The 1,153,433-nt window shown below is 39.0% G+C and overlaps 3 protein-coding genes and 1 long non-coding RNA gene across 13 annotated transcripts; 3 read left to right on the plus strand and 1 right to left on the minus strand.

Annotated features, from left to right (window-relative positions):
* The first annotated feature begins 9,006 nt into the window (after nt 1–9,006).
* STAG2 (STAG2 cohesin complex component) lies at nt 9,007–82,050 on the plus strand. 6 transcript variants are annotated; one of them, XM_071442419.1, is made up of 34 exons: nt 9,007–9,242; nt 45,268–45,412; nt 46,020–46,098; nt 47,177–47,338; nt 50,086–50,182; nt 51,435–51,511; nt 53,095–53,299; nt 55,573–55,724; nt 56,943–57,016; nt 57,131–57,254; nt 58,280–58,378; nt 58,474–58,553; nt 59,067–59,174; nt 60,009–60,120; nt 60,696–60,813; nt 61,534–61,637; nt 62,496–62,588; nt 62,781–62,870; nt 63,929–64,132; nt 65,669–65,739; nt 66,034–66,121; nt 66,225–66,305; nt 68,287–68,379; nt 70,705–70,879; nt 71,331–71,470; nt 72,548–72,649; nt 74,261–74,409; nt 74,939–75,067; nt 75,413–75,618; nt 76,017–76,206; nt 76,292–76,405; nt 77,202–77,328; nt 77,653–77,730; nt 80,133–82,050. In XM_071442419.1, exons 2-34 carry the CDS (start codon nt 45,369–45,371, stop codon nt 80,154–80,156), a joined length of 3,789 nt encoding a protein of 1,262 aa, XP_071298520.1. In that variant the 5' UTR covers nt 9,007–9,242; nt 45,268–45,368; the 3' UTR covers nt 80,157–82,050. The 6 variants fall into 6 exon arrangements, with proteins under 6 accessions (XP_071298520.1, XP_071298517.1, XP_071298519.1 ...); XM_071442416.1 differs by lacking the exon at nt 80,133–82,050 and adding an exon at nt 78,817–80,032; XM_071442418.1 differs by lacking the exon at nt 80,133–82,050 and adding an exon at nt 78,817–80,032 and having other exon boundaries at nt 76,322–76,405.
* Nucleotides 82,051–124,730: 42,680 nt separating this feature from the next.
* Nucleotides 124,731–140,196, plus strand: SH2D1A (SH2 domain containing 1A). Its single transcript, XM_071442072.1, has 4 exons — nt 124,731–124,990; nt 136,786–136,849; nt 139,181–139,316; nt 139,686–140,196. Exons 1-4 carry the CDS (start codon nt 124,854–124,856, stop codon nt 139,724–139,726), a joined length of 378 nt encoding a protein of 125 aa, XP_071298173.1. The 5' UTR covers nt 124,731–124,853; the 3' UTR covers nt 139,727–140,196.
* Nucleotides 140,197–143,578: 3,382 nt separating this feature from the next.
* On the minus strand, nt 143,579–918,682 carry TENM1 (teneurin transmembrane protein 1). Of its 5 annotated transcripts, XM_071442431.1 has the most exons (34): nt 918,374–918,682; nt 802,605–802,701; nt 611,363–611,464; nt 374,430–374,708; nt 349,506–349,766; nt 298,459–298,699; nt 286,534–286,772; nt 276,563–276,715; nt 271,216–271,415; nt 269,594–269,804; nt 266,056–266,157; nt 264,822–265,016; nt 261,719–261,919; nt 242,918–243,103; nt 241,856–241,879; nt 239,465–239,611; nt 228,082–228,298; nt 221,050–221,169; nt 219,045–219,306; nt 216,248–216,515; nt 210,822–210,965; nt 205,989–206,238; nt 205,102–205,122; nt 201,455–201,687; nt 191,630–191,784; nt 173,487–173,853; nt 171,198–171,708; nt 165,933–166,105; nt 163,454–163,689; nt 157,190–157,486; nt 152,684–153,071; nt 150,763–151,983; nt 150,127–150,269; nt 143,579–148,733 (listed from the first exon to the last, which is right to left on the minus strand). In XM_071442431.1, the coding sequence occupies exons 4-34, from the start codon at nt 374,644–374,646 to the stop codon at nt 147,975–147,977; spliced, it is 8,142 nt and encodes a 2,713-aa protein (XP_071298532.1). In that variant the 5' UTR covers nt 374,647–374,708; nt 611,363–611,464; nt 802,605–802,701; nt 918,374–918,682; the 3' UTR covers nt 143,579–147,974. The 5 variants fall into 5 exon arrangements, with proteins under 5 accessions (XP_071298532.1, XP_071298534.1, XP_071298531.1 ...); XM_071442433.1 differs by lacking the exons at nt 611,363–611,464; nt 802,605–802,701; nt 918,374–918,682 and adding an exon at nt 449,962–450,447 and having other exon boundaries at nt 276,563–276,712; XM_071442430.1 differs by lacking the exons at nt 611,363–611,464; nt 802,605–802,701; nt 918,374–918,682 and adding an exon at nt 449,962–450,446.
* Nucleotides 798,860–823,920, plus strand: LOC139597290 (uncharacterized). The gene is made up of 3 exons (XR_011681572.1): nt 798,860–798,993; nt 819,641–819,736; nt 821,703–823,920. It is a non-coding gene; the product is annotated as an uncharacterized lncRNA (long non-coding RNA).
* Nucleotides 918,683–1,153,433: the final 234,751 nt, after the last annotated feature.

Raw genomic sequence — 1,153,433 nt, forward strand, 5'->3', positions numbered from 1 at the left:
CATATCAAGGGAATTGGGGGTTTGTTAGCCTTTAGCTGCTGTAGCTTGCCAGAAATAGCTTGTTTAGTGAAGGCTGCACCCCTGTGCTGCTGACTTGTTGAAGCAGATGGTTGGTTACCTAAGCTTGACCTGAGTCATGTGAGAGAGGCTGGATCAGCTGCATCCAACCCACAGGCTGCAGAACCTGGCAGGGAGCTCAAAGTCCTGTCTGAGAAAGAGCTGGACCAAATTTAGCTTAAACTGTTGCAAAACTCAATCTCAGCTAGGAGGTGATTTGGGGTGTAAATGTAGTATGTAAATTGTCTGAGAAAAGCTGGGAAGTAGGTCACACACACAACCTTCTACACTGCAATGGAGAGCAAACACATTGTCCTACATTGCATGATTGCTTCATGGTAGAGCTTGTTAACTTTTAAAAGGTTTATATTTTTAGATACATATCCCTTACTGCAACTTTTTCATTAATATTATCAAAGATACAGCTATATAGCAATTCAAATTGTAATCACTTAGGGACATTAAAGGATTAAAAGCCTTTTAGTGAGATGTCAAAATAAAAATGACAAACTCTGTAGGTTTAGGGCTTTTTTTAAAAAAACGATAATCAGAGTTCTATTCAGACTAAATGTGAAAAAATAATTAGCATAGTCATCAAATTCTGACAGCTTGAATTAGGAAGACTTTTTTCAATTTATTCTGATTTTTAGTATCTTAAAGAAACAGAAGAAATTCCATGGCCTCTAATACTGGGGTGAGTGTTTAAAGAGACAGAAATGAAGGATGCAAATAAATGGAGTGGAAGCACAGGGGCTTTGAAAAGGAGGTTAGCACAGATGCCCTGGAAGCTGATTTTTTTGAGTTTCCTGGGAACTGTGCAATATGTTCAAGTATCCGTATTCAGTAACTTCTAGTGGCTTCTGTGTAGTAACTTTGAGGTTACTTGTAGTAGCAGAACTACTTGCTACTCTGGATACATGGGAGATTTACAAGGGTTTTCAGTAAGGTCCTGGAAGTGTTGCTTAGAAAGCACGGGAAGTGCATGGCTTATTTAGAAACAGAAGGCTAAAATAAGGAAACCCAAAGAGTTGATGTTTTTGTTATGTGTGGAGCTTTTTCTCACTGCCTTAAAATGTGGGGTCTGAAACACACAGACTCACTCAGCTGATTGCAGCAGCTTCTGCCTCTAAAGCTTGGAGCTGTCTGGACTTTTTTAAAATTTGTTTTGAGGCTTGATCTTAAGCTCATAATACAATAAAAACTTCTTAAATTATTACAGCTTGGGGATTGGTTGTTGGTTCATTGGTGGGGTTTTTTTTTGGTTTTTGTTTTTGGGGTTTTTTTTCAATTAGAGTCTTTAAATATTCACTTAACATTGTCTGGTTAGTTTAGTTTTGACCACAGTTCTTCAGTTGAATTTTTTGTTAGCTGTATGTGCAGTCTGAAGCTACAGGACAAATAGTTCGTTAAAGTTTAAGTCCTGTTGTTAATCAGCATGGGTTTTAAGGTTACCTTTTCTATTTGTTTTTATTGTAATTAACAGAAATGTAAATACAATGGGTGGTTGGAATTGAATTATCACTGGGTGGAGGTTAATGCAGGCACTTGAATATGGTGTTCATGTGAAACCAAGCTGAAGTGGTGTTCTCTAGGATGGAGCATTGCCAGGGGCAGTGACCTTTGCTGCTGTGCTCTTCAGGAGCTGCTTGGAAGAGAATCTGCCTTACAAGGTGTGCAAGTTCAAGCACCTGATGTGTGAAGGTCAGCTCTTCACAGAGCAAAGGAGGAGCTGGAGGTTTTCTGGCTTTTGCAGTGTTTTCCTGCAGCAGTGGGGACCTGAACAGTGAGTTTTTACACGATGCTCTTTGTTACCCTCTGTGTTGTGCACGACTGACTCCTGTCAGCAAGGCCAGGTGCCAGAGAAGGCTGGAGAGGCGCTTCCAGTGCAGCCTCTGAGCCTTCTCCTATTGGTCTTGTGCAGAGCAGCTGGATTGGCCTTGTGGCTCGTGAAGGATGCTGGTCCCCTTCTCCTTAGGGTCAGTCTACCCACATGCACTTTAATTCCTCATGAACTGAGGTATGAGTGAATACTCTCCCTCCTACCAGTTTTTTGTGTGGTTTATATGCATTAAGTTTTACTGAGTAGCTTGAAAACTTGATCAAGGAAATCTTTCCTCCCCCCTGCTCCTGCCATGACTTCACACTGATTCAGGTTGTTGAAATTACCTTCTCATCTTGGCAAATGCCACTGTGTCATGTCACTGTGTCATGTCACTTCAAGAGCTCTACTGATGCTGCTGTACAGCAATTAATGTGCTGTAATTATAATGTGGCTTTCTGTGAGAAGGCAAAATGGCTTGTGATGATAATCTGTGTTGAAATTCAGATTATATCTTCAATTTTTTCTTAACCATGAATTCCTGTTAAGCAATAGTGACAACATTACAGTAAATCTGTAATGAAAATCTGTATTAAGTGTTAACTCAGAGAACATGACTCTGTACTAACTTCCAAAGAAACTTGCTTTTTCCTAGAACAGGAAAGAAGATGGGATATATTAATTTATGAATGATTTGGATAAACAAAACCCCAAGAAAAATCTGGGACAAAATGGTATTAATTATATTGTGAGTATATAATATTTAAAGCTGATCAAAAACTATTTGGTTGCCTTTAGATAATTACTAATTTACAGTTTTATAGCCTGGATAGTTATTGTGTTAGCTGAGATAAATTTCTTGATAAGTAATAAATGCTGGAAATGTATTGGAGAGATACTGGAATTAGTTTTTCTCTCAGATTGAAAAATGGTGCTTTTTCAAAAAATGAAAAACACATTTACAGAGTCCCACTGTGAAAATGTCTAGAAGAATCATTACAATAATTGCTGAACAGCCAGGTCTACTGTAAGTGCATATGGTCACCTTCAAATTTTGGAGAGTGAATTATTATAACCTTCAAAGATTACCAAGACAGCATTTAAATCTATTCATGTTAGGTCTTTTTGATTTTATATTGTTAGATCTTGCTGTAAAACTCTTGACACAATTTCTCTTATGTAACTTAATTTCGCAGTGTATGATGAGAATCATCACTTAAGCCAAATAGTTAATCTTGTGAATACAAGCTTTTCCAAAGAGGGTGTCAAGCACAAGCATCTCTTCCTTTTAACTCTTGTGTTACAGAGAGAAGCTTCTGATCCAGGACTGGCTTTACCTCCCTGTCCTGCATATCTGACCCGTGTGAGGTTACTGGAGTCAGTATGGGAGCTCTGTCTGCAGGGGACAAGCACCAGAAAAGTCACTCTTGCTTCAAATGGGTGTTTTGCAAAACAGATGTACCAGAAATAACAATTGGACATCTGCAGCACAATTTAGGACTTTTATAACTTTGTCAACAGTTGCTTTCCTAAAGGGCTAATTGGCAATTGCAAGTTTCTTTTAGGAAGATCCATGTTCCAGGTTGGAAGCTTCACTTCTGCTAGACCCACAGTTGGAACCAGAGGTACAGGGAAGGGAGAAGTGGGGGGTCCCTGGGGGACTGAGAGTGGGAGTTGCTGTGCTTGGTGTTTATGGTGAGCATCCCAGGTGTGCCCCTTGCCACAGAGGGGAAAACACTTCCTTCACAGCTGGCACTTTGCAGGACTGCTACTGTCACTCAAGAAACTCAAGAAAGTTACAGTCTGAAAGAAGTATTTTTATCTTAACGGTTTTGAACATCTGTGCAACCCCCCAACATGCCATAAACTGCTGTATTCCTTGCTGCTTGTTATGCATTGTGCCATTTACAAAAACCTTTAATCTCAGCTAATGACACCATCACACTTTGCTCTGCTTCCACCACCCACTGTGTCAGAGCTGAGGCAGCAGAAAAGGCCTTGAGCCCCAGACACAACTGGCAGTAGGGGAGTGACTTGTGAGCAACACAGTCTGAAAGAAACCTTGAAGCTGCTTGAAAATTAAACCAAAGGAAACTTGTGTTAGGGACAGTCATACATAAAGGATTTTGGGAATGTGGTAGGTCAGCCCCAGAAAACCATACAAGTTGATCTGAAGAGTTAATCTGTTCCTTGATTTTATCTGTCAGTAACAACTTCCCATTGCCTAGACTTCCCCTTTAGGCCCCTAAGTTCCAGCCTCAGTAATTTGTGGGGAAAAGACCAAGGTACATCATCCAAATCTTGTGTTTGCCTGCACATACAGAGTGCTGTCCCATATATTTAATAGAGGATTTTCTTCAGAGCTTTAACACAAAAGTATTTGACTGTTGTTCATAATTGTTTTGCTCTATGATCCTGGGCAGAAGTTGAGCTGAATAATGTTGTTTCTGTCTCACTTCCACTCTAATTTCACCTAACCACAAGCCAGCCTCCTTTCTCCCCTTTTTAGGCAAGCCCTGGCTCCATGTCAGAGTCTCTGGAGAGGGGTCTGGGGCCCCATGAGCTCTGACCAGCTGAGAACTGCTTTGTGTTCCTGATGGGTTAGGTGCCCTACGCATCCAGAGAATGATAGAGTTTCACTGGGTTTTAGCTGTTTCTCAGCTAAAGCTGCTGCCCTTACTTGGCATCAGTTGTGCTGTTTGGCCTACTTGACTTTATTTCAGTTCTTGGCAGCTTCCTACCCCAGCCCTTTTTCTGTCACACACTCTGTTCTTTGCTGCCTTTAAGGGAGCCCTGCCACTTACCTGGCTTACCCAGTTTCAAACATGTTTCTCTGGTTCCTGTGCTTCCTCCTCAGACTTTGTCACTGATGCTGTCACAGTGCCCGACCCATCAAATGGACCTTGATTCATGGTCCCTCTGCCTGGACTTAGCTACAGAACACAAATAATGTCCTGCCTGTCTTCAAAAACTTCCCTGCATCCAGAAACTGGAGCACATTGTGTCCTGAATCCAAGAGAGGTGGCCTGATTGGTAACACTTGCTCCTGTACCTAGGGTGAGGTGATACCTCAGGTGAAAGTGGCTTGTCCTGACTGCAGCCAGGGGAAGGGCTTTTCACTATTTCCTACCAAAAACTGCTGTGGCCTTTACAGCAGTTTGCTGATGGAACTTTAGAATCCAGCTAAGGGATTTTTCTCTCAAAGAATGAGACATAGAAAGAGCACCTCACTCAAACAGGGGAGCTCAGGACTTTGGGTAACAAGTGGCACAGGGGACTGAGTAAAGCTGCTGCTCATAATGCAATTGGCAGGAAGGCATCTGCAACTTACTGGGATTCTGTTCATTTTTAGAGCTGATGATGAAGGGGAGTTAAAACTTCCTTTGTAGTGGTACAGGACAAATTGATTCTGTGCTCCTTCACAGAAGGAGCAAGCAGAAACTTACTGAATCAAAGAAAATTCAGACATGAGTTGGGTGTTCTGGAAAAACCTGGTGAGAAATAGGGGCACACAAGGGAGACTTACATAAATGGAAAAAGGAAGAAATTATTCACAGAGCAGGGAAAGACCTAAGGAGCTACTGATGTGCAATCTCCTGCAAATTATGGGAAAGTAACCCATTTTTTTGTCTTTATTTTTGTTTCTTATGTAATAGCTCATCTTCAAAAGGATTTAGAGCAGATTTCCCTGGAGTGACTAAGCCAGATTCAAAAATCTGGGAAAAAAATTTTAACTGGGAAGACTGCTTTTTCCCTCTGTATCCATCTCAACAGACAAAAGTATGGTCATGGCTTATTCAATACAGGCCATCAAAGCTAACACCTCACCTTGGGAGAAATCCAGTATACAAATTCTGCTTTATTTTTCCAATTCTCAAAAAGAAAAGTCTTTAAAGAAATAAATGATTGTGGGTGGTGGTGTGTTGTTGGTGGGTTTTTGTTGTTGTTTGTTATTTTTGGGTTTTGTTGTTTGTTTTTGATTGGTTGTTTTGTTTTGTTTATTTGGGTTTTTTTAACAATACAAATGAGGAAATGGACCTGCAGAGGGGCTTCCTATTCTGCAGGAGAAAGAAAAGGAAGAAACATGAAAAGAAAAGGAAGCAGCATGAGCATGAATCTCCTGCCTGGGAAAATGAATCAGCCATCTGGCAGTTTGAGTTTATTCTGATCTTCTTTCGTGGTGAACCTCTAGCCATTAATTCAGACACAGAATTGATATCTGCCCTCTCCCTGCTCAGTTTCCTGTGTCACTGATCATGAAGCTCTCTTTGGATCAAGCATAATAACAGTGCCTGTAAAGTCTTTGTTAAATCCTCTCTAAATTGGGCTCAATATCAGAAATGGTAGAATTTGAAGCACCTAAAGAGTAGCTTTTTTGAAAAAGATTACATAGTCCTGTGAAATACTTTCTCCTACTTTTTCACAGAACTTCTTTTCTATCAGATATAAATCCTTTCTAGACAGGTCAGAATTTAAAATATCTCTTTTTCTTTACAATGCTTAGATAGCACTTATTTTTCTTTTACATTTTTCATTGTATTGGAAAGGATGCTAGTATGCTAAAACTATACAGAAACTTCAGGATGATCTTGTTTCTTTTCCCAAAGTCTGAACTGATGGTAGAAGCCCACTCTGGAAGTGGTAGCTTAGAAAGAAGTGAAGAGCTTGCAGAGGAATTGCTTTTCATCAACTTCCCTGTTGTACCAACTGGAAAGCTCAGTTCCAGCACGATCTCTTCATGAGGAAAATGCAGGAGTCAGGCTCTTCAGAGAGCCACTTTGGCCCCCTTAAAGGAGGAATCCTCACAGGGCTCAGTTGACTTAAGAAATTCCTGTCTTCTGGTCACTGGAGCAGAGCAGAAACTTTCCTGGCCTCAGCACAGCGCTCAGCACCTTCAGCTGTGCTGACTTCAGTGCTCTGCAGCTGTACTGGAACAGCTCAGAGAAATGATCTGGGCTGGGGGAATCAAACTTCAGAAAACAAATGTTCTCTCCCCTTCTCCGATGAGGCAACAGCCTTGCTAAGACAGGACTGAGCAAACAGCTGAATGAAACAACTGCAAGGGAGGAAACTGAACAGCAGAGTGTGAAATCCTCTTAGGCAGGCTCTGTGACCAGGGGCGTGTAGTGTGCTGCTGCACCTGGAGCCTGGGCTCTAGAGCACTTCCATGTTTTGGCTCAAGCAGAAAAAAGCAAATTCTGTCCTGTGAGTCAGGACACCCAGAAGTGTTATGGATCTGGGCTTCCAAGGCCTGAGTCAGCTTTGGGAATGGGCTGAACTCTGCCATGGTATTGTCAGCACTTGCACACTCATTCAAAACCACACCTTAAAAACTATGTCATGTTGGCTTCACATTAGGTAAGCACATTTACCTAAAACCTCTCAGCTGTGAGCTCGAGTGTGAACTGCAGTGCTTTTGGAATAGAACAAAATCCATGTGCTGTACATGTATTTCATGTACAGCTGACTGGAGCTGCCTCGGGTTCCTGCCAGCTCCTGCAGTAAACTGCTATAATCTTGCAAAGTTTTGGATTGGAGTTTTAATATGAATTATCCCTATTGTATCTCAAGCAGAAGGCACGTTATTGGAATTCTGTGTGCAGGCAAAATGTTGTAGTTTATTTTTATGGAAAGGTTGTCTATATGGCAGCTGTCAGAAGTTGACTTTGTGTGGGAAAGGCACAAAAGGATCCAGCTCCTTTCCATGTATTCCTAAATGTTATTTTATAACAATATAGAAAAATTTTAAGGCTTACATTAAATGCAGTGAGTTTGTTTATTTTTAATACACAATTCTTCAACATTTTCCAGACACTATCAGAGTAACATTAAAGATCATCAGCAGCACCTGTAGCTGTAATTGAAACCGTGAACATGGTTGTATGACTGGGCACTTAGGATGCTATTTTAAAGTGTTCCCTACCAGGCAGTCTTTCTGCCTTTTTTGTTTTGTTTTGTTTCCCCTGAACTTGACAGAAGGTGCAAAATTATTCTGAAATGTGAATTCAAGCTACAGAACATAATTTATTTTTGTAAGCCTGTCTCATGTACCGTCAGATTGTATCTAGTATTCCTAGGTGTGATCAGTTTATATTATACTGGCTTTAGTTTTTGGGGTTTTTTTTAAGTTTTATTTTAAACACTCCTAATCTGATCACGGTTTCCATTGTACGCATTATTTTCTCTGCGGGATGCCTCATCTTAGTTTTGAAAAGACTGGAGCTGGTGGATACTCTTCTCTTAAATACCCTGCCTTTGTTAGGCAGGTGAGCAGAGTAACTCGCTTGAGCGACTGCTTAGTTATGCTAACGCTGTCCCCAAAATTATAAGTAGATAAACACAAGAGAGTGATTGGAACCTAATTACCAGGACAAAACTATTATTGTGCCGACTGATCTAAAGATAATCGTAAGTGGAACTATTCAGCATGAGCAATGTGCTTACCATTACAAAATAAAGTGAAAAAAAAAATCAGGCGTCACAAATTGCATATCTGGTTACTTTAAGAATTCTGCACTGCTTGTATGGATCGCTTTAGGTTCACATAATCCTCATGCAGGGAGAATTAAGGAATCCCACAAACGCTCATTGAACTGGGAGCACACGGGGCGATGGGCAGAAGCAGAACGCATTTCTGGAGAACGCTGAGTCCACGGGAGCTGCCAGCGGTGCCAGCAGCCCTGGTTGCCGTGCTCGTCCTGCAGTGCCCGAGATAAGGCACCCGGCCCCTGCGAGGGAACCGCGCGTTTATCTCCCGGGCCAGAGCTCCCTCCGGCCCAGCCCCGCTTCCCGCGGCACAGCGCGGGGGGCGAGCAGGACCCTGCGGCATCGGCTCCGCGGGGCACTTCCGTGAGGCCCAGCTTTGCCTCGGCCGGACAATTACATCCAATTACTGCAGGGTTACAGCAGCAAAGCCCGTGCCTGCGTGCGGCCGGGCGCGTCCCGCGGGCTGGCCCCGTGTCCGAGCGGCCGCTCCTTTTTAGGCCGCGCCGGGCCCCTCTGCCGAGCCCAACCCGGGCCCGCCCCGAGCATGCGCCGCACCTTGTTTACCCCGCTCGGCGCGGTGCTGCCGCGGGCGGCCGGCAGGTGTCGCCCCACGCCCAGGAGAGCGGGCCCCGCTGGGCGGCCGCCAGGTGGCGCCTGCGCCCTCCATTCGCCCGCGAGCCGCCGAGCAGCGAACACCCCAAACAATCCCCAGCGCCGCCGCCAAATTAAATAACCCCGACCCGCCCGCGCCCCGCGCCCCCTCCGCGCCCACAGCCCGGCACCGGCCGGGACGGGCGCGCAGCCGGCGAGCCGCGCCGGGGATACGGGAGCGGAGCTGCGCGCCGGGGCCTCCTCGCTGCCTACGCCGACACTGGGCAAGGTAAGTTAGAAAATGGCGGCGAAGCTTCTGGAAGTTTGGCGGGGGGACACGGGATCGCGGAGCGCGGCGGCGATGAGAGGCCGGGCCAGGGCCCGCGGCGCCCGGGCCCGCACGGGGCGCCAGGCCGGCTAGCCGCGGGGACTGCGCGCAGCCAAGATGGAGGACGGCGGGGCCGAGCCGCGAAAACACTCCAGCCCCCCGCTTCCCCACCCCCCGTTCCCGGCGCGCCGCGGCGGGGAGGGGGGAGGTGAGCGGAGCACGAGTGAGGGAGCGAGAGGGCGCCGAAAGCGGCCCCCCTGCCCGCCCCGGCCCCCTTCCTCCTCCCCAGAGCCGGCCGCGGGCAGGCCGGGCCCGGCGCTCGGCGAGCTAAAATGGAGAACCGCCTTCTCCTCCTCCTCCTCCTCCCCCCTTCTGCCGAGCCGAGCAGGGGCTGCCGGCAAGATGGAGGACTCGGGCATTGTGTGCGTGGGGTGTGTGTGCGGGCGAGCCGGGCCGGGCCGGGCCGCTCGGGTGGGCAAGCCAGGGGGATGGGGTCGGGGCCCGAGCCGCGCTCGGGGGGAGCGCTGGGCCGCGCAGAGAAAATGGTGGGGCTGCTGCCGGTGCCCCGGGGTCGAATGTCGGGGGAGGCCGCGGGCAGGGGACTCGCACCCCTGACAGCGCTCCCTTCCCCCTGCTCCCCGCTGCCCAGCAGCCGAGTTCTTCCTTCCAGCCCGCTCCCGGCGGGTTCCCCGCGCAGGGAAGTGCCGAGGGATCGGGGTTTGTCTCCTCAGTCTCTTCCCAGAGCTGGGGAACTCTGGCTGCCCTTCCCCGTGGTTGCATAGGAGGGCTGGCGGAAGCGGGGCTCCTTCGGCCCAAGTGAGGACGTAGGTAGGGACTGACCTGCACCTTCCCCCCCCCGCCTCCATTCGCTGCCCCCCCGCCCCGGCGCCCAGCTCGGCGAAGGCCTTTGTGGGTCGAGTTTTCCCCTCCGAGTGACTTTGGCCGAGCTCCTCGGCTGCTGTCCGCTAAGAGGAAGAGTTGTGGCAGTTTCCGTTCGGCTTCCTTTATTTTTTTTATAAAGAAAGGGCGCTTGCCAACTTGTGCCGGGGACGCCCGATGCCGGGAGCCGCGTGTTGCTGGAACCCCGCTGGGCTCTCGCCGGCCCCGGTGGGGGAGGGGGGCAGGAGGAGGAGGAGGAGGAAGGAGAATGCTTCTTACTGGGGGGTTTTGGCGCCACTTTTGTTTTAGATAGTGCTCCTCTGCCCCCTCCTCCTCGGCACGCACTGAACTGAGCTGAACCCTGCCCAGGTAGGAAACGAGCGCTTTCCTGGTGTTTCTCTTTTCTGGGCGCTTATTTTTTCTACACGGATTTAAAAAATTAATATATATATATAGATATACGTGTAGATATAAATAGTTGCTGCGGTTAGGGACGGAGGGACAGAGGAGTGAGCGGCCGCAGATGGCTGGGCTGGGAGGCCCTGTTTTCCGGGAATTCCTCTCCCTGCCCGAGCGCATCCCTTGGTGCTGGGCGTGCTGGCCTTGGGGGCCCGCACCGCTGTGCTCCCGGCCGCGCTGCCTCCATGCCTTCCTCTGTTCTGCTAGCGTTGTATAATCCGTCTACCCCGTGGAAATCCGGGACCCACCGACCTCAATTTTTTTTTTGCCCCTCTCTCCTCGCCCCCGCGAGCGGGCGTGGAAGCGATCGGGCTCTTCTGTCGCTGCTTTTATTTATTTATTGTACTGCCCGGGCCCGGCTCTCCTTTCTTGTGTTCCCACGGGATGCGGCGTTAGGAGGTGACACAAAGTTTCGATCACCGCCGAGTCCGGTGTTCTAGTTACTGAGGGGGAGTGTGTGGCTGGTTGTTTAGTTTGGTGTTGGGTTTTCTTGTTTTTTGTTTGTTTAGGGTTTTTTTTCCGTTTGTTTTATTTTTTAATTACTTTTTGGCAGCCCGGGTAGCGCTGCTGCCCCCCCCGCCTGCCCTCTCTGCCCGCGCTCGAAAGCTCTCCCTTCCCGTTCGCTCCCCGAGCCACACCCTGGCGTGTCCGGTCTCCCGAGGCGCCCGAGCCGCCGGTGTGACCCCGCGTTGTCGCTGCGCGGCCCGGGGCCGCCGCCCGGCGCGGTTGCGGGGGGGCCGTGCCGGCGCGGCCCGGGCGGGCGGGCGGTTGCCCAAGTGCGTCACGGCGGCCCCGCCGGGCCTGCTCGCCGCGCCTCGGGCCGCGCCCGCCGCCCATTGGCCGCCGCCGCGCGGGAGGCGGCCGCTTCCTCCGCGCCCGGCCGGGCCCCTCCGCTCCGCTCCCCGTCCCGCTGGCGCGGCTCGCCGGGCTGCTGGGAGGGAACCGCAGGAAAACGCCTTTTGGATCGCTTCTCTGGAAGCCTTTGCACGACCGCTTTCGGGCTCTCTGGGAGTTCTGTTGAATCCTGTGTTAAATGACCAAGATTGAGAGTTCCTAGGGTTTCCTACGGAGAGGGGTTGTTCTCCAAGAATAAGTCTCCCTGTTAAGTCTCCCTGTTAACTCTTGGCAGTTCCGTCTCCATTTGTGATTGATTACTTCTTTCTCGTTTGTAGTGCTTGCCCATTCGACGCAACTTTTTCTGTTTTTCATGGTCTCTTTTCTTTAAATCAGTAGTCTATTTATTATTATTCCTGGAGTATTTATCTGGTGTTGAACTCTCCCAAGACTTATCCATGTGCAGGCTGGCTGATTGTGTGCAGAGAAATAAATACCACGAGTGTTTGTGCAATTGACCATCATTAATCTCTGTCATCTTGGTATCACTTGTTCATTATCCTCAACTCATAATTTTGTGGATCTGTCTTCCTGGTGATCAGTCACAAACTCAATACCACAGATCTGGTATAGGGCTCGTTATTGGGTAACATAGTTTGTTTTCTTTTATGGCACAATAACAGTTTCATTGCTAAATGAAACAAGGTGTGAGAAATGCATTGCTTTTAACATTAACATGAATATTTTTTGCTGCTGAACGCCCTGGAGGTGAACGGGCTGGAATCCCCACACTGTTCTGCTTAATCAAAGACTAAAAAAACTTCAAAGTTATACAAAGGAGAAAAATATTGATTGAATCTCATCTCTGACATATAGATCTTGCTATGTAACTCATATGGCTCGTGTTGGTCCTTGACAAAACCAGTGACATTTCATTGTGTTGTCTACAGGTGGGCTTTGTGCAACCTGTGACACAACACCCTGAATTTCTGTTGCTGTTGTTTGTATTAAGTTAGCTGTGGTAAACTTAAAGTTGGCTGTTGTATAAGCTTAAATTCAACCAACCAAAAAACCCACAGGCATGGAACTGGGAGATAGGAGAAACTTTAATTTTTCTGTGATGCTTCCTAGCCTTCAGATAACTTCCAAGTTATTACTTAGGCCAGTTATGCTTTTGGAGCTTTTTCATACATCTACAGTTTCAAGAAGATAATGCTGAATAAAGTCAATAACCAATGTAAGGATTTGTTAAACTTGTATTTAAGAAGTTAAGGTAAAATTTGTGTACAGGTCTCATCTTTTAGATATAAAGTCTTGATGTTTTGCGACTGAAAACAAATTAATTTGAGTTGATTTAAATCAAGGATTCTGTGATATTTGAATATATCTTTAAAAAACTGGGCTCTGTGAAGTGACAAAAAATTGCTATTTCATAGCTTATTTAAATACTTAGTTTAAAAATGCATTATGTTACTTGAATAGCATTCATTTTATAAATTGGACTATTCAGTTAGGTGGTTGGTAATCTAACTTAGATTCCATAAATATATCACATTTGAACTTTACATGATCAAGTCTTTAAACATTTGGAGTGAAATAATTTCCACTTGGAAGGAGTGTAAATAGAATTGTCAGTTAAATACTCTCTAGGTTTATTTCATCCCAGTATAACTTACCAACAGTAACTGAATTATAAAAAAATAAAGTAATGTAGACAGCTTCTCTTGAATATTACATGCTACTGCATTCTCCTGTAGAAAATAGCTGCAGGCAACAAACCACTTGAAAGTTCCTGCTCTTGGTGGTGGGAGCAACTGTGTTAGACTTAGTTAAGTCATGAAATGATGTTGGCACATCAAAGCTTTATAAACTTTTTAAAATTAGATTGCTCTTTGTCACTTATGGCTCAAATTTAGAATGATTCCAGAATCCTCATTTGTCATTTTCATTTGTGGTCTTACTGTCTCAGTTGTTTTGCTGCAGGCAAATATTTTAGGAGAGATGAGCTTTTCTGAGACTTGTGTGCCAGTAAAAACAGGTTGTATGTTTTACAGAAACCTGAAATTCTTCAGTTGATTATTTTCACCAAATGAATCCCAGAAAATAAGCAAATATTTCTGCTTGTTACTTGTGCTTGTTGGTTATGGTACTGGAATTCAGTGTTTTGTCAGATGAGACAAGGTTTCCAACTTAGTGGGATCTCTTCCTACAGTGGCCATTTCTTCTCTGACTGATTTGAAAACTTAGAAGAATATTGTAGGTGTGAACTTCCAAAATGGTACTGTTGGGTTTTGGTGGTGGATGTTGTTTTGTTTTGTGTTGTTTGTTTGTTCCTCCTTTTTCCTCTTTTCTTTTTTTCGATGTGTGCAATTAAGAAAACATACTGGATAGAGGAATATGTTGTCGATGTGGTCTCTGTCAGGGAGATGTGAGAATTTCCAAGAGCATCATCTGGTTCAGTACTTGTTTTGTCATGGAAAGAAGTGATTGATAGCAGCCAGCAACATACCAGTTTAATACTCTTAAATAAAAGCTTTGCTCTCTTTCTCGGCATCACTTACAACATTCATATTCTGAAAGCTTCATCTTATATGAGGATCATTGACAAGAAGAGAGTGATAATCTAGTCCTTGGGAAACAGAGGTGAGCGGGCAATTGGAGTTTTAGGTAGGAAAAAAAGCTTGCACACAGCAAATATATTGAGGAATGGAAAGAGCTCTTTTTCACGTGCATCTCAAGAACTTAAATGGTGACATACCCTGTAGCTGTAGTTTCGATTCAGTGCCGTCCAGCGTTTTAGGTGATCTCCCTTTAAACTCAAAGGCTGAGTACAAACGGGAGTTCCTCAAGGTCCCGCAGTTCCTGGGTCATTGGCACCGGCAGTCGTGCGGCGTGGGCTGTTCCGGGGCTCCTTTTGCCTCCTGCCGCTGCCGTCCTTTGGCCCCGCGCAGAGGTGGAGCGGAACGGGCCGCGGGCGGAGGAACCGCCTGGTCCGGAGCGGGAGCCCCCCCGGCCGGCCGGGACCGGGCTCGGGGCGTGCCGGGCTGGCGGGGGTGCAGCGGCCGCCCCCGGTCCCCAGGGGGCGCCCCGGCGGCGGGGCCCGCACGGGGAGGGGGCGCGGGGGGCGGGAGCGCCTTGGGTCACCCTGGCCCTGTCACATCTGCGAACTGCAGCTCTCGGGGCAGCGTTCGTTCGCCTAAAGGCTGCTCTGAACAGTACACCAGTGAAGCTCTTCCGCTCAGTGAACAGGTTTTGTGTTTGGAGATTGGTACAGTGACTTCAGTGGGCTTTTTATATTAGAAAAAAATCTGCTTTCAAAAAGTTCTGCATCTTTGTAGTTTAAGGGTAATAAGCCTTGAGATCTGATGTGACTTTTGACAAGGTATTATTTATTTATTTAAGTATTTATTTAAGAGTATTTATTTAAGAGTGACGTAGCAAAAACTCATTTTGAGAGCACAAGGTTAAAATTGTAGTTTTAATCCTATGCTGTTTTAACTAGAATTTATTTTCATTAAATATTCTCATCTTGAAGTTCATAAAAATCTGGTGAAGTTGGAAATTATTTTTTTTGTGAGAATAAATACAAAGTAAGGGAAATATCTGAAGGTGACCCTCATTTAGATCATCACAGATAATTGTAGGACTGGTGTTGGTTTGTTGAAGTTGGGAAGCTTGTATCAAGAAAGATGTTTCAGTGTTTGGGGTATCAACACATAAACTGTGGGTCTTTTTCTATATCTTGTCAGTTTGATGGCTGAGATCACTGAGACTAGACCAGAATTCTAGATTTAATGGGTTATGCCATTCCATTATTTCACAGAATACTCAATCAGTTTTTAGTATTTCTGTATTTCCAAGTTTTCCACTGTTTAATTTTCCTAGATCTGTGAGATCTTGGGTAGAGAAGAGGGAAAGGGAAACCTTTCACAACATTTTCTGAGATCTGGCACCCAATTTTGGAGATAGGAATGTGGGAAAATTTGATCACCCAGGGTACCCCTGTGGCTTTCATGTGGCACCTGGGTTTTCCTAGCCTTTACTGGCTACAGATTTGCATGGAGGAGCCTAGGACCAGTCTCTATTTAAACCTGTTTATGCCAATTTGAGTCAGAAATGAAGGACAGGTAGGACTCGATTTGTGTGCAGCTATCTCTTGTGTTGAGGGAAAATAATTCAGTGGTCTGGTAGCTGCTTTGTCCATGTATATACTTCATTGTTGTCTATTCTGCACATTTTTTACTTGAGTAGCTAGCTATGATTTCTGCCTTTGGAAGGCTTATTTTTGTAAAAGAATATGATCAGAAGAGGGAGTAGATGTAAGAAGATTGGCATATATAGCAGGGTAGTTTGTGATCTGTGATTGAGAGGCTGATCACAATACCTACCCAAAAAAGTATCTGAGAACATGTGTTGGTTGGTTATGGGTTTCTTTGTGAAATTTTTTTTGGTAGGTAGGTGAATGGTTTATTTTCTTATGGCTCTGAATTTAATGGCTTATTAGTCCTGCCCTTACACAACATTATATGCATTTTACTTTTCTATGCTTTATATCAGTAAATGTTAGTTATTATATTGGAGCAAAGGAATATGTGTGACACTAGAAATCATTTTGTTTCCTGCAGCAGGTTTTTGTTACTGCTTCTGTATAGCTCTAGAGAGGAAAGTATTTTTGTATCTGTTCAAGGGTTGATAGAACAAGCTGATGACTTCTGCTTGTGTTTTGAAAAAGGTTTCAAAAGGTGCCTATTGCCATGTAATGGATCTCTCTGCAGTGGTTTAGATTTAGAAGAATTATAGCTGAAATTTTAGGGTTTCCTATTAACAAAATAATGAATCTGAATATAATGACATTTCAGAAAAGACAAAATATTCCTGAAACTAGTGACTATTTAAAAAAGTAACAACTTAGGTATGCATATTTTATTTAGTTGTGGTTGCATTCCAAATCTGGCTTTGGAGTTGCTGCAAAGCTTTGGTGAGATGCTGCTTAGCTTGTGGCCCGTGGGTGAGAGCTGTGGGTGATGTGGAGGACACCTGACCCTACCTGCAGGCTCCATCAGCTTTCTCCCTGCTCCAGTGGTGCCTCAGTCCCTCAGTGCAGGCCCCGTGTGCTGAGCAGTGCCCGATGCTGCTGGGAGGGTGTGTGCTGTGCTTGGTGAGGTCACACAGCAAAGAGGACTTCATGCAGGTATTTTCCTATTGCTTAGGCCATGGGAACTGACTGCAAAGAGGTGGGCATTGTTGATGGGGAGTAATGTTGCAGTTCTTGGTTGTGGCTGGATTGCAGTTTTTTACTGAAAAAAGGATTTCAGCCTCAGTTTTAAGGCCTTCCTTGCAGCATCCTATCTGGGTAAAAGAAAATTGACTTCTACTTTGTTTACAAATAAAAATAAGCTGTACAAGCTAAGGCTTTTTCAGTCTTTCATGTTATTACCTGTTATTCCTTTATGTAAAACTTTTGGTTCATCCCTTAATAAGAATCAACAGAAAATTTGGACAATATCAAGTCTTAGTAAGCAGATAATAAGCAAGTGATATAATTGGTTGGTTTTTTTTTTTCTTTTTTGGTCAGAGTATAATGTTCTGGCAAGGAGAGTTCCTTATAAGTAGAGTTTGTATGGAGTAAGGATGTGAATATTGAAGGTCTGTATTTTTTCATCTCTTACTTTTTTAATGTGCTGTGGGTATTTGAATGTATAGATTACTGAAGTACCAAAAATCCCCAATGTAAGTCATAAATATGAGGAACACAGCTTCATAATTAATGCATGCATTTGAGGTGTCTGGTTTTCAATTTGAAGGTGACTGACTGACAGGAATCCTGGAATAAGACATTTTTTATAATTATGGATGTGGTGGTGAACTAATTTAATTTGTGTAAGATGGTGGTGCATCCTGACCACTGGCCATTTCACTTCTGATTTTCTTAGAAACAGAGGACTGATTATGATGATGTTCTTTCCAAGGAAGGAAACTGGGAAGGATTGATCAAGCCTTTTTTTTCAAAGCAAGAATGACCAGTGGCTACAGTCTGTATATCATGTGGCAGAGCTGTGCTTGCAGCAGGGAAATAGAGAATTGATACATTATGTTTTGATTTAGGGTAAAGAATACAATTTAAATATATTTGAACAAGAAAGACGATCATATTAATAATTTAAGATTAACATAAGAATTTGTAAAACATGGCTGGTTTGTACTATTTGGGGATGGGAGCAGTATCCTTGCAGGGAAGGTCCAGTTTGTTGGTGTGTGGCTATGTACTATTTTTGTTGTTTCTTATGTAGCTGTTTGGACAACTGTATCCAAAATGCTTTCTTTTAACACCACATGAAATAAAGCTTTGTGTAATGAATGCACAGTTGCTTCCTAGAAGTGATGCCACAATGAAAAAATTGCATTCTTGGTCCCAGAATTGCTTAGGTGGGAATGGAGCCCCGGAGGTCTGATCCAGCCTTCTCCTTAAATCTTGTCCTGTAAGGCCACTGAGTTCTGAATGTCTCAGAGGATGAGGTTAAGTTTCCTCAATGTCTCTGGCAATCTTTTAGGCTGTTCCTATTGGATGTTTCTTCTTTATTTCAGATTGTAAAGTTATCTAAAATTCCTGAGAAGATTCATGTTTTTCACCCCCAGTATATGTTTAGAAAGTATCCTTTGATGTGGGAGGATTGGAACTCTAATGTCCTGATTTAGAGCTGGTGATAGATTTTGCTGGGAATTTTAGAAGAAGAGTCAGGTGAATGGCTACTGAATGGCTTTTTGGTACCTACTTTTCCCTCTTTTTCCATGTGCTCTATTTATCCTTCTTCTGTCTGTGTTTAGGCTTCACTTACTCTGTCTGACAAAGTCTTGCAAATAAAACTTCCTTTCCTGAGCATTTACCTGTTCACTTAAGTGCCATTCCTACACTAATCAAAATGATTCTTCTTGCAGTTTTCATATTTAAGCAGTGATATTTTTATTCCTTCTCATAAGTATTATTTCTAGAGATCTACAGTTCATTTGAAACTATGGTAACCAGAAAGGAAAGCTGCACAAGTATCTCTCTTGGATCTGTGGCATAGGTCTGTTGTTACTTGCCTAATAAACAATTGACTAAAGAAAGGTGAAACTGGCTTTTGCATGTTGATTTATCAAATGTAGAAATGGTTTAACAAGGCAAATGCTTCAATAACACTGGAAAATGTTTGGGTTTTCTTCCCCACTCAAGTACATTTATTTTCAATATTCTACATTTAAGCTGTTCTTGTTTTATTAAGTGTCCTTCCCTTCAACTAGTTTTGATAAGTTCTGTTTTCAAAACTGATACATATTAGTATTTGATTAATTTAAAAATGTTTATCAATTAAAAGGTATTGCTGATGCAGTGACATATTTATTGTATTACCACTCTGCTATGAAACAAACCAGAATTTGTACACATGAGCTGTACAGATGAGATGTGACTTGACAGTTGAAATATAATTTTTAAAAAATCAGCTTTTAGGAATTTTATTTATCTTGCTGCATTGCATTGTCTCTGTTATACTGCTCAATTTCTATTTGGCAAAACAGTGATTTTATTAAAGTTAGCTTAGAGCCTCAGAGCAGTACTTAGTGCTAAGTAGAAATTTTCAAAGGTGGCAAGACAGATTGTTTACATCAATATGATATAAAAATGTCAAAAACATTTTTAGACACTTTCAGTTCAATAGCATTGGATAAAAGAAAATACAGAAAGTCATCCTCTTCATGTACAGTAGGGTACTCATTAAGATTCTTCCTATTCCCCCCAAATGCTGTAACAGTCTCTGTAAAATTGAATTCTCAAGGGTTTCCTTTTTGTGCCAAGAGGCTGTAAACTGCAAAGCATACCTTGCATTCAAAACTGGTTAGAGAAGTTTTGTTTACAAGAGAGGATTTATGCATTATTGCAAGAGCCTACAAATGGGTTTGGTCTTCCCCTATCTCCAGTGAAGGGAAGATGGAAAAATTCAGATGGTTCTTTTGGATGCATGATTGACTCAATGTTCCTGGGAACTTGGGAATTTAAGAAACTTACTGAAGTTTTTCAGTTCCTTTACAATAAGCATTATCTATTAGTGTGTAAGGAGTTAAGCATCCTGGGAGAGGAAATGGGATTACTATGATAAAGGAAAATAGAGCAAGAAAGATAGGAAAGGTAGGAATGTGGAAGAAAATGGGGATGAATACTAGAGCCATTTCAAAAGTACCTTGTGTGTCCAGTTCTATCATCTTCTCTTTTTTATTCTGTTGTGGAATATGCTGGCATTGAGTTATTAGATACATACAGTACAAGTAAATGCTTCAATGTAAAAACTTAATCTTGGAATACATTGCCAGATGTGGAAAGGTGCAGATGTTTGTTTTGAATGTTTAATTTTTGAATGCCAAACTATCAAACATTTAAAGGCTTTTTCAATGGGATTTGGAGGGAGAACTCAAACTGGCAATCTGTTGAAAACAGTTTTTTCTGTCAGGGTAGTTGGTGGAGAGACTAGTTACTTCATTGATATGAAAGAACAGAATTGAGCAGTTATGTAACTAGGTAATTTTTCAAGATAACGTCACGTGCAGAGTTTCCTCTCTCATTCATAGTGTTCTTCCTTCCACACTTGTTCACTTCAAGCTACTGAAGATGAGCCTTCCCATTCACAGGGCAGTTCCATGAGTAGGTGCTGCTGCTGGGTGGTTCTCTCTCTGTGTCCTGATCCCCTGCTCTATTGTAGCCTTGTGCCTGTGTTTTATGGCCACTTGAGCCCTACAGGTGAACTGGTTTAAGGAGCTAGATTCTGAAAAAAAGTATTTTTCTGTGGGTTAAATTCCTCTGAAGTCAAATGTGTGCTGCTTCTGCATGAAAGAGGATATTGCAGCTTTTGGCTGGTAAGAATACAGAAATACTCAGTATTTCAGTAGTTGAAGTGCTTTATCACTTACCTTGTTCAACAGTAGTAGCAATCTCTTCTGTTACTGTAGAGCCAGGAAAAGGAAACTTTATTCCTGCTGTCATCTACTTTTCCACCTGGTCTTACTCATAAAAACCAGGCTGGCATGCCAATTGCAAAAGTAGCTCTCTAATCTCTGCAGTGATCTCCATTTTATCTTTTTTTTCTTCCCCTGAACTGTTGCAAAGTCTGTCACAGATCAATTAGAACTCCGCAAGGAAATTCAGGACTGTGGTTGATTTACATTAATTTATGCCGGCAGGAGGACGATGTACATTTTTTCTCTGGTTTCAGTCTGTGTGCTGGTTAGAAGTTGTGCAGGTGTTACTGGGAATAAGATGGAAGGGCTAAGAGAAGATTTTAAGAACAGTTGCAGAAGATTTTTCTTGCAGCTTTGGCATGGTTAATCAGATGCTGTTGTAAAAACCCTGCTAGACCTCCTCCTTCAGCTGGATGCTTACCAGCCTGCTGTGGTTAGATCTTATTATGAGCCTTTGCACTCTTGAGTTTTCTGTGGTTCCTGGAAGCTGCAGTGCCAGTTCTATACATGAGGTCTGGCTTTGGCCTGTTCACAGAGCATGGACCATGCTCTGCAATGCTCTGAAGTCCCATCCCTCCTAGCTTTAGAGATTTTTGGGGCATCCTGAGGCTACAGGATGGTCTTATCTCAAAGAGCACCTGATAATTAAATCAGACATACCCTTTTTTAATCTTGTAAAGTAATAATATTGTCCTTCAGAAATATTGCAAAATGCCTGAACATGCTCTGTGCCTCTCCTCTTTACCTCCCTTTTGGCACAATTTAGACCATTTTGTTTTCTTCCATTCTTGGAAGAAAGCTTGTAGAGTGTTTTTTGCAGCATGGGATCCTAGCTAAGAAGGTGCTGGCTTTCTTTACATGTTTGGGAAGAACTTTGCTCTTGAATGATCAGAAGCTAATACATTGTGATTCATTGCCTAAATCCTCACCATTTTAGATTTTAAATCTGGGAAAACTAGTCTGCTCTAGACAGAACTGTGATGTATTGAAAATAAGATTCTATAAGAAAATCAAACTGACACCTACATTGTAGGCTGACTTTGCTTTGTGAAGTTGTAATCTGGTCAGGAATACTAGGCAACAGGAAAGTCATATTTACAAGATGTTTGGAGTTCTGCAGATCATTTCAGGTTGTACAGAGGATTAGAGAGATGTGGGTTGTTCAGCATGCGTTTATATAAGCTGTGTTGGAACAGGAGTTTCTTTTTTGGTGTTGGAATTTGTAGCAGGCAGTGGGCATTGGTTCTCCCCAGTTTTGCAGGTGCTCCTTAGAAGGGCTGTTGTGAATATAGCTGCAGTTGCCTGAGCTCTCTGTTTCTCCTTACTGCTGTTGAAATGTTTCTGTGGGACTTCCCTGCTTGGAAGCTTGCCAGAATGAGTGTGTGGGAAGACTTAATACTGGCTACTTACATAGCATTTTGTATGTTCAAACTCTTCTGCAAATATTAACTAATCTTGATTTAACATTTGAGCCTAATTTCTGTCAGTATAAATCAATAACAGGCTGTTATGACCCCTATTTTTTTATGTCAAATGAACAAAATACTGTAACTAGAATAGTAAGAATAATCTGTATCATCTCATTAACATAGCATTTTTTGTCACTGTACCCTTCTGGTTTCACGTGGTGTAGAGAAGAGTTACTGATGGAGTGCAGTGCTGCTCTTCAGGAGGTCTCTGCATTGTAGGATGCTGACTGTGGGAAGGAATCGCATTGTGTTCATTTTGTGTGTGGTATTTCAAGCTCTTCTGTGTTGGTTTTTGTTTCTGCAGTATTAAGGTTTATTTCTTTCCAGTCTGGGGAGCTGTAGCATATTCATAACAAGTAATGCTGTGAGAATAATGTTCATTCTGAGCTTGCTGCTTAAGAGCTATCATTCATCTAAAAATGTATAGTTAGGTTGAAAATTCCTGTAAAAGTTACTAAGGTTTACCCTACTTGTGTTTTGGCACTGTAAATGCCAGTTTTCAGTTAACTGGTATTTATTAAATGGAACTGCTATGACAAATTCATTAAGCTGGTAGTGTTTTAATTACTGTAAGGTTCTTGCAGCACCAAACCTAAAGCAGCTGGGGATGTTTTTATTGGAGTCCCATATTTTACTTTGAAAATTACTGTCACATTGTTTTTTGTGGATGCTGTTGATCAGCTCTAAATGACTACTGTGATGTAGGGAATTGTTTTGCTGCAGCAGTGTATAAAATATCAGCATATGGATTTCAAACAGATTTATAATTAATAAAAATGTCCCTTCTGAGTGGCAGTTTTTGCAGATAGTTTGTTTTAGTTTATGTTAGCCGGATTTTCTACAGCTTCTTTTTATTTTGAAGAGATAATAAAATAGTTTTCTTCATGTAATTTACAACTGTAGTTTGCATGAAGTGATAAATGTGTGTTTTTGCCATTTGGATTGGATATGTTTTCATGTTAAACATCCTTTTAAAATGTGGCCTCAATTCTGGCTTAAGTGTTAAGATTTTGTCATTCCAGTTTTGCTTTGTGAGTTAAACATGAAATAGGTTTATACAGTGAATTGCATGCTGGAAAGAGAGTGGATTAATAGGAGGAAATATTGAGGTCAGGGTCCTTAGCATAGGTGTGGTAGTGTGCTAAACCAGCTCCTTTTTTGCACCACAGCTGGCCTGGACACTCTGCCATTGTATTGGGTTCCATCTTGGAGACACTCAATGAAGTGGTGGATTGGGTTTATTTGTCTTAAACTTTTAACAGAGAATTTAAAGAGAAATTTCCTAAGTTAGTGAAAATTTTCTTTTCATTTGTAATAGCATTATTTGTAGAAACTACACAGATCAATGAAGAAAATAATTGGAATGAGAACTAGTTCTCATTACATACTCATGGAGTATTGAACTACTCAGTGGTGAGTGCTGTCTGTGTTGGAATAAAGCTGCTCCTGGCTTTGCATGGACAAATGGTAGATTCTGATCATATCTCATGTGTTGAAGTAACTTTGTAGTAGTAATGGAGTAGAGAACCTAGATGAGACCACTTCAGGTTGTACTTGGTAAAATGAGTTAGTGGTTCATTTTTCTGCAGGAATTAAACAATTTCCTATTTCTGTCACATTTCTGCTGCTTTCATTGCCATTTTATGTAGGCTTTAGGCAAAGGTGGTCAACTGTTGGCTTATCAGAACATTGAATTTATTCAGACAGCACAAACCAGAGCGAGTTAAGAATTTTCATTACTGTGGGAAAAACAGCATGTGGGGCCAGGCTTTTCTGTTTCATAGCTGGCTAGGTAACACTTGGTACAGGCCCTTGGGTGTTGTACTAAATATTCCTCATGGTGCCATGGCCAGAGAGAGTAGGCTGGATTTGGAGCAGGGTATGGCAACTTCTAAAGCAGTTGTAGCTACCAGAACAGAACAGACATCTCTGTTTGCTTTTGATGGAATTGGACAGTTGATTTTGTCTGCCATAGTGTCTCACTGACTTTCAAAAGAGCTGTTCTGCACCAGCCACAGGACTCTTTTGTTGAGCCAGCTCAGCTTATTAAACTGTTGGAAAGCTAATTTATTTGAAAAGAAATTAATAGATTGTTGCTCAACAAAGAGTATGACAAGTGCCCTTGACTATGAAGTATAGCCAGAAGTAAGTGCAAGAAGGGGGCAGTGGGACAGCTCTTTTTTCCAGTAGCAACTCATCTATTTTATTGTATTATCAAGCTACTATGATTATTGTTTGTAGTTTTGTTCATTATTTAGCAAAAAAGAGGATAGTTAAAGCAATCTCTTCAAATACTGGTATAAATGTTGAATCACTTAGTTGATAAGTGAAAGGAATAACAGAATAAAATTTGAAATAACTAGATTTTGGCCAAATTGTTACTGTTGAACAGCTTCCTTTGCTGCAGGTCAGTGGCAAGTTGAGAAGGTGTAGAAAAGGCAAAGATTGTGAAATAGGGAGGTAAGTGGGAATGGTGGAAATGCTTAAGTTGTAGACTGCATTTTGTATAATATGTTTTATATTCTCAGTATTCAATAATAATGGTGTAAAGCCTTTTAACTGCTGGAGGGCATGATGGTTTAAAATTTTTACATTTGGTAGCTTCTGTACAAAATACTTAATAACAATACATAACAATTTAGAGTTGAAGGGTTTGTTTCATAGGTCATATATTGGACTTGTGTACTACAGTATCATAGAACATAGTCATGAGTCTTAGAATCATGGGGATATCTGTGTTACTTCTATTTAAGTGGTTCTCTGGAGCCACTAATCTGGGAATATACTGTAGTCCAAATGAAATGGAGGAGGATTCTTCACGTGTTTTGGGGAACCTGTAAATGGCTGAATTAATCCGTTAGATATCAAACAGTATAAGCTGCATATTGCTGTAAAATCACTGCTGTTGTGGGCATCATGCAAAACTTTAATTATTGCAATTGTCACATCCTGAAATAGTATATTGTAGCGAATCAGAAGTTTTTATCTTCTATGGTAATAAACAACAAGCAAAAAAGTTACTTAAAAATGTGTTTCACCCGTGTTGTTACTAAATCCTCAAATCTTGAGAAAGTGATGCTAAGGAATGTCTGTCTATGGATATACATGGAATGAGTTCAAAAGGAGAACAAAATAGGTTGTTTATGTTAAGAGAAACATGAATGGCTGAGAAATAGAGTTGCCAAAAGTGATAAGAAAACACTGGTTTAGACTATTTTAATGATAAAGTATAATGATAAATCAGCATTGAAGAAGACGCAGACTCATGGCAGTAAGGAGTGTCTTTAAGGAAAATGTAGTTGGGCATATACTACATTATTTTGGTTTGTTTTAGTCTATATTTGTTCTACTGGACAAATAAGGTGTTTACTTTTGGAGATACTTGGTCCTACTCTTATAAGTTAAGGTTTCTATTTCAAAAATACTATTGTATTTTAATTCTTTAGTGACTTTTGAAGCTGTGTTCTCTACGTGTCTTCTCTTTCTGCATTCTTGACATCTTTTCCTCCAAAGCACAAAATTCAACTGGTACTATGTAAAGGAAGGGTTTCCATTGTCTGTAATACTGCTTTTACTATTGCTTCAGACTTTTTAAAATTATAAAATAATTAACTATCATATTTAGTGCCCACCTCTTGTGCTTAAGGCCTGGCAGCACTCTTAAGTGTCAGTAAATCAAAAATGCCACACCTACATGTTAGGAAGATGCTGACTTATTCTTCCTACGCTGACTTCTTCTTCCTGTTGGTAAAATCAGTCTGTAATCCAGCAGGTTTAATGATGGATCACATATCTTCTCTCCAGGACAGGTCTGGTTAATGCAGAATTGCAGAAATGTGGTTGTGGGCCTCAGTCTTAGGGACATCAGGGTTTTGTGAGTGTGTGATCTGGTACTGGTTTGTACTTGTCCAGGTATAAACACTTGTGGTATCACTGTCAAAGGACTCCTGGGTGTGCTTGTGTGTCTTGTTGGCACAGAAGGCAGATGCTCATGCAGAAGCCTGGAAGATGGTGTGATTGAAGTGTCATGCTGCAATTTTTGACTGTCTTGTAAATTAATCTGTGTTCAGACTCCTTGGTGGCTCAGTTTTGGAGTGAGATGGTTTTTGTTCAGAAAATGCTGTGCAGTAGCTTGGAACAGGCTGGATGATTGTTCCCCTGAGTGCTGTTGCTTGGGGACTGTGGATGTTGACACTAGAGGTGGGCATACCTGTTGTGTGCATTGTCTCCTTGTATTGCATCATGGGGTACAAAATGAAATTCATAGGTTGTATTGTTGTTGAACTTCCTAATAACTGTGAAGTGTTACTAGACTACTAAACTGCTCTTCATTGAGAGCTTAATTAAAACAAAGACAAAAGATACTACAGAAAAGCCTAATTTTACTTAAAGAATACTAATTTTACTTAATAAATACTGAAATATATGGTAGGTAAATACAGTCCATTTAATAATGGCAGAATATTGATCTTCTGATCATAATTTGGTAGCAGTTACTTTCCTGAAGTAATTCTTTACCATACCATTTTAATTTTTTCCTCCTGCTCGCTCATTCCTGCCCCCAGATATTTAGGTTTATGATTAGCATCTGTCATTTAACACTGTTAACTCCTCTGTCTTCTGGAATTCTCTGCAAGACACGGTAGTGCTGCCCTATTTAATTGCATTAAATTTTTTTCTTGCATTGATGTTTGCTAATTCATCTCATGAGGTAAGTGGTCTTTGGAGTAACAAGTAGGAAGGGGGGAGTTGTCAGTAATGGAGATGAAGGCTAATGGGTGCACATCAACCACTGCCACTGACAAGGCATAAGAACTCTACCAGGACCTTTTAAAAAAATCTGCTAAACCAGAGGAAATGTAAGGGGCACCCTGGGGCTTTGGGGACCTGTTCATTGCTATGGAATAGACTTGATCACTTAATACCAGTTAGGGCAAAAGACTGGAAAGGGAGAAATAAAGTATTTTCCCTGATTTGGTCACTCATAATTCTTTAGCTAGGTGTGCAGTTTCCTGTGCAGTGTTACAAAGGATTTTTAAATTTTTTTTAAGAAAACATTTTAGGCTTCTACAGATAAGCCTACCTGTAAGATTGTGAAGGCCCACAATCTTCTTAGTCATGAATTCAAGTTCATAAAGCAGTCCTTGAACTTAAATTTTGTTTTGTTCTTGTATATATTGATGGAGAGGGTGAAAAGCAAACACTTTCAAAGCAACAGCTTTAGTTGAAATTATTCATTACTTTGCAGTGAGAAGTGCAGAATTGTACTCATTAATAAATGTTTGTAAGAAATTTTCAGGTCATAACATTCTCTTTTTTTTTTAAGTGCATACTGCTTCTGATCTAACTCGGGTGTGTAATAATGTGTGCTACATAAACTGGGCTGTGAAAACCCAAGCTTAGAAAAGTGATTGTTGGAGCCCCAAATGAACAGGCAAGCAGGTGGATTGCTGAGCTCTTGAGGGAAGTGGGGTTTGTTGGGGCTAAGTCAGATGGGCACTGCAGCCCTTGCAAAGCTAAGGGAAGAATTTAAAAGGAAGGTGTGAGCTTTGGTGGTCTCACTCTTTCCTTTATATGATTTTAGTGATGGAAGCCTGAAATGTTATAGCTCATCTCAGTTTCAATTTTTTAACTTTGGGGTAGCCTAAAACCCCCAGGTAGACTGACCATAGTGGAGAGTCATGCAGCTCCTTATGCTTTGACCAACCATGTTTAACTTGGTGCAATATACCTTGCTTAAAGGTCCGTTGTAAAACTCACATCCTGCTAAAAAATCCTCCAGTTTCTTGTCAGTAGCATTTATACTGCACTTGTGTCCAGCTGTGGAGGAAAAAAAAATTGCATGCACTGGGTGCTGGGTGCTTTTTCACATACATGAATAGTGTGTGAGATTCAGGAGGTAGCCACTAGAAGATTCCATAGTATTTTTCACAATTTTGTGCCTTAAATATAAAAAAAAAATTGTTGTCTTACAGCATTTATTGAGAACACTTGTGTCAACCTTTTGGCTTTTTCAGGGAGCAATACAAGATTGCCTTGTCTGAAGGGTGACTGTTAGGTTAACAGCCTGTTTTAAGGACTGAGCTTATATAGTTAAAAAGCTGCCTTTTTAAAAAATAATGGTTACATATTTGCAAATATTTATGGGGGCAATATTTTTGAATTTATACACTTTCTCCAAGTGGATTTCCCTGAACATCATTCTCCTTGTGGCATTAGAACCACCAGTGATGGGTTTATAATTGGACTGCCCATATTCCATGCAATTGTAGGATTTTAATTAGGGAATTGCAGAAGCCTTCCAGGAGTTCATAGCAGTTGTCACATGTTAAAATGAGACTTAAAATTTTTGTGAGAATGCCTGGTTCTTGATTTTCTTCTGATGGATAAGAGATCTTAAAGGAGACTGTGCTACAAGGATGGATAAATAGGCATGCAAGTGTGAGTGCTGTCTATATGCTAATGTTCAAGAAGGTTTTGAAGAACTAGATATCATCTGTTACAATGTCTTTTTTTCTTGCTCCTCACATGAAAATACAGTCAGCACTGGAGCAGCCAAAGCAAAAAAAAAAATTGTCTACTATAAAATGGCTGAGGTAAGATTAGAAAGATGAATACTTTTTATTCCAGGTTTATAGTTTTGTTCAGGCTTTTTGTGTTCATTTTTTTTTTTTGGCTTTCGAACTGTTTCATTGGAGCACAGATAATCTGTGTCTGGTGTCACTTATGAAAGTTTGAGAGGTTTGTTTCACATGACTGGAAAATAATGAATTATAATTGTATCAGTTTTTCTTTAAAAACTACTCTTCATGAGTAATTTGGTCTGGATTAAAAATACTCAGATACCAGTATTTCCTGTGAAAGAGGAGAATTTTGTCAATTGTGGCTCAACAAAGATTTTTAGTAGTAAGTTCCCTCCACTCATGACAAAATGTTTGTGTATCCCTCCTTTACTGTGACTGAGGGACTGGAACACTGCAGTAGTGCTGTTTGATATTTGTGGCTTTGAGCTGAGAAGGTAACCAAGTCATGTGTTTGTTCACTTCTTATGTTTGTTCACTTTTTATTCCCTCCCTGGCAGTGGGGGGGCATTGCTACCTGGGTATGCATCCCTGTTATTGATGCTGCTTCAATCAACCACAAGCAGCTTCAAGAGAACATCTTGAAGACATATTGTTTCCTTGGGGATTTCCTGCACTTGCAGCCTCACACCTCTGATCCTGCTGCTTACAGAATATGATTAGCAGCCATTAGGGCTGAATATTTAAACGTGGTCACTACAAAGTGTTTCCCTTCTCATGTCTGATTTTTTTGTTATTGTTTTTCATCATTAAAGATCTCTCTCCAGTCTGTTTAGTTTTTGTGGACTTTTTCCATGTGATGTTTCTCCTGTATTCATTGTTCCAGTATGAGTTCTGTCTACTACTTATTCTTGCTGACAGACGTGCTGATAGATTTTTACAAAATGAATTTCTATACAAAATGCATTTTCTTCATTTTCCTGAGGAAGATAAAAGTTCTTTTTTTCTAGTCATCAATTAATCTGTAGATGCTTTATATTCTTTCTAACCCCTGACCCCCTGTTCACCTTGTGTGCTCCAGAAAACAAAAAAAAAATCACATAAAAATGTTTAGGTTTTGCCATCATGTTGCCTATATGAGAACTGCTGAGAAGTAGTATGTCATTGCACATTAGAGACTGTGTGATATAGAAAGCATCAAATGGTATTTTTACCTGGATAGTTTAATTTTTTTTGGTTGGTTTTGTTTGTTCCAGCACACCATACGGTCATACTTAGTTTACATTACACTTGTGCGGGAGAGGCACATGTTTTAAATCATCTAATGTATTAGTAAATAATAAAAAAGATTTGTTTACTGTGTTATTTTAATGTGGATTTGGGGAATGGTAAGTATTAACACTTGTATTTTGTCTTTTAGTTTCAGAATAGGGAATTGTCATAGTGCATGTACCCTGATGTGTTAATTGGTGAGAGATGTGGTTTAAATAGGCAGCCAGGGCACTTCTTTGTCTTCTCTCCCCTGCAAATATTAGCTGCAATTTTGAACATTGTTTTGGTAAAGGGGAAACATTTAATAGCATAATTTTATGCCAGTGCTTGAGGGTTGTAGATATTGCAGTCCAGCAAGTACTCAGAGATTCCTTGAGCTGGGAATTGCTGCATGTGTTGCTCCAAGGTTGTATCTCAGATGTGAAGTGAAATGCTTGATGACATAAATGAATTGCTTGATGAGCACTTTGTTTTCTTCAGTTATTGGAGGACATGAAAATACTTTGGTATCTGCTTCTGGAAATAGTGTTCGACAATTGTCTTTTTCTCTTCAAATTGATGTTTTTCTTTCTATTTAAACTAAGGGTATTAATTCTTGGGAAAGTCAGGTTGTTGATATTGTTAAGATTCTCAATTTATACTGTGCAGTGCTTAACATATCAATTGAAGCAACTTTAATTTTCTCCATTAAATGTTCTTTTGGGGGGCTTTAGGGGATTGTGATTGCCATTCTAAAATGTGTATATTCAGGTTGGGCTGTAATACAGAATTAAATACAGAAATACTGTAATGTAAAGAATGATTCACTTTTTCTTGCTGCAGAATGTATTCTGGTAGTCTGTAATCATTATACAATTCTTTTGCTTGGAAGGAAGAGATGTGTATTTGTGTATGGTACAGAGAGTCCTGAGGACATTCTGTTGGTCCTAAAAGGGTAAGGTATCCTTTGTGGACTGGATTTTTTTGTAGTCATAAAATGCCAGAATTATTTGCTTAATTATGTCCTAGGTGTTAAGAGCTTTATGCATTTGTTTGTGAGAAAGCTGTGTGAACAACAATTTTGATGGAGTACTATTTTTAGATATTGCTACAAGAGTGAAAAGGCTTATTTAGAGCTTGTCACTGGTGATATGTTTACTGTGTGTAAATGCAGTACTAATATCTGATATCTAAATTTTAACACTTGCTATGCTGTCTTGTTCTTATTAACATACATGGATGTTAATTGGAGTTAATTGCCTTGGAGACCTATGCAGATTTCTGTAAATTAAATGATATCTCTGGGCCTTGCAAAGCTTTTTTTCATTTCTCAGATGGTGTTTGTGTGCTGTGATTTTCTTTGGCTGTTGAACAGCTGTGACTTTCCCATTCTCACGCTTTAGTCTTTCAACTACTCCAGCTGTGTCCTTAGACCTTTCCTTACCAGTAAGTGAAGTTCAGGAGGAGCTAATTGCTGCTTGTTTGGGGCCTTCATCCATCTTCCCTGACCTTTGCAGAGGTTCGGTGCTGCTGCCTGGCTCCCTCTGTGCTGGGCTCTGTTCTTACCTTTGTTCCTTCCCTGCAGCTAACACTTGCACAACAGGAATTTTACTACTTTGTGGCCTAGCAGGTCTATCTTGCTATGATCAGCTGCAAGAAGTGCTTACATACCTTTCTGGTGGTTTTTTCCTTCTACCTTGTTTTCTTAGTATACTGTGTATTATACCAGGATCTGCAGTTCTGGGATAGTTTTGCACTTAGCATACCAAGTCTTAAGTTAATTCACATAGTAATAAAATTTATGTTCTGTAATTAATTTTTTTGGCAGGCATCTGTTTCACAGTAATGAATTGGTAGCAGTTCCTAAAATGTCTGTTGACTGTCTAGAGAATTGTAGGAAAGTTGGCATTTAAAAATGTTTCTCATAACTGAAAGAAGTGGGCAGCTTTGTCTTAACCCATCTTTTCTCAGAAAAAGTTCAAAAACTTCCAACTGAAATCTCTCTATCTAAATTTTAAAGAACAGGATGTTGTTTTTGTCTTGGTCTCTGAATTTAAAGGATAGTTACTTTCCCTTAATCTCAAAAACACCCTGAAATAAAAATCATATACTAAGGATAGAGATAGCAGTTGTGTTTCTTAAAAAAAAAACACAAAAAAAACCAAACCTAAAATCTGCTAAAGAAAAGCCCAATTTAACATTGTGTTATCCATTATCACTATTATCTGCAACACTTAACAGCAGTTGAAAACTGTGGCTCTGATTGTAGATTCACTTTAGGTTGCTTGCAAGACTAAATTTGTAGCATTTAATGATCTAGGATTTTCATACCCTAGGGCAAGATTATAGTAAGTGGAGGTCAAGCTGAACAACTGCCAGACCTGATTTACACTCGGATAAAAATGTTCTTGTCTAACAATTAGATTGAATGATATTACCTCTTCTTAACTTCTGCTGGAAATTGTTCTATACTGTTTCAAGACCAAGGCAGTCAGATGCCCAGAAAGCATCCTCTGCATGGAATATAGTCTTGGAATCACAGAGGATCCAGGTATTTGCATCAATGGCCCCTGCCACGTGTATTGTGGGGGATAGGAAACTTACTGCAAACAGAATCTGATTTATATACATTATATATAAATATATATTTATATATAACATTTATATATAACTCTTCTTAATGTTATGTCCATGTGTAGGCAATGGTCAGTGATGCTGAAATAGGGAGAAGAAAAATCTTGGAAAGATGTAACTTTTGGTTATTGATGTTTGAGTCTTCTCAGACATACCTGCTGAGTGTGTTTCAATAAGGTTTGTACAGTTACTCCTCCAGAGCAGGTGATTGACCAGTAACCGATGTTTTGACACTTGTGTAATAGATCATAACCAAAACAATGAGAGTTTTCTAATATATGTTAGGTGAGCAATTAAACCATACTCTGAAACATTAAAAGTGATTACATTTAGGTAATGTGGGCAACCTAAAGGAGAGATGGTGAATACATTTCAAGTGGAGCATTGTGTTGCTGTAACTAGACATTGTGTAGCTACTTTGTCAGGTGATACTAACTTCAGTGGAATGCCTGTGTTGAATTCCATTTCTGTTGAAACAAGATATTACACTTGTAATCCTGATTAGTGGTACAACAGCATGAGAATCCTATACTGCTGATTTATTGCCACAGCAGTTCTAAACAGTAAGTGACTTTTTGAGTAAGAACACAAAGTTGGCAGTTTGCATTAGTAATGTAAAGAGATTACTGTAGTGTAGTAGTAGAACAAGCTCATTGTTCATCCACTGTTTTTGAAATTGGTGCCTGGGGCATTAAAATGATGACCTGAAAAAATTTGCTACTTGATGATACTGAAGCGTACTAGGTTATTTTCTGTATACAGGTATGTAAACATGCATGAATCCTAATCCAGTTACCGAATTTTAAATATCTTCCCTTTTCCCATAATATATAGCCCAACCCTGTGTTGACAAACTGCATGTAATTAGGTTTTCTTTTGTAAGCAAATCATATTTCAGGAGCTCTGAACTTGTTGTAAGTAGTAAATGCCTTTGCAGAATCTTACCTCGTTAAAAAGTTATTTGCCATTAGGTGTTATGATTTGATGTAACAATCCTGAGTGGTGATCACAGATTTCTGGTAGAAGTAATTGGAGAAGCAAATCTGTTAGACATGAGTAAGAGCAGAGCCTGCTGAGTTCAACACGGGAGTAATAAATTATATCATTGATGGTAACTAATTAAGTCAAAGAAACACCGCTCTTGAGTAGGTATCTAGGAGAACTGAATAACTTAATATGAGGGATTCAACAAGATTGAAATTCCATTTCAGAAAATTAAATATGTGTTTAGAGAAAATGTATTGAGTTATTTCAGCATTGCATCAGTGTACAACATAAAATGGAGTAGAAAGATCAAAGCACTCTGCAAGAGGTATTGCCTATTTTAAAAAATCCCTCTTCTGTCCACCTGTTCAAAATACTTGGAATTTTGGTTTACTGAGATATGTCAGAGAATGAGAGTTTAAAAACTCAACATGTAACAGTATGTTGTGTTCTCAGTTGCTGAGTTACCTGTTTCTGATTTGAGTGTGGGGAGGTGGAGGGCAGGTATTTGGTACAAAACAGAGAACCCTGTGCTAGGAGTAGGAATGCAGATCATTGCAGAACAGCAGCAATTGTTGGGGAAGACATGGTGAGAGATACAGCACTTGCATTCTGGCCATTCTTGTTCTAATAATTAGAGGTAATTGCAAACTGATAAGGTAAATATTATCATAAACTGAAAACCACAAGAAGAAGACACAGTTCAAATAAATTAAAAGCAGAAACTATGGTGAACAAAGTATCTTTCCATGCAGTTGTTGGACAACTATAGATTTGTTAGTTGTCCTCTGGTGGCTTTCTCTGTGGCAGTTGACTTTTCCATCCCTCTGTCAGAGGTTACCCCCCATACCCTCCCAGCAGGATGGGATTTGTCAGCTCTTCAGTCTTCTCTGTTTGCAAGTTCAGAATATTAGCTTTAATTGTCACTGCAGATGAATTGCCATCAATAGATCTGACTGTATGCCAGAGCATACAAAATGGTTTCTTTAGGTTTTTTTGAGTTGGGTTGGTGGGGTTTTTTGGGGTGATATTTTTGTTTGGTTTTTTTTTCTTCTCCAGTGGAATGGTAATTATCAGTCTAGTAAAGTTCTCCCCCCAAGCTCCTCCCCTCCCCAAAAGCATCCTGATAAGGATCCTAGAAGATTGGTCAGCATTAACTGTGTCTGAATTTGCCACACAAAATCGTGATTATGAAACTGCTGTACAAGCTAAGCTGTAGCTGATGTAAATTCAGTCAACACTGCAATGTAACCTTATTCTGTCTTTTGTACATACTTACCAACTAACATTTAGCAGGCAGAAATGATTTTTGGTATGCCCTATGGTGAAGGAGCTGGTGAACTGTGATGGCTAAAAAAGGATGTTCTTTTTGTGTGTGACATTGGCTAAAAACAATCACTGGATTTCTTTCCCTATGCCCAAAATGGCATTTTTGTCTCAGCTGGAAGGAAGAAAAAAGAAAGCAATCTTTAGCCTGCAAGCCTTGTTCCGTGTGCTGGAGGTGAGGGGATTGGTACCTCCAGGTGCTGCAAAAATGTGCAGGTTTCAGGCACCTCCAGGAGCGTGGGGCAGTTGGGAATTCAGCTCACCGGTGCTATAGGGTACACCCTGCTCCAGAATGCCTCTCTTGGAGTGGGGGAAGGGGGAGAAATCATAGCACATGTAGCTTGTTTAAGAGACATCTGGCACTACTGCTCTTTTTTTTTTTTTTTTTGTAAAGAAAATACAGGAAAAAGGCTGAAAGTAAATACCTTATCTCAATAGCTTCTACTGTGTTGCTGAGTTGGTAAGTCTGATAGTTTTAGTTTTAATATTTTCATTGTATTGAACATGGCTCAAATAAAATATTTACTACAAATTGTGGTACTTGCATAATGTCATCAGTGAATTTTCAACATAATATAAATTTAGCTGTAGGGTATAACTATCTTTTGAAAGAGGAGGGAGCTACTAGCTTTATTTACATGATGAATTTACTTGAAAGCAAACATGTAGGGGTACAGCTTTATGGATATATTTTTTTCTTTTAAGATTAAATGAAGAAACTAAAGGTTTAATTTTGATTGATTTAACTACCTCTACTTATATATTTTAGGTCTGTGTAGAATGGATGCTTCTGTGTAAAGGATAGTCCTGCACAGTAATAGAGGCACTTATAATGGAAGATAACTTCAAAAGGACAAATTTCACTACCCTTTTCCTCAGAATACTTTACACACATGAAGACTTGCTCAATATTTGTCAGCTTACTTGGGAAAATGAGATTGGTCTCTAAATAACCTGGATTTGATACTCTTTTTCATGTTAGCTTTCATAAAACAGGCCTGGTTTGTTAGAGCACTCCCAGCTGGCTTAATTTTTTACCTGCCCCAAGTAAGCAATTACAGAGTTGAAATGCCAATATTTTTGCAATGTTCTTAAGACACATTCAGGTGGCCAGGCTGCTTTCCTCTGGATGTTCAGTGAATGGCAGTGGTTAACTCTAGGTCTCCATACATGAGGTTTCAGTGCCAGGTATCTCTCTCACAAAATTATTTTAAGAGGAATCTGTTTTAGGATGAATAAAGGAAAAGGGGAGAGTCGTGTTTAGACTTAGTGGTGATAATGTATTTTTTTTGTCCAGTAATTAATTAATTAATGGGTTATGAAAAATTTTCATTGTGGATATATTCAGTTCTCTAAACTGGATGGGGGAGAGGCGTGCACATCACAACTACTGCTTTGTATAAAATTGGTATTCAGCAGTGCAGATCTCTGAACAAACCAATTGGGCTTTTAGCCCAAATGTTATGAGGGAGAACAAGAACAAAATGTTGGGTATTAAAAATGTTGAAGCTATGACTGAGGATGTATGGAGCACAGATGTTCTGAGGTTGGCAGAGTTGCTGAGATAAGTTTTTAATGAGCGATAACAAGGTTTTTATCTTCATTTCTTCTGTTTTAGAAGCAAAGCCAACTCTTGCATACGTGTGTAGTTTGCTTGAATTTTATTTTGTAAGGATGATTATTTAGTTTGATTGTTGAAAGAACCATAATCCACTTATGAAAGGCTTAGGTTTTAGCTTCCTACTGCTTGGTTTGGATGTGGTAGAATATTTTTTAATTTTTTTCTTAAATACTCCTTTTCCTTTTTGATGACATAGATTTTCATTTGGGCCAGGAAGGATGGGCATGGATGGCAAGGTAATGGCAGTCTTTGGAGCTGCCCTTGGAATTAGTTTTCCAGTGCTGCTGTGAGGCTGTGGGTGATGGATGGGGTGGGTGGGAGAGCGCCCAGCACTGGGTGCAGAGCAGCCATGGCCCTGCAGGTGGCCTAGGGCACCCTGGGCAGTGATGGCCTTGCTGTAGCCCAGGCCTGGTAGAAAAAAAAGCCTGGGCTGGTTGGGCAGAACAGGATTATAGTGAATGAAGTATCCTCCCCACCATTTAAAAATTTTTTTGTTGTTATTATTGTTGTTTTAAAATTAAAGGTCCAGGCAAGACTATAGCACCATTTGGCTTGTGTCTATATTCTTTTCTATTTATTTCTGTGGTGAATTTAGTATCTTTTAGTTACTGTCTGGAGACAGTTCAAACATTTTGAATGGTGTGAAGCTTCAGCTAATAAACTGGTGAATCTGAGCTGACCAAACATAGAACAGAGTTGGTCTCTTTTTGCCTTCTGATCTTGGGAGGCTTGGGATCAACATGCAGGGGAGTGCAGGGGGCTCTGCCAAGGACTATCCCAAGTGTGCTGTGACCTGGGCTGATACAAGCTGACTGGGAGATGTGCTTGAGAGATTTTACTTCCCACTCTTCAGTAGTTTTATTTTATAGGATTTTCCCTTATTTCAGCCATCTAATACTGACTGTATCTTAGAATAGCAGCTGAAACTATTGGAGTGTGCTCTTGTATAGTCCCTCCTCCAGAATTTGTAATCAAACATAGTTGTTCTTAAAAATGCCCAAAGTTTTGGGCACAAACCCCTAGTGACCTGGACCTTTTAAAGAGGAAAATCTATATGGTAGGAGAGAAGGCAGTGGGGCTCCACTAAGCGAGGCAACTTGCAGGCTCACATTGATCAGTGGCAGAACAAAAACCAGAACTTGCTCGATGGAGGATGCCGTGTCAGTTGGAAAAGCCTGCTTCCACCCTGTGTACTGAAGTGATTCCTTGCTCTTGGCTGTGCATTGAACAATGCTAATTCTGCTCAAGGATTTGCTGTGGAGCAGCTTACCTGCTTGCTGTGGACTGTGCATGTCTTCATCCCTGGCTTTTACAAGAGCAAAGATTTGGGGGGGATGCGCAAAGTACATTTTTGAGAAATCAGTATGTGAAGAGGCATATTGTTGTATTCTGTAGTTTAGTTTGGAAATTTATGGTGTTCAGGCAGCTGGAGGGTGTGCTTGCCTTGTATCATAAATGAACCAGTACTCCTTTTTTGACTTAAGTAGGCATGTGTGGCTTTTCCCCCCACTTTTCCCCCCCATTTATTTATTTTTTTCAAGTCTTGGTTGTTATCTGACTTGGCTTTTATTCTTCCTAAGAGCCTAATTTTCCACGCAGTCAGACTAGAACATCTGGAAGCAATCTCTTCTTTGGCAAGGAAAGATGTGACAAACACAATGAGGTGTAACTTCTACTTTTGTTATCTTACCTTTGCGTTTCTTAACACATCCAAACTCAAACCATTTAAAAGATATATGGGAATTTCAGGTGTGTTTTAACAAAGCTTGGGAATATTGTTGGGCAGGATCATTAGAGAATAACACAGGTATTTTCCCCTTTAATAAGCATAATAGTTGCATTACTTTACAGTTCAATAATCTTTCAGATATTGTAATGCATGTATTGAGTGTTTTACAGCCACATTTTACTGGACAGTGTGAATTACTAGTTGCCACTATTAAAACCTCATAGGACTCAAGCAGTAACAGTGTACTTATGTTTCAAAATAGCATTTAACTTCATTAAAGATATGGATGTTATTAATGGTACTTTAATGAGCAATCCTATGACTGTGAAGCACTCACTGTAGCAAGCTCTTTTCCTTCTGTAATAGTTGTTCCACATATTTAATAAAACCAGCAAAAATCAAAAAAGTACTTTTAATGAGAAGAGGATTATTTGGTGGTGCAGTTGAGATTGGCAGACTTATTAGGGTGCCACAAAGGTCCTTGTATATTATTCACTTTTCAAGCCTCTAAAATTGGGGTAAAGTCTCAACTTTCACTTTGAATTTTAGCCTGACTTCTTTCATATGCCATTTAAATTTGTTTTTTCTTTCTTCTCCCCCTCAATAAAGCCTGTTTAAGATTTTGCTTTCATAGCATTGAACTGTGAAAACAAATTTTGCTTTGTGTTGACCAGTGTGTGCATTACCTCTGGGGGCCTGTGTTCCATGTTCTTGGCTGTTTCCTGGCTGTCCCCCTCAGGTTCTAGGGGTCCTCAGATGCTCTCAGCTGGCTTCTGGCTGAGGGGTGGTGAGAGGTGGATGGCTGCTGTATAATGAAAATGGAGGAGAAATGCATGTGGAAAAGGGATAGGGAGAATGCTTTGAGGAGACAGCTGGGACAGGGCAGGTGCCTGATGAGCTCAGAGACAGAAGGTGCTGTCACAGGTGCTGTGTGTGTCCCAGGCATGGTTCTTGTCTGCAGGGCTGCTCCTCCCTTGGCAGCTGTGTGACATGGGCCACTGGGGCCTTGGTGCCTGCTCAGCCCCACGGAACTGCAGGCTTGGCAGTGGCCCCTCCCAAGAGAAGGGTGGGAATCCTGGCAGGACCCATGCAGGGCCTGCAGTTTGCCTCCCTGGTACAGGAGGTGCTGTGTCACAGCAGGGCTCTGCTGCTGCTGGGATGCTCTGACCCTGGCAAAGCTCCTCATTGCCTTTGTTGAGAAGGTAGAGTTCAGCTGCCCCTGCTGCACCATCCAGGGACTCGTGTGGCTGCAGGAGGAGTTGATTCAGTCGGTTGATCCAATGGAGGGCTAATCATGGGGGAAGGAAATGGCTTTGGTTTTATAATTTGCTTGCTGCTGGTTTGCTTGAATGCCAGAATGAGCAGAAACTTTCCTGTGTGTTTGAAGAGAGGAAAGGAAAACCTACTGCTTGCAGTAACAGCCCACGGTGTTGGAAAAGCATGTTCTGAGATGGCTCTTTCCCACTTATTCAGCAGAGTTTTTGTATGAACTAAAGAGCAAATGTTATAAAAAATTAATAAAGAGCAGGCCAGGGGAAAAATTGTAGTGATGGCATAAAATCAACAACCATCATAACATGGCTTTTAAAAAATTTTTGAAAGATGGAGGGATGTATGGTCCCAAGTGGTGTGGAGGGGATGTAACAGCTGGAAGTTGAGGGAAAAAAATGTGAAGAAAGAGACTGAAAAGACAAGAGCTGTGTGAATTCAGTCATTTAGGTTCTTTGTTGGCATGTTCACTGTTCAGTGGCTTTGGCACAGTGGGCTGGTGCTGGGTATATTGACCATGTCTCTCTTGGTAAGCAAGGAGGATGTAGATTGATGGTCTCTAGTTCAGGTCTTTCTGTAAAGGAATTGCAAGTCTCATTTGTTAAGCAAACAGTACAGAAATAACCACACAGATAAAGGTATTAATTGCATTATTGTTTTGTTTACTCTTGATTGCACTATCTTAATATGATCAAAACTGCTGATATGGTTATAACTAATATTAAAGTACAGTCACATCACAGAATTACACTTGAAGTATGTTTTCTGTATTTTACTCAAATTGCAGAATTGCTTCAAAGCTTGTTGGCAGCTGAAATACTAGGTTGTGTACTGTTAGTAGAAATAACACACTCTTTGAGGTCTATAGAGAATGTCATGCACTTGCTCAAATCTTGCTGACAAGTCCACTTACAGAAACAGAAGCAAAAGGAATATGAAGAAGCAGATTTGTCTTTTTTTTCCCTGAATAACTAACCCTTTTTAATCAAACAAAAGGTTAGGCACATTCTAGTTTGTCAGAAAAAGGGGTGAGAGGTATAATATAGTTGATGCTTTCTCTTATAAAAGAGTTGAGGGAAAATACTGGACGTATTTCTGATCCTTTATTTAAATTTTATCTGACTAGCATTTTAACTGTTGCTGCTGCATAATTGGTCCTGAATCAACAGCATCTCTCATTCATGGATAGGTAAATGATTCAGAGATGAACTTCAGCCATACTCTTCAGCATCATAGTTGGAGAAGTTCTAATTTTCTGAATTAAGTGAGGTCCTTGATTTTACAGGTGATTAATTGAATTACAGAGGAAAAAAGTCAATACATCTCTGAACAGCCTATTCTGCATTACCCAAATCTTTGTCCTGGCCACGTAGCCATTTTTAAAATTTGCACCTTTGCCTTCCCAACAAAATGATAACTGTCTTACTGATTTGCATTATAAAACTACCATGTGATAGATTCCAAGGATCCAACAGCATCCAAAATAAACAGGCTGTGTAGAAAATAATCCCCAACCAAAACCCATCTACCTGAAACCTCACAGTGAGCTTGATCAGTAACACTGGAGTTGCTGCATTTACACAAGTGTGCAAAACACAAACATTTGGGACTGGTTTTGTGATTGTTTATAGTGTGTGTGTATACATATATAATTAGGTATATCTTAGAGTAAACACTGCTCACTGAATTGCGTTCATAGATCTGTGCATGTAACAGGAATTGTGGGAGGACAGGTAGCCCTCAGCAAGTGCTGATGACAGCATATGTGTTACTGTGTGAATTGTGCTGGGGAATTCTGTCCACTTTGGCAGAGTCAACATTTGACCAGTGTATTTGAGTAATCACAACCATACCTAAATATTTATGTAATAGGGATAAATAGCCTTTAAGGTTTAAATCTGTTTTTCAATGAATATGCTTTTGGAGTTTTAATAGTGTTTCATGCTTGCCTCTTGCTTTTAACAGTCAAATTCTTTTAAGTAGGAACCCCTCCTAAATCTATAGTTGGAAGCATTATATATGATTACTATTGCTGGACTGCTCCTGTTGTTCCAGTAGGGTTTTTAGTTCAGTAATGTTTTGTTAGCAAAGTTTTAAATAGCAAGGTAGAATAAAGGGATGCATTATTTCTGCTCTTACAATGTTTTTTGAAATCCTTCTGCTTGTTTTGAAAGCCAAATACTGAGACGAGTCATACTACAGTAGCTGTATGCATTTTTGTCTTTGTAAGTGTCATTGGAATCAAACATGTATGTGCCTTTATTTCAGAAAGATGAAGAAATCCTCTGGTGTCATAACAATCTAAATACAAATCTAAAGGAAATGTGCTACAATATTATTGCAATTTTAGCAATCTGTTATGAAGTTTATTGCAGAGAAATAACTAGGTCAACCTCTGGATGACCTGTCTTTTGGAGTTTCTTCAGTTAGCTTTAGGCTAGAGCTCCACCTTGTGATCCTTCAGCAGGATACATTTTCTTTTTATAGTTAATAATTTAATTATGAGTTCACAAAGTTGAATGCCTTTTAAAGTTTTCACAGGCTTGAGAGGTTTCAGTATCTGCTTGGGAAAATTAAAGTTAAAATTCTGTGAACATGCCAAAAAAGAAACTCAAAAGCTAATTTTTGATAGTTTAGTTTAGAGTTAACTTTCTAGAGTTCTTAAAACAATTTGTTTATTAGAACTCATTTAATAGAGAATGTAGACTTGCACTGTTTGGAATGACATGTGCAAGAATTTCCTTTCTTTGTTTTCAGATTTCACTGTGATATATGAAGTTGATATATTTAAAAAGTTTAGGTAGGAAAATTATTCGTATAAGCATCCTTCCTTATTGACTTCCTGAACCACATGCTTTGAATGAGTCACCCAGTGTGGGCATGAAGAAGACATGGCTGGCAGTAGTCTTGAATTCCCAGAAGGTGTTTAATGAGATGAAGGATCTTGAGGAATGACCAGTGTCACTCTTCTCCCATACCAGAACAAGAGAACATGACATAAAGTTGGAAAGTAATAAATTCAAGGCGAAGAATATGCCTTTTTGTAGTATGGAATTTGGCTGTGGGAGTTCTTGGATGGAAGACCCTCCATTGAGTATTGAGTTCAAAAACTATTTGGAAATATTAATGGAAAAAATAAGGTGTTGTGAAGTATAGAGACAACCTCTCTGGCCAGCAAAATCCACAGCTTATTTGTGGATGCCAGGAAGGCATTCAGGGAAACTTTGCTCTAAAGAAAGTAGTGTTCTTCCTTGGGCAGCTTCTCTTGGCCACTGCCAGAAGGGGCTTACTGGACTGGGTTGACCCTGCTGGCTGAGCATTCTGGATATGTGCAAATCTTGTAAGATTATTCTCTAGTAGGACAAATGCAAGGGGGTTTTTGCTCATTGCTGGAATTTAAGCTTGATGCCTGAGATCTGTTACACTCTTTCTTTGTACACCATTGCCAGGTGTTCATCTCTAGCTTCTGTTTTCCAGAATACCAGTATATAATTGCACACATGAGGGCTAAGTTTGTTCTACCTTCAAGAAAAACAAAAAATATGAATCTCAGTAGTTAATGCTTCAGCAAGAACTTGATATGTCTGTTCTGTTCCAGGAGGTGATTCTGACAAATGCTGCGTTTCCTCTCATGTTTTGTGGTCTGTACTAAGATGAACAGTTCTGACAAGAAGTTCAAGTTGGTGTAAATGGCAGACAGCTTTTGTTACTGATTTATTTGGCTTGTTTGATGTAGAGAACAAGTACTCTAATAATTTGCCCATTCTTTTTCATAGTTTTTGAATTTTTTCTTTAATTTCTGTGATTATAAGATTTTACTGAGATTTTTGCAAAATTTTGTAGTATGGTATGTTTGGGTTTCATATAAGGAGCCAATTTGCTTGTAAGGATCCAGATTGTCACTTTAGTAGATGTCTTGCCTCTTAACATTGAAAAATGTAAACTAGAAAGAATCAAATACCAGCACATTGATAGACAGGTTGAACTTGAAACTGGTGGTTTTTGAAGTTTGCATCTCTGCTTTGCACTGGGACTGAATCACAAGCAGGCCTCAAAAAGAACTTGTGTAGATGTTTAATCTTTCTTGTTCATTTTTCTTTTTCCTGTTCCCCCCTCCCTGTACAGCTGAGCAGGTGCCAAGCCTGATGACCAAGTCATAAAAGTGTGTCCTTTTTTCCAAGTTCGAGTTGCTGATTGGAATAAAAGTAAATATTAAGAGATAAAGAAATACAAAGTACACAAAACAATTCCAAAGTGTAAAGCTTTTTGATATGTTAGCTTCTGAGCAGGGCATTTCACAGATGGCCTGGATGGTATAATAACACCTTGCCACCAAAGAAGGGAATTTTACCCTTCCCTCCCCTGCTGGTGGCTATGCAGTCTTGTGTTTCCTGTGGCTTGACTCTGGAAATCTGCTATTGAACCAGTTTAACTTGAGAATCTCAGGGAAAAATCCTTGAGTTGTATTTTGCCCATTTTAGTGGGGACTTTGATTGGATGATACTGAATTGGCAGAGCCTGCCATGGTGAGTGGCTGGGCAGAGGTTGCTACAGAAAGTGTGACTGGAGTGCATTGGTCGTGTGCCCATGTGGTGCCTTTAGAGAAGGGAGGAATGCAGTGGCAGAGGGTGCTGCCATTCTGCAGCATGGTTTTTCTTGAAGCTTTTTACCTTCTGCTGTGTTTTGGATGGAAGATGCTTTTGTGTTTGCAGCCTGTCTTGAGATTGATCATCTTGAATCTCCCTGCCTTCGCCACTATTTATTTCCACTGTGGTTCTCTAATGTAATTATGTGAAATGTGAAGAAAGAGAACTTAATAAGTTCAGAGTTTATGGTTTCTCTCATTTCTCTAAATCTGGAAGCTACAGTGTCCCCTAGCATTCAGAATAAGCACTTGCAGGAGAAAACCTGTCCAGCCTCTGCCACACGCTCGGTTGAAATGCAGTCTCTGGAGCAGAGCTCCCAGACTTTGAGCAAGGTGTGCTCTGCATGCCAAAGTGAAATCTTTCCCTCAAATACCTCATCACTCCAGAAAGCTGTAGAGTCAGCAGACTGACTCTGAAGGTTTTTCTCCTTGGTATTCTGTCTTTACAATACCTGAACATCACACTTTCTTAATTTCTCTGTGTAAAAGTTAGCCTGGGGAGCAAAGTGACACAGAAAACTTAGTGGATGGCTAAAACTTGAAGTATCCAGGGAAATTTTTTCCCCCCATTGATAATAGGAAAAATAAGAGAAAAAACTATATTTATTATAATGAACAGTAGTATAATGAAGTTTAAAATAAGTATTTCACAATCTTTAGTTTTCTTGCTAATACAGTTGTGTTTCCAATGTTTTCCTTTATACTATGTGGATAGTGTTATCTTCCTTGATACTCCTAAGAGTCTTGGCAAATGCTTCAAATGTTAAACCTGCTTTAAGTCTGGTTTATCAGCTCTGGAAGACATGGAGTTGTGAAGCAGCTGGTTATAAGAACTTGTTGTAAGAGATTATATTTATGGAAAATTACATGGAAGTTGGCAAGTAGGAGATGTAAAGTTGCTATATGTAATATCTTGAAGTATACACATATTGTGCTTCAAGTTCAACATCAAGTCTGGTTTTGGTTTGGTCAACTAGAACTAGAATTACCCTAGTTGGTCAGTTCTGGGCTCTGCTGCTTAGAGGTGTTAATGAAAACTATTCCAGTTTGCTCATCGTGATCAGAAAATGTGGGATGGTTGGTGGTTTTTTTGGTTGGTTGGTTGGTTTTTTGGGTGTTTTTTTTTTTTTTATTGTTACATTTTGTTTGGTTGAGTTTTTTTTACAGTATTTCTGTATTATTATTTTTCTGCAATGCTTTTACCATTTGTGGAGTTACTTTGTAGTAGGATCATGAGAGGACTTAAAATCTTTAAAACGGGGAAAAGCTTGGTTAGAAACAGATGATAGTGTGGTTTATATTTTCTGTGTTTCCAACTCTTTATCCTTCCATATGTGGAATAATTTTCACTGTATTTTTTGATTTATTTCATTCTAGAAGTTGTCTGCTACAAAGGAAGAAAGAAAAGTAAGCTTGCACTTCAGACTGCTTTTTGAATATCTTTCTAATACAGTGGTGTTCCAGAAGATGATAAAGAAATGATAGCAGCTCCAGAAATACCAACTGATTTTACTCTCCTTCAGTAAGTGTTTTAAAAATTTGTTGTTCTGTTTGTAAATGTATTGTGTCTTTTTTGTGTTATGGTTTACTTTCTCTTGGAAACAAGGAAACATAATAAAGGATGGTGTTCTATTTTTATTTTCTAGTGAGAAGTTGGTAGAAGCATTTTAAAATTTTTTATTGAGTATTAATTCAGCAGTAACTTAAATCGGATTTTAAAAAAATATTTTAAGAACTTTATTTTAAATCAAATAGTTGAAATATTTGCCCTTAACTGGGGTGAGTCACTTAATATTTAAAATATGTCATTCCAAATGCTTTAGTTAAAGCCAAATTAATGGCTTCCCTCAGGCATCAGTTCCTTGGTGTTTTTGACATAATTTTACTAAACCTTTTGTCTTCCCACAGTTTTTAAGAAACTGACATTTGAGTTTTCAAAATTTAGAATTGGGTACCGATTACGCTTTTGGATAGAGAAGTAAAGTGATTATTTTAAGCAGACCAAACGAATCCAGTTCATCCCCTTTGGTGTTGACTTACTAGACTGAGAACATACTGTGATTTTATATAGTATATTTAAGAATGTTTCTGATGAAATGTGTGAATGGTTTGTCTTTTTATCCTTGCAGGGAGTCTGAAACACACTTCTCTTCAGATACAGACTTTGAGGATATTGAAGGAAAAAACCAAAAACAAGGCAAAGGCAAAGTACGTTCACTCTTTAGGGATACTGAAACATTTCTACTATTATAAATTGAAGACTTTAGCACTTCCTTTGAAATTGAATGAGCAAGAAGGAATATTTTCTGAAAATGCAAGTGTTCTGTGAAGAGAGTTCATATTTGTATTTGCATGGAAATGCTTCATCTTGATTGTTCCTGTGATATTTCCTTAGTGCTCTGAAGGCATAAGGGAGGCAGGGGAGGAAAGGATAAGCTTTGATTTGATCAGTCTTTTGGCATATTTTCCATCTTATACTTAAATTCATCATATATTCTGTGTTTTTTAGTTTGAAAAGCAAACAGAACAATAATTCAGTTAAGAGTTTTTTTAACAGGTTGCAGACAGGAGGTTACAGTAGTGGGGTGGGAGGTCTAAACCCAGCCCTTGCCTCCCTTCCTGGGACAGTTGTCCTCCCATGTGCCTTTCACAGGCTACACAGCCACCACGTGTGGCTCCTTCCCTCCCGTGCTGGCCTGGGCTGTGACCCTCACTGGGCACCCCCTGAGCCTGCACCAGTGCAGGGCACCTGCTTGTGGAGAGGTGCTGATGGATTTACACTGTGGTCATGTCATTTGTACTTGATGTTCTTTCTACAAACACATCTGTCTGCTCTTCCTCACCCCCCACTTGCCAACTTAGTCAAATGAAAAAACAAAAGGTTAATGAATTGCAGAGGAGACTTTGTGATGTGTTAAGGAAATTGCTGTAGCTGTTTAAAAGGAAATATGTAAAATCTCTTTTACAATTTAAACACAAGAAAGATCTGTGTTGTACACTATCACTAATCACATATTTAATTGCTTAAAGATTTTAAATGAGGGAAGGAGGAACCTGTAGAGTTCTTGCTGGTCTTTGTATCACTCAGGATCAGCTGCTCTCAACTTCTGAATTTTTGTTTTATATATACATAAACATACACACAGAGACACACAGATACACTGACATGTAAAAAATATGGTTGCTGAAAATCAAAGGCCTTGCCCCTATTTTTCATGGTATGGGTAATGATTTTTTTTTAATACTTCATGATAATTAAATAAAATTTCTGTGTGTGTGCTTGCAGACCTGTAAAAAAGGAAAAAAAGGACCAGCAGAGAAGGGCAAAAGTGGAAACGGAGGAGGGAAACCCGGTGGTCCGAATCGGATGAATGGACATCACCAACAGAATGGTGTGGAAAACATGATGCTCTTTGAAGTAGTTAAAATGGGCAAGAGTGCTATGCAGGTAAGACCTGGGATAGCTCTTTGGCTTGGATGTAGATACAATTTAAATATAACAATATTTTCTTCTACATGCATTTTAATCAAATGAAGTCTAAAGTAATTTTTTCCCCTTCAATTTGCTGTTTTTACTTATATATAAGAATCAAAATAAAGTGGTTTTGCTTTGTTGATGTTTGAATTTGAATGAATTGATTTTTCATTTCTGAATGTTATTAATAAATAATCACATATGAAATGATTAAATTTGTACTACAATTCAAAATAAGTTTTTGGTATCCTGACCAAAGAAAGGTTATTTTAGATTGCATGACTTTAAAGTCCTTCATGTGTGGTGGTAACTAAATACAAATGTGGCTTAGACTTATTGTTGTCACAGAACTTAACAAGAATCTGTAGTTTTTACATGCATCCAGAGCTTAGATTATCTGAAAATAAATAGTTGCTTCTCTTCTCTCATGTAAAGTGAAATCACTAGCTAAAACTTACAGGCCCCTCTTTAAATTTCCTGACCCAAATTCCAGCCAATTGCAGTGCAGCAATATACTCTGGCCAAGTCAACTTAGGGTAGATTTAACCCCTTCAAGTGTCTATATTAGGTACTCCCCCCACTGCATTTACTAACAGGATGGAAGTCAGACTATATAAGAAATACAGCACTGTTTTTGTTGGTTTTTTAAAATATTCAGATAGGTAACTGAAGTGTTAGCTTGGCTGTGAGTCTCCCAGTCGAGATAGGGTTAAAGTGTAATAAGTGTAAGCCTGTCAGCCATGAAGCTTTGCTGCTGACTCACTCATGTGACTCCTGGCAGTGTGGAAGCAGGACTATCTTTAGCACTGGAAATGGGGAGTTTGCAGCTCCTGTAATACACATGCAGGAAGCTGGGTTGCTGTGCAGTTCTCTCAGGGCTTACAGCTGGGAACAAGAACAAATTACTTGGATGTATTTGCACAGAGAAATTCTGATTCTCCCATTATTGGTTTTGTTCTATTTCAAAGCAGATGGAAAAGCAATACTTCTCTAACTGTTGCTCTGTGTGCAACTTCTTCAGCCAGTAATCAGTAATTGTATCTTCATGAATTTTTAACTGTTTGAAATTATATACAGTCAAAATATTTTGCTTTCCAAGAGCAAAATGAACCTTTGCCAGGTCTGATTACTTTTTTGAATTGGGAAATTGATACCTGAATCTTGGTCAATTCTTTTTAAACTAGGAAGAAAAAAAATATCAAATTATTTTTAAACTAAAGTCCATTTAAGCAGTCAGAGTACAAAGTTTTCTCCATGGCCCTCAGCGTTTGCTTATCTGGGAAAATTTTGGTAATAATTTAAAGTTAACTGTTTTATTTTAAATTCTATTCTGTACCTTCTGAATTAGTTGACAAGATGCTGTTAAGTCATAGGTTGGACTTGACGACCTCAAAGGTCTTTTCCAACCGAATCCATTCTCTGATCCTGTGAATTAGTGTCTGTTCCCTGCCAAAAAGAGGTGGTTCATTCACTGAGACAAAATGTTTCATGAAACAGCTGTTTTGCTGGCACTTCTTTAAATTGAATAGATTCTGAACACAAGGCTGCCTAATGGAAATACTTGTTCCATTCCTATCATCATTCTTCAGTTCTTATGTGTGGCCTTCTTTGAAAACCAAATTTGTTTTCTCCATATTTCATTCTCCCCTTCAGGTCAGTCCACTCAGGTCCAGTTCATAGGTTCTTTTTCTACTGGAAAGGGCATGACAGTTTCACTTTGAGTTTTTCATTCTTTTTGTTGTGCTGACAACAGTTGTGCATCAAACTATAAACAATCTGAGATTCAGGGAAGAGGGATTTAGTTGTATCTCTGTTCAGTAATTTTTCTTCAATATGTTTTATTTGTCCTCACAGCAATATTGGCTGTGAGAGTGAGCACTGAGAATACAGACAGGGAGCCTTGGAGATGGTGCATGGTCCAGCTGTCTTTTGAAATTCTGAATTATTCCATCATTTAGGGAAGGGTACTAACATATTAAAAAAAGTCAAACATGAAAACTTGATGCTACAGCGAATCTGTTGTACCTGTGTTAATAAAATTGCGTGTCTGTGTTTTATGACCTTGGCAGTAAATGGTTTGTACTCTACAAATGGATGGTTAAAACATAATTGCATGTAAATTCTGTTTTCTCAAAATGTTTTTCACAGGTTGAATTGCTTCACATTAAGGTCTTTTAATAAAACGTGCTTGTTCCTCTTTGGCTTAGTGACTCCAGAGTAATTAATATCCATGGAGTGTAGGGCAGTGCTGTTCATCCTGGTATGGCAAATGTGGATGAAGCAAAGTTCATCCAAGGGACACATTGTTTGAAGAATATAGGGAGCTGTAGCTGTTGGAATTGGATGCACAAACAATATCTTCAGAGAAATATCAATGGCTTGGCAGAGCCAGGGGGAGGGTGTAAATAAAAAACCTGATTCTGTAAAATACCCCAATTATTTTTTGGATTCTTCCCAAAAATGTTCCTGTAGAAGGATATGGTATTCCTGCACTTTATGTTCAGGTGTCAGTTTTGTACTGGTATATGTTTATGGAATAAAATGAGTTCTTGAGAACATACAGCAGTAAAAGAACATTTAAACATTTAGTTCTGTATAATCAAAAAAGAATTCAAGTTACTTAAAGGGATGAAGAAGAATCACTTACTTGAAAGCAGTTAAGTAAGAATGCCTTCAATTTATGAAAACTGAGCAGTGCCTTTTTATTTGTTTTCTTTCAGTCTGTAGTGGATGACTGGATAGAGTCATACAAACATGACCGAGATATAGCACTTCTTGATCTCATTAACTTCTTTATTCAGTGTTCAGGCTGCAAAGGTAAGATACTGAATTGATTACTCATCCATTTAAGCAATATTACAGCATGATTCTCAATCTTTGCTTTCATACCACTGAGGCTGTAAGACTGCTTCATCCCCAGAGCTAGTTTACATTTTCAGGTTCTTGGAGTTAAACAAGTATTTCTGAATGTGGGAACAGGAGGTTTAGAAATCTTATACTGTAGTTTAAAGTGTTGATTAAGCCTTTTGTATTTACAGCAGATAGAAATCAGTACTGGTACTTAACATGTGCTTCCTCTTCCTTTGTTTCTGCTATTATTTCAGAAAATCATCTCTCTTACCACCGATAGTTCAGGTTATTCAGTCTTGGAATTCTAATTTGGATGTACCTATGTTTTATCATTGATTAAGATTGCTTCATAGCTTTTGTAGACATGCTTGTTTCAAAAGATATTACAGACAACTTTATGGTAGCCTGTCTACAGTAAGGTTGTGCTTCCATATTTTTTTCTTTATTTTCTGATTTTTCTTTCCTCATTTCTGTGTCCTCCATTCTTTTACCTCTCACCTCCTCTTGAGGAGAAGGTAACTTGCTTTGCAGTGTCACTATGCTTGATAGAGGAGGACTAGATGTAATTTGTTCTGCTCAAGTGCTTCTCTGTCCTGATAAACTTTTAAACAAGTGTAAATCTCCAGAAAGCTAACAGTGTTCCTCAGGGGTTATTTGCACTTTCAGGAGTAGTGACCTTTTGATTTTTGTTACAAGATAAAGCTGCAGAATCTTTTAATGATATCTGTGATGATCCTTGTCATGAATTTTTGCAGTAAACTTTGGGAGGTCTAACAATTTGAGGCCAAGACAAATAGAAATTTTATGAAAGTGCTCTGTTTATTACAGTGCAGAAGACAATAAGTAGCAGTACAGCTGTTGGAAATTGTCTTGCACTATTTAGAATCTTGAGTCCCAAAAGGTCACTTCAGATGGTGGAATGCTCACTGGTACAGAGGCCTGGCACAAGTACCTTTGACTTCTGATTGAGTGAATGAGTAAATTCTAGATGTGTGTGAACATGCTTCTTAAGAAGAGTAAGACTAAACCCCACATAAATAAATGGATACTTGTTATACATGAATGCTAGAAGAAAAAAGTGAAATTTATTAAAAACACACATGTGTAATCAGTAGGTTAGGTGAAAATGGGTTATTTTGAAATTGTAGCAGGAGCTATGTCATCTGCCATCTACAGCTTTCATATTAACACTGCTAATGACCTAATATCTAAATTGTAGGAGTTGTTACAGCAGAGATGTTCCGACATATGCAGAATTCTGAAATTATCCGAAAAATGACTGAAGAATTTGATGAGGTAATTAAATGAAGTGCTGGTTATGTATTCATTTTTATTTTCTTTGTACCTGTCCTAATCTTGCTGGATCAGGTTTATTTCAAGATATTTATTTCAAGAATATGGAGTTACAAAAATTACAGGATTTTTATGAATGAAAATGTTTAACTCTTCTTTCACTGAACTTAAAAGACTAGGAAGTAAAGCTCTGCATGTATGCAACTTATTTTATTAATGGTTTAAGAAATCAATATTGACTTTCAGTTTTTAAATAGTGGGAACTCCTACTTTGGTGGCACTGTGGGGGATGCCTCCCTATCTTGCTGTTTATATAGGGCCTTATATTGTCTCTTAAAATGGTTGCTGAATTTCTTTCTATGCATTCATTAATCTACAAATCGTGGGGATTTAAATTTGATTATTTTCCAGTTGAAGACTAATGCTTTTCCTTTGATGGGGATTATAGTTTTTTTCCCTTTAAATTGTCACTTTCTGTTCCACAGAGTGTTGGGGTAAATGAGATGTATTGGGTTTTTTTTTTTTTGGTGGGTGATGGGGTTCTTTTTGTTTTGCTTGTTTTTTGTAGTTTTTATTTTGTTTTTGTTTTGGGGTTTTTTTTGTTTGTTTGTTTCATTTGGCTTTCATTTGTTTTTGATTTTCCTGGGTTTGAGTGGTGTTCCTTTCATCCTGTGTTCAGAGAACGTAAATGTAGCTTTAAAACCTCCTCCCCAAATTTGTCTAGTGCAGACACAATTCTCTCCACTGCCACTCCTCCAATAATTAAAAAAATCAATAACTTTAACCGAGGAGAAAATGTAATATCCTTTTCTTTAAAGGAATTTTAGTGTTCCCTAAAACTACCTCAATGCATAAATAGATTTGATTACTCTAAGGCAATATTGTGTGAAATTCATAAAGCCACACCTGGGACTGTTGGTACATGGGTTTTTTAATCACTATGTCATGCTGACTCTTTCTTGTAAAGAATTCTAATGAGCAGCTCTCAGATTTCTAATCCCTTTTCTTGGATATTTTCTTTATTTTTCAACCTGTTTTGTTGCTCAGTCTGTTAAAGAAACTTGTTCACAGTTTCACTGTGGCACTGACACGAATGATTCTTTATTTTTCCCTGTCATTTTACCGTTATTTGTAAAGGCTCCCATATCAGGAGAGGACACACATTTGTTATATTTGAGGTGTTGTAGTTGGTAATTTTATGACTTCAGGAAGTTTCAGTCTGATATGTAAGCATTTCCCTGTAAACTTCCTTATGATCCCAGCCTGTTCCTAAACTTGTCATCTAACTGTTCATGTGATGATTCTAGTGTAACAAAGATTTGTAAGGCAAATCATTTTTTTCCATTTATTTTGTGTCAAACAAAAAAGAGGAACTTGTAGTTAGAATATTGTCTTTGTGTTATAACAAGCCTCAGCTGCAAAGTATATTCATATTTATGGAATCATATTCTTCTGATGTATCATTTTTAAGGCCTCTGAGATTTTTGCCTTTAAAGTTGCATGTATCTCTTCTTAATCTTTATTTAATGAAATAACTTTTAAAGTGTTTGAAAGAGTTTCCTGTTTCCCTTTCTGTGTTTGAATAGGATAGTGGAGATTATCCACTAACTATGGCTGGCCCCCAGTGGAAAAAGTTCAAATCCAGTTTTTGTGAGTTCATTGGAGTGCTCGTCCGACAGTGTCAGTATAGCATCATCTATGATGAGTACATGATGGACACTGTCATTTCCCTGCTCACGGGGCTGTCAGACTCTCAAGTCAGAGCCTTTCGGCACACTAGCACACTGGCAGGTCAGTGAATTCTATTTATATGACTATTATTATTAATTATATTTATTTGGGTATTGCTTACATTTAATGTTTTGTGTTGCACAGGACAGAATTACTCTGCTTGAACTTCTTGAGTGAGATTCAACATTCAACTTGTGTTTTATTTTGTGATACAGTTTTCATCTTTGGGACAGCTTTTTATCTTGGATTTTTGTTACTAAAAACACAGCACTATTTTTAAACATTCTAGCTGTCTGGTATTTAATTTTTGTTACCTTTAGTAGAAAAGTAAATATAAGGAAACTTTTCAGTTGATTCTAATAGATTGTCTTTGATCATAAATAAGGGTGTAGGTGTCTTTTAATCTCAAATGCAGTTGAACCTGTACATGCTCTGCATTAAGTGAAACAGAAGTTGTAGTTTGTGTTGGATGCAATTTTTGCTACAAACTTAAATTGTGTTACATATTGAGGTCATGGCGCTACATAAAGTAGCATTTCCAGTCTTCGCATTAGAAATAATTAAAAATATTTTTTTCATCAGTAATACAGTCTCTAAATTTTTTTATGTTTTATGTAATTGACCTCTTCACATAATTTTTTTCCCAATATGTTAAATTGTGAAGAAATCCTTTATGAGATAAGTATAGAGTGTTTCAAAGAAACATCTATTTGTGTGGACAAAGGATGAGCTTGGATAAGGGAGTCCTAAACTTGCACTGATTACTGAGGAAGGATTGTGAATGGCGTTGTGTGGCTGTCAGCTTATGTGAGGTTGTGGTAACAATTTTACTTTGAACAAGGTAAAATGAGGCAGAGTGTGAAACTCAGGTTTTGCCACACTGGGAGTAATTATTGTTAGCGTCCCTTGACCTGGCTGATGTACAGCTGGCTTCAGTCCTGACTGTCATGTCAGTCCTTCTGTATCCTTGATAGCCCTCTTGAATTTACATTAGCACACTGCACTGGGGCTGCTGCTGTGTGACTTCTACCAGCCAGAACATTTCTTATGGAGATGGAGAGAGGAACAAAACTTTTTATTTCAGGAGAGTTTACAGATTCTGCTGTATCATCAGTTTTGACTGTTGTACTATATGACTTAATACAAATTCTATTCTAGGTCTTAAAAAGCAAGTTATTACCTTGGTTTTTTGGGTTTTTTTTGATTGGAGTTGTGCCTGAATAAAAGTTGCAGAAATTGCCCCGTTGTGTGTTAGTTTCTGTCAAACAAAGTATTTTTTAATGATCCATGTGTTTTCATTTTTTCACATCAGCAGTCAGTTCTGTTGGCTTTGTGCATTCATCTGAGTTTTACTGTTTGTATTGTTGAAGATCATATTTTATATGGAAAAGAGTGCCAGCAAAATCCTAGTATCCATATTTACTGGTACTTCTGTTAATTTCAGCTTCTGTGATTAACTCAGATTTCCTCTTTAATCTTGGAGATCACAATGTGAGATAATATTTCAATATAACTGCATGTCTTTAAGCCTTGCTTATTAGCTTTATGCTAGTGATACATGCACAAGAATTTTCTGTGGCTGCTCTGCCAGTGCAAGCCCTCGTATGCCTTATTACTGAAGCTCACAAGACAAGCAAGTATACAATTGATCACCTTCTAGTTTCTGAAAAAGGGGTTATTTGTCTGCACTCTTTTAAAAAGGATTGAGCTAAAAATAAAAGGACACAAAAATCCCACGCAAGTGTGTTTTATATTTTGGTTTTCTTAGCTTGTAGTCAGCTAATGTGCTTTCTCTGCTTTTGCTAATAATTGAATCTTTGGAAAACCTGCACCTTTTTAAAATTAAATTGAGGAAAAAAACTGGTGTGATATGGTGGTGTTGGTTGTCTAAGACATTTCCTTTTGAAGAAAGAAACTTCTTGTATATTTAAGACTGAATGGTGTCAGTCTAACTGACTCTGATAACAATTTTTCTAGTATTTCTTGGGCTAAGTTTATTAATCTTACATTCTACCTTCATTTTGGGGAGGAAACAGATCCTGTATCTCTCAATTCAATCCTAATAATGTACATGTAATAAAAATAATGATTATAGTATTAAAGAAGTGACAAAAAAAGAACAGAATAGCAATATTGCATCTATTGTCTTGATAAATAATGATGCAGTGCTTGATAAAACATTGCATAAGTTTGTGTAGCAGAAAATTACACTAAATATATTTTCATAGATACAGCAAGGGTTGACCAGAAAAGGTGTCAAGATTTTTCTTCTAGGTTTTCTTAGATCAGGTAACCTTTTAAATAATCCTTATTCTTTTCACTTACTTTTGTAGCCATGAAACTGATGACTGCTTTAGTGAATGTGGCATTAAATCTAAGTATTAACATGGACAACACACAGCGGCAGTATGAAGCAGAACGGAATAAAATCATTGGGAAACGAGCTAATGATAGGCTGGAACTCTTACTACAGAAGAGAAAGGAGGTTAGTCTAACTATGTGTTCATAAATATAAATGTTCATAAATGGCCACTAATAATTAATTTTGGTCTCTAATTGGTTTTGGTAGTTATCCATCTCTTTATCTCTTCAGGTTGTTCATATTTAATGCTTCAACAACTTTGCGAGGTGCTTCCTACTGTCTGGTTTTCTGTAAAAAGAAGTAAATGTAGAGTCTTAAAAATAGTAGTGTTGCAGTGGGGTTAGTGAGAGAGATTGCAATCAGTAATAGATACATTTTTGTTGTATTCCTTGAGGAGTTTCCTACATTGAGCTCAAATATGTATTGAAAATTACCACACATTGACAGGCTTTAGCTTCTAGAGAAGATCTCCATGATCTTGGAGCAAAATACTGCTTTTATAATGTCACTAATGATCTCAGCAGGAAATGTATTTAAAGGCTTTAGATAAGGCTTTTTTCATGTACAGAAAGCACTATCAAAGTTGAAAATGCAGTCTACTTCTGTTTTCTTTCTTTTGTGTAAAAGAGACTTGCTGATTCATTGCTGACAATGTTGTCTTGTTGAAAGCCCTAATTCAATCAGGTTTCAGTTTGTACTTCTGGGGCAATTGGTGGTTTGGTTTTTGTTTGTTTTTTGGGCGGTGGTGGTGATGTTTGTTTTCTTTTAGGTTTTTGGTTTTTAGACGTTGGGAATAACTTCTTCATCATCAAAGATCACCTTTGCTCTCCAGCATTTGTACTGTTACCTGTTAAGGGTTGTTTTTCCTGACAGTTGAGACAAACTAACAAGTTTGCCTTCTTATCATCTCCCAAAGATCTTGCAGTTCAAGACTGATCTCTGAACAACCCATTCAATGTAGTTTTGTTAGATATGTGTGCAGGGCCTGTCCTAGTGTGAGTAATACATAGATATGTAAAAAAGCAATGATGTTACTAGAAAATTAAATCAGGCTTTCTTACAAATTAAGAAGGACCTTTCAGAAACACAAGATGTCTTTGTTACACTTGAAGAACAGTTTCCCAGTAACCAGAATTACTAAAATTTGTATACTGTGGTAGATACAATTTCTTAAATAATAGCATATTGTACTGTGAAACAGATCTGTGAATATTTCTGAATCTGTGAAAGGATTTAATGGTCACACTTCTAAATGTTAATTTAGTTTGTCTAGCATCAGCACCATCTGATCTGACTGTAAAAATGCTGCTCACTGTTTATGTACTCTCTACATTCTTTCAGCTTCAAGAAAATCAGGATGAAATAGAAAACATGATGAATGCAATATTTAAGGGTGTTTTTGTGCATAGATATCGGTAAGTTTCTCTCAGTAAATAATGTGTAGCATCATTAATTTATTCTGGAAGCTGGGGGCAGGTTATTTCTAATTATTCATCTCTTTGAACTTACTGCCCCACTTCTCTCCACAGAGATGCAATTGCTGAAATAAGAGCCATCTGCATTGAGGAGATTGGAATATGGATGAAAATGTACAGTGATGCCTTCCTCAATGACAGCTACTTAAAATATGTGGGGTGGACTATGCATGACAAGGTAACCTGCACAGAGTAGGAGGAGCAGAACCAAGAGGCAGAACTCCTTGGTTTTAGTTATTGATCTTTCCAGACTAGGTTTGGATCTCTTAACTATTTGAACTGATCACTGCTTTCCTTATCACTCAGAAGTACTGGCATTTCAAAATGCACATAAGCCAGGCTTGAATGTTTTTAGAAAGTACGTATAGATTTTTTTAAGAAACTGTTATTTGTAGGCAAATGGTCTTTTCTATTTATTTGTTGCTGATGCAAACTTGTAGTTCATCATGCTTAACTACTTCAAATTAACTCATCATCCCTATAGCCTGGCAGTACTCTGTTTTGCCAAGTTATGAAACTCTGGCATTCTCATCTAGCTGCAAAAAGTATGGGGAAAGCCCCCTTTTGTGCTGGCTAGTGCCTCAAGCTGTTATTTACCAACTACCATCTGAGACTATTCTCTGCTTGGAGGGGTCAATATGGTTTACAAACAGTCCCTGACTCATTATTGAGTCAGCACATATCAGAAACTTCAAGCTGTTGAATTTTAAGTGAAAGAACTGAGGGATGCTTGGTCTTGCTGTGCTGTTCATGGGCTTGGTGTAAAAACCCAATAACCTCTGGCAGTGGGGTGAGGTCATCTTTACCTTAGAACATGTTCTCTGCTGGAGCAGCTCTTGTATTTCAAGAGGAGTATTTCTCTCATTATTTACTTAGTAATTTTGATTGAACAAGGAATGGTCATCAATGATAGAAATATCTTGAGTGTTTAGAAAGAATGAAGCAGATGTATTTTGATTTATGGAGATGGTAACTGCAGGGAGACCTTGGAGGGTTTTGTTAGTTTTTGTTGCTTCACTGCCTTGTTACAAAGAAGGTTATATCTTTATGTCATTAATATGATTATTTGTAGAGTATTGTGACAGCATTTAATCTTTGTTTTTGAATTAATTCTCACTGTAAAAGAAACTTGTCCTGTATGACATGAAGATCACAGCAGTATCCTATATTTGACTTTTAATTCAGTTCTTAATTTTATTTTAGCAAGGAGAAGTAAGACTCAAATGCCTAACCGCTTTGCAAGGGCTTTACTATAATAAGGAGCTTAATTCCAAATTGGAACTCTTCACCAGTCGGTTCAAGGTTAGTGTTATTTCTTACTTTGAGTATATATGATTTTTTTAAAAGTTGCATCACACATCTTTCCTCTTCAAAAACATTTTCTTTTATGTTCTTAGGATAGAATTGTGTCTATGACTCTTGACAAAGAATATGATGTTGCAGTCCAAGCAATAAAATTACTCACTCTTGTTTTACAGTAAGTACATGTATATTTCCTTATTTGACATACAACAAATACCAAAACTTAAGTGTTGGCCTTGTGGGTGAGGCCAGCAGCATGACACTTCAAATAATCTGAAGGCTATAGAAATGTCTGTGCATCTTACTCTCAAAGAAAATGGAATTCCAAAAGTAATCTGTCTAGAACAGTGTTACTGCTTATCTCCCACAGGTCAGTAGGTGTAAGGGCTAGGGACTCATAGTTAAAAGCTATCATGGAATGGTTGAAATGAAGAACACAGAACATGTTGAATGTTACACTATATTCGAACTCCTGAGCATGACCTTCTAGCAATAGCTCATACTTCATCAGTGTATTTTGTTCAGGAAGACTTTGGAGCTAAGACTGGAGTTTTAGGATGATAAATTGAAGGAAAAAGTTGAGGTTCTCATTCATTTCCATCTCCCTCATTAGAGTTCATACTTTGTTGACTCAGTCTTTTTGGTTTTTCTTTCTTTTTTCTTTCCTTCTTCCCATCCCTACCCCTAGGAGTAGTGAAGAAGTTCTGACTGCAGAAGACTGTGAAAATGTCTACCACCTGGTTTATTCAGCTCATCGGCCAGTGGCAGTTGCCGCAGGGGAATTTCTTTATAAAAAGTAAGATGGAGAAATTACAGTTAACTTCTTGGTCCTGTAGATTTGTGTGCATTAATATAATGATTCTTATTAGATTTAATCAAGAAAAGGAAAAAATGAAACTAAAGTGGCCTTAAGAAAGAAGAGACAATGTAACATTACTCTATTTTCTAAACTGCTGTAGTTTTTCTAAATGGGAAGTAGAAGTTTGGATTGCACTTTGAAAGCTTTAGGGAATATAATAAAAATGTTCCTTTGTCTTCTCCTTTCCCATTCTTCCTGTGAAACATCTTAAAATGCTTATGTAGTTTGGGGCCTAAAACTTGGGCTTACATCATGAGTGTTTTCCCATTTGTAGTTCCTCCCCTGTGCCTGTCTCCTCCCCATTGTCCCATATGACCATTTCATAAAATATTTTTCATTTAAAAAATCCACTAAAAATCCAGCATGTCAGGTGTGTAGGAGAACAAAATGGAGTTTCCATCTAATAATTTTCAGACCTCCTTCCAATATTTCTTAGCTGCTTTAAAGTCTCCTATAGGGAGGTTCAGAAAATAGCATTTGCTGAGGAGGAGCATAGGACCTCAAGCACCTGCAATTATCACTGATGTTTGTAAAGCATTTTGTTGTAATCATACATCCTACTGGAAACAGTCAGTGGCATATTAACTCAGCATATATAAAATGCATATTTGAAATTGGTCAAATGATACTTGGCCCAGATTACTTCCTTTCAAAGTAAAATATGGAGTGAAGCAACAAGGTATTTAGTGTGTAAAAACCCAGTATCTTGATGTGAATTGACTGGTGAAGACAATGAAGAAGAAAGTTGTCAAGAAATAATTTTTCTTTTAGGCTTTTCAGCCGCAGAGATGCTGAAGATGATGGAATACTGAAAAGGAGGGGAAGACAAAGTCCAAATGCTAATCTTGTGAAGACATTAGTGTTTTTCTTTTTGGAAAGTGAAGTAAGTAGGGTTTCAGGGATGTCCTTGTTTTTTTGGTGTGTGTGGGGGGGTTTTTGTTGTTGTTCTAATTTTTGTCAGTTAAATTTTGTTGGTGTTTTTTTTTTCCCACTCATTGGCTAATAACCATGGTCCATGTCCTGGTTTTCCTGTTGTTTGAGCAACCTGGGGGTCAAAAGACTGTTTTGTAAGATTGTGTTTGTTTGAAAGATCTGTCAGTACAGTATTGAGACAGGCTGTGAGTGCTGCTCTGACAAACATGATGATGTGTAAGTGTAAAGAAATCGTGAATTGATAGATTTAAAAGGGGAGAGAGAAAAAAGCAAAAAATCCCACAATCCCTACCCACCTATCCCCCAGTTTCTGACAGATCTTGTAGCACTGCTCCTTGTAGCTGTTGGTCTGGATTAATCTTTTTAAGTTAATTGGGGAAGAAAATCTTCTGTTTAACCAGAGAGCTTGCAAAACTTGCTCTGTATTTTTGCCACAGGCAGGAGCCAAGCATGAGAAATACTCTGTATTATAGTTCTGTAATAATCTTCATTGCTGATAAAATACTTAACCTGTTCTTATTTTAGTTGCATGAACATGCTGCTTATCTTGTGGACAGCATGTGGGACTGTGCAACAGACCTCTTGAAGGACTGGGAATGTATGAACAGTCTTCTGCTGGAGGAGCCTCTCAATGGAGAAGAACGTAAGAGATTTTTGTAGATCTTTGTTTATATTGCTGTGCAGTTTTTGTTAGGCTTGAAAACAGGAAAAAATATGTTTACATATATTTTCTGTGTTTCCATGACTATAAGAAGTCACTAATACCAATTATGAAATGTGAGGAAGTGTAGAAAGAGATCACCACCTGGTATGGAAGTGTTACACAAGAGCAATGGTTAGAAGAAAAGAGAAGGAATTAGCATGCAGTGTTGCCTTGGTGTTCCACAAGTTCAGGCTGCACTTTTTGCACAGAGAAACTAAGTTACTTGTGCAACTGGTTAATTTATTGTTAAAACTACCGTAAGGAAAAATACCATCATTTCTTTGACAGTAGACCCAAACAAAACCCCTGGTATAATTCTGTATTTCGTAGGTCCTAATAAATGGACCTCTGAAAAATTGAAAGGAAGTAAAATAATAGTAAAACTTGGGTGTTTATTCCATCCTATCCTGTGACCCATCCAGTGATATTCCCTAAATTTTTCAGTATTTTCTTGTGGTGTTTTTTAAGGTACTTACTTTCTATATCCCCTCTGTCACCCCCATCTCTGGAAATGAACTGTTGGTCTACATGTCTGTCTTTTTGCCTTAAACAAAAAAGCTGGAAAAACCCTCAAAACCCAAACAAAAACCCCAGCATATCTCAATCCTTGTGGAAAATAAAAAATAAGTTGTGTGTTAACATCTGTTTCTCAAATTTCAGCTTTAACGGACAGGCAGGAAAGCGCTCTGATTGAAATCATGCTCTGTACAATTCGGCAAGCGGCTGAATGTCATCCTCCGGTGGGAAGAGGAACGGGGAAAAGGGTAGGAAGCAAAAAACCTGCTCATCTAGAGATGTGGGAATGGCTCTGTGGGCCACTGGGGGAAGAAGGAAGGGATTATAGGCTATTGCTGCTGAAGGGACTGAGATGGGAGATTGAGCTTTGCTCTCCACAACTGACTACCCTGGCTAGTTTGCTTTTTCTGGACTTGGGCACGTGCTTGGTACTGTTCAAACTACTGCATTTGTTTGTACTAGTAAAGATGATAAAAATTGATTTTGAAAACAGTATTGATTTGAAGGGAGGACTAGAATCAATGTTTGGGAAAAGCTAGAACTATTTTCAGTGGGAAAGAACAAAATGAGGGAAAGGAAAATACACCACATAGTCTCTTGAAAGAAGGCCAGTCCACCAGCTGGCTTTTCTGTGATTGTATGGAGTTTAGACAGCCTCTTTTGGGAAGACATTAAGCAGTCATCTCTCAAGACTGGTTCATGTTTTGGTAAGAAACCCATTTAAGAACAGGTTGAAAACTTGTATGAAAACAGGATTGAGAAATTAATTGAGTAAATATTGCTAAAAATTGTAAGCTGAAGGGGTCCCCATTCTTACATTATCATTTCAGTCATGTTATTTTGTTGCAGGAAAGGTAAACCTTTTGTTATAGGTTATCACTTCTGTTTTCAAGATTATCTTAATAGTGTTAGGACTGACTTTTAATTGCATTTTTTGAATGCTGAATGTTGGGGTTTTTTTTTAATTGCACACTTTCCTCCTGCTTTACATTGATACGTTACAGTGATTTTAGAGGTCTGTGTACCTAATCATCATTTCATTAATGTTAATGAAGCTTTGCATCAGAGCTTTTAGCTGTAAAATCCTCACAATGCCAATATTTTAGGTGCTGACAGCAAAGGAAAAGAAAACCCAGTTGGATGACAGGACAAAAATTACTGAGCTTTTTGCAGTGGCACTTCCTCAGTTGCTAGCAAAGGTAGGTTTAATTCCATTTCTTGCTGATGGATGATTGCTGAAATGTTTACAAGTATATTTCTGTAATTAAAGATACAGCTAGCCATGAGTTTTATAGTTTTTTTACTAATCTTTGTTTATATTTACTTGTTCTCTAATGAATTGTGTTGTCCAAGACGTTTTCAACTAAACTTTTTCCTTGCCAATTTTACAGTATTCTGTAGATGCAGAAAAAGTCACCAACTTACTGCAGTTGCCACAATACTTTGATTTGGAAATTTATACAACGGGGCGATTAGAAAAGGTACAGTAACATCCCCACATAAACATGAAAGGAAAAGTCCCAGAATTTAGACTTTGGCACTGGAATTTCAGTCACCATTTTAGGAGTGTTTTTTTGTGTAAAGAAGATTTTATTTATTGTAACCCTTACTGATAGTGTGACTTCAATTTCAGAGTTGTGACTGGCTGCTCTTCTTAGAGATACTGAAAATAGGAGTTTTCTGAGGCCTATCTGGCCAGCTTTAACAGAAAATCTTCCAGTTAAATGAACTTAAATTGAGAACATTTATTGCTGGGTTATGGTCATATTTGTAATAGCTGTTTGACAGATAAAGCTTGTAGAAACAGCTCAGTAAGTTCTCTTTTTCTATCACTGAAGCTAGAAAACCACCATCATCATCGCATGAAAAAGAGGAAGGATACCAGATCACAAATGATGTAGTTACTGCTCTCATTTTATCTGCTATGATGATGAAGTTGAAGCTGTCCTCATCTCTGTCTCCTTCTCAGATGTGCTACTGCATTGTGAAGGAAGTAGCTGGAAATCATTAGAGTCACAAAGTGTTAAAATGTGTAGTTGACAGCACAGCCAGCAGTGATCAAGCAGCAGTGAGCACCTCAGGTTTAGGGGAGGAATATATGAACAGCTGAAGTTGGCTTTAGTTGGTGGACAGTAGAGTGTTATGAAACTAAAACTTCAATTACACAGCTTTTAAGGCACACATAAACATGCATAAATGTTTGTGTGAGTGGGAGGTAAATACTTCTGTGTTGTTCAGTTGTCATTGCAAATTCAAATGTTAGATAAGACCATACCAACAATAGCAAACTTTTAATTACTTCTGTGATTTGGTCTTTGACAAGCTCCAACTTAATTTTTGATAAATAGACAATTTCTCAGAAGCTTCACTGATTTTCTAGAAGGTGTTTGTGTTCTGTATCATAGTACAAAAGTAATTATCAGAATTTACCTTTTAAAATTCTTGAAGGTTTATTAAATATGCCTGTGTATGTTTGCATGTATATATATATATGAAAATAAAAATACATCTTTTCTTCTTTGGCTGGTCTTCCTTGTAGCATTTGGATGCCTTACTGCGACAAATCCGGGACATTGTGGAGAAGCACACAGATATAGATGTTTTGGAAGCCTGTTCAAAAACCTACCATGCTCTCTGTAATGAAGAATTCACAATCTTTAACAGGGTTGACATTGCAAGAAGTCAGTTAATAGATGAATTGGCAGACAAGTTTAATCGACTGCTTGAGGACTTCCTGCAAGAGGTATTTTAATGTGCAAGATCACCTTTTCCTGCCCTTGTAAATATTTTTGGTATTTTTTTTCTGTCTTTCTCTGCAAGTCAGAGCTAGGAATGGGAGCTTCCCTCTGGTTTTCAAAACTCTTAAGTCAAGTGCAATAATACTACAGTGTCACTGCTGTGATAGTGTGAACATAGACTGTTCTTGTAATGAGTCTTTAATTTTGGTCTCCTTTTGACAAGAATCCTTTGGGAATTTGAGTAAGTTTCAGATAAACAATTAAATACATAAACTTTTTACTCTTAGCTTTTGAGGCTTACAATTTTGCAAGTTGTAGTATTGTAATTCCCCTAGGATTCTCCTCAGATGTACTACTGTTGCTAGTCTTGCCTGTGGTTGCATATTGCTGTTGTTAAATATCAAAATCTCTAGAAAACACTCCCCCTCCCTTCCTGAATGCAAGCAGATGCAGTTAGTAGATCAAAAATAACTTTGTTCCCACACTGTGTTGATCTGAGAAGTGAGAATCTCCTGATAGAGTATTTAACTTCACTATGTGGGATCTCTGACATTCAGACAAAATTTGTTTCTCCTTTTCATCTGTGGTGAGGAGCAAAGGAAGTGTCTTTTTGACAGCTTCATTCTTGACATTTCTCAGATGCATGTAGTTTATCAAGCTCTCCTTTTTTCTCTTGCTTTTTGTTCTGAACTAGAATTCCATTCTAGAAATCCCAAACAAAAAATGTGCCCATTTGTTTCCCTTTGTGATGAAAAGAATGAGAGGTAAAGCAAGGAAAGAAGTTATAAAGCATGTCAGAAGTTGGCTTGAAGGAAAAATGCAAATACTCTGGTGGAAGTGTTGAAATCCTTAGTTCTTTGATAGGTTGTGCAACTATAGAATAGTAAAACTTGCATTATCTCTGCTAGACTAAGGAGGAGTTTCTTGACCTCAGATAGTTTATCTTATGTACAAATAGATACTTTTTTGACCCTTTGATTTTTACTTTTTTTTTACTAAATTCAAGTTTGTCAGAACTTACAGGAAAATTAGAACAAGCCAGTTCCCATACCTCACTCAAAGACTCTTTTCTGTGATTAAAGGAAGACTGAAGTACTGACCTGTGGCCCATCTAGTCCGGTGTCTTTTGTCTGACAGTGGCCTCTGCTGGATTCTTCAGAGAAAATAGAAGCACCTACATTATACATTGTATTTCACTAGCCTAGGCTTTTCCCTTCTCCCTTCTCCTTCCTCCTGCTCCCCTCCCCCTCTCTCTTCCTCAGCTGCTATTTTATAGAATCCTAGAATTGTCAAGGTTGGAAAAGACATTTAATATCATTGACTCCATCTCTAGATATGAACTGCTGACTGCCCTGTCTCTCTGACTCTTCTGAAAGCATATATGACATGATAAATATTTTATCAATAATTTAGAATCAGGTCTGCACCCTCTCCTGCCCCCAGCTTGGGGGTTTGTGGGTTTGGTTGTATTAAGTTCCCCAGTTCACTGAGATATCCCCGGTTCACTGCTTGAGATATCTCACTGTATGATTATTAAATAGGGGGAGGAACCTGATGAAGATGATGCATATCAAGTTTTGTCAACACTGAAGAGAATCACTGCTTTTCACAAGTAAGTGGCTTCTGCACATGTCAGTCAGGGTTTGTGGTGGGGGGAATTGTTTGTTTTTAATATGATGCATCTTACTTTTTAATGCAACTTAATGGGATTGTTTTGGGGTTTTTTATTATTTTTTGTGTGTGTGTTGGTTTGGGTGGGGAGGTATTCAGTGGCTGGGTTTTTTCAACATAAATTTAAAAACTTAATTAATTAATTTTGACCAGTTAAGCTTTTAGTAGTTACCCTCAAATTGCAGAAAAAGTATTAGTTAAATAATACTTTTTGCTTCATTTCTAATGCTTCCAGTGCTCATGACCTATCAAGATGGGACTTGTTTGGCTGCAACTACAAGCTATTGAAAACTGGCATTGAAAATGGAGACATGCCAGAACAGGTCTGTAGTTAAAATGTGTTCTTTAGACACAACAACAAATACCTTTTGTTGGTGTCTTTTATTGGTCTTTGTCATCTAATGCTTTCTTTCCTTTTGATTTCAGATTGTTATTCATGCACTGCAGTGTACTCATTATGTAATCCTTTGGCAGCTAGCAAAAGTTACTGAAAGCAGTTCCACAAAGGTATGCCTTGTTCCAGTTGTATTAGTAAATAAACATTTGTACATAGTGCAGTGTCATCAAGTGGGAACTGTGATGGCATTAATTAAAACTAGGAATGTTCTTTATATTGATACCTACCTAATCATGCTTTTTGAATAAGTTCTTCTGAATTAATACTTTTAGTAGTCACATTCTTTACTTTTACAAACCTACTACTTCCTTTAATTGGTTTTATTATTTAAATGTCAGTATTATATTTCATTTGACTGAATTTTAAAATAACAGTAAATCAGCACGATTTGTTGATTTAGTATCAGCCTATCAGCCACAGTAACAATACCAAGAAGGGATAGAATGGAAGTTACCAAACACAGTATAGTTAGTCTTTCTACTCTCAGGTAGTGGGTTTGGATTTGTTTGGAAACCTTGAAGTATCAGTGACAAGTTGGTGAGATCTAAGAATTTGTACTATCATAGTATTCTTATTGCTCAGTATGTCACAATCCTACTTTACCCTTCATCAGGCTTTTAAATCTATTGTTAAATAAAGATGTGAAAAGATTAAGTTAGTTTTTTTCAGGGAATGATGAGAGGCCCTGTTCTGGTTCTATGTATAGTAATCTTGAAGGGCAAAGCTCTGGCAAATGTCATCTTTCCAATTTCACTTCTTGAAAAATCTTAGAGAAAGGATTAAGGTTTCCTGTATCCTGCATTACTTGAAGAAGTTGATTAGGTGGTTCACTGTGTGAACTGCCAAATAAAAAAAGGCTTTTTTCAAAAGGCCTAGCTAGTTTAGAATGGAGTTTGTAAGTGCTGAAGCATTTTAATTATTTCTCAAAAATTAAAAAATGTAATCCCTGTAATCAAACATACTTTTTCTGCAGTTTCCAGTTTTTTACTGGAAATCTATGCTGGAGTTGCACTTCATTATTGGAGTTCCTGTTAACACACCTTTCTTTATGTCAGAGGGGAGGCAAGGAAATTCTTCACGTTTTTTAAACACTTTGATTATCATACCTGTAATTAATACAAGAAAAAAAAGTTATGACTGTCACAGTTTACTAGGGAGAAAACAAAGGGAACTCATGACATTAATAGTGTATGAGTAATTAATAATCCATTACTACACAATACTCTCATTTTAATGTGAGGACATAAACGTTTTTCCTTTAATTTTTTTTTAATTTTATTTTAGGATGTTGTAGTTTGAGCTTCTGGTAGATGCAGGAGTGGAAAATTATGCTATGTAACTTGTACTAATGATCTTATAACAGAGAACACCTGTATCACATTACTGTGGCTTTCCCCTATCTGTTGAGACTTCTTTAGTCCAGTGAGTAATTATAGTCTGAAGGTGTTAGAGATGAATATGAACTTCACCACTGGCTGGTTAGTTTACCCATCTGTGTCTTAATGGCTTTGAACAGTTCCAACCCCAAATACCTGATAAGAAGTGGCTGCACAGATTGTTGAGAGGTGGCGTAGGTGTGTGAAGGATCTGGAGGTTTTGTTACCTTATTCCTTAAAGGGTAAACAGCAGTCTTGAGGTTTTTGTAATTGTGATTAAAGCTTTATCACAAGCCTAATGGCAGATGAGCTAAATACTGACAAGTTAGTTTAGAAATGAAGATTAACCTAGCTGTTTTGCAGCAAAATGTCATTTGTAGTACTTTCAGAAGGAATGAAAAGAACCTAATGGAAAGTTGTCCCTTATTGAAATTATTTTCTGCTCCTACATAACAGGTTTTTTAGTTACTACTTTTTTTAATAAAATAACATGAATTTCATCCCAACTACCATCTCTTCTGTGCTACACAGAATGACAAAATTAAGGAAATTGCTACTTGCTAATTTTATTTGTAATAGTGATTTTTTAAAATAATATAGTGGACTTGAATGTTGCCAATGAGGTCTGGTGGAATGCTCTGTGGAAGTGAATGCACTGTATGGCTCTATAAAATTGGAAAAGCAAAACTGTTACATGAAATGATTCTTTTTAAAGGAGGATCTTCTACGTCTAAAGAAGCAGATGAGAGTGTTCTGTCAAATCTGTCAACACTACCTGACCAATGTAAATACTGCTGTTAAGGAACAGGTTAGTGGCTGTTGTTACTTGGAGTCTTCTAATACTGTACTTTAAAGCAGCTGAAAATTCCTCTTGCCAATATTTTTGGCACTTATGTGGGAACGTGATGTCCTGGCTGTTGAGGCTGAGTGCCCTTTGAGTGTCAGTGCACATGGTGCTTGTATGCTTGTCCTCCTCCTGTACATAGGATTTCAGAATCCATTTAAACTTGATTCTTTTGAGTAATTTTAGGCAGCATAATGTTTTATGCAAAGGAACTTTTTGCTACTTTTAGTAATGACTCTGCAGGTGCACTGTAGAAGCCTCTGGGTATAAGCTGAGTGAGAGTTCCATTTCAAACCTCTTGCTTACCATGTGCTAATGACCCACATCTCCTGTGGAGCTGTGGATTCATAGCCTCAAAACTGGCTAAGGACAGCAATTTAAAAGGGTTTTTTTTAGTTCTGTCTTTGAATGCATGCAGGTGCAGCTTCTCTTCTCCTCCTTCTCTGTGTTGCTTCATAACACAATATATTCCTCAGTTTTTCAGAGTCCCAAGAATTTGGGCATCTCAAAATCAGGAGGAAAAAAAAGACTACTCAAGATGAGTGTGTATATGTTTATAAGTGCACAAAGTATTCACTGTAACCTGGGAGAGTTTATTGTTGGGAACACTCTCACACTGCTCTGTTGCTAATAGTGTTGTTCAGAGATGCTGTAGCAAATGCTTGGAAGCCTCAGCAATGATACACTGCTTGATGAGCAGTTTTATAGTTAGTCCCTCATATACTTGCCCTTTGTGGGGGGAGAGTTTTAGCTCCTGAATGTTTCAGACATAAAAAATGTAGATATTGAGCTTGAGTAAGTAATGTGTGACAGTTCAGGCAGGAGACAGAAGTCCTGACTTTTTTTGAAATGCCTGCATGAAGGTTTTGGGGGGGTCCTTATTTTTTGCTTCTGTTTCAGAAAGAATTGAGACACTGGGAAACACTTGTCCTGAGTTCTGAGAATGACAGAGTTAAAAAAAAAATTTAATTGAATTGTAGGGGCTGAGTCTCTTCAATCTGTGAGCAAATATTTCTTTGGCCAGGATACTCATAAGATTTTGAGGTTCCAGTGAAGAGCACAGGTTACTGATAGCAGAATTAATTCTAAGTAAATGCCTTTAACAATCTTTAAAATGCTAAAATGAAAGAAAATGAAGTATGTCTCTACAGGGGAAGGACCAGATTATCTTCTAGGTAGACTGTTTAATTAAAGACATAGAAAGCCAGGAGCCTTTTTGCTGCTGAAGATAATAATAACCTGGTTAAAGTGGAAAATCTGGTCTGCTGAGTCGCACAACTGCAGCTTTTGAAACTCTTGCTAGAACAAAAATATTCCTGGAGCTTAATAGGCATGTTCTATGTCAAAGAGCTATCTAGTGTAATAATCACAAGGTGTAGGGTGTGAATGTGCTAGTAACAAAAATTACTGAAGCTCTGAGTAGGTCCCTCTAAGAGGCTGTATGACTCTGACTCTGGTGAACACTCTAGAAACTGGAGCTGCCTGGTTACACAGGGTAGCTGTCACACAGGTACAGTGTTCTACTTCCTGTGGGTTCCACTTCCCTCCTTTAATCTCATGGAAGGACACAAGGGACTTCAGAAGAGCACATGTATTTTTTGTGATCAGGAATTAGTAATATTCATTATGAGGAGTTAGAGAACAGAGCTGTTCATGGAAGTACTTAGGAGATTAGAGCCAAAGAGAAGATGCAGCACTAAGCAACTTCTTGCCTTGGTCTGCTAGCTTGAAGAATGTCAGGTACTAAGTCATTTGAGCCTTCTGGGGCAGTGGAGTACAGACATTTAAATCTGATATCAGAAGTACAAGTTAGCCAGCAAAAGAAAAATTTGGTTGCACTTTTGCATTTTTGGACATTAGGATTTAAAGGGATTGAATAATCTCAGCTGTTGTATGTTAAACAAATGTGATTGAAACATTTTTAAGAAAAGACAGCAAAAAGGAGATTGTACTATGGTCAGAGTCCACAAAGTTCTCTAGTGACCAAATGTAGTATCAGTCAGGTAGAATTTGGGAGTTTCAGGCTTCTCATGTTTTAGTCTTGCAATATTTTCACATATAATTTGGCATCATCTGTGCAATATTTTTATTTGGAGACCCAGTCTTGATACAGTAACCAGCTATGTGAAGCTATGCACATTTTAAATTCAGCTGGCCTTTGTAGTTGTGTAGGACTTTCGTGGCCTGTGTACACTGTTGAGATCTTGAGTATTTTGTCAAGTGCAAATACATTATTCTAAACAAAATCCACTTTCCAAACAAGTATTTATTAAGGTTTCTTTTTAACAGGCTTTCACAATTCTGTGTGATGTGTTGATGATCTTCAGCCATCAGATTATGACAGGAGGACGTGACATGTTGGAGCCACTTGTTTACACTCCTGATTCTTCCTTGCAATCTGAACTACTCAGTTTTATTTTAGATCATGTCTTCATTGATCAGGATGATGATAATAATAGTGCGGGTTTGTACAAAACTTAAATTACCTTTTCATTTTTTATTTTCTAATTAATATCTTTGTTTCCTTGTGCATTTCTGGGTTTTTGTGGTAGTGGTATTTTGTTGTTGGTTTTTTTCTTGTTTGCCTGGTTATTTTTGTTTTAATTTTGTTTTGTCATTGAGAGGTGTGCATGTACAAAAAGGTAGGGGTGGCTTTTAGATGTCAGCAGCTGATTAAAGGATTTTCTGTATTGGGAACATGTAGGATAATTGCAATAAAGGTTTGGTTTAATAGGTTCAAATATTTATCTCTGTATCAGGGTAACAGACATGTCAGTGGACAGTGAAGTGCTTTGCCATCAGAACTGGGATCTGATTTTCTGAATCATGACCACTACCCCAAATCAGTTTTATATATAAATGTTTAAACATAGAGTTTTAAACCTGACAGTTTTCCTGTTCTGAACTCTTTCTAGATGGACAGCAGGATGATGAAGCCAGCAAAATTGAAGCATTGCACAAAAGAAGAAACCTGCTTGCAGCTTTCTGTAAGCTTATTGTGTATACTGTGGTGGAAATGAACACAGCCGCGGACATTTTCAAGCAATATATGAAGGTAAAGTTGAAGCTTAGTAGTGCTACTTAATAAAACTACTAGAATACAGTAGTTGTAGGATTTCTAACTATTTCTTGTTTTTTACCTTGCAAGGTAACAGGTTCAAAATGTGAAGAACTCAAAACTCCAGAGTTGTAGGCCCTTTTTTGTATGTAGGGAGAAAAATTACTAAGATGAGATTTACAGTTCCAGTGTTGTGTGGGTGGTGGGGACAGAGGAGGGAAACTAATTATTTTAATGTTGTTTTTACTAGTTTTATTTTCTTACTCTGATTGATGGTGTCTTTTTAATTCACTTATTAGTTTAGTAGGCCTTTTGAGAATGTTCTTCCCAAGATCAACTCCATAATGTCTAGTCTCATCCAATAATTTAAGTTTAAACTTTGTAGAAGAGAAGTAAAATTTGAGTTCCCTCTCCCCATTATCTTTATATCTGTTTCAATCTTACTTAAATATAAAAACCTCTCCTGGCTCATGGGATTCATAGCTGCACACTAATATGAGTTCTCATTTTGTGAACATGATAAAGCTTTGCTCCTTGGTGATTACCTTAAAATCCTAAAATTTCAGCAGCCTGCTTTTATATCTGTCTTGAGTGCCCTACATATAATTTTGATTCTCCAAATAACTAATTGGGTCTTTCTTAAACCTGAAATACTTAAAAAACTGAACAGACAGCTGTCTTTGTTGGACAAATTATGCCTATGATGCTGTCTGTAAGTGCATCCTTTCAGCAAAGAAAATAAAACTCCCCACCAGAGTTACAGGAGTTGGTAAAAAGATTAGATTCCAATACTGTACCCTGAAGGGGTGAACACGTGTCATTAACAAATATGTCATGGCCCTGAAGATAAATAGGTCATTCTGCCTCTAAAGTAATACTGCAAGATTGAAAAGTGGGTTTGTTCTTTCTGCATTTAGGTCTTTTTTCAATTATGATTCTGGAGGTAGTTTAGGGTGTAATTTTGATGTAATCATGAACATGTTGGGGTTTTTTTCCCTTTAGATAATGTTAGATTGTTTTCAGCTAACAATGACAGTTAACCTTTTTTGTTGTTGTTTTTTTTGTTTTTCCTAGTATTACAATGACTATGGTGATATTATTAAAGAAACAATGAGTAAAACAAGACAGATAGACAAAATCCAGTGTGCTAAAACACTTATTCTTAGTTTGCAGCAGGTAAGAGTTTACAATATTTTTATGCATGAGGTTCCATACTGTAGTGATGTCCTGTTGTTTAGTAACTAGTTTGAGATATCAGTGATGAAATTGATATGGGCGGTAGGGATAAGGTGGTCTAAACCAAAACACATTTTCTGCAACTATGTGAAAAGCTGCCAGAAGTCTTCCTATACTTACCAAATATTGTACCACAAAAGATGTAAGAGAGGTCAATAAATAAAAAATTAATGAACTCTTAGGAAACCTTCATAACTCTAAAACAATAGTTTAAGTATTTAGATATATGTTGTGAAATGGCCAGTTTACTTGTTTGTGAACAGATAAATACTTCCTGCCTGGTTTGGGGTTTTTTTGTGGGGGTTTTGTTTTGCTTTTGGTGTGTTGTTTTGGTTTTGGGTTTTTTAAACTATTCTGAGAATTAATTTGAAGTTTTTGTAATTTCTTAATGTTTAGTAGAGACTTCACACATTTTACAATAAAACATACTTTAATGCTCTCTTCAGTAAAGTTTGTATGGAAACCTGATGAATTCAGTTAAAGTTAGCATTTGATTCATCTGCTCACTTAAACCATCTGCATGGATTTTATTCACAGGCTCAGAACATTAGAGACATATATCTCCAAAGCACTGTAATCCAGCATAGATCACTGCTATCCATGAAAGGAAAATCTACCCAAATATATTTTCTCTATCCCTGGTTTTTGACCAAAGGTTACAAAGCTACATGGTGACTGTGGATCTGGATATTTACTGGCCTGGTGGAGGCCAAATGGAAATAGTCCTTACTAAAGTAAGGACTGGTTTATCAGTATGGATATTGCCAAAACAAGGCAGGATGAGGCCTTTCCTTTTGATAGCAGCATGACTCTTAAGTAGCTGGTGGAACTGCAGTGTAAAATATGTAACTAAACACTCCTTGTTTCATTCTTTGTGATACAAAAGAGTGAAGGGTGTGTTAGACAAAATTTAAAAAACAGAAAAATTTATTATTTAAGTGAATTATAGTTGAATTCAGTAGGATTGAGAAAGGATTGATCAGAGAAAAGACTGAAGTTCAGAATATTTGGCTTTGACAACTATTGATAAGTACTTAAAAATCTCATTGGTGACAGAATTTCTGGTTTCTTTGGGAGTTTCCCTGAACATGTTTCCATTTTAGGGTTTCTTTTTTATACTTGTATTTTGAGAAGTAAAAAAAAAAAGAATTGGGAACTAGTAGTTTGATGAAGTATTTTAGTGAAGACCAGGTGAAGATCACCCTGTTTATTTCTTCTCTGTTAGTGTATGTAATTAGGGAATCCTACTAATTTTTTGAATTCTCAACTTTAGAACACCTGATTTAGTGAAGCACTGAAATCTGTCATCCACTATATCTACAATTTGATGACTGCTTGATCAGTGCATTTCAAATTATCTCTGGGCTGCAGACTCTTCAAGAGTAGCTTTGACTTCATTGTCCAGAATGTCCATGTTTGTCTCCTGGTGTTGTCAGATTAGGAGTGGGGGGAAAAAGCTGTGAAACATACTTTTAAACTGAAACTAATCTCTGGTCCAAAGTTTGACATAATCTTTTAATACATGAAAATTTCCCTTTTTATTCCATGCAGCTCTTCAATGAAATGATTCAAGAAAATGGTTATAATTTTGACAGATCATCACCAACATTCAGCGGCATAAAGGAACTTGCTCGACGTTTTGCTTTAACATTTGGATTGGATCAGTTGAAAACAAGAGAAGCTATTGCTATGTTACACAAGTAATTGTGTGCTTTGTATTACTTCCATTTTTGACAACACTTCTTGACTAACATAAGATAATCTTAATCTTTGAAAATGAGTTTGTTAATATTAAGTGCCTCAGCCCTAGAGATGATATAGCCTATATATTAATTAGGGGATGACTGCAGTTTTGTCTCTGAGTAAAACCTAAATGTTTAATATTGTTGGTGTTCTCCAGCATCATTGTATATGCATGTAAATTATAGCAGTGGTGCTATAATGAAAAAGCCTTTTTAATGTCTGGTCCATAACAATAAGAAAAGATCCACTTCCTTGTCAGTGGTGATCATGTTGGCCTCATGCAGAAAAGCTGCAATGCAAGGTAGAAATTCTGACAGAAAGAGTGTGTCTAGATTAAAATAATAACTAGTGTTCACTTTTTTTGGTGGAATATGGGAACATCAAATTATTGCTTTCTTGACATAAAGGAAAGGGGTTTGGTTTTGGTAGCTCACAGTGCTTTGAACTTCTGTTCTTTGTCTGATGTAATTTTTTGTTTGTTCTTAGGGATGGCATAGAATTTGCTTTTAAGGAGCCTAATCCACAAGGTGAGAGCCACCCACCATTAAATTTGGCATTTCTTGACATTCTCAGTGAGTTCTCCTCGAAACTTCTCAGACAAGACAAAAGAACAGTGTAAGTATTTTCTTAATATTCTTAGTATTTGTAATGATAACCACAAAAGATGTGCTTCAGAGTAAATATTTGTGTATTGTATTAATCTAAAATGGATTCTTTGACACATCAAGGTAAGTTTACATAATGTAGTCAATATACTCACAGAAGGTAAATTGCGCTTATTGTTGTTATTTTTCATTTTATGGTGGATAAACAGAAATTGTGTTCCAGATTTGCTGTTGTCAGGTCTTTATGTTAACTAGATAAGAAACATAGGCTGTTAATTTCAGTAGTTACTTATCTTGACATGGTAACATTTTGTTACAGATTTTTGCATCTCTGTATTTCTTGTTTCATTTAAAGGTATGTTTACTTGGAGAAGTTCATGACCTTTCAGATGTCTCTACGAAGAGAAGATGTGTGGCTTCCTCTCATGTCCTACCGGAACTCGTTATTAGCCGGTGGGGATGATGACACCATGTCAGTGATCAGTGGAATCAGCAGTCGAGGATCTACAGTAAGAAATAAGAAGACAAAGCCAGCAACAGGCAAGCGGAAAGTACCCGAAGGTAGAACTTCTCTCATCTTAAATTTACTAGAATAGATTTTCATATAAACTGCACACATTGTTCCATATTTTTTAGTGTGACTGTATTGGTATGCCTTTATGTATTTTTTCCTGAAGAGGTAGCTTCTGATCATGTATGTGTCTTAGTGGGAAAAGTATTCATTTTATTCTCAAAAGAAGATACGGGCACTATACAGTGTTGAGTCATACAATAGAAAAGTATAGAAATGCTCCAGCCAGTGATTATAAATCAGGCCCTTTGAGGCACATGTAAGACTTTGTGGCAAAAAGTAAAGCAATTGATTCTCTGTATCACGCATTTAATTTGTGTTTCAGCATTCACTTTTAGACTAGTTTGAAAAAAAACTTCACATATGTTCTTGCTGTGTTTGCTTCCAGCTGAAGAAAGCAGCAGTAGTGACAGTATGTGGCTGAACAGGGAGCAGTCAATGCACACACCAGTGATGATGCAGACACCTCAGCTCACCTCCACGATAATGAGGGAGCCCAAGAGATTGCGACCCGACGAGAACTACATGGGTGTCTATCCTATGCAGCCCGAGCACCACCAACCGCCGCTCGACTACAAGTACGTACAGCAGTAGGTCTGCTTTGTCTTAGTGTCCATACACAAAACCAGTACATGTTTAAAATAGAATAATGGTCTTTTTAAGCACGCAAGTAACGTGGATGTTGGCTCAAAGGCAACAGGAAGAAGCCGCGCGACAACAACAGGAGAGGGCAGCGATGAACTACGTCAAGCTGAGAAGCAACTTGCAACACGCCATGTGAGTGGAGTGAAATGCTCCTTCCTTCTGTGGGTCAGGGAGGGGAGGGCAGGGTTTATAAATGCAGTGGTAACACCTGTATCTTTTAAGAGAGATACATCTTCTAAGTTCAAAAGTTCTCTTCATTCTTAAGGACAGTGTAGTTCTGCAGAAAAAAAGTACATGTTGCAAACAAAAACAAATGTATTGAGGAGCTTTGCATCTTTCCCCTACTTTTGATTGTTTTATATCCAGTACTTCATATAACATTGTTTAAGTGGTGGCTTTTTTTTAATACAATGACACCAATTAGTATAATTATAATGACTCCTTAGTTTTCTCATAAGTTCTGGTATTTCATGTGGAATTTATGAGGAGAGAGGATGAAGGACTGTGTGGGTGTATTTGTAATGGTTTTACACATCTACTTTATTTCAAAGGCATTCTTTCTGGCCTTACCATAAGGCAGAAACAATTTTTCTTTAAGTGGCAGAACTTAAGTTCTTTCTCACTTGAGCATAAATTAGGTATGGTGTAGATCTGCTTACCAGTTCTCACACCCTCTCAGAACACCTATTTAGAAATGTCCCATTGTTGTCTAAACTGACTTTTTTTAGGCACTGTCTCATGCTCTCTTAATATCTTCTGGTTAAATACCAGCTTTCTTTAGTAGTAGTTGTGCATTCATTTCATTACTTCATTTCTGCTTTATCTAATGGAATCATCATTTGTTAGGAGTCCCTTACTGAGCATTAGCTTTTTAAATAGATAGAAGTTAACTTGATTTAGTGCTAAACAGTATTGCTTTTCATTTCAGTCGACGTGGCACAAGTCTAATGGAAGATGATGAAGAGCCAATCGTTGAAGATGTGATGATGTCATCAGAAGGGCGGATTGAAGATCTTAATGAAGGCATGGATTTTGACACCATGGACATAGACCTAGTAAGAAATTTACTTGCTTTTAGTGGTCTTGGGATTTGTATTTCTGCTTTTAAAGTAAAATATTTGAATTACATTTTCTTTCTTATAAAAGAAAAATACTTCTGGTTGCTTTCTGCCTTGCTGAAGGGCTGTGCTGTTGTCTGTATACAAGAGCCATCTGCTCCAATACCTTACAAAAACAAGAACACTTCCTGTCGTAACTAATACCATTTATCCCTTGTGAATTTCTACCCCTTGAGAGTTCAGCTTCACTGACTACAGTGTAAAACCTCTGTTTTTCTGGTGAAATTGCACTTAACCTGTTTGTTTGTTTGCTTTCTAAAGCCACCATCAAAGAACAGGAGAGAACGAACGGAGCTAAAACCAGATTTCTTTGACCCTGCTTCAATCATGGATGAATCGGTAGGTTCACTTACATAAGGGGAAAGTAATGTAAATCAGTCTTAAGTTGCCATACTCTCTTACTTCAGATTTTAAATGGAAAGAATGCAATCTTCAGGTTGTCATTGTTAGCTTATTTTGACAGACTGGTACAGTAATTCAGCTCCATACATTCTAGGATAGTCAGTGTTCCTTGCAATTTTATGGAATTTTTGTTCTTAATATCTATATATAGCTATGTAAAAGTTTAAAGCCTATGATTCTGAGCAGAAAACACATTTGTTATGGAAAAGACTGTAGTAGAGGCTGATAGCAAAGAGCATTAGAAAAACGAAGAAATGTGCATACACAGTATTAAAGGCAAATTTCCTGTTGTGCTGAGCTTAGTTCAGTGACTGATGTCATTACCAAATGTCAGCAATAGATGATTTGCATTTTGTGGTTTTTTTTTTTTTAATTGGCATATTTACTTTTGTGCATAAGTAAGATAATGGAGAAAATAAGAGATAATACAGATATCTGTTTATAGAGATGAGAGGTATTTTTTCTTTCCATATAAAGTTTTAGGTCCAAAACATCCGAAGTCTGTAGTTTCTGCTTGCAGTTGCCCTTTTATCCGACTTGATAAATCTGCAGTCTCTATTCTCTTTTAAAAATCTGCATGAGGGATTCCTTCTGTCTTGAACCACTTGTAAAGTATGCAGCCATTTTTGACCTTGGGTAGCTGGTACAAAATTACACTGGAAATAACAAGCTGCAGCAAGCCAGCAGAGGACAGTACAACAAGGCTTCCTGGGAATCTTGGACAGCTTGGTGGAATTTGGAAGATGGTTATGTATTTTTTTACAGTAATGTTGCAGCGTGAACCTGTTCTTGTTTATGGGAGAAAGAAGTCCTAAATACTGTTTTAATAATTGCAAATCCATATATTTTGTACCAGTAGGGCTTTGCTTTAGTAATAATGAATCAGTTAGGCTGTGCGTCTGGCTGTTGTGTGTTCTTTTCCTGAATTAACACCAAGAAAATATCTCGCCTGTTCTCTGACATTCTGTTTTACAATAATTCTTCCCCTCCTCTTCTCAATTTTTCCTGGACTGATCTGTGAAGTACCAGTCACTTTTTAGTCTGACAATGCTGAAACCTTGGCCTTCTCCAGGTTGCATTTAATTGCTGTGAGAGCCCTTTTAGCTCCAGCTCTAAACTCCTTGGGCTGCTCGAGCAGGGTGAGGTTCCCGCCCGGCCCCGCCGTGCCGGGTGCAGTGCGCGGGAGCGGCCGCGCGGGGGCAGCCGCCGGCAGCGCAGCGAGCGCCGGGCGGGGCCGGGAAACAGCTCAGTCTGACAGAGAGCGTTCAGCGTGAAAACATCACCGCATAAACGCAAAAAGTTCTCCGAATAAAGTTAATTTGCTTTATTCATATAATTTATTTCAGAGGTCCCTTATTCTTGGAGCTGTTGCACTTGTTTTTAATAGGCGTAGACATAATAAAGCTGTTTAATTTATTCAGATGCACATGGTTTATGACTAGACTTCTAGTCGGATGTGCCCAGTTATTGCTGGCACCAGAGGCAGTTCTGTCTGTGTGCTCTGTTATAGGAGGCACCCAAAGTGAATTTAATTCAAAGAACAGTAAAAATTGATTTGTAAACAGATAAATATGAACAGCATTGTCAAGGTTCAGGAAAATTTGGTCTGTTTTGACTCTTGCTGATTCTATAAAGTCTTACAAACATTAGGACAGTCACATAATCTGGATCTTCTTTTTGGCACATCAGTGGTCATACATACTTTCATTGACATAGAAAGCTGTACAGCTTGTTCTCACATGGGAAGTGGAAACTGATTTTTTGTTTCTTTCCCTAGTTACACAATCTCCTGAAGTACAGTTGCTTGATTTTACCTGATGATTGTTTGATTTTTCACTGTCTTCCTGACAGAGTGAATACATTTCCTAGGAAATGTTAAATTTGTGTCCTGGTTGGCTGATGTGGGATGGCCTGTGGTTTCTGTGATCACAGACACAGCAGCAGCCAGTGTCTGCAGTGTTTTGTCCCAGGTTTAGTAGCTGGTAATAACACATTTGATTTCAGGTTAGTGCCAATAGAATGTCAAAGAAGTCTGAGTTAGGCACCTCACTAAAAATTCTTCTGCAATTATTACCTAAAATAATTAAAACACAGGCTTTATTCCTACTGGATCTAGTTAATTTCAAGCGTCAGAAAAATATTTCTAATGAATGAGCAGCCCTTTTCATATTATTATCTAAATCAGAAGTGTGGTTAATCTGGTTTGAAAGAAAAATAAACTTAATAATGCCTTAACATATCTTGAAGTGTCTTAATCTTAAATTATATACTAATTGCTTTGTTATTTGTTAAATGTGTATTAGACTACAAATTGACACCATTTCTAACTTTTTTTTTAGGTTCTTGGGGTGTCAATGTTTTAATACCAGAGCAGCAAATAAATCAGTGGTGAAGTCATTTTCTAAGTGGAAGAGGAAGTTTTTCAATACAAAATTGTGGTAGATACAGTGAAATTCTGAACAGATTTTTCTCTAAGGAGAATGACATGCTTTCAAGATCAAGTGCATTGAAGGGGCAGTTTTGTTTGCCTGAAAGAAAAAAAAGAAATGTAAAGGACAAGTAAACAATTGAGGATAAGCTACACTTTTTGTTGGGAAAAAAATTCAATATTTTATTTATGTGCTATCAGTTTATTTCTGGATCATAAGAAGTATTCCCTCTGAGTTTTAATCTTAACAGTCTGAGAGGTGTTTGGTACAGATTTGAGCCCCTCTCTACACATTTGCTGGCTATACTAAATAATCATGAGCTCTGCTGGATTGCTGTTCACGTCCATGAGCTGTAATAGTAGATGGATTGGTTTTCTCACAGTGTAGAACGAACCAGAAGAGTTGTCAGTATTTTCAATTAAATGCAAACTTCAGCAACAGAAGGTTTGTATCAATTAATCATGGAAATAAATACATAAAGCAGAATTTTAACAGGTTTTTAATCTAAAACACACTTTTTATTCCAAAAGCTTCATGTTAGCCTTCTCAGAAAGGTCCATAAGCTATAAGCTACCAGAACGTAACAGATTTCACTCTTGCTTGCCCATTACCAACCCTGAAAGTTTGCTTGTCCTTTAAGAAAAATGTAATGTTGTGAAATTCCTTCCAGTAGTGCCACTGTATTTTGTCTCCAAATAAAAGAAGCTTATTGTAGTATGTTTGCAGAAAAATTCTAAACAAAAATTATACAGCTTATTAGAGTGTGGGAATAGGGATCTAAATTTTAAATAAAATTATATATATATATAAATTGGTGCTGATTTTATAATTGCGCAGTTTGTTTAGTTTTTTCTTACTTTTAAATTCCAACTTAAAATTATGAGGTTTCAGAAATATATTGAAAGTTTAACAATGTTTAAAAATAGAAGAGCATGAGAATTCATGCTTTAAAAATGATTTTTAAATTTGTATTTTATATTGTTTTATCTATCTGTCTTTGCAAGCAGTCTTCAGGTTAAAGATACTTCTAACAGGTTACAGTACATTTCCTCTATATGTAAATTAGATTGGATAATAGAAACTCATAAACAACCCATAATATTCTTTGAAAGCTAAGCTTTAAATTTCATTTTGTGTCCATTCACAAATAAATTAAATTTGGTCTAAAACAGAAAGTGGATCTATGCCATTTTGACATTGACTCATTTTGCAAGGCTTAGGCAGCTAGACATCATTTTAAAGGAAATATTAACTTATATTACATATGTATATTTTTTGTCAGTTGTCTCTCAGTTCTTGAGGTATATTATTTTAATCATTCCATGCCTTAATACGCTTGCAATACAAGAATCTCCCCAAATGGGTGAATACAAAAAGGCTTCCTGTTTTTAGACTCAGAAATTAAACATTCGGCTGTGGTAGCCAAAAACCATAGATTATCTAAAGGATCATGATAAAATATAATTATTTTACTAGGTCATGGGGTAACAACAAAATGAAAACTAGATCTGCCTAACTCATTTTACATAAATAAATACTCTCATGTCTAAAAGTACTGCCTATATTGTTTTCCACACCACTGCATTTAATAGAACTGCTGAGAGGACTGTATATATGATTTTAAACTTAAGTTGATTTTTCTTACTCTTGAAGGAGTGTTTCTTTGTGAAAGCAGTTCTTACAGCTTTGTTTTCAACCAGCTAAAAATGTTTTATATATTTACCTTAACCTGTTGTCCTCCACATTCTATTGTCCTAATTGTACTGTTTTCTGATTTGTATTTATGTCTTGAGACAGTAACTTTTTGAATAAAAATAAACCTACAGTATGTTGTATGTTTGATCTTTTTAAATTGGGGTTATGGGAGGACAGTGAAGAAAGGGGTATGAGTAATGCAAATGTTATGTTTATAGAAATCAAAATCTTTTTCCATGTCTTTTAAGTGTTTGTCTCAGAGTTGGGATAATGTATGAAAAACTGCACTGTTTTATATTTGTAATAAATTGTACAAGTTTTTAAAATGTGAATAAAGCACTAATTGGGTAATAATTTAAAGCAGAAAAGTTAATGCAATCATGATTGTTTTAAATATGCTTTAATTTGAGATAAACTTGTTAAAAGAATTAGTGTAAATACAGAGTGAGCTTTTGAAGAGGTTAGTACCTGCAAATAAAATTTTTAAAATTTGTATAGAACTTTTACATGCCAAGAAAGCAGTGGTTAATTATTTTTGTGTTACGTTTTTTAAAGGTGTATTAATAACCTTTCTGTTGGTTTCTTTTTCCTAATAACTATTATCTGATTTTACTCAGAATGCTTTTGATTCTGACATTGGAGATGCTGTACATAGTCCAATGGAAATGCCATTAATTGTGTATGCTACTTTCCATTCCATAAATTGATCATACACCTGGTAAGCATTTTGAGCTTAATTGGCCAGACAGCAAGGGAATGAGGGGAAAACCCTAAACATCCCCTCCCATTCCCCTCTCCTCAACTACTGAGCACCTCTAGCTGGGAATTGAAAACTCCTTTCTGGTACAAGACTTTTTAAAGCAGTAGTTTTAAGATCTTAGAGAGAGAAAACTTTTAATCCTTGCTAATGTAGCCTTAGGAGTTTTGGGTTGGTTTTCATTTTAGTTATGATTATTGCAAATGTTCATTATTCCTGTCTCTAAATCCTGCTGTAAGTTCAATAGTATCTTGTGGAAAATTGTTTTAGTAAGTTCTAAGTTTACAATGCAAGAAAAATACCTTCACTATACGATGTAAAGTCTGTTCTAGTTGAGCTGCTTTGGTACAAAAGCCTGTAAATGGAAAAATTGGAGTTTTGAAGAGAGAGATGATAAAAATGTAGGAAAAAACAAACTATTCAGAGAAAGTAAAGCCTGTCCTCTGGTGTACCAGAGAGGCCACAGGGAACGTATTGACACAGAATGAGTTTCAAAGGAATAGTTTCCACATATTCTGTAAAAAGTATTTCTTGATATTAAACAACCAAAGACAATATCTAAGACGTTAGTGATGGCTGTTGTTTGTTTGTTTGTTTTTGTCTCTCTTGGATGGTGTGATGCTGGTTCCTGTAGCATCTTAGAGATCATAAATCCCCACCTTTAATCTCAGTGTAACTAAAAATGCACCTCTTTAAAATCTGCCCCTCTATTCCCCCCCACATTTACCCATACACTTGTCCTTGTGTGGGATTTCAGCACAGCAATACAATTAACTTCCTACACACACTGGATTTTTTGAGCTGCTTTGATTTCACAACAGTGCTTTGCTACTTCTTTACCTATAGATTTTTTTTTTATCATTATAACCTGATTAATATCAAGGACTTGTTCATTCTTTGAAGCATTTGTCAAATTTGTGGATTTGTGCTTCAGAATTCTTTTGATAAAACACAATTTGATTCTTTAAGAAATATTTTCATTCCTACTTAACTGCTTTAATTTAATATTCTCTGACTAATTTGTGATACTGAAATGTAGCTTATGCCATTGCCTCATTTTTCATAATCCTATGCAATTTCTTGTCCTGAGATTGTTTAATTTCATACACATTCGTTGGCATCCAAAAGTGATCGTATTTTTGATGGAGGTGGATGATGACACATACTCAGAAAACAAGATAATGCAGGACAATACTGTTCTGTAATAATTCTCTTTTAAAAGTAACAATTCCATGTGAATTGTGCCTGTCATTTTCCTCAGCTGTTCTCTCCTGTATCCCATCTTCATGTTGCTGTTCTTTCTTGAATCTATTTCTTTGATTAAATATCAATTTTCATATTTCTTTAAAACTTTTACCAGTTAGATGTTGTTACAACTGTTGCAAATGGTGCCTTCCAGCTAGAGATTCAGTTGATGCTTTTTGTTGTGGTTTTTTGGAGCTACTGCCAGGTTTTATGGATGTAAGTCATAGTGGCAGTACAGTGGTAAGAAGCTCTAACTGTGCCCAGAAAAATGATCCAAAGTGTGGTTGAGTGGCTGGCTGACAGAAAATGTCCCTGTCCTTCAGAGAACGTGTATGGTTCCATAATGTCATCATGCTTCCCAAACCTGACTGGGTCATTTCTGCTGAGCTTTTCTCAGCAGTTTTTTGATTGGAAAATAAGAGGAAAAGTCATCATGTTTTGTGTATATTAACTGTTTTTGTTGAAGAAAAAGCTGCAGTTGCCAGCTTTAAAAGTGAAAGTTGTGTTCAGCTGATAACAGCTTGAATGCTGCACTTTCAGAAAAGCTATTTAAAAGAATCTAATAAAATAAAATATAAAAGTAATAAAACCTGGAGGCCTAGAACATCTCAAATTATTAAGGAGAGATGTGAAGTTGGTAGTTACTCCGTGAAAGCATTCAAGTAATACAGCAGGACCTGGGACAATGGATTAATGAGCTTGCAGACAGTTTCCTGTTGGTTGAGGTGGGTGATGGCAGGAGCACAGAGCAGCAGCTTGTTCCCAGTCTGGTGGGCTCTGGGTACAGCTCAAATGATCCCTCAGAAATTTAGCATGGAGGGTCACCTTGTGCTCATCTAGCCCTTCTCTAGACTGCTCAATCAGTACCTTTGCCCTTAGGCTTTTGTCCCTAAATCCCCTGTGCCATCTGTAGGCCCTGGCTGTGGGACATTGATTGGTGTGAGCCCTGTGCTGTGGTTCCTGCAGCTCCTGGGAGGGCTGGGCTGGCTCAGGGCTTCAGCAGCCTCTGGTCCCGAGCTGCCCAGCCCTGGGGTGTCCCTGCTGCAGAGCTGCAGCCCCTGTGTCCTGGCCAGCAGCTCCACATGACACCTGTTTGCCAGGCCACATTGCCAGCAGGGAAGCCTTCAGCTGGCTGCTGCCTTGTGAAAAGCAGTTAAACCACAGCTCTTGAGTGACAAATGCACCCATCTCTTATTATTTTAACGCACTCTTTTCACAGGCTTAAATTCTGTTTTCTTCTTTTCAAACTGCTGCACTCCACCAAAAGCAAAAAAGCAAACCACATCCACTTGTTTTTCATATCATGCACAAAAGCACTTAAAGATGTGGCGTATCTTATATTTAGCCTGCTCTTTATTGTTCATCTTAAAGCATTGAGCTGTCTTTTACACAACTGTTCTTACGTATCAACTGACAAAAGCTGTCTTTCCATTATTTCTGTTGCCAGTTTATAATCTTCTGAATCTTGAAAAGCAGATTTCTTGGGGTGTTTTTTTTTCAACTGAATTCTTCCATTACAGACAAGAATCAAAGTGCTCTGTGAAACCTAGCGTGGATTAGGGAAGTGGCATTGTCAGTGAAAACAGTATCTTGTCAGTTCCATCCTGTTTGAGGGACTGATGGTGTTCCAGTTTAAGGGCTTATTGTGTAAATGTTTGTAACTGGAGAAATCTACAGATTTGGACTATTGGTCCTTTCCCTTGTTAGGGACCCTTTTATTCTTGCTCATATCAATAGCTTGTGTGTGGTGAAAGCAGCTTGTTGAAGTGCTGTGAAGTAAAAGAAGCACATGTTCTATTTAAAGCTGCTTTCATTACAAATCCTCTCTTTTATTTATTTTTTAACCTTGCAATGCTTCATCTTCTACTTCAGACTGACTTTTAAATGCATAGTTAAAACTCACTTGGGTCAGATTTGTAGATCTGACAAGAAAGGTGCCCTGTGGAGCAGAGAGGCTGCCAATGATGCAATATCAGCTGTTTGTGTTGGCTTTTCCTGGGAATTGTGTTGAGTTAGCCAAAGAGAAATAGGCTGTTTGTGTTTGTTCTGGCACACTACTGATTAGTCTCAGATTGTGACAGAGCTACAGATTTTGTGGATTTAGACAGTTTAGAAGCATTTTCTCTCCACGTGCTGTTTCTGTAGTTAACTGTTCAATGCAGGCCACTTGATCCATTAGTAAAGTTCAAAATATATGTGTCTTTTAGTTTTTTCCTAGTCCCTACTCACAAGGAAAGTCAAATTTCTTTTCTTTTTGAACTTGATTTGCTGTTAATATCTCATTCATTTATAAGAAATGAATCATGTTTGGAGTGTTCCATGGAGCCAAACCACAGCACTCAGTGATGTATAATCAACACTGTGGTAACCTGGCAGGGTGAGTCTTGTGGGTGGGTAACGACTGGTGTTGCACCAACCACAAACATTCACACAATGACAGCTCCAGATCCCCTTCACACTGGCACAACTCACAGCTGGAGAGCAGAGATGCTCTGACGTGTTGGGCCCTGGCCACCGTGTGGTTCCTCCTCAGGCTCTGCTTCCTGCATGGAATCAGACATGTGGGGTGCCCATCTTCTCTGAAATGGCAGTTAATTATTATTATTATTATTATTAATTATCATTCCTATTATCACCAAGCTGTCAGCAGCCTTCCCAGTCCTGTAACCCGGGGTCAGCCACCTTATGACTCCCCCAATTTAATTTTAAATTGCTTAGTGTGGTCAGCCTGAGCCAGGAAATGCAATCATGTCTCACCTGCCTGCAGAGTGAGATAATTAATTTTTTTTCCAGGAAAATGTTAGAAATAAACCAACTTGATTTTGGGTCAAGGCTTTCAAGGTGTTGTGGTCCAGGAATAAAAGTACAGATCTGATGCATCAGCACACCCCTGATCCCTGTCAGAGTTGGTGGGGAAGAGGAGTGGGGACCCTCCTTCACTGTGTAACATTGAATTGGGGTGATTATTTTCTGAATTTCAGAACAATGGTTCTTGTGATGAGGGACTTTTCCCACACAATTTTAGGGTGAAGGAGGGTGCATGTTACAGGAATTTGGACTGAATGAGCCATGTCTTGGCTCAGGTACACATCATTAAATTGATATTTGTGGTACAGCTGATTATAAAGAGCTCTGCTTCCAAAGGACAAGTCTGGCAATTACACAGTGTAAAGCTCAAGTCAGTAGTGCAGACAGCCCAAATCAGTGTATTTTATAAGGGATGCCTTGCAGCTTTTGCAAAGTCAAAGAATTCATTCTATTTTCATTCTAGTACCATAAGATTTAGGTAGAAAGTTCCCTGGCTTTGTATGAGAGTTAGCTCTGGGTAGATAATTTCTGGTAACTTAATAATTGAATTTGGCCTCTTTGATTTGTCCAAACATTGGGTGTTCTCTCCATTATTTCTGTTTCTGGTGCTACTATCTTTGGTAGAGATTCAGGTTTTTGGGTTTGTTTTTTTTTTTGGGGTTTTTTTTTGGGTTTTTTTTTTTTTTTTTTTTGTCACTGTTCCAAAATACAGGGAGTTTTTCTACTTATCTTTGGTCCCTGTTGTATTTTTTAATAGATATCATTTTTGGACAACCAAGGCTTTTTAATGCTATTTCAGTATAGTTCTTGACACCTATCAGATTACCAGGTGAAGATAACCTTCATATTGGCAGACAACTTGAGACTTTTATCACAGCTCCTATCTCCAACCAGGAGAAGAAATTGCAACCAGATTGAGGAAAAGTTGCAGGTAATTTTTTATGACATCCAACGGGTTGTAAAAGCAACAAAATGTTTGTTACTATATCCAAACCAGACATAACTTTTAGTGTGATTGTAGAGATGTAGGATGGGAAAGGGGTTCTGTGCCTGTCCCAGTGGAGCACCCTGTGCCACAATTCCTGTTCCCATCACTTGGCCCAGCCAGGAGGAGCCTGACCCCTGTGCTGGGGCTGCCCTGTGTCCAGCAGGCACAGCCTGGTCCCTGCTCTCTCCCAGCCTTCCTGGGGCTGGCTGTGACCTGGCATCCTGGTGGGAATGTTGCTGCCATGCCTGGTTCACAGCTGTCTTCCCTCTGCAATAAGGTCTCTTGGAGGGCTGGGGATTCCCACCCCCCCTTTTTATTCCTCTATCACTTTGTTCCTGCAGATCTTCACAAACTGCATCTCTACAAGAACATACAAATAAGGAGAACTGGTTTTGTTACTTTGCAGTAACAAAAAAATCAATCCTTTTTTCAGAGCAGAGAAACCACAGCAGGGTGAAAGTAAACTTGGTTAACAAAACTTTCATAGAGAAGAATAAAAGTGATTAAGAGAGCAATTCTCTTAAAGAATACTTGCAGGGGTGTTGTGGTGAGAGCAGGGCTGAGGATTAATTCTTCACTGTGTTTTGTGAACTGTGTCTGGGGGCTCCAGCTCTCCCCTGTCACTGGGGAGCTGTGCCAGGACAGTGGGAAGGGCTGTGGGTGCAGTGGTGTCTGACTGTCCCTGGAGCCTCTCTGCAGTTTGAAGTGCTGAATGCTGTTCCTGCCTGAGAGCAGCTCTGCAGAGGGTGAGGGCTTACCTCTGCATTAATGAACAAAATGGAGATAGTTCAGGAGTCAGCAGGAATTAATTTATCAAAATGGGCTGAGTTCTTTGTCTTACAAAAATATTAATATGGAAGAAAAATATTAAATTACAGGAGCCTCTGAAATGAAGGACCTGACAGAATAGAAAAATAAACCAGGAGATTTTAGCATGCTTTCAATTTTCAGAGAAATTTGAGAGCAGATTGTACTTTTTAGTAGGGTCAGGATGTGCTTTACAGATGCTGTGGTTCAGATGTGTAATGGAAAATAGGTTTTCAGTGCTGGAATGTTGCTGTGGTGAGGATGGCTGTACCTCCTGGAGAGGGGCTGGGTGAGTGATGCTGGGCTCCCTGGAGAAGCTTTCAACATTCTTCGTTGCCGGAAGTTTTGGGAAGAGAGAGACTGATTTCTGTTCAGGCCTGGGTGCAGTGTAGGTGTAGCTAAATTTACACTAGCACCCAAATAGCCCAGCAGTGGATGTTGTGGTGCTTTATGCTGTACAGAAACTTTTGTCTCCCCATGTGGCTCCTGCAGTAGCCTGAGAGATGTATGTGTGACCCCTGCAAGAGCAGGGATGTCTCCCTGGTGTTCTGGGGATACATGGCCACCAGAAGGGCTCCCTTAAGAGACTCCAATTGCAGTATAAATTCCATATTCTCACTCTGATGTCTCTGGGGAACTATCTGGGCTTGTTTCAAATCCACACTTCATTATGGATCAGTGGGGATGAATGCTGTGTGAGCTGGTTGTTCCATTTCCATCCCAGGGGCTGCTCCCTTTTCTCCTGTAGGGCCCTTCTCAAGATAAAAATTAAAATGAGAGGTCCTCACCACATGGTAGTGGTCTCTAGCTGGGGCCTTATGAAGATGTTCTCTCTGAATCATCAGCAAAAAAAGCTGTGTATCAATGTCTTCTGGATTGTGTTCTCTGCTGATATGTCTTACCATGTCCTCTCAATGGCCCTCCAGCTAAAAAGAAAAAATAAATTAAAAAGTCTGAGTATGTTCAGCAGGAATTTGGGATGGCAGTTACATAGAAGCCAGTCATTCAGCTTTACGTATTTTCCCTGCATTTCCTTTTTCTTTTAGTCTGTCTTCTGAATGAATTTGTCACAGTGACAGAGTTTTTCAGTCTTGGAAATACTGATGATTTCCCCCCTTTTGTGGCTGCCTGACCTAGCTGTAGGGCAGACATCTGGCAGTGGTGCCTGGGAGCACCCACCTTGGCCTTTGGAGCCTGTGGATACCAGTAAAGCATAAAAGCAGTAACATGGGAAACACCAGGGCTACTGCCAGGTAGCTGATGGTAGAAGATACACAGCTGTATCATTTCATTAATAGCCATTAACTTCATCAGTTCTCTTCAGCCTTGGGTTTGAAATTGGCAGCCTGACCAGAGTGCTGTCCTTGACTCTTTACTGCCTTCCTTAAACATTTCTTCTCAAATTGTTCCAATTTCTTGACTCGTTCAACATTTGCACAATTGTCAAATATATTCTTGGCATAGGAAAAGAAAAAGAAACCCACAATTTTTATTTAAAATTTGAATCGTTTTCAACTAGACTTTGACTAAGTATTCAGGTCCTTAGCGGATGTCAGGGCTGAGGTAATGCCAACTCCTGCACTAATTAGGACTAATCAGTGTCATTTAAAAAGGAATTTAGGATCTATCAAACTTGATATGCTTTCCATTAAATAATGAATGTTTCTGTCTCCACCCTCTCTGTGGTAGTTGAAGTCTCCTTGGCTCTGTAGAGGGGTTTGTTTTAAGCCAGACTAAAACTCTGCAGGTTCTTCTTTCCATCAGTGGGGCATTGTTTGAGTGATAAAATAAATGCTAGAGGAAATGGGAGCAAAACCCTCATTTCCTTCTTGAGGAAATGACCACAACACCTTGGATGACTTGGTTTTCTTTGCCTCCCTTTTGTGCTTTGTGTAAGTGGATCCATTTATTGCATCTCTTCAGTGCCTCTGTGCAGAGCATTGTGGCCATGGAGCTGAGCTGGGGGCTCTGTGTTTCCAGAGCTCTCTCCCCAAGGAGGGGCTCTGGGCTGGGGAGCCCTGGGGGAGAGGCAGCAGTTCCCTGGAGATGGACTGGGAGTGGCTGCTGAGCTGGGAATGGGAATGGGAATGGGAATGGGAATGGGAATGGTGCCTTCCATCAGCAGGGAAACGGGCCCAGGAGAGCCTCCCTGGAAGGGTTTGAAACTGCTCCTCATTGCCCTCCTTGGAGCTGCAGGACAGTGTCCCCACCTCAGAGGGGCTCATGCTGGAGGGGCTTTGCAGAGGTGAGTTCTCAACATCCCATGGACATCAAATTCTTTGTGTTGAGCAGGGCTGCTCCCCACAGCAGCACAGTGAAGGTTCTGCAGTGCTCTGGGTGCAGCAGAGGTGGAGGGGATGGGGGTTTGAGCTGCTGTGAACATTCCCCTGGGCTGTTGGTGAGGCCACACATCCTGTGCTACCCTGTCTCACAGCTGTGTCTGGGTGGCACATGTGGGTGTGAACATCCAGGGTTGGGTTCTGGCTCAGCAGGTGCTCAGTTCACTCCCCAGTGGAGTTTTAGCAAAAACCTGATCCTCTCTCACTGTGACTGCTCAGGAGGCTGAGCTGTGGGAGTGGCTGAGCTGTCTGATGGACACACATCTTCTCCAGGGCCAGGGTGGTGTCCAGGCCAGATTTTCTCAAATCATTACAGTATCTTTCAATAGTGGTGAAGTCTGTGATTCCCTGCAATACTGTTGGAGGCCACGTGGAGCCTCCCATCTAAATTGTCATTTCCTATGATTTCCTTCATTCTATCAAAAAAGACCACCTTCTGCAGCTTTTAAAAGTTCATGTGCAAATTAAAACCAGAATTCCACTTGAAATGTTTCTACATACATCTGAATAGCACAGCAGAACACAGAAGTTGAAATTTCACAGTATTAGGGCACATCTCTACAAACAGCATCACACAGTGGTACTGAGTGCTCTCCATAGACAGGGGATGCCACAGTCCTCTCACTGCCTTCCCAGCTCCTGGGAGCCCCCCTAGCTCAGAGGCAGGGAGTGCCAGGGCTGCACAGCCTTGGGACAGCAGGGCAGGAAATGCCTTGAGGGAAGATGGGCAGTACCAATTGTCTTCCTTCATTTAGGAGCCCTGGGAGTCCTTTCTGCTGTTTCTCTGCCACACAGCAGAGCTCTGTGTTTGTCTTCCAGCCATAAATGAGGCTGAGGAGAGCTATGGGTTGTACAGGGCATGCACCTAAAAACTCAGTGTGAGAGGAGCTGTGACATCGTGGGGCCAGCTGAGGGCTGGCCTGTGCAGCTGTGGTGAGCTGGAGTAATTGAGTTTTGGGGGAGAGACTGGGAGGGGATAAGAGGAATGGGAATCAAATGAGATATAGGTTAGGAAATTAAAAAATACTGTAAGAGAGGGGAAAACAGGGAAATTTGTTAATACCAGTCAAGCTGGTTATTTGTTGGTTAGGTGGACCCACGCATGTCCTGGGAAAAGAAGCCATTAAGGAAAATGGACCTGCCAGCACGTGGAGAGAGATGTGATTGAGGAGGAAACGGCTGGTGCTGCTCTAAAAACCTGGGCTTTGAAGGAAACTTAAGTGTTGGGTGGAAAATCTGAAGTCACTAAAATGGAAAGGAAGTTGGGAAGCCACAGAAGGCAGAAAGCTCTGCCTGAACCTGCTTGGTGATGCTGAGTTGGCAGAAGCCCTGTTCAGGTAGGTGAGGCAGCTCCTTCCTGCACAGAATGGGCCCCTGTGGCAGGACAGTTCCCCTGGCAGTGGGGCTCTAATGCTCCTCACCATGGGGCTATTGCAGCTTTTTGAATCTCGTTCATCACAAAATCCTGTCTGCAGCAGATGAACAAGAGGCCCTGACTCGCTTCTTGTAGGTCTTGGTTCAAACCCCAGGGGGTGAGAGAAAAGCAGCTCCAAGGCCTGTGCTGGGTTCTGGCTCCTCTCCAGGCCCCCAGCTCTGTGTGATCCCACAGAGGAACACTCAGCCTTTCTCCATGCTGGAGAGGGTTTGCTGGTGTTGCAGGATCTATGGGTACAGCCCCTCGTCCCTGTGCTCACAGAGCCATTCCAGGGAGCCCCTGGGTACTGGGATGGGGCAGTGCTTGCAGATGGCTCCAATCCCACACCCACTCAGCTGTGGGCAAGAGCTGAGACCTGGGTGGAAGCAAGAGCTTGTGGATTTCCAGTGCACTGAGCAGCAGTGCCCTCCCTTTAAAGAGGTACGTGAATGATGTAAGAACTGATTTAGTCAAACACCTCCAGTCCCTGGTCAGGTGTCTCCAGCTGGGAACAACAGTGTTTCCTGTCCCTGACAGCCTCCAGCTCTCCCCCTGCTGGGTGAGGGGCCATGAGTGCTGGACCCTGGGAACATTAAGCCATAGAATTCTTTAGGTTGGGAAGGATCTCTAAGAACATCTTGTGGTTTGACACTGGCCAGACACCAGGCAACCACAACAGCCAATTGCCCTCCCCTGCCACAGCTGGGCAGAGGAGAGGGGAAAAAATTAAGTAAGGGTTCATGAGTGGAGATAAAGACTGGGAGAAAAACACTCCAGGGGCAAAACAGGCTCAGCTTAGAGGTACAAAGTGAATTTATTACTAACAAAATCAGAGGAGGATCATGAGAAGTAAAATAAGCCCTTAAAACACCTTTTCTTCTCCCAACCTCTCCCTCCTTCCCACTGATAGTGCAGGGAGACAGGGCCTGGGGGTTTGGTCAGCACATCCTGGCTTTCCATGCCCTGGAGCCTGGGTGTGAATACTCCCACCATCTTGGCATGGGACCCTACTGGCTGGAGAGGAAGCCCACTGTATTCTGGGCTTGTGACAGGAGTCTGCAAAAGTTTTGTGACCTTTCTTCATGGTTCAGGAAGGGGAAAGGAAAAAAGTGGATTTTTTTTAATGCTTTATTCTTGCTCTGGGGTTCTGCAGCCTTTCAGGCACCTCAGTAAATGTTTGTTCTGATGAACTGCTCACTCTGCATTGCTGTGGTCAGACTGAAGTGGTTTGTGCTGGGTCACTGATGAAAAATAGATATTTGTATTTCTGTTCCAAACTGTGTTCAAAGCACCAGGCACGAGCGATGGCACTCAGTGAGTGATCACCTTTCATTGCTTGGCCTGTGACTCCTGCCTGTCTGCTGTTTTGATGCCAGATCTCCAAAAAGGCCCAGAACTCACCTGGGGATGAGTTTTTAAATGTGCATCATCTAATTCAAGTACAAAGCAGATGAAGTCTTATAAATGTGATCAGTCACTCAGGTGCTGAAGTTAAAGCACGATCTCTTTGTAAATCCCAACACCTGTTAATCTTCAATCAGAGCTGCTGGCTGCTGTGTTTTTACCCAATTTATTTATTTTTAATATCTAGCTACTGGTATGGCAGCACTTCACTCTTCAATGCCAGGGGGAAAACCTGTGCAGCCTTGCTGGCAAGAATGTCTGGGGAAAGCAATGTGATTTGTGTGTGTGCACGAGCAGTGACAGAATTGAAGTGTAAATAAAGGTTTGGGCTGTGTAAATCTGTGCTGCAGGAGGTGCTGCTTGGTGGTAAATCCCTGTGTCCCAGAGGGAGGAGGCAGCAGGAGCCTGTCTGCATGAGGAAGGAAGCAGTGACCACACAACTTTCCCCCTGTCCCAGGTGAGACCTGGGCACTTTGCAGCGGTGGGGTTTGTGCTGCCCCGTGGCTGAGCCCATGGAGATCCCACTGGGTGCTCCAGGACACATTCCCTGGCTGTGCTTGGTGCCCCTGGGACAGGGAGGGAGGGTTTCAGCAGGCTGGGGTTAGTGAGTTAACCCTGGATGGGGCCCAGAGCAGTGGGCAGCAGTGCTGGACAGTGCTGTAGTCCCCTGAAATGGGCTTTGTTTGCTGGAATTGGGGAAGGTGCTGAAATCGCCCCCAGAGCCCTGCAGTGGGAGCCCCTCTCCCCAGGAAATGCACCTGAACCTCCTTGCAGCTCACACTCAGCAGGCACTGGGTGGAAGCTCCCTCAATAGCTGTGTCTGGGGAGAAAGTTGCAAATCCAGAAGGAATTTTGCTCAGGGAAGAGAGGAGGCCAGGTGCAAAGAGGAGAGGTGAGGTGCTGGGCAGAGGTTTGGCCTCTGCCTCTGAGGGTGGTTTCCAGACAAAAGGCATATTTATAGAACAGTCCAGAAATAGCACTGGGATCTGTCTGCAAGACACCTGTTCCCTGCCAAGACATTTGGGGGGGCTTAGCCATTTAAAATATTTTAGGTGCAGAGCAGCATCAGCTGCCATCAAAGCTGGCATGGAAGAGAAGAAGTGTCTGGGAGCAGTGGCAGCAGCAGCTCTGAGCCCTTTGCCCAGAACTGCACACCAGCCATGCTGTATTTGCAAGCAATGAAGTCTAATATTAGGTCCTTTAACTTGTTTATGTTTGGAGTGCAAGGATGATGGAGAGAAAAACAGTTAAACTTCTCTTAATCCCTTTATTTGTGCCTCCTCCTGCTCAAGCCTGGCTTTCCCAAGGAAGCTGCAGCTCAGCCCTTTCCTTCTCTCCTTTCACAGAAGGGAACAGAGGAAGGCCTGTCCCACACCCGGATAAAAAAAAAAAATCCAAAGTCTCTTTTGTTTATTTGTTAATGGTTCATGTGTGAAATGAAAATCCCCACATCACCACCTCCTATCTGGTGTAACCAGGTTTTCCTTATGGCAATGCCTGCTGCTGCTGCTCTGCAAGAACAGAGATGCTCTGCCCTGTAAGTGTGGTAAATGCAACCATCTTTCAGCAGTTTGCTGTTTCAGGGGCTGGAGGTTTTGCCCCATTGCATTTGTTGTGTTTCACAGGCTCATAGGAGAGGCAAATGGCAGAAATCAGACCCGAGCTATAAAACTCATTTAAAAATTATGAATAAGTAATAATGAATACATAATCCTGACCCAAAAGCAAGCTGTGCCCATCTCATCCCTTTGTTTTGAGCCAGACAAAGCAGGATTACTGGGCTGCATCCCAGGAAAGAGGAAAGCCTGAAGCCTCCCTGTGTGCCCGAGTGGAGTCAGTGCTGGCACTCCCAGGGATGCTCCAGGTGAGGATGGGGGGCAGTGAGGCCGGGCTGTGTGAGTGCCAGAGCCTCCACCTGCCCCGTGAGCACTGAGAGCTGCAGGTGCCCCAGGTGGTGATCCCTGGCAAAAGCATGAAGCTGTTCAGGATTGGGCTGACCTTTCCATCCTTTTAATCTGGAGGAAGTGGTAAAAAACCCTCAGAGGCCCAAAGCAGGGAAGATCAGAGTGCTTTGCAGAGCCTGTGTGATCATTAAAGCCACAGACATTGTTTTTCTTTTGTTTAACTAAAGCCCAGGAAATGTAAACTGTGATGGTTCTGCAAGGAGGAAGCTGTAGCACAGATCACTTCCTTGGCAAAGGCCAGGAAGGAAAAAATCAGGAATTTGTGGTTTTTTTGTGGTCTGCAGCTGCCAGTGTGACCACTGGGCACTGGCTGTCCCTGTGCCCTGCTCACACTGGCACCTGTGGCAGCAGTGATGTGTGTGGTGCCAAGGAACAGGCACACAAAGGTTAAAGCCCACAATGCTGTCTGCTCTTGGAGGATGGAGAGAATTTAATTCAGCAGCTCAAAGCCAGGTGCCACACAAGCCAGGAGGAGAGCTGGCTGAGAGGTGCTGGGGGGAAGGAGATGGGAAGCTGAGGGAGTGGATTTGCAGGTGCTGGAATGGCAAATGAACAGGTCAAACAGAAAACCAAGCAGCTGCTGTGCTGTACCTGAGCCTGGTGCTGGGAGCACCACAGTGAGCACAGCTTGGCTGGGGAGCCACTGACTGCACCCTCTGCTGTGTCCTGGGTCAGTCCAGCTCAGGAACTGCTGACTCCAGAGCAGCTCCCACACGTCCCTTGTTGCATCAACCACTTCTGCTGCGACTGATTTACCCAGGGACCAAATTTTGTCCAGCAAACCCTCTGAACTTTGTGAAATACTAATTCTTTCTTCCCTGTGAGGGTGGTGAGGCCCTGGCACAGGTTGCTCAGAGAAGCTGTGGCTGCCCCATCCCTGGAAGCGTTCCAGTTGGATGGGACCCTGAGGAACCTGGTCTGAAGGAAGACATCCCTGCCCATAGCAGGGGTTTGGAACAGGATGATGGCTGAACTCTGTGATTCTATGGTAAGAACTGGGCTGAGCTCTCCCACCCCATTGAGCCCTGGGTGAGACAAGGGGCAGCCTTGAGACACAAGCAGGGTTGGGCTGTGGGCTCTCAGGGGGGAGGAGATGGCTTCTCTGTCTTCCTTTATTCCCAGGGTCTTGTGCCAAATGCCCAGCGCTGCTCAGACAGCAGCAGAGAGCCTGCAGAGGGCAGAACTGGAACCTGCCTTTATTTCTGTGGGAATCACTGAAGTCTCTTGGCAGTGGGAATGCCTCACCTGGCTCAGTGCTCCCAGTGGATTAAAGCTCCTGGTGTTAGATGTGTGTATTTGTTACCCTGACAGAGCTAGCAGTGCTTGGCTCTACAGGAGCATTGTAAATCTGAGCCTTTCCCTGTCATCCACACTCGTCTTGATTTTAGAGCACTTGGTGGTACCTGGAGTATTTAACAGCACCTGGCTCTGACTAATGGTTACAGAAGCATATAAGATAGAAAGATTAGCAGCTCAGCTGTCTGATTAATATGTAAATGTACCCAGATATGTGTGAGGGCTCTTAATGAAGTAGCTCACACTTCTGCCTCTGTATATCAAAGGTGATTGATGGGAAAGTACTTCAGGTGCCTGCTGGAAAGTGTAAAAGTTGTTTTTGTCTACATCTTGCCTTCAAAAAATATCTGTAGACCTAGGGCTGAGATTTCCTAAGGGAGGAAAACCAACCCAGTCTGAGTTTAATCTCAACTAATCCAAATTGTTGGCCATGCTCCTGCAGTATCTGTAAATTCTCAGATAGGAATAATCCATCAGGATCTTGTATAACAATCCACACGGTGTCTTAAATAAACCTTCCTTTTGGCTGTAGCCTGCAGCTGACACCTCCTGTAAATTATTTGATGATACTTTATATGAAAGGCTGGAGGCTGAGCTGAATGTTGTGGTGAAGGCAGGAGGCCCCAGCCCCATGGAAGGGGCTCCTGTGCTGCTGCTTCCACCCAGCTCATTTCACATCACAGCCCCAGTCCCTGAGCCTTCCCCTGGGCAACCCGGGGCAGCTGCATGGGTCAGGGGAATCACATGAAAATCCTGGGGCACCAATGGATGTGTGGAATGCAGGGGTTTCCCTGCTGGAGAAGGAGCACCCTGGATGTCAGCCCTGCACCCAGGGCAGGGGCTCTCACTCTCGGGGTGTCCCTGTCACCGCTCTGTGCCCTGGTGGGTGCCCTGAGGTCACTGTCCTGAGTCATGCTGGGCTTTCATCCCGCCCCTACAAACCATTGTGTGCATTTCAAGATTACTCTGCAAAATAAAGCCCATTCTGCTGAAACTGGTGGTGGAGTGGAAATTTTGCAGTGGCAGTGAGCCCCGGGGTGCTGCAGCAAGCGGAGCAGAGCTGGTGCCGGCTGCTGGCTGCCAGTGATCTCTCACAGATAAGGTGTGTTACAGCACCTGGCTGCCAGAGCAGTTCAAAACATTCAAACCCTGTTACAGCTCTCTTTTGCTGCCTCTTTCTCGCTCTCACAGGTATCTTGGGGGCTCAGAGCCCACATTGTTTCCACCTCTCTCCAGGCTGTGGGGAAGCCCAGCCTGTCCCCCTGGAGTGAGCCCAGCAGCTCCACCTGGAATGTGTCTCATGTTGCTCTCCCTCTGTCAGGATGTCTCAGAGCTGGCTGAGGCTGCAATTACTTTGTTTAAAATTTTCCATGCCTCTAGCCAGGCTTTTTTTGGTGCTGATTTTAAACAGAGAAGGGATTGGAGCAGTGTGAAGTTTCCTTACAGAAGGTATTTGCTGATGTTCTCTCTGTGAGCAGAAATGTCATCGCAGTCGGTGAGCAAGGGAAGAGGGAGTGAGTGACAGGGCGGAAAGGCAGCAGGTTGCAGTGCCACCAGCCACCTCACAAACCATGGCCACACACTTGCCATTCCCAGGTTTCAGCTCTGGGGAGGAGCATTTGGGACACAGGTGCCCTTCAGCACTTGCAGGGAGCCCTGCAGAAGGTGTGAGGGCAGCAGGGTGACCCCTGACCAGCCAGGGCAGGCCTGTCAGGGTGGGTGCAGCCCCTGGCCACCGTCTGGGCAATTCTCCATAAATAAACACTTCTGCTGGCTCTGAAGGGTTTTTTCCTATCATCACATTTATTGGCAATCATTCACATAATTTTTCCCCTATCTGCAGCAACCTGGGTGCACACTCTGGCATTTTTAAGTGTAGCTTCTTATTTCCTTCCAGTTCCTCTGGTGCAGGAGAATCACCTCCCTGGAGGCACTGCCTCAGATAATGGTTTTCTGTATTCCTGATGACAAATCGGTTCACAATAATTATTAGGCTGATGTTTAAAGCTTTCAGTGTAAATCAATGCAATTAAAAAGAAAATAATACTCCATAATTCATACAGATAAAGATATTTGTCGATGGCTTATGTTTCAGAAGAAAGTTTTATATGAGGATTGTTCAGTCCCTGTGACACCAGTGTCCAGCCAATGATGCTGCACTGGGACTGTAACTGGGACTGTTTTCTCTGTGTTTCATGGCTACCACGTGTGTGGGTCCCCAGCACCACCTGAAATGCTGAGGGGCTCAGAGTTCCCTCTCCTGATTCTTCATGACAGCAGAAAGAGTCGGTGACTTCAGCATCTTGTTCCAGACTTCCATGATCCTCCTGCTGTGTTCCCTGCTGTGCCCTCTCTTCCCACCCTTCCATGAAAGGTAGGTAGGAGAGCAAATCAATGGGTATTTGGGTGTGTTCCTGTGAGTTGGTCTGTTCTTCAGCTGGAAGATATTTCTGAGACTGAATTCACAATTTATGGCTTTAACAGCTTCATGTAGGCATCTTCATGCCTGTTATAGCAAAACTGTATTGCCAAGGCTGCAGAGAAGACCACCACACCCTGAACAGGCCTTCTGACTGAGGCCCTGAACTGCCATGAGCTCCAGCTCCATCACTGAAGGAGATAAGAAAGGAAACTCAGCTCTGGGGAGAAAAGAAGACCTTCACAGAGGGATCAAGCTCAGCACCTTTGGGGTGGAGACCACAGCTTGCTTTCCCTCTTTCCCTCTTTTGCTAATGTATCCATTTTTTGACACCAACATCTAACCTCATTTAGTTTTAATCACATTTTTGGGTATATTTTGAACCTTTCTGGGTCCAATAAATTTTATTCACAGAGGCTTAGCTTCCTTTGGTCTTCTGTGTTAAACCAGTTCGTAAACAAGATATTTAAGGGTTCACAAAGTACAGAAGAGTCAAATAGCTTTGATCTCCCAGCAGAATGGGGAAAAACACAGGGAAATATCCAGCCCTCCTTTGACAGACTGAGGAAGGGGACTGGTCCATCACTCCCTCACGTGATGAGCCACTGTTTGTAGCAGGTGGGAGACACCCAGAGTGGACTTTCATTCCTGCCCAAGCTGGCTTTGTGTCACACCTCCCCTTTTTGGGGCTGTCCCTCCCTGTCAGGCTCTGCGCTCCCCTGGGCACCTGCCCTCTCCCACTCAGCCCCCAGCAGCAGCAGCAGGAGAAGGTTCACTGGGCTGGGAGGGAAGGACCATGGCTGGTGGGCTCAGGCTGTCCTGGAAGATTGGCAGTCTGGGTTCTGACTTTTGTGACAAAATTATTAATAGAATTTTACCCAATGACCATTTGGTGGGTTTGAAAGGTTAATATTCTCAGTGTAGAGTGAAATTTAGGAACTGCAGAAAATTGGGTCGCTCCAGGGTCACTCCTTTACAAAATGATATTGTAACTCACAGGCCTAATATATACCTATATTTACACATCTATTTCTATATATTAAAATATGTATACCATATATATTCACTTAGCTGTCATGTAGCAGGTTACTCATATATTAATAATTACTAACAACACAGATCTTAGATCTGGGTGAATATCCAAAGTTTCTGCAGATCAGTTTTGTTTTAAAACTTCAAATCCTTTGATTCTACATTATAAAAACAGGCCTAAAATTATTCAAGAGAAACCCAGTATTTCAAAGCCATGTTTTTTAATGTGACAATGCATTAAAATTTGGTCACTCAGCAGAGTCAGCCCATGTCCCTTGCTAAGGGACAGTGCTGTGGGTGTCCACTGCAGAGTGCTAAAGCGACATCACAATGAGTTCAGCTTCACCCTGGAATTTGCATTCAGCTCTTTACAGCTCTCTCTGGGTCTTTTGGGGTAGATTTTTTTTTTTCCAACTCTAAACCAATTGAAAGCCTTTTAATGGCAGTAAGTGTACAGCGGATCTGCCGTTTTCAAGCAGCAACTTACGTTGTCTCACAGCAGCTTTAATTCCAGCCCCAAGGCAGGAGAAGGGCTCAGGGCAGCCAGGCTGATGAGCAGGAATGGATCTGTGCTGTTTAATTAGGAGCTGCCAGCACAGGACCTGCAGGGAGCCCAAGCACCAGACACCCCATGGGGCATGGGCAGCCCTGGCCCCTGCCCAGCGCCCACCGCGGGGTGGAACCCTCTGGGTGGGCAGAGCAGGAGAGAAACTGGAGAGGATGGGTGGGCAGAGCAGGAGGGCAGCTGGAGAGGATGGGTGGGCAGAGCAGGAGAGAAACTGGAGAGGATGGGTGGGCAGAGCAGGAGGGCAGCTGGAGAGGATGGGTGGGCAGAGCAGGAGGGCAGCTGGAGAGATCTGGGTGGGCAGAGCAGGAGGGCAGCTGGAGAGGATGGGTGGGCAGAGCAGGAGGGCAGCTGGCTCACAGCTCCAAGCCCTCACCAGCACTCACTCCCAGGTGCAGATTTCCCATATCAACCTCTGGGCACAGCCTCCATCACTTTTGAACTGGGATTCAGTCTCGTTCTGAGAATCCTAAAGATTATGTGTAGCACTGTGTAGAGTAAGAGAGGAAAACCCCAATTTTCAAACTCAAATTTCCCTTTCTGTGGTAAAGCACTGATTGTTTTTGTGCTACAAATTGCTCTTTGTTTTTAGGAAGACTTTCTGACGGCCCTGCTGGCTCAAAACCACCTGGGACTGTGAAGTTGTCACTCTTGGAGGGAGGATGGCTGACTATAAACTCTCTGTGATTCCTAAAACCAGAGAAAAATTGTCAAGAAAGCTACATTGCCATGCATACTGGCAAAGGTCTTTCAGGTGTTTTTCAAGGGCAGAAGTGAAACTGCACACAATGTGACAGACATGAACCATCACAAAACCTGTGTGTGTGTCAGAAGAGGTGTAGTGTTTGTTTCTCTGCCTTTTCCACTTCCTATGTCCCTGGCCTTGCAAGTGAGACAAATGCTTCTCAAATGCTGCTGGGACAAATGCAAGTGGGACAAATGCTTCTGGGAGACTCTGGGGGAAGGGAAAGAAAAGATGAGGAAAGAGAGAGGCAGATAAAACGGGAAGCAGCAGGACGTGATGGATATATTTGCATATCATTTTGCATTCATGAGAACAATCATAACCCACTTATAGAATGATGACATCAAGCAAATGACATATCAGCAAATCAGTTTTAAGGCTTTTCATTTTGTTTCCAAAATAAGTTCTCTGCAGTTATTTTCCTTTTTAATCTAGCTCCATCCAATCTATTTACTGGAATTTATGGACTGAAATTTGGGATAGCTTTGTTTTATCTGTCATGCCAAAAATCAGATAAATAAACACAGCCTTGTTAAGTGGGCCTGGAAACTGTGGGGCCAAGGGATAATGATGAGAAATGTGCCTGAATGGGGCATGGGAGCATGGCCAGGCTCCGGCACTGTCACGGGGTGGGGCCAGTCCTTAATCATCCCGTTTAATCACACAGAGCCCCTGCCCCTGGGGGAAGCCAGTCCCGAAGCCTTCTTTTCAAACATTTCCCTGCCTAATTCCAGTTCCAAAACTTTCCTATATCTGAGAAAATGGGGCTTCCTTTTATGTGAGAAGAAAATTATACAAGAAGAGCTCAATAATTTCCAGAATTTATTGGGAAGAAAAGGCATTTATTTCGTCAGGTACCAGCTGAGCCCTGCAAAAAAATCTTTTGCTAATGCAGAAAAGCCACTGATGATGCAGAAAAGGCATTTGATCCTTGCAGAAACGTTCAATAAATGTGTCATGTTTGGGGGAAACCAGTTTCAGCTGTGGCCATACTGCAGGATGGAGTGTCCCACAGTGCCCCTGAGTGAGCAGCACAGCACAGGGCACCACTGGTCACTGATGCTGGACACACAGCTCTGTGTTTGTAATGATTGTCAGTGGTGCTGGGGCCATCACAGATGGGCAGCAGGGCAGGGAAAGCAAGCTTGGAAACCGGCTGAGGACAGCCCAGCTTAACAGCAGACCGAGGTATGGATCAGCACACGGGAGGGTGTGGCTAATGAAGGATGGGGACCTATTCCAAGTTATTCCATTCACTGTAGGGTTACAGAAAAGAACTTCATAACTTTTTAATGAGATTGAAAATTAGACAGCTAAAGGTAATAATGTTGTTGTGATTTACGGAGGTATTTGATTCTTGAAAACTGTTGATTAAGGAATTAGATCAAATTAATGTAGTACATACTGAGTGTATTTCAAGGCAAGGGACTTACAAGCCTCACAACAGAACTGCAAACAGGGGAGCAAGAGAGCTTGTGTCTGCCCAGCTCTGGTGGGGCACAGGTCTTGCTCTGACACAGTTTAACACTTCTATCTGTGGTTTTGGGGAGAAAATGAAACACTCACAGATGACATAAAATGAGAAGAAAGGTGAAAAATGAGGTAGGAAGTCAGAGAGGCTGAACATTTGGGCTTTCTACCTGGGCACAAATAAAGAGTGTTTGTTTGTTTGTTTTTAAATAAGGTCAAGCATCAAGCCCTGCATCCTGGAAGCCAGGAGCCAGGCTGTGTTTGCAGCACAGGAACTGCTGCCCAGACAAGCAGGGAGCCAGAGAACAACTAAGAGATTATGGAGACTTAAAGCACTGTATCTTGAAGGTAAAGGAATGATTGTGGTGGGATAGAGGGAGGAATTTCAGCACTGGTAAGGAGACACTCTTGCTTCTGTGTTGGATGGCACATGAAGATTTTTGAGACAGAACCTAGCAGGGTCTGAGACAGGGCTGGTAATCTATGAACTGTGCTGTGTGTTTGAAATAATGCCCAGAATGGGTGGATGAAATATGTGCCAGCTCAACCCAGATGTGCCTTGTCCTCCTGGAGCCTCTTGTTGGAGCCAGGTGCTCACTCCCACCTCCTTGCTGAGGCTTTGTGTGCTCTGAACACACTGATGAGTACAGAGGCAGGGAAAGAGGGATTCAGGTGATGCATTTTACATTTCCCCTTTGCTGCTGCCTTTTGCTCCTCTGTAGCTGCTTGGTGAGAGCCAGCTGTAGCCTTCAAGCATTAGAAATATTTAAAAATCATCCCCTTTGCTCAGGGGAAAGGTGGCATAGCGAACAACTGCCACGTTCCCCGAGAGATCAATAACACCCTGCAGGAAGCTAAATCGTCCTTTATTAATCTGATGAATTAGCCTGATACAGGGAGGAAGAGATCAACAGCATGGAAAATAAATGCATGCCCTGAGGCAAAGCTTGTCAGCTATGGAAATAGAAGTGTCTTTCGTTTTATCCATAACAAATAATGTTGAAAGTTAGGCTGGAAGACCAAAGTGACTTCTGAGATTTGTTAGTGCAATGTGGATAGAGAAACTCACTTCTCTTTGAAAAGCAATTACACAATCACTCAGAGACAAGCAGTTTCCCTGCTGTGCTGCTGGATTAGAGAGCCTGAATATCTTCCTCCTTATACTTCAAGAGGGACTGATTCAGCCAAGTGCTTAGGTATATGCTTCAGCTCCAGAGTCATTCCAGGGAGCTCAGCTTTAGCCTTGAAGAATCAGGATCTAGGGAAAAAGACAAGATTAGATGGCATCAAATGTCTATCTTTTATTGAAGAAGGAAAAGAGAGTTTTCATAATAAGAAACAAAAATCAGCACCCCTGACCAACTACCCTGGAGAGGCAGCTCTGGCCCTGGATTATTCCCTTGCCCCTATGGGAACAAGTTGAACACGGCCAAGAATCATTGTGGTTTTCTCTCTGAAAATGGCATAATTCAGCCATTGCTTAGAAAATGTGATCAGCTTTTTGAAAGTCCCCACACTACCTTTGGTTGCATTTATTTGACCAAATCAGGGCTAGCTATTTTGAGTTTTCAAAGATTATTCAATTTCCCAGTGTGGAGAGACTTCTGCTGTTACTTAGGGATGTGGTTTGGTGGTGGACTTGGCAATGTGAGTTAATGGTTGGACCCAATGATCTTTGGGTCCTTCCCAACCTAAATGATTCGATGACTTTATGGTTTGTGCCCGTTTTCTTTCAGGAGCATGGTGCAGCATCACCCAACCATGCTCTGCCTGGGCCAGAGCAACCTGAACCCAGCAGCTCTGCAGAACTGGGGCAGCTTCTTGTGGCTGCTGGAGAGTTTTGTTTCCTGCAGGTGCAGGGGCTCAGCAGGAGCTTTTGAAGACCTGCTCATTTCCCAGTAAAACAAGCATGAATGCTCATTCTGGAGCCAGGATGGTTGACATGTCAACTCTCATGTCACGTAGTGTTTTTGGAAGAGTGAGAATTTCAGTGTTAATGTCCAAAGTCCACAATTCCTACTTAAACTGTCAGAAACTGCTTGAAAAAATTTCAAGTCAGGTTTAGGATTTGAGGGCATGTCAGAATTTGCAAATGGCCGTACATGGCAATGTGAATTGATAGACATGGCTCTAAAATTGCCATTGGGGGTGGTTTTTTGAAGGCGTGCTGTAGTAACTCTGGAAGGTCTTCAAGCAGAGTCCACCAGGATCTTGGTGTATTTTCTTGGTGTAGAGTTAAGGGCTACATTTTCCCCACCAAACTCCACAGCCTGAATCAAAACCAAAATAAACTGAGGTCTCTAATTCAATCTTCACAACTTACTATTATTTTTTATTAGATAGAAAATTCAAATATACAAATGGTCCCTTACAGTTATTGGGTCCGTGCAAGCCACAAGGTGTTGCCAAAAAGCAAGAGAGGAATTCTGCAGGTGCAAAACCCAATTCGAAAGATAAACTACCTTCAGTGTCACTGCTTTGCTCATTTCCCATCCCTATGGGCAAATATGAATTTTTTCTGAACCTTTAATCTACAACACTGAATAAAGTTATGTAAATCTGGTGCAATGAAGAAGGCTTTTAAGCTGTGGTAGGTATATCATGGTCCTCTCCCATTCTGTGAAATTGCTTTACAGCCAGGCCATAATCACAATGACAGACATGCTTGATTGAGTTTTGTCTCTCTGTTAATCTATGGAGTAATTTTCAGGTGCAAATGAAGAGCTGTGTGTATCTGGGAAACTGGGGATGCACTGAAAAATAATCCTTTTAATACTGAGCATGGAGATTCCCTTGTGCTATTATAGGAGTGCATTTTAGGATTAGAGTCTTTGGAACCTTCTCGTTATAACTGTAATTTATTTTTAGTGGTTTTTCCCCATATAGTAATATTAGATATTAAAGAGCATATATTTCAGGTGATAGTGAAAAACTGAAGATTTAGGCAAGGTACTGTGAATGTGAATGCATGAGAGATGGTGAAGATGACTCATTTCTCTAATGCACAGGGTGAAAGCTTAACTGAAAGGGTGAACAGATGAGAGGCAGAGCACAAGTGGTGTTTTATTGTCAAATCCTGAGAAATGTCATTTCAGACTCTCAGGGGAATTCTGCCCGGGCTCTCCTGTTATAAGTACAATTTGTTGTACATGAAAGAAGCCGGTGATGAGGGGACGGGTGGCCTTTGGCAGTGGGATGAGGAGAGCCAGGTGCTCCAGGCAGGGTGGACTTGCAATGGCAATGATACCAAAGTAGCCAGGAAGGCTGGCTGTGTCCTGTCCTGGTTAGGATGAGCCAAGGAGAGCTACATCAAAGTGGGGGAAGGTTATCTTGAGTCTACAATAACAGACTTGGTGGCACTCACCAGATCCTGGAGCAGTGAATGGGGTTAAATCCACCCCAGTGCAGACTGGAAGGGTTTTTCTCCTCTTTTTTTTTTGCACAAGGAGGTGCACACTGCTGCTGGAACCTGGTGTGGCTGCAATCATCCTGTGCAGACCCGGAGGGTTCACTTTGCCGCTGTGAAAAGGAGATGAAAGCTCTTCTTATCTACATAGCTCCTCTCAGATATCAAGATGATTAAGCACATGCATTTGTAAAATGTGCCCCAGCACCTCTTATTATTGATGACAGGGATGACTGGCAGCAATGAGTCAAAGTGAAAAATCAAAAGACAAGGTGAGGCAGTGGGGAAATCACGACTCCCAGTCACCAAGGCTGTGCCATGGTTCTTGCTGAAGGACTGCTTCCCACCCAGAAGGAAGGACCCTGACAACAACCAGGTTGCAGATGGGGCAAAGAGGTTCTGGTTGCTCCTTGTCTAGTTATCATCCTATGAGCTGTCCCCCTCTCCTGAGAAGGCTGTCCCTGGACAGGTGACAGTGTGGAGCAGTCCCAGAGCAGATGTCAAGAGGCTGAAGCAAGGAGGGAGTCACTGGAGAGGACTTGGTCCTCCTTGTGCAGACCCCTTTGATTTTCTCGTTTCCCTTGGAGAAAGAAGAGGAAGAGTATACCAAGTGAAACAAAGAATACCTTGACATGTTGACTCATTTCCATGCCCAAACCTGTTTCCTCAGGCTCCCGGCTGACTGCATCCAATTAGATGATGACTCTAATGGGATGGTGATACTGGGAGATCTGATCATATTTCTGTGAAAATCAATGGCAAGCCTTCCCTGGTGCCAGGCCAGGCTTCTCTGAGGGAAATGCTTCTTGTGAACTAGGAAAGTTGGTGGGAGAAAAAACCCAACTTCTTAAAAATCCTTTGCGGTGATCAGCATTTAAATTTAGCCATTCAGGGACTTTCGATCCAGTGTAAGTGGAAAATTGTAACCTTTGCTGATGAGTGTGATCCTGCTCAGGAGGTGGTAGAGTGCTCCGGATCCCGTGGGCTTGGACCCAGAGGGAGGTTTATTTTTAGGTCTCATGTTGACTAAGTTCTCCTCTCTCGTTCAGAAAGGGCAGCCTTACTGTAAGGAGGGATATTGAGACGATCGTTGCCTTGGGCCCTTCAGAAGAATTGCCACATTTTACATTAAGGGCAACCTTCCTCACATAGCACATCTCTGCAATTAATTGTCTTGACACATGATTAGTACCTAGGGGCAAGGACGGATCGTTCTGTTGATTGGGCAGGGATGCGTTATTAATTGTATAAACTGGCTTATAGTCAAAGGACACAAACCAGTGGCTGCAGTTGCTGTCACCATGGATATTTGAAAGAGCACTGGAGATTTGTGTCAGGGCAATGCTCCTTTGCCATCCCAATATGATTCTCTCGCTGCAACTCCTAAGAAATTAGTCTTTAAACCTGATCCCCTGCAACACCAGGTCAGCTGGTGTTTCTGGTACCATGCTGCACCCTCTCATTGTCTCTTGCTTGTTTTCCTTCATTGCCCACACATGGAATGTGGCAGACAGAAGCATGCAGGCAGCTTCTCCCCAGCTGGGAGGGAGCAGTGTGGGGTTTTGTACTTAAAAAAAGGAACCTAGCCGACCTTGACTCATTCTGAAATGATGTGATATCCATTTTAGAGTTCTAATGCCATTTTTTCTGCCAAGAAGTCATTCTGAAAGAAAATAAGTTTATGAAGGATGTTACAAAATTTAGCAGAAGCAAATGTCAAAAAACTCAAAAGTAATAATAATGATCATATAGTGTAATTTCTTCTCTCTGCTTCCCATGTAGCTGAAAAAATTTTATAGCTGTTGTTACACTGCACAGGATCTCCTCATAGTATTAATTGCCAGATGAGATAATACAGTTCAGGCCTTACATACTTCACTAAAATGAATCCTAAAGTTTTTCACTGCTGGTTACACACTGTTCATACCAATGAGGATGCTTTGGAGAGCAGACCTGGACTTACAGGAGGCAGCCACAGATGAGTAGGAATGGTGGCTCCTTCCACAGGTAACCTTGCACAGGAGGAGATGCGACGTGGAGCCAAAGGAAAGTCCAGCAGCCCAAGGTGGGGGGAATATGTGAGATGTGATGAAGGTGGAGCCAAATATCAAGGGTTTTTTTCAGGTTAATGCTAATAGCTGTGAGTTGTGCATTGCAGCACCAGCACCAGCTCTGCTGACAGGAGGCCGTTCCATGCACTGCGTTTATTCATGTTTGTTCTCTTTGTTCCCAGCTCTGTGGGCTCTGAGGGGAGCAGTTGATGCTTGCAGGTTTTCAGTACCTCTCACATGAGCAGCTCCCATGCTCATTTCTAAACCTGTCTGGCATCTCTGGAACTGGTGGCAGTGCCAGGTCTCTGGTGGTGCCCGGGTGGGGAGGACACTCCTGCCCTCAGCCTTGGGGTGACCCTCCTGCCCCCAAGTCCTGCCCAGGTGTGTGACAAACTGCCTGCCTGTGTGCAGCTTCACACAATGCTGCCAAAATTCCTCATCTTGACAGCATCACCCTCTGCTCTCATTACTTTAGAAACAGAAATTGTCCATACCAACTTTTAAGAGTGACACCTGAAGGGAAATGCATATTATGTTACACACTGTTATTAAGTGCCTCAGGCACCAGCAATCTTTTTTCCAGCCAGCATTGATTCATTAAGCAGCACATGGAAGTACAACAGTGACTGGTATTAGCTTATATCTCCCTTGCTAACCAGACTCTAATTTGTCTTATTCATTTTTATTTCCAGTCTTTTGCATTGTTGTAATGAAGAACAAATAGCACAGGAGAAAAATCACCTTCAGAGCTGTAGCTTTTTGGCTTGTGCATTTCTACTAGGCCCAAGTTGTTCACTGATAAGACTTTTATATATTGCAAATTCAAAAAGAAAGACTTCTTGGTCTAAAAATTGTCTTGATTTAAATGGGATCTCAAATTGAAAATAAACTTCTCAAGTTTAAGCACATTCAAGAGTTGCAGCCATCGTACCTGGTAATACACAGAGGTGTCCAGGGCCCTGGAAAGCTTATTTAGAAGCATAGGGAGGAAAAATAGATAAACCAGATAAAGACAACAGCCAAAAAAGGCATAATGAGAAATGTTGACCATGTACACTCTCCCCACAGAAGAAAACCACTCAAACGTCAAGAGCAGCCCAGTCTGGCTCAGCTGGAGCACGGTGGGTGCACGAGGCTCCTGGGCTCGAGCAGGACCTGCTAAAGGCTGCGGTTCCTTGGTTTTCACAGGCCCGTGCAGCACTTTACATTTACAGTTGATCACCTTTGTGTTCGTGTCAAACCTCATGGAAACAGAATTAAAAATAAACTGAAGTAAACCACTCAATGTACTGAGGCATGGGACCGCTCAGGGGACGCGGTGGAGATGGACTGGCAGCCCCAGTGCACAGCAAGGCAGAACCCCCAAAATGCTGCCTGGCCCTGGGTAACTTTTTACACCTTGCTGGACATTTTTCTCAGCCAGTTGTGCAGAATTTCCTTTGTTTCTGCCTTCTCCCCTCTGTAACATCTGTGGCGATTGTGCAGGAGGAGAAGTGACAAAAAGCTCATCAAATAGGAGCCCCAGTGCCTCAACCCTGTACACCTTCCACAGCATGGACACTTTTACAAATGCCTTTTTATTTTAAAGCCACGTCCTGGGAAGGCCCAGGTTTGTTGCTGGGCTCTGTGGTGCTGCCCCAGGGCTCTCAGTGCCCTGTGCCAAGAGTGGCTGGGTGGTGGCAATGGCCCTTCTGCCCTCAGGGCTTGGACCCCGTAACATTTCTTTCCTTGTTCTGTCCAAAATTATCCCCCTGCTCTTCATCTGCTCACATCCTGAATTTTTAAGTGTCTTCAGAGAGTAATGACTTCAGAGCAGCTCCTGAAAAGAACCCTGAGATTAACACTGCAACAGCAGTAAAAGTGATGCACTAACCTCTAATAAAGTTTAAGTGCCCTGTTAACCAAATACTTCATGTCTCAACTCAATTTAAACCCTACTCTGAAATATTTGTTCCTTTGAAGTGGACAAAAAATGTTTTCAAGTGATGATGCACATTTAAAATTAATTTTTAAAGTATTATATTAAGGTGTGCACTAATGACAATGAAGAGACGTGTAGGTGCTTGGGGCAAGACCAGAGCAGACACATTCTTCAATATCAATTAATTTCTGTTATCACCTAATATGTAATCACACATCGTGTGTTTTATTATTGTTATTAATTAATTTGCATGATATTAATGTTTATTATTGTTCTGGCCCTCAGAAGAATCCCAGGGGTCCGGGGAGCAAAATGAGCTCTGTCAAACTCCTCATGTTCCAGCTGCAATGGGAGGCTGTGATCACATTTCTCCATGTAGGCAGAGGTGAGCCCTGTGTCTGAATTTAAAACATCACTGAAACAAAAATGGAGAGATACTTCTGAGGATGGGTGGTTTCCCCAGGTCTTGCAGTGTCTCTGGTGCTCTGGGTGTGGACAATCTCCTGTTTTATTTATTTTTGTTGTAGGCAGTAATTTTGTGAGAGGTTTTCTAGACAGAGCAAAGGTTGAACTTTTGAAGCAAATGCACACAGCATGACCTTTATGTCTCTTAGACACTGTCAGGCTTCGCTGAGTGCTCTGCACCCTGACATTCAGTAGGGCAATAAAGAAATGAAAAGTACTAATGTAACCTTTATAAAAATAGTTGAAATGATAGTTTAATTTTTAATCTCCCACTATGGTGTTAAAATAAGCTCAATAAACTTTGGTGGTAAATTACATTCAGAAGGAATTCAATTTAAATAACATTATGGTTATGGTAGTCAGCAAATTATGTCCTAAACTGCTGCTTCAAGAAAAGAAAGACACATTTAGGGTGGGATTGTTGACCTTACCAATTTTTGCATAATACTTCGGCCACTATTTATTTTTTGGTAGTTGATCTGGAACCTGAGGTGCTTTTGTCTTGCATATCCTGCCAGTCAGTCGAGAGGATGTTGTAGATTAGCACCTCTCAGCAGCCAGGGCAGATGAGTATTTGAGCTGCAACATTGTGCTTCATCATCTTTAGAAAAGACCTGCACAAAAAATAGGACCAAAAAACCTGTTTGAAGTGAAGAGGAAGAAATTAAACAAAATCATGTTTTAAACAAGGTTATAAAGTTGTTTGATAGTGGAAATAATTTCTTGGCCTTCATATAAAGTGACATGGTTTGCAGGGTGATCACTGCAGATCAGGCTATAAAATCAGGCTGAGCTTGTGACTCTGAGGTACCTGTTGGAAACTGCCATAGGCTCACACAAATGAACACGTGCTGGAAACAAGTGCTGTGTGCTGATTGAAGCCTGAATGTGAGATACAACTTAAGCAGAGCTGTATATACAAGACTATGTCTCACATCTTACATGGAAGGATCTGAAACTATTTCTCAAACACGTATTTATCAGAATTTTTTTAACCTAAAATGCTCTCCTTTTGCGGTCTGTGGTGATACAGCAATATTTTTCCATTGACCTGGATGCAATTTTGAGCTCTGTTTTTTTTTAACTGCACAAAACATACTCAGGAAGGTAAGGGACATGTGCCCTTACTGGTTTTGTTGGATATCTTAATTCATGAGAGATATCACTGTTCTACTTGTTCTCTTGCAAAATTAAACCCTCTCCCATGTACCAGCCTTTAACTGCTGGTAGCATTTAGACAGAGCTTGGAGAAGAACAATAAAATAATTTTTTAAAACAGGTAGGACTAGAGAAAGCAATGGTTCCTGAGCTCTGCTCACCCTCTCCTGCCTCTGTCTGCTCAGCCTGACAGCCTCTCTCCCAGTGGGACATGTGGCCTGTCAGGGGGACAGCAGCAGGGAACATGAACACAGGGAAAAAATGCAGTATTGCCACCAGTTCAGATGGACCAGGAGCTATTATTGGAGGACTGACTTTATTTCTTACAGCTGTTGGGAGGTTTCTGTTTCTTTGAAGCTGAGGAAAGCACAGTGAAGGTGTGGGAGATGATGTTCAGTGTGGGGAAGAGGGACAGAGGAAAAGCAGTTTGCACTACCAGGGAAAATGCACTGAAGGGAAAGAAACTGATCTGGCCTGTGGGTGATAAAAAGATTGATGCACATTATAGACTAGTGGGGGCTATTTTCTGGAGAAATGGTGATCTCTACTAGCAGGCGAGTGGGATTGCAGTGCTAAAGACTCATTGCATTGTTCCCAATGCTGCTCTAGGCTTAAGTAATTTCACACTTTCTCACTTTCTCTATGAAGAAATAATCTGCTGAACGAGCTTAACTGTATAATTTTCAATGAATATAATTTAAAAAGGTTTCAGTAAAACAGCTCTTTACCCCTTGAAGGAAACTGAGAAGTAGGAGGTCAAAAATTAGTGATCTAGCTTCATGTTATTAGATTTCCCCCAATCAAGGCAGCAGCAAATATACTGCATTAATAGAGCACCAACTGTGTAGAACAAATGGATTATGATTTTTTTTAATGGTGTTGCTATAAATACTTTGTCCCTACCTAGATTTGCCATTGGAAGTGAAGTATGAAATTTTAACACATGTAAAGAAAGCACATAACCATATCTGCATAAGCTTTTAACTTTTTGTGACTGATTAGGAATATGGGGACTTTTAAAAAAAATCTTGGTTCTTTCTTCTTGAAAATTAAGGCAGATAAGTGTGTTCCAGATGCTGAATTGGAGGGGGTTTCAAACCTACATTGTTGCTAGTTGGACTTTAATCAAACTGGGGGCATTTATATATCCTTATGAATGCAAGGTGTGGCTGGTTCCAGGGGGTAAAACTGATAAGAAAGGAATGGGCTAAAAATGTGACACTCCATGAAATTACCTGACCTCAAATATCTGGGAGTTAAGAGAAACATTTCCACTGGCTTGTACTCAGGACATGGCTTAGTAAAGGAAAAAGCATATTTTGTTTTTATTCAGTGACTGTCCCCTCTTTCTATGAAATGCAGTATGTTATCTAGAATTCACTCATTTCTTGCCATTTATAAGTTTTCCCTTTTTTCACTCAGTATGCACTCAGTAGTTTTGTGGTTAAAGTAGGTACATGTTTTCATAGAATATTGAAGTTGGGTTTACTTTGCTGAAATTTTTGTAAAAACAGAGGAAATTTTGGAGAAGTTATGAAAATAGAATGCTCTAAATTCTGTCAGATTTGTTCTATTGTCTCTTAGAAATTTTAGGTGAAAATATTGCAGGAAGAACAATAAAGAAAGTGATTCAACAACACAAGAAGGAAAGTATTTAAGGAAGTATTTATGTAAAAAACTAATTACATGAAACTAAAATCAGAATTGTATCTTACTTTAAAGTTTGCAGTACAATATCCGGTGGGGGAAAACCCCTTCATATTTGGTGAGAAGCCCTCTAAGGCAGGAAAAGAATTCAGGTCAGAGATTTCTGCCTGCTTTATCTGTCAAACAAGAGCAGGAAACTGAAGTCAAACACCTACATTTAGGAGCACAGAATGATGTGCTTTCTACAGCCCACAGGGCTGGCACTGTTTCCTCACCTGGCACCAGTGTGGTCCCCGAGGGTCCCATTGCCACTGGATTGCCCCAGACCCGAGGGCTGGCTCTCCCTGGAGGGCTGGAGTCTCTCTCAGGGCAGGTCACTGCAACCTGGTACTTGAAGTTGTTCCTGAGCACATTGTTCCTCTGAATGTAAAGCCCTGATGGGTTTTTTTGGACAACCTGAATGTGCTTATGAATAGTTCATAGTAAAAGCTTCCACGGAGAATATAAAAAGCAATTAAATCTTAATGGCCTGATGTTTACATTTTTTGAACTACAGGTTGGAAAGCCTGAGTGCAAATTGTTCCGACACAGCTAATGTTTCTGCTGTGAGGGGATTTGTGATAAGCACTGGGCAAAAAAAAATGTATCTAACCAATCTAGTCTCTCATTTTTCCATACACATTTTCCTTGTACCTCTAGAAGTGAGGGTTTTCAGTGGTATTTTAGGTGACAGTTCTCTCAGCAAAATGACTGCCAGTACCTGCAGATTTACAGTCCCAGGGAGAGGGCAACGTGGTCTCACCTGGGCAGGGAGGTCAGGATGAAAATGCTGTCCCCAAGCACCATCAGGGTACTTAGACACCGTCCCCACGCGAGCCATGATGAGTACACACAAACAAAACAGGACCCAAGTACTCAAAGTACTTTATAGTTGCTTTTAAGGAGCCAATCCTGCAGGGGCAGCAGCCTCAAGGGAGGTTTCTACCCAGGCTGGCACTTGGGACCCACCTACACAGACCTGCTACCAGCCTTTCATGGGTGTGTTATGCCAAGTCAAGCAGCAGGTTTCAGCTCTAAATAAAACTTCCCCTTTGACATGAGGGAGGATGATATTTTTGGTGCTTTTAGCTTTTTCCGCTCCCTATTGGCCTTTGCCATCTCAAATTTTGTTACCCAAGAGACACATCAAGGGAAGCAAAGGTGAGGCTTCCCTTTCATCCTTGAAGATTGTGTGTCTTTGTGCCTGACACAGTTTTATTTATCTTAAAATACAGTAGTAAGCCACCACACAGTCATAGAATATCCTGAGCTGGAAGGGACCCACAAAGATCATCGAGTCCAATTTCTGGCTTTGCAGGGGACAACCCCAAAAATCACACCATGTGTTTGAGAGTGTGTTCCAAATGCTTTTTGAGCTCTGACAGGCTTGCATCCCATGCACTCTTGCTGATCTTGTCCTTCTGGCTCACCTTGCCTCTGACACGGAGGGCTCAGCCGTGCCTGGGCCAAGGCTCCCCAGCCAGCAGGGCTGCCAAGGCACGCCAGCCACGGGAACGGCTTCCTGCAGGCCCTTGCAGGAGTGTGCTGGCTCTCAGAGGGGACCCATCTGTACAGACCCATCTGTACAACTGAAAGCAGTGACCCAGAGTCATGTGGATCCTCTGCATCACCCAGACTTCATCTGCTTAGCTTCTAACCTTTGAAAAACCCTCTTCTGCCTCAGGGAATGGCCTTAAATGCACAGAGCTGTGACAGTGATACAAGGAGTAAGAGTCTCTTGAGGCATGTAAATGTTGTTGTCTTGGCCAGCTCAATTTCTTTTGCTCTTTTCTCTCAGTGTATTTGAGTCTGTAATCAATAGTGAAATTAAAAGGACATGGGTTTACTCCACCCACAGACTTTCACTGCCCTGCCTGGGGATGCCAGATCTGCAGTGTTCTGCTAATCTGCACTCAAATGCTGGGTAGTCCTTGCCTAAAGATTGCTGCTCTCCAAAAAACCCCACGTTTCCTGTTGTCTGTCAAGGGAAGTTTCACTGGCTCATGCTCTCACTAGAAGCAGGGCAGCTCTGCTGTTGATTTCAATCAGAACAGGATTGGAACTACTGTCATCTTAGTATCTGTGTAGGTTATGAGCAGATGGTATTGCCTGACATTGAGTTCAGTGCAAGGTTTCTGGCTTGGGCTGAAGCAAAATAACTCTATTGCAGTCTTTTATCAGTGAGGAAAGATAACATTTAATGAGGGCATTTTTCAGGATCTGCCAGAAAAATAAAAGAAATTTAATACACATAGATAATTTAAAATGCATAAGCTCCACATGCATGTGTGTGTATACATGAACACATCGGTTCTGGGTTTTTTGGTTTTGGGTTTTTTGTACAGAAACATAATTTTTCTTATTGCTGAAGTCTGTGATGTAGGCCAGAAAAGTAAGCTGTGCCCAAAATACTAAGGCAAAACTTTCCAAGAACTATTAATATAACCAGAATATGTTTGTGTTTTTTCCCTTATTGAGATTGTGTCTGGTTTGAAGACAGCCTGGTGTCTGAAGCAAGCATGCAATGAGGGCCACAGTTAGTGTGGTATCTATATAAAATACTCAGTGCAGGTATGGGTGTGTATTTCTCTGTGCTGAGACCAATAGAATATCACCACAGTAGCTTTTGAACAACTCTTAAAATGAAAAATCCCAGTGCAATGAGGGAATACCTGCTGGGCTGTACTGAACTATCTGTTCACACTGTTAGCCTAAACTTGGTTAATAAACAACCAAAATCTTAACACCTCCCATCCATATATTTTCCCTTTGTGCTATTACAGGTAGACTTATGATTGGAATCTCAAAATATTAGAAACTCTAGCTGGACACAGAAATGCGCAGAGAGCACATTTTCATTTTGCCATGAGCAATGTTTGGTTTCAGGGGAAGCAGTTTGTGTATCACCACAAATTGATAGTATGGGATGATGAGGTGAGAACTGTTATAAAAGAAACCTGGATTATACCATAAACTGCTCCCATTGGGATCAACTGGTACATTCTGAATTCTGTAGTTATGAACGTTCAGCACAGTGTCATTTGCCTCACCCCACAGCTGGGTACTGTGGAGGAGAGACTTCATTATAGGCTAGAAGTTCCTAACAGGAAAGCAGCTCAGGATGTGCTGCCAGGGCAGCAGAGACTCCTCTGCTCCTTGTGTGCATTGTTGGTACTAAGAGAAAAGTCTGGGCACTGTTGAAATAGATAACAGGTAAAATAAAAATACACAGAAGGACTGCAAAAACAATTTTGCCTTGTGAATTTTCAGAGTTCATCAAAGCTTATTAGATAAAACCAAAACAAAATACTTAAGACGTGACTTGACTCCAGGGAATAAATACTTATACAGGGGAAAAAATAGTGGGTGTCAAAGAGCTTTTTGACTTAGCTCTGAAAAGTGTAATGAGATCCAGTGGATGGAGTCTGGAGCCAGACACATTCAAATTGGAAACATGACCTACATTTTTAATGGCGAGTGTGCTTAGCCATTGGAACAAAGTACTCACAAAGTGGTGGATTCTCTCCTCTTGATGGCCTCAAATCAAGACTAGGTGCCTTACTGGGAGATAAGCTTTAGTCAAAAATAGTTATGCTTTAGTCAAACACATGTTACAGGGCTCGATAGAGAGGTAATTGGGAAAATGTAATGGTCTGTGGCATCCAGGAGGTCAGGCCAGATGGTATAATGATCCCTTCTGGCCTCAAACTCAATGAATCTCAGAATGAATATAAATGCTATTATCTGGATCTGCATTTGAAATAATTGCAGGCAGAGATTAGACACGCAATTGCATATGGTTCAGAACTGATAAAACTTTCCTCCCTTCCAGAAAAAGGCCCTTATTTATGCCTAATTACATGGTGCTGTTGTAATTCAGGTAAATATCTGTTAGAAACTCAGATGCCATGTCAGCAAATCAACTTTAACTTCTGTGTGTGTGTGGTGTGGAGATCTAGTCTCTAAAGCTGAATATTCAATTGCAGACTTGCTCACACGGGAATGTATCCAGGTAGAGCTCCTGTGTGGACTTTTGCTTCACCCTGAGAGTACCCTGACATGATTTAGCCCTGTCAGCTTTGAAGTTGGTTCAGCTAAATCATAAAGACATGGAGGTTCTGGGCTTCAAAGCAGCTGGGTGCCTAATGCTGATGACTGCCCGCACATTGCTGAATTTTACGGGAAAGAGTTGTTGAAAGAGTAATAGCAATAGCAAAAACTGAAAAGGTTCAAGCTTCTCTGAGTAGATGTTCCTATGCTGATATTATCACAAACAGCATCTCTGCTTGGCAATGCACACGCACCTGCAAAATAGCCCGCTCTTGCATCGCTTCTGCAGAAAAAAAGATATAAGAAATATTAGCTGGCAAAAGAAACCGCATTAAAACACAGATGACTCTTAATATGAATTTCACCTATATTATGTAGCTTTCAATTTTAGTGTTATCTCACTCACAAAACTTTCAAAACAACTGCACAGGTAAGCAGTGAGGCTACGCAGAGGAAATAATATTGTTAAAGTTCAGTGAAATGTCGTCATTTATGGTATTGTGTGCATTTACCTGTGCTCAGAAGATAAATGTTGATGAGTTTCATTCATAAAGGTCCATAACCTTTTGCATTCTCAGTTGTTCTCCACGATGAGTTCTGACGGATGGCACCAAACACCTAATTTCCAGGTGATATGAGAAAGTTTATTTTTTCAAGTTCTCAGCACCATAGGGGAATTCTTACAGTAGCTAATGTGCACCTTGAAGACTGAAAATGCTGAGGTAATGAGGTTTTTCCCTAGGCTATACATTTAATTTAAAGGGACAAAAGCCTGGATCTGCAACCACTTTCACAACTACCGTGTCCACCATTAAATAATGTCCTCAAGTTCCATGCATTTTTTAACAATTCCACACATTTTTTAACACTTCCAGGGATGGTGACTCCACCACTTCCCTGGACAGTCTTTTCCAGTGCTTTACCATCCTTTCCAAGTAAAAAACTTTTCCTAATATCTAATTTAGTTCTCCCCTGGTGCAGCTTGAGGCCATTCCTCTCATCCTGTCACTTGTTACCTGGGAGAAGAGACTGACCCTCACCTTCCATCACCCTCCTTTTGGGGAGTTGAAAGAGAGCAAGAGGGCCCCCTCCTTTTCTCTAGGCTAAACAAGGTTGGCCTTTCTCAATATGAACAATGTGTGTGTCCCAGAATATAAAGCTGGAATCCACACCTACATCCAAACTCTATTTATTATAACCAGCTTTCATTTCTGCCCCCTTTTTCCCCAGCAACACTCATAGAATATGATGACTAACGTGGAGGCTGTATAAATACATGCTTATCTGTGAATTTTAAGCCACAAGTTCTTTGTATTCTCCCTCTGCATTGATGCCCAGAACCTTGCAGCTAATTACATATTTGCTAATTGTAGCCTGCTTTTCTCAACCTCTTTCATTTCAGCTCAAAAAGGAAACATGATAATGGTGACTCTGCAGATACTCTAAAATAATCAGTGTTTTTCTGAATCTCAGCATTATTTTCTTATGTGAATAGCGAATATCTCCCTGCAGATACTATTCTATACTATTCTGGATATTTTTTCAGGTTACACTAAAAATGAAAGTGACATGAAATAGTGAAAATCATATTTAAAGTTAGCTGTGTTTTAATGTGGCATTTTACCAATTAGATATTCTGTCAAAAACTTTACAAAAGCTCTTGATTTTGAAGGTGCTTTTTCCGTACTTCTCCAGGGATGGCATTTATGGTAACACTGTTGTATCAGCAAAACTACCAATGCAGGTATTTTGCTTTTTATCTTGCTTTATAGCCCTTTATACAAGGCCTTCCTATAACAGTTCTGCAGTAGCATTAATTTCATAAAGGTCTCAAAGGTTGTTCTTATTTTCAGTCAAATAACAATAACTGAGAATTTTAATGACGCTCTTGCATTAGTGTTATAATATTCAGAATTGTTATAAAATTCAACAACGTATGAAAATGTCATTGCTAGGGATGAATGAAGCAGCTCCTCTGAAAATGAAAATCAGCCAAATCTTTCAAAAGGTGTTAAAGAAACTTCAGGTAATTTCATTTTCTCTCTCCCTTCTGCCACTTCTCAGGTACTTCTACAAGTTCCGGCACCTGAAATATCATCATAATTGATTTTTCTAGACAAAGGAAGTGCTTACAGCTAATTATCTAAACTTAAGTACAGGATTTGGTACAGTGCCATGTGGAAAATTATTACCTAAAAGGGGAGATAAAGACAGAAATCAAAAAGTGAATAAGAATGTGAGGGTAGGAGGAGATCAGTATTGAGGGAAGGTAGTAAGGCTTCTCAAACATCAGTCTTGGGCCTACTAATATTTAACATTTTTAATTAATGATGATCCCATAAAAAATAAGTCTGTGCTAATGGAATTTACCAGTGGCATAAGGGAGGCAGGCACTGTCACTGCAAAGACAAATAACACTCTCATTTAGGAAGAACTGAGTGACCTTGAGAGTAGGATAAATTAGAAAAAATTCAGAAGGGTTTGACTGCCAGTTCATGCATCTGGGTTTTGTCAATCAGGTTTCTACTATACCTGCTCATAGGTAAGAAAATACTAAGGAAGGGAAAACACAGGCCATACAAATCTGGGTATTTTCACCAGGGTAATGAAACACCTGTAATGGTATATGAGGCAAGTGTTAGAAATCAGCCAGGATGGTGCACACTCTTCACAAATTATTTGCTTCAGTTTTGGGAAACTATGGAAAAAGCTGATTAGGGTGTCCATGGAAAGGAAAGCCTGCAGTGCAGAGGAATTTGGCAAAATGAATGCTGAGGGAGGCCACTATAAAAACTGCATGGGCAAAAGCTCTAGGAAGAGCAAACATCTATTTAAACTGAAGGACAACATTGGCACAAGAACAAATGAGCATAAATTGATCATGAATAAATTTAGGATAGGAACTGGAAGCAGGTTTCCAAACAACAGAATAGCAATGTTCTGCAATTGCTTTCCAGTGAGAACAGTGGAAACAACAACAAAAACAAATCCCAAGCTACTTTTAAGATGGACTTAAATGAGTTTCTGAAGGGTATTATATGATGTGTTTGGTTAGATAGCAGAGAAGTAGACTTGATGACCCAAGAGATCTATGCAGTCCTATCTGTCTGAACCTGTTTTTCATGACCAAATATTTCAGAGCACTTTTAAGTACTTCTTTTCCTTCATGTATTTTTTAGATAAATTTTTTATAGCATATTGCAGGGATTGCTAGCTGGACTGATTTAGGAAAGGCATAAAACAGTGGTGTGCAAAATTTACTGAATACTCTCCCAACAAAACAAGACAAGTGTGCAGTGTCCTACAGGGCAGTGCTTGGGTGCTTAAAGAAATCATCATTTTCTGTGGAAGGTGATGGGGACATAATCCCAACAGAAGCAGCATCCCTTTGAGCCTCAATTCTCTCTCATTTCCCTATGCTCCCAACCTGCTGCTCTATTTTGCCTTCTCAGCCCCATGGCACAGATGCAGCAGTGTGAAATAGGATGCCAAACAATGCTTTAGATCCACAAAATTAAAGGGATGAAACCTGGAGCGGTCAGTATGAGTGTGACTGGATGCCAAACTGCAGTGAAGATGGCTTGTTTGGGGGCATTCCTCCAGCCTCACTAGTGTGGTACAGAGCTGTGTTAGCATGTCGTGGTTTGTCTTCTTTCAGCCCTATGTCCTTTAGTTTAGTGTATCCTGCTTGATGCTGTTATGGTCTGGTTTTACAGTTATTAGAAAAGCCTCTGCCCGAATTAAGGTGCAAATGAGACCATATGCCAAAGTCAATAGTACAGATTTTATTTAATAGTAAATATGAGAGAAAGAGAGAGCAAAAGGAAGAGAAAGAAATAGAAAAGTGGGAGGGACGGGGACAAGAGAAAGAGGGACAGAGACAGAGTAAAGACAATATCACCACTTTGTGGATCCCAATGATGTTCTGTTGATCCTCTCCAGCTGGTCTCCTTGGTGGTGAGGGTGCCCTGAAAAGCACAGAATCCAATGGAATAATATATGCTCAGGCCAGGTGGGAATGTCCAGGTACTTCCCCCCAGGTTGGGGGGCAGTTTGGTGGCGTCTTGCAACAGACCCTTGGTCTGTTACATCACTTTGTGTCACCTGCAATGCTGTGGTGCAAGGGCACAGGAAGGAGTCTGGGGAGCACTTTGGGGGGTCTTTGATGGATTATGACACCCCTTCAGCTGCCTCTCACGTGATGTCCCATGCATGTGGCCTGTGGGGCTGGGGATTTCACAGCTGGGCCTATTTGTGTAAGGAAAGATGGGTGTTCAGTGCCTGTGACCAGAGGTTACGCCACACACAAGAAACCTCCTCTCCCCACCCTCAGTTGTGGGAGGGTCTGTGTAAACCTGGCCTCTGTAGGCTGTGGTCTCCCTCACCCCAAACATGGCCAGAGATGATTCTCAGCACAGCTGCTGGGCTTGGATTTCTTGGGGATGCATTCTTCTCCCTCAGCCTGAGATTACTGAACAATAGTGTCCCCTTTATCTTATCTACATGGCTTAACTCAAGGTCTAAAGTTCCAGTCAGGCATCTTCAGGGAGGGGTGGATGCAGCTTCTTTATACCGTTTTGCTATAATGGGAAAAACCTCTTCATAACAATGTTTAAGGCATGAACCATTTCAGTCCCTGACAGGTGCTTCAGTGTTACTGTCCCTTGTTCCCAAACACAGCATTTCCATGATTTCTTAATAGCTGCAATTCCCCTAGTCAGTGGGGCTGTAAAGGGATTTGTATGGAAGCCTGGGGTTGAGATTCAGTACCTGGACTTTTATAGATTCTTAACCAGACTAGCAAAGTTGTGTGTTTACAGCTGTTTTACAGTAATAGATGCTTCTTCATCCAAGTGCTGGAGAATCCATGTTGGCTGGGTAAGGTGGTGACTCCACATTAGGAGAGGATCTCACAGTGAAAAGTTTTATAATTTTCTTTAGTTGAAGTCTGATGAGTGGGACAATGAAATCTGCATAATTAAATTATTCTGCCTGGTTTTCCTCTCCAGCTAATTACACAAATACTTTTTCTGATATCAGCTATTAATATTGAGAATAGGTTAAGAAATGGGAAACTTGGATGAAATCCCCAAGAGCACAGGTAGTTTGGAAAATGAGAAGAAATAGGCAGCAGCTTTACAGCTTGTTGCTGTCCACATTAATCAGATTTGCAGTAGGCAGCAGCTACTTTATGTGCAAATACTTTAACAACTGGCTTAAAAAACCAAGCAGGATGTCTGAGTCCCCAGGTTCACGTAAAGGGGGTAATGAATACCTGCATAATGAGATAGAAAGGCCATAAACTCGGTGGTGGTAGTTTTCAGACTCTCTTCAGCTGAAGTTTCTGCAGCTTTCTCAGCCTCCCAGTGCCAGCCAGGGAGGCAGTCACTTACCAGGGTCCCCCTGTGGGGAAAGAGGCTCTTGGCCTCCAAACGCTGCAGCTTTGCCATCAGTGACTTTGTGCAGTGCCCCATGCACGAGCTACCCTCTGACTCTCACATCAAAAATGCCCATCCCTCAAAAGGAAAAACTAAAGCTAGTTTGAAAAAAATATTTCCAAGGAAAAACTATATTGAAGACCAAAAAGTAAAGACGTGCACTGTGAAATGGTTGAGAGAAAACACTTTGATTGATTGAGGTTTAAAAAGAGCAGCTATTATTTTTGCTATTTTTTAATTTCATTTCTGTTCCTCAACTTTGTGTATCTTAAAAGCTATTTTTTCACCTATCCTTAACTTCAGCAAGGACACAGCATCTGTGAGCAGCTGGATGAGATTATTTAATTCTGTCCTGTCCTGCTAGTAAACTCAATTTAAAAGCAATCAATCATAACCACAACCCATACTTATTGCTATATTTTACTGACTTCTTGCTCACGTACACAGATGTGGGAAGGTGGTTCTTTGAGAGAGGGTGGCATCCTCATGCCAGGGATGAATTTAGCCCTGAGCTTGCTGCAGCCTCGTGGTGACCATAACTGCAGGGAAACATGTTCAGTTTTTCCATGGGTGGAAATATCTGTGGGGTGGAAATATCTGTGGGGCACATTAAAGCACATTGACAGCTTGTTTGCAAACAGCTGTGCATGTGCATGTGGGAACATTCAGTTGACAGGTATACCGAGGAATTGTCTTCAGCCATAGCAGGTGAAGAGAAATGGCTCTTTCAGACATGGCTCAGGGTTTTGGATGCCAGCTCATGCCCCACATGAAGACAGCATTGGCATGGATGGCATCCAGGGAGATGTGAGCCTTGTACGTGCCAAGGCTGTTGCCTGCCTCCAAGTAGGAGTAATGACCACCCCGACATTAACAGCGATTAAACAGCACCAAAGGCTTTGAAAACAACCCCTGGTGAGGTGAATCAGCTGGGGCTGGTGTCTGTGGGCACTGGAGCAGGGGCTGTGCTTGCACCTGCAGCCTGAGGTGAGTGCTCTGGTGGGACAGGGAGATCAGCTGACTTCCTCCAGTCTCATATCTGGGGATTTTAAAAACAAGAGGTTTAAAAACAATCCCTCCTTGGAGCAATAATCCCCTTGGGTTAACAGCAGAAGAGGGAAGAGCCTGGCACAGCCGCTGACAGCAGTGCCCTGGTCCTGTCCCAGCCAGGGCAGCCGCTGCCCCCTGGCCATCGTGTGCCCCAGTGCCATCTCTGCTGAGCAGGAGCCACATGGCCGAGAGCCGATGTGAGATGACACCTCTGCAGGAGAGCTGTGAGGGTGTGAAGATGTTATAGCCTACGTAAAAGGAAGACAGAAACGGGCACAGGAAAAAAAAACCCACAAAAATTGTGTGTTCGTTCCTCACTCTTCCCTCAGTGCTGTCTCACCCCGTGCAGAGGTTCAGAGGTGTGAACACATCCTGTTTACATCTGCCACCAAGCCGGGAGGCTGAGGGAGCACACGGCTGAGGCACGGGAGAGCAGCTGCAGCGGGACAGGCCCTGGCATGGACACGGTGCCCGTCTACCACGGGGCCATCACCCGAGAGGCTGGGGAGAAGCTGCTGCTGGCGGCGGGCACGGACGGCAGCTACCTGCTGCGGGACAGCGAGAGCATCCCGGGGGTCTACTGCCTCTGCGTGCTGTGAGAGCGGGCCGGGAGCGGGCCGGGAGCGCGGGGCTGGCCGGGGCAGCGGGCCGGGAGCGGGCCGGGAGCGCGGGGATGGCTGGGACAGCAGGCCGGGAGTGCGGGGCTGGCCGGGAGTGCGGGGATGGCTGGGATAGCGGGGATGGCTGGGATAGCGGGCCGGGAGTGCGGGGCTGGCCAGGGTAGCGGGCCGGGAGCGCCGGGCTGCCAGGGCTGCTCAGGCGGCAGCTGATTGCTGACAGTCCCCTCCACAATACGGGGTGCCCCACAACAAAATATATTCTAGTGTTACCATCTGCTTGTGTGAGTGAGACTTTTGGGTCCTTGACGTTGGCTTAAGAGAGAGGGGTGCAAAAAGTGGTGTGGGGTCCCTTGCAAAGCAAAGAGGAGCAGGTTTTGCCTTGCAGAGCCCACGCTTCCCACAGACAAAAAGCCATAAAGAGAAAGCAGGCAGGCACATGGGAAGGATAAGCAAGGTGCCATGGAGAAATGCCAGGCGACTTGGCTCAGGAAGGTGTGTGTATCCTCTTTGTGCTGGATAACCCTCTTGCTTTCTGTCTGTGTTCTTCTGCTTCCCTGGTGTGCTCATGGGTGTGCTCAGCAGCATCCCCAGTGACCCTGTCATTGGGAAAGGTAACACGGAGTGCTGCCATCCACAATGTGCCTTTGTTCAGGATGCTCTCAGTCCCACAAGGTTGTGGCTTGTCCCACAGGCCACGAGGCTTGGAGCAAACTTTCTGTAATGCACATGAAATACTGATGGTAACAAACTAGGTGATAATGTTTCATCAAATTGAGTGAAAAGGGAGACATCTGATGGGATGGTCTGTCAGAGAGAGAGTAAAGGTTCCCCTGGGAGAGCTAAGGGGCTTTCTATTCATAGGACATCATTTTAATGAGGAAACTTAATTACCCTACTGTTGGCGAAATTCTCGGAAGTCCTGGTGACACTGTACCGTTGCATCAGAAGAACAAAGATGACACTTATGCTGTACTTCAGTAGGAGAAGGAACACTAGAGAAAACCCTTTTAGGTCCAGCATGAAATCAGCTAACAGAAGGAACTCAGGTACCTGGCAAAAAACACAAGGGGAAGAAGGGTCCTAAGTCAGATTTTCCCCAAATCTCTTGAATAGATTTCTGATAATAATGTAATTGTCATTTCTGTCATGTAATTGTCAAAGCCCTGGGTGAGCATCATTATCTTCCTGTTATAGACCAACAAATGGAGACATGCAAGATGGTTATAGACAATCCAAAAATACACAATACTCTTCCCAGGGAAAGTCTTTGTGGCAGAGGATGTATTTTTTCTTCTCTCATGAAATCAGGTGAACCAAGTTAGGTGTTCCTGCTAACAAATACCTTAACAGCAAGCTGAAAATGGGAAATAAGAAGCATCTTGAGTTAAATGAAAATGGAAGAGACATAGCAAGAGGTAAGGAGGGCTATGATTCCTGGGATGGGAATAGGCAATAAAAGCAGAATCTCTTTAAAATAACTATCAGAGGAAATGGGGATATACCACCCTTACACTCAGAAGTCATTCAGTGCAGGTGAAACACTAAGGCATTAGAGAAAGGGTCAGGAAGAGTGTTACAATGCTGAATAAGAAAGAGAATACTAAAATTAGTCCACCATCAGGATGTAGGTATGTATCAAGGTCTTTCAGTTGTACACTATCAGCTGGGATTTTTTGTATATTGGTAGTAATTTATGCCCTTTGAAAGAAATTTCATTAATGAAATAAAATATAGAAAATGAAAATAGGAAGAAATTAAAGCTTTGCTAGCTGTGAAGCTCTGCAATCTTTGGAGGAAAAGATACTTCAGTAAGAAACAGACCAAATTGCTCCTAAAATTATGGGCCATTCATGTCTCCATGGTATGTTGCATTGAAACATATGTATGATAAACAAAAGGGTAAAAGCAAAAACCCAAAAATTAATGATGAGTGTTCTGCAGGCTCAGAACATAGATCCTTAATAGTTATTCTATAAAGGAAATTTGAAATAGCATCTTGGATAAATCCAGATGAAATTTAAATGAAAACTCTTATGATGAGTATGAACTGATACAGAAAGAAAGGTGGCTGAAAATGGTAGAATTAAGCCTTGGTTCCAATACTTCTTAATAGTCAATTCAAATAATTACGTAAGAAATAGCAGATATGGTAAACAGCATGTCACACACTAACTGTGGAGACAGTTTTTATACCAGGAAAAGATCCCACACTGAGATAGCAGTGACAGTTTGAAGAAATGTGGGCTATAAACCAGAGAAGTGCTTTGACAGGCTAAGTTTGCCAGAGCAGAGCACTTTAGTGGAGAGACTGCAGGAGCAGGAAAGGAAGGTGTGAGAGGTGGAGATCTGTGTTTGGTGGAGAGTGCTAAGCCTGGCTTTGGCAAAAGGAGCCAATGGACATAACCTGTCCAAATTCCAGTCTGCACATCATGGGCAGAGATGGAACAGGTAACAAACATGCATGTGCAGGGCAGCTCTGGTAAAAACTGAGGGAAGTGTGCAGTTGCTGTTTTCACTCTGTAAGAAAAAGAAAATTAAAGAAAGAATAAGTGTTTCTCTGCTTTTTTAAATGCTTAATTCTAAATAAATAATGGAAATTATTAGGAATAAATAACAAAGTTATTAAGCAGTTTACATTATGGTTCAGAATCCATGCCAAGGATCACTATAGGAATATATAGACATATGAAGATCAGACAAAAGATGAATTTACTAGAAGTAATGAAGTGATCTTTGAAACATGGGAAATAAAGCTGGTCAGCCATTAGATATACTGCAGTAAGTATCAGAGCTAAACAAAATATTTTTCATGTTTCCAGTGAAAATTTCTACCAGGAGTGTATGTGTTTTATGCTGCCAGTAGTGTTTCTATTTCCCTTAGAAAACAAAAAGAGAAAAATAGTCCAGTTTTCCAAAATCAAGACATGTTCAGTCTGTCTTCTTTGCCCTCTCCCTCCACTTCCCTGGGGAAATAAAACAAACCAAAACAAATATAAAGTCCTGCACCTTCCTAGTTCTAACCATTTCTAGGGTTCCTTTTCCCGTCACAGGGGAATTACAAGGCACAGTTCTGATAAAGAGAAAAGAAATATTTATCAAAAGAGCAATTAAGCATATATTTGGATGACAGTGGTGTCATCTACTTGAATTCACATTAGTGGCTGCTCTGCACTTCCAGCTCCAGGTACTGTAATGGTCAAGCCCTGTGCTTTCACTGCATTGCTTATGCTCAAGCAATGTCTCCTTTTCCCAAGAAACTGCATGAATTTGTGATGCCACGATCACCACCACATCCTCTCCCTCGAAAAAGCCCTGACATATTTTGGCAGGCTTTGAGCCTCTTAAGGCACACAATGAGGACTGCAGTGTTCATGGTCAGGCTCATTCACCTTTTGCTTTTCCAATTAAAAAGCAGAGCCCTGACCTTTAAAAAGGAGAAGAGTCAAAGACTTCATGAATCCCTTGTGACTGATGCTGATTTTACAGGGCAAGCATAAAAGAGACAGGTAGTAGCATAAAACCTGACCTATAGAGGTGGGTAGCTGCAGCAGGCAGGACCCTGTTGGAGCATTCATCTAGAAAACACTCTGCTTTCTCTCTTCTTTCTTTCTCCTGAGCTACTGATTTATCTCTCTTGAATGCCACTTTCCACTTTCTGAAGCTGGGATGTGCACATGGTGTGCCTGAAAGCTTTCAAAGAGACAATGAATATTTTCTTGGTGTGACTGCAGCAAAGCACAAAGGACCCACTTTCAAAAATATTTTAAGACCACAATTAAACAATGCATGGAAGAGTAGGAAGGTTTTGATTTGCAATTGTATGCTCTGGGGCTCTTGCAAACAGAGGTGCTGCTCTCAAATTTTGGCAAAGATTTTAATACCAGATGCTCCTGGGTCTTCATTGTATGAATATTATTATTGAATTGATAATGTCTACTTTAAGGATGTTGTGAATATGTCAACAGAGGTACACAATTCTTTCCTAGAAGTTTTTAGAGTTGAATTGAAAAGCAAGATTTTTGCTGTTCCTGAGAACTGTCTAGAAGAATTGCATACGCTTTATAAAACATACACGTTTTACCCATAAACAAGTTAGACACTACACACAGTACACCAGGGTTTTAATATCAAGCCTGATTGTTCCAGGGAGCTTTCTTTACTGGTTTGGTTTCCTCTCTGCTCAATGCCCCGTTTGACATTTTTAGCACACTCAGAAATCCTCTGTGCTCACAGCTCCTAATGAAGTCAATGGGGGACACGGGACACACTAATGGCAACAACTTTGAGGAGCAGCCTCTTCAACCCTGCCTGAAAATGTATAAAGAAAATGCCTGAGAGTGCCAAAAGCCCCATGTTCCTTTACAGATATATGAGCACACATGGAGAAACAAGCAGCTCATGCCTGAATTGGCAAAGATAAAGCCTTTGTAGTTTGGGTTTTAAAATCCACATGCTTGAAAATACTGAGAATGTTAGTAGTTGTTTCAGAGCTGTAAGTAAGACAAACACGACGTGCTTGTCAAACTGTATGTTCAGATGATTTGTTTGAAACCAGCCGTTTGTGTACTGTGCTGCATTAAATTTGTGGAGAATAATCAAAAGCTGGAATTGAAAGCTGTTTAGAGCTCTTGAAGCAACAGTAATGGCAACAGGGATAGGCTGCAGTCCTATCAGATTTTACGTGTGCTATTTTTTCTGTCACTGTAACCACGGTGCAGAAGTTCAAGGCAACGTGCTGAAACTTTCTGATGAGACAGATACATCAGCTGTGCAGTATGAAGGTGTAATACAGGATCACAAGCCAGCTTCTGCTTAGCATTTCCTTTGTTTCCTATGTATTCTTTTTGATAGACATGGCAGAATAATTGCATTTTTTATAACACTGCACATAATCATCATCATCATTTAAGATGTAATTTGAAACAAAAGAAGAAACCCCTCAATTCAACATTGCTGTTGCAAATATCACATGCTGTTTTCAGCTTTGAAAAAAGTCTTCTGTAGCACAGTGGTAAATTTTACTGAGGTGAGTATTTCAGGTGCCTGCTAACCAGAGTGAGTCTTGTCTTTGCTGAGCATAACTTGGCTAATGACCTTCACATATTCCAAGGACTTTACTTGGAAAGGTAGGCAGCCTGAATCATGGAATTGATGAAACTTAGTGGGAGGCTAAGTTATTGGCCTGCCATAAAGTAATATCCTTTTATTTAGTATCTCAGATTTGAATAAATTCTTACTTTATTTCTGAATTTCAAGAAATTCCTATTTGAGGTATTGTTTTTGGCTGGAATCTCCTTGTACCACACTGACACAAACCCTGCTCAGAAAGGCTACACACTTGCTCTTTAGGTAAATCAGCAGCATTTCTTCAGAGAGTTAGGAGTGTTGAAGTGGTAAAGATATTGACAATCTTCCACAGAAATCCCTGCATAAATTCAGAGCTATTTCACAAGACTTAACTTTCTCTTTTAAGCTTTTGTTAATTTCAGAAGAGAAAATCAAGATAATGCATTTTTTTTAATAATGCTACAGCATTACAGCAAGTTAATATGTATTACTCATGCAGTATTGAGGGTAAATTTTTCCCACAAGAAGTGTTGATAAAGGAATCAGTGACAGAAATCAGTGACAGGAGTGTTCACTCAAGTGCTGCTGTGATTTAAGCTACAGTCACTCCGTTGGGCTTTTCAAATGTTGTAAACACCAGTTTAACCTATTTTATTCACTCTTGCAGTATCTTGCACATGATCTCAATGTGAAGGCTATTTCTTCAGCTTGAGTTAGCTGAAGGGTGGTAATTTCTGAGTTGCTGTACTTAGCTGAGACCTAAATAAGGGGAGAATCAGTCTGTTTGTCAAAAAGAAAACACAAATTCTAAGAGAGAGTGAGGAGAAGCTTAAAGGCTCTGAGGCACTGCTGTGTATTCCCCTAAATTCAGGAGTTTTGGCTTTGTGGTAGCCATCTCCCACCTCTGTATCTCCTGTTGTGCCCATGCCATCACCCACATTCCCTGTCCAGGGTTGCCCACCAGGAAACTGCCTGAAGTTGTTTCCTCTGGGCACGCAGGAGCTGATCTGCACCTACATCAAACCCCTGTGGTGGGGCAGAAGTGGCTCCAGCCTGAGCTCTGGTGCTCATTTGCTCCGTGCCATTGACCCCCACTCCGGAGCCCCCTGGAGCTCCCAGCAGGGCTCCCCTCCAGAGCAGTGTGGTGCTCATCTCCACAGATCTCCATAGCATTCAGTGGTTTCTGAGCATTATCTCTGCTTGAGACATGAAGAGTTTAACTCTGTTTCACAGAAGAGAAAGGTGACACAGGAGCCCCAGGTCTGCAGTACCCTCTAGCTTTGGGTTCCCAGTATAAGGGCCATGGGAGGGGATTCTGAGGCTGCCCAATGTTATTCTGCACAACTTGCTGACTTTGCTTGCATTGCTGAGGTCTGTTTCCTTCTTTCATACAACTTTGGCTTCCAAAACACCCATCTTCTTCTCCTGGTTGTTTCAGCATTTTGTGCTCCTCCCAGACCAAGGCCCCTCATACTTAACTTTTGTATATCGCCTTCCTTACTCATTTAGTCTTTCTGTCAGGCGTTCAATGTTTGTTGCTGTTTCCTTGCCCAGCTTGCATAGATATTGGTCCCCTTTTCTTTCCTTCCACATCCATCCCACCTAATCCCAAACTTCCTGCCCAAGACATCCAATTACTAAATTACCTTCTGGTTTTAATCTCACTAATCTAGGCCAGGCAACACATATGCATTTGAGATCATGGACACTGCTTGGCTGAGTGCCCATGGTACAGCCAGCCCAGACATGGTGATGCTACAACTGCTAACAACCTTTAGAGGGTGCTTCTCTTGCAGCCTAGAGAGCTACTACTGCTTTCAGAGAGTGCAAGAGACATACCATCTTTCCAACAAATTTTATGTCTTACTCTGAAAACTGGGCACTCCCTCCTCTGACAATTAGAAGATTTTTTTTTAAACATGGGAAAAGCACTGTTTTGCTTAACGTGTTCCCTTCTGCCTTCTCCATCCCTAAAGGAGGGTGAGGCAAATACCTAAGAAATGAAATTTCAGTCTGAACTGCTGAAATGTGGCAAAGTTATAAGAAACTGACTCTGGGCAGTCTAATGCTCAGAACCACTGTTTGTAGACTACACCATGGTCTGGTTCTTAAACTATGTTGTAAAATGAAATCCCAAGGTAAGGCCAGGTTGTAAATGTACCAGGTAAGAAGAGCTGATTGACATAACACAATGACATCTGAAGAGAAAGATATGTACAGAGGAAGAAATTGATGTAATTTATTGCTGACATGGCTTTCCCTTTTCTCTGTTTTTCTCCCTTTTAATGTGTTCAATTTTGGGCTCAGAAATGAATAAAAATTAGTTTAATAAAATTTCCCAACTGAGATGCAAAGTATTTGGAAATGATGTTAAAGTATACCATGCAGCTGAAATGCCATCATTAATTTTAATCTGCAGCATGCGTGTAATGTCCTCGGGCTATTTCAATGGTGCAGAAGATTGTAAACATTCACCTGTTAAAGTAAATGCAGCTTTAACAGGGCTGATCACAGCTAAAAAGGAGGAATGGAGAGGACAGGTAGACAGATGGTGTTTCAGTATGTCATCTGTGAACGATGCCTTGGTAACTCTTTGGGAGGAATTATCTGGCTGTAAAGAAAAAAGAAGCCTATAATATAAAATATTCCTGTAATAGCAACTTTTTCTAGGTTTTCCTTTGACAAAGTTTTCCAAGGGAAAGTATTGAAACAGAGCCTGTGTTAGTGCAGTTCCCAGCTGGTATAACATGTCCTTCCCTGTGGAGACAAAAGAAAAGTGAGATGTCACAAAAATGTCATTAGTGGTGACCAAAGCACTTTTCATAAGTGCTATCTGGTATTGTCCTTACAGCAATGGCTCTTTTCTGCTTCCCCTCAACAGCATTTTGGTATTTTTTGCCTATGATCAAAAACTTATAGAGCCTCATCAAGATGTTAATTCATGATTGTTCCTGTCCCCTGAGCTTCACTGACAGGAGAGAGGAGCTTTGCTGTTGTGAGTGGGGCTGTGCCTGTCCTTGGGACAGGTGAAGCAATGGGGGAGCCCCTCAGTGAATCTTTACCTGGGTGTCATGAACTGGTCCTCCTCCAAGATGTGCTGATACACCAGGGTCACTGAGAGTGCTCCCTGAGCTCACACCACATATAGGAACTTTGTGTCTCTCTAGGAGCTTTTTTCCTGCCCTGAAGAGAGTAAAATGTAGAAAATTGAGCTGTCCTCTCATGTTAGCTGGGGAATTTCTCATTTCCTGAGATGTAATCTTCAGTAAATGAACTTTTTCACCTGCTTTTTTCCAGTGTTACATGCTTTACTCTTTGGAAGGTAATGTCCTCTGCAATCTCAATTTTAATTTGTGTATATAATTTTTCTTTTAAGAAAAACACCTTGATCTTCCTTCAGCCGACACTGATCTTAGTTCATGTAAGGTAGATTAAATCATAAAAACCTTTCTCATGGGAGGCTTTTGCCCATGTAGCAGTAAACTTTACCCAAAATCATATCACTAAATATGGAAGGTAAAAAATTCTTTGAAGTGGTAATGAAGTAAGTTCCTGCTGCATGACAGAAAGTTTTGATAAGATCACATTCACTGGGAGAGTACTGATCCAAAGAGCTGTAATTCATTTGGTGGAGACCAAGGTCCCAATGGAAAGTAATTCAATGGGAAGATCTAGCTGTTCATCCTCTTAACAAAATGCACCTTCCTTCCTTTGTGCATTGCCTTTGAAGAGGCAGATGGGGATGTCCAGGTCATCTCCCATTTACACAGTGTCTTGCTTTCCTGATGGCTTCAGAGCTGATAACAGATGATAATGTTTTGTTTTTCAACTTAAGCACAATAAAATTCCTTAGACCTTTCAGTCTTTCCTTCTCTGGGAAAAACATGAACATTTTCCAAGAGAGTGGAGAACTCTCACTTGTCCCTCAGGAAGCTGTGATAACAATGTCATTCTCTTCCCACTCTCCACACTGTGCTCAAAGCATCCACCTTCTCAAATTCTTGTTCCTTTTTCAGAACCTCATGGGCTTTTAATCTGAACTATCCTTTGTGCTTTCCCTGTGCTCAGCTGAAATATTTTACAGTGTTATATTTTGAAAAATGCAGGATAGCTGCATTGTATCTCACCATACTTCAATACTGAATATTATTTTATCTGACCTTTATTTTTCAATTCATTCTGCTTAGAAAACCTTTCTGGTATAGAGCTGAGAGCCAACAGACAGAGTCAGAATAGCACCACAGCCCCTCAGCCTCTTCAACTCATGCAATCTCTAATGTAGAGAAAACAGTGAAAGAAACAACAAATAGTGGCTTTCCAGATAACCGTGCTGTTTGTGGAAAAAATCAGATTTTAAGGGGACTGAAGCAGTTGGGAAAACCAAGAATCAAGCAAGGGTAGTAGAATCATAGAATCATAAAATGGCTTGGATTGGAAGGGACTCTAAACATCCCCTAGTTCATCTAATCATCTAGTTCCGACTTACCCTGACGTGGGCAGGGATGCCACCCACTAGACCAGGTTGCTCATATCCTTATGCACAGTGTAGTGTTGAAAATAGAAGTCAAGACAATGAGTTTTAGATGTGTAGAATCATACTGGCAGATTTGAGACTTGAAACAAAATCACTGTGTAAAAGGTTAAATACCCACTTCAAAGAGATGGAACAAAATGCCAGGACCTCTCTGGTATTTTCCAGTACATTATGGCCTGTAAAATCCTCATTTCAGTAACCATGTGTTGGCTGGTGTTCTACATGTTTAGGTACAGCAAAGCTCCTTGTGATTTTAAAGAAAAAGATTCATGTGAACATAATGCTATAAAAAGCTGATGACACAGGCACAGCTCTCAGTCTTTAAGAAGAGATGGTACAAGACTGTCTGGGGGCCCTAAAGGGAGACACTGGATTCCCTGAACAAGAAGAACATACATAATCTAGTGACTTAGAGGAATGTGCTTTTAGTCAACTGGGCTTGAGTTGTGGCTTCAAACACCACTGACCATGGTGCTATGGCATGGGCAGAAAAGCAGCTCCACATTCTTCCCTCCTCCTGCAGCCACAGCAGGTTGTTCATGTCTCTCCCCAAGGTCCAAATCCCTGATGGACTGCAGTTTGCTGGGGAAAAAACAGGGGAAAAGCAGTGATGGCTGTTTTCCTCCTTGGGTTTCCATGAAGTGAGCGTGGCCAGCTGCTTTTCATGTCTGACTGGTGGCATACATAAAGTCAGGGAAAAGGCTCTCTTGGTAGACATGAAGAGGTGGATGAAGCTGTGGTGGGGTTGTGGGGCAGTATCAGCACATTCCCATATTTGAGGAGAGGAGGGCCGTGTCTCAGCTGTGCACAGGGAGCTTGTCCCTGCAGCAGCCTGGATGGGAGGGAATGGCTTTGTGTCCTTCACCTCTGTGTCTAATCACAGTGGGACTGGTGGGGGCAGAGCTCACAAATCACCACAGGCATTTTGCTCCCACTTTTCTGGGTTGTAGCAGAGTGCCAGCTCTTAAAAACTTCCTTCTATTATACCAGCCACCACTTTGCAAAGATTGCTGTAATGACTTTTAAACAGGAATTTGACACAGATCATGAGTAATTGCAATCATATGATGTCTGTGTCACTGATGGTTTCTCATATTTTGTAGTAACTGCTATAATGCCATGCATAACTGGAAATAAATACAGTACATTTCTGCTTTCTTAAGAATAAGAATTGATGGCCAAATAGGGAATGGTCCTTAAAATCCTGCTGTGTATTCATGTAAATCTCTGTAGTGTGAAATAGAAGCACAAAATAATAGAATATGCTGAGTTAGAAGGGCCCCAGCAGGGATCCATCCCATCATTGAGTCCAGTTCCTGGCACAGCAGAGGACATCCCAAGAAACACACCATGTGCCTGAGAGCACAGTCCAAATCTGCTTGAACTCAATACAGTCTTTCTTATCTGATACCATCTAAACTAATGTTGTACCCATGGAGCTCCTGTTAATTGATTCTGAGTTAAATTTTTTGGATATTAGTGTAGTAATCTACCATGGAAATCATTCACTGAGTTGGGTTTGTGAGAGAAGCAAGAGTGACTTTGGCACGAGTTGTGCCTTGTGTTATTAGTCTATGGCTCCTTATTCCCCAAAGACTCTGATTTTAAAAGAAGGAAGATTCCATACTCTTGTATGTCTCTTTTTGGAGACAGTATTTGAAAGTTGGGAACGTATGGGCAAAGCAAAGAGTAATTGATTTAACTCCTTTTTGTGGGTATAGCTTTCCAAATAAATTACAGTAATGACATTGCTGCTGTTAACATCTGCATTTAAATGAGTCACAGAACAGTAATGTTACCTGTCAATAATACACCTTCTCTTTTTGCAGGGAAAGTGTTTCTGGTGTGTGTCAGTGAAAGGACATCACTAAAAAAAATTAATAAAAATGCTGAGGAAGGAATAAAAGCAACACAATTTAATCTAAAATAACTGAATACTGCTAAACTAGATCCCGGCCAGACCAATCCCTCTCATCCCAAAAAAACCCAGTAGGTTTAGCACTGCATCTAACAGTGGGTTTTTTAGCTACCCTGAGCCTTTAGAGGTGAATTTATTTTTAAGGAAAAGTTAGCAAATGAGCTAACTCTCACATAACAGTGTAGCTCTTGTGAAAACTGTCAGGAGAAATTAATAATAAATACCTGTTGGTTTTTTTTTTTTTTCCACAGGCATCAGGGTTATGTTTATACCTACAGAGTGTCCCAGACAGAAACTGGATCCTGGAGTGCTGAGGTGTGTACTTCTCCTTTCCCTTCTGAAAATTTCTACATCCTGTTTGATATAGATTATAGATTTAATGAAATATATTCAAATTATTCATGTTTCTGCCTAGTCTGATTTTCATTGATGGTAATCGATCTAGAGTGCATCCATCAGTAAGATGTCTTGGTGCCACTTCTGACAGTCTAGAACTCATAAATTAATTCCCTGTTTCATTTCAGCTGTTGCATAATGCAATAGTGCATCATTTTGCATCATTTTAAATGGCAAAAATATTGTGGTTTTATAATTTGACAAGCACAATCTGTTTCCGTCTATCCTATGTACCATCAATGTCAGAATACTAAAGAAATAATTTTCAGTGTACAGAGTTTTAATTCATTAATCCAGATCAATTCATCATTAGTGCAAAATATAGCTAAATCTTGATACAAAATATATTTTCGCCCATCTGACGGGAAACTGGTAATTCGGGTGCAGAAAAACATTATTTGTAATACAGACAACATTTAGGTTGATGAAATTGGGATGTTAATCTCTATTTATTTTATGATTTTTTTCCCTTTGGATGTACTCTGTGTATTAATTCATAATTGCTTTCTGTTTGTATGTTAATGAACATTTATTTCAAATACTATATAATTTCTAGACAGGCATAATTCCTTGGCCATTACTGTATTAGAAGTGATTCTGGAACACAAACCTGATTCTTGGGGTTACTCTGAACAGATCAGGGGATGGAAATGACTGACATTACTGCGGAGTAGATAATTATCCATGTGACCCTTGGGAATAGTGCCCAGTAATTCTTTCTATAAGACATCAGGAGGTTGATGTAAGGGTTAGGATTTGTAGTACCCAAGACAGAAGTTTTTCAGGACAGGGTGAGGGTGACAGTGCCCCCATCATGCCAGGGTAAGCACTGGCATCTGTGGAAGGATTCCAGGATTCCAGGGAGCTCCACCTGTGGAGGGTAAATTTCCTGACTGAGGCTGCAGCCTCCTTTAGCCCTAGATGACATCAGCATCTGCAGTGAGGTTTTTCTGGTGCTATATAGACCTGCTATGATGTCTGGCCTGTGACCTCCACTGGCACTCTGTGTGTGGCTTTTGGGCTTTCCCTGGCTGTATTTTAGGCAAACCTTACCTGAATTTCACGTCATAGGTGTGTTGAAGGCCCAGGCTTCTCTGTACGTCCTCTGCAGGAGAAGGTTCTAGCTACAGATCCATGATGCCAACCCTTCCCTTAAGGAACAGAAGCCTTTAAGTAAATGTTGCTAAGGCCATGCTGGCAGCAGCCTAGGTCCAGCTGATCCCCATAGAGTGTGTCTGCAAGGCCAAAACGGACTCCAGAGGCAGCTGCTCCTTTCCTGCTTCTGCTTCCTTCCCTGTGGCTGGTTAGTCTGAGCAAGCCCAGGTCACACCCATCTTTCAAGGATGAGGTAGGGAATTTAAAACAGTGCTGTGAAATCTCAGCTAGAGTGAGGATTCCAGCTGGTGCCAGGGAGGCTGGATTTAGCTCACAGCTGCTGGGTGAGAGCAGTGTCCCTTGAGTGGGACTATGCTGGCAGGACCCATACTTGTCCTCCCTTGACTTTGGTGAAGAGGAGTTATCATGAGAATGCCCTGAAGGATTTAACACAAACGTTGGATTTTTGATTAAAAGCACACATAGTTTCATTTAATACTGTTTGAAAAATTGCTAATGTAGAGAGATAGAAAGCGTCTCACTTTTAATAAATAGGTAACATTTGGCTGCTCTTTGTACAAGAAGTAGACAGGAATACTCAATGAACACATAAGCCAACATTTTATGCTCCAAGAAGGGTTTGCAAAGAGGCAGTGTCCTTGCTGGAATTTAGTGGTGTGAGGACTCCTTCTCTATAGTAAGCCCAGGCTGCTCTCTAGGTTTTCTCACTGGTGTTTCTAGGATGGAACTATTTTACTGATACAGGCTAGAAAGTTATTGGTAAGGAGGTTAAATCACTGGCTGCAGTTAGTCAGGGTCAGAAATAGCAAGGGGTCACTTGTAAGTCTGCCTAATTAGTGTGGCAGGTGACTGTGGGTAATTAGTGTTGGTTTCTCTTGTAGTGATTTAGAAATTGTCCCTCTTCCACCTTTCTATCACCATGCTGCTGGGAACTGCTCAGTGTAGGAAGGCTGGGGTGCCCCGGGGAAAGCAGAGAGCAGTACAGCTCACTGACTCACCTGGAACTGGCACATCAGGGGTTCACATCCATGGCTGGCTCCTTCCCTGGGAGCTGTGTGCGTTTCTGAGGACAAGGCCTGTGTGCCAGCACAGGTACCCAGCAGCCCTCCTCACCTCTCCCCTCTGGCTTTGCAGACAGCGCCCGGGGTCCCCCGGAGGCTCTTTCGGAAAGTGCACAACCTCATTTCAGCCTTCCAGAAACCCAACCAAGGCATTGTAACACCCCTGAAGAACCCAGTTGTCAACCACGTGAAAGCCAACTACTCCCCAGGTACTACTGGTGGGGGGAGGAAACCTTGGAACCTTGGCTGCAGCTGAGCAGAGCCCTCCATGGTGTCAGAGATAGAGGTCTTAGACTTACTTGTATATTTGACCTGAACTGCCAGCAGAGTGACATTGCCAAAAATGTGCTGTAACTTTGCTATAGTGTAATTTGAAATGTTGTCACTCAGGTGCTCATTACAGACAAGGCCTGTCAATGTGATAAGAAAATGGATTTTGAATATGTATTCCTGAGCACTAGGGCAGCAATGGCTGCCTTCCCTCACCACCACCCTCGCCCATGGAAGTATGAGCCTTCTGGACTGTCCATTTTCTTACAGTGTTCATCTGTTCAAATATTTGTGATTATTTCTCTTAGGGAGGAATGAAGGCTATGACTTCCACCTGCAGCCATCATGAGGATGTCTCCCCAAGCGTGACATAACCACATCTTCCAGCATCTCCTCTAATCTATGGTTTAAAACAGAATGGTTTATGTGATAGTAAATACAACTCTGTGAGTTTTCTTGTAACATTTGCAGAAATGTGTATTTCATAGAACTTATTGCTTAAGATGTAGAAGTTTAGATTTCAGAGTACTTTGAACTCAGGGTGGGATATTTTTTGGTTTTGTTTTTGTTTTTCCCAAGAGAGGATAAAAAAACATGAACTGCTAAATCCTTTATGTCTTTTTTTTCCTCTTTGTACTGTCAAGCAAAGACATTTCTCCCTTCAAGATCAGTTCTTAATTAATAATTAGTTATTAATTTTACATTGCTTAACTTTGAATCCTGCTTTGCTTTGTTCTGGTTGGCATTTATGCAGAATTGGGCAAGTCTCCTTTCATAACCTTAGGAGAATTGTTTACATTAAAGTGTCCTTGCCTTGGATGGTCTGTGTGTTTGTCATTCATACAGTTCCTAAAGATATTCCAGATGTGATACCATGAGGATCCCCAATAACTGATTTCCCATCAAAGCAGTTGCTCTGCCCTCTAACAAAATCTGTAGTTTTCACCAATGACCAAGAACATAAGTAATGCACAGAGTAATCAAGAACACCCAATGAAGTGGAAAGCCTTGTTCTTTGCTTTTAGGTGTTCCCTGTACTTGAAACAAGCCATTCTTGCATACCAGTTAAAAAAATAAATTATTTTGGCATGACAGCTTTTCTTTTCCTCTCTGTGCGTTTCTATGCTGCTGCTGGGCTCCTGGAGGGGAGTTTTGAATCTAGAGGACTTGTCAGCTGTGCAGGGTTAGGTGAGGCTGCTGGAGAACTCAGAGGATGTGCCTTTTTTGCACTTGGGCTGGAACAAGTGTGATGGCACTGGGCTAATGGACTGGTAGACAGTAGGAAACACTTTTGAATACTTTTTTTTGGGTGTCCTATGGCCCTCTTGTTTGAGGAGACAGGGCTGTGTTTGAGGAGATAGGGCTGTGTTGCACTGCTGTCCACAGTCCAGACTACCTCCAGGTGGGTTTTTGCCAGGTAGGTTTGTGTGAGTTCCTGTGGGCTTTGAGAGGGACCCCAGTAGGGCCCAGCCTTGTTTGTGTGCAAGGGGGATGCATCTGGTCCAGATGCTGGTTTGTGCCACCAATGGCCATGCTTCAACAAACAGAAATGGTCCTGACTACTAAAAGAAAGAGAGTCTCACATGCTCCCTTCCAAAGCAGAAGACTAAGAGTGATTACAGATGGTCCACAAAAATATATGTAATTACAGAAAAACAGCCCTTAAACATTGTATAGGAACCTTTGGGTTGCTCTAGTTATGTTTTATGCCTATACTTGTCTCTTCTGCAGATCTTGGAAGGCTAAAAATATTTCCTAAGAGAGAAAGAGGCTTTTTCCAGAAATGCCAGGCAACAGACTCAGGGAGAACATGACTGACTGAATTTCACCAGACACTGTCACCTGCGGCTTGGTGGCACAGTAAGAGGCCCCATACCTGCCTTGTTTTCACCTCACTAAAGGCAAGTTGGATGTGAGCAATGACAGAACTAAGTGGGCTGCAAGTCCATGATGCAGCAAGTTGGATGCTCCAAGTAACATTTGATAAGGCTGAAAGGTTTACCTTTTTACCCCCTCTGAGTGTGAGTGAGACAGTGCAAACAATAAAAGATTTTCTATGGAACTCAAGTTTCTTGTAAATAGGAATAAGTGCAATAAATGAACAGCCAGGTCTTAACAGGGACTACTGGGCAACAATGTTGTAAAGTTGTGGTTGAGACATTTTCAATTCATTACTCAGTTTCTGTCTAATTGAAGGCCAAATTTAATCTACGGTGAACTGTCCCGTCATATTTTACACTGCTGTACATGTGTTTCTCTGTGCCTTTTTTTGTATATGTGCTGGTTGGCTGAAATTAGTCTTACCTTAATACAGTGCTATACAGCGGCAGATCCAGCATGATTTTCTCTTTAGTAAAATATTTAAAGGCTGTTTTTTTTTATCATTACATAACTCAGCAAATGCTCTGTCTGGTTTGCTGTCACTTGTGCCCACTGAAGCTTTCCCTTCTCCTCCCTGCCTTAAAGGTTTTCCAGCCTGCTGTGAGCCTGTGGCATCTGGTCCCTGGCAGTTCCTCTCCAGCTTTGCAAACCACTCTTCCCCAAAGCCTGCTGAGCTGCTGGGTGCTGGCAGTGTGTCTGTGCAGCCCCAGCCTTCCCAGGGAGCTCCTCTGCTTCCCAAGTGCTGGGTGTAAACCCCTCATTCTCCTGGCCTCTCCTGGGAGCAGGAACAGGTGTGCCTGGAAATCATCCCTGGCAGATGATGGCACAGTGTAGGGATGCATGCAGTGGGAAGAACTCTGCCCAGGGGCTGTTTCCTATTGAACTGTCCTCTATTGACTCGAGGCTGAGGCTGCATGTGGAAAACCTGCAGCACTCAAGCAGCAGCTGCTCACCCGCTTCGCAGTGCAGTGAGCTGAGGATAACTGGTTTGACTGTGGTTGACTCCAGAAGTGCATTGTTCTTCTGAAAAATACATAAAATAGGCCAGAAGATGCCATTTCTGTTTAAAGCTGAGAATGCTGTTTCAGTTTCTGGTGTAAATTATTAAGACAGAGGCTTGTATTGTTTCTTTTGGGTACCCAAGGGTCTGGAATTGCTGTAGGCTTAAAGAAGGTGGAAACAGAGAGAAGCTGGTGGTGCCTGTGAGACAAGTAGATGCTTGGTTATCTTGGTTATGGGAACAGTAATTTGGAGATTATATTGATTTCCTACAATGACTTAAGTGTAAAGAGCTACAGATCCTTGTAGAGAGCAGCAGCTGCATTTTGCTGGTATGACTTCCCACATGATGTCAGTATTGCCTGCTGCTTCCCTCCCACCATCTCCTTCAGGCTGCAGCCCCACTGGGCCCAGCCCCTCGCTGTGCCCTGTTCCCCTGCCAGCCCTCCCACCCCTGTCCCCTCGCTGCCACAGCCCCAGCTCTGCAAGGCTTTGTGGCTCACTGGGCTGCCCCTGTTCTGGCTCCCTCCCCAGCACAGACAATGCTGCTCCTCTGCAGCAGCCGAGGCTCCCTCAGCTCCGGCTTTGCCTCCACTAAGCCCTCCCCTGTCCCTGCCTATGGCTGTGACAGCCCACCTGCAGCACTCAATACAATATCCCAGGCTGGCTTTCTTCCCTTTCTACTGGAGCACCCACCCCTTTGGAATCACTTCCTTCTCATCCACCCAGCACAGCCTCAGCCCTCCTGCTTGGTTCTTACCCAGCCCAGCTGTTCCATGGTTTTTCACCATGTAACCTTTCCTTTAGCCTCATGCATTCCCTGTGCCCCTCCATTCATGTGCTCCTTCTCTCTGCTGCATGTACTGGGCTTTTAATGTTTTATTTTCCTGAGCACATACTTTTGATAACACAGAATCATTCATCATCATCTATTTGAGGCAGCTCTAACAAACATGCAGATACTTAAACTTTGCTGCTCACACTGCCAGCAACATTGACTTCACTCACACTGTTATCAGAAGTGCAAAGGCATTTAATAGAATAGTTTTTCTCTCTCACCATTGCTTTGATGAAATATAATAACCTTTACACAGAAACTGGCTGGGATTTCACCTGCAGTGAAACCTGCAGAGTTATAAGCATGAACTTTGGTGAATCAGAATTACAATTAAATCTTGCTAAGCAACATCCTGCCCCCAACTTTTGAGTCAATCAATATTGGCTGAAGTCCTCATTTAGCTCTATGGAAGTACCTTTTACTGACATGACCAGAATATCTCAAATACTGATGTAAACTGATGTAAACAAAGACAACATCACATGCCATAAGTTTGCACCTTTATTTTTTAAAAATGAAATAGTCAAAGTACTTTCTTTTTCAAATATCGACACATAATATATTAACTTTCAATATTTACAGTGTGTTGCTGGGATGTTCTTGTAGAAAATGCATGCTTCTGGTCTGAAACCCAGAGCAAAATGCATCAGACCATTTAACTGCAGCCATATAACATAAACCTGTACAGTATCCAGTCACTATTCAGCACAGGAGTTAGAGCAGGAATAAAAAAATTGGGATCTATTGTTTCCTAGCAACGAGGCTGAGGCCATTATAACACAATTTCTGTAAGATCAGAACCTCTAACTGGTGTTAGACAGAAAGTGAAGATCTTGGCATACATTGTAAACATTTTTTACTGTTGATGAGAAAGCTAAAAAGGAACATTACTTTGACATATATTGTATGCTATGCTTCTCGTTCTTGTTTATTGACACTTCTGCCAGAAGAGTATGAAGATTTTAATGTTTTATCATGGTTCATACAAGTAAAATACTGTCAAGGACACAATCTGATATACTAACATTTATTAAAAGGCTAAAGTCCACCACGAGATCTAAGGAAAAACTGGAAATTGTCAAACACGTTTCCTTAGACAAATAATGGCAGGTGACAAATGCCCAGACAAATCCACAGCGAGTCCAACTCCACCATTCCCAGTTTCTGCCTGGAAGCGATTCCTCTGGCAGTCAGGGTGCTTTCAACCTGGTCATGTTTTGTATCAAGGAGAGGTTTCAATAGCAGCCAGCGTTTGATGGGCAAACCCCTGGGGCTGTTGGTGCAGCCTGAGCCGGGTGTCACCCGGGTGTCACCGCGCCGGATCGGCCGCACCCGGCGAATGCCCGGACGGACACCCCCGGGCACTGCCTGTCTCCTGTGGCTCGGCTGAACCGTGAGCTCCTCTGCCTAAACCACCTTCCCTTCTGGAACAGCACCTTGGCTTCCAACAGCTCACCTTGGAGGAGCCGCTGCCCCTGGCCCAGCCCTGGGGGCTCCGCGGGCAGGGGGTGCAGGGTGGGACCCCAGAGCACGGCCAGGGCACGAGGCCACCTCTGCCCAGGGCCAGCTGAGGGATCAAACCAGAGCGCTCCAACCACAGAGCCAAGGTGTGTATACCCACTTGCACATTGACCAGTTCATATATATTTATTTGGCTATGTTCTACATAGATATCTATATATATATATTTATAACTTTGAAATGTTCTAGATTTACTAAATAAATATGAAAGCAAAGGAAATGTTACTTGTACACACTATTTGTTTGGCGGTCATAAAAAATATAGCATGTATTTCTTATGGTAGGTACTTTGCTACAGGATAGTGTGCAATAGTGGATTTTATTTATTTTTATTTATTTTTATTTTATACTTTAATTATTTTATTTTATTTTTCCCTCTTTCAGAGCCTTGTTTGCAGTGCAGAATGCTAGCATCAAATTATCTGATCTAAATAACAGTAAAAATTTCCATGCTATTGTTTTTCTTTTTTCTCAATTGGGTCTCTAGGTTATAGTGCAAAATACAAAATTAAAAAAAGAAAAAAAAAAAGAAAAAGGAGAACTATATTAAAAAACCCCAAACCCACTGAGAAATTGCTCTAACTACTCAGGAAAAAAAATGGAGACTGAAATATTCCCTGCCTCCATCTGAGGTTGTTGATGAACAAGACTGTCCAAAGCTATTTGTTCATGTAGTTCTCACAAATCACTGCTGGCTGGCCCATGTGGAGCTGTGATATGACTTCAATCTCCCATGTTTGCTTTTTCAGCAATAACTTGTTTCTTGAGCACTGTCATCTCAACACAACATTTATATTTAGTTTCCTGAATTTAAGAAACTGTTATGACAAAGGCATTTTTTTGCTTTTGTAACTGGGCCATGTAATGACATGTGACTCTTAATGAAACCATATTCTCATAAGAAATATTGTTCAAAATGCACCTTAGACTGCACCCAGGAAATGGGAAAATGCCAAATCTACTTTCAAAGACAAACTTTTAACACATTTAACTCTTTGACCTTTTGGCATAACATGAGAACAACAGTAATCAAGGCAGTATTAAAAACCACAGCTGTAGGTAATACAAAGTGCATTTCCTGCATATAATACAAATATAACTTTAAGAAACTAAAGGCACAAGCTAACTAAATATGTATTACATACTAGAAATGCACTGTTCAAGGTAACTCTAATAGCTCCAAATATTTGTTTATAATGGATATTTAAAGCAGTTTGAAAATGATCCTCATTAGTGAATTGCAAAAAAGTATAATTGCTTAAAATATAAGTAAAATAGACTCTAATATTGACATCTTGGATCAGTGATAAAATACATCATCACATTTATGAATGCACTCTCTATATACAATTCATAAATTATTCTTCCATTGATTAAAAGTGTATTAGAGGCTCAAGGATTTGAAGGTCCATTTTTAGGCTGGTGTGGAGGTATTCAAATTCTCTGTGATTTGATGGAAAATTACAGAAATCTGAGCTGTCAAACCTGGATGTTGCCAGCTCCCTGTTCTGTACATTAGTTAACGATGAGCCTGATCACGATGTGTATGTGCAGATTTTGGTCCACGGGTCCCCCTGGCTGGGGACAGAGGAGGATTTCAGGGGCCAGGCTCCCACTCAGCCTGATCCTGCACCCCCAAAGCTGCGCTGGCTCCCAGGGGAGCAAAAGGAATCTGGGAAGAGACTGTAATGGGCTGAGGCTGAGACCTGAGCTCAAACCCCAGGGAGGGGGGCTCAGATCTCAGCTGCCAATTCAGGCTCATCTCTAACTTGGGTACAGTCTGCTCCACTTGCCCAAAAACAAAGGAAAAAGAAAACTGGGGGGGAAAAAGACAGAAAGATAAAGAATGCACTTTGTTTGCTTCTGTAAATATGAGCAGAAATTGTTTCAATATATTTACTACGGTTGTTCTGAAAGAAATGTGCAATAAATTCATTGTTACGGATACACAGGCTCTATAACAAGACTTCTAGATCCCTCTGGAAAGCTGCTTGCCCGTCCTCCCCTCCCTGTGTGCCTGGCCCACCTCCTGAAAATCAGGTGTTTTAAAAATGACAAGCTGGAGGAAGGATCACCTACTCTGCTATGAAGTAACTGTGCCAGTAGTGCATGTTACCTTGGGAAATAAAAATTTCTGTCCATGCAATATAATGCTTTTCTATGTGCTCTAGATATTGAGCTGAAAAGTGAAGAGTCATCCCCGAAATGTTCTATGTTTATCAACATATTTACTATCCACACTTAGGTTCATCAACTCCCAACCCACCAATCTTCTTCAGACTCGAAAAAATGAGTACTACAATAGGATTATTAATCTGAGATGAAAAGAATGTGATGTCTAAACCAAACAACACTGCACCTTCCAAATCATCTGAGTGAAGACAAGTCCTGGCCCAGTGACTATGGACAGGACTGATGATGCACAGCCTTACACTGCTCTGTAAGGGCTCCCAGCTGGGGTGTCCCCAGAGCACTGGGTTAAAGCCCAGCCTGGAGCACACACGCCATTGGAGAGCCTCCTGAAGACTACAGTGCCCACTAAGCCTGCTTTAGCCACCCCATCTCTGGCTGAAGCCTGGCCAGCACAGCGCCACTGGCAGCTCTGTGTGTGCTGCCAGACCCCAGTATATCCCAGTGCCGAGCAAAACCCTGGGAGAGAGGCCTGACATGCACGGATGGACACAATGTGATGTGCAGCATGGAGCAGCTGGCAGGTGGCCATGGCTGAGCAAAGGCCATAGGAACATCCTTGTACGTACTGAATCCAACTCAAGTCAGATTTCCCAGGTTAGAAAATCCCTTTGCTTTTAACTGTGAGGAAAATGTGTGGGGTTGGTGAGCAGCTGCAAAGTTTCCATACACAGTCTGGTTTCTGTATGCAATCCCTTGAACTTAGGCGAGATCTCACTGGGATAAAAGACACCCAGTAAATAAGGGTTGCAGAATCAGGCTCTGTAACCATTTAAATAACTGGTGAATTATTAAATCAACAGCAACAAAAAACTTGTGTTTCTTTAGGGGAAGGCAGAGCATGTGGCGCTCGCCCCTACCCCGCAGGGCTGTGCGGCGTCACCCTGGGCACCTCGCGCGCAGGTCGCGCCGCTCGGCTCGCAGGACTCTGCTTCTGAAATTTTTGAATACTGCCACACAAGAACTAAAAATTGTCACTGTCATCTCTCAAAGAGTTAAACAAACGATATTAAAATACCATCTTCTGTCACATTTAAAGGCAGTTGGATATGTTTTTTCCTCTATATTTATATATACAGAGTTCTGATCTAGAAAAACCAATACAATAAACCATTTTACGTTTAAAAACAGGCAGTCTTTGGTGACGCAAAGGCAGAGATTTTCTTTGTTACCTTCTGCCTATTTCACTCTGTCTCATGAAGTGAATATTATTGGCACTGTCAGAAAGTTCGAGATACTGCTCCACAGATAAAACAAAATATCCATCGTAGCCTTGTACCCGCCCAGTGCTTAAAAGCTGCTGTTTCTCTCCATCTGTCCACGCCCGAATTCCTTCTTCCCCCTCCTGCAGCCGCCTCTGCTCCTTAGTCCAGGCCTGAGCCACGGCTCGCTGCCTGGCTATCTCCAGGACGTGGTTCTTCTCCTCCTCCACCGTGGTTCCGTAGCGCACGTTGAAGCAGAGCGCGCCGTGCTGCAGCTGGATGTCGGCAAAGCGTCTAGTCCTGCCGTTGATCACCGACGTCATCTGCGACACCGTCACGTTGACGCCATTCTCCAAGATGCGGCGCCCGCCGGTGCTGCCAATCAGGGCCAAATCTTCTTCCAAAGAGCCCAGCTTGATGAAGTAATGGGTGTCCCGGCCCTCAATGGTGAAATGCAGATTCTCCAGATAATGAGCATTGTTGAGGATGGCAGCAATGCGCCGGCTGTCCTCGTTAGCCACCCCGATAATGTCAGCTGTCACTATACCGTCCTTTATAGCGAATTTGATGCCTTTTCCAAATACTGACGGAACAGCTGCAAATCTCAGTTGCTTCACTCCTTCAGAACACTTGCCATCACTATACCTGGGTGTCATAGGAAGTTGGTCTAAGGATATAAAGTTGCGGAGTTGCTTTTGTAGCTCACATTGAATACCAAGGATAGTCTGGAAAAGAAAACATCAGTCAAGTTTGCAGGCAAGGTACCTCACCCTACTCATCTCCTAATTGCTTAGAATGGCTCTTCAATTTGTTTGGAAAGTATCGTGTACACCTACAGAACCTGGACATTTGCACAGGCTTTTTAATTGCTTATGGTAGTGCTTTCTGTCTCTTGGATTCCTTAATTTCTAGGAAACAAATGCAAACAACATATTTATCACAAATGCTATTTTTGTATTTGTTCTTTTTATTTTTCCTCCCTCTTGAACTGTTACTCTAATGGCTTTTATTTCAGCCCTTAGCAGTTCAGGGAAACCTGAATTCAAAGCTATGCCCTTTCATGTGGCTCTACTTAGTCTCTGTGTGTTTAATTACATCTTCTGTAGAACTGTGGTAATGACTTTTATAGCCCATTCTTTAAGGAAAGCAGGTTGTGAAGGTCTTGAGACACTAGAACAATAGGCAAGTACGTCACATCTGTCGATCTTGCTCCCCATAGAGGCCAGAAGAAACCTCACTCCAAGCCCCTCATTGTCTTTTAACACTATCACTACATCTTTTCTGTGCCTTGGAAAAGCTTAACATCTCAGTGATAATTTTCCATGGACATGCTCCACATCTGGCATGAGCTCTGACCCTCCAGCCTTCTGCACTTGGTGAATGGTAACTGTCTTAAATGCTGGGAACATGAATGTGAGCTCTCAAATGCTCTATGCATCTCTTTCCTGACTACAATAGAGGAAAGGCATCTTTACAAAATCATGTTTTTTTGTTAACAGATGCTCATATGCAGAATGTGAATGCCTGCTCAGAATATCGGCAGTTGGTCCTGTTGCAGTCACATTGATTGCTGGACTCTGATAGCTGCTGTCTGGCTCTTTGTTACTGAAAACAAGCCCTGGAGTAAGGCTAAGATTTACAGGCCCCTTACAAATCCATAGCAGCATTTCTGTTTCCTGCAATAATTATGCAGAGCTACTGACTTGTAAAGCTGTTTATACCCTCAGTGATTTTCCACTGCTTGTGGCATCTTTGCTAACAAAGATGAAAATCTGCTGTTCTGGTTTTTTAATTCCATAAGATTTTCTGTGGTTTTTTTCAATATTCACAACGAATGCTTTTTACCCTTTTGTGTATTCTGAGCCTCAAATTTGGATATTTTCTCTATAAATAGCTGCAGATTTTCTTTACTGTGTTGCTAAAAGCTTCTCCTTGAACCTCTCCTCCACTCTGATGACAGTACATAATTGACAACATTAAAGTTTCTAGCACTTTTAAACAATTTGCTTTGCCTTATACGTTAAAAGATATAGTCACATTTTTTCCTTGGTATCCAATATTTTCTATTAAAACTCCTTAATTTAGTATTAAAAGCAGCTGAAGAGAATGTTTGCTAACCTTTCCAGGATCCCACTCCTGGGTTTTTGTTTGAAGCTGTAGAAGTTCGTATGTTGTCCCCAAAGCTTCTATCTCTGGTTTTGGGAATCCAGGCAGCACGTTGTGCAACTGGAAACCAAACAGCTCTAGCCAACTTCCAATGTCTACAAAACAAGAAAAGGATGCTGGCAAAAAGGCCCATAAATCCTAGAAAAAGTGAGGGCTGTCTGCAGAAATTCCAGCTATGCAGAAATAATGATTTCACATCAATTTATGTTTCCTGCACTAGCTACAGCATTTACTGTAGCAAAGAAATTATTTGGTTACAAAGCATAGCTATACTAAAATCAATAGTGTTCCTTCTATCTGTTTGTAATAGAAAAAATTCAAATTAAGCTGCTTCCATTCTTCCCCTTATTTTAGCACTAAGAAAAGCAACAGAAGCAGCTATTAATTATTTTCTTGGTTACCATAAATGCTAGAGAAAACAGATCAAGCTCAGTAAGATGCAGTCTATTAAATAAATTACTTCAATAGATTTAAGATTAGAGACTTTTTGTATGCAAAAGATTTCTGGAATGTTGAATACATACCACAATTCAAGAGGAAGTTTTATTTTTGTTAGAGATATTTTCATGAGAGACAGGGTACTTTTACCTGTTGTATACTTAGCAACATCTTGGATTTTGCCAACTGGGTAATTATTTTCAAACGAGTAGAGATTAAATGGTTGTGGGACAGCATTCAGGTGCTTCCATATACGGTGATTTGGTGTTGTCCACCGACCAGCAATGACATCATAGTCCCGCTGCCCCAGATGAACTAATTTAGTAAGAGGATCATAGAGTCCTCCATGAAAACCAATGATAACCTCGAAATCTGGATTAGTGTCCTGGTAGATCTCTCCATAAGGGGTGTACAAAATTTCTTTTATGACTTGGCCTCGACTGCTAAACACAGCTAGAGGTGTCCCAGTGTTATCACAAGCAACATAATATTCTTCTCCACTGCTTAATTCCATTGCAATGAGATGACCTTGCAGATCATAATATAGGGATGTTATTTCTGAGCTAGTGTGATTGTACAAGTGAGTAACTCTTATTGGGTTGGAGAGATCAGCATAAAAGAACTGTAAGTGTTGTCCTAGGCTTGATTTGCTTGCAACTCGTCTTCCAAGACCATCATAACAGTATTGCACAGTCCAGCCAGACACTTTGTTATACGCTTTGTTCAGCAAACCATTAGAGTTGTACTCAAAGATCTCATTGCCTCTTTGCCTGAGAAAGCCGTCTTCGTCCATTTTATATTGAATTTCCCCAAGCCTGGTAATGCGATCTCTTAGGTCGTATCTCAGAGGAGTGAGGCGCGCGCTGTTCCCGTGGCTCAGTAAGTTGATGTTGCCATTAAGGTCGTAGCTGTAGCGCCACTGGGTTTTATCATTCACAGACACAGTCTGGAGCTGACCATCAGCATCATATTCATAAAAATACCTCGTTATGTTGGCATCTACACCCACGCGTATGTCACAGATCACCATGCGACCCATGTTATCATACTGGATGGTCATCCAGTAAGCAATAGACTTGAGAATTTCATACTGTACTTCTATCACCTGACCATTGGCACTGAAGATTTTGGTATGCTTCATCACAGTGGTGGTTATCACTTGGTTTAAATCGTAATTAATGACACTGAATTTTCCAAATTGTTCAGTCCTGCCAGAAACATCGACGTAACGGTACAGATCTATGGGGAGGGGCGTCTCGTTGATCATGGCCTGCATGCTCGTGACACGGAAGTTGTTATAGCTGTAGTCAAATCGGGCATTTACAAGCCCTTCTTCACTAAACCTGAAGATTTGACGACCAATAAGTGGACCTGTCCAAAACAGATATGGGAAAGAGGAAAAACAAGAAAAATAATGAATTATGTCCCTGGTTTACCTACCCTACAGATCTAGGACAGACAGGACATGACCTCAGGTATGCCCTTTAGCCTTACTACTCCTTAGCTGTCTCAGAAAATACCATTTACTAAGAATATGTTAGATTGTTCTCTCACAAACCTTCATTAATGCTTGCTCTACAAATTATTTCTATTTTATTACTATTTGTTTAAATGAATGCTGTTTTATTCCTAATTATGATTTCTATTTACTTACAAGATAATTCTAAACTAAATTTATTTCACATGGTGATTTCCTTCCTCATGTAAGCAGTCCTTTTGAATTTATGTTATATTACAGTGTAAACAGGGAAACTTGAAAATACAAACAATAAACCAACTTGATTTAGTATTTAGCAAATATCCACACAGAGGAATAAAACCAACAAAACATCCTAAGAGCTATTCCATACCAAGCAATAAAAAGAAAACTGTATTTCATGTGGGACAGCTATATTCACCTATGGACACAGACACAGATATACACACATATTTTTCTGGTGAAACATAAAATATAAGAACTTGTAGACATAAAAATAATGGAATTTCATGCCAGGTAAGTGCGAGATCAGGGTGTTGCGAATGAGGAATGAAGAGACAAAAACTTTAGCAAAGCAGTCACAGTTAGACAAACCTGTTTGCCTGTATCTGATGGTACAGATGAACCCATCGTGCATTAAATGTATTGTTTTAATAACCCCAGAAGACTCCTCGTAGGTGAAGGTGACTTGCGTGGTGTCGTAGAGGATCTCGGAGAGCCGGGACTGTTTGGTGTACTTGTAGAGGACCCTGCGGCCCGTGCCGGGGTACAAGGTCTGCAGCAGCCGCCCGTCCCGGGCCAGGTCCTGGACGAAGGCGGCGCCGCTGTCGGGCGGGGTGTAGATGTTGCGGTAGTAGCCCACGGACAGCATGGTCTGCAGGGCGTGGCGCACCATGCTGGGCATTGTCACCGACTGCAGCGACTCCGACTGGTCGTACTCGAAGATGTAACGCCGCTGGCTGTGCAGCAGGAGCATCACCGACTGCAAGCAAACAGCAACGGCACGGTCAGGGGGGACCAAGCACATGGGGAGCCAGCTAGGGAGAGCCTGGAGCCTATGGAAATGCTGAAACAACCACTCACTCTTGTAGTTTGCTCTTACTGTTTGTACAATTCCAAGTGAAGCTTTCAGCTCCAGGAGACCTGGCCCGCAAGGTGGTACAAAACAGGAGGAGAATCATAGTAAGCCTAGAGGTAAGGGCCTCCAAACTGGAAGGCAGATGTGGCTCTCAGTAGCATTTCAGCCTCATGCTGACTTGCTATGTTGCTTTGAAATATTTAGGGCATCCTCTCAGGAAGCAAAAACAGAGGGAACCTCTTCCTCACACACAGGCAGGGCATCAGCACCGGCAGATGTGTCTAGAGGAGTGGGAAAGGGGAAATTTTGTGCATGAACAAGGTGTTTAGCTTTTATTGGCATTCTGCTTATCTCCAGCACAGACCTAGCCCTTTTTCCGTCTATCTTCTTTTAAATACACATGGCCCCAGAGTTCATAATATCTCCATGCCTACAGATGGATAAAAATACTCTGCAGATGCTTTGGTGTGACTACTTCTATTGCTTATTTTTAATGTTTCCAGAGAATATAATTTCTGCACAGGTAATTGGTATTTGCCCTGTGTTGGTTAATTGTGGCTGATTAATAAAATCTGGTTTGCTTATCTGACAGATGAATGTGCAAGCACAGCAGACTTTTGCTATTGATAATTAAAGTTTGGGTTCTGTGTGCCTTCTCACCCACCATGGAAAGTCAACAGTGTCACAGAGCACAAGCTGACTGGTGAACAGTCACTGTTGAAACAAAGATATTGAAAACACAGATTGAAAATGTTATGGGGAGCTCTGTCACCTTCCTCCAGCTCTAGTAAGTGGCTTGGCTGGACCAGAGCACTGCACATTCCTTGCCTTGTCTGAGCTGTGCTGGAGCACCAACACTGCCCAGCTCTTAAGCCACAGCTCAAACCTACCAGGCACAAAAGCAAATTTGTCAGGCTTCTGCAGGACTGAGACATCACACAAAAGAAACAGCACAACTACTTTGTCATAGAGTAGTGGGGAAAGAAACGACTTTCTTTCCAGTAGTGGGAACAGCACAACTACTTTGTCATAGAGTAGTGGGGAAAGAAATCAGAAAAATAGGATCTTTTCCCCTCTAAGCTCAAAAATCTTCTCTGGGGAGGAAACACCTTAAGATCAGCCCTGCAGTGCGTTAAGTAACACTGGCCCTGAGCCACTTTTCTCTGACAAATAAAACAAATGCCCATTCAAAGAGCCAGAGACAGGCTCAGCCTTGGCCATCCTCTCTGCACCCCCAGCCCCCTGCCTGCCCAAGATGTGTCTCTTCCTGCCCTTGGCAAAAGACATCTGTCACCTGTACAGCAGCCAGAGAGCACCAACATATGGCACTCCAGCTCCCTCTCTGCCAACTGGTGACGGCAGACCTTCACACCCAGCCTTTTCTGATCGCTTTACTGCTGCTCCACCAACCATTTCCAACATGCACCGTGTTCATTTTGTTTCCACCTTCAGTCAAGAGTCTCCAGTCTGCAGTAAACCACTGGCTGAACTCTCTCCTAGCCCTGCTGTGACGCCTCTCTCTATATACTGCTCCCGTGCCTGTTTTTAAGCTGTCTGCCATTGACAGAGTATGAATAACAATATCAGAAACATCCCCAATATAACTTTAGTGCCCCTGTGTACCATTTTTACAGCACTTTGTAAAAGTGCTTTGGCTTTTTCACTATTGTCCAGGATAATAAAAAGATAGACAGTACAAGGGCTGGAGACTGAGTATCCTCTCAAGCCTATTAGAGGATACCATAAAGAGAAAAAAAAAATTAATTCCCAATTCATCCTAATAACATTACAATAGATTTTTCAACACTGCACAAATTGGGTTCTAATTGTTTTAAAGGATTTCAGAGGGTAGCTCATAAAACATCCAAAAATCTGTCATTTTATTAAAGCAACCAGAGCCTGGTCAACCACATAATGATTGATGCCGTATGGCGTATCAAGACAAACAGCCAGTGGCCAATTACTGGGAGCTCTGCTGGGAATAGACAAATGCTGAGCATCACCACTAGATGTCATTTCTGTCCAACAGACACACACAGACACTCATCTGTTTTGTCTACCAGATTTTGAAAGCGAGTTTGGAGTATTCAGGAGATTTTATTGCAGTTTTAACTAATTGAGGAAAGTGACCAAACAAGAGGAACTGAATCTCATCAGTAAGAATTATTTACAATGCTAATGTCATAGTGCTTTTTAAAATCTTATTTATTTTAGCTAATTTTCTAAGGGGCAGAGATTTTTGAAGGTGTACAATTAACTCATCTAGTGATAAAAATGAAGAATTAAATAACTATGAATTGGAAGTGACCTATATAATTGATTTTTTTTAATGTAAGGAATTATTGGATCTTACAAGGCTTCAGAAAACCTTTAGCAATCATTACATAATTAACACAATGAGTTATTGACTTTAATGGAGCCACAAAGTTATATTTCAATGTCTAATTTTGACAGTGAATTAATCTTTCTTTGGCACAAGAAACAACAGTCACGGAAGTACATTAAATAGCTTGGAGATTATTGTCCATGGTGTGAATGACTTTCCATTATTTTAATGACAAGTTACAGCATTACCCAAGCTACTATCTGAACCAGTAAGCTGTTGCCACTGCTTCTACAAGATCAGGATTTGGCCTTTTGTGTAGAATTCTAGAATAACAGTGTTAAGTTATATGACTTTATTTATAAGCTCATCATAAACTAAGAACAAACAAAGTGGTTTGGAAAGATAAGAAGCATACATCTTTCCAAAATTACAGTCCATTAGGTCCAAAGAAAAAAATAAGAGATTCCTCCAAAAGGCACATTGCACAAATATTTGAAAGCTGTAGAAAATGCCTGTTTACTTGTAATTTGCTAAAGAGCATACAGACAAAAAAAGCCCTGACAAATTTATCTGAAACAAACTTCTGAAGCTCCTGGGGTTTGCCAATCTTGTTAACACATGCAAGAACCACATTGCATGCAGACAAGGAGGAATCACATTTCTATGCATTTTCCAGTCTTGATAATTTTTTTTCACTGGGTTAGGTTTAAGTTTTCTGAGGATCTTAAATATATTCAAAATAAGTACAGCACAGTTTATCTTAAAAGTACACATTTGGAACTCTTTAATATACAAGTAACTTCAAAGTCACTGGATTTCCTGTGTGGATTTCCTCCTATCAGTGTTACCTCTTCTGCCCCACACCTCCCATAGCCTTTTCCTGTGGTTTACAGGTTCAGACAAAATGTTCTGCTAACTCTGGGTGTATTGGATAGTCCAAGATGCTGCTATTTAAAAAACTTTGTATATGAGTTTGTACTGAGTTCTGAAAGCTTTAAAAATACAGACTGGCTTTCTGGTTTTGAAAGACAAGACCAAACAAAATGTTACTACAGATGAAGATGGTCCTCCTTGGTTTGTACAATATTATCTCCACATTTTGTGACCACTGCCTCTAGACATACATGGAACTTAAAATATTCAGGGAATTTAGGTGCAAGTCACCAAAAAAGCAGAGCAATAACTCATTTCATATCAGTATTTCCCCCCAGAATGGCCCCCATAAATACTGCAGTAAGCTTTCTCCTCACAGGATCAATCCCTTGTTTAAAATACAGCCTTGAATAGGTAAGCTTGTGCTCATGGGTTCCTAATTTTGGCCTGAAAGAACTGTTTGTGGGGAGAAAATATTATCTTTCAGGACTGTTATCTTTCTGACTTATCCAGAGCAGCAACATGATTTTCAGCAGTTTCTTCAGAACTTTCTTCAGAACTAAACTGTGTCAGGTTTGAGCAGGTGATATGTAGGTCTGAGCATATCCAGAGCCATTTTTATCTAGTTATGTATTTCTATGTATTTTCTGTTTTAAAAGCCTTAAATACTCTTGCAAGAGGCAGCATTATAACATAGTTCAAAATAGAATATAATAAATAAATATAATAAATAAATACAATATAGTAAATAAATATAATAAACCAATGGTTTGGGTTTTTTTTTTTTTGCCTTGGCACAAACCCCACTTTTAAACTAACTTACCTTTTCTAGATATGTGTAACTCCATATTTTACCATCTGCCCATGTTCTAGAGACGATGTTCCCACTTGCATCATACTCCATTTTCTCAGTCCAGGTTCCTCTTTGGATGTAGGTGACCAATCCAGAGTGGGAATAGGTGATATTGACCTCATTGTACTTGCTGATGGGGGACCATAAAATGGGGCGTCCTGTCTGGTCGTACATGATTCGAAGAGTGAATTTCCGATGGTCATCATAAATCTTCCCTGTTCTGGTCACGTGGTCAAAGTCAATGGAGAGCAGGTTTCTGTTGTGGGTCTAAACACAGAGGTACAGTACAGTAAGAACACAATGCATCCTAAGCACAGCCAACACAGACAGGTCAGGCCTAATCAAAGCGAGCAATGCTTTAACTTTGTGAGTTGGGCCTTACTGAAGACAAGAAAAGAGAAAAGATTCAGATGAGAAACAGAAAAATTGTTCCTTGCACTCAGTGTTATTATATTTGGCATTACAAGATGTTATTATATTTGGCATTACAAGATGTATTCCATGTGATAAACCCTCACCTCTGCTCTCACCTTTTCCTGAATTTTTCTCCTTCTTCTCAGCTGTGGATCAAATTCTTGATTCCAGGCAAAGATGTGTAGTAAAATCCACACAGTAAGAAAGATCTGCTATCTCACATCCTCTCTTGAGCACAGTTAACACTGACAGGTCAGCTGGTGCTCTGGGACAGCCCTCCCAGCCCAGGTCACATCCTGGTGCTGCAAAGGGCAGAGCTGACCCTGCTCAGCAGTGTCCTCATGCCTCGTCACAGAGCCACCTCACTCCCAGACTCCTGAGATCCAGCAGCAGCCATGCCTGGGACTGGCCATGCTCCTTGTTGCTGCTCTCACCACATCTGGGACCAGCAACTTGCTGTGTCTGACAGGTGGAACACAGCCCAGGGCTCAATTTGAAATCAAGTTCAGAACTGAGTCAAACTCATGAAGACAGAATACATTTATCCAGTGCTATCATCATCTTTACAGGATGGCATCTTTAGATCATTCAGTCACTGGGAAGTCTCTATTAAACACCATTTAAATCTGATAAATAATTTAAGGAACCATAACATATTGTTCATTGACATGTCTTTTTCAGATCAATGCTCAATGTGCTTGTTGCATTAATCTACCACATTTTATCTGATCCCTCTGTTCCCATGAATAACTTCCTGACAGCACAGACAATGCCAGTGCAGGTGTCAGCACAGAGAGGGGCTCAGTGCTTGCTCCTCTCTGAGACCTGGAGGCACAGGCACGGAGTAAAGGGTTAATAAACCCTGGTAAAGAATTCAAGATGTGATTAGAATGAACATTTCTTTTTTGTTCCTCTTGCTGTTTTTAGATACAAAATAATCTGAGAATCTAGAAGAAGCAGGTGTTCTTTCTTCAACTACCATTTCTGGAGTTTTATATACACACATGTCTAACTTTAATAGTGTTCATTTACAATAGCTGTAAAATACCTATATACCCCTGTAGACTGCTGTAACTATTACAATTTATGCTCTAATGATAGTTAAGGAGCCCAAGTAAAATGTGAAGCTCAGTTCAACTACATTTGCTTGTATACAGACTGATGGTTTAAGTTTAATATAATAGAATATATTTTTTAGCAAACTTCTTAAAATTTCTGAAATTTTTATTTTTCTTGGTGGAAAAATAACTGAAAAGCAAGCAGGAGGCATACCCTGTGTCTTATTCATTTATGTTCCATGTACAAGTTTAATGTTCTTATTGCTATTACTATCATTGTAGAATGCAGTTAGGAGAAAGAAGAGCCTTGAAAACAAATTGCTTGCAATCTGAATTTCAGAGACTATACAAAAAATAAGAATGAAAACCAAACAGAGGCAGAATTAGCAGTGAAGTGGAAAGCAGCAGTAATTGAAAACTCACAGAGTTAAAATAAGGTTAAAATACTTCCCTCATATTGCACATTTTATGTCTCATTTGTTTACTTTCTTCTATTAAAGTGAAGTTTAACACCCTTCTCAAAGCAAGACAGGATCATAAATGGGTAGGAGGACTCATCTCAATGCTGCTATTGACAAGCTGATTTCAAATCCCAGTGGCTTCATAAGATGACTCCTCCAAGATACATAAACCATAGCAAGGAGCCCCCTGAGAGTGGCTGGAACTTGTGTTCTGCTATGAGCCAGGGAAAACTGGTTTCAGAAAGCAATGTCAGGTTGGAATACCAGCTAATGAAAATAGGGAGAAAATTCAGCTGACTTCAGTAATGTTAGACGTACATAAAAAGATATATTTATTCTATATTTTTAAAACATTTGTTGACTCTACTTCCATTAGTTTTTACCTAGAAATTTTGCAGTGTAAATATCACATAAATGTGCACTTCTTTTGATTTAATTTCCACCCTGCCTCGTATGTAAGTCAGATGAGATAATTGCATTCTTTCCTTGTCTGTGTTTTGGTTGCAGCCAATGCAATCTCATACACCCTGGCAGAGGACTTAGTCCCATCTTTAGAATTTGCTCTAAGACTGGTAAATTAAGGGAGATCATTTGCTAAGTGCAATAATGAACATGGCTGTCAAAGCCTGAGTCTGCAGGACTTTTGAACTGAGGCCAGTGAGTTACTTTTGTTGTTGTTATTAAAAAAAAATTAAAAAAAAGAGGAAAAAATTAAGACTGGCCAAGCATTCAATTTTCAATTTTGTAGACATTCAGTTATAAAACCTGGACTGCATCCAATGCCACGTTCCTCAAGTTATGCAAAAGTCAGGAGGGAGCAGAGCTGCATTCTAATCAGTGTATTACTATGCATCATGCTCATCAGATTTAACAGCAGTCTTTGCTTCATTTTTAGAAGTCAATTAAAATAGCAGTTCAATTGATAAAAACGAAGTCTTGCTAGATTAAGATTGATGTTAAAATGCCTGATTGTACATAGATTTATTATTAATATAAAATGCATACATGCCCACAGACTATTTTATATATGTTCAGGAAGTGCTGGGGCAAGCAGTTCTTCACTTAAAGGAAACTTGTGGTTAATTTCTGTTTCCCCACATTGATTTAGATCCTGAGATAAAGTTAGATGACTCTTCCAGCATTTCAGTTAACTTACTGAATAGGGTACTGAGTACCCTATCTCCAGAGCAGGGTACTCACACCATGCAGAAATCCAATCTTTTAAAACCCAATATTTCCAGAATTATTCAAAACATGCTAACAGTGGCCTCTTTCCAAAACTGGAAATAACACTAATAGAGTCACATGCTTTCAAGATGGTTGCTAATTGCCAATAGAATTAAAAAAGTTAGGACCAGGCAGATAAGAAAAAGCTTTATTCTCTTTCTTCTCTTCAAGTAGGTCATCCTTTATCTCATCTCCAGCTACCTGCCTTCTAATTTATACCTTTTAGCAGTCAAAGCCATTTGTTTCACTGATGGTATCAGGACTGATTTCTAAGTAACATCTTTATACCTCATTTCTATGCTATTTTTTTCTCTCTTAGAAAACTCTTCCATTGTGCTGTTTTTTTCTTTAACTGAGGGCTCCTGCAAGTCTGTTCATTTCCATTGAGAACTGCTCCAGTCCCCAGAGCTTTTCTTTACATGTATTTTCAAAGTTCAGCATAGCTCTTTCTGCCCTACATTACAAGCTTTCTAAAACACTTCCTATTGTGCCAGGCATAGCATATTAAGTGTTTAAATACTTTATTTTAAAAATATAAAAAGTTTTCAGAATGTCTGTCCAGAATCTCATCCAGCATAATGACTTTCAATGCTACTATTTTTTTTCCCAGCAGTACTCAAGGATCTGTCCACAGCAAGCCCCAAATCCATTTCATTATTTGGTATACTGTTTCAAACACACTATAGGATGGTACTTTTGTTCCTGCTGTGCTGCATTTCCTATAATCACCAAGAAAAGAGAGCTGTCTCTGGGTAGATTCCTTTGCTCTACTGTTCCAGCTCCTTCCATCTCCACTGACTCTCCATTCCACCAGCATACCATGCAGGCATCTCAGTGCTACAGATGAACTCCAGGATCCAGATATTTCTGCTATTCTCCAAAGTCCTTCTTCATGGTCTTACCAGGCTCAGGAGTCCCTGTGTCCCTTCCTCTTGTGCCTGTTTACATGGTGTCTCCTTTGTGCAGAATACAATTGGACTTGATGATCTTAGAGGTCTTTTCAAATATAAATGATTCTATAATTCTAACATTTCTCCTCCTTTCCACTCTAAAACCCTCCTGTTAGAGGAACCTGTGCTGTCCCACCAGGTTCCCTGAGAGCTCTCAGAACAACAATCCTAGAGCTCAGTACAGCCAGGACTGCAATAAAGGCAGCTGGCTTGTCCTTCTGAGCAGGCAGGGACAATTCCTCAGTCCTCTTGATCTTGGGTAGGTATAAAAAGACACAGCTTACAGAAATAAGAATGCAATGTTCAAGAGCTGTGTTGCTAGTGCATACTTTAGAAGGACAAAGAGTAAAAGACATCAGCATACTAAAATTATTCTTATGCTTGTCTTTTGCCTTCCATCCTCTCTCTGGATGGAAGTGAAGGGGAAGGAGGAGTACATGAGTGGTTCTGTCCACCAACAGCCTATTCCAAAGGCAGGTCAATCAGTTGACCTCTGGATGCCTTCAGTGTTGCAATATTTCAATGAACATCTTATGCCTCCAGCCAGAATGCATTTAATCCTGAGCAATTTGTGAATTTCTTTTTTTTTTTTGTTTTTTGCCAGGCAGTGTTAAAGATCACATAGAAACAAGTGAAAATGCAAAAGAAACTGCAGTCAATTTCAACAATAGAAAATACAAACTGCATAATGGAGAAACTCTGCAAGATGAAGTAGTTGTATTAAACAGAATTGTGATGAACAACCAGTCCCTGGCAATGTAAGCAGAATAGATGACTGATTACATCCTTTCTGTTTACCATTTTTTACATAAGATTCTTGTAGAAAAATGTGCCATGCTGTTGTTTAAGCACAAAGTTACACAGAAAGCCTCCAACTGAACAGGCAGCATGAGCCAAGGAAGCCACAGTTTGGATCCTGCCATCTTAACATGTTTGTCACAGTGCTAAGTTCAGCTGCCTCCCCAGACAGGGCTATGAGGCCTCACACTAATTTGGAGAGGAAGGAAGCAGGAAGTGGGCAAGAAGAACTAAAAGAAGCTTTTGCCTGCTTGCAAAATCCTAAAAAGTAACTGTGACTGTCAAATCTGAACAATGCCCTTTCAAACAGGTGTTTTACAGACAGTGCCCAGTCTGGCCAGATCTTCCAAGTCTTGCATTTTTGATTGAGCAGTTCAAAAGCAAACAGATGGTACACTTTAAAAAAATCTATAGTATCTCATAATCAAAATGAGATGGTTTTGATGTTGGTGGTTTTGACAATCCAGGGATTTTAATAACCATCTCTGTATTTTCAGAGCTAATAGGTGTACCTTCAGACATAATTCCTATCCAGAAAGGTTGTAGTCAATAACACAATATTTTTAAGGCAAAAATTCCCAGTTGCACTATTGGTACAGGCATTTTAAGTGGTATTCATGTGAAAACCAGAACTGATTTAATAAAAAACCTGTTTAGCAAAGTAGCAATCTCTTTGAGCCATGGTGTTATGTAATTAAATGCTAAATGTTGACCATCTGTCATTGTACTCACAGGTAAAAATAAACCAACGATGCAATGTTAAAGCAAGTCTTTCTTGGAGCTGTGGTGTAACCCAGCCAGAGGGAGTTGGGGGTTTGAGAGCATGTGGCAGAGGGCAGAATTAATACACAGCCTGTCTGGATACACAGGGAGGCTCCACATCACTCTGAGTCCAAGGAAAGACACAAAAAACATGTCCTGCAAGAGGCTCTGCCCTGGGCAGCAGCTGCCACCCCTCAACTCCCCCAAAAGAAAAAGGGTTGATAGATCTGAGAGATGCAGAATGTGGCTCCAACTTTGCTGCTGTGCCAGAGTAACTATGCACTGTCCTCTGCTCACAGCTTCTTCCAAAGCCATAATTAAGTTCTTAGTTGAAAAATAATGGGAAGAAAAGAACTAATTATTTCTTGAGGTCAAATCTTACAATCAAAATCAAACAGAGATCAAACATCCCTGAGACTGTTGGAGGAGTTTGGTTTTGAAATTCATGGCTGGGGCCCACCACTGATACAAAATTTTCATTCTTATGAAGTCTAACATTTCAACATGATTTTACTTTGATGGCTTTCAAAGGGAACACTGCACTTACACAAGAGGAAGCCTTACCCTTAGCCTTCTCTCAAATGTAGAGATATTGCCTTTGGTCTGCTCCCTCCTTTGCCTCCATTCAATGAGATTTGAGTTATGCTCTCCAGGGAGGGAGATATTGCACTTCCCCAGCGTGGGGCTGACAACCCCTGCTAGAATGTGAGGTTCTGTGTTCAGAGTGATTTCCATGCCGCTGGCAAAGGTGACTCTCAGGGACCCATCTGGGCTGATCCGGTAGATGTTCTGTGTGTTATCTGTCAAAAAACAACAAAAATCAGGGAACAGAGAGAAGTGCAGATCTCCAGATTTATAAACCAAATTTTAGGCACAGCAGGGCTCAGTTTGTAACCCATGGAGGTTACAGACAGCTGAGCCCCAACCTCAGTGTGAGTTTTGCAAGCTGTAACCTCCAGGCCTTCCCAAGTCTGAAGAGCTTTTTATTACATTTGGCCTGATCATTTCCATTGTGAAGGTTTCCTGCAGCAGGAATAAAGGATTTTTGCTTTCAGCTTAAAAGTATATAAAACCATAAGCTGAGTACTGACCACAGATATTGTGGTGATCTTAGCATGTTGCAGAAAACAACAGGAAAATGTACAGCTTGAACAACAGCAAGAGTATCTGAGGTCAAACAAGAAAGCTGGTTTCCAAATGTCTAGGATGACAGCCAGTCTCCCATTCTGTCCCTTTTCCCTGTGTCACTGTACAAAAGGCTCATCCTCTCCCCCACTAGCAGCAGGACCCAGGGCTGAGGCCCAAGGATGATCAGCCACAAGGCTGAATCTTGGTGCAACAGAACAACTGGGAAGTGACTGTGGCCAGAAAAATCAATGGATCAGCAGTGGTGGCACAGTGAGCAGCTCCAGGGGCTCAGGACTGTGCCACAGAGGGCTGTTAAGGGAGCTGGGGTGACCCAACACAGCCTCCCTCTCCTCCCCAAAAATACCAGAAGTGTGTGGAAGGTCCAGAGCAGGTCTCCACTGAGAGTAAATGAAGGCAACAGACACTGGAGCTCCTTTCCCTTGCCTGGGCAGTGCAATTCCTCCTCTGCAGGCAGAGCTGTGCCACACTGGCATCTGCTCACCTGGGATATGGAGGTCCCTGCAGCTCAGCTGCCAGGGGGAACTCCAACATGAGCCTGAGTTTAGTGCTAACATACAAAACAAATGTCTCACCCTTACTGAACTCACTCCAGCTAGGGAGTATCCAAAGCATCCTTTTTTTTAAGCCAGTCCACATGGAAGTAACTGGTCCAGCTCTTGAGATGTGAGTACAAGGAAAATAGTATGCCAGAAAGTAAAGATAATTGGATGTAAGGATATCACATCTGACTGGCTGTTCACAGGGTGCTTTGTGCTAGTTTTTCAGAGATATGTAAACATGTAAATTATATGAATTTATGAGACACATACAATAATAACTATAGTTGTTAATTTCTGGCACTGCCTGTTGTGTGCAAGCACTTTCCTGAGACAGACTTTGATAATTTAACAACTTTGAAGAGTTTCAGATTTAAGGACAGACAGATCAGGCAGCAGACAGTGCAGAGAGCAGATGGAGTCACTTGGACAAAGCTTAGCAGGTGACAGAACTATATAATTATTTCTATTTATGCAGCGCTGTCTCTACCACACAATAGTAAAGAGGAATGCATGGGTATCTTTTGAGGTGAGTTCTTCCTAGTTTTTTCTTATAGATCAAAACTTGAGAGAAAGAAAAGTTCTGTGATGAGCTCAATTACAAAGCTTTTTTATAGCAGACCTGGAAAGACATCAGAGAGCAATTTCCCAGCACCTGCTCTCTCAAAGCCTGAGCAATCCATTGACAACAAAAAAACCCAACAAGGACAAAAGACCCCAGATCGATTAAACTATGTAAACCCAGAACTCTGGTGATAAATCTGCAAAATCTGCAGGAGGACACTGGCACACTTCTATTAGGCAGCAAGCAGGGTTTTTTTGAGATATATGATATTACCAGGGAAATACTGTGGTTTCTACAGGGATAAAGTCAAAATCTAATCCCTGAGGTAGCCACTAGCAGAGATGGGCCACATTCTCCCCTTTCCTACAAGTGCTGTCACCAGGTCACAGAATTACCAGAGAGAATGCACAGTAATGGCCACAGAAGGCATTTCAGTGCTAAAATGTCAGTGGAACCTGCCACTCTTCTGGGATGTATTTCTTAGAATAACAAAGCTCCGTGTATTGCAGGTTAGTTGAAGTCCTCCAAATACTGCAGCAAAAAGTAGCATGTAAAGCCTGGAGACATCAGAGATTTCAATAATTAGGTTTTATCCATGAAATTCTTCTAGGATAAAAAGAATTCACTTGTGGCTTGTTTCTAACTGGTAACCCAGCACAATTGTAGCTGTTGGTGCTGAAACAAGGAAGAAACAAATGAACTAATTCTAATGAGGTTTTTTTTTCTGGCTGACTGTTAAGAATGCAGTAATGTCTAGTGATTTGGGGAGAAACAACAGAAATGCTTTTATTACCTTGTTTTAAAGTATATATTGTAGAGGTAGCTGAGAAGTTTGTGGCTGTGATCACATTCTCCCTGTTTGAAGTATCAAGTTCCACTCGTGTCAGTTTTTCAACATCGCTGTGGAAGCTGCTGACTTCCCCTGTTGGGAAGGTTGCATTGGTCAGGTGGCCATCAGAGTCATACCTGCAAAATGATGTTAAAGAGCCATCAAAATACACCCCTGCTGTTGTGTAGATACTCCTAAAAGCAGAAAAAATAGTGAAAGAAGTAGGAAGTATTGTCAATGCTGTGCAGTAAGTAAAAAGGTAAGAATTGGTCCATTTAGTCACTCAAAATGCACTCAGTACCTAGTCTGAATTCCTGCCTGGAGGCTTTTTCAGTGGTTCTGGATCAGATACAGTTATCTGGATCAGATAACTGTCAATCCTATGAGATGCTACCTACATCACTCAGCCCCTGCCAGAGCTTTCTGTGCTGCTCATGGCTGGGCTTCCCCCAGTGGGCTGTGATGCAGGAATGAGGCCACTGGAGGTCACTCGGTGGTCAGGCATCCAACTCACCCTAAAACAGCATTTCCATACCCATAAAATTAAATAAAACCAGTTCTTACCTTCTGCAACACTTAAAAGCTGCCTTTTGTCACAGATGTGTGAAGCACATAATATGAGTGGTGAATGCAAAAAGGGGACCTAAAGCGTAACAACAGTGATAAAATTAGATTGAAATCTGCAGGAAATAAGTTGCCTACATGGATTTTGCTCTTGTGTTTTGTTTCCCATGGGTCTACTTAAATCAGCAGGAGCTTCTCACCTAGAATCTAGAGCACTACATTTCAGTTCACCTAAACTTCATCAGGGCTAAAGAAATTCTTGCAGCTCAAGGTACTTGATTGTGAATCAGGCCATGTTACCAAAAAGTCAATAATGAATTCCAGAGCTCTGGAGCAGCATTTCTAACAGGTCATTTCAGTTCTATCAACATATTTCTTCTTTCTGATGGTTCACACGGAAACCAGCACAAAGCATTGCTTGGTGCTTCATATTGCTTCATAATAATGCCTCACATCTTAAAAATCTTATTGATGCTGACATGTTTTTATTCACCTAGGACAACTCACTGATATTGCAGAGTATTTGCATGAGCAAAACCAACTCATCTTCATAAAACAGAAACTTATTGTGCAGGTATGAAAGCATAATTAAGTTTTCATGTTTTATTAGTTGTCTCCTCTCACAGACCAAACCAGTACATCAGCTGGCAGAACTGCACTGTTGCCAATGAAGCTCTTTCCATTCACATCAGCAGATGATCTGGCTTTGTTCTTTCCTTTCAGGTATTGGCATAATTTCTCTAGGATCTTTATTTGCCCCTAATTAGTCAGACAAAATCTATATGTCACAAAAAGTATTGGTGAAAAAATAACAGGATTTTTTTGTCTTCCCTCCAATACAAAAAAAGAAAAATAGAGCTGCTATTCTTTTCCAAACAAACACTAGAGAATGAACACCAGAGAATGAACTAGTGACCATCTTGTAGTTTTTTAACAAATAAGTTAAAATTAATCAAATGTTAAATTAAAAATAATCTCTCTCCTTTTCACCTCTCACTGCCCTTATATATATTGTGTGACTTATTTACATTCTCCCCTTATGCTGGTTCTGTGCAAGTTGACTGGGTGCCACAGGCAGTGTCTAAAATTGACTCAGATCACTACTTTTCATCATTAGAAAACTCCATGAACATTAGGCAGTTATATTTCATTTACTGCTTGATCAAACAGGTGTGACAGCTTGGTAGGCTATTTGGATTTGCTACTGTACCACAGAAAATCCCCCCTAACTGCATTTTTAAGGTGCAAATACAGCTGGTTTATTGTAACGTACTTGTGCTCAAGACACGGGATCCATCTTCACTAAGGATCCAGTTTGGCTGCTGATAGTGCAGCTGCTGAAATGCAAAACTCCCTGTCTAGCTGAAAATGGGATAAACTGGTCCTGGCTGGCTGGCCAGAAAGGTGCTGGTTTGTAATGAGACCCAGCACATGCCAGAGGCCTCTCACTCCTGTAGATGGTCCCACTGACTTCAGGAGGACACACAGAAGAGTGTCTCAGTATTGATTCCACACCATGATCATCTAAAGGGTTTTTTTTCCTTCCAGATTGCTCCAAGAAACTCAGCCCTCTGAGGACAGGTTCTGTCACCTTCCACATGATGAATAGCAGCACGCTGGGACTCAGCTCCTGCAATGTCCTACCCATACTAATAGGGGTGGAATCATGACATATTTCTTAATGTTAATTTGGGGCTCAGTTATGCCACTGTTAATCATGTCAGTGACCATTTAATCATGCAAATAATTGCATTGATTTCAGTACTCACATGAGGAAGTGCTCACTAGTATTTGAAATGCACACATGGGGATATTGCTTCACAATCCATTTGCATTTCTATGTGTAGCACAGTTAAGAGTTATATCATTTCAAAGGGAAAGCAGTCTAATTAATTTTTTCAGAGAGAGTTGTTTCTTGCAGGTGTTTTCTTGTCCTTGATTTAATAGAGGACTACTGCTTCTCCTCCCCTTTTACAGCTTTAATGACACAATATTAAAAGAAATCTAGATGACTTAAAATTGTACATTAGCTATAATTGTATGCAAGAGCTCTTTCAGCACTTCAATTCCATCAGATTAGAGTAGATGGATGACAAGTACTTTTGTAGGTGGTTTTCTACCTCTTAATAATTTCCCTCTGCGAGTGAATCTGACATAAAAGTAGATGTTCTGAACAGGTCATTATCTTTGCTCATATTCCCAACTATGTGTGATATGTGTTGTTAAACTGACTCCTCCCTATTTCAGCTTGACAGTGCCACGGGTTGAACTTTTGGATGGGAATGCAAATCTAGCTTAAGCACCAAAGATGATTTCAAACAATTTCAAAGTTGCTCTTAGTTCCAATGCTACATTCTCACAGTGCTCACAAGCAATTCATATAAACCCTTCAAAAATTCTAATTTTCAAACTGAAATTGGCTGTCAGTACAGAATGTGACCTCCCTGGAAAACAGTATCTGGGTAAAAGATAACTAAGGCCATCATAGTCCATGACCTATTCATGGTAGCAGGTGAGCAGCATCTCCTGAAAGCACAACTATTCAGCACAGAGGTAATTACAGTCTACTGTCTCTCTGACTGGAGCAGATCAAGTGACATTCTGCATTTCAGCCATTGAGGAATTTGTAATGTATTATGAAAATGACATAATACATTGGATTGAATATAAATATTAATGACATGATTTTATTTAACTGATATTATTTAATTTTGTTGCTGTTTTTGCAATGCTAAAGCTGTAATTCTGTTAATTTTCCCTGACTGATGTAGGCTGGCAGGAGTGTGTGGCCATGCAAAGCCTGGACAACTTGAAGCATTGGTGAGGACAGTGTTACCCAGCCTGTAGTTAAAGCTGGGAAAGTATGTAAAACTGTTTAATTTAGCAAAATTTCTTTGTGTTAATCATATACATCATATAAATCCTCCCAAGGTACAGGTACTTCTTAATGAATAAATCTATCCTACACACTGCAGGAGGCAGTTGCAAGCAGGTAAAGTCCTTTAAAAGATCTTTCAGCACTTGAGCCCTACTTTGAAAAGAGGACCAAGCAACAGTATAGCAAGAGCAATAGAAATGGTTTATGCTCAGGGTCAGTGGGACAGAGTAAGAATGCCAGGACTGAAAGGCACATGACTAAAAATAATCTGCTCTCCTAAGCTCTAACAATCAAGGCCCTGCTACAAGGCCTGCTGTTCAGCATTTTAATAGACATGGAGTTAACTGTAAAGGCTCTTTGAAAGTGTCATTGGTCCGTGGTCTGGACTGACATCATCATCAAGTGAGGATATAAATGGCCAACTCTCAGCACTGAAATTATTAAAAAGAAGCATACATACATTTACAGTCAGTTCTGTTTATAAAAGGTGACTCTGATCAGTATTTAAACAGCACCAGGTATCAGTGAGTTTGTGTTGTTGCAAGAGAGTAGAAATTTCAATCAACAGATGTTTGATAATGGTAACTGAACCAGGAAGATCCTGTATGCTTTTGTTTCCCAGCTACTGTAAAAAAGGCCCTCTCGAATGGCTTATACTTATGCCCACCCTATTAATTTAGTCTTTGGCAGAATAACAGAGAACAGGATGAAGAAACATCCTGTTGAATAAAAACCCACACACACTAGGCAGCATTTTCACCGCTTTTATCCTACTTTCATTTGAAGAAATTATAATTCTAAAAACCTGTAATGACAGGGACTCAACTACCTCTCCAGGTGACTCAGGCAGTAACTCACTTCTTATCAATGTGTTTTTTTGTTCCAATCTCACCTAGATGGGTTTCGTTTTAGTTTTTGTCCATAAACTCCTATGCTCTACAGAAAATAGGTACTATTATCCTCCTTAAGGACTCAGAACTAGGGACAGGATTTCCATCCAGCATTTGTTCCATCCTCAAACAGGGATTAGGACAATTAATTACAAATAATGAGAAATCCTGATACAAGGCACCTCTTTGTAAATCAAAAATGAGCTTTTTCTTGGGTTGTTCTTTTTCTGGGACCAGACTGGGATGTCCTGACTCCATCTTTAATTATCTTGTCTTGCTTTTTAGAAGTTCTGTCAATGGTCTTGTTTATGAAGCCTTCCCTACTCCCCTTATAAACAGCCTTTTGCTATTATATATCCTTTTGCTATTATTAAATATCTTCCTCCCCTGCTGGTAGAGACAAGCTCACTCTTGTCTTTGGATATTCTTTCCACTGATATTCTCAATTTCCTTTGCAACACCCTGTTCCCTGATGAGTATGCTAATTTTCCCCTTTTTGCCTTCTTCGGGAATTTTGCAAATTCCTGATTCATATCACAACTTGCCTGTACCACTTAAGCTACAAAAAAAAAAAAAAATCTCATCTTTTCATTTAGAGAAACAGATTCATAACAAGAAAGTGCAAATAAAGTGTAATTTCAGGCAATTTCTGCTGCACTTAACAGGCACTGTGCACAGAGATTTTACATATGACAGGTTTAGGCACCTAAGAAACAGCAGTGCTTCATTTTAAAAGCTTGTGCAACAGCACTGCTTGTCCTGTCTCACACAGTGTTAGTAGCAGGGTGTCTTTTTAAATGGCTAGAACTGTCTAAGAAAGTTTTAGTGCTCATATATAAGTTTCAGTCCTCATAAAACAGGACTCCTTGCACCAGGCATTTAATGTTGTGGACTCACTCATAGACAGTTGTCCATCCGTTCTCATCGCTCTTGGTTGCTAAAAGCCCCGTGTTTCCAGGATATGTCATCAGGGCCAGGTTGTATCCTTGGGCATAGACCCTTTTCAGAACCCCATTGCTGCTGATGGTGAGCCAGTAGACCTGGCCCCCTGGCACCACCACCCAGAGGGGCAGCCCGCTGGTGTCCCTGCGGATGTGCACCGAGTTCCCGTTGCTGCTGGTGATGGTGGCCACGTCCCCGTCGCCGCTGTAGGAGAAGTTGTAGATGTAGTCCCTGGTGATGAGGTTGAGCGTGTGCAGGTGGGTGCCGTTGATGGTGAACTGGTAGAGCTCCTGGTCGGCGGGCGAGGCGATCTCGTACAGGCTGGAGTCGCTGAGGTGAGCCCTGTTGCGGCTCACGGCGCGGATGCGCACGTTGCCCAGGTCCGCCACGTACAGCGTGTCGTCGGGAGACACCGCGAGGGAGGAAGGTGCTTTCAGCCTTGCATCTTTGGCGTATCCGCCATCACCTGGAGGAGAAATGGGAATTTTAGCGATCTCTAATGCCCTTGTTAAGCTGATCTTCTTAAGCCTGACACGCTGCTTCTCTGCAGTATCATTTACAGGTCAATAAAACAATATCCTCTTCCAACTAATTAAATCCCTATTATCTAAGGTTGGTGCAATTCTAAATTAGTCTCAGTGAAGACAAACAGGAATATAAATTATCTAATTCACAGCATTTTTGCTGAGTCCCAAATCCTGCTGTTCAGGAAAGCTTTAATGCAGAATTGTGAAAGAAAAGACTGTGATACCTGAAGTTTCATTCCCTACTTACTGTCTGTTGGCATGTTGTTAAAGTAGAATTGTGTTGTAAACAAAAAGAAAATAAAACCCAGTAATTCAGCTAAAATGACACTGAAAGAAAGATTAGCTTATACTTATTAAAGACTCAACACTGCAGGAAAACAAAATCAGAACAGTAGCCAAAAAGCGCCTTGAGAAACAATCCCTTTCAATATCTCTTGACAATTTACTTGATTTGTGTCATTTAAAGTTTCAAAAGGATTTTTACATTATCATGGTCTGTATGTGTCTATCAAAATGAGTTTACATGAGCAGGATTTCCTGTAAATAGCAAGAAAGCATATTAAAACCTCACTCTTAGGGAAAACCACATTACTGTGTGTATTTCTCTACTTCTCCTGACTGAGTCAAGAAATTGCTGGAGTGTTTGAGCACACCCTATGCTTCCTTGGAAATGGAAAAATCAGTGGATCTTTCTGCCAAGCTGACCCTGCCTTTCACCAAACCAGGCTGGCACAATCATTATATTTGCCACAGTTTTTTTCATTTTTCAGCACTGAGACTAGTTTTCCTCAATAGGAATATGGTCCAGGATTCTGTTCCTCACTGATCTCCTGCAGCCACTGCTAAAGCTGGCAGCACTCGGCAATGCACAGGAGCCTTTGATTATCATCACAATGCTGGGTCAGTAACCCACCTTCTGTGGAAGACCATTTGCATTTTTTCCTCTCTGTTCTTGACATACTTAATGTTTTCGTGTCAGTAATTAACCTTTTACTTGAAATGAGAGGCTTAAGAATTATGATGACATTATTATGGAGCTGAACATGGCGGTTCTTAGAGATGACAAGGTGGCAACATACTGCACACCTCTGTATGGGAATGCTGCCCTTTGTTCCATTATGTTTTTATGAAATAAAAGAGCCAAACTTTGTTTTGGTGCACGCAGGGGAGAGTGGTTGTGTTGCTGAGAATGTCCAGCAGTGCAGTGCAGGTCTGGAATTAATTCCAGTTTAAAACACACAAAGAAAAAGAAATTCTGCACAGTATATGTTTGCACCATTTTTCTGGTGGTGCAGTATGACATGAGTGATGAGAAGGCATAAGCTGGTGTTTTGCACTTTATATGAAACCTCTTGCTGAGCAGGGCTGCCTGTTCCAGTAGCATTTAGGTACAATTTGGTACCACCTTCAACAGGGGCAAATGCAGCTTTGACAAATGACACAGCGAGGCAGATCTGGAAGTAATTCTGAACAGTGTGTAATCACTGTATCAAAAGAGAAAAAGCCTGCACCATCCTGAAGTTCCTCCAGTGGCATTGGAAGACTCGCATCTCAGAAGTGAATGGATTAAATTCCTGAAGATCTGCTGATAAGGTTTTGGGCTTTCCAAGGAAACCCAGTCACTGCTTGTCTCTCCCTCCCTTGTTACTTTGCTGATCTGAAGCTTTATCAGAGAATCCCAACAGATGACAGACAGAAGTAAAAAGCATCTCCTTACCTGAAAAACAATCACAATTGGGATCAATCTTGCAGTCACAATCTGACGGGGCTCCAGCAATGACAGAGATTTCCCCGTTGGTGGTGACCTGCTGGATGCGGTTGATTTTCCTCTCGTCGGTCTCGGCGATGTAGAGGACGCCGCTGTGGGACACGGCGATGGCGCGGGCAGACTCCAGGGTGGAGTGGATGGCCACCTTGCTGACCAGGAAATGGTCGATGCCGGGCACCTGGCAGTGGATGGGGCGCCCCGCGATGATCCGCACGCGCCGGCTCTCGGAGATCTGCAGGACTATGTTGTTGTCCAGGACATAGAGGGAGTTGTCCAGAGGGTTCACTGTCAGGTCTGTTGGCCACTCTAACCGCACCTGGAACAAACATAAAAGGGAAAGCAGGCAAAAAAGGGAAGGAGAATGATTAGGGCAGTACGGCAGTTTTATTTAACCATCTCTGATCACATCATCAGGACGCCTGGCGGATCCTCTCAGCACTGATTCTCTAGTACCTTTATTTAGGTTTGGAACAAATTTCAACAAGTATACTCTTTTCTGAGGTCCCACTCCAGTGTGGAACAAAATGTGATTTGAAAAGTAATTTAGCACCCTCTGAGAGGTATTTGCACAAGTCCATTAAAGCAGGAACTTTATTACACCTATGCAGTCATGCAAATAAAAACACACACTTCATGTCATGCAACATCAGCCAGAAAATTTTTTAGGTCTGAATGTTATTGTTTCAAGGTTGCAGTCAATGCTGGCAGAGTGGAGAACAGTGAGAGGTTGTCAATGTCGTGACACTTTAATTGCCTGTTAGCACAAAAGGAAAATGACATAGCAGAAGAGTAGGACTCATTTCCACTGTTATTTACTAAGCAAGAAATGTTTATAAGACTTATATGCTACAAGAAATACTAGCTTAATTCTTCGTAGCAAAATAATACACCAATATATCTTACTTTGTATGATAATGCAGCCAAGCTTAATTATTTATAATGATTTTGCTTTGTGAATTCATTATTTCAGTCATGGAATAAGTAAATTTGTCATACTTAAGGGCAGCTTTTTGCCTTTCTCCATGCAGGTGAGAGTGCTGACCAAAGAAGTTTCAAACCAAGCTGGAGGAAATGGCTGAAGAATGACCTCACTCAAAAGGTATCACTCTGATACCTTTTGCATTGTGATCTGGAGGAATTAAACATGCTTCAAATTAAAAGTGGGGCTCCCTGTCAACCTGAAAGGCAACGAGTACACAGGCTGCTGATTACAGCATGTGCTGTCCGGAGCTTCAAACTCCTTCTGCTGAGAAAGGCATTGCAGGACTGCTGAACTAGGAAACAACAACAGAGCAGGCTGGTCCCTGTCCCCAGCTCATGCCAGTGGAAGATTTGGATTCCAGGTTGTCTCTGGAAAGGTCAGAAAACAACTGAGCCCCTGGGATTGCAAGAGATCATATTTAGGTCTGTCTCAGGATGCTTTACTTGTTATCCTTCATGAAGAGATGGCTGCTTTTATCTGAGTGGAATTTTTCTGGTCTAAATATTTCAATCATCAGAAGACAATAATTACCAGCCTAAAATGTGACTGTTTTATATGCTTTATATGCCACAGAAGCTTTTACTATTTCACTTATTCTCACTTTGATGCTGGTTTTGCTCATTTTTCCACTGTGCTAATTAAAAGCATTATGAGTGCAGAGACTGCTGATGCTACCACAATGCTCAATGCCATATGCTAGAGTGTGTGGCCATCAGCAGCCACCTGCCTGCCTGGGGTCAGCTCAGCACCAGGCTGGAGGCCAAGTCTCTCCCTTCCTCAAGCAGCAGTATTTCCTGAATCATCTCATTTCCAGAAGTGCATTGCTGGTTTGGTAAGTGATGTTTTAATAATGTGAGGAGGGCACTGTGGCTGCTGTGTCTCATCTTGTGTGGGTACCACACCATTACAAAGGTTCACAGAGCAATCCCACTCCTCCTTGTGCCTAGGCCTTTTGGCCAGGCAGCATCATAACTGGCATTAAGATTAATGCTCTTGGGCTCAAGATTTCTTCTGAACCATGTGGTGGAGTCCCTCCAAATGATGCTAAATGTGGTGAAGCAGTTGGAAACAGATTCCTCCCATAGCAGTGCTAATTTCTGTGCACGTGTGACTGCCTGGGTTCCACCCACTGCTCTGAGGCTGGTTTGCACACCACTGTTAGCTCTTGCTTCAGCTGAGAGCTCACTGGGACACCAAATAAAACTCTTCACTTAACAGAAAAATCTCTACATGGTTTTCTCCAAGAAGCTTGGGAAAAACCATATTTGCAATGCACCTTTTAATGCAGAATGATTGCTTTTCCTTCCAAAGTAGATGGATTAGTTTTAATGGCAAATAGACACCTTCAACTTTAGGGCCTCCACAGATGGCATTGCTGTAAAAATAATCTTTGATTATCTGCAACTAGATTATTCACAATTAAAAATCTGGGACAAAACAATCTATTTTACCATAATGACCTTGCCTAGCACCTGCCATGTTTTGATAGCTGGTTTTCTTTTTTGGACCAGCTAGACTGCCTTTGCCCAGCAAATAATGTGAATTTCTCCTGCTGTGAAGGTATGTCTGGCATCCTGCAGATAAACAGGGACTGGTGTGGGCCTAGAAAACTTTTTCTCTGGTTTATTTGAGGTGGATTTGGTTTACTGAAATAGAAGAAACTCTTATGCAGTTGCACATTTCACTTGAAGCAATGTGCCTAAAGCTTAACAGCTGTTAACTGCGAGCATATTTGCTTTCATACTGCTCACATCTGAAAAACTAGCTGCAGTGAGGTAAAAATAAATAAAATTTTAGTTGGATACATCCAAACAATTTTTGTTACTACACCAGAACGGCTGCCCAGCTCTCTGCTCTGCAAAGCTAACTGAAAGTTATTCCTACAGCTTCCCTTCTGCAGTTTAAAGCAGTTATGGATGTATCCCTGCTTAAATTTCATCTGAAATATTGAAGGTAGCATACACCTGTCTGGAGACTGCAGCATAAAAACCAGCTGCTGCACACTGCAAGCTTGTGCTGGTCAAATTGGAGGGAGAAAAAAGGTGAAATAGCTCAATTAAAATCAAACATACACAATAACACAAATCACTGAGCATTCCTAATCTGAACAAGAATTTCAGAGATTTAGATGAAATCTGCACTCTCTTGTCAGGATTAGCCTTCATGACATCTTAAAGTGGTGGAAGATGGGACTGCTGCTGCCCCACTCCATCCCTTCTCCCTGTGCAGTCCCCAGCAGCAAGGCCAGTTTATGTCTTCCTACAGAGAGCAGGTTCAGGACAGGTTGCTGGTAAAAAACTAATCACCTAAATCAGCTTAAGCTGAAGTGTAACTGCACCCTCAGGTTCACTGTTACCTTGAAAAGTCACTGGTTGTTTACTCCTCGTTAAAGCAAGCTGCCCTCTGGCAGCTTCTGTGACCAAACATCAGTTGTGCTTCATTCAAAGGTAATAAACATATTACAGAGAAGCACCTCGATTTTCATCTGATACCACTGTGCCTGCTACAAAGTTTTTCCAGACAAAACCTCAGTTAGAGTTAGAACATTCAATCAGTTAATATACCTTTAAATTTGAAGCAGTACTTCACAATTCTGTGTAAAAAAAGACTTTTCCATATATGTATATGTTTTTTGTAACTCAAAATTGGGCCAATTCCATTTTTTCTTATATTCAGTGGGGCTCTTTTTTTTTTTTTTTTTTTAAAGTGTTGAGCAGAAATGGCATTGCTGATTATCCCATTATAAACAACCAGCCAGGGTTTGTTTATTCATCACAGACTGAAATTTTCAGGTGACAATACAATTCTGATTTGGTTCATGGGAGACTTGAGTATATGCAATAGAAATCACTGACAAAACAAGTGAACCCTTGAGCAATGAGACTTTTTGCATATAAGTATTAACATGTCAGCTTTTCTGGGAATTCAGCATTTAACTGTTCACATAAAGACTCCAGCTATATCTAATAATTCATCTCTGGTTTGAGAAGGGCAAAATTAACATCCACCAGGTCTGGCTTTCTAATGTATTTTTTCATGTCAAGTGCTCTGGAAAACACAAAGTGCACTAAGGTGGCTTTAGTTTAAATGAATTTTCACTGGGAGATCTTACCATGGGCTGCAACATAGGCTGCAAAGGAATCTCTGCTCCAGCACCTGGAGCATCTCCTCCTCCTTCCTCGTTGACCTGGGTGTCTGCAGAGCTGTTCCTCTCACATATTCCCACTCCTCTCTCTTGAGGAGGTTTTTTTCTCCTTAGACACATCATCCCAGAGGTGTTAGCAGTGCTGCTAATGCCTTGGCCAGCCTTGGATCCACTGGACATGGGAGCTTCTCACAGAAGCCATCCCTGGGGCCCCCCTGCTAAAGCAAACCTTGCCACACAAAGCCACTCCATCCTCCCACAGCAAAGCTTGACAACTAAATTAAACAGCATGAGGTTTTTGCCCAATGGCACTGCTAGGAGACTCTACACATATACTTAACCATAGGTGTCTGTAGATGTACACACATCCACGGGTTAGTTTGTGAAGAACACTGCTTCACTTGTGGTTTTGCGCACATGGAGAAAACTTTCTGCACATTTTGCATGATGTTTGATGGCTGAGCCATTTTTGGTACTGTTTTAAACAAATCATATCAAACAATTTATACTGTTCATATCAAAGTAAGACAAGTAAAGAGTGAAAAATTTATCCTTGTCTGCAAATGCCAGTTTCAAGAGCTTAACTGTTTGGTTGTAGGGGTAAATTTCACTGGGATAAGTTTCATTTATCATGGATTAAAAGAAGCTGCATAAATCCCTAGAAAGGCTTCACCATTGCTTTGATTTCTTGCCATGCATTGCTTGTTTATTTTGATTCAATTTCACGTAACAGCATGAAATTCATGCCAAAATTTTTCTGATAGTCCTGACTGATGGATTACTTCCTATCTGTGCTGCTCAGCTTCAAGCACTTCTGTTTATGCTACTTCTGCCTTTCTTCAGCTCTATGATATGCACTTGCAGACCTGCTCATGGCCTCCTCTGTATTTCTCTTTTGCTGCTAACTTCCTTTTTAAATTTACTTTTATTTATCTTAAGAGTCATAGAATATCCTGAGAGGGATGGACCTGCATGTATCAAGTCCAACTCCTGACCTTGCACAGCACAGCCCCAAAAATCACACCACGTTCCTGAGGACATCATCCCAATGCTCCTTGAACTCTGTCAGGCTTGGTGCTATGAACCCTTCCCGGTTCTGGAGCCTGACCACCCTCTGGGTGAAGAACCTTTTCCTAATATCCAGCCTACATCTCTCCTGACACAGCTTCATGCCATTCCCATGGGTCCTATTTATACTCCAGATGTTGTTTCCAAACCCTTTTACTCACCACAACGTCCTTCTAAATGCATTTTTCTCTCTTCCTGCCTAAACCCTTCTTTCTCCTTCCTCCTGGAGAGAAGTGGCTCCAAAGAAGGGCTCACACAGGCAGGCCATTAGGAGTGAGCTGGTAGTTTACAAGGCTGAAGGAGACTGGTTCTGCCTCCCTGAACTCTTCACAGGATGTCTCACTACATATATTTCTCTCTATTTTTTTCCCTGTAGACAATCATGGATATTTTTTCATCATTTTCTGTCAGTTTGCTCTCACTCTGGGCTCTTCCTTTTGTTGACACTGACACTGTCAGCTCCCCTCATCAGCTTTGCTCCTTTATTAATGGCACACAGCAACACAATTTGGGTCCTGTGGTTTGACACTGGGGAACCCTTCCCTGTGGTGGGATTACAGCCTCATCCCACGCTGGAGGAGCCTTTGTGTCTCCTGCTTCTGATGCTGCATAGCATAAAATCCAGAATTTTACAGTTCAGCTGTAGCAGTCCCTGCCCTAGACTTCACAAATGTTGCTCTCTGCACCCACTGGTTCCCAGTGAAAAACTCAAATAAATGAGTTTTACAGCCTAATGGCTGCTGTTTTGTACCCTGGCCTGGGAAAGCAGCTGTGGCACATTTACAGATGCAGCTCAGAGGTCTGAGGCCACCAGTTTTCCAGGATCTTGGCTCAGAGAATCTCCCTGCCAACCTGCTTTTGCTGTCAATTATTTCCAGCTGATGAGGGACCTGCTGCAGAAATATGAAGGAAAAGCACCACTTCAACAGTTTTCACTGCCTGTCTTTGCTTGCCACAAGACTTGCTGTGCTCTCATTTCCCAGCTCTCTTCTTGTTTCATAATTTCCTGTTATTTTTTACTGCTTCACAACTTCCAAGACTGTATCTGGGGTCTAGTAAATCGATAGGAAAAGTTGATTTCTATGGGGACGGTTTTCAAATCGTCCTTATTTAACAATAGAGGGAATATTATCCAGTGTCACATAAGCACACTGACTATAAAAATCAATGGGACTTAGATTGCTAAGCCATTTAAGTCTGCTTAAATATGGTACCCATGGTTTACACAGGCTGTGAAAGGAACACTTTGTTAAATGCCCAGAAGGAATTTATGAAGTATTTAGAACAGACTGGTACCTCAGAGAGGAGGAATCTTGGACTCTTCAATTAAACTATCTCAAAATAGACCATGAATTTGAATCTAACCCAAACATGTCTCCAGTGCTGGAGTGGGAATAGATGTCCTCCAAACATGCTGCTGCAGGTAATTTGCACAGCCAAAAGGAGGGAATGGGACCAGGTGGAAATCTAGCTAATAACAGGACTGGCTCCATTCTGCCTCACTTTGTAACTCACGGTTCCAGGTCCTGGGGCTTGTCAGACAAGATGGCACAAAAGTGGGGTTGCATAAATCTTGAGTTTTGGCTTCATCTCTCTGTTTTGGGCTCAGAAGTTCTGGATACAGAAAGCCAGTGTGCTGCCAATGCAGATAAGGGAAAGGAGTATCTGGAAAAGCTTTAATTGAGACAGTAATTAAGAGCTGTTTGAGAACAGTGAGGGGCTGGAGCTAGCATGTTATTGTGTCTTTCGTTTCCAATAACTGCTGAGGTTCATAAAAGCATCTGGCCTGAAAACTGAGAGGATGAAAGGATACATAAAGTGAAATTTCCAAAACTGAAAAAGGCAAACCCCCTGCCTTTCAGCAACACCAGCCACTGTGAATATATCACCTAAATACTCAGACTCTTCCCTGAATTCTGAATGAAACTCATAATGAAAATTTAAATTAAATTCTTGAAATTAAAACTTCCTGCAGATTTGTGCTCAAGAAACTGTGTGCCTCTGCAGGATCTTCACCTCTGACAACTCCAGGGATGGCAGAAAGCAGGACTGGGGGCAGAGAAGGATGAGGAGCTGCTGCCAGGTTTCCAGTTGAGATGTGGGAGCCAAAACTGCTCCTCAGCCAGCTCAGGGCTGTGAAACACATTCCCACAAGGATCAGAACAAATGCCAACTCCACAGCTTTCACAAGAAAATACAAATCCACTTCTGTGGTTTAAGCCTTCCCTTAAGAGTTAAACTCACAAATACAACTTCTGCAAGGGAAAGAAAATAGGATGGGAAAAATAGCTATCCTGAAATTCATACTTAGGGCAGAGCATCTTCTATGGCAAATTCCTACAACATTAGGCAAGTCAATAGTAACAGCTTTTTAAAATCCATTGTAAGAGTGAACTAAACATTTACTAAATTTTAGCAGAGAGTTAAAGCAAAATAGCTACAGAAAAGTTTCATGATTACATTTAAATTATACGTTTTTTTCTTCATGGATATAAAAAATGGTAGGCAGAAAACCCAACAGAAGTAATTTGAGTTCTTACTTTTACAGAAATTAGCACGAAGATCAATTGTTATCACAAGATGATTTTCTGCAACTAATCTTTCACAAGTATTTACACAATAGGTCTTTCAACTGAGGAAAATAAATGCAAACAAACTAACTGTGGTGCTGAACAGAAAGCAAACACATACTGCTGTAAGACTTCAAACAGCTAACAGAAAAAAAAAGGCACCTTGCATTTTGCAGAACAAACAAGACAACAGCATTCTGTGCAGCAACCCTTCAGTGTGAGCATTTGTATTGATTAAATGCAAGGAAATGCACTGGAGAATGTTTGATTCTAGTCTGAGACTGTAAGCAGGCACTCTGCTTTAAATTTCTGTCAGTTCAGGGCTTTGGTTACTGCTGTGATGCTTATTTGGATATGCATTGTCAGACTGTGCCAGAACGGCTTACAGGAATAACGTTTAAGACTAAAGTTTTTTAAGCAAAATTCAATAACTACCACTTGACTGAATAACATATCTCAAGCCTGTGATGGATTAACTTGGACATAGAAGGAGAGGCATTCTCTTTTCTTGCCTTCCAAAAAGGCTCTAGAAAAGAGATAGTAAAAGTGCACCCGAAAATAGTTTCACAACAGGTTCCTAATCAGATCAATCAACAGTTTTTGATTTTCAGTAGCTGAGTTCTAGATCTAGAAAGACACAGCATGGCTTCAGGGCTAGGAAGGCTGAAAGGGCTCCACAGAAATGCCAGGCAGGCTCTAAGAAAAAGCTCTAAAAGGCTTCCAAACTTCTCCAGGAGAGAGATCCAGTGGCTCTCTGGCCATGCTCCAGAAGCCATCATGGGTTCTCCTGCTCCTTAAGCTGTAGATCTAGAAAGGCTGCATACCTTAAAAAGTCCTAAATGCCTTCAGAATGATCCTCAACATCTCTAGTGAGGTCCTAAATATCTCTATGTCAGGCTTCCAGCAGCTTCTAGACCCAGAAAGCTAAAGGAATCCCTAGCAAGTTCTAGGTCTAGAAATGTCCTTTTAAATCTCTTCCTTATTCCTTCAAACCAAATTAAAAAAAAAAAAAAAAAAAAAGGAAATAGCATAAGTCCTTCTGGCTGACTGAAAGCATACAAAAATGATTTCACAATGAAATTAATTCCTTAGGACTAGACTACTTATACAAGTTTCAACCATTGGAACTCTTCTGATTCCCTAAATTTTTGGCACACCTTTTGTGAGCCACCCAACAGATTTATAGCTTATGGTTACAATAGCAAAAATCACATTGTTTTTATTACCACTATTGATATGACAAAGAATTTTAATTCTGAAGTGGCAAGAAAAAAGAAATAAAAATGTAGTATATATGGATGGAGGACCTAAAGGGTTTTACATCATATCATGACTTTGCCTGGTTCTCACTGGAGACAACTACACACTGTTCAGTTTCCCATTTTTCTTTGAGCAGTTGATTGAATGGCTATTGAGTGATGTTCAGACATTTATGATTTCCTGCAATGTGACCTACATTGCTAAACTTCATAAATTTATTCTCCAAGGCAGTGTATCATTTTGCATGCCATACTCATCCCAAAGGAAGCTATCAGCAGGAGATGAGGCCCAGTTTATAAAAGCTCAATGTCCTTCAGACACTTTCAACTAATTTGTTTGTAAATGTGCTATTGTCAGAGTAACATACTGTATAAAACATCTATCATTCTGTTTACAGCTCTCTGTGACCTGAACTCCATCATGCACAGCTTTAAGAACACCCTCTCTGTGGCACACTACAAATGGGTAGAACCCATTTCTGTCCTGACGTTTGCAATTTTTTCCCTCCACTGACACGGTGTCTTTTCATTACTTTTTTCCTTGGCACAGCCAATGGTAGAAAAGATGCTGCAGCAAACATGGTATCATGGAGAGGTGAACTCAGGCATTCTTAGCTGTCACTGCCCAGGCTGCAGCTCCTGCCATGGTACTTACTCTGACCAAGCCAATGCAAGAGTTTCCATCCCTGCAGTGTGACATCTCTGCAGGACAGATCACCTCTGGTGCCCTCAAACTCCAGACTTGTGACAACCCATTTGCTTGTCACTCCCCTGGCCCCCTCCCTAAAAAACAGCTGTGCAACATTTCCAAATGGCCAAACCAGAATACAGCATGCAATCCAAAAGGTTTGGAACAGAGGCAGTAAAGACAGCTCCACACAGAGCTCAGTCACTAGTGTTATGCACTTCGTAACACAAAAAACCTGTTACAGCTGTGGGAGGTCCTTTGGCCCATAAATATGTGAAGGACTGCTTGGTGAGAGGAGGAAAGCAACGTGCACACAGTTCTAGTCCTGACAATTTTAAAAACCATGGCTAAAGTAGGAACTGCCTCCATCAAAATAGCTGTTTCTTAAATCACAGGCAAACCTTGCTAGTGGATGTGGATGAACCACTGGGTTAAAACAGAAGGAGGGACATTGCCTGCTTGGCTTGGCTCTGCATCTTCCCTTCAACACCCACATTCTCTTTTCAGCAGACTGGCTTGGGGCTTGGAGCCCAGGAGGGCAGGGACCAGCTTTCACTATCTGATTAGTTATGGTAGCTCTGCAGTGTAGGGAGAAACCACCACACCTGCATGTATACAGACACAGTTAAATATGCATATATAGATAATAGATTAGGTATCAGTATCTCCTTCATGCTTACATTTTGTCCATTATGTCTCTGCAACAGATGAAAAAAGACAGATGCAGTAACCAATGTATCTCAACACATTGCAGACTCCCACCAGTCTGACAAAGTTGTGCTGAACATTTTCTGCAGTGCAATTCAACACAGTAGAGATAATAATTTTCTGCCAAAAATAACTGATCCACTATACTCCATCGTACATATTTAGATAGAGAGATAACCAAAGGCTACTTGCACATGTGGAATAAAAGGGAGCTTTGAGAGATGCTGGTTGCTCATGAAAGCCTGACAGAAGAGCCCAAAATAAGACAGGCTTCTCATCTGGGAACCCATTCCCCAGGTGGCTAAGACAGAGTCAGGGGTTTGTGGAGCTGGGCAGTGTGACATGGGCAGAGAAAGTCTGGGGGTGGCAGGGCAGCTTGGACGAGCTGGTGGATGGTTTATGTGCAAGGGCTTTGAGCATGTGCAGGCAGCATTTGGTGAGCATGGAGGTTTCTTCTAGTTGGAAGGATGCATCTAAGAGCACCTGGACTCAGGGTTCAGCTGCCTCCTTCTCACCAGCCATGCAATTCTTACAGAAGATTTTTCCTTCTTGCAGTTGCTTATTAGAAACAAATTTTTTAAAAAAGGATTAAAACCTGTGTCTGTGTAGCAGGAAGTAAGAGGGAAGTCATGAGCAGAGTCTCCTTCACTTCCCCATCAGGTGTCTAATACTGCCTCAACAATCAAAGGAAAGGATGCAAGCGCTGGAGAGTTCATTAAAATGTACATAGTCTTTTACTCAGTCATAATGGATTATTTATGGCAGATAATTGAAATAAATTTCTGCTTTGCAGGTGCTCAATACAAACAGAATATCTGGGCTTTAAGAGAGAAATTGCAGTATGACTTCATCGGATGCTATCTTGTGTCTATGACTAATTTCAAATTCACTGATAGAATAATTTGATTGGAATATAAATTAGTTCTGACGAAACCAGTCTACTTTCTGTCTGATATTCAAAAAATGACATTGTACACCTCCAAGTTTGATTTATGAGCTCTCAGACTTTTTTTCACCTGCGGTTCTAATCCTATGAGCCTCTTTCCTCTCAGCTTCTGTTGAAGAGAGGCTACTTAGCTGATCCTGTACCCCTGGGAAAAGATATTTGCCCTTATACCCGAAGATCCTCTTTTAAAAAGGCTTTCAGCTTGGTTTTGCTTCGAAGTATGGATGCTAGTGACTGATTCTTCCTGCATATGCTATTATGGCTGGAACAGTTTTGTTACAGCTTCTGAAGAGTAACACTTAATTAATTGGAGGGACAGCTCATTTTTGAAAAGGTTTGAAAATGCCTCAGTGAAGACCTGTTCTGGTCTATTTCTCAGAAGCACATACTTTCTTGTGAGATACAGCTGCTCCTTACTGCACACTCACCTCTCACTACCCTTTCAATTAAGCTTGGCAAAGTCCTGGTTCCACTGAAGTCAGTGGCAAAACAGTTGCTGACTTTGCTGGGGCCACGACTTCCACTCCAGCAAAGCCAGAGAAGAAAGAACATGAAATTAAGCAGTAGAGTAAAAAGAAGCAGAGAACAAGATGACTTCATTTTGGAAAAAAAAACTAACAGCTTTGTGGGCTCCTTCATCCAGCAAGACCCAGAAAAAATAATAGAGTTCTTTTCTAAAAAGAAAAAAGCTCTGAAATTCTTCTGTAAGGGAAGACCACAAGTAAAATAAAAGGGCCTATTAACTGTTATTTCTGCTTTGTGTGTTTTTGTTCAGCAATTTGGAATATTTATGCTGCATTAATTACAGCTAGAATAATGTATCAAAAGACACAGTAGAGGACTAAAAGGAAAGGAAGAACAGGAGTGGTTTTGCAATACTTTGCTACAGTGAAAACACAGTTGTCCCTTTTTGATGGCACAATTAGAATATTGTGCATCTAATGTTAAAAGGTGCCTTTTCTTCTTTCTGCTTTTACAAGAATGCAGTTTATAATGGCAGGTACGTAAAGAAATATCTAAAGCAATGGTGCGTGTTCTGACCTACAATACTAATTAATTAATCAGCCTCATGTAATATTGCAGTTGCCCTGCAATATTCTATTCTCAACCTGGCTTAGAAGTACTTCAGCCTAAATCAATTTGGTTTTTTCTGGCAGCTCGCTTCCCCTGGTCTCACCCGGTCATCAGATCATATTTTTGTCTTTCACATATTTCTTTCCTTCTTCCAAATGTACCCAGTGAAAGTTCTGTTCAGGCTGTGCTTGCTCCGATGAGCAGACCCTCATTGCTGCTTTCAAGCGAGGTCACCATGTCCTGGGAGCTTTTTGTTCTGCTCAAAAGGCTCCACAATGCCACTGAAGCATATTGTGCCTGTGCAGATGCTGCTGGGGAGCGCCTGCAGCACTTGTGACTGCGGGAGCAATGTCAGCGTTTGCATTTTTGAGATATAGAATACATTTTCAAGCAATTCTGCTCATCTCACTCCTGCTTCCCAGCAGTCTGTCTCTCACTTCACTATTTCAAGTAGGTCATCAACAGCATCACTTATTACCCTCTCCCCTCTTCTCCATCATTCAAAGCAGGCTGTCCAGGACACAACATTCCTGCCATGCATGGGTCCCCTTTAAACCCTGTTCTAGAATTCTGCCTTTTAATTTGACCTGTGCAAGCAAATTGCTTACGTAAGTAACACTGTCACATTTTTATAAGGGAGCAAAACATTTTGCAGTGTCACTGAAGTTTATGTGAGGCAACACAATATAGATGGTTCCCTCACGTGGAGAACTGCTGAACAAAGGCTGATGAAGTGCAAATGTCAAGAAAAAGTCTTCAAAGCAGACCTTTCATTTTGGAACACAGCGGTGACAGTTATTAACACCATCAATCAGGTCGGAGCTATTGCTTTGGCACAGACTCGTGCCTAGTGGGACTGACATAAGCACAAGAACAAGACCATGGTTACAGGCAAAGAAAAAGCTCTTGGGATTCATTTTCTGTTGACTTGCAAATGTTTGGTCTCTGTATTTGCAGTGACTGTGCTCGAGATTGGTTTAAACAGCTCCCAAATAATACCTGCAGCCACTCACACAGATATAAATGACTTGTGGTTTGGAGCAGTGGAAATTCAGCCCACATATTTCTCATGGGAGGAAAGATACAGGATGAAATTGCAAGATGGTAGAAATATCTGCTCATTCTCTCAGCTTTCACTGTAGCATTGGAGGCAGAACAGCAAAGCTTATCACTCAAGATGAGCTGTAGTGTTTTTACTTTCACACAAAAACTCCCACAACGTCAATATAACTTCCAAGAACACTGGATCTGATGAAGTCTGGTTTCCTAAGGACTTCTGTCGCATGGCTGACTGGCTTGGGAGTTTAATAAGATCCAAGTGCGAAATGAAGTTTTCTGTGAATGGGGCATTTATTACATCCTGAGTAGAATCTCTGGAGTTTAATAAAAGAAAGCTTATGCTGCAATATTTCCTTTTGAAAGGGCACTTTAGGTTTCTGTCCTCCAGCTGGATTAATATTTTTTATGGAACATGTAGGAATTTAATTGCTGTGAAGGTGGGTGTTTCTCTACAAATTTGTTTGAAATTGGCCCAAGCTTTTAATTTACTGTGAGGAGGAGAATACTGACAGACAGACAGACTGACAGACAGACAGACACATACCCACACAATGTGCTCTCAGCTGCTATCAATAAACTAGCTAAAAAATATCAGAGTACCCTAGGGATGTGCAAACACGAAGAGAGTGTGTACATGTGAGATAAAAAACAATCTAGAGAGGCCTCTGGTCTAGACAAGGATCCAGCCCAAAGCCATCAGGCAGTGAAACTGAATGATGATCCCATCTCCTTTCTTTCTCTCTCCATCCAAGTCCCTTCCCTTGGCACTCCTGTTGTGGCTCATGACCATGTAGGTGCCTGCTGAGCTCCTGGCATCAATAGTGAGTGTTGAGCACATCCACACAGATATTCACATGCAGAGCTCTGAAGAGCCATTTTCTTTAGGTTTGCTCTATTAACTAATTGAAGAACACTGAAATGATCTGTGCAGAGAACAAAAGTCATCCAAGTTCTGAACAGGCTGAAACAGTACTGAGAATGCTGGTGCACCATTTAAACAGTTCAACTGAGTGTCCCTTTCCTTCTAAATTCAGATTAAAAGCCCCCAGTGAAGTATGGGATCAAAGTAATTAGAGCTTGGTCATTTATTTCCCACAACCTATAATCTTTTCAGCCCCATCTGTCCTTTCTTGCCCTGGTTATGAATGCAGAATATTATGCTTAAGAAGGAGAAGGTGGTAAATAACAAACACATAACAATTACCAAGAATAATACCATGAAAACTGATATTGGAAGTAATGATTAAATCCTTTCATAATCAACTCATTTATTAAAGTGAATGCCTTAAAGCTAAAGCTTGTCATTTATGGTGGTGTTTGCAATAGACAGTTACTCTACATATTTACTCCAAGAGTACATTTTTGTACTTCAGTAAATTAAGAAATACTGATTTTGGGCAAGTTGTTGATTTTACTGTCAGAACAAATTTAGCTTTGAGAAATGATTTTATTAACCTATTTCCTAAGTCTCCCTATATACACAATTTGTGAGCAACCCACATTTCTCTTGATTTAAATGCCATTTGTAACTTAGCCAAAAACTAATTTAAGTGGAGATGGGCCAAATGCATTTTTCATTTATGTTTATGCCATTCTGGAATAAACTCAGCAGTCTTGCAAGGATATACACTTGTTTCTAAGTGACAATATCATTCCGTTATTTTCATTGATATAATTCCAGATCAACATGCTTGACTTCAAGGGGGTGTGGTTATACCATAGGCTTTTCTGGTTATCAGCAACAGTTTTAGAAGAAGATGATTGAGCAAATTTGATACAGTTACTTTTCAGAACATGCAGTCTCGGTATTTATTCCATGTCTATGATCTACTGCGTATGTGAAATATCTCAAGGGCGTGGATTTTGTGGAACTTCAATAAAGAGGTTTACTTAAATCCCCTCAAAACAAATCCTCCAAACAAGAAATGCTTCCAAAGGCTTCATGTTGCAGTGTCCACACTGTGACTTCCCTTATGAGTGAAAAATATACAGAAAATTATATAGTATTGCTACCCTTAGAAAATGAGACTGGCCACTTTTTAGGAATATGTTTATAATCCATAATTTATTATGTTTTTTAGAATATTTACTGTCATGCCTTCATAATTTAATTGAAGACTATCTCAATTTAGGGGTAAGGCCATTTCTCAGTTTCCCAGAATACTGACAAAATTGAAATTTTTTGCAAAATATGCAGCCATATTTTCTTGTAGCATGGAAACATCTGAAGTGTTCATAAAAAAAAAAAAAAAAAAGGGTTTATTCCTGCTTCTGTGAAAAGGAGACTGTACCCCAGATGAATGAAGAATGATTTGCTCTATGACATCTTTCTACTTACCTATGACTTTGTAGAAGCCCATCCTCCATGGAATTGAACTATGTTGTTGGGTGAGCTAAATGAAACTGGTTTCTGGCAAGTAGCCATCCTAAGAAGAACTAGGATTTTAGGGCTACTTAAATCTACTTTACACATTCAGCACATTTGATTTCAGCCCCAAATGTTTACTTTTGAAATTCAGTTTTAATTTAATAAAAAAAAAAAAATTTCTAAATTTGCCAGCCCTCCTGCTGAGACTTATTTGCTAACGGGGAGTCGCATTTTTCAAAAGGAAATGAAAACGATTAAAACTCCCAATTTGAGATGTAGTGAGACATTTTCTTACTGAGCAAAATCAGCAAAAATTTGAACACAAATACACAGCACATATTACATTAGGCAAATAAAGCAATTATTTGTAGAGCCTGAGAGTGCAGATCCAGAAGGAGAAGGCAGGGAGCAGATGCTGCACGTGGCACCCTTCCCTGACCTCAGAGATAGCTGATCTGGTTAGGGGTGCCCCAGGCAGTTGTTAGATGCATCCAAGGAGTGAGTGCATGTGCTGCAGGCAGCTGTGGCTCCATGAAGCACAGCTCCTGCCAGCTGGTGGGCAGCAGTGCAGCAGGAATGCTGCTGCCTGCCAGCTGCTGCTCAGCACCTGCAGGACAGGCTGGCCTCAAGGCCAGGGGCAGAGCAAGAGCCAAGGTGCCCAGAAGCTGTTTAATCTTAAAACAATTACCAGAATAATTGAAGTTTGGGTTTAGCACAACTAAGCCAGTTGACTCTGTTCTGCTTTATATGGAATAATTGCACATCAACTGCACCTGAGAGAATACAAAGGCCTGTCTGTATTAGAACAGGGAGGCTGAGATTACCCTCCCCACATTTGCAAACACATAGGGTCTACTGAAACAGTAAACACACAAAAGAGAAAGAAGTTTCAGCTCAACATGAGGAAGAAGTTCTTTCTGTTGAGTGTGGCAGAGCACTTGGACACCAGGAACACTGGAACACCTCCCAGGGAGGTCTTGGAGTCTTCCCTCTCTGGAGACATCCAAACCCTCTGGATGCATTCCTGTGTCACCTGCCCCAAGTGACTCTGCCTCAGCAGGAGGTTTGGATTGGGTGATCTCCAGAGGTCCCTTCCAACCATAAGAATTCTGTGATTTGGTGACATGTGAAATGGAACACAGACACTTTTCCCTGTTCTGATTCTAGTAACAAAATCCCTGAGTGCTTCTGCGACAGCAGCATTAGATCCCTTCATTTGACCCTTCTTTCATAAGAACTAACCAAAACATTGACCACACATTCTTCAGGTATGTGAATGCAACACCACAGTCATTTGCTATTACTCAAAATCTACTTAGAAACAAGCAACAAGCTCTTACCATTGTTATGCATTGAATTTTAACTGTGATTCTCCAGTTGTGAAGGACGGAGGAAAGGGCAGGGAGAAAATGAAATGAAAAATTAACCTGATCTTGGTTATTAGCTGACACAGTCCATAATAGCTTAGTATGTCACTTGAATGCCTCAAGATTTTTTCAAGTACAGCTTCTCCCCTGTTTTGAAGCTGATTAATTCAATTATTTCTTGGCAAAGGCCAAGTCCTTCCTTGTGCTGTCTGTAGGTATGGCTCACTGACTAGCCAAGAGTACCATTTTTGTTTCTCCATTATTATCCATATTTCTTTTTTAGCACAAACTAGAGATGTGATGAGTTCTTTCTTTTATTCCTACTTCTTTCACTATTCTTTTTTTTGCTCTTGATATAAGAACTGAAAAGCATTTTGAGAAATGGAAATGCAATAGTTTCACCACAATATTGCTGCTGTGTAATTACTTATTCTAATTCTCCTCCATGACTTAGGAGAGATTTAGATGTAAACAGAATATCTATTTTTTTCCATTTACTAGTTCAAGCAAATCAGGCTGAATGCTGGACTAAAGGAAAGCACTTTAAACTTCTGATTACCTTCTTAGAAGATCAGAGTAGCAAGCAACTTTTTAAAGCAGTTTGTATTTACCTAAGAATGTATATATATTCTCTATATATTCACAGGCCATCTCCTGGGAAAAAAAAACAACCAAGTGTAGTTTTCCATTTATACACCTTAAAATAATCATGTGAGTGGAAGAACTACTCCATACGGTGCCATTCAGAATGATCTGCCTCATCCAGCATATTCGATATACAATCTTGGTACAAGACAGTAGGTGATCTGTCTCTACAATGTGTATCAAAGTGACAACACATAAAAACGAGGTGTCTACCTGAGTGATGTCCATCCCAGAGTCACAGCTCAATGGCTGGGTTGATGTGAGGCCATTTGAACCTATTATTGTTGTGATCACACCATTCTCATCAATTTTCCGTATCATTGTACCATCAACGAAGTAAATAAATCCGTGCTTATCTACAGTGATACCTGGATGAAGAGGAAGAGTAAGAAGAGTGTTAGTGCTGGCATTATCTGGATTAAAAAGTAACAGCTTAAAATGTTTCCTCTCTTCTTACACTACAAAAATCTGCCAATTTAAAAAAGTACGATTTTTTTCCCCCACCCATTACTATCTGAGGCTTAGACAAACTGTATATGGAATGCTCATTCCCATCTATCAGATTAGCTTTGACTTAAAGAGGGAACATGTGAGGATGAAACAAAACAAAACAGCAGAGGCTTTGCTTTTAATGTAATTTTACATACAGAGAACAAGGCTCTTCAACAACTTAATGTCTATCACCAAGTGGGCAATATTAGCTTTTCTAAAAACTTATCTTACAGTTGATTTGTCTTCATTTCCATTTCACTTTCTTCATTCTTATGCACAGACAATTTTTAAATTGCTGCAGTCTCTGAATGATGAAGAGTGTCTGAGCAAGGAAGAAGAACCCACAGAAGGCCAAAGAGACCTGTTCTGATACTGGCTGTACATACAAGTGGGCAGATCAGGCTCTACTCAGCAGGCAGAAGGAGCAGCTGTGCTGCAGGATGGATCACAGTGCAGTGCTGCCCAAAATGATGGTCCTGCACTGGAACCAGGCTCATGACATTTGTGGTCATCAGCTGGGGCAGTTCTCCCATTCCTGGATCTGCAGCAGCTCCTGCAGCACTGCACTGCACAAGGGATGGAACTCAAATGCCAGGGATGGAACTGCAATTCCAGGGCTCTGCACAGGAAAGGTCATGGTCCTCTGCATTTCAGTGGGGAAACTGAGGAATGGAAGGTTTGCTGTCTCCCACCAGCACCTCATGCCACAACTCATGCTCAGCCCTGTCCTGCCTCAGTTTAACAGCTCCTCTGCAGCTCTTCCTGCATTGGAACTGTAAGTAAGATCTAATTTCCCTCAAATATTGAAAATATAACTAGAAGAGCACTTCTATTCATGTTAGACTTGTGAAATCCTTTCTACCAAAACCGCTCAATTTCTTGCTTTAAACTACTTCCTAATTTCCCATTTAAAATTGCATAACTTTGCAATTACAGCAGCTGCTGTGCACAGCCAAGCTATTTTAATAATGAATTTATGTTCTGCTACACAGAAATGAAAGGCAGAGGACTTGAACAGATGGTCTGGACAGTGGCTTATATGGTTCTTGATTTTTGTCCCCTGCATTTAGCACAACTGAAGGCTGTATGTACTCTGAGTTTACAAAATACTTGTCTGCAGGCCAGCTTAGGATCCCATACAGCAATTCCACATGCCATTAAAAAAGAAAAATAGCCTCAAACTGAATTTCCTCAGCTTCCAACCCCAACTCCTTGTACTTAAGGATTTTTTGTTTGATATATAGGAGCAGTTACAGCTGGAAGAAAGGGAGATTAAGCAGTCTGGGGGGAAAAGGCAAGACCAGGAAACCCTGATGCAGAACATGCATCTCAGGACTGGGAAGAGGGGTGATGGTGTCTCCAAGCCCCTAAACATATCTTTACCTGGCAGCTGGAAGTGCCTGGGGATTGAGTTTGAGTTGCACACATAACTGAGTGTAATATGCTTTCTCTTGCAGTGTTAACACCTGGGGGCAGGCTCCCAAGACAAACTGCCCATGACTGGTTCTGAGGTGCCTCTTCACCACAGGTGATGTTCAGGCACCTTGCAAAGGTCTGAGGGTATGATCAGAACGTTCTGAGGGTATCACCACATGAAAAATCCAAAAGCCACAGCAGTTAACTTTAGTGTGCAACACTCCCTACTGCATCCAGCTCTCAGGTTATCGGCACAGTGTTGGGAATTGAAACTAATTCTTTAAATTACCAATGCAATGTCTCCATCTGGCTGTGAAATGCCCTTAGAGGAGGGTATTCACCATCCTGTCACCTCCTCCATCCAGGACAAAAAGTGCCCATGGGCTGCTAAGTGCCCAAGGTACAGGGTTAGGCTCTATCTCCTCATTATGTGAGATGGCTGAAGGTTCTGCAGGACAGATGTCACCTAGGGAACTGAAATCATCTGGTGGGGGTTGGATGGGTCAGCTGGGTAAAACTGGAAGGTTATTAAAAGGCTGAAAGAGGAGCAGACAGTCTCAGAGCCTGACTCCCTGCCAGCCTGCGAGCTCATAAATCGTGACTCCTTGGTACTGGCTCCCTTAGAGGATCTTCACTCTTTAATTAGAAAGTAACTGCACCTTTGGAAACTCCAGAATGACTGGCAAGCTCCTGGCTGTCATCTGTTCCTGAGAAGTCCAAACCTAAAAGGCTGAAGGTGAGCTGAGGTAAAGAGTGAGTCTGAGAAGCAAAGAGGTTTGCTTTGGTGTTGGGGTGACATGTGCACTCCAGCTTTGGGAAGGGATGGGCCCATGTACCTCTATCACTGATCCTGCATCATGTAGTGACATTAGATGGGATCTGATTTGCTTTCCAGTGTGCTTCACAAGCTGAAATGAGAAACCTGCTGTGGGTGGGAAGGGCAGCAATGGGCTGTGTCTGAGCCTGCCTTTGCAGAGGGGAGGTGCTGCACGGTGAGCTTTGCTTCTCAGCTGGATCAGATCCACAGCACAGACAGCACAAGGCCAGGATCTGTCACCAGGGCAAGTGCATCTTCTGTTTTGCGCAATTTGCCTGAGAACAGATGGCTGTGTTGGCTGCAAACCATCCATTATATAAAAATCAAAAATTATGCTGCAATGAAATAAAGCTACTCAGCTGTGTTGTTGAATGGATTTCAAACACTGACTATATAAGAAAATCAAGGATCTTTTAATGTTTCTAGTGTTTCTAGCCCTTCAGCCACTGCAGAAAAGCAACTTGCCTGCAAGGGAAGGATATAAGCCAGTGTAATGGCATAAATAAAACCATCTCTTGAGTATTTGCACTAAATTCCTGGTACTTCCTAATAAGCCACTTTCTTCAAGTACCACTGACTGTATAGATGTTCAGCAATGACTGCTTCCAGAGCTTATGACTCTACAGTAAAACAACACAACTTTACCTACCTCAAAAAATGACTTATGCATTTAAGTCTTGTTGACAAATACCCTACATAAAGCATCCACTGGAAAACAATACAGATTGGTGGCTAAACTGTCCCAATTTATTCATTAGAGTTGGATTCATTAATGCTCCTGTCACATCTTACATGATGCTACATATAATCTGTACTCCAAGAGCTTATTTTAATCCTTTTCTGACGTACAGTGTGGTGCAGAATCAAATCACACACAGCACAGCAATTGTGCTTTAATCACCAAGGAACTGGGGGAGGAAACATGCACATGCTGAGGGTAATGAATTGCACTTGAGTGCAAGTGGGAGCATTGCTCAACCATTGAGTGAGTAAGAAAGGTAATTTTTTTTTTTCCAGAGAAGGAGATGTACTTTGTATCAGGCTCTGGGTCTGAATCTGTTTTTCTTTTTTTAAGGAACTGTAACACTAAATTCTATGCCTAAATGATGATGTCTTTGGGCACTAAAGGGACCTATGACCTATTGCACATATGACAGACTTACCCTGCTTACATACAGATTGCTCATTAAAAACTGATGGCTGGGTAAGGACAAAATAAATCTGTGCCAGGATTTAGTCTCATTGTTTGACTCAGAGCTGAGTATCAGTCTTGCTGAGTGAGATGCTCATGCTGCAGGACTGTTTTTGTCATATTTTAGTCCTGGGAATGCCCTACATAGGACTGCATTTTGTACCTGAATGTGAAACAGTAGTTTTTATGAAGATCTATCTCCAGTGGATTTACATGCAGACATTTTTGAGCAATATTTATAACACTCAGAGGTCTTTTAATCAGTACCATTTGAATTCTGTTAACTAACATTAAAAATTAACTGCCAGTAATGCTGTCAAATGTGGTGACTAAGTATTATTACTAGAAAGACTATTTTATATAACTGTTTTCTCCAACAAATAATAATTAGTACAGGAGCTGGGTACACCCATGATAAACATGACTCTAACCTCTCCTGTTATTTGCTCTCCAGAGTTTTGGTTAAAGGGTTATTTCCCTTGGCAGCTCTGCCTTAGAGCACATACATACACCATTATAAATGCAAATAGCACTCAGAAAGCAAACTGACTGCTTTTTGTGTAGTTATCATAGGTATAAATTCAAAATATATATGATCATTCAGTCTAGAAATTTTGGCATTTCAGGAGTTAACCTTATAGTGCTAAAAATATGGATTAAAAGTAATATAGTAAATACCCTATTAAGATATTTTCTTTTTTACCCTGTGTCATATCCCACACTTGCATTCTAAGAGAAGCTTTTTTTGGGAACAAATCCTTTTCAAACATGTCAATAAGGAGCAGCTAGAACTATATGTTTCCCACTTCTTGAAATTCTGCTTTACACTTTTTGCTCAGCTGAAAAGTTACAAATGAGCATTCTATATTGAAAACTTCTAATTAAACTTCTGAAGAATTTTTAAAACACCATCTACAGCTACTGGTGAGGATGGATAAAAGAGAATGCCACCTTCTGCTGAAGAACAACTGTATTTAGAAGGAACTTGAGATTCTCATAAAACTTTTAATAGGAAGAAGTGAATCAAATTGGTTAATTACCATTTTATGGTGCTAAAAGGGCAAATTGCATGCCATCCATTTCTAAACTTCTAAATGTCTTCGATGCTTTTAATTAAAGCTGCCATCCAGGAACTAAAGCAATTTTATGCAATTAGTTATTTATAGGTTACCATAATACGCCACTCAAAATATGATTCAAGTGATTTGCAGTCTGTTGCCTTGTGATCTTTGTCATCTTTACTTCCTTACTGTCTCAGCACTAGCTGCAAAATATTCAGTAGTTTTTGTCAGTTGGAACACGACTTCAGCACTTGCACTTGAGTGCTGTTCTCTTTAGAGGCAGATCAGTAGCCTTGGAGCACACAGTGTTTTTAACTACTGACTGTGAATGAAAATGTTCAGCTTCCAGCCTGAGACATGATGACTGGGGTCATCCTGCTGACATGGGTGAATGGAAAAGTGAATGATTTATGAATTCAGATGAATGTTGGATGAAATTTAGGAGAAAAACCTGCTATCCAAAAAGTTTATAATGTTCTACAAGTTTCCCATAGTTTGGAAATCATAGGTGGCTAAGGCCACTGAAAAGAAAAATAAGGAATAAATTTAAATGAATTAAAAAATACATGAGATTGGTATTTTTTTGCTGATTTTATGATGCATATATAACAATGACTTGAGGCTGAAAATTACTTTGGCTTGTCTATTTCTAACTTTATATACTGCTAATGAAAAATCTAACCCATTCTACTTTCCTTTTTGACTTCTATGGAAAGGTTAAAAAGGTCTTAGGAATTTACAGAATAGCAAAGATTGCTGGAAAAATAGCATTAATCATTACCTTTGGCAAGTGTGTCTGTTGTCACAAAAGGCTGTAATAGGAATTTGGTTGTGCATCCTACTGAAAGTAAAAGGAATCTTCCAGCTGAACAGGAGCAATCCTAAATGGGCTACTGCCACTTGACAAGAGCAAAGGTTTAGTATGAACAGCTCTTACAACTTTATTTCCTTTAGAATGTATTGCTGAGGATGAGGAGCAACAAAACTGATTATTTCAGGATGCAAGCTACTAGGATGAACACATCTTCAAAACCATGATTTCTTAAAGGAATATTTCCTTAGTAAAGTAATTGCAAGCAAAATAGATAAAACTACACTGAAGAACTGATTTTTAAATTATGCTTCATTTGTGTTTTTATCTCATGGCCATTGGTCTGAGTGAAAAAGTTCTTTCCTACAGCTGTGGATAAGGTATTTTTGTGCATTGGATTTAGAACTTACTCCAACCTTCTCCATTCCCCATGTGCTTTCTCTGAGGTCACTGCACCTGCAGTGAGGTCACTGCAGTGCATCCAAGTTCTCTGTACTCAGAGTGCAGTCAAATTCCTCGAGGCACTGACATGGCTTGCACAGTGTGGGCACCTAGTTCCAGACACTGGTCTGGACCCAGGAATCAAAAAGTAGACACTGCAGGACCTTAAACGTTTACATCTTTAAATTTAGTCCTTGGGTTTCCAAAAGGTGTAAATCACCCTGATGTTTAGGGTGGCATCACTGGAGGCACCTACTGTTTTCACAGAAGTTACACAGCTTGCATTCCAGCAGGGCTGTCCTGGGTGAGTGCTGCTCACAGACACAAGGCAATGAAATCAGATGTTAATGGACACTTTTCTCACCCTGCTGCTCAGCAAGAAAGTGGTAACCTGATTGTCTCCAACTCTCACTGCCTCTGTCAATTATGCTTAGAAAGTCAAATCTATTTACAGGTCTAAAGCCCACTGATTTCAGAAGGGGAGGGTAGGTAAGTGTTTAATGGTGTTGATTCAAGCATTGGCTTTGCACAAGTCCCAAGTATTTCCACTCATTTTAGTGCCTCTCACTGCTCCAATACTTGATGACTAATCCAGTTAAAATCAGAACATGATCCTCAAGTACCTTACCATAAATACTGATCAGATTGTTCAAAAGATAGTGCTGGCAACTAGATGTGCCATAAATTATTTCTATTAAAAAAATCTCCAAACCCACCAAACAGAATTCCCCACCCCAAAATTAAAATCTGATACTTGGTAAAGTTCAAGTGATTGGAATTCAGTCAATGATTAATATCTTGTGTAGTTACTTCTTCATTTTCAATATCTTCTTGTGTAATAAATGTGTTCAGCTTGTCACAGATCTTATTTTATGTCCCCACCTTGTATCATTTCACATTCTGCTTAAGTACTTGGTCATCTATTACATGACTCATTAGTCTGAGATCTCTACAGAATTAAAGAAAGTTGCAGTAAAAATAATATATTGAAGTTCAAATTTCAACTACATCAGCCATGCATGTTTGAAAGCATCTTTCAAAGTCAGCTCAACATACAATAGTGTAAGATTAATTTTCACTAAGCCCCATCTCCAGTCCTTCACAGAGAATTGGGAACAGACTGAACAAAGCTACATGTGTTGGCTATCTGTAAAATGAAAATTGTGGAAAGATGAAATCAGAATTGATTAGTGTTACTTCATTGTATTTTCCTGTCTGACATTTAATTCCTGGTCACTAGGCAAAGACAGTCTTACCAAATAAAGATAATGAGAAAATAAACATTGATGAAAGAAATAATTAAATAACAATGTAGGACTCTCCTCAAACCTCCCTGCATGTTCAAGGAACTAGAAAAATGGGTATGAGTTCAGAAAAGTTAAAGCACTTTTCAAAGCAACTTTCATCCAGAAAAGTAAGTAAGAAAGAGAATTTGAATTTCCACCTATTAACAAAGCTTTGAGGATGTTACCAAACAGGATTAAGTTTCACAAGTGTTACACAGTAGGTTTTTCATATCAATTTTGCAAATGGAAAAAGAGGTAACTAGATAACTCCTTATACTCTAGATAACCCCTTATATGCTTATACAAGCAGCTATTAGCAAAAATTAGAGTCCAACTTTTAAGATATAACTAACCAAGGTCAAACAACCACTAAATGGAGTCCTTTTTCACATACTATCTTTCTATCAAGTAAGAGGGAAAATAATTTTTCATTTTTAATGGGAAAAAGGAATACTCAGGACAAAAAAAAAGAATGCAAGCAAAGTAAATAGCTAGCAATATTCATGTATCAGCTTAAGAAATAAATACAAATTATTTATTGAATAATGCAAGCTATTAGATTTAATAACTTGGCAATTACTGTGTCTGGGACCTATGGTTGCACTGTAAAAATCTCAGAGGTATAAAACCAGAAACAATTCATTTATTTCTGTGGTCAAATGCTATATAAAACTGTGTGTCTGTGTGTCTAAGGACTTTTAAACATAGTTGAGTAGTTTTTGTCAAAATTTCCTGCTTCCTACAGGGAAGTTTTCTTTACACTGTTTGAATGCAATTTCAATAAAATTATGACATCTTCTGACTTGACAAATATTTCAAGAACAAGGAAAATAAGTGATCCAAAAGAATCTCTAAAACTGTAAAGTATGAGAGACATCTCTGTTTCTTAACAAAGATCTATGGGTACCAGGAAAACACCTCCTTCTACTTTCCAGGGTTATTCAACCTCTTTCAGTTCAGGGGAAAACAAGGACCTGTAGCTACTTGGCTGTTACTGATCCCACTGCTGGGGACCACGAGCTGATGCTGAATTTTGTTAGGGCCTGCACAAAAGGGCATGTGGCTGTCCAGACTTACTTGAGATTAAAATAAAAACCTAACAAATTGGATCATTTCAAACTGATGTTATTTAGAGGAGATGCATAAATCTAAAGCACCTGGGAGTCATTGCCTGAATTTGCCAACAGAAGAGTCATTGTCTGCCCACCATTTCTTTTTAGTAATTGCTGTCTGCCCAAGAACTCCTGACTTTTGTTCTTATTCCTCCTCATTTCTTTATGACTAGAACCTTCTATTAAGGAAGCAAGTATGAGTATCTTTAAAGTAAACAGTGTATCACAACATTTTCATCAACATATTTCCCACTAAGAAAAAAAGATGGAACAACTGATTGTATTGTAATTGGATATCATCAATTGTAATCAGAAATAAAACATTGATCACTTTCATAGAATCACACGTTCCTGATAAAGGATCTGAAAACCTTTGTTTTCTACTATTTTTAGAAGTGATTCATTACATTAATTAGCTGCCTGAGATCAACATTTATTTGTACTTACCTCACACTTACCTTCTATCATTAAAGACATACTAGTCACTCTATAATTACAATGTGTCTCTTGCTAAACCTTAAACCAGGATTATTTGCTTGTCTTAGACGTATTTCTGCCTGGATGTACATTCTAATATCCTACTGATGTACAGCCTTCCTTTATTAGCTCAGGAAAAAGAATCAAAGCCCTTCCTTGGAGCCAGCTGTGAGCAGGCGCAGGGGAAGCGCAGCTCAGCCCACGCAGGGCTCTGCCTTGGGAGCTGCTGAGTACCCTTTGTTCCAAGGATTTCAGGGGGAGCTGAGGGTGATCAGCTGCTTTAGAGCACCAAATCCAGAGACTTTATCACAGTTCTAGTGCACACTGCAAGGGGATTAATTGTGGCTTTGGTGGGGATTCAAGGCTTCACATGCATTTTGCCTGTGACAATACTGGATGTACACTGCAGGAGGAGGCTGCAGGAAAATGCTTATTTCATGTGCAGCAGGGGAGATGCTCATCTTTTGCACAGTGTGTTAATAAGAAAGGACGAACTAGAGTTCCAAATAAACTCAATTTTGCTCGCTGATTTGAACAGCCCTGACTTACTGTGTATGAGTAAGCTCTGTTAACATTACAACACTCACCTGATGCATAACATCTGAAAAATGGACTTTGAAACCATATAATTTGTTTCAGAGTTACATATAATTAAATGTTGCCACCTTGCAATTGAAAGGTAATGAAAGAGGAGTGCTGTCAGACAGGGAAGAGTAGTCAGAGAATTCTAGCTGGAGCCTGCTGCCCATGCTGATCTCTCATAAAGGCTATATGGCAGACATGAGTAAGCCTCATGAAGCGATTTGGCTTCATAGTTGATTAAATCATTGCCACAGACACATTTCTGTACATCCAGTTGCATCTGAGTTGCTCACTAATGCCAGGAAATACAGGTGACCAACCCTAAGTACCCCAGACACAGACTTTTCTTACCTCTTGGGCTGTTGAGAGAGGCCTCGGCCGCCTTTCCACCATCCCCACAGTGACTCTGGTCAAAAGGAAGGCACTGATCACCTGTTCCTGCCACCACGTCTGCATTTTTGGCCAGATCCTTTGTTTCAGTGAGGGACTTTGCTTTGTAGACTTTTCTGGTGTTGGTATCTGATAAGTAAAGGGATTCTGACACTGGATCAACAGCCAAATAATATTTATGTGCAGGACTTGTACTGAAACAGAAGAGAAGAGCATCAAAGTCAACTTGTTTTTTTCTTGATAGTTTCTGCAGCAGCACAACAATTGTGCTCTACTAATCTGAAGACATGAGCTCAGAGATCTGAAGAGGACAGAGGTGTGAGCAGCTCAAAACACCACCAGTGTCCTGCTACAGAGCATGACCAATGAGTTATGGGTCAGGGAGCTGGGGCAGAGACTGGCACTGGGGCAGTTGATCTGCCCATCAGTAGCAAACCACTCAGGACAAAGCTAACTGGAGTGAATTCAGCTTAGTTGTAATTATTAGTATCAAAAGCAAGATCATTTTTCTATATCTGATACCTCCTAGTACTCTTGGCACTGAAAACAAATCTATGAGTTGCAGCAAAGTGAATCACAGGCAATTCTGGATAGGCACAAATACCTACTCTTGGTTATTTTTATCTGTTTCTAAACCTTAGGAAATACGAAGGTGTGAAATATGGTGCCTTAATTCATGCCGACTCTATTGTCAGGAGCAAGGCAGAAGGCCAAGCACTGTCAGTGCAACCAGGGATGAATTAATGCACCATAATTCATGCACTGTCACTGCCTTATTGAGATTATAAAATGTTATTTAAAAAAATATTTACATATGTTAATTAAATGGTGGGGATCATAAATTCTAATCTGAAAACTGAGCTGCATCTTATTATCTAGTAAGACTTTAAGTTTCTTTTTCAGTGCAAAGTTAATTTCAAGTTAGAAGAAAATTTTTAAGCACATGGCACACCATGCTAGTGTCCTGAGCCTGCAGTAGGGCCTTACTAAAAATCCAGATAGAGAGCCTTTAAATCACACTGCTGGTTACTGAAATGGTGGGAGACAGGCACAGGCTGAGAGTTTAGGTGCTCAGAAAATATTTTTAACAACTACTGTGCTCCTCTTAGGGGGAGGAGGAGATTTCTGGAAAGTGGCTGGGTTCTATATGCCCAGTTAGATTAAAGAAATTGCAAAATATATCCCCCCTTCTTATTTTTTCAGGAGATATTTTATTAATATTGGTAAAATTAACTAACACCTAAGATTGCTGCAACAAAGTTGTGAAGTGAGTTCCTCCTCTCACCTGGGCCAGTTCTGTTTGTGGTGGGTTTGACAATGCTCAGTGATATTCCCAGAGCTGGGGAACAGATGTGAAACCCAGTCCTAGGAACCACAGGGAATGAGAGGGCAGTGGTATGATCAAAGATGAGTAAGAGGATGAGCTAAAAGCAATTAATCCCAAGGTATCACCACTATAAAATTTGTTTGTTGAAAATATCAAGAATCATTTTTGCTCTTTGGATTGAGGTCAGGAGTCACTGGCCAGCCAAATGATGACTTTTAAATAAAACATTTCTACGAAAAAAGTTGCAAGGAGAATTCTAGATTTTAAATAAACATGTTGTTCAGTATGCAGAAACTGCAGAGAACCAGGGGTCACTCTATATTCTCCTTGTAGACACATTTTCTGTCATCCTTGTCGTTAGATTTAATAGACCAGCTGTTAGAAAACTCTTCATGTTTATGCTTAAAGCCTTGCATACTAAAATGCTTAGAGTATAGTAAAAAATGGAACACAATTAAAAAAACTTGCTATTTTTGCAGAAGATTGTAATCGATATAAATCTGAGTTGACTTAAATTAACCTTTTGAAAACTATATGAAGTAGACTAGGATTTAAAATTAATCTTTGCAGTACTGTTCTGTACTAAATTTTTCTCTGTACTTTTCTTGAAGTTTAGTTTCCATTTTTACCAGTTAAACAGCTTTGCTATAGCTTATTAAAATCATGATGACAAGAAAAACAAATGGGATAAGGTGTTTGTAAACACCAAAAATAAGATCAGTGGCATTTTCTATTTACTGGTTGCCAAACTCTCCCTTTTTACACTTTATTGTCTTTTTTACATGGTAGAAAGAACTCCTTTGAAGGCTAAAAGTTGTGTAGAGGAGTTGGATTTTGAAGCCTTTTCCTGCCTGTAATGTCAGGAGCCATCTTTTACCTGCTGCTTCTACGTGTTTTTTTGAGCAGTCTATAAATTTCCACCATGACTATGGAGACCTTTACAGCCTCAAGAGAATGGCACACAGTGGGATTGTTGAGTACTCCCCTATGACCTCAAAGACTACATTAACTTCAAGTGATTTCCTCTTATTTTCTACCAAATTTGCTTGGACAGAATAGCGACAGAGACACTATTATTGTAATTAAAAGGGCTGGAGTACTTGATATTGTCATAATTAATTAAGGTTGAAGCTCATCTCAAGAAACGAGTACTAGTGAACAGGCATTAAAAAGAAAAAAATCTACTTTATGAAAGAAACCTCTAAATGTAAAAGCTGCTTTATGCTTTGAATGCATTATAGAGAAATTTAGTTTACAAACATACTGGTCAGTTTAAAGCAAGTGGAAACAACCCTTCAGTTAAAAAATGGAACTTTGCACTTACCAACTAGGAATTATTCTTCCTTTTTAAGTTTTAATTGCAAAATATATGAGATGTGACATAATCTGGTAAATAATTTATAGTACTCAATAGCAGTCCTGTGGCTAAAGTGAGCAATTCCAACCAATATTCTCATGCTGTAAACACAGCTCAGTCCACACTCTGCTCCCTACTATGCCATGCAGTTACTGTTTTATATTGTACTAGTGCTGGTTTATTTATCTCATTTAAGTACTGGAATGCTAAAAAGTTTATTTCTAAGGAGACAGAGTGCCTTGCTGCCTCTTTCTAGCATGCAACATCACTTCTGCAGCTGGACTGTTGGAACCAACTCCCTCACCGTCTGTCACAGCAGCCGAATGTGCAATGTTCATTCCTTTAAAGAAATCCCTAAATTGCAATGCAAAAATGTCAGCTGGAAAGGGGGAAAGCCACTTGCTTTGTCTTTAACTGGAGCAGCAAGGACTGAACTTTGACACAGCATCTTCAGCTCTGGGCTCTGCTGTGTGCTCTGTAACTGGCAGGTTTTAAAGCTCATGGTACCCCAGAACCTCTGAAGCACAGAACACCAAAGTACAGTGTGTTTCTGTAGCCCTTTAAACTATTTTTTAAGTAGCTAAAGCTCTTGTTTCCTTGGATTGCTATATCTGTGATCAGTTAAACATCATGTGAAATGGGCATGACAGCTATGAAATGTACTCTCAGTGTTCAGGTTTAAACCTGTCCATCTCTTCTTGGTGATCAGGAAACTGATATTTAGAGGGAGACTTTACTCCTTTAAGGAGAACAAATCAAACTTTCTGAACTATAAAGGAAGGTGAATTTGATTAACATTTGCATTTATTACCATTTATATTTATTAAATTCAGAGTGTTTCTCTATATCCTGACTTTTAAAAGGACTTTTGTAAGACTGTTTCCTCGAATGTGGTTTACATACCAGTTATTACATTTTACTTACCTGTGTCTTGTGTCTCTATTCCTGGAAAGGCAGATTGGTTCAGGTTTAAAAGGAAAGAGAAAGACAAGGAATGTTAGTCCCTGACAGAACTGTGCTCTTTACCTGACTGCTCACAGACCTGTATCCCACTAACAAAATACTGTTTATCCTTTTACTTGGTATTTCATTCTCTCAAAATGTTTCCTTTGCGCTGCCCACACATTGCCAAGTTAATTCTGAACAATCAGCACACAGAATCATCACCAGAAATGTTAGCTAGGTGGATGCTAAATAAGACAAATTTCATGTATTAATGTCCAAAATCTTTCCTGCCTTCCCCTGTGTACCTCAAAGGGAAAGGGAAACTGAGGTGATAATTACAGGGGAGTCATTAAGGGCAGCCCAGGCTCAGCCTCTGGCATGTCTGTGATGCCAGGTTTGCTCCTGCCTGCTTGAACTGAGCTCCATCCTCTGCTCATGAGAGGATTAATTGCATTAACTGTAAACATGGTAAGTCACAGTGCTGTGACTTGACATGATACTCTGCATGTTTGCTGTGGAATTATGCAGCTTTCTTCAAAAATATGCATCATGATATATTTTAACTATTGGAGAAAATGTATGGAAAACCTCACAGGAAGAAAAATCAGCTTTATTAACTCTGCAATTATTCATTATGCAAGACCTGTTCAACAGGCCACTTAAAACATCCTATTTAAGCGATAACTACAAGTAGGTGTAAGTTTTCTGGTAAATTGGTTTGATAGTTGATAACATACATGGCCTCAAAGCAACCTCATGTGGCTATTTCATCAAGTCCCAAGAGATAAAAGCTCACCCAAGTTTTTACAGGCATATCACAGCCAGGATTATGCACACTGATCAGAGAAAGCCAATTATTTTTTTACCTTAATTCTAATATACCAATGGAATTTCCAGAGGGGAAGATCCGTCTGACATAATTGAAATCCCCAATATAGACACTTCCATCAGGCCCAGAAGCAAGTGCAACTGGGGCAAAGAGTTTGCTGTTGAGGGCAAGCCCATTGCAGTTGGAGCAAGAGACACTCCTCTGGTGCCCATTGCCCATCACAGTGGAGATGACTGGAGGCTGCTGGGAAATGAACATGTTTTCCCCATTTCCTTTGTGCACAATTCCTAAAGGGAGGGGAAGGAAGAAAACAGAGACAAAATAAGCAAATGAATGGCATTTAAACTGTTCTGCAGGTTTGGATTACAAAATCCTCTAGAAAACCAGATTACCAAAATAGCAACAAACATCTGATATTTTAAAGTTGCAGGGCTCCCCTAATCTTTTCCAGTTTTGTTCATCATTTTGCTCACTGTCACCATTTTGTTCAGCAGTGGCTAGTGGCTATTTTAAAGCCAACATCAGGAGGAAAACTCATGGTTGGTTAATGCTCTAACAAATTGACTGCTAATTGCAGTGCTATCTGATTTCTTGGGGATTACTGCTTTAATATTCATTTTATTCATAAATTTTTATTAGGTAGCAGAGGAATTTCTTAGGCAGTTTGAATATTTAATTAAAGGAGATTAATAGCAGGACTACTCTGCATTTTTCACAAAAGAGCACCAAGTGGCAGTACAAAATCAATATTCAAATTCAGCTGTGAGTCCTTCATGGTATATGAAAATGGTGCCAAGTGCAGCAAAGCCAAGTGAAGAGTCAAGGAGCAATTGTGAAGCACCAGTGGCTTCCCAGCAACATCCTACCTTCTGCCATAAAGGCTAGAACAGTTTATTCTAGCCCTGCTCTGCAGCATACACTGTTTAAAGTCTTCCCAATTACCAGGTTGGTGATACCAGAACTAGTACAAAGATGTGTTTTCTCAAGCTGACAGCTATAGTGTTTATTTTAAGTAACAATGTGGTAATATATTTAAGAAGCATCTTTGAAATGACATGTTATTCCAAGAATTTGGCTACTGCAAACAGAAGATAGGTACTCTTTTAGATCCTAGTCCAAATTTCTTATTTCCCTTGAAAGGCCCAGTACTTCATCAGAACATTGACTCTATTAAAGGAACAAACACAAGGGAATTTACTTTCTGGAGGACTCCTGCTGGGAAATGAGAATATTCTAGACACTGTAGGAAGTACATGTTGAGACATGTCTGAGTTTTCCCAAAGTACAGCAAATGTATTTATGTATTGTCTCTACCAACTTCTATTTAAACTATTTTTTGTGACTTTCAGGTAAATCTGAAGATAAAATTCACCTTGGAAATTACTGAATGTTGCCAAAGCTATTTTGAAGGGAATTATATTAAAAAAAAAAATCTAGGAACAATAGAGGACAGAATGCACAGATTTGTTTGAATGATGGCTAAAAAAAAGCATCCTGGAAATATTCCAGTAAAATAAATGGCAATATTCTCTCTTATGCAGGGGATAAAAATACTATGAAATGAAGATGCTGCCCTTTGTCTGAAATTACAATGTTAAGGTAATCTTTCAACATCCTCTTACAAATGCCAGTAAATAATTAGGGCTCTGGAGAATATGTTTTGCTGTCAATAAATGTGTGTGCTTGATATCAGGCTTGAGAGCTGCTGCTTTAATTTCAGTTGATGCTCTGTTCCACTGGGGTTGAAATTACCTTAAAGCATAAAGTTCCTCTAAAACTACTCCTCCTTGCACCAGATAAATAAAAATGGAATCAGTCCACTTTTCCATCAGAAAAAAAAATTAATTCAAATAACACCCTGAAAAATTGGTTAATACCACATTCATTTGTATTCATGAGACACAGGTGTCTTTAAAAGACATCAGTGTAGGAGCTAATACTTACAGTATCTGTTTTCTTCTTGATTATGAGAAATGACCTGATGATCTTCCAAACTGACAAAAACCTTGGTACCAGAAAACATTAAACTGTAATCATGTCACAAATTAAAAAGTGATCAAACCTCCAAACTGGCGAGGAAAAGAAAGTAGGAAAACAGCAGAGGAGTACAGCTGAGAACAGGATGTGATCCTTTGTTAACCTAACAGCCAGACTGATGCTAAACTGCATACATTTAAAAGAACTGAGCTTCCAGTGACAGCCCCATTGGAACAGTATTTGTTATTTCACATCAATTCTACTGGAATCAGGCAGAATTTTTTTGTCTTTCTTTTTGTAAATCCTTACATCTGTCAGTAGAACACAGTTTTCACTTGCTAAGGTTTCTGCATGTCAATACATGTACTTCCACATTACTATGAAAGGCAAGTCTGTAAAATTGCATCTATTTCTTGTAACTCAGTTTATTTTGTAACTTCTCAAAATTGAGCAACCTTCATGGGGAGGGAAAGAAGAGTATCTATCCTGGCTCTGAGCAGAAATGTTGTGCACAGTAGCAGACCTGCTGGGCAACCAGGCTTAACAGCTGAAGTTAGATATAAGCTCTTCAGGACTAGTAAATCAAGCAAAATGCTTCTGCTTTTAGTTCGAAAATAAAATTGCAATTTGCAGTAGAGCATGTTATATTCCAATGATGTTTCTGTAGTTAATCCAGTGGCAGTGTTTCAAAATCATAAAAGTTTCATCCTTCTAAAAAGAGCAGTTCTTCATACATACAGAGGAGATGCTTTAATTAAAAAGTGAAAAATCTTAATATATTCATACTCAAGCAGGCTACTTAATGCTTTTCATATCTGTCTTGGTGGCATGGAGAGAAGTCTAAAATACATAATTCTAGTCTGAATCATATTCTTGTCTTTATTTAAAGCCCATGTTATATATCTGAAATGGAAGTGCAGTTCACTTGTTTTTAGGTAAGACCAGAAGCACACTTGTTATTTTTATCCTTTTGGTTACCACAGTTCATTATTTTGTTTTGTTGCTTTAATATGAACCTACAGGCTGGTCTGGTAGGTGTGCACCAGCTTTGTTATAGTAATTGTTTTCCTAGCTGCTGTACATGAGCCAGGTGTGGGTGCCCAAAGCCTGTAACAGTCCTGAGGAAGCCCTGGCACACCCCTGAGCCTGGGCTTTGCCACCTCGCTGGAGATGCTCTGACAGGCAAACTGCAAGCAGAACAGCCCCTGGATTTCAAGTCAGATGTCCTTATGCCCTCTCCTTCCCTCCTGTGTCTGCAGGTGATGGGTAAAGGTGTTTGGCAGCTTTCCCTGCCTTCACCTTTGATGGTGCCCAGCACAGGGGGAAGACGTGAGGAAGAGGAGCAGCTGCAGGAAGCTGCACATTCCCCATCAGTGCAGTGGGCACAGCCCAGCTGACCTGAGAGGAGGTGGCCTGGAGCTGACAGCTCAGGGCTCTCTGGCATTCTCAGGCACACAGCTGAGATGGGGACAGGAAGCAATTTGTCACCACACTCCTCGTGCTCAGGAGAGCAATGGCTTAGCCCAGCTTGGATTATAATTGTGTACTTTACAAAATCTCAGAACATGTTAGTGCCTACGGGGTGAATTGTGGTAGTAACCACTGCAGTTATCAGACAGTCATATAAATTAGAGTTACTGCCAGCAATTTAGTCTTGAAATTAAACTATGCAAGTGGTAAATTGGCACTAAGGAGCAGACTATGGGACTCACAGTTGGGGGCTCAGCTGACTGAGGTCAGATTTCTCTTTGTTAAATGTCAATAGCTGGCATTTAAAAGAGACAATCTATACAAACCAATAAGACAGGGAATGAAAGAACTGCTGTTTAAAATGTCAAACTATTTTAAATCAAAACAGAAATCCAGATAATTTACAAACTAAATCTGACCTTTTGTATTTGGAATATTTATACTGTAGCTGTGCATTCAGCAACAGAACTTGTAAAACTTGAGAGCCATACATCTGTGCATGCATCTTTTTACCAACAGAAATTTGCAGATGGAAATAGATTTTATTGGACTGACTCTCAGCTGGAGCAAATTGAGAGAACTTTTCTGAATCCAATACTCTGTTGACTTATAAAGTGCTAAAATATGACCTCAAGTTTCTCTTCTCCTGGACGAGATATCAGTTTATTGGCAAAACCATATATAGTTACCATAACTTATCTACAAGAATTGTTTTAATAATTCAGCCCCACTAGTTCCTGATCACAGATGGTCATAGAGGAAAAGAAGTCTCCCCAGGTGTAAAATAAAAGCACTGGGAAAAAAATATTCAAGCCTCCATGCCTGAAGAATATCTCTGCAGGGTTAATGTTATGACACCAAAAGCATTTACAGTTTGTTTTACTAATGGTTTGAAATGTGTTGGATTGCTTTTACTGAGGAGGGACTTACTGTGCTTCTGCACAGAGTGGGAGCCACAGAAACTGTACAGGGACTGGCAGTGTGGGATTGGAAGTGCTGCTCCGTGATCAAGCAGGGTTTGTCTGCCTGGGGCTGTTGCTGCAACAAACTGGTGGCAGCCATAGGATGAATTAGGGGTGAAGACACTTCACTGGGAATGTAACACTACAGACTGACCTGAAATGTGGCACTTCTATACCAGCTGGGTGAGAATGAACCCAAATTAGTTTGCCCTTTTCCCATCTGAATGACCACAATGTGTTAACAATTGCAAGAGTCAGTGATATTAATGTCTAAACCCTGAGAGCTAGAACGTTCAAAATATCCTTTCACATGGCATTTACAGTTCAGCTCTCAATACATGAGGGTGCACCTTCAAAGAGGATTACACACTAGCAAGTGTAACACTTAAAATCTGAACAATTAATTCCTTTAAAATTTGCATTCTCCTTCTGCGTGGGCAGTTAATAAAGGAGGGACTTACCACTTTGTGGATTTAATACATGGTGTTTGTTTATAGACCAGCCACCCAGATTTGAAGCATCCATTTCAAAGCCTTGAAGGATTACTGTTCTCTTCTCCCACAGAATAAAATCAGGACATGTTTCATATTCATATCCCACCGACACTGCAAACAAATAATTAAAGATCTCTCAGTCTACCTTTTCCTCTGTGAACTGCAAGGCACTTTTACATTCCAGGTTTTGATATTCATCTGTCAAGTAATGATGCCACTAATTTTCCTCTGCCTGATTGTTATTGTATGGTATTTTTTGAAAAAAGGGTTTAAAAAGATTATTATGTTATTACAGCTATAGTTACTACTGCTTCAAAGCAGAAAATAGTCTGTGGTATCAGTTATGGATTTCATAAGATTACAAATCTCCTCCAATGACTCCTGACTTGATTGTTTATTGCATTTCTGCTAATTACCTGAATAACAGCTTAAATAGAAAAGAATCCATGCTAAAACAAATTGGTTTTAATTTGTTTGCAGACTATAAAAATTATAGTTAGGCAGAAATGGATTGACAAGCTGAACATTTCTAGAATTACACATTTATCTTAACAAGCTTGCATATTACCAAAATACCTGATGAAAAATCTTCAATTTCCCTAAGGATGGTGGGTCTTGGGAACTCAAATTGATTAAAATCCTTTTCCTTTAGTTTCCATAAAACAAAACAAAACTTCTACTTTTTGGCATCTCTAACACACCAAACTTTCAAAAAAATTATATATCTCTAACTTTACTAGATTTCAGTGAAATCCATTAATAAAGGAAGAAAAATTTTTTGACACCAAATTCCATAATTTGATCTAGGAAATACTGAAATAGTTCAATCTTTCCAAAATAGAAATGTTGAAAAAAAGATTTTAAAATAGAAAATAAAAAAAACCCATTAAACATTTTTAATAGTTTCTTTTCACTTTTTCTATGTAACAGCTTTAGATATATTTTATTTTAACCATAAATAGTTTTAATACCACCTAAATTCCATTACTGTATACAATCAAAATATTTTGACCAGCTCTAACAGGGAACATTTCTGTTTGTAAGATAAATGTTTTATGGCAAACTGAAAGCTGTTCCTTACAGTAACAGCCCTAGAGCTCCTTCACCATTTTAGCAGAAAGAACCTGTTTTTGCAGCAGAACTCTGACTTGTAAAGATCACATTTCCTTAAGTACTGTAAATATGGTACATTTCAAACATTACAGGATTCAGTTTGAGGGTCCAGCAGCCACTTTGTCCAATTCCTCTGTTACAGGAGCTCTTACAAGCAACACCAGCAAAGCTTCTGGGTTCACCCTGAGCTGAGAGCCCAAGAAAGGGCAGGGAACTTCCAGGGCAGCCACATCCTGTGCTGGCATGAGTCAGAAGGGTTCAGTAACCAAGCACACTATTCTCTAGGTGTTAATGCAGAGAGAAGATAAAGGGCAGATTTTTCCTCTGAAGCAACCTCACATTTGCCACCTACACATGAAAATTTTTCCTCCGTTCGTGTGCTTAACACGTTCAATCCTGGGTCAGCTGTGTGTGCCCTTCAACACAGCCCCCAGCCTGGCTCAGGGACCCATCAGGGACACACAGCACAGTTGGCAGCTCCTGGGAGGGACCGTGCTGAGAGCTGGGCAAGGGAAGGATAACAATTTACAGAGCCTGGAATCTGGGCCCATGGATCCACTGGGGCATTGTTACCAGGGTTGGAGCTAACTCTGCAAACCTCAGTTTTCCCTGCCTACATCTGATGTTTCTGAGCTGCCAAATACTCTCCAGGGGTTCTATCACAACCTTTCTTAGAAGTTCACTGCTCCCTGCTCTCTTACTGTGCATAGCTGTCATTTTGTCCCCTCTCATCAGTGACACATATATGGACTACACTCTGTGTGTCTACAACCAGGTTTCTATGTGAATTTATCCATATTTATGAAAGACACCTCTGCTCTGTGCTCCAAAAAGAAATATCTGTGTGATCTTAGACCAAGGTTCTCCTGATCCATCTAACTGGAAGTCCTGGTGTTACTCCCATGAAAACTTCCTATCAGTCATTTTGCAAGCCGAGTAATCAAGGCAAAGCATAACACTGGTAAAGTCAGTAGGATGATTACAGTGCCACGTGAGAAGTATTCTGTTAGGCACAGGTTTTGAGAAATGTAATTTTGTAACTGAAACTAAAATCTTGGCCAGCTTACCCTCGTTGTGGGTTGTTACTTTCTGGTCCAATTAATTTATAGCAGATTTGAGGTGACTGAGATTTCACTGTATAAATGTGAACTTGAGCAACTATGCTTTAGATTTTAAGAGTCAGCAAGTACTGTTCTTTGCAGTCTCAAAACGGATTTCAAAAGATCTACTGATCATCTGTATCAAAACCCAATTCTTTTCATACAACTACTAAGAATAATCAGTGCCAGACCTACAGCTTAAGACATAAAAGACACAATTAACCAGGACAGTAACCTCGACTTCAACCTCCCCTGAAATATTTGTACTTATCTGCATCCATCTTCTTTGGACAATGAATAAAATTCAACCACAGCACCAGGTAGGGCTGCTGGAGAGCTCATTTATGCTCATCCCCAAGAGAGTTCATCCTTTCAGTTCCCTCAGTGCTGCTGTGTGAGATGCAGGGATTTGCACGAGTCTCTATGGAGTTCACAGGAGCATTTATTGAGGATTTGACTGAAATCCTTTTCCTGGGTTAGATTACAAGGGGACATAGACTTTACCCCCAAACTTTTATGTGTCAATATTCACATGATGCTTATTTATTCAGAACAAAAAATGCTGCTTTGTCATCTCAGTTGTTACTCTGAGAAAATGGCCTCTTTTGGGGACTGGACACATGCCAGCAAACATTTCTCCAGCAAGTTTAAACAGAACCATTTGCATGCGGAAATAGGCTCAGAAAGTCTTGTTTTCTGTAACTGGTTATGTGATCAGTGCTGTCAATAACCCCAAAGAAAAATATAGATGTTTATAGTATTCAGAAAACCAAAAGCAGATGGTTATAATCCTGAGTTCTAAGACTTCAACCTGCTCCAATTTAATTTAATTAAAATGAAAACTGAACAGAATGCATTATTAAATATTGGTAATATACTGACAGAAGAAATTATTTTGACAAAAATTCATATAATGCATGCAGATAAAGGTCCCTGAGTAACCACAGTGTGTCAAATTAAATAAAGCTTTATTGGAATCTAACAAAGCATGCGAGTAATGCACTTAAAATATCAAGATTTTTGCTTCTATTTTGAAAGAAGCATAATTAACCTAACTTTAAGGAAAAGAAAAAAAAATTAAGCACCAATTAAATAATTTAATAGCTGTTACCCAGCACTATTGTGCAAGCTTTATTCATATTTAAACACATGAAGCTCATCTACTCCTAATTTGGTTAACTAACTACAGTATCATTTCATGAGATGCTATGTATTAGAATTAAAATGTTTTAAATTCTGGCTATGTACTGGACTTCCCAATCATTAGAGGACTCTTAGATGATGCAGTGGGAGCAGTGTAGTCAACTGCTCCCCCTCAAACAGGAGACAGTGACAGCCTCTGGACACAGGGCACACACAGCTGTGCTGAGGAAAGCCCCAGGTGGCACCTGTGACCCACCTGGTCCTGCCTGATCACCCATGGCAGTGCCAAAGGGGAAGCTGGAATATTTTTTATTTGTGGATTTGCACAAATATGTGCCAACAACTCACCTGATACCTTCCTTTGCTGCAAAACCAAAAGGAACTGGTATCAGCAATGGGACAAGGCTGGATTTGCCCTCTCACAGGGTCTCTTGTATCTCAAGAGGCTGAGAAGGGCACTGCTGTTCCTTGCCACACACCACACCTGGGATGTTCAGAACCTTGGTGTCAGTGCCAGCACCTGACTGACCTCAGGAAAAAGTTGGGGAGTCAGTCTTCTGAGGCTGGAGTTTGGACTCCTTGAGGCCAATGCAGATGTGAGCTACAGCTGGAATGAGAAGACCTGAGCTTCTGCATGAGCATTCATAGCAGATGAGGAAACTAATGAAGCCAAAAGTGTATCACTTATTCCTTGGTTGCTTCAGTTTTCAGCTGAATTTGTTCCTGATCTGGCTCATTTCATGATCAAATGAATGTGAGTGGTGGCCCATGGGTAAGGAGAGAACGTGGGACTGTCCTGCAGGCAGCAGCTTGTGTTGTGTGGGGTCAAGGAGACAGCAGGACCACAGCCCTAGGAAAACCTTCATCTGACCTTTTCCTTAGCATATTGCATTATGTAATCACACTGCACAGCTTGCTCTCATAACCCATCATGGACATCCCTGTCTGTCTATGCCTGCATCATTCTCAGGGAAGAAATGCCAAGGAAAATGCTGAAATGCTCATTTTCCCCACTGCCTCCCCACAGAGCCATGTCCCAGACCACCTGTCTGGGAGCACACAGCAACACTGTCCCACACCAGAGCCCTGGGAGCTGCAGAGCCTGGCTGGCACCTTTTGCCTCTGCACAGGCCACTCTTCATGGACAACACAACAGGTCCTGAAGGAAGCTCCTGGCTGCCCCTCAGAACAGCATTTCAATGTGGAATGAAGCAGATTCCTTGAGAGGGTGCACAGCTCTGTCACCCCTGCTACTCTTGCCTGACAGCCTGATCTGCCAGTGCTGCTGCTTATTATTGCCCTAAAAAAAAGAAAACAGAACTGCAACCAAAGTGAATGGGGTTGATTCACAATTCTAAGCTTTGCTTGTAAAGTAAGTAATTCTAATACAAAGCATCTATCAGTCCATTAAACAACATAACATCAAATTGAATTAAAAAATAGAGAGCCCTTAAAAAACCAAAGAAATTAATGAAAAAAAATGCTGGCTAAATAAAATGTGTTTGCACAGACAGCACTTTTGTAGCAATTCTCAGAATAGCCTGCGCTGCTTGCTGAACAAAGCCTATGAAACATGATGATTTTTGGATAAACATCTTTAAACAACAAATCAATTAGTTTTAACTATTGGGGACATGAAACATAGTAAGAAAAGATGCCCAAAAGTTAGAATTTTGCAAACCCTAAGTGGAAATGACATTTTAAATGTCACAGCCAAAAAATGACAGAAACAATGACACACCAAAGGTCATATTCAGAGTAACATTCAAAAACAGAGACAGCTGAATATAATGCCATTAGTACATAACCATTCTCTGAGGGAAAAAGGAATTTTCAAATTGATTAAATTAGAAAGATGGCATTGGAAGAACAAGAAAATAAATGTTCTTGGGAAATCATACAAGTCACTTCAGTGACTTTAGCTAAAGAGGCATTTGATTTAAAAGAATGTAGGAGCAGCAACAAAATTTATCTGCCATATTTTCCTGGCTTGATGTATGTGAGTGCTTCTGCTTACATCAAGGTGATTGTACATACCCATTGCCTCAGCCAGACCAGAAACCTTCTGTCCATATATATCTGTCTTATTCCAGGCAAACGTGTACACCAAATTGGCTGCAGCAGGAAACCATTTCTGAAGCAGACGACCTTCAACAGCAACGATCAGATGGACTTTGGCCATTCCAGAAGGGATGGCTGTGTGTGTCAGAATAATGCGCAGCAAAGTTTTATACCCCGGTGTCCGACTGCTGAGATAACTGAGCTTCACAAAACTTGATGGAATTGCGATTTCCTCTTGGACCACCTTGGAAAAAAACACATCATTGTATCTACAGCCAAGAAAAATGCAAAAATTGTAACACTAAGACAAGGTAATTATTTCACATTTCACAGTTATGGTGTGAACACAGCACCACTGAAACAACTGGGTTTATTTCAGCAATGCAGTAGTCAGGCACACGACAAAATGTCCAACATTGGTCAACTTACTGGATGGCAGCCTGTCTGTCTGATAAAGAACCTCTTCCTCTGATGCTTTACTCTTATCTACTGGGGAGCAAATACTGCATCCATGCACATATATTCTTACATATAAGCTGCACAGCTTTACCTTGTCTTTATACTTGGTTTACTTAATAAGTGCTCTTAACTGGAATACAATAAATTTTTTTTAAATATTCACACGCCTTCTATCATATACATTGTGATGTAAAGATACTATCTTGCTTTGGAGACAATAACTTTAACTTGGGGAGTGTTAAGAAAGAAAAAAAACCTTCCTGCTAAACCATCTGTACAGTTAGGCCAAGCTCCAGCAAGAAGAGGCACGGTGTATAAAGGAGCAGCATTAGGAACCTAGCAAGCTACCTGGGAAGACACAGCAGTGAGGATCAAACAGCCTGAGCAACAGAGTCACCCTGCTCACAGGTAAGTCCCCAGGGAGTGCAAGTGCACTCAAATCCCAGGGCCCTGCTCTCAGTGCTGCTGTCTGAACCACCTGGATTAAAGCAAGCTTGGATATGCCCACTGCGGGCTGGTACCGATTCCCACTGCAGTGGAGATGAGCCCTCAGCTACACGAGGACTGCAAAGGCTCTGAGCTTGTTAGGTGAAAAAAGAAATTTGTTCTTGACCTTTTGAATGATGTGGGCCTTGGAGCTACAAAAAGGGATTTAGCTCCTGAGAGAAAAGAGCTGTTCTGGGACAGACTGTGAGGAAGAACAGGCAAGAGACAAGAACAGCTTCTTGGAGGATGCTACCACAGTCACTCAAAAGCCACCTGAAAACTAGACTGTGCTTAACAAGGTTAATGATGTTTGTGCATTTCTGTACTAATGAATAAACCTGTCACAATGTTAAATTCATCACGCTTGGAAAAAGACAAACTCTTTTGTTTATATTTTCCAGTTTTAAAATTTTCCTTATTTAACAATAGATTGCTTCACTTTCAACCAATTTTATTTACACAGTGCAACAGTATCACTGTCACAGCATTGCTGCAGTACAGCTGGAGGCCTGCCAGCACTTGTCGTTTCAACATATGAAATGTAGTGCTGCCAGGGAAATCCTGCTCCCTTTATTGTTCCTGATTTGCAGAGTTCCCCTTCTTTCCTGCTGACATCCCAGCTGCCCTCTCTGTCATGCATCTGACATTCCTTTTCATTTTTTAATAAAAAAGTAGGAAGGAATACTCACACATTAATACATGCTAATGTAGCTCTGTCTCCTATTATTCTCAGTTAATTTTTGCTCAATTCCCAGAACCATACAATGAAACTCAACACTATGAAACCTCCAATGACAAAAAAAAAAAAAAAGCAAAGAACTGGGGAGTGGTTTCTGAGTAGACTGCATCTTTGAGTACCCCACTGTTCAAAAAAGACCATGGCATACCTCATGTGGAGCACTGTGACCTAGTTTTTTCTTACTAGTGTGCAGCACTTATTCTTAATTTATGTTCATTAGTTTCACTTAGTACATTCTGTGAAGCAATGCTATGACCAACTGGATGAAGCATGATAACAGTTATGGAGGTGTTTAGACATAATTCAGTTCAAGCAGAGGTGTCTCACATGTAGAATAAAGTAGCAACACTTTTATGAGGCTACAGGTACCCCCCAAAGTATCTTCCAGGCTTGCTTAGTGAAATTAAAAGAGAACCCAGAAGAGGTCATACTCTTTAAAATCTAACTGCTCAAACAACATACTAAAAATTAAGGGCTTTAATATGACCTGAGCTGTGTTTTGTTGTGTGCTTGACTCTCAAATGTCTTTTAAGTCCCAAGTAAAACAACAGTTTCTCACAACGTTAATTAGAAATTACTTTAAACACTTAAAAGAGAGTCCAGAAAAAAATATATTGAAATTTAAAAAAGAAGTCCTAAAGATCATGTTAAAATTGCTCTCTACCTTGGTAACAAGTAATTAAAGTAATAAAACCCAAGAATCTGACATAAAGCTGTGAATGGATGAAACACCCCTAGGAATGTTCAAAGCATCATGTCTCACATTGATGTTTGGGAAGTTGTACAGTTCATCTGTAACTAGGAATGGTTTTGTGCTTCACTACCAACAAATCAGGATTTCAATAATAATTCATATTAGCATTCCCCACTTTCTTCTACTTGAAGGTAAGAAATAAAACACTTTTAAATATTAAAAGTAAAGAAAGAATAGAGACAACAGAATCTTGTTAAACAGTGCCAAAGAGAGGAATTGGTGCTATTCTGCCAAGTGAGTGGCATTACAGCAGTTACTGGCTCACTATCTTTGAAGATTGTCTAAACCTGGTTCTGCAACAGAACAAACTGTTAATTTAGAAGTCTTTTCATTACCTGTAGTTCTGGAATAACAGTTCCTCTTTCAGGACAGGACCCTCCAAATGCTGTCAAGGGGGAAGGGAGTACAATTGGATTTGGACTGATAAAACTACTGATGTCACAGGATGGTGTGTCCGACTCTGTTCTTTGCATTACAACTTTGTCTACAATGATAAATCTATTCCAAGGCAACCAAAGTGTTCTTTTTTCAGATAAGAAAGGAGATCTGTCAAAAACTAGAGTGACAGAGATTCCTCCAACAGCCACAAGGTCAAAACTGAAAAAGAAAAAACAAATAGTTTTGTTTCTTTTTGTTTTTCTTTTAAATCACATTACCACACCTTTCAATGCATCACAAAAACTTTATGTTTGTTATTACAGCGCTTAATTTAGTATGTGAAACCATTCAAGTGCACATTCCCTGTATCCACAAAGAAGCTTTACCTCTGTGTGCTTTCTCCCTGTATGCATCAATACCAAGACACAGAATTTCACTGTTACTTGGCCTCTCTCCCCTCTATTTATCTACTAGCATCAACACCAGTGAGCCATCTGTAACAGAACTATCAACCCAGTTGTTTTGGTTTATATGAAAAGACATTCCTATCTCAGAAAAAGGATGCCACTCATCATCTGTGCAGGAAGAGCATGCAGAATAAGAAGACTTAAAGCCTGTTAGGCCTTAGCTCTATTAACATAACCCTTTCCCTTCTTCTAAAAGCAGCAGGAGGAAAAGGTTGAGCACACTGAGCATATGACCTCCCTGAACAGGATATGAAATTTTTGGGAAGGATGGTGATTAATTGCACTGAGAACTGATGAGCTCTTGAACACAAGGAGGGTGATCCTCTGGGAGCTAACTGTGAAGAACCTTTGGAACATCTGGGCTGCAAAACAGTGGGATATAGAAGGTATGATGTACAGGCTCAGTTTCCAGAGTTTCTGACATCCAGAGTCAGGCAACACAAGGTAATATGTAAATAGCTACTTCACTCTCTGTATTACTGAATGCATCTACTATGGAGGTTTTGATGGTAACAAACTGTGATAAGAAGTCAGACTTAATTATGCATATCTCATCACATTTCCCAAATGACACCGATTACATTCACAGCAAAATACAGGTAGCATATTTTAATGCAACAACTTTATCCAGGCTAGTGTAAGGAGGAAATTATAATTACTAACTTTCAGTAGTGTGATTTGAAAGTCAATAAACCCAGGTGAAATAAATATGCACACTCCTTGCTTCTAGAAATTGGCAAAGCCAAACAAAAAAAATAATTGTGGAAACAGTGACAAATTGCACCACTTTTTCCCTGCTGGAAGACAGCTTCAGATTTCTTGTAATTCACAATCCAGCCAAGAAAGATGAAGTCTTAAACTGCCCTTAAGAGCTTAATTGAAGTTCAGGAGCAAGTCATGACCCTATTGCAAATGGATGGCCAGCCCTGGAGTGCAATATAGAATACATTGAAACCTCACCTGCTTTGAGAACTGAACTTAGACCTGTGAGGGTGGGGAAGAAGGGGAAGCCAGGGCTGGTTATGAAGCAGCAATTTAACCATCTGTCTTTGGAAAAAGTCTGCTCCCACTTTTCCCTGTATGCCTCAGGTGATCAACTAAAGGATTTGACTTCACTGACACCTCAATAAACTACTTGGATGATTCACACTTTACAACAAAAAAAAAATGCAGAAGACGGGATATTTCCTGGAAAACCTGACTTGTTCCAATGTCAAGAAGGTACTGTTACAGCAGACCTGGCACATTTTGACTCCAGGAGTTTGAATGTCACTGTAGTTTTGTTGCAGTTTAGGCTATTTTCTTCTCTTTCTTTGGTCCCTTCTCTACAGAGAGCTCCAATCAACTATGCTGGCAGAGCAGACGGCCAGATGTCATCCTCAAGCCACACTGTGAACTGTGATGTCAATGAAAATTCTGTACATGAATAGAAGTTGGCAGATGGCCTTAACCACACAAACCTAAACCAGTGGAGGATAATACATGAAAGCCTGACCTGCCATCCTGTCGACTGATGGTGTATCCATACTCATTGTGGTGCAGGAAACTGACGTTCACTCCAACCAAAGGTGTTCCGTCGATTGCTACAACCTGGCCTCGGATGACACACGCCCGTCTGCAACAAGAAGAGTAGAAGGCAACAAGTTACAAACATGAGGAGGGTGAGAAAGACATCGATTCCAGAAACTGGGCTGTGCTTTGGTCCCAAACAGACAGAACCACTCTGATATCAGAATGACTGCTGATTTTTGGAAGAGAAGTCATACAAGCCCAAAACATTAATTTGAAAAAGCATTCTCTCATAAGGATGACACACAGACTCTCCCATGAACTATTGGTATGAGGAGAATATGTTCCTGTTTCCTCACATATTTTAGGGTACTATTTGCTCTGCCACTGAATGGCACTGCAAAGGTTTCACTGATAGTGTGATTTAGCTGGCTGCAGCTCTAGGGAGTGATGGTTTGTGAAAGGAGAGAATGAAACCTCATTCTCTGCTGCTAGGTATAGGGCATTGCTGTCTATTAGAAAAAAGCTGAACTAATGTGATAAGGCAGCAGTGAGATGCATGGGCTTCACCGAACTTCAGAAAGTTATACAGGTAAATTCACAGGGTGCCTAATCAAGTGTAACATACATTTTTCTCCATCCCCCATCACATGTGATGTTATTCTGAATTCCCTCCGGGATGCATTGACTTGCACCCACTTTCCACTTTATCCTCACATTCCAGTGAAGAGGGTGGAACATGGCAGCACAGCAGAAGACATCAAAGTCAATGGACAGGAAAGTGAACTCATTACTAAGTGTGTCTAATCAGAGGCTAACAGGATCACAGAGTCATAGAAAATGAGAGCTGAAAGGAAATACAAGACTTTATCTTGTCCACTCCTTTGCCTCGGGTTAGATCAACTATGCCTACATCAGTCCAGACAGATGCTTGTCTAACTCTATAAGCTCACCAAGTTACCCATTCCAATGCCTCTGCATGAGTGCTCTACTCATGCTAAGTTCTGTCCAATTTAAACTTCCACTGTTGTACTTTCAGACCATTGCTTTCACCTTAGTCACAGAAATGGTGAAGAAATTACTCTTTTTCTTAGCTTTAGCCTTTTACCTTTCTGAATAAAGAAACATACAGGAATCAAGTCTCTTAAGGATGAGAAATAAGACATAAAATATCCTTATGATGTAGATTAGGACCCAGTGGGATTTTCTAAGGGCTTACACAGCTACATTCCACTGAAATTCCTCCCAGGAATTTTGCTCTGGGCTGTCAGCTACACCACACCTCCACTGGCTGAACCAACCCAGATCCTGGAAACTCATGGAACTACTGCAGCTATTTCCTGGAACTGCAGTTTGAGATAATGAAGTGAACAGTGTATGCAGAAGTCTTTTGCTAACATTAAGACATTTAGGGTCAAAACCAATGCAATACTTATAAAGTGAACTGGCATTAATTACTCAATATAAATGACAAGCATAAATGTAGGCATTGCTATGTTTCTTTCTCAACTTGAAAATTTGTGGCAAACCTCAATAGACACATCCACTGCACAGTGAATATGTGATCTAAAGGAAAAAACTTAATAGCTCCTCAGGCAAAAATAATTTAGGAGTCTACGTATGAATTTTAAAAATATACCTAGAGAGATTAATTGACCATGATCCAATGAAATCATATGCCGAAATTGGAGAACATAAATTTCTGAAAATTTTGACATGCTTCTTAAGATCCCATTCTCCCAAGCCACTAACAGGACACTGATTTATCACCATGATATCATCAAACCCGTCTGACTATGACTTGAGAAAACACAACTGGTAAAAATTAACCTCTTTGCCACTACAGCATTCACCACAGTTGCTAATAGGAATTACATGCTCCCAGGCCATGAAAAGATGCTGATAAATCCTAGAGGAATGGGAGATGCTGCATTACTGCTAATATGCAAAACAAGAGTTCTGACTTATCACCTGTTTTGTTTCCTACATGAAGTAAATGGTTTGTGGCTCTATTTGTGGCCCAAAATCTGCTGCTCCACTGAAGGCAATTGAGCTCCTGTTTGTCTCAACAGACTCACAAGACTCACTCAAAAGAACATAGCCAGGTCTAATTACTCTGATTTCTTAGAGCAAAAAAATACTTGTTTATATTATTTTCCTGTATTTCTAACATCAACAGATTTGCATTTTCTTTTCTAATACCTTTATTAATGCACTCCACATATTTACAACACACTTTGGTGTGAGAGTGAGACCCCTGGGATTAATCACTTTTAACTGCATTATTCTTGCACTCCTGTTTGTTCATTCCACACAGACCTGTCTTCTGTGCTCATATTTTATCAAGCACTCAGATTTGTACGATAAAAGCTCATCAAAATCTCCATCCATGGTCTTTCTTTCCTTTACTTATTCACTTTACTTCCCATTATTCTTAAATAATATTAAGAGACTTATATTTCAACATTCTCCATTTTATAAATCATATTTTACAAGCCACACATATTTATGGTATGTGATAAAGACACATAAACCTCATTATTCTCCATTTATCTGTACTGAGTTGTCTTTCTAATCTCTTAGATTTTAAATGTCCTAAGCCTGCCTCTGTGCTCCTACATTTGTCCTCATTATTTAATGTCTCTTTATGACCTACTCTGAGTTGAAGAGTCTTCTCTGGCCTCTTTTTGAATTACCAGAACCTACTAAATCTTTGACTAAGCATTTGATCAGAATTAGCTTTAATTCTGGCAGTTACTGCAGCTATGAAAACATTTTTCACTTCCTTCATGACCAGCACGAGTCTCCAAGGCTCAGGAGGTAACCAAGAGCCCCCGCTTGCAGCCAGTTCCCCCTTGGCAGCTGACAGAGCAGACCCCACATCCCCAGGCACGCTGGCAGGCAGGTTCCCTGCAGCTCTGCTGCTCACACAACACCTCACTCAGTTCCTTCCCTTACAGAGCTTTTAGAGCATGTTCCCTGCAGCTCTGCTGCTCACAGAACACCTCAGTTCCTTCCCTTACAGAGCTTTTAGAGCATGTTCCCTGCAGTGATGTCCCTTCACAGTCAGCTGCCACTTCACGCTTCCTTGCTTCAACATCCATCCTCATCCCAGATGAGCTGGAGGCCTTGCTACCACTCACTGCTTCTCTTCATTTGAGCAGAGAAACCTCTAAAGATCATGATGTCTCCTCAATGCACTGTACTTTCTGCCTCTAAGACTTATTCCACACTCTTGTGACTGCCCTGCTTTGCTTTCTCACGGGGGATAACTTGTACTATCTGTCCAACAGCCACCTATTTGTGATGATTGCATAAGCTCAGACCTAAGGCTTTCCAAGTTGTTTTAACTTGAAAGTCAGTGCAAAAATGTCTTTTCTAATTTGGTGAAGCTGGGCAAGAGCATGCCCCTGATAAGCTGCCTTAGTGTTTTCAAATGCATTAAAAATGTTCCCAGTCCCCTGGCAAGCTGTACTAAATCTGCAACTCCAGAGGGAGCAGTTGGCTTTTTGAGAGAAAGCTGAGATTCCCACGGGTTGCAGGTGGCCTGAAAGTAGAATTCCTCTGTCAATGCTTCATGGGTCATTCCAGGAGCAACTGAGGAACTCACTACTCTTCACTACTCTGGTGATCTCAGATCTCTGCTGTCAGGCAGTTTGTTTGACATCTTTAATTTAAAATATGAATAGAAGTTTAAATTTCAGATGTATTCTTTCAGTACTTGTGAAGTATTTTATTATTTTACCATCATTTTGCCTTGCTCTGCTGCTACTTACCTGCTATTTTTTTGCATGTTAAGTTTCCAATAATCACCTCAGGCTGAGACATTAGGCTCAGATATGGAACTCTATCAAGCAGCTTGTGAATTTGCAAGTGTCACATTACCAGAAGATGTCATTTACTATATTACATTTCTGATTAAAAATCTTCAATGAGAGAAATGAAGCTGAAGGCTAGTGAGGTACATTCGTTTCCTCCTGCTGACAATGTTGCTGTAAGCAGCATTTGAAGGGTAATTAATTCAGTACCATACACTGGACCCTTTTCGTGGGCAATTTACAGTGAGTCAAAGAGCTTGCCTGCAGCATGCATTAAAACAAAAAAAACCTCAGCAAACAAACAAGCTAAAAACCTTCCTGAGAACAGAAGTTGACAAAAACATTATAATCTGCTACACCCTGCCACATGCAGTAGGTTAAAACCATGCCTGATGTAAGCAAGTACATTTCCATTTATCCAGAACGCCTCTAATCTGCCTTTCAGCATGCCACAGTTCAAGTGGGAGTTGTAAAAACCCAATGTATATGACGTAGATTTGACATAACAAAAAGTCAAATGTTTTCCAAACATGTAGCCCCTTAAGATTATTTTTGGTGTAGTATTTAGCCACGGCTCAAGCAACATCCTGACTGTACTGTAAAGGCCAAATGATTAAATATTAGACCTAAGCTGAAGTCCAAGATGCAAATGCAGAGGGATAGATGTCTCAGCAGCTGTCAGAACAACTAGTTTTACTATTTCAGATTATTTGGAAAATTCCAGGATATGGCAGAGACCAAACACATCCAAGTATGAAGGACAGAGACAGTCTTTACCATTTTTGATAGCTTTCCAAGATCTAATCAACATCATTTTGTCTCCAGCCAGATTCATGCAAACATCACCCATACTAGAGTTCCACTGACCTGTGGTACAGTAAAACACTGCACAATGTCATTTGAATCAGAAGACTGAAAACACTGGGTAGATGTCTCTTCCTTAATGCTCCTAATGGCCTCAGAGATGTCTTGTAAAGGGAAATGAAAAAAAAAAAAAATGGCAGATAGGGCTTTGCAAAATTGGAGCACCAGTGGGAATGGATGGCAGTACTCTGAAATAAATACATGCCACTATTCCATCCAATCCTTCCAACTTTTCATGCTGAATCACCCATGCTATAAAATCAGTGCCATTGCAGGCAGCCACGAGTTAATATCATCTGCCTAGACACAACCTTTTCAGCAACAGCCCAAAGGAGATTAAAGCCCCTCAAGCATTCTTTGCAGATAGGCTGGATCACAGATTTCTGATGTTTTTTTACTGTAGCAGCAGTTGTCTTTCTATATTTTTTTCAGTAATCTTAATTCCCAGGAGAAGAACCGACACAAGATGACAGTCAGATTGGCAATGTCAGAGGAAGATTTCTGAACAGAAGCACCACAGTTTAGCTATTGCCTCTTTCCAAAACCCTGCTTTTATCTCTCATCCTTGAGTAAAATTCTGGCAGTTTTTAATAACATTTGACTTCTGGATGAACAATATTTCAACAGCCTGGAAGACTCAAGAATCAAGCAAAGTGTGGACTGAGGAACCCTTTGGGGTGCCCAGTACATTGCAGATTGATGTTGACAAACCTCAGGAGACACAGCCCAGCACGAGTCTCCAGGCACTGCCCTGACTCCTAAGATGCAGCCACCCCCATCTGAATCCCAATGATCTTCTCAAAACAGCTATGAATTTTTCTACAGTGGGAGGAAATGGTATCTGGGGTGTCAGTGATACACCAATTCCAGCAGAGTCCTACTCCTCAGTGGCAGGAAGTCAGAAGCCACGGCGAGGGTGGGCTGCTGCTCCCACAGGGAACTTCACTGCTCTTCAGTCTTCAAAGGCATGGCAGGTAACAGAGTAAAGAAATGAAATACTCAGAAACAGCTTTTAAATCCAAGTTAAATCCCATCAATGATAGCTTTAAAAGATCAATTCCTTATATCTATAAAAGCACGTTGATGGGATTATGTACAATCTGGCTGCTAACATTTGCAGTGTCACAGAACACTGTGCAGGCAACTTGAGCACTCACCTCCTCTTTGGAAACTCCCCACTGTGAGGCATTTTGATGAGGAAAATTTTTCAGTGGCGAATTTTGGTTTAAACTGCACACAGAGCCAGCCAAGGACCCTGGCCCAAGTACAGGGGCCTCATTCATAAGTGCAACAGTCCAGGAGACCCACCAGCAGCAGGTGGGTGCTTCTCATGCAGTTCATCTTCATGGCCTATTGCTCTACATATTTATAACATCCTGTTACATTATTGATAGTGATGAAATGTTTAGGTATTTCAGATCAATAATGACTGTTTACAAATTTACTTTATTAAAAATTAATGCTGAAGAAAAAAGTGCACTGAATTTGTGTGCAGGATTGCGTTGAGGTCGTAAACTAAGTGCTGTGTAGTGTGAAAATAAAAAATTCTTATATGCTTATTACTGGAACATGGTTTATCTAGTGCAGAGGCCTAGTTGACAGGGTAACAGTCAGGTGATGTGGATGATTTGTGAATCTCTTTGTCAGCATGTAAGTTATAGCTTCCCAAGTGAACTGCAGCATAAAAACTTATATGCCCCTTTACTTCAAATGTTCAAGAAAATATGTTACCAGGTTTTCTGAGCAAGTAAGTGCCCTTTTCCTGCTGCACAGTTCCTTCCTGTTAAAGGGCAAAGCCAATCTCACAAACACTCAGGGATCACTCCACTCTTTGCATGATAACCTGCAGCACAAAGCAGTAAACTCCACACTGCTTCATAAAGGTGTAGCAAAACCAAGGAAGTTTTTAAATTATGTAACACATAATAAATTAATTGCACTGTAAATACTGATCGAATTGTACTGGGCAGAAATGTGACTGAAGACAGCAGATGTGAATCCAATTTGTCCTTCTTCATCCTGCCATTACATATGCACAGTGGGAATGGTTGAACTTCCTCTACTGATTTTACAAGTATGAAACAACTTACCTTCCAGAACAGCCAGACTTGTTAATAAGAGCATTAGAGTGTGTTGGTGGGACACTTCCACCAATCAGACAGGTAACACAAGATTCTCAGCTGTTGGGACTTGAAAGTTTGCTATCCTCTTAAATATTTTATGAGCAATGGCGAAAAATTTCCAGCTACCCAGGTATCCCCAATTTTTTCCTGGTTAAATAATTAAATTGCAATTCTCAATATTCAGAAAAGTCTTTCATTTAAAAGACGACTCACCTGCTCTCAAAGGAGACATCTCCTGGGATTACATGAGTGCTTTCCTTCCCAATAAGGAACCTGATTCGATCATAGAAGAGCCTTGGAGGATGCTGAGAGAAGGGTGGTTGGCTGTGCTGGATAAGGTCAAGGGGATCAGGTGAACCCTGGCAGAGAGGACTTGAGTAACAATTGCTTTGCTGACAACAGTCAGGGTCTACACAGTCTGTCAAGCCATCTAAAATGGAAAAAATGGAAACTTCAGGAAATCGAGCAGTTCTGAGAATAAAGCAGCACATTTATTATCAGAGAGCACAGGAGGGATGTAATCAATGTGAAGGCATGCTGATTATGACACAGTCACATTCAATAAAGCATGCTTAGTCCAGGAGCGTTATTTGTCTGTCATTAACACTGTATCACCTCACCAAATCCCCACTCAGTAAGAAGAAAACAGAACCTACAACCAAGTGAAAAGGGAAGAGCAGCACAGTCTTCCCTGCAGACCAGGCAGAAGAAAGGCACTACATTTCACCTGTCAGTGCAATGTGATCCACACTGTGCAGCTGCTCCCTCTAACAGCCCTTTATTGTCAGCACTGCCTGGCCACCCCAGGTGGGTGACTAGACCCCAGTAACAAGGTCAGAAATTTACCCAATTCTCCTAAGTGTCCCCACTGCAGTAAAAAAATGTATTTTTTATAGTTGTCTAACTTCTGTTTTAAGCCTTATAATAGTTTTACAAGTGGTTTAGGATATTTACTTTTCATTTATTGGTTGCAATACCAGAATGATCCAGGAAGGGCATAATTGTAACTACACTCCTGCAGCTGATACATGAATACACACCCAGATTCAGGCTCTATCCCAGTGACCAGACAGTTACAATCCTCTCTACAGATGTTTGCACCATGAAAGCAAATTTGGAAAGTGAAAATAAAGCTACTTCTCCTCTGTCCATTTTCAAGTATGAAAAATAGAAGAAATAATAGATTTTTTCAGAAATCTGCATTTCTTCATGAACAAACTTGCAGCAACACTTGTGGGTGAAATTAAGTTACTTAAATATCTAAAGCTTAAGATGAAAATTGAAGCACTGAAGTGCATCTAAATTAAGCACCTAAATAAAACTTAAAATTGGGCTGTTGACATTTAATTGTTTCTATCAGCAGCTTAGATGTCCAAATTGGCTAAATTACATACTCAGTCAGAAACAGATTTAATAGGAGATGGTAAAATGTCCAACAATCTTCTTCAACATCCACTTTACGACTTAGCAGCTGCAGTGTTCCTTGCATCTAAAGCAAGATAAAGGTGTTTTATCCTTCAACAAAGACACTTTGTATTTCTAACAAGGTTGGTCTGAATAAATGCAGAGTTGTCACATCAAAGTATGGATCTTATTTGTGTTGAAATTGGAATGCTATAGGATCAACATACTGTTGATATTTTCAGATATTTTGTTGATACTGTCAGATATTTTCACTTCATGTTTTGACTTTCTATGTTCTGTTTGTACCAACACTTTGAAGTCTATCAAACTGCACCTCAGGGGTGCTCTTGGAGGGAGCAGGGGAGCTCCTGGAGTTTTGTTGTTGACTTTAATGGGTGCAAGACCAATCCCCAGCCAAGCAGCTGCTGCTTCCTCAACAGAGCTCTGTGTGAATGCTCAGTAAATGGCAGCATAAAACATTCACTTTGAAAAGAAAGCAAAAGCCCTTCTACAGAACAAACATATATAATGAAATAGGCTTTCCTGGCATCTGAAAATCCTTGCCTGACCTAGAGCAAGATAATTGCTTGGCTAAGCAAAAAAATATTAACAAATCTATCCTCTGCAACTGGGAAATCAGATAGAGCACGCTAGTTTTTGTAAAGATGAGCCAAGGGCAACTGTAGATAGCTAGCAACAATAATCTAGGACCCTCAGCTCCAGCAGAGCTGGCATGGCTACAGGTCAGTGTGTACTTTCCACATTCCCCAAATCCTGGAGACAACAGGCATTTGCCAGCAGTGGAAGAATAACTTCACAGGGCAATGTTGAGTTTATTGACTTTGAGTGTAGAAGTCACTTTAGATTCAGGAAAGCCTAGGAAGCAACTGAAATCTGCTAGGAAGTCAGGAAGCTAAAACAATAACAAGGGGCCTCCAGTCTAAACAAAAGCACACGGGAAGGGATGGAGGGGTTCACAACATAAACCAGTCTTTTTCAGTGTGTTCTGATGGGAAAAAAAGTGTTTTGGGTTGAAACTTGAAGAGCATGCTTGGAACTGCAAGGAAAAAAGTTGTTTCATCTATTTTTCATCCAAGGAATAAAGCTCTCTATATTCTTAATAAGAATTGAAAATCATCAAGTTACAGATGCTTTTCAGCAGATCATCCAAGAATACAAATATTAGAGAATTCTACTAGATCTGAAAATGTCATAAAGACTTGGAAATCTCTGTGGTTTATAGTAGTGGCTCTGCCAGGGGAAGGGTTATTGCAGTGACAAGTCTTGTTCAAGGAATCCACAGATTTTCTGGAAGATAGCAATTTCTACAAGCTCACCACTGTCTACCTGAGAAACCTGACAAACTTTGGTCTAGCAGATTTTGTGCTAATTAAAAAAAAGGAGCACTTATTTCAGAATAACAGTATCCATGGGGAAGCTATTTTGGAGTAATTTATTCCACACTAGCAATTCTGATTAATTTTTTTCCTTGTCAACAAGCTATTAGATGTGGGAACTGAGCTGACCTGATTCTCTAATATATGTAAGAAATAAGAGTGAAAGGTCACAGAAATATTAGAATATGAAGGTCTGCCCAGGAAAGAAACAGCTACAAAAATAACACTTAACTATTTTGCTTTTTCTAATAGAGTCCTCATTTTCCTCTGCTTCAGTCAAGAGCTTACATACCTGGTGACCAACACATGCATTCAGGCTGGACACAAAAAGAAACCAAGGAAAGGGAAAGCAGTTTTCCATCTTCCAGTCAGACTCAATTTTCCTCTTTTCTTTGCACCTTACTTGTTAGCAACAAGACTGCCTTATAAAGGCTTCCAGGTTGTGCTAATGGAGTTATTCTGGTTTGAATTACCTGCACCTGGTTTTATTTGCCTCTTCAGCCTCCCAGGGCTACAATAGGGAAGGTTTCCCATTAGGAGGGTGTGAAGCCCCAGAAGCACATCTGAACAAGTCATTTTGAGACTGGTGTGAGTCCTAACAGCACTAAAAATGTATGAAATGCTGGATTCAGCAGGAACAGCTTACAGGCAACAAAGGCTACAAAGTCATCAGAGAAAGAAACTCCTACCCAAAATATCAGTATTAATGCAAAGGAGCACGGTTTTAGGTCACACACCATCATTCATGGGCTCTCTTTCTCTCTCATGGTGTTTTTTTTTTTAAATATTTTGATTGATCAGATGGGAATTTATTTCCATCTCCTCTCACAACCATGCAGAATGAAAGAGAAGACATGTCAGGCTCAGAGAAGATGCTTCATGGGCAGTAAGGCAAGAAGTGAAGAAGTGGCAGCTTCTCTGTGCACCACTCAAATAAAGTATTTGGCCCAGACTGCTGTGTGTATTTAGGATAATTAACTACAATTATCTGAATAATGAAATTCCAGCTTTTCTCCAAACAACATAAAATTTGGAAGATAAACTGACTTGCATAGAACTTAAAAATATTTCTATCATTTTGTGAAGAAGTAAAATAATAAAACACCTGTTTCAGGGCAAACAGGGAGCTCTTAAGCCAAAACAAAATCTTTTTTCCTCTTTAGGCTCATTCAAGACATTGGTTTTGAAATAAACAATTTAAAAGAAAAAAAAAGTAAGAATATCCAAATCTAAGACCTCAAAAGAAAACTCCTATAATTTAGCACAATATCCAGCAAAATGAGCCAGGCAAACCAAGCTGGTACAGAATCACAAGCTACATATGGAGGGAGGTCATAACAACGCAAATTGTATTAATAAGTGTACATGAGGATAAAATTTTCAACAAGCCAATCCTATTTGAAATTAGATTTTTAATCCAGGAGAATAACCCAGGGAAAAAAAAAAAACCAAATAAATCTTGCTTATAAACTATATTGTTAAATTCATGCACTTGAAAATGCTACAAATACATTAGTCAGTTCTCAACCAGTGGTCACAATTTTAGTTAAATTTCTGTATCAGGAACCAACTATTAAAAAGCTCACTGTGTTAGAAAATCAGCAGGGTTTCTTTTAAATCTCAGGAGACAACAGCCAGGAGTATGAACAAACTACTACAAACAGCAAACACTGTAATTCATACTGCAGGAGATCCTTGTACACTGAAGTTTTTACTGTCAATTACACCAAAGAGCATCACAGCATAGGTGCAGACTAAAATGTATTTCAGATGTGTAAATGGTTTTGGTTTGTTAATAGCATTTTAAAATTTATTTTATATGAAAGACAGGCACATTCACTGTACACTACAGACTTATTATATAAAGTAATTTCCATTTTGATGAATCTGAAATTAGGGCTTCCCATCCTCCAGGTACTTTCTTTTGTATGCAAGGATAATGATGAACTGGGATTTTTGTTTTGAAAGTGAATTAGAAAATTAAAATATGTTTAATATTACTGCTAAAACAGAATTTACAAAGATCAACTTCAAGATAGAAAGCACTTCATAGTACTCTTCAATAATTTAAACAACCTCAAAGAGAAGGCAGAGCATGCCAAAACAAGTTCCTCTGTTTTCAGTCACAGCATTCCTATCTGTATTGCAATAGATCTCAGAACTAGGACAAGATTTTGCCATTCCTTTGCTGGGGAACAGATTTTTTCAGGAAGCCTTCTATAAGGAATGATATTAATATTTATTGGGTCAGGACTGTGTGTCAATGGAATCACACAAAGTTTTCCATCAAACAAAATACATTTTCTTGCTTATACATTTATATATATATTCCTTCTTCTATATGATGGAAGGGATGTCACAAGTGCTGTGAAATTACTTCCTCAGCCATGCTTCTGCTGCAGTCATAGAAGGCTCATGTTGTCCTTGGTGCAGCACATTTTCTGATGTACACATTGGGCAGCAATCTCTCTTCTACAGGCATGATCACCTTCAGCAGCCAGAAAAATTGGCAATGGACCTGTGGCTATGGACCTACCTCTCCACTGGCTACTTTCCAGCAATATATATCTCTCTACTTTCTATGTCTGGAAAAATGCTGCACAGAGAGTGCATTTCATATGTTTTGCATTTGAGCTTTCCATGTGCTGCAGAATGCTTGTGTTATCTTTAAAATAAAATAACAGTTGGAAACAAAAACGGCATTTTGTCAGCTCTAAGTTAATTGCAAGAACATTGAACAAGTCATATATTCTGTGCCTGATACAAACACCTGTCACCTACTTTTAAAATCCCAGCATCTCTATTCTTCTCATGCACCCTTGTAGTACTTGCAATTCATGAGCACAAATATGGCAATATCACAATAACTCCCATCCCTGAAAATGGATCTGTGTCCACAATTGGTACAAATTGTCTAGATACAATTTCAGGAGGACCCAAGGACAGGAGAGAGGCACTGCATGGGAACACTGATAAGGGGACAAAGAACAAAATGGTTCACACCAACAGTGGTGGCTTCCCTACCTCACCAGTGAAGCAGACAACAACCTGCACAGCAGCTTCTTTTCTATTAAACCACTCAGACACTTCATTAACTGGCTATGAAAATGAAAAATTCAATCAGACTCTACCTCCCATGTTGCTGATGTTAGTTATTTTAATAAACAATCCACTATCATTAAATTCTGGTGAGGAAAACATAGCTAGTTAGCAATAAAACTTACAATTGCTCTTCTTCTGCTTAAAAGTTCATTAAATGAGCAGAGCTCTCACCCTTTCAATATTTTTTCACACATGCAGAAGATGTACTGAAATTAACTACCTGGTTAATGTAAACGAATAGATTTGAAGTTTTATGGTAATGTCAAACCCAGAATACTACAAGAAGTGGTGTAGATGCTTATATGGTGCACAAACATGAATGCAGACATGCTCACAAACACATCCTAGTGATGCACTTGCTCAGTGGCACAAAAATCTAATCTCTAGATTAGATATGTTGTGCTTAGTTTTGGGCACCATGACATAAAGCCACCAGAAAATGTCCAAAGCAGAGCTATGAAGATGGTGAAAGCCCTCTAGGGGAAGCCCTAAGAGGAACATCAGAGGTCACCTGGCCTGTTCCTTGAGGAGACTGAGGAAGACCTCACTGTGGTCTCCACAGTGCAACACCTGCAAAGGGACAGGCACTCATCCCTCCTCTCTGGTGACCAGTGACAGGACTTGGGGGGACACCATGAAGCTGTGTCAGGGGAGGTTTAGGTTGGATGTTAGGAAAAGGTTCTTCACCCAGAGGGTGGTAGGACACTGGAACAGGCTCTCCTGGAAAGCTGTCACAGCACAGAACCTGACAGAGTTCAAGAAGTGTTTGGATTACACTCAGATACATGGTGTAATTTTTGGGGCTGTCCTGTGCAGGGTCAAGAGCCACACTTGGATGATTCTTGTGGGTTCTGTCCAACTCAGGATATTCTATAATTCTGTAAGTACCAATGAGTTTCATTTTCACTGCTGCAGAGCTACCCAGAGGGGTGTGAGTGTATCAGTGCACTCCTGCTCCATCCATACTGATCCCAGTGAGTGCAAGCCAGAGATGGAGCTCTGAGATCTGTGTTCAGAACATTTTCACAGAAAGTAAAAAATGGGATTTAAGTGTCTCCTTAAATATTGCCTGTGCTGACTTTATTCACCACAGGCTCAGTTCAGTCTAATTAGTCTTGCCAGGAATCTAAGCAAACGGAATCAAAGAGTAACTTCAGAAGAGACGAAGCAGCAGCAGCAACTGTCAAGAGTCTCTAATGCTTATTCATATGCATTAATTCAAAGTGCCCAAATTTTATCCATAATACATAGCAGGCAGCAGACAGTGAGGCTGTTAACTGGGAATGCTGGTGTTTATATAAGGAAGCCCATCAGTGTACCTATGGAAAGGCTGTGAGCGTTTTACCCAGTGAGTACCAGCAGTGTTTGGCCTTCCACACTCAGGACAATATGAATATATCAAGGTTTTCAGAAACTCTAAGTATCCCTAGAGAGTCCTTGCTGCTCAGCAACAATGAAAACCATTCCCATCAGTATTATTTATATTGGGTAATAATAGCATATTACTTATATATGGACTCAATATCTCTGTGATGGATGGGTTATTAAAACGCCAATGGACAGGTCAGAAATACATCAATATTTTAGCAGCACTGGTTATCAACCCAAGGCTATGCTGAGTCATATATTTCCTTGTGCTGGGAAAAGCTTGGAGAATGCTACAATAACTGTCTGAAGTGACTGAAGGCATATTTGGAAAAGAATTCAAAGCTTGTAGTAAACAGCATTTTCCTTAAAAACAAACTGGCAAGATTGATTCATGAAAGACAAATGATAAAAGGAGATGCAGGCAAATTTAAAAGGGAGATCTGTATCAAAGAAACTAATGGGAGTGACAGGCTGCAACTTCCAGCTTGAGACAAAGACCTGTTTGTGCAGCAGCTGGGTAAAGGTATGTTCAAAAACCAGGCAAATTGTAGCTTGGCTACAACTGAGTGGGGTGTGACCCAAGAGTGCCCTGTGCGTCCCCACACCCCAGCAGTGTGTTCTGCCTCCTGCCCCAAGACACAGGCACCTTGCCTGCAAAGAGCTCAGCAGAGCTTTCTCGAGATCTTCTGGAGCTACTGGAGCTTCCAGTGAATCTCAATTAGTGGCAGGACATGAGGAAATGACTTGCTTAGATGAGCTGAATGGCTCATCTTATAAACTGAAATCAACTCAGTTGTGACAGGAAAGGAGGAGGATAAGGAATGGGAAATTATGCTGAGGGAAGCCACAGTGAGGGAAAGGCCCCACTGCAAAGGACACCTGCTTGACTCCTTGGCATTTTTAATGGACATCACACTGCTAACAGACTGCAGAAGCACTCCACGAGAGCAAGTGCAAACCATGCCATCGTGCATCTGTTATAATGCTAAGACCTTTCCACTGATATTTGTAGTGATATTTGAACAGGTAAACATGCCCTTAAGCCTGCAAGCAGGAAAAAGCTAACAGAGACTTATGAGCTGGAATGGGAAAGGCAGCTCTGGTACAGCCAGGGAACAAGTGCAGCAAATCCTAATGGGGCTCTAAAAGAAATTACACTTTCCCTGCCCCTGAGAATAGCTCCACATGTGTTTTATCTTATCACCAGCAGTAACTGCACCAAGGGGGTCCTGGTGCTTCAGTGGCTGCAGGACCAGGATGACTGTGAATATGCAAATGGCTTTTCTTTATATGATTATATCAGTCCTTAAAAAATTAATTCAAGTCTTTCCCCCTCCCAAAGCCTTTGTGCTCTTAATACAGGGTAAACAACAACATTAACTCTTCCTCATGCCAATTAAATGACATTACTGAATCCTTATGGTTGGGACTAACCTGTTTTTTTTTTTTTTTTACTGTGTCACTGAATGTAGTTTTGAATTATAAAAATCTCAGGTTTTCCATCTCCAAAAGTACCATGTGACAAATTAACTGAAAAAATAACGTAAAACTACACAAAATTATCCCTTTGTCTAAGCCCTAAAATTAGATTTTGTTTGAAATTATAATTGCTGAACTTGACTGCAGCTTTGTTCCTTGGTGGTGACCTCCTCCTCACGTACTTGAAGTACAATAGGACTGAGATATAAATGTTTGATTTTAACACAAATGGAATGATTAAGACCTTTGCTAGGTGAGAATTCCATGATTTGGCCTATAAAAGGGCACTTAATTATCTCTTGGGCTATGTGTCACTGACTATGTCACATCCTAAGGCCTTAGGAAGCTACCACCTGTCAGCTGTGTTTAACTCACCTGAGCTGCAGGGGAAAATACTATTAACTTCCATCCTGATGAACCTACTCCAGGTGTTTAGCTTGGTGGATGAAAACTTGCTATGCCACCATAATATTCTCATAGTCTAAGGCCCAACCTCCTAGCAAACAGGACTTAGGAGGTAATGTCACACCTCCTTCCCACTTCCTGATTTTCCTGCTGTGTTGGTATACAAACCCTGAAACACACAGCTTCTAATTTATTCTAACACTGGTATAACTCCAATGATTTTGGGGGAATTTTTCTAATTTATACTTATGGCAAATTAGGTCCTACAAACTTCATATATATATATAAAGAGAAGTGGTTATAATATGTAGATATAATTTTCTTTTCTTATAGAAATTTGTGAAGAAAATTTAATTACATTTAGCCCATCTGTAGTAGTCAGATTAATTAAATATTTCTCTCTGCACTTATCTCTAATTTTAATGTCAACAGAGCTGTCCTAGTCCATGTTATGTTCCCATTAAAAGGGAAAAGAAAATTGCTTTTAAAACCTGCAGTGAAATGATGTGAAGTGTCTGCCTTAAACTGACAAATTCAAGGAGATTTAGAGTTAAAAGTGCCAACTCTTCCAATAACTCAGTGTTATTGCAGAATATAAAGCACCCAAAATCACAGTACAGGGCAGTTTATACAGAGCCAGTTCACAGAGAGTATCAGAAAATGCTTTCCATACATTGAGGCTAACCAGGGTTTCAGTGGGCAGATCTAAGAGCGCAGTGAGTCAGAGGCTCGGGCAGCGGGGGAGAGCAGCGACAGATGGGAGAGCACAGGGGGCAGGGACACCAGCTGTGGGACCTTGTGTGACAGGGACACACTCCAGTGCAGGAGAGCACAGACAGTGGGCAGAGACAGGGCTCTTGGACCTCTTGGAAATAAAGTGGAAAAGGAAGGATATGAGAGGAATAAGGCAATTTTGAATAGGGTTCAGAAATGAGGAATGTCCTTTGCCAAAGGACAGCAGGGTCTTAGAGGCCACAGGATACAAAATCAGAAGGTCTCAAAATATATCTGTAAATGAGGAATCATCACTGAGTCAGAATGTTTCTATTGAGGTCCCACAGTGACCTCAGCTCTTGGACCTACATCAAGCTTGATTTATCAATGACCTAGAAGAAAACAGACAATCATCATAGCAAGCTTTGCTCCTACAGTCAAGTGTAAGATCTCATCCAGGATACTGATATGGTCTTTAGGTGTGACACAATAAGATAATATGTATTTTAATACAACTCACTGTACAATCTAAGAAAAAAGAAATTAACCATGTTTGGGGCTGATCATATAATCATAGAACTGTATGGGTTGGAAGGGACCTTAAAGATCACCCTGTTCCAAGCCCCTGCCATGGGGAGGGACATCTTTTGCACTGTTCCAAGTTTCTGAAAGCCTGACAAAACCTGGCCTTGAATCCACCCTCTGCTGCACAGCTCTGAGGATGGGACAAGCACACAGTAAAGGATGGTAGCAGGTGAAGGAAAGAAAAGCAATAGTCCTTGACCGTTCAGTAAATGAGTATTCCTAAGACAGACAGGAAAAATAATTAACTCTGAGAGAAACCAGTCAGGAATATTGTGCCTTCTCTCCCACTGGCAAGTTTGAAATAGAGCTGGATGTTTTTTCTTAAAAAAAAAAAAAACAACAAAACTCCAACTCTTGTATTAGAACAAACTATTGGAAAGGAAGCAGAGACCAATGTATGAAAGAACTATGTTTTCCCCAGCAAACCTAAAACTTATGCAACATTAGAGTGAAATCAAGATCACAGAGGACTGAGGGGAGCACTTAGTGCCAAATGCCCTTATTCAACTGATAGAAAGAAGCCAATGATTATTTCAGTACAGGGCTCTGTTTACAGTACTTTCCAGAATCTCTTCTGTGCACTTTCTACACTAGTCTCCTCAACAGTCTTTCAAAAGTAGGTCCAGATAATTGCAAGAACTGGGCTGTGTCTCAGTAGAAATATTAAGAGAGACTAATGTTAAAAGCAACTGCAAATGTGCACTTTATTCTGGCATATATATTAAATTAATAATAATAGAAGTCTAACTGGATGCATTTTGACAGGCACAGAGGTTTCTTTCATTTGGGTTTCTCTTGGCTGTTTTTTCTGAAAGACTGACAGAATTATGAGGAAGAGTGGAAAGGAGATATAGGAAATTACTTATTACACTTTTGTTTTGCTTTGCTTTTTATGAGAAGAAAAGCAAGTAGTGGGATGGTAAATATGGCCACAGATATTTTCTGCCTTCAGTAGCATCCAGCTCAAGGGTCTGTTTCCTCACTGTGTTACTTCAGATGAAGTCAGTGGAACAACTGTCTTGAGCAAACAGACAAACATTGACATTTTGTGATAAAAAGGAAAGCATACACCAAAACTATGGATTTAAATGGCAGTCAAGAATGTGACAGATAAACAGAGACACATGAATTATGTATCATACCTCCATCATTGTCCAGGTTATCTGCACACACCATTTCCATGACAACGTTACATCCCGAGCCACTCCAGCCCACTTGACAAACACAATGCCACCCATTCTGATCAAGAGTGCACCTCCCATTTCCATAACAGAGACCTGGGCAACCATCTAAAAGAGAAAGTATGAAAAAAAGCTTTCATGAAGGGATATTTTCTCTTATTTTGCAGTTGCAATTATTCATTAACATTGCTACTTCTAGCACTATACTTGCTGCCTTCAAATGTTCACAGCTTGAGAGCCACTTACATTTCTGGCCAAATATGGAAAAATCCCCAACTTTGTCCTTCCCTTTGCTTGGCCAAAAGTAGTTTTTCAGTGAGGAATAAGGATTTTTAGTGTTTAATATCTTGTTTACAGGAGTAAAGTCATGATATAAAGTTCTGAAGTCATGTCCATCTCTTTCTCTATTGAAAAATAAACTATAGTTCACTAACAATATCACACACATAGTCAAGATTTATATCAAAGATGCACACGGAATATATTGTCTAAATGACAAACTGGCATCTGTGGACCTAATCCTACACATTGCAGGGAGTGGAAGTGACCTTTTTATTCTGTTCATAAATACTCATCTGACTGAGAAAAAGCCAATTTGATTTATACTACAACACACTCTTCCCACAGAAGGCAATTGAGGGAGCACTGCCTTCCTGTTCCACTCTCTTCCTTTAGAGCTGATTCCAACAGGACCAACACATGACCTTTGGTGGTGCTGATTCTAGATCAAAACTGGACCAAGGGCTGTAGCATCCACTCAATTATAGACTTGCAAGCTCTGAATCAATAGTAATTTGGACATTCACATTTAGATTTCTTGCCTGTAAGAGTGAGAGAGGAATGGTCTCTTGGATGTGTACACTCATGTCCATCTGCTTGCATGGTGCAGTGCCAGCTCAGACATTTCTCAGATCCTCACCATGTCACACATGGAGCCAAAGGACAATGGATAAAGCTTGGCAGTAAGACTGACAGAGTGAGTGGCATCACTTCTAAGCTGGCTTCTTTCTTTTTGCCAGCATGGACATACAGGGTCTGAAAGCCCCTGTGCACCTGATACTGATCATCAACACATAGGTGCTATCAGAGAGAGGGTTTTTTTGAGAAGGAGAGAAGAATCAGTGCCTGACAGCCCCAAGATCCTCCAATGGAGTTTGGAGGAGCCAGTTGGAGAGTCTGGTCTGTCAGGCTGTGATTCACAGCCCCACATGCAGCACATTTCCTGGTAACTTTACATGAGACACATGATCTCCCTCCTTCTCACCCTTGGCACAGTTTATCAATCACATCTGCAAACAGAGGAATCAGAGAGCCTGACTCTCTTACTCAGAAAAACTGGAGATGGGTGGCACCATTTTCTCACACTGAGTTATGGAAGATGCTACTCCAAAACAACATGAACTTGGCAACCACCAAAGATACAGTAAAAGCCTCTTTCAGGGAGCTGGGGGAAAGGGCAGGATGTGAGAGCTCTTTTGGGTAATGTGGACGTTTTTCCACTTTCAATCACTGTCCTGCTGAATTAATTAATTTCTTGTACATTATTATATTTTGCTACTGTGTATGGTTACCCTCTAAGTCTATAAATGCAACAAAATGAATGCTTAGGTGCTTTTATTATTATCTAATTCCAAAGAAATAAAACAAGAAACAGAAAATAAGCACTGAGATCTTTCTGAACTCATGGTTATTTTGGTGTTTCAGTGAGCAGCATTTTTGGGAGGGGCTGTGCATCACTGGTGTGGGGCAGGCACAGGGAGTGCTGTCACACTGGGAAGGTTCTCACACTGACATGAACGAGCAGGACCTGCAGCAATGCACGGGAATCAAATGAGCAGCACCAGACACAAAGCAACATCAAACTTAACTCTTGGATCATATGATTTGAAGAGAACTAGATCACATCTGGCACAGACAGCTTTAGAAAACAAGAGCATTGCTCTAGCAAAAGAAACTTACTTCAAGCATAAATGACAAAAGAATACTTTTTTTTACTTCTCATGGGAGACAGTATCAATACAAGTCCTCAGCTCTGGCATTACTTTGGATGGTAAACAAGACCAAAAAATGGATTTGCCTAACAGAACATCAGATGGCCCTGTAAAACATGCTTACATTGGTACAACTTTGCAAATGAGTTGAGCACATTACTTATTAAAAACTGCACTTTCTGCTGTAAATCTCTGTGTGTGCATATATATCTGTATATATTTCCATAAACAAATGTGTCATCTATTCTGGGAACTTAGCAGTACAGAAGCTCAAACAAAGTGAGTAACAGAAAACACTCCATTCCCAATACTTTTGTATATTTTCATTACTTTTTTTGGAATGCTGATATGAAAAACTTACCTTGAACAGCATCTAAGTAGTGAGCTTAAAAAAGAAAAGAACAAAACTGAGATGGATCAAACTTCTGTACCAAATGAAAATACATTTGCTTATGGCTTGACACCTGGGGGTTGATATAAAATGTCTCCCTCTTCCTGCAGGCAGAGCTATTCCTGCTGCTGTGACCAGAGCATTGTGTTTGTGATCGTTCTCCATTTGATGACAAGCGTGCAGGGACCACACCTGGCACTGCCTACAATGTGAACAGCAGGTCTTTTTATCCCTTCAAGTATTTTGGTCCTTCTCTGGATTTGCTCTAAACAATCTTCAGAAAATTAGGCTGTTCCTCCATCACAAACCTAATTCTTGACTTAGTAAATTCTAGAGCCAGGGAATTGAATTATCTTAAAATGCTCCAGATAAAGATAACACATTTTAGATTTTTTTTCAAGAAACAAATGTGAGATCTTATGCTGCTCACTCTGACAATTAGATAATAATTTCACTTTGGGATATTTTAGGGAGAAACTCTCTTAGATTTTTCAAAAAACTGTTGAATTTCATTAAAAATAAAACTATTACACTTTAATAGTAGACTAATGACTTCTAAAAAGATCCAAAAGCTTTACCTTATTAGGAATATTGTTAGCAGTCAGCTCTAGGAAAAATACCATTAGCAGTAAGTAAAATATGTAAATCCTCAGACAGAAAGGCAAGAGATTTAATGCAAGAATTATGTAATGTAAATAATAGCTTGTTTCCTCACACCTTCTACTTTTTAAAGATTTTTTTCCTTCCTGACTATAACATTCATGTTTGAACACATCCCAAAGATATGTTAGGACTGAGCTATCTTTCCTTTCTGTGTTTTTTTTAAATTAATCTGTTATTTCCTCTACACAGAAAGCTGTGCCACGCTGCTATTCTGTGGGACAAACAGAGTGCAGAGGCACCTTTTTTACACCTGCCTGGATTCTGAGTCTCAGTTTTTCCAAACAGATTTCAATCAGAATGATGGTTATCTGTATAGGACTGGATTAAGGTTTTATGTATTTCATTTCTTGAGGTACAAAAGCCCCTTACCTATGGTGCAGTGGTCCCCTTCCCATCCTGGGCTGCACTCACACTTGCCATCCTTGCACTGCCCGTGCTCGGCGCAGTGGGAGTGGCAGGTCCGCTCTTCGCAGGTGGGTCCCACCCAGCCCTCCTCACACTGGCAAATCCCTCGGGAGCAGACACCGTGGCTGCCACAGTCCAGGGTACACAGCTCTGCACAGAAAAACAAAAGTACAGCACGTGGAACAGCACTTCCATACTGCAAACAGACTTTGCATCAAGACTAATTCACTTCTGTATGAATGTCACTCATCAGCTGGACCAAACATGGGATTTTATCACTCAGTACTGACCTTATGCAAGCTGGCTGCCTCCTTCTTTAGCAGTTACTTTATCATTTATTTATTTGGGGTGGGGACTGCAAATGTTGGTAGAATAATAGGTCTGAAGCAGACAAACAATGACCTGAAAGAGTCTGTATCTTTTGACTAATTCTTCTGAGACTCAGTTCTAAAATCTCTTACAAACTGAAATATTGTGAACTGAATTAAAGGATAAAGTAGCACATAAAATACATATAAGCAAACCAATCTTATAGATATTCAAATGTCTGCAGTGATGACAAAATGCCCTTCACTTGTAGGACAGAGAGCCACCAGAAAGGGAGTAAGAGATGAGGCAAGCACCTCACTCTGACAGCAGCATGCAACATGACATGACCTGCAGGCCATTCAGATCCCCCCAGTTCTAAAATGGCTTTCGAGGATTCAGACTTTTTTTTCCTTCCTGACCTTCATGAGTCAACTGCTAAGAAACCAGGAAAGCTGTTTCAAGTAATACCTCCTTCATTGCCCTTGGAAGATTTCTCTACCTGGGCACTGTAGAACAGCCCTGATTGTGAAGTGGTATGAAAGTCCTGAATTGTTTCAATACATCACCATAGGCTAATTGCAATTCTGCTTCTATGTATACTAAAGTTGTTCTGTGAAAAGAATGGTTTCATTATAGAAAGGTTCCATGTAGTTTGAATTTATTTAGAATAATTATTGCAAAGATACAGAATTTGCTTGTTATCCTGTAATTAACCTGCTACAGAAATGTCTCCTCCTTCTTCCTCTCAGAAAGCAGCTGATAGCACTTAAAGTATAAGCCAAGCTCATGTCTACTCCCATTTCAAATGTCAATTCTACATATTTAGTTGTGGCAGGATTTTTCTCTTGACAGATTTTAAACAATGATCATTTAGATCTTGGAACTATTGTATATAAGCATCCTTAAAACCATTTGTAGTGACAAATGCTGTCACTTACATACCAAGAAAAGTTTTTAAAGTTTAAATTGAAATCTTATCTTCCAATCATTTTAATACAAAGGAAAAAGCAGCACAGAACTGGAACAGCACAGTGACATCAAAGACATGCTGGGCTCTGTCTTGAGTGAGAGCTTAGCCCTTATTTTTGGTAATAGCCAGGGTGACAGCACAGTGCACAATCAAAAGGATGGGTGAGTGACAAACTGCAAGAGCATTGTCCAACTCAAATTCAGAAGCAGAAGGCACAGTAAAGAACATCACACAAAATTCAGTAAAAGCAACTTTAAAGTATTGTCCTTAGGAATGAGGATATGATTCTATGATATTCCTGAAAAACAATATGTAAGACAAGAAAAGAGACTGCTCTATTATATTCAAATGAAAAACTGTGCTGAGTCTGGGGCATTATACCTTAGAAAGTCTTGATTGCTGCCTGCTGATCACATATTCATCTACTGCTTCATGCCTTGGACTGCCTGCCTGCAGGTACTGGAAAGGATTTCTTCCCCCTTGCTGCATAATTTGTCTTGGCTGTTTTGTTTTGTTACTTGTTTGTTCTTGGAAACCTGGGAGATTGCTTGGAGGACCATAGGAGGACTTGATTTCTTACTCCATTGGTACTGAAGATGTCCAAATACTTGCTCCTATGTTTAGAAAGTGAATTGATCCCACCAGTTCACAAAAGCATCACTCCCAAGCAGACTGGCAGAGGATCACTGGTTTTATTTGAACCTATTGTTCCAGCTTGGACATTGGTCTACTCGTAAAATTAAATCTAGCAAATACTTTAAGAATTTAGGCTGCTAGAGGGATGTGTTTGATCTCCCCATATCTCCCTCTAGTTCACTATAATTATTGCTTATGATATTTTACTTCAACTGGAAAAGATTGTTAAGAGAATATTAATAAATATTGTGTAGTTTACAATATACTGAGCTAAGTGGAACTGATGGTCATCTTGACCCTCTGGATTGACATTCTACTACACAGACTGTTGCAGCTTTGGGACTGGCTTAGTTCAACTGATTCCAAAACTTCAGGGAAGACTGTAGGCATTGGAATACAGAAGTGGCAATGGCTGAAGTGGGGAAATCAAGCAATACAGAGAGCTTTTGACCCTGTCAGCAGTGCTAACAGCTCCTGCCACTTCTCTGTCTGTAAACAGACCCAAGCACCAGCTGTGGAAAAGCTTGAACACATTCCCACACATGGCATGCATGGCTGCACTACCCCACAGAATCTGATCATGACAAACTCATCTTCCAAACAAACAAAAGAAATAACAGCATGGAGCTGAAGGCAATGTAGGCACACTCCTACCACAGGGACAGGGATAGATCTTGCACACATCTCCCTTTTAAAACCAAAAAATTTAACGGACCTTAAACTGTTAAAAAGTTTTCCACTGTTTTCCCTACACATGGAATAAAATGTTTAAACATAACCTAATCTTTAATGAAGTGGAGATACTAGATTACTATCTTATAAAAAATATCCTAGGTCAGTATATACAGTATTCACTCATAAGGCTACTTTTTGTTCTGTTTTCCAACACAAGATCATACTCGAAATTAACTTACCTAGTTATTGGATTTCCTGCTAAAAATTAATTTTTCCCCAAAATATTGAGTCTGAATGTTCTTTAATGAAAACCAAACCAAATTTTGTAAGCACCAGATGCAATGATATGAGGCATCTTAGCTTGGACCAGACACTTTCCTCAGCTACCCTAGCTGACCTGCAGTTCAGCCAATTCACACTTTGTCATCACTGAGGCAACCTTGAGACTTACATTCTTTTTGGTGATTTCATAAGCCTTCAGAAGTGCTGTTTACCATGATAATGTATTCTTCTGCCAAGCAAATCCAAGATTCTCCACAGACTTCTCATGCAAAGCAAGGGAAATCAAGCCTAATGTCATCTTATTAATGCTGTGGTAGAACATGCAGCTTTAATCCACAGCAAATTCAAACAACTAAGATCAAAAAAAGGATTATCAGTTCAGGTTGTCCTGCTTTTAAATGCAAAACTATTTCTTAACTCCTCCTGCAGATAAACAAGCCCAGAAACCTTTGTGTAGCAGGGAGCCACATTAGCATTTGTGTTTGTATTGAGGGCTTCTGCCAGAGACTGGACAAAATGAGATACTCCAGTGAGTGCTCAGGGACCAACTGCAATGGGAAATTATACAGTAACTTTAACTAGGTAAATAGCTTCAAATAAAGCTGATGTGGCAAAAATTCACACAGAGGTGAAGGTGGACAGCAAGTCATACAGCTGTTCAGCTCATGGGAGCATCTTCCTCCTTCCAAAGCAGTTGGTCCTAGAGGACACAGAAGCCCCACAAAATGCAGCAGAGCCAGCACAGTGGGGAAGGGCTCTAAGCTGTGGGTCAGTGCAAGCAGCTGAGACAGCCAAAAATGTCTTCTCTGACTGAAATAGCTACTCCACTCCTCCTCCTCCTCTCCATCCATCTCATGGCTCTGTGATCCCTGCCTAGTGCTTAGCATGGGAACACTGGTGAGATGATTCAGATCATGGAACTGTCAGATAATTATTTAGTTTATTTTCCTGGGTTAATACCTGCCAGCTAGCTGAGCTAAATCAGCCCAAGGAGAGATCAAAGCAGCCATACAGGCAGGATGAGGGAGGAGATGCAAATCCCAGCCTGGGCAGAGACTGTCCTGCTGAGGAGCCACAAGCTGTGCCATCATCTCACTGCAAAGGACAAGAGCAGAGAGATGACTTCTGTAAGGTAACAAGGGAGGCAGGTGACAAGAGGAACAGTTTGGACTAGTTGATTCAGGGATATTACACCACAAGCCTTTACTGGTGCTGCTCCATTAATTGCCATTCATTCCTGCCATGTACAGTGCCATGCTTACAACACCTTAGCTCCTTGACCATGCTGGTGTTAAGGTTACACAAACCCATCTCTTCACTGCCACTCCTCTGTGTCACAGTTTAGTGGGACCTACACCTGCCTGTCTGAGCTCTGGGCAGACCTTGTGCAGCAAGCTGGGCTTCAGGCTGGTCTGTGGCTGAGACCCCATGCCTCAGCACATGTGAATTTTCAGGGTTCCCAGGACACCGAGTCACCCAAATTCACAGTAATTCATGGCCCCGTGGCAGTTTTTGTACCTGTACACTTTGAAATTCAATAAGGTTCTCTAAATGTAGGCCTGGAAAGTCAATTTTGGTTTTGAAAAAAGCCCAGGCATGCAGAGTCACTGTGAGCATCCTGCTGGCACAGCACTGGGGATGGCCTCAGCTGACCCCAGCAGCTTCCCTCAGACTTTCATCAAATACAGTTTGCATCAAATCTGAAATTCCAAGTCCTTAGACTCACACCAATTAATGAAGAAGAGACTTAAAAAATGTTCAATTCAGTCTAGAATTTTTACTGACATGCCCTTAATTCTGAATGCTCATTAATTTCTTGGAAAAAGGCAAATGTGAGCTGTGAACCATTATTTGTACATATTCTTGAGGAGGAGACAAATAGTTGATCATTCCTGAGCTAATCTAAAAAGCATTAAAAATTCACTTCACACTCTTCATTTTAATTACCTAAGTCAACAATAAGTTCTTTCAAATGTGTTTTATAATAAGTTCCTACTTATGTGTTATGAAAAGGGAAATTAAAGCTAAATATTTTATAATTTGTAATGATAGGGAAGATTTTAATGTTAATTCAACATGTGTCAGAAATAACTCCTAGAAAATCATGCTAAGAATACAAAACTATATGTAAACAAAAGTGGCCAAATACTATGAAATACTCATTATACTTTTGTTCAGTGGTGAGTCTTGTTCTACAGATAGTCTAAACTTTCAGTATTATATTAATAATTTTGCTATCCATTTTTTAATAAGTGGTTTTCCATAAAGATTAGAAATTAATCTACCCTGACTTTCACCCAATAAGCTTAACTGCTAGAGGCAGCAAAAAAATCACCTATCTAGCCCTAATAAAGAAGTTTTTTCAATTTAAATATACATTACATTTAATAAGTTTGCATGATAATTTCAACAATGTTCCTGAGCTTTTTAAATTACCTTCCTGCTGTGTCCTGGAGACAACACTGTTCTAGCTTTTATTTTCAGCAACTGGCTATATTAATATAATTTTTTACACCACGAGAAAGTTCAAAAATATAAAGTTTTACGAGTTTCAAAAGCATTTGAGCTTTTTTTTTCTTTAAAACCTAATGGAAATTTGTTCCCCTTAAAGAAGGTTACCTAGGAGTGCCCAGTAGAGCTTTCATGCAGACATCAAGTTGTACATATCTGTACTAGAGAGATGTTATTTTTATGGTACAGCTTATCTTATTTTCCCAATTCACATGAATTTCTTTGGATGTTAACTGCATCTGATCTTGGCTTTCCCAGCAGTGTCACAGAACCTTAGTTAGGTGTGTAATTTTGAACATTCTTAGTAAGCCACAGCTATGCCAATAAACCATCCCTGGAAGTGTTCAAGGCCAGGCTGGATGGGGCTTGGAGCATGCTGGTCTTGTGGAAGATGCCTTTGCCCATGGCAGGGGAGTTGGAATTGGATCATCTTTAAGATCCCTTCTAACCCAAACCATTCTGTGACCTATGATCAAGCAAGGGACAGCTTTTTTAGGGGCCACACAGCAGTACTACACAGGTTATGCCAGTGTCCGGTGGGACTGGCTCTTCAAGCTTGAGATGGAAATCAAAGGGATTTGCAAATGTCTTCAAAACATTAATGCTGAAGTCCTCCTCTGTCACCTGCCAGGTTTTGTGAACATGTTGCCTTTGGAAAACTGAAATCAGGTTCCTATGTGGAGAGGCAGCAATGGTGCATTGCCCATCTCTTCCCTATCCTCCACACCACTGAGGAACATGTGATGGGAACTTGCCACAGAACTTAATGTGAAATTTAGTACCATAAGAAATAAATCAATACGATAGATTATCCCCAAATGACTGATCTATTTTAACATAAATTTATAAAGAATACAGCTGCAAAAGACTTCAGAGGATCATCTATTATCGTTTCAAATTAAATCATACCTGGCATCCCTGAAAGCTCCCAGCAACAGAGAGCAGGACTGTTCTATGACAGGTAATTCATACCACTATCAGACCATCTTCACAAAAAAATATTCTCTCAATCTGAGTTTCTCTTGCTGCAACACTCTTCATGCATTGCATGCTAATATCTGACACTGAAATATATTAAAGGTCACCTCACAATACCACAACAATGTGATACCGTTGTGTGAATAAATTCAAAGCAACTCTTTCTACAAAACTATTGCATTGAATTTATTATCATATATCTTTCCAAAATAATTTTCACAGTCATTTCCAAAGATTCTGCCCTTGCCCAAAGTGGGACATGGTGGCCCATCCCAACAAAAGACTCGAAGAGTGAGATTCATCTCACCTGACCTGAAACATTTGTCTGAAATACTTTTCTATTACAGTCTGTTATCAGACTAGAATGCTTAAATTTATTCAGCTATTGATATTTATCCTTTCTGACACTGTCACGAAGCAAGACTGTAGCATGCATATAAAACTACGTTAGCGAAAGAAGAATTATTTGGGAAAAAACTTAAGGAGAAAGCAAGTCCAACTCTAAATTGCATCTGCCCTCATTTCTGGCTCTGAACGATGTTAGAGAGGTTCATAACATATTCCACCTATTTACAGTTTTCCATGAATTACACAAATATGGACATGCCTTAGCCCCCTCAAATACCATTTCTTTCTTGTGTCTTCTTGATGTCTTCCAATACTTAAATTCATATTAAGTACCCTCTTTCCTGCATGATTACATGACTGATAACCTGTTTCTATTTTCTCTTCAATAGATCATTGGGTTTTGTTATGAAATGAATTAGTGATTCCAGAAAATAAGCTTTTGTGTGGTCTCACTAGCATTTAAAAAAAACAAACCAGCACAGCTGAAATCTGAGTAAAGGACTGGCCCAGGCACTCTTTATGTTTTGCTCAGTATTATTTCAGGAGCTGTTCTACCAGGAGGCAAAGAGGCATTTCAGGAGGCCGGGTCTTCCTCAGAGAGACAAGAGTAGCAGAAAAGAACTATTGAATAGCCAGTAATTCAGAAAATAAATGGGGGGGGCAGATGTAAACTTCACACAGCCCTGACTTATTTGGGTAAGTCAAACACAATTATTGCACAACCACAACCATCAACTATATCTACCAAAGGTAAAACTTCCCCAAAACTTCTTCATTCCCCAAACATTACTTCATTTTAAACCTTCCTACTCTAAGTTCTATGTAGAAAACCTGCCTGGTGTCTTGCCTTGCAGTTACCTAACTACCTTTCTTATCTTCTTACCACAGGCCACAACATATAAAATAAACCCACTGCAACTGAAATACCATATCCTCACTGTTTGTTACTCACAATGTTTCACTACCCATAAAGTGGTGGTTTTAATTGCTCTCTGGAAATAATCCTTCCATCATCTCATTGAACTTATTCTTGATGCATTAGGTACTCTATAAATAACTCTTCTAGCCTCCAGTAGGAAGGTTACCATTAGCACTACCGTGTATCACAAAATATATGAATGTATTGCATTTAAAAAGCCCTTTTAGGTAGTTTCTGATAATGCTACATCTATTTACAAGTATCTTTTTGAAACAGGAAGCCTCAATTTGCTTGAAAATTTATTTGTGTAGAAAAGTAATCAGTGGACAGACAGAAAGGTCTAGAGGGCAAATACAACAGAGGCTGGGGAAATGACAGAGCAACTTTTTCCTCTTCTGAGATCTTTTATCAAACTTTTTTCACCCAGCTTTATTTTTCATCTGATGAAGATTTTCTTCCTGATCCAAATCCAATTTATATATATATAAAACCTCACTCTATATCGATTTTGCTGGGGTTCAAAATGGTATTTTTACAGTACAAAAATTTAATCAATACAGCCTGAAGAAGCTGGACTGGTAATGGTAAACATACTAACAGATATTTCATTTCAGGCAGCCAGAGCACTGAAAATTGATACCACTGAAAAGGATTCCTCATTTGGCACTGGGAACATCTCTGTTTACCCAGCCACAGCACTGGTGTAAAAGAGAACACAACTATGCTGGGCTTGCCACACAAGAGACTTCAGCTGCAGAACTTGTCTCTTTTTTAGATATGATACAGGTTGGCAGGTTGGATGAGACCAGTGTGGGCAATGTTTAAAATAAATGAGCAGAAGTGTAACTTAATAGCAAGGAAGATTAGACTGACACAAGGGCAAGGAGAAGCACAAAGAAATCTGACCAAGACATTTTTAAAATATTGTTACCCAAGTAAATGTGGAGTTTCCTTGTCAAATTTGGTCCTGTTTTATAATTTGTCTTCACCGTTTCATTTCAAGTTGTACTTGTAGCACAGCAGTGAGATGTCACTCATCACTGGAGACTTACACTCTGATTAACAAGCTCTGAAATTCTCTGCAACACCCCAAGAACCACAAGAGGAAGTGCTGTGCAACATCTACCTTGTTGGATATTTTGTTTGATCAGGAGACTGGTATGAAAGCAGTCCAGAACAATCTGTCATGAGCTGTGATGAGTGAGATGAAAGCAATGCCTTTGTGCTCACTCACAAGGGGAAATGCAATTCACAGCTCCTCGGACTGAAAAGCCAGTTGTGCAGGAAAAATGGGAAATGTGTTGAGCAAGTGATAGACCACAAGAATCAGGGAAGGCATGAGGCCTGTGATAACCACGAGGAACATGGAGAACAACCATGGCTTTGTGGGGAAAAGGGAAATAGGCAAAGAGATGGCTCAGTAGGTTCATACACTGTAGCTGTCTCACAGGTACAGCCTGAACTAATCCAGCATCAAAAGAAAATAAAGGTTTTGAGACACCTATTTTCAGCAAAAGTTCACCAGATTGTCTGAGGGGATCAGGATATGTCTATATAAGCAATAAATCTTCTGTGGTACACAGAACAATGATTGCTAACACTGATTCAGGCTCTGCTCAAAGCTTTCCACAATTATTCAATTACTAAGTTTGATTAGTGATATCCAGTAAAGATGTAATGTTTATTTAAGCATTATTTGTGACAAATAGGCACCATCTTTAATTCACTGGCTTACAGGATGACCTTTGGATATGGGTCCACTCCCAAAAATTGTGCTGGTCTGTGCTCTGCATGTTGGATGTACTTGCTGACTTTAGTAATGAAGATATATTTTACTTATCCTATTTGAAAGAGCTAAATATGCTGAAATTGGCAATACTTCTCAATGTATAAGAGGAACAGCTATTCAGATTCAGCTGTGTAAAAGCAATTGCAGCCCAAAAGTGACAGAGATGCCATTGCTGCCCAAATCAGACACAGAGCTGGCACTCAGAAGGAAAGGGGATAATGATCTGCAGAACACACATCTATGCACTGGGACTGAATGCTTTTAAAAGGATGTGATTTTTATCTTATTTTTTACACTGAAGAGCCAGTCTACATGGACAGATGGAAATCATGTTAAGCCTGGAAAAGAGAAGCTTCAGGGTGACCTGACTGTGGCCTCCCAATACCTGAAGGAAGCAAGGAGGAGGGAGAGGAACAGTGGACAAAGGCATGTAGTGATAGGACACAGGGAAATGGCTTTAAACTGAAAGAGAGAAGGTTTAGGTTAGGTAGGAACAAATTTTTAACTCTGGGGATGGTAAGTCACAGACACAGGTTGTCCAGAGAAGTGTGGGTGCCTCATCCCTGGAAGTGTTCTGTGCCAGGTTGGATGAGGCTCTGAGCAACCTGATCTAGTGGAAGATGGCCCTGCTCACAGCAGGGAAGTTGGAGGGTGCCTTTAAACCCAAGTTATTCTATGATTCAATGAAAGAGTGAATCAACTAAAATAAGGCTCTGTGTGTTCCCAACAATCAGTCTGTATGACAAGAAAAACTATTGTGAGAAATCAAAAGTCATTACCAGCTTCTAAGTAACATCTCAAGTTCACAGGCAAAAGCAGATGAAGAAGCTGGCCTTGCTTCCTCCCATTTTAGCACAAATAAACAATTCCTTGGACAAACTCAGCAGTGAGGCATAACAAGTTCTTGCACAAACCCAAGGAACACAGCCTCAATCAGCACAAGTTCCACAGCGCTCAGCATCTGCCTACGAACACTGTGTCCCTCCACAGGCAGGGAGCAAATGTCCCTGGGCTCACAGCTGAGCCTGGGCAGGTGAGTGCAGACACAAAGCAGCTCCCAGTAAATAAACCATAACTTCCTCTGTGTCAGCAGCACAAACAGAAATAGCAGCATGCATCTGGCAGCTGCTCTCTGCCCAACTGCTGCTAAACCAAAGGTGCAGATCATGACTTGCATTTTTTCTGTGGAGCCTGGTACCAGCTCCTCAGAGCTGGCAGAGGCACCACCAGGCTGGCCACCCTTTTTCAGGGCATTTTTTAATTCAGCATATGGGGGACCAGAGCAGGAACTGAACAATCATGTGAACAATCAGCTCTCTGCACTCCATCAGAAAATGATTTTGGACCCCAAGGTGATAGACACTATTTTAACAATGTCTTTATAAAATAGCCAAGGCTTCCTGGACTGAAGAATGACATACCTAAATGTACACTGTAGCTACAATACACAAGGAGTTTTTGCCCCGTTGCCATTAAAATATTCTTAGATAATTATTATGAATTTAATTTTCTTTAAACATATTTAAGCAAATGTCCTTAAGGAGGGCAGTGACTGGGAGACCCTTACATGTCTACAGATATTACCCTTGCAACAATACACACAACCAAAACCTTTAGAAATGCATTATGTAGGGAAGTTCTCATGGGTTTGACTTCTACCAATAACAATTGCCTATTTTCAGAAGAAGTTAAAATTCACAGACTCTGCTGCATAAATATTTTGAAATGATAGCTATTTTTGTACAACACTTACCATGACAACAAAAGATATTATAAATATCTGCCTTTTAGGGACTGATGCAGCACATTTTACACAATAGTTGCTCTGAAATTCACTGAAGGACAAAACCTCTAGTTCTATTGCTCTTTTGTACCCTTGCTCTTACAATTCTCATTTGTGAGGAAACAGAAGGTCACTCTAACACAAGAGCCCTCCTTTAAACCATGGTGGTATGGATAATTTGTGAGAGTTTCATCTTTGGATTCAGCTTAGCAAATTAAAAATGTAAGATTTCCTATGTCATTCCTGTTCTGTTCATCTGGGCTACTTTTCCACCTCCACTGCAGCATCCACCAGCAGAATTCTCCCACAGCTCCTCTACCTCAGAGTCCTCTTTTACAAAGGGTTATTGTAGACTACAAGCCTTCCAAAGTCAGAATATCCATCTTGACATTTTCTTGAATAAAGACTGTTCATGAACGACCTTTCCATCCTATACCCCGTCAGTTGTTTCAGCATGGTTCTTAACCCTGTTCAGTACATTGAGTTCTGTGCAGGTGAGAAGGCTGAGATGTGAAAGAGGAATGCAGGCATTTAACTATAAATATACACCCTTAAACCTCTTGCTTACCCTACTTAATTCAAAGGTCCTTGAACCACTTCAGCACCTGAGTTGCTACTGAAATCCCACTTACCAGGTTTTGCTACTAGATAATGACAGCAGCTTTATGTTAAGAGCTCTACCTTTGCAATCTGCAGGACCTTGCACCAGTGCTGCCCAAGGATGCTAAGGAGCATCCCTCCCCTGCAGAGGCACAATGCCATGCAGACAGAGAGGAAAGGCTCTGTCAGCCTCCAGAGTGGAGGATAAACAGAGCCATTTTGCCATCACCAGAGCAATTTGGGTCCCTCCCTCCTGGGTAAGCCAAGAGTTTCTGAGACAGAAGCATCCAAAACTGGGTCTGTGGATTCCACCCTGTTGAAAAAGTAATAGCTTGCTGTGAATTAGACTAGGATTTACAAAAGCTGACTTAACTAAATTGCATTTACATTGGAATGAGGAGTATTTCCATAAATTGCTGAATGAGGTGCAGACAGCAATAGATTAAGAAACTTAATTTTCAGGAAGAAAAAGGAAAGGAAAGGGCCATTAATTTTGGCATATCTGCAAAATAAGCAGCAATCAGTTGAAAAACACCCCATGTTTCCTCATTGTATATCTCATACCCTTGACTTATCCTATTTCTTAAATCAATAAATTACTACATCAAGTATTTTTGGTTCCCTGTGGACTGATTTAAACATGAAGGATAATTAATTTTTATTAGAGTGCTTCTTCACTGTCTTAAATTTCTCATGTTTTAAATTCTGCAGCAACACATACTAAGTGTTCCAATCTTTAACTAGTATGTTTTTAATAGAAACCTTGCTCACCAGATATGTTTTTGCAAACTCTTGTAACTCTACAGGAGATACAAATCAAACTAGTCACACATTGTTTTTTCTCCTCAATGAAATATACAGTAGTAGGGAAGAGTCTTTCTACAATGTCAGACAATGTACAGCAGGGGAACTTCAATCATCCTTTTAATTAGCAGAGCAGTACCAGGCAAAGCTCCTCACAAATTACAGAAAGAGGACAGTTAGATGAAATTAAGCAAGTCCATCATTTCTTAAGAACAAAACAGCGAAGGACATTTCCAGTATAATTAAAAAGTTCTTGAGATTTGTCTAAAATAGGGAGCAGAGTGGCAGCACCAATGTGCAACTGAGCAGTCTACAGAAAATGCACGACATTTCATAATGTACTGAGGAAATTTCAAGGCTATTTTCACTACTGCAAGCTCTTTGTAGTGAACATCCTTGTCCTTGGTAAATGAGAACGACTGACACCCATACACTGCAATTCCCTAAACCTGAAGAGTTTCTGATTACGATGAAATGGGTTCACCTAATTATTTTTTCAAGCTGCAGTTTTTGATGTTTAATTTTGAAACCTATTTGAGATTTCTTGAACTACATTAATATACTGTATTATGCCTTAATTTCTTTTTGAAGTACTTTACTGTAAAAAATGCAGACTTCTAATGATTTTTAAATTACTCCACTCTGCACATATCAATTTACAACAATTACAGCATTTTGCATTTTTCAAAGCACTTCAGTTTTAAAGACGTTTTTTGCTTCACAAGATATCGAAGGAAGAGGCTGCTGATTCATTTTTACCCTTTGTAAAATTACCACCAATCTTGCTAGGAGAGCTTAACCAAAAATAGATATGCTAAATATATACCATCTCCATATAATCATTTTAGGATGAATGTTTTTGTGACTAAGAACTGCCAGTATTCTTTTCCCAATCATAATTAGGTTGCTTCAGTGATATAAATGGATTCAGCAGAATTATGACAAATGTCCTGGAGTAAGGGGACAGAAACTGGCCTACTTTGTCTGAATAGAGTCTAAAGAAATGAATGCAGGACAGGATGTCAGAGGCATCAGCTCTGTCACAGATTTCTCAGTCTATAATATTTTAGGCACAGTGCTGCAATTAATTAGTGACTCAGGGCTGGATTCTCACCTAAAACACACTGAGACTGCACCGCTGGTATCACTGCAGTTACACTAATTTATGCAAGGCTGTGCCCCCCTGAACAACTCTGTCATCCATTTTCTCTTGATTTCTCTCCCTTAATCTCAAGGCTCCATGTTAAAGGTGTCAATCTGAGAACAGAAGATGAGCTTTTTTGTTCAGTTGATGCTGCACCTTCAATTAGCCAGAGCTTGCCTTCTACCTGACAGGAGCAGTCAGCACCACGAGTTTGATTTTCTCTTTCTGAAAAGCACTGCCTAGACACCTCAAGGGGAGATGACTCATTAACATCAAGGCATTTTGGGTGACAGCCTATAAACAAAGCAACAAAGATCCATAGACAGTAAGTAGAAAGATGACTATACTCAAGTCCTGGTGATATTAAAATAGTGCAATATCAGTCTTCCATCCTACTGACTGTGTCATTTATCAGTAGATCACACCCCTACTGCCCAGGTCAGCTGAAATGTATGCTGAAGGTCTCACTGATAATGGATTTTCACAAACTATCATAACAGGGTTCAGCATGGTATAAAAATGCTGAGACTCTGAAATACTCCAAGGATGACCTTTTTCAGTACAGGTGACTTTCACAAAACATATTATATAATCAGTCTGACTTGGAACAAAGTATGAAATTTCTGTTCTCCACATCTCGTAGAGGCAGGGGAAGACTAAATGAGAAATGGAACTCAGCCTCTTGTGCATTTCTCTTGGGCACATCTACTGTCAGATGGCTAAATTGGTAATGGCTGAACGTCCTCAAGCACTTTGGTGTGACTTGCCAAAGGATGACCAAACTAGGGAAAAACCCTAAAATTAAATGGGCAAAGTGACAAACAAGATAGCAACGAATTAATTCCAAAAGAGAAGGTGTTCATCTGTGTTGTGAGCATTATAATGGATTTTTAATTTTCAGTGCTTTATATCAGAGAAACATTTGTTTTTTCACAGGCTAATTAATCTTTTTTTTAGCATGAGCTAAAGCCATTTCAATGTTTGAAGATGACATGTTTGCTCTATAGTTGATGTTACTGTTGGGAACATCTTGGATAATGTAGAGCTGTAACAGAGCTGGTGCTGTTTCTTTTTGCCTTGGAAACACTCTGAGAATCAAAATGGTGAAAGACAGCTCTTCTCAGAGATGTCTGTGGATCACTGCCTGAGATCAGCTTGGCTTGAGCCTGATGCCTGTGCCTCTCTTCAGGCAAAATGCACCTAACTCCCCTTAATCCTTGCACAGTCCTGCAGAAAGCAGGACAGATGACTGTTGAAGGTACAGCAAGTAAAACAACAACAAAAAATAAAGTTCCTGTAGAAGAAGATGCTGGATCTCTGTGTATTTCAGCATGGACCACACCACAGGTAAAGGCAGCAAGCAGCATCTGCCCAGGGCCAGTAGGAATGGAAGAATCAACCATATTACTTGAATAATGACTGCAGGCTTGGGATCCTTGCAACTGGAATTATAAACTGTGTCCCAGGTACAGCACAGAACTCTGCTGGAATAACTCTGCATGGTTTCTCTACAAATTTCTGACACTGATATAATTTTGAAGCAGTGAAAGCCACAGCTTGTTTTTGACCTTCAGCATTAAGGCCAGTTGGCAAATTGGCACAACAGACTAATCCATCTCCCTCATGGTAAATACATGTCAGTATATATCCACATAGAACACCTTGATCTTGTCCGTATAATAAACCAAAGACAGACAGAAGGTACTTTTAAAATTTCTCCTCCTGATCACATATGGCTGTCAAAAAGACACAACAATGTTGTTTTGATTGGTGTAGCTAAAAATCTGCCAGAATCCTTCCAGGGTGAAGTTCAGTTGATGCTGCCTAAAGAAAGCAGAAGACTCAGAGGCATATTACCTGTGTGTTTCTAGTTAGCTGATAGGAAGAGCCTTTACAAAGATGCTCATAAGGAGCAAGGCAAAGCTTAAACAAAAACCACATCATCTCTGGGGGAGGTAAATTGAAATCTGAGCTAACAAGTGAAAATGACTTCTCATGGAAGTTCAATATCGTAGGGTGGAAAGAGGCCAAATATATCTGAAACAGATATCCAGCCAAGGATATTGAGAGGATGGATCTTAACAGAGCTGAACAAAAATGCAGCCTAAGTTGTGTCCTACAAGTAGTATAGGATTAGCAATACTAAGTGTCAGAACAACTTTCAAGCCATATTGAACTGCTTTTATTGAGAACCAATTTAAACACAATGAAAACATATCCTGACAGCTGCTTTGGAGTTCTGCAAGAGGATTTTCTGGCCCCCAAGGGATGGCAATTGTGTGGCAATAACTTTAAAATAGAAGTATCTGGAGGTGGTGCAGTGATTGGGTTGTGCCAGTACACAGGTCAGAGCAGAGATCAGGCTGGACACTGGAAAGGACTTCAAATAATTTGCCAGTCTTTCACCTCACAGAAAGAAACATGATTGCAAGACTTAGCACCTATTCAAACTAGGAGTGGAAGGTGCACTTCTTAGCAGAGAGGGCCAGACACAATTGAAACAATTTATCTAGGAAATGGTAGACTACTCTTCATTTTCTGTCTCTGTGTGAAGCTTCACGTTCAAAAAACTAAACTGAAACTATGAGTGTCAAGCAAAAACTGAAGGATGACTGTTATTTTTTGGTAATACAGAAAATCAAACAACATGAACAACGTGGTGTTTTCCAGCCTCAAAAAAATCCATGAATGATTCCAGAGCTCAGGCAGGGCCTCCAAACGTGGCAATTCTTAAGGATATGCACAGATCACAGTTACTTTCATCTCTCTTCTTCCACCCATACTGATTCTCGTCTTTCCCCAGTCTGCCACTTTTAAAGTTTATATTGTTTGAAGAGCTAGGGATGGGTAGATAGGGGAAGGTATCATAGATTTGGCTCATCCCTCTTCAGGTTGGGCCACACTGTATTGGGACCAATATATTCAAAAACATTCTAGAACCTTTGCTATTTCTGCCTTTTTAAGTCTGCTAAGATATACTAATTTCCATTTAAAAAATATCATAAAACTAAATATAATGTATCCCTGTGTTTTGAAAGTATTTGCAATTTGCTGGGGAACACAGAAATCCTCAAGGCAAGACCCTATATTCTTCAAGGTGCTACAGAAAGGCAACTTTTCACAGCACTGAGAATGATGTGGTACAGAGACGGCAAAGTTGCAAGAGTTTGAGGCAGGCTGAGAGACTGCAGCCTTCTCAGCTGCAAAGCTCTGCTGTTGGCTGACTCCAGACAAGCAGTCTGTGCCTTTACCATTTCATCCTCTTCATTGCACAGAACCTCATAACTTTCTCCATTCACATGTGACAACTCCTTTATTGTGACCTTGTTACTCCTCTTATGTTTCCTTACTAAATTCATTTAGTGTTTTCCTTACTCACTAAAATCAAGTTTTATTTTCAACATGTACAGCAATCACTGATCCTAGGAAGAGCATCTCAGGCACAAATGAACATCTATACTTCAGTCTAACACTCAGCATATTGCCAAGAGCATCCTGAATCTAGTCTAACACCTAAGAAGAAACATATTTGAAAGGAGAAGTCTGAAGCATCTGGCTATGCTGCCTGTTGGTAGTTGGAAAAGCATCCTTTGATAACTCAGGATACACTAGGGGTGAAGAGAGGTATTTTCTCTACTGAGTGAGGTAAAGAGGTTTCCTTCCAAAACTGTTCAAAACAGCACTGGAGGTTATTTATTAGCCTTTTGATTCCTTAATTAATATCTAACTGCCCCATGCAGCTGACACAACAGACCCATCTGAGACTAACATTGCTTTTTGAGCTACAATAACATTTTATTAAAACATAATTAGTTTGCAATATTTTTGAGTAAAAAATTAGTACATACCTCTCTTAATTATTTGCTTCATCAGTGGAAATATTACTATAATACTAAGCTTCAGAGAGTATTTTTAATATGTAATAAAATACAGGATAAAAATGCAAGCAACTAGGCTTTTGCTGAAAACCAATAAAAAGTCAATTCTTATCAAAGCAGGTGCCATATCTGACAGTGTCAGACTGAAATTGCATGCATTAATTTGGGAGTGTAGAATGAATGCAAGGTCCTTGTAACAAACACTGAAAATTATTAGCAGGTCAATATTTTGTTGCTTAAAAATTCATCATGTAGAGGAGCATTTTTATAAGTCCCTACTTACAGACCATAATCACACACTTTGAAGAGCTCTGCAGAAATTTATACTGTTCCAAGTGCTCTTCTGAATGATGATTTCTAAGAAAAATTGGTGACTTGGACCACTGGCTGTATTCCACAGTATTCAGCAGATCTGTCACTTGCATCTATTCTCTACTGGGATGTGCTACTTATCATCTGAGATTCTGGCTCTGTGGGCTCTATAGGGGAAAAATAGTAGTACATGCACTGGTAATGACATGCTCCATTACAGAGCAAAATGTGCAGAGTGCATTTATTTCAGAAAAACGAAATGTAAATGTATAAAGCATGTAGGAAATCTATTTCAACTCTTAATCCAGTTTAGGGGGATCAAACCTTGATGGTCCTTTGAGGAGGAAGAGAGTTTTTATCCCAGTGTGAGAGAATTATGGTCTTTTTTGTTTAAAGATTTTTTTCTTGACAGAGCTTTCTTACTCATCAGTCATTGTATTTGGAATTTTTTTTTTTTAAAACATCTTCCCCATCTCTCTTGGAACTGTGGCTTCCCTGATTGCATGAGCCTGACAGGTGCTCAGCAGCTCAGGTGAGAGTCACATTTGCCCCCAGTGCATGCCAGGAGGCATCTGCCCTCTTGCAGGACTACTGTTCTCAGTGTCACGCCACCAGACAGAAACATTTTTGTCACAGAGAAAATACATTTCTTATCCTTGGCAACTGAAAGCCAGTTGCTGACAGCCATGAAGTGCCATGCCACAGTACTCATGGCTCATCCCTATCTTGTTTTTTAAATTCCTATTAGCACAGCAACAGCAACTACTTTCTTTCATGCCTCCAGCAGAAAGCGCAGGCAATGCTGATAGAGCCAAGTCTCATCCTACCTGTGGAGCAGTCTGGTCCTGTCCACTGAGGCTCACAGCTGCAGAGTCCTGTGTCCAGCAGGAAGGTGCCATGGCCTGAGCACTGCTCCTGGCACACGGGCAGCGCAGTCTCGCAGTTGACCCCGCCCCAGCCCGTGGAGCAGTGACATTCCCCCTGCACGCACACGCCGTGCCCAGAGCACATGGGGTCCAGGCAGTCCTCTGGAAAGCAGGGAGAATACAACTTAGAGCACGAAACTCACACCTTTATAGTTATTAACTAGTGAAATACAACAGGGATTTAGATTAATTTGATGGTTTTTTTGGTGCAAATACTCAACTGAAACAATGTTAGGAAACACAAGGGAAAAAGAGTCTGTTAACATCTGTGCAAAAGTATAAGTAAAAAACAAGGGAAAAAGCAAGCACATAGGCTGTTAGAGGCCATATGAATATCTTGTTGTGGATTTTGTCTTATTTTTAAAACACAGATTCCCAGGACAGATCTAGTGGTCTAAGTAGGGGAGGTCTGTGCTTCAGCAGTAGGGCTGGGAAACAGCTGGAGCAATTAATAGTTAATTCTGTAACTGTGCTTTGTATTTCCATTTGGGTATTAGTGCACTGTGTTTTATTTACATCTGGGAAAAGAAAGATTTATTCTTTCACCTTCCTGTGAAAAGCTATCTCTATAGCTGAAAATCTGCTACAAAAAAAAAGGTTATCCGCTAAGATTGAGTAGTGAATCTCTGACTCAATGCTTGCTGTAAAAAAAAAATTCCCATACACATAAAAAATATGTGCTGGGCAATTGCAGGTAATGAACAGCTTCATAAAAGTCATAACGTACTGATGAACAATTTGCAAACAAAGAACTAAATTTGTTCTCAATTTGGATTAAACTATTCCTAGTGAAAAATTCAGGAGCTCTGTAGAGGAATTTAAATCAGCTGGTTAGTGCTGTATGAGCAGCATATTCTTTCACAAAGCCCCAGCACTGCTTTAGCAAGACAGGTTTTAAGCAGGAAGCAGCCAGCCTTCCCTGGAGGCTGCAGGAAGACTGTGGAGCTGAAGGATCTGTGGGGTCTGAATATGGGAAACAATTAGCCAGAAGCCCATTGATGTTATACTGTGCTTCAGACTGATGTTAAAGAGACACTGTGAAAGTTCTGCTAGGTATTTCTCAAGTATCAGCACAAGTACTGTTTTAATAATTAAACTGTAAACAACAGTATCCTGTGTTACAGGAATGAAAAGATGTCTTCTGCTCCAGGAAGGGAAAGCTAAATACTTCAGACATAGAAATTAATGGCCTCCAGTTTATAGGACATTTCAATCTAAAAATAAAGAAGTACAGCTTTATCTTTTGAACTGCTTTGCCACCAATTCAACATTTTGTTTCAGGATTTATTCCGTACCTTTTTAAGCCTTCCAGGCTTGTGCACAGTGTAATTCTGAGAGAGGGAATCAAGTGTTTCTGGACAATGCACATCTTGCTAAGCATAGGACAAAAATACACAGCAATTTTCCCTCATCCTGAGACAGCTCTTTATTTTGCTGATATTTTAAAATTAATAGAATGACTCCATTTTAGGAATGATAATCTGGCAGGACAAATTCAAGGGACCCCCAGAGCAATGAATACATGGAGTTACTGGTGCTCCCTGGATAGTACATCTGCTGCTGTGTCTGTTAACAGCACTGCTATAAGACTAAATCTTGTTTACATATAATAAAATAATCTTAATTCCTTACAGAATTCCTTAACTACTGCACAAGCTATGTTTTACAATACAAACTGAACCGTCATATCAAGGACACACTGTTACAATAAAACCCCACCATACTTGGTTACACAGGTTTGTTTCATCCACCATATTTCAGTATTTCTACATAATTACACCTTATTTTATAATTTAAATAAGTTTCTTACTGTAAAAATCTAGTGTTTTCCCAGTCTCAGTTTCAATAGCTGTCTGAGTACATTTATGTCAGTTTTTCCCCTAACCATTTTGCAGGATCTCATTATGGCAAGAAACAAAGCAACTAAAAACAGCAGTCAGCCTCTCACCAGCCACAGGCTTGTTCAGCATCATGGCCTCACTGAGGAAATCTGTGTATTACTTGCTTTTTCCCATTTGGGTTTTCTTGGTTTCTGAAACTACCAACAATTGACTATGTCAGAACCATTTTCTTGATCCTCCCTTTAAAAACCATTTCAGGTATGTCAAATCTATCAAATTCATCCCGGACATTTTTCTGACTAGAGAATTCAAGCAACATAAAAAGCCTCCAGTGTGTGCTACTCAAAAGAATTACTGAAAATCTCTATAGCAGGACACACAAAGTATGCTGTCAGAAGCTCCAGGCTAAGGGGACTAGTGAAAAATCATCAAATCAGGGAAAGCAAGAGGAAGACTTCTGCTTTCTGAGGCTATGCACAAGGGAAAAAAGTCAAAGCTGATGAGCAATCTCAGACATGCTGAGGGAAACAACAACTGCTTCTGTTTATAGATGAGGGCAGAGACACATCAGTACCATAACCAGCAAAAACACAATACCTTCTTCTCACAGAATTTCCCACTTTTTGTTAGCCAAGCCTTAAAGGATGCCAGTTTAGTGCTGTGAGCAAAGGCTCCCAGTAAAAATGACATATGACAATAGAATTACACAATATGTTCTGGTAAACTAACCTGTTTGCTGCCCTTTCAGCTTTATATTGTCAGAACAATCTAAGATGTAACAGAATGAAAAAGGGAAAAGCTGATTACAGTTGCCTGATTGCTTTGGAGAACTAACATATCTTGTTTTGTTTAAACGATCTTCTGACTGCCTTACCCTGAGCTTTTGGCCAAATAAAAAGAAATAATTTTATCTTTTCAATTAAAAATGTGAACTTAATGTGATCAGTTCACAGGACTGTTACCAGGACACGAATACCTTTACCTTTGAGAAACTTCTATTTAACATTACTTTCTGTGAGATGGTAAAGGTAGGTTTGAGCAAAATAGTTCTGCTTCACAGAAAACTGATCACATCCATGTGAGTTTTTAACTACCTCAAACCAGGCGGAAATTAAAGACAAAAATCAAACCCCCTTGACTACAGAGAAGGAAATTTCACAAACCTTCCTCACAAATCTCTCCTTTGTATCCAGGGACACAGATGCAGACGCCCATGATGCAGGTACCATGGCCAAAGCAGGTTGGATCAATACACTGCTCTTCTGGAACATCACACTCTGGACCTTTCCAGCCATTTCGACACACACAGTGACCTTTCTCATATTCTCCATTTCCACTGCATAGCACTGGACAGGAATCTGAAGAAGGCAGTTTGACCTTTTTAATGTATTTACATACTTACATAGATTAACATTTATTGCATTTATCATTCTGTAAAATTACTTTTCCACTCCAGCTCCTCAATTCTTCATTTGGTTCAAGGGTTGTCACAGAATGAAATCTTTGAACTAGGCAGTGCAGCAGTAATACAATGTCCTTGTCTCCTCAGTCTGCCTCTCTTGTATACCTTCATTTTGACCAGAAATGGGATATCTTAAAAGATAAGACCAACTCTCCCCTTGACTGGCCTCTGCAGAAAATTTGCAAGGGTGCCTGATTTTCAGTAAGATTAATATTTATTTCCTGTGAAGTGAAGCAAGATCCTGCCTTTTTTCTTCTAGGAAGCCTTAATATCATTGAAATTGTAGCCATTGCTGATCTGTATGTAAACCAGTAATGTGGAAGCTTACTTTTACAATCCAGTATCAATTTCTGAGCCAACTGAGTCTTAAAAAAATAAACTCTACATTTGGGGAGACATTGGGAAATCATGAGAACTTCTGGACATCACATGCAGCGGATAATGGATAATACTGACAGAAATATCTGAAACAGAAGTAAGCTCACTTAACATGCTTTTTTGCCTTAATGCTGGAAAACTGTCTCTAAGCTGCTTTAGGTTTCTTATTTGCACCCTATTCAAGTTAAGACTACAGAAGCATTTGATTTACTTATGTTTTCTCCAAAGTGAAACTGTTTGTCACTTTTAAGTAGCAGAAAACATTATGCTATGCTAACCACCTATTAAAAATGTATTTTACAATTACAGACAGGATGCAAAGGTGGATGGAGGAACCTATTAAATTTGAAAGTCAGGGAGGGAGAAGTGGTTGATCCGTGTTAACTCAAGTACAGCATAAAGAAACTTTCCACATGTGTGCTTGTACTGTATCTGCCATCTGGCTGGAAAAAGGAATTTAATCTCCTTTAATCACTTTGAATCTTTGCAAGCCCAGCAGTCACACACCATAATCATGATCCCTGTCATGCACCATGGGTCAGTTAATATGAGATTACCTTTTGCACAATCAGGACCAAGGAATCCTGGGAAGCAGTGGCAGTGGCCTGAGATACATTCTCCATTCCCATTGCAATTAGTAGAGCAGTCATCCAGGATTTCTGTTTATTCAGGCAATTGTGCACAAAGAAAAACATAAATTGGTTGAATTTGAAATGAATGGCATCTTCACCTCACTCTGCAGGACACATCGCAACATACAAATAGGTGCAGAAGCAGTAAAAAGCCCATTTTCATTCATAGGGAGCATAAAACAAAACTCCTGTTCAAGCAGCTTACAAATATTTATTAGATTTTTTCTTGATAGCTTTGAGATAACAGGTGCATCATTTATATTACAACAAAAAGCTTTTAAACTAAGTGTTCATGTAAAATTTACCACCATTAAAAGCACTGCAGGAACCTGAGTATTTGCTGAAAAATGTCCACCTTAAACACTTTCTTTTCTTGCTGAAGTAATTTGTTTGAAACCTGTTTATAGAGTAAATTGCCTTCTATCGTGTTCATTTGAACCATGTGAATTGAATCCCTTAGAGAAGGGCAGGATTTCCACTTCTATACAATCAGATAAACAAAAAAATAATCTTTTGTACAGTGATGAAATTCAATGTGATAAAGAACTAAGAACTAGATTTGAAGGGAAAAACACCCACCTACAGTTCTGATCATAAACTTGCCCATGTTTTATCTCACAGCTTTGGATATTAAGCCACTTAACCTCACACATCTGAGGACAGGCTCCTATCTGTACACAGATTAGCTGGCTCCAATTTACACATGTATTTCCGACAGGAATGCAGTGGATTCACTGATTTCTATGGATTTTCCATAAAGAATATGGAGTAAATTCAAGCTAAGATGGTCCTGTGTGGAGTAGGTGACTGTCAGACCAGCTCCAGGACTGAGGGGCTCTGCAGCCCATGCAGGTGCTGGGTGGGAGAGAGGCTCTGGAGCCAGGGGAGCTGGGACTGTCCAGTAGCCACATGCACTAAAAGATGTGGTAAAGTACCTCTGGCTATAGGAAAATGGGAAACTTGACACCTTTCCCACAAAATATTTGAGGAGAAAAAAGAAAAATCAGACATACAATTAATAAAAATAACTGATATATTTTGATCATAATTATGGATACTTAGAAAAGGATTAGCTCCTCTTGAAAGCTCCTATGGTTATATGAATTCATTCTTTTCAGGCTATCAGTTTTTACCAAAGATCAGACATTTGATATTCATCTATTCACCAGATATCCACAACCTGTACACAGATGTCTGTTTCAAAGTTAAAAACTAGCTCATTTTTAGAATGAAGATTTTTTTCTCAGAAATGCTGGTCATTACTAATTTGGTTATATTAGTTATATAATAGTTATATTACTGTTCATTATCAACTCTTTTATTGCTCTATGTGTGCACTTGCCTGCCTTCTCTCAGTTTTCCTAGAATCACATGGCAAATGATCCCTACACTGGCCTGAAGTGAAGAATGAATGGTTTGAGAGGTTACTTCCCCTCTGTGCAATGCCCACTTTGGGCTGCCCTTTCTTTAGTTAACAGAAGTACTTGAAGCATGTCACATTTTGCATGCAATTTACCCTCCTCAGGAAAGTCTGATCAGAATTTCAGTAAAAATCAATTTTGTACATAACTAACATGGAGCATCTTGAAATAGAATCTGACAGATGCTGATGAGGGGCATGGCTGGTTCTCAGGAGCATTTGGCAGAGATCCAGCCAAGCTCTTGCTCTGTTCTAAGGGCTTCTGGTCCTGGCTGATTCCTTTGTTGGCAGAGATGTCAAATATGACTAGACCAGTCTGGGTAAGAACAAGAAGAATGCCTCAAGGATATAGATTTTTTTTTTTTTTTTGGTGGAAAAGAAGAAACAATCAAGTTATGATGCACATAAAGGACATATATATATATATATATATATATATATATATATATATATCTATCCTCTAGCTATAGATATCCTTGATATATATATCCTAGATATATATATCAAGGATATAGATTATTTTTTTTTTTTGTGGAAAAGAAGAAACAATCAAGTTATGATGCACAAAAAACCAGGAGAAGATGATACACAGGTTATGCAAACACAATTTCTGGCAGCATGCTCAAATGTACAAGCAGTAGAGCCTTGCAGCAGCACGAACAGACTTTTTCCCAAAAATATCTTCTTGCAGGCATTTTGAAGATGAAGCACAAGGATTCCTGCCTGCACTGTGGCTCACAAGCTTCCCCCTTTAATAGTCTCTTCTGCTTATTGGCCACAGAGGGGATGGAACAACAATTTTTTTACCACATGCAACATGAATTAAAGTCTGGCAATTAATTTCATTTTTGGGGTGGGGGGGTGTGGGGAAGGGGAGGAGTAGAAGTTATACTACTAAATGAAATATTATTTAAACCCTCCTGTATAAACCCTGCTGTCTTACAATAAAAATAAACAAGGGATCAGGAATTTGGACACTGGGCTGGGCTGGAGTTTGGACAGGTTTTATGGTCTTTGTAGAGCATCTGCAATGATGCTTCATAAATTGCTTGACTCTTATTTTCTCAGATAAAATTGAATAATGGCATATTTTCTTGTAGAAGCTCAACTTTTTTGAACATAGCAAATATGAAATTTTACACCAGAACCAGTCAATACAACTCTTCCTCAATTTCTAATTTTTTTCTTCTATGCAAGTCCTTCAGAATCTGGATATTTGAATCATACTGTCCTGCTCTGCAAGGTGTTTATCACACAGTAAAAATAGTATCCACTTGCTCTGAAAAGCAGATGGCACGTCCATTACTAGTAAAGACATCTTGCTCAACATATGGTAGAACAGGTTAACTAAAGGGTATAGTGGTTAAAGTCTTGCAGCAAACTGAGACTGTCATAAATACAACACTTCACCTAAATTTAAGTTCCAAAAAAGCCCTATGTGTGAGGACTGCTCACTCACAACACCTACATCTGCAAACACTTGCCCACCTATGCATGTTAAAAAGGCAGGAAGAATCTCGTATGCAAGCAGGACACTGCTTCCTGTATTTGTCCTCTGTATTCCAAACAAAATGGTGCATTTGAGTAACTGCATAAAAAACCAGCATCCATCCATCAAAAAACACTCACAAACAAATCCACAAAAGATTTTCTAAATTACAGCTGACTAAAATACTGGAAATAAAGACTTAAAGCCTGGATAATTTTTGTAGGATTTATGGCCCACATAAGTAGAGAGGGCAGATATAATCTCTTTTACTTGGAAAAAGATAACACCAGAAATCATTCAAGCATTTAAGCTATCATATAAAAATCTTAACACATGAAAACTTCACACTTAATTTGATAACATCCATCTGTAATATACAAATATTGCTATTTGTCTAATATTGGCTTAACACGCTGTTACTCCACTGAGGTTAATTAAACTAAGCTGAAATAAAACATATTTAAGAGGATACTTAAGAGGAGCTGGAATATATCAAATACATCTTTGCAATGTAATAATCATAATAATAATAATTATATAGTGATTTTTCTTACCAATAGCTGTAGTTAGTACAAACACTTGCTCTACTTTCTTTCCATCATTGTAGAATGCCATATGCCAAGCTCCTTGATCCATGTACTCGATGAAACCTGTCTCTTGCAGTGAAGTCAAGATCAGGTTCCTGGGAGCTTGCTGAGGCTCCTCTGAGTTTTTTGGTTCCTGTTTAATTAACTGTTTTCCATCCATCAGTTTTACAAAATCAAACTGAAATAATAATGAGCAAAAATTAACCATCTAGCAAATATTCATGAATCTACTCTGCATGTCTCCTTCAAACATGAATTAACAGTTGAAATCTTAAGAGGAATTGCCTAAGTATTCACCAATGTAGACAGCAATTGCATAACCTAATCAATTTGGCTTAAGTTTACATACAGAAAGCATTATCATAGTTCAGAAATGTGGCATCAAAACTGGTATAACTGTTTGCTATGGCAGGGTAAAATCAGACTTGCTACACTAGATACAGCAGATTCAGTCCAAAAATTACATCTCTTCAATGGGAATAATTCCAAAATTCCCAAAGTGTAGTGCCTGTGCTATGGAGCTATTCATCTCAAATGCCAAGAGCAGATTAAAAACCTGTAGTTCTTTATCAGATTTTTAAATCCTTAATCCCCTTGATATCACTATCAGATATCAAAACCTCAATCTACTTTTTCTTTATATTTAGTTTTAGTAATGCAAATAAGTATATATTTTTTTACAGGAAAGTTCTTAATACCAGGTGGATGCTGACAACGTCAATGCCTGTTAACCTCAAAGCACCAGAGATTTCTATGAATCCCTGTTCAAGAAATACATATTATTTCTCCAGGTTTTTTAGGCATTCTGATTTTCAGTAACGTTCATTGTCAGCTCAACGGAAGATCCAGCTTCAATTAAAGTCAGTGACAGCTGAAAGTGCATATTTCTAATATCAAAACTCTAGTAAAAATTTTTTGAGGTTAGAGTAGATGATCTCCAGTGGTCCATTATAGACAATCTTTCCATGATTCCACATATGTTTATCACACTCTGTGGAGTGTGCTCCTGCTATAAAGAGAGATGAAAAATTTACTATCCATAAAAATGACAGCTTCATATGCCAAATACATTAGGCCTAAACAAAAAAGTTGAATGTGACCAGCAATATTGCATGTGACTGCTTAGCTGGATTTTCTCTTGCAAAATCCCCAGGAGTACGCACTCAAAATTAATTTTGATCTTAGCAACCAGAGACAGTTTTTTCCTTTTCTATTAACTCTTTAGACTGACTGTACAATCTATTTCTTTTAAGGGAATCATATAAAAATTAAAGCACTTGCAAGTGAACTGGAATTTCATCCCTTGCATAGAAGACACTGGATCTATGCAGCAGGACAGTGTGTACCTGTTCAGCCTCCCAGACAGTCACATCCCTGAGGTCACAGCTGCTGACCTGTGTGCTATGACACTGTGCTCTCAGAGAGCATGGTTTGAGATATTGCCAGAGCTCAGTAAAAAGAAAAGGATAACCAGACTGGTTACAGCCAGTCCTTCCCTCCCTCTCTGCTTTGAAAGCATCTTGTGAACACTCCTGTCCACTGCTGATTGAAAACGTAAGTGTGATAGAACCAGGATCATTTCCAATTACCTGAGTGTGAGTAGGTGGGATGTTTCTTCTGCCATAAATCCCCAGCAGAGAATCCTTTGCCAGTGAAATGTTGAATTTCAGGTACACGGGGTGATGTATGGTAATTTGGAAGCGCCAGAATAAACCAGGTGGGATGGTCTGCATAACCTGTGCTCCAATCTCCACTTCTCCCGTGTCTATGGCCCGGCCCTTCTGAAACACTGATTTTCCAGAAACAAATATAGTCAGTTGAGTATTTACAGTGGGTGAAGAGACAAGGTTACAAGGTATAAACGTGCCTTAGATATACTGGAATATACAAAAATCAACTTCTAACACTGATAACTGCATTTTTTATTCAACAAGTCGGAAGACACAAACAAACATGAACAACATATTTCCAACAAGTGTCACAGCGTATTTTTTGTCATGATTTTTGCTGATTATGAACACTTTACTGATTATGAAAAGGTAGAACTGCTGCTGTGTAACCCATGGTCTTTGCCCATCAACTATGCAACCAAAACACATTTAACTGTGAATACATAGAGTGAGGACAGTGGGAAATTCTCCCTCTGGCACAGATTTCAGACTGCTCCTGAAGAGGTATTGCAGAAGCTACACAAATGGTCCCCAGTGAGGACAGAAAATCCACCAAATCTGGTAGTTCAGAGCCCCTGTCCAAGGCCCAGATTTCTATTGATCACCATTCCTAATGGTTTCATTATGGTAGTGTTAATCCAGTCCTGAAGAAGTGAAGAACATCTGTTCTGGCTTGGTCTTCAGGAAAGCATAATAGGGGCATGAGGACAGGCAAAGGCACTCTGGAGATAAAACTGGCATAATTTCATAATGCTGGACAATAAATTTGCAGACATTTACAATGTGTACCTTCACACATGTGTGTGAGAGTGCTGAAACACAAAGGGGAATGGAAAGCATAAGGAAGACTTTGCCAAACTAAATTGGAGCTGGCTTGCTTTGCTGGCTTATATCACCATCTTTATGTTTTTTACTGCCTGTCTGTGATCAGCATTGTGACATGCTGCAAATCCTGACCCAATCCTGCTAACATTTGAGCTAATTCCACTGAAAGGTTTGCAAAACTCTCTTGACATTTCCATGCTCTGAACTAAAGTAAAAGCAGCATAGTGTGTGGCATTAGAGGACAAGTCAAGAGAAGATTGAATTCAGCAGCCATACCCATCTATGCTTCATTTCATTCCAGAATCACAATGAAAAATAACCAGCAGCAAAGGGACTGGAGCCTCATTTTTTACAATACATGGATATAAATATCTAAACCAACATAATGTACATGAAATTTTATCAATCACCCATGGAAATGAAAACAGCAGTAGCAAAGCTAGGGCCAGCTTTTGCCTGAGTGTGTTAATAACAAAGCCCCTCTGTGGGACCTTACATAGGCTTTAACTAGTGTAGGAAGTACTTAGCATTCTTAATGAATAGAGATTTAATTTACAAGGCAGGAGCAATTCTCAGGGCACCAGATCTTCCAGCTTTACAGCTGCTTTGTGTCATCAAACCCACAGCAAGAATGAGGGACTAACTTATAACACCTCACCATGTAAATACATCTATTTTTAGAGTAGGAATTTGTAATATAGTACTCTAAAAATACACCACTTAGTTTCTGAGTTAAAATGTTTCCAAATTGCTACTTGAACAATGTTCAGAATGAGACTACTTCTGTCCAACTTGCTTCATGGAAAGAATTTTGAATGTTGAGTTATGAAAAGAGAATTAAACTTTCTCTGTTGTACAATGAAAGTGGATCCCTTTCCACCCAAACCCATAGAAGATCCTACTTATGTAAATTTAAAAACCTTCTCCCCTATTTCCAATACTCTAGAGATATTAAATCTTAATGATTCTTTTCAAGCAATTACCCTGGGTTAAGTAAAACACTATGGTACTTTTTGATGATATTGACACATGGTAATTAATATGATTCAATTACAAGACAGTAGAGCACTAAATAAAAAGCCAAGGATACAGTATAATTTTTGAAGTTAAAGGCATTACTGGTCAGTGTTCAAGGTCTTTAACAGACAGTAACTACTTCTTGTATTTTGGAATGAGAAGGTCTGTTTCTTTGTTGAAAAGAAAAAGTGTTATGTTGTCAGCCTGGGTAAATTCTCACTAATTGATATTATCAAATTATCCTGAATATGATATTATATTGTGATGTACCTTAGGAGTTTTTCCACATTTGGCTGAATACCTTTGCTTTAGTAATAATTTAATATAAGCTTAAAAAAACCCCAGATGCACTTATATGTACATATATCTCCTCCCTTGGGAAAGAAGTGCAGGCTGCTGTTCACAATGCTAGCAGGAAAATACACATACTGTGTATCTGCCCCTACTGATAGGATGCAGCCACAGAATCCCCACCTTTCAAATGGTAATTTTTCACACAAGCACAGAGCATGGAAAGGCCTTTGTAGGAGTCCTATCTGAAATGCATATTTTCATCTTCCTGGCGCCACTCTGCTTTCTTTACAGAAAAATAATTTAGCTTTGTTTCTGTGTTTAGTTGAACTAAGCAGGTATTTGGCTGTACAAAAAAGGCACCTGAAAACACGCTCCTCACAGACTAAGCCTGTGTACTTTTTTGCTCTTTCTTGAAAAAGTCCAAAATAAGCTTCTAAAGTTACAGCACTGCAATACAATTCTGCCCTTGTTGTAAAAACATTTTTTTTTATGACAAAGTATCATTTAATTATCTATATTCAATTCCTTGTACAGCTCCAATATTGCCAACTGGGATATTAATTCTACCCTATGCTTTCTAAGCACAGTTTCCTCAGAAGTCTAAAACAGAAGATAGATTCCTAATCACAGCTTTCTCTTGGCTTCAAGAAAGAAAAACTCTGAACAGCGTGGTGCCAATTACCTCCACAAGAATATACCCATACCCACATGCTTATTACTACTGATCCTGCAACAATCAATTTCCTTGTACTCCCCTGATAAATACCAACATCAATAGGATATCTGACTTTTTAATCACATTACTACATATTAAAATGTTAACTCGTGTTAACTCATAGCTGTGGGTCAGTGTGTTATAAGGTGACTTCTTGAAGAAATTTGACTTACTGGTTTAAATTATTGATTTTCATTAAAAGATTAGTTTAAAATACACACTTTCAAAGTCTGGAAAAGCACTCTCTGCTGCTGCATTGAGTTCGGAAAATCTGAGGTCACCAGCATCTGACAGCAGTTATTTATTCCTATGAAATTACATCAGAGGCTTCAAGTTTACAGGCAAAGCATCAAATTTCTGTGGTTCCTGCTGCAGGGAAAGGAGTTGCCTGTTTCCAAGTCCTCCTTTTCATCACTTCTAGACGGAGAATTTGTTAGGAGGATTGGGAATAAAATTACTGATACATATAAAAATGATGGAGAGAAAGAAAATGAGGAAAGACTAGCCAGAGTCAGACTATGCATGTACTAATTACACAAGATTTTCCTTGTGTTTTCCCAACAAGTGTATACTCCTTGCTACTTAAACTCTGGATTACATGTTACTCCCAAAATGTGAAAGGGGACAAGTGAGACACCAATGCAGATCTATTCCTGACTGACCTCTGAAACTGCTGGATAAGCCCTCAGTGAACTGGCTCTGCTATTACAGGACTCTGTTCTTTAGTGTTGTGGGGGAGTTGTGTAGCTACAATAAAACTGGGATTCCCAGGGGCAAGGCAGGTGGTTTCCATTTTTACCTACTACACTGAGTCTTTATTGACTTGCATATTCTTTTCTCTATTCCAACCATCTAACTTGGAAGCTATCTGATGTTTTTGATGTTTTTCTACACATCCTTCTTTGGAAGCCAAATGCATTGGAAAAGCTTTTATTAAATCTGTAATACATTGACAAAATGATTTAACACAGTTGGGGAGAACTATTGGAGATATTTTCCATGGTGCACCAGGACAAAAATACAAAAGTGTACAAAACATTTTCTACAACTCATTACAAATCCATTCTAAGGGATGAAATAATGCAAAACAACATCATTGTCTCCTTACATGTATTTCTATTGCTCATTTATCTAATATGATCTCTATCCAGTTGTGCCACACTGATTTGCAAGATTATTGATGTGTGGTGCAATCCTCCTCCTGGAGGGCCTGGTACAACAATGTTCCACTTTGTTGCCTATTTTCAGCCATGGATCTTACCCAGAACACACAAAATCAGATTCCTGCTCTGCTCTAAAATTCAAAAGCTCTGTAAGTCTCCTATCACTGCAGAGCTACCAGTACAATTTTACTTTTTTCCTAACAACTGGAAAGATTAGGTTTCATATTCCACTCCCATTGACTTTGATCTGATCTGATTTATCCACTTTTTCTGTGTACCATAAAAAGAAATGGGAAAGTAATTTTCTTTTTATGGTCAGAAAGCATTGTCATGATGGTTGATGGGAAGCACGGCCAGAGCATGTGACCAGTACTGGAGCAGGTGATCAAACAACAAAAACATCAAATGACAGGACTTAAGAGGAAGGAATTGCACATCTCAGACAGATCCTTCTCTCTGTTTCCCACCCTGGCTGCACAGCCCACTCCTTTCCTATCCTAGCTCAGGCATTTCAAGAGCTCTGGTTCAGCCACTTCCTTGGCAGAAGATGATTTGCATTCTTTAACAAAGCCATTTTCTGCTGCCATGAAGGACTGATGTGGCTGGGCTGTGCAGGTGACAATCCCTGCAGTGGGCACAGGGACACAGCGAGCTGCAGAGGGAGGTGGGAGGGCAGAGCAGGGCTGTGCCCCTGGCAGCAGGGAGCTGCCACACTGGCTCAGGCATTTTGTGAGAGCTGTGGGAGATTGCTGGGAGCTGATTCACTGTGACTGGGTCAGCTGGGATGTGACAGGATGCTGTACTTTAGCTTACAGCTTCAAGAACTGCCCTGATGCCTTGAAAAGCATTAAGATTTCTACTCTTCTGCACTTCTGACCTGTCAATACAAAGAGGTTCCCTTTGTCTGAGACTGACTTTGGTCTGCATGACAGGCACAGTGTCAGGCCCTCTGCACAAGAGGGAACAAGGCAAATATGGTCTCCCCATCCTTGTCTTAAGACAGAAGCCAAACACTCATCTCTTCTCTCACTGTGCTACTGAACCTTCCTTTTCTAATGGGCTGGGTGCTAATTTCAGAGAGAGTTCTGCTAAAGGAACCTATCTGGTTATGGGATTTTCTTACCTGTTTTAAAATTATACTAGAGAAGATAGAACCTGAACTGAAAATACTGTCAAAATGTAGACAATAAAGGACCTGAAGAGCAGTTATGTTTAAGTATTCATCATCTGCCTCCTTCTCATTTACACTTACCTTTTTTTTCCGTTTTGTCTGAAGCTTTTCCTCCAATTGGTGAGTAAGTTGTATCCATGGATTCTGTTCCTTTATTTCCTTTGCTAACTCCATTTTCATAGAGCTGCCCTTCCACAGGCTGTAGTTGCCAGGTTAAACCAAACAAGTGTACTGCTGCAAAAAAATGAAGACCAATTAATTGGTGTCTAAACTACAGCACCTTCAGTGAGACTATGGAAGAATGCTATGACCCAGTTTCTGCAAAGTCAAGTATTACTTTATTCTGTTAGTAATAAATCAGAATTTCAAGGGGGTAATGAGCAATTTACCATTTTACCTTAAAACTCAATGTTTAATTAGTTTCCACACTTTCTTCTGGAGCTCAGCCAGGTCAGGGTGATGCATTTCTGCAGCAATTAATGGAGTTACTCGCATTTAAAAGGATAACAGTTGAATAAATTCAATATTGCGTGATAGATTCTAATGCTATATCAGTGTTGTCCCTCAGCTTTTGACTGTTAAAGATCTCAGATTTTGTTGACAAAAACAATGACACCAACTAAAACATCTCACCTTTCCAATCCAGTTTGAAGTGAAACTGTGCCCACTGCACTCTGAAACCCTTTTGTTTAGGTTAAACATTAGCAAAAACGTACTCTTACTTACTGGTTACTTACTTAACCAGACTTAGTCTAGAACTGCACTGCAGATAAAAAGCTGGCTCTACATCTAAAATATATGCAATTATTTAACAACACAAATTAACAGAAATATAGTTGTTATTTATGTATGTACAAGGAAAATTACTAAATAATCCTTTTTAGAAGTTATAAACTATCTTTATTGCCATATGCAAGGGTTGCCTACTCTACTTTGCCTGCAGAGCCATTCATGTTTTCTGCTTTCCCTTCTTTCTTTCTGATCTGAGGCCTTGAAGGATGGTTGGAGAAAGACAGCAACAGAGGATCTTATTTTAGTACAACATGACAGTACTGCAGTTAGTCTAGACAATGGCTTAGGTCTTAGTGAGAAGGGCAAATTATTCTAAGGAAGAGGTTGCCTTAGCATTGAAGCAGCTCAGCAGGGAGGACTGATGACCCATTAAAATATGGATTGAGGCTGATCCCTACTGAGGAGCTGAAATTGTCACATGAAGAGCAAAGCCTGAGCAGCAGCTCTTTAGCCACATGCAGCAATTTGCACTGAGTAGGATCTGCCCACAGTGGGAGCCTAAAAGGCAATATATTTGCTCTTCCTGAACCATGTAGAACCTCAGAGACTCCCAGGAGAAATAAGTGTGATCTAGAATAGGTCTTGCATTAAGAAAGTACATTCTGCACTTGCACATACTTCAAGGAAAATATCTCAATACAACCAGAAAACTTGGAGTCTATTTCCCATGTGTTTGGTTACAAGTCTCCCTTGCACACTGAAAAGTTAAATTATAAAAATTCAACAAAATCCCAAGCCTTGAATGCATTCCTGTCCAGGGCTTGGGAACACTGCTGCAAGAATGCAAAGCTGCCAAACTACAGCCATTAATTCCAGGTCGCTGCACTCCAGGGTCACCCAACTACAGATACGTGATCCAAATCAAGCAAATGAGAGCATTACTACTGAATTAGTGAGGTGACAGTATTTGAGAGAAATTTACTGCATCTCAAACCACTGACTCACCATCAGATCTGGACTCTGGAGACTGGGCAGCACATACCCACTCCCCACAAGAGGTATTAGAAGTGTACTTCTAAGCTTTCTGGCGTCAGTGGTGAGATCTCAAGCCTGGATTGCTTCATATTCTATGGTCTATAGTCTTGAAATCACCAAGGGACCATGATAATACTTGGAAAAGTGTCTTGCAGTCAGATCACACAGAGTTAAGGTCTGCGTTTTGAGATTCTTAATGTGAATCACTGCCACGTACAACGAGAAGCAGCCCTGACATCTCTAGAGTAAGTGCTCTTACTCCTGACTTGAGCTTCTGGACGTTATTATTATTTAAAGAGTCATTAACAACAGAAGGGAACACAGTTCAATGAGACTGATAGCTAATGAATGCACATTTCATTTACACTAATGCAAATAATTATATAAGCACTTGAAACAGATCACTGGAAGCAAAACTCAACTGCCCACATCAATAATAAGCTTTTAGTGGTTATGGAATCCTGAATATGATATTGTTGCTTTCTTACACTATTCCCATTGTTGTTATCATTCATTTCCTAGGTCAGCATTTGCACATGCTGCAGAGGGTAGGTCACAAAGCCAGGGCTGAATGTTTTCCTTGGTGCATGCCCCTGCTCACATTATCATCCACTCAACAATTCCAGTCCTTTACTGGCTTTGTCTTGCCTCAGGCTGGGGAAGTGCTGTTGTTTTTATAGCTTGTGCCAAAGCTTGGCAAGCTGCAAAATGATCTAGGTTTGACAGTCAGCTTCCTCCTTGGAAACACCAAGTGTGTGGCACAGAGGATGGGCTCTGCCAGCTCGGATGTCTCATCCCCAGGCGCTGACACGGGGCACCAGACTGGGCTACACAATGGGCACCACTGAGGGCTGTACACCAAAGCACATGGCTGTGACAGTAAGAGCTACATGAACTGATCTGAATGACTTCAAACACTGCAGAAACCCAGTCACCTTGCAGTCTTAAAACCATTCCAATTTTTATTACATTAATTATAGCTATTGAGGAGTTACCTTCAGATCCAGGTGACACTCTGGGACTAACCAGACCACAAACACCATTGAAGGCATTAATTCTGAGAGATACTTTATTCAGAAGTTAACTATAGATATTTATTTAGCAGACACAGAGCCCTCCCTAACTTCTTCATTTCTGTGATACTTTTCTTTTACCTGGGGTATACAAAATTCCTATGGAGCTTTTTTTCTACAACATATGTACAATTATTTCACCAAATAAGATTACAGAAAACTTTCAAATCTCCATCTCTCAAATCTCTTTAGAAATGAGTAGGCATGTACTGAATTTCATTAAAAAGCTCAAAAGAACTTCTCTTTTGAGTTATTTGCCCTTTGATTTTTTTTTCTATTGGATTTCTGGCTTTTACAAAAAGGGGCACAGAAAATGCTGTGCAATTCAAATGTGGGCCACAATGTCACTTCCCCCAGCATAAATCCATTTGCAAGGTTCTCAGCTGTATTTCCCATGTGTAATACCCAGGTGTAAGCTCCTACTCCACAGAACAAATAGGAGATGATACCATCACTCTGTCTAACTTAGCCTAACTTAGGGCTAGGTAAGAAGGAGGGAGATTCACTTTCTGATCAATGTCTCTGCCCTTTCCTCCAAGCTCAACCTTCTCAAGATCTTGACTGCAGCACCCTTGAGGGCTGACTAACAGTGTGAAACCCACCATTAGGGGTAAGGATGCATTAGATGATGCAGCTCAACTTCACACAGAACAGCCCTTGAAGTTTGATGACTACACTTACTTTACAGAAGGAGCAAAAGCTACTCTGGCTCTCCCTATCTGGCATTCCAAAAAATTCTGCAATCACATACCCTGTATTTTGCAGCACCTAAAACACTTCAGGTACTGGTAGGGCGTGTAAAATCACTGCTGAGCTGCTACAGTTCCAGGCAATACTCAAGGGCCAGCAGGCAAGTGGAGATGAAACAGCCTGTTAGCTGGCATGATTGCAAAATTCACACTCCTCTTAGGAGGAGCTGTGGTGAGTCAGCACGAGCATCAGACCCTAACTTCCATCAGCTGGCCTAACCAAACCTCTCCTCTGACAGCTGAGTGCAATATTCTCCCTGCTGGGAGGAACGGCAGTCATCTGAAGAGATATTCTTTTTTGGCTTGCTTGAACATCCAGTATAATCCCCTGTAAATAATTACATCATTACTTTGCTCTGTGCAATCTATGAGTTGCACATTGCCATGACCAGAATTGTACATTGCTTTCACTGAGGTGATCTGGAGGCAAAATTAATTTGAGGTCAAAATTTGATCCTCTTTACATAATGTGGGGAGATAGGGCTTACATGATGGATACTACCATACCTATATTTCATTTATATTTTATTAGATAGCCCTTTTAAATTCAAAGTCTCTGATAAAATTCTAACACAAAAGTTGACACAGATTTTTTTTTAACATGCATTATGAATGTTATGGCAAAAGCTAAATCTGGAGGAGTCTGTAGTCTGTGGATTAGAAGAGACTGGAGGATGCCACAGGACCATGATGAACCTAAATGTTCTCCTCAGCCATGCTGCCCTGGCCAGGCCACACAGTGGAGCTGTGCAGGGAAATTTTAAATGACCTCTCTCTAGTACAGAAGATCCTAGTCATAGTACAGAGGTTTTCTTAGGTAAATTATTATGCTTCTAAGGTAAAAAAGAATAATTATTAGGTATAAAACAGATCTCTTGCAGAACAAGAAATAAGGCCTACATCATCTAACCTTTCAATAAATTTCTTTCATGGAATTCTCAGCAAAGAGATGAAAAGTGAGTGTAACTTTATGCTGCCTAAGGGATTTTCCCCACTCAGAGGCAGGTTTCTGTTGCTTCACATTACTGCTGTAAGTAAAACCAGTAGGGCCACGCTCAGAACAAAATTTGAGTCTTTATCTCTGAAGTAACTGACCAGATCACTTATTTTGTTCAACATTTAAACAAAACAAACTGACAGTTCCAGACTGACTACCTCAGTCCCCACAATTCTACCGCATACTCAGGTAAATATCCACAAAAATACAAGCAATTTTTTCAGAACTCGCTTTGTAAACTGCATTAACCTGCCATCTGCTAGGAAGCCAATGATCTAATTTAATTTATTCTTATCTACCTTCTGTGTAAGCACAGCTTGTCAACTCCGGTGCTACATGTTTGGCAGAATGTGAATAAGAGCCTTGGCTCCAGTGCAAAAGAGACACTCAGTAGTGAGGAGACATCAAAAAAGTCCTGTGCAATAAGTACTTACTACCTGCAAGATGAACTTCAAAGGACAAAAAAATCCTGCAAATGTGAAGCCCCTCCAAATTGCTGACCTCCACTAAAGGCTTCTGTTTAGCTTTCTCTTTTTTTTCTCTGCTTTTTTACAGAATCTCAGTAGATCATCCCCCTGAAGCCCAGACTTCGGAAGAGCTGTTAGAGAATGTATATCAGCAGCTGACTACTCCTTCTGCACCTGCTCTAAGTGCCAGAAAATTGTTTCTGTAACTGCTAGCAGGTTCTGTTTATAAAACTGGATTTCACTTTGGCATAAAGCCACAGATACATCAGTGTCTCAGTTCCAGTAAAGGTGAATTAATGAGAAAAATACCTGGACACAAGAGCCAGAATCTAAGTTTTGATCATGACCTTTAGAAGAGGTGATCTTCTGTAAGCTCATTTTACAAATAAAATACTATTTCATTCTGCTGTAAACAGATTTCATAATTTGAGACTTTAAATATTTGATAATTCAGATTATTTTTTAAAATCCATATAAAGTGTTAAATTGTTTTGATCATGCAGGGCATTTAATGAAATAAGGACTTCTTCCATCTGTTTGTTAAACCCATCTTAACTCTCAGCACTCTCCTCTTTCTCAAGAAGTCTTACCTTTATACCTAATATATTTCTATACCTGAAAATACAAATATACCCCCCTCTCCTGCAATCCTTCTAGAGGAGGAGGTGAAATGATGGTTTCATTTTTCATTACCGAGTCATATTTTATACTTAGGAACAAACAAAACCTAGTCTTGGGCAACAGTAAATGTTTCTCCTTTGAATACTTAGAGATTTGTGATAGTATCAAGCTCCTCAGTAATCCAGGAGAGCAGACACGACAATTCCCAGCTGAGACCCCTGATGAATCTGTCTCAGTGAGAGTTCCCCCAGTAAAGAGTTCAATGACATTTCAGGGTTATGCATCTGTATCTCAATGTTTGCATAGCCCTGAAATGCCTAGCACTGTTTGCTATACCATTATATTCTTCAGTGTACAGCAGTGTATTTTCCCCTTGATCCCTCTCTGCATAATTCCTTTTTTGTTACTGTTATACATTGTCTAAAGAGATGCAACCAATGTTATAAATTCATGCACTGAGATACATATGTCCTTAAAATTTGGTCTGGCCTTTCCCAATGTTGAAACCATCACTCCTCTCCCTTGTACATGGAGTGAGAAATGACAGGTCACAGTGTCAGGCAGCACAGAGGCTTTAATTTCCTTACCCTTCATGTGAATATAATTTAAGACCCAACACCCACCTCCAGTGCCTACTCATAAATAGTGATAATATCATGAAGGATAGGGACGACTTCATATTCATACTTGAGAATTCATTTGTATATAAAATAGTCATTTCATAGTCAGGGATGGTTAAATCCAAGAACATGAGATGCAATTTTCAGAGGCACTGAACATTTGCATCACCTGCTGAAATCAATAGGAGCAGTAGGAGCTCTGCACCTTTGATCAATACGACCAGTGATTTGCAAGTCCAGAATCAGCTGCTGATAAAATGGTAAAGTATCATGGAAGAAAAATCCTATTCACTAATGGGCTAAAAATAACTACTAAATGAGCAGCCACAGCACCCATTCTACTGGGCTTAAAGGAAATGATGTCCTGTTGCAAAAAACCACAAGAAATACTGTATTTCTTATTCTATCTCTTGCATTTGCCTAATTTACTCTAGAATTTTTTAGCAAGACTCTCAGGCAGACCAGGAACTGCTGGTGGAGCTGCTGCAGCCCCCCCATGCATTGGTGAGAGGCACCAGCATCACCTCCCTGAGGTGCATCCCAACTGCTCACCTGCCTCTCTTGTGGGCAAACTCAACAACCTTGCCCCAGATTTACGTGATTTACATTTCTCAACTCATAGAAATACAGAAAAATGAAAAACAAAAATATGTAGGACTTTTTCCATAGAAAGTAATTCAACAAATTTACAATTACACCTCCAACAGTCTGAAGACCAAACATTCACTTTATGAAATAAGGTTTTTTTGGAGTAACTTTAGAACCTATTCACAGAGATTACTCCTGTTGAAGTGAAAATATGTGTTTTTCTTGATAAACTAAAGATTTTCGATAAATCTGCTGTTACACAACCATCAATGGTGTTCTATAATTTCCTTACTGTCCATATAATAGTCAAATTTATTTCAGAAAGGCAAAATAATAAACACAGCAATTATAGGCCAAAAGAGGATTAATGGAGAAATAATATTTTTTTAACTGAGTAGTAGTTCAAAGGAGAGAAAATACAGAAGAATTACATGTTCTTATGTAAAAGCTTTGCTATTGAGTCTCACTGATAAGAGGGAAAGGATGAAAAATAAAAGAACAAAATCATTTTGCTAGTTTACCTTTTGATTGGAAAGAAATCACAGCTTAGAGCACTCTGGCACAGGTCTCAGCTCATTACAAATGTAAGAGCCACTTGTAAATTTTGATGTGGAATAAGCTTCATGTCTCTAAGACTTTGGAGATGCTCTGACTTGAGGCTGAGATTGGGCATAGTTTTAAAAGTAATGTATAGCTTAAGCATTAAATGGCAATGAAAAATACTTGAAAAAGAACATTTAAGTTCTTAGATAAGGAGAAGAAAAAGCTTGATGTTAAATTTTCATCAACACTCATTTGGCCCGAAATTGTAGTTCATGGTAAGTTAATGCAGGCTATGCCAAAAAATACAATGATGAAAACAATTTTGCCTTTTAGAAGTCTCCATTATTTTTCCAGTAACAATTGCTGAGCTATCACAAGTTTGGTCCTGAAATTAAAATGAGTTTTGTTTTACAATGTAGGCCCATATCTTTTGTGATTGCTCAGACACAACTTCCTCTGATTTGAAGAAAAACCTGGTGGAGTGAGTGATCTGAATCATGGTGAGCAAAGAGAAAACACTTGGGGGAGTGAATTTTAACTTCAGTGTTACATACAGTCTGAATGCCTGTATTCATTTAAAACATGCACATTTAAATTTTTGATGTGAAAAGATATGTAAATATACAAGCCTACAGAGCCAGTGAACTCTGGAAACAGTTTATATGCTATGATTCAAACCCAGCAAAAGGGAAAGAATTTAGGTATCTGAGTCACAAAAAGAGACCATAAACTTATTTAAATAGTTAACCAACCAGAAATGGGCAGAGGGAATATTCACGTGGAATAATCTAACTAAGACTACCTGCAACTCAAAAATTCCTGGGAAAAACAAGAGCAAATAATGGCATCCTGAAAATTTTTCTGAATTAGAACTCCTGGTTGAAAAATTTGTATTTTTTCCATAGAAAACATAAACAGAAATTGTAATAATTTATAAAATGCAAATACATTTCCATTTTACCTGCTTCTGCTTAACTAAAGAAAACATGCTACATCCTTGTGTTACCAAGATATGACAAACAGACACATCTACAGGAGCGTCACACAGAGATCTTTAATTCCTGGTGACAAGGAGTGCTTCCAGCCTTCTGAGGGTGATGACATACAGCAGTATATCCCCAGAAAGTTACAGAAATTTCAGTGGCAGACTTGAAATCTAAACAGGGATGAAAGAGGCACTGCTTCAATCCAGATAAAATCTAAATGGTGTGGGTGGGATAAAATGTGCAGCAAACAGATGAGGCTGCAAAAATGATACAGCCTGTCCTAACCGAGGGCATATGCTCACCAGCTGTTATGTAAATCTGCAATTAATGGAGCTTACAAGATCCTCAGGTGCTTTCAAATCATCATGCACCAGAAATGCTCAAATCTGCTTTCCCATATGCATTAGGTGAGGATGTTAGGAAAAAATCCCTCCTGATGAGCACCTTGCTGACAATCACCAGAACTTTGTCACTATGGGACCGAAGAAAACCTCAGTGGGAAATAAGAAATTATTGAAATTTTAGTAATTTTCACTATAGATTCAGAGTTATTCAGAGAGTATAGAAAATCAGTGGCCATTTATCAGTTTGGAGGTATCTGTACTTGTACTTCTGTCGAGTTTTACCAAGTATGAACTGCACTCTTTCAGGCAAACCTGGAATTATTCCTATTCAAGCTACAGGGTATCAGGAATACTCTGGCTCCTGCCACCTGTGAACTGCCATCTAAAACAACAGCCTAAGAGTGTGTGAGATAGCAAAAAGAAATTAGTTTTCCCTTTGTTTACAGAAGCCACAGTCACATTCTTAAATTCTACACACAGAATGTTAATATTTTCAATTCAGATTAAAAACCCAAATGCAATAATTCAATTTCAGGCTAAATGTTATGTAGGAAACTAGAAAGAATTGCTCTCTTCTGTATACTTGTAACCACATTGACTTCAAGCAACCTCCAATACACCTGTCCTCCAAAAAGAAAAAAAACCAAACCAAATAAACCTCAAACCTGAGGAAGCCCTTTCTTGCTACTCTGATAAACCTGTCCAATGTATTTTGCTAACAAAATGGCAAAGTTGGTACTATGTAACCCACTTTTTAAACATAAATTCAATAAAGAGATACCAAAATCTATCTTAGACAACAAGGTATAAAATTATTTTAGAGCTAGTTGTCATTCTAGCAAATGATATAACAATTAGGAGGAAAATCATGTAAGATTTAAATGGTGATGAGACTGAAGAAATTAACTAAGGGTAGCAAGGCAAAACACAATTAAACATTACCAGTCTTTCCAAATAATTCTTTAAGAGAACCAATGTTGTAAGGCATAATATGGAAATCAAACGTTTAAGAAAATATCGCAGCAATTAAAATCAGCAGGAGTCCTCTGCCAGTACAAACATGCAAACTTGAATAATATTTCCTTCTCTGTTAGGCAGCATCAAGGTTAACAGAGTAGAAAGTTAATGAGAATTCTATGTTCAACCTTTAGCCAATCCAGTGTTTTGTCTGCCAGGATTTAAAAAGCACCAATGGCAAATACTACCAGTAAGACATGATTTGTATTAGTGCAGAGCAAGCAAGACAGAGCAGAGGAGGTGAAAGAATAATTCAGCAGAGGAAAGGGTCAGCGCTTACCGATGACATAGGTGAGCAACAGTGCCAGGGTCACTGTGATAGCAGTGGCACTCAGAGCTGTGCACTTCCAGTTGCAACACCTGTAAGGTTTGTTAAAAGTGAAGGCAGGTCTGGAAAAGGTACTTCTAGGAAGAGGCCTAGGAGGTGGAGAGTAAACAGTATTGGATGTTAAGGGATAGTTCTGACTGGCTGCGCTGAAGATAGCTGAAGACCCAGATCCATGTTTAAACAGGAAATGCCTACAAAGAGAAGACAAAGAATGATGTTGTAAAACCACTTGGTGATGTAAAAAGCAAAAGGAACTATATAAGCACTGTATAGCACATACTTCATACAGCCACAGAAAATATCAAAGACAGGAAAATATGTATTTGAATACCCTCTGCAAGTTTTTTAACCATACCACAAGATGTCCAGCAATGTTTTAGTGAAACAACACACCATAAATAAATTCTAAGCAATTTCCCCATGTTTCAGAGTAATGCTGAGGGAAGGTTGTTTCTCAGTAGAGTACTGGGATCCTCCAAGATGAGCAGCCCATGTACCTTCACACAGGTGTGACAGAGACATGGGAACTGCTGCCAGCACTATCCCCTCCATCCACACCTAACTGGTTGATTCACCTGGAATACTCCCAAAATGCTAAAGCCAGTGCCACTGTGAACACCTATTTTTTACCATGGAATATAGGAAATTTAAAAAAAAGTAACTAGCCACCTGATTTACAAGGATAATCCATTCTGAAACTGTAGTTACTATATAGGTGAGCACAATTGCTTTACTGCTCTTAATTGAGCAATTCTGAGAGTAGTTTTTATTCAAATGCTTTTGCCTACTGCGGTGATTCTCAAACATACTAAGAAAGAATTCATTTGGAGACCTATTTCAGCATACTTTACAGGACTGATTGCCTTCAAGAAAAAACAGTGAAGACTTACATTAGCACAAAAAATGAGGTACAAAAAAATGTGCCTTGCAGAACAGGCTCTGCTGCAGAAGTACAGAGTAGTTTTTATAGGAGGAAGGATGGTTTTTTAGGACTGGTAAGGGCTCTCCAAGAGAATTTAAGAAAGGTTATTTAATGTCAAACAATAACTTACTGTGATATGTGCTCAGAAATTGTGGCAGAAAGGGCTACTTCAGGGCTGACCATACCAACCACATATTCTTTTAGAAACACCAGCTTTCTTTGGTCCTTCTTGCCTTTGTTTTATCTAAGGGAGCAAGGTTCTTCAGTGCCCTCTTTTCTGACAGGTGCACCTCTAAAACTCATGCCACAGCATGCACCCTAAGGAGTTTAGAGCAGCCTGGTGTTCCTCTGTCTCAAGCTGAGAAAGCAAGTGACATGGTCCAGAATCTGCCCAATGACAAACGTCTTTATGCCTTCAGCAAGGCACAAGAAGAGTTTTTGAATGTATAAATGGATCAACCAATCCATGCTGGGAGAATTTCTTTGACGAACACACAGCGGGATGTATGCAGGATCAAACACTCAAGAGTATGAAACATTGTTATACTGTGACATTTGACTTTAAGAATATTGTAAATACATGTTCCTGAAATGGTAATTGCTAAAATGGTGTAATGAGTATGGCATTATGTATTTCTATTATAAAATTTTAAAAGAAAGGTTACGGTTTTCAAATGCCAGATTATAGAAAATAAAAAGGTATTACAGAGCAGTTTTATCTTTTAAAGAGTCCTTTAGTTACATAAAAAAGAAAGCAAATGAGAATAAAGGTTAGCTTGCCTTGCAGTTTACAGGGCTTCTGTATCAGGAGTTTTATGACTAAACCACAAGAATGAAATTTGAATATTAGTTACTTCTGCTTCATGAATATTTATCCAAATGAGCTGCATTCAGACAAAACTGGACATCTGACCCTGACTGAGTACAGCACCCTGGCAGTGCATCAGACAACACATTCTAGCTTTCCTTCCCACTGACTTCTACAGCTGTAAATGCACACATTAGAAAGATGGCATTGCTCTCCACATTGTAATGTTACCTCTATTTTAGTCCAAAAATTATAAACTCATATACAGTAAAATAATAAATTCAAATGAAGTAATATAACTGTTTACAGGACTATATAAACCTGCTTCCTTCCTATCAGGCCACGAGAGCACAGTTGGTTATTTTGGATTCAATGCTTTGCTGTCACACATGAAAGCCTCTGCAAGTATGAGAAGTTTTTTCTCAGTCAGCAGTTAACGAGATACACAGTCACTGAGACTTCTGGAAGGAAAAAATGTCATGGCAAAATTCCTACTGATATTCAGGGAAATAGAAGCAGAATCACCACATAAAATAAGACATGTTATTAGATACAAGCACATACATATGACAAGTATGTATGCATATATACATACATACACATAGATATACACAAATACTACAAATATAAAAAGTCAATTGTTCTTTGCATGCTTTACTTGTTCAAGACATAATGATAAAAGCCTACTTTTTGATAATTTCTCATTTAAATTTTTTTGGAAATTACAGCAAAAAGGTCTGATATTGGCAGTATTGATTGTCCTTTATGGTGCATAGCTCAAAGGTATCAGAGGTAAAGGGAAGGAAATGCTGAACAGAAAATTGTTATTATTACAGTTCTAACAACCTGCAATCAATAGCCAGGAATAATTTCATACTCTTACACAGGAATTTATAACAAGGGCTTGATGATATAGTGCTAATGTGCAGAGGCACTTCTCTATTAGCAGCAGAGTGCACAGAACCTGGATCCAGGTCACTCTCTTCTGGACAGATGAGTCCATTCACACAGAGGAGAATTTACATTGCTCTTCTTTGTAATAAAACTGAGATTCTGAAGCAATGGCACACTGAAACTGAGCTACTAGTGAAATGCTGAGAAAACGTTTAAAAAACCCAATTGTTTACAACTTCAATTTTTGGGAGTGTATATTGAGTACCCAAAGACATTTCTATAGAATTTGAAAAACACTGGTGGCACAAAGACAAATTTCCAAAGCCAGACTGTGACTATGTTCTCATAAACTCAGATGACTCCTCATCTGTCTGAGCACACCACAGTTCCCAAAGGAGTCAGGACATGCTAAACTGTTGCTATCAATTCTATAAAATCAGGCTCTCTTTCTAAAGAGCAAAATAATAAAACCTGCAGTTCAAAAGTTTAGATTTGACTGCAGCCTGATGTGTGCTTTAATATTTGATCTAAGAGAAAAGCTAAGGCCTGTGGTGGATTTTTTTTTTTGTAAACTGAGAACACAAGAAAAATTAGAGCATTTATAAGGGTGATTGATAACACCACTTCTTCCAAGTGGAGAAAAACTAAATGTTCACAAAAACATCAAAAACATCCATAAAGAAGATAATAATATTCTCTTAAAAAAAGAAATATAGGACATAATCTGTAAGGCTTTTGTTGGTGAAATGAAAGTAACTTAATATTATTACACTGATAACTCCAATACATAAATAAATACTAAAGGCTCAGAAATAACTTCACATATAGAAGAGGCAGTGCTAGGAGAAGGCTGGAGAAGAGTTCATTTCTTTACACACCTCTCCATCAGGATATTTCTTTATGTACTTTTGGCTCCTTATCTGGAACAGCAATTTAAGTCTTATAAAAGCTTGAAGCAACATTCCAACTGAATTCATGTGGCAATAACATAATACTATTGCCAGAAAGCAGATTAACCTCACACAGAATTCTGTAATTAAATTCTGAGAAAATATTTTTATATCCTGATACTGTAGAAATGTCCCTCAACTTTGTCAAGGGCTTGGTATCACTTCTGTAACTTTTTATGCATCAACTCTGTACCAAGCATCTGTAGGCTCACACCTTCATTTGTTCCTATAACATGCTTTCCTTCCATTTCCATTAAAAATCATCAGTTTGTAAGAAGAAAAAATGAAGAACAACAGCAGACTTGAAAGGGAGCCAACAGCTAAGTTAGAAACACAAATCTTGCTGTACCTTGGCCGAAAAATTAGTCTGCATTTCTCCTGGATAAACCAAGTAGGAATACATTTGCACTTGTATATGTTTCACATTCAAGAAGTAGTTACCCACAGCATTACAAATTGCTGCAAATCTATGTGATAGAAAAACTAGGAAGACTTCAGTTCAATCATTAAAGTTGATCAATTTATTTTCAACTACATTTTACAACTGCATACCATGTATGTAATTGTATATCTATACTGATATTTAATTGAGTAATTCCTTTAGATGTCAACAGAAGTGCAAAGGAAATTTTTAAGAGGCATAGCAAATGAAACAGAAAAAGGATTGTTTTTTTGGCATAGCCAGAAAATATATAGAGATGGTAGCCAAAAGGGACTTGGAACCCATACAGTTTCCCATTTACTCTGGCAAACACTGACAAGAAGACATTGGTACCAGCCCATTTTAAGTCACTTAATATTTCCTGTGACAGTAGTAAGAAGCAGAAATTCACTCTCTTCTGGTTTTCTATCCATTCTATTCTGTACTCAAAGTGGGAAGGGAAAGAAGAGGACACTTCTAAACTTACATAAAAATCAGAATATATTTTTTTTATAAATCTCCCATATGGCTCTCAACAAACTATACAGTATAAAACCACGGCAACTATTTTATATATATATATATATATATATATATATATAAACCAAGACTCCCACTTGATCACAAAGATATACACACTATACCCTCATCTTGAAAAACAACCCAGGAAAACTGTATCTAAATATAAGACATGACTTATAGTTAGACCTGATCTGTAATTTTATAGGCTTTGTTTCACCTTTTTGTATACAAGAACTATGGGAACAAAATAGTCATGGGTGAAGACAGAAATTGCCATGAAAACTACTTATCTAATTTATTTTAAAATTGTATTTTTCCATGATTTCCATCCAGAGATTTGTCTTTGGGAACAGAACCACTTTGTTAAAATTTCCTCTTTGAGCTGGACTTGCATTTTGAATCATTCATACAGAATTGCTTCCCTTTATTCACTCATGTTTTCTTTACAAGGCATCTGAAAACTGAGCAGTGTGACCCTGGATGTGAAAGGATGTAAAAGGAACCTGTGTCCCTCTCTTTTTGCCCCAGTACTGAACAAGTGATGTGATTCTGGCTCACTTGTCTGCTCTTGCTGTAGGCAAGCTAGGCCTGCTAACCAGGTGACTAAACTTCAAAGTCTGGCAGAAATCTGGGATAATAATTATATAAATATAGGATGGTGCCAAAATCAATCAACAACAGCTTCTACATTGGAACTGTTGTCCAAAATACAACTGCTTTCTGCTTTCATTTGCTATTTAATGAAGAAAATAAAATGAAAATTACCACACTGAGGACATAAATTACTCTTGCATATACCAGTATGGGCTTTGTTACTGTGATACATGGTGACATCTCCACATTAATTCAGTAATCCTCAAAAGTGCTTTCTGTGGTTTAAAATTTGCTGTAGTACTCCAACTCAAACAACAGTTGAGTAAAACAACCAATCGACACAGAAATTTGTGATATAAGGAAGGAATAATCTCATGGCTAACTCTATCTTTTTTCCCCTCAAGAAATTTTAAGATTATTTTGTGGAAAATATGAAAAACAGTAACTACAAGAATATTTATGAAAGTCATATAAAGTACATAATATTTGCAGAGCACTTTGAAACCATGAATCAAGAAGGATAAAAATCCCAATATTGTAATTTTATTGCCTATATTCTATGGTTGGAAGCATGACTTAAAGAAAGGAATGAGTGAATGAAGTAGCTGTCCCTCAGTTCTATTTGCCATCAATTTCCTTCTATGAATATTCATGCATATTCTGACTTTTGTTCCCAGCATTTCAGTCTGCTACCAAGTACCTACACTCACCTGCATATGATCTAATCCAAGCTGTACAGCTACTGTGAAAAATAAGACAAAGTTTACCTGACAAGAGATGTATCACATTAACTACATAAATATATTTAGTCTTTGAAACCAGCTTAACTACATAAATACCATGTAGTCTTTGAAACCAGCTTACCTAGAAATAGCTAGACAGAAAATACTAACATCACACATACATATCTGATTTTTTTGGAAATGAAAAGGTAGAATTGTTTGCATGCCTCTGACCACTTCTCACAACCTAGACTCTTTGTATTAACCTGTATTTATTGTTCTCTTTCAAAGTTTAGCTTCAGTCTTTTTCTGGTTTTGTAAAATGAGACACTATTTCATAGAAAGCTAAAAGGCTGTTTGCTCATTGGTGGCCATAAAATGACAGCATAGCTTTACACTTAGTTATAACTTTATATACCATCACATTATTCAAAATAATGAGCAAGGAGTATCTGCAATTGATTATTCAAGTTACTATATTTAGTCTCCATTAAAAACCCTTACACAAATATATCCCACTATTCCAGGGAAGTCCACACCAGAGTTTCTCACAAACAAAAAATACAACAGAGTGCATGAACAATTTAAATTGCCCTACTGTCCTTAGTGACTGGATCTCAAACTGCTCAAGGCAGGACCCTCAAGTGCCATTGCTGCTGACATGAAAGTTGCACTTCATTGTAGCTGACAAATGTTTATATTTTTATTTCCATAAAAGACAGCTTCCTTCTCCCATTATTAAATTTAAGGTCATATTTACAACTTTTATTTTCAGTTCATGGTCATCTTGACAATCTTCAATTTATCTTTTGGAATTCAGAAGACAAATATTTTCAGATCTTTTGTGCTGTGCACTGAAAACACATGGGACTCAGAATTAATTTAAAACCCTTGCTGTGTGTCTGTTTTTAACATGGTCAGCCTCTGTATGTGTTGATTTATTGTTTAATTAGGTAGAAAATGAGAAAATACAAGAGAAATATCATAATAGAAAATACTGACCACCATAATTTGAAGAAAAGATCATAAAGGAAGCCCTCTCCTCCATTTACTATTGGAAAGCCCCAAATCTGGTCATTTAACAGGGGAGAAGGCTCCATTGGCAAGCAAGTTCCCAGTGAATTGCATTGCTCAGGTAGCAAGTGTCTCCCTGTTTGGTGGCTTATGATCATTAACACCTGTCTGCCTCAGGAGCTCTAAAAGCTGCTCTGTTTGCTATGGAAACCTTAAACTGGGAAAAAATCTCAAGGCACAAAAAAGAGTTTTCTGAGTCTCTGCACTGGAGGCAAGATTCATGAGATGCACAAGATGTTCAAATGCCAAGACCAAGAAAAAAGATCAAACCTTCCAAGAGCCCACACTGAACTGAGTGTGAATTTCTAGATGCAGTTTTATTTAATAATTTTTCCTTTTAAAATTACTCAGCTTACACAGAAAGGGACTATATACAGGTGTCTGTGATTTGAAAGGCCATCAATGTACTTCCTGAACAGAAAAAAGTAATTATGAGGTTGATTTAAAAAGATAAACAGTAGCACAGAATTACATCAAACAGAAGTATAACCAAGTTATTTCCAGGAAAAAAAAATAGAGCTAATCATACCTATACACCTCAAATAACTATGTAACACAGAAAGGAATGATTCCATCTATATGATGATTCAAATACACTTCTTGAACTCCAAAACTCTCAATGTTTTCAAGTGTTTAGAGACATAATCTAACTTTTGGGCTCTGAAATATTGCTGAATTTTTACTAAAAATAATAACTGCCTTGAACCCCAAATACTCTTCTTATTATTCTCGTACTTCAAAGTTTTATATAAATGAATGATAATTGCATCTCAGGTTTATGGTCTGGTACCTCACTGTCCCCTTAGAGCAGCTATTACCATGGTGATAAGATTGCTTAAATTAAGCTGTCTTTTTCCACAGGACTTGGCTCATTGCCAGTGCAGTGAAGGGAGATTTCAGTCCATTCAGCACAGCATTAACCTTACTGCCAACACTGCTAAATGGGCTAGAGAAACTAGGAAGAAATCTGATTTAAAAAAGGAAGGAACAAGCAAATATCTTAAATACTGACGCACAAAACAGGACTAAAAACTCCACTTTGAAACAAAATCAAAATGAGCTAAATTTTGAGATTTAGGCATAAAACTTAAAAATTCTAATGCTTTGGTAATCTATGTCAAAACTTAAATCAAAATAAGTGTGACCAATGGTTTATCCATGACGGATCAGTAACAGACTATAAGGAGGATAAGAAAAATGTCAGGTAAAAATCCCTACTTAACATCTAGATTTTACTTTGGGGATTTCACTGAGGTGGGAAAATAAATAGAAAACAGCAGGAAAAAATAAAGAAAGTAAGAAAGCAATATATGGAAACAAATACTGAGTTAACTAGAAGGACATGGAGAAAATGAAAAACATTCCTTGGAGTTATCAGGGTTTAATACTTACTCCATAAAAAGCAGTAAGCTATGTTCAGATCGGGCTGTCAGAGATAATGACAATGTATTACACTGTAAATCACAAGATTTGAAGCATTAGAGCAAAGTATCATGAAGCCTGATAAAACAATTATTTTAGTGGAAAGGAAGGGAATAGGCAATAGGTTGCAAGTACTTTATTCTGGGGGAGAGAGAAAAAATCAATTTTTGTGAGAGCCCAGTAACATTATCCTAAAAAAAGAGAGTCAATGTTTCCTGTGTTTTTATGTGGTGTGAGAGATCCTTGCAGTCATTTTCTGGCAACACATAAAAATTATTTCTTTGTGTGACAGTGAAATTACTGCATGTTCATAAGTAATTTTAATAATGGCTATGTTTATTTTTCCCAAACCGTCTGTGCATGCATAGATGGAGATTGCATTTGCATCTCTGGGCACATTACAGCGTTGAAGGTTGCAGCACAGTCACCAGTTTGAGCTGCTACACCTCCTACAGGTACAACTCTTCTCCAATTCCCTCAGCAGCAGGTGTTCCATAACATGTCCTCTGGAGTTCTAAAGCTGTTAATTCTTATTTTTATTTGGGTTGCTTATAATCAGAATAACTGCCAGAGTTAGGGAACTGGCCTTGGCAAAAACACACAGACAGACTTTAATTTTAGCTTTTAGTGTGAACTTGAACAAGTAATTTCATCTTTCCAAGTCACTGTCATCATTAAACAGTTGCATTAGTAAGTTAGGTCTTGACAAAACTGCTTTGCAGATTAGTGCGTGTAACACCTCTAGATGAAGCACAAAACAAAATTTCTGATTTGCCCTTTTCTATAAAAATGTAACTACATTTTACTGTACAACATATATGTATATGGACACATACTGTACCACAGTATATGTCTTTACTGCAGCCCTTTGCCATCTAACCTAGGGTTTCAAACACTAATTATATAAGAGAACAGGTTTAATCTGAGTATTGAAAATATTTTCAGAACTAGAGAATTTTCTTTTACATAAATATGACACATTATGAGCAGACTCAAAGTTGCTTCATTTCTGTCTGTCCAGAGTGAATAGGTTTTACAGTCACATGATTAGATTTAGGAAATCTTTTCCTGTCTGAAAATTCTCTAATATTCCATGGCAGTAGAGATAACATCAAACACATGTTCTGTTTATGGATTACCAAGGGATACAGTCGGAAGAAAAGCTGAACATGTGTATTCTGATTTTTGCCTACTTGTTACAGTAGGGAATACATTACTGTCTAAGTTTTCTTTTTGATTGCAATGTTCTAAATTTAACAACAACAAAAAAACCTCCTTAGCTATATTAGGTATGTAGATATTAGCTAGATTTGGTATTATTAAAGATCTGGCACAAAACATATCATTGAAATGTTTCACTTTACTTTTAGGATTATTTTTAATGGGCAGCTAAACACTAATGGAGAAGGAAAACAAGGGAATCCAGATCTTAGGCCAAAGCACCAGTTCAATTCTAGCAGAATCATTCCTTGGTAAAGGAGGGATAAACAAGCTGCAAGCCCTTCATTTTCCCTAAGGCTGTGCTGTGCACTGTAGACTTCTGGGAAGTGGTGATCACAAATGTTTCTCATTACAGTGTTCCCCTGCTATAGCACTTGTCTGCACACAAACTGCAGATATATTCTGGCAAACACACTCACAGGTTTTCCTTATGGATTACCCAGCCTTTCAGCCAGCTTCTTCAGAGGCTTCTGGAGTGACCAGTGGGGGCATGAAATCAGCTGCAACAACCACTGAAGGGTCAGAACACGGAAAATTCCCAGGCTCTGTGAATGACTAACATGTAGCCCAAAGGATGTTTTCCAGTCTGAATTCTTACTTCACTGCACAGCCCTTTATATAATTATAGATATAGCTACATATCTCTGTATTTGTCCTTGAAGAGAAGCTTCAAATTGCAAAAAATAGTAAGAAACCAGAAAATTTAAACCAAACTCGAAAGAAAAATAAATTGCAAAGTATTGTCCCCAATGAAGTCTGATGGAAATGCCATGAACAGGGATGCAGAGCCTTAAAAAGATCTACTTGACTTTTAATTCAAGAGAACCAAAAGTTAATGGGACAGAACACCCAGAGATCACCTTGCTTGCAGAATTAAGTATAGACAGATAGATAGATAAGCTTGTTACACCAGAAACAGAGAAATTTATCTTTATAAAGACTGTAAGCCAAAGCTTCTAGCTCCAGACGGATCAGCTGAACTAAAGTGTTGTTTATGTTCACTTTTGCAGAAAAGTTTCCATCCTCCTTGATTCTTTTTGAGATTTGTCCTTAAGACAAATAAGGAAAGTTTTCTTTCAGAATGAATTGGCGTGTTCTTCAATCCCAATTTAACAGCAGAACTAAAACTTGACACTTCTGATGAGCAGCAGTCAAGTGTTTAAAGACATATATTAAGATTAATTTTGGTAATAAAATAAAACCAACCTTGTTATAAAAGAACAAAATTTAGATTTCAGTGATTAATTGTGCTAACTGGGTCTCAGGCATATGTAAAAATCAGACGTATGTTAAAAATCCCCCAAACATTTCCTGCATAATACTTTATATTTTCTGGATCCAATTAGGTGCATGTCAGAAATTTATCTGTTTCATCAGACACAACTTTCACAAACTCTTGCCCTTTACGTGCTTTAGAATGGCAAAACCCAAAGGAAACCATAGTTAAAACCTCCTGGTGCTCTGTTGACAATGAAGAGGAAGAAGACTGAAAATTAAGATCTTGTTTTAAAAATCAAGTCAGCAAACACAGCTGTAGTTGAAAGCCATCAAATTAGCTAATACTTACCAGGCACAGGTGAAAAAAAAAGCTTATTATGGCCAAAAAGACAAAGGAGATTGTGCAGAGTTTGGGTACTGAAAAGTAAGTTGCCTGAATACAGAATGTGTTTGCTCTCAATTGTTTTTCAGAGCAGATTATTTGTGTAAATTGTGAATGATCCTGAATTTGAACCCTCCCTTTCCAGCCATACCCAATGTCCATCTTGGTATCGTTTCTCCATTGCCAAATGATTATAAAATTATATTTGGCTATCTATGCAATAAAGTATTAAATACATATTGAGGAAAAGATAATTTTAGTATTGTTTCTGGTCTTTTCTTATCCACAGAAAAACTACAGCCTGACTAGATGATCTCCAAAGGTCCCTTCAAACCTCAACCATTCCTGACTCTGCATGACTCCAGAAGTTCCAAAGTACACTGATTAAACCAAACTCCTATTTGCTGGTTACAAAATGGTCCTGGGAGAATATGGGAGGGCAAGACAAACCCACAAGCACAAATCCTGAAAGCACACAACCATAAAATGCCAGTGTAACCTACACACGTTAAAGGAAGTGCTATCTTCCAAAACTTTGCATAAATGTGCTTTTTTGTGTATTTTTGACCTAGATCAATCAAGCAAAAACCACCACACGTGGCTACTTGAGATGGGCTCAGAGTAAAACACATTGGCATGTCCTGAAGGACAGCACCAGCTTGCGTCCATGTCAGGCCTCCTCCCCATCTCGTGTCTTTTCCCCTCTGTGCAGAGCCGCGGTCCATACCTGGTTTCCAGCGGGATGTTGCTGTTCAAGACCCAGCTGTTATGAAGGTGCACTGAGTCCTGCGTGCTGGTGGGGGGCGTGGGGGCAGCGGGGCTGGGCTGGCTGCGGGTGGTCATGGATCTCCTCTGCAGCGAGTCGGCCGAGGGAGGCGGCTTCCTGGCGCACGTGCACGCGTGAGGCGGCGGAGGCGGCGGCGGCAGCGGCCTGAAGGTGAACTGGTTGTGAGGGCTACCAGGCATGTCTGAAACAGCAAGGAAAAGACAACCAAACACACACGGAGGGTTATTATTTTAGAAAGATCAAGACTGTCTTTAGATGTTGTTTTGCCTTTCGCAGCTGCAGTGTGCCTGAAGCTCAGGGCTTTCTGCTTTAAACATTCTGACCCTAGGCGTAACCCTAACCAGGTAAATCAGCCTAGGGTTAGGGATGGTCCCAAGGAAAAAGCTGTGGAGGCAGCCGTGTTGTGGCAGTTTTGCACTTCCCTTGGGATGCCTTTTGCAGCTGCAGTGTGCCTGGAGCTCGGGGCTTTCTGCTTTAAAAACCCTAACCCTAGGTGTAACCCTAACCCTAAGCCTAGCAGGTAAATCAGCCTAGGGTTAGGAATGGTTCATCTGAATTAAAAAAAGGAATGGGGAGACTGAAGTCTTAAACTGAAGGAGGGCAGATTTCCATGAGGTATTAGGAAATAAATCTTTGCTGTAAGGGTGGTTAGGCACTGGAACAGGTTCCCCAGAGAAGTTTTGGGTGACACACACCTGTAGGAGTTCCAGGCCAGGTTGGACAGGGCTTGGAGCAACCTGGTCTAGTGGAATGCATCCCTGCCCACAACACGGGGTTGAAACTAGTCCCTTCCAACCCAAACCATTCTGTGATCCTGTGGTACATTATTATTGGGAATAAATCATTGTACTTTATCACTTTCTTTACCCTGTTTCCCGTAAACGTTGCTGCAATATTTGAAATATTTTAAAATAAAACAGTCTATTGAAACAAAAACAATCAGATACAGACACACCCTACAGCAGTGTAATTCAACTACAGCCAAACAATCAGAACCCAAAAAACAACCAAAAAAGAAAAAAAAAGGTGGTATAACATCCACCTAATTTGTCAGGATTTTTTGGGGATGAAGGTAAAGAACATATAAATTAACAGTGAATAGCATCACAGATACCAACTGATTTTACAAGGTATAATTCTCATTTAAAAAAATCTCTGAAAGAAATAGACAGCATAAAAATTAGTCTTGCTCTTCAATTTGAGAGAGAAAATGACTGAATAAGTCCTACCCTCCCTAACAAACATCTTCCCTAAAATAATGTTAACACATTTCTGGAGTCTGTTACTGCATTTGTTAAACAGAGCTGAGAAAAGGTCTCTGAAGCACGAATCATCCAGACACTCAGAGAAAAGGTTTTATGGCAGATGAGCTGGCAGGGAGCTCACAGCCACTGGACCAGTCTGAGAAGGAGCCTGAGCCTGTGGTGGGTGCCCAAGGCCCTGCTCCCTGGGCTGCCACTGCCCTATGGGGCCCTCAGGCTGGCCCCAGGACCTCCAAGGGATGTTGTACCTGCACAGGCTCCTGTCCCATGCTAACAAATGCTGCCACATGGCTCAGGGTGGCTCAGCCTCAGCCACTGAGCTTCAACCCTCCTGCAAAGGACAATGAAGACACAAACATGGTGCAATGGTACTTTCAAGGAACAACAAAATCTTGCTTTCTCTACTTCTTCAAAGTCTCCAAAGAATCTCACTACAGCCAGATACACAGCTATGGACAATAGTGCTGTGGTATTTATAAAGAAGATAGGGGTAAAAATTGCTACCTGATTGAGTAATCAGTGAACTTTTTCACCTGAAACTCCTCCAGCTACTTCACCTCAGTGTCTAACGAGGCTTTATCCTATTTCTGTACTCACCCTCACTCTCCCTTTCACCTTAGCAGATGTCCAGTTAAATTTGCAGAAATCCAGCTGGAGCAAAGCTCTGATGAACCTGCAAAAACTCCCTGCAAGGAGCTGTTGCCATCCATTTAAAACACGTCTTTTCTTTATATTATGACATGATGTGTCTTCAAGGCAAAAGATGAAAGTGTATTCCCTCCTTTCCTGGAATGGCTTGTGGAAAAAAAAAGCACCTTTTTCTGTGTGACAGTCCCAATTTACCCCAGCTAGAGAAACAAGGCTGTTTAGTGCTCCACATAAGCTTTTCAATGCTGTGGTAAGCAAAGCTGTCACAGATTTGGCCCAGGCTTAATCCTTTTAATTTCATTGATCTTTTATCAAGGCAGCATTCTTACAGTTGCACTAAGGTTTATGCTGTAATATTTGTTTGCATACACCAGAAAAGCAGTTCTAAGCATAATTAGAAAACTGGAGACCTCAGTAAATTAAATCACCAGAGTCAACAGTCCAGGGCTCCAAAATAATCTGCTAAGGCACTTTCATATAATAATTAATCTAGGTAAATCCTGTATCCCGCTATTTTAGAATTGAAAGCTACCCAGATTTTGCACATATTTGATGTCCAGCATCCTTATGTATTTGATCAATTACACTTCCTTACTTAAGGTATCAACTTTAAACCCTCTCTACAGAAAATTTGCAGGATTATTAAACAACCTATAATTTGCATGACAAGCCATTTCAATGGTTGAGCCACTGTCCTGTTAGAAGAATGCTGATTTCTGCCAGGACACACAGTTAGACTCTACAAGGTACATCAAGAGCTGAGCAGTAAATGCCAAGCAGCCAAGGTGACACTGCTTCTCTAGGTATTTGGGAAAAAAACCCTGTATAATCTATATGGCAGCACAACTTTTAGTTCCCTTCTTCCCCTTTCATCTATCCTGTCCCTATCCCATCAATGGCACACAATTGTCTGACAGAGTTTAGTTTGTTCCATGCAATAGATTGGTTCTGCTTTTGAACCATAAAGTCTCTATGGCTCAGAGGGTACCTTAAATCTCCCAGTGCAATTTATCACAATACATCAACACATCAGATTTCCTGGGGGAATTCCTTTTTAATTATCACACTTGTCACCCTTTCATCTAGCTACTGGCATCACAGAAAACCTCACACTGGAGCCTGATTATTTTGGTGATTTAAAAAGTCTTCATCAGACCCTCATTTCAGTGAAGCACTGCAAACTCATTAGGCTGAGAATCAGCCCTAGTTTCCAATTAGTTTTTACAGACTTTCTTATTTGGCAGAGTTGGTTTTATTTTGCTTGAAACTAAGTCTATAGCTCATTATTTTTATAACACAAAAAATATTGCTTGGGATATAAAGCAGCATTAAATCTCAATATGCACACTTAGGATGCTTCAGGACTCTAAATAAACAGCAGACTATGTAAAATAACTTACTGCAAAATCATTTAAATACCTAAAAGGGAATATTATGCAAGATAATATGTCTAAAGCAAACAAACTTCCAAAATATATGAGACTGATATAGGAATTGGCTTACCTAATGCTATCTCTAACAACTGCTGCTTTTATTGTAATGGCTGCTAATAATGTTCATATTTTTAATTCTTGTACATCAAAACATTTATGTATGATATGCAAAGACAGACTTACTTGTTTTCATTTTCTCCATTGATGAGATAGAAATTTCCATTTATCTAAAAATGTAGCTATATAACATTATTTCAGCTCAAACTTTACACTTGGAATAATTCACTTCAAATCAGATTTCCACCTGAGGAATAACCAAGCCAGAAATTGTCCTCTTGATCTTCATCACTGGCTTTCTCATCTGCATTTAGCCCATTTTTTTTACAGACAAAAGAGACTGCTTAAAAAATTTATAAATTCTTTCCCCTGAGAAGTAATTTTTTAAAAATAGTCCTCTCCTTTCAGCAGAACACATCTAAAACTGCAAAGTTTCCTGAAAAGATCCAGACAACATTCTGGTGATTTCTTTTACTCCAACTTGCACATTCCCCATCCACTTCACAAACTCAAACTTCTTTCTACCTGTTGATTTTTAAAATATGTATTTATTTTTCGGGGTTTTGCTTTCATTGTTCAATTACAAGAATAACACAGTAAGTGTTAATTTGATTAGTTCTTCTGCTTTGAGGCACTTTGCAAACTTCATGCACTCACACCAAGAGAAACTGCAGAGGAGATGGCAGCTGGAAATAAGAAAATAAGAATTTCTTGCCTTGAAATTCTGCTAGCATGAAGGAGTTCTACTTTCTCTCTTTCCTTTGAAATTGAAGAGTTATTTTTATCCCCTGAATATTTCTTCTAACATAAACTCATTTTCCTTAAGAGTCAGGCTAAAATGCCTTTGTAATCATAAACATGTAGCTAAATTGCTTTACAGACTGGCAAAAAGGAAATAAACAGCTTAATCAACTAGTTAGCATATAATTTAAAGTTAGTTTTGAAAATTAGCCAAGCCTTGGCAAAACTATTTTCCTAACAGTTCTGAAATATATTTCACTATACTTTCTGGATCCATATAAAAGACAGGGTAATTGAACTGTTTTATCATTTACTGACAAGGCTACAATAGCCTGTACTGTTATTAGGTGAAGTATATCAGAGAGAGTATACTAAAATGCAATGAACCATAAAAGGTTTGCATCTAACCTGTAGTGCTTTTGAAATATTTTAATTTTTTCAGTTCCTGAATTTATTATTTCTTCGTATGTTTGGATTTTTTTTTTAATTTATTGGATGTGTCTCAGTAGAGAGTGAATTAGTTGGCAATCCATTATTTAATGAACGAAACAGCAACATATGTTCAGGGAGCTTAATTCAGTTTATTTAAAAGTTCTGTGGGTATACTACTGCTCAATTACAAACCACTCTGTGATTATTTTTTAAGCATGCTTAGAAATATAGAATGGTTTGGGCTGGAAGGGACCTTAAAGATCATCTAGTTTCAAGCCCCCTGCTGTGGACAGGGACACCTTCCACTGTCCCAGGTTGCTCCAAACCCCATCCAGCCTGGCCTTGGACACTTCCAGGGATCCAGGGGCAGCCACAGCTGCTCTGGGCACCCTGTGCCAGGGCCTCACCACCCTCACAGGGAAGAATTTCTTCCTCAAATCTAATCTTGCCTAAAGTTCCTAATGGAGTCCATATTTATTTAGGTAGGCTAACATGACCCTGGGATTTTCCCATATTTTAATCTACGCTCTCGATTCATTTCTAAGAAACAAATGCTGTCTACTAGAAAATCTTGACAAGTCAAATAGCATAAGTGGACTTTATTACCTGCATATGATATCAGCTATTAATGCCTTAAAACCCTTAGCAACGGTGAGCATAAGGAATTTTCATCATCAAGACTTCTGCAATTGCCAGTAATTTTCCATTATCATTGCACATCGGGATGGTAACACTGCTGAGCTCCATTTCTGGTAAAACTTCCATTACTGATGTGACAAAAGTGAAAAAATACTAGAGATCTCAGAGTTTTCAAAAATAAAATCTAAGTTTCTTGAAAGGGTCTCTGTAAACAACTATATCTTGACTCAGCTGCAGAAAGATGTGGGAGAATTTTATCAGGCAAAAGAATGGAGGTTAGACCTTATTAGAGAAGAAGAGGCAGTGATTTCACTCTAGGGAACTATCACACAACCACCTTTTCCAACTTTCTGGATGGGATGCATTTAATAATGTCTTTCAGGACTCAAAATATTCTGGCATCTGTTGTCTTTGTACTGTATACTTGTCAGTTTTACTCTGCACAATTCTTGAAATAAGACCGATATAGTTGTTTTTAAAGGTGTGTGTGGGGGAATGTTTCTGCTTTTTCTGATGATAGAGCTGTTAATATACTCAAGCCAAAAGAAGGGCTTCTGGGCCCAAAGCTAGCACTTTTTTCTCTGCAGCTGTATCAGCTGGTGCATTGAAAGACATTACCTTTCCTGACAAACTTTGCCTCACTTTAGAAGCACTTATATATGTACAGCATTAGAGCTGCAACAGCACTACTCCTCCTTAATTAACTCCATCACTCAGTGTTTTAACTTGGGAGCCTGATTGCTGAAGTAGAATAATTTTGGTCATAAACACTGCACTCTAAAATGTCCCTCTCTGTGTTGTAGTTTGTAACCTGAAACGAGTTTCAGGTTATAATGCTGTGTACTGTGGGTGAGATGCAAGGTTTAAATGTTATCATACAGAAGCACCTGACAATATAAGCATGCCAATATGTGTTCATATAAAATTAACATTGCCAGAGGGGAATGAAGAGCAACAGTTCCTGAGGTGCTTTTATTCTACTGAACTGCCTGAATTACAGCTTTGTTCTATGGTACTTCACAGAGCTGCTAGATACTAATGTGCTCTATGTACAATATTTATGTGAAAAACATTCCATTTATGTGAAATGCTCACATTTATGTCAATTAATTTGAAAAATTTGCACTGAAACTACTACTCACTCCCTTCACTCTCCTTCATTGCAGGTGGTACAACTGCCAGATTTTAATACCCATCCAGCTGAGACAGGACTCTCTCAAATCACCACAGTCTGTGCCAACACAAGACAGGCCCCTCGGAGGCTGAGTCAGAGAGGTCAAGGACAAAATGTGAAGGGGGAAGAAAAGCAGCACTCCAGCTCTGATGGAGTCTGAGGGAACAGCCTAAACAACCAGCTCAGGCTTCCAGTGGTTTGTTTAGCAGATCAAGCAGCTGCTGGTACAATTAACATCACACAGCATTCAAAGGACAGAGTGAAGATTGACAGCTCCCAGCCAGCTTAAAGGTGGTATTTTCAGGGGAATGTGTAATTCCTGCCATTACTTAGAAGTGGTGTGTTCAGTCAATATCATGAGCTGTAACTTCTATCAGTGGGAACTCACAGCGGATAGTACAATCACTATTCTAAAACTCTGAACAAAGTGGGAGAGATTATATGTTACAGAGTAAGCCTATCATCTAGGTTTGCAAAAGACAGGCTCTTACAAGTAGCCTGGCAGAAAATTTTTGATGACCTTAGAGGTGAACAGATTTTGATTAAAGAGCAGTTTATGATTGCTAAAATAGGTTGCAAGCAGTCAGGGCTGTAAAAATTAATGTTTCTGCAGTTATTGATGGTTTTGGTGGTGAAAAATATTCAAGTTTTGGCCCTTGTGTTATTAAATTCATTAGCTGTGAGGGCTTTCTGAAAGGGATCTGTGGGTAATGGAATTAGCAACTATAAATCATATTGAAATACCCTGTGTATTCAGCCCAATAGGTCAGTGGAAATATCATGAATACAGACATATTAAACCACTTTGTCACCACCCTGCCTGCCTCTTACCTGCTTCATCTGTGTTCCTGTTATTTTGCAACATTTTCAGGGAAAAAAGACTGCTTGAGGACATGCCCTGTTACAGACCCAAATAACATAAAGCTCTGCAGCATCTGAGCTTGCTGCCCCTGTCAGGGCTGAGGGGAAGACTCTTTCCTTTTAGTTCTTGCCTCCTTTGGGAGGGGGACAGTGACACCAGTTCACCAAAGTACAGAATCCTCTTCAGCTTAAAGCCCAGCCATCAGAGACATCTGTTTGTTGATTCATATTTTTGCAAACATAGACTATTCTGTGGCTCTACAGAAACATGATAAGCTCCAAGTCATGGTAAAATCTGCCACTTATATCAGGACCCAAACTTCAACCCTGATGGGCTCTGAAATTACTGGGGGCAAGATCCCAAGTGTCTTGGAGCTATCTGCACTGAGACTGAGCTGGTGCTTTGTTGGCAGCACTGCAAACTTACTCCATGTTTACTTCAAGTAAACTTCAAGAACTTTATCACTTCAAGGATGAACCACACTACATGTAGTTTCTCCCACCTGGCTATATAAAAGCTTTTCTCAGGATACCTATCTGCACTGCAGATTATCCTGTCAAAACCAGACATCCAGAATGTCTCCTGAACATGATTTTGCAGAGCATAATCCTGCATCTATTTTTACAATCAATATCAAGTACAGATGTAGAAACTTGAGGCTCTTCTGGATCATTTGGGACTTGACTCTACCCACATCTATTTACTTCATTTTTAAGACAAACCTTTTTAGGAAAATACTAATTAGGGAACATACACAGAAATACAAACTAGTGCCTATGTTCATAATAATCTGAAGAACATGTTTATAGCTTAAAGAGAAAAAATAATGCCTCTTTTATTCAATAAAACTGCATTCCATATGCTTTATTATGGATTTCACCTTGACATTAAATTGCTTGATATGAGCATCTTCACATATATTTACAGTGACTGTTATAGGGAGTACTAAAAAAAAAAAAAATCACTTATATGTGGTTATATAATAACCTGTGGAGGGTGAGAAAAAGCTGTTAAATGCCTCCATAATATGTAAACATATATAGAATGTGGCTCTATATGCACATCAGCCTCAAATTTGCCATAATCTGGTAGTGGGCAGCAGGGCAGTGCTGGGGCTGTCCAAATGGCTGCACTCTACAGGAGCAGGGAAGTGGGAGACAGCTTGCTCAAAGTTGGCTGTTCAGGACAAACATCCCTTTTCCTAAAAAGTTTAACCAGCATTCACTGGGTGGCATCTGATTATAAATCTGTATCCCCTGTACTGGCTCTGCAGAGATGAATTCTGCTATATTCCCTGAGATTCAGTTTAAGAGAGATTCTTCTTTCTCTGTAGACTGTAAAGCATAGCAGAGCTGTTCCTACCATTTCCTGCTTGTCATTTTGGATATCAGAGAGAAATCTTTGTACAGAACCAGGCTATCACCCAGGAAAATGAAGGGCTTTTGGTAAAACCAGTAAAGCCTTTATCTGTCTCTTCCTGAATTCAAATTTCAATTTTCCTGAATTCACCTACATTCAAATTTGTTATGGGAATTAGGAATATGATCACCCATAGGAATATGACCCCTTCCCAGTCAAGAAGAGATTTTCACTTCATTTTAGTGGAATTTAGTTTTAGCCACAGTTAATAAACTGACCAACAGCAAGCACGTGTGCTTAGTACTGGTCAAGAAATATAATTTACAGCATTTAAAAAAATAAAATCCAAGCACACGTGCCCCTTCCTATCCTTTCATCAGAGCAGTATGACTTATAAACCAATTTGCAAATAAAGCAAATTATGCTAGGAAAAATTTTTCTCAGCAACCTTATTAGTTCCCTGTTGACCAAGATAGAGAGCTCAGAGGAAATCAGAGACTGTTTCCTTCATCTTCACTTGCATTCCACTTCACAAATTTTACTTGAAGAATTTCTTAGAGAAAAGTTCTTTAAGACAAATTACAGTTTTAAAACATATATTGTCCTTTTGAAGTTTTGCTTTAGAAGAGAAACAAATTTTAAAATTGACACTAATTTCAAATTATCTTTTAATTCTCTATTTAAAGAGTGAAATACTGTTTTTAAAAAGGGAAACAATTTTTTTAAAAAGGAAGAAGAATGGTAACCTTAGCTGTAGGACAGTTAGCATCAATTTTTCCTTGGTAACCCTTAGAATTACAAGGGACCATTTAAGGAGGCTGCATGTAACTGTCAGATAGCATAATAGAAGGCTATTTGTTGCCCACCAAGTGATTTTACATGGTGTCTAAACTACATGATATTAGTTAAAGGATATACCTCAGTGAAGAATTAGCTGATTGACTACTCCTGCCTTTTATCCCTGGAGGAAGTTCACAAGTTCTTGTCCCTCTCAATGCACAAATAAAACAAATACTTCTACAAAAAGATCTATACCTGCATTGATGTTTGCTAACATTTTATTCAGGAATGCTGACACTTCTCCTATAGTCCTGAGCTGGCTGGGAGGAGAGACAATGGAACATGTGTAACTGATGGTAAACAGCAAATCCATTATTTTTCAAAGAAAAGCCAAACTTCCGTAGGGAAAGACAAAATAAAAACATAGAAACAGGTAATGTAATGCCTGAAAATGACTATGAGACAAGGCCACAGCCTTCAAAGCAGTCTCTCTAAAGCACATTTGGGCACTTAGAAGCAAGCATATGCATTTTCTGAAATACCAATAGGCTTCAACCTCTCCACTAAACTGGTGATTATGCCCTGATTCCACAGAACTATTCAACACTTTTAACTCCTCTGTCATGTTTATTGTTAGGAGCCCTGAACTCTCTTAACCATCTGCAGTTCTGAGCAGAGCATCTATCAAGCACCAACAAGGCCACTGCTGCAGAAGCAGATTGAGCTGGGTAACTTCAGCCTGGAAGGTTCAACAAGCTTCTGCTAATCTGGCTCAACTTGCACAGGAATCTAGTGCAACTCAAAATGAACAAAGATTACATTATTTCACAGCATCAATAGGCTATAAAAGTTCTTTGTGACCGTAACCTCAGTTCACCTCACAAGACATTTCTTTGTGTTTCGCTCAAAGCTTATCTATATACAGTTATTTAAACTCATTGTAAATAAGACACACATTTTTGAATATTACTAGAAATTACATCTATAAAATACTGAATAAAACCTTCAAAACAAATGCATAAAGAAGTATCAAGGGAAAAATACTTTTTCATATGAATCTACCCAACAAAGTATTTTAATGAGCGCAGATCTATTAAGAGAATTCTCAGGATACCGTAATTATTATTCATTTTCTAGAATTGTTTCACCATGAAGCTTTATGCTACTATGGGGACTTTAATGTTTATGTTTTGTGACGGCTGCGTTGACTATTAAAAAGCAATTTGGCTGACATTTTAAGTCTTTTGTTGCCAGTTTTAATTGGATTGTTCACCAAGCATCAACTCCCCCGTTAACTGCAAAAATTACAGGCCGACGTCAGTTTATAGTAATGACTGTTTAATGATTTTATGCTTTCAGGATGCCAGCTTCATATGGATGCATGCATGATTAGCTTCATATCAAGACCTGTAATTAAATAATTGAAACCTCAACAAAAGAAAACATCAAATGCGAAGACATCCTTAATAAAGACTCCAAGATTTATCAAAACACTCATTCCAAATAAGAAATGATTAATATTTTGAGGTCAGACAGTGCAAGAGTTGGTGCTAAGGCAAAAACTTCTCTTACCCTTTTCTACAGAAAAAATTATCCTTTAACTGATTCAAAGTCTGAGAGCTTGATGCAGTAAATACTTGCACACCATTCTGAAACTTAACTCCAAATTATTTAGAACTCATTATTAGCTATTTTTGTTTACTTTCCAGACTAGGTGAAGCTGCTTTTATAACAATAAGATATAAAAATAATTATAACAGGAAATGGCATCACACTGCAACATCTCAACTGAAACTTACAGTACTTACAACCAAAGAAAACAAGCCCACTAACTTCTCAGTAATTCTTGACAGAAAACAGATTATTAGTCTTTGTTCAGCTCTGAATCCCATGCCAAACTCCCACATATTTCAGAATTTCAAACAGAGAAAAAATGGCTTTTAGAAGAAAACTCTTTGAAAGTGTGAAATATCCATGAAAATAAAGCCAGAACAAAGACTCACAAAGCAGGGCCAGCACTGCACAGGCAGCGAGTGCCTCCTGACAGTGCTCAGAGAATTTCACACCTGATGGCCACCCAACATGGCTGGAAACTTCCTGTAGGCAGCTCAGCATTTGAATTTTGGAAAGAACTTGGTATTTCACACATTTTTATACTTACCAAGTCCAGGGAGAAAAATTACCGACCAAAGGCTTTCACTGTCTTAATCACAACAGGGCACATTTTCACTAGAAAATTTGGGATAAGGTTCCTCTTTAAACTGAGGCCATATATTTATGGATTCCGATTAATTTTACACCTCTAAGGTCAAACATCAGACTTTATTGTGTTACACAGTTGGTATTCAGGCAAATTTCAGCAATTTATAGGAACTTCAAAGAACTCAGGTTAATCTGTTTCAGGCTTGACTTTTATAGACTATAGTCACCTAGTAGAAAATATTAACCTACTGGAAAGTCAATAGGGTTTTAAGGCTGCTTCATTTTCATGTACAAAAAGCTGTATGCCTCACAGAATCATTCATTCTCCTTTTATTGCCAGGATGATGGCTTAAAATCTGTTGTGATCAAACACCTGAGCAGAGGGCTTTATTTGAAAGATTTAGGGGTAAATTTAGGGCCCATCTCTTTTTCCAGTTACAACAGCACAATATGGGATTAACTCCATTGATTTCAATTATGTTATTCTGCCTTGGTTTGCTAGATGTAACCACAGAAGGAAACAGCCCAACTTTGAGAGGGCGTACCTACTTTTAATATGTTTCGAAACAGAAAATTTGCCACCTCAAAATATGAGCTGTGCAATACTGTACAGTTCTATTCCAGGAACAGAGTTATTGTATTTGTAATTTAGAAAGGAATGAAGCACTGAACCAGGAAAATACAGGTTGGCACAAACGTACTTCAATTCGTAAAATAAGAACATCCAGCAGAGGAATGTGAAAGGACCATACATCAGCAGCTGAAAACTCACACAGGCAAAGGCAAGGTACCTCAAATTGATTGCTGAGATCTAAATTAACTCCAAGTCCTCAGAAAATGGCCCTGGGTATGTCTGCAAACAGCTCAACGAAAATTTCTTTTCTATGTACAGGTTTAGTAAAAGAATGTAGCAGCATGGAAAATAAAGTAAAAAGGCAAGTAGTGTTAAATCCTCACATACACATCTTGTAGAATACTTTGTTCTATTCTTGACATGGTTTTCAGGAAAAAAAATGGTGCAAATAGAAGGGATCTTACAAACAGATGAGTAGATTGCTGATGTTACACTAAACAGATTATGTCACCTAAAGGAAAAGAAAATGCAAATGACAGAGAAACACCATCATGAATTCAGGTACCCAACTATTTATACTCACAATAAAACCACAGTATCACTAAATGAAACTGTTAGGACAGAAATTTAAAATTAATAATAAGGAATACTCTGGAGTAGGTTTTGTTTGTATTAACAACAAATTTAACCTAGAAACTTGTTGCTACTAACTGTCATTGAGAGGAAAAGGTTGCAATATTTAATGTGCAGAATTTTATATAGATAATTATTTATCCACATAGAGTAAGCACGCAGTATACACACAAATCTCAGTGTACATAAATTTAAACCCTACGTATGAAAAACAATGTGTGTACATATGTAACATAAATGTATTTATTTTACACACACAGAAAGTCTCCACTGAATTTCCACCCAATTGAAAGAATAGAAGTTAGGTTGATATTTCCTTAGTTTATTTCCAAAACTAAATTTCTGTAATCTTGAAGGATTTCATTTTAGAACATTATTAAAATAGCATGGAGCAAAACTGCACTCACTGACTGCTTCCTGCTCCAGCCAGAGAACCTCATCCAAATTCCAGAAATTGGTGAATTTCTTCCTATGTGATCAGGTCATCACTAGTCTAGTCAGAAGACATTTAGGGAGGAGCGTGTAATTTACAAGGAGTGTGTAATTTACTCAGCCAACTGGTGAAACAAGTTTAAGGCAATCCCTTCTGATGGCTGAAAAGAAATGAATGGATCTGCCTTGAAGTCATGTACCACTAGGAATAAAAAAGTTAAAAGCTAAAGAAAAAATAGTCTATTGACAGATCTCAGAGTGAGCTGGGTACTGACACTTGAACAGCAATTTGAAACTTAGCATATGACTTACTGTACAGAACAGAATAGCCTTTTTCTAATCCTTGTGCTGATGTTTAAATTCTAATTTTGCTGTCTCCTTGCAATCTTTTGAAACACATGACTCTTAGCAATAACCTCATACAGATTTTGTGAGCAGTACAAATGGGACTCCTGCTCTTCAAGCTGAATGATGCAATAACCAAGTAACAAAGCACCCTCTGCCAAACTCAGGCACTGAGGAACAGAATAACCAAGGAAACAAGGATAGAACAACAAGTTCTGTTCATTGCACTGTGCTTTATCCACCTGCCTCCCCTTACTATGGAATATCCAAACCGAATGCAAACAAAGCAATCGTACCAGGGAAGTGGCTGGGAATAATATGTGCAACAGTTAGCTTTTACCAAAGAGGATGGACAAAATGGATGAAGATCTGTAGGTGGTTTCAGCTTATAAAATTTCAAAATGTTCTTTTAAAAGTAATTATCAGAGCTGAAATGCAGCATTCAGCTGAAATGGAACTTTGCAGAATTTAATGTTAAATAGAAATGAAGAAAGGAAAAAAAAAAATCATACACATGAAAAAGGAGAGGGCTGCTCAAATATAGCTTTCCTCCTCCTCATCCTCCACTTGGTCTTTTACAATCTTATATTGAAGGAAAAGCAACACACCATATATCTATCAAAATGAAGCACATCCTACTGCAGAAAAAAACACAGGGCTGAAAAATGTTCAAGTAAACATGTCAGTGAATTGGTTCCAGCTGAAAAAAGAAGAACTGAGTATAAAGACATAATCTAAGCCAGCTGTACGGCAGTTCACAGTCCAAATTCAGATGAAAATTTTGCCTAACATAAGAGGGAACATCAGATGGCTGCAGAGACACTTCCAGGCTAGTTTACAGCCTGCAGTGATCTTGAAAGATCTAATTCTGTCCTGTTGATTAGACAGTAAAAAAGAGGGAAGGGAAGGATCTGTCACCAGCTCAGCTCTGCAGTGCATGTGCCAGCACCCAGACTCGCTCTGCGAGCTGCAAACACCGGCGCTGGTCCCAAAGAGCCTGTGCAGAGAGAACATCTGCCGAGCTAAAATTCATCTCGTGGGAGTATCTCTGCCATTTGATAGCACAATGTGATTATATTGCTGCATCATCTGTATAAAAACACTGCTGCACACACGTGACAGCATAGCTAATGCAAAAATGTTTACTTCAGGAGACCAAACTGAATGACAGAAACTGTAGTTGACATTTATGGTATTGATCGAGCTCCAACGTTAATACAAAGTAAATGGTTTGGGAAGTTTATTCATCTACTGATTAGTGATTCATCCCCTTCCAGATGATCCCTGAGGATGACAGCATTGTCTATGTTTGCGTTCATCTTCATTGTGAAGCATTTGCTTCATTTCACATGCTGTATAGGCAGCACTAAAATTATCGTGGGTTAACTATACAAAACCAAACACGTCATCCTGCTTTCAAAATGACTATTTCCCTACAGAAAACCCCTTGCAATCCCATAGCAACAGCAAAGACCTCCATGTCTCCTCATAAAAGCCTCCCCACAGACACTAGTCAAAGACAAAGCTGCTCTTTTAGGTTGTATTATTAAAAGAATCATTGAATGGCTGCTATTAAAGCAAATGACGTTGTCCACATTATCATTGAATATGCAAAATCACCTGGAGAATTTCCAGAACACATTTTTTGAATTATAAGAACATTATGAATCTGAAATGCCACAGATTCCAGCAGGACTGCAAGAAGTTACTACTGAAAGCACACAGAGAGCACAAGCACAAGCGGTCCGTATGTGTATCAAAAACAGGTGGCAAGCTGCTATCATTAAAGGCAATGATGCTCCCCACCCAAAAGCAGGAATGGAAAAGCATAAACCAAGTGAGACACTCTGTTATTTTCCTTTCACATAAGCCAGGTGAATGCAAGGGAACTGCCAAGTGCACTCTCTTGATGGACATAGTAACACATTCCTTCTCTCTCACAGTCTGCTGATGATTCCACTGGTGCAATGAAGCCCTTTATTTTCTGTCCCAAGTTCTTACTGTCAAGCAAAACTGAGCAATGAATGGGGATCCAGTTCAGCTGAGAGCAGTATTTGATTTAATATTCCTATAACACTTTGAACATAAAAATGCACTATAGAAGTGCTAAGTCTTATTAAGCTTGGCAGTAGTGAATGTAGGGTGACAAGTTTCCTGAGACTTGACAGTATGGCTCAGCAGACTCCAATGCACACAGGCACAACCAGGCAGTGCAGAGAACACTTAGGGGTAGAAAGCAGAGGAAACACGACTCCTCATAAATCTAGAAAGCCAATCTTTATAGCTTTCATCTGAGCATGGGAGGCCCAGCTTTGATTATTTATATGCAGTGAAGTAGCTTACAAGAGATTAGAGAGAGTGAGGAAGGGAGAAGACTAATTGTGTATCAGGTATGAGGGTGCAATTTGCAACCCTCTTCCTCACCATTATCTGACTTTCCAGGTGAGTATCTTGACAACTGCCTTTCCTGTTTGACTCTCTTGCTCTGATGAGGAGCTTCCCCTAGAAACAGAGATCTCTTCTTTGGGGAAATGTCACTGGCATTGACACATTTCCTGAAATATCTGGGTTTCAGCACATATTCAAAGAAATGAGATTTTACATTTTAAAGTCTTACCACAGAGATACAGGCAACACTTAGAGCAAGGCAGGAGTCAGGGAGGCAGATTTCTCTGTCAGGGACTGCACTCTGAAGTCAGGGAGCTGTTCTGAGGAGGCACAAGGGCTCCTGCACAGCGCGGGGCTGGTGCCTGGGGCAGTGTGTCTGCCCTGACCAACGTGTCACCAGTGCTCTGGTCTTTTATTCCTTTACCTGCCAAGCCAAGTAAACAAAACATAGCCTAAATATAGCCAATGGGGGCTTCTTGTTGATTGCAGTAGGAACTAAGGAAAACTCTGTGCATAACTTCAGTCCATTTGAATGATTTACTTTTTTTTTTTAATCTACAAGAGAAACACTGTGGATTCTGAATATATGCACATACCCCTGATGCTACATAAACAGTCTGATTCTACTCTATAGCCCAATAAAAGACAAGATACCTGGTAATCTGCCTCTTTGTGAAGCAGTACTTCTCATCTCACACAGGAGAGATAAGAGACAGCATGGAAAGCTGAAAGGACAGCACTTTATCCCTTTGTTTGAAAATCTTCAATAGACAGCATTAAAAAAATAAAATGAGTTCTATTCAAATGCAGCAAGAAAGAAAATGGTACCTAGTCCAGGCTGGGCATAGCGACCTGCCCTAGTTTGTCACTTAAACAAAGGCATAAAGGCAAATGATAAATTTCCATTTTGTTACACAATATTTCATTAGGGAGCTAATTAAACAAGCTCTACTCAAACACAGCATATAAACAATTTATACTGGAAGGGGAGCATTTCTCAGAAGATATTAGCTGATAGTCCTAATACAAATGATTTAATATTTTTTTTTCTTTTCTCAACAGTTAGGAACAAAAAGCTTTTCTCCCCATTACCTCATCCCAAGTAGTTTGGCAAATCAAGCCCATGTTCGCATTCATGCTGTCACTGATAATGGATCTTGTGTCAAATAAGAAGAGAGTAAAGGACCTGATAATAAGTGCAATTATAAAACATCAAAAATGGTAGATCAAAGTGGATTTCCTTTATTCCACTGTGTACAGTCACTTCAGAGCTTTTCAATGTTCCTGTCAGGCGGTCCTGACAGGATGTATTAATTTTCTCCATTATCCTAGCAACAAGTATGGCACACTTCAGAAGGCAGCTGACAAATGCAGCTTCTCATTATTACTCTGTCTTACTTTTATTCATTTTGTTTATAAAAACACTTTTAAAATCCCCTTCTCCTGAGATTCTCAGGCATGATGATAGCCATCAAATGGCTGATAACCTTGTGATAAACAAAATTCAGGGACAAAGCCTCAAGCCTTCCAAGTACTGACACTTCAAAAAAGGACTGAAATTTAAAGCTTCAAAAAATTTCAGTTCTACAGAGCTGATGTTAGACAAGCTTGAAAACTTCATCAAAATATTGCTTTCTAATTAATTTTGGAATATTATCAATTCTCTGCATATTTACTAAATTCTGGATGAGAATTTATGGCATAGAGTGCCAATTTAACATACAAATTGCCTCTGGAAAAAAAAAATGCTCAGGAGTTGAGCAAACTAGCTCAGCTTCATCCTTCCTGCCTCAGCCCCTTGGGTACCATGACTCAACTCCTGGTGTGGCTGCTCAGGTTTATCACTCCAACAATAGTCAGAAGCTTCTGAAATGAAACATGCATGACAAGAAAATAGTTCTACAGCATTTTCCCCACAGGAAGAAATTAGGAGAGAGGCTTTGAGCTGGTGGTCTCTTCAATAATCTCTGCTAACACTTCCCAACATTCAGGCTTGCTCAGGGGGTGATAGCTTTTGAGCTGATCACAAAATGTTGCAGCTGGTATTGCCAATATACAAAGGAACATAGACTCCAACACTAAGAAAGCAAAATACAGATCAAGCAAATTGCACAATATAAACAAGCGCACAGAAAATTTAGTCCTGAAGCAATACATTGTCATAGAAAATTGCATATCCTTGCTGAAGTGAGTAAACCATGACAATTTGCACTAAGTGAGAAGATAATATTCACACAAACCCCTAAAAACTATTACATCTGACATGCAGGATTTCATAGGATAAAATCTACTCTAAGTATGCATGCTAATGTAAAGTGCCGTGTTCAAAAGTACACAACGTTATTCTGAATTTAGAGCATACTTGACTAGTATTGACTTTCATTACTAGTTTGAAAAATAAATCTAAATTCATTAATTCAGTTGACTGTGACATGGCCCTACACAGTTGGAAATAAACTGAGGAACTGCACCATGCTGCCATCACAAAGAGTATCTGTCTTAAATATCAGTAGAAAAGCGGATGCAGCAGTTTCATACCCTATCATAAGAATATTATGGCAATGATGCGTGGAAGTGATTTACATCTTCATTATTTCTAGGCTGCAAGAATTGCTATTGCAAGTACTTTGCAGAGTCATTTGCTAACATTTAAGCAAGTTATGATTAATGCAATTTGAGTAGAATACATATTGGACAGATAGATTATAGCCCTGCTGACACTGTATGTACAATAATTAGCACTGTGACAACAGCTAATTATTTATAATTTTAAAGCTTAAGGATTTTATCCATAAATATTGTCGTTGAAGTTAATAGATCGGTTCTTTCCATAGCCAAAACAAGGTGACAGAAATTATGTATTAAATAAATGAACAATTTCTTATCAATATTTAAAACTAATGGAATGCCAATCAATAACATCCCTAGACATTTAAAGCACTGCTGCAAATTATTACTGCCAAAATTAGTATATAAAGCACCCACATCTCATCCTACTTGCTGTGCAACACAATGAAACTCACTAAAAGACAATTGAAAACACAGAAACTACCTCCTTAAAATTCAAAAGATCTAAGATATCAGTATGAAACACTGCTCCAGCTGTATGGAAGACCATCTGTCTGTGTAAGAACTGGAGTGAAAAAATAGATTCTCAGATGGAATCCAAAGGAATTACTTCATTGATTTCAATATGGCCACTCTAGAAGAGCATACCTAAATTGTCCAGGCTGCAGTCAGCAGCAGGACCTGACTCACCTGCTAAAGGCCAAAGCACTGTTCTGTACAGAATGAACACAAACACCTAAGAATTCAGGTATCAGAATGCCAAGAAAACTGTGAGGACTTCACTCATGAATGAATGATCACATGGCCTTTTTCAGAGTGGAAGTCCTGACTTTGAAATATTCCAGCAAGTTTGAAACTTTAGGAAAAGAGATTTGAAAGACCTTAAGGTGATGTGGTGGGATGGGGGAAGGAAAAGATGTGTTTTGCTGACACATTAAGATGATGCACAACTTGCAGCAATCCCGAACGGGCAATGAAGGACCTATTCCAATATACATGGCACTTTTCACTTACCCATGCCCCAGGTATAATTTGGGAGGGGAGAACAGCACTGAAGTGATTGCTGCAAGCATTAGTGCCCACTTTTCCTACCCCTGCAAACTCCATTAACCAATAAGCAACTTTTGATTTGTGCACAAACAATAGCTACTGGCAATAGCAGTGCACAGCAAGAGCAGGCAGCCCAGCACAGGGCTGAGAGGTGGGACTGAGCTGCTGCCAAACTGCGTGGTCAGATCCAACACAGTGATCAAAGCAATGGGGCACTGAACACCATATAGGGATGCAAACAATAATTATGACTGAATTGTATAGAAGTAATGACTAAAGCTCCAAAAAACAAGGTACAGCTCTAAATGATGAAATTTTCTTAAGCCCTTTAATCCATTTCCCTGTGAGTGCCTTGAGGCCCAATGGAAATAATTTCATGCTTTCCCATGACTGAGGAACACTGTTTTCCTTGAAACAAAAGCTGAAATCCTCACATCACCCTGTCAGCACTGCCTCCCAACACGCTCTCAGGGAAGCAGGCAAAGCTGGGGAAAGCTCAGCTGGCAGAACCTTGGGTGTGCTCATTGTTCTCTGGGATTGGAGCAGCATACTGATTTTCTTTCAGTTCTCCCAATTTTCCAGCATTACAAAGCATTAATAATTGATGTTTCATTGATTTGATTATTTTCTTTAGAAAGCTGTCCAGTTCCTCCACAGCTCAGAGCTGCAGAATGCCCTCAGAGGCATTCACATTTATCAGTATTTTTCTGACTCACTCAGTATCAGTTTATTAGCCTTAATTTGTACCTTTGTGTTTAACATCAAGGAAGTTGCTTTTTGATTGACTCTGAAGAAACAACCCTTAAAAACAGAAACTCAAACAAAAGCTTTCCCAGCAGAACAATTTTTAAAACTTAATGATACTTGAACAAACTTCTTGGTTTCATTACTTGGGTAGCAACTGCTCAGTGCAGCAAAGAAGCCGTTTCTAACAGAAGACTCATATCTCCCCAGCTCCTTTAAGTGCTTTTGGTATCAGATTAAATATTAATACAAAACAAACTGTACTGTTCAACTATTTTTTTTGCATTACTATTCTGTGAAGGATCCCATGATGAAGCAGATCTAAGACTGATGTCAATATTAAATGTACTTAGCTTTTCTTTAAAGTCAATGTGTCAATTTACACAAACAGAAAGGTACTCATCTTCCAGCACTTGGGATTTTCTTGAACATCTGCATCTCAGAATCATCATGAGATGAAAGAACTGGTCAGAAATGCACTGAGGTTGAATTACATTAAGAACAGAAGAATCTAGGAAAGCAGTGAGATAACTATGCCACCCCATTAGTTCATTAAGAGATCTGACAAGACAGAAGAAGCAGTCTTAATTTCAAGGTACATTGAAAAAGAGAGAAAACAGTTAGTACAAAAGATTCACATTTTACTTGTCACTACATTACTGCCACAAACATGTATAAATGTAAATAGCACTACAAATACCTTATTCTGTTTTATTTAGAATTCACCATATTTTGTCTCATAGGCAGAGAATGATGAAGAACCAACTTTTTTTTCAAGTACTTAAAATATGCTCTCAACAGCATGCAATTGAAGAGGTAGCAAGATCTCCTGTCACAAGTGGAAAGTGAGACATGATACTTTCAGTCCCAATAATTGTTGGGGAAGGAAGAGTAGGGAAGAGCTCTCTGCCAAAGGAAGGGGGCTATCAAAGAACTCAGATCTATGAGGGACTCCCAGATCACTGCAGAAGCTCAGGCTTCTGTGGAAATGCAGTCCAAGTAGAGTACCTGACAGAAATTTTAGGCCCACTAATTAGGGTACAATTAATATTAGCTTGCCTTGAGCTCAAATGGAAGCACGCAGAAGTAGCATGTAACCAATACCAGTAACAGCTCCACACAAATATAAGCATTTTATTAACACATGGGAGCAATACAACCAGAAAGACAGAAACAATGACTGATGCTCAGGTGTCACAGGAAAACATGTCTTTAGTACCCAAGTAACAAAATTTACAAGGTAAAGGAGGGCATATACACTAGGTATTGCAAAGTGACAGGACATCCCAGCAAGGGGTGTGTCATTCCTGAATAAATCTAATGAAGTCTCAGACTGGCTGATCAGATTTACCATTCTTCTAAAACCCACCCCACAGCTGCCATCTGGTTCACACATATTCAACAACAGCTAAGAGCACCCCAGCTCCCCTGGGATCTGGGCAGTTTGCCGTAGACCTTATGTCCTTTAGATGTATAATAAAAGAGAGAATTAAGTGATTCAGTGCAATCTGACCCAAGTTCCCCTTTCTGCATTATCACCCAGACTCTCTTCTCCTCACACATCTAACCTGTCCATGCAAATGTCAGCTTGAAGCCCTAATCAAGACTGAAAGTAAGAACAGATGCCTAAAAAATGAAGCAAAAGCAGGAAACCACAAAAAAGTATGGGTGACAAACTGTGTTCCTGCAGGTTTTATTGTTTCTTTTTAAATCATAATTGGCCTTAATTGCACTACTTAAATGTTAATGCACAACACCTGGCCTCAGCTGGATAGAAGGAAGCTAACAATGTTTTCCTCTCACCTCATTGACAAGGAATTAAAATACAGTCTCTCAAAGCTAGGCTTGCCAAATATAAGGCATCAATAATTAGGACAATGTGAAAGCAATCCAATTTAGTCACAAAAATTAAACATGTGCAAAGCCACTGAACATTCATTTTGAATTATTAATGAATTAGACTGAAAATAAGTCCAAAACACACAAATACAGGAGAAAAAACAATACCAATAGGCAAAGCTTGATCAAAAAACTTGTCTTTGGACTTAAAAGAGGAAAGTGACACAACCCCACAAAAAAAAACCCAAACCAGCCAAAAAACCCCAACAAACAAAAGAGAAAGATTCAGTTACCTTGTGGACAGCATGAAAAAGGTTTCTGGCTGTTCTAGCTGGATGGGTGATCTGCTGTATTACCCTTATAATAAAAGTTCATTCAGTGCTGCCCTGACAAAAGTAAGTAAGTACCCACAGAAAACTTTATCAGTCAGAATAAACCAATGGTAAGGAAGCTCAAAATGCCAACGCAGCTTCTAACCAAAGAGTGTCCTTCCTCCTTCCTGCAGAGCTGCCCTGGACCAACTGAAAACCATGTTACCTCTTTTGTTTAATCACTGAGCCATTTCCAGTACAACTGCTCTTAAAAACGTCCCCAGCTAATTCACTTTTATCTCTTTTAAACACTTGGTATTTCAGCAAAATTACCATGGCTATACAAGCACTGCTCCTGAAAGCACTCAATTATTGCTGCTAACCAGCACATCTCCAGAATTCATTTCAGAACTCTCAGTCTTCAGCATCTTGCAACCTGCAAACAAAGAAAGGCAGATACTGATGTGTGCCTTATCCAAGGCCAGTGCACACCAACACTCTCCATCTAACATTACACTACAGCACAGCCTGAAGGATTCAGCCCAGCTTTTGTAGATCATACAAAACAATCTCGAGATATGATCTAATGAACTCTGACTCTTTAGGCTATCTATTCAGATTTCCTAATAATTCTAACTGGATTTTTGTAGTAAGTATGTTCAGGAAATACTTTTTTGAGGCTTAATTTTTAGTTCTGCTTTGTTTCAGAAACTTAGTAATATCCTCTTGAATAGAAACAACATAATTAGCCATATGTTGCTAATTTAATGTTGTTTGAGAAAATATTGCTCAACTACTGGGTTTATTCTAATGTTCTAATTAGAAAATTCCTAAACATTATTATAGATCAAATTACTATTGTCCTACATGATATTTCTCAGAAAAAATTTGCAGAAAAGCTAAATCCATTGAATACACTGTCAGCTAAGAACAAACCACACCAAAGTTCTATTACAGACACACAGGGATCATTTATATGTCAGAAAATAAATTTGCATATAATGAAACAGCTCGTGCAATTAAAACACGTTCAGAATAATAACATTTAATTTCTTTTTAACAATGTAAAAAAAATGGAATAAAATTTTGTATTACTTCAGTTTGACTGAAGTCAAAAATATTATACAGATTTGGCCTATTAACCAGAAAAAGGCCACTGAATTCCCTATGGTTTTCCCAAGGGCACTTATGAGTTCAGTCCAATGGTGGAGCTGCACCTCTCTCCAATGAAGTGACAGGAATTATGCTTTCAGAAGAACAGTGTCCCAGCAAACACCTGGGATACAGCAAGATGAGCCACAACCTCTTCTGTGCACACCCCCCCAGAGCTCCACTGGCCTTTGCACCCCTCTGAACTTCCTCCTGTGGTGTAAACTGATGCCAAAATCAGCTCTCTTTCCTCTCCCAAGTAACAAACCCATCCCAGCTCATGCGAATCAAACCTTTTTACTGAACCATGAAATAATCTTTACACCAGTAATTTTCCCAATAATTTAAAAACAGGACAGTAACTTCAACACCATTGCCATTTTACACAATAAAACATTCAATGTTCATGTACATAGAGACGTATTTCAGAAAAAAGAAAAAGAATATCTTTGCATACTTTTCCCTCCAGTTACCTCTTACTCCATTTGTCCCACTACTGAGTACTTGCTAGAGAAGACCAAAATAACAAACCTGGTGTGTCCACACAGACACATAGTCAGTTCAAGAACATACGGATAGGAAAGAAGTATACAAACACTAGATGATGACAGTGGACAACAGAAATCATTTATGTTGTGAGAAGAAGAAAAGATTCATCCCTAAATCTATTTCTGAGCCCAAGTCTAGTATCAAACTGTGTGCAAGTGAGTGCCCATACTAAACACATCTAAACATCTTGCTATGCATGCAATAATTAAATTGTTGACAAACCCCGGCTTCTAAACCTGCTTGGCTTTTTAGTAACAATATTGAGAAACACCAGCAGAGGATATGAAATGCAATCTTTATGAAATTCAGAGCGCCATCCATCCACCAAGGAAAAAACCAACTTTATGAGAGTTCAGGAAGAAAAATCTAAATCTGCAGCAGAATGTGAGAGGCATTCCTAAAGGTGTGTTTTTCCCACTATGTTTTAGGTCTGGGGGGAAAAGATTTAATGTGAGATGAGAGGCTATACTTTATATAATATCTAATTGACACAGAAAAAAATAGTTATTTTTGTGGAAAATCAATAGAGAAAGACAAATCTGAAAATAAATAGTGATTTAAGAACTCAAGAGTGTGAAACAGAATGACAAAACATTCATTACAGTTAAGGCTGACATTCTGTAACAAATGACTTTGTAACTCACATCTGACAATGCTGATTTTATAGAAGAGAATTCATTTATAGGGACAATTAGGTAAAGATTTAGTATTTGAATTAAATTTCTCACTTTTTGTCAATTTAAGTTATGACTCTCTTATTTATTTGTATTTTAAAAATCACAACTCATTTTGAAGAATTCTTTTGATGAAAGCTAAAATTGTATTGTACTTATGGTTTCTAAAATATTGATTTGTAACATAGATCAGCAAATACAAGTGCTGATGTAACTTCTTTCCCAAAGGAAACCAGAGCTTGCAATGGTCTTTACATCGACTTAAATCAGACAATCAGAAAACTACAATTTTAATACTGAAGCAACTTTTGAACAGACTGGTTTGAACCTATCAGTTTTCCTTCACTGTGAAGAAAATACTTTATTAGAAATTCTCTTCCTCTCTCTCCTCTCCATAAACAACAGAACTTTCTGGCAGTTGTTTTATACCCTGAAGCACCTCTACTTATTTTCCCAAGTGATATTTGACAGAGGAAGTCAGTTCCTTTTCTTTAAATCTGCTGGCAATTTTTCTCATTCACATTAATTAAAGTATATTTACATTTGGAAAAGAAAACAATGGTCTTTGCCTTCTTTATATGAGAATCTTCTACTATCATAAAGAAAACACAACTCAACTGAAAACATCAAATATGTGTCCTCAACTCTGCAAGAACTGATGGAACAAGGAAAAAGATCCTACACAGGAAGAGTTACTACATAAATGCTTATCTTGTAATATTAAAAATAAAAAATTCCAAACACAGATTCTTGCTTTAGCTCTCTGGAAGATTACGATTCTAGAAGTCCAGATTTTGAAGAAAACTATATTCAGTTAATAACATCATAGTAATTTTAACTCTGCTTGTTGTCATCCTGAAGCCCACCACTTCCTGTGAATGCAAATCTTTAATGTATTAGGTTAGAATTTAGAAATAAGGGCTATCAACCAGTACACCTATTATACTGTCATCTAAGTCACACTTAGATTGGTAAGATTTTTCATTTTGAAGAGCCCAAATTTCCCTTTTGTGATATGTTAGTCATTGATGTTTTTACAGTTGTAGCTTTAATTACCCTTTCTCTCACTTCAGAGATTCAGGAAATAAAACTTGCATTAGTAAATATCATGAGAAATCCTTGTCTGACATTTCAACCTGACTTTCAAATTTAATATGCATTTTTTCAATTATGTTTATTAATAAGGTTGGAGGTAACTTTCCTGTTATTAATATGAATTGCTTTGCCATATCCCCATAGTTCTGAGGTACCTGTGTATGGTATGAGACACACATGGATGAGAGAAGGTTTCAGGCTTCTACAGGAGAATGACTTGCATTTGAGAGCTGTCATATTCTGTGGAGGTAAGGGAAGAGCTGGCAGAGCTCCAAGCACATCTGGAGAACTTGTCTCAGCTCTCCTCACTCCCACACATGCTCCAGGGACCAGAGAGGAAACGCTTCATACTCCCCCTCTCCATCCTCTTCCCCAAACCCCAAACCAAAACAGGCATGAGGAAATTAAATAAAGCAGCTCTGGATAATTGAATCGATTATCACAGGAGCACGGCAGCTAACTGGAATTTGGAGGGGATGGTGTAGCTGGGGAGATCACACCAATCCTAGCAACACTGCCTTAGGAAGTTGATTTCAAGACTGTCTTTCATAAGAATCAAGATTTTTGGTGATCATTACTATTCAAGGTAAACTGGAGGCTGAAGCTGCTCCTCCCAAATGTCCTAGTTTACATAGAAAAAAAACAAAGCGGAAGAAAAACACACTTTAATGAACATGGAGAGATAAGGAAAAGTCTTCTATATTCTATTCTATAATATTCTATATTTTCTGCTGTACTCAAAGGGTATGAAGAACATCTCCTATGTGCCTTGACAAATTGTTAGATATATTTCTAGTTAGTCAAACTATTAGGAAAAATATTAATCTAAGAAGTTGTTAGGAATCAATTCTATCACATATTTGGATTAGATGGTGCAGAAGAAAATGAGATTTCACAATCCAGTAACAGAACTACAAAGCCTAATGGGAAAGATTTTCCTGTATTGTCTGTTGTTGTGGATTTAAAAGATCAGCATGCACAAACACACAGGAGAAAATAATGCAAATGTCAATCAGTAAAGCTCCAGCTCTGCTCACTGAGCCTAAGTACTGAGTGAGATCCAATGGCATCAGCACCAGCAGAGGGGAGAGCTTCTGTTCAGGAGGCACCAGCTGTGGCATTTGGTGACTCTTGGAAGGAAAAGAAAGTAGAAAAATAAAGATATGAAAACCAGCTGCAGGGCTGAATTCCCAAGAGCACTCTTGATAAGATCACTGAGGTCTCTCTCTCCACTGAGATCAGAAATATCTTTGCAAAGGAATATGGTTATTTTACAAATATATTGCTGAAACAAGTGCACAGGGAACAACTCACTCAGCAGAATCTGCAATTCTTTTATCATCAGTTTAACTGAGAACAAAATCACAGGGTATTTATATGTATTCTCAGAGAAAAGTGAGGATTTTTTCCCAACTGACCTTTCAGAACAATTCTGCAGAATCGAGACCTTATGATACCTAAGCTTGAGGATCTCTCCTGGCAGTGAAAAGTCAGAGGCAGTTCCCACCTTCCTGAGTGTCTAGAAACAATCTCAGTGCTACTGGGGAAACTGGTACTAAGCAGTCAACCTTCACCAGCCATTTCCAAGCCTTCAGCCATAAGGGGAATGTGGGGAGGAGAAAGGAAGAGAGCATCAATGGAAGTAACCACTGAGCACAAAACAGTCATGAAAACTAAACTTACATGAAAATAAACATGACAAATAAGACTGAACTGATGAGCAAAGACCAATTACATGAAGAGCCTGAGTATATTTGGCTAGATCTTACCTCTATACCTCTCAAAACCCAAAAGGAAACCAAAAAATAAGCTGATCTGAAAAATTATAGCAGTGTGAAGAACATTTTTGTAGGGCGAAAAGAAGTTATTAAGTAAGAAGCACATCAAGCCAGAAGGTGCTGCATGAGCTTCAGATGCCCCCTCTGACTCACAGGGTATTACCATGAACAGAAAACCATCAGTATGGGAAAAGTGAAGGAAAGACTAATATCACAAAATTGAGCTTGCAGCTATTATACTTGGAAAATCTATTGAGAGTGAGCCTTTCCTGTGATGCAAGAGTTTATGATTTCATTAGCTGTGCTAGAACACAAATAAATTGAGATACTAATCAAAACAATTAAATGGAAGACAAAACTTGTTGAAAACAAAGTCTAGTGGGCTTTCCAAATGTGATTTTACAAGCACATATTGTTACAACTGGGGTTTTTTTAAATTCCCTGCCAACTTTTCATTACCCATCAGCAGGTCTTCACTGATCACATGTCAATTAATAAACCTGCAGACAAGCTGGATACTGTAAATTAATTTAATGTGTGAGAGAAAAGTTGGAGAAACCACAATTCTGCTTGACCTCCTCTGGTTGCTTCACCTGGCTTGGCCCCCGTACAGCTGCATTGTGAACTAGCTCAGGGTTCTGCATTGAGAATTAACAGAGAAAAGGAACTGTTTTTTTTGTACAAGTCAGTTCTGATCTTGAGCAGAAGCAGGGTCACCAGGCCATCACAGAGATGGCAGGCTGGGGGTGGTCAGGGTGATCTAAGGTGTAAGTGCATTTTAGGAGTGATAAAAGAACAGCTTCAGGGTAACACAACAAACAGTGTCCTTCCCACCCCTGCAGTGCTGCCAGTCCAAAACCTGCAAACACACAGGAATTGACTTCTAATCATCTCCACAGTACTCAAAATGGAATTTAAAAAATAAAAATTGAAGCAAAACCACAGAAGTCCAGCTGGTACATACCTATGCATTTAGTTTTCCAACCTCAGACTGAGTTTACAAAAAAAAAAAAAGGCAAGAAAAGAAAGTTAATTTAATTGAGCTATGGACTGTGGAATACAGGCTGACTGAATTGGAACCACAAAGGGTTCCAATCCAGGAACAGTTGGAACCATAAAGGGTTCAAATTCAAGGGCAGTTGCACATTCTTTTCCTGCTGTCTCTTCTCTACTATCTCCCATTCCCAATGCAAACATGGGAAGGAAATTAGGAGGACCTCTCCTTTCCTCCTAGCAGTACAGTCACTAAAGTCAACCCCAGCTTTGAGTATGTGCTGGGAAGACAAGGGACTCTTGTGGAAAAATGGTTTCAGAAAGCAAGTATTTAAAAACAAGACTTCTTTTTATTTAATCATCTCACTATGTATTTTTGTCATTCTGGGCAAACAGCCAGTAAGGGGAAGACAAAAATCTCCTGCGATCCATGAAACAAGAGAACACATGAAAATCATAATGTTATGATTCAGCCATCTTTTCCACCTTCCACAGATACAATACATTGTACTTGGAGTTTGAAATAGGCTCTATCTCTTATTATAGAAAGAATAAACTTTGCAGACATCATCAAAGGTGCCTCAGGGTGTGTCCAGCTGATGCTCCCTGCGCTCTGCTGGACTCACAACCAGGGCACCCTCATGGCCCATTGTGATTTCTGACAGGAAACCTGCAGGGCTGATTATGAGCACCAGGATCCCTTATCAACCACTTCACTGCAGAATTGTGCTAAAGCAAAATGGAGCTAATGCACTTTCTAATGCAGCAAAACATTCTTGCATCCTGACCTGTTATCCATTTGGAAAGAGGCTCTGTGAGAGGCAAGTTAATACCATATTTCTCTCTTTTTGGCAGCATTTTTAAATACTCTTGTGGATATTGAAACAGGTGTCAGCTCAGGGACACTGCTGCTTGAGCAGGTTGTTTGATGGGACTGCATTCGCTGTTGGATGGAATAAAAACACTTCCTACATGTTTTATCCATGGAAAAAGAATAAATCACTTCAATAGCTTATCTAGGATTCAAAGTGCACAGCATGAGAGTATGTTGTTTCCTACAACATTTTCAGGACCTCATTACTCTTTTTTTGAGGCTGGCTTCCACCAGCTTCACAAATTCCCTCTATTTTCCCCCTCTTTCTTCTTTCCACCACAATTTGTTTGTGGTTTTGCTTCTAATAAATTAGGCTTTTCAATTATTACATTTTATTAATTTAAAAAAGTTGAATCTGGTTTTTGAACAAAATATATGGTTCTTAGTGAAGACCATCAGATTTTCTCAAGTTCAGTATCTTCTTCCCTCTTAACCTGGAAGCCAGACTGGCCTCCAAGCCAAACAGTCAAACATTTTCCCCTACAAGTGTTATAAAAGCAAGAATTTCCAACCTCAGTGGATCTTAACAGATTATAAAACTGCCTCTATGACTGGACTAGAATACTGAGCTTTTTTTATTTTAATGCCATAGGAAAAATCCTCAAGTAGAGGAAGGCTGAAGAAATTCTGCTTCTATTTATGGATTTTTTTCCCCCCTCTGTTAGTTTTACTGGCACAAACTCCTAAAACTAGTACTGGTGGTGTAGACAGGCTTGCTGGTAGCCTCACCTGCCCTTCTCTGGCATTATTAATACACCATGTGTGACCTCTAGGAAGGCCTCAAAGTGACTGGAAGACTCCTGAGGAGGAGACCCTCTAGAGGAACAGCACACTGAGCACTTCTTGGAACACATCTCTTATAAAGTATTTCAGCAGCCTGAAAAACAGAGGAAAAAATATAAACTGAAAGGATTTAAGGACCATAAAGCTGCTAGCTTAGAGAGCTGCGAAGGATGGAAGGAAAGCACTACATCTGCTAAATTTGAGTTTCATATTCTAGAACACAAAGATGCAAAGAGCCCATACTTTGGTCTATGTTCAGAAACTACATTTCTCTTGGGAAAAGTGTCAGGAAACAGTTTAAAACCACTGATGAACAAAATGTAGGTGTGAAATAGGAGAATCTCTCATCTTAAAAGTGTGGCAGAGGAAGTGAGTAGATTTAGGGTTAATAGAAGGCCCTGGATAAAATACAAAGAGAAGATATTTCCTTTCTCAAAGCATGGAGATGAAGAAGAGAAGTAACAAACAAGAGGAGAAAAAATTCCTCCAGAATGCCACTTTTCAGAGGAGGAAATGTGGCAGTGGGTCTCTTTTACCACTCAGACCCCAGCTGTGTGCCAAGGCACTGCAGAACAGCTCAGGTGAACCCCAGCTAAACCTTCAGAACAACAGTAAAATCTGCAGAGGCAAAATTATTTGCTCCTTACAGTATCTGTTTGTAGCTTTTAGTAACCACAAAACACAGAGAATGTGGGATTTTCACTTTCTAAGAGCCTAACTCAACCAATAAAAATGAAGAGCAAGGAAGCTTTCTCCATTTGTCTGGTCACTAAGTGGCAGCACATGCTTAATTTCATAAATAATTCAAGGTAATAGGAAGTATTAACTTTAAAGTAATTATTAGCAAAAATAGTGCTTTCTATAAGAAGCCTAACCAGCAGCATAAACAAATACTTGTACTCTTGGGAATAATTACATTTATATTCATGAAATGAATATTTTTCAAGGACATCAGTGTAGATAAGCATGGATTAGGGCATAGCATTTCTTGCAACTTACTCATGATGCTGCATGGAAAAATGTATTTGGCTCAATCACAGTTTCAGAAAGGAACTAGGGTGAGACATGCTGCAACACAACTACACATAAATCCAGACATATTAGCAATTGAAATTAAAAGCCAGACTTTTGAATTCATTTGTATGATATCAGTCTTTTTAGTGCTCCTAAATAAAATTGATTCTACCAGGAATGGATTTTTTTGTTTGTTTGCCCCCAACAGTTAGGACAGGTTCCCTGGAATCCTGCACTTCTCAAACCATCAAATATGCATCAGAACAAATGAGAGCAATCCAAACTAAGGATTCATACTCCCTGGCTGGATTGTGTGTGTCATTCACACCCATCAATAAAACAGAACTCTTCAGTAAACTCTGCATAATGTTTCACTCAGAAGCCAGGTGACACTGGACATTTGTCTCACCTCTCCAGCAGAGCAGGTGAATTATTTGGTATACAATCATGCTGACTATTTGGTGAATGTGTTTATTCCAGAATGGCTTCTGGAATATTGCAAGAATGAGAACTAATGTAAAACAATGCAATATGACTGTTCACTGGCTGTTTTTTAAACTGAAATTATAGCATGATAATCACTACACAGCTGAAAATCGGGAAACAACCATCACATTACCTGTAAATTAAAAAACCCTCAGGCCACACATCACATCTTTCACTGAGCTGAGATCTGTATGTGTGCTAACATATATTTTTAATGCTGTCAATCAATTGTTATGTACTGTGTGCAGAAATTACATTAACCAGTGTGTGGATTTACAAAGCAAAACTACAACAGGCTCTGGATGTTCTGGGGAACAAGGGTAGGGAGCAAATCACTAACCTAATGCCACAGAACTTCAGAAATTGAATTAGTTTTGAAAGCATTATTTTCAGGGGAAAGTTGTAGGAAGCTGGTTTATCACTGAAACTATTTGTCTAATCTTCATTCCTTACTGCAATATGACATTTGGTTTTTTCTAAAATTTTAACCATTTGGAATGAATCTGTCATACCAGGCCCCTACCTCAGGGTGTTCAGGGAAGCAGGATGGTTATTCAGATTCACCCAGACATCTCTGAGGATGATGCTGGGGACAATGTGTTTTACATATGTCACTGGAGACCACTCTGAAATGCTCCAGGGCCCCCAGCTGTTGCTGGAGCTAATCTTAGTCATATATTGTACTAATATTTGAAGTATTCTAAAAAAATACGGCGTTGAGCAGTTCAAAATAGATGCCCAAGTTTAGCAGGTATTTTTCGCTTAATTTATATTAATTTGAATCCCTACCCATAAAAGAGAGGTAAATATCCCCCACTGTTTCCCAGGGTTATTGCAAAGAGAAATACATAAACATAGATGAAGTATTTGAATAACATAGTGATGAACACCATAGTGATGAACACCACAGAATTGCCAATAGGAATTTAATACTACTGTAAGAACAAGGTATGATCAGAGGCAATATGTAAGACTGAAGGTTATACACTGAACAATTAAAATGAACTAAAACATCAAATAGTTTGCCATCATGGTGGCAACAGTCTCTTCTGTGGACTCAAAATGACAGGGAGAGGTCACAGGCAGAAAATGCAATCAGTGACTGTAACACAATGTATATACAGGAGATCTTTAATTCTGACACTAGAAATATTTCTGATGATCATTATTGTAAATGATCATTATTGTAAGAGTAGGAGAATAAATATAGAAAAGCAGCATTGTTTCACATGAAAAAATCAAACAACACTGAAAATACACCTCTAGGGACATAGAGATATTCAGAGGGCTGCAAAGATTCAAGTTTAACAGTGATGACAACACATTGTTAAATTATTTTTGCTAGAAGCCTTTAATTTCCCATTGCATTTTTACACTAACTGAGGAATATAGGAACATGAGTTTCCTTTGTTCCAGAACTCTTTCCCTTGGCACATTTCTGTTCTCAATACAGAAGATCACTATTCCAGCTTGCTTGGGAACATGTTTTGTTTAATTTCATGACATAGTGATATACAAAATACATACACATTCGTATTTCATTCCCCTGCTCACTTTTCTGTGATCTTGGCCTATATGAAGAATTAAGGCAGAGATTTCAGTATTTGTTGTGGCAATGTGATGAAGCAAATTCTGCTCCTGTATAAATGGGTTTATATAGCAGGTCTGAAACCTTCTCATTCATAAAACGTATGGATTAATCAGCATGTAAATGACAGCAAGAATTAAATTAATTTAGTCATGTGTATTTACACATAATGAGTGCCTTTGCCATGAGCTATTATTAGCTCTTATAAGTTAATTCATAATGAGGTAGTAGAATTATGTGTTATAATGCCAGCAAAGTGCTTGAATTTTAGAACTTCCAGAGCACAAGATTGTGTTCTGTTCCTATTTTGGCAAGTGGCTCAGTGAATGTCAAATCACGCAGCCCTTCCGCAGGTAAAACTCCCAGCTCAAACAAATGTTTTCACCCAAGGAAACAAGTCAGAAGCCCACTAAAAGTGCTGGCTACTTTTTTAAACAAAACAAATTGTGACTGGGCTTTGCCACCAGCGCTGAGCTGGGCTGAGCTGCTCGGATGCCCTGTAATTGCCAGCTCACAGAACACACTGCTGTAGGAGCTCACTACAGTCCCTCACCGCGCTTTCAAAACAAAACCAGACTGACATAACTTGAATTCTGGACATTGCTAAAAAAAATTCTAGGCCAAGGGTCATTGTTTCCTATGCCTTAATGCTCATAGGGCAGTCATGAAGTGTAATGCTCTAGTGTGAGATAATAAAATGCCTTTAGTATATTTCTTTGCATCAGTAGATGCAGCAGTCACAAAAGAAGAGTAGCACACAACTGCAATAGATAATGAAAGGGAAGGCAGCCTTTTCCACAGACCAAATGCATTTGTAAATGTATTTAAAAACACTGATCTTTTGCAGTAAAGTTAATATACTGTTTTATATTCAAATACAAGTCAAATTTCTCTGGTTCTCAATGAACAGTGGCAGCCCTTGATTTACATTTGTTTCAAAGCAATTTAAATTTTTCCAATGGTCTCAAAATAGCCACATTTCAGCCCACAGATAAGAAAATCACTGTTAGCTCTATTCCAAAGAAAGTCTGTAAGGTTTAGACAAGCAGAATTCTCCTCACAATAACTTTCAGTTAAGGATTGCCTCAAACCAGGTGCTGGACTTTGCACTTGGTCTTGTCCAATTTCATGAGGTTTGTGCAGACTCACCTCTCCAGCCCATCAAGGTCCCTCTGCATGGCATCCCATCCCTCCATCATCACCCACACCCCACAGCTCAGGGGCACTGGCAAACCTGCTGAGGGTGGTCCCACTGCTCATGTCACAACAAAGATGTTAAACTGCACTGGTTCCATTTCTGACCTGAGCAATGTCCCTCACTCCTCACTGGCTTCCACTTGGGCATGGAGATGTTGACAGCAACTCTCTAAATCCAGCCATCCACCCAAGTGGTCCTTCTATCAAATCCATGGCTCTCCAGTGCAGAGACAAGGGTGTCACAAGGACAATGTCGAATGCTTTGCCCAGTTCCAGGCAGATGATGTCAGCTCTTCCTCCATTATCCACCAACACTGTAACCTTGCCACTGAAAGGCCACCAAATTTTTCAGGCATGATTTGCCCTTAGTGAAGGGATATTGGCTATCACCAACATGTGTCTTAGCACAGTTTCCAGGAGGATTTGCTCCCTGATCTTGTCCAGCATCAAAGGGAAAATGACCAGCCAGGTCTTACCTCAATTTCCATGTCAAGCATTTGGCAAGATATACAGACAATGCTCAAGAGATAGAGCACATCCCCAGTTCAAAGTTTGCCACAGGAAGTATTCAGCAAAGCCTGCTTCTAACAGAGGAGATGAAATATAACTACAGGTGAGATCCACTGCACTGACAGGCACTTTGCAGATCAGCCACTCAAAATGCAAACTGGATTAATTAGCAGTCCCCACCCTTAATCAAGAGCCCTAGGAACCAAAAGATTAGATCTGTCTGGACCCACCAAAAGACTTCAAAAAAGGTTCTCAATCCTGGCACAATTTGATTAGATGTAGATTTCTTTAATTTCTTTCCTTAAATCTTTAATAAACATTTGCCTGTTTGGGTTACATAGATAAATATCTTGACCTGTATTCTACCAAAAATCCCCTTTATTTAATGACTAACTGATTACTGTACAAGTCCTTCTGTGATGTGTAGGCATTATTATTTTACAAATGGATCCCACCAGCCTGTTCCCAGATGTATCATCTTCAGATTCAATAAGCTTCCTGCATAAACAAGATATTGAATGGCCTTTGTCCTTATTAGCTAATAGAAAATTAATTTTTTAGTGTTAATTTTTGGGCTTGGGCCAGTTGCCAAATGTTTAGGGCAGCTGCTACATCTACAGACAATACACACAAGTCAGAGATGGAAAGATCTATTGGGTTATTTCTTTTGACTACAAAATGATGAACAGCAATCAATAATCACATGCTTGTCACGTCCTCTGCAGTATATAATCAGATGTGTTGGCTGGTTTTTAACAACTGCAGCCACAAAACCTCTACCACTTCATTTATTGCTTCATACTACTCTAAAACAAGCAAGTTGGAAACAAATAATAGTCAGTAGAAACATAATAGCCTTACAGAAGCAAAGACAGAGCCAATGCACCCATCCAGTCTGATCACGTTCACACCAGAACAAGTTTGAACCAGTGACCCTCACATTAGCCCTCATAGCACAAGGGCTCCAAGTACTAAGTACGGTTCCTTGGCAAATTATTCCCATGTTGAATGACTACACTGTTTAGAAACTGTTTCTGATTTCATATCTAAGTTCTCAGACTGCCAGCTGCAGCCCCTGAGCCAGCCCTGCTGCGTGTCCTGCACGCTCCTGGTGACAACAGCGTCACCTGGGAGGTGAGAGACACGCAGAGCACCTCCCTCCCTGCACCCCAAGCTTGCTTCAGTCATCTGAGTGACTCAGACTTTCTCTACAGGTGCAGGCCCTTAACAAAACCCTTTCCTTGAGTAACAAGTCCCAAAGACACAACTGCATTTTGTGCTGCTCTGAGATTCTTTGATTTTATACATCCCTGGTGTTGAACTGCTTGGAAGTGACTCATCTGAGAAGCGTTAATGACAGCTGCTATACTTCATAGTTCCCTGACAAGACACATGTACACATACAGCCCTACAAGTAGCATTTGACTTGTTGGCTCCATTTATCTCATTTACTGGCCCTTTAGGCCCCTTTCAGCATTACTGCTTTCCAGAGTAGCTCCTATTAAATATTTTATATTTGGTTACTATCCCACACACTGAATTTCATTCAATTTGCTGTGTATCCTTCTGGATCTTTGAAATGTTCAGTCTTGACTTTTGTGTCGGGGATGATGCTTTAATGTCTGCAGTTTAAATATTAGATTGGAATCATATTTCTAATATTTCATGAAAATTTCTCATAAAGATTTTTATGTCCCTAACACTGTGTCATGTTATCATCCCCATGTTTCAGATATTAAAAGCCCAGGCAGCTAAATTTTAATACTGTAATAAACACCTATATTTTTTAAATTTAAAAACTGAAAATACTATATTTAAGTATATTTGGTAATTAATGCTTCAAAACATAGCCAACAGCAATAAAGGCAGCAAGTATTCCTTTTAATAGTCTACTTCATTTTCCTGTTTCAACAGCTACTACCCCTATGCTACAAAATATGACATAGGAAACAAAGGTTTCAATAAATTAAAAATGCAAAATCCAATTATCCTTGACATAGTAAAATCTTTTTTCTGCAGAAACTAAACAGTTGTGCAAAGTCTGATCTGATACCACCTGAAAAACAGATAAGAATAATAAAGTTCTTCCCAGTTAATAACAAAATTCTTTACTGAAGAGTTTTATGCAGATTACATGAGGCTTAGAATGAACCTGTGGAAGATAAGAGATAAAATAATCAATGTGTATATAAGTATACATATACCATTTGGGCTCTTCAGAGGACTGGCTCATCTTTTACCTGTATCTGTATAATGTAAAGTAACATAAGTCTTGATTTTGATGAGAATCTGTTAGCTTTCTTCTAATGCAAATAATAAAAATCACTGTCTGGATGCAATGTTTGGGAGATTAGAAAACAGCCAGCTAATAAGGTTAACAAAGTTAACTAAGTCTTTGGTTATGTCCTGTGTCTATGACAGTGTGTTATTCTGATTTGGCTTATTTTTTGCATTTTTCCTACTATTTCATTAACTGATAAAACTTCAATGCATATACTGAACACAGGTAAGCATTTCTAGTTGTACTAAACAACCTGCAAAGAAGAGGCGAGCTGGTGTAATGAACACAGAGTATTTCCAAATGCTTTCAATTCCACCCAGCAGAATGGGAGTAACTATGGCTCCCTCTATACTTTCACTACAGTTTGTCATATTTCAGCCTCTGAAATAACAGCTCAATGAAACCAGGTTTGCTACTTCTTGGATATTTTCTTTTAGGATGACTGTAAATTTCAGTCACAGTTACCAGTTTATCACAGAAGTGAGGTGACCCAGCAGCAGGTCTCTAACTAATGCCCTGGGTGCCCTCACATTAGCAGAACAAGCTACATTTGAGAGAAAAGTCAAGAAACTAATTTAAAGATGATGAGTTAAGAAATGCCACTGAATTTGGTAGGTATTTATAATCAACCAGGTTAGATGAGCAGGTTATTTCCTATTCTGCTAGTCTTAAGGAAATAAAATGGCCAATAAGAAAAAACACCAAATCAACATTGAAATATTTATCATCTGTTTTCAGATCACTACCTCTAAAACACATGTAGAGGAAATATTTTTAGAAGCAATTAAATCAAACAAACAGTGAGCCTGCAAGAAAGACCTACTTGTGGCAGAGAATTGTCCCTGTTGTCTTCTTCCTGCTCTGGTGACACACTGTAAGCACTCAAAGAAGGACCCATATTTGAAATTACCATCACAAGCTGCTGGGCAGAAGCCAGTTGAAGAACTCTTCCAAATACTATTATTATTCATGTGAAAAGAAGGAAATGCTTGACTGCCCCATCAGCTGTTTTTTGGGATGTTTGCTTTTCTTGTATTTGCACACTGATCAATACATGAAACCAAGAGAAGAAATTCTCTTAGCTGAGGAATTTTGCAACATTTTTCAAATTAACTGGAATTTTGATGTATTAGTTGTACAAATCAATCCAAATGCCAACAAAAAATTTACAGAGATAAACAAATTCCACACTTTTTACCTGCTTACCTTTTTAACTTGTGTAGTGATGGATTTCAGCACAAGCACTCACACTTATGAGGTATAAAGATACTGCCAGCCTCAAAGTGACTAAGCTGCTACAAGAAGCAGCTGTATGGAGGCAGAGCAGGTGTGCATTTACCACCTACCAGAATAAGCAATGCAGCCAGCTCCAAACTTGCATCCTAGAAGGGGTTGACAAGCACTTTAAAAGATCTTTCACTCTATCTCAGGAGTACTATTATTAATTTTAAAATACATGTAGAACTTTGCAAAGCAGTTCTCTAGGAATAACTGCTTTGCAAAATTGTACATGTATTTTAAAATTCATTTGACACCTCAGGTTTCAGCTTCTTCAGTTGAGTAAGCTGGTTTTTCAGATTTAGCAGAATATCACCAGTCAAGGACTTCACTAACACCATCACTAAAATATGTTGGTGTTCTCAAAGGACATAAGGAATCTTTAAGGCAGACAAGCACCAGAGAATGTTATGGCAGGAAGGAGGGAAAGCAGCAGGATGCAAAGCTTCTGCCATGTATTTTCTGGCTGCTATGTCATACACCTGAGCTAGACAACTACACTCTAAAGAGTACTCAATGCTGCTTTCATTTCTCTTCCAGGGGCATATAAAACTTCAAATTCCATCATCACAAGCTGAAAGGGCAGCAGCAAGAGGGAGAGCTGGGCAGGAGACTGGAGGTGGGTTTTGTGATACAGAAAACTTCTGCCAAAGATGATCATCAAAACATGATCTGAGCTGGCAAAGCCAACAGTCAAACATCTCCACTTTGTGGACTGCCCCTCCTGCTCCCCAGCTGGCTGAGGCTCTGTTTTCACACTATGACTCTTAAATTTTTGCTGTGGGAACCCAGAACCTGAGCTCTGCCAGCTGTCCAGAGCCCAGATCCACCTACATGAGTCCATGCACAGGAACTATTTTTTTTCATGACTGCACAAATCTGGAGCTTTGGAAGAAAATAATCTGAAACCATTTGAAAATGGCAACTCACTGCCATTTCTCTTAGCAGAAGCTTTTTTCCATAAGAGTGGCCATGATTCAGTATCTCAAGAGCTCTTACTGAGCCCAAAAGAGAAACTTAACTGAAACTGCAGGATTTGATTTAGCTTTCTGCAAAACCTGAAGGGACACGCAGTTGTTTTTTCTTTCTCCCAAACAGAAGGTAGTTAATAATTCAATCTAAACTGTTATACAAGCAATGAATGAAAAAAAATTCTACACAGATTTACGCAAAAACTCAGTTGTTTTAGACTCTATTTATTATGGCTATTTAACATTAATAAGCACTGTTTGAGTTGCAAAGCAACTGCAAATAAATGTGTTTATTTTATTGCACGTACAACTGTAGTATTGTTTTTGCCATTATTAGCCACCAAGCAATGTATAAGCTAGAAGAAAGCTCAAAAGATTCCACTAGAGTTGACTGGTGAAGTACAGAAAAAGCTTTCTATTTGATTTTGTATTAAAAAGAAATTGGATATCACAAGTCTAAAATGGTGATGCCAGAAAGATATTTTGAGAGAAATCATAGAAGACTGCCTTTACAGAAAAGACGTCAACAAAAATGAGTGACTGAAATAATGTGGAGTACTTCAGACATGGACAAGAGGTACTAGGGATCAGAAATGAATTATTATGCTCTAAAATGATCCAATAAAAATCGAACTGTAGTGCAGTAATCAGAAAATGTATTGAAGAAGAGATAGGTTATAAAAAGAAAAAGGAGCTTTCAAGTACTGTAGGCTATTAGCTACTACTGAGAAATCTGGATTCAGGAGATTGTATTTCTAAAAAAACATGCACACAACCAAACATAGCTGAATTTGCTGTTCAATAGGTAGTGAACTATAAAAATTAAAAAGATAGATTGGAGACAGAATTACAGGCTAAAATAAAAATAATCAATGCAACCATCAATAGGAGTTTTGAAATGAACCCTGTACTGGCTGAACACACAACCACGCAGGCTTCAGGAAGAATGACTCAATTATGTTTTTCCCCACAGGCAAAGATATAAAAGATAGTTGTAGACACATTGAGCACATCAGAGAAAAGCATTTGGGCAGTGCCCCTTGCTGCAGAGGAAGAACTGCAATTCTGAAGGGTGAATAATTAGGGACAGCCTGGAAGAAATCCATTTGGGCTCTGATGCCTTTGGCAGAGCAGCCCTGGCCCCTGCAGCCCCTGTGCCCACCTTCACAAATGCTCACCAGCACATGCTGCCCACAAACCCACACAAAATGGAAGGGAAGGTCTTCCTTAGGGAGAAGCACTGGAACAACTCAGCTGGGAGAGAGGAGGGCTGAGGATTTTTGAAAAAGGCACAATTTAAAGTTTTATTTCTAGTCCTATACGCTTCCTTATAAATATATATCATCTTCCTTATAAAAGGAAATTACGTAATATTCTGGGAAACTTTTTTGGCCTCAACAAAAATTTACAAGCACATAAAAAAATAAATTTGGAGATTTTCCCTTCACCAGGAGCTTTATTGCTTTATAGCAAAAGTTCCACCCCCCATCTGTGATCAGCAGCATAACCTAAACCTCTCCATGGTAATCAAAAGGTGCAAGCATCCACAAGTTGTTTTGTCATAAAGAAAATAACTGAGAAGTCTCTAGTGCTGAGCTGTAAATCCTCCATCACTCATCAGGTCCCACTGACAGTGCACAGCTCACAAGCAGCTCTCTTACTCAACAATTCAAGGAGATTCAAGTAAGATTCAATTCAAGCAAATTACATCAGATACTTTCTGATTGTGTAACTGGAGGTATGTTTATACCAAATTATGCAGAAAAACAAATTCCAAGCATGCATTATGACCCTGCCACATCTGCCACACTAAAATACTTGCTCTAAAAGACCTTGGTGTGATTGGGCAATAACAGAGTTTGCTGTCTCATAAGCACAGTTTGGTGGAAAATTAATAAAATAGAATGTTCCCAAACCCTAAGTGCCACTTGACACTGATGTTGAACAAAGCAATGAGAAGGGCAGGCAAGTCTGAACAACACTTACTGTGACTTTGGTACATATAAAAGGTGCGTATCAATTTATAATACACATTTACTCAAAAATCATTGTAGGAAGAGAGGGAAAAAGTTTAGAAGCTACATTAAAAGATGAGAGTAAAACCCTTTCAATTAAACAGGAGGGAGAAGTACTAGGAACCATAATTAATACAACACACAGTCTAGAAATACCCTTAACTTTTGTCCCTTTGTTACCTGCTTTTGAGATCTTTTCACAAAGTTTCCAGCAATAGAGCTGAACAACCCTAACCTGATGTCCTAAGCCATCCCCACTTGCAGGTATTTCCTCTCACATGGATATTTTTTAGGATATCTGGTTTCTTGGAATAAAAACCCATCCCCAGCTCCCCTTGTGGATCACCCAAGGCAAAGGAACGTGGTTACTCCACAACAACTCCTGGGCTTGTGGTGCCCAGGGGCTGCCCCTCTGCGCTGCCAGAGCAGCTCCTGGCCAGCAGCTCATGACCAGAGGCTGACATGTGCTGCCCAGCTCAAAGCCAGAGCTGGGAATATGGTAAAAAAATCCACATTGCACATCATCTGGGGTAGAAATTTAAGACAAAATAAAAACCACTGGCAATATAATTAGTCATCAGAATATGTGAATCTGATTAAAATATTACTCAAAAATATCTGTAAGGGAAAAGCAGCAGCCTGCAAGAATTATTCAGTGCTCCTGACCCCATATGCTAGAAGAGCTAATTGCATACATTTCCTCTTATGCTCATGTTACAGAGTGAGGGTATGGAACTAGATAAGATTAAATAAACAAAATTAATATAGAAAATGCTGAATTTTATTTTGTAAACTCTTTATATAAAAGCAAGTTGAAACAAGCAGCATTCAAATCTGCTTTATTCTGAAAAATCAACTCCAATTTCATATACAGCTTCTCATTCTTAACCTATTTTCTATTGCAGAAATTAGAAACTGGCTAATACATTAAGTTTAGCTTTCACTTTTAGAAGACTGCAGCCATGGGCCACTGCGTTTCTTCTAGATGAAGCAGTCACTATGTTTCTTCTAGATGAAAGCTACTTGCTACTATTAATACTCCCCTTTTGTGAGACTTTTGTGAGATATGCTAATATTCCTAACCCTGAATAATACAGATTTATGCTGATCTTCATCTTACTCCCAAGCCCAAGAGGAAATGAAATACTAACAATTTTGAAAATGTAAGATAATACTTTCTCATGTAATTTAAAACACAATGAATTAAATGAGTAAAAATTAAAAAAGGAAAAGAAGAATGGACAACCTTTACACCCATAAGACAACAATAAATTCTTAGATCTCACATCATCAAGAAAAAATAATATTTAGATTAAACCTTGCTAGACTCTAAAATGGTAATTTGTCAGTATTTGTCACTTCTGTATCCATCCTGCACTCATTTGCTGGATCCCTTCTTATTTCACTAATGGTATCACAGTTTGGGCAAGTCAAGAGGAGGCCATGAAGATGCTCAGAGAGCTGGAGCTAAGGAGACAGGTTTGGGCTGGAGAAGAGAAGGTTCTGGGGAGATCTCAGCACCTCCCAGTAAGGAGGTGCCCCAAAAGGGCTACAACATAGATGGAGAGGGCATGGAATGATAAGACAAGAGGGAATGGCTTTAAACTGACAGAGGGTGGGTTTAGAGGAGATATTGGGAAGAATTATTTCCCTGTGAGGGAGGGGAGGCCCTGGCACGGGGTGCCCAGAGCAGCTGGGGCTGCCCCTGGATCCCTGGAAGTGTCCAAGGCCAGGCTGGATGGGGTTTGGAGCAACCTGGGACAGTGGAAGGTGTCCCTGCCATGGCAGGGCTGGACAAGATCATCTTCAAGGTCACCTCCAACCCAAACCATTCTGTGATGTGGCAGCTGTAACTCATTCTGCTCATTTGTAACTCATTGTGCGGGTGTAAAAAGCTCCAGTTCTTTTTGTATTTAAAACCATGCTGGGGCTGCCAGTATAAGGAACCAAATGAGAGTAACTTGATCTCATTTATCTAGCAGCCTTAACTGTAACCTTACATGATCAGAGTTCACAAGTTTTTCCTTAGCCTTATTTTTCACTAATGATATTCAACTTTCAGCTTTAAGCAGAACATCCAAAACTTTAAAGAAAACCAGGTTCCAACTGGTAGTAATATCCACATTTTAAGACATATAAGGAAAATGGATTATATTTCAAAATAACTACAAAACTAAACTAAGTAATTCCAAAGGACATAAATACAAAATATGACTGAAGGTTGTTTCTGTAAATCAGATTGCTGATCTCCTAAAACATTAAAAAAAAAAAAAAATTTAAAAATTTAACCAAAAGAGAATAGAAATAAACAACACTGTAAACTTAATAAAACAACATAAATAAAACATCAGGATAGACATGCTGACTGTTTAGAATGGAACTGTTCCCAGCAACACACTTGTCCAGAGATGCCCTCCTGTAGAATTCACAGTAAATGCTCAATAAGAGAAAAAGTATTTTGTTCAGTATTTGCCTGGTCTCATAAATACTGTGAAATGAGAAGTCAGACAATCCTCACCTTTCTGCACTGCAGCACCCTGACAGAAAGCAGACACTTATCTGTCTACCCCATCTCAGTTTCCCCCCCTGTGGCAGCCTAAATAAACTGAACTCCCAGAATTGCAGAATCACTGCAAAGTACTTTTGCACTGTGAAGTATTTCTGGAGATAATTTTCCTTCGCATTCATACCCAGAATACAGAGAAAATAAAAAGGATTTAAATGAAAGGAGTAATAATTTATATTGCTGCTGGCTCCTCAAGGCACATCCACTATACTTGCTGTATCACACAGGGGAGGAAAGCCAAGATGTTTCTTCCTGAGCTCTAATGCCAATTTACTAATTTCTGGAATAAAAATCAGACTTGACTCTTCTCCTCAAGCCTTCCTGCCTCCTTTCCTCCCCCACCACGAGAAAAAAAAAAAAATTCAGAGAAAACAATATTACACAACCTTGTACAAATGGACTGATAATTTTTACTATGCTGTGGGAAAAGGTCATTTAGATTCTGGAATATAGAAAGTATCAGAAAGTATTTCTGCTACATTCTAAACACTGTTTCATTATCTTTAATGTAAGATTCTAAATACTGATATTTGTCTTTAAATTAGTGTTCATTGTGCTTAAAAGAGAACCACAAAAAAGGGAATGTTTTAATAACGTGTAATGATTTTAACAGACCACATGAAAATTGTAAAGATTAAAATAGCAGGCATGCAGATGCAATGCCCTTGTTAGTCAGAAAAAGTAATAAAGATGGTAATTTTAAAAGGCAGAATTTCCCCCACAATACTGACAAAAAAGTCATTAGCTGAATTTCCATACATAAACAATTTCAGAAATGGCTTAAATACTGGGGGCACAAGCTCAAGACTTGCATGATATTGCAGCTGAGGTGATGCTGCAGTGCTTTCAGAAGCATCTCACACTTATCCAAGGCAATTTGGATAACTTACATGCTGCCTTTGAGACAGTAACATTTCCAGAGGAACCACTCTAAGGTCAACAAAAGCATCTTACACTCTGAACAACTGCAGCAGAGCAGCTCCCCTGTCAGTGGATATGCCAATGCTCCCCAAAAGACATTGCTCTGTTACTGCAGGGGCTCACATCCCTCCTTTCGCTCTGAGGAGCTGCCTTTGAAACAACAGCAGAAGAAACCAACATAAACACCATGTAAACACTAAATGATCAAAAAACCTCCACAACAAAAGCAACAGAGGTCTTTTATTAAGGGAAGGTAAGCAGCCCTTTTCTGTCAAATATCTGAAAGTATCATAAATCAAATATCTGACAAGCTATAGCAAACTACAGAAGGAATTTCACCATGAGGGCTTTTGCATTTTATTGATGAGGTTGCCTTAATCTATTAGGTGCCTTACAAGATCTGATAGGCAGGAGTGTACAAACAGAATGGAATCCATACCACAACAAAAAGGCAAAATAAAGCATACAAGGAACAAAGAGAAAAATATTAAATGACACAGAGGGAATGGGATTAAGACCAATATTTACCTTTATATTTTCAAGGCTACTTACACATATTTAACCTAATGGGTCTACTTGCAAATTAGTAATTCAATTTCTTAATTGCACCACTGTAAATAGAAAGTGACAGGACAGGAGCTAATGGATATACTTCAGCCATCATTATTAGAAACACAATCCTGCATAGAGAGGCAGCCACATGCCCACTTCTCAGAGCATGTATTGCTATTGTAATGTAGCTGTTGGTAATAATTTCCTGGAGAAATGAGAAAGCCAGAGATCAGCTTAATGCCTGAGTTGTTTACAAAATAACAGTAAATAACAGCAACATTAATCACAATGCTGTCACTTTCTTACATTAAACACAAGACTTTTATGAAGAGCCAGATCCAAGCCTAATTTAAACAGGTGTGAATTCACAGTAGGTCTATTGTCACACACCATAAATTAAATCAGAGCCTTGTCCTTAGCTAAATCCTCCCCATGTCTGCATAGCTACAGCATTCACAAAGCTGTGCTTCTCACAGAGCATCAGCCATTGCAGTATTTCCTTTACTAATTAAGTATCTTTACCCCTTTAACAGATACTGTAAGGATACTGAATATGAAGTGCAAAGAACTAAGGTGACTTGTCCAAAACTCACCCATCTGCCCAGCAATCAAAAAGAAAAATCCCCAGAGATTTAGAGACAGTCAAAAGCTCTGTTAAATGGATCACTGCTCCCAGGCTATAAAACAAATACTTGGATGAATTACACAAGAATAATCTTACATGTTTCTAGCTCATTAAACTTAGCTTTGATCTGTAACCTACTAAATTCTCTACTACATCTACTTATTAAAATATGGCTAATACTATTACCCCATCTTTGCAGCCTGCTGTTTAAAATGTTTGTTATTATTAGAAGTATTGTTTCAAAGAGAATCTGATACCATACACTCATGATAAGAAAAAAATTTTCCCAACACTTTATGGTGGGCAAAAAGGAAAAATTACATTTTTCCACAGCTGTTTTCCCCCCCCGCCTTGCTTTGCTTTTAACAAGACAAGTATGTTATTAAAAAAGTCCCCACACCCAATCTCACAAGCACTCTAATGCTACATTGCATGACCAGTGGTATTGCAGCCTGTACTAAAACCCTAATTTCTTTCCTACAAATCTCAAAGAAGTCATTGTGAACTACAGCTAATACCCACATGTCATAAAATAATTCAGCCAAAGAAATTGAGCAGAAATCTGGATCCAAGGTGAGTCTGCATTTCACAGTACACTCCTCCAGCACTGGGAATCGTGCACTCTCCTACTGGTTGTCACTGTGGTGTAGAGAAAGAGTTACCAATTGCATAAAAACATCTAAGTAGATGTCAGGAATGAGCCAAACAAGTCAGACTTAAAAGTACATCAAAGCAATCTGACAAAATAAAAGAGGTCAAAAATTGTGTTATTGTAGGAATGGCTGTAGTTCCACACTAGCTCTCAGCTGAGATGTAGCAGCTAAAAGTAAAAGAGTTGATGGCTGTGCAGATGTGCTAAATGTGGCTCAAAATGGATTATGGAATGGCATAAATGCACTTGAGGTCAAATTCATCATGTCACAGCTGCATAGACATCCTGTAAAGGCAAACATAAGAATTGAATGAACAACAATGAGAAAGGTTATATGGACACAAAATGGATTGTGGGCTGCCTTTTAATACACTACCTAGTGTGGGAGGCAGATCTGTGTCAAGTCATGTAATTTTAGGGATATATCTGGAGATCATGCTTTCTGTAGATCAGGTTTGTATGCTCTTCTTGACCACATACTCCAGAAAAACAAACAAACAAACAAACAAATAAATTTGCCAGCTCAGTAATCCAGCAGACGAAAGCACTGAATTGGGTGTTCTGACACACTGCAGTGACAGATACCATTGGACCAGAGAACTGAGGGCAAGTGCAGTCTCCAATGGAATAAAGGAACTATTTTTGATATGGTTATTCTGTGGTGCTGCTGTCTGAAATTTACATTCATATACCATAGAGTAACACTGTGTTTAAATGGGGCTATTTACACTATACCAGAGATAAGCAATGGTCCCCAAGAAATTAGTCATTCATTTTGTGCAGTCAATATATATTTTGCTTAGCCTCAGGCAAAGCTGAAGGCAGCCTGTGCCCTAATAGGCTATTATTAGTTGCCATTAACTTGACAACAATAAATGGGAACGTTGGTGTTTCATACAATCTGTTTAATGCTGCCAAAACAACCAGAGTGTGTTTTAACAGTGATTATGACAGAGTTGGTATGTCTACTAAGGAAAACAAGCCTTAAATAAATTCTCAAATTGGGCTACCCACAATGAACAGAGAAGTATATATCCTGTACCAGGGAACTTCAAGCTAGAGCTAAGAATGAATAGGAGAATGTCAAGAAATAGCTAAAAAGAAGAGAATTTTACAAAGTATGTTAGCTCCAGATCAATGTAAAGCAAAAAACTGCCTTGAAAACACATCTACTGGAGTCCACACAATTAATTGTCCCAGTATTACCACAAAAAAACCTGTCCTGCGTTTGTAGCAAAAATTGTGTTCTTAGAGGAAGAAAAAAAACCAAACCCAAACCCGAAACCCTACTGACCCTTTCAAAATATGGACAACAATTACAATGTTTTCTCAAATCATGCAACAACTATGCCTTTCTCATTAATTTTACTCCAGTTCCAAATAGCTGCATTCACATACCATGTGGTCAATCTCTCGAAATCAAGAATGTCTAAAATACTTTTACAGAAATTAGGAAGTATAATTGAAACTAATATTTCATGTACTTGCAGCAACAGATCTTATGCACTCTCCCATTTTCACACCAGAGTAGTTACTGGCAGGCAGAAAAAAATACATTTCCATGGCAGAAACTGACAAGGATAAATGCAGCACTCGTGGCTCTCTGATAAAGCCCCTGGCACACAGGGCTGCATAGAAACAGGAAGATGTGCCATCTGTGACATAATTTAAGTAGAGATTTATGAACTTCTGTATTCAAAGAGTGCTTTGTTGCTGAGTGCCAGCCCAGATGAAAAACACACTGCTCTCTGGATCAGCAATCTTGGCTATGAACTTACCTGTGAAATAATAGATAATATAAACAAATATAGCTTGAACTGCAGTGTTCAAATTTATTCAGACTTAAACTTTCAAGACTGTAATTATTATAATGCCTCAAGAGCACAGGAAGCACTGATACCTATGTAGTTGGCCCTGCCTGGAGACATCTAAAGAGTTCAAGTGAACCTGTGCTCTCAGCTTCTCTCTCTTCCAACTTGCTCTTGCCCTCACTTTCCTCTCCCCCAACTATTGAGTTAAAACTGGTACTCAGGCACCTCAAACATGAATCCCCAATTTAAAAATTGTTATAAGGCTTACAAGAAATGAAATATTAAAGCCACATGCAAAAAGATTATCTACACCAGTTTAAATTGATTAAAATCCTTTTCAGAGACAAACCTTTAGAGGAAAGCATTCTCTGGTGGGGAAGCACAATGCTATGGGTCTCTATCTTAACAACACTTAACCCATAGCTCTTGCTGCATCTGTGCAAGATGAAGGTGCACTACTTACAGCAATCTTCATCTACAGAAGATTACTCATTTAGCATACACAAATAATGAATACTAAGTAAGCAACAAATATGTTGCTTACTACTAAGCAACATATCATCAATACCCAGCTGCACCACTGCACTCTAGACTGAAATACAGAACTCAGTTACATTATTTATTTGCTTTCAATACTTCTGCTTCCCAGCACCTTACAAGAGAAATGTGTATTTTTTAGTCTAAATGGCACAAGTATGCACATTCCTTGCAGGTAGCATTCCCTTTCAATCATTTTCACAGTTAAGGGCCAACCAATGCCAGGCAGACCGGATTCAACTCCTTCAGCCACCACCTAAAACCCAGTGTCTCTAGGAAAACACAAACACAATTCCCCCTCAAGCCCAAACAAAACCTCTCTATGCAGCAAACACTTGACAGAGGATGGATCCTACAGAAGCAGGAAGCTGGAAGACAGGCAGCCATTGCACACTGGAAATGGGGTGGCATCTAAAAATTACCTGATTCCACCAACACAATAAAATGTGGTAGTGCAGAATGCTTAATCCTCAATGGAATATTTAACTAGAAACAAGCTGTGCACTAAAATCTCTTTTTTAACCTCAACCAGATAATGTAATGTTTTTGAGCCTAATATTGGACATTATCATTGGTACTGGCAGACATCCAGGTGAAATTATATAATTACGAGCTTCATGTTTGATAAATTCAAACATGTAAGTATAGAAACGCCATTTGTACTGAATCAGTTGTATTAACCTTATGACTACAGAGGCACTAAAATATGATGTTGTCAACATTGAAGTGTCAATATTTAATGACATCTAGACCTGCCATAACATGCAGCTATTAAACACAGAAATCAAAATATCAGCTAAGCTTGTTGATCTTAAGCATGATAAATTTGTTTACTTACTATACTTTGTAAGGAAGCAGAGTAAATTTTAATCAATTTTAATGCAGAGATAAAAACCACTAATTCCTCACATTACTTCATTAAATACACATTTTTCTCTTCTGTGACACACTTAATTGTAAGAAAAGCAAATGAGTAAAAAAAATCCCGAATGAGAATGAATATTTAGAAAACACAGATAGACAAAAACCAAGCCCATGTGACGCACAAGCCCACTCTCTATATGCAGAGAAATACAGAACTGAGACATGACAAAGACCTGTTCAGTCTATCCTACTGATGAAGACACGTGTTTAGGTGGAGCATAAGATTAGAGGTAAATAGAGAACTCAGGACTGCAGGTTGTCTTTCTCAAGTCATCTGGCTGAAGAGCCTTAAAACTATGCCCAGAAGTAACTGTATGCAAAACACAATATAGATGTACATATATAGATATATTTTAGAACCTAATTCATAGGCCACCAAATTCAAATGATAAATATCTTACCACATAAAAATGAAGAATGTGGGAAAGTTATTAGCCTTTAGAGAAATTATGTTTTAACAAAAACACTGTTTCATTTTTTTCACTTATTTTCTGTCTAAACTATAAATACAATACACACAGCAAACAACCCCTTCACCTCACATACAGTACAGGGATCTAGGAAGGAAGGGGGAAAAAAGAAAGAAAATAAAGGAGAAAAAAAGAAAAAAGGAAAATAAGAGAAGTAGGAAAAGAAAGCTTTGAATAAATTACTACTACTATTGAGTACATGAGATGCATTTCTTTATTACCATTCTCCCCATCAGACTTCCTCTCATGGTCAGTGTCAGTGAGGGACAGTGCTGAGTTTGCCCGGCTGGACAAGCAGGAGCTGTGCTCTGATTTGATGCCCCTCATCCACATCCTCAGGGCGTGGTCCGGGGATGCTCCTCCTTCTGTCTCAGTGTCCACATCCGAGCCCACCTCCAGAGGGTAACTGTGCTCAGCTACACCATGGAGGTCAGTCTGATAGCCAGAGCACAGGATATGGGGAGTCTCACAGAATTCCATGTCTGCAAAAAACAAAAGTTCAGAAAAAAATGTAGCAGTGAAAAGCAATATAACTTGGATTTTCTTTTGGAGAATCTGTTTTGAGAATTAACACTGTTCACACGATTAGAAGACTTTTTTTTGGTCAGTGACTCACTCTGCTATCTAATCTGCTCTAAAGGTAATACAACTAGAAGAATATATAGTAAAATATATAGTGCTGCACTGTAATTGTGCCTTTTTGTCTGATAGAAATATGCATTATAGCTCAAACATGTGCACACCCACACACTGATAGCTGCACATCAATTTACAACTGAAGTGAGCATCTGCAAACACAGACACTTTCTCACATTTTGCCAGGAAGGCAACAGCTCTAAATTAATCTCAGTATGTTTTTATCCTAGGGAAAGTGTAGCAAATTTCCCAATAGAGAAGTTAAAAAAATAACATTTAAAGTATTTGGTTTATGTTGGAAGACAAAGAAAGGGTACTTACCATTGGCTTGCTCTTTGAGAGTGCTGTCCTTGCATATTCACACCAGTGGGTTTGGGTTCTCCAGTGCTGGTGGCCTACAGGAACTTCCTAGAAGAGCAGTGACTACTAGGACTGTACAAGGGCCATCTCATGACACCAAGCCATCTGAGATTTGAGAGCTGTACAGTGCTACAAGTTATTCTTACTGAACACAGCAGCTGCTGGGCAGCAGAAATCCAAGGACAAACAGAAGGTGGACACGACCCATAATGTGAATATGCAGAGGAAACATTCTCGAAGAACTACAGGTAAGTAACACACATCAGCAAATTGCAACTCCCCTTTGAGGTAGCCTCTGCATATTCTCACTTGTGAGAATCCAATTACAAATGCAACTCACAGGGACTATGACAGGGAGTTCTAATTAAATAAGGATTACAGAACTGCACTTCCTAATTGAACATCAGACCTGGGATGCCATCTTAAGAGACTAAATACAATATCAAATATGCATACAGTATTTCAGTTTCTAGAAAAGAAACATTAGAGACAAGAGTCATTGTTTAAGATTAAGGACAAATACTCTTTCCTACTGCCATCCTAACCAAAGCTTTAATTTGCCAAACTAATCCACTTACCAGCTAGTGAGAGGAATGATTCTGATTTTAATCACTCTCTCTGAAATAACAAAAAGCCCTAGTATTTTCTTGAAGGTATCAACCAAAACCTACAAACCAAATGCTAAGACATAAATTTAACCACCTGAGGAAACTGTAATTCATCTGTCTCTATACATCTTTCTTCCGCCATACAAAAATTCCTGAAGGTCTTGGCTGTAGTCTTGGCTTTGAGCTCAGGGAATGGCAACCTCATTTGTGGAGGGCAAGGGAAGAAGGCAGGCAGCAAACAGAAAAGCATGGCCACAGCCTCACTGTCCTACAGGAGTCATGGAAGGTCACCCTGTCTTGCCTGGTGTTGCTGCATCCCCTCGGAGCAGCCAGACAGGTGTGGGGATGATCCCAAGTGCTCCAGCACCACTCTGGTCTTTTCTTCTTGTTCACAGGAGGAGGAGGATGATGTGGTCTCAGCCCTATCCTTGAGAAGCTGAGATGTGCCTTCACAAGCCCTGTCCTTCAAGACTCTCAAATGCACTGAGGCTGACTCCAAAGTTTGATGGAGATGGCTAAAACAGCCAAAATACTTGGAAGCAGTTGTGTAGGGAATATTTGGCATTTGAATTTTGTCTACCTTACAACAAGTATGATTTCAAGAAACATCATCTGATCCTTCTTCCCCTTTAAAATACATCTTTGCTTATTTTCACCATCTGAGGAACTTCCCCATAATTAAAAATCTTCCTATAACTTCAAGAATCACCTCCGCTGATGCCAGGTCCTCAGGGGACAAGGATGCAGGATTTTTTTTACACGGCTGTCCCTCCAGGCAGATGTCTGCCATTAGCAGCCTGGAGCCCATCTTCTCTCTGTTTGCATTTGCATATGCCACAGGGAAAACTCATCCCAGTAAATCCCACAAAATGCTAATTAGATTACACATTTTTAAGAAGGACAGAATTTACCCTTCAGTCTATATGTTAATTCCTTTTTTTTCTTTTTATACTCTAACTCATGTTCAACTCAAGTTTAACACAATCTATTGCCTTAATAGTCTATTTCTTAAGTATACAAGCCTTTGCAGGATTTTAACTCCCACAGGAAGAATTTTCTGAAAAGCTTTTACAACGGCAGAAGTGGCTGCTTTTAGTCTGCATGTCTAACCTTTTTACCTAAAATACTACATATTTCCACAAGGAGATAAAGTTCAAGTAGATTTATGATAGATTCGGTATTACCACAAAGACATAGTCACAAGAGAAATGAGAGAACATTAATACAAAATTCAAGGTTTTGCATGAACAGAGGACAGAGGAAAAAAAGTGGCAGTTATGAAGATGATGAAAGGATTTTCAACTCTGGACCCTCACAGAGCCTGCTGTAACACAACCATTAAAAAACAAGTATTTTATCTCACATTGATACTAATTAGTTTTTTCAAAAATGTAAAGCATGAAGAAATATGAAATAGCTAATGAGCAATAAAAGGAAAAAAGACTTGTTAAAAAAACCAGCATTGCAATTAAGAGACCCCTTTCTTTCTACCACTAAATACAATTTTCTATTAAAAAAAATAAATCTTCAGAGATAAGCAGTTAAAGAGAAGTTGGAGAGTGGTGCCTCTGCTATTTAAGGCTGATATGAGAACTGGGCAGCTGACCAGGCAGTTCTAACACAGCTGCAGCTTTGCTCACAGAGTTCCTGAAAATGCCAGGCAACTCACGAAGGGTTTATTTACTGTGGCATCAATTTAGTCACCAGTACAGCTCAAAACCTAAGTTAGGATTTTCATGCAGATACAAAACACTTATCCCAGTGCATCTTCCATTGTATGCTCAGGAGTAACTGTGTGCCAGCTACTCTTTCTGCAACTCTTTTAGTTTTTCTGGCACAGGTTAAAAAAAATAATAAAATTACCCCAGTGAAAGACCACTGAGGCCCTTCTCTCCAACCCAGTAATTCTGCAAACTGGGACTTGCAGGACTTGTGCAACCTCCTCACTGTGTCCATTTACCAAGAATTCTGCTAATGTCTATCAACTAACCATGAGTATAAGTAAGTATTTATTTCAATAAATAAATATTTAAAATATAGAAAAAATGATCCAAACAAAGAAGGCAGAAGAAACATAAAACTAGAGTATAAATAGTGATGGGCATGAAAAACTTTGCTTTCCAGTCCTCCTATCCCCTTATGGAAAAATATTATTTTGTATTAATAACAGAGTGATAAGAATTAATTTAAATTACTTAATTGACCTATGTTTTCAACTAGAGAAAGATCTTACAGAAAAATATAATTTATTTATAAACTGGAATAGTTTGACATCTTGCAATTAGGTGCCTTTTATGAACCCCATCATATAATTAAGCAATTGCAATTTATTGATTGTGAAAGTCTTTAAACATCACTGATTCACAAATTAATTTTATTCTTGATTCTTGGTATGAGGTGGTTCTTACTCTGAGAATGCTCCCTGCTCAAACACACACAAAATCAGTTCTCTGGATGAAATAAATACAAATTATTCCTTCTGCAAATATAAAAGACACTAAGTAGCTCAAAGGCAAGGTGAAAATATCAGTCTTGGAATTTGAAATCCATGAAATTGATTTTGGCCTAGTGTCCTCTTTGAGACTGGGTTTTGGAAAACACTGGAAATATCAGAGTCTGGGGAGGAGAATGAGGAAGGAACTCCAGAAAGGCAAATAATATACATTAACCTGAACAGAGTCAAGTTTATACTTGTGTCTGAGGGAATATATTGGGAATGCAAGGGAAAAATATCCCAAAGATGCACTTTTGTTTCTGGGCTGGGATTTTAGTGTTACACCACAGCTTGGTGGGTATTTTTTCCCACTGAACTTAGTCCAGTGCTTTAATCTGCAGGTGCATCATGTGTGCTGCAAAACAAGCAGAAAGGCAGACCAGCCACTCATGGTGTAAGAGACTCAGAGACACTGGGAAGGAGGGAGGGAAGGAGTGAGAAAAAATGCAGATCACATGGGGAAAGTGAAGTTTGCCTTCATTTTTGGAAGCAATACATATGCATTCTCCTAAATGAGAAATTTTGAGGGCTATTGAACATTCTGCTAAATTTCATGTGTTCAACGGCCCTTAAAATTTCTCATTTTTCACCTGAGGACTGTGGTTTCCTGGCTGGTTGCTGGACTTGAGAATTAAATGTGCAGAGATCTTAAGCTGCTTCATAAAAGCATTCATGAAACACAACCCACTACATATATTTTTAAACGCTTTTGTGTACATGCTTCTCATTTAGTCCAAGATATTACTTCTTTCCATGTTGAGAGCATACCACATCTTTCCTAGGACAATATAATTCAATGAAATTAAGCTCCAGTAACCATCTGTACAAAAACCACTGAGGAAGAAACCAAAAATAAATTAATTTTCAAAAATGCATTACACTGACTATTAATTTGTTTTATAAATTTCTTGTTTATCAGCAATTGCATTATTGCCCGAGCCTGGAACTGTTTCTGAGCTGCATATATTATAATAATTAAAAATGGATATCCATATTACACATAAATAACAACCATATAAAATATACCATTTGAATTTTTTTTACTTCAATAGCAAATGTATTGTATTATACATTTTATTTTGCTGTATTTCAAGTTTTCCTTGCATTCCCTTATTTATGTGGCTTACTTTCTTACATTAACCTCAAGTTACCAGCAGAGCTGATAGAAAGTTCAAAAATATCAGCTGTAACAACCGAAGGAGGAATAAAAGAGGAATCAGAGTCTGTTACAACACTAAGGAGGGAAATTTGCAGGTTAGGCAGCTAAGGGATTAGGAAAGGAGGCTGCACTTTCAGAAAGCTCTTTGGCTTGTGAAATTTATAAGGAAGAAAAAGTCTTTATTCTTCAGGTCCTTCCCTAGAGGTACCAGAGGATGAGGTTCCAATCCATGCCTCATAGCAAATATCTTTCTAGTCTCTTCTTCAGACTAATTCTTCAAGCTTAAATAAGAGCACAGAAATAGACTGAACCCCTTAAAATATTCTCATGCAGTTCTCAGATATTAATTTTTATTTTTACTACTACTGAAATCAACATAAATAAGGAAATTTTACACAGAAATAATCCTGATCCTATGGGGACACAGATGAACCTTCTCTGTCCCCAGAAGCAGAGAATTCTTTTGGAGATCACTTGAAATTCTTCATGTTAGAGATTTTGTTTTTCAAGAGTTTCTCAACTAACAAGATGCCAGAGGAGACATCTTTGGAGCTACAGTGTGGATGCAGCAGCTCTCTTTTTAATTTTGGAAGAAATGCTTTCAGTACCATATTGGTTAGAAATTTAAGCCTTGAAGTTCAAATAGATCTGAATTATTGCTGGCTACAGCCTTTCCTACTCTAAAGTGCTGCTCTATGAGGTAAAATACTTCCATTCACAGGATTCTGTTAAACAGAAATTTCTACTGCAGGTACTCATAAATATCTCTCCTTTAATGAATTTTACAGTTATAAAACCATAGCAAATGCCAGGAATTAGCATTTAGCCTAAATTTCATATAAAGGAAACCAACTTATTCTCAAATAATGACCACACTAACTCTACCCTACTAAAGACAAGAGGATTAAAAAAAAAAAATAGTTACCACTGATGAGAAAGAACCTCAATATCATTTGTGCAGATAAATTGAATTCTTCTAGTATTGCAGTTGAAATAGAGTTTGGAAAAGCTTGTCTTACAACAGATTCATGTATAATTTAATTCTCCATATGCAATAATCTATTAAGAAGTTAAGAATTTTCAAGCAAAAAATATTTTCTGCTTCCAAAAACCCTGTCACAAGAGAAAAGCATTCCAATTTTCTTTCAAGTATTGTAAAGGTTCCTTGGCTCAATAATAATTTTTCTATTACAAGTTTTGGCATTTGCATTTGTGTTTGAGGGAAGCAATAGATAATGAATCCTTTCTTCTTGTGATTAAATTTTCAAAATTAAACCTAGCCATAACTAAAACTTTCATAAAGGGCAATAGAACTATGAATCAAACTATCTCAAGCAGATTAACTAACTTTCCCCTTGAAAGAGTTTCATATGAACAAACAGTTTTCCTCCAGATGCAGCAGGGGCTGTGAAGCAGTGGGTACTGCTCTGCCACCTCACATCCTGTGCATTCACAGCTCTAAACAGGCAGAGCTGGGCTGGGATTCTGTCTTGCTTTCAACTCTGTATGGCACTTCAGACAAGAAAGGCTGACAAAATTATTAGAGTGCAAACAGAGTACCAACATTCTTCACAGTGAAATTACTCTCAGATTGTGGCTCTAGCCCTACAAACTTGAATTCAACTCTGTCATGCTTTTCCGGTAATAATTTCTGAAAGCAGTTAAATTTAAATCAAAATCCCTTTCATTCAAACAGATGTCCATGGTCCATGACATCTAAGCATGACAGCTTCCAAAAAAAAAAAAAAGACAAAGATATGAAAATAATTTCTACCAACACTTTTAATTCTGGTTTATAAAATACATTTAAAATACACTGTTTGTTTCTCAATTAATGAAATTTATTTGTTTTTAAAATTGCAGTCGAACCAGTACCTTTAGATAATGAGCACCAAAATCTTTTCAAGATAAAAGATGTGCAAAGCAGGTATCCTTATAAATTTCACTGACTTAGTTTTAGAAGGCGACACATGCAAAAATCCAGAAGTCTAAATTCAGATTTAATTTTCAAGGCTGTAAATCCAGAAGTTAATTCTATGCATCCAGTGGGCTAGGGTAGCACTTAGGCTTTAGGTCATTGTGACTGTCTCAGAGTAACCACCTGCCAACTGCAGAACTTCGTGATGGTGGAAAGACTTTTGGAGAGCTGCTATCAACACCCATTTACCAGAAATCTTTTCCTTTACTGCTGGGACATTCAGCAGACCTGAGGCAGTCAGATGACAGATAACGCTCAAAAAGAATCATCAGAGTAACTCAGCTCCTCACCTTAACTTCCACCAGAAACTACAAAGCTCTAATATCATTTTAAAGTAGCTTAAGAGAGTATCAAGGGTACTAGTAGCCATCTTCCTTTGAAGTGACATGAATGGAAGGCAGGCAGCAAAGGGAGCCAGGCTGGAGCAGAGGAAGGTGGTTTTGATGCCCTGAGCCAGTTTCAGTGAGTGATCAGTGAATGAGTAATTTCAGCACAAGTGAGCAAAAGGTTTCAGCCACACTGCACTGACCAAGCCCCATTTCTTCACATTCCAACTAACTGCTAAAAATGCTGGAAATTAGGACAAAGTATTGGCAAGGGAGAAGGTATCTCTAAGCACAAAGAGACAAAATCCCTTAAAGGAAGGGGTGCCAGCCCCCAGCAGCACCTTGTGTAGTGAGAGCAGGAGCCAGAGAACAGCCCCTGTGCACAAGGAGCAGGAACTGCTGCTGTGCTGCCATCCCAGAAACAAGGAAGGAGCAAGAAGGAAACAAGGAAAACAGGAGCAGCACCCTGCTCTGGGCACAAGGAGATGTGCCCAGCAGGAAGCTCTTGCCCTCAGTGTCCAATTCAAGCTTGACAAATCCCATTCTGCAGGTTCCCAGAGTTGCCAGGTGTGCTGGCACAGACACAAACATTCTGCCAGCCAACCCCATCAGGTCTTGGGGATCAACCCCACAAATGCTGCCCATCCTAAAGGTGCATCTGATACCCCCACAAGCATCCAGCTAAAAAGACTGTCTAATGAAGCCCAAATGTGGAATCTACATCCCTTGAATTCTTGGTGGGATGTCTAACACTTGCAGAACACTACACCTAATTTTATAATTTTTTTCTCTTTAAATAACCAAAATTGGAACCAGTTTTGGCAGTCAATAGCACATCCCCAGGTCAAAGAAGGGCCAAATTAGATCACTGTGCCCAGGGCTCTTTATCAGGAGAATCAGAATCAGAGCAATGACTGCTGGCCAGACTAGCAGACTATGAAGCATTTTAAAGCTATCTCTTAGGTGAGGCTTTCAAGAGACACTGGGTTATGCCTCAAAAATAAAACTGGAAATCTAGTTTTGTTCTGGGACTTTGAATATCCAATCCATGAATCTATTTTTCACTGTTAAAATATTTCATTTCCCCCACAAATTTACTAACAGCTTTTTAGTATGTAATCACCTTTTCTACTGGAAAAAAACTCAAGTCAGACTGCAATATGCCCCCTAATAAAACCTGGGGCAACTAAACAGTTTGATTCTGACCTATGTTCGATTAGGGGTGCAGGTATGTGCACTTTTTTTTCCTCTTTTTTTCCAGATTATGCAAAAATTTACATATGAGGGGCCTGAACTTAATAAATTAACATATACTGTGAAAGCAGTATATTCTTTAATTTGAATTGAACTGCTAAGTAACATTCAGACAAAGAAATTCACCCTTCAGATTAATGCTGGAAGAAGAAAGAGAAAGCAGAAGCATGTGCACAAGCTGCCCAAGACTTGCACTCACATCCAATTAGATCCTGCTGTCAATCTGGCATCAGTGGGAGCACATGAAGACAACTTGGCACGTCCGTTCCGTTTGATCAGCCGGCTGGGGACACGGCCTGCCACTCAAACAGCCCCTCTTCCCCCAAATCTCTTGAGGGGTTTGTCATCAAATGTTCCATCTGATCAAGAGATGTGGGATTTAACTGCCTTCACATAATTCTGACCACTTTGGCTCCCTCCTTTCCTCAAGTGTTCAGTTTACCAAAGAAATTTCAATAACAGTTCATACTTAAAGGTCAGCTCTGCTGCAGTTTAATATTTGAACAATTGAAGGAAAATCATTGGGTTTGCATGTTGTATTTTTACACATACAATCACAACAACTTTTTTCAACTGTTTAACTAATTTTCTTACAAGACCGCTATTAGATTTTCTGATATTTCCAGACATTTGTTCTTCTACACTGTATTTCTAAAGGCAATTATATAAGTTATAAAGACTACTACATTCTGTATCTGCAACTGCAAAACATAAAAATATTGGGGTTTATATAACCAAAAAGCATCAAAGAAACTCAGCTGAAGGTGGTGGCACCATTCCAGCTGTGTATCCCCAGAAAATCATTTTGGGGTAATCTTGCATCACTATTACAGAACATCATTACTAATTAAGTTAAAGAAGTACTTCTTAAAACATATACTATCCAAAAATGCACATCATGATTACCAAGGAAAGATGAAAATCTGAGACACTTTTGTCAGCATGACAGTTCCCAAGCATATAACGTGGTATCTACAAGGTTTTCCATCTTGAGATTTGATGTAGAGCTCCCAAAGAGGGAAGTGCCCCATCACTCCAGTGCTGCACCAAAGATAATTAAGTATGAGGAAATTCCAAAGATGACCAAATCAAAAGACCTCTGTATATTGCCATAAAGTTTGAACAAGTGTGAGACACCATGATCTGGCATCAAAACTTACCCAAACTTTGGGAACACAGTCACAACATGGTGAAATGGCTCCAGTATTGTTAGGAGCAGCTGGCTACAACTTTTACAGCTCTAGACCTCTTTAGTTTCCCTGGCCTTTCTTAATAAGAGCTGTAATTGTTTAAAACACAAAATCACTCCTAAATGGCCCTCAGTAGCTATTCTAAAACCTCCAGCCTGAGATTTAACCACACAGTGTTTTAATCTTTCACAAAGACACAGTCATACAATTGACACCTGGGAAATGACAAGGCACTGACTGATACTGAAATGTGATTTCTGCTGTTGACAATTAGCAGGCAGGCACCTTCTCTTTCTAATTCAAATCACAGGTGGTGTTGACTATCCACAACTAAAACAAAATGCCCTCGTCATCAAATAAATAGATACATATATATTGATAATGCATAGAAAGATGGTTGGGAGGCTGACCACCTAACATGAGAGAGCTCAAAGCTGTTACCAACTTTGACAGATAAATCCTGGAAAAGAAAATCAGAAAATGAAATCATTTGTATCTTAACAGATTGAAAGCCACGGGGAAAATTACCTACTGTATTGCACTGCCCATAAAAAATTGCTTCTAAAGTTTTCCAGCATCTGCCTTTCAGACATTTTATTTGTGGAACAGAAGCTGCACACTGGTGACTCTCTTCATAGCCAACCTACCTTGGGTTCCACAGCTGTGAGCCCGTGAGCTCTCCTTAATTCTTGGCTCTGCAAAGGTGCTCGATCAACAATGCTCAGGAAGAGTCAAAGTTAAGAGCCTGCACTGCAGCTGAGACTAACCCAAAGAAAATAAATCAAACCCAAATGGCACTAACACATTAACCTACAGTGCCTCTGTAAACTCTGCCGTGCCCTGAAGGAAAGCTTGCCATAGGCTGATAAGCAGAGCTCACACTCTGTATTGCCAGAAATACTTTGTGCCTCGTTATTAAAATATTCACACAGTTGGAGGTGAACTAATTGAGGCAGTGGAGACAGTAACACAGAAGGCACTTAAAATGTAATTAAGCCATGATCAGAAAAGGGACACATAAGGGAGAAAGCACTGAAAACAGACTCCAGAGAAAACACCAGATTCAAACAAAATTGAGAGCAATTGTGTATTAAGCCATGTTTAACGACATTTATATGTACTGCTAAAAGAATCTGTGCAGAATTCAAACACTAAGGGCAGAGATAATCAGGAAAAACCACAATATATAAATTTGGTTTAGGGTTAATATATGCCAAGGAGACAGGTGTTTTGAGAGGAAGATGGCCCCACCCTCACCTGAGCAATTCTCAATCATGCTGCAGATCTAAGGAAATAAATGCTATAGGAGCATTCAGTGTCTCAATTCTTTTGGTTTTATTCTGTAAAAACACAGTTAACTCTACTGCTGCCTGTTCTGGAAGGACTGCAGCAGCAACTGTTCCCTCTGCTGTAAAATCCAGCTCACACATGCACTCACTATATTAAGGAAGGGGAAAAAAGCCCCAAAACTAAAAGACTTAAAACATGCAACTATCAACTTCACATTTTCAACACATATAGCATACTCTTTGTAATAAACACTGTATTTTAGAGATACTTAGTGACAGTCTGCTGAATAGTTAATTTTTCCTTCAGTTTAACTATTTTATAGGGAAAAAACATCAGAAAAAATCCCAGGCTAATATCCAGTTATGCAAGGATTTTTTTTCAGATCAAGAAAAAAGGAATCTTTGCAAAAAGGTTTCTTCTAACAGACAGCTCTACGTGTTAACCACACCTAAAACCCCTTTTCCATTGTTTTTTCCTATTAAATTTGTTTCATGCAAATATGCTGAGTGAAGAGCCTTCACAAAAACCAGCTCCCCATAGAATGTACAAGTCACATGTGGATTTTGCCTTTTTTCACATTTTCTCCATTTAGTATTGTCTCATTTCCCTACCAGCTGCTTCACCATTTCCTGAGCTGAACCATCTCGTGCTGTGTCCAATATTAGACACAGCAGTGACAGAGCAAATGGGAAATAAACAGCACAGCTGATCAGGACAACTGGCAAAGGATGCAAGCAGCACATCCAGAAGTGGTTATAAGTGAAAAAGCCCCAAAACATTTGGTTGTAGGAGCTTAAACTATTGATCTTTAAAAACACAGCAAGATCCTCGCTGACTTGACTCTAATCAGACAGAGAGAGCTCTGAGAAACCAGCCTGAGCCCTACTCCAAAGAGCACATGAACTGGGCACTGAATTGGGAGCAGACATTTTCCAGTGCTGGCACTCCCAGTGGAGGGAGAAGGAAGGAAGGATGGGCTTGAACTCAAGGGGTCTGAACATGAGGGTAACTCAAACCTAAGCAGGATGAACAGTGACCGGCCGTGCAGCTAAAGAAAAAGTGAATATAGGACAAAGAACTATTTTTGCCAAGCTAATAAAAAGTATTTATTTGAACTATCTTGTCAACAATATACACATTCAGAACAGTATTTACACCCCTCAGTTGTCCCCTTCCCACATCCCTCTGCTTTTCTTCAATTCAAAATGAGGAATCAGTGGACAGATGCTGGGACAGACACCTGAACACTGAGTGAGAAGCAGCTGTCAGATGCTCTCCTACCGAATAACTGAAGAGACACTGGCCAGAAAATGTTACAAGCCAGCATTTTCCTGTTTAATACAGTTGTCTTCTTGCTTAGACTAGCTTGCTGAAATGATAATGGACAAATTTGTTGAACGTGTTTGGAGGCTAATTTAAAAAAATAATGATGCAAACATTGTAAAATTGTGCTGCATGTTGTCAAAGACATCAAGTTTGTAAACGCCTCATTTGTGAACAATCTGTTGCTGAACTCTAACCAGTTCAGACACTTACTGATCTCCCACCACTATAACTGTAGCTATTTAGCAGTTTTATTCATTTTAATAATAATGATAGCAATAATACTTAGAGCATAGAAAGAAAACAGTATTTTTGTGTATTTTTTATCCTTTTGTAGAACTTATTAGCCATTAAAATATATTTTACACATATAAGTCTTCCAAAAAGATCATAAAATTAAACTGAAATACTGGTACTTCTTAGCAACATTATTCCACTCAATTGACAGTTGAGATAAAGCCATTACTACATCCAATTTAAGGACTGAGATTTCTTTTAGTAACAACAATCTTGGAGAAAAACTAAAAAACCCTGAAATATAATGTCTGAACACTCAATTGGTCACAGTGGGTATCTAAACTGGAGCAGCAAGGCACAGCAAACAAGCACCTTGTTTGTGGCCACTGTGCTCTTAGCTCGGGTGAGGGACGTGGGGGAGCACATCCAAAGGTAAGTGCCAGGTGCCTCTATTTTCTTAAAGCACTGCATAAAGGAAGAGTTTTCTAACCCTTATGATGGTCATTTGACCCAAATCTGATAGCACAGATGATGGAGCATTATTAAAGCATGAGGAATCATAAGCTCTGTGCTGCCAAAACAGCCACAGCGATGATGGGTTGCGTGAGAAGTTTGGGCTGTGTGAGTGGAGCTGCCCGGGGATGACAATAATTACCTGTGAAATGAATATTCATCACTTGGGTGAATTCAAGGCTGAATAATATTTCACTGGAGAGTTGGGATAATGTTAGGCAGAAGCTGGCCAAAGCTGACACAGCTCACTTTGTACCGAGGTCTAGTGCAGCTGGATGACACACAGATGGGTGCCAGGAATTCATGAACTGGAGACACAGCCTGCAGCAGGCAGAGCCACCCCCTGTCATAGTTTGTAAATACAAGCTGAAAATTAGCTAAATAGCTTTTTTATTCCTGAATGTATGCCCAACTCTATGCCAAGAAGTACATTACTACTGTTATTTCTGCAAGCAGTAAATAGCATTGAGCTATCCAATGAAAAAGGAAGCTACCCTTCCTTTTCTCCACAACTCCAAAACCTCTGTCAGAGTACACCTTCCTTTTTTAGAGTAATAAAATTTTTCAGAGGCAACCAATTCTTAAGGTACAGTCAGTCTCTGGCAACTTCTTTGTGAGCAGCACAAGCCTCCAGCCAGCTGAACACCTGGCAACTGCCCCAAAAGCACAACAGTCACTACAGAGGGACTGAAGTAGAACACTTAATTTTTCATGTTTTCCTTCTTTATTTAATAGATGTTATCAGACTGGGGAAAAACAAACCAATCAACCAGACAACCCAAACACCCAAAAAACCCCAAAGAAAATGTGTGCCAAAAGTCCTCAAATGCTACCAATGAAGAAGTGTGGGGAGGATCCAAGAGATACTTTAAAAACAAAGAAATCTTCAATAGTCTGATCCAGCAGCTAAGGCATAAAGATGCACAAATGATTCTGTAAGTAAGGCTTTTCCTTTTAATTGTCTGAAAGCAGATTAGTTTCCTAAGCATAAATAAAAGTAAACTATTAGCATCCATCCCTGAACACCAACACTCTACAGATCAATTGCCAGCAACTCAACAAATTAACTGCAAACTTTTAAGTAATTGCTGCTACAGTATCACACCTATAGGCATAATTCTCACTGTTACCAGGAAGAATCATAGCCCCAGAATCAACATCTCAATTACTCCCTTGAGAATCTATATGCAAACCAAACCAACCAAATAAATACTACAAATATTTCCTTTCCAAAGCCACTAATGACACACTTCTGACAAAACACTACTCAAGGTTATGTATTGACACATGCACAATACATAATTTGTAATGTACTCCTTTGTTGTTAAAGAAGAAATATTATTTTGTGATTTATAGCAGTATGACTACTAAAGGCAAAGGACTATTTTCATATAGAATTAGTATTAAAAACAGGCACATGGTTTTTCATACTTTTATGGATAAACAGACATACAAAATCAATTCTCCCCTGTATCTTGAAAGCAAAACTCTACAGAAAAGAAAGTCTTAATCCAAAGACCACAGCAAAATACAAAACCATGTGTCAGATAGCTTCTCCTAGGACTAAAACTGCAAAACTATAAAAAATAATGGATTAATTTATTAATGAATTAAATAATTAGGAAATTAATTTTTAAAATCAATAAAAACCTCAAAGTATCTGCAGAAATTCTTCAAGCTAAGTTTAAATGCTGGGGAAGCAATGCAAACTGTCATCAGCCTATCAGAACACCACCCTGGCACAAGGCATTTGTGAGTAAGGACATTGAAGCTACTGTGTTCAGCTTTGGCTTTACCTGCAGAAACAGCACAAATCTGAAAGTTCTGCCTGTGCTAACTGGGCAGGTGCAGGGCACACTGTGTCCTTCATCACAGACACAAGTACAGGGTGTTTGACATTAAGCTAGGCTGTGCTCAATGACATCATGCAAACAGATACTCCTGTCAATTTATTACTTTATTTTACTTTTTTCACTAGAAATTACTAAGTATTACTGAATATAGAACTGGCTCAGAAAATTTGGATACACAGGGGGAGGAATGAAATATATTTAAAGCAACCAAAATATTCTTTATGTGGTTGTAGGCACAATGGGAGGAGGAATGCTCTTCATGCAGGTGGAAACTATGTTTTCATTGCTATTGTTACACTATGGTAACTGACATGATGATCATCCAAGGTATGCTGGCAGAAATGAAGATTTATCCAGTAAGAGCAGGCAGCTATTTCAGCTATTTCCCTTTTTTCCTTTCTCAATTGAAATGCAAAGATTTTTTCATACCATGCCCTTGTCTTCATGAATTCTGTATTTCCTTTCAGAGAGTGTAAAAGACAAATGAATTTCATAATCTGTTCCCAAATACAAAATGAGAAAAGGAACATCAGCAAGAGGAAATTACTAACACATTTTGCAAGCAACAAAGGTGAATACCTCTGGGGGCAACTATTAGTCAACATTTCTAATACTTATCTATTTAAACTATCAGTAATTGACTCCAATTACAAAGAACAACCCCAAATTTGTTCAAAGTTCACAAGCATGTGCACACACACTTCTGATTTCTGCCTTTTCTTTCATGTTCTGCATCTCCATGTATACAAAAAAAATCTCCAACACATTTTCTGGCAATTTTTCTGGACTAAACAGCGTAAGGTACAAGACTGCTCCTTAAAGTAATTCAAGTAGTAATGTAGTAATGCAGGCCATCAATTCCAGGACATTAATACTGAATAAAGCATAGGTTTTTTACAAAACTTATTTATATCTGATTTGTCACAGTGCTAATATTATAATTTGAATTTGCTGGCTTCCTAATAATCTCTTGGTGACTTTCACAGCAACTGTTTATATTTTGGTACATGACTTTCCTATGTTTTTCCTGGGGTTACAGCTGGAAGTGACCATATCAATGTTACTCAGTAGTCACATGTTTTGTTATGTAACTGGTGCTTGGGGGGTAGGGGGCAGTGAAAGAATTGTTCTGCTGGTGTTAAACATTTCATTATTCCTTCCATGTTGTTTCAGCCATCTGAGCTAAAGACACTTCATCCACTTGCAAACCCTTCCTACAGAGTGACAGTCAGCAGGATTTCAAACAACGTCCAATAAAACTGAAACTTCGAAAAGGGATCCTTAGATTTTAAATCACAGAGTTTATTTCACATAAAGACCTAAATTCAGAAAAACCTGAGCCTCTTTCTCAAAAGAAAAACTAATTCAAGCTCTATACTTGTTAGGGTACACCCACTCTGCTGTATATCTAGATATGCAGCAATGTCATCGACTCACTGAGCGACCTCTTGTCAGTTCTTTACTTTGAGACATACAAAACCTTCTGACAGAAACATAAATGAGAAACCCTGGGAAGAAATGTTATTTTGTTTCAGCATCTGCTCTACAAATGAAGATAAGCAAAGCAGATTTCTAGTTCCAGAAAATGACAGCTCTTCTTTGTTTCAAAGAGAGTGACATGAAAGACACAGCAAGAGAATGAACATAAAACCAGACTGTGGGGCAGGGGCAGAGCTGTGTGCTGGTTCCCTGCTCTGACACCCACTTCCTCACTCTGCCTTGATGCTTGCTCCCATCTTGGTTTAACTCTTGACATCTCCTTGGACACTCTTACATGTTATAGGAAGAGGCTCTATTAATATAACAAGAACTTTGTTAACAGATACAATTCCAGGTTTTGACAAACAGAATATTCACTCTAAAGTTGAAGCCTCTCCTGTAGATATTCCATCAGTATTTGGCAGAGGTTACTGCAAAGGTTGCCATATCTCATAGAACCACAGAATGGTTTGGGCAGGAAGGCACCTCGAAGATCATATAGCTCCAATCCCCTGCTGAGATAGCACTCTCCACATCAGATGGCTCAGGGCCCCACCCAACCTGGCCTCAAACACCTCCATGGATGAGGCCTCCACGAATACCTTGGTTCCTGTTACACTGGCTGCGTTACTCGGCCCTTCTGATTTTTACTTTTATGATTTCTGGCATCTGACACCATGGAAAACTGGTGATTCAGGGAAGAGAATGGAAATTCAGATAGTTTGTATCCGTGCACTGACAAATGGATTGTTAAACTTGTGTAACATTTGGAGAATGCTTCTTTTATTCTTCAGATGAGATTTGTTAGTAGGAGATTGGAAATGCACTGTGATCCTTCACTAGTTTATTTCCTCTCTCTGTAGGTTTTTTTTTCTCACATTTTCCCCCCTCTCTTGGATATCCAGTTTTTAAATCAGAAGAATTACTTAAGAGAATGAAGCTATTTTTGATCATATGAGGCATTTTTTTTTCACTGAGATGATGGCAGCTGAGACAGGATCAGAAGCAGTGTTACAGGAATGGTGACAGCAGGTTACAAGCTTTTGTAACACCTTTGTGATCTAGGAAGGAAGCACCCACTCCAGCCTCATGGGGAAAGAAGTGTCTGCACATTCCATTCACTCATGTATTGTGATTTGATGAAGGCAAGGAAAAGTATTCCCCCTGTGAGATTTCAAATGAAGGTACAAACACAGAGTTTTCTCACCCCAGTTATTCCAGGGAGAGAAATTTCCAATTACTTGGCAAATCAAGAAAGAATATCTGGAGGGGGTCTAAACCTAAGTGCTGCTTTCCTTTCCTTAGAGTTTGCAGATCCTCCCCACAGAGCAGAAGGCTGCAGTCCAGGAAGCCACAGGGAGCTGCTCATGGCACTGTTTTTCTCTGGGAGACAGAAACACCACCATGATTAGAACACAGCCAGCCAAACAAAGCACAGCACACCAGGAATCCCTACTTGTGCAAGGGAATACAGCAGCAGACAATGCACTAAAGCTTTAGGAGTGTGGAGTCTTTTACTTTGCCTCGTATGTAATTTTTTTTTGGACAACATGAAGCTCATAAACACTCAGAGCAGATGGTGTAACACACAGCAACAGGAGATGGAGCTTATTAGCTGTCGCTTCCTTCCGCTAGTCCACAGCCCAGAAATCTGAAGGACCTTTAAATCACCCTCTACTGAGCTGAGTCCCTCTCAGGAAACAGCACGAGGGATAAACTGTGTGCCCTTACACAGAAATCACTTCATTATGCTTCAAGTCTGCTCTGAAGCACACAGGTACATAACACGCTTCAGTTCTCAGAAGATTTTCTAAAATTAGCTAAAAAAACCAAACCCCAACACTAAAAGTCTAAGCATTTGGTATTTGTAAAAAAAAAAAAAGAGAAAGAGCCTAATACTACAAAATAACTCTACTGTTTTTACAATGACCCTGTCTAGTAATAGCATTTTACCAGAAGTCCTCTATTTTTTAGACAATTTTCTTCACTAAATCAGAATTTCAAAGAAAGTGCTTGCAAAAAAAATTGGTTTCATTTGTAACCAGCCTGTTCATAACATCCTCTTACAGTACCCAGGAATGCTTCATTCCACTGTCCTACAAACACCTTCCACAGCAGCTCAAGGCTCAGCTCTGAATAAAGGATGCAGCTTAAAGATTGAAAAAATTCCTTCCTTCATTAACCAATGAATATCACAAAGAAAATACAGAGAACAGGAGAAGTAACTACACCTAGCTGAAGACTTCCAAACTACCATACTTCTAAAAGACTGCATAGCAGTAGTTCTCGTTAGAGCATTTTTTGGACATTCTTTTTCCTACCCTTCTCAAAACTAATGATCTCCCTTTCAGCTACAAACATAAAAATATGCATTTCACCATGTGCTGTTTACATGTCAATGAACAGCCAATGAAATATATTTTATTTTGACAGTCTTTATCACATGAATACTAAATGGCTCCCAAATATGTAACTGGCAGGTAGAGTGACAGTGAACTGTAACACCCAGTTCCACTGGCCACCAGGTTACCACTGCAGCTTCTTGATATCAAGAGACTTGGGGTGCCCCCCAATGAAATTTTCCCTTTCACTTACTGCTCCTTGTGGAAGTTCATGAGCATAGACTCCTAAATTCACCCAGATAAGTGCTCCAAATCTCTATCAAAACAATGAAAAAATCGCTCTGCTGGCATTGGTTTCCTCTGGGAGAGCTCCCAAGACCACAGACTTGTGGTTTGCCAGTTTGTTATTCTAGTGTTATACATAACAGATTAAGGGGAGAATCTAACACAGGACTTTTTTACCTTTACACACCATTTAAAAATAAGATAATTCTAACTAAAAGCACATACTACATATAGCTCAAATTCAAGTCTCCATGGCCCTGGTACAGACACAAAGCAGATCTGCTGTCCTGAATGGATTTACATAATTCTGGGATCAGAGTAGAAAACAGTTATTACATAAAAAGCTTTTGCTGCTTCACAATTGACAAAACACCACCATGACATTTTCCTGACAGGACAATTTCCTAGCAGTGCTTGTCAGCATGCCTTTTATTTATGTCTAGGATGACCAGTAAAACTGGTTTTGACTGGTCATATGATGTTATGAGCTACATGTGTTTAAATCGTCCTTCCTAGTAAGCTGAGAATTGCTGAACTTTAATGCATAGCAAAACCTCCTATTCCTGCACCTCAGAAGCAGTTTTTCCCTTCTAGGGAACAAAAGTGCTTTTCAGCATGGAAACATTTCTGTTGCCTCTGTATCCTCACTGTCGCTGGGACGTATCAGAGGGCAGAAAGGGAAATTGGATGGCAACATCAGAAAGCAAAAAAAGAGAGGATGAGACAGAAATGGCCTTAGGCTGCAGAGCTTTCTCACACTGTGACCCAGGACCCTCTGTGAAGTCAGTGGAGTTCATTTGATGAAGGCTTTGAACACTTAGCTGGATCTGTTTACCTATTGCTCCTGAAGATAATTTTATATGTGCTTTTCAGAAAACATTAATCATGTCACCAATCTGGAGCTTTTGTCCACAAAAACGGTTCCCTTATGTTTTAAACGGGCTAAAAGCAGAATAGGCCAATTCTTTGTGAGGCACTCTGTCATTTCCTACAATACTAGTGATGCTGATTTTCTCACACGGATTTACCAGAAATTATTTGCTGTTGGATTCTCCTGTGAGGAATAACTCCATTTTGCTTTGCCCATAATGCAGTTCAATACACTTATCTTGCCAGGAAATGAACATTTGTCTAACCAGAAATTTACTGCCATATGCTCATATTGTTAACAATCAATAAAGTTTATCATGCCAATGACTCGATCCCAGATGATTATCCTATCAGGAATTCATTTCTCTAAACTAGTGTTTTCTTACAAATCTATAATTAACCTAAAAGCCAGAAAGCTTTTCTGTACTGCCAGTATTTGTAGAGTACAGCTCCTTTCATATTTGCTTTGGTGGAAACAGAGAAAGCTGTGGGAGAAAGCAGTTCTAATTATGTAAACATGTCACAAATAAGCTTGAGATGCAATCTACGTATGGTGCATCTGTAAGAACTTTTTTTCCTCGCAGCCAGGTCCATCAATGATTTTCCTAGAAGAGCAACATTTCTGACAACTTCTGCCAATTCTACTCCATCTCCTTCAAGGACAAAACAGTATGTTTACCAATTCTTCCAAGAATTCATTTACTCCATTTGCCAATATCTCCAAACTCTATGATATTGGGTCTGCCAGGAATTCACTTTGTAAGATGATCTTGCCAGGATGAGATATTGCAGGTTTACATATCTTCAGACAAGCAGGATTCTGAACCTTCCAGTTACTAAGAGAATGCATTTTTAGATGTACACATTATGTGTTTAGCACTGACTCTTCAGGAGTCAGTGATGCTTTGTCAGGAGATTTTTGTATCTGCTCACATTGAGTTGTTAGGCCAGCAAAATTCAGTTGGGCTTTAAACAGTTTGTGGTGTTATTTGGTAAATCTCAAATTTTCAGATAACTGCAAGTTATCTGTATCTTATCCAAGTAACACCAGACACAGAATTCAGCTGGCACTGGACCCTGTATAAAGGACACCAGTATTAAACCTGAACAACAGCATGTAAAAAAACTGCTTGATCAATAGATCAGTTCTGTACTTATTTGGGGTTACTTTTATTTTATATTTCCTTAAAGACTTGCAAAACCAACCAATCTGAAGCGTAACATTTGAGATACAATTTCAGGAATTGTAAGAAGTTAAAAATACTGACACAGTTAAGTATTCTATATTTGGATACTGTTTTCAATGTTTGCTATTTATGTGATCACAGGATGTGGCCTTTCCAACAGACACAAAAAATGTTTTGGAAAACACTAACAGCTCTGTTCAATTCTAGAGGATGAACTCTTGAAGTGATTCCTTTAAGTTCATGTCCTGTAAAGTTCTGGTTTAATACAGATTGTCCATATATGCAAACATATAATATCTATGATTGTACATAATCTCAGATTTCTATTGAAACTTTTCATAGAAATAATTCCTCAGTATTGACATTAACAATGAAATACACAAACTGTTTATAACAGCAATCTTCACAGAAATGGCTGAGATACAGCAGTATTTTGTGCAACAAATCACATTTTACTCTGAAGCTATTTACTAAATTCAGATGACTGCCCAGTCTAAATTACATAACCTATCTTGCTTAAGTAGCCAATATCAATTCTTTGAATTTTCATAAACATCTCAAGTACTGACTCTTCTCACAAAACTAACTAGATCAGTACTCACACCCCTACATTTGTTCCTGTTAAAAGTTTCTCTGTATTAATGACTTTATTCTGTCAGAATTCCTTCCCACATGCCATCATTAGAGCTCCTTGGAATGCCACCTCACAGTCATCATTATCACCCCAAGCAGGGCTGTTACTGAGTGTGTGTTTCTCATCTCTTCTCACACTTTTCCAGGATGAAGTTCATGGGCATTATCCTCACTGTGCACTCTGTTAATTCATCACACTCAGGGAACTATTTCAGCTGTAGCTAGAGAAGAATATTATGGCACTAAAGAAGAGTATTTTGGCACTAATTGGGGATACAACCTTTGATGCTCCAACAGCCTTTACAGGTAGAATTATTTTATGCAATTCTCCAGCACTGGCATGGTACAGCACTCCTGGCAGAACAGTCCCCTTTGAAAAGGGGGTGCTGTGGGGGTTTCGGTTTTTTAATTTCTTTTTTTACATTCAGAAGATGTGAAAAACATCTAGAAAAATCTTGTTAAAGATTCTGATGAGGCATTTTAGAAAAGAATGGATTTAAAAAATAAACCATTTAGAGTTTTATGGATTCATCCAGATTCACAGTTCAAACCTGAACCTTTTTCCTACCAAGAACTACCAGGAACTTCCAGGTCCAACACTGTGAAACCTGGGATCCTTTTGGAAACACTTTGATTTCACTAGAACTGCAATCCTACCTGCCTGAAGTCTGAAATTTTACACTCAGCTTTACAAACTCTTTTGCTCTTTGAATTTAGAGCACCACCAGTTTTATACTTCAAATCTGCACTGCTTGCCAGGCCAAATATTCAGATTCAATTTGTGGCAGAGAAAAAGCATCATTTAAATGACTAGAAAGATGTCAGGATGAATTCCTGAGAAGCCAAATGGAAATACTTGGCAGTGCAATTACAGTATCAGGTATTCCAAACTGAATTCATGACATAAGACAAAATTGTGATTTCTCATACAGGTTCAACTCCATCTTTACAAACCAGTGCACGTGAATAGGATTTTAAAAATATTTTGAGGTGAATAACACAGTGTTAAATAATTATATACTGACCTACACAATTCTGGGAAGAGGTAAGGAAATATTTAAGAGCTGCCCTGTGTATTGGCAAAGTACTCTTAGAAGCTTAAGTAATTTTTCTAGAAACATGGACATCAAGCCTCATCCTGCAGTCTGAAGCAATAAAAGACTGTCTTTAGTCCAAAAAGAAAAATACCAATGTTTGAAAAATAGAAGCTCTTAAAATTCACATAGTATCTTGTAAAAATTAATTTGAATGGAAAAATCTTGGGGCATATAACTTCAATAAAATAATCACACAACATGAGTGCAAAATACTTCCTAGTCAGCACATGCACACAACTGATTCATTACAGGTCACTCCTGAAGAACGGAGCTAAGTTCATGCCTGACAACTTCTTACAGAAATGCACACTAATTTGGCTATTTCTCCAAAATTATTAATGTGATTGCTTTCAGAGGCAATGTTCTGGAAGAATAAATTCAGCATGACACAGAGGCTGGTTTCTGATGCCTACAGCAGTGACTGCCAGCCTTTCAGACATGCCCAAGCCAGTGATGCTGCAGCTGACAGGAATATCAACAGCAGCACAGCCCTGCACACCCAGCTCCATGCTGAGGTTTGCTCCCACAGGCACAGGCAACAAGGGAGCTGCTCCAAGGAGAGCTACAAGAATGTTTACACCATCCAGAGGTACAACAATACAGCCGTATCTCAGTTAATTAAACTCTCATAGCCTGTTCAAAATAAGGTCACAAACAACAAAAAAATCTGTTTTCTAAACAATCCTCTGCTGAAATCTATGTTTATGACTTTTTCTTCCCAAAAATGGCAGTTTTGTAACTCTTTGGAGGGAATATATGCACACAGATGGAGGCAGCCAAGTATTATTGCTCCCATGAATTACAGGTACTTTCAAACAACACCAGTATTATGGGTGTAACTTGAAGTACAATATCTGCAGTAAAAAACAAAAATGCTGCAATAGCTTTGTAGCACAGCTGTTCCAAATTTCACATTAATTTACACATCACAGAGAAGACAAATTTTCCATCTTCAAAAAGCCTATTTTTCATTCCCTTGTAGAAAAACATAATTACTTTTATCTTCAGAAAATTGAAGGCTTTTCTGAGTAAGCAGTGAGGGCTTTGGGGGCAGGGTGTGTGTGTGATGTGGCTTGTTTGAGGATTTTGGGTTTGTTTGTTTTTAAATAAATACCTTAAGTTTTAGCTGAGAAGTACTGGCCACACTTGAATGTAATTTAACCACTTCCTTGAAGAGCAGAGAGTGACTGGCCCCAGGACCCTGCTGCTGTTACCTTTAAGGGACAGAACTCTCATTGAGTCTGACACACTGATTCCTACAAATACTCTCCCTGTCCCACCGTCCTGCCTGGACTGGGGACAGAGCTGAAAGCAGCAGATAAGACCCTTCTGTGCTCATTGTGTACAAAAAGCAGCACGTGGGTTTACAGAATCTGTCAGGAAATGCTGCAGTAAATTCTGCTCATTCCTTCCATTTCTTTAGTCTTAGTCTTTAGCTTCTGTCTCTAATCAAAGAGAAGCTTTTCCTAACTTTAGTTCAACTATCGTCATTGCTCAAATATTTGTCCTAATCATGCAAAAGGCTAAAACAGAAACTTAACTCTTGGGGTTTTTTCCTTACAATACACTAATTAACTTCAGTTTTTAAATTACTCAATTATTTATATGATTAGAAGTGTTAAGAGAATTGTTGTATCTGAATTAATTCACAGGCTTCGTAAGCACATGCAGAGATAGCCTGCAGCCTCAACGTTGATTTTATAGCAAAATGCACCCAACATATGCAAAGGCAGTAAATAATTAATCACTCAACATTATTAAGAAGAGTAGCTCCTACTTAAGAAAATATTTGTCTGTAGCTCGCATGTGATGGTTTCTAGAATACCAGTCAGTCCATCCTGCTAAAAATGCACTTTATCTTAAAAAAAAATTCCTAAATTTCTGATATTACAGGATGATTAAAACTAGGTAAAAAGTGCGTTGATACTATGAGACTCTAAGAATAAAAAGTTTGCTCAATTCCTGGTATGTTTTCATAGTGCATAATCAGAAAGTAATAATCATAATTAGTAGATAAAATAAATGATTTACCTTGCGTGGACTGGTCAATGGCTTTTCTTTTTCTGCTATGACTGTTATAGTTAAGTCTTAGCTCTTGGCTATATTCATTCAGAGTTTCTCTTGAGTCATAGGATTGCCTTTGCTTTCCACCATCTTCACTTTCATCTGAAGAACTTGTGTAGGTTAGATCCACCTCATGTTTAACTTTTGACAGTGGCTGGTAGGGTTTGCAGTCCATCTGCTCCATCTCTGATTAAATAGGCTCAAAGTCATGAAAACAAGCAACTGGAATGCCTTAAGGAAACAGTCCTACAAAAAAAACCAACAGTAATTTATTTCAGACATACTATATACTTTTAGGTCAAAAAGGTCAATTTTTTTTTTATATAAACCAATTAAATTTCATTAATATCACTATAATCCAGGAAAGAAACTGAACGTTTCATATTTTACTGTTTGGGCTCTTTAAAATAGAATTAAAATAACAACTACTTGAAGGAAGAAATCAAAACCAAATCTTAAGCACTGTCCTATAAGACCAAGCAATAACTGTATCTTATATATAAAATATATTACAACAACTTAGATTTGATTTCAAAGATGGAACAGTTACTATTTCTCTAAAGGGATGCATATTCATGTTAAGTGAAAATAACATTTTATGTCTTTTAAAATATGAAATCTAGAATGCAGAAAGTTCACTCTTTATAAGTATTCTCCTGTGACTTACATTACATCTAATCAAGAATAAGGCTTCAGACAGAAAACCACCACATTTCTTATAAATAAAAGTATACCACATTGTTACTCCAGAAGAGCATGCAATGCTTCAGAAAACACCCTTTTCTTTTAGATTTTGTGGACATTTCAACAGGAAGAAGCTTCTACCCTGTTCTACAACCCCTTTTCTTCCCCTCCATCTCCCATATGAATTTCTGCCCACACAGGGGCTACAAATCCTCAATGGAAGCTTCCAAACTGCATCTTGAGTTTTCTGTATGTATTTGTATAATGATGTTCAAATCCAATATCCTTAAAATCACATGCATTGCAGCTGCAAGTGCAACTGAGGCACTTGTCCTGTATCCTTGCCTTCATTGAGCTGTTTCCATCACTAAATTTAAGACAAACACTGGGATGAAATACCAGGGATTACAGCACAGCTTTTACAGCAGTATGGCTCACAAACCAAAAGTCTGTTCAGTTTGGTTGTTTTCTTTTTAGATTAGCAGATATTAATAACCTAGAAAAACAAATGCAACAAAAAAAGGTGCCTGTAAACATTATTTCTAGAAGACAAAAAGACCTCCATGGAAATTCAAAGAGATTTTGCTTAATTAGAAGATAATTTCTCACAGCTTCTTCATGATGTTAAGGTCAGCAGTAGATGGAAATAAGTTTAATACTCAGTTTGATACTGACCCATTTCCCATCTGCCACAAGGACTTTAACCCTACATACTGCCAGCTGAGAACATAAAAACAGAAAAAGTGAAAACACACAAAAGGTAAACACAAAAACCCCACAGAAAGCACTTCCAAGAGAGCTAAAGAGATGGCCAAGTTCTGAAACTGAGTGTTTGAGACACACCTGGTGGTACTGCACAGTGCTCCAGAACTCCATCTCCTGCTTCTGTGTCCTTCCAATACTTTTGAAAGGATCAATTTCCTGAGCAGGAGTGGAAAACACTACACATGATGTGAAGAGGGAATAAGGCTTCTAACATTGTAACAGGAAAACAAAATCCAGATCCTCAGAACCCTTGGAGGGAAGAAGTGAGACAGACCATTACAGCAGAACTAACACTGTGGATTGCATGCCTTGCTTTCTTTGCTTTTTCCAGGTTTCAGGAGGTTATCTGGGGAAAGAGGTTGAAGGCATGTCTCTGCTTGAAACACTAAACCTCAGGGAGTCATGTCCAGCCCTTCAACCTGACATGGAACAGCCCTTCAGAAACTAATGGCACCTGGATAAAGAGCTTTAGTACCAAAAAAACCCCAAACAAAAAACAACTCATATCTCCTACTCAAAGTGGGCTTGAAAGCACCTCAGTCAATAAAAAACTCTTCAAGAGAGAGACAGAATCAAAGCTATGAACCAAGGAGCTGCCAGACAGCAGAGCCAGCTGAGAGAGCATCATGGGGCTGCAGCCCTGAACAGGGATTTGTGCAGCGGGTTGACTGCACTGTACCCAGCTGGTGATAAGCTGCTGCTGTACAAGGCTCCTACTAAGTAATACTTGCTTCTCCAAAGCTATTTGCTTAAATAATTTACTGTTATTTCCCCAAGACTGCCTATTATTGGCAAAGTTCAGTGCTTGTTCTGTGAGTCGCTTTAATAGCGACAGAAGAACGCAAAGGGGCCCTGATTGCAAGCACAGAGTTGGCTTAAAAGATGAACTGAGGACTCTGTAGAAATGGTTACTGACAGGAAAAAGCCTTCCAATATATCCTGTCTGACAGAATAAATGGAGACAAAGCTACAGAAGCCAGAGGAAAACAAGGAGAAATTAAGGGCCTCTATTAAGAAGATGCAGTAGAGAAGAAATAAATTTTGCCAGGAAGGCAACAAGTGCAAGCAGCCTCGGACACAGGCACTGCATCCTACTTTCCAAAGTGCAAAACCACCAATCTGACAAATTTGGCTCATTACTCAAACAAAAAAACCCCACAAAACCAAACCACAGAAGTTCCCCCTAAAAGATGCTGTGCATCTATTTTGTGGGAGGTTTCAAGTGATTTTTAACAAGTAATAAAAAATTATTATGACGCACAGAGACCTGTAAAACTTAAGTTGCAGTAAACAACTACTTAAGGAAGATTTATTTGTACTCTTTTAAAACAAGGTTTAATAATCAAAGTCTACTTTGTGAGGACTGTTTGTAGCAGGAATATATTAAATGATGTTAACCAAGGCAGCAGACAGATGAAATAATTTAATGTAAGCAATTAATATTAATTACATATTCCAGGTATTCTCTTTCACTGTGGTACTTTCACTGTGCTGCCTTCTTATGTAAAGTATGTGCATTTTCTCAACTGTAAACTAATGAAATATGCCCTTAAAAGCTATAATTTTCTAATGTCTTGTTATATAAGGACAAAGATGATTAAAAAATACACCAACTTCTGAATATCCCAACACCCACTGCCCCTGCCCAGGGATGCTACTGCTGCCATTGCTGCATGTGCCCACATCTGCAGCAGCAGGGGGCAAAAGCCCTAGCACACCTGTTGGCCACAGCTCAGCTTTTCCCACTGCAGTTCTGATCACCAGCCACATCAGCACCAGGCTGGAATCCCCATCACCTTCAGGGTGCTCTACACAGACCAGAAAGACCCAGGATGGAGTTTTAGACCCTTTGTGGTGGAAGGGTATGGACACAGATGTAATGCAGACACATCCCAACTCATCTACTCATTCACCACCTGAAGGAAGAAACCCTGCAGCTCACCTGCCCCGCGCCAACCCCACTGCACCACAGCCACTGGAAAAAAGGCTCACACAAGGACGAAAGATACAGCACCAGAGCATGGAATGGCACAGCAAACTTTGGCTTCCTTTCAGGGAAGTTGAAAGGGACCAAGCCTGTGCTTCCTTTATTTTTGCTTAGGGCATTAGTGTCTCATAAACCCACAGACTCCTGGGCCTGACATGAGAGCAGGTGATAAATAATTTTCAAGAACTGAAAAAATACTTATTATAATTTTTCATCAAAAATGGTTTTATGCATCAGAAACAACAAATCAAATATTCAAGTTTTTCTATAGTAAGAGATTCAGTTAAATTTAACAAATGATGGTATGGTACAGGGACCTGAATTTAAACACTGGCAATCAAATACTTGAACTTTATTTCATATTTTGTTTGGAAAAATACAATACAGTAAGCAACTCAAAATGCTGAAATTGGGCAGGAGTATGAAGAATATTGCCTGGATGTTAACACAGGCTTCTTCAAATAACTGGCCCTCAAGTAACTAAGCAGAACACCCAGCCAATCAATACCAAGTTGACCTTGTCAGCAAAATGATAAAGTCTCATAAAAGCTTACAGTTCCTGTAAGTGACCTTTCTATAAGTGTCTAATGCTCTCCTCCTTCACAAGTAGCACTTCTTTACCCTTTCCATCATTGTTCTGTTATTGAAAGGTTTCACAAAATATGTAATAAAAATACAAAAGAAAAATATTACGTGTTCATTATATACATAGACATAAATATGCAAAATATATATTTAGGCACTGAATAGCAGGTAATGCTAAACCTTATTTTAAAATAGATATCATATGCATCTTACAGTCAATTTTGTAGAAGAATGAACAACTAATAACTTAAATTCACAATGAAATACCTTTGCAAAACGTTCTATTGGATAGGAAAATACCACTCTTGAAGTAATGGCACTAACAGCGACATCTGTAGGATTTTTATGTATGATTTGTGCAGCCCTCTTAGTGCACATTGTACATGTTATAGAAACTATTTTCACCTTTCCTGTACATAAAGATGCTCTCCCCTCAGTCCCCTACTTCCCTGTTCTGCTCAGATCAGCCTTCCAGCTCCAGAGCTCAGTAAGGTCGGGCTAAGTGGTTATGAGAAAGGCTGGGCTGAGGCTGTTTGCAGTGCCCATCAGAGGGTATTTGAGAACAAAACTCACCCTGTGCATTTACACTGCTCAGAGGCCCTGCACTCCAGTGCCGCGGCGCCCCAGAGATCACGGTACTGTAATAGTGCTTTCTATAAATTCTTAATAGGCTGCTCTGATAGGGTGCCCATTTAATGAACAAATTTCTGTAGTGATTACCCACCATCAGCCCCATCAAATCACCAGTGGCATACCCAGTTGGTTTCCAGTAAGTCCAGAATTATTTAGAGAGGTCAGGTTATGGCTGCTAATGAGTATCATGTAGCTGAACAGGGTCCTCCAGAAGTGCCAAGATCAAAAACGTGAATAAGGGTAACCTTTGTTGGCCTCAGCTAATCATTATGTTTAATACTCAGATATTCCAGACTATTTGGAATTAAAATGTAATTGCAATTATAATGCTAAAATACAACCAGGGAACTGTGCTCTTTCTCTCCCATATTTCTTTCCTTTCAACACATACCCTTATCTGAAAGCTACCGTTTGCTTATTGCCTTTTCAGCTCAGTAGTTTCTGAAAATGAACTGCTAAGCAGCAATATCAGCTCTGGACTGCTGAAGGCAAAAAGAACAGCACCTTTATTCTGCAGGTCTTTCTGAAATACAAAACTGTAAAATATGAAAGGCAAAACAGAGCAAACACTCTTGATTTAAACCTTTGAGAAATGCGATACCAAGAAGAAAAGTAAAAACATTCTGACCTTGTACATACCTTCAAAAATTTACCCCTCAAATATTTGTCTAAAGATTATAAACAAAGAAAGTCCCTTTGAATTCAATCTTACAGAACACAGCAAGGAAGATACCAGCTAAAGGAGCTGAGCAGCATTAGAGGAGGAAGAATTTCTGTTTCAATGTGATACAGCAAATTAGATATTATGAAGAAATAGAGAAAATCTGCCTAAGTCTGGAGGATGGAAGCAGACAATACTTTTCAATGGAAGGAAAAATCTCATACTAAAATCAAGCAAGAATGCAATCCCTAGAAGATGAACTGAAGAAACAGAACTTAAAAAAAAAAAGACCAAACCAAAACCTACCAAAATTGATACGAACATTTTCTGTGGTTCATGAAGTATTAACACATCAAAAGATGTTTGAAAATGACATAAGGATATACGGATCAGTAGGTACAACATGTCCAGTGTTTATCAGGGAATGAGTGAGACTGCAAAACGTTGAGACATTGTGTTATTCCTGCAGGTGGACTACATAGCACCTCTTAAGAAGAACAGATGCACAGATAATAGATGACAATCTTAGAATATGTTTTTTCACATATGAGTCTAAATCAGATATGTAGATGCAAAGCAGAGTTTTCAGGGCCATGCTACGGGTTTAACACACTCTCTAAAGAATGTGCTCTTTTAACTTGGATGGATTACACTGGCTCATACATTTACATGTCATTGTGATAGATGCAAGCAGAATAAGGTTCATTTTCACATTTAATGATCTTCATTTAAAATTAGTCAAAGTCTAATTTAATTCTAGTAATTCAAAGTGTTGTCCATTACATCTCAAGTTTCAGAGAGCAAACACTGCAGAGTAAAATTGTGAAGAAAGTCAGGTTGCTGCAGTATTTTTTGGCATATGGCAAGACTGAAAGTGATCTCAAAAACATACGTTATGTCAGCTACTCAACTGTGCTACAGAATTCTTGTCCAACACGTGCCCTTCACTTTGCTTGGAGAACTGCCACTGACTGTAAGAATCACACAAGTCCCTAATGTTTTCTTCTGGAAACTCATTATCTGATTTTACTGAGATTCAAGCTCAAGTTCTACTTCTGTGGTACAAAGTACATTCAAGGTGATATATCCTGGGCAGGTTCAGAGTACCTCTGGAGCACAAAGTCTTTCTGAAGAGCTGTACTTTAGGAAACACAATTCCTGATTATATTGCAGAATAACTCCTAGTGTGAACATTTTTTCATTTAAAAAAATAGAAACACTGTCAACAGTCTCCTACCATCTCAACACTTCAACTAAGAATGCTAAAGAACATGAAAATGTCTGGGCTTAAGTAAAAGTAGCCAAGTGCTTAATATCTACAGATTTGATCCCTAACACATGGTCAAGTCCTTTACTGCCTTTTACACTTAATTCCTAACTGTATGGTAGGGACAATAGAGGTAGGTAGGACAGGCAAAGAGAGGAAGGAAATCTGGCCTTTATGAGAGTATAGTTGAGACTACAGGAATAGATATTTCAAAACAGATCTCCCAGAACTGTTTTTTTTCCCTCCAAGGAGGAAGTGTGGTCAAAGCTGTAAATTTCTAAGTAAAAGACATTATAAGAAGATAGTAGAACTGAAGGAAAGGAATGTTCTTCCTCACATTCAAGAATGCCTGGGACAACTAAGCTCCTTTGGGCTGTACAGGTAATTTCCAATACACCCCAGGCACTTGCTTACACTAAACACAGCCACATGAAGTGTTGAAATTCTTGGCAGTGGAAGCTCAGCTTGTTCTCCACTGTTGTAATTGCTGCTCTGTTGACAAGAGCATATTTCTGTATTGTAAGGACCTAAAATTAGTAGTAGTTGAGTTAGTAGTTGAGTTCTATGAAAATACAGTTGAATGTTGGTTTTTTCTGAACTAAAGAGTCAAATACTATCAAAATATTTATATCTATACCTGTATGTGTGCATATATACACATCTACACTGCTCTAATTTATCCAACAATAATACAAGAGTGAGGTGTACATGCACTTGTGCATATGCAGGCAGGAAAAATGGAATGTTTCTTTCATCTAGGAGTAACTTTGGAAGGTAACTGTTTTAAAATACACTGGTGCTTGGCAAATAACATTTGTATGTGACAAGAAAATTAAGCATGCTTTGGTTATTTTTTGATAATGCAAATTGGCATTGCCATCAAATTGAGATAATTATTGTCTCTTTTCCAACTGTGTGCCTAATTAAGAAGGCCCAGTAAGGCTTAATTAGCAAAAAAGCAATTGTTAAAATCAGGTTTAGCTGCTCAGAGATTACAAAAGTGGAAAATTACATGTTCTGTATAGATACTATTAATTTTTTGAGATACCAATTTAAATTTTGTATCACAATAAGCTTAGCACATGAGAATAATTTACAACACACGGATACCATGGAACATCTAAACCATAATGCAAGTATTAGATTTTCACTGATACCAGGATGCATCAGCAATGGTGTTGAAAAACATTCAGCTGACAATTTTTTCATCATGTTCACTTACCCTGTTTTTAATTAGAATAATGTAAGTTATTTTTATATTATCTTTAAGCAAACTAGACATTCACCAGAGGATTTATGGACTACCAAAGCATATGAAGAAGTCTCATTATTGTCACATTTGATGAGATGAAAGATTTCATCAGTTGGCATCACAATAAACAAATTTTCCTGTTAGATTTTCCCCCCCCGGGGATTAGGAGTTGTTGTGGTAGATCTCACAGGACCTTAACAAGTTTCATTTCCTTTTTCAAAATAAAAAAAAACAAAACGAACACCTACTAAAAATCTCTGAAACAAAATGCTGACACCAGCTCCGCCCTCCAGGTGAAATTTCCTAGCAGAACACATTATCTTAAATATTACCAGCATCTCTTTAGCACTGTCCACTTCTCAGATTTGATGTGGCTTGTTCGTATTCAGATTCATGACCTTTTTGGGGCAATTTACTTTTTGCTACATTCTAGGATTTCTAAGAAGCAGCACTGATTCAGCAAGTTGCTTTATTTCCAGTAGAGGCTCACAACGTTGGTGCACTCACAGAAGGCATAAGAGCTATAGCTTAATGTCTTGCAAAATTCTCAATTAAGTTATCACAGCAGTGTGAAGAACTTTTATGAAAACACCATTATTTATTGCACACAGAGAGCAAACTTGCCAGTCTTTTCCAAAATAGTTTTCTTAACTTCTGTTCTTCTAACTCTGGGAAGAAACACCATCAAGTATTATGCAGTTCTGACATCACCCACTAAGTTAAAACTTGAAAAGCTTTTCAAGCATTTCAAGTACTTTTTGCAAGAAGGTCTGACTACTGCCTGACCACAGGACCAACATCTGCTTCACCTTTATCTGAAGCATCACTCAGGTTGCTATCGGTGTGAGTGACACCATCACGCCTGAGAAGGGATCTTTCTGTTCCTTTTCTTCTTGCTTTGATGTCTGTCAAAGTGTTCAGTGTCTTCAAGTGCCATTGTTCTGACAAGCAGACCCTCCCAGTAGACTTGTACTATATCCTGTGACTCCCAGAACTGCTATTATTTGAGCTGGTGTCAGATTGATTTTCTTTCTGTTCATGATAGTGCTATGATCTTGCAGAGTTGAAATTACTGCTGATTTATGCCTTGATGCAACCCCTTGAGAACTGGCTTGTATCAGCATGTCACCTATGAAAAGGTACATTTGAATCCTTTGAGATCTTTTTAGTGGAACCTTTGTTCTCATTTCAATAGAGAATCCTTTGTAATGAATGTTTGCTAGAAATTTCTCCTGCAAGTACCAAGAGTCCTCTGTAGTGCAAACTGGAAGTACATTATGCATCCATCCACTGTCACTGGTCTGTGAAGCCTTCTTGGCAGAGATTATTTTAAGCTGTCCATCCAAAACTTTACAGTTCTTGCAAATTGATTATGCCATTTTCTTTAGCACTCTACAAAGAAAATGCAGGTAGGGCTGGCACTGAAGAATGGGGATGTTTCCCAGCTGTATTCCCAAAGGCTCAGCTACATCTGGGAATGCAACAGATTACAAATACAAATATGCCTCTAGTGTGTTTGTGGAAGACTACTGCCTTTTATAGCCAGACCTTCTTTTATTTAGACTTCAGAACAGCCAAGATAATTCTTCTTTAAGCATTGTTCACATTTTTTACATATTGTGCCTATTAGCATCACAGTTTTTGCACTCTTGTCACAAGTAGCCTCTTCATTACATCTTTGCGAGCTATTTTTCAAAAAATTAGGGAAATAGTTTCTTCTGTAGAAATACACAAACAGGAAGGCACTGATCTTACATTTAAACAATTCTAACATGGTAAACTGCAGTTGAAATAATCTTCCTGCTCTTACCATCAATCTCCAAAATACAAATTTTCATTTTTTTTTACTGTTGGTAGAGCTGTTTGCCCATGCCTTCTTTCAGTGTAAGTCCTTCTAGAACAGATACTGGCCTATCTCCAAAATCCTTCTCAAAAGGGACTGAAGCAACCATTTTCTTTTGGAAACTGGTATTCTGCAATAACCAATTCCAGTTCAAAAGTAAATAGGACTTTGCTGCAACTTCTTCTTCCCACTAAGCAAGAACAGAGGTGTGTAAAAATCAAGCATGCTTCTGGTTTGAGTGTTCCAGGAAGATGAAACTTCAGAAAAAATCAATAGCCTCTGAATCCCAGTGACTGCCAAGGGAGAATGGTGTGACTACAACCACACCATGGGTACATACAATTGGAAAAATTAAACCATGCCACACTTCTGTTTTTCAGTTAAATCCTCAAAATTCTCAGCTACTTCAGCTCTTCTACATCAAATACATTACTACCACTATGACCACCCTACTTGGCAAGAACAGTGTCCTTAGCACTTGTACAATGACTCCTTTTAGCTCAGCTTCCTTTCTTCAGCCGAGAAGTCACAGCAAGGAGAGAGAGAAGGATGAGACTAAAATGTGACTCTTGTCTGTTGCTTTTATATATGTGTACACACACAGGAACACATATCTTCTATACTAGCTGCATTGAAAAAATATAATCATTATCCTTGTGGATAACAATTTTGCCCCTGCTAATTCTATTTACATTGGGAGCACTGTGGTGTACATTTAATGTGAAACTGCGTTTCTCTCATGAGCAAGGAAAATGTCACTTTCCTTTCCCAAAGCACCAAAAGACTCCTTTTACTGTCACAGAACACAATTATATGTTAGAGCTCTGCTGTCTCTTTCCAGCCAACAAGGCAAGAAAATGACCTTTCTTTAACCTATGGATGAATTGCATTATGTTTGGTTCAGTGCATATCCTTTTTTATATTCTCCCACATCAAATACATCCACATACTGAGGTTATGAAATGGGCACCTGACTTTCACATCTGCCAGTGATTTAATTTTTTCCAAAAATTTTGAGTGTTAACTCTCATCTCCCATTTCATATCCTAGTTTACAACATTTGTAAATATCTGAAAACACTCAAAGCTTCAAGGGCACTCTGCCAGCAGAATCTGGTTATTGGCTGCTGCATTTTGCCCAATGACACAATCATGTAAAAGGTCAGGAAGAAATCTTTCACCCACACTCACTGTGTGCCACTCTGTGACCCTGTGCAGAATGACAATGCCCTGAAACAGTCCCCATCTTCCTTCCCCATTCTGTTAAGCAACCTGCATTTCTGCTCTGTCTTCATTTATGGGCAGGTTGGTAATGAAAGGAGAGACATTCCCAGAACAGGTATCTCGACTGTGCTGTGGTTTATATGCACAAGATGCTGGGGGGGGGAGCAGAAAAATGCAGCTGTGACATGAATAAAGTAAGCCAGTGCTCATCTGCACAGGAGAGCAAGTCAGCAGGGGAGGATTTGTGAACATAATGCTGAATGATATATATCATTCTGAAGAAAATTGTGCCATAGAGCTTCACAGAGTATTTAGAATATTTTTAAAATTAAGAAAGTTAATGTTTTCTTTAAACAAAAGAAAACCATAAAAATCACATAACTCATATGAGTTATACACGCATAACTCATATCACAAGTAGCCACCTAAATAAGCTCCCCTAGAAAACATCTGGCATCACTGTTGATCTGGAGGCAATTCTAAATACACATTTCAGTGCTTTTAGGTGAAGAGGAGCTCCAAGGTTCAGCAATTTGTTATATGACAAGATTTATGTCAACTGTTATTAAAGATGACTCATATTAATATAAGTGCTCTTATTCTTCTTATATAAGAAGAAAAGTTGTGTAGCCTAAGGAAACCTTCCTGGTAAATGGTGCCATTTTACCAGCACTCTGTTGTAAATGGAGACGCGCACCAGAGACAGGCTGGAAACACACATTAACCTTGTGAAGATCATCATTCTCTTAAAAGCTTATGTCTGATTTTCTGCTATTACATTACACTGAAAATGGGAAGTACCCAACATTCAAAACAAAATGAAACAGTCATTTCTCATTCTGTAGTTAAAGAAATCTCTGTATACACTCAAAGACCAGGTTAAGACCTTTTCTGAATTCACTGTGAAGTAAGGATAGGATCTCCATAAAAAAGACATGAGAAATGTCTGCACTAATTCCTCTGAAGCAGACCAAATAAAATACAGCTTCATGTGTACCTACAGCAGCCTGTGAAATTAAGGAACGGAAGTGCACTGTTCAAGATGAAACGAATAAAAGAAACCAGCTAACCAACCAACCACATGAAAAAACCACAACAAAACCAAGTGAAAAACAACCCCCAACCCCACCCAAATTACTGCAGCTGCACAGTGTGATCCTCTTCATACAAGGATCAAGTTTGCAGATACTCCCAGAGCATAAGTTCTGACACAATCACTTTTTAAGCACTCAGCTCTTGAGTGGTGATATTTGTCTGTGGTTTTTACAAACACACGTAAAACCTCTGGCTTCAAAAATACTTCAAGTAGAACTTTAAACTATGCAAATTTTTTTGCCTCCTAGAAAAATCAGAAATTCCTCACACACAGAATCTACTTATATTTTTATATCATATCCTTATAAAGTTACAAGGAACTCAAATCTGTAGTCTAAATTATAAAGACTAGCAGGAAAATTTGATACCAAAATCATCAACAAAAGGCCTATTCCTCATTTCAGCTCCAACAATTCCCAAACATTATTAATAGACTTTCAGGTGTTTTCACCAGGATTGAAGACCTAATCACAGTTAAATAAAAATCCAACTCCTGTTCCTATTCCTACACATAATTCTTACAACAGCCAACCTTGAATTACACGTGGTGATGCTGCTGCCAGAAAACCAAGGACAGAAATGAAGTGGCTCTGGCTCATGCACTGTTCTATGGGGGCTTTTTTCAGAACAGCAGAATCTGGTCACAGGGTGAAATCCCAGCTGGAGCACTTGACAGGGGAAACAATCATCAGTGGCTTCAGCTGATCTATATTAGCTGATTCATTCCCATTTTAGGGAATGGGTCATTGAAAGAAAACAGTGAACTTGTTACTGCAAATTGCTGAATAGTTGGAGGAAGGAAAAAAGTAGATTAAGAGAAAAGAGAATTAGTTTCAATTTTATTTCTGCAGATAATAGAATATTCAAAAAAGAAAGCTAAAACCAACCAAAAAAATTAAGCTATTGGCATACCAAAAATCCAAGTTTTATGTAACCGATATTGTTGCCTAATAATTCAATTACAGCACTTAATTCCTTTAAATAAATTTAAGGATGAGCACACATAGAGAACTGGACCAAAAATTCCAAGGATCACCAGAACCATTTGCAGGTATTACTACATTCAGTACCATGATGGCCAGTGGGTTATCTCTGACAGAAGAACACAGAAGTATTTCTATTTTGATTTCCCACAGTTTAATTAAGACTTTTTCAAAAAGTTGCTTTGCCTTTAATTGCTAACACATTTATTATTCTTTAAAACGTTTATTTCAATTTATCTCCAAGGTCAGTTGCACAGCCCAGGTATGTTTTTTCTTACTCAAACCCTACACTGAAAAGCCACTTCTCAACAACACAGCCATGAGCATGACTTGCTGTGAAACCTTCTCGTTTAACACCTAAAACTGCAGAGATCGAATCACAGTTTCACTTTAGCCCTTGTGAAACTTTTTTTGTCAAGCGAAGAACCAGGAGTCTTGTAAAATCTTGTAAATTACCAAGGTCTTTTGTTCTTTAAAATGACAATCCTAAGTCTCCTGCTTAAATACAGTGCCTAGGAAACTGGCAGGGGTTCACAGCATTGCAACACCAGTACCTCGGCAAAACCAAGAAATGAACAAATGAACTAGCTTCTACTTTAGTGGGGAACAAGAGAAATTTTTATACGTTACAGAGAAAACACAAATTGCAGCTGCACTAAACAGGCACCACCCTGTAGGAATGTCAATGCTGTCGCAGAGTTTTCTAATTGACTTTGGAAAAATTAGCTCATTAAGATTGAAAAACTGAAAAGTTACAGAATTAAGGTCATCCTCAATATTATCCTCTTAAATATTTTAATGTGAATTCTGAGCAAATAGAGTGAAACTGCCGGAGTTGCAATCCTCACCACTTCATTGACTTTTAAAATTAGAAATACTTTTCTGATTTTTTTTAATTTTCTGGGGTGGGAACACACATTCTTCTAAATCTGAATTACTTCTAAAAATTTACATGCATTCCTCTAAAACTCAGTGGGAGCTGCAGTGACACACAGTACCATAAGTAAGTTTAAACACCGACTTCATGGATTTAGCAATGTAATCTGGTGATTTCTGCTCTGCAGCTCAAATAAGAGAACCATTACACTGGGAGAAAGACTGAAAAAAAAAGTCTTATTAGCAGCTTGAGAAGGTCCATTTTACAACCACAGATGTTTTGAGGCTAAACTACTTCAATAACTTGGCTTTAAGTCAACTTAAGCCGTATTACAGTTCAGAAGTAATTCAGATAACAAACTATTAGGTGAGTTTGGAAATAAAAATCCTCCTTGATCCATTCTGTAGGATAAGAGACAAGTGAATACGTCAGTGAAAGTGCATGGCACACAAGATGTTAAACAGTGATTTAAGTATTTACTTTTTCTCTGTAACATTCAAATATTGGTGCACATTGATCACAAATTAATCAGTTGACCAAAACACCAGGTAAATTTATCTCCCTGATGAGTTTAAACATAAAAGAAAACATGAGAAATTGAATTCTTATATCATAAATGTCTTGGCTGAATTTGGAATGTAATCAACATTATCATATTTACTGAAAGTTAAAGACTTAAATTAATGAGTACCATGTGTTTATCTACCAAATTTCAACTTGCTAATCTAGTCTGATCATCATTTTCCAAGTCAAATGATTATGAGAAATGCTCAATGAATGTTTAATAACGATCAAATGACTTTTTACAGCAAAACAAACAACCCAAACTTAACTCAGAATACATTTTCAGTAGCACATGAAAATAAGGAAGAGATCTGCCAGAGATACTGATGTTCATAATAAAAAGTAACCCATTAGGATAAATGTGTGCATTTCCTGCAATGACAGGATAAGAAAGCAACACATTTAGTGATCTGTGTGGCTCAATTGAAAAGTATTAGTTTGGATTTTAGCTACTGGATGCCAATACTCAAATTTAAAAAAAAAGTTAAAAGGCAATAACAAATATATTTCTGAAAAGTTACCTGAAACATGAAATATTCATGAAAAAAGTGAAGCATTCTGCCCAAGAGAAGTATCCTGCTCAAAAAACATGGATTGATTGAGAAAAAGCCTGAGTAATGACAGCAAAAGATGAAGAAATTTCACTGCCCATTTCCACTGACAGGGCCAGCAATGTGGGGATATTGGTACTGCACAGCCTGTATCATGTGGTCCTTTTTCTCAGCTCTGTATTTTTCCATTTTTCCATTTTATAAAAACATAAACTGAAGAAATAAAGAACAGTACTCCTGACTATCAGGTTTTTCAGTTCAGTATCCAGACCTTTATATTCCCAACCCATTAAAGATATTTCTGATTAAGCCACATTAATCAATGAACTCCACAGTTGGTTTAGATTTTGTAATTCAGAGTTCTTTTAGCAGGATTAGGTTGATCTCAGCAGAGATGCACAGATTCCTGAGAAATTCAGGTCTCCTGGATTTAAAATAAATAAATGAAGGACTCCAAGTTAATAATCAGAAAAGCCTAATCAGATTAAGGTTGTGAACTCTGGACTACCACAGTGTTTTCCAGCAGCTTGGGGTGCTTAATCCACAAATGGATAACTCAATACAAAGAATTTCTATAAAATATTTCCTTGCAAGACACTAAACCTATCATTTTGGCAAGGAAACAAACATCTCTGCTACAGCTAATATGATATTTAACCAAGATCTTTAAGCGAGCTATCAAGGCTGCATTTAAAAATAACATTAGTGTCCATCAAAAACTTCTTCCCATATTACCTATTCTTTGAATTACCTTTTACAAAACATTTTCAAGAAAATATTCAATATATTTCAGGAAAATATACCTTCTCTTTATCTATCCTGAGAGTAATGGGACTAAATAGCACAGAGCCATTTCAAACCACTACTTCATTAGAAGTGGCTTGGTTCACATCAAGTATGATGTAACTGCCTTATTAGCAAAGGTCATCCTCATAGTCCAATATTATTTGGTACATTTTACTTGTCTGTTAAGCTTGGATGAACACATACAGTTCACAGATTGAACAAGTTGTGCAGATGTTTCCTATCAACTCCTGACAAATGAGAGATAGCTAAGGACATATTCTTCACTACTGCAAGGAGAAATTAAAAGTCTGACATGGAATTCAACTTAGTTTGCAGCTAAGAAAGTGCACTTTCCTTTCACCAATAATAAGCCATTAATACATGGCATTTGCTGTAAAGTTTCAGTCACCTCAATAGTCCAAACTTATGTTTCTATTTATTTTACAATAAATACATAAAACTACAGATCCCTGATTTTTTAAGTATGAATCTTTTCTAAGATTATGATCCCTATTTGGGCTTCTATACCTCTGAATAATCTTCTTCCTGCAGCTTAACATGCAGTGTCTTCTTGTTTACTCCCAGCCAAAGTGAACATTTGGAACATGGGATAATGCTCCAAATTTCAGCCCTCACAGTCTGCAACAGAGGGTAATTTCTATTCCTGCTTCATCTGAATCATAGCATTGTTAAGGTTGGATAAAGCTCTCAGATCATCCAGTCCATCCATTAACCCAACACTGACATGTTCACCACTAAACCATGTCCCCAAATGCCACATCTACACCTTTTTTGAACACTTCCAAAGATTGTGATTCCATAATTTCCCTGGGCAGCCTATTTCAATGACTGACCATCATTTCAGTTAAGAATTTTTTCCTAATATCCAATTTAAACCTTCACTGGTGCCACTTCAGGCCTCTTGTCCCAATTACTTATTGCTTGGGTGAAGAAACCAAACTCCACCTGGCTGCATGCTCCTGTCTGGCAGCTCTAGAGAGAAATCCAGTTCTCTCTGAGCCTGCTTTTGTCCAGACTGAGTCCCTGCAGTTCCCTCAGGTGCTCCTCATCACATTTTTGCTCCAGACCCTTCCCCAGTTCCAGTGTCTTTCTCTGGACACTGAAGGAAAAAACTGATGGGAACTCTTCTGCAGTAGCCCCAAGATTTCCCTCAGCCCTCTGCAGAACAGCACTCTCAACCAAGACATCCCAGGCTGGATTAATTTGCAGCAAAGCAATATGCAGGAAATTAAACTGTGTTTGTCATGGAAGATAAAACATGCTCATCCATTTTACTGCACACCTCCATAATACGAGAGTTTATCCATGAGCTAATACTGATAAATACTGAAAAGAACCCTAATTTAGAACAAACGTTGACTGCTTGAAAGAATGACACACAACTGAACACATGTATATGTGACTTTATGGCTATGCTAACAATATTTCATTAGTCAATGTTTTTCCCCAACTATAAAGCAGCACTCACATTTATCCATTAGTTTTTCATGGAAATACTCTGAACATATATTGGACAACTTCTAATTCATTTTCACTTGTCTTCTAAGACAAGAACAAACCCATTTTTCTTTAGAACAAAATAGTTGTCTAAACAAAAAACCGAGAACTAGACAGCTTTTATTCTCCAATAATATTCCTATTTCACCACAAGTAACAAATTTAATGCCAACGAGCATATGTTTAATTTCTAAATAAAAATGTATCACCTCTCCTGTACAATCAATAGGGAGCTCCTTGATATTGAGCATATTTTTGAAAAACAGTTTATGCTGTTTTAAATATATAAATATTGCCCTTATTTTCCACTGTTCATTTTATCCCCATGAAAATTAGAGATAAACTTGAAATGTGCAGACCAGACACACTGACTCCTTCGTTCCTCAAAGAACTGCCACTGACAATGGGATCACACATCTAAGTCACACAAAAGCATCAGCAGCTTTAGATTCCTTTGATAACATTTATCCTTTGTTGGTTCCTGAACAGCACCCATTACTTTATAACACCATGGTATTATCAAAGCCTGTAAGACCTATTCTACCACAAATAATACACATTGTTCATGCCAGTCTCATCAGAAGGAAGACACCTTTACTGTGTTTGGGAAAATATATTCTAAACATCTACATGAAGTTTAAATTTCTATCAATAGGTGGCAACACTGTTATGTGTAACATATGAAGCACGTGTTTATGTGGTGCATGTGCCCAGACAATCTCTGTACCCCTCTAGCACATTCTGCCCATATTGCCTCATTTTGTTTTAAATGTCAACTGACACCATTTTCCAACAACGTAAAACCAATTTACTTTGCGCGCTTTTTACAGAACATATGTATGGATTAACAGGATATTTTAAATTATTTTAGTAATTCCCCCTGACAGACTGCAAACTGTGCTAGTTGGATCAGGAGGCTAATGTGTATATTTGGTCTATGATCAATATGATACCATGGTTGCTCCTTGGGGACCAATAGATTTTTTAGGAAGACTGAGGAGTTGCTCTTGCTCCTTGTGAGGCCCACATGGCTGCCAGGGCACTCAGGGAATTTTAGGGGTATTGAACCTTTTGCTTGTTTGTCATCACAAAGAAATTTTATATTGCAATGCATCAGAAAAATTCCAACTTTTTGAACATGAAGCTTTAGACACAGTGATCTGTTTAATGCCTTATGTTGAGTCTCACATCCTGAACATGTTGGACGTGTGCAGGGGGAAAAAGGATTCTGGTTGGTGATTTAAAATTGCTACTTCACAGAAGCTCCTGTCAGGATATGAGATTCACTCAGGGTCAGAGGAGCTGCCACAGGTAATGAGCAACAGAATCTGCCCCTCCTGCCCCATCTTGAGCTAGAGCCACGAGCAGCTGTACCCTGGCAGATCACATTGTGCTCACCAGTCAGTGAAACCAGAGCTCTGTTAAAGCTGAACAATCTTCACACCAGCTCAAAGCACAATGGAATAATTAATTCACTTTCCAAATATGTTTTTGTAAGCTTCTATCACACCGAACAAGAATAGCTCTGGAAGGCCTAGTACTACTAAACCTACATTTCTATATACACTGTTAGTCTACAGAGAAAAGCTAAACCTTCAAAGAGGCAGGATTATACAATGAGATAGCAGCACAAAACACACAGATAGACTTTTGTTATTTTCTGAAGTACATTTATCTCCATTTTCAGCAGGAGCTTTTTTTTAAACTAAAGAAAAATCCAACTGTGTATTCCCAACTGATAAGAAATGAATTTGGGTGTCAATGCAACAGGAAAGCTGTAGGAATTTTGATAAAAGCTCTTTCTGGTGGGGGAAAAAAAGGCATCAAAAAGGTTATGTTGGACAATATTTCAGGTACCATGGTTACAGCTGCCCAGAGAAGGCTTCCTGTGTTACTGCTCTTTGGATGTTCCATGAATTTTCAGTTTAACAGCAATGTCACATGCTGGGTAGGGTTCAGATATCATAAAAGCAATTTACAGATTACTTGGATAACATTCAAAGTGATATCATAATTTAAACTATTCCAAGTGTTTTGAGGAGAGTTAAAGTCAATCAGGACTAATATTTAAAAACTGCACAAACTCTTTTATAAATCTATGCACATAAATACTGTTGTGTCTCAATACACACACGTAGACACAGCACAGTTATTCTTATGGGAAGCACCATCTTGGCAGTGCCACCAAACTTCCATGGGAATAGCAGTGTTATTCTAAGACAATATGAATAAACAAACTGAGTATGTTTTTATTGATAGCACAATGTAACCCTCTCCAGGTTAAACAAACTGAACTCAAAATATGCAGATGTACATGTGGCAGCAATAGTTAGATTTAAAACAGCAGTCATTACTTATCTTGTCAGTTATATTCCAGCTGGTGGGAAATATTTGGTTTATTGAAAAAAAACAAGCACTTCCAGATTTAAATTTTTTCCTCTCTCTCTGCTTTCTACTTATTCACTTGTATTTTAAACATGGCTATACATGATGCACATCCTGAGATGGCAGCATTTCAATAACAGTAAATCAGGCTGCTGTGCTTACTGAAGTTATTTTCATGTTTGCAGATGATGAAAAATGATGTCTCTAGGACTGCAATCCACACTACTTTGTGAAGGCAAACACACAGCCTTGGTACTGCAGTAAACTTTGGGAAAATACATTTGTCATAGGGAAACCATGGGATTTCTTGCAGTCAAAAAGGCTGCAAAATTCCTCCTATTCCTTGTGGAATCAATTCAGATTTATACAGTTTTAGGCTGGCCATTTGTTTATTTACTGCCTCCTGGGCAAAACACTGTGCCAAGAATCAGCATGCAGGATGAGACTCATGTACATTTTCCTCACACAGACACGTTTGTGTTCTGCTCATCTATCTCACCCTCACAGTATAGGCAGATCAACATATCTATTTACACCTTCCCAGAGAGCTGTTAGTGGTGATTTATGAAAAACATGCAGTAACTACTTATTAAGGTAACCCTAACAGGTTTATCATTCATAAAAGCCTACTAAATTCACCATATGTTTGGAACTATTTACCCCATCCTCTCTGTTTAAGTTCTTCCCTGCAGAGTAATAATTATCATAACCCAGTGATAAAAGTAGAAAAAAGATTGCCAGTATCTATGCAGAAAAGCTCAAAATGTAATTAATCAGCATCACAGATCAAATAAAAATACTCCTATAGACAAAATCTTCACAAAAACCACATGCATGTGCTGACTGTAATCTGTTCATTAGTTTATAGAAGAATCTGAAGTTTAAGTGTGCTAGAAACCTACACAATGTCTCAAATCGTAGCTCTTGCTTTCTAGCTTTTAGTTATCTGAAAATGTACAAAATATTGTATCATTAGACAGCTCTTTACAGGCAATCTACCTGAAGATGCTCCTGAGAGGAGTTCTAGCAACAAAAATGGCAGTAATTTACACAAAAAAAAGCAGCAAAGCTTGGTAGATTGAGCTTTTTTGACTTTTTTTTCCAGAGTGTTTCAGGAACTGATCAGATCTGCTGTACCTCCATTTCTGCAGGTTGCCCACGCATTTTAGGGGGGAGAAGATGGGCAAAACAACCCTGCAAGTCTGCTGTTGATTTTATAGACATAAAAGGTGTTAGGTAGTTAAAAAATACAGAAATCCCTAACAGAATTTGGCATACCAAATATCCTTGGAGGGAAAAATCCTGATTTGCATTGCCATTTTTAGGCTGACTTAATGAAGAGAAAAATTGAAAAATTTCTTCAAAAACATAATATTATGAAGTATAGAAGAAACATCCCCCAACTGGAAGCCCTGGCAAAACAATTCTAGTTAACACATCTTGGCTCCACTGAAAAATGTAAAATCTTTTTTCCTCCAAAAGCCTTGCCATACACCTCAGAAATGCTTCATCCTTCCCTGATTCACAGCCACCTCTGACTGGAAAGGCAGTTTTACTTAACAGTGAGTAAAAACACCCCCCCTCCTATTAAAACTAAAGAGGAAGGACAACACGCCCAGTAAGTTAAGTTAGTTTATACTAAATATATTAATGTTGCAGAAACCACAATGTGTTTTCTGAATGCTTCTAACAAAGACTGTAACATAGACAATGATCATGTAATATACACAGAAGTCCTAAAAATATGCATATAACACTCACATGTGTATGTGCAAGGGCAGGCTTAGAGAACAGGTCTGGAAATAGAACATTAATTATCATACCTTGAACAGAAATAGCAGTGTGAAGTATAATCATCCTAAAATAACACATCCTGGGGGGTGGGGGGAGGAACAGAATTACTCTATAAAAATGAGTATATCGTGCAACAGCACACAGTATTTCCAGTGCTAACTCCAGTATGAATTCCTTACAAAAATGCCATCAACAATCCTGCTATAGTAACTCTCTGGAGTTAAAGGATGTGGCAGCTCAGATTTTGCAGAGCCAAATCTCTTGAGGGGAAGGGGGAGCAGGAGGTGTTGAAGAAAAAGAAAGAAGCAGTATTTCTGTGCAGTTTCTAATATGCTGAAGTGATTCCATGCTGACATAACTGAGTTGCCCTCTTAGTCCTTTTCAATTTGATTAGGATAGCAAGGTCTGCTTTTACATGGTGTTTAGAAATAATCACAGCTAGAGTTCACTTGATGCACCTTGCATGCCAGATTGTCAAAGGCACTAAAAGTTTAATTGACAATAAAGATAATATCATTGCCTTACATTTATATGGGCCCTTTCACACAGAAGGATCCCAGAGGCACAGTTGACTTCCAGGTACCACCAGACTGGAAATGTGATTGCTGTTTGCTGCCATAGAGCAAAAGAGCTACAACAGAGCACACAAAATGAAATCACCACCCAGAAGTTCAGAATTTTCTTATTCACTCTCACCACCCAGACAGCCTCGTTCCTAGTTAACAACCACCTTGATTTAGACAAGCAAAAGTAAGATTTAACATTCACCCCTTTTTTATCTACATTCATTCTCCTTGATGACTGGAAGAGAATGCAGGTTTGAAAGATACTCCAGCCCTGCCTTACCATAATTTGATCACACAGCTGCTCTGAAGCACACATACTGAGATAAAGAGATTTTCAGGCACCAGAGTGACAACCTGGCCTGGGTTTCACAGGACTGGGTGAATTAAAGGCTGCCTCTGAGATCTCACCATTGTGGTGTCTGGAGAGGAAGGCAGAGCCACAGCACCTCCATTCCCTCCCAACTCAACCTGTCCTTGTGCAATGGAGAGCTGCAGCTGAACTCCACTGATTACAAAAAATTTGAAAAAGCTTCTCAAAAGCACAGAACCTCTCCACATACAAAAAAAATGTGCAAAATCATCTGAACACGATCAATGCATCTTCAAGCTGATGGAAGAGTAATGACTGCCTTGTCTCTCATGACTGAAATGATCACTGCCTCAAATAGACAGGAGCAGGGGCAAACCTTCTCTCCTTTGTTTTTCAGGACAAACTGAAAATGGATCCAGTATCAATGTATTCTGAGTGTTTCTAACTAGAGCCTGACAGCAGGCTGCCACAGCCTGATGACCAGCCACTCTCCTAGACCCTAGTAAGGGCAAGATTCTGCTCAAGGCATGAAGAAAGAAATAGCCTCAACAAGAGTGATGCACAACTCTCTCCAGTGATGAATAGTAAGCAGACATCTGTGCCCATCCTCCTAGACTTCCCTACAGCATTTAGCATTGTGGATCAGAGGGATGGCAAGGATCCAAAGAACTGCACTGAAGTCATTTAAGTCCTTTTTGAAGGCACACACTAAGTAGGGATGCAAAAGGCAATCTCAGCAGTGCAAAACCTCTCCTCAGAGGACTGACAAAGACACAGCCTCTCCATTTGTATTCACAACAATGTAGACTCGAGCAACAACACACAAATGCCATTGAAGCCAAAGTGCTGCTTATCTCATGTAAGCATAAAGACATCCCAACCCCCAATTTTGTAATATTTAGCTGAAATCAAAACTAGAGACTGAATCTGAACCCAGGCTCGGGCAAAGATGAAACACTGAAGAAAATGCAAACGTCAGCCCTACAACTGAGGGCAAACTTCAGCCACAGGCATTGATGCTTGGCCACAACCATTCACAGTTTCTGCATTCCTCATGATTCCTTATTACCAGTGGAGACTGGTTCAAAGGGATGTTTCTAGTTCTTAGTCTCATCACTTAGCAACATAGTGTACTTTCTATAAATCACTAAAGCCAGGCTAATTTCAGACAGGGTAGGAAACCTTCCAGGAAGAGCACCAGAAAAGTCAGCACCTATTAAATTAGGCATCAAACAATTTAATTTTAATTCTCAGTTTCCTGATTTGAAGAAGCAGTTACTTTTCTAAGCTCCTGATCTTGGCCTTTGTCATTAAGAATACAAAGAGGGCAAGGGGCGTACACTCCTTTTTCCCCCCACATTTGGAGAATAGTGTAACAAAATACATAAGAATATTCTTATATATTTTTAAAAACATTCATGAAGATGGACAGATTTCACCCCACATCTCTAGCTGCTAAGTCAGCTTATTTTACCAACGGACACAGAAGTAAAAAGTAATCTTTCACCTGCAGTTCAAATATCAAATTGTGTATTTCAGATGAAGGAAAAAATGCCAAATTTGTTGGTCTTATTTAAGCTCTTTCAGTTCCTTAATGTATGAAGGCTATCACAGAAACTAAAGTAAGTTACCTTTTTTAAAAAACTAAAATACCATACAAACCAGACCCATTTCATTCACAGAATTAGCTTCCACACAGATAAAAATTTCTTACAGACATGATAATGCTCTCACCTTCCTCTTCTATGATTATAAAAATCTGTTTCAATTGAGTTACTGTGGGTGCCAAACATAAACCCAGATATTGACTCAATTTTTAGTGGACACACACTCAACTTTAGACCTATATCTTTCTTGCTAACATTAAAATACATTTTCATCTTGCATTTTCTACTTGGGTATTTCTCAATCTATTTGTTACCTTCATGTATTTCAGAAAAAAACCCATAACTGAAAACTTCATTATTAAGATAAAAGCAACATATGAATATATTTTCTCCTTTATGCTCACAAGGGCAGCTGTTTTTGGCAACAGAAATACTTTTACGGACATGGTATACAGTACATTTGGAGGAGAGGGAAGCTGCCAGTATATTCAGATTAATATCACTGTAGACAAATGCCAGGCAATTCATTCATTGCATCATACACACAACTGGGATCCAAAATAAATTCATTAACTCAACAGGAAAACCTCACTAGTACCCTGGACAATTTAATGACTATGTCAGTGCTCCCATATCCCTACACTGGAAAACAAAATAAAAATATTAAGCTGCATTAAAAAATTGAAATACAAAGGGAATCATTAAATATGCTGAGTGATGTGGCATGAAACTAAAGCTAAGCCTGCTCTTGTAATACTATAGTTAAGCTGTTTATAGTGGAAGTAATAGTCTCAGAAATGGGCAATTAAAATTGTTATTAAAATAAATATCCTTCAGGTTTTGAATGCCATGTGGATGTCTCATCTGGTACAATCCAGTGGGGATTCTTATTTATTGATCTACTGGACTATTAATCATTACAAGCTGATTCACTTCTCCATTGAGCCATAAACTTGACACAAGACTCCCAAAAAGCAAATAAGAAGTTAAATGGAAGTTTAGACTATACATCTAACAGATGATGGCAAATTCCCATCCAGATCTGAATTTCAGAGTTCATACCTGTCTCTTTTGCAAACCAAGATACAGACTGTGAATCCCATACTTACTCTCATTTATAGCATCTCTAAAGACCAAAGTAAATGAAATATCTCTTGGGATCTTCAGCAAAAAATGTTGAAAGGCTCAGCTTCAGCTTAGAAGTCTGTTATCACATGTGCTGTTATATACAAACAGCGAATGCTCTGGCAAATTAATTTTCCTGCAATGAATTATGTATGAACTGCTTTAACCCCCCTGTCCCCCTTGCTAAGGGCAGCCAGCACGGCGCTCTCAGACTGATCAGGCACTGAGCTCATCCCTGGGTTCACTCACACTCGCAGCTGAATTTGTCACATCACTGCACACGAGCACCTCCATGGGTTGCTTTTTGTTTTCAATGAGCAAAATGCCTGATAGTAAAATTTTCAGCAACAATGACTAATAATACCTCCTTTGGTATTAATCCTTTTCATAAAGCTTCTCTGATCTATTACAAATGTAAACCCTCATTAAGATTCATATATATATATATTTTTTTTCTGTGTATATTACCAAAAGGGAAACTCTAAGTCATTTCTCTCTCACCGATCCTTTTAGAGCCTGTGGCCACTGCTGATCTGTATTAATTGGTACTGAAAATTCAAAATCTGCATCTTCAAAACAGGCCAGAATAGCTCTCTTCATCATTATGTCAACTGCAGTAACATTTCACCATAGAAACCCTGAGCACGATGAAGCTGGAGCCTTCTGTGAGTTCAGAGTACAAAATTATTTCTGGTGAATTACAGTTACAAAACAATTTAGGGCTCTTTCCTTAAGACAGTAATTTCAATAAGCACTTCACTCTTTTCAGTTTCTTCTAAGTATATCTGAATCCACCACACTTTGTCAATCTAGAATATAAAAACTTTTCTTTGTATTGTTAAGTCATTAGGCTTACAATTTCCTCTTCTCTGAAACAGCCTTTCCAGTGAAGATCATTGAAATTTCCCCAAACCTACACATTCAAAAACAACAGGCATACTCAAGTACTGAGTTCACTGGGATTAAACAAAACAAGAATAAACATACAAGAATAACAGAAACTCATCCATTTAACATATAACATTCAGGCAAGCACAAAAAGCTAGCTTTCAGGGTTCAAATAAGAATAAATTTAAGTCCATGTTGCAGATTTTAATAGAAACTGGATTGCCAAAGAAGCTTATCAAATATAAGAGCCCAAAGCAGGAAATACTTGATTACATTGTTTTACATTTACTACTAGTTTTTAAGCCATGAGATACATTTTAGAGAATAGAATCTACAGTAAGATGGGGTTAAAAATAAATATTCACCCCTAAAGCTGCATAATTAGAAAGTTTGACCAATAATTCAAAAGAATTTTCTGTTCAAGTTAAAAAAGGAAGATGAAAAATTATAATACACAGCTATGAAAAGTTCCAAAGTAAGGTCAATGGCAAGGTTTAGAAGCTGTTCTTAGCTGAACATCAAGCCTTGCTTAGCCTCTCGAGTCCATATTTTCCAAAGAGAAACAAAATCCTAAAATCTTCCCCTTCTTACTGCACCAGTAAATAAAGACATATGCCAGCTCCAGGTGCACAGTGCAAGCATCTGCAGCGATTTGAAGACCATGGTGCACATCAATAATGTATTTAAGACACAAGACAGAGATAAATCAATGGCTTAGATGCAATTCTGAGAGCAGATTGCAACAGCCATGCTCATCTTTGAGTTACAGAGGGGGCTCACATAAAGCATATAAATGTGGTATCTCAGTGTGGAGGGCTCATGTTAAAATGCAAAAAAAAAATAATATTCTAGGTTCTAAGCAGTACAAAGATTCTGAGAAGGTAGCTTGGTAGGTGGCATCAATATCGTCATCTCAACATTTTATGGACACAGAACAGCTAATATTCCAAAATAAGAAAACCTAAACAATTTTACTTTTTTTTGCAGTTATTGTTAAGTTTACAAAAAAAAAAAAAAAAGAAAAAAGAAAAAAAAATCAGTCTGAACGCATTTATTGTTATTTTAAAATAAAGTCAAAGGGCTCTCTAAAACTCTTCGGTCATATGCCATCTCTGTCCTACAGAGAATTCAGGTGGCAAAAAGCAAAGAAAACAAACAAATGAACAACCTTTTTCAGGGATCTGAAAGACTCTGGAAATAACATTATATATCAACAAAGAAAAACTTCAGGGATGTAAAAAAAACCAACAAAACCAACACTCCAAAAACCCTTTATTCACTGAAAACAAAGTCCTCTTTAAAGCACCATGTATTTCACATAGCTTCATCTGGAAATGCATATGCCATTTTCAGGTTTTTCCTCTACCTCTCCATTCCCAGGATTCAAATCCTGGTTGGTGAGGGATAGTTTCATTTCAGCTACTTTGATCTCTCAGAAGCAGGGCCAGTCTCACCCCTGGCCCCTCAGCACTGCTCACTGAAGAGCATCAACTCACACCCAGCAGCCTCTACTCAACCACAAAGTAAAAATTAGCCATGAAGTATTAATTAGCCATTGAGCTCTAGCCCCTCATTTACTCTCTTGCTTTATTCTCCTGGTGTGGCATAAGCCACTCGCATTTGGCTATAAAATAACATTGCAACATGTGAGCCTCTGCACCAGTCCATAGACACAACATGGAGGGCCCGGGACCCCTCAGGGTGTTTCCATCGAGTGCCTCCACACTGAGGGTGCTGCATTGCTGAGCTCATTCAGAAATCCATATCCTGAAAACAGTTCCAATCTGCTTCACCCTCATGGGAACTTCTACATTTCCTTAGGTGCCATGTTCTCTTGGTTTGTATCAGCAATCTGAAATTTCTATGACTGTACAAAGCTAGTATGCACTTTAGACTTCTCCCTAAAATGACCCCACTCCCTTCCAAAATCTAAGCCTAATTAGAAAACTGATTTAAAAATCAATGTAGTATTGAGCTATTAAGTAGCCTTTAACCATAATTTTTTAGAGAGAAAATAGCAAAAGACTGTGGAAGTCAGTTGCTGAAAAGTCACATGGTATTTGTTTCTCTCACAAATGTTCCTCTCCTCCTTTCTCCAAAAATGTATTCTTAAAAGAACACAGACTTATTTTTACACATAAAATGTAATTTGATGCCTCACTACAACAAACCCAGTACTGCATTCAGGCTAACACATGCATATCTGTTGTAGAAATCTTGAGATTTTTCCATTAGAAGAACCCCAGAGGTGTTCCAGCCCCTAGAGCATCACATCCCCTAGAACACTACCAGCCTCCAGTCTGTTTTTACTGACAATTTCCCTTCTGCCCAGGTTAGCTGTCTGGGCTGCTAAATGAGATCACTAGCTCAGCTGCTTTCCTACAGCTTTAGTACTGTTTGCATGGCAATGAGATTGCAAAGATAAAAATACGGATCTAATTTCCAATCTCCTTTTGGTAAGGCCATAATACTGGATGTATTACAGAGTAACAACCCTCCTAATGCTGTGTTAAACTGAAAACCAAACAAAAACCCTTCCATTCAAAATCCACAGCTTGATCTCTTCCAAAAATAATAGCAGAATTCTGGTCTGTACAAGGCTACAGAAGGAAGTTTTACATGATCAAGCAAAAGAAAGGCAATCAGGTCATCTGTTCTCAGCACCAGGACAATCCCTCTGTGTGGGCTTGGAAAAGCTCTTCCGTATTTCCACCAACTAAACAAAATATTTTTCATATTTCTGCTGTGAGGCTGCATCACTTCATCCACCATTTACAGCTTCTGGATCTGGAATTGTAAGATTCCTAGAGGGCCCATTAAAGAAACCCAAAAAGTGGGGTATGGAAAGGGCAGGTGCAATCCAACAAAAAGCTCAGCCAGTCACTTGGCTCTTGTGGCTCACCTAAGACATTTGGGGATATTTAAAGTGCACTAAGAACTCTAAATATGCTCAGCTACCTCCAAATCTTAAGAGTAAATGTTGTCCCTATATAAATTGCAAATACTGTCAATTTATTTGTTTACTGACATCTTGAGTTTAAGATAACAATCACCTTAACCCCCTATTGACAATTACAATGGTAATAATTATGTAACTAATATTTCTCTTACTCCCTTTTCAAAAATAATTTTGGCTAAAATTCTACAATAGGGAACAATTCTTCAAGTGACTTTTAACACAAAATAGCCACAAATAATTCCCCTCGCCTTTCTGGTAATTCACTTATATTACACGAGTGAAGAGTGGATCAACTTCCCAGTTTTCTCTTTAGCTGGCTGTACAAAATCTTACAAACAGAAAACTCCAACTCTGTTGTCTCTGGCAGAAATAGAGGCCATTCTGTTAGCATCATTCTCCTTTTGGAGCTTGACTTCTACTACAGCTCCCAAACTGGGTCTCCTCCCTGCACTTTAGAAGGCTGATACCCACACACAAGTGCATTGTGACAATAGAGGGAAGGGTGTTAGCTGGGCAGACAAGAAAAACTTAATAGAATAAAACACAGAAAATACATGTCTCATGCCATGAAGTAATTTTTCTTAATGTTTTAAATAAATGCTGCTTTTCATTCCTCCCAAACCACGTTTATAGTATAATTATATGATTGCTGGGGGTTTTATACAGCTGAATTATAGGGTGTCTCTTCCACATTTAGTTTGTGAAAGAGTCTCTCTGCTTCCCTTCATATCTCTCTAACCACCGACAAGGATACTCTCAAGGCATTCTATAATTCAATTACAGCTATCCTCTGAGAAACATATAATTTTATAGAAAGATTTAGGCCATCATGTATCCCTTTCTTCCCTGTTATGAAAGCATTTGTCTAAAGTTTGGGATTAAATTTAAGAAGGTCTGAAACAATCTTAACCCAATAGTTTTCAAGAGTGCCATTTGACAGTTGTCAGGCTGGCACAACCCCCGAGCTCCCGTTTAAACTCAAGTGCACACAAACCAGCACACAGGGAGTGTCTGATGGCGTGTGTGTGTAAATGTACACGAGGCATGTCCCCACCTCAGTTTCTATGCAGCTAAACTGGACAGAAACAGACACAAACATTTAATGCAGTTCAACTGTAACACCACATTCTTAGCTGCTGTACTGGATGTCGTACACTAATTAGAAAGCAAAACACAAGTGTCTGAGCTAATTAATAAACAGCACTCTAGTATCAAAAATGCTTCCTCATCATGCAGGTCTTTCCAGGCACCAGAAATATTGGTTTGTAACAAATTAGATATAGGTTTGTAACCAATCTGGTTTGTACATACCAGAAAGATTGGTTTGTAATAATCAGAAATGCTTATATGTGTTTCTTTTCCTAAAGGAGTGATATCATGCTGGTTCCAGTGAAAAACTGAAGAAATACTGAACGCATAATTCCCTCTCAGTTCAATTTCTCACACTCTTCACAGCACAGGAAAGCCTAACTAGTGCAAGTAACTATCTCAAACAAGCTACAGATGGCCTGAATTTGTACTCTAACAGAACAGCCGTAACTTTGCAAATAGCAGCTCTATGATCCCTGCACAACTCAACTGAAGATGTACATGGAAAATGGGTTTAGATTTGCACTCTTGAACAGATTTAATTGCCATTATTTATACTCAATTCTATCACTCAGATGAAATTCAGTTTCTTGCAACCTCTGTTTTAAATCCACTGTAGGGACTTCAAAAAATGAATTCATTTAAATAAAGTTTATTTTACTGTTTAAAAATTTTAATCTAGTCCTATTTTTTTCTAAAAATCAGTATTTATTATACAGCATATATTTCCTATTATCCTGTGTGGAACAAAATATTAGAAGAGTAATACAAAATTTTCAACTTGATTTTCAGCTTGCTTAAATATAAACACATGGAACACTGAGTAAATTGTAAAGAAAAACAATGCAAGTATCTCATAAATGGAGACAATTGTGAGAGGAAGAAAAAATAGTAAGAAATCTGCTCACAGTTCTGAAATGCTTTGACACCAGTGAGTTCAATCTCCTGACCAGAGCCAGAGGAGTTTGCTTACCCTGGTGTAAGTAGGGCTTTCCAGTGTCAGACTGCTCGTGCTAGGGATCTGAATTGCTTTTACAAGGCTACCAGCAACAGCTTTTCCAAATGCCTGAGCTCAAAGAGAAACAAGCTTTTTTTCATCAGGAACTTTACTATCTTGAGGCATTTAGTCATGTCTAAAAAACCAGAGATGTGGAAGCAACAATGCTTGCTGTAGCTAACTTGTAGAACACAACAATGAACCTAGCACCAAATTCCAAACCCAGGGAAATAACACTGAGCCTTCCTGACAACATCCTCTTGGTCAAGTATTTTCTGATCTAGGAGTCTGTAGTTATTGTAACCATGAGGCAGGAAAGCAAGAATTTTCACTGTTAATACATACTATTTTATTTATACATAACAAAAATTCCCTTTGTGTATTTAAGTCATCACTAGTGATTTTTCACATGTCACCTGAAATGGATGCTGAAAGTATCCCTGGAGCACACGACTCCAGCTGTACCATGTAAGGAAAACAGACCTTGTATGTTTTCAACTTTACTTGAATTTATTGTAATGTTTTTGAAATTTGCAGCCTCAGAGCTATCTCTGACTCATCTCTTTCTTCAGCAAAATCAAAACAAGCCATCAGAATAATTCAACTGCACCACAGCAGTTATTTTCTATTTCCTAGGTTTGCAAGCATGACTGGATGGCAGCCAGTGCCCAGTGCTGATTTTTGTAAGGATAACCACAAGCTACCTAGGGAAGGGAAGAAAGTTGCCGGTTGACATATCATATTTCATCTATCATAATTTGTCAGCTAAACCCAAGAAGGGTTTCTAAAAAGAGAATCTCAATGGCACTTCAAGAATTTTGTTTTTCAGATAATGCTCACAGTTGACAAAAGCTTTTAAACTCGTTCAGATTCCTGGTGAAATTACGCAGATATACTGAGTTATTTCACAATTATTTTTACATGCAGAGGTTTTCTGGAACAAGCAGTTCTCAAATGGCGATACAAATGACACTGCAGTAACACTAAATTGACACTGAAAAATAGAGCTGAATTTAATTACCTTCATTTTGCAAAGCAGACTGAAGCACCATAATTTTTACCACACAATCTGATTGTTGCTACAAAACAATCTAAACATTAAACGTATTTTAAAAAATACGTTATTTGTGTAAATTCAACAATTATAGCATCCGAGCTAACTAAAAAATGGTGACCTAAATCAAACTAATTCCAACAGAAATGCACCTGAAATCCATGTTCTAACAAAGACAACTGAAACCTATGCCAAACAAGAAAACAAGTATCTGGAAATTCTAGTTTTAAAGGGACCAAAAGATACCTCATGAGCTTCATAAGTAAAACAAGTGTAAACCATTGCAGAGGCTGTCTGTAATGCCCAGCTACTGATGCACTAATGATTGTCAAAAAGGGATCAAGAAGCTTTTGGTGAGGAAAAAAATCAGTATTTACCTAATATTCTAAGTATATACCTACAGACCAAGGCTGTTGGCAATATTTTATATTCTAATTAAAATAGACGACTGCTGTTCATAAGGAAATTTTGGTGATATGCAGTTTTGGTATCACTTTCCACCAATTTTATAACAATATGAAAGGGTCCATCATACAGTAATCTGAGCTGTAGTTTCAGCTACATAGAAATAATGTTTACTTCTGTAATGAAGGCTGTCCTACTCAGTTTGACTCAAAATACATTTTCATTTGACTCCTTTCATTTAAGAAAAGCTGTGCAATACCCACCCCTCTACCTTGGGGCCTGAACAGCTTGTTCAGCTCTGCTCAGTCATTAACTGCCCATGTGACCTTGCACAAACCACTTTTCCATGTGTAAGGCTGAGATAATAGCACTCTTCTACATCATAAGAGTATTTGGTGGATAAGGATGTTAAGGAGAGCAAATTGCAGGGAAGGCACAATTGCAACTTTGCAGAGAAAGAAAGATTAGTCTCCACTTATTTCACAACCCATTATCAAAGTCAGGTATGGCAGAAATAGGCAGAAGATTGGTGAGAATTACTGATTTTCTTGGATATTCAGGTGCCTTACAGCCATACTAACTAGTTAAATTTTGTTAAGATATTGTGCTGATTCCTTTGTAGAATTCAAATTGTTGGTGCCTTGAAACCTGACAAAACCAAGCAGTAAAAAGGGAGGCAGACATTCCACTTGGGTCTTGGTTTCTCCCTCTCTCAATTTATCAACCTTAGCACGTGTCTTTATTGGTATCTGTGTTTCTGGGACTCATTTGTTTACTCCAGATTCAACATCTCTGTACACACAACTGGAACTGCCTACAGAAAAACCAACACAACACAACCCCCAGATTTTGTCCAGAATCAAAAGGCAGTAGGACTAATGCAGGAATGATGATTTATCTTTGCAACTGGTCAGAGCTTGGCAGCCAGCAGACATGTCAGGCCTACTGAGTAACTCCCATGTCACATAGGACAACTCAAAAAAACCCCAAACCAAAAAAACTAGAGCTCCTGGTCTACCACCTAATAACAGAAAATAAGGAGTAGAATCCTAGATTTTTTCTGGGAAAGGGAATTCATGGAGATGGGGTTTGTTTTCAGTTTGTGATGACAACAGGCACCAGAGGATTCTGTCATTAATCTGCCTCCAGCTGTGGTGCTGGAGAGCACTTGACACATACAACTGAACTTAGCATTTTATTTCCTTTCACCTACATGGCAGGGTCAGAGGAGTGCTGGGCACTTTTCCTGCATTTCAGGCTTCCAGCTCTGTGCCTCAGTGCAGCTAATTGGGAATTCTACAGAGTGACCACTTAATCAGCACCTTACAGAGCCACCAGACTCATCTCTCTGAATATGAATGCAGTGAGTTTCATGACAGAACTCTTCCTTAAAGATAAAAATGTATTTGAGAATGATGTAGATGATGTCAAAATCAAGCCTCAGATTTGCTACTGGCCCCTATGACATGGAGAAAGGTTAGCTTGGATATTGTTGGCAACCTGCCTGAACTCCACTGTTGGGTGCATGGACTCAATCTTTTGCCATTGCCAGAAAGAACCATACACTAAGACAGGGAACCAAGTGGGATGGAGGGAAGAAATTAGTACAATGAGAAAAAAAAGTAATGGGATAAATAATAGCACTGCAGGGCTTTAAAGACAAAAAGACTGCTGGAAAGAAAATACCATATCAGATTTGTTTTTAATAAGAAAGTGAGATTCTGCCAGGAAGCCCTGAAGAGGAAAACTACTAAATCTTCTTGACACTGATCCTTGCAACACAGTGGAATAATACATTTTAATACAGTGTTGAATTTCAACAAACAGCAAAGGCCTTATTAAAATGTTAAGTAAATAATCAAAAAACTATCAAGATTTTAGACTGTGTGAATTCCTTGCAGCTTTAACAATAAAGGGGAAGTCAAATACATTTACCCTACTACATTTTTATTGTCATATCAGAAAGTGTCCTGATAGTTAATGAATAATCAACAAAAAAAGCATAAACATGCTTAGATTACTGTTGTGACAATTGATATCTAGGGGGAAGCTAAACAAAACAGGAATCCTCTCCTTACTATGTTTTCAAAAGATTACGTTTTCAATATGTTTTCAAAAGATTAAAACGATAGCTTTGTTTTTATACAAATTCAAATCTTTTTCAAGGGAAAATCTCTTACATGTTAAAGATCATCTATGAATATCATAATTTGGAATCCTTGCAGCAGGACAAAAAAATGAGAAGTAGTGTATGATATTCCTTTTAAAATTCCTCTTATTAAGTTTTCCGACAGCTTCCAGGTGCAGTCAAAACCTAAGGAAAAGTTACAACTTGTTATCTATAGTTGGCATGTTATTAACACAGAATTCTGAATGGCAAGGATGTTACTGGCTGCTGTGCCAAGTCCTGTTCACAAACCTTCAGCTTTCCAGTGACTCAAAAGAAGAAAACAGCTCATTGTAAGTGTATAATATCTGCAAATAGATTCAGAATATTGTCCCATGAAATTAATTATTGGCTTACCTTGATTAGGTTGAAAGATGCAGAATATGCTATTAATAAACTGAATCAAAACCACTTAGCAAATAAAAATTACCCAGTCACAATATCTGAATTGAGTTTTACTCAAAGGTAAGTAGAAATCTCTGTAGTATTGTGTATGGTTTGCCACAGCTATATAGATTTTTATTATGGTGCCAGTATAAAAATGAGAAAAGATTTGCAATTTACCTTCTAATAAGTAGGTGGTCTTTGAACAAGACTACAAAGTAATCTTCAAATAAAACGAACAACAAGGAAGCATGCCTGAAAACAGCAGATCAATTGCTTTCATTAAACACATACCAGTATTCTTTCAAAGATTCATTTGTTTTAGACAATTAGCTGATGCTAAAAGAATTTTCCAGATCTTCTAAGGAGTACACAAAAGGCTAAAATACTCAAAGTTCAGTAAACATCCCTGTTGTCCCCCCCAGCAGCCCTCATCTGGTTGAAAGTTGTGGCAAGCCCTGCTGTGTCTGGTCTGTGGCAATGCTGGCACATTCTATTCTAATAAAAGGAAAACTTTCTACACCTGACAAGCCTCCTGAATTCTTTTCCATAAGCCCAGAGGCTGATCATGTCAACCTGTGATAGTTAAGTGAGTTTAGGTGGAGATATTTGAGAAAATTGTGACTTCTTTTCACACAACAGTTAGAGAAAATAAACACAAAACAGTCCAGCTTAGAATCTAGAGGCAAAAAGTGAGATGAAAATGTAGGCCTTAATCAGACAAGGACTTAGATCAAGCTGTGAAGACACAGCTTTACCATTCAATCAAGTATTTATCAAAGTCCAATACAAAGCTGTGTTTACAGAAAAGCATAGCTCCAGCTTTAATAGAAAGGCATAGAATTTTGGTTGCAAACACAATCTTGGCTTTTCAATTACTTTGGAAATGCTCTGTTGTTTAATAAGCAAAGTACTATGTATTACCCCTTAATACAGCAGCAACAGAATTGGCTGGCTGAAGCCTGGCTGGGGGATTGATTTTTCATTAATTTATTTCCCTTATTAACATACAAACACTGTTGGCCTTGTAAACTTTCCTTCAACCTTTTCTGACTCTTCAGACACATCCAGCTGAGATGCAGGCCCCCACCAGAGGATTTCTTGAAGTTAAAACCATAGCCTTCACCAACAGGATTGTCTTTGAGCCCATTTCTATCCTTGGTCTGCATTTACTTCCCCTCTTAAGTTTTTGAACAAATGTTGACATTCTCAGACTGCACAGCAGTCAGAAGATGACTAATTCCTAATCTTGTGTTCTTAGGCAACTGCCTCAGTATAAGGGGAAGGGAGCCAGGCTGAGATATATCCTTATCAACAAATGTTGTAAAAATCATCATTTTTACATCCATCTTAATACCCATACATTCCTAAGACAAGGAAAATACTAAAGATCCTTCTCCCGAAATAACAGTTATGTTACATTTTTCAATGCAGTATTTTGATTAAAGTCCACACAGTTAGAAAAGCACAACTAATTCAGTGCACTCAGGACGTGTAACATTTTTTGACTGCTAAGGCCACACGGACAAAGGCAACAAGGCCTTTCAGCTCTAGCCCAGCAGCTCAAATTTAACTCAAGTGTCTGGTATGAGCTAATGGATAAAAAAAGCAGTAACACTGGAGTTCAGATTATCTTTCTTTCATTCACAGCACTGCTGTTTAATCAGTATACAGCAAAGTCAAGACACTGACAAACAGTTTTATCCAATTTCTTAACTTTCAATGAACAAATGGACTCTAATTTGAAGCACAGGCATCAATGGAACATAGAAGGGTGTTAATCTGACTCTAATGAAAGAATCTCTAAGGTGAACTCCCTGGGCAGAGGGCTGTACACAGCACTAAGTGACAGGTGAAGGGAGCAAACAGGACCCAGCTCCTCTGTGAGCACATCTGCACTCACAGGCCAGCCCTGGGACACAGGGACCACAGCCACAGGAATTCAGGGACAGCACAGCTACAGAGCAGCAGCTGTCAGCCTCCTTGCATCTGCACTGTGATTAGGACAGAGGATTAAGATATTTGGATTTAGATATTTTAGATATTTATGGATATTTTGATATTTGCAAGAAATACTCCAACACAAATGACTAGTGGTGATATATTTAGTATTCATTATTTTTAAATAAAATAACTGCATTTAACTGAAATTAACTGCATTTAAATTTTATGGAATAAGAAAGAATCCTACAGCTAAACAATCATGTAGCCACAGGATGTTGGTTTATAAATTAATGGAAACACCTACCTCAGATATTAAGCCAGCTTGTCACTAATAAAAAATATATCCCACAGAAGAGTTGTCAAAAATGTACAGAACAATTCCCAGAACAATTTTTAGCATATAAATCAAGCAATAATTGAAAAAAAATAAAGGAAATAGTTAGAACTCAATCAAAACAATTCAACACTAGAAGAGTTTTGTTTTTAAGGGGCCTTGTAGAGGCCCAACACCATGCACAAAGCAGGTGTAACTTTAACAGTAGGCAAGGTTCTCTGCAGCCCTATTCAGTCAAATTTTGACTTTCCTAGGACCCCACAGCTTCCCCAGGCAATGCATTCCCAGGCCCATACCAACCTTCATCACCAAGAATTGACTGTCCTGTTTTTCTAACCAGCATCTCCCTGTATTCCCTCCTGCCTGTTGCCTCTTGTCCCCCTGCACCCCTGAGGGCAGCCTGGCTCCTACAGCTCATCATCCACGGACCTGCAGGAGGCTCAAGAGCAGGTGAAGGAGGAACTCAGCCCTTCCATCTGTCCTTCCCCACAAGGTCACTCTCCCCCAGCCCCCATTCAGCCCACTGAAGCACTTCAGAGTGAGGAAGACCTTGAGTGGGAGAGGTTCAAAGCCATTTGCTATTGACTTCACACTGCTCCCACTACTATGCTAACATCAAATGCTTATGCAAATTTCAGCTTACCACCCTGCTAGCTGAAAATACTATTAATAATTAAACTGACCAAAAATACTCCATTTTCCCCTATTCCCCATAATGGAGGTACCCTCTGTTGTCTATTAACCCTTAGTTTTTAAGCAAAAATGCTGAAGTTCTTCCTGTTCTGCAATTCCTGGCAGGCTGACTATTTATAGCCCAGCTGAATGACTTTGTTTCAGTTTTTACTGGGAGTGAAAGAAGTAAAGTATTTTTACTGTAAAGTATTTTTATTTGTCCTTAATGCACTATGTTTGGTACGTACTGAGACATTACCCTTTTTCTGAGAAAAAGGGTCAAAATCATGTGTATATCACAGCATCCTTGCACCAAACAGATTTTTGCCTAATAGAAGTTAGACACCAAGTGTGTATTTGTAGGTTTATATAAAAGTACAAGTAATTTCACATGCATTTCATGGATGAGATAACTGTTCTCTCCTCCCAGATGATACCTTCAGACTATTCATCTTTTGTAGAAAAACACAAAAGAAATTATCAGCATAAATCAAACAAAGTAAAACAGAAACTTATTCTTTAAAAGGACTGACTAATCTTTAGTCAAATCCTGATAAAATATCTCACCATGTCTCCTCCAGAAGCAGAAGAAACCATACATAACAATGACTATTTTCAGTAGCAGAAGCACTGCCCTGGTATTAGACACTTCTTTCCCAAACTGGCTGTGACCATCATTAGGAAGGGTCCTGGTGGACCCAAAGAGAATCCTACAGGCCTATCCAGACTGAATTCTTTTCAGACTTCACCAGTGAAGCTTAGAGCATACACTTAACCTTTTCTTTAGTCATTGCTAAAATGTTTAGTTATTACAACATTTTAGCTACATTTCAACACATACTTTAAAAAAAAATCTAGTGATCAAAGTTTAATTATTTTTAATGAAACTATCAATTACTAATTTAAAGGTTAGGAAAATAGTTAATATTTGGAGACAGCAAAATGGCATTCAGTAACTGGGAAAACCAGTAGAAAGTGTAAAGAACTTATTTTAGCCTGCCAAATAATCTGTGTCTAGTACAAGTGTACAGTGCATTCCAAAAGCTCCTATACATGCACTCTACAATAAAGAAAATAATTTTTGCTTTTTTTGCTGCAGTAAGATAAATATATACCCAGTAGTACAATCAATCCAACAACATCTTCAACTCCTATTTGAATTTGGACTTGGAAAATACTATCTTTATTTTGCATTTCCATTAATATTTTTGGAGAGGCAGAGGGGTGTTCAGCAGATTTCAACAAAATTGGTCCAAAAAATGGTAATCCACAGCTACAAATGCAGCAGTCCTTAAGGGCAGCATGCTTAATAACTGACATTGATTAGAGTCTCTAAAAGTTCCTGCTGGGGTTTAGACACGTGACAAAATGCTTCCCTGTGAAATCACACTGGCTGATGGAGCAGTAAGAACAAGATTATGTGTTCAAGCTGATGTTTCTTTGAATTTCAGCAGAGGAGGAATTCCCATTCACATCTTATACCACTTCTAACTGAAATATATTCAGAGAACTTCTTTGCTCCATTTCTCACCATCAATTTGGCAAGTTGAATAGTAAACCCCACAGCACCATATGGTAGAAGACAGCTGAGAGATAAACGTGTTGTGTAATGTCAATCCTAATGAGTGATAGAAATAAAACTCAAAGAGCTAAATATCTGGCTTAAGCAGCAAAAACTCACAGTTAAGGATAAAAGCCTATTGTACAGCCAGTGCCAACTATTTCCAAACTGTACTATTGTAACTTACAGATGTGTGGTACCACTTCTGTTCCTCACAGCAGCCTAAGAAATATGCATTCTCCCAAACTCTCAATGAAGAGTCAGCAATGCCATGAGCTATGCCTAAGAGCTCAAAGCTGCTGGAAGAGAAAGGGAATGTAAACACATCCTTGTATCTTTCTCCATTTGAGTACAGAGATGAATGGAAGAGAGAAGGAGAACCTATTTTCACACTGGTTCAGTGCAGCTTATTGCATATGTAAAAATTCAGCTTGAAAAAGCAGATAGCAGGAAACACTTAGCATTTGAGGGAATGCAGGTTTTAAGATGTCTCAAGCATTTTAGCTGTATTTTTTTTCAACGTCAAACACACTACTGACAATCCCAGACACAGTTTCAGTTCTCGACACACCGCAAGCAAATCTGTTTTCCCTCCTACTCCCTCCACCCCTTTAAAAACTAATCCTATAGTTCAATCTTTCCCACTAATATGAGACTCAGATATGGTAATGCCTTCAAAGTTTCATTTTTCAAACTTTTGTCCTAGCCTCTTTTTTCTTTTAGAATACACCTTAAAACTGGAGAAAATTAAGTCCCCGCCAAGAGTGGCTGTTATTGAAACCCATCTGTACAGGCCTAGAGTTGTAAAAGCATCACAACCTGATACATTATTGGGTAGAAAAAAAGGTACAGAATATTCCATAGAAAAAAATTCTTTTGGAATATTCAAGACAAGTATACAGACAGGAACAACTACTGAGGAAACCAAGCCTCCTGAACAGTCCCCAAACTGCTTGCATTACCTGCATTCCCCAAAGAAATCAATCATGGCTTCTATGTGCCCCTACATTTAGTTGGCAATAATGATGAGAAGGTCTTAAGTCCATTTTCATGCACCCCAATTCCTGTATTCACAATACAGGAAAGACCCCGAGATGCTGGAGCAGGTGTAGGGAAAGGCAGCGGAGCTGGGGAAGCGTCTGGAGCACAATTCTGATGAGAAGCAGCTGAGAGTGTTTAGCCTGGAGGAAAAAAAGGCTCAGGAGTGACTTTATTGCTCTCTACAGCTCCCCAAAAGGATATTGTAGCCAGGTGGGGGTTGGCCTCTTCTCACAAGACTAGCCATACAATGAGGGAAATGGCCTCAAGCCAAGGGAGTTTCAGGTTGGGTATCAGGGAAAATTTCTTCAGTGGAAGTGTGGTAAGGCGCGAGAGCAGGCTCCCCAGTGAGGTGGCTGAGTCACCATCCCTGGAAGTGTTTGAAAAACAACTACACTTTATCATCTTGAAGTATCTTTTCAAACCTTAATGATTCTATCCACGATTGCCTCCTGCTGCCCTCTGCCCTGCCAACAGGCCCTACACTGCCCCCGACAGACTGCTTTTACAGAAAGCCAAAACAAAGGTCTCTGGCTTTTCTCCCTGAGCTAAGGACAGTGTTTTATACAAGTTTTCACAACTAACAGTACTTTTAATCTGGCACTGTTTCTTTTTAGAACAAAACCATAAATGTCATGTTCAACAAATCCAGCTGCCCACACTGTTGTCCTCTTGGCATATATGCTACCTATTACTACATTCTGTTAGCCTTATATTATTTCATTATTAAATATGCAAAATGAAGACTAAAAATTCTTATCTGTTTCCCTCCCAATATTTGATTCCACCTCTTGAATTTCAGGAACACTCCATAGTGTGACTTGTCCCTATTTAAAATATTGCACTTATACTGCAAATGTGCAGATCTATTTTGACTTGTATCACTCAGCAAAGAAAGCAGCCAACAACACTAAGCTCACAAATGCAGAGGAGGTTAAAGATCTTTGGTACTCAGACCACTTCAATTTTAGTCTGTCAAGTACCAAAAAGTTCTTACTCTACAAAATTATTACTACTCTTCTATTAGTTTTTAATTGAAATTGAAACATGGCAAATTTCAATTTCCATTTAATGTAGTAAGAGACATTCACTGATAAGATTTACTAAAAAAGATAACTCAAAGTAAAAGGCACGTTTGCTCAGATACCCATTGCAGGCCTATAGAGTGATAGTGTCAGGAACACAACCTTGGACAGCAGAATGAACATCATGTTCAGACACTCAGAAGTTGGATGCCAATTTTTATAAATGCTATCTCAATTATCCATGTTTTCAAACAGAGTAAATTTGTGTGTAATATCAGAACAATTAGAGCTTAGTTTAAAACTATTAATTCATAGGGCTGAGGAGATCAATGTTTTACTTCCATTTTGCTGCCATGTAAAATTAGAAATAACTTCAGAGGCTCCTGTGCCAGGCACAAGAGTTTTAGGCTCTGACTTGTCCCTAAGCTCCAAAAAACATTATCAAACAAATTCTGAGTGAAGGAGTAAAAAGGATAAGGTAAAGGAGTATAGGGAACAGCTTTTCCACGTGTTCACTTGAAGCACTTTAAGCTTAAAGTGCTTCAAACAGCATTAACTTCTCCTTAGATCCATCACTTACTCCAAAAGACTCCTATCCTAGCAGACACTGCCCACATGCAAAAAAGAAGTGATTTGAGTGAAACAGTTTACAAATCAAGAATGAGGAAGGAGAGAACAGATGAATACAGCAAACAGATGGGAAAAGAAAAAGGGAAAAACTAACGCTACAGTCCTGGGTAAAAGACAGTGTCAGAGCAGTCTGGAGTGTCTGGCGTTAATCATTACAGAGATACCACAAAAGCAGAGTTATACACAAGCACCTGAGGATAATGAACTTGGCAGGCATTATGGATTACCTTTTGGTTGAGTAAATAGGACAAAGGTGATCCAAACACTACACAAGACTGAGATAAAGCTTGGGACAGGCTGATCTGTGCATGAATTTTGTCTTCCTCTAGGCTACAAACAAGGAAGTAGGCCACAGAAATTTCAGACGAGGATCAGGTATTTCAGAAGTTAAATTTCAGAAGTTAACCAGTTTATATTTGATAAGGCAGAGAAAGTGAGTTGGGAGAGATGTTGAAGTGACAAGCCAGAAATCTAGTTTTTACAGAACAATTTTCAGTGGTTATGTAAGGAATGCGTTTAGGGAAGACTAGAGGCAAATGGACACCACAGTCAAGAAGGACAGAACAAGATTAAGAGATTTAACTCTTCTGTCAGAGGAGTGATGTTATCTGAAAATGTAATTACAAAAAGCCCACTCACTTTGCCAGTTTAGGTCAATCATAAGTCATAGAAAAGGGCCTGCTGCAGTGGTGGATGTGAGCTATCAAACCCTGCCAGAGTCCTTCAGGCAGAAAGCAACTGCAGATAGAAACAATCCAAACCAAAGAAACAATGACTAAGCTGTTAGTGCCAAGCCTGTACAAAGAGAAGTGGGCAAGAAAGCAGTGCTAGAAATATAGGGGCAACAGTCAAAATTCATCTGTAAAGCAAGAGGAGGAAAGATAAGCAGGAAAGGATTAGAGACAAGCAAATGATCCAGGAGACCTTTGATTCAGGAAAGTCCAAGGAGGAAAGGATTTTAGGAACAGAACATGGTAAGAAATCTTAAAAGGCTCCAAGGGCTTTCAGAGGATAAATGGATTTTGTTATGACCTTTTCTTTGGTATTATTTCTTAAGCAAAACAGAAGTCATTCAGCAATGCACCCCAGGTTCTGTCATTGGACCCTAACAAGCTACGAGAACGCTTGGTAATCAAGACTTACCCTTTAGCAGTCCCATACATCACAAAAAGTCATGGAGGTCTTCACAGCAAAATTTCCACCAGTAATTCCCTACTTCTAAGAAACTGTTATTAGACTTTAGAAAAAGAAGCTCAAGAATATTTTTAATTAGTATTTATGCTAAAGCACAAACATCCTTCTCATTTGAGCACCAACATGAAAAATCAGCAACTGACAGGATATAGAGGCTCCCAAACACAACAGAACGTGGGCTTCACTGGCCCTCTGCAAAAGGAGGAATTCAGCAGAAATTTCACACATCAATGATAGTCACATATTTTAACCTTTATAGGTTATTTTTACACAAGGAGAAACTAAGAACAACATTACTAATTAAAATCTGAGGAGTGATATGTCTGTTTTAAGACTTCTCTAAGATGGTGGAAAGCAAGTCATAACCTTATAACTCCATTGCTTGAGCTGAATTTTCTCAGCTAACTATATACAAGCAGATAAAGTTTCTTTTCACTTTTTCACAAAATCAAGTATAATTATTATTTTGGAAATAGGATTATTTTTCATCTAAATATTCTCTTCTAGAATAGGGAACACAAAGTACAGAATGCCTAATGCAATACTCACTTAAAGATCTAATTGTCCAACCAGTATGTCAGAAGTGACTTGACTTTTAAGGGCAAGAAGATGCTGAACCTGATCCAAGTTTGTTAATTAATAGCCTCCCTAGATAAATTCGTTTTTACTGTTGTACTTGATTAGTAAATCTCTCTGCTTCAAAACAGATGGCTTCAATTCCCCCCAACCCAAAAAGTCCACAACTCTCCATACAACAACAATCTAAATTTAGTTAGAATGTTAAATATTAGTATTATTTTTAATTGAGTAATGAAACAGCCATGGATAGATGAAAAATTCACTCTTCAAATTTTCTGGACAGTTACAAGTTCAGAAAATTATTGCTACATTCTTGTTGTTTAGTGAATCCTTGATCAGCACTAGGAACGTAAAAAATAAACAACAAAACAAGAACAAAGCACCAAATCCTTGACAGCAAATTTGAAACCACTATGAGAAGGATGATGAATCACACTCTTCTGTCAAGACTGCCAGTTAAACATTCTGTGTCATAAGAAAATCAAAACACAGTGCACACTCTCAAGATTTCAGTTCTGTCTCTCCAACAGTTCCTTCCACTTTTAAGCTCCCCTCCAAGAGCAGGGAACAGCCTTTCCAGCCGACCTACGATTACTGCAGTGTTTAAATGAAGCCCAGAGGAACCCTTCTCTTCAGTGACCATGCACACGAAGACTCCAAACACAAACACCACTTATTTCCTCCTATTTCTACGGCATCATGACCTAAGGGCCACCAAAGTCAGCAGAAACCTTTTAATTGATTTGAAAAGATGTCCTCTCACCCTGGCGTTGCAAAGATCTGACAGACAGATCCTTGCTTCAGTGATTCCACCACTCTTCACAGAATCAGGACTACTAAAATACAGCTGCTGGTTCTTTGTAGCAGTTTTGGATTTTACACCATTGCAGTTATTGAAAATGCTGTGGAGTTTCTTTATCAAACTGCACTAACACCCATAGAAGGATAAATTGAAACTTCTGAGAGCGTGTCAATGTGTGTATCAGAATCTTGGAGCAAAACAAATGGGTCTGTTGTCAGACACAAAATGAACATTCTGAATAGGACCTGCCTAGCAATTTATTAATGCTTTTACAGTAACACTTTCAATACATACTATTAAAATAACTATTTTAAATTTCACCCCAATTATGCTCATTTTTCTCCTCTGGAGTTCATTGTATCTCATGTTTAATACCTCATGCATTGAAATGAAATCTTTTCAAAACACTGAGGTTGAAAACTTTGAGATAATTTCATTTTTCAGTACACCATTGCTTGTCACTGCATTCTGCTTTCTACAAAATCAAGTCAAAGAGAAGAGAGTTCATCGACATTTCTAATACATTAACTTTTGGTGGTTTTTTTTTAACTTAAAAATTTTAATCCATTCGTAAGAGCCTGTTCTAGTTAGAATTTAAAAGAAAGAAAGTCAAACCTCAGGGAAAGAGAATTCAATTAATATGTATGTGTCCACTGGTGCTGGGGGAGAAGCTGATCTATGTGTGGAAACCACAACACAGAATTCTCCATTGGTTTATTTAAGAAAAACAGCTTTCATCTGCTGAAATGGTCAATATAAGAATACAAAACTTCTAATCTGAATTTTAATTAGAAATAGGTCAAGTAAATGCTCTTCCTCTCCCCCCATGACCCCCAACTTCCCTAGTACAAATCTCATTGTTCTGAAAAGCCTGGTGTAAAGCAAATCTAAAAATAAAACTAATAATATACTTTTGGCACTGCTATCAGGAAGAGTGACAGTTTTCTGTCATTTTTGCAAAACACACTCATAAAAAGAATAAAATTTGAGAAAACTTGATTAAAGCAGTCACTCAGAATTATCTGCTTGACTATTAAATAAAATAATAATTTGCATAGAATACTACCTGACTCTCCTTATGCAGTTATTTCCTTCCCAGGAGCTCTTAGAAGGCAGAAGTGTGGAGATGTCCTAGATACAAAGGCTCCCCCATCAGACACACACACAGTAGTCTCACAGGCACCCAATTTCACTGCATTGCTACAAGTGGGACAGCAATGAGACATTTGATTTTCAAGACAAGCCCAAGTACTGCAAGAAGCAATCCCAGTTGAATAACCTACTCCTGCCTGCCTCAAACTGAGCTGAAAGCAAGTCTAATATTAAAGGTACCCTAGCACATTGTAGAAGAGTTGAGAAGTCATGTTCCTTGCAAGAAAAAAAGCATTGCAGTAGCAGGAGGGAAAAGTGCTCAGTCCTGCACTTATTTACATGGGCACCCTGAAATCTGTGAGATCACAGCAGGGAAAACTACAGGCTCCATCTCACAGCTATCAAAGACTAATTTCTGTGTATCAAAGACTAATTCTCTGTCTTACTCATACTATGTATGTAAAGTTACTTACAGTAGGTGCATTTAGGTTTTGACCTCACTTGGAGAAATATCAGAACCCTTTGGTCTACAAGGTTTACTACTTAGAATTGCATTTCAATTCAGAAGCCAATAAAGTAGTTTAAACCAATGAAAGGACCTAATTATTAGATAACAACTTATCTGTATATTAGACATCTGAATTGTTATCAGCTCTGTGTAGGTTGTTGCCACAGCACATGCCACAGCTGAGACAGCCACAATACACAGAGTGCCAGTACACAATTTCAGAAGGCTTTAAGCATTCACCCAGAGGAACACCTCACCACACCAGAAGGCTTCAGGCACCTGCCCACACAGAACAGCATCAGGGCACTTCAGAAGGCTGCAAGCATCTGCCCCTCTTGTTCTTCAGCCCAGTCTTTTATACCCTCCCGTTCATGCATTGCACCTGTGCCCCCTCTGCTCCCTTTGGTGGTTGGCCAGTGCCCCTGGGCACTCCATGGCTCCTTGTGTCAATGCTGCTCCCCTGCTTTTCACAGCTGTGCCCACTGGGGATGAGGCTCAGCCCCACTCCCAACTAACACAAACTGTGTGCCTACAGGTTGTTATAAAATAGACACTCAAAAGCACCAACAGGATTTACTTGAGTAAATTATTAAGTACCTACATATAATTAAGTTTATAATTGGGATGGTTCAGCCTGGAAAAGAGGCTTTAGGGTGACATTAATGTGGTCTTCCAGTCCTTAAAGGAAGCCTACAAGAAAGGTGGAAAGTAACTTTGGACAAGGGGGAATGGTTTTACACTGAGAGCCAGTTTAGCTTAGATTTTAGGAAGAAATTCTTTACTGAGAGGGTGGTGAGGTGCTGAAACAAGGTGACCAAAGAAGTGGTGGATGTCCCTGAAAGTGTTCAAGGCTAGGCTGGATGGGGCCTTGAGCAACCGGATCTGGTGAAAGGTGTCCCTGTCCATGGCAGGGGTGGGTTGAAATGAGCCGATCTTTAAGGTCCCTTCCTACCCAGGCCACTTTGTGATTCTAGGAACTCAGAGGAAAACGAGATCTATTTAGTGGCATTATTTCTCAATTCACTTTCTTCTGCTCACGTATTTAAAATATACTAAAACTTAGCTTTTGATTTTATGCCTGTATGGTTAGTTTTCCCAGATAATTACTGCATACAAAACTAGTTTATGTGGAATAACAACAGAATATCACAGTTATCTTGCCATTTATTTGGAAGCACATTATTACAGGAAGACTCCTCCTTTGTTGAATTTAATTGCCTATGAAGATCCTGCCATTTGAGTCTGTCTTCTGGAACATGCATTTCATCATTATTTTTTAGCCTTGTTACATCAATCACCACAACTGCTACAGAAGATTTCTGGGCTGTGAAGTGATAATTTGTTCCAGCGATATTAATGAGGCAGGCATTGGTCTTGAGGGAGGTGACAGCCCAGTGCTTTACAGACAGCAGCAGATTAAAGTGTTGTACTATACATTGTTAGAAACGTATCACTGGAGCATTCCAAATATTATTATCTACACTTAAGGTATTTTTGCCACCCACACTACAAATTACCCATCGAGTAACGTTAGCATCTCTCGCCACAGTGCACTGTCACTTCAGGAAGAAACACGCCAGTGCTGGGTGGTTTGGAGAGTCTGGGAATGACACCACAGGACCAGGGAGAAAAAAAGCCAAAAAAAAAAAAAAGGGAAGATTAGTTGATGCTGTAACAGCATTCCCAGTATACTGCAGCAGGAAGCAGTACATCTGGAAACAACAGATGGTCTGTGTTTAAATGGGAGGGAATAGAGGATTTTAATACCCATACATCTCTAATTCAGTTCTACAAGTTTGATTTCTACGTTTTCTCAGATTATGGAGTGTTACAGGATCTGTATGACAGGCTTTACCCATATTACTGTTACTATCAACATAGCCAGCTAAAGCCCTAATGTTGTACTATCTTTATCTGTGAACTCCGACTTAGCCATATGTGCACTTTCAGAAAAACAGACTTGGTCTTTAAAAAAAAGCTTACACCGGAAATTTAGATGAACTAAAACACTATTTGTTACAAGACAGATGTTCTATCACCCTGAATAATTCACAATCACCTATTCAGCCTTTTGCACTTGTTTTATGACATACTTTGTACAGGTACACATTGTTTTACAGAGTATTTTTAACATCAAGAAAAAAAAAAAGGAAAAAATGACAGAATACAGGAATTTTTTCCAGATATCCTTTCCACATAAATGTCTCAAGCTCTTAACTGATTTATACATAAGAGCTACTTACAGGCATTCTAAAGAATAATCCTAGCCATGCATGATTTACATTTACACATTTTAACTCAAAGGAGTGGAGGAAAGAGGATATGGCCATCTGCACAGAAAGCCTTCTGTGGGTAACAGCTAGAACTACCAGCTCACCCAGCTCCTAATGCCAGATTGAACCATTTGTGACTGCTGCATAGGCAATGGCTGGCTAAGAGCTGGAAGGTAAGCTTCTAGAAAAAAAGACCACATACATTTTTGTTAAGCAGAAAGCACAATTATCTTCCTGGTGATTAATCTCTAGCAGAAATACAAGATAGTAAAGATGAATGAAGTGAAAATAGTCTAAGAACTTTTCATTTTATATTATTTTCAACAGCATGTGTTCCAAGTATTGGAATTTTAAGCCTGAGACATCCTAAGACATAATTAACAGGTATGTTATACTGATCCATACCCTTAGAAATGTAAAAGGATCCTTATAGGTGGCCAAAATTGGAAATTTGTTCAAGAATAATTAGCCCTTGTGCCTTTGTAATATAGAGGTCAGCATCTGTTTGAAGTAGGATTTGACATCAGTTGAAGCATATGGATAGGAATCCAAACTCTTTTTCTCATTAAAAATACACCATTTAATTTGGCTCAGTTCTGGACGATTAGCAATATGTGATCAAAGAGAAGCTTACAATTGGCACAGGCAAAGTTGGCTTGGGCAGAAGACCAGAGGCAGAAGAGAATCCAGAAGCTTGTAAAGATGGCCTGCATAAACTATGCCAGTCTCTTGTTAATACTATTAGCTCTTCATTTTCATAAGCACTCAGATATAGTAAAAACATTCAGTCAACAAGAAACACAATAACAGTTTATATATATATATATATAAAACAGTATCTCCTTAAAATACCCAGAGACCTGTCTTCCAAGCTTTCTAGAAATAACCTGTCTTCCAAGTCTTCTAGAAAGACTTCTAAAACTAAGACACATCCTGAGATTCTTTACTCCTAAGCATTATTAAAATCAATTAGACAAAATAGACATTTAATGAAGATAATAGACATTTAATGAATAATGCTCCAATTCATGATTTATGCAATCAAATACATTGCTAAGTTTAAGGCTTACACGGTTATTAGACTGTAACGGTCAAAGAATGTTGCAATGCAAGAAGTATTTTGGAGAAGAGGTTTTAAAGCAAGTCCTAGAACTTTCCAATCTCTGTCCTAGAAATCCAAAAAGAAACTAACAAACCCAGAAATAAATCCAAACTGAAAAAGTACACCTGTCATGTTGACATTCTCCTCTCTAGAACTTCTATATATGCACAGAAATTGCTGCATTGAATGATAATCCATCATTTTGTATTGACATACAGAAGGTGCTGGATCCATCATTATAAAAATAATTAGCTGTTTAATATAGATGTTTTCAAAGTTACTATGCAACCTACTACTGAAACCTCAAATGGTACCCAATGTAGCAAACTCATAAAAGCAGATCTAGTACATTTGCCTAGGTATCTTTTTTCTTCCCCCACAGAATTACGGAAAAAATATAAAAGGAACAAAATACATTGTGTTTTTACACAGTAAAATTGACAATTAAAAATAAAAATTGTGGGAAACTCCTTGCTATAACTTTACATTTTACTTCCTGTAATATAACTAAAGTTATCAGGAAGACTGAAAATTCACTGGCTTAAAGTGAACTGACTTTGAGACTGGATTTAGTGCAAACTGCTCAAAAGAAAGCAAAAAACTGATTTCATCTCACCTCCTTGCACGCTCCGATTTTATGTGCTTAATAATCTTGCTATAAATACACAACATCAAGCCAATAAACAGAGTACACCCATGCCTCCTCCTGCCACACATGTATTTTTTGTCCATCCACTGTTTATCAGCTGGATCATCTGACGAGTCAACCAAACATCTTCACAAGTGCAGTGACTCTGCCATGACACAGCGACAGCTCATTTGCTCTCAGCTCTCCCTGCTTTTACAGAAAGTGACTCAGAAATTACTTTTCACACATCACACCTGTATTTCTAGCAATGATGCTGGCATAACAGCACACAAATTCTCCCTCTGTGGTCCCAGGAGTAATAGTTCACTTGTACTTCATTTTTAGTTTGTTTTAGTAGGACTTCTATCAAAAACCTTGCCTTGTTGCTCTTCATAAAAACTCCTTGCTTCAGGGGCACAGTGTTATGACATAAAAATGCAAACATTCTCACTGCCTTCCTTTTCTTCTTACTAAGAATAAGTAGAAACAGGGTGGACTTCAGTGCACCTTCATATTTACTATTAATGCATTCACATAGAAGTCACACAAAAAATTTACCTTTATTATAAATTATGCTTTTTGTTAAAAGGCTCATTAGTTGTGCTTTAATACAGACTCGTCTTTGTCTATTGGGATAACAAATGGTATTTTGGGGAAAAAAAAGAGCTTTACACTGAAGCTTGTTTCTGGGTAATTTAAAACCCCATGACAGCCTCTGACTGTCAGACTGAAAAGCAGAATAAGCTAACCACATATCTCTTCTTTCTTAATAGGACTGACTGCTCTAATCAAATATGTGCAAGAAGAAAGAAAAAGAGGTGCTTTTTTTCCTCCCTTGGATTCTCACCTGGGAGAGAATACACTTACCAAACAGTTTCAAGAATATCAAAGTAAAGCCTAAATCTTCAGCTGCATAATACAGTGATTTTCAAAGGGTATTCTTTATAGATGTGCTGAATGTAACAGTGTTAATGTGTACTTAGAGCAGCACTGTGATGTACCTTTATTCTGAAGGAACAATAAAGCAACAGGCATGGCCATCCAACTTGGAATTTTAATTTACATAATGCTAAGAACTTTTCAACTTCGAAGGAGGGGCTGATTAAAAACAAAACAAAGCCCAAACCACTTACCAAACCCACAAAAATCCTAATACAAAACACATACCCCCCCATCAGGCCTATTCTGCAAGATACATTAAATTTTGGAAGCAGTTGTGTCATGAAGGTATCAAAATTTTGATAAATGACATTTATAAGGATTCAGGTTACTTAATATGATATTAGAAAGAAACATACAATTTTTAAAAGAACTACTGCTGTTACAGAGACCCAAACAATCACAGTAATGATCTATTGCATTAGGAGAGAGCCCACATGTATTCACTGAGTGATGTCCTGGAATAGGCCCCCTGTAAAACCCATTTAAAGATTCCAGTATTCATAACTACAACTCTCCCATTGTTTTCCAAAATGGCATATTTGTAAGACTGTCTAAAATAGAAGTATACTAGGTAGAACATGTGTTACACTCATTTTTCTATCCCATAAAGCCCAAACAGATGACTGAATTAATCAATATACGGTCACTGAAACCTGTTTCAACTGCTTGGACTGTACAAAACAACAATAAAAAAAATATTTGAAACTAATCGATATGGTCATGTAAAAAGCAAAAAATAGAAAAATCATTGGAGATGATTGTGGAGAAACAAATACAGACACTCCCAAAAGAAAAAAAAATCACATCTAGCCAAACTCAAGTTTTCCAGTAATTGCTTTTTCCAGCCCAGAAAATAATTCTAATCACAAATTAATAAGATTAGTAGTAATATTTGAATAGACTAATTAAATCTATATGAAGTGCTTTTCTGTTAACTGTTTCTCATTAGAGGAGTTAAATATGCCAAGCCTCAGCACGGGCATGGTGTTGTGTGCAGAGGAATCCTACTCCTTTCATATACAGGAATTCCAAAATGATAGTAAGTAAATGTCTTTAAGAAACTTTTTTGGACAAGCCTAACAATTTTCAAAGCCACCCTCAACATCATGCACAATTATGACCATTGCTCACACTCAAAGACCAAATGCTCAAGTCTAACATAGCACAACCTTAATTCTTTCTAAAGCAGCTACTTACTGAGAACTGTTCACTGCAGGTAAGGAGAGACTCAACTGATTGTTTCCTCTTTGCAGTATTTAAGATTTGTTTAAAAGAAAACTGATATATTTTTACAATATGCAACTTCCTAATGCATATTCATGTTCTGAGTCCCCTAAGCACTCTATAATATTAGGTTATAATTCATTACACAAGCTCATACTCACCCAATACTTTTTAATTATATACAATATTAATACACCCCATCCTCTTTGTCTTTACTAACAATACTGGTAAACTGAAACAATGACTGATATCTTTTTATGTCTGAAAGCAGAAAGAAATTAGAATTTTCCATCCATTTTATTGTAAGAGAGAAAAATAACGCAGAAGCCATACTAAGTATGCATGTTTTCACAAGCCAGACAATGCAGACTCAATTTAAATTACACATGAATTCTGTAATTGAAGAAAGATTTAATCCGGCCACATGAATGCTTAAAGGGAAGGGATGAATGATGGAAAGGAAGTTGCAGCACCTGTCTCTATTAAAGAAAAAGACTGTTCCTTGTATAAAAGTCTTGGAATATATTTAAGACTTCATGTGGGAGCCAAAGCACTGCCTTGCAATCAGAAACACCACTTCTATGGAAATGCAAAATACTAAACTTGCACATCTTTTAATCATCTGGTCTCAAAATAGAAGACTTGAATTTGCTGGTTGATGACTTAACTTAATCTATAGATACAAATAAAGAGAAAGAGATTGCATTAGTCCAAGACAAAACAAATGCTGTGGGTTAACTCCCCCAGGCAGCTCAGCCCTGCACAGCTGATCCCACAGTCAGCTCCTGTGGGATGAGGAGGGAATTGGAAGGGTAAAGGCGTGAAAATGCGTGGGCGGAGACGAAGCCAGTTTAATATGTAAAACAAATGCTGTGTGCATAAGCAAGGCAAAACAAGGAATTCATTCCCCACGTGCCAAGGGTGGGCAGGTGTTCAGCATCCCCAGGACAGCAGGGCTCCAGCCGGGTGAGGAGCAGGAACAGGGTTCAGCACCGTGCAAGCATGACTCAGCAAAAGCATCTGGGTGTTAGCAACCCTGTTTGCATCACAAAACACAGCCCCAAACCAGCTACTCTCAAGAAAAGTAGCCAAAAACCAGTAAAAAAATCACATTTTTAATATGAAGGGTCACGGATAAAGTCAGTTTCATATCAAGAATTCAGAAAGAATTCCATTTTAACTCTGATAGTTTGGAAAATTTTGACTTAACTGAATAGTCAAAAAAACAGGTTTTGAGTCTCAAAATTTCCAGCAAACAAAATGGTGTAGGTCAAAAGAAAGGAAACACCTAGAAGCACTGGAACCACTGCAATACCTACTCCTCTGCAGGCAGGGAGCAGCAGCAGCCCTGCCTGAAGAGCTCCAGCATCCTGCCATCAGTTCCTCTTGCAAGAATTAGGACTGTTTCATGTCCTGTCTCTGCACAAAGATTTCTCCCTGTGTTTCAACCAATATTTAAAGTTCTGGTTTAACATCTCTTTTTGTAATTAGAAGCAATGACTCAAAGTATGGGAAGGTTAGAAACTGGAATCAAAAGATTTTAACTACTTCCAAATCTTAACACAAGACTCAGCTTTTTTAATAGTCACAACAGTTTAAATAACTAATAGATAACAACAATAAGAAATAAGAAAACATGCTGATATTTTTTAACAGAAAAACTTCTTTAATCAAAGAAAACAGGAAAATAACTTGGCTTTGAACAATTCCCTTTCTGGTTTTACTACATTAGAACATCACGTACATCCTCTTACAATCACTATGAAAACATTAAGATGAATATTATTTTCCTAAAGACAAATAATTCACCCACAGAAGTTTTTTTAGAGCATAGTTTTAGGAAATTTACTTCATGAAAAAACTGTTTCAATTATCTTATAATTGATAACAGCTGAGACTCCATTTTCTTCATGTGGGGAAAGCCGAATCTTTATTGCACAGCTCATATTTTATAGGATTATCAGAAGGCCCCGTGTCAGATCTCATTGGTGGACAATGCATTCACACTTAGTTCATTGGTTGGTACATGGTATTTTGCACATCTATCAAACTTCTGTAAATTTTTAGTTAGTTTACATATTTTTTCTACTGATTCTCATGAGACAGATCTTATTGTTTATGCAGGTGCTAGTTGTTTTTTACCCAAGAATAGGTTGTTGTGTTAACAAACCTTTCATACCTAAGATTGTTTTCACATGGGAACTTGCAAATTACTTAGCTGCACTTAGAAGAAATGACAGCTAGTTATTAGTTTAACAGAGCAGGCCTGATATTATGAGGACTTTCTTTTATAATTCTTCTACCTGTCTACGACAATCTTATGCTGCAGTAAGTATACATGAAAGCTTTACACACCACAACCCAACAAAAGATTTTGATCATATCCTCACATTGCAGAGTAGGAGATTTGGTAAAATATGACATCTAAAAGAATGCAAAGGAACTACTGCTGTACACTGCCCTCAGCAGCAGCCAGTTTTACCAAAACCTGAACTAATGGCATCTGGAGACAAAAATTTACACCAAAGCCCAGGCAGCACATGTGAAGGAGTCAAAATCAACTCCCATCTTCATTTGCAGCCATTTCCTCTACCACAAACAAAACCAGTGAGGTTTCTGTGGGAATGTAAGATGAACACATACAACACCTCTTGTATTTGTATATACAAGCAATAGTGAATTGCCCTTCTGCATTCCAGACCACCAGGGATCTGCCTGGTTATATGGTAAAGCTACATCAAGACAATAAAGCATTAGCTATAAGATGACTGCAACATTTTTCAAATCACAACTCTGAGTCAATCAGAATACTAACCTGGAGGAAATAAACACATTTTTAGTAGAAAAAAAATCCAGATTTCTTTTTATTAAATTAACCAAAATATTAAAATACATAAATATTTTCTCTTCCAGAGCCAACACACATACTCTTAAAAGAATAGGAAATTATTATTCTGTTAGTCCTAGCTTTATCTTAGCTAGCATATGTGTAACAAGTATAAATAGTTTTATAGACATATTCCTTCTCAAACCTCTATGTGATCACTATTTCTGAAAAACTACTTTAATTAACTTCATTCTCTGATGAAATCTACAAGGTACTACTCTTTATTAATAAACATCTTAATCATGGACTAGTACCAGTATAAGAAACAAGAAGAACATTGCCACCTAGCTGTTTCAGCAGTGCCCATAAAGAATGGCATGTTCAGCTTATGTCTCTCAAACACTCCAGGGAAAAATCACTCCATATAAAAAATGTAGAAAGGGCTACCTAAAAACACGGGGCAAGGCTAAGTTTCTGTCACTTTTATCTTATGAGCTCTGAAAGAAGGTGGTCACAAAACACATGAATTGAAAGCCTATTCAACACAACCATGAATCAGTGTCTGACACCATCTGTCTTTCACCAGTTTCAGCAGAAAGACAAACAGGCCAACATATATGTGTGTACACTGACACATGGCAATTAAACAACACCATGAAATTCCTGCAAAATCTAGAATATCCTTAGATAAGGTATCAATCTATATGCAAATAAGTAACTATCTGTGTTGGAGAGATGTTTCTTTAAAACACATTTCCTGGCTTTTTGTTTTAAATATATTTAATAAAGGCTCCATTTGAAAAGTAGTGCTTGTACAATTTATAAAATGCAACTGGCTACATGTCAGGACTTCCCAGAAAAATTGAAAAAAAAGCAAAGCAGTTGAAGCCTGACATTGCAGATGCCCAGACTGGTATTTTCTAGGCAAATGTAAGAAATGCCACAGCAGAAGAGCATCCTGCCCTGCCCCACAATGCAGCAAGAGCAAAGGACAGCATCACAGAACTGGCACATCATCTGCTTGGCAGCTGTGTGTTCCAGCTCTGCAGCCTGGAGCTCACGCATTCCAAAAGCATTTGGTAGTTTCTCTGAAGCTTTTCAACCTGATACACTAAATTTAGGAACTAAAGTAGTACTTCAGTAGTACTGAGTAAACAGAAAAGGAGATCAAGCTTCTGTATAGCTGCAATGCTTTAGATGGGGATTGGATCTCCCCTTCTATGAACTTTATGATCTTCTTTCTAAATTAATGCCATTTTTTGAAGAATGAAACTATGCTATGGCTTGTTAGGAAGTAATGTGTAACGTGACAAAATGTCCAATCTCATACACTTTTCCAATAAAAATTGAACCTTTACCAGTTAGCTGCTGGTTACTCCTCATCGCTGCAGCTCGCTGGTCACGTCAGTCTGTGAATCTCATCCTGCTGACTGATCCTGTGCATTGAGAAACAAGCTCTGGACTTCAGGGAACATCTCTTCAGGCTGAGCCTCCATCCTCACAGTGCAGGGGAGTCAAGGACAGGGTCCCAGGTGCCTCCAGCCTCCAAAGCAACCATCCACTTAGTGCCACTGGAGGAGAACTTCCAACTGGGAGCACCTCCCTCCCCAACACCACCATGGCTCAGCCAAGCAGGGCTGTAATATTCTCCTCTTTAATACCAACATTTTCATTATCATCTAGGGGTAAGTAACAATTTGAGAAAGAATAGGGGTATTCTTTTAGTACTTAACACTTCATCTTAAACACAGTAAAAGAGAAACTGACTGGGACTATGCAAGTCTATTACAGGCACAGGTAAGTTCCAATTCTTCCTACAGCAGAGTGCTGGAGACCTGTAGGTTCTTCAACTCCTTCCTGAACCTGGAAATGCAGTGCAGTTCTAAGGCAGCACAAGGATGTGTATGTCTATGCTACATTCAAACATACATAGAGACTTGGGAAATCCTGACTATTTTATACAGGTGGAAGGAACCACAAGGAAGGGAAAGGAAGAACGAGTGGAAGGAACAAACTCAAGATAAAGGTCCACAATTTCCACAATGCAGATAAAAACTGTCAATTGACCTGGAACTAGTATGAATTATACTCATCTGCTATAGATATGCCAACTAACTAGTTATATATATTAATTGATAATTATATAGAGACTCAGAGATAAAACCCCAGAAATTAATTTAAGACAAATGAGCATAAGCAGACAAAGGAAAAAGATCTGCACTGTCCAAAGAATAGCACTAGTTCGAGAAAAAAGCACACACCAGAGTGTCAGTGGTGCCACATCATTGTCTTTTTGAAGATTAAACACATACAAGGAACTTGAAAACCAAAACCACTAAAAATTAAAGACACTCAGTAAAATTATGTTAATCACTTATGCAAGCTCCTTAAAAAGAAAATTTGTTCTCCTTAACATTTCTTGATTAAGAAGATTTTACACCTTCACCAATGGAAATTATACAAATTTCTATTAGTACTTAGAAGAATTAACTGCAAATATTATTTTTGTGATGACACAACCTCTGCAGAGCTTAGCTTGCACAATAGACAGAAAATGAACACATCATCTCACCCCATTACAATTTCAGTCTTTTCCCATGAGCATTCAAATTTTGCATTCAGAGGTTCATTATTCATATTGGCCACTAGATACTTCTCCTGTGCTTATCAGATATTAAATCAGGGTATAATTTATGCAAACAATTGGAAACCAGCATGAGTTCCTTACTCCATCACTCCCAGTCCTTCCTTATCTCTGTCCCATAATTATAATGATTACAGAGTGAAATTTGCTTAAAATCATTCAGAGGTTTCAAGCTGAAATTATTCTATCAGACGTCCAGAAGCAGATACAAAACAAAGCTAGCCAGGTTTCTGGAGGAAATGGAGTGTTTCACACCTACCCCTTCTCTTTGGCCAGCCTGTGAGCACACACGTTCCAGCCAGCCACAGAAACTGCTGTCACATCTGGCAAGTCAGGGCCAAGACAGATAAAGAACAAAAGAGCAAGGATACCCTGGAGACTGCAGGAAGAAACTCCAACTGCTCCAGGGTATTTTCATGATGAATAAAAGATCATAGAGAGAAGATCTGGCATCTCAGATGTAACAGCAGATAAGACAAAATCTGCAGGAAATCACCTTTATTTCTTTTGTATTTAGAGAACAAAAAATAAAAATGGTTAACCTGTATTTAGCCCTTCTGTGTCTAGACCTGAACCTACACAAAGCCAAGCAAGTGTTTTTCTTAGCACAGTACACAGCATTTACCCTCAGAAGAAGAAGAAAGTGCCAACCTACTTTGAAAGGATATTGGAAAAAAAAATACATAGGAAAGTTTCCATGTACAATATGCTTTTGAACAAACATATATATACACACATACATAGGTCTATGTACATATGTAATAAACAGATTATAATCAACTAAATGCAAAACTCTAATGGTTTAAATTTCTTCTCAATGATTCCCTTCAACACGAAGGAAACAGATGATTGTTAAACAAAATCTGACAAACTACCACACAATTGCCACTGAATTACTAATTATGTTTACTATATCTTTAAGGCATCCAGGAAGGATGCTACCCTGACTCTTAATTTCTCTAGGCCACATGCCCTTTATTCTTACTTTTACAACCATGTCAAGGTGGGTGAGTCTAAAGGAAAGGAAAAACTTTCACAGCCTTTAATAAAAGCAACAAAATGTATTTTTGTGCTTCAGTCAATTGCCATCAGTACCTACATGGCATTGATTTTTCCTGATTTGAACACTAAAAATAATATTCTATGTTCATAACGTCATACTCATGAATTGCAATAAAGAAAAAAACCCCAAATAATGGCACTGTTCAAGCTTTTGCAGAAGAATGTTCAAGAGAAATAACTGAAACTTTCTTGTGAATTTTTTTCTGGAAACACTGAATTTATAATAAATCCTTTACTCCAGCAGATATGATAATTATGCAGTAACAAATTAATTTACCTGGTTAATAGTTCTATTTATATTCCTCACAATCATCTGGTTTCTAGTTACTTGAATCGGTGTATTTTAGATTTGCTGTGATGCTCTTACTATGTCTGTTCTTCCAGGTTTGTTGACTCACATTTTCAAATATTCTGAAAAGTTTGTCTAATTTTCACAGTCCAGCTGTAGGTGAGGGGTAGAAGAAAATTTCAACATTATGTAAGAAAACAGGACTGCCTTAAGTACAAGAATGGTTCTCCCAGATGCATTTCAGCTATTTCATACTAAAACTAGCAAGACTTGACAGAAATTATTAAGGTGTTGCATCAAAAGCAGCTATTGCTTCTTCTGCAGATCTAAGAGGTACCACAGCTTCAGGCCAGACACCAAGGCTCACCTCATCCTACAAGCCACACTATGATCCACGACATCACAGGATGGAGAAGGAAACTGCATTTTCACTTGAGTCCCTCTGTGTTCCACAGACACCATGGGCACTCCCACCTTCCCACATGGGGCAGGCAAGAAGTCACACAAGTGCCAAAGAAACCATTTATCAACTGAGCAACAGACTGACCTGGCAGTGTCCCCACCTATGAGGGAAATGCTACAGTGCTCCTACAGATGAGCCAGGCACACAAGGAAAACAGTCCAAGACTTACACAAGAGTCAAAGAGAGATTAATTATTTCAGAATAGAGATTAATTATTTTGCCATCTGAAGGCACATGGGTTTCAAACATGCTCTCCCCATTGTCCATTCTGTGTGTCTGATAATCAGTAGTGAAAAAAAGGCACTTTCTTCATTCCTGATCCTTGGATATTACACTCAAACCATAACACTTGTGAATTGGTTGGGTAATATATGATTGAATTACAAAAAAGGAAGGCTAGAAATTAGGGGTTTTTATGATAACATGAACACTGGTGATTATGTTTTTCAATGAAAGGGTGGAGAAAATTATTTCTTCAAGGTTTGCAACTTCTGTAGTTCATTTTCCTTTCATTTCAACTCTCTGGATAGTGCTCAAGACTTACCACTGGTCTTTGAATATGAAGTGGCATCACAAACTTAAATGAAAAACCCCAATGGACAAAGCAGCTTCTCAGGCTCAGTGGAAGACAGGATTTAGACTCCCTGTTTGGGAAGTTATCTACAAAATAAAGCAATTACCAGGTCTTCACACCAATTATTGAGAGGTGATGCAGGTTTCATGAGTCTCTTTTCTACATAAACATTGGCTGTGATACTGCTTTTCAAGAACGAGTTAGAAACTAGAACAAATGCAGAAACCTAATGCAAAGGAAGCAGACACAGAGGTTTTAAGCGCACAGTCCTGAAATACTGAACATTTTATGGCAAGTAATACCATTTTTTTTCTATTAATGAGGTATTCCCAGCCCAAAAGAAAAAGAGGAAGTCACGTGAGACAAATGCTCATCAATTACTCTTAGATTGTCACTCTAAGGACAGCTGCAAATATTGACAAAGGACAAAGTATTGATATGGCACCTGTTTTGTCAGGAGGGAGTTGGGGGATGAGGGGTGGAAAGTGACCTTTGAGTACAATTCACTGGATAGACAAACACTTGAAAGGCTTCAAGACACCACATGTATACAAGTCTGCATGCACAAAGTCTGTCTACTCCTAGAAAAACCAAACTATTAAATTTAGAATTTGCAAATAATTACAGGAAACCTTAAAGTGTTTTGATCTATGGTAGGATTTAATTTACATCTATACAGCTTCAAAGAGCTGTCTCAGCTTCCTCTGAACTAATGTCCAACTGCCTGTTTTGGGCATCTCTTGATTTTTTCCCCCTTTAACTCTGCCTTAAGAATTTTTAAACACATAAAACATGTTTAAGCATAGCTGTCACAATATTTTCCTCTCAAAAAGCAAACAGTTCTAAATCTCTCTTGAAAACCACCAGAGTATTAGGGTCTTATGCAGCACCATATTCACAACTTCTCAGTCAGTTCTTTTTTTAAAAATAAAGTTCATACAGTTTAACTCAGCTCCACCATTCAAGACTGAATTTCCATATTAGGATGTTTCACTTAACCAGTAGTCTTAGGAAATCAGTATCTTAGGAAAATGCATTTTGGAGAATTTGTTTCTCTTCAGACCGAAGAACCCAAATATTCTCCCCAACTCTAAGACTAGAATGTGGTCTTATAGACAAACTATAATTGTCATTGTGCTCTACTACTGGTACATAGTATTAGACTAAGCAGTAAGCCAAAACCTTAACATCTAACATGTACACAAAGAAAACAGGAATTATTGTATGAAGTCTAATACCTGTGTCCACAAAACACCACATAAAACTCCTCAATGCTTGCAGCATAGGTAAAAAAACCCAACTAAACCAATAGTTGGGAGGAAAAGTGAGGCTTATTCTCATTACAAAGTGATGAGAATTGATGAAACAAAAATTGAAACAAACATCAAGTGTGAAAAAAAGTCCAAGAAATGTTTTTGCAGAATAAAGGGCATAATTGTTCAGACAAAACTGAAAAGAATATGAGCTGAGAGATGCTTATAAGCAAACCAGCAGAAGGCTAACAACAACGTGGGCCATTGTGACTTCCATAATGTAAAATTAAAAGCTGATAAAGACTGAGAATACCTTTTACAGTTCTGTAGGAGGGCTTTTACTAATTGGAAGGCAGCTACTGTCTGCCCCCAGTCTGCCAGAAAACAGAACCAAATATTTACTACTTTACTGACATTTTAACAAATTTAAAAGATGACAAACGTGTTGTATTTGTGTTCATACATTTCAATCCTAACATGCAAATAGAAACAAATGTTTAAGATGTACATAAATTTATTTTTTTTCAGCCTAAAAGGAGTCTGTTATGTTATGTTTTTTTCCCACTGGTATCAGGAAATAGGAATGAAAGCTCATATGAAGAAGACTGTTTTGCAAAAACTTCCACCTTTAGAGTTGTAAAGAGAGACTCAAATTGGACTATGGAGTAAGTGACCTCCACTTAAAAAATTAAAATCGGAGATCTGGGAGAAGGAAAAGTACAAACTCTTTACTTCCACATCATCCAAATATCCACTATTGCATCATTATAACTTAAACAACAAATACAGTTGGGGAAAACAAAGTCACAGGAAACAGATACAACCTGGGGGAGAATGACAAATCCTAAATTCTTGATTATTAGGTGTGGAGAACAGTATGAGCACTCCCTGAAGATACACTGTCCATGGTAGCTGCCTTCCATCCTGCCAGGCTATCCAGAACTGCTGTGCTCTTCTCTGCACCCTAGACTTGAACTTGGCTTTTTCTCCTAAATATGAAGTTGCCCTCTGCTCACAAGCTCAAGTTGAAGAGCTGATTTCCAAAACAACAATTACATTGGCCTCTCTGGAGTGTGCAGGAAGATCTAACAAAGCTGTAATTAAAAAAACCATGTAGACTGAATGAAGAAATTGTTGATGTGTTGGTCTTAACTATCTTTTGTGCTAGTTTGTCTACACCCCATTTTAGAAGGATACCAGCCATATACCTTGGGCAACATTTGAGAGAGAATTCAAAACAAAAGTCTCTAGATTTCATTGAATGTTTACTGATTTACAGCTAGTGGTTCTTAGTCATACTATAACTCAATAAAACCCAAAATATACTATTAGAAATCGGGCACCCAGTGAAATGTAGCTTTAGCTACTCTCACACACTCTTCCTAGTGACCACCAAATTGTACTGCACAATGCAAAAGACTGCCCAAATTAAAAGCCAAGCATAAGGCAAGTAAAACTTCAGTTTTACCATGGAGCTTAGAGTACAAGTGATGCAAAAATATCAGCCTGACTCACAAAGAGAGTACAAATTCATCATTGTTGGGTGGTACATTTATTTTAAAGTGGAATATTATGACAACTGAAAATAAAGTCTATCCATTTCCAAATGATGCTGAAAAATCACTTCAGCTGTTATGCTGTTATAAAAGCAACATATCAATCATTTCCCAGTAATACTGCACTTGATTCAGTACCAATGCCAGCTATATGACTCACGTTAAGTACATCCAAGTACACACAGTTTCACTTTATGATCACTAATTTTCACTATTTAATAGCAGCATATTCAGTGTCTCTGGACATGCTGTTTGAATACTGATATAGATACCTCTTTAGATATGAGAAAGAACAAGAAAAACAACAGCAGATTCTGTTGAGAATGGCACACATATGCAACCAGCACTTTCTGTTGGATACCTCCTCTGCTGTACAAGTACAGTAACATAAGCTGAAGTTTGGGCTCAGGAACTATTTACTTCATAGCATGCAAAGTATGAGGTGCTGAAGAAAGATTAGGGGAGTTGTGTCAGTGACCCTCAAAACACAAACCAGTTATTCTCCTGAATATTTCCAAAGATTAATTAAATGCCTTTAAAATTAAATGCCTTAAAAAATTAAACAGATGTGAGAAGTGTGAGCAGCAACATGATCCACAATGCATAAGAAACAAATGTGATACTACGACCTGCTGTTCCTCAGTTCATCTCCCAGGAAAGCTAGCACTCCATGGCTGAAGACTACAAATACTTTTCCCTCTTATCCAAACCTGAAAATTTTATCAACATTTTTAAATGTAGCCATAATAGCTCAAAAGTCCATTGCCTCAAGAACTACACAGATAAGACTTACCTTTAAATTTCATTCAGAAAAGGACCTTTAAACTCCAGCCATTCACCTTACCACTGCAAGTTACAGCTTCAGTTCCATTAGGCAAGTTGAAGAAAAGGCGAAATTGTTGTGCAAAAACCAAACTCAAAGTTTGGATTGTTTTAAATAGTCAGAACAACTTGTTGCTAAGTTCCTTACATCATTCTATAAACACCTTTTACTATGGAAATGATTTTTATCTGATATCCTTTGAAATTGTTTCATATATATGAGGGCAAAGGAGGAATTAACTGATTTTAATTAATTTGTTTTTTCAGTGAAATAAAATTCCAGCAAGTCCAATTCAGCAAGTATTGAGAATTCAAATGGACAATTGTCATCTTGAATGCCATTCATTACAAAGGACTAATTTCTAGGAGAATTATATTCTTTAGCTAATGCTGTCCCCATCCTTAGATTAATAATTTGAATGAATACTCATTTATTTAGAGGCACATTCTCCAAATATACATATTTTTACTCTACAACTGTGCCTTTGTTCAGATCAGAGGTACACTACCAACAGGACCTGAACAATAAACTGAACCTCCCTGTGTCTGGCCACCATCTCTACCATCAATGAAGAGTATCCAGGTCAAAATAACATTGCTTGTTTATGGGTTTGTTAGAGAACTGCAGACAAGAAGCATGACACTGAACTAGAACATCCATTTTTTTGATCTGGTATAGAAAACCCTATGTCTGACCCCCACATTATCCCCTTACCCATGTAAAATTTTTTACCCATGTAAAACTGCTTGTCCATAGCAAAGAATTCCATCTAAGTTGCTGAGGGAATGTCAAGAGAAAGATTTAGAAGAGGTATCTTTAGACTTTTAGTCATAACTAAGAAAACACAGAAGTGGATGCATACTTGGCATTGCAGATCTCTGATTCTAAAAATAATTCCCCACCCACCCACAATCTTCTTGGAGAAGTTTACAAGTTGACCCAAGAGTTGAAAATTGCAACAGAGCATTTATGGGTTTTTTTTTAGATTCTCTTTATAAAGAAAGCTTCCATGTAATAGAAAAACCATGGAGAGAGTATAGATTTAGGTCAGCTTTGCTGCTTTGAAACCTAGAAGGGTAAGACCCCAAGCAGGACAGAGCTGCCTATATAGGAATGTGCAACAGGCACTTGGGACTTTACAGTCCTGCTTCAGAAACTGTTCTGCTAAAAAATCTGACACCTGACTATTTAGAGCTACCTTACTCTGCCACTGCTGGCTATCCACCGTCAGAGATCTTCCCAAATACCACTGATGGGTGTGTGGAAGGAGGGAAGAACTGGAGAGGATAAAAAGGCACCCAGGAGGGGAGAACATTGCTGCACTGGAGAGAGGGCAATGCACCTTCAGAGATGAGTGCAACTGCTCTCTCAGAATTCTAAGGCCAAGCAGCAGAAGCAGATAAAACAGAGCTGCTTAATTTCCCCATTAACTGGATACCAGAAGGGGGAAAGTGAATTTGGATATAATCTGGGAATCCTCAGAAACTGTACATAATAAATTACACTGCAGGGAGTGCCATCTACATATTCCCCAAAACAGATGAGTTATTTCAGCAAGCAGGAAACAACAAATCTTTATTTCTACTAATTCTGTTATCATTGCCCCTTAGGCCTATACAGCTCATCTACTGTCCAATTTTAGCTGTGTGCTTCCCCAGAAAAATAATCTTTCTGAAACAGTGTCCTTTCCTGCCCTTCTTTTTCTTTAAATATGCAAATCTCATCCCATGTAAGAAAAAGCATTGAAACATTTAAAAGGGCTAAAATAGTAATTCCTGCAAATGATAGATTTTTTTAATGAGCACTACTTAGCAGAGAGCTCAATTTGAATTGCTATGGTAGAGAAAGTTTGTTTTCCCATTAGTAATGAACTATGCCTTTGTACTCAAATGGAACAAGATGCTCAGCTCCCAGGATAACTATCAGGAGAAGAGCTTGTTTTATTCTGCAGACAAAGTAGAAACCATACTTAAGGTTTTGTCCCTAGGAGCTGAAACCATAACAGAAGGCCACTTTTGTTAACAGTTTAAGGAAATAACCTTTTAAAAGTTTCCATAATATAACATTACGACCTAAAGCAATTTTGATACAAGTTTCCTGTGGTCATAATCACCTTCATGGTACATATAGTTGTTTTCTCATCTATTAACAGCCTTGTAATTCCACAGCTCTTTTATGTTGGAACACTAAATCAGCTTTGGAGGGAAATTTTTGCACCAATGCAAACAACTTCTGTTAATAGGCACAATGCTATTTAAGCCTTCTAGTGCCTACAGACAACAGGCATCAAGAACACATTTCTGACCCCCAGGCAAAGCATCAGGGAAAAACCAAAGCAACAACTATGAGGTTTATTCCTTAATTACAATGAGCTGTCTGCAAATTCAGCCTTGAACTGATCTCACTCATCCTCAGTGTAGCAAATTAATACTGAAGTTGTTTCTGCATATCAGTTAGTAGTAAATAAACATTTACTGGAGGGATTTTTGAAAAATGCCTCATTTCTACTTCTAATTTATTTCAAACTTTGTCATTTGTAAGGTTTCCATTAATACATTATCCAAACAATAATGCAGAAAGTTGGTTCCAGATTTGTCATCCTCCTTCACTTCTCTAATCCTCTTCATGAGAAATCTGAGGAGGGGGTCACAGTTCATTGAAAATAAGCAAAACCCATGCACACACCAAAACATTACATCTTCCCTCACAAATCACAGCAGTCTCAGTGGTCAGTGTGAAGATGGGTCAGAGAATCACAGAATTTCCCAAACTGGAAGAAACCTACAGGGATCATTGAAGTCCAGTTCCTGGCCCTGCAGGGGACACCCCAGTGATCACAGCCTGGGTCTCAGAACACTGTCCCAACTACTCCCTTCAATGCTACTTCTAGAAAAGCTGTGAAGCTAAGGTTTTTACTGACCCTGTTGTCACAAATCTTCCTGTGAGATTTGACATAAACAGAAAATATACTAGAAGTTAATTATACAGGACCCCATTGTAGTCTAACACAAGCTCAGAGGTAGGGGAAGCACATGTACATGGTCATTACAAATATTTAGACAAGAAGTGCAGTGTTTGATTACATCAGTCAAGGCAAATTTAGAATAGTTCAGATTTGCCAAAAGCATTTTGCTAACAATTGGTATCAGTGCCATAAGTCTGCCTGGAACAGTGGCAGCCTACCTGGAACATGAGAGCAAATGGGGAACACCCTTGGCCTTTCTCACTGCTCCAGTCACACAGCTTTGTTCTCCTGTTCCACCTCACCTCCTCATTCTGCACCATTTTCAAATCACCTTCAGCATATTCAGTTTTGCTTTGGCCTAGAAGAGCAGCTGGTTTCTTTGCCTTCCCATTTATTTCTCACCTATCCTTTCTGCCCAAATCTTTCCCAAATGGTTCCCAACTTAAACTCTTAAACACCCAACGTTTCTCTGGTATCATACTATCACACTGAAAGAAGCAGGTAGAGCTCTCTGTGGAGAGACACTGAACAGCAGCACTCTACTTAGAGCCTTTTCCTTGATATTTTAAAATTAGCTTATAAATTCTGAGGAGAAAGGGTGACTGCAGATTTGTATTGTAACATGCAATAGAAGAGTGATTGTTGATTGAGGCTCTTCCTTTTACAGATGTAGGCAGTTTGAGTTACTTTTTAGATAGAGACAGATCTCCTCCAGAAAAGTGTAACTATTTTCATAAGTAACATTTTCAAAAGTGCTAATATAGAAGACAATTTTTTAAAAAACCCCAAAAATCTAGAAAACATTCAGTTTTATCTGGAAGTAAAGACAACTATTAAGGGTACCCTGGTACTATAGCCATGCCCTTTTTATACAAAATATTGGGCTCTCAATAACTTTATTTTATTTAGGAGTACATCTTTAATATTCTTCCAATGAAATATTTATAATGGATATGGTACTTATGTTTGCAAAATATTTTGATGCATTTATGACTTAATCTGCAGCCCTACACTTATCCCATAGGTGTGGCAATCCCCACCATTAAAAAGGCAGAGCAAAACAAAAAAGCTGAACACACTATTTAAGCAGTCTATTTCAAACAGATGTCAGAGACACATTTTATTATTTTTAGATCAGACCATTGATCAGCAAGATGATGAACAAAGAAAAAGATCTGCTAACCTAAAATGTGTTACTCTTATTTACTCTCCATGTTCAATCAATAAGGTAAAACATTCCTAAAATATGAAGAGCGATGATTTGATTTACGGCTGCTTCTCATGTTCTGGTGTGAAATCCACCATCCACCACAGAACTGTTTATATTTCACTCACTATCACTTTGTTAGTATATAAATATACATTACTCAGGCAGAAATGGTTCCAGATTTTCAAGCTGTAATGAAGGTGCTGGACTTGTGTGGCTGACTGACACAGCTGAGCTCTTGGTGCTTATCCTCAGACACTGGCTCACCCTGTAAACACCTTGCATGCTGACCACAGCTGTTATGATGGAATAAGAGCTTGCAAACCCTTCCTCACAGCTTCTCTTTGTTAAGAACTGGTACACATTAGGAAGATTTTATGCCCTTTAGTTATCTACAAACAAAAGCACATGTGGAGAAGGAGCAGAAATACACATTTCTCTTGTGTCATTCCTGTATTTGACTTTGAGTAATTTCTTTTAAAAATGAGAACTTGTCTCCATCTGGTAACAAGGTAGACAGTACACTTAGCACCCAGCATGCTGATGGTTACTGAAATGTCAAAGGTTACTCATTAAGCATGGGGCAGGAATGACTAACAAACACTTCAAGGGCCCCATTGCTGTTGGCTTGATGATTTATGGCATGGCAGTAGTGAGCAATGATAAAACACAATATAGTTGTATGTCTGTAAAAACTTCTGAACATGGAGAACCTAAGAGAGGTTTTTAAATCACAAGTGACACAGACACCTACGATCCAGCAGTCATATTCTGAGCCATATGAAATAAAAATAACTTTTAATTTAATTTTTGATCATTTTTATTAATTTGAGCATATGGTCTACATTCAATGTAACAGCATGTGTATATATATATACACACACACATACATATACAAGATGATTTCCAGCATCTCTCAATTTCCATACATCTGCCATTTCTGTCTGAAAGCACAAAAGGTAACATGGCAAGTACCTAACAGAACCCTGAAGCTGCTCCATTCAATACCCAATCACACAAACTCAAGAAATCCAACATGCAGGTTCCATATTCAGCAGAGGAGAATACACAAGTCTTCAACATCTCAGTTCTCCAAAATAAATCCCATCCTCACTCCCGGCTGATGAATCTGTTACATTAAATTTTGACTCTTCATCAGTTCAAGAGAAAAGGGAAACATGCTGAGTTCAATACAGAAGCTTCAACATCAAGCCACAGAAGAGACAAAGCTTTAGTGCTGGCAGGAAGTGAACTGCTTCTGAAAGCTTGAAAAGAAAAGAGCTTCCCTTTCTTTCAGACTAACTGGAACTTTAACAGAGAAGCTTTGAAAATACCAGTTACTTACTGACAGATAATCAGAATCCAGCTAGACTGGCAACAAGAGCACTCAACTCACATGCCCAGGCTGTGGAAAGGGCAGGAAGAGTCAAACATCCTTGGATCAAGAAAGTAAGGGAAAGAAGTACCAAAACTTACTCCATGTAAGTAAATAAAGATTACTCAGCAACATGAATATGAGAAATGCCTCATCTCCTTGCACACCAGAATGCTCTTCACAAAGTCATCTGTCTTGTTTTCCCCTTAGGGACTTTCTATGGAGATTAATTTTTATGCCTCGTTTCATTATTATTCAGGAAACGGCTTTAGATTTTGTGTTCAAATATAACAGCAACAGTTAAGTTAGAAACTGCAGTTTTAGGATGCATTTTCCCCACCATTTTAGAACTCATTTCAACTTTTAAAACACCTTGAAATTACTCTCAATGTAGAAGTTACAAGTAAAGGAGTTTTCATCCTCTGGATGGTATTTTTTTCCTGACATTCAATTAACCCTGTATCACTGATATTAATATTTCAATTTCCACTAAAGTTGTATTTCTGGTGCTTTTTCGTTGCTCAAACAGGTTTTTAAATTTATTAAAGGCACATTAAGGTAGAACCAATGGCATTTAATATAGTGAATTAAATGAACAGGTAACACCCATAAGCTATTCAAAAAAAGTAGAGAACCACCTAAATTACTTCTCCTGTCAAGTATAAATACCAGTGGCATTACCATGTTGCTAACGACAGCTATAATTTATACACAAAGATTTCCATGTTATAGTGTTGTCATCTTATTGCAAGGGTTCCATTCTGTTGTCTCCTTATCACAAAAGTTTCATGCCTGCTTGGTGTTTCTCGTGGGCAGCTCCTCAGAGCACTGACTCTTTCTTCTTCACAAAGCAGCCACTGACTCCAGTTCCTTCTCACCCAGCCACCCCACTCTTCTATAGCATCTTCTTTTCCTTAGTTGCAGCTGTGGCCTGGTAAAGTCAGGCCTATTCCTAATCTTTGATAATTAACCCAGCTGCAACTCCTTAGGGGTGAGATTACTTTCTACACTATCTTGATTTTTCTTATATTCTATCCCCCCAACATTATAGTGCATCAAATTTCTAGATGTATGAAGGTTTTCAAGCAAACAAACAAAAAACACTTAAACATCAACAAATAAAAAAGGAGTTTTTCTGAAGTTAGATGGCAATGGCAGACTTCAGCTTCATCCATGTGAACTGATTTTTAAGCCTACCAGTAAAGACTTTTTTTTTTAAGGAATTAATATTTATGTGGTTTCAGCCATAGGCAAAGATGGATGAGGACTGAAATCTGCTCATTTAAGCATAGTCTCATTATTAAATGCAACAGAAGAATCTCAAGAACAGGCTTATCAAAGTGCCAAGATAAGAATATAACTAATATCTCCTTTTTACTTAAGCAGCATCAAAATCTTACTTTCCATCCAACAGAAGTACCATTTAACATAATTTCCCTCTTATTTTACTCATAGAGATCAACTGACACATAGCACATTTCTGTCTCTTTCTTAATTGTTTGATTCACAGAAAGCAGAACAATAGCAAGATACATGTTGGATAGTCATTTTGGAGACAGCTACCACTGGCAGTTCTATCATAGTCTAAAACTTACAGCTACAGCTGTACTACAGAATAATTCTGTGCCTCTGAGATAGTTCAGCCAAATATTACTGTACTGTGTCCTTGGTCAAGAAACCACAACAAGTGAATTAGTAAAATGGCAAGCTGAGGGAGGGACAAGTCTACCTCTAAGTGATTTCAATAAACTTTGAACATGCCACTTATCATTACTTCAGCAAAATGCTCAATCTTTTAAAATAAGTATCTAGCTGGTAAAATAATGATGATGCTCTTGGTGAGCATCACTGAGAAACTGGGAAGATACAAAAGCCCTCAGTGATGCAGTGCTGGTCTAGCAGAACAATGGAAAGGTTGAGATGCTGGCAGCTGGCTGGTCTATCTGTCACCACAGAGGAGAGATTTGCATGCTACCTAGACTAAAGCTAGATACAGAGCTTTTTGCTCTCTAGTGAGATTTTCTCTTTGTCATACCAGTTACAAACCAGCATCATACAGAAATGCAGCACTGGTGATGAACAGAAGGTTGGATAACCGCCTGTAAATTTCCTGTATCAACAGAGTGGAAAACTAAATCAACCTCTACAGGAGAGCAACAGTATCACTTTAATACATGTCCACCTAGGATTCCACACAACCTTACATCATAAAAATCAAAAACTTTTTCTAAACACGGTATTTTTTTCTGAACCAAAACCTTCACAAGTCTTAGCTTCAATGTAGTTTCCCCAAGCACAGCAAACATTTTAATTTGTGACACAAGAATGATTTTTATTTATTCATTGGAAAGGAGCGTAGTCAAATACTGCTATCAACAATAAAGACTTAAACAGGATAAGGCGTAATGGCTTCCAGCTGAATGTGAGTCCATTGAGATTAAGGAAGAAGTTTTTATAGTATAGGTGATGAGACACTGGCACAGGTTGTCCAGAGAGGTGGTAGAGACCCCATCCTTGGAAGCATTCAAGGTCAGGTTGGAAATGGCTCTGAGCAACCTGATCTACTTGAAGATATTCCTGCTGATTGCAGAGGAGTTGGACTGGATGACCTTTAAAGGTCCATTCCAACCCAAACTATTCTGAGTCTGTGAAATTCTCCTTACTGATTTAATACTGTGATATTTATTGGTAACTTCTGCATAGGTTTTAGAAAGCTAAGTTGTCATCAACTTGTGTATGTAATGCACAAAAATCTTGGGAAATCTAAAGTTTGTACACTGGGAGTATAACTGAACTTTAAAGGTGAGCAAAATAAAGGTGACCAAAAAAAACCCCAACACTGTATTTCCTTTTCTTAACTCATATAAAGGCTGCACAAGTATTACAGTACTTCATGCACCCACCACTCTAAAACACTAAAGAAGCTAAACAGATTAGTGACTACAACACATAAACTTGTCTTCCACCAACAATTACCAAACTACAGTTTGACTTGATCCATTTTCACAACTTTGAAGGCAGAAAATTTTGGACCTCAATTCAGTAGACTCAAGACTGGGCCTTTAGAGAAAGAGCAAAACTGTATTAAGTCTGTTTGGTCTCACAAAAGTTATCATTAACTCAGTTGTGCTGAACTGTCGAATACAATCAACGGGCACATCTAGATGAACAAGCAGACAAGAAAACAGAAACTCATGAATTTCAGTTATAGTTCCATCACAGTTTATATCTGGACTCTAAAACATTTCAAAATCTAGTCCCATACAGCCATTGTGAGATACTGGCAGTCATTGTGACCGAAGCAAAGACAGGATACATCGTTCTCTCAGTCTGTAAAATGGGAACAAATAATATTCCTGACCAAATGAAGAGGACTGTTCTCCCATATTCAAAGCCCTGAGATTGTGATAAATTAAGCAGCATTATTCTTCGTACATTTTTCAGATTAAGATCATTTAAAAATTAAATGCATACCGTTTAGACCTCATGAATCACATTGAAATAATGTCCTGCCTGCTCCAATTAACATCAACACCAATTCTCTAAATTTCCTATCTCATTGGAAAGAAGGAAGTATACATCTACCTGTTCCTACACCATTACTGCAGAGCATAACATTACACACCTCCATTTGAGACCACAGGCACACGTGTGAGCAACCAGGTAATTGCTTCAGTTTTCAAAACTACCATTTTAACTGATGCCACATCAAATGAGTAATAGATTTCCTTTGCCACAGTTTTCCTCAGATGACACTGCTTTTATAGAACTCTGAATACACTTCAATGGCTTTTTTACACATAAGCCATCAATACAGTATGTTCATTTACTTTCACATCTGACTACTTGAAGTGTTGAGAGTAGTCATTTGCATTCCCACATTCTTAAAAGCTGCTTTTAATAAGAATTTTCTCGTTTGCTATTTATACACATCATTTAAATACCTAAAAATTGGCAACTGAAAGGAACTGTTCCCTTTAAAATAAAGGATTTTTATTTCAGTATTTGAAATATAAATTTCTTGGGATCTTATTTGGTTTTGATTGAGGTTTTTTTTAAGATCAGATATTCAGAGAAAAATTATATTGGGTATGTGTTATTCAGAAAACTTCTAACCATTCTTTGAAACAAAACTGTGATTAAAAAAACAAACAAAAAAGGCACACCAAAAACAACAATACAAAACACCCAAGACTGAAAGAGGTTCCTAAAATCCCCTGTAGTTTAGAGATTTGAGTTCTTAAAACAAACCAGCAAGCCAAAATCCCCAAGACACACAGTTATATTAAAACTACAGTATCAACTTCTGATGAATTTATGTTATCAATATGATATCTGTAGGGATAGCAGGCTACTAGGAAGATTGCATTTTGTCTGTGAAAAAGTGTTTTGAGATTAATCCACAGCATTAAGGGTCATGTATAATATAAGCTTTGAAAAGAAACTATGGACAAGAAAGAAGGAAAGCTACTGGGGCTGTGTCTCACCTTCTGATGTATAGCTCTTCCCCTACTACAGTTTATCTTGCTATCTGTGATTAACAAAGTGCTCACTACAACACCAGCAATTCCATACTTCAAATATCAAACTGCTTTACATTAAGCTTCACAATTAACAGGTAAAATCCAGGCAGTAGGAGTGGTGGGGGTTTGTTACTGCAAAACCATTTGGAGACTCAGAAATTGTCTGAGATGCTTGCCCCACCACACGGACAGTTGGTATTTATTTCCATAGTCAGTGTATCTGACCCGTTAATTATCAGGGAAGCATCAGCACAATCAAGATGGGTATCTACAATCTTTGGATATTGGGAAAACAATCAATAAAAGACTATCACTAAGATAGTTAGTTACTACACAACCTAAAGAGGTAGCATATATTTAATCCAAATAAAGGGGAAGGCGGGGAGCTCTTGGCATTGATTTCAGTATTAGAACACGTAAAGCCCAGATCTGCTAAGGTAAACGCGTCGCCACTCAGCACGGTAAGAGCATACAGTTAATACTACAGAGGCAGGTTCCTCACTATGTACCACAATCGTATCCACAGCTGGTCTGAGCATACACCAAGCTTAAACCGTCAGTCACGAGCTACAGCCGTAAGGTGTTTTAGAGAAAAAACAGCTGGAAGCAGCAGAGCAGTGTAACGCCTGGATGTACACACGCCTTGACTAAAGGAGATTACCAGATCCCACAACCGGCGGCAGGGAATACACCAAGCACACGTTTAGCAGATTACGCCTGAGGAGCGGTGAGACATCAGGCTGCTCCATCCTCCAGCTGGGAGCAGCGTGGTCCCGCTGCCCCGGCGGATGCGCCTCACGCTGCGCGCACCGAGATGCGGCTTTTCATGTGAGCGGCCCCGCAACGCCAGCGCGGAGCCGGAGCCCGGCCCCCGGCAGCGCCCCGCCTTTCGCCGCACCCCGCGGAGAGCCGCGCACCGCGCCGCGCCCCGCTCCGCCTCGGGCACGGGGAGCCGCTGCCGCCCGGGGCGATGGCACCGCGGCCGGGCGGTCAGAGCGCCGCTCCGCGCCGACACACCGCGCCCGGTAACCGCGGGCGAAGGAGCCCCGCTGTAGGCGTGCGGGGCGCCGGGGCTCAGCCCCGAGCGCGGCATCGCTGCCGGGCGCCCGCTCCCGCAGCCGCGCGGTGCCCGCACGCACCGCCCCGGAGCCCGGCAGCCGCCGCCGGCACCGCTCCCGCGCAGCGCACACGGAGCCGCACGTACACACCCAGTGCCATCCAAAAAACCCCTCCGGGAGCGCCCGGCGGCTCCCGCTCCGGCGGGGCAAGGCACCCCCGGCGGCGCCCGGCGCTCCCCTCGCCGCCCCGGCTCGGACGCCGCTGCCCCCCGCGAAACGCGAAGTTCGGGCGCCCGCGGCGCCGCTCCCGCCTCCCCGGCAAACTTACCGAGCGCGGCCACCGGCTGAACTTTCAGCAGCGCCCCGGCTCAGCCCCGCCGACGGCTTCGCCCATCGCCTCTAGGTGCGGTGCCCGCGCCCCGCTCCCCGGCGGCTGCGGCGCGGGCCAGTATAAATCCACATCGCCGCTGCCGGCGGCTCCCCCGCAGCCCGCCCTGGCCCCTCCGCCCCGCCGGGGGGACGCACCGGCTGCTGCTACCGCGGCTCACCCCGCAGCTGCCCGCGGCGGGCGCTGGGAGCCGAGGCGTGAAAGGACGCGGGGCCGGCGCGACGCAGCCCCGCCGCTGCTGCCGCCGCCGCTGTTCTCCGGCGGGTGTAGTGTCAGCGGCGCCGCTCGCTCTCAGGGTGGGATTTTTCTTTTTTTTCTCTCTTTTTTTTTTCCCCTTTTCGGCTCCTCCGCTGTTAATGAGCATGCCCGGGAGAGCTGCGCAGGCGCCTTGCCCGCCGCCGCGCCTCGAGCCGCCTCACGCCGACCTCGGCGGGCGAGGGCTGAGGGGGCGCGAGCGGCGCCGGGGCTGCCCCGCGGCGGGCGGGAGCGAGCGAGGGAGGGAATGAGGGGGCGCGGGCCGGGGGAGGGACCGGGCGGCGGCGGCGGCTGAGGGGGCCCCGCCCGTGGCCGTGCAGGATTTGGGCAGAGTTCGGCAAGTCTGCGGGCAGGTGAGGCGGCTCCGCTCGCCTCAGGGAGGGATGCTGCCCCGGCTCGCCGCTCGTCCCGGGGAAAGGGAGGAAAGAACGCCGCACCGGCGGGCCTCTGCCTTGGGATGTAGCGCAGAACACCTAAATAATTTACCTTGCTGGGGAAATCAGACCGATAGTGGAATCAAGGCTTGGGAGAGGGACGCTGATTTATACAAGGTGCTTCAGCAGCTTTCCTTTCGCGATCTGAGTTTATTAAAGTGGGGATCTCCGGTGGCCACCTCAATTAAGCGTCCCGGAGGGATTACAGTGTTAGTGGAGGGGAACTTCAGCTGGTGATGATCTCTATAATTTCATCATTTCTACACGGTTTATACTCAAGAAAGCATACAAGGTGTAAAGGTTATTACCACTTGCTCTTTTCATAGCAGCTAATTCTGCAGCAGAACTTATTCGTAAAAATTTTATTGTGCTGAAGAAATGCAAGGAACTGGAAAAAGTGTGCCTCTGAGGCTGGACCTGGCTCATCAGTCTGTCTCCATCCTGGTCTATGTTCACATGGATACTGCATACACATACTTATCAATTCCTAAAAATCACTGAGGTTATTTACGTCATTTAGCTTGTGCATTCAGTCCCAGGAAAACATTGGGAAAAAGCATGCAATTCACTATTGTTGTAACTTCCTTGTAGGTTTTGTAAGTCGTTCGTAAGTTTCTGCACAGACCACCCAAAGTGGAGTCCTTTTGTTTACTATGTACTGTGGCTCAGAACGTAAATCATTTGGATAGTTTATGGTGTTTACATAAGTATGTGGGGAAAATAACATCTTCAAGGTACCTATATAATATCATGGAATGCATAAATAAAAAACAATAAATTAGGTAAAATCATGTTATTCTATACATTACTTTCATACGAAGCCCAGAAAAGCCAGAAGTAACCAAATCTATTTCTCAATAATCTTGAAGCTATTCAACAATATTCATCATTAACTATTTCTAGAAGTTAATTATTCTAAGCCAAAACAGTCCTCTCAAATTTCTGTGATTTAGTCCTGGTAGATAGAGTCATTCTTCAGCAGTATAGATCAGTCTGAGTTCTTCTGAGCCTAAAGTAAAACGTAAATTTCCTTCCCAGTAGACATGTTTGTTTTGGTTTCTTCTCTCTCTGGACAGACTTTAACATTTGTTTTTCATTTACACAAAAATTCGATACCATGGATTGAACTCAAAACCAAAGAAAGAAAAAGGTCTTGAATGAAGTCACCATGTTAGTCACAGAAACACAAACCAAGACAGCCGACCCATCTGGATTCCAGGGTTTAAGATAGTACCAAAGTCAAGTAAATATTGGTCTGCTGTGGGCAGACAAGGAACACAAATTAATATTAATTCTTCTTCTTGGAATCCTAGAGAATTGCCTGTTGTAGTCATTAACATATAGTAGTCCTAAAAAGATGATAGCCTCATCAAGGGAAGGCATAAAAAGATAACCATTGGAGGTGGATGTTCAATTCTACCTCTGTCTCTTCAGCCACTGCTGAGGAAAATGAAACAAAGTGGATCAACACAGCAGTGGAAAACTGTTGCCAGGTATCAAGTGGAGTGTCTGATGAATAAGTGTGTATATATATATATATATATATATATATATATATATATATATGGTAATTTCAGATACCCATGGATGTTCCCTAATGAGTTAAAAAAACTCAAAAGATCTGCTTGGAGAACCACACAGATACTATATATTATTCCATGAGAATGATGCAGAAGAAAGTGTGAAATTTCAGGTGTGTTACATGCAAGGTCCAACAGAAATAGGAGCAGATCCCCGTGGGCATCCCGTGGGATAATAAGAGTTATGGGGAAATGTTCCAGTAGAAGGAACAGATACAGATAGAGAGCTTCCCAAGAATCAGGATGAATATTTTTATACCTGGAAACTAGAGTCCTTAAGCACATCAAACCTAAATGCATTTAGAAAAAAAGAATTCTGACCCTCTGATTTCACAGCCAAGCCTGCTAAACTAGTTTAAAAGAAAGCAGCAAGTAAAAATTGCTAGATATGCTGGTGCCAAATGAAGTTTTCTTACACAAGTAGGTTTATATAGTATTACAGCTCTCTGCAGTGGAGATTTTCTCTGTAAGTAGCAGGAGAAGCTATCTCACGTGCACAGGTGCAACACTGATGCTAAGGACTGGCTTGACACCTTTTGGCTCACTCAAGTTCAGCTGAGCCTCCTGAGTGAGTCATTGTCTCTACCTGGTGAGTTATGCTGAAGCACTGTTTTGAAGTTATTTTCATGCCTCCTGTAGGAATAAAGATCATTGACTGCATTGCAACAATCTGAGTTGTGACCTGAGACACAGCTGCTGGTCTCACAGCTGAAGAGGAACTTTTCAACCCACCTGGGGTAGGATTATCACCATTCACCAAAGTTCTGTCAGTCTATGCTTCTGAGATGCTGAAAGTTCCTCTTTGTGCCTCTATTATTTCAATCAGATGAATTCCTCAAAAACTTCTCCGAAATTCTGGGGAATTTTTCCAGTTTATACTAGACTGCTTTCCTGATGACTGTGAGACATGACACTTCCCTAAACAGTTGAAGTGGTTGTTTGATTTGCCATTTGTGGAAGTTACTCCTTCTTACAGTTAACAGGCTTCAAAACACTGAGGCAAGAGGTCAGCCACATCCCAATGCTAAATACACAAAATACAAGGTTCAACTTCATAGGATGACAGAATAGTTTTTATTGGAAGGGACCTTTAAAGACCATTTCATTCCAACCCTCTGCCATGCACAGGGTCACCCTTCACTAGACCAGGTTGTTCAGAGCTCCATCCAGTCTGACCTTGAGTACTGCAGGGATGGGGCATTCACAGCCCCCTGGACAAGCTGTGCCAGTGCCTCACCACCCTCACAGCAAAGAAAGTCCCTCTTAATACCTCATCTAAACCTGTCCTTAGGCAGCTTGAAGCCATTCCCCCTGTCCTGTCACTCCGTGTCCTTGTAAAAAGTTTCTCTTACAGCTCTCTCATTGACCTGTCAGGTACTGGAAAGACTTAGTTTCTTTCTGTCTTTTCAACAGAAAAAAACTATTTCAGAAAGGTGATGGAATATTTACAGTAAGTCCCTTAATACTGCTAGAAACTACCCAAATATAAAGGGCATTGAGATCCCAGCTGTCTGACAGAAAGTGACAGAAGGGACTGAGTAGCACTAATAACAGTGCCCTGCCTCTTTTGGAACAGGGAGAAAAATTACAAGGACATTAGAGACATTGTCAACCTCTAAAAGGACACTGTTGAGGAAGAGCCTGTTGGTGTACATCAACATGGGATCCCAACCATATCACACAAGGTTGCATTGTTTTTTTAAAACCCAGGTTTATACTTGATAAAACTAATGAGACTGATCCATCATGCAGAGTTTGCACCGTGGGTTTGGAAAATATCCATTTTTTAAAATGATACCTTACATCAGTCTGAAAGAAGTGCATGAGGTGTGGATGTAAAAGATGATCAAAACAGAAGCTGAACTTTCCCTGATGCAAATTCTCTGTAATGATGCACAAACTGGAGGGTAAACAAGAATCAGGATAATTTTTTTAACACTTATGAGCATACCATGTCATTATATGTTTTTCTAGTTATGTGTGTGCTGAAAATTGATACATCACACTAAAGTGACATACAGGCACAAGGTCTTGCACTTAATCTGGGGACATTCAATTTTTAAAGATGAGAAAGGTGAAAGTGAGCTGTGAAACACCAATCAGAAATTTTTAATTTCTAGACCAAAAGAAGGGGCCAGAAAGTAGGGACAGTTGCTATTCTGTTTCATTCTCAGATGGCAGACCTGACTTTTGTTAAGCTAGGCTAAATACACTGAGGTGTAGAAAACTCTCTATGAAATTGCTTTCTCATATTATTACCAGTTCTTGAACGGGTTCTGCCCCAGAATTTCTGCTAGAAACTGTACTTCATATAGTAGAGCTAAAAGAGAAGTAACTGCAATTTCTGATGAGATATTTCTTTCCAGAAACTCTACTCCCAGAACCAAATGGATAGAGAGAAGTGGATTTTTTTGAAAAAGAAATGAAAACTGATGCATTTTCATAGTCAAGTTGGTGGGAAAATGTACCAGAAATAGATTTGTTTACAGAACAGCTTCTACCGTGCAAAAGACTGAAGGAATCAGCACTGCCTTGTAGGATGTTTACAGGCTATGAAAGAGGAATCCAAACATGATACTGACTCTCTCTCAAGGCTCTCCATCACTATATGACACCGGTCTCCTTTGTTCCCTTTTTAAAATTTCAAAGAAAAGAATAGGTTTTACAGTGTCATGTCTCACATTCAGAAAGAACTCCTGTAAATAACTGCAAAACATTGTCACAAAATTCACCTCTAAGCTATCTTGTTGCAAGATGCCTACTGAAAAAATCTGGCAACAGTTGAGCTGTTCATGTGCTGTGGCTGCTGCCTAACCAAAAATGCAAGCAAGTTTCCTGATAAATTCTCATATACTTGGATATATCGATTATTCTAAACTTGCAGTAGCAAAAATTATGCATCTTTCTCCCAAATATGGCTCCTTCGTTAGCTCGCTATGGGGAGCAGAGGAAGCGCTGCGGTTTCGATGCCTGGGGAGGCGTGTTCCGGGCTGATTTTCCCATCCCATGAACACAAGGTGGTGCTGATGCTCCTGGCACCAGGGCTGATTCGCCACTTCCCAGGAAGCCTGGCTTGGGTGGTGGTCGCCGATGTGTAGTTCCAGCTATTTCATTTGCCTTAAGTTAATTATAAGAAATATTATCTATTAAGATAAAAATTTGTGTTTAAAATTAAACTCTTGGGTTTTCTCTTTTTGATAAACTGAGGGAAAAAAGTCAATTTCCAACTGACATAGAGAACTTTTTTCTTCATTATTTTGGTTTGAATTCCAGAACCCTCCAAACAGACCAGTTGGATCTCCCAGCTTCCCTCCAAGACCCAAATAAAAATGAATTCTAGGTCATGAATAAAAAGGCAAAAAAATGTAAGAGCATCCATATATTTTCAGATCTTAAGAAAAAATTGAGAAAACCCATAAATTCACATGAAAGCAACATGCAAAATGTATAAATAAGTATACTGCCAGGTAATTGAAAGGAGCTGGAGTTATGAAAAGATTAGTTTAAATGCTTTGCTGCCTTTACAGGGAACTTCTTTGGTACTGCAGAAATTTGAAAGACCTTTTACTAAGAAAGATGACTATTAAAAAACATTGTTGAAAAATATTCAATTGAAATGTGCATTCTGGAATATGAATGCATGCTAAAAGAGGTTTGAGTCTATCCACTTGCCCATTAGGGTGGAACTGAGGTAAAGCACTTCTGAAGAGAGATTAAGCTTCCATAAAACAGGGATCGTTTCTTTCCCAAATGAAATAATAAACTTCTCATTGCATTGAAAGCTGACACTGGAGAAGATAAGGAACATAAAAAACAAAGGCATTTTTAATAGAGTATTTTGGGTACTTTGTTTCATCAGTCTCATGGTTACCCTCCAGTTTATTATATAAATAGGAAATCCTAATCAGGATCTGTTTTCAGATATATTTTATAAAGACATAAAGTCCCTTCTTCCATATTTCTCTTTTAGGTTCATCTGATAAATACACATTATCATGTTAGGGAGAATTCACAGTTCAGTGCAATATTTTTTTGACGCAAGTGAACATACTTTAGGAAGGATAATCTACCCAGCCTTTTCCTGCTCCCTTATATTACATAATAATCCCCTGTGTTCCTGCTGCTTTTCTTCTTTCTTGTATTTCTGCTGATCTCTGTTGCTTATGTATTTACTTTTCCCTTAGGAGAGTATACAAAAACAAGACCTAAATATCTTAATCTCTTCAGCTTAATTAGACATGAAAGTAACTCTGGCCTCATTAAGAAATGTCCTGAAGCAACAGGTAGAATGGAATAAGATGAGTTTGAAATCTGATCCTGAGATCAGCTTGTCAGACAGTCCTAGTTATTAAAGAAGCCTGGGAAATAGCTACTGTAGAGGAAAACTAAATGCTTAGTATAAGTCTCAGTGGAAGAGATGACTAATTAGAGATAATTATACACAGATTTCTTGCATTAAAAGTGCTTTAAAACATAAACATTCAAATTTTACTTAGACTCCCAAGTGCTTCCTAGGAGGCAAGCTTGCAAAAAATGTCTTTTAAATTATGTCAAATGCTTTTAAACTAAATGGTTTTTAAGAGGCATCTCACTGACAATTGTGATGCCTTGAATTTTCTTGTTCACCTTCACTTTTGTAAGAAACTGCAATAAAATTTATGGCCTAGGTTAGTATCCCAATTGTCCTATAACAAAGGTAATTGAGAGTCATGCTGGACTAATTCGCTACTGTTCTCTAGCAACTTCAAATATTGTACCCAAAATTCACTTGATAGGAAGACATCAAACTGTCTTCAGAACTGAGGCTGAAACTATCAGAAAATTGATAAGTAACATAAAAAAGGATGCTGTGCTAAAAAATACGTTATCTATGAGATAAAACCAACCAAACAAAATCAGAAATTCAACTCAAATGAAACAAACCAAATGACCCAAAGTTTAGGATACAATCCATTAGCAAATTTCTGGAATACTTATTGAAAATGACAAAGGTTGGTGTAGAAGATTGTCAGATGTCTTCATCCCTTAGCATCACTTACACTAGAGCAAATAGAGAATTTCAAATTTTTACAACGGAATTCCATTTTTTTCCAGCTTTGTGCTTGTTAGCAAAGTCACTCAAATTACTCCCACAAAAACTGCAGGTTGAAACTGATGGACATGGGGTTTTTTTGAGGTAATAAATTAAGACATATTTCACACAAACTCTTCTGAGGCTTGTATCATGATCATGCAGGTGTTCAGGAAAATCTAGATATATTTCTTTATTCAAGATTCATTAAGAAATTTTTAATCTTTTAAAATATTGTAAATTCTTATAGTTCCTTTGGAAAAACAGGAACACACAGCAATCAACCATTCATCCATCCACATGGATACCTGTCAGATTCCTTATCTTCTATTGATGTCAGAAGAACATATAATGCCTTTATTAACAGCCTCAACAGTGAGCAAGAGTGTACACTTGGCAAATTTGTGAATAATAGCAAGTGAGAGGGGTGGTCCCTGCACAGCCCAGGGCTCGCAGGACCCTCAGGAAGTTCACTCAGGGTCACACAAAGTCCTGCATGTGAGTGGGAAGGAGCCATGAGCCTGTACAGTGCAGAGGTGAGGCAGGACAGCAGGAGCACCTGGGAATCCTGAGGAACAAACTGAACAAGAATTAGCAAAATACCCCTGGAAGACAGCAGGCCAGGCTGCATCCAGCAGGTGGGGAAGCCATGCTGTGCCTCTCTGCAGGATGTCTGAGTCCACACCTGACAGATGGTGTAGAGCTCCCCTAGTACAAGGCAGACAGTAACTTTCTGGAGTGAGTTCAGCAGCATGGGACAGGAAAAAAGGCAACAGGCACACATGAGAAATTACAGCTAGATATTATGAGAAATGTTTTCATCGTGGAAATACTAGAACATGTTGCCTGGAGGGGTCTTATCTTTGGGAATATTCAAACTTGAAAGGTCCAGGCTCCCAGTGGGAGTAAGATCAAAAATTTCTTGAGATCCTTTCCAGCTTATTTTTTACTTCTATGATTGATCACTTTTTTCATTACACCAAAAGAAAACAGGATAAAACCCCTTTCATATAAAGCATTCACAGTCACTCTATTTATAACAAACTATTCCTTTTAATTTATTCAACCCAATTGTTCCAACGAGACAATACACCTGAATAGCCACAAAGAACACAATCATTTTTTCAGCACTTCAAGTGAGGTTTATATCATCATTGTCCTTCCAGCCCTTACTGTCTTCTAGTTATGGTCATTGCTATCAGCATATATTGAAAGAGATTATTGATTCTGAGTGAGTAAAGAGTTAGATTATGCAGCTGGTCATAACAAATAGTGAGTGTTTAATCACTGTGAAAAGTTTTAAAAGGAGCCGTTCTTCAAGTATAAAAATCTCAGGTTCTATAACTAGAATTGGTGCTTCACTACTAACCATGTCAATAGTTTGAAGTAAGAGCACATGTACAAGCTAAATATTCCCACTATTTTTTTTTTCACTTGCCTCCCATCAGAACATACTGTCAGTGGTGATGGGGATAGAGAGTCAAGGAAAGCAGAGTGTGGACACCCATGATCATACAAAATACACTGCAATGAAAATAAGCACTGCAGGTGGCTATAAAAATGCCAGGAAAAGGCAATGAATTTGCAAGATTTGCCTTGCCAGTAAAAAGTGAAATAAGTAGAATATTGTGGCCACATTTGTTCTATAACTGGATTTTTTTTAAGCAGAAAAGAATCTTTTTAGAAACAGTCTTAAGTCAAAATGGAATTGGACAGGAATTATTTATCAGACAGACAGTAATAATCTGTAACTGGAGGGTGTCTGAGTCTTACAGTGCTATAGCAAGCACACAGACAATTACAGAAATATTCTGATAATTATTAATGGAATTTGAGGGTGCCAGTTGCAGAAGGCTGGATCCCACATTCTGTAGCACATTTTTAACTAAAAGTTATGGGATGAAAATGTTAGTATTCAAGGCTGCTTGCTCTTCCCTGCTAATTTACATTTATATTCTTAATGTCTAGATTGAGCCTAGGGAAATTTAAAACTCTATTTCATTAATACTAACTTTTACAGAAATCCCAATATGCAGAGAAGTTCCTAGATTGCAGGGCTAGTTAGATGAGAATGCAGAAGCTAAATGTAATTGCTGGGTGGTTATGATAGTTAAATATGTACTGTCAGTTTTGACTTCTGAAATCCTTATAGACATCAACCTACTGTTCTAAAAAATATGAAGTAACAGAACAATTAATTAAAATACCTTTAAAACAAGCATTTTGAGTTTACAGATATGTTTGAAACTGTTCCAGCACAACAACATTGTGTTTGGTTTTTCAGAAGTTCCTGTGAAGAGTTAGATAATTTGATCTCTCCTTTTTTCACCTTCTGAATGGATGGCAAATTACAAATACATGTGCAGCCATTTTAAGAGTCCAGACTGGGTCGTGTTCTGGCAGGCTTTTGTGAAGTGCAGCAGTTTTACAATGCTAATGCAGCATTAATGGGCACCCATTTACTGGCTTTCATCAGCTCTGAGCAGAAGGTTCTGATGCAACTTCTTTAAAAAGAAACCATTTAGAGATCTGGGTGCAGAAATCTTGGTCACCTGCAGAGATCTTTGCATAGATATATATATTTGTGTATATATGTGTGTGTATACACAAATATATAGATATATATCTATACACACTTCTGCTTGGGCAACTGTGGGCTCAGGAGGAATAAGACTTGATAATTTTGTTACACAGAGATTCAGTGCCTTAGGTCTGCCTGCAATTTCTGCTAGGTACATTACTCCACACCTGAAGTTCTGAACTGCCTCAACCCTTTGGAAGCTCTGTAATCCATATTCATTAAAAAAAAAAAGGCAAAAAAATAAGAAAAAAAAAAAAAGGCATATTTTCTTTAAGTCCACAAAATTCTGTTTGTATCCATCTTGCACAGGTAAAACTGCATCAGTATAAGACAGTAGAGAATCAGATGGAGAATAAATAAATTAAAAGTGATTATGAAATATGCATGGGGCATTTATGAAAAAACATATTTTCTGCAAGGTAATCTCTTATGGAATTTATAGTACCGTATATCACCAAAGAGAGAAACTGGAGAAAAGGTTAATAGCTGGACTAATTAGAAATCCAGATATATATAATTCAGCCTTCTAAACAGCATCACACTCTTGCACTTTAAATAAGAAGCTATATGGGAAATACTCTTTTGGAACCTATTGGTCTTTTCTGTAATATTTATTAGTAAACTAGCATTCAATTCATTATTTATAAGTTTCTGACACCCATCTCATTTGTTTGATATCTAATTTTTATCAATAGTACTTTGTAGACAAGCAAGTACTTCAGGAAAGCAGAATGCACTGTAAATCTGCAATAGCCTTTGGGAAAATGTATTGAGTATGTAAACCTGAATAAATAACACATGGGGATATAGGACAGTAAGTTAAACTTACAGTTTTGCTATACTTGAAGTAAATTTTAATGTTTCTGTTATTCATCCTAAGTGCAAAATCTTTAATTTGAACTTTCACTGTGCAGCAATGGATCAGAAACACAATCATTCTCATGGGAATGAGAACAAAAGCACCAGAGAGTTCCCTCATGCTTCTTTCACCTAAGGCTTCTTTATGTTGTTTGTGTATTGGATGGGAAGAGAAGAATCAGTTTCAAACAATCTAACATAATATTTGGTATAAAAACCAAAGACTGGATGAAAAGTCTGTTTATAAATGAGTGAATTATGTGCAGTTCAGTTGTTTGCAAACTGATCAGCCCACATATGTGCTTAGATATATATATATATATACACACAGACATAATAGGGAGCCTTTACTCAGTATGGAAATATTATTACATATCCTGTGGTCTACTGATGGGATGTACATGTAGTATAGCAGCTCCCAGAGCTTTGAATTTTATAATTTGGAAAAATAGGGCCTTAAGCCTATATACTATTTAAAAGAAACTAATATCTGGCTGTGGAAATGCATAGGAAAGGTTTCTGGTGGGAAAATAAATGAGATATGTCAATCTTAGTCGAAAAATGTAGAAATACTATGAGTCATGAGTAGAAATAATAATGAAATATAGGCAGAGTTGAAAGATAAATGGAAAAGTTCAGTAATACTTCTTAAAGCTGTGCTTTGCCATGTAGCATAGCTAAATAGTATCTATCTCACCAAATTTTTACAGCTGAAGATAATATTTTGCAGATTTAAATGCATTATTTCTTTTCCCTCTTTCAAAGATCTTGCATTACTATAAATGCCACAATTCTCAGTTGTTTGATAATTTTGCATATTTGTCACAAAAAGGTAAGTTTGTTTTTTCAGAGAGCTCATCAGAGGTAAGTATTCTTTTGCTGGATAACCTATCAAATGGAGAAAGAGCTTCTGTTCCATAAAACTCTCAGTGGTCATGGAGAGCAAAGAATTACAGCCATTTATTTTTTCTCAAAACGAATAAAAGTGACAACTAGCCAAGCCTCTCAGTAACTGCAACTAAATGTGATGGCTTTCAGACTTTTGGATTCACTGCTGACATTCTTCCTGAATCCTATTCCCTCATCCTTGCTGGAGATAAAAAAGCAGGAGGACCAGAACTGATGGAATGCAAACTGCAAGGGTCAAAGGAGTTACTGCAGCCAGTGGCTGAGGGGAAATAAAAAAATCTTGGCTGAGGGGAAATAGGAAGAAGTCCCACCTACCTTGCAGCTCCTGCTTCCTCTCTGGCTGATGATGTGGGAGTAATGCAAAAAATAAGTAAAGACTTTTATGTCACTGTTTCAGAGCCACTGACTTAGGAACCAAGCACTAAGTTAGATCTACTCAAATTATTAGGTCCTGTTCCCAGTTTGGCAGCTGGACCATATTCCAGACCTTATTTTTTCTTCTGTTAGAACAGCACTGACACAAAGAACATTAGTCTCTATTAATGAAAAATATGTCATGGGAATGTGAAAAATCCCTATTGTTATTGTGTGGAAGAACAGAAGAGAAAAATGTAATAACTTTACAAGTGAAGAAAACAACTTTTTATATTTAGCTGCATGAAGACATGTACATAATGTTTACTGCACAGATTCTTTTGAACCAATATACTATTCTTTTTAAAAGAAATTGCAAGGAATCTATATTCAAGAAATTTAAATTTTTACTTTCAAATGTGACCAAAAAATCCCTTCAAAAGCCCACCAAACAAAACCAAACTGTGCTCCAGTTGATAATCTCACACAGGCCTCCTATAAACACAAGCATTAAATCTTTATCTCATTACCTCTTTCCTTGTTAGAGGCTAAATGATACTTCTTTCCATTGTAAGAGGAATGAAGAGTATGCATTTTCTGAGCTGCTGAAGCTTGTTATTGAAATTAAGCTTTATGACACTGCTGTTTTCCATACTTGGACCCAGTCTATTGGATTTGTTTGGCTGCATCCAGAAATAAGAAGGGCAAATGTCAATGCATTTTGAAAAGTAAAAGCAAGGAACAGGTTGTTAAATGGGCTGAGTTAAGCAATCTCCTAGAAAGGACAGCTACTAATAAAAGTAGTATTGCTTGTCCTAATGTGCTTCTTCTGTGACAGCACAGTCCACACTCAACAATGTCATTTCCTTTTACATTTGATACCTTTGCATCTTTGTGGTTTTCAGTAAGATTGATTCCTTTAAAAAGGCTGGATGGCAAGGAACATCTCAACCCCTTCACTCATCCTTACATAAAAGAATGTATATTTCAGTGTTTATGAAGTGGTGAGAAAGTACTGCTTCTATTTTCCAAAGAATTCTTGTCAATTTTCCTTTCCACGTCTTATAAACCATATTGATGTGAATGCCTTCTGAAGTTACTCAGTCAAAAAAGTAATTCATTTCAGTAGAATGATTTCTGAGGCACATCACTGCCCTGTAGACTTTCATCATATTCCTTTCTTCACATGAAAAATGAGTACATTTCTAAACTGCAATTTTAAATATTGAATAAGGCTACTGATATCAATAAGTTTGATTATTCAAGACATGAGCTTACAAAGTGTTGAACACTATTATTACCAAGTACAAAGCAAGAGTGTGCAGCCTTTTCAATGTAGCTGCAACACTTTGGAGGATTGAACCCTAAAGAAAGAGAATTTACAGTTTACAAGAAATTAAGGTAGAGAGATGGAAGCCAAAATCTGGCCCTTTAGATTATTTAGATATCTTCATTTAGAAATATATACTTAATTTATATTAAAAATTCATTCAAGCAATGATCAATAATTTTTATCATTTTAGCCATGTATCACATCTATTTCATTGTGTTCATATTCCCTTGGATCAAGGTGTTGGCAGCTCTGGATATTTAACACTTCATTAACACACAGTATTAGTGTGTAATAACAGGTTATACTGACAACAATATGCACTTTGCAATTTGACAACATCCATTTAGAATTAGTAACAGAGGCTGAGCTAGGAAGCAATTATGTTATAAATGGGATGGAAGAGAAAACCAGATTTTTTTGTACTTTACTAATAACAATGTACAGATGTTAGGGTCCTGAGGAGCTTCTATGTTACCTTCATATTTTCACACACTGGTATGGAAGTAGAAGACAAAGGAAATTAAACATATGACAACCCTAGTTGCCTCTGCAGTTTGTCTGTATTTTACTGTGGTAATTCTGGGGGGAAATGTTTAGCTCTGTGTCCCATCAGTTTTCCAGTCAAGTTTCTTTCTTAGAAGTCAGATGAAATTCTGATGAGGAATGGGCACATATTTATCTTTCTGCTGTATATGTATCATCTTGGAACATTAATGTTTTAACTAAAAAATGTCTTTTTTTTTTGAGCAGCTTAATAAATAGCAAATGCACTTGTTTGGAATTAGGATTCCTGTTCTGTAAATGGTTTTCAACATACTTAATATGTGCTTTGATTCTTACAGTTCTTTATCTGCTCCTTTATTTCAGTAGAGTTTTCTTCTTTAAGGAGTACACACTGTGGTTTTTTTTGCCCAGGGTGTTCTGATTCATCTGATTCTACTGTGCTTTACTATTCAGTTGTCACAATTTCAAAATTTATTTTCTTTTCATCAAGAGCTTTCTCTTTCCATGAGGTATAATTTTATTTACTTTTCCCTTTTCTTTTGCCCTTTCTGGTTCTTTTTGATACCTCAGTTAAAGGAAGCAGCATTTTATTTAATGCTGTTGTCAACCATGGCTGAATATATTACTACAGTGTAAATTATTCTGCTTTCATGAAACACTAGAGGAATTGTAATCATACAAATTCTGTTAAGTCAATGGAATAACTTTATTGAATGACAGAAAACAATATCCTCTCATTTCACTAATCTAGAATCTATAAATTTGATAGCAACATATCCACAAGCACTGAGCCTTGTTTGCAGGTGAATAGATAAAGGCCAGTGGAGAGCAGGTAAATCTCAGAAAACCTCATCTTACATTGTTTGCTTGGGCTGGTTTGTGCTTTAGGGGAGTTCCTTCAATTTGTGTATCTGAGAATGCAAGACAATGAAAAATGGTTCGTTAAGTAACATTGGGGCATTTTATATCTTGTCAGTGTGATTCCAGATTATCCTACTTTACTGTATTTTTTTTAAATGTTGCCTGTTTATCAGAGTCAAAATTAAGATCAACATAAAATCTCATAATCTAGTCAAAGAAGTCAAGTAAGAAAATGACATAATTTATTAGTTTTTATAATACCAATGTTTTGAAATGATATCAAAAATTTCATCTTCCCTTAAGGGACACTGTATAGAAGGAAATACTTTGTAATTAAAAATTTTAAGATAGCATCTGGATGTGACTGTTACTAAGGTTTTACTTTGGCAGGAGATTGCAGAACTGCAAATGAAGGTCTATGTTTTGAGAAGAGATTATACAAACATCTTTAAATCATGGATTTCCATTCTCTGAGTTTCTGTATTTTGCCTAGAATTCTGGCCTTTGTCTTGCTCTTCAGCTATGAATTAACTGTAAAAGAATTCATCAAAAATTGCAACTGATCCAATCCCTAGAATAAAATTCAGTTCAGTTTCTTCAGTTTTTGTTGGTCTGACTGGGAGTAACACAGCAGGAGAATTATTTTTGTCACTGAAATATGTACAGGAAGCAGTATCACTGAGTAAGCAAACATCAAATTTGTAATGACCTGGATACGCTCCTAGGTTGATAAATGGTGCATAATAAATTGTACAGCTCACCAAAACAGTGGTGGCTTTTTAAGTGAAATTCTTGCATGTATCAAAGTTTCCCTTTAGCTTTTGAACAAAAGGTTTGCCTTGCAGTCTTCAGTCCTCTTGAAAAATAATGCTGATCTGCAGTATCCTCAGAACAGATGTGTTTAACCTGTGTCTCCCTCGTGCTGTGAGTAGTTCTACTGCCACCAAAGAGCTTCAGCAGCTCTGTCAAGTTCTCTGCTACATATTTACTCCATATTTTCAAAGGGTTTCTCTGATATGACAGGCAAAAGAAAAAGCAAAATAAGCAAGGAGAGGTTTATAATGGCAGCTATCTGTTGGAAAGTATGGGCTGTTTTATTCTTTAATGTTCTACAGACATTAATCTGATTATTCCAGGATTTCCCACTATTCTCTGAGAGCCATCGAAATAAGATGTCTTTACAATACAAGTTATTAAAATCTATTTCCATGAGACTCTCAATAGTGTGTGTGTTTAGGTATTTAGTCTACATCAGAATAGGAAATCAGTATGAAAAAAAAGGAGTCTCCTCCTTCCTAAGGGTGAATGTTGTTTCTCATCTTTGATCGTCAGAACATGTTTCAGTTTATGGTTGGGAGACAGGCTCATTTTCTTCTGGTACTGATAGCAGCTATCCATCTCTGCTCTGGGAGCCACACATCTGCACCTTCAGACAGAATGTTCTGTCAATTGGTTAAGGCAGCTGTGATGGAAATTTTTATCCAGAGGACATTTCAAATACAGAGCAGCAGCCCCATGCTGACATCAGACATAAGTGCTGCTGAAGCCATGCAGCTGGCAGGAACAGTGTGCCTCCCCACTACCTCTGGCCACCAGCTCCAGTGACAACATCCTGTCCATAAAAGCTGCTTCTCAGGGGTGAAATGGACTGCCTTTACATTCCCTTCTACTGTGTGGTAGACAAATAACTGACTATTTAATTAAATAGTTTAGATTGTACCATGTAACAAAAATTAGTATGTCTTGGTGCTGATCTTCAGCTGTAGTCAAATAAACATAACTTTCACTGCACGTGCCCCATCTGGCCCCAGCCAATTGTATCACAGCAAGGCTTGGTGATGAATATATCCACATCACTAATACCATAGTAACTACTATTAAGAGAAGGCTTCATTAGCAGCTCTGACAAGGAGGCAAGGATATAGAAGGGGACAGCAAGAAACTTCATCCAGTTTTTAAAATAATGACACTTGAAGGTCATGGCATGGTAGCACTGAGAAAACTCCAATGCCATGTCTGCTCCTCAAGCCAGCAGATCTTTTGGTGCTGAGACTATAGACTTCTCTCATGGCACTAAAATTTTAGATTACTATATCATCTGAGATATGCTTCAATCTATAAATATAAATAAGTCTTTTAGCTTGATATAGCAGCAATGAATATTGAGAAGTGGATATCTTTCCATTACTATACTCAGTTTATTCCTTTGTGTTATCTAAGAATTCTGATCTATATGCCTTTGCTCTTACTGAGTGGATGTAATCCAGTATTCACAGCATATTGATAAGTCTAACTTTAAAATCTATTTGTTACATCTATTTCTCTCCCACCCGCCCCCAAATTTGTCATCCTCATGGAAAATATAACACTGCAACCCTGAGTTAAAAGATGAACATATTGAATAGTTGTTTTGCAGCAATATATTTGCACAGCATTATCTGTGGCTGGCCTCTGACTCACCCCAAATTAAGGCCCTACTTTTGCTGTGTAATGAGCACAGTAGAAGAGTATCTTGGGACTGAAGACAATCTCAAGCAAACCCTACAGGTATGAGATGTGCAACTAACCTGCCATTTGATGCCTTGCTTTACAGTTATTGTTTGAGAGAAGTGGATCTCCGTGGATAGAGATGAAAATCCCGTGGGTGACATGATCAGGACACGTACAGTGGAATCTCCTGCAATCTCCTCCCCCTCCATCCCCACCTCTCCACCTCCACTCTCCTGTGCTTTCCACTCACCTCTGCCCTATCCAAGCACCCCAGGTGTAGCACAGAACCTTTCACAATCACTGCTGTGCCATCAGGGTGATGTTCTGACACAGGGAAGCCCCACCTGCCGCACACACCCGGCCATGCCCCCAGCCCGTGCTGCAGCCTCTCCCCAGCTGCTCTCAGTCTGTCCTTCCATCCATCAGATGACATTTCAGGGACTGTATTTGAATGGACCATTCAATGGCTAATGTGCTTGCTTTGAATTCAAACATTGTGGAAAGTGCAGGATTTGGTCACAACTGTTCCTAATATTCCAACATTACAACACTAGAAATGTCAGCTGTACAGAAAAGCTTATACAGAGAAAATGAGTGACCTGACAAGTTTTCCAAGTACTTGAAAAACTATGATTCAACTAACACTTAATCTGTATTTAATTTTTTTCCAGAAGCATTCAGATTTTACTGATATCAGAAGCTGATATCAAGATCATAAGGTGAAGTGCATCCAATACCAGGAAAATTGCTGCAAAAGGGACTGATCTAAAGAATATATCACAAAGGAAAAAATAGTTTCTTTTTTTTAGACATTGTTCAAATACAGAATGCTTTTTAAAAGAAACTTATTTCAAGTCCAGCTCACTAAAAAATCTCGGATAGATATGAACACTTAACTTTTATTTATTTCTTTTTTATCCAGCCATACCTCAACACCATTTTATTTTATCCTTAGCTGACTGAAATCTTTGTGTATTTCTCTAAACTCCATCTGTATACTAATAGTGTCACGTCTGTTTTCAGGTTTTCAAGCTTGCTGCTGATGGAGACTTTTTCTGGACATTCTGTACAGCATTTTCCATTTTAGTGGTAATGCTATTGACCTAAGAGTTTCCATCATGCACTAAAAAGTATTACAGGTATAAATCTCTATTTCTTTGTAAAGATCCATAATACTCCATGCCAAAAAATTCTCAAAGTCATGAAAAGAATTACAGAATCATGTTCCTATACCAAAACAGAAAGTCCTTCTAGAAGTGCAAAAGTAACATAAGTTATTAGAAATCTTATTAAAATATTACTGAGGTATTAGTGCCTGACTTTAAATAGACTGTGAGTAGCTATTTTAAGAAGTAACTAGGGAATATTTTTAGATACTCAGCCTTCTAAGCTGGAGCTTTAAGTACTCATATCACATAAGGTTAACATTCTTGTACTATAAAATCTCTTAATAATAGTTAGAAACAGGAAATTGGGAAGGAGAGTACACTGTTTCAATTTAATTCAAGTATTCCAAAAGAGAATTTCACATTAAATTTGGCAAGAGTTGTCTGGCATTTAAACTAGATGCAAAATTCTGAATGCAAATTTTTGTGCCACTTGAGAATGAATACAGGACATACATATGCTTTATTTGAACTCAGTTGTAGTAGTAAAACTTAGCAAAATTTGGATTATAATTATAATAATATCAATTAAGTTTCAATGGATTCAGAACCAAAATGTGGATTTCTTCTTGGAGTACTGCCATAGAGATATTTAAGGTCAAAACCACAGCTGGAATAAGGAGTTGTGCCTATTCTTAGCTCTAAGGATCCCATTAAGGTTTATGGGAAACACAACAGTGAATCACATTGGAATCAGACGCCAGAGGTTCATTATTTCATTGGAATAAACCTACTAATCTTTCCACAGATCATATCTCAAAAATATGAAAAATCAAGTAGAAACACAGATTTACCAACTTTTTATGTTGGAAGATCCTGCATAGAGATCTATTTCAGCTCTGAGTGTGTCAGGCTTAACTTTGAATGACCTGGTTTTGGCCAAATGTGTCACAACTTCAATGTTATTTAAATGTGGGGTGTTTTGTGTGTGAATATAAGCAAAGCCCTTGCTGCTTTAGATAAGCAGATGACATTCCATTCCTCTTCTTTCCCTCATTAAAGCAAAGAAGTTGAATATTAATGAGTGTGGAGAATTATGTTGTCATGCATGTTAGTCTAGAAAATATAAATTCATCTCATAAAAAAGTCAAAGGATCAAAGAAGGTTTTTACTGTTAATTGGAAACAAAGTGTCAACGGTGTCCTGATTTAAAGGGCACTCAAGGAGGATAAGGGAGGGGTGGGGCTTTTTCTTTTCCAAAAAGGAAACATAATTAAGTAGGAGAAGAGTTATTAGTATTTTTTTACTAAAATCCTTTTCGTTGCCTGTGTCATTCCGTGTGGCATTCCTGATGTTCAAAGTAATATTAAAAAGAAAAAATATATTCTTGCAAACATAATTCAACATTAATAAAAGTAATATAAATATAGCCAGGAGCACTTTGTTTTTAAATCTACACATTTAGTGCAGCTAGTATGTTTTTATTGTTCTCTTGGTAAGTAAGCTTAGAAATAGCACATTTAGCTTGTGGCTAATTAATAGAAAATAACAGAGGATAACCTCCATATTTTTCATTCTTGTGCTCAGCCCTAATTGCAGCAGCAAAAATTGAGGCTGTGCTTCCATAGCAAGTCTGGAAATGCTGGATTTCTTGCACACACACATGCACACAGCAGAGCAATAGAGTGAGGGAACAGTTCTGTGTTAATGTTTTTTATTAAATATGCAAACTGTAAACACTAAGGGACAGACCTCTCACTTTTCTGATGAGAAAACCTCTATAGCTTTACAAAACATAAGGACATTACTCAGTCTCCTCAAACATTTCTTAGTCACAGAATTCTTCAGATACAGCTTACAGAAGGCTCTTATTCTTTACTGCAGCAACAGTAGATGTTAATTCTTATTTTCGTATGAACAGAAATTTGATGAAAAAAGGTGAAAACCTATTGTTTACAGTCACCCTAAAATGCAGTGCTAAAGTCAAGTGGATATTGACAAACCTATCTGAAACCTTCCGGGTCTTTTTATATGATCTCAAATGTAAAGCTTAAAATGTTGTAAAGTCATATCGTTTGGTCAACCAATTAAAATGCTCTAATATGTATTTATTTGCATGGCAAAATCCAAACAAAACTATTCAGTATCCTCCTCCACATGCCTCAGCTGAAATACTCTGAGAATAAATTAATACCATTTCTCAATTCTTGATTTTACTAGAATACCTGTTAATAACATCAGGATTTAATTAACCTGAAATAGAATAGAATAAAGATAGCAAAATAGCATAAAAGTATGATACTGGAAATCATTACTGCTTAGAACAGAGTCATGTGAACTTTTTTTCAGTAGTAATGGAATTTACATGATTACAAGTGCAGTGGGTGTCATTAAAATTTCAACATTTGCCACCTTTTGTCATTGTAATTCTGCATATATTCAGGGGCAGTGAATTTGGAGGTCTTAAAGCATCTGCTGCTTCTATATAAGTTGCAAATTTTATTTCATTATAAAATAATTTGAATGTTCTGCTGATAGGATTATTCTGCTTCCTGAGCTTGCTGCTGTCACTTTTCTTTGAACACAGACCCTCTGGGGCAGTCACCCCAACGGGCTATTCCATTACTGTTGTTTAAAACCAGGACATTTGTTTTTAATTTTAAAGTTTCAACTCCATTCCATTAAGCTTGCAAAATGGCAAGTCAGTGAAAAAAAATCTCTTCTTAAAGACACGAATGCATGGGGAATATTTTAGGATATATATGACTAATCACTCCTTCATCTCTAGGTAAGCTGTAGACAGGAGTTAATTGCTCAGCTTTCAGAAACAGGACTTTGTGCATGCCTGGGTGGGGAATAGCCCTGTGCCTATAAAGCAATTCAGCAAGAGTCATTAATTCCAGCATGACATGAAGCAAAATCTAATGTGGTTTCAGATTGATGGGAAATTAATCATTTTTTCTTGTCACCACTTGAGACACAGAATCTTCGAATCATTTAGGTTGGAAAAGGCCCTTAAGATCACCAAGCCCATAGGAAAACATGAAGGCCAAGCCCAAACTGGAGAGCTTAGGGAATCCATGCTGAGGAGCAGAAGCTTTTAGGCTTCGCTCCTGGATCCAGAACTGTGGGGTCACAGTCAGGGGGGAGAGAGGCTGGGGCAGGGGGCTGAGCCAGGGAGACAGAGCTGCTCAAACACCCTCCCAGCTGGGCAGCCTGCCCTGTCCTGAGAAAAACAGACAGCACCACCAGCTTTCTGCATGAAATGCCATGTGTTCTGCACTTACATCTCATGTGTCAGGGCTGGATGGTAACCAAGGCTTCAGCACTAATGTCTAATCATGGTGGGACAAGCAAATGCTCTGACTTCTCCAGAAGGGCCCTGATACCTCTTTCCAAGAGCAGCAGCCTAGCTACTGTCCTCTGATGAAAGGATTTTCAAAGTTTAGACTTCAAAATAAGCTTGTCTATTCAGCTCCAAGGAAAAGATTAACAAAAAAAGATCATTTTTAACTGAACAAGAATGTTACATTATCTTCTTCAGTCACTGCTTTCATATATTTGCTTAGATTTAAATATATAATTTATAAGATCAATGTAGTTAGAAATGTAAAAGATCTTTTTAGATTACCTCGTCCATCTTTGCCAGCACAGCATAATTTCATCTCTATGTTGTCTGTTTTCTCTTGAAACCTTGATAATCTATGGATTTTTTTTGTCTGTCATAAAATGGCAGCAGCTCTTGGTGTTGAGTGAAGTCATGTACCACACAAGTTCACCTCCATTCATGGGGTTTATATGTTTTGACTACAATACCCTGCATAGAATGGTGTATTCTATTTGAATTTTGCCTAGGAAAACTAATTCATGATGGTGGCACTGAGAGCAGAATCATACTGTCAGGGAATTGGTTTAAAGCTGTAACCCAGAGCTTCCCAACACAGGTAATTTGCTATAGAAACACAGCACAGGAGATATGTCCACAAGCACACACAGGAGGGCCATTTGTGGAGGTACTTATTAAGAACAGTGGGAGTTTCTCCAACCCAGTGTGCTGCCTGTCTGTCATGTGTTCAAATCACTTAAAGTGAATATAGGAATATATAAAATACATATAGGAACTTTTTTTTTTAATGTAGAAATACATAAATCTGCTGCTGGACCACAAAAAAATCAATGTTTGTGATACAGGTGAAGAAGACAACAGCCCTGGATATGCTGAGAGCTGCCCCTTAGACAGAAGTGAACAAGAATAAATAGCTATGACTTGCAAAAAATCAAAACTGCTTTCAAACAACTCTTAACTTAGCACAGCCTTCTTCAAGGGACTGAGGAAAACCGAAATCTTTTTTATCCATTTAGTTTTAAATATTATTTTTGTGTGTATATGTATATGCACATGAAAGTACATTGATATTTTAAATGACTTATTATGAAGGAAACATTCAGTTTGGAACCAAATGTTAATAGACTGTTTTTTTTAAGTCTGAAAAAATGCCTTGGAGCTTTCCACACTTTCTTAATGCAGCAAAGTCTTAAGAACTTAATGAGAACAATTAAAACATCAATATTGTCAATAATTGTACTTCAGAGCATTTTCACAGAGACCTCAGACTACTGAGGTTGTCTGCAGTCTGAAAGAGTGACAAATTCTAGAGTGAGGAACAGCAGAAAATGCTATCTAGAAAAACCTGCTGGGACAACATAACCTTTGTTGAATATCTATTTAAAATTCAGACAACTCAACCACTAAAACCTCCACCTTAAAGAAATTAAAGGAAGGGGCACCTTTTCTAACATCCAAAATCCCCTTGCCAGAGCCAGCTGTCTCCAGGCTCTAGCCAGCTGTCAAAGGCCCTAGCTACAGATTTTCAGCTTTTATCTATCTTTTTGGGAACAAACAACTCCCCAGCTCTCTGTGGACTACTCTAATTAATGAAAGCTCATGCATTTATTCTGCATAGTACACAAACCTACTCACAAAACAAAGCAGAACAAGGTTCATCACATCACTCTCAGTCTGAATTTTCCATCACTGGGAAGCAGGAGAGGTAAGATCAGTTGACAGATTCAGGGCATGGGACTGACAGTCAAGGAGGGGAATGGGGGCCCAAAGAGCTTGTGCAGTTTCTGTCCTTGGAGGTTTTCAAGACCCCTCAATAAAAATCCCTGAGCTGCCTGGCTGAGCCTTGACCTTTCTCAGCAGGAAGGTGGACAGTGTGTGTGAGCCTCTGAGCTCCTTGAACGTGATCCTGCTACCATCCCTTCACTTTCTGTCTCCATGTTCAAACTGGTTTTAAAACAGGAACTACCCATACAGCAAAGAATAATTAAGATGAGTGATAAGTAGACTCGGTTATCAAGGTTTAATACAACTCAGATGTTGCCTGAACACCCTCTTGAACAGCTTTGATCACCCTCCTATTTCTAGGAGTCTCTTCACTTTATGATTATAAAGTCCGCCAAGATGAAACGCACTCCATGAATGCCATGTATATTCATTTTTCCTGTATTTTAACCCAGTTGATGGATCAACAAAGACAGAGTTTACTTTCATGACAGATACCTGCTAATTTTGCTCTGCCTCGTGGAAACATGCAGCTAATCTGAATGCACTGCAGTGATTTCTCTTCTTGTTTTATCATGTCAGACACCTCTCTCCTATTAATTCAGGACATCAAAATCTATGCCAGTATGCAAGGGATTCAGAAATACTCCACTACTTATTTTATGTGTAAATCCACAATTTGAGGGTAAACCAAACAACCAGAGCACAAAGACTCTATGATTCAGAATTGGCATGCAGAAATAATCAGGTTTGTAACCAAGATTATGACCAGAGATTTTAAAGATTTTTTTAAAAAATGTAAGGATAGGAAATTTCCTCCAGTGAATCTTACACAAGTAGTAATACAATCTCATTTATTTCAAGCTTATGCTATAATTTTCCTTTTAGTTTATGAAGAAGAAAGCATTTGAGAATATTAATTTTCTTCTCTACCAGTCTTTATTTGATTTATTAGTATATTAGGTTTATCAGCATCAGTTAGTCTAACTTAGGGAACAGTCTGAGGCATTACATAATGAATGTAACAATGAGATTGCTGTTTAAAGAGTGAAAAATTTCCCTTCTGAAAATATGCCTCATTCCCATTGACAAATTGTATCTAAACTTGGATATCCCATCAAAAAGGCTAAATTTATAAAGGCAGTGAAATAATTTTCCCTCCACTTCCTTCAGTACTAATATATACAAGATGAAAGGAAAGTATGGAGTCCATAATAGCACAAGACTTCGTTTAATAGAAACAACAACAAAATCTATGCAGTGCATGTTGGAATTTGGAGAACATATTTAGCTGAACAAAGCTTTAGTAGTGAAAAGTTTCAGGTGTTCTGAAACTTGCTGACTGCATCTCTTGAGAACTCCAGCTCTTACAGTGCCCAAACCCTCTGCCCTGGAGGCAGGACAAACATCTTACAGAAACTTTCTCTCCTCTTTAGTCTATTCATGCAAAATTACACTTTGCAGCCTGTCTATGTGAACTGGGGAAAGGGGAACAGTAACAGAGGGAGGAGAAGGAGAAGGTTGCCTTCATGTAAACTAATTATTTTCTCTCAAGATCCTTGCAGTAACAGAAATAATTGCTGAGTTTCATGAAATTCAGGAACTCCTCCAAATAACAGTTTGTCCCTGGCCTCACAGCAATGCTTTGAGAGGCACAGGTGGAGGCTGAGCCAACTCCCCTGTAAGCTCATCTCCTGATGCCACAGCCCCAAATCTCATACACCGCTCCAACCAAACACCAAACTGAGCCACAGCTGCACTGTGAAATCCCATGAGATGTTTACACCAGGATGGAAAGGCTGCAGAGTTACTCAGATATGGTCTCTACATTTCTTGTTTCTGAATGAGGCTTTCTGACACCCAATCCAAAACTGAAATGTGTTTGACAGAGGGTGAAGTTCCAGTTAAAATATGTAAATAGGAAATTTCTGTTTAAAATGGCCTCAGCTGTGACATGTGAGTTGTGATACATGAAGCAGTTACAGCTTTTTACTAATTAAATTAGATAACAATTTTCCAGTTTGTGTGATACAGTCAGAATATGACTTATTACCTCTGAGTAGCTAACTAGGCTTGAACTAGACAATATATTTGAAAAAAAATAAAAGCTTTAGCAAGAATATTTGTTGGATAATTTTGACCTCGTGAAAATACATACGTATGTTAATAGGCACAGATTGTCTTGTGTACAAGAAATGTACATACAATATGCATACATACAAAAATCCCATACATACAAAATGCACATACAATACATTCAATGTATTGTATGTAACATATGGATGACATATTTCACTTCCATCTCACAAGAATTAGAGAGACTTAGCTCCTTAAAATCATGTAGCCCTTGTATAGAGAATGAGGCAATTGAAATTGGGATACTGATGTGACCTGTTCCTGTGGCAGGTCATATCAAAATACATTTATTGGAAAGAGTTCCTCCAGACCTTTCATTTTGAGCACTCATCTGACATTGACTCAAGAGCAGAAAAGATACCAGAGGACAGCAAAGCCAGGTACAAGATCACCAGCCTGGAAATATGGACTCTAAAATTTTCTGAACCCTAGAGGTTGTACCCAAATTTTCTCCAGGACTGTACTGGGAGAGTTGTTCTGTGGACTGGAGGATGTCAGTGATAGGTAAAGGATGTGAGCAGTGGAATGAACGTGGCCTTGAGCATAGGCTCAGACTTGGTCCTCCACCACTATGAAAAATGTACCTGGTGAAAGAGTTCCTGTGAAAATGTTTTGCACACCATGCATGTACAGACTTATTACTGATGTTCTTGGGACTCCAAAGACTGTGTCCCTTAGATTTGACAATGCGTATAAGAAAAATAAGGTTTAACTAGGAACGTATCTGTTTCTGACAAGAGAATGATGGATAGAGCCCCTTTACTCACACTGACAGAAATATCTTTGTTGATGAGCCTTGTGTTTTGCAGAGGAGAAGGAATGGTGAGTACCTACCTTTATATATGTGAGGTGAAATATTGCATTTTAGACTGGAATGTATAATTTCATAGATTATGAGTTTTGTCTAATGACTGACTGCAAAACTGATATTTCAGGGTTGAGCACTTCAATGATTTATGGTCTTGTCAGCAAAGTTTTAATACGTTCTATGTCTGCAGATGTTTCTGCAGTTGTGACATGCTATAAAAAATCACAATGGTCAATTGCCCTCCAGTGCTTTTCATGACAAGTCTGTGGCAGAAAAGTCAAGTGTAGTGGAGCTGCTATGACTGGAAGGGATAGTTTAGTCATTAATTTGTGATTTCTTATTGTTACCAATGCTTGCAGCCCCTTGTGCTTCCAAAGGTGTCAAGAAAAGAAAGATTAATTGAAATATAAAAGACAGGAAATTCAACTGAAAGCATTGCAACAATAACACCTTTTGTATGTACAGACCTGACTTCCTGATATCTAATTTTCAGCTAAATTAGCTCCAGTAGCTAAACAGAAACAAACTTAGAAACAAATCCCCCTCATGTTTCTCTCTCAAAATTATTTTCTCCTAACTGGAAAAATTGACTCCTCAAAAAATCCCAAGTAGGATTGGTTGTTATAAGTGGATTTTGTTACTTGTGAAGTACGGCACTTACAGTAAGGTGTTGCTCTCCAGCTGGTTTGGGGTCCATCAGGCTGTGGAAGAACCAGCATCTACAGCAGTGCTGCTTAATACAGGAATATCTGTATAATCTTTTGACACACATTTCTCTAAGACCTGAATAAATTTAAACTTCAAAGCACTCTCTATTCTCAGAAGCAGCACTCACTAAATCCCAAGACTCCTGACAGCTAAAGATCTGGTCCTTAGTTTTGTTTGTTTTAATGTTTATTTTTATCCTTCTGTTCCATTCATATAATTTTCAAAGCTGTGTTCACTACCTATAATTTTGATTTGCTGGGAGTACTTTTGTCTCATCCTAGGCATGAGAAAGAACAGGGAACAGTGATACTACATTGTCGTGTGGCAGATCAGGGGTGATACACAGTCAGCTTGGTAGCTTCTTGGAAATTACATCATTTATTCTGCCTTCCTTCCTTCAAACAGCTTCTCAGTCAGTCACTGGTTTCATGTTTTGTTTGACAGACTTGTTTTCAGTCTAACTGAGGTCATTGAATTGCAAAGGAAGCTAATGAGTAGGAGCACTACAACACTCCCACACAGACAGGCTCCTCCAGCTGGGTGCCAAACAGAGCCCTCACAAAACTCCAGCAGACTTCTCGAGCAGCAGTGATGCATCAGAATGATACATTGCTTAAAGAAAAAGCCCTTCTTTGATAAATGTGTAAGAAAGAATACAAGTAAACAAAACTAAATTGCAAAAGTTGAGATTTAGTCTTAGACAATGTTTGGCAAATGAAGTCAATGTACATCTAAAATTGGTGTGTCTGCTACAGGGTGTTGTGAGGTAGCTCCTAAGAAGCAAAGAAAATTAACCTAGAATTGAGCAGTTTTTCCCCTGACTGATTTATCCAATGGAGTAATATTAAGAGGACATTCACACACATACACACACACAAAGGAGAGAAAGAAAAAAGAAAAAAAGACAGAAAAAGAGCTGAGTTTCATCATGATCCTATCATATACCTCTTCTTCCACAGCATGGAACCATCAGCAAGTCTGACTGCAGCATTGCTGTAGCTACCCTGTCCCTCAAAGCCCTCCACATTTCTCTGTGGACCCTGCATGCCCTTCCACAAAGCTCAGACAGGCTGAAGGTCACGTGAGAAATCAGCTGTTTATTTCAAGATTGTGAAATTCAGTGACTCTGGGATATTTAAGCCTGGATATCTCTGGCCCTTCCAGTTTTATCATTAGCTGCCTACATTACCAGTGGCTTGCACTACTACTACTACAGCTATTACTACTGATCAGTCTGGCTTAAGATGGCTTGCACTGCTACTACAGCTATTACTACTAATCACTCTGGCTTAAGAAATAGTTTTAGGAACTTGTTATTTAAGAACTTTTTTAGAGAGAAGCAAAACCACAAAGTAACTAACTTCTCTGATGTTTACTCTCCTAAACAGTCAACATCTGACTTCATAATTTATCCTTTATAATAAGGAAATCAACAAATTCGGCTTAAATTTAGCTGTAAAAGCCTTAAAAAAATTACTATGAGTAGGCAAACACATGGCAACAGATTTTAGCTCAACTAGAATATGAACAAACTCCCATATGGTTGCATGAGCAATCATGACCAAAACAAGACTATATATCTTGTAAAACGAATAACAAACAACTATGTTTTGACAAAAAACCCCTTCACTGCTTTATTTGCATGGAAAAAATAACTGTTTTTCTGAAAGTTTAACTACAGGAATTTCTGGATTACTAAACACAAAATGTCCTTTACCAAGCTGATTCCAGAAGTAACAGATGCTCATAAACAGCATATATTCTTCTTTCTGTAGAAAAATGTCATTAAAACTGCATAGCAAAAAATATATTTATGTATTTCACTCTGTGCAGATACAAAAAATATTCTGAAGTCAGAATTCAGAGAAAATAAACTGGGCAGTAGGTGAAAAAGGGCATAAATCAACACATATCCAGCCATTCTCACAGAAAAAGTGGATGCAATGTTCGCATGGAGAGCAGACAGTGAATGATATATGCAGCTTCTACTTACAGGGCAACTTTCTGGGTCCTGTGCAGTAGCACTGCAGGGCTGGGAAGTTCAGAGCTCCAGAGCAATAAACTCAGAGCAGAATATCTGCTTCCCTGCCAAAGGTTTCATTTTCTGTACAGCCCTAGAGACAGGATCTTCATATCTGGTACACAAAAATGGGATAGGATGGCTCACTGGCCATTAGAGAAAAGTTCTTTTACCTAGGAGCTTTTTCCAGATTTCAGTACAACTGCACTCAGGCTCTACAATTAAGCTTATTGCACTGCAAATTACAGGAAAACGATAATTTTTTTCCTTTTGAAATGAATGTTAACTATTCTTATTTAGACATTACAGCAAATAAACACCACTATAATACTAAATAAACAAAACAAAAGTGCATTTATATTCTAGGATTCTGTGTGATATCCTGATCTCATTAAAAGAATTCTCTGCAATTTTGATATATTTTCCTGACAAATTTCTCCACCATTTGCCAGGTGGCATGTCTGACATCAAAATCTCTTTCCAAACAGTCTGCTGTTGCTAATGCAGTAGAAATTCAAATAATTTGTTCTACAGAAACAGGTTGAATCAACATGCAGACAAAGTGCAATCCCTATATTTGTTCAATATTAATTGCACTTCTGTCTAGCTCAGCACTGGACATCTTTCTCAAAGCCATCAAGAGGATGTCAGTTGTAAGGAATAACATAATGCTGACTAAAGATGTGTTTAAACCAACAGCCTGAGCCACTGTGTCAATCTCTTACCTCTCACAAACATCACATATAATCCATCTCCCTTTATAGCATAAGGTGAGTTCACAGAACGATCAAAAAATGTTAAACTGATTAAAAGTTATCTCACAATATGTTCATACATTCATTGAGATGTTAACAAGAGCTACCTCCACACTTTTAATATACTGTGGTATTCTCATACTGCAGGAGACACTGTAGAAAATTTCTGAAGTAAATAGAAAATAAGTTTCTTAAATTGCACTGGAATTTGCTAAATATTTGTGAATTCAGTATAAGGAACTTCATCTCCTCACTGGATTATGGTAACAACATGGTAAAAATTAGGCAATATTTGGAGGTTTATGTTTCCAAATTTCAAAGGACTTTGCAGGAGATAAATATCAGTATCCCCAGCCAAGGTATAAACAAGTCCTTTGAGACCTGGTGCAATGTTTTGTCCATTACCTTCCATGGATACCACTGAAGAAAAACTGGATAAGAGACAACAGAACTCTCCCTCCAAGGAGACAGATAGTGTGGATAGTGCACTGGGAACAAAGCTTTGATAAAGGCAGAGATCTCTTGGTGCACATGCTGTCCCCCTGCAGAGCTCCGGGAGAGCTGCTGAGGCTGAGCAGGGCCTGCACAGGCAATGAGCATCCCAGTGCTCCCAAGCTGTCAGTGCTCTCCCAATGGAGCACATCTGCTGATCCTGCCACAGCATGGTTATGCCCGGGAAAGAACCAAAATACTCTCAGATTTTCCCCAAACTCACTCCTCATCCTACAAACTCTGTTTAAACTGTTGGCAACGATTATTAAGGTCAACAAATTATCCACACTGAGAATTTGTGCAAACCATGAAAGGCATGGTTTGATTCTGAAAAGTGGCTTCAGAATCTCCACAGAAACCCCTCCTTTAATCTGCATGGCCAGTACCTTTTAGAGTTGAAAACAGGAAGCTTACATGCAATAGCTTTTTAATTTATAACTAATTGCTCACTATCAAGTTATGCTTTCCTCTCCTATCCTTTTTAAATACTATTAAGGTCATTTACAAAATCAGTTTTAATTATATAGAGAATACCATGGAAGACTTGCAAGATATATATATTTTTTTTTCTTTACACCTGCCACAAACTGCTGTATATTAAATGTGATTTAGACAAATTGGGCTGTTTGCCAGTAATGAGCTGAAAAGAACATCTGGACACATGTAACACATGCAAATTCATCTCCAGCAAATCAGTCTGGTGCTGGCAAATCTTACTTTGTTTCTAACTACTTTTTGATTTGTGGCCAATCACTCTTGACCTCTAAAAAGGACTAAAACCTTTCTAGACTTGTAACTTTTTAGACATACACTTCTTGTTTACTCTGCAAGATCAGATTTGATGCAGGCTTTCACTACAGGAAAAAATGCATAGTTCCAGTAGTTTCATGAAGATCTTCTATAGACAGAGATATTAATAATTCACAATATAAACATCTACAAGATATTTGTAAATCATTAGAGATATTTAATTTTAGAAACTTTTCTAATAGAAGACTTAATTTTTTCTGGAGTTCTTTGTTCCCTTTGGAAGCCACAATGGGTTTGACAAAGTGGCCAGATTTATCCTCACAAAGGCTGTCCTGAGGTCAGTGGTGTCAGTCTGAAGTTTGCATTGAAGTATGAAGTTGCTTCAGGCTAATTCCATTGGGATTTCACATTAGAGAAATAACAGAGACTTCGATCAAGCTTTCAACTTCTTATTATTGCCTTTAAGAGACACCATTTGTGGGATCCCCCACACAGAGCACTATGCTTAAAAGGATTGGGGAGAGTTCTCCAGATCATTTCATTTTCTTTAAAACAGAAAAGTTTCTAGTTGCCAAAGACTTGACACACCCGACTTCTGCTCTGAGTGATGCCCTCCTGGAATGCCATTCATTTCAACACCTCTTAAAGCAGATACTAAAACTAATTTAAATATCAACATGGATATGCATTTTGCTGTGCTTACACAATCTTCCAGGCTAAAGAATGAATGTGAAGTTTCATGGTTTTAAATGGGAGATGAATCTATAAGTCTGGGGAATTCTATAGCCTGGTAGGATAAGAACACCTGAAACAATGTGAAATATCTTACATGTATCCATGGTTCTCCATTATAGGTTTAATTCTGCAGGAAACACACAAGAATTTATAGTGTCCTGACGTACCTCATGTTACCTTGAAATTCCAACAACTCACCAGACAGTGGTATCCACCAGTGTTCACTATTTTAACTTCTTTAAAGACACTTTCTAATTAGTGAGAAATGAGGCACGTGCCTTCCACGTGCTAACACAAACCATGGGGCGGTGATCATTTCCTAGTAGGATTTTCAACATGACTGTAAATTTTCCAGGTCAAACCTGGAAAAATTGCTTCCCTTTTAAACCAGAACAAAAATAAGTTTGCCCTCCTGGTTATTGTTCTGTAAAGCAGCAGGGCAAAGCAGCAAATTTGTAACATGCTAAAAATTGAGAGCAATTGTTATACCAGTAGTATTTCCCTCATGATAGTAATAGTGAGAGTGGAAAATTGACACTGTAAGTCACAGAAACAATTACTGTCTGATGCTGGAAGACTTCAGATCTGTTCTTATGTTCCTTATCTTAGGGCTAAACAGTCACATAAAACTGGAATTTTTTTTTTAGAGCATGACAATTGAGGAAACCTAAATAGTTTGGCTAGTTTGTGTGTCTTTGAAAATGTAAATTTTCTGCCTTACATAGTATAAGTAACTAGACAGATGAAATGAGAGGTTAGCAAAAGAAACAAGCTTTGGAAAGCTTCTCACAGCATGCAATAGGCTGCAAAAGTGTATTCTTGATATCAGTAATGTGTATCAGTTGGAGGTAATTTTTTCCCCTGTTCATTTTCTCTCTACTTCCCAAGAGAATATTTCAGAGATTACTGTATAATTATAATCAACAGTTATTTTATGAGGCCGACAAGACCTCCCTGAACTAAATGACTTTTCCCTTTTAGTCACAAGACTTTCTATAGCACTAGTAATTTCTTCAAGTGGTCAATCATACAAATTCAAAAAATGAATAGCAATCTTTATTAATACTGGGTTCAGCTGCTTTATCCAGTGATGAATATATCTTACACTATACATTTTTTATGTGCAGTCACTTCTATTTTTGTTATTTTTTTTATCTGAAGTAAAAAGTTTGATAGTAAGAGATTTTGACTAGGACTGTAGCTGTACCTTAAAAAAATGTATTTATAAAGCATTAGTGTCTTTTGTTGCTTCTGTGATCATTTTATCTTCCTTTTCATTATTTTCCCTATAATTTGAAGGCTGACATGCAATTCACTGCTATGGAATGGCCTAGTGGAAGGAATATTTTCAAAGTCATTTATACTTAGAACAAATCAGAGTAGTTAAAAGAAGCACTAACAAGGGAGGACTCCACTCACAGCCTGAATTTCTTTTTACAATAGTTCACATTTTTCTGCTTTGAACCTCTGACAGAATATAGTAAGGAAGGACTAAAATAGAGAAATGATACTGTAAGTGTTGCAAAGGAAGATGTCATTTTTAATGGTAATCACAAGTGTATGTTATATCCTATTGAACATACCTTTTTTTTACATGATTTACAAGTTCCGCTGATAGTGATTAAGCCTTATAAACCTCACAAGAAGTTAGTAATTCCCAACAGGAAACACATCAAAACTATGATATTTTTATTTCCACTCAGGGGAAGAATCTCTGCTCTAAATATGAGACAAAATGTACCAAACAGTCATAGGAAAAATGAGACCAAAAAAGTAGGTGATGGGTTTAGAATAGCAGGAGCAAAGAACTGACAAGTTTTTTTTGGAACAGCACAGAAGAGACAGTGTGGGGCTGAGGCAGAAAAACAACGTGGCTGGGCAGAGGTTTGCAGAAAAAGCCAGCATGGAGGCAAGGCAGGCAAAAGTTGACATCCTTGTAGCTGATTAACAGAGGGGATAGAAAGGAAGATAAAGTTTTAAATCTGATGAGGAAGACCCAGAAAAAAGGACATAGGATGTTGAGGAGGGATGGAGTCAGAACCAGGGGTTGGGATGATGAAGGAGCTCTGCAGCAGAGCCGTGGGTAAGCTGCAATTCCATCATGGTTAAACAAGAATGGTGCAGCTGAAAGAGGGAAAATCAGATGCCATTCCTGAACATGGAATTTGCAACAGCACTTATTCTACTGTTAAGTAGAAGGTGAATGGAGAAACAAAAAGTTCTCTGGGCAGTTCTAGACCAGAATTACACCTGAGCAAATGAAGAAAAAGCCATACCACAGCTCTCAGAGCAACCCGGGACTAAAATTCAGCTGTTCCTCATGCTGCCCCTGTCTTTGTGGAAGCCCTGAGGCAAGGCTAATTTCCCAGCTGCACAGCTCTTGCTTGTTATCATCTTATTGCAAAGGTCCCATACCTTTTTGGTGATTTCTCATGGGCTTCTCCTCACAGCACTGACTCCTTCTTCTCCACAGCAGAACTAACAAACTCCATGTCTCTCCTCACCCAGCTAACCCACTCTCTTGTAGCACTCTTCTCCTTATTGTTCACAGCTGTGGGCTATTAAGGGCAGGCCTGTTCCTAATCTTTGGTGATTAGTACAGCTGCAACTCCTCAGGTGTAAGATTACCTTTGCACTATTCTCTTACATTCTATCCCTCCACACTTGCTGCCTTTTTTTCTTTGCTTTAAATAAATGCATACAGGCAAGCTGTACAGTTGCAGTCCCCTCATGAGGGGACAGCTTCTTCCATTTAATATCCTTAAGAATCCCTAAATCCAACACCCAAACCTTAATAAACATAGATGTTTAAAAAAAAAATAAATTAGAAGGTTTGGAAAAGGCAGTTAGAAGAAGTCACTAGGAGAAGTCAATGAGCTGGGTAAGAGCAGGGTGTTACTTACAGCCCTTTCTCTGTACAAGCACAGCAGAGCTGCTGAGATTTGCTCATAAGGTGAGCATTCCTTCCAAGTTTCTCCCATTATCTCTAATTAAGAAACATTTCTTTTTAAATTAAAAGATTCCCATGGTCACATTATTCACCTTCTTTAGTTTGTTCTGTATACAAAAAAGCTGTTGGACTGGAAACATCATTTACTTAAATAAAAAAACAACACCCCACAAGGTGTGTGTTAAAGTGAGATAACACATGCCCCACTGCCCTTAAAATGATCCATAAAAGGACTATCTTACAATACCACACTCTTGGAAATGTCTTATTGTGATAATAAAATGGCTCCAAAGTTCATTTGGTTATAGGAAAGCTGTGTTCATCCACATACTATGAATATTTTTACACAATTTCAAGCAAACCCAACCAAAGACAACCTTCCTGTTATTCTGAGGTATAGCAGGGAAATACACACTGAATTATTTATGATATTAATTCTGTAATGTAATAATATGTGATAGTTATCAGATGCATTCTTTATCAGCATCACAAGATTGTAGCAGGAAGTTCATTGCTCTGTAAGTCTCCAGTAAATTCTGTACCAATGATACTGTTAATACTGTGGAAGGGAGAAAGTAAATCAGAATTTATTTAAAGGTCCATTCCTTCCCCCAGATTTTATATTTCTGCCAGTATTACTGAATTTTTTCTACTGGAAAATTACCAACATTAGAGACACTAAATATTCTTATCATGTGTAGTGCTCTGTAATTAATACTTACAGACAACCAAAATATATTTGCTGCCTGGACAGTCGTAACTAAGACACTTGGAAAGCAATGAATCGCTGCAAGACAGGAAGAAGGGATGACATTTATGATCCTGCAGATTTTCAGCCACAATCAGAGCACAGATCAAGGGCACTTGTCCTCACAGCAAGGCTGAAGCCTGTCCTTAAGGGCTTGACTCCTCCCATTTCTGCCAGCAGAAGGGCACTATTTAAACACAGAAGCAGAATCACAAGGCCTAGCATATAATTCACCTTTTCTATTCTTTAGCTGGTGGCTAAAATAGAGACCAACTCTCCACTCCCATTCTGTCACTGTTGTCACAGATTACTTCCTAAGTCTTTGTTTCAGCTCCACAATGAACTAGGAATTTTTTTTTTTAGTTTTGTAAAATGCTTTGCTCTCAATGAAATGGTAAAAATTAAAGTGATTAAATTGTTCTACCTATGCAGTAAAAATTTTTAAACAACTTTAAACATCCTAAAAAGGCCATCTACAGCTTCATCCTTCAAAAAGCAGAAAGACTGATTAGAAAACCAGAAAACTAGGTCAGAAGAAAAAAAGTATTTCCAAGCCTATTTCAGTGTAATATTTGAAGTTGAAGTAAGAAATAGTGAATAATGGCTAGGAATTTTCTTTCTGAAATTATGTTTTGTCTCCTCACTGTCTTTGTATATGGCATAGATAGTCATCAGGGATAATGTTAGTTCTTTATTTTAACTGTGAGTATTAAGATAATGGAAGAAATTGGCTAGTCAGTTATGAAATATTATAGCAATAAAAGTCTTTGATAGAAGATGAATCTTCTTCAAAATAGTACGAGGGTGTCCATAAATGAAGAGTAATGTGAAGATCACTTATATTTATTGAGACTGCAGCATTTATCAAAGTCATCAACATTTAATTTTAGTTAATATACGTGCTAGCTTTTTATTTCTTCTCTACTAGTTTTTTCATAGGATAAAGGGCTAAAATTACTGGATTTAAACTTTTTTTGGCTTTTATATTAACTATTTTTGGCTTTTATCTTCCATCTTTAAATAAATGTGCATTTGGATTACACCTGTAGCATTCCTTTGGTGGGACAGCTGGGCTGGTCTTTAAATGCATTAATACTTCCCACAGTGGACCTGCATGTTAGCAAACTCCCTGCGCTGTCTTAGAGGCATTCTAAGTAAAAATCTAGGAATTTTGATATCTGAAGTCAGTGAAAACACTTTTTCTGCAAATGTTTATAAACCACTGCTTTATGTTTAAGAAATTGTATGATAACCATATTAGAGAAATGAGTCCATTCATGATTGGAATGGACTGGATCCAGGCATGGATCTGAAGGTTGTTTGAGCTTGGAAATAAATCTAAATATCTGGGCTATCCCAAGCACTCATATGTCAGGACCTGTGACAGAAAGGAGAGGAGAGCAGCAGGACCTGAAACCATCTCACACAGGAGGCCCCCTTTTCTTTCAGGGAAAGAAGGAGCTATTAGAAAAATAGGAACTCACAACCTTGCAATTGTTGGCATTTCTCTTTTAACACCATGCTGAGCTGCCACTGTGGGTTCCAGCTGTATCCAGTGGGCAGCAGACACCTGCTCACCCTCTTTTCCTCGAGGCTCTCAGGAGCCAGGCATCCAAGGGCAGCTGCAGCAGCCCTGGGCCCTCTCTCTGCATTCCCTGTGGCTGATGTTATGTGGTGTGACAAGGACACATCCAGCTCTGTCGGGGGACAAGGGATGGAGGCAATAAGGCCCACCCAGGAAATTTGGGAAGAACACTCTGTGGTCATTCTGGCTGTGACAGCTATCCTCTTTCCTAGTGCTCCTCTGGCAACTACTGACCTGGGAAAAATTATTTGTGAAAAGGACTTACAGAAAGATGAGTCCATGACTGTGTTTTACGGGAATCCGCAGCCCTACTGGGACATTTATGTTATTGATTTTTCCCATTGATAGATTCCTCTTCCGAATGTAAAAGAGCAACCCTGCATTAATGTATGAATGCAGATTTCATGAGACTCCCTAACCAGCTGCTCATGAAATAGTAATGCCATTCTTGAGTAAGGGAAACGGTGAATCTAGTGGTTGTTTTAACTGCTGTCTAATGCCTCGACAAAAGGTATCTGCACGATACGACGTAAGACAAGGTTTTACTGCAGCTCATATTTCAAGCCTGAATTTGTAGTAGTTGAAGCATAATTCCTAAAAAATCCTCAGATGCACTGTAAGTTGTAAATTCCTACTACACTGTAAACAGGATGTGTTGTTTACAGCTTTAGATCCACTAAATATTTGTGGATTTGCTTCCTCAGCTATAGCAGGAACTTACTGGTGATAACTCCCTGCCTTGTTCAATAACTTCCAGTAATTATCATGAAGAAAATGCAATAAATTTATGTAATAGACTGCCCCTTTGCTATAATATACAATGAGAAGCAATCAGTGCTCCTTACAATGAGGAGAAGAAATACAACTGTGTTCTATTTTATAGCTTTAGAAATGCAGCTTTGGAAACCACCAGAGGGAGTAGAGGGAAACTCCAGTGGTCAAATTCCAGCCCTGCGAAAGACAGCCCAGGGCTGGCATTTTACAAAGCAGCAACACAACAGTGCACTGAGTACTTTTTAGGAGACTGTTTTATTTGCTCACCCATCCAGCAAATGCAGCATCCCCAGGAACTGATGCTCTTATTTCACACGCTTAGAAAGAGAGAAGAAACATGAATCTTGTAAATAACCCTCAAACTTAGCCTGTGGCAAAATAATTGTGAAAAAGGCAATGCAGGAAGAGGATAGCAAAATATCTACTTCTGCTGCTAATAACAATTTTGGAAAACAAGATAGCTGTATTTAATAATTGTGGGTTTAATATATAGTTTTACTGCAACTTAAATCAAAGGGCATTTCTGAGACCATCCTTGTTATGCTTTAAGTATAATTACACGCTATATATATTGGAAAGTAAATGAAAGCCTTTTCCTGGTGATTTGTTATACATTTCTTTTTTGCCTCTGGCTTAGTGAAGGCCAGACCTCTGAAGAGTTTCAAGTATAATTCACATTGAATATAAAACAGTCCATTAATTGGGATAATAGGTCCTGGCATGTAATTGCATTGCTAAGGTACTATGGATAGCTGCTGAGTGAAATGGTATTTATTCAAGGTTGTTAGTCATCCGTGGATAACTTTATTTGTCCACTGGTGCTTAAATAAATGCATCATCCATCAGTAAGAATACTTATGAAAAAATTTATTGCAAAAATCATTATCACGTCTCAAATTATAAAAGGAAACAATATACAAAAATTGCTGAGCAGTGGTACAATAAAGCTCTGCCATGGCATGTTTTTCTTGTTTTTCTGCCAGTGGACAGTAAAACATTGTTGAAAAATCAAGGCTAAATGGCAAGTTTACACGCTGACAATATTTACCCTTGCCACTGAATATAATATATTTTAAAAAAATCTAATAATTCATTCTTAAAGTGCTATAGAAGTTATCTAATCTAAATAGGAGAAATACATTCAATAATGAATGCAGCAGCAACAGCAAAAAATTTAAAAATAACAGTGTGTTTAAGCTACACATTGAGATATGGCAGCAGCTTTTGTTCTTGACATTGTTTTGCTGATACTCTGCAATGATCAGTAATCCCTGAGAAAACAGTGAAGAACAGATTATAGGCACAATAGTAAGACACAAGAATTTCTTGGTTTTGGACAGTCTTAAATAAAGCTTAAATAAGACAGAAAAGACCTACAAAGAACTCCCATTGTTAGTGGCAGCAGCTCAGCTGAAAACACCTTTGTATCTCATGTGGATAAAGAAATTCTTAGGGATCTGGTTTTCAGATAGAGTGCAGCCACATCCTCTTTTATCTTCAGCTACATATGCAAACACTCATTATTATGACAATCCTACCCTCAAGATCTTATCTCATCATACATTCCTGCTGAATAGAACTGAAATAATACATAACATACAAGGGATACAGGTATGCAAACAATGTTTGAAAGAAAATACATACGTTAATTGGCATAATGGTGCCTGCAGCTGCAGCAAATGTAATTTGTATTTGTTGTTTCTTAGTAATGTTCAGCACAGTTTGACAGAGGTCCTTTGCATGTTGGATTTACAAACTTTTTCAAAGGGTCACACCCAGGCTTTTGGATAGATATAAAGTCAAAACAACCTCTTTTGAGTTCAAAAGTTCTTTGCCATTCCCAGCAATAAATCACAGGTCAGCTTTGGCCAGATTTGATTTCCACACCTTCCACCATGGTGGCCAGTGGGCACCTCTCCACCTGCATGGGAGGCTGGACCAGCATCTTAGCAAAGCCATGCTGTTTTTCGAGCGTCAAAGCCACCCATCTCATGGGATACAAAGGCTGGCAAATAGATGGATGAGAAAGACACTCCCTTTAAAAATGCCTACATTTATCAACACAAGAAACGGTGGTCACAGAGCAGTAACTCCTCCCTTTCTAATGCACATCAAATTTCACAGGAGACAGGGAAAATTCCACCCAACTCACAGAAGGGGTTATTAGCTACATCTAAATATAAAGCTGATCATTGAAGCCAGATCCTGAAAACACATATGCCTGCTATTAACTTCAGATGTACGGGGTGTTGCAGCAATCTTAGCGAGGTAACTCATGCGTTAAATTAACCACATCTATATTATGGGGATTAGAAACAGCAGCAATGTCTTTCCTTGGGATTCACTTCTAAGGACTTCTGGAAGGTGCCAAAGACTCGGTGTCAAGTTTTGAAATGTCAAATAGCATAATATGATTGAAGAATAAGTAGGAAAAAACCCTCCAGTCCTGCCTCGAAGACTATTGTCAAAGCAGGATTTAAAGTTTTTCCTCTAAGTTCAATGCTATTAACAGGGGCTCTCACTCTCTCTGCATATTACTTTATTTCCAGATTTATCAACTTCACTGAATGTGCTCCTTTTATTTCTTGATAATTCTATGTTTACAAGTTAATGACCAAAATAGGGAAATTCAGCCTAATGGTTGTTCTTTATGAGCTGGTTTATAAAACAAGATCAATTTTGTATTAGAAGTCCATTTGGATGCATTAGCCTATATTGCTGCTATACAATGAAGTAAGCAGTTAACTCTGCACCTGTCAATAGCATGCATTGAACATTTTTTCCTGCCTGTTACCTCATTCAATATCAAGTTCAACTACACTTAGCTTGGGTAATACACCGACCCAGGAGCATCACTTAACACTTAAATCTATTGCATTTAATTTTTCACCCCCTGGTCTGTCCATTTAATTTATCAGAAATTATCCTGTAAGGCAATTGCAACCATCTGCCATTTAAAGCATCTTTTTACTTTAGTACCACCTGAAATATTTATTACCTTACATGTTTAAATTGGATCAATAATTAAATTATTGAAGAGAAATGATCGCAACAAAGAAAGAAAAGAATTCTAGTCTTCAACAATCCACCAATATGCACTTCCCATTCCCTGCTACTCTGGGTATTATCAGTATTAAAAATCTCAAGCATCCAATCCCTATTCAGATAGCCTGTACAACAATCTGTTGCATAAAATTTTGGTAAAAAGAAAGAGCTTTTTTTTGACATAGAGAAGTACTAAATCTGCCATTTTCTCTTCTGCCAGTCACTTATAAGGTGGTAATCTTTTTTGTTTAATATGACTCACCTTTCAGAAATCCTCACTTACTCACGTCCTTTAAGTTATAATTTTCTGTGTGTCCTTTTGGCAACCATGAATTAGAATTCTCTACCAACAGACTGAAAATATTTTGCTTAACAGGACTCTAATTTTCAACCTTTCATGTATGCTGTCATTTTAAAAACAGTGACTAAATTCACAGCTTTCAGTCTCCTGAAGACTTTTGTATTAAATATGCATTAAAATAATAATGGCATCAACAATTTATTTTCACTGTCACATATTAAGATATGCATAGTACCTTCTTGTACTTCAAGTAATTTTCGCTTGCCCTAACACTTGCTTACTAGCACTTCTTCAAATATTTGATGTAATATTTTCTGTATTAGCAAGGTTTTAAAAAAATCTTAAAATACCCTCAGAGCCCTCCCTGCAACTTTCCCCCTTTGACATAAGAAAGCAGGGTAAAGACAATAATTATTAAGACAAGTATCATTATTAAAATTTGGGTCAGTCTCTGTAACATGACATGTTCCTTGCACATGGTGCACCAGGCTAGAAGATCCCTGGCTGTGCCTCCCTACTGGAAATAAGGAGAAGAACTGAGAACACCTGTAGCAGGTGTTTTTCAGTATCAGAGTACTCTTCCAGCATCTAAAAATGCTGCTGAAGGACTCTGACACATCCAGTTTGCATTCATTCATGCCAGGTTTTAGGCACTTTATCAAATGCTGGCAATAACCTCCTCTCCCTTCCCTCTGTTTAACCCTTGGTTTTATTTACAAAGATGAATCATGTGCTTCTGTCTTCATTTTACCAGTCTAAATAAGGAGGTCCTATTATATAACACACTAATTTCTTCTCATATGATAGATTCACTGTTCGCTTAATCATCATAATTGCACCTCTTTCCATCTGTTCTCATTTAAGTTCATTTTTCTTGAACAAGGATGACCAGATTGTACCTACCTCTCAAAATAAGATTAATGCCTTCAGTGATTCTCATTCTTCATTATTTCTTCAGAAGATCTTAATGCATATTACTTTTTTTTAAAAGTGTGTTGCATAGATTACAGGATAACCTGAGTAATTCACCATAAATAACTGAAGATCTCCCAATATTTAATTTCAAGCCCTACTCCTAAAATGTTTTACTTGGATTTTGAATTTAATACAAGATGTCTTTGATATAATCACATATCAGTGTTATACTTGGCATCAGGTAACACCTGATTTTCAAATCTTATGTGTCACATGTTTTACAATGGTCTGCAAAACTTATTTCAGATTGTTTCATCATCCTCATCAAACATCCTCAGCTGGAAGGAGCCCACAAGCCTCATTGAGTCTCCTTTTAAAACCATGAAGTTTGAAATCTACCATGAAAGACAAGGAAAAATGGCCTTCATAGCTGAATTTGGGATCATTCTCTCTCTCTGTCCCTTCCATTCTCATTAATTTTCTCCACTTCTGCCCCAATGTCCTCAAGCAGAACTCTCAGAAAACTAAAATCAAAGCAATAAGTCTCTGTTACTGCTCCTGCACTCAGAGAGATTTCATCAAGCCAAAGGTAGTTAAATATGCTTTTTTCTCTCCCTTATTATGACTATTTTCAAACTAATTAGTAACACTACCCATACAATCAATGTGGTAGTGAGAAGCTCTCATTAGAAAATTGTTGCTATTTAAAACATACATAGGAGATAGAAAAATACATGTTAAAATCTTTATTTCCATTGTTAAATGAGCGACTTACTTACTACAAATTTTCAGGAAAAAGTTATTGAAAAGCCAAGCCCAGATGTAAGGCCTTAAAAAAGTGAAATTATAAAAGAAAATCATAATTATGAGAGCCAACTCTATTTTAGAGAGGGGGCAAAAGATCTGTTCTAAGCACCACTAAATACATTATGTTCTTTAAGGAATCTTCAGAAGTGAATCCAAATAATAAAAAATAATTAAATTCCCTATAGGATAAAACAACCATATCTTAAAAACTCAGTGCTTTTAATTACTTGCCATTTACATTTATAGTAAGAAAATACTGGAAGATCACAAACTGATATCAGGCCCTATTGTGTGGAAGTATAGCTCATTATGGTCCTCTCCCTCTGAAGAATTTCCTATTTAGCCTAAGACAGAGCAAGAAAAAATGAAAATGGGTGTTAAAAATGTGGTTGTTAAAAACCACAAGTACACTGGCCTATCATACCTCTAAGGTACTCAACTTGGCCATTTCTGGAATGGAATAGTATAAAGCAATTAATATTATTTTTTCTCCCTATTTTTACTGCAATAAAGAACATACTGATCACACATTACAAAACTTGTAATATTATTTCATGTTAGAAGGAAAATTTATTACAAAATAATAAAGTGTGTCTAATCAAAAAATATCCCCCAGAAAACACTCACAGCATCTGCTCAGCAAAGCCTGGCTCCAACTTTGGGGCTGCAGGATCTCCTCGCTCTTCTGTAATTCACATAAACACAAAACACATAAAACTCTTCCAAGAAAAGTGCTTGAGCAATGGACATCAGTAATCACAAAAGCAGAAAGAGCTAAAGTAAAAGCCAGTGATACTTTCAATCAGGAGGAGAATTCTCATTCATTTGTATATAATTTTCACACTTACTGTTCTACAGCAGTGATCAGAAAAATAAAAAGTGATTTTGCACTATCAAAAGGTGAAGTGATTGAAAGTATCCACACAGATAAACAAGTAGCTCAGTATCTCTAGGTTCCCCATGAGACATTAAAATTCACCGACAGAATGCCATAAAAATGAATCCTACACCTTACAGTAACCTCTTAAAGATGTTATTGCCTTGTCTACCTCTACCCTGGTGCAACTTTCAAAAAACAGCTCTTTAAGTATAATGTGAATAATTCAACTTAGAATTTCCTAGTATAAAGTGGAAGTCTAGCTATTAATAAAGGAAACTGCCAAACACACTAAAAGTACCTATTTCTGAATGTAGAAACCATACCTTTGTGAGGCTTCTCAAACTAAAATTCATTTTGGCCACAGGGAATCGGGACCAGATTCTCCTCCTTCTGCTTCTACATGGAGCCAGCAACAGAGATCTGGTATGCAGAGCATGGAGCTGCTTCTCCTACAGTGAATACAGATAAATGTAAAGGAACCTCAGCTGACTTTGTTCAGGCACTTCTCCTCACTTAATGATGATGTGCAGTAATTCAGCACAGCTGAACTCTCCAGGAAGTCTTGAAGCTCTGCCACAGAACACTTCCCCAAACACAAAATAATATTGGTGAGTTTGGGATTGACTTCTATCATGCTGTAATATTTTTTTTCCTATGAGTTTGTTGCATGCATAAGCTATAATGGGCTTAGATTGTTTGGGTAGATCTGGAATACTAAGAGGCAGGATCTCTCATTTCAAACAAAATTTACTCTATTTGACAAGACAGCAAAATAATTTCACTGAAAAAAATCCTAGTGAAGGGAACTGTATTAGTTTAATAAATCTATCACACATCAATAGAATTAGCATACACACATCATCCTGTATAAAAATCACTATCAAGTGATGTAATGTGTGACACATTGCAGACTTCTAAACACATTTTTTGTGTTGAACATCAGTGTGGTTGAGTGGCAGTTTACAGTTTTAGATGTATCTGTACATGCACAAACTACGAGCACAGAACTCTGCACGCAACAGAGCAGAGACACCTCTCTGCAGTGGATAGAAGCTGCCTGTGGGCATTAATGTTAGCTCAGACTTTTTCTTGGCTGAGGAGTAGAATATGAGAAGGCAACACTGAAGTGCCTCTGACCCAGACTACACCCACTGGCAGCCAACAGTTCCAAGAGGAGTTTTGGCTAGAAGGTAAAATATAAACCCCACCTAATCCAACCCAAGATTGCCAAGTGCCCACTCAGTCACTCTGTCACTCCCTTTCCTCTGGGACAGGGGAGAGACTAAGATAGAGAATGACCAGCAGGGTGAGATAAGGCAGTTTTATTACAGCAAAAAGAAAGAAACAAGTGGAGATCTGCATGCAAGAGCTGAAGAGGAAGAAGCTCAGTCTGTACTTCCCATCAGCAGCCATGTCCACACACTTCCCAGGCAGCAGGAATCAGCCTGGGTAATGGTTCCTCTGCAAGGCCGACACTGGAAACTCACTGATATGAAACTCACTGACACCCCCCTTCCTCCTCTCTCCCTTAGCTTGGATATCTGAGCTGCCATCACAGGTGTGGAATAACCCTTTGGCTAATTTGGGACAGCTGGCCTGGTTGTGTCCCCTCCCAGGACCTTGCCCACAGCCATCCCCTTTGGTGGGGGAAGGAATGTCACAGGGTAGGGCTGCTCAGCAGCAGCCAAAACACAGCCAAAACACTGCTGTGCCACCAGCTCCCATCCAGCTGCCACTGCAAGCACTGCGAGGGCTGGGAACTCTGCCTCAGCCAGTCCCAACACACCTGGCCTCAGCAGAAACCTCTCAGTATCACAGGAGCAGAATCGAGGTTGAAAGGGATTCTGATTCTGATTCTGATTCTGCTCAAGGAGCATCTGTTCCATCCTTTCTTGACAAAAACATGGCATTGGCAAGGTGGCCCAGCACCCGATTCAGCTAAATCACAGAAGTGTCCAATAGCAGGAAAAGGCAAGAAAAGAGATGTAATGAAAAGTAATGTATCAGATAACAGAGAGAACTGGTGACTTAGATTTATTATTTGACTTTGGCAGGGGCTGGGGCTTGGTTTATTATTAACACTCATTTCTAGGCTTTGATGCTGCCTGCAAAGATGCCTGTTTTCTCAGGATACATAATTATAATAGCATTAAAAAGTAATAAAGAGTGTAGTCTATCCTGCTTTAAACATCAGGAGAAAGCCTAGTTTATACAGAGCAGGAACCTGTAAAGAAATTAGTGTTAAGCTTATTTTTAGTAGCACTATTAGCAATCTTTGGAAAGTTTTTCCTCTGATTTTAACAGTTCATAAGCATTAAACTTCATAAGCATTCTAGAAATCAAAACCAAAGTTTATTCAATTAAACTCTACACATAAGGAAATTTCCATCAGCTGTTGCCAGCATGAATTTAGATTGGCAGCAGAATAAATGCAGTACTTCAGATGCTGGCAGTCAGTTCTTTGTACACATGAGGGCAAGCAGCACACTGAAAAATATTTCAGGTTTAACTACTAGGTTTGAGTGAAAGCCAAGTAGCTGAGGGAATCTGTTACACGTGATTGGGCCCATTGCAGTTCAGGAGAAGTCAGTGACACGTGCACTGCTCAGCCTCTCAAGCAGCAGCTGTGATGAGGACAGATAACAGGAAGGTTTGTTTTCTATAGGACACAGAAATAACATATTGCCCTGCCCTTTCATACAAGGTGAGAGAAGCTCACAATAGGTTATTGGTTTAAAGAAAAAAAAAAAAAAGAAGAAGAAAGAGAAGAAAGGTTTGTTTCTGTGAACTTTTGGATCACTTAAAAAATTACATGAGAGCATGGCAAGTTAGAGGCTTAAAATCAGATTCTGGAATGTGAGCTATGAACTCCCACTAACTCAAAGTACATGGTATATTTTTATAAGATCTCGTAATTAGGTCTGTGAACTTACTAGGACTAGAGGTCCTTCCACTGAGTTATGCCTCCCTGGCCCCGGGCTCTGACATTTCACAATGTGAAATGATGCTTGACAATGGTGCTGTCTTGGCTTGACATGTGTAATAGCAAAGCTGAGCAAACCATAAACCCACACTGTGCAAACCTTTCCTGTGCTGTTGCAGTTGGGGCAGTGTTATCTACTCCACTAAAGCACAGAATGTTTGTACCAACCTCCGTGATTATTCACCAGCAACTTTGTTCTTTCCTTGCATGTCAGCAGATGCTTCTGGAAAAGTCTGAGTAGCAACCTCAGCTCAGTGGTATAATCACTGTATTGCTCCTTGCCATAATACATTCTGTGTTCTTTTCATAGTAGGACTAGAATTTACACTTAAACAAATTGATTGTAAAAATTATGTCAGTTTTATTGCATACTGTCTTTCACATGACTGATAGCATTCATTCAATCTGTTTTTTATCCAAAGACTTGTCTGATAACTTTTTTGTGAGAATATAAATACATCCAAGGTATTTAATCTCATATTAGTCCACCAAGTAACAAGGAATTAACACTATTGTATGGACAGTAAGCCAAACTAGCACTAATTAGGGTATAGGCTCCCACAGATATCCACCAGCATGGTAGTGACCTGAACCCAGTCCTGCCAAGTCCCAGCCTAATGCACTGACCACGGTTTCACCTTCTGGACAGTAGAATAATGAAAAGGCATTAGAAAAAAAGCAACATAAAATGTTTTGCAAAGTTCTTTCAGGAAAAGCATATTGTATTTTGAAGGAGAAGGTGGTTCACTACTTTTCTTATAAACTTTGACATTTTCTTCAGTTATGGGCACTATTATAATTTAAAGAGTGTGTCACTTTTGCTCACTCTGACTTTGCCAAAGGAAAAATCACTAGAAAGTGCTAAGAAAGCTTCAAGATGACATTATTTAATTTTCCTGGCTAAAAGGACTTTAGCACCTCTTGTCCACAGCCCACTGAGTTAACCTATGAAGGAGCAGGAGAACCATTTCCCCTCTTTGCCACACTGTGCAACAGGTTCCCTTGGTGCACTGCTCTCCTGGCACCACAGACTGCTGGCTCTGAGATGGGAATCACCAAACCAACACCCCCCAACACACCTGGGAGCTGCCCCTCTCTGGGGAGAATCACCAAACCAACACCACCCAACACACCTGGGAGCTGCCTTTCTCTGGGGAGAATCACCAAACCAACACCACCCAACACACCTGGGAGCTGCCTTTCTCTGATGGGAATCACCAAACCAACACCCCCCAACACACCTGGGAGCTGCCTTTCTCTGGGGAGAATCACCAAACCAACACCACCCAACACACCTGGGAGCTGCCTTTCTCTGGGGAGAATCACCAAACCAACACCACCCAACACATGTAGGAGCTGCCTTTCTCTGATGGGAATCACCAAACCAACACCCCCCAACACACTTGGGAGCTGCCTTTCTCTGATGGGAATCACCAAACCAACATCACCCAACACATGTGGGAGCTGCCCCTCTCTGGGGAGAATCACCAAACCAACATCACCCAACACATGTGGGAGCTGCCCCTCTCTGGGGAGAATCACCAAACCAACATCACCCAACACACCTGGGAGCTGCCCCTCTCTGATGGGAATCACCAAACCAACACCCCCCAACACACCTGGGAGCTGCCCTTCTCTGGGGAGAATCACCAAACCAACATCACCCAACACATGTAGGAGCTGCCTTTCTCTGACTTTCTGAGCAGCTGTCAGGAAAGCAGGACCAGTTCAGCATCACATGGCCCTTGGAGCAGCTCAGAGACAAGGAACAGCCAATGGCCACAGGAGCTGACTCTGTGGGACAGCAGAAGCTGCCTGTGACAACACAAAGAAAAGCTTCTGAGCTACATGTTTCCTTTTCACATTTAATAAATCTCTTCAAAGCAGGCGCAGAAGCTTTTCATGGACTCATCATTTCACCAAGTATGGATGCATTTTCACAGAAATGCCAAAACATGTATTTCTGACACAAAGAATTCTTTCCTCTTGCCTAATTTGAAACCTCTGCTTTGTAAAATGCAAATCAAAGTGGAGTCAGACCTTCCATTTCAAAATCTATTTGAATTTGGCTTGACAGTTTTCTACTCTTTCATGGAATAAAAATGAGTCATTTGAGAACTTCTGACCTGCATGTTTGTTTTGGTTATTGCTCTTCTTAAGATAACTGGTTTTTGTTCTTTTCATGCAGCCAGTCTGTCAAAATTAAGACATCATTTTGCCAGTTTTATAAATGCAAATATTTCTTGGAGAAAATGCAGACACAGCAAAAAAGAAACCCTTCCACAGCATTTGTGACAGGCTGCTTTCACAATACATTTTTGAGAAAATTTAAGAAAAAACCTTTAATTTATGGAAAGGCATATTTATGAAAGCACAGACACTCTAAGAAGATTATATCAAGTGAACAGCCATTAAGGATAAAGAAAATCTGCCTATAAATACATTGAGAAATTAATTAAGAAGGAAAGAGAAAGGGACAGGATGCAATGTCTGCTTGCCTTTGAAATAAAATATTTGCCATAAGTGTGATTGAATTGGATTAGAGATGTCGGGGAAAAGTGTTCAAGAAAAATTAACAAGTATATAAATAGATACTAGGTAACTGAATAGATAGAGATACTGGAACATCTCCTGGGATGGGAAAAAAATTTAACCCAAAAGACACAATTTTCTTGATTTGGGATAGAAAATAGTAAAATAATTCTAAGTGGTTTTGTTTTGTATCAGTATTAACTCATGCAATTTAAAAACACAGCTAAAAGGGAACAGTTATTTGAACAGAACAATGCTGCTTGTTTCCACTTCATATTACAGCATGCTCGCTTTGTCTGTAGGGAAAGTATTGAAGAGTCCAACTTTCTTCAAGGTTTGGGAATATGATCAAACAATAAACAAGTATTCTTCTAGCACTCTAGAAGCTTTCAAACTTTACTAGAAGCTTTTCAAACCATTGTAAAACATTAATATTTAATGTATAAAATGGGTAAATGTTAGGGATCGAAGATAAGGAGAGGTTATGTTGTTTGCTAAAGACCCCACAGTATTTTGAAAGTAAACCTAAGCTGAAAATTTTTATTTTCTTGAGCCCTTGGTTTGGTGGGTGATTTTTTGTGTGGGGTTTTTTTTTTTTTCATTCTTTAAAAATTATTATTTGTATATTTTAAATTAATTTCATTTTTTCATTTTTGGGGTGAGTCCCCCACTCTTCTCTTGGCCTTTAATACAAATGTACCATAGAGGTATTTGCAAAGACATTTTCTACTAGACATCAATCTGAGACTGTTGAGTCTCACTCCCCCTGCCCTGTATCGGCCTTTAATATAAATCTCATGTATCATCCCCCTCAATATAAACCTCAACCTCCTCATTTTTCTCCTGTCTTTTCTTCCTTTCTCCTCTCTTCCATTTAAAGCCCAGGACTGATAATTGAAAATACTGTGTATTCCTTTCCCCATTCTTTCCATACCAACATATTTATACCCATTTGCACTCCATTTTATTCCATCATCATCATCACTGCATTCTTTTATCCAGCTATAGTTAAGTACTTCTGAGGCTAATCTAGGTCCTATTACAGTTAATGGACGCCTTGCCATTAACTTTGATGGAGGGAAAATTAGCCTCTAACCTCTACTCTGTTTAGTTCTTTCAAGAAGGAATTCAATTCTTAACTCTCCATTCCTTATTTATATAGCTATTACATACAGACGGTGTATTCCCCCCATTTTCTTTCCAAATGCTTTCCTGGTTTCTTTCTCCATATTATACATTTTTTCCTAATTTATTTTTTTAATATTTCCAAAGGTGTACCAAAAACACCTAAACATCTTCATACCACAGCTGTTCATTTCTCTGTGGGCATATATGGACACAGAGAATCTTCTTTGCAAGACAGGTCTATTTACTTCTAGGGAATTGCACAGGTACAACCAAGGGCAACATTTTAGGCTTTAAGAGACCTGGAAAACACAGTAGAGTAGTTTACAGTAAGTACAGCATCCTAAGATAGAACATTGCAGTGGAGCTTCCCTATCCCTCATTGTCTGTATCCCTAGCAATTAATATCACAGCTGTCAGATGGAATTGACCTGGATAAATCATTTCCCCCAATCAATAATCACAGTAGCACGTTTGTGCTGCTTCTCTCTGTCATTGTATCTTACAAACTTCTTTTACCAGGTCCTTCAGGGAAAGCCTTTGGAGTGTGCCAGAGGCATCAGGGCTCATCTTGCTGAGGTGCAGCACTGACTACAGTGGGCTGAATTCTCAGCAGTAGAGTCACTGCAGTGCCTGTTTGGAAGCTCTGGCACTGAGGATGTTTTCCACACAATAGCAGAGTAAAATGAAACAAAAAACATTAAAACAAAAGAGGATATTACAATAGAGTCTGACAAGAATTTGAATCTATTGTTCAGCTGTAGGGGAGTAATGGTGACCACTGAGTAAAACTGGATACAATCAAGCCATGTTAAGAATATCCAAAAATGCACAAAAGTAAGATGGAATGTTTTAGTGTTGCTTTCTTAGTGCACTACTGGCATTTCAGAGAACTTACACAATAGTTATTATATAATATATATAATAGTTATTATATATATATAACAATAGTTATAAATATTATTGAACATGTCATATGTGATGTAATGTCTGTATGGAGATTGGCATTAAATAGTTAAACCAGAGTGAGCTGCTGGGTGAGCTGGTGAACAAAATAAGGTCAAGGAGCAAAGACACAAAAACTTAAGCACCACAAACAACTCCAACTAATCCACCAGGCAAGGTAGCTATCCTCTGTAATAGTGCCTAGAGTGATCTGCAGATGGCCCTCTGCAGCTGGAAGTCTTTGCTTTCAGTCTTCAACTACATATCACTTCCTTGGAAAATTAGTAGCTGTAGAATCATCCATCTCTTTCTGTTGAACAGGTCTATTTATAATTACAAATTCATGGCCTTTTCTGGATGAAATATTCATGTAAACTCAACTGCCAAACTGCACTTATGGCATAGTAAACTGCAAAACATTATCATATTAAAAGCAATTCAGCAACGTGCTTCATGCCAACATAATAAAAATGTCATTTTAAATATTGTTTAGGAGCACTAGATTATTTTTCAGTGTAGAATCCCAAAATGCATTCAGGACACAGTATATCTTGAGAAAATGAAATCAAAGTATGAGGCAAAGTGTTGAACACAAGCAATTTCCAGGAACTGGAAAATTGTTTTATTTAGTGAAGAGTGTCTATTCTTCCCAATGCTTTTCTAAGACCTGCTATATACTCTTTTGGATATTAGGCAAACTTATAAACTTATAACTAGTCATCAAAAATATGAAATAAATAAAGATGACTGAAGAATATTTAGAATATTGAAATGTTTATGGTAATATTTGCAAATGTATATGAATGTATGTATGCTGACTTCAAAGATTTGTGAAGAGCACAGAAATCTTAGATCTGATGATGAAACAAACTGAGAAATCATTAAGCATTTTTAATTGAAGTAGTAATATGTAAAAATAAAGGAATCTGTATGTAACAGAAAAGATAACACTATACCCTTGTAAAAAGTCCCTTTGTAGCCCTTTTAGGTATTGGAAGGTGCTCTAAGGTCTCACTGGAGCCTCTTCAGGCTGAACAATTCCAATTCTCTTGGCTTTTTGTCATAGGAAAGGTGACTCAGATGACAAAGTTCAGAGGGAACATATTATATATCTTCCTATTCTCAGCTGGACTACTAATTGTTAATGACAATAACCTGAAATCAGCAATTCTGAAAACAAGGATTAAACTGGCAGGTTGGATATGGAAAAAATAGCCTTTAACTCATAGGTAAGAAAGGGTTATCTTGTTTATAAAAATAGGGGAATTTTGAACTGATCAAATGATTTTTCCTCACACTAAAATAATTTAAAAAAAACACATCCAGATTAAAGAAAATATTTCTGACTCTGTTTAACAAAAGGAAAACCAATTCAAATATATGTAACTCACAATTTACAATAGGAAAATAAAAATGGTCACTCTGGGACTTACTTTACTTAGTAGCTACTGGATATGGTCCCGGTTTCTGCTTTATTAAATATTTAAATATTGTGTACAACATAGAACAGTGGGAACAGTGGAGAATGAAAGCAACTTGATGTGAAGCACTGTGTGTTCTCAAGGAATAGTCTGTATTCAGACACTCCTATGAGGTTGCTGCTGAGAACTTGGATATTCTTTGGCAAAAAAAGAAATGGAATCAGCCCTTCACCTCCAGGCTAAGCAAATCCTGAGCTGTGCTGCAAAACATGCTGCTTCTGCCAATACTCCCTGTTCACACCACACAGCCCACCTAAATAACCCTTTCAGCCCCATATACTGTGCTATTTTCCTTTGTCATTCTAATTTGATGTTTAATGTGTCCTTCCAAAACCAAATTATGCAATTTTTTATCACTGAAGCATGAGTGACATCCTTGGAGCTTGCAGAGATTACTGTAGATACTAACACAGCTCAAGATAATTTTGTCTGTCTTGATGAACTGTTTTCTTCGACAGAAGGAAAAATCTATTGGATAGTTGAAGAAAGAGGAAAAGAAGAAAAATATCCTCTTTTCTCAATTACACCATTTTTTTTTTCTGCTAGGAATGTGAAGTGGTATCTAGGGGGAAATAAACCCAAGAAAGTAGAGGAAACAACAAAATTATTGACTATGTCCAAGAAGCTTATTACAGGAAGGTATTCTGCTCATAGACTCCAGCAGTTCTGTACCTATTTTAAAAAATATTTTTCTTTCAAAGCTGGCAAGAGCTCCACTTCCTGCTTTTTTGGTAGTAGAGCAAATCTTTGTGCCCAGGGAAGTCTTTCCTGCCCAGGGTGGTGTGAATGCCCTGCAATGTGTGCTGCAGTGTGTGAGATTTGCAATAGCCTAATGTTATTTTCCATAATTGCTTTGTTCCAAAAGATTTTATCTGTAGGAATTTCGTTTTAGAATGTTTAAGTTATTCACCTCTAGCAGATAATTTCTGTATGGGAAGAACTGGAGAGGGATGACAGAAAATCTTCATTTTTAATAGCAGATCTCCCTAATTTATGAAAAACTAGTAATTCCATCTTCCCTTTTTTTGTCTTAACAAAAAGATACTAATCACTGGAGTAAGACTTTGCTATCGAAATTTTACTTATAAAAAACAGTATTTTCTACAATAATATTCTGTAAAGAAAGCACTTTATAGTTTAATTACTTTAAATTATTTACTGGCCTTGCAGCATTCAGTAACACACACTAACTTTCTCTGCAGCTGAAATTGCTGTAGAGAGGTTCCTTGACAGCAGAAAGGGCTCATCCCAGCTCTGAAATACCTCCAAGGGTTTCATGTATTGTGGAGTGCTGCAGAATTTCTTTGAGACAAATGTGATGCCAGATGTAGACACTTCTGTGGGTACTGACTGAATGCCTTCCCAGGTACTCCAACAACATTACTGTGCTTAATCAATAGAGAGAGTTTATATTGGCCATAAAACCACAGAGCATGATCCTCTAACTAGAGCCACATGATGTGTTTACTACCAAACCTGAAAACTATATTTATTCTCTGTACTCCACATTATGGAGAGGAGGAATGACTCACAATTACTATCAGACATCTGAACCATTTCACTTTACCTGTGGAATATACTCACTAGGTAGCAGTGTCAGTGTATAAAGGAAGGAGTGGGTATAATCAGGCTGGGTTAATGCATTCTGCAAAGTATTTACATGTGTGTGTGTGGGGGGGTGCTTGTCAGTATTGCTATTCAAAATTTGCTTAAAATTATGAATCCATGGAGATTAAAAAATTTCAAAATATTTTTCACTCTAAACACATAATAGCATTTTATCTATAAAAATCTCAGACCAGATAAGAGTGATTAAACTATGAGTCAGAAGACAAGCAAAGTAAGAAAAGTCTGAGATCTCACTGAATTGTATCAATTTTTTTTTTTCACGTTGTCCAACATATTCACTGCATAGCTTTGAACAGAGGAACAGAGCATTGTCAGCCAAGGTCAGGGTGTCCAGCCCTGAACCCAGAGCAGATTGCTGCCCACCCCCGTGGTGATGGATGTGGAGTGTGCTGCTGCCATGGTCACACCGCCCCCTTTGCATCCCCTGCCCTGGCTGCCTGGCACAGGGGCTGCTTCTGCTGACAGCCCTGATTGCACCAGTAACAGTCAGCATCAGGGGGTGTGAGCTCCAAGCTGCTCTGATTCAGAGTTTTATAGGAAAATGACATAATTCTCAAAGTAAGCAAAAAACCTGGATCCTCATTATCTTGTTAAGAAGACAAATATGCGTTGGCTTTTCTTAGGCCATACTGCATGAAGCTTTTCACACTTTGAGCTCTGGAAAGGGAACTATGAAGATGATGCACTTAGAAGGGTTCAGAAGAACTCAAGAGGAAATAATGGACTTTACTTTGTGTTTCAAATACTTTTGAAGAGTACTCAAGGACCAAAGCCTAAAGAAGTCAACATAGAAACTGTTGTTCACTTCATCAGGTTTTCAACCAGGCCTTGATAATTTTTAAAAAAATGTCACATCACATTCCATTAAATAAATCCCATAAAACTCCATTACTAAAAGTACAGCCTCTCAAACAAAGTGGTGAAATTATTACCTTTTTTCTAATCAGTACTGGTCATTTTGGAAAGCATGCTAATATTTTCTTTGAGTTTATTAACATTAGTATGAATCCAAGGACCTGAATATGCTTTAGAACAGGCACTACTCTTGTTGGTGATAGTGTGAATAAGAAATGTTTCCAACAAAACTTGGAAACAAACTTATGTGCTTGCTGCAGACATGACCAAAATAAAATGCCTACAACTGTTGAAACTTCTGGCTGGTAAATATGTAATTTCTATGCTGTTTTCTGAACAAATCCTTGTTATTGTGAAAAACCATCACATCTCCTGTCACTAAATTTGGCCTCAAAAGGTAGAAATGCACACAAATCCCCACAGGATGCTGTGCTGCAGTGCCAATGAAGGTAAGGCCAGTGGCTAGTTCCTTCAGGGACTTTACAATAAATGCTATTTCTTTTCTTGTTTTCTTAGGTCTTCAGTTGAGGATTTTTTTTTTTTTTTTTGACTTTACAAAAATAAATACTGCAGCTCTAGATTCCTATTCACCAGAGTATTTTGGCAAATAAGCCTTTGAAACTCATCAGGCTCCTGACTTCCCCCCAGAGAGCTCCCATTTACCTGGGGCCTGGCTGCGTGATGCAGACTAAGTCTAACATAATGATAGGAATGAATCTAAATAGCACCTTCCAAACCACCAGACCTTTGGGAAATTCACACTTCTCCTTGTGTGAAAAAGCCAACAGACTCATTTGATAAAGTGCTGCTTTACTGATAATGCCAGTGAGTTGTTGAGTTCTCTTTCCAGACATGACTCACAAGAGAAAGTCACTTTTCCATGTACAGAGTGAATATCACACTCTCCTCTGTTGTTACTGCATGACTGTAACAGAGTCATAACAGCAAAAAACTTGTATCTTTCTGCTCCAAGTTCATGTGTTTCTAATTTTAGGGTTTTGGTTTGGGATTTTTTCTTGCTGTTTCTTTTCTTTTTCCATACATGAGAAGAAAATCTGATGCCAGTGATGATGAAGTTGCTATACTGCCTGGTTAGGCCTTATAGGACTTGCATGTTGACATGATCCTCCAGTAAAATTGCTCTCTTAAAAAATTTGCTGCTATGCAAGATGATAGAAAGGGCTGAAATAGTAAGGACAAGAGATATTTAAGACCATATGAAATGATTATGGGTCTCACAAGGACACAACCTGCACAAATCACTAAAATATTAGAAATAGGCACTGAAAATTAGGAAACATCATGATCCAGATAGGCTACTTTCACATACCCAGTTCAAATCACAGTCTTTGTGTGATAAAATCCCACATTAGTTCTGAAAAAAACCTACCATTAATCAGTGCATGAGATGCAAATAAATCACTTGCTGACACTTATTCAATATTATCAGTTTCACCCCCACTGTTTACTGTATGGTAGTGTGCCTTGTTTATTGTACACTATTTAAACCCTGACTGGATAAAATGATTAATTTCTTCAGAGCCTTTCTGTGACACTCATCAGACATTAGTTCCTGCACTACACATTCATAACAACTATCTGAGATAAGTGCATATTGATATTCCTTTCCAGAGATAGCAGATGCAACGCCAGAAACCCAAAACCTGATTTAGTGCTATATTGTACTTTATATATCCAAGGCAGAAGAATTTTCTCCATTTGCAGCTGTGAAGTCCCAGCATTGGTGTGCATTGCATTCCAAGCCACATGTCCAGGGTGTTCCCAGCTCAGGCAAACCCTTATCAAGTGTGGGTTTGGTAACCAGCACAGAATTACTGTGTGCCAGGAGCATGCAGAAGAACAATTCTCCTGAGGTCACTAAGCACGAGGACATATTTTTTCTTCCTGCAACACCCTGCCTCATTCCCTCAATCCTATCCAGAAATAAATGAGGTGGGATTGAAACATTTTTCTGTCTACAGAAGTCACAAGGCCACCAACTGCTGGAGCACTGGGAAGTTTAGAATGACCTCCCCAGGATTCCCTTGTCCTGCTCTGCCCAGAGCATCCCCTGTAGGCAGATACCTGTCACAGAGTACTGGGACAGATCAGCCCTCTCTGCTTTAACCCAGAATGTATTTTCTTTTTTTCTCCTCCAAAGAAATCCTCCTAAATTATTCTATTACATACCATCTTCTTTAATGCCATATGCTTCCTTACAAGTGTTCCATGGGTGCAAGGGCTGTAAACTTCCTCGTGGAAGTTCTGAAAAAGGATCCAGAAATTTCTCAAATGTTTTCAGATATTTACTGACAACTGAAGAACAGCAGAATTCAGTTATTTCCTCTGCTCTGCTTGGGGGCTGTGGAGGATACAGGAGGGAGAGTTTCCCTGCTCATGTGCTCTGACTCTCTCCTGGCAAAACCTACACAATCAAAAGTTTCAGATGCAGGAAAAGTCTTGTTTAGCTCCAGGGCTGGATCATACCCACTGTGAATAAAACTTCTACAAAGTTTGCTGCAAAAATGAAAACTGAGAAAAAAAAACCTGAGCAGACGGTTTAAAAGAGGATTTAATTTTCAGTTTCATATTAAATATTCAAAAATAATACTCTGGGTATAACAGCTACTCTTCCTCTTACCTACTTCTAGTAATATCTGTGGATTGTACTATGAGGTGGCAGATCATCTTTTAGTTGAGCAAACCGATGTGTTTTCCTCTTGTTTCATTCATCATGTTACAAAAAAATACACTAAAGTGGATATTTAAACTCATATTTATCAATATATAAATGGCTTCATGGAGACTTGAACTAAAAATAATACCTAAGTCTAATTTGAATATTCAGTTTAAGGAAAATGCTGAAATACCAAAAAAATCTAAAAGGTGACAAAACCTGACTTAGCAAAGTGATGTCTGATGTCCTCCACACAATATTAATGTGGATGATACCATAACATCACAGGAGGATACACATACATACAAAAGCATGTGAACTTGGCTTCCAAAACAGCTGGTAAAATAAGAGAGGAAAGAGGAAAGGATAAATTTCATATTAGTTTATTATTAAAAAAAACAATGTAACCTATCTCTTCTCATCCCCTAAATAAACATTTACATAAATATATATATAATTTAGTTAGTAGAAGTGTTTTTTTATTATTTTGTGTGTTTGTTTGGTTTCTCTCCTTTTAAACAGAGCTTAAAGTTGAGCAAATATTATTCAGGGACAATTTTGGTTTAATTGATCTTGGGCTATAGGAATGAACTGGCAGATTTCTTGAGACTGCTGCCAGGTCTAATCTCCTGAGATGAATAGCCAGGGACAGCTGTAACCTGATGCATCTTATCAATCATAAAATAAAATTCTGTGCAGACTGCAGAGCAAGCCCTGCTTCTCAGCACAGTCATTCTGGCCCTGGCAAGGTATTTAATTGCAATGTGATCCTCACTATTAAAGATACATGAACTTTTCAAATGAAAGTGCAGGGAAGTCTGGGAATCTCTCACTCCTCAAACCTATTGCTTATAATATTGCTGGTATTCCCACTGCAGGCATCATTATCATGATACAAAGCACTAAGTGTTTGAAGAACTGAGGTTTCAATCAAGCTCCATATGCCCAAATAAAGTGTAGATGAAAAGCATAAGGAAATACATTCTAAGTCTTGAAACAAGCAGTAAATAAAGAATTTTATACAAAGACTTCTGTGCTGGAGAGGAAACTCATTCATTCTTTTTTATAATTCCATGCATTCCCTCCCACATTTCACATTTCTTGTTGACACAAAGCATAGTATTGTTTTATCTCCCTGTCTCCCCATTCTGTTATGATCTAAAGCCTTCCCTACCCGAGTAATATCAGCTCAATCTATCACTCCAGCCTAATGTTCTCATCAGAGCCAGGCAGCCTCGCTCCATTTCCCCTCTGCAAAGTGCCAGTGATGCTCACCCCTAACCCCCCTGCAGGGCTGGGCTGTGCTCTGGGGAGGATCCAGCCCTGACTGACACACAGGGGGTGAAGGCTCTGCAGCTGCCACTCAGGGGCCACTGCTCTCACACTGACCTCGCTGCTCACTTCCCTCTCACGTTCCTTTACTGGCTCCCTGGAATTTCTTCTACCTGCAAGCTATTTCTTACTCTGCCTCCACAACCCAATTCATTAAGGGAAGCCCGGCTTTAAGTACATATTTATCCAGAACCAACAAAATCCATGTGTCAAGTCCAAAAACATTCAAGTGTATATTTCAATTTATTTCAGTTTATACCTGTGGTTTACCTAAATTCACAATGATATCAAATGCTTGCTCATCTATTTCCACTTTTGGGAAACTGAAACGAATTTGCATGCACACATAGATTACAGAGCAGGAAAATGTGTGTCTAATTAACATCAACAAATGGCTAATTATGAACAATAAACACTGGATGAAGAGAACCAGTCTGCAAAAGAGGCGTGGAGGATGCCAATTTGATCATATAAATCCTTGATCAGATATTTCAGGGCAGCTAACACCAACAGGAGGGAAGTAACTATTGGCTGCAAGGTTTTCTCAGGTCTGTAGATATTTCTTTCTGACAGGAGCATCTTATCCCAGACCCACATCTCACAATGGAAGCAGAAATAGGGAAAAAACGTTGGTCATTTAGGAGGAAACGTTCTGTTTGAATCAAAATATCTATATGACACCCCCCCCACACACACACCAAAAACTGGAAAAAACTGAACACACATGAAGTTTAAAACCTAATATTGTTACAGATCTTCCTATGTTCTGTTGAGGTCTCTCCAAATATTGTCTTACATCCAAGCTAAAACCTTCTGAAAATACTTGGAATTTTTTTGTTTGTTTTTAGTTGGTTTGGCCATTCTTTTTCTTTTCATTTCAGTGTTTTTCTGTATTTTCAGAATACTCCAGAGGTATTCTCTGGATTACCTTTCTTTTATGATATCTGAAAACTGTTTCTTTTCCTTTAAGGCAGTTGTGAAACAGTACACTTTAAACCTTATCCAAATGCTTTGGAAGAATGAGCAGATGACAAAGCAAGTTTCCTTCTCAATTTCTCTTTGTCCATTAAGGGATTACTAAGGAAGAAAGCATCATGTAGCCAAATTTCAGGGTGTGTAACTAATTAAATTCAATTTTTTATCTCTTTTTTTTATTACTTGTTGGAAATGTCCTGCCTAACATTTAAGAGTAAAGAATCCCAGACCTAGCAGATGGAGAGATTGGTTTACTCAGTAGCAACACAATCCTTGAGCCAAAATGCTCTCAAAAACTCTCTAGTATTTATCTCTTTTTGACTACCTAAGTGTGTGGGTAAAAACACAAAAAGTGCACAGAAAGTTCATCTATTAATATCAGACTTCTCATGCATTAATTATAGGTATATGTTGAATCCCTTCTTGTTAAATAAGAAACATGACAAGAAGCACCAGAGAAATTCAGAGTGTCCCAGATGTGCTAGACTGTCTGGTGGCAGTGTATTGCAGAAGCCTCTGTGTATACCTCACAAAAATTAGAAATAATACTTGCAGTACTCTAAGGCAACCACCAACCAATTTCAGAGATCTTTAGAAATCTTGCCCTTATGCTATTGATAGGTCCTGTCCTTGTTGCTAATTCTTAAAGTGTTTTAAAAATGTTGCAGGAAAGAATTGGCACATGGTTTTGAAGGTAGGTGGATGAAAGGTTCCCAAGCAAACATGGAACAGGAGCCAAAATTCAGAGGTCAAAATCATAAACTATTTGTTGAAGAATACCTATTCATTCAGTCCTATTGAACAGATCCTTAAGGGCCAATTTAAACAAAGTACAGCAAACACTATTTCAGCCCAGAATGCAAAAATGTTGCTGTTTTCCCATGTTCATGTATTTGATTAACCTAAAGTTAGGCTCACACTGCTGCCACTGGAGCATTACTGCTTTTTACATGCAGTATTTAGTGAAAAAGTAGAAAATCACCTTTGGCAGCAGCCACTAGCAATCTATGTTTAGTATCATTAAATTGCACAGCCCTCTGACTAGATTTTAAATGGAGACAGACTCAAATGAACTTGCTGCTGGTCCTAGAAAGTATTTATATATTTTTATATATATCACAGCAATTCTTGAGCAAGCACAGAGAACTCGAGCTGCAGCCACACCATACATTGAGCAGAGCTTTCCCCACCCTGAGCAGCAAATGGATAGGCAGCCTGTGTCTCTCCAAGGAATTCTCATCTGCAATTTAATACTCTGAGTACCCTGGGAACCTGTATGTTATTAGACAGTAGTTACTACAATGTTTAAATTAATTCATGTAACAGCACAAGTTCCTGTGAGTGTAATTACACGCACGTGGGTGGTGTTGGGATGAATGACTCCCACACCTGTCCACACCACTGCTGCAAATATCAAAAAGATTATTAAAAGGCAAACATCTTACCTGCTCCCAACAACACACCACAACAGCATTTTCCCTTCCCTCTCCTCCACTCCAGCTGATGCTTTCAAAGACGCATCCTGGCAGTTACCAGCCACAAATAAGCTCTGAAGGCTCTGCTGGGGTCTTAACAACAAGCCCTAATCCTGCCTGGCATCCTGTGATAAATAAGTTGTTAGAAGCTGCTAGAAGTTGGATCAATGCAAAGAAACATCACCCCAACGAAATATGCACGGAAATTTTGCAAAGCAGGAAGATGCTGAGAGAGAAATGGCATTGTTAGAGTGTTAACAGCATCCAAGCAGCTGTGCCTGGTCCTTGGCAATCCCAGTGCAATGTCAATAGAGTTACTCCAAACGTTTCAAAGTCTCTTAGCACTGCAAAAATAACTATGAATACTACCATCTAAAAATACTGCAGTAATTCATCCTCATTCCCCCTCCCAACACCCACTCTGGGCTGTTGCATTTACACTCTGTTTGCATTTTACCATTTAGGGCGCCAGCTGAACATTTGCAATGAGATGTTAACAACTCTGTGCTCACAGGGTCTGTCTTGGCATCATCAATTGTACAGCTCAATTACTTAAAAGAATGAAAATTTGCAGCTCCTATTTGGACTGTACAGCACACTATAAGTAGGGATCCTACAGATTTGCCTTCCCCTGTCCAATCCCTGAATCATATTACAAAGCACAAATGACACAGTTATCTTGGATTTGCTGCATTTGTTCTGGGTGCTGGCGGACCAGAAGAAGTAAAGATGAAGGTAAATATTCACTTAGAACAACTGTGAACTGAAATGCAAGACTCTGAGTCCTTTTGAAATAAGAAACTGTCATGGTCAAGTGATTGCATAAATGAACTGAAGATTGAATGGTATGAAAATCACTAAGATTTTTTTTCATTCCTGGCTTCTAAGTTTGGCAAGGAAATAAAAAAGATGAAGAAAAAAAGTAAAATGTGAGATCAAAAGTTTTTTCATCAAAATATTAATATTTTTTTAAGATCTCATGCAATTTTTTATAATATGGATTTCAAAATCCATCCACTTTCAGGTCTTTGCTTGATAACTGGAACATTTTAAAGAACTCTGATTTACACTAAAAATATTCTGCACAGCTCTAACCAGAATACTCATGAGTTCTCTTCTGTGACAGCTACTCCCTCTACAGCTTTTGGCAAGTGACTAAGGATGAAACTTTATCCACTAAAGTCAGAGGCTATTTCAGTGCTGCTTTAAAGGAGGCCAACATTTCATAATCTGATCATTCCCATCTACAGTAAGGCAATCAGGCATGCCTGAAGAGCAAGAACTTGTAACATAATTTATAATTGACATAGAAAATCATATTCTAAAATGCAACATTTTCAGTCCCAAACTGTATTTGCTCTACTAAATAGATACTTCATGATCTTCAGAGATCACCAGTATTGTTTTTCTTAATTACATTTGCAAGTAATTAATGCCATTGCTGCCTTCATGGATTTGAAGTATTCCCTAAATGTTCCTCTACTGAGCAAAAGGGGAATACAGTGATAACGTAATCTAATTGCAAAGTCAAATTGTAAAGATTTTTAATAGCAACCACTCTATAGCACTTTTAATTTTCTGTCTGCTTCATGAGCATTAAATAATTATTTCTCACATTACCCATGTGAGTGGGTTGCAGCACTCCTGTCTGTAGGCTTGGTACTGAAATGCTGAGCATTTGATGCTTGAGAGGTTTCAGACACAGCCAGTGCTGCAGAGGAGTGCTGGGGCTGTGGATGGCATCTTCCTAGCAGCATCCATGGAAATTTGGTACATGGTCTGGAATCAAGATTTCTGTATGCAGAGAAGCTCTGAATGAAGAGCTTTTCCAGTCAGCAGATGAAACCTTAGGAAATCATGGGATGCCATCTGCTTTACTCTACATTTTAGCACCTCATATTCTAAATACCTGCTTTCAAATGCCTGTTTTAGAATATTATCTCTAGGAGCCAGATTATGGTCAAAGTTGAGGCCAGAAGAAGAAAGAAATGTAAGGACTTAGGTGAAACAGTTGTCACTATCTGAAGAAGGACAAGCCTTGCATGGTACCTGTAGGAATGCACAATGTTATTCTGCAGACCAAGTGAGAAGGATAAATCTTTACTCTTTCACGAGGCAATAACAATTTTATTAGCAAAAGGAGCTCTGTGAGACCACCCACTTTCTCTTGGAGCAGAAAACTTCTTCAACCATATACTGCCATGAGGACTGCAGAATTATTTGCTCTGATTAGGGCAGATTCACAGGCCATCAATGCTGCCCTGAATCTAAACAAAAATATGGCTCCAGCAGCTCAGCTTGTGTGTGAGAAGGTGAGGAACTCACATAAAGGATTATCCCCAGAAATTGTTTTCCATGCAACTCAAATTTTCCTGAGAATATATGTTTACAAATTATTTTATAAATTGTTTAAAGCTTCCATTGGTAAAATCCAAATCAAGAGTGGGGAGATGGTTAATGGAATAGGAGAAAGTTTTTAATTCAAGTCAATAGTCTTTGAACTCTTACAATATTTAAGTCAAATCTATTTTATGGCCTCAAACTTTAGCTTTTTTAAAATGTTACAGACTGTCTAACATTTACTTCAGGGTACTTTGTTTCTGTTCATGAAAGGAAATTTTGTTTATATCACCTGGACAGAAGCCTAGTGAGCCTAGGCAGGTGGAACTTTAAATTTTCATCTGTCTTTTATATAACCACTCGAGTCATCTTTCAATGGAATCTGCCCTATTAGGTTCAGACAGAAATAAATTAATCATGTTTTGAGGGTAAGTCAAAAAACCTCAAAACAAAGTAAGATTTACTATGTGTTCTAGTCCTATCAAAGAGAGAGGCTTGGAAAAGGAGTTTGAGAAACTTGTTATTAAGAGGTTAATGTGTCTGTCAGACTCTTAAATCATAATGCCAGAAGACTCAATGAAATGACAAATTGAACTATAAAGAAACACACAAGCAATCATTCTTTAAGCTAAGTATTGAAGGACCAGTTTTCATTGGTTTCTTCAGTATTTCTGTAGGCTTGAATGATTTCAATGCAAACTCTGAACCACATATGAGAGTTTAACAAAAGACAGAATTTCCTTCTCAACTTTTTAATGCTTGTCACAGACAACTGCCAGAGCTCTGACACTCACCAGCCATTTTAACTCTCCACCACATTTTCATTTCCAACTAATCACCATTAAGTATGTAGAAGATTCTTTGTTAATGAAATTATATCAGACCAGGAGGAATGACAGAGGAAGGAGCATAAAAAAATTCCAGAATAAATAATTCTTGGTTTAAACAAATACAAAAATAATTTCTCATTTATGTGAGATGCATGGGGTCTACCTGTATGAAACATTATGCAATGGGAATCTTTTAAGCATATATTATTTTTTTAGGTCTGCTTCCTCTTTCATTTTTCTGCTATTATTGTAGAATGTCCAGAATATTCAAAAAGATCAACACAGCAAAATTAGGCAAAGTAACCTTATTGTTGAAAACTGTTTGACAAAGAGTAATAAAAAATTATTCATACAATTTAATATTTTTGAATTGTTTTGCGCTTTTTCAGGCCAACTTTATAACATCTCTTCCCTCATTTTTGCCTAACAAGAAAAAAATGTCTTGAAAAACAAATTCCTTCTAATCTCTCATTCAGCTTCTATCAGAATTGCACTGACCACTGCTCTCCACTTGTCCTTCCACTTTGGGACCTCCCATGTGCTTGAATTCTGTCCTTCTCCTGTGCTGGCTTTTTCCTGCTCCCATTTCTGTTCCTTTTTTCTGTGTTTTTCTCCTCACTGTTGTTGAGTCCTCTCTGATTCCACAAGGTTTTGCTAATTAACAGGCACAGAATTCCTATGAGGCTGAATGACAATGCCTGATAGACAGGTAGAATTAAAGAGAGAAGGCCTAATTAGTTTGATGGGGCCCCTGTAGGATTCAAAAGCAGAGGTGCTATTAGGGCACAAGTATCCCTTAGCAGTTCCTCTCTCCAAAAGTGGAGCAGGCGGGTGAGGCTGTGCCAGCTGTGGCTCTGGGACTGGCAGTGTTGGTGGCAGTTTGACAAACACCCCCTCCAAAGCTACCAGAGCTCTGTGCTTTTATGATTTCTACCAAAAAAAAAAAAAAAAAAAAAAAAAAAAAAAAAAAAAAAAAAAAATCAATATGAAAACATTCTTGTATTCATTCTTATATTGCACGATCACATTCCATATTTATGACTTTTCAATGGAAGGACTGGTACAGCACTTGTAAACACGGATTTTCAATGCCAAGCCCAAAGTACTAAAAAGCACAGTAGGGATGCTGGGTTAAGGGAGACACAGAAGTTCATGTGTGAAGGGCAGTTTCTTGGAATAAATTTATCTTCCATGGAAATATCCTGGATTTGGTGTAGAAGAGCAATGCAGAAGCCAAGCATGGCTCATTTCCCCAAGGGAAGGGCAGGCCCAGAGCACACCCAGGGCTGCCCTCCCAAGGATTTCACCCACAGAAACTCTTCTGCTGCTTTGCCTCTGCTCCCTGACTGCAGGGATGGCAAACAGCAGCACTGACCTCAGCAAGCCCAGGAGATTCTGGGATGGAGTGAAGCACTCCTTATGGCATGCTAAAGGTTAAATTTAATGACTGCAGAGCATACATAGAAAAAAAACCCAACTCAAACCATTATGAATTTTTACCTGCAGCATAATATTGGTCAAGTTATGATTCTTGATAGTTAGTTCCCTCATATTTAGGGGACACAGAGAAAAAAGATACACTAAATCTATCATAATCTCAAGAGAAACAAGAGATGAGAAACAAGATGGCCATTGCTTGCACCTTCATTTCAAATGCCCCATTAAATGGCTGATTTGGGAGCAAAACTCATAATTTCATAAGGGTAATTGGATACACTTTCTTCTGTTGCAAGCAAATTACCCCCTGGCACAAGAATTTTAAAATCTTTGGCAGCAGACCTCCTGAAACCCATCTGTGTTGGAAATTACTTTTTTGCTTTTGGGTATACTATATTTACATATTTTGTTTTATTTCTCAATATTTAATCTAGAGAGAAAAGAGACTCTTAGGACTCACATTGAAGCTTTTCAACAGATTTTAGAAAAATGTAGGTGTCCAGAAGAAACTGGCCATACTAATATAGCAACATGTCAAACTGGAACCAAACTGACATCTGTTAGGCAGGCAAACATTCATTTTAAGCACACCTATTTTTAAATTATCTCTTTTTTACTTTATAGCAAGAGTAAGAATTTGCTACAAATCAAATTGACGAGTACCTTATCAAATCCTTGTAACCCCGCTAAAATTTCCTTTGGTGAAATCTGTCATACCGGGTTTCCAGCAGTATGGAATCCCTGTTGTTTTCACACACTCTGTTTATTTAATAGAAATAATTTAGGAAATATTTTGACAACCAAAGCTCTGGACAGCTGAGCACAGAATTATCCCTCTCAATGTAAAACTTTGGTGCTCCTACCCCCTCCTCATCAATAGCAAGAGATGAAGAGATGGTAAATCCTAAGGTGCGCCTGTATTAAACTTAGCTGGGATGAATCAACTTTCTTGGTTTCCTCCTGCTAACATTCCTCTTGCAAATGTGGAGTTACAATTAAATAGGAAGAGCAAGTGATATATTCACTCACTGAAATTGTGATTTTTAAGACTGTATTTAACCATGTGGATTTTTGGGGAAAAAAAAAGAGTGCAAATTTTTTGAACCTAAAAGGGTAGTTATCTAAATAAATAGCACAAATGCCTAAAGGACTTTCCAGCATGAATTGTCTTAAGTCTTCCATACTTCTAACCAGAAACATGTCAGTATAAAGAAAATATTCCTCATATTGAGTGGTATGGGCATAAAAGAGAAACACTCAATATAAAAGCTTACCCTCTCTTGTAGGAAATAATCACTTCTAAGACCCCAACCACTTTGAGAACTTAAAAAAGTATTCAAGGTTGTCAAGGCTGCAATCTATGAAAAACATGAGCTGTTAAAAAACCCCATGAACTCAAATGTGCTAAGATGATTTACAGAGATACACCACTCTAAAACTGTAAGTGGAAAAAACAAATGAAACATTTCAAAGGACATGTGTTGCAAAAATGAAGAACTTCAGGGTATAAACTTGTTTCCAGATGAGGTTTGTAACAAATTATTTTCTGGTACAGCATCTGTCAGTCTACTGCCAAAGAAAAGGTACCCAGGTAGCTGAGCTACCATTCTGCTTGCAAATGTCTCTATTCTGCATTATTTAGGAGGTTATTCCTACATACCCTGCAAGAGTGTCCATGGTCAGGGACAAAAGTAAATGTCCTTAAAGGAGAGATGTCAGAAATTACTCATTATTACAGACACAAAAGGACAGAAGAATAAAAAACCTTTTAAAAGAAAAAAAAATGCCTGAAAAAGAACTTCCAGCTGTGAAATACACAAGCACTGTGAAGTTGGCTATTCCTGCGTGCACTGACTGGCCACAATTCTGCTGCCTAAATGCTGCTTTATCAGCCAAAAATTGCATAAGCCTCCCCAGGCAGACACAGACAGATGTACCTGCTAGGACTCACATGGAAAGGAGGGAACATTCAGAGTTTTGAGGTACATTTTCCACACTGTGATATTACTGAAGTATGATAAAATTCCATGCTGAAGCTTTGACCAAAAAATGTGAAAGGCACTGATCCAATTGACCCTGGGGAAGGCAGAGGGCAATGTCTGCAGATGATAAAACAGCCCAGACAAGCCTGACAGCAGGGACACCAGGGCTTGTACCAACGCCTCCCTGCGACAGCCAGACTCAGTAGGTGATAGAAATGGCTCTTTTTCTATCTTTTTCTTATCTTTAAACCTTTCTTGCTGTCCTCATTATTTCCCAGTGGGTAATTAAAGCACTTGCTTTCAGCCCAGGCATTTTCCTCCACAGTGGAAGGGTGGGAGGTAGAGGGGTGCTGTCACTTGGAGCTGTCAGAGCCAAGAGGAATGTTGGGTGCTGCCTGCAAGGACAGACAGATCTGGGCTTGGAACCTGTGCCAGCACCAACCTGTGCCCTCAGCAGAGTGCAACAGGGCAGAGCTCCAGGCTGTGAACATCATCAGATGCTAGAATGAGTTTTTCACACCAATTTATCTTGCTATTTTCATTTGTACTGGGTGTATTTTAATTTCCCTAATTTTCCAGATTCTGGGTGGGGTGCCAATATTTCAGTCTTTCATATGTCAAGTCTCTGGCAGTCCTACTCCAGACTTTAGCCCCTGTTATGCCAGCAGTGAGCATCAACTAAATGCACATGAAAGAGTGGTACTAAACATCATTTCCAGTCTGCTCCCACAGAACACTGAGCAGGCAGGGGAATAAGTTGCCATTACAAGTCACACGTGGGGAACCTATGGGTGTATCTGTAACACTTTGTCAGAGTCACACTGCAAGGAGCTGTTTTAGCCATTCAAGGTGGAAAAACCTCCAGAACCATGAAATAAGAAAATGGAAGCAAACTCCAGAGCTGTTTGGGCTGGACACCTCAGTAGCACCTAAGGACACAACATAAGCAAACCCAGAGGAGAGAGAGAATCCTTCCCCCTTGTCAAAGCACTGGTAGACCAGAAAAGGAAAAATAATTTCTGTCTGCATCTGGAAAAAAAGCTGGAACCTGATTCAGAGCAGGAAATGCTGCTAATCTCTATAATGCAATCGAATTATCTGCTACAAAATAGGACATCAACTTCACTGAGAGCACACATGCTCAGATTTGGACAGAGAAGAACAGTTCCTCATTCAGGATGGCCAGGCAATGCATTCAAAAGTTTCTCTGGCCAAAGGGATCATTATGATCATCTGCTGGTTTTGCAGAAAACAGGCCATAGGATTTTGTTGAGTATTTTCCATATTAGCCCCTGGGACATGAAAACTAAACATAAAAGCAATAATACTGATTTAAAAATATCTTTCTAGCTATAAAAATGAAAAAAATACATTTAGTATACAAATTAATACACTTAAAAAAAGATTGATTACATAACCAAAAGCCCTAATTTACACAGAGTTGACAAATACAAGTAGGAAATTATATTGAGGAAAATCAAACCATATTTCATGACATATAATGTAGCATTACTGCACTGTATTGGCATTTTTTAACAAAGTAAGTGGGGTGGACTTCCTACTTCTCATGGTAAGGAAAGAAGGAAGGAATAAAAAAATGAATGTATCTCCACTTGGAGGCAAAAGAATGAAATATTCTTTGTAATGTGTTGCCATGCTGCTGTTATGTTATGAATATTGGAAGAGCACAGGCAAATTCCTATTCTCCAAGAGGAATTTCAAAAGATGTAGAACTTCAGACACTTCTGTTTTATGAACGTGATGTCCAAAATCTAAAGGGTGTTTTATATAAATCTTAAACAAATATATGTACAAGACAAAAAACCAGATGGGTGATGAGAAAGGAAAGCAAATTTCCGTCTAAAAGAATAGCTGCATGTTATGCATATTTTAAATAATCTAGCAATTCATTTGCATTTTCATAGCATTCATACTCACAGCATAAGCCCCAAAAATAAAATGGAAGGAAATTACTCTACCTGCAGCTTTTTACAACATTTCCTCATGAAAAAGATTAGGCTTTTACTAATTCTACAGCAATTTAACAGTCCCATCATCCTGCTTCTTTCAAACAGAAGAAACCCATTTGTTTGGTTTTGCTGTATTGAGTATTTCTAAAGAGAGGCAGTGTACAGTCTGTCAGTAATAAAATTATTAGATAATATTCTTGAATTTTAAATTTATGAAAAAGAAACATTGAGGTTTTGGCTAATCTTCAGTGAAAAAGAGATAGGACAGCTTTTGTGAAATAAACCACCTAATCAGATTACCTTTAGAGCCCTGATTACTGTACTTCACATTCAAATAAATGCCAAAGAATAATTTATTTGATGTAGTAGTTAAGCTAAAAATGCAGAATCGACAGAATATTGAAGTTCTTTGATCTTTTGTAGGTGTTCAATGTACTCTCAATGCTGCTTGATGAGCGACAACAATTCATAATGTTTTAAAAATAAATCTCTATGCACAGGGGGCTTTTTTGGCTTTAAGATTCTGCTTTTATTGTATAACTGGTACTTTGAAGATATTTTTTTCTTCTTATTAAACAACATATTTTATTTTTATCTTTGAATGCAGAATTAGGAGCTAAAATAGGTTTGTGAAAGGGGGACAAAGTTGACTCAGATCCTTTTTCAAGAAGATATAAAAAATATAGTCAGCAAGGTAAGTTTCTCATTTACTTTCCTTTTCAAAGCTGATAAAAAGTGACAAGAGTCAATTTTGGTTCATTCTTGTAGCATCTAAGTACATTTTTCTGAATGTCATGTTCAGACAGGCCTGCCTTCAAATTTGTCTCCCATTTTCTATTCATTCTGCCAGCACAGAAAAAAATTGTGTGAAACAGGAAGGGACATTACAAATTGGGAATAAGCCTCCCTGCCATTTCCCACCACCACCCTTGCTTCCTCTTGACATCATATAAAAAAAGGCAAAATTTTCTAAGAAATACAGGTAGTCCAGAATAAAGATCAACAGGAGGATTACTCTCTCAGAAAATTTTAACCAAAAAAAATTAACAAAGTAACTTATTTTTTCCAACTGGAAGGATTTTAAACTTTTTAGCCAAGCTTCTCCTATCACTTTCTGCTGGTACTGGATCAAACCGCTCAAGTTTGTTTCTTTAAATTGCAAAACCATGATTCATTCCATTGGCAACTTCAGGTCTGCAGCTGACACAAGGGTTGGTTATTTTGGGTCTCCCTCACAGCATTTCAGAGACTGGAAGCAGGAAGCTCCAGTCAGCACAAAACTGGGCTTGGCTCACCAGGGTCTGCATCAGGACAATTCCTGTAGGGCAACAAGGGGGCAAAGCATTCAGCCAAGCTAAAATTCCACTTGCAAGCAGCTGTTAAGGTTGGCAGATAATGGAGAGAGATTGTATGTCACAACCTCTTCTTTATTTATTCATGCCTTGAATTTTCCCCCTTAGGAATTTTTGATATGAAACCATTCTGTTGGTGCTGCACTGCTGAAATATGGTCATCAATTGAAATAGAAGGGAATGGACTGGGCCATGCACTCTCAACAAGACTAAAGTGAAACAGATTTTAGAGAAAAGCCTTGAATGTCCTTCAGGGAAAGGGTGGGGAATTAATATTTTCAGAAGCCATGATTTTATTTGCCTTTATTTATATATTTAATAATATTGTTCCACCCCCCAAAAAATCCAACTATTATAAAATTTGAGCTTTCAGTTATTTCTAGAGAGAAATCAGTAAAAACCTACCAGTCAACCAACCAACCACCTGCACTATGTGATTCCAAATGTAATTTACATGCATGTAATTATTATTCTCACAACATTTAAGATCACAATAAAACCTTGGTATTTAAAAATAACTTGGTGCATCATTATAATTTTTTCAAATTTCTGGGATATTAGAACTTAAAAATTTAACATAGTTTCATTACAGGTCTGTTTGTGGTTTTTAGTCAATACTGACTGTGGCTTTAAAAAGTCAATTTCTGCTTGGTAAATACTTGGGCAGCAAGAATTCAGGATGGCAGCATGTCAGATTGCTAACTGGGGGCAGGGAGGGAATGATTTGAAGACTTTTACTGCTTTTAAGTTTGCATGACTTTATTCTATTTTTCCGCATCCAAGGGAAGAGGTAAAAGATAGCTAGGATGGGATTTGCTCAAAACAAAGACACTTTGAACAGCCAATAATTCTGCAACCAGTTGGACTAACTTCCCATCTCTCTGCCTAGCACACACCTCTCAGCTGAGCAGATTCTCTCAGCTCCTCTTTTTGTCTTGGTCCTACTGCATTATCCCCAGGCATTTCTGCCTCCTCCCTGCTCTCCTCCAACCTTCCCTCCCACCATCCCTTCCAGCCACAGGGAAACCTCCTCGTGGTATCTTCATTCAACCCCTCAAATCTGTTCTTCCCTCAGGATGAGAGCTCACACAGGTACGAGCACATCCCTGGATATCAGGGACAGGAGGGCTGTCCCAGGAAAACCCAGTCAGCGTTTTCCTTTGGTCATCTTTTTAGGAAGTGCAGATCTCAGGAGTGTTTCTCTCAAAAACCACATTCCAAATTATCAGATCTTGGTTCCTGCATGTTCTGAAACTCCTTTCATCATGACTTTATGTTGAAACACCATTTTCATAGACTCCCTCAACCACTCTGTGAAGGAATGTATTATTTAAAGTTCCTAATGCAGTGTCATGCCATTTTAAGTCAGCATGACTGTTTTCTGCTCAAATAATTTTCATATTTGTCATATATTCTTGGGTTTTGGCCTTCTTGGTATTTGTGCCAGAGCACCAAAATAATTTTGGTTTCAAGTTCAAGCTAGGACAAGACCTCAGACTTTGGTAAACTGCAAAGGGGGCTCTGGTGGATATAACGACAGTCGCGTGTTTCTGCTCAAATGTTAGCAACAGAAACAATCTCTCTCCAAGATTAAGTGCTGTCACATGATCTTGTAAGTTGATTTTATGAGGGATTTGTGAAAAACTGTGGTCTTGAGCGTGCCACAGTGACTAAACTGCTCACAAATCATGTAGGATTTACATAACTGAGCGTCTCGGCTCTCACACAGTCAGCACCAGACCCACTTACAAACACATGAAAAATGCATCCTCAGACTTGGCACACGGCTTCTGCAGCTGCCAAAAACACCCCCTGTGAGACAGGAGCAGGCTGCTGAGGAGGAGATCATTTCCAACACTGCTAGCGACAGGAAGAAGAATGAGAATACTGTTTATCTTGTTAGAGATTTTGTGATCATATTAGTGATTTCATTATGCTGTTCCTAGAGACCAAACCTTTAAAAATGGCACAGAGCTCAAAAATGCCCTGTGAAAATTGCTGCTATAAATCAGACTCACACCATATTAACAGCACAGGAATTATACAATGTCATGGAAATTCAAACACTCCTTGCAGCTGGTGTCTGATGCCCTGTTGCGCTGATATTCACACAGGTGAACCTGTCTCCATCCCATAATTTATCCCAGTGCCTGGTTTCTGGCATACCCAGATTTCATCACAGGCTTTTGTGCTTTCAGGCAAGGCCTGAAAAACAAGATGATGGAGTTACTGAAGGGAAGAACTTCAGAGCAATAAGTGTAGCTCAGTCATGATCAGAAACAGCCCAAATTCTTTTAAATGCACAAAAGGCTTCCAGCTGGATAATTAAAAAAAAGTCAATTTCAAAACTTCTGGTGGAATAGGAAAATCTACCCTGCATGTTATTTTACTCTTTAGACCCAAAAAATAACTGGGAGAAAACTCTCCCAGGAGAGAGAGTTGGCTGAGGACTGTAAGTGTACTGCAACTGTTCTTTAGAAGCATCTGAGCCAACAGCTCCTCTGTCATACTTTATTTCACTCACAGTAACTCCAATAAGGATGAATCTCAGGCTCATTTTCTGTTATCTTATTTTGCTTCATCAATGTCACAATTTCTGCTGCTTCTCTGACATCTCTCTCTATGATAAGCACTGGTGTAATTTTTCATGTTGGGGCCTCATTTTATTTTTCTGTTGTTTTTAAAATTATGAATATTAGGGATCCTACCAGGATATTGGTGCTTTGGCCTTATTCTCAGTCATTGTCTCACAAGCCTGGCATTGTGTCTCTGCTGTGTTGTGCCTTAACCTTCCTCACAGTGGCACATCTCTCATGGCAATGTTATATCACAACCAGCAAATCCCTGATTCTGGTATCATGCACATCACTCTTTGCCCTTTCAACACAAAAGGTGCCCTTAGAGCTTCCTTAGTCAGAGCAATTAATGTTCCATGGTACTGCCAAATTATCCAGGAACTCAACTTTGCATCTGAAGCAGAAATAGAAGAAGTAGATTGTCTGATGTGCTCTTGGTTCAGAAAAAGTCTAAGATAAATGAAACACCATGGCAATAGAGGTGAAAGAAAAACAAAGAAGTGACGTCACAGATGTTCTGATGTCATGAGTGATTGCAGTATTTTGGAAATACTATTCAACCCAATATATACACAAAATATGCGGTGGCTAAAATAACTGAACGGTGATGATGGTGATGATGATGATTGATGGGCATGCCTACCTGTTACATGGTTTATCTTTGCTCCTGAATGATTCCACAACTCTGCAAATATCTAAGTTCTATGTGAAAATATACAGAGGACTATGTAATCCAACTATTTAATAAATAAAAGTCAGCTTACTGAAGCTAAACTTTGTGAAAACAATAGAAAAACCTCCTGATAGGTGTTTTTGACAGGCTGAGCTATTGAAGACACTCAATAAACATCTCAAAAATAATATATGATCACCAGCTTGTGAGAACAATATGCATCCCAGGAGAGCTGTATCACTGGTGATGTAATCCATTAAAATAAATATATTTAATTGTACACAACAGGTGAATACCTATTTCTTGAGTATTTAATGTAGGACAAGTTCTTGGCAATTTATGTTGTATAATTTACAGAACAGATTTTTTACTGTATTACATTTCAGTCCTCAATTCCTCAACATGGAAGTTGTTACTTTCCAGCCTATAAAAATTCAACAGGATTTTTCAGAAAAATATCCATCCTTGGCACTCTTCAAAAAGGTGCTTTTTTTTTTTTACAGGCAGAATTAAAAATTTCATTTTTTCAGTTACTAAAGGAGATATCACTATGACTTGTTCTTTTTCATACTGGTGACTTTAGTTGTCAGATGGAAACGCTGCCCTTATGTTTATAATTTAACTGTGTATATACCTCATTTTGTAGTGAGGATACATGAGAGCCACATAGCTATTTATGAATATGCAAATACACTTTTTAGTGGTGTTATACCAATTTCAAAGATACATATGATCATGAAAGTAACAACAATTACTTGACATACAAGATGAAGTTAAAATAAGGACACCATATGTCAATGTGATATTCAATACATCAGGCAGTACTGACACTACCTAAATATCAGAATACAATAATATCCAAGGGTGCAAAATGAGAAACAGGAATGGCAACTGCTGAGCTAGAGAATGGGTTTGAAAATCTGGGTTTGTAAATGTATTTGGCCATCAGGCCCCCTTTCACAGAAAGCACACTGGATCTCTCAGCATCACAAATTCCCTACTTCCACACAGTGCAAACCCGATTGCCACTTTTGGCTATGGAGACTTCAGAAACCTCTGGGAAATCTTCATTACTACCTTTCAATGACACCTTAGCAATTGGAAGCAGTGGAGAGAGAGCTGAATGCTTCAGCTTGAAAAGTAAAGCAGATTTATGTCCTGCTTTGTGTTTGCACCTTGGCAAAAATGAAAATAGACTTTTGTAGCCAATCCTTAAAAACTCCTTAATTTTCATTACAGAGACCTTGATAAAGAAAATTCCTTACTAATGCAATGATGTTGCAGGATCCTATAATGTCTTCTTTTTCTCCTTTAGACACTTTTAAAAAGAATTTCTTGATTTCTTTGTGATTATTTTTTATTTTTCCTTTATTTCTTGCACAGGAAGCAAATATAATAGTCTTGGGAAAAAAAGGCTGGCATCAAATTGTGCATTCTTTATATAATTTTAGGAGTAAAATAGTTAACATTTTATCCTCATGACTTGCAAATGAAAGAAAATAATAATGCCTAGCAAAAGACATTAGAAGAACACATTTACCATGAATCATACTGCCCTTGAAGGTGCAGCTTAAAAAAGCAGAGAAATAGATTTGACACCACTTGGACTTGCAGCTCGGACATGCTGCATTAAACTGTTCAAAATTAATTTAATCTGAGCATGGAGAATAATAGCCTCTCAGTTCAAGGCTTCTGATAGCAGTAATTTGCACTCGAAAGTACTTCCAAAGGGAAAGAATAAATGAAGGGCGACTCTCCAAAACTGAGTGAGCGAATGGATTCACTAAACCTCTTGATCACACTGAGAAAGAGCATCCAGGAGAACGACACATTCTACATCATTTGGTGGGTTAGGAATTTTTTTCTTCAACTGCTTGCTGCTCACAAGGAGAGCCACTGTTCTTCCTGGACTGATGATGGGGTAAGGAGAAATAGCAATAAGCTCTAAGCTTACTTAGGGTTCTTGCATTTCAGCTCAAAAGCTGTGAGATCCACTTGCTAAGCAGGGAAGTTAGACTTGTGTAGTGAAAAATCCTCTGGTCACACTTGTAAAGGCAATTGTAGACTAATTGCATGCAGGGTATTGGCAACTCCCCTTGCTTTATCAGCACAGGACTAAGATCTAACTGTAGTAAAGTCTTAACACTCCAGCCATTAAAAAGTACCTTATCAACTCAAACCACTTTTATATTTCATGAAAGTCATATACTCTTCACTTACACATTCATAACTTTCAATTCCATTTGCCATACCTGCAGCAAAAATCTTTTGACAGCAGTTTCCTTTCTTGCTGAGCTCCTAGGAGGCTGTGTGATCTCACTGAGAGGGCTCTGGGACACGGGGCAGCACACAATAATTCTCTGCTTTAGCTTAAAAGATGCAGTTGGTGTTTTACAAAAGCATCAACTCAACAAAAGCTGCTCAGGTTGCAACAGACTGGATGGGGACACCTCCCTGCCTTCAAAGTCCCATGTGTACAGAGACTGCAAGGCTGTGCTCCACTGTCAGAGTCTGGCCTTTGTGGTGACTCCTGCAGCCCAAAATGAGTGTCTTGAAGTATTCTTCAAGAATGAGGCAAAGTCTGACCTGTTTGACCCATTTCAAATCTAGGGAAGACTGTGGGGAGAATCACAGGGGTCAAGGGTTGATCATCAGCTGTGTGAAGGTTAATGCTGTATCCAGAATGGGGTGATAGGAGAGCAAAAGGACTGGTGTTGCTGAAAAGTCTGGCTTGGTAAATGATTTGGAATGTCTGGAAGACTTCTTTTAGTTTTAAATGGAAAGGTGGGAGGGACAGGGAAGAACTGGAAAATAATCTTCACCTTTTCATTTCATATTCTGACTCTTTCTGAATGATGTTCTTACCTTTTCATAGTAGTATTAATGAACAAGAGTACACATGATCTCTATTTGTAAAGCAGACAAGCCAAATATCCCAACCTTGTTAATTAGGGAGTTCTAGTGAGGAAGTGGTGACAGAGCTGTGAGCATCTAGGCAGGACTAGAAAAGGCAGCAGTGAGGAGGTGACTCAAAGCCCCAGGGCACACACTCAGGCTGTCTTTTTTAGGGTCTTGGGCAGGCTCTTGGTTTTACTTTTTTAGCTACACTTCAAAAGGAAAAAGCCAAAAATACATTTGGGGACTTGTGTACGTTTCCTGATGTGTGTGCACATGCCCCCACACAGGCACTTCATTTAGAAAATCCAGCATTGTTAGGAGCTGAATCCTGTGGATGTGCAGCACAAGGCAAACTGGCTGCTTAAGTAAAGAGTAATCATTAATGTACTTTCTAGGCAGAGAAGCATGGAGAATGCTTTACACTACAATGCACTGACAGGATGAAAGAACAATACATTCAGTGAAAAATAAAATTGTAAACCAAAACCTTTTTGATTTAAATATTTTGTCTCATTTTTCTCTCTCTTTTTTGTTTTTTAGGAATTACAAAATCTCTACTTTTTTTGAATGAACTTATTGGCTGTGAGAAAGTCTTAGGTAGAGATACAAAGAAAAAGTTTTGTCAGACAGCAGAAGAGTAAATAATGTATTACTATTCAAATTTCAGTTCTAATCCTACAGTTGTGTTACTTTTGCAAATTTACAACAAAGAAAGCCAAACGGTCTTTTTGAATTCTCTGGTGCTACTTAATTTCTTCTGAATAATTTACCTGCCACTAACTGTTTGTTCTATAATATTTCAAAGAAAACTGGTTGTGCCAAAATTCTAAAAAAACCCAGAAGAATGCTTTTAGAATGAATTAAAAATAAGTTGAAAGCCTTCAGGATATTGTAACACATATGCTCCTGATATAAACAGCATTGCCAAATACTGGCACTTAAAAGACCAGAGCTACTGTAGACACGATGCTTCTGGTACCTGTCATCAGATCAAAACTGGAGGAAAACTGTGAATTTACATTGTCTCTATGCAAATTACTCTTTGAAGAAAATGTAGGTTGCAAGTGTTTGAGGCTTATCCTTTTATATCCAACAGCTTTCTTGAAACACCTGATTTTCTAATGTTCTTGACTAAGAAAAGGGAAGGATATCTCAGCTTGCTCTTTCCAGCATACAGCCATTTAGTTGCTAAGGTAATTTATCTAATTTCATTTGAAGTACACTGGTATTTAACCCTTGACTTGGCAGATGAATTAGCATAGCAATATTGAGCGACTTATGGGAAAACGACCCTGCAAGTTAGCAAGTAATTGATGTTAGAAAACATAATAAAGTATATTATCCCACATTTTAGTTCCTTAAGCATATTAGCAACAGAGAATTACATTGAGAAAATAATGGCTGGTCAACATTTCAGCTCATTTATGTCTTTCAAAACTCCAGTACTACAACCACTGTTTTTCAAAAGGGTGCTGGTTTTGGCTTCGCAGCAGCTGGTAGGAGGCTGTGGTTTGGATTTTTCATGAAAACTGTGTTGATAATTCAGAGGTGCTCTGTTATTGCTGAGCAGTGCTTACCCAGAGCCAAGACCTTTTCTGCTCCTCACCCCACCAGTGAGGAGGCTGGGGATGAATGAGGGGCTGGGAGGGGACACAGCCAGGACAGCTGATCCCAACTGACCCAAAGAATATCCCAGACCATATGGCCTCATGCTCAGCAATAAAGCTGGAGGAGGAGGAGGAAGGGGGGCATGTGGAGTGATGGTGTTTGGCTTCCCAAGTCACTGTTATGTGGGATGGAGCCTTGCTGTCCTGGGGATGCAGAACTCCTGCCTGCCCTGGGGAAGTGGGGAATGAATTCCTTGGTTTGCTTTGCTTGCATGATTTTTGCTTGTTAATCTGTCTTTATCTCAACAAATGAGTTTCCTCAGTTTTACCCTCCCATTCTCTCCCTATCCCACCAGTGGGAAGTGTGTGAGGGCTGAGTGACCAGCTGGTTAAACCATGACAGCCAGGGAGGAGTGCTAAATGACTTTTGCTTCAAATCACTTTTCAAGAGTAAAATTGGATGCCTATCATAAGAATTACTTCATAATGAAACTCAGTTTAGGCTAGGAATATACCTTTCAAGAAAAGAACAATGAAATAATAGCAACCTTCAATCTCTAATCAAATTTAGCAACATATCAGGAACAACAAGTGAAATGGCAATGGATACCAACGCTATTTTTATTTTGAAATGAGGAATGAGTTTTTAGAGATTGGAGTATCTCTAGATTTAAGAAAAAGTTAAAACTCTTGGTTTTATAATATTTTATAATTTACATAGATTTAAAATGTTTGCAGTTCTCTGAGATAAAAATAAACAAGACAATTACTAGATGTGACCCTTTAATTTTGTTAGGCCATAAAGTTTCATGACCCAAGTACATTTGAAAACCAAAAGCTCTATCACTTTGTCAAGAATTAAATGGTATAAAAGTGTTTTTCCTAAACATTATATCTTTGCTTTAAAAGATAAGTACAAGCAATTAACCTGTTCAATGACTTCTGACTGCACATCCAGCTAAGGAGCCTCCTCATGGCCCGATATCACTGAATCACCTTTTTTAAAATAACTTGGACCCACAGTTCAGACAAAGTTTATGCAATCAGGAGATTAACAATGTTTGTTACTGTAAGATATTAAGGTCTTTCCCTGGGAAAGTGAGATTACATCTAAAAGTTTTGTATATTTGGAGTCCTCAGCTTTGTTCTAGACCACGGTGCAAGGGCTGTGTAGCTCGTCTGAGCCACAGCAGAAGGAGGTGAGCTGAGGCACAGCCAAGGGCACTGGGGAATGAATTCCTGGCCCAGGGCTCCTGAAAGGCTTCTTGTTGCATGCCAGGGAGGGGCCAAATATTTTCATAAAGAAAAATTTGAAGCCTCAGTTTTGTAAATCCTTAACAAAATCATTTTCTTAAAATGAAGAAATATTGATTGAATTGAACTATCAGATAGGGAACTATCAGCCACACAGAAAATTAATAAAAAGCCAAGTTATTATCCCTAAAAACGTTTGTTCTTTCAGTTTGCTTCTTTGTATAGGGGAAACGTATTCTGATAGCTGAAAATGTTTATAGACATTATGTTCTAAGGATAACATGGAGAAATGAAGATGCCCACAATAATGATAATTCAGAATAGGAAACCATCTTTGAAGTACCTCTGGTATGGCATGTAAAGCTTTCTGTGTTCGTGAGCTCACTAACAAGAGAATTCATAGAAATTCAAAAAGTTTATGATCCGTTAAAAGGAAGCATCTGTGCAAAATGAATGCTGACTGCAGAAACCTGCATAGGAAACTTGCAGTTATATCCATCCCTCTGGTGAGAGAAAACATCAGATCACAAAGTAGCTACTCAACCAAGTCCAGGCAGAACTACTTTACTTTCTGGGGACTCCACCCAATCTACAGAGCACTGAGTATTTCCACACTGAGCAGGGATAACCAGTTTCACTGAGTACCACCCAAGCCAAGAGATGAGTGTGTGTAAGAGAGAACAGAGAAGCTGAGGTGAGAATGAAAAATTACTTTTGGTCTAGCATTGTACAGAAATGTAGACAACTCCAAACCACTGCAGCCCAGTCAGGCTTTAGTCAGGTACACTTATATCTAACTGTGCCACAATTTCATAGCTGACAGAGGATAGATTAGTTGGGGTTTTTCCAGCACCTGGAAGTATTTATTCTTTTTGAAATGTTAGTTATCATAAATTACAAATATAGAAATAACTGAAAATAATGCAAAGTACTGCTGATAAGCAACAAGCTATTATTCTTCAACTCAGGAAAATTAATGGTTGAATTCATTGATCCACCTTAATGATTCTGTGGTTATTGATTTATGGAAAATCAATTTAAAACTTCTCAACACCACCCCAATACCACTGGAGACCCTGTAATTAAAGAAAAACCACATGAGGGTTGCAGTGGCTCTGTGACACCTCCAGTTCATTTCCGGCCATGTGTGGATGCATTCTGTGGTAAAAATACCATCAGTACAGGGGTTGTGAGTCACCCTGGGGTTCCTCTTCAAACCTCCTGTGGATACTGAGAGAACGTGGTGAAGGGACAAATGCAGGGGGATTTGTTACAGACATGAAATGTTTTAAAGGGTTAGAGAAACGAGGAGGCCATTTTTGCATCTCAGAATTACCAGTAACAAGACAAGGAGCAGTGTAATTTAAGGAAACCTAGTGATACCTCCACATCACTTACAGGTAGGGTAAGGTTTGTTAAAATCTGCAGAATAGCTGTGATGCAAACATAGTACCTGCAAATGTGTTTGGCCCTTCCAAGTAAAACAAATGAATTTTGCCTTCTGAAATGACAGAGCAGATACAGCCTGCTTTGCTAGACCAACAATTGCAGCCTCAGTGCTGTGGACTACTTGAGAAACTAAGCTAACAGGTAGGGAAAAAAAATAACTCTCTCATAATATCATAGCAAGAGAATAATGCCCCTTTTGCAGACTGTCTCAGTTTAAAGGATAAATGAACAGAACTAAAAACATGAACTATGAAAAATATTCAACAAGCAGATGGTGTGAGAATAATTTGAGAAGCTGATATCCAGTTAAAAACACTGCCTAATGACTGACAGCATTAGGGATTGGTGGCATTTGTTATTTAAGTGGCTACACTGTGTGTGGTGCTGAAGACCAGCTGAAATGTGGAATTACAGAAGAGAAGCAAAATGAAAAGAAGCAGAAGCAATTATTGCAAAGACGAATTAGAGCAGAAAAGTGGAAACATGGAATTGAAATGAAAGTATGGCAATCAAGCAAAAGTAGTAGGGAAAGCGAAATGAAAATATTTTGTTTCCAAACAATTAATTAGAAAACTAATTTAGGATCTTTATCAACCATATCTGAAGTCTACTGGATATGGATCACAAACTCATATTGCTATTATTATTGTGTTAGTCACCATCCTTTTATTAACTCAATTACTTTATATCACACTTTGTTCACACACTTACCTATAATTAAGCACCTCTCTTATGCTTCATCTTTTTAACAGTCCAAATCACCTTGAAAATGCTGCAGGGTGGAATAGTGACATGCCTCTCAGCACAGATTATCAGAAACAAGTTAAGAACATCAAATTAACTGTGACTGATTTTAAGAAGGCTCCTTCAAGAGCATATCTGCACTTGACATCATTCCAAGCCTGGTTAAGTTCTGACAGTGTATTTTTACCTTGCAGCATATCTGGCAAACCTTGTTAATCTTTCTAGGGGCATGTATGTCACCAGATTGGTGATAACACATGAACTGCATTTTAAGAAGCCAAATGTCATCCCTCTAGAGGCCTCTTAGCACTTTTGAAAATGCTGATGGACAATCTAGTCCTTTCACCATGCCCTGTCTTGCCCTCTCAAAATGATTAGCTCCTAGAAAGATCAGAGAACTCAATCTCACAAAATATCTATTCAGAAACTCTCCCAACTGTCCAAATATTCATGGATCCTTTGTCAGAATAATCAACAGGGTTTCTGCAGAAAAGTCTTTTGCTTTCCCCTTTTTGCCAAAGAAATACACTATAAAATATTGCCACAGTAATGACCAGTAATTACTGTATAAAACATCAGGTTACACTGGAGCTATCCTCCACCTTTTTGGGTTTATTTCCATCTTGATTCAGCAAAAATTTACGTAGTAAATATCTCTCATGGACATTCAGATTTACTATTGTTATAACATTTTTCCTTGCAACTATAATGAAGATTGATTTAATCTCTACAGCATTAGCCTCTTGCCAACTGAATACTGTCTTGCTGTCATAAATCAGAAACAAAATTCTTTATGATGATGCTGTTTACCATTCAAATTTCTAAAATACTGAGTTTCATAAAACAGAATTTATTGATTTATAGTTAAATGATTTACACTAAAGAATCAAAGATGATGGGGGAAAGACTGCAAATATTTCCTCACTTCTTGGCAAGTTAAGAGCATCTTTGTCAACAAGTCTAAGGAGTTAAATATTTTATCTTCTCAGGTGCAGGTGAATTAAATGTCACTTTTCTCATTGGGGTCATGTAGTATCAATTTCAGAAGCACTTGAGCATGCAGTCATCAGTGTGGCACTAAGGACTGCAATCCTCCCAGCGTCTCAGGAAGCATCCTGTGCAAGAGGAGCAGCTCCACACCACGGTGAGTGTGGCTGCTACACACCACAGCTGCCCAGGTCAACTGCAGGACCCTGCTCTGCTCTTTCTTTTTCTTTCCTGTCCATCTAAGAGACACACAGGGTTTGCAGAGGTACTAAAGGAGAGAGTCAATTTTTTGTTTCAAATGTGTTTCTCCCTGCAGGGATCATTAAATGCTTGAATTCATTGCTGAAATGGAAGGATATCAAGTTTCCTTGGACTTAGATCATCATTAAAACACTTTTCAACTGTTTTAATTACTCTTTCCCAGCTGAACTTTAACCACATGAAAAAGCCCCATCTACTTCAGTCTATTCTACTTTTTCAGGGCATGGAGAGTAAAGGCCAGCCAGTGTATTCTTATTGACAGAGCAGGCTGAACACAGCACATGCTAAGATAAAACATTGGACATAATAATGCAGCTGTTTGGTTTTAATCCAAACATTCCCAAGCTGTCTTTAGAAATTCACTAGTAAGAGTTCAGTAATTCTACAAAGCTGGCATATGATTTATGGCATGTGCATGATACAGGAATCTGCATATGGCAGTATTTTGAGATCACTAACTGAAAAAACGACTGGAAAGCCCAGGGAAAGAAAAAGAATGCAAGCAGCATGGTTATTACTGCAGCGTATTAATTAGACTATGATGACTTTTCAAGCCATTAAATGAAAAGCTGATTATGCTGTCATACTGTGTCTTTAATGAAAGACCTAATTGTAAAATTGCCTGGTATTTATTTTGATTTTTATATAATTGACATTTTAAAAACACAAGGTACAATTATGTATTGGGCAGAGGTTTATACCTTAGCAAAAATATAAAGTGAGTGTTGTACTGCTGTCATGTGATTCGTGGCAAATCTATTGAGTTAAAATAGTTAAATAAAAAATAAGGTAAAATACCTTAAAAAGACTATTGGACAATTTTACAGAGGAATGCTTGTCAAACAAAATATGAAAAAAAGACTTTTTCCAGTCTGGAATTTTCTATAGAGACCCCTCTTTAGTTCAGCTGCCTTTTGCTGCATGCATTGCTTCTATGCTGTTCTTCAAAGACACGATATATTGCATTAAATACTAGCATAAAGTACATTGGCATCAACTAATACAACAGTCAGACAAAAAGGGATCCTTTTTCTCAAAGAGCAGAGAGGACAAATTCCACATGGGCAATAGTTTCTGTGCCTTTTTCTAGAATTGACAGGTCCTAAAATTGGCCAAAGTCCTTAAAAATTGACTAAAAATAAAAATTAATCTGGGTCCAAGTTTAAATCTTGTAAGTTTTCCTGATATCGCAGTAACCTTAAATTTCGAGTTAGAAGACCCTCTTGTATCCCCATATAATTTAGAAAGATAGAAATCAAAACAATTCTCAGCTTGATTCCTTGTATTTCTGAAGCATTTCTAAATCTATCCTTTCACAGACCAACAGAAATACCTGTAAAAATATTCCAGATTCAAACATATCCTGCCTATGACATATGGTCTCTACCTGAGAAAGATCAAAAGCTACACAGTGAAAGTGAATCATGAAACTTCACTTTAAAGAATAATTTTTCATTCGCTAGCTTGAGATCATTTTAAGTTCTTGGTATGATTCCAATACTTTCAGGATACTTGTCAACAGCATGGATACACATATACAAGTTAGATTAGATACCAGAGGCTGTGAAGATGCAGCAAGAGCAGCCCTGAACATAACAGGAAAGGAACCTCAGGTTCCTCCTGAAGCAGCCTATGGCTGATGTTCATCCTGTCACATTTCCATTGTGACCAAAACAAAATAGATTACAGCTCAGTTCTGGGAACTTAGTCATGCAGCAAGCAGAACTTTGAGTAGGGGTGGGAGCTTAACCAGTGTGTTTCAGAATTTTTAGAGTATTTTTTCCTGTTCTATGTATTTTGTTATTCCATTATCAATTTATAAGCGTGGCAGTTGGCTAAATCTGATTTATGTGAGGAGTGAGTTCCATGTGATAATGTGGAATTCCAGCCCTTGGTGGCACAGGAGCAGTTTCTGAGTGGGGTGAGGGGAGTGCAACTCACAGCTGGATTCTGTGGCCAGGGCACCCCCAGCATCAGCCCCGGGTGGCACAGGAGTTGTGTTTGCCCCACGCTGTGCACATCTGCCCATCTCTGCACTGGCTGCACACAGCTGATCTCTCACACACTGCAGAAGAAGAATTCTGCTGTTGCAATGCCTGTGTTTGGCAGGAAGGCTGTGAAGCACTGTTGTCTTGGTAGGTACACAATGGATACCTATAAACTGAAAGGATTCTTCACAAGAAATATATTTTTAATTCTTCTGTTGCAACTGTGACCTGTGCACACTAACCCATCTCTAAAGAGCAGGACACAGAACAGCACAGTGTGTGGGGATGCCAGCATGCTGGGTCCCTGGATTTTGCTGCCCCATGACAGAATTGCAAGGGGAAACAATGCCTGTGATTAATAATGATGCATGTAGATGCAGAATTGTACTCAGATGTAAAGTTAGCTTCTAATCACTACACTCAGCATATTTTATCAGTACAGATTCTGATATTTATGATGAAATGCTGATTTTTAGTATGCACACTAATACATTTGTTTACAGCCCAAAGTCTGGAACAAAACACTTAGATATTTATAACTGTACATTGAAATTATGCCAGTGGTGGGGGTTGATTTTGGCTGGATGCCAGTGGCCACCAAAGCCACTCCATTGCTCTCCTGCTCAGCTGGAAATTTTAAACATCTTTCTTGTCTTCTCAAAGGAGACATTTCTTTGATCTTTAGGGTGGTTCTAAATTACTTGGTCTGATTGGAAATAAGTGTCATTTCACATCTTTAGTGATTTTTGGAAGCTATCTCAAACTTAATATGAATTGTCATTTCCTTTCAAATCTTTTTTGTACTTTGCAGCATAGAGTAAAGAACAACATTAGTAGCTAGATCAAAACTTTGGAAATAGAATAGCTTCAAAAATCAAAATAACTTAATGCAATTACCAGCTATTGTTTCCTCTAAACAGTCAGATGGGTCCACACTGAAGTCAATGACATTTGGCATTTGAGAAAAGCATGGAGCAAAGTGTTATGCCATAAGGTGAAGGTTTGTCCTTTGGAATGTTATTGTAGTGCTATTCAAATTCTGCCAGTCAGCCACATTGATTTGTCTTTAGCTAAATTCTGACTTTCCCTCATTCACACCAGAATTAATGTTTAATTGCCCTGTCATTTTTTCCCCACAATTTTTGAACCTGCTTATATTTTTCACATGTACTTTTTGAACTCTAAAGAGTTATTTACATAATATATATTTTTTGTTATTATGTTGCATTTATGCTTCTATTAAATCTGTGGAACTGTACAGTGCCTGATCTGAAAGATGATATGCAAGCACAAGACCTTGCACTGTTCCAGTCAGTAAACAGAATTAATGTAGAAAAAATATCAGATTACTGCCCATCTAATCATGCTCAGAAATCCACAGACTCAAAACAATAGCCCACTAATTTTTTCCTGTCTCTCTTGTTTAAAAGCTATTGGTTAAATTCAAGCAACACAAAAGAAACCCCAAATTTTGATATACTGACCGATGTATATACATTTAAATAAGCAATTAAATAAATTCATTTAAAAAATGGAATAGATTATGTTTTGTGGGTTTTTTTCTAAATGCATATAGTAATTTGAGGGGCCATATTACTTCATTCAGAGGGTACTCCAATACCTCAGACTGGCACTGTGCCTATGACTGTGCTCGGTATTAATTTATTCCTGATCTAACACTATTGATGAGGAAGGACTTTTTGAACATCTCCTGATGCTCTATGGGCTGTTAAAAACATGCCTGACCAAGGACAGCAGTTTCCGGGACAAAATCTTGCTTATCTTTCCCTCATTTTCTCTGTCAAGGGAATCAAGCTAAAAGTTCCAGCAGCACTCAGTGTGTCAGCCCTGGGGCTGACCTGCTATTTCTTGTGTGGCTATTTCCTTCACAGTTTGGAAATCTGAAGAATAGGAAAATTGTCAAATACACAGTTTCAGAGGCAGACAGAGGAGAAGGAATAAAATCAGTACATGCTTCAGCTTTACTATAGGAAGCTACAAATGCATTTGCAATAATTAATCACCAGAAAAATCTGCCAAATAAATTCATAACAAAACAGTGGAGCAGAAGGCCACTGTTTGTGGAATTAATAAAATTATTTACTTTATTCTCTTCTGATAGAAGCTAAGCATTTTTCAAGCCTTTATAAAAGAAGAACATTGCACAGTAATTTGAACTGCTTAGAGACCAGTTTTGAAAAGTTTGGGGTTTTTTGTTTTTTTAACTATATTCCCTGACACAATGGAACAACCAGCTGTCAATCTATGCTATTTAGCATTTTATCTGTGCTTTATATCCCAAAGTTCTTTGGGGAAAAAAAAGCATGCCCAGATACCATCTTTAAATTCTATCTACAGGCATGTAAAAGTATTTTAGATATGAAGCATATTTTTATTCCTGGAAGCATTAGCACCTTCTTGACCATTCTCATTAATTGGGCCCAAACTCTGCAACACAATTTCAGGTATGCACTTTGACTTTTGAGCAGGTACCTGCTGGCTCCAGTTAAATCGACATAATTATCCCTCAAATTAGTCAATCATTTTGCATTCAGCCAGCCATACTCTGTGAAGTCCTGACTATTTAATAAAAAATTAAATGTGCATGTGAATATGAAGTATATTAAAAAATTATATGTAAATGTCAATCTGGCAAGAACAGCTCCAGAAAAACATAAATCATGAAGACTGATAGAAGACAAAGCAATAGATTACACCTGCAGCAAATGTCACCTGACTTTTTTCAGGTTGACATTCAACCCATAGGACTTTACTGAAGCAGCTGAGGAACTGCTCTTTATTTTGTTGATCAGATAATATGTATAATTCTAATAACTTCTATATCTTAATGAAGCACTGTTAGACATAAACTTCACAATAAATGCATATTTTATGATGAACACATTAAAAATTTAGATACAATTTATGAGTACTGCAGATTTTAAGGAGAAAGTTCTGTTTGGCTGTTGAAATACACTGAGTGAAATAGGATGTTTAATGCAAGACCAGAGATTAGATAAGAACTCAATGTGAAACACCCCTGTTTTTGTGTATGGAAATATAGAAGGTCCCTACTGACTCATTCTTTTTCTGGACAAGATGTCCCCAGTGGTAAAGAGGAAAAATGCGTATGGAATGTTGAAAATTTCAGGACATCCCTATGAAAGTGAAGGGAAAATGTTCACATTTAGGGGGCACCATCAAGATACAGCTCATGGTGAAGAACATGCAGAAATGGGTCGAGTGAAGAGTGTCTTTTCTGTAATTTAGTCTCCTGTGGCTCTGACTCATGAGCTCAGGTTGTGTTTCAGTGGATTGTTGATCCAGGAATCTTCAAACAATTTCTGGCATTTGTATTTCAACAGGTCTGTCTTACTGCCTGCTTGTGTGGATGGACATTTTCCTTTGCAGTCGTGTTGTCTGTAATTTCTGATGTAGAAATAAACAGAAATATAGGCTCTGTAGGAAGCCTGTGAAGCAATGAAAGGATTTAAAATAACCAGTGAAATAAAAGCTGTACATACGGCCTCACCTTATTTATTGCTGAACTTCTGCCCACATAATTCTTGCAAGGAGCTGTTTTATTGCAATTCTCCCTAGGAATCCCTAATTTCTACTTTCACATTTAACCAATAGTCTAAAATATATCCACTTGGCAAATATTATGATATGCAGTTCAAGAGACACTTGACTTTTAATCAGATTGGGGATATGTTATTTTCTCTTTAAGTGCCTACCCAATCTGCTGCTGAATTTGGTATCCTTTTTATTCATGGTATTTATAAATATTTGTTGAACCCAGATAAACTTATCCCTTCCCTCATCCTCATAAAACACTCCAAGAAAATCCTAGGTTTTAATGATTTCTTGAGCAGAGTAACAAATAGCCTGTGACTAGGCTTCTGTATACAGAAGTTCTTTTTCAAACTGCTGACATGAAGTGAATATAAACTAGAAATAACCAATTTTAAGACCTCCACTGAGGTTTGTTCTTTGACAGTTGACAGGAAGACTGAAAAATTAGTATTTTGGTAAAACCTTTATTTGTTTAAGATGCCTCTTAGCCAAAGAGACTGTCTGTACAAAAGGATTAACCTATTGACAATGACTTTCTAAATCCAAACTCATTGAATAACAAGTACTGAATGTGTTTACCTTCCTAATGCACTCACAATGCACAATGAAGCAGGCTTTCTTGAAAAGGTCAGAATGTATGAAGACCTGAATTTCAATAGGAAAACATTTAAAAAAATAGAGCTAAATCAAAATGAATTTATTTTATACAAGAATCGGTAGGATTAGGTACATTTTGGCAACTGAAATGAATAAAAATATAAAAAAGGATTTAAAAAGACTGCCTTTTGTAGATCTTTTAGGTTTACCTGCTGCACATTCAATTGCCTGGGTCTTAAACACAACATCCAATAATTTCTCCATTAATCTACTATACATGAATTTGCTAATCCTAAATCACTCCCATGTTCACCCCAGCTGTGTGTCCCCTCTGGGCAGAGAAGTTTAAACACGTGAAATGAACAATTATAATTTATTTCAGTTTTCTCCTGAGGAACAGTTTCACTGTGTGAGGGAACTACACTTGAAGGGTCATTTTCTGAGCTGGTTCTGAGCTGAGTTCTCTAAAAAACTGTTTTATGTATTTTGCAAGGTAAATTGGAACAAGTTGATTATTCACCATAAGGCATACTGGAGAGATAATTATTAAGATAGATCACTTCTCATACACTGAAACTTTTTTTTTTTCAGATAAGACTGCAAATGAAGCAGTTTAGATTAGGCAAACATCAGTATTTTGCAGACAACACAATGTGAGTACTATATACATGAAAGGGAGCATTTTTATAGAAAACATAAAAAAATGTGATAGAATCAAACCAGAACCTTGTGTCTGGAAGAATAAAATCTTCACCACATTACAAAAATGCAATTTTTGTAAAAATCCATTAAGTATTTTGGCTACATTTATTATGGCCCTTAAATTACACACTGAGGTCAAAAATTATGTTTAAAGTGTTGCCCATGTTCAGGTGCAAAGACTGGGAAATCATGCTTTAAAGCAATTCCTGAGCACTTAAGTCAATTTGAGGCTTGTGAAAAGCTTCCCTCAAATCTGTATTCCTTTAGGCAGCATTTTCTTTTCTCAAAATTGCCAACCTTTCACTACATACAGGATACATGTGTCAGGATATTCAGATCTTGGCCTCCACTATCACAGCTGGATTATAAATTCTGAACAACTCAAAATTCACTCAACCCATTCACTATCTTAAGGTGCTAACAATTATGACAACTAGGGATACTTTAAGCATCCAAAACTGGGAGAGATAGGAGTCCCTGTGGAAGGGGTTTGGGGGTGACTCAATCCTGGAAGAATTTAATGACTTGTGCTCTTGAAAGAGGCCTCTAGCTGCAGACTGTTTTGTTAATTTGGATGCCCTGATCTCAGAATACTGCCAGCATTTCCTGCTGCATGTGGATATGGGTGGCGAGTTTGCTCTCTCTCCTTGACCAGGAGATTCTGGTTTTGATGAGTGAAGACATGACCTTGGTCACACAAACTTTCTTGTGTGTCAAAGTATAGCAAAAAAATCTTAAAAGTTTTTTGCTATGGGAACCCCCAAATGGTACAGTCTTGTTTAAGACAGACTATAGGAAACACAAAATGTTTTCGCTGCACATTGGGGGTTATTTTTTAGCTTGTTTTTGTTTTATTTGTTTGCTTTGGAGGGTTTTTTTGTTGTTGTTTTTTTGGAAGAGGGAGTCTGGAGAGGGAAATTGTTTATTTGTTTTTATCTTTAAAGATTTTAGGATATAATTCTTCCCTCAAGACCTTAAATTAAAGGAATTTAAAAAGTAGCCTGTAAGCTTCATCCTGCTGGCAATTATTTTGGGGTGTTATTTGCAGAGTAGGACTTTCTACATTACAAATAAATCTCACTTATATTTTAGACAGAGCTTTCTCCAAGGTACCCTAAACAGAAAATGCCCATGATAACAAGAGGTCACATCAGTGGAGCCTCATCAGTACCTAATACAAGTGGAAGGTAAATTCAGTGATGCTTGTTCCACATTCTCATGCATGAGCGACCAAAGATGTTTCAACTGCATGTGCCTACAGTGCTGGTGTTAAGATGATAGAGAAAACATGACAGAAACACTAATTATTGTGTTACCAAAGGTCCTTCAACTTGACAAAGATTGTTCTTTGAAAAGAACATGGACACAAAAGCATCATTATTGTCTTACTAAATAGGTACCACAGTCCCTAAAGAGATAAGAATGCTAATGATGGAAAAGCAAGAATAAAAATGGTGAAGATTATTCCACTTACAGGAATACAGTAATGAAATATGATATTGCAGATGACCTCATTGAAATTGAAGCAGTGTTCTGTCAAAATAATAATTCAATATTTTTAGAGAGGAGCTTGAAATGAAGCTTGTGTGTCCCTGCATGTAACTACTTGTACAGAGAAGGACACTTACCTGCTGTAAGTACATGGCTAATCACAGGCTTGTCCTTCAAGATATGAAACATCAAATAAGTTGGGAAGAAGAGCTCAAATAATAATGTTATGTAGAACTCACAGTTTTTTGTTTTGTAGGATACAAACATGGACCTTTATATACAAAGTGGGTACTGTGCAGAACAAGCTCTGAAATGAAAACTGATTAAATAATCAGACTGAAGCTGCCTGATCTTCAGAAATGTGATTTGGAAGACAAAAGCTAGAGATTTAGGAAATGACTACTGCAGTGCTAATATATGTGAGCAGCAGTAGATCACTGAGACTATTTCAACCAAAGCATGACTTTCCATTAATGCCAGCTGAGACAAAGAGAGAAATTTAATATACAGTAGTGTCAATAGAAGGAACAGATGTAAAACCATTCTTAGCCACAAAGCACAGATAACAATGTAATCAACCCATGCAATACGTGTCTGAGAGCACTGCACCAATTTCCTTTATTATTTGAATGGAGACTCACATCCAGTTAGAAATTCTTCAGACCCTTCCAAAGTTCTGTATATTAGAAAGGATGACTATTGGGGGAAACAGTGATGATAATTTCTCATGTGTTACCATGCACAGAATCACTTTTTTCTGTTATTCTTCAAAATTTTCCACAACTGTAAGGTACAATATTGATCATTTAAGTCAGTTTTAGCATTACCTAGAATTATCAGACAAAATGGAAATATCTATAGTTCTTTTAACTGCACAGCAATTGACTTCTGCCTAATAGTGTATTGCAGGAAAAAAAATCCATAGATTAATTTATTTAGGGAAAGCTCTGTATTTGCACAATCTTACTGACATCAACAAAGGCCTGTTTATATTTGAAAGTTGAATTCACTAGAAACTGTGCCTAAAATTTACAACTAAGTTAAAAGTGAAATCTGTCTAGGTTATTTTGATCTTCTTATATGAGAAATTACTTAAAAAATAGTCAATGAGCAACAGATTAAAAAAAGTTCAATAATGCAGCTTTGGGGGGAAAAATATCTTCTTTTTAAACTGGTATCTAAAATATGCTTAATCGAGTCTTTCCATTGCAAAAATTCTCCATAATGCTGAAACTCCATGACATTTAAAGTCAGTGAACAAACTATGAAAACTAAGCATCTGGATTATAATTTAAATGTTAGACATAAGCTAATTTCACTTAGGATAAAACCTTTTGAAATTATAGAGTGTGTTCCTGTACCTGTTTAATTGCCCTCTGGTTATTACAGTGATTGTATATTCAAGGTAGCTTAGTATTAATTTGGATCCTAGAATTGTTTCTATATTTTGTTGCTACATCAAAATAATAATAATAATAATAATAAAGTTTTCTTTTACGACCATTGTAATCAATTAGGAAAATATCTTCTCTGGCTGTCAGAGGACACGTTTTTCAGTAGTTATGGGAACAGAGAGTAGGATCAGAATAACATAACAAATAAAAAAGCATTCTGTTAGGGTATGTATTTTCTTCTTTCCTTTGTGTATTTAAAACACTCTAAGTATGACTATTGCCATATGACTTTGTGCTACTATTTCCACTTTAACAAATCTTACTCTGTCAGGCTTTTGTTTATTTATGATGAACCAGAAGAGAAGTGTGGGGTGAACATGCAGTTTCTGACCATGGGGAGCTGTAAGTGCACATGCAACAGAGCTGCTGTGAACAGCAGGTCAGTTGTGAAACAGCTGGAAGTGTTCCTTCCTCTTGGCTCTCCTGATATGGTTCAATATAATTTTCCCTTGATTTTGCTATTCTGTTGGGGTAAGATCAGTTAAAGCAGGGTTGAAGTGGAGCATCAGTGCTGAAGTTCATGGTAGATGTTAGCAGTCTCATGGCAATCAGCCATTCTCCAGGTGAGGAGAATTCTGTCCCAGGTAACCCTCTGTGCTCCTACCTTCATGAAATCTTAAGGCTGATGAGACAAAGAGCAAACAAAACCAACAGAGAATATTTCAGCTGCAAAGACTTCAGTAACTTCTAAAGTCACACGTGTTTAACCTCTATGCTAAAAACACTCCAACCCCCCTCACAATAAATTGTGCTTCTTTGTTTTATATAAGGGAGGGCTTAAGGAAGTTAATGTTCTTTGTGTATGTGTTTTACAGAAATACAGCAAATCTAAATAAGAGAAAAGTGTGATTAAGAATAGCAGGTTTTAAATTAGGGCATTGGCACAACAGGCATGTCAGAAACTCAGTATAAGGAAAATAATGAACTGAAAACCCTAGTATCAACAAACATTACATAGAAATAAGACAGTAAATCACTGCTGGAAAAACGCCCTATGGTAAAGAAGGCTTAACAAATAAGTTACCTGCATCAAGGTTTCAAATTCCAAACTTAAATAGAAAGATTAGTATTGGACCTATAAGAGTGACAACTTGACCAGGTGCAAAAGACTGTGAAATGCTGAGGCAGATTAAACTGCAAGGGCAGAAATCAGAGCAGGACTGGGAGACTTCAATTATTTTTAGACAGATTAGGTAAATGTCACAGTGTTCTCCCACCAAATTTGTTTTTAGAAAGGGCACAATTTTAGCAGAGAGAAGTACCAGGATTTTCTACCCAAAACAGTGCACATGCTCTTGGCTGTCCTTGCCTCTCAGTGTCCCTTTTCCTCACACCTTTGGCTCTTGGAAACTGAGCTTTTTCAGACTCCTGCTGCAGAGGAAAGGTGCACTGCACAGACAAAAATATAATCACAAATGAAAAACTGCTGTAATTGTACTGTGACATAGGAAAAGGAGATGGCATCCAAGGAAAGTTTGTCTTGAAGACATGGAAATAAGAGCAGTTCTTTGGGGGAATTTGGAAACAGCGAGTCACTGAAATTTGGTTTGATGCTGAAACAGAAGCCCTGTGCTGGCAATGTTGGATACCATTGTCACCTCCAGGTCTGAGTTTACATATGGACAGGAGAAAAACAGCATACAACTTGGCTAGTGAGAGAAAAAGATCTAAAACTAGTTGATCTTAGTTCCTGAGGATGCTAGGGGAATATTTTGTTATAGATGAGGTGCACCTTTATGCACTCCTCTGAAAATAAGCCATGCTGTTTTACATTCATGATTCTGCTTTAAGTACAAAGAAATTGTTAGAAAGAAGGTATAAATCATAAACTGTCTTGGTTTAGTTTATCTAATTCTTTACACATATATTAATCACATTGTAAAACTGAGGTGTCATTTTCCTTTCTCCAACCCTAAATAAATCCTATCATTGTGTAAATAAACATCTGCTCCTTAAAACACAGCTAGAAAACAACCCATATTTACTACAGGATAACAGGATTAAAAGGTATTGCAACATTATTTTGCTTTTGCTTTCTTTGCTTCAGCAACATGAAGGTCTGAAAATACTGAAATTCACTGTGACTTATATTACAAGTAATATGTTTCTTCAGATTGCAGGAACCACAGAAAGAACCAATGTACAACATATCACAGCTGTTTAAATGTAGCATGTTTAAGGTAGCTACTCCCTTTAAAAGAATAACCTCCAGAGTGATCTGATTACATAGATTTAAAATATCAGAAACACAGGGACACAAGAAAAAGCATAGCTGAGCAAAAGCACTTGACTGCAATTCAGCTTCCTAAATCAGGAACACACCGAAGTGCACATCTGCAGGTGAATGTGCTTTGTGCTCACACCTGTTTATCTTACTGGAGTTGTTTTCCAGTGGAATGAAATGCTTCCATTTTATGGTTTTATTTTCTGCTAGGACTTTGCTAAGATGTGGAGCTGGCATTCATCACCTCAGTAATGTCAAGAAAAGAAAGAGGAAAGCAGAGAATAAATGGAAAATGTCCAAGTATTTCAGAAAGGGTTTCTGAAAGATTAATGAAACTCCACTTTAAAAAAATACTATAGAAGTGGCCAAAATTAAGTAGGAATACAGTAGCTATAAATTTGAAATATTTGACTGACCAATAAATATTTCTTATATTATATGACTATGGTAAAATGACAGTAGTGTTTGCATCCAGCATAGGGCACAGAAATTTGTGCAAGGTTCCATTATGGGAAATGATACTCCAAAGCCAAACTTCTAAACAAGAGTCACAGATAAGCTGAGGGGTTGCAAGAGACCTGATAAGAGGAGCAGTCTTTTAGAGATTATGATGACAGACAGAAATATAAAATTTTCAAGAGAGAAGAAAACACAAATTCAGACAGATTTTAAAGTCCTTAATCATGAGCAAAGTACAAACTCTTTTAAAGTGATACTTCTGTTTGAATGAAGGTGATTGTGAATCACTGTAAAAATCTAAAGATATATCTAACAGCTACATTTCAAAATGCTACAGAAATAGTTTCAAGGCTTCTAAACTCAAGATCAAGGAAGATATTATTACAGTTTGAAGGTTCCATGCAACAAGAGAAAACAATGCTGCTTATTCTGTTACAACACATTTTCTGATACATTTGGGATAGGAGGGCACATAAAAGAAAAACAAGAAACTGCTCACAATTCTCCACATTGTCATGCATATGCAGCAAGGCTCTCTGGTCTATTCTTTCTTTCCCTTTTCCCTGGACAGAATGCAGACCACGCAGCTTTCCAAACACAGCATATTGAATGACTGACAGAAAAAAAATAATTGTAATCTCCTGCTTTGAAGAGATGGGACTTTAACCTAATATGCAAGGGGCTGATTCAATGGAATATGAGATTTTCTTTATTGTATCCAGAAAATGTACATGCTTATTTTGAGGACAGGTCAAAATTGTTTGAATTCCCTCTCGGGGCAGTGGATTTTTTTAATGCTATGTCCAGGAATAAAAAAAGGAAGATAGGTCTTGAAATAATTTTTTCCCCTCTGCATTTCAGATGGTAAGAGTAAGCAGCACTAAGGTTGATACAGACATCTTTTATAAAGAGCTGGTCAATACTAGAGCATACCTTTGAGAGAGTGGTTATTTCTCATAAGAAACAAAATAACTGAAAAATTCCTATCTCACATCTAAATCAAGAAGGCAGAAAAGTAATCAGCTTTTAAAATAATATGTAAAGTTGTTCGTCTCTCTAAAGCAGTTTTCTATGATTTGTCTTGGGCTTTAGTGTATTTAGCACATTTCTTCAAGTAGAAGTAGCAGTATCTTTTAAGATTTCTTTCATTTAAACTTCTAAACACCTAATGAAAAAGGTATAATCCAATAGCTGGATTTATAAAGTCTGAAAATAGCTCTATTTTTCTTTTTTACCTCTTATGTTATTGGCAGTAAGAAACACAAAGCACTTCATACAGTTTTTCTCACTCCACTTAATGATGTAATTTCTACTTATGGCCTCAAGTCTTGCTGTGATAATTTTGCACTTCTTTGTATACCAAAATATTTGAAATTAAGTGTCATCACTAAGAATACAGCATTTGGTAGCAGAAATTAGAGGTCTCTTTTGATGTTCTTTCATAGCCATTGTCCTTTACTAGAGCCTTTACTTCTAAGCTATATAACAAAAACTTAGACCACAACATATTAAATTAACACTATCTACTAAGTTGCCTCTAACAGGGACAGAATGGAAAGATATTTCTTTTTCTGTGAACATGGAAGCATTGCTGTATTTCATTCCAGGTTCAAGTGACATAAATGCTGAGTTTCACAATTATTGAAAGCATTTCTTTGGTGAGTAGTAGAAGTTCTATGTAGTTGTCATGCTCTAGGAGCTTGCTCTATTCTTACATCTCATTTACTCTCAAGAGGATTTCGGAGAGCAGAGTGTAACTGTTGCATGAAAACAGTTTTGGTCTTAGTGGTGTTTTAAAACAAAATCTATGAAACAAACACCTTATCACCCCATCTGAGAAGATCCCTCAAAAAAAATTCACATTAGAAGCCAAAAATGAAGATTCATAGCACATTTCTCATTGGCAGCACAGAGCTGGCACCATTGAAGGATTTGCAAGTGCAGTCCCAAACACAAAGCTGAAGAATCCTCATTCCACACTCTGTAATTATTACTACCAGCCAGGTATTCCAGTGACAGTCACCACACTAAAAGTCGACCGTTAAAAGACGTTATGCTTTGATCCAAATCACAACATGGAAATGAATTTAAAGAGGATGCTGCTGGAGTTTCTTTATGGCTGCATGATGCTCAGAAAATCATGGCTGCTACACCAAATGAAAGAGCAAACAAACTGCTGTGAGCCATGAATCAATTGCCACCAGGAACACAGAGTCCTGCAGCATGTCCAGTGACCTTGGCAGGCTGTGCTGAAGGTCATGGTGTGACACATGCACAACTGGGAATCTTGCCTGGGACATCCTGAACACATGGAACCTGCAAATTAAATAGTCTTAGTTCTACTGTAGGAAACTATTTTTTGCCAGGCTCTTTTGCGTGGTTTTTAGTGAAATGTGTGTAAATTGGGATGACTTTTTTGCTTTCCAAATTGTTCTTACACACAGCAGAGCACAGCACACCTCCTGTGCTTGCTTTACACATTGTGTAAGCCATCCAAGCGTAACCTGAAGGGATTTGCAGCTACTGCACATCCTTTATCTCCATCCACAAACCACTAAGACAACTGCCCAGTCTGAGGGAAAACAGACCACATGAGATGAGGGCAGAATATGTCTCAAGTGATTAGGGAAGAATAAAAAATTCTTGAAGCTTACACAACATAACAACAATGCTCCCTTCTCTCTATTTCCTGTCTTCCATGCCAAAACATCAAAATTCCAAACTGAACAAAGACGGTTTTATTTTAAAACTCATGAAAAAATTCTGTTAGCAGCCAGGCACTTAAAACCTGAACATTCAAGGGAATAGCTGTTTTCTGCCTAATCCTGACTAACATATCCACATGAGCTTGAAATAGTGATTAATGGACAGAACCTTATTAATTTTATGAAAATAGCAGATTCTTAAGGGAACTGTGCAGATCTTCCAAATCTGTTACCAGAGCCAATGTTTCAAAGGTCAGAAACCAGCTTGATGGCAGCCACAAAGCCACTCCAGCTCAACAATACTGCTGCTCATCCTTGTTCAAAATGCTGGAACCCCCAATGATTTCCCATGCAGAAATTAAAGGAAGAGATTTTGGTAGAAAACACAGCAGGCAGATGAGTCACAGAGGAACAGATAGGCACAGGAGCTGCGGTAGGATAAAAGAAAGGCTCCATTAAAAATCTTTTTTGAGGTAGATTAAATAATGAGAAATCTATACTTTTAAGTTAGAAGAGAGAAATTAGACTTTTAAGTTAGAAGAGATCAAAATCATGGGAAGTGCTGTAAATAGAAACACAATGAATCAGGTCCAAATTTTCAAAGAGTAGGATTATACATGCTTCAGTAAAAGGACTTTCAGCATGGGGATATTCCTTTGATGGGTATAAATTTATTTCATATTTTGCAATGGATAGTACTGCACTAGGTAACATAGATATTAAATTGTTTTCTTCATGTCATTCACTACATTTACCTTGTGTTTTCTGTATTTACTGCATTTCAGCAGCTTATAGAAAGGCAGAGCAGTGGAAAATACAACCTGGGATTTTTCAATGCTTTCCACATTGCTTCCAAATACAATTTAAGCTGAGGATTTCAATCCCTATGGCGTTAAACATCTGTACTCCTTGGACCTTGGTGACCACACGTTCCCTCGTGTTTACACAATTCCTTTCACATATCCAACCTTGTGCTTAAAGCTGAGATTGCCTGAAGCAGTGTATTTTTGGGAAGGAGTTTTTAACTTTGTTATTTACTTTTTTTTCTCCAAAGGTTTGCCAGAAAGCGTCTCTACTTTTTTTCCCCCAAACTGCAGATCTGGAGGTAAGCATGAAAATAAGCAATACAGAGCAGGATCTTGCTTAGGATGATACAAAGGTTTGATGCTGCTTGGACCCAGCCTACATCTATTATGTAGGTGATTATTGTGTGCTAAATTTTGTAAATAAGATACATTTCAAAGCAATGGACTACTCTAACTTATGTTATAGGTGAAAAAATTGAAGTGTAAAATGCATTTTTGTTATTTCACCCTTGACATGGAGGATTAACAAATGATAGATGCTAAATTTCTATTTACTCTTTTGCAATACCACAGCAAGGATTCCAGCTGCTGAGCTGGGTAAGCATCAAGAAACTGAGGTCCTGGCCTCCAGGCAGGAAACCTCTGTACACTTCCCAGTTCACCAAAAGACAGTGTTTTTAAAGGATTATCCTTATGAAGACAAGGCCCCTACTGATAAGTCCCTTTCACCAATTAAATCAATAGAATCACTGAAGAATACACAAAAGAGATTTTTGTAAGAGGTAAATGGAATTTATATTTCACAGCACAAGAGGTAAATCTCAGAAACAATAAAGTGGAATTAGTAGGAATAGGTAATTTATTCACAGCCACAATGTACTAGGCCCTGGAAACTGCAGGAGAATAAATTGTTTTCTATAGTTTATCAGACATGCTACCAGAACGAAACAGGCATTTACAGCCTTTACTTTTTGGCATGAGCTTTTTGTGAACACAACAGTTACTGCACTGTGCACTACAGTTTGCATCCCTATCATCATTCTATCCTAGGTTTCAAAATCTTTCATTTTAGTTGTTGAAATAAATATTACATTAAAGGACATCAACATAACACCTTAATTTATGAGACCAAGAATGAAAAGATCTCTGATTTTGCAACAAGATTTACAGCTAAGTGAGATTCTCCTTACACCAGCGAGATACCAAAAACTGAAATAAATGAAACTTTAAGTTAAAAGAAAGTTGAGATTTCAAACTTGCCAAATAATTAGCATGGTCAGAAAAATGAATTATATATTCATTCTGAGTACATTCCCTTTCTTATTATAAAGTAGCTGGAAAGATTAAACATAACTTTGAGAAAATAGAAAGCTGTTCTGACAGTCATTTCAACATAAAAAGGCTTTATTATGGTGGCAGAAAAAGCATTCTTTTTTGACAAAAAAATCATTACACAGATTTTTTATACATGTTCTAATTTCTTTATCATGGCAATATGATGTCCTATATGCTTTGGCAGACTATCATATTATTTATTATTAAATTTGCAAAGAGTATTATTAAAAAAGGAGTTTTAAATTCACAGCTTCTGGTAAACAGAAAATAAACTCAAGATGAAAATGCAGTGAGCCTTTGAATTATGCACAGAGGCTTTCAGTGCATTGCTTGGTAATTGTAAAATCTGTGGAAGTGACCATAAATAAGTAAACTCCACAGCTCTCCTAATCCTTTTTCTACAGAGCACAAATAACTACCTCTTTCCTATCTGTTGAAATAATTTAGGAATCAGAACAACCAGTGGGAGCAGTATTGGTAAAACCATGGTTTTTAAAGGCTTCCTCATTTCAGGTATCCATTTATACCTGAAATTAGCAGGACTAATTTGTCTGCAGTGTACTGATAAATGCTGGCATTCATAAAAAATTTGGTCAAAGGAAAGAAAAAATTAACAACATTATTTCACAGTTTTCATCATCATCATATTTTTATTATAGGCTGGTAAAAACTTCTAATTAAGATCTCGATTATCCCAGGCCTGTAATTCAGATTGGTTATATTACAATTTTGCAATGCTTTCATTCAAAATTTTTGCACAGGACTGAAACAATCATGCCCGACTTGCTCTCTAAAATCTGAAAATTCATTTCACAAGTTACTCTTGCACAAGTGCTTCAAATTTCTCGCCTCATGGGATCTCACTAAGACACTGAGAAGCTTGTGCCATTCCCAGATTTCCACGTGTTTTAGATATGGTGGCATGGCAGTCTAAGAGTAACACATTATCTGCTTGCACGGTTCAGCCTGTCCAATCTTCCTTTCTTACAACATTTACCCTAGGATTGACATTAATCTGGCAAAGTTTTTTAGGTTTTAATGCAAGAATTGCATGAAAAGGGACAGTGGCTGAGTTTTGCTGCTAATTCATGCTTTGCTCTATTTTTGCTGCTAAGTGAGAGACACAGTGATTGGGCAGTGAGTTGGCTCAAACAAGTGCTGCTCTAAGGGAAACAATTCTCAATGCCTGCTGCACTGAAGCATTTCAGGCTGCATTGGCCATAGTACAGTAACAGAAGACTTCATTTTGAAACCATACAGTAGATACAATTCCTTCATGAAAAAAATAACACAGAGTTTACAGAACAATTGGAAATTAGTGACACAGTGATGTAAAATAATGGTTATTATATAGTCTATAGACTTTAAGTAATTTTGGTTTGAAATTATAATAATACTGAGCACTGGAAACCTCAGTAGAGATTGTCTCTCATGTTCATGTTAAAAACAGGAAAGCCAGATTTTTATTCAGCTAAAAGTCAATTTTCACAGTGGCTGCTCACTTATAACATGTACAATTAGAAAGTATTATCTGGATCTTTCCTCTTGTTCTTTAAGGAGATTAGATGAACAAAATCCATTTTCTCTGGTCTCTTGTAAAGCTACCACATCTATTCAGAGCAAACAAGAAATGAGATTTGCAAACACTTCCAGCTCTGTGAAGGTATATTTTAAAATTTCAAGTGCCTTGTGGACATTCAGGAATGCAATTTGTGCTATGAGGAATCTGGAAACTTCAGCTTCAAGAAAGGAAGAAATATTTCCTGATCTATTTGAGTGCTGGAAGTTACTTTTGGCAAAAATCCTAGAACTATTCTTACTGTTGCTTTGTTAGAAAAAGATATTTAAGACGAGAGAATGAAGGAGGAGAGAATGAAGCTCTAACTCATCAAGGCAAACACAGAGCAAGCTAGGAGGCAGAGCTCAGGTCAAAAGCCTAAGAGGAATGGAAGCCATGGCTGAAATGAAGAATGTCCATCAGAAGACTCAGCACTGCTTTTAGGTCCCATGATGGAAGGAGAGAACTCTTATATGGGGTCATATGGGGGACACTGAGAAAAGACTGCATTAAGACTGGATGTGAAAAAATCTGTTTCCCTTTAATGCATCAGCTACAGTAATGGTAGAAATGTTTGCAACCTAAAGTACTTTTAGTCCCTTTCAGAATCTACAAAGGGTAATACAGTGGAAAACCAAGGGTGTCTCAGAGTAATCCTGTGTGCCACGCTTTCAGGGAGAGCTTTTAAAAGGGGTATATGTGACTTTTTAAAATGCATGTACAAAATTGGAAGCAAACCTCAGATCAAAGGAATGGAACATATATTGCACCTTTCTTTGGAAACCTGGAAAGGTTTGCAGCCTGGTTTTTCCACAGGATGTTTATGAGACTGGGAAAGCCTGGAGGGTGTTCTTGCTAGACTGACAATTCCAGTTCTGGGATCAGAGCTGGCTTTGCTCTGAAATGGAATTTAAACTGTATCTCCAGTGGTTTCTAGCCCATGCAAACACAAACTGAGAATCCCTAAATCCCACAAAGTGTTACACAATTCACTTGCATTCTCCACATCCCAGAACACACTCAAACATAGTGCCCATTTCTTGTCACCTTAATAACTTGATGGATGACAGATAAAATATGTTATTATTTTTCTGTCTTTCTTTGGAAAAACATAATTAAAATCCAGTATTCTGATATCTGAAAAGTAATTAAACTGATATGCATAGAATTCTTCAAATTTATCCTAAACTTTAAGCAACATAACAATTATATGACCATTTACCAATAACATCAACCAGGAAGATTTCTAAGGACTTAGAAAATGCTTCCTCTATATATAATGTGGATGTGAGGAGGAAAAGCACCATGTCTTGACTTATGTTCATTTTCTAGACCAGGGCAAAGTATGGAGTCCATTAATCTTGCATTTAATGTAATTTTAGCAATGATTAACAAGAATAAAAATCTATATTTTTATGCCAATAACCTCACAGTTAAACCAGTGAAATGACAAATATATGACAAAAGAAAAAGAGATTTGGACTAAAATATTGTCTAAAAGTCAGGTTTTTTAAACTGAGATATCTAGATTTAATTTATGGTACTGAAAGATATGGCACAACAGATCAAACTGGTCTAGCATGTGTTTCTACTTTCACTTCCAAACATATGAGTGAATGGCAAAATGACTAAAGGTAGAAGTGTTCACCACAAAACTGGATTAAAATTCTGCATTTAAAAAAAATACTTCTAGTTGCAATATTTTGCTATACTTTTAAAAATTTACAGCATAAATAATCTTTTTTTATGCTCATGAGAATATGTTGATAAATAGATTTACAGATACCCTACCTACTACTTTTGTGAAAACTGAATAGAAAAAGATTTGTACACTGCTCTTACACACATTCCAACCAGTGTTGCCATCCCTTCTAAGCAGCAGATTCAAAAATCCTTTCAGGAAAATATTATCTAAAAATACATTGCAAAGCTCTCACTAAAAAATGTGACATAGTCTATTAGTGGCAGCATTAGGACAAGCATGTTATTTGCTGACCTGGATAAAATATTTTAGCACAGCTAAACATCTGCTGTGGCCACCTCTCCTTGTTAAATTTCTACCCATCATTCAGCCAGCGTGAATTGCTCTCAATGCATCAATAAACAATATTTTTTGGGAGGAAACCCTTCAATTTAAACACAAAATTCACATTCTAATCTAAGACTTTGTCATGAATTTATAAGAATAGAAGCCTAATATATGCAAGATCACTTTCTCACAATAGACATTAAAGCTATCAACCTTAGTTGACAGTTCTCAAAAAAGGTTATAGCTTGAGTAATTGGAAAAGAAATTCACAGAAGGGATTAGAATGCAGCTGGAAAAAAGGAACTCACTTTTAGAAAATTCTAAATTGATTACAGAGCATTCACAAACAAGTCAGTTGATAAATTATTTACTGTTTAACTGCAAAACATTGAATAAGACTGTATCTATATGTATTGAATAATAAGCTACATGACACTTCTGCCATTATTTAATTGATAAAATGAGCACTCAGGAAATAATCAGTCTTTTTATGTCAAAGTGCTCAGAGTAAGTGATGGTGATGATGACAAAGATGACAGATATTTTTCTCCCTTTTCAGTACTTGTTTGACAATACCAGCATCCCCTAGATTTATGAAGTGTGACATCATTAAAATCTCAATATTTCATAATAAATAGTTCAATTTAGTATAGATTCAAAAATTGTTCATGTCTTTCCACTGAGGGACTCAGATATAAATGACACTGAAATTAATATATGAACTTCACCAAAGGTTTCCTAGCAGGGAGAGGCATTCTAACATCAATGGAGCAATGCCTCAAGCATGAAGCTCAAATGCTGCTTAAAAAAAATCTCCCTTACTCAACTGCTCATGGGCCCTGGTATCCTGCACCCATGTTGCTGACCCCTTGAGTGTGGGCTCAGATCATCTGTGCTTAGCAGGAATGGAGCTCACAGTCAGCAGATCAAAGTTTACAGCAGTTCCTCATTAGATTAACCCTGTCTGGAGCACATGACCACCTTTTAATTAACATTATTTCGCATCTTGCAGGGGCTTTCTGAGAAAACACTCAAGATGTAAGATTTGGTGTGGATATTTCACCTGCAGCTCTGGAACATTTCTTACTGTGCTAAAAAATAACACTAACTTAAAAAAATAAAAACAGCAACAAAAAACCCCCCAAAAAACAACAAAACACCAAAAAGCCCAAAAAAAAAAAAAAATCCCAAAACCCCACAAAAACAAAGAAACAAACAGAAATATCACATCTTCCCTGAGGCAGAACAAACAAGATTCTGTCCTCTAGGTGGGCACTCAAGAAATGGAAACCAGCTTGTAGCATCCATGCTCCAAGAAATTAATCCTCAGTTTTTAAACTGGCCAGTCTAGGCTTAAGGACCTCACCACAAAGCTTGACATATTTCCTCTGTGACTGACCTAAAAGTCTTGTTCTTGCTCTGAGCTGGGAAATGAGAAAGGGCCCAGGGTCCCAGCTTGCTGGGACATCCACAGAGCTCTCCTGTGCCCCGAGCTCTGGGCCATGACTTACATGGCCTGACCTGGCCATAAAGCTGGGCCAAATAATACCTGTTCCCAAGTCAATTATTTGAAAATAGAAGTGGTAATGTGAGAGTTCCTGTGATACTGTTAACTTTGTGGAGAATTGAAGTGTTTGCAGCATCTGTAAAACTGATGGATTGTTTCTCATAGAGCCAGCAGTTCCATAGCAAATGCAGCTTTTATGGGCAGGAAAGCAGCAAGGTCAAGCAGCTGTGAAGGGTATGCTAGAAACACAGCTGACTTCCAGGGGAATAATCCATGCCCTGGAACTCACTAGTTGTTGCTTTGAAATGAGACCAGATGTGAAAATATATATATAAAAAAAAAAAATCATCCATTCTTTTTGAACAACTTCATGTACCTAAGATGAACAGAAAAGCTCAGAAAAATATTGTGAGGTTTTGGGTTTGCTTTTAAAGAGGATTCAGCAGAGAGAAATTCTTTTCCAATAGGATACTACAACCTAAAATACATGCTCAGGTTTTCCCAAATGTACAAAGCATAGCCAGTGTCTGTGTTACCACTGCTAAATCTCAGAAATTTCAAAATCCAAAGAAAGAACTGTGTTTATTTGTTTATCTACTCAAGCATGGAATAATTACAATGCAAGAAAAAGCAACAGTCATTCGAATTTTACTTTTTATTCTCATCCCTCTATGTTCTTAGTGCATATTTCTGTCATTGACTTGGCAAAGAAAACAGCAAGTAAACCTCCTCAGAGGATGCATTTCTCCATAGTATAGAAAGTATCTAATGTTATAGAAAGTCTGTTGAAAAATTCACTGGCGAAAAATTCACTGGCAAAATTGCCTGACAAAATATAACTTTTGATTTTGAAACTACATCAAATAACATTCTATCAGATCTTGTAAAGATATTGTGAAAATCACACAAGTTTATGATACAGTCTAGTTTAAGACAATCCTTGGTTCTGATTGCAGCTTGTCATCATGGAGGAAACATTAACTGTAAAACACAGGTCTCCTGTCAAGCTAGGAAAGGTGGCTTGACTTTGGCTATTGCCCAACCAGAGAGCCATAATTGAAGTGCCAGAAAATTATGTTAAGTAAATATAAAACTAGATAATTATTACAGATCTCTGTTTAATTCCTGGTTTTGTTTGTCTTCCTGTGTGACCTTCAATGAGGCATTTAATCTCTTTCTGTATAAAACTGTAAATAGTTATCTGAGAAGGACTATGGGATACCAGAAGGCATATAAACAGCTAGCAGCAAAAAGTGACATAAATTATGCATCTGTTTTATGAAAAGCTTGTCCAATTGAGTAAATAGAGCTTTCCAGTCTGAATTATAGTGTGTGAGCAATATTTTCTTTATAATGAATTCATTTTATTCACTAAATGCATTACTCAAACACCAGGAAAATGGTGCCAACCATACCTTCCATCATTTATCATAGAATTACAGTCCCTCTTATTAAAATCAGAGCTTTAATACCATTCCTAACGTCTTTTTAATATGTCTCTTCATGGTAGAGTGTTACCAGACCTCATATTCTGACCAAAAAATGTGGAGTTCTAGGTCTACTTAAATCCAAATTTCACATTTATCCCTTGAATAACCCTGCTCCAATCAGTCCATACTGGCAGGGCAGTCTGGCCTCCTCTCAGTACCACTCAAGGTGTGAGCTTCTCCCACAGCTTGTGCTCTGTGAGCACTCAGGATTATTTAGTGTGGAAAGCAGAAATTAAAAAGCTGATTATAAACACACCACGTAGCAGAAGAGTGGTGCAATGACAATAAAGTCTTTTCCCCTCATTAAAATGGGTATAATTATTTTCAAAATCATTTATGCCTAATAGGTTGCCTTGCTATTTAAAGGATCTTATCTCTGCCATGATGTCATGAAACTAAATTCATAGAACTTCTTTCCTATCTCATTTAGCAACGAGATGCAAATGTAACTAATGTTTCCCTGAAAATTGAGAAAAATATAAGTACAGTGCCTAATCAACATCAGTAATGTTATGTTGGTAATCACTCACTATTAGTCTGAAATTACTTCAGCAAAATAAACAACCACCTTTCTCAGTTTGCAATACAGTTTAAGAGAACTTTCAAACTGAGAAACATTTTAGCTAAGAGGTGATGAAAACCAGATTGAGATTTTACCTTCTTCCCACATATACTCCCAGGCCAGATCCTTGCATAGGCTCAGTACAATTTGTGAAAGCACCTTCAGTGAGTTAAGTACCTAAATCAAAAAGTTATGATTAACCCCCTATATAACCATGGTTTTATATGTATATGTATGATTGATTGTTTCTGAATACAAAACAGCTGTAGAAAGTTAGGTAAGAGCAGTAGTATTAACAAGAAAAGTTCTATTTTGCTGCAGAATAAGATATCAAATCCTTCAATGAGCATCTTGGATACAACAAAAGTCTTATAGATCAGAGACAAAAATTCCCACTGCTTACATTTCTGTTACAGATAACCTAAATGAAACAATTCTTTATCTGTTAAGAAATTCCCTGTTCCAAGTCAAAGTAATACTGCATTGCAATAATCATTAGCATACAAGAATGAAAAAAATAAGAAGGCAGATATATAAAATATAATTTATCTCACTGCAAATCTGATATCAAACATTAGCTGAACATCCCAATTATCCCTTCGCTTTCTCTGAAGCTCTTTTAAATAGAATAAATATTTATACTGATAGTTCTTGATGATTGGCAATACCCCTGTATCCCACAAAAATCCCCAAACATCAAAACAACAAATGGAAAGCATGGGAGCTTTGTTGAGGATGTTCTAATATGAAAGTAAATTATTTACAGAGCACTGTGCACACTGACCTTGAATATTTCCATGCATGGGGCATCCACCACCTCTCTGGGCCACTTGTGCCAGTGTTAATCGTTCTTTTATTGCATTTCTTGATGATAGGGCACTTATTTACCAACCAGTTTCACTCCAAATCTAGTGGAGCCCAGGAAGGCTGGGTATCCCCACCCCTGTGCTCCCAGGCTCCTGCTGCTCAGGAGGGCAGGAAAAGCTCACAAAGGACATTCTGGGAAGCTGACTGAGAGCTGCTGTAAGGTTTTTGCCATACTGGGCAGTGCAGTTCTTCCCAAAAGAAGTAAAATTATATTTCTGGACCAGAATCCTGAAAGGCTTCTTCAACCAACACAATTCATTTCCATCCAGGCAGTTTCACTGGATGAGCATCAATATGTTCAACTGCCATATATTAACTACAGTCATCAACATTTTAAATTACTTCAGAAGTTTGGCTCCTCATTTCTATGAGATACAAGTCTGTCTATAATTACATTTTTTCTACAAAGCACAAAACAGCATGCAAAAATAAGTCACAGCACTCAAAGCAACCTCAAAGAGTTTTGAGGTAAGCCACAAGACCTTTTTTATATGAGATCCTGAAATGAGGTGAGAATTCAGAACTTCCTGCCACTATCAGAGTCATTACTGGAAAACTGGGATCATTAAGTCACTCAGTTAAAAAAGAACTTTCTGATGGATAGAAAACTTGATGCATTTGAGATATATTTTTGAATAAAAAATAAAAGCTGTGTTGCATAATATTTTTCCAAATAAAACAAATATTTTAGTATTGCTACAGTCCAACTATTTTTTTCTATTGAGATATTATTGAAAATGCATTGCTTGAAACCCTAACTACTGAAAAACAAATGCTTCAAAGACACAGACAGACAGATCAATGTTTGAAAAAGTCTTGTTACTGTTATATTTCCCACACCACTTGAACAGGAAGCTGTTCAAAACTTCACAGCTGCACTTCTTACCTGCCAGCAAGTGTTCATACTCTTGTTTTGCTGCAACTTTCATGCCTCTGATTTCACTCAAGTTCATCCTTCTTTGCACTTGAGTCTTGTCAACTGCTGTGCTCCAGGTTCAAGTTTCAGTCAAGGAATGAATGATCCTAAGGTTTGGTAAGGATTTTAAACTTCCCTGTGCCATAGGAGACATATAATTCAAAAAGAATGGACTAGAAACTGGTTGATTTTATTAAACCATTTTCACTGGACTTGCAAGTTTCCTGACTTTTCAGCTCTACCCTATCCAATAAACTTCATTGTCTGATTCTTACTACTCTGATTGATTCATCAAAGACAATGAGACTTGTAAATGTGCAAAGGCAATGAACTCTGGTACCTTATATTCCTTTGCAACCCATATTTGCTTAGGTTACTGAATATATGGGAAGAAATAAATTTCAAAAAAGTCTTTATCAGGGGGTATAGACATCAACCTGGATGTTAAGCAAGCATAAATTATCTTGAAATAGAAAAGTGCCACTATACTCCTAATAAAGGATGGTTTGTATTTTTTGCTGTGGTATCTCAGAGATTTTACCAATGTTAATGAAACTCAGTCCCTACTCTAAAATTACTTCTTTGTTACCCTGTATCTAATGTGAAAAAGCTTTTTTATTAATTTTACAAACAATAGGGATTAGGGATTTTTAGTATCAACTTTGCATAAGTCACAACCAATATAAATTTATACCAAGTCTAACTGAAAATTATTATCCAGCCAAATATGCTCATCAGGAATGCATAGTTGAGGTCTTCACAATGGCATTGACTAGGAACCTAGCTTGGTTCAGGAATGGTCTAAATGCAGCTGCTGGACAAAAGAAGAGAGAGCAAGAACAGAAGAAAGCAAGGCAGAGGTGAGTGGGCAGAGAAAAGGAGAGAGATAAAAGGTGGCTAAGGAGGTTTGCCTTTTGCTCAGTACAAGCAGGAATGTATCAATACCTGATGGGTCTCCAGATTTAACACAAACTCCAAAGCTGAAAAAAGTTATTTAGGTTTCCTAATGCCTACATCAATGCAATAATGCTGATATTTTAGGTTGACAGAATTGCACCAGTTCAGCCTGCCCAGAAATCACTATGCAATGTAACAGCACTTTCAGGAAGAAATTTAGACTCTTTCATATGTCCAGTGCAGCTAAGATGAACACCTTTGAGATGGCATTCAGAAGAGAGACTTAGCACAAACTTGAAACTCCAATAAGCATACAAATGTCTTCACAATTAATACAACACTGCAGTGATGCACCACAGCTCAAAACCACCACATTGCTGCCTCCTCACTTCACAGAGTTGCTATATTAATTTTTATGAAAAAAGGAGTTAATTTTAGCAGATGAGAAGTCTGTGCATGTTGTCTACCTGGAATTTACTAATGATATTTTCTTGTTGTTTCCCACAGCATTGTCTTGGAGAATGGCATCGATGGGAACATTCTTCACTGCGGGGTGGGTGGCTGACACCACCCAAAGGAGGCTGGAGCCTGGTGGTCAGTCACTGGTCTCTTTTCTCAGATGACAAATGACGGGATGAAATGGCCTCAAGGTGTGCCAGGGAAGGTTTAGATTGAGTATCAATAAAAATTTCTTTACTGAAAGGACACCCAATGTACTGGAAGCACAGGCACAGGCTGCCCAGGCAGTTGAGCCACCATTCCTGGAGGGATTTAAAAGATGTGTGGATGGAGCACTTGGGACCATGGTTTAGTGGTGGACTCGGTTGTGCTGGTTAATGGCTGGACTTGATGATTTTAGAGGTTTTTTCAAACTAAGTGATTCTATGACTCTAAGTCTCCAGCTCAGCAGAGTTCTTTGCTGAAAGTTAAACCTTATCACACTACCGACAATCCAAAGTCAAAGAACTTTACTGTTCTCTGGTTTTAACTCTCAGATCTAGGTTTATCCAGATAAATAAATTCTCCAGACACTGAAATTTTTTTAAGTCTAGAAAACAGCTTAGTAGAATCAGCACTAAGGTTTCTATTTACTTCAGAGTATTTCAGATCAGACCTTTGGTTAACCTACAACACATCAATACAGAGATGTCAAATTTTATAAAGTCTAGGAGTTAAGTGACCCTTGTGAAGGGCACTCTGATATTGGCCAATCAGATATAACAGGAATATCTGTACCAATCACAGGGAATTTCAGTTTGAACAAGATAGTTTCTACTCTGTGATATCATTTAACCTGAACTCCATTTATCTATTAAATGTCTGCTAGTCTGCAGACTACAGGTTCAGAGTTTTCGTTTTATGGAACTGCTATTTTCTAGTCAGGCAAAAAAGTAAATAATTAAGAGATTGCATTTATGGATAGAATGAGCCTTCAAGTTTTTAGTTGAGTGGAATAGCAAGAATCTGCTAAGGTATACTGGGTGGGAACAACAACTCACACTGCCAAACTCATACTACATCCATCAAAATAAAGAAGTGAAACAATTTTAGTCTTTGTTATCACAAGCTCCAATGTGTTGTATCAACTTTTGATGAGATGCAGCAAAAAGAAAAAAGATTTTATATATATATTTATAATGTGCACATAGCTGTGTTTTATATCTATTATTTTGGGAATAAAGAAATTTGACAGGAATTGTTCTGAAGTGGTTGGTGTGAAAGCAGCCACAGGATAAATAGATGAGTACCTGTGTCATGCATTGCCATTTTTATTTCCACAAATGCTATCATATGGATTGTGTTAGAATGGGAAATTCTAACAAACTAAATAGGCAGACACACTCATCTAGAGAATGGCCAAGGAGCCTTTCTGCATTTAACAATATTTGGATTATATGACATTTTGGATGCCAGATAACATATAAATCACAAACCATATGTTGTTTTGAAACAAGGTAGAGATAGGTAGGAAGTTCAAAAACAGAGCACTTTCCCTGCGACTTTCTGCCATTTCTGTAGTACTTTTAACAAGTACAAGAACACCAAGAAATCATGCAACAACCAGTGTTTAAGGATTTGTCTTTGCTTGCAAGGGTTTTTGAGTACAGCTTCTCAACCAGCTTTAAACACATATCACAGTTTAAAAAATCAAGAGTACAAATTCTGGTGGAAGCTTTTTCTCAAGTAATCAATTTAAGAATCTTGAGATAGTCTGAAGAGCTTTCACTACTGACAGAGAACTGTGTAGTGACTGGCAAATCCTGCACTGAAAAAATACACTGAAAATACAAAGTAGACTCAGCCCCTCCATGTACAGGGTCAGGAAGTGTCCCTGCCCTCACTGATAGGTCTCTGCTGGCAGCTGAAGAAACCCCAAATAATTAAGTACTCACAGTATCAGATTTACTTAATTATGGATGCACATTCATAGACTACCCATACTTTGGCTAAAAAGTGAAGATTTAATTCTCTGGGTGGAGGAAAGGCAGAAAAATCCAATCCAAGTGCTTTTATTTATCAGTTTAATAGAACTGTAACTTTTGAAATAAAAAACATTTGTCAGAAAAGTAGCTGCCGTGTTATCTTTGTGACAGACCATTTCAGACATACAATGGTAATATCTGTGTCCTCATTCCCTGAATTAGGATCATCAATTCCTCAGCTACTGCCTAGAGTTCTTTTGAAAGTAGAAGGTTTTATTTTCCCATTACAATTTTACACCATTTTTAGAGGCAGAAAGTACATGTTTTAAATTTGGGATGTTTGTCTCAGATTCCATTTCAGAACTTTGTTTTAAGATGCTGACCAAGTGTCCCATGATATAGATCACACTTTAGGCAAAATTGGGCAGGCGACTCTGAGAAGAGGTCAGTGTTGTGAGGAATGAGTGAGCATATCTTCTAATATTAAAAGAAAATTAAATTAAACAGAAAAAGTGATGATCCTTTAGAAGTTTCAGACTTCTATGGAAAAAAACAAATCTAGCATCTAGTATAGGGTATTACAAGAGAGTGCAAGTGCTCAGGCAACTTCAAAAGGTTAAACACCACAATGATAAAGAATTTACTCACCATATTCAGATTTACACTCAGGAATGTGTATGGCAGAAGCTAAGATCAATGCAAGTTTCCAACCAAACTGTTAATCTTCCTGACATCTTTGGCCACATCCTAGTGTTTTTACCCCCTCAGGCTCAGCCTTATTTTCTAACTATTTTGACTTAAAGGGTTTTTCAGGGCATCACTGCAGGATGTAGCTGTACCAACCAGAGCTCTCTCACAGACATGCTCGAGCTCTTGTGTTCTGTGAATTGTTTTTGTTGTGGTTGTGCTTTTGTTTAGTTTCAGTAGCATATTTCTGACCCATCAGATTCTAAAGAATTGTTATCTTTCATGCAGTTAAGAAGGGTCCATATCACCTAAGCCCTAAGATCAGGACAAAGATAAGATTTTTTAAAAAATAATACATGGAAAAGTCATAGTTCTTTCAGGATCAGGTACTGAATATTCCTCATCTAATCAGTAACTGCAGTAGAGATGATATCAAAACAGATGAAGCTGAGGAAAAAAAATCTAAAGACTTCCAAAAAGTCACTGAGACTGTTGAAATATTTGCAAATATATAGGTCAGAAAACCCCCTCAATTCTAGAATTAAAAATGCTTTGCTTTCTTTAAATAAATAAATAGAAAATGAAAGAACTTGAGGTTGCAGCAAAGTAGGTGTGTTCTCTGTAGTTAGAGCAATAAAAAGGAAATGTATGTAATTTTAGTTTGCATAATCATTATAGCTGACCATTCAAGCATAAAAGTGGATTTTCTGCTGGAGCAACAGTTTTAGTTTCTGTTTTTCATCATAAAACTAATTAAAAGTAGACACAGGTTGAACTGTTAAGAAAAAAGGTTTGGGTGTATTTGAATCCTGGCTTAGCCATTAAGGCAGTATATCACAAATACTATTCACGTTTCTTGAGTAAAAGTTATGCCTCAGAAAAAGCTCCAAAATTTAGCTGAAATAATTTCACTGGCTCAGTATCCCCCAAAATTATCCCAAAATATGCTTTTCCCCCCCCCATTATGACTTTCTAAAAAAATTTCTTCTTTTCTCATACAGTTGATAAAAGGCAACATTCCAATGTTGATTTTCTGGGTTGATTCAATTACTGCAAAAGCCATAGAAAGTGTTTGAGACAATTTTATGAAATGTGTACATATCTCCTCTTAAAAGCTTGCTCTGAAATTCAGCTGTGTCACAGCCCTATTTCAGCACACATAAAACTAATGGAAAATTGCCTGATATAGAAACACAAGCTTGAACTCTGGGTAGCCAAAATGTTTTAAGATCTAATCCACCAAGCTTTCTACTTATTTACTCAGGCATGTGGGTGTAACTTGAAGCATTTTCAGGAGGAAAAAATAAATGGAAGAGACAGTAGGTGCAGCAGATAAGCCATATCAAAACTCAAGGGAGATTTTAACAGGAAGATAATGGATGGCTGTTAAGAGCAGTTACCAAAGACTTGACAGAATATAGACCTGGAGGCCAGAAGATGGGCTAATGGGGCATAATTTTGCATTTCGCATTTCTAGAACTTCATACCCAAAAAGCAAAACACACAAACCCACACACATTTGGAATCCTTCATGCTTCAGTGGCCAGCTGAATGTCCCCAGCAGGCACAGACACCCAAGCAGGGCTGCAATCTGCCTGTTCAGGAGCTGTGTGCCTGTGCTCCCTGCTGGCCCCTGCTCCGCTGCTGGGCCGAGGCTGGGCCGACCTGAGCTCGGAGCCTGCACCCTGAGCCCTGCCTGGAGCTCTGACACAGCCACAGCTGCCTGCAGAGACCTTTGGAAGAGAGCTGGAACAACATTTTCCTGAAAACTTGTGCCATTGTTTTCAGATTGCATTCTGGGATCATGCAAATACTGAATCTTCGCCTCATGGGAAGCAAATGATTTTAATAAACCCTCTCCCTCCTAAATGTTACAGTTGTCCCTTGGCAAACTCCTGTCCAATTTCTAATTAAAGTGTCTCAAAAGCTGACATTCGGTTCTGCTTAAAAATACTGGGTTTTTTTGTTTTGTTTTGGTTTTTTTAATTCCAGATTTGAAAACCATAGCCAATTATTTAGTCATAGTACTCTATGCAAATGTTCCAGAAGCTGGATGTTAATTTGACATTTGTAATATATTATTTCTGGTGCTCAAGCCACACAGTCAGTTTGTAATAATCAGACAAATACTGTGTTATCTACTATAGGATTAAAAGTTCAAGTACATTTCTCCTAAATGGTTGCACTGAAGTAAAATAATTTAAATTCTGAAGAAATACCTACCATAATCTAAATCTAAATCTTAATAATAACTAGTTTAATGACTAAAACTGCTTAAAAGGCAGGATTTAATTTTTAATAAATGTGCCTATAGATACTTTTGGTTGCATATTCAAAACTTACTGGTATTTTAATAACTTTATTTGTCATTGTTACTGGTTGTTGGCATACACTTGCTACAAAGATAAATGCTTTTTTTCATAGATCATCAAAAAAAGTTACTTAGATTAAGACAACATAGCAACTACAATAGTGGAATCAAACAATAATTTTTTCCACTAAGCGTATTTTTTGTTATGCCCAGGATCATCTAGAAATTTAGAGATGCACATTTTAATGAACAATTATCATATGCCAAGGAGATTAAGAGAAGGATAAAGCACTGAATAGAACTGAGAAATAGAAACAAGTATAGAAATAAAAAGCTGGAATTTTGCAGCTTGGAAGAAAAAAAGAAAGATTCAGGAAATATGGCAAACTGCACATGACTGAGGAGAATTAAATTGATTGCCCTAATTACTTTTATGCAAAATTATCTTTTCAGCGCAGAGTATGCCCATTAATTTTTACTAATGAAATTAAGCTTTCTCAATTATCTGTATTTATACAACTGTTATGCTTGGTGCAGATCAATAAGGGTCACACAGCAGTGAACATTATTAAAGTCTTTGAATATCTGGCCAGAGCTTTCCTGTAAATCTCCAACACAGTCCAAGCAGAAAGACAGTAAATGGAAATAGAAACTGAAAGGGAAGAAAAGGAAACATTACTTTTTTGTAACATAAGACTAACTCAGGATTGTTGTGTGACATGATCTGCAGTGCTTTTAGAAGGCTAAATGGACAGGTAACACTTTGAGCTCTGCAGTCTCAAACAACAGCAGCTCAGGCTTCAAACCTGCAGAAGGAACACCCTGGCCCCGGATGGGATCCTGCAGCAGGATTATTCTTTCACCTTGATTAGCACAGTGACATGCTTGAGCAGGAGGTGACAGATAGGATACATCCATGGTCTGGTTCACCACAGATAAATTCTCTGCTCTTAAAGCCAGAGCATCCAGAACATGAAAATTTTGGTGGGAATTGAAATTTAGAGTTTACTCTGAAATTTGCAGTTCAACTATGTAGACAGTTCAAATATATTAGATAAAATATCTCTACAGTTTTATTTGCTCAATATCCATATTTTTCATACTCATGTCAGTCATTCCTTTAGGTACATGCACGACAAAGGTCTGTCCTATATCTCATTAAATAAACAGACATTTGTATCCAGTAATATTTTACATGGCAGATGAAATTGGAGGCCAGTTTAGAACCTCCAGGCATATAGTCTGCCAGTTCAATACAAAAATAATTTTGCTAACTCAAGTTAGAAAATATCTAAGATATTATTATATTCCTTCTAGCAGAAATTGAATTTGTAGTTGTGGGAGAGTGAAAGCTGAGGCCTTGTGTGGACCAGTAAAGACCAGTGCTCACAGACATTACTGGAATTGACCATATTCCATCACCAAAGTAGTGCTGCACGCCAGCTTGTAAGAGAAGCATCTCTACTGCATCTAATTATTAAATTTAAGGGACTTTCAAACAAATGCATTACAAGCTAGAAATTGTATTTTTAATTCCTGTAGCAGAGTCTCAATGAAAATGAAAATCCATGTTTTACTTTAAGATCTGATCCAATTTAGAACGTGATTGCTTGATAAATTCTTCTGGTTGTCCAAGCCTATTACACTTGGTACAGAAATAGTATGAACAGAATCTTTGTAAACTTTTCTTTTTTTTTTTTTTTTTTAGCTTTTTCAGCTTTTAATATATAAATTAAGCTAAAATCTTGCAGACACCACATAGTTTATCCCCATTGCCCATAGCAGATATAGTCCATGAAACAACTGTCTGAAACAATATCAAGAGTCTCACTGAAGGTCTGCTTAGTCTGTTAAATATTTCCATTTGTCACTACCCATGGACACCACATGTCATGCTGCTGGTAATTGTTCTCACTGATGTTCCCTTCACCTTCCCTGCCCACTTCCACTTGGGCTGCAGCACCTAAATGTTGATTTATTGTAAGGACTCGAATGTGTTCTGCTGTCACTGTATGGACAGTTGTTGGACAGTTTGAATGTCCTTTCAGGATTTTTTAGATGGCTTCTGTTTGGACAAGAAACTTGAGTCCTGATTTGGGCATCTGTAGGGCATGATTAGCACTGTATTAGAGCCCTAATGTTAACACACTTTCTCTTTAATGCAAATTCCCTACCTCATTCCAGCTGGCACATCAGCCAAAGGAACTCTCTTGTCATGTAGCTTTCAAGGTCATATTGCAACCTCTTGGTTTTACTGCCAAGCTTTCTTACTCCTTATTTCTATATTTAGCTTTTCCTCAGCTTAAACTCTTTTGTATAAGCTTCTTGATACAACTTTTAGCATTCAGGTGCCAAAATTTCCTGATCTATGTCGCTCAACTTTGGCTTCAGTCTATATATCCCACTGCTCTCCTGGCTGTCAGTAAAGGAGTTTGCTTTACTTTTCAGCCTCAACAAATAACAGCCATTGTTCTTCAGCAGCTTTCATGACTCATCTTAACTCATATTTTATATATATATATATATATATTTGTGTGTGTATATATATGTGTACATGAATTTATACATATATATGCACACAGATGTATGGATATACATACACACATATGTGTAATCTCTTTTTCAGGACAGGTATACAATTTCCTGAAATTTCCACCAATTTCCTATTGGTGGCCAAATCTTCACTGTGCTCAGATTTTTGAGTACCTAACAATTAACTACTGGGAAATGGTTTCTGAGAAAATACTGAGTCTGCCTGGTTCCTCTGTGGTTTTCCAGCTTCAGCAGTGTCAGCCAGCCAGTGCAAAGAGACAGAATGTCTCCAGCCAGCCTGTAAATGCCATCTCCAGAATTAGAACTTTGCCAAGTTAAAAAGAGATGACAGAATCCCATTAGGTTACTAATGACCATTTCTTTCCCCTGCTGAGGTGCAGGAGCTCCCTCTAAACCTCCTTGCCCAGCACAGCTTGGACTGAAGTGCTTCAAGCACAGCTGTCTTCACCTCCCAGGTACAGAAGAAATTAGTGTAGTTGTAACAATCATGTACAGTTTGCATCTTTTATGTGTCAAGTGGTAGTGAAAGATGGGAGACTGAAAGTTAGAAAAGTTTCAAAATCAAGCAAGATTATTTCCTATCTGTTCTTACCCTGACAAAAGTTGAAAGGCAATTTTCACAACTTTTAGATTTTTTTCTGAATACTCCTAAGCAGGTATTTTACTCCCTGTTGAAAGCAGGATCTGCTACTTGCCTCTTTTTTTTTGCAGTTTGGGGCTGTTCAGATGTTTCATGGTGTTTATCTGGGCTGGACCTTCATGTGGGGGCCAAGCAGAGCCTTGTATTCAGGCATGGCAGCTCCAAGCCTCACAGGCTATTTCTGAAGAAGTACTGCACAGTGGAGCCACAATTTCAAAATCCCTTATCAACAGTTAGTGACATGAAATATGAATGTGTCTCTTTATGATGAAATGTAATGACTGTCAAAGTTGTGATGTGACAATTGCTGTCTGTCTCCTTTCCTGTCCCTGTTCAGTAAAGAATAAATTTCTGTGTAAAAAAGGCTCATAAATGTGTGGATGACCAACAGATACTGAGTGATAAGAGAGAAATAAGTATTATTTCACAGTAAAATATGCATTATGCTGGATATAGTGTTCTCCAAGAAGCTGTTAGGGCTCTAATTGAATGCTGAAAATGAAAAATAGACCCTCTATTTCAGATGAGAAAAAGAACTTTCCTCTTTCAGCTCATTGCAAATACCTCTCTCTACAAAGTAAAGCAGGTCCCTCATGAGACAGATGCCCATTAGTATTGCAGGCAAGGCTAACTTATTTCAAAATGCATAAAAGACACAGCAGTTGATAAAATACTCAGTCTTCAAGGAACAAAGTTAAAAGCTTTAGTGCCTTAGCAAAGCATACAGATTTTAAGAAAACAAATGAGTTACAAAGCACCTCTTTGGAAGTTGGAAGTTCAATCCCTCTCATTTCACTGTTCTTTATTCTTAAAAATAAACCAGAAAAACTTCTATACAGCCTGGGAGTGGCAGGAAGAATTGTGCTTTTGGTTAAGTCATGGGAAGGTCCATATCTCCTCAGTGTGAACTGGATCAACTCACACAGAAATTATGTGATAACTAAAGTCAAAAACCACAGTCACTCTGGAGCTACCTCCTCAGCACCTACTTCTTTATGGAATAAAGGGAGTGGTTCATTCAGCTTTGTTTTCCCCCTCCTTCCTCTCTTCCATATGTATGTGGACTGTCCTGCATTCCTCCTGAAGGTCTGCTCTGAGCTGTGTTTAAGTCAACAAGAACATTTCCACAGCCCTCAGATCACCTTGGATGAGCCTGCAAAACTCCAGCTGCACATCACATCAAACAGAGCAAAGCCTAAAATCATCTCTGCAAATCTGGGGGGCTCAGGAAGATCCAATGCAGAAAAAAGAGGCTCTGGGATTCCAGCACCACAACTCCTTCTAGAGAAAATATTTTGGAAATTAAATTAAAGCTGGCAAGCTCTGTGAAAAGTGAGTAGCTAAAACTGGCCAAACTACTAAGTTTAAAGTGAAATAGGCACACTTTTGCTCTGACTGCTCCTCCAGAGATCAAGCAATCTTCTCTTGAACTAGTTATTGTTCAATATGATAATTTACAATATGAGCTTTACCAGCATTCAAAAAAAAAATCCATTCAGTGCCTTTTTAATGGAATAAAAGTTTCCCAGAAATACTAAAAACCAGAGAAAATAAGTTGCACTGAACTCTGTATCTGCAATACCTACTGGACAAGAGAAAAATACTCATGTATACAACCCTCACTCACAATGAAATTTAACTTTCTATTTAACACCCCTCTGCTTCCTCATTTGGAAATATTTTCATAGCATTTTGTCAGTGCAATCTCTGCTGTTTTACAGAACCATTATCTACCACTAGCAATGAGATAAACCACTGCTTCTGAGTTGCAGTCCAACAATATTTTACATATAAAAGAGCAATACAGCTGGAAAAACAGGGCTACATTGAAATGTATGTAGCAGGTACAACATCCCAGCTGGAAGCTGGATTTGATGTTGAGTACCAGAGATGGACTATTTCCTGTGGGTATCACAGTAAAATAGAGCAGCAGTTGAAGCAACACTTTCAGTAACACATTATGGGAACTTCATTTATCTATTCAATGAAGAGGAAATCTACTTAAGCCACAGTGCCAAGATATGCTATTTCTTTTGCCTGAAATGCATTTTTCACATTGCTATACTCCTATACTCCTAATGGAAAATGTGTTGTAAGCAACAAACAATGTATTTGATCTCACAGCACACTTAATTCAGGCAGTGAAGATTTTAACTGAAGTTTCTGCTTTAGGAAGGGACAGGAATTGGTCAGTGGGTTGTGAGCAACTGTACTGGACATCAATTTCTTTGCTTGGGTTTTATTTCTCTCTCTTTCCCTTTAAAAAGTTATTACTATAATTTAATAATTATATTTTACTTCAATTATTAAACATTTCATATCTTAATGCAGGTTTTTCTTTTTTCTGATTCTCCTCCCAGTCCCATAGCAGAGGGGTTGTGTAAGTAAGCAGCTGAGCAGTGTTCAGTTCATGGCTGGGGCTAATTGATGACACGGCTCATAAAGGAATAGAAAATATGACTGCATTCCTTGTGGCACATCTGGCAGAGCAGTGGTGGTCAGTGGTAGCTGAGGGCTGCTTTGTGCATCTCTTCATTTGCACCCTCAAATTCCAGCAGAGGTCAAGAATGCCATTTTTTGCATTCAGCTGGGAAGAAAACTGTTTCCCATTTGCTGTGACCATATGACACTTGCTTGTGTGTGAAGCAAGCTCTCAGCATTCCTGTGCACAACGTCTGCAGCAGCTGACTGCGGAGTGGTTGGGTTCTGGGAAGGATCCAAACCACAGCTGTCCTGTCAGACCACACCAGAAACAACAGGAGCTCAACAGGTGTCTTTACCTGACTGGGGCCTCAAAGTTCTTGCTAAATATTATTATGTACAGCAGTATTTCTCAAGTTAACAAGAAACAAGATGGTGTTTACAATTCTATCATGAATGCTCCCGAGTTTTGATGTCAATATCCTTCCACCTATAAACAACAGAGTTGAACTAGACTCTGACCAGCTACAACTGCAGGCATGTCCTCTCAAGTGACAGGATGCAAAAAGTTGTCTAATTGTGTCCTATACAAATAATTAGCAAATTGCATTAATGTAACATATTGAGCAGAATGAGCCATAATTTCCTAATTTGTAATCACTGAATCATGTAAGGTCAGATGCATGTTGTGTGATGCTATAGACCATCAACAGCTTTCTTTTCATGCAAACACAAAGGCAGATGAATAATATTTTCATTTTCTGAATTTAGCAGTCTATTTCCTACACATTCAAAATCAGAGTCCAAAAGCTTATGCAAGAGATGTCTTGTATGATGGGAAAGAACAAATGACTAATTGAGAGCTGATGGATATTTACAGAAGGTAAAGCATTCTGAAATCTCCTGTGAGGAAAAGGTGTCCTATAGTACTATATTTATTTCTCATATTTACTACCTACTTAACAGACTCTTAAAAGACACACAGCTATACAAGGCCACTCTTCTGCTATGACAGCACTCTACACTCACTGATGATTTTCCTAGAACAAGAAAACTTTCCTAGTACTATTATAGTAAAAAAAAATCATGGAAAATAGCACCGTATTTTGGGGTTTAAGTTCATTGTTGTTATCAAGCAATAGTCACAAATCTTTGTGGCCTTCAAAGTTTACTTATACTTCACATTTCCCTTCTAATCAACAGGTTCAGGTGATCCAAGTATCAGACATAAATTTTCTAAGTGTGAACATTTCAGACATGCTGCCCAATTCACAATAAAGTGTTTTATTTTCAGTGCTGCATGGCTGTGGGCTTTGATTGCATGGAGTGCTATGAAATCAGTTGTTGTGATTTGTGAAGGGTACAGACAATCAAACACGACTTTTACGTCATTACCCTGCAGAAAAGCACACGTTCACTTTAATATTCCAGAGCTGTAGGAAAGGCCAACAAAAAGAAAAACAATGTTTGATTGTTTACTCACCTCATTTATCCCACATTTATATGGAATAGATAAAGGAGCTATAAAGGAGCTCCAGCAGCACAGCAAATTTACCTCTTGCTGCTGAAAGTCTAAAGCACAATAGGCAAATACTGGAACAGTCAGAAAAATGTGTTGCTCCTTTTCCAGTGCAGCCTATATCCCAAACCAATGCAAAACACAGAGTGGAAAATATTTAGGAATATCTATTAAGTTTGTAAGCAAATTTTTTGGTGTGTATTCTATTGCAGTTAAAAGCCTGGCTTCACTTAGGCAGAAAAACACTTTATGTGAATCTTTCAACAAGTAACTCCAATAGGGTCTCTATAGTTTTGGTCTATTGCAGTGGGAGGGGGGATGTTATCACCTGTGCTAGTAACTGCCTGGAATTCTGCAGACTTCCCTTAATTGTACACTTAACTGTACTTAAATAACATATAAATTGCATTTGGATTTAGCCAAATGCATGGTGACTACACAGGTATGGCATATATTTTCACCTCTGTCATAGAGATGATCTTCTACTCAATTATGGTTATGGATCTTTTACTCAATGTTATGGTTACCATGGACAGTGGATATGATTTTTGACAAGTGCATCTTGACACAAGTTACACAGATTTTTATCAGGCTAAGAATATATACAGCCATTTTCTAATTCAATACAGTACTTTATCTTTTAGCCAAAGCTATTTATTAGCTTTGGAAAGGGACTTCTTGAAATTATGTCCTCAGTCTATTATTCACTATTTGATACACAAGAGAGAATAGGTATTTTTTCATAAACAAAAGCATACTAGCTTCTTTGTAACAAATATAGATGTTTTTAAAATATGTTTTTTAAAATAAAAAGCTTGCCATCTATAATTTATTAAAAATCCTTCAATCAATGGATGAACATAATTTTCAAGAATTAAAGCTTGAAAAGAAAACCAAGGAGCTAACTCAGATGGATGCAGCTTAAAAATGTAGATTAAAAATTGCCTTGAAATATGCTGACCATATCATGTTCCTGCAGTGATAGAGGTTCACCTGACCAACAGTCTGTGCGTCTTGAGAATTTGGTTTGGATGTCTGAAGATAACATAACCACGTTGCTACGGTAACGAGTGTTGGGCTGTTTGGGTTTTTTCTTGGAAGAATAAACAGGCATGTAAAACCAGCACAAAATAGACAAGTAATATCTTGATGCCTGAGGGCTTTCCTGCTTTATAGATGGCACTTTGCAGAGATGCTTGATATTCATCTTTCACAGCTGATTACTCATTTCCTCATTTAGAGACTCCATTAGAAACCATTTGTGTAAAATGGAGAAATAACTAAAGATTCAGAAGAAAGAGCAGGCTGGCCTAGGCAGGCAGTGCTGCAGCCTTGCTTGGCTGCTGCATCCTCAAGTGAATCACTGAGCACTTTTGTCCAAGGCATAGCAGAGAGAAGGTCAGTGCAAAGCCACTCATACATCAGGGAAATCTAAGTCATTGTATAAATAAAATAAGGTAGTACTGTAAATACCACCAAAAAAACCCCCACCAAACAAACCAAACCCAAAAGACCTGATTCCATTTAAAAAGTGAATTACACTCCACTCTTTTCTCCTTTTGTATTTATTTTCTCTTAACTATATTTTGTTTGCATGAATCTCCCAGAAAATTGTATTACAAATTGCATTACAAATTGCATTGTAATGGGAAATCTCAGAGCATAGAAAAAAGTTAATTACTATCAGCACCCAAATCACTGTCCTAATATTTTGTCAATTAAATGAAATAGAGAAGATATTCAACTATGAACACCTTGTTTCATGTGTTTAAGACAGCCCAGGTCTGGGATCAGATGACATTACACTGCAGCAGTGCTGCTGTCTCACTGTGAGGTTTTATTCAAAGAAGGCAGAGGCTGAAGTGTTAGAGGTTTCCATTTTACCTAAAAGCAGGTGCCCTTTTCCACTACAATCTTTTTTCCTTTGCTTCATTCCCCCCATCCAGTGCTTTCCTCCTCCCAGAGAAAGAAGCATTAAATAAGGATTCATGGAAACTTGAATAACCTACATATTTGAATCAGACATTTACAGGAACAAATTTAGCTTTGGCTCTGAGGTTTTTATTCCCCATAAATCCACTAGTTGCACTTCTAGTAAATGACCATCTTTCCATCTACTTTGAGGCAATTCAGAGCTGTATTTTTAGGAAGTGAGGTCAAAGACAGAAACACAATTCCAACCTGTCCACATGCATCATCACTGCAAAAAGAGGAGCTGCTTCTAGTTTAATAGTGTTCAGTGCTTTGCCAAGCTAATGAGCATCACTAGGTCATATTTCAGTACATGATTTGCTGTTGAGCAGTCTCTTTTGGCCATGAGAGCCATCGGTAACAGGAGGCGACAGCGTGAAATGGGGCTGAAGGAGTGAGGCACGATGGAAGTGGCAGCATCTCATCGTGCTGGAGCAGAGGCAGAACAGAAGTTGTGTGAAGGGCTGACATGGACATGAAGAACAGATCACTGCATTGATGAGAAGAACTGGGGAATTAGATTGGGAGCTGCAAAGAGGAATGGAGATTAAGAGGAAAGGACAGGTGGAAAAGGATGAGCAGAACACAGATGGAAGATTGAGAGTTTTGTGCCAGGAGGAGGAATGAGGAGTGGATAGCAAAGGGGTGTGAGTCCTGCATGCACTAAAGAGGGAGCTGCTCCCCGAGATGCAGAAGGGGCTGGGACAAGAGACCTTGGCACTTCACTGTGGTAGCTCTAAAGCCATCCTAACTGTGACCTGGTCTGGCAGTGGACATCATGGACAAACCTCCAGGCCTCTCTCATCATCCTCTCATTCAAGTCAAATGAATTCTTTTCAACTGCAATGCATTGGGGCAAAACAGAATGACAGGGAATCACTGTGAAGGAAATTGAGGTTGCAGCCTGATCTAATCCACTTGTACAATTGCATCATACTAGTTTATGAGCTTTCCATACTCCAAGCCATAAAAAATCATCTGCAATCAAACCCAACCGTTTGAAACATTAAAATAATGAAGTACAAATATGCTTCTTAATACAGTAGATCTTTAAAAAGAATCATTTGAAAATGATGTCTTCATTCATTGTTAGTCTACAAATCTTGTCTACTACAGGAGCATAGTAGCTTACTCCTTCACATGAACAACAGGACCTAAATTAAACATAGTTAACCCCCAAAATATTTGTAGATTGGTTGGAGCTCTGAAAATTTCAGGTTTTGCATTCTAAACAGAATGCATTTGTTTTCAGTGAACTTCACCTCTTTTTCAACATCATCTACTTGAGATCTGTCAGATATACATGAATAATACATGAAATTTTAAAATACAGCATTTGAAGCTGTTGCAGGCATTTTGAAAAGATGCTGTAAAAACAGGTAGAAAAGAGGAAAACAAAAATATTTAATAATATGTTGAGCAACTGACCACCATATGCCACTCACATAAAGAACTACAAGTATTCTATCATAATTCTGACAACCACTGTTATTATTTTTCATATTCAGTGATCAGGTATTCAATAGTTGTACTCAAGAAAACAAACGTGGAACAAAACAAATCTATACCAGCTTATTACATATGGAAGGTGTCTTACACATCACTAAGCTTGCTCAACAAGATCTCAAAAGCAGTGCCCAGTGTTCACAGTACAATGTTGCACAATGCTCTTCTTCTTAGATATTAAGAAGTTATTTCCTATAGATCCTTTGAATGCATTGTTCCTTGAAAATCATCTGGTTTTCACTTGATGTCTCCCAAATAATCCTTCTACTAAAGAGTTCATTTAGCTGATTGACATTTTTGATGCCATCTGTATAATTTATTGTTTTTGAAAGGGAAAAATATTTTCAGAAGAATGAGCCTAATTAATTATATTGATTATGACAGATATTTTGTTAAACATTCGGACACCTTAAGCTTTCCTGTAAGCTTGGTGAGAGAATTTTGTTGTTTTAGGACCTATAATTAAAACCAAACCTTCATGGACAAGTGGCAGCACCAGTGGAAGACCTTGTACAGATATACAACTTATTCATAAGCTGAAAATTAACTTCATGCTTTTTGAACTAACAGAATTGTTAATTAGCAAGACCAGAACACAGTTCTGCACATTTGCTTTCCTGTTTCTTCTCTTTTTTTTTTTTTTTTGGCTACTACCTGGATTATTTACATTGCAACTGTCCTTGGTACTGACTTCCCTCTAAAACCCTAATAATCATTAGCAATTATTTATATCAACACATTATATTCCCATGAAACAAAGTTCCTTTTTTGAAAGCCATTTCAATGCTCTTCAACAGCTACAGAAAATAAATAAAAAAAAAAACACTCCAAAGAGAGCATTGTGGATTCTTTAAGAAACTTTGGAGGAAGAAAAAGAAAACCCTTTTTTTTAAGCTGAGTAGGGCAGTATGCTGCATACCATGCCAAAAATGCTGCACAGCAGAGAAATACTTGTCCATGAATTATTTCTACTCTCCATTTGAATAGTGTCCTAAATTGAGTTAAAAATGATAACTCTGAACATATCTCATAGCTGTTTCTGAGTAATTACTATATTTTTTTCCTCAGGGGTAAACTTTAAAATGTAAATTATGTGGGTACTTGCATGTTAAAACCCTACCCAAGTTTCTACAAGATGTTATTCATGAATCTTTGCATCATGTGGCCTGCTCCTCGAAGTACTCAAAGGACCCATCTGTAAACCAGGATGGGCTAAAACTTATTGATTTGCTTAAAATTAATTTTTAAAAATCTTGTTACTCCAAGATACACGTCCATGATGGAGAATTTTCAGTGGGATTACAAACCAGGTCTCCTGAGTGGGTGAACAGCTGCTGGTCAGCCAGGCTCCAGCCTGTCTTAGCCTTTGCATTTGGGCTTTGGCTAAAGATGCTGCTGAAAAAAGATGAATCTTCTCTTACAAAATGAAGCAGGCTACCTTGGAACAGTCTCAATTTTCCAGAACTGCTTGGCTTCAGCTATATGCATCTGATCACAGAAATTTAAAAGCAGTGAAATGACATTTCTTTCAGTGTTGAGGTTTATGGGAGGGGGGAGAAATAAAAGTTTTAAATGTCCCATCTTTCAAAATAGCAGGAAGATTCTACATTTTGAATAACCTTGATGCAGATGGAAAGCAACAAAACAGCTCTATCTGAAGTTTGAGAAGAAGCTTCACATTACCATTACAGAGCTGACAAGAAGTGACAAATGTTTGCTTCATCCTATAAGCTTGTTTAAAAACCAGAAGGGGACAAAATGTAATGTGTCTATCACAGACATGCTGTTCAGGATTCAAGTGGTAACTCATAATCTCAAATACGAAATTTTAAAATGAAAAAACCTGGGTGTCCGTTTCTATTAAATTAGGACAAGATGCAAACTCGTTGTGATAGCCCTGTCATCCAGTCTTATCCCCAGCTCCCAAAACTTGCACAAAGAATGTTGCAATCAGCTTCTGGATGACACAAAATCTCTCAGGCCCTGTCAGGCATAATCCTTTGGTAAAATAGGCTTCTTTACCTGTGACACTATCACCTGTCATCAGGAGTGATGTGATGCCATATCAAGGGCAACATATAACTTGATTCAGATATAGAATTTTAAAGAAAAATATCTATTTTGTATAAGTAATCTGATTTAGAGATTTCTGGCAAGTGCTCTAATTATTTGAAGTAGTTGTGACAAAATGACAATTTGTCAATATAGTAAAGATATCTTCAAGGTGAGTAGTCCAAATAATTGTGATTAAACCACTTCCCAGTTACTGTTTAGGTGATACAGTAAGAATGACAACACAATGCAGTTAGTGATGTTTAGAACTCTTGGAAACATTTCAAATGTCTTTGTAGTCATGTATATGGAGAAATAGTTTCTATTTTGATTTTGACATTATAAAGGTGTTTAGTATTATTTTTTTCCCTGTGGCCCTGTCACTGAGAGTCTCAAGTCTTGCACAAGATGTCCCATGAGTCTAATACTTGTCTAAGTCCTGTGTATTTTCTAGAAGAGACATATAGTTCCTGCCACTGTTTTATATCCATATGGGTCCTTTCATAGTGTCTTAAGATGACTGAAAAAAATATCATGGTCTAATGTGTTTTCCATAATTTTTCTACATAATTTCAGGCAGATCACTACATTTAACCATTTATTCCATGCATGCATAGATTTCTAAGTAGAGAGAAGACCCCTCTATGATCATCCAGTTCATCCTCCTGCAAAAAACAGAACCCATAATTCAGGCTGCCAGATTAAAAAATGTGTTACAAGCATAGACTATTTAAAAAAACCCCAAAAATCCCCAACAAAATCTGTTTTCTAGTTAATGACTTCAAGAGTCAGCAACTCCATCATATTGCCACATAAAGATCATAGAATGCCAGAATGGTTTGGGTTGGAAGTGACCTTAAAATTCACCCAGTTCCAAACTCCCTGCCAGTTTCAACTTTCTTTTGAAAATATGATGTCTGTTAATGACATATTTAATATCATACACATGTGATAAAGGATCTGTTTGACCTGATCACTTCCCACTTAAAGGCAAGCTTTAGAGCTCTCTCTCATAGTTAACTTTTCACACAGGGATAAATTACATTTTACTTCACTATGTTGACACTCCAGTTATTTTCAGAATTATATTTTTCAAGAGTTCATTGTCACCTCTCCCCTCCCTCATTTAAATATGGCAAAGCCTTTTACTCCTTGAGACATGACTTCTCATTTTAATCAAGAGAAGAGCTGAATGTTCTATTTGACCAACTTGCCAAATGATCTGAATTCTCTACTGAATTAAGACTTTCTTTAGGACATACTATATTTTTCATTCAGCCTCTTAGAAGACTTTGTCCTCTGACCAAGCCATTAACACCATGCTTTTTATTAAAGTATTTTTTCTAGTTCCTCCAGACTCTACTATAAAACAAAAATGACATTTTCACAAGCCTATAATTTTTTCTCTATTTTGAACACTATATTTAGTCCAGAGTCTCACTAAAGCTTTTTAATAGATATTAATCAAGTTGTAATACCTATAACTCTCTCTGCTCATGGGGAGTGCAAAAGATTGTGGTTGGAACCCTTCTGTTGGTTCTGTATGCAGCCGGTGTATCAGTTAAAATAAAAGCTTTAAAAATGTATATATGGACTCCCATATTCATGTTCTACATGAAGAGTTTCCACCAGACACACTGATCCAAGCACAGCACTGTTTAACAGACCTTTAACATATTCAGTTTTTCCTGAACTGAATCCTTATTGGATCCCCACAGTGCTGACAGAGCCATGAGCCTGTAAAAGAAGTATGACCACCAGAATGCCCCTTGAACTTGGGAGGACAGGACACTGGAGATCATTATAACAGCTATTAGAGAGTCAATGTCTTCTGGTATTTTAACAATGCTGGTTAGTGTAGTAAAAATAATGTGCTTGAACTTTGGAAAATGCCGTTAAACTTGTGTGGCACCTTCAGAATTTTGTCCTCCCTACCTAAAACCTATTATATGAGAAGACTGTTTATCTATTGACTGGATTTTATACAGCTATGACAATTCTTTGCAGAGAAGGATGAAAAATATTCATCTGCTTTCATGATCTAGCTAAAAAACCCAATCAAACAAACAAAAAAAGCATTCTAATATCTCTTTACTTTCAAAATACTCAGAGGCTTATAGACCTGACATTTTTAATATATATATTGAAACCTCTCTTTGGTAGATGGAAGGCTCATCTGTTAGTAACTTTCTATTACACTGACATTTGGAGAAAAATCTGATCACTATATTCTATTTGACAAATACTTCAAAACTTATATTCTTGAATATTTTCTCAATGAATTACATTTTCTCTTTAATCTTTTTTTTAATCATTCAACTCACTGAGCTTCTCTATATTTTTTAACATTCATCTTCAATTGCAGATATTGGAAATGAACACAGTAAAGGGATCAGTACTGACACAGGGAGCTCAACCAAGAATAAAAACTCATTAGAAGCACAATCAGGAGCCTGTTCTTAAAGTCCACCATCATTAGAAACTCAAAGACATGAAGGAATAAAAAACCCTCATATTCCATATGCAGATAGGTTATAGCCAATGCTAGCAACATCCATCACTAGTGAACCATTTACAGTATTCCCTTCCATAAAAACCTCTGGTCAGTGACAGTAACTCCTGCTGAGACCCTATCACTGGAAAGGCTAAAATGCTAAACTGGGTGAGTGGACATTATATAGTCTTTCTCCTACTTGCTGTTAATTCATCACCATCACTTCAAGAACATTGGTTAAGATTACAGCTTATTAATGCCTTATTAGCTGAGTTTAAATCACAGAGGAAGTAGTTCAGATGGGCACCTGAAAGTATATTATCAGGAATAGTGGGCCAATGAATGAGGAAACAACATAAAACACAGGAATTTGCACATTTCTTTTAGAAGGGCTTTTAATATATTTTTTTTAATTGGGGGATGAGGAAGATGAGATTGTGAACTTTCAAGTATCCAGTAAATTTTTAGCTTCCTTACAAGAACTTTTGTTATTAAACAATATTTTTATTTAATTTTTTTTTCTAATTAGTATAGGTACTCCACTCATTTCTTCCTCCTGTACACCTTTTAAAGCAAAGTGTAAACCTGTTGAAGTTCCAGATAAACTTTGCATCATGAGAGTATTAGTGGATCAGCTGAAATTGCTTTGTTTGAAATGAAATAAATTGCCAGGCCTGGCTTCTGGTTCACTATCCTGGTCAACTAAGTAATGTGCATTTGCTCTGTCCCCTTTTTTATACACAGAACCAATCTAGCATGAAGAGCTTTGAAGTTAGTCACTTACAGTACCTGAAAAGGAATGCACTTAAACTCTATTTATTTATTTATTAAATAGATATGTGCTGGTGTACAAGCAAAAGAAATTGAGGAATCAGTGAATAAAACTAGCTGGCAAATAGATTTGGAAGATCAAATGCTCACTTTTTGTCCACAGAAAGTGCATACACAAAAATAGGAGGAATGGGAATATCTCACTGGCCTGAACTGAATTGTCACCATTTTATTGTCATCTTTCAATCTTCCTTAAACTCTTTGGGAATCTGCAAATAACAGCAAACTGTATTCTGTTCATGACATTTTAGAGGAAGATTGATGTGTACTCTTCTCCTGTTCTAAATGCAGTGCTGGGATGCCACAACCCTTTGTGGGGCCATGATTTTCAAAAGTAGCATGGAAACTGTGCTGCAATCATTCAAAATTACACTGAGCTCTACAGTCCTCTATTACAGGAATTTTTCAATACTTGCCATCCCTACGTTTACAGCACAGTTGCACTCAGAATATCATAACAGGCCTTGGATAATAGAAATAATACTGGTTATTGTAATCCCTCTGACACAAGCCTGCCTAGCAGTAGCCAGAGTAGCCTCCCATTACCTTTCCATTATGCTTAGTGTCATTTTGCTATTGCTGGGCTGCAAAATACTGCTGTATCCCTGCAAAAACAGCCTCTCTATTGTACAGTGAGGGATCAGCTAAACATCAGTGAACATCCTTGTAAACATACAGGGGACAAAATCCAGCACTAGGGAACAAGAAAACGGGCAAGACATGAACCGAGGCATCTCCTGTGTAAAACTGAATCCAACTGCCCCCCTGGATGTCTATCAGAGTGATGAAGTATCTGGTAAAATTAAAATATTTCCTCACATGCAGACACTGATTGAGATTTCTTTTTATATTCATCTCCTGGAAACTGATTAAGTAAATTTAATGTGTTTTCAACTACGACAGGGCATAATCTCTAATATTGACTCATTTGAATGGCCTCATCAGTAGAGTGAATTAGTTCATCACTCCATGTGTCACTTCTACCTGCTATGACATAATAAGGCCTTTATTATGGTGATGATTTAATGAGGGAAGCTCAAAAGTGTAGCATGTATTTTTGATATTCAAATTCACTTGTAACCCAAAATATTTTTTTAAAATAAGTGCTCATTGATTGGTGAGTATGTTTTCTAAATAATGTTTATATTCTGTGTGTGACAACACAATGACAAATAGAAATGAAGGCTAAATCTAATTTTGGGAAAAATGCTTATTTTAACAATCCGTAAGGCACTTTGAACAGCCTGTGTGATTATGCTGGTTTTAAAAAGAAATTTTAAAAAAAGGATACTGAATAGGAATTCAAGAATTTAGCTTCTTAGGTATTTTCATTATCATAAACTAGCAGTTTTTCATTAAAATCCAGATGAACTGGAAAGGAATAGATACAGATTCTTCTTTTATTCACACTGGATATTCCTTTCATACAACTTATTGATATGAAAAGGTTGCATTTTTGCAGGTAATGTTAAGAAACAGTTATAAATGTAAATGTAAACAGACTATAAATGTAAATTTATTTTGTAGCCTGAGAGGTCCGTTTAAAAACATTTGTCTAGGACTCATTCAGCTTTATTTTTATACAATTTCCCTCCATGGTCACTGCAAGCTACAGGCACATTATTCAAGGAGATGCCAGCCTGATGCAAACATTCATGGGTTCAGTGGCTTAGGGAACAATCACAATTTATACCAGCTGAGAAGAAGTTAACAGAAATGGGCCTATATTCATATAAAACCAAACTGTGTATAAATAATTTCTTACAATTAAGGAGAATAAAAGTTGAAAAGGTCCACTTGCTGAAGGGATATGTATTTATTCAGTCTGCCTCACACTGAGGAAAGGCTGAGTTGTCTCTTTTAAGTGGTCATTTAACACTCAGATTTATGATGGACATGGTATTGTGGATACAACATTGTTCTCATGACACAGGAGTTCTTTTGGTCAAACCTACAACAAGACTTTGAATATCATAGCCACTGCCAGAAATATATAAAAATGAATAATGCATTTTCCTTGGAAGAGAATTCAGGTAGAATGAGTTGAGAAATGCTATATATATAAAAAAAAGTGTTATACTAAATGCATAAATGCAAAGGTACTTCAATCAAATTCTTCCCCTAAGCGTGACTTAGCCAGGGGAAACAGGTATGAGAAAAACAAATACAGATCCTATGTATGTTTCAGGTTTAATTTTCTTTTTTGTTGCTGTATAAATAAACAACAAATTTCAATTGGAAGGTTCTTTTGATAACATATACACAAGTATTATGCTAAATAACCATTCTCTAAATCTTGAGGAAAAAAGTTAGCTTGATACACTTCTGCAGACTTTTGTCCAACTGTATTCTTCAGGAATGCAAGTTTATAGATTTGTATGCAAATCACATAGGTGGTTTGTCATTCACTTTATATACTAATACTACTACTTATTGGGACGTACAAGTTGCCCAGAGAGGCTGTAAAATCTCTCCCCTTGGTGACATTTCAAAATCCATGTGGACATGGCTCTGGGTAATCTGCCCTGGTGGTGCTGCCTGAGCAGGGGGTTGGACCTCTGGAGGTCCCTGCAGTCTCTTCCAGTCACTGATTGGGTATATGGAAAGATGGCTTCATCTACTAAAATTATAGTTATTATTAAGGTATCTACTTACACAGCCACATGATTTAGAGAAATGTGGAGCCTTAACTATAAAGCCAGCTGTTTGGTGATCTAATAAAAACTGAAGAGTTACCAAACTCCTGAAATACATTGAAAACACTGAATGCTATTTGGTTATGGTAAGGATGGGTTAAAGGTTTCCTTAAAGAAAGATCTCCCAGGTAGGTTGATGGAGAACTTGCTTACATTACCCACCTACACCACAGCAATTTATTTCACATTTGCATGCTCTATTTGTCGAACACTGAAATATATTCTTTCTCCCCTAAGTTTATTTCAGTCATTACATGATAGCATATAGTCATTTTGGTATGGAGATATGAAAAGGAGGAACTTAAGCTGGAAATAAAATGTTGAAAACCTGGTTCATATCTAAATTTCATTGTTTAGTGTTATAATTTAGTTCAGTCCATTCACCTTGCATTTGCCTCCCATTCCTCTCCCACTGTAATTACCTTCCCTGTTTATTGCACACAAGCCATTTCTATTTCTAATCCACACTATTTCCACATGAGATATAGTAAACACAGCACCTGTTATTGATCTATATTTCAGTAAATTATTTAATGTTATGCCTCAAGGGAAAATATTAGCAAAATTTTATAAGGTAGATCAGGAAATTATTACAAAAAGAATGGAAAAAACAAAAGAAAAATCCTGATCTTAGAAAAGGTTAACACATTTCATTCCTCAAGGTTCAGTTTGGACCCATCCTGTAAAACAACCTCACTGTTACAGAGAATTCTTTTTAATAAAAATAAAGAATGTTCTTGCCAGCTTTGATGATGGAAGAAATTCAGGCTGTTTCATCAATGTAGAAAAGCTCAGGATACCATACAAAAGAACTGCATATCCTTGAGGACTCATGTGACACAAACAGAATGAAGTTCAGTAATGCAGGAAAGGCAAAGCTAGAAAATAGGAAACTATTTGCAAAACCATGTTCCTCAAGTTGAAAGATCTCAAAATAGAAAATATGAAAGAATCAAATGTTTGTCACAGTGGGATTCAGAGTGAGATGACCAAGTGCAATGCTGGGACACATCAGTCAGTGAGGTCACTTAAAGAACAGGCACACAGAAGTATTAGTGCTACTCAAACTGTACTCCTCTGTGTAACTCATCACAAAGAATAGTACTGCAAACTGGAACTAGGTTCAGAGATGAGTTTTCTGAATGATCAAGAAAATGGATTCTTAGCAGAGCAAAGATGACCAGCCTCTCATTTTTACCCCAGCAAAACCAAGGTCAAGTGTGAAAGGCAGATTGACTTTGAAGGCAATCTGATATCTCAGCTAGAAACTCAAAGCACAACTGGGTTTCAGATAACAAGAGTTCAGGAGACACCTTTTTACAGTTTGATCCTTGTAACAGAAATTTTCTGTCTCTGTTTATGGGAGTGAAAAGTAATTGCCTTTGAGGTACATGCTTGCAGATATAGAGTATATAACTGTAGAGAGCTTTGTTAGCAGTTTACATCAGCTAGGAAATGAAACAATTTCTGTAGCATAACTGTAAACCAGGAACTTAGAAGATTGTACTTTTCTTTACATTTCTTTCTGTGTTGTTTTTATAGCACATCAAAGATCTCTCATTAGAATTACATTGACAAAGAAGCCCATCACCACATCAGCTTATTACACCCAATTACAGAACCTGAGCTGCTTTGTTAAGGTATTCATTAACCTTTTCAGAACTTACAATAAGAAATCTAATCAAACAGAGGTGGTAGGGTGCACTCTGAAATGAGAAAAGTTGTCATGTACAGTAAATTTTAATGCACTGACTTTTCTTAAATTAGCTAGTTTTATTAAATTGAATTAGGTGAATTTATTTTAATTAGCACCAGCTGTACAAAACAGGAATTATTCTGCACGGTAAAAATAGTATATGTTGTCTGGAATGAGTGTTACAGACTATTTTGACTCATATTCAAATTAAAAGGGTAGCACTTATTAAATTTATTCTTTTTAATTTTGTGCCAGGTGAATTTGCATTCTTAAAGGAACAACATAAGCAATTATAAGTAGACCTAATTCAGTTCTTTAGTATTTATCATTCTAGAAGTACATAACATGCTTAAAAATAAGTAGAGTGAAATAGCAGACACTTTATAGAGCAATTTTACCAAAATAGTCAGTAGCTACCTCACAGTAGTGTCTCAGGAAATAGCCCTGTGAGAGTTCATTGGATATGAGCTGAAGCCAACTGCTGGGGGAGTCTGGGGCACTGTCTGAAGCCAATAAACCCAGAAAAATTCTCCTGTGAAGGTCAGTCTGCTTAAGAAAGGTGGAGAAAGGGTTCTTGGAAAGGGACAGTTGAATACAGGAGCTTTTCGGATCAGTCTCCTGAAAGATGTAACATCTGGGATTCCATTTTCCAATGGAAATTTAAATATTCTGTAGGAAATGAAACAGTTTCAACAGCAAAACCTAAGAGAGACTTCAGTACATTTTATAGAATGATATTTTTGAAATATACTTGGGATAAGAGAAATTATTTTGAACCTTTGTTCTGACAGATCAACATGGTTCCTTTTGATCTTTTTCTCCCTATCATTTGTCCATATATTGTGCTGCACACATGAAATTTTCCTTCCTAAACACACCACTTCAACTGAAACAATTTTCAATTATTTACTTTTTAGATATCATTACAACTGCAGTTATCTCTTTTAGCTCCCCCTCCCAAACCTCTAACATATCCCCAACACATCATTCCTGGCTGTGGGGGGACTCAGATGGAGGCAGTTTCATAGCAATATAATTTGGACTTAATCAGAAATCAAAGATGCATTATTTTACCCACAGCATATTGTTCTCACAGAGATTTTCTGTTCTCTCTAACTTTGTAGAGAGAGCTCCTTTTGTAGTTATATCACTTTTTAGGAGGGGGCATTGATTCCAAAAATACAGAATTTAGTTTATGTTCATACACTAATCTCAGTGTTGCTGAATCTTGCAAGGTGATACTTAGGAACCTTATGCAGTTGTGTTCTGTTGCACAATATCAAAGTATTTGGAAAAAATTGCAGCTGTGCATAAAATACGTAACCAGGTTAAACTTTTAAGCACTGTTAACATCATCACTTAATCTCGTGCACTGAAAAATGGTTGTCAAATTTTTGAAGCTCTCTGGTATACTGTCATCAAGACCTACCATAAAGATACAATTTTTAGATTGCAATACCAATTGATAAAAATCACAAGTATTGCTGTATTTGCCCTATAACTAAGATATAAGAGAAAACATTAAGGGCTTTATGAAATATATAACATTTACTTGCCATAAGTTTGGCAAGTTGGTTTCGACCTCTTATATCAAATCCTTATAACCTGTCTCAATGATAACAGCCAGTTAATCACCACCAATTATTCAAGGGATTATTTCACATGCATAATTACAGTTTTTGGTTCACCAATTCCCTGTAAAATATTGACCTATAAAAACTCCTGCTAACCTGACCTTGCTGTAAAATACGTTATTAAATGACCAAAGCTATTAGTGAAGAGAACTAAAGGCCAATGTTTGAAGGACAGAGACAACCACCTCCACATTTAAATGCCTCTGGTACTACATGAAAGTGTGTATGAAGCCAAGGTCAATTAACTGATTGCATCCTGATTCTCAGTTGGTGCTGTTGAACGCAAAGTTCAGCAAAATAAAATGTGAAGTCCTGTGTCTAGGGTGGAAGAATCCCACAGAAGGAGCAGAGATGTGGGACCAGACAGAGAGAAAGCAGCTGCAGAAAAAACCTGAGTGTGCTGGTGGACAGCTTGAGCCAGAGCCAGCAGTGTGCCCTTGAAACAGCAAATGGCCATCTGCATCCTGGGAGGAATTAGCAGGAATGCAGCCAGCAGCCCGAGAGAAATGGTCCTTCTCCTCTACTCAGCACTTGTGAGGCCACACTCCAAGGGCTGTGTCTCATTTGGGGTCTCTGGGTACAAGCTGGGTGCACTGGAGGGAAACCCTGCCAAGGGCTGGAAGGTTGGATGGAGCACAGGGAACTGAGGAGAGGATAAGATCTGGCTTTGTTCAGCCTTGAGAAAAGAGACCCAGGGGAGACCTCACTGCCACCTGCAGCCACACAGTGGGAGGATGTGCAGATGGAGCCAGAAGCTTCCTGCAGAGGATACAGGCAGGATAACAGGCAACAAACTCGTGCTGGAGTGTGGGGAATTTTGACTAAATATAACAATAAATGTTTTTACAATGAAGGTAGCCAGATATGAACAAGAGTCTCAAGGATTTTTTGAACCTCCTCCCTTGGAGTAATCCAGTACACCTGTGCAAGGTTCAGAGCAAACACAGAGCCAACTATACCCTGCCCTGAGTGCCAGCTAGAACCAGAGATAACAAGGGTCTCTTGCCACTAAGTGATTATAAGTGTCCGTGAGTCTTCTGGGGACTCCCCAACTTCTGCACTATTTTATTAATCTACTGTAAATGTGTCTTTTAAAGTCTTCTGGTAATTCACTAGCATGCAATTCTTGCATTAATAAAATTTTTGCCCACAATAAATTCCAAGTGTGCTACTAAGCAGATAACAAGTATGTATTAATGGTTTTCAAAACTTGGCTCCTAACATGTAGCAATATTTGGTAATAATAGCCTCCAAAACTTAGAGCAGATGCTCAATTCATTTATTTTCTATAATTCAGTTATTATTCCTCTGCTATAAAGAGTATTTTAAAAAGATATTCTGGCTCAGTGCACAGATAAGACAACCTGGGAAAGCCTTCCATGCCATGTCTACCAGCAAACCTTCCCAAAGCATTTCATTACATGCAGTTCTGGTTTTTGGTGTTAATTTATTGTTTTTTGGACTTTGATACAGACTTAAGCATTGTTGGAGATAAGAAAAAGAAATTTAAAGAAAGAAAAATGAGAGGAGAACAAAAAAAGAAAATAACATCTGTAATGCAAACCTGATGCATAACCCCAAAATGAGTCAAACCATCATAAAAGCCAGGATAATCCCAGGAAGCAGTGAGGAAAGCATTGTTTACATTGGTGTGGCTTGTAGTCATTTTGATTTTGCATGTAGTTCTGCTACTTCAAATACAGAGCCTCTGGGCATAGAAGAAGCATTCCTCAAAGCATCCTTTTCTTCCCTTGTTCTCCCAACGAACTCTTTGGTCTGCAGCAAAGACCAAACTCTTTTGACTACACCTGCCACTGAACAAATGTTCTGCAGTGTTCAGCACCATCAAAGAGAAAATGAAAGACAAAGGTGCAATCCTTGCCTGTCAGTACCTTTGAGCTGCAGATTTGCTTAGGGAAGCTGTCAAATTCCCAGCTTCTCCCGGTGCACTCTGCCTGTGCTGACCTATCACCCCTCACATCCAGAAGCTGTGCTCCCACTCCCTGGTGTTTTACACTCCCCTCACCATCTCACTCTCTTCATGAAATAAGCAAAGACAGAAAATTCTCAGAGAGCTCATGTGTAGAAGGGAAACAGTACTATGTGGTCTTGATCCTTTACGTGAAGTATTGCAATTTTTTACACTATTAGATGAAAATTCAAAATAAGAACTATTTCTACACAGACCAAATAATTTCTTCAATATTTCATCTTTAAAAAAAAAAAGTGAAATAATGTGAAACCAGCCAGATGGTAGCTGAAGGGATAAGAAATGGTTAGAAAACAGCAAGGATTTGGGTTTGGACTTCTTTGTTTGTGGTGGGATTTTTTTTTTTTTGCTTGTTTATTTAAAATTAAAGTAGAAAAGCACTCTACATTTGGAGAGACTTAAGGATGATTTTTACAACTGAAATGTGACAAGAAGATTATAGGTTTACTATTATTCATGATGTTTAATGGACAAAAGCTGGAACATGGACAATTCAAAAGAATGTGCTTGAATATATTTTTGAAATGAATAACTGCAACACTGTGTTGACAGAATTTGAAGAATGTTAAGAAAATTAGTCCTGCATTCCCAAGGAAATTCAGAATTTAAAACATATAATCAAAGACCATATAATAAGTTAGTGCCATATATCAAATCAATAATAATCTGTTCAGCTCAAAAGTACAAGTGTTCTCAGTGTCACAAATGATCTCCCACCAGAAATGTCGTGTTCTCAACAGAAAATGTGCTCCAGAACAAGTAGCTTATAAACAAAAAAATCAACTCCTCTCCCCTCCTACTAATTAAAAAGCTAAATTCTTCACAGTAAATTGTAAATTATTTGGTTCTGCTTTCATAGTCATACATCTCTGAATACATATAATAAAATTTAGTTCAGCCAATAATTCCTGTAAGAGGCAGGCTCAGGTCCGAGCCAGCACTGCACAGTGAGGGTTTTTCCATTTGTGGTAAGTGACAAAAGTTATGCAGGAGCTGAAGAGGTACAGAGGGAGCACAGGAGGATCATAATAATGAGTGCAGTACAAGCTTTTCCTTTTTACTGTATTAACTTAGAGCATCTTAAGCTTCAGCGGAAAGCTGGAATTGTGTGTTGTCATGGATGACAACATCAAATGTGCTCTTTCAGGAGGATAAGGAAGCCAAGAAGAGCTGAGGAGAGAGCTCCCTCAGTGCTTAGGAATACAGCAGAAAGGCCAAGGGGGCAGAGGAATGGCCCCACTGGCCTGGCATATTCAGGAGAGGATGTTGGTTTGTCAGCAGCCGCCGCCGTCCGGCTGGGGCGAGCCTGGGACTCCTGGCAGGTGCCTGCAGGAATCGCTTCCCTTTCTGGCAATGAGCAGCAGGCACTGGGCTTGAGGAGGGAGCTTCAAACCCCACTTCCTGACTTCTGGTAAAGACTCCAAACGTCTTTCAGCCCTGCTGGGACTGAGGGATTCATCCTACAAGATGGATTATTGTGGTTTGGGGGCTGGGAGTGGAAGAAAAAATCCCTAAAGGAACCCTAGAGTATATCACTCACTTAATTTCACTAGTGAATTACTGCTTTACAAAGAGCAGAACATAAGCTTATCATAATTTCTTCCTTTCATTTTAACCATCATCCTTTTGACTTGAAAATAAGCTTTTAAGCAGACATACATGAAGGAAAAAACCCCACTAACTAGTTTGATCTACCTGCTTTTCTGAAAATTGGAAAACTAAAAACTGAAAAAGAATCAAATAAACTGTAATGATTTACACAACTCTGTTTGGTCTGTGGTTAGCAGTCACTCTGTGTGCACCTTTCAAGACTCTTATCTAGCAGAATTTCACAGGAGTGTAAATATTTTGGTAGATGTAGAGGAGAAAAATCATTGTTCAGCTCTGATCCTACTCTGCTATTTGGAAAAGACAGGAAATCACTTGTCCACAGAAATGGACATGGCAGTTTATGCAATATGAGTTAATACAAATATGAGAAGCTTCTTTAACTCAAAATCCCTGAATAAAAGAAGCATGTGTGAGTGCTGTCACATTACATACTGCTCTTTGGAAATTAAATAAAATTAATTATTTCATCACCATTTGAACTTATTTCTGATAGTCATGTTCTCGGGAAGGGGAGAATTTAGTTATCAGTTAATGAGCTGAATATATTTTGAAAAGAGGAATACTACAATGATGCTGGATCATCTGAATGCTGAAATATAGGTAGACAGCAGATGGGGTAGAGTGTTCATAAGTAAATTAAGCTTTATTACTTTTCCTTTGTATTTGCTTAAAGCATATTTGTGAATTCATAAAAATAATTCCTCTGGCTAAATGAACTTTTTAATTACCTGATGTTCAGTGATACAGAGAAATGTAATATCTGTGACAAGACTGGTATCCAATTGTTCATTTAATTCAGCATCTGCATCGTTGCTAGGGAATGAATTCACTTCTCATCTGTTTTTCAACATATGAAACTATTCCTAATATTAATATTAAGGGTACCATGTATTTCAGATGAGAACAGATTTATTTGCAGCTCAAGTTTTTTAGATAAATCATGGAGAAGCTGTGATATCTACCCTTGCCACTATGGTAAGTTATAAAAGGCTGGTCTGACTTTTGGAGTGCTCTGTAGAAATTACTCTTTCTTATTAAATAATTATTCCAATGTAAGCATCTCCTAAGAAATGGTCAAATTGCACAGTGAAAACATTCAAGAATGGCTTAACCACTGCTACAAGACAGAATTTGGAGAGATTTTTTTTTGTTTCATTCTGCAAGATGGCTGTTTGCTCTATACTGATAACCTGTCTCAGAGCAGAGCCTTGACACATGCTCACTTCTTTCTACACTGAGAACAAGCTGCAGTTGTGCAGTGTCTAATTATTTTTTTTTTATATCTGATCATGTATCTAGAGAAAGATAAGTGATCTGATCTCCTCAAAACAGTGAGCATTCAGAGTTCCTTTGGAAATGCATAGCAACACTAGAATTTCTAGTCTGGGAAGAAAATTGACATTCAGGGAGATTTCCTTTAAAGGCAAAGGTCTAAATGTGATAACTTAGAAAATAAGTTTATTTTTTCCTTGCTGAGCTTCTTCTAAAAGAATCCATGCAAAATCCATGCAGATTGCTAGCAAAATTCTTCTGTATATGAGTAATACAACCCCAAAACTGCAGAATAATTTAAAACTGAAGAATCCTCTGTGGAAATAAGCAGTTATCTCAAGAGAATTATTTTATGCTAAGGTAATAAATCTATTCAGTAAGCAAACAGATGAAAAACAATAAATGAGCCATAAGCACAGGAAGCAATAAAAATTTAGCAGAACTGCCATCCAAGGCAGCAAAACAACTAATCACAGTGCATAAGAGAAAAACACTGTCTATTAGGAGAGCTTCAGCTGCTAATGGGTGTGAGGAATGTTTAGGTTTGCTATAGAGAGAGTCATTTTGCTGGCAGTACACAACAAAGATGGAACTCTAAAGACTGTAAGAAGCTTTCATATACTGTTTGGGAGCTGATGAAATAGAGGTTTATTTTCACAGACTGTTCTGTGAGTAATAAATGTATCAAGAATTGTATATGCAACTTCCACGTATAGCTGGCATGAGTGGCATGATAATAGCAGACCCTGCAACAAGTTGGGGAAAGCACATTTGGAGAAGGAAATAAATGATCAGCAACATGTTCTGGCTATATCAACAGAAAGGAACAAGTCAGCAGTACTGGTGCCATCCATGGTAAAGTAGCAGCAAGTAGTAAATTTGTGCCTTTGATAATACAATAGCTGCATTTTCACTTTTGCTCCATAAAGAATATTTTTATATTTTACAATGCAGGCAGTATGCAAATACCTGCTGAAATAATTCAGAATGATAGCATAGGGCTAAAGACAAACATTAATCTTGACTGAATTACATGTTGATCATTAATGTAAATCAAGCTCTAATTCTTATTCTTTAAAATAGACTTTTAAAGTGCCATAATATATGAAGGTGATTGAGTCTAATGCACTGAGATGATCTAGACTCCTCACCTGCTATCTGAAAGAGATATGAAATACCTACTAGATGCTTGCAATCTGAATGATGCACTGAAAACCAAGTTAATAATGGCTGTAATAGAAATATTTCTTAAAGCAAATTCCATTAGTGAGAGAATGAGAGATTTTTCTTCTTATGCATAGAAAACTCCTATATGGACTGAGCTATACCTAGGCAAGTAAGAAGCACTGTGTATTTTTAACAATAGACCAAGGTCCCTGAAAGTAAAACAGTAACATGACCTCTCCATGACACTGGAATCTTTCCTGCTAAAGACTGAACAGCAAGATTTCCTATTTTCTATCAAGAAGCCACAACATATTTCCTCATTTTGCTACATGAAATAGGGCAAGATAGGCACCAAACTGCTGAATCTGCTCCTGGTATTCACGTTTAAGAAAACAAATGAATAATTTTATTGCATTAGGAAAATACCAAATCACAAACATTTATGAAGGAAAGGACTAAGAGCTCACCAAGGCATTTAAGTCTCCATCTAAGAAAAAACAATTAAATTGAAGGGAGCAAGTGTAAGTCTAACAAAAAAACAGAATCTAGAAAGAAGCTCAGGATGGAAATTTTTGACCTGGGAATAAGTCACATATTTTAAGGGTTGATTAATCTTTGAAGTAAAAGACCAGATGATACCATCACCACCCTTCCAAAATCACTACATTTTTTTTCTTATTGGTATCTTCAAATCAGAGTCAGATGGAGATCGAAGTACATAATATCAATGTTAGCAAAATAAAATACAAGGGTACATGTGTAAAACAGAAGGGTCAGTGATACACAGGAGGCTAAATCAGATTATTTCATTATGCTATTGTGCCTCAAACTGTGAAAGCTTATTCTTAAAGGAACAAAAAGAAAAATCTTTTTCTGATCTTACACAATATTAACATGTTGCACTATTTCACTTCACAGAATTCAGCTGAGTGATGCTTTCCCTACGACATATACACAGCTTTACACTCAATGTCTACCATAAGGACAAAAGACATATACCACATTAAAGGCAGAATTGTTCTGATCCCAGATCTCTCACTGAGCCAGAATCAGAAAGGATTGATACATTTGTACCTGAAATAAGCATTATGCCAGCTAAAAATCATGTAAGTGCTTAATATCGATTGTTTGTATTCTGCTGTATGTTACATAAGAACATTTCATGGCTAAATTAAGTAACTGCCAAATCTTTAAATGCTTCACAAATGTATATTTAATTTCAAATTTGCTTTGTGTCTCAAGGCAGCTCTTTTGCTTTATTTGTTTTGGTCTGTGGGTTGGGATTTTTCAGTAGCTGCAGTTCAGTTTTTTTTCTCACAAAATCAGTCACAGACTGGTTTGGGTTGGAAGGGACCTTAAAAGATCATCTTGTTTCTACACACTGCCATGGGCAGGGACACCTTCCACCAGACCAGGTTTCTCTGAACCCCATCCAGCCTGGCCTTGGACACTTCCAGGGACAGGGCATCCACAACTTCTCTGGGCACCCTGTGCCAGTGCCTCACCATCCTCACAGAGAGGAATTTCTTGCTAAAATCTAGTCTAAGCCCACTCTCTTACAGTTTAAAGCCATTACTCCATTGCTGCCATTGATGAAGTGTCCTCTGTATTTCATTAAAAATTAAATAAAGACCCAAGGGGTTGAAGGAAAATGGATTTTTCATTTTTCTCCCTTTTGCTCTTGAGAATGATTTATGAAGTACAAGTGCATTCATAAAATAGATACTATAGCCTGGAGAAAATAAACTAGATATTATTCAATTGTTAGTGATTCATAATATAAATTGCCACCACCAATTTCATATTGTTTGTTAGAATCATTTTTAACACATAACTCTCACTCAAACCATGAGCATTTGAGCAGTTTGGGTCAGCTGTGCTGGCCATGCTCCCTCCCATTGTCTTGTGCACTTGTTCAAGGACAGAGCACGAGACACTGAAAAGTCCTTGACCTAGGGAAGCACTACTTAGCAGCAACCACAATGTCAGTGTATTACCAACGTTATTTCTATATTAAATCCAAAACACAGCACTATACCAGCTGCTAATAAGAAAATTAAATGTATCTGTGACATAACCAAAGCAATTTAAAGATAGATTGAATGGGACTTTTGCTGTTGCTGATGTCAAATGTGCTGTCAAATTAACAGTGGTGGGTTTTAATGGATATTGGTCTAATGAAACCAGGTGAAAATACAGCTTTACTGATTTTAGAAAAATGGTTGGAAACTTAAAGAAAACCTATATTTTTGTATAGGTCTTGGCTTGTTCTGTCTTGCCATTTCAGATACAGCTACTGACAGCTACTACACATGTATTTAAAGTTCAATAAATAGCCACTGGCAGGAGTATTGCAAGGACCTGTATGTAAACATCACCTCTGCAACGCTTCTTTTTCATTCCCTGCTGGCTGCAGAACTACAGCTCCTGCAGCAAAGCTTTCAGAGAGTTCACATTTACTGCAGCTGTGTCAGAAACACAATTACCCTACACAAGAACATCTCCAGTGTTTAATTAATGATGAGACAAAGAGTGCATTAGACATTCCATTTGTAGGAGACAAAGTGATCCAAGCCCCATCATGTAAATATCAGCGAGCTCCATGAGCATGTGCAAGGAGCATAGAAGGGGAAAATTATGAGATCCAACAGAGCTGCCAAACCTTGCTGAGGCTGGACTTACTGCAGCTTCATAAGGCTGATGTCTCACTGAGGTGACTCCTCTTAGCCCCTGCTGTGTTTGGTAAACTCTAGGAGCTCTGGCACAGGTAGGAGCAGGCACTTAGTGAAGGTGAGGGTGTGAGGGGTCCCTGCCTTGTCACACCAGGGAGGCTGATCAAACGCAGCACAACTGGCTGTCTAGAGAGGCCATGCTCTAGGCAGGAGCAGAAATGCCAGCAAGAGCCTCTTTCCTCCTATTAACAAGACAAGTCCACTGAGAGCCAATCAACCCTGCCACCGCAGAGCCGGTGTGAGCCTTGTTCTGCACTAATAGACTGGAAGAAAGTAAATAATGACTTTTTAGTATTCTGAAAGATCTCTCTAAATCACAGAAGGCTCTAATAGCATAGTTACACATTTAAAAGTAATATTCACGTTTCAGTAACATGAAATGCTGGGAATGATTCATAGAGTAGGTTTCAAAGCCTTCCCATTCCCCACCACATCAACAAATAGCAAGAAGCTGTTACAGAAAATGCTTTTTGCTCTACAAACATGATAGCTTTTGTTTAGTGCCTCACCAGTTGGCCTTTAAACAATTACCAAAATAGCATTTTTAATCTGGGCACTAAATTCAGCTAAGTATTTTAAGAAAGGCAATGGATTTAGGAAGGATGCAAATCACACATCAGTGTGCTTATATTTCTTCCTTGTTAGAAGCCTGCAACAATCTCAGGCAAAAGCCAAGTGGCTGCTTGCACATGGATGGAGCAGGGATGCACCTCTGCAATATCTGTCTTATCTAGACCTCTGGAGAGCATCAAAATTGAACTTTGGTTCAGCACAGCTAAATCTGCTGAACTTCTGGAGTGTGCCAGTTGTACACATTTTACAAGAAAGGGAAAACACACTTAAGTAACAGAAATGGGTTTAAAGTGTTGTACGTATAATAATATTAAACAATCTCATTTTTCTGATAACCACAAATTTGGTAGGGTTCCAAGATTTGAAACTGGGCTCAACAATGAATCTCCAGTGGCACTGGAGGTTGCTTTGAACATGGCACACAACCAAAGGACAAAGTAATACTTGGAAATTGGCTGAAAACAATTATGACCAAATGCTGTGGATTTGTAAAGCAACAGAGGAGCCCAGGCAGTGTCTGCATATGCACACCAAGGTACAGCCAGGCCAGTTTCAGCAGTAGATTCCCAGTATTTGCAATGGGCATTATTTGTAATACTTTAGAACAACTGCATCCCATGAACATTACTGTCCATTAACATTATAATTGTATGTAGCTTAATAATATCATGTGTAAGTGCTATTTAATCAGTTTTTTCTCCAACTGTGATCACATTCTTTTCACATAGTATCAGAAATTATTGATTTTGACATTGAAAACAACTGATTTTTTAAAATAAGCAAAATTCACCATCCTACATGAAACAACAAAGATTATCAAGACTGGTGTATTTGGATTAACAGTGCAACATGCATTCTTTTGGGAAAGACTGGGCTATTCTAAACAGACCAGTCCTTTTCTTTCATATGCTTGACTTGCCCCTGCAGATGAACTTTCCCAACAGCTTTTCACTGAGAAAACTTGTTCTTTTGGGGTGCAGCATCTTTGACAAGTATGGCTGAAATGGTACATGAGTGACCTTCTGATATAATACTGTAGTTAAAGTTTTCCAGCTGATTACTAAAACAGGATCCTGCACAATAAAACTTCTGCTCTGCAATTCCAGAAAGATTTCACCATGCATGGAGGAACAAACTCCTCAGGAAAGAACTACTTGCTTCAATGAACAACCACTGCAGTGCAAAACCTAAGAGGTTCTGCACCTTAAATCATCTAATTGATTTTAAACCTAGAGCTGTTGGTTACAGCTATTTTCTTAGAAATCTTATCCAATCCAATTCATCTAATCTTACTTTTATTTAAAACACATTATTGACAGAGCCTTTATTTAAAATATGAGAATAAGTGAGTGGAAAAAAGTAACAATGAGAAGGCAATGATCCAGAAGAGACAGCTTTCCTCAGATTTCACAGTTAAAGCATCACGTTCCAACAGGCAGATAAAGAACACAGTAATTTGTAGCCACATCCCATATGTGCTTCCTGCTCCCTCTTCTCCTCCCACCAGATTCATACACTGCATTACTTTGGTATTAGACCAGGACTCCTTAAAAACTGTCTTTCAGCCTGGATTCTATTGGCAATTAAACCACTACATTGTTCAGATATACACAAGCCAAAGTAGACATAAATAAAAACAAAACAAAACACAAGAAAACAAATAAATACTATTAGTTGTATAACTCAAAATATAACTGCACAATGGCTGTTAATATGATCCACACCTCTTCTACAAGAGACAGCCCCTAATATATCACTGCCTATTTCACATATGCAATAAGCCAAAAAAGCTGCAAGGGACATGGTGTGATTACTCAATAACTTCATTAACTCTAGAAAGTACACAGAGATAAATTATACAGTGCAGAATATCGTGTATCTCAAAAAAGCTTCTATTTTTCTCAGAATGTTAATAAAAGTTTTAAGACACATTAAAAAAATAAAAAATATAAATATCTTGGGATAAGTAGCAATTTTATGCCTGGGCCTCGTGTGTCACCCAGCTGAATACACAGCATAGGAACAAACAGGGCCAAGAGAAGAGGGCTGCATCTGCCAACATCAAATCTCTACAGAAGAAAAATTTATTCTTTATTAATAATGGGTTCATGGAAAAACAATGAGTCAGGAACTGCTGCAGAGTTTTCAGCCATTCAGCAGAGAGTTGGCATCATCCTGTCCCTCACTGGTTCAGTGTTAATGTGGGGGGAGAGAAGCCCTGGGCAGCAGTGAAATGCCTAAAGAGGCCATCTGGAACAGAGGCTAGGCAGTGTTAAAGGAATACAGTAGGTATTTATTAAAAGGCCTTTAAAGGATACACCTTGGGCAATGCAAGAGCCTGGCCATGGCTCTACCCAAGATGGACCTGAGCTGGGCCCAAGATGGACAGCCAGTCACATGTTTTCATACTTTTGTAAGTGTTGGTCCATTTACATATTGGGGTCAATTCTCTAATTACAGCTCCAGGTTATGAAGTCCAATCCTCCCAGTTTTGTCTCCTCAATTTACTGTTGTTTATATTTTTTGGGCCTAAAGCTGCACCAGAGTCCTCAGTTCTTGGGCTGGAAAAGGATTGTTTTGTCTGACTAAACTGTGAAGAGAACTTGCTCCACTTCATGTGGAGCTCAGAGTCACACACTAAGGCAGTACAGAATCTAAAAAATATGAAAGCTGAAACTTAAGGCATGAGTGCAGTGTGTCCTTCTGCCAGTGGGAGCCCCAGGCATTCTCTTCACAGCCCTGCCCACACTGTGCAGCAATGAGGGGGGAGAAGGGCAGTGCCAGCAGGGCACAGAGAGCCTGCTGCCCTTGGCTGAAGGGCTGATACCGTGGGACCTGTGCCTCCTCTGGAAATTAGCTCACAGAAAACTAAGGAAAGATATAACTACTCAGTGATGTATTGCATCTCCTTTGTCCTTCTGTTTGTTCCCGTATTTTGCACAGAAAACAATACCATGTCCATGAAGGTTTTATGTACACACACCCTCCCTCCTCCATCTCATTTGCAACAGTGAGAATTTTTGTGCTATATTCTGCAAAAACACGGACTATTGTACAAAATTGATACTTTAGCCTTTTCAGCATTCTTTTCAGGATAGGCAAGTCTGGGGCCTCTGCAGATACATTATGAAATGATTGATTCTGCAAGAGTATTCCTTGGTACTTTTCAACATTTTAATGATACAAAAATAAATTGAGTTTAGAAATTTCCATCATTTTCTCTCTTTTCTCTCTAAGGAGAACATGTTACACTTTTTCTCTCAAAGGAAAAAAAAAAAGCAATCACACTTCAACCATTAATGTTCTCACTGAAATTGCAAAGCATCATGCTAAATGTACCAGCATCCCTCTGACAGACATATAAGAGCACCTATTCACCAGTGTAATGGAAAAAGTTAGTGATTGCATATACTGAAGTGATTGAGCCAACAACTACTCTCATGAAAGGAAAAAACCTTGATTAATAACAAGTGCCACTAAAAGAACAGATTGTTTTTTAAGGAATGAATCACACAGAAAGTAGTAATAGATTGTGTCCTTGTCCATTGGCTGGGAATTGGTAAGGGAAAGAGCACAAAGACAAATGCCTGAAGATCAGCAACAGTTTTGCTAGAAGGATTTAAGAATGAATTTCTCCCTCCTCCCCATGTGCAGGTGTATGGGAGAAGGTATTTCATGATGATATGTTTCTGGAAATCTCTTTATGTTAACTATGCTGCTCTTTTAATCGTTTGTACTTTGTGTTAAAGTGAGGAGGATGCAGGTGGTTCTACTAGAAAGCACTGCTTTTGTATTTTAAATCAGCATATTATTTCTATAAATCAAAATAATGACTGTGCCTTTGCATACTCCTAAACCCTGAAATGTGCACACACCCCTAATTTGAATAATTTTAATTCAGTAACACATAAGGCAGGAAAACATTTTCACCTTTAGATAAGGGGAAATTCCAAGGGATGCAACACACGTTTTAGGGTAATGACCAACATTAGATGCAAGCAATGCTCAAAAGCAAAGAAAACTAATCAGAGTCTAAATGAATCAATTATTATGATTCCATAAACCTTTGCTACACTCATTGAGATATTTTGTTATTTCTAAAAGTGGAAATGCACTGATTTAAAGAACAATCCTAAAACACTGTCATACCACAGCAGTACTGGTTATCTCATGGTACCATTGAAGGATTTGTACCAGGTAAAGCCTAAGAATTGCCCAAACAAGAAAATTCCATGCAACTGGTAAAGTTCTATACAGCCATAAATAGAAGTCTGTTAGGCATATTCTTGTAAATCAGCTGCTTTTTATTTATAGTAAATACTGACAAAGAGAACTCAAGAAAGATTTTCAGTCAAAAAGAAGGAAACAATTTTAAAAGAAAACCCTGAACTTTTTTTTCCTCTGCTTTCTAAATAAGAAAATTATTTGAGGCAATGTCTGAATCAGAGGTGATAGTTTTGGAGAAAATAGTGTTGAATGAAGTACATAGATCAGCTTTGTAAAAAACATTTTAGAAGTCACCAGATCTCACTCCAAAATAACTTAGCTATTTTACCATAGCATTGGTGGTCATTACTGATGGATACTCCCTATCCAGATTTAACAACTACCCACGTGAGACTGACAGCACACAAACATGAGACACCAGTTTTCTGTGAAAGCAGAGGATAAATACACCTCCTCTCTCACACAACTTCAGAGAGAGCCAGCAACTGCAGCCACCACCAAGAGCAGTTCCACCATTCCCAGGAATTTCAATCTGACACTGCTCAACATCAAACACAAGCCTCATCCACACATTCTTGTGCCAGTTCTCCTGCACTTACCCAGCATAAACCAAAGCAAATGCTGCTCAAATTTAGTTCTCGGTCAATATGGGAATTTGTGCTTGAACACTATTTTGTACAACCAATGCACTGCATCCTTCACTTAAAAATATAATCACAACAGTTTTCCACTCCTTTCTCCTAAAACTTACAAAGCAGATGGGCTGTACACACAAACACTCATGTGGTAGAAACTCTGATAGCCACCAGGAGGTCTGGCTTCACCAGCAGCAGAGTGCAATAGAAAATCACCTGTGCTGATACAGTGTGCAGGTCTGGATATGGACTTAGTCAGACATTCCATTGCTTCCAATTTTTATCAATTTTTCACTTGTTACACTGCTTACATGAAACCATCATAGCTGGAACAACATATTTGGTGCATCTTTGTTTATAATTTTCTCAGTGCAAACAGATCTACCTTCTTAAGAGCTACAATCCTAATCTCTTTAGCAATATCACTAACTAGATATTGGCTTTTTTTCCCTGCAAACATCGAGATTTGTTACTCTGCAGCAAATTGTTTCGGACACAATGTCAGAGAATTGCAGCTTGAGAAACCTGCTTGGTGAAAACAAAAAAAAAATCTAAACACAGATAAAAATAAATAGGTCCTTCCTACTGATTGCCACTGCTATAAAAACCCCTTTTTCAAACTGGTATCTACACACTTTTTGTGGGGAAAATACTAATTTATATAGTAAGAGTAGATGGAACTAATTTATATAATTTATATAGTAAGAGTAGATGAAACAGCTGAAATTAGTATTGGAATATTGAAGAATTTGGGAAACTCTGCAAACTGCACCTTTCAAATGAGACAGGCTTTGCCTTTGCAGCAAGCTTGGATATTCTGGCTCTGAATCAGCAGAACACTTAAGTAAATGTCTCAATAGGATAATTATGCCAATAAGTATAAAAGTCATGCCATTGATTTTAGTGGCGTGACTCAAATCTAAGTGCCTACATATTCCAGCATTTTTCTGCATTGTGACCTTTAGCAATCATCTAAAGAGAAACATTGCCTTCTGTGTTTGTAGCTATTCCTGACCTCAAACAGAAGCTTTGTATTCCACACATCTCCATATTTTATTTTGAAAACAAGGTAATAGGCTTCCTTTCACTGTTTCAAACTGAGCTTCTTGCTGCTGCCATAAACCAGATCAGTAGGTTCAATAGAATAGAAATAGGAATTGGACATAATCCATACTGATGACACTGTATTATTAATAAATTACCTACTATGAACTTTCCATTAATTATTAAAGCAAATAAATTCTATTTTAAAGTGTTAAAGATACTAGATAATTTATAAATATGGGATCATTGAATTATAATTCAATCTTTCCCCCGATCTCTGTCCTTCTATTTCCAAATGACTTTGAAAATGTCCATCCAGCACTATTTGGTGTGACTGTCCATGCATGAACTTGAATGCACCTGCAGAGCCAAGCCTGCTCTGTATCTGACAGCCTGCAGGCACCATGAAAGGACAGTGGCTGATCCAGAATCTGCTCTTTGCCATGAAGAGATTCTTTGCAGAATCTTCTCCTCTCTAAGAGCACATACTCGCTCCTTCCAACACTTGGAGCTGTTCCTGTCCCTTGCTGCTGGATGGTGAACTGTAATTGTATTTTAAAGAGACTGAGAAGGAAAAAAAAAGCAGCAAAGTGTGAAGGAGTACGTCCAGTGCTCAAACTTGCCTGTTAGTTGACAGGCAAGTAACCTGTCCTCTAGAAATTCACTTTGCTCTCTCACAGCTGATGGCCCCCAGCAGTTCTGCCGTGAGATTTCTGGGACAGAATCTCCAAGTGCTCTGAGTAAGGAATGACTGCAGACATGGCCTGCCTAAGGCAAGTTTGGGGGTGGCAGAGCACTGAGCAAAGGCATGGCTGAGTGCCCAGCATGCTGATGTCACAGTGCTGCTGCCTGAACTCCGTGAGATGCTCCGAGACAGGCTTGAAATTTCCATTTCTACTTATACAGCACACAGGCAGAGATCCACAGCACAAGTTGTGCTGAAACTGCAAATTTTACACATCCCACTGATGAAAGGCAAGAGCTGGGTGACTGTAGCATGTCTGTACCTACCCAAATGAAAGAAAGAGTCTTCCTGACACTGGGGATGTGAGAGAACAATTTTTTCCAAGGGGATTTCTGAAGGAGTCGGGGGGAGTAATGGCCTGAAAAATCTAGATTTATCCAAGTTGCTGTCCCTAAACTTCTTGACACTACAAGGAACAAGCCATGCTGCTAAAACAGTTTGGATATATTCAGTATTGCTATCTATCTCATTATGTTTTTTATGATGAAAATTACATGTAAAATCTTAAATGAATAGAAAATACAGAGACAAGTTGATTGCATTGAAATGATCTATTTTTCCAGCAAATACAATCCTGCTGGCTGTGGTTCAGATAGAAATCAAAATAAACCTGCAGTAATTAAATTAAGAGTTTACACAAGAGCTTACACATACTGTCTTGGTTTGGTTTTACACAGTTTCTTCCCATAGTTGACACCTTTTTGTAATTTTGGTGTTTTTTTTCAGCTGGAATTATCATGTACAACAAAGAATAGTGTCACCAAAACAGTGTTACTACTGTTCCAACTTTCTCACCTGCAGAAGTCCTGGCCTGCTGCACCTATTCTTTTTTAATCCAAGTACTCAGCTACTTGGGTTAAACAAAAAATAAATTACTTTGACATGACTACAGCTGTAGTTTTAAGATTTGGAAGAATGCCTACCAGGGATTAGATGAGATCAGTCTGCTTACACAGAGTTTTATCTGAGTCTCAAGAGTCACAACTTTAGTATACTAAGCTACCTGAAAGCTATCTAACATTTAAAATCCAAGAAAATCTCCAAATCATTTTTCTGGGAATATAGAGGAGTTGCAGTAGGGGTTGCTGCAAGCAAAGAGATTGCTGGTTATATTATTATTTCTGGTATTATTATTTGTTAGTTGTTAGAACAATGATTACTTCAATTATTACTATTATTACTGCACCATTATGTGTAGTCTTAAGTGAAGTGGGGCTTGGACAGCAGCATTTTAGAAGCCATGAACCACTGAGGAGCAGCATGAATGCTGTGCTTGGTCTCAGCATTGAGAGAGCAGGGAACTCAGACATGAGCATAAACACTCCTGCAAGTTTGAGAAAAAGGTCTGGAAACGACCATCTCACTGCAAGGCTGGCAGAATTTCACTGGGATAAAAGTCACTTCTGAGCTCTTGTGCCTGGCATGATTTGAGTTCCTCTATGATGTTTGATGTTTGTAGCCTCACTGTTCACTGGCAGCCTGAGGAGGGAGGCTCAGTGCTGATCCTCCAAACCAGGCACCAAAGTGTTCAGGTTCAGCAGCACCCCCATGCCCTGGGAGCTGCTCTTTGGTGCCACAGGCCTCCCTTCTGCTGGAAAGCATGACCAGCCAGGAGATGAAAAGAGCAGGATGTGATTACACTTGTGGATGTACAGGTGAAATTTGTCAGGCAGAAGATATATCTTTAATCACTTACTGCCTTTTTGATGCTGGCAAAATGTATCACAGAAGGTACAATCCTTCTAATGCTAGAAAAAGCACATACTGCTATTATTTATGGTATATAGTGATCAGCTTTATTTACTCCAAAAAATGTTTTCTATATAAAATTATGGCCTACAGGCAGAAAACCAAAAATATAATAATACTGTAACTATCTCTGGTCTTGGGTCAGCATTTATCTTTGGAATTATTCATTTTATCTTTCCTGTTACTGATTCACTGGTTTACAGATGTTGGAAGAACCACAAAACATCTCTACCACATGTGCTTTTGGAAGCCTAAATGCAGACAGATGATTAAGCCAACTTAATACATCAGTGATTTGTAAAATAATACTTTAAAGATTGTAAAATAATTTGAACTGTATAAGAATACATTTATCTTAAAGGACAGAACTCTGGAATATTGCAAGAAGCTGTCGCCATGGTGCACTACTGAAAAATTGCATTGCTGGAATTCTACAGCAACTCCATTTTTTTATTTTATGTACATAATTAAAGGAATAATGAAATTTCACTGCTAGATAACTCAAGATTTCTCCAAGAAGTGCTTTTATTCTGTGCTTAAAAAATACTTTTTGATGTCCTAAGTAGAAACAACGAGAGTTCATGAGATCACAATTCAAATGGTAGTGTACATTTACATGTGATTTATAGTACTGGACAGTGTGAAAAAAACGCCTTTACATCATAGATTTCCATTAATATCAAATTGAGGTTTTGTTATACAAAAGACTAAGGAATAAGGTGTACTATTGTCTGCTTTGGTATCTCTGGAAGTTACACTGACACTGTATTCCTGTCTTGGAATTACTTGGCAGTAAATTGCTAATGGATTGTGGAAGGAAAGTTGGAATGAGGCTCCATTCCAGTGAGACAAACTGATGAGACACAAGCATAACAATTTGGCAAGCACATTCTGACACTGGATAATTCACTATTTACTGCCCTACATTAAGACATCATAGTTAGGTGTAGCAAATTAGAATCAAAAGGTTTATGTTATCATACAGAATACACTGCAAAATTTAAACAAGATATTTATGTAAAAAAAGGGGGGGGAAGAAGAAAGAAAAGAATAATAAAATGTCTGTCAAAGTAAGAGAAGACTTTGCTATTTGACATTTGAATTGCTCACTATTCCTCTTGCTAATTTGCAACTGGGGCTAAACTTTCAACAGTGCAAAACTGATTGAACATTGAACACAGTCATTCTAAGAGAGTTTCTATACTCCAACAAGGTGAATACTGCTATTACAAAACGTTGTTAGTGTTTTTGTTTCCTTCTCATTCTTCAGATTATTTCATAATTTAGCTCAAGCAATTTAAAAGCTTAAGATAGACCAGAGCTCTGATGGAATAATCAAAGATTAGCTTCAAACATTAGATTACAGAGATTGGAAACTGTGAGCCACGAGCATTTTTTGAAACTAAGCTCTATGGATGTCCAAGAGGGTTCACAAAAAGCGGAGACAAGCAAGAGAATGGTTTGTTTCCACTGTCACAGCATAGCTGTTACCTACTTTTAGCTTAGGTTAAATTTTCTAGAAGTGAATGCTACAGAGATTCAGGAGGTTACTGTAATGTGTTATTAATGCTTGTAAAGTGCTCTCACAACCTTTAATAAAAGTGAAAAGGACAGTGTTGTTGCCAAGTATTTTTCATTGATTGCCTGGAGATTCCCAGCAGTCATTCTCCTGTTTCACTATGGCAATATTAATAGAGATTCTCTGATATGAAAACCAGCAGAAATGAATGTTTAAGATCCTCAGAGCAAACCATCCACTGTATGGATGTAATCTCAAGCATTGCAAATGGTGCTGTATCTAGAATAGAAACTGCAAAGCATGCTTCATCTTTTATGGCATATAAATCCACATATGTCTTCAAAGTATGAATACCCCAAAGATCCATTACACAAATTGTCCAGGAAACCACAGTTCATCTTGAAGGCCTGTAACCCTTTGCAGTGGTGAGAAGCCACATGTTGACAGATATTTCATGTGCTTAAGAACTTCCCTAATTGTACAAGCTAAGAGGAATTTATGAAATAACAGCATAAGACACTGTTTATGAGGGGGGTGTCTAATCACATACCTAGTATGCTTAAGAACACAGATAAATCACATTCTTTCATCCATAGCATAAGGTTTGTTACTGTTCAATAAGCACAATAAGCTGCTCCACAAGCAAAACAGATATTTTTCTGTGTTTACAGTTGAAACTGCTAATATAATAAACCATAAACATGATCTCAGCCAACCGCAAGCGTGATAATGGGGTTTGGTTTTAAACATAGAAATTATAACCTGAAGGTAAATGTTCCTCTGGCTGCAGGACAGGTTTTTTCACATCAAATATCAGCATCTTCCAGGCAAACAGGATATATTTACCACGAGGAAGAGGGAGATATTCAGAGCACACAAGGAGGGAGCCAGTCTGATTTCCTGAGCAGAATCCTGCAAATTCCCTGCATTCACACATTTTCACTGTGGACCCTCCCATGTTGGAAAGGTGCAGATTCTGACTAAAATACCTCTCCCAAACTTGGCATATTAATTAGATCTCTTTCTGTTGTAGAATCTTCCAGAGAAGCTCACAAAGTGGCCTTCCCTTAGGGCATTTTCAATATCCTTTTTCTGACTGCAAAGCCATGTATTTTCACTAGAATGTTAGGAACAATTTTGTCTCAAAATTCCACCTTCATGTTAATATCAGTCATTGGGGTAAAAAGTCCCTTATGTCAGTGAATGAGTTAAAAATTACTGGGGGATACAGACACTCAGACATCCCAGATATAACACTGTAATCATTTAAGTCTTGATTTTGTTTCAACAAACCAACTGTGTTCAGTATCAGTAGGGGTCCCAATTAAACTGCATACATAGTTAGCACATAACTCATTTTAGGCACCATTTCAGTGTAAGATTTTTTTTAATGTCATCTGCACTAATCATAAGATAATTATGTTTATAAGAAGCTAATAATTACAAAGATTATCTGTTTTAAGTTGTTAATGTGCCTCACCAACACATGAAGAAGCAGGAAGGTTTGGAAGGTAAAAAAGTCAATTTTTCTTAAACCAGAAAATATAAGAGAATCTTTTTAAAAATAAATTTGAGATGTTTATCTATTGAAAGAAGAGCTTTGAAATGCAATTATGAGGAATTGAAAGAAAATTGAAGAGCAACAGACAAATCAAGTGTGCTTTATATTCTAATCCTATTAAGAGCAGTTAAATTAAAGCTTAATCAATTTTTTTGAAGATGGATCCTGTCAGTAACTGATTCTACACAAGCATCCCATCTTGCTTCCATAACAATGGTAGGGAGTTAATATATAATAATTAGTATAGAGAATTATTATAATTTTGTTAAATTATATAAATTTTTGTTGTTTCATCATCTTTTTCAGTGCCAGAGACCAATACCATGGGAAATTGTAGCAGACATGAGGCAGTAGATGGGCAACTTAGAAGACAACTCTGCTGTAAGACACAGTCACAGCAAGACAGGATTCAGAAACCTGGAAAACCCAGTTATTTGGCAAATCTAAAGGATTTACATAGCAGAGCCAATAATCTACACATGTAAAAGTAATTTCTGAGAGAAGTTCTAGGAAATACTTCAGGAATGCTTCTTTCAGTGAGCCATTTCCACCATCAGCTCTGGATGTGGAGGGACAGCCCTCAGCAACAAATCTGCTTTACAAACACACCTACTGAACCCAGTTCTACTTATTGCTGACAAATACCACTGGCAATTTTCTGCCTGGCCTATGGCTTTCCATGGTCTGATGATTAAACATTTTTTCCCAGCTACTTAATAACACCCTTTACACAGCTTGAAAAGCAAAACTATAAATAGCATCCTTGAGAGAGACCCTAGAGGAGATGTGTGGTTAACACTCCCAAACCAAATACATGATATTTTATGTTGAAAAGGTGAGAGGCCAACAAACTTTCTAACCTGCTGGTTTTCATATAAAGACCCTGAGGTGAAAGCATATTAAGGAGCCACTGAGCCTGCTCTGCACCAGCTAATATTAGTTTGAACTTGACCCTGGGAAGGATTGTGAGAAGGCAGAAAAAATGAGTGGGCAAAAAAAGAAAAAAAGAACTGAGATCCTGATATTGTCTCTTGTGCATGTCAGCAGCGGCTGCAGGGCTGGCCACTGCAGGCTATACTTTTGCAACTCAGGAAAGGTTTATATTTTTCAAACCATATCTGCCTTACCTCCTTAGCCTGTCAAGGCTAAATCACTTTACTACTCTTCTCTGTCACCTCTAGTTATGCCTGCCTTGCTCTATGTTATTGGAATCCTAAGTGACAGAGCAAAAGTCAATTCCAGGTATTTTGGACAGATCTATTATCAACAACAAAGGGTAGTACAGCTCTAAGTGCTGAAACAGTTTAAGCCTTTTAATACAATACCCAGTGTTGCACTATGCGCATTTGAAGAACATAAATCAAGACTGACCCAAAAGTGAATTTTAAATAACTTCAGAAATGTTAATTATATTCAACAGTTCAGTATTAAGACGTCAAACAATCTTACAGAGGACTCAGTAGTACAGAGAAGCACACTTAGCAACTACTCCTATCAGTCATTTGTGTCCTGTGGCTACATCAACAGTAAATCTCTTAAACACAAACAACAAAACCCTCAATGTATGCAAGAACATGCAGGTACTTACAGATTCTTTACAATTAACATGCCTAACATGATCACATTTAGTGCTCAACAAATAATTTTTTAATGTCATTGATCCTGGATTTTTTTAAAGCTACTTTCGGTTGCTTTGACAGATGTGCTATGCTGCATTTCATTACTTTTTCTCCTTACCTTGTTCTTTTGTTTTAGATAAGTGATGAGGCCTTCGAAAAAGATTAAGTACTGTCAGGCAAAGCAATGGCCCAAACACGGATTTAATTGGAACCTCAAATCCTGCAGAAAGAAAAAAAAAAGAAATTAAACCATTAATAATTTAATTTTACTAGCAGACAGAGTGAGTTCATGTATCCTGCTTTAGGTAGCTTCTTTGTATTTGATTTCAATAGGTATGCAGCCTGCTAGTCAAACCACGGTGGAAAAATAATCATTAGCAGGAGATTTCAGGGGGGTGTGCACAGCTGCTAACAAGTGCTGATGGGTCTCATCTGGAGAAGTAATCCACTGATGATTGGTAATGTCAGAATTTACTTGATTTAAGCTTTAAGTTCAAAAGGCATTTTTTTCTGAAAAACTTAAGAATCTTCCCATGGTGTAGCATTCAAAATGCTGTGTCCTTGTGCTGCTCTTTGCCCCGTGAACACGTGACAGAGCACAGCCATTATACAGCAATGTGACTCAAATGCAGCCAAGTCATAATGCTAAACAATTCATGCTTCAAGACAAAAGCTACTGAAAGAAATTTCATTTCTTTCAAGATTGGAAAGGGCTGTAAACATAAAAACCTCCATAAAAGTAAACAATAAAAGCAATTTTTTAGAGAGTCAGAGGTTATTAGTTGTGGTATTGGGCAAGCAACAACCAAATAACCAACAAAATAAAGCAACCCAGAGTATGAGTAACTTGCTTATTTTTGTAGTAAAATATCTCTGCATTAGTAATTTTTATTCAGACATACAGTACAAAAATCTCAGGTGCATCACAGAACATCTCTAATATTTTGGTCACAGAATTACAATTTAAATTTCAAAAGACCACAAGACCAGACTCTTACACAGTACATGGCATTAACACAAATTATTTCAATGGACCAGGAATAACTTCCCATGTAACCAATCTGACCAACAGAGCTATAATTTCCCAAGCTCTCAAAGCTACATTGGGGAGAGGGCTGGTTTCATTTTCCTGCTTTGCTGTTATTGCACAACAAATATATATAAGTTTAATTTGGGAATACAATCTGATTTATGTACCACGACCTCAGTCACACTAGGCCACTGGAATTCAGTAAACATTCTGAAGTAGGCAAGGAGTTATCATTAAGTGTGTTCAATTACATACATAGTTATTATTAAATGTGGCAAATATATCTAAAGCCTGTACAGAAAGTGCCATTTCAAACTGCTGTAAGACCATAATGCAAAAGCTCCTTGCACGATGATGGCTTGTATGGATATTGAATTCATTTTTTATTGTTTGTTGATTGAGTACTCCAAGATGCTATGTGGGTTTTAAAGACTAAAGATGCCTATGACTATGACAGCAATATTTTTCATTAAAGTTAATTTTCTGGAGAACAAATTTACTGAAATGTCTCTCCAAGCATCACATCAGAAGCATTTTTTTAGAATGAAGAGGTAATCTGTGGTCAAGATGATGATAATATAAACGTTCCATGCTCAGATTATCTTGTACATCATTTCCTTTCCAGAACTGATCAGCTAAAGGCACAACAAGGAGTATGTGACAGTCTGCTTGCAAAGCTGCTGCAGAGGGAAAGCAGAGGCAGATTCTTTGCATGGCATAGAGACTGTGTCAACAAAAGCTGCAATGACAAGATGAGATCTCTGTGCATGGTCCCATCTGCCCCCTGATGCTGTCCCAGGAGCCCAGATTGCAGCAGAGACATGCAGGGAGGCTGTGCCAGAGCCAGAGCCCAGCAGCTGATGGGGCAGGGCTGGTACCCTCCCCACCCAGGCAAACCTGACTCCGGCACTCAGCTCAGGGTCTGCATCCTGCACCCACTGTTTCCAGTGGCTCCTGGCTCAGCAAGGCCTTTTCTACTGCCCAGCTGGGCCCACCTTGCCTCAGCCTCAGATGGAGTCACTTCATTCAGTGCACAGGCACCCAAAGAAAGGCTGGCAGGAGCACTGGGAATTGTAATTTAGAGCTGGAACCCAAAGCAGAAGCAGGCTACCCTGTCAGCTGCAAAGCTGAAGTCCTCACATTCAGCTAAGGACATACCTGTGGATTTCTAATGTACCACAGAGAGAAAGCAGCAATGCTCAGCACTGGTAATTCAGCCTCAGATATTTTTAGAGGTTTATGACTGTCTTTTCTCCCAAAATTCAGAAATGAGCTTGAGGGGAAAACAGGCTATTTCTACCTGAAAACAATTCTTGGTCTAAATATCACTCTTTCACTTACTTCTCCATCAATAAATAATTTTAAATACAACTACTGTGCTTCCTGGTGTTCATTTCAAAAATGTCTTGCAAACTGCAAGCTCTCTAAGCAGCACTGCTCCCTTTAGCACAAAGAAACATTTGAGTCAGTCATTTAATACACAGCCATTCAAAGATATTACTGAAGTTTCACAGGAGGCAATTTCAGAGCCTGGAGCTCTAAATGACACTCAGACACTGAGTCCCCACCTAATATTTACTTACCTATGAAGCTATAAAATAACAAATACAAAAATAACAGCAATCACAATAGACATCATTACACTTTTGTAGCAAAACCTGCCAGAAACAGGACAATATCCTATCCTGAGCAGTAAAAGCAGGACAAATCAGCTGTTAGGTCCCCTCTGGAAATATGTGAACCCTTGGGACATTCAGATGCTGTGCAGTATACGAGACAAAGGAACATGCCAGTTGGGGTCCATGAGAACAATAATTGAAGAAAAACCCAACAAAATTGTTCAATAGCTTTACTATAAATATACTTATTGATGCTTCAGGCATAGAAAATGCAATAAAGTAGTGAACAAACCACACAATGTCTTCAAATTAATTCACATTCACAGAAATGTCACAAAGATAATTTTGGGGACAACTGACTCCATCTAATTAACAAACTGAGTATTTATTTAGAGAGTGACTGCACTGATTGATTTACTGCAAACACATTTTGTACTGCTTTAGCTGTTGTATTACAACCACCAAAATTTTAAACCTTTGAAATTGTGCCACACCTCACCAAATTGCAATTTACTATGATATTAGATTTTTTTATAAGTTTACCCTACCATGATGAATATAGGCTTGGAGTGGAACAAGAGAAGAAATGTCAGCATCTCCTCCACAGCCTGTGTTTGTGAAAGAATATACTTGAAAGAAAGAGCATGCAAGAGCTTGACATGTCCTTGGGGTATTATTAAAAGCTCATGAAATAAAATAATTCAAAGATGACAGCTCTGACTTTAACCACCACTGGGGACAAGAGATCTTTTACTTAAGACATGCCAGTCATTCACAACTATAACTGAAATCATACAGAAGATGCATTTTAAAACCCAGTGATTTAGATACAAACACCAAACCAGAAAGATCCTATGGGTGACATAAAAATACCACAAAGTTTAACTAGACCTTCATTTTTTGTAATAATATTAGGCCAAAGTTTAAAAATGTACCCATTTTAAATTGATAGCATTGAATGATAAAGAAAATTACTATACACACACATATATATATATTTAAGTATATATAAGTCCATATAAAACCCCACATAGAATATGACTCTTTATTAAAGAGGAAATCTCCTCCTCCAGGCTGTTTCCTATCCAATGCCACATCTGGGCCATACTATCTTGGCTCTCTAGCAGTGGTCTGAGCTTGTTCAAAACTACTGAGATTCATAACCTGGAATCTTTTACATTTTATGTAGCACTGCCTTTTAAGTGGATGTATTTCATTAAACATATTCTTTCCTAAGCTTCAGAGTCTGTTCCACTTCTGTGAATTCCCTTCATTTCCTTTTTGACAGTCCTACAGTTAACTCTCTACAGAGATATAAAGCCAGCTGCAGCTCACATTATAATATATATATGTGTGTGTGTACACACACAATTTACATGAGCTCTCATCTCACCCAAAGTTATCTTCAACAATTTCTTTTTAAAAAGTAATGAGATTGACCCACACGAAACCTCAGCATTTGAAACACGAAATATCTTGAACAGAAAACTGATGGAGTCTGGTTCAAAGCTAAATTTTTAATTTCCAACTCAACTTTCCAAGTGTGAATGCTGATCTCATTTCTCTCCTGGTGCAATAGATGGTGTTTAGAACAGAGCACACACACACTGCAGCCTCCCTGCAAACAGACCCAGGGCTGCTCACAGGGGCTCCCCACCCAACCCTTGGAGGCTGATAATTCAACTGCTTTGAGGATTGTCATGCTCTGGGAACTCACTGCTTTTCTGAGCTCTCTCTCTTCATGAAATGTGTTTCAAAATAGGTTCAAAGTTACCAGGGAAAAAACCCAGATAGATGTGAGGCATAAACCTCCATTCCTTAGCAAAAAAGACTAAAAATATATTGCATCTCACACATTTTCTTACTATAATTAACAAACTAAAAGACCAATAAAATCAGAAAACTGCATTTAAACTGTGTGTTAGAATCTGTTTAGTGGTGTGATGTCCTAATCCACTTGAAGTTAACAAAGTTCAGATGTTTACTTCAGCAGTTAAATATTCAGAGGATAGAATTGCACAGCTTTTAGACACAGAGTCCCAGTGGGATTCTAAATCATTCCAACACTTTTGAAAAAATTGCACCTTTTAGAGACACATCCCTGCTCTCCATTGCTGAGAGCCAGAAGGAGACACTCTTTCATTTGGAGGAGAGGTGTGATGTTCAGATTATTTCAGTGCTCCCTGTTCTTGCAAATGCAGCTCAGTTATCAATATTGAGATCCCATGTATAGATCACCCTTGCTTCTCTTCAATATTAATTATGTGATAGGACTTTGCTTTTTAAATATTAGGGTAAAGCATCTTGGACTTTTGATTCAAAGTTAGCTCTTCACATAACAAGTTCTAAAACTGATACTATTTATTCTCAGAAAAATATTTACAGTTTTTTAAGGGAACTTCTGGCTTCCATTTAGCAGCTGCTAGATTTTTTCTTTTTTACTGTTGAATTGCTTGTAAAAATACAAAAGTAACAGAAGATTTGTTGCATGCTTCCTTTTGTATGTTTGTATCTTTTGAAATTAGTTATAACAGTACTTTTATATTAATAAGAAGCCCATTAATAACAAGCTAAGCTGATTATTAGATAGTGGTTTTGTCTTTATCAAGTATGGATGTCAGATGAGGCTGTACAGAGTACAGTTGCATTTTCAGAGTTCAAGTTGCATTTTCTAGTGTGGAGAGTGTCATGATTTTCACAAGTTTAAATCTGTGTGGCTTCCTGACAGAAGAGAAGGCTCCAAACATGGGCTTCCTCCAGTTGAGAAGTGTTTGGAGACTTTTAGAAAGAAATTTTAGACTTTTAGTGTTAAAGAAATTTAACACTAATAAAGCAGTTAAAGCTCTGAAAGCATTTTTCCAACCCAAAAATTCTTGATTTCTTACACTTTCTTCTCTCTTACCTTCGTCTCTGGAAACACCTGCCTTAATTTGTTCTGAAATCTTCTACACCATGTTTTAGCCCATAATGTGTATCCAGACTGAGTTTAAGGCACATTTTCATTGTGCTTAAGGATCTTTCCTCTTGCAGTGCCACAACTGAGATTTTATATTCATCTTTCAGGCCAGACCAAAACCTGGCCCTTGAAGAGATTCAAAATTCAGAGTGCTGAACAAACATACATTGTGGTTTTTGAACACCAATCCCTTTTCTACCAATATATTAAGGGCTGGCTGAAAGAAAACAGAGTAGCACTTTCTATTTGTGCTCTCTTCCCTCAAAGAGCTTACATCCTTCTACCTTAGATATATTTTCAATCTTTGTACTATCAAAAACCAATTTATTTCAATAAAAACCATTTAATTCAAATTTTTCTTAGGCTGCTTCTGTAAAATAAATTTCCAACCAATGAACAGATTTTCTTAGTATTCCCATTCTCTCTGTTATTTGCTGCTATGACAATCTAAACACATATTCATGCCAGTCCCTACCCAAAAGGTCTCAGCAATACCATGTAATTACTCAGTTAAGCTTCTAATTCGTTTGTTGTTAGTTTTGTTCCTTTGAAATTCCCTCATTAAGTTATTGCAGGGAGCTGTGTTTGCACAGTAAAAGACAAAAACACAAGCTCTTTATTGCGTTCTTTTAATACCCCTTTTATCTTTAAACTAGCTAATTAGCATATTAATTACCTAGATATAGTAGACACAATCTTACAATTAACTGTGGGTACAACAATCTACTGATTTGGTGTAACACCATTTGTACTTACATCATAATAACATCTTCACTTGCTCTGATATACTCTGTCAAGTACTTCCAAATTAAAACAACTGGTATTGGTAGACATGTATAAATGATAAGTATTCAAGTGAATACTTATTTGTGTACTTTGTCAAAAGCTTCCACTCCTAACAAATAAATACACAAAGCTTATTAATTACATAAGAGGTGAAATTACATTTGCCAAATATATTAAAAGCTTATTCCTTCTCTGTTTTTACAATCAACACTTCTATTTGTTTGATTTAGACCTAACTGCTTTTCTTGCCAACTTCCAAAATGTCAGTGGAGATGATCTTCCTTTGTATACCAGTAACAGCTCTGAATGAGGAAAACACCCTGGAAAATGAATGAACAAAGCCCCATTCCCTGCTTGGATTCCAAGTGCTGCTGAGGGCACTTTGGGTATTACCAGAAGCTCACAGAATATAAACTTGGCATCACTGCCCATGTCTGGCTTCTCTCCTGCTCGTGTTCCATCTGCTGTGGGTGTAATTACACCAAGAAATTTGCCCTTCCAAGCCCTTTACTCATTCCCACCCCAAACTGTGCCTTCCAGAACAGGCTGAGCTGGGAACAGACACCAGGTGAGGCTATTTCAGAACAAACTAGGTCAGTAATCAAGTCACAATGGAACAAATTCTGGTTCACAGTGAAATAAAAATTATTTTGCACTTGCAGCTTAAGTAGACTACAGTTTGGTCCAGAATGGTCAAAATATGTCAGTCAAGAAATTTCTGATGGCAATTTCAGCACAAGTGCCTACACCACCAAGTATGATTGATCTACTGGAGCCATAATGTTACATTTTCTGTAGCTGAGCATTTTGCAATACAAAGAATTAATTTTAATGCAACATTCCAGTAATGCCCTCATAAAACTATGGTAGCTGAGAGGTATGTTTGCACATGAATTGAAAGGGACACAAATATTTAGAGCACAAGCCTGAGAGTGTGAATATAAAATGAGGATCTGAATAGCCATGCACTGACTCCAACAAGTTTATTCTGAGTCTGAAGGTTCCATGGGTGACTACACTGGCAAGTTCTTCTCCACTGCAGTTGTTCCTGACAGCTCCAGTGCACAAAAGCTCTGTCCCTGTACAGTGTGGTAAGTGCCAGCCCATTCTGCAGTATTCCTTTCCTTTCTGTGTCCTATAACTCTCCTCAAGTCCTCTGAGCTAGGGCAAAAATCCAAGGCAATTTAAAAAATAAAAAGATTAATTACAGGCTGACCACTTATCATATTTCTATCATTGCAACAGCATATTGATGCATTTATGAAGTCACATATTTGAGACAACAGTATTTCAAGCTTGCTGTGGAATTGTGGGAATGTACAGAATGTACATTGTATTTTTTTATTTCAGAAATCTAGCAGACCTGGACATTTTATATTCAGTTTCATATAGACATTGATGTATCAGATGATTTAGAGAGTATATGCTTTGCATTTGTTTGAAATATCTCTGACAAGTAGATATTTTTGAATTAGTGATCTAAAGATTTTTTTTTTGATGATATAATTATGAGCTGGAGGCTGAATTTTTAGAAGTGAATATGGTTGTAGATTTGCAATTCAAAGAAGTTACTTAAATTAACAAAAATGCCCTAAAAGAACAGCTGTCTACCTGACTGATCCAAGAAAATGAACACTGAAAATAAACAGCTGCCCCATGGAAGACTATGTGATAAAACTAATCACCCTTTGCATAATGTATTTATTTTCCCCTGTGCTTATTACAGACCTGGTGAACCTTCAAAGCTATAAATATTTAAATGTTACAGACATCCGAGACATGTGAGTTCAACTGAAAGTAGGATTTCAGTAGCCTGACTAGAGCAAAACTGAATCTCTTAAAGAAGCCAGTTCTGATTGTTATATAACACTCCAAAACATGCTTTATTTTTTTTCCAAATATTTGTTTTTGTTATACCCACAAATTATTTTTAAAAGGACCTTTTTTTCTGAAATGTTCTCCACACAAGACTCAGTGTCTGGACAAAGGATACATTTCCACTAATGTCATCACAGCAACATATTAGAGACAGCAAAAAAACCCCAGAACTTGTCTAAAGTTACTAGGATAAATATCCCTGGGTGTTATATTTTATCATAGATCCTCCAGATTCAAGTCACTGAAATTAACCAAGTAATGACATTATTCAGTAGTTGAGACTGAATTTCAGCCATGTATTTGTCACTTTCAAAAAGCTAGATGAAAGCAGAGATAGAAGCAGGCATGCATCAAAATAATTTCAGGGTTCAAAGCAAGGGATTTAGATGGAGGTATTTTCACAGCACTGAGGACTCAGCAGTCATGACCCAGAGTAAGGCACTGGATGGAGTCCTGGTGGTGAAAAACTGCTGTGTGACAAATGAAGCAAAATGTTTCAAACCAAACATTTCCCTCCTTTCATGTCCATGCACTAAGGGAAAGTGGGATATTCTTTCCTTGGGTCCTTTTTTTGCACTCCAGTCATTCTCAGAGGCTTACATACCCCCCAGAATACTGTTTTCTCCCCCATTCCTGAGCCACAGATCCTACTGGGATAGTCCAAATCTGATGCCAAGAAATGCAAAGGACATAGGAGATAACATTCAAAGCAAAGCCAAGCCATCTATCCATCATTTGTCATGCCTTGTGGGTGTTAAGTATGGCCTGGTCTGATTTATGGGGAAATCCATGGTGCTCTGAAAGCCTCCTTAGGGAAGCATAATTTGGGATGCTGCCACTGGTCCTGAAGCAGCCAGAAGGCTGTGATGGCTGTGGATGTGCCCTCAGTAAACTCTTTTAAGTTTTAACCATCACAACAGCCCCAACAGTTTGCAGGGCTTTTTTCTAAAAGCTTTCCAGCTTGCAGCCTCCCAGGTGCTGTCAGCCCTCCTGCCATCTGCACAAGCTGCCAAATGACCACAGTGTTCTGTTCCCAAGGATGGAACAAGCCCCTCTGTCTCCAGGGGCTCAGTGTCAGAATCAGGGCTGATGCTCAGACTCCCAAGTGCAGTGCTCAGCCCCCACAGAGTCAGCCAGCACATGGGTGATTTGTCAGACTGAGCATTTCACCCATATCCAGGCACAGATCTTTATCAGAACTGCCCACAAACAGCTGCAGGAGCCATTGGCCAGAAAGGCTGTGATAAGAAAATCTAGAATATTTACTGTACTTCAATTGCTAAAGCAGAGAGCTTCAATCCATGCTCATTTATTAAGATGAAGACCTGCCTATTATCAGATCAGCTCACTGCCTCTTTCAAATCCAACCATTAAAAGGCAATTATTGCTGTCACCTGCCCAGGTGGAGGAACATGCAAGGAACAGTCTCCTTTCTGATGCTGCCATGAGGGCCCTGCTTTCAGAGTAAACCCTACAAAAAGCCAGGGGAGTGGGTAGAGATGCTTCAAGCAGTCAGCAGAAGTGGCAGCCTGGAAAGAAGAGCACAAAATGTACCTTACAACAGCCTTGCCCTTGAAGGCTCCAACAGACTTATGTCTTTTTTTGAGGCATGTCTTTTCTTCCCTTTACCCCTCCAAAAACCATGCCAAGTAGATCCACTCTGAGCAAGGTCAGTAGAAGATTTTTACTGATTTTAATGAGACCTGGAGCATGTGGGCTCTCACTGAGGACAGCATTTCTTTCTTTTCTATTTCAATTCAAAAATTTCCTTACACGGGCTGCCTGAAAGGATGCAAAGAAGATTAACAATAATGTTCCAAACTAGTTTAACAAAAAAAAAATATTTATTCTAAAATGTCTCAGCACACACTCAGATGTTATGAATATTCAGTACAGCCCGCCTCAGCAGACATTCTTTGCAAGACTATTTTTACTAAAAGACATTTTGATGTGACATATAGAAAAGATAAGACTTTTTATACAAAAGAGGATTCACAGGAAATACTTTCTAATGAAATTTTTATGCTATTTAAGCTAGCCTGCCTGCACTCCTTTGGATTATCCTCCATGGTCTGCTACAATACATCCCATGGTACAGCATATTAAAAGAAGGACCAATCTGGTCATTTCTTGAGTCTTTGTATATGAATATGTTATTACAAACAGAGGATGACCCAGGAATATCTCAGGAGTAAAACACTGGAATAACACACCCTCGCTGTGCTATCAAATCTGTTACACATTCCTTAAAATTAATAATAAAAATAGATTTTAAAAGACCAATTATAAACAAGCACAAAAGAAAAGCATTTTAAATAGCTCATGCTAATTGTGTTTATCTCAGTGTGAAGCCATGTCAAAGAGCCTGCAGCAAATGTATTTTGTTAAAAATACCACTTGCACAGCAGGCGTTAAACATTAGAAAACAAGCTTGTCATTAGTGGGCTACAGCAGAAAAGGCTACTAAAACTCAGCTAAATTATTAATATTGGATCTTAAACATGTCAGATGGAGAATTAAACTCCTTTTACACAGCACATGATTTTAATGCTACTTTTCTTCATGCTAGTCCATCAGTAATGTCCCAGTGTATACAGTCTTGGGGAGGACCAGAGGGCCCCCACAAGCCAACCTTGGTTTGCATTCCTCAGGGTGGGGAAGCTCCGCTGCTCTCCTTTTCCTTCTGGGACTCATATACTTTGTGTGCTTATAAATGGAGTCAACTTTGTTTTTTTATTTTCTCAGGTTATTTCTAAGGTTAATGAAGTATATAAAATGTAAGATTTTTTTTTTTTATTTACATCCACTGTGCTGTTTGAGACTCTTAGTATTTCTGCAAGTGCAGTTCCAGGCTGCTTCTAGGCCAGTTTAACACTGAAGGGGACAATTCTCCTCTTTCTTGCCAATCCATGTCTTCTGGAGAGATGAGTTAGTTGGCTTCTGAGATGGAGCATTATCTTTTTCAGGGTTATTTTTCCATTGGATCAGTCATGCTATCAATATGTAAAAAAGAGAACTATGAGGAGCCCTAAGGTGCAAGGTAGAAAACATTACTTTAGATGGTGATATACCACCTTCCTTTAACATGAAATCACCAAGTCTGGTTTAAGGACAAGGGCTGAAATCTGGAAAATACCACTAACTACTAAGAAGTGAGTGAAGGGGATATCTCAAGAGAAGAATTGAGCTACATATTGTATAGTCTATTCAAAGGTTTTCTTGCTTTTGCAATCAATTCCTAACTCCTCGCCATGAACAAGAAATACTGAGACACAATGCAACAATTTTCCTCTTGGCCTTTGAAATCTGACAGAGAATAAGAAAGAGGAGAAACATGAGCTATCCCTTAGCAACACAGCTATGATGAGAAATTGTGTTTCCTTAAAACATGAACAGACTCTCACCTCAGCAGGTTACTCTCTCAAGCACCAGCTGCATGGGTCAGTGCACACATTCATCTACCATGCTGAGAAGAGAACTCCTAACGGTTTGAAGTTGATTTTGCTTATTTCATTTTTTTCCTTACAGAACTTAACTTCAATTCTACAGATTACTTTTAGTCACAAAGGCATTCTGAGAAGACAATGCAAGCCCAAATACACAATCCTACCCAATTCCTATAGTTAAAAAGAAGATACCAAAGGTTATGTGTTCTTATATCATCAAGGTTCCCAAAGCAAAACCTTTACAAAATAAGTATTTTATTCAAAAATGTTATATCTGTAATGCATTTGGTATTAGCTCCTAGTAATTTTTTGAAGTTTCTTTCTAACTTCAGAGAGGATGAAATGAAAAGAAGTAAAATGAGGAAACTCACACTTGTGCCAGCAGAGTAGAAAATACTTTGGTATCAAACACAACTCATTTGCTTCCAGATTATTTGGAAAACAACAGGAGAGGGAGAGAGCAGCTAAAATGGGTGTGTGCCTTCACTGCTGCCAGAGATCAAATGTGCTGCTCAGCATGCCTTGGGTGAAGCTGCTGTGACAGACCAGCACGTTTTTCTGCTAGTGGTCCTGCAGACTAAACCTGACACCAGTGAGATACTCTGGGGGTCCAGCCATCCTTTCTCCTCAAGATAAAGGTCACCTACTTAGTACAGTCTTGGGGAGCAAAGGAATGCACTCATTCCTGAACTTTAATGTCTTTCAGACTGAAATGTTGCTCAGGCTGTAGTTCAAACATCAGTAGAAAGGATGCACGAGGTCAGTAATTCAAGGTCTGATGAAACATAGCACACTTCTAAAAGTAAGCCAAAATTATATTCTAAACTGGCCTTTTTTTTCTAAATAAGCCTAAGTTAAAAATTACTTCCTATTCCAGGCAGCTCTTGACCTTAGCCCATGATGGAAACTCAAACTAGGACAACACATGTGCACAAGCCAGGTAACAGCCCCCTTGCAGCCCTTTCTCTGCTAAATGGAGCTGAATGTCTCTCATTTCACTTATACAATCTTAATGTCCAGGTTCCTGCCTATTGGAGGAATCACACTCTCCATAAAATATGGTATTAAGAAAAGTATTCAAGCCTGAAAGTCCTTTCCATTAAAGAACTAATGTCAAGATATTATCCATCATACAAATCCAGGTAACAATATGTTTCTTCTCTCTACTTTGGTGAAAAAATATAAGTTTCTGGTCATATAAGACAATGCTGATTTCCTCAGAAAAGTGGGAATTATGACATTCAGTTAAAAGGATGGACAGGAGTTAGAGAGTCAATTGAAGGCATAGAATTGAGCTGCAGGGAGTTTTGTTACTTGATATTTTAGTCCAAATTTGAACTTAAATAAATAACTGAATGTCTTCCTAACTAAGGCGACTTCCAGGAATTTCTCTGGGAAAGTTGTCCTGAAGACTTTGACAGAGCCAAAATTTACACTTGGTTGTGTACTTTCTGTGGCAGGGACGTGGGGATGGCTCTGGGAAAGACCCACCAGGCAGATTTCTCCACGGCCAAGGAACCATGAGTCCAGGGTCTCCTGCAAATCTACATAGCCAAACCAAAATATTTTGAACTGCAAAAACAGCGTCTCCTAGCCAGCAAATCCTGTTACTTTGGTTGCTTAGATTGAATTTCATATTTTCAATAATTGAACAAGATTTTTTTTTTGGTTTTCAGTTCTATAGAAAGGTGTGGTTGCATAATTTTTATTTTAAAAACACACATTCAAAGAAATGTATTAATTAAAACATGGGAGAGACAGCAGACTGCACAAAACTGACAGAATGGGAGAATAAAGGAGATAAAGGTGAGTTTTCTTTGCTTAGCTCTTTCTCACAGGTTAACCAACTCCTAGCATGAGTTACTATTAAAATGCTTCTCCTGCTTTCAGATCCTAGTCAGACACAGAGCTACTACATCCCAGTCGTTTCACCCCCATTTTATTAAAAATAAATATTTAAAGATGTTTTTCATATCCATTCACCTCTCTGCCATTCCCCTATCCTGTTTTATATATGAATATTAGTATTTTTGACTGCAATAAATTCTAAGTACTTCAGTTTTTCAGCCTTCTTGAGCAGTTTCTTCAACCGATGACTTTTATAGGGAGGATCCCGAGTGTTGGTATAAATGTTATACGGTTGACAGGTTAAGCCAAGAATAAATAAAAGCAGTACATTACTGTAGCAAGGATGCAGCCAGTGTTGTGTGAAATGAGGTGGTCCCTCTGTTCTGAGCTGCTTTAGGAGGCTGCACACAGTCATTGCTCTGAGCCCAGTCAAGGCCTACTTAGCAACAATATCTAGAAATGCACAAATAAATTCCAAGAAGACTAAGATTTCACTGAGGAGACAGGTTAATTGCCCACTTATTGAGTATTTGGGGTCTATGCTTTTACCTTTAGAATGATGTACAAACGTGCTTGGATTAAAATGGAACAATACTTTCATCAATGTTACCTCAAAGAAATACACCCTAGTGCATTTGAAGACATTTAAGATATTTCTGCCCCACTTTTGAGTTCTTTGATACTTAGATTTGACCAGTGTGATCACAGACTATTCAACATGAACAGCAACCTCACCTGTGTTTACCTCTGCTGAGATAACTGAGGCAGCCCAGAGTACAATGGCACCAGAGGAACACTGGGAGACCTTTGGAAGCTGACAATGACCTCATCCCATGGACAACACATGAGCAAGAGATCAGATTTCATGACAGAGATTCAGCAGTCAGACAATTTATTCTCACTTCATGGAGTCCAATTTTCTTTCTTATTGTGCTAAATCAATGGCTCATATTACAGAGCTCCATGCCATTTGCAGTGTCAGCTGGACTCCCTGTGCTTGTCTGGGAATTGGTTGCAATGGGATAAAGTTTAAGTCTCTCCTTCAATTAACAGTTAAGCACAAAGAAGAGAATCACTACAGGTATTAGCTCTTTAAATGCAGACATTTTCCTGCATTAATCAGCTTCTTTTTCCTTTTATTCATGACTAATATGGAGGTAGGGAATTTGTATGTCACATCTGTCAAACAGTGAGGTTCTGACCTACTTTGCTGCTATAATAAGTACAATATACCATCTATGAGTGCTTCAATAAAAGCATTGATTTAACCAGAGTTTTTTGGAGGCAATAGTGACTGTCTTAAGTGAAAGGAAATATTTTTTCATACAGATATTGATGAACACTTAAAAAACTTTAAGAAAATATTCTAAATAATTGTTATGAAGGTAGAATAAATCAGGACCTACAACAACATTTCAAAATACTTATTTGCCTAAAAGAGGTAGAAAACCCCATAAACCAGACAGATGCACTGGCAATTTCCTTGACAGATTGATAAACTTACGGTTTCCAGAACTTGTGTGTTCAATAACATTTCATTAGTATACTCCAGTGTATTTACTGCTATTCATTATTAGTACAGATATGTGCCTAGGAGATGTACAGTTTGTAATTATTTTTACTTTCAAAGCATAACAGCTTCACACTGAACTTGTTGCACCTACAATATTTCATCTCGGGATGTTCTTTCAAACATTCTGGGACTGTGACAGAAATTTGTATTTGAACAGAAAAGCTGTCAAGAATGTGCTGTGGTGCCATCCATCACAGTTCTAATCCCAACCATAGCTGGATGTTAGTGAAGCTATCTGTCCAGCACACTAAACAAAGGTTGAAATTATGCCTTCTGTTCTTCCACATCAAAGCTACCAAGTTAGACTGAGCCCTATAGGCCTGTATTACACTCTATTAATTTCTTATTAGTTCTCAGCTATGCAAAATCCAGCCACAGTGTCACTGTGGTTTAGACATGCAACCTTGATTTCAGCATCAAAAAATGGAGCCTGTCATTTCTTATAATTTTACAGAAGATTCTCTAAATGTAAATCCTTTTTCATCCTGTCATCCTTTTATGTCCTTAATGAGTTTGCTCACTAACAGTGCAGATTCTTAATTTCACATTCAGAAATATTAACAGTTGCTATAACTTTAAGCTCCTGAAGTAGCTGCTCAATTAAAGCCTGATTTATACATTTACACTTAGTTTTACACAAAGCAATGACATTTAGAGTCTTGATTTTCTTTCTTTTTCCTTTTCTCCCATTTGCATTTTACATTCCCAAAGAAAAAAAAGTTGCAGCTAAAAACTGAGCTAAAGATTCTAAAACAAAACCTTTAATTGGGAGCACATTATGTAGTATAATATGATTCCTTAGCAGTTAAAATCTAACATTTGTAAAAACAAATGGCACACACTTGACAGGCAAATTACACATGGATTACCATTTGTTAAAATTTCATCACAGAAAATAGTTTAACTGTTGTGGATATGAGCCAAGATCAGCCTGACAAGTACTTCACATGAAAGATTAGCATATTCTCTTCCAGAGGTTTATGCTTAATTTAGATGCATGGACGTTTTGCCACCATTGCTGACCTTTATGTCTAATCAAAGTCCCTTTGAATCCAAATCCCCAACCTTTTATCTCTCCTGACAGCTTTTAATTTGAAGGCTTGTAATAAAGTCTATTAAAATTCAAAATGTATCAGTGTTTAAAGCGTGGTTCACTTGCTGGATTTTCAGATATGGAGCTTCAAATGGGCTGATTACAGAATCTCCAAACTTTGCATTTAATATTTACACCAGGTTAAAAAAAAGCCCTTTGGAGGGGGATATCAATCTAGATTTTTAGTTATAAGGCACAAAGGTGATGTATGTGGCAAAACCATAACTGAGTATCTAAAAGGAGCATTTTTCATAGATATGGGGTAAGTCAGGACTGTTTCTGTGAGAGTCCTGTCTCTCTGGTTCATTTTATGATGCCAATTCACCCAGGGCAGAGTTTCCATATAGGACAGTATGAATTCTGTGCAGCTTGCAGCCTGCCAGGCTACATGATGCCCAAGCCAAGCAAGCAGCAGCTCCATAGCTAAATCTCCCTGGAAGGAAAACAAGGTCAATTTTCCTGGGTCACCTGTAACTGTCAGAAGAATAAGCAAATCACCTTTTCCATCTTAATTAAGGCAATTACTTTAAAAATAGTAGGGTAATGGAGAGAAAAACATTCCAAAATTGCCAAAGTACACAACAAAAGGGCTTTTATCTTTTTTTTTAAACAAACAAACCCCTCCACTTGTTCAAGTATGCTATTCCTTATCTGGAATTTTTCTATTCTCTCATAGTAGCCTGTACAAATCCAAACATTATATATCTGATTTTCACACAATCCTCTTGTTCCATCAGTCAGGAACTGCCCTACAGAGGAGAAGTTGTATATGCCAGAAGGAGATTAAAATTTAGCCTGAAATAAGTTGGTGTTATAAATTCTTTTAAAGAAGAAACACATGCTGAATCCTACAAAGAAATGTGAATACAGGTGAGGTTTATATTTGCAGGGCTATCAGTTACAGAGCCATGTGAAAAATTCCTGCACACTGCTGAACCCACAAAGAGCACAGGTCAGACCACAGGGGCTCAGAGACCCCTCCATACACATCCCGTGGCAAGATGCAAATTGATTGCTTTGTAGTTTAAAATAAATAAATAAACAGAGCTCCCGGGGTAAGTGAAGTTAAAATGCAGCTCGTTGTAGCCATATGGGGGTTGGCCTCTTCTCCCAAACAGCAAGTGGTAGAAGAAAAGGAAACAGCCCCAAGCTGTGTCAGAGGAGGTTTAGATTGGACATTAGAAAGATATGTCTCTGCTGAAGGGGCTGTCAAGCCCAGGAACAGGCTGGAGTCATCATCCATGGTGGGATTTAAAGCATGTGTGGGTGTGGCACTTGGGAACATTTAGCTTTGGACTTGGCAGGGGTAACAATTGGCCTTGATCTTAAAGATCTTTTCCAAGGTGAAAATGGTTCTATTCTTAATTTACACATCATGTAAAAATTTTATTTTATTACAGCACCGTAGTTTTAAATATAATGTTTCTTAACCACAGAGCTCAATTGGATTTAAACCACGGCTTTTCCCCCCTCCAGTGATACTGTAATTTAATCTTCTACAGCTGTTTTTAATCTGTTACAAAAAGGCAAAACTTCTTACATCTAATTAACTTACTCTCTAATTTCAGCTCAGTAAATGATGCATCACCCTCATCTCAGCTAGGTTATATGCCAGGTGACACAAGGAAATGCTGAAATACAAAGTCCAGGACACAGTTCCATGGATGCATTGAAGAACCCAGAAAGGCTATTTCCAAAATTAGCCCAGATATTGTACAGAAGAGGAAGGTCTGCACTCATTTCTTAGGACTGAAAGCACCAGGACATTGCAGGTGCAAGCATAGCCAGGCTGCAGCAATAGACACTTGTCTTGCTTTTATTTTCCCCTGTTCATTTCACACATGCCTCTTTATAACTTCCTCATTTCCAGAGGCTGGTAATGAAAATAAGCTGAGCATCTTCCACAATTTCATCTGCTTCCAAAATATTATCAGAAATTTTCTGGACAGACAGATGCTCCTCATGTCCCAGTGCCATTTTCTGGCACTCCAGTGAAGCATGTTCCAAATCCCCTCAATGCCACACTCAGAACCAGATGAGCTCTTCCTTCCTGAACCAGCATTGTATCACCCAAAGAATCTAAGAACAAATAAGTTTATATAAGTCATATACTCATTTTTTGGAAGCAGCTTTGTTTTGGCCTCACTAAGAACCTTTTTATACCCACAGTGAGTGTGTCAGTAACCAAGAACAAATGCACTTTGCTCTACACCCTTGACCACCAACATGAAACTGACAATTTCTCTGATCTTCAACCAAGATTTAGATTTATATTTTTCCTGCATATATAAGCAAACAAGTAAAGGTGAAATTTAAATTTCAAAGAACTGTCCTTTAACAAAATTGTCAACAAATATGATTAACCTATGCAAAGAACTAGAAAAGAAACAATGCATAGACTTAGAATCTGCAGGGACAGAAAATCTCTTAAATCCAACAATAGTTTATATTACAGGTTTACATTGTGCAGTGACAGAATGTCTCCCATATCTAACAGTATTTTATATATCTACAGACATGTACAATTCCTCAGATGTTTAAAAAAGAGAAAAATAAAAGCTCAAACAACAACCAACCCACAAACAAACACAAAACCAAAACCACCCCAACAGAAAACCCCCAAAACAATTCTCCAGCTCTGAAGTAAGTCTTTTTAAGAGTTTAAGGTGTTCAACACAACACCAACCAACATAAGCTAAATATCTATGGCTGTCAAACACTCATTGTGTTTTACAAATTACTAATCCACCTATTTGACCTGAATTGCCCATGTTATTTGCAAGCATTTATATAAAACTCTCACTGCATTCTGTAGACAGAAAGGAGAAAAAAATGAGACAAGATGAGACAAGTTGGACATCATTATAATTTTAGGAATTCATCATTCCTCTGCCACATTTCTCTGCTGTTTTATCACTGGGTTTTTTGGTCAGTGTTTGTGCATTAGCATCACTAAGAAAGCCCTACTGCTGATTCTCACTGTGATTTTAAAACAGGCTGCATAATGATTTGTTTACAGAGATACATGTGCAGAACATTTCTGCCTGATTTGCCAAATGTTTTGTCATTGGCAAATTCTTCCTGTGTAGAGGAAAAGGAGCACCTCCAACCCGGGCTGCATGACACAGGGGGGGAAGTTAAGTGGTAAAGTAGTTATTTCTGTTTTTTTCCTCTCCATGTATTTTGTATGTATTTGTCACTTGATTGAGGAGACAGTTTATTTACCAAAGTTAGAAGGCACATAATTGCTCATTAAATCTACATACACACAATCAAGTTCGAAGGTTCATCTCTATGAGGAGAATGAAAAGTAACCAGTATTGTCTGTTGATTTCCTACACTGTGTGCAAAAAAGAAAAAAAAAAGAATTTTGATCAAGTGTGCCTAATGATTTCAAGAATAAACTTTAGACCTTTGAGGGCAGAGGGGTGAAGTGTCAGAAAACAATGAATTTAAAGAGCAACCTTTAAAATACAAATTCTTTAGAACTCAGCACTAATTGTTATCACAGACAGACTGAATTTGTTTCCAGAGACCTGTGTTCTTTACAGGGTCATACATGGCTTCTAATTAAGAGATGACAATTTCCATAACAACTCCAGGTAAATATATGATTCCCATTTTATGGATGAGGCACATTAACCATCAAGTAAACAAAATGTCTTTTATTTTCAGATGCAGAATTTGAGACTGTGGGACCCCGTTGTTTCCATAATCATATTTTCTGTTACAGCACTTGATGCTTTCAAAACACAGCTCCCAGCCCTCAGTATTTCTCCAAGTCAGACCTTGGTTACTAAGTTAGAAAGCAACAAAATGAAACACAGATGGTGACTGTCTGGGGAAAATATTTTTTCCCTTGTATGCCATGAGAGCTTTGTGGCAGAGGCTGGGTCATCACCAGTTCTGCTGCAGAACATTCAGCTCCCTTTCATGAGGTTTTCTTTTCCTTACAATAAGCTGCATCATTCCCTTAACACTGGTAATATTCTGTAACCAAAAATTTGGGAGTCCCAGAGAGGAGATACACCTGCCTGTGGTTCCCATCAGAGTACCCACACTCCACCTCCAAAACAAGGAGGAGGAGAGATCTCATCCTAGATTATTGAAATTGCTTGATATGGAAACTAGTTCAGGTCTCTAAAGGATGCCAGAAATAATAAGTTCATAAATGTACATCAATGAAATCCTGTGATTCTGACAGTACCACCACAAATGCCAACGTGCTTCAGAATAAAAAAAGTTATCTGGAACATGCCACTACTTGAAGCAAAAATGACATGAATACAATTACCCATTCTTTGAGATATTATAATTTCAGCTAATCAAGTCAAAATGTCAACGAAAACAAAGGAAATTTAACATTTTTATGCAAGTTTTCCAGAATCTCAGGGGATGATTTCAAAAGCTCAAGTGCAGTATCCAATGGTATATTCAGTATGATTAAGAACAGAACAATTTTTAGTCAAGTTAGACTGGTAATTTTCTACTAAAAGATCTGATTTATGTAAAAGTATTATCATAATATTAACTTTCTGTTTGTAACTTATGCCTACATCAATTAAATTACAAAGCCATAAAATATGTTTAATAGTTCAGCAGCAATAAACCACTTAATGAACCAAATGACACTTTCTGGTACCAGTACTTCTAGTATTGCATTATATGGGAAAACCAAACTAACCCACAACAACCTGGACACCATTCTCAGTTGAAATGTTGTTTCTATGCCAGAAAAAGCTGTAGAATTATTTATACAGTTTACTAGGAGCAGTCGACTGTTCAGGATGAGGACAGACACAACTTCTGCCTTGACATTCTGGAGGGGAGCTGGAGATGGTGAGTACATGCTACAGGAAAAGTCAGCTGGGAGAAATATTAGAATATTATCCTTTGGGTCTCATCTCTCTAAAACTGAGATGTGAGGCTGAGGTTAATAATTCTAAACCAGAGGACAGAAATATAAACTACCTGATTCCCAAAATTCATGCTTCACTAACAGTGGCAGGTCTACCTAAGGAGAACACTCATAACAGAGAAGATTCCCCAGGAGCACTGTACCTGAAATAATGTTTCCTAGTTGTGAGCACTCTGATAACATGATAACATGAAAATACTACCAGAATAAGAAGTGAAATTCTTCTATTCTTGGCTTAGTTTTCCATAAAAAAAGAGCATAAAAGGCATCTAAACCCAGTCTTGATCTGTCACTTCAACAGAAAAAAGCATATAGAAATCCTTTGGAATATATATGGAAGAGGCAAAATGTACTATATCTGAGACATTATTGAAATAACAAAGACAAAACCTGATGAGATTTTTCTATGTATTGTAGGAAATGTTTGACACTTTTGGAGATTATTTTAAATAGAAGAGCTTTTTGGCTTTTCATTACTGGTTTGAGGCTTTGCCAAATCAAGAGCCTACACCATCTCATTTTTGTAGTAGAACCCAGAAGTGCCACTGGGAGAAATGACTGCTAAAGGATTTAATTGTCTAATTTATCTATAGAGGCCTTTCAGGGGACCAAAAAATAATAATAGCATCCCATACTGAAACATCTCATTTGATTATCTCTAGTCCATAATTTTGTGAGGGGAGAATGTTGCTATAAGTAACATAATGACCTGGAGCAATGACCTAAAATTCTGAAAATATTGAAGTTTACAACCAAATTATCAAATCACAGAACAATCAGTGGAAACTGAAATAAAAATATTGGTTTGGCTTTTATAGTAAAAGCAGCTTTTACTTTTGCCCCATTAAGTATTCCCAGCACCTGATTACCTGAGAGACTTCCTTGCATTGCTGATTATGGCATTCCATGCCACAGGGCAGGGATGGGTCAGTTCAGCATGAGCTGATTCCAGAGCCATAATGGCTGAGGAGCACACGCCAGAGACACGCACAGGAATTCTCTGGTTCAGCTTGGGCTAAGCTAAGAGATTATTGCCTTCTATTTCATTACAGTAGACAGCTATGCCAGAGGATATCTTTATGGAGAATTTGTGTTGATGGTGCTCCCAAGCTGATCATGAAGAAAAGGTCAAATTTTTCTCCTTCAGCCTTTAGTTTGCCACCATCTATTTTTGGCTTACAAACAAATATGAGGCTATTCTGTAGTGCAACCTCCAGGAGCAAGAAGAGCTCTCTCTACCTTTGACATGACTCTGAAAATGAGAAAGAAAGTTTTCTCAGAGGATGTAGGTCATAACTATGTCCCCTACCATCTGGTCCTTGAAACCCAGTAAAGGAGGCTGAATATATTGCATTCCAGCACTCTCCATTGACAGACAGTCCCTCAAGGACTGGAACTAACTGGTGAAGTTTCACACAACCTCCAAACTTCTCCAAACACCATTAGAGCTACACAAGTCTGATATTGGCTGGCTCAGTAGGAAACTACAAACTCAGTAAGAAACTGCATGAACTTCCTTTATTTAATTCCCTTTTTACTACAGCTAATCTGCCTTTATTTGCAGTCAGAAAGCATTCGTACCTGAAAGTTGACTATTTTTTCATGTAATCCTCTTAATCAGCAACAGAGCATTTATATATTTAATTTTAGACTACATTTGATGGTGGTTAATACTTTAATTAGCTATTTACATATGGCAAAAATTACAGAAAAATTACAGAAGCAATTAGGAATATTCAGATTAATTAAAAGTATTAGGGAGTATTAAATGTGAGAGAACCAATTTTAATTAAATCTTTCAAGTATTTTTTAGAGTCTCCTCTGAGATTTCTCCTTGAGAAATAAACTATAGGAACACAATCATATCTGAATCAGATAGCTTTGCACTACCATCACCATAACGTTTTAAAAGCATCCAAAAGGAGTTTGTTAATGAACTTATTCTATAGTATTTATTAAAAAGACTATCCATGAAAACTTTTTTTCTCTCCATCTATTTGCTTTACCAGTACTGATACAGTGACTTGTAGTGAGCTGAACTGATTGAAATGCGGTCTTAGTCTCACTGTAGCTTATTTATACTCCACAAAAACATTAGAGAGAATTACCTTTCAGCCAGTCTGAAAAATTCTATTCAAGAAGGAAGGAACTTTGCATCTACTTAAAACTCAACAAAACCCAGAGGACTGTGGATACCCTGTGGAGTCCAGCACCTCAGCTCAGGCCTTCCTTAGGCAAACCAAGAACGGTTCTGTGTGTTGGGATTCCCAGCTTGTGCTGTGCCTGTGACAGTCCTGAGACCCACCCTGACCCTGTGAGCTGGCCCTTGCTGCCCAGCCCAGCTTTCCCTGCCTGGAGCCATCCCTTGGGGGCTGGAGAAGCACATGGAAACACTGAGGTGGAATATCAGTTTTGTGATTGTCCCCTACATACAGGCTGTGCCTCAAAGCATAAAACATGCTTAGTAAATGGACTGTAATATTCACAATACCAAGAGAAATAAAAAACAAACAAACCAAAAAACCCCAGAACAAGAAAGCAAGACTTGCAGATAGCAGAAAACCTGATATTCATGGTTGGTGAATGACACCCTCACCAACACAATTCCCCTGCAACTCCTTTGATTAAATTACCAGAAACAAGACAATGTTATAGAACAAGTACCACAAGGTCATTTTTGTCAGGCAGTTGAGAATGTTGGAGCATACAGGGATGTAAATGGCACATCTGTTTACATTCATGCTATTGGCAAGATATGGGCTGCTAAAGCCAACCTGGAAGAGGGTGGGCTTAGGTTGGATATTAGGATGAAATTCCTCCCTGTGAGGGTGGTGGGGCACTCAACAGGTTGCCTAGAGAAGCTGTGGATGCCCCATCCCTGGCAGTGTTCAAGGCTCTTCCACCCCAAACCATTTTGTGATTCCATAATGAATCTTTTACAAAATATCATGAAGAAATCTAAAAGGCTTTTTAATTCAGTGTTCTTGCTGTATATATGCAAGCCAGAGTAAGATATTTAAGTTCTTTTACTCACAAATGAATCACCCACGTAGTGTCAGTGCTGTTTGTTCCATTCCCATATGTTCCAAGATACTATTTTGTCCTACTTTTGCATGTATACAAAATTAGAATTGCAAGTTGCATCAATTTTCATCTTTAAATTGGTTTTATTTACAACCTCTAAAGTTCCTTGATTATTTCTGGTAACATTTGCATCAATGTTTGCTTAAATTATTCATGACATTTCAGTTATATCATTGGGTGCTTCAAAGTAAAACTCAAAGTAACTTTTCTTTCCTGAGAACAAAGATATACTTTCCTTGCTCTCAAGCAGAAATTCATAAGAAGATGAAAGAAATGCCAAGAATTGTTAATAAACAAATTTGTGGTGTAAATTATAAACAGAAAAATGAAAATATTCCCAGTGGAAATAGAAAACACTGTCTAAAAATGCCTCCAAACACCAATTACGTACATCCAATTAGGATATTATTTGATTTATCTAGGTCAGGACTCAAGAAATTTTTTGTTGCCTAAGTAGCATCTGAATTACACAACCTCCCTGTGTGGGACAAGTGGCTGGGGACAGTTGCACTGACACCAGGCAGAGCCAGGGGAGGACAGAGCCCCCCGTGTGCTGCTGGTGCCACCCCAGCCTGTCCCCAGCACAGGGAGGGACGCTCCTGTCCCAGTCTGCTCCAGCCCCACAAAGCAGGGGACCCTGGAGCTTCCCTCTGTCCCTGCTGTCCTCCTGCCACACAGACACACTCTTTTCCTCCAATACATGTAAAGCAAATGAAACTAGATAAAAGCACACAGCAGTAGCACCTCCATGCATTTTTTCTTCAATTCTTCACCCTTAAGCCATCACCCTTTAAAAAACAAAGCATGTTTAAGAACTCTGTAGATTTCATTCACCCCACTCTTATTTTCATGTCCTAACATTGAGATAAACACTGTATTTGTATTTCCCAGTGGAAGAACAGGACATTATGAAACTTCCAACTTACAGCCTTCAATTTGCACTCTAAATCAAATGCTTCCCTTTCAGTAAATACATAGAATGACCTTTTTAAATATAAGAAATTATATTTATGAATGAAATGCAACTTTAAGCAAATCACCTATTCAGTTTAATGTTATGGAAATGTGCTAACATTATTTCATAGGACTGAGGTGAATTATTCCTAAACAAAAAAAAAAACAACAACAAAACAACCCAGCACAACCAAACCAGTACAAGAAAACTTATATTTGATAGTAAATTGGCTTCCTCAGAAGCCTTCCTTAAGTGCATGATTAGACATATTTATGTTTTCACAGCACATTTGAAGTCCCCTATGGCTTTGAATCACAACCAAGTGGAAGTGTCTAAAAGGCTGCCAACATTTACCCCATCATGACAAGAGCAGTTGATACTGATATTGCAGTGAATAACAGGTCAGACACTGACATTGATGGGCTCTAATCTCACCAGGAGGAAAACATCAAAATGTGGTAAAAAGTTTGGCCTGAGCAGCTCTCCTTGTTGAATGATTTCACCGGAGGGGTGGGAAAAGGGAGGGAAAAATAAAGTTTGGACTTTGAATCATTAAGAATGGGAGGAGCTTAAAAGCAGTATATTAATATTTCTTAAGATGCTGTTCAAGGATCCTGTTCCAATCTTAAAGACCAGTAAATTAAAATTTACTTGAATAAGCAAGCTCTTATAGATATGTTAGAGACTCATTCACAAGGTGACACATAGCTTCAGAGATGGAAACTGCCAACCCAGTTAAATTTTATTAAGGCAGTCATATTTTTAGATACGATCACACTGCAAGCATTGCCTGTTAAAATAAGATCATTTCACCTTCATTGGGGAAAACCCCCTTCATATAGCTAAAAGAAAAAAAAAAGATATTTATACACAGAAGGAAGGCATTTCTACTTCATAGTTCAAATAGCAATATTCTTTGTGGTCTTCAAGACCTTGAACCAAAATGTAAAAAGTCAAGAAGGTTTGCTAAAGCAAACAATGCAAAGAACAGCACTACCTTGTCTAAAGATGATTTTCTTATTGGCTGCAAAAAATTCAGAACTAAAGTTCAATTTTCACCTCCAAAAACTAAAATGCACCCACAGCTGTATTTGAGATAACACATATTTTTTCCAGTTTTAAGTTTTTGTTTGCAAATAGCGCTGTATAGCAACCACTGGAGCAGTGCCCAAGAAAGAAATATTTGCTTTCAAATCCTTTCTTCTGGAACTCTGGCTTGTTTGAACAGGACAAAAGGCTTGCAAGACAAAATTCTGCAAACAGTTGTTAAATTTCAAAGATAAAACCAAACAATACCTTACAGCAAATTCTCATGACAAAGGGCTGCATTAAGTGGAATATCATTGTGGATCATGCAGGGCTGTGAGCTCTGGTTCTTGGCACATGGGCAGACTAAAGGCCTCACAGTGACTCAGGCTGGAGAAGCTTTAGTGACATATAGTGAAAAACTGGTTCTTTTATTTTCTTCTCTAATATCTCAGTACCTATCTTCTTTCTGCTGCTCCAAAAGAACTTTATCATAAAGCTAAAGGAAACTATTTCTTTTGTTGTCAAGATAACTATGGTCCAAAACAGCAAAATAAAAGCCTTGTGTTTTCAGACATATCATTTTGGTGCTGGTTGCACTGTATGAACATACATATTAGGATACATCCTTTCATATATTCAGAAAAGAACTCACTAGGCATTTGATGCAACCTATATTAATAACATCAGCATTTCAGCTATTTTATGGATGCTTCCTAGAGAAAAAGTAAAGTACAGAGCAGCAGTAAATGACCCTTGCTGTGCACGTGCACACATTTATATATTGCTAGCTGTCAAGACAAGAAAGCCGATCTCACATCAAAAGGATTCCCAGAGAATTTTGGGGAGAGGGAAAAAAAATCCTGCAAACAAACCTCTTACTCCTTCACTTAAAAACAAATAAATAAATTAAACACAGCAGTGAGTCAGTTAATGGTCATTTATCTGAAACCATGAAGAAGAAATAAAAAAAAATAATGATCCAAGAAATTAAAAAAAAAAAAAAAGATCATTTTGTTTCCCTCTTCCCCTCATGATTCACAGTCTTGGCTCTGCTTCTGATGACAAATGACACAGTGGTAAATAGCAGTCCTTGTTATCAGGACAGGTCCATATCAGCTCTATTTAATAAAGCAAGAGTTGTAGTTACTGTCTCTCTGATTTGTACATTTCTTGCTCCTCAGAGAGCTCTTTGGGTAATGCTTTCTTTACCTGGACTCACTCCAGAGCAGTCGCCTGCCATTTGTTCAGGGCTGGGTTTCCAGCTGCCCCAAGGTGCTCAGGTGGGAGGACTAAGGAGTACCACCAAGCTCCAATAACTCCACTAATTAATTAGGGACTTTGGGGCACAGACAGGATGCTTTACTTTTAACATTTTTATTGAAACATCTGCCCTCTCAGTTGTCTTAGAGGAAATCCTGGGCTAAGTGCACTCTTTCAGCTGCCAGAACTGACATTTCAGCTTCTCTTCCAGTCCACGAGGTGGATTCCTCATTAGGGACTCTTAGGGGTCTGTTCATGTGCTAGGGCTTGGAGGAAATTTTTAATGCCCTTTCTGTGATAAAACACTTGACAGTGCCAGGGCATGCTGAAGTTATAATTCAAATAAGGATGTTCGTTGGAATTTCTAGAATCTTTAAAAAACAGCTTTTGAAATGCTTATGAATATGGTGAAAAAATTGAAGAAAAGCAACTCACTAGGTTGAGGTAGCCTATGCTATTCACCTTTTTTTTCTTCAGGTAAATAAATGGCTTCATTGATTTAGTGTCCTGAAGGCATTATCTTTGACATGAGAAAACACAGAGGGGAAAAAAAAAAACTTTTTCCAGGAAAAAAAAGAAAAAAGGTTAATCCTAAAATTTCTGAAATAGGCAGAAGACTGTTCCAGAAGACCAAAAGTCCAGAAGACTAAAAGTCCTCTGGAAACCCTTAAATGCTGTTCTTATGCCCTCAACCTGCCTCACACACAGTAAAGAAAGTGAATTATATTGCACTAGAGCTAACAAGTTGTGTGTTTTAAATCCTCTGTGTAGACTAAAATGAGAAACAGAAGTGAAACCTGCACAGTTGTTACTGCCCTGGTAGTGGAAATTCAACCCCAAAACAGTCTCTGCATCCCCTCAGCCCTACCCCAAATCCTGATGGACACCACCTTTGCTGTGGCCCTGCTCCTCAGCCTCTTGATTCCCCCTCCTGTCAAAAGCTTTTAACTCAAAGACTCTTTTAAATAAAGAACTCTTGCTAAATGAAGGACTTGATCTGGACAAAGGTCTCTTCCAGACTCCCTCTAGTGAGATACACTTTCAAGGCCAGCAGGGTTTTCCTGCACCCAGAAATTTCACCCCAGTGACTCCCTTGCTTCCAGCTCTCTCAGGAAGATTTCCCAAACAGATCTCACAAGGCACTGATGATTTTGCTCTCTTAACATTCATAATATAACTCTTCAGTACAGATAACTTGGCAAAATCCATGTCAAAATCTGTACTACAGAACACTGCCTGTCTGAAGGGAACACTCACTCTCCAAAGATGACATTTTCAGAAGGATTGTTGCTTCTTAACCAAGAAATATCTGTGGCATTTAAATGATTATGTTAAAAGAATTAGGGCCTTTCTGAGAGTGTCACTGTACTTCTGTATCTTTGGAAATAATTGGTAACTTGAGCTAGACCCACTCTCACATGACCAACACTCTTGGTCCAAAGGTACCTTCCTGTCACAAATTCATGATGTGGAAACTCTGCTTACAAATAGACATGCTATTTTTTTAAAAAAGGCCCCTGTCTAACAAGTAATGAAAGACAAATAGCATTAATAACTTGGTCCATGTTTTGTTACAGTCCTTTTCTTACCACAATATTATCCAGCAAATGAAAATCTGGTAGAAAAAAATTCCTTAGAAATACTCCTTCTTACACATATAGCTTAGACAGCATCCCTATTAACAACTTGTCTGTTTAATGCCATGATTTTTCTATGCTCACCATTTGATAAAATTTGACAATGCACAATTCAGCTGCAAAAGTGCAGGCTGTAACATCACACTGTTTTCCTTGGGGCTACCCATTTTATAATGAGTTTAGTGGAAAGCACCTATGCAATAAGTTGTAGCTGACAGCAGCCCAAGGGAACCTCTAAGTGCTAAAAAATTAGCTGCTGAGGGATGTTGAATCTCATTTTTTCAGGATAGAAAAAGGGCTTTTGTAAAAAATACACATATTTTCAAGTAGACATAAATCAAACAACAAAAAAATTGTATTGCTTTGGGCTTTATCCTGTTTTTATTCTTACACTCTTAAGAGGTAGCATATACTTAAAAAAGAGTAAGATTAGTCATCCTGCTAGAGATCCAATTATATTAATTTGTGACGCTGTACCACTTGGAATTCAAAAAAGGCTGCTTTGAATCAACTTGCCTTTGTGAGTACAGAGCTGGAGACCTCTGCTCCCATTTCAGGGGGCAGAACCTCAGAGTACATCATTCCTCCCAACAAGATTCACAGAGTGCAACTACACCTTTATTTAATTTTTCCCCAGCAGTAAAAGCTATTTTACTCTGTACTGTCAATACAGACCTTTGTCAATCTGAACAAGTAGTTGCTATCATTATATAGCATGTTACACGAATTTAAGTTATCACAGCAGAAATCTCTGGTTTCATGTTGCAGAGCAAAAAAGCCAGGGAGAAGCTCAGCCCTTTCAGAAACCAGGGATAATGACCACAAAGCAAAATAATTCTGAAACAATCAACTGGTAACACATACATATACAGAATCTCTGAGTTACAAACCCACTAATTCTTAAATGAGAATACAGCTTCTGCCACTGCAGTCACTACAAGGATGGGCACTGTGTCCATCTTTGCCAGCACCTTTTCAGGCTGATTTGATAAGTGTTTAAAATGGCCCCAGGGAAATGTGCACAGCTTACAACACCTGTCCTAGAAATTTGACCAGCACGTTTTCAGGATACTAAATAAATCACTTTACAGAATAACCCAACATTCCATAATGCAAACTGCCTTAGGAAAGTTATTCTTTACCTGTACAACTTCTAGATGAACTAATGTATGTAATCCCATCTTGGCCTCCATGGAGCAAATGCATTCAGCTGAAGAAATACAAATCAGCTGCACGAGATTAGCACTCCCTAATGTATTATCTGTATGCACAACACCTGTCAACCACATCTCCTTAATAAAAAACAGAGTTATATTGCAATTTACCCACCTCTCCACCCAAATACATATAAATTTAACAGAATCAGATGGCCAGCTACTCAGGTATTAGCTGAAAGGTAGAAAAGAGTAAAAATGCATCTAAAATAATCATTCTAAGGTCTCTACAACCTGGTTGAAAATGATTCTGTTTTGACATGCTATAATTATACCTGACACAACTAGAGTTAACTGTGATCCTAATTTGCATCTCTACCTATATTCATAAATATATATACCTGCTTATTATATTTTCCTCCAGGCTACACTTTTATCTACACACTTATGAAATATAAACCCACAATTATTAGGAAAAAATATCTTTTTCTACAGTGTAGTAGAATGTTTAAACAGCAAGGAAAAATAGAAAAAATTTCTTTTGCACAAAGAAAATAATTTTCTAAAATTTTGAGAATACAACATTTCAACCTGAATTCTAACACTTATAAATGAATGACTTGGAATTAATTTATGCTGTTTTGTACCAACAAACCCCACTAAGATACATAAAATATTTAATCGTTTAGTCCATTAATTTTTCTTTCTGCGTTTTTTTTTTCATCTGAAGATGAGTTTTCAGAGGCACAGGAAATCTTTAAAGAATTCTGACAATAGCTTAGTTTTTCAGACCCAGAGCATTCAAGATAAGCTCCAAATATGAAATACTGCCTGCTTATCTGAATTGGAATCCACATCCAAACCATTTCAAGTGAGACATTATGTCTAGTGGCCCTTAGGTTGCTGTGGCTACCAGCAACACAGACTTCATTTAGAGATGGGATAAAGTTCATAATTCAATTACAAGGATGATTGCCTAATCCACTGAATAAAATGGACATAAAGGGTAAAATAAACAAAAATCCCAGCTTAGTTTAATGAGATTCTTTGACACAAAAAGAAGCAATTTTATGCAGTTCTTCCAGAAATACCTGCTGAAAATGTAGATATTTATCACTGAAGTCAAAATTTAATTGTAGCACAAATTCAATTTAAACAGAGTGCACTGAGTTACTATATTGTATTAACTGAAAACATGATTCATCCATGCTTGATAGTTAACAATAGTATGGGAAGAAGAATCACATTTGAATAATGACCACTATTTGAAGTCCTGAGCACGCTAGGTAGAATTCTGCCATCAAATAGAGCAACATAACAATTACAAAAATGCTTCCTACATTGTTACAAATTATGGCAATAATTGTTGGTCTATTTTCCAGGAACTATTGATTGCTAGAATTGATGTTGCAATTAATATCTACCAAGATGCACCGAAGTTAATTAAATTAGTGTAAATTAAATCTTCAGAAAGATAATAGCTATTAATTTAACATTAGCACATCAAAGGATAAAAAGTGGGAAATAACCAATAGTAAAACAAATTTGATTTAGTAATGTAGGAAAAAATTCTAATGACTATGTGAAAACTGCTGTGATCTCATGGCAGATACAACTAAAACAGTTTAATTTCCATTAAGCATTTTTTAGATTAAATTCAATTTGTTTGGTAATTGTTTTATGAAATCATCAAATTTGAGTCTGAGGAAGGCCAGTAAACACATCCACAGCAAAAAGACTTGGAGATTCTGGGTGTGTGTGTCTCATAACACACCACAGGCCCTGGCTTATTCCAGTACCATTGTGATGAGCAGCTCCAAAGCTCAGTAAGCACTGTCTTCATAGAAAATCTCTGCAAAGACAAGCAAAGGCCCAAACCTTCCTGTCAAAGGTCTCTCACCTCATTAGAGTTTTGATAAGTGCATTTATTTCAATTGCTGTAGTGCAGTAAATTTGTTACTCAAATTCCTTGTGGGAAGTCAGAGAATGGTCCCCACAACCTGAGTCTTTTTGCTGTGTGGGGCAGGTGTCCCCTCCTGAAGCTCCTCTGGGAACACCACAGTGGGTGCTCCTCTTTCCCAGACCTACGTGTCATGGCCCTGTACGAGTTTTAGGGGCCTCACAGATGTAACCCCTTTTCCTAGGCTGCATCTGCCACAGGCTGAAGGACCCCAACTTGCTGTTTCTTTAATGCTTCTCACAGATCTATCAGAAAATTGCTTTTGTAAAACAGAGGCTCTGCAGAGTAAACACGTGGTCCTTGACCTGGCAGGTATAGATCTCTCTGGCAAAGGGAAAACCCAACCTCTACCTTACAGCTTTGCAGGAAAAATTGTTCTCCTTGGGTATTAGCTCTCAGTCGTAGCTACATCATTAAATGAGAGGAGATCTCAGATAGACAAAGTAAATTTTGCTTATTAAAGGCATTACCATAAATCTGTAATATTTACACTCACACAGAACAAAGATGTCCAAAGAACTACATGACCATCTATATTCCAGTTTCTTACACAGCCCCCAATACCACCATTTATTTTGCTCTCTGTTTATGCTTAAACTGAAATGGGTGTAAACAAAAGCAATTGCTTTGTTGCAGTCTTGGAAATAAGCCAAAATTCAAAAGGTTTTAGAAAAGTAGTTCCTTCAGGAGATATTTAGGAAGTTCCTGGAAATATGTACACTTTTAAAAAAGAAAACACTTCTATTATCTCTGTACTAAGACAAATTAACCTTGGAATGGGAAAAGAAAAATAACCAACAAAACCACAACCAGCTTGACTTTCTGCTTTGATGAAATGTCTTCCAACAATTAAGAATCTTTTTCTACGCAAGCTAAAATTTTGAAATTTTGGAGTTATATATTCCAACTAAACCAAATCCCAGAATTACATAAGTACTGAAGCATTTAGGTTGAGAAGGGCCTCTAAGAGGAGTCTATCCAGTAGCCAAGTACTGTCAAGTGCCAAGAATTCCTGCAATCATGACTTCCTTTGACATGAGCAGGCAATATTATTGTTTTTTGGCTACACAAGGATGCAAGGTATGCTTTCAGCCTGTTGCAAAAATATTACATAATTCTGCTTGTACCATTGCCATAGTAAATGAAGATTTTCTTTACTGCAGTTATTTCTGCATTATGTGAATGCAGACTCTTAAACAAATGTTCACTTTGCTCTAGTCACCAAAAAATGCCATTTGAGGACAACAGGTAAAACAAACTCGCTGAATAAAAATCAAGAAATAGATAGTAGATGAATAGTAGAAAAAAATTGCAATCTCTCCCTTGCTGTTTTCAACTGAAAGAGACTGTTTGAACAGGAGACTTCTTTCTGTGACACAGAATAGGTAGATTTATTTTCTAGTAAGCACAAAGCCCCATAAAAGGCTAAATCTTCAAAGAGCATTTTCCTGGTGTCTGCTGCTAAGTAAACACAATGTATAAATACCTCCAAGCTTAAATGGCAGGAAGAAAACCCACTGTTATAATTACAAGCTAAAGATATTAAAACAACTACCCACTTCATAAATAAATACAGAGGGAAAACCTCACACTTGTACTTGGTAGTGGTGCAGCTGCTCCCAGGCGTGAGATAATAACTGGGAAGAAACAGAGACTTGCACTCTCAGCAAAACCAGAGACATTCATGCACCAAAAATCAGTTCCATAGTCACACATCTTACTAGCAAGCCATGACCAAACAGGTCAATGTGTTTTGGCTTCCACCCAGGTCCCTCAGGAGCCAGTGGCAAGGCATCAGAGGCAACACGACCTCCCTTTTGTAATGGGGCACTAACTTTGGAACACAGCTAAAATACTGCAAGCATTCCCAGGCTAATGGGTCAAGGGAAGATGTAATTTTTATATGAGGCCATTTCTGCATTGCACCAAGTCCCCTTTAAAAAAAGCCATAAAGACATTGATTTCCTAATTTGGGGATGCTCCTGGAGTACAGGGACTTTGGAAGGTAAAGTGCCAATGTAGCCAAGCTCTGTGCTGCCAGGCTTGAAAGGACTGGGAGAGGAAAGGGTACTCAAGGGGATATTTGTCACAGCACATGTGGCAGTTGAGACAGCCATCACACACAGAATATCACCACACAATTTCAGAAAGCTTCAACCCACCCAGAGGAACACCATACCTCCTCAGAAGGCTCCAGGCACCTGCCCACACAGAACAACATCAGGGCACTTCAGAAGGCTGCAAGCATCTGCCCCTCTTGTTCTTCAGCCCAGCCTTTTATACCCTCCCGTTCATGCATTGCACCTGTGCCCCCTCTGCTCCCTTTGGTGGTTGGTCAGTGCCCCTGGGCACTCCATGGCTCCTTGTGTCAGTGCTGCTCCCCTGCTTTTCACAGCTGTGCCCACTGGGGATGAGGCTCAGCCCCATTCCCAATTAACACAAACTGTGTGCCTACAGATATTGGCATGACACAAGTTCTTGGGACCCCTGCCTGCAGTAAAAAGTCAGGTGCTATCATTCCATTTAGATGTTTTGTGAAGTTCATTTATGGGATATCTGCATACAAATACTTAATTCCTATTTGACTTCCAAGTATCCCAATGCCCTCTGCTGGTATGAGAATGAGAGATGGTCTGTAAACATTTTCACCTATTATTTATAGGTTATAATGACTTTTAATAAATAAAATCTCCATCCTTAAAGCAGTTTAGTTCACAGGCACTGCTTGGCACGTGAGTTCTGATGTGTCCACCTCAAGTAAGTCCAAATCTGACAGCATGAATTTATTGTTACACACAATTTCTCATAAGACAGACAAATCAATCGGAATTCACTTTCATAGCAAAACTGAAGGAGAAAAATTACACGAGCTCAAGTCCTGTTACTGTAGCACTGAAACTGAAATTTAAGTCCTTTTCCAGTAACTTGCCAAAAGAGACTTCAACCTCATGGTGTAAAATCCTTATTGAGATGATGTTGCCAAAGCCTGAACTGACATGATTTGCCCAGCTTAACCTTCCTGTTATGCTGAAAAGCCATTCTGTTGTTAAAACACTTATTTTAATCCAAGGAAGGACTCACTTTGTTGAATTAAGATGATTTTTGGTATCAATTATTATTACATCATACTGCTTTTTTAATTTATTAAAAAAGCCCTCTCCACCATCTTTCATAATTCTTAGTTATCAACACTAAACATAGTTATTTGTTCATGTCATTCAAAAACCAATAATAAATTAGCTTTTGTGCATTTTCTTCATTGCTCCAAGCCCTGCGTGAAATAGGTGTTCGAAACAAATATAACAATTACTCTTTTCTCTGTCTGCCTCTATTTCCAGCCAAAAAAAAAACCCCAAACCAACTCCTACTTGTTAACAAACCAAGTATTTAAAACCAAAAAAGGCAGGCTTCCTTTGCCCTCCAACTCCAAGAGACATAGAGGTCTCATTTCACCTTCCTCAGTCACAAAAATGCTTCAATACAACTTTTACACCAACCTTTCCTGGCATGGCTTTTTCCATGAGTCCCAACTGCTCCTTTCCATCACCTTCTCCAGATTTGACAGTAATTAGAAACTCTGCTTTATTTAAGATTACTGAACAAAGTGAGAGCATGTTCTACAATTTTACAACAGGGAAATTTGAATAAATATTTCACATTATTTAATGTTACTGTAGTCACTTCAGTTGAGCTAATGTATTCCAACTCCTGTGAACCCCTCCTGACAGTCCCAGGCATTGAGTATTTATTTACTTGTTACCATCTATCCTCTGCTCCTTGCAAGTGCAGAATCAAAACACCAAAAGGATTCATTATCTCAGTATAAACAACAAGACTGGTTTAATGTTGCTCCCAAAATAAACAAACAATTGAAAATACAGAAAAACCCTTTCAGAGATGTTTTAAAGGAGTAGCAACACTTGGTTTCTCTACTTCAAAGAATGTTAAAAAATTGACTGAAATTTAGGCCAACCCCTAGTTTAAAGTATTTAATATAAGAAAAGATGTATTTGTTTAGCACTGTTTGAAACAGAGATGTTTGCAGCTGAGACTCAGGAAATCAGAAGAAAAAGGTATCTCAAAATTGAAATCATAAAAACCCCCCCATCTACAAACATATTTGTGCTGACACATCTTTAGCTACACATGTCCTTACAAAAGGGGAGGACTGAAACATAACTTTATAAAACATACTAAAAATGAATGCTGAAAAATGCAAATAAGTTTTTAGAATTTGAAGCTGAATTTACCTGGACAGCTACAATGAAGTATTATTACTTCATGAAGAGATAACAAATGAAGAAGAACTATGGAGCTCCATTTCACACCTGTTTAATTTCATATAAAATGTTGGTACATTTTATTATTGTCTTCCTGTGTTTAAAATTCTATTACATTATTCCTGAAGGATAACTGAATATTATCCATGCTGTTTTGTTATCAGTTAGAACTGGTTTAAGGTGATTTCACTCACCACTAAAGGCTCTTTACTTTTATTATGATTTTTTAAAGAAAAACATCCCCATAGCCATAAAATCTGTTAAGGTCTAAGTATATATATGTGCTCTGAGAAACAGTTTGCTTTTATGAGTGTTTATTCCCATTAATCAAAACAAGTTAATGTCTCAGAAAGGCAGCTGGAATCAGCTCTAACTTGGAGCTGAAGCAAAAATGACAGAAGTTGCTGCTTTCACAAACAGGCAGCTTCTATTGACTTTAAAAAGAGCTGTCCCTTCACCCTTTAAATTGATTAGTACTTGTTTGTAAGACAAATCAGTATAGCATCCATCTAATCTTAAATGTAAAAAAGTAATGAAGGATTTTTTAAAATTTTCTATAAGTATTTAATTTATGAAATAATGGCCTCCAAAATCAAACAGTAGGTAACATCATTTATAGCAATGACAAGTATAAACAAACCTTAAGGAATTCACTTGAATTCTCAATAGATACTGACCATTAACAAGCATTTAACTGGACCTCAAAGAACTGGATGAATTTTATGCTATTGATCTCAAATTTTTGAATTCATATTAGTTAATGGAGGTTTGTGAAATTATATAGCTTATAGACAAATGCCTAATTAAACATCCTAGATCACTAGAATAAAGACTTCAATAGAACTTCATGTATCAGGAGACCATCCACACTACCATACAATCCTTTGAGTTTTTTTCAGAGGGAAAGAATCATGTAGCAGATTGCTGAAGTAAATAAGATTTGCTTGATTATGTGCTTTGAAGAAAAAGTATGTGGGTTAGTTAAGCTTTGCCTCAGATTTTTGTCCCTCTGGTCCTCAAATCAAAGCTTTGATTTTGTATAGCTCTGTGGAAGTTAAATCAATTTTCAATTAGAAAAAAAAAATCACTTCTGTTCAGAGGATCAGCCCAGGATCCAAGAAACTTTCACATCCTTGTTTTAAATGATACAATTCAGGTAGTATCCTCTACCCATTAACCACTGTAATCCAAAATCAATTTCTCATGTACTGTATGTCCAGGACAGATGAATAATCTTGTCACAATCTGAAAATAATTTGAGACACTCGCATGTATTACCCATTTTAAGGCAGATGTCTGTACTAACTTTGATTTCTTCCTGTTAAAAAGGGCTTAATTAGAATTAAAAGCCAAACACAGGCAGAGAATGCACTGGAATTTCATCTCAAAAATCACTTACATTAATGTGTGATACTTTTAGTCATATTAAGTCAGACAGTAGTTTGTATTCATGCTCTTTCCCTCAAGAAAACACTACCCCAAGTCAGGCTGCTGCAACAATTGCCTCCCACACTATCAACAGCAAAGCAGGTTTCAAACACATGTGCCCATCAAGATTTTCTCCAACAGCACCACTCTGCAAGTCCTTTTGTTCAGCACTGTGAATAACAGAAGTTGCAGTGCAAATTAGGAACCCAGCATTTCTGAGCACAGGCAGTCTGTGCCTATTTCACTACAAAAACCTAACAAATGGAGGCAACCCACTTATTAAACTACTGCCACTGTCTTTTTTATTTATTTCAGTGAGATAGCACTCTAGAGATGTCATGTTTATTCCTGTCAGACACATTTCAAATGAACAGCTTATCTCAAAAGTTTGGCTTCTTTTCTGAGGATATTTTCCCTGATCCAGACAATAAAAAAAGTGTGTTTAAGGACAGCATTGCATTAAAGGCTTCTTCCAGAAGATAGAAAAGAGAGGGCCCTATTTCCAAGCCTTCATTGATGCCCACTTTAAAAACATGCAGTGCAAACAAAACAAGGAAAGGGAACATTTTATGTTTAGCAGGACTCAAAATGCAATAAAATATTAATTGTGTTTTTGTTTTAAAAATTCAAAGGGACACAATGGATGGATATCCTTTGGGCTGTAACAATGTCACAGGAGTCTGCAGTCTGAGGAAAGGACCAGAATTTCCAGTATAATTTTGGACAGCTTCCATGCCAGCACACAGTGATTGAGTAATAATCTCTCTTTCCACTCCTCTGTGAGGAAAGTGCTTTATTGTTCTTGAAACATCTCTCTTTGGTCTTAGGAAAGTTGGCACATGCAATCCCCCAGGTACATAACAAATTTATTATTTAGGTCAAAACTTCTTGATTGAAAATCCAAATCCCAATATTTGTATCTCAAGAAATTCAGTGCAAAGAACTTGTCTCTCCATGATGAAATTCTACCATTGTTGTTGAAAATACCAAGACTAAGGCAGACAGATCCAAGAACTGAATTAAGCATCTACCTCAGGTTTTGCAACAATCTCAAAAGATGGGTGTTCAGGTCCCAGGTTCTACAATTATATTATATTATATCTTTTATTATTCTATTATTATATAAAAGTGTTCCCCTCTCAAAACAAAACAACACAACCCCCAGTAGCTTTTATTAATGACATTATTTCTCCTTCTATAGCTTTCCCTTTTTCACCACACCTGATGAAGGCTGTGAGGCCTTTTACCAGCTCAAATAAACTGATTTGGTACAGACAGAAAAGGCAAAATATTCATGCATTTTTCTCTCTTGTTTTATGCACATATCAAATACCGGCAGAGCAACCAATTTGGCCAAGTAAAAGCCTCATGGGCCCCTTTGCTTCCTGAAGAGTTTTCTTCCATATTTACTTTTAACTGACACTGGAAATTTCACAAGGTCTTTCTAGACTTTTGCTACATGATGATTTCTTTTAACACAGTTAAACAAAACTGCCGAAAATCTTTCCTTCCTCAAAGTAATTTCTTTTACAAGTAAAGAATCATGCATGAGCCACATAAATTAGTTAAAAATAGGACATGCTTGACCCAGATAAAAAATGCCATGATCACATAAATGGACAGTGATGCACTCATGGGGACAGGAACCAGCACTGGCTGTGCTCAGCCACCAGCAATCCTTCATGCTGCCAGCCAAACCCACATCCAGGACCCAGATGGAAGCCCAGATAATATTCCTGTAAACAGATTTGAGGAGTAGGGATCTTGGAATCTCTGTTTTGAGAGTTATTTTAAATGTATTTTGAGCGTTACCATACTTTCTTCATGGGTTAGACTGGAAAAGAACAGTATAGCCTGTATATTATATGGCATTTTACTCTCAAAAATATCCTTTTTACTCCCTACTTAGGTTTCAGGGAATGTGCCTAATTAGAGCCAATACTTTCTGGGTAAAAGCAAGGTTTTAGATCTCTCAAAACCACCTCAGGACCTCCTTGCAGAGACTTGTGTAACAGTAGCTTCAATATAAAAACCTCTTAAAGCACTTTGAAATAAAGGTTTTTGTAAGACCAAATATATTCAGATATAATTGAAAATTGTAATTGTCTTTGTTCCCCAGTTAAATATTGTTTTATATTCCAGCATAGGTGTTTATATGGCAAACATCATGTCAAAAATAGAAAATCTGGTCTAAAGATCTGTCTGAAGATGAGTTCCCTTTGCAGGAGCATCATGCAAATACACAAAACATGTTCTATGCAAAAGCAGTTTGATTGGATTCTGGGACATTATTGATGCCAGTACAAATAATTTATACATTAAATATTTACAGAAAATCAGCTCCTAACTGCAATTAAATGCCTTTATTTTTTACAACAACACTTTCACCGCAAATCAGCATAGGTGCCTGAGACTTATCTCTGCAGGGACTAAAATCCTTTAATAATTTGGTTTTAATTTTCTAAAATTAAAGGAAAAAATGGCATTTAATGCTCCTTGTGGTGTTCAGATAGAGTAAAACAAGTTCCTGATGAAGAGAAAGCCTTAATGAAGAGTTAGACTTCAGGCAGGTGCCTAAAATGATGCTGCAGTCAGTAGCTGAAACCTCCTGGGGGTTTTGCATGTGCATAAATGGGTCACATAATCATCCTGATATTTGAATAGTCCCTCCTTTAAAAAAAAATCTCATTTCTCATCTGTTTACTGTGATCACAAAGCAAAGCAGAAAGTGTGATAATAAGCTAAGACTATTGTTACTTATCTACTGCAATTCAGAAAACAAGAAATTGGGTAATTATGTTAATGAGACAATATTCAGAGACCCGAATTTAAAGAATTATTATGCAAATCACATCATGAATAGGGAAAGGAAGCAAAAGAAAAGTTTTCATACCACAGTCAAACAATTATCCCAGAATTCACACAACCTACTGTACTTTAATTAGAATGAATGGAATTGAATAATGTATTTTCATACTTTCCTAAATACTAAATACAGCAAGCTCAATTCCTCCCAGCCTGGGTAAGTCACCATGTAAGCCTGCATGCACAGAGCACTTGTAGGCCAGCAAGAAGTTCATTTCAAGTTTAAAATAAAAAGAAAATAATGTAGTGGCTAAACTATACTGCTTTATGTAAAATCTACCATTTTCTTCAGTTAAAGCTTTATACAGTGTTGATACTTCCCCAGATGCTCCCTTCTGGTACCACAATATTCCCTTCCACCAAATTCTGCAAATAACAGAAGGTCAGAGCCAACAGTAGGGACAGTATGTTTCAGTGATCCTGTGATGGGGGCTTTTGTTAACCTCCTTGAGAGAAGACTGGATGCCCACAGCTGAGCCCAGGGCTGAGACAGAAGAATGCCAGGTTGTGTTGCAGCTACTTTGCTGTTTCTCTTTCAGAAAGGTGAAGAATATTTATGTTTGTTTCTTTTTTTTCCTTTTTTCTGCTTTTTTTTTTGTTGCTCTCTTACAATCCTTCCCACCACACCCCAGAAAGCTGTATAACTATTATACCGTTAAACACTGTATAATAGTGTTTTTCTCAGGAAATGAGAGAGATGAATTGGGAAAATCTCAGAGTGAGGTAATATTCAAATACAAATACTTATTTTTTTAAAATCTGTGAGATTCTAACACACTGACTTTTGTACAGCTTAAAACTTCAATGACATGATATAGTCTCCAATAAATTACACCAGTCAACTAACTTACTCCAAAAGATGCTTGAGCTCTAAAAGAAGAATATTGCAGCTAATTGAGAGATATCCTGTAACTTTGTAGGGGACCTGTGGAAAAACACATTTACTTGAAGGGGTTATTCCACAATGAGACCAATGAAAAAACCATCCTGTGATCCCCTTTAAAAAGGTAAGGTCAACACATTCATTTCTCAGTTCGTTAAACCACAATCTCAGTAGCATTTTTTAAAAGCTGCTTTAAAGTGTTGATGAGCTCAGGCTAATTTAAATGACAACGGGAGAAGAGCCAAAGAAAAGTTTGAAACCAAGGAATGGCCTGACCTTGAATAACTTCTTGTGCCAGAAATGGGCTGGAGCAGCAAAGGAGCAAAAACTAAGGGAAACACATAACATCCCCAGCAGTATGTGAGATGGACAATACAGAAACAACTCCTATTGATTATCTCATTACTTTAGCACTTGTCCTCCTCATCCAGCAAAAAGAAAGGTTACCCCTGGGACAGCTCAGTCTTTCATGAAAGGGAAATCAAATAGGATTTACCATTTCTGTAATGTGAGACTGACTCTCATAATGAGGAGGAGGGGACTGTGATCCTGGGAAAGCTTTTCTCATTAAACTGTCAATTCTGTGTTTCTAAAAAATTGATTAATTGAGGTACACGTTGATGATCCTGTGAATTTTAACAACTTTAAGTCAATTATACCAGCATCCAGGCACAGAGTTTCAGTATTGATGCTGGGGCGTTATCTTTCACATCTCACTGAAATAAAGTCTGGAAAGCCAAAGCCACAAGGAGCAGTTCAAAATGTGAGAATGCAAAGGGCAGAGCTCTCCATGTTGCTGTCATGAACCACATTATGGTTTAAAACATTTTGTGATAAAATACTAGAAGTTAAAACCATGAATAAGCATTGCTTCTCACAGCCTAAAATTACTGTGGCAGAGAAAGCATCTACTCCTGCTTTACCTGTGAATCAGGCTACATAAAAGGAAGAAAAAATGGAAGTTGGCAGCAGAGAAACTCTTGAGCTATTTCTATCTTTTCAAGCAGGAAATTATGCAGACTATGACTAGGATTAAGGACTCACACATATCCCCTGAAGTCCATGTTTGGGACGAGTGCAGCATTGACATGCCCTAGCAAAACTTAATTACAGGATATATGGAAACAAAATTAACAAATCAGGAAAGAAACAGACAAACAAAAAACAAAACTAAAGAACCAAATCAAAGGAAAAAAAAGGATCAAAAAACCCCCGAGCACCCTAAATCAGTTTAAAATATCAAAATTAGTTCAAAAAGTTAGACTGAAATATTTTATCAGTGAGACCTTGACTTGTAGTCAGGCATTGTTACATTCTGTGAAAAAAAAATATTATTTTGTTTATCTTCCTTTACTTGCAGCTTCTACCCTTTGAAATTGGGAAGCTGCAATAACAAAAAGCCAGTGCATGTTTGTGCATATGCTGTTTCCAGGGCTGCAGGTGGAATGAGGGAATTGCTTTATTCCTCATTAGTTTGGGAACCACACTGCAGTTATGATGACTGAGAAAGACATTTATTTTAATGGAGCATAGCCTTTTATGCAACAATTGTATCAAATAATAATGTTAGAAAAGTTTTTGTTGGTTGGTTTTAGTAATTTCTGACCAGGTTAATGCTTAGGAAATAATTCTTAGGGAGTGAGCATATAAATTTCCATTTAATTTCAATACTCAACATAAACATGAAAAGGTAATGCTGTGCCCAACTATTTAGGGAAGAAGAGCAACATGCTGGATAACATGCTGAGTTCTTAAAGAGAGACTGAAAATTCTCTGCATTCATTCACTAAATTTCAGTTAACATTTTCCTCTTTTTTAAAATCTGATAAATGCAGAGTATATTGATTTATGTTCCAGACTGGCCATTGCCCCAACATTATTTCTCACATCCATACTTATGACAATAGAGCTGATATTTCGGAGAGAAGAATATAATTTATGTAGAGACAAGCCAAGATTTTCTTGCTCTATATGATTGTGCTATATATTGTACTTTTTGAATACTGGCTCTATTTTACTTCTAGTACAGAGGCATTCAATACTTTCAACCTATAATTAACAGCTCAAAACAAGAGGGGACTAACATTCTACACTGCATTCCTTCCAGAAGTATTAGTCTCATGTTATAATTTTGTAAGGATTGAAGAAAATGACATCTGTGATTCTGACATGAATGAAATTACTTTATCGCCTTCAGATTCACAAGCCCTACTTTTGGAGAAAAATAAGGGTTTGGGTTTTGTTTTTTTTTTTAATTAAGTGATTTGATTCAAAAAACAGATTTGCTTTCCACTTCACTTCTATTTAATACACACTCCAATATTACTCTGGTTCAACAACACCCATCAGTCCAGGAGCTGATTCCTACCCATGAACTGGTGCAAATGTCCCATCCAAGACCAACTTCCCCAGGCCAGAGAGACATTAATGACAGCCATGATCATGGAGAGGAGTACTCCAGGTTAGCTCAGTGCAGCTCTGCCTCCCTGCTAAACCAAGCCCAGGAAGTCCCAGCAGTTTTTGAGAAGCTTTTTTAAGCCTTTGTTCAATCTTAAGTGATGCCTCTGCAGAGTCATGCACACAACTGACACTGCACCAGTTTCCAACAGCTGGCTCAGTTAAGACCCAACTTTTATTTTTATCTACTCTCAGAATTCTGCAGGTATTCTGTATTATTAGTAGTATTAAACAAACAGGTTTTTGAGAGATACTGCAATGGAAATAAAAAATATTATTTTTAGTAGTAATTGCATTCTGCTATATATTAAAATTATTTTAAACCTCAATCTTTTTATTCTAATTTGATTAAAGAACAAGAAATGATGTATCATATGAACAAATGTCAAGCAGCACCTTCCTTGGTAGTATGGTTGGAGTATTTTGAAGTTTATGGACTTAAAATAGTCTGTCTTGAAGTTATTTTTGATGCAGTGCAGCACCTCAGGTCTGTAATATATAGACCTAAGCTGGGTGAATCATACAGTATCAATATGAAGATGGTATAAATGAGTATTTTCTTGGGAAGGTTTTCTATGTATGTCAGAACTTAGACATTTTCATGAATGTATGACATTGTATTAAAACTATCTTAAGCATTTAATGCCAAAGCTTATTTGTGAGTGGTTACTGTGCTGTTTCATTATCTACAACCTTCCATGTCTCAGTGGAAAGAATGTTTCTAATTTATTATAACACAAAAGATAAACTAGCAAATACTATATATTAATCATGGCTAACCCTAAGTCAACCTTATGACAGTTAGATTGATATTCTGAAGTTATTGCTTATTATTATGCTCACATTTCTTCCTTTCTTCCCCCCAGTGAAATACTAAATTTTCATTATTTTCTTTTAGATTTAGAGTCATATAATCATTTATGTTGGAAAATACATGAAAGATCAAGTGCCAGCACTGACCTAACACTGCCAAGTCCATCCTTAAGCCATGTTCCCAAGTGACCCTTCTGTGCAACTTTTAAGTCCCTCCAGGGACAGTGATTCTGCTGCTGCCCTGGGCTGCCTGTGACAGTGTGTGACAAATTTTGGATGCAGACATTTTTCCTAACATCCAGTGTAAACCTCCTCTGGCACAACTTGAGGTCATTTCCCCTTGTCTTACTGCTTGTGGTTTGGGAGAAGGGCCTGATCCCGCCTGTCTACAACCTCCTCTCAGGCATTGTTACATTCTGTGAAAAATATTAATTTATTTTATCTTCCTCTACTTGCAGCTTCTACCCTTTGAAATTGGGAATCTGCAATAACAGAAAGCCAGTGCCCTGTTTGTGCAAATGGTGTTTCCAGGGCTGTAGGTAGAGAGTGATGAAGTCCCCCCGGAGCTTCCTTTTCTCCAGGCTAAACACCCCCAGCTGCCTCAGCTCCTGCTCAGCCTTGTGCTCCAGACCCTTCCCAGCCCTGCTCCCTTCTCTGGACACACTCCAGCCCCACAATGTCCTTTTTGACATGAGGACACAGAGCTGGACACACATTTGGGGTGGTCAGGGGGTGGTCACTGCCCTGCTCCTGCTGCCACACCATGGCTGGACCAGCCCGGGTGCCACTGGGCCCTTGGCCACACCTGGCCCGTGTTCAGCCACTGCCAACAGCAGCCCCAGGTCCTTTGCAGCTCCTCTGCCCAGCCTGGAGCCCTGCAGGGGCTGGTGTGACCCAAGGACAGGACCCAGCACTTGCTCTCATCCAACCTCACCCACCTCAGGCCGCTGGCCCAGCCTGGGCAGGGCCCTGCAGAGCCTTCCTGCCCCCAGCAGATCAGCCCTGCCACACACCTTGGTGCTGGCTGCTATCAGCTTCTGCTATTGCTATTTACTAGTCCAGACAGAGTCACATCTCTTAAAGCTGTAAAAAACCCCGCTCACCAAATCAATTAACACATTTGATTTTTAATAGGTTTGGCCAGTGAGACAAATTCTATAACAATCTACATTTTTAAGGCCCCTTTATTGGATTGTTTCACTGTTGACATTAGGGACTTTAAAACATCAGATTAGAGCCTGTGAATTCCAGACTTCTCTTGATAAAATTGGATTCCTCACAGTTTGACCTGTGGCAATTGTTTTGCTTTGCTTTCTTCCCCAGCGGCAGCAGTTTTCAGAAAAAATGAAATACACAACAGCCAGTGGATGACTGAATGCACCAAATATTGTCACAACAACACTCACATGGTAGGAAATGGATAAAATGACAGTTAAAAAGGACAAAAAATGATCTAATAGTATTCATTTTGTTCTCCCTTGCCCAATGGATTGCCTGTTGGTTCAACACCTGATGTGAAGTACATTTTGCTGATAAATTAAAGAGCCTGATATTAATCTCCAAAATGAGAGTAGTTCAAATCTTTTTATACACAATAAGGGTGATTTTTTTTTTTTCCCACAGTGAAGTCTTGGGGACATGTGAAATACATTTCTGAATGCAGGCTGCACAGCAGAGAGCAATTCAGCAAGGGTTAGATTCAGTTCAGCTGTGCAGCCTAGCAAATCTATTGGGGACATAAAACCTGGATGCCATGGCATCTCCATTCCCTCTCTGCCAGGAAATGTGGCTGCATGCTGAGGCTGCCCCTTTCAGTGGTGGCACAGGGAAGTTGTGCATTTCATCCTAGGAGAAAATGCTGTCCTCCCAGTGTTCAGTACCACTAAGAAATTGCATTTTAGCCTTTCATCATAGGCTTAGACTAGAAGAGAAGGAGAAAGGTGATTTTACCTCCCTACATTTCCCCACTTTTTCACATTTATAATTGCTCACCACAGGTTGTTTTCAATTTTTAAAAATCATGCCCCCAAAGAGGTACATCTTTTCCTCACAGAAATCTTTCTTCTGTCTCCATATAAAATTAGTTTGGTTTTTTTTTTTCTAAGTACCTTTACTAAATCACAGCTGAATTTCCAACATCTGGTACCCAATAGCCACATAATTTTATCATGTGAATAATCAAATCTTAAAACAGTTTGCCTATAGGTGTGCTGAATTCTCCATGACTTGAAGTCTCCAAATCAGCATTCAATTTCTCCTAAAAATATAAGCTCTAAATCAAGCAGGAGCCACATTATACCTCATGCAATAGTTGCTGTGGCAGATTCTAGGTGTTTCTTACACAAACAAACAGACAAAATGACAATTATAAGTCTATTTAACCTTAAAATATTTTAATAAACACATCTAGTTATTGGGTAGAAACCTAGAAGTAAATGTAAAACAGTAAAACTTTTGTAAGTGATAATGGAATAGGGAGGCAGTTTGGACAAAGCTAGTCTCAGTTAAGACCAACAATTCAGAATTCACACAAGTTCCTTGAAAATACACTATTTTATACTGGTAGAAGTAAAAGTCTCAAATAGAAAAGATCCTCTCTGGTCTTGAGAGACTGGGGTTGGCATGAGGGTTTCTGGCAAAGGCAAACCCCACCTCACAAAGATGTCCCTGTGCATTAGCCAGTTTCAGTAGCATCCCATGGAAAGTCACCTAAAACAGGCAACAGCACTGATAAAAATTCTCTACTTCCTGCATCTTCAAGTAACATCTTCCCCTCAAAGTGTCCTTACATAACAAGGAAAATTAATGACTGAGAAAATGAGCTTTGTTCTTCCATTCTCATACTCAATAGGTGCATTTATTTGTTCTTTAATCCACTAACAAACTAGATTTTCAGCATTCCAGCATTTTTTTTTTTCCTCAAGTGATGTTTGTCTGATAAAAAGGAAAGTGATTAAGAGAGAGAAAAAGCTGAACTGCTGAGTGCAGTGTTCTGGAGCGTTGTGATAAAAAACACATTGGTAAAACATGTCAGGATAAATACAACTCAGAAAAAAGTAATGGACACAAGCAGAATCGGGAGCCTGAGTACTTTTCCCTGATCTCTACTCTTTCCTTTTAATATATCCTTTTTACATAGCTCTTAGGAGTCACTGAAGCCACTGCAAGACTGATTTTGCTGCAGAAAGAGCAACAGCCAGACCTTGCAGCAGTGCCAGCAGATTAAATAAATTACTGACTTCTCTAGAAAAACCACAGATCTCTCTTCTATGGCTGAAATGAAAACCAAACAAAATGGAACCCACTGCAGGGGCAAAACTTAGACTGTGAAAATTAAAATCAGAATGGATGCCATATTTGCAAAGTTTTCATGCTACAACCATCACTCTGGTAATACAGTTCAAGTGAGTGAGCAATACACAGGAACACTTCAGTTTCTGACCAGCACCATGTCTGAGGGGAAGGTGGGGTTGTAGGAGGTTCCATGCCTCTGAACAGATTTTTACAAGAGTGAAAGATAATGAAAAGCTATAAGATCATTGTTTTCAAGCAGAAGAAAGCACATGACACTTAAGAGTGTATCTGGCATCATAGACTGTTCAACGTTTTCCTTTTAATAAATCAAGGCCATTCCTGATTACACTGGGCACACAGAGATTGCATTTAATACCAAGTTGTGTCTGAGGCCATTCACCACTGCTAAAACTCTGACTTAGGAAGCCAGAAGGAGACACTGGAGGGATTTATGAGACATTCCTTCAAAATTTCTCATAGAAGACAAACTTTTTGCAATAAAAGCATCAAAATAGTTCACAATAGAGTGAAAAAGTTCTTTAATTAGGATGTGGCACCCTGAAGCTCTCCTGTATATTTTATACAGAAAGCACTGAGAAAAGTTGTTTTATTATTTTGATTAATAAAAATTGCATATAACTCTCCAGCCAAACTCTCAAAGCAGGAAATGTGTCCTGTATTATCAGCACTGCTTTCTGAAGACATCCTAGTACTAAGAACAGACAGTAAGATAGTGCCAGTTTGGAGGCTGCCACCTCTTTAGCAAACTATAAGGGAATAATCCTAACTAAAGTTAAACTTGTACTGTAAGTGAATGCCAAGGTAAAGAACATTTTATCAAAACCATTTCTCTTAGACCAGTCAATCTAAGTGATTCTCCTTTTGCATTGCTCTTGCCTGAGCTCAGGTAAGACTGTCCTCTTTTCCTCCTTGGTGGTGGAAAATTTGGCAGCTCTGTTTCTGCCTTTCAGACAAGAGGGAGCAAAAAAAGTGTTGTCAACTTTCACACTTTTGGAACACACATAGTTTGAAAAATAGGCATGCAAATGACTTTTTTTTCTGATCAGCTAGATAGAGAACAGAGGTTACATCTGCTAAAATGAATGTATTTTTTTCCTCTGTTGAAATAAACCAACCTTTATTTTCTATTTTTCAGAACTAGTGTATTTTGCAAGAGCTGTTCAATCCAACAAATCACTTGAACATATGCTTACAGATAAATCGAATTTGACAGGACTACATTTGCTATTAGACCTGTACTGAATACTGATATTGGCACCAGATTACTTCACTGGCCCATCTGCCCCAGCCAGGCATGTCACAATCATGGCTATACTTATTTCAACAGGTATTAGTAATGCAGCACCTGATACATAGGCTCAATAAAGAGTATTATAAAATATCATACCAGAAGATTTGTTTTACAGGAAAAATTTCTGCAGACAACCATATTAGGACCAACCCAATATCCATTCCTAAGAAATCAAAGGCATACACTTATCCTAGGCTATAGAAAAATTCAAGTGACTGAGGACACCTAGGTGTCAAATTTCCCATGCAGAAAACTCTATTCTCTAAAGCCTTTGAAGACCTTAAAGGCAAAAGCAATTTCTACCAACAGAGATTACAAAAAATAAAAGATTTGAAAACCCTAAAGAAATGTTTTAAATTTCTCATTGCTAACTCCAAAAATATATTTATTCCTCACAATAAGGAATAGCTGTCAGTGGTGCAAGATCAGTTAAAGAGGCATATGACCTGCCCAGGAAATTAGCACTGAATCTGATTTTTACATTGACAAAGTTGCATCTGGTAAAGCTGGGGTTAAAGAAGGAATGCAAACAAAAATGAATTATGTTGCACATAAAAGGTAGTTTCAAAGGGGAAATAAAATATGAGGTATAATTTAATTGGAGTCACTAGACTATCCTTCACATTATGCATAGTGTGCATACAATCACTCGTGCAAGTAGGTAAAATTCAATAAAAATGAATAAAGTTTCCCAACAAATTTAATGCATTTATCTCTTTTACTATGAATCATATATAGAAGTTGCACAGGTCTCCCAAGGACCCTGTTTCCAATTACATCCACCCCAGATAAAGGAGTGCATTGAACACTGGTTTGTTCATCCATTCCTTTACAGTGCTCATTCATTATGAAAAAAGGCACAGAAATTGGATTGAGCCAAATCCCATTTCCATTCTTTTCTGCAGCAAAACCCCCACTTACTGGTTGTTTCTGTAGTATTTAATTTACAATAAAGTCAGAGACAAATTTGGGGGGAAGGGAATGTGTGCCTCAACTGCAGCCACAGATCTTCCACATCTTTATTAACAAAGATAATCACATAAGAAAAGACAGTAATTTCTTCTTTTGTGTATATAATTAATGATTTAGGATAGGAAAAAGTAATCAAAGCACATATATAAGAAACAGATAAGCTAAAAATATCAGCACTGAATTTCTAGCTTTCCTTTTACCCAGCCTCAGCCAAGTCAGTTTTCCAAGACCTCTAACTCCACATGACTACAGGGAGTTACTGGTAATGAACAATAAACGTTTGCAAGGGGTCCTCAAGAAAAGAATAATATGTGAATATATGCCTAAGTAATTTCCCCAAGTGAGCTGGTCACTAGTTATACCTACCCCTAGCCATTACATAGGGAACATACAAATCAGAAAATATCATACACCCGGAGAAATAAAAGTCTAATTTAGCAATTGTCAGCCCATACCTCCAATTCTGCATTACCAAAAAATGATAAATGCCAGTGACACAGGGACTGACTACTGTGCAAATTATTTTTTATAGTTTTATTTAGAAGATGAAAGCGTCTCCTTTGGGACACTGAAGCAGAGGACTTGGCAATACATGATGCATGAATCATGCAGTACTTTTAAGGGAAATATCTATGTGCCCCTATAGCATAATTTTGTTAGAGAAATTTGTTTTAAAATGTTGTGCTGGAGGGGTCAAAGAAAAACATTACTGGACAATGCTGCCAGCAGACTACAAGTGTGAAGTGTAAATTACATCAGCCCAATTATAAAGCAAACCACTGGATATGTTCTGACACTGATGTGACACAGATATAATAGAGATTTTTCTGGCACTATGAGAAATATGTTCTGCAGCTTCTCTGCTGTGCACAGAGCACATCAGGATAGCATCTAATAGGGTCCTGCAGAAAAACCCTCATAATTATTTTGAGATGGAAACCATTTCTTATTTTATGCATAAAATAAAGATCCTTTCTCAACTTCCCATTTACAGGACTGATTCAAACCCCCTGTTTCCCAAGCCACAGCATCTACTGCAGTTCAAGGAGAAGTGAATCAAAGGTAACATGGGGCTTCTGATTCAGGAATTGTTGTTTTTCAGTGGCAACTAAACACATCTGCATGAATTAGAGTACTAATGAGGTAAACAACACTGAGACAAACTGAAAAAATGTAGTGGAATGGTTTCATAATACTATCTAGATGCCCTGCAAAGTAAATCAAAGGATATAATTCATTAATATTTTATTGATTTCTACTTATAAATAGTAAAGAAAACCAGCAAATTCAGTGGACAGAGTGGGTGTAATAAAGCTAGCTACATAAACCACATATTGCCTCAGAAAAAAAAAAAAAAAAAAAGAGGAAAACTGAATCTTTAAGTAGTAGAGGACCTACTTTAAAAGTCAGCTCATTTGAAGATGTCTAAAATACCAAGAGCTGGTTGTGTAGCACTGTTCACTTGATTGAAAGAAAGAGGGAAAGAGAGAAAGGGAGAAAGAGAGAGGAGGGAGGGAGGGAGGGAGCTGAGAAGGGCATCCTGACACACTTGGGCCTCAGTGTATCTTGCACAAAACTTTCAGATTAATTCTTAGCCCCCTTTATTTTTCAGAGGGAAACTTAACTGTTATTTAATCAATTGAAAAACTTCTAAAAATCTCTATAAACACAAACATTTAATATGAGGGTCATCAGGCTTATCTTCTAACCACTCTGCAGCCACAGCCCAGTTCCACAACCTTTGATTTTCAAAGCTGGTGACAAATCTTGATATGTCCAACTGTCCTTGAAGTTAGAGTGAGCCAAGCATCTAAGCAAGTGGCCTCATTTTTCAAACCCTCAAATTGCCTTTTTCACCTTTCAGAATCCCCCTGCCATTACCACAGAGCAGATCCTGACAGCCTCTGCTGATGCACAGGAGGCAGCATTTTAGCAAAGCTTTCATGTTCTATGTATGGGTTTGTCAGAATCACGGTGCCAAGAGAGAAAGAATATCTCACAGCAGGAGGGGTGGAGGCATTTTGAACCTCCACAAAGGGCTGCATCAAAGTTTGTCTTTTCCTAGGCACCAAATTAATGCCGTGAAAGAAAAAGGGAAGAAAGAGACCCTCCTTCTCTGAGAGAATGGAGAACTAATAGAGATCTCTGGAAACAATTCACCATTTGGTCGCATGCAAACCTTCACAGAGATAATGCTGATCATGGATTTAACAAGATGCTGCTGCAGAAATGTTAATAAGGCATGGTGGGAGATGGAAAAGGTGCAGGAATGCTGCCCTGAGAAATAACTCACTATTTTGCTGCTGAATGGATGTGCTGGGAAGAAGGTCTGAGATTTAGTGTCACATTTCCATTGCTGCTGGAATGTCTTATCCCTGCCCCTCATCCCAGTTATTATTGAACATGACTTGCCAGAAACCAGAGTATGCCAGAACCTCAAACACCACCAAGCCTCCAAGCTTTAGAAGTACATCTGGTCACTTCTGGATGTTAAAAATCTCTAGCAAAGGTGCTTAATTAAGGTACTTCCTAATCAAAAAGTAAAATGGATGGAAAACATTTATCTTGCAATGAAATTCTTCTCTACAATGAACAAATAAGAAAACCCAACCACAAAGAAAAATGGCCCACAAACCTTACAGTGATTTTGAGATGGAAGTTGATTTCAGAGTCAGGTCTGCTTCAGAGCAATTTCTGTGTAAAATCCCATGGCTTTAAGCACTGAAGGATTTTTCTGGACCACTTGTCTGACACTGTTTTTTTTCACAACCACTCCTACACTGTTGCCCTCTTACTCCCAGCTTTAAGTGACACAGTTGAATGCTTTGGCCCTACACTGGAGCAATAGGAGTTATTTCCATAGCCCCTCTGACATTCTGGGAGAGCTGCCACCATAATTCACAGTATTAAACCCCCAGACAAAAACGTTTGTACAGGAGCTTTGCAGCTTTACTTGCACCTGAGTTTAATGTCACAGCAGAACTACTGACATGCATGAATACCTGTGAAGGCAGGAAGTGCTCACAGACAGACTCAACACATCCATTTGGTCAGGTAGTATGAAAGCTAAACATCACACAACAAATATATGAACATCTGATGGAGGTGAAATACAGTTTTATATGGTGTTACTGTTAATTAGCAAAACAACTTTCAATCTGGTAGGAATTTCTTGGAATTGTTTTAATAAAGTAGAATATTTCTATTAAGCATTTATTTTGATAATACATAGATTCATGGGTAAAATTAAATTGTTTTAATTTTGAATTATACTTTTGCTATGAATTCCATATAATTAGTCAGAAGTCCTCTTTTTACAGTTAACTTTTAACTTTTTTCTGCGTTGAAGGATACATCTAGAATCAGAGAATTCCCATGGACAAACACTGCCAGACATCCAGCTGCACTGCAAGTTACTGATATACATGAGCATGATTTTACCAGGAAATCAGTTACAGTTCTGAGGGAAGGAGGAATTTTTGCCTGCATTCAGTACATATTGTTATCTAGCACTGATATTTAAAGGATTTTTGTAGGGCTCTAGGCATAGATAAGATGATTTCCAAGTTAAGAATAGATCACAAGATAATCTTTCATGCCTAATACAGAAAATGCATAAAACCAAACTAATCCAATATAAATCTGTCAGGGTTTAACCCCAGTACCACACAGCTGCTCCTCATGTGACTGAGAGGGGAGTCAGGGAGGAAAAGAAAGCCAACACTAAACCACGTGGATTGAGATAGGAACAGCTTAATAACTGAAACAAAACAGATGTAATAATAACAATTATTAGAATGCTACCAATAATCATTGCATTAAAAAGTAATGGAGGAAAGAGAGAAAACCCAAGAAACACAAGTATAGCACAACAGAGTTGCTCAGCACCTGCTGGCTGGTGCCCAGCCCAGCCCTGAGCAGCCACCAGTGGCAGTAATAAATGCATAATTTTACCTGAAAATATCTATTTCAAGCCCCAAGCTACCAGAAATTTCCCTATATTTGTTGTGTAAAAGACCCCAAACACCCAAACACTAAGAAATGCATAGGCAGCAACAATAATTTTGAAATTGGTGAGACAATTCTTTTACAGAAGCAGAAAAATCCTAATTTCAGCTATTCCATTTAATTTTTGCTACATGCTCCCAACTGCAGGATAATTTTGTACTGGATAAGCCTTTAGTGACACAGCTTTTGTGTAAAATACAACTGTAACAAAAGCAACACCAAAGGCTTCTGACCAAAAGGTTTTTCCCCCACTTTTTTTAAGGTGTCAGAAAAATTCTGCCTTGGTTTTTACATCTATGAAAGCCTCCAAAATCCACTCAGTAATACTTTTGATATCCAGGTAGTGGGTTATTGTACTGGCTTCCACTCTAGTATGGCCATGGATTTCAGTTTAAAACTGTGAGAACATAAGCCACCTATTCTCAGGTCTGGCCTGATGTTCAAGGGTCAAAACAGAGAATAAAAGCCACAATGAGATCTATTTACAGCATCTTTGCCAACTGGAAGAAAGCCAGGTAGGGCAATGAGAAAAATCCACTATTATTTTAACATTTACTGGGTTTTTATCCTGTATAGGACACAGCAGAAAAGCAAACTCTTTCCCTGAAAAATACAGTTAATTCAGAAAACTAGTTCATATGATCAATATATCAAGCTTCACCTACCATGCAACTGAAGGTATAATAGATTTAGAAATGGTTTTTTTCTGCAAAGAGTAAATTATGAGTAAACAGGGAGGAAAAAACCCCAAGACCTGACTGTCTCTGGGTACTGAGCTCCTGGAGTCCAGTCTCAATTATAAACTTGCCTTTCATGCTTCTATCCCAAGTCTTTCATTTTGTTTTCTTATTAGAAATAATAGTTAAAGAAAGAAGAACAGGGTGTATTTGAGCTGACAACAGATAAACTTCCAAGAAATGTTAGTAGAGAAAGAATGAGACAAAACAAAATCTGGATTTCACAATCTCGACAGCATGACTTTGAGTTTTCTGCTACAAAGGCATTCAAGATCACACACACACTGTTAGAACAAACTCAAGCTCTGCTTATTCAGACATCCATGTGGAACACAACCTTCTGAGCTACTCTTTGACTTTCAGCTCTGTCCCTACCAGTAAAGATTCAGCCCCAATTACAGATTAATATATGCTTTTTTGTATAAACCATTTTGACATATGGATCATGAAATATCCTCTTATTATGCCAAAATCAATATCTATAATATAATAATAATAATAGTATCCCTACAAAGCCTTCAACTAAAGAAGCCAACACTTAAAATTAGAATTTCAAAAAGCATTTTTTAAAGTAATGGACTGGCCTAACCCACTATAATTTTAGAAGTGTAAACTTCCATAATCTCTTTGCAAAACTAATATACAAACTAAATGAATAGTATTATTAGTCCAGCATGCATGTCTGAGTTATATACAAATAATTTTCTCCTAATCCCCAGAAGTATACATATAGTTCAGGCAAATCAAAAAGACTCCTCAAATAAAAGAAAGTGAAATAAGTCCATAGATCAGGCCTCCAGGAAGTGCAGTGTGTTAGACTGATAACTGCTAATTTCTGAAGATACTTCAGAATACTCCAGGAAGAATACTTCTGGAAAATTAATGTCTTCATAAAAATGTGTAGAAGCAATAAACCCCTGAGATGAGCAATAGAGCATCTGTTAAGTAGTTTATATTTTATATTAGTAGAAGTCTGACAAAGGGGTCATGTGGAGTTAGTATGTATGTCACAAGTTACAATACATTTATTTCTCTGTGAAGTATAAAATATTTACTGTACTGTAATATGTTGCTGATATTAAATAATTCTATCAAAGCCAAGACACACAAGGGTTTGATGATTTCCTGAGAAAATACCAGCATAAATCTTAGGCTTCTGTATAATTATCTCAAACAGCCAATAGACCTCATATGGTTTCTTCAAGCTTCTTTGTTTTTCAGGGCAAAAAGTGAAATGATGCTTCTTCAGGGAGAAATTGCTCAAATGTACAGACATTTACACTCAGACTCGTAAGTCCATGAAACCTCATTAACTCTACTGCTACCCTGAACAAGAACCAAATGTTTTCTCAAATACACCAACCAAAACTGACCTTAAGGTACTAATGTCAGTGTAAATAGAGGGAAATAGCCTCTTTATTTAAGTGAGCATGTACATCTGCCTTTCTAACTTTACCAGTCAGAGCTTCAATCAACTCTTCCACATCAGGATGTGGCAGGACCTATGGAAGAACCATCTCCTGAACAGAGTTATCTAATGACATTACAAGAAGAGAGCATTCTTGCTTGAGTCCCTAGGAATTTGTAAATTGATGCACTTTGATTGACTTTTTCAACAAGTTTACACTACCTTGAATGTTGTGCTTTCCTAAACATAACCAAAATATTATTTTTGCAGATCTCCATGCTTCTGTTATTCTTCAAACACTGACAATGTGTAGTGTACCTCTCCTACCTTGTCAATGCAGCAACTGTTTGCTGCTACTTACTGTCCATGAGCAAGAAAATAACACAGTCAGGACTTAAGAAATTCAAAATCATTTTAGCTGCAGTGTTCTACAAATAGTCACTTTTTTCTTTAGTGTGATTTTAAGACTGAAAATAATATTTTACTTCACAAAATCATCAGCTTAACATTCTTCGTGAAAGCAGAAGAGTGGGGAATATTGAAATTTCTTAGAGTTATAGTCACTGTGTGATAAAAAGCCCACTACTCCATTTAAATCTTTGCAAATTTTGGTGCTCCCATGAAAGCTTCAGAAGCAAATGGATCTTTTCCTTTCTGTGTACTCGTGGCCACTTGTGCTGATCTAATGGCCACTATCTAATAAATAGCATTTAGCATTCCTTCAGATTTATTATTGCAATACTATTCTAAATAATGCTGCTTTAACATCTAGGTTTGACTGTTTTTCAACCAACATTTTCAATTAAAGATTAGATAAACCCAGTCCAATTTAAAATAAATAAATGAAATATTTAAAAGAAGTCATACAGCCATACCGACCTTATCTACCAAGAGCATTTTTAAGTTTTAACTAGCAATGTTTCCAAGTCTCAAAATTTTTTTGCAGATTTTCCCTCATCTTTGCCACTGAAATGAGATGTTCTCTCCTAAAACATTAATCAGCACCTTATGGTCTGTCATGGTGAGCCTTAGATAGTTTAGCTCTGAAGTTCTTTTCAGAGCAGTAAAAACTATTATCTTCCAAGCACAAAATGGAAAAAAATCGTAAAGTAATCATCAATGGCATCATCAAATTCCAGAGAAAAACTTACTCTTTACAAAAAGTTATCCTTCCAAACTGGTCTCCCCTTCTGACTTCTCTTGTTTGATCTCAGGAAGTATTTGGACAAGCAGCCTTTGCTGTCTGGGGTACAACCAATCCCTCTGATCATCCTCAGATGAAATTAAAACAACTTTGCTATGAAAGATGGGACAAAATATTCCATTCTTCAAACATTCACTTATTCCAGCTATGCACAAGGAGGAGTCCACCAGTCTCATTTTAATTGGGTCTACTTCTCTCAAATAAGGACATTCAGTAAGCTGGCTAACCTTTTAAGGATTTATTCAGTAATTTGTACTTGAAAAATGGAAGAAGGAAAAAAATTTGATTGTAGTTCCACTGCACACAATCAGTTTAAATCACAGAAATACTTTACAAGCAATATAACCTACTCAAGACTAATGTCAGGTTTCCCTTCTTTCCCATGCTCCGAAACTAAATGAACCACTTTTTTTTTTTTTTTTTAATTTCCCTATTCCATCTAAATGGCTTTGAATTTGAAATGTCTCAGATGCATTTTGAATGACAGGGTTAAACATATATTGCTTCAGAACACAGTTTAGATACTTGTATAATGAGACCACAGAAAATAGAGCACTCAACTTTGTCAGCTATATAGGACAAGCACTACCCCTAAACACCACCATAATCCTGGCCCTGAACACCACACTAACCTCTAACCAAAAACCTGGTCCTACCCCTAACCATTACCCTTAAAACTGCCCACAACCACTACCCAAAATCTTCCACTACAGACTTCACTGACCACTACGCCTACAAAGGGACCTAACTTCTACTAATAATCACTATTAGTATATAATCACTAACCCTAAAACCATCACCAGCAGGGGTGGTCCAGATCAGCAAGAGGCAGGAGCAGCAGTGCTGGGGCCTGGCCACGATCACCTTGGCTTGCCCTCCCCAGCTCCAGTGTTCCTGGGCTCTGTGACTCATCCCTAACCACTACCCCTAACCCCCACAGATGTGTAATGAGATTGTTCTGCACATATTGCACAATTCAGCCTACACTTCAGTCATTCTGAAAATGGCCCCACAGAAAATGGAGGATTCATCTTTGCCAGATATTGAAGATCTTTACCAAGTTGATCAGGCTGTAAGTGGTTGGCAGGAAGACAAGGAATGCAATAAATAAATACAGGTTTAGGGACTATTCACAAGGACTAGGATCAATCCCTTCAGCTGCCTGACTGATCAGATCACATTCTCAGGCAGCTTGAGACAACTTCCTCAAATAATTGTTTCAGCATGAAATAGCCTGTTCAACAATTGTAAGAGACAGCATAGGAATTTTATTATAGGATGCTTACAGTATTCAGTTATAATTCAGATTACAAGTGAAAACAGAGTTCCCAAAGAGCCTTGCACTACTGCAGTCAATACTATCTATAAACACAAAGTTTGATAGCCAACAAAAGTTTCAATTAATTACAGTCTAGCTGTAAGATAGAATAATCAGGAGATGAAAGAGACCAGACTTGAAAGAATAAAGTAGGTGGAATTTTGTGACCTATCCTTTTGTTCAAAGCAGATGTCTCTTTCCCCAAACATTTAAGGAGATTGTGCCCTCTAGCAAGACAGGCACATTATGTACATCTGTCCTCGACTGAGGAGCCTCTAGAGAAATAAAATCTTATAAATAAGAACTTCATCTTCAATGTTAACTACTTTGCCTAATGAAAGGGCACAAACCCTCTGATTCTGGTTCAATTCAAGTCTCCAGTGCAATCACTGTTAAAGACTGTAAGCAAGCTGCCCTCTGAGCATCTCATTACAGCCCCTGACAAAGGGATGAAGCCCAAATACCAGCAGTATAAAATTCCCTAATAACACTCTGGTACATGACCACACAGATAATCTCCCTAACTTGTAGAATTCCCTTCTTTATCCCTTCCCAACACTCCCACAGGCTCTGCTAGGAGTGAATTCACGTGGGCAGGTACAAAGAGTGAGTAGGTCTGCAGCACCAGAGGCACCCTGGAATCACCTTTGTTCCCACCAGTTTTGTGCAGCTTGTGCAAGCCTGCATTCCATCACAGCCATGGAGAAGAAGGAACACAAAGAGCCATGCAGGCCAACTCCAGGAGAAGGTGCCAGTTTGTTTAGGACTCACACAGCAGTTCTGCTGCACATCTCCACTTGCCTACACTGGCTGAGTCTGCAGAGTCAGCTGCCCTGCAAACTCTGCCTTGAGGAAAATAAATTAGAAATGCCATGTGAGGATCCATAAATGTGTCCCAACACCTAAGCCAGACATAAGGATCCAAAGCAATGAGTTTTCTTTTGGACAGCTTCAAAGAGACCTAGTGGAGATTACTCACATCAGGGAGCATAGTAAGAACAGGTGAAACAAATGCAGCACAGCACAGGTAGAGATGAAAACATCAACTGTTTTATCTAGTGAACTGTCAGATTGCAGTGAGTTCCTTGCTCATGTGAGATGTTATCATGTCTTGTTTTAAAGGGTTCAGAGCTTAATAATAAAAATAGCTGTGAGCTAAGAAGTCAAACACAAAATTTACTATATGTTTATTGTACTTTCCCCTTATGATTTTCCTCCACAATTCTGGGGGGAAAAAAAGTTTTATTTCTAAATATAGCCCAGCACATGTCTTCCAAAAATGTACTCAGCCTTGAGAAGACAATAATTCACAACTAGTCTAAATTTTATTGAAGGGCACAATTTTCTGAAGAGAAATATTGGTGTCTCTAGTTTTATACCTACAGAAAACTCAAGTCTGAATTAGCTCAGTAGTGGTCTCAAAATTTCTAGTTAATCAGATTTAAAGACACAGCACAGGACTTTATTGAGCAGTTTAATAACATGGATTGCCAAGATCAAATGTGCTTGTAGGGAGTAAAATAAAAAAACATTTAGGCTCTAATTATCAGTGGTCTACATGAAGGGGCCTATCAAAAATTTCTAACAGCTTTTAGGGATAAATCATTTTCACAGGTCAAAACCAAAGTCTTGTTGCACAGGAAGCCCTCGGTGTCCTGGGGCTGTGCTGATTTGAGGATTCACAGCCACTTTTTGCTCTCCACACAAATCAAAGGACAGGGATGCTCACACACAGGAAATAAGGCAATGCACTGTTTCCTCCAGTGGGCAGAGACCCAGCAAAGTGGAAGGATAGCAAAACACCTGTTACACACACAACAGCTGGGGGCACTTTGAGGTTTGCACATGGCAGACTTCCCCCCAGGTTCTGAGTTTCTGTCATTAATATTTCCGTTTCTTTCTTGTGTAGTAACTGCAGAGAGGAAAAAAAATAACAGCAAGGCCTGATCCCAGCCAGCCATAAAAACAAAGATTTGAAACTGGTCACAGATAAGGAAAATCTGAACCAAAGAGCACATCCATGAAGAAGAAAAGGGTCATTTCCTGGCTACCCCAGATTCTTTCCTTTGCAATGATGAACAGCACTGCTTGGGCTGTGCTCGTAACACTGTGCTTCAAATGCCAAGCAGGTGATGGTCAGCAATGGCTTGGTTATGTTACTAATTTTATGATGAGCTTTATGGAGAAAAAGAATGACTCTCACTAGATTCTTGACTTTTTCAGTCTGTTCATAATCTGTTCACCCATTTCCAAAGCCCTTGGTTCCCTTGCTTCACTCCCAAATTTGACACACACACAACGCTCTCTGTGCCATATGAAGCCACGCAAATGGGGATGCTGCCAGCTGCAGACTGACCCACAGAACTGTGCTTTATCAGCATCCCTGCCATTTGCTCAATCCCAGCTGATAAAACAGTATAATTGATTTAAACCATTATAACAGATAATGCACTTCATTTGATATTAGCAAACAGGAGTCTGGTACAATGGAAATTAAAATAGGCTTGCTGCCTAGAACAGAGATACTGAAGCATAATATTTTTAAAATCCCTTACTCTACAGATAGGGAGCATTTAAAATTTAATTTACAGCAATTCTATTTTTCCTAATATGTCCATATTTAATTTTTATTTAATTTTTAATAATAAGCTTATTAACCTAGGAATTACTTACTTTTATCTACCTTCTTATTGGCAGAAGAAGTGACTGTGATTGGGACAAGGAACCACAATAATGCCATAAAGAAAGATGTGAACCTACTTTCAAAGTCTCTTCACACCTGTTTCCTAACATTTTAATTTATTTTCATATTTTGCACATCATGCTTTTATCTTCACCTTCCCAGCATCATGTATTTATTACAGTTAAACAATCAATGTCTTTATTTTCTAATCTACTGGGCTGTAATGTTTTAGTCTGTATATAAAGTGAAGGGACTATCAAGTTAAAATCTGATTATTAGAGTACATTAGATATTCTACATAATTATGGGCCCAGTGGAAGGCTAAGAAGATAATGCATTACAAACCTCATTTACTAGGGGTTATTTTTTTATTACATAAATGAAGCTTTCCTTATCTTAAATTGTATCTCACTAGAATTCTTGCTGAGCTTAAGAACAGTTGTCCTTTTTTTTTAATGAATGTTGTTGCACTTTGCCATGTGTCAGCAAAAGGGTTCTGAAATGTAAGGACTGTAGAAAAAAAATAGCAGCAAGACCTTCGCCACTAAGGACCTAATGCTTTATTACTTGTCAAGAAACATAAAAGCAAAATAAATAAATTAAAATGATGCACCACTTTAGTGAGAATGGCAGCCTGTCATATAAATTTAATCCCAAAGATTTAAATTGTGTTCCGCAGTAGCATTAGAAAAAGATAGAATCCAATTAAAACCATGCTGGATTTCAAGGACATTGCGATATTCACTCTGCTTCTGTCATGTAAAATAAATTTAGTCCTGATTCAGTGCTGAGTACAAGGAATTAGATTTTGTAATGATCTATTTCCTCAGGTATTTTGCAGTACTACCTTAAAATATTGGAAAACAGTCAACAAATTTGCTGAGCCAAGAGATATATTTATAAAGAGGCATATTTATAAAGTAGATCCCACCATTAGGCAAATAATTTTCAGACCCAGATTTAGGTCCCCAAATCCACATGCAAAAGTGAGCATTACACAGTTTTCAGTAGGTGGGACACAGAAAATAAAGAAAGTAAAACTGCAGGGTATAAACAAAGCATTGCACATTTTGTTAAGAGAAGGGACAGCGGCACAGCAGAAGGAGCTCACTTTGCCCCTTTGTCCTGGCTGCCCCTCTGCACCAGAGCAAACAAGAGCAGGAAGAGAAGATGTCACCTTGTCCCAGCCCAGCTGGGCAGGCACAGCAGTGCCAGGCAGAACTCTGGGCAGAAATGGGGCAGAACCTGTTGGCTGCAGCACAGGCACAGCCCAGGCAAGAGGGCCCAAAGCAGCATCTCTGCAGGGCAGGGAGGAGGGCAGAGCTGGCATGGGGACTTACAAAAGGAGGAAAAGACAAGGAAACCCCCAGAGATGCTGAATGGAGGAAAGGCCGTTACACCATTCCAGCTAGAGCCATTCCACCATTCCAGCTAGAGCCATTCCACCATTCCAGCTAGAGCCATTCCACCCACAGCCATTCCGCCATTCCAGCCACAGCCATTCCGCCATTCCAGCCACAGCCATTCCGCCATTCCGCCCACAGCCATTCCGCCATTCCAGCGACAGCCATTCCGCCCACAGTCATTCCGCCATTCCAGCTAGAGCCATTCCGCCATTCCAGCCACAGCCATTCCGCCATTCCGCCCACAGCCATTCCGCCATTCCAGCGACAGCCATTCCGCCCACAGTCATTCCGCCATTCCAGCTAGAGCCATTCCGCCATTCCAGCCACAGCCATTCCGCCATTCCAGCTAGAGCCATTCCGCCATTCCCCCCACAGCCATTCCGCCATTCCCCCCACAGCCATTCCGCCATTCCCCCCACAGCCATTCCGCCATTCCCCCCACAGCCATTCCGCCATTCCCCCCACAGCCATCCCGCCATTCCCCCCACAGCCATCCCGCCATTCCCCCCACAGCCATCCCGCCATTCCCCCCACAGCCATCCCGCCATTCCCCCCACAGCCATCCCGCCATTCCCCCCACAGCCATCCCGCCATTCCCCCCACAGCCATCCCGCCATTCCCCCCACAGCCATCCCGCCATTCCCCCCACAGCCATCCCGCCATTCCAGCCACAGCCATCCCGCCATTCCAGCCACAGCCATTCCGCCATTCCCCCCACAGCCATCCCGCCATTCCCCCCACAGCCATCCCGCCATTCCCCCCACAGCCATCCCGCCTACAGCCTTTGTGCCATTCCACCTACATCTCATTTACAAAACAATGGAGGGGGCACATATCTTGACCTTGAAGTAGGCATTGATCTTCGTGACTTGACATGACAATTATGTCAGGTTGGTTTTGTTTATAAACAGGTTGTTTCTTACCAAAGTCACTCTTAGACAAACACAATTAAAATATATGCACAAATTCAGTCAGGGAAAAATTAACCTAATTATTTGTAGAAACCTCATTATAAGAAAGATATTAAAATTATTTTATCTCCAAGAATTTTTAAAATGAAATTAATACAGCGTGAACTACAACTGCTGTTCTTTAGTGAGTATATATTTTACCAGACAATTAAGGATATGCATATAATATCAGGGCAATATTACACCATAACCCAGTCTTCAACAGCCACAGGGCTTTGCTCCTTTGTTTAAAAAAATTTAACACAGTTGTGCTGCCATGGGAAAAAAAAAATCTGTAGCTTGTGTGTGCCTCTATGCATCTCTTAGAAGCAATGAAATAAATGCACTTTGTTTCCTATACATAGATCCTATTACAAGTCTGTTTTCACAAATTGCAATATCTCTACAGCTCTGGTGTTTCTAATTAGGTCACAAGAAGAGAAAAAAAATCTACAGACACATTTCTAATCTCAAATAATGCACACAACATGATTTCAATAGAAATTCTTTTTTGGATGTGATTGCTTTTTTATCTTTAAAGTAATTTATTCTTTAAGCCTTGGACAACACCCATAGTATACACTCCACACATATGTTCACTTAATGAATTGGTTTATGAAGAATAACTAATGGTGCCAAAAGTGTTTTAGCACACTGAACAGTGGAATGTCTCAAACTATAAACTAGGCTAGAAAATGCATCAAAGCAATATATTTTAATAACACTTTTGTTACCAGAGATTAATATTTTTCTAGGTTGCGATAAATTTATTTGTTGCTGAAAAATTAAATTCTAATAGTTGCTTTTCAGTACAAATGTTATCTGATTGGGTTTGGAGGCAAGTCCTTACACAGCACACCACTGAATTCAAATGCAGCATCATTTTTTAGATTTATTAGCACTACTATGGTTACAAAAAGTAACTTGCACTTATAAAAGTGCAACTTATCCAACAACTTAAAAAGGAGAAATGTATGTTCTGTATCTTCAGTTCAGCATAAAGAAGATTCTAGTTTTTATAATGCCAATCTACTACTGTCAAAGTGAAAAACCTCTTTTCTTCAAGTCAGTCTTTTCCTTTTATCCTCAGCGACCTTTTTAGTAGTCTCAGGTCACAAACTATACAGCCTGGTGACCTAAGATTAGCCATCAGTGAAAAATAGGCTACATCTCTACTCTGCCCCAAAGAGCAGGGATTTGACAAGGTAGTGCTTAATAGAATCTCCAGGGTAAGTGACATAGTTTTCTGTTCTGTGTGGGGAGGAGGGAAAGTTCACCTTGCGGGGCTCAGACTTGGGGCACCAGGTCAGATCCAAACTGCCAAGAGGAAGCACATGGCCAAGTGGAGCATAGTCAAGCAACAGAAATTCAGATCAATTATATCTACCAAAAATCCATACAGAGCTTGGCATTTTACATAAAGCTACATAAAGGTATCTGAAATATGCACTTATGCTGAATCCAAAGGGTATAATGGATATAACACTGTGCCCCTCACACAAGCAGGACATACAAGAGACATCAGAAGGCCATCCAGACTTCTATACCAACATTTGCTATGTACTTGTCCAAGTGAATTGCCAAAGATGAAAAAAAATCCTGCAGTCAATGGATTGGGTGCAACCCAAGGCCAACCAGAGAATAAGAACAAGATGCATCTTCTGCATCTGTTCTGTCAAGACTTGGTTTTTTTCTGCTTTTGAGAAAACAAAGAGCACTCAGGCATCTCATGGTGTGACACCTATCCCACACTGTTAATTGTGTGCATTATTTGTCAATGAAAATTTGGTTCTAGAGTGATTATAATCCTATATTTCCTTTTAAGAAGTGCTAAAATTTGCATGCCTGCTGAATATTCCACCATTTACTGGACAACCTATGTAAAGGAAGACCTTTAATAAAGTAGGTACTGAGAACTAATCCTTGCATTTTCTCTTCTAGGAGAAGTCAGGAAAGAGGTCAAAAAGTAGCATCCTATTCATCTATTATATCTATTAGTTTAATTTCCTGAACATAAATGAAATAGGCTTCTCAATTTCCACAGTGATCAAGACGAGAGTCACGTTCATATGACTTTTATCTGTAACACTTTGTTTTCTCATCTGTGACAATAACAGCCTGATAAACTCTTAAATTGCTCTGCACCATTGAAGCCTTGTGACAGAAGACACGTTTTCAGAAAAGCACATATTTGAACAACATTAATAGATTTGAAGACAACTTATTTTTCAAAGCACCAAAGACAGCTCACCAATTATCTTGTTGAAAACCAAAGTCTGATGACAATTAAACAGAACACCAGATGTACAAAATGACATTCTATCCTGAAAGTCATTCAGCAGCACAGTCAAACTTAGGTACTTTCCACAAGGAAACCATACACGAACTGTGAATAATGTACAGAACTTTGACATTTACCAGTACAAAATTCTGAGTGACTCGTGCCCTGTGGAGGGTCAAGTTTTAAAATGCAGAGTTACTGAACAAGAGGGCAGAATCTATTAACACCAAAAACATCAAGAGGCTTTCCAAACAAACATTTCAGCAACTGTTCAAAGCTACACATTCCACATCACAGTGAAGTGTTCATCAAAGGGAGAATGGAACAGCCTGTAAGAAGTGATCACTTCTGGCTCTTTATTGTTCACAATATAACCTCGTGCTGTTGCTCCATTTAAATAGCTGCACATTTTGTCTCTGCAGACCTCAGAAAGAATTATATGGCACCAGCAGTCAGTAAACAAAAACTGCATTGAATACTGACTCAATTGCAAGCCAGAAAGCAATATCCCCTTTCCCTGCCTCCCAGGCCTTAGGGGCAAGCTGCAGTGAGGAATGAGGTGCCTCCAGCTGCAGCAGGAGTGGTGCAGCTCTCACTCTCCTGCTGAAATGCGGCTGCTTGTTTGTACCGCACACAGGGAGGGAACAAGTCACTCAAACCACACAGGGGTACTATTGAGAGAGAGACACTTTCCCTTCCTGTTTCGTGGCTGCTGGAAAGAGAAAATTATTTCTATTCTAGGAGAAGGAGCACAATACTGTATTTTAGACTTCAGGTCTGCCAGTATTGCTGAGTTACCAGGTCAGGCCACAATGAAGGCAATAAGACCAGCTCACTAAACCCAGGAATTTTAGAGGTCAAGACTTCAGAACAATAATTCTTTTGAAATACTTTGAAACATATTGCAGCTTCAATTTTTTTTTTTATCATAGCCAGGATGATTGGATTGTCATAGCAGTGTTATTTGCTGGGTTTAACATGTAAAATGATACAGATATGTTCACATAATTCAAGAGATGAGGCTTTAAGGTAAAAGAGACCACCTGGGTCTTGGGATGAAATGACTGGCTGTGTTGGCAATTACAGCTCCATTCCAAATTCTATTGCTCTTGAAATTTTTTTTTTTTTTTTTTACAATACACCACTTTATATCAGGTATCACTTTAGTTTCCTCTAATTTTCCTTCAATCACTTATCTTTGAAGTGATTTAAAATGCTCCTGCCATTGCTACTCACAGGTGCAATGAATTTGCAAAATACTGCAATTCTCTTACAAATTGCCACATTAGGGCTTATGACCTGTTCCCATAAAGGTGTTGGATGTTGACTGGTTTTTTGCAGTGGGGTCGAGGAAGGGAGCATTCAAACCTGTTTTCTTCCAACAAGTCTGTGAACATAATGCACCATCTTTTCATCTTAGTCTCTTCCAAATAATCAAGAACCACTTCTTTGGTTCTAGTTTTCACCTCTGGAACTGTTTCATAAAAATTAGACATGAAAATATTTTAATACAAATAGAAAACTAGTCCCACTGAACAATACAAGAGGACTCAGAAAGCTTCTAGGATACCAAGTTTATTTGTCCATTGCAACGGCTCATTTGGTAATGAACTGGGAAACTAATAATTCATGCTAAAGGCAGAATTTTAATAAAGCTATTACAAGTTTATCATTTGCTACTTTTCAGCTCTAAGTAAATAAAATACTTTTGCACCATGAAATATCCTTATCTGTAGAAGCACAGAGAACTAATCCTCTCTTTGATCTCTGACAGATGCCTCTACCAGAAGAAAATTTGAAGTGGGATGCACATGAAAGAAAATCCATCTGGGGAAAAATGTTATAACTACCCAAAACAAGTGTGCCAGGTACAGAACCCCATTGTGGAGACATGAAAAAATTAAATTAACAATAAGAAATGGATGTAAGGAAGGCAGTGTTAGGAACCATAACATGGATGACCCCTTCAAGAAATTACAGAAAACAACAGGGTTCTTTTCTAACTGAAAAGAGACTCTCAGTAAGTTCAGAAGGTGTATTTCCAGAAATGAGTGTATCAAAATGTGATCTTCCTCTTCAGATCAGCAGCTAAAGGTCTCTTTCATTATTTTTAACAGCTAGTCCAAATATCTTTAAGCTTCTATGAAACACATTCCAAGATCAGAGGAAGATGTTTATAGGATTCAATAAATATATGAAGAATATGTATAATACAGGTGTGAAGTCATATCCAAGAAAAAAGGAAAATATGGACAGGAACTCTTTTTCACATATTATATTTCCTTGTTGAAAGTGCAGTCTTGATTGCATCAAGATCTTGGAATAAGCAACAATTAAATATGAATTTGAGTAGTTATTAACATTCAAAACATTATGCTGAAGGTACTCTTGCTTAAATACACACACCAGAAAATAAATATAAAAGATGTGTAGCCGACATGACTTCTTGTTCTAATTACAACATGTATATTTTCTGCCATTAAGAGAAGTCAGATCAGGTATGAATTAAGGTGATTATCACCAATCTGAGACAGCTGAAAAGCTAAAAAAGCACTGCTAAAGTCCCAAGAACAGTGACCAACCAATTATTGCTGCAATTATGAATTAGAAAGCAACTTTGCCTTCAGGTCATTGTAGAACACACTGGTTTTCAGCTGCAAATCTCTGCTGGTTCCTAGTAATGGGATATGTTACAGAAAGCAGAGGAATGGTGCCTAAGCATCATTCTGAGTGCTACAAGAAACTCAGCACTCAAAATGCTACAACTGTTAAGGGGATTTTTATTCTTGGTATATCTTTTGATACCAAAGCTACATCCATCCAGGTGAGGATGAAGATTTAAGGAAATGTTCTCATAATTGTACATTTAGTCTCACTTTCTTATTAGAAAGAATTCCCTGAATATTAAATTCACTGAAAAATCCCCAAACCCTAGCACAACACCAACATCCCTCCTCACCAAAAAAACCCCAAACCCAACACAAAGCAACAAAACAAAAAACGAACAACAACAACAACAACAAAAAAAAAACAAAAACAAACAAAAAAAAGCCCCAAAAAACCCCTACCCAACCAAAAATACTCCAAAACCCCACAAAAACCAAATACATACTGAAAGAGAGCCCTATTCTCCAAGAACACCTTGTTCTGGATTAGGAAAATATTTGTTAATAATTAAAAAAACAGGCAATGTATCACTCATTTTTTATACATTATAAATAAGCAACGCTGCAGTGATGCCTCACTTTCATGAGTGCAAGAAAAGATTAACACGGAGTTGGGAGGTTTTTTTTATTCATAGCCCTCTTTTACACAGCACCCAACCAAAAAGCCTCTCTTGGAACTAATTTTTTTCCAAGCTCTTTCTGATTTTCCCTGGCTTACAGTGATGTGTCTATGATAAGCTCTCATGTTCACAGTCTCTCCCCCTTGCACATCTAGTCAATCACCTTTTTGAGCTTCCTCATATTAAAAAGCATGTCCTCATTTAGGATGGGGAAGTAGATTTGAGCTTGGGAGTGAAGCCAACAGAAGTTCATAAAAGAAGCAGAACCATCATTTGCGTTTTTAGAAAAATGCAGTGCTTACATTAAATTTATTGGCATTCCATCCAAATTCCACCACCACAAATGAAATAAAACCTTCTTGAATTTTAAGTCCACAGAAGTTTCATGCCGAGCTCAGAGAACAGTACATTAGCATAGTTATGAAGCAGGTACCAATTCAACCCTTATTGTTATGTTTAATTTAACACCCTATAACTTCCAGCAAATATTACACAGCCTTAAATGCATAACCCAATCTAATTCATGGCAAAATTTCATCTATTTCTTAACTACTTTTAAAACATGTATGCATTACATTGTGGATCTGATCCCTTCTAGCTTCGCTCAGCCCAGATACTGCTAATCCCTTTTTCTTCAGTTGAAAATATTTGGGAAAAAAAATCAGTAGATGGTTAAATGAATGACCATGCTGAGATAGAACAAAGTCTATTTGGTCTGCAGTTCCAAATCCCACAGCAGCCAGAAACTTGTGTCTGAGGAAGAAGTTAGGAGAAAGGCAACTCTATAATGACTGTTTTCAGGTACAGCCCCCCAGGCTCCCGTGCAGCTCAGGAACCTCCAAAGCCAGAGGTGATGTTTTGTGTGCCAGGGAAACCACATGTGCCAGAATCCAGCTCAAAGCTAAGTCCTGCAGCTAATAATGGAAAGTTGAGAAAACTTCAAACTAATAGAGAGAAACAATGTTTGTTAGAGAAGAGAATAAAAAGTAGAAGTTGTATTTAAAAATAAAAAAAAGGAAAAAATGAAAGTTCTTTTTTTAAAAACTTCTTTCATGAAAGTTTTTAAATAAAATTCTTTGGAGAGTTAACTCTCCAAAGGCACTTTTATTTTTCTTAAAGTGTAAATCCACAGCTCAGGCCTGCTCCCCTGTGTGTGTATATACACTCTGTCAACTCAGAGGGGAGGGAGGGAGGCTCCCTTAACTCCACAGCCATATGTGTCAGTCATGTACATATAGAAATATTTATCCCTATCCCTGTTAAAGAATCACAGAGATGTTTAGCTCTCCACATTTGCTGTACAGTGGTACCTTTGCAAAGTGAGATCTTTTTTACTTAGCTGCCCATCAGAAAAATCCTCCTTTAGCTGTTAGATATTATGCTTTCTATGCTGCATTACAGAACTACCATATTATCTAGGCTGGTTCCATGTATGGCTCCTTATCAATGCTTAAAGCCACAGAAGAGCTGTCAGGACCCTATATTTTACTTCTCCTTAGCTGATACTGTACTTCAGGGTTTGTGCACTTGAAGCTCCTAGATTGCCATCTTCTCAACCATTAATGCTCAAGTCTACCTTTCAGTGTTGCAAATTCTCCTCTACTGCTGCTTTTTCTCAAGAGTTTGTAATAATGTCCCATCTTGAATTACACCATTGAAATACCAGGTATTTCTCTGAAACACAATAGATTATTTTAATGCTCTTATGTTAACAACACTTGGGTGAAATTAGCGGGCTGTCAGGAAGCCATCAGGTGAGGGTTTAGCCAGGGATTGCATCCAGAGATTATTCTGATTTAACAACTACTGGAAATCTTTCTTCAAGAACTCTTTCAAAGCTCAGTTTAGTGACAAAAATAACTCAATTTTTGGTTATCGTTAAAACTTGAACAGCTGATACCCTACTATCATTATTGTCAACTCAATTATTAGTTAGTTTTGACCAAGGAGTGGCTCTGATTAAAAGAGTGATATCAGCAATCACTTCAGGGCCAACCAACATCAGTGAAACCTTAGGATGCTTCTGAGTGGATTCTGAAATTGCCCATTCCTACACTGAAAAAGCTTAAGTGGAGTTGCCCTTGGTGGTGGCACCATGGTCACTTCAGGACATGACACGGTTACTTAAGGACATCACATCAGACAGGCAGTACAAATGCACACAGCACTCATCTAGAAACACTTAGAAAAGAGCAACAGTTGGTGCTAAAGGTAGGAAATAATCTTTGAGAAAGCTGAAGCCATAAAAATAAAAAAAACCCAGACAGCATCAGAACCAGACAAAATCAAAATCTGGCTGGCACAGTATGAAAGAATAGACAGGCTAAAAAATACTTAAAGCTGGTGAGTCTTTGAGTCCAGTTTTAGGTATAAGAGAAGCCCTTAAGGAAGATAAGGTGGTAGCATGAAAAGCTAGAAAATATCCAGCAAGTGGGTCTACAAACTGACTTCAGAGTAGTCAGGCACGAGCTCAAGTTGTCAGATACTCTGGCATTGAGAATTGCATGTTTGAACCTCAGCATTTACAGAGTTTATATGCATACTGAAAACTTGTTACCTACCAGTAAAGCAAAAAAAAAAAAAAAAAATAGATGTTTTTTAAATTTTATCTTTAATATATTTCCATCTTTTCTCTCTTCCTTTTTTTTTTTATTTTTTCTTTCTTCTTTCTTCCAAGGGAAAACCAGAGAAGCTCAAATATTTTATCTAAGGCTTTTTTCCCTTCCAAAATACTAGAATGAAAGACATTAGCAGCCAAGAGAACCTGACAATACTGGAACTTTCTGAAACAAGGTTTTGCATATCTCTCTTGGCAGCTGGCAACAGAATGTGACAAATGAGAATTCTCACTCCAAGCTGCTGGCTGCCAGTCATGAGTTATCTTATTCCTTGCAGTGAGAGCAGACCACAGAAAAAACAGGGAAGCAAATAGGCCAGAGATAGAGGGAAAAGACAACTGAAGGAAAAAAAGAGGGGGAAAAAACCCACAACAAAGAAAGCAATCAGATGATGAACACATTCATACTCTTGATGCTTTATTTAGCGTCGAGAATTCTTGTGTCACATTATCATAGGCTCTAATGAAGGTTATATAAAATTAAAAACACAGCCCTTGCTACAGGCATGTTTTAATTTGTTCTTGAGTTCATTTGAAGTGTGTCAACTTTTAATTGTTCTTTTAGAGGAACTCGTGGCTTGCTGAAACTGCTTATTATAATACAAGGCCTAGAGCTAAGCCCAAGTGGCCCCCATCAGACTCTGCTTGTCACATTATCAACTTCAGAGCACGTCCTGGCCAAATAAACACTTTTTCTGCAACCACTAAGCTCCCATCAAAGGGGGAATTGAAGGGAGGAACTCAAGGGAGGAACAATGTTTCTCTAACTCATTTCCTCCTGTTCAACATGCCATGTGTGTTTTTACTCCAATGTTTTTTGCATTGTAACTCACCTACTGTAATGTTCATTTTTTCTATGTGTGAATCTCAATCTTGGAGTAATGCACTTGGGTTTAACTTCAGATGTGTCCTCCATTTCTCCCAGTACTTTTGGTCACTGCCTAGAAAAAGAGCCCTCTCTTTGACAGCCTTTTATCCATTCCCAGACCATGTTTTGTTCTTGGACCCCAAGCATTCACTCTGCACTCACAAACCCTGCTGCTCCCACCTCATAAACTGGCAACTGGAAACCAGGGGAGACACCAGGTGACATGACAACATTTTCAGAAGATTGTTCCTTCAATGGAAGACATTCCAACAGCAACTGAAACCAGAGGGAGTTTGTTTTCTAAGCAGTCTGGAGAAAGAGTGGAGAGCATTTTTTGCATCTTCTCCATCACCACAGCACTGCTCATCCTTTCACAGGGGCTGCATTTTCTCCTGCAGCCATGGCATCCTGGCTCTAAGCCTCTCAAATTACCTTTATCTAGGTTTTTTTATGCCAGAAATATGCAGATGTTTTTACAGTAAGTTGCCCTGAAGTTTGAAGAAGCAACAGATAAAGAACCAGCTAGCACCACCACCTATTGGTGAAAACAGGGAATTTTAAGTTATTGATTTTTATTATATTATGTAAATATGTAGTTATTAATACTTCAGGTTTAAAAGGCAGATACAATTTATTGTAAACACTGAGTGAGGATGTTTAAGAGTAAATAAAGTCCTGAAAATGACAGGTAGCTTGTAAAAAGTCCTTCAAAAATTAAGGGAAATAAGTACCAAAGCTTCCTATAATCTTTTTCTGCATCAGTAATGAAAACTGGGAGTGGGATACCACATACATGTGGTTTCTTAAGCTTTTTTTTTCCTATTGTTTTGACTTATTGAAGTTTACAAAGACCTAATAAGGGTTACTTACTGCCAGAGATGACCACAATTACAGTCCCTGAAAGGGATTTGTGAGTTTTCAGACATGTCATGCAGAAACTTGTCAGAATAGCATTAGATTTTAGAGAGCAGAATAAAATTAGAAGGCATCCAGTATCTTAATATCTTGATGTTGTGAGGATTCTACTAAGATTTACTCCAATATAATTTAGGAAAAAAAAAATTAATCTTGTGGATGATTACTTTTTCCTTCTTAGATTATGGAACTAGGATATTCTTACTTACTCTTATTGGGTATTAGCCCCTGAAATAAATATTTTTATCAGGATTAAAAGAGTATGAGATTTTTTTTCAGTGACACCATTATCTCCTGCTTATCTCTTTCTCCTTACCTATCCCTGTCTTTAAGAGCAGAAACTCTGCAGATTAAGAGAAACCCCAGGACTGCACAGATAACTTCAGACTGCATATCACAGGATAACAGACTATTTAGTTAAACACCACATTTTGCTAAATGCTATTTATTGAAAACAGGAACTCCTCTGGTATTTCCTAACAGCATGAGATAAAAATAAAGAACCTTAACATTTTCCAATAATAATGGGAAAAGCTGATTTTCCTTTGGACTGACATCTGAGATAATATTTGAAGACATTCTTGAAGATGTAATAAGCATTCCTGGAAATGGATCTTACCAGTATGTGGAATAATAAGAGCTGAGATAGCACACTTACCTAGATATGCACTAGTTCAGGAGTGTAATAATTGAAGAGATGCTTATAAATATTGTTTTGAAAGATTAGTTAATTTTCTAGATCATTAATAAATAACAGGTTCTTTTGAAGCTCCTGAAGAAAGAAATTTTGAGTGATAACACTCATCTAGGATCCAACTGCTTAGAATAAAAAATGCTGTTGCTGATTAAAGCCTTGCTGATGTCTAGTGAAGATTCTTTGTATGTTTCCCTACATAGGAAATGCCTGAAAAAACCTTGGATAAAGACACAGAACAAATAGTGAAGCTACTTATGCTCACTGGCAGTAAAACAAAGGAAGCTTTAAGGTGCATTCCTCAGATAACCTTTTTCACAGGAGATCAGGTTCCCTTTAGAAGAAAGCTATTTCAAAGAGACAAAACACCAGATTATAAAAAGTTTCCAGAAGTAATCAAAATCAATCAGCGTACAAAAAGCAGGTGAGAGCTTTAAACAAGGAGAGCATTGCTTGGTCATTGAAAGAGCAAGGGACTTCAGACCCTTCTGCCTTGCCCAGAAGATGAAAAGCCGTGTGACCATTCCCATGGTGTTCTTTCCCATCATGTGTCTGCATACAAACTGCATGACCTGAGAGAGGTGAGGATCCCAGGGCTGTGTGAGCATATGGCTGAATCCATTAACTGTGCTATTGGCACACCTTAAAACAGCCATTACACCAGTGTTCAAATTTTCTTGGACATCATCCATTTAATAACATCCTGAAGACACCAGCACAGTCAGATGGTCGTGCTGCATGCAGAAACTCAGTTCTGATGGCAGCTCAGCCACCTGACCTGGGAGCTTCAATCCCCTGGAAGAGAGGCTCTCACAAGGGGCAGCACAAACACCTCATTTTAGTGCCCCTCTCCCTCACCTCCCATTGCCATAGAGCCATCATTGCTCCTTGGCCCCCAGTGACCATGGTGAGTTTAAATCACACCATCTTACAGGCAAATAAGGGTTGATTCCCCACCCCTTTGTCATTGTACACATCTATACAGCAAAATCCATTTGCTGTTTCTTTGTTCGGTCTCATGTCCTGTTAATCCCAATAGGGAGATGCAGAAAATTTAATTCTCTGATGTGGAATCATCCCTGTCAAAACCAACTGCACCCTCAAATCAGCCTGCTCCTGTCTGCATACAGATAATATTTGCAGAAACACAAACCTCAGCATGCAGTGCCCCCTGTCCCAGACTGCACAAACACAACCACACAGCTACAGCTCACGTGCAGGTTTATATATCCTAATCAATCAGGATGATTTTAATTAATCCTAATTGTCCTATTAAGGTTCCTGGCTAACAACAACACAGCAAAAAGGATTCCCTAAGCAGCATAATTGACTTAATCAGCTTCTTAATAATTCTTCTTCGGGCCTTTAAAATGAACTAACCTCTGGTTCATTTTAATAAGCATATTGAGGAGGAGTATAAAGCCAAGTGCTTGACTCCAGGAGTCAGATCTCATCTCTGCAATGAAGAGCACGGCAGGCAACAGACATGTTCAGGCAGAGAAGGACTGCATCAGAAATCTGTGACCAGCTATCCTCCAGGAAATGAGAAAGGTTTAAGGAGACCTAGCTGCATTTTCCAACAGGGAAACATGGGATTTTAATATTGAACTACAATTACAGCTATTGAGGAGTCTTCAAATGCTAATTGAAAGTACTGTAGGTATCAATATAGCCATGAATTGAAAACCCTATGAATTAAAAAATACCCAAGTTAAACTAAGGTGTGAAAAAATAGTTAGCTACTTTTACAGTATTTTTAATTCTGAATTTCTGCATTATATACATTTAAACTGTGCACATCAGTTATGTGTTGGAGGCCTAAAAGTGCAAGCCAAAGGTCAATTGCAAAGGCAATTCTTTTGTTCTGGCCTTCTGATTTATTAAACCTTTTAAACTATGGGAACACAGTAGCATGATATGAAGTAATAAAACAATAATTTGAAGCATTGATTTTGTTAAAGTTCATCATGTTAAAGTGTCAGAGTATCTTTATGAAGCCAAGTTTGGCTCATTTCAGTTCACACAGTGATACCTTTCCTGCAGGCTGCTCAAAGTGCTCTCTGTAAAGATTTAATTTATGTGAAAGCCAAATGCAACAGGGAAAAGCAGAATTTGGAATTAAAAAAGAAAAAAAAGCTGAAACACTGTAATTTCAGCTTGTTTTAGCAGACAACCTTCTGCTGATGTTTAGCTTCTCCTCTCTCTCAGTGAGAGCAAGAGGCTGGGGGTACCTGCAGATACAATTCCAAAATGAGACCAGTGGATGGCTTAGCCAAAATACCCCACCCAAGCTGCAGGACCAGGAATACTCTTGCCTGGGGGCTGAGGATGTGCTTCTCAGCAGAAGTCATGGCACTAAATAGATGGCAATGTTCCATTCCTAAGAGTCCCCACTTACATAAGAGGCTTATTCTCATGCTTGAAAATCCACAATTTCAGAAGGTTATGCAATTCTGGCCTCTCCATGACATTTTATTCCCCAAAATGAAAGCCAGAGAATGTGTAATGGATTATGAAGGGATTCCAGCCAGTTAAATTCAATAGAGAGCAGTTTCCTTTAAAACAGTTACAAGCCTCAAGACTGAAAGTACTGTCCATTCAAAAATTAGTTTTCTAACAGTTCTTTTATAAATCAACTAAAGTATTTTTTTCAGTGACTTAATGGAGACTTACTATGAGCATTATTTTAAATTAAGTTCTACTAGATGGCAAGAAACTTCTTCTTCATCTTCATTGACACACTAAAGAAATATGCAAGAGTAAAAAATGCTTTGAATCAGAGCATTTGTCTTCCTAGCCCAGGAGTCTGTCTTGGATACAAGGAACAGAAAAGGACAAACAGGAATAATCCCTGGATTTCAGTCCATAAAATGAGTTTGGTTTTTGAACTTGCTGGGGCTGCCCAGCCTCCTGGAACACTCCATTCCTGGTACCAGAATCACCAACCCTACTGATCCCTGAAGAAACCTCGTGTCCCCCACCTGCTTTATGCTGTTCTCCTACTGGCATCTGGAGTACCTGGAGTTCTTCTATTACAGGAATCAACCAGTGCTCTGTACTCAGTTTAACAAACCCCTCTGCAGTTTTGTAGATCCTATTCTATAGTTCTCTCAGCCCTTTTTTTCCCTCCAAAGTGGAGAGTTTCAGGTTTTTTTGGCTTTCTCTGCAGAGGGCCTGGCCTGTTCTGTGCTGCTGTGCTGTAACCATGTCAGGGAGCACCTGAGGTGTCCGTGTAACAAGGCTGTGCTTTCTCTGTGTTTTCTGTTCTGCATAGCTGCATCAGCACTCCTGAGATATTCCATTTTCACTGATTTACGTTGACATTGCATTCAAGCTTATGAAAATACTTGAAAGGTCTTTGTGTTCCTAGTGGAAGTGCCTATGTCATCTTGACCAAGAATATTAAATAAAGACTACTCACATACTTTAGACTTTTCTCTTTTTCTGTAACTTGAGAGACTTTCTCTCAAAGTATGTGCAAAAAAGCAACCCAAATAACTACAAAATAACCAAACACCAACCCAAATTGTGCAAATGATTCCTGTAACTGTCTCCTTACACCTCACAACCACATTCTTGACACTTTCACCACCTAAACTAAGATATCTTAATGTTTGTCTATGTACTACTGTTCTGAACTAGCAATAGCTATTTAAAACTAACCTCCTACAGAAAATAATTGCTTGGCTACGTTCTAAATCATCACAAAGGACCCAGTGACATTCAAATATTGTTTGTCCTTCTACTGTATGTTTGAGGAAAACATCTCAGTTAAGCATTTTGAAAGTATTTAATCTTAATCTTTCAAACTCAGTTTTATAATTATTTCAAACTGCTGTGACAGTATGATTAATTCCTCTATGAAAGGCAGGAAAAAAATAACACAGTGTTTAGGCTTTGCATACACATACAAATTATTGAACTGCTGATTAACATAAAGATTTTGGATATGGTAATAGCCAATTTGCATATACCCCTTCTAATATTTTTAGAAAGTTGAGATATTTCACATTTAATTTGCAACAAGATCATCAAAATAGAATTACAGAATCTGAAGGTGACTGCTTTTTAAATCCTCTATTCTTCAGATGTGCAGGACTTATTTAATGGAAATAATACATTTCCAGGCTCCAGATGAATTTCAGCGTGCTCACTGTACATTAATAGCCCAAAGAAATTCAACATTAGGTTGCTGTTGAAATGAAACTCCTGTAAGTGTGCTACCATTCTTCCATTCAATAAAGGTCAAGCTGTTAGTTGACTGTCATTAGGCATAGTCTCTTGACTGCTTAAAGGTTATATAAATATTAAAGTTTATGAAGTCAGCCAGGAAACTTTCTTTTCAAATATCTGGCCACATTATTTCTATCTTTTACCAGAAACAATTACACATCATGTAGAATAGGATGACCTGCTTTTCTTTTGAGACAAACAACTGGTTTTCCATAAATAATGGCTTTGTCTGAAATCACAGTGTGCAAATAAAAGGAGACAAATCTAAGTTAAAAGTGAGGTTTCTTATTCTTATTAAAAAAATCCCAAAGCACCCTATGACTTTATTTCATTTATCTAGACTCTGAAAGAGTGGCTTTCATTATTAGGTTACAATAGATCAAGATTTATGTCCACACTAACATTGCTCTCATTTCCATTTATATTAAACTGGTATTTGTTTTTTAAAAGAGGCACATGAATGAGCAGAAATTTGCCCAATCTGTTTGTTCAGCTTGCAACTTGCACAATAGCAAATTCAATCTTGTTAAGAAGCTTATTCTTCCATTGTAGAAGTTACCTGAATTGTAAGCAAGTTGGAATCTGCATAGGCTGTGGGTTTATGTCAAAGGAAAATGACAAATTGGGGAAAGGCAGTTTGGGCTTGCACTAATAAATTTCATATAACTGCCTCATTTCTAATACCCTTGGCAAATTTTATTTCAGAGGTGGAGAAATGCCTCCACCTGACAATGGCAAATGGAAGGCCCTCTCACAACACCATAGGAATAACCATGGAATTGCATTTCAGCTGCCAAGGCAATGAACACCTGGCCTTGTCCCCTGCTCAGGGAGGCAGGAACAGCCCCCCAGTCCTGGTGGGAAACCCTGGCCACAAGCAGGTCTTGAAAAGCTGATCACGGATCTTAATTGTTCACCTGAACCACTTCCAAGCTTGGCTCCTCCTGGCTTCCCATTGTCCTCAGCAGAACAATTAAACTGTGTCCAACTTCACAGCTTGCACCATGAAAGAAATAAAGCAGATCTCTCTCATAAGGATGCAGGGGGTCTTGTTTGTGCAAGGCTCCTAAGCATCAACTGGCAGTTACATTTACCTGAACAGTTATGGGGGAAAAATATCTGCTGCAACAAGGTTAGTACCTTGTAAACCACACTGATCTTCCTGAACTAAGATTCCAGTGGGAAAATCAAAAGCTTCTGGTCTTTTGTTCTATCTTCCTCAGTACAAAGGAAAAAAATAATTCTTCAGCAATGCTCACTTATTTGACAGCAAAAACCACAGGAGCAGGTAACTTCATGAAGGTATGGCAAACCTAATTTTTTGTGCCATTTCCTGTACTAAATATTTATTTAATATTATAATCATGCCATTTGGCATTTACACCCTGCACATTCATTAATTATTTTAGCAAAACTTGGACTACACCAAGACCTTGTTGATTATATTTAAGACTCCTCAGGACCTCTAGCAAAACAATAACCAACCAAACAAAAAGAATGCCAGTCAGCTCTAAGATTGCAAACAAAGACTGCAACAAAAAGCAATTCAATTGTAATCCTTAAACATCACTTTCAATATACTGCAAAACAGTGGGTTAATTATCAAAGTTGTTATGCACCCCACATCTTTCAGAGCTACAAAAATAATTGAATTTTCATGTGGAAATATCAGCTGCAAAGAATATCATCACTAGATATTGAAAAAGAAAATTAATTATTTAAATGCACAAGACCGACATGCTCAGACAGACAACAAAAGAGTTGAGTGAAAAACACATTATAGCATTTTGATGTTTCATTTTTATACTATATTTAATGAGAAAAAATACATTGCAAGATATCAGCTGTGAAAAAAAAGTTACAAATTAATGTCTATTTAATGGGCCTGGAGAAGAGAACAGAAGTGGTAACAACATTATGAGCAGCAGCAAGTCTCTGTGAAACCTTTCCTAAATATACAAGCTCACTGCAAGGGAGAAACTGTTAAACAGCACAGATAACTTGCACCCTGAAGTCATCCTGATGCCTAAAGCCAATCAAAATAAAATTAGATGGATAATCCCTTTCAGGTAAAAGGCAGTGATCTTTGGAAAAGCCAAATATTTAGATTAGTAATTTACAGCATCAGACTGTAACAGGTTGAAGGAGAAGAATGGATTCTACCAACTTCCATTTCTATTAAGTTTTCATTGTTTTTAGAACAATACAAAGACAAACCCTTTTCCAAGCTCAGCCTCTATAAATTTGCTGAATTAACCTGGTTACATTTCCTATCACTTGTCTTTGCTAGTTTAGGGGGGTTCTTCATTGGTTTTTTTTTCCTGTTAATGGTGTTTGCAATGACTGATGTGAGAGTATTTGCAATAATGAGATACAGTGCAAGAAAAATTAAACTACACAAAATGTAACTAGGGCCAGTCCTGGATCTTTAACCTGCAGCTTCAAAAAGTGCACAGGCACCTCACTTCTGTGTTGGACAAATCAGAACCAAGCATGTTTAGATCTTACATAATTTCTGAGTCTGAAAGATTTCATGGACTCCTGCTGACATTTTAAAATGTCATCATTTATTTATTAAACAACTTGAAAACAGTTTAAGGGTTTAATAAATAGTGCAGACTGACAAGCTTAAGACCCATTATATCCTCCAAAATGAATCCCCTGTGTACTAGAACAAAACCTAAGGGGCAGGGAAAACTCCCAAACTTTTTAATATTGCCTAGAACTACATCACAGCCTTAAAGAATAAAATCTTTACACAAGCATTCAGATCAATATAGACTGTGGACATTTCCCTTTCTCAGAGGAGATGGAACAGCTCAGTATAAATACCTTCTGAAGGCCAAAAGCTCATAGGGAGATTTTTTTTCTTCAGAAGACTATTAGGTAGATTGTGTATCTAGCATGACTTTGGTACTCCTGCTGAGCTCCCATGTGGACAATCTAGTGCCCAAAAGAAGAGTCTTTATAGGTGAGAGCTAATCAGCTTCAGATTTTTCCACATAGCAAATTATTGTGGGTAGTTAACACGCCATAAATACAACATTGTTTTTTATTCCCAATTATGGATAAACCCTAATTAAATGCTGCCACTGTAGTTATTTTAGATTGTAAAGAGGCTGGCCTACTGAAATGGGTGAAAAAATTCGTGCTGATTCACATCTGTTGTCTCTAAGATATTCAAAGTCAATTTCCTCAGTTTGTAGTAAAAGGAGTTTTATTCTCAAAGTTGTCAGAGCTACAGATCCTAGTAAAAACATGAAGGTTCATCTCACTGTTTTATTGCTTGTTTTCCCTTGTCCAGCAGGAAAGTAGAGTTTCTTACCTGAAGCATTTACTAGCACAAGTAGCCAAAGAGAACCCAGCTCAGATGTGCACAACCCCACTGTCACTGCTAGGGGACTGCCACAATTAAAAGCTGGCAGCTGCTTGTTTCTTACTGAAATGCACACTTAAAACTTAACTACACCCTGGTAGTTCCCAGCCTTAAGTGAAATTTTTCTCCTAAGAGCAAAGTTAAGAACTTTTTCCTACCCTATTTTTAAAACCATAATTCTAATGGAAGAATATACTGCTCATTATAGCAATATTCCTGATTAAGAGAGAACTGCTGCTGCCAGTGATTTCCTCTGTGATTTATTTTGTAATAGGGAATATTAAAAGCTTTTAAAACTTATTTGGTGTACTGCAGGTGACATGTGATTGAATACTACTGTAGAACCAAACCTCCCAGAGGGTTTAATCAATATGTTTTTATGTTTTCCTATCATATCTGCCTTGTTTTATTTCCTACGAGCATGCTCTGACCATGGAGGGTAGATGGTTTATATTCAAGCAAATATGAAGAACTGGTGAACCCAATTACTCTTTTGCCCTACTGATATGGAAGAAAAAAAGGACCAAAAAATTCTTATTCTTGTAGCATACACAGAAAAGAAGTCAGGAATGTAAATGTAAAATCTTCTTTATATAGAACTAGCACTGCATATTTCTATACTAGTAGCAAGTAGAAAACAGGTGTAGTCCTTAGTTAGGAGGTTCACATATTGTAGCTTTTCGTTTTTTTTCCACCAGATGGCAGGTGAAAGTTTTTGATTCCATATAGAAATATGTTATAGCAAATTATACTATTTCTACAGTTCTAAGTGTTATCTTGAGGCACACTAAAAGCTCTGTGTCACTCAGGGGAAGGTCAGTGTAAGGTTTTGGCACCTGGATCCGTGGTAACTTCAATCTCAAAATTTAAACTATATCAACTTAAAGCTTAAATATGCTAAACCATTCAGATTATAAAAAAAAAGATGGAGGAGAAAAAAACACACATATATGTGATGTATTTCTGTACTCAACATTTTAACTACAGGCAAGAAGAGCACAGTAATTTTCTTCCTCCATTATATTTGCTCACTTGTGGACTCTCAATTTTGTTCCCCTTCTGACTGTCCCACATCTCTAATATGGCTCTTAACCTTAGAAGCAAAGCTGTCATGGGAAAGTGCCCCCAAAATACCCATTGCTCCATTTTAAATGAAACTAGAAATTCAAGAAAACAAACCAGAAAACTAATTATTGCAACACCTCAGCTCCAGGGGCTAAGCCCTGCAAAAACCAGTTTTCTCTGTCCACATGAAATGCCTGTCACAGAACACACAAAGTGTTCAATTTTACTTTCTTCAGAACAGAACCCTTCTGGCTGGGTGGGAGCCAGGAGCTCACGCCAGGTTTGGGACTCCCAGCGCTGTTACCTGGGGCAGGCTCGGGCCAGGAGAGCCAAACCCTCCTTGGGTGGAGCTGCAGGAGCCAGCTGGAGATTCTCCATCCCCACATGGGCACTGGGCCCCTCAGCCAGCCCAGAGCCACCAGGACAAAGCATTCCAGAGGCACTGCCAGGGCAGGTGTTGGCTCATCCCCCCACTCTGCCTCACCTGTGCCCAGCCTGAAGCAATCCACTTCTGGTGACTCAGCCACAGGAGCCCTGGTCTAGCAATCGCTGCCAATTGGCCTGACAATGTTCAAGCAGCTTTGAAAAACCATGATATTATGTATTGAACCTTTCCCATTGAAAGAATAAATGTTCACAACAAAAATGTCAATGTTATGCTGGAATAAAGAATATTTCTTCCTGCAGTGGGGCATCTAAATTATGCTATCTTGGCCATTTTTTACTGAATTTTATCTCAATGCTCTACAGCTTTTCAATATTTGGCCTTTTTCTCCCCTAGTCTGCTACTTAAATATTTCAGCAAACAGAACCTACAAAAAGCCCCAGGACACAGAATGGAAAATTACCAGGCTGCTGAACCCTCAACCAAGCTGAGCAAGCTGCATTTGATTCTAGACACAAAAACATATCTGGAAATTTAATGGTGATATTTATTAAAATTAAACATATTTTCAAAATAGATTTAAGCTGTATCTAATATAGCTTAATTAGAGTAATCCACAGAGAATATTTTTATCTCAGTGAGAAAATATGGAATTACATTCAGAAATCCCTGAGCAAGAGGATTTAAAAATACCTTTTGGGTTTTATGCTGTTTTATAGTGTAAGCTATGTGTTTGATCATTTCATACATGTTGTGGTCCTACCTTCAGCTCTCGAGCTTCATCACAAGAGTGACATTACCATAAAGACACAGTTTGTCTGGCTAAGGTGACCTAAACTAGGGACATTTAAGACCATGTTTATGTTTGAAACCACATTTTATCATGATATAGTGTTTACATGAGTTATATAAGGCACGTTTTCAAATACACTTCAGGGCAAATGCTCAACAGGATACTTAATAATTTCAAGGCAGATAATATTTAATTTTTTTGAATTGTAAAGAAATATCCCTGACTCATTTGTTTCTCTTTTAAACAAAATCAGCAGAACCTGAGGTATGCTATTTTAAAGTTTGTCCTTTCAGCTGGAGGTTGGACAGAATTAATCTAAGGTGCTATACAACAGGCATCTTCTACTAAACAAAGCAATCATAACTGTTTTCATCATTACTACTCAAAAGAAAAAAAAAAAAATCGATAAGTCAGAATCTGTGGGGGGGGAAAAAAACCCCAAACCCTCACTAAAAGCATTAAAAACAAACAAAAAACCCAAACACAACCAACCAAAAATATCACCCCAAATTACCTTTGCTTAAGGGTGTGCATGTCTGCCTGCCCAGGTGGTGGCACAGTGGTGAGCACACGTGTAACAGAGTGGTGAGCACACGTGTAACAGAGTGCTCCATTTCTGATGGCAGCACACAAACCAGGGACACCAAATTAAGCATAGAACAGATTACTAAAGATTAATTGAACAACTTCATTTCACCCATTGGTGATCAGGTCAAAAATAAAACTTCTGTTCCCATGACTTTTACAGTCCAGCTGTTCAAAATGTCTCACTGTCCTTCCTCACTAACACTGATGCAGAGAAACACACAAGACTTTTCCATCTAAAGTCACTTCTCACAGATATTGAGTAGATAACATTCAAGTTCCACACAGTCCTGACTCTCAGTGCCTGATGTCTTGGACTCAGGGCATTTGATGGCCATAAGGATGAAGCCTAATGATGACTTTGCTCCTCTTACACTACAGGATCTTCTTCAGGGTTAATATCTCTCATCAAAGTATTCCCAGGGTGCTCCAGGAGCTGAGGAACTCAATCTCAGCCTGGGGAGACAAATCTCTTTGCCTTTTGTTCCAAGAGCAGAGCACATCTATTCATACTGACTTTCATATCAAACCTATAAATACAATGTTATCTAGAAACAAATAAACTCTATCACAGTCATTGTATCTCTCTGAGAAACAAAGACAAAACAAAGTCACTTTGCTTAATCCACTCCTATCAGGCACAGTGTTGAGCAGAGTAAAGAAAGAATGTGTACACCATAATACAAACCATCAACAGTGCAATAGAACCCCTCATCCATATGCAATTTATTTTTTATTTGTGAGGGGAAAATGTTTTTGAAACAATAGCAAATATGCTAAAGCAAGTTTGTCTTTGATACTGCCTGTCCCCCTTCTGTCCCACACAATTCCATAAACATTCCACACAGCTCTTTGGCAAAGCCTAAGGAGGCCCATTCCATTACCCACCTGGCCAGACATTGTCAACTCCTGCCTGTGTCATATTTGGTCAAGCAGGTGAAAAAATGGATGAAAGGTTGGCAATAGGATATTTGATAATTGGTGATTTGATATTTGGATGCAGAACTTACACACTCAGTTTGATTCAGCACTGGCCAAATGCTTTAAGTGAATGAGCAGGTCAAACTAGGCAGAAGTATCCTGCTAATCTCCTGAAGGAAGTGTGTAACACTAGAATGGGGAGGGGAAGAGTAGGCAGCAGACCATTGCTGCTTTTCACTGCACCTTGCAAAAAACTCCCATATATTTAGCACTCTGTCGATGCCTATCACAGTCATCTTTCCCTCAAGCCTTGTTTTCCTCTTAAATTTTATCTGAATCTGACTCTGCATTCAAAATAAAGAATAGGAACAACATTACTGCAAAGCAAACAGGTGTCTGCCCTAAAATGCCACTTTTGCATCACTCGGTGGACAGATGGGTAATTCTGTACCTTTTGAGTGCAGGGACTAAACTGCTGCTTTGATAGTTCCCATTCCCAAATCAGAATGATTGAGGAATCCATATCATTGAAAAATAATGTTCTGGTCACAGTGTTGGCCTCAATCCCTCCTGTCTACTTGTAGGAAGAAAATGTAAAAGTCATACAATATCAAAATTGAGTAATGGAGGAATGACCCTACTTGCTGCTCTTTTTGTGAAGAAAAAAACCAAAACAATGCAGTCCACCAATTCTTTTAGTGTCTCATTTCACACTCACAAAGTAACCCTAACCTAGACTGACATACAGTAACATCAAAACAACAAACAAAAAGCTCTAGTATGCACTGTTGCAATCTTTCAGTTCTCTGCCTAAATAATGAAGCACATTGAAATAAGAACATTTTGAATTTTGTTTATGTATTTATTATTTCATTGGCACCTTCAAATAAAAACCTCATCCATTCTACAAAATGTTTCCCATCTGAGCTAGCAACACACTTCAAAAGCTGCCAAATTAGATAGTCCAATCTCAAAATGAAGAAAATATATCAATAACTGCACTTACTGTAATCACACTTACTTCTGACTCTGATGAAATAAAGCTGAAGGAGGAACTGGCAGAAAGGCACAACTGGTCTTTTGCCAGGCCACATTCCCTGTAAAGTCAGAAGTGAGAGAAAGTGCTCCAGAGGGTGGGCTACTGCAATGAGATACAGGCAGCAAGAAGAAATAGGAGCTGAGGGGCAAGGAAGGCAGAATGATGCAGTTTTAATATCCAAACAGATTGATTTTGAACCAAAAGAGAACAAGCATTGACATCTGGAAATCTTGATTGGAACAGAGCAGGTGCCCTGAACTGCTGTTTGCCTGCCTTCTATCTGAGCCCCACGTCTGTCACTGCTGCAGCTGTGCAGGGCACAGGGTGAAAACAATGAGCTCATCTGTAACTCAGAGAGGATGAAGGTCCTTCTGCTACTCTTGGCCCCAGAATTTAGAGGCAGCTCTGGCTCAGCTGAACAGGAAAGCATGGATGTAGCCCCTAAGGGATCCCACACAGGTGGCCATGTGAGTGCCTGGTACCTGAATGCTGCTCAGTAGCTGTTACCTGGGGCTATGCAATGCAGCTGGCTTTTTAACAAGTGTGCCATAAATTCAGAAATTCTGGTGCAGCTTCTTTGTTTGAGAGAAAGCTACATTCTGAACAAAGGAATCACTCACATAGGAAGCTCTGGTAGAATTAGAGTGAGGGTGATAATGGAAGAAGAATTAAAACCTGTTGTGTTACAAAGATGCTTCATTAAGTGCAGAAAGCAGGCCTGTTGGAATCAAAGAGAATATGTTTTATTCAAGGAAAGGTTCTTAGGGAGTTTTCAAAGGAGCTGAAAGAAAATAGCTTTCTATTTCAATTTTAAATAATGCAGTTCAGGAGATAGTAATTTTTTATCAAAAATAATAAAAATTTCCTTTGATAAGAGAAGCATTTAGAAATTGGCTCTGTAAACATGTCTCACTACAGATTGAAGCCAAATCTGATGAAAATGTTTGCTGGGTCCAGCAACAACCAGAATACTTTTTATATTGATCAGATGTGGAATTCAATTTATTTAATCATTTCTCCAGAAAAAGCTTTCAGCACACAAGGTACCTTCACAGTTTCCATTTATTATTAGCCAACTTCACACTCTTCTGTCCTAAAGAACTAACTACAGCAAGTGTAACACTTCTGTTTGCCCCAGATAAAGGCAAGAAGTTTTGAATGCAATGAACAAGTGTCAAGAAACGTGAGAAAATTTACTACAAGTTGCATGGTCAAACACAGACTAAAGTCCAGGCCTTTTGACATCATATCTCTTCTCTGTCAAACCCAACCCCAAGGATTCTGTGGAAGTGAGCACCAAGCAGCACACTGCAAAAGGACACAGTGGGTTCACCACCCTGGTGAAGAGATTCTGCAAGCTTCACCCTGAAATTTCCCCTTCAGTAATATGCACCAGCTCTGTTATGAAAAACAAACACATGCTGAGTGGTGAAACATCTGACTTGTTCAAACTAGATAGAGTTCACATCTCTGAGAGGTAACTGATGAGACAGAAAGCTGTTGGAAGGTACAGGTCACAAAAGGCAGGTGACTCCATCCTATAGAAATTATTAGGTTGGTTTGTTCACTGGTTTGAAATGGAAATTTGCTAGTACAGCAGAGAGAATGCAAGAGTAAACTTCAATTTGGAAACCTGAAAAAAACTGAAAGCAAGGAACAAGTAGAAAAGTAAACACTGTTGAATAAGTTAAAGACACAAAAGCTACTTTTTCATGTTTATTTTTCAAAAACTGTCTGAATTGAAATGCTCTATTGTTTGATTTCCATACCTGTCACTCACAATTATTGACACCTTCCCCCAATACAAATTGAAAATATACTCTCATCAACTGAAGAAAACATGAAATGGGAAAGACAAATATTTCCTCAGTGACATTGATGGCAACAATGTACTCACACAGAATCTCAGAATGAACTAGCTCAGAAAAGACCTTTAGGCTCATCTAGTCAAACCTATGACCTAACCTAGCACCTCATCATCAACCAAACCATGGTGTCACATTCTATCCAGTGTTTTTTTAAACACATCCAGGGACTGTGATGCCTCCACTTCCCTGGGCAGATGATTCCCAGTTAATAGAGTCATGCTGGTAACAATCCATAAAAATAAACCCACCACATCTAGCAGATCACTAAAATTAACTAAGGCCTACCGACAGTATTGTACATTTTAAGAAACAGAACAGACACATTTGACTGTCTTAAACAGTACAAGGACAGTTCAGAAAAGGAAGAAAGCCTAAGTCAAAATGCATTATATTTAGTCATTTGAAGGTTTTTGGTACAAGCTATTGATCCCAAATCAGCAATTGGATATCTTCTTTACAAAGCATAACAAAACCCTAATAATCATAAATCAGAGGGAGGCACTACTTTTAGAGATTCTCATGTTAAGAGGTTATATTTTAAAAATTATAATCTGTATTCTTCTCTACACAATCAGAACCAATATTCATTTAGTTCCACTAGGCTGGAACTTAACCTCATGTGGACTGAAACAGAATATCTAACCTTAATTTTTATCTGAGAATAGAGGAAAATACTAAGGAAAATTCATGAGTAATCAGAAAGCCAAAAGGATGACATAAAAAAGAAGAAATGTGAAAAGCCCTGTCATTTATCTCATAACAGTTGAATGCATTGTTAATCAGTGACTTTTGTTATGGTGACAAAGGAAAATGAGAGCATCCTCCCAAACTAAGACATCTATTCAGCCTGCAGACAACTCAGTTCTTAAAAGCTGTCTGAATCTGTGAATTTGATTTCAGTGCTCTTTAGAAAAGCACACTGTACAAGCCATTACACCTCACAATCCTGGCAAATTTAGTGCATCTGTGTCTATATTATGAAAAATTATTGCTGTAATGATATCAGAAAGATCATTAAATACATGCATATCTTTAAGGCATTGGTATGGCCAGCTTGAACTAAAAATTTTTTTTGGTTACTTAAAATTCCCTGTTTCCTCCCAGGGCATGTTTGTTTTTATTGATTAAAAGATCTCATTTGTGCAACCATTTCTTGATGTTTTTTTCCTGTTTTTAAACAAATACTCTGGAATTCTTCTCATATTGCATTTCTGCTCTCCTGTATACAGGTAAGTAGAATTCATAAAAAATTGGAGAGATATGAAGATTGCCCATGGTAAATACAGAAGTTGCTGGAATTTCATCTGTTTATACCAACTCCTACCTTACTTTACAGTTTTGTGCATGAAAGACCCTGGATGAGGCACCCAGAAAAAGCTGGCTACAAAATCAGCTCCTTGTGACCTGTTTTTCATTTGTTCATCCACTATCTGTATGTTATGTGATGATGTCATTGTCATTGTGTTAGGATAAAATGAAAATGCATTTTCTTACTACTCTCCCATCTTCTCAGAACCCTCATTATCACTCCTCCTTCAAGCTCCCAGTGTGTTATTCAATATGAATGAAGCCATACTTGGTCCATCACTCAGCTGTTGTACAGTAACTAGACCCCAAAGGCACACAAAGAATTTCCAGGCTGCCAACTGGAAAAAATGTCAAGAAAGGATGCAATGAACATTTGGATTCTGATTATTTAACTCTTTTCTGTCTAAAAATCAAGAGAGAACATATTGCCAGAGGAAGAGAAAGGAAGATCCCAAGAACTTCAGTTTTATGTAGGCCCAATGGGAACTCAAACTTAGACATGAAATAGAAGAGTTAGTACAGCATATCTGCCAGGCTCAGTAACACAAGTGGGTTTGCCTGTTCAAAATTTCACTCTCACTATTTTTCTTTTCCTTCTTCATCAGCATATTAATGCTCTTCATCATCATTCTTTGGAAGTGCAACACATCCCACATTTCCCATCCTTCTGAGCATATGGTCTGGAACTATTCAATAGCTGCCATGTGATGATTCCGGGCTGCTGAGCACAACTGATAGGCACATTAAACTGCTGGGAGACTCTTATCTGGGCCAGACAGGATTCTTTCCAGTGCAGTCCTGAGGGGCCCTCAGTAATGAAAAATAGTCATTCTAAGTCTTTTCTACCTGTCTGTTGCCAGGCATTTTAAAATGCAGTTTCAATAGTTTTTCATTCCCCATAACCCTTATTAAAGCAAATCAAGTGTAAGCCAGAAGGACCGGGAGAGTTTCACCAGAGACCCTGCAGTTATCAATTTAAGAATGGGTTTTTTAAACCTAATTTTCCCTTGCTTTTAACACTGCAAAGCAATCTAATATAGAAAGGATGCTAATACAAATAGGTATAAAATTAACTAAGCAAATACAGCACTATGATGTTTGATTATTAATTTTAAAAAATCTGTTATTTTAAGAGACTTTCCCCGTCACTATGAAATTAATAAAGATTAAAGAAAAAACCAATTTCTTTTGCAATAAACAAAGTTAGTCAAAATCTAATTGAAGATATTAAGTTTACCAGATTTAAAGAGATTCCTTCATCTTTTTCAGTCTCTTCTTTGCTGTGATTATAGTGATAAGCACTCATGCTCTTGCCTGGAAGTATTTGTTTCCAATTCCCATTCCTTCAGCTAAATGGAAAAAAAATCAGCTTCCAGACCCATGACTCTTTACAAAATAAGAGAAGGATTGTTCTGAGAACAGTGATTGCCTGAAGAATCACTGTAGGAATAGGGTACTGATATCATGATCTAAAGACAGCTTTTGTGGTTGACACAGTGGCAATTGAAATGGTTTACATGTGCTGCCTTTTAACTCAATAAGATAATGCTTCACTTCCTTTCATCTGTAAAACTAGAAAAAACTGATTCTTTTCACCTCAGTGTAAGTTTTACTATGCTTAGATCCTTAAATAGTGACTCTGTCGTTCCTTTCCAGGAGATCATGGGAAATTCTGAATAGATATGAGGCTGTACAGGACTTTGCAGCAGGCATACCTTCTGCAGTAGTGCACAAAATTAGATAAATGGAACATCACAAGAAGTCTAGGAAATATTCTCAATTGTTTTATGTTTCTAATGCACACAACTTTCTTTCTTATGTTTACAACTTTAGTAACATTTCTCGCACTGGATGATTCACATCACTACACCCTAAATTCCAGTTTCTGTAAGGTTATAAATTTAGCACTCTCTGTCAAGGTCTTTCAGTTTAGAAAATATGGATAGAGTAAGGATTTTATTCCATAAGAGTCAGCCATTCATATAACAGACAGCACTGGAAATTAGAGTTCTTACTTTTGAGGTTGTAAAAAAATCCCAGAGAGAATTCCATACTTAGGTTCTCTTCACAAGTATTGCTAAAATTTGCAATTAATCCCCATTTTTGGGGATTAAATTTTATCATTTTTTATTTAAAAACTTCTCAGAGGAGAAATAATCACTAATTTTAAGACAGCTAGAAACAAATCACACACAAAATTGCTTATTCTCACATAAAGAGCAATATTTAAGTTATAAGCTTGGCTTTACACGTCACAAAACCTGCATTAACGTTTTCATTCTTCATGGAATCACAAATATTTTCCTTAGTTTCCAATGTTTATGTGTTAAAAGCTGCATTTTCCTCCAGCATCACTGTAGGTGAGGATCTGGCAATGCTGTTTGCACTCAGCTTGGTAAAGCTGAATTCTTTTCAATGGTGATGCATTAAAGCAGTTGGATGCACTAACATTTGTACAACTCTCCTGCTGGATATTTGTAAAACCATTTATTTCCATGTTTACCTATGAAAGAGAAAATCATTTATTTGGAGAACTTTGTGAGTGGTTTCTTGCAGAGTAATCTGCTGTGACAGACAGAGCCATGGATCTCAGGACAGCTGCCTGACATGGAATATCTTACATGCACAGTTGTACCTAAAGAAATTTTTACCCATTTTACTTTTCTTCATGGCTTTTTATTTCTATACAAGCATCTCTTCAAATAAGAAAGAGGCAAGAATGAGTTACAAGCAGGGCAGTGACCACAATAAGAATTTGAAGTGGACAGAAAGGGAAACTTTCAGGTACTGGGCACAATCTGTACTTTTTGGGGGCTCCTGGGGAAGAAGCAGCAGTAAGGAAATTCTATCAAGTATGTTCTACTGCTGTTAGATGTGTAGTACTTCTGTAACTCAGCAGGCAAGATTTACTCAGCTGAGCATAAACTAAACTAACAGTTTATTACATTTGTAACAAAGCTCTCTGTTTAGCCAGCTCTTGTCTCCTGCCTACTCTGCTTTTGGAGAAAATGGTAGTACAAGTCAGAGGGTACTTTAGAATTTCAGAATTTTAGTGTGTTTCTTCCACACAAGGGCAGATGTCACATCACCAATATAATGTATTTTTTTCAAACATACTGCAAAGTAGAAGTGGCTATGGTAATCCTAAGTATTCAAGACTTAGAATATCTGTGACATGTATTTTTCAAGTAGTCTAAGCTGAATGCCTTCTCTCCTGACAGACTGTTGAGGGTTCTGAATTTGATTTATAAGTAAATAAAATATCTATTTTACTAAAAGCATGTTGCTGACAGAGTTGGAAAATTAGCATTATTGATTTTAATACATTTAATAAATGCCTTCTACCAAAAATCAGCAGATAAACACAAAACATTCTTCTTATATTTCGAGAAATACCCTTTCATGAAGTTGTACATTACTGCTGTACTTTAATGAATATCTTTAATGAACAAAATGTTTAATTTTTAGATATATTGGAATTTGGGGGATGCTTAAAGAAAATGAGAGCACAGTGAAAGAAAAAGTCCTCATTTATTTCGGCTTCTTCCCACTCAAATCTCAGACATGCTCCTTTTCCCACCTTCAGGAGGTATCATGTTCCCTGAATGACTTTAGAAGTATTTTTCCTCCAGTCCAACAGTCTGTCATTAGCACAAAGTAATCCTTACTGTAATGGTCTTTAATTGCCTCTAATTATTTTATATCTGAATTACCGTACACTGCAGGACATTCAAAGCCATAACAATAAAATATCTTATTACAGTGGCTTATTGAAGTACTACTGGGCTCAGACTTCTGGGAATCATTCTAAAGTCCAGCAGTGACTGTAAATCATTCTGATTTCTCACAGTGTAAGTCAATGGGGATATTGCATAAGAAACTCCACTTGTAAACTCTAACATTAAGTCCTACTAGAACCAAAGGCATTAAATTCCTTCATTCATTGTACTTGGGTTAGGCTAAAGCTCCAAAAGCAAGGCAAACATCAACTATGGCACAAAATCAATGCTTTCTTTTCTCCTAAATATCCAGTGTTGGTGACCCATAAACTCCCTGAAGGGACTTGCTCAGGAAAGTAAGCATTGCTCTCTAGTTATTAAAGCCACCTATACACAGGCCATGTCCTGAATTCATCACCTTAAATCCATGCTTTTAATCTGGTGAAGTTTTAAGGTAAGGTTATTTCTTGAAAGGCAAAGATAAAAGACAGCCTATCCTCAGCAAGATCTGAGATAGCAAAATGGTCATTAGAAAAGTTATTTAATGTATTTTCTAAAGGCAAGTAAGTATTTTAAAAAATAAGTCAATTATATTAACAGCAGAGGGGTGTTTTAGAAGTATTGAATGCTAGCATCAGTAAAGCCTTTAAACAAATTGACTAATACCATCTCCTAACAGGAGACACAGGACTGCCATCACAGAACCAGAAAATGGTTGGGAAGGACCTTAAAGATCAGCTCTTTTCAATCCCAGCCATGGGCAGAGACACCTTCACTAGAACACAGTGCTCAAATCCCCATCCAAGCTGGCCCCCAGCACTTGTAGGGATGGGGCAGCCACAGTTTCCCTGGCCTGCCTGTGTTACTGTCATTACCCTGCTGTTGTAGCTCACACACAGCTCCTCTTGGAGCCAAAACATCAACACCTAAAATGTGCAGGCAGGGCTGCTTCAGCTGTACATGGGCCTGGCTGGCCTGTGTGGGCTCTGCACTCAGGAACAAGGATGGTCCTCAGAGGACACAAAGCAATGAACATGAGATTTCTTATTATCCATCACACTGAGCTTGGTGTTGCTGAGGTGCAGGAGTGCTGAGCACCACGAGTAAATGTGTGTGTGTGCAGAAGAAAGCTGAGCCCAGGATTGGAGCAGCCCACTCTGGCAGCAGCACAGCAACAGCAGAGATGGGGAAACAGCTCTGATTCGTGTCACACAGCAGCTGCCAAAGCACAGCAGCTGCCAGAGTGCTCTGCTTTGCTAACCCATCCTTAACGCCTTGGGTCTGCATGGGCTTCAGCAGCCTGTTCTTGCTGGGGAACAGGACAAGGAAACAGGGAGCAGCCCTGAGCTAAAAACAGCCCCAGCTCTGCCCTCATCACTGGAATCCACTGCCCTCATCACTGTCCCTCTGCCCCTGGAATTTCTCCCTGTTTTTGTTAACAAGATTACCAGCTGGAAGACATGTTGCACTTGCAAATGACATATCACAACTAGCTTTAATGTGAAGTCAAAACCATCTCCCTTTAAAATAACAGACTGGGTTAAAGCACAGTGAAAGCTGAAGACAGGAGCTTCACTGGAAAACAAGACAGATATGGGAATCTCAGGAGAGGGTACTAGACAGATCATCTAACTGCCCAGTGGTTTCAGATATTCACAGCAGTATTGGTATTTGTAGTACCACTAGTACCATTAGTATTAGTATTTGTGTACCACTACAGAAAATAAATCAATAAAACAGTCTGATTTCAAAGCATTTTTACACATCTTGAAGGAATTTACTAAACTTTTGTCTTGCTCATCCTTGCAATCATTCTTTTTCTGTCATCAGCTACCTCAGGCAAATGTCAAAAATCTTCAATCCTCTCCATCACAAGCTAGTTTTACCATCAAATCTTTTCTATTCAGATGTAATACAGCCATTATGTCAATACTGTCCCAGAGGATGTGCCCTCAGCAAGACCAATATTTTCATTTTATTGTATTGTATTTTGTCTTTCATTAATAGTGTGTATTAAAAATCACTTATAGAGAAGAAAGCAAACACAGAATTTTCTCTTTGGAAGACAAAATGTTTGTTAAGTTTGTTGGCACATGCCTATCAAACCAGCACAGCTGAGACCAATAAATAAGAATTTGATTAGCATTCAAATTATAACTTCTCCATTCCTCTTCATAATGACAGCCTGACTGAGATTGTGTTTGTCCATTTTCAGAGATGAATAACTGTGGCACTTAGTAAAGAAGTGAGAAAACCATGTTTGGTTTTTAATTTGCTTTACTGACTTTCTTGGCCGTGGTTAGTTGAAGAAGAGTCTATCCAGATGTCTTTATTTCCTCTTCTGCTAGATTATGATCTCCCTCAAAACAATACTTGAAAATAGTTCATCTGAACAAAATTCAGAAAGGGCTACAGAGCAGCTGAATGACAAAAAGAAATTGTGCCAGCAGGACTAAGCTAAATTCAGCAGAATGATTTATGCTAAAAAAACCTGGAGAAAATTGGTCCTCAATCTTCCTTATAAATAATTTGATTTTCAAATACAGTCTAGAACTGGGCTCTACTGTTTCTCTGTCCTGAGGCACAAGGCATTGTGGTGTTAGACACATTTTCAAGAGCTTGTTGCATTCTGCCTTCAGAACCCACAGAAGAGAGAAGGGAATTGTCTCTGCTGTAGCTCAGGGGTGCACCCTGCACACCTGTACCAGGTGTATGTGAGTCACACGTGCAGGTGACAGCTCAGGGAGCAGCAGTTCTGAAATGCAGCTCAGGAAGGGCCTTTCTGCAAGTGCCCTGCATATCAACCCCCCTGTACCACCCCACCTTGCTAGGGCAGGGCAGGAAGGTGCCAGCCCATCCATCTAGAACCTTCTCTCTCTGTTCTTCATCCCAATGAAACAATATTTCCACATCTATCATTCTATCACTTCCCACAGGATGTACAATCATCCAATAGTTATTCCCATATTCTCATTCCACCTGGTCAAGTAGGAGCATTTATAACTAGAGAGCACTGTTAAGTGGCAAGACATAAAAAGATGAATTTACCAAAGGATTTGCAATAATTCTTAGGCTATGTATGCTAAGCAGAATAAAAATTACCCCTACCCAATTTTGTTGGTCTTTCTATGAAGTGTTTTAGAAAATTTGTTAGTTATCACCAAAATCACTAATCAATGGATATTTCAAAACTGTTCTTCAGTGTCCTTGGTGATTTATCTGAGAATAAGGGGTTTATTCTGCTTTGGGCTGTGCTGTTAAATTCTGGTCTTCCCTCCCACTGAGAAACTGTAAGAGCAAGGCTCACTTTATTCATGTGCTTTATTCATTTACATGTACAATATGGATTTTTACTCTCCTCTGTTACATATTCAATATTACATGCCAACATAATTCAAGCTCAATTTTTCAAATGTGATTAACCCATTTAAAGATATTTAACATGTTTGTCAAATGGCTTACTTGAGGTGTTGCATGTAAAAATGTGCTATTTAAAAGAGAACTAAAATTGTGGAAAAAGAAAAGTCAAAGAAGTGAGGCCATAAATCTCAGCTGTCTCAAAGGGTTTCCTCTGCTCATTACACAGAGTAGTAAGTCAGTGCATCATGCAAAATAAAGTTTATATAAACATTACACTATCCACAGACCATGCTTACAGGCATCAGGTAGTGGCCATCTAATTAGTGGTGATATCCCCTTGTGCAGCTTCAGAAAATTCTATCCTAGTGAAAATTCCAAGATTAAATTAAATATTTGTGGGTTCCTGAGCATATTACAATTTCTTCTTGCTAAAGGAAGCAAACATCATTGCACGAGCAACAAAACATTCTCAAGTATGATAATGAATTAAAATGAACAACTCCCATGTGGCACCAGATTCACAGTGGAGTAGAAAGAGCAAACAGGTTTCCTAGTCAATGGAGTATTTGTTTTACCTTCACATAAAATGTATTAATAACAAAGTAGCTAAGATTGTTCAAAAAGCACAATTTTACACAATTTTAACCTTTGTAATGTAAATCAAGATATTCTGTCTTTGAAAGTACAAAGCTAAGAATTTCTTATTCTAAAAATATACTTTTTTTTTTCCCAAAGCAGCAGAGGTTTATGCTTGGACAGAATAGTGCCTCTTTCTACCCAAATTCCTGGCTTAGCAGGAGCTCCTAATGTGACAATACATCTGTAATGATAAGTGTTAATGGGCCAAAATTCAGCACAAGTTCTGAGGTTCATTCATTGTGAGGCTTTCAATGTGTGGGAAGTATTACATCCACAAGCAAGTACCCTCTATATATAAAATACCATCTCATGGAAAGATTTCTGGACTGATTTTTTTTATTATATTTACATAATAAAATGGAATTTTATAAGTAAGTTCTGGAGTTTTTGAGGGAATGGGTAATTTCAAAAGAACTTGCTTCCAGATTTCATCTTACTATTGAAATTCACGTGTCCATGTATGCACCCAGAAACAAAACTGCTTTACAGATCTGTTACATTTGAGTACTTGTTATTTGGATATTTACTGTGTTCAATTGATCATTTCTTCTTTAATATCTTTTTGACATATTCACACTTCATTAACATTTTCTCTCTCTCCACAGTTGTGACAGGATCAGCTGAAAATTAATACTCTGAAAAGTTTGCTGAATTTTCTTTCCTTCTGTGAGCTACAACTAATTTTCCATGCATTGTGTTAATGCTTTATAATTATCTTATCTCACCAACTGCTGTGCCACAGCAACAATGGCTTACTGCTACCAGTATGGATAAGGCATTTTCCTCCTATTGAAAGCAGGAGATGTGGAATCCTCACTGCTCCCAGCAGGCTCCTGGGGGTGGCTGGAGACCCCTTGAATATCAGCTCTCCTATGACAAAGACTTTGCTACAAACTTAGAAGTCTGTAAACAATGAATACATGATGAGGATGTCACAGTGGTAGATAAAAGTCATAGTGAAGACATTAAAATAGCAGCTGTCAACTATTCTCTTTGGTGAGCCTTGCTCTTAGAGTTTCTCAGTGGGAGGGAAGACCAGAATTTAACAGCACAGCCCAAAGCAGAATAAACCCCTTATTCTCAGATAAATCACCAAGATAAGTCAGAGTCAGCATTTGGGCACAGCACAGCTCCTGTGCCCTGCTCAGGAATCAAAATCTGGAGACAGAAGAGCTCCTGTGCCCTGCTCAGGAATCAGCATTTAAACACAGCACAGCCCCTGTGCCCCTCCCGGGGATGCTGCCCTGTGGTGGGTGTTGGGTGAGGTAAAACCCATTCTGTTCTGCAGTGCCCAGCTTTGGGGATTCCCACAGCACCTGCTTAGACAGAGCTGAAGTTTTACAAGTGCAGCTGAGCTGTTCAACACAGCTGAGCAGTTCTATTAGTGCAGATTTTAGCAAAGGCTGTTGCTGAATTTTAAATGCAGCTTTTCCTTGAAAAATGTGGAAAAGGAAAAAAGTGCTTTCCCTGGTATACAAGATGGGATGCATTTATTGCAGGTGCTCTGTTTGTAATCCCAACTGGCTCATTCTGAAGGAAAATAATTATGGTTTATGATATTTTTTTCTTGGCATTTTTGTCCATGCTTAAAAGAAGTGGTGCAGTAGGGTTTAATGAGAGACACTGAAATGGTAAGCCCTGGACAGACTCTGAAAGCATCAGTACTTCTTAACAAATAAATAAAAGTATTTGTAATATTAGAAACTATAAGGATGAGTACTTTTAGTGTACATATCTGCACTAATTCCTATAGCTGTACAATTCAAGATGTATTCACAGCTGTTCTATAGTCCTGAGCTTAATATCACTTGAGTCATGAAAAAAAATATTCTCAGCTGATAAAAATACTGATTGTTGTATTGATTTCCTAGAGCTATGCTCATTGAAACCAGTCCAGGGGTACAGTTGCACAGATATCACTGCAAACTCATCTGTGTGGGCCTAAATGTGCAGCAGAGCAAAAATCACAGGTACCTATCCTCCTCTATTTTTACATATTTCCTCCTGCCTTGGAGAACATTCAGAAATAGAAGCTGCAGTTTCACATGTCATATTTTGAAAGGGAACATCAGAGTGAGTCAAGAAAAAGGATTTTTCTGATCCAGATCCTGACACTTCACCATTTCAGAATGTAAAGACATCCCAGTGTCAGTGTGGAACTGTCTGCACTCATCAGACACACTGGATTGACTTCTCCCCTCTCTGCAGATTCAGTTCACCAAGGGGATTCAAAATCAGGGTGAGAGAAAAGGAGAAAAGAGAGAGGAGGAACTGAAGCACCACTTCATAGCATCTCTGTCAGCAAAATAGCCCAGTAACTCCAGCATTATTAAAACATGAATGCAGAGCACCCAGCAATGATGCAGGGCTCAGTGGCACCTGATCCAAGATCCAGCACTGCCCTGGCAGTATCTCCATGGTATATCACACACTGCAGCACAAGCTGAATGGCAGGGATATTGCATTAATAAAGGAAAAATCACTTGCTGAATACTGCTAAAGAGAGAACTTCCTGTCTGCTTTCTTCCAAGATCCGCCCTTCCTCTGAGCACTTTTTACAAATGCTTGTTAAAACTTTCCTTTGCTTTTGAGAAAGATGAATTGTATCTGAAGCCACTGATAAATATACATATAAATTGTAGAACATAGTCAGAAACATGAGCACACCTTGACATGAATTTATTAGCAATACAGAACTCTCATCACACCACTTACAATTTCATTTTCACCTCCCTCAGGGGATATTGGCATTAATGTTACCTACTGCTTATAAGCACTCCCAGGCTGTAGGTAATCCTTAATATTTTCATTATTTCAACCCAGTATTTCATTATTTCAATCTAATCCTACTTCATATGAAGAGTTTATGAAATCACATAGATTTGGATAGAAGCTGGGGATAGCTGAACTAGGATTATTTTATACCCATAATTTTTTAACCCAAAGTAATTTTTTTAAACCACAATTTTATGTACTTGCTTGTGTGGTTGACCAAACACAAGAAAATAAAACTTGGACATCCATGAACTCAAAAATGGCTGTATATTCCTTAAAAAAAAAACCAAAAAACAAGACAAACCTCCCATAGCATTTTTCATCTGCATATTGTGAAGTCCTTTTATAAATCCTTATCATCCAGTTTTCACAATTGGGAGAAGCAGTGATAAAGATAGATTTATTCGCTGTTAAGTACATAAAATAGTTGAGACTCAACACTTAGACTTGGTTTTGTCCTGCAAGATCAGACCAACCTTCCCTGTTCTGGAAGTTCTCCATGTACTATCTTTTGGCACAAAAGATGTCCAATAAGACATCCTGGAGAAACAGCAACCTTCTAGCACCATTAAAATCTGTATTGCTGCTCTTATCCTAGGTGAGGCATCATTCAGCATTCCTTTATTCACTTCTCCTGTGTTTCTTATCTTCTTGCCCTGTTCCTGTCCTGGTTACACTTAGATCCTTGTGGCTCCCAATTGTGGAATTGTGTACTTACACCACAGTTTATTTGGTGTTACATTACGTATATTACCCAATTACCTCTATCTTTTTTTCCACTGCAGTGAGATAATGAATTTCAACACCTGGAAAGCAATTTTCATTTAGAATGGAGCTCACTGCAGTTGATGATCCAGTTCAAAACAGTGATTTTAGGCGAGTGGGAGAGCCATAACAGAGTGCAACATTATCTTATTAATGAGAAAGAAACTAAGCAGGTGTGGAAAACTCACTGGCCTTAAAAAGGGATATGTAATGAGTGGCCACCAGGTGTAAAATCCTGGAGCACAGCACTAACCTCACCTATCCCAAATGATAGAAAACAAACATGAGAAAGGTACCATTAGAAACCAGTATTTTAAAGTTGAATGATTGATAAGGATAGGTGGATGTATATTGAATCCTAATTCAACCTGCTTAGAAAGTGATACCTGATAATAGCTAAAGGATACCAATCATCTCACATAGGTTTTTAAGTTCAGTTCTCAGTATTAAATTGAGTCATAGAAAAATACAGACATGCAATTGCTCCTCTAGCCTTTCTGAGAGGAAAAAAAAAAATGGGAATCTTATAATATATCACAAGTTCAGACACTGCTATCCTTGAAACAGTCATTAAGAATCAGTTAAGTGAAGTAACCAGTTTTGAAATGCCTTCCTCTTTAACTTGATTTGCAGAAGACACAGCAGGTGACAAGGAGACTGTTAACAAGAGTCTCTACTCATGAGTGTTTTGCATTTCAGTACAAAGCAAAAGGGCAGAAAAGCCATGAAGCCTTAGCTGTGACACATCTGTCCACATCTGTCCAGCCCTGCAGTGTCAGCCAGGCTTCACTCAGCAGCAGCCTTGTTAGTGAGGCTGACAGAAAACTTGGGTTCACTTTGTGTGCCAGGGATCAGGGGCTGAGCATAGTCCTTGTTTTTTAAAGAGACTCTGAATTCCATCAAGAGAATTACATGCATTTCTTCTTTACCCTGTCAGGTCACCTCTTCACTTTATTGTGGAAAAGATAATCCAGGAGCACCAGGCTGCTGCATTTCAATAAGAACATGGGTTTACTTATTTTCCCTGCCTTACTATAAGAGACAGACAAGGTCCCTCATGCAGCATCTCTTCAAATGGCTCTTCATCATCTGCCCTATGAGCACTTCACACCCAGTACTTTCATTTTCCTCCCCACTCCATTTCCAGATGTGGCTGTTGGGAATTTACATTTGGAAGTAGCAGTGAGTGCACACAGCACCTGTGTGTGTGAGCAACAGTCCAAGGTGAGCACAGTGACCTTTCTGGAGTAAGGCAAGGCCACAGGAAGGATGCTGGGTCTGCACTGAGGGGATGTGCATCAGGGAGGAGGATTTTCCTTCTCTGCACAAAAGAAATGCAGGAATTTTTTATTGCACATGAGGCTTCACCTGTCATTCCGTGACAAATAAAGGTTGAAGTTTAATTTTAAAGGGTAAGAAAGACACAAATCCTTCCTGGTGATCATAAGACATTATAGCAATTTGTATGCAGAGTGTCTTTGCCTCAGTGCATTTTTAGAGAGTTGGAGCCCTCAGTTTCCATCTGTCAGGAATGAGGTGTGTGGAGAGGTGCTGGTTTCAGGGGGATTCAGGATTCAGAAGAATTCATCTTAAGAACAGGTGGCATTGTTAGGCTGTAGAGATGTTGGCTAATTTAAGAGACCCATAACCTGCTTAGAACTCATTAGGTTCCAGCAGCCATGAACAGGGTCCTCCAGGCTCATATTTGGGCTTAACCTTCCAAACAGAATAAAGCAAAAAAACTAAGCTCAGAGCTTGCACTGAAGTTGGAGCTCTCTGATACCATCAGTGGTATTTTATAAGCAAAGGGGAGAAACAGGCTTAACATACAGTCATAAATCATGATTAAAGTTTGAATGCTTGCCATGTTTGAGTGAAATGTTCACTCTGGCTTCAGCACACAAAATACAATTTATTTTTTTGTGATGAAACTAACAATATTGCTCCAAGTAAAAGGGATTTAACAAAAAGGATTAGTAAGTAGTTCCTGTTCTCAAGTTCTCTCCCTGCATTTAGCAAAATATGTGCATAGCACCAAAAATGTTGTTTGCCTGTTGTCAATAAAACACAGTAACAAGGTAAACATTAAAAAGGATTAATGATCCAAAAGCATCACAGTTTCACAAGCTAATCATTTGTGACAAGTGTAATGTATTGACCACTAAAATGCCCCAAGGTTTCATATTCAATCTGAAGTTTAATATATTTATTAATGGCAGTGCAGGTGAACAACAAAGCAGCAGTATTTGCAAACAACAAATTAAATTCAGGGAAAGCTGGGGGAATTTTGCCATACAGGGTGAATAGACAACAGGTAGAAGAGCAAGGGGAAGGAAAGAATTTAAAGTACTTGCACTCCTGCTAGGTTTGGAGGTGGCTGCTGTAGCACAGGAGGCTCAGTGAGAGCCCCTGCTCAGGCTGATATCACATTAAGATGTGCAAGGTATGAGGGGAAGATGATGTGCAATCCATTCTAATTCAGCCTGCTCTGGAATGCTACAGGCTGCACTAAAGGAGGACAATAAAAGCAATACAAGCATAGAGAAACTATCACAGAGAGAGAGACTGCAAGACTTAAACAGTTTGTCTTGGAAAAGAGACAAATAACAAAGGACACAAAAAGGGCATATTCCAAACTAAAATGACAGGGAAGATAGATCTGACTTTATCATTCCACACAGATCATAAAGCAAGAGTAAAAGGAAAGCTAATGAAAGATGGTGGAATTGAAAACACTGAATAAATGCCTTCACTATGACACTTACACTGTGAAACTCCCTGCACCAGGTACTGCAGATGTGAATATAGGAGTGCATCCTATGACATTTGGGATTGGACATTTGTTTGTGTACAGGCAGGATATACTGAACTGAATCATAGAATTTTCTTTTCTTATTGTTCTTTCCTATCTCACCCTCTAAATTGATATCTAAGTAAGGCAGTTGAAAATCCGACCTCAGGAAGAAGAGTATGAAAACTTTATTTTACATATACCTACTTGACATGTATCTATGGCAGTTCCCCAGTGTTTGCCATAAGCTACTATCAAAAGTAAAATTCTGAGTAAGATGGACCACATTTAGTACAGCAAGTCATGCCATGATTAGCTTTTCTCAAACAAATAATAATTTTATATGTTTTTAAACAGCATATTGTTCAGTCACTGCTCCAGCAGACACTTTCTGTATCAGAAATTACTCCAGAGAAGAGCCAGAATGTCTGACTTCTCACACACATGGACCTGCCAGACTCAGAAAGCAAAACAGGGAGGCTTCACTGCTTATGCTTTTGCAAATCTGTTTAGGCCAGCACAGCTATGTTTATCCTGGTGTCTGTCTGGGCTGTCTAGAAACTGTCTTAACATATACTCTGATCCTTCTGCAAATAGGTACATAACATAACATGCACAGACAGAGGTCTGAAACTATCAAATTGAAAGATGCCATGCTGTGAAGAGTTGCAATATAATTGTAAATTACACATGCCAAAACCCGCATCAGGTATATCAAGCGAGCTTAAAGTCGCTCATTAAAGCAAACAAAAGAACATGTTCTGATTCTGATTGTTTCCCTTGGCTAACAAATTTAAAACACTAAGACTGAAGGGAGTTTGCTGTTGCTGTTTTGATCCATTACAAAAATAATACTGAAATCCCCATTCCCCTTAAGCAATCTCAAAAACAAGAAGACACATATTTCCTGTATCTTTTATGTTTCCACAGTTCACTTGCTATGATGCAAGACCACTTTCTTTTTTTTTTTTTTCATACTCTAGTATAATACAGAGGAAAATGTGACTGCAGAAGAAATAGTAAATGTAATAACCCCACTGCTTGGTGCCTGAAATTACCTTCCAAGAGAAAAGGCTTTCAATGGAAACACATCATTTCCAACTCCTTCTTCTTCAATGACTTTGAGAACACCTCTTTCTCAAAGGGACTGTGGCCAAGATGTACACAACAATAATGTTATCATCTTTACCTACATACAGATACTGGATATTCTTTTTTGTGTTACCAACAACTTTCCATTTCAGCAAAAGGCAACAGAGTAAGGAAAAGAAAGAAAGAAACCAATCCCAACGCCCCCAAACCCCCTCAATCTTCTTTTCCAGTTCAAAGATGACCCAGTCTAACACTGATTTCTATAATGCTGTTAAGGGATCAGTGAGATTATGATCTTGCCTTTCATAGCTGCCACAAACCTATCATAAATAGGCTGTGCCACCTTTTCCATTTGCACACAATTTCCTGCACTTTCAGGGAATAACTAAGCCTAACCTGTTACTTCTAAGGGACTGTGAATCTGCCTACCCAAATTAAAGAAACCTTCTTGCTTTCCTGGTACAGTATGATTTAGCACTCACCAGGCCATTGCAAGTGGGTTTCATCAGGAGAAGAAACAGCTCTCCAAGAAAAGCAATATTTTTAAATTGTCCCCAAATCCATGCTGAATTAAGGATTTTATGTTGGAAAAGCTGAACTTATAATTTTCAATTAATTTCACTTTCATGAAAATCAAAGTGACTACAGAGATGAGTTATCACACAGCATGATCAAAACTGAGCTCGGCACCTTGGTCAATACAGCTTAGGTTTATTAGTGCAGCAACTAAACTTTAAACAGCAGCAGGTTTGGGATGGATAGTCATCATTATCTATTCAACTGGACACAAAATAATTTGTTACAGCCACTTGGTTTTATCATTACTTGATATTGAAAACTGACAAGCATCATAATTCACTGGCATTTTGAAATCTCTTAATACTTTGATCCTTCAGAAGATTTGTTTTCAGTAAGTAATCTAGGTCTGGCCTGCTAGGCTTATAGTAATTAGTTTCCTAAGTGTATATACTACCTCAATGTGGCTTATGGCAGGAATGAAAATGATGAAAAGGCCTGTCATGGTTCAAACTAATAGTTTCTCCAACCTCTTTGTGAATTCCCCAAGCATATCCTCCTCAGCTGCTACACTTCAAGGCTTTTATCTCAGGCAAATCACCTGAAGCTTTCAGACCAGAAAATGTCCTCCTGATTAACCGTTCTTATCATGAGGGTAGCTCTCTAACCTTATTTATTTTTTTCCCCCATCTACTGCCTCCTCTGCATGCTATATTTCTCTCTCCTTCTTTCCTGGTGCAGAACTCCTCATCAAACAGAGAGCCGCTGATTCCTTCTGTCCCTGGGCTCTCTGCTGCCAAAATCCTCTGTCCCCAAGGCTCTCCCTGCCCTTTCCAGCCCCCCATTCCTGCCTCCTCTCCCTCTGCTGTCCTGTGGTCTGGCTCCATCCAGATTCAATTTCTTCAGTGCACCTGCACCCCTCACTGCTCATTCCTGCCCTGGTGCTGCCTCTCATTCTCTGCTGGCACAACTCCCCCGTGGGACCAAGAAGGGACTAAACATGGGAACTGTTCCAGAAAAAAAATGGAAGCTCCTTTACAAGCTGGATCAGTTTTTTGATGTAACACACCAGCTAATGAACATGAAAACTGAAAATAGAATAATTGGGCTTTCAAATTACCAAACTTACATGTAAAACCACAGAAGACAAAGGGAAGTATTTTATGAGTGCTGATATAGCCACCTTGCTCCCTTCCCCTTCTAGAATTATTCTAGAGTTTTCCAGCATTCCATAAACACCTTCTTACCATTCAGAAAATGAATAATTAGAGTATTCATAATTTCACTTAGAATTCATCACAGATTAAACCTAAAGAAATCATAGACTAGCCAATCACATCAGAACTTATACTTTCCTTCCATTTTGAATTCAAGCAGCTGTAACAATGCAAAGTTCACTTACCAAAGAGATCCCCAAAAAGTTGTGATGTGTTCTGTACTGGATGCTACTTCCCTCTAGCGTGCAGCCCTTGTAAAGCCCCAGGGACAGCAAAGTTCATAGTCTGTCACAGCACATGTTACAGTTGAGGTGGCCACAATACACCACACAATTTCACAGTTTCAGGAGTACCACCACAGAACTCCAGAAGGCTGCAAGCATCTGCCCTTCTTGAGCTTCAGCCCAGCCTTTTATACCCCTGATGTTGATGCATGGCACCTGTGTGCCCCCTGTTCCCTTTGGTGGTTGGTCAGTGCCCCTGGGCACTCCATGGCTCGTTACCTCCAATGTTCCTCACCTGCTTCTCACAGCTGTGCCCACTGGGGATGAGGCTCAGCCCCACTCCCAAGTACCACAAACTGTGCCTACAATAACCCTTAAAATCTACTCCAAAAAAAATCAACTGCAAAGCTGTTGAGTCTTCAAAGAACACCACCTTTCAACATCATCTCATTTCTTTGCAGTCTGCAATCAGAATGTAGCCTAACATCTTTTCCATCTTCAGTACAGCCAGCATTGCTAAATATGATAGAGCAGATGTAAAGCGCAGGCAGAAACTTAAAAACAGAAGTTACCTTCATGACACTGCAGAAAATCCTGACTAAGGTATCAGCTAGTACTTGTATGAGGAGGTGGCCAGCAATAACTAACTGATTATTCCTTGGATTCACTCATCAGAAATTTGTAATAAAGTACTTTGTCAAAAGAAATTTAAAAAACCTGTCACAATCTGTTACAGTCTCGCTCAAAAGAGGTGATTTTTTTGAGTAAATTTGCCACCAGCTCATACTTAATGCAAAAGTCTGTAGTAAACTAACAAAATCATTTTGAGCATTATTTGAATCAATCTAACACATTTATCATGCTGACAATTTGACTTTTGCCTAAATTGTAGATAACTGACAATAAGCATTAGAGGAAAGATCTATTCCTGTCATTTCAAAGCACAATTGGGTTTCTGCCCTTCCTCTGACTGTTATGACAGAGTATTTCAGAGTACACTTTCAGAAGCAGTTACTTAAACTGAGCATTTGAGTTCCCCATTCACATGCAGAAAATGAACATTAAATTTTCCTTTTAGACAACTTCTCAAAATTGTCTTTGAATTTTTTTTTCTCCCATTTCAAAATCAACCATTAATGCACTATATGAACCTGCCACTGGCCCTAAGAGAGTGGGGAGACAGGGAATGGGCAGCCAAAACAAATAGTCCCTACTTCCCTATCCAAAGGTGACGCTACCTTCAGGAATGTTATCAGCTGGCCATACCGGACAACTGTCAAGTACCTAAACAGATCCAGAATAATTTCTTCCTTTTCTCAGTCTGCTTTCACTGGCAACTCACACATTCCCTGAAGAGAAGTCCCATGACTTCTCTTTAGCTCCTCTTCCACTAACTTGTCAATCAACCAGCTGCATCTGCCACAGCAGGTCTTGAGCAGGAGAGGAGCTGTGCAGCTGTACACTTTTGTAGCCTGGAGAGAAGTAAACAATTTTAAGTAAACAAGTTTGATAACAACTGTCAACATTGCACTAACTATACAGGTACTAAACTGTTAATGGCAACTAGAGAGAAACGAACTGTACATGGATACACGTGGATTCTTCTACTGTTGATGTAAAACTTGAGTTTCCAGGGTCCCTGAGAAATCTGGGAAACTCAAAGTATGAGTGTCTGTATTAACAAGAATATATTAAGGCAAGCCAGAATCATTCTGAGAGAACAATAGTGAGATTCTGTGTTCCAAATAAATGTAAATATACCCTCCTGGTATTTCTGAAAACTGTTGATTCACAAGATGAACAGGTTATCTAGGCAATAATACATTGATAGATAGGCTGCCTTCACTGAGAAAACCGCTTAAACTCTTACAAGAATAATTTCATTTAGTTATTTGGGGAATCATTAAAGATGATCAAAACTAATGGCATGAGTAGCATCATCTCTGTGTTGACTCTAAGAACACATCAAACTCCAATGAGCTGCACAGGCACTTCTTTATGTGAAGCGAGTTTGCAGAATTGTGCTTCTGGAAACCACAACCGTATTTCTTCTGTGCTGCTACTTGTAAGCCTTGCTCAATTATTATCATCATCCAGGCTGGAATTCAGATGCACAAACAGCATTGGCAGAGTAGGAGCACCCTTGCACTTCCCAGGTGCAGGTTCATAGTGCATGGCCTCTGAGAGTTTTTGGGTTTGAACACTCTTCTAATTAACTCAGTGTCCTCTTTCTTCCACTCTTCTAATTAACTCAGTGTCCACTTTCTTCCACTTGCCTGATGCAGTGCAAGCTGGCTTGTACTGGGCAATTAATTCTGCTATAAATAAGAAACCCAGCTCAGTTCTGTGGATGCCATGAGACAGAGAGAGAGAAACAGCAAGCGTTTCTCACTGGGGCTTGTGAGAATTTTTAGGGAATTGTAAAGGTGTAATAACTTGTTAAGTATAAAGAATCTGCAGGTGATGTTTTTCTACATCATCTTTCTGTTCTTCTCAAAGATGGTGTATGAGGAAAGTGTTTTTGCTAGTTAGCCAATCAAATAGAATTATTGTATCACTCTATAAAAACCACACGGTTCTCTTGAATAAAGGCTTCTTCTGCTCTTTCTACAATACTGTCTCCCTCCTGCTCCTGTGTCATTCTCAGCACAAAAGTGACACAGTTCCATGTTCCTGTCTGAGCAGTGATAGGATGGATTTGAATACAGACAGGGACTCCACCCAGTTCTATTCCACCTGGGCTGCAGACATCTCACTGGCCGGGGAGCTGGGCAGTGTTAAACCAGACCAATGAGCTGTTTGGACCTGGGAGTTTGAACTCCCTGTGTAAGAAGGCTCTGAAAAATAAACCACCCTGCTGTCACATGCAGATCTGAGGTGTGTGTGGTCCCTGTCTCTGACCAGCCACTCCACAAAACTCATGGCTCCCCACATCATATTCACTCAAATCACTTTTTCTGTTTTCTCAGCCACGGGACTGGGACCAGAATGGAGTATAATGGAGCACCTTTCACATAATCTAAGACACACCCCACAAAATCAAGTAACAATTCTTCATAGCTTATCAAAATATTCTTAAGCTGGGGAGCACAAAGGCTGTTCTTTCCACCCTTTCTAGTTCTCTGTCTCCACCAGTCTTGTGTGTGGGAATGAACAACTCTGTTTCTGGATTCATCACTAGGGCAAGCTGCAGTACAACAGAGACAGGTATAATCACTCCATCTTTTCAAACCACTTTTCCCTGCTCTCATTTTGGGTGTAGCTAAGCCAGCTCTGCTACCTTATCACACAAAGTCAGCTCCCACTCCTTTCCATTTTTTCAATTTTGGCCATTTACCCTCACTTCTGAACTCAGGCTCACTGCCACCTAACTTTACTGAAGTGGTCTAAGTTAAAAATAAACCCTTAAAAGCAATTGCAGAAATTAAAAGAATAAAAGAGAGGGGAATGCACAGTTACATGGCAAATGTTCAGGGAAAAAGGTGAGAAATTTTTCAGGCCACAATGCCTGGTATAACATGACCCCAGTCAGCCACGGGGTTCTTGGGTATTATAATAATTAACAAATAATTAAAACGAAAAGGAACTTCGCTGGTTAAATCTTTAGGGTTTCTTTCCTGTTAGGTTCCTTTTTACTTTAGTTGTTTTGCCTCCAAGAAACTTGGATTACTGAATCCCTAACTTAATTTTTAGCAGTGTAGCAGAAATATTTAATGCTTGTTGCACATTAAATATTGAAAATACTTATTAATAGAACATAAAACATAATAGAATATAAGCCTTAACAAAATAGACCTGTTTGAATGGGTGTATTAAATTCAGCCTCAGTACTGAAATTAAGAAAAATATAGTTTTTCTTTTCTCATTAAACCCCAAGGTCTTTTGGGGTTTATTTCTGAAAATATGTAGTTAAAAAAAAGAATAATTCTGTAATGAGAGGAACTCTTCTAAAATCATTATACCTTGCTTCACACACCCATATTTAAAATCCATTACCACAATTGTATTCTCATGTATTTTTTTGCATCAGTTTCTAATAAAGAGCCATGCTCAGATTTGGAATGGTAATGAACTTACAGATGTCCATCTGTCTCCTTTTTTATCCATTCAAAGTGTTTCCAGCCTGTGGCTGTGCCTGAGGCAAAGTTATATCATCTTGACACAAAGAAATACCAAGTCTTGCCTTGGAGATTCCCTGGCTTGAAAGCAGCAGTACTGTAAAAGCTCCATGGTGTTACGATTAAAAACTTATCAATTAGTTATAGAGTCAACTAAAAAAAAATGTCCAGAATTATTTTCATCCATGTAACAAACCTTTCCTTGTTCCTTTACATTTGTACTTTTAAATTACTGATTAAAATGCTGTGTTCCTTGCAGAAAAATCACACCAAGTGTGTCTTAAATGCCCCCAAGGACTACTAATCTATGAACCTTGTTATGTATATATTTAACATATATTTGAAATTATATCAATTGAGATGCAGATTTTCTGACCACTGCTTTGGGCAGCTGAATACAATCTCTCTCTCTAGAAATGCTAATATCATTTTTGATATCACACAAGAAATTGAATTCTAATTAAAAAACATTTTTTTCATTATTTGATCCTTTTTGGGTATGTATACAAATGTGGAATATAATTAGACACATTGTAATTAAAGAAATAATTAGCACTGCAGGCTGCTAGCACAAACATTTAGGGCAATTTCAAGCTTTTACCACCATGTCACACCAGCAAATTCCCTCCCTCATGCAAAGTTTGCTCAACAAAATCACCATCTCTTTAGTCATTTGAAATGAATAAGATATATTAACAAGAAAATGAAAATTTTATCTTGTTGGGAAGGGGAATAAAATGATTCCTGCATAAATTAAAGTGCAGAATCAGTTCTACTTGGACAAATAAGAGCAAACAAGTTGCTCTTTATAACCAGCCTTATTTTATTTTAATTAAACAAGAGACTCTACCCACTACAAATAATTGTGGTGTTAATCTCACTACATTAATTTGAGCAGAATCTGAAGAAAAACTGGTCAATGTTAATCAGGTGCCTTGGAAAAAGACAGTACTTTTTGACAGACTTGCATAATGGATGAAGCACAAAATGAGATAATTGGGAGGTGCTTGTCCTAGAGGGTGCAAAGTTTGTAATTACAAGTGAAAAGATTCATTATATTCTTACATTAAGTTCTTTTAATGCATGATCAGGGTGTGTTCAGAGAAAAACAGCAAGGAAGGGGGAGGTTGGTATAATTGTATCAGATATTTAAAACTATGCTTATTTATTATGCTAAGGAAGGCCTTAGTCAACAGACTCTCACCTTAGGCAATCTTCAGCAAACTAAATTGATACAACAAAAGAAGAATGTTTAAAATTTGCCACTTACTTTGCTTATAATATATAAAAACCTGCATAAACTGAAGTGATATTTACTTAAATCTAACTAAGGAAATTCCAAATCCCAATATTTACTTTTTCCCCCTTACACTGAGCCCTACCATTACTGACAAAATACATAACAATAAAAACTGACCTGTAGAAAAAAAAAATCATAGAGATAGCATTTTCACAGGAAAGTAAATTTCTTGGATTACTTGTTGGATGATAGTCTATTAGCAGAAGCAAAAAAGTAGAAAATTTGGAGATGGTCTAAAGACACGGGCTTAAAATAAAAATTCCCCCCAGGAGAGTCCCTCTCCTTTCATAAAGAGGTTTTGATCACACTCCTCACCAACAGATTCTGGGTAACACTGAGGTGTTTGCCCTATTTTCACCTTCTCTATTCATAGGACAGGATAAGCATTAAGAAAACCCTAGTATGTTATTTCATGTATAATTATAGCAAGGATTTGGAACCGTTTTCCTAATAAAAATCATAATGCACTAATCCTTTAAATTGTAATATTCTGTTTTCCAATCTTATGTTATAATACTAACATGAGAAAAAAATGATACATAAATCATAACACCAAATATCCCAGGGGAACTGAATTTCTGACCATGAGTTTCAGCAACATAAAACTGGAATTAAGTTTTATTAAATAAAACTGGAATATAAAACAGGAATTAGGTAGTGAAAAACAACATGTCAAAGTGCAGCACTTGTTCCAAGCGCTTGTTGGATTCAGTAATTTAAATTATTTGACGCTGCAAAGCAACTTGTTAAATTTTGGAAGTAATCTTGAGAAAGAAAATTCTAAAAAGCAAAACAAATTAAGCTGAAGAAAGAGATCTCTAGGTCCAGATCTGTATTAACTTTCAAGGATTCAGCAAAAGTTTTGGTTAACACTATAATCTTTTAACTGATGTAAATTCAGCCCTTGCTCAGCTAATAGCAAGTAGTTCCTATCACAAGACAAAACTGCAACACCTGAAAGATTCAGAAGTCCTTTCATGGGGAGAATTCAACAAATTTTGCAAAAAGCTTGAAGAAGTTCCTATCTATGGTATGTTACAAGAAATATTATCAACATAATAAAATAATCACATTTTTCTAATGACTCAGCTGTGAGGAGCAACAGAGTTTTCTAATTTGCACCTAACTTCTAACAGCACAGCAAAGCAGGCCCCATCTTTCATCTTAGTGCTACATTTATCAAACTTTTTTGATTGCTTTGTCACTTTTTTCTTGGTTTTCTGCCCACCTACAAAGGTTCACATCTGTAGTCATCAACACCTAAATTGCAAATCAGAGTTTCTGATGGAGAAAGCATGTCATGCCAATAAAAGACTGTTTTGAAAGCAAGCCAGTTTGTCAGTAAATTATAAGCTTTATTACAATAAAACTCTAGCAAATTGGACCTAATCTCCTTCACTGAAAGCACAATGGCTACAGCAATATTTCTCTCCTGGAGGAACCCTTATCTACTGGGGGAAAAGATGGAGCTTCTGCTGAGACGTGCCACTAATGATAACAATAACTTTACATGTTAAAGAATGTCTGAACACTTCTGAAAATACTCATTTCCACCTTCAACTATGCTGTTCTAATTAAGTTACTGTACTAATGAATTAGATGAATTTTAACTTTTCTCTATCAGAGAACTGCACATTAATTTAAAGTCAGAAAAATGTTTCATCTTGGATTTATTTTCATTGGCTTGCAACTTTCCATTTCATCCAGTAGAATAATTTGTAAATTGAACTTGCTCTTGACCTGCTCTACACTTTGAGGAAAATTAGAAGGAATATTAAAGAAGAACTGCTCTGCTGTTCTTGAGCTTGCCAGGCTTAGCTTTTATTTCTAAAGAAATTTATTGTGTTTCTATAGACTGTTGGAAACTTAATTATAGAAAGCAGAGAGGAAAGTCTGCTCTGCAACACATGACATAAAGCATTGTAGTGAGAGCATCAATTAATGAAGGCAAATACCACATTAGGGTTTCCAAACACTTCACACTTCTTACAAAAGCAATCATTTGGTGCTCTCAGCCAACATCCCAAACTCACCCTGCTAGAAAAGGAGTTCCTGCAGCTGTGCAATAAAAGGCTCTGCCCAGTGTGGAAGGACAGAACCACAGCCCCACCATGGTCTGAAACCAGCGTCCTGCCCCAGCAGCCCTGCACACATGTGCTGCTGTTAGCACAGGAAATATGACCTTAGCTCTGTCAGCCTTCCTCTTGGCCCTTTTTATCTCATGAGCTCTTTGGGAAATGTCTACTGCCAAAACTCTGGGTCATTTGCTTTGATCTGGGTATCGCTCTTGGACTCTCGTTTTTGGTACATATGAAACTCTCAAAAGAAACTGTAAGTCTTAAACCACCAATAAATGAAAACAAACCATGAAAACATGTATCCCTGGAATCTCTGGAATCTCTAAAATCCCTCTTTTTCTGAAATGTATGGGTTTTTTTTGTTGTACAGAAACTGCATGCATGGGAATGACAGTCATCACAAATAGGTGGAAGGTATAATTCTAAGGTGACAGTAGGATATAATTTCTTTTTGAAGGCAAATCTATCATAGAAAAATTTACAGACAAAATGATACTATGAATATAACTTGAAAAGAAATTACTAGGTTGTGAAAGTCATATAGCTCTTCTTCCTTTATTCAGTCCAGCTTGCTTGATTTTCTTCTGTAATGATAATATATACTTTTAAACAAAATAAACAACCCCAAAACAATTTCAGAATTCTCCTTAAATATCACATAATACACTAAAATATTATTTTAATATTCTTCACTTTCCAAAAGTGTTTTAGACCAGACCACAATTTTTGATTCTGACCTATAGAACAACCATAAAAGACAAATTTTAACCTCAGATATCAAAGTAAATATATAATAATTATTTATTTTGAAGGGAAAAGGTCAGATCCATGTAGTGATACCATCGTGATATCAAATGTGGCTTCTTTCTAAACAATATTGGACAGTTTAAGTTGGCATTTCATATACATTACATGAAATTTAATTATGTGATATTTAATTAATTGTAATAAACCCTTCCTGCATTTTGAAATTATTTAATATTAGATGTGGTCTACTAAATGTATGAGACTAGAGAGACAGCAAAAAATCTTGTTGGCCAAAGAGAGTAATAAGAAATACAACTAAAGCAAAATAGTCTGTCTGCAATAGGTTAATGGACCCTTGACCAATGTGAATCAGAGCAAAATAAAATCCCTGCTAAGAGATTCTTTCCTGTCTGGTGAATCTCTTCAGAGCCCTGGAGCTGACTCTACACCCGGTGCTGTGGCTGCTTCTCCTGCCAAGCCACACTGCACCATGCAGCTGCTTGCCAAATCAGTTTGGTTTGATAAATAACAGTGCACTCACTGAGAGCAGTCTCCCTGAAAATGTAAAACTAAGAGAAAAACAGTCTTAATTCCTGGGAAATTTTAAGCCTCATGAAAAGCATGGGTTCTGCTAGGACATTCAGCCTCTTGTGAGCCTTTCAGTAAATCAGGTCCTCCTGCATATGTTTCATTTCCTACAGTTTATCTCTTGCATTTATTACCCTGTATGTAGTGCAGCAGAGAGACCAGCCCCCACTTCTGCTACTATTGTTACACACAGATGCAGAAGTGCAGAAGTTAGTAAGATTATTTTCAAATTTATTTTGTGATCTAAATTTTATTGAACATTACCTGCAAGATTCCAGAAGTCCCTATATCCTAATAGCATCTAGGAGCTCATTTTTTCCTTTTTTTTTTTTACTCCAATCTCAGAATTCACCTTAGCTCTAAATAATTTTAGTAGGTTTATACTAATTGTAACACATGGTAAATACTGCTCACAATTTCCCCAATACAATAGTAATACAAAGAAAGAAATTGTTAGTGATGAGATTTGAAGAATTATTATCAGGATTTTTTTCCTACTAGATATTTAAAACTGCAGCTATTAAAGATATATATTGATAGAATATTTTCCTTTTCTCTGTTTTTCTAAATATTTGGACAATGAACTGGCAGTTGCCAAGAGGCAGGAAGTGATGGAATCAGCTTCATGAAGCACAACCAAACTGAGGTCAGTTGTGCAGCTCTTGTTACCCTGATGCAGCCACACTGAGGAAGGAGAGGAGCACCCCTGAGGCTCTGAGTGTGCCTGGACTGGGGCCAACACACACACCCAAACAAAAACTCTCCCAGACCAGTTCTTTAATATATCACATCAACACAAAATTAGGTTGACCTCACATTACTGCAAGATGTCATTACCTGTGACATCTCTGGCTTATCAGAGTTATAAAGATCAGACAATACTGACAATCAAAGGTATTCCCATTTTTTGGAGGATCTGATTCTATAATACTGCAAATAATGAGCTCAGTAAATAAGACTTGAGCTGTAAAGTGAGCTGAGGCAAAAATATTTAAAAGCTTATTAAAAATAAAATCTTATTAAACATTAAGGTCATTGCACAGCATTTATGTTTACTATATATGGATTCAAAAACTTTTTCATTCTTGTTTCTGCAGGTGTGTTTACACCATTATTCCTGCAACTCAAAGAGATTTTTCTGTTGGATCAGTGGCAAAGTTTCAGCTTGACAACCTACCTTTGTAACTACTTTCCACAGCACCCCCACAGCTTGTCCTGGTAGGCATTAAAAGTAGAAAATAGGCAGCAAACTGCTCCTGTCTTATTCAAGGAACTCTCCTGGCAACAATGCTGTGCATGACCCAGGTAGCCACAAGCAGAAAGACTGGCCAAACAGGACCCTACTCCATTTGTTCTTTCATTTTGGTCTCTGCCCCTGAGATTTATCCCAAATATAAATGTCTAAAATGAGAGGGTTGATTTGTGGCATTCTATGGCAAAGAAAGCATGGGCTGGCTGGGCTGTGGTGGAATGTGGAAGAGCAAGAAGCAGTTTGGGATAACCTTCAATAAGAGTTTTGAGCAAAGGAGCCAAATCCTGTGTAGATTATCCTTGTTCAAACAGGTCACAGAAGCTGTTTCCTGGTCTGAACTACTCCGTGAGTTTTGCCCAAGTTTTCCCACCTCAATGTCTTTGGAAGGTTTAAGAAAAAAAAAAAATCAACTCATACTTGGAGTAGAAAGGTGGAAGACAAAGAGACATGAAGAAGAATGCAAGTGCTCAATGATGTTACAGAACAAAACCAGGCCATTCTTCCAGAGATCCAGCAAAGACTTGGGACTTCAGCAACTGCACCTTCCTGCCAAGTCTGCCTCAAGCACTGGCTGGTCTGTGGGATCTGCAATCATAGCCTGACATGCAAAGTCTAAATATTAATAGAATTTACATTATTAAAATTTTAGAACTCCCTCCTAAAATAACTGAGCCCTTATTTTGGCACAAAAGCCACCACACTTTTAATACTTCATCATCTGTGTTACATGGGCAATTGCTCCCAGGATGGCATGCCATATTTTGATTCCATTACCATATTGCATTAAATATGAACAATATTTATGAACAGCCCTTCATGGATTGATACTCAAAAGAGAATAGTTTGTACCAAAAATTTTCTGCAAGCCTTCCAGAATATTTTTTTCCTGTCTTCTGAAGACAGGAAGTTTTCTAAGTTAATACCTAGACCACATCCCAGACAAGCTCTGTATTACAATGAATAATAAATACATTACATTGGCACTTGTAAACTTTCCTGTAAACTAGCCAAAACACATATCTGCATTTTAGCTAGGCTAAACAAATATAATTAGTTTTTGCTGAATAAAGTTATTGTTTGTTTAAATGTTGTAAGCTTTATACTAAATATAAGACAGAAGTTAATTTGATGGCACAAGTAAATGCTTCAAAGCAGTTTCATCCAAGTTACCTAATATAGCTTTTCTTATTCTTTCTTCATGAAATTTACATTTACATAATTAGAATTCTTTACAATTTCTCCCAGTGTTTCCTACAGATTGGTTAATAGATCTTTCATGAAGAAAAAAGACAAGAACAGGGAAAAAAAAGAGCAGCACTTCAGTTAATTTATGAAAGGTTTGCTGATTTCTTGGTGTGTACACATTATATTTATATGCAGATGTGATAGAGTGAAGAGGAAAAGCAAATCATATACCTGAGATTTTTGGCATTGGATTAAATTGTTTCCAAACACCCGTGCCATCCCTGGGGGATGGTTTAACCACAGCCTCTGATTCAGGTCTAGTCCATGCTGAAATCCTTGGCATTTTCAAGGGCCCCAGCCTATTGGAGCTTTAGTGCTTGGCTGCTGCAGAAGCAGGGTTGATGCAGCCCAGTGCAGACCCCACAGGCTGCAGGGGGCTGTGCCAGCTCACATCAGGCACCCTCAGCCTCCCAGCGTGGCTGAGCCCAGCTGCTCTGTGCAGCACAGCCCAAGGTCCCTGCATTTCTGAGCTGCACTCCTCCACTGCAGGCTCATGGCACCTCTGCGCAGGAGAGGGGATGGAAGGGGGGAAATGTGCCTGAAAAGTCAAAAGCAATTCACTTTCACAACTTGTGAGCACTTGTGATGTGTTACACAGAGATTCCAGCCATGAATCATGACCAATCCACTTTCAGCAGCAGGAAAATGAAATTTGAGCCATGCCAAATCTTCCACTACTTATTAAAATCTGGGGTTTTTTGACAGCCAATTCCTTTTAGCATTTACTCACTGTGCAGGGGAAAAATTCCTTAACCGGGGACAGTAAACATTCATGTATTGTTACTAAGGATGTGAGAACCACTTGATTTAAATGCCAATTAATATGTACCCTGCCTAGATAATCAGACTAGCACAAGAGTGAAAAGCAGAAGGTAAAAAGATTCCATTAGGTTCTTTCCAAATATCCAGTTCTAGATTTGTTTGTATTCAGATCTCTCACTGCTGAGGTATAACAATGTCAACTTTATCCCAAACACTTGGAAAGGAAATAAAAAAGAAATGGAAAAGGTAAGAGTGAAATAAAAACCAATTCACCTTCATCAACTCTTCAGCTGGGACATTCTGGCTTTTTCACCCTTTCTGAGATCTATTCCAATGGACAACAGGCTGATTCTGAATAAGCATTTCAGAGCTTTCTCTTCCTCAGAGCATTTCCAAGGGATGAAAACTGTCATATTTAAGCCTTCTCCTGACAATTTTGCTCCTAGTTTTGGTGGAACAGCAATCCCATCTCAAGAGTGCAGAAAGAAGACCTCTTTGCTGATCCCATTATTAAGGTATGGTTTTCTGCCCATTGGAATCCATCTTACACTTCACTCATATGCTTTAATTGCTTTCACTACTAAGAGCAAGTTCATATTTATGTTTCTATTACACTGTAATTTATTTCTTAATTATGAATAATGTAGTAAAGTGCAGAACACTGACTGGGAAGAGGCATTTATGAAATGTACAGGGAAATTATTGTTTCTTCAGAAGAACACAATGTCCTTATTTAAAGGCCTTGAAGTCAAAGTCTGAGCATTAATTTCTTTAAATAAGATCTGGTGAATCTCTATCCCTCCAAATTAGAAAACATTTAGAAAATGGGCTGGAGCTGACTGTAGCAAGGTGAAAAACAATTAAATCTGTCACTGCATTATTAACTCATTAATTTGAATTTGCACAGAGCTGCTAATACAGGAAGTCAATGGTCTCTCCATTTCAGACAGACCTGCTCCAGCTACACACAGAAGCAGCATTGCAGTAAAGGAAGGTTCTCATGCTTTTCAGCTGGCACTCAGGCATGTAATTAATCACTTTCAAAATGCTGATGTAAATGTTGGGCTTTGCATGTGCATATTTACCATCTTCAAACACCATTTCAAAATTTAGACCACTCAAGTAAATAATCTATAATCTGCTTCTTGTCCTTTGCTGTATGTCTCTTTTAGAGCAGTTTGAATTTTACATGCTGGTTTGTACTGAACGCTTTGTTTCTTTGCATAAATAAATAAAATGCACAAAAATAACAACAATCTATTTCCATATAATAGCAAACAATTTCAAGGCAAAACAGCAGCCTTCAACTGACATTGGACCTACAATGGCACTTCAGAACTGAGGAAGAATTTCTCTGTTGTGCAGCAAAAAGCACATTAAATAAATGCATTTTTTTTCAAAGTTAAATAAATAAAACAATTTTATATCAAATGACAAGCTAAATACAGAGGCAGCAAGACAGTTCTTCAGTCCTTCACAAATGAGGAAATAGTTGTTTACCAGTGATGATTAAAGGCATTTTTACTAAACAAAGTGATAGCAAGAATCAGGAGTGCTTCTTCTGGGTAGACTTCTATCACTCTATTAATTTTGGGCCTCACCATATTTTCTTGCATCTTGAATTACAGGCAGTATATCACATTTCATCTTCCAAGATGTCTATTTGATTGTGTAAGAAAAAAAAATATTACTGAAATTTTTTAATGTATTAAAATCACTTTGCAGATCACATAAGCATTCTCCAAGGGATACAGGAAACAGCCATCCTGGTTCCTCCCTCATTTAACTATCCACCATCTGAACTCTTTCAGTTGCTTTCTTCTGTTATATCAAACCTTCTTGCAAGTTGAAAAGGTGATTACAATTGGCATCACAAAAAGGGGTTACAGAAAAGAAAGACACGGATGCTTTCAGGCTCCTGGAGAACCCCACACATGTTGCTGTGCGTTGCAGCCGCTACATGGAAGGAAATGAAAGAGTTCCCATGTCTGGATGAGATATTTTACTATTTTCTTAAGTGTTCTGACCAGAAAAACAACAGCAGCCAGTTACATAGGATTTGAGACTTAGAAAGAAAAAAGAAAAATGCTATTTATTTGTGAGTTTTGACAGTATTCAGCACCAGAAACATGGTCACAACTCATTGGAAGTTAAAATATGCCTTGGCAAGACTACTTTATACTTAATGCAGTGAACAATGAACAGCTGAACCTCAGACAATATTTCTTCTCTAATTTTCATTTTAATAAAGCTCCCTTCGTGTTCTTTGGAACTAAAAGCCTATCCAGGGATTTTATGTTATTCAGACAGGAAATATAATATTCTGCAACATGACCTGTATTCATTTAAGGTACTACAAGAGGTCCTGTATATTTAAATAGTTGAAAATCAAATTCTTCTTACTGCAGGCCCCAGCACACCTAGGAGTGAGGCAGGAAATCTCTCCAACCCTGTCCCTTGGTGTTCTTCTCCAGATCACTTCCTTATCTCTCCCTTTCCAAAGTTTCTCCCTCTGCTAGGTGGCAGCAATGTGATCTTTTACTTCTGCCTTCACAATGGATTCACCAAGGACAGGCCATTATGTATGAAATGCTCTCCCTAAAGCTTTTCATGCCACCTCTCACCAGCAGCTTCCCCTGGTTCCAAATGAGCCAGACAGATCCCAGTAAGAGCAAGAAGAAAGCAGCTAACAAATATAATTATCAGTGTAAAGGGATGCCTGGAGCTATTTGGCTGCTGAAGTAGTTGCTATTGATTTAACTAGAAACTTCTTAGCCTTGACTCAGTCAGCCCAGTATAACAGAGCTCAGGCTTTCTCTTCTTTGACCTTCTTGGCCTAATTACAGGAGAGGTTCAAGGGAATACAGGATATCTGCTGACTGACAGCCCACTTCCACCCAATCACAATTCCAAAGCAATTCTAATATGGACACTTTAACTTTTTTTAAACATTTATTATTTACTAATTAGAAAACGCCAATCACACAGAACCACACTCTTTCCATTCTCACTGTTCCCTAGCAACACTCAGAAATTGAAGCTTGTGCACTGTCTCAAAGCAGCACACTTACAGCAGAGCCACATCTGTTAGCAGACCTTTCATTTTTCAGACTTAATCTTTCAGGAAGCACAATTATGCTAGAGTTTGTGTTTTTTAGAAGCATTTTGAGACCTACATAATATACAAAATAATACAGAAAAATTTAATTGGCCCTTTCTCTATTACACTCTTTGCAAGAAAAATGCATTATTTTGACAATGATGGAAATTTCAACTGCTTCAATATTATTAAGCTAGAGTAAATATGCACATGTAAGGTTTCCAGCTGGAATTTCACCTCATACCTCAAAAGAACTCAGCAACATCTTTGGAGTTCATTTCAGTTGAGAGGCCATGGATAATCACTATGAACCAAATACTCAGATGCTTTTCAGGAAAGTTCCCAATCCAATACTCTCAAAGTCAGATATTTCATTTTCTAATTGTGTGTATTTATTCCCGTTCATGAGGGTTTAGAAATTTTATCACACCAAAGTGGCTCATGTGCCACACCACCCTCATGGCTGGATTCAGGGTGCCTTGGGATGGAGAATTGGGTCCAGCTTCCTGACAGGCTTCTCACAAGAGGCAGATTTAGATGACATCAGAGTATCTAACATGAGTGAGTCCATAACAGGAGCAGTAATAATGAATAATTATTCCTGAAATAATGAATAATTATTTCAAAGCTCCAAGAGGAAAACACCAAGTGACCTCAGGAATCCTTTCTGATGCCAGATAGAAGCTACACGAGGAATCTGATCTGCAAAACCAATCTGCAAGAGCACCAGTGGTGTAGGGAGAACAGATTTAGATTAGTATAGTTGTGTGCATTGGATTCTGTGGCAGGTCTGTGAGAAACACAGCTTATTATCCTGTTACAGACAGCCAAGAGTCTTGGAGATGCCTAAAATACAACTGGAGATGTGAAGAAAATACTGATGGTATAAAGCTGATTTTCAGGTCTTGACCCTCTACCTGTAGATTTCTCAGAATTTTAAAGAAAAGCTTCTGATTTTTATACAATGTGGTAGCACTACCCAGTTTCTACCACTGAGACAGTATTTAAGTTTCTCAGAATTTTAAAGAAAAGCTTCTGATTTTTATACAATGTGGTAGCACTACCCAGTTTCTACCACTGAGACAGTATTTAAGTATGAAAAGTTATTTCTTATCTCATTGGCAGTTAGAGAAGTTGTTTTTCTAGTGCCCCCTGGATTTACTTCCACCTGAAGGAATTCTTTTTCATCTAACATCATTGTGTTTTGGGTTCATGTATATCATTCACTAAAATATCAAAAATTCAACTTTTTTTATTAACAGTAAAACCTAAATGTTAATCTCAAATAGTTTTGGTAACACCTGGATGAAAACAAGCAGAATTTTTTGGGAGCACTGTAAGAGAAATCAGCAATTAGAGGATGCTGAGCTGAAGTCTAGACAATTTATCTTGATTTCCTTACAGTTTTCAGTGACTCAATCATAGGATTCCTTAGGATGAATTTTTTTCTTTAATAAGCTATTCCTGCACAGTTTTACCAATCTTAACAAATAGCAGAAAGAGACTTTGAAAGGACATCTGGATATTGGCAGATGAACTTCTTGTTGTACATTGTGAAGAGGGAAATTATTCCAAAAAACAGCAGTGCCTTAAACAGAGACATTCAGCAAATCAGGTCACAAGTTCACCTTGTAAGGAGACTTGGCCACAGTGGGATAAACCCTTCCTGCATTTCCAGAGCAAAAGAGTTTTGGGAATCCTTGTGAACATCAAAAATAAGATCTGTACTACCTGCAGGTGTAAAACCTAAGCCAGATACAGACAATGTGTCAATAGCATCTAATTATCTGGGTCTGTGGACAGTTTTATAAAGGGGTGGTAATGGCTTTATTTCAGGTCTACAAACCTTCTTGCAATCACATTTTTATTCATGTTATTGGAAGTATCCACATCTATGCACAATTGCCTTTCATGCAAAAATGTTACCTTTTAAAAGAGTGTCCATGGAAAACAGTGCATTTAAGATCCTTGCTGGATCCAATTATACTTTAAAATCCCTTTCTTCTTTCTTACAATTACAGATGTGTAGAACATACATCCAAGGAAACATCATCTTAATACGGTGAGAATGAGTTGAGAATTTTCTCCCTCTTATGCTTGTTACAATCATTATCACAAAAAGAGATTCATGTTGTGCTGTTTATTATTTATGGTTCTCATTATATTCTTTGTCACAAGACCACAGAATCAGAATTTTAATGCCTCATATATTCTGTGGAAGATAATAGTAAAGTGTACTGCTCTGACCTTTTCAGTGTCCTGCAGTTTGATTCATTAGCCATTCCTATTCTCTCCTATTAACAGCATCAGTAACCTGGGAAGAGGTAGCTCAGGCAACCAACCAAAAAGCAGAATATTGAAAAGGTTAAAATCTAGATTTATAAATCTATTCAGAGTTTACAATCCTTTCCAAACTATGCTTAGTATAAAAATTATTTCTCGGTCTTCTGGCGAAGGCTGTCACTGCAAACAAGAGTGTAAATAAACTACTTACAGCCACTTTTGAGATTGAAAGCCTTTGCTTTTTATAAAGAGCCAAAGGTGAATGAGCTCAATATATAGTCTATTTGTCACATACCATGTCTGTCAATTTATATCCAGGTTATAGGTGCAGTTTGAGGAAATACTGTAACCACTGCATTGTCATGCAGTAATGATATTATAAGTGCCAGAGAAGTGCTGCTTGCAAGACATTGTAAGGAAAATACATTGAAAAACAAACTTGTATTTCATTTCACAACAAAGAGGATTTCAAGTAGGAGAGCTGAAGCAGCTTATACACAATTATTCCATGATCAGCAAGTATTCTCAAATGATTTCTTAGGCAGTGTTTACTGTGCAATACAACTAGACTCTTGAGTACAATATAAATGCATTCCTATTATATCAAATATAATGAAGCTAATAGCAAATGAAAACAATATCAGAGTATAGAGGAGAGGTAAGAAATGCATTGTAGCACCATTCCATTTTACTACTTCATGGTCACAATTTAAAAGCAAAATTCATTCAAATATGGTTAAAAGTTAAACAAATGATAAAATGGCAGTAAAGTCATATCCTTTATGTGCCTTTGCTTAGCTTAAAATAAAACACATTATACGCTATTGTGCATATAGAAGATTCTACAGCTCAACAATTCCCTAAACCAATAAGGATTTTATAAAAAATTTGGTTATGCTAAATCTCCCAAAACAGACATATTTCTCAACACAATATAGCATTCGGAATGGAAACTATAAATAAACCAATGAAGTAAACAAATTCTGTAAACTCAGAATTTCTTTGCCTAGCTCCTATGAAAATCTGGTTTTACTGTGTATCCACAGATAAATTAAAAGAAACATGGGACATTATTATTAACAGATTAGCTTTGTTAGAGCAATAGGCCCATGGAGGCTTTACTTTCTACTTCAAACACTTTGCCATAACAGATATTTATGACTTTGGAATCACGCACTTTTTCCTTTTTGGTTATCTGAGAGCTCATTGTTTCCCTTTTTCACATCCTCGGCAATTGTGTAGTTAACAATTTGCAGAGGTGAAGCTAGGAGGGAATCCACATGTTTTTATTCAATGCAGTCTTCATCAAGCAGCCAATAAATGTGTTTTATTGCCCTTCCCATGGTAGGCATTATTGCCTCCTCCATGTAAAAATGGCCATATATTTTGAGTCCTTATAGTCACTCAATAGCTAATCAGGAACTCATACCATTATAAATGTGCTAAAGACAATGCATAATGTCACAGCCTGAGTGTTGATTATTCCTTAAAAAGAAACTTCTACTAGTAATAGGTCACTTGTGCGGTCTCATGGCTAACTCTAGGCATAAATTATTTTTTAAAGCCAAATATATTTGAATAATAGGAATTCTTTAAAGATCAACAATAGAACATAATATATTTACACAAATCACAGGATAAAAATGTTTTTCAGGTACTAATTTAATTCCCTGCTTTTTCTTGGACCAGTGCATAGACTGTATAATGCTGCATCTACCCTCAGCACAAGCTCAACTTTGTTACTTTCTGTACTAAATTTGGTTTTTTGTTAATTAGAAACAACATTTCCACATAATGCATGAGACACCTTATTCCTATGCAGAGTACTGTGAAGATTTTAGTAGTTTCCTATTGGCACAAGCCTTTTATTTCATCTGAGCTTCCTGCACTATGCTTACACTGCATTTGGCTTTGCCAGATGCAGGAGAATTTGCCATTTATCCCAAGGCACTGGAGCCCTTTCTTGTTTGTCTCTGCACAGCTGGCGCTGTCCTTCCCAAGAACTGAGCAGCATTTCCCACTTTCAGCACTTCCACCCTGCAGTCACCCATGGATGGCTCAGCAGCAAGGCAGGAGCTCAGGCATCCAAAGAACAATCCCACCAGGCAAACTCACCAGCACACTGAGCTATCTAAGCTCAAAACAATGAACTGCAACCACATCACAGCTGGTGAGAGATGCTGCACCCTTCCTGCCCACCCACAAGGCTTGAATTACAGGAGGTTACAAGGACCTTTCCTCCACATCCCATGATAGCCCAGCTCCATAGGGATGCTTCCAGTCTCCAAAAGGCAACCCACTCTTCAAACAAATGAGGTATGTGATGAAATTTCCCTGGAGATTGTTTAATTATAAAGTCAGCACCAGAAGTACATGTGTCCAGACTATCACATAATGATGAATACTGTGGTATTGTGTGTACTGTTGTATGTACTGTTCTCTATTACTTTCCCTCTAAGTACTGTAGAGTTCTTTCTCCTATGTTTAGTCAAGAAGTTGCATTAAAACAAAATCACATAGAAGAGCCATTGGGATATCCCCAACTGCAAATGTTATTCAGATTTCCTTCTCACCACAACCATCATCTAAGTGGAATATGAAAACCTCTGCAGATTATAACATTCAGCTTATGTTGTATCTTTGAGAAAAGATAACATTAGCTTTTGAATTATTACAGATGAGAGGTTTAACTATTAACTCAACTGTTATACATTCAATATATATATATGCTCAGAATAAGGATCAAGTGCAATAGCATTTTTAAATTTCATATTTTACCCTAGAAAGGAAGGGTAGATTTACAGTAGAAAAACAGCAAAAGCTAAAATAATTTTCCCCCCAAGGCTTCAATTATCATCATGAGATTTCTGCAGACTCTTTCACATTGCATCTGTCCCTAACACAGTAGAAACAGATGTTAGAGATGCAAAGTAAAACATTTCAGAAATATTCACAGCCATTGTGATGTAGAGGGGTGTATTTCAAGTATACTTTCTGGAGGAAAAAAAAATCATTATGGTCCTGAAATTTTAAAGCCCTGATAAAACAATTTACATGTAATTGCAGTGTCATACAATACTACATACTGAATTTGCAGCAAAAGGGCAATTAAGAATGAAGCCCTTTCCTCTTCAGTGAGGTAGCTGGAATCAAAAATGGGATAATAATAAACTTCCTGTGAACTAAACAAGTTCCTTGGCAGTTGTCCTTCATTTGCCACGCTTTGAAAGACCCTGTGTGGCACACAACTCCTTAAACACAAATCCATCAAGCACTGCAGCTCTATTCCCATTTCAAGTGAGGCAACTTATTTAACAATTTCTTAGGCAATGTCTCTTGGGTTTAGCTGTAGGCAGGAAATGAAGCATAATTAGCACTTTTATGTGGCATTAACAAACAATCTTGTTACTTCATTACTTTTTAATATTTGCACCAGTCTTCTGAAAGCAGATTAGGACCAACTGCAATTTCCATATGTGAGATTCCGTGACTGTAAAGCTCAAAGAACCTTCACTTTAATCAAAACACTATGATGTCTTCCACTAATTCTTTCCTAAAAATCTTTTTCAAAACTTAGCTTTATGTGAATAATGTGCTAATCTGAAATGTTTATTCGCTTGAGAATGATTCTACAATTCACAAACATGGCCAGGGTCATAATGAAAGGGCATGTACACCAGCACAGAGCTAAATAAATTTTTTATTGGGAAAAAATACAATAATATTAACTAAGTTGCTGAAAATGGAAAAACAGACAACCAAATCCTCATACTAACACAGATATTCTGATTTAAAGATAGATCCAAATAGGGAAGTCAAATAATTCCTCGGGGCTTCTCAGTCTTATACCTATAGGAATACTTCAATTTTTGAGTTTTATTTATTACTACAGCAATTGATGCTGTTGGACAGTTTAGATCCTGGTATGTGGCAGCTTCTGTCTTAGTATGTGGATTCTGAGGAACACTCTCCCAAAACACCTGGCATATGTGCCTTTGGGGTGCTAAGTAAAAGCCAGGGATAATTAGGTTTACTTCACTTGCTGTAAATGAAAGCAGAGTGAATCAAGTGGTTGAACACCCTGCTGCACCATTCCCTACAACATGCAAAAGAGAAGAAATTTTGGAAAGTTCTTCGAAAGTTTAGCTCCACTCTGGTGTTAAATAAAAGCTTTCCTTTATAATAGTTTGTGCTGCAAAACAGGTTCAGAACTTGCATTTAAATTGAAATTGGAAAAAGTGTATTGAAATCTTTGCAATGCATGTTTTCCTTAGACTGGACATTAGAAACATTTCTCTGCCAAGGGAGTGGTCAGACACTGGAACAGGATTCCTCAGGATGCCCCAAGCCTGTCAGGCATGAAGAGGCACTTGGACCATGTTTAGCTTTCTGTCAGCCCTGACTGAGTCAGGTCACTGAGTGACCACTTCAGTGAAACAGCCTGTTCTATTGTCCGCATTTGCTTTGATCATAAATTCAAATTACACTAGATATTCTTTGGAACATATTGTATTATCACTCTGTAGTCACAGAGAACCCTAAATAAGCCAATTTTTTTATTTTTAGGACTGCCCTTTAGGCTCAGGTTTTACACTGAATCAAGGATTTTATGTTCATGACATTTTATTTATTAATGTTTATATCTCATTCTAAGGAACTTACTTTTCAGGCCAGAACCTACATCTTCGATTAGTTCTCTTTTCTTTTGAGCCACTTTGCCCCCTGCTGTACGGAGAGTTAAACACGGCAGCCGCCGTGCCAGGCAGGTGTCAGAGCAGCCATTCCATGCTCAGCATCTCTTTCCAGAGACTGCTCCCTCCGGCCGCAGGATAACCAGGACTTGTGCTGTCCCTGCATTCCAGACCTGGGCACAGCCCGGGACTGCTCTGTGCTGCGGTGAGCACAGACACAGAGCAGAGGAAAGGGAAGGAAAGGGAAGGGAAAGGAAGGGAAGGGAAGGGAAGGGAAGGGAAGGGAAGGGAAGGGAAGGGAAGGGAAGGGAAGGGAAGGGAAGGGAAGGGAAGGGAAGGGAAGGGAAGGGAAGGGAAGGAAAGGAAAGGAAAGGAAAGGAAAGGAAAGGAAAGGAAAGGAAAGGAAAGGAAAGGAAAGGAAAGGAAAGGAAAGGAAAGGAAAGGAAAGGAAAGGAAAGGAAAGGAGCAGCTCACAGCAGCCCTGCCATCAGTCAATAAGGAAATTAGCCAGCTGTGTTTGTTTAGAAGTCTCCAGGCAAAAATGGTGAGGTAGAAAGTGAAGATGCATGAAAAATTATCTTAACTGATAGAAGATTTTTTTAAGATTTGAGTAGCACAGGGGATAAAAGTACTTGGCTTTTTTTATGTTTAGCAGGTGAGAAAACCAGCCTAAACTAATAGTAGTTCAAAATCAATTTGCCATTTCTGAGTGAGAAATTTTAGGTAGAGTCTGGTAAAATGTGGAAATATTTATGCTTTGTCATGTGAGCTAGAAATATCCAATGCCACCAATGCATGGCATGGCCTGTTCATAAGAAAAGTCCTAGAAAGAGATGGGTTGTTTTTATTTGAACAGTGTACTTCTGTTGATCCAGATACTTCTTTGTCCAGAGAAAATTTGGTTCAGTTTACCTCCATCTTGTCCAAAGCAGAATTCTCTAAATTGTTCCCTATATTCTTAGCAAGTTTTGCTGGTGACCAGAGGCAAATTTTATCCCTTTATCAATGAGGTTTGTTGCTGAAAACAGCTTGGGAAAAACTGTCTGAAAAACCAAAAGAGTAGCATGGTTCAGAAATATATACACACATACACATATATTCTTACACACTTTAAGAAGAAAGAAAACCATAACAAAATAAAATTAATAGAAAAAGAACCCCTAGATCCAGCAACTTAGAGGCTTCTAATCTTAGCTAAAACGAGGAGGAAGAAAAACCTGTAACATCACTCTGAACAGATAGAAATTGGAAAAAATTGTTTATCAACCAGAGAAAATGAAGGCACAATAATCAAAATATGATGCCAAGGCCTATATGACAGATTTAAATGTTAAATAATTCAGATATTAAATAATTCAATCACTATTCAACAGAGTTGCAGTTTGTTGGACACCCAGAGCTGCATCTCAGCAATCACAAGCGCAGGCAGTTGCTGCACTGTAGGGAGCACCCAGCACATTCTGCTCAGAGCAGGTTCTTTGTGAAGGGTGCCACAACACAACAATAAATTCCAGTGAGTTACATTTACAGTATTGGCTTGAAACAGTTAACACTGGCCAACCCAGCTCAAAAGTTCCTTCTACTATGGATTTGAGCCGGATTCTTAATGGCATTGAAACATTTTTATTGTGGTAACATTATGTACTAGCATATTAAATATTTACTGCAGGCTTTTTCTGGATGTGAGGTGAAATACATCTCAACATCTCTGAAATACTATAAAAATAAACACATAGAGATGGGATATATCATAAGATCTCCAAATCCAGCCTACATGACAAATGAATAGAAGCTGTATTGCAGAAATATTTTCATTTCTGACTTTCCTTTGAAACACACAACCTCCTTTGAATTTCACTTTTAATTCTACATTTTACATATCAAAGCTGGCAAGAGGACACCATTGCTTTCACAATGTCTGTAATGAATACAAGTGGAAATTTAATTGATTACTTAGGCTACAGTCTCCAGATTTACAAAATATTTTGGGCAGCATACATTGAACCCCTGACAATTGGCAACTGGCATCATAATGGGAGGCACTGCTGCTATTCCAGTGCCAGCTCGTGGTCAAGTTGCTACTCAGGCACTCAGAAGTAAAGCTGAGCCCTTGGTCACAACTGCAGACAGTGAACTTTTGAAAATGTGGCATTGCATTAACTTTTAAAGCTGTGTCTTGGCTTCAGTGCCCACTGTACATTATAGGAACAAATAGTAATATAATCATTAGTACAGCACAGTCTCCAAACCAAATGGATACACAAAATAATCTAAAGCCACATACTGTCTACCCTTTCTTAAAGTAGTTGAAATGTGCATATTTTTGAGCATGGCACGAGCTATTTAAAACCTATTTCATGCATCATCTTGCTCTTCCCTAATATCGGCAGATGAGCTGATTTTATAATCAGAGGCACTGTCAGCTTGTCACATTCTGCAGTTCAAAATGTCAGAGGCACTGTAAACAGGCTCAGGGTAAGCCAGGCACTTTAGAACAGAGGGGCTGCATGCTGAGCTCGGATGTAGAGAATAGATGAACCCTCTTTATATTACACAGAATAATACATGAGCCAATACTTGTTACAAGGGCAAGTTTCCTTTGAGGGATTATGATGAACAGGATAACTGTGGGCAAAGTACCCATCAATAGAGCCCTAGCAGCCTCATTCCTTTCCTCTCTCAATTATACTTTTAGAAATGTGCCTGCTGTATGAGGATAAACACACTAAAAGCTGCTTCTTTCAATTAATTTTCTATGAGTTTTGGGAGTGTTCTCCCCTTCTCTCTTCCTAGCCCCCTAAAGCGTTTGACACATGAATGGTGGACTTGGCTGTGAGTAAATATTTGAAGGAGATTAGCATCTATACAATTATGAGTGTGAAAAACAGCTATGGAGCCTTGCATGGTTTTGGAGAGTCAGGAAAAAGATAAGACCACATAGTATGTCATTTGTTGAAACATAGCAATTTCCTTTTTTTTTTTGTTTCTATTCAGTTGAAAAGGTTAGCTTACCCTTTGCATTATATATCTGCCTAAGAGCTACCTGATCTGTGGAGGAAGAATAAAAATCAGCATTTGATTGACAGGTCCATGTGAATAGAATCATTTGTTTCAAAAGATCTCTGAGATCATCAAGTCCAACCATTAACATAACACTGCCAGATCCACCACTAAACCATGTCCTTAAGCAGCACATCTACATGTCCTTTAAATCCCTCCAGGGATGGTGATTTAGCGAAGAAAAACCTTTTTCTAAAGCAAAGAAGATTGAATTAACCAAAGCTTGTTAGAATGAGGATAATTTTTTTTTAAGAAAGTGACTACATTATTATCCTAACTTTACTAAGCACAAAACATGTTAATCATATTTCCTCTGGGACCAAACAGTGAAATAATAAAAGCCCCACAACTTTGCTTTAAGTATCAGAGAATACATCTAAATTAATCCTTGAGCCTTTCTACTGATGCATTGATGAATAATAATGTCCTAGAGAATAAAAGCAGGATTCCCAAAGACTGGAAAGCAGAGAAGCTGAACTACCACTCCTCAAAGGTGCTTGAGCACCTTTTAATCTACAGCAGCAACTCTGAAGAAAGTAGGATGGAGTCCATGAACGTGACTCCTCTGAAATGTGTCATTCCTTAGCTGAAATGGTGGGGAGGCTACAAAGACACACAGGCACACATAAATAGATCAGAAAGACACTTCTCCTCTGTGTCACAGAAAGGCTAATTTATACTTCATGCTTAGACATTATTCTTTAAGGCCTATAATGCTCAAGTCTGCTCAAAAAACTTGCTGTGAGCAATCTCAGGCATCAGTCTGTACTGAGACCACTTTTCACAGGGTAAAGTAAATTTTAAGAAGGAAGATGTTATTGATCACACCTCTGGCAATGTGGGTTTTTTGCTGTGTCTTTCTCAATCCCTGTAACCTTGCTCTAAAAGTATTACCATCAATATCTAACATCTTTATTCTAATGGTCAAAATCCATTTCTGTTAGGACCAGCAGGTGCCACTGACTAAGGCTGAGTTAACTGAGTGCTGCTCCTCACTCTTGGCCCTGAAGTATTGACATCAAATGTTTTCTCCTAATAAAGAATTCACGAGAAAGATGATTGTCACTGGTTTTGTCAGTTCCTGATTTAAAGGCAAAGACTTGTCAAGGTTTGGGTCATTAACTCAAGGGAAAGTGGGGAGAAGGAGTCTTAAGAGTAGCATAATCTGATTAGATATTTCTTTCCATTACACATATATATTATTATTATTATTTGTAATACTCCTATATCATTGGTACTTTTACCAATTTTTAAAAGGACTTTTATTCATTTAACTTGTATTTTGTGTCCTTTTGTCAACTGGTGTCATTGTGGTACTTGTTCATTTCCATTCTGAAAAGACTAAGCTGCAACTCACATGATTTCTTAAAGGCAGTTTATTTAAATGTGCTTCCAAAACTATGATCTTGAATCAATAGAAACATTTGTTTTCAACCTAGGCTTCCTAGGTGTGAACCCCGAAATTAATCTGTAAATCACTGTTATCTACAGAGATCTCTCAATTTACAACACATTTACTGTGTAGCTAAAAATATAAAAATATTTAATTCTGTGAAGAAAATGAAACAGTAGTATAGAAAGAAAGATTTCTAAGTATGACAATCAGATTTTCTGCATCCACAAGGTACTTGATAATTCTCTGTAAGTGCAATAATGTCTGCATCTGAGAAAAGTAGTGGCCCTTAAATCATGGTTTCTGCACAGATGCAAATCTGGTAAAAGGGGGATAATAATGAAACCTCTTGTAATTGTTACCTGACAACAAAATACTACATTCCTTTAGTGACAATACTCAAAATTTTACTGATACTAACACTGGATTTTTTTCTTCTGTATGAAACTGTTGCAATATCCAGTTGGGTTGCCATGATTAATTAATCCATCACCTGGCTAATGAGGTATGGTAGCTGCATGTCACAGAATTTCAAGGATAACTTCAACTTCTCAAGGATCTCAAGCTGAAATTTTTCTGCTGACAAGTGGTCTAATTGAATTTTAATGAGCTGAAAATCGAGTCTTTTTAGACGTCTTAATTTTCATAAGTAGCTTTCTTTGTGGCAATCCTATTATAATTACATATAGTTTAAATTGTTCTACATCACATATGACCCCCAAAATGAGTCTTCCCAAATCTATCACCTTACTTTTGGAAACACATTATCTCTATTGTCTCCTTAAGGCTTGTTCTTGTTGGTTTTGGGTGGCTTTTTACTAGATCTACAGTGGGAAACCTGGAAGCACTTCCAAGAAACCATGGCACTGCTTCTGAACCAATTTTAATTCCACATGAAGTGAATTATGAGACTGCCTTCTAAATACTTCTTCTCTCCCAGCCAGCCCTAAGAAGAAAGAAACCTGGATGCCTGGGAGTTACAGCACAATCCCCAGCTTGGACCAAACAAATGACAGAATTCCTCTGTGCCTCATGATCCAGGTCATCTGTAGGTGTCAGGTGAAGTCTCTGCAATGATAGGTAGTTACACCAGTACATCCCAAACTAAACTCAGCTACATTAATTGATTCTTTCCATGATGGCAATACCTGTAGCTAATATCAGTTGTTAACACTCCAGAAAAAGAGACTTTTCTTTTTGTGCATGTCCTCAGTCAGTAATAGCGAGGCTTGTTTTCCCAGACATCCTCTCTGAAGTGCATGCAGTGCATTTGGCTCTCAGGCACAGCCTGCACTCCAGTCAAACACAAGCTGTGGTGCTGCATCACATCAAATACTCCCCAGGGCTACAGGCTGTACGTGGAGAGAAGAAAAAATGTTTCTCCTATATTTCTGTGTTCATTGGACATGTCTGCAATTGTAGCTAATACAGTATTGCCACTCAGTATGAGCTGAGTAGGAGCAGCCTTCTTGATGGAGTAATGCATTATTCACAAGGAGAGAAACAGTGAGCTGCCTCTGTGCTGCTGAGTTAGTTCATTCCCTTTCCAAGAACAGTCCTTCAGTTTAACATCTCCCTTACTTCAAGTTTTACTGCCTTGGCCTTCTAACTGAAAACCAAACCAAAACAAAAACCAAACCAAAACAAAAACCAAGCCCCCCACAGTCTCAGGAAGCAAGCTAAAAGAGGCAGTGTGTGGCAAGAACAGGCACATCCTTCCTGGGACAGCAGCAGCAGTTGAAGAGGAGCAGTGATCACTGCTGGGAGTGGGTCTGAGTCAGGATCAGCTCAAACCAAGGAGAGCTGGGCAAGCACCTGCTTTCAAAAATGCCATGTTGGAACCATCTGACTGCATGTGCAAACAGCACTGAAAATGCTTTCTGGGGATAAGGAGAGGGCTGAGTTCAAAGCAAAGCTGTTAATTAGCTAGGAGATACTGAAAAGCTTAGTCAGCACTAACTCAGAGTAGCATCTCACTGATTTGGGGAAGATTCAGAGCTCCTAATTTTAGAAATGTCCAGACACTAAGAAACATTTTACTCTTTTTAATGTTTGAACTTCAAGTCCCCTGAGATCTGGCTTCTTAATTAGCTAAACAAGGACAGTCACTTTACTAGCACTGACAAATCAAGCAGTGTCAAATTGGTTCTTTCAGTTAAATGTACATCAGTTTCCTCAAAGTCAACTAAAATTACTTTTTTATAACCTCATGCTTAACTCCTGAGAGTGTCCTAGAAACCTTTTCCAGATAGTATCTTGAGTTTTTCAACCACTTTAATGCAGAGTTGTCTTTATATCAGCAGCTAAACAGACAAAAATATTCAGAGCTGAGAGAAACACAGATTCTGCTCACACACAGAAAACAGAAAAGAATATCCAATGTTATTGCCTCCTTTTCATTATCATCAATTATGAACAGGTTTAAAACTTCAGCTAAGTTTTATTCATCTCCATAGTCCTCTGGAGCTCCCCCATTTCTTTGTTTTAAGATGGGACTGCTCAGTCCCTCGGGTGTTTTTCTGGAGTACAGACAGGTTTGCTTGGTTGGTTGGGTTTGTTTGATGAGCAGCAGCTCTCACACTTGTAATCATTGCAAAGCAGAAGGAAATAATTCTTTTACTAAAAGATCATGCAACTTTAAAGAGAAACTTAACCCCATAAGTAATTTTTAAGGAGTAACAGCAGATTGTGACAAGATCACAGATGACAAAAAGTGTCTCTCAGGTTATATACAACCTGATTAAATAAGAACTGTTTGTCTTTACCCACTCCCCAAAGCCCTTTAGGAGCTAAGACAACAGATGTTTGTCACTACAGCCAGTCACATGCTCCAATTTCACTCTGGTGAACATATTTTGGAAACAAGCTAATGAGGTGATCTGTAAGAAATAAGTTTGGTCCCCTTTGGCTAATATTTCATTACTGATGTCTTTTACCCTCTATCATTAGGCAGAAACAACCTGTAATTACTTTATCCTCTAGAAAGAAATACCAAAATTTGTAAAGAATATTCTCTACAAATGTGTCTAAAAAGTATGATTTGCACAAGTGTCTCTATTTCTTCATAACAACAAAACTGAGAAATCAGATATTCAAAAACTCCATGTTCCCATAAAAATTTGAATTACTTTTCCTTTTTAAATTTTGTTACATGGTAATGTGATTTCTTCCCAATTTGGTTCTCTCCTCTGCACTATGCTTTCTGGAGCATTGCTTTTACCAAGTTTACCTATCAATCTCTGTAAAAGTTACACTGATATATTCAAGTTTTTTTGACCAGAAGAGTTTGTGACAGATTTAGACTCTTCATTGGAAATTGGAAATTTTTCAAGGATTTCTCTTTTTCCAATTATTTCTAGTCATTACATTTTAGAAAAATAAATTATTTTATTTTATTGACTGTTGTAATCAAGATACAAAATAAATTTTAATTGCATCATTGAAAGCAGCTGCTATTTTGTACTTACTGGCTCAAACTAGACCCATTCTCTTCTCCATAAGCCACAAGACTGAAAAATTACCTGAAATTGCTAAGCACTTTTGTCGAAGTGGAGCCCTTAAAGCTTTAGGAAGTATTAGAGACAATCTTTAACACCTATTAGTCATGGTGAGATCCTGTTAAAAAATAAAACCAGGATAGCCTTTACCTAAGATAATTGTTATTAAATTAGCTAACAGAATTCTAACAACATTACAGACTGTATGGAAAGACATTTCTAAAAACTTCACACAATTTCAGCTTTAATTAGGCTGCTCATTTATGTACTCATCATGGCTCAAAAAACAAAGAAAAACAAGAACTTAAGAAGGAAGACTGAGTAAATTTGTATTCTGGTGTGCTTTCTTTGCTAACGACTTACTGTGCATTTCTTTAATGGGATATTTTCACATTTACATCTAGTCAGTTAAAAAGAGAATTAAAAGCAGCATCAAACACTACATCCACCCTTTGGACATTCTGCCAAATTTTGTGATTTTACAAACTCATTTTTTTTCCAAACGTTTCTTCCTCCTTTGCTGCTGTGTGAAATAATCAGACATAAAACAGATGAACTGAAAAAAGTATTTCATTTATGATCTAGCTGTCATTTGTAAAAATGGTAGGGTAGACTTATTGGAAGGAAGTATAATGTTTATGTAAAAGCATTAACTTTAAGTTGGATATCAAATCATTTTCCATTTATCTGCAATGGGGTTAGAGAAGACTCTTGAAAACAGAATAAAAACTTAATCTTACTGGGACAGTAACTGTGACACTACTGAGTGTGATGAACTGAGCTGCAGTGCTCACAGAATATTCTGCGTTGGAAGGGTCCCACAGGGATCAATGAGCCCAACTCTTAAGCAAATAGCCACACCAGGATAGAACCTTTTTCTTGAAAGAGAGAAAGCAAAAGCAGATCAGCGCTCAGTCGGTTTTACCTCTACACTGTACAGTTGGTGTCTGCTGAGGCCACAATGAATTCACAAAGTCCAGGGGTCAAGATGAGAGAGAGGTGATGGCACCACCAGCATACCCAGAGCCTGTGGTGAACCAAACCTGGGGAGCAGCAGCCTTTAGGAGAGCACAGAATGGCTGAACCAGCAGGCAAACCATAAAATCACCGCTGGAGAGTTCAGGTCCGATCAACATTTCCCCTTACTCATGTTTTTCTCAAGATTTTTTTATTTTTTTACTGGGGTTTTTGGTTTAAGGCCATATAAAACTAATACTTTAAAAAATGGTAGATTAACATAGTCTAAATGTTCCTGTGTTTGGAACCTGACGCTCTGCTGGTGACTGAAGATGCACAAAACACCACAGAATCAGTTTGTGTGCCTAGAAACAAAATTCCTAAAAATCACCCTCAGTCCTTCTCCCATGGAAACATCCAAAGATGTGACTCAGAAACATGACACTCATGACTCCAGTTTGTGACACAGCCATTTGGGACAGTCACAGCTCTGGAAATAATAATGTTTTAAGTTATACTCAGACCCTTAAGATCTGTCCTGGACTAAGCAGTCATGAAAGGAAATAAATTATCAGTAACGATCAATGGCTATTGCAGAGATTCTACAGACCTCTAAAATATTTAGATTTTCCCTTACTTTCTCTGCACTGCACAGCTCAGTGAGTTTGTTATTGAGTGCTATGCAGCAGTAGGCAACGTGGAAAAATGGCTTCCACATAATGAAATCAGCTATTTAAACTAAAGCAAATGACAACGTTGAAATAAATGGGATAGATTGACTGATTGATTTATTGAAGAAATGATGAGATATTAACTCCTTATACTAAAAAGACATTTTAACACAGTTCATAAGATTGCCAATTAAAAATACATTTGCGAAGAAAAAGAAAGGGAATAAGAAGTGAGTACCTCTGGAAAAATGAAATTTATCAAGCAAAATTGAAATTGATTAACAATTAGTAGTACTCTAGGACTTAATAAACTTGTGCTTAGGATGATGAAAATAACCAACATAGTTTCCATAAATTTAAACTCCAACCTTGGGCAGACACCCTAAAGTGAATAAGGCTTCACAAGTCTACTTTTACAATATCTAAAACTACATCTGTATCCTTTGATAGACTGCACAACAGCTAAGAAAGTAACATGAGAATTTATTATATATGGCTCAAGTAGGGTTAGATTTAAATACTTCTAGTAGGTAAGAATGAAAATAATCTCAATTTAACTTCACTAATTTATGTAGTCCTAAAATAGAGCCTCTCTAGAGCCTTCTAAGCTATCAACTTTTAAACCTAAATAAAAGAGCTAGAGTTCTTTTTAATCATAAACTTTTAGTTCATCCTCTGTCATTATTTACAAGTCTATCTTAAAATTTTCAAGTTTAAGAGTCATCCTGTTTGATATCAAATGAAATAAGACCTTTGAATTTATAAATATAAGTAATAGTTGTACAATTATTTTTCAGTGTGTTTTTCACTTTTTTCTGGTTCATTACAAACCTTTTCACATAATAATATTCTTACCCCTCATCTTTATTCCCTTCTACATGCATATGAAGATCATATCTTTGATAATTCATTTCCTTTGAATGTTACTATCATTAAGTGCATAATAAAGTCAATAATAAATGAACTCAATGAACTCTAAACTGCAGGCACTTTGAATCTTTGCAGTTTTTCTAACACAGCATGGATTACAGTAAATATTTCTTTTATGTTTTTCATATTTTTTGAATGAAGCCTAAAGGGAACTCAGTCTTAGTGACACAACTGAGTGTACACCTATAGTAAAGATTTATGTTGTCATATAAAATTGCCTTCTTGATTTACAGAACATCTCTGTATCCTCTCTACAGCAGCTCAGGGACTTTACTCTTTTCATACAGTCAAAGAGTGGATTGAGTAGGGTGAAACTACAAAACAAATTTAAGCTTGAAGTACTTCATCATATGAGCTTTTGCAAAACAAGGGACAGAGTAGGCAGGTGTGGAAAGTACAATAAGTTATTACTGAATCATTTAGGTTGGAAAACCCTCTAAGATCATCAAGTCCAGCTGTTAACCCAGCACTACCAAGTCCAGCAGCTAACCTTGTCCCCAAGGGCCACATTCTGCATTTCATTTGAGCACAAGCACAGTGATGCCGCCATTTCCTTGGGAAGCTGTACCAACACCTCACAACCCTTTCAGTGAGGAAATTTCAAAAAAATATCCAGCCTAAAATTATGCAAGTATTTGCATTCAAAATTATGGGAATTGAACATTTGTTCTTAAAATGTTGGCTGATATCAGATGCCTGACAAACTTCTCACCAGGGTTATACTCAGTGTTTTTATTTGTAGTTACTTGCATGAGTTTATCTGAAATAAAACAGTACTGTTATTAACCAGGTCTGCTAATATTTACTAACCTGTCACTTGCAGTTTGTAGTTGAGGAAGTAAATAGGAAAGAGGAATGGCTCAGCTCTAGAAAGCTGGGAATCAGGATGCACAAGTCTATTTTCAAATGGTTCCAAAGCTGTCAATAATACCTACCCAGAGGAAATGGCTTTTTTACGGCCCGGGTCTAATACTGGCACCAGGGTCTCAGTCTCTGCTCAGCTCCAGGCCCAGTACAGATCTGGGCTGATAAATGTGTGGATCCTCCTGGCTGCTATAAGATTAAAGCAAAACTCCTACTATAGCAAGATGTTTACACCCTCTGACAAATTTCCTTTTAGTTGCTGAATTTTCAGAATAATTGCATATATAAACCAAACGCTTTGCTTATTTATATTCTCATATTTAATGACATAGTGTTGCAGTAACTTCTGAAATTATAATGAATGATGTTTTTAAATTACTATTCCTGCCTATTTTCATTATATACGTACTTGATAGAAACAGGCAAAGTAATATTATTTCATATATATTCAGAAATAATGTTTTTCAAAAATGCAATCCAAAGAAAAAACTCATCTATAAACTGTTCCAAAAGCCTTCTTAATTACATTTTTAACTGCAAATGATGGAATAGTCAAGCCATCACAAGAAGATAAATTATATTTATTTTTTCCTATGTCAAAATGTTTGGGATTGCAACTGTAAAAACATTTTTTTTCAAAACATTTTACAAATTTTATGTGTATTTCTGAGCATTTTCAGTTCCTCCATAGGGTTTAGAATTTTGTTTTTCTCTTACTACCCTTTCTAGCTCTCTATAATTCAGCCCTGATGCAAACTAAGCAACCTGAAGTGGAAGAGTAGGTCCCCTGCATGAGCTGCCCAGATTCATAACTGCTTTGCTTAGGCAGCCAGCTTGGATGCCATAAGGGCTGCCCATAACAGTTTGACACAAAGACTATAAAAAAATTCATTGATCAGCTACTAATTGATGTTTGCAGTTACTCCATAACTGTCTGAAGCAAATTTAAGATATATTGAGGCAAGTGTCACTTTATTCTTTTTTAAACATTAACTTTTGGGATTTAGTGAAGGTTATAGGAAAAGTTTTAATAAGAGGAAAAAGTATGCCTTTTAATCATTGACCCAGACTATCATAAACTAAATGCCAAATAATACATAAATGCTAATTTGAACCTACTTTCACTTCCATGCAGAATGCAGGGTAATGAATAAGCAACAGACTATCCTCCACAGAGCAATATACTCTATCACAAATCTGAGCTGCATTTCCTCCCTTATTTTTAGTCCAAAATATGATTCAAATAAGATATTATTAAGTTATAACATCTTAGTCCTTTTCAAGCTAAAGGCACTTAATATGCTGAATTTTAGATAGGTTTTTTTATATTCTGCCTGTTCCCACCTTCCTTACTGTATGTTAAGGTATTAAAACTGTCTGCTCCAATTTCTCCTCTGCTTAGGAAGACATGACAGAGAGATGAAAAAGACCACCTTTCACCTTGAAAAGCTAAACAGACCATAAAAAAAGAAACAGTGGGAGCTAATAGTGCCTTACTAGTTTACATGAGGCAGCCACTGAAAATACACCAAAATAAGAGTGTGTGACATAGCACAAGTCCTGCCAGGTTTCTTCCAGAAAAACTACAACTTCTATTCCTCATATTTTGAGCTTCTATTAAATGCCCTGATAGAAAGGAAATCCTATTAGATTAGTCTCATTAATAAAATTTAAAAAAAAATCCTGAAAGTTTATTCAGTACAGTGAGAGCACCAATTTTTAAATTTCAGTCTACTTAAAGTCATTAATCTGGGGTGAGGGGGGAAGGCAGTTTCGAAATATCTTTAATGACTAAAATTTAGACTGAATCAATCTCCATTCTCATAGATTTCAATGCTTAAAATTGAATCCTGGCAATACTTTCATGTGTAGCTCTTCCTGTCTTGGAAAAAAGAGGAAGAATCAGGTTTGGATCTCTATGACTAAAGTACTAGATGGCAAGTCTCTATTTGTAGGTGGAATTTGAGGCTAAAATATGGAATCCTAGAGACTGTTGCACCATAGATAACATAATTTGTGGGGAAAAAGAAAAAGAAAACAGCTTTTGCATAGATTTTTTGGGTTGGAAAAGACCTTGAAGGTGAACACACACACACAAAGAGGAGACTGCTTTCTAGACAGCTTGGGACAAATTACTTTTGCCACCACAGAGCAGGAGTAACACCACTCTATGTTTTCAGGCCTTCTGCATAACCAGGAAATTGCTGATAGGAAGGCATGAAAGCCAAGCTCTGAGCTCTCAGTCTGCACATAGCCAAAAGGCTGGTTTTGTTCACTCTAATACAACTTCACGAGAAATATTGAGCCATTAGTAAGAGCAAAGGTAAATGAAATTATTTCAGAACAGGAAAAAAAGCGCTTGAAAAGGCTCATTGCACTAAATGAATGGGCATTCCAGCCTGGATCAGCTGGAAGAGGTTCCACAAGGAAACAGCCCAAAGCCCAGACACCAGAGGGCTGCTCCATGGATTGGCATCATGGAATCAGACCTCATGGCCCTGAATGCAGCATTAGTCCAGCCTCACACTCTGGGACACACTGAGCTGCTGCACCAGAGAGAAGGGGTGCACTGAGTTCCTCTTCAAGCTTAAAGAGTAGTTTGATAATTTTTCCTCAGAGCTTTTGCCATTAATGGTTACTGAGCCTATTCCCCCTCGAGTGCTCAGCAGAGCCTTGGCAAGGCTCAATGGCAGCTGGTGCCTTGGGGCTGGGGGAATCTCCCACTGTTTCTGGAGAGCTGCTGACAGCAGTGCAGCTGATTTTATGTGAGATATTTGCATTCCTTTTATGCTAACAGCTCACTTTTAATGTTGTGGAAATCAAACATTGCAAGACAGAATAATCAAGCCCCATCTCCCTAAGTAAGACACTCAGTTAATTACCCTTTTCCACAGAGGTGAAAACAGTGGTGGCCTCAGATACCTCTGTAAAGCAAGAGAACATAAGCAACAATTTGAAACAAGGGACTGTTTCAAATATATTCATTTTAGGTGTCAACTGGTGGGAAATTTACTATATAATTGTTGGGGTGGTTTTTTTCAGACTAAGATCATTACCTAGTGAAACAGTTTTCCTACATTGATAATAAAAGGGGGAAAAATTTCACTTAGGATACTTGGAACACTTTCCTAAAAGCTCATTGTGACCCCATGTTGGTGGTTATGGCAACATGTTCCAGAATTTTCTCTCATATAATGTGGAACAATCAAGACAAGTTATTTTTCTGCACTGCAAAAGCAAATAGAAGAAGTCAGCTCCTGGGCTGCATTCCACAAGCTGCTTATCTGGACGACCTGATGGGGAGAATTTTCCTTTTAATTAGCAAGTGAGAAGTGCTAATATGAATATGCTGACATAGGATAAAAATCTACCCATCCCATCTTGTACAATGACATATATATATAAATAAATATATATATATATTTATATATATATACACACATTCAGCCTACTCTGAGAACCAGCTTAAAAGGCAAGTGACTCTAATAAAGATTGATACGGTCTCTATGTCATACAAAGGACAATGTGTAGCAGAAGGAGGAGCAAAAACGAGTACAGTAATCAAGGTAATTACATATACAACTGCTTTGCATTCAGCCTTTTTTCCTGCCTTATAACGCACTCACCCACCCATGCTGTCTTCCTGTGCTAAACCCCACTTCGGAAAAACTTACAAAAGACAGTAAGAAGAATAATCAAGGAATTTAACTTGCAGACATGCTACAAACTCTTGCCAAGCAGTGAGAAACTGATTAAATTCATATACTGATAAAATAGAACTTCAATAATTTTTCAGACAGTGGGCTTTTGAACTAGAAGAGAAATTAGATCTCAATATATTTCACTAATTAAGGCACAGTAAAAAACCACAGCTCATACCACTGGGCATCCAGATGATGATTTGTTGCATGTTACTTGTGATGACTTGAAGGAGTTATTCTGGATGGAAACCTTTACATGCAGGCCATGTAAAGAATTCTCCATCAATAAACCCATCCTGCCTGCTTACAATCCCTCAAGCATGAAGACTGAGCCCTTTGCTGTGACTACCCTGGCAGAGAACTGTAATAACAGACCCTCCCAGCTACTTGGATCAATACCACGAACTTTGGTCTGAGTTTCCAGTGGGAACACACCTTCCTCTGAGCCCTGGGAAGGGCGGGAGCATGATGCCAAGAGCTCCATGCCGTTATTTTTGCAGTGTATTTTCACCGTCTCTCGTCTCGTGTCGCCCCGCGCAGCAGGCGCGGTCCCCAGATGGATCCTGCAGCTGTGCAGCCTGGGCTCAGGGCTGTGTCAGCTCCTGTTTGCTCACACGTCAGCCAGCAGGCTCCTGTCACAGGAGCAGGGACCAATCCAGATGGATGCTGAAAAGAGCAAGTCAGTCCAGGTGGGCCGTGGTGCCCATGCACAGCCCTGTGTGACTGTGGGAGCCACAGTCTGGGCACTGGCTCTTTCTCAGGTTCACCCTCGTACCTGGGGTGCTGGAAGGGCAGCATAATAACCAAAAAAAGAACAATCAATAATAACCCAAATGGAGAATTTATTTTTTCAGTATTTTATCATTTGTATCGCACTAAATACCGGTGAATTAGTATATTTGCATTTTTCTATATATTTAGTTTTCATAATTCAGCTCCAAATACTTTAAAATTGTGCAGATTTTACTTTATTTATTCTTTCCTTCTCTAATATTTAAAAATTACATCAGATTTCAATGTAAATTATTTTGTTATAATTGAGCACTTCTTTCAGTACATACCATAATCCATATAATTATTTTGTGTGACCTTACAGAGGCAGGAGGCAGTGATTCTCAGTGCCCTCAGCCCATTCCAGTAGCTCACTCACATTGCAGTGCTCTAAAACTACAAAGTTTAAGATGGTCTCAGGGTTACCCATCAGTACCTATGGTAGCTACTAATGTTCTTTTGAAATTGTGCTGCTCCACAGAGTTTGTTTTCCTCATATACATAGAGATGACAGCTCTTATCATCTCTCTTGCAAGTTCATTTATTGTGAATCTCACTCCTGGGGTGACCAACTGAAAATATCATATTTGATGGTGATTTCATGACTGCAAGATTTTGGGGAAAATTTGAAAATGGAAATCTGCAATTATCCAAAGCATCAATGGATATTCAAGTATTCAGAATATTTTTTAATAACAGTTCTGATTCAAAGGCCATCTCGTAGCTTTTAAAACTCAATTCACTATTTTTGAATTCCTACAGCACAAATATCTTCATCTCCATATAAATAAATATGAATGGTCTGTCAGAAGAATATGGTCTGGATGTAGTTTTTTGGCCTAGGACTGCTTTTGTAGCTAAAATTATGAAGCAATATTTATTTTACAAAATGAATGTATAGATATGAGTGTCCATACTTTACTGGATGTACATATGACAACCTGATAGGTTATTGCTGGTTGCCACATCCCCCAGAACCCATTCACTTCTCATCTACCCTTTCTCAGTATATTTGTTGATACACATGTTGCATCTAGACTTCTCATTTGCTCTTCAAAACATAATTGCAAAGCTGAGGAAAAGAAATAAAAAATAATAGCAAAGCTCCAAATGCAGCTATTCAATGCCTAGCAACCTGTGAGAGACTGAAGGAAAAAATCACAAATTATCTGCGAGAGGCAGTTGGAACAAGGCTTGGGGTAAACAGACACACAAACAACATGTCAGCCATGATAAAGAGTGTAAATTTGAACAGATGTCACTTCCAGAGCAGCAGCAGGCAGATTAAACTGAATTGGCTTTGGATGAATTCCAAGGAAGAGTGAGAAAATATGACGCTTTCGCCTTGAGCACTTAGAGAAATGCAGTCTCCAGAACCTCTTTTCTTTAGTAATCATAATTGAACCAGGCTAAAAATAGTAAGAATCTTCAAGAAAGGCAGTTTAAAATAAACTAATTCATTGCACATACACATTGTTCTGTAAATGTTTCATTCTAAGGTAAAAAGAACAAAAATCCCTGTCTGCTATGAAAAAAGGTGCTAAGTGAGGAGCCTTCAAGTTATGATAGTTTACAGTGGCAAAAATGTCACCAACATGCTACTTGTGCTTAGTGAATGTAGGCCAGTACTCTGAAACAAAACATAATGTTACAATCTTCAAGTTAAATCACACTTATTATAAATTTTTGCTGTATTCCTTGTTTCTTGAATAACTCTGGTTGCCCCTGCTTTGTGCATGTGTGCTCATTCTTACTTGCATGTTTCAGTTTATCATGTATAATGTACAGGAGCAGGAACAGTGGGAATACAGAGCTCTGAACACCTGAGCCAAGGAATAACAGAAATATCTATCTGGATTTCCCCTAAAAACATTCTAAAAAAACTTCATCCTCTAATTCTGGTCATAATTTACATCATTATTACACTTTCCAAAGTCCTAAAGATGGACCAATTGCATCTCTGTCTGCAGCACATAAGATTGTCTGTTGGGTTTTGCTTTGCTTTTGATGCATTTTTTTTCCCTGGGACTGCAATGTCTTGGCTTTGAATGCTAAACAATGAAACAAAACTTTATTCCAGTGGCCACAATTTTAATAAGGACATTCCCAGAAAAGTTCTCACTTATTCCATTTAGAAGTGTACAATTATCTCATGAATTTTAAATCATAACACTAGTAGAAATAAATGCCAATAAATGTCACCTCTCCGTGTTTCCACACTCTAAAATTGAGAAAATTATATCTAATCCCCATAAATAATTTATCATAATCAGCAGCATTATTATCTTTTACTGTTAGACAAAAAAAAAAAAAAAAGAAAAACAACACTTTGAGAAGTGGCAAAATAAAGGAATAAATTGCAGAGGTAGATTATGAAACCACGTGAATTTTCAATTATTATCACTGAAATGGACTCTACCATGTGACCTTCAGATCCTTGAAAATACCTGCTTTCAGCGTGGCCCACAGAACAGCACAATTATTTTCATGAAAGCAAAATGAATGACAAGTCATTACCTCTCAAATTAATTAATATCAGCATCAGCTCTCCTAGTTAATACTAAGCTCCATGTGGAAGAGATAAAAATCACACGCTTTGTTTAATATTCACAACAGATGCCATCTCCTCACATTTGAATAGAGTTTTCATACTTGTAAGTCAGTATTTCAAGCTGAAACACTGCAGGTTTTTTAAGTCAATAATACAAGCCTACAAAATTAAAATGCACTACTTGTGTGAAACACAACAAAATCATTGTTTGTTTATCTTTAAGGTGATAATAAAAAAGATTAATGATACTGCTGTATAATGAAACAATCTGCCACAAGGCAAGCTGCAGAATATATAGTGAAGCTCTAGCAAAAATACTGTGGAAAGCTTCAGTTTTCTCCCAAACATGTTAACAAGTCCCTTTTATTACCAGGTGACATTTTTACATTTAAAAGAGAGTTGATTTTCATGTGGTTCTTAAAGGTCAAACAGTTAATCTACCTCTGTAAGGAGAGCATATTCCTCTGAAGAGATTTCTGGGGGACATCAAATCAATAAGAGTCAGACTCAAAAAGAATAAAATCTTTGCCTGGTCTCAAGGCAAAAGCTTATACCAATCCTAAAGAAATTGGATCCAGCTCATGAAAAAATCAGTCATCATGCAGCACGCAATAAAAAGTAGCAACCTTTAGAGTAGAACAGAGATGTAAAAGATTTTTATATCAATAATTCTGAAGAAAAAACCCTATTCAGAATGGAATCTGGAAAAGTATTGGTTTCATCATACGTGCTCCCTTTGCTTTTGCATTTTTAAGTGGTAAAAACATTAAGAGAGTGAAAAGTGGAACCTGCCACGGTCCTACACACTGGAATGTTCAACAGTGCATTCTCCATCCCTCCCTGATGTGACACACACACCCACAGTGCTTCTGCTGGAGGCAGGAGAGACAAAAAGGGAGCCCCAGTGAGAACAGGACAGGTCAGGCTGCACACTCCAGCTTTGCTCAGTATAATCAGCCCAGTTTTATCTTCCTGAGCAAACTGCCTTTTGCCTGCATACCATGGCTTGAGAAGGGTTCATTGGGGGTGCCTCAAATGAGAGTAAAATACTCAATTCTGGAAACTGTCATTTCAAAAATATTTTTGGGTTTAAAAGTCAGAAAGGATATTTGTGAATGTGCTGTTTAAAATGGGATTCAAAAGAACTGGTGCTCTGTTTCTGGCTCAGTACAGCCTTGTACAAGAATTTTTGGTGTCAGTTTCCCATTTAGAACATGATAAGAACAACAATACCCTTTTTTAGTCTTTTCCACAGATCAGGAACTCTTCTAGACAGTGATGTGCCAAGATAGAAATTGCATGTATAAATATATATACACAAGTAGAAAGGAAAACTCATCTTAATATCCTAATCTCACTTAAAGCTACCAGCAACTCTACAGCACAAATAGAAAATGCAAAAAATAGGTTTTGACCTTCACTATATGTGCAAAAGACTCCTGTCCTGGAAAGGAAAGGGGGACTGAGAATTTCATAGGAATATTGAACCTTCCATGAGCACTGCTCTTTAATGTCTTTCTGCAGGTACAAAACAGCCCTGGCTATGATAGCTTTGCTTCTAAAGGAAATAAAAAAATATACAGGGAAAAGAGACTGAAAAAAATTCAAAAGTTAGAGAATGGTAAGAGAGGAAGTGAGAATAAAAATTCAGTGAAATCCATAACTGCAAGATTACATTATACAAGCAGCATTACAGTATGATTATTTAATTTGTTGGAAAGTAATTATTCAATTGATAAAGCAAAACAATAGAGCTGCTTGGCCTGTATCATGTCTTGAGGAATTCACCTTGAGACCGACATTGTCATTTCTATCTGAGTTTTGTATTGAAGCTATGGTACATACATTTTTAATTTTCATTCCAACTTCAGCTAATCTAGGATAAATCTCAATCATTACTTTGCCTAGCTTGCTTTCAAATCCAGGAATAAAAAATCCATAGCCTATAGGCTTTGATGCTTTTTGTTTATATGATAACTGCTTTTAATTACCATTTTGTTTGCCAAGTCTCTTCAATGAAATTTAAAATGCAATTATTTTCCACTCAAACACACAGTAATTTGAATGAATTATATTTTGATGTAATTAAGGTAAAACTAATCATTATATATAAAACATCTTATAACATTTCCTGACAATACATTATTATTATAATTTATCTTTGAATTCTCATTTCATTCATCATTCATTTTGAACTGTTTACAAGGTGCACACAGATTGGAAGAAAATTTTGTTTTCCTCTTATGTCCTCCCCATACACACCACTCCATTAACTCCACTACACTTCAATCCTGCTGCAGACTCAGCCCCAAAGCAGGAACCAGGTTTGGAGAGGTCTGAAACCTGAGCTAACAAAGGACTCTGAAAAGGGTGTGGGACAAGGAGAACCCACATTCCAGGGGCTTGGAGAGATGGAAGTTTTGGGTATGTTTTTGTTCATAATGGAAAAGTGAACACATGATTTCTAAAAGAATTCAGCACAGTAAAACAATTCCATCTTGGAATAAACAATATAGTCCTTTAGTTCTAAAATCTTCTGGGAAATTATTTTTCTCTGTTATCAAATTAGTTGCATTATACCATGGCTTCCTGAGAGCTGCATTCTGCTCTCCAAAGGACCAAAAGTTCATACCACACAACATGTTCTCCTATACTTAAGTCAAGGAGGTATTGCAACCCTGTCCTTTGATAATTTTAAGACCTGCCCTTTACAAAACTTACAGAGCTAAAAAATGTGACTGAAAGCACTCATGGACTTAGAATAAATCAAGCTGACAGAACCTTTTCCCTTTTTTCATCTTTTAAGAAATCCAGTCCCAAGGTGAGACTAAGGGTGCAGCTCCACAAGGATGTGAGTCAATCTAAATTTTGGGCTCTCTCAGTCCTCCTGCCCTCTCAACTCTCAATTTTGAGTTTCTTGTTCTGTCAACTTCCTGAAATGGCTCCCCACTGCATTGCTAAGAGGAATTGAAGCTGTTTTTCCCTCCTGCCCACCTGCACTGCAGCTCCTTCTCCTCCCCATCACTGACAATCTTGAGACCAGCAGATAAGCCAGTCAGAGGAACAGAATCAGCAGAAATTGCCATTAAAAACATCCCAGAATCCAGATCAGTTTTTACCCCATCTATCTTGCACAGAATTGGGTGTGGATAATGAAACAAGATCATCAAAAGCAAGACACTTAAATAGAAAAAAATCCCATCCTTTTTAAACATTAAAAAATACAAAATAATTAATTGTAACAACATCCTCATTATATAAGTGTATCTCTTTGCAGGCTCACAAAGAATGGCAAAACAAATTTCTCTGTTAACAGACTCTTCAGTGAATATTCAGACTTAAATATTATGCCTTGTGAGCAATGCAATATAGCCAATATCAAGTCATTCTTTCTTGTCAGGAAGTTAATACACAGTAATAATCACTGTTCAGTGAAATTTTAGTGATGGAAAATAGACAGTACAAGGACTAACATGACTCTGATTACAGTATTTTTCCTGATGAAAGCAAGAGAGAAACTCTACAACACAGAAGTCTATATCCTCTGTAAGAGAAACCTGGGGTAGAATAATACAGGGATAATGATGACATTTCCTTTTGAATGTACAAATAACAGGGACAGAAATTATTGGAAGACAGGACACAGAAGCAGGATGAGTTATACCATGGCTTCTGTGGTGGATGAGAAATGGTAAATCAGCTACAGCAGCTGACATGGAAAATGATGAACAAATCACAGAGCAGTAGGGTTGGAAGGGCCCTCTGGAGATCACCCAGTGCAGCTCCCCTGCCCAGGCAGGATCACCCGGGGCAGGTGACACAGGGACACATCCAGGTGGGTTTGGAATGCTCTGGGGAAGGAGACACCACAACCTCTCAGGGCAGCTGTTCCACCCAAAAAGAATCTTCTGCTTGTTGTACAGAGCCACAATTGTCATTTTCATACAAAAAGCAGGGCGTAGTTAAAAGTATGTCTTTGCAACACAATGAGGACAAGGAATGAAAATTCTGTTCCTATGCCCCAAAAGAAGTTCTGCAACAGATGAGATTCAAGCCTTTACTGAGTCATCCATTATGCTTAAAAACACAGAGAAATCCTAAAGGTTTCACTCATGGAACTTTAAAAACACTTTGACAATGTATTTTTTTTTCCCCAAATGTGCATGTGCATTAAATACATTCCAGCTTTCACTCCTTCCAACACTTCACAGCAGTATTTTTAGTGTGTTCACTTAAGATGTTTGTTCAAGTTTTAAAGGTCATCAGAGTTCAAGAAGTATGTTCTATACTTGAAATATTCACCAGACTTTTAGAGTTATTAATAGATCTCATTATATTTTTCATATATGAGTAGATCTCTTAAAGTTTGTGTTCAATTTTAAATAACCAGAATTTCGAAAGGTCAAATAAATAATGAGATGTCTCATTGTAACAGGAAATATATTCACTATTTTGTGACAAGGTTTTTCTATTTAGTTACTTCTGGAAAAGAATTACTTTGCTCTATTGCCTTGTTGGATGAAATCCTCATAATCCTTATCATTACAGAATAAAATATAAACCCATGTTAGACAGAAGCATAATAAAAACTGTAGTGATGTTTATTCATCATAACCTCTCAGAAATTAAAATTTGTTTCAATATTTAAGATTAGTACTTCACCACCACCTACAGCATCATACAATTTCTTTATTGTTGTTTGTTGGTGACAACAGTAGAGACTGTGGTCCAGGTTCCCTGAGATGAGGGAGGACAATGAACCTTTTTGTTGCTCAGACATTGATACTCTCCTCCTTTGAAAGGCACAGGTCTCTTTTCCCAGCATCCTCCCCTTCCCCAGCTATTACTGACACACACCTGGTGCTCCACTCCACTGGTGACAGGGATAAAACCCTCTGAATTACACAAATCACTCACATTTCTGATCCAGACAAGTAGCACAGCACTGTGGTGTCCCAAATCCATTGATTCTTTCTTCAGTATATTCATTATACACTTCATAATTGGCTAGCAACTTTAATAACTGGGAAAAAAAAATCCTATGAGGAATTTATTATCAGTAGCATCTCCTTAGTTTTTCACATTAAGCTACACAACCTAGAAGCTGCCTGAACTACTCCTAGGAGCAGAATGCCATCACTGTTTAAAGCCTTTTTGTACCAGCTACCTGTCAGAGCACAGAAACACCTTGAGGGCTAGACACTTGTCAGTCTTTTGTTCATTTGCCTCTCTTGAGGAACTCAGCCTCCCACAGCTCCAGCTGCACTTCCCCGTTACAATGAAAGAGTTGAGTCTCCCTTTCACACCCTTGCACAGTCTACTCTAAAGCTCAGAGTCTTACCCTAAGCTGAATCCCTAAGCACCCCAAAATTAGGATTTTACAGGTAGGTGAAGGAACACTTTGACATTAAGGTCTAATTTAAATCAAGCTCAGGGAAGTCAAGGTCTAAAAGGATTTGTGTAAGTAAGAATGAATGTCTGACTTTCCATAGCAGGGACTTGCAACTTTGCACTCCCCAGGTTAGAATCAGCAGGCTGGGTATTCTGGGGGATTGCTCTGTGGACTGCCTCATGAGGTGCTCTGTTATATTGGAGAAGTAATCTAAGCTCAATTTTTAGTGATTTGATATTACAGACTCGATTTTTGTGTTCACTGGAAGTTTCAGATGAAAAAAGAATTCTCACCAGTCTCATCCAAATAGTCTTACCACTGGCCTAATTAAATATTCTGAGGACCTCTCTTTTTTCTTATATAAAATCCAGACAGGAAAGTACATAGATTCTTAGGTTAGTCACATGTACAACGAATGGTTTCACAACACAGGGAGCTCAAAATCTGTTTGACCACATTGGTGCAGCTCATCCTTTATCTTTTCTTTTTTTTTTCTCCAGGAGCAACTCCCTGCAGAATTACATCTGCACCTTTTAGCAAATGATCAGCAAGAGACTGAGGATTGAATTTGATTGCAGGGTGAAACTCAGTAATTCAATACTTATTTCAGAAACTACTGCTCTGAATATTTTTATATAAATATTCATATATACATGTACATACATACAGATATACACATATATATCCACAGATCTCTTTCTGGGAAAAAATGCCTTGCGACTCTCTGAAAGTCTCCATTAGATAACTGCTTTCATTTATGTAGCTCCATAACCATAATATTAGAGTGGCTCTTAACTGAAAATTCAGAGAACTTAGTAGAAACTAGAATCAAATCCAAACCTAAATCTATTTCAAGTTTCTGTGTGTTTGGAATGAATGGCAAAAGCCTTCAGTTAGAATTTTCAAATCTAACTTTTAAGAGTGTTTAGATACTCTGTACTTGGAAGTCTCATAAGCCATATATACATTAACTTTCACTATCTATGAATTTTAGGGCAGTTTTGCATTCTAGTGCTTTCTGTGTAGCTGTCTGAACTGTCATGTGGCTTTCTACTTGATAAAGCTCTTTGTCAAATTTAAAGCTTTGTGTTCTTTTTTTTAATTATTCTGTTCATGAATATGTTTTGTATTTTGTTTCTTTCCCATAATTGTGTAGAAGAGCCTTGAGGCAAATTAGAATATGAAAATCAATAACAGAGTTTTATTAAGAGATTGAATGATTGAATTTAGATAGACATGCAAAGTGAACATTAATTTACCAATTTCTTCTGATATGCAATTTCAACATAAGATTTATTAAGAAATATGCTGAGACAAAAACATCTCTATTGAGGAACAGTTTTTCTACTTTGAAACTGTTTTAATTTTTTTACTCAGCTACAATATGCCATAGGTTACACTTTCAACCAATTCAAGAATGTTTTCTATGCTCACAAGATTGGCTATTTGCAAGTCTTGTCACTTAGCAACTTCTGAGAAGCAACAACACTTATGTGAATGACCCATATGCTGCCACTCACTAAATTATTTAGGAGATAATGGAGAAGGATGAGTACAAGAGAGATCTGGTAAAAAAACCTCAACCCCTCAATTTTTCTCTGTAGCTTACTCTAGTGAATTAGGAGGCAAAAACCCATAATCTAGCTATTTAAAGGCCTGCACAGAAATAAGAAATAATAAAAAAAACCTTTTGGCATTGTTGAAATACAAGAAATATCAGTATATTTACTATTTGGTCTAATTAGGTTGAGAAAGAAGAACAGCATAACTGCAGGCTCTGCTCTTGTGAAGTCACCACAGTCCAGACCAGAAGCACAAAGAAAATCTCAGGACCATAACGAAGTAAAACCCCCGTACTTGTATTGGTGCATGTCACCCTGCATTGTGAGGGACTGGACAATTCTCAGCTTTAATGAGCATTATATTTTGTCTCCAAGATAGCAGGAAGAAATCCCAAAAGAGCTACCAGAGCACTGATGAGATCAGACCAGCTGGACAGATGTGGGGACATTTGGGAGAGGAACAGGTTCAGAAAAAGGCTCTTTCAGCCAGGGGCCACAGAGCCTTGCCCATCCTGGCCTCCAGACACCTCCTGAATTCTTTTTCATTCCTTCAGCCTCTCCAGGTTCTGATATGGTAAAACCTTGCCTGTGAATCATTCTGCTTTGTTGAGGCCACCCCCTTACATCTAGACAGTACCATAATAATTTCACAACAGCAAAGAGCTGAGCCTTCAATCAGGCTATCACTCACTGACATAACACATTTAATCACAGAAAAGTTAAAAGAAAATATGCAAAGAGCTTTCGCCTTTCCTCCACTTTCAAGTTTCAAAAAAACATGAACAAACTGTCTCACACTACGTCAGACCTGTCTAACTAGATCTGTATCTCTGGGAGAAAGAGTTTGATGCAAAATAAGAAAGACATAAATTGAAATAGATAAATAATGCCCCATAGAATGTTGATTTTATTCTACAACAAATTGATCAAATATTTCCAAGAAATTTAATGAAAAGAAATGTGTGGTTTGAGCTAACATTCCTTTGACCTTTAAGAGTCTAAAATTAACAAATACTTCATTAAAACGCAGAATCAATACCTGAATGCTTATGAGTTTCTAGGCAATCATGTTTTAAACTTTTAAACTAATGTAACACCAACCAATGGTGAGTGTATATGTTTTCTCAAAAAACATTCAAACCACACTCTCTAGGTCAATCTTTTCATACCATCCCTATGTCAGATAAGAGGGTAGCCACAAAAATAAAAGATCAGACTATATAGATAGTGCTGAAATAAGAATTCATTAAAAAAATTGAAAAAAAAGATTCACAGGAAGATCTCAGTGAATTTTTTTTTCTGCTGTTTTTCCAATTGAGTTATTTTACCTACTTGATCTCATCATATCAAGAAAACAGATTGGGTACTAGAAAAACTTCTTCATTGAAGGGATTGTCAAGCACTGGCACAGGCTGCCCAGGGCAGAGGTGAAGTCATCATCCCTGGAGGGATTTAAAAGATGTGGAGATGTGGCACTTGGGGACATGGTTTAGTGGTAGGCTTAGAAATACTGGGTTAACTGTTGAACTTGAAAATCTTAGAGGTCTTTTCCAACCTTAATGATTCTATGTTTCTAAGTGCATCCATTCAAGTGCAATCCCTGTCAGTACTCCAAATCCTTTGTTTCAATTGGGGAAAACCATTACACTCAATGGTAGCATAGATTGTAAGTCATTAACAGATTGTGGGGTAGAGTTATCTGAAGAGATCATGTTTGATGCATATTAAGTTAACAGTTTAACTGAATATTCATAACAAATTCTATTATATGCTACTACACAGCTCCATTGGGCAGCTATGAGGAAATCCTCATGTTTATGAGTTCTTCAATGTATTAACTGAATATAAGAATTATCTGTTGCTTTACTCTACTTACTTTCCAGGTTTTTCATAAATAATGTCTTAGTTCCATCTTCAGTGTTCCATCTTTATGGTTTTGTAATGATGTGCTGTATTCAATTCACTTTGTCCTGACTTTTACTTCCAGACTAGAAAATTTAGAACCAGAGCTCCAACACATCAGTCACACAATCAGCCAAATTAGGCTACTCCAGTTGGTTTAACTGGCAACTTTCAAGCACACAAAACAAAGCAGCAAGGTTTTAATGGTTTAAACCCTCCAGGGTGGATCATAATACAAAATGTATTGCTCATCAGCTGGCAGAGAAGGCAAGGAATGCCATATGCTTTCAGTTTCATTTGTGTTATCTCTAATACTAAACCCTAATGCAATACACTTTCTATTACTCTGCCATGTCAATCTTTTTTATGTGCAAGGGGATCAGGAAAACAAGGCTATATTGGTTCCAATAGTAACAAGCCAATACAGACTCTACTAATTCAGGGGTAGCTCAGAGCTATGGAGTAGTAAATTACTACTCCATGCATGAATTATATAAATACAGGTAAATTTATAAATACATGTAAAAACAACACAGTCAAAACACTTGTTTTGATGGCTAGCTGATGGCTTGGAGTTAATGCTCAGACAAACCTGAAAACAAAACAGCAATAGGTCAGAAATATGGGTGAGCAATTTGAGTTTTAAAGCACTGGGTCCAAAGTTCTGCACATGTAACTATGGGCTAACCAGTATGCGAGCAAGGGGATTCCTGCAAGACAGCACTGCATTCTTAGATTCAGGATAGCACTTTTTCCACTTACAATGGGGGACAAAAGGCAGTGCCTTGGTGACAGTAACTCACCGCATTGCAAGAAGTCAGTATTTATGAAAAGCCAAACTCCATAGGATCCCTACCCCTACCAGGCTGGTGGTGTTTTCTTTTATCAGGCTCAACACACACACAGACAAACATCCAGGTAGAGACAGGCAGCAACGAGCACCTCTGAAAGCAAGTTTCAAAAGGCAAAAGATTTAATTCCAACGACATTTTGAATTCTTAACCCCACTCATCTTTGCAATCAACAAAGACGAAGACACAAACACAGAGGCAATTTTCTGAGGATCTCTTTGCTCCTAAATAATCCTTTCAGTTGCCAATTTTTTCCCCTCTCTAAGATGGTGGAGTTTACTTCTTGATGACAAAATGTTTCCCTGAGTATGCACACTACAGTCCCCTCACAGAAGGTGCCACTTGGCTGCTTTGCTCCCCTCACCCTTGGTACAGAATTTGAAGCACTAGCCTTGATCCTGTTGCAATCTCTTTTAGTTCTCTACCTTTCTCTGGTCCTGAACTACCCATTGTAAACAAGAAAGATGCTGCAATATGACATGCTAAGGGCTCAGAGGTGGCAGATTGCCAGCTGGCCAATGTCCTGAAAACTCTCCAGGAGGATGACAGAAGGCAGCAAGCAGAACTGCTAAAAACGGTCATGGGGGGAAGACAGAAAATGCAGCTTAGGAGAGATGCTGTAGAAACTAAAGCAGGAAACAATATGAACTAGATAAATTTGATGACCACTGGGGAAATGGTCACTTAAAATTTCATTCAAACTCCAGACCTCTTGAATCAGGAGAACAGTAATTGCTTTAACCAGAAACTTTGGTTTAGATGGTAAAGAAATGAGAAGAAACTGTGGACCAGAACAAGTTCTGTGGATGATGAAAGTTTTCTGGATGATGGAAAACTGGCAGATATGCAGCTGAATTAGAAAAAAAATTGAGAAAAAGCAAAATGAGAAAAAGTAAAGCAGATTTTGCAATTGAGGAGCACATTAATTATCTTCTAGAGAGAATTAAGTCCCTGAAGTCTTAAAACTCTTTGAACACAGGTTCACTGGGATAAGGTCAGAAAAGCAACTGCTTTGTTCTCAGTTAAAACATAGAATAAAAGAACACAAACAAACAAAAAACCTCACTAAACAAACAAACAAGCAAAATGAACCAGAAAGCCCCTGGAAGCCATGTATTTTCTAAACTGTCAGTTGTACATTAGAAGAAAACAATTCAAAATAAAAACTCAACCCTTCTTCATGTATTGATCAACTCAACAATTATAAATGTCCAGTATTGCTTAAGAGTTTCTAAATAAAAAAACTATAATCTAAATTTTCTTCTTGGTTAGGAGATACATTTGCAGACAAAGATGACTTTCAAAGCATTTGCTGGAGGTGTCCCAGAGAGTTAAAGATTCCTAGTAAAAAGTCCTTGCTTTGATGATTTTAAATAAGATTTTGGTCTTACTCTCGGAGCTCATGACACAGCATTTTCTGCAGCTTTTCCAATCTTCTCTACTGCTTAGCTTTAAGACCATTACCTAAGAAAGATTTCACTACATATAAATGTGCTAAGACACAGATTAAAGTTTAATTAACGAGATTCATGTTTTTCAGTGACATCCTTGCAAGGACAGCTTATATAATTATTTATAGAATTTTAAAATTAAATTTCAAATACTACATCAGTAATATAATTCTTTCTAAAAAGTTATTTTACTCTTAATCTTAAGGTGACATTATCCAATACTACCCAGCTGAGAATTCTTGAAAGGTTCTGACTTGCATTAAAAATTATCATTAAAAATTATCTATATTTGAATTAAGTTCACTTTTTGTGGAAACATTTAACTTTCAATGTAAAAGCTTTGCAGCTGTAGAATTTATCAAGATCCTTGGCAAATATTTAAAAATTAATTGCCTTCTCTTAAAAATGTACTTATGGTCTGAATTTAAATAGGTTCAACTTCTGCCCAAACAGCCATATCACAGAAGAGCTGAGGTCTGCAGGGACCTCTGGAGATCACCTAAGGGCTCTCTACTGAAGCAGGTTGCCCAGGACTGTATCCCACCAGATTTTGAATATTGCAAAGGATGGTGATTCCACAACATTTCTTGGCAATTGTTTCAATGTTCAACATCCATTAGATAAAAAGAAAAAAAAAAGAAAGAGGAAAAAAAAAAAAAAAGTTGTTGTTTTCCTTTGTTTTAATGGAATTTCCCAAATTTCAATTTGTGGCAGTTGACTCTCATCCTGTCACTGATCACCACCGTGAAGATCCCATCTCCATAGGTTACTGTCTCCCACTGGGATGTAAACTCATTGATAAGATCCCCCTGAGCCCTTTCCACTTCTCCTGAAACCAATTCCAGCTCCCAGCCTCTTCTAGTACATCAAATGCCCCATCCTCAGTCATCTCTCCTGGCCTTTGGCTGAACCTGCCCATGTCTCTGCTGAACAAGGAAGCACAGAACTGGACAAGGTGTTCCAATTTCAGGCTCACCACTGCATTCCCATAGTACATATATATGTATTTATAAAGCAGAGCAAACTGCACACTGATTTACCCAGGGTATTCATAGAGGTTCACCCTAAGCTCTCCTGCATTTATCTAACAGTTACAAAAGAACTTCTTTCTCCACTCTCTCAACTGCTCAGCTGAGCTGAATAATGTTGTTGTCTGTTGCTTTTAGATGGCACATTTAGTTCTCCATTCCTAATCTAAGACCCCTCTCTATATCATGGAGAAATGAATTTCTGTTATGAATTCTGTTTTGCTCACTTCAAGAGCTGTATTCTCTGACATGAGATTTTTAGCCCTGGATGGGCACAGATGTTGTCTCTATTGTTCTGGCAAAGAGCACAAGCACTAAGAGGTGCTCCATTTGTTTGGCCTTTAAAACAACAGCCAAAAGGGATCAGCACCTCTAGGATTTTAAAATTCCCAAACCTTCTAGCCCTTTGGTAATCTGCAGCTCTACTATGCCCAGAGGCTCAACCCTCCCACTCCTCTGAAACAGAAAAGGAGCTGGATAAGAACCCCCACATCCTTCCAGGGCCAGTGTGTGCTGTGCACACCCATCCCATCAGGGCAGTCTGTGCAGGGACCTTCCAGAGCAGCCACCACCCAGCCCTGTGCTCAGGACTGGGGCTGGTGATTTCTGCTCACATCTCTGCATTTCCTCCATTTCCTCCTGCTCTGAAATTCAGTGAGTTTCAGGAGTGGAAACCAATACAGTTTCAGAATTCCCTTCTCCAGGGAAGTGAAAGAAAAGAGCCTGACATTAAAGATCTATAGCTCAAGTTTTGATTATACACTGCCATGCATCTGTGTGTAGTGACCTGGATATCACTGTGAGCAAATTCTCAACAGGAAGCTGAAGCAAGCTTGGGAATTTTCTTTATGTTATCAAAATACAAGAAGCAAAGGTAAAAAATTACATCTGCTTATTCCTTGGTGCAGTTTGCAGTTTCCATAAACCCAGAGAAGCTGTTGTAGACTACTGTTACTGTCATGAAAGTCCATTATTAATGCTAGTTTTTATTTTTCTGATTTACAGAATGCAGAATTACATGCACACAAATTAAATGTCAGAGTAAATCCTACCTGGTATTGCCATAATTTTGGAATAATTTCTCAGGATAGTTTAGACTGTCCCAACCATCATTATTCTTGGCCACATTCAGATGGAGAATGAATAGAGACAACTCTTAGAAATATTAGCATTTTTTTTTTCCCCAGAAGAACCTTCAGTTTTTGTTTATTTGGTTGGTTTGGTTTTTAATACTACGCATTAGTTCCCTAGGATTCTATTGCTTATTAATCCAGTGGTTTTAAACATGAAATGACTATTATAGCAAAAACATTTTGTCATCTTTCAAAGGGAGATCTAAGGAAGCAGAGAGAAAACACTTTATTAACTAAGAGATGAAATTTTTTGTTTATACAACCTAATCCTTCTTTCCTAAAAGCTCTGCCATCCATGGAGCAAACAAACTGAATCCCTAATAAATGAATATAAACATACTAAATCCCTTAATAAAAGTTCTATTTTTCAGTCTCAGTGGAGTTGGGAGTTTCCAGCATCCCTTGATGCTTCTGACAGTGGCCAGCTCACTCCCAGTAGGATCTCTGGGCATTTTTCATGCCAGACACCAAGAGAAGGTCCTCTGGCTGTACTCCTGTCCATGTTAGAGCTCATTAATCAGAGAAATGCATCTCCCCAAGTCTGAAGCCTCAAAAATGGAGACCTGAGCTTTCAGAGCAGCCCTGGGTCGTGTGCCCTGGCTCTGCAGCTCTCAGCCCCAGGGCAGCTCTCCAGCTGCTGGAGGGCACTGAGAGGATTCCGCTTTCCACCAGCCCCTAAGTCACTGCTGAGCAGTTTTCTGGGGACTGAAACTGGAACTCTTTACCCAGGCTTTGCAATTTACAGATCTGAACCATTGATTTCAACAACACATCATGTTGTTTCGTGATGTTGCCACCTCCCATCTCTCTGTCTTTTCACAGACTTCAATTTGCTTTATTAGGAGAAAAAACTTGTATTGAAGAGAAAAAAAAAAATCACTACACCGCCATATAAATATATGATGAGCCTGCATCTTGTGTGCTGCATGCAGCTCTGGTCCCCCCAGCTCAGCAAAATTATAAACAAGAGGGGAAAAAAAATAGTAAATAATTCTGATGAATGATGCAGAACTGCTTCCCAACAAGAAGCCAATCAAAGAGACTCGAATTCCTCAGCTTAGACCACAGGTGCACAAGCTGTACCTGCTGGATATGCACTCACAATACCATATTCCCTTTCTAAAGCAGGTTTTGAGGCACAGCACAGTTTATCTTTTAGAAAATTTTACCTTACAAATTCTACAAGAGGTTTCTTTGGAGAACTTGAGTGCCACAGAAAGTTCTGGAAGCATTTCTAACCAAAAGTAAAACCTTGATGCTTAGTGTTTTAAATTCTGACAGTAGTAAAGATATATAATTTAATGAGCACTTTTAAACATGTAAACTTTTAGTTCATCATAGAATCAATCTATTTAATTTCAGATTACTACAGGTTGTATAAAGCCTCTTTGTTTTTCAACATCTTTCTATTCTCATCAGTTCATCTTTCTAATGAAGTCACTTAGAATTTCTGTGTAAAAGTCTAAATTAAGAAAATCAACCTTTCTACCATTTCGGTATACTAAAGAATGTTATAGTGAGAGCCAAGAACTCACTGAGTATTAATGAATCTTTTTAATGATCTAGTATGTTATTGTTTAACAAGCAAAAAATTACCTTTAGATGAATAAAATCCTTAGACTTATTTATTTTACATTTCTGTGAATGTCAATTTTCTCACAGAAGTAGATCTGAAAATTAAAAGGTATTTACTGAGAAAGAACTGAATAGCCTGGAGGTAAAAAACATAGAGGGAATTAGTAAAAGTAGCATGTGAACAGATCTAGTATAAAAGATCTATAATTTCCTCACTTCTTGTTTTTTTTCAAGCTCATTAGAAAAAATCCAGCAAAACACAAATGTCTGCAATAATTTTAATGGACATTGAATAAGTTTAATAGAAATTGCTTTAATTGCTTTGAGATAGGACTATGTTATAACATTACTTGTGTCCCTATTTTGGAGGAATAAAGTGGCTTCACAGAATAACCAAGTAAAACAATCTATCTAAATAATTACTATTTTCAGAGGGAAGGGATTGCTTTTGTGCCCAAATACACTGAAATCAGTGCAGAAAGCTGGCCATTTACTAAATACTGTATTACCAGCTTACAAATACATCTGCTGTCTCAGCTAGAACAGGTGGTAATAAACAAACCCATCTGCCATCATACACTGCAGGTAAAATTCACTTACTTTTGAGACTGGGCATTATTACAATCAACAGTTATATTTTCAAAGACCTTTTTTCCCCCCACTTAACACAATATTTAATTTATGAAATGCAGCCTTCCATGAGGCCCAAAGCGAGCTCAGGTGAACAAGAAGGCTCTTTGAGGCTGGAAGATGCTGAGTCGACCCCACCAATCCCTCACCCTCAGCCCTTCCAGTGCAGCCTGGTGCCAGCTCCATTTCATTCCTGAAGTGTCACAGACCCCTGCCATAAGATGAAACCTTGCAGAATAATGTCAAATGTCATCAGACATTTTGTCTGACTTTTCAAACAAATGCACAGTTTCCTTTTCCCTGACTCAGTCCCTTTGAGCTACACAGCCTCAGTGTCTGAAGACTCTACAGAAAGTTGCTAATGTTGTATGGAATTATGAATTCATGTTCAGTGCATAGAGACACTCTTTTGTGCATTCACTATGGCAATATTTGTTCAATGAAAAGATTACTTTTCATACTACACAAGTCCTTCACATAATTATCATAAAAATATAATTAGGAAAATGCATGCGACATCTTCAGAAAAATTCCTGATATTCGGAGTGCCTGATACACATGTAACTTCATATGAAATCTTTATAAATATAAATATTTAATTTAACCTTATTAAACATCTTCCAGCATCCAACTAACTTTCTTTTCCTTCATCTCACAAGTAATTTTTTCCTTGAAATCTGATTCTGGACACTAAACAATCTTAAATATGAAGCTGACTTGTACAGAATTCTGAATTCTCCTGTTTCTTTGATCATCTATCAGATTCAAGCATTCTACCCAGTCCTTCAGACATGACTGAGAATATCCAACACAAATATTAAAGAAACTGCAATATGTGACTGCAGTAGCTCAACAAGGACTATTACTCCAGGTTATTAGCAAAGGAACTCTGCCCAGCACAGGACATCAGTCCTCACTCACACAAAGAACAGACCAGGCATATTAATGATCTCATCTAGACACCAAGCTTTGAAGGATTGCTAGCTTGAAAATTCAAAATCCTGCTAAATTATTTATCCTGTTCCCTTATATAAAAAAAATCATAATTAATTTCTAGGCAAAGTTAGCCTTTTCCAAAATATTTTATGTTACTAGAAAATAGTTATTAAGATGAGAATTCTATAGTCTTGCTTGTTGTCATTATTATGCCATGTCCTTTTTATGTCATTTGCAAGCCAGAACTCAGGGAGCTGGTGCTTCCAAGTGACATTTAGGTGGTGTCCTGTCTCATCCTAACCACAAGTCCCAGGCCCTGACACTGGTGGCAATTCCCTGCAGCTGGCAAATCTGCATCTTCCCACAACCCTCTATCAGATATTTTTTCTTCATATTGTGCTCTCCCACCACCTCTTCAAGACCCTTTACTTTCAAAAGTGTTTTTCAAATTATATTCCTTCTTAGCAACAGTCCCTACCTAAAATTTGTACTCCTGGAGATCTAGAGAACCACCATCACCTTTAACTCATCAAATCTAGATATCACCTCTATACATTCTGTTTAATTTGGGTATTCCATTTATGTAAGTATTCTGTTTCATTTCCTCCTGGTAATTCTGGGAGAAAGATTTTAGTTATTTAAACTCAATAACCTGCTGACTGTTAGCCAGACCTAATCAAGACCTTCCCATTGTTTTAGCATCTGTTTATTCTCAGCTGCTATTTTTTCCTAGTTTCCTCTCCAATGATTATTTGTACCATATCTGTCTCTTCCATAAAATCCAACTCACCAAAGCAGCATGCTGAAAGAAGTACTGATATCAACCAAATAAACACAACATAAAAAGGTAAAAACTTTCTGCATGATCTATGGGGTTTTAGGAACACTTCCACTTAGTGGCAATTTGGCTGATACACAAAGCAAACTGAATGCATCTCTAAGCATATGAGGACAAGAAAATGACACAAACAGAATGTGAGGAATCATTACTGTATTCTCAAATACTAATAGCATTCATCAGGTTCATTTCAGCCCCCTAGAGAAGCACTGCTTGGGCAGTAGGGAAAGATGAAGTTGATAAAGGAAATGAATAGAGTCTTTTAGAAATAGGGACAGTCTTTCAGGGCTCTGCATTTTGAGCACAGGTAGATGGAAGTGACATGCCTGACCTTAAATGTAACACTTCACTTTATAGATTGAGGTATTTGTGCTGGACTTGTCAATCAAATCAGGCATGAATATATTTCAGCAGCTGTGAAATTTGATTAAAACTTATTGCAGCCTTTCTTTTTCCTAAAGGCTGAATACATTTAGATGGCCTGCTGCTTGTGAGATTTTGATTTTGCTTGTTAATTGTTCATTATTTTTACTGTTAGGGAAACTATTCTTGCTCTGCTTTCAGCTGAAGAGCAGTTAAAATCAGCCCTTTTATATTAACACTTCCATACCCTGAGGCAACATTTAAGGTGCTTTTTACAGCAAGAATCCTGACTGCACACACTGCTAAGTGTTACGCTTAATACTAAAAAAAAATATAAAATCTTAAAATACTTGCACTGTAAAGAACTAATTACAGGAAACTAATGCTTTGGAAATTTAACTATCCAATTCTGTTTAACTGGACTTTTTCCTCAAACAGCTTAAAAACCTGGGATGTCTAGGAAAAAAATGGGAGACAGATTAAAGCATTTGGTAGAACTTTAAAACTCTTATGGACAAAATAATTCAGTCTATCAGGACAGTTACTCATTATTATTAGTTTAATATAGAAAATTCTGCACTGCTATGAAAGTACTTATTGAGGAACTGCTCTTTAAATATTAGGTAAATTGGCTGAATATCAGAGAGGCATAAGATTTATTCACTTCCCACATCTTAGGAAAATTATGTTATCACTAAGATAAGTCTCTTTGCAGCAACAAGAAAGCTGTAAGGTTTTCATCCTGATTTTGAATTTTTGAAATTGTTCCAAAAGGAACAATTTCAAAGGTACAAATGGCAGTGAAGATGTTTTATGATGAACTTAGTTTTATGACTCTGATCTCAGATAGACAGGTCTGTCTAATTGTGTCCATATTTCTGATGCAGAATTTTTTATCATTAAGTGACATCAATTGCTCTCATTATCTGCAGCTCCAACTAGGAGGACTGGGTTTAAAATTCTTTTGCTACTTATAGCTCTTTTAAGTAATTTCAATATCTGCAATATTCTTTTTATCGTAGCCTTCAGGGTGTAAAGAACAAAGATATCTAATCCTTCTTTCATCAGAGATTTTTAATAGCAGCATGTAATTATTTTAGTGCATTTATAGAGAGAAATGTTACAGTTGGCTAAAAGAAATACAATATATGGTGTGTCTAGTAGGTGATGTGCATGTATCATCTCTGCATGTATAACCAAATTAATCTGAAGCTGCATGGCCTGTTCTGTCCCCCTCCTGCAGCAGTAGTTTGAATTGAACAAAATTGTTGAAATAATTATTTTAATTTCAATGTTCTCACCTAAGTTAGAAATAATTTGATGCTTTTTGTCAGTATAATATGCAGTGTCTCTCTTATTTTACAGAAAAAAAATTGTGTCTGCAATACTCTACTTTGGTCTCAGAAACCTAAGGAAGCCTTTCTGTTTTTATAATTTTTAAGATGGCAGAGAATTTTTAGAAATATTATCCATAATGTTATGTGAGCACCCAGAACTAGTGTTGAAGATAAACTTTCCTCCCCAGGAAGCAATCTTCTCTGTGCTTATAAAGAATGGAAATATTCCCAGAACTCTACTTGAGAGTTAATTGTATCCTTTCTTCTGTCTTTTCAGAAGACAACAGGTGTTTTTAAGAACAGTCTGGTATTTGGCCAATATTGTAATATAAAGAGAAGATTCTGATGGCTATTCAATTTTTATCACTGACAATTCCACCTGTCTGGAGGATTTCTGCATAAATACTGTTATAAATAGTTCTGGCCTCTGATTTCAACATGTTGTGTCTCACTGAATATGATGGGTTACACTGTTTTTCTTTCAAGGTTATTTGAAAACCTTTTTCTCCTCTACAAAATCTTGTTTTCTACTGCTCAGAGCAGCAACAAATCCCAGTAATGCAGACCAGTTCTTTCCAGGGAGCAGGATACTCTGGAAGATCTTTGGACCACAAGGCTTAAACAATGGGAAAGCCTCCCCAGTTGTCACAATTACCTCTGACATGATAAATGCAGTCACTCTGAAGCTTAAACTGGCAAAAACCCCAAACAAACGCCAAAGCAAAACCAAAACCCATTGAAAACCAAAGAAAAATCCCAAAAAACCCCAAAGACCAAAACCCAAACTAAACCAAACAAAAACCTAAAAAGAAACAAAACTTCATCTTCACAAGTTTTCAAGTTGGGCCTTTATCATAATTACAGTTACACCCACAGGCAGATAACTTCAGTTTCAAAGCCTTGCAGGGGAAATTACAAGTATTCCCAGTCCTGAACAGGTTAAAGTGGAGAGCTTTAGGAGGCTCACTGCTCATACACACTCCTGTGGAATTGTGCATAGGTAGGGCTCTCCAAACATCCACTCTGCTTTACTAAAATAACCTGGAGCATGAACAAAGTCAGACATCCCATTTATGAGCACAGCATTGTTACAGAGGTAAAACCAAATATTAGTCCCACTTTTAATAGAAATATCACCCATTCAGTCAAGATTGTAGAAGAATAATAGCTAAGCTATTATAAAGATCGTAAGTGTCCCAGTTTGGCAGCTGACAGGGCATTTTAATGCCTTCAATGAGTTCTCCCTTCCTTTTAATTGTTTGATGAATGCACATCACAGATTCTACTGCTAAAAGCTGTGTTTTCTATTTCCCTTAGATTACCAGAGGCTGAGTAGCAATATATAAAACACATTAATATTTTTATCCATTACTCATGACTTGATAGAGGAGGATGAGTATGTTTTTCTACTTAAAATAGAAAGATGGCCAAGATTGTCAGCAGGAACTTGATTGGTTTGCAAAAGAAACTTGCCCAAGAGACACACTGTAAAAGCTCTGTGAGATTAAAGACCTATGTGCCATTGGAGTACACAGGCAAAAATAAATATAAACATTCTATCAACGCAGAGATTCACATTTCTCAAAAAGCACAGTCTAATTCAGAAAGGTCTAAATGCTCTTCTCCAAAGTGTAGTAACCCTGTCAGTGCAGAGTGTTACCCCCAGAGAGATTTCTCATGGCAGTTTTAGATTGGCTGACGTCCTGAAATATTCTTTTGTTACTCTTTGAGCTGAAGCAATGTAAACCTTTCTTATTCTGGATGTGATAAAAGGTACACAGAAGTTATTTTGGATGAGGAAATCTTTGTTCCAAAGGTTGGGAAACAAAATGAAACTGCAATGAAGTTCACTATTTCACATCCCCATAGCCACTTTAATTTATTGCAGCACTCTAAAACAGCATAATAATAACTCAAGCAAGGCTTGTTATGGACAAGCCTCCACTCTTCCCTGTGACCTCTACAGAGCCTGCTAAAGCCAAGGCTGTGGGGATCAGGAAATCTCCTTCTGATTGACTCATTCTGATGAAGCACAGGGACAAAGGCAGAGGGAATGTGTGGGGTGGGAATCTTCACACGGGGATCCACTGCCAGGCACTGCTGATCCAGGGCACCTGTGCTGGCACTCTGTGTGCCAAGAGCCTGGAAGAACATGCTTTATTTGGACCAGAAATATACAATATCAATAAACATTATAAGTCCTTTTTTCTTCCTAAACCAGCATGCCTTGGCATACAAACACAGTCCAGGCTTCTTGTGTTTCAGTTTACTCAGAAGTGATCTGTACAAATCAATAAACCCTGCATAAGCAAGTGAGAAAAAGTCTAAGCAAGTCTAAGCTTGTCAAGGGGAAAGTGCTCAAGGAAAAGTGCAAGTTACAAACAATTTCTCTTGATTTGCCTTTGAAATTCATCTTTAGTATGCTGAACTGAATCAGGGCAGAAAAGTGGTGGTGGTGCTACTAAACACCCAGTACAACAAGTAAACACCAAGACATTTCTTTGCCTATCTCAGTGAAACTTCTAACCCATTAGTTGGACTGTACATGCCTGCAACCAATTTACATGTATTTCCAAATCAAAGAAACTTTTAGAAACCACACCAGAAACACAATTAAAATGCAGTAGAGGTACACGGGAACAAAATAAGCAAATCACAATTAATTACCTACTTACTGCTGGAGTGCATATCAATATCTAGAAACAATTGCTTTAGTTTAGTTAATAATAGTTTAAGTTCTATGAATTTATAATATTTTGCTCATAACAGTCAGGCAATGCAAGGATACTCCAGAATTTCTACTGTGGAGGCTAACAAGCTCAGAAGGAGCATTGATACCCATTTAGGCACCCAGAAGCAGATGGAACTGTCTTGCCATCTCATGAGATACTAGAATGTGGACACCAAAAATCCTGTTAATAACACCTCTTAATCTAATTACAAAGAATGTGCATCTGTAATAAATTATTTTCTAAATCAAATAGCTTCCAGCACATCTCTTATGACTGCTGATTTGAAAGGCTGACAAATCAGTTTTTTCAACCAAAACAACAAAGTGCCTTCTCACCTGCCAGAGATTTAAGTCTTAATAGATCAAACATTGATCCTTTTGTTAGGATACAAACCTTGAACTTGTACATCCATGACACCAAACATAACAAGAACTACAAACATTTCTTAAGACTAGTATTCAGACTTAAAGGTATTTGGACTCAATTTGAGTTTTCTTACCAATTTCTCTACTTTCTTTGTGAAACTGGCTCTCAGATGAGTTTAACAGTTGTTACTAATGATGCACATGTGTGTGAGAAGATAAATGGGCATGGTCAATTATGCAGTATCTGGTGAGAATAATGTTGTATCTGTATTATGCACATGTATCATTGAGAAAGACAATTTTATCCACCAGACCAGGCAATTGATTAAGATGAATCATCAGGTCACTGAAGCTCATTTTACCAGCCAGTACTATGGGCTCTGTCAGGCAATTTCAGTGATTTGGGTTAACATGAACCTCTTTTCTCAAGCTGTTTTGAGGGAGTAATTCAAGAGCAGAAAGGCTCAGTCTTTACTGTTAGATAGATGAAGTTAGAGGGGGAAATTATCATTATAATTTATCTTCAGTGTACAGGTTACCTTTCATTTTACAACATTTCTTTTGAGGGTGAAGCAATTACATGTCTCCACATTAGAGCAGGTAAGGCTATCACCTCTTGGCCAAGTACAGTCTTACACTTAAATTAGTCTAGGTATAAAGGAGATTGATCAACACCATGAAAAAGACCTGGCAAACTTACGCTATTAGATTTACTACATCTGAGCTGCTGCAGCGACTTTCACTCTAAATGAATGATTTGATTTTACTGTCTCCAACACTGTCAACAAGACTTACAATTCTCTCCTTTATAAACAAAGGCTCAAAGGCATGCAGTGCTATTCACACTGGAAGCCACAAATCCAGGACAGGTGAAATTTTGCCACTGCTTTAATACTTCTGTGTTGTTGGCTATTCAGTGCTGACCTCTGTGTTTGCCAGCAGTGATGAAGAAAGGGGCATTTTAAATGTAGGTTTAAGCACCATTACAAATGGACAGTAGCAGTCACATCGGATGTATTTTTAAAAATGGACCCAATTGGGTCCTGCACATCTGCCACAAATGTAGCAGGCAAATTTAACGGCATCTTTATTGCCCACAAGACAAAATGCTTGGATTAGGTTTTTATTTCTAGATTGAAATTAATCTGCACTCACTGGAGACTGAGTTTACATTAAGAAAAAGATTGAAGAAGTCTGTCTTGCATCTGGAATGGAAGCTTTGTAATGATACTCAACTCTTGTGGGAATTTTTCCCACAATTAAACACTATTCCCTGGAAGCTCTGTTTGCTAAATAAACTGCTTTAACTCTTTCCAGAGTTTCTTCCCAGAAATCACTATCACCTAAGTGTTATTGGAGAATGCAGAATGACTAAAATAAGCCTAGAGATTTAAACTTGCTTCTATATCATGGGCACAATAAAAATTCAGCAGAGAGAGAGATGTTAAGGGACTTGCTGATGTGTTGCCCCACCTAGATAAAATGGTGACATTCTAAATGTTTGTGACATGTTTCTATTTGAAGGACCTTTACAAATTTAAGGGGATGGGAAAAAAGAGACATTTAAAAGACCAGTATATTAAAAATTAGGCTGCTGTAAAAACATTTTTGGAAGTGGTAATGCTTTTCATGTAGCAAGTCATGTGCCATACTATAAAATTTGGTGATTTTATAATATCTCTTAAAGAGTAATATAAGCAGATGGTTGATGTTTTAGTGGCAATCTCTTCTATGTGCATTTCCAATAAAATAAAAAATGAAACCTTTTCTGGCCTGAGATGTTATGATGATACAGATAACTGAACTGTGCTGTGACATAACCGTTTAATAATGCTTCCTATGAATTGTACTTTTAAAATGTCGAGGAACATCTCCATCTAATCCTTAGGAACGTTCCGTTCACATTTCATGTAACTAAAGCATAAGAGTGAATCATTAATTAGAACAGTCTCTCTTATGCATTTTTGTATGGGTGCAAGAGAAAATGAAGAAATAAATATCTGGAGAAAGCACAATGAAATTCTATTTTTCTGTGGAATGTATGGCCAGTGTTGAATTAGACTTTGATCAAGCTGTGTATTTTTGAGAAACCCTGAAGAGTTTTCAGCACCTGAAGGTGATCAGGCCATCACACTGTCAAGGTCCCAACCTGTTCTGGCTAACTAAACTCTCCCAAAGGATGGTGACACTGACACTTCCCGAGGTCCCCCAGGTCTCTGCTCTGTCCTGACTGCAGTGCTCTCTCTGCTGCTGCTCTGTTCCTCCTCAACAACGGACAGCAAACCCAAATTTCAAGCCCCAGGCTCCAACAGATGCTCCAGGCTGCCAATCACTCTCGAGCCAATTCAACACACACATTTAAGCCTAACAACAATACCCTTTATGCAATATTTACAGTCTGACACAGCAGCACCAGTGAGGGCTCCTGCATGGTGGGGATATTAGTTCACAGTTAGAGATAATCCACTTTGGTAGACAAGCTGTCCTTTTGTCATTTAAAAGTGATAATTAAATGCTGGTATTGCTTACTGGCCATGCAGGATGCTGTTATTCCTGCGACCCTTTGGATAGTGAATTTTTAGTGAAGAATACAGCAAGGCAGCTCTCAGGGCTTCACATAGCATGAATTGAGAGGGTTGTGGCTTGGCTTTGCTGCTCCAACTGTCTTCTTCTTATCTTACCTTCTACTGTCAGATTTGGGGGCTATTTTTCCATTATCTCACAAAGGTGTTATAAGGTTTAATAAAATAGAAATTGTAAAATATTTTAAGCCTGTTGAATGAAAATCACTGCAAACCATAAACACCACAAAAGATAAGTATTGCAGCTGAGACTCCCATTCTTTGCACTTGCTATGTTGAAGAAAGACCAGCAGTACTCCTGATATTGCAACACTCCTCTCTTGCTGCAAGGATCATAATTTCTCTGCCAGTTTAGCACTTCATGGGTATTTTGAATTCCTCTTCCTTTTTATGCACAATGCGAAATTAATAATACTTTAAAATACTTATAGTCTAAAAGAGGTAAGCACGTCAAAAAGTTTAGCACTGGCTAATAGTCATCTGCTCTGTGCTAAAATGATTCAGAATTATGTAAATTTAATGTCTGTAGATAGACAGATAACCCTCTAATCCTGCAATGGGAAAACCAAAACAAGACAATATTATTGATATTAAGGAGATGAGAAGCAAATTCATCTGTTGGTCACGATTTGAACATTTGAAGACCAGACTTGTGACAGTTCAGAGAAAGCAATGATTTCCTTTCATTTCCCTCTGACATTTCCTACTGAATTACAGACTTTGCTGTGTTGTTTCATGTTGCAAGGAATGGTGGTCACCCAGATGGATAATGTTTCCTTTCCCCTGCAGAAGGGACATAAGATTTACACATCCTATAAAGGAAGACATCAGAACATTGAAATGCTTTTAAAATTACATTCTTCACTTTTCTGTAAATATATTTCTTTGACTGTGTGTGTCCTACAACATAAAGTACATTTATAGAATCCAAAGTGGCATACATTAGGATGCTTTTCAACAGGAAAATAAAGGATAAAAGCAGAGCACTACTTCTCAAGTATTTTGAACTTTCAGACATCACCAAAGATGGGAACTTTTTTTTTCCCAGTCATTTTTCAAAGGATCAGACTATGCCTTTATATTTTCCTGTATGGCTGATAAAATGCTAAGTGCTGCACCTCATCTATCTCCCTGCATACAGTTACAGAACAGCTGTCAGAGGCTCTGAGCACCTCTGAAAAGGTGATGAAGCTCCACTTCTGGAAACGAGCATTTGTTGCAAAAGACTCTTCAATGTTTTCTATCTTTTCCTCCATATGAAAGTCATTGTTGAGATACCAGCTATAAATAGAGTTTTCTTTGTACACTAGGTGCTTTTCTCTCATCCTTTCTTCCTCCCTCTGACTCTGCCCACTGAATAAGCACTTTGCTGAAGTAATTCAGCTTCTTGGTGAAATCAAACATTCTCTTTTTAAAAATAATGAGGGCTGGTTGCAATTCTTTAATGTTTTCATCTACTGTGATAAGCCAGCAATCTTTTTCAAATATTTTCCTGTGTGATAGCTAATGGTCTTGATTTTGGAGGTTTCAAGTGTGAGTTTGAGGATTAGGATTGCTTAATTTTAGTTTTATTCCTCTAAAAGTTAATGCTAAAATTACATTTTTTATTAAAAAAACCCCAAAACATTAGGCATCCTGGTAGTGACAAATATCACCCAAATAGGCCAGGCTCTGTTTGAATGGTTTTTCAGTCCAAGACTCATAATCTCTCTCCTGATATCCCATTCTACCTTAGTGGTTTTTCATTCCTTCACAAAAAGAAAAAAAATCTTTTAGCAGACAAGATAGTGTCAAAACATGGAGAAAAGAGGTATGTCATGCCAAAATATTGCAGGAAAACAAAAGGTAAAGTCTTCCACTCACTCTGAAAATAGCAGAAATCAAACTCAATCAAACATTGCTGCTGCTACGGGAACCTTCCAGCAAAGAGGATTGAAGTCTGCAAATCACCACTCACACACAGAGTTATGTCCTCTGAAATTTTAAAAGCTTAAGCTAAATATTGAAAGAACATCAGTTTAGAATATTCATGGGTCTGATAATGATATTTAAAGAGCTTCCCTCGCAGCAAGACATAAAAGCACAGGATAGCTCCTGATACATTGCTGGCTGTAAAACAACTTTCATTGCAATCCTTACTGTGTTCCCCACATAATGTGACTTGGAAAACTGATAGGCAGCCTTAATCGAGTACACATCTACATCATTCAATATTTAATGCTAAAAACTAGGAGAGGCAAAGGTAGCAAAACTCATATAACATTAAACACTGCTAGACATTTTTCCTGTTTCTGCTGTCATAGATATTAAATGTGTGCCACTACATCCTGGAGACATGAGTTTTAAGATCAGAGTAAACATTTCCCCCTTCACCCCATTCAACTGTCCCCTATGACCACTCAGTTTGAAAATGTTCCATTCTGTTCTATTATCTGAAGAACAAAAATACTTTATCTGGGCTTACTGCTTTTATTCAACACCCAGAACAATCTATGTCTATTCCTTTAAGCTCCTTTGGATGTGAAAAAATATGGTTACATAAATCTTTGTAATCCTGAGGGGAGGATAGCATATAAAGAGTTTACTGGCATTAGGATTAAGTCTAGTGTATTACAGTGCAATCTTTAATCTCCTAAAATCTACCTCACCATTCCAAGCTGTTTTGTGTGAGTAGATGAAGCTTTGGAAATAGGCCACAGCTGGCAAGAGTGACAGACAGAAAGACTTAAAAAAAAAAAAAGAAAAGAAAAGGAAAAGAGAGGAAAGAAGCAATTGGTAAAACTGTTAATGGGCTGATTTAACCCAGTGACATGCATAACATTATTTTTATTAACTAAGAAATGACAGAAGTTGTATGAAGTTCTTGTAAAACAAATTAGGAGGAACAAAAATCATCAAAGTTTGAAAACAGGGAAGATTCAAACATGGACCAGAAGACATCTGAAACCATTCTACAAGATAGAAAAGTCTTGTTTGGTTTTGAGACTCCTTGTTCCAAACAAATATAATAAATGTTTCTCAGGTAACATAAAAGGACACAACTGCATGCTGAAATGAACTTTTTGCTCTCTTTTGATGAAAGTGTATGGAATGAAAGCACTGCTGCAGCCATGTATTACTCAAGAGAACAACGTGGGAAAAGGTTATTATTAGGCACATTTCTAAAGAATGCCACAGCTCTCTTTGGACTTGTGGTTTCCCATTCCCAGTCTCCTGTTGAGGTACCTGTGGTCTCTGCTGAGTTGAGAGGCTCAAAAGGCCAGAAGCAGTGCAGCTCAGTAATACACAGGCTGGACTGGGTGAGCTACTGGAGCTCTGGCCCAGCTCTGCAGCCCCAGCTGCGCGATCGCAGCGCCTGAGTCTCAGTTTCCCTTGGCTCTGGTAAATGCAGGGAAGAATATATACTGACAATAAAATGTAAACATTTGCTTAAAGGCTATTGTGACCACTGGTATCTAAACATGTGTTAAATTATGACTAAATTAGGCCTTAGATAGTAAATACAGATTGCATGCTGGTGCTGTGTTTGGAAAAAAGTTTCCTTGCTCCTCCTGTGTGGCTGCAATCCCAAGGCACAGGAGTAACACACAGTGAAACAAAAAACAATGGAGCAAATTCTTCCACTTCTGTCCTGAAGTGAGACTTAAATTTTGAACCCAAAATCACTGTTTTGAAAAATTACAAGTGTCAGTACAACAAATCACTGGACACCAGCACAAACCTCTGCATCTGCCTGGGACACTGCCAGCACAGTCTGGGTTTTTTTCTTCTCACCCACTCTCTTTAAAAGGAGTTACCAACTTTTCTATAGCTCAAATTGTTCAACCTGCCTTGTCTAATTTTTAAATACACTAAAGGTCTGGCTGAGGATGAGCCACAATACACAGAAATATGTTTATCTGATAAATTTATGCAAATAATTCTGCATATAACTGATATTTATCAGCTTTTTAACTGTTAGGTAAGTTAGGTTTTATGTATTTCCAGCACTAAAGAGAAATATGAGCAGGAAGTAATCATGGTACTGCAGAACCTACAAGACATTACAATAATAGCATTTCTTTCTTGTTTAGTAGTTTGTATTTCCAAAGCAGCACAAAATCATGAACAAATTAATCTAGGGCTTACACTGAATTTTACTGATAAGGATATTAAAAGCCTTTAGCAAATGTTTAATTGAAATAACTGCTGCACATTAAATCCAAGAAACTTGTTTTAGTATCTTAGAGATTTAGCAAACACCTAATGAGTGAACTCAATATGCCCCAGTGCACAGAATTCTGTGTGCTCTTCTTGAGTCTCAACTAGCAAGAAAATGCTTTGAAACGACATCTTAGAAGCAAAGGAAGAGCACATTAACAGAAAGAATCTAATGATACACTGTCCCATGGAGCATGAGCAAAAACCCCAGTCTTTAAGGCTGTTTTTTAGCTGACAGTATAGTTTTTCATGGAGAAAAAAAAGTCACTCTATTGTTTCAGTAATTCTGAATTTGACTCCCAAATCCAAAGGTTTGCCCTTTTTAAAGCAAAAGTATAACTGTCATCCATTTTTCCCTTCAAAACCAGTAAATTATTTGTGATAACTCAGTAAAACCATGCACTGTGATAAACCCAAGGGATTTCTTAGGAAATTATTTTTCAAGGAAAAGCATCACTGCTTTTGTGCTGTCTCCTGATAGAAATCTGAATCCTCTGGGTTCCCCACTGAACACCACTATCATGAATGCAATTTTTACTTTGAATTTGTTCTTGCACACTCGTTTTTGACTACAATGCCTGGCATTTAACCCATTTGTCTCTCTCCCTGGTAAAAGTTCGATGTAAACAAAAAAGCTGGGGTTCTTCACATCCACACCTCAAACCTTCAAAATGAAATGGGTTTCATTTGAAAACTTCCCAGGGTATACTTGATCCCATCTTTCAGATGACTAATAATGACAGGAAGCAGTGTCAGGCCCAGCACTGATCCCTGGGGATCCCCCTTGTGCCATGTTGCCAGGTTGAGGAGCAACTTCCCAGCACACTCGGGTGCTGATTGCCAATGAATTCCCCATTCACAGCATGGGCTGTGACACATCAGCTTCTCAGGGAGGAGACTCCAGGAAACTCTACTAAAAACCTTGGAAAAACCCAGTCAGTTGCTATTTATTGCTCAGCTCACATCAAAAAAGCAGGTTACTCAGTCCTAGAAGGTGACCAGCTTTGTCAAGCATGATTTGCCCCCAGTGATTCCACGATGGCTTTTCCAATCCTGTGCTTCACCTGACCTGTGACAGCCCCAGGGGCATCCATGCTCTCATCTCCCCAGGGACTGCAGTAGGACTGATGGGCCAATAATTTCCTGAATACTCCATTAAGACTTTTTTGTAGATGTGTATGGCAATAGCCTTCTTCCATCCTCTGGACATTCCCCGACCTCCAGAACTGTCACCACATTTCTCTTCACAGAGAAAAGCAAGGCACAATCCTTCCCAATAATATTCCTGGGTTTCACATTCTCTGAACCTCAGAGAAAGAAAAAACAATTCTTATCTCATTTACTGCTGCTGTGTTGTTCACAAGTGGAATGCATTGTGGAAGATTGTTTACCTGAAGGGAATTGGTGATTGGATTCTGGTTGTGATTCACTGACCAATTGAATGCAGGTGTGTGTTGGGACTGTGGGAAGAAGGTGGAAATGAAGTGCATTATAGTCTTAGAGGAAGGTGCCCTGCAGTTGCAAGCTTGAAGTTCTGTGGAGATCCAGCAGTTCAGCCTACCTGTGCAATATTTTGCAAAGTCTCTACCACATTCTCTGAATTATGTTTCTGCCAGTGCTTCAGGAAAACATCTGCACTTTCATATGAAAGAAAAAACTGACAATGTATTTTCCTATATGTAGATAACATGCTGAATTTCAATTTAACATCAATTCCTCCTTGAATAAATGTACAGAAACAATAAGAAGTATGCCAAGAAAAGAAACAAAAACTGAAACTGCTTAGACAGTAAGTAAAATAAAAATTATACCTAACACAACAGCAGAACTTACCAGGCAGATATGAAGTGGATTCATTCTTCTCAATGGATATTCAAATGCAAATGTTTGCCTTAGTTATAAAGACATGAACATTTAAGTTACATTGCCTTGTATTATGCTGTTTCTATCCTAAATGTTGTCAGAGAAAGCATTTGTCATCAACTCAAAATTCTTTAACATATTCAGCATATATAAAATTGACTGATTTCACTAAACAGTTTTAAAATCCATGAGTAATTGTATTTTCAACAGTTTTATGAAAGAAGGGAATGGTAAAAAACTCATATATTCACATTCACAAAACACTCAACCTCAGGAGAGTTAAAATTGAATAAATTGTGAACAAATGTTGATTTGGGGGGTGGGGTTAAAGCAACTTCACATTAGTGAAATATCCTATGGTGCCTTACATTATTGATTCTCTGTCAACATCATGTTAGTTCTTTTCTAAATTAGTTCTGTGGCTTGACCTTGAAAAGATTGTGATGCAGAGTCCACAGGTTCATTCTAATTGCTGTTTTTCCTGGTGGACTTAACCATGCCAACCTGTCACTCATCAAGACCATTTGTCTGTGAACAGACTTAATTAAACACCTCAAATCCAATTTCTCTGATCCTTTCCACTATTAAAAAACCCCACATGTGCTCCATTAGCTATTAAGAGTTTTCTAAAGGAAAAACTCTAACATCCTCATTGCCATTACTCTCTACTGTTGAAGAAAGGCAGAATTCAAAACCCAAGATTATTAATTAGGATGGGAAAATAAAATATTTCTAGAGACAACAAAGAATTGGCTGACTCCTAAACATACATTAGAAGATTAAAGAATGATTCAAAGCACCTATACAACTTTTCCCTTTGTTGTTTTCCTCATCTCCTCCATATAAGATCTTCAACATGCTGTACAGGCTTGATTTGAATATGAATTTTAATTTATCTTCCTTCAGGTTTAAACAGGTAAGTGTATTACTTTCTGTGAAAGAGGTAAGCATTTTCAGCTCCCTTTTTCATGATTTAAATGTCCAGCACACTGGCAGAAACAGTGAAAGTGAAAATACCTCAAATATAAATGTGAAGTTTCATTAAAATTATTGACAAGGTGCTTTTGCTTTCTATTCTTAACAAACTTTCTTACAATTTTAACTTTAGTTATTAAATTGTTTCCAAATTACATTTAACTATGTCTTGTTTTATAATTGCATTCCAAAGTATTTTATCTTTTAAAAAAGAACTAATCTCAGTTTTGTAAAAGATTATTCTACATTTGATAGATATTCACTGCACCATCAAGTACAGATCTCTTCAATGCAGACTGCTGAGAGCTATAATTTAAAAGCATTTCTTAATATTAATTTATGAATCATTACTATCTCTTAAATTGGGAAATATTTAGAAAATGCTATTCCTAGAACAGCTTTCATGAAAGCAAAGTTAGTGGTTATGGCTGGTTTTATTGTTGCAAAGGCTTTAATGCCTGGTGAGGTAATTCTCTCTTCTTGCTCTCAGTTACATATTTTCCAGAATTTTATGGCTGCACCAAGACCCAGTCTCTGCAGCAATGTTTGAAGAGTTCCTCCATGACAGATACTTAACAGGCTAAGTACTATTTTACCACTTTAATTAAGGCTGCAGTAAGATGCACTAAATAAATGCTCAGCCCAACCTCTAAATTTGAACCATACTATGAAGACATCTCTGAATTCAAACCATTCCCAAGCACAGGAACAGTTTTTTTTATTTTATAGCTTCATCAGCTTGGAGTTTGGGAATACAAAGTTTATGTCATAAAGACATTTAAAGAAGAAAGGCACTGAGGTTTCAGAATTACTGTGAGCTTCTAAAGCAGTGTTCAAATATTGCTTCAATGGATTCTGTCATTAGAATTTAGATCCTTGATGCTGAAAAAACCTAGAGGCTTATTTTCATGTTTGGTGCAACGAATTATGTGAGCTGCCTTAAAACACAGCAGTAATCAATCTAGGAAAGACACATATACCCCAAACAGTGCATGTGTCTAATCTGTGCACTGCCAGGCTTGACAATTCTCTTCTGCTGAGTTTGTATCACCTCCAAGAAATATAAAGTTACATGACAGTGTCAAATAAAGCAAACTAATGTAACATGATTGATCTCTGGTGCCAGGACAGCCAGACTCATGCCTGTGTCATTCCTAGGGCCAGACAAGAGACATTTCCTTTAACACTCAATAACATATTGTGTCTCTACAGCTGCTATAGTGTCTGCCTCATACAAATGCATACATTAGCTTTTTATAATACTGGTAAATCTCCCTGCATACAAAGGTTTTAATTACCCTACACCTCACTGGGATTGGAAGAAGAAGAAAAAAAAATTTGTTCTTCTCAATACAATCTTTTCTCTGAATGAAAACCACTGCCTGAAATAAGAGCAGCAGCACCCAAATCTGCCAATATTCAAAGTACTATTGGAGGTGATGGCTCTGCTGCACACAAGCACTGCAGTTTATCTGATACTGAGAGAGACTGAACATTCTTATATCAGATATGCTCTCTTGGCAGAGAGACACATCCCTGAATTTGAAGGCTAAAAATATCTATGCTGAAAGTGTCAGTCCATTCCCTCTTGTGGTGACTATCACTCTTACTATTCATTTCTCCCATTCTTTAAATTCTATTTTACATCACACCAATGTACATGTGTGCAGCATCACCGATATAAATGGAATTAATCAGCATTCAGCCTGATATGCTTGGCAGCAGTACTTTATTTTTCTAACTGTTCTAGTTTATTAGGCTTCCACACATCTCATTTGCAGGGAAGTATAAGAATGAGAGTAGAATCTTAACAATGGTATGTGTTTGGCAAGACCCTTAAAAAACAGATATATGCTATGACAATGCTCCTGTCCTGCATAATAATTAAAGAAAAGAAAGCACCCTGAGCCAGAGCACCTGTCCTGGTGGCTGCTGTGGTGTCTCTGACCTGTCCAGTGGGTGAAGCTGTCACAGGGGCAGGGAACCCTGCCTGCTCCCCCTGTATTGACCCAGAACCCACAACTGTGGGACTGGGGTGATTACTGGGTACAAATTGTCTCCAATTTCAGCACTGCCAGGGATGAAAAACCCCATATAATACCAGCCAAACAGCCAGACACTGCAGTGCTCTATTATTTGTTCTCATGATTACTCTTGTTCTGCCAGTGTTGGCTCCTGACAGGCAGTCAGAGACATCCTGTGCTGCAGAGAGGGCACTTGGACAGCACAGTCCAAGCAAGGCCTGGTCAGACATGCCCAAACTGCAGGGAGCATCAGTGCCCCAAGGATGAGGGGGAAAGGCTCAGAAACTGGCACGTGCTGAACCCCAGAGGTGCCTGGCAGCTGGGGCAGGGAGACAAAACTCTGCTCTCAGCAGAAGGTTTACTGATGTGATGGTTTTTGTTCTCACTTGTTGCTGCCACAGCTGGGGCTCAGCAATTGCCTCCCTCACCTTATAACTCCACACCTTCTAAGCTCATCCTGACTCAGAAGATTCATTGCTCCTCTTGCAGATTTAGCATTAAAAACAAAAACAAAAAAAAGGTGGTATAATATTTGGACATATTAAATATCAAAACAGCAAAGACAGGAGAGAAAAATCAATTTATAGACAAATTACAATCAATTCACTAAGTGGGAGGTCTCAAGCTTGCCAAACTAATAATAGGCCCCAGTTCAAGATCTTTTGTTCTATAATTGCACTTGGAAACTTTTTCTGATTACTCAAATAGACATAAGCACAACTTAAACACCCTGGTTTATGGTTTCCACAGGGGCAATAAGTCCAATATTTAAGCTTTTTGTCCCCCAGAATAAGGACTGAGAGGTCAAGTTTTCTAAATTGCCTCCTTTTTTTATGCTACCCCTTAAAAAGAATTAGAGTTGCCTTTTTCTGTAATTCTAAGAATTATTAGAAATAAACTTTGGACATATATTTGTATATAAAATATTTACTTTCCCTTTTGTTTGAATGTTTTGTCTAGTAATAATCCATTATGAAAGAGACAAATGTAATCAAAGAAGAAATCTCTTTACAGTACATTATTCTTGCTCACTAAGTTTTTAGGATGCTTTAGATAATGAAAATTTTATGTGGAGAATGCAATAATTCATATAGTGTTTTTAGAAGCATTTTTGTATCTTTACACAATTAAAAAAATAAAATTTATTTTAGGGTTTACTTTTGCTAAAGTTGTAATGCTTATGACAGAGATTTCTAGATTAGACAATAGTACAGGGTTGATTTTATTACTCTTCCAGTCTCTTTAAAAAAGAGAAGGTGTTTTTGAAAGTTTGAGGAATTGTACTCTAAAACTTATCATGATCAAAGCTGAAAAGTGGCATTACATGTGTTTAATAAACCAGTGTTAAAGGAAGGTAGAAGGAACCCTGAGAAAAATAGTAAATGTCATGTAGGCTCAAAAAATTCCCATTTCAGCCTGCAATGATGCTCATCTGTGTTATTGCCTGTTAAAAGAGTTACACAAACAAAGCACAGCCAGCCCTGCTGTATTTCCTTCTGAGCCTTACCAAATTACCAACACACATTATTCTCTGTACACATGCAAGGCAGACTGCACTCTTTTTTTTTTCCCCAAAATCCAGCCTTTTGGTCCTTTATCCTTAAAATAAATATGAGAAGAAGGATCTTACATGTGTTGTGTCTTAACCATAAGTCCTCACATTTTTCCAAGGCATAATGACTCAGAATTTCTGAAGATACTTGTGACATGCATTTCCAACACTAGAGTGTGAGCTGTAGCAGCTTCTACTTCTAAAGAATTTATCAGAAAATGTAGTGGCAAACTCTGCTGCTCTACAAACTACAAATTTGTCTTAAGAACACTTTTAAAAGATTGCAAATAACATTTTCTTTGTACATTGCAATGGCAAGTGGTTAAACTGCAATTTATAAAATGTCACACCAGTCTTTAATCCCCTGATCTCCCAAGTATTAGCATTTGATCTGTATTGCAAATAGTACAGGTCCATTTTTCCTTTGGCACGTGGCTACAAGCAGTTGGAGGTTAAGTGCCAAGACCAAAATGTACATTTTTCTCTGCTTCCAAACAGTGCAAACTGCATCATTTGACTGAATTCTGAGGGGATACCATCAGTACTGAAGTGTTACAAGAGTCAAATGTGGCTGAATTCACAAAATACTCTCATCTACCTCATTATCCCCAGCAAGTCCTATAAATTGTCTGTTGCTGGAAGGTACTTATTGAAACAATATCAACCACAGGTAGCATGTCTCCTGAATACAAATAACTTTCCTGTAGAGAATGTAAATAACTTTTTTTCAAGAGAAACTAAGCAAACTTGCACTTAAATAGGCTGTTGGTCTGCCCACTTTATCAATCAGAGACCTTACTTTGAAATAGAATCAACAGGACTTCTTTTTCTTACTTTTTAAACTGTATTACCCTGCAATCCACTAGACTTTTCTGAGAAAAAAAATCACTGAAAATAATCTAAATAAACTGAGTGAGTACAGGGGAGAGATGGTTAACACAGCCAGCTCTGATCTCCATGGAGTATTCAGTTAGATCCAATCACCAAAGGGTCTTAAATTAAGCTGACATAAGATAAGAGGGAAGGTCCTCACAGGGATAACTAACTGAAAGATCAAGAAGAAAGAGCTGCAATAAATAGTCCATTTTCTCAGAGAAGGGAAGGTACGAGTGGAATCCCACAGGGATCTTTGCTAAGGCCTCAGCTGCTCAACACATTCAGGAATGATCAGGAGAAGAGAATGGAAAGGAGATTGAGTTTGCTACTGGAGACAAGTTTTTCAGAGGAGAAAAGCCAATAGTGGACTGAAAAAAAGGGAAACTTGCAGAAAGACTCCATGGCACTGAGTGATTGAGGATAAAATGGCAGATGACATTGGAACCAAACAAATGTAAAGTAATGAACTTGGCAAAAAGAAAAAAACCAACCAAACAAAACAAAAAACCAAAATCCCACACAAACAAAACCCCAGTTTGAAATTTATGTACTTAGGAATTGATTCTGAGAGAACTATTGCCAGAGGCAACAGAGATCTTAGGTTAAAATCACAGCCTTATGATACAGCAGTTCAGTGACTTCAGAATTATAATCACAGGAAAACCTGGAAGTGTAATGCTTCTGTGTAAAGTTTGCATTGTGTCCACATCACAATTGTTATGTGGTCCTTTCATCTGAGAAAAAGCATTTGAGTAGAATTTGAAATAGAACTTGACAAAAATGCTTAAAGGTAACCAAGTAACTTCCACAGAAAGAAGATATTTACAGACTAGCACTCCCAAACTAGAAAAACATCAAACAAGAGCCAACTAAAAATCATGACAACTGTGAAAAAGGTGAAGGAAGAATTAGAAACCCTGAAATACAAATTCACAGGTGGAGGTTCAAATCAAAATCAGGCAGGCACCACTTCACTTAATGAAAACTGTGGTTCCTATGGACTATGGAACTCCCTGACATAAGATATAGAATGAATGCTAAAAACAGGCATGAATTCACAAACTTTGAAAAATATTAATAAAACAAAAATCTTACAGGCTCTTAGACCAAAAAACCTACCCTGGACTCAAGTGGTCCTTTTTCCTCAGATGCCATGAAAATACCACAAAGTGTCACCTTCTCCCATGTCTGAGCTGGATCCCAAAGCAGGGGGGCCCTTGGTCTGACCAGTTTTGGGGATTTCCATGGGCTGCCAGCACCATGTCCCAAAAAGCATTGCAGAATCCCAAGGAAAACCATTTCCAAATCCTCTCTCAGCAGGACTAATCCAGAGCGTGCAATGCTAACCAAGCAGTCTGTCTATCTTCAGCAATTCTCCTGAGCTTTGGGTTTTAAAAGACTTTTCTAGAAACAAACATTTTCTTTTTGGAGAACAGATTTCCATTCTGGTGAGAAAAAGTATTTCAAATGAGGAAGAAATAATAATTATATGCATATTAATAACTTCACAGTTATCTGTGTGTTCAAAAGTCCTTTGTAAGGGAAAGGAAGATTAATCATCTGTTCTGCAGAGCAGGAAAAAATGGCAGAGCAAGCTGCACATGAACCCAGACTCAAATGCTGGTTCAGTGTTCTGTAAATTGGGCAATGCAGTCTCCTTGGATATACAGGAAAACCTCAGTGAGAGTTAGAACAGAGATTTTATTCCATACGTTATAATAAAAGGTGTGTTTTCCTGAATTCAAAATTATTTATTCTCCAGTCTTAGAGCTAGTTTGAGCTGCAAGAAAAGCGTCATAAAAGCATGTTGTAAAAAAATAGAGGAAAAAATAGGAATGCTGCACCTCAGTTCATCTATGCTACTAACTATAATGAATTCAAGAATTTTTAATTATAATTCCTAGCAAATTGGAATTTCCTGTTTACAAAAACACTGTGGGTTTTTCTTTCTTTCTTCATGAGCTGTACTCAAAACATTTTTTTATCTTGCAATTCTACAAAGAGAAAACAAAAGCTGCAGTCTTACAAAATAAAAATGTATTTCAGCTTGAAGATTGACCTACACGCTCTGTATAAGGCTTTTAAAATCCTATCAAATGCATTTTAGTTTTTGGAGCCCTGTTTTGATCTGCTATCTGTGACCTAGAACTAAAATCTGTAAAACAGTTAACAGAGTGGGGGGGTTTTAGGTTGTTGGGGTTTTTTGGTTGGTTGGGTTTTGTGTTTTACTTTTAATTCAAAACAAAATCACATAATTGCACTTAATGGGTTTAGGATTGCTTATCCTAATATTGAGAATTGGTCATCTACCCAACTGTATCTTAAACAGCCTGTTCTCTTTACTGAAAAAGATTATGCTGATAAACAGAAATGCAGGACAACTTTGATCATCCATCTGTGCTGATCAGCTAAGACAACTTCACAGCAGTTGGTACTGAGGATCCAAAAATAACAACTGAAGTTGAACATTTTGGGCAATGGGTGAATGTAACTCAGTAAATACTGAGTTATGTATTTCTCCTCATCTCCCATTGCATGATTAGAAAAGTAAAATATTAAAATAAAAAAATCTATGTCCTAGCTGTGGCATTTAAGGGCTGTGGTTTGCTATAAAGGGCTGATAACATTCTTCAACTTTTGTTTAATGTTATCTTTTACAAGGGGCCAAAAACATTCAACCCAGTCCAGAACAGGAAAAATCTCCCCTCCCAGACTATGAATTTTAATTCACTCTGTCCATCATATCATTGAACATTTAGATTCTTGACTTTAGGCTTCAGGCAATAGCTATTCAATTATTTTCAGTAGCATTTCTAACTTCCCTACTCTGCTTTTACAAGAGCACATTCAGTAACTTGTATACTAGAAGTCCTGAACAAAAAATCCCAAATTTTGCATCAAAGTCATGCTTGGGATAACATAAAAGTAATGGAATCTATAATGAGGAATGAGCTGAAATTCAAATATTTAACAGCTAAATGCCTCTGGCTACCCAACACACACCCAATGCACCAAGCCTGTAGGAACAGTAGGGGAATAGGCAATGAAATTTTGATGTTTAAAGACCAGTACCTTCAAAGCCATAGCAAAAAAATAACTGGGAGCTAAGCACAAACAGCCGAGATGCCAAAAAGCTTCCTTAACTTTGCAAGCTGCACTAAGTCCCAGGTAATGGCAAGAAGGAGCTCATTACCAGGCAGGCTGTGCTCAGATCAGTCAAACCTCCCTGAGCCTCGCTCGCTGATCATCTCTGAGCTGGGATGAGTCACTTTAAAGATCAAAGTCAGCAGCTGCTTGAAGGAGCTCCAACTAAGTCCATTAACATTCCTCCTCCTGAGAAAGGCTTCTTGTACAAGGCTCAAAATGCAGCCAAAACCACCCACTCAGAGGATCCACAGGTTAGAAATGCATGGCAGTGAGAGGACTGCTCTGGGGTCACAAACACAGGTAAGGAAGCAAACGGACACTGCTCTCATATCAACTCATTTAGCATTAGGTGAGGATTGCAAACAGTTTGAAAACAGATGGTTATGTCAGAATTTTGCAGTGTAAGAAGAATTTATTGCATTGCTAACAGGAGCTTAAATTTTACATTCAAATCCTCATTATAATTTATTCAGGAATGTACTCTACCTTTCTGGTGCTGTGTTGCCTTCATTGGCATTAATTTGTGTTTTCCCCTGATATCTGCAACAAAAAACTGAGTGCAGGTAAAAGATTAGACCAGACAGAATCAGCATTCCTTTACTGGCATTAACCCTGCCCTCATTTATTTATGGATGAAGCTCTGTAGTTTAACAAACACAGGCACTGGCAGGGTAATGAGAGGATGCACACTCTGATATTTACTGCACAAAATTCAAATTGGGAGCTGAAGGTGTCATAATTGATTTTGTTGTGGGTTTTTCTATAGTGATCATCACTGTGGTATTTAAATTATTCTCCAAAATATAATTTATTCAATTCCATAATTCTCCTTAAGGACAATTAAAGCTGAAAATCTCAATGCAGTATTATAGTATGTTACAGCTAAAACAATACATGAGATAAAAGTTTCTGATTTTTTGTTGGTTTTGGGGTTTTTTTTCTTGTTGTTGGTTGGTTTTTTTGGTTTTTTTAACCGCTGGATTCTAGACTGGGGGCAGACAATTATTTTTAAGGAAATAGGAGCTTTAGATTGACTTCGTGATCTTCTGTCTCTTGATTACACAGTTACTGACAGAAGGAGTATAACTTTTAAAATGTCCCAGTAAAGCTGACAATAAAGAATTATTTTCACTGTGAACTATTTTTATTTTTCAAAGTAGAGAACATGGCACTTATTCTAAAAGAATATGATATTCATGAGAGCACTTGACTTACAAAAGTAAAAATCTGTGGGATTTAAATAATGTAACCAGCTGATTTGAGAACATTTGAATTAACATTGGTGATAAATTTTTTCACAGTAAAATTATTCAAACTCAGCAGGAAATTAAGTTGTCACAAGAGGTTAGTGTTAAAGTAAGTGTATCTCTTATCTACCCCTACATATGTTGCATGACATCACTGAATAGTGGTTTCTCCTGGTGTTATCTAGAACATATTCCCCTCTATAAATGGAGAAAAGTCATGGTGCTTACTTAGTACAAATTACTGACTTCATCAAAATTACATTGAAGTCCTACCTCTCTCAACATGTGAGCAATGAAGGAATTCTAGAAAAGCTGCTCAGTGATTGCATTTTTACAGAACAGTTAAAGAAACTGTGAGCAATAAAAACTGCTCAACTTCTGAGAGACAATTCTAAAAAACTGGTAAAGTCCAGAATTCACAAATTGCCAGGAAAAATAATGCCATTTCTGTCCTGTGTAAGTCTGTACCTCCTAATTTAAAAAATCTGTTCTGTGTACTTGAAATTAATGAACTTGTTCTTTACGAAGTTGTCATTAGATGTATCTATAACAACTTTTCCTAAAGTGTAATTTTGCAAAGGAAACAAATGCACTGAAAAGGCAAAATTCACAAGGCACTGAAGACAGTGGTGTGGTGATGCCTTGAGAGGCTACCTAGAACAGAGGCTAAAGGAATAAAGTAGGGATTTAATAAAAGTCCTTCACAGGATACAGCTTGGGCAGTGCAAGAGCCCAGCCAAGGCTACACCCAAGATGGACTCTGAGTCACAACTTTTCACACTTTTATAAGTTTTGTTCCATTTCCATATTGGCATTAATTGTCCAGTTACAGCTCCAGGTTATGCAGTCCCATCCTCCCAGTTTGCTCTCCTCAATTCACTGTTTACACTCCCTGGGCCTGGAGCTGCAGAGGTGTCCTTGGTTCTCGGGCTGGAAAAGGATTGTTCTGTCTGACTAAACTGTGAGTTGAACTTCCTAACACTTATATGAAATTCAGAGTCACACACTAAGGCAGTACAGAATCTAAAAAATATGAAAGCTGAATCTTAAGGCATGAGTGAGAGTTCTTATCCTTCATAATTCAGGTGTTTTTGGCAAGTGATATTTTCCGCCTGAAGAAAAAAGCCAAATTTAATTGGGATTTGGAAGAGGTGTACAATATAATTTTGGTTTTAAGGACTGTTTTCCAGTCCTTGATGTAACAATTTAACATGGTCCTAATCTTGTTATTTTCTACCTAATAACTAAAGCACTCACTAAAAATGTGAAAAGGCATGAAGAACTTTTGCTTAAGGCATCTGTTAGTCAATCCATTTTGCTTTACTAGGTAAAATAAGATTTATTTGTATCTTATAAACTGCTTTTGAGTGAGCAAAGTCATTGTAATGATTATATTTGACCTTCACTGCTTAAACATCAGGAAAAATAATCACAATTCAGAGAGCTAATTAAAAATACACAATGATACAGAAAATTGAAAACTGCTTGAAAATAAAGAGAAACTTATTTGGTAAGTAAAGCTCCAGGTGCAGCTGTTTCTTAGGGAAAAAAAAAGATTTTTTTTTTTTAAATATCTCTGCTGTTATAAAGATAGTAATTATTTTTATTCTGCAGTTTCCCAAACTTGCCAGTCTCTTGAATACCATGGTATAAACCTACTGCTAAAACTACATCTGTTGATAAACCAGGTGTTCCATAGATTGGCCTGAAGTGTAAAGTGGTATTTTGCCAATCTGACAAGTTTTTCCTGATACTAAAATCAGTGTATGTCACACATAAAGACACATAGTTTGTGTATGTCCCTCTTCAAACATTACTAATGTAGACCACAAAGCAACCCTAAAATAGCTGGTTCTATTTCTTTGAACAGATTTAAAATACATTAGTGGAATTGTCTATTTGGGGAGGCTTCAGATTGCTTTATAATGTTGTTACTTTAGCAGTCACTGCTTATAATAAACAGACAGAAGAGCTGCAGCCAAAGGGCTTGGCCAGAACTGGGATCTCAGTAACTTTATTCACTGGATAGAGCAGAGACTCTGCCTGTCCTGCAGCCTGACACCTGCACAGGGTGGGCATTGCATCAGACCAGAGGCCTGCAACAGTCTGCTCTTCATGGGGAAAAAAGGGTTGAATTAATTCTATAGAGGTACACAGCCATGGGTAGGGATGTGTTTTACCTTTAGACTAATAAGCTGTTCCAAAAAGCCATTTCCCAGCTTATTGTCACAGAGGTCTTCTATTGATCACAGCAAAACAACACAGTGATTGATCCTTCTTGTTTTTATTATTTCCAATATGCTCATTTTTCTGGTATTATAAACTTGGTTCTGAAAGAAGTAATTTCTTTGATGTAGCAAAACTTACTTGACCTATGAAACCAAACCAGTTTTCTCACACATATTTTGAGTAAGTAGCCTTGGCTCACAATGACTTGTTTGCATACACATAATCTGCATATTAAATCTTATTTGGAAGTAATTTTGGAAAATGTGAGTTCTGTACAAACCAGTCTACAAGGAACAAACTATTAATCAAATTCTTAGCTCTAATAATTCACTGAATTTTTTTGTCTACATTTTTCCCAGATTTTACTCTGATACCACACCTGAGACCAGGTGATTCATAGCAAAATCTTGCTGCAGTTGCTTTTTTAAAACTCACCTAATTATTAATTTGGAAATTCTTCCCTTTGTGAAGACTCAATGAAGCCTCTCTGCATCTCCTGCAAGCTCAGCTGAAGACTGGCTGGGCTATGCTGCTGTAAAGAAAATGACAGATAAAGACAATTTTATTCAAATCTGAAAAATAAATTGGACTTGCAACAGAGCTGCAAAATATAGAAGATGTGTTCAAAACAATCATTTTAAAGTAAATGCAAGTTACTGTTTTAATACCATGACTTCAGCATTAAATAGTATTGCTTAATCAAAGAATTAATGATATTGTGACCCTGCAGATTCTGCAGTAGCCTCCACTCCTGGAGAGCCCTCCACATTAAAAATACTTGCCTTTACTAACACTGAAATATAGCAAATGTTTAGGAATAACAGAGAAACAATGTGTAAAAGCAAGACACACTATAAAGAAAATTTTTATAGCAGAATTATTTTTTTCCTTAAGAAAATATCGAGAAGAAAAATAATCAGTTCTCAGTTCTACCAGGCTAAATCTACTAGAACTCCATGTGATTTGCACCAGTACAGCTGCAACATCAAAGGTCCCTTCTCTGCTTCATGATAACAGGACTGGGTCCATTAATTACTAGATTTGGAATTGGGCTGAAGAGTCATCAGTTTACACAAATTTTGAAGGTCAAGATATTGTCAGAGAAGGGATTCTCTTGCATTAATGTGTTTATATAACACATATTAACTAGGCTGCAAGATATTGAAAAATGAATAAAGGCAGTTATTAACATATATTGCTTGTTTGGGAACTGTGAATAAGGCTACTTTGCAATTCTCTTCTACATAGGAAAAAATAAAGCTTTGTTTCCATTTGCACTATTGCAGTTTTTTATTATTTTTCATATGCATTAGGATATTTTTCATGCTGTAAGAAATAAATATATTCAGAACAGCTGCAAAACATTGCAAAGAATTATTGTCTTAAAGCTGGCACTGATTTCAAGCAGATAGAATGTTTATTATTTCATCTAACAACCAGCATACTTAGGAGGAGAGAAAAAGCAACCAGATCAGCATTTGAATGCATTGCTTTACTTCAGTTGCCCATTTTGGTGAAAAAAGAATATGGGTTCATCTACATCAGAAAGCTTCCATAGTGATATGCAGGGAAAATAAATTCAATAAACAGAATGTGAGAAGTATCTATTTTGTTCATCATAACTTAGATGAGCTTACTTGGTAGGCAAAAAAAAATATCAAGGCTTTCACTAAGATGTCAAATTGTAGCATGTGTTCTTCTGGTAACAACTAGAAAACATCAGGTGTATCAATTGGCTTTTGCCCTCCTTGATTTCAGTCAGTCCCACAAAGACAAAAGTATTGCTTACTTGTTTTACCAAGTGATACATGTCCTCTTGCTATTGAAAAATAAAAACTTAATTCACAGAAATAATATTTGTGTGACTGCTCCTGCATACACTTTCATAAACCATATAAAAAAAGATTTAGGTCTCAGATCAAGACTGTTCCCTACAGAGTCCGTAGGGCAAACATTTGGACAATACTAGAGATTATTAAAAGAAAATAAAAACTGAATTACTATTGCACCACATTTGCTTTTAGGGACCTGAGCCTGACCTTTCTTTGAGTAGTTCTTGTGGTCTTGCTTCCATTGCAGGTGCTAACAGCTCCACAAAATATGGACTTGGTCAATGTCCATGGCCTCAGAGAGCTGCAGGCAGACACCCAGAGCCCTCCCCTGTCCCCAATGCTGTCACTGCATCACAGAGGGTCCCTTGCCCTTGGTGACCCCGTGCTGTGTTTCCAGCCCCCCCCGTGCCCCAGCAGAGCACCAGGGGATCTGCTCCCTGCTGGAGGGGAGGCTGACTGCCAGTCCTGCCCAGGGGCTTCCTTTCTCACCTTTTTAACGTGGCCACTTTTTAAGTGACAAGCTTCTCTTAAGAGCTTTTATAATACATTGCCTAAACTATTAAAAAAACTCCAATTCCAGTGAAACTAAAAAAATGAAATTAACAAATTTGAAACACTTTTTTGGTCAAATCCTGTAAGTCTGAAGTGATACATTAGATTATTTGCAATTTTTTTTCTGTTTCAAATCACCAAACAATTCTATTTAACCACCATTTCCCCATCAATTTTTCCACTCAGACCTAATTCCATTGCAATTTTCTAGAGGTCAGCTTAGACATATATAGAATATATATCATTTTAACCTGAGCAACAAACTATAAGACATGAAACTGCTGGTGGAGCTAGTAATTTTTCTCTACAATTGACCTTTCAGTGCTCCATCTATTTCATATTTCTATGTAATCACAAAGCCAGGGTTATTCTCAGCTACTCTATATACGTTTTACAGTTTTGTTATTATTCTTACCATTGTTCTTTTCAAATCAGGTTTGAAAATTTCTTGAATTTTTCACCAAATTTAAGACTTATAATATTCCATGGTGTTCAGAAGTGGTATATTCTTTCCTATGCTATAATCAGTTATATGGACTACTTGTAGTTTTGAAAACAAAATAGATAGAATTAAATTAATCACTGTTGAGTTGGCCCTTACTTTTCCATTCAAAAAAAATGGAATGGCAGCTTTAACATGAACATTTAGGAAGTCATTCAACATAAAATTTGAAATACTTTTGCTTGCACCTCTAATGGAACATTCTCACAGATCATATGGGAGAAAACTCAATTCAATGACCTTAACTCCACCACAAAGAGGACCAACACTGTCCTTATATCAGAAATGCTGTGCTTAAAGAGCTGTGCTCAAAAATAGAAGGTTGACACTTAAATTAGAGAATCTATCTCAAAATATTTATAAGTCTGCCAAGTGTGGATCCTCTCTGATTAGAGTGGTAGCAATTATATAATTTTTCTTAAATTTAATTATATACCTCAATTTCATCACCTGCTCTCAGTCAGGAAGTAAAATATGTTTTATGAAAGGAGAAAATCAAACTTGCTGACTGTGCAAAGGTGAAAGTAATTTTAAGAGAAGCCATCAAGGACAAAAGCTGTTTGCCTCCAAGTTTTCCTTAGATTTCTACCAGCCCGACCATTTCTCCTCCATAATTTATACCCTGGTATCAGAGTGTATCAAAGCTTGTCCCCTCCTTCTCAGGAACATGCCCAGTGTGTCAATATCCTATTTTAAAATACGTGCAGTTATTGATAATGTATTTTAAAATAGGAGTATTTACGAACAAATAACTTGTATTATACTAAGGCTGTCTGATACCCAGCAGAGTCCTATGTACAAATTGGAAATATTCTGATGCCATGGTTGCAACACCCTGGGAGCAGTCCAGGGATCTGCAGTTAAAAGTAATATTCAAACATGACTATTAAAAGTAATATTCAATCATGACTCTCCCTCAGAGCTCCTGCCCTGGACTGCCATTAGCAAACCCAGTTCCTGGTTCCAGTCTGTCTGTATTTATATATAAAAGCAACCATCTCTATGCATTTCAAGGCCAATCAATTTTTTGTTTTTAAGCTTAATAATGCCTTATTTAAAACAAACAAACAAGCTATAATTTAGCTGTAATCAGAAATCAGTTTTGTTTGGTACTACAAGGTTTCTTTCCAGAAAAGCCAAAAACCACCAACATTTTCATTGAAACAAAACAACCTGAAATCCCAATAGTTGATAATTACTTGCAAATTATGAAAATAATTTATTTTCTATAGGAATTACTTATTTGCACGATAAGTTTTTTTCCAAGTTAAAGTTTTTTTTTTCAAAACACAACAGATAAGGATAATCAGGCCAGCACTTCTGAGGATGATTTTCCATAGACACAAATGTTAGTTCAAAGCAGTGAGAGGAAAAAAAAAAAGAGCCCTATGTCCACAAGTAACTCAAAGGAGGGACTTCTCAGCAACTTCTGATTGAGAAAATGTCAAGTGTGCTCTTAAATGCTTTGTCCATAGGACAGAAGTGTGAACGGACTGAAGTGTAAACAATTCAGCTTTCAGCTTCCTAGCTTTAAGCTATTAAATCTCCATTTGCATCTTTGCTAGTTCCCTAGGAAAGGGGTCTTGTTTTTACATCAGCTTTCATGATTTTGCAACATTATAGAGTAAAGCAGCTGTATTAACATTTTTGAGGCGGGAAATTGGAATTTGAAGTGTTATTGTTCTGGAAACCTTGAGGTTTCTTGGAGTAGCACAACATTCCTGCCATCTGTTTTGCTTTCTCTGCTTGTACCAGGGACCACGTTGCTGTGGCAACTGATTCCAGGGTGGCTCCAGAGCTGTTTGCTGCCCTGGGCAGCGGGAGCAGCATCCCCCAGGGGGAGGCTGTCATCACAACACTGAATTCCCCAATGGAGCAGCTCTGGGGTTAACCTGTTTAATCCTACACCTGGTTTGATAAAGAACACTAAGGAACAAGAACTAAAGTTAAGAAGAAATATGGAAAACAGTCCCCAGTTTAGGCTGATTGTTCAACCTGTGCTATGTCAGGAAAGAAGTTCACTTTTCTTTCTGTTTGCAGGTTTGTCTTTAACAGCTCTCAGAGTTCTTTCTTCATCACATTACCTTTACTTTACATATATAAAGTAAATACATATTTATATATATATATATATATATTTACTTTATATATGCCCAACAACTTCTATTAATATGAAGCTTCAGGGCAAAATCCTCACTTCTCAGAAGTTAATAAGATGTTTATCACTCAGCTTCCTAGGGCCATGATTTAATTGCTGGAAAAGGAGAGACCAGTCTACAAAACTTGCAGGTGTCACCTCTGTAACTAATGTACTCTCCAAAGTACACAAAATCCTGAAAACAGCTTACCCATAATATAACATTCCTTTAGCTCAAAAAAGGGCTTGTGTTCATTAGAACTGTATTGAGATAGCACTTATCAATTTGGCAGATCTCATTATTTAGATTTTTGCCTTTAAAATCTAATCAGTATCTTCGTCCCAAATCATTTTTATGCTCCTTCCTCATTACAAAAACTGCTATTTTCAACTCAATCAGTTTCACTACAGTTATATTTCATTAGACACTAAAGAGCTGTGAGATTGGGGTAGTCTATTAAAGAAAACATTAAACATAGGGCTTGATGTCTGAGAAATAAAGTGCTCTACAGGACTCCTAATGGAAGAGATTGGTGGGAACATCATCCTAACAGAAATTTAGGAACTATACCTTGCAATATATAATTAGGCTTTAAAAGCATTGTGTCTGAAAGAATTCTCAAATACATTCAAATGGAATTATGGCCAGTCTATAACTACAGTCACATCTATCTGTCCTGTGTACAAACCTTCTAAATCAGGAGTAGCATTCAAACCTCAGATATATTTTGACACCAAAGGCTGATGATATGTCAGCTTTACTGGGATGGGCAAGGTGGGGATAAGGAAGGAACAAACCAGAAACCCAGAAAAGTTTTCCAGCTTTTTTTGGAGCTGACAGCCATGTCAGAGAGCACTGAACAAAATCCCACTGCTTTCATGGTTGTTGAAGGTTATGGGTTTGCTGAGGCAAGTTGAAATTCTCCTGAAGGTCTCATGAAACAAATTTTGTGGGACCTTATAGACGAGATATGGAACTGCCCTACACAGCAAATACCTGCTACTGTCTTTTGGTGCTCCTCTGCCTGCATGATACACACCTAAAGATGAACACAATAATTTTGCTTAACAGCAGAAAGAAATTGGTTTATTTTTGGTTCAAAAAGTCATGCTTCAGTTCAATTCACCTATTTTAAGAGAAATAAAAGCAAACAACAGAGAAGAATCAATGTGAAAAACCCAAATCCCATAATGATACTTTAGAGGAGACACTATTCAAACTGAAGTCTGTCTGAGCAAAGAGGGATAATGGGTCCATCAAGCTCAAGGCCAAGATTTTAGTTAATAATGAGATGCCAAATGTTCAAGTAATAACTTCTTAAAAAGACTGATTTTCAAGAAGCACCAAGGGCCAGGTGAAAATAGCCCAGGTTCTACAGGTTTATTTCAGCCCACGTTGCTGTTTTGAATACAGCAGGAGTTGAGGGCATTTGGCCAGCCCAGACTCAATTTAAACTATAAATCAGAAACAGACCTACAAATTTACACCAGCAGGACTGCTAATGTTTTTTCTTTGGCAACAATCTCTTATTTTCAAGGAAATAATACATTTCCCTCCTTGTTACTTTATTGAAAACAGGACAACACAAGCATTAAAATATTGCTTTCCAAGGATAAAACAAACTAGGCCATATCACTGCTTGAATAGAGGTGAAAATGTGCACAATATAATATTTAGATATGCAAGGGATACTGCTGATGTGTCTGCAGCTCAGAGAAAATTTACAGCACAAACTTTGCATGAGTCAGTGTGATGGCTGCTGTCAGCACAAAAATCATCTGCATCTTACACATCTACCACATGCAAAACACTCCTGCAATGATCTCATTAAGGAGGCTCTGCCATATAGCAAAATGATGTTATACCTACAGCAGCCTATAGATACTAAAATATGCCCTCCCTGCTTATTTTGTACACAGTGAAAAATGAGACACTTGTGGGTAAGCTTGCTCATTAATTCTGACAGATAATTGAGAGTACATGCTTGATACCACAACTTAAGTATTTGAAAGCCACAGAAGTATAAGTGTTTGTGGAAAAGAAAGAAAGGAAGAGGAATGGAGACAGCAATTATTTGAACTACACAGAATTTTAAATGGGTAATAATTAACTACGGTGGTGAGCAGCTGAGATGAGCCACGAACAATTTCCCAAGCTTTCTTGAGCAGTATCTAAAAGTAGGGCTGAAAGAGAAGAAACACTTTTTCAGCAATTCTGAGTTTCTTTCTTTCTTTGTTGAAACACCAACTTCTATTTACTTTAAAAAGCTGAGGAAGTTCTGTACGTACACACGAAAGAATTGAGGACTCTCTTTCACTTATTCATGACCTTGTGTAGATCAGCATCCATTAAGATGGGTTAAAACTGAAGACAGAAATTCCTAGTAATTTTCTCTCAAAAAGACACAATCAATCCCAGAGGTGCCTTGTATGGCTGAGATCATTCATATCTCAGCACCTTTGTGCAGCATGGATATTCCTCTCCATTCCTAGTTAAGGTTCCATGCACAGCACAGGGCAGAGCTTCCTCTCCTGCACAGGAACACCCCTGGAATAGCAACACGTTAGAAGGGCCCTCTGAGCACCAGCCAGCTGCAAGGGCAGCTTTGGCAGAGCTGCCTCTTCATTCCTTAATCAGAAGGGGAAAGCAGCCCCCATCCCTCCATTCATGGGCAAATGTGTCCAGAGAAAAGGAAAAACCTGCTGTGATCAGACACAACCAAAGCATTCCTTAGAATGGCTTTGTGTCTAGGACTGATCCTGCTCCTCAGGAACTGAGTGGATTCCTCTCCTCCAATTTTCCTTTGCTGTATAAAATCTATACATAATCCACTCTGTTCCATATTTTCTAAGCAGCACCCATCACATTGTTCATTCCAAGGTCAGGCCAACACATATGGCGTGCAATTCAGAACAGCAAACATGAAAACATTTGTCATTAGTCATTACAAACCCTAAGTATAAACATAAATAGTTACCTAGAAAGGATATTTCATTTCCTACCAAAGGAGGTGGCAGTGGATGCTCACTAGCAATGAGTTGCAGGCAGTACAATAATTTGAAAATTTATATACACAGTCAGTACTCCAGCCAACAAATAACATAGGCAATTACTGCTCCTGTTAATGTGTCTGTGAGCCTAATTTTGGGAGCAGCATGCCCAGTGCTTTCCCCTCAAGGTGGCTTGAGCAACTGGTCTGTATTTTAATGGAGAGAACCATATGTAATGAAAGCAGAACTTCCAGGAGACAAGCCACAATTTCAACTTGTTCTTGTTGCCAGAGTAATAATTACAGTGAAATGGAAAAAAAAAAAAAAAAACAACCCAAGTACACACCTACTATAAACAGATGGCTAATAAAAATTTGGGGAGCTCTTACAGTACAGAAATTGAGTACTCTGAAAAGACACCTACATAACAAATGCTTGGACATGTTGTCTCCTTTTATAGGCTACTTAAAGATGTGCCCTCTGGCTCAGGAGCTGAACTGCTTTTTCTTTTATTAACAATTATATGCAAAAGAGTCAGAATATGTTTATACTAAATATTAAGCTTTATTATAGAATGTTTCAAATATTCTCATTAAATACAGGCAGTAGGTATTAACTATTAATGTAACATACTCTAACATGGTCATGAATTTTTATGTTATTGATCACAAATTTATGGTCTACCATCTTTAAATAAAGAATAATCTTGATGAAATTAGGGAGTTTACAATATATATTGTAATCTTGGTCCACCGAGATTTACACATGCCTGCAAACATCTGCTCTGTTTTGTACTTCCATTTGAAGACAAGAACAAATATTTCCATTTGCTCAAAAATGCTGACAGGTGAATCAATGTTTCAATATTCAAATAGGTCAGCCCATGTTGCATTATTCAGTGTAGCAGCATGACTTCTCAACAATAAAATATTGTCTAATACAAATTTGAAGTGATACAAGCAAATGTCTGTTTTTCTTGCAGAAAAAAAGCTGCTTTAATTTGAAATTGTCCCTTCTCCATCTGTAAGAAGAATGTGAAATATTACAAATGAATTACTTTTGCCTGCCTATCTTCTTCATCCCAGTTGATAGCAGAGCAAACACAAGAAATAAGGAGAAATCTGTCTGTTCCCAGGCAGCACAAGTGACAGCAGATTTAAAGAGACATCATCACCTTCAACAATTGCCAAGTAGAAGCAAAAAGAATAAAAGCTATTTCAGGTACCACAAGCTGCCTGAAGTCTTCCCTACCAATTTAGGGAGGCAAACCCCAGCCATTTTCTGTTTCTTAGAATGTTTTTTTTTTTTACCCTGTTTGTGTTTGAAACGCTGTGCCCTTGAGGGAAATGCAGTCCCAATGTTGCACATTATCTGCACACAGAAACACTTGTCAGGGGGGAAGTAAACAAAGCAAAGCTGGCACCTCTCACCTGCCTCATTTGCAGTAATTCTAGGTAGCACTTTAATGACAGGAAGCTGGATATTCTCAGGAAGTGTTTATCAAACAAATAGTTGGCCCAAAATACGACAAAGAGAAATCAAAAGTATACTCCTACCAAAAAAACCCCAAAACTATAATGTGATTTACACCACAAAATACCCTTCTATTCTCTTTTTGGAATATGTTATTCTGTCACAGATTTCTGACACCAAATGTCTACCATACAGTTTCCTACACAAAAAGAAAAAATATTTTGAAGATTGCAAACACAGACCCTCAGTAGTTTCTTAGACCATGTGCTACTTTTTCAGAAAGAGAAGAGTCAAATCCTTTTCCAAGAAAAAAAAAAAAAGCAAATTCTGTATATAATTAAAAGACAACACAGTAATTGAAAAAAACCCCAACCAACCAACAACAAACAACAAAATGAACAAAAACAAACAAAACCCCCCAGAAAACCAAGAACATCTTAGTGTTTTATTAATAATCGAGCAAGGTGTTTGTACACAGTCTCAAACACTAATTTATGGAGTAACCAGCTTGAAATGCCATTTTTTGGGGGATTGGGGAGGATAAACTTCACAACATTAAGTCTGTTCATTCATCTTCGTGTGCAAGCAATCTGATTATTCAGCAAAATCTACACAGATGCTTAAAGCCAAATACACCTGAAAATATCCTTGCAGATGGAACTGCCCATAATCATGGTTGCAGGGGATATGATTGAAGAAGAACTTTACAGCCTCTTAAAGCAATATTTGTATTAGAAATTGGTACAGGTTTATCCAAGAATGGAGAAAGAAAAGCTAAGCCTTTTATTGTATTATATATTACCTCTCCACTAGCAGCATGTTCCTGGGTGGGGGCTTTATTTGCCTCTGACCCCTAACAGATGGGATACAACAGATTCAGCTCTTCCCTGCCACACTTCATAAAACCTCCAAAATGACAAATGGATCAGAGAGGGGAGAAGAGGGAGGGCTGAGACGCTGCAGGTTAAACAATGGTCACATAAGCCCACAGTTATGTAAACTGATTTCTTTAGTGAAAAACCAACCAACCAACCCCTCACCCTCCAACTGATTACAATAATAAGGTCATTCCAAACAACTCTTCTGTCAAATACTTACCTGCACAAATCACAAAGACATTTTACCTCTGATCACATTTCAGATTGGCCCCACTATGATCATTCTTTTAAACTTTCTGATCAACTACATCTAAACAGATTTAACATATGACCAGGCTTCTATTGCTTTATTTTCTCCCCTCACTGTATTTATTAAGGAGCTGCTCTTATTATTTTTTAAAGCAGTCTTGTTTCTCTCTTTCCTAGGTCAGTTATCTCAGTAATTCAGACACTCAAAGTGCTGGCTATGTCCATCATGTTGTCACACAGCACCAAACTGGGAGCCTTTAAAACACCCCTAACAGCTCTCACTTCCACCCAGGTGATTCTAATTATGTTACTGAGACAAATTTCTCTGGTAGCACCATCCAAAAGCATGGATGAAAGGTTCAGAAGCAGTTTTTCTAGGCAGGAGTTGGCAGTGCCTGCACTGGCAAAGAAAAATAGCATTTGTCTGAGGTCTTTCACTTAGCTTTTGCTCATCTTTTCCCCCACACAGTTCCCTTCACTAATGGCAGTGGAATGGATGGCAAAGAAAGAAGGAAAACATATGATAAGATGACACATCAGTTGCTAATTTTAATTTGTTTGGTTTTGCTATGTCTTTAGAACACAAAAACCCCCATTGTTTTTCCTATTGAAGTGTGATTCTCCGTAGAAAACTGACTAAACAGTGACACCATAGGGTGCTCTGCCTATTCACACTAATTAATTTTTACCTAAAAACATGCAGCATGTTGAACATTTCAACTGCTACCCCCTCCAGAAAGGATAACAGCAGCGTACATTGGGCACTTCAGGCAATGAAACCTTTACAGGGACTCAGTGTTTTTGTAGAGGGATCAACAGGTCCCTGTAAGGAGCAACTCCAGCCTCACATTCCTCTATTTTCCATAGACATGGTATAAAAACTGTTCTACTGCTTTCTCAATCAATACTTCCCAAAACAGCAAAATAGCTCTGAATGCAAATTAATCTGAGGAAGCTGAAATGGATCTAAGTTCAGAGATAGCAAAGTTGTGAAGTGATCATTAAAATGCTGGTGACAGAGAGAGGCAGACAGAGACACATTTGTTTTCCTGCATAGAACCTTTGTCTTTTTTTCTTTCTTTTTTCCTATTTTAAGCCACAAATTATTTGCATTAATTTTGACTTTTAGGGGGAAAAAACCCAATCAAGTTAAAGTGCTGTTTTAAGAACAGACATTAAAAATACTTCTGGAGATGGAGACAGAAGTACAGATTAAGTTCTATATTTTTAAAATAGTTTTGATAGCTAAATTTATGGCCAACCCATTAATTTAAATGTCTGTAATAATTACAACTTGATCATGTCTCCAGTAGAATTTATGAGTCCAGAATCACATTAATGTTTATTACTTTTATTTTAGTAATGAATGGATCCCACATAAAGGCTTAGAGTCACTTTCTTTTTTTAAGGTATGAACAAGTGTTTCTCTCACTGTTACTGATCAATATTTTTTCCATTTCAATGGAATTTTCAGTTCTCACTTACTTAGGTGATAGTAATAGGTGGTTTTTCAGAGGCTCAGCATCCTTCAGAGACACTTCACATGGTCTGTCCTATCCAACTGTCACTTTAGCCAGCTGGACAATTTTTTCCAACAACTTCAAGATGAGCAAGTCCCCCAAGTGACCTCTGCAGGTCTGAGCCTGCCCTGCTGAAGAGAATGGGAAGCTTGGGACTGACTTCAGGGGACCTCAGAATTCACATGTTGTTCTAAAGGCCAGGGAAGCTAAAGCTGAGATTTGGAGCAATAAACTCAAATTTGTGAAAGCATCAGGTCCAGTTGAGCACCTGCCTCTAATGATCAGAGCAGTTGTCTCTGCTCTAACCACACATGAAGGACTATAAATACAACTTTGTTTGCATCTGGGCACCTCAGCTGCAGTAACTAAACTGTGAGAATAGTAAAATAAATTCCAAATGCCATCAATGAATACACCAAGATGGAAACAAATTATGCATTGATGCTACATGGTGCCTTCCAGAGTTAAAAGGTCTTTGTGGTTAGCTGTTTGGACATTCTCAACTTTGAAAGCCAAATGTGAAGTAAGTCAGATCACCTCACTGAAACCAGAAACACTGCTGAGGTCACAAGCTGGGTATCCCAAAATGGGAAGCTCTCAAAATACCTTTTTGAGATGGACATCATTGTGCTTTAGGTGAGGAACAGAAAGAGAAATTACTGTTGCAGAAAGTTGCATTAACTCCTGTATAAATGAGGTTCATTCAAGTAGGCCCAAAAAACCCCTCATGTTCCCTAAGGAAATGAATTTAGCACACTTGTCTTGCTCTGTCCAGAAGGACCTACTTGTTTTGGGTGCCTGTGTGCAGACACAATGCCATGGGTTATTATTTCTTTTGTAAAACAACCCTTAACTTTGTTTTTCTGAAACCTGTGTCTCTCTATATCTCTCAGGGTGACACTGTACATAGTGAGGGACATCATGTCTGATCACATCAGTCAGACTGCATTAAGCTGTGTCAGTAATGGCTGCCAAAGTGACTGATCTAACTGCATGTGACACACCATCACTCTGTTTCCTCGTCTGTGAAATATGAGATGGATTTTGGGGGCAAGAAGAAAAAGAAAAATCACAAAAATTTTCATACCAATAGGAAATTAATTTAAAGAAAACTGTTCCTGTGCTTCCTTTCAAAAACAAAATTAGTTGAATATCTTTAATTATTTTAGAAACTAAAATACTGGGGCTTAAGATATCTCCACAGTCAGGTGCCTATCTTATTAGAGAAAAATCATGAAAACTGCAGGATGAAACCTAAAGAGTTTTGCAAGTAAGGAAGTACTGCTTATTTGAAAACCTTCATGAACACCCCTTTGACACTTCTAGAAGAATGCTCTTATTAATTTCATATATGTGAGCATAGGAGGTTAAACAAAGCAGTTTAACACTTCCAAACGGGAAGAATAAAAATTTGGTGGACCTTAAAGGCTTCTGGTTACTGCTTTATGATGAAGTATTTTAACACTATCAGCATGCCAGTCACTAACAAATTTCCAAGAACTCTTTTTGTGGCCATCTGATTCTTTTGGCAGTGGCTCAGGCCCATCACAGGCAGGGATTAGGATCTGAGTGTGCCCAGGCTGCAGAGCAGGGCCAGGAAAGCCTCTGGTACCAGACCTTTTAAAAGCCTCAGTCTTTCAATACTCATGTAAGCTCACAAACTGAATTTAAGCTATCTTCAGCAATGCCAATATTACAGGAGCCAGCACATTATTTGCCATGGATACATCCTCCCTAACCCTCAAAAACTAAGCAGGCATGAGAATCCAAAACAAATCAAAGCCTGGAGAGGAGCTAGAACAGTAAGACTTTCATATGGTGCACAGCAGAAAAAAAAATCAGCCTTTCAAAGCAGATCACTTTCAAAAATCCCATGTGAAACTAAGGCACAAAAATCATGAGTAGTAACAAGCACTTCAGGGACATTTACCCTTTTAACTTCCTGCTATATTTGTTTTCCTCTGGCCAGTTAGGGGATTCTCACAGCCAAATTCTCAGAATGGCTGTAGGAGCTGCCACACTGCTCTCTGCAACACAGAACACTCAACATGAATTGGCAGACACACAACTTGAGCAACAAGATGAATCAGTGGCTCTTCATTTCCCATCTTGGCCTCTCTGCTGAAATTACATGAGGTGTGTTCAAGTCCTTTGTACCAACATCATGAAATGGAGTTACCAAATATTTTCTATGGGCTGACACCTCCCTGATCATAACAACTAAAGAGTGTCACACTGCTGTCAAAAAATAAATCACACACAATCAACATAATCAGGCATGTAATAACATGTAATACTTATTGCTTATTATTACCTATTGATTTTCTTTTTTTTTTTTTTTTCCTAAGCACTGCCAGGTAAATTTACTTCTATTAATTATAAAGCCCATTACAAGCAGCAGGAATTACATCCCATGCAATTCTAGGGAAATCCAGTCTTCTTTTTCTTTTTCTTTCCTTTTCTTCCAGTTGCCCCAGCAGTTCTGAACCTCATGACCTAACAGAGCAATATAGCAGCAGCCATGAAGTGGGGTGCAGAAAATCTGCCTTGCAGGGGCTGTAGGAACACAAAGTAGTCCCAGGTGCAGCAAACTCAGTCCCACAGAGAAATGCAGGGCACGTTCACAGCACACACAGACAGGGACTGGCAGTGCCCAGCCCAGCAGCACTCTCTGCTCAGCCCTGCATCCTCAGCTGCAGGCTGGATTTGCCTGTAAACCCATAAGCTCATGTGGCCTGTGATTTGCAGAGGGGAGAGGATTGTTTGAGTTAAAGAGATCTTTGCTCTGTTTACAGCAGAACAGCCAACAAGGCTTTTGCCCTGTATACAAATGACTGTGTGCAGGTCCTTAAGCAGCTTTGTGGTTCAGTGGGAACTTGACCATATATAAGCAGAGGATAAAAATAATCTTTTGGGTTCATTTGCTGCAGAAATAAAACAGACTGAAATACGTTTTTATATGTGCACTAAAATTTCTAAAAATACAAAAGATGCATTTATATTAGAGTATCCTATTTTAAAAAAAACTTTTCATATTTACACACAGAGAAATACCTCTCCCAGACTGCACACAAGGCATTTAACTGCCTTGATCACGCTGAGATTTCACCTCAAAGACTTGTATATGACAAGCGGGGGAAAAATAATTGGCCAGGTAATGTTTAGAGTCACACAGGTACATTTGAAGGTCCATCCCTGTTCTTAAATTCCTTTTCTAAATGCATCCAAGTGTTCTGATAAAAATCAGCCTTGATGTGAAATAGGAAGAGAATGCATTTTTGCTTGATTTCAGCCTTATCTCCGAAGGTCATCTCTCCCCCCAACACATTTTGCTTACAACAGACAAGAGACTATATTTTCCATGATGTTGCCTCACTAAATTGTATGAGTCAAAATAATTTGTGTGCCCATTTTCCACAAAAAGTTCTCTGAAGCCTAGAGCTCTGTACAAGAGAGTCTGTATAAATTAATCATCTTCAGAGAGAAATCATGTGAATATTGAAACTGGGAGCTCAGTATGCAAGCTTCAGCATTAAGGAGCTCAACAGAATGCAGAGCACTAGTGGAAATAAGCCCACTAGTGGAAATATGACTTCCCACAAATGTCTTTATATCTCATGCAGAAAAGTTGCATTTACCTCTTCTCCAACTTACAGTCTGTTGAACAGAAATGCAGTTACAAGATATTGCTCACTGGACTTGTGCCAGGGAAGAAATTAGTGATATTTCTAAATTTATCTCATCAAACTTGAATTGCAATTTTTAATTCTAGTTCTGCTTTTTAAATTCATAACAAGTCTTGGAGAGATGGAGTTTTAGGTCTGTTTGAGTATTCCATTGACACCCAAACACCATTTCTAGGCCACAGGAATCCTTGCTGCTTTCAAGAGGTTTTTCCTGTCCAGAACAGCCACAAAGCTGCACAATATATTGCCATATAGCAGTGCACACATTAGACAGCAATAAGGTCACAAAGCCAAGAATTTATCAACTTCTTATTCAGTGTCATTCAGAATGAGCCTATGTTAGCCATGTTATATTTCAAAATACCTCTCCAGAATGTTAAAAGAAAAAATTCAGCTACAAAGAAATTATTAAAAAAATAATCTCCTTCAGATAAGTGCAATAGAAACTTGTCCTCTTCCATAATTCAGAGTAAACTTAGAGTTGACTGTAGTATCCTTTGCTAACCCTAATCCTACCCCAAAGGCATCTCAGCTGGTTTTATGCAGAGGCTGCTGCATCAGAGAGCACATGTACATCCCCACAAACAAAAACCTACAGCCATGCTTGGAGCATCCACTAAGAGTCTCCTTTCTGGTCTGTGTCAGCTGAGCCAGCCATGCTTGGTTCAGGTACTCCAGGTTTCCAAAGACTGGATTAGATTTCAAACACTGCCAGCAGCAGTCAAGGAAGAAATGCTGATGAGATGTTTCTATGGGTATCCCTAATTTGCTACAGACCCAGAGTGAGCACATGCAGAGCACCAAAGAAGCTATCAACACTATCCAGAGCTCATGATGATCTAAAAAGAGTTTTAAACATATGGAACAGTAGACCAGGACTTACTCTCTAGAATTGCACGGGCTAAAAATCTAACTCTTAGCACCTATGAGTGTACTATGAATGAAATTGTGAAAAGTTAATAATGCCTTGTTGTCCATCTGTGAGCAATGAACACTGACACAGCTGAGATGTCTGCCTGGAAGCTCTCTCCTAACCCACATGACAGCAATAGAGAAAAAATACGTTCAAGAGCTTGGCATCTGAGTCTTGCAGCTGTCAGAGCACAGAGTGGCCACAGGTGCTGCTCCCAACCATGAAATCCACCAGGGAGGGAGAAGGCAAATAAGAATAGAAATGCTACCAGCAAACAGGGAGTAAAGGGCAGGCATAAAATCCCTTTTAACTGCCAACACACTGGTACAGATCCCTTCTGACTGTACTTACATGGTGACATAGAAACAGCAGTCAAATTGGTAATCTTCATGTGTGGAGTGTTTGCCTTTGATGCAGGCAAGTCAGCTTTTGCCAGAGAGTGTCAAAAAGTAAGAGGGATGGGGATGCAAAAATTATAAATAAAAAAAAATTAAATTATTAAATAAATCAATAAATAATATTAAATGATTGAGGGGAAAACACAGCAGTTCACTTCTTTCTTCAATGATTGCTCAGTGATGTGGAGATGCACCCATTTCTATCCATTTTTCCTCTTGTCATGTTCAGGCCTTCTCCTTTCATCCCTGTGGTCAGCTGTCATTTCTCATTATATGAGTCACCCATGCAAGATGCTACCTCCGAGTGTCTCCCTCACAACTGTGCTCATGTCCTCCACAGTGCTACAGAAATAGTTCCATGAGAACCAGCACTGGCAGAGATGACTGTGAAATGGCCAAGGAACTCAAGCCAACTTTGTGTAGTTACAAAATTAAGGTAAGGGATCATTTGCAGCATTCCTAACAGAAGAAATGTCACTCCCAGTAAACCCAAGCAAAGTCATCCCCTCCCTTTTCCTTTCCTCCCTCCAAAATACACCTTTGCTTAAACTAGAAAGTTTCAGCAGCAGAATATTGGAAAAGCCATTACAAAGATGCAGTTCTGCAACACACAAAAGTAAATCAGACAGCCTTGCTATTACAGCTAAAGGAAGATGAAGGTCTCAGCTAGTCTCCTATAAGCTGCTTACTCACCCCAGGAATGGAATCCACCATTATCTTATCTCTGTATTTTAATTCCCCTCTTTTAAAAATAGAACTTAACACAAGAGCAATAAAAGGCAATATTCCTCATGAAAATACCCTAATAGAAAGCATTACTTGCCGCTCATGGAATTTCAATTTTAAAAAGTCCTTTGATTTTCCTATAAAAATAGTAAATATGGATTACTATAAGGAATATCAATTCCAAATGTTTTGACAGGCATTTCCCTAACTTTCTATTTGTTCCCTTCATTTCTAGATACTTCTCTAATAATCAAGTATATACACAATACTAACAGACTTGATTCCTTAATCCACACAAATTCTGAAGAATTAGCTAAATCCCTTCCTGTTATTTCCTATCCAACTTTTAAAAAAAAAGCACACATTTGCCCCAGACAAGACAGCTGGATGTAAATTCTTTCATGTACTCTTTCAAAAATGCAAGAAATCAGCTGCTGTGTAAGCACAATGATTAGATCAGAGTCCATTATATTTATGAATCAGGGCATGGTGTCTGCCTAGTTTTTAACTATTGCATGGTGGCAGATGTGAGCCTTTGCAATTGTAAAAGTAAAACATGGATTAATCTCATGCAGTATTTTCTACAGCTACATGAAAGAGACTAATTCCCTTAACAGCCTTTACATTACAACTGGTTTCCATGCCCATTTATTCCAAAGCTTTTCCACTTAGCAATCACATTTTGCAACATAGTCTGTGGCCATGAGTACCTGGCTGATTTACTCACACTGAAAAGCTGATGCTGATGTTTTGCACACAGTTAATGCCTAACAGCTCATTTGATGAGATTTCCCAGGGTGGTTTACTTGATGGGATGGTTGGAGTGCACAGGGCCCACAGTGCCAGAGCTGCTGAGAACACCGAGGTCAAACACCGGCCCATGGCTGTGAATTTCACTGGGCATTGAAAAACTCTGTGGCAATTAGTGATTAAAAATGTTTTCAAGGCACTACTGGTACTTTTGATTCCCCAGCTCTAGCCCAGTGCATCAGAGGATACAGATGTCTATAGCATGTAAGAGGTTTACAAACACTATTTTAATACAATGGAATTTATGCCTTCCACTCATTTAAGCATTTTGTTATCTAACCTGTCACCAATTTTCAGGTAACAGTGCCTAAATACGTTAATAATAAATCACTTTTATCAATTTGCATCATACAACATCATACATCATTTTCACTTTAGGGACAAACTAATTTCATGGTACAACACTCTATTTTCATTTACATTCTGGTGTAAGTAAAATTGTAAAACTAAAAGACTTCTAAACTGTGTAAATCCAGGAAACAATGCACATAGTCTGGAGACAAAAAAAATATTACCACAAGACAAAAGCACATGTTAGCTTCCATCTAGTGTCTGGGAGATCATTCAGGTGCTCCCTCTCCTCAAGGGCTGCAGGGAGACTTCAGCATGGCACAGTGCAGTGAGCTGGCAAAAGTTACTCCATGTTATTGTCAGAAACTGAGACCACTGAAATTCTCAAAATAAAAAGGTGTAACCAAAAAGTTACACCTGTACTTTTCCCTTATGATCCCTCCTGAACCCCAGACTCTTCTCCCTCCCAAGTACTCTGCCTCTCCCTCCCTGTGCCATCCTCTCTGCCTTTACTCCCAACTGTGTCTGTCCTATATTAATTCTCCATCCTCACCCAATTTCTTATTTCTTGCCAGCAATCATCTCTACAGAAGCTTCTCCTTCACCAGATGAGATTTCCAAAATGGAGCTGTATAAACTCTGTTTCTCTAGAACCTCCTTGGGGAAAACTTGGCTACATCTTAAATTCAAGACTGAAAAATGGAAAATGCATGTAATCTGAAAAGGCTATCATTATAATACTGTGCACATTCTGTTCCTTGCAACACAGTTCCACCAAAGCAAACCCAGAGAATAGGAATCCAGCAAACTCTTTCTATAAACTAGAGCTTGAAAATGGGAGAAACATCATGGTCTGAATTAACCAAGGACAGTGGTTTTGCTCAGCTCACAGATTCCCACACAAACTCCCCCCTTTTCCATTTAGGGGTCACACAAGCACAAAGGACAGAGGGTGCTGGACTCTGCAGGACCAGAGCCAAACTCCATTATTGGGATTAGGGTTTTGTGACACCAGAACCACCTGTATAAAGATCTGAAACCCACAGAACCTAGAAAATTAATGCATATATTTAATCTTAACATAGACATTTGTCCACCTTCTGAGGGTGTATTTGTTTCTTTTTACATTGAATTTCAAGGAAAGACTTAATATTTTATCATTTACATGTGGAGGATTCTCTTAGTATCTCCTGTGTGCAAATTTGTTTACCATGAAGAGAGCTCATTTATTTTGGGGCAGAATTGTTGATTTCTTCTAAAAACAAATAGAATTTCTGACTTAATAAAGAGATTATGTCTCTATCAGATTTATGAGGCCATAGAAAATATTAAACCCATGAGAACTTAACTTCCAGTGATTCATAAATGTTATTTCCAACTGCTAAGTTAATGTCTTATGGTATCATTATGGAACTTTTTCAATCCCATTGGAGAATTTCATCTATTCCCACTTCTGGAATAAATAGCCTGAAACAAAGTACTCCCAGACTGTTCTGGCTGAAAATCTTATGACACCCTATTGAGAATCATAGTTAGATTATTATTTCTTGCAAATACAAATATTTGCCTCTCAAAACATCGAAGGAAGCTATATTACTGAACAGTTACTTCTTATTCATCTCCCACCTATCTTTTGAAAGGTTTAATAAGTTATTTCAAAGTGATGGGTAACAGAAAGTGAAGCATTAACAGCCATCTCACTGAGCTTAGAAGTAGGAAAAGCAGAGGGATGATTGGCTGGTGTTCATTTAGAACGTGACTGACATTTTTTCAGTATTTTTCTCGTGTCAGAGGGAGTGACAGCAGGCAGGGGTGGTGCCCTCCTAGGGCAGTGCCACTTCAGGTTTGCACTGGCTTCAGTCATGGAGAGGGCTGAAACAACCAGAGTGAGCAAAAGGACACCCAGAAACCCTGAACAAGAGATGAACAACAAATCAGAACCACTTGCAAAGGTGTTAGCTTGGTGTTAGCTTATGTCGCTCTTTTGTATTTTAAACTGAGAATTTTAATTCAGACAGGGTTTCTTTGTGTCATTCTATTGCTTCCATCAAGACTATGCTGTCCTTACCCTTTGGCTATTTTTAGGGTGTAAATAAATAGAAGTTAAACACTAGGTCCTTGTTTGAGAAAGTTTTTTTCTGTTTTGGCATCCAGCCACTCCTGTTAAATGCATTTACTGTGTTTCCTCTGACAGCAAACTTCCCCTGCTGGGAAACACAAAGAAATGCTCAGAGCTCCACTTGTTCACCCAAATCTAACAAAAGGCTCATCTGGTGCATTAATCTGTAATTAAATGTATATTGTATACATAGCAAATTAATTTTAAGCACTATTATATCAGTGGGTTTTGAAGCTGACCCCTCATGAAATCAAATTTTCCTCCTGTACCAGACACCACTTTCTGAGAAAGGCGTCTGCAGTTCCTTAGCATCTCTGCAAGAAAACTGCATGCTCAGTTCCAGCTGGGACAAGGATTACAAACTACCAAGAAAATGGAAACTGAAACTAACTTTTTTCTTTTAATTGCTGAAGCAAACTTCTGTTGAAGATCAAGTCCTTTGAAATAAAAGCACTGTATTATGCTTATATCTAGAATCTTCTTGTCGTAATTGAATAGCAAATAATCTCTGTAAAAATAAAAATATGGCCTTGTCATTGTGTTCTCCTGGAACACTTTGTGCATCTTATCCAAAAAAAAAAAATTCAGTAAGAAAGAAGCATTAGCTTCTCACTAGAAAAGCTTTCTGACTATTTCAGCTTTCTACATGGCCATTCAGGGGCAAATGCTTCTACTTTCTTCTGATAACCTTCTCATACTCTGCTTTATGTTGTTTTACAAAACATCTGAGCACCACTCTGCTTCAAATTAGACAGAAAACTAATGCATTGGATCCTTCCTTTAATCTTCTTTTTTAAAATTGCACTATGTTAGAACTCTAAATGTAGTCTATGTTGTTAGGAAGAAAGTTTTTTTTCCAAATGACATTTAATTTAGATAAAGATGCAGACTAGATTAAACAGATAGCAGACAAATATAATATATGATAGTAGAAAATTGGTTTCTATCTACTTTATCAGGATCTAAATCAATGTTTTGCACAGAATGCTAAGTAAAATAAACAGCCAGAGGGAAACATTTGTTCTCTCTGATGGAGAAGTGAAAGCCAGCAATGTGATACAACAATGTTATTATAGAAATCCACAAAACTGCACCACTGGTCCATGCCCTGCTGACAGGAATCTTCATCTCTTTCCATAGCATGAATTAAATCCTAAAATACACTTAAGAAAGACACCTTCAGATGGAGGAAGAAATACCTTGATAAAACTCACTAGTGCATAGTTTGCAAAGAACTTCTCTGGAGGATTTTAGCAATCACTATGTTTATTTAAAAAAATAATTAAAAATACATCAAATATGAGCAAATCCCACTGAGGTCCATACTGGAGACAGGAACTGCTGCAACAATTTACTGTGAATTAGAAACCACAACATATTCCCCCTAAGTGCAATGTCCAGCCCTGCTATGATGAGGATTTAGGTCATAGTTTTCAATAAAAATAACTTTTATTCACTCACACAATCAACCTCAGTGATAGCAGTAAGAAGCATTAGATTTTTCTTGCAACAGGTGGTAAGAAAATATAGAAAATCAGACACATTCTGCCTTTGCGACTGTTTTACTTCTCCCAAAATTATATTATTCAAGAGGTAGGTGGTAGATTATTCAGGGTTTTTTGTTTATGTTCCCTGTCATTATATATCATCTGCAAGCTTCATTCCTTCAAAAATTGGTCTAGTCATTATTTCTTAGTTACACTATGACAGGCCTCCATTGCAGATGACTTTCAGAAATAAAATAATTCCCTCTCTGAAGCTAACAACACTGCATGCCACTCAAACTTCAGGCTGACATAAATCATAAGTCTTTTTTTTTTCCTTCAAATTATTTAATATTTACAAGCTTCTTAATAATTTCTTCCGGCACAGAAAAATTACTGCTTAGAAACAAGTTTTCCATATTAGTTTTTAGCAGCCCTGTCCATCTGCCTGATTATATTTTGAAGGTACATAATTGTATTTCTATATTAACTTTGCATTTTAGCTAATTGATTATATTCTGCATGCCAGCAATGCAGTTTATGAACTGTTTACATTTCAAAACTTTGTCTGCTCTATGTTTTAAAAGAGGGGAAAAAATTCTTTTCTGTTATAGTCCTGAGGGGGTCCTGACATTTGCTTTGTCATCCATCTGTACACTGAATAAACACATGGATCATCTTTTAGCCTTTTACATAACTTCAGCATTGTGCAAAGATGCTGCATTTTAAGTGTCCATACATTTCTCCACTTTCAGGTTTGATTTATATTGTTACTTTAAAAGGTTTTGAGCTTGTAAAACTTGATGCCAAACCCTGAAATGTGCTGGTAAAAACAAATGGTCAAGTCAACAATCAAGTTCAAAATGGTCTCTGATTTGATGGAGAACTGGCAGAGATTGAGAAAGATAAAGGGAAAAATAAAATTATATGTACCACACTGAAAAATAGAGATTATAACTCTTGGGGTGGTGGGAACAGAACAGGTGAATGTGAGAAGCTTAAGGGAAAAAACCCAAACAAACAACAAAATAAAACTGAACTTCACATAACTTGGTTTGCTAAAGGTCAAGTCCGTAAGAAGCACTCTGACTCCAGGACCACACTTAATACATTACTTTTACCAAAAATTCAGTAAGCAACTTTTTTAGAATAAACAAGTCAACCTTCATTCACTTCTGATCATAAAACTGAAAAAAAATATAAGAATATCTGGAAAATGTATGTGACTGAGCACAAACTTCCAGGCTTTCAGCAAAGTGCAGTAAACAGAAAGCTCTCCAGTTACAGAGCTGACTACTGCCACAGTGCTTTTCACACAGAACACTCTCATCAGTACAAAACATTAGATATTATGCTTATCTGTAATGCAGAAATACTTCACTAACACAGAGCACTGGACTATGTGTACAGAGGAAAAATGCAAATACACACCTGGAGAGAAAGAAAATAAAACACTGCAGCATTCGTTGATCCCACCTGGCAGCATGGGGTCAGAGACTCAAATATTTTATTTTATGAACTGATTACAGCACTTGTGCTTTTAATTTTTTGGCATTAAAATTTCATAAGAACTTTAATGTTGACTTACTGCACTTTTACAACAACCACACAGATCCAATCGACCACAATGGCTTTAAAAGCTTTTTAACAAACTATGTGGACAATAAACCAGCCTCGACAAAGGAACCTTGAGAGACTCCCCAAGGTAGTATTGTAGGCTTTAATAGGGTCTGCTGATAATTCTTTAGAGAACACTGACATTCCATCAGACTGCTGTTTCTCTTTGCTAGACCTTGCTAAACTTCAGGGTTATCAAAAAGCTGTGGGAACAGGGTGAGGTGGGACCCTTTGTGGGCAGCTTTGAAACTTCTTACACTTGCATTAGCTCCTATCACCTCAGTTTCAGCTGAAGTTCCAGTTCTATTCTCTTTCAAGATATACAATAAACAAAGCAGAAAACAACAAAATGCTCTATTCACACTCCTCAGTAATTATGCATAATGAATTTTTTCAATTTTTGCTTCAATCCAGAAAAAAGAATTTCATAAGCAAGCAATTCATGGGCTGATTTTTGAGAGTATTCATCTCTTACTTCACAGCTAATAACTTAAGTGCAAAAAACTTTTAGTTTAACTACTCAAAATCCATAGTAAGATAATGAATTCTAATGAATTGGAAATTCAGTTCACGTGCTATTATTTTCTCCTCTAAATTAATGTAATTCTTCATTTCAATGTGCAAACACCTAAATTTCCATAGGCAATTTCAACTTCTTTTTAACATTTCCTAAAATTTGCTTCAGTGTCCGTTTTCAGCTTTTATACTCGCTTCCACACATGGTCTTATGCAGAGCAAAAAGTCTCCTTTTTTTACTGTTTTGCAATTTAAACAATCGACGAATTAAAACTGGTGGTAAAAATACCAACCAACTCATTTTGGTATTTTTCACATTTACAAAGAGATTTCCTAAAAAGATGTCAGAAACCAATATGCTTCAGGTTTTTTATTCATCTGGAGCAGTCTAGGCAATCCTCCAGGAAACTAAAAGGGAGAACAGAAAAAGGCAACTGTGCTTTAAAGTACCTTTAATACTTAATCACAAGGAGGCTGACACATTAACTAACAGCTCCAAACTGCTCTGTGCTAACACATGAGCTCACTAAAAATGGTCAGTCCCACCACCTCCTTTCCAGCATTTGGGATTCATCAGAATTCATTACCAGACCCTTGAATGCCACTTCAGTCACCCTGTGTCACTCCCATCAGCCTGAAGGTTGCAGCTGCTTCCATGAGCCCTGCCCATGGTAAAGCACTGTTGGAAAACTGCTTTCACCCTGATAATTCACATGCCAAGTGCTATCTCAGCAAAAAACCTTTCCTAAGTGAGATAAATAATGGAGCAGAAACTAAAAGCACCCTTTTTCATATTCCCACCACTCTAAAGAAAATTACAATTCACATGGAATTTTTGCATGTAGATAATATTTGTATATGTACATATATTTTATATGTATATATATATATATGTATATATATATTACATACATATATAAGTATAGATATATAAATGAGGCAGTGTACTTTATCTTTCAGGGAAAAAACCCTACAGTATCCCAGCTTTCTCCAAAGGTGACAAAGAGAACACTTTCCCCCAAACCAGAACCCTTGGCTTTATCCACACACTGCTTTTTTTTTAAAAGATATTTTTCATTAACTGCCCACAGCATAAGAAATGTAATAACAATATTACAAGCAGAAAAGCTGTTTGCAAATGGGATTGGGAAAGGCAACTCAAAGACAAGTGGAAAGGTGAAGAGTTGAAATATCTGCTGGAGTCTTGTTTGTTTAGATTAGCAGCTGATTACCACTTGCCCACATCAATTGCAATCAACTGTATTTATATTTATCCTTGGCATTTCCTTCTGAGATATCAATCAAAACATTTCTTTCTGGTTTTTGTGTTAACACACACTTCTAATCTCCAATCTGCATTTAAGACTTTCACTTTAAGTGTTTTTAAACCACTTACATTTAAAATCACATTATTAAAAACATGAAAGAGCTAAACATTTTAGTAATTTTGAGTGGAAGTCGATTCTTTCCTTTAGAACTTAACTAATTTGAAGCTTTATGAAGAACAAAATTGCTCCAAACATTGGAAAACTTACTTTTCCAGTAAAATGACTAATATTAAAATTCTGTTATTCTGTATATTGCTATATACTACCAAAAAAACCCTGTTATTTCATTTCTATAAAATAATTTTTTAACTCATAAAGCTTGAGCTTTACATCCATCATCCCTTTATGCCAAGGTCAAAATGTTCACCTTTATGACCATTCTTTATTAGTGATGAAAAGCACATGGTGCACTTCTGCTCCAGATGTAGCACTAAAACTCACTATGGCAAGGTGTCCATGTAAAAATTCCTCATCAGAAATTTGCTCCTTCTAGCTCTAAGTCCAGCTATTTACAGAAAATATGGGGCTTTAGTGGCTACTGAGTATAAGCAATTAAAGGAATGCACACAAGGTGGATTCTTTTGCACATCCACTGCACATCCCTGGGTACACAGACATTGCCACCTACTTTGGCCAGTTCTTCCAGGAGAGTTGGAACATGCCAAGAATTTACCTTCTGCTGTTCCAGAATTACCCTAGAGCTCCTAATTTGTATGATATTCAGCTCCCAATAATGTACTGGATTACTATTTTAAATACAAGTATACAGAACTTTCAGACTGACAGAACCTTATGAATTACTTTTGAAAACTTAAAAGCCAGGCAAAGACTTTGCATTTAAATTGATTTTTGAAGGGTTTCCTGAAAAGGCCTATTTTCTTGACCATACTTAGTGATATCTAGCAGGATCCCATAAAGCATGGGCAGCCTAGAATAGAATGACAGTCATTTACATACAAATGAGCTCATTACTATTGCATTTTTTACCAGCTGTTGATTCAAAATTTGAAAGATGTTTTATGAATCTACATAAAATATTAAGTGATGGCCATTCTATTATCAGTGTCCCTTATTAATTCTTTGTACTAGTTTTTATCTGCATTTTAGTAACTGTCGCTCCATATATTGATTTTAATCAAAGCCATCACATCCCCAAATTTTCATCTGTGTTAAGAACTATTTCCAACTGCAATGCACACTGAATTGCCTAGCCATGAGTGTAAGTTTAAGCTAGGACACGACAGGCTAACAAAACGTACACTCATTTTTAATGGAGCCAATATGCTACAATTCCTTTCAAGGAAATAAGCATTCTATCTATTGCTTAAAGCAACATCAAATTTATGGGCCACCTCTGCAGAAACTTCCTTGAATAAAGAGTCACTTCAAAAGGATTAACATGCATCTTTTCAGGAGCCAGCTCTTAATAATTCTGGTTTCCTTGCTGTCATGCAGCAGAACTCTTCTTCCTCCATCTACTGAACAACAGGAAACGTGGTACAGCCCCGGCCAGAACCCTCATCTGGCCAACCCCAGGGAAGCCCCAATTTACACACACACACAAATCTTCCTTTAGTCATTAAGGATTGCTTATTTACAGAGTGACTTTGACTAGGTTCATGCTGTATTTCATGCACACTTTCACACAATAAGAACTAAAGCCAAGGAACACATCCTGGCTTCAAAGATCTGCTAAGCAGTGTCTGCCAGGAGGCAATTGCACACCTTCAGTGGTGCAGATCAGCAGCACTAATTTGTATTACTCATTTAACATGAAAAACTTTAAAACTATCTTGAAAGAAAAGGATTTTGTCTTAATGCAGAAGCACAAATTCTGGATCTCATGAAATAAGCAAACACAGTGGTGAAATCTATCCCAAAAGAAATAAGGCCCTCCAAAGCAGGGGTGGTCTCACCAGGAGTGTGATGTCTCAAATAGCAAAGAGAGGAAGCCATGAATGCAATATGAGGATAAAAATGTCTATCCCTGCTCCTAAATTACTGCCCTTAATAAGAAGCGCCCAATGAGGACCAGAAACTCTTCATGTCAAAGAATTTCTTACATCCCAGATTTTGTTGCTTTACCATCTCAGAAAACCCAGCTCCTCCTCCTGCCATACCTGGATCTATTCCTCATCTTGCTCACTGCCCCTTCCAATCTTGACCAAAGGCAGAGCTCACCCTTTCATCACTGTGAGGCACAATTTGTTTAAGCAGCATTAGGCACCCACAGAATCAGAAGATGCACAAAGCAGGACAAAGAAAACAGAAGGCTTGGAACTTGCCAAATGATGACTAAAAAACCAGCCCAGTTTGCAGGTCTAACAACAAAATTCCAGAGGAATTTCCAGCAGTGGTTTAGACTGACACCATTCCTGCATGCCAGCTTTTGATTCTCAGACCTGCAGCAGTGCATCACCCTACTCCATTGCCCTTTGGACTACAAACTTCCCCATCACAGAGCATTAATTAGTAATATCTAAAGTGGTGGATTTTAATTTAAACATTGCAGCACATTAGTGTTAATATTATAGCCTCTGCAACTGCAGATTGTGTAGTATTGTTCATAATTTTCCTTCCTGCAGAGTTTTTGGAGGAATCAAGCATTCATGAACAAAGCTTTGCTAATTAGCTCAGAGCCTGCCTGTCTGAAGGGGCCATCAGTAATGAAAAATGAGAAGCAATCAGCGAGAGACTTCAAAACACAAGAAACTGGCAAGAAGAGCACAGCAAACCAAAACATAATTGTATTCTAAATATTGCATCACCCCTGAAATTAAAAATAAATAAATATAGGAGCACTCTTTAACAGATATTATAAGCATAATTGGAAGGTATATAGAGCTGATTAACACATTCAGAAAAACACTTTCATATTTTGAATACACTGTTCATCTCATGTCCTGGAGGGTGTGTATCTAGCTTTAATTTCACACTTTTCATGAGCAACCAAGCTAGGAAACCATTGAGGCAATCAGCAAAAACTCATGTGAAATTCCATGTTATGCACTTAAACAAAGCTTATTCAAACTGATTGTCACTGAGAAGATCCTGACACATGTAACCTCACCCCAAGGGAGGCTGGTGCAGTGTCATGTGGAACATTGCAGAGCAGATGCAAACAAGACTCACTCCTGCAATGCCAGCACACAAACACAACAAAATCTGTCATCCCCACATCACACTGCAACACTGATCCATCTTCACACCAAAATAAATCCAAACTGGTAGATGAAGAAAGGCATATCCAAAATCCCTCTGTTGAATATGATTAATAATGATGTTATTAAAACAAAATGCCCTATTTCAGGTGTTAATGAAGGAAATTGTTGTAGTGTGTTTTGTTAAGTTATTAGGTTGGTTTGTTCCATTCCCCTTCTGTCTGAAAATGGTTCTGCCCCAGTTCTCCCTTCCCGCCTTTGGAGCTGTCTGTCTCCCTGGCTCCACCCCAGCCAACAATGGATCCCCTAAACTCCGCCCTGGTTTCCCTGGAAACCTTTGGATCTTCTCTTCTGACCCCTCCCCGGTGCCCCGCCAATCACTCTCACTGCCCGCCCTTACTGCTAGAATGTTCCAGCAGGGGAGTTCGATGGTTGGCTGAGGAACCGGGGCCCCTCCCCAGTACCCCGCCAATCACTCTCACTGCCCGCCCTTACTGCTAGAATGTTCCAGCAGGGGAGTTCGATGGTTGGCTGAGGAGCCGGGGCCCCTCCCCGGTGCCCCGCCAATCACTCTCACTGCCCGCCCTTACTGCTAGAATGTTCCAGCAGGGGAGTTCGATGGTTGGCTGAGGAGCCGGGGCCCCTCCCCAGAATGTTTCCCGTTGGTGCTGCCCACGTGTCAATCCCTCGGACCCCACTCCCCACTGCACCCCCATTGGCCCAATGCCCGGCACCTCCCTTGTTCTCCCTACCCCTTAAAACCTGCTGTCACCCCCTCCCCCTGTCTTCTCCTGTGGGTCCCTCCGGGTTCGTTAAAGCCTGCATTAAGCCACAGTTGGAGTCCGCTCTCTTCTTTCCGCTGGCTGCAGCCTTTACCAGACTCCGTCCTGCCCAAGGTGTGCCCACAGCCGCAAGCTGGGCCCTGCCTCAGGCGCTGTCCCGAAGGCCGCTCTCGGGAGAGGCCCCCTCGTGCTGCTGGCAGTGCTGGAGCCGGCCGGACGCTGGCAATAGAGAGCCACTGCTGCAGGGAATGATTACAAACCTGTAGTACTGCAGAAGCAAAGCATGCAACAGTGACCCAGGCTATCCCATGACCCTAACACACCTGCAACCAGTCAGCTGTACCCTGAATTGTTTCTGAGAAACTCCTTATATTTACAGAAAACACAAGGGTTATATGTTTACAAGACACCTTCTAGAGCTAATGGTTTTTATGCTTTCTGCCATATGTTTTTCTGTGCTAAGTTTCTCAGTAAAATTCAAAAGCCGAACAGAAGTATCTCCATCAGAAGGGATTTGCTTATTTTATGCTTAAACTATTCCCTTAAGAGATAAATCTTCTCAGAGGTTCAGCAGTGAAAATTAAAATATTTCCACTACATTTAACTTTCCAAAAACATCTTATTTGAGCCAGGGTTGTTGTCCTTGATGAGTAAGACAGCTAAGAATTGGACTAGACTTTAAAAGAAAGGATCCTTTCACTGTATTTTATATTTCATTAATGTCTATCCTCATTTGATGTAAAGAAGCTGTGCCAAACCAGAAATCCAAAATACTAAGAGAAATCATTGCTTTAAATTTTAAGGCTCCAAGAAGAAAGAAAACAAATGTTAATTCAAATCTCAGATTTAGATTCTTCAGAGAAGTCACATGCAGATATTATTTTTATAATAGCTATTCAAAGCTTAACTGAGTATTTAAACCTGCCAAACTTTGACTATGACTAATTAATTGTCTGTGCAACTGCTGATAATTTTCTAGAAGTTATCAAGGTCTATTGCACAAACTTCTTCGGGGACTTAAAAAATTCAGATTATTAGCATGATAGAACATATAATCTTTGAAATGGTTTGGGAGCAGACAGAACAAGAAGTGTTTAATACAATGCATATACCTACTTAACACAGAAAATGGTCAATAATATAGAAACTACTATGAGAATGAAGGGATGAACCCCACCTCCCTCTCCTGATCCAAAATTATATAGAAGCAAGAAAATTCAGAGCAAAATGTGTACTATAAGGTTTATGCAGTATATTTTTTATATTCCCAACTGTCTGCCTTCTGTCATTGGTTTTTTGTCAGAGTCCTTGTGTCAGTTCTCCTGAAGGGCACAAGTATTGGCTTGCCCTTCCTATATTGCTGGCACAAAGCAACAGTCCCCAGGCTCCAGGAACTATTTTCAAAAATATTACAAAATAATATTTATGTACATAAACACAAATACAGATTTGTGTCAGGTATAAGCAACTTAGGAAATGGGTCATTAAATTGGATGGAAGTGACAGAAACCAAAGAGAGAAATAAAGAAGATTCTGCAATCCCATATTATTTGCTTCCCATAATAGTAAAATATTACAGATCATTTCTGTAACAGTGAAAGATATAAAACCCAGAATCCAATATTTCAATAAAGGTTTCAATAACCTTTACAGAGTTCAATGGATTACTCATGTGAATAACCAGCTAAAATAACAGTAATTTTTAAGATAAGAAGGCCAGTGAGAGAGTACATTCATCTATAAAGACTATTTTTTTCCTCTTGTAGTAGTAATTTTTAAGAAGCAGTCAGAGCCTATTCCAATTTTTAAAATTTGGATTCCAAGAGAAATACAGCTTTTCTATTCAAAAATAAGCATAATAAAAACACTGAAAATTATGTGTTCAATTGAAAGCCATAAAACTGTTTCAAAATATTTTTCTAGGTTGCAAGGAAGTGTCCAAGTAAGGATCAAGGAACAGCTATATTAAATAACTATGCACAGATTAATCTTTGTAATATTTGCCTTCATAAAATACTTTACAAGTCAAAACACATTTTCCACACACAAAACAACTGCAGGTGAATGAAAATGTGACATAAGCACCAAACTTCAATAGGAAAACCTAATTTATACTCATAGATCTGAACAGGAACGTAAAGAAATCAGGAAGAGGTAAAACTGCCCACAGCATTGGTGTCAGCTGCCAGGCTCTAAGGAATTCCCCTTTGCACAGACTCATCCTGATCAGGACATTATCCTGACACACCCAAACCAGAGTCACAGAAAATGCTCACAGGTCTAAGAAAAGCCACGTGTACTTTTGTATAAAAGAAAGCTGGGCTTGCCTGAAAGTACAGCACAATCACCTCAAGGAATGAGAACTAAAGAAAGCATTTGCCAGATTTAGGCAGAATCTAACCAAAATTTGCATGATTTGAACCAGAGTGAATGAGAGGGGACCATGGGTTGATTTGTTGCTGTGGATGGAATTGGCAGGACACCAGGAGCTCTCTTTAGCTGAGCTGAATTTCTGGACACTAACAGTAAATATTAAATAACAGCTTGATTTAAAATACAGCAATCACTTTACAATGGGATGATCCCTGTGATCAAAATTAAATAATTAAAATGCTAAGAACATAAATACACATTGTTCATGGCATAGATAGGTATTTTGCTGATGAGTTTATGCTGTTCTTTATATGGCCAGATTATTTGACAGGCCATCTTCGAGTCAACCACGTCAGAGGCAACAAACTCATCCAACAGACCAATATTCAATTTCAGTGCAGAAACTCAAGTGTTTCTAAAAGCTCTTTATCCCAATTCTTCAAGCAGAAGCCTTTATTGTTGTCCCATTGGGCTCAAAATAACCTTGAATATTTGTGTCAAGATATTAGGATATAAACAACTTCTACCTTTAATGAAAGATGATATTGCTCATATTAGTATCAGTAGGACACTTTTAATCTTGTGCTTGGGTTTTTTTTTCCAAATGAGAAAGAAGATTAATTTTTATTTATCATTGAAAGAACTTGTACAATTGCAAAGGATACATGTGGGAAATAATGATGGAAACTTTGCTGATGGCAACATTTTTACTAATTGCTTCAATCCACAGGAAGTAGAAAAATATCCAGAAGTAGTTGGCTTTAATCCCCATCTCCCAACAACTTTTTGATAATTAGCTCTTAAGCATCTCCTGATACATTAAGTTATTTCCTGTAGCTTCATGAATTTAAGAAATAAACTATGGATGTTTGGTATTGTTCAGGGCTTGAATTTTTACATTCAGATTAAATGTAAAAAAGAGTTTTAATTTCTTCTTTGAGCTTGCCAAATTTGTCAAAATGATAACACTTTCTCAAATCCAGAGATAAGAGATTTGAAAGTACTATTTGCAGTACTTTATTTTTCAGCCATAGCCACTCTCAGCCTTTTTCTTCTCAACTTTCTAACTACATGGTTCACATTTGATTAATGAAAGCACAAATATCTAATGAAGAAGAGGTCACATTTGATAAGGACTGGAAGCACACTGGAGGTTTATCCTGAGGAGTGACAAAGCAGAAAACATCTCCCTTCTCATGCCTCAATGCAAACCTTGATTGCTCCTAAGTGGACCCAGGAGAATCATGACAAGGAAGGCAGCTGTAGAATCAAGCAAGTTTCTTCCTTTCTCAGGATTTTTCCTCTCACTTGTATCCCTTACAGATCTATAACACACAGCTCCTCATGTGTAATCAACTTGCAGCAGGAGAAAAAAAACACTGTTCACAGAACACAAACTGATTTTGTGTGTGTGTACGTGTGTAAAATGAGATTGCTACTTTCAGGTTGCCTTCAGTTTTCAATATCTTCAATTTGTTCAAGTTCCTTGCCATTTTCATCACTTCATTCATTAAATGAAAAACATTCCCTTCTCTTTATTTGAGCAAATTACATCCCAGAGAAAGTAAAACAACACTTAGAGTTGCTAATAGATTCACACATAAAAGCCCAAACAATTCCGTTTAGGAACTTGATCTTTAATTTTCAGGAGCCAAAATAAGCAAAATAAGTTGTAAGATAAAGTGCCATGGAACAACCTTCACCCTTACTTGTATCTCTGAAGCTGAAATTATAATCATAGAAGTCATCTGTGATTTGATAAATTTTGATTCACTTGGGATATGAAACTCTGCACAAGCAGAATTTACTTCCTCTGCGTTGATCATGGATAGCATAAATACTTGACCAGAGTGGAAAGGCTCCATTAAGGTTTTATTTTTAGGAGCTGCAAGAAGAAATAAAGTGTTCAAACAAAGAAAAACAAAATGCACTCAATACTTCCCAGGAGATGGTGACTTGGAAGAGCCAAAAGATTTAGGGAGCAAGATGAGGTGTTGAATACTCCTGGATCCCGAGAGGACCCAAGGGATTTGCAGAATACACCCACAGCTAAATGGAAGAGTTCATTTCCTTTAAAACATCTTTTCACTTTAACTCATTTGTTTCTTTCAGCTAAGACCTGACCATTGAGATGAAGATGCTGTTCTTGAAATGTCTTGCTGTTCCAAATAACCTGAAATTCAGGGCATTGCTCAAATTTTCTTGTTATTTGACATACTGTATTATTGGGTTTTGATGTCAGAGGTATGTAAGCCTTTAATTCTACAAGTAGCAAAACTACTTTTTCAAAACAAAACATATTTAAGGACAGGGATCTACTGGGGGCACAATATGTCAAACTTAAAGTCCAACATAGTTATTACTAAGCACTAAGGGGTTTAGACGAAAAACCTTCTCCTGATCAAGTCTGAGCAATAAAATTCCATTTATAGATAAACACCCAACAAGTTATTGAATAAGGAACTAAATGCTGTAAATATAAGCAAACACCACTGCAAAGAAACAGGGAACTTCTCTGCAGCACTACAAGTGAACTTCTCCCTGCTATCACCAGAGAGCAACAATTTGGAGAGAATTCTCTTGTCTGCAGGAGGAAACAGCTCTCAGACTCAAATCCATGAGCAGATACGTTTTTAGGAAAGTTTTCTTGAAAGAAGCATCCTTTTAGTTCCAATACATACTATCCTATTTCAAGTAAAAAGCAGAAGCCTTGTTAGGCACGAATGGTTTCTAAAATGTTAATAGCTCAATTAAGTGAGGAGGGAGGATGGATGGAAGGAAAGGGACCCATATTTTCCAGCTGCACGACTGAGACACCCAGTGCATTGTGCATCAGCCTCCACTCCTGCTCAAAGGTTACTGGAACTGCTGGGTATCAAACTGCTCACTTACTGGGACACAAAGGCCCAGTAACAAATAAACTATAGATGGCTATAGAAAACCAGGGGGATTTCTCTCACCAGCTCTGTTAGCAGCACTGAACACTCCAAACAACACATTTGATGACATGAGAAGAAAAAAGATGCTCATATCAGGTTTCAAAGAACATCGTAACAATAAATCAAGTTTCTGCAGAAAAAATTCCTTTTCCTTTTTAAGCACCCTCCATCATCAACGTGGAGTTCTAGTTGCCAGGGAAGATCTTCATCCCTTCCAAACATCCAGTTTATTTAAATTCAAGCACAGTTTAGTGCATTTCTTAATCCTGTCTTGGGTTTTTGCTACCAAGAGCTAACACACAGATGGTGTCACACAGCTGCTTTTGAAAGGTGCTGTTTAAAACAGTGTATCATCATTCTACTCCACAAATATCATCTAGCATTTGACAAATTTTGCAAGCATGTTATGTTTTTTAAAAACTTTTCACTTTTAAGCATATGATACTATCTCACTCTTCACTTTTGGTTGCACAAAATCAAATTTCAGAGCAACACTCATAGCACTGCAGCTGCTGACACTGGAACTGTCCCTGCTGCTGACGCCATCCACCAAACCCAGATCTAAAATAAGGCCCCTGGGACCATCCATACCACCCCCTTTTGAGCAGATGGAAGCATGAAAATAGGACTTGATCAAACAAAGCAAAATACAACTTAATTATCTTAAAATGTTTGCCATTGAATTTCAAATAACTCAAAACTGCTGATGGTTTGTCATATGAAAACATCACATTACCATCTCAATGAAACTGACTTTTATATACACAACAGTACTGCCATTTTTTTTTTTTTTATTTAAAGCATCATCTCTCTTGAATAATATATATATATATATTGTGCTATAGGTCCTAGAATGACATTCCAATCCCTTATTGCATTATTTACTAAACAAAGTGGCAAACTGTAAAAATACGGCCATGAAATTAAAGTAGCTTAACAAAAAAGTCTGAATTTTAATCAAGTTATGGGAATCAAGATGGTTTTGAAGATGCTAAAGCAAGACAGTTTACCCAACAAAGACAGGAAAGGTTTTTCTTTCCTGCATGACAGAAATTAGGAAAGCATTCTAGTATTTTCTTCATCTGAAGTAAAAAAAGAAGGAAAAATGAAAGAAAAAGCCAATATTACTTTTCCTCAACAGAATTAATATGGATAAATGCATATTATAAGGCAGTTCCAGGAAGAAAATTAAAATTAACATTCTAGCAGATCCCCTTGCCATCAGCATTTTGTAAAGTCTTTGTTCGCCAAGAGAGACATTCACAAAATCCACAAGTGATGATTATTATGAAAAAACCTGAAACCCAGAACAGATAACCCCCATATGGTCCACAAGTACTAACACATGCATAACATTTACACAGCTTTCCATTCATGTAAAGGTGAGCATATATGTCAGCTTCACACTCCTTTCTATGAATGTGCTCCATATCTGCAATACTAACACTGGATTTGGGAAGGCAGCTTGCCTGGATTTCCTACTGCTTGGAAAAGCCTCCACTGCCATGGAGCTCTGAGCCATGGTGCATTTCCTGAGCTCATGCACCCCACACTGGCTCTGCCCCAATTTCAGTGCCCTATTGTTTCTTCACCAGACATAATCATTGTGCTTTTGCATCAGAACCCAAGGCTGAGAACGGGGTCACTCTCTGGGCAACTCCTGAAGAAGTCAGTAGGTGTTCCCTGGAAAGCTCATTCTGTAATCCACCTAATTACCAAACTAACTTATTCTCTTTAATGAAGACATCAGGAATTTGCTTTCCCTCCAACATATGTTGGGTGTTTGGTTCCCTTAGCAAGCTGGGGAACAGACCAGGAACACAGAGCAGGATCCTTCACTGCAAGGAGCAGTCAAATCCCAATGGAGCAGCCCGTGACAATCAAAGGCTCCTTGTACAGAGCCAGGTGGGCAAGCAGGATGGAAGGGTCTGGAATATCCTGCTGTTACTTCTGGCAAAATGCACATATCATATTCAGGCATATAAACAAAAAATCAAGTTTGACAGGTCTTCTCTAAGTTTTGATTAAAAAGTTAACTATTTAAATCAATGTCTGGGTGTCTCCATTCTAAAATAATGACAACTGGTACAAAAATTCTGTAAAAACCAAAACTGTTCTAGAGAGCTTATATATATATATATATATGTATATATATGTGTGTGTGTATACACACCCACTTCTGATAATCAGTGATGTTTTAGGCTCTCTCCAGCCCTCTCTGTTATTCAAACAGCTATTTCAGGGGGTTTTTTTCTGAATTATTCCTGTCTTTTCTGGTTCTAATTTACCTTCTTTCCAGATAATGGCAGCACGAGATTACTTTGGTTCTTAGCATTGCCCTTTCTGAAGGGAGAAGAAAAAAATTTATATCTGATGTTTCAGAAAGATGATATTCTCCTGACTACAGCAAAATAACCCAATCAAACATGAAGACCAAAGGCTTTTTCTTGCTATTGCAATGACATTACGCAATGTTTCTTCTCTTATGGGAGGAACATAAAGGAAACAGAAATACAGCTCATTCCATGTTCTAAGATAAAATAGGCATTGTCCTTTTAGAAAAGGACATTCACCACTTGCAATAGGGTGCACATAGAGTGAAGCAACTCTTAGACATGGAGCTTTTTCCCTCTGAACTAACCTTCAGCTATGCTAACTTTCAGAGTTCACAGAACCTGTGAGATGAAGGACAGAGAGGCAGCAACACCAGGAGCCAATATAACACACTGAGATGACAGAGTGACAGTGGTGACTGAGATGACAAATCACAGCATCCATTTTATTCAGTGCTAGATGACATTCAGGGACTGTCCAGTCCTGGCTACAGTGAAAGACAATACAATGCCTTGGAACAGCAGCAGATGATTGGTGACTTTTTAAAGTCTTCCACAACTTGAGCAGGCAGCAGGGAAGGGACAATGCTACACACATCTGTAAAGAGCTCTTGTGGAGTTCAGCAAAACAGAAATTACTCAGAAAACATACATGCAGAATTTTTCATTGACCTGGTTAGCTGTGTTTTCTTCTTTCAAATCCATAAATTCAAAGTTTTCCCATCATATACAAAAAGGGTAAAAAATAAATTATTTCCCACCCTAAAATAGAGGCAGGAGACATTTCTAGGCCTTCCAAATCATTCTTTCAATGGACTTTTTTGCTCATTTCATCCATATACTTTATGGATCAAATTGCTGAGCTACTTCCATCTGGCTGCAGAGTTTGACAACAGGAACACTCAAATTCCCTTCTGCTCCTTGCTACCTCCCCTGTCCTTGGTCCTTCCTCCTTGGAGCTACAGCATGTATTTCAGCCTCCATGCCAAAACCCACCAAAATAAAATGTCCCTTCTTCAAAGCAGGTGCCTTTCCCACCCTGCCAGCTGGGGACAGACCCACAGAATCCTTTCATACACAGCCTTGGACACCCTGTATCCCTGTCCCCCTGCTGATCCCATTTTGTCAGCCTGACAACTCCCAGGGCAGCTGGTTCAGTTGGCTGCTTGCTAAGAGCTGAACAAAGTCATGAGGTCCTTCAATGTCACCTTCCAGGCTGGTTTTGGAGTGGTTACATCCCACAGTATATTTATTTCCATCAGACAGCGTTTTTCATGGATTTTCCATTTTGGTTCTGCTAAGAAGCTTTTCCCAAGCCAGAGTGAAATACTCAGACTCTACCATGTTCAGTGGGGCTGTACACCAAGGTCCAATAAAATAAATGAAGCACTTCCAACAGAATAAAAATATCCTCACAGCTGAATGCATTTTTAAGCCTTAAGAAATACACACTAAAATAGAGACATGAAAAGATAGAGGCTTTCTCTCTCCAGGCTGTAGGCCAGTGCAGCCAAAACCAGAAGTCAGTTTCAGATGAGTGAATAATCAATGTTAGACTACACAGCTACAAACACTTTCCTGCCCCAGGCTGCAGCTCAGCTGCTCTTCAGTCAAGCCCTGACTGCCTCCCCAAGCTGGACCATGGGCACTCTCCACCTCTACAGAAAGGGAAATCAAAAGAAAATGCTCTTCCTTACAAGAGGATAACAAAATAAATGTATTTATCCTGAACTTTCTAACCTGTTAGAGCACAGTTCAGCTTTCAGACACTACACATTCCATTCATTATTATTCCAGCAAGCCTTTCTCCTGCTCTTGCATAAAACAATGTTAAGTCTGTGTTGTTCATATACTGGCAATGAAGGGAAATATCCATCATCTTCCAAATCTTTCAGTGTCTTTTGTGGCATGAAAGCCATGAGAATGTGGCTCTAGGCAGTCAGTATTATTGGAGGGGTGGGGGGAATGTGTGTATATACAGCTGAAACAAGCAATTATCCAACCCTGTTTTATAAACATGCACTCATGGATTTTATGAAATATACAGAAAATCCACTGGAAGTTTGGTGTAGAGATGCTCTACAGTCTGAGCACTAACACAAAGTTAATAATTTCATAAAGAAAGCTGCCCATAGTAGTTAAATAACAGGTGAATATGAAGATATTTATCTATTTGTGTATTATTTATATAATACTATTAGCAAGTATGGTGCAATGATATAAAGTATTCAGTGTTAATCGAAGTATAAATTATTTGTATGGCATGTTTTCATGTTTTGTTCATTCCAACATACAAAGCAGAAATAACTACTAACCATATGCTCTGAATCTCCTTTTTTCAAACACCTGCTCCTCATTTCAGGTGTTCATGTTTCCCACCAAGAGAAGCAAAGGTAGTTTAGAATTGGAGTGCTTTAGCAATTAGTAACCATCATTAAAAATACTATACAGAAATTATTGAAGCCTTCTACATTCCAAATGACTCCAGGATTTTAATACTGTGGAAAATATTACAAGTTCTAGATGTAATCAGATTGTACCTCTATGCTGAAGCAGACAGTACAAGAGTTATTGTAGCAGTTTAGTGTCCATGTAGAGAAATTATGAATCAAGCAGACCACAGCCAGTTATTGTAACTAAATCAATGAAATGGGAACAAAACCAGCATCTTATCTAGGCACAGTTTAATATTATATGGAGAGTTTCTAACCAAAAACCTTTGAGTTAGAGCTGACAAAGGAAATACCAAACATACACGCACTACACATACATGGACAGCTTAACCACTCCTCTTGGTGGAACTTCTTTACCTATTTTGGACTAAAAACTATAAGACCATATTTCATTTAAAAAACTGATATTGAAACATGACCACCAATTAATGAGAATCTTAAAATTCCTAACACACAATGTGATTATTCATAAATGCACAAAGCAGACAAAACTTGAACCCTTAACAAAGCCAGCCCATTGAACACTCAGCCACCTGAAAATTACTTTTGTATAATCAAATATTTCATCCACTCTCCCTTAGGAGTAGAGCATGATCATCCCCCCTGCTTTGTCTTTCTCAGGACAGCAATCCAGAGGAGTTTGTGATCCAGAAGCTCAGCTTTGTTCCAGAAAACTTTAGAGATCTGCCCATTTGTCAGCCTCTGACCTGACCACATTTACACCACTCAACAATTCTTAGTTTTTCTTCCTGCCAGAGAAGAATGCTAATGACCAGCATGGGTGTGTTAATTTGTGTTACAGTTCCATATAAAACCACAGAACAGAGATAGAAATCCGTGTACTTCATAAATTTCAGCAGGGCTACTCCAGCTGATCAGGCACTGTGATATTTGAACATGACCAGGAAGCCTCCAGAACACAGCAGAAAAAAGCCCTAATTCATGGGGGAAACAAATTATAGAAATATAATCAAAACATATCATGTCTTAGTGCTTAGAGTGGTCAGGAAAGCTGCTGAGACAGAACAGCCAGGGGAACATTTTTTTCCTGTATTTTGGCAAAAAAGCAATGCAGATAGGAATTTCATACCTAACTGATGAGTCCAGTGCAGTACTAAATCCAGCCTGTTAGCACTAGAAAATAGCTTTTCATGGTGATGGGATGAGTGTATGAGAAGCTGCATGGGATGGCTGCAAATTCAGCACTGCTTGAAAACTGCAAACTAGTTTGAGATGTGCAGCACATCTATCTGGAGCCAGCCACAACCCTCCTGTGAGATACTCAGTGATGGTTCAGGATGAAGTCAAACCACACAAGGAATTCTGACTTCCTACAGGAAGGGATGAAATATGTCTTTTCATACTCCACTGAACTGTGCATGAAAAGTATGCAAAGATTTTGTTGGCACTTTATAGTAAAAGTTTTCCTTTTAAACATTTCTAGTTTTCACTAAAACCACAGTGCATAATATCCATTACCACTGAAAACCCTGCAGAAAGTAAAAAAATAATGTGTTTCCATGCTTATCCTCCTTCATAGTTATTGTTGTGGCTTAGGAAAAATTTTGAGAGGAAATTTTTGAAGTGGTCTCTTTCAGAAAGCAAATTTAAGCTGCCCTTTTCATAACTTGTTCAGGAGAAAAATCTTTTTTGAGAGAAGTGGAAAAATTGTTTATTTAATAACAAAGTACTCACAAACATGAAAAAATGCATGATCTGTCAGGAGCCTTCAGTACTGGGGATTCAGGCAGAGGAAGGGACAGTGAGGGCAGGCAAATGACACAGAAGCTCACTGCTATGAGTGACAGACCCTTAAGCATGTCCAAATCTTATTCAGACTAAAACAGGATCCAGGAAAGCTCCTAAAATCTGTAAGTCTAAGAGTTTAAAACTCATTATATGTTTAAGTAGAATAGTCAGTTCCTTTCAGTGAAATGAATTTAGATGAGAGATTGTGGAGGGGTGGGAAGCGGTAACCGACCTTCCCCTGGCCCTTGGCACACAGCTTTGCTCAGCAGGAGTTGGCAGGGTTGAAAAACACCTCGAGCACTTCCTTCAGCTGTGCTGCAAGGCAGCCCCGAGTGTGCATTGCAAAAAGATGTTCCTAAAGGCTCCTTTATTCTCTTCTATTTTCCTTCCCCACCCCACAGTGGCTATCAATGTATTGAATGACATTTGATACCAAGGGGGGACTGATACCTTTCCTTCTCTGTATTAAAAATCCATACCTAATAAATAAGTATGACTTATAAAAGTCTTTTCCCTAACTGTTGCATTAGCATGCTTTATATTCTTTTTACCTGAGGAACTTAATTTAATTCTTACCCTTTTTTCTTTGAGCTGACAATCTACTTTATAATAACCAGTGAGCTCTATTTGTAAGCTTTATTCTACCAGGGGAACCTGAACTCTTCTCAAACACACACCATTACAGCACAGACAGATTTACTAAAGAAGACAGAAGTTGTTCCAAAATACTTCTCACTCCTAAATTCAACTTTGTGACCCAAAACCTGCGTTGTCAGTATTTTTTTCTAGATAATAGGTTTATCCAGGTCCTAATTTGTACAAACATAAATGTAAGTCTAATTATTCAATAAATAAATAAATATTTAATAAATATTCAATATCTTAAATCACCAGGAGACTATGAAATGGCTAAACCAGAGCTTAGAATAATTCTAATTAATCACAATACATCATATTTTACTGATACAACATTATTTTACAAAATAATTTACAAAAGTAAATTAACTTTACCATTTTGTGGAAATGAAGTAGAAGGGACCCCAGTCTGTTGCAGCCTTACTTTTGAGCTCTCTTTAGGAGTGCTGGCTGAGCTGCTCTTGAGAGACCATCCCCAGCAATGCCCTGAGTCTGTACATGCCCCTATAGGGGGGCTGAGGGGTCATCACTTTTAGTGACATCAGCTGTGGGCTTGGCTGTGATCACATTCACCTCAACACCTGGCACGGGGCTAACGATGAGCAACGGAACAAAATTATTTGCCCACAGAGAAATCAGCTTTCAGATTTTTTTATAAGAGTTTTACAAACTACATCCTTCTCTCAGGAAAGATACTATGAATGTTCATTGCTGGTCAACTGTTTTGTTCCTTCCATTGTTTGTTTTTCCCTAGTATTGGTCTGGAAAATAAAGTGTTGATGGAAACAGTGAGTTCATTACACCCAGTGCTGGACAACAATACTGAACAGAGCTGTTGAGTGAGGATTTTAACAGCAGTGTTACTTTGAAAATAAGTTGTGTCTTTATACTGTTCTACCTTTTTCAGATAATATTGCTGCTGTCCAAAACATAATAAACTGCAATAGTTAAAATTATGGTTCATCTAAATATGATGAAGATGAGAAGAAAAAATAAACCAAACTGGCAAGATGAACAAGTTGCAATTAAAAAAAACCCCAAAAACCTATAATGATATATGGCAAACTTCTTTATGGTTTAGTAATTATCTGATAGCTAGATTGGTTCAATAAATCAGAAAGGGAAAGAAATAGGAAGACAAAATAATGCTACACTGTAACAACTTAGACATGCAAAAGAAGGAAGACACAACAAAAATCCAAATAAAATGAAGATCTATGAAAAGCAAATGGTTCACCTCACTGATCTCATAAACATGAGAACTGTTTTTGAGGTTTTGTTTATCCTGAAAGCATGAAACCCTGCTTTACTTTCTTTTAGTAAATTGTAGATGTAGTTGTACAGTCACAAATCCCTGCACCTGCAGTGGACAGGGAGAGAACAAGAGCAAACAAGACAGGCAGAAAGATGAACAGTTGTGTGCTTTTTTAAAAAGAAAGAAAGAGATCAAAAATATGAAACCTAAAGTGGGGAAGGTGCTTGCCAAAGGATAATCTGCAGACCTTTAGGTGAGCAAGAAAGTGAGCCCAGCATCCTGAGCTCCAGTTCAGCACCTCTCAATCACACCACATCAGAAATGAATAATTTAGTGTCTCCAGCTATTAAAGCTGAGACATTAAAGAATGGGACCTTTACTTCTATTTTTTAAAGCACCACTTCTAAAGTGTGCACATCCAAGCTCAAACAACAACAAATGAAGCTTTGAAATAGGAGCACCATCATTTTTAGAACAGCACACTGCTGTTGGACAGGAGACCTTATTACTCAGTGTTTGCTTCAAAAAAACCTGCCAGGCTCAGTTTGTAGCCCTTGTACCTCATGCTGCTTGAAGCCCAGCCATCATTCAAGCTCTCTGTGTCTCGATTAGCTCATCTATAAATTGCACAGTGAATTCAAAGTTTGTTGTTAGAAGAAAATGCTCCATTGAAAACAAACATTTTTAACTTCAAAATCCAAATATGTCCCTTTCTCCATTCACAAAAATAAGTAAAAGAAGTGGCCTTGTTTTACATGGAAAGTCTCTGGGTGTCACTTTCAATAGAAGAGGTCAGGCAGTGCAATAATCACAGGACAGTTGTATCTGCTGGCAGCAATGCCTGCATCAGGCTGAATAAAAGATCTTTTCTCTTTTCAATATGCTTTAGTTTTCAAAAACTTCTTTCCTCAGCTCATTAGAAAATCATTCCCACTCCCTTGGACAAATCATTACAAGTTAAATGCATTTAGTAATAGCTTGTTGGACACAGCTGAAAGAAAAATCACATATGAGGCTGAGTACACAACCCTTTCGTGAGTAGAGGTGGTTTTCACTTGATGAGCTACATGCAAAGTAGTCATCCTTTGGGAACCCTTGCTATTCTGTTTTGGGATTAATGCTACTTCTCCAACATTTTAAAAATTCCATCTGTTTGACATCATTAACAGTCAGTCTCTCTCAGCTGAGTATGATTCACAGCTGAATATGCCAGCAGTTACCAGCCAGTTATGTGTAGTTCATGCTTACTTGTGTATTCTTGTAGTTATTTATTCTTGCTGCATTTCCAGGGTGACCTGCAGACCACACTAATACACAGCTCCTAAATCACAGACTAATTTTTCAGAAATGCTGAGCTTTAAAACAGCATGAAAAATCTTCCATTGCTTAATATTACACTGTCAGCTTCTTATGTGGCCATGCAGTTACTACAGATACACTTTCAACAGCTTAAACAGAGCAACCCATAAAGGCTTTGATTTAAAACATCAGTGAAATGGATGTTGCTAAACAGGTAGAGGATTCTCCCCAGCCTTCAGCCAAGGTGTAAGCTCGTGATTAAATACTTTGCTGAAGAACACATCCTATCATAAATGATCAGTATTATTTTTGTTACAAACTCCTGTAGGTAAGAACTCCATAGTCACTCCACAAGGCTTTGTGTTACGACAACAGAAACATTTTCTTTAATATACTCTGTTTTTCCAGTTATCACAAAGTATTTGTTTACCAATACAAAGCACAATAAATATTTTATCATTATGGCTTATTTTACAGTAGCCATATTTCTCAATTTATTTCTATAAAGTAGTAAAATATATTTCTCTGGCAATAAAAAGGGTGTCACAGCAGCATGTTAGTCGAAGAAATCTTAATTTAATAATATATATGCAAGCACAAAATGAATAAACTCGAACTGGAGTACAAAATCTAACTGAAGACATTTATAAAAAACTGTGTGTTTACACGATTCCTGAAACATTAATTTACATTAATTAAAATTACTACTATTGAATGTGGTTACTCTTGTTTTGAAATGCTTCTTCACAGGGGTTCTTCTATGAAATGTTTTGTCTAACTCTAAAATTTCTCTTTAGCATTGTGACTGATTGGTAGGATTTTCTGCCAGAGCAACATCTGCCAGAAAACTGTGAAATTAGGTATTAACATACAAAGTTTAGAACACCAAACACAGTGGTTAATTAAACAATTACCAATTATCAGATTTTTAAGTCACAAAGCTGAAGGATGTCGAATTATCAGACAGAATAGTAAAGTTAGGATACAAACTTTCGCAGTAAAAATAATTTCTTTGCCTCTTTTATTACCTTGGTTACCAAAAAAGGCCACTTGATTAAACTGTTGATGACAACAGCTTAATTTGATGAGTTAGCAGTACTGAATAAAGAGTGACAGGTCACTAAAAAGTGAATTTAGTTTTCACATCTTTGGAATTACACAGTAAAACTTGACTCAAGCACTGCAACATTATGAATAGTTCAGGCAGCAATATTATACAGCTGGACAAGTAATGCACATCTATTTGTGAGAGGTGTGGAATGGATACATCAAGAGCATTATTATTTAAGAAAGGACAACAAACAGAGATGAAAATTCAGTTCACCTTACCATAACCTTCCATTTGAAGCTGCAAAGATCTGAGACTGCCAGTTTACACATAAAATAGAAACTTTATTCCTTCTGCTGCCCATTTCCATTTTTCTGTGAGAGCTACCAGTTTTCTGGTTAAAGTAACTACAGTGATGTCATCTGCTCCAGGGGTGAGCATTAATTCACTGATGATTTTTATGTAGGCAGTAATTTATTGCACTGACATTTTCTTTGCCTGGTTGACAAAGAATATGACTATTACAAGTCCTAAAAGGAAGCTTGGTTTTAACATGTGACAGTTTATATCTTTAATTTCACATACATACAGAAACCCAGGTTTTGGTGTCTTTTCTGTCAGCTCAGAAAAGGTGATGAGCATTTTATTTATGTAACATAATCTCTGCCTCTCAGTCCCTCTTCACTCCAGTCTGCTCTATATTGCAGGCATTTAACAGTATACTTAGTTTTCCTATCCCTGGAGACCCAAATTGAAACCCAAGAGCCAGACACATTCTAAATGAAATCAGGAACTTACAATTGAACAAAGCCCAAGCCACTTGCCCTTTTTCTTAACTGCATAAGACTTGTATGACTTAGTGATAAGATGTCAGTTTTGGCCCTAACAATACAAAATCCTTCACCCCTAGGCAAGCCTGGAAAACCATACTTAGCCTGAATTTACCATAAACCTTCACTGTTAATAATACTTTCCCTCACTGAAAACCAGTAAGCCTGTCTGAGCCCTGAGATTACCTGAGATTTATTCTAAATCTAATCCTAGCCTACTCTGAAACTACTGATAAACTCTTCTTCCCTGCTGGCATTTCACCCCAGCAAGACTTCCAGAATCCGAAATAAAAAATTTGCATTTTTACAACCAAAGTATATTCAGCACAGACAATATCTTAGAGGCCAACACCAGCTTGACAGCTAAATCAGCTGAGGGCATACTGTGAAAGAACAGATCTGAAGCTGACAGCATCAGTTGCTCCTTGTCCCTTCAAAACTTCCTGGCCAGGCTCTGCAATCCTGGAAAATCACACTGGGTGCACCTGAGGCTTACCCTGGACTTGCACTTACCCCATCTGGTTCTTGGCTCTCAATCCCAACTCTAGTTTCATACCAAGGCAATGGATTCAGCCACAGGTATTATCCCAGGCTTGTGAACCTTGAAGGACAAAACTTTTGCTCTGCAATTCAAAGCCCAAACTCCAGAGATCCCTTTTGGTCACCAGAACTTGTCAAGAAACGCTACAGAGCACTGAGCAGTTTTGATCTCAGCCCCAAGGTCTGTCACCACTACCTTCACCTTTTCCATTCCAACACCTAAAGTCACTGCAAATATAAAACAAGGCTTTCTTACATGTCCTGGGGTCACAAGGGTTTATCCATCTCCACTGCAACCAGCTGTGAGCTGCACTACAAGCACTAATTCTAAAATGAGTCTGAAGGATCCTGAGTTTTATTTGACCTTGGGGATATTTACCCAACCATTGACCATAAGTTCTCCAATATTATCACCACTGGATTTCATCTTCTTTCTGTCCTAAAATGTAGATCATAACAGGGATTACCTGATCTTTCCTTTCAAAGGATTCCACAAGGTATTCTTGGACTACACAGTTATCTAGGACTCAGGAAAGAAACACAAGATCTTGATATATTCCTTGATCTTGCAAGGCTGCAGGACTAACACGGAGTGTGCCAGCAGTAAAAAATAGGTGATTGTTATTTCTCAGAAGACTGAGCAACACTCAGGGCTAGAGTGTGAAATAGGTTGGAATTCACTAAGGAGGACAAACATTTCTTGCTGTGTCTCAAAAGGCAGTCAGAGCTAAAATGGATGCTGGTGGGCTGGGCCAGTTTGCACTTACCTTCAAGCAAACATATATCCACTGGACTGTGGCTACAGCTAGAATTAGAGGTGATTTGGGAAAAAGAGATTGAGGATCTCAATTTACTGCAGCCTTCTACATCTGTAAGCCTTCTGAGATCCAGGAATAATCTTAGCTGCTCAAGCAGTGCTTTCTCCAATACCTGTCCCTATTTCATCATTAACTCTAAATTTACTCTAAAAATGAATTTTCTCTTTCTCACCCACCCTCATTGTAAGCCTTTTATCCCCACCTAAGCCACCTTCTTCACACTAAATCCTACAACATCCAGAAACAAATGTATCCTTTGTCACTCTATAGTCTCCAACACTAATCTTTAGCACATCCCTAACTTTAACCTTAACATCACAGCAAAGACATTTTGCAATTCTGGAGCTAAGCACAATTCAGTTATTCTACTATATTTCACTTCTGTATTGTGTGAGAGAATAAGGATTGAGTTTTTCAACCTGATTCTCATTTTGCTGTTTTTATAGAGTTTAAAATGATTTTTTTTGTGATGTTTTCATGTGTGTTCTTATATCTTGATAGGTCTGTCTAAAATAAAGACATCATTTCTATAACAGATATTATTGCAAGTTAGAATTGTTTACATTTGAGCAAAATGACAGTGTGTGTTTTTCAATGGCACATGGAAATTAATTAATAAGATAGAACATTAATTTGCTAACTGAAGTGTTTGTAATGCGGCAATGAGGATATTTTAGCACCAAATGTAAGACATTTGTGGAGTCAGTGCTAAAGGTAGACTTTTTAAGATGCTTCTAAGTTTAAATACTTTAAATTATGCATATAGCTTTATGCTGCTATTAATACCCCCAAAAAGTAAATTTAGTGCTAATTAACAGAATGAGATTTCCTAACTATATATTACTAGAAAAATGAGCATGTATTTGGGAGATATTAAGAGATGAAAATGTATATATCAATATAACTGGTTTGAATGGTATTTTCTGAAAAGGATATCACTTTTGGTCTTAATCATCAAAAACTAAATGATGGGTGAGCATATGAAATTGTTGAATATTTGTTCAATTAAACTCTCAGAGCATGAAGTTGCATCTAGTTGTTTTTACTGTGAAAACACTATGCACAAAAACAAAATTATTTTTTTCATATGCCTCTTCAAGGTTTCTACCTGATCACAAAATATTTCAATTATTGAACTAATTAATTTTTTTGGCACCACAGTCAAGAGATAAAAAATCCTGGTAGTAATAAGGCCAGGAAAGTCTCAGACTGTGAATGTCTGACCCCAACCTCAGTGTTCCTCATTCTCTGCTCACAGTCGTTGTCCATTGTGGGCTCCCTCACATTCACACAAGATCATCCTCCACTTGCAGGGGGGACTCAATGCATGCAGGATCAGACTCCAGCATGACACCACAAATATGCAATTGCAATTAACTGCTACTCAGAGTCACAGGTGTCACACATCCATGCAATAGCACAGAACTTGCATTCAGAGAAGAATACTGAGAGAAATACCTTCACAGTTAATAATTACCATGAAGGTAGAATGGAATGACCAGAATAAAATGTACTTAAAGTAATGACATGAAAAAAATTATATATGGAATTAAAGTATTACAAAATCACCCACTGAAAATCTAGCATATGCCATAAAATGCACATAAAGAAAAAGGTTTTCTTTACCCTGCAAAACCCTTTCTGACTTCTCTTACCATTCCTAGAGCACAGATTTATTATTTTCACATGGTATATATTACTTCTCATTAACCAATGATAGAATTTCTGAAACCTTGTAAGCCTAATTAAAAAGTGATTAACAGTTCTTTCATCTCATCTTTGGTAAACCTTGCATTCATTACTCCCTCAAACTTGGAATAATCAGCAGATTTGCTGCTTCATCTTTGTATTCTGCCACCTGAGCCTTTTATATAGGTTAGAAATGGGGATAACAAGTAACTCCTAGGAGAACACAATTCTCTCTGCACTTAAACATCCTGAATGAGCTCATTCACAAACACTCTGTTCCTTCCATTTCAAAACTCAATTCTTTATCTGTCTTCATCCTCTGCACTCTGGCTTTAAAAAGTGTATGTTATGTATGGAAGCCTGCCATGTGGAACAGAGCTTTATATAAATCCTAATGGAGTGTGGATCATACTGGCTACTGGAATCTAAGGTCAAATTCTGCTTCCTTTAGTTGCTCTCAACAGGGCAACAAGGAGGAGTGAAGCAAACCCAGGTTTCTCTGCAGCTCTGAAAAACAATGGAATAGATTCTGTTACACAATGGATGTCAAAAGAGAACTGCAGCAAGTGCACCTAAACCAGAGCATTTTGTGGGGAAAGCTACAAACGAGATGCATGACACAGTGCAACTCAACAGCATATTGGAATGAAAACAAACATTCAAAAAAGATGTAATTAGTGCTGCAAAATATCTCAGTGCAGGAGAGAAGGAAGCAAGCACTTAGACTTTTAAACAAGAAATGTGCTTCAGAATGAGGCACCAATGAGGCTCAAACAAGAGCTTTTTCACTGTAGCATAAAACTTTTTGTGTTTTGGACCAGATTTCTCTGACTTGTTAAAGAGATGTTCTAGAATGAGTTGCAGGCAGGACAGTGAGACAGTGATGTCTGGGTAGATATATGCTTCAAATATCACAAAGGATAAACTCAAAAGCATAAATCCTCATATGTGGCAACAGTGAGAGATTAAATAAACACTTCTCTGCTGCAATATATGTCAGTGCATCCTGTGGGACATTTCTCAGATCCATCTTTATTCAAGCTCTCAAGCTGGTCATTGAGTGACTTGCCCCTACATTGCTCCAAAAAAAATTGCCAAGAGCCATCTGATTTATACATTATAACCACAGAATGCATGACTTAAATGCTGACCATTATTAACATACATTGAATGTTTTAAAATGGATGTAACAACAGTATTTAGAGACAAGTTTCTGAACCAGCAAAGGCTCAGTTCCAGCAAACACAGAACTGTGATGTTTGCAAGCACATTGTAGATTATGAAATTTAGCTAAGGAACAGCTAAATGCCATATGATGCTATTTCTCAATGCCATTCATAATTTTTGTCTGTGGAAACTTGGGGTTTTTTTAATATTCTTAGAACTCTTCAACTAGCTGCTAACTACTAATGCTACCCCTTGCTTTTTCAATTTCAGCACCTTACCAGAGAACAGCTGTATTTACCTTCTTTAGTTCTTTTTAATCTGTGTTGATTACAGAGTAAGCTCCTAACATGCCACTCCAGTATACTCAGTATTCCAATAATGTCAGAACGCTGCTACCATTTAAAATCAAGTTCTTGTACTGCCTTCTGCCCTAAAATCTCATGTGGGACAGTTGCTCCTCTAATGTAAAAATTGCTTTATAAGGGAAGAGACTATGAAGTCAGTCCCAACACCACAATGGACAAAAACACCCTCAGGGTACAAGTGTCTGACAAGCAGGATCAGGTGGCATGAAAGGACATTTCTTTTGTAGTGGCAACAATTTCTGCGTGGGCACGGAGGCTTAGATCTCCTGAGGAATGTGAGTACCATGCTGTAGTGATTCTCAGACACACTAGATGCACACAGATGTACAAATTTCTCATAACAAAAAGATATGCCAAAGACAAAGTATTCAAATAATCAGGCAGTTTCAGTCCACTGCAGATTTCACTGAGCAAAGGGCTTAAAATCAGATTCACCATTATCAGTGCAACTCCCACTGGGATCTGCAAGGCAAAAAGGATACCACAGAATAGTCAGGCTCTGTGTGTACCCATGGTTATTGACTTTTCTGTTGATGTACATGGGGAGAAATATAAGCTAGAAATATTAATTGACTCCTTTTCTGAACTGTTATCAGGTATTTACATGAAAATCATTGCAAATATCAACTGGGCTTGAATAATAGAAATAGAAATAAATAAGGCTTAGGCTCAAATTTTATAAACAGAAATAAAACTCCTGTAGTATCAGTGAGACATTTGAGACAATAACAAAAGAACCTGAAAGTTGTCCTTCATATTTAAACAAATTAAATTAATGTTTTTGTTGCTGCTTACATATGCACACAAGTTTCCTGGGAAAATCTGGGCAATGGTGGATGGGCAAGAGCCTTGGAACACCTCTCCTCATTTTCCTGTATTCCCATAAAGGCTGACCACAATCTTAATCCTTGGGCTCTGAAAAATCACAGTCACATTCAAAGGTTCTGGCCAAGACACTGACACAACCTTTGTTCTTATCCAACAATATAAACAAATAATTGGCACTAAAACTTGCAGAATGACCAGAGTGCCAACTCCAGAACTACCATCTCTCTAAATACACCTTGCACATGTGCAAACTGGAATTGAGTCCTTCTTTCAAAAGCATGACCAGCAAGCCTAATTTCACTTTGGGCTTTTGCAAAGCATGAAATAAGCACACATCCATGTACCACAGGTGTTTTTGTATCTCAGGTAATTTTGCTTATGTGGAACTCTTCATCCCTCTTTTTAATTTTAAACAGTTTTTAAAGTTTAAGATAGCTCGGAAGAAATTCTAATTTTGAAAGTAACACGTGCTGCAAAACCAAACAAAAAACCCAAACCAGATAAAGCTGTAATTAATGTATATGCTGACTGTAGCAGCACTGAAGTCAGCATTTTTTTGCTTTGACTCTGGTCAAATGCATGAAATCAATGTGAATTATTACAAAAGAGTGAGGAGATAATTTTGAAAATATGTCTGAAATGCAAAAATTTGAAAGTTAGATGAATGTGCGATGGCTGTATTGATTTTGATTTTACACAGAAATATCGTTCTGTTTCAAAGTGGATCTCAAATTTTTAAAGCAAAGTCTAACATTATAAATGGCTTCCAGTGCTCTATTTCCAGCTCTGAGCAGACATAGTCTTAACCCTTGACCAATTTGTAGATTGGTGACTTCTGAAAGTGAGAATGAGGTCCTGAATTCCTGATGCCAGCCTGGGCCATGGCCATGCTCTCTTGGAAGCCTTCTAGACCAGTTCATTAAGGAGCACAGACTCAATATTGTTAATACATACTGACATTACATACTGCAAACATTTTCTGTAACTGAAAAATTTACCCTGAGCCCCTTCAATCTTTCACAGGAATCAAAGACATTCAGTTGCAAGCATTTAAATATTCCAAACTTTACCTAAAGAGCAAAGAACTGTAACAAGTCAAAAGTCATAGATACATTAAAAAAACCCAAATACACAAAAAAATGCAATTATCATAAAAAGAAAAAGAGTCTAGGCTTAACTGTAAGATAAAATTTATCTGATTTTGTTCCCAATCACCCATGTCAGGTTGCTGAGAAATCAAGCATACTTTGTTTTTAAATACATTAACAGTAGACAATTTAAGGAAACAATTTCTCAAACTTCTCTCAGATAAACCTACCTCAATAGGGATAATGTCAAACTGAACATTTTGTCTCTGATGTTTTCAGAAAAAAAATTCTTCTGTTTTCCCCTATGCCTATGTGCTAATAAATATGGGAACACTCAAAAGGCAAAACATGCAGCAAGGCAAGCAGTTTGCACTTCCAGATGAAATCACCAGAGTCCAAACTCTCTGGGGGGAGGGCATTGTAATTAATTTGACAATACATAGTATTATATATATTTATGGTGATCTAAGCACAGTAACACATTCTAATTAGTGTAGTGGGATAGGATGAGTAACACGGAGGCTGATTGGTGTTTGCAAGGAGTGAGATATTTATTTTCATTTACTATGGTTGCCATTTTGATAACAATGAGTCTCCTGGCTTCTGCAAGCAAATATTCTTAGAGGATGAGAGTCCCAGCTCTTCTTCCCTCTCACACCCTCATGTTGTACTAGAAGAGGAACAACTTTGTAAAGAGTGGTTGTGATTTCCCATTTCACCCTCAACAATTGTCTGTGTCTCCCAAGAATTTTCCTAACCTATAGGAGTTACCAGATCACCAATTTCTGCCTATTTTCAGTACCTTTAAATTGCATGTCTGAGAATCCAGAACTGAGATTGAGATCAGCAGTGTAATTCTTACCCTTTGATGATTGAGTTGGCTCAGAGAATAAATTTGATATGTTAGAAACATTTAAAATACCCTGAAGCTATAGAGGTAGAATGAACAAAATTTTTCAAAAGGGTAAATATATCACTAACATACTATTTGAAATTTAATGCACAAATATTAAATTCCTCCTTTTTTCAGTAAACAATCAGATTAGAGTGCAATTATCATTAAAGAGAATTAAATAATGATTACTAGAAATTATTAGTGGTAATTACAAAAGACATTAAATGTAAAGAGAAACTCATCTTCAAAAGAATAATATTTTTCCTATGCATTTAAACTATGCCTTTATTTCTATTAACGAGGTGCATAATGAGGACTGGCCATTTGAAAAGCTAAAAGTCTTTAATTGAACAATTATTAGTGTCATGCTGCCTTAGGGCACTATTTGTCAAGAGATTTATATTATGGTAATTATATCCACTCAGGCTTGAAGGATAGGTAACATCTTCTAATGGAAATAAATTACGCTTTAAGTTTAATTTTTTAAAAAAATTCTAAGTTTGAGTTTTATTATGTAGACCCTCCATACTAGAGTCTTTGAGAATATCTTTTTCCTCCACTATAAAACACTATCAATTTCTCTAGGATACAATATGGAAAAAATACCCAGTGTCAACTCATTATTTAATTACCTCACCACAGGATTAAAAAAAAAAAAGGATTTCTTTAATTCAGGTCTTTGGTCTGTTATGTTTTACTTAACTTTAGTAATGTACAGAATTGCATCTATAATCCCTATTGAAAGACAGAAGAAGCTTAATGAGTACACAAAAATTCTTCAAACCTTTGAATCTATTTAATTACAAACTCATTCATTCTTTAATACCTAAATGAATTAACAGAACATCATGGTAAAACAAAGCATCCAAGTCCTTGACCATTCTTTCCTAAATGCTTTTCAAGTCCTCAAGAAGTGTAGAGATAATCTCCACCCCCTCCTCCAAATGTTGCTTTATCTCTCACAAGTAAGAAAATAAAAAAGGGGAAAAAATAAAGAAAAGAAAGAAAAGCCTTGCAATTGCTTCTGATAACAGAGACTGTGGGTGGGCTCTCATAGCATAATTCATTTTGTGAGGTCCAAATTCTAAAGTAGATTAAAAAGAGCTTCAAAAATATGAACATAATGATTTCTAAATGCAGAGTGTTTTTCTTCTCCTGTTTTCTGCTGATTTTTCAACTGGCATTAATTAAGCTCAGAAAACCTGATTGGACTTAGTAGATCATGATTTGTGGGAAAAACACTTAAGTAAAGGAGCTTCAAACGCTGGCAGGATGCTGAGGATGCCTGAAGGATACTACAGAGCACCAAAGGCATGCAGGTGTAATTTTTCCCTCTATCCTCCTGATGTGAAGAGTGATTAGTCCTGGAGCCATGGCTAAGGCCACACATTGTGTGCTTTAGCTGCTGCCCATCCCCGGAGAGCTGATCTGCACACTGGCAATCTTGCAATAGATTTCCAGATCAGAAAGGTCCATATGTCTCCTTAAAACCCTTCCAACACAGATATAATCAACTTAGAATTTACAGAGGAGGCCAAAACCCACAAATACAGCCTCTCACAATGAGTGCAGAGTGATCCCTAGTTTAACAAACATTGTGCATTTTTCCATAGAGAAAATAAGCCCCACAATGTAATAAAACCCCCCACAGCAGATGGGGCAGGATGAGCAGTGCCCTGACAAGGACTGACACTGATTATTGCAAGCATGAGCCAGATAGAATTAGGAAATGAAATTCATGGTGGCATCAAGACTACCATGACTGTGCACTGCATGACACGATAGGAAAATCAATAGCCACATATTAACAAGCATGACCACAGGCCCACTTTACACATAAAAAACCCCAAACCTTTTCCAGGAAGGATCTGAAATCTGCCACTCATTAACTTTGGCCACCAAAAAGAATTGCCTTTGGAAGACTTACTGCAGTGTGCTTCACTGACACTTTGCTACTATCCAAGTCTGAAATGCCCTTCACTGTTATTATTTGTGTTAAATAAAACACAGTGGTAAACACTTCATTCTTTTCACAAATTCTATTTCTGTCAGCTCAACCATTATTGCTTTTCTTCTTGTCAGTTTTAGCAAATAGCGTACTAAAAAGCTATCTGCAAGTTAATTAAAACACACATTATTAATGTCATGTTTATATGGAAAATCTTTGGCAAAATAAGTAGCCTCTAGCTTTTGAAGTAACCACAATTAAGTCTGTCAATATGTACTCGTTGCTGAACCTGAAGAAAACAAGACTAAGGGAAGCAATTTGACCTGTTTCTACCATCTCTGCATAAACTGCCTTTTCACAGAGTACTGGACCTAGAAAATTATCCATGGATCAATTATAAGAAACTGTCACTTGTGCAATATAATGTATTAACTGAAGGTGCTAGCTAATTTTCTTTAAAGAGAATAAGTAAAATCCTATCTCATACATGGAAAATTCACCACTAATTTCAATAAAACCCATAGTTTCTTGGTAGTACATAAGAAGTAACCTTAATTTAACTCCAGAATAGGCAGTGGCCGCTCAAAATATATGTAGCTAGATGAAACCATCCCAAATTCCAAGGCTAATAGTTGAAATATTTGTTGGTGTTGCAGGTTTCCCTGCTGCCATCCTCATTTCATGACTGCTCTCTCTATTTTGATTGGTAGGTAGCTCAGCCTTTTTTCCTGGATGCCAAATATCACCACGGTTCTTATATGACCTTCTGCCTCTGAATCACTGCAAGAGGCTGTGAAAACTTGCACTGAATAATTTCCATGTCAGTAATTTATCTTGAGGATTACTCTACATATTACACAGGTTTTTTTTTTTTCTTTCTTTTACAGAGTCAAATTTCTACTCCTTTTCTTGTTGTTTCCTTCCTGGTACCCCTGACAGCACACTGTGCCTAACACACAAAAGTAATTTCTTTCTCATGGAGCAGGAACTTAGGGAAGGTGAGATGGAGGATCAGGGGGATTACTTTCCACTTGGAAAGTGGCAGGCAGAGAATTCAGCAGCTGAGAGGCCATGTCACAGCACTGTGGGAGATACAGACAAGTGTGTGTGCTCAGGCAGCTAGTGTGGAACAGAATCAAGAACACATTCAAGTAGTGGACTTCTCAAGATTTTGTTTTAGATGTTAGAGCCCTGAAAATCAGGGATCTTGTATTTTGAACATAGCTCTGGAGTGTTTGAAGTAGGACATTACTATTGTGTCTAGTATTCATTATACACACAGAAACACATAAATCATCAGCCTGTTGCTACAAACATGATACACATGAAGAGGCCAACCCAACCAGTGCCCCTCCTTGGGAACTGTGCACCTCACACCATTTGCAAGCTCAGGTTTTTCTCCTCTCCCATAGCAAGACTAGAGGAGAAGATGTATCAAGGTTTGACTCACTCAGTGTGAGATTAGGAGGTTTTTCAGATTGAGGTTAGGGATGAAGAAGTCACCAGAATGCACTTCCCACACCCCTCTAAAGCAGGGTCAGGTAAGAGGGGCAGAGGCACATGAGCATCACCCATGGGACAGCCAGAGACAGGGAGAGGAGATGTGATGGTGAACAGACTGCTCCTCAAAAGGCCCCAGCACAGAGCAGGGATGCTCTCACAGCCACACCTGAGGCAGAGGCTGCTGTGAAAGAGCAGGGGGGAAATCCAATAACACTGACAAGGTGTCATGAGCACAGTGAGCTGTGCAGCAATCCTGCTAAATGCATGTATCTGACAGGTCAAAGAAAATCAGCAGGTTTTATGCATTCTCTGGTTTTGTGAATGCCAATATCTAGATTTATGTGTTTGAACTTTGTAAAACACTAGATGTAATTAAAAGTGTCATTATTGAGCCATTTAGATGAAGAAAGTGTTAAACCACTGGCAGAAAGGCATTTAAATACCATATTTTAGAAGCAGATCAAGTGTTTAGGTTCTGTAAAAGGTGATTGAAACCTGGTATTTACATTTACTGTCTTGAATTCCCATAGTGATCTGAGAGAGAAAACAAACAACAAAGTATCCACTATTCTCTGGTATGGAAGTCCCAAGAGTTAATTGACTCTGGTAACACACATATATTATTGTGACTGTACTGGGGAAAAATCTAATTTGCTTTCTAAAGTTTGACATTATTTAATATTTTTATCTCTCTATTACTCCACAGCTATTAACACAGGATAGAAAAGAGATCTATCACTCATAGTGACCAATTACATATTTAGTCACCACTGTTCCTTTATTAGGGCATTAAAAAAATCACATTTATGGCAATTACCAATTCTTGAGCAAAATAACTGTAGAAATTCTTGTACAGTGAAGTAAAAAACTAATAGCTATGTAACATGGCTGAAGTTAATGCAAGATCAGAAGAAGACAACTGCAAACCCCTTCACAGCCCAGCCACATTAGTGGGAGTTATCCAATAAAGATAATCCAAACTGTGTGCATTTGAAGCATCAAAAATAAGATCCAGAATTCTATATCTGGTGAAATGACTTGTGATTCCCTTGGCTCTTGTTTCACATAATTTCAGACTCAAGCCCTGCCCTCAGTGTGATTGCCATCAATCCTCTCTGTGATGCACCTGTGGCAATGCTGGGTCCCCAGGTGCCACCACAGAGTCACAGACAGGTGCAAGATGATAATGACAGGCCAGGTGCCTTCTGTAAAAGGAAACATGAAGCAGTTTTGGGGAACTGTGAATGCAATGAAATATGAGAAAACTTTAAAAAGTCACAATCCCTTCACAGTAGCAAACAGCATGAGTTTGGAAGGAACAAAATACCCACAAAACACCTGCCTTATAAAACAAACCCAAAGCAGCTTAAAATATGTGTTTTGACTCCATGATTTCTTCAAGAACAAACCCTTGCATCACACTGGGTGGAATTCTAGACCCAGTGAGTGCAGTGAAAAACTTCTACTGATTTCAACAGTCACAACTTGGTCTCAGAGCCACTCAGTTCACCATGGTCCTTGTCTGCATCCCATGAGCTATAAAAGAGCATAGGACTATTCAGAGGCATGAGGGGTACAAGACAGACTTTCCAGAGTGCAAAAATGTGCAATAGGACATTATTTAGAGCACAAAATGTACAGTAATTCAATTATGTTTTAAATACGTTAATTTAATAAATGTTCAAGCACCATTTAATGATATTATATGATATAATGCTTAATACTGGCAAATATGGGATGGGATTATGGGATTAGGAAAAGCAAATGCCTCAGATGATTCTCAAGGGATAGAATCAATGCCATATGAGTTCACAGCTGTTATACTGTTCAATGCTCTTTGATAACATCAACAGAACAGCAGACCATCTTACAACCAACAAATTAGGTGCTCTGTGCAAAAGCAGGGATGATCACAAAAACAACATGTAAAAGTTGCTGGTTTATATGCTTAAATTATATTTAATCTCTATACTCAGACATGGGAACAAGAACCCCTTGAGCAGTGTGGATACAAATGTATTTACAAGGTAAGGGGGTGTATGACCTCATCAATGTCTATAACAAAAGAAGTGAAGAAAGACTAAGGTAAGTAAGACCAGAAAATTAATCCTGTTCTAACTGCAAATATTTAAGCTTATCAGTGTAACTCCTAAGATGCTACCAGAGAATGATTTTGTGCAGCAAGTAGACAACAAATGTCATGTTTCTCAACTTCTCTTGGCTGAGCTAATGGGCTAACAGCAACAATGTAACGTTTAGTTAATTATGACAAGTTCCATAAATTGAAACACTGCAAAATGTAAGAGTTCAATCCACAATATACATCTTGCTAGATCCCATTTTCCACTAACACAATGTTGGATCAACCTTTCACTGCAAATCACTAATGAATTTTTATAGATGACAAAGCACAAATAAAGACTTCCCTGCCTACCCTCTGTCAAGAATTCTGCTTAACTGTAAGAGTCATTAAAGACACAACCTCAAAATTATTGAAATTTAGGTAAAGTCATCATAAATCAGAAGAAAATGAAATATTCAAACACACATAAAAATTGTTATCCAAGACCAATTCCAACAAGCTGCCTCTGATTATTGTCGTATGCACTTAGGAAAGTCCAAGTAAAATCAGAACTGCTGAGAACAAAAAGCTCCTCCCTCTCCAACCTGCAAAAGTGTTGCACTCCCCAAACACAGGTTCAGTAGCAAAATACAAGTTATAATGTTAAAGCTTCATTTTCACTGGCAAGAAAAAGTAGATAAACTTTCAGGAGAAATCAAGTATTTCACTGTTTTATTAAATGCTGTCTTCAAAGATATCTTCACAGGAAAGCAAATCCCAAATAGTTTTCATGCCTTGAAAAGCCTATATTTAATGTTTTTCACTCTGCCAGAGGAGCAATGAAGATAATATATTATCTTACAGAATATCTGTATGGTCAGACATTCACATTTGCTGATGTACTATTGTCTATGGGAACAAAATATATATTTTTTCCCTTTCTGAAAGTGTTTATATCTCCTCCCAATAATGAATTAGTGCAACAAATTTTTCTTACAGAATAAAATAAAATCTTAATATTTCCTAGAGGGAAGAAAGGAAGATATAGGTATTACAGTATTTCAGACAAAGGAGTGGTTTGACTGAAGTGACATTTGAGACACAAAGACTGCCTCATCTCCTTGAGCTATGGGTCTACAAATATTTTTGTGCTAAAGTTCTAATCTATCAATACCTAAAGTCCACCCTAACACAGAACTATGAAACTACACTAAGAAACTTTTCAGAAGTGGTAGTCTTACAAACCAGTGAAAAAATGAAGCAGAAACGTTTTGTAATGCTAAGTACCGAGAATCCAAAAGCAATCAGACAGATCACTCTTCTCACAAATAGATGCCCATAAAGCATTATCTACCTCAGTGTCACTGTAACAATGAAAGCAGAAATGCCTCGGATAAAACCCCTCACTGAAGTAATAAGCTTGCCAAAAAGAAAGGAAAAGCAGGTCAGGCTTCATGTGCCTGTGTGATTTCTCAGGGCAGCTCAGTGTGCCAGATGCTGCATAGAGCCCAAGGAGACAATATCCCTGCTAGCTGAATCGTCCTTATCCTCATCACTCAGAAGGTACAAGCTGTGTTTTATTTGGTATAACAATGTTTCTTAAGTGACAAGTCACAGAATGGCTGTGGGTTCAATGGGAATTGCAGCAAATCTTTTGATTTAATACTTGGACCATGCTTCAACTTAAATTCACCAGTAATTTTTTACACTCAGGGTTCAAAAAAAATTCAATAAGCTTTCAAGTGTCCTTGAACAAACTCCATTTCTTCTTCATCTCAAACTTATCAGTGTGGTTTGGGTCCTCTGCAAGATACTTTTGTGTAATGTGTGATAATTTTATCTGGCCCATGCAAATTTAATGTATTCTCATGTTTCTGGAAGCATTTCACATCCCTTTTGCACAGTAAACAACTCAACAGGGCTAATGTAGAATAGGATTAAACATATTGTGTGCTGATAAAAAGTTAATTGTAATCTTTTGAAAAAATTGGTAGGTACTAAATCAGGAACTTGAAATACAGTCCTTCCTTCCAAGTGGAAAAGACTGAGAAATGCTTGTTCTGCATTATCTGAGATATATTTATAAGCCTCCAAAATCATCTAAAATAGGGATAACCTGAAAATCTCCAGCTCAAGACAGGATACTCACATTCATAGTGACTGACAAGAGAAACTAGGGCTATGAAGGAAGGCTTCAGGCTAGATGAAATTTGCTGCAAGAAAAGAAAACTGAACTCAGAATAAACTGATACAATGGATATCATTAACAACTGAGATACCTTTCTAACTTCTTCATAAATAGGTGGTTATTTAGAAAAGGACAGATTTGTCATTGGAACTGCAAACATTCTAGATAATTTACTATATAAATGACACTTCTAATTCAGAATAGGCAGGGATACATCTGGATTGCTTTTCTATTTAACTCTCTGATGTGACTGACCTTTAGATTAAATTTGGTGGAATAGATTTCCCATTTATATTAAATGGCATCAAAGAGTTTACCTCTGAACTCCAGACTTAGATTTCCTTGGGTTTGAGATTATTTCTGTGTTCCAGTTATTTACTGAGCCTGATATGAAGATACCCAAACCAACATCATGACTGGCCTACCAATATCATAATTAAACATAACAGTACTCTGGTCCAGAGACAAGGCCTCTCATTCATCTTTCATCATTAGTTCAAATAATTCCCTGCCTGTTTTGTCTGCAAGTTATTGTTTTCCACTCCTGAAGAAGGTTCTTTTCCTTGTAACCAGAGGTAAACAAGTAGATGTGTGAGCAGCAGAACTAATGAAGCCTGGTTTACAAATCTCCATGGGAAGATTCTGATGCTTAATAAAAGGAAAGCTAATTAGCTTTGGGGTTAATAAGTTCAGATATTAATGGGGTCTTTCTCCTCCACTCAGAAACCTGTATTCAGAGCTTAACAATTGGATTCTTCTAGGTTTCTGACAGATATAAAATACTAGCCAGTCAAAGAGCCAAATACATCAAGTGTGATTGAAAAGCCTTATTTTGGGGGAAACAGTGATAAAAATAAAAAATCTTATTTCCTTTCATAGCAAAAAAAAAAAAAGGCATTTCATCAACTGGATAAATAAATAATACTGAACATAAAACACATTATTAAATATTTTCCAGCAAACATTCACAACCCTTGTCACATATTTTCTTTTAATAAATGAACATACACATGGCCAGTGCTCATGAAGACAGTAGGATTCTGCTTCAGACGTCCTAACACCAGTACTTCCTTAGACTTTTCAACCCACAGAAGTCAGCAGAGTGTATGGAAAGAAAGGATGCCCAACAAAATGCTCATGGGAGCATGCAGAGAAATAATTTCAGGTGAAATAATTGCCTACAACCATGCAGGGGAAGGATTCACATGTCACTAACAGGGGGACAATGACGGTGCAAGGAATGGCTGGGTCTATTTGCACCACTGGCCAAATCTGAACGCTCTGCCCCTGCTGCTGCATTGCTGCAGGACTTGAGAAACTTCCAGCCCCTGTGGCAGATTAACAACAATTTAGATGATGAAAGCAATCTGAAATCTCTGTAGAAATTTCATGTTCAGAACAGGCATCTTCACATTCCTGTTAGAAACAAGAATTTGATTTGATTCACATGGTTGCAAGTCAGTGCACTCTGCCAGTGTTGAGATGGGGTTTCCTCTGCTCTATCCATTTCTGCAGTCTGGCCTTGTAAAATGCTCAGTTACACAAATCAGGAGCTCTGAATCCCATATCAAAACTGTTTGTGCAAAGAAATGGGAAATCATTTCTCTGGATTTTGAAAGCTACTTGTAGATGCACAGAGCTGTCAGACATCTCATCATAATGAATATGATTATGATCCTGCTTCTCTTTTTCCATCACTTCATGGCAGAAAGAAACTGAGTATCACAAATAAGGAGAAGACCTCAATATATTGAGCCTGTCATTTACAGGTATATAGATTTATGCAGTAATACCATAAAAATGAAACCCTTATTCCATCCTTGAAATGTGCTTTGCTTCATCATATTACATTTCAGAGAGAAGTGAAGCAACTGTTTAATCCAATAGTTGTTCACATTACACCAAAGTGCAGAATATTAATGTATGTATTAATGCTTACGATTGAGTGCCACTTTACTAATAAATATAAAGGAAAAGCACAAAATTATGTAAGGAATACTAAAAAAATTTAATCTTATAATTCCTTATTCTGTTTTTGAGGGGTGGTGGGGTAGAGTAAGGGTGGAAGGTCATTGTAGATACATGGTTTAAAAATACAGTCAAACCAAGATTTTTAGAATGAGCTAATACTTTTTAGTTAGACCAGCAGGTGAAGAAAAAGTAGATAAAAGTTCTGGCAAGTCATTTTTCAGATCTGGAACAAAAGGAGAAAATTTTAAGAAGAACTGTAATTAGACATTAAAGGCAATTGCTTAGAATTTAATTAGATATGAATTACACTGCTCAGGAGAAGAGGAAAGTTTGCTTGGGGTGTCAGACACTCAGTAAGGAGCTGGGGTGAGAGGGGGCTGCCCTCTCTCAGGGGAAAGATCTCTGTGTGATCTGTAACCTGTGGAACTCTGTAACACTAATGGGAGGCTGAGGGTGGACAAGGGCTTGGACAAAGCTGTAAAGGACAAGAAAAACAGTATCTGCAGTGGGTCCATAGCTCTTGGTATTTACTAAGTTATGAATTGGAGTTTCCAGGCTTATCTTTCAAAAGTATTTTGTAGGTCATTCTTTAATTAAGTCAGAGCAGTTGCTTCCAACTTGAATTTTACTTTGAAGTTTCCTGCCTCTGTTTCAGACTTCAAGAACTACTTATGTGCCTGAGAGCTTATCTGTTTTTTATTTCCCAACTATACTTAGTCTAATTAAAGATGTTACCCCTACCTGTAAATCTTCTCCTAATTAGCAACTTCATGGATTTGCTGATGGCAAGTGCAAGAGTGGATCACTCCACTGCTATCAAACCAACAGGGAATTAAACTAAGCATGCTGAAATGTTATTTCCTCATTAAGAAAATGCAGAAACACCTTTTCCTCTCTAACAAGACCATTACTGCAAAATGCTACCCTCCAAGATTGGAGTGTTCTTGTTGAGGTCTAAGAGAACACCTATCTCATGCTGTAGTGGTTGCTAAACAACAAAATTGTGGTTAAAAAATTAAGTTTCTTTCATACACAGGTGTCACATAGGAAATTATGAGATAGAAGCACAAACACCTGTAAAGAGTCAAATCAAAACAGAATTAATTAAAAAATAATATGTTGTTAGTGAAATGGAATAGAGCATCAAAGAATAACGTTGGAAGAGGCAGAGGGAGAGTAAACACAGAGTGGACTGGCACACTGATGAAGAGGGGAGGTCTCCATGGTCAGTGCATATTCCTTACAGAAGTTAAATAGGAATGACAATCAAAGAAAATGTCTTCAATCTCCTGGATTTTAAAAATTCCCACTGAAGGATCTATGTGCTCTCTCATGTAAAGGCAAAGCCAGAGGACTCAAAAGGCAAATTAAGCAGATGGGACATTGTGAGTGATCCAAGAACTGACTTAATTGTACAGCAAAGCATGGTCTGTACAATCAGCTTTAAAGATTTACACACAATGTCAAGAGATGGAGAAGCCTCTGAGCTCATCTAAAAAATTTTGCCATAAAAGGGCACTTTCTTCATATACCTCCAAAGGGAAAGGAAGAGCAAATAAATCTGATATACTATAGAAGAGCAATTTTATAATTTAATTTTCAAGTTCTTAAAGAAGCTCTCAGCATTTCAGTGATATAATGTACAATGGTGCTCTGTAAAAAGATCAGGAAAAAACATAATATGATTGCAGTTCTTGCCATGTATTTATCATATAAAACAAATTCAACATATTTGGAGGCTAAACAAACAAGCCTTCTCTATTCTGGCTTTCTATTAAAAATCAAAACAAAACAAAAATAATGAAACTAAAGACAAGATATAAAATACTAAGAAGATAATTGGATGAAGACAGTGCAAATGCCAAAACTGTGATTTATTTTAGTCTGTTCTCTGAAGCTTCTCTGCCAATTTTCTTTCTTCCTTTAAGGATAATTGTTTAATATTTTATATTACAGATCAATTACAGTTTCAGAAGGAGGTAGATATAGTTCAGTAAAAGTACTCCTTAGACAGAATTCCCACAACTGAAACATAAATACAGGATTATGGAAACCACCTTAAGATGGAAGAAAGCAGGAACCTGATTTCCCAGTCTGTTTGCTGCAGACACTGACAGACACAAGAAAAAGGATTCAGACTCTACCTGTGGATGAGCACTGACCACAACATGGGGTAAATTCCAGCTGTTTCTTGGCCATATAGTGAGACAGGAGGAACCAGATGCAAAGTCCCCCAACTGACTACACCAAAAAAAGCCAAAGGCAGGTTAGTCAGTGATCTGTGTCCTGGGAGAAGGAGTTGGACCTACACAGACGTAAGAATAGCAAAGTAGATCCCACTGTTTTCTTTGTACAGTGACTCGTGCCCTTCACTTCTGGTACCAGCACTCCTTTGTGATCCCCCTCCCTGCTCACAGTCTAGAATTGAAAGGATTTTCCCACCTTCCTGGCTTGCACACCCACATTTCTACAAGTCACTTGGATGTGACCTGCAACTTAGACAGCTTTATCTTAATCTGCATGGAAATTCTTTCTGGAGGAACCAGAGTTAAACTGAAGAAGGGGCTTTACTTGCCTGTTTTACATAGCTAACTTTCACCAGAATTACTAGAACATATCAAATAGAATTGAAAGATGAAAATATAATTTATCACAGGTCCTCTCAGGCACATCTGTCCTGATATTTATTTCCGTTGGTGTGGCTGCTTACCTTCCTAGCACAGAAACTTCTGTTCCTTGCTCACAAGGGTCTCTGGTGCATATTTCTAACAGATGTCTTCCTGTGACTGTCATATTCATAAAGCCCCAGTGAGATGATAATCATCCCCACAGCTTTCAGTTTATTCTAAGAATCTTCCCTTACTTAAAACTTTTTCTTTGCCTCACAAAAATCAAACCCTTTTTAACAACAGAGTCCCTCTGTCAGGCATATTCTCCTGATTTAAAATTTCATCCCTCTACCAAGTTTATTAGCAAAATAGCCAAATTTTCTTTTGAAAAGACCAATGTCTTGATCCACACTTATCTTCTAGAAGACCCTTTTACTAGCTATTGAAACAGATTAGAAACAGAAAAGTAGGAAACAAGAAGAAAACTCATAATCTCCAGTACAATGAATGTTGTAGTGTTTGGATGTTTGGTTATTGAAACCAGGTTTAAAATCCAAAAATCAAAATTATATTCTCCTGGGTTATACCCCTGAGACAAGGCATGGAAACCCTGTATTTGGAGTGATGGTGTTTGTCTTCCTGTCACCATGATGTGGGACAGAGCCCTGGGGATGCTGAGCACCTGCCTGCCCTGGGGAAATGAGGAATGAATTCCTTGTTTTGATTTCCTCCTACACATGGCTTTTACTTTACTTATTAAACTGTTTTTATCTTGACCCATGAATTTTCTCCCTTTTACCCTCTGATTCTCTCCTTCATCCCCCTAAACAGGATTGGGTCAGTTGATGTGTGGGGCTGAGTTGCTGGCTGGGGTTAAAATATGACAGGAGATTTCTTTCTTAAGCTCCCCCATTATTTATCAAAGGACTTTAGTTAAAAATAAAGAGAAGATATGTTAGATTTTTGTTTAGGGAATTCAGTTTTTCCCATCAAAGGAACCCCTTGTTTACTTTGTTACTGCCTTTACCTCCTCCTGTTTCTGACATTACTGCATGTTCTCTACCAAGGGACATCAGTATCTGAAGTGAAAACTGGCAAGAAACCTGGCACACAGACAAAAATCAATTTCATTTTGAAAAAACAAATTGAGAGGTAGCCATCAAAGGGCTCTGTATTTGGAGGTAAAAGAAAATATCTCCTTCCTTCCCTCCCTCCCAAATGTCATGGTTTAGGAATTATATTCTCCAATTTAGTAGTCCTCTAAAATTATGCCACTGCTTGCTCCCCCTTCCCCACCGACTGGAAGCACAAAAGATGAAAATCACAGACTGAAGATAAGAAAAATTTACCGGAAACAGCAATCAGATAAAATGAATAGTATTAACAAAAATACTAATAACCCATGGCCTAGCTAAAATTCTACATCCTAAATTCTCTTTTTTCTATTGTTTATTTTATTTCTGAGAAACAATATTTCATAAAAGTTTTCTATAAAATTCTAAGTTCATTTTTACTATTCATTCAATTTGAAGTAAGTTATGTCACATAATTTATAATTTTTCTTATCAAGGACAAGCACTACTTTTGTTTGCTTTGATATAGCAGTAGAAACTCCTAGCCTTGATTCATTGCAAATGCCTGTGCTATAGCAGCCATGAACTCTGACAAGGATCTCCCCCTCTGCAGAGGCACCTACACAATTCTGATGCAAACATAAGCCCTTAACCAGGCTTTGTGCCTTGAAAAGCAGAATCATCTCACAGCACACAATCCTCTGCTGGTTTGAGACACCTAAACTGACACAATTACAAGCTTTCACAGAGCAGTATATAAGCTGTGTTCCTGAACTGAATGGTTTCAAACTCAGTCTCCATAGTAATTTGTTCTCCAAAATCATGACTTCACTAACTTATTAATCTTCCTCTGCTTTTGAACCAACAGCTAATTATTTTTCTTTCACAGTGTTATGAACGAGGTTTAGTAGTTTATGTTGTTGCTCCAACTCTTTCATTTATAGAAACTGTCTGTAAATAATAAACCCCCGTTTTTAAAGGCTGCTAGAAAGGTTATATACCAACATAACACAAAAGTTTTATCTTAAAAGATTAATTTAAAAAAAACTCCAAACAGAAAATACACTGAGATTGCTAAATCCCTCTCATCAATCCAAAATGGCATTGCAGAGGAACATCACATTCATTTCTATTTCTGTTTTAACTTACTGTTCATCACCGTGAATAAATTAGCACTCTTACCACTTCCACCCTTGGCCTCTTATTTTTGAGATGCAAAAGATTTCTAGAAGCAAAGACGTCACTTGTACTCCAGTTCAACAGATTTCACTCATGCTGCACTAACTCACATTGTTACACTCAACTCTGACACTGTTTTCTGAATCATAAAAATTCAACATCAGAACCAACATATTTCTGTTCAATATTTGCCTTGAGGCTGAATATCATACACAAACAGGGAATGTAATACTTGTGACTGTAACCACTGCTAACTGAATCATGTGATGTGAAAACAAATGCTTCTTATTTCACAACAAGGTAGAGAAGCTGTCATTTGATAGGCAATTATAACTATAGTTTTGGTAATTAAAAAAACAGACTAAAATATCAATAATATTTTTGTAAAACTGTTTGGAAGATACATTAAAAAGTCGTTAAAGATTACAAAATATATAAATGAAAGCTAATATAAGCAGAAATTATAAAATGCACTCCCTATTGCATGTTACCGAACAGCCTTGAAACCCTTTCCACTCAAACCTAAATCTTGCATACAGAATACCACCACCTACTCCTCAATCCCCTAATTATAACTGAACAAAATGAACTTGTGAGATGCCAGTATCACTTCCAGTTCTAATTTGGGAAAACCACACAACTTGTTCTGAGTAGGAAAAAAAGTATTACTCTGGTTGAAATGGTGCAATCACAGTATGTAAAGGAAATGTGTTAAACCCAGACTCCAAGGCTTGTGTACACCTCAGAGACTGCAGCTAGCAGTGGTGTCATTTCAGCAATCTCAAAATCAGAACTGAAAAGCAGTATTTTTTTAATGCAATGCACATTTCTAAAGGAATGCAATTACTTTCATTAATTCCAACAGAATCTTGCTCCTGTCTGGAAAGTTCACTTAGCAGCCCAAGGACACAGATATATTCAGTCTACCAGCAACAATGCTCAGCAGTCTCAGGCTACAAAAGCAGCACGGCCTGTCAAGCTCAGAGAGATTTAGGGCTATTTACAGTAGATCAACATTTTTCAGTTTTCTCAATATGAAGTCTCAAAATCTCTTATTTGCTGGGCTTAAAATAAAAACTTGTTTCATTAGAGACTTTTAAATTATTTCATTACTTCTTCCAAAAGAAGTTGTGTTCCAGCCACCTCCAGGAACCTTTTAGCATTCACAATGCCTGTGTTGCTCTGAAATGATAGGTAAGTCTAACCCTGTCAAGCAGATATCTTTAGAAGAACCATAAAAGACCTCTAAGTAGACCTTAATCACAACTGCATACTCTTAGAAAATAGTCCTTTTTAAAGACTCACATCTTGCAATCACTTGAACAGAGGCACTTTTGCTCATGGTAATAAACCCACAGGATGAAGAGTAATATACATGAACACAATGTTATTGTGTGAACACAATGTTATTGTGTGCTCAAGAGTTTGCTGAATCTTGACTTTTTGAGTGCTTGAATGTCTCTGATTATGCCCTGGCTTCCCAATCTGAAATGAAGCCACCCTCAGACTGTACCCACTGGATCTTTTCATGGACACTAAGCAGATCTGAAGGCTTCCATTTCAGAATAAACCAAGCTGTTTGAGCACCTCTATATAAACATGTCATGCCCATATGTAGAGTGCCATTCATTGCATCCAGAGTGAGTGTAAGGTACTTCTCAACTTCTCTGCAGGGTTTCCAGGGACATACAGATGTTGTACGAATTCAGCCATAGGAAGATAGCAGGAATTAAGTGCGTATTCTGAAGGTTGTGTTTGGGGAGAGTTAAAGATCTTTTTATGTTCTGCTGAGTTTCTTGCAGGGAAGGAACAGACAATGACAATTCAACCAGCAGATTGGCAACTCTTGTCTTTGCTCATTTTCAAGTAGCAGAAAAAGAGTGGACCAATGTACCATGTCTCTGATGCTTTTTTCTTACCAACGTGTTTTCTCATAAGAGGAATAAAATCTGTGAATTAATAGCATTTTCAGTAGGGTCATGGTCCATATGGCTCATGAGCCAATATGTCTCAACATCTAATATTACAATAGCTCATGCAGGCAACAAGAACACATAGCTGGAAAGAAACATCCAGCACAATTTCAGATTGGCATGAACCCATCACAAAACAGCACAAGACCTTCTTACGCCTACTTTGATAATTTGGTCCAGCTCTCTTTTAATCTATTATTTTCACTAAAGTCTTTGGGTTAATACAAAAATTCTGCTCCTTAAGTTACCAAATCCTCATGCAAGTTAGCTGGAGAAAAAGCTAAATATGACTTAATCCAGTACTCAGAATGACTTCAGCAGTTTCAGATTATGCCTCATGCAGAAGAATATCTAAAACCTAACTATGCAAAACTCAGGGCTGTGGAAGATGCTCTGTGCCTCCTTCCTCAAAGGCAACAGGAATCACCAAGAACTGAACATATTTTCAAGTCTGCATCCACTTTTCTCCCCTATTAGTATTCATTATCAGGCTGTTACAAAATGGAACCTAAGTACATAAATAAAACTCTGGTAATGGTTTAGGAATTTAATCCTTCAACCTTTCATCTTTAGAGCTATCCTTCTTCACATAAGGATCTCTCAGCATGGGAGTTACAGCACCTCAGGTCCAGGAGGAGGTTTTCCCCTTTAAAATGCAACACTTCACACTGAGAAATGACTTGGTGGTTTTGGCTCTGCTTTTAAATAAGACACATTGGAAGCTGCTGTACCTTCCAATCCCATTGGTGTTAATGGGTAAAATTCTAAGGTTATGATTTAGTTGTGCTTCAGCTCCTGCTGAGATGAATAGACAAAAACTTTGTACTGCTTTCAGTCAAACAGGATTGGGAGTTCAGTTTCACCTCAGGCCTGGCTCATGCAAGTTTTACACTGAAGTCAGTGGGACGTGGCTTGAACAAAGATTAAGGACTTCAAGATCCAGCCTAGCGTGAGCTGAATCCTTCGGCACCTAACAGGATCAGGCGCACACACATTACTTTAAGTGGAAAATTATGACAGAAAATGAAACCTATTTCTATTTGACTCATTTTTCTGAGATATGAGGAAGAGACTTACGATTTCAGAATAATATTAGAAAGTACATTATAATCCAGTAAAATATAAAGACGTATGAAAGAACTCTGTTCATCCACATATTCATCAAAATAAAACTTATTTGCAACTCGTATGGCTATCAGCTGCAGCAGGCAAATAACTTTCAAGCTCCAGCTATGGCATTATGAGCTCAAAGGCAGCAATATATTTCATCTATTTAATGCAGTGGAGAAAGGCTTGTATACCTCTTCATTTGTAAATTGAAATGCATTGTGAGGCTACATGAATAATGAATATTAAGAAAAGACACCTGCTGCCAACAGGTCTAAGAAACCCAAACTGTAACACAAACAGGTTTAAAATTCATTTCAGAGCTTTTCCATTTTTCCCAACATGACAGCTTTGAGAGAAAAGACTCTACCAAGCAAAATGGGTGCTGCTTCTTTTAGAGTTTATTATTTCATTTCCTCTGACATTTGGAAAATTTTCACTCCATTCTGCTCTTTCTCCTGCCTGGGTTATTTGCTACACTCTCCTTTTCCTTTCTTGCCTTTTATGTCAGGAAATAGATGAAATTATTTATCTCATCACTACAAAAGAATGGCTCATAATGTTTTTCTTTCAATTTTAGTTCTCTATTACTTAACTGCAGTTCTGCCTGGTTCTTTGTATTATGGTTTTCATCTCGGGAATTAATAAATTAAACAGAACAAAAATTTAATTAGACTTGGCAGGTTTGCAATAGCAGTGATTTAGGTGCTTTCTCATATCAAATTGAGATGGAATGTTTCTGTATCCTAAGGGAGACCAAATGAGATGAATACCTTAAAAGAGATTAAAATTTGTTAGGAAGACAGAAAGAATAGGGTGCCACTTTGGAGAAAGATCTGAGGTGCAGCAGTTTTATTTTTTCAAAATCTCTTTGAGAAAGAAGGAGTTATCTGATCAATCCAAAGACCCCTTTCTGAAATTTGCCACATTAAAAGTACCAAAATATCACAAACTTTCTGACAACCTGATATCGCTTCTACTAAAATTTTCATTTTTAATTCTAAGTATGAAAAAAATCCCATCAATTTTATTGGTGTTATACTAAAAGGAAAATTGCTGCAGAATTAAAAGTATGGACTTCATTTTATTTTGTGTGTTCTTAGTTGGCATGTGATACTTCTTTAAAGAAAACTGGGTCAGGGCAATTCCCAGTTTAGAGTGCTGACACAGGTGATTTTGCACTACAATATCAGGCCTATGACTGACATGTGAGGCATCCAATTTGTTTTGCAATCTTTATTAGGGAGGCAGTTACCACCCAGAAGTGCCATGAACCAAGAGTTAATAGGATGCCAGGTGAACTGGGGCAGTCACCCCAGCAAGATTTAGCAGAGGAGTCCTGTCATGGCTCTGATCCATGAGCAGAAAGCACATCTTTATCACAGTTTACATATTCATGCAGCAGCACTGACAGACTAAAGGAAACCACACATGCAGGCACGAGACTAAGGGAAAGGAAGAGCACAAAGTGTGCTTTGTAGGAACTGTTTACTTTACCAAACCAATTGTTACCTTATCAGGAGGAGGTTTATAGGAAACACGGGGATGCTTTTTAGCAGGACATGTTGCAATAGAATAAGGAAAAATGGTTTTCACTTGAGAGGGTAGATTGAGATTAGGCAAGAGGAAGAAAGGGCGGTGAAACATTGAAAGAGGTTGCCCAGAGAGGTGGTGGATGCCCCTTCCCTGGGAACATTCCAGGCCAGGTTGGAGGCAGCTCTGAGCAATCCCACCTAGCTGAAGATGTCCCTGTTCCTTGCAAGGGGATTGGTCTAGATGACCTTCAAAAGGGACCTTGAAAGGTCCCTTCCAGCCCAAACACTTTTATGATTCTCTGGACCGTAAGTTGTTCTGTTAAGTAAATTGGAGCCAACCCAACATAAACCCAAAAATATTCTCTAAAATGCTATTATTGATCCAACAGAAAAGGATGTCTTCATGTTTTTGTCTGAAAATGAAGTCTAGTTAAGTTGGTAGTACCAGGCAAGAGCTGCAGTAAAACTGAAATGTATGTTACTGCTCTGCTCCATCGAATACATCACTAACACCTCAAGAACAAAATCCCAATTGGTTTAAGAACTGTTCAAGTCATTCTATTTAATTCTCTGAAGGATTTTGCACCTAATGGCAGTATCAGGGAGATAACATATAAAATGATATACAGTATTCAATGGAAAGGTCTGGGCAAAAGAAAGAAATAAACCACAGGCAAATCAAATATTAAAAATTACATCTTGTTTCTATTTATTTTAGAACTACTAATTAAAATTAAAGAACTACTCTATCACCTTCTCATTGTGAATTATTTCAGTTTTGAAAACCTTTTCCTATTATTCACACAAGCAGGCCAGTGATCATTCCATAGAAACCAGGTTCTCCTGAATTGACCTGTATTGTTTTATTTGTAACTGGAGGAAATACATTTGTTGTGATGGTCACACAAAGCCAGCCCACTATTAGCCACGGGGGCACAATGATCAAGCAGGATTTATTACTACAATTTACTCTAAGTGGGGATATAATCATAGCCCTTCTTTCTCCAGCAGAGCTGAGAAAACCATTAGGTGACCAGCTATTACTTTTTCTCTGTTCACTTTGGTTTCTAAACAAACGCACAGAACTGTGCTGCTTTTCAGACAGGACTTTTGTGTTCAAGTATATTCAATTCCAAGCGAATGCAGCTACAAGCCACATTGAACCATGCCATTTATTTGGCTTTGGGTCTGGCCTGCCAGATAACAATCCTGATTTTTCATGGTAAATGTGACCAGTCAATGAGAAAAGTTAAATAAAGATATCTCTGCTAACAAGCAAAATTGTAATAATACATTACAAAGCAGACTCAGCTTTTCAGACCTTTCATTACAAAATCTAAGTGGTCATCTGATTAAAGCTGAGCAGAAATAGCTATACATTCTTGCTTAAAATGCTCACCAAGTTTAATACATTTAATGATGTTAGCTATGATTGGCTTATAAAGCCAGATCTAACAGAAATATTTTAGCACCAAAGCTTCAGATTTCCTGTCCTTTAGGATGAACCCATATCCCTGTTAGATGCCCAGACATTCTGTACAGAACACAAGAGAGCACAGACCCTTCAAAATGGAGACAAAGGTCCTGGCAAGAGAGCTTCCTCTTACCATAAGTCACCTTACTGAAGGCAGGAATAAATATTAAATTTGAATTACGACACTTTTGTCTGCTTGGTTACGGCTGCAACAATTGGAAAACGGTATCCACACAATCTCTTTGGAAGGGCTGCACAGGCCAGCACTTTCCTTTTAAAAGATTGCTATTACCATTAAGAATAGGCAGGTAATAGTATTTATATGTTTCATATAATTAGACCATTTACCCAGCAATAACTCTCCATGGGGGGATTTTAAGCAAACAGGATAGGTACCATGTTGAGTAGCAATTAAATGGTGCTTTTAAGGTTTATAATTGTGGCCTAGAGTTTTCACATAAATTTCATTTTATATCTAGCCCTAAGGATATCAACTCTGTGAGAAAAACATCCAAAAATCTTCTTAAAACTCCCCCTTTTTTTTTCCAGCCCATCCACAGACAATAACTGAAATCCCTTTGCAATAACTGTCAAAACACTGAACCTAATTTTATTTCTTTGTTAATCAAAATGGTCATTTGAGAAACAGTGATCATCCTGAACACTCTCTAAAGACTTCAGAGGAATTATCCTAAATGTAATGAGTGCTGGATAAGGCTACAGAGCGTCTTCATTTCAATTTATGAAATTGGTTATTTCATTTGTTCACCATTTGGACATGTTCTAAAAAAAGAATTCATCATAGATATCCAGAGCTAATTGATGCACTCATTAAAACTGTAGGCCCATAGGTAAAACTGCATGCCCATAAACTTCAATGAGAAAGCCAGACTTAAACCTCTTACTCATTAAAAACATTAAAAGTTATTTATTGCAGTGGTGCAAGACTGGAAATCAGTTCCTATATGAACTTCACACTTTCCATAATATCATTTAGCTCAGATACTTAGACACTAATGACCTCATGATTTTGCCAACTAATAACTGCTAAAGAGTTTTCCAAGAATAAAAAAAAAACCAACAAAAAAAACCCAACCAAACCCAATATTTTCCACATGACTTAACATTCTATTCTTTGCAATCTCATGCTTCTTATTTCCAAAAAAGTGATCTACACTTTTCTACCAATTTTCCTTTAAAGTCTGGGATGATCAGGCTACAGTTGAGGCACCTGTAAACCAACATGAGATGCAAAGCTCCATCTTTCTCATTCTGAAAATAGAGAATTCATTTATGTTAAGGTATAATACCTTAGCTCTCATCACATTCTGTATGTTTCTTCTGAAACAATTTCCTTCTTAATAACGTGTGAGGGAAATCATGGCCACAGGGAAAAATAAAAAAACAATTTCCTCTCTGACAATTCTGGTGCCTGAAATTCACCTAGATTTTCCTACACGTTAACACATTTTTTTTATCAGAGAACTTCTATCACCATCAAGTCACAGCCTCTCTCAGACCCCCTCTCAAAGAAAAAGGCATTATTGTCTGCACATTAACAAGCAGATGCAAATGTGCAAACATTGATGCAAAACATTTCTAACATTCCTTTCATCCTTTGACAGTCAGGTGCCCCAAGGCCATTGCTATATTCTAACCATCCCCAGGGTTTTCTCCAAATTTACAGTTCTCCCCATAAGAATTGAGAGATTCTCAAGCAGCCTCTTCTTTTCACACACTGAAATTATGTTCCATCCACTCCTACAACAAGGAATGTGAAATGATCCTTTGAAATCAACCCTTGGAGTTATGAATACAGTGTCCTCTTTTATCTTAGCACCAACAGCAGGAAAATCATGCTGATGTCTCATCCTCCAACTTGTAATACACAACATAGCATCGCTGCTGACCAGTCCTGGCTGTTTGCAATGAATACATGCACCCACTTGGAAAGCAACATGCCATATCATGTGTTTCTAGATACTGAAATAAGCTACAGGGTCTCCAAATTCAGAAAGATTTTTGAGATTGAATGAGAAGATGATAATTTGTTTTTCAAACCAGCAACACTGTATGGCCAACATACATTCAGGGATGACTAGCTAGCCAGACAAAGTACTTGGAGGTATTTTATAGCAAATAAATTAGCAAATACTCTCATGGTAATGATTTTGAAGGATTAAAAATATTGGCCATATAAATTGCACAAAAAGCTAAGTCTGTTCTAAATCTTCCCAATGTTCATGCCTGCATTGCATATTGCAGTTGTACCTGCATTTCTTTCTGGTTACAAGTGCATGTTCTCTCTCCCAAGGGTAAAGTCTAACTCAAAAGTGGGAATTTCCTGTTGACAAGTGGGAGCGCATTGCTTTTGACAAGGAAAAAAGGTGGAATATGATTTATGAAGATCTAATACTATTTGAAACTACTCACATCTATCTCACTTAAAGAAAAACCCAAAGGAAATTTAGTAAAGAACTATTCAATCTGGCATTTGCTGTCTTGAGTATGAAAAAGCATTCCTTGTAAACATTACACTTCATAGCTCTATGAGAAGCTGTAATCAAAATTAATATGAAGAAAAACCTTTTCTGATTAAAAAACCCCAACCACACCACAATGAACAGGGTGATAAAGGCATTTCATCCAAAGAATTACCTCTAAAAAGACACAAATAAAGTAGTTTTTATTTAGCTCTAAGACTGAAAGCATAAAACTAAGCCCATGCAATCTAAGTTTGCTGTGTCTATGTCAGCTTTTAATACAGACAGACCTAAGCCACACACACAGAAAATCCAAAACTGTTCTCAAGTCTTCTTTTAGTATTTTAATTCAATATATTTTAGCAAAAGGGGCAAGCATAACACAGGAGTTTGGAGATCTAGATTCTGAGTCCTAACAAGTCCTTATCATTATGAATGCTGAAAGCTTTTCAGAGGCAAGGGCAATGCTGTCATATCTGTTGCAAGGGATAAGATCTTCTCTTTGAACCTGTGCCACTTAATTCGATTGATTGTTAACTTTTTTCAAATTCTAGTTTAGATGAGCATTATTCTCAGATGACATTCTCAGAAATGCAAGGTTAGACATATCTGATAAATTAATTCCCTTTAGATGTTACAAATACCCATCTTTGCAGGCCTCAGCTCTATTAATTACCAGTGTTTTGCTTTACGATCTGACATTTAAGCTAGAACTGCAATAGCTTTATTGTGAGATCCATGAGCTGGTGGAGAGCTCACTACATGTGCCGGGTTCATACAGAGAGAAAAACACAGCAGACTCCAAAGACAATCCTGTGCAAGAACAAGAGGACTGGGACAGAAAAGGAGATAGAGTATCAGAACTGCTGTATTCATAAACCATAAAATTAGGATGTTGATGAAAGCCTGAAACATAGCATTATAATTCGCAGCTACTGTACTCCTTCAATAGAGAGTTCTTGTGCAATGTTAATGTGTCTAAACAACTTTTATGTCAGAATGTAGCCTATCATTTATACAAAAGTGAAAAAGAGAAGATAAACACAGAAAAGACACTTTTTAATTAAACAAAGGGAAAACATTAATGCCTTAGGAGAGAGCAGTTTCTGTTTGGCTGAGGAGTGAGAATGCAGCAATAGAAAGTCCAGAGAGATCTACTTGCTGGTCAGAATGATAGTGCTGCCTACACATCTTACAGGGAAAAGTTCAGTTTTGTTTCTTAAACTGGGCTTTGGCCAGAGCTGGGAGTGCCAAACTGGGGTGCACGAACCCTCTGTGCTGGCTGTGGGAATGGGAAAGGGAAGAGGGCTCATTTAAACTGTGTTTTAATAGACAATTTACACAAGCATTTTAAATAAGTTATGCAAAGATTTCTTTCCCCTTTAAGAAAAAAAGGTTTTAAAAATTATTTTCTTGTTTACTTTCCCAACAGAGATGGGTTTTATACCAACTTTCATTTCTTGAACATCAGCTACTGCTGGCCTGTAGTATGAGATAAATCCTGCCTTCAGCCCCAGGGCACGTTCAGGCACTCTGACTTAAAATTCCTTTCTACTCATTTAGCCTGAAATCACCGTTTCCCCAGCAGTTGTTTCGTTTCCGCCCCTCACTCCCCGGCCCCCGAACAGCTCCCGCGGCTCCTCCCGCAGGCCCCGCCGCGCCCGCTCCCCTCAGGCCCGGCCCGGCCCCTCCGCCTGCCCGGGGCCGCGGCTCTGCTCCGGCTGAGCCCAGCGGGTCAGTGGCCATCGTCCTCCCGGAGCCCGGGGCTCTTCGTCCCCTTCCTCCTAGGCTGAGGAGCTCAGAGCCGCTTTCCCTCAGGAAGATGCACAGAATCAGCTCCTGGGTAGCGGTGTTCCTGAGGAAAGGGGGATTCCGACCAGTAGTTTCAAAATCCATAATAGAAGATAGTTTAGCAAGGAAAAAAATAAATAGAAAAAGACGATGAGGCAAAGGGCAGGGGGAGTGGTGGGTGTTTTGGCCCTGGGCAGGAACTGCCATCTCAGGGAGCTCCTGCCCAGGGTGGCCACACACTCATTTCTCAGCTACTCTGTTTTAGACTCTTATTTGTGCCCTAGTAAGAGCTATTCAGGAGGTTTGGGGGGAAAAATACAGATTAAAAAAAAAAAACAAAAAACCGAGATGTTGAAAGAATAATTTGGGGAAATGAATGTTTTGAATTGAGTGGGGTTGTGCAGGCCTGGCAGCCCCTGGAGCTCTTCCTGCTTCCAGCAGGTGCACGTAACTCTGCTCTCCTGTGAGGAAATATTGCACCTGCTCCAGTGAGAAAGTACTGGAGGAGTCAGTATTGATTCTGCATTAAATTAAAATGTAATCCTTTCATAAAGCAGAGAGAACACAGAATTTTTAAATAAATTGGGGAGAGGATAATTTCTGCTCTGAGTTAAGACACCTCTAACTTGGTTTTTCTTTCTTGTGGTTGTGGAAATATGTATGTGCCTACCTCATTTCTGCTACAGAACAAGCTGCTTTTAGCTCATCTAGACAGAGCTTTTCTAGCTGATACGGGGAAATGCAAATTACATATATACAGATATATACAGTGACAACTAGTACTTTAAACAAATTATAGCCCTTCAGACTACTTTTTGACACCAGATCTCTTTCAGTCCTCTCCTACCCGTGTCCTGAGCCTGCAGAGAACGTGACACTTTCTCCTTCCATTCAGAGCCATGAAGCTGAGGATGCTCAGTGTCTTTGGGGATGTACTTGATGCTTCACAGAACTGTGTCTAAATCCGCTCATGGCTGGTACTGGTGAATTATTCTCTAATAATTCACCAGTATGCAATATAGAAGGGTCTTATTGCTGAGCTGTGGTTAGGGGGATGTTACTAACCTTCTCAATGTGAGTCAGTCTCCAAGCCTCTAAGGGCAGGACAGGAAGTCAGAACAACAAACACAAAAATAATTTTGACAACTAATATTTTACCTTTTTCTCCCTGCTTTATGCTGCTTTCCTGCTAAAGCAGCTGGGATGAAAATGACTTTCATTGGTCTTTAGGGAAACAGCTTTTTGTTATATTACCATTATATTTTGTTACATTTCCATGAACCCTGGAAACCGCAGAAGCAGATAAATCCCTTTGTCAAGAAGACATACTCAAGGTTCCAGGGACAAACCTGATCTTTGCCTTATGGGTTAATGGTATTAATAATTGCCATTTTGATAAGTCTAAATATAAAAAGCCTGCTTAAACTAAAGAGTCAACCCTTCAAAAATGACTATCCATGATAAATTTTCAAGAGCAATGAAAATTGTCACTCTGCCAACTTGATAAATTGTAGCCCCAACTGGCAGAGCCATTTGCCTTGCAGTAAGCACAAAATGACAGATCTTTGCTGAATACAAACTATATGCTTGCACCTTTCACAGCTGGTTTAGCTTGTAAACGCAGCAAAAAAAAGAGCCTTTAATAAAAACTGAAGGTTATGCACAAAAAAAATGGTTTCACATCCAACTGCTTCTCTCAGTTTTTAAAGACATTTCCTTCATATTGGTAAGTAATCTTGAAAGAAACCCTCCAGCAGTCTGTGGGATCATACTCTAAAAATACATGTACAACCACACTGTGGTGGTCTCTTCACCACTACTGAAATGATTCAACAATCATTTCAGAGACAGAAAACTCACATTTTGTAACACCTCAGTATGTACCAGAACACATGCACACCCCTCATATGTGAAGATACGAGCCCTTGTACTGAATTGTGTATCATGATACAAAAAAATACAGCACCTACTCTAATTCCATTGTTTAGCTGCTGATCTGTCTCCCTGATGACTCATCTAATCGTCCAAGTTGCAGAGCATCTTTTGCATGCTCTTAGAAAAAAAAGAAATTGCTTTATCAGAGATATATTCAATTCTTCAATAGATGGAATCCCTTCTTGAAAGAAAATAAAAACCCACACTTGCCTGAAGCCACTTTTGCATAATGTGTACATTATGCAGACACAGTGAAGTTGATATCTATGGTTTTACGTTGCTATCAATGGATGCTTTGTGTCTTCAAAAGGAGATTTCCGCGTACTAGACATAGCAGTCACCCCTAGTCCTGGCAAAACTTGATATTAAAAATGTACAAATGTAAAGATGTGATACACATGAGCTATTTTAGGATGAGCTGAGGGATTCTCAGTTCTCCTGAGCCACAGCAGACTCACAACATCTGACTAGCACACAGCTTGATGAGCAACAATTGTACAAAGCTCTTCCAACTTCCTGAAAATAATCTGCAGACATTGCAATGGACAAGAGAGGCTTATTTTAAAGTCTTCTTACTTGGTCTGTCCTGTCCAGTTCAGAGGGTTTTTTTTCCTCTTTAAAAAGCTACCTCCAACCAGCTTATTTTATGTTCTACTAAAACACAGCTTCAAAGATCAGAGGGCCTGTGCTGTATTTTGACATGTTCACTTCAAAGAAAGCTCTTGAAGCTCCACCTCGAGGCTCTGGCTGACTCGATTCCTCCATTGTACTGCTGTGGGCAAATATGCAGACAGATCTTGAAAGCAAAGGGTACAACTGAGTTCATATATTAAACTGCAAATTTACCAACCACTGGTATCCTTTAATTCCCTAATTTCTCACTTCCTCAATCTGCATCTTTGCTTAAGTTCATGCACAGTTCATCTTGTTTGGATCTGCCTTGTTCACTCCTCTCCGTACTCTTCCTCACCCCATTAAAAACAACCTACAAACCAACAAATAACAAAAAATGAACAAAACAACCGCCCAAAACCTGCAGAAAAATCTCATCAAGAGCAGAGATGAAGCATGGGGAAAAAAACCTCAGAACAAACAGTTAATATCTTTGAAAATTGTAAGAATCTATAAGTCAGTCACGTAGCTTTGCAATTTATATTTCCTAGGAAATCTCTGTGATAGGTTCACTATTTACTATGCTTGTTAATGGAAAGCTACAGACATGCAGCTTGTCTCACTACAATGATTTGTATGGGACAAATTTTGCCAAAACTATCTTATTGTTTTACTTTGCTTATGTAATAAGATGTCTTCTTGCCTTGTCTTGCAGACAGAGAACTTAAGTGGTTCATATGATACAGGCCAGAAAATCTTCATACACTGCTCAGCTCTTGGATCTTCTTGCTATCCTGTATTTGACAAGTAGATAGTGCTTAATGAAACTCAGTACTTAAGGAACTTAGTGTATGTGTATACATGGTATGCAAAAATCATGAAAGGAAAGACAGTAAAGGAAACAAGTAATACTGGGTTGCCACTTCCATTCTGAGGAGTGCAGTGGACCTGAGTTTGTGCCAGGCAGGCCCCACAGCTGAGCTCCTGCTGGGAGGATGAGGACCAGCAGCTGAACTCACCTCTGGAGCGACAGTGCCCTTCCTGCACACCTCTTTTAGCTGTCTCTACTTTAACTATGCAAGCAGCATGCAGATCCAAAGGGCTTTATTAGGTGGCTTTATTGAGGCAGCCACTCAAATAATCATGCTCACAGATTAGAATATTCCTCAGTATTGCAGCCTGTTACACTGCTGACAAAATTCAACACATCATAAGGAAAAATACTGTAGTTCATGAGAACATGACTAATTATCACCTGTCAGAGAATGTATAATAATCGATGCTTTTGACCTGCTCAAATAGAAGATCAATTGAATATTAAGCTTAAGAAAACAGATTGTGGGGGAAAATTAATTGTATCTGAAAAAGAATGTATCTTTTAACATGCATACAAAATATGGCATATAGAAAATAAGACTCAGATAATACTGTAGTTAGTGGTCAAGGTGAAAATAGGATACAGGTGATAGAAGAACATGGGCATTTGCTGTATGGAAGAAGCATACATAGGATGGGAAGGATGTCAAGAGATGTGTGACAATATCCTCTAAATAGTAGCTTAACCTGAGATCTTTAGTACAGTAAAATGGTCATTGTTTTCCAGAGGAACAGTTAATGGTTACAATGAATCAGTTACTTGGGTAACATTCATAAAATGCTGTGGATAATTTTATTTATTTGCCTAGGAAAAAATGGGCACAAGTGGGTAAAAAAAAATTACTTTCTAAGAAAAGATAAGACATTTCTAAGCCCCACATTCAAGAGTTTGACGTAGCCCTCCAAAGGAGAGGTATGCAAGGGAAAGACACCCAATTTTAGAAGGAAAGATATATGATGCTGCTGTCCAAAATAATAGCAGACTATGACTTGACCCAGAAAATCCTTTCACTTCTTACATTTATAGTGCTGCCAATAAAAGCAGGAAGAACATGCAGTCAACAGAGAAAGAGAAAAATGGGGATGGTGTCTAGATTCTTGACTGAACTGAAAGCATACTGTATGAGGGGAGAAAAAAAGTGAAAAAAAGAAAAAAGAATAAAAGAAAAAAAACCCTTCATCTTTACTGTGCTACCAGGCTACAGATAAGGAGCTTTCTTTTTCTATTCTATGAAATGAATTTTATTTCATCTGGCCTAAGGCTTTTCTCTCCCCACCCCCTAAATATTATAACAGGAATTTTTAATCTGAAGAAGTCAGATAACTGCAGGGTTATCACAAAGAAAATGTCGTCATAAGTTGATGTCATTTTCCTGAGGAGAGAAAAGCAAAGCGAACACGAGCCATGTGTTTGGTTATGCTTATTTTTTTAACTAACTGGAATATTTGTTGGCTGGGGAGCAGCCCTGACTGGAGGGCGGAATGCTCTTCAGCTGCAATAATAGACTGATCAATGAACATGTCCAGATGACACAATCCAGGCTGTGTGAGCAAGTAACTCCATGTCCAGTGTGACTTGCTAAGCAGGATACGAGTTGGGAAGATGCTTCTAAAGGTTTAATATAAGAAAGTGGTTGGTTGGATGGTTGGTTTTCCCCCAAGCAGATAACAGGAACCCAACCAAAATAAGACTTTTGAATTCTCCTTCTAGAAATCAAGTGGTAATTCTATTTCAGCTACAAAGAACCCAAAGCTAATGAAGGTAGGTTTTTTTTTCCCAGTCACTGATAAAATACCCTCCATGAAGTACACAAATACTTCACTGTAGTAGATTAATCCAGATTAATTCAAAGTGTTATATTTACCAAAAATTTTTCTTTTCACATTGTCAAACTTATCTTAGTTTGATTATTTGATCCAAAGATGAGTTCCTTTAAATCATAGCGTTTTCAACTGGACAATGAAACTTGGAAATGAGAATAGGACTGTTCTACAGAGAAAAAGATATTCCTGTGTAATGTCTTAGCAGAAGTCAGGGAAAATGCTATTTTTATGGTATCAGGATTAAAAGTATATGAAAACATCTAGGAACAATGAATTCCAGAAAAGCAAACACACATCAAAACCACTATTTGAACTATTACAACATCCTTCTGTACTGGTTGGCATTTCCCTTCATGTGTCTTACACAGACAAGCTTAGCCAAGGCTTTTCTTTTTTCTTTTATAATTCAAGATAGAATCCTCTAGACAGTAATATGTATGTACTGAAAGAAAATAGTTAAAAGCAATTATGAAATCAAAGAGTCCATTACAATTGTTTAACCAGTATTAATGGTCTCCGTTCTTTGCTCATGTACCATTTCTCTGATTTCACCATTGTATGTAAACTGAAACAGAGGGGATTTCATGTTTTCTTACAGGCCACAAGTACTAAAATTTCTAATAATAAAAGGATGAAAATACATATTTGTGAGACATCTTTAATCATACAAGTCTAGCAATACCCACACCTTCTGGTCAGTTCAGCATTTGCTGCTATTAATTTCTATAATTCTAATGTCTCAAACAAAATTCTTTACAGTATCAAGTCAAACATCTTCTTTGGTTCTCTATATACACCTATGCTGTTAATTTAGGCTGTAAGATGAGTAAAACAACAGTCTTCTATAACCTCAAAATTGTAAGCTTGCTTATGTTGCCAGTGTTGAGTTATTTTGTTTAATGCCAGTGCTGGTCTGGCATTCCTGCTGTTACCAGGGCTGTCTACCTTTAATCTTTATAAAATATTGTAGCAACATTTCTTTCATGTTTGTGGCCTTCAGTATTTGCTACCTTACTAAAAGCTGATACTTTCTAAGCCAAATATTTCATATCAAGGAGAAAACCAATTTAAGTTCTTGGTAGAGCACTCACTCTGGTCCTGATGTTCTTTCCTATTTGGATTGCCTTTAAAGGAGAATAAACTGCAGAACATGATGTTCTTATGGTGAAAAACTTTGTGAAACAGCAAAAAAATTTCCAAGGACCATGTTAAAAACTATTTTTTAGAGGATCTGCAGCAGATTTAATCATTAAGTTTTATCTTGTGCTAGTTTTGACATATTTGTGAAATATTTTTTATGAACATAAACCTGTAAATGAAAATACTGTATCTATTAGAAGTGCCTCTGTGTCAATGACTTAGACCTTACAGAGAACTGAAAATTGCAGTGCTGAAGAAGGCAGGAGGCTTTGTATTTGCAATCTGAAACCACTGTTGGCTGTGTTCTCTATTATTTAATCAAAGGTACTAGGAACTCAAACTATGCAAGTCATTATTTTCAGTGGACAACAGAGAAGCACAGAAACAATACATTACTGCAGATAATAGTCTTTCATTAGTGACCATAGCTCACTGCAGATGATCAGGATACCATTTAGAGTTCATAGCTGAGCATGGAGAATTAAAGGAACTGACAGTCAAAAACTTCAATAGAAAGTTTAAGGTGGAAATTCAATGCCTCATTTGTAGCATAAGCACTGGCAGATCTTCCAGTGACTCAAATGAAAAAAAGATATTCTACATTAGATGCACAGTACTAATTTCAGTATGGAATTTACTCTTAGACCTATTACCTTTTTTGACTAATTATAATTTGGAAAAGCAACCAATCAACCCTTCACCCCTGCCCCCCCCCAAAAAAAAAACCTACCAGCTCATGTTTTCATGTTAAAGGATCTACATGCTACCTACAGTGATGAAAACCACAGTAATACCCATGATTAAAAAAAAAAAAAAAGGAAAGGAACAGAATGGGAAAAAAAGTCTAGAAATGAACCAAAGTCTTGGAAAATAACAAAAAATTCTCCCCATCAGTTGGAGAGAATCTCTTGTGCAGCATCTCACTTGGCTTTAAAATGCTGTCATTTAAAAATGTGAACCATAGTATTTATGAAATTTTAAAAACATTTCCTTCCTGAAATCTTTTTTCCCTATTAAGAAGATTAGAACACCTTTTTATTGAAAGAATGCTTGCAAATGTTGACTTGCTGGCAAAGAATTATCTCTTCTGCTATTTAAAAATGGCCCTGAAGATTTAGTTTGGGGTATAAAAACACTTAAAGAAGCAAATGAACTCTACAAAAACAGATGACAAAAAAGAAGAGCCTTGGCAGCTGCTAGGCTAAACACTTCTGCTGTAGCTACAAAAGTAGCAGGATAATCGACTTCCATGATCACTTAATATTTTGCTTTATCCTGCTGCTCCTATTCCTCCTGCCACATCCTGGGGCTGTATCAACAGGAGGACACAGCCTCATAATTTAGCAGTTTTTAACATGGGAAAAAACCCTATAGGATGGGTTTGACCACATAAATAGCCTTGAATATTTGTCTGTTTCATTTCATTTTGAAGCTGAGCATATGGTGAAGATGATGTGTGACAGCCAGCTTTTGGTGCAGCATGTTTTCTGCAGCAATGTATGGAAGCTCACTGGCAGGGGAACAAGCTGTACAAGGAGCTTCCTTCCCCACAGTGCCATCCATGGATCTGAGTGAGCTGACAGCACCAGCAGAGGGGCTTGTGCAGCTACTGGGCTGCAGCCACCACAGCTCGAGAGGCAGAGCCTTTGCTGAGGCCAAATCCTCATCTGATTCAAATTAATTTGGCCTAGTAAATGGTACAGCTTGATCGTGAGGAGCCAAAATAGCCTTGATAGAAAAATGCAAGGATGCAATTTTATTTACATTCTGGAGAAACCCATTAAAACTTGATGAGTGATGCCTTTTAAACAGCCTCATTTGACCTTTCTCTGCTTTCTCCAACGCAGCTTAGAGGGCTAAAACTGATGAGTTCAACTCAATCCCATGCTTATGGTGCAGGCTTTGATCTTGTGCACTTAGTGCCTATTCTTCAGCCATGAAGAATACAGGTGTCAACTGCTACATATAAAACACTGTCGTTTCTCTTCAACTCAGTAGTCTATATATTTTTAAAGCACATAAATAAGGAAATGGGGCAGTGGACTGACTGCCACTGTCATCATGAATGAGGCTTGTATTTAACCAGAACACAGACACATTGACTAAAGGAGCAATAATTGCTGGTGCTCAGGGGAGAAAACTGGCACAAGGACTGCAGCTTCATAGTTCAGGGTAAGGAGGTTCTCAGATCAGGGAAATGAGAATTTATTAGTACAAAAAATATGTAAAAATGTAAATTCCGACCTATTTCATGTAGGAAACTATTTCTGTCAATTTGCTCCTGGCTTCCTAGTTTGGAAAACAAAGTGTTCCTCCTAGAAAGCAGTACTTTTTGGGCAGAATAGGCATCTTTGAAGTTCAGTATTAGATCAGTCCTTTTCAGTAATAAGACAATGAAGTAGCATTGCTAGCATGCTACTGTGTCTCTCAGAAATAAGTGTAGACTCTACTGCTGGATACAGCTCATGTAGGATAAAGAAAACATAGGAGGAATATGAAGGAGTAAAAGAATTAAAAAAAAAAAAACCCCATAGGCAAAAAAGAAATCTTATTACACTGGATCCTGTGATCTTGGGCAGCCAGATAAACTGTTTGTGGCTTGCTGGGGGTGCTTTCAGGTCTCCCTTCTGAAGGCCACTTGCACACTGTCACCAATTAGTACTGCATTGTGGAGCTCAACAAGCTGCTAAGTGTCTTTTGAGCTACCATTCTGTAACCTTTCCAAACCTGACCTTTTCATTATCATTTCTCACCACTCTGTATGTGTATGAGAGAAAAACAGCCTTTTTAATGTCATGCTTATTTCCACTGGCTTTTAAACTTCTTGTCAAAACATTCTGATTTATTGTACACTAAGTGAGAAAGAAAGATCTGATCTTTCAAATACATTCAACACAAAGCAAAACATTTCTTTCTCTTTTTCAGGAGGAATACAACTCTGCATCGTGGTCATCAGCACACAGTGCATAAACATTATTGCTAATAGTGGCATACCAGGGCCTCATATTTCAGGTCTGGAAGCAAATGTTGGTTCCTCTCTGAGTGAATTGCAACGAGGCCCCTTCTCAAGCAGAGCAGGCTGCAAATGCTCCATGCCTTCATGAGGAACTGTTTGTCACAACAGTTGTTCATATTCTAAGGCATCACTGCTGATGGGCCTTGTAAAGCTTTTACAGAGTGCATTTGGTTTCTTAAAATTCATCAAAAATACTCTTATAAAAATTCCTCCAGAGCTGTGGGACAAGTGTTGGGAAAACTACATACTGACCAAAACTTTTATATCCAGTTCTGCTTCTCAGTTCTAAAGAAGAAGTGCCTATGACAAAGTTCCTAAGACTGAATCAAAAATAGCAACTGCCTCTGCTTCTGTATAAAGATGTGTTGAATGTATCTGCATGAACTGAGGCTAGTTGTTGGTTTCTGGCAATTTTAGACTGCCAGATGATTTGAATTTCTCCATTCTTATTGCTGCAATATTTCTATTGACTGTAATAATAAAAGACAGCTATTTGCACAAATAAGAGCATTTCAGTGTTAATCCATAACTATCAAAAATACTGCATTAGTACCTCTAGAATCGTAATAATTTCCTCAAAGACAAGGCATTGCATCCCCAGACATGCACACACAAAAATGTAATGTCCATTTTCTCTTTTACAATATGTGGAAAAAGCTTCTATAATGCATTCAACTTTAAGATTTTGATAGAGGGTCTATACTACCAAATCATGTACAAAGCAGCACAGAAACACTCACAGTAAGTGCTAGTTTTCACACATACAACAGTTGTAGGCAAGTGATCTTTTTAACCCATACTTGAAATATGATTTAGGTGACTTTTTGCTTTGTGTGCTGAATATTTATGTATCTAGTGTCATATCTGTTCTACATACAAAACTCTTTGGTGCAGTAAAAGTGCCAAAATAAAGTACCCCCTCACAAAACCAAGAACAAAGTCTTACATTCCAACTCAGGATATTCTGTGATTCTAACAATTACCCAGTAGCGCTGTAAATTGAAGAAGAGATAAAAATTCCAGTTCCACCCAAAGCATCTTGATCTCACCACACACAAATCACTACCCAGACCAAGACCTGGGTACATATTTCAGTTTGACACTTTACATTTCAGTGACAAACATAACTCCAACAAGTTAACTCTGTTTGAGTGAAGGATTTGGGAGATTGAGCAGATGAGGGAGATTATATGGAAAGAAACTGCAGTGGTTACTTAGCTAGTCCTCATGAAATTAATTTGTTTGTGGGTATAACACTTTTAAATACAAAATGTTTCTCATGACACAAGATCCTTTTGCTACAAATAATTTTTAATACCTCTTGCCTTCTGAAAAGAGGTTCAGAAGACAATTAAAAATTGAGTTTCCAGCATTCCAATCTTGGTGAAATCACCATCCTTTCATTACAGTGAGTTTCTAGAGGTCACTTAATAAAAGGGAGTGAGCATCTCCCACCTCACCCTGGGCTCTTTGCATCTTTTAGGTTCATATTCTGTGTATTTGCTCATGGGCTAGAGCCCCCCCTAAGGGTGCTAAATCTACTCTGATGACAAACCTGTCTAGTCTTCTGAAAGGGTTTCCCATCATGAAGCTGAGCTTTTGCTGATCTGATTTTCCCTTTTCACTCTTCTGATCCCTCTGTCCTCCCTGCCCTCTTCTCTCAGAAGACCTTATTCCTTCCTCACAGACATCTATAGAGCACTTTCTTTACCTCCTGAGCAATGAGCTCCAGTGCATTCATTCTTTCTCACATCTTTGATTTCTAGAACTACCAGATTTCCATGTCAGCTGCCCCAATTACTTGCCTTTTTTTTTTTTTTTTACATCTTCTGCTGAAATTGCCTTATTTTTTAGCTTTTTGCTTCCTTCACTTGCCTTTGGCACATGGTGAAGACCAGATGCCTATAATAGGTCCCACTGCTTGTCTAAAGATCTGCCTTTGGGTCCTAGCCATAGGTTAAGAAATTTCTAGTTACCCATGAAATCTGGGGATTTTTTCCCACTCTCCTTCCTCAAATTCTCAAAACTCTTTTGTACTGCCTGCTCTCAGCTATGTCTGGTCCTTGAATCTTGTTTTACAGATTCCACAAGTTTCAATGGCAATACTTTACAGGCAAACAAATACTGTCAAGCACCTGCTTGAGAGTACTATTGGTTCTTGACCTTCTTCACACAGTTTTGCTTTCATTATTTCCTCTACTATTAAGAGCACCTCCAGTCCTGCATCAAAATTTTCTTTTCAGAGAAAACGATAAGCTGACTCCCATCAGCCCTCTCTTTCCTCCTCACTGCAACCCAAGAATAATCACACATTCAAGAACAAGTTGACTCTGCTACTAAGTATGAACAATAGTCTAAAAGAATTTGTCTCTCCAGGGCAAAGTTAAATGTCAGTGGATGAGCCTAAATAAAATAAAAGTAGGTTGAAAAGCTGTGATTCGTCCTGTGTTTTCATATGTTTTAGTTCAGAGAAGAATTCAGCAATTCTTTATAATTTTGTAATAATGATTATTCTTGTATATCCACCAGGTAATGTTTACAGGCTCTTGCAAAACACAACTTCTTTATTTTACACAGCAGGACAAACCAAGACTGATATTACCAACTCCTATTAGCTCTGCCCTGAGACAGAGGTAGAAATGGGTTTGTTTCCAAGCCATCACCCTTTCTCTAACCTCATGGCCTTCTTCAATGAGAAAGACTATGCAAAGCTTCAGGACAAGAAGGCATTAATGCAGCAGCACAGCAACTCTATTTACAGTAGTAATTTTTTCCTAAGAAAGAGTATTACTGCTCTCCTAGTTGTGAGGTATATCTGCTGGGTTAAAAAACTTTGGGGGGGGGGGCTACTGTGAAAATGACAAATAGCTCTAGGGCATATTGCATATCTCAAGAGATTTTATTGTATAGATATACTGTAGAAAAATGGATTTTTGAGTTCATGGGAGGTAAACTGTGGACAATATAATCAAGATCAACCCAAATACAGAGTCTGGGCTAAGACCATAGGCTATTCACCAAGCTCCAAGTGATAACTGTACTTCCTCTGAAGGTGAAAATTACTGTTCTTGCAGTTTTTCCCTGTTACAAGGCAGTATGAGAAATTCTGGGTTCAATACTTGTAAGTCAGCCACACTCAGCATCTAAGAAAACCTTCTAATTTCAGTGTTCTGGGAATTAATGAATGAAATATATTACAAGAAATTTGGGGAAAATACAACTATTCAAATACAGGCACAATTTAAAGTATTACTAAACTAGAGGTGGACAACCAGATTTTGGTGACAGAGGGACTCAGTATAAGAGGTGAACCTCTGGTTGTTCTGCTGATGTAGTTGAAATCGCTTATTGTCAATACCAAGAATTCAGTTTTGTGTAATCCCAAATGCAATGAGGTTTTTTTTTTACTCTACAATGAGGTTTTTCTTTAGGAAGTTCTCAGTTTTGTCCTGACTTCACCTAAGAGCTTACAGCCCCCGGGTAAAAAAAAAAAAAAAAGAAAAAAAAGGAAAAAAAAAAGAATCTAAGCTAGTTTTTCTAGCAGTGAGTCATAAAATAAAACTAAGATGGAAGAATTATTAGTCTCCACCCTGCTCCCTGCTCTACTTGCTGCCTATGTAGAATTGTTCCCTATGGCACAGTATGTAGTGTTTCATCCAGACTTATTTTAAGTGTTCAGCTCAATTTCAGCCATGAAACGGCAGCTAACGAATAATCTCCTTTGGTTTATTTTTATCACATTCTCAAGTATGCATTAAAATTAGCATAATTGATGGTGTAATTAAAGATGTCAGCACAGCCCTGAATACAGAGTTTGCTAGTTTACTTGTACTCTTAGGATATTTTCCTGAAAGCTTTCTGCCAACATCACACTGGATTATTTTAAAGACATTTTTAATTCCTGAATTACTGCCCAGGAGATCACAAGATGTTTTAAAAGCTTTTAGAATTACAGTCAAATGAAAAGTTTCATCCTATGAAAACCAGGTAAGGACACAATTCCACCTGCTCCCATTCCATCTCTCCATTTCTGATATAAAACTGATTCAGTGAGGAAGGTAGAGCCTCCCTGTGCTTCTTTTGTAAAAATTGATCTGTACTAACAGAATGGGAGCACAAGGACCTCAACAGGCACACAATTTCCAATTGCCTACACAGGTGTCAAAGTTTAAGCACCTACGGTTAAGAAAACATTTCTCTTGAAGCTGTGAAGGAGCTCACAGGCTCACTACAGCTCTGAACAGAGTGGCAGCCTTACACTTGCTTCTCACATATGCCCTGGGTCATAAAGATTCCAGGGACCAGCACTGAAATTCAACTTGAGCTGTTAAAATGACCAGGGGAATGAAGGAAGGAATAGTCCTACATGCCATATCACGGAGGGTTTTTCCTTTCATTTATGTCCTGATGAACCCAGAGTGACAATTACTCTGCTGCAAAGATGACAATAGTTGCAATAACCTTCCTCACAGCTTGCTGTTTATTATGTTAGCAAAATAATTAAGGATGGCGCTCATTTCACAATCAACTTTTGGATCATGCAGAACTTTTGGTTGAACCTAATTTCATGCATGGGGTGTTCTCATGCTCTCATGCATTCAGTAAGAAATGCTCCTGTGCTGTCCCACTGTACCAGCCAAAACAGATACTTGCTGCCTTCAGAGGGGGCACATTCATGGAGCAGATTGCTATCTCATACATGAACATTATGAAGAAATAGCTTGCTTTTAAACCTGACAATTAGTGCCTTTTTTTCCTGCTAAGGCTCTATTTCCTATTGTACCCTTCCCATTGTACCAGAAACCCCCCACAGCTGTTAGTCCTAGCTCCACCGATGTGCCAGAATTCAGAAGGCTCAAGGAAAAAGTGGATTCTGAAAAAAAAATGGTTTAGAGGAATACTGCCACAAATGTATTTTCTTGCAGATATCCTGCTGAGTATTATGCACTTCCACAATGAATGGCCTGTTCCCAGCTTATGACGGAGCCAGCCAAACTTTTCACAGTTGTTCATAAGTTCAGTTAGAGAAGCTTTCCCTGTTCCTCAAATTAAGTAGAAAGAAAATAGTAAAAATGTCAGAATAAAGTATAAAACAATCTCTCGTTTCCCTAAATAGCCAACTGAAGCAAAGGTGGAGCTGGGAATACCTGAGGGCATAGAGCATGTGTCCCCAGCTTGGGGAGGCACTGGCTATGAAGTGAGCTCAGAGCTGTCCCTCATTTGGGGCACAGCAGAGCTGTAGGAGCTCATGTGCTTGAAGAGAACCACACTGAGACTTTAATCAAGGGTGATGCACAGAATGATGCAGTGGCAAAGAAGAGATCTTGATATCCATACAGATATGTATAACAGTTATCATAACCCTTAATGAGAACTAATGGAATGCTTCCATCTCTTTAAACTCTTTAGTCAATGAAATATCCTCTGTAAGTCAAAAACTCTTGACTACCATGAAGCAGAAAAAGAATTTTTGAATCTGTGGAGGTCTTTCTCAGGCCTGAGTTTATGGCTGTACAGTCAAGAGTCTTGAAGATTAACTGATGTTTGAACACAATTTGTACAAATAGTAAAAATGCAGTATGTTACCTTGTCTTGGTTTCTGATATGTAAACCAAGCAAAAAAAAATCTATTTTTGCCTGTCATTTGGCACAATTCCATTATAATTTTCCATTTAATTCTTTCAAATGCTCCTTTGCTGCATTTCAGCTACCTTATAGATCTCCTCTCATTCAACTTCCTTTTCATGAATCCATTGCAAAAGATACTTTACCTGTCTTATACTTCAAAACACCTTTGTTTCAAAAAAAGATGAAAGAGGATAAAAACCATCAGAAATAAGTGTTGATAAAAAGGCAGACTTTGAAGCTCTGATACAAATACAGCACAATGCTTTCTAACAGATTTTTAATTTAAACTCTCACATTAAAACAGAATAATTACTAGGCCCAGTGGCAATGCAGGATAATACGTAGCTAATATGTGGTTTCCTTCCCTGCTTCTATTACTTTAATGACATTTCAGCTATATAATGGATCTGGCAGCTGCCCCCTCTAAAGAGCTTTCTGAAAACAGAACCAGTCCATACAGTGCGAGCAGTGCAAGTTGTTTTAAGAAGGACACTTTGGAAAAACATGTTTGGGCTGCATTTGAATAAAGTTTAATAGGTACTTCTCAAATGTCTAAGTGGACATAATTACCCTGAAGTTCTTAAAGATCAGGAAACATAGTGCAAAAATACTCCCACTAGCACACCTTTATATAAGAGCAAAGCCCTTTTGGCAGCCATGTCATCTCCTAACAAGGTATAGTGTCTAAATGTCATTTGTTGTCAGTAGTTATTAGGAAAACATGACATCTGTCTTGGTAAAAAGACTTAAGAATGTAGTCCATGGAGGTCATGAGTTTTTAATAGAACTCAAAAGTAATTACAAATTTGCTTTGGTTACCTTGGTTTGCTTTAGAATTAAAGTAGTAATTATTTCACAGGTAAGGTTGTATTTTCAAATGAATTACATTCAGGTAGCAAAGTCATTTGGCCAAAAAAGCCCCTGAAAAAACCTAAAAACATCACACAGGGGTAGTGGGAACAAAGACCCCAAGGAGACTATGACATGCTAAACTGGGACCTCCACTATGGACCATTAACCTCAGTAAACCAAATGACTGCATGCTTAAATTGACCCTGAATCAGGGAGACTTGGAGTCTAACTGATTAGGAATTCATAAATTATAACACACAGTTAACCTATAAGGGTGGCTTTACCTCTTTGGCAGGGTTCTAAAGAGCTGCATCTAATTTCAACAGCCATGGGTACCTATCCCATTAGTTCTGTTTAATTCATTGTATTTCTGACTCACAAGATAAATAGGTCTTCCATTTTAAAATATCAATCCTACTTATTTCTTACTACTTTTTAAAAACATGAATGTATTTTGAAATAGACATTCTCAAAACTCTTTATCGCTAATATAATCAAATTAGATTTAGCATGTCAAGTGTGGCAATACCAGCAAGTTTGAGTAGACAAGTGTGTAGGCATATAAATAAGTTTATTCCATGTTAAATGAAAATAGCAAGTGTGAAATGAACTGGATTAAGAGTCAAACTGAAGTATAACTACTTCATCTACAATTTCTCTGCAGTTATATGTGTAGTCAAGACTCTTAATTCATGCGTGCAATTATAGTTGGCAAATACCTAGTGTAAGCCAATATTCTGTACAACTATCTTTCCATCTGCAATTCTGGAAGGAAACTAGGAAAAATGCCTGAGAATAATATCTACAAGTTGGAGGTTATGGCACTGAATAACAAGAATGACAAAGTGAAAGCACAGAAAATCTGATTGAGTGACAACCACTGACAAAACTTTGGAAGAAGAAAGGGATGCGTAAGCAAGCAGACAAGAAAAAGCAGAAGTATTCCTAATCACTTCCACTATGTATAAACTGATTAATGCTTAAAAATAACCAGCACGCTGTCATCTCACACTTCCAAATACAACTCCTCAAAGCAGTTTCTAATGTGTGCTTCTGACAGCCATGAATCAAAGAGATCTGCTATTTGGCATGAAAATCTAGAAACCAAATTGTACACTGCCAGCATAAATGTACCAAAAGTAGCGAGAGTTTGAAGGCAATATGTCAAGTTGTCCACACAGTCCTCTAGACTGAATATTTTGTCAAGATGTGTGTCACACAGATAACAGGAAAATAGTTTAAAGGAATATGGTCCTTCTAGTGAAATACTTCAGTATAATTACAAATCAGTTATCCATTCTTCTGCATTACCTAGTGCTATAGCACACCTTAAATGGACAGATACTTCAACTTATTTTTTAACCTCCACAGTAGGTCAATGCCCTACCCATCAGTTTTACTCTTCCTTCCAGATAAATGAGGCAATGACCCTATTAACTGTTTCCTTGAGCAGCTCAGTGATGGCACAGTGCTCGCTTTGCAGAGCATGCTACAAATACAGTAATGATATGGCCTGACAAGCTGCTTGACTGCATATTATTTAATGCTCACAGGCCACTAAGTGTGCAGTGAAATTTGTGCTCATAAGATAAACTAGGGAGCATTGGCAATTGTTTCATTCAGTGGCTGGAATTCTCAATAGAAGATTACCTCAATCATCTCAGAGCTGATGGGCCAGCAGTGTGGGCAGAGGAGAAAAGGACAAAAGCAGAGAGGACACCTGGGAAAATGCAGGGACAGAGCAGCCTTGAGTCACATGCCTTTAGGTGAATTCTGAAATCCAACCTATTTGAGAGAGACATTCTGGGGTGCTTCTAAAATTCTGAGATACTACCAGGAAAAGTTGGAAAAAAATTCATATGCTAAGCTTATGAGTATCACATACTCAGCTCATCACGTACAACACTACAGAAGTCAAAATTGGCAATATTCTTTATTCATTACTATGCTTCAGTCAACTTTCAAGTCAATTTAAAAGAGCTGAGGTGCATTCATGCTATTCACCCATTGCTCCATTGCAAAAAAAAAAAAAATTGAGATTATTGCTTGACACTTGTCATTTTTTCCACCTCATCCCTATAATCCAAATTGTACATTCATTGTGCATACATGCACACCCTGGGCACTGTCAGTTCAACAGCTTGAGGCAGTTGGTACAGAGGGCTGAAAGGAATTCCACTGGTCTTTAACAGCATCTACAAGAGCTTCACAGTGTTGTCAGGGATAAAACACATTAAATACCTGTCTGAAAACCACAGGCTTTATTTGCACCATTTGGTATTTGGTTGCTTCACTTTTTGCCATTCTGAGGGAAGATTTTTTTCCCCCTTTTTAAACAACTATGATGCTCCTGAAATAACAACAACCACAAAAAATTTGCGTAGTATTTGGGACATTTGCCTTAAACTAAGCAACAGATGTGGAAAACCCCAGGATTGGTTCCATGTGTTGATAACTGCTGCTTAGAGAAGTCAGAAAGAGCAGAAAATATGGATAACAGAAAAGTGAAGAACTGTTGCTCCCTAGTGCCTAAAGAAAGTAATCCTTTGACTACAGAGCTGAGCTTTACTGTAAAGCAAAAACAATTAGGTGATCCATGTATCTCGAGCATTTAAGTGTAAGCAACATGATATGTTCATGGTATTCTTAACATTTTGCTCCAAAATAAGTATTTCAAAAACACTGACCTATACAAAATAGAAATAGCTTCCCAATTCAATCATGCTTCAATCATCTTGCAAATAATTCATAGATTATAGAAGGTAGTAAAAGCAGCTGTCAGAAGCTGGATTGCAGTATCTGTGTTGTGTGTGTGTATTACAGTGTTTACAAAGAATGGATTAAATTTAGGTGATACTGCATTTGAATTCAGTATTTATATTATGAATTAACATGACATTTTCATGCATGGACTGCTTTATATGTATTTTCATTCACGTATCAAGGAGTACAAGTGCAGAAAATAGTACATTTATCCATTCTTAAGGCATTAAGAACATAATCGTCTTGTGATTGTAAGCTGTTTTGTTCTATTTTATTTATTATTTGACATAGTATTTTGGTTTTGTAGATTGGGCTACAGCATTTGCTGGCAGAAGATGAACCCTGACATAATTTTAACTAGGCTTTTACTGCTGTTGTAGTCAGTGCTGTGTTTATTGTCCAAACTATGAAAATTACAGTACATCTTCAACTAAAATTACTCTTTATTTCTCCAAGCCCATTAAATGTTACTCTAAAAATTATCCTATTTTAAATGTAGTGCCTCTGCAGGGTACTTCCAATGTCCTTTTAAACCATTAGTGAATCATTAAACATTTCATCAAGCTATTTGGTATATTTTTACACATTTCAAACAAGGCCTTCTGTGCTTGACCACGGTGAACAGGACAGTGACAGTGCTGTAACAACCTCATACCAAGGCCCAGCCAAAATGGGCTGCCACATTTATTTAACACTCCAACGTTCCACACAACTCTCTCACTTTTTTTTGTGCACAGACCTCACTCTTCAGCTGATAACCCTGGCCAGCCTCACAGTGCCACAGGAGTCAGGACACATCCAGCCTCTCTGGCCATGGGGATCAGGGTCAGGACATGTCCAGCCTCTCTGTCCATGGGAGTCAGTACACATCCAGCCTCTCTGGCCATGGGGGTCAGGGTCAGGACATGTCCAGCCTCTCTGGCCTCCACCTGAGCAGAGGAGCAGCCAAAGGGCCCTCCACTCACACAGATTTGAGATCGAGCACTCCAAGCAGGGAGCTGAACTGGGAGAAGGTCAAGGTGCCCAGCCTGCCAAAGAGGGGAGGAGAGGGACAAGCTGTCAGCCCTGCTGAGCACAGCACCTCTCCCCAGCCATCCTCTGGAGCCCACTGGGCTCTGGGAGCAGACTGGCTCTGCAGCTGCACCCCACAGCTACACCCTGCAAGCTCTGGCTCCCCAGAGAACTGGAAATGATCTGCCCTGCACCAGTGTGACTGCACCGTGCAGGGTTTCTCACTCAAACCCTCGTTACTGTGCTGGGTTTGACCTTGGCAGCATTTGAGAGGCTCCTGCTCCTGACAGCCAGTGCTGGCCTGCTGTATCCCACAATAATGAGCTCCACCTTAGCGGAGCCTGGATCGATTTCCCTGCCAGTTGTCAGCCCTTACTTATTCATTTCACAGCACTACAGTAAGATCAACAGTGCTATAACCGTGCCACCCGGATCATGGAAATATGCACTGTGATATAATAAAGTGACACACTTTGCATTTAAGCAATGGCCTAGCAAAAAAAAAAAAAAAAGCCTGATAGTGCAGAAACTGTTTCTCCTCATAAGATTGATGGCAATATCACGCAGGAAAAGAATAATTAGTTTTGCTCTGGTTTTATGTAGAAAGCATAATAGGCTTAAAATATTACCCATACTTTTTGTTCAAATGAGTTCAAAAATTAAAAAGCATGATAGTTTACATATGCAAAAAAAAAAAAGAAAATATCAGCAAGATCCTTAGAAATTTTAATTTCTACTTTATTTTCTCTATAGAGCAAACATTCATCACATCTATGCACTATGGGTGGGTGTGACTCATTGCAATAATAGACCAATTATGAAAATGAAGTAGCATAACAATCACGAATATAATAAAAAATATTTAAAAACCTCAAACAAAATCAACTATGAAAAAGGGTGGTTTGCCAACTTCAGTACTCATGTCCTCTCTAATACCATTAAACACTACGCAGTTTATAAATAGAAATATCCCAAACTATTTATTTTTAGGAAGACAAAAAATGAGGATTATTTTCATGTATTTAATTTCAAGATAGTGAAATTGTCCTTATTTAAACCAAACCATTAAAAGCATTTCCTAAGCAATGCAATATTTCTGCCCACAAGAAGTCTTGCCAAAACATGAAGAAAACCTGGTGCCACAAACGGAAAGACAAAAGCGTTTTCACCAAATTAGGCTACATTTTAATCCTGAAGTACAGCTGAAGAGTGTTTTGTGTCATATCACTGCAACCTTCAAGTGAACTAAAACAAAACTGAAACTGGAAACAAAATAAAGGCAGAAGTGAAAACAAAATACAGTCAAAACTACAGAATTAGAAGCTAGGGTATTTATGTTGCCCAAGCTCAGGGGTTTATCCTCAGGGACTCATCTTCCAACACCTCACATAGACAACAGTGAAAACTGTGCAGGAGAACAAATAGAGAATGTGGCTTTGAAGTGTGACCAGCACAGAGGATGTACAAAGAGTTCAGCAGAGACAGGGATGATGGAGATGTTATCACGCCCAAAATGTCATTTAGTGGTAGGTTCTGAAAGGCAGGGGTGACAGCTGCCTGGGAAAGACAAGGGGAATTAATGAAAGGCAGATGAGATCAACAGTGGTGCCTTTTGACACACCGGTCTTTTGTAGGTAGAGCATGTGAAGACCTCTCTCAAATGCAGACCTCTCCCGTGCAAATGTGGAGAGATTAACATCTTTAGAACTGCCAAAAGCAGAGTGGAAGGAAATGAAGAGTCATGAAGTTATCACACGGATTCATTAAGCAACTGATTGGCGCTTTCCTGTTGCTGCTGTCATGAAAAAGGACAGGAAGACAGATTCACATTTATCTTCAACACCTCATAGCAGCAGTTCTCAGGGAAAGTACATAATCTTGTCTCTGAAAGGTCTCTAACACTAACGTATTTTCAAGATAGCACGTGCTAACTGTAGAAAGAGCAACTTTTATGAAGTACAAACTTACTAAGAAAACTTTCATTTCCCATGGTGTTTGTGTTATTGCTGTTCTGACCGTAATTACAAATGCTACAAGTCCAACCACTCAAGACCTAGATATTAAAAACAGGACCTAAAAACCACAGCAAATACTAAACAAAAAAAGTGTCCTTTGGTTTTCAATTTAAAAAAAACCAACCAAACAGTAAATGGTGGCAAAGTAATACAAGCCTAGAAGATTAAGGCATACTTTATATCATTTACTTACTGGCAAAATCATCATCATTAACCAAAAACGAATTGTACCAACACTTTACACTGGAAATGACTGCAAATCACTAAGATAAACATCAAAGAGTAATGAAGAATTCCTGAAGCTAAACTGAGTATTCTAAAAGAATAGAACATTGGTACAAAGACCCAGCCTTTACCAGCAAATCATTTACACAGTGCTCTGGACAAGCCTTCGTATATCACAAGCCTTTGCAGAGTATGCTTCAGAAAGGAAGTATTCCTACTTTCTATCTTTTTATCTTCATAAAGCTCGAGTTCTCTATACAGAATAGCCTTAAAATCTTTCCAATAGCACAAACCATGAGATTTTACAGCTAGCACAAAAATAGGCTCATTAAAATGCCAACAGAGATACTACAGTTACACTGCTATCTACTGGCAGATTTCTTCTCTCTGAGTTGTAGGAATCTACAAAGGCACATTAAGAAAAGTGGTTATTGATATGAGCCTGTCATTTTTTCCTGCACAGACATTGCCATTTAAAAAACTACCAAAATCTGAGTACTATCAGTAGTTATACTTTTTATATGGCAAGATTACTCAGAGCCAATTAACCAAATAACTGCAGGGTTGTATCTTACTGCATAGAAATACACAAAGAAATGGCTCTTTTCAAATAGCTTAAAATCTAAACAGACAGTTGACACAAGAAGCCGGAAGACAAGATGGGAAGAGTCTACTGTAGACAATTAAATATACACAGAAACATATGTGAAAATACTAAACACATATGGAGAATGCTTACTAGAGTTAAGAAATGAAAAAAAAGGGCTCAATGAGAAACAAAGAGAAGTAAAGCTGAGAATTGCTGCTCTCCTCCCTGCCACCAGCAATGTGCTATTCTGATTCATTTTCTCTCCAAGGTGAGTCAGTGTGGCAGGAGCAGATGCCACAAATGCTATTGTAGTAAGAGCACTAACTGTGACAGAGGAGAAGAGCAAAAAGTGGGGTTCAGGGTGCAGTAGCAGTTTCTGCAGCAGGAATTGCCCCCTCCCCGCTTCAGGGCAGCATCAGACCTTGGTTTTCATGAGAGCATGAAAGAAACTGCCAGAGATAACATTAAACTGTGGGGCTACAGCTCACTGTTGTCACAACCCTGCAAGCACTCAGCTGCAGTACAGCAATAAGAATCACATGGTGGGATTTTTGGCTTTGTCTGGTGCAGGGCCAGGAGTTGGACTCAATGGTCCTTGTGGATTCCTTCCAACTCAGAATATTTTATGATTCTATAATAAGAGCAGCACTCCAAGTCATGAATAAATGGCCTGATGCACAGTGCTGCTGAACAGAGATAACAAAGTGTTTGACACTTTCAGTAATAAGCCATGTGCTCTAAGAGGGTCAAGGAAAGTTCTCTTTGAAAAGCCCAAGTAACACCTGGCTGCTGTCAGGATGTTTGTTCTCACCTTTTCTTCATTCATCTCCATTCTGCATTGTGTTCTCATCAGCAAGTTCATGTACCTTAACAAAAAATGCAAGAAGCTGGCTCTACTGAATGTATTTTTAATGTGTCTGAAAAGATTCAAAGTAATTATAAGGTATATTGGCACTTGGCTGCAGTTGGAATAATCACTCACTTTATCTCTTTGCCTGCAGTTCTGTAGCATGAGTGTTCAGCACCAGCAGCTCCTGGAGTCTGGTGTGAACCCAACACAGATGTTTTCCACTACTTAATCTGTGACTGTGACCAATGTCTCCCAACAGGAGCCTATTCTAGCTCCAGAAAGACTGAAGACAGTGCAAAGTGAGACTGGCACAGCTTCATATTATGCAGTGCTCTCAACAAAACTTCCAAACCGTGTCTTTGGACTTAATGTTCTTCCATGTTCACAATAACTGTGGCTTATAAAACTGTCACATTTTAACACAACTATTGTATTCTTCACACCTGCAGCTACAGTAATTACTTCAAAAAGCACAGGTTAAGACCCGTGTCTCTCTGAAGTAAGACAGCTTATCCTAAATCAATTCAAGCAATACTCCATGAGATAAATTTATGTGAAAGTTTGTCAGCTGTGTGATTCAAGAACTGAAACTCTTTATGAAGCATAGGCAGAGATTTTTGAATGCTCTGAGGTGATGGATATGAAGAGTCATTTCTAATACTTCAGTCTTCATGTAATCATGCATTTTTCTGATAGCAAATGTGCTAGAAGTACATATCTCCTAATCAATCTATCACAGTGCTTCATTTTTCTACATCATGCAGTCATTCTCTACATTATGCTATAAAAAAGTTGAGTTTTCAAGCTTCAAGGAATATTTGAATTTGCAGTTTAAAATGAGTATCTTATTCTAATATTTCTCCCCAAACTCACGATATCTCTTACTTGCTACCTCTTTTTAGGTATTAAAACTGCCAACAAAAGCAAGTCTATCCTGGCAATACCTGTGTTCTGAGAGCACACTTAGGGGTGTGGGGGTTGGTTTTGGTTCTCTATCAGCCTTTGATTCTGTGGCAGAGAGATTATTTCACCTTCTGAGGAGAATTAATTACTTTTCACTGAAGCAGGAATTGTCTAATCATCACAGGGACTGACTAGCTTAGAAAGTATGCAGAGTATTTCTCTGACTTCCATTTTGAAAAGAACATATACAGTCAACGTAAGAACAAATTTGAAAGCAGCAAAATGGAGCATTATTTTGGAATAAGACTATTTCTTGTTAAAAGTTACTTCATGATCACCTTCAAACACAGTCTAAAAGAAAACACCTTGGCTGCTCGTCATTGCCTGCCTAAGTGCTCCCCATTAACTAGGTACAACCAGCAGTTCAGCAACAAAATCAAAAGATAAACAAGTGTTAATATTGAAGGTAAAGAAGATATAATCCAACAAAAACTCAAGTTAGGGGGAAGAAAAAAGAAGATTCTGTACATGGGCATGGTGGTTCTAGGAATTCCCTCCCAGCAATTCTACTTTGTGACAATAAAGCTGCAATTTGAGCCCACAATTACCATTTGACAGTGTTTGAGGAACTTCAGTTATTATCTGCTCTCAGAGCTGCTCCAGTACCCTCAGGCATTGTAGAATTTCTCAACTGATTTCACTGTAGAATTTCTACTGCTACAGCCTGTAAGTGTGCACACAGAAGGATCAGATACAGTAAGTATTCTATAAGAAAAAGATTTGGGTTCTCCCAAGGTGACTGAGCTTGCAGAGATGTCGATCCCAATGTGAAAACTTGGGAAGGAAAAGGATAATTTTATAGCATGACACAAGAGCTCAGTGTGTCATGAGCTCACAAACTCCTGACTCCAGGAGTTTGTCCTTGAGGGCTCACTGTCCTGGCAGCATTCCTGGGCACCTTTTCTCACTCCAGTGGCACAACACCCCTGCAAGTGAGTCTATCAGCTGGGGAAGGGTTCTTCTCTCCTGGGAGACTCTCCTGGAGAGATGGCTACTCCCAGCCTAGATTACCCTTGGTTGTGAAGCCATCATGGAAAAACTGGAAATGGCTACAAAAAGATGACACCTCTGGGGTGACAGAACAGCCATGCAGACCAGGCTTTGGGCTGCAGGATCTTCAGGCTGGGTTTAAAGACAGCCTTAAACAAGGGTGAACGATTTGAGCCTCCTTCAATGCAGCAATAGCACTGGACACTGCTTAGGAGGAGGCTGACAGACACTTTCAGCTATACAACATTTAGCTCTACTATAAACTTTGCAGTACAAATTGAAATTGATGTGACTTGACTCGTGGCAATTCTTCTCAGCCTAAATAAATAGTTAAAAGGGGTAATTTGCCATACTTATGTTGGTCTTGCTTTTATCAATATTTCTGCTCCTCTTCCCTGTTTTTCATTGTGAGCCTTTCTGTCTTCATGGTTTTTCTCTTCATCCTAGTCTCTGTTGTGTATGTCACATATATTTTTCACTCTTTCCCTTTTCTCCAAAATAGCTCTCCATAGCCATACTGAATGGACTTCAAAGGAAGCAGTTCCTCCTATTTCATGCCCACTGATTTCCCACACCAGAGAAGAGATGTTGTTTTTCAAAGTCCCAGTTCAGCTCAGCAAGGAAGAAGTGGCTAATGCCAAGAACAGCAAAAAATTAGTGTCAGCTCATTATGAGGAAAAAAAAAACAAGAAAAAAAAATGCAAAACACCCAACACCTGCAAAGCTAGAATTTCTGATCAGCAGGATGGCAGAGATGGTAATTTTATGGGAGTTCATTAATACCATTAAGGCAAATTCTCAAGAAAAAACTGTTTGCATGACAGGAGTTCAAGCCTTTCTTTGCTCTATTTGTGATCAGCATGGGGTCCAGTCAGATCTAAGCCATTGGAATTTAGAAAAATGAGATTAAAAGTAGATTGGAATGCAATATTTCAGCGGAGCAAATATCCAGGAAGGTATTTGTAGGATGTGTCCTTACAGAGAGAACAGAAACAGAATTATGTCAGTGAGCATAAGCTGCATTATCAATGCCATTATAACACTGTGGCTCTTCCCAGTCTGACAACACCATTCTGGCAGTTTATGACTTAGGCTGATTTCTTCCATCTCCAATACAATCCAAATAAACAGAGGTTGAACCACACATGAACCCAGCAGTACCTGAATTATAGAACTGATTTCAATATTGGCTTTTCCTTATAAATGCTTAGAAGCGATGGAAATTATTGCTTTCTTGTTCCCTTCAGTCACTAGCAGGCAGGCTAGATTTTCTCCTCTAAGACAAAAGGATCTTAGCTCAAAGGCTGGTAGTTTGTGGGGGGTTTTGATCACCATTAAAATTGGGTCCAAAATCTCACACCTCTGAAAGCTGGACACACTTATCTCCAACCTATATATATTTACATGATTTTTCTCAATTTATTGTTCAACTTCTGATAAGCTTATCTGGTTGGACTAAGCACAACAAAGTCTCTCAGACTCTTCTTATAAGACTTCCAATTCTCCTGAACATCCTAGCTGAATTTCAACTGGTTCATTTCTTTGCACCAGTTCCAGCTTGAATTCACCTTAATTAAAATCAGAAAAAGAAAATGATTACAAATATCCCACATTATTGTTTCGGTGGGACCTAGTTCAGGTGTTTGTTATTTCCTTTGCTAACACAAATATCTCATCCAGCACAGTGTAAGATTGTATTTGTCCTATTCATTGATGTTTTGCACTGATGACTTGCAGTCATTCTATGACTTTCTCCTCTTCTGTCATTTCCAATTAACAATCTCCTAGCTTATAACAGAATTGTATTGTTTTTGTGCATGATCTTGCACTTTGTCCTATTGAATTTCATTCAGATAGTATTACTGCAGTCCTCAAGGTCATTTTACTCTTCCAATATGGAATTCTGAACTCCCCCTGTGACAGGGCCCACAAAGGTTTTGGGCTTCAGAAAAATTGGTTTTGCTAATTTATTTTTTCAAGGGAATTACTAAATTTTTAAAACAAGATATACCAGGAGCATTTCCTGAGGGATTGACTTGTAGCCCCACTACTTGACATAACCTCAGTGTGTCCCTGGCAGATTACAGTGCTGGATAGTGCCACTGCAATGACTTTGAAGTACTTGAAGCAAAATTCCAGAATATTTTGTCTTTCTCTCTGAAAAACAACCAGAGTATTCAGAGACATCCAGGCACTTTACTTATCCATGGTATCAGTTGTTTTATGCATCTTTCACATCCCTGATGTGAAATTCCTGATGTGAAATTTCTCAGTTTTATGCATCTTTTACATCACCATACAGCACATGGTCTAAACCAAATTCATTGTATTTAAAACATCACAGCACTGCAGTTGTGATATCTCTACACTAAACAGTTCCTGTACCTGGAGATGTCCCAGGTGACTGAACATATTTACTGGATATAGAGCAACTACTTCATTTATCATGAAAAAGTTACCACAAGGAAAACCATATGTCTCTAAAGGCAAGTCTAACCATTATCAATTTGTGGCACTGGAAACTTCCTCAAGTTCAGAGAAAAACACATGTGTATGCTAGGTCCAGGATACTGGAAAATTGAAATATAAACTTGAGTGATGAACAAACCAGTGCTAGCCCCAAGAAAATGAAGTTCTTGGCCTATCTCTGATGATCAATCTACCTGTGCTACAAAGAAATCTATTTTTTAGAGTTTTTTCCTCCTGCTTTTGGGTTTTCCATCTCAAAGGTTTGAATGATGATCTATCTTCAAAATAACTGTTTTCATAGTATTTTACCAGACAGTTTAGAAATACTTAGAAAACAATGCAGTTGCTACACATGAGGCCTTCAGAAAGATTAGCCACACCACCAGCAATAGTCAAAGAAAGAATGAAGAGTGGAGAAGGATCCTTTTACTTCTTAACTGCACAGAAACTACATGTCAGTTTTGCCCTTGGGTTTATTTATGCAGCAAAACAATTCTTGAAATTCAGAAGTCCATTTCTATCCTGCAGGAAAATATTAGTGAAACATTTTCCTTCTGCTGTTACACTAAACACTGCATTTGGGAACAGGTATTCCAATGTGCTGCATAGCAAAAATCCAGCACCTTGTGAGAGTCCTTTCTTCCTGTCCCTTGTGCCTCTCAGCATCCTTCTTCCTCTAGAAACCCACAACATTTCACTTGGGTGTCACCTTCATTCCGCCTTCTGACCACATGAATTATGTGAGGCCAGAGGACACAGCTGCACTGTTCTTCCCCTGGAACCTGCAGAGATCACCCTTGCCAAGGTACAGCAGGCAGCCCATGCAGACCTTTGCACCAATTCTTAACACCTCTTTTCTTCAATGTTACAGAACGTTTAACGATGGCAGCAACACATGGTATTCACTGGGCTCTATCCTCATATACTGTGCCACTGCTCAAAATGTAAATGCAGCTCCAAAACATTCCAAAATAATTAGGCAAACTTCATGAACTTCAAGAGTGTAATTAATTGATAGTGAAGTGGGAAAATTGGAGGTTTTCCAAGAGCCTCCTGGAGCACTCACCTGAGTCTAATAAGCAAAACCCTCCCAGTGTCACATCAAAATCTAAAGACATTCATTCCAAAGACTGTAATGAGAGCACAGTTTCTGAAAATCAAAATAGTCTTAAAATTAAGGACAGAGTTTTTTATAATTTTTAATTTCTTCCTCTGGCTTTGTTACATTTTTCATTACATAATTGGAAGAATTGCCTTGAAGCAATTTTATGAGACCGACAAAAGCCCATTTTTACCTCTCTGCAGAATACTACATATTTAGATTTTTATTAATTAAGCATTACAGCTCCCTGTCATATTGTCTTATAGAATTTCAGAGAGGAAAGTCACACAGAGAAAAAGATGATTCAAATTTACTACAGAAAGAGGAACAAACTCTCAGAGTGCATGTCCTATTGCAATTCTCTTCAAAATTGCCAGCAGTTATGGCAGTAAAAAAATTTTAGTGTCTTGGGCTATTTCAGCTAATTCCTGTCAGCTCATTCCCTTGGTTTTATACTTGAGCAAATGAAGAAAAAAATGGAAGGAGAAAAAGAATGAAACACAGGCATAAGTGACAGGGACTATTCTTTATCTCCTCAAATATAAACAAGGGTTCTGAGGAAGACAGGTTTTGTCACTAGCCCCATGACTAGCCAAGTTCCAGATTTCTATGTGGACTAACATTGCTTGGAAGCAAATTGCCATGTACAGCAGAATTGTGAATAAGCATCTAAGGATAGGAGAGAACACAGGCTTATTTGCAAAACAACCTGGGAAGGTCTCCTGTGGTGTAATCCTTGGTGCAGGTATCCAAATCCCTTTTGCACAAATCAGGAAATTTCAGCATCATACCAAATGGATAGACTAAGAAAGACCATGTTATGCAAGGACACAGCATGTAAAGAAGACATTCTCCCATTGCTGTGATTTATTCTTTACCTCCCACCTAAAACTGGTCTCAGTACCTGGAAAAAATGGCAGAGCCTTCCTTAAGGCTACAAATTCAAAACATGAAGTGTATTGGGGCCATTGAAGGGCCATTCGAAGGGAAGGGTACCAACAAGTTCTTTTTAAATAATGCCCTAAAAAGCTCAGTGTCTTCTTATGAATCAAGACAAATGCTCAGCTGCCAGGAAGCCCTGGGTGTTTGCAGTGCAGCCCATACCAGGGAAGGAATGCAGCTCTGGAATGCTGTGCCTAGGGACAGGGCATGATCGCGGACCTCAGAGTCAGGGATCTCTCACATTTAGGCTGCCTTGTAAGGAGCTTCTTAGGAAACTCAACTAAAAATGGGGACAATTCTCCTGGTTAACAGAGAAAGACTCAAGTGCAGCTGTTCTTCTGTCTGGCTGCAGGGGCTCCCAGTGGTGAATGCTGGGCTGGAGCCCCAACACAGCTGATAATTCAGCTTTGAGCAGCTGACCTTTGGTTTCTGTTGCAGTAAAATCACAGTGAGCTGTTTGGGTGCAATGTCAGTGCAACATGTAATTCATCTGTCATTCTGCCTGAATTATGCTCCCTTACAAAAAATGTTGATCTTAGATGATAAATTGATATTAATATACCAAAGAACAATCAATTTCAAATATTTGAGTACTTAAAGGCCACAATTCATTTGAAAGAGGGTTCTAATTTCTTTACTTCTATATGCTGTATAATGTCCATTCTCTGATTTCTAGGTCTACAGATAAAGTATTAATAAGGCAAAATTAGTTTTATTCTATGCAAACCATTTTTGTGTTTTATTATCCAACTCAAGTATTCTTTCATCCTGGCAATACAACACAGAAGCCTGTCATTCATTTCTGCTGACTTAAAGATCCATTATATTGTGTGGTGATTTGCTGTTAAATCTGGCAGGTGTTTTGTTGGCAAATGTAAATAAAGGTACAGCCAGTCTGGAACACTGGGGTATGCCTCACAATCAACAAAGCACTCATGTCAGCAGCTTGGATATATTTTATACCAGGAAAACCTATTTCAATTAAATGCCTGTCATTTTAAGAAAGGACATCACAAAATGAACAAGTTGTCTGTAAGAACAACTGTTTTACCTTTACTCCTTCTCTTGAATGATGTCTGTCTTCTCCAAGAGATTTGTACCAGTCTGATTGACACTGAAGTGAAAAGAAAAAAGCACAGAAGGAAACTACACCCAACAGCATGGCCACTTCACAAAAGTAATTTCTTTCTCAGAATTTGTGTTGCTTTCTTCTGCTTCTTTACAGGTACCTTCAAATTGCTGCACATTGTGCTAGGTAGGGTGCTGAACACAGTGATCCTCCTTCTCTCCACCTCCCATAATTTCCACAATAAGTTGCTTTATCCAAAGAGCTACTTCAGAGATGCATTTATTGTACCAAACTAATGCACCATAATATAATAAAAATTGCACTCCCATCTTTCTGCCTCCCTTGCAGCTCTACAATAAGTAACCTTAATCCTGACAAATTTTACCAGCTGTCAACCCTGGCACTGCCTGGTTGCTTAAAATAAATATAAAAACAAGAGCTTTTGAACTGTAAAAAGAGTGATTAATTTTTCATAGAATCATAGAATGGCTTGGGTCAGAAAGGACTTTGAAGATCACCTGGTTCCAAACCCCCTGCCATGAGCAGGGACACCTTCCACTAGACCAGGAGCCCCCTCCAACCTGGCCTTTAACACTTCCATGGATGGGGCATTCACAGCTACTCTGGGCAACCTCTTCCTGTGCCTCATCACACTCACAGGGAAGAATTTCTTCCTGACATCTCATCTAAATCTGCCCTATCAATTTAAAGCCATTGCCCCTTCTCCTCTCACTCCATGCCTGTATAAAAAGTCCCTCTCCAGCTCTCTTGTATCCCCTTTAGGCACTGGAAGGCTGCAGTGAGATATCCCTGGACCCTTCTCTTCTTCAGGCTGACCAAGTCCAACTTTCCCACCCTGTGTTCAGAGGAGAGCTGCTCCAGACCCCTGAGCATCTTTGTAACCCCCTGTGGACCCAGTCCAGCAGGTCCATGTGGTTGTGTCCTGGGGTGGACACAGCGCTCCAGGCAGGCCCTCAGCAGAGCAGAGAGGGGCAGTCCCCTCCTCAGCATCCTTTGGATGCAGCCCAGGGCTGGTTTGGCTTTCCTGGCTGTGAGCACACCCTGCTGGGTCACCCTGGGCTGTGAGCACCCACTGCTGGGTCACTCTGAGCTGTGAGCACACCCTGGGCTGTGAGCACCCACTGCTGGGTCACCCTGGGCTGTGGGCACACCCTGCTGGGTCACCCTGAGCTGCTCATCCCCTACATCCCAAGTCCTCCTGCTCAGGGCTGCTCTCCAGCCATTCTCCAGCCAGGCTGAGCCTGTGCTTGTCTCAGCCCACCCATGGCCTGGCTGCTGAGCTTTGCACAGAGCCCCCTGCCCGGCCTGCCCAGGTCCCTCTGGGTCCATCCCTTCCCCAGCACCAACCACACCTCACTGCTCAGTGTCACTGCCAAACCTGCTGAGGCTGAACTGTACAAATCCTTGTGCAATATTTCCTTTTGGATTGTAAAAATAGCATCATTTTCAGACTAAGAATCATGTAAGCCAGTGTCCGGGTTGTTTTTTTTATTTTAAATTACTCAGATTACTTATTTAACTTTAACTTTTAAGAGGTTTCTTTTTTTTTTCCTGCCAGTATTGTATGTGGGGCTCATTAAATACTGACCTAAATCCATCTCTCTACATTTCATTGTAGCATGGCAGATTTTGTGATGGTTCTAATCAGGCTTAGTAGAGCTGCCCACCTCAATTCCATTAAGGAAAAGTCAACACATGCACACTTGCACCCTAAGCTAGTGGTGATTCCTGGATCAAGCAAGCAAAGCCCACAGAGATAAAACAGCTGTCCTACTTTATAAAAGATATAATTTTATATCTAGCCTGCTTCTTTCATTTTTCTGACCCCTGAAAAGTTAAACAATGAAATAGAATACAACATTAAATAAAGCCAGAACTTTAAACAAACTCATTAAAATAGCAGTTTTTCAGCTTCCAGTTTATTTTCTGTGTCTCTCACCATTCAGTTTTGCTTTCCATTTTAAACCCTAAATGAGGCTGAGGATATCAAGAAGGCAAAAACATGACAAGCTATTTTTTCCAATTCTGCTTATTCTACAAATGACCTTTATCAGAACTTCCTTGTGCTAAACACTGCTGCTAGGACTAATTGAATCAGATCAGGGCTGTTATAATTTCATTTAGGGAAAAAAAAGTTATAAAAAAATCAGATATATATTTTGTTTAAAATTATTATTTAAACATAAGTATTGCATTAAGTGTCTTTTTAAAAGCAGCAATAAAGTCTCAGGCAAAAAATAACAAATTTTTCACATTCTGCCAGAAGGATAGCCTTATAGCTATGATAAATACAGCTCCAACACCACAGCCTTTCCACATAGCATCAAAAGGCACTAGCAGAGAATAAATTATTTAATGATTCCTTATCTGTTAAAAAAGTCTAGGGCAGATAAAAAAGTTATATAACACAAAACCCGCAGTCAGAGCAAATACATGCATCAGAATTTGTTGTTACTGTAGTTAACAGCCAGTTTGTCAGAACATTAATGGTCCAACAACCCACAAACCAACAGTTAATTGCTAGTAATGATTGGCTTCTTGGGGATTATTCCTTAAATAAATCTTAAAAGTTGTGTGCTGTTAAGTAACTTACAATTTTCTTAAAGTTGGCAGTGAAGTCCAATGGTTAGTTAGTGTAGGCAGCCTTGCCATTAATCCTGATCCCCTGAGTCCAGCCATTAATTCTAATCCCTTGCACACGTCGAAAGCAAAGTACAAAAGTCCCTGATTGTCTTCAACTATTCATTTGGAAAAATGTTACCCAATATCTTGACAGTGGAAAAAGAAAAATTTAGCCTTGTAGTCTTGTTCACACTCACAGAAGGAAGACAAGCCTGAGTGCTGACATGTCTGCTCAGTCTAATTGCCACCTGTGAGGTTGTTTGGAAATCCTCATGTATAAATTTGCAGTCATCACACATTACTGGGACTGTGTGTTTACTGTTTTGCTTCCAAAAATACCAGGAAGTTATTAAAATTAACTAAAGCTAGATGAAAAGATAATGGCCACTCTGGGGACCCACAGTACTACAGAATTATATCAACACATAGAGTGTCATACATTGCATTTGATAGTCCCTTTACTGACATCAGACTCGCAGCTCAGGCCAATTATTTGATACAATAAAATGTCAAAAAGCACCAAGAAACATCAATTAGCTGTAGAGAGGGACTTTTCCTTTCATACATCAAGAGATAAGACCCTTGCAACAAATCTGAAACTTTGTCATGTGATTTCCACAGGCACTAGGAGTCCAAGCTTTCCCTCTTAAAAGAGCAGTTCTGGGAGCTGATAGAGAGATTTGGTGAAAGCCACCAATGTAAAGGAATACCCACACATTGCAATATGACAGTGCAATGTCAGCTAAGTTTGATACCTCTGGATAGTCAGATTTGATACCTCTGGGCAGTCAGATTTGTCTGGTTTTATATTTTAAAAAAGCTACACGGAACCAATTGCACCATTTCTCCTGAGAAATCATAAGATTTCTGGGAGAGTAAATCCAATCCACGTTTAGATACACAGACATTATAGATTTGCTATCAGTGACTCCTGAGCCTCTGAAGGGTCTTGTCAAAGGTAACAGGTTCCCCCATAGTCAGGGCCATCCCTTAATATCCCCAGTAAGCTCTCTGCAGTAAGGGGAATCTCTTCCAGGGTAGGGATGAAGCATAAAGATTTCTTCTATCTGTTTTATCGTTTAAAACATGATTTATTGTCATAAAGAAAGCAGCAGTAGTTCAGAAGATTTTTAGTAGGGTAAACAACAGGTAATAAGAAATAATTAAAGCCAAGTTCATAAGCTACAAGGAGAACTAGAGTCACAAAAAAGCAAATCTTCATAAAGCACTACTAGTGTGAGTGAGGACAATCCAGAAAAACTCCTATCTGCAATATGTCCCCAAATAGGCAGCTGCCAACACCTGTATTTATGGGTAAACTGAGGTTTACTACATAAAAATGTAGCGACCTGCAAGCAATACCAAGCTAAGAAACCTATAGATTCCAATGCACAATCCTGGTGATCCCTTTTTCTCAGAGAAACCTACAAGGTGTGACACTGCATTAATAAATAATTAGCCATTTCAGTCCAGAACTTAAGGCCTGAGTCTATTAATAATTTTAAGATTGTTTGAGAATTTTGCATATCCCTAGGGTGAGCATTTGAACTGGAGCTTAAAAAATACCCCAAACAAATAAAAACAAACAAACAAACAACCATAAATCCCAAACCCACCAACTGTAATTCACCTTAAATATTCCTAGAAACCTGAATTTTATGAGTCTCTACTGAAATACATTGATGTGTTCAACTTGTTACCTCCTTTTTCTCTTCAAGGTAATGATTCACTTCAGTTTTAGATCAACCTGTTAAAACAACCTGAAGGGCATGAGTATAATTTTCATCATCTCAAATTTCATATATCAAGAGAAATTAAAGGAGTCAAGACATCACTTTCCCATTCTATTTTCTTTCCCATCTAGGTTGCTAATTGAACTGGTACTTTCCAAGTGTGAATTTTCTGAAGCATTGAATTTCTCAGAACAGATAAAACAGAGGGTAAAACTGTTCTCACCTACTGCCAGATCCTCGAACCAGTGCTGGTCACTGACTAGATCTCACCTCTATTTCACAGCTGTAATTTTCAAAGCTATTTCTTTTGTACCTTCTTAGCTTTTATAGTTATCAGATACAATTCTCATTTTCTAAGAATTGTTTTTTTCATTACGCTCATCAGAAAAAAAGGCTATGGATTTAGACATCCTCAATAGTTTTTCCTACAGATAAGAGTCACAAGATACCTTTAAACAAAATATATGGAGCTATTTCTGCATAGAGCAATTACATATAAGAAAAGGTTGTGTGGCTATTGAGAGAGCTGTGCTATTATCAGTATTTTCTTTTATTACAGCAGTGGTACCTAAGCTCTGACTATTTTGAACATTATTTTCAGGTATTTGTGCAAGCAACAGAATCCTTAGGCATGGTATACTTGCTGATTCCACTGCTTACACGTTAAAAATACGTAGAGATATTTACCCTTAAGAATTCCTTGTCTGGGCAATTCTGGTCTGTAGAAGAAAATGTCAAAGAATGCAAAAGTTTCCCTCAGACTCCCTTAGCTACTCAGAAGACAACAACTTACAGTGATCCCACAATGAAACTCTGAGTCTCACAAACACCACGGTGACCCTCACAGGACTGACTCAATGCAGAACTCATGGAACTGCTGCTCCTGTTTTTAATAAATGTATTGGGTCCCATCCCTGCCACAGCACACACTGCAGAGGTGGAAGAGATGTCACCTAACCATTCATTCCTGCGAGCGAACACAAATAAAAGCACAAGGAGGAAAACACTGCACAGCAGGGTCACAAAGGGCAATGCCAGCTTTCACCTCCTCCTCACTCTGCCCTCTGTCCTGTAGTACCAAGGCAGGAGAAATGAGCATTTGTGACCTCGGGCTCCATCCCACCCCAGCCCTCAGACACCTCAGGAGGTGCCTGTGTTCCCACAGGCTTGCAGCAGGCAGCCCTGTAAAGTGAATATCGTAACCACTCACTACAATATTACATCAATTATTTGTTAGCAGCAATGCTAACCTGCCACAAGACAGCTGCCTCGGGAAAGTTTAGAAAAGTCTTAATAAAATATGCATAAGTAACTATGAAAATATAGTAGATAACTGTCAAAATAACTTTGAATACGGCAAAGCATATCTGCTGACTTTCCAACACAAAAAGAATTTATGGTAATAAGTTTTGGAAAGTAATACAGCCGTGTTGCTAAAAATGCAGAGCAGCTGCTTCAGTTATTATAAAATGGCTAATTTTTACTCATTTGTGACATGGTTTTGTAGATGGGTAACAGCTGCAGTTCCACCCAGCTGCATCCTGATGCTAAATGCACACTTTAAGCCATCAGATGAAAGTATAGATTTCTTTACTTTACAGCACTAAGTACCAGTGTCTTTCTAAGAAATACCCTGAAGGTCATTGGCAATTAAAGCTCCCCAAGGTCTCTTTCACTCGGGGAATGGTGACTGGCAGACACAAGGTCTCCACAAGTCAGACACTGTATAGCAACATAGCAAGTAGTAACTGAGCTGCATGGATTTAAAAGGATGTTGAAAGGGCTTCCTACCTGGTACAAGTTGCTACTCCCCCTCACAGCCTGGAACCCTAGATGCTGGCTCTTCTCCTTAATTGCTGAGGTAACACGAATTTCTCTAGTAAGAAGTGGGGAGAGGAAAAAAAAAAAAAAAAAGAAAAAAAGAAAAAAGAAAGAAAGGTTCTATTGGCTGCTGCCTCCTCCTTAGAAAGGTTACTTCAAATGCCTCTCTCGCTCCCTATTTATTTTCTCTCCCTCCCAGAAGAGCAGTTTAGAGGGAGAGTAACGGAGTGTTTATCCTGGCTCTGAGGATGCACGCTTGTGCGATAACTGCCTGCTCCCTGCAGTACAGCCGGCATGATGTGATGTGCATACTAAAGCAGTTTGCATTAGGCAAGGCTTAGCAGAGCCAGCTTCCAGTCTCCACCTTCTCTATCACACAACCAGCCTGCTGCCCTGGAAAGAGTGGGGCTGAAATGACAGGACTATAGGGCTCTGCTTAGAGTATAAATGCATTTTCTTTGAGGGTAGTCTTTAAGGAAAAGGTGATATTTATGTATCACCTCACCTATGAGAGCACAGCAGCAGCTATAAGTGAAAATGCAATGCAGTCATACAAATGTGCAAAAATTCCCTGTTGTTTGCTGTCATATGACAGATGATACTAAAAGCAAAAACTAATGAGACATCTCCAGTTAGGAAACATTTATCTGCTGCCATCTATCAAACAAGCAAAGGCGTAAATAAATAAATAACGCCCCGAAGAACAGAGAGGCTTAAACGTCTACAGGCTCAAAGATAAATGCGTGATATTTATACACTTTAGTCATGACTGAACAACAGATACATTATGAACAAGAATTAGCTCTAAAGTACTACATTTATCATAAATCTGAATAAATATTAGAGAAGGGCTCAAGCTGTAAAGCCCTGATTTGGATTTTGAACACTCCACGGCTCAGGAGTGCCTCAATCTGGGGATTTGGCTCTAGCCTCTCTGTCCATATTAGCTGCTCATGCACACACTTACACAAGTACACAAAATAAATAAGACTATACATGATTATATGAAAAATCCCTTTGCTTGCCCAGGTGTATGAGTACAGTAGTAAGGGCTAGTCTGTTGGCTGCTTATACTTTTTCATTTTTTTTTTTAAATTGGGGATTTAGTTCTTAGTTAGGAAGCATATTTCCAAAGTCCATGAACAGTTGGAGTACTGTTCAACTTTATAAACTATCTGGGCATCCTTTCTGGATGATCCCCTTAGGAGCATCAGGAGTCACCAGGGTCATGTTTCTTCCTTTGGGCTACACCAGGCCTGACCAACCTAGAGGTAGGGAACTTCCCCTGAATTCTCTGTATATTCAGAGTAATTTTATAGCCACTTATTTATTCTTTGCTCTATATTCAACTGTTCTACAATAATTTTTCTCCCTCCATGCTGTTTACCTCTCTGGCATGTTTATCAAAGGATCTGAGCGTTGGATAGGTGATTTAAGGGAGCTACCTTAATCTTTTCCTTGTGTGGACACTTCTGACCTGCCTGGCTGCAGTAACAGGTGTGGGGGTTGCTTTGACTGCTTTTGTTTTCATAGTGAGCATGAGTGACTAAGATTGTGCTGATGTTCCAGCAGACAGCTGAAAAACATTTTGTGTAATTACATTGTTAGTATATTTTCCTCTCTATTAGAAAAATATTGCAGTGCTTTGAAAGATTGTGTTTGCCTTTTTATGCCTCCATCACTCGGGGAACCGTAATCATCTTATATCAGCTTGTACACCTAAAGCCTTCCCACTGGGTGAGCTCTCACCTTGCAGAAGTTAATGTTAGGGTTTCCCACACCCATGGATCTGATTTCCATACTAGACATTTACTTTTATTCACAACTTTCTCATGGCTATCTATTTTGTATCTGATATTCTAATACTCCTTTATACTGACAATGCCTCTTATGCTTCCATGCAGCAGACTTTATCACACAGCATTTATACAAGGATTTTAAATATATGTTTTATTGTTCCCAAGACTAATTCTTGATTAATTGTCCTAGTAAATTTCTTCCAGTCTATTACTTCCATATGTAAAGCTTCAAGTCTGCAAAAAGCACTGGAATATGGATGCAAAATACCCTTTTACAAAATATCTCCATTCAATACCCCAATGCCATATAGTGTGATAAATCTATAGCTGGGCATCCACATAATGAACTCCCCTTTCATTTCCATGTCTTGACTGAAAGTTCTTAACAAAGTTCTGGAAACATTGTGTTAAATCAAAAAAAAAAAAAAAAATTACAGCCGCACACTTGAATTAGTGCCACTGCTTGAGGACAGACTACAGACCTGAGTTTTTGGTTCTGTATTAAAAATCTGGGGATGTAGTCAAAGTCTTCATCAGAACACTGGCAGTGATGCTGATGTGTGCAGACACAGGTACACAATAATACATCTGTATTATTCACAGCAGCAAGTACTGAAGCTTCACAACCTTACAAGATGACAAAAGACTCTTGGGTTGTTTCTTCTCTCTTGCTCTGTGTAGCTTTGATATCTTTTAAAAGATTGTGGGTTTTGCTCACTTTTAGTCATGAAGCTTGAAATCTCTATTCCAAGTATAGTCAAAATTGACTCAAATATTGTCACTATGGACATAAATAATATAAGTCAGGAACTGCTGAAATTAATTGCAAGCCTTGACAATTTTTCATGCATTTTTGTGTAAGACCCAGCATATCACTTTGTAAGATATCCATTAAGATACCTACATCAAACATACATATATGCACAGACACCTGTGTACAGATTGTAAATTACCCTAAGATTTTCAATAGAGCACTCCACTACCCACAGTCAGCTAAAGAAGACTGGGAAAGAAGGTGTTTTATATATATATATATATACACACACAATTTCTGCCAGGGGTTCCTCAAAAGGCTAGCAACAGGAAAAAATTAAACTGCCTGTAGCCAATTTTAATACAACCTGTTATTCTTCCCACCCTATGACAGACATGAGTTCTGAGTGAAATAGAAGTAACATTTGGCTGGCTAAAAAATCTTTACAGACAACTCTGCCAACAGACATTACACATTAACATTGACAATGTCTGATGTTCATTGTGCAAACATTCTCCTTGTGTTTCAAGTCAGAGCCAAAAGATATTTTATGGCTTACATAAAGTTTAGTGGCAACAGCAGAGGCATATTTTTATGGACAGTAGAGTAAAAGTCCTCCTGTTCCTGAAAAGGCTATTGGGGAACAGCTGGCAGTCACTGCCTGTTGAGAGGTGCAGATATTGGAATGGAGGATAAAATATACCTGTCACTCATGCTTGGACACAAGGGTGGACACAAGCACTAAACCTTTTCTAGGCATTAATCACATCTTCCAAGAAAACTTTAGAATCTGAGTAACAAAAGAGTCAATTCCCACTGAAATAGAATAGAGGTGGGCTTGGCTGGTTATTTTTTGGGGGTGGTTAGGAAGGAAATGGGAAGGAGCTGTTCTAAAAATCCTGATTCCTTTGAAACACAAAGGTCAGCTGCTCACCCAGACTATCGAATGATCAAAGCTACACAGCTGTATAGGTCAAGAGAAACACAAAGGTTTTTCAAAAGGCACTTTCTGCCTTTTGAGACAAAAGGAAGAAAAAGCACATATTCAAAGTGAAAATAAAGTCTTCCAAAAAAAATCCAAATTCATAAAAGTTTGACACAAAAGGTTAGTTTTAAAACAAAAGGAGAACATATAATTCATAGCAATGATAGCGTTACTGTCTTAGATATATAGGCTTTAATCATTGCTTATCAAAATGTGGTATATTATGTGTATTTCAAATATTTTAGTGCTTCTTTCCTTCCTTCTTACAGTTGGCAGGTATGAAAGGTAAAAAAAAGACTCTGTGCCTCTTGGTGTTTAACTTTTGGAAGTCTTATTTCAGAATGGTGACATCACCATTCCATGCTAACAAACTTTATTGCCAATAATTTCAATGCAGGATAACCAGGAAAGTTTGACATGTCATTATGGACCAAGAATTGGAAGTAAAGAGGGGCACAAAGCTGCTCTCATTCCTCACTTGCTCAGGAGCACGAAATGTTTTTAACAAGGACACAGCATCTTGGCCCACTAAGGAAAGTTTGAGACTATTTCAAGCCAATAACTTCTGTTGACATACAGATAGAGCTCTCTCTCCATCTCAAAAGAAAAAAATATGGAAATCCTTTATAGACACACTAGAGAAATCTGCTTTGCAATTGACATAAGACCAGCCTAAAGATGAAACTGATTGGTATTCAAGAAGAGAAAAAAAAAAAAAGAGGAAAAAAATCCTGCTTTTTGGCTCACACACTGAGTTTGCTTTAGCAATAGGCAAATTATTATGCATCTTCATTAAACAGTGTCTATATTTGAAAGGAATGTTCCTGTTCATTACCTGACAGAGCTTAAGTGTAAAAAGGCTGAAGGCCAAAAAAAGTGCTCCATATGATTAGCTCTGATTTTCTGTTCTACATGAAGTACATCATTAAAATGAAATTACTATTCAGTGTAACCAATATAATTCAGTCCAACTGTTAGAATTAGTGTTTTCTCAAACTCCATTCTGGGAGAATGATCCAGTCTCCTCCTCAAATACATATTTGCTCAGGGACAGAGAAGAACAGGGTACCAAACTCCCATCCCCTTTGGATACAAGCAAGTAGGAGATGGATAGAAAATTTTGCTCAGAGTACTAGCTTCTTTGATAAAATAATTATTTAAATACTTTTGGCTGGAATTTTAATATTAAAATTAAAAGTTGTAATCCTGTGGGTGAGAATAATAAAAGAAGTTCTGCAAAATATTTAGGAGAATAATAAGATCTAAAATATCAGAACATGATAGCACTTTTTTTTCTTTCCAGGAAAGCTAATCTATATTTAATAACAGAGCACCAGGAGAGGGGCACTCATAACAGGATGAGAAATATTACAGTGTTTCTCTTGTTAAGCATGAAATATAGCCATTAAATCGTTAAAACCTCTGTTGTGCTTAAATATGACAGAAGAAAATTGGTCCCAATGAGATGATATGATCCTATTACAGTCTTTTAGAATCATGAATGTGGACAGCAAGATTGGGAAGTACACTACTTTTCAGTGAAATTTCAGGGCATAACCACTACTGTAGTGAATCAATTTTGACTTCCCAGAGAGATTTAAACAGAGATGCAGAATACAGCACATTAATCCCTTCATGTGTCCCCAGAGGGGAAACCTTTTGCTTAATTAACAACTCTTTTTCAAAAATTATTTTCAGATACATATTTGTTCTCCAAAACCAAAGTTAACAATTTGGATAATAGCAATATTTTTATCGAGATAAAAAAATAACAATATTTCCACACATTTACAATAACAGAAGACAACAGGCAGGTTCTGCAGAGGCCTTGCAGTTTGTGTCTGCCTCTGCAGAGCTGTGGGCCTGATGGCACAGATGTGGCCAGAACCTGAAATGCTGCTTTAGGGACTGGCTCTCTCAGCCTCCAACAGCTGGGCAAAATCTGAAGCTGCTCAGTGCTGCCCTGGGATGGGTGAGACACCACCAGTCCCTCAATTCCCCAGGCAGGTGTGGTGAAGAAGAATTGTGTTTTCAAATATTTCAGAAGCACAGGAGTTTTCTGGGTTGTTCCTATTAATTATTTATTTTAATACCAGTTTGCATCCTGCCAATTGAAGTATCTCCCCTATGTAAAAAAAAAAAAGCCACCCAAAACTCACAAAACCTGTGAGTCCTGCAAGTGTTTAAGTGCCCTCCCTGTGAATCAGGGAGGTGTTAGAATGTCTGTAACCCAGGAGGCACAGCCAGCCTGCCAGCTTCCCTCTGTGCATCTGCTCAGCCCAAGCACAGCCAAAAGATATTAGCAGACTTCTTTGAAGGCAGGAGCAGCACCAGCCAAGTACCAGCAGCACTGCAAAATGGTCACAAAGCAAACTTCTGTCAGGTGATTAATAGGCAGTGTTTCTAAAATTTCAGTTTTAATTACCTGCAGACTGTTTGCACATACTAGAAATGAAATTCAGTCTTATCACCACTTCTGCATTTTTATCCAAACTATATCTTGATAGAAGCACAATCTTACAATTCTCTTTTTTGAATTTCTTGCCATCAGCCATTGAAAATAAAACAAATGTCAACAAATACCATTTCCACTGTAATTTTATAGACCCCGACAGCCTTCAGCAGCTTACTGTCTGCTAATTCCTTTAATAACCTTATTTCTCTGTGTCATGTGTTCTAGTTTATGACTTCCTTTTTAAATCAAGTTGTATACCCCAGAGGAAACAGAACATCTACTCCTAGCAGTGTGGTGGAAACAGCACAGCTGGAGAAAGCTGGTATCTAATCATGAGGCATTATTGCTTTTCCAGCAATGGTACCACCAGTGGCTCTGTGGTGCTTTCCTGAAGCATCAGGCTTCTCTTTTTTATGTTAAGTAACTTGAGTTTTATTTCATTTTCACTACGTGCATCAAAAAATAATATGTATGAAATGGATTGCATTCTAAATCTAAGACTCCTGGGCTAGTTCTGAAATCTTGATTTTTTTATTTATTTTTAAATCCTTTTTGGAAAGGCAGAAGGCATATTTAACATACACCACTCCCTCTCCCTGTGGCATCAGTTTGTCAAGGGTGTTTTTTTCTTCTGGGGAAATGGGCTGAAAATTCCAGGTTAGAAGACAATGACTTAGTCAGGAAAATCTAAATTTTCATCTTCAAGGTAAGTGCAATTCTGGTGCCCCATGCCAAAATTGCATCCTGAAAAACCATGGTGGGATTAGGTCAAGACTGAAGCACAGACCCTGGTGCAGAGCAAACCCAGGCACCTAACAGGAGCCAATAGTAACAGCTTGTGACAGTAATGTTCAAATTCATGTGGAATTGTGCTAAAAAGTCTGGGTAGAGCCAAGGAATGGGATTGTGACACAGCCCAGAAAGCTTCTGAGGTCCCAGCATGCAGACATTAATCAATGCTGCCACAAAAATCTTCATTTCAGTATCTCAGGAAGAAAACCAAAAATCATTAAAGAATGTAAGACTTGTAAAAGGATGGACAGGAGGCCCATGTGATGTTTTACTCATGTGGACTTGGGCTGTGGAAGTAATGGTGAGCTATTTCCAATCACTTTTCTGCACATTACACTACATATGGTGGTAGGAGGACCCATATTTTAATTCAGCATTGGAGACAACATTAGCTTATTTTTATTCAGAGTCCTTATTTCAGCTTCCTCCCCATGTACTAGGGTGCTCTTGTGAGAAAGCCCTGGCTCAATGACCTTTGCAAAGATAAGAATTTATCACTTAGATTTTGTAGAACTCAGTCAAAAATACCAATATACCTTCTACACGCAGTAATGTCAAAGTAGGTCATAAAACATTAATAGAAGAAAGTGAGGTTAAATTATGCTTAAAACTTAATTCAATATCTGTTCTATCCCAAGTATTTTATTCATGTACTACTGGTCAATTTAAAATTTACCTCCATGTCTCTTGTCTTTTCACCTTTCTTGCTAAATTGAACATAAAAATGCAGATATAAGATCCAAATAATACAAAACTTTTCAGAGAAACTTTGCAAACTTCATATTTTTTAAATTAAATTTTGTTAAGTAAATATTTACTTCTTACTATAAAGGAGGGGTTCTTATAGCTTTCCCTCCAGAAAACAGATCCAAAAAGATATTTAGGGATTTAGCTAGTTATTTGTTCTGTAGAAATACAGTAACTCTGATACTCAGAAGATATATGTCTCCAAACTTTTCTGTTCCACTAATTCCTATATATATGGATATATAGGAATTAGTGGAACAGAAAAGTTTGTTTAAGCATATAGGATTTAACATTGTGGGGTTTTTTTACTGTTTTCCTTTGTGATTCACCTACACAAAAGCCTCAGTATCATCATAGAATTAATATTGTGAGAAAACTCTTTTTAACTTTATTGAAAAAAAATTTAATCAATATAATCCAAATCAGCTCCTCTACTCCTTGTTTTCATTTCAGAACAAAATGAAAACAAATTCTCATGGGTAAAGAATTATTATCTGTGGAGGAGAATCAAACAAGATGATTCAACAGGAGGGAGGCTGACACTAGCAGACACCAAGTACTCTGTCAGAAACTCAGCTTAGCTAAAATAGTTCAACTTTTTTTTTTTTTTAAGATGAGCACAAGTTTGTTTTTTTGAACAGAATTAAAATTATTCATGGCTCAATAGATGGAGAATAATTCACTGCATCACAGGAGCTATTAAACTGGGGGGAAAACCAGCAAAATGGCCAGTCTGTTTGATTAGCAAGGTGACTCAGCTCCTTGTGTCCACCACAGACATCAGTATTATTTTTAGATAAGTCAAGAATAAGACCTCAGTGGGGTCTGGACTCTGTCGTGTGTGCCATCCATTAATGCTGTGCAGGTCAGCCCTGCAGTGTGGGCACTGCACAAGTTGGATTGGCAGCTTGCAATAGCTCATAAGAGACACCCCATGCCTTAAATGCAGTGGCAGAAGTAGGTCAGCTTTGGTTCCAGCTGAACCCTGCTTTTCCATCCTGTTACACAATGGCCACCCTCTTAGGGAGAAGGGCAGAGACACAAAACTCTGCTCTCTTGTGCAGAAAAACAGATAGTTTATCACTATTTACACCCTTCTGTATCACAACTGAAAAAGTGCACATCACAGCATGGGAACCAAGAATCCTTTTAAATGTTCTTTCTGCCCCTGTGCAGACACCAGGGCAGCTGTTGGAAGCACAGCATCTCATGCACAGTCATGAAGCTCAGAGCTGTGAGGAAAGGTCTCCAGGAGTAATGGGCTCATGTGAGCCCTGAGCAATAGACAGGAGCATGCCTTCTCTAGGTACAAGGCTCCTCACACTTAATCCTGAGTCTGAGCACCACCTGACCCACTGGACCCCCATCCACCCAGTTCCTGGCCTTGGCTTAACCAATGCCACCTTTAAGGAGCCTCTTCATCATTCTGAGGTCACCGTGGCAGAACAGCGCTGCAGTAACTACCCCGACTCTTTCCAGAGGACACATGCAACCCTGTTCCTGGGAGTCAGAGATTTGTTTCAGGTGGGAAACATCTTTAAGATCATAGAGTCCAACCATGCTAAACCACATATGCACCCCTTTTAACTTCCCTCAGATTTAAAACACTTCACTGAAAAGCATGTTCCAGTGTTTGGCAACTCTCTCTGTCAAGAAATTTCTTTATTGAAGACACTACTTTTGTGATCTTTTCCAGAATACTTGGTTAATTTTGAATGCCTATATATAGTTTAACAGAGTAATTACCATCCCCAGAGAACTTCAGATAGCAAATGCATGTTTTTAAAAAGTCTGTTTTAGTTAGTCTGTTTTGGTGGGTTTTATGTATAGTTTCTAAAACTCTTTAGCAAATGAAGACATTTGCAGTAAGCACTGAAACATTAAACACAGATATTTAGATCAAAAAAAAAACCAAAAAACCAAAACAAACCAAATTAAAACCCATAGCAGCACAGAAGTAAGATAAAGGAAATCTGTTGTCAGTCATTACATAAAGCCGTATGACCTGGGTAACCTCACCCCAGATTAAGAGAGGTGATATTGTCTATCAAAATTTAAAAATGGGAAAAAAATAAAAAAAAAACCAAAACAAAGCCTAAAGAGCTCAGGCAGCCCAAGAGCAGACACGGGACCACAACCCTGCAGCTCAGTGCTCTGTCACAGATGACAGTGCTGTTCTTTCAGGCACCTTTTCATCCTTGCCTCTGGCTACCGCAGGATATTTTGTGATTTTCTCTCATTCAAGCAGTAGTTCTACCTCAGAATCCCAAGCACGCTGCAGAAATGCCCTGAAGGCAGCCCTGGGGAGGCAGGAGGGAGCACAAGGAGCTGCAGCAGAGAAGGCACAGCCTGTGTCTCCCTCTGCATGGGATTGGGCTGCTCCTGCCTGCCAGCGAGGAGAAATCCTAAATGGCTTGGAAGTAACGACTCTAAACATTTAATTTCCACTTGCTGTTTCTGTTCCTAATTTTGCCTTTCAGTGAAATGGTGTTTATCCCTTCCTTATTGTTAGCAGGCAAATGCTGTCCTCATTTCCTCCACAGCCACGCCATCATTATACTGTAAGATATTGTACATTAATGCTAAATGAAGGTTTATGAACTATTGCAAAACAAACTCATCTGCATCCTCAGCCTAGAATGCCACACCACAGGCCTCAGTCACAAGCAGATTACACCATCACTGATATATTTCTATCAGGACATGGTGGGGGCTTTTCTCATCTGACTCTGGAACATGTGAAATTCATGCATAGGGAGGGAATTTGCAGAAGGCACACATTGATCTGGAAATCTGCCTGATTTTTATGTAAGTTGCATAGAAAAATGCTGCATATCTCTAAGCTGAGAGGCAGTCCCAAAGTAAACCTTGTGTCTGCAGCATGAAATTGCCTGCATAATATACTAAGCAACAGCATCTGATGCAAACAAGTATCTACCATTAAAGGAAATTACTGTGGAAGCCAGGTGTGCTTAGCAGACAAACCTGGAACTTTATCTCTTTTCTTGCTAAATATGTGGCATTTACTGAGATACCAACAAATCTCCCCTTTTTTCTTTTTGTATCAACACACACAGAGCAGACACAAAACCTCTGTGTTATTACACAGCAAACACATTACAAAGCATATTCCATTTGGATTCACTTTGATGAACTCTGTGTACCTCAGACCTGAATAACTAAAACATTCCCATCAGACTTTCAAAATTAAATCAAGACAAAAAAATATGAAGAAGAAATAACCTATTCAAATAATTGAATTTCACTAGCTTTGTTCATTTAAGTGCTTATTTCCTTCCACATCTGACAACAACTGCACAGAAAACATCTCCAAGTTTATCTAAGAGACACTGGGAATGCTTTATAAGAGCTGCATCCTTCCTTCTTGAATGCACCCTGCATGAACTTATTTATTTGTACTTGAATAATGTGTGGAGCTACAGACATGGGATCAGAATTTGGCTGTCCCTGGTGTGGAATAAACCAGTAACAGCAACAACAACAAGGCTTCTTTCCTCAAGAGAGATCATACAAGAGACAACACATGGAGACAGAAAAAACAAAGGGAGCACAAAAACCTCTGAGAGCACTCTTCTCAGCAGGGAGGCAATCCTGATACTAAATCACCCACTCCCTCCTTGTCAAGTTTTTGCAGCCTCTTGCACAGAAGATCTCGAAGGGGGCTGTGAAGTCGGATGCTTGCAGATGTTTACAAAGAGCTCATCTTACCTGAGCAAGGCAACAGGGGAAAAAATGTGACAGGCTTGTTTGGAAACACACACAGGCAAAAACACAGAATAAACCTTTCTTTGCTATTACTGAGTTGGAGTTCATTCTTAATCAAGAGCAATCACTGTTCTTGGGATTCTCACATGTCAGAATGAAATTTTAAAAATCTTTAATTACACTGACAATTCCCAGAATTGCAGTTTTTTATAATAAATGCCCTGTTTCTCTAGAGGGGCAAAGAGACATGAAGGAAAAAGGGAAAGGATTTACCAAGTGGCTTTTAGATGAGCAGCTCTACTAATTCAGGGTAGTGCAAGTCAAACATTCCTGCTCATTCCCCCTGACCCAGATTTAGATGGCAAAATGCATTAGCAAAACTGAAGATTATCCATCAGCTATTACAAACCAAGCACCATAAGAGCTGGATTGGGGGGGGTGTGCCAGAAAAGGAGGAGAATGTGCCTAGTGAGAACAATCAATATTACTAAAACTTGTGCTCTGAGATCCATTCCTTTTATACCACCTGAGTGGCCCAAAGGGGCCCTAAACAGACACAAGTTGTCCATCAAGAAAAACCTACAGCTGGAAACTGCTGCAGCATTTGTGTGGGGCCCTGGTCCTACAAACACCACAAGACAAACTCCTGGAATTTCCTGAGTTGGAAGAGACCCACAAGGATGATCAAAGTCCAGCTTCTGGCCCTGCCCAAGAGAACCCCAAGAATCACACCATGTTCCTGAGAGTGTTGTCCAAGTGCTTCTTGCCCTCTGTCAGGCTTGGTGCTGTGACCACTGCCCTGAGGAGAACTGCAGTGCCCAGCCACCCTGTGGGTGAGGAACCTTTCCCTACATCTAACCTAAATCTCTCCTAAACCTTTCCCTACATCTAACCTAAATCTCTCCTGACACACACACACAGATGAGAATTCTCGCCAGCTTGACCTCCCATCCACCTGAGCCACTCTTGAGTGTCTCTGAACTTCTCCTGGGGGCACAGTGAGATGGCTGCAATGCCCTCAAGTTTTTTACACCCAGCACAGTCAGGTCGTACCAGCCTGACGAGGGCAAGGCCAAGCCACAGCTGGGCCAGCATCACTGGAGCCTGAAACTAATTTTCAGCTGTTTCAGACTGTCTGGAACCACATCTACATGATCACAGAATGGGTGAGGTTGGAAGGATCCAGAGTGGGTCACCTCATGGTTGTGGTCATCCCAGAGCATGGGGCACAGGATTGTGTCCAGACATCTCTTTGTGCCTTCCTACCACAAGTCTGCAAGAACACAGCAACAATTTATGGTCAGCTCTGAAAAACCCATCTGTCAGGGCCCACTGAGATTACTTGGGCTTCCAACTCCACTGTTACATGCTTGAGAGATAGGTAAATGGAGCAAGCACTTTTTTCCCTTCAATTTTGGACTTGTACCATAACAAATCAGTCTGCTTTTACTGGAAGCTCACAGGGAAGAACTAATAAAATAAATATCAGATAACAGAGGCCTCAGTAAAGTAAGAAAAGAGGAGTAGCACTACATTTATAGCTGGAGAACTCTATAATAAGCACAGATTCTGGAATAATAAAAAAAATAGTAAATGTTTCATTCTTTAATTTCTTTAAAAGTCATTTAGAACTGCTTTATAAAAGATCCCAACTTTAACCCCATGTGAAGATAATGCTGTTCACCTATAGCCAGGATTTATCCTGTCAGCTTTTCCTATACTATGTGTGTTCTGTGTGTATTGCTTCCACCAACTGCAAATACCTCTTTGCACTTAAGATATGGCTCCTGGCAGCTGTCCAGCCTATTTCTATGTCTATGCTCCATCAAAGCTCAATTACCCTGAAAACTTCAATAAATGTTACCAGGATCCCTGTCACAGTTTCTTAGAGGACACACAGAAAGAGTGTTTTTGAGTTACAGTATCACAGTGAGAAAAAAGTACCTGCAGAATTGCATAGTTTTGAGGGAGGGGGTAAATAAAAATATCCAGGTTATAAAAATATATTAAGCATGCTATTTTAAGTGTATCTTATGAGTGTCATTGTTTTTCTGCATCTATCCTCTGAACTAATTTCTGGAGTACTTACCTTCTTTTGGGCTGCTCACCAGCCACAATATAGATACTTTATGGTTCTACAAATCATTTTCTGTCCTATGAATGTTTAAGCAGAAAAAGTCTGAATGTGATACTAGTGCAGTTTATTAAAAAATATAAAACAAGGTGAAAGGAGTATAAGTACAGAATACTGCAATGGAATATTATGGCCCCGATGAAAAGTGCTGTACACAGGTGGTTTTGCAGGGGGACACTGAACCCTCGGTGAAGATCAGTTTGCACTGCTAACACTGAAGGCACAGAAATTCATGGGTTTTTGCAAGCACATCTGTCCAAAGCACAATAGTTTTGAAGACATCACAAGAAGCCTTCTAACACTCCCATTGGGAGCACAGGGAGACATGGAAGGGTAGCTCTGAAGCACAGGACAGAGGAGACACCACCCACAAGCAGCCAGGGAGAGCCCTGCAGTAAACGTGAGGAAATGGACCCGCCAGGGCTGCTGGAAATCCCTGCAGCCCCGTTCCATGCACCAATTACACACTTGGGCTGCAAAATTTACAGATGAACATGGGGATTTTCTCTCTAGCTCTATTACAGACAAACTGCAAGGGAGGAGCAGCTGTGAGGGAGCAGAACAGAGACTCTGCAGGAAGAGCTGGGACTCCACAGGAAGCACTTAGTGCTGCTGAGGCTTCATAAATGATAACAAATGTTCTCCAATTTTAGATACTGATAGAAACAACTTCTTAATGACCACACCAATATGAACAGCCTCCCATGTGAGCATACATTCTAGCATTTTGTATTTTCAATTTTTAGATACTTGTTATCACTGAGCTAATTATGGAAAAGCTTTTAAAGTTTTACTCCATCTCTACAGAGCCTGAATGTCAGAACCATCCAAAATTGAGCAAAAATCTTTTCCCAAACAAAAATTTGTGGTAAAAAGTGCTACCATTGTAATAGTTACTGACACACCATAAAACGCAACTTATTTTATATATAAAACTGCACACTTACAATATACACTATATAAGATCCCAGCTCAAACCACCTACTCTGTTAAACTCATTTTAAACTGTGAGCAAATTGACATCCAAGCTGAGGCACTGATCCACAAACCAAGAGGATTGCTCAGTGGTGTAAAAATTCTTAGGAAATTGCCATATCCAGAACAAGATAATATGCCCAGGGCTAAATTTCAACTATTCACTTCCATGGCTGTGGCAGCTGCAGGGCAGGCTTCTCATGCTGGATGAGGAATCTGCCCCTCAGGGTATAATAGATGATGAAGTCTGTGCACACGTATACCTGTCCCTTCATTTCGTTCATATTTTGCACTTGTTCATTTTTATCATTCAAAGACACTGGAAGTAGCTCCTAGTCTGAATAAGACCCTTTCAGAAATTTATAAGCAATGGCTTAATATATGGGGTTTAAATTTTGTGGGTTGAAACTCCTTTTCTCTTTGAGAACAAATGTGGCCCTAAATCCTGCAGGAGCTAATGAAGATTCCCAGCTGAGGATTCCCACAAATCCCAAAGGCCGTGACATCTGCCAGATCACAGATAAAGAACAGGATATTTTACAATAATGTGGTTTTAGTACTGGGTGACTGAAATTCATTGTGCACATTTGCTGAACAGAGTGGAGTTTTCTGTTTGTTTGTTTGGGGGGTTATTTGTTGGGGAATTTCTTTATATTTTTGGTGGGTTGTAATCATAAATAAACTAACTTCTGGCCTTTGAAATGCAGATTTTAAGATGATCTTAATATCTAGTGCAAGGATCTCAAAATCCCAACATTTTTTTCAAATGAGCCATCACAGCCCTGGGGGCACTGATTCATCTCAATGTCCACGTCCAGCATCCCCTGAGCCCCCACCCAGTCCTGCTCAGGAGCTGTTCTGGCTCAGCCCAGGGTCCCCACCACGTCTGAGGCTGCTGCTGCACCTTGTTGGCAGCACCTGGTTCTGCCACCCATCCATGGGGAATCCATTTGGTGCCCCCTGGCCAGAAGGAGCCTGGAGAAGGCTCAGGTGAGGCTGAAGGAGATGGAGGAACCAGTTTCACCCCCCTCAACTTGCTTGGCAGCTGACCCAGCACACCCAGTCAGTGCAGAACAGCTTTCCAGGCTAAAAGTTTAAACAGAGCTTGAGCTGAGTGCTAAGGTTGAGTTTCTGTACAGCCTGGTGCTCCCTGCTGCCCAGCAAGTGCCAGGGACTGGCTGCAGGAGAAGCAGTTCAGGGAGAAAAGATAAATGTTTTGGAGAAAGAACAAAAACACAGCAGGAGAAGTAAAAGTAATTATGGAACATATGAAACATCAGTATCATTAGCTGGAGATAAACAAAACTGACCCATAAAGCCCAGAACTGGCCTTCTACTCAATTGCTTTCTATCAAATTGTTTTCTGGAAGAACATATTTTGAGAGCTACTTGGAAAATTTTGCACTATACTAGAGAAGGCCACAGCCAGCAATCATTAGGAGTGCTGCAAAAATCACTGCATTTTCCAGGTTCATACAGCAATGTGATCAAACAAAGTCAGCTCCAGCCCAGGTCAGAGAGCTAGCAGCAGAAACGTGGCACTCCTGCCCTCCCAAGCCCAAAGCAGCAGCGGAGGGGAGGAGTCAGAGGTGCCTGTGCTGAAGAAAGGCAGGTCCCAGCTGACTGTGTGAGCATCTCCCTTCAGCTGCCCTTCTCCCCATGACAAACCCAGAGGCAGAATAGAGCCCTAGCAAAGTCCTGCACCCAGTGTGACAGGGCTGCACATGGCCCCTGCTGCAGGTCTGGCCCAGCTGTGCCACGAGGGTGGCAGCACCAGGGTGTCCCCCACATCCTGCCCCGTGAGAGGGATGGCTCTGCATCAGCCCTGAGCCTCAAGGGCATCACCTTGCCAGCCCAAACACACGGTCTGGATGGCAAACCTGCACACCCTGAGCCCCAGAGGGATCTATTATCCTGCTTTTTTCACCTTTACACTACCCAATCTTCTTAGCTTTAAAGAAAAGGTCAGACAACTCACTGGCTCTAATTCAGCTGTATTTATACTGAGCTTTATTTTAAGGAGTCTGTTGAGAGACCTTGAGTAGTGTCTCCTATCAATGTGTCCAAGAAAGCAGAGAAGCACAATTGTTCACATTTTTCTAAATATTTACACCTTGTTTTAACCTACATCTCCCCTCTAAGACCCAAACTCTCCTCTGCACTCCTGCTAGAGCAAATCCTTTCTGTAACTTGTCCCTATTCATGGGCAAAAACCTCTACTTCCAACAGAACAGCTGGCTGACACCAAAAATACATGGAAATAGGAATTGTGTATTCGGTTTTGAGAGCATGAAATCACACATAGAAATACCAAAACATTCCTCTTTACCTTGTTTCTCTGAATTAAGTAAAATAACCCAGAGGTGGGTGCCATTTCTGGCAGCTGCTGTCACCCTCTGGGGAGCAGCAAGGCAAGGGGAATACACAGGGACAGGCTGGGGGCCCTTCTTGGGCTGCTGAGCCACAGCACACACGGCTCTGCCCCTTCCCACTGCCTGCCACAGCTGCCTGCAAGGACAGGAAGAGAGAAGAATTAAAGTGCTTCCAGTGCAGTGCACACAGGCAGCCATCTAGAATTAGATGTGTTTGCAGATAGGAAAAATAAAGTCCGAGAGCTTCAGATGTCTGGATGCCTCACACTAAAACTATCAATCAATTTAAAAACCTAATAAAATTCATAAAGCAGTCTAATTATCTAAAGAGTCTATTCAATTACAAAACACAAAGAAAACACTGACTAAATACAACTGGTGCCTTGTATTTACCAATCCATGTAATGTTGCTGGTTGTACACACTAAATTAGTATTTTCCTCTTGAAGGTAGCTGGGATATCTATTCAGGATACCAAAAAAACAATTATCATTTAAAGAGAGATCATTAGTGAGAGCTACCAGGGCTAGCTTTTATTTATTTATAAAAAATAAAGTTTTTATTTATTATCTACAAATTAAAAGTATATGGACACATAGACACATTTATATACACATTAAATGCCTGCATAAGCACAAATGTTTATACATGTACATGCTTACATATCTGTTTATATATTTATATGCTTACACAAACATCTATGCGCATATAGAAAAAAAGCAGTTTTGATATTTTTTGTGGTTGATCAAATTTATACAAGAAATTAATTTGTGATTAGGAGAAGCCTTATACTGTCAAACTTCTCATATTAAGGTCATTATTAGTGTTTATTTGATGCAGTCCCAGAGGATGTTTCATCAGAGTTTTTAATAAACTGTTAATTAAAGTTTACAGCTTTGGGAGGTTCTTTTCTGACTGAAAAAATAGTATTGGCCAGCTCTATTCTCAGAGGCTTTTTGCCTATGATTGCCAGATCCTGCCTCTTCCTCAAAAAAACCACCATAAAACACATTTTTACTGAGTGGGAGCTACCACAGCTTCCATTAGCCACAACTGGATCTGTGATTAGTATGAGTTGGATTAGTTGTTGATGAAAACTTAGATTGTTCCAGTTCACCCGATTTACATGAAGGAGGGTTTTAAAAGAAAGTTGATGCAAAGGCAAATGTAACCCCCAGCAGTTTCAATTATCTTCTTGGACTGGTCTTCATTATTTGTACCTTGTCTATTCTTTAGCCACACTGCAGTATCATATTAACTTAAACATCAAATAATTATGCCTGGGAGTACTAAAATTATATTAAAAATACCAAACTACCTGAAGCATACAGTACACCTTATGTCACTCAGAAGTAAGTTTTCATAGTTACAAAAAAAAAGGTGAGATTTCATACTCTTCTGAAGTGTGGGGTTGTTGTTTTGTTTTTTAAATCTCTACCTAGAAACTCAAATACTGGGATTACCTACCTAGAAACTCACATTTTAGCTCAGGGTGAGCTAATTTTGATGTCACTCATAGAAATCAGCCAAATTTCCAAAGATATTTTGCTAAAATACAAATCCTCTACAGAGGGAGAAATTAGCTGAACAGAAAAACCCCAGACGAGCCAGTAATCATCAGCAAAAGACCCCACAGATAACAGCAGAACAATCTGAAAAGAGAAAGAAACAGATTTATCACCTGCCATGGCTGCCACTGTCAGAACCTGAAGCTGAGGAGCTGCAATCAGCACCTCACAGAACTTGGAGAATTTTAGTCATGAGATCAGCTGGCACAGGCAATGTATTTCAATAGCAGCCAAGTTGCCAGTGCCAGGGGAAAAGAAAAGAGAAGAAAACTCCTGGAAAAAGGTTTTCTCAGGAAATAAGCTCAGAAAAGGACAAAGAGAGGATTTCTAGCAGGGTTTTAACTACCACTGACTGCACTCCTGAAGCAGAGAGGCAAAAACGTGTAAACAAGGGAATAGTTCAGACTTCTGGAAAGGTCATTAAAATTAAACTGGTTTTCTCCCAAAAGTAGTGCTGTTTGAATTACCTTCTCAATTACCTGAGCCTTCCTGGCATGTTTTGAAAATTTGTGTTTAGGAAGCCAAGGACAGTCTAATCCTCACAATGCACCAGCACTTAGGTACCTGTGCATTCTAAGTGGTAAATTAGAGTCAGTTGTTTAATCCCCTTCCCTTTGTGATTTGTTTTAGGCAAATATAAGTACTTTTCCACTTGGCTTGGGTATTGAGAGATTTAAATTCAGAAACAGGTTTCTCACAAAATTGTAAGATTGCTCATTTGATCTCTAGGTATAAATATCTCATCTAATTCAATCATCCTAGAAAATAAAGGTATGGAATTACAGAGCTACTGAAAAGAAACATCTACTGTGATTTACAAATGTGGAAACTTTTATTTTTTCATGTTTTCTTTTTGACAGTACACTTTTCTCCATTTACCTAAAAGTTAAAGCCACTTAATTGCTTCAAATGATGCAAAATTAAAATAAACTTAAAAATCAGTAACTTTTATATTATAAAGGCCCCATCTAAAGCATAGAAAAGTGTCTATGAAAATATGAAACTCTATGTCTTTGCATGTCTGTTACAAGATGAAACCCAGGTGTCTTTGGTATTACTGAACTCAATTTCCATGCTTTTGAAAAGCTTTACTTCTAAACTCTGCTCTTTCTGGTGGTTTTTGTGAATACCAAATTTAATTAAAATGAAAAATGAAATCAATTAAGAGGCAATATTTGACATGTTTGACAACATAAAGGTTACTAACTACAATACAGTGATTTATCCTCGATCATAATGCTTGTCACCAAAACCCATTCACATCACTATCTGGAAGCCAATTCCTCAGGTTGCTGAGAAGGACAATAACCTGGAAATTAAATCACTATCAGATATTCTAAGCAAATTATTTCATAATAGAATACATTAATCAAAAATATATAATTAACTGTAAGTGCAATAGAACCAATTACTGAAATTCCTAGAGATACAATTATTTTTAAAAGGCAGTAAAAAGTGAAGAGAAGAGCAAATTGAATTTTGCCAGAGGTTATTCTCCATGAAAAAATGAAAATCAGTATTTTTCAAGTGTGCTGTGTCCTGTGTTTTATAAATGAAGGTGGCATATTGCCTTTGCTGAGTCTGTGTCAACCTGCTCGAGGTGTGCCAGGTGGGACACACACCTTTGCACCCTGCTCTGAGGCTGTGATCATCTGGCATTCCCATGAGTGCCACAGCCTCGGTGTTCTTGCCCTTTGTATTAAAATGCAAAAACAAGACAAGCCATTAGTTGCCTGCTGTGCCAATAAAAGCAAATTTCTGGTGAAAAGTCTGTGATGTTATTGAGAAGAAAAATCTCAAGTGCCATTATTTAAATCCCCAGCTAGGCACCATGGGATCTGGGACAGTTTGCCCATTGCATGGAGAGGCTGCTGCATTTCTGTTTGTTTTCTTTGGGGATCTGCTTTTTGATTGATCAATTTATTCCATACCATAGTCTGCAATCACTGAGAGGTACTATTCATGAAACTGTCATTCATTATAATTCTTGTAATCACTTCATTAGAAGGGTGTTCTTAAAAGAATCAGGACTGAAATTGGTGATTTAGGGAAGTATGGGTAGATATTGAATAGTTGGAATAGTTTACTGAAATGTCTCTCAGTCAATTCTTCCTGTATTTACACAGTGATCACATAGAAACCAGAAACTAAAGGAATCAATATAAACTTGAAGCCTTAGGTCATTCCTGGAGCTGGCATTATAAAATGAATCCTTTTTATTCTTTCCACTTCCAACATGCTTTAATAGTAATGAATACTAATGCAATATCACTCCTTGATGGGTTTTTTTTTTCTAATGATACAGAGCACTTTAAAGATTTTTTCCCCTCCACCAAGTGTAATGGTATTTTAATTATGTAGTTCTAAATGCTCAAGAACTTTAATGAGGAATTTGATAGACTAATTGAATGAGATGCAGCCAAATATAAAAATTTAAATGGATGCTCCACACACTTTACGATTCCTGGCAAAGGTGCCTGAAAAATGTGTTGACCCATTTACACATCACCATGGGTATTTCACTTCACTGCCTCACTTTCTAATCAACAATCCATCTGATGGCAAAGCAAAGGAGGGTATTAAACTGCAGTGGCAATACCACCACCTCCATCTGAATGTTAATAGCACAGAAACAAAAATTCTGCATGTTGGAATGAGAGGTGCCAGGACAGAACAAGGGAAGTATCAAGAAACCAGAAATGTAGTTAACTTTCTTCAATAGCTGAGACCAAATCTTGGGGTGAAAACTGCAAATTTAGAACATACAAATAGTTTTCCCTCTCTCCTCAAGAGCTCTTACTGTGTACTCATGCAAGCCTTTAAGGACATTTGTTTAAAGTTCCCCATCTCATTTCCAGCAGCTTCAGAATGTGTGAGAGCACAGGAATGGGGCTGGGGCCCAGCCTCACCGCCCATGGGGGGCAGCTGTATGGGACAGGTGAGCAGCACTGAAGGAGAAGCCTGGAATGCTGATGGGCATTGACCAAGCACAAAAGAGGAAAAGGGCAGGCAGGCATAATGCATGAGAGAAAAAAAGTATAAAAAGTTGTACTGGGGAATAATAAAGGGCTGATGCTTGGCAGCAATTTTGGTGTCAGTTGTGTGTCCACCACCAATAATGTAACAGTAACTTTGCAGAAACTACTGTGATTACAAGAGAATAAAGCTCCAGTGACAGAAAAATCTGGATGAGAATCCCCCAAATACCCTGAATAGCAATTTTACACCATAAACCCCTCAGCTTTTAAAGGCCAGCACAGCAACAGATATATGGAGCCTAGAAGTTCTGTTTTCCTGGTTTTAACCATTTAACTTGGACTGAAGGCAGCAACAGGACAAGGTGTTTAAAGTGTCCCTCACATCAGTGGCTTAGCACAACTGCTGTCACAGGAATGTCATGGCAGTCTCACTGGGAATTCAACACTGTCAGTTTAAGATGGAACTTTGTCTTTTGCTTCTTACTGAGTGTTGCTCTGACCACAGCAGAATGAATTTTAAATGACAGTAAAGTCATCCTTACCATTTAATACTCCTTACTATGCATTAATACAACAATGCACATTATTGAAGAGCATTACTTATTAAAGATGAATATTTAACTATCTATCTATTTGCTAAATTTTCCTTTCATTCTAAATCTTTAGAAGCTACATGACACAAGCTGAAGATCTTCTGTTTATTTATATATATATGCATTTATCCTTATGCAAACATGGGTTCACCTTCTATTGGTTCACCTTGCAAGGACTGGTATTTCATATTGCTTTAAGTTTATTTCCATTTCAGATTTCTTCTGAAATCCATTTTCTGATGGAGAAGCTGAAGGTTGAGGAGCTTTTCTGCAGGTGCAGCAGCACTCAGGGGCCCAGCTTTGTGTCCAGCTTTGCTCCATCCACAGTGTGTCTGTCAGGTTTCTCACTGCTCCCTGTCTCTCTGTTGACAAAATGCAGTGGGCTGGAGACTTCAGCACCACCACCAGATTTGTCCAATATTAACCACAATATTCAGCAGCTCTGGGGAGGAATGGCAGCATCTCATGGAGAGAGCAGGATGGGGAAAGAGTCCCGCACATCATAATAAAATAAAATTATTTTATTATGGCACATATGTGGCAGCAAGGTGTTCCATAATCTGCTGCCCACCACCTCTCAGCTTCCAGAGACAGCTCAGCCAGGAGCCAGGTGAGTTAGGGGCCTGGTGAGACCTCAGTGCCTTGCAGGACAAGCAACTGACTGAGCCCTGATGAACAGCTTGGTTGTCATTAAATCACTAATAGGACTGATCCTAACTAATAAACACCTGTGCTGTGTCAGACAGAAAAGTGCATCTCCCAGAGCAACCAGAGGCAGCTGAAGATGCAGGAGATCCTGTAATGGATGATTATGAAATAACTCACTTTCTGGGGAGGGTTTCTTTCTAATTTGCTGGCTCTGAGAGGATTTGCAATAGTCAGAACTATGCCTCCACAGTGCCCATCATGCCTGTGACATTCAATAGCCATATCAATATGTGGTCGATGAATTCCATTAAGAGCTTACTATTTTGTGGCAATGAGTTCTATAGATTAATTCTGTATTTGGAAGAAAACAGATTCAATATATTTGTAGCCTAGCAATGTGAATCAAGATGCTTTTGCTGGCACTAAATTTAAGCTGCCTTGCTAATTTATTTGCATCTTCTTTTGTGTTTACATTGGTTTTCAACTGTCCAGAAAACCACCAGCAGAACCTAAAAAATTGCACTGCAGATGATAATTAGTCCTACATAGCTACATTGTCCTATACTGCTAAGGGAGTAGTAAGTGTGATATCAACAGCTGAAGAATAAAGATACTGAGAAATTATACTTTCAGGCATTCAATTTTCTTACTAGATGGCCTGAAGCAGCACTTCATATGTTGAAGGCCATTTTAAAGTGTTCTGCAACTGGTAAATGGACCAATATAGGTTTTGCAATGTTAAGAAAAATAAATAACTGATGGTTCATGCAGAAACATGATGACTGAGTGAAATACTGCAGGATGACGGGTTTTTTTATTATAAAACTCCTGAGGATTCCTGGCTTTAGAAAGTCAGCAGCACAATTTCAGGAAGAAATATGTTGTGTGCTTTTCTCTTCATACACTTTGCCCATATCTTAACACAAAACAAAGTATCAGAAAAGCAACACATCCTGCTCCTAGCCTTGGCACACATGTAAACCTGGGAACCATTGACTGAGGTGATGCACAAGTTGTCTCTTGAATCTCTTCTCCACTGGTGCAACCTTTCTTCCATGAACAGCCATTTGTCTTGATAACAAGTTATGACACATCTACAGCGTGACTAACATCTCCAAAATGCAGTGCACACTGCTGTGACTAATCACAATAGCAAGGAAGCTTATGCAGAGAAGTCAATATTACATCCTAAATAACAGTGCCTACTCAATTTGCACAGGCATATTAGCTCTGAGAACTGGGGAGGTTCCAACATGTGGCACTTGGTCAACCCATGAGAATTGGGAGCCCAAAATATTGCTCAGGGCAATATACACACCTTACTTCTGTTTAAAGATTTATGGCTTGTGCTATTTCCCCTCATTATGCCTCTCCTGAATTCAGGTTCTTGCCAATGAATCTCAGTGTAGAGATCTGCAGCAATCTGTGCTTTTCCTTGGAGAGGTTACATGAAGACTTACACCTAAATTGCAGTTACCATTCTAAGCCTTCCTGAAGACTGTAAATGGTCGAGGTCAGAATGAATTTTTGTGGCTTATAAAGTTTTGTTTTCACAGAGAGACATGTCACAAACACTTTTGTCAGTGATATTAAGGAACATTTCTTTGAATAATTAATTCAAAGGGGAGGGGGAAAAACCTCTAGGCACTGAAAAATTGTGTCTGGGAAGAAACACATTATTAAAAAAGGTTGTACAGGATAACCATTGAATTCATTCATTATTAAGAGTTGCCAATTGCATTCCATGTTCTTTTAATTCTTTCCTTCAAGAAAAGTATTTCCTGTACAACACTAAAAAGAGTTCCAGTGCCTCAGTGCTACATTCTAAGGATCCACAGGGCTGAAGACACACCCGGTTCCCACTCCATCTGATTAAAGCAGTCCTGCAGATTTGCACTTCACTTACACTATTAAGGGAACAGATGTCAAGAATAGGGAGAGGCAATATGCCCAACCATCCTACTCTTCCTGGAATTCCCTTTAAACTGAAGCAGTAATGGGGAAGAACACAAAAGGCACATGTGTGTCTCTGCCCGATGAAACCACAAGAATTGAAATGCAAAGCTGCTAGTTCAGTTCAGTGCCTGCTGTATTCAGAAAAATCAACCTGTGCAATATGCAGTTACACCTACCCTGCTGAGACTCTGAAATAAGTACAGAGAATATATCAAGGAAAAAAAGGATCAGATCATTCCATCAGGTGCTATGTGGAAAGCCCCAGTGATGTTCAGGTGTCTATTTTAAACGGACAGATGTACATTGGTGAGAAATACCCTAACTTGGGTTAGGTTGTTACTCTAATCCCTTCCTTCCAGCATGGTAAGAAACCTCTAGAATCAGTGCTGATACGTTTTACTTAAGTGCAAGATACCTGTATATCTGCAATGTAGAATGGAACAGTAATTCTTATTGCTGTTACTACAAGCAAGATAAAATTCTTTCATTCTGTGTGGATGGGTATGCATAAATACCTATGAACATGTAGGTGCTCACTAATTAGGCATCTCTGATGATACCAAATGTTACCAAATAGTTCTATTTCTAGGAAGTCAAACATTGGCAGTTATGCTTTGCACTTGGAAAATACTCCAGCGTTTATTCTATGATAATCACAATCCTTGCCATGCCTTATTACACAAGAGTCATCCCAGACTGTGAAACTGGAGGAACATGACCTATAAAGCTTATCTAGTGCAGCAGTTTTCTTCCTTGGTGATTTTGCAGTCAACATTGCATTAATCTATATCTATTTCTGAGCAAGATATAAACAGCTCATTATTATGGTGAAGAAGAAACAAATGTTAATGAAGCACACAAATCAGTGTGTGTTTCTGAAAATAGGATTTTGGGACAGAAGAGATCAATAGCCACAGTGCTGGGCTCTTCACTCATGACCCAAGACTTGGCAAGGCAAATGGGCCTTCGTATTAGAAAGCAGAAATTTAGCACAATATTTTTATTACTCAAGAAGTAAAGAGGAACAAAGTTATCAGATAGTACATAAATAATGGTAAATCTATAATAAAGGTATTCTTATACATTTTAACAAAGTGCAGTGTTTTGGCAGCCTTCTGCAGAGCACTAGAACACAGTCAACCTGATGAAGGTGCAGGAGGAGAAAGTGTTTTTACATCCCACTTCAGTGTATTTTCAGTTTGATTAGACTGTTTGCTTGATGTTTTCCTCTTATTATTCACTCCAAAATGTCAACAGCCACTTGTGAAATTAAGATTTAACAAAAGGCAGCAAAAAAAAAAGTTACCTCGAGTGTGTTGGAATATAAACACTTGTATTGACTGTCAGTGAGGAAACAAAGGGTCTTCATAGCTTCATCACAATTCAAGATTGTCATCTGATTCCAACTGATGAATTGTTATAGTATTTTCCATAGATCCAAATTGACCTTTGTGCATAGTATTTGTACATAGATTGGCTAAGTGCTGAGCAGATTTTACCACAAAGGTAATGGCAGAAATTACTAGACAAACTGATCTAAAAAGTACTTTTTTAACCTCCATAAACAGTACAGAGTTTCTGAGTATTTCAATTATCTGACGACCACCTCTCAGATTACATCCACTCAATGGATGTGGTGCCACTTGTACTACTCTCTGTATTGCCAGCACTGTCCACACAACATCAGCACTTCCACGTACCCATACTTGCTGATTTGTAATGCAAAAAGCCCAATTATGCATTTGACATACATACAGAGAGGATCTAAAATAATCCATAACGCTCTGCCACATCAGGATCACAGCACGATCGTCCTGCGTCGACACTGCTCCAGAGGTGTGAAGGCTGGGAAATAACCCTCCCTCTGCATGGGAACAGGCACAGCCTGCTGCAGGGGGCTGGAGAGCTGCCCCCACGCTGCTGCTGTGCCCTTGCACAGGCTGCAGGAGCTACCCTGGCCACCCTGCAGGGCTGCAGGCAGCTGCTCCGTGCTCATTAACAGAACCTCCAGCCACACAAGGTGAGCGCCCTGAGAACCTCCTCACAAAGGACTGCTCCAGCCTTAACTACCACAACCATGGCATGCAGTGCACAAGCAGCCTGTCTGCTGGCTGATGATGTATCATGTGCCTTTCAGTATGGCCAGCAGGTGTTAAACAAGTACTCTGAAACTTTCAAGGGTGTTTGTTATAGAGACCATTTCTTACTTCACACAAAATGTCTCAGAGAATGCCTTCAAGTGTGAAAGCAAACCAAAAGCTCACTGGTACCAGCACACATCACTGTCTGGCTGCATCGATGCCCTGTATTTTCAATAAGCATCCCTTCTGCAGAATATCCAGGTAAACATGCTACTTGTCTGTGTCACAGCCTATACCACTTCTGCTTAAAAATATGACACATAAAGCTGTGACATTATCACCCCAAGCTTCCATAAATTATCTCTGTTGCATCTCAGTACTTCATTTTCCTCCTACAATAAAAAGAAATACTTAAGGAATCCCCCAACTACTCTAGTTCTTTCCAATATCCCTATACCTATATGGATTAAAACCAAAAAACCAACCAACCAGCCAAAACACCAACCTTAAGAGAGTCCAAAATTCAGCTCCTCAGTGATACAGCCAACATCTGGTTTATAATGGCCTGTTCTGTATTCCAGCTGCCCCACAGAAATCTGATGTTTCACTATACATTATCTTTGCCCATGCTACAGTATGAGTCACTCCTTTCCTGAAAGTATGAATACATCTTTGCAGCAATGCACTGTCAGAGTGGTGAGGAACTGCACTGACATTCTGCTTATTTCAAAAAACAATTAAGGCCCTCAAGGTGAGAATAACATTCTGCTCTTCAAATTTACGCAATTTATCCAAGTTCAGAAATGAGAATTTTACACTTTCCAGTCCCTGCACTGCTATATCCTGGGCACTAGTGAATATCTAATGAAGTTAAAGCATTAGATTCCACAAATAGAGAGATGTACATACCTAATAAATGGCCCAGCACAGTCCAAACAAAACACTGCTTGCTAAACTCTGGTGTAAATTAAAATATTTAGGTATAAGACGCATTTTTAAAACCCTTGAGACCATTATGCTTTCTCTTCTATTTCTGTAGAAGTCCCTCACCACTGAGATAGAGTGAGGCAGACAACCTGGATTTCAAATATTCCCTATACTTGGAACTTGGAAAAACACAGGCCCTTTAAAAATCACATCTTGATTGTAACTGAGACCCAGCAAGTCTTCTTAATAAAACAGAATTAAAAATCGAGCTATCTTAAGCCTGGTTTCTAGGTGATGACTCTGTAATGAAAGAGCAATAGGAGCAATCAAATTTTACAAGGCTTATCATGTAATTTCTCAGGTACTTTGCAGAATGCCATTTCTAAGGTTAAACATACCAGGTTTAACTGTTTCCATCCTCCAAACACATCTATATCCACCCACCAAATGCAGACCTGACATATCAGTAAAAAACACAGATTTTAATTCCTTAAGAAAGAAAACCACCAAAAACCCCAAAAAACTTACAACCCCACTGTAAAAAAAAAAAAGTCAAACCAAAATAAAACCACCCAATCACAACCCACCCCAGCCATTTCTTCCCTTTACCATCAACCAGGAGACAACAGAAACAGGGGTGATGGAAATTATTAGGGGGTCAGTACATGACTGGGAAGGACAAAGTTGTAGAAGTCACAGAGGAACACAAAATTCTTCCAAAGATGAGAGAAAGAGTTGTGAGAGACACATTTGTAGGAAGAAGAATGTTATGATGCTGGTGAACTAGTTTGTATGTACAAACTAGTTGTGACCACTTTGTGTTGTACAAATTTGAATCTTCAGATTACTTTTGTATTTTAATGCATTTTTCAAGACCTTGAATTTGTGCCATGCAGAGTCTATAGCCCCCCCCCTTAATGATGATTTTTTTTCAGTGAAAATTTTGCCAGACAAAAATTCATTAAACTGTTGATAGTTTTGAAATCAATTCAGTTCAGCCATCTTCCCATCCTCAAAGCTTTCAATAGTTAAGATTGTAACTCTTTTTTGTGGGATTAAAGCTGAAAGTACAGTTGATGATCTTCAACCAGCATAAATCATTACCTATATAACACTGGTGAAAAGTTTTAAACTGCCAAGAATAGCTCAGAGATCCTTTCTCAATTTCCATGCAGCTCCAATTTGCCAAAGTAAGGAATTTAGAGGCAAAGGCAATGAACCTTTCACTCTGATCTTCCATCAGATGTGAAATTACTGCTCCTGCTCCAGTTAGGGAAGCATCATAAGGCAGCTTTATAGACAAAGGTGTGTAAGGACTTTCTCACACAATATGAGCACCATCACTCATGAGGAGTCCCAGAATGCCACGTGAATCAATGTGTTTCTATTCACTCTGTAACAGTTCATGCTGCAGATCGAACACTGTTACTGCCATGGGCAAAACCCTACAGAAAGAACAGACTGACTGCAAGCAGGGGCTCACAGGGGGAGCATTTGGAGGTTAAGGCTCCTCAAGATAAATCACAAGGCTTAGGTGAAACTCTGCCAGCCATATATAGTAGAATCTCCAAAAAAAAAAATCTGATTTTTCATATTACCTTCAAATTCTTGACAATTTCTCAGAAGTGCTATTTAAGGTGCTCTGCTGGTAACTTCCAGTACCACTGAGTGCTAACAATGTCATAAAGCATCAGTTTTATTGTTCAGTGCTAAAAAACAAGTACTGATGGCATTGATAGGATTAGCTGGTGATATTGCAACTGTCTTGAAAGAGGTATTTCTTGCTATCAACTTCAATCTCCAATTTTATGGACATATTTCTCTAGGTAGATTTGGGAGCTTACCATCAACTAATGGAACAAGTTTACCCACTGTTTCAGTTAAAAGTTACTGAATTGCAAGAATGAGTTAACATTGAACTCAGTTTGGATGCAAAGGGCTTGAACTGGTTTCCAGCTGGTGGAAGCACCTTGCAGTGTTCCACTCAGGTCGCCATAAAATTTCTGAGAGGGGCTTATATTCCACCTTTTTCTTCTTTTTTCTAATTCCTGCAGAAGCCTAGAAACCTGCATGTTTGTTCACTCACAAAACTACAGTTTTAAGATATTAATGTCCTCCTAAAACATGTGGGAAACGTCACAACATGCTGCAGAAGAGTAGATAATTTATTTTACACATTACTGCAAGAGCACTTGGAAGATGCAGATTCTCTTTCTGTCCCTTTAAAACATCTTGAACTCAATGCTTCATTCCTGGTGTGTGAGCATACTGCCAAAAATACATTTCACATTCCATTCCCTCCACTTCTAACAAAATCCAATAACACTTTGGTGATTGTATCCTAACTTAAACTGCTGTTAAGATACTAGTGCTTTTACAATACCCTACAAGAGAACACAACAGATGCTGTCCTGTGCAGCACCATAGCTCCAAATGCTGTTTATGTCACCTTTCTAGGGGGTGGTAATAGGTTTGGAACCTGCATATCCCATTTTCTCTTAGCTCTTTCAGATCAGCACTCATTTGCATAGAGACAAGACACGCTGCTTTGCTTGTCTGGTTTGACTCTCAGCTTGGGACACTGCTTGGTGGTCACACAGGCTGCCCACAGCATTTTAGTGTCTCCCACAGCCCCGCCACTCTCCGTGTCCTGCTCTGGATCAATTACTCCAGTCAATAACCATTTTTAGACTGTTTCATTTCTGCATATAAGACACCATCCAGTCTCTTTAACACATCATTTAAACCCTTTCTGAACTGACAAATTCAAGAATTGTCTCATTTTCTCTTTTGATCCTCTTTATAGAAGCAGATACACTCAGCAGATACCAGAAAGGTAATTTTGCAGACTTTCTACAATCTCAGCAAATGTTTTGTCTGCTGATTTAATATCAGCTGTTAAGCTATCCAGCATGTTATAGGCTTAGCCCTCATTACACTCTGTAAAAGTGTCACCTTTTTCTCATCACTCATATCATTTGTTATAATACATTGTTCCTATTGCCTGACACAGACCAGTTCTCTAGAGCAGCACGAAGCATCCCTGCTTTCCCCCTCCCTGTGAGCTCCTTTCTATCCCTGCAGCATTTCCCATTCTCAAGGTGCAAACCCCAGGCTCTCTGAAACCCTTGCTCCTGCTGCATGCTGCAATCAGGCCACCACAAGCACCCACAAAGCCTTATCTCTCCCATGTTACATGGAAATTGGAAATTACACAATCTAATTCCCAAACTTGTTTGTTGTAATTTCTGGAGAAAAAAAAAAAAACCCACCAAGCAAAAACCAGAATTATTAGACACACACAGATGTTCTGTAATTGCCTAGTGTCTTCCACCAAGAAATTTAAACTGTTAGAAATTTATAAGTTATTTAAAGGAGTTTTGAAAAGAATAGCTTAACTGGGTTTGAAAGAATCACTGATCCCTTATGAATCAAATTCAGTTTTATTCAGTGTCTGTAATTACTCTGGAAATTTTAGGCCTATATTGAACAGTACTGTATTTGAGACACCAAGCACCAGAAAAGTTTTATTTGAAAAAGACTTGAAAAGTGAGTACTAAAATCTCAAATTGGTGCTAACTGTCAGGAATGGGTAGTGCCTACCACAAAGGATCAGACTTTTCTCAACTGCACTGGAAATATGACAAGGGAACTTATTACTCAGTCCTTTATTGATAAAAAAATAGCCATGAAATTTATAATTACAAAAGTCTTTCTTCTGCCCATGCAAGTCCCTCATCATGATTTTTAGATTGTCTAACAATATTAACAGAAATTTTGCTGTAGTCTCTACTGCCAATTCAGCTTGCTTAGAAAAGATACTTTTACTCTATCCCCTTAATAACCAAACCATGTTAAGTTTTATCAAGTCATAATAGGAGCTTCAAATTTAGATTTTTCCAAAAATTGACAGATATTTTAATTAAACAAACAAACCCACCCACAAGACCACTGCCTTCAGAGAATCTTAATGGTCAGCTTGTTTTGGAAATCAAGACACAGGAATACTTAAAAATCTAAAATGCTGGTGCAATCTTTTGAAAGCACCTCTTTTGAGGGAAACAGATAAGCTGTAGTTTCAAGAAACTTATGTGAGGTTTAAAGGCTTTTTGATTACAAAAGGGAGTCATTCATGGTAAATAAATTGGGGGGGGGGGGGTTAGAACAGTGCTATATCTGGGTTTAAGTTGTGGTATTAACTGGGTAAACAAACAGTCCTGTAAATAAGACTGTATATTTGAGTCTACTTAAAATGATAGCTCACTGAAAGCAAAACTGAGATTAAGAGCTATATGTACCTTCATACTAGAGGATTTTTAGGCTGTAAAAATTTATCTGAGAAAATATTGGGGTGAAAGGCTAAATGTATAAAATTGTCAGAAGGATTATTAATTCCTTTCTGAGACCAAGAGATAAAGCCTCGAAGACACAGAGAACATTAGCAAGGGAATTGTGACTATGATGCAACAAACTCATGGAAGGAAACACAAGTTAAAATGAGGAGAGAAATTTTGAGATTAGACAGCAGCTTGTCTCAGATAGCAAAAATTAAGTGTATTATTAAAGGTCTGGTAAAGGAGCATTAGAGGACAGGGGGTGTAGTAACAAGATCAGTTAGAAATATGGAGAAAGTATTTCTTCACTTTAAGTAATAGCCCTTCCCACCTCAGCCTTTATTCCAGAATAAAAAGAATGAACTAAAAAAACATTTCACATGCTGCACAGCAGAACTCAAGGCTACATAGAGCTGGGAGGGCAATAGCAGCATTTGGGGCCAGCTGCACAACACTACCTTGTCTGACTTGGGGAGAGGCAAACCAGAAAAACTGGCCTTTCTAGCCCAATAAATCCCTGCTTGCAGATTGTTACCAGAAAGACAGTGCTGGGAATACCCTTAGACCATTCAAAAAGTTGGAAATTGTGGAATTGTTTGGGTTTTGCCCAGCAAATAATAGGTGCAATCAAAAAGATAACAAAGCAAAAAGATTCTCTAAAGAGTACTCCCAAGTTGTTAAACTTGCAGGCATAAATCTACTGTCTTTGCCTAATATGCCCAAGGAAAAAGGAAAAAAATATTGGATTTGCAGAGAATTTTTAAAAGGAGGAATACTCTACTGAACAGCTCTCCAAAGACAGTCTCCTTCAAAGCTGGAGCACCAGAAGCTATCCACTACAGTTCCATACTTGTTCCTGCATTTATTTAGGAGGAAATCTCTATTGCTAACAACAGTGATGAGAAAAAAAAAAAAGAGAAACGAAGAAAGATGAGACTTGGTCATTACAGACATAAATCTTCACAGAACCAAATCAATTATTTTGAACATGCTGTGAATGTCTAAGCAGAGAGAAGAAAAGAGAGAATGAGTTCAAAGGAATATCAGAGGAAAGGCAAACAAATAAAGTGCAAGGTATCCTTCAGGAAGAACTGGGCTGAGGCCAGTGTGAGCATTATGACATCCCTGTTATTCTTCAAGATTAACTAAGTGTCCATGACACAACTGACCTTGCTTCTCAATGGATCAGCTAAGCCACTTACCAGCTAATTCAACATCTTCCTAGAAATAAAATTGCTTAGGTATGAATAACAGCAGGAAAATTAATGAATGTTTTATCCTGGTACTGTCTTGAATCAAGATGTCCAAACCTCCTGTTAAATCCATACACCTGCAAATATTTGCATGAATTGAATTTTTCTTCTCATAAGTCTTTCTGCAACCTTAATTCCACTTAATTTTGGGTAAACATTTGCATGTTCACCAGGAAACATTGTGATTAAAGTCACAATTATCCAGCTAAAAACCAGCAAAGACCATGAAACCATGGGATACAGTTCCAGCCAGGCAGCTAGACACAAACAAAGCAGGAAGTGTATGACAGAGTGTTTGCAATTTACAGTGAGCTACAAATACTCACAGAAATTAAAAATCCGTTTGTGGGTAATTGGAAAACAGAAAGCACAGAATACTACTGTTGACTCACAAACATTTCATTTATCTTTCAGCTTCATTTCAGCACTGAGAAAACAACATTACACTCTTTGCAGTGTTCAGGAATCCCTTATGTCCTGCAGATTGCAGTTAAATCCACACTTTTCTGTTAGAAATAGTAGAGATCTTAATTTTCTCTATCTTCACTATTTCCTAACACTTTTGATTCACTAGGCTGCAATGCCATCAGAAAACACTTTAGCTAAACAAGCACATCTTAGTATTATTCTATTTTCTGTCATTTGCTGGTCTTGCTTTTGGGCCACTGTGGTTATCTGTAATGGCAAACAATAACTGTGACATTTTAAGGCACTGAGGTGAACCTGAAGATGGAAAATTACAGGAGATTACTTGAAAGTTAAGTCTCCAAATCCTAGAACTTTGTATTTAGGACAGATTATCTTTGATAGTGAAATACTGGAAGTAGAAACTTCCATAAAGCAAAAACTCACTTATGGGATTCTCAATATAAAAACTAGAGTTTTTATTCCCAGAGGTTAAAATAAAATCGAATCTCTCTTCCTGATATTTCAGTCCATTTTTTCTTCTTTCTTCTTCCTAATGCAAAAAAATAGTTGAGCTAGTAGTCACTGAATGAGACAAGAACAAATATACCCAAAAAGGGAACAATAGAGAAATTATGACATTTATAAAGTGATTGGCTTGGGCAGAAGGGAAGTAAGGAAGGGATACAGAGTGAGATCCATTTCACTTAAGCCTCACACAAAGGACCCATAAAGGAAGGAAGGAGTTACAAAGACATGGTTTATTGACTGCTCACCACTGAGACAGAGTTTTCCTGTATAAATTCTTTCTTAGAAGGTTAATTAAAAAAGGGTTAGGGCCATGATCCGAAAACCCTTTATTCACTACCATAATCCTTATTCACACAAGGGATTTCATTGATTTCACTGGACACGGGATTGCTCATGGGGTTTAAGGTTTGCAGAACTAGACCCTGGGATTCTGAAGCATTAAAATTGGCAGTATTTTTGGATAACAATACACCCAGTCCAGGCAGAGCAGCACAGCTCAGCCTGAGCACAGGAGCAATGTGGAGCTGTGCTGTGGGCAACTTTTATTACAGAGGACAGAACAAATGGATGGCAGGCATGTAAAAAACCTGCATGCATACATCCACAGTAGAGAAAAGCCATTTGATAGTTTAGGCTTGGTTTAGTGCTCAGAGCATGCATGCCAAAGTAACACCCCTGTGTCCAGAGCAGTCCTTGTGTGTCTGTGCCCTGCTCAGGGCTAAAAGCACAGCATGGGGCACTGCTGCCCACTGCAGAGGATGGAGACTGAAAGCATCAGCTCCCCTTAACCTCAGCCCCTATGAATTTCCATAGCATCAGGATCAGCCAGAGCCCTCTACAAACACACCTGCTCTTAATCTCACAACTAATATCCTGTCTGTAGCCCACTCTTTACCCCAACTTGCTTCTTTGCCTTGCCTTGTTCTACCTCTCTGTCCCTTTGGAAATGCCAGCTGGAAGAGGTACAAAAACCATTTAAGTCATCTTTCTGCATCATGTGCCTGCTCCATGAAGTTATTCCATACATGATTAGTGAGAGGGACAGGAATATAAAAAAATAGTTTGTGTATGTGTGAAATGTGGGATGACACTTCTTAGCAGAATTAAAGGATTAACCAAAGCAGGAATGCTGTATCTTAAATACTGGCACTTCAAGCAACATGAGAAAAAAAGAATTTTGGAGGAATAAGAGTGATTCATTAAATGAAAACTATTTTTAAGAAGGCCACAACCTTATATAAAGTAAGTCCTTTACAAATATCAGCCTAATCTATACCACAACCAGAAAAACAGTGTGATGCTTTTTCTTTAAGAAATTCCATAAAGTTATAGGGACAGGAAATCATTGGCAGTATTATCAAAATACAAGGGCACAGATAACTATATATAGAAGACTCCCAAACATAAGGTAGGCACAAGAAACAGAGACTCAAATCCCTTCCCAGATAACACAGGAATATCAGGAGCACAAACTACTTCCATTACAAGCATCATTAAAAAAGAACAACTCAAAAAATATTGTAACATTGTTTTTCTTCAAACCTCCTCATATTTAAGTAAAACAACAACAAAAAGAGAAAGAAAAGGATCAATCTGTGCTTCAGGAAAGGTGCTGCAGGCCACAGCACAGAAAAATCTTATCATACCTTTTGCAGCCTGCTCTGAGGAACACTTCAAACACAGAAGGGTGATCAATAAATCCTCATGAAAGTTAAGCCAAGAGCACTCAAAGCTTTCCCACCTCTGTAGCTGGCATCGCACCCATCCTTTGGTAGCAGGACACTCCAAAACAGCCAACAATTTACTGCAACACTGCCACAGGCACCTCCCCACTTGTGATGAGCAGCACTTAGCCATGAACACAAGGAGAAGCACAGGTGTTGATCCTTTCCTAAGGGCCTGAGCTTCAGGGGATCTGTGGTGAGTGACCTCCTGAGTCCGAGGTTCCAGCTGTTTGCTATTCCTTGGAGTTCACTCCCCCATAGTTTTGTCTATTCACTTCTGTTCCCTGCTGTGACTCCAGGGATGGGGTTAGATGTGACATGCCAGGATTTCCTGCCTGGGCAATAGGAAATGCTGGAGATATCTCTGGTACCACTGTGTGGCAGCTGTTGAGAAATGGTGACTTTTCTAGTTGGTACTGCTGAAACATCTCTCACCTCTTGCAATTCCTAAAGTGCAGCCTCAGCATCAGCTCACTGAAATGCTTCCCATTAACCATTTGCCCCAGCTCCTGCCCTCAGTGCATTCCCCACCAGCTCTCCATGCTGCCTCACAGCATTCCCATCCAGAGCACTTCCATTTCAGGAGATGCACTTTGGGGACTGCTGAAGCCCCAATGCCTCTTATAGCTCAGTAAAGAGCAGCAATAAACGTAAGGAAGGGAGAGAGGGGACTGAGCATTCAGGCAGCTCCTGTGCTCTGCAGCTGCCTGTGGAGACAAAGTGTGAGGAGGGAAGTTCAGATCAGCTCCTTATCATGCTCAGGAAACAACCCAAAAACAACCCTCACCTGCTTAGACTGGTACAGCAAGGAGAATAGCATGAAAGCATTGAAAAAACAGGAAAAAAAAACCCTAATTATCCAAGTATTTGGAATCTAAACACTGATAGAATGAATCCCAGTTTGAGTTAACTTTCAGAAATATTTCTCTTTCTGATGCAGGCATTTAATTGATTAACAACAGCCCGTAGTGCTTGATGCCAAGGTTCCCTCCTCAGCAGCAGTGGGATTGATGTGTTCACCTGTCCCTGGCCAGCTCCTGGCCACTGGCCTGGCTCAGTGCTGCCAAAAGTGTGTCTTCACAGAAATATCCCAGTACTTCTTTGTCTGAGTCCCAAATATGTTCTGGAAAATATTCTTTCTAGAGGGAGTGTTTACAGCAGATCTAATAAAAGTGACTGAGACAAGAAAGATAAACATTGCCAGTAACTTTGTGGGCTTTCAAAGCAGCAAAAGAGAAGCACATATTGCGATCTTCCAGCAAAAAGGTGACTACAAACTTACAGCAGGAGCTGGGTTTAAAGCCACTGTCTATCCCCCAAAGGCCTCTGAAATGGCTGCACTGGGATGGGGGTTCTTTTAAGCTTCTCAGATGCTTAGATGAGATGAATAGAAACTTGCTGTATTTCCTGCAATGTCTTGAAGGTTTGCCAACTTCTTAGCTCCCCTTTCGAGGAAACTCCACTGAAAGCCAAGTGAATTAATGCTGCTAAAAACCTCTGCATTTCTGGAAAGCAGATGCTTTTCTAGACAGGGAGCCATGCCCTGGGCAGCAGGGATGCCCTGCAGTGCCGTGGCTCCAGGGGTGCTCCCCACATCCCAGGCACACTCCTCCTTTCTCCAGCCCACACCTGAGTCCCATGAGAGACCTTGCTGGTCCTGACTTTGTTTTGTAAACTCAACTTCTCAGCTGCACTTTGGGTCTCCATGACAGACTAGCAATGGTGGCCATTCCCAGAGCCATAGAGCAGGTAGGGATGGTGGGAGAACAGGAAGTATTTAGACCATCACAGGGTGGTTTGCACTGGAAGGGACCTTAAAGATCACCTAGTTCCAACTGTCTGCCATGCACAGGGATGCCACCCACCAGATCAGGTTGCTCCAAGCACCATTGAACCCAGCCTTGAACACCTCCAGAGATAGACTATCCACAGTTTCCCTGAGCAGCCTGTTCCAGCGCGTCACCACTCTCCCAGGGAAGAATTTCTTCCCCTTGTGTTATTTAAACCTAGCCTCTTTCAGTTTAAATCCATTCCTCCCTGTTCTATCACTTCATGCCCTTATCAAAAATCCCTCTCCAGCTCTCTTGTAGCACCTTTAGGTACTGGAAGGTGCCATAAGGTTTCCCTGAAGCTTTCTCTTCTCCAGGCTGAACAATCTCAACTCAGCCTGCATTCACAGGAGCAGTGCTCCAGCCCCTCTGTGATGCCCTATTGAGCACAAGCTCTGGAAAGATCTCTGAATTCTACCTGAATTGTCAAGGGCAAAGAAGTGTGTCCATGCTGGCTCTGTTTAGGGGTCCCTCTGAGGAGAGCTGAAGCACAGTCCCACTACCAGTGAGGCTGGTGGCACCCACAGGTCCCAGGGAGATGACTTGACTCAGCAGACCCTGATAAACCTTGTCATGTCTTTTCATTGACAATTTAAAGCTCTTACATTCTTCACTTCTTATCTGAACAGAAGTGACATTTAATTCCAACGAGAGCTACATGCCTTTATACCTATAGACTTTGTCCTTAAATTTTCTTAATGCCAAAATGGCCCCTCTTTTTCTGATAACAATATTGTATCTTTGAGGTGTGTTTCTTATCATGTCCTATTGTGATGAATCACACAGTGCCATGCCAGTCACTATAGGGAAGCAGATATAAAACAAATGATCCTCCAAAAAGGAACAAAACATGTATAAAACAAAGCATTGGATGCTCCCTGTCTCAGCTTTGCTAATATTGAGGTGCTGTTTTCCATCCATTACAGACAGCATTACAACACAAATCACCTCCACGGAGTGACTTGCAAGTTTCATACAGATTTTTTCAAGTTGAGTTTTTGAGACCTACACTTCAAAGCCATAAGGGAAAATATATTGTATTACATTATCAATATGTGTAGCAGGCTGGAAAAGCTTCTCCTTAGGGATCTGAAAACCATTACAGTAAATTTGTGCGTCATAATAAAAAAATGTTTATTTCTAGAATAAATCAAAACCAGAAGCACTTTTCTCTTTAGAGCTGGTGAGATGAGTGAGAGTTTCAGGTGTCTGAATCCAACGGCTTGAGAGCTCAACCATAAATCACAGAGATAAGACAAAAAGCACCCTCCTGTCCTCCAATACCTAATGTGTAATCAGCTGCTTGGGAAAGTTAAATGGCATCTTAAAAGACAAAGAATAAAGCACTGCTTATGTTCTTAATCTTAAAGGTAATATGAAAAGGCAGATTGCCAACCTGCCTGTTGCTTTCAAAGGAATATCTATCTTTTCTTGGGCATATGTGAGCAGGCAGGACTTGACTGCAGGTCCTGTGTGACAGAGCTTGTGCATCTGGTCCTGCATTATTTCTGCAACATGCAGCTGCAGGAGACATGTGCAGACACAGCAAAGGACATGTAGTCTTTGTCCCCCAAAGGAAACAAGACATCTGCCCTTGTACTGGGCAAAGCTGCACTGTTAATCTTGACACCTGGTGTTTAAATAATGGATAAAAGTGGTTGCTTTATCACATGTAGATGCTAAAACTCCATCTGGACATACAGTTCCATGCATTGCTAAAAGAAAGTTGAACCCTGAACATATCAAGGCTCAACATTTTTTAGAGTCTCCTAGTGCTGCTGCAGCATTTCCCTTGTTCTCTCCCTCACAGTTCTGCTCTCACTTGTCATCTCCCCTCTCTTTTGATCCTGTCTCTTCCTTTGCCTTTATCTTTCCTCTTTGTGCTCCTCCTCTTTCCACTGCCATCTCAAATTATTCCTCCTGCTAGATCTTCCTTCTGTCATCAGAAGGGTTCTTTCTTTCTCTAGAAATGCTTGATTCTACTAAGTGCAGACCAGGCTCCCCATTGTCTCATGACACGAGGGGCTGAGGGATGCTGTGTTGGATTGCAGAGGAAGCATAGGTATGCCATGTTGGGAACTCATCTTCTCCTGGAGAGACCCTAAAACTGTTCTGCCTCACCTTGCCTGGGGTTTTGTGCTGCCACAGCTGTGGTAACCAGAAAAAAGAAAAACAAAAACAGGCAGGAAACTTCATGATGCTCATCCTGAAAACACAGAATGCGAGAGGAAATATGGGAGTGATGATCATGCTGCTGAGCTTTTCAGGTGATTCTTTTCTGCAGACAAATACCACAGTCTGTAAAAGTGGATGGGAGGTGACAGCTGCCAGTACTGACCTCTCCCACAAAGGGGTTGTCGTGTGACTGTTGTTCCTCTCCTGGTGAGCTGTGCAATTTCCCCATTTCCAACAAAAGCACCAATATTTTAATATTTCTTTCATAGATATGGAGTAAAAACTTAAGCCATCTATCTACATTTTCTTCTGGGTTTCCAGACAATATTAAGTTAGAAAATTCTGAAATTGTTTATGTCCTTCAGTCACCAGCCAGCCATTGATACCCTTCAGTGCCAGAGAGGAGCAGCTGTGGGGGGATTCCTTCATTCTGCTGCAGTCATAGAGCCCAATGTGCAGGTCAGAAATTAGTCTGTGCTGCTGGAAGCCAGTGCACATAGTTTTAAAAGTTTGTGCTAACACCTTTTTCCACTGAAGAGGAAAAAGTAATAAAGTATTCCTCTCAATCTGAATTCCCAGGTGGATGCAAATAAATGCATAATCAAAAAAATAACCCAAAATGTTTTAGTTGTATGAAGCAGAAAATATTTCAATTCCACTCAAATGTCCTCATTGGAAAAAAAGAGGAAACAATAACAACAAAAAACTGGGAATGTAATTTTCAATTAGATAATTCTAAGGGAAGGAAATTTTTGTCCACCTCTGAGTTACTTCTCAAATTGAAACACTACTGAGCCAAAGTCCACAACCTTGAAATTAGTTCCCACACATGGAAAGGTGAATCAAAACTTTTCCATTCTTTCTCCTCTGAATAAAATATACAGTCTTTTAAGCACACTTTTTCTAGAACCTAAAAATCAAGAACATCTAAAAACAAAGCAAAGCATTTCAGCCATCACTCCAATCATTAGAAAAAGAAAGAGAAAACTGCACAATTTTGATGTTAATGTTGTTCTGTGAGCTACCACACATTATCCAACAAATCTCCTCAGTGTAGTAGAGAAACCATACAGCATGAGTTAAAAGAAAAAAAACTTAGCACATTAATTTTACTCTACTTTAGTTATTTCTATTTAGCAAAAATCCGGTGATAATATAATAGCTCAGGATTACAGCACCTTGCTTCATCACCACCACAAAGGGTTTGTCGGCCTCAAGGGCTTTTCTCCAAGGTAATTGATGGCTAAAGGACTCAAGCTATGTAATGGAGTTACAGACAGCATTGCAAGTAGATGCTTTCCTTTGTTCCACCTAATGATGTTTTGTGCAGCCTGTCTTAATTAGGATGGATGGAGAGCTTTCTGCAGCAGTGCTACTCACTTGAATGAGCTATAACAACATACAAGACAGGCAGAGATGAGGATTACTACATTTGCCTTTGTGTAAAAAGAGAAAGAGAACAGAGACTTGACCTCATCTGAAAATTACAGAATTTTCATTAAGCTTTCTATCCAGGTCACCCATCTCGACTCGGCCAACTTAAAGAACCCACATTTTGGTTTCTTCCCCCAATGAGGACAGAGCAGCCTATTTTTCTCAGCTAAGTAACATACTACATTTCCAGCTTCTTGGCTGTGACAATATTTTACCTTACACTAATCAGCCAGTGCTAGCAAAATTGTTGGGAGCAAAGAGGGGGAGAGGAGCATTAAGACAAGGTCATCTTTCTTCCCATCATGGATAAAAAAGCTAAAGACTTTCCTCATTTTTCCCATTAACACTTCCAGAAATCTCAGGTCCTGTGTCTGCAAAACCAAAAAATGTGCAGCAAATCAAAGGAGAATCATATAACATTGGGACTGATTCTCACACAGCCAAAACTCCCTTTCTATCATTTTTGAAGATATGTTTTCTGCACTGCAAAACCACTTTATGCTAACATTTTTATAAATCAGTGTCAGGTCTGTGGTGCTTAATTGATTAACATGCTGGGGGGTCTGAAAGGAAAATGGTTATACTATAAAAAAGCACAGCTCCTTCAAGGTGTTAAAATCTAATGAGATTTTCCACTTGTTTGTGCACAACTGGCTCAGGGCATCTTTCATAAAGTCCTCCCCCAGCTGAAGAGCTGGAGAAGAAAAACACTTAAAGCTGCTTAGTTATTGTTTCTTGCTTTGAAGGACATGCCCCATTATTAGATTTTTCTGATGCTCTGTATGGCTGTAGGATGTGGGTTTTTCTCATTTAGAGGTTCTAAAGTAGCTGGCAGGATTCTGACCAGGTAATTGTAAACAGTTACACTACCACTGACAATTCCTTACTCACTACATGCCTACCGCGTTCCAGCAGTCACATCAGGTCCCTGTGTTCCTCCAATTTTATTAAAGAAATTAATCTTCTTAAAAGCAACCCCTCCACCCCACCCCAGTAAACCCTTCCTCTCTCATGCCCTCTCAAACAAGGTCTTGTTTACCAAGTAAAACAGGAGCTTCAGCCCTGGGTTTTCACACCACCATGGGTAACAGGAGAAAAATGAGAAAGGAAATGTGATTAAAATGGAGACAAAATAAGTAGAGATGGGAGGAGATGAACTGGCAGACTATAGAAGAATAAATTGTGGCAATAATGACCAGAAGGTTAAAATCTGTTCCCTCCAGTATTCTTCATTTAAAAATTTCCCTCTCCTGATTAAAACTTTGTAAATAGTAATTATTATCCCAAAGATATTCATAAACAGATGTTTTAAAAAATGCAAATTAGGCCACAATTCAGAAAATATGCAGTTTGTGTGCCACAGGGAATTTAATCTTTGAAAGCAGAAAAATGCATCAGACCCCATTTCCAGCAGAACACCGTAACTCAGGACTGGAAGCAGTGCTTTTTTTCCCTCCACTTGTTAAATATGGTAATGGAGTGAAAAACCTATTATTTACTGAAGACTGTGCTTTTATATTGCATTTGTATTCATAAAAAAACTACAGAATATACCTAATTCCAAGCTGCTTTATTCATTTAGCATAAAACTGAAGCATTTTTATGAACAAAAGCAAAACCAATTTCCATTAAGATATGTAAGTATCTACAAATAATTCAAAAGGCACATATTTTTCTTGTCTTTCCCTGGAAAGGGAACATTCATTCAAATCAGATGCATTTCTGATAAGTAAGAGCAGCTTTCCTGATTGTCATTTGTTTGTGAAATACAACATGGATTATTGTTTCTGTGAGGGTAATTGGCTGTGGAGTCTCTTCTATTTCATATCATGATACCACTAGAAATGATGAAATACTATAGATTCTAAAATGAGTATGGTCACTTAATTTTAAAACAAAGCAATTACTGTTCTATTACCAGGTATTCTGAATCAATATATTGTCTTGCAACTTGCACTCACATCCAGAATAAATCTATAATATTACAAGCAGTCGGAAGTGAATAGCAACTGAGCCGAACAGATTCAACAGGAGTCCTTGGATATAGTGTGTGCAGGTTATACACTCAGATTGGCCAGCAGTGAAAATTGAGGGTGGTTATTGATCTTCCAGGTGTCTCAAAATATCCAACTTGCCCAGGGATATACAGAATGGATGGAGCTTCTGGAAGCAGTAAATTATAATTCTCACCTTATTTTCAACAGCTAGAGTTGGTCCCTTTGACATCAAAGGAACTAATAAAGCACAAAGAGTGCATTGGATTTGACCCAAGAGACACACATGCACTTTTATATATGAGGTAAAATTTTATTGGTGATGGTAAGCTCATGGCTTTCTTACTGGTCTGGATTTTCCTACCTGTCTCTTTTTTTTCAACATTTCTTAGAATAAACCCTATATGGTTCTCATTTCTTCCTGATAGGAAAACAATCTGCTTCTCAAAAGGGAAAAATAAAAAATTCACAGTAGTATAGTAATAAATAAAATAGTTAACATAAATAATGAGTAAGCAAAAAACAAAAGTGGTCACTGCTACAAGTGTCAAAACCAGAAAAATAGATGAGATCTTTTTTTGCACTGAAATTTTCACAATGTGCTATATTTGCTCCTTTAATTGAAGCTTTATACATTAGCATTTCTACAGCTGATTTTTATAGTGCTTAATATTAATAAAGGATTACACAACTCAAGGCCCCAAATTATAATAATTACAAAATTAAACCTCCTCAAGCTCTCTGAACAGCAGGTAACTGCCATCTCCTCTGTGGAAGCTGAAGGAGGGGATACCAGGATGTGTAGGGATGCTTCTCTTTATTCAAAATGACAGAGAGCAGGCTTAGATTAGGTATTACAAAAAAAATCTTCCCTATGAGAGTGCTGAGCCACTAGAGCACAGCTCTCCCAGAGAAGCTGTGGCTGCCCCTGGATGCCTGGAAGCGTCCAAGGCTGGATGGGGCTTGGAGCAGCCTGGGATAGAGGAAGGTGTCCCTGCCCATGGCAGGGAGTGGAACTGGATGAGATTTAAAGCCCCTTCAAAGCCAAATGTTTCTACAATATGATTCTAGGACCAAAACAAATTTCCTTAAGTTGCACACAGGGGAGGTTTAGATTGGATATCAGGAGAAGTTTCTTCATCAAAAGGGTTGTCAAGCCTCATCCTCCCTTTTGGCTCTCCTGCCCTCGCTGGCTCTTGCTGGCCCTGGTGTCTGTCCTGCCTCCCTGTGTCCCTGACCAGTGCCCTGCCTGCTCCATCCCTGCCTGAGCCACCTGCGCCCAAGCCAGCCCCTGGCCGTGATCCTCACTGCCACCCTGGAAAATGTTTTGCAGCACTGGCAAGCGATGCTAAATAAGAGGTTGTGTCAAACAGCATTAAACAGGTTTGGGAGGGTCACTCCTGGACTTTAGCTTTTTGACATTGTCTTGAATTGCCCAGGCTGCCGGCCCTGCCGCCCGCTCCCCCTCAGCCATGTCCGGCCTGCAGCGGGCCCAGCCCATCCGCCCGCTCCCTCTCAGCCATGTCCGGCCTGCAGCGGGCCCAGCCCATCCGCCCGCTCCCTCTCAGCCATGTCCAGCCTGCAGCGGGCCCAGCCCATCCGCCCGCTCCCTCTCAGCCATGTCCAGCCTGCAGCGGGCCCAGCCATGTCCGGCCTGCAGTGGGCCCAGCCACGTCCGGCCTGCAGCGGGCCCAGCCACGTCCGGCCTGCAGCGGGCCCAGCCCAGCCGCCCGCTCCCCCTCAGCCATGTCCGGCCTGCAGCGGGCCCAGCCTCACCTCAGGACACGCACGGCACTGCCGAGCTCCACTGGGAGCTTTCCTCCTGTCTCCTCTCTCTCCTTTTTCTTCCTCTTGCAAGGTCTACTCTAGGCTTCTTTAGTAGAGTAACTCCTTTTCATTTTGGTTTTTTTTCGTTACCAATAAACAGTTCTCAGCTATGTTTGTTTTATTTGATTCCATTTCGTTCGTGACCATCTATCTTTAAAATAACTCCTCCTAGTTCCCTACAGTGGAGCATGACATGGGGTTACCATGTGGAGAAGGTTTGCCACTAGCACGAGGAAGGTTGGTTTTCCTCCTTTAAACCAAGCTCCTGGGAACATACAGGAGCCTTTCCCATGTACATTTATACCTTACATTTAAATCCATCATTGCACGTCATTTACCCGTGCTGTGTAAAACCACATAACCAGCACCTTGAGGATGAAAAAGGACAAAGACGCAGCTGATTCCTCCAGCACCCGGCTCCTTGAAAAGGAACTTCTCATACTGTGTTAGTTTAATCCTGAAGTTTGGCACTGCAGCTGCTGGAAGACTGACTTTGCAAACAGTTTCAATAGCACTATTCTAGACAGCATCTTAAAACAGGATTATTGTGAGCACCCAAGTTGTCAGTAAGTACTAAATCAGTTTGTTGGTGTTTTAAATGTGTGACATTGTGCTCAGGTCCACCTCTCTTTGCAGAATACCTGATCAAGGGGAATAAAGCAATTCCATCTCATCTGAATTCTACGAGGACATTGGAAAACTCTGGGCCACTAAGAAAAAATTACATTTTCGTGATGGTAGCCTCATGTTGATGCAGTCACAGATTAACTCACCTCCTGAATATAGTAGGAAGTAAAAAATTGAGCTAAAAAACAGCCATTCTAGGAAGATTCAAATGCCAGTGCATGAATATCAGCAGTGTTTGTGTCCACAGGGATTTTATAGAGTGCTTTTGAAACAATCTGTGCATCAGAAAATACCACATTTTTCAATGAGCACAGGAAGTCTGCAAAGCTTTTTGTGCAAAAAGCAAGGTTAAAACTCATTAAAGCTCACATCAGGCATTTGATGGGCTTTACAAGCTGCCTCACTGTCTTAAAGTGAAAAATAACTGTTAGGAATTGGTTTATATTTTTAAATGTCCTGGATTCTCCTTCTTTAGCAAGGAAGCAAAATTGCCCCATGCCAGACACTTATTCCCCTGATAATTCCTCTCCTATTGTTTTAAAATTATGAGTTCTGGCAAGGGTTGTAAAGATTGCCATTAAACTGTGCTTGAGAGCTGCAATGGAAGAAAGTAAAAATAGTCAGGATCTGGGCCATACTTGCTTCTCCAGAGCAGCAGAAGGAATCAGTGGCAGGAACATTCAGGCCTTTTCCAGCTCAAGATCAGGTTTACACTGTGACTAGAGGGACCTGCATTTTTGAGTGGCCCTGGTCACTGGGACCAAGTTTCACTAGGAAAGATCCCTGGTCATGGCTTTCTTTGGAAGCAAGAACAAATCAGGGCCTCCTCCAGACTGCTCCTTTGATTATAGAGAAATCATAGGTTTGCTCCCAAATAAAGTGATTTGCAAACAGTAAAATATTCTCTTGCAAAGAGTAAAATACTCTGAGATTAAGTCTGTGATCTACAATTCCCAATGTACACAGGCCCACAGGATTAAATTTTCCTTTTTAATTTCAAGGAGCTGTCAGCAAAACTACAACACAAAAAGATGTGTTTGATGCAAGAAAGAAGAAAACAAATAAAAATTATTGGTAAAGAAGAGCCAAAACGTTAATAAAACATTTCCAGTATCTCTTTGTAATTTCTAGTACTTTTATCTGATTTAGCACATCACTGAAAATCCTGAAATCCTTAAATTTTAATTTGGAAGTTTGACTGAAATTTTTTCTGTATTCAGCAGTGTCAGTACACAAACTGTGTTTGTGTACTTTGTTAAATCCATGTAAAACTTTAAATTTGTTTCAAGGGAACTCTGGATGTGATCTAAATAATTGAGCAAGAGAATCTTGTTAAATATTTAGAAAACGTATATTGGCATTTTTATATTTTACAGTTCTGCCCTATTAAAATTTATGGTAAGGAAGATTTCTATTAAGCTTCTGAGACACTAAGTACTAAATAATCCCTGAAGAGAAGAGAGGAGGGAATGTAAGTATTTCCTTGTTATTGACTGTTCCCAGAGTTTTTGAGCAAACAACACTACAAATCCAATCTGCATTTAAAACAGTTGAAACTGTGGTTGGGTGCAATGAAAATCATTTTATCTAAAACTTACTCATCTACCAAGACTTCTGCAAACACAAAGAATCTGCACGTATACAGTGGCAACAGTTATTCCAAGTGTTTCCATCATGGACTCATCCACTCTAGCTTCAGGCAGTGCTTTACCTGAGGTCCTGTGCTGCCTGGGTATGAGGGGAGGAAAAAATAAAGGATAGCTGAAAACCCTTAGTCCCATGTCACAGAAATAGTGGTAAAGAAAGAGGAAATATCTGAAGACACTCGTGGCGTGGAACAGATATCACATTTACACAACAGAGAACAGCCATGGATCATTTAAATGGCTTCTGCATCACATCATGAATATTTTGAGACTCAGAATGGAGAAGCCAAGCAGGACTTCATCAGCAAGTCCAGCTATCTTCTGAGTTTGACTTCAAAAATATGGAGGAATAATGAGCAGACTCCTTGATTGCCAGTGTTTGCACCAAGAAATCTCTCATGGTAGTGGCATGAGCCTCTGTCCAGCCACTGCTGCATGCAAACCACATGCACACACAAACAAATCTGTACATGCATACACACACTGAGCAAAGTGAGGTATTCTCCTACAGGACTCCATGTCCTTTTTAATAGCTTGAAACATGCAACTGAGAATAGAAATTTAGTTGCTTTTACAAATAATTTATAATAAAAGAACATGAAATTAGGAAAAGAGGAGAATGTTGTATCACATTACAGGAAAGCAATTGTTGCACAAACCATGAAAAAAGGCACTTCTGGCCTGTACAGATTAACTGTGTCAGCACAGCACATACTCATCCTGAGTTTTCTGGATTGATTTTAGAGACAGAATCTGTCAGACATCCAATACAAAGCTACCCAAGGCGAGAGCAAGGTGAATGATCACTACCTCTATAACTCTGCCATCAAAAGCAGTCCAAGCCTTGAAATTCTGAAATTATTTTTAAATGGCTTCCTTGACAATTTTCTCTTTGACTAGTGATAGCGCTGATGCGTTTTCTTAGTCACTTCTCTGATTTGTTTGCCAAAAAATGCTGCAGCAGAGATGCTGCTTCAGGATGACAAGAATCTCAAGACATCTGGAAAATGTTTTGCAACGCTGACAAGTGATACTAAATAAAAGGTTGTGTCAAACAGTATTAAACAGGTTTGGGAGGGTCACTCCTTGACTTTAGGTTTTTGACATTGTCTCAAATTGCTCAGTTCTTTCCTCCTTCGCACTCTGCTGTCATTAGAACGCTATGAAAGTGTCTAGTTTGTAACTACAGCTATTTTATTTCATTATTTTGTATTCTGCAGCTATTCCACACAAGCTGCTGGGACCACAATTCCTATATAGCATCCAGCTAAATTCCAGACGTCACAAGGTTATTTATAATTTTATATAACAGTCAATTCAATGACTAAGTGAGAAGGGATAACTTAGATTCACCGAGTTTTACTGACCAGAATGTACATTCCACAGCTGTATTTGGTGAATCTTGACTTCTAGTTCCCCCTTGAACTTGCCTGATGTTTGGTAAATTAAGTACAAAATTAGGAAAGAAAATCTAGTCCCAAATTTTTAATAATTTATAACACATGAACTGTCATCATTATCCATAAATCACACAACAGCCTTTATGTTCTCAGATTAGAGCTTGTGCAAGCACTTTCAGCACAACAGTGATACTAATTTCACATTGACACATCTGCATTCCCCGGTATTCTGTCTGATGCACTCAGAATGCTCTTCCTAGAAACATGCAAGAGAAGAACCAAATATCAAGTATAACAGTACCTGTGCAAAACAGGAGGGAAAAAAGTCCTACTACACCACCAGAAAACTTGGGGTTTTTTTCATTATCTCAAGGTAAGTTACCACTAATGCAATCATTAGATACCTTTAACTTAAACACTAAAACTTCCACCAGAGTGATTAGAAATGTTTTTATAGAAGCTTTGGAAGAAAAATCTTTAAAATCAGGGAAAATGCAATTAAATCTGAATACAACTTGTATTAATTACTTCTACATAAAACATGGAGGCTTCATGCACCCTCTTGCCTCCTCAACTGAAAGTGGTAAGTTAATAATGGCCATAAGAAACAGCATTTATTGTATGCAAGTTTCCTCCGAAGCTCTGAGCAGAGAGATTTTCTCTTCCATACTGTTTAAATATAGATGAGTGGTTTTTCAAAAATGGTAGAATTATTCAGTTCTTTGTTATTGATAAAATACTCACAAAGGTCGCAGATGCAGCACTTTATAGATGATAAATATTCCCAACAGGAAAATCCACTGAAAAAAAGCGACTCTGACCTTTTATCCATTGCAAAATTACTTCCCGGGCAGTAACAGCCCCATTTTGTTTGGTTGGGTTTTTTGTTTGTTCTCCCATGAACTTCAAAGACGTATTTTATTAGTCATTCCAGGGAAAAAAAAAAATAAAACAACTCAGCAACATTGCTAGTAAAATTCAGGAAGATAGTGCAGATAACTCCTGCTGCAGAAAAGAAAGCAAAGCACTGTGCATGGAGAGAACCAGTGAAATCAGGATGTCCTTCACAAAATTATTGCTTCATTATTTGTAACCCTGATGTTCTTACATCCTTTGCTGTGTAGTCAAGCCATATCTATCCAAACTATTTCTCTCTATTTACATTAATAGATTTATCATATGCCTGCACCCCAACATGTGCAACTACATATTATTTGCACAGAAACAGAAGAAATATAATATTAAAACAAAATATTATTTATAAGCCAAACTCAGAACTTTTAAGACTTTTAAAGCTTATTTTCACTGGCTTGAATGTGACAGTGGGGGAAGGCATTGCACACAAGTGCTGACAGTGCTGGTTTGTTGTCACTATCAGGAGTGCTACATGCACAGTATATTTTACAATAAAAACCTGGAGGTACTCTGGAGCACCTTAAAATGTTAATGATGCCATCTTTTGTACTAGACAAGTAAGCTTAAATCCAACCCCCCATGCTCTAAGACAAGGAAAATATTGTTAGCATTAGTCAAGAAACCTACAAAATTAGGTAAAATAGTTTTCCCTTAGGAAGCAAGGCTGCAGCACTATGATCCAGCCTTTGAGGACACTCCAAGTATGAAAGCTGCAAATATGTCACTACAAAATACCACACCAAAGCCCAGGAGGGGTTATTGCTCTACAAGAACAGAGGCCAGAGCAGATGATTTCACTCTGACCTGCAGTGGCCACAAGCACAGCTCACACTCCCAGGTGCAGGGAGTTGGTTTGGAAGGAACAGCTCTCAATCAGCCCCATGGACAGGACAATCTTCTGTCAAGTGCTTGCTAATTACTATCAGGAGTCAAGGGGCAGGCTTAGGTTTGCCATGAAAGGGTAATCTTGACACCTTGGCTGAATGTAAGCCCAAAACCCAAAGTCTTCCTGACACACCAAGAGAGCAAAGTGTGGGTGCAATCCAGTTCCAGCACTTTCTGGCACAGAATGATGGCTCAGCTCCAGTTTCTCCCTTGGCTTCCTGCACAACATGGGGTGGGGGTGGATGGTGCTTTTCATTCCAGTTTGGGCCCTGAGACTGTGGCACCACAACTTATAAACACCAAGTTGAACACAAGGCAGCAATTTCCCCAGAGGCATTAGAGCCTGAGACAGGCTTTGGATGCAATGATTTTTGCTTACTACATTACAATGGAAACATCTTTTAATACAAATCCTTTGGGTCCTATATTCCTGTAACAGCTTTGTCGCCTCAACTCAGTCTAGCAGAGTCTTACCAAGCAATCACATACAAATTAAGAAGATCTAATAACCACGATTTTTGATTGACCGGCAAGGGAGATACAGCTGATCTATTCATTATTAGTTATGGCTCACATAGGTCTTCACCAGAAATACTAGTTCCACACAGTCTGTTGTGATATAAATACATTTTCAAGTGAACTCAGGATCTCATATCAGCTCTTTTACTCACATATGCCTATCAAATCACCTGCATGTCTTTGCTGACTGGAAGTGACCTATGCACTTGAGCAAAGGCTACATACATAAGTGAGAGACTACAGATCTAGACTTCCTTTTTCATGTTTTATTTCCACAGACTTGTGATTACTTTATGTTAAATGTATTGTTAACACATTTCTTTATAGCTGTTCCATTTATAATTTATTTGTAAAAGGATGTTATAGCATCCTCATATTACAAAAAAAGCTTCTGGAGTTTGGGGATTACTGTCAATGAAATCTGGGGATTATTTAGGTTATCCATGAGTGAATTCCCTCCTTGTCAGTGAGCAGATTCACTTAGAAGACATTTGTGCATTCTTCAAGCTTCATTTATAATTCTCCACTTGAAGAGCAGCAATGCAAGGCATCCATGGGAAAAAAAAAATCACAGAAAGAAATCAACGAACCAATCAAAAAAAAAAAAAAAACCCACCACCAGAAACCCCAAAAAATAAGGAAGAGACTGAAAAAAATTGAACCTTAGAGAAATCTAAGCCTCCAGACCCAGTGGACTGAGGATAAGCAAACCAGCTGGCTATGGCAGAAAAGTTCCTTTAATCTGTAATCTGATCTCACCCCAAGCAGCTCTAAGATGATTTTTTAGCAATATGGGTTAATGTATATTGGCATAACCCTATAAAAAAGGGTTGTACCTCTTCATGGCATATGTATCCCTTATGATGGAAGAGGGAATGTGTTCTATGAGAACACATTCTCATAGAAGCTCAAAACCTTGACAAAATTCAGCCCAGAGCTACCCTTCCTGCTATTGGGCATAGAATGTGGGGAGGATCATGGCAGCAGCAGGGACAGAGCATCAGGGCCTGCAGGCACACCACTACCTCAGAGGGAGCAGGGGCAGGGAAATTTGAGAAGAGATCTCCTCCAGGACAGTAGAGAACAATGCTGATATTGCTCTTTTTAAGGTCTTGTCAGATCTGTTGAGCAATAAGTCAGTATTTAATGTTTCCCTCACCTTCAGAGTCCCTGTAGTAGCCAGGGTCCAGACTGCTCCTTCAGGCACAGGCAGAAAGGCAGATTAAGGTTGTGTGGAACAGCCAAATCCACATCAATCCATATTGGTTGATAGTTTCCATAATGGAATATAGCCACAAATAAAGCATGGCAAGTTGTCAAGAAAACTTGGAGTTGGCACAGCTGCAGGTTTACCTGAATCACTTCTCTGCATATCAGATTTTTGGATCAAGCCTCAATGTTTGACAACGCCGCCTCCATGGCCCTCTGAGCACTTGCAGGCACCCAACACTGAAATAATGAAAAGCAAAGCTACCACTTTCTACAAAGAATCAAGATTAGTAAACTTGCAAAAAGATTTTTGTGAGCTGAAGGCACATGAATCAAAAAGATAAAAAAGGGATGAGAATGTGCTTGTGCTACTCTGCAAATTATCTGGAGGCTCATTGTTAGCATTACCTGCAGAAGACAATCTCATAGCAACAGCAACTGGTCTGAATGCAAATACTCTTTGTCCTCCCACCAGCAGCAAGGAGCCAAACATTTGGAGCCCTTTTCCAGGGAAGCAGTCAGTGTAGGTACAATCAAAAGTTAAAACTGGAAGCTACAGTACAGTAGTCTCAGATGAGGGATCAGTGGTTTTGCAAACGGGCAAGGAGAGGAGATACATCTGTCTCTGTACATTTTATTGAAGTATGATTCAAAGTGCAATGCTGGTGGTTTCACATAAATGCAACACGTTTTTATAATCCTTATCAAACATTCACTCACTAGATCAGCATAAAGCACAGCTTATTAAAATGGATAAGAGAGGATTATGTGATTCCCATTGTGAAGAAATAAAAAGTATTTAAAATACAGAGATTCTTTAATCTGTTGCTCAGAAGGCACCATGCACGTTGCTGATGGAACAATGTATGTGCATCCAACTTTTAATCACACAGGTCTTGACAAAGAAAATAGTGAAATGATTCTTTCCAGCACACAGGATAAGCTGTTAACAATATAATCCTGATTGCATGTCAAACTTTGATTTTGGTTTGGTTACTGTATAAGTATTTAATTACACTTGGCAAGTTTTAACAACAAGGATGAGACTTCAGAGTCTAAACCCTCATTCTAAAGTTTTGTATATCTATTTTGGGCATAAATAGTGTTTTCTAACAAAATTTTATGTGATTTCTGAGACTTAGCAAGCAAATCAAACAAAATTTGAGCACTCACAAGACCATATTTTTCCACAGAACCATATCCCAAATTAAGACATTTCTGATAAAAGAAATAGAATATTCATCAAGACCTAAACTAAGCTTGAAAAAAAAAATCAGATCACAGTTAATAATATTTCCTTCATTTAGTGAGAAATGAAAGAAAGATAGCAAAGAGTGATAAAATGAAAATACAAAGAAAGTATTAAAACTTGAAAAATTTTAAAAGGTTAGATTTCTTCAGCTGTGCTATTTTCAAAGATATATTTAGAAAACAGCTAAAAGAAAATGGAAGGGACATATCTCTGCTTGGTCTAACTTAGAAACCACTTTGCACAGAAGTTTGTCTTTTCCAAATCACACCTAGGGGAAGTGGTTTTGCTAAGTACAAGTGGGATCAGAAGGAAGCTGAGGACATCACAGTAAAGAAAAATAAGAATATGACAGTGTTCCTGCATAAAGGGAGTTTTACTACTTCCATATATTTGTACTTTCACACTGGTTCTGAAAATAAGCTGATGCCTTCAGCAGTTATACTTGCACTTAAATATCCTTTGATCACTCAGAATTTGTCTTGTGACTGGGAGCAAATTAGAAGAGAATGCTTTCAATTTACATTATTCAGACAGGAATTAAAAAATACTGTAATAATGAATCCTAATAAAACTATACCTTCCTTAAAATGAGGTCATACCAACATGCTATCACCAGATGGATTCAATTTTGTATTGAACCTAGGAAAACAGAAGAGCTCAGCACAAGAAATTAGCCCTTTTCAAGAGTCAGTGGTGCTGATAGAGGTGTATGTGCTGTTGGCAGAATCCTCTCAGTAGCGCTCTGCCTGAGCCCAAGGGCAGAACAAACAAGAGCAAGTCATTATTGAAACCAACTGCTCCACCTGCCACCACAAGTTTATGCAAACAGATAAAGAAACTGTGTTAACAGCTAAAAGTGCCATCAGAAATAGCAACACCTCAAGTGAAGTGACTGGCAGGGCTGAGTCTTTTGACCAAAAGGATGTACAGTGGTGTCCTGATGGACTTCTGACCCTTCAGCATTGTAGGAATGAGCTAACATGTGCACAAATATAAATTAAAATGTTACTCATGGTCTTTTTAAACACACTGCAACTTGAACTTTAATTGCTGCTTCTTTAGCATTAAAGGTAACTAAGTACATTTTAGCTCTTCCATCAAGAAGAAGGAAAATACACTGCCATGGCTCAAATCACCAAAGGTTGGAGAACCAAGGTTCCACTTGGTTCTACTTTTCATGGTCTCTACAGTAACTCACCGCCCATGTCTTTGGAAGGGATTGCTTTTATTTTGTACACTGCTCAGCACAAGCCAGTAGTTTAATTTTTGCCCTGTTTGTTGCCTGAAGAGAGCCAATATGAGTAATGCTGAGCTACCCAAGCCTGGCATCGCTTAAATCAATTCTGTCTTTTTGTTAATCTTTGAAGACAGGTGAAACAGCAAACAGTATTTTTTACTTAAATTGATAAAATAAATTATCATAAGGCTATTTTATTCTTAAATATTGATTTTAGAAAGGGAATGCATGAGTTCCTTGATAAACAGACTAGAACATCAATCATGTAATTTACTCTGACATTGAGTGAGATACGATGTCAAAAATGGGAGTTTCTGAAGGTGGCAACTTGTTGATTTAGGCCAACAATACACCACAGACTGTGGACACAGCAGTGGACTCCCTACCTCAAATCACTGCTGTTTTCATTGTGAGCCAAAGGGGATGGCCAGTGACCAAAGCAGTGTATGAGGTCATGAGCTGGATTATGTTAATGAGCCGACATTATTATTTAATGCTAACAAAAGCCATGGTGGGAATTACAAGTCCTTGCTACGTTAAGTGGAAAACACAAATCAGGGTAAATCTTTTAAAAGTTTAAATGTTTCAAAACATGTCTTAATTATGATTTTGAGCAAAAAGGAAGATCTGAAATAGAAAGCAACACAAACCTAAATTGGCAACAACTCATATTCATTTGAAGAAAAAGAACACACTTCTTAGACCTGGTCCTTTGTAACCTTGCCATAATTTTGGGTTTGTATGTATGTATTATGTTTGTATTATTCATTTCAAGAGGTGGTATTAGCCACAATTATTGTTGTAATTAATTCCTTGTGTTGCTATGGATTAAACAGTAACTTATCTGTAGTAATTATGCAATAGGCTGTAACTACTGAAATATGAATACTGCCAGTTTGTCCCACTGTGTTTCAGATCTGCTACATAATTGTTAACGTTCACAACAGTGCAGTAATTGAATTACAGAACATTAGCCACATGATTATTATGATCCTAAACTGCTATCAAAGGGAAGACTGTAATAAGACTCCAAACTCTGAAGTTATGAAGTTCAAACCAGCTCTATCTGCCCCACTCTTACACTCAGACTTGTTTCATCACTGATAGCCATTACTTATTTCACCTGTGAAATTGCAGCACACACAACCAGCCTTATCTTCTGAAAAAGTTTCATGGTCCCAAGCTTTAAATTTGATTTTGATACAACCCACATGTATCTTCCATGTTGCTAAATTGGCCAAGCTCCCAATCCTGAAAAATCTTAATCTATTTATTTGAATGAGCCTCTCTTTGAGAAGCATTGAGCAGATATCTATCTGCTCCAGGTTATCAAACTAGGATCATGGTGGGATTCACTTGACCTAATGTCAGCTTTAGGTTAGATACCCAGTCTAGAGCAGATATACAGTTTCAACATACAAATACAGGGAAAAAAAAACCCAAAACATTTCAGGGAAGAATTCTTCACAAAACAATGTGTTTAAGAACCTGCTAGTAGATGTTCTTAAGAATTATTTCTCTTGAGCAGCTTTGGTTAAAACCCTATTTTTCTGGTTAGTTAGGGTGTGCAAAAGTCTCAGCATCATTTTGGTCCCATGGTCAACAAAGATCATCTTCTATAGTTTCTTATGTGTACTGCAATTGAAATACAAAGTCACCAATCCAAAGAGACTGCCCATTTTGACTCTGAATGCATCATAGTCCAACCCAAAAGCCCATTTTATGTCACTGTTTAATTGGGAAGACTCTATCCCTGAGTTCTACATCTCAGATGGGATATTATCCTCATTAGTCATTTGTTGCAATTTTTTTTACAAGATTAACTAAAGGCCTTGCATCAGAAGAACATGACTAAGAATATAATTGAAATAATTTCTTTTTAAAAGACTTCTACTGTTATTTCTCAGGATTACTTAAACTACCAGAAAGACAGGTAATGTAGACCTGCATGAGCAAAGAGGAATCAATATGGAAACAGCAAGTTTGAACTCTTCATCCACTGAGGCTTTCTACATCTGGCACCTCTGGGTTGTTCTTCCACCACTGCACAGCTTTCATGAGTTCTTTTAATGCATGAAGCTGCAGATTATTTGTGGTGAATAAAGCCCTAACGGATTACTCATTGTTAATTAAATAACCTGATTCTGTCCACTGAATCTAATGCATTATAGTATTTAATGTTTGTTTGGTAAACTGCTTTGCTAAATGCTCCTTTGACTTTTATTGGTAATAAACATTAAGCATTTATGGCCTGTGAAAGCAGTTTCACATCTAGCTTATGCTGTTACTATTTACAGTTTGTTAATGAAATACCATTAACTTGCTTCAAACTGCAACTTGTTTTTGTTCTACTCCTTAACTTTTATTATATAGTATATAGAATAAGTCAATGGAAATCACATGAGCTATAAGAAACAATGGTACTTGCTACAAAATAAAACCTTTGCATTGTCAAATCCAAATATGTTCTTAACTATATAAAGCCACAACTAGTAATTTTTTCCTTTTTATTCCTGCTTTTGCTATATGTACACATACATTTATTTGCATGTGCCATTCCCAGTCTCTTTTCCCTTAAAGCAAGGACATCAGTTCCATGGGTTCCCAGGAAAAGTGCATTTGAGACACATCTGTAGAAAGCCTGGCTCAGTCCAAAATTTAACCTTTACTGTGCATGACAGTGGCTTCACACAACTGCAGCTATCTGATCTTAGTAGGTAAAACGTGCCTGCTTAAAAATAATAACCTTTCTTCCTCCCTCCACAAAAATAGACACATGCTTCTCTTTGTCTGTACTAACACAACACAGCTCCTGAGAGCCCTTGAAATTTAAGAGCAGCAGCCTGTGTGTGCAAGTGATTTGTGCTGCTGCACTGAACAAGCAATGCATTTTATCTGCCAGGGTATAAAATAGAGGGTTCTGCCAATTTAACAGTCTCCTGTCTGTCATGTGCAGTGGCAAACAACTTAAGTGAGCCCAGCTCTCTATAAGTAGGAAGCATGTGCTGTATTTATGAGAAGACACAAAAATATTGTGCTTTTCAGGATAGTTCCTTTGCTTTTGCATTTGTTTTCAAATTAATTTCTTTGACTGTTAGATGTGCCCCACAAACATATTATTGAATAGATTGTGTAAATATCCTCTATGTTTATCTGCTTGGTCTGTGCCCACAGAGGGGAACACGCTGCCCAACACTTATGTTCTCTTAGCAACACAGACTTGAAAATTTAAAAAAATAGTTTGGTCTTTCTGATAGATTTAATTCCTATAAAGAAACCATTACTGTGACAGTGCAGTTTTCTCTAATGGAAGTAGTTGAGCGATTCATTATTCTCCTTAGGAAATGTCTGGTTTTGTTAAAAAATTTAGGAAATAAATGAGATGGCAAGAATTCCAACTGTTGTGTGCTTAAGAACAACACATCTATCAAGCAATGAACACTATACAGTTTCAAAAGAGGTGACACTCCAGGTAGGCTGAGGGGACTCTGTGCTCTCTACAATTAACTGAAAGGAGGCTGTACCCAGGTAGGAGGCAGCTGCTTCTCCAACTAGCCAGCAACAGGACAAGAGAAAGTGTCCTCACATTACATCAGAAAGGTTTAGAATGAATATTAAGAAATGTTTCTTCACCAAAAGAGGTGCCAAGTCCTGGAAGAGGCTGCCCAAGGCAGTCACCACACCTCTGGAGGGGTTTAGAGATGTGCAGATGTGGCACACTGAGACATGGTTGAGTGGTGGGCTTGGCAGTGCTGGGTTAACAGTTAATTATCATAAAGGGCTTTTCCAGCTAAACAGTTCTGTGATTCCATGAGGGCAATAACCAGACAAGGAGGTGCCTGTGGGGCACCAGGCAGGGCTCAGAAGGGTTCCAGCCTCAGACCAGCACAGCTGCTGATGCCAACAGAGCCCAGGTGCAAGGCTCAGCCAGGCCAGCACGTGCACAAGGAAACAGAAACACCAAGGAGGCACAGAGCAGGGCTTCAGAGGGAGAGCTGTCCTCAGGCCGCTGTTTGGGTGGCTTCACTGGCATTTTAAGGTCTCCAAATCTGCATCATTGCCTTTGGGTACTGCTCAAGGATGAGCAGTACAACCTTCTCCCTGGCTGATTTACTGAGCTGTGATTTTTTTGCTTGAAGTTCTTTTTATTTAATATTGATTATTGTAGAGTGCTGTAAGGTAACAGCATGAAAGTGTTATTAACTTACTGGTAGGGTACATTTTATCTTTGAAAAAAAAAGAAATGTTTGTGTGTGAAGGTTTTAATCTTCATGAATGGCTCCATGATGAATAAGTGTTAAGTGCAACATTGAGAAATTCTGATTTTTAGACTCAAGTCATACAATCATAGAGAAAAAAATAAAAGAAACAATCTCACATTCTTCTATCCACCTCCCCTCTCTCTACTTCCCCAAAATCCAGGCAGAAGTAAGCTGAGAGGTGTCTAAAAGAAGCTAATCTATTCTTAACCTTGCTTCCTAAGTGACAGCAAAATTAAATTGAAGCAATCATGAATCATAGGAGGATCAGAGCTGAGTAACTAATTGGCCTATTTTCTGTACTGTCAGAATCCTCTCGAGCAATTTTCCTCAATTATAACTGCAAATCAGCATGTTATTTCCTCCTCACAAACTACCCATTGCTGAGGGACTAACTAGGTGTCCCAGGATATTTCCTGATCTATTGCTGGAGACCAATTCCCACTGTTAAATAATTACACAAAGTTCAGAGTCCCCTGTTGAAGGGCAGAAAGAAGAAAAACCCTTTCACCTATAAAAAGAATAAGCCTTGTTTTTAATGGCAGGATTTCTCTATAATTGGGCATTTTCTTTGATCAAAGCTAGGGACAGCCTCAACAGAAGATTCTCAACACTTCCTCTTCAGACATTGATTTCCCTTCAGTATGAAGGCTATAATACTAAAAATATGCCAAATGTAGGGTCCATTGGAAAAAAGGACAACAGTTATTCACTGTTATTGTTCAGGAATATCAAAGATGCATTTTGCATTCACTAAACTTTCATTCAGTGACACCAACCAAGGGAAGTTGGTGACTTCTCTGGCCACCTGCTCATCACATAAGATGGACATTCCACCTGCTATTTGTATTCCTCAAGATGCATTACTATGTCTATTACTTAGTTAACATCAAATTACCCTTGTAATAGCAAATTTGTAATGAAAACACAAAACCTTGTCCATTATAAAACACAAATAACACCTCAAAGAGATCCCTTTGTAAAAAGGAAGGTGATCGAATAATTGACCCTTCTAAAACATGCTATCCAAATTCCCTCACTTCAACCAGATTACAAAATATACAGTTTAACAAAACTGATCTGGAATAAAATGCAGAAAAAAGAGGTTAAAATAATCAAATTCCTCATTCATTTCAGAGCAGGGGTACTTCACTGGATGACAAAGCATTTGGGTCTCCCTGGTGACAGGTCCAGCAGATTCACCCTGACCTGGCAGGACAGTGAGGAAAACCTACACATAACAGCCTTAGGGCTTTTGATTGCTTGCTTGTTTTTTAAAATCTCTCCCACTATAGCAGCTTGCCTGCCCAGGGGCTGAGCTGGATTTGCTTTCAGAGCAATTCCTTCTGGCTCATTAGTAATGACAGGCTCATTTTCCCCAGTGACACCAGTGCTAGCGCCACAGAGGCCTTTACTCATCTTTCACATACACTTGACATGAGAGAAGAATTGTTATAAGTAGTATTCAGGCATCTTTCTTTGTTGCTTGAGCTGCAAAAGAGATTTTGGATTCAGCATAAGTAGTACAGCTTCAGACCCCATCCTATATCACAGAAAATAATGGCTTAGAATTGGAAACACTTTCATCTCAGGGAGTCAAGAGCTTGAAAAAAAAGACACAAAACCTCATAAATTGTGTGTATGCATATGTGTGAATTCTCTTAACATTCTTTTCTACATCATGAAGAGTTTAACTTTTGCAAACTGCTCTCAGCGGTGACATTTTAAATTTTTCTTGGTAGGGCTTTTTTTTTGGTTTGTTGGTTGGTTGATTTCTGGGACTTCTTTTAAGTAGGCAGCTATCTACATAAACTAAAAGGAAATAGATTATTGGAACATCACAGAGATACTAAAATATATTTAAGGTTTCTTAGTTCTCAACAGCTGCAGTGGTCCTGTCACACTTAGAGCAACTCAGCAGCCAAAGCTCCATCACTGCTTTCTGGGAATAGCTGAACAACCATCAGCATCTCCAAGAAGGTCTTATGCACTTGGCTGAAAGTTATGCTGCACTAGAACCTTTTCCAAAGATTGGGCTATATACCTCATATCGTGTTTTTATTTGGTCTAGTGAGATACTGGGAGTTCCTATAGAATTAGAATAGTACTAGTTCATAGTGTAGAGTAGCAAAGAGACTACCCTCTTCAGATCAGCTTGAATTGTACCCCAAAACTTTCAATTAATTTCTAAACCCCACAGAAATATCCACCAAGTTTCTGAGTGGTGCATTGCAGCTCTCTAATACAGCACCTATGATGTCTGGAGGAAGAGTTTCATTGAAGGTGTTTAAATGGTCATGCTAAATAAGTAACTCCAGATGGCCTTGATTCAGTAATTCCTTGAAAGTAAAAGCTGTGCTATGGTCATAATCTGTGTTCAAGGAATACTTTTTACCCTGTCCAGTTAAGAAACAGAAGAATGCTCATCTTAGTTCAACAGGGAAAACATTTGAAGACAAAGACAGAAATTATCTAAGGAATACTTCAAAGATGTATCATCTGCCAATTTTTCTATGTCCTTCAATTTTATTGTGTTTTGGCAATGAGCCATTGCAGTTCCAAAGCAGCAGCTTTTATTCAGCTGTGGACCACAGGGCACAGCATCCCCTTTTCTCTTGGCCTGTAGGGAATTTCAGATATGCATAAAGAAAAGAAAGCAAGCATAACACTATTGACTTCAGTGATGTTTTGATGTTTTGCTGGTAGAATAGAGTATCATTTAGCTTAAAGCAAGTGAATGTGAAATCTAATCAAGAGAACCCCTAGGAGAGCTCAGGATTTACAACTCTCTAACAAAGATGAGCTGACAGAAGGTTAAATGATGTCATTTCTAAAGTACTAAAACATTGTCTGATGGGGGACTGCAGCACTGGAAAGAAGATGCCTTGAACTCATGCACAGAATTAGGAGGTGTGATGGAGATTTCAAACTGTTCAAAACTGCTCTCAGGAGAGCAAGAGCACACAGAGCACCAGAACCATGGCAGAACACCATAGCTAGGCTCACATAGAACCAAGGCTGCTCAGTGGATGCACTGCTTGGAGGACTCTGATAACCCCCATCAGAACATCCTAGTCTGATTGATCATATTGTGCCTAAAAACTGTCAAAGCAGAAAACACCTATAAAGGGACCAGTATTTAAGGAGGACACAATTGTCACTCCATTTTGAAAAGTGCAACAGAGAAAGTAGTATTAAACTTTAGGCTGACAGAGAGCAGGGTTAAATTAGATAGCAGGAAGAATTCTTTCCTGTGAGGATGGTGGGGCCCTGGCAGAGGTTGCCCAGAGAAGCTGTGGATGCCCATCCCTGGAAGGGTTTAAGGCCAGAATGGATGGGCCCTTGAGCCATCAGCCCTAGTGGAAGGTGTCCCTGCCCATGGCAGGGGGTTCCAACTGGTGGTCTCTAAGGTCCCTTCCACCCTAAACCCTTCTGTGATTCTACAATTTGCTGAAGGAGGCAGATGAACTGCAAATTCACAATTCAGAGTGTAGGATGATGCAAATCAGGACACGTGCTGCTGGGATGTCAATCGGTACTGCAGAAGTCAGAAATCAGAGCTAGCTTTGAATGGCATTTAAGCTCTCTCAAACTATGCTACTGAATCATGCATATTCATTTTATTTATTTTTCTGATCATTTTTTTAATGTGCTTATCAATCAATTGCCACAATTATTTGTCATAAGCTCCAGTATTGCTGTCCCACACATTAGCTCCTTGATGCCAACCAAAGCAAAGCTGATTGCAGCTTGCTGCTCCAGGACAAGGATCTGGAGACAGCCCTTGCAGCCCCTCCACTCCTGCCACACACACAGTGCACAACAGGACAACACACATGACCAGCACATGAAACTAGATGATAATGGGGCTCCAACCTCTGTTCCTCACATCTTCCCCCAATGGCTGGTTCTAAACAAAGGCTCTGCCAATAGATTTCTTTTTTCCTGCAATGTAGCCAGCTCAGGCTCTGGCCTTACATGTTCAAACTTCCTTGTTTAATTCACACCCATGAAAACAGCTGTAGAATTTGAAATTGTTAAAGAAGATTAATTTGAATAGTTAAAGAAGCTCTGGAGTAGAATTCACATGAGGCAGCAATGCCTGGTAATTGTTCCTTCTCAGCACTGTGTGTCATATAATCCTATCTCTCACCATACCATCAGTGCTGTGCTGAGCAAAGCAAACTAACAAACTGCAGCTCCAGCCTTTTATACTGCAAACCATTGCAGTCACACTAAACTTCATCACAAATGGTCAGACTGATTCATTAAAAGCTGTTACTGCACTGGAGGTTAAAAACACGTGCGTGGCTCACCTTCTCTGGGGGTAAAAGCCTCCATCTCACCAGAACATAAATCATGATAAAGCCTTCTAAAAAGAAAACAAAACCAGCCTCTCCTCAAAGAGCTTGAATCTGGTTTTCCCCCTGATTTTTTGCCAGTGTTGTGTCACAGTCATAAGCAATGTGTCTCCTAATGTTCCCTCCTCCATAAAGCACAAACCATGCACGTGCTGGCACCAAGCCAACACCACGCTGGAAGAAAATCATATGGCAGAGGAGCTCCCACATGGACATCAATAGCTACCCCCAAGTTCAGAGAATAGGCTGGGGGAACTGAGAAAGTTTAAAGACAAAGGCCCTTTTTTCCTGCTTTCCAGAAAAAAAGCTGCAAGATTAACTACAGGATAGTTCAAGAAATGTTTGGACAATGCTCTCAGGTACCTGGAGTGATTTTTGTGCTTGTCCAGAGCAATGCCCAGAGTTGGACTCAATGATCCTTGTAGATTCCTTGCAGATCAAGTTACTCTGTGATTTTTTTTTCCAGGTTAGTAGTATTTTGATAACAACCTACACTGATTTTTTGTATAATACTGTTCTCTTCAGTTTCTACTGTGCTATGTGCACATGAATGCAATGACTCCCACACCAGAAAACACTTCCCTGAGATCACCACCAGCTGAAATACAATACAGCCTTACAGGGCATATGTTAGTATTAAAAAAACCCTTACTTAGCTCTTTCATTTTCTTGTGTTAGTGGTATCTATTGGACTTACCTCAACTAGAATTCCATTTTATCTCCCCTAAAGTGCAATACAACAGAACAAGTGCTAGATGACATTTCCCTTCTCTCTTGCATGCAGTTACCATCAGCCTAAGTGCACAAAGGAAGCCAAAACATTGCTGCACTATTTTGAGAGAAGTTAGAATTTACACCAATGAACAAATCCAAGAAATTAGTCAGTGCTTTCCCTCCTTGAAATAAACAAAAGCTTCATGGCCCTGAGTGTACCAGTAGCCTTTGACCACTTTACCTGAGGCTGACATGACAGCAGCCCTCCCTCCAAACAGCCCTTGCCTTTGGCTCCTGCTTTGCTGCCTCAGTGGGACAGCCCCACTTGTGCTGCTCCATCTCAAAGGACTCCAAGCATTCCTCCCTAAAAATATCCCTTTATACGTGGTGTCATGTCAAGTGTATGCCACCTGTGTGCATAACAACAGCGGTAGACAACAGTGATTCAATAAAATAAAAAAATCTATAAATGGCATCACCTTGCATTAAACTTTTGACTCGAGGCGAACGTGGAGTAGACTTGACATTCACAGTTATTCAGGTCAGACATTTAACTCTGCATGGTCCAGGTCCATCTCTCCCCAAGGAAAGGCTGCTCTCTCCTAATGAATGCATATGCTCACTTTACATTCTCCCAAAGCCAAAGGAGGTTCAGATTGAGCTTGGCTGATATCCAAGCTCAAGTTGCACAGAAACACGAGGTGACTGTGAATACACTAATCAAAAATGTAGAGTAAAGAAAGGAGCAGAGTATTATCTCTTAAGAGGGGAGTTTAATTCTGGTTTCTACCCTGATTTTATACCAATGTTGTCTCATAGGTATTAGCGATGCTATTTCTAATCACCCCTAATATGACAGAAAAGATAATTAGATTAAATATAGCCAAAGCCTTTGACTTCTCTTGTGCACCCAAATGATAGCACCAGAATGCTAACAAAAAACATGTACTTCCTCCAATAATCCTTTTGAGCTCAGAAATAAATACAGGCAAGTAAATTCCAAAATTAAGACCCACATTTCAGAATAGGGAAGAAAGTGCAGCAAAAATGCAACCCTTCACAGCTAGCAAAAAACAAAAACCCACAGAAATTTTTCCCTGTAAGGGTCAGTAAAGTAGGATTAGGCTTTTTTTCTATTGATGAAAGTTTAAAGATTATGTTCAGAAGTTTTCAGATGATTTCTGAAAAAGAAACAAGATGCCTTAGTGACTTGTGGTCAGTTTGGTTTTAAAAAAACCAAAATATCAGTTTTAACACCAGTACCTATGTAGGTAAATCAGTTCTATCTGAGCATACTTTGGATTAAATATAGGGTTTTTCTTTAGCCAGACCCATTGTCTTATCCAACACATTTACTATCCACATAACTTGAAAACCCAAAGTTATAAAGTGAACAGAACTTCAATACTGCAAGACCTGAATAGCAGACGGACTCATTGAACTACTTTGAAATGTTAACTTTTGCATCTCTCTGAGTTCAAGGTGGTCTGTGCACATGTCATGGAGATTTCTGCTGGGCAGAAGCTCTGCTCCTCCTGAATCTGTTGTAATGATACAACAGATGCAGATGTGTTTAAAACAGAAGAATATTTGACATTAGAGGCTTGTCAGCAGCAAAACCCAGACCCTCCAGGTGCCACCCAGCCAAAGGTCTGACAGAGACCTAAAGCTCTGTTTGGATCCCACCACCTGTTAATCTCCCTGCACAACTGCTTGGAGCCTCACTTCATCTCCCACACTCCAGTGTGTTTGATTTTATTGGATGTTCTCATTGATTCCACTTAATGATTTATATATTACCTATAGTCTAAGTGAATTGGCATTTTTCTACTGAAGGTAAGACAAATTACAAAGGAAACCCACAGTGGGTCACATAAAGCAGCCACAGTGATCTCCAAGGAGATATTAATTGCCAAGCTGTGGAAACAGAGTAACCAAAGAGCAATAACACAACAGAACTGCAGGCAATTAGGGTGCTTCACGTTATAGATTGAAACCCAAGGACCTCAGATTGATAAGAGTGGACTTGAAAACCAGTGAAGTTGTTATTAAAATGACAAACTGGCAATTTGTGTGCAACTGGTTGTTGTAACAGTAAGGTTCTACAGCTCTCAGGCTCTACAGTTCCAGATGGGAGCAAGGAGCAGAAGCAACAGCATGGATATCAGGGGCTCCACCTACAGAAACCTCTGCCAGTTCTTCATGCTAGTCTGAAAGACCTGAGCCTATAATTCCCTCTGAACCAAGATGGAATAAGCAAAATTATTTATTTTCCCTGAAGAACACCTAGTGCTCCAGGAGATGTGACGGTAAAACAGCCTTCCCACATCAGAATAGATGCTTTGTTGCAGCATACAATCCAAAAGAAAGGAAAACAAACAAAAAATATTTATCTTGGTTAAGTGATAGCTCAGCATGAGTAATCCAAAAGCAGGAAAAAATGAAGTATTAATAGCAGATAATTTGTAATTCAATATAAGCATTATTATACATGGCATTAGAGGTATTAGCATTTCACTAACAGGAGGAGAAATTATTCTTTGGGAATCACCATTTCACTATTCCTGGCTAAACAGCCCTTCTTTCCATCTCATTTGAACAGTGCCTATACTTGACCTTGTGTCCAGAAGTCATCTCTGTTTCTTAAGTAGCAAAAAATGTAATTATTATTCATTCAAAGGGGAAAAAAGTTTTAAATAAATAGTATTTTCTTATATTCAATTTCTCTGTATTGAATCAGGTAAGCTGGGGAAATCACAACATTTGTGCTGAAGTGGAGTAAAGGTTAAGAATGAAACAATATTCCAATGCAGAAGCTTCTCATTATGACAAGAATTAATGATCCAGAGGCAACATGCTCTGGAAAAGATGGGGAAAAGATGAGCACCCTTCCCCCAGGAGAGGTGCAGCCCACAGCTGCTCTGCTCTCTCCAGCAGAGAGAGAACAGTGTCGTTCACATGGGGAGGGTTTGGGAGCCACAGCCCTGTTTGGGCAGGACAGTGCCGTGGTCCTGAGCTGAACGTGCCCCAGTGAGAGCCCTGGGGCACAGCCCCTCAGCCACGGGGCCAGGAGAGCCCCGGCTGGGGCACAGCCCCTCAGCCACGGGGCCAGCAGAGCCCCGGCTGGGGCACAGCCCCTCAGCCACGGGGCCAGCAGAGCCCCGGCTGGGGCACAGCCCCTCAGCCACGGGGCCAGCAGAGCCCCGGCTGGGGCACAGCCCCTCAGCCACGGGGCCAGCAGAGCCCCGGCTGGGGCACAGCCCCTCAGCCACGGGGCCAGCAGAGCCCCGGCTGGGGCACAGCCCCTCAGCCACGGGGCCAGCAGAGCCCCGGCTGGGGCACAGCCCCTCAGCCACGGGGCCAGCAGAGCCCCGGCTGGGGCACAGCCCCTCAGCCACGGGGCCAGCAGAGCCCCGGCTGGGGCACAGCCCCTCAGCCACGGGGCCAGCAGAGCCCCGGCTGGGGCACAGCCCCTCAGCCACGGGGCCAGCAGAGCCCCGGCTGGGGCACAGCCCCTCAGCCACGGGGCCAGCAGAGCCCCGGCTGGGGCACAGCCCCTCAGCCACGGGGCCAGCAGAGCCCCGGCTGGGGCACAGCCCCTCAGCCACGGGGCCAGCAGAGCCCCGGCTGGGGCACAGCCCCTCAGCCACGGGGCCAGCAGAGCCCCGGCTGGGGCACAGCCCCTCAGCCACGGGGCCAGCAGAGCCCCGGCTGGGGCACCTGCAAAACCCAGCAGTGCCTAATGGCAGCAACACTGAGCAAAGCACAGCTGATTTAAGGGGATGCATGAAACACAACAGGCTTCCATTACAACCTATCATCCTTTTTATGCCTTTCCTACATGAGAACCTATTGAAAAAACCCCACCACTATAATCACAAACAAAGCCACAAATATGAAAACAAATAAAAGGTGAAGCAGCACACGCTGTTATTGCAGGGCCCCTTACACATTCACGCCGTAAAGAATGAGAGGGGAGGGAAGGAGCCTGCTGCAGCTCCACTGTGTGTCCCCATTAGTACCAGCAGCAGTTCTGGGGGTGATCATTGAACTCCTTCTGCTCCTTCTCCCCGCAGAGCAGCCCCGGCCCAGCCCCTGCGGTGTTTGACAGGCAGAGCTCCAGCATCTCCAGCCACTGGCACCCCCTGCCTCCTGCCATTGCACCTCTCAAGCATCAAAGCCACCTCATTTCAGCATTTACTCAGGAACCATTGAGGTTTCTGTGGAACTGGGAAGATTAATTAAGTGATAGCAAGTTTGAACATGGGAGATGAATGATTAAAAGTTCTCAAGGTAAGAGCAGGTACTCTCTTTTCAGCAAATGGTACCTACTTATATTGATGAATTTCTTGCTCAGTGGTCTATAATGTCACTTTTAGATGAGAAGCTGGAGTGCTGTAAAGAGAAATTCTCTAAAAACTACTCTGCTGACATTGTAACACCACTTAAGTACAAAGTCAGATAATGCAGTATCATTCAAATACTGCCAGACTGATAATATTTTTAAGCCATTGAAATGAAAGACTTCTGATTTATTTGTATTGCTGTAAAAATTATCAGAGCAGTTTAAAAAAATTTTGAAGTGTAGCAGTTCAAATTATTATGTTCAAGTGATATTTTCTACTTTTTTTTCATTTAGAAGCTGATCTGCACTTCTAAAAACTGCATGACTGTTAGAAATGTGCTTCTGTCTGGTAAATTCTAAACATGTGGATAGAAAGGGAGGGGAGTTCAGACACTAGCAGCACAATCTTTTCCATCCACAGCCCAGTTCTGCATCAGGAGATGAACTGGGAGGCAGCAGCATAGCAGTGTCTCCACAAAATGATTTGCTCTGTGCTGAGATCAGGGACCTGGTCCTGGGGAGCACATGGACAAGCTGAACAGAGAGAACAGGCTCAGTCTCCCATTAGGAATGGTTGGGGGTGCTATCCACTACTTTTGAATTCCCTAATTTATTAAAACTGATGTAAAATTTAAGTATTTCCAGTAATCTTTAATCCAGTGAAGGCTAACAAGGCCACACTGGAGCCACATACACATATTCACCAGAGTCATCAGAAGAGGGACAAAAGTAAACAACTGCTCTAGATTTCAGGCATTCCTGCTTTCCCTTTTTAAATCTCTTGCTCCACTATTTCTCACAGGTCAATCACAGGTCAAGCATCCCTAACTAAACACAAACAAGCCCCTGCTGTGCAGTATAATGAGCCCAGCTAGGAATCAGTCATCGAAGGAGCAATCAATAGCACACGGCTGAAGAAAGCACAGAGGTTGTAATATCATCTGTATGCCTGACACTTACCAGAGATAACATTAATCCCTAGAAGAAATCTGTGCTATCTCTCAGTATTACTTTTTACCCAGAAGTATCCAAAGAATTAATTATAAAGTTGATTTTGAATAGTGCTTTAAACTGGAAATTACTCTAGAGTTTAAATTAAGCAGTAGATTGAAATGACTAATGGTTATTAACCAGTGATTAAATAAAAGAGCTGCAGCTACTGACTATAAAAAGGTTTGTGCTGCTTATCACAGTGTCCTGAGACAGGTGACTGATGCTGAGATGCTGAGTGTGTGCTAATTCCTGCAACATCTTTAGCACTGGGGGCAGTGACATTCAGAGCCTCTCAAAATAACATCTCAGCCTATTTAAATCAGTAATTTTCAGCTGTTTCCAGAGACAGGACTCTACGAGACAACTCAAGAACTCACTCAGGCATCAACCACTTGGCTGCTCACACAGCTCCCAGCAACCCCTTGTTTATCCCCATCATGCTGCAGAGAGGAAAAAGGGGAGAGAAAGTGAGGGCAGAAAAGCTGTAGCAGCAGGAATGAAGTTCAGTCCAGTGAGGCATCTTGGACCAATTTGCCTTTCATGTAAAAAAACCTCCTGGTTTACTTCCTGTCTGTTTAGAGATGTCACAGAGTAAAAATCTGCCTGCACGAGGAAAGGACAGCTCCAGCAATGTCTTTATACCACAAACTTTCCTGTGCACTGCAACCTCTGGCACAAAACAAGAACAACTGCTTGAAATTCATGCCTCCCAGAATCCTATCTATTGAATGCTTCTTGCCTTGCAGGAAGCTGGAACAATAGGTGAATCAAAGGCAGCAGAAAAATCACCCTGTCGGGGGCAGAGAATAGGAGCTGAGAGGCAAGCACCAGAAATAGCCTAAAAATTGATATTATTTCTGTAAAAAGAAAAATGTGAGGGTTTTGCAAGAAAGGAGATGGGGAAAGAAATCCCAGACAAGAACACTTGGTTATTCTGAAAAATCACTAAAGAACTTCAACTCTAAATACGTGCTCTATCAGCTAAACTGAATTATATGCCTAAACATGTTGGATGCTATGGTCAAAATAAACTACTGATTTGCTAAAATACTATAAATCACAATGTATTTAACAAAAAAAAATTCAGTTAATTTTTTTTTATTATTTTTAGCATATAGCATCCATTCATCCAAAGAGCCTCACCATCCCATGATGCCCTCAGCAAAAGAATTGTCCAATGATTCCAGCTGCAGAGGGAATTTGCTTATTTGCTTTACAGGGGGATGCTCAGGTCCCACAGACCTGCCTCCCACCCTTGAATCCTGTACAGCTGCAACCTCTTATCAGAATGCAGAGTGGGGGCAAAGAGCAGTTTCTGGCTGTTTTTTCCTACTCAAATTCTACAGAGAAGCCTTATCAACAAGCTGGCTCTGTCACTCAGGTACAATCTGTGGTGGTGATCTCTACTGTATTAAAAGGAAGGCTAATAGCATTAGAAGTGGCCAAGTCAAGAACTGGAGTGCTAGAAAATATCAGAGGTTGGCACTCTTAGCTTAGCCCACCCCTCTTGGGACATATAACAATATACCATGATTTAAGTGTGCTTAGTTTATCATTTACTGTTCCAGAAAGGCTATTTTCCCTAGTCAAACCACGAAATAACGCGGTATCAGCAAAATAACCCACCAAAATAACTAGGGTTATGTGGACTGGGGTGGTTCTGTTGTTTGTTTTTGGTCCTTTTCAAAAAAACACCAAAAAAGCATTATGTGGACTGAGGGATTTTTTCAGAAACCAAATCCAGACAGGTTTCTGAGAGAACACAAAAGGACACTTTTGATAGAGGTGACATTTAGCTGCTAGATTCCAGTCTGTATTGAAAGTACATGTGAAATCATTTCACAGAGATGTACTTATTTAACACAGGCCTAGTTGTAGGATCTCCTGAATTTAGTCCTTGTGATATTCAAAATATTTTAAAGAAATACTCCTAGAACAGGGACATCCAAGTACAGCAAACATCCAGCCAAGACAATGTCAAGCAGAATGATTTATATCCATCAAAGCTACCAGGGACTGGAAACAGGACTTTAGGTGAAAGGTGTCAGACCCTCAGCTGTCTGGGTACTGCCTGTTTCCCTCTCTCCTCTAGCACCTGTAGCCCCTTCCCTTTCACTCTGGGGAGGCTGAGGGGTGAGTGCTGATTTTCTCCTGGCTGTGCCATCCTGTGCCACTGCTCAGAGCTGTGTGTCCATGCTTGAGGCCAGGCTGTGCCCTGCCCTGCTCACATCTACAGCAGGCACAGCCACAGGGAGCTGGATTCATACCCCACATGCCACTCAATCCAAGCACTGATATTAAAAAGCATAATTAGCAATTTATGTCACACAGTGGCAATGATATTTTTAGTGCCTTGAACATAAGTAGTTGGAATACCAGTAGGAACTGCTGCACGGAGATGTGTGTTTCATAGGAGCAAAATTTACATTTAAATAAACAAATCCCAAAAATGGAGATGGATGCTACCACCAGATGAGCCCAATACTCATATCTGATAATGGCATTGCTGGGAGAAACACACAGTTAAGAAACAACATAAAACAGGAGAGCTGCACTTGCAATTATAGGGTGACAAGGCTGTAAGACCACAACATTTACACTCCATATAAATCAGCTGCTCAGATGGCCCTTACTTGTAAAAGTGTCAGTCAGTCAAACCACTCTCCTCAAACTACCAGAGTTTTTCAGAATCATTTGGATACTCCTTCGCCACCTAAAGAGCTTCTCACTCAGACAGAAGGCAAAAGGCACTTGGAAAGTTTGCTGGCTTCCAAAGGGAAAACCCACAGGAGCAAACCCCATGTTTGTGTTTTGCAGTGATCAACTGTTTTGTTCTCCCTGAACAGGAAACCTTTGGCAAAACAATTACACAAAACTGCAAGTCAAAATATTTTTTACATTTACAAACAGGACTATATTTGTAAAAAATGTATATGTTTGGGCTTAGGAGTCTCCAAGCCATTTTCATATTTGGTTTAAGCATTATAGTACAACTATCCTTAAAGCAGACCCTTCAGCAGACAGCATTTACCAAGCTTGATTGTGCTATGTGGAGTTTATTCCTGACTTTCAGATTAACCCCATTTCCCTTACTAGCTTTATCACAGTGTTCTGATAATTTAACTTATATTTTTCATACTCATTCAGCTCTCCAGTCTCCAGAGTACTTGATGTTAATAATGCATCCTATCCTGAGGAGTTTTGGTGGAAACAAAAGACACCATGAGAGACCCCTGACAAGTGACAGCATCTCCCGTGGCTCTGAGAGCTGAATTAATTTGTCCACGTTGACAAAGGGAGTTCATTAGACAAGCTCTGCTGAATCATGATGGGGAACTCTAAGAGGTTGCTGCCCTTGTCTGTTCCACTGACTCCACCCTATAATTGATGGCAACACGAGTTAATACACCCTGCAGGAGCCATTCCCTCCTGCCAAGCTGCAGGATTAGGGAAGGAGCAGAGGATGTGGCCTCCCTGCTCACCCTCAGGTTAACAGGCAGAGCTCACCTGCCACCATGGCTTGCACTGCCAGTTGTCCTTTTCCTGGCTCCTAACACCCTGGGCAGCTCACCCCATCTCTTGAACACAGTCTTCTTTGTGCAATATTAATAGACAGCTCAGAACAGAATGCTTTCCGTTATTCTAGATAGCCATTTGTTGCATTAGTATATGTGAAGACTCTAGGCTACAATGCACAAGACAGCTAAAGCAATTAAGAACAAATCTTTGCACACCTTTAAATGCCCTTTCTGAGTGTTTTCAGGGTAGTAAGAAGGGTAAAATGACAGACTGAAGATAAGGTCCCAGCCTTCCATAAGGTACATTTCATTCATAAGAAAAAAGTTCATCATACCCTGTACCAAAACAAAGCAGAATCTTAAAAATATTTCCCATATTTAGTTTTATTTAATCACAAGATAATTAAATGCAATATTAAACAAAGATTTAGGAACAGAAGACACAAACCTGTCACAGTCTGGTAACAAGTCTGTTTACTTAGGGTGAAAAGCAGCTTCCCATTATGAGAGCCATTAATACTGTTATTTATAATCCCAAGGACAATTTAACCAACTCTTATATTAGTCTAAAATCAAAGGGCACTTCCCTATCCAATGAAAGATATTTCAAGAGTGAAAGATACAGTAGATACACATCTGAAAATAAAGTCCAATTAGCTTAAAGGAACAGAGAGACAAACCCATCCCTCTGCAATGTTCTCAGCATTAGATGAGAGAGGAGAGCCATTGTGCAGCTGCAGCTGTCCCTTCCCCAGCTTTTAAATTCTCATCTTACAGCAGGAGCAAAACCCATCACAACCTGTTCTCCAGATTAGCACTGAGCAGGTTTGAAGCAATCACAGCACACAACTGACCAGTCCAGCTCCAGCTCCCTGCCCTTCTTGACTGTGCCCCCAGAGCAGAGGCCTGGCACCTCCACAGCTGGGACAACTCCTTGCATTGATTAATCAACAACACAACAAGAGAAACCATCTCCTCTGCTGAGGTCATTCTGTTTTAAAGCACAGCAATGGGCTCAGCACCATCAGCCACTGCCTGACTAAGAAGGGATCTGCAGGGCTGATCTGAAACTCTGAGCAGGAAAGCACAGGGCAGCAGCCTTCCATTTTACTCTGAATATCAGCTTTTCCTCACTCATTCTTCATACCTGTGGCTGATGCTCCCAAAGAGCTCACTTGTGACATCCTCTGCACGTGGCTAAGCTGTTGTCCCCTCAAGGCTGTCCTTGGCAAAGTCTCCACCATCAGCAGCACATCCCTCTGGCTCAGCCAGCCCAGCCACCCTGAACAAACCACCTTTGTAAGGTGTCCCCACCCCTCAGGTGGGGCGTTTGCATTGATGCCTTGCACATGATCCTCATCTCACCAACTGCCTGCACCTGCACAGGCTCCCACCTGCACAGGTTCCCGCCCTCTTTGGGGCTGACCACCATAATTCCAGTTGGATAAAATCACATGTTGGGGAAACATGAGCCTAATTGTTCCTACTGATTCTTGTTTTCTTTATGCATAAAGGAAAAAAAAAAAAAAGCCTAAAATTTTGCTTTGCCCAGAAAAAAAAAACCAAAGCACAACAAAAGTTTTATAGAGGGAGAGAATGAGAAAGAAGGTCTTTAAGCCAGTGGCAATAAAGGAACTCCAAACAAGCATCCTAGTTTTCAGGATTTTGAGATTTTGAAAGCTCGTTAAAGGTCTAGCAGTATGAAAAGCCCACCAAAATAAAGAGAAATCTTTCCATTTAGTAGAGCAGCCTTGAATGAGGCCTGTGGAAATCAGGCTCACACACACACAGCTGAACAGACCATCGTGTGCACTGTGTCCCAGCAAGTACCCTGAGTAATCTCTGTTAATGCTCCTTTCATAACAAGCTGACAGCAAAGGTGCTGACAGTATTTGCTGAATATTTTTTTTGCTAAAATCAATCTCTAACAGTGACCACAATAAGCGAGTTAGGCTTTTTTTTTTTAAATTCATACTTAAAATAGCCATGAATCTTCTTAATGTGTCATTTGACATTCGTTATTACTTGGCTGTGGACTGGCTTTGAATATTTAATGAAATATTTATGGCAGAAGGGGATATGGGATTCATAAGAGCAAGACACATACAATATGTGGAACATTAGTGACAATTACCACAAGGGTAAAATTAGTATAATCAGCCATAACTTTCTTATGAAAAAATACAGATTTAATTGGTGGCAGGTGGATATTTCTTCCATTTTAATACTGCAATTTTTTAGGACTGATTTGCATAGTTTTCTTTGCTTTTTCAGGATTAAATAAAATTCTGTTTAAATGTGAACTTTGGCTAATTAACTCATGGTAAACAGAAATCTCCTGTTCTCTTTTAAAAAAATATTTAGCAAATTCCCTTTTTGTTCCTAATAATTTGTCAAAAGGAGAGAATAGTAATTATGTGCATCACATCCAGCTAATGTGCAAACAAACAGATTGTGAGCAGGTGAAAGTGAAATTGATGAAAAAAGACATTTCTGATGTTTTGTTTGTTGGACGGCAGATTGAATCCAAAATCTTTAATAAAATTATTGTAAGAGTTCCGGGATTAAAAAATCTTCACCAGTGATAATGACCGATCCCATTGCAGGAAAAGAAACACTGAGTCCCTGCAGTGTCTCCACAGCAAGGTGTATTTGGACTTCCCAAAGGATATTCCATGTGTGAAATCCCACTGAGCACCATGACATGCCCTGAGCTGTGGGGCACATTGCCCAGGGCCAGCAGCTGTGAGCCAAACTCAGCTTCCATTGCAGGAAATGTTTAAGCAGGCACTTGGTGAGAGGATTTCTCAGCCTGGATGGAAATTTACCTGTTTTTATTTGTGCAGGGCTTGAGACAACATGCACACTTGGAGGAGATTTTGCTTCTAGATTTATATCCACTGCTGGAGCAGAGGCAGGGAAAATAAGTCAAAAGCTGCTGCTGTGTGTGCTGCTGCACCATCCACTGGAGTCATATATTTAAAGTAAAGCTGGAGTTTGCTTTGTGTAGCAAAGCTGGAGTTACTCCTCATGCAACAAGGATTTCAAGGGACAGCTGGGGCTAGAGGGCCACTAAAAACCTTCCCTTCAGAGAAGTTTGGATTAGAGCCCCTCAAATTACTCACATTTTCACTTGTGCCCCTTTTAACTGGGCTTACCAAAGCAACACAGTCAGAAGAAAATTAGTCTATAATTGCCTTACCCTAATTCATGTATCACCTAATTAATAAATGAAAATCCAAGGCATGCTGTTAGTTTGACCTGGGATAAGTACTCCCATGGAGGTTTACACTGCTACTTTCCTTGCTATACACTTTTCCCTGCAGGAAGATTAGCATCTTTAGGGTCACATTTATTTATGTGTCTGTATTTATTTATAGGTATCAAATATTTATTCATTTTTTCAACAATAAGTCAAAGTAATTTAATACCAATTTTCCCTTGCCCACTAAAACAGTGTTTCTCATGCAAATAATTGTACCACTGTGATTGTGTTCTCTTGAAATCTCTAGGGGTTAGGTGCTTTAACACCTCCTGGGATTATGGCATAAAAACAGCAATGTTTTCTGCATAATAACACCCCATCTTAATGCATTTTGTTGCTTTTATCTAGGAGCAGACCTAAAGAGCTGTCTCTCAGGAAAAAAAAAAAAAATTAAAAAATATATATTTAAGCAGATAATGGAATTCCTTTGGAGGCCTAAAGTTCTTCTCCAAGTATATACATACAATTTCCATTAGCATTTAAAGGAACCTGAAATGAGGAGAGATCTCTGAGCCTTTTTCACTGGCTGTTGTGAATATCCTGGCTGCAAAAATGTTAATGTTTTTATGTATTACCTCCATCTGCTTCAATCCTGTGAAACTTGGGTGTGCTATTTATAAATATGAATATGTTGAGTTAGTATATGTTTTGCCTGTTCTGTAGGCACTATTCATTTTCTTGCAGAAAGCACATCTGTCACTGCTTTCATTAGCAAAGGGTCCTTTTTACGTTCTTTTTGAATTATAATATTGATTTTTTTTTTTATTCTCCAGCACTGCTGTTTTGCATAGTGTATTGTTAAACCACTCAAGAAATTTAAACCCTTGAAAATGGAGTTGGTAGTGGAAGTGCTGGCACATCCTGAGCTACATTGTCATGAGCCCTGATGCTGTGCTAAATGGATTGAGCCACAGTGACACCCCCCAGCTCAGGTCTGCAGTCCCAAACACCTTGAAATACTATTTCAGCAACACAGTAATGTGGTGATACACTGCTAGGATTCAAAATAAATTCTATGGATTCAAAGAAGCTGTGGGAATGAATAACCACAACTGAGGTGCTGGAAATGTCTCACAAATCAATCATCCCAGGTGTGAAATTTCCAGGTTGGTTTCCTACATATTCTATTTTCATGGGTTTCTTTGAAGTTGAAATCTCTTTTTATTCGTAACATCCTTGCCCTTGAGTCTTTCTTTTTTTCTAAATATTCACTCATTCCCCATAATCCCTTTATTCCATTCTATTTTCCAGCCGTGCCTCCCCTGATACGCCTCTCAAAGGCCTCTTGTGCTCAGCCCCTTCTGGATGTGACACCTGGAGTTTTGTCTCCATTGACCTCCCACTGGAAGAGGAGAGGCTGGGGTTCCCTGGATCTGCTTACCCAGCCCTTGGGGCAGAAATCCTCTGGGGGAAGGGGAAGATCCAGTGGGCTCTGAGCTGCTCTGCCCTGCAGAGCCCCAACATCTGGATCTCCCATGGAACTGTTCTCCCGAGCACGTACAGCACATTCCCTGATTGCTGCAATGCCACACAGAAACTCAGCATAAAACATCTTTGTGTGCCTATTCCTTTGGAAAAAAACCATATTCCTGCAGTCCCTGTGACAGTGTAATAGTCTAGTATTTCTAGTATAATTATATTCCCCTTAATAGTCACTATACCAGGATGCCTTTTTTATGGAAGATATACGGACAACATTATGCACACTTTCTGAGGCCTTTTCTGGAGTACAAAAAAATACAATCCAATGAGGGCTTGGAGGCATTCTGGCTTCACTAATATTCATATGTTAGAACAAACAAATGTGGAATTTTGGATTATAGCCAACTGAAATATCACATCAGCCTGTGGTTTCCTTTTGAATGATTAAATATTGTACCAAAATAACTTTACTGCTACTATTCAGGGGGAAAACATGATGAGAAAAAGCAGAGAAAAATGTATGTATCAGTGGGCTATGCAGCAGATGGCAATGGAGGCACCCTGCTTTTCAGTGCACTCCTTTCCCTGCTGCAAGGAACTCCTAAAATCTTGATGGGAGGACAGGCAGGGTGCCTGTTCCTGTGGTCAGGGCAGGGAACATGGTCCCAGAGCCATGATTCTGATGGGGGCTGGCTGAGACCCTCTGCTGCACCGTGCTGGACCCACACCCAAGCCTCCCCTCTGGTTTTGCTGTTTGAGCAGCCCCACACCTGCACTTGGATCAAGGCAGGCTGGGGTGTCCTGAGCCCAAAATACCAGGTGGAACAGTTGTGGTTTTTCCCAGAGGCTGGCTAGAAAAGCCCCATCTCCACTTCTTGCCTATAAGATCCTGTTTGGAAGTGAGGGGGTTAAAAGTGGAACCATTTGCAGCTCTATTTCACTTTTGAAATGCTAGATTTCTGAGATACTCATTAAAAGATGAATTCAGACAGTGTCCTTGAGACAGTTAATGAGATATGCTAATTTAAAATAAATAGGTCTGGTATGAATTCTTGATAAGAAAACATCTGCTTGGATCTGTTGCTCACTTTCAAGAGAGGTAACTGGGTCTGAAGACAGCAAGATGGGATAAGGAATTCGTAGCCATCTTGAAGGCAACAGTTTAAAAGAACTGATGGTTTTTCAGGTTAGCCCTTGAAGACATTTATTGCTGCTGCCTAAGAGAGGCAGGCCCAGGCCAGGAAGGCACTGAATGCATTAAGGGGAATTTAGGGGAGCCTCCTTGGCCATCAGGGTGAAAAGCAGCTCTAAGGCACTCCCTGTTCCCCAAACATGTGGGAGCATTGTCCTGTCTGGCAAAGAGAACAGATTTTGCCTGAAAGTCACCAAAGGAGCTGAACTAAAGATCCCCCTCAGTAACTGCAGAGCATGTCACCCTGCTTGCCCCTGTGTGACACAGTGTGGGTGGCAGCCAGAGGAGCTCCTCTGCTGAGCCAGCAACAAGGGCTTTTTACCTCCCCTGACCTTGGCAGTGAGGCAGAATGGCTTTACAATACAGATGGACACCTGGGTTTGTGTCCTGGGTGTGCTGCAGGTTTTATTATTGGGTTGGGGTTTTTTTGGCTCAGTCACAGAAATGTTCAATCTCATTTTATACAGAGATCCTTGCACCATCCCTGCCTCAGAAGCAGCAGCTTGGATCACACCTTGTAGCAGCCACAGAGCAGCAAAAGGTGGCAGGAGAAATCCTACCACTCCCAGTATCTGCTCAGCTCTCCTCTGACAAGTAAGATTTGCCATCCCCAAGATGGTCATTTTAGCACAGAAGTGAAGTGCTGTGGAACAGGGAGTGCAGCTCTCTGGCTAGCAGTTACAACAAAGCTCATGAACTTATGTGGGGTTTGAGCTTCACACTCATAATGGTGTAGTGTACATGCTACAAAATTTTCTAGAATTTTAGAGGTTCAGTATTCAAAGATTATTTATACTGACCTTTCAAAAATTCCTGATCCATTTGTTTTTATTTTTAATTTAAGTCTATGCACCATAGCTGTTACAGTGTTTTACTGAACACTGTCAGACAGTGTCAAAATCTACTGGGTATTCAATCCCTTGTACTCAAAGATATGAAATTAGGACTTTCATTCCCTTCCACCACACCATTCTTTCCAGTTGCACCTGTGCAGCCAGGCTGTCTCTGTCCCTGAGGAAATGAGGAGATTCTGCCTGGGAAGTGCTGTTTGCACTCACCAGCCTGACCTGGACTGAGCTTGTTCTCTGTGGAAATCTGAGATCAAAATATGGCTGAAAGATCCTATTGCATGGTGACATTTCCTCACCTCTGTCTGCACCAGCTTTAGGGCTGTGCTAAAAATCAATGAGCAGGTCTGAGCTCAGCCTTTAGATTTTCCTTCTCTAAAATACTGATGCCTCCAAAATGGATCTGAGAGGGTGTTAGAAAAATATGACAGTACCTGCCTATGTGCAAGTGCCTGAGTGCCAGCTTTCTTGGGTGACCAGAACATGCTTAAACAGATTCCTATTCCTTGATCTCATGTTTAATAATAGATTCCTAATTTCTGTTTCTGGTAAAATCTAAGCACTCAAGAAGGTAAACCAGATAATGTGACATAAAATAGCTGTTCTTTGCCCCCATTATTGTAATAATCACATTACATTAATTTTTTTTCTCTAAAACATTTTGTAGAGGTAATTTTTTGACAAAAAAATGTTATTATTATATAATCATGATAACATAATTCACTACAATTATTATCAGACACATCATCTTTTCTTATCATACATTTTCTCTCCTGATCCTGAATTGCTTTGTTCAGTGCTGTGTACATGTGCAGTCAGCATCATGCTGAGTCACTTAATAAGTGAGTCAGAGATATTTTTATAGCCCAGAATTTTATGTTTGGGCTGGAAGATTACAGCTCCCAGTAACCTGAGCTTCAAATCCACTCTACTCATGTCTCTAACATGGAGTTTGATCCCTGAGTTTATTTGTGACAGTAAACAGAGAATTTTATTACAAATAGTATGCACTGATGGTGCTTGGTTAGTTGTAATTATGAAAGGTGATTGCCTCCTCAGTTAGTGCTGCTGCTGCAGAGGGTTACTGGACTTCATGAATAAATGATCTATACAATACAGCAAGATCTGTTACCCTGAATATTTTGTTCAAATGGTGTGAATGCCAGTACTCAATATGTGAAATGCAAGGAGAAATGGTCCAAAATATCCTATACAATTAGTTTTTACCAAAACTGTAATGCTGATTCCAAACTCTTACATATGCATAATGTAAAAAGGGAATATTTGAATATGTTACATTTATCTAGAAGAAGGTTTGAAATCAGTTCCAGATTTCATCTTAACTGGTATTAACCAAGCTTTCATTAAGCCATCTCCTTTTAATTTAAAAAACACAGAGTCATATCTCTTGTTGATATAAATCAGGACCACTTCCAAAGCTGCATTATATAAGTAATTTACAGAGGTTCAGAGACTTCATTCTCAAGTCATCTAAGTTTGAACTTTACTACATAAAGGACAACAGAAGTCAATTTGTATTATGATTGCTGAGTAATTAATGAGAGAAGGAAAATCCAGGCTGCATTATCCTTCACACTGGATAAATTGCTTTTTATGCCTTTAATAAGGTGGGCTAATGGCCAGTCATTAACATGTTTATATATTTAGCAAATAGTCCATTATATAATCTCAAGATTAATTTTGAGGAATACCCTTGTCATAATTCCCTTTGCTACCGCTTAATTCAAAGGCTCCACTTGCACTTTCAGCTGGGTTGCACGAGTGCTAATGAAGCACACACAAAGTCCTTGCTTTTCTGCCACTTGTACCTCACTTAATCCTCTTTATGAGCGTGCCACTCACTCCTGTAAAACATCTGAGTGGAGTGCCTGTGCCCTGCTGGGAGCCAGCTGGGAGCTCTTCATGTGCCATGGAGGGGACAAAGGTGAGCGCTGGTGGTGCAATAGGACATGAAATAAAACGATACATAGGCTGGAACTTCTAAGGTAAAAAAGAAGGGCAGTTTGTACTCCATTTTGATATATATATATATAGAATTCAAAAAGTGACTCTGGATTGGAGGATGAAGTTGCCACCTCTCCAATGACACTGGTCAAACCAACAGTCCATCAATTTTCTCCTCCAGGAAAGAATGTAAAAACAACTATTTACATAAAAGTACGTGAGAAACTCCATTACAAAAATGTAAATATTGGAAGGCTTAGAAGAACTTAGAGCAGGGCGACACACTGGCAGTCCACACCAGGCTTGCACCACCCTGCTCTGGGGACTCACACTTTGGTGGTGGTGGTTGGTAAATATTAATAGCTTTGGTTATGGTGGTTGGTAAATGTTAATAGCTTTGGTGGTGGTGGTGGTGGTGGTGGTTGGTAAATGTTAATAGCTTTGGTTGTGGTGGCTGGTAAATATTAATAGTTTTGGTTGTGGTGGTTGGTAAATATTAATAGCTTTGGTGGTGGTGGTTGGTAAATATTAATAGTTTTGGTTGTGGTGGTTGGTAAATGTTAATAGCTTTGGTTGTGGTGGCTGGTAAATATTAATAGTTTTGGTTGTGGTGGTTGGTAAATATTAATAGCTTTGGTGGTGGTGGTGGTTGGTAAATGTTAATAGCTTTGGTGGTGGTGGTGGTTGGTAAATGTTAATAGCTTTGGTGGTGGTGGTGGTTGGTAAATGTTAATAACATGCTTGTGTTGCCTGGTGGTGCAGTGGAGATCAGAGCTCTGCTGCTGCTGCTGCTGCACAGGCACAAGAAGAGACAGAGCTGCCCTGGCAGGGTGGGACAGCAGAGGGGAATGTGGGGGACAGGAACAGGGCCTGCCATGGGGGACTGGGCTGCACACAGCCTGGGGCCAGGGAGGAGCACCACCCTGCTGTCCTGGGCTCTGCTCCATCCTCCTCTCAGCGTCCCTTCACCCACTCTGCCCCTTTCTGGACAGCCAGGGTTTCACAGCCAGTGCAGGCACCCCAAACTGGACTCAGGAGCCAAGCCAACCTCCCCACATCATTTCTGGGTGACAGCTCCCTGATCACTAAGCCTTGCAGATACCTGCAGTACAGGGACATTTGGCAAATCCTGCTAGTGCCTGTAATGTCATAATAAACTGACATATTTATGTACATTTTATGTCTTTTTGTGATGCGTCTTGGGGATATGATTTTTCATTGTTGTCATAATCAGTCAGTCAGAGAACTGGTACCTTTCCACAGACAGAAATAATGCATTGACACTGCCTGACTGCAATATATTAAAATTTAAATCACCCTCTGGTCTGCTGTAGGAATCATATTAACTGGTCCTAAACACACAAAAAAGGTAGAACAATAAAATTCAGAGAATGATAAATTACTGATGTTCTTTCATATTTCATAAAGAAAAGGTTTTATAATAGCCTGAAGTTTACTTACTAAATGTTTATAGATGCTAAGATAATTTTTTTGAAAATCAGAATAATATTCTAAGTTAAGAAGACATTTCTCTGACATTTGACAGCTTCACAGCCTGGGTAAGAAAGAATTTGCAGTAACTATGAATTGCCATTCAATATGGGGACATGAACAGCTTAATTGAGAAAGTGTGTCAGAAGCCAACTAGCCAGACTCACAAGTAGTAACTTGAGTTCCCAGTGGCAAGCCCACCATGATCTGAGGATCAAACTGTAACACCTTTGTTTCAGTAATTAAGCATACAGTGGCAGCAAAGACTATTTTTGTTCCCATTTTGAGCTCCTGCAATAGAAAGCTGCATGAGCTTTCAGACTGAGATATACGTGTGAATTAATTTGTATAATGGTCCAAGAGACATTTTGCAGATTTCTGTTCCTTTTCTAGATACTTTTCTATCTGAAAAAAATGTGCATTTTTCAGTACATGTTATTCTAGTCCAATTGCCTGGGTCCTTTCCATTGTGATAATTTCAATATCTGTGTATATAACATGAAACCAGTCCCCCATTGTTAACATCTCTGTTTAAGCAGTTTATCTTCATGCAGCTATGTTTGGGATCAATCTGGGCTTTGGCTATAGAGAATCAAATAAAATGCATTTTAATGCTGACATGAAAGAGCAGCTGTTACTTCCCAACTCTACCTTTTACATGTGTCTGCCTTTCCCTATCCCCACCATGGCCAATATAGTGTCTCTGGCCTATTAAACAAGAAATCAAACCTGAGTTTGGCTGATGTTTTTCTTTAAATGGGTTTAAAAACAATCAATGCTTGCTTTAGTTTTGGGAAATTATCAAACAACCTCTTGTGAGATTTCCAAGGTTGTGGTACAACCCACACTAAAAATTTCTTACTGCATTGAAGGAAATGCTGTTAGAACAGGTAACATCCATTACACACGAGTCTTTTGTTTCCTTCTCTGGGTTCTACTAAAGTGTTTTTGATAGAAAAAAAGCAAGGTTCATAATGAGGTCCAAAGGCCAACTGCTTTTTCAATGGGCAGGGTGGCACAACATGTCAGATTTTTTCTCTCCAGCTCAGCCAACATTTCTCCTCAGTCATATTGATGTTCTTTCACAAGCTCAGTGGATTTTCAAAGTATTTGCTGCAAATGCATCTCAGACATTTGCTTGCTATACTGAGCTGCTTTATTAAAACCAAACTCAGCAAATCACTTTATTAAGTGCAATATCATTAAGAGACTCCCTGCAGTTTTGTGGGAGTGTCTTGATGCATATCCACCTCTCACACATGGTGTGCATCTCAGGGTTAAGGGAAAATTGCAAAAAGCTGGCAGGACACCGTCTGTGTTGGCATCACTGCTACAGTTTTTGAGTTTTGAGTTACAGTTTTGAGCTAACAAACTACAATACTGCAGCATGAAAAAAAGTAAAGGATCATGGCTTGAACCCTGCCAGATGGAATATGGAGACAGCTCAGGAGAACTTGCCAAAAAAATGTGCGTGTGCATGCATGTGTGTGCACAGCCCTTTATAAAATTAAGCAATCTCTTGAAATTTCTCCATTTCAAGAAGCTTCAAATCAAACACTCTTTCACTTGCCAACACCAAGAGAAAGTTATCACCATTTATATTCATATACACATAAGTTTCATCCAGATGGTTTTACACACTGTTTCCTGTAATCTAATGCATTTTTCTGCTTGTGAATTACAGAGAGATGATTCTGGTTATGACAATTACATTCACACTTGTAACTGCCTGATAAGCTCAAAGGTAAGAGCTTTAAAGCCAACACATTAGCTTCAAACTTTCCACTTTTATTAATTATCTGTTCTTTGTAGTTGGTCACCTAGACACAGGACATTATTTCTATTTTAAATGTGTGAATAAAACTTTCCAGAATAGCAGAGTATGGAACAAAAAGCATGTCATTCTCACACAAATACATATTAATTTCTGAAAGACTAGGAAACTGATAAGAGGAATGTTAATGGATAGGGAATCATTCCTTCCATAACTGACACAAAGCTCAGCCTCAGTTGGCACTCATCTGCATAACTCCAGTGCCTCATAGGAAGATACAGCAGTTTACACAGGCTGAGAGCATCTGAACTTTTGCTTCTTGTGTCTCTGCTGTATTCTCCTATTGTCATGGCCTTTTTACCTTGCATAAATATGTGTTAATTAGCTTTAATTAGGATAATTTCATCATAGCTATTCTGCTCACACTTTCAGTGGTATTAAAGAGATTCAGTCCCTTTAGATTTTTGCTAATGATGCTGGTTCACTTGGAGAGCAAAGTAATATTTCCAGGTCTGATATCAAAATCTTTTTTTTTTTTTTGAAATAATTAAGAATTTGGTCACATTCTAAAGCTGAATGAAGGTCAAAATTTCAAATTTTTACAAAAACCTGAAATATAGCTAGGTATATCCCTATTAAAATCATGAAACAAGACACATAAACATGCATTAAGAATTGGGACAGGTAACAGAAGAAAATGACAATGCAGTTGCAAGGTTTTTTTCTGGTGAATTATGTTTTTAGTAACACCAGTAACAATCTTTTCTAACCTCATTTGTCATGTGCAAATCAACTGGTTTTAACAGAAAGTAACACTGTACAGGAATGGAATGGAATAGTTCAGTTGGAAGGATCCCACAAAAACCATCTACCCCTACTTCCAGATTATAGGAGAAATCCTTGGCTGCCCTGATATTTGCTTTAAATAGGCTGGGTGGGCAGAACAGTGCTAAGCCATCTTTTGACTCTGCTCACTGTGGCTGTTGGAAATCAATTTGGGTTTTATTATGGAGAGCCATCTCTGGTCTGATCAAATTTGTGTTTGCTCCAGAAAATAATTTCATAGCTTTGGGCTTTTGCTGCAGTTGGTGCCCCATCAACTGAAGTGAACAGGAGAGTGTTTAGAGCTGGCTGTGTTGCCTCAGGATTATCTGTAAGCAAGAAATCCCTGGATGTTGGGCTAGAGCAGCTTGGGAGCTGTAGGAATAAGGCTTAGCAAGAACCACTCACCCTTAGTCAGTAATTAATAATACACAAATGTCCTAATGACTTCTGATGGCATGATTAAGCAGTGCAGTGATCCTGAGTCACACAGGGGTCCTGCACTGCCCTGCAGCCTGCTCAGGGCTCACTCAGTTTGTGTCCCCTCTCACCCTCTGGCATTCACCAGTCCCACAGAGGTTTCTGCACTTCAGCAAAACCAGCCCTGAATTCATCACTGCAGCTACACAATGTGGCTTGGCACAACTGTATTGTAGTATAGCATTCTAGTGCTGTAGTTAAGGCCTGTCAGCAATTTCATTATTGAGTCCTATTTTTAGCCATTCATAACTTGTAAAAAAATAAAAGCATTTACAGTGCAGGCCTAATCTGAACAGTGTTTTTTCTCAGTGGGAAATGTAATGATATACACTCTGTGTGTGTATGACAGTACAAGTAGTTCTTTCATCTACATAAAAAATCTGCTGACTTGTGTTTCCTTATTTTTTTTCTATGATTTACTGTTATTCTCAAATGGATTCTAATAAATTTGCAATTTATTGCAAAACTTTCCTAGCGACACAGTAGCACTAATGTGGAATAATGTTAAACCTGGGCTCCATAAAGCTGAAATTCACAGGGTGCAGCAGTCAGTGATACAGGTGGTACAGAGCTGATGATTATTGATGAAGACATTCCTCTTGACTTCATGGGTGTTGTATATACCATGACAACTTTAGCATCATGAAGAAAAGTTATCTTGTGCCAAAAAATAAGTAGACTTTTATTCCTCTTCATAAAAAACACAATGTAAATTCAGAATAATCCTTGAATGAGCTCTGAAGATTTTAGTACCTAAATTGATAAAGGGCCACATTTCCTATTTGCTTTCTATACAAAATTATTTTACCATCTATTTTGTGTTATATGACAAATTCTGTCTTGAACTGGATATCTGGAAATCCAAAGTAGCTTAAAGGATCCTGGTGGACTTCTGCCAACTCACCCTTCGTGTAACAGAGCTCACGGATTGGCCTCTCCACCTTGAAGGTGAAAAAGCATTTTTCATGTGATGGCTGAGATTAGAAAACTAGAGGCAATTCACAACTTGTACAATGAGACACAATTCATCTATATATTGTTTTTGGAACAAAGGATTGCTTTTAGAGGTGGCAATTACAAGTAATTGCATTTCTAATAGTGATATGTAGCTCAATTATCAAGGCCTTCTCATAGAAGCGAGAACAGAAGTACATGGACTAGCTTACTTTTTATTTATTTGCTAACATTTTTGTTGATTTATTTATTCTGAGCCTTCTACACCTGCTTAAGCTGACTCCATAATGACCTGTTCTAATGCAACACTGATGGGAATGTTTATTAATGGCTACTTAATTGCAGAATGTCACAAAGAACAGTGTAAATGTAAGAAACCGGGATAATTAGATTTAATGTTAAACACTGAATTTATGCTTGACAATATTCAAATATGCAAAACCAGAAGTTCTTGACAGAGCAAATTCAGCACATTTTTAGGCAAGAATTTGCTATGTGCCAGCTTCCACGCCTGGGTCCCCTCCTCACAGGAGCTCCATCAGCTGGCACAGCTTTAGCTGCAGTCTCCTCCCAGATCTCTCTGTAAGAGCCAGTGGCAAGAGAAGACTTCTCAGCAATAAACAGAGACACAGGCCAGCAGCAGAAAACGTGCAGCAGCACCAGTTTGTGCTAAAGCAGCAATTTCCATTAGTTACTGGCCAGTAGCTCCAAGATATTTTTCAATTTTAGCAAAGCTTCTTGTGTTTACACTATTTCTGCAATTACCCTACAAACAAGGGTTTGCATTCCTCAGATTTTTGTAACCGTTTTTACCAGGGAAAGCTTTGCACATCTTCAGTACCTGGCTTTGTTGGAGCTGCTCCTCTCCATTCAAAGGTATATCCTGATGGGCCCTGTCAGGTGAGAGAGAGAGAGACAAGACCTCCTCAGCATCAGCAAAGTTGATGTTTGAAACAAGTTTATAATTTAGATTTCTCCCTTGCTCTCAAACTCCCATTAAACACTTGATGCTTTATGATACTGAGAGACCTCCATCATTTTCTGTAGGCACAGTGAGGTTGTGGGGAAAATATTGAGCACCTGCTCCCAAAACAAACAAGTTTGTGTGCTGTGATGACCCAGGTGATGAGCTGTGACTCCTCACCCAGCCTGAGCCTGCAGGGTCCAGAGGGGCAGCAGCATCACCAGAGTGCCAGGGATCAGCAGCTCCAGTGCAGCTGGTGCTCACAGCACCTTTCCTTCTGGGGCAAAACCACTCCAACAGATAATTTTGAGAGTATGCTTCAGCAAACTGCTAAATCCAAATGCCTAGTTGGGAAAAACGTCATTTTGTGGACAGTTTCTTATGGAGACAAGTTCCATATTACTGTCACAGAAAGAGCCTGTGTGAATGCCACAGCACAGTCACAGGAAAATGGTTCTGGCAAGTGGGGCTGTCCTGTCATTTTGTAGAGGATGAAGATCTATATGAGTATATTTTTTCCTAGGGAAAGGATGAGCAGGCACACACTGTGTTGGCAGCTCTGTACATTTTCAGCACTTTTTTTACCTACATAACTAATGCAGACTCTAATTTGGTGTTCTCAGATTTTCATCAAAGCAGCAAGAGCCTTACACTACAGAGTAGCATGGAGCAGCCAGGCAAAATTCATCCTAACAGCAAAAGTGCAACTTCTTTGTCTGTGCCAGAGAAACTCCATTGCCCACACCTTATAAATGATTCTTTTCCTTTAATTGTGCCCAGAGATGGAATCAGTTTTAATACAACACAGCTAAAAATCTATTCTTACTCTGAAAAAGACTTTTCTATGCATATATTTAAATATGTTACATCACATATATGTATATATACAAGGATTTTATAGATACTCTATCAGACATATATATGCTTGTAGCCACATCACCCTATTTACTGGCATGAATTAATTTCTTTTTTAAATTAATTTTTTACTTTCTGCCAGCTCATTAACCCTGTGGCAATCAGTTCTGTAATTTAATTACCTGTTGGGAAGAACAGCCCCTCCTGAAAAGCTAACATTTTCATGGGGAAATTGATGTCTCCAAGAAGAGATTTTCTAAAATCTCTGCTTTATAGAAAAAGTTGATGATTCACAATTCATTTCCTCAACCTGCTGATAATTTTGTAGGCTCCTGTTAAATCCTTACTGCAGTCATCAGTTTTCCAAAACAGCAAGCTCCAGTCCACTCAGTACTTGCTACAAACAGATGCCATTTCATTTTTATGGTCCTTCTTATGGCCTTCCTGCTATCTTTCCTAGGTCCCCTGCAGCCTTATGAAAATAGAATAAGAGGAATTCTGTACAGTATACATATTTACTACTGATAGATACAGCAGTGCAATGATACATGCTGGTTTGTTCTCTTTGTCTCCAAACCAGCAATCAAATTGTTCTACGTTAAGAAACAGTGACTGTGATATCATAGAGTTCCCCTGATTTTGGGGTTTTTTCCCCTTGTTAACTATAACTTTGATTGTGAAATTCACCATCTAAGGAAGGGACCCTGATGGCAATGTCAGAAATTAATTTGTGTCACTGCTGTGCAGTGGAAGAAAACTCTTCTTGTTTCCATAGCTCCAAACCCATGTAACCTCCTACTGGACCATTGTGGAATATAATCCTCACCAAAAAAACTCTTCAGGGATCATAAGGAAATCTCTGGTTTTGCAAAAAAAAAATGCCTGCAGGGTTGCTGCTGATGGCAGGATAATGTCCATCAGCTTTCAGTACTGTCTGTAGGGTGCTTTTCATGGCCACATAATCTATGCATAAATCTAATGATCCATAAACTTGTCCATGGCCTGAACAAGCAGTGACTCCAAGCAAGGGAGCAGAGCTCTTAGAAGCAGAGATGCTGCACAAGGAGCAGGAGCAGGGGGTCACTGCCAGCAGCCCCTGGGCTCAGCACTGCCCTGGCCTGGCTGGAGCTGTCTGCTGCTGGCAGTAACAGACACACACATACACACTATGGCATAAATGTATAGATAGAGACATACAATAGTAATTTAACAATAAAACCTTCTAAAGGATCAGGATTAGCACCTCACAGGTGATGAAGAACTCATTATCAGGATCACAGCCCTCAGAGCACTCCACTGCCTGTCTGGCACACAGCCAGAATAAGTATGCTGCTGCCTGGGTGAGGTTCTGCAGAATATTAATGGCTTTCATAGTCCACACTCTCCTGGATCCATAACTTCCCCCAGAGCAGGCAGACACAGGTATTTCTCCTTTAGCCTTTCCTTCCACAACATCCAGCAATATCCCCCCCTTCTAAGATGCAGAGGTGTCCCATTCAGCAGGGCAGAGCTGCTACAGCCCTGGCAGTTCCATAGAAAAACTGGTTTCAGGAGGCAGGTTTGGGAACAGGGGAACTTCATTATTTCAGCTAGGAGCAGGTAGAGCTGATGGAGTGACTCTGGGTCACCCAGTGAAGACAGATGGATGTGGCTGGGGCACACACTGTGTGTCCCTGCATGTCCCAGCCCAGCTCTGCCTGCTGGCACAGGGATAGCCATGGACACGTGGCTGAATCAACAGCAACAGTGAGGAGAGCCTGGAAAATGTCCTGGGTCTTGTGCCAGTTGGTGAAGGAAATGCAGGATAAATACAGCATCCCTTTTCTCTTGCAGCAGCAAAGTGTCCTTGTCACAGAAGGCACCAAGGTGTGAGAAGTGGTCTCCTAGGAGGAGCCACCCCAAGGATGAGGGAAACCTGCATCCCTGGAGAGCCCAGGGAAGGGTCCTGGGGGTGCCTGTGGGTGCTTGTACCTACCTGTACCTGCACCTACCTTGTGTGCAGTCAGAGCACTATCCCCAGGTTCCTTAGAAGTAATAAATAAAGGCAAAAACACAGACATACAAAGCAGTTTATTCATACACTATTCATTCATTCATGTATAAAACAGTATAGTATGTTAATTCAGGTCCACAGTGTCAAGCAACACTCCCCACTTCCATTTCTGAAGTAAAAATATCACTTGGTACATTTAACTTACACTTTTAATGACAGGGCTGTACAGATTTCAGAAATGTTTTTAAACCTCCAGAAAATATGCATCACACTTTTTTGTCATGCTTGAGCCTAATGTGATTTGAATGAGAGGAGAAAATAAGCCTGACAGCTAATATATGTATTGTAATAGACATTAAATATTAAATACCAGTGTTTATATGGGACATAAAACCTTTGTGTATTCCAGGAAGGGGGAATGGTGTAAGAGAGTCAGGGATCTGTTGTTAACCCCATGGCAAATGTAGCTGAATTCTGCTGCTCCAAGGAGCAGTGGTAGCAGCACACGAGCCAAAGCTCTTTACTAGAGATTCATACCTCATTAATAATATCACAGGTCTTGAAAAGAAATCTTTTTCCCAGTATGAGAGGAAATTATTTCCCTTGCTGTGCTCTATCACGGTGCCTCCCCGATGCATCATTTTGCATTTGCTTCCCCTTCCCTCCCACACTTCAGGGTGACCAAGCAAAGGTGGGTTTGGCAGATTTTCACACTGCCTCACAAGAGGCAGATAATCATGATTAAATTCCTCACTCTCCCAGCTCTACTTTTTTTTTTTTTTAACATAGTTTTTCTAATCATAATTGGATCATCTGAGAATTGGAGCTCTGTTCCTCCTCTCGTTTCTAGTAACCAGAATCACTGTCTCTTTTTTTTCCTCCCCAGAGATAATCCCCTGGAGATGGGAAAGATTTTCTGTTGTGGTTTTCGCTTCCATGTAAGCTTTGAACAATGACTGCTGAGCTGGCTTTGACAGGTGTTAAAATATCTTGGATCTGGCTGAACATTCGTATTGATTAACTAATACATGGACAGAGGTTTTTAGAACTGATTGCTTTACACTGTTTCAGAGGGAAGTGGAGAAAATATGCTACATTATCACTTTCTTTCTTATCCATTTTCATGTACTATATTCCATGTTCATCCAGTTTAACTGCTAAGCTGTCAAAAACCAGAAAATAGTGAAGAATGTAGTTATGTGCTTATTCAGAAGATTGAATCTCGCTGTTTATTGCAGCTGTTTATTCATGATATAATTAGGCAGAAATACACAGCTTATGGAAAAGTTAATAAATTCCTGAGACAGTCCTAAATGATTGATGAATATTTTTCTACAGTCTATCTGGTAGAAATGCCTTTTCAAAGTAGAGAATCCTCAAATTTGCAATTATCAGTGTCCCTTTGCCTTATCACTACAGCTAACAAGTAATAATAAATACCAGTCAAAAAGATTTACCTTGTAATCCAAATACCTGATTTTATACTTGTGTTGTATACCTCCTTTCTGACATGGTCCTCAGTGAAAATGTTCAGTGTAGAAAAGATGCAAGATGAGACTCCTTTAGGAGGCAAAGCTGAAATAAATTTATCACAAACACTTTAACAATGAGTTGCATTCACAGCTGACAATAAGATAGTGGAGCCTGACCCTCCTACTCTAGGAGCTTAAAAAGACAAAACTTAATAGCACTGAAGTAAATGTTTGCTTTGATCACAAAAAGTGAAAATTAAATATTTTATTGTAGAGAGAACCCACAACTAGCCTCTCAGTTTGGATTCAGACAGACACGTAAAAATTTGTAATATTTAGATCCATTTTGCTCATAACAGTAATACTTTTCTCTAAAAGCCAAAATCCTGTAATTTCCAGGCTTGTTCACATGCACAACAGTACCAAAGCCACCTCCTTCAGAAAATGCTGCATACACATCTCTAAGAAAACACAAATCATCTGCTCTTATATGTCAGCACTTGGCCACTAATTTAACAACCAACTCCCACTTGAATTGCTAATAAAAAATGCAAAGGTATTGTATGGTATAAAATAAGAGTGTTATCACCAGGCAAAACAGATGTTGATTTGCTTCCTTCACTTTTGGCATTCTGCCTGCCTGTGTGTGCCCAACAGAGAGCCCAGGCCAATAAAAAAAACTGATTTTACCTGCCCTACATGCCCAGCATGGCCCTCACTGGATGGAGGCACATCCTCCCTTACTCTGGGAGGATTCAGCTTTACCCTGCTGCATCCAAGTTCCCTTCTGGGAAGCAGAGGTTTCCTTCTATGCAAAGTGGAACAGAGACACTGAATTTCAACCGACTTCAGGCCTGTGCACTCCTGACTCCTTTTTCTGCCAGGATGCTTTGTAGAACAGTTATTTTCTTAGAGTCATGACTACTAAATCCAAACTTTTTTCTATTTTCCTTTAATGCTACTAATGAGCTCCTATTATGCTTTAAGTACCTCTTCTAACTCAAATTAAAAGTTTACACTGTCAAGTCATGTGTGTAATGAACTGAACAGTTCTTAAATTTAAAGAGCATTAGTTAATTTTTAACTCAGGAACAATAAAAAGAAAGAACAGGCTCCTTTAAGCGCAACAGTGTGGCTTCAGAACTCTTTTTACTTAATTTTTATTATTTGGTTTATCTTTTTTTTTCCTAATTTTTCATTATCCTTTCAGAGTTGATTGAAACAAAACACAATTGGGCCCTTACAGAAACCTGTTTTCCTTGTTAATGAGTGCATGATTACATTAGAATTACCATAAAGTCATTGTAAACAAAGCATTAACTTTTTTCTTCCTTCTTTTTTTAATGGATTTTATAGATTAAATAATTAAATTATGAGCTAACCACTCTTTATGACTGCACACACAAATCATGAACTTTGAAGATATAAGGCATGCATAAGAACTCCTGCCTGGACCCCTCCTGCACTTATATATGAAAGTGATGAGGAAAATTATGGTCCTATTAATGTTAATTTGAATCTTGAGAAATATCAAGTAATTCAGTTCTATGTCTCTAGATTTACCTTGCCATAGCAGATTCATTTTCCTTTTTTACCAGTAAAGGAGTGAACACTGAACCTTACATGAAATTACTACCTGAGCTTCAGAGTTCTATTAAACAGAAACTTATACCAAAGCTATAAAAAATAAGATAATAATAATAAGATAAAAATATTGCTATATAAAATAAAAATTAAAATATAATAATAATAATAATAATAATAATAATAATAATAATAATAATAATAATAATGTTTGCACCATACTAATATTTTTTTATTCACATCTATTTTTAAAAACAGCCTTCTCTTTGGAATTTAAAGATTTTTCCTAGTTATAATAGATAATAAAGTCATGTCAAGGGAAAAAGGTGAGACAATGCCAAAAGTTCTTTGTTTTTATTTATTACACATTCAGTATGCTTAGTTTTCCAGAGAAGCATTAAATGGATGCACTACTTTTCAGAAAACCTTCACTTATTTTATGTTATTTTAAGTTATGATGCTCTTAGCACAATTTGTGGTAATTTTGTTGATACTAAGCTTCACTGCATTACCCCATAGGTCTTTTGTCAAGTTTGAGGAGCCATTCGCACAATTTCATCTAGAATTTTCAAAATTAGAAAACAAAGATAATTTCCACTTTCAGGGAAACAGTACAAGTGAAGGGGGGAAAAGTCACTAAGAAAGCTAAACCCACTCAGGGTGTAGCAGGGAAGCAGTGGAATCATAATTCCTGAAGTGTTCTGAAGGCATCGGGATGTGGCACATGGGGATTTGGGTTAGTGGTGAGCACAGTGGTGCTGGGTTAATGCTTGGACTCAATCACCCCGGGGTCTTTGCCAGCCCTGGCAGTTCTGTGGTCCCTGTTTAGCCTCCATCTGCAGATGATGAACCATGCAGTGTGTCCTGAGCCTGCACAGGGCGCCCAGGCCAGCAGGATCCTTGCAGGCTGGAGCATCCCCAGCAGCAGGCAGGAGGGACGGGGATGGGGACATATTTCAGACACCCAAATCTTCCAGAACCTTCTCCTTTCCTGACTCACCTTTCAAGAAGTGTTTTGGACTTACCAGGATGAGACTGCTTGCACTGACACCCAAACCAGGCTCCAGCCAAGCTTCCACACTGGGCTGCACCCCTGCTCCCTGCACACCTCAGCCCTGCCTCAGCCATGGCTGGGAGGAGCAAAGCAGAGCCCACAAGAACATTTTCACTCAAGTCCTGTAATGGGAGTAAGAGATGTTAAAGCAGACCAATATTTCACACCTTGCTGAGCTGATAACTTACCACAGAAATATCTTTATCTTAATAAGGAACAATTAGATTGGTGAAATTCATTTCTCACTTTTAAATAATGTTCTCTGCTCAAACTGCTCGTCTGAGATGGCCTACATTTGCACATTGCACTATTAGCAAAATGACTGTGATCATTTTAATTTAACAAATGGAAATGCACAAACACCTGCCTTTGTGCTAATGAGCTTGGCCTTTGGAACTGGTGGTGAATGGCTGCAGGTTATTAGACATGCCCAGCAAAACTGTGGCTGCAGCTTCCATTTGCAGCTCTGTAATTCACTGAAGTTATCTCATTTTCCCAATGGGGTCCAATTACAACAGGCACGATAAATAACTTTCCATTGTTGGTGCATTTAATTCTCTGGAAAAGTAGCTGGGAAATGGGTCTGGGGTACTCCTATGAATAGGAAAGAGTGTGTTGTGCATCTTGGGGGTGGGGATGTACAGGAGAGAGAAACAGTTCTATAAAGTCTCTGTACATTAAAATAGAAATTTTTCTTACTAAGAAAGTGTAGAAATGTTTATCTCTGCTTTTTTTCTCATGCATCTCTGCTTGCCCCAGACAAGTTTCCCTGCAGTCACATCATCGTAAACCTTTGCCTTGTAGATGACAACTCCTTGCTTTACAACACTTCAAATCAAGATTACCTGACCTGAAGGAGAAGAAAAATCTTGATTTTTTTTTTGTTGTTTTCTACAACATATTCTTTATTTCAGTCCCCCTATATCACATTTTATATTTTTTTTTAACAAAGATATTCTATTCCATCCTTTCATACTTTATCCTAAGGAAATCAGCCTGTTTATCTCTATCAGACTAAACTGATATTTCAGACAAATCACTCCCACTGGAGAGGAGCTGTCCTAGGCCCCTGGCTGTTACTCACCAACAGGTGCTGTCAGCTTCTAACTCAGCACTGTCAGAAAGCCACTTTTCACTAGCCTGTCCTGGTATTTCAGCATTAAAAAATAAAATTTAAAAAAAAAAAAAGAAGAAGAAGAAGAAGACAGGTTATTTCCTATAGTCAGGGCTTTCTGCTCCCTGCACTATTTTGTTGATGTTCATTTTGTATTTCTATACATTCCCCTTGAGCATTGAACTAGAAAATAAAACTGAAGCTATTATTCCTCTCTATAAAAATAAAAATCTCACATGCTGAGCACTCATCCGGCCTTCATAACACTCCTTTGGTTTTTCCACATTGTGTGACTGGATGCAAGAAAATAGCTCAATTATCTATTGGACATGGGCACTAATGAGGCCCAGGTCACTCTGAGCTAATTAGAAGCAGCCCAGTTTTTTAATGATTGCAGTCTTAATATAGCTAAGAACCAGGATGGCAGCAAAATTAGTTGGTGCCACTCTTTCTATGCATCCCATTCTACCCATTCTGGCATGTAAATTCTTCCTTATTGTTACTCATGGCTGACTGCCCCACTAATGAATGTGATTTCTCCAGTCAGGTGTTTGTGAAAGTGTCCTGCACGCCACACAAGATGCAGTCCCTGAAAGGAGCAAAATTTGCTCCTTCAGAGCAAAACTGTTCTGTCCCAGGGATCCACAAACAGAAAGGCCAGCAGGAAACTGAGTCAGCTGTGACACTGCAGACTGTCCTGGTCACACAGAGCTCCTAGGATAATTGCTGCTCTGTCCTGTCTGATTTCTCTTGTAGCTCTTGGAGCAATGCAATTAGTGGTGATATGAACATTAATTGACCTGACCACTGAATCAGAAAGGCAAGCCCTGGAGAAGGACTGCGAGCCTGACAGCCCTGGAGGAAAAACCCTGACATTTCTAGTTAGTGTTTCCACCAGCAGGTAAACAAATGAGCAGAAATTGGACTGTGTCACCACGTGTAGATGTCCTATTAACAAGCCCAGGGGAAATATTTTCTAGGAGCATCAGCAAGTGTGTTTTATGTGGTAAGCAAGCTGCCATTGTGGGGAATTGATGCTTTTCATGCATAGTCAGGAAGATCCCTTGTTTATGCACTGCCAGGCCTGTCCCATTCCCAGCTGTGCTTTAATACCTTCAGAAACACAACTGACAACTACTCTGCTCCAGAGAGAAATGCTATTTCAGAGCTCAGCCCAACACACTGACATCCACCTGCTCGATTTTAACCCGTTGTATGTGGAAAGAAAACTCCCTATTTTCACATAAACCCTATTAAAATACCATGGGATTACATCACCCTATCACAGAATCACCGAATGGGTTGGGTTGGAAGGGACCTTGAAGATTATGTAGGTCCAAAGCCCTTGCTGTGGACAAACACACCTTCCACTAAGCTGTGGTTTCCCAGCTGGCAGCATCAACCATTTCCACAAAGTGCAGTTAATTATCATGTTGCAATATTTCAGGGAGTTCAGTCCTTTTAGGTCTCATCTGTGGCTTTGTTCAGAGCTCTCCACACAGTTTCAGCTCCCGAGGCAGCCTGTGCAGAGCAGCAGCTCCTGTGTCAGCCCTTGCTTATCTTATCTGCAGCTCTCAGCCTGAGAGCCTCCTGTCACCGAGTCTGAACAGGTGACAGATGTGAAAATGTGCTGCCAGGGAGGACAGGCCTGCTCTCCCACATCCTACCTTCACTGCATGAGCTTGCTCTGCTTTACCTGTCACTACTTACAAAATCTTTTAAGCATTTGAGACCACTTTCATTGCCACACTGCCAATGCAGGGAATTTTTCTGGTCTAATAGCTATCTCTGTCTTGTAATTAGGCAATTTGGAGGACTGGACATTCCCTTCACCACCACCCAGATGGATTAGGAGGGATTTGGAAGTGTGAGGTTCAAACCAACCCATCTGTGCCATCCTCTGCCTCCGTGGCAGGTGGCAGAGGACTGGGACAATCTGCTCTGGCCCCTGCACACCCCAGGCTCCTGCTTGGTCTGTGGGGCTCCTGCAAGGCTCTGCTGCCTGCCAGTCCCTCTCCACATGCCAGAGGGGCTGGCAGGTCCTTCCCAGTGCCACCTGCCTGGGGCAGAGCCCTTCTCATGCTGCTGGCAGGGCCCAGGGGTGCCTGGAGGCATCCAGGGCTTCTCTCCCCTCACCAGTGACAGGAGGCAAAGGGCTCATGGAGACCATCAGAGCAGATGCTCTTCCCTCACCACCTTTGCCACTGCCCTGCCCTTTCCATGCCTGAAATACATCTCCTGCCTGGAACAGCCTTTTCCATTGGAGATTCACAGCATCAGCTTCAGGCACCTACTTTAGCTGGCTAATTTAAGAGCTTGGGTCTGTCTCATTGGGTACTAACAACAAGTTGTAATTAAATGACATTTTCTATGCTATATTAAACGCTTTCAGTCAAAAAATATCTCATTGAAAAATCAGGAAATAAGTCCCCAGGGCTATCATTATCCATCTGCTTTCCTAGCAACTTTAGGCAACTGCAAATTTTAAAATAAATTTATAAAGGATGCCTCCCTCTCTCATGTGATATGGGCCTCACTATCTTTCATGTTGCCTTCTTGCAGAACAAAAGTTCCAGAGATATTATTTTGCAGCAGAGTGTCCCCAGCCAGCCATGAAGGCAGCAATCTCCTGCATTCCCAGGTGGCCTTTGACTATTTACAACCTAACACTGAGCTGCTCCTCAGCATCTCACAGAGCCATAAAGGAGGGAAGATGGTTGTATCCACTTTGAACAGGCAGATGAGAGAATAGCTGACAGCTGATGTTCAACTGAAATAAACAGAAACAAATAGATCAGAGAGTCTGAGAGACCAAAGTGGGAAGGTTCAGCTTTGGGGAGACCAGTAGGAAGGTGAGAGGTTTTCTAGCATCTAGATTGATTTTCATATGACCCACAGCATCCTTCTTTTAATTGCAAGCAGGGCAGAACTTGAGTTGGAAGGATTATTCTTTTCACACAGGAATGCATGAAGCACCCCAATAGTGCTTAGAAAGAAGCTGAGATGCTGGGGAGGAGCAAGTTAAGAGATTTTAGGCATTTAGGGGCAGATTAAACCATCCAAACAGTCACAGTGCCTCTCTGCATTGCACACACAGGCAGCCTCCCATGGCAGCCAGCCTGGAGCTGCAAAGGAGGAATATTCCCTCCCAGGAGCAGCCCAAAGCTCATCAATGACAGAGAAACCACCACCCTGGGAGCAGAGCAGGAGGTTTGCAGGAGCAAACTCAAAGGACTGAAGGAACCAGAAGTGGGTCACTGACATTTGAGCACAAAACTGCTATGCCTGAAAATGCTTCCATTTGTTCAGTGCAAAGCACAGCGGAGTCCAGATGTTTAAATTCAATTCTTTAGACAATAAAGATGACAGCAGCTACAGCCCCACAAAGTTTCTTTCATCTTCCAACACGATACATAGATTATGTTCCAGAAAAACTTATAAAAAAAAAAGGAACTGTGCCTGATTCCTATTATGCTTTATGGTTACACATATTCACTCAGCTCCCAGCAGCAGCTGCCTCTCAGAGCTGCATTGTAGCAGGCTTTGCTAGGGCAGTGGGTGATCATTAATCTTTGTGTTTCACTTACTTAGTCCTGAGTCCAAATTTAAGCCAATAGAGACTGTTTGTTTCACACAGGTATATCAAAATTAAGATTTGAACAGCACCCACTTGATATTATTAAACTACAAGTTTTGCCATTTAGCTTCAAACACAGCTGTGAATATAAGTTATAAATAGACACTTAAATGTTCCTTTCAACCGGTGTTAATCAAAAATCACAAAGGGTAAGTTTTCCCTCTGGGTTCAGGATGGAAAAGCCTTCCAGATATTTGAAAGATAATTCCATTGCCACGTTTCTTCCCCACCTCTTTGCTGAATGCCTCTCCAAGGGGTGTGCAGTGACCTGCAGAAACTGCTACACTTTCCCTGCACAACTTTCTGGCCTTAATTGCGTCCTATAAAGAGTTGGAGCTGCTGCCACCTATGGACAAGCATCAAACACAAACATGGATTTGCTACTGGAAAATGGAAGTGCCAACTGACACAAAGTGGTTAATATTCCCCTCCAAGTGTATTGTTCACCCCACCATTATTAATGCCAAGCTTTGTGCTAATGAGCCACCTTAAATGTTTATGGCACAAGCCAGAATGCACAGAAAACATCCAGCACCTCTTGAACTGCTCCTTCTGTAGTCAGAGCTAATGGAGAAAAAACCCCAAATTTCAGTAATATATTGGTAACTATGCCCAGCATGTTTAACCCATAAAGAAAATGACTTACTCTATTTTACCTCTGTCAAATAACCAAATATGGATTAACCTTCGATTTAGATTTTAACATGCCTGAATCTTGTTGTCTATGGACTTAGCAGGACAGCGCAACATATTTTGATTGACTCACAGTAGTTGTGCATAGATTATTTAAAAGTACATTACAACCTCTCAGGAAAAAAAAAAGCAAGTAGCATTGTAAAATAATGCAACAATTCTGTCCTTTTTTCCTTGCATATTATACCTGTGTAATCTAAACAAGTGCAGAATGGAGCCATTTACAAGATGAAATAAACACAATTCTCAATATTATTGCAAGACAGCAGTAGAATAAATTTCACTGTAATTTCCACTGCTGTTGTTTCTGTAATGCAAAAAAGTGATGAATGAGTATCTATTCCATATAAATCATTGTAGGATCATCTGGAATCACTAAATCTAACATTTTTAGGAGGAATTTTTAAAACTTTTCTTTTCACTACATGTTAGGGACTTGGAAGGTCAAAATCCTCAATTATTTTTTTTATCTTGTTTCCTGACAGATGCTGAGTATCTAATACTCCTTCCAGGTTCTTGGATTTGGGGGCCACTTTAACACCTGTAAAAATAAAATCTGAGATAGCTCAGATTGGGCATCCAAAATCCCAAACTTCACAAACCACAGGCCGTGTTTACAAAGATCCTCCTCCTCCTCCTCTGTCATGGAACACAAACTGGCAGAGTGTGACATGTTTGCTGAGACAGGGTTATACCTCACACAGCTGAGTTGGTTTCTCAGATCTGCAGAAAAGAGTAGATCTTAAAAAAAACAATAATAATTGTGAGAGATGAAAAGATACCTTTAAACACGCTGTAGACAAGATTTCTTTGTCGCAAATTTAAAAGTTCAGGAAATCACAGTCTCCCAGGCTCTTTGAAGAGCACTGAAAAGGAAAGGAAACCAGGAATTGTTTCATCTTCCAGTCCTTCTGAAATGGAGATGTGCTGGGCTATGAATAGCTCCACTTTCCCTCTATTGCTGGAAACATTCCCAGCCTGTGCCTTATTCTGGAAGAGGAGGCAGGAGCATCCTGACAAATCCTAAAGAGCTCCTTTGGTCTGCACTTGGAACAATAAGGACACGGTTGGTCAGTCTGTGTGAGGAAACTAAAGGAGTTGGAAAAGAGGGAAAAACATGTTCCTCAGAGAGTGCATGGCAAGGAGCAAAATGCTTATAAACCACAGGGCACAAAGGTGAAAGGAGTCCCCAGTCTCAGAAATGCTGGACATGCTCTGTTCCCTCTCCAGACAAAATCTGTTTTCCCTACAGAAACAGAGATTTCTGCCTCTCCCTGGGGCCCCTCAGTCCCACTGGAAGCCTGGCACCCAGGGGCTGTGACAGCTGGCCACACCTGGCTGTCCCAAAGCCACCTCCCACACCGGGGCCATGCCCATCCCAAACCGCGCCTTTGCACTTCTGCATTTCCATGCAAACTTCTTCATTTTGGGAAGTTCCAGAACTATATTAAAAATTAAACTGAGCTTCAGTAAGTGCATAAAACTGTTCATCAGAGAAGCCCAAATTGTTCCAGCAACTGGAGCTTTTTAATAAACATGCATCTAGTTTCTTTTGGGTTGAATCATGCCTTTTCCCATGTTATGACTGAGATAATTCCTTTATCAATACACTGAGCACACATACAAGTCTGTGTCATTGACAGAACCACATGTTCAGTTTGTACAACTCAATTTGTGTTAAAAGCTATATTCAGATATTTCCCAGCACCTCCACTTTAATGCAACACCAGGACATCATCTTCAGATTTTTATTTTTTTAAGGATGTAATTACCCACCTCATCTATCTAGTATTTTATTAGGTGTCACTCATGTTCACAAGTTCCTACTTCAGTTGACAACAGTTGAAATCCCTTTTTTTGGGACTCCACAATATTAATAAAATATAACATATTTGTTACCACAGCACACCTGGCATCTTCTAGCGTATTTCTGAGTCTTCTTGCTGCAAGCCAATAAAAACTGTATTGAAAAATCTCTTTAATGCCTGTTACTTTGTGTGCAGGTTTTCTGCTCTAACATACCTAGCAAGTTTGGGTAGGCTTTGAAGAGCTGAAGTTTTGAACATCCATCAGCTCAAAACTGTTGATCTGTTTGATACAATCATTGATGTGTTCACTACAGCAACCAAAAGAGGAATATGTAACTGAGCTCCCTATTTATCAAGGCAGGATAGCAGAGAATTTTCCATATGTGGGGTTCAATTCTTCCTTCAGTCTAGCCTCCTGTTGATTTAAAAACAGCTTCACTTCTTCTCAAAGCAGAAAATGAGGATCTAATTGTGGAATATAGTATTTAACAGCAAAGCCACTAGCACTGGTCAAACACAGTTAAATCTAGAAAATATTTAAATGAACAAGTTTTTTCTTTGAAAACAATTTCAGAATAATTTTATAGTATTTATTTCATAATAATAGATAACTGTACTGATAACAGTGGGATTATGAGCATTTTTTTTTACTTGTTTGATTATGTGCAGAATTGTAGCTAAAAGCAGCAAGTGGTTTTAACATGGTATGTTGGTTAGAATTAATTAGAATGAATTTTCTATTCCAGGGAATGGTACCTTGCCTGCTCCAGGCCTATTGTCTGGAAACAGAAACTCCACCAAAAAAAAAAATTCATTTCTTGCCCAGCAGAAAAGAGGCATGTCCCTAGGGAGGAAATGGAGAGAGCAATATATTAATGGAACTCCCTCCTGAAGTAATAGTGAAGCACAGGGAGGAGCAAAGATCATGACACAGAAGAGATAACAAAGAGGGAATAATTTCCTGAGGATAAGAGACCTGTTTAGATTAGACAAAGTCAAAGAACAATATTTTCAGCTAGAAAGCCTATCAACTTGAAAAGAAAAAACCCACAAACTGCAAGCTTACTTATATATAGAATTCCCAAATAAAGTAGTTGCAGCTAAAGTGCAATAAATAAAATTACACAACAAACTCTTCCTCAATTTCTGCTGTTACTGGGACACATGCTGTTTTTAAAAGCACTAAAAATCCCTACATTTCACTGCACTAATGATACCTTTGCAGGAAAAGCAGGATTAAATAGCTGCCATCCAGCAGGTACAGTGGGTCCCTCTACCATAGGGCTAAAGCACATTGGCAAAATGAGAGTGCTTAGGGGAGATTCAGCTTGATGCACAACAACGTGAATTCCATTTTATTAATCCCAGAGCTCAGTCCTGGGAGCTGCTGTCACAAAGGGAGAAAAATGCAGTAAGAAAACTGAAAGGGACTAGGGACCTGTGATTACATGAGAAAATAAAACAGGTTCCCCTTGTATGATTTATCAGCACAGCTACTGAGTAGCCATTTCAAGCAACTTTAGCACAAACTGCTTAATACTGGATGTTTTTCTTAAGTGTCCAGTGGCTGAAAGCAGGTACCTGTGGGAGAATCCCAGGGTTCAGCACAGGAAAGAACAAAATGCACTTCTGTGCCTTGGGATTGCATAAAACTGTGGAAAATGCAGTTCCTCTAGCCTTGGGAATGTTACAGTTGTTTAAAAATGTCACCTGATTGCTGCAAACTTGGCTCTGCATGATGCTCCCAACATCATGAGTACAATCTGGTTTTTTCTTCTTCATGGGCAAGATGAGACTTGTTCAAACTGTGCCTAAAATTTCACACATAGATAATGCAACAATCAAATCATGGCCTCTGGAATAGCCCTTTAAATGTAAATGAGGGGGGTTTTGCTGTTTTCTTGATTGCTTTTTTTCCCCAAATATATTTTCATGTTAATTCATATCAGTGAGGAGCACCTTGAATCAGAGCCACCATCTCTGTGCTCCCAGTTTGGCAAAAGAGAGCAAATGTTTCAGTGCCTTAGCCCTTAAATTTCTTCCATTTTCTTAGAGTGTAATTGCATCTAATTGTACATTTTGAGCAAATACACATAATCACATCATTATGACAGGCAATTACCTTATTGTGTTGTATAATTAAGTAAATCACACAAGAAATTGTGCAGAACTTTAATAAAATTTTCCAAAAAGAAGTTAATCTTTTCTGCAACTGACAGAAGAAGCCACTTTCACTTCTAATGATCACAATCAATTTAGCATTTTCTACCCTAATTAGTGGGCACTCTGCAGGCATGTGCAGAATGTGCACATTCAAGCAAAGTTCTGGGTGATGACATTAGTGACTTTTCATGTGTGTCTGCTATGTGGAAAGACAAACACCCTTATGCAGAATTGAATGACCTGTTGCTAAGGAAAATGCAATATCAGGAGAATTCATGTATATATTAAATGTGTTCTGTCGAAAACCCGAAAAATTCACTATAATAGTTGGTTTTATGAGGATGGTTCAAAGTACATTATTACCTGTTAATGCTCATACATGTGTTTCATTACATAGCATAGCTTAGGAGCTGTCCTTTGCTAGAAGGAGACTTCCCCTTGGCAAGGGAATCAATTTATTATCACAGCTGATTTTCCTTATTGTCACTGGAAAAGTTTGTGTATTACCCAATTATATATGTACATTTTACACACATCCAAGAAGTGGGTTAGGAACTTAACATTGGCAAATAGAAATACACACAAGTCTCTTTAACATCACATAGTCAAGCAACACAGGAGTAAAGAAAAAACAGTGACTGCTGAGCTTTAGAACAGATTCTTGACACACATAAAAGTTTTTTGGTCGCAGTTTTCCTCCCTGGCATAAAGCACAGCCCTGTCCAGTATGGCAGATTGGGGGCTGTCTGTAGACACCTTTGGGGGAGGTTTGCCCACAGCTGCTCATGCCATCAAGGCACTGTAAAACTGCACTGGTTTCTAAACAGGGTTTTCTACACGAATACAGAAAAGATCACACAAATACACCTTTTAGTCACAACTTGCCAGCTCACCCTGTTGATACTGACAGTGATTTTAGGAACAGCTGATTTATATCCAGGAGTTGGGAGCTTTATGCTCTTGAGACTCTTTGTTTTTCCCGAAGGCGACAAAACCCCAAACTGCCCAGAAATAAATTGAATCCACACTTAGGAGCTACTTCCTGCAAACAGCATGTCCCATTTAGCAAATAATTTGAGAAGTAAGGTCAACATAGGCTGAGCATTGAAGAGGTGCTTTAGAAGATGCAGTAAACAGAGGAGAGATACACACAGAACATTCAACAGAGCAAATATGTGACAGAGAACATTTGACAAATACAAAGCACTTTTCAAGGCATAAAACCAGACTTTCTTCCTTCCTACGTTACAAAAATAAACTGCAACTAAAGAATAGCACCAATTAAAAAAATAATTTGGCACTGCATATCTAACTTAAGAGGAAAATGGGTGTTTTCCACACACACTCTGCAGCTATCTGAACAAAAATTGACACCCTCATTAGAAAGCATGAAATCTAAGTTGTTGGCAAAACTGTCTGGAAGCAGAATGAAGAAAGAAAGAAAAGAATCTGGGGTGACAGTAAGAACGTTACAATCAACCAAAACAGAGGCTGAAACTTGAATTTCCTTTTGCAGTTTCCAGTTATCAAAACTTGACACCTCTGTCACACCAGTATTCCAGGAAGAAAAAAAATTAGCACTTCAAACACCTCCACCCACACCATCAAACACAACTTCTATACACAACAACTCCTGTCAAATGTCTTTTTCTTTTCTTCTTAATGGTATTAGCTCAAAGTAGATTGCACTTGAGGGAAGAAAACCCAACACAGAGGACATCTGAGAAATAGAGATATGGCCATGTATCAATGTGGTCCTAAACAAATAGATCTTTCCATCATTTTCTAATGGACTCAGACCATTTGAAAAATTTTAAATACAGCCACAGAAAGAATTTGGCAAAAACAGTTCATATAATTATCCCTCTTAGGGGGAAAAAAAAAGGAGAGACTGGAGGGAGGAAAACATACAAATTCTGCAGAGACATTGACATTGTAGCTGGGCTTCAGGAGAGAAACACAGCTTTCCAAAGACATTTTCTAGACACTGGTCTAACTGGTCTTTTGTTTAATAGAAACACTTTCAAAGACCGGAATTAATCCAGATTTGTTGGTTTAATAAAGAACTGAATCCAGCTCACTGATTTAATGCACTAGATTTACTGCTATGTTCTGGCCATGTGAAGAGCTGTAAATTGGATTTAGTGAACATGAGCAAGTCAATAAATGCCAGAAAGCAGACAAGACACCAGTAAATCCACACCAAAATCACTGCAAAATATCTTAACCAAAAGGTACCGACCTGATTTTCTACTAATGCCATTTTTTTCAATATTTATACCTGCCTAGATGTAAAGAGCCTAAATTAACAAGTTCCACTTTAAACCATTCCCAGGCAGGTAGGTAGGTCCACACCAGCTGAGAAGCCTGTCCCCACTCACTTCTCTCCTCAGAGGGAAATCCCAGACTCGCTCAGGTTGAAATCATCCAGTCCAACCCTTAACCCAGCACTGCCAAATTCTGCACTGAACCCTGCCCCCAACAGCTGCATCTGCACTTCTTGCTGGTGGCTCCACCACTGCCCTGCTCTCCTTGCACACTGATTTCAATTCACCCTTGCCAAGAGATCTGTTAATAAATATTGTCTGTGGGTAATGTTGCCTGATCGTTTTCTTACCTTCCTCCACAAAGAACCAGACACAACTGAGATCTCTGTATCATGAATTTATCAGAAGTGTATTTTTGGCAGCTCATCACACAGAATTTGACAGGGAAGTATAAAATTTGTTGAAAAAATACACAAAGTACTCTAAAAATTCACAGCCAAACCTGTATTAACTACCATGTACACGAGTTTGGACGCCTTGCAGATACATTTAAGGCAAAAAGCTGTTCATGCCCATTGTGTGGTACCTGCTTTGTAAATGCACATTTCCCCTCATCAGCAGGCACCAGGAACACTCAGTTGTTTCTTGTTTTAACCCTCTTGAGCACTCAGTTGTTTGCTGCTCCCCAAGCACACAGGTACAAGCTCCACCAACATTCTCCATCTGCTGAGTCCTTTCCTTTTTGAAGGTGCACAATTTCACTGCAACAAACCATAAAGTCACTTTTAGTGGGAGCCTTATGCTCTTGAAATCCATACACATCCAAGACAGTGGTGGCAACTTGGTGAAATTCAAAAAATGTCCTTTCATCAGTGGTTTGAGGAAATTGTGACTTGCATAAACTGTCATGTCCTCAGTTTTGAGGCAAATTTCAAACAATCTCACTAATTTCTCGCCCTAATTTCTTATAGTGTGAGTTCCTAAATCTACAAGGAGTCTGGCCCTCCCAGCTTTCTCATGCATGCACACAAATTAAATTTACACTTACAAAACTAACCTATTGATTGCATCCCTCAACTACACATTTCATAAGACAAAAATCCCTTTTCTTATCAGTGAGAGCAACACAGACTTTTTTTTTTCTGAGGATTTCTAAACACAATTAATCTGGCTTTAGATAGTTACATAAACCTCTGGATTTAGGCAGTGTGAGCATTACCAGATCCAGACAAAAATAATCTGTACTTTTTTGCCCTGAGGTCATATAATCCTCCTGAGTGCTCAGGATCCTGCTCTGAACATTCATTTCTCTCTCTCTTTACCTGAGGCCACTTGCTTTAGCCTTGGCCTGTCTCACAGTTGAAAGAACTGTGTAAAGTTAAAAGATCTAGTAAAGAAAGTATGCTTGGAATTTTTTATTCTCTCTGATTTTTTGTATACTTCTCTACAAGTTTTATTAAGCATCAAAACTGTTCCACTACAAGCAGGTGTGAGTTAACACCAAGCTTTTTTGCTGCCTACAAAGGACCTTTCCAGTTTCATGGAATAAATGGGAATTATTAGCTCCATATCATTAGAATTTCCAAGTCATCAAAAGAAACTCATAAAGAAAAGCACATTTCCTATTGAATAAAACACAAATATATTTTGTAAATCCTCAAAATAGGTTCAGAAAAGGTTATGTATTGGTTCTTCTGCTTCACTCACACATACGATGACATGTATTTACTAGAAGGGTACATTTTCCCTAAAGTCTCACCAAAGATGCTCTTAAACATGAAAAATAAGATGAAAGCCATAGGCCCCAAACCCTGATGCTAAAGCAGATCTCCAAAACCACCCCAGCTTCCACTGAAAATGCCACATCCCTCCCAGTAAGGAGAACATGCCTTTGATAACTGTGCTAGAAACACAGGAGATCACAGTGAAAATTAGGGATTGGGCTGAGGCCAAAAATAAGAATTCTTGAAAGGTGAATTAAGCATTTAATGCAGCTCATACTTGAAAAAATAAAATTCATGTTCTCTCCCATTGTGTGTGAGGTGTGTCCAGGAAGGTGGCAGCTGCACAAGGGACCACTGCAGCCAGGATGGGGAATTAGAACACCCATCACTCACATCCTACAGCATCACAGTTAAGTGAAAATTTCACAATATCTGCATTCTTTTAAAAACTTACTAGATATTCAGGACATAGAAGACATTTATACCACACACTAATTACCAGATAGTTTACAAATCCCAGACTCCCACTCTCCCCAGTGACCATCTTGGCAAATACAGATACCAGCACAGAGTTCATTTTCTATGTTTCTATCCATTATCTAACTTTGCCTTTCATGGGTTCATTAAAACAGTGTTTTGTAATTGCATCAAATTAGTAGAAAATCTGACATGGAGCAGTTTGACAATGATATAGCTGTCATGACAGTTCTACTTTTTGCTTGTACCTACTCAGGCATCATTAGAATCAAATATCTACCTCTCAGCGTTTCTCCTGGGCTCATCCAACTCTGAAAGCTCTCAGGCCATTAAAGCATATCAATTAGTAATGATTTTCTTCCAGCCCCAGCAGCCACTGAAGCATACATTAAAGGTGACACCTGCAGTCCAAAATTTAATGTGGGCATTTGAGAATATCTGCTTTGATGAAGAGATTATCAGAGAAACTCATTTGCTTAAAGTTTTAGATCACAGTTATTGAAAATATTTTATTTGCTGAACAAATAGCCGATGAATATTCCTGTATCTGTGAAATAATATTAATTGCACACAGGTTTGGGAAACACAAGAATCATTAAAGGATAAATGAGGTTGTGCAATGGCCCAGAAGAGCTAATGTTATCACTTTCCAGGCTGCTTTTACAACCTCCTGAGTAGGACAATTTTTAACTGAGTCATCGTGGCCTAAGGAAAGTTACTTTCCCTATTTTAGTGTATCTATCAATTGAGCAGATGTCACAGAGGCAGCTCATTAGAGCACTGGAATCAGAGGGCTGGGTTAGGTCCCTTCAGCCAGGGCTGTTGGGAAAGCAATCCTTCCCATGCTCACAGGCACCTCCCAGCCTGAGAGGCCTCTTAGCTTCCAATGCAGCTCCAGTCAGTTACCCAAGGATCAGACTGCAAAGCAAACGGAATTAATGAGTACAAAACTTCTGGACAATACACTTTGGCCATTCTTATTTTAAACTCAGAAATACACTGCTCCTCGTGGAAAATACCACAAACTAGTGGAACACTATGAGCACATCAAAATCACATTTAATCCTCATAACCAGCACCATGAGACTTACTGTGGAGGTAGAGATGCAATTGAATTTGTCACTCCTTTGAGTGGCAGAGGCTCTCACTCCTCCTTAAGTGATGTGACCTGGAATGATTTTTGGAATATGAGCATAAGATTAATTTCCAAGTTTTTATCCTACTGTTATGCCCATAAAATTTTTTCCACTTGAATATACTTGACATTAGTCATAAATCTCTGGTCAAACAAAGGTGAAGAAGGATGAAAATGCCATATACAACATTCATTCTTAAATTCAGCTGCCAAGAATCTTCTTTCAGTATAGTTGACCTGACCACCACTTGAAACATTCATGTACTGGTTTAATTATCTGTATAATCACCCAACAAATCTGACACCAGGTTTCTCAGCAGGAGTTTGCAGATTCCTTCTCAGCTAGTTAATGAGTCTTAAAGTTTGATCTGGACACAGAACACATACCTGGTAGGACTCTTTCAGATTAGATCTAATTTCTTTTTCATGTTCTTTTTCCTTTGAATCTAAATAGTAGCTCTGCTGGGACCACACATCCTTTTATACCTCTACACAAGTTTCTATACTAATGGAGCTAATTTTTCTTTCCATGTGGAAATTCCCCCAAACAGACAAGATTAACATGAAAGCAGCATTTCAGTAGGTGGCAAATTCTCACTTCCCACCACCTCTTTCCTACTGCTCAGCCACCATGGCCACTCCTTCACCCTGGGCACATCTGCCCAGCAGTGCCTGGCACACCCCATCTGCCTCCCTTCTCCTGCCTATTTAAACTCAGTGAGTATGTGCATGCTGGACAGTACTTCCATAAGATGCAAAATTAAAGCATATGTGGAAAACAGATTTACGACAAGGTTGAATTTTACGACAAGGATTTTTGAAATTGTAACAAATCAGTCATCTAAATCCTGAACAATAACTTTTATACTTCACTGGATTACTTACACTTTGATATTAAAGCCTCCTTCCAAAATATTTCCAAAAGGGAAAAAATATTTCCAAAAGAGAAAAAGAAATATACTTCAGTCAAAGTGCCAAATAATCAATCTAGCTTTATCTGCACACATATGCATGCAAGAAATATCTACCACCCAGGCAACAGTCTGCACATCCCCATTCCTTTTCACAGCTACCAGACAAGTTTGACCTTTGGTTCAGACCTAAAATCTCCCAACCCATTCGTTCTATCTTAAGAGGAGCAGTTCCTTCAGGGAAGGAGATGATAATGTATCTGCAAAGGCTGACTCTTTGTGCAGTTGGAGGGGGGAAGTGCCAGCATAACAAATTGCTCCTGTTCAAACCCATCAATTCAAAACAAGCATCTGGAAAACTTGACAAGAATACTCAAATGACCCTTGTGTTCTGACAGCTGGAAAAGAGAAAGCACTCTCCACAAGGGGAAGATGTGGGCTCAAACTTTTTGCCTGGATAGAGAAACACATAAAACTGTTTGAAATATTTTTCCTCAAAGCTCATTAAATAAAACTTTCAGTGCAAAGTATGACTCATGGAGGCAACTATGTCAGCACTCACAAATCTGTGTTCAACAGCACCAGGAGCTGGTCATGGTGATGGGCATGTTACAAATTCCCTCCTCTCATGAACCCCCAGTGCTGCAACACATCATTTCCTCCCTGTGACAGGAGCCTCCATCTGCCCCCAGCCCTGGCACATCAGGGCTGCACCTGGGTGGGGAGAGCTTCTGCCTGCTCCTGAGGATGGCTCTGTGAGGAACAGACTGCAGCCCTGCTCTCTCCAGCCCTGCCAAGGGAAACACCGCGACTGGGGTGTGCCATTGTGGACATAAACTCAACCTGATCTGTCTCAGGATTTCTGATTTGGTCAAGATCCTCACTGAGGGGAAAAAACCCAAAAATCAACCTTGCATCATCAATGAATTCTCTTCATTCTGAATTCCCTGACTTTGGGCTCTGCAGATGAAGCATCTACATCAAAATATCTTAAATGTCTTCAAAAACCTTAAAAGTCTTCAAAATGCAACAAACCACTTCTGGAACTTTACAGTCCCAAACATCAGTAACAATACTTAAATAATACTCTGGTCTAAATTTCTTCTTTTAGATTCAACAAAACAATTGCTCCAAGTTTCCTGATTTAAACAGAAAATGGCAAAAAGGAAGGAATACCCTTCAGAAGGCACAGGTATATTTGGACATTTAAGCTCTCCAACAGATAGCAGCCCAAATTATGCCCAAAATGGATACAGACAAAAATTCTGTATTTACCTAAAACTGTCTTGGGAAATGTTTACTAATGGATGGTCTTGTATGTTGAAAAAACCAAGTCATAAGCCTCAGTACTTTGTAAGTGCTTGTACAGGAGAAATGGCAGAAATTCTTTAAATTATTTGAGTTTTATTAAGTAAAAAAAGACCTGGTTGAGGATTTAAGTTGGTTTTGATCAAAAGTGGCTTTGTTTGGAGGGACTCAGTAACATATTCAGTATTCAAACCAATAAAGAATTGACACTTTATACATAGCAGCAAACTCTGGACCTTATTTTTTTGTGTCATAAGGAAAATTAAACAAGTTACATTAGAAAATGGGTCACAACAGGATTTGCAGTAAACACTATACACAATATCAGCCATTTGTACAGCACACAGCTGACACACACACAGAGTTTTCTGGTTTATGCCTTACTTCTATGATTCTAAATTGATTTACAGCCCCATGTGAGACTCATGAAAGAGCCCTAGGCAGCTCTATCCTGCTCACATACTCTTTGCAACACTGTGAATTTCTCAATTTGCCCATTTAAAAACATTTTCCCTTTTCCTTCCTTTCAATAACAGATTTCTGGAGGGAGTAGGGTGAGAGAGATGAGAACAGAGATAGTTAATGCTTAGATAACTTGAGACACAAATAAGAACATCACCTTCTCCTACTCCAGATCCTGGATAAGCTCTGGTTTTTGGCTGGGGGAGTCACTGTTTGCCACTCACCTGCCCTGGGAAACACAATGAGAGATCCATAACCTGACCACATGTGACAATGCAAACACTGCTGGGAAATGAATCACTGCATCTAACATCAGTTAGAAGAAAGACCTACTTCTATTAAGGCAGAAGATTTATAAAAAACAGGGATTTTTTATATATACACATAGGGAAGGCCTTCAAAATGAGGCATAGTTGGTCCATAAAGGAATTTGCTCATTAACTTCCCTCCCCAGCATAACACCCTGACATTGCTGGATCACTATCCATCTCCAGCTCAGAAATTAGGTATGGAGAAATGGAACAGGGGCTCCCAAGGTGGTCCAGGAAAAGAGAGACAGAACAAGAACCAGAATTTGCTATTCTGATAGTTAATGCAATTGTCTTCCTAATAAGCCAGATTGCTCCTCTTCATTACTGTTTTTATTTTACCTCTCTAATGGGAAAATGGTTATGGAGAAGATTTTCTGTCAGCCAGCAGACATCTAGTGAGCAAACACCAAAGCTAACAATCATTTGTTTCTGTCTGAGTGCAGTGCACTTTGCTGGGCTCACACAGCAAAATTCAGAGCTGACCTAACCCTGTGTGGAGCTGCTTTTTCTGCTGTCATGCACTGATTGAAGATTCATGAAGAAATGGGTGTGACTCTGCTCCTCCTTAGGCTGAAGTGCCCAGCCCAGCTGAGGTGCAGCAGGGGTGAGAGCTGCCCTGGGCACCCTGGACACCCTGAGCACCCTGGACACCCTGGACACCCTGCCCTGGACACCCTGGGCACCCTGGGCACCCTGAGCACCCTGGACATCCTGGGCACCCTGGGCACCCTGGACACCCTGCCCTGGACACCCTGGGCACCCTGGACACCCTGCCCTGGGCACCCTGGACACCCTGGACACCCTGGGCACCCTGCCCTGGGCACCCTGGGCACCCTGGACACCCTGGGCACCCTGGACACCCTGCCCTGGGCACCCTGGACACCCTGGGCACCCTGGACACCCTGCCCTGGGCACCCTGGACACCCTGGACACCCTGGGCACCCTGCCCTGGGCACCCTGGGCACCCTGGGCACCCTGGGCACCCTGCCCTGGACACCCTGGGCACCCTGGGCACCCTGGACACCCTGGGCACCCTGGGCACCCTGCCCTGGGCACCCTGGGCACCCTGGACACCCTGGACACCCTGGGCACCCTGCCCTGGACACCCTGGGCACCCTGGGCACCCTGGACACCCTGGGCACCCTGGGCACCCTGCCCTGGACACCCTGGACACCCTGGACACCCTGCCCTGGACACCCTGGACACCCTGGACACCCTGGGCACCCTGCCCTGGACACCCTGGACACCCTGGACACCCTGGGCACCCTGGGCACCCTGGGCACCCTGGGCACCCTGGACACCCTGGGCACCCTGGATCTCAGCAGCTGCAGGGGCCAGCCCAGCCCCAAGGCGCCATTCAGGACCTGGGCCCTGCCTGGGGCACACCCCACCTCTGTCCCCTCCTGCAACCCCTGGTACCCCCAATTGCTGCTGCCCTTCTCCCCACTTGTGGCCACTCCAATTCCCTCCCAGATTATATTCACAGTCCCTGCACTTTGCTGTTCTTCCATTAAAACCCCTCTGGTTTGCTACAAAACAACCCTTCAGGATGGTATGCAGTAACAAATCACATGCAACTGACAATTTTTCTCTTACAGTCAGTCATGTGAGAAATGTGTTGATGGTTAAGATGAAGAGCCTTTTTTTCCATGAGTCATAAATTTTGAATTAAAAACTGCAATATTTCAGGACTGTGGGTTTTGGGAACAAAATTGCAGTTAATCATAAAATCACAGAATAATTTATGTTGGAAGAAAAACCTGTGGAGGTTGTCTCATGTAACCTCTGTCTTTAAGCAAGCCAACTTTTACCTGGACCTTGTTGAACCTTACTCAGAGCCTTGTCACACAGCTTTGCCAAGCAGCTGATCTGTTTTGTGTATTTTTCACTTTCAAATTACTTTTTCTATAGAACATGTACAATAACAAAGTGAAAATATGACACATAAGTGCTACTTAGAAGGCTCAAGACTAACACAACGTCTAATTTAAGAATATTGTCAACATTAAAAGTTTGTGGTTTTTTTTTTAAATCAAACAAACTAAAACAGGCAAATCTTCCACAACCTTCAGTAGCCAATGTATCAGAAAAGATTCTGAGTTAAAGAGAGAGAACAAAATCTCATCCTTTTTGCCATGAAGCTGAAATTATGTTGGGAATCATCTGTAATAGGGTATTCAAGATATAAATTTTTTCTACTAGAGAAAACAGATCTATGTTAGTATTGACTTACCAACAAACAGACTGGACACTGCTGGCCTTCAGTACGTCACAAAGGTCTTCCTTGATAAAGAAAATATTTATCTCTTTCATATAGAAATGGTTTATTTTTGTGACCATTCTGAGGATGAAACAAACCACCCTGTGAATGACAGCAATGGCAAAGCTCCACCAGCCACATTCCCACGTGCAGGCTGCTCCATCCATGCAAGGGGAGCTGCAGGGACAGCTGTGCTGCCCTGGCCCCTGGCTGGCTGCTGTGGCTCAGGGCTCAGCATGGACATTGTCCCAGCAGCCAGGAGCCCTCTCCCTTCCCTGCTGCTCCCCTGGCAGCCATCCCAAACCCAAAACTGCTCCCAGGGCTCTCAGTGATGCTCATTACATACATGAAAGTGGTTTCTTTTTAACACATTTGTTCTATATAACAATCTACATACATAAAAGTGGTTTCTTTTTAACACATTTCTATTATACAACAATTTCCATTTCCAATTTTGTTGTTGCAGTCACCACAAAAGCTGTTCTTGCTTTTATCTGCCAATGAGACCAAGATGGAGCTGTGTGCATTGCAGGCCTGTCCCTACATTTACCAGAGAAGCACTGAAGGGTATTTATAAAATATCACATCATGGGGGCAGACACTGCTGCCCTGGCCCAGGGCTGCACATGTGGGAGCTCTGGTGTGCATGGAATGAGCCAAGGACTGCCAGTGCCAAGGGTGAACCAAGGAGGCAGGATCAGAGCCTCAGGTGATGATGCACATCCCTCCTTCCTCCAAATGGCACCAGATTGGATACCAGGAAAAAAATTATTCACCCAAAGGATTACCAAGCACTGAGACAGTGCCCAGGGAAGTGGTGGAGTCCTGGAAGTATTTAAAAATATGTGTAGAGGTGGCCCTTGGGGAGATGGTTTATCTTCCTTGGCAGTGCTGGGTTAGTGGTTGGACTTGATCTGAAAAGTCTTTCCAACCTAAACAATTCTATGCCTTTATCACTTTAGAGGTGTTAGGATTTCTGGAAAAACCCAATTTTCATAGGAATCCAAGTGAAAATTGGACATCTCTGAAATCACCCCTTCACCTCTCTGTGCCTCAGCTTCTCATTTGCAAACCTGTGATACCACTGTTTCCCTTCCCTGCCTGGTAAATGCAGATTTAAAGTTCTTCAGGCAAGAATTATCTCTAATGATGTGCATGTACAATGCCTAAAGCTGGGTGTCCCAGTACAGACTATGACCTCCAAGAATTCATGCTCCACAAGAAAATATGGGGTGGGGGGAGAGGGGAGAGAAAAGTATTTTTGACTATAAGAAAGAAGTCAAATACAGCTAATTACCCAGAGCTTCCCATCAGGCTCACAGACTCCCACCGTGGACACACTCAGTGGTTGTTCTTTATTTCTGAGCTTTACTTTAATCCCTCCTCATTTCTCTTCTTTCATTTTCAGTCAGTTCAGGATCCTAATGTTTTTTGCCAACTTATTTTTAATGGGATTGTTAGCATCCAGGAAGCCTTGTCAAATAATCATTATACAACTGCTTTCAGGGACCCCTGTGGTTGCTTCCACTTGCCTTGCATTCCCCCCCACCCCCTCTCTCCTTACATTAGCAGGGGAGATCTTTTTCTTACTGGGAAAGCATCAAATTAAAAATCTGGCTGTCTGACCCTCTCCTGCACATTCATCCAAAAGCATAGCTGCTCTGACTGCCTGATGGTCCTTTTACATCATTACATTGTCTCTGGCAATTCACATTTACACATTAGCCAAAAAAAAAGGCATTTGTAAAATTTTTTCTTGAGTAACAAATTGAAGTCTGTCAGCTACAGGAACACCATAAACCTGCTGCTCTTCTTCACCCAAATGGAAAAAAGGTTGCTTTTAAATGAGACTTTTAGCCATTTCTATCTAAGAACATCTCACTGATTGCTCACCACCCACAGATCAGCCCTTTCAATGACTATTGCTATTCAGAAATGCTGAACAATGTGTATTGCTGAATCTCAGTGCTTTGCCCATCTCTGCTAAAGATGCTGCATTATCTCCCTATTTTGATATTTTCTGCTGCAAGGCTTGCATTGTGGCAGATTTACTTTTCACCTAGTTTCCCTGTGTTTCTTTCCAGTTTCATATATAAAGGAAAATCATCCTTGCCACCTACAAAATCTTTATGGGCAGAAATTTTAGGGTCCCAAAACCTTTAAAATCGAGGTGTAATAGCAGAGACTTCCAGAAGAGCTTGTCTCCCCCAGCTGCCCCTGGAAGCTGTAGGCTCTGTCAGAGTGTGGCCATTGGGACATTCAGAAATCCTGTGGGGAGTTTTCCTCTCAGTGAGACCCATGGTCACTGCCAGCAGCAGCTCTGCAGGAGAGGGGGATCCTGGCAGAGCAGCCACAGGCAGAGCCCTTTGCCCCCAGCACCTCCTGACATGGGGCAACTCCTCTTTCCTCCCTGGTGCAGCAGAAACAAGGACTCTGAGCTGGCCTGGCTCACCAGGCAGGGCTGCTCCCTGGAGCACCCCTCACTCATCCAGCTGCTTTCACCTCTGCAAACTGTGGCACATTTGTTGCCCTGGTTTTGAAAGGATTTTAACGAGATTCACCTGATTCATGTCAAAACCACGATATCAGCAACAGTTTCAAGAGGAAGCTCAGGAGCTTGAGAGTGCAGAGCCCAAACCTATCCTTCCAGGACTTGCCCTTCCTGCTAGCCCACTGCCACTGGAGATTGCAGTCAGGGTTTCCAGAGCCATGATTCTGAGCACAGTCTACCTTTCCAAGTTTATTCTTGGTACAGAACAAGCTTGTTAGACTCCTGACATTTCATGAATCAACTGAAAAAGATGATGGTGTAGAAGTGCTTTTTATTTTTTTAGTCCTACTTTTTTGGCAGGGAGAGAACCCAGAATAAGTGTGTTCCTTTATACATTTGGTCTGATGCTTTTACAGGGACTCAGGGACAATCTGCCTGAGACAGTAAATCACTTGGCAGACATCCATTTTTGGCACTGTACTACTTGCATTTTTCTGACAGAGTCAAATATTGATGAGATCAACAAAACTAACTGGCTGAAGACAGTTGTCATTCCCAAGGAGGATAAATCCAGCATGGAAAGGGTGACAGACTCTTGAGGAAGGAGTTTTGTTGCTGTTCTCCTAATGGCCCCATCCGGGCAGAATTAAAACCAGTCTGATGCTGCTCTGCCATTAAAGGAGCTGAACCATCTTGGAGGAGCTCAAGCTGGGGATGCAGCAAAGTCACAAAAACACCTTTGTGAGCCTGCTTCTCCTTGGCAGGTCACATTGCTGCATGGGTGAATGGAATAATTTATATTCACTCCAGGTCCCACTTAATTAGAGATTGACCTTGATTTTATTTTTTAGCATTCAAAACCCTGAGAAATCCTGATCCATCCTGGCTTGTTACATTAAGGAGAGTCAGTTTCCATTCTCCAGCCCTGGACAATGCACTCTGCATTACACCTACCCTGAATTTCATGCCTTAGCAGCCCAGCACAGGTGCAAATAATTTTTGTGCTCAAAGCAGAATGTATATAGACATTGATACCTGTCAAGGGATATCTGCAGGTAATGACAGCACAGCACATTGCACAGCACCATATTCTTGATAAAATTCACCTCTTTTTGGGTTGGCAAGTCATTCATTAATCAATCTCGATTGCTGTGTATTTATTTCTTGTCCATAAATATTTCCCAATTAGTTTCCATTAATTATTGTCAACATATTAGTTGCAACCAATTGATAGTTATGAATATTTGCAATTTATTATTAATACAGTAAGACAGGTCACCAGGGGTCTATGTTATTTTTTCTGCATTTACTCTGGTCAACTGTTTTAAAGAGGAGATTAATGAATCCTGATGTAAATGATATAAAGAATCCAGGTGACAATTTTCAAGTGAAAAAAAACACTTCTGTCAACATTCTTGCCTCAGAGAAGGAAGAAGTCCAAGAATTAACAAGTCATAATTAGTACAGCCTCACAAATCACAACAAACAAAATCCTTGTTGTCCATACAAGAATTGTCAAGCCTTTAACTATTGTTTAAAAAGCTACAGTGCCAGACATCATCCAGAATTCTTTTAAATGTAGCAGCTATTGTTTCAAACACTAAAAATATTTATGTAGAAAGCAGACTATTGGTAATAGTTCTGAGCACTTAGAAATACACTAATGAGCCTTTGCAGAAATAGCTCTTCTTGACTGGTTATTACAACAGCTTCACAAGAGGATTGCCATCCTGCATAATTTAACAACAATGCTCTTAAACCTTGTGAAGTAAGCAAGTGAAAATGTTTAAAGTTTTTTATACATATTCTCTATCCTAACACTGTTAAGAATTAAACCATTACAAAAAAACTATCAGGAGTATCTGAGTTTGCAATTTCACTTACACAGGCAATGGTACAGATCTCAAAACTATGGCAAGTTCTTTTTTGAACTGATCCCTCTTTGTGTAACCACTCCACCCCATTGGTCCCTTAGAAATGACCCATGTGAAAGCACGAGTTTGATGAGGAGCACTATATTAAATATCAAAACTGCAAATCAAACACTCAAAAGCAGAAAATGCCACTGATCTCCCTATTCATTTCTCACTAAAACCCTCCTGTCCAATCTGTCTGCCATAGTCACTCAGTTTTGCCAAACAAAAAACTGGAACTTGGAATAGGATGCATCTGGTAACATCACAGTGGCAATTCTGATCCAATTTATCATTACCTGGCACCATCAGCTATTCTGTATCAAAAAATCAAATGCTAGCCAGTGTGTGCAACAGGAGGAAATCTGCACTGTAAAGGGAGTGTCAGCCTTGGTGCTCCCTTGGCCAGGACACACAGAATTTTTCCCCTGAGCCTTTCAACCAAAACACAACCATGAAATTCAATGCTCCAGCAAAACCCAGTTTCTCTGAATGGCCAAATGAATGTGAAAGCAGCATGTTAAGAACATCTACAGTGGATAACAACAACCATTTAAGTTCAGTTACATCATCTTCATTACCCAGATTTTGGCCTAAAGGCAAGATTTAATCCCAGATGACTCTGCAGTAGATGGGCTGCTCTGCTAAATGGGAAATTGAGAAAATGCTATTATGTGGTCTATCATAAAGAGAATATCAACTCATCACAGAAATCTGAAAATTTAATGCAATTTATGATAAAGCTTTTGAGGGAACTGTGAATGAATAAAAAGCAACATTAGGAATTAGGTACAATTCCAAGTGTTTCCAAATTAAACATGCTACGGTCCAACAAACCAAACAGGAGTTCACTTGCTGACATGTAACTGGGATTTGACCTATTGCTGTGACAAGTGTCACATAACTCAAGAGAAAATTAGAAATTTTGAGCAGTTATCAGAGTGGGAAACCTGACAAATAGGGCCCTATGCCACATGCTGAGAAAAACCAAAACTGAACATCTGTTCCTTAAGTGATCTCTGTCCATATTGTGCACTGAATGGAGCTGGGGCTCAATGTCAAAATGGAATTGCTTATTTAACTAAAATTTTATCAATAGAGACACAACATTGTACAAGCCCCCTTGGTTCTCTTTGTTTAAAAAATTCATGGCCTTGTCTTTGGAAACCAGTAAAATTCTTTTGTTATTGTTCTGTGTGTAATAATTATACACAAAGCCTTGTGATGTGGTAGGAGGCCTGAGCTGGAAAAGCAGCAAAAAATGAATCTTCACAAAGCCTAAATGTCACAGACTTCACCAGAGGAAAGCTTAACTTTACATCTTTCTGGGAAACCATTCCCATGTCACTTGTTTAATCTAAAATGTAAGATTAGGTAATGAAAGGGTAAAGAAGAGCTTTAATGTTTAGATTTTAGGTCTGGTTGCTACAAGCACTGTAAATTGGCTCTTCAATAGAAAAAAGTGAAGACAGACAATGGATGAGTCCCTGAAGAAGATGGTTAAATTCAAAGAAGCCCATGTAAGTGTACTTTGGCCTGTCAAAGGGAGGTGGATGGGCTGTGAGGTGGATGGGCTGCAGAAATGTGGGACTCACCACACATCAGCAACCACAGAGGCACTCTAATCAGGACAGCACTTAAAACTTGTACCTCAAAGGCAACAAAAAGTGTGGCTGTGTTTGATTGGAGTGAATGTGCCTTGATTTCAGTGTCCTAAAACTTCACTCAAGGTTCTGCTGGAAAGGATAAAATAAAGTGGAATAAAGTGGTGTGTGGTAATTGCCTTGACGTTTTTCAGGAAAAATCAATAATGAATATGAGTGAAGGGTCAGAAAAGAAACACATCCACCACTGGGCTAACCTAGAGGGTTTAAATCACACTAACTAGATTTGATAAACAGTGAAGTCTCCCTCACCCATGTACTGTAGGTGAAGTTAGCTATATTTCTCCTGGGAGCAAAGTGCTAATTACATCCTGGCAGCATCCCCAGGCAGGACACAGCTGACTCTGCCTGGTCCCTCTGGGCACTCAGCTTTGCAGGCTCCTGGGATCCAGACCCATGGCTCTCCTGCCCTCCCGAGCTCTCTGTCCCTTCCTCTGCAGTGATGGGCAGTCATGATCAATTTTGTGACACCCCAGGCACCAGGCAGGCTGAGGACTGCCTGTGAGAGCAAAGAATGGTGAGCCAGGAGAGGTGAAGGTGGTGGGGAGGGGGGAAAGGATGCAAGGATAATTCTGCTGCCAGTGCATGGGCAGGCTGAGATGCCTCTGATGAGCTGTCACTTTTCTTGCAGATGCTGCTCATCCTGATCTTCAGGTCATGGATGCACTTCTGAAAGCATTTACCTCTACACTGGCACATAAAATACTGAGATGTGGGGCTTGTAGTTTAAATTGCCCTGAGAAAGGGTAAAATCCTCATGTGGCAAAATTTCATTCCAGAGCTTGACCCTATGCTATACTGAAATTTCCTACAACAACTGCTTGTCTACAGCTTGATACTTTAGGATTACAGTGGGGGAAAAAGATACAAATATGGTTACTCAAGATGGTCCACACATCCTTGACATTAGCATCCAGAGGAAAAATTCCTAGAGATTTTTTCCCTTCATTTTCTACTGAGCAAATTTTTCTATGCTTCTGTGCACAGGGATAACTGCTATACACTAAAGAAAAAGTTTGTTTGTGGGGGCCCCTAATTAATGGTGAAAAAGACTGGCTACCAATAAAAGAAGTCCATTTTCCCAGAGTTCAGATCCTGGCAGTAAGCTTTCCCTGGGAGAGTACAAAGCAAATGAAAAATCTGTTCATTTTGCAGCTCAGATACAGACAACATTTGTTCCTCTAGTTTTCCAAAATGAACATATAGTCATCAGATGTAATTGTTTACCAAATTTAATACTTTTACATAGTGTCATTCTGGAGCCTGAATAAGCACAAATAAGGCAGAAATGTAGCACAGAGAGGAGGAAAGAAATTGCTCATATAATCCAAACAAGACTTCATTGTACTTCTTTCTAAAACACTGCAGAGTCTGGCTCTGCTTTTTGTACCTTATTAGCACCATCTAAGGGAAGAAAATGGAAATCACCTAAGGCTGGACAGAATTTGTAAACAATGGAGAAATCTTTTCACTGTGGTGAAAATCTGTCAGAATGTTTCAAGTCAAGATAGACAAAAATCATATTTTAGTTCTCAAATGACTTACTCAAAAAAAAAATAGATCAAAATTCTTAGTGAAAAAAATCAGAACATTAGAATGCAACTCGTGGCTCTCAAATTGAGGGTAATATTCATATGCAGAAATAAGAAACAGTGAGGGTTTTTCATATGCAGAAATAAGAAACAGTGAGGGTTTTTCCCCTCACTAACAGTTCTACATTAATGGAAGAGGTGTAGGATGTGATGTACCACAGAATAATGAAATAATTCATTTGTGTAGGAAAAGATTGCAATACTTTTTTCAAAAATAAACTGGCATGCACTTTGTGGGGAGGCAGGAAGTTGGAACTGTTAACAGCAATCCCAAAACATTAACTAAAGGTTTGGATTCACAGTCATGGCAATTTGGTGTGACAAAGAGTCACCTATAAATCAGCTTGGGAAGCCAATACAGCAATTGGCCACAGGAGTAGAAATTACCATTTGCCACCCAGTGGAGCAATCACTGTCCATCTCTAGGTCTCAGCTCAGTGCCTGAGATTGGATTTTGTTACTGAGCTGGCTGGGAGTCCTGCAGCCTCTGGCTGGGACAAGCTGGAGGGTGCTGGGGGTGCCAGGGCACTGAGGAGCCCTGCCTGGGCCACGGGGAAAACCTTCCTCCTCCTCCTCCTCCTCCTGCTCCTGGGCTGGTCCTGCTGAGCCCACTGCACTCACAAGGAGTGGAGAGAGAACATCCTTGGGAAAGACTGTTTGTCTTTGGGAAACAAAGCAAAGACTGACTTCTGAAAGCTGGTGTCTTACTCCACCTCTGTGTTTGCTAACAGGAGCCTGGTCCTACCTTCTTCAGCACTGTTCAGCTGCTTACCTTTTGTTTTCATCATAAATATTCACTATACATAAGACTCAAATTGTGCCTTATATTGTCTTTTCCTCTTGTCATTGGACTTGTTTGTGAGTTCTAAAGTATTTATTTCTTCCATGTTAAATTAAAAACTATTTTATATTAAGCAATTAGAAATTATTATAAAGATTCTTCCCTCATAAAATAGCTTTCCCACTGAATATAGAAACAATTTATCAGCATATGAGTCATGCTGGCATCTGCTCCATTTGTAAAATAAAGGGACAGCCAAACACAGAGTGAAATAACTAGAAAATAAAGAAAAAAACTATAAATAATAGGTTCTTCAATGCAAAATATAATTACATATGGCACCAAAGAGAGAGAAATTCAGGTTAGAGAAAAAAGACACAAATCTTACAAAGAGGGCAAACAACTACTGGAGTTCTTTGCCACATTTTCTGCCAGGACCTCCATCATCTTCATTTTTAAAGCAGGACATGACATCTTTCCAGAAGCTCTACTCTGCTTCAATTAAGAAATAATTAATCCAAGTCTCCTCTACCGTGTTATAAAGGAGGTCAGACTAAAAGATCACAATGATAAAAAAAGTCAAATCACTGCACTGTGAATAATTTGTCGGATATCTTCCTTCTTGTTCAACCATTAACACTTGCACGTGTTAACTACTTGTCCTGTATAACACAGTAAATAGTGCTTAGAGAGCAAAAACCTTGCAATAGGATGATCTATTACTTACACAGTAATTTCCTCTTTTCTCAAAGAAAACTTTCAGAAATTCACCTCCATTTCTAGTACTTCAAAATTTTAAATGCAAAATTTGCTTCATGTACTCACTGCAAAATATTATTTTCAACTTAAATAATGTAACATTCTTTTCCTAGGGATTGTGCACAGAATACATATAAAAAACACAGATATTAATGCAGTCTGAGTTTTTTTTAAAGTCTAAACTTTTGTCACAGATTTTCAGAAGCAGGCTCAGTTCAATGTATTGGTTAATTCAGTACCCCTAAAATGTAAAGGAAAGGGATGCAGGAGCTTTCACAGCTAGTCAAAGAAAGACCTGAGGAGATATCTAGTTAAACAAGCTCATTACTAAAGCATTCACCTGCTCAGTGTGCTGTGTGCTACACGACATGTATGTTGTTCTTTTATCTACAACAGGTGTGTATTTTACTTCCTTTGGGGAGAAACTTTTGTTTGGACACCTACCTGCAAATTACCAAGAACACTGCTAGTGTTTTAAAAACAACAAATTGCTGTAATAACAGTGAATTTTATTTGTGACTACACTGAAGATTGATCAACCCAAAGTTCATGCCACAGCAAAGATTTCATCTCCACTGAAAAAAGTAGTGAGATGCTCCTCTACAATGGACTGCAATGTGCTTTTATAAACTATTTTATATCTTTCAAAATTATGTTCGTCATTCAAGAACTGCACTGAGTTCAAATCCTCAGGATGCTCCAAGAGAACATTAGCTTTATTACTTTAGATTAGCTTTTCAGATAGTACTCACAGTGCATTTGAGTTAACAACTTAGCAACCCACATATTGAAACACATCATTTCATGAATCCCCAGACTTACAGAATTGTGTTCTCCTGTACACTGACAAGGCTCCAGTGAAGTTATTGCATCTTTAACAATTTGTGCCAAAATACAAGAATTATTGTGAATTTATGACCCCATCAAAGTCAATAAAAATTTCCACTGGCTCCAACAGAGACAAGTTTTCGCCACTAAATTTTAGAACTCCTCACTTTTTCTCTGCAATATCTTATTTTTGCATAACCAGAGGATGAGCTTCATCCAGCCAATTTCACACATCCAGCTGATGCTCAATAAGCTCTATATATGAATTTAAGGGAATGAAAGAGGTTGCCTTAGGACAATGCAGGAAGAGCAGCATCCCAGCCACACTCAGGAAATCTTTTTCCCTCTCTCTGTAAACAGAGTGAGTCTGCTGCTCAGTGAGCTGAGGAGACTTGAGAGAGTGGAGGAAGGTGACCATTAGAAAGTGTGTATACAGATAAAAATTCTGATGGGATGATGATTCAAACTAAGTGGTCCAGCCTCTGCTAGCAAAGCTGAAGGCAGAAATGCACAGAAATTGGAAGTTTAGAGGTGTAGATTAGGCATGCAGGAGTTCCTGTAACCATCCTGCCAGCCCCTGCACAGCAGGGCTGGTACAGGTTCCTGGGCTGGGCTGCAGGAGGGGCATCCTTGCACTTCCCAGGAGAAAGAGCAACATTCAGCAACATTTATTTATTTACCCAAGAGCACAGTATCACCTCATTCCACTACTTAACTGCACTTACTACTGGAAAAGTTTTCTGAGGTGCAATCTAAGTATCTCTGACTGCAGGCATACATAAAAACTCAGTCTATTATGTCTTTTCACAGTCCACTGAGCATAAAGGAGCATTTTTCTCTTTGTAGAATCTTTCTAGATATTCAAAGATGCTGAAAACCCTCAGTTTCCTTTTCCCTAAAGCAGACTACACTAGTTCTTCCAGTATTTACCATCTTGTAAGCAGGAAAACAACCTCAGCAAAGAAAACCTTTTGTCATTCTCCCTGGTTGAGGTGCATTACTCGTCTTAGAAAACTGTGACAATGATGCCTGGAGAGGCTGACCTGGAACAGAGACTAGACAGAGCTAAGAGAATAAAGCAGGTGTTTATATAAGTAGCAAAGATGGAATGACCAAATTCTGTGTCTTAAACACAGCTCGTGGTTTGTCCCAGAAAAAAAACCCTTTGGCATGGTAAGGTAATATTAGCTTGTGTTTAGTTTATGATGGAAAACCTGCAGGCTCAACTAATAATGAATAGCTAATTATTCCTTATTTAAATACTGCACTTTGGGATTTATTCATCCAAAGTGTACATTTGCATGAATATTTGCATAAGTGTAAGACCTGACCTTATTGAGTGCCAGAGTTCCCAAAATTATCAAGAATTCTAATTATTTTCTGCAAAGCCACTGCAGTCCCTTCTGGATCTCACAACCTACCAAAATCTATAAAATAAACTCAATGCCAGCAGCCAATGATGAATATATAGAAGAGAAAAAGACTAACAACCAGAGCTGACTTAATTTATGTCTCTGACATGACTTGGTTATTGACATCCATGACTTATTTCAGTTCAGTTTTCAACCAGCTGAGGACACACAATAGAACAATTTTGTCTGGAAAACACTCCCTTTCTGTTTCAGGAATGGTGCTGAGCTGTGCTGCTTACCTCCCATATCCATCTGACAACTGAGGGCATTAATTTATCACAACAAACAACCTTGTACTTATTTAAGTTTGCCTCTCCCCTCCTGCACTCTATGCAGATTCAGCCTGGCTGAGTATCAGATCCTGCTGTCCTAAGGTCATCTTTAGATTATTTCTTTCAAAAAGATTTCACACTTAGAGCACAAAATACAGTGATTCTGACCCTCTACCAGGCAACAGCATTTTCACATGATCCTTTAATAGGGCTTGCAAAAGCAGCCCAGCCTGACTTGGTTTCAGGGGATCTACTGCCTCTCAGATTAAGATCCAAGTAATTGCCCATCCACTTCTATCAAAACCTCCACCACAGCCACTTGTAATCTCCATCACAGAAACCCCAAGACATTTGACAGGAGCAGCTGGGTTTGCCTGGCTGCAGAAAGCAGAGCACAGCCCCCAGGGTGTTCCCACTGAGCTGAAGATCACAAAGGAAAGTGCTCAGGACAAAGATGAGGGCTTACATTTCTGCAGATTTTTGGAGTATTTCCTGGCAACAGCCACTGGTGCCCTCCAGAAATATTACACAGTCTTGGAGGGAAAATCACCTCTGTGTCGGGAGGTTTTGTGGAAAGGGAAGGAGAAATCACTCACCTCAGCCCATTCCTCCCTCCACATGGCAACAACTTAGATGAGGAAGGAGCCTAAAAAGAGCAGCACAGAGCAGGGAGTGGGTTTTCTCACTCTCTAAAGCCCTTTTCTCTCTGTACTGTCAGTTCCAGCAGCAGAACCATTGTGCACCATCTCAGCTATCCCCAATTCTTTAGGCTGCAGTCATTGTCTCAGGTATTCTCCATCTTTTCCCTTATTTATTGACAGAGAAGCACAAGGAGCTTCCAAACAGCACATCCTGCCCTATCCTCCAACACACTTCAAGGTCATATTTGCCCTTTGAGGCCACTCCTTTTGAATTCTCCTGTGATGGTCTGGAACCTCAAAATGCTCTGAACAGACTTTGATGAAGATGAAAACTGCAATCTCAAACCAAATTATCTCCTTTAAAAATATTATTTCTTTACTATTCAGTCTCTCCTGATGAACTTTTGCCAGTGAGGAATCTTTGTGCTTAGCAGTGGTACCCCCACACTACACTGTTGGCAGCCTTGGTGGCAGCAGAAATTTACCTCTAAATTTTTTTCACTGCATCTCTGGAAAGATGCATTTCTGTTTCATAGCTCTCCTTTTCTATTTGGACAATCTAGCCTGATTGTCCAGAGACTTCAAATCACGTTCTTGCCTTGCATCTTTAATTCTCAGTAGACAGAAGTCATTGTTGCTGCACAGATTGTAGTAGTTTTATTTTCTACAGTCTCCTCCATCCAAGACAAGAATAGAGAGAGTATTTTACTGATCCAGAATGGAATCCTGGGCTCCTAAAATCTGTAGTCAAAAACCAGCCAAAAGTACATCATAAAGTGTGCTGAAAACACTTCATTAAAGAAGCAAAATGGGTTCTTCCAAAGCACTTTTCCCTCAGAACACAGGTTTCACCCAGCGCAGTCTGTCCTCCCACTGCACCCTCCCTGTGCATCACACCCACTCCTCCAGAGCTGCTCTCTCCCACCCATGGCTCTGATCTGGCTGCTGAGGAAGGAGGCAGCCCCTACCCAGCCCAGCCTGTTCCACAGTGGCTTCTTTACTACAGCCATCTGTGCTCCGTGCTGCAGCCAGCCTGCCCTTTCCTCCACTGATGGACTTGCAGGGCTCTTGTTTTGAGCTGACATCCTCAGAAATCAGCTGGAGCCGTGCACATGGAGCACAGGCACAGCTTCCAGGTGCTCCTGGTGGTCACTCGTGCACCGGCCTGGCAAGAGACTGCTCTGCAACCTGCACACAAATCCCTGCAGCCTCCCCACCTGCAGAATGGGAGCTTACTGCAGTTAAGCATGCAGAGAGCCTGAGGCCACCCTTGTATACAGCAGAGGGAAAACAGGAGCTGGAAGCTGCACACATTAAATAGTGGGAGCTTTATAACAGTGGTGGATTACATACTATAACAAGCAGGGGAGAAAAAGGCACTGAGACAGGAGAGGAGACTAGCAGAGCATATAAAAGGAAGAGAAAATCCATTCTTCATAGGCAGCTTGCTTGAATAATCAGCATTTTCCTCTTAATCTGTATTAATTTTGCAAAAATCTATTATTTCCCACCTGATACAAATTACTAAAGTATAAGCAGCTTGGATTCTACTACATGGCCTGATAAATGGTTGCTTTGTTCTTTAGCAGCCTGCACTCTGAGAATGATTGAAGTGTCCCAGCCTTGAGACTGCCCCACAATGCTCAGTGCCTCATGTGCAGAGGTGTCACAGGGCTGGTCAGAGCAGGACAGACAGTGCATCTGCCCAGAGCCCTGTCTGCACCTGAGCCTTGCTGTGCTGAGATGATCATGAGCCCTGATACAGCATTTCCCAAACTGGAAGGGACTCACGAGGCTCCTAAGGGTCAGAAGGAGAGCTAGAGAAAGGTCTGAGGGAGTTTTCCCTTCCAAAACCCTCTTGAGGTCCAGAAGGGACAGAGGCAGCTGCTGAGTACACCTGCAAGGTGAACACTGATCAAATTTTGCCAAAATCTCCACATTCCTTTTCTGCAAGGAAGAAAAGTTCACACTCTACAGGTAGGTACTCCTGAAGCCCTTTTTAGGAGTAATTTTAGCCTGCTGAAATCTGGCTGGTCTGATTCATCTTCTCACAAATGCATTGATGTATTGTTGTCCCAGTCACGTAGAGCCAAGATAATCAGACTGTGCCTTTGGTGCAGGTTTGTAATGGGGAGTGAGCTGGGGCTTGCCCAGCTGGCTCAGTGCTGGCAAACCCCAGTGTGAAGCACACTCCTGCCCCTTCCCAAAGGGCCTCTTCCCCAGCTCCAGGCCCTGGGAATTTAAAACACCCTCAGCCAGGCTGCAGGGCAGGATCTCCAGTGGCTGAGCATAAGCAGATCATGATCTGTCTGATTCTCATGATCTGTCAGATCAAAGTGGCTGAAGACTTGAGGAATTTCAGATTTCATTTGTTTTCTCCAGGTCTTTGTGATTCCCAGAATATCTAATTGATAGGCAAATTTTCAACAGCAAAATGTTTTTATAAAGCTTTTCTACCTAATTCTTCCATAACCTTACAGTAAAGACAAAGGTAATAAAATGAACTTCTTTTTTCTCCCTCCCACTGAGTTGCTAGGTTTCTTTCCTCATTAACACCGTATACTATACCCTTGATTTGCAGCCTCACTAAACTTGGAGAATTGTTTTCTGTAATACAATTATAAAGTTTGTTTTAAAGATGAAACACAGGCATTTAACCTGTCAAAAGCAAAGTTCAAGCTGGCAGCTTTCTGTATTTCTGCCATTAAAGATAACAGACCTGGTCCTGCGGGGTTTTTTTCACTCAAGGAAATCTCTCAAGTTTGCATGGGAATTTTGAGTAAGCAAGGATTCATGGTGAAATATGCCTTCAAAGCCCTGCTCTCCTGTCCAAGGGCACAATAAATTGCTCTCACATTGGGAGTCTAACAAAGATAAAGGGAAAGGAATCCTCCCCTCAGTCTGGCACCCTAGTGCTGTTAATGAGTTGTAAGGATTGCAGAAGCAGCCAAAGCACCTACATACCCTCTAAAGGAGGTTGTTTCCGTGGGAGCAAAGCTGAAACAGAATTAAACACTGTCAAAAGCCCCATTTTTAATGTACACAGCTGAATATTAACTTAGTGTCAGGTCAGCTAGTTACAACCTCACTCTCTCCAGAGAGGAGATCTCAATGACAACACTTCACTGATGACCATGAAGGATTAGAGGGCACATCCAGCATGACATAGACTTGATTCCAATCAGCTCTCGCAAAATTCTTCATTTTTAGACTTTTTCACCTCCGAATACACTTTGGTGTCACCAATCAAGTCAGACCTTCTAATGCAGATGTCATTTTTCAGGGTGCAAGCTCTGCCAGCTATACTGTTATTTATCTTAATTCTAAAAGTGAACATGACCCATGTTTATCCAGCTAAGGGAGTCCAATATCCTCTCCTGAACATCTCTCCCATTCCCACACACCCTGGAGGCATCACTTTTTTGTTGGTATGCTCCAGGGTAAATCACCACTCATTTAAAAGTAGTGAACAATCTACACAAACAATCCAAAACTGATGAGCTCAAATCTGAACCTTAAATTTCTAGAGCTGATAATCTCAGTTGTGAACTGATTCAGCACTGAAATTTTGCTGTCCACTTTCAGTTCTCCATGTGAATTTTTGCCATCAGATGATGAAGTCAACAAATATCCTGTTCATTATGGAGTCAGTCCCTGCAAACACCATGTATTCCCCTTCTCTTCTGTCTCTATATGTTACCTTACAGGGTGACATTTTACTATTAACAACAGGCCATGGAATGAAAAAGAAACTAAGAGAAGGAAGCAGCAATATAAATAATATGTAGGGCAAATGGAGACAGAGAAAGAAAGAAGTCATGAAAACATGCTAAAAGTCTGTTTTATAAAGAGAGCATACAAATATTACACTATAATACACCTGAAGAAAACCAAATTTAAAATCTTCCCCCTGTTGTGTTGCTGAGGAGACAAACACCCTTGAGCTTCAGAGTTCATGTAAACTTAGTCACAGACACCAACCCAAGTATTAATTTAAAAAATAATAAGAAAAGAAAGAAAGAAGAAGTACAGGAGGAGCATCAGAAAAGGAGGCCATATTTGGCACATATACTAAGTGGAAGTCAAAGTTATAGTCATGGCAAATCTGCCATCAGGTTGCTGTGGGAACACAATAAAAGGGCTGTCCAGCTAGAGAATATAAGTATATCTGAGAAACAGGGCAGGTAGCAATGATGAAGCATTGGTTTTGTTCCACACTAAATTTGACAATGGATAGTATTCAGAATGAGGGAACAGCTCAATGAAACCAGGAGCAAAGGGAATCACTCCAGAAATATCAAGACATATGTCAATCTATAGGTCATGAACCAGATACCAAGAGAGAAATATTCCAATTTCTCCATGGTCTGGAGGCATTTCTAGACACAAATAAGCTATGCTGTCCACACTGCTGATGCCAAGACCTGTGCTAAAGCTCCTATTACTGTTTCCATCAACTAATGATCTATATTTTACAATAGTCTATTGAAAATGTAATGGATTAAAGCATCTCCTGCTGCTTTGACAATGCTTGGCAGATTTTAACTCCTTGTTCCTGCTGTCTCCTGAATCTTACCCAGCCCATTTCCCACCCACCAAGTGTTTCTGCATCTTTCTGTTCACTCCCAGTCTCTTGTCTCTAATCTGTTGTTCCCTTCTCTCCCTGCTGCCTTCTCTTCTCACCTTCCCCTCTGTCTCCACAACACCAATCATCACCCATCCCCACTCTTTTCTCAGCCTCCTTCCACAACATCTTCTTACAACAGATACAACAAGTCTAATTTTGTTTTCAGAAAAGAATTGCAATAATAAGCAAAGCCCTCTAATCCTTTGTGGATCTAGCTAAACTAGAATAGCATCCCAAAATTTCCAACTTCTCTTCCTAAAACTCTTGAAAACAAAACTTTACCACTAGAGAGGGAAATGAGCAAGAAATCTAGTGTCCTTCACTGTGTTTGCTGGTTTCCCAACACCCTTGGATTACACAGACTGGATACATTTCAAGAAAATGACACAGTCTTATTAATGCAAGTAGTGTATGGTCAGTGCAAAACATGCAAAAGTGAATTAGTATTTAAAATATAGTAGCAGTTATACACATTTAGAGAATTGGTTCTTGCAATCATGAATGAAATATGGCAGCCATGTGCTTTATTCCAGCAAGAACACTCAAGCAAATGCTATTGTATGATACTACCAGGAGAGGCCTCTAATGATTATTAAAGCACTGAGGAAACCCAGAGCTTAAAGCAGAAGTGATCCATCAGAGCCCTGCTGCCTCTGAAACTACAGCAACACCCACTGACCCCCTTCCCACTTCCAGTTCCCAAATCCACACAAAATTCAGTCCAAAAAATCCCCGGACCAAGGGAGTATGACAAGCACATTTCCACCTGTCTGGATGCAATGAAAAAAGACCAAGATTAAAAAAAAATCAGTTTTATCAGTTTTACATTGCAAACTTTCCCTCTGCATCACCTGCATGGAAGGCTAGTCTTGGTATCTGGATGAGAATTTTATACACACAGCAGCACCAGTAGAGCAACACAGAAAATTAAAAAGTCTGTGCCACCAACTCTTATAACTTTAGGGACATAATTAGGATTGAGATGCACATGTAGGCACCTTCAGGACAAAATTCTTTGCAGACAAAAGGAATTATTTTTCCATTAAGAACATGTACTCAAAGAGTAAGCAATTCAAATTAAAGTATCTGCCATACCATCATGAGAGCAGCCTTGACTTTGCAAACATCTCCTTTCCATTTTGGTTGACTGGGCAAGAGGAGCCTAAGCTGTCCCAGGTCCCTTGGCAGGAACATCTCATGCATTTTGAGGCAGTGCAGGTGATCAGGGACTGAAGCAAAAGCAATGTCCTGCCATCCTCATTACACTGAAGCCCAAATGAATCCAGACAACCAGACCTGGTTTGCTTTGGTCCCTGAGAACACTCACTCCCACATAAAACAAATTGAACAATTTCCCAAATTTATCCTCATTCTAATCTGAATAATCAGAAAAATATCACCTTGGTGCACCACAAAGGTAGCCAAGGAAGAAATCAAAGTTGTCTTTTTTTTTTTTTTTCCAATTAAAGTCTACATAAGAAAAAGAAAACAGCGTTGAGGAATAATCTTTGAGTTTCCCCCTCCTTCCAAATATTGTTTTCCACTTTTAAATCACTGTGTGCCATCTGGATGAGCACCTTATCACTAGCCAACAGGGGGAATTCAGTGTTTGTATTTATATTTGCATTTATATGGCATTCTCCCGCACTGTATCTCAAAGCACTGACAGAGCAATGAATCACAGCCCTGGTGAGTGGTGACGCATCTCGGCACAAGCGGCACAGCTGGAAATGCTCTGGCTGCTAATTAATCTTGGCTGCTAGGAACTCAGAGAGAGGAGAGCCCGGCCTGACAGGTTTGGCTCTGCCTTACAGTTTGGAGGACAGCTCAGAGAGACAGCATTTAAAAAAAAAATTGCTTTGGGAATGCCTGACATGGCATTTCATTGAGGGGATGGGACCAGCACAGTACTCTCAGAAGGCAGCACGTGTTGTAGCTGCTTGACTAAAATGCTGTGGGCTTCAAATAATTTCTTCTCTTACTTGAAAACATAAACAGACTACATCTCAGATATTTGGGAACCTAGAAGATCAGTTCATTTATTATGAGGGAATTCAGAAAAATCACTGAGAATATTCAGGAGAAAAAAGCCCCAAAAAAATCCCGACACCGGAACTGCTCAGTTTTGGAAGGATGCCCAAAACCAAAAAAAAAGTAAATTTCAGTCTGCTCAAAGTCTGGCTCAGGCTATTTGCAAAACCTGGATTCAGTTTGAAAAAGCCATCCCTTTTGAATTTGCAATTCAAAGCTACAGACAGTGCAGATTTGAGACTGCTGTTAGGAGCAGTAAGACCTGTCCTGCTATAGGGATCAACCCAGTGATTCTGTAGCTGATAATGCAGCCACTTCAGATGTGCACATCTGCCTGCTTCCCACAGAAACTGAGACACTTCCAGGGTCACTAAAGCCACCCTGTGCTGCCAGCAGGAAGGAATTGCTGTATTGGTGAGAAAGTCAGGATTCCTGCAGGACAGCCCCTTTGATGTGATGGAAAGGAATGGGAATGTCTCCAAACAGCCTCTCTCTGTACCTCATGCAAAAGATTGCCACATCAGAGCCCCAAATAATTCATGTTTCTCATTTCTCATCAGCCCTCTCATTCAGTCCCCCTCACACCAGCAAACTCAGTAGTACTGCTGATGCTGCAGACTGCTCTGATTAATTGCTCTCATTACAAGCTCGTTTTTTAAATTTCCCTTCATTTTAATGCAGAACTTTTCTCTGGAACCTGACTTGTAATAAGCAAAAAGCAGTAATAAGTATGAAAACAGGTCCCAGTGGCTGGCAAGGAGTGACGGCTTCACCAAAGGGAGAAAAATGAGAAGGCAGCCCCTGAGAAGAGTGGAGCTAATGATGAGCAATCACAAGGCAGGTGACCTGCAGACACACAGAACAGGGGCTGGCACTCAGGAGAGGAGCAGCAGGAAGCAGCATTGCAGAAAGGCCATGGGAAGTGTCCTACAACACCTGGATGAAAGCTGCAGCCCCTGCCCTGCCATGTGTGCTGCTGGAGAGGCCAGAGCAATGAGAGGGGCTTCACTCCAAAAGACAGGAGAGGCAGGTTTCTTTATTAAAATGGCACATTTCCAGCTGGGATTTGCTTTGAGATAAGTGAAAAGTAGATAAAATTCCAAGCAGTTCTCAGAGGTGAATCAGAGGACTTGCTGTGGACTTACTATAAGCATGGAAAAATAGCAAATATCACTCCCTTCACTTTAACACTGACTAACATTCCTTTTGAAACAGAATGAATGTGAATGTAAACTCGAGAAATGAGGGGGACAGAAATATTTTTTTTTCTAAATGGATGAAATGTTGAAGTTACTGAATACAGCACTCCCAGTTTGTTATTCAAATGCACTGCCAGTAAAAGGGTGCATGATGATTGTTCTTTATGGACTAGTTGCTATAAGTTCAATACTCAAAAAAGGAGTATTCTTCTACATCAGGCTTGAATGCTGAGACTTCTATCAGAACAATTCAGCTGTTCTGTGGTGGAAATGATAATTTAACTTACCTTGCCCTAGCTGACTCTGGAGTCATCCTGATTCCGTGTGTTCAAAGTTTCAGTGTCACAAATCAAAGGTTCTTAGCAACCACTCTTTACTATGGAAAAGAGAGAATAAAGTCTGTCTATTTTATTGAATAATATACTGTTTGTTACTGAATACTACTTACTGTTTGAATAATACTAACACGATGAGAACTGTAAATGCAAGGTACTGCTGTACATCTCCAAATACAAGGAGGCTGATCAGGAAGAAGTTTCCATTTCCTCCAAACAACATTTCCATTTCATCACTGGCAGACACAATTCAAGGCAGCCATCGTGGGCTATAGGCATAATACAGCTCCACCAGCTATGAAAATGGAATTGGAAAAAAAAAGATGCAAGACCTGTGGTTTTCTTATATCTGTTCTCTTTATATCTGGTGTTCTTCTGTTGTAACAAAAAAAAAAAAAATTGATAGTTTGCAACACAAGCCACGTGTAAAGTTATGCTAATTTAAGACACAGAAGCACCTAATACAAGATAATTTTGCAGTTATTAAGTACTTACTGAACTCTAACTTCAAAACCAAATTTTTGCAATGCATAAAGGATAGAGTATTCCTGTTTTTACTGAAATGGATAATTAGCTGAATGCTCAGTAAATAGCAAGCTTGCCCTTGACTTTCCTTGCCACTATTTGCCTGCTTAGCAGCCATTTGTGGATGCTTGACTAATAACCAGTTCAGCTCTGTGTTCACTCCTTGACAGCTCAGGTTGCCTGGCATTGCTCAGTTGCTCTGCACTGATGTATGCTGCTGAAAAACAAATAGATGTACCAATTCTAGTTCTTCGGGATCATTTCCCAGTCCTTTTTTTTAACCAATTAAAATTACTTCTTTAAGATTTACAGCCCAGAAATCCCATGTTCCCTGACATCTCAAGCTGTGGTTTGGTTCAGAGAGAGAGGCAATTCCTCCAGAAAGCCCAGTCTGACACAATCAAACACATCTTGTCAAAGTCCAGCTAATCACAACCCTGCACTTAATCACTTCAGCTTTTTCAGATAACTACAGACAGCATTACGTTTGAGGATTCTTGAAAAGCTTAATAGAACCCAGTATTCAAATAACCCAGATCACAACTTGTTCATCAACTTGATGCTGCTTTCTTCAAATACGTCCCTATTCATTAAGAATGGTGTCATAATTTGATCTGCAAAGTTTCTGAGAACTTGCTTACAGTCTGCAACTTGCCTAGATAGAGATCAATATCCTGGGGACATTAGAAATGCATCTGGGTTTCTGATGTTAATTTTTGCACATGTAATTTTAAAATAGCATTCCTCACCTCTTTAACTGTTATACATCCATGCATAATATCAATAAATGCATCTCTACTTTTGAGAAGGTTCTCAGTTTCTGAAGCTTCTGGATGAACCAGCTAAAATTATGGACCTAATTATTTCTTTTGTTTGGACAGGATCTAAGAGTTAAGTATTGTCCATCGTTGCAGCTGTTTTCAGAACAGGAGGCAGACTGAACTCTGAGCTAAACAAAGCTTAGACTACTGTCACACTGTCTTCTACAAATATCACTCCATCCAAGCTTCCATTGTGCCACTTCATTCAAAGTCACCTTGGCCCTGATGTTATATTATAGCTGCAGTGCAAATTATTGCTCCTTTTCCCTGCTTTTCAGAGTTATGAATGAGTGGGAGACATTTCCCATTAAAAATTTAAACCAGGCAGAATGTCACGACTGTGAGAGGAAAGCAAGGTTGCTCAGGCAGTACTGGAGCAGATGAGAGAAATCTCCTGGCAGGGAGGCCATGCCCCATGGAGAGGGGTAAGCAGTGCCATCCACAGCTCTCCTTTATTTACCAAGCACGGGGACATTTCTAAAGGGGAGCAAATGGGAGCCCTGCAGCCCCAGCAGGAGTTCCCCTGAGCACTGGGGTGCTCTGCAGCTCCAAGGGCTGTGTTGTCACAGACACGTTTTATGAAAAATCCTTTCCTTAGGACTTGTTCCTCCTGAGAAGCCAAGAGGCCTCAGGAAGGAAATGTAAACAATGGTTATCTGCTGCTGTGGAATGCAACAGGTGCATCTGGGATTGGGCTCATGTGGTTGTTTCTAATTAATGGCCAATCACAGTCCAACTGTCCGGACTCTCTGTCCGAGCCACAAACCTTTGTTATTCATTTTTTTCTTTTCTATTCTTAGCTAGCCTTCTGATGAATTCCTTTCTTCTATTCTTTTAGCATAGTTTTAATATAATATATATCATAAAATAATAAATCAAGCCTTCTGAAACATGGAGTGAGATCCTCGTCCCTTCCCTCACCCTCGGAGCCCTGTGAACCCGGTCACAGTGTGCCAATGCCATCCCACCAGCTCAGCACACCCAGCGTGTGCCCAGGGCTAACAGCTGCCCCCCTTTTCCCTTTCTATCTGGGAATTTGTATTCCTTTTCAGTACTTGGGAATACTGCAAATCCCCACAGGACACATGAAATGAGAGTGGGCTTTGCTGGCTTTAGTGATCAGTAGCACTTTTACTCCTGCTTTCCAGGAGTCCTGCAAACCAAACAGCAAAATACATGATAGGAAATCCCCCAGATGCTCTCATTAAAACCTTCCTATGATTTTTAACATTATTTAATGGAGAAAATAATTTTTAAAAATCCAGCTATTTTCAGTTTATTCTAACCTTCAAAGCTTCCTTTCCTTCAAAGAGAATTTCCCCTTCTCCTGAGGATTATTTTTTAAATCAAGTATTACTTAATAATATTATATCAGTTCATTTGCAAAGAAAATAATTAAAGTCACACTAGGTGTAAGAAGAGGAGGATGACTGATCTGACCTTTTAATTAAATGATTAACACTAGTCAGCAACAACACAGTGAAATGACAAAGGAATACTGACCTTTTTATGTCTTCACTAAGAACAGAAACAAAGCACCATCAGCATTTAAATCTTTTCAAACTGTAAGTTATAGAACAACTCCCCTCAGAAATAATTCATAATTACAACCTTCCAAGTTCAGTATATATCTATGAAACACATATTCTGCTCAGTGCATGGAAAAATAGCTATTCTCAAAAGTGACCAAGAGGAAAAAGGTCAGCCTGTCATATTTTACCAGTATTTGTCTTAAAGTCTACAAAATGTGTTCCTCTGAAATGGATGGACTCTGCTTCAGTGACTTTGTCACAGCCATTATAAAAGTTACCAAAGTGTTAAGATATAAACTGGACTTCAGTGAAGCCACGGATACTTAACACTAAAAGTGAAAGACAGTGCAGGGCTTTCCTGCCTAGCTGTAACTCCATTCCTACAAAAACAAAGTCAGAAATAAAAAAAGGGGAGGGGGCATGTCTGCACATAAAATGAGAGCTGATTAAAACAACGAAAGTAATTTTTCTTTTTTAAAGACTTCTCTAACTTTCTCTATTTTGAATTATAGATTTCAAATTGAATTAATCCTAGCTTGAACAATTGGTTAAGGTCTTCATGCTATCTGAACAAAAAGAATTTACAAGTTGTGAGTATTTACAGCCTGAATGAAGCAGAGATAAAAGAAAATTGAAACGGAGGTGGGTTTTTTTTTTTTGTTTTTTTCCCCCGGCTTTGGGGGTTATTCCTTAAATAAACTATATAGGCTTCAGACACACACTGACACTCTGTGTCTGTGGTAGCTGTATAGCAAATAGCTCTGAAATGTATATTACCAAATATATAGTCTGCTTCTGCAATTTGCTTGTAAACCAAGTAGGAGCAAGAGTATATCACGTGGTGAGCTGCCTTTTTATTCAGATCCTCTGATCCAGTTGTACTTTTCCCAAGCAGCACATCTAATCTACTAACCAGAATTTTGTTTTCCACTTTCTATGGCTGAATAAGGCTGAGATTAGAAGTCCTGGCAGTATTTCTGGACACACACACTGTTCTAACAGAAGCCTAAACTGCACTTTTATTGTCTTTGCCAACACCTGGCCCTTCAGCTAAGATCAAGGACAGTTCAGAACCTGAGACACCTTCTCCCAAGAAGCTTTGCTCTGCATTAACTGAGAAGGGAACTCAATGATGTTGAAACTTTTCCATCACCTCTCATTAATAACCAAGTCATTAAAATGCATGGCCTTGCTATGGGTCACCTGGAGCCCCTTCAGCCCATTATCTTGGCCCAGCTTTTAGCTGTACATTGTTCAGACTCCTGTGATTATTTTGATCACCTATTTTCCATTCTTTATCACATGGCAGTGATACATATCTGCCTTCCCAAGGTTGAATACCAGTAACACAACTGCAGCAAGTATGCACATCTGTATTTTTATAACACTTCATAGGCTACATTTCATGGTTTTTTGCCTTATCTGTTCTTCTGTCGACACAGAAGTAACTTCTGCTTCATCAGAATAATTTCAAATACAGGAAAAAAGATTTCATTTTTATTTCATTTAAACCATATCCTTTGAAGGCAGCAGCACATACTTAGTTGTGTGTCTTCACAAAATCCATCTGAGCACAAGAGTGAAATGAGCTGTACACATGTTCCATATAAAGAGAAATCAGCAAAAGCTCTACTCAAAGAGCTCTGCCACATCTGACTTTCACTCTTATTTCTGCTGCCACCTTACATTGATAAAGCATTTTTAACTAGCACAACAACCAATTCATTTATATTTTGTATTTTTATTGTTATTTCCTGCTAGGACAAAACAAGGTCAAAAATCGAAACAGTGTAGCTAAAAATGCAAAAACCCTGAGGGATTCTCTGAAGTCAGACACTGCAGCATCAGACACATAATGCCTCTCTATTTAAGTGAGCTCACATGCAGACATTTTGTTTCTCAACTGTTTAACTATCAGGACAGTTAAAAACAAAACAGGCTACAGTCCTTTGCTATCTTAAGATGATTTCCAATATGCTGCTTTGAGGATTTGACCAGGATGACAACTTCTTGGCAGTGCTGATAAGTTATTGCCTTTTGTGGATTTTTTTGACCTCTGCAACAATTATGCGTGAAGGGAAAAAAAAACCAAAGGCAAAAACAAAAACTTACCTCTTTATTTCTAACTTATCAGGGTTTTTATCTAACCCTGAAGTGAAAGAAATTCTATGCACTTTCCCACATTTGTTTCTCATCTTTGCAAATCCCAGTGGCTCCAGAGTCTCAAATGTGAGATAATCTGTAGATCAATGAGGGCGGATGTAAAACTCTTGCTAAGCCGTGTTTTCCCAGCTGGGGGTAAATTCACTTGCCTGTATGTAAAATTTCCTAATTAGAAATGTCAAGTCTCTGTTAAAAGCTTCCAGAAATTGATGCTGAGCTCTACAGAAAGTTAACTATTCCATAGCTGTGTTTTATCTGACTCATCAGGAGAAGCTTCCCCACATTATTCATAATTAGGGCTATAGTTACAGAAGAATTTCAGGATTTCACCAGGTGGGGGTTTCTGCCTATCAGCCACAATAGCCCTGGGATTGTGTCCCAGGAGGAGCAGAGCACTGGCACTGGCACTGCCCAGGCTCTGGGCATCCATGGAGGGCATGGATGCTTCATTCCCAGAGACTCTCCACAGCCCAAACCCAGTTTGAACACAGCAATTAGGAGAACCTTTGATTACCAGCCCACTGGTTATCAAGGGGGAAGCAGGGTATTGAAAGGGAGATACCTGGCCAGGTCACAGTGAGCAGAGTGTGGTCATGGAGTTGGTATGTAAATGGAATGTTAATGGCATTATTCTGTATTAGGTCATGTTTCTGCTTCTTGTTCTCAGTTGGTTCAGGTCCTGTCCTGATATGGTCCTGTCCTGAGTCCATGATTGGAGCCCTGCCCTCAGAACACCCCTATATATTGTTACATTCACCACACCCCTTCATCTTTAGATCTTGCCCCTCAGATTGTGTGGTTTCTGCGTTTTTTATTTTGCTATTAAAGTTCTGTATTTTTCAGGTAGCTCCATCATTTCCATCCCTCTGTTTTCCCACTCTCCCCTCACTGGTCCAGGCTCGGGGTCACAGTGAGCTGGACTGCAACGAGTGGATCCTGAACATTTGGCCTAAATGTAACAAAATACCCTGAAACTGGGACAGACCCAGCTCTTTCCAATAAACATTCAGGGCAAAAGAAAGCTCAGAACACAGATGGCCCCTGCCCAATACTACTGCCAGCCTCACTTCTCACACCAGGAAACCCATCAAGAAGCCTTATTTCTACCTGTTTATCTACCCAAAGAGATAATTCATGATATGCATGACATCTACCCTAACAAATATTGCCAGAAGCCACCTGCACCTTTTTTTGTACATCTGAGCTTGCTCAAATAATGTCAGCAATTGTCCTCCCTACTTAGGCTGATAGCTATGAAATAACCTGTGTTTCACTCCTACTTGCAGAGTTCCAGTTATTGCCATGATTAGATGCTGAATAAGTGCAGGGCTTCAGTGCCATTCTCTCCTTATGAGCAATCAAGCAGCTTTACTGCATTCTTCATACAATGACTGGAAAGCTTGAACTTGTGATCATACTTTCTCTCCCCATAAGAAATAAAAATTATGGAGGAGAGGAAAAAAATATAAATCAGCATGGGTTTTTCACACTTTAAATGAAATAACTGGCTAAAATACAACGTCTCTACCACATGGTGAAATAGCTTTCAAATAACAAGAAGACATGAAAGTGGATGCCACAAATAAGTGAAGTGTTTCCCAGGAAAACAGCAGTTTCATTACAGGAAGAAAAAATAAACACATATTGGAAAGGCAAATACATTTGGACTGTAAACAAGGATTGTTTGAAGGCTCATCATTTGATTCCAGTGCTCATACATAACAAATATCCTTTTTTTCCTGTTTTGTTCAACTTGTACAAAATGGCTACTTAGGGAGTTTCAAAGACAAACAACAGAATAATTGAAGAAGAAACTGAGTTATATCATCCGTAAAGTTTCCATTTAAGAAAAAGCTACTAAAACCTGGGTGACCTTACAAGAACAAAAGTTAGGTGGCCCTCAGTGACAATAATTAAGATTAAGGGAGACCCTTCTTCTCTCATCATTCTAAAAGGAGATTATGGTTACAGCAGAAAAATTAAAAAGTGTAAGCACTGCTTCCCAGAGTGAACCCGTGGCACTCACAGAGCAGGGCCCTGTCACTCCTGGGAAAGGCAGCAGGGACATCAATGTTCCCCACAGCAGCACTGGTGCAGGAGGAGCAGGTATTTTTATTTTTATAGTTATAGCTGTATAGTTATAGTTCTATAGTTATAGTTATTTCACTGGTGGCTCTGGGTGGCAGGGGGTCACCACAGGAGCTGCAAGAGGGAATCCCCAAAGAATTCTGTATAACAACCTCTGAAGCACCAGTGTCAGATGTCTGCCAAAGCTGCATTTTGATGGTGTTATTGTTTGTGCCATTTCTGGTGATTAGATTACTGCATGTCTGAGGTTTTTTCCCTTTAAATAGGAGCTTCCCTCAGTCCCCAACCTCAAATAAATGAGAATAGAAAATGCTCCGTGCTGAGAAGCAAAGAGCTGATGAGTTCAGGAAATGATCCATTAGTTTGCTAGGGATAAAATACTGCAGAACAAGACAGAACAACATTTTCATCCTTTTCTTTGCAGGGGCTGGAGTGCCAGCAACACTTGTGTGCTGCCCAGCTCATGGCCCCAGCACAGCCCCCTGCCTGGAGCAGCAGTGGGCAGGGAGCTCAGCAGATGTTCAGCCTTCTTGGGCACTTGGAGTTCAAAACACTCCTCCTCTGCAGCAGAATGAAACCAGCAGGATGTGCAGCAGAGCTGCAAACAATACATTGTGCTGGCCAGGGCTGAAAGAGCTACCAGGGCTCCCCTGCTGCAGAGGGGATGGTGGATTTGAGCAGTGCCAACAAAAAACTAATAAAAAAAATAACTCTTTCCTCTCCATCTCAAACAAAGGTTCTCTGACATTCTTTCAGATTCCTGTAAAACTAAAGCATGACCTATTGAGGTGAGTCATTGTGACAAACAAGAGAAAATGCTACATGGCCAAAAAGTAGTTCTGAAACCCCAGACAACTTTGCAATTTGGGAAACTAATTCTCATTTCTCAGAGACTGCACTTTTCATAGATTTTAATTATATATCTATCATTCTCATAATCACTAGTGCAATTACATTGAGTTATGAGATGCTGAAAGTGGTTCTTTGCTATTTGAAGTTTAAAAAAAAAGTTTTTTAAAAACCTCAAGCTCTTGTACTGACAGCAATCACTTGGTCCTTTAGACCATGGGAAGCTCTGACCAACTCACCTGTGCACAAGTTGCCTCTGTACAAATCAGGATTTGGGCTGGCATCTTGCTATTGCAGACTTGATCCTACACAGGGAACTCTTCCCCCAAAACAGGCACCCCCACAATTTACACAACTGCAGGTACACACTGCAGTTACTTTCCATCACTAAAATACTGATCGTTATGTGAACAAAATATGGAAAAAAATAGAAGAAAACTCTGACCACAATCAGCTTTGTTAAACACTGCTAAATTGAGAAGAGGAGTTGCACATGTGATTTTGTGCTTTCTGCTAAAATGACTCATTTAGACTGGATTTCATAATAAACAGAAAACAAACTTTTTGATAGGTTTATGCCTACTCATCTCATCTTGCACATGACAGACTGGATGAAAAATGAGGCTCAGTTTGCAGTCTACAGCCACATTTGCTGTACATGTCCAGCATTTTTGTACACACATCCTTTACTTGTCCTAAATCCATCCTCTGCAAGCAAACCACACCAGCAACTTTACACAGAAGTATAAAGTTAGTATTTTCATTAAGGGCTTTAAATAATGGGCATTAATGAATACAGCCTGCCCTCCTGCTATCACACAGACAGAGAATACTTTGCAAAGGGGTACCATGGGCCCTTTAAACTGCACAGGTATTTTTACACTATAAGGCAAAAAAAAAAAACCTAGTCAATCTGGCAGTATGAAAATGGCACAGTTCTTTTGATTTTAACATAATTGTTGTGCTATTAAATAGAATAACAGCCCTAAGTTAAATAATGGAAGTCATTTGAAGGATCCTCATATTTTGCTTTTCTTCTGGGAAAAAAATAAAAATTTTGAAGCCTTGTAACTGACTATTCATAGAAACTGAAAATCACCCTTATAGCCACAAGGGAGTCAAAACATCCAGGGTCATTACTTCATTAACTTTGATTTGTTTCCAGCTAATGGAACTTAAAAGTTTTTGACTACTTACCATGATATTCTGTACCAGTCATTCACTCTCAAAATCAGTCTGTCACCAGGCAGAGTTCTGCCATTTTCCTTCTCCCCTTCCTACCCACACAACTCAGAGACTGTTTTTCCTCTTTCAACAGAACTGCAGAGATTCAGTCTGGTGACCCAAAAACCTAAGTAAGCCTAATAAGAAAATTAAAGTTTTCCAGAACAATGACTAAGTCACTCTAAAATATTAATTCCTCCAACAGGAAGCTTATTCCAACACAAGACATTGAGTTAGATTCAGCACTGAAGAAACCCAGAGCAATATCTCTCTCCAGCCTAAAATCCCACCTGCTTCAGGGAATTACCATCACCACACATTATTGGTTGCACTGAGAAGCCTTAGTTAATAAATGGTCTCAGAGCTGGGACCACTCACACAGACAGACCTACAGACATTCTGACTGGCAGGTGAGATTATCCTCCTATTCTGAAAATGCAAAAAAAAAAAAAATCCTAATATTATATATAATATATTATATCTATAATATAATTGTATATCATTATAATTATCTATAATATAATTATAGATAATCTAATATTATCCTAATAAACAGAGACAAACAAATAGGAAAATATTCCAGATTATCAGGTGTGAGGCACTAGTGTGAAGGTTACCATAGCTTCAACCCAGTATGAATATTACTTCTGGAAATAACACACTTACTGCATTCTAGTCCATGCTGGGAAAAATGAGCAGCTCTCATGGTCCAGAGACATTTCTTTGTGTCCTTAAACCAGCTGAGCTTTGGGGATACACAGAGAAGACTTGAGCTCAATCCTAAATATTGTCTAGGTCAACTGTATGAAGTCCAATATTGTTCCTGAAAAGAGAAAATAACAAATGCTTTTCTTAAAGCAGTCTCTGGGTTTTTATTTTTATTCCCTTTCCTAAGGGAGCATGATTAAGAAGATATTAATCCAATAAATTTTCAAAAGAAAAATTCAGCTAATTATTTAGCATGGATTTCATAATATTTCTTTTGGTATAATGTATTAGAAAAGAAATATTACCCACATTTATGCTTTAACCAGAGTTCAGTCACTCATGCTTCCCCTAAATAAATTCATATTCTGGCTGTAGCTTTCTATATTCTTACCTTTGTCTGGCACTGTGCTGTGGAGCAAATAGATTGAGAGATGCAGTAATACACATAACCTTTAGCTTAGCTTTTATCACAAGGAAAATAGTTACTGTTGCTATGGTTGTTTGGCCAATCTGTCACCCCATATCAGCATTGTTAGTATTCACACCTGATAAGAAGATAGCTTCAAAAAAGAAGAGGGGGGGAAGTAAAGCAAAATGCTCTGTAGAAGGCAACCCAATTCTCATCTAATCTCTTTAAAAAAATCTGCTGTGCTAATGCTGTCCTGTGTGCCTATCACTGAAATCATATGAGACTTCAAATAAGAGTAAAGATAAGTAGAAAATAATGAAAAATAGGAATCTGTGCAGTTTTTCTGATTGCAGTGATGTTTAGATTTTTATTTGTAAACCACCCATAAGGTATTTTCAAGGTCAGGAAAATTTTTAAAAAGTTTAAAAAAACAGGGATGATTTTCAAGTACATCTAAGCTGCATTAAATCTCTGAACTGTTGCTCTACAACCTGAAACCAATCCCATATGAGACTATTATTTCTCAGCATCTTGTTAGTGCTTCTTTGCACATGACCTTGTGAACTACTAATCTTCCTAAATAACTACACTCAGCCCTAAAGGCACACCAACAACTTTTACAATTAGCCTTGAAAATTTAAATTTTGTTTCAGACACAGCTGTACAAGGCAGGTGTTTCAAAGTATTCCTGCAACGTAGACTTTTAAAAAGTTCAACAGCCTAAAGAGTGAAATATGTGAGCCTAAACAAAATTAAACAGCCACTAAAACAAACCTGAGCTTGGACACAAGCATGAGGTATTTCACATTCCTGGATTTCCTAGTAGAGGAGATGCCACCCCCCTCAGAGAGGGCCAGAGGGATTATGTAAGGCTCCCATTAAGCACAAACACATTCCAGACAACTAATACATACTGACAAAATGCTTTCTGCTGCTCCCTTTCCTCCCTTATCCATTTTTCACACAACTCCTCGGAGCCAAATATTGGTTATGTCTCTCTGCTCTGAGGAAGGTGAAGGTGCAGCACAGCCCTGGGCCCTGTCCCTGCCACAAACCTTGTGTGGTGCTTGCTGCTGCTCACCAGCTCCCCATGATCTCACCACTCTTGTCTTTGCTCTCATGGTCCAAGGTCTTGAAAAAACATCAGCAGACCTGGTCCTGTTGGCTGGGGAGCTGCAGAACCTGCCTGGTGTCCTCCCCATGGAGCTGCTTGCAGGGATTCACTGGGGCACTCACCCTGCAGCTGCTGCCATGGCTGCTTGCTGAAGCACACACACCTGCTCTGCTGGGAAATAAGAAGATTTATTGCTTATTGTCAAAGGCCAGGTGAGGAACTGGCACACTCTTGTCACTGTCATATTTTCTGGAAAAATCCCTTCACCAGGATTCTTCTCCTGGGAAGCTGAGAAGCCTCAGAGAAAAAGGAAAACAACATTATCTCATTTACTTCTCCTGTGTTCTGCTGCTCTGGAATGTGGTTGCAGTTTGTTTATCCAACATGTGAACTGTTTTTAATTAATGACCAATCACACTCAGGCTGTGTCAGACTCTGAGGAGAGAGTCACAGGTTTTTAATTAGCACCTTGTTAAGCCTTCTGTAACTATCCTCTATTCTTTAATATCGTTTTGGTGCATTATATTTAGTGTTTTAGTACAGCATTCTTTAATGCTATAGATGCTAATATTATAGATCATAAAATGATATATAGATCATATATGATCTATAATGCTAATATTATAGATCATAAAAAAATAAATTTGCCTTCTAAGAACATGGAGTCAGATTGATCATTTCCTTCCTGCCACGGGGGAGCCTGAAAATACCACACACTCTTACCTTTGGCACCAGCCTTGCCTAACACCCCACAAACCCTGCCCACAGAGAACCAGGCATGCAGTGATGCTGTTTTGGGAACACTGCTCTGCTCAGCAGCTCCTCAGGGTCCATCCTGGCCCAGGTCTCCAGAGCCCCTCTCTGCACCCACAGGTCAGGGACTGATGCACTCTGCTCGTCCAGCTACACCCACAGCAAGGCACACGAGGTTGCTAAAGGAGTCTATTTTCCAAAATATTCTTTTTTTCTGCTGTCTTCAGGAAATTGGATGCCTGTTCCTGCCCTTGGAGGTGTAATGGAACCAGTATTTTATCTGTTGGCTTCCATGTGAAAGGCTGAGAAAGGTTGTTTTATTCCATCCTAAGCATAAGGCACAAAAAATGTGCATGCAAACCACTGATTTGTGCCTACTGTTGCAGATAAACAAGTACACATGTAAATAAAAGTAGGCTTATTTAAAACTGGTGACAATGTCTGTTCTTTCTGGTGTTTAAAGACAGACCTCTTTTGTTTAAATTAAATAAATTAAACTAGTAGTGCCTTTAAACACTTCCCTAAAAGTTTAGCCCAAAGTGGTGGCTTAGGTTCAGCTGTCTCCCACATCAGCAGTGGGCTGTCACTGCTGACAGACCCTTGCAATGCAGCCATCCAGCTCACAGTGGGTTAATAAATATCCCAGCTGCAGGGAAACTCAAAAATAAGGTTGCAATTAAAAACATGGATGTTGAAAGCCACAGGGTGTCCTCTTGTCCTGGTGATGCACACATGCTGCTCAAGTCTTCAAGCACTTTGGTTGCCTGTTTTGGCTCCATCCTAAGGCCCAGATTTTAGCTTGGACAAGTCTCTTGGTTCCTACAGCACATAAGTTGTCACTTGCACGTTTTGGAAAGCTAAAAGAAAAGGAGTGTGCTGGCAGTTAAAGATGTTTACAGTATTTGCAGAAGTGAGGGCTAGGCCATAATGGGTTCTCTGGAAGTAATCACAACACAGTATATTTAAGCATAAAGAGAATAATCACTTATATCAGCAGGGTAGGCAAGACTGCCATTTGCTGACATCAATGCATTTATTGAGTTAGTGTTCCTGAACTCAGGATACTAATTTATTTTTTACAGCAATTAGACCCTGCTGGGAGAGAAGAAGAGAGAGGTGTGAGACTGACCACCTCTTTGATGAGCTGTGCTTAAGACAGTTTGCAAAAATATTCTTCTCTATGTCACACAGTCAGTGCTGCTTAACAGTGCAGGAAAATCGAATCCAGAAGAATAAATGCATCTGAGACATGAAAGGAAGAAAGTCAAAGCAAACACCTATTTATGATGCTGTTGCAGATGTCACACAGGCACATCCACCAAGCAGAAAGTTACATTTAGGATTTTTTCTCTCTGTTCTTTTCTCTATCTTTAATAAAAACTTGAGGCTTTTGAAAGCTCTAATCAAATCCCAAAACAATTTCCAGCTATAAAAGAACTGTGTATTTTGAAATACAACATAATCAAACCCAAGTATATGTTTCTCAGCTTAAACTACCCCTCTACCTGATCTTCCTGTTAGCCCTGCCAAACTGAGTTCTGCAAGTCTCCCTCCAAGCTTTTGCCACTTCCTAGAAAAGTAAATGGGTTTATATGTCTAGAGTGAGCTGGGTGGGGAGGAGGGGAGGTGTCTGAGCACACTGGTGCCCTTTATGTGCTCTGAAATCAAAGCAATTATAGCCAATTTTCTAAACCAGGGGCCAGTGAGGAATACTGTGCAGCAATAGGAGCGACATAAATTAGGAAACGACAACACTGTAAGAAATCAAAATATAAGAACAATTATCCTTGTGGGACATTACATATTCAAATGAGGATGAGAAATGGCAAAAGCTAAGTCAGCATTAGCATGTTAAGCTATTAAAGTTGCTTTATGTATGGAATGAAGAACAGAGACTGGCATGAAGTTAGAGAGAAAAGAAGCTGAAACACAAGGGTAATGGTAGGGTCAGGAAAGATGGGGGTGAGCTCTGAGCTATCTGGACCCTGCTGTACCATCTGTGGGTACAGCTACTGAAGAATGAAATGTTTTAATAAAAAGTAATTGGAGAGCAGGACAAATGGCCACCCTTGAACTTAGGCACGATCTTCTTCCAACTCTGTCTGAACCTGCTGATTTTCAGAGGGGTTATTTACTGTCAGTAAACAGGGGAAAGGCTACATGACTATAAGCTCCAGTTTTTGTCAAGCCACACAATGAGTGCCACAGCTGTTTCAGGACTCTACAAATGACTCTGCTGTCCCCAGCTTGCTTTGCTCTGGATTTCAGTGCTCAGCCAGGGACAGGGGGTGCACTGACCTGCAGGACAAGGGGCAGTGTGGCACCGTGTGGCACCATGCACAGCAGCCAGGTGAGGCACTCTGTGGGCAGCGACACCAGAGAGATGCTTGAGAGACTTTTGGCAAGATTTTCCTCTAACATACAACAGCTTATTCAATTCAACAACAGATGCTTTCCATGTTATCCCCTACAGCAAAGAAGTTATTAAACAGCCAGCCAAAGCCTCAGTCCTAAGGCTGCCAACTGGTGGTTCTAACACTGTGTTGTATTTCCCTCCCATCACTTATCATTACTACCCACAGTCTTCCTTCGTGCCAGTTTTTACCAGGAAATGGCAGGTCCATTCACACAGCTTAAAACACCATTTCCATACAGGGTGAAAAATTCAGCCAAGCCTGACTGCAGGGGAAGATCTCAGTCCCTTTGCAGCCCTGCCTGTGATTAACCCACGCAGAGCCTTCAGGGGCTGGCAGGGAAGGGCTGAGGGCTCCAGCAAAACACAACGGATTGCAAGGAATTCAGCTTGGAAAAGCTTCCCCCAGGTCGTGAAAAACATCCCACAGCAAAGCCCTGCTCAGCTTGGCCCAAAAGGAGAGGAATCCACCTGCCAATCACAGTGACTTTAGGATTTAGCAAACAGACCGTAAAAGGTGTCACAGACATGTGCATTTCCAAATTTTGAAGATATGCATCTTTTGCCTCTTGTTTTACTCTTGAGGCAGGAGACAGAATAACAGCAATGTAAGCAGCCCATGTTTTTCAGTATTTGGCTCATAAGTTTAAAAAGGCAATTTTTTGCTAGGTGATTGCTACAGGCACTAGGTCCAAAGGGTGAAAATTGAAATTCTTAAGGCCATAGCAGAACTAAAGAGCTGTTAACTGAGAGGGAATTAATCCATGGGCCAATTTATAAAACAGTGACATTGTAAACACATGGAGTATTTAAAGGAATAGCAATGTTTTTGTAAAGAATGTTTCTTCCATGAACCACTCTTACTTTAGTGTGACTTCAAGAACCTCAAGACAGGGGGTAAGGCAACCCTAGATGAAACCCTCAGAGGAATCTCTACCTTTTCTACTGAGCAGCAAAATCAAACCAGATCATAAAGAGGAACTATTACTTCACTCCTCAGTTTTTAAAGCACAAGCCCCAAAAATGTGAAGTGACAAAATTTTGGATGACATGCCAACCCTTTTATCCAGAGCAACATTTCTGTGTAAATTTCTCATCTGACAGGACTACAAGCTCTCCCCTATTAAATCAGGATAGTAAGGGCCATGAGAGACTGAATAAATTTTTAAGACTGCTTCTGGTCAACATGCAAAGCTGATTTCAAGGAGTTCTTCCATCCAACCCTGAACAGTAGGAAGCTGAGGTATGAGGCAGATATGTGTACAGATGGGGGGAAAAATATACAAAGATTCCTCTCATTCAGCCTTCCCCTGTGACCTTTCTCATACTTGCAAAAAAAAAAAAAAATTAAACAAGATAAATCTGCCAGCCAGGCTTAAAACCTTGTGAGTACAACTTGTGCACAGGAGATATCAAGATATCAAACCTTGCCTAGACCTGGGCCTCTGCTTCCCTCCTGATTTCTCAGCCTTGCTGATGTGCAGCTGCATCTGTCAGGAGGCATCACATTATGTCAGAGATTTAATGCAATGAGAGATACAACTGGTTCTGGCACGTAAGGAAACGACAAATCAGTCCAGAGAATTGGAAGAGACAGCTTTCTGGAGGAACACAGGTGCACAAGCTGGGATTTAGCAAAAGTTATTTGAAATGCAGGAAGTAAACAATAAAAAAGGCCATTTTACCCTAAGTAAATTTTAGAAAATAGGTTTTCTATCCAAATGTTTTGCTACAGCTGCAAGTCTCAGATTCAAAAACTGACACATAGGATTTCTTTCAAACTCCAACATGAAGTGAATGGTAGAGAGTGAAAGAGACAGGATTTCATATCCATTAGGATCCCAGTACTCCATTTTAATCAGGACTCACTTGCAGACTGAAATTGCCTGGTCTGTACACCTCATTGAGCCTTTTGTGAGAAATTCAACTGCTTTATGTGTTTGGAGCTGCATCCTCACATAGGAACAAGCAGTTAGCAAAGACCTCAGTGAGGCTGCAAACCTTCCATCACAGAGATTGTCCCCCATCATACAATCACAATATTAAAGGGTCAGTCTCTGGCATTCTGTCCTCACTGCTCTCTCCTGTGGGTACAAAAGGTTCTGGGGGCAGCAGTACAGGAGTTAAATGACTCCATATACTCTAATACCAAGGTTAAGAGAGGTTTTCATCACAAGATCACAAACCTGTCTTACTTCACTTTTTTGTCTAATCCCATCTATTTCATTACCTCTTTGAATAAAATAATGGTTAAAAACAAACAGATAACAGAATCACAGAATGGCTGGGGTTGGAAGGGAGCTCAGGAGTTGCCCTGATCCAACCCCCTGCTGCAGCAGGTTCACCCAGAGCTGGCTGCACAGAACCTCCTTGTCCAGTGGGTTTGGGCCATCTCCAGGGAAGGAGACCCCACAGCCCCTCTGGGCAGCCTGTGCAGAGCTCAGAGAGGTCACAACTAAGGACGTTTGTCCTCCTGTTCAGGGGGTGGAACTTTGTGTTTCAGTTTGTGCCCAGCGCCCCTTGTCCTGTGCTGGCCCCACTGAAGAGTCTGGTCCCACCCTCCTGACAGCCACCCCTAACACATTTGTGTTCTTGTCTCCAGCCCAAACAGGCCCAGCTCCTTCAGCCTCTGCTCACACATGAGATGCTCCAGTCCCTCATCATCTTCACAGCCTCCACCTGGCCCTGCCCAGCAGATCCTTGATCTTCTACAGAGTGAGAACTCCTCCCGCCTTTCCTCACTGAAGCTCCCTACAGCTCCCATCTAACCCCACAATTTACACCTCACCAGTCTGGTCAGGGCTTCCCAGGCTGGATCTCAGGCTGTAAAATCCTTCCAAAGGAAGGGGAGAGTGACAGGAGCAGCCCCAGAGCTGCAGGTAAAGAGAGGGGAGCAGATTCTCTTTCATGCTGGGGCTGGCTCCCTTCCACCTGCACCGACACCAGTGAGAGCTGGAGCACCAGGAGGAGGAAAACACACAAAAGTCAATGCTAAAGAAAGAAGTTCAAAATACTGGGGTTTTTACATTAAAAAAGCAAAAACAAAATCATAATAGAAAAGAGAGAAACAAATAAGAGCTGGCGTTAAAGACTTCACCCAAAGACCCCAGATGATTTTAGTGTGTGATTTTTGTATCTCAGAGCAGCCTGCCTTGCTGATGTTTTGCCTGTACTAGAGATAATCTTTTGAAATCAAATTATATGTGTGCAATATGAATTATGCTTTTGGCTTACACTGCAGTAAAACTGCACATTTTGCATATTTTTAAAGGAGAGGAAGAGAGAAAGAAAAAAATAGAGAATTATATGTCAAAACCAACTTATCAGAGATGCAGATAATTCCAGACACAAGCAACATCTTAACTCACAGGAAGGAAATCAGATACAAAAATAACTTTTTTTTTTTCATAGAGAAGTTACCACTGGCATGAAAGTATTGTAATTTTTCCACAGGAATGCAATTTTGTTTGGGAATAGCCAACCACCACAGCACACCTGCAGCTCCACCATCTCCTCCCAGGGACACATGGCTCAAATGTGCTCCCTGCATTTCCCCTACATCTAAAATAGCTCAGGAAACACAAGGATTTTGAAGGGGCAAGTTGTCAAGGATGACTGAAATATTATTTATTAAGACTGGGAAAGAGGGATCATCCACATTTGAAATGAAACACCAAGTTTGTTTCTTTCCTTCCCTCTGGAAAGCATCTTGGACAGTCTCTGAGAAATATCTCAGCAGTACTGGAGCCCTAGTCACTGTTTCTGAAGTTTTCTGGACATAAAAAATTACTGGCAGGTATAATAAGGAATCCACTGGCCTAACAAGGATTTATTTTTCCACTCACTGGCACACCAATTTAATTAAGACACCAAACCAATTAATAAGCCCTACTAATAAGACCCACTATCTATTAGCATATGCAGTGAAAGCAATTTCTGCCTGTGACTATTTATGAGAGTAGTTATTCACTTGGTAACCATTTACATAGTAACAGCACTAAAAAATGCTATTGAGGACAAAGAGGATGGGAAATTAAATGCTGTGCCTTTTACATTGCATAACTTTAAAAATATATTTCCAGTGAGAATAAAAAGAAAGGGGGAAATTCCTACAAAGAGGAGCAAAAAACGAATATGTCCCCATGCTTGCCAGTGCCCCTGGAGTCAGCCATTGCCAGCACCTTGGTGGCCCCAGCAGCCCAGAATAGATCAATGGGACATCAGGCTTGCAGCAGAACTGGCACTGCTAAAACCAAGGTCACATTCCAGGCAGCTCAGTGTTCTCCCTGTGCTCAACAAATCCACCCAAATTAAAAAGAGTTAATTAGCAGGTGCCCCCTTTCAGCAGGAGAGCCAGGAGCACCAATGGCAGCTTCAGCCACCTGGGACATGCCCTGTGGCCATGGGCCAAGGGAAGATCACCAACAGGCTCATTGCAAACCCACCATGAGATGCCACTTTGCAAACCTTCCTGGAGGAAGGGATCATTACTGAGGAAATGTTCTCTCCCAGTGGTAGACACCATTTCATTTATCAGCTTCTGTTAATTGCTGTCTCCACCCATCTCAGCTGCATGAGGCAAGAAAAAGGAACTTTTCTGGGAAGAGACCCACCACCACGAGGAAACAGATTCAATTAGGCCATTTATTTTCTGTTCTTATTTACAGCAATTTCTGGTTTCATATTCTCAGTGAATCTCATCTCAGGGCAGTATCTATCACTATATCAAGAGGCAGCTTCTGCAATATGCTCCCAAATTTGCCCCTGTTTATTTTAATGAGAGAGAAATGGGTGTGAATAGAGATGCAAATAGGAAGTATCAGAAACAAAACCTCAGGAGTGAGATGAGAAAAGATTTCCCCAGCATTGTAACTGTAGCATACCTGATGCATGAATTGTTTGTGCCAGGCTAGAAAAAGTAACAGAAAGCCTTCCAAATAATGAAAGAACAATCTTTCCAGAAGTTTCTGGGCTCCTCAATGAATTCCATCCACATGTCATGCAAAATGAAAACACTGCCACACATTTGCAGCAGGAATTCCTGAATAAGCCAATGGTAAAGCAAGGGGCGTGTGACTGACTCTGGCTGTGGTGCATAACCAAAGCAACAACTCAGCTGTGAAATTTGCATTCAGCTGTTTTTCCAGATCCCTATCTGGCACTGCTTCAATCCAGACAATTAGATACTTATTTCAGATGGCTGCAAATACATTTCTCCCTGTCAGTTCTGGCCATCTCTCTGCTGCTTTGCTGAAGAATGCAGGTGAAATTTCGGCAAATTTCATCTGCAATAAAATATCAAAGCTGAACATGAAGTTTGGTGAGTTTATCATTACTGCTGGCTTTCCCAGGGAAGAGGGACATGAAAGACAAGCCAGAAAAAAATTTAGAAGCTAACCATGTATTTGGTCAAATGTATATTAATGGCAAGTATAAATAAAAGTAAGCATCCCAAAGTGGTATGAGAATCACACACCAGCAAATGGCATAAGAATAACACAAAATTAAAATTCTTGGAATTTTCCATGGGTTAGGTTTTAATTTCTCTTTTCTTTTTAGCCCAGATCATCTCAGCAGTCAAGTCAAAATCTTGCAATGACAAAACAGGTGGGCTTGCAATCTGCAGCAATGGGCTGGAGTGAAAGGAAAAACTCAAAGTGTGCATGTGATAGAGTAAAACCTCTCTAACAAGAAGAAAAAAGAAATAATCCAATTTTGAAAAACATTTATTATAATTCTTCCTTCTGCTCATAAAAAAATTGTTACAGAAATGCACACAACCAGGCAGAAAGTTCCTGCATTATATTAACTTCTTTCTGGTAAAAGAAGGAAAAAGATAAATTTTTGGCAAATGCCAGGTAAATTACTGAATCACCTGCAGTGGTCAATCCCAATTTTTTGCTAAGGATGAAATATTCAGGCAATGTAATTTTCAAAGTTGAAGGAAAAAGAAGCCAAACAAACTAACAGCCAGCTGCAAAAAAAAAAAAAAAAACAACTTAGACAATACCCTTGAAGAGACTCACTAATGGGTCTCAAACTAATTTGTGTCATTATTCACTATTTTAATCATCAAGGACAGCTTGCTCTCTGAATTCCATTTTAAAAAAGGCCAGATTTAATTAGTATGGTTTCCCAGCAATCCCTTGTACCTATTGCTGTGACTTCAACTAAAAAAAGTCAGAATAAAACCAAATATCTAGCTCAAATAAAAGATATGTTTTGGGGAAAAGCTAATTTTCCTCAGTTCTGTTGTTATAATTTCTGTTGTTTTTTTCATTAGATGCTCCACCAGCCCTGATCCCCCTCAGGCAGAGCTCCCAGGACTGATTCTGAGCTTGCTGCAATCAGCCAAGGGCCCTCCCTGAAAGGGCTCCAGCAGAATGCAAGAGAGAGGCTGAGAGAATTCCTTGTCCCTGTCTGCAGCTCAGCTGGTGCTCCTGGAACCTCCTGTGCTTCTTGTTGGTCCCCTTCCCACCCTGCCCAGGTCCTCCTGCAGGCAACTCTCCCTTCCAAATGTCAACTTCCCCACTCACTTTGGCATCATCAGCAAATTTAGAATCAACTTGATCCCATATTCCAGAGTATTTATGATGGCAATGAATAGTATCAGGCCCAATATCAATCCCCACTGGATGATATTTCCTGTAAAATCTTCAGTCTGCAAGGAATACATGCAACAGGAAGTCACCCAGGGCCACAGAGCCCAAAACTGATTAGAAATGAAAATCTCAGGTCAGCACCTTAAGGGGCTGTTGAAATCAGGAATGCTTCATCCACTTATTCCAGCAGAATACTTGTGGCAGAAATACTTCAGTATTTATTAAAAAAAAAAAAAAAAAGGTATTTCTGTTGAGTTTCTAATCTGCATTTCCATCACCCCATGGCATACAAATGTGTCATTTTAAAATATAACATCACAAAACTCAATGACTGCACTATTTCTCCTCATGTCAACATACTAATTTTCCAGCATAATACTATTTTCTTGAAGAAAACTATTCCAAATATATACCAGTGCAAGAAAGAGGGGAAAATACCCAAAGTTATTTAGTTAGAAATGAAAAATTTGGCATGTGGAGCTTCTAAATAAGGGTTTTACACCTAAAGCACAGAAAAATGTGCATGTGGATGCATTTCATTAAGAACATTATTAGAAATCTGATGTGATCTGGGTTCCTATCAGTTTATCTCAGCACATCCTGCAGGCAGAGGAAAAGCTGGGAATGTTAGACAAAGTAATATGAAATTAGTTCAACTGGGTTTTTCCTACCCTAACATTCAGAAGATTTTTTTTTTTCCTGAAAGGGATGAATTCTCTAATAAGACTGAATTATGCACATCTCATTTACTGGAAGAAAGCATGAGAAGAGTGGTTTACAGGAAGGGAAATGTGTAAGAAACAATAAATGGGATCTTGAATAGCTGTTGTAACTAAGGAGTCTTCATTTGGTTTTGACAGTTTTTCACTTGTCTCTTGGAAAGGATGCTACACAGAAGGGACTGCTGATGAATTTTTGACAGTGCAGCTGGTTTCTGGTTTGTTTTTTTAAGGCATCCTGTAACTCAGTCTCCAAACTTTATATCATAATTGCATGATAGCTCAAATATTCCTCATGTGAGGACTCATGTGAGAAATTAGGCTTCTTTCATGTAAAATCTGAAACATTCTCTGGCTGTCAGTACATAACTGCTCAGCAAAGGTGTTTTTGTCAGCAGAGCTGCTGAGAATAAAACGGTGGGATGTCTCACCAAAATGTATAAACTCTGAAATTCTCCTCATGAAGGGTGAAGTCTGTCTGTCACGAGCCCACTTAAAGCATTTTTGTGGGATTTTTTAAACAAGACTCAGCATCCATTTACAAGGCTTTTAAGACCCTATTGGAGCTGATCTTACTGTGGGGGAAATTTTTCACTTAGTGTAAAAAACTCCACCTTTTGGAAAATTAAAAAAAAACCCAAACTAAGATCATTCAGCTCTTTTCCACAGGTGATGCCTTGTGGGGCTACCTGGAACAGAGGCTAGACAGTGTTAAAGGAATCAAGAAGTTAATTATTAAAAGGTATTCAAAGGATACACCTTGGGCACTATAAGAGCCTGCCTGAGGCTACACCTAAGATGGACTTTTAGTCACAACTTTTCACACTTTTATAAGTTTTGGTCCATTTCCATATTGGGGTTAATTGTCCAATTACAGCTTCAGGTTATAAAGTCCAATCCCCCCAGGCTGCTCTCCTCAATTTGCTGTTTGTACTTTTTGGGCCTGAAGCTGCAGTGGTGTCCTTGGTTCTCAGGCTGGAAAAGGATTGGTTTGTGTGACTAAACCATGAAGAAAACTTGCTAACACTCCATATGAAGTTCAGAGTTATGTCCTAATGCAGTACAGAATCTGAAAACATGAAAGCTGAAACTTCAGGCATCACAGGGACTGGGATGTAAATGGGTTACTGACACTGGCCAGGGAGCAGCCAAACCCTCTTAGCTGGGACCAGCAGCTACAGATCCTTGATGTGCAACAAAGGAAGTTCTGGCCTCAGGTTCAAGTTCCCAGTGATGCCTTTCCTGAGAGGGCCTGTGTGTTTTACCCAAGGCAGAATGGGGAATTATCAATTATGAATGTGCTGATAAGCTCTGGAAGGGATGAAACCAACTGAGATACAGGCAATCTTTTGGAGGCAACAATGAACTCAAAAAAAGCCTGCAGCACTTTGTTTCATATCAGACATTGACAGAATTTTGACTTTAATAATTCTCACAGAATTATGGCTCACAGAGACGCTAAGTTATGACATGAACAGATGAGAGCACCTCCACAGCATCTCCAGGTGCAAGCTGTTACCCCAGCCCACCCTGGGGTGGTATCAGTGATGGATCTTCCCTGGAGCAATGCTTTTAGTGCTCTCCTTTTGCTTTGCACTCACAATGAGGTAGAAACCTGCACACAAACAGCTGCTCTGAGTTCTCACACATTCACACCCTGCCTCCTCCTGCTCTAATGTAATTGTTTGCCCACGTACCTGAAAGTAACACAGACATATGTCAGGTTTTACTAACAGGATCGTGGCAGGTGTCTCTTTAATTTGGAATTATGGTAGTGAATTCTTCATCAGCATTTTGATAATCATATTTGCAAAGTGGCAACATTTGCAAGGCTTAAAGACAACTACAGGCACAGCTTCCTCAGGGACACTCTGTGTGTTGGGCAGCTGCTGCTCTGTGTGCCTCCCCTCTGCCTTTTCTATACATTCACTGTGACATACACCTTACAGAAAGATGCTAAAGAATTTTCAAGTGCAAAGTTAAAGAGGTTTTCACCATACAGACATGGCATTAGTGCTGTGCAGAGGACAGGACCTGGCACAGAAAATATTTTGAAACATCTGAGATTTGTTTTGTTTTTGTCTTTTTCCCAAACCTGAGAAACCTGATATGTTTCTGAGAGGTTTTTTGCCTGCAAGAGCAAGGCTCTTTTAAAGTGTCTGGTAAAATGCTTCAATGCAGAATGCATGAAGGGCATACATTAACATACATTGATTACTTGTATTTTTAAATGTAAATGTTGTCGGCTCAGCATCTGATGGAATTATACCAGCACAGTCAGTAAGTGTCATTGACATTCAGCTCCCTGTTCTGAAGCTTGACAATACCTCTGATTCTGCACTTTTTATTTGGATAATATTCATCATGGTAACAGAAAACTACTCCAAAACACAAAAGCTTCTGTGTCTCAGACCTGGGGATTTCAGATGTAATTTCCCAAGGTGTTATTCTTTGACAGAGGGGTCTGGGGCTCCCTGGCAGTGCTGGCACAGCTCTGATAGCCTGTGACTGCCTTTGTGTGTGCCTCCAGCTCCATTTCCTCCCACCATCAGTGAGCCCTCCTCTCCCCTGAGGGTAGCACATCACAATATGCCTAAAAAAATAACCTTTAGTGAACTCTTGGTCTTAGCTATACCACAGGCAGGGAATCCCACTCTCTGCAAACGTATGTCCAGTGCCCAAAGCCTCAGCAGTTTTCTCTCCAGACAGGACAGGGACAGTTTCATGCTACCTGGCTTCTGGAGCCCTGCTGTGCTCGCCCCTGTGCTGTGACAGGCACACAGAGCTGGCTGCAGTGGCCTCCTCACACCTTGTCCTCACCTCTGAGCCCTGTCACAGGCCCTGGAAAAGGGATCCAGAGCAGAAAGCCTTTATGCTTTAGCTCTGGCTTAATTAGTGCAATAATACCTAACTCTACAAGTACAAAAAATCCAGAAGGGAACAGGAACAAATCCTGACTCTAAATTCCCCAATTTTAGGAACAGGTGGCTACTGGCAGAAATTTGAACCACATTAACAGAGCCACCTTGCCTCCCACTGTTCATTTCTAGCCTGTTCTCTTGATGACTCTAACACATCAAGACATCATCTCCCAGTGTTCCACAGCTCCAGAGTGTCCCAGGAGCCATCAGGCAGGGCCAGGCAGGCAGCAGCTGCACAGCCCACTCAGCAACACACACACACTCAGGCACTGCTGCCAAATCCGTCCATTTTCCCTCAGTCTGATCAGAGAATGCCCTTTCCATACCCCCAGGTAATGCACAAACACCACTCTTTGACAGTCAATAACCCAGTGCTCTTTTGACATTCTTTTGAATCCATATAGTTAATTAAGGTATGAATGTCTATCCAAAAATCTATACTGATTAAGCCTGGATTACAGAGTCCTTTCCTTGCTCATTGTGAGTAACCATGCAAATTATGAATTTCCAGACAAAGAAAGCAGCTCCAGTTCCCATGTATTTATTTGACTTGAGATCTGCCATCAAAGAAAAGAGTGTCATTACTTGAGCATCAGGCCTTAAGTGATAGATTCCAAGTGCATCATTTTTAGAGCCATTAGAGGTTATCAGGCCTATATGGTTGCTAAGATACCATGAATCTTGAAGGAAAATATAAGATAATGGTAGGCAGTCACTGTGATGTTTATCAGAGTATGTTCTCTGCATCTTACTTAATAGCATCATGATTAGGATCATTTTCAAGAGTTCCTGCCTATTTTCTAGCTAGGTGCGAGAATGCAACTGCACCAAGTCAGCAAATATTGTTTATAATTCATGTTTTGCCATGAATAAATGAATTCATGGATGTCAAAATTTGTAATTGCCACAGCAGAATTTATTAACATGAATGTGTGTCTGTGTGCAGGTTTCTTTCCTGGCTATTAAATAGTATCTTCAGACTTGGAATGAAATCATCCTTCATTGATTTCAAGTATATTTTGTGATAAGAGAGACTGTGCTTTCAAAGAGTTTTTAAATTAAATTTGTAGCTGAGGTAATTGCTGTTGCAAAATTATGCAACTAAAGTAAAGCGTCATGCAGGAGTTTTCTTGATATTATAATTTAACTGCCTCTTTTCTAAATCATGAAAGTCTGAGATGCCAGATTAGGGCAAAGCATTAGGTTATTACTGAATTATTTTATGTTCTATCTCTGGAGGTATCTGGTGAGAAATAAAGGCTGAATCTGCAGAGCCATGAGAGTGCTCACACCATAACCCCCAAAGTCCTCTCTGGGCTCACTCTCTCACTGCTCCAAAGGGTGAAGTCCAAGATGGGAAAACCACACATTCTCCCTGCCTTGCTACCCCAACAAAGAATGTCATTCCAATGCCAAGGGACAGAGACAGCCAAATAAGCTCTCGTTAGAGAACTGCAGAGTGGTGGTGCTTTCTGCTGTTTCTTTTTTCTCATTCCTGCTGTTAGGTAGCAGGGAGTGGAACAAGTTGCCCAGAGCTGTGGATGCCAATCCCTGGGAGGGTCTAGGCCAGGTTGGATGGCCCTGAACAGCCTGACCCGGTGGGTGGCACCCTGCCCAGGGAGGAGGAGTCCCATGGATGGTCCCTAAGGTGCCTTTCAACCCAACCCTCTCCAGGATTCCGTGGTTCTCATCTGTCATGCACTGAACCCACAAACCTGTGGACAGATGCCTGCAGGGCATTTGCAGGAAAGCACACAGAATGAGGAAACAACAGCTCAGCAGCTGGGCTTCCTTTATCCAAGCTTTCAAATAAAGCATCCTCCCGTCCCACACTACAGAGGCACCAAAATGCTGGTGTGGTTTGCCAGCTACCTTCCCCAACACAAAACAAAACAGTTCAGGTGAGAAGAGCTGCTGGAACACAGAGCAGCCCAAGGGGTCTGGGTGACACCAGCCAGCCCAGGGGTCAGAGTGACATTATGCTCCAAGAATTAACCTGCATCTTCCACAAGATTTCAGCTGGGTCTCACACCAAACAAGGCTGGTGACACCTTCCTGGAACCATCCCATCCACATTAGTGACATTTTGTCCTATGAGCCTGCAGTTCTGACTCAAAGCAAGGTTTCCCTGTCCTTGACAAGAACCACAAACTGCTTTTTAATTCTTCCAAGAGCACTGGAGATTTAGACATTCATTTAAAACTCAGAGTTTGTTCAGAGAGCCTAAGAAAGACCCACTCACAAAAACCAAGAGGCAGTAAGATTTCTAATGTACCTGCTCCCCACAAAGATGAATACACATTGACATCTGAGTACTGTAACTTTTTTAAAGTAAATGAGCCTTGAAGATTATCTGTCAGCTAAAATGCACCCAAGGGCTTGCTTTCCAATGTTTCTTTTTTTAAAGAATGTTTGTTTTAACATTACTGTTGCAACCAGCCAAAGAAAAATGTAGAGGCATCATAAAAAAATACAAGTAGATACCCAGTTGTTAGAGTTGGTTTAGGAACAATCATAGGAGTGATGGACTGTGTGACCCAGGAGAGGTTCCTTCCAACCCTAATGATTCTCAGAATTGATTTTCCTTTGCAACTCACTTTCAGTTAGTCCTTTAGAAAAAAAAAAATATAAAAAGGGTTAGATCAATGCTGGCTTCAATGACAGAGCCATTCCAGCTCCTGCAGCATTTTCTTGCCATGGCAATCTCTTTATCTTCTTGTTTGTATGAAGACCATTCTGTCCCCCTCTGTTCCTGGCTGCACGTAAAAATAAGGGGATGGGTTGAATGTATTCAACCACAGGGTTGAATGTGACATTAATACAAATCAGTTAGCAGATAAAACTCTGACTACACTTCTCAGAGGGTGAGTATACATTTGTTCTGCTCACGGTTTTGGAGAACTAATCTTTTCATTCATTATCACAATTGCTAAATAAACCCTCTTCTAGCCAGAAACCAGAACAGAAAGACAAATTTAAGAAGTGTGTATTTCCAGAAGGATCCAGTCTGTAAGTTTAATATTACAGAACACAAACACAATTTCACATAAACTGGTATTTCCACCAGACTCTTAAGGACAAATTTCCAGCACTTCCTCACTTTCAGTTAGCAGTCTAAAGGGAGGACAGCATTTTACCCCTGATTCTTTTCCTTTTGAGTCCACTGAAAAGGACTCAAAGGACTAACTCTTGTTAGTCTGGGCCTAAACAAGAAAGAAAATGCTCTGTAGATTGGGGGAAAAAAAACTTAATCAGGTGAACTCTAGGGCTATCTCAGTGTCCTGAGTCCCATTTTGCAACAACACAGAGAGACCAGCTCCAGCTCATCAGCACTGGCTGAGCACAGTGAACAGAGAATAGGTTATGGGCATCCCAAGATCTCTCTTTTGATGGAGCTGCCTATAAATTATTGCAGAGCAAGAGGCCCAGATATTTCTCAAAGAGCCAAGCTGGTTGAAGGTATAAAGAAATATGCTTAAAACAATAATTAAAAAATCAGAACACCCATAGTTTTTTTCCCCAAAGCACCTCTCTTAATCAAGCACAATCAAGGCTCCCTTTTGTCTCTTTCCTTGAAAAGGATTTGCACCATGGAAAAGGGTAAGTAGGAAGGTGTGACACCAAAATGGCTCAATAAAGCTCCAATACTGAAACACAGGATTTCCAAGGTTTGTGACTTTCTACTATGCTATGTATTTCTCATTGGCTAGGAGGGCTTCAGGGACACAGGATGCCTGGGTGCAGTGGCAGTGGGAGAGGCAGAGGGACACGATTACCCCAAGCATTCTGATGTCCTTCCATGGCTGCCACTGACCTGGCCACAGCCTGGTCTGGAGGGCAGGCACTTTGCTGCTGAGGCTGCATGCAAGGCACAAAAGCAGCACCTCAAAGGTGCACACAAACAAGATCCAGTGTTGAAGCAGAACCCATCACAGAATGACAGCCCAGACGCACCCACGTTGATAAATTCATCCCTGGGAGCGCTGTGCCACTGCTACATTTACCTCAGATGCTTTGTAGCTCAGTGCAGGCAAGACTTAAACTTTGAAAATCTGAGCAGCTGGAGGCAGAGCTCTCCTGGCAAGCCCTGTGGAAATCTCCCTCAGGCAAAGTTCGTAGCAGTCAGTAGCCTCTAGTATTTGTCATGTATCTTATTTTTGCATTTCTCATTTTAAAAGCTCTCCATGCCCATGGGAAGGCAGAAGCTGCTGTGTCTGCGCAGGAACAAAGCTGGCCGTGGTTTTTAACTGGTTTATAGAACTCTGACTTTTCAAATGCCCCAGCATGTCCCTGGCTCAGGACAGAGCTGCCCAGGTGTGACCTGACCCCTGCAGGTGAGGGCAGTGCTGATCCCCTCCTGAGCTGCTCAAACAGCCTGGAGCAGGTGAGCCCAGGACAGCCCTTTGCATCCCTCTGCTGTGCTGTCCCCCTTGGGGGCTGGTGCCCAGAATGACACAGGAAAGGCTCCCAGACCTGCCAGGCCCACCCCTGTGTCTGTGGGGTGGCTCAGGAATTCCCAGGCTCAGCACAGGCTGTCTCTGATCTCCTTCACCCTGGGCCAGTGCAGTCCAGCCAGTTCACAGGGCAGAGCTGAGCCTTGCACTATTTTGCTTTGGCATGTGGTTTTTCCATTCTGCCTTCCAGGCTTGTCATCACCAAATATTTTAGCATTTTCTCCTACTTCCTCATTGTAGGAGATTTACATGATCCAGGGAACCATGGAAAGGGGTTGGAATGGACCTTGGGACAGATCTCGAGTCCCAACCCCCTGCCATGGGCAGGGACAGCTCCCCCCATCCCCAGGCTCCTCAAGGCTTTTTCCAACCTGACTTTGAATTCTGCCAGGGTTGGGACATCCACAACACCCATGGCTTTAAGAACTGTGCAAAATCCCAGAAAAGTCCCTGCCTTGTGCAATTTTTTACACTATACTGCCTTTCTTACCATACAGATGATCTGTCTCTTTTTGCCTTTGTTTTTTTCTTTGCTTCCACTTTTCTCTATTAAAGCCCAGGAAGTTTCCCTCTCTCCCTCTTCCCACACTTCTTCCACTCTCCCATAGAAGCTGCCATTTCTTGGATTTCCATAAATTCATCATGTGGAAATGTATGCAATACAATTCAGAGAGGTCACCTACTCTGCTCTTGATTTACTTTATCCAAGTCATCCTTCTTTCATCTGGACAGGCAATTTCTAGATGGCACATGCATGGAAGCAGCACACATTCAAAAAGTGTTGCTGCTTCACAAAACACAGAATGTGGCATGGTCTCATATTGCCCTGAAAAGCAGCTTTTACTGTGGGCAAAAGATCAAAGGCAAAGAAAAAAAAATGCAAATTCAATCTGGTCAAATCTTAGACTTTCAATTGGCCTGAAATATTGACATTGTAGAATTTGTTTAGCTCATACTCAGGGTAAATTGGCATCTTTCCTTCTACAAGGAGCCTTTAATAGAAATTCTCTTGCTTCAGAAACACTCGATTTCCAACATTCATCCTGATACCAGGGCCAGCTGACTGAAATTTGTGCTGTTTTTCAGTCTCAGAGTTGTTACAAACACTTTTCATCAGTACCAGACACAGAAACGAGTCCCAACTTTTTCAGCTCAGCAATTCTGGCTTCCTGAACCCCAGTTTTTCAGAAGTGATGAAATTATCTTGGCTCCGAGATGGTTTGGGACTCCTGGATGCCCTGAAACGTGCTCACTTTGAAGAATGGACATTCCAAGCCTCTGAACCATAAAATCCCAGCCAAGAGCAGCTCAGAGCCCCAGGAGCTCACAGCTGATCACAGGGAGCCTGACACCCCTTGGGGCTTGCACTGTGTTTCACTTCTGAATCCTCCCACCTGTACCCCACAGGTTCCCAACCTCCTCACTTCTGCCCAAATAAATCTGCCTTCCTTCAAATACTCTGTTCAAAGGAAGTTTCAACAGCAGGACACTATCTGGAGATGATAAAATTTTGAAAATATATCATTTCATGGGTACACATGTAATATTCTTTTTCACTATGATTACATCAGGTCATATCTCCAGGAGGTAAAGTTAGGAAAGGGCCATGGAAATCAGCATAGCTGACTGTACACAGTGCCCTAAATAATTAATCTGTTCAAAGCTTCAATGAAAGGGAAGGGAAAGTTTCTTGGAACTTGCCTAACTCCATTCAATGTGCTTGTCTAATAAATGTTGGTGCCTGGGACATCCAAAAATGAACAGCAAATGGGAACTCCAGAATTCGCCATTTGTAGTTCTGGGGTCAAAGTCCAGCCTCTAGAACAGCTGACATCAGAAAAAGCAAAATTCTGTCCTTGAAAGGTTTTTTTACTGTTCTTGACCAGAGCTGATTGATAGATTGTTTGCACCTCACACTCAAATCAATGTCACAAGACAGAAGAGTTATATTCTGATGTTTCACATGGACCAGCTTGCAAATTACAGAGGAGGAGGAGGATCTGCAATTTTACCCTTATACTTTGAACATCTGACTGATGGTCATTTTACAAAATGATGTTACCATTTCCCTGGTTTACAAAGTCAGTAACCCCTAAGAAATAGTTTTGGAATGATGAGCTACTGAATGCACAGACTAGTCTCATCTCATTCACAAAATGTGTTATCAATAGAGGTTTTCATATTCTCTTCCATTTGGTTTTTTGGGTTTTTTTAATTGCAGTCTTTGAATACTAAAGAAACCCCAGTAAGTAGGTCTTTTCTTATGTGACAGAAGATTAGAAAGAGCATAACTCAGCCAACTGCAATCCACAGTTGGAATATCACATACATTGTCAGCTTAATAATGTTCATCACTCAGATAAAATTTCATTAGCAAAAACTTACAGCAAAAGTCAATGATGCTAAATTCTTTGTACTCATTCTCTGCATCAAAACACACAATTATAAAATCTTATCTGCTTTAGTTACTTCCTCTACACACCTGAAAGTTCCAATAAAACTGCACAAAACTGAGTTTCAAATAAGCATCTTAACACAGGCCTGTGCAGAGCAGAGGTAGAAGCACTGAGAACATTTGAAAAATATTTTGATTTCAAGATTTTCATATCATCAGAGACCAAGAAGCTGGTAATTAAGAATTGGTAACCTGCTGAGAAAACAACTTCTCTAGATTCCCATTAAATTGAAAACAGAAGTACAAACTTATCTTCGGACTAATAAATCGATCAATCATCTAACTGCACAATACTGTTTCTATAATTTATAATTTTATCATTTATAGCAAGTGCAATCTAGTAAAATGGCTTAAATAATAAGATATTGTTCTCCTAAAAAGGAAATCCCATAACAGACACACAAACAAACAGCAAATTAAAAAGCCCTAATAGCAGTGCTTCTACTGGCTTTTATTCATTATCATTACACATCGATTACCATCATGCATGTTTAATTATGAGGACAAAGATCTGACCAAAGCATTTTAGCATCTCTAATTGTGCAGGCTTTTAACAATGCAAGTGCAGTGCTTGTCATATGGTCTGAAAAATTATCAAACAAGTGAGAGCTGCCTTCAGCAAACACCATCTTTGCCATTGACAGGAACACTCAGCACCTGTTGCAGTTCTCTCACAAGGAGCCTCTCCAGCTCAGTTACACACTCCTAAATATCTGCTTGCTCTAGTAGTGAGAAATGTGGCTTTTGGTCCCACTACTTCTTTGTGCTTGTCATTTTCACTGGTTGAAATTCAGATAAATATTGCTAATATTGGACTCTATCTGCAGTTGGTTGGTTTGTTTAAAAAGAGTCTTAATTGGTTCAATTATGAATTATGGTTTCAACACAAACTCATTTAAGTGAATCAGCTTACCTTGCCTTGCACAGATTGTCTTCTGCTAGCAAGGGAGTAAAATCAGGCCTTTTCTCATCAAATTCAATTTAAACTTCTACACAGATGTATATCACAGCAGTCTTACCTAGAAACTCAGCAAGATTTACAGTCCTTGCTAAGGAACAATAAAAACTGCCTTCACTTTGATTTTTTCCTTTTACCTTCATATGTTTCAGGAGAGGTCTGGAAGTAGATTAAGTGAAGGAACAAAACAAATGATCCACATCCTTGTCACCAGTCACATAACTGGTCCATTAACACTGCAAAACTTGTGAGGTCTTGTGCTCTCTACTATTGCATTTTTCTACTTAAATGTAATGTAAAAACTTTACACCTGGCACTTGATGAAGGTCCATATTTCTGAGACTGCAGTGAGCATGGCAAAGAATCAATTTGATTTTACAGAAAATGGAGGGAAACAAATAAATGAAATAGAAAACTAAAAGCCATCTGTGTCCCTGCAGACACTTTTAGTTATGGAACCACATCAAAAGGGAGTTATTAGTGCCCTACACATCACAGGACTGTTTGGCACAGGAGTCCCACCTCATCTTTGCCACCCTGGGAGCAGTAGAAGAAATGAAATGTCAACATGCAGAAAGCTGAGAGCTGCAGAATGGAAATGGGGAAAGAAGAGCAAAAGGAGGTTATGGCCCCCTGCTCCCATGGCAGAAGACATGATGGGAAATTTCAAAATGTCCCCAAAGAAAGAAGGGAGAATGAGGATGCAAGGCCCATGTGTGCTTCTTGCACCCAGCTCAGCCAGCAGAATTAAAAGTCAGGTAAGCTACTAGTTTCATTTTTTTTAGACTGAAACAATTCAGAGCAGGGATTCTTCTTTATTCTTTGTTCAGCACAATGAGGGCAAATGCCTCAATGCCTCTGGGTGATGTAAAGAACAGAGGCAGTACCTAAAGAGCTGCACGTAAGGCAAACAAAGTGGCTGAATGCATTGGGAGAAAAATCCTGTTGCCAATATATTTTTTTCCTTCTCAGTGTTTAATGTTGACTGTCCAGAGTATTTAAGGCTTGAGTTTTGCATTGACTTTTTTAGGACTGATGACAGGCTCAAAGCTAAACACACGTTTGGATGCTTTGGCACAGCAGAGACAATAAGCCCAGCACAGCAGAGGATTAAATCTACACTATAGCCACTACAGCCTCCACATTGCTTTATTGCTAATTTTTGCACATATGTCTGTGATCAGTTACAGGGCTCTAACATATGGTGAGTGCACCTGCTAGGTTAGCCAGGGCTATTGCCTCAAACAACAGGGACACTTATGGCAGGATCTGCACGGGTATAAATAAGAGATTAAAATGTCCCTCATGCTGTAGGGCCTTGCATTCCCCAAACAGCACCATGGCAATGCAATAACCTCAGATAAATACTCTAAAAGGTTTTGTGAACATGCTATAAAATAGATTCATCACTCTCCCACAGTTAAGCAAACTTATTAATAATTATGCAGGATTCAAATTGATCAAGTGTGTTTTCAGGGTTTGACACTCATTTGCATGATTTGGGGTGGAATATTAACAGACCACTTATCTACCCACAGTCACATTTTTATCTGTAAAATTATATAAATTGCTCAAGAAACTGGCAACCACATTTGTGTGAGGAAGCCATAAAGTTCAACCAATCTTTGCAACAGAGCTGGGCAAGGGCATCCACAGGTTCCCCCAGCCTCCGTGACCTGCTCCTCTGCATCTGCAGGGGATGTCCCCCCTCTGCCCAATTAATGCCCTGTTAAACTGCTCACCTGCAGAGCCTTTTATCCCCAAACCTCTGAGCACAGCTTTAATCCCTGTGCTGCACAATCCCTGTGTTAAACTGGGATGTTACCCATCCCTTCCTGCTGAGCTGCCGCGGCTCCTGGTGCATTTTTAAATTCAGCCCAAGCACCAAACAGCCTCTCCTGCTGCTTTTCCAGCACCTACAGAGGTTGTTCCTCACCAGGTCCTTCACCTGGACACCTTACAGGGGTTGTTCCTCACCAGGTCCTTCACCTGGACACCTTACAGGGGTTGTTCCTCACCAGGTCCTTCACCTGGACACCTTACAGGGGTTGTTCCTCACCAGGTCCTTCACCTGGACACCTTACAGGGGCTGTTCCTCACCAGGTCCTTCACCTGGACACCTTACAGGGGTTGTTCCTCACCAGGTCCTTCACCTGGACACCTTACAGGGGCTGTTCCTCACCAGGTCCTTCACCTGGACACCAGACTGTCCAGCCCTCAGCTGCAGCCAGGCTCTCAGAGCAGCTCTTTGCACACATCAGAGGGAGCTGCTCCCTGAGTTTGTCCTGCTCTCTTTCACCACATTTGTTTTGGCATCAGCCTCTTCTGCCAGATTGGAAATAGCTCGACAGCAGCTCTGCAACTGCCCAGAGGATGGCTCACCCTGTAAAAGGGCTTTTTAGGACAAAGAACATCAAGGTCAAATCTCAGAGCTTTCATGGTATTTAGGTATTTAGTACCATATTTCTAGATGTGGTCCCCAAAAGTAGGTTCTAGACTGTACCTGCAACATGGATTTTTGCTTATCAGCAAAAAAAAAAATTGCAAATAATATAATTTTGCTCAAAAATATCAGGAAAACATCATTAAAGATTTGAATACAATTAAATACAAACCTCAAGATCTCATTTTCAGTTTGAACTTGAATACCATTATCATTTTTCTGTGTACCCATATAATTTTATATTCTAGGATGCAATACCATATCCTCAGGCACAAGAGTAAGAATTAAATTTTTTCATTTTCTCCAGTTCTGATTATTTTTGTAAAGGTACTGAATGTGTGGCTAACACCACTGTAGCAGAGGTAATTAGCAAAGTACCATTTTTTTCTTAGTGTTATTTCCACAGCCCCCTGTACACTCCGGCAGTTTTTTTACAAGATTTTTTTCTTACTCCTCAATTAAATTATTCCCCATGCTTACACCTGAGTACACAGAATACATAGTTCGAGTGACATATTTCAAATTCAGGCTTTTGAAGCTCTCCTGCCCTAGTCCTGCTGGCAATTTTTGCCTATGGAAGACTCTCCAGAGCACATTACCATCAAAATCTGCCAGAGACACTATGCAATATTAGTCAAGGCATCTTTAATAATGCAGGAAAGGTCAGCAGCTCACAGAATATCAAGCTGCATATCAAAGAATTATGAATCTTTTTCTCTGTGCAGATTTCGTCGGTATTCTTTGGGGTTTTTTCCTGATTCATTTTATGCCAACAGCAGAGGATCTGTTTCATTTTCAGCATTCACCAGAAATAAAAAGAAAAGGATGAAAACTTTCTTACCAAATAAGAATAAGAGTGTCAGTACATAAATCACTTCTTATAGTCAGTAAATAAAAACAGTGTAGGGATCAGGTATGGAACACACTCTTTACATGAAAAGTAGCTGATTCTTAACAATTCAATAAGAAATTGCATTGTAACTCCATGTGGGAAAGTGGCTGCACAGGCCATGCCCTCTCCAGGCCATCAAACACAAGGAGCTAAATTCCATATTTTGTTCTTTCAGTGCCATCAGAGTTAATGTTGCTTTGCAACTAACAGGTTTTTCCTGGAACAGCTCAGGATATGATCACACAGCAGGGCCCTGACCTCTTGACTACATAATGCTTTTGTGATCAATAGCACAGAAATTAATGTGTTTATCATATCAGAGCATTTTAAAAATTTCATACATACAGTCACTAATTACCTCCAATGTCCATGAGACAGCATTTTGAAGTGCTGGTCCAGTGCTTTCAAAATTCTGCACAGGAATAAGTTGAATTAGGCAGTCTGAAAAATCAAACCCAACTAATTTCTTCTGTTCTCCCCAGGTCATTAATCTTCATGGGACAAATTACCACCAGCAGCTCAACAGAGTGGCACTGATGGACTGGGGAGACAACAAAGCCACTCTGGCATAACAGAGAGGAGCATTTGTCTTGTATCCTCTGCAACTTCCTCCTTGAATTCCCCCACATTTCCCTTTTTTTTAATGCAAAATAATAGAACTTATTATTTTTAATTCATGTATTTTTAGAATTATTCATTCAAGCTCACACTGAGCCATTCTCTGCTGAACAACATCACCACTTTGACAATAACATGACCACTTTGCAATTTGAAAAAGAAATTTTGCAAGGGTTTTTTTTTTTTTTGCAAGTAGTTCTGCAAGAATAGCAGAACTATTCTAATGAAAGAGTACTAGAACAAGTAATATTTAGAAATTTAGAAATTACACAGGATGGTGGTATAGCGTTAGAGGCAAAATATTAATATTAAACTAAAAAGCTGTTAGCTGAATTCAGGGGGGGTTGTCATGATGAAAATGTGAGCTCTCAGCACAAATGTAACAGCAGTGCAGGAAGATGAGTTCCAACTTAACAAAAATAAGATTTTAAAATCTAATTATAAACACAACACTAAAAAGTCTATTTCAATTTCCCAGACAGAAATTACGCTCTTTTCAGTGCTGTGTGATGCATGCACAAATTACCTCCAGGTCACATTTGCTTTTGTCTGAAAGCTTAAGAGGAAAAATATTGCAGCCTTTTTTCTTTAACCTATAGCAGTACAGCCAAAGGCACTGATGAGGTCACAACAGTACATAATAAGTGATCAGTAAAGAAAATGGTGCCATATGTTGCTTTTCCCTTGCTGTACTCAGTTCTCTGGAAAATGATCAACAGTAGTTGCAGCTAAATCCTACCCTATTTTTCTGTTACCAAATGGGGTTAAAGAGTCATGTAAATAAATATACATGAACTAAACAGAAACAGCTGGAAAGTTCCCAGAAGGGACCTCTAACAACCTCCAAGTTGGATGGACCATGGTAGATCAAGGGATCGTTATTAAGATTAAAGGCTTACACCAAACCTGCTGTGAAATTCAATCTGCTGAATTCTAAATGTTGATGGCACAAAATAGAAAGTGCTAAATGGTGGTATTTATTAATTCTTAAAAAGCAAGATGATGGCAGAGTTGTTACATTTTCTGCATGCCAAATGTGCATGGTGCAATTTGCATCTCAGAAAAAAAAATCTGTAGGTACCTCCTGTGAAAGTCAAACATTTCAGACAAATTCCTCCTTGTATTGGTTTTCTGGAGAAAAAAAATATCAGCATCATCAGTGCTTTTGGGCTTTGTTTTAAAGGCTTTAGATCAACTTCATTTTAGAGAAACACAGCACAGAAGTGACTAGATTTAAATGTGAACTCTTGAAGGAAAGAGCTTTTACCTTGGTAGACCTGTGCAATTCCAAATGTATTTGATGGGATTATGCTCCTGTGCCAAGCAAAGCACTGAGGTGACAGCTGCCTGAGACTGCAGGTGTTCCTCAGAGTCTCACCATCCTCGTGGGGTACCTGAGCCGTGTTTCTAAACTAAGAGAAGTGTTGTACAAGTCCCCTGCAAAGGAGGGGCTCAGAGATGCTCACTCTGTGCTTGTGTCACCCTGCACTCTGACTCTCCACACAGATGCCCAAACTCACTCAGCACCTCTCAGCTGAGATCTGTTACCAGCCACAAGGTCCAAATGTTTCAAATCTCAACAATCTCTCTTGAATGGATGAGCAAAAGAAAGCTCCCTTCTTTTTAGAGTCAGTTTTGTATCCCCAAAGAAGACAGTGTGACAGTAATTAGTTACACTTGAGAGATTTACACAGGAAATGCTCCCTCCACAGACAAGCCGTGTGGAATTTATGTATATTTGGAAAAATATTTAGACTTCTGTCATGGCTTTGCCATCTGTATTCTTTGGCAATCATACTCCTTGGGCAAAGAGCTGTGTTGACAATGTAAATTAGGTCAGAGTGACATTGGTCCTCTGGGGATGCTGGAAAACCTTCAAAACTGCTGAAGAATAAGTGCATCCTGTAACCTGGGAGGAATGCCTCATTACTTGGGGCTGTGTTTTCAAATGATAACTTGCCCTGATCCTTTTAGTCAGCACAGAGCCACGTTCCACAGCTAGCAATCTTGTACTTGGGCTGGCTTAGTCAGACCTTTGTCCACTGGAAAAGTGCAGGATTTCACTTTAAGCGTTAAAAAATATTTCTCATGGCAAAACTCAGCTGTTGAAATACTACAAACAGTTTTCTCTCCAGAAAGATGATTACAAAGAGTGACAACACCCATCATGTGACAAGACACTTGCTTTCTGCTTCAGCCAATTCCCACATTGAAATCCATTGACAATATTCTGGGAGCCAATCAAATAGACTTATTTCTAAAAGCTTGACCCAAAGAGTTTACATTCTGTTCTGGCATAGGCTGGCATGTTTCAATTGCCTTGAATGCTGCCATATCAACAGGTCCCTCTGAATATCCTAATACCTGTGTGCCAAAAACCTGGGAGCTGTAGGAAAATCTGGCTCGAAAGAAGTACTGAGGGAGGGATATATTTATAAATAAGGTCATGGGGGTTCAAGCTTTTACTAAAAGACAGCATGGGGAAAGGAGAACTTCAATCAGTTATGAAGATGTTTTTCTTTAGTTATTCAGTTTTTAAAAGTGCATCTGTTTCTGCTCCATCTTACTTTAATCTCTCAACACTTATAAGCATGGCACATTTTATAGGAACTGGGAAGAAGCTTCCCTGCACAGATCCCTCCATTCTGCCTGTCTGGGATACATTCTTGGAAAATAGACTGATATAAAGGGACAGCAAAGCACCTTTGTGAGTTGATTAGTGAAAATTGTTTCAGTGAGTAAACAAATGTATTTCCTTACTCTTGACAGACAGCCTCATTAAGTTTTCATAAAAGATCTGCATTATTAAAATCCCTGTTCTCTCCTGAGGACTGGAGGTGTACAGGAATCTCAGGTGATGCTATGGTACCCATTCAATGAAATTTTCTATATAGATGCTATTTTTAAAAAGAACACTTAGCAATGGAGCAGGTGACCTCTTTTTTTTCAGGATGAAGCCCACTCTTACAAACAGGAGAGATAAAAACAACCACTTACCTGTAAGTGGAAAAGAGCCTTAGTTATGCTAGGAGCCCACCCTGCCTTTGTGGCATATCTTGCTTACAAAGGTATTTTCAGAAAACAAGAATAAAGTGCTTCAAGGAGCATCTTTACAAGTGTCAACTTCTTTTATAACCATCAAAGTGTAGCAGGTGGAAATAAAAAGATAAGAAATGAAATGTGCAAAAATATTCATGACCAGGTGTTTGGACTGCTCTTTTCACCCTGACTCCTGCCTATAAAGCATCAATCTGCTATTATCCTCCTGCCAGATAAATAGGCAAGGTAGTTAAAAGTGACCTGCAAGAAACTTTTAACTTCTGAGCCCATCATCACAGCAGACACAAGATTTTTCCCTGATGAGTGCAAATTACTGTAGGACCGGTGGGTCTCTGTGGCACACAAAGAGCAACACACTCTACCCTGCATAAAAGAGTGATTTTCACTTTGCATGATAATGAGCCTTTTGTATTTTGAAAGTCACTAAAGAAGTACCTCTGCAGGAGGCCTGCTGTGTTAGTCTTCATTAAAGGATCCAGATCGATAGATTAAGCAAAACAAAATGTTAGCAATTCTGCCTTAGCCTGAAGCTCTTTCTTTGCACTCCTGAGCTTTATGGGAAGTACTGGAACCAAAAGAAAAGTTGCCACTGCATCAAGCGATGAGACTTAGGAAAAAAAAGAACTTAATTTCAGAAGTTAGTGCTCAAGTAGAAATTACGCAGAGAGATAAGTCTAGAGATGGGTTTGCTGCTCAGTAAAATAGAAGAAAATTTGGAAACCTTTGGAAGCCATTTAAGAGATGTGACATTGCAGCTGCACCAGCAGCAGGTACCCAGGTGCAGCTTTCCTTGGCAGGCTCTGCTCCCCTAGAGCTCCCTAGCAGATCATGGCAAGCACCTTCCTCCCTAATCTGTAGGAAATTGCCCCATTTTATTCAACCATCTCCAGCAGACACAAACCTATCACACTTCTGGCTCACCTCTGCATAGCCTGGTGAAGGAAATGCCTGGTGAAACTTGGAACTGGGTGTAACTCACCAACCCTGCACTGCTCAAAACTGGCTGGCTGTGGGTAAGAGACTATGCTAAATATATAAGGAAACTTTGGGAATCCCAATTCAGATAAGCAGGCTTCAGTTACCCTTTCTCTTCTGGAAGCAGCTTTAGTAGCAGTGTAAAGCAATCTAATAAAGCTTCATCTCTATTTCAGGATGAGAGAAAGAGCCCCACTAGCAGAGAGAGTACTGGGAAAGAAGGAGACCTGAGGGAAGAGGAAAATACTTCTATCAATGAAGAACTGGGACTGTCTGAAGGAACTGTAGAGCACAGAAGCTTGGCACAGTAAAATCAGAGAATGTTTCTGCTTTCAAAATGGGAAGTTATTACAGTCTGCAATCAGAAAGGAGATGAAAGCTGCACCAATGAACTGAAGCACCAAACTCTCACTTGAGAAACTGTCGAACTAAGTGCCTATTAAAAAGCCAGAAATCAGACAGAGAAACATGCAAGGGACAAGGTTAACTATCATCAAAGAGAAGAATTGAAAGAAGGTCGATAACAGCTTGGACAGGAAAGGAAGATGAATAGAAAATTGTTCTGGACCACCTCAAACCCCTGCTTGGCAGAAGGGTATTGATGGGATTTGAAGTGACCAAGAAAAATGTGAAAGATGTGTCCTCCTTTCTCTCACAAAGTGAACTGAAGAAAAAAAAAAAAACAAACAGTAAGGAAAGAAAAGCCAAAGTCAGAGAAACCTCCTTGCAAGTTCCTTGGATTTGCTTAGGACAAAGGACAGACTTTCAATCAGACACTAAAATCACCTTTTTAAACCACCATTTCAGAAAAGTGCTCTGCATATTTACATAATACAAGTCATTGTATAATCACAGGGTTTTCTGTGTGTTTCACACTTCTATGTATTTTAATCATATAGAATCACTTTTTACTATTGACAGAGACACAACTCATTTGAAACTCTTTGAAAAATCCCCAGCTGGTTATCCTGCTTGCCCAGACAAGAGTCAGAACAGCAGGTACCTCAAACACTGCAATAATTTCATCAAGAAAACCAAAGCAAAACCTGTACTATAAAAACTGTTTATGAAAAGCAAATGGGAGGAAACTGCTCTGGTGAGATAGGAAATAAATCTGAACAATCTCAGAGAAGAATTTCTTCTGGCACAGGATACTCAGAGATTTTGCTAAATCCTTTTGGCCCCTTATGCTCCAAGTTCCTTACCCATCTAAGAGAAATAACAAGGTTATCAAGGCGTTTTTGTTTAGGTGCAAATGGTTTGGAGCTGTGATTTTCTGGTGACCATGGCCTTTACTGCCATGACTCTTTGCTTCTCAGCATCACTTTAATGCAAAGAAATTTTAACTCTTGGTGCTCTCAGTGGGAGTACATGACTTTGCCACCAGTGATGGGAATTTGTTGGGGCAGGGGTTGTCCACAGTTGTATTACAGTCATTGCAGACATTGGAAATGAACTTTTTCTGGCCTCTAGAAGCCTGAGTGGGATTGGTTGTGTGGGTCAGGGTCCAGAGCTCTGTAGAAGCTGCAACCAGAGCCACAGCCAGGCAGAGGGTACAGGGAAAGAGCATTCACAGGCCCAGGAGGAGTGGGGCAACCGCACTGAGCTCAGCAGCTCTTTCAGATCTGCCAGGGTAGGACAAACAGAGGGGACAGATCTACAAACCCTTCCATATCCTTTCTTTCAGATCACATAACTTTTTGCTTCTACAGCACAACACTGATTTGCTTGCTGAGAAATGTCTTCAGCAAACTCCAGCAGTGACCAGCATAGAGACATCCAAACTGTGACAGCCACCAAAAGACTCAGTCCTGCTCTAAAAACCCTTGGGAGAGCCACATGAAAAATGAAGCACAAAAAAAAAAAAAACCAGACAGACAAATTTCTTGCAGATCTGTGTGCTAAACAGGACAGAGCTGGTGGGCAAAATGGGCTGCTCACTCAGCAGTCCCAGCTGTTATCTGCAGACAACACAGAGTTACATTCCGTAATTTTTCCACATAACATCTCAAACTCTATGTATTGAAAGAAGAGTTTAGTCAAGATCAAGGACAGTGGTATTCAGCTGTCATGGTGATAAAAGCTTGAGAGATTGTCTAGATGAGCTCTTGATTTGTGCAAGTATAAGTAAAGCAGAAGCCAGCAGGTGAGAAAATGGCCCCAGCTGAGCAAACTGAGCTCCTTCCAGGGTTACAAGTATTAAACAGTGTTTTGTTAAAGATTTTGGGGAGGACTGAAATATAGGACCTGTGACAAAGTCCCATTTTCTCTAGGTTTCCTTTCCAACAGGGATGATAAGCTCCATATAAGCTACAGCATACGAAAGGGATTTACTTTCTTTAGAACTCATTCTCCATTGCAGGAGTAATTGTGATGAATTGTCAATCAAGATAAATACAACCCACTGATGAATTTAAGGATGTGAAATTAGAGGCTGGTAGCAAGACAACAACTGTTGGAAAGCACTGTGAGCAAATGATGGATGAGACCAGGAGAACAAATGGATGGATTGTCAAACACACAAACCAAGAGCACACAGGAAATTGATAGCAGCTGTTCCAGCCAAAGCACACACCTAACACGCTGCCTTAAAGCATCATTAACTTTAGTATAAAAGCTATGTGCTACACAGACTTTATTAGGCAGAATCACAGGTGTTTAAGAACCTGATGCAGTATTTTCTCAACACAAGTGTTTTTGTTGCACACACAGGTGCTGGGGGGGCTTCACACGTACACCACGGTGACCCAACATGTTTGACATGCAGGAAGCACCTGGGGAACTCTGGTAAATGGCCTGCCTTGCCAAAAACTAAAATTGTGTCTAATCAAGCAACAATAAAATCTATTTACACAAGTGGAAAGGCCTATGAAGTGCCCATATTGGAAAGAGTGCCTCCTGGAGGAGTAGTAAGGGGAGAGGAGTAAGGAGACAGGCAGGAGAGGCGGTAGTGTGGCTCATGTTTGTAGCAGAACATTGTCAGGGACCCAGTTTGAACATTGTCAGTGACCCAGTTTGAACATTGTCAGGGACCCAGTTTGAACATTGTCAGGGACCCAGTTTGCCACTGGCACTGTCACACACCCCTCTGGGTGTGCCTGGCCAGCCCCTGTCTGCAGCACAAGCTGGGCAGGTGCATCATCATCATCATCATCCCACTGTGGCTCCCACTCAGCTGCACTGGTGCACAGGCACCCCAGCATGCCAGAGAGAAGAAACCCCTTCACTGCACATCCAGGAATTTCTCCTTTAGCTTAGCATTCATTCTACTTGAGTTCAGTTTAAAGTAAACATTTGATTAATCCAAAGAAAGCAAAACCAGTCAGTGTAGAAGACAAACCTTTCCACAGCAAAGATGTGAGCTGTACAGCAAAGCTGGAGGAGAAATGGAGTCCTGCTTGCTCTGTCAGTAATTTCTTTGGCTATTTTTGATAATATCCTAGAAGCTTTTAAAGGACATTCAACAAAAAGGTCACTTGAAGTGTTTGCAAAGATTACAGGGGATCAGGATGCATTCACCATGCACAGTCTGCTACATGCTCAATTCACTGTCATGGAGGAAGAAAACAGCAGAATTAATCCTCACAGAGGAAATTAGGATGATATTGTGCTGGGTCACGTTCCTGGATTATAAGATTTCCACCAGTCAATCCTAAGTTATTGCTCTGCAAATACTCAACATAATTTGACAGATACTCTGGAAAAAAATACAATAAGAAATTACTTTCCCTGTGTTTCAGAATAAACATTCCATAAAAAAGAAAGGCCTTTAGCATGACACCACTGAATGCCCACACCTTTATTAATGGAGGCTGTATTTCAAAGTAGGTCTCTATCATTCTGTTGCTATTAGCCCACCTAACAAGCATATTTTTTGTGCAGTTAGCATGAATTATTCTAGCCAGGAGGGAACACTGGCTTGGTTAGATAGAGGGTTGCTCACACATCTATCTGTATCTTCAAGGTAGAGAAAGATATGAATTAAGGTGTCCAGAGACACAAAAAAACATCTCCTTGGCTACTTTCCTCTAGACCCCCTGTTATGCCACAGAACAATCTGCCTCAGTCAGGTGCTTTTCTACAACTCTCACCCTGAAATACAGGTTTTTCCTTAACCACTTCTCACAAATTCTTGAGAACACATGCAGAAGTGACATAGGTGTAATAGTTACACAGCTCAAACAGAATGTCAAAACACACAGAGATTAAAGATAGAATTTGATTCTCAGCTTTCAAGGTGACTTTGGCTCCTAATACAGGATTTTCTAAGTCACCCACACAGATGAGGGCATCTGCACTTCATGCTGTTCGTGGGAATCCAACCCCACCAGGCACTTTCAAGTTCCCTAACATGGCTCTTAAAAGCCTGACTTCTGAAGGTCAACAGAAAAGAGACATTTCCACAAGGACTTGTTTGGAGCATGGGAAACAGGCAAATCCTCTGAGTCCTTTCACCACATCAGACACTGGAGATTAGTGGAAATCCTCTCTCTCCTCTGGCAGAAGCATAGGGAGCCTGGCACATCGACGGGATGCTTCAAACCAAAACACAGGCATCAAAGCCATGGGGATCACTCAGCTGGAAGGGGTGCAGTGGAGCAGGGAGGCATTGTCCTCCTCATGGACACAAACCAGTCACTCCTGGGGAACATTTTCATATCCTTTCTAGCCTAGGCAGTTGTAGTGAGTAATTCAGCCCTTCCTGGCACTTCATAATCACAGTTAAGGACATTTTGTCATGTCCAAAAGCCCAGGATGCTCATGTCATGCAGGGAGGAGGATGACCCCAAGGAGCCTGAGAGAGGCTGAGAAGAGCTAACAGTGTCAGGGCCAGCTGTAACACTTCTCATCCCAATTATTCTGAAATCCTTGGACATATCTTGTTAATAAATAAAAATTATGGACCTTTTTGCTCATGCACCAAGTGAGGTGGCTCTTCAAGCAACACAGAATTGGGAAAGACCATTTAGCCTGCTTAAAAAAAAATAAATAAAAAGGAACAAGCAAATAAAGGCAGGGAAACAAAATCCTCACAAGGTGAGTCTGGATACACCACTCTCAATCAGTCTGTGAACAACCCTAGCCTAAAGGCAAGAAATAATGTGAACCATAAAACACTCTAGAGTCTCTAATAAATTCTGGACAGTCACTCACAAACCTATGCCTCTTCTCAAATATTGTTCACATTATAATGTAGCCAGGAATTGTGCAAGACACTGCAAACAGAAGCAAAAAATGGTATTTGTCCCAGGGAGGTTAGGCTGTATTTGGAGAAGGCAGATGGCAAATGCAGAAACAGAGGCACAAGGGCAGCCATGGCTCAGGGAGCAGCTCTGCTGCTCAGAAGTCAAAGCTCTCAAATATTTGCCTGATGACCAGTGCTTCAGAATTCATTGCTTCCCCAAGCCCTTGTCCTGCCTGCAAAGTGACACACAAATGCCTGCAGGACAGCACAGGGTATATTTTCCCTTGTGTATATCTGTAGAATTTAATGAGTTCCAAAAATTCATCTAATTCAACCAAACATTCCTTTTCTAAGTAGAACACACAGATGTAGAATGCTTGTGTGCCTAATTCTTTCACTTAAACCCAACATCACACTGAAGCAAAAAGCCCAGAGAAAAACATATCCTACTTCAAAACACTTTAATTAGTCACACTCATTTAACTCTACATTTTCCTGCAGTACAAAGCAGTACTTATCTTTATGGTTCAGACTGCAAACTTCTCACTTCTCAAGATGCTCACAAAAGAAATCTGACTGCTTTGGGTGGGGCTGTGGGCATCAGTGGGAGCTCAGCAGCAGAAATGGCTCAGTTCCCTTTGGGAAGGACTCAGTGCTGTCACCCAGGTTTCTCCTGGTCACTTGCACAGTCACACTGCAGGTGCCATGTCCTGGCACAAAACCATCAGTTCCAAAGCAAATATTCACTGTAGAAGATTGTCCAGTTTGGTCCACAGCTCCAACCCAGCAGAGACAAGCGCTGCTCTCAGTGGGGGCCCTCTCTGCTCAAGTGCCCAGCTTTTCTCTGAGATTTGTGAAAGAGTTAAATGTTGATTTCAGAATCTCAGTGGCCTTCCCACCAGAGAATGATATTTCAGCATACCATTATGGCAAATTTTCCTAATGCCTGCCTATGGGGATATCTCTGTAATGGCACCATCTGACTCTTATCATAATTTGATTCAAACTCATATTGCTTTTACAATTTATTTCTCTTTGCCATTCTGGCTTGTAACATCCAACAGCAGGCTGAAATTTTACCTAAATGAGAGCATTTTTGCTCAGTGAAAGAACATTACTATGTGCCATTTGCTTAATAGTTCACATTACTGTGTAGGGAGTGTTGCATTCTTAGGCCAACTTCCTGGCACCCAGTTTGTTAAAAGTTTCAAGGGCAACACAGCAATAGCTTCTGCATGGAAAAACTCTACTGGCTGGGCAAAATTATAGTTTCTCAGATAGACTGGAAGTCAAGAAAAATATTAGGTGTATTTATACATGGACAGAAATAAATTAATAAATACAAACTATACTGTTGCCACAAAGTGTCCATGTTTTCTCAATGAAAACAACCTTTATTTAACACTGTGTTCATTCTGCAAGTAGTACAGAAATTTAAGAGATGGACTTTGCCATTCTTGTGTTGTTTTCTGTGACAGCTTTCAATGATACTCATTATCCAAAATCTAAAAAAAAAAAAAAGGAAATAAAAGGAACAGAAGAAAACTACTGAACCCAGGAGCTGAAGCTAAAGTGGATCAATGTTGTGATGACAAACAAGAGGAACCATCAGCTTAGTGGAGTGAGATCCAAACCAAAGGGACTGCAAAGGGGAGCCTGGCCCTTCATGCAGCAGGGAAACCTCAGTGCTCCATGCCCAGGGGCACTGCAGGAGCTGCACCCACCGTGCCCAGCTCCTGGGAGGGCACCTGAACCTGAGTGCCCACATTGGCCCTGCCAGGACCTGTGGCCAGAGGCCTCCTGGCCATCCTGGAGAACATTCTGCATGTCAGCAGTGAAACACACTGATCAGGAAGCCACTGCACAGGAGTTGTATGTGCCAATGCTGCAATGTATTTTAGCTAAAAAAGCCAAACTAGAGTCTGAATTTCAAGGCATGAAAAAGTTCTAGCACGAGAAAGGACTAAAAAACAAACTGGAGTTTAAAATACACAACTAGATGTATTTAAAAAAGAAAATAAACAAAAAAAAAGAAAGTAGTTTTTCTGGAGTTCCTTTCTCCCAACAGCTGGTCTTATTTTTCCCCTGATGAGGCTCAAAGCACTTATTTAATAGAATTTTATAAATATCTTAAATATCATGAGAAGATGTTAGTTATTGCCAGTCTGTGATTATGGCTGATATTGATCTAGAAGGCCAGATCTTATTTTTAGATAACTACAAAATACTTTAGTGGCTTATGTTGAAATTATTTCAGAAATTGTTTTTATTAATACGTATCCATCTGTACTTCTAAGCAGGTGATAGAAGTTTGATCTGCAGCTTTAAAATTCTGAGATTCTTAGTTGCTAGGAAACCAACAAATCTAATTCCTGTGTCTCTTATAACACCAAAATATAACTCTATGCTGATTCTCTCAGAAAAACTCATGCTATGTATTTTTCAACTTCACCTTTTGTCAGTGATGTGAAGCTTTATTTTCTTTCATTTGGGCCTAAGAGAAGGGACATCACTTATAAAGAGATTGGTAAATATGTTAACAGAAAAGGAGATTAAATATTCTTTTATCAGGATTTTTCATGTATCTCATTTCTGGAATAAGGAATGTCTGAGCAGCAAGTCATAAGGGCTTGAAATTGACTTCTAATATGGATTCACAAATTTATCTTTAATATTTCATTACCATGAGTGTTGATCATTTCTGGCTCAGAAGATGGTTTTGTAGACAATCAGTCTAGTGTCTTTATGAGAAACATTATTCATAAACATATGTAAAAAGCCTGTGCTTTCATTACAGCACAAGCAGTTAACATCTATCTATGTACACCCATCTGACCTTGCAATTACTGCCATATCTTTGTGATGCATTGCAACAGAATTATTAATTCTACATCCTTACACTTTTATTCTTTGGCTTGGCAGGTCTGCTAGAAAGAATAACACATATTCCATTAATAACAATTACCAGTGACATGATAGGAACCTGAATAAAATGCTATTCAAAAAGTGGTATTTTGTTTGGGGACAGAGGTAAATATAAATACCTTGAATTCTGGGGAAGTATTTTCCCTATTTCACCAAAGAAATGTTACTTTATGTAAGAAACAGAGACAATGTACCCTTTTTACAGGAGGAAGAAGAACTCAATAACATCTAAAATAAAATCTATATCCTCTCCACAAGTTCTCATCTTTTCTCTACACGTGCGAATAAAAAGCAAATGCAGTGATGGAAGAAGAGGACAGCCCATTTGCTCGCTTCTTCAAGAGATGCCAAAATTCCAGAGGTCACCATTTTGCATTTGCTTTTCTTGGGACAAGGCAGGAGCCAGCTGAGCATCCTTGCCAGCCTTGGTGACAGCAGCCAAGTGCCAGCACCCTGCCTGTCCCCACCTCTGCCTGCCCCGTGTCCAGCACCCCGCATGGAGGAAACATCCCTTCCTGCAAAAGATGAGAAACCCCAGCTCCACAATGTGCTCTTCTTGCCCAGTTCTGGGCCTGGCAGCTGCAGCCTGGCAGAGCTGGAGGGAAGGCTCTCAGGCCCTGATCATGTGCCATGCAACAGCTTCTGCAATTACTCTAAACAGACTTGTTTTCCTCTTTGCCTTTAACAAAATAAATAGGAAATGACATCCAATAAACCACATTAAAATGTTTAGATTGCAAATCACATGCTTCAGCTTAGGAAATGGCTGATTTATGCTGCCACACAATCTTTATTCTGCCCTTCCAGGATTATGACATGTTTTTTCAAATTCCATGATCCGACCTTCTCTTCCAAACACTTTGGGCTTTGAGTAAGATAAGAGCTCAGTGCTGGAAGATAAGTGTGGGAAGAAATCCAGCATGCATAGAATTAAGGCTGCACAAAGAATTACAAATTTAGATTTTCTCAGTTCTCCAATTCTTGACCTTGCAATAGAGAGCCAGATTTTTAGTGTATAGCTGTAGTGAATACATCTGCGTATACACTAATGGTGTTATATACATATCTCAAATATACAGACTAATCCATTTTCTCTGTTGAAAATGTTTCTATTAGGGAATAATTCTGAAAATCCTTTGCCCATATGAGTAATCCTAACAGAAGGATCCTCTGCAAAGACATAACTCTGCCCTGTGCACTTTGAACAGAAAATCTCTGTCCCTAACAAAGCAGCAGTTACTCCCCAGAACAACATCTTTGCTTCACACCCTCCAGTTTGCCCCTCTTGGTTCTCATGTACCCCCCAAAGAAGACTCTGGAGAGAGGAGCAGAGTAGAGCTTCTCATAATATGGAGATGGAAAAGATTGATTGTTTATATTAAGGAAAAATTACTAAGGTAGGACCTGATGAAAGGAATGTAAAAAAATATTGAACTGGGGGCTTGCAATCTATCTAAGATGAGGGGGGAAAAGGCTTTCTTCTCCCTTAAAAACAAATTCTAATTCTTGGAGACACTCTCAGCATCACAAGCAGCACATTCTCCAGTAAATGCCTTGCTACCCTGTCAGGTGCACAGGGAGCTGTATCAGTACTGGGATTTTCTATTCCAGCACTAATATATGAAAGAATAATAAGACAAACAGCTTCCTCCCTAGAACACAATAACCATTACAGCATGTATTCACCTTCTTTTCCCTTATTCCACAAGCTCTAGGTCTCCATCACTCTCATCTGGGCATGCAATATAAAGAAAGCCACATCTGAACCAGAAACAGGAGGAAGGAAAATGTCCAGAGGATGGAGGCTCAGCCTGGCTCCCTGCACTGAAAATAACCCAGCCAAAGTGCCCATGTGAGCAGGGCTCAGCAGAGTGACCCAAACCCCAGCCTCTCTGCTGCATCCCTGCCAGACACCATCAAGGCTCAGATTCTGAGGGTTTGGTTACCCAAGCTTATCAATTGAGCTCACTTTTAAAAACCATTTAATGCACAGTTAAAACAAGAAGGTTGCAATAAATACATAAAAGCAGTACTGCTCAATCAGAAGTGAAAAGGAGGAATCAGATTACACAATCATTTATGTGTAAAATTATTGCTTTGACCAAAATACAGTGAACGAATAAAACAGAATTAAACTTCAAGCACCTATCATTCAGCCACCTCCATTCTATAACCACCTGATGTTGCTATTTATCAATGAATTTGATAAAAATTATATCAAAGAATAGAAATGTGTATCTTTTCAAACCAAAGTAGATGGAATGATCTAAGTCAAAAATGCAACAAAGCACCTGTGGAGGGTGGGAAGAAGCACAGCAAGATCTGCAGATCACACCAATGCAACAGACAGAAGATTTTTTGGTCCAAGCTAAAATAACTATACCCTCATTGCAAATCAGTTTTGCAGGTTTATTTCAGCTAAAGGCCTTTCCCAAATGCAAAAGAAAATTAATAATCTTAAAGAGTATGTATCAAAATCAGTGCTTTTGCACCCTGTCCTTATTAAGGAAAAAGCCTCTGCAGCTTCTCCCTTGCTTGATAAACTCTCACACATCTTAATACATTTGGTTCATTTGAAATAATGAGTACTTCCAGCATTACCACTTTTGAGAGGGGAAGAGAAAAACAAGCAGAAGATTAAAGAAGATCTTAAATCTAGAGCTCCAAGTCTAAAAGATAGCTTAATCTCCTTCTAAAATAATAGATGCTTTGGCACTCTTTGGGGACATACAGGACAGGAGAATTCATTTGGAAGCTCTCTTGTATTTGTGATACATGAACAAAAAAGCCTTATACAGGAGTACTAGAGTTTATCCACTTTGAAATAATCCTTTCACCCCTGCAATATTTCAACTTTTACTGATAGTGGTTTTATTCACAATACAGTGAATTAGTGAAATTAAAGAATATAGAGGAAAATCAGCTGAAGCTCAAAGGTTTATTATAACAGAAACCATATATAGTTCACCACACAGAGAATAACTGCCACCAGGTCAAGATTAAAGACACATTACCCTTTTCATATTGTATAAAATAGAGCATTTTGATACATGTTTTGCATTTTATACCCGTAGCCATAAAGAAACAGGTAGCTCTAAGGAATGGCTCTAAAGAACATGTTTCATATCCCTAGTGCTGTCAATAGCAACAAACAACTAATCTTCACTCAATAAATGTATCTTTTATAAGAGTGCTTCCTTTTACAATTCTAGCATAGAAACTGCAAGAAAGGAACACACAAGATTAGATGAGCGCAACTTGACCTAATATTGAAAAACAGATTACTGTTCTCCTATATTACAGAGGTTATAAAACCATTTATTTCTGTGTGGAGCAGCTCACAAATACCAATTTCTTGCAGTAGAAACTGGGAAGACAATAAGGCATCATCCCCTTTAGCCTGAAATAACTCAGGGATGTTAGGTTCTTTTTGCTCTCTCTCAAAATGCAAAGGTGACTTACAATCTCCTGTGCCTCAGCAATAAATTGAGAAAAAAATAAAAGAGGTGGCTTGCTACCTGTACACACATATACTGTTCTATCATAATTAATAATGATAATTTTATTACAGCCCGTGTAGCAGCTAATCAATAGGCTTTGATACTTGCACAGTCAACAACAGCTCCTGTGTGCTTGCATAATGTTCTCTATAAAACTTGCTGCTCCAGGTAATGCATTTACTACCAATGGCCCAAAGTCAGCAGAGAAATCTGTATTTACAGTCCACACATCACTCTTCACATTTGTTCAGATTCAGGCTGAATGCTCCAGAGCACAGGGGAGAACGGCAGAAGACAAGAGCAGAAAACAAAAGGCAGAGTGAGTAAGAGGTAGGATAGACGTAGGATTACTGGATATTTGGAGATGAGAGTCACAATTCTTCTACTTCTGAACCATTTTTATCTGAGTTAACTGCAAAGAACTATTCCATACTACCTCAGAATAAACAATCCAGAAAATAATCCTACTTCTCTCATAAGGACAAGGTCACATCTAAGACTTGGAGATGCCACCCAAAGGCATCAGGAGAGAGAAGCAAGTTTCCCAAGAGCCTTGGACACATCTCTGTTTTAGCTACTGCAGGTTCATAAGAGACAGATTTTCCTATTTTAGTTTTCAGGGCACATTTCATTCATTCTCCAATCTTTGTCCTTCTCAGTTACAAGTCACTAAGTGAGTGGGTTTCTTCAGAACACATTGTGCTTGAAGTTCTTCAAATTACATACAAATGCTTGATGTGCATCATCATCTTCTTCAGATCTGGGATATCTCAAATATATTGAGAAGTGACCATGGCCCTTTCATTTGGAAGAGTCAGTTTGGTTTTGAAATCACAAAGACTGAATCCTATAAACCTTACAGGGCATTCTAAAATCCAAAATTTCCATATCAGTGTCTACACTGAAGCCAACGGCTTCAGTATCTTGAGTTTTCCTGTTCCTCTGCTTTCATCTCCTTTCTCCAGAAAACAGAGTGTTGCTGGACTAATTATTATCAGAAAGGTAGTTAGCTACAAGACAAAATGCAGCACTCAGTGTAATATATGTGTTTAAATACAGAGTCCCAGTGTTTTGCAGCTGCTGTCTTGAGACTTTTACACTTTTCTAGTATGATGGAGGCCACAAAAATGACAGTAGTAGTGATTTATGCTCAAGGCTGGAAAACAGATGCATAGAAATTATGTTCTGGTTGGTTATGAGGAACACCTTAGGAGCAATGACTTTCACAAACCTTTTCAAACTGTTCAAGGATTATGAAAGGAAATTTACTATCCTTCCTGCTTGCTGGACTCCTCAACCCCTGTAAAATACATGAACATTTTCTTTCATTTCTACAGGAGAACACAGATTTTTTCCCCCCTTATTTTCTCTTGCTTTTTCATTCATTCACAAGTATCTTCCACTCTGACTTTGTCCCCTATAATTCCTTAAATATTACAATAGATATAAATTTTCTACTTCAGATGGTGTTTTCAATTTCTTACCTTTCATCTTCCTTGCCAATTCCATCTCATCTTTTAACTCTTTTATTCTATATACCATTTTATGTACTTTTATATTCCTTCTGAGATGCTTTTCACTGTACCTACGATTTAAACACTACTCTGTATTTTTGTGATATTTGTACCTAAAGAAACACCCACAATCTTTTTTCCCCTCTCTCATTTCCTCCATTGTTTGTTTTACCTGGCCATCTTACTCCTGACCTCTCCATTTTCCATTTTCATCCCTTGTAATTTATGGGCTCACCCACTATTTTGCAATTAGCCTTTGACTATTTTTTACACAGCCCCTGAAAGCACTTAGCTCTAATCTTGTTTACTCTTCCAGCCTGTTAATTCATAACCCCTTTTGCATTATCCAAAATATTTATTCCAGTGAGCACCTCTTGCAGTTCCAGCACACTTTGCATCTCTGGGTAGATATTTCCACAATATTTGTGATGTTGAAGGAAATTTATTACATCAGACAACTACAAGCAACTCAAGAAGCCCCCAAAAACTTGAGATGTGGCCACTGGAAGTAAAACAGTGCAGCACAAATATTTGCCAGACCAGGTCACCAATTCCACCAGCCAGGGCAAAACCAAACTCTCCTTTACCCACCTGCCAAGACATTGTGCTGACCAACCATTTGTCCACAGTCACTTTTCCTTTTATGTTTTCTCCCCTACACTACAGACATCAAGTTTTCCAGACTAGAAATACCCAAAGTCTGTTTCATAGCAAGACATTTCTGGTCTTCATTAGAATAGGTATGGGAATTAAGTAAATTGATATATATTTTGCTTTAGTTTCACCACTCCTTCAAGCACAAACTGGCCTTCATTAGAGTAATGAATGATGCAGCATGCCTTTTACACACCAGGGAAATTTCCTGTGCTCTAAAGACATTTTCTCCCCTGCAGAGAATCTGAACAAGATTAACAATCTTCCTGACTGACAAGAGGATTTGACAAGAGCGCTCACCTTCTCCTCCTCTACCAGCAGTGGGCAGGGCTATCTGTGCCTGCCAGTGCTGGGGGAAATTTCACATGGGATGCACCAGAATGAGCACAGAAATGTGGAATATTTACATTTCTGATTGTGGCCTCCAATGACTGTGCTACTGGGAATAGCTGGAAAAGTGTTTCTAGACTTTGATTGAATTCACAGAACAAGACCAGGAGTCATATTTCCCCAAGTTCATGTCAGAGGGATACACAAACCCCAGAATTGTCAGGGCTTTCCTGAAGAAGCTCCTTGCTGAATTACAGTGGGTGATCACACACACCTCACACTATTGACTATAAATCACCCATGCTAAGTCAGGAGGAAATGCATAATCAATGGCAGGAAAAGCAAATTCTACACTTTAAGTTGCCTTGGTATTGACTCCAGCTTTACTGGAACCCAGACTGTGTCAGGCTGGGAGTTACTTTCACCTTGTTAGTGTGACTACTGCCATACAGGATTGGTGCTATTTTCTTTAAAACAACCACCCTAACAGCAGCTGCTGGGCAAAACCCACTGCACTTCTAGAAAACAAAGATAATGGGGAAAGCAGCCATGCCTGATCCTTTCCAGAGCAAGCAGAAAGAGTCAAGAGCTCAAGAACCTGTCCTGTGGCATGTGACAAGGGGCCTGCAGAGCTGCTCCCATTTTGGGTAACACACACAATGCCCAAGGCCCAGTGGGGGATTCTGGGGTGTGCTCACATCCACACGAGCTGGCAGATGACGTGTAGGTACCAGATCTACCCCTGCATCCTGAGCATGTCAAACACATCCCTTCCATCATCTTTGCTAAGGGATGTGTCACATGTACACGAGGCCTCAGGCTGTAGGCATGACAGGGATGATGCACCAGAGTTGTTACAGATGCATGGACAGCCTAACAGTCAACAAGATCACATTTCTTAAGATTCTCAGGGGAGGAAAAAGGCAACACTTGCTCAAGTGAGAGAAAAAGGTTTTTTTCTGCAGCACAGGAACATGGAAATCAGGTACATTTGCACTGTACTACCTCACTACCTTAAGTCCTGGACCAGCATCAAGAAGAAATATTAAATTTTATTATCTTTTTAATTTTACACTTACTATTTAATCCATTTAATGGGATTTCACCCTGTGATTCCTACATCTCTGAAGGAGGTCAGAGTAGATGATCACAGTAATGTCTTCTGGCCTGCAAATCTAGGAAATCACTGGGCCATTATAGCCTCTCAAAAATATGCAATTAAGAAGTACTTTTAACACCAGCAGCTGCCTGAGATTCAAAAAGCCTCTCAGGCTTATCTGGCTTAGGAAACTAGAGGAGTGGAAAAAAAATCCAACTTAAAACTTCCACAGTTTCCCAAGACTTCTAACAATGGAGGCAAAAAAGCTTCATATTTGAGATGACAGAATGGTACCCACCAGTGTGTCCTATATACCTACCATCATCAATCTTAAAAAAAACAAACCCCACACACTGAATTCAGTTTGAGATAAAGGCTTGTCTAAAAACCATTTTTGAAGAAAAATTTTATGAATGCTGGAAGCAGAAATTGGGTTGGATTCATTTGTAGTGGTGGGAGGTATAAAATGGGATTTATCAGGGCCTGCTGCAGTTGCCAGATGCCTGAGAGGCTCAGATGTGCCCTTTTACATGCCTGGTGGAACACAGGGGCTGGAGCAGGGGTAGCAGTGAACTCCACCCAGCCCAGGACTCCGAGGAGAGGAGGGCCACATGCCCTGAGGAAAGAGAATGATGAACAAGAACAGGAATGAGTTAATTCCTCTTAAAGAAGTTAAGGAAAAGGCACAGCTGGTCTATTTTGGCCCATTACCTGGCTGAAGCAGGATTTTACCAGTTTCAGCAAAGAGAAATGCAGGCAGGTGCTGAATTAGAGACAGAGGCAGGGTGACATTTCTAGTTCAGACCCATAGGAAAACTTTGCAGACACTTGGATCTGAAAGTTATCACCACCTGATCAAAACCACAAAACTGGATTGATCCTAGAGCTACTCTCTGACTGCCACTCTCCTCCTGAAGAAAACATCATGTTGCACCATCACAAATATTTTCTGATGATATATTCACAAATATTTTCTGATGAAATGAGGAAACAGCTTTCTAAAAGACCAGTAAGTCCAATAAGCAAGGTGGGTACAAAACTTCAATCACCTAAATTTGCAAAGAACCTTGTGGGTGTTCATGTCACTGAGGAACACTCAGCTACTCAAGTCCAAGCCAACAGAGCACCTTTCCATCCCAGAAACCCCACCCAGCAATTCAGCTCCTCCCAGCACTTGGTGACCACATCAGAATCAGTTGTTTGCTGGATGCCACTGTCATTATGGTGCTGCACTTTTCTCCCATACACAAATACTGCTCTGTGCTAAAAGGAAAACACTGCTGCTGCCTTGAAGGGTTTATTTTCCACTGGTTTCTAGAGGTTACAGAGCACTCCAGTATCATCCTCACACTCTGACAGTAACAGCTCCTCTTGCTGACCTGCAGAGCACCAGGGTTAGATAATAATGACTTGGCTTACTTTGCAGGTGAGATTTTATTTTATATACTATACACAACCTTTAACATGCTGTACAAGGTCAAAGAAGAGGCTGCCCAAAGCAGGGAAGTCTGCAAGTAGCTCACAGCCCTTGAAAGTAGAGAGAGAGGCTGTGTCCCAGGGAGCAGGGCAGGGTCAGCATGGCTCTAAGAGGAATTACTGGCAGTTTTGTTACTGAATTCAGTGAGAGGGGGAAGGCAAAAGCATAACGAACACAGGAAAGGAAAGGAGCTGCAGACATGCAAGAAAAAAACAAAAAGGACTAGTAGAGAACTCTGGAGGTGCAAAGTATGTAGGAGAAAGGCTGTAAATGCAGGTTTTCAGGGGAAATGAAACAGTCAGAAGGAAATGAAAGAAATGTCAGGAAAAAACAGAATTAACTTCTCAGCAATTATTTCTCTTCCCTAATAGGAAAAAAATACAGAGGAAAACTACATGTACAAAAGCAAATACCAATTGAGAAAGGAGTTATGTTTTAATAAAAATGTACTGGTCCATTTCCAGTTCTGTAAAAGGAAACTGGAACTGAATACACACAGCTCCTTTTCTTGGGGTCCCTACATTTCAGAGGTGAGCAGGCAGAAGGCCACCTCACTTACCAGCACCAATATTTACCACCAATGTATTTCTGAAGTTAAGGCACCAGCACCCTCCATTACAGTTTGTTTTTACAAACAACAGTTTCACAAATCTCTTTGTTCTCTCGAGGAGCTGAATCAAGCTCAGAAAGCATCACACATTAAATGGCTTTATCTAAATCCACCACAAACTCACAGAATGGTTTGTGTTGGAAGGAACCTGAAAAACCATCTTGTTATAAACCCTTGCCAGGGGCAGGGACACCTCCCACCAGGCCAAGCTGCTCAGAGCCCCTTCCAGCCTGGTCTGTGAGAGATGCTCAGTGCAGCCTTAAGAGCACACACTCCTTAAAGGCAAGGAAAAGGCCTCCACAGAGGCAGCAGTACCAGAAAGAAAGAACTGCACTATTTACCATTTGTTCAGATCAGTAATACATTAAAAGCCATCAAGAAAAAAGTCACATGCAGCTCACATTGTTTTCAATGTGGTTTTTCTGTCTTCTCTTTTATTGTTGTCTTGCTTTGTATTAATGGTGAACCGACTACAGAGTGAAAATTATTTTTTTGGGAGACAGGGGTATGACAACCACTTTATGCTGTGGATTCCAAGCATGTGAGGGATGGTGTTATGTAGGAAATGGCTGCAATGTTAAATTTCATTGCAACCCATTTGCTGTGAATTGATGTAGCCAAATAAAATCGAAGCGTTTATTACAAGTCCTTTCATAAGAGCTACTAATTAGAACTACCATTCACTCAATTACACATAGTGGAGTTTAGGGTTAGTCTTAGACACTTGCAGCTGAGGTAATTCACCAACTGGGGACAGAAATTTTCCTCCCCACCTCCCATCTCAGAGCCAGTTTTTATACCATTTGAATAATGTCTGTAAAAGATAAATGAAACCCATCCCTTGAAAAACAAAGCTAGACTCCTCCAGAAAACAGGGATTACTTGCTTCACAAAGCCTGCTGCTCTTGCACTTGATGTGAACTGAAAAGGAAGAAACACTTTCTTTGGAACTCTCATTTTTCCAGACATCTCCTCCATTTATGGTTCACTTAATGTTTGTTGTGGCATTATAGAACAGAGATGAATTACCAGTGACCAACAGCACTGGTCTTCTTATATTCCCAGTATCCCAGAGAACAACAGACCCAGGTTTTGAGAGACAACTAAAATGGTAACCAGATGATAGCTCAGGATCACTGGTAACTCCAGCCTCAGGATTGCCAGTGAGGAACTGAACTACAGCAACAATGCCAGGCACTTAATCAAATTACTGCTTTGGAAAATTATTTGCTTAACACATTTGCTTCCCCCAATCATGGTGGCATATTACTTGCAAAAATGTAGCTATTATGTATTTCAGCTTTTAAAAATAACTTTAGTCTTCATTTTAACAGGCTGGATCCAATTCTAACTTGCTCTTTGTAAATCTCCTCTTTTAATACACCACTAAAAATGATTGCATAATCAGGCCACTTAGTTATGATATGACCATTTGTTTACATGGCATGTTTTAATGAATCATTAATATATTCTGTGGCCACTTAAAGTAATCTGCCCTTTACTTTGGTATTTCACAATACACCCCAGGCTTAATGGCCCATTAAAAGATGCCCTGTTGAATCTTGTGGCTTAATTGATGCACTTTTGCTGTTTTGATATTATTTTTCAGGAAATTTGTTTTTGTTTTCAGCAAGGAAGGACAGCACTAAATTGGAAATGAGCTCAAAAGGCCATCTATTAAATGGAAACGTGGGTGTTTACCTTAGCATTTTTTCTAATCCTCCCGGTGTTCAAGATTATGGCACATGTAGATTTAAATTACCAGACTGGTTGATCACAGCAGGAAACAGAGTAAGCACATTACTTCTGTTTTGACAGAACAATATAAGATTTTTATACATTTCATTAAACAGAACTACTTAAAGAAAAAAAAGTCTCACTGTGTAGCACCATCTTTTACTCATGAACATCCTATTGAAAATCCAATTAGTATTTTCAGAAGGAAAAGAAGTCCTGCAGTCAAACTCCATTGTCACAGCAGACATCATATGTACGAAATGAAGTTCCAATATTTAATTCTTTTCCACAATCAACCTTGGAAATGCGAAAAATTTATCATAAATTATACTTTAAATTAGGATGTTTTTTAATCTGTTTTCTATTTCATTCAGAGAAAATGGAAGTACATAAATAAGCTTAATAAGAACTCTGAAAGCATTAGCCTATCTGCAAAGAAGAGCTGGTCAGGAAAAATGCTGATGAGTGGACTTTTCCTTCATAGCAATGTTTCATTCTTAGTGATTCAAATAATACATTGTGGGACTGTATTTGTCTTTTTCACAGGGAGCAGATAACTGGGAGCATAGCAATTTCTGTTAATTTTAGCATTTTAACTGATCAGTATGCAAATGTTAATGCCAAACAGATAGGTCTTGACACTAGAAGCTAAAGGTAAAAACAATTATTTCTCTGCAAAATTGTGTAAGGAACTCTTTTTATCAATATTAATATGAATGTTATGCACAACAAGAGCAAATGCACTGGCTGGTTACAGGAGAGATATCTCAGTCCATGAGTGATAAAACATCAAAGCAAGTGGCAAGAAATCTGGAGGTGGTCAATTTTACACCAATTGCATCCAGACACAAGGAAGTTCCAGTAACTCCAGTGGGGATGGCTCCTTCCCCAAATCCTGCTGCTGTTGTTTTGCCATACATTAAGGTAATGCTGTTTGTTACCACTCACATTTAAGAAACAGCAGTGAATGTGCTTCAAGAAATGTTTAGTGCAGCACAGAACTTTCTCCCCAGAGAAAAGTGTCTCATAAGGAGGTACAGCAAGCAGACAGTTTGGGTGCCATGGGATATTAATTCTGCCCAATGCAGGGTAAAGACCCTTAAAATTACATAATAAAATACTATGCAAATTGCTAAGGCAGAGGCAAAGATAACACAGACAATAGCAGATACTTGAAATGCAGCCACAGAAGGGCACAAACACTGATTTCTATTTGTTTTCACCCCTTTTTTTCTTTTTCTCATTCATTCCCACTGAGAAACCATTAAAAATGAAACTACAATCTAGAGATTCAGACATTTATTCTGAGCTGATCTTAGGCTCAGATTAACTCCCTGTGTTGATACAGACTGCCTCTTGCCTGAGCAAGCCATACATTCACACTGTCCCAGGCTCCCCATGCCTCCAAACTGGTTATTCCCATTTCTCCCTCAGAGGTGCCTGAAGCTCCAGCCCTACAGGGATGTGGAGCAGAGCTGAGGCACCCAGCAGGATTCAGCATGGCAGGCAGGCTTTGCTCATTAGCTGCTTTCACCTTCTAATGCCTTCAGAGGTGATACCTTTTCTGCCAGAAACCTAGCACAGTCTAAGCACAAACAAGAAAATTATTAATAAACCTCAGCCAAATTATGTGCAGCTGACTGTGTGAGATGGGACAAAGGACTGCCAGTGACACAACACAAAACTAATAAAGGCAATTTGTCACTAAATAACACCACATAGCTAAGATAATGTAGAGTAATTCTTTTGGCAATGAATGCCACTAAAACACACAAGTGTCACAGAATCCTGTCTAATACACACACAGACACACAGTCCAAGGTAACAAGTAATGCAGCACAGCAGAGGGGATTGCTAAAGCAAACAGCTGGATTTGATGGACAAGATGCTGCTGTGTGCTTTGGGGATGAGGGGAGGCAGCTTGGACTGTCTGCTCTGACCCAGTCCGGGGGACAGGCAGCACATCTCCCAGCCCGCTTGTACCACAGAATAATGCAGCTGCTTTGCTCCCCAAGGCTGCTCTGTGAAGCAAATGAAAGAAACTGGGGATTGTTGGGAGACTCATTTCAGAAGCCAGCTCCCAGTCTGAGCTGCAACTTTAATGCAAATACATTTTGTAACACGTGCACTGTGGCATGAGCCAGCCTGGGAACCCCAGTACCCAGTGGCCCCTTAGAATTATCCTAACATGCTGTAAGACAACACAAACAGCTTCCAAGCAGTGCAATAATATGTTCCAGCTGGAATGCCAGGAGCAGGATTGCAGGTGAGCTCTAACATGAAAAGTTAAAAGCCCCACATTGCAGTGGCCCAGCAGGACCATAACAGAGAAATGAATTAACAGCACCACATCCTCCTGCAGCAGCACTGCTCTCATCTTTCCAGCATCCCAGAGAACAAGGGCTTGTGAGGCAACTAAAGTGATAATCAAATGATATTTCAGGATCAATGGTGACTCCAGCCTTAACAGCAGTCCTAGCAAAAAGGAAAGCAAAGGATAAAGTAGGGCCAGAGTGCAGCAGGCATCAGTGACCAGAATTTGGTTTCCTAACACCTGGGGTTCTGAAAGTTCAAAAAGCCCAGGCTCAGTGGCATTTAGGCCATCCATCAAGGCAGAAATTGTCTTACTGGGGTCAGCTGTGATAAAAATATGAACTTCTGTGATACCAAAGTTCATTAACATCCCTTCAGCCTTGCCTCTGTCTCCCCTGTGTTTCCATCACAGCCACAGCTGGGTTGCTGCAGTTCATGCCCTGCTCAGACCCTGCCTGCTGCAATCCATCCTGGCACCTGCTCTGGAAATCCAACTCACCCTCCCTGCTGAAGGCACAGCTGGGATCAGCTCCTGCAGCATGGGCTGGATCCATCCCATACAGCCTAGGAGACTGCTTCCAGTGGGGGCAATAGGAATTTTTCAGCCCAGAAGCCAGAAACACAGAGGAAAGCAAGCATTTTACCCAGTGGGTGCATAGCATGCACTTTTCAGAATTCACACTGTATTAAAAACAAACAAACAAAAAAAAAGACCCCCACTTTGTTTACAGCCCCAGTTAATGAAGTGCACACAGAATACTAAATTGAAGGCACTAGACCAAAAATATTCTGGTTTCCTCTGCCCTCCTGTTTCTCATTTATATCCTGTAAAAGAAAGGAAAACAGTCTGAGCCTATGACACAAATTAAAATTATATATACAAAGCCAAAGAGGAAATAACATACACACTGGGCTCAGAAATTATATTCACCAGATGAAAACTTGATATAGTGAGAAAAATATACTGCCACGTGAACCACCTCCTCTCCCCAAGGATAAAACAGGACTTCAAATTGCTTCTACAGCCAGCATCTATATTCACTAAGGCAGCAACAGACCAGCCAACTACCTTTTGCAACTGAAAAAGCACAAAGGAATCCACGGCTGCTCCATACTCATAATTCTCTAAATCATGTGAGCCACACAAAACCACCACAAACCTGGTGACCTACCACAAATGATCTGGACTGTGGCATATTTTCCAGCTCAATTTTTCCACCAGTGAAACACAAATGCTTTCCCCTCTTTCTCCTATGAGAGAGGAACTGTCAACTTTCTGCCCAGGCCTGATTTAAAAACATAAATTCAATTTATATTTTTCTCCTAGCAACACACAAAAAGTATCTCTCTGCTCCAACGTATCCTGTCTGAATTAAAATCTTTTCAGAGATATCTACTCAGTAGTTTTAGCTTAACATAGCAAGACTGCTCAAATCATTTTTTCTCTTTCCTCAGTCACTGCCAACCATACAGTGCCACTTGTTGCAATCCATAACCTGGAATAACCTGCATCTCCCATCCTTTTCTGTCCCCAAATCCACATTATGTATAAATCCTGCAGGTGCTCTCTACATAACAAATTCATATATGGCTTTTCTTATCAGATCACACTGGAAAAGCTCTCTCTGGGCTCCAAACACCTTTTCTCCTTATTAAAACAACACTGAGTATTTTTCCTGGGGCTTGACAAATGCAATTCTGTCCCTGCTCACATCCATTTGCAATATTTTTGAAAAGATGATTTTACTACTCTGTCACTTTGACCACATCAGCTGTCCTCTCTGTTATCTTTGGCATCATTTTGTCCTCCTTTTATGTTCCATCAAACAAAAAGCATCTTCATTGTCTGAGCTTTGCCTTGCCTGTCCCAGCCTTGTCATCTCTCATTCTGCACTGAGAAACAGGCTGTCACTTATCTCAGGCAGTGACTTCCACCTTCAGCATCCACTCCCTGCAAAAATACAAAAGCAGCTTCATCCTCTCTGCCACTGTGTCCTTCATTGCAGGACATACTTTGAACATCTCCAAAGTTACTTGCAGTCCCTCAAATCTCCGCGCAAAGATTTCCTTTCTGACACAGCCAGGGAGTGGCCAGCCTTGGAGAGTGAATTCCAGAACTAGAATGCCATCTATTGCCACCACTCTGCTTTGGTGGCAGATTTTTTAGCAACCACTTTTGTCTCCTCTGCCTGCTCAGCCTCAGTGCAGAGCACACTTCCTTCCTGCATAGCCCAGGGCTGGGCTTCTGGGCACTGCAAATGCAAACAGCAATAAACAAACTCCTGCCTTTGGCCCTGTGCTGCTGATGGAACAGCTGCATGTGGAGCTGTGCTCGGCTCTGCTGCTGCTCAGAGCCTGGCATGGGCACCTGGGAGTGCACCCAGTGCTGTCCAGGCTCCTGCTGAGTGCTGAGGGCTCAAAGAATTGTCAGATCAGCAAGTACTGACAGCTTTGTAAAAGCTTTTATACTGGAGAAATATCAAACGCAGCAGGTCTTGGTCTTCTTTTAAGGAACACATTTGCCACAAGGTTTCATTTTGTGTCATGAGAGTTTTGTTTCTATGTGGCACTCACATTCTCTGAACAGAGAGACCTAATTCTCTCTCTCAGGTTTTTCCTGGAGAAGCACAGAGATCAAAACAATTCTTATCTCATTTACTGCTCCTGTGTTTTAGAACATGTGGAATGTATTGGAAGATTATTTACCTGAAAGAATTTACTTGATTAGATTCTGGTGTGTGTGTTTTGTTTTCTTGACCAATCTCTGCAAGGTGTGTCCTGATGGTTGGTCAGGAGACAGTCAGGAGGTTTTGTTCAGTTGAGTGCTTGTGCAGTTTCAGTTCAGATGCAGTGTAATTGAGTATAAAATAATATAGTATAATAAAGTAATTAATTAGACTTCTGATACCATGGAGTCCTCCTCATCATTCCTCCTGCCAATCAGGCAAAATTTCTGATACTTCTAAAGATCAGCAATCTGCCAAAAGGCACTTCTCTGCACAAGCAATAATTTCCAGGGCAACACAATTTCTTCTAAAGTTGAAGGTCTGTATGTCTTGCAGAATTAATTCTGCAGAGATCTTTCCCATCCTTGGCAACTGATAGATGCTCAGGTAACTTATTATATGTAGGCAATACAAATAAGATGGAATTGGATTCAAAAACTAGATAAAGCTACAGTAACGCTAATCTGGGTTATCAATTCAGACTGAAAATAAAACATCAAGAACCAAAAAGCAGGTCTTGCATCTTGAAATGAAGACTAATACAGATGCCTGAGGACTGGTAAAAACACCATTAAGATCTAGACTTCCAGTGTGCTGGCACCCCAAGAGAAGAGGTTAAAAAAAAAAGAGGAGTTTGGATAACCTAGAAAAAGCAGAGAGAGGGGGAAATGCCATTAGAAAAGTGCAAGAAAGTTACAGATATTAAAAATGAGAATCCTTGGAGTACTTCAATTTTTCTTTCCTAAGAGAACACAAAATGAACTGAAATCTTGGTTCATAAATCTATGTTAAAATTGCTTGACCTAATACACTGAGCTTTGATCCACTCACATCAACTTCCATCTTCAACTAATCATTGTGCTCTGGACTGGGTGGCAGCAGGACAGGTATATCTTTCCAAAACCTATTGGACAGTAACTAATTTTAAAGATTGGTTTGCAGTTTGTAATGACATGGTTCTTGTATATGCTCTGTATAAATCAGTACAGTCTCACATGCTACGCTGAACAAATCAATAAATCACTTACCAGTAACACTTGCAGACCCTTTATTATCAAGTGCCCTTTGAAACACTTCCTGCCCCTTTCACATAATATTTCCTATCTTCAGTTGTTACTAGAAGGGTATTTTATCATTTATCTGTCTGTCTTATTGGAGACATTTTATGCTTAACTGCTTAGTTGCTCAAAGATTCAGCAGACTCACATGAATGTTTTTTCCTTCTCCTCAATACCCTTGAAAATTCTAGCAAATTCTAAACAAACAATGAGATATGGAAGTGAACTAGATGAAGCTTAAGACCAGCAACAAGATATTATGGGATTTTTCCATTAAATCAAAATAAATAAATCTTCTAATCTTCAATGGAATTTGCTTATAACTGCTTATGACTAAAGAAATGTAGAGAATTATCCATCTGGTGAATCATTTTGAAAATCAAAGGATTTATTTATGGTGAATTGGTGAAAAAGTGGGTTTTATCAAATAAATTATCAATTACAAAGATTGTTTTAATTAGTAAATCACCTACAGGTGAATTTATATACATTTGAATGCAAAATGATTCAGAGATAGTCATTTAATTGTTTGTCTTCAAAAACAAAAAAGTCCTTCAAAAAAGAGGGCACATTTAGATACCTGAATAGGCTAGAAATGAGTTCTGTTACTTAAACAGCCCAGCCATTCTATAAAGCTTTCTTTTTTGAAAACACCTTTATACTGCAACAGCCAGGTCCTGATGTCTGCTGGGGAATGAGCAGAGGGAACTGGGGAAATGAGTTTTCTTTGGATATTCTCCTTTATGGGTTTTTCCACACACTCAGTTCCACACTGTGCTTCTGCTCAGCCCACGCCTGGGATCACAAAGAGCCCAAAGCTGGGACACCAGAGCCAGAGCTGTCCAGGGCACTCACCTGGGCCTGCCTGGCTCAGGAAATGCCAGATATTTTACCTGAAAACACGAGAAACAGAAATATCAAAACACAATAAGCAATATAATAAAAGCATGTTCTTCAGATGTGCAGGCAGTTCTAACACTCCAACACCTGTCTCAAAGGACAGGGGGTTTGGAGAGCAGCATTAGTGGCTCTGTCCAGTCTGCTCTTTCCAGGCAGCCAATAAAGAGCATCACATGGAGCTGTGCACTCCAAATTTCACACGCCATTAGCAGAGGGAAAGGATTTCCATCACACTCAGCAGCAAGGACTGCATGATGGATTTTGTTACAGACTTTAAACTTCTAGCAGAAGCTAGAGCAACAAATCTGAGCTGAACCTTCTCCCAGGGGAAAGCTTGCTGTGTACATGGTGCAGGCATGAGAGACTGACTTTGCACAGACCTTCTTTGGTCCTTGTACCAGTTAGGATTTGGCACAATGACACTTTAAATACCCATATATTTGACCTAATGATTCAGAAAAAGCAATAGCAATCATCTCCAAGCAAAAATATATTAAGAACCTTAAAATCTATATTGTTTTAATATAGTTTTGCTAATACAGTGAGAAGTTTCAGCCTTTCTGGATGGCACAACTTAAAACACTGGGATAAATGCTCAAGGCTTTGTTGGGAATCATCTCTTCCCCACCACTTTTGTAAGCTGACAAACCAAACTTCTCTTCTTCAAAGTAGTCAATAACTTTTTGTAATAAGAAAGCTTTACAGAACCTACAGAAATCTCCTTATGTAAAAGTGTACATATTTCTCATGTGGCACTGGATGAACTACAGTGTGCTGGGGTGTGAAAAAAGCATTCATGACAAAGAAGATGTAAGAAATAATGTTAACTAGGCCTTGTCTTTTCATCTGAAGAAAGCTGTGTAATGGGTATAAAATGCATAAAGTTTTATAACATCTTGCCTGCTCAGAATCCCTAATACTTATAGTACATTTCCATTATTATTTGCTGTAAATTGCCTATGTCTTTTACACTAAACATAAGTGCTGCCAGGCAGACAGCTAAAAGGTTTGATTTCACTTGTAGTTGACAGTATCAAAGAGAAAAAGTCTAAAACTTTGAGCTTAAAGCAGAAAAGAAAGATGTAACTTTGCCAAAATTATCACTAGTGAATGAACCTTAATCTATTTTCTGTCCCATTAATGCTAATGTTGGGGATTATTCCTCTACATTATTTTTGGAAATTTTATCCCCCTCACTCACCAAAGAGCTGGAACAGTCAGCAGCAGTTTTTAATTTGATTCAGTTTGTCAATACAACAACTGCAGCCCTCTAGAATCAATATCCACATAGAGCACAAAGAATTTCACTGGCTTTTGTTTCATTGGCAGGTTGGGGACAGGGACCTGGCCATGCTTCCTGCAGCTCTTGGTACTGGGTGAGCAAAAGTCTAGAAACCAGCCTAGTCCTGCTTTGCTGAGGAGCCCTTTTCAAAAAGAGAGAAGACAGAAAACGGAGCAACTGGAGACATCAGCTTTTGCTTGGCTCATCTTCTCCATGTCACATCCTCAGGGTACACAACTGGACCTACCAGCTCTGTGGGACAAGCTCTGTGAACAAGGAAAGTGACCTCATGTACAGTGATAAATAATAAAAGGTTTGTGTGAAAGCTGAGCATTCACTCTGCACTGCTGAGCTGTGGATGCTGGAGCACACTGTGCCCTCCTCCACCAGCCCATTCCATCACCTGAAAGCAGGAGGAACACTGCCAAAGGAAGATAAATAATTGATGTTTACATAATGAACATATAGCAGCAATCATGTCAACAGGGAGCAACCAAAGCAAGAGTTCAACAGCAAATATGCTTTTCTAATCTCTTCTTATCTTTTGTTCTCCCTCATGGGCATGACCCAGTTTGTAACAACTCCATGGACTGGAGGTGAGTTGGGAGATCTGCCACAGAGCTGCCTGGGAAGGCTGATGCACGGTTATGATGAAGATTTAGGTAGTTTTGTGCACTGTAAGGTAAGAAAAATTCTTTCATCAGGGGAAGTCGAATAAATCTTATCAAAATGCACCAAGGGCAGGTTTATGGGACAGTTATCCCGTGGCATGCTGGCCTTACCAGGCTCCCTCTGCCATGACTCATCATTACTGACCTCAACTCAGCCAACTGAAGATGCCATAAGTACTGGAACTAACACAGAGACATGCAGAGAAAGCTGTGCTCCTAAAGCAGCTTGCACATCTCTGCAGACTAGAGAAAATGCCTGGCTCTTGGAGACCAAGGGAAAAAATAATTTTCCCTGTAACTCTTGATGTTTGGTCAGTGCCACAACAGAAGAGAGCACTGGATTCCCCCACATATGAGCCAAACCACCTGTTCTGAAAACACTACTCCTCTTGAAAAGTACAGTTCAGGGGGAATCCCAAACTTTTTTCCTTCCCCTACTGAGTAGCCAGAAGTTAGTGAAATGCTTTGTTCATGACCCAAGAGCTCCTGCTCCAAGCAGAAGGTTAGAATCTCTGTCCTGCAGAGATTAGTGACCAATTAGTAATGAAATACTGTATAAAATATGTGAAAGAAAAAACCACTTATCTTTCCAGGTTACCCAGAAGTCATATGGGGTTTGTGGGTTTTTTCATTACTTCTCTGTTGGCTGCTTAAATGCTTATCATGGGACCCCAAGGGTGACAGCTTCCCCCTTGTAAAGTCTCCATGGAAATTGAAGTCATCTCATGGCACATCCTGCCTTTTCCCTTCCCTACTGGATAAAGGTGTTTCATGACTGTTCCTGTCTTCCCTGTTTGACTGACAATTAAGAGGGGTCTGTAATTGACTTGTCTTGGATTACACTCCTCAAAGACAAGCAAAGCCTTGATAACAGGTGAAAAGAAGTAGTTTATTCAGCTGTCTACAAGCTTCAAGAATAACAGCCCTTCACACCTCATGGGGGAGAGCAGTGGAACTTTGCTGAGTGTCTGCAGCAATTCAGGGCTCAGTGTCTGGAAAACTTCTAAGATATCGATAAAGGATAAAATGTGAATTACATAAATTTAAAGCCTAAGAGATGAGAGCAGTTAATTGCCAAATAATCTATTCTGGCTCAGAGGAACTGTTAGTTGGAGCAGTGAGGGGAACCTTGGTTTATACATCCCACAGGAGCTCAGTCCCAGCTGAGCACTGAGGAGGAAGCACAACCAGTGCTCCATGGGCTGCCAGTGCTCCGTGTGCCCAGCTGCAGGGACAGACTGCCCTGCCAATTCCCACAGCTCCTGGCCCTAATCCCAGTCACCCCAAACCACGTGCTGACACCCCAAACTCCCTGCTGAGTGGCACAGGGGTCCCATGGGACCCTGCTGTTAGTCTGAGGGGCACTCCTGCATCCTGACCTTTACACTCACAGGTAAGTACATTCTTCTAATTAACAAGAAACTGCTATTTGTACGCCTTTGCCCACTGTAGGCAATGCCTAGAAGGTGTTCTGTCATAAAAATGAATTAATTTGGCACTGGCAATTCTATTTCTAGCAGTGTCTGAATTGTTCTCCATGCAACATCCCCAACAGGAAGCACTGAACCAGAGTAAGCAAATGCTGATATCACAACAAACTCCCCTACCCTATCACTGTGTGTGCACATGCTCTTTGACACCAGATTTGAATGGCAGGTGTGTGGTGACAGCAGAGGCAGTCCTGAAATAGCATGAAAAATATGCAAGGTCTTGCAGTGAGGCAGAAAGAGCCATGTGCTAGCATGTACAACTGCCACCTTTGTCAATTTTATTCCTAGATGAGTAATGCAAACAATGCAATCATAAAATATTCTTTTGGTAACTCTTTTAGCATTCACAGTGTGCTCATGTGCTCTAAAAACAATTTAGACCAAGCAAAAACTAGGGCTGCTTTTCTGACTCTGATATTGAATTCTCTTTCTCTCTGCTGTCCCCTCCATGAATACACAGTGAGTCAATCTGGTATGTCTTGTTGGTTGAATAAGCTCTTTGATTTTTGAATTATTTTGAGATTAACTGAATTTGAAATGTGTGCTGCATGCAATGTCTTGCTGACACAAAAAATGAGCTTTGTTATTGACAGAGAAGTGTTGCAAAGCCACATTTTTCATTACTTGTCTCTGTTGCTGAACTTGTGTTCCTGTCAGACTGCTGCCTGCCAAGACAGCAGGGGCCACCAGGTTGAAAAGTCGAATTTCCAATATTCTCTCCTGACCTCCCTGAACTTCAGAGAGTAACAAAGCAGCCTTTTCCAGCATGATAAAAAAAAACATGTCTTTTGTAAATAGTAAAATATAGTGGGCATTAAATGAGGCTGCATGAAAGCTGTACAATGCCAAGAGTGCATCATGCTCAGCCTGAGAAACGTGTTTTGGTCTGTATGATCTGTTATAGCATCACAAAAATTCACTGCAGTTTCTACAAGCTGCCCCTGTTGGTGCTCTGTCCATCAGGAGCCCTGAGGAGCCAGCTGCCACCTGAGAACTTCCAAGCCTGGAAAATGATGTAAGCACAGGACAGCAGCACTTAATTCCAGTGTTAATTTCCATGCAAATTGCTACTAGTGTAATAATTGCCTCTGAAAAAACGACATGCCAAGACTAAGAAGCTGCCGAGCTGAATGCAGGAAAAGAGAAAGGGAAGAATCTCATCAGATATTCCCCCAACAGCCAGAGGCAGTGTCCAAACGGCTTTGCCCTTGGGAAGGAGACAGGGAGGAGAGCACTGGAGCAGCTGCTTTTCTGCCACACCCTAAAGACACATTGGGAACAACATTTCTAACAACATCCCTCTTTCCTGCCTCCAAATCACCCCCGTTTTCCTCCACTGCTCTTCCAAACACCCGCTAAGGGAGCCTGCAGCCCACAGTCAGTGCTGGTGAGCCTGAGCGCCACCCCTGACCCCCAAAGCCAGCCAGAGGAGGGGACTCCAGGCTGTGTCCCGCAGAATTCAGGCACAGAATCCCCAAAAGTGACCCAACAGGCACCAGCAGGTGCATTTCCTCCTCAGCCTGAGCTGCTCCAAGTTCTGCTGGAAGGGAGGGCACGGCTCAGGGACTGGGCTGCAATGCCAGGGTGCGAGGTAAAGCTGCTGAAAGCTTGGGAGTGTTACATGGCCTGAGAAGTGTAAATAAGGGGAAATTTGCTGTTAGCCCACAGATGTAGGAATCAGAGGAAAAACAGCCTTTTATTCTCCTCTGTTTATTATTGCCTTCCTTTCATTTTGTCTGGCCAAAAGTATTTTGTGCATAGAAAATGCATTTGTACTTTTCCTACTGCTTTTGCAGCACTTTACACCATCTCTTTCTTAGCCTGTGTTCTCTTTCTGACCTCAGAAACTCCTCTCATGTTTCTTCTCTCCTGCCTGCTCTCTCAATTTCTCATTTCCCTCTCCCTCCTTCATCCCCCCCTTTTTCCTTTTAGCTCAAATTCCTGGTACTCGGGTTGAAAGTATCTCAAGCCATCAAGATTAATTTTCTTTTCCTATTTAGACCTGATCAGCAGGTATATCAGGTGCTTTTGAGAGGCAGGAAAAGAGCTCTTGTCCCATAGAGACCTGTCCATTTCCAGAAAATCTATGGTGGTACAGTAAAAGCAGCATTACTAATATCACATTTCACTACCTTCTCTGATGGCTGGTTTAATTGAAATAAATTATGAATCCCACATGTGCCACACTAACAGAAAGCAATAAAACACAATATTTATGAATGAAGATAGCAATTATCTTATTAAATCAGACAGTAATGCTATTCTATCAGAGGACTCTTCATCTCACATTATAATCAATATGATTATGAGTGTAAAGAAAGGGCTCTTGCCATTACTATAACCAGGTCCCATAGAGTTGAAAAAATAATGAAGGATTTGCTGTAGAAAGTAAAATTGGCAGAGTTATATCTGAGATTTTGAAACAATCTATTTGGCTTTTGAGGTAGAAAGTCTTGGACATGAAGCCAGATTTTGACATCATTGACAAAAATATCAAGCTGCTGTAATTATATTGACATTAGTGTTGTTATCCAAGATTGATACCAGCATGACTGGGAGCAAGATCTCAATCTTTTAAAAGCTTTTGTTTTTAAGGCTGAAAGAACTTAATAAGACACTCAGACCTTTCCATAGTTCTGCTTCTGTAGATGATAATTTTCTTGAGGTGTAACACACAAGCTTGATTAAAGGAGAGTGATCCAAAATTTATGTCTATTTCTGGGACAGCTATTTTATTCATTAAAGGTAAAAATTATCCCCAAGCATAATTTCTTTGTGCCTCAGTTTCATTTCTATATTCAGGGACAGGTCTCACCAAGTTTTTAAAAAGCAAGTGATTCTGACAATTCAACTTTGTGCCTATTTCCTCATGATTTAACTTGGTTTTTCAACAGATGCACCCATTTAAATGTGTATTTTACAGCTTACTTAAAGCCACAATAGTGTTATTAATGTAAGAGATAAATACATTTATTGAGTAATCTATATGAATTTCTTCCACCAAGACACACAAAATTAAACCTGTATGTAACACTACTGTTCTTAGTCAAAAGAAGAAAAAGGTAATTCTAGGATAAAATAATTCTTTCTGAAGTTATTTTCTGCTTATTTTTTATGGAGGAGGAAGGAAAATTCAGTCACTGATCAAAGTAAGCATTTCTCCACATGCTCCCAGTACAGCCATACACCTAATCAGTAAGGAAACATCTACTTCAATTCCAAAATACTCCATGACCATAAATGAGCAAGTAGGTAATAGAGACAGCACAGAGGCCTGTGGCATGGAAGCAGGGAATGACACTGTCCACACTCCCTTGGGCTGATGCTTTCAACATTTCTCAACAGGAGATTTGGAACAGCAGTTTCCCAAAACAAACAGCACAATTCAGGGCTGGCTGCTGATGTGAAGACTAACAAGGATTAGCAGGGAGGGGGAAGAGAAGGGGAGCTTTTTAAAGGGAAAGTTATTGAACCCCAGAAGGGATTTAATCATCCAACAGTTTCATTTGTGCTGCAGGAATATGCAGAATTGTCCTGGCTACCATGGAGCATGAGAAAAAGTTTCACTTAATCATAAAGTGAAACACAACATTGCAAGGCAGCCATTTAAAAACATTTCCTGGGCCATTTAAACTGGGAAACAAGCAGCTGCCTCTGCATGGGCAGTAAGAGCAGAAAAAGAGCTCAAGGAAATGTGTCAAGGCAGTGGCACTGCAGCCTCAGCCAGAACCAAGGACCCTGACTGGGGAAACTTCCACTCCCCCTGGTGTGCAAGCACTCACTCCATCCCCCTTGCTCTGCCTGCCTTTCTCCAGTTTGCAAACAGCCTTACAAACACAACTCTACATTTAACATTTTTGCCTTGTTTTCATTCTCCTCTTTGAAATCAAGGGCATTTTAGATAACGAGAGTCATGAATGTTCCCTACTATAAATTCAGCACAAGTGTTTGGACCCCAGACAGCCCCTATGATGCAGCTGGACACAGACCTCATAACAGCAGAGCTCTGAAAAATTTTCCCAGCAACTTTGAAAATCCTGGAAAAGTCCCCTGACCTCGTGCTCCATTACTTTCAAGTAACAAGCTCAGCCAAAGTTCTCTGACATCTCTTGGAGTTTGCAATTCTTTCAAATAACCTTTTACTAAATTCTGTGTGAACCTACCCAGATTTACAGCTTTAGGATTAAATCACTCAAACCTCAATAGGCTCAGTATAAAAATGAGGTGAAACCACAATGGTTTTGAGTTCTACTTGCAATTTCAGGCTTGCTTTGAACTCAATGCACAAAGCAAAATGCACTTTAAGCCCAAGCAAGCCCAAGCAGTCTTTTGAAATCCTGCTCTCTTGGAGATGTGGTAGACAAGCCACCTCTGCATATTACTGTGAGCTTTCTTCTGTGGTAAAGGGTCAAAAGGAGGGAAAACACATTTCTGCCCTTCTGACTAATAATTTCCACATCCCAGTTTCAAATATGTGTCCATATCCTTTCGTTAGTTTTCTCAGCCAAGCTCAAAGTTTTACGTTTCAGAAAATTTCACTTTCTGCAGCCTGATGTCAAAAATAACTTATTGTGAAGTCTTGAAAGAAGCACTCATTTCCTCCACTCTTAATATCCATTTCCTCTCCCTTTTTTAACAGCCTACAATATATCATAAATCCAAGGAACAGACTGGTCATGTTATTCATATTCCCATTAAATACTCCAGCATTCAAAAATTCAATACACCTCTCTGCAGATGCCTACAAGCAGGGCTTAACCTACAGGTTCCAACACTTCTTTCCTTTTGCAGACTCAGACAAAATAGAAATCTTTCTGCTGATTCTTTTCCACTTCCACTAATACTCCAAATTTAGCGTGTATTGATCTAACCTGCCACTGATGACTTACTGACCTTGATATTTTAGCCTAACCAAATCCTTTTCTCCCTCCCCCTCTCTCTCAAAAAATATAAAGGAGAACACAGATCAAAATTAAGGGAAATAGTAGGATATTTTCCTGTCTTGCTAGCCTGTAATAAGCTTTGCCATTATTTTCAGATTTTCAAATCCTAAGGCATTCTCCAGATCAGCTCACAGTCCAGAATGCACAGACCAAATGCTAAAACAGCAGCTATTAATAGATGTAGTTCATGATTGCAAAGGATACCACAAAACCATCCAACTGCTCAGTAAGCCAGTTAAGACACCTTTGTTTTTTACACACACAAAAACCAGTAGGTGCCAATCTTCAGGGATCTCTTTAGAGACTGTGCTGATGCATATGAAAGAATTGGGCATTTGATGATTCATTTAACAACAAGTATGACAACTTTCTTGTTCCAAATCTGGGTTCTTCAAACTACCTAAATCTGTTTCTTAAAATACTGGCACATTTCTGTGACTTCTGCATAAGGATGTTCTGTTTATCAATCTGTTTGGCTGTAGCCATTTTACTCTTGCTGTAACTATAAATTAGAAATGCAACCTGGGAACTTAACAGGAAGTGGTACTCCCACCCTATTTCATGAAGATCACTATTAACAAGTATTTAGTCAATAATAAAGAATTCGTACTTAACTCATGGTTCCATTTGTACACAAAGCAGAACAGAATTCACCTCCCTCTCCCAAAGCTATATTGAGTTTGCTGTGTTAAGATTACCCAAGTGCAAAGTAATTCATTATCAAAGTCTATAGATATGACTTGAAAATAAATATATAAAACCTGATCTAATTCCCTCCAATCAGTTACATGATTCCCACTGACATCAATAGCTCTAGATGGGGATCATAGAGCAAATTTATTTTTTAAAAGTCACTCTTTAGACATAAAGAACTAAACAGCTTAAAACAGACTCCATGCAAAATTAAACTCTATCCAGTCCCTTTTTTAGATCCCATAGATTGCTTTGAAGCAAATTAATGAAGATGATTCAATAATTCAGTATCACACTAGGTCAAGATTCTGGTCACAAATAGAAGTGCACAGAACATGATCATGTGTCTGCCAGGAGTAGTTCCTTGTTCCAACATAGGGCAAGGTGGGGGGGGAATGGAAAAAGCAAATTCATTCCATCCAACATCTGTCCCAAGGCACGTCCTGCCTGGAGGGGACTGGCTGTTTACCCTGTTTGCAGTTTCTCACCAGCAATCTTTTCCACAGGGGGGCTTTCTTGCAGCCATGCAGGCTGTGCATTCTGGGGGCTCTCTGCAAACACAATTGCATCTTCCAAAATCCCTTTGCTCTTCAAGACAAGTTTTTGTGGCCTCCCCAGGTCAGAGCTAAGCCTTGTCAGCCTGAAGGTGTGCTGCTGGTCTGAAGTTGGCTCAGCCATCCGTCAATTCCATCCAAGCAACCGTAGTTATTTCCTGAAACAGGTACATGATCACTAACATTTCTGATGTGGAAGGCTTAGACCTGTGAAGCATCAAGAAGTCAAAGCCTAAGAGGGAAAAAGAGTCTGCAGTTCTGCTGGTGAAAAAATGAAAATGCTCCCACTAATAGAGTCTCCTCTTCTGATTTTTAGTTTCAGATGAGAAAAGAGGAGTTTACAGCCAAAGGAAGCACTTGATATGGATTTCCAGGACACTTCATAGACCATACAGTAGACACTGACACTGTTCACAAGACCAGAATCCAAGAGCATTTTGCTTCCTGAGATGGTCACTTAACCCAGTACTAATGCTTCATCTGGTGACAAAACAAAAGAAATCTTGGTTCTGCTTCTCCTGCACTGGAGCTCTGCTGTGCCAGGGGAGACAAGAGCCTGGTACAGTACCTGGTGAGCCTGCTAATACACCTGATGCAGAGGTCAAGGGGTGGGGAAGGCAGATTTCATGTACTTTTGACATCTGAAGGTTTTAAATTTGAGCAAGCTTTGGGAGATTTTGGCTCTCAGAGAAACCTGTCCTAGACAAAATATGAAGCTTAGAGATGTTTTACCCCAGTAAGAGAAGCATAAAGTATAGAAACTTCACCAGGCATTAATGGTGATAAGTAGTCCAACATGTTCTTTTCTAAATTCAAGAGTTTAAATGCAAGAAAAGCAAAGTGCTGTGCAAAAGGGGTGGAAAGATCAGGCAAAGGGTGCAAAAAGGTGCTTCCATTACAGTCCCACCACAGGTGTACAACAGCAGCTGCTAATAGGAACTGTCAGGGTGTAGAAACTGTAAGTGAACAGCATCAAAGCTGAGGAGGAAGCAAAAGAACAGAGAATAAGAGAAAGCACAGGTAAATAGTGGTACAAAAGTGCCATCTACACTTATAACCAAGGACAGCACTTAAAGTTAACAAATGCATTAACATTCTCAGGAGATAAGCTGGCACACTCATAGAATTAGAGCATTTTAACATGTCTTGAGTAGCCTGTTAAAGGAGGACAGGTACTGCTCCATAAATTAAATCAGATACATTATGTGATCACATTTATTTTTATCTGAGCCTACACCTCTTGAATATTTTATCACCAAAAAAAAAAAAAACAAAAAAGAATACAGACATGCCCTGCAAACCCATCAATTCGTCAAGTTTAGGTTTTGAAATGCATATAAAATTTACACCCACCGAGAATATTTTTATACCCACATAAAAAGTTATTCTGGCAGTGTTTTGCCAATATGTCATCTATAAAGTTTTGTTTAGACTATATATATATATATTTTTATATATAAAAATATATATTTAAAATATATATATTTTATATATAAATATATATAATTATTTTTATATATAAATAAATAAATAAATAAATATATATATATATATATATATATATATGAGGGAGGGGTATAATATAGAGGCTAATGTTACCTTTCTGTTGAAGAGGTTTGCCTCTTAGTCACATGAGGCATGCTTTAAACATCATTCTGCTCATATTTGAGATATAACATCTTCCATCTGAAGACAAAGGGTGACCAACAAGATCACTAAACTGGATTTCAGTCCTTACAACAAAGTCAATGCAGCTGAGCTCTGCACAGTCCTCTCTGGGCAGGCAAATCCCAGGGTCTGTGAGGCTCTCAGGGGACACTGATGGCTCACAGGGGACATGGCCACCTGCCCACCTGTCTGCTCCATCTGCCAGCACAGGCACACAGGGACTGGATAAAGATTTCACTGGCCACATCACTTGTTCCTACAAGGCAGATGACAGCTGAGGACTCCAGCAGCCTCAGCACTACAGCTGTGCCTCCTTCTTGAGGCAGGTTTAAAACTGGGAACTCCAGACTCGGTGCCTTCGCAGCAGAAATCATCACTAGAGAAAGATGCACTCTGCCCTCCTGGCTGCTCAGCCCTGCAGATGCACCTTTCCCTATCCCACCACCTGCCTGCAAACCTCTCAGGAGGGTTCTGCACTGCTGTGAGAAAGCAGAAAACTGCCAGGCACATTGACTGAATGCTGTGTCTGCACCCAGAGAAACTCTCACAAAGCTGCTGACACCTTTTCATGTGTCCCTGCACATGCAGCCTCAGATCTCTCACTGGGCATAAAGCAAAGCATCATCCCTACAAAAAAAAAAATCCAAAACATACCAACACGTAATAGCCAGTAGAGAAAAGATGAAGGAGGCAGATGCTCCTGATGGTAACTTGGGGGGAGGGAAGGATGTGGAAAGGCCTAATATAAACTAAAGATTGCCTACTTGAATGTAAGGGACAGAAAGATTCCTTTTATGATTACTCTGATTTTTATAGTCATGGAAAACAATAACACAGATGCCCACTTTCTTCTTAAGGTAAGTACCTCTCACATGCTGCTTGGTTCTTTTCTTTCCCTCACAGGTTCCATTTGATTAGTGAGAGACACCTTATAGAAAACAATTTCAAAGGCTGTACAGTGCCACACTCACTTTTCCAAATGCTGCTTTTAATGGGTTCAGCACACTCTATGGTGTCCAAGGTTTTGTATTAAATAACCACAGAAAGTCACTGTGATGCTGCTTCAATGATGAACTAACACAGATCTGATTATATGACCCAGAAAAAAAAAGCTTTTATGCTTCCTCTGGGCCATGACTCTATGCTCTGCTTGCCTTTGCTGTTGTGTGCTTTGTTCTCCTGTCTGCTTACTACCACCAAGATAGCAATTTCACAGAATCTACATGCTAGGTAACTTGGCAACCCTACCAGCCAGTGAGAACTAGCTTCATGTTACAATTTGCCTCAAGCTGGAGAGATGCATGTGAATTTAGGGCTAGATTTAGAGCTGTGTCCATGTGTCTCCATGGATTTTACACATGGAGAGACACTCATCAGCTTCCACACAGGCCACCTATTCCCATTGCATTGCAGGAACTTATTGCCATCCTTTAGCACTTAAGCCCCTGTTTTATCCCCTGCTCTTGTAGCAAAGATGACATTTGACACATAAGAAAGGAAAACCTGCCTTTGTCCACAGGATAAGCTAATACATGAGCTACTATATGGAAAAAGTCACAAAGAGTGAGAAAATAAAATCCTTTTCTCTTCAATTCTCTGTAACTGGTCATGATGTCATATTCATCTTTTGCAGAAATAAAAGCAGGATTGTTCAATTTTGGCATTTAGATTTTGATGGGCCTGGTGAGTGGTGCATGGCACCATCTGACCCTTCTGTGTTAGACCAGGTTCATGCACAGAAACAAGGGGGGCTCAGCTCCCCAGGCCCTGCAGAGCCCCCCTCTCTTCTCATCCCTCCTGTCAAGAGCCCAGGCACTGATGAGGCAACAGAGCCCATGGCAGGCACTGTGCTGGTGGGCTGCATCCTGCATTTCTGCATCACAGAGAGCAAGGAATGGAAGGCTGGATAATGCCTTTCCCTATTGGGGGAGATCATGTCCTCCTCAGACACTGGGAGCTCAGCAGAGTTTGAGCCAAACCTGAGCCCAGAACTGCAAAGGCTCTACCAGAATCCTTTCAAGCTCTGACTCAGTGAGCAGACTGAAAGTTCTCTCATTAATCTATTAGAAATTGCAACAGCCAACTTAAGAGTATGTGCTTTCATTAATGTAAATCACACAGATAAGTTCCTGTCCTCCCCACACCTGTAGATTTTCTGCACTAAACAGTGCCTTTCACTTCCATATCTCATCCATAAATATTTTCAGATCTGGCTTTTAGAACTGCAGTACAATTTCACCTGGGCAGTTTTTATGCTCCTTCATATCTGTGGTCTGTCAAAGGGTATATATGTATTAGGCAATTAAATGTTCAGTTGCAATCAGATTTGTTTGTGTAAACTGACTAAATAGCCTGATTTTAACTGGCCTCTAAGGATGTACTATGAATCCAAACTTTAATTCTTGAAAGGGGACTTCTAGCCTAAAATCACACATATTCAATAGCCAGCTTCAAGAGGACTTAATTCTGCCCCCATTCTGTCCCCTCCCCTGTGCACTCTCTGATCACAGAGGTTGTGTGTTTGTGAAGCTGAATTAACAGGAGATAATTCACTGGTTTTCCCCTTGCCCTCCAAGACTCATTTTTCCACAACTTAGTTCAATGTATCAGACTGACTCCTGGAAAAGCAAGGAAATGCACAGGGAAGAGCAAGACAACTGATCATTACAGTAATTTGGGTTCATTGCCAAAGTGAATGACAAAGAATTAGGGGTAAAACTACTTTAAATTAGAACAAAATCCAGCCCAGCATAGGGCTTTCAAGCACAGATCCACTGTACTAACAGCAGCCTGAGAGGCAGGAACCCCAGCAGCTCATTTCTACCAGCACTGCTTTGACTGCATGTTTCTATGGCCTCTTCCCAGCATGAAGTTCACCTGCTTTCCTGGTATAACTTTTGAGGCTGTTACAGAGGCTCCAGTGTATAAATAATAATTAACTTCTGAAAGCACAGGCTTACAAATGGCATTGTTTGATTTGCAATACATTTCACTCAATTTTTATTCTGCGCTGAGAATTCTTAAGGAGAATGCTGACAAACAAGCAGCATAAGGTCTATGTATTATTAAAATTTAAAACAAATGCTGCACACACAGAATGTCAAAAGAATATGTTAATCAAGTACAAGTAAGCCAGCTTGATCAGCTTTTCTCTGTGATGGTGCAAAGCTGGGGAAGTTGCCAATAGAAGAGTTACTCTGGCTCCTTGTAACCACAGAGGATTTATCTAAACACATTAAAGAATGCATGCACATCTACTCTTCAAACTCATGCACTTCTTACTCTGGTAGATTCATGCTGCTAATTCAGAAAACAATGTAAACATTTTCAATTTTGTTTCACTGTAGGGCATTTCCAGAACTGGGACATTCAAACCATAACCCCAAGCTATGAGAGAGCGAGGAAACAAACTGATCATGAGCTATGGCTCTGTGCAGAGTTTACCAAAACATATCCAGAGCAGTCTCCAAAATACCCTTAAATTAATGACAGTTCACATCCCTCTCCTCTGTTGCTTTGGCAGGAAACAACAGGAATTAAAACACATATTGGTTTCTAAGGACCGGATTCTTACTTGAAATAATTTGAAAGAGTTTCTTTCACCTACAGCAACTGAAAGTATAGAGTTTGAATTCAGTTTCTCTCATTCAAGCCAGAAGCAGGTCCTGGGTTTGCATTTCCTTTGCCACGTTTCTAATATTTGGGTCATCACTTATCTGCAGTTAAAGGTGTTTGATCACTGATGAACAGTTTTGTTTTATAAAGTGAAAACACAGGAAAGCTTTTCCTAGGTTTCAGATGCTTTACTCTTATAAACCCCAGGAGATGACTATAAATAATATTCATAGCTACCTCTAGTTTCAGTTTACAATCAATTCATTTGTTGGGTCTAGGGTTGGTTTTTTCATTTGTTCACTTTTTCCACTAAACAAAGAAATCTCATATTACTGGAGGCTTAGGCCCAAATGAGAATTGGTGGATGCCCTTACTGGGAGCAGCAGAGATGTATGTCACAGGTGTGATTCCCACTGATAGCAGCTCACAGCACAAAGGCGCAGACGTGGTGGCACATGCAGTGCTCCAGACACCTGTCAGAGCCAATTCCCTCCACTGCACCTTCATTCTGGGACTAAATGAAAACGGATGGAATAGCATTTTTATACAAATACCATGGGAAAATCTCGTTCTGCTGAAGCTAGGCATGTTCTGTGCCATCTAACAGCAGAAGTCATTGAAATTTATAAATTCACTGCAGAGCTAATTACGTTCGGGTTGGAGGGGGGAACTGTGGGGGGGTTTTGTTTGGGGTTTGTTTGTGGGTTTTCCCCTCCAAAGGGTGAATAATGAGCATTAAAGTACAAGGCAGGTCACAGCCCCTTCACATTCATTTACATTATATTTACAATGTGCCTCCTAGAGTGGCATTTGCTCCTTTTAATCAAGTTCTCCCATTGTAAGTGTTCATTTCTATGGACTTCATGGGATTTTTGCTAAAAGTCTTTTCTTCCCCATTGGAATGATTTGCTGTGCAGAAACTGGTTTTGCTGACAGTCACTCTTTTCACAGGACTTCCCTTAAGTGGACTCCAGTGAGTTAAGTGCTTATCCCCCTGACCTATGGCATGGCTTGGGAAAAGATGCACAAAGAGGCACAGAGAATTCTAAAAAGATGTGATCAGCCAGTTTTACTGCATAAATCCCTTTCAGACCTCAAATATCTCATTCTGTTAACATAAACTGTGCACAAAGGGAGGCATAAAAACTTCTTCAGCAATTCAGACCTTATATGTTACTAGTACAGGGAATTTCAACTGGCAAAATACCAAGCAGGAAAACTAATGCAAAGAGAGATTTTTATAAGGGGACTGCTGCTTCAAGCATTACTATAGCATTTCTTTAAACAGTGCTGCTTTCACTAGGACTGTAATTGCTTTTTCTATTTGAATAACTGCCAGAAAATTCTCTGTACCAATAAACTCCATTGTCAATGTGAGATTGATATTACTCTTGATAACAGCTTTAAAAAACAAACACGATTTATTCATCAGAAATTTTTGATCAATACATCCAAAATTTATATTCAGAATACATCTTCACTTCGTTTTTAAACAAATAATTTCATCATAACCTACTTCTTAGTAAAACTACAATAAGTTTTCACATTATATTACAGGAGCAATAGCTATTCAGTTCTAAATAATGGCTCCTTTGCTAGACAAGTCAATGGAAATTGATTTGTTTCAGCCTCCTGTGCTCACACACACAAAGCCTGTGTACAACAACCCAATTGACTTCAGCAAACAGTATTCAACCTTGCATCCTCAAGGACTCGTGGCAAAATTTTTAAATCATTCCCCTCCTGTATTGTAGCCTTTATGGAACAAGACTGCATTTAAATGTCAGTCTCCAGCAATAATGCTATAAAGAGAAAATTGGTCACAGAATTGAAAATCTACTTTAGATTGAAACCTACAGCTCAGGATTGGATATAGGAATGAAGAAAATTAAGCTGCATTGAACTTCCAAATGAAAAGCATTGAGTATCCAGACAGTAAAAGGAAACAGACTCCAGCACCCTGTCTACACCAGAGAGCTCTGGCACATGAGCCACCCTGTGGGCAAGCCAGGCTGCCTGCCATAAAGCTCCCATCTGCACACAAAGTGCTCTGCATGGCACACAGGCCTTTTCCAGTCCTCTGTGTACTGGATGTTTCCTCTCTTCTATAAACAAGAACATTTAAAAACAATTCAAATAAAGATTAGGGATATTAGCATGGTAGAAGCATAAAGTGCAGTATCAGAGACAAGAGACCATATGGCCCATCAAAATCTGTGCTTATAAGCCTTGGAAACACAAATCAAGCATATTCCCATCCTTTTAATCCATTTTTTCCTATTTAAATCTGATTATCAACTTTACCCCTACATATCCAAAAGTAAATGCCACATCTTACATATCTAGCACATCCATAAACAAAAACAACTGTGAAAAGTCCATGTCTGAATGTCTTCAAGGCTGATGCTTGACCTCAGGTTCTCAGCTAGTCACCAGCTCACATAAAGTATTGGCTCCTACTTGTTCCACTTGCCTTTGACTTTTTATATAGCATTTACAGAGCACCTTTGGCACCTGAGAGGTTGCACAACAGCAGTTTTGTTCATGCACATCACGGCAATGTTTTCACTTACATTTCACACAATGCCAAGAATGCTGCAACGGTTCCCCAGCCATTACTCTGAAGTATTAAGAAGAAGAGTTATTTATGTGATAAAAACCTCTGAAGTGGGCACTTGAATATGTTTTATGTTGGCTAACCCTCACCAAAAGGGATGACCAGGTGATTTTTGTGTTCTTGCTCCCATTATACCAGTGTGAATAGCACATTATTTACCAGCTCACTGAGCTAAGTGACCAAACTGAAACCTGAAGCTTGGCAGAAATCAGTCCTGTTCTATTCCTTATGCTTATTTGCTGGATTTTATTTTATAAACAGGAAAGGATTTGCCATGCATGGCTAGCACAGAGCACACCATGGCATTGGTGAAGTCTTGGTAAGACTGTACCACACATAAGAATGAGTAACAGTAGAAAACAAATATGAACAGCCAATGAAAAAACTTTTATTTGAAAATAAGAGGTTCAAAGGGTTTAAATGCAATCTCATTAGCACAATTTATCTACACTCCTTATAATGAAAGAGATATTTGAACTTCTATACATAAATTTGAATGTTGGTTTTGGGATTGGGTTTTTTCCTGACCACAAAATGTCTCTTGAGGTGTTTCTCCTCAAGCAAACAATTCATATATCCTCATACCAGGTATATTAACATTTTGTCTCTCTCTTTAACTGTATTTACTGCTGTGTTTTAGAACTCCTTTCTTCACCCAGGTCACAGAAGCATCTATCTGCCTCTCAAAAATAGCTTTACAGCTATTTAAAATTACTCTTTCCCTTTTCTGATCTAACCTTGCCTCTCCTGTCAATCACTTCTTGGTCGCTTCATTAAAACAAGAAATGTCCTCTTTTGAGTGATCACCCAAAGTAATATGCTCATCAATTGAAAACACAATATGAAAATAAAGATCTGACCATAAACCACCAATACCACAAAAACCTTTCAGATATCAGAAATGCTATTTCCAACTCTTGAGTGAGAGGATTTAAAGACACCTGCCTACAGGGGGTTATGCTTAACAAGGAAAGAGGGGGACTAACAGCAAAAGTTGATTATAAAAAAAGAAATAAAGGGCTTGACTTGTTTACCTGATAAAGGACATAAAAATCCACCATCAGTCTATCATTGGGACACACATCAGAACAGAAGCAACATCATATACACTGAAGAGAAGCAAAAGCATTCTTGTTAAAAGTAATTAGAAGATTCTGCATCACCAGAGAAACATGGGAGCAGTAAGGATACAAGAAATCTTTCCTAATTATTTCATTTTAAAACTGAGGCGTGATTATCTTAAAGAAGAAAATATATCATACACCCTTGTAATAGCAGGAGATTTGACATGGACATGGTGATCAAGGAGATCCTTACCCAGTGTTTACATGAGGGAAAGGTGTGCAGTGTAAACACGGGGCTCATGTAGCCAAACAAGATTATCCTGTTTGGTGTGGAGTATTTGCAAGAAAAAACAGTCAAGAAAGATAAAAGCCATATATTTGTAAGGATGAAAGCCTTCTGCTCAGGGGGAAATAAATGCTGACTACTTTCAGAAGAAAACAGGAGAGCTGTTATTCCCCAGTGCTGGATGAGAATCTGAGCGCTCCAGCTCTGGCACAGCTGGTGGCTGCCAGTTCTGAGGGGCAGGAATAGGACATATTCCATTCCACAAGTAAGGCTACCTTTGAGAGGGACCCCCAACAAAATGTGCCACTTCTGAAAACACAAACTGTCTCCCAAAGGTTCTGACTAAGCTGTGACAGGTTTCATGCTAGTCCTTCAGCACTGTGGTTTCATCAGTGCAGCTTAGAAAAACTTCAGACAAGCAAAAAAGTGAGAAACATGGCTCAAAATCTTTGCTTCAGTATACCTCTTGTAGGAAAGCCCTGGATAAAGTGAATTCTATCTGTGTTCAAAAGAAAAACCAAGAAAAAACCACAAAGCCTCAGCTGCACTGCTTCACAAAATATCCTGAAAAATGACCAAAGGTTAAGAGTAAATAGTCTTGATCTCACTGAAGTCAAATAGTCAAGCTCCCATTAACTTCCAGGGGACAAGATTCAACCCAGCAATGATTGCAAGAGGCAAGGAAGGAGAAACAGCAAAAGATGGGCATGGCAGAAGCACAAAAGCTGAAACTAGGTCCTAAGGCCATAACATGGTATCACTGTCCTATACAGAACTTCAGGGAGTCTGTACATAACTATAACTATGCATCACAACTTTCTTTATCTAACTACTGGTGTTTGGGGCTTTTTTACCATTACAAGTTCAGAGGAATAAAATTCTGTCTACAATAGCTTTGAAAGAAGCAACATTGAATCCTGAATCTTCTATCTTCAACCCACCTCCTTGTGGACCAACAAAACTGTTTCACAGAATCATTTGCCATTGCCTGTCATCTTTAAGAGAGTTCAGTACCTGAAAGCTGCAGCAGAGACTTCCCCTAGTGTCTCAACATTTAGTATTTCATGAAATCATCAACTTGAATTTATAAATTAAATATTCAGACCTTGAGCTGGCAAGAGAAAGATTGAGACAACTGTAACTAAAAGAACCTCAATGTAGAAAATAAGTGGGAATAAACTCACCTTAAAGAAATATGTTGGAAGGAATATGTATGTAAGGAAAATGTATGTTCAGTTATGCAGAGCAGACTCAAAGCTTGGCTTGGGTAGCACTGTGCCAGGTTGGAGTGGAGCACAGCAAGAAACTCACCTGTATGAAACCAGGAAGAGCAGGTGAATATAAATTAGTTAATTAACAGCATGAATATTAACAAGATCAATGGCAAAATCTAAAACTGGAACTGACAATAATCAGTGGGAAAAAAAATAATATTCAAGTGCACCTAAGCTTAATTTTCTTTCCTTCTTTTCTATGGTGAAAGATAACAAATCTTTAATTTTAATCACAAACTGATCAGTGTGTGAGCCTTAAGAAGAGGCAGGCAGCTTCTTTATAGCTGCTGCTCTGGGCCATCATGCTTGCTCATTACTTAAAACCCAGGGTTAGAATTCAGGGCACAGCACAGTTTATCAGTCCAGGGTAAGCAACAAGAGACACACCTTGATCCTAGGACAGGATGAACAATCAGTTAAAATGGTACTTCTGTCACTCTGAGGTATTTTGGCAGTGTGACATGAAAAGATGACTTGCATTAGAGGATGCTAATATTCAAACACTCGTGAGGAACACAAGATTTATACTGGATGGTCAGGACCAAAACCAGTTCACACTTTGTACAGTTCTGAACACAAAATGCAACCCAGTGCTCTAAAAGCATGAGCCCTGCATGCCCAATGGCTTCACAGAACATTGCACCAGCCTTCATCACTTCCCACCTCACATTTCTGGTGCTGATGAATAAAATACAAAGTGCCCAGCACTAGTAACAAAGGAGTTAACAACCCAGCCACATGAAAAAGAAACAAAAACCTTTTATTTTCCTCTACTTCGTCACTGTTTTGCAATTTAACATTTACCATGAATTAATTACTGGAAGTCTCCATTAAGACTCTTAACATTTAGAGTGAAAGGTCAGCATAAACTCAGGGTCACTGTTTACAGTGCTCTCTGAGCAAGAAGTCTTATTGCTTGGAAGTAACCATGACTGTTAAAAGGTACAAGGCAAGTATAACGAGGAAATGAAATACAGAACTCTAAAAATATCCCCCTGATCTATGCATGTAGTGTAGTGTCTGCCAAATTCAATTAAATATGTCATACATCATTCCTACAATGTTACTGATAGAGACATAGCAGTATTGAATTTTAATTATTCAGCTGGTATTGATCCCACAATAATCTGGTGAAAATCATTCCAGGTTGTCAGTACCCCTAGGAGACAACAGCTATTATCTAATTATAAATCACACTGTGTCATTTGACAAAAGGTTAGGGCTTTCTTTTTAAACATTTTTGCAGTCAGATTCTCATGTATAAATCAGTGACATGATTGTCTGCAAATGCTAATTATTTTCTTCCCATTGAGCATCCATTCCATTACCATGATGGACTGGTAAAAGCGAGCTCTTGGTGCATGTAGCAAATTCCCAGACACGCAGCAATGATGAAGGAATTGGGATTTCAGATTTTTATTCTGCGCTGACCTTGAGCAAGCAATTGCAACGCTCGCAGGGTTTGCATTTCCCCCAAGGAGAAGAGCGGGACAATATTTGCCGTGCCCACTCTTGTTAAACGCTTTCAGATCCTCGGAGGAAAGCTGCTGAGCAGCAGCAAACTTTGCTTTTCAGCTTTCGTGGAGACAAGAGGCTGGCTAGCAATGGCACAGCGCTCTCTGCAGAAATCCGCGTTTCCCTCTGCCCTGCACTGCCATCATCAGGGGGCTGGGTGGCCGGGGCGATCCATCTGCTTTGCTTTCCCCCTTCAGACACTGACCTTTTATCAAAGGCCCAGAGGAGGGAGCACACATTCCCAAATCATGGAGTTCTTGCTCGCAAGCGGCTTTTTCCTCTGATGGCAGCCGGCGTTTGGCTCAGCACCCTCCGCTGACCATCACAGCAGCGCACCAGGCAGGGCCGAGGGCAGCTCCCAGGGGAGGGCAGCAGGGGAAGCTCTACTGGCAACGCAGCAGCTCCGACAGATGCCGTCCCCACAGGGCACAGCTCCGCGCAGGGAGAGGAGGCCATAAAAGCGCCCGATCATTGCTCCCTAAAATGCAACGACTTAAACAACTGCGCTGATGGTCTGTAATAAACACACCGTTCAGTGCCCTGCTGGGACTCCCTTCTCTCCCCACACATGCCTTGAACTTTATGATACAGAAATAGGGATAAAATAAATGATCAGCGACAAATGGCCTGAGCCGAGGACATCAAATCTGAAAGGGGAGGTTAAATATTCGGGAAACTGTAAATGTCCTCCTTTAGATTCCAATTTTATCTGATTTGCAAATGTCACTATTAAGTCAAGGACAGTTTAGAGACTAAAAAAATCTTTCAGCTGAAACAAGGGACATTTTGGAAAATCAGGTTCAAATGAGAAACATACACATGAAAGCCATCACTTGGCACTCACTGCAGTCTGCAGGCCCTGGGTGGGCTTTGGGACTCACTTTAATCTGTAGAACATTTTCACACTTGCACCGGAGACCTGCAATATTGTGATATTTTCTGCAGTTCATGGATTTCAGAGACACTGCAGGGAGAGTCACTACAGTCCTTCATTCCCTAGCACACCCCTGAACTGAAGGACCTCTCAGAAGAAGACATTATTAGCAGCAGCTAGATCAGCACCCCACTTTTGCAGGAGTGAGGGACTGCCAGGGTCTCCCATGCATGTTATTACCAGAGACTTTTAACAATACAACAGATTTTAGGTACTTGGTGGCCTAAGTTCTAGTTTGCAAGGAGAATTGCCATGGAATAACCCCAAGACTCCCTTTCATTTCATTTCACAGAAAGCAAAAACATTAGTTAGCCTTAAAAGCTCCTCTAGGTAACCTTTGCAAACTCTCTCTTAGTACATCTAGGTGAAGTCAGGACTCTGAAAATGAAGAGTGAATAAGTAATTGGGAGTGAACATTCTTTTAATTACTCCAAAACTCTCCCACATAAAGAAATTCAACAAGACACTGCCAAAAAGAGAAAATCCCCAGCATGATTCACTTAAGCTGCCACACAACTCTTAGTCACTTTGCATTCCTGAGTTAAGTTCACCTCAGCCATCTGAAATAAAAAGCTCTATGTCCTAAGCTACCATGCTTCTTTTAAAAATACTTTATTTTATTACTCCTTCCTATCCTTGTATGTGCTTTCTATGTTCAGGCCTTGCTTTATAAGACATCAATCTGTGACCAGCCCTCTCTCATAATTAACCTCACATACTCATAATTACCTGTGGGTTTTTTCTTATTCTGGAGCATATCTTCTCATTTTGCTTCATCTCTAGTATATTCTGTGTTGTGCCCAAAACTAAACAAATGAAAGCCCTGGGAAGCACAGAGTCCCAGCAGGGTGTACAGACTTGTGTAGTTACTCTGTGAGCATGAATGACACAAAGGCAAGGGGAGCCTCCCAAAGAGACCTAAAGGAAAACAATGCCAAGAAATGCCAGGCTCACCCTGCACCATTTCTTGCTGTTCTGGCTGCAGAAACATTTGTCTGCACGCCACAGCTGAGTCCAACCAGTCCAAGCTCACCCAGAAGTCTACATCAGGCTTGCACCCCTGTCAGCACTCACAGGTCACAGGTGGTAAGGCAGAAAAATAATTTCCCTCCCAGCATGGCAACCCAGAGACCCAAGGAAAAGACACACATGGTCACAACTTGCCTCCCCCAAAACTGAGGTGATGCCTAGCAACAAGGGAAGAATTCTGGGAACAAAACACAGAAGAAAACCTACCTGTTAATTTTGAGGTAAACACAAAGTTGCAAAAAAACCTGTATTTTAAACAATCCAAGGGTTTTTGAGAAATTGAGGAACCTGTGTTGTTTGAAAAGCTACTTGCTACAAGGCTTGAATTATCCCAGACAAATGACTACATGTCACAGGCAGTACAAAACCCACTGACTGGGTAATGGCAGCTCACAGGTGTACAGAAAACCGGCATCTGATCAAAGGTAAAAATAAAGGCAAAATTAGAGCAGGACTGTGAGGTTTTTGGCTTGGAGAACTTTCACATGAATGCCATCCATCAAATCTCCTACTATGCATGAACACAATATCAGACCCAGGAAAAATGTCATATTTTATCACTACTTGACTTTTTTCCACATGTCTGATTGTGTGATTCCCCTGCCCCTGAAATTCCAGCTACTATTCAGTCATACATCTATCAAACCTTTTAATTATAACATTATATTATTATATAACATTAATTATAACATTAATTATAATATTATATTATTTAATTATAACATTACAACCATATTCAACATTCCACAAAGTGAAGTAGCAATGTTTTAGAGATTAACAGCACAAATATACATTTCCAAATGGCATATAATAATGTTTGGTGAATAAAAATGAGAACCCATCAGTCCTTTGAATCCTGTTGTATGATAGGTGCTTGTGCATTTACTCTAAAAATATTGCTGCTACATCTCAGTGCACTTTTATACTCACTTGTCTTCCTAGAATGTGTGATATGATCACTTCATATGGAGTGAAACACTAACTGTGACAAACCAGAAAAGACCCATCCTGGCCTTAAGCTGCAGTACTCAATCGATTCATAAAAACCTTTACTTCCTTTTTTTTTATATGTGTATACACTTTTCTTCTGAAGATTTCATCATTAATGAAAAAAAGCTTACCTAGAAAAAATTAATTTGTTTCAACAAAACAACGCTAACATTATAGAGATAGAATGGAAACAACCAGAAATATATTTTTCACTGAAATAAAACACTGATACAGAAGATGAAGCAGAGTTTGCAAACTATAGCAGCATCTTTCTAAACCAAACACAAATCTGAATTCTGCTCAGATCTCATATTTGCTGGTAGAATGTGCAAGCTTTTTCATCTGATACCTGTACTATCAATTGATCTGCTTTAGAGTGGTGCATATTGAACAAGTAACAAGTTCCAAAAAAACCACAGAGCCCCTCTAGCAAACCAAGTGGCTTTTGATGTCCTTGTTGACAGTGTTTCATAAGAATTATGAGAAGTGCTGAAGACTCACAATGAGAGACAAAGACAAAAGATGTGGTTGGAAGGTAATAGCTGCCCCTCCTCCCTTCCTGCTGGACATACAGGAAACACTAATGAGCCAGTTAATTAACTGGCCAGTTCACACTAACTGGGAAATCACCACATTTCAATCACTGAATTAAAAAGTACTTGTTTCCTGAGAAACATCCCAGTGAATTTATTCCTCTGTAGGAGGTGCTGGCCAGCTCTCCTGCTCTGCCACAGAGTCAAAGCTCCAGGAAGAAGATCCAACAGAATCAGGAAATACAAGCAAGGTATGAAAGAGATGATCAGGGCATAACCCCAAGCCCTTGCTGTATCTTCCTGGATACTCCACTGCTTTGAACAAAAGTAAAAGCATTACTGGATGAGCAATTTGTCCCAACTCACGGCAGGGCCACGGGGAGGTGCAGAACATTTGCTATCTGTGCCTCTGATGAGCCAGCCTCATCATCCATGATGCATCATTTCTCAGTTTGCTTCAGAAGGAACAAGGATGTTCCCATGTCCAAGGTGTGCCTAGCGTTAGCACAAGGTGCCTCAAGAGCTTACAGAGAAACAGGCTCTGGGCAGAATGCATTATTGGCTTCAGTGTCTCAGAAAAAGAGCCCACCAAATCAAACAAAGCTAATTTCAGAAAGGTAAGCACTTGAAGAATGCTCTGTGATTACAGAGCAGGTTTTAAGGCACCACCAGTTATACTCAGGCTGGGCCTTAAGCAAGGGCTTTATGAATTTTCACAGAGCAAACCCGATCCTATCAGTGCAGCAAGCAAACTCTGATGGCAAAATTCACCAAGCATAAAATTGCTTTCAGCTCTATTTTCTGGAGCAGAGTGGACTAACCTGTGCTGGAATCCAGATTCTTCCCAACCCTCTGACAGTTGGCTTTAGGCTCACACAGTGACCCCAGCTCCTCTCTCTGGACTATGCTAAATCTCCATTCTAGATCTAGAGCTGGATTTGGTAGTTCCAAGGTAAAGTCCACAAAAAGGGACACCCAAAAATTCTCCACAGGTGAAAGGGAAGGGTTGCTGCCTGAATTACAGCAAATCACATTCTCCAGCTTCTTGTGCTAATTCAGGTAAAGGAAAGCGTCACACTCCAGCTTTAGTCAAAGGCTGATGGATGAAACTTCTGTAAGAGTTCACAATTCCTTTATTTTTTAGCCCACACCACCTGCCATAAGACTCATACTGATAAATAACAGATCAGGCAGAAAATAGAAATACAACAAAGGAGCCAGAAAAGATTGTTGCTCTAGATTCCTACAGGGAACTGGTTGTGAGCTTTGACTGACCTTCAGAGCTTCACCTGATATTTCCTAACCCAAATTCTTGTATGATTGGCAGGGCTGCTTTTCTCTCTGCTGGTAACTATAGCTGTTGCTGGGAGATTCTCCAGGACTGTCCTGTGCACACTGGACCTGTTGCACCTGAGAATCCCTTCCCAATGCCTCAACTGGATTTTTAGAACTTTGGGTCTTTTTTACTGTTAAAACCTTGTGAGACCACATTGTTCAGCAGGTGAACATGATCTTGTTTACTGTCTTGTGCTCCAAGAGTCTTCCACCACAGGTCAGGATAAAAAACACACAAAAAGCAGCAACCTTGATCAGCCCAGGATGGACAAGGACAGCAGAGCCTTGATTGCAACTCAGGGGATGCTTTATGACACAGGACAGGAAAAGGAAAAAGCTCCATTTCAAGCATAATGATCAGCTGCATAAATTGGCTGAGATGTTTGCTACAAAACAACTCATTTCTGTCCCTGTAAGTATTTATTATAAATAATATCAATGTCATTCATGGGGTTATTTTTTCTCTTGGCTTGTGATGCTATTGCACTCGCTTGACCACTCACCTACCCCAGCTGACCTGTGCAGGAACTCCTGCAGTGACCCCAACTTCTCTGCCTTCTCCTCCCAGACCCCACCAAGCTGGAACATGGGAAAATGGCTCTGCCACTCAACTTAGAGGTGCAGCCAGAGACCCTCTGAAACCCTCTACCACTACTTGGCTCAACCTGTTTCACTCCAGGTGTGAAGAAGAAGGCTTTGCATGCACTTTCTACTTCCTTTCCCGTATTGAAGGAAATGAAGCTACATCCATTCCAATTATTAGTACTAGCCAAAACCTTTCCAATAATGAGGCATATGGACAGCTAAACATGCACAAACTAATCAGCTTTTGCTGCTGCCTGATAAAGTGTCACACTTATCGTGTTCCCTGATCAGCTGAGCTTATTAGTTCACTGCATATGACAGTCACAAATTTGCATCTATTATACACTGTCTGGAGATTTAAAAGCTTCCTGTTATGCAGAGATTATCCATCAATGGAGGCAATTCTTGAGGGAGAGAAAAGAATATGTTAGTTCAGTGCTAGCTTTGCTAGGAAGGCCTTGTTGGATTTATCATCTTAATCTGTTACATTGACTGAAACCATTGCAGCTGTCTTTATCCAGCTGTCTCAGAAGTGATTGGCAATGTATTAGCACTAATTTCACTAAACATCCTTTTTCTTTATCCTTAGGAGCATAAGTCAAATGGATCTTCTTTTTTCTTTGCTTTAACCATTTTTCAGTATGTGCTAGTAAAAACAAAAATGTAGCTGAGCAGGTGTGCAGTACCTTTGGGTGGTGCAGTGCCTGGAAATCAAACAAACTGCTTCATCCTGCCCATTAGGGAGGGAGGGAGCAGAGGTGGCAGGACAGGGCAGGCTCTGGCCCCTCTGCAGATCATGGGAAGCCAAGACATTTTACCTGGCTTATTGACCTTCTGAAGAGAGCAATTAGGTCTTAATTCCTTATTTACACCTTAGAGAAATGGAATAAAGGGGGAAAATTGTTTTAAAGACTTGGCCAGATCTTCTTGGTCTCCATCTCCACCCCCAGGAACAAGAGCCTACATCATCTGTGTTCCTCCACTGCAGCCAGTGGCTCCCACTGCCCACATTTTTGGTGAAGCATCTGTCCTCTCCTCAAGCATGAACTTTTACATCCTAATGCACAGATGTGCAGTCAGTCTCCAAAAATCAATTACAGATAATCTTTATCTAGTTTTATATACATATATATATATATAGTCCAAGCAGAGGAAGCAACAATTGGAAATTGGAGCCAAATGGTTTATCTTGCAATCTTGCAAGCATCAGGGCTAACCCACGTGAGGTTCTACACTGTTATTTTATTTTCTTGACTGTGCCAGTCTCCTCTTCATCATTACCTTCAGCCAGGAGAGGGAGGGGAGTGGGGAAGCAAAAGGCTGATACTCATTCCTGCCATGAATCAGCAAACAGCAGAGAGTACATGAGCATTCAGGCTGGCATCTCCCCTAAAGACAATAATTGTGGCAAGTTTCCTTGGCCTTCTGCCGCTTCTTAGTCCGCATGAGAGTCACTGGTGGCATTTCTGTTTGCCATCCTGCCCTCCAAACAAGCACAGGTAGTTAGTGTAATTGTGCTCCCTAACAGGCTGAACAGAGGGAATTAGCTGCCCTTTGCTTTCTGCTCAGGTCAGCTAATCCTGCAGGCAGGCAGGCAGGCTGCAGAGAGAATGTCACACAGAGCTCACGGCGGGCAGAGGGTGAGTCCAGCACAGCTCTTGTACAAACTCCAGATCCAGAGTGGGGAGAAGGAGAGATGGATTAACAAGGCTGGTGGGTGTATGAGCAACCTTCCACACCCTACAGCAATGAAAAGCACAGCTGAGGAATTAAACTCATTCTCTTGATCTGCTCAGAAAGAATTGGACTACAGATCAAAAACTTTAAAAAATGAGATGGCAACTGGCAGTGCAATTCTCAGTTGTATGTGCAAAGACTATAAAATCCCTGTTAGATTTCTCCACTTCCTTTCCATATTTCCAAGATGCCTAATCCAAACAATGTTTGGGTAAAATAACATAGATTGAAATCATCAATGTGCTTAAGGTGATGTCTTCCATATATAAATATGTTAGAGCATCTAGTGATGTCAATTCAGGCCCCTGTAACATTGCTGCTGAATAAACACCTGCTTGGGCTAACCACTGTCCCTCCCTTGCTTGTTCCAATTGCACAAATCCTGATCACTGAACCAAATCAAAAGCTGCAGCAGTCAGAGAGCACTTCTCTATGGCAGCCAGTAAGACACAGGATTTCTGCCAAAAGCATGGATTCTCCGTAATGGATTTTTGATAAACAGTAACAAAAAGTAAAACAGCAGAAGCATCTATTTAAGTCTCAGTGACTTAAGTCTCCAAGACTGTGACAAATGAAAGAAATGGAGACAGCAGCAACAACTTTTTTGTGCTAAGCTGTGCTTTCATGCTTGGAAAAACACTCCTTTGCCAGCTATGTCTGTCATTCATAAATGCAGAGCTATGAAACTGCTGGAGAAAGGGAAATGTTACCTGCACTGCACAGGTACAGCTGAGTGCTCCAGCAAATAGTGCAACAAAAGGTCACTACTGCTCATAATTCTGTTCCCACAGCTGGGCTGTACAGCTCAAGCACTGCCCTCCTTGAGCACCAGAGATTTAGGAGTCCTTCAAGAATCACTGTAATTTTTCTGGTAAATCTCTTCTAAAACCCACAAACCAAGCGGGATGAACCAGACCTGCCATATACCACCATTTTTAATGAAAACTATAAGAGATGCTGGGTGAAGAAATTAATTCTCTCCAATTTAACAACTGGAAAGCTAAAGCCAAAAAACAAAAAAAACAGAAGACTACTTTGTGACTACCACCCAAGTCCAAACAGCAGCCAGTGGCCTGCAGTCTCACCCCTCTGCTCCACCAGTTTATTCTTCACATTGCATTGCCCCTTGAGACTAAGCAACTAAATATTTATAAGCACAGAAGTATTGAGGAGAACATTAAAGCAAGGAAAAAAAAGAAAAAAGAAAGAAACGAAATCGTTTGCAAATTAGAAACAAACCACCCCTGCTGTTAAATAGTCGGTAACCAAGGGTACGGTGCCATTCTCTCAGGTCTTTTTCACCCAAACTATTTATTTCCAGGGGCTATACAGGTTTAGAGGTTTAATTCAGTCTGTGGAGGTAACAAAAGATAAGCCATTCACTGAGACCATTTCCCCTCTCTGTTCATGAGACTTGAGCCAAGTTCTGCCCTGGAGAAGAGGCACCAATCTCTATTGACAGCAAAAACACAGAGAGATGCAAGTCCCAATTTAATTGTGACTATTTAAATCACTGCAAAATAAACTGTTTTCCCAAGGGCTTCATGAAAGAAAATGGAAGTCAAAACTATTTTTTATTCGAGTAAACAAACTGGAAGAGTAGACAATCTTGTTAATGAAACACTGAAAATAGCTGAAAGAATAATGCCAAGAGTTGCAAACAAGACACGCTGTAGAATGTGGAGCAGCAGCTGATTAGCAGTCCCATCTTTATTTTCTAATGGTAATTAGCAGTTTCTTAAAGGAGATGCACATGGCATTTCTTCAAACTAACACAGGCTCTGTTTGCTAAGGACGTGGGGCTTCCTTCTTATCTCAAACGTGTTGCAGCACCAGGATGTGCCCTTTCTTAAGGCTGTGTTCTCAAATAACTGCTCCACTGCATTTCAACACCACTAGGCTCATTCTCTGAAGTCTTTTAGAATGTCACAGAAAGGAGTATTTTTTAGCATTTCAGCCGTTATCTTTTAGTAAAAAGGAATGCATAATACCAAGAGTATATTTGCCAAGGAAGCTGGCTGATTTATTTGAATATTTGCACAGCTTTTTCAGCAAATCTCCTTCACTGTTTCTTCTGCATTTTCAGATCAGAGGAAAAAAAACCCAAGTATTCCAATGGCATACAAATGGAGCAAACTGCATTAGTCCCAAAGGAGTGGGGAGAAAGAAAAAGTCTACAAACACATGCAGGACGAACAGAAATGAACATTTTGACTGAGCAAGGGAACAATTTCATGCAATAATGGACCTTACTGCAACAGAATTAGAACAAAGCAACACAATATAAGTTGTCATGCAGCTAAATTAAACATCAGCAAAATAGTAATGACTTAATGCACCTCCCTGGTGAAGAGTGAGCAGAACACTCAGATTTACAGCACGGTGTGCACTTGAGTCCATGTCTGCACAAGTCATCTTACTGCTCACATTACCAACTCTCTCAAGCAGTACAGTATTCTACCCCAAAATGAGCTTTTGCATTTATGTTGGAAGTGTCCCTGTTCACCCTAATGCATCCAACAAGCAGAGGCAAGCACACCTGCACCTGTGGTTTACTATTCCCCCCAGGGAACATTTCTTTGTTCACTGAGGTCCTCCAGGAATGATGGAACTATTGCTGTCCAAATCCAAACACTTCAAATGGTATGGAGCTTGTGTCTGGCAATAGTCACATACATGGAAGGAATTTCAGCTTGGAAAAATCCCACAGAGAATTCAATTTGGAGTTAAGCTAGGTCTAAACAAACCAAGGAATGAAACATGCTCATGTCTCAAATTTCTTTCTCCCCCTACCTCACCAGGCATGCATACCCCTCACCTCACCCAAATATTTGTGAGAAGGAAGAGCATGAAGGCTGAAAAGCTACCCTGATCCCCAAAGTTTCACGCAGATAAGCACAGAAGTCCAAATCATTTTCATAGGTAGACCTCAGAACAGAAGTGAAAATACCAAAGTCATGGCAGAATAGAGCTGAAAGATGGGAGACAGAAGAACTGAATGCCTTGGAGCTATCTTTTCCACATTCTGCCTGCAATCTGTATTACCAACTTTACTGTTGAGACATACCAGAATTTTGCATATTGTCAGGTATTTGAGGAAGCAAAACATGTCAAGCACATAATATCACATTCTATCTAGCAGAATGCTTTATTCTACTGGCAGAAACATGCATTTTCCAACTTCTAAATTGTATGTGCAGCAGCTGATTAAATGTCTAACTAAAATTTACTTCAGGCAGATGGAAAATGCTCTAAAAATCATCCATCAAAGAGATGCAGTGAAGGACAGCAAGTGCAGTGAGGGGCATCCACATGTGCAGTGTCCCACCTGATGGGAAGGGGCACTGCAGGTTTTCAGCAGTGACATTTGGGCATTGGGCAGGGACCTGGGTCCATGTGCCCCCAGGCACACACCTCAAGTCCTGCTTGGACACCATTTTCTCACTCTCCTCCAGACAATTCCTCAGTTTTACCTGGTAACACAGTGCAGCTGAAGGCCTGCAGGTACTGCAAGAATAAAGTCTTCCTTTGTGCCATAGTGTGGAAGAGACTGTGACAGATAAGAAACCACCACCCTTTTTAAAGGTAGGGCCTAAAAAACATCAAGTCCTTCTTGAAACACTTTCTCCACAGACACTCCTGCCTTCAGGGCTCTGGCAAAACTTG

This window comes from Agelaius tricolor, unplaced genomic scaffold (assembly GCF_023055355.1).
Source record: "Agelaius tricolor isolate 1412-34295 unplaced genomic scaffold, bAgeTri1.0.p SCAF_17, whole genome shotgun sequence".
In the NCBI taxonomy this organism is placed as follows: Eukaryota; Metazoa; Chordata; class Aves; order Passeriformes; family Icteridae; genus Agelaius; species Agelaius tricolor.

Coding starts and splice junctions, on each gene's coding strand:
- STAG2 (XM_071442416.1), top strand. CDS start 45,369: ATGATAGCAGCTCCAGAAATACCAACTGATTTTACTCTCCTTCA. Junction 47,339..50,085: donor TGGGCAAGAGTGCTATGCAG/GTAAGACCTGGG, acceptor GTTTTCTTTCAG/TCTGTAGTGGATGACTGGAT. Junction 64,133..65,668: donor TTGAGGACTTCCTGCAAGAG/GTATTTTAATGT, acceptor ATTATTAAATAG/GGGGAGGAACCTGATGAAGA.
- SH2D1A (XM_071442072.1), top strand. CDS start 124,854: ATGGACACGGTGCCCGTCTACCACGGGGCCATCACCCGAGAGGCTGGG. Junction 124,991..136,785: donor GTCTACTGCCTCTGCGTGCT/GTGAGAGCGGGC, acceptor TTTTTTCCACAG/GCATCAGGGTTATGTTTATA. Junction 139,317..139,685: donor GAAAGCCAACTACTCCCCAG/GTACTACTGGTG, acceptor TATTTCTCTTAG/GGAGGAATGAAGGCTATGAC.
- TENM1 (XM_071442431.1), bottom strand. CDS start 374,646: ATGGAGCAGATGGACTGCAAACCCTACCAGCCACTGTCAAAAGTTAAA. Junction 276,716..286,533: donor GTTGCTCACCTATGTCATCG/GTAAGCGCTGAC, acceptor ATTTTTTTGCAG/CAGTACACTTGTTTGGTTTA. Junction 265,017..266,055: donor TGGTCCTGATTGTGCAAAAG/GTAATCTCATAT, acceptor TGCCTTCTTCAG/ATTCCTGTCCAGTGCTATGC.